At 43.5% G+C, this 1,153,433-nt stretch overlaps 3 protein-coding genes across 3 annotated transcripts; all 3 read right to left on the bottom strand.

Annotated features, from left to right (window-relative positions):
• Positions 1 to 300,662: 300,662 nt before the first annotated feature.
• LOC120978184 (mucin-2-like) lies at positions 300,663 to 308,647 on the bottom strand. Its single transcript, XM_040406405.1, has 3 exons — positions 304,888 to 308,647; positions 304,575 to 304,656; positions 300,663 to 300,834 (listed from the first exon to the last, which is right to left on the bottom strand). Exons 1-3 carry the CDS (start codon positions 308,645 to 308,647, stop codon positions 300,663 to 300,665), a joined length of 4,014 nt encoding a protein of 1,337 aa, XP_040262339.1.
• A 748,064-nt stretch (positions 308,648 to 1,056,711) lies between these two features.
• LOC120978183 (mucin-2-like) lies at positions 1,056,712 to 1,058,363 on the bottom strand (the record flags this gene model as incomplete). The annotated part of the gene is made up of 2 exons (XM_040406404.1): positions 1,056,712 to 1,056,842; positions 1,056,959 to 1,058,363. Coding segments are annotated over 2 exons (1,536 nt in total), but the record flags the coding sequence as incomplete, so codon positions are not given.
• A 657-nt stretch (positions 1,058,364 to 1,059,020) lies between these two features.
• LOC120978182 (mucin-2-like) lies at positions 1,059,021 to 1,072,349 on the bottom strand (the record flags this gene model as incomplete). Its single annotated transcript, XM_040406403.1, has 5 exons — positions 1,072,247 to 1,072,349; positions 1,067,240 to 1,070,467; positions 1,065,391 to 1,067,182; positions 1,060,034 to 1,061,637; positions 1,059,021 to 1,059,835 (listed from the first exon to the last, which is right to left on the bottom strand). Coding segments are annotated over exons 1-5 (7,542 nt in total), but the record flags the coding sequence as incomplete, so codon positions are not given.
• Positions 1,072,350 to 1,153,433: the final 81,084 nt, after the last annotated feature.

Genomic DNA, 1,153,433 nt, shown 5'->3' with positions numbered 1-1,153,433 from the left:
TAACTTCGACAACCAAGAGACAAATGGTAAATTCCATTAGAAATAAATTTGAAATTGAGCCTGCTCAGCAGGATCACACCAAACGAATACCTGTGGACCTGCAGACATTTATGGAAAAGAAACTCAAAGATTTCAAAGTCCATGACGTTGTTTGAACTGACGAAGCTTCCGCTTGCATTTCTCAATGCGGAATCAGACTTGTGGGAGGACTACCTGCAAAGTGGCAGGGACAGCTCATGCCATGAGTGTCTGAATGACCATGCAGAATTTAAGGGGAGGGGGGCAGGGCCGCTTAATAAAAAACTCAGTGGCTTTATAACTAGAGATGAGAGAATTTCATATTTTGAAATTCCTTCATACTTCCTTTTACCACCAAACGAAGTGTGAATGAATTTCATAAGTGGAAATTCGCTCATCTCTATCTATAACCAAAGATGAGTCACACTTCCAGTTCTTATTGCAGATGATTGTGCAGCACAGGCGGGCTTATCCTGACTGCAAAAAAAACTGATATTATCAGGACTGTGGAGTTTGTAAAAAGGCATTTCTTACTTTTTTAACAGCTGTATATTAAAGAACACGCTTGTATTAGAAGTAAACTGTCTAAGATAAAATACTGTGGAACTGACACACTACTGTATTCTTGAAATACTTTCTGTTTTTGCTAAATTTCATTCATTTTCTGTTATCGTTGAAGCCATTAAGCTACTTCTAAATATAACACTAAGAGGCTCAAACTATTTTCCTAATATTTTTTTTAAATAAGGAGAATTAGTCCTATGGGATAAGACTATTGAAAAATCACCAACTTTATTTTTCTGCCTTTTATGCTCCACCCTACTGTGTAGATTCTGTGTAGATATTGTCAGTTTCTGGGATGTTCCTTTGTAATTCCTCCAAACTTTGATACATTCCTCTTTGCCCTTGTGTTTCATCTTTTGGATTTCATCTATTATGGAGATGTGCTATTCCAGGGATGGCCAACCGGCGTCTCTCCAGCTGTTGTAAAACTCTGATACCCACCATGCCCTGCTGTAGGCTGATAGCTGTAGGCAGTCTGGGCATGCTCGGAGTTGTAGTTTTGCAACAGCTGGAAAGCCACAGGTGAATAGTTCCTGAGTGCTTTGGTGTAGTAAGGTTTTGTGATGGTAGATGGGCCCAGAATGGTAGTATCCTCTTGTGGCCAGCAAGTTGTAGTGGGACTAGGTAGGTGATGTTTGAGGTGCTCTGAAGGACTTAGAGAAGGTGCTTGCAGATTTCCAGGTGAAATATTTCTGTTGGGCTAGAATCCTAATTTGACCAGTCTGGGTAGGTATCCAGGTCCCAGGCTTTGTTACCATAGTGGAGGAATGGGGTGATGATGCTATCAAAGATTTTAATCCAGGCGATCACTGGTTGTTTAAGATGGTACAGACACCTTATTTTGGCATAGAAGGTTTTGCATGCCTTGTCTTTCAGTATTTCTATGGCTTGTGTAAAGCTCCCGGATTGGCTGATTTCTAGGCCCAGGTAGATGTACCTGTCTGTTTCTGTAAGTGAACCGTTGTATAGCAGGAAGAAAGAATACATGGCTGGTTTGAAGTTTCTCTTCTGGAACACCATGTTGTTGTTATTTTTTGATTAATGGGCAGTGCCCACGTTGTGCTGAATTTCTCCAGGATTTGCAGGTTATCTTGGAGCATCAGTTGTTGATAGCAGCAGGAGGTCATCTGCATATAGCAGCAATTTCACCTTGGTATCATGGAGGGTGAGACCTGGTGCTGATGAGGACTCCAGAGCCCCTGCAAGCTCATTGATGTAGATGTTGAAGAGCCATTCTCCTTCCATTTACCCACAAACTGCATCCGTTCTCAGTGTAGGTGTAATGGAAGAGGTCGCCAACGCAGCTGGGGCACCGCCAGCACCTGAGAAGGCAGGGTTAGCATGGCCAAAATGTGGAAAAGCTTTGTCAGCCTTGGAGGTGCTGACCTGCCCTGCAGCCAGTGTATAGTGTGAACGTGTGTTTAGCACGGCAGAGAGCATTATCACAGGCCGCAGCTAATGTGGACAAGCTTACGTTTATTAAAATGAACCAGGCATGGATCCCACAGGACCTGTCCGTACCTTGTGCAGAATAGACATTTATACCAGCCTCAACCATCCATTCTTGTACTCAAGTGCAATTTTTTTTTTTTTTTGTTATATGTCCCAATATTTTGGGGGATACCCCAATTTAAAAATAAAAAAATAACACAAATCAGTGTTGCCTACCTATTCCTCTTCCACCTACACCACCACGTCAACCTAAAACCGCCAAATCCACCCATTTACCGCCTCCTCAACCTCCTACTCCTAGATCCAGATTGTTATTGTATTTTATGTTATTTTAAGTCATTTCCCTATCCACATTTGTTTGCAGAACGTTGACATGCTCTTAAGCACATTTTGATGCCTTTTGCAGCCCTCTAGCCCTTTCCAGGACTATTTAGAGCCATTTTAGTGCCCAAAAGTTTGGGTCCCCATTTACTTCAATGGGGTTCGGGTTTGGGTTCAAGTTCGGGGCAAGTTCGGGTCCCGAACCCGAAATTTTTTTTCAAGTTCGGCCGAACTCGTCGAACCAGAACATCCAGGTGTCCGCTCAAACTCTAGTTATAATCCTAAAGAGAAAAGAAAAAAGAGGTTGAGTGGTCCCACCAGGACTGGAGGTCCGGGGGAAAAGGCGCCAGAGGGATGGAGGAGATGTAGATGTAGACAAAAGAAGTATAGAATATCCTATAGGATGAGATAAAAAAGCACCACAAACTACGTGCCTGTTGAATAAACTATTCGGGGAAGGCAGCACAAGTGTTATAGGGATATGAAAAAAGATTTCATTCCCCTTTGACAAATACCAATAACAGGTGAACCTAGTCTGGAGGGTTTCCAATTTGAGGATCCAACGGACGTGATTCAAAAAAGAAGGAACACTGTAAAGGCGGCCACTCCCATAGATGTGGAGAAATTAGATGTGGGTGGTTAGTACCCCCTTAAGCCGGAGGATACTTATATGGTGATGAAAGATGTAGAATACTCTCCAAAGGGGAGATTCCTGATGATGAGAGCTGGAGTACTCACTTCACAGGGGGGTTGTCACAGGATAAAGCTCAAGACACCTGTGGCCAACTGCCACCCCTAGCCGGGATCTCATGTAGAATGATTTCAATTGATGGCAGCCAACGACAAGGCTTCTGATCAATGTAGTTTATTACAGTAAAATAGCCCAACGCGTTTCGGAGGTATTATAGTCCTCCTTCTTCAGGGGTATTAAGAGAACAAAAAAGGTTTTCTCAGACATACAATATGGTTAAATCAACTAGATACACAGAGGTGCACACAATAGAGTATATGGAAAATGTATGAAGATATATAAAAATATATAAATATATAAATAGCATAAAAAAATACATAGTCATGAATAGAATATGGACATAATAAATAAATACACATTCACATGTCTCTAACAAAAAACCTTGTGATGTATAAAGAAAAAAACACTTGTGATATACAGAAGAGGGTCAGACTGTTATATCTTCCACTTGCAAATAGTGCTACATCGTATTTACTCAATGAAACATTAAGGACAGGTTTGAGTTCCATTATGCAATACACTAAAAAATCATTTACCTTCAGGGGTCTTTTCACAAGGGTCTCCACTGCTTCAAAAAAGGACTTGTTCCTTTTTGGTGCGCTTCCCCTTTAATGGATACTTAAATAGCTTGAAAGCTTGTGTTGGGAAAATGACTTTATTTGGGTTACATTGGACGTGTCAGCCCTCTACACCAATATTAAACATGAACTAGGTATTGCTGCTACAATTCACACGTTATCCCAGGATACCCGATGCCAGATAATCAGAGGGAATTTATTTTAAAATACAATTACTTCACTTTTAATAACAATTTTTATCTGCAAACCCAAGGTACGGCAATGGGCACAAAATTTGCCCCGTCTTACGCTAATTTATTTATGGGTAAGTTTGAGAGAAATTTGGTCTTTTATCCCCACCCGAATATTAAATTTTACCGTAGATTTATAGATGATATTATTTTTATTTGGCAGGGTGATAGTTTGGAACTATGTAATTTTATTGAAAAACTCAACCTAAATGATTGGAATCTGTCCTTTACTTTGGAGTATAATACTACATCGATCATCTTTTTGGATCTTAAACTCACCATAAAAGATAAGAAAATTGTCACACAAACTCATTTTAAGGCGGTTGACGCTAACAGTTATTTAGAATACTCAGCTGTCACCATACAAAGTGGATTAGAAACATCCCATTCAGCAACTGAAAAGGATAAGGAGAAATTGCTCTGATGATAATACGGTGAAGAGCCTAGGTACGAGGACAGGGAGTCCATACCATACAGGGTCGTCCCTGGGCAGAGGGTTAGACAGGGTCAGTGAAGGGTTGGATAGGTTCTCCCTTTCCTCCTTCCCCCCCCCCCCTCCTCCCGCCTACACCTGGTAGATCCCATGATATTTGTTTGCATGTCTGGTCTTTAGGATTATTACATTATTTGCCAATTTGTATATCAATTTTCGGGATTTCATCCATTTTAAATAGATCAATTAAACGTTATGATTTTAAGAGTTTGCTTATTTTGCTGGACCATATATTTTGTTTCAAGTAACTTTATCTCATCAATTGTATCATATTGCTGAATTTGCCCTTTGGATGGGAACCAGCACAGGTGTAACGGAAGTGAAAGTGTGGGCTACAACACCAGGCTCTTCTATCTGGTTGGAAATCATGGCACCAAAACTGTTGGCCCAGTTAAATCTTTGCCATGGAGTTTCCTATGTTTACTACTGGCTCTGGTCACCCTAAAAACACAGAACTGTATTCATTTAAAGGATGAGTTTTGGCCCTGATGATAAGGGATAGTGTTGAGGTAGGTCAAACATCTAATGTGTGGTGGCACTGGTTTGCATGCTGGTATATCTGATCCTTCAGAAGCCCATTAGATATACAATAAGTGGAGAGCCCACATCTAACCACAGTCAGATAATTTTTTGCTACTCCTCATGAATAAACAATATGAAATCTATTGAAAAGGTATGTTGTCCTCAACGCCCTTCTCTTTTCTCATTAAATTTAGTTGTGAGTTTCACAATTTGTCTGCCGCTTGTCCTCAGGCTCTACAGAGGCGGCACCATGCAGCGATGTTTAGAGATGTTTAAAGATTATCACTAACCTTATTATGTTTCCCCCTACGGCTTAATTACGCAGTCTAATCCTACTGCTGATTTATTGACATATTGAGAACCAAGCCAGTTGTTCATATGTCAATGAAGACAAGATCCGACTGTAGAAAACGTGGCTGAATTGATGCAATAATCTTCTGAGCTGAGTATATAATAAAGAGAGATTAAAGCATGTATATATAGATTAGAGCTTTCAGAATTTTCTTTGTTTCTGCATCAATTTGACGTAAATTTACATCAGATTTTCACACAAGTACTACAAGTGAATTAAAGATATGCAAATAAAACAAAACGAGTCAAAAATAGTAGACCTTGTCATTTATTTATTGAGGAAAAGGATCCAATATCACATGTTCATGGGCGGCCTTTGCTTTCAGTATCTGGTGTGACCCATTGTGCAGCAATAACTGCAACTAAACATTTTTGTTGCAACTAAAGTTAATTTTAGAATAGTAGTGCACATTGGCTTGGAGGAATTTCAGCGCATTCCTTCCTACTAAACAGCTTCAGCTTTGTTATGGTGCTGGGTTGCCTCCCACGAACTACTCAATTCTGGTCCTTCCACAACATATTTATTGGATGAAGGTCAAGTCTTTGACTTGGTAATTCCAAAACCTTAACTTGATTTTACTTTAACTATTCTTTGGTAGAACTACTTGTGTGCTTAGGGTCGCAAGGATGAGCGAATTGATTCTAAAGAAATCTGATTCATTCCGAATTTCACAAAAAAATCATCTGCCTAAGAAATCTGAAGCTTTTGGGATTTGTTTCAGATGAATCACTTAAAAATGGTGGCCAGCGCCATTCCACTTTTAATGTTGGTGCCGATGGGAGACAGAGGGAGTCTGTCACCACTTATATTCGGTGGGCGCCAATGCTCGTGGCATATAAGGGGTTAAACAGCCCGGATCGGCACTCATGCCGGTCCGGGCATTTAGAGCTCTCCCCTGCACTGGTTTGTGAAAAGGAGGCAGCCCAGCCTAAGGTCCTTTAGTGACCGTCTGCTGAGGTTAGGCTGTACAACCAACACTGACCCAAGCGGAGATAGACTGCACTCATCACCTACAGGTTCCTTTGGATATCATTTCATCCAGAGACTGAATTCTTTAAGCTGTGATATCTATATCCCTTATTTTTTACATTTTTTTTCTGTAATGTACTGTCACTGTAATTCCTTTATCTTGTAGTTTTTGTACTTTCTGTGCTGCTGTAACACTGAGCACATAAGGATTATCTTATCTTCTTGGTGGTTACTAAGGGATTAAGAGACAACATTTAGGCATTGTTTGAGCATTGTTATAGCTCTCTATTAGAGAAGGGCAAATTTCATAAAATTCGTCTTGGGTCCGTTTAGGTCAAATCGGCCTTCAGATTCAATTCAGTCACAATAAATTTGGTCCAAATTGAAAGTGCCCAAATTATCCTGAAAAGTTGTGTCAGTCACTCTGGGGTCTCCCACGACTGTATCCAACCACTTTCAAGCTCTTTAATGTGAAGACAAGCATTAGTAATGTCAAAGTAACTACATATATGACTATAGATAAGAGGACGGTAGCCGTTGGTAACAAACAGTCTGCTTATTACCATACTACACTGATGGATTCTGTTTTTGTAGGCTAAAAAAAAATGGCCCAAAATCTAACAATGCCTTCTTCATTTTTAATGAGTTTTATTCTTGTAGAATCAATTTGCTCATCTCTATTCTTTACTTTAGTAGAGAACATACAAAAATGTATACTAGGGGTGCCAGACACTGCCAAATGGTTCACATGTGCTTAATAAAAGATAACATAGTAAGCACCTGGACTTCTGCTGCCTGAGGCTAAAACTGAAACGAAGCACCCTCCACCCGCAAATGCCAATTTCTTAACCTAACCCTTTCCCTTTCGCCCTACTGTTAAATACATACTTGGAAAACATTACATACAGAGCTACAGAACATACAGGGTAATACAGCTCCACATACCTCTTGCATTCAACTGATGTGTCCTCTGATGTAGACGTTCTCTCTCTTTATCTTCTCCATTCAGACCAGACCGCTATTGTTCTATTTCTTGTTCTCCCCACCTTCTGAACACACCATCCTGCCACCTCTAATACTGTGCCCACAGTGCTTTCCAATATTATACTGCAGAAACAAATAATCCCCCCCCTAACTGCCCAGCAAATAGCGTCCCTGAAACTTATAGTGCCATAAACATAGTGTCCTCCAAAAATAATTGTGCTAACCTGATACTGTGCCCGCGTGCCTCCCAATGTAACAGTCCTCCCAAAAGTCCCACCAATAGTAATAATTCTCTGCCAGAGTGCACTCTATGGTAACAGTGCACCCAATAGTAATAATGTCCCTCACTTTGCCCCAGAAGTAATAATGCCCCCATAGTGCTCCCAGTAGAAATAATTCCCCCTACAATGTGTGCCTTTACAGAAAAATACCCCCTTATAATGTGTGCCAGTACAAAAAATTACCCCTTATAATGTTTGCCAGTAACATAATTCCCCTTGTAATATGTGTATGTAATACATAATGTGTGGCAGTACAAAACTCCCTTCGTATGTGTGCCAATACTAAAAATGCTCCCTTATGACCTGTGCCAGTACAAAAAAAATCACTTTTAGTGCCCCATGTAGAAGAAATGTTCCCATAGTGGCCACCTTAGAATGTGTGCCAGTACAAAAATGCTCAATTACAATGTGGGCTAAGTACAAAAAATACCCCCTTATGTGCCAGTAAAATAAATGCTCCCTTATAAAGGTATGTCAGGACAAAAAACTACCCCCTTTAGTGCCTCCAGTACAACAAATATTCCCATAGTGGTCCTCTTATAGTGTGTGCCAGTACAAAAATGCTCCTTTTTACAGCCGCAAGGTCCCCATAGTGTTTTCTCAAATTACAAAATAATGTCTCCCACCCCATTTTGGCCCAACACTATGCTGCCAAATAAAAATAATAAATTCAAATACTTACCTCCATTCTGCTGTCAGCAATGAAGTGCGAGACACGGACCTCTTCTAGTCTGTGCCCTGAGCTCTATGCAGCCCGGCTCAGGCAGCGCAATAATGATGACATCGGCCTCTAATAGGCTACAGGAATTAGGAATAAAGCCTATTAGAGGAAACGGTGGGCCGGGGTGACATCGCTCCCGTGCCCAATCACCCGTCGCAGCATTCAACTGTATTGTTGTCCTGACTCCTGAGTACAGCGATGTAGTCGAATATATAGAGATGAGCATTTCCACAATGAAGGTGCTCATTGCCTATGGCCCTTCAGTTGCCCCCCTCTTGCCCCTACCTGGTGCTGCCTGAGGCGATAGCCTCACCTGGCCTCATTGGTGGTGCACCCCTGACAGTAAGTGAGACAAGGTAGATATTAATGTATCAGTAATAGAGTTGAGTGAATCGAAGTTGACAAAGTGGAATTTTATCCGAATTTCAGGAAAAATTTGATTTGTCACAAAGTTGAATTTCCTTGACTTCGTGGTAATGAATCAAATTTCTTCTAAAATGGCTGCTACTCATGTTTGAAAGAGAAAGTAAGAAGCCCGGGAACAAGGGATTACCCATAATGTTGTGCAGCCAGCCAGTCAGTAGATAGCCAGCCCCTATAAAAAGCCTTCCTATGCCCGGCCTCCACCATTTTACAGTGAACTTAGAGCAGGGAGAGACGTTACAGGCACTAGAGACAGTGGTTAGGAAAGACTTTATTCACAAAATATTTAGTGATGAGCGGGAGGTACCATATTCGATTTCGCGATATTTCGCGAATATTCGAATGAATATTTGCATTATTTTCGATGAAATCGAATATTCGTAATTATTTTATTTTTCGCGAATAATATGCAAATAAATTTTTCGTACGATTTTTTTTCCTGTATAAGGCAACGTTCCTATGACTATGGCTAGGCTAATATGTGTATTTTACGAAATTTCTTAATACTGCTCTAACTTCGTCTTTTAGAATATTCGTAATATTCTAAAAGACGGAGTTAGAGCAATATTACGAATATTCTAAAAGACGAAGTTAGAGCAATATTAAGAAATTTCGTATAATACACATAGATTGTAATTTAGCTAATATAGTGCTATAATCCTTTTTTTTTTTCTTATCTAATTTTTTTGGCCTCTTCTGAACTTCAGTTTTTGGAAAATATGTACACTATTAAAAAAATTACTTTAGCAGTATATTAGCTAAATTACAATCTATATGTGTATTTACGAAATTTCTTAATACTGCTCTAACTTCGTCTTTTAGAATATTCGTAATATTGCTCTAACTCCGTCTTTTAGAATATTATGAATATGCCGTATTTTTCGTATTTTTCGAATATAGTGCTATATTCTTAATTTTCGTATATAGCACTATTTTCGAAAAATTTCGAGTCATTTCATCAGTCAAGTATTACTATGCTTATTGCTAATGCTTAAAGCTTGTGTGCGGATCGCATGTTGTAAAGACGTTTTTCTTTCCACAAAGGCAAAGGCTAGGTTATGTTCCATGACAAGCAACCGTGCCGAGAATTCACTTGACATGTAAAAAGTGTTCAGTTACTCATATAATTTTGACTTTCATATATTGTATGTGAAAATTCGCTACCATTAAATTCCTAAAAAAATTCTGTTTGTGTAATGGTTAGTTGGCTCATCCAAACTACTGTTAGCTGCTTTTGCTTACAGCTTGTGTGTGATTTATAATATGTGAGTTGTTCTAAATGCATTGGGCCTAATAAATTATATTTCTATTATTTTATTAGCTTAAAAGGAAACGAAATTTCGTTTTAACGAATATAGAGGCAAATATTCTTATTCTTCGCAAATTCTCGAAGTTGCGATATTCGCAATAAAAATTCACAATTCGAATATTCGCGCTCAACACTAAAAATATTACTATTGAGCAGTTCAGGGACAGCGTATTCATAGTGTAGGGATTTAATAGGAAGGCATTATATACACTATTGGGAAAGAGCAGGGGCCAATTGAACAGTGCAAAGCTTGGCTAATAGGAGCTATTCTAGTACACCTTGCTGCACTAATTGGGGTTAAAAAGTGTTCTATTACTACAGATTTTAGGCTGTTTGCTGTTTGTTATTCTATTACACCTTTCTGCACTAATTGGTGTTAAAAAGTGTTCTATTACTACAGATTTTAGGCTGTTTGCATTCTTTTACACATACACGTAAGTAATTACATTAATCCTTGAATCTCTTATTGGGGTGAAATTGCGGTCTGATAATACAGATCTTAGGGTCTTCACATTCTTTTATACATAATTCAATCCTCCTTAATTGTGCAATTGGGGTGAAATTGCGGTCTGATACTACAGATTTTGGGTTGTTCACGTTCTTTTTTTTACCTAAATAAATCAGTTAATCCTTAATCATGTAATTGGGGTGAAATTGCAGCCTGATGGGAGCAGGTGTTACGAGCGGTCAGGCACATGGCCCTGACACTGATGAGGGTGACATCAGTGACATGCATACAGTAGTGGATGATGATGTAGCCGATTGCATGTGGGAGCCAGGTTAAAAAGGGGCATCAACACCAGGGGATGAGAGTGGCAGATTGTGCATGAGTCAGCGGCTGAGCCCGCAGGGTAGTAGCGTGGCCGTGAGTAAGCAGGGTGGCAGCAGTATGAAGTCTGGAGCCAAGTGCCCGGGGTAGACTGTCTGCACAATGTATCATTTTGTGTAAGATGTTCTTGTGGTGCATGCGGTCCGCTCCGGCATCCTCCATTGTACTCATTTTTTGCTGGGGATTGCCATTGTCTACGGACCGCATGCGGAGGAATTGCTCCCCTGGTCAGGGCCGTCTTTACTATTGATTGGACCCTGGGCAAAAATTTACTTGGGCCCCCTGGATCCCGCTTTCCCACACCTTAGCAGGCAATCACGCCCTCCACCACAACACACACACAAAAAATCCACACACCTGGTAGAGTCCAGTGAATGACTGTAAATACTTCCAGTTCTGAAGACTCTAGCGGCTCAGGATCAGTGCTCTGGGCAGCTGGGCTCAGGCTAGAAGTGGGCACCGCTCTGCAGGAAGGAGACAAGGGCTCGGCTCACCCTAGTGTTACAGTGCACCCCACAGTATGCAGTATAGCACCCTATAGTATACAGCAACCCACAGTATGCAGTATAACACCCCACACTATACAGTACCCCACAGTATATAGTAGAGCAGTATAGCAGCCCACAGTATACAGCACCCCACAGTATACAGCACCCCAAACAATACACGATACAGCCCCCCACACTATACAGTACAGCAGTATAGCACTCCACACTATACCGCACACTCAGTATACATTATACAGACCCCCACAGTATACAGTACAGCAGTATAGCCCCCCCACACTATACAGGCCCCCCCACACTATACAGCCCCCCACATTATACAGGCCCCCACAGTATACAGGCCCCCACAGTATACAGCCCCCCCCCCATAGTATACAGGCCCCCCCATAGTATACAGGCCCCCACACAGTATACAGGCCCCCACACAGTATACAGGCCCCCCACACAGTATACAGCCCACCACACAGTATACAGCCCCCACACAGTATACAGTCCCACACAGTATACAGTCCCACACACTATACAGCCCCCCACAGTATACAGCCCCTCACAGTATACAGCCCACCACACAGTATACAGCCCCCACACAGTATACAGTCCCACACAGTATACAGCCCCCCACAGTATACAGCCCACCACACGGTATACAGCCCACCACACAGTATACAGCCCACCACACAGTATACAGGCCCCACACAGTATACAGTCCCACACAGTATACAGCCCCCCACAGTATACAGCACCCCACTATACAGTAGTTTACAGTATATTAACATAACAGCCCCTGTCACCTTTTTCTGATGTAATCTTCACACAAAAAAGCTCCACAGTTAACTTCTGCAACACTCCACAGGACCTGTGATGACCTCATAGCCATGTGACCAGTAATTGCTAGGTTACTGGTCACATGGTGATGATGTCATTAAGGTCCTAAATCACAACTTTAACACAGTACGATCATGATGCCTGGAATCCTGGTAGAGCTGACAGCCTGACACCCGGGGCAGTGGCTAGCAGGGCTCAAGAGGCAGCTGCCTTGGGCCCCCAGGAGCAACTGGGCCCGGGGCAGCTGCCCCTTTTGCCCCTTGGTAAAGACGGCCTTGCCCCTGGTTATAGACACGCTACAGTGTCTGGGTTTGGAGCATTTTCACGCATTTAGGCTACTTTTTTCAGTGAGTTTTTTATCAACACATGCAGCATCACTATAAAGTGGCGCAGCTACCGCTGCTTATCCAGTAGCCCGCACCCCTTTTCCAGCTGTAAATGCTCCACCTCCTCAGCAGTAGGGAGCTGTGTTTCCTTCCCATCATCTACTGGTCCTTATGCTTTGGCTCCTCCTCCTCCTACTTACTATTCGTCATGCGTTTCATCAGAAATAAATCACATGGCGATTACAAAAAAACAACAGTATGCCTGCTCTTATTCGACGGCGCAGAAGCTGAATGTACTCCTGGCCAAGTTGCTGGTGCTGCAGTCCCTCCCTTTTCATGTGGTAAACTCTGCACCTTTCAGACAACTGATGGCTTGTGCCAAGGTGGAGAGTTCCAAGCCATCAGTACTTCTCCAAAAAGGCTGTACCAGCCCTGCACACGTATGTTGAACAGAAAGTGGGACAGTCCTTGAGCCTTTCGGTGTCTCCTAGGTCACGGCAGCGCAGACGTGTGGAGCTCTAACTACGGTCAAGGACAATATATGTCCTTTACGGCCCACTGAGTAAATGTGGTTCCTGTCCAGCCACACCAGCAACTTGGCCAGGTGCTACTGCCACCTCAACATTCTCAAGCTGTGAGTCCTGTGCCAATGTCCTCCTCTGTTTCCTCATCCATAACCTTGTCCTCAGCCTCCACTGCAGAAACAATTCGAAAAGCTGCTCCAGCATACCACCTATACAGAGCACGACAGTGTCATGCCATTCTGCATCTGGTTTGCCTGGGCAGATGAAGTCAAAATGGGGAGGAACTTCTCCATGTCCTTCAAGAGGAAATTGAATCCTGGCTGTCTCCTCGCCAACTTAAAATCGGAACCATGGCTACAGACAACATCATGTCGATGCTACGTCAAGGAGAGCTGACCCATGAGACCCTGCATGCCGCATGTCTTTATTCTGGTTGTAAAGCAGTACCTGAAGTCTTCTACCCAACTACAAGACATCCTAAAAATTGCCAGGAAACTGTGCATGCACTTCAGCCACTCTTACACTGCAAAACATGCCCTCCTTGAGCTGCAAAGGCAGAATAGCGTTCCACAACATCACCTGATATGCAACGTTTCCACCCGTTGAAACTCCACTCTCCACAAGTTGGACCTACTGTATGAGCAGTAGTGTTGATATTCTAATTGCAATTTTTTTTGCGCGAATATCGGCACTGTAGAAAATAGTGATATATAATGATAATCACGAATATTCTAGATTTTTGTTTTTTCATCAGTAACCTCCCTTCTTGCTTGTGAGCCAATGATAAGGTTGCAATATCTTTGTCAGAGCTTAGCAACATCCCTAGCAACCAATAGGAAAGTTGCCTACCCCTTACTATATAAGAAACTCCCCAGCAGCTATTTTCTGCTGTTTTCTGCGCAGGCGCAGTGGAGATGTCTGTGCAGGTAGCGGTCAGACATTCACTGCGCCTGCGCCGATGACTGAGATGTCTGTGCAGGCAGCGGTCAGACATTCACTGCGCCTGCGCACGGCACAGGCGCGAGAATTTGTCCGCTGGCTCAAAGGGAGGATCGCATTCCAGAGGAGATGGGCGGGCTGGAGGGACGCGCTGGGCGGCATTTTGTGTGAGTAGACTGAGCCTCTAGGTGCTGAAAAGACGCCCGCATAGCACCTAGAGGCTCATTCGTTTTTTAGGCAAACGGCTGCACACAAAGGTATTATAATAGCATTGTTTGGAAGAGCAGACACTAGCGGATCGCTAGTGTCTGATAGCTAATTATGTCAAAACGAAGTGGTAGAAACCCTTTAAGAGGATAGCTGGATGTGTCTTAGACTCCTATTATGTACAACATACAATAGACAACCACACAAAGGCTGTATGCCAAAAGCCAGGTATGTGCAAGCCATTAATCAATCCATGAGACAGATGACAGGCTTAGTCAGTATACCTTATAATGGTAGCATTGTGCACTATGAGATATTCCAAACCAGCTCTCATCTGATTGATAACCAGTAAACCTCAAAGTTGTTTTGCATCTGTTGAATGGCTTGGGTGGACAGCACACCTAAATCAATATCATTAGGGCGACAAAATGTTTTCCGATTGTCCTAACATAATATTCAATAACCTTTCTATATAGTTTTGTCATGTAAAAACTAATTTGCATTAACATGGGCATATGGGAAAGACATGCAAATGAGCAAAATCTGCCTTTTTCATAAGACTATGAAAACCAATAGAGGGTGCTATTGAGTTATGAACAGAGCCCTCTATTGGTTTCACAGTCTTATGACAAGACAAATATTCTTGTCAGAAGGCTATGAAACCAATATAGGGCGCTGTTCATAACTCAATAGCCCCCTCTATTGGTTTCATAGTCTTCTGACAAGAATATTAGACAGAGTCTTATGACAAGCTTATTAGTGTAGCCTTTTGCATGGAAAATTTGCGATAAAAATTTGCGATTAGAATATTTGCGATCTACACTAGGATGATATCTGACACTGGGAAACCTGGGTAATAACTCAGTGATAAAATCTGACACTGGGAAAGCTGGGTAATAACTCACGATCTACACTGAGTTATTACCCAGCTTTTCCAATGTCAGATATTATCACTGACTTACTACATAATTATTACATAATATTCGCTATATTGCTATACATTTGTTTTTTATATTATTCTAATGACAAGATCATTCTGGGTGCCTCACTCAAACTTTGTGAAAAGAGACACGTTTTTTCTGCTTCAGACATTATTCTGATGCTGTCACACTCCTGATGCCACATACCTGCTGCCTCTGCTGTCATCTTCTCCTATTGCCACCTACCTCCTTGTGCTGTTACTGCCACTGCTGTTGTCCTGCACCTCCCCACTCTGTAACTGGGCCACTATGTTGACTCTTTATGCGGTTGCGACTCTTACCACTCTGTGACCGGGCCATTGTGTTGACTCCTCATGCAGTTGCCACCCTCCCTACTCTGTTACTGGCCCACTATGTTCACTCCTCATGCAGTTGCCTCCACTCTGTGACAAGTGTCCCTGTTTGACTTTGTTGACATCACCATTTTTTTACCCTTCTTCTCATCTGTCAGGATGGAAAAATGAAAAAAAAAAAAACAACGGATCCTGTCTTTGGAGCATCTGTAAGGCCTGTATCACACGGTCCCCATTTTGCATCAAGATTTGCTCATGATTTCGAAGCCAAAAGCAGGAGTGGGTACGAAACACAGAAGACATGCAAATATTCCAGTCACATGTCATCTATGGTTTGAATCCACTACTGCCTTTTTTGGCGTTAGCAATACTGATGGATTACTGACCAAATGCTGACCGTGTGAAGGCGGATGCTCAAAAGACAGGGCAAAATAAACAGTGATGTCAACACAAACTTATTACTGAAACCCTCTCCACTCTGTCAGGGGGCACTACTTGTATCAGCGTGTAACAGAACAGGTTCTGTAGAAATCTATGTGGCATCAGCTAATGGTGTAAAAGGTGCACTCATTTACTCTATAGTAGAATCTTGGGCCACTGCATGCCTCTTTATACCTGACCCTAACATTGACCTTTAAGGTTAAGTTCACACTTGAGTTATTTGGTCAGTTTTGGCCTTGTAACTGACCAAATAAGAGAAATCTAAAGTGATTCTAAGAGTGACACCTGTCACCTGCCTGTCATACTGATGCACAGTAACTGTTTCACTACTACAGCAGACTAGCTGTGCATGTTTCTGCAATGTGTTGTACACCGATATACAGACTCTCTGCAGCCGGGAAATAGTTGTTTTTTTAACGTACTTCATGACAAATAAATTCAAATCAAATAACATTTTGGGGGAGAATTTGGCGACGCATCGCTCATCTCTAATTATTAAGATAAAAGTGACTTACTTCATCAAGGAGGGGGGTGCAAGATAACCTCAAGACACTTGTACCCGCTCCTCCCTTATTATATTGCAATGATATATCAGCATTATATTTGATAGCCAGCAATTATGAATGTTACTCTGAATATTTACCTATGTATCCACATTGACCACAGATCATGGCCACATAATAGCGGTTATGGAACAGCACTATACTTCTTAGACATACCATACTTAGAAATAACCTCTAGATATTCACACTTTATTTTTATGTTATAGAGATAGATTGATAAAGTTCAATAAACGACCGAAACGTCTCATATATCGCAACCTCATTGGACAAGATTAACGATCCAACATATGGCAAAATCAAGAATTTCAGAGATGTAATATATAGATTTGTCACCAGACAATACCTGACAATAAAGAGCTGCCTCATCCTCCTCTCTGCTCTGCTCGTCGGGGCTTCTGATTCTGAATACAGCTGATAAGATCTTCTGCTGAATCTCTGTAGGAATGAAGTTCATGAGGTGGGGGTATGGATAATGAGCAGGAGCTCTTGTATGTAGTCTCCATTACCACAGTCTTTCCTGTCCGTCCTCTCTGTACTTCATGTCTCCTCATGAATTCCATTCTTACAGAGATTCAGCTGAAGATCTTATCATCTGTATTCAGGATCATAATCTCTGACAAGCAGAGCAGAGACGAGGATGAGGCAGTTCCTTAGCTCAGTCTTGTGAAGTAACTTGTTCTGCTGTGTGATTAGGACAGGTTCTGTGTGTACTAATAGGACGGCAGCCATTTTATTTCTCCTAATGATTGCTCCCCAGACAGAATGAACCATTGTATCTAATGAAAGGTATTTGGGAAAATGTATTATAAAGTATTATTTAAGTATTTTCTTTAATGTGATGGTGCGTGTGCTTCAATAGTGGAACACATACTGTATGTCGCAGATGGGAAAGATCGGATCCTAGAAGTTTCCCATCTGCGATCCAACTCGCAACGCAGGAGGGGAGTACCATATGTTTTCTGTCCGTGTTCTAGCATGGAATGTAAAGACAGGAGCAGGAATATAGGTAAATTATAGTGGTATAACAATATAACAAAACAATAACAAACATAGGTGCACTCTGCAGTCTCACTAATTCTCAAACTGATTTTAAAATTGAGAGATTAGTCAACATGTCCTACGGTGTAGAACATGTCTTAAGCCCGGACACCACGGGCTACTTGAGAAACCTTGTCGTGGTGTCCGGGCTTAAGACATGTTCTACACCGTAGGACATGTTGACTAATCTCTCAATTTTAAAATCAGTTTGAGAATTAGTGAGACTGCAGAGTGCACCTATGTTTGTTATTGTTTTGTTATATTGTTATATTAATTATCACATCCGCACTTGTTACCTTGTGTAGGATGTCTATTGTGGTACTTGTGGTTCGCCGCGGGCATCCTCCATTGTATGCATTTTGCTGGGGATTGCCATTAGCAACGGGCCACAAGTGCAGGATTTGCTCCCCTATATATATGCACAACTGCATGTGGGTTTGAGCAGCTCCTGCTGATGCCAACCTGTCTTCTTAGTTTGTATATATAGATTCCTGGAGGTGTATAAACTCCTATTTAAATGTGCCTGTTTTCCATCTACAGGTCACATTTAGGTGCACCTGTGAAGCCTGGGCTATATCAGCAAGTCTTGAGTGGGACTCACAGACTCCTCCCTCCTCCCATTGCAAGCATGGCCACATGCTGGAGGTAACTGGTGAGTTTTTTGCGAGTCGGCCCTATGCTCCTGTAATTTGCCCACTGGCTCCTGGTATTGCCCATATGGCTCAGGTAGGAGAGTGTAGGGTCCCGGGCTACTTGAGAAACCTTGTCGTGGTGTCCGGGCTTAAGACATGTTCTACACCGTAGGACATGTTGACTAATCTCTCAATTTTAAAATCAGTTTGAGAATTAGTGAGACTGCAGAGTGCACCTATGTTTGTTATTGTTTTGTTATATTGTTATATTAATTATCACATCCGCACTTGTTACCTTGTGTAGGATGTCTATTGTGGTACTTGTGGTTCGCCGCGGGCATCCTCCATTGTATGCATTTTGCTGGGGATTGCCATTAGCAACGGGCCACAAGTGCAGGATTTGCTCCCCTATATATATGCACAACTGCATGTGGGTTTGAGCAGCTCCTGCTGATGCCAACCTGTCTTCTTAGTTTGTAAATTATAGTGGTATAATTGAACCATAATGTTATTTAATCAAAAAAGTGAAACAATAGTAAATATGAAAATAAATTACTATAAAACATACAGCATAAAAAAACATATAAATTATATTCCATATATCATGGAGGTTCAATAGTTATTGTGTTCTAATGATTTATTAAGACCAAACGGAGTCAAGGAATTAAGATTAAAGATCCAAAACATTTCTTTTCTGCATAAACGTTGGTATACATTTAATGCAATTAATTGGTGTCTTTACTTTAGAAGGTTTGACTTATCAAGAAAAAACCCTTTTCAGATATCTTAATTAATAGTTTGATGTGTCAAATGTTAATCTGTTCTTTCCTCTATTTGGAAAAGATCACATAATAAATTGAATGCAGATCTGACAGAAGCAGAACCAATTTGTGTAATTTGGATCTTTTGTTTCTTTTATTAAAGCTGGTCACGCACATTACATAATTGCCAAGAGAAAGATGTTGTGTCCATCATACCTTAATCCTTCCAGTGACATGCTTATACAAATTCCTAAAAATAATTGAGGATTAAGTGGAAGACACAACACAATCAAAGAATAAAATCCACCATGGCCATTGGCTAATCTATTGAATGTTTGATGGCCTCTCTTAGAGGATATCTTATTGATACCTGTAATGATATACTTGAGTGTATATATGTACAAAAAATATAATTTTGAACAATCAGTTTTTTGTTTTACCTTGGATCATTTTTCCCAGTAACTTGAGGTGGTTTCTCATAGTGTTGATCACGAATATTCGAATTGCGAATTTTAATCGCGAATATCGGCACTTTGAGAATTTGCGAATATTTAAAATATCGCAAAATATATTCGTAATCGCGAATATTCGATTTTTTTTTAAATACCAGTCCATGCGAATTTTTATGCGAATTCTTTAGGCGAATTTTATGCGAATTTTCTCAATCAAGAAAATAATGCTTAGAGATCATGAATTCGCAAATTCTCGAATATATGGAGAATATTCGCCCAAATATTTGCGAAATATCGCGAATTCGAATATTGCCCCTGCCGCTCATCACTAGTTTCTCGGTATAAATGCCATAAAGCCTTGTAGTCAAGGCAAACAGTAAATCACACCACTGACAATGAACACACTAAATGCTGATGAGTGTGTTTCCAAAAACATCACAAAGAGAAAGAAAACTTCAAACAACATTATGACTAGAGATGAGCAAATAAAAAAAAAATTGATTTGGCCAGTTTGTCGAATTTCCTGAAAAAATTCTATTCAATCCAAATTTATTTGCCTCAAATTCCATTAAAAAAGCTATTTCCTGGCTGCAGAGAGCCTTTATAGCGGTGTAGAACACTGTGCCTTGCAGTAACACGCATAGGGAGTCTGCTGTGGTAGTGAAATAATACTGTGAGTCAGAATGACAAGCAGATGACAGGCGTCGCTCTTAGAATCACTGCACACTTCACTTACGCTATTTGGCCAGTCACAGAGCCAAAACTGACCAAATAACTCAAGTATGAACTCAGCCTTACAAGTCGATGTTAGCGCCAAGAAAAAGCGCACTCCTTTTACACCGTCGTCAGCTGATTCCATATAGATGCCTACAGAACCTGTTCTATTAAACGTTTTTATAAGTACAGCCCCCCCGACAGAGTGGAGAGGGTGTCAGTGGTAAGTTTGTGTTGACGTCACTGATTAATTTTGCCCTTCCTCTGATCCGTCAGAACAATAAACCCCAAAATAACGGATCTTGTCTGTGGAGCATCCAACTTCACTCGGTCCGCATTTGGTCAGTAATTTATCAGTATTGCTAATGCCAAAAATAAAGGAGTGGATTCAAAACAGAGATGACACGTGAATGGAATATTTGCATGTCTTCTGTGTTTTGTACCCACTCCAGCTTTTGGCTACCAAATCACAAGCCAATTCTGATGGGACCATACAGGCCTTACAGCTGCTACACAGACAGGATCCGTTGTGCGTCTCATTTTTCCTTCCTTCTGACAGATCAGAAGAAGGGTCAAATAAATGTTGTCAGTCAGGCTGAAAGGCAAAATAGTTACCTAGTCATGAAGTGGGGAGAGTGGGAACAGCATGAGAAGTCCACAGAGTGGCCCTATGACATAGTGGTGAGGTTGAAGCAGCATTAGGAGGCCACAGAGTGGCGCAATGACATTACTGAGGTGGCAGCAGCAGCATCAGGAGGCCACAGAGTGGCAAGGTGACAGAGTGGAGGTAGGAGCAGCATCAGAAGACCACAGAGGTGACAATTCAGCTGTCACTGCGGAAGCAATTGAGCATGCATCAGGCCATTTATGCAAGTGACTCGGAGGGACTTTCTGCCTCCATCTCCACTGCATACTGCGACGGTGTGCCTGGGTCATCTGCCTCGTCTTCCTCATCTCCCTCTTGCTCCTCCGGCTGCTCCTGTTCCTCCTGTCACCTGTGTAGAAAAACCACCCATTTCGCTACACATTGCTTGTTCTCCAATGTCCTCCTCCTCCAGTTCAGCCTCCACAGGGATCATGTGGCCGTGAGATCTAGGTGCCACGTCTCCAGACCCCTGACCAGACAGATTTATCAACATCTGTTCCAGGACATAAAGCAGTGGAATGACATTGTTCATCCCGTAGTCCTGGTGACTGACAAATAACGTGGCCTCCTCAAAGGGCCTGAGCAAAAGTAAGGTGTCATGCATGAGCTGCCAGTGGCTGACATCGAAGTTACACACGGGAGTACTCCTGTCTGCTTGGATCATCAAGAAATCATTTATGGCCTTTCTCTGTTCGTATAGTTGGTCAAACATATGGAGGGTGGAATTCCAACGGGTGGAAACGTTGCATATCAGCCTATGTTGGGGGGACGCCTTTCTGCCGCTGCAGCTCAAGGAGGGTGTGCTTGGCTGAAGTGCATGCAAAGTTTCCTGGCCATTTTTATGATGTCTTGCAGATGGGGAAGACTTTAGGAACCGCTTGACAACCAGATTGAACACAAGTGCCATGCAGGGCGCATGGTTCTGCCCTCCTTGACACAGCGTCGACACCATATTCTTCCCGTTGTCAGTCACCATGATTCCGATTTTGAGTTGCAAACAGAGAAAGTCAGGATTCGATTTCTTGATGAAGGACACGAAGCAGTTCCTCCCCTGTGTGACCCCGTTCGCCAAGGCAAACGAGGTGTAGAACAGCGTGATACCGCCGTGCCCTACACATGTGGTATGCTGGAGGAGCACTGTGAATTGTCCCTGCAGTGGAGGCTGAGGAAACAGTGGAGGATGAACAGGCAGAGGCGGACATTGTCGCAAGACCAACGGCGTGATAACGTGGAGGCGGAAGCTGCGTCACCGGGCCAAGTTGCTGGTTTGGCTGGGCAGGAACCACATTTACCCAGCGGACCATAAAGGACATATATTTTCCCTGACCGTAGTTACAGCTCCACACGTCGGCGCTGCCGTGCACTTTGGCAGACACCGACAGGCTCAAGGACTGGTCCACCTTCTGTTCTACATGTGTGTGCAGGGCTGGTACTGTCTTTTTGGCACAGAAATGACAGCTTTGGATTCTCCACCTCGGCTCGGCACAAGCCATCAGTTCTCTGAAAGGTGCAGAGTCCACCACTTAGAAAGGAAGGGACTGCAGCACCAGCAACTTGGACAGGAGCACTTTTAGCTACTACGCCGTTGGATGAGTGCACGCATACTGTTGTCTCTTGGCAATCGCTTCAGTGATCGATTGCTGATGGAATTGCAGTGTCCCAGATATGTGTGAAAAGGGGACACTTCAAACATCTGCATATCTGTACTTATTGAATTATAATGTATTGTATTCCTTATTTTCTGGCTGGCAATGTCATTTCATCCATTCGCCCCTAGGTGGTGCTGGCGCCACATAGTATATATAAAGAGGGGGTTTGTCTAGCTGTAAGGAGTATGTTAGTGAAGAGCAGTATGTAGTCGGAGTAAGAAACAAGTCCATGGAGAAAGGAGACAGACCTAGGCCACCATGTAACCGCTGTACTTTCCTCTGTGCCCTGATCCAGCCTAGAGAAAATATCTGCAGAGGACCAGCACCAGACAGTGAGTCTATATACAGAGATGCGAGGAGACTATTGAGGGTAACAGCTAACCAAGGCTTATAAACCTCATTTTCACCGGTGACCAGGAGAAGCTTACAGAGTGCCTGGACACAACCAGATAACTTAGTCCAAGTTTTCGTTTATCACTGACTTAACCTTCCAGGTGGTAGTGAGAAAACCATAAAACCATTTCTAGAAGAGTTTCCTGGCAAAGAATGAAGGAGATGAAAGATTGATACTTTGGAGAGAGTATTGATACTTTAGTATCTCTTCTCTGAACTATCTCCAAACTAGTACATGGATTGCAGGATAAAACTTACCAGGAAAGATTAAAGGACCTTAACATGTATAGCTTGGAAGAAAGACGAGACAGAGGGGATATAATAGAAACTTTTACATAAAGGGAATCAACAAGGTAAAAGAGGAGAGAATATTTAAAAGAAGAAAAACTGCTACAAGAGAACATAGTTTTAAATTAGAGGGGCAAAGGTTTAAAAGTAATATCAGGAAGTATTACTTTACTGAGAGAGTAGTGGATGCATGGAATAGCATTCCTGCAGAAGTGGTAGCTGCAAATACAGTGAAGGAGTTTAAGCATACATGATATAGGCATTAGGCCATCCTTCATATAAGATAGGGCCAGGGGCTATTCATAGTATTCAGTATATTGGGCAGACTAGATGGGCCAAATGGTTCTTATCTGCCGACACATTCTATGTTTCTATGTGTTCGCCTGCCGTGAGGGGGACGCCCTTAAAGGAATACTCATAGATAAATAATTATTAGCATCTTTAGTGCCAGTGTGCTGTGAAGTAAAGATTTCTATCCAGATCCTTGCCTGTCAAGCGTCTACTCCAAAAAGGATAATTCCTCATAGACATTCGCTACTACCAGAAAATAGAATATCCATGTACTTGTTATGCATACAAAAGCTGTCCATTGATGAACTGTACCAACTGTCCATAGACTATTGATCTTCAGTAAATGTTTAACTGGTTTACAATTACTGACTCCTCATTCTCACAATTACTACTCTCAACATTTGCACCTAATGGTGCTGGCACAGGGGCCCAGCCACAAGCACCTTAAACATCACCACCATCAAGGGCACCTCAAACAACATCTGGCTGGTGTTCCCTGCAACGGAGAGTGCCCCGGAAGATCACATGTTGTCTTCTCTTCCACTGCACTGCCAACCCAGGGAGGCGTCTGCTAACCATGAGTACAAACAACCACTACCCCCATCGGCCCAACGGGAGCCTCACGTGTTTTCCCCTGCGGTCCGGCACACTGCAGAATGACTGACTAGAAGTAGTTGGGCGAGGAGCAGGAGCATCAGGACCAACATATGATGGGAAGAACAGACAGCTCCCTTCGGCTGAGGTGGTGGAGCCTTGGCTGCCTGAAATCGGATGTGTGCCACTGGGTGAAGCAGCGGTTGCTGCGGCAGGCTGGACCACCACATTGGAGCCACACTTCTCCCAGGGCACTTTATGGTGACGCTGCATATGTTGACGCAGGGCCGTGGTGCCATCATTGCCACCCTGGCCAAGCTACACCTTCTGCCCACAGATTCTACATATGGCTATGTTCACCTCCCCCGGCGGCTTAACAAAAAACTGCCACACTGCCGAGTAGGTGATTTTACCCCCGCACTGACTGACTGCCTCCATGAACACGTGCACCGCTACTTCCCGGGCAGGTAGGCTCCTGCGAAGCGGGTGGTCTACCCAGGGCACGTTTGGCTACCAACCTCCCACTTCTGCCACCCTGCTGACTCCACACTAGCAACTTGCTGGCTCCACCGCTGCCTCCCGGGCAATCTGCCACCCTCTTCTCCCGATGATGAAGCCCCTTCATCTCCCGGCTCTCAAGTGCGATCAGCTACATCATCATCATCGAGTACTGTTTGCACGTCACTGATGTCCTCCTCAACTGTCTCTGGGTCAGGAGCATGACCGCTCGCAACACCAGCTCCCACGGCACTCTCCTGATCACTACTTGCCCGCCTAGTGGAGAAAGCGGCTGATGTCTCCTCCATATCTTGGCTTGCCAGTAGCTGAGCCCATAGCATACTATACTTCTCTGGCTGAGGGAACAGAAAAGGACAGAGGCAGGTTGAGGAGAGGTAAGGGCACAGGGCCTGCTCCTGGGCCATGCCAACTAAGAGTTGTGTCTGACGAACCCACTGACACTTTGCTGGGGGTGTCTGATGTCACTTGGGATAAAGTGGATGACCAAGTCAACCATTCAAGAACTGCTGGGTTGCTGATAAAGACACGATCCGACCGCTAGATGACACCGGGAGCTCAGGCTTCTCGCTGCGACCTCTGCTGCCAAGCCCCCTTACTCTGCTGCGACCTGTGCCTACGCCAGAAACATTTAGGCCTCTGCCACTCCCCTGTGCAGGACCTGGCACTTCTCTGTCTGACATACTGTTAGATCAAATAAATAAATAAAAAGGAAATTAAAACACTCCAAAAAAGTCTGTAATTTTCTCACTTCACCACACAACGACTAATAAGCCCTTTTTTCCCCACTAATACACACAAAAAAGGGTTTTAGAACATATAACTGAACCGCTCAATGGCAAATATATATATATATATTACCACTAATACACACCACAAAAGGCTTTAGAACATATAACTGCACGGCTGAACAGCAAATATATGTCACGGAAGAGGAGAGCGTGCACAGCCCTGAGCTCAACCCACACCTCTGTCCCTGCCTACTTGCACGGTGCGCCCTAGGATACGGTGTACAACTGGACGATGTTCCCTAAACTGAGTACGTGCTGGGCCTTTAAGGGAACAATGAAACTTGAGAAAATAATAAACAAAGTGACAGTCAGGCATGGAGGGGTAAATACACAAACAATGCAAATATAAGCAGCGGTCCAAATACAGGATGAAAGATACAAATAAAAGAGTAAGCAAGGTCAAAAGAAGCCGTGGTCAGTACCAGGAGGTCACGTCAGTACAAAGCAATAACCACATCCCAACAAACACAAGCCAAGGTCTGAATGCCAGGAGGTCACGTCAATTCAGAGGAAACAACAGAAGCAAGGTCAAGGAAACAGAGCCGAGGTCAAGGTACCGTACAATGCAAACCAATACAGAGAACTTGGTAAATGAAAAGACCTTATTCACAGGCAACCTGTGGCCAGCAGGCTGCCTGTTTAAATAGTCCTGACTGGTGAGTCACATGACGTGGCTGGCGTCATGTGACTCACAGCAGCCCAACTCAGCGGAGGACCGATCATCATTATCGGCGCTCGGCTCTCCTGCAGCTCGTCTGTTGTCATGGAGATGAGGACCGAGGACGCAGGCTACGTCCCTGTCCCTTTCCTTGTGCAGGGTGCCTGCGGTGCTGCGAAGGAAGCGCGGGTTGCCGGCCCCTCGTTACAATATATTTTTCTTTTTCCACTAATACACGCCACAAAAGGCTTTAGAACATATAACTGCACCGGCACAAGGGCAAATAAGACATGTCCTTGTAATAAAACATGTTAATGGCTGTATCAAACAGCACTTGTACCTTAATTAGAACGGTTTGCTGGAATTACAGAGCTGTATAATGGCAATTTGGATTCCCAGTCAGTGCAGCAAGGTGTAATAGGATTGTTCCTATTACCCAGGCTGTAACCTCCCCGACTGAACCCTGTTCAACATAAATGCTGTGGAATGATTCCTTTCTATCCTTTACCTACACCTAGAATAATCTTTCCCTGCACTTGTAAATCATTTTTTTTAGCACAATGAAGTTCTACCACTGTCCCTAGCGCCTGCTGACGTCTCTCCCTGCACTAAGTACAAAAATGTCAGAATCCAAGATGGCTGAGGCTATTTATAGGGCTGTGACATCACAGGGCTGGCTGGCTGCTGATTGGCTGCATGCATGCCATTATGGGTGATCCCGCCTTCCTAGAGTTCCTTGTTTCATGTCCTCACACGTGCAGGAGCCATATTAGGAAAAAATGCAATTCATTACTACGAATCGCGAGGAAATTCGGCTTTGGTGCAAATTTTTCCTGAAATTCGGATTGAATTTCACTTCGTCAGCTTCGACTCGCTCACCTGTAATTATGACTAGCTGTAACTTTGCATTATGACTAGCTTTGCACCCTGCAAAGGTGTGCTGTTAATACTTGTATTCAACTCCTGGCTGACTACTGGATTTGTCCCTTTTCTGTCTGATCTGATTTCTGCCTGATTCCTGGATTGGAACCCGTGCTGCCTGACCTGACCTTTGGGCTCTTATTGAATTCTACAAAATCTGCTTGTCCTAACCTAGGTTTTTGCCTTGCTACAGTTTTGCCTATAAGTTTATTGCTCTTCCCCGGTGTCCTTTTATCCTTGTGGGTCAGCTGTCACTGAACAGAGACGTAGTGGCCTGGAGGTTCCCCTGCAGTGGAGTCCAGATTCCCATCTATGGGTAAAAGACTAAAGACAAGGGGGCTACTGAGACAGCACCATTAGGAGTATCCCCTGGAACAGCAGATCCACATCCAATTCTGTTACACCAACTTTGGAAAAAACATAATTTTAGTATACTTTGTCACGTGATGACTATGATATAGGTAATTGTGTCTGGCTATCAAGTGATTGTGAATGTTAGCTGGTCAGGCACCTAAGAAATTGGACTCTTAGCAACTTCAAGAAATGCTAAGAGTGGGACACACAGTACAGTTTGACATCTGTACACAATTGCAGCCAGTCTTTCATTGTACCAATGCCTGAACAATAAAACCACTGAAAACAATCTTACAGAACAATACAAATTTAGCAAGTTTTAATCTTATTACCAGCTTGCTACACTATTAATATAGAGTAAACATACTATTAGAAGCATAGAATTTCAACTGTATGCGTAAAACTTGCTATGAGAATCTTTAGCTGTTGTTTTTTGCCTATGTGTACCTATGTGCCTCTATGGTTACATGCTACCAAAAAGTGCAGTGTAGTCTGATCCAACAATGATGTGTTACCCCTTTCTCCACTTCTACTGCCAGTAAGTTGGCAGTACCTATTGTCGCATATAGGCATATACCTGTGCATGCATGTAGGCGGGTTTGGCAATGACTTTCACAGACTTCAGCAGTTTAAAAGTCTAACATGGTTTATTTCTTAAACCGCTGGGTCAAAGTTGAATATTTACTTCAGTCCATCCACAGAAACATAAATCCATAGAAACATAAACAAAAGAAATACCTGCCCATCTGGGATCTAATTATACAGTATCCTCGCCTCACCTAGCTACAGTATTTGGTAAACACACGATCAGGCTGTTTTCAGCCAGCAGGTCATGCAAATTCCAGGCACTGACACTGAATTAGCCTCTCAGCCCTGTATTTATTCCCCAAGTAATGATCCCAGTAGCTACACCTGAGTTTGCCCTGGGCTATGAGAAATAATTATACTGGAATGGGAAATGGAATTGCAGGTCCCTCTACAAACCTACCCACCATTCCAGGCACTGACACTGAAGAAGCCTCGTATTTATTCCCCCAGTAATTATCCCAGTAGCTACACTTGAGTTTGCCTTTGGCTACGGGAAATAAATATACTGGCATGGGCAAGGGTCCTTCTACAAACCTACCAACCATTCCATAAAAATCCAGGCCCATAAAACACTTTATGACAATAGTTTTTTATTGGGTTTTTTACAATAGTCAGATACAAATATGTCATCCATAAACATCATAATAGAACATCACAGAATGATGAGAGTTGCAGATACATAAGTCAGGTAAGTATACAAACATATACGTATAATAGTAATGTTCCAGCAAAGATAAGGCCCTAAGGCAGCTTAGTGTCAACCATAAGATATGGATAAGAAATAAAGAATACAAAACTTAAACAAGATACTCTCTGCATTTCCTATTTGAAGAGTCGGATACCAGAAGCATTATTGGCTTGGTATTATCGCATGGGAGGAAGCCAACCAGGATCCCTAAGCAGCTTCATAACGAGGATAAGTGTGGTTCATGTATGCTATCATTTTTTCATATGCACATGAAGAATTTACTACAGTGCTGCCCATAATTATTCATATACCCTGGCAAATTTTGACTTAAAGTTACTTTTATTCAACCAGCAAGTAATTTTTTGACGGGAAAATAACATAGGTGTCTCCCAAAAGATAATAAGACGATGTACAAGAGGCATTATTGTGGAAAAAAAACATTTCTCAGCTTTTATTTACATTTGATCAAAAAGTGTCCAGTCCAAAATTATTCATACCCTTCTCAATAATCAATAGAAAAGCCTTTATTGGCTATTACAGCAATCAAACGATTCCTATAATTGCAGACCAGCTTTTTGCAGGTCTCCACAGGTATTTTTGCCCATTCATCTTTAGCAATGAGCTCCAAATATTTCAGGTTGGAGGGTCTTCTTGCCATCACCCTGATCTTTAGCTCCCTCCACAGATTCTCAATTGGATTCAAGTCTGGACTCTGGCTGGGCCACTCCAAAACGTTAATGTTGTCTGCTAACCATTTCTTCACCACTTTTGCTGTGTGTTTTAGGTAATTGTCATGCTGAATTGTCCACTGGTGCCCAAGGCCGAGTTTCTCTGCAGACTTCCTGATGTTGTCGTTGAGAATCCTCATGTATTGCTCTTTTTTCATGGTGCCGTTTACTGTGATTAGGTTCCCTGGTCCATTGGCTGAAAAACACCCCCAAAGCATTAGGTTCCCACCACCATGTTTGACAGTGGGGATGGTGTTCTTTGGGTTGAAGGCTTCTCCTTTTTTTACGCCAACTGGACACTTTTTGCTCAAATGTAAATAAAAGCTGAGAAAGGTTTGTTTTTTTTCCACAATAATGCCTCTTGTACATCATCTTATTATTTTTTGGGAGACACCTATGTCATTTCCCGTCAAAAAATTACTTGCTGGTTGAATAAAAGTAACTTTAAGTCACAATTTGCCAGGGGTATGAATAATTAAGGGCAGCACTGTAGGTCCACCACTTCTTTCAATTGAGGAATAGTTGGAGATTTCCAATATGTTGTGATTTCCAGCTTTGTAGATAACATGATATGGGCTATAATGAAGCGTGACTTCACTGCGAAGTTTGTAATATTGTGGAACAATAGGGCCAGATCAGGTGATGGATTTACATGGATTCCCGTGATAGCGGAGAGAAGAGTAAAACTATCTTTCCATAAGTTAAGTAGATTGGGGCAGGACCAAAGAATGTGGAGAAGAGATCCTCTCCAACCTCTCCAACATAGGTTAGATGTGCCTGGGTATATAGGGCTCAATCTATCAGGAGTAAAATACCATCTAAGCATTGTTTTTACGGCAGCTTCATAGTGAGTGATACATGAGAATGTTTTGGATATAAAAGAGAGTGAAGAAGACCAGCTTGAGTCTGGAAACCCTCTCCCCAGCTCTTTTTCCTAAGAGATGAATGGTGCTGACTTCACAAACTTATGTTTGGAGTTGATCATAGCATATATAGGTCTCAGAGATCTAGGATCTCTTTACATGCAAATTCCATAAGGAAGACTTTATTTTGGAAAAGGTGTCTTATTCTAAGATACATATAAAAGTCTTTATGAGATATTAGGTATTGTTCATGTAAGGAGGAAAAATTTTTAAACTGGGAGGACTCGAAAAGGAATGCTGTCTGGATTAGGCCCTTAGATACCCATTTTGCTACATCCAAACCAGGAATAAAATAGGTCAATGTCTCTAGTGGGGCATAGGAAAGGAGAGGGATTTAGAGGTTTTAGAGTGGAATGTCCTCCACACTGATATCGAAGTAGTGAGAAAGCTTGGCAGGGCATCTAGTGCCAGTATGGGATCTAGTGCTGCTATAAGCAGCGCCTTTAAGTTATGACTCGGAGAGACAGCTATCTCTATATGTAGCCAGTGGTGTCGTAAGTCTCCCCTCCACCATTCTCTCATAAAACTCATGTGAGTAGCAAGGTAATAGTCATACATGTTGGGGAGTCCCAGACCTCCAGCTTTCTTATGTTTTGTCAACAGTTTAAGGGCTCATTTTGGTTCAACACTAGCCACCACAATCATGCCAGGAGGCCTGAGTTAAACATGAACAGTTGTAACTCAAAAATATTCATATACATATAAGGAACATACCCTGTGACATGATGCACCACAAGTGAAAAAAATCCTGCCCCGAGCGCTGACACCTCGACGCGCGTTTCACCTCTATCGGCTTTGTCAGCCATTTGCTACAGATGTGTCCACACTTACCTGATCACTTATCTCAACATGTCCTGAGATGTGTGTCACAAAATTATGTTATATCTAAATTGGATACATTGCAATACAACGTCCTGACAGCAGGTGGCGATTTGTGTTAAGAGCTATACAACGTCCTGACAGCAGGTGGCGATTTGTGTTAATAGCTATACAAAGTTCAGACAGCAGGTGGCGATTTGTGTCACTAGCTATACAACGTTCAGACAGCAGGTGGCGCATACTAGCTAAATACCTGAACTTAAGGAAAAGACCTGGTAATGGAATTACAACTGTGAAATTTGGCCAGGTTCACATCAGGTCTTTGTCTTACATTTAACATATATAAAAAATATATTGTATACATTAAACAAATCGCTCCAACGGATGCTCTTTTTTTTTACTGTGCAAAGATTACCATATATTTTGACCTGTGCCATTGTTCACTACAATTCTATATGTCGTATACTATGATTTAGATACACTTGGTGTCAGTATACAGTGCTATTCTAGTATTATATTTATTATATTCAAAATAACACACACCAACCACAGTATTATGCAGAGATTATTATATACTTTTAACAGTCCCATTATATGTTACAAATGTACATAATACAATTCAGACACATTTGATGTCAGTATATACCGCAATTTTTGCATGACATTTAAAATACTTATTGATTATTGATTGTCTGCAGAGCCGTGTATCTAATCCTATTATGTGTGATACTGCCTGCTAAGCTGCGTATCTATTCCTATTATGTGTGATACTGTCTGCAGAGTCGTATGTCTAAGCCTATTGTGTTTGATACTGTCTGCTCAGCTGTGTAACTAATCCTATCATGTGTGATATTATTTGCAGAGTTGTGTATCTAATCCTATTCTGAGTGATACTGTCTGCTGAGCTATGTATCTAATCCAACCATGTTTGATACTGTCTTCAGAGTCGTATGTCTGAGCCTATTGTGTTTGATACTGTCTGCTGAGCTGTGTATCTAATCCTATCATGTGTGATACTGCCTGCTGAGCTGCATATCGAATCCTATCATGTGTAATACTATCTGCTGAGCTGTGTATCTAATCCTTTAATGTGTGATAGTGTCTGCTGAGCTGTGTTTCTAATTGTGTTCTGTGTGATACAGTCTGCTGAGCTGTGTATCTAATCCTATTAGGTGTGATACTGTCTATGAAGCTATTATATGTATGTGTATAGAGTGTGATACTGTCTGCTGAGCTGTGTTTCTAATTCTGTTCTGTGTGATACTGTCTGCTGACCTGTGTTTTTAATCCTACCTCGTGTGATATTGTCTATGAAGCTATTATATGTATCTGTATAGAGTGTTATACAGATACAGAGATAAGGAGCTCTGCTCTGTGTATATACTGTACACTCCAGCCACTGGGGGGAGGTGCTGATGGATTTCACTTAGAGTTGAGCGAACACCTGGATGTTCGGGTTCGAGAAGTTCGGCCGAACTTCCCGGAAATGTTCGGGTTCGGGATCCGAACCCGATCCGAACTTCGTCCCGAACCCGAACCCCATTGAAGTCAATGGGGACCCGAACTTTTCGGCACTAAAAAGGCTGTAAAACAGCCCAGGAAAGAGCTAGAGGGCTGCGAAAGGCAGCAACATGTAGGTAAATCCCCTGCAAACAAATGTGGATAGGGAAATGAATTAAAATAAAATAAAAATAAAAAAAAATGACCCAATATCAATTGGACAGAGGTCCCATAGCAGAGAATATGGTTTCACGTCAGCAGAGAATCAGTCTCTTCATGCCATAGCAAAGAATCTGGCTTCATGTCAGCAGAGAATCAGTCTCTTCATGCCATAGCAAAGAATCTGGCTTCATGTCAGCACAGAATCAGTCTCTTCATGCCATAGCAGATAATCTGGCTTCATATCAGCACAGAATCTGTCTTCATGTCATAGAAGAGAATCAGGCTTCACGTCACCCACCACTGAAACAGGCCACTGTCACACATTTAGGCCCCGGCACCCAGACAGAAGAGAGCGGTCCCGTAACAGAGAATCTGGCCTTATGTCAGCGCAGAATCTGTCTTCATGTCATAGCAGAGAATCAAGCTTCACGTCACCCACCACTGGAACAGGCCACTGTCACACATTTAGGCCCAGGCACCCAGTCAGAGGAGAGAGGTCCCGTAACAGAGAATCTGGCTTGATGTCAGCACAGAATCTGTCTTCATGTCATAGCAGAGAATCAGGCTTCATGTCACCCACCACTGGAACAGGCCACTGTCACACATTTAGGCCCAGGTACCCAGGCAGAGGAGAGAGGTCCCGTAACAGAGAATCTGGCCTGATGTCAGCGCAGAATCTGTCTTCATGTCATAGCAGAGAATCAGGCTTCACGTCACCCACCACTGGAACAGGCCACTGTCACACATTTAGGCCCAGGCACCCAGGCAGAGGAGAGAGGTCCCGTAACAGAGAATCTGGCCTGATGTCAGCACAGAATCTGTCTTCATGTCATAGCAGAGAATCAGGCTTCACGTTACCCACCACTGGAACAGACCACTGTCACATATTTAGGCCCAGGCACCCAGGCAGAGGAGTGAGGTCGCGTAACAGAGAATCTGGCTTCATGTCAGCACAGAATAAGTCTTCATGTCATAGCAGAGAATCAGGCTTCACGTCACCCACCACTGGAACAGGCCACTGTCACACATTTAGGCCCCGGCACCCAGACAGAGGAGAGGTTCATTCAACTTTGGGTTGCCCCGCAATATAATGGTAAAATGAAATTAAAAATAGTATTGAATGAGGAAGTGCCCTGGAGTAGAATAATATATTGTTAAGGGGAGGTAGTTAATATCTAATCTGCACAAGGGATGGACAGGTCCTGTGGGATCCATGCCTGGTTCATTTTTATGAACGTCAGCTTGTCCACATTGGCTGTAGACAGGCGGCTGCGTTTGTCTGTAATGACGCCCCCTGCCGTGCTGAATACACGTTCAGACAAAACGCTGGCCGCCGGGCAGGCCAGCACCTCCAAAGCATAAAAGGCTAGCTCTGGCCACGTGGACAATTTGGAGACCCAGAAGTTGAATGGGGCCGAACCATCAGTCAGTACGTGGAGGGGTGTGCACAGGTACTGTTCCACCATGTTAGTGAAAGGTTGCCTCCTGCTAACACGTTCCGTATCAGGTGGTGGTGCACTTAGCTGTGGCGTGGTGACAAAACTTTTCCCCATCTCTGCCATGCTAACCCTGCCCTCAGAGGAGCTGGCCGTGACACAGCTGCGTTGGCGACCTCTTGCTCCTCCTCTGCCTTCGCCTTGGGCTTCCACTTGTTCCCCTGTGACATTTGGGAATGCTCTCAGTAGCGCGTCTACCAACGTGCGTTTGTACTCGCGCATCTTCCTATCACGCTCCAGTGTAGGAAGTAAGGTGGGCACATTGTCTTTGTACCGGGGATCCAGCAAGGTGGCAACCCAGTAGTCCGCACACGTTAAAATGTGGGCAACTCTGCTGTCGTTGCGCAGGCACTGCAGCATGTAGTCGCTCATGTGTGCCAGGCTGCCCAGAGGTAAGGACAAGCTGTCCTCTGTGGGAGGCGTATCGTCATCGTCCTGTGTTTCCCCCCAGCCACGCACCAGTGATGGGCCCGAGCTGCTTTGGGTGCCACCCCGCTGTGAACATGCTTCATCCTCATCCTCCTCCACCTCCTCCTCATCCTCGTCCTCCTCGTCCTCCAGTAGTGGGCCCTGTCTGGTTTTACGGTCACTACAAATAACTTGACCAGCTAAAACTGTGCAGATTTGGTTGAATAGAGATGTGAGACCTGTTTTTTTTTTGCGCTGTGTGACAGTTATAGGTTTAATCACAGAATGACACTTCTATCAGCACGCTAGCGTGTGTCTTAGGTTTTTCTGAATCACACTATTAATACCTTCAATGTAAGATTTTATTTTTGGGATAGATTTCAAGTAGGCCTCAAATACCACAAACTAGTTATTTTCAGAATGGCAAATTTGGGAATGCTTTTTCAACCCAGAACAAAAAGTCTGCTTTTACGGTCACTACAAATAACTTGACCAGCTAAAACTGTGCAGATTTGGTTGAATAGAAATGTCAGGTCTATTTTTTAGGCGCTGGATGACAGGCTCAACTTGCCCCTGATGTAATATATGGCCAAAAAATAACCACACTGTTGATGGTTAAATGCACTTGGGTGACACAGGCTCAGCCTGCAGCTGATGTTTTATATGGCCAAAAAATAATCAGACTGTTGATGGTTAAATGCACTTGGGTGACACAGGCTCAGCCTGCAGCTGATGTAGGATATAGCACAAAATAACCACACTATCGATGGTTAAATACACTTGGTGATAGCTCGTGCTGGCGCACCACAAGTCACAAAATGGCCGCCGATCACCCCAGAAAAAAAGTGATCTAAAACGCTCTGGGCAGCCTCAAAAAAGTGAGCAAGTCAATAATAGCACTTCAATGATCCACAGCTGCAGATCGATCACAGAATCAAGTCTTTTGGAGGAGTTAATCTGCCTAATCTCGCCCTAACGTCGCAGCTGCAACCTCTCCCTATACTGATCATAGCAGAGTGACGTGCGGCGCTACGTGACTCCAGCTTAAATAGAGGCTGGGTCACATGGTGCACTGGCCAATCACAGCCATGCCAATAGTAGGCATGGCTGTGATGGCCTCTTGGGCCAAGTATTATGACGCTTGTTGATTGGCTGCTTTGCAGCCTTTCAAAAAGCGCCAAGAAAGCGCCGAACACCGAACCCGAACACAGACTTTTACGAAAATGTTCGGGTTCGGGTCCGTGTCACGGACACACCAAAATTCGGTACGAACCCGAACTATACAGTTCGGGTTCGCTCATCCCTAATTTCACTCCCTTTATTTCCCTGTCTTGTGGATGAGGCCTGATTACAAGTTAAATAAGTAATAGAAGCCCATTCATGTTGCTATTGGAAAACATAACACAAAACATTTTTATTGTCCTACATGCCACTGGTTTTGTCCCCCTTACATTTTTTTTTATTTTTTATCTGTTGGGTTTTATGTTTTAATTGTAAAGTAAAATATGACTGTAGGCCCAATGAACACAGAAGGACAGTAAATAAAATAATATAGCAAAAGGTATAAAAAAATGTACTTTATAATCAGAGGTGTAAAATACAACTTTGGGACTGTAAGTGATTTAACCCATTTCCCAACCTATTGTATATGGGGAGGAGCGATGGAATTAGTGTTTGCTCCTCCCAATAGTATGAAGGAGATCGCTACATGTAATGGCAGCGGTCTCCTTAAATAATGAGCAACGCAATGATTCCAAAGTAATAATATCACTATAATGCCCTCAGTATTTATAATGACGCCCCTGCAGGTCCCCATGTAGTTCTAATGCCCTCTGCAGTTATAACTCCCCTGTAATATTCCCTGTATTATAATACCCCCTGAAGTGTCTGTATATGTATATATATATATATATATATATATATATAAATATACAGTGCTGCCCATAATTATTCATACCCCTGGCAAATTTTGACTTAAAGGGAGCCTGTCATGTGGATATTTGATTATAATCTAACTAATTATATACAATCATTAACTACTAAAAAGTACCTTAGATGTATTCACTTACTGGTGTGACAGATGGTTATCTCATAATATACACACAAAGATGCCGCATGCCGCATGCTAATGGACTGATTTGAGTTCGGGGTGATGTCATTGAGTCCAGCGTATATTTAATTCAGAGCTATAGCCACTCCCCTGCCCACCTGCTGCTGATTCATATGGAAAAAAAACTGTCATTCAGCAGCAGGTGGGCGGGGAGAGCAAGGAGCTCATGAATATTCATGACTCATAATTATCAGCTGGAGCTTTTCAATACAAGATGTTGGCAGATTGACTGGGTCAATTTAAGAAAGTGACCCAGCATTTTGCTAAGAGAATCAATTACTTATTTATGTTGCCCTTAGTTAGGACACCATAAAACTGGTGACAGGTTCCCTTTAAAGTTACTTTTATTCAACCACAAGTAATTTTTTGATGGGAAATGACATAGGTGTCTCCTAAAAGATAATAAGACAATGTACAAGAGGCATTATTGTGGGGAAAAAAAACATTTCTTAGCTTTTATTTACATTTGAGTAGAGTTGAGCGAACACCTGGATGTTCGGGTTCGACGAGTTCGGCCGAACTTTCGAAAAATGTTCGGGTTCGGGATCCGAACTCGACCCGAACTTCATCCCGAACCCGAACCCCATAGAAGTCAATGGGGACCCGAACTTTTGGGCACTAAAAAGGCTGTAAAACACACCCGGAAAGGGCTAGAGGGCTGCAAAAGGCAGCAAAATGTAGTTAAATCCCCTGCAAACAAATGTAGATAGGGAAATGATGAGTTAACATAAAATAAATAAAAATTAAACAATATTAATTGGAGTGAGGTCCCATAGCACAGAATCAGGCTTCAAGTCACCCACCAATGGAGAAGGTCACTTACTATTATTTTGACCACAGCACCCAGACAAAGGAGAGAGGTCCCACAGCAGAGAACCAGGCATCATATCACCTACCACAGGAGTAGGCCACCATTTAGTTACTTTGACCCCTACACCCAGACGGAGGAGAGAGGTTACACAGCAGAGAATCAGGCATTTAGATCACCCACCACAGGAGTAGGCCACCATTGAATCAGACCCCGGCAACCATGTCAGATGGCACAAGCATAAGCTTTATATCAATCAGCACAGGAGAAGGCGACTTTGACAGACTTTGACCCCTACACCCGGACGGAGGAGAGAGGTTTCAAAGCAGAGAATCAGGCATTTAGATCACCCACCACAGGAGTAGGCCCCAATTTAATGGGACCCCGGCAACCATGTCAGATGGCACAACCATCAGCTTCATATCAATCAGCACAGGAGAAGGCGACTTTGAAAGACTTTGACCCCTACACCCAGACGGAGGAGAGAGGTTTCACAGCAGAGAATCAGGCATTTAGATCACCCACCACAGGAGTAGGCCCCCATTGAATCAGACCCTGGCAACCATGTCAGATGGCACAACCATCAGCTTTATATCAATCAGCACAGGAGAAGGCGACTTTGAAAGACTTTGACCCCTACATCCAGATGGAGGAGAGAGGTTTCACAGCAGAGAATCAGGCATCATATCAACCACCACAGGAGAAGCCACCATTTAGTTACTTTGACCCCTGCACCCAGGAAGAGGAGAGAGGCACCACAGCACATATTCTGGCATCATATCAGCCACCACAGGAGAAGCCACCATTGAGTTACTTTGACCCCCGCACCCAGGAAGAGGAGAGAGGCACCACAGCACATATTCTGGCATCATATCAGCCACCACAGGAGAAGCCACCATTGAGTTACTTTGACCCCCGCACCCAGGAAGAGGAGAGAGGCACCACAGCACATATTCTGGCATCATATCAGCCACCACAGGAGAAGCCACCATTGAGTTACTTTGACCCCTGCACCCAGGAAGAGGAGAGAGGCCCCACAGCACATATTCTGGCATCATATCAGCCACCACAGGAGAAGCCACCATTTAGTTACTTTGACCCCTTCACCCAAACAGAGGAGAGAGGTTCCACATCAGAGAATCAGGCATCATATCAACCACCACAGGAGTAGGCCACAATTTAATGGGACCCCGGCAACCATGTCAGATGGCACAACCATCAGCTTCATATCAATCAGCACAGGAGAAGGCGACTTTGAAAGACTTTGACCCCTACACCCAGACGGAGGAGAGAGGTTTCACAGCAGAGAATCAGGCATTTAGATCACCCACCACAGGAGTAGGCCCCCATTGAATCAGACCCTGGCAACCATGTCAGATGGCACAACCATCAGCTTTATATCAATCAGCACAGGAGAAGCCACCATTGAGTTACTTTGACCCCTGCACCCAGGAAGAGGAGAGAGGCCCCACAGCACATATTCTGGCATCATATCAGCCACCACAGGAGAAGCCACCATTGAGTTACTTTGACCCCCGCACCCAGGAAGAGGAGAGAGGCACCACAGCACATATTCTGGCATCATATCAGCCACCACAGGAGAAGCCACCATTTAGTTACTTTGACCCCTGCACCCAGGAAGAGGAGAGAGGCACCACAGCACATATTCTGGCATCATATCAGCCACCACAGGAGAAGCCACGATTGAGTTACTTTGACCCCTGCACCCAGGAAGAGGAGAGAGGCCCCACAGCACATATTCTGGCATCATACTAACCACCACAGGAGAAGCCACTATTGAGTTACTTTGACCCCTGCACCCAGGAAGAGGAGAGAGGCCCCACAGCACATATTCTGGCATCATATCAGCCACCACAGGAGAAGCCACCATTTAGTTACTTTGACCCCTGCACCCAGGAAGAGGAGAGAGGCCCCACAGCACATATTCTGGCATCATATCAGCCACCACAGGAGAAGCCACCATTTAGTTACTTTGACCCCTGCACCCAGGAAGAGGAGAGAGGCACCACAGCACATATTCTGGCATCATATCAGCCACCACAGGAGAAGCCACCATTGAGTTACTTTGACCCCTGCACCCAGGAAGAGGAGAGAGGCCCCACAGCACATATTCTGGCATCATATCAGCCACCACAGGAGAAGCCACCATTGAGTTACTTTGACCCCCGCACCCAGGAAGAGGAGAGAGGCACCACAGCACATATTCAGGCATCATATCACACACCACAGGAGAAGGCCTCTTTCAGTGATTTAGGCCTTTGGACCCAGACAGAGGAGAGAGGCACCACAGCACATATTCTGGCATCATATCAGCCACCACAGGAGAAGCCACCATTGAGTTACTTTGACCCCTGCACCCAGGAAGAGGAGAGAGGCCCCACAGCACATATTCTGGCATCATATCAGCCACCACAGGAGAAGCCACCATTTAGTTACTTTGACCCCTGCACCCAGGAAGAGGAGAGAGGCACCACAGCACATATTCTGGCATCATATCAGCCACCACAGGAGTAGGCCACAATTTAGTTTATTTGACCCCTGCACCCAGGAAGAGGAGAGAGGCCCCACAGCACATATTCTGGCATCATATCACACACCACAGGAGAAGGCCTCTTTCAGTGATTTAGGCCTTTGGACCCAGACAGAGGAGAGAGGTCAGAGATTAGCTTCATATCCCCCAGCACAGCAGAAGACCGCTTTATTTGACTTAGGCCTCAGCACCCAGACAGAAGACAGAGGTAGCATGGCAGAGGTTATGGCTTCATGTCACCCGTTAGTTTATCCGGCCACTTTCATCTGGTTAGGCCCCGGCGCCCAGACAGAGAAGAGTTTCATTCAACTGTGGGTTTCATAAAATTTGTATCAAATAAAGAAGTGGCCCGTAGCACAACAAGACATGTTTTAGGCAGTTAATAAGGACTACTCTTCACAAGGGAGGGACAGGTCCTGTGGGATCCATGCCTGGTTAATCTTTATAAAGGTCAGCTTGTCCACGTTGGCTGTGGACAGGCGGCTGCGCTTGTCAGTAATGACGCCCCCTGCCGTGCTGAATACGCGTTCAGATAAAACGCTGGCCGCCGGGCAGGAAAGCACCTCCAAGGCATAACATGCTAACTCTGGCCACGTGGACAATTTCAAAACCCAGTAGTTGAATGGGGCCGAACCATCCGTCAGGATGGGGAGGGGTGTGCAGACATACTGTTCAACCATGTTAGTGAAATGCTGCCTCCTGCTAACACGTTCCGTATCAGGTGTCGGTGCAGATAGCTGTGGCGTGGAGACAAAACTTTTCCACATTTCTGCCATGCTAACCCTGCCCTCAGATGAGCTGGCCGTGACACAGCTGCGTTGGCGACCTCTTGCCACTCCTCTGCCTTCACCTTCCACCTGTTCCCCTGTGACATGTGGGAATGCTCTCAAGAGCGCCTCTATCAGCGTGCGCTTGTACTCGCGCATCTTACGTTCGCGCTCCAGTTCAGGAATTAAAGTGGGCACATTGTCTTTATACCGGGGATCCAGCAGGGTGGCCACCCAGTAGTCTGCACACGTTAAAACGTGGGCAACTCTGCTGTCGTTGCGCAGGCATTGGAGCATATATTCGCTCATGTGGGCCAGGCTACCCATGGGTAAGGACAAGCTGTCCTCTGTGGGAGGCGTATCGTCATCGTCCACCGTATCCCCCCAGCCACGCACCAGTGATGGGCCTGGGCTGCCACCCCGCTGTGAACTTGCGTCATCCTCGTCCCCCTCCACCTCCTCCTCCTCATCCTCCTCGTCCTCCAGTACAGTGCCTTGGCTGGCGACTTGTGAACCTGTCCTCTGCTGCTTAAACAAACCTCCCTCTGAGCCACTTCGAACAGACTGGCCCGAAAGTGTTAGAAACGAGCCCTCATCCTCCTCCACCTGGGCCACCTCCTCTAACATCATTGCCCTAAGTGTTTTCTCAAGGAGACATAGAAGTGGTATTGTAACGCTGATAACAGTGTCATCGCCACTGGCCATGTTGGTGGAGTACTCGAAACAGCGCAGCAGGGCACACAGGTCTCGCATGGAGGCCCAATCATTGGTGGTGAAGTGGTGCTGTTCGGCAGTACGACTGACGCGAGCGTGCTGCAGCTGAAACTCCACTATGGCCTGCTGCTGCTCGCACAGTCTCTCCAGCATGTGCAAGGTGGAGTTCCACCGGGTGGGCACGTCGCATATGAGGCGGTGAGCGGGAAGGCCGAAGTTCCGCTGTAGCGCAGACAGGCGAGCAGCGGCAGGATGTGAACGGCGGAAGCGCGCACAGACTGCCCGCACTTTATGCAGCAGCTCTGACATGTTGGGGTAGTGGTGAATGAAGCTCTGCACCACCAAGTTCAGCACATGCGCCAGGCAAGGGATGTGCGTCAAACCGGCTAGTCCCAGAGCTGCCACGAGATTTCGCCCATTATCGCATACCACCAGGCCTGGCTTGAGGCCCACCGGCAGAAACCACTCGTCGGTCTGTTGTTCAATACCCCGCCACAACTCCTGTGCGGTGTGGGGCCTGTCCCCCAAACATATGAGTTTCAGAATGGCCTGCTGACGTTTACCCCGGGCTGTGCTGAAGTTGGTGGTGAAGGTGTGTGGCTGACCGGATGAGCTGGTGGAAGCAGTGGAGGAGGAAGCCGAGTAGGAGGAGGAGGCTACAGGAGGCAGAGAATGATGCCCTGCGATCCTAGGGGGCGGAAGGACGTGCGCCAAGGAACTGTCCGCCGGGGGCCCAGCCGCCACTACATTCATCCAGTGTGCAGTTAGTGAGATATAGCGTCCCTGGCCGTGCTTACTGGTCCACGTATCTGTGGTTAGGTGGACCTTGCCACAAATGGCGTTGCGCAGTGCACACTTGATTTTATCGGACACTTGCATGTGCAGGGAAGGCACGGCTGTCTTGGAGAAGTAGTTGCGGCTGGGAACCACATACTGCGGGACAGCCATGGCCATCAGCTTTTTGAAGCTGTCTGTGTCCACCAGCCGGAATGACAGCATTTCAAAGGCCAGCAGTTTAGAAATGCTGGCGTTCAGGCCAAGGGCTCGAGGGTGACTCGGGGGGAATTTGCGCTTCCTCTCTAAGGTTTGAGATATTGAGAGCTGAACGCTGCTGTGTGATATAGTGGAGACGCTAGTTGACGGTGGCGGTGGTGTCGGTGGCACATCCTCTGTTTGCTGCTCGGCAGGTGGCAACATTCCTCTCGAGGCGGAAGCCGAGGCAGCAGCGGTAGAGGGAGCAGGGGGAGCCTCAGCGAGTGCCTGGTTTTTAAGGTGTGTACCCCACTGCAGTTCATGCTTTGCATGTAGATGCCTGGTCATGCAGGTTGTGCTGAGGTTCAGAACGTTAATGCCTCGCCTCAGGCTCTGATGGCAGAGCGTGCAAGTCACTCGGGTCTTGTCGGTAGGACATTGTTTAAAGAAGTGCCATGCCAGGGAACTCTTTGAAGCTGCCTTTGTGGGGCTGGGTCCCTGTTGGCGATGTCCAGTAGCAGGCGAACTCTGGGGGCGGCGGCTCGTCTGCTTTGGCCCCCTGCTCCCTCTTTGGCTTCGCTGTTGTCTCGGTCTCACCACTACCTCTTCCTCTGAACTGTGAAAGTCATCGCCACGACCTTCAGTCCATGTGGGGTCTAAGACCTCATCGTCCTCTGCATCGTCTTCCACCCAGTCTCCCTCCCTGACCTCCTCCTGTTCAGTCTGCACACTGCAAAAAGACGCGGCAGTGGGCACCTGTGTTTCGTCATCATCAGAGAGTCGGTGACTCTGCTGTGGTGGTATTCCCATGTCCTCTTCATCTGGAGACATAAGTGGTTGTGTGTCAGTGCATGGTATGTCTTCCTCCACTGGGGAAGGGCTAGGTGGACGCCCCTGGGAAACCCTGGAAGCAGAGTCTTCAAACAGAAGAAGAGACTGCTGCATAACTTGTGGCTCAGACCGTTTCCCTGATATGCTTGGGGGTGATGTGACAGACTGATGGGCTTGGTTTTCAGGTGCCACCTGTGCGCTTTCCGCAGAAGACTGGGTGGAAGACCATGTGGTGAACGTGCTGGAAGCACTGTCGGCCACCCAATCGATTAATGCCTGTACCTGCTCAGGCCTTACCATCCTAAGAGCGGCATTGGGCCCCACGAGATATTGCGGTACATTCTGCCGGCTAGTTGAGGGAGTTCGTTCCCTACTGTGTGCGCCTGGGGCCGAACGGCCACGTCCTCTACCAGCAACAGAGGCTCCACGGACACCACCACGACCGCGTCCTCGTCCCTTAATAGTATTTTTCTTCATTGTTGCGATTCAACTCGCACCACAATGAAATATATTATTTTTTATAAGCAAAATCCCCTCACTGGAATACTTTCAGTCTTTTGACTGTATGGATTACAGATGGAATGACTGTTATATGTGAGTACCGCTTTCTTTGACAGATTCTAGTATGGGTACATATATGTTTTCCCAACCCCAGCACATTAGTTTGCTAATTCCAGATGTATGAAACGCAGGCCTAACTGTATCTAGTATATTGAACGCCAGATAAACTAACTTGGCCTTTTTTAAATAAAAAAAATTCCCTCACTGGAATACTTTCAGTCTTTTGACTGTATGGATTACAGATGGAATGACTGTTATATGTGAGTACCGCTTTCTTTGACAGATTCTAGTATGGGTACATATATGTTTTCCCAACCCCAGCACATTAGTTTGCTAATTCCAGATGTATGAAACGCAGGCCTAACTGTATCTAGTATATTGAACGCCAGATAAACTAACTTGGCCTTTTTTAAATAAAAAAAATTCCCTCACTGGAATACTTTCAGTCTTTTGACTGTATGGATTACAGATGGAATGACTGTTATATGTGAGTACCGCTTTCTTTGACAGATTCTAGTATGGGTACATATATGTTTTCCCAACCCCAGCACATTAGTTTGCTAATTCCAGATGTATGAAACGCAGGCCTAACTGTATCTAGTATATTGAACGCCAGATAAACTAACTTGGCCTTTTTTAAATAAAAAAAAAATTCCCTCACTGGAATACTTTCAGTCTTTTGACTGTATGGATTACAGATGGAATGACTGTTATATGTGAGTACCGCTTTCTTTGACAGATTCTAGTATGGGTACATATATGTTTTCCCAACCCCAGCACATTAGTTTGCTAATTCCAGATGTATGAAACGCAGGCCTAACTGTATCTAGTATATTGAACGCCAGATAAACTAACTTGGCCTTTTTTAAATAAAAAAAATTCCCTCACTGGAATACTTTCAGTCTTTTGACTGTATGGATTACAGATGGAATGACTGTTATATGTGAGTACCGCTTTCTTTGACAGATTCTAGTATGGGTACATATATGTTTTCCCAACCCCAGCACATTAGTTTGCTAATTCCAGATGTATGAAACGCAGGCCTAACTGTATCTAGTATATTGAACGCCAGATAAACTAACTTGGCCTTTTTTAAATAAAAAAAAAATTCCCTCACTGGAATACTTTATGGCTTTTCACTGTATGGATTACAGGTGGACTGGTATTAGTAGGGGTGACACAAGCACACCCAAGTCCCTGATGTAGGATTTCTATGGCACAGACCACTATTACAAGTGATTAATGGACGTTGGGAGAGATTGTGCTGCAGCACTAGTCCCAAGATAGCCGCCGCCTATCAGCCCAGTAACATGTGCCACAAAATGGTCTGCACAACCTTTAAAAAAAATAGCCTTGGACTGTGCTGCTAAATCGCTATTGGTCTGAATCCCAGGTGTAGATGTCTGACTTGTTTGGAGCTTTGGAATGCACACTGTGGCAGCTTCTGCTGCAGCACTACAAGTCGCAAAATGGCGGCCGGCGGTCAGCCCGGGTACATGTGGATGGAAAAATCACTCTGGCCACTCTAAAAATAGCCAATCCCTATCAAAAAAGCAGCTCAGCTGCAGTTGTTCAGATGAATCACAGGTGGAGGAGAGAAATTTGCTTCCAGTTATTCAATTATCCCTGCCTATTCTCGCCCTAGCATCAGCTGCGTCTAACCCTGTTCTATTCACATCGGGAGTGAGCACGTCCCGACGTGCGCACAAGCTTATAAGAGGCTGAGTCACATGCTGCACTTGGCCAATCACAGCCTTGCCAATAGTAGGCATGGCTGCGATGGCATCTTAGGGCAAGTAGTATGATGCATGTTGATTGGCTGCTTTGCAGCCTTTCAAAATGCGCCAAAATACATGCCGAACGACGAACCCGAACCCGAACTTTTACGAAAAAGTTCGGGTTCGGGTCCGTGTCACGAACACCCCAAAATTCGGTACGGACCCGAACTATGCTCGAACTGTTCGCTCAACACTACATTTGAGCAAAAAGTGTTCAGTTGGCGTAAAAAAGGAGAAGCCTTCAACCCAAAGAACACCATCCCCACTGTCAAACATGGTGGTGGGAACCTAATGCTTTTTGGGTGTTTTTCAGCCAATGGACCAGGGAACCTAATCACAGTAAACGGCACCATGAAAAAAGAGCAATACATGAGGATTCTCCACGACAACATCAGGAAGTCTGCACCAGTGGACATTTCAGCATGAGAATGACCCAAAACACACAGCAAAAGTGGAGTGGCCCAGCCAGAGTCGAGACTTGAATCCAATTGAGAATCTGTGGAGGGAGCTAAAGATCAGGGTAATGGCAAGAAGACCCTCCAACCTGAAATATTTGGAGCTCATTGCTAACGATGAATGGGCAAAAATCAATATAAAATATAAAATAAAATATTGTGACGCACAGGATGAGCCTGAGATCAAAAGAGGTGCTCTCAGTAGAGTAGATTCACCCAATCTACTGTATTCAATAAAGTGACAATGTGAACAAAAAGTACACTGGGCACTCTCAGATATTGCGACTAATATTGAATTTATTATATATAGAAACATAGAAACATAGAATGTGTCGGCAGATAAGAACCATTTGGCCCATCTAGTCTACCCAATATTCTAAATACTATGGATAGCCCCTGGCCCTATCTTATATGAAGGATGGCCTTATGCCTATCCCATGCATGCTTAAACTCCTCCACTGTATATGCAGCTACCACTTCTGCAGGAAGGCTATTCCATGCATCCACTACTCTCTCAGTAAAGTAATACTTCCTGATATTACTTTTAAACCTTTGCCCCTCTAATTTAAAACTATGTCCACTTGTAGCAGTTTTTCTTCTTTTAAATATTCTCTCCTCTTTTACCTTGTTGATTCCCTTTATGTATTTAAAAGTTTCTATCATATCCCCTCTGTCTCGTCTTTCTTCCAAGCTATACATATTAAGGTCCTTTAATCTTTCCTGGTAAGTTTTATCCTGCAATCCATGTACCAGTTTAGTAGCTCTTCTCTGAACTCTCTCCAAAGTATCAATATCCTTCTGGAGATATGGTCTCCAGTACTGAGCACAATACTCCAAATGAGGTCTCACTAGTGCTCTGTAGAGCGGCATGAGCACCTCCCTCTTTCTACTGGTAATTCCTCTCCCTATACACCCAAGCATTCTGCTAGCATTTCCTGCTGCTCTATGACATTGTCTGCCTACCTTTAAGTCTTCTGAAATAATGACCCCTAAATCCCTTTCCTCAGATACTGTATCACTGATTTTATATTCTGCTCTTGGGTTTTTACGTCCCAGGTGCATTATCTTGCACTTATCAACATTAAATTTTAGTTGCCATATTTTTGACCATTCCTCTAGTTTTTCTAAGTCCTTTTCCATTTGGTGTATCCCTCCAGGAACATCAACCCTGTTACAAATCTTTGTGTCATCAGCAAAAAGACACACCTTACCATCGAGGCCTTCTGCAATTTCGCTGATAAAGATATTAAACAATATGGGTCCCAGAACAGATCCCTGAGGTACCCCACTGGTAACAAGACCTTGGTCTGAATATTCTCAATTGACTACAACCCTCTGTTGCCTGTCCCTCAGCCACTGCCTAATCCATTCAACAATATGGGAGTCCAAGCCCAAAGACTGCACTTTATTGATAAGCCTTCTATGTGGGACAGTATCAAAAGCCTTACTGAAGTCTAGATAAGCGATGTCTACTGCACCTCCTCCATCTATTATTTTAGTCACCCAATCAAAAAATCTATAAGTTTGACATGATCTCCCTGAAGTAAACCCATGCTGTTTTTCATCTTTCAATCCATGGGATTTTAGATGTTCCACAATCCTCTCCTTAAGTATGGTTTCCATTAATTTCCCCACTATTGATGTCAGGCTTACTGGCCTATAGTTGCCCGATTCCTCCCTACTACCTTTCTTGTGAATGGGCACAACATTTGCTAATTTCCAATCTTCTGGGACGACTCCTGTTGCCAGTGATTGGTTAAATAAATCTGTTAATGGTTTTGCTAGTTCACCGCTGAGCTCTTTTAATATCTTTGGGTGTATCCCATCAGGCCCCTGTGACTTATTTGTATTGATTTTAGACAGCTGACTTAGAACCTCTTCCTCTCTAAAGACACATGCATCAAAAGATTCATTAGTCTTCTTTCCTAACTGAGGTCCTTCTCCTTCATTTTCCTTTGTAAAAACTGAACAGAAATATTCATTGAGGCAGTCAGCTAGTTCTTTATCTTCTTCCATATACCTTCCTTTTTTGTTTTTAATTTGGTAATTCCTTGTTTTAGTTTCCTTTTTTCATTTATGTATCTGAAGAATGCCTTCTCGCCTTTTTTCCCTGACTGAGCTAATTTCTTTTCTGCCTGTGCTTTGGAAGCTCTTATAACTTGTTTGGCCTCTCTCTGCCTAATCTTATAAATTTGTCTGTCATCCTCGTTTTTTTTTTTTTTTTATAATTCCTAAATGCTATCTTTTTGTTTTTAATGATTTTGGCCACTTCTGCTGAGTACCACAGTGGTGTCTTCCTTTTTTTGCTTTTACTGATAAGCCTAATGCAATTTTCTGTTGCCTTCAATAGTGCCACTTTTAAGTAGTCCCATTTCTCCTGGACTCCAATGAAACTGTTCCAGTCTGATAGGGACTTGTATACCACTAATCTAATTTTAGAAAAGTCTGTTTTTCTAAAATCTAAAACTTTTGTTTTTGTGTGGTGTGACTCAGTCACTGTACTTATAGTAAACCACACTGACTGGTGATCACTAGATCCCAAGCTTTCCCCTACAGTAATATCAGATACCAAATTCCCATTTGTGAATACTAAATCTAAAATGGCCTCCTTCCGGGTTGACTCCTCCACTACTTGCTGTAGAGATAATCCCAGTAGGGAATTTAGAATATCTGTACTCCTGGCAGAACTAGCTATTTTGGTTTTCCAGTTTACATCTGGAAGATTGAAGTCTCCCATAATGATAACTTCCCCCTTCAATGTCATTTTAGCTATTTCCTTAACTAGTAGATCATCTAATTCTTTGACTTGGCTAGGTGGTCTATATATCACACCTACACGAGTTACCTTATGATTATCAAGCTGCACGGTAACCCAAACTTACTCTAAATTGTTCTCGCTAACTTGTATCAAATTAGATTTTATGTTATCTTTCACATACAGGGCCACCCCTCCCCCTTCTTGCCTTCTCTGTCTTTCCTGTATAGAGAGAACCCTGGTATTGATATATTCCAGTCATTACTCCCCTTGAACCACATCTCAGTAACAGCCACTACATCTATATTCTCAGATGCCATTATAGCCTCAAGTTCATTGATCTTATTCCCTAGACTGCGAGCATTTGTAGACAAGACTCTGAGCTTGTCATTTCTTAACCTTTGTGCTACTGGCCTCTTCTGGCATTGTTCAGGGGGGCAGTCGGACTGCTGGATTATCACTCTTTTGCCCCCCTTTCCTAGTTTAAATGCTTCTTAGCAAATACCTGGAACTGTTCACCGAGGACATTCGTTCCTTTGAGAGAAAGATGCAAACCATCTTTCTTGTACAGTTCTTTTCCATTCCAACAAGAGCTAACATGAGACACAAAGCCAAACCCTTGGTTCAGACACCATTCACCAAGCCATACATTGAATTCCTTAATGCGCATCTTCCTGTCATGCTGAAGGTTATGCACAGGCAAAACTGCAGAGAATGAAACAGTTGATGCAACCTCCCGTATATCCTTTACAAGTGTGTGAAAAGCTTCTTTCACCTTTGAAACCTCATTGCAAGCCAGATCGTTTGTCCCAAGATGGAGAATAACATCCACTTCCCTTTCCTGCTTTGCTTGCTTAACAATATTAAGGATCCGTCGTCTATCCCTGCTAGTGGTAGCACAAGGGAGACATTTCACAACACCATTCTCCTCAAACTTCACACCTCTTATGATGGAATCGCCCACCAACAGCTGCTTACTATCAATCCTCACCCTCTCCTTTTTGTCTTTTGCTGCAGTCTTACATACTTTAAGCATGGGAGATGATTGTTTCTCACCCACTGTGCTTGAGCCATCCTCCATGTTGCTCTTGCACTCTGAAAGTGCTGCAAATGAATTATGGAGAGCCACAGACTGTGGGACATGCCTTCTATCCACAACTCTCAGTCTGCCAGAACCTACAGTAACCCATCTTCCAATTCTAGGGGGCCTCTGTGGCAGTGGCATTGCAATGTTCTCAGCCTGAGTTTGTTTAGTGGTTAATTTAAAAATCTCATATTTCAAAAAGGTAATTTCCTGCTGCATTATGGAGAGCTGTCTACAGATCAGACAGTATCCAAACCTCTAAAGAGTTTAATAGGAAGAGAAAATAGGTGCTACCCTATGATGAAGGGTACTGGGCACAGTTAAAAATCACAAGAAAAGTCGAGGACATAAACAATCATCACAATAAAAATAAAATCGATAAATATTCGATAAAAAATCGCTAAGTAAAATCGCTAAATAAAATGCCTAGTTTTCGAACTGTATCAGCATTCAATAGCAGCATTCATAGGTGTAAAATATGTAACATTCGAATCGGAAAGATCAATAGTATTCGATCCAAACTTTAGAATATGAAGATAAAAGTCCAAATCCCATATGAATCACTTTGGAAGAACAAGATTAGTCACTTGGAACTCAAATACAGCTTATAATAAGCTATTCGCCCAAAGATTGTCCTAGCGGCGTCCCGCTATACTGGATTCTCAGCGGCGTCCCGCTGAAACACTTAGCTGTGTGTTCCCAACACACATAAGCCTGCATACAAAAATCAAACAGTCTTACCATTCGATGAAACAAATGCCCATACGTTGCTCTAGACGTTGGTTTTTCGATACAGTCGACCGTAGTCTTACGAGTTATACAAATTTCTTCTGTCTAGATCCCCACGCCGACGGCTTGTTTGCACGTGGACCTCGATAGTTGTGCACGATCTTTACTTCGACAAGTTTTAAATCACCTACTGCGCGGCAGACGGTATTGGACGGGCAATTTCTTATATTAATATTCCATTACACTTGGCAAGTGATCCTTTGGGGGATTTGAACCAGACGCGTTTCGGGGTATTAGATAACCCCTTCCTCAGTGGTTCCAGGGAGGGGTTATCTAATACCCCTATTTTCCTGCACTGCCGAAAACCCCTTCACCCAGCAAGGAACTTCTTATCTCTCCCTCCATCTGACCTCCTGCTCAGATCTGTTCCTTAACATAAAACCTTCCTCTCTAGAGGGAATTGTAAGAATGATAGAGACAAAAAATCCTGGGAATGTACACTGAGACACTGCATCACACATAATAGGATTACTGTATTTATCGCCTAATAAGACACACCTGCCCATAAGAAGCACCTAGGTTTTTGAGGAGAAAAATAAGGAGGGTTTTGAGGAGGGTTTTGAACTAGTGGTGGTCTGTGGATGACACTATTATGGGGGATATGTTGAGGACACTGTTATGGGGGATCTGTGGGTGACACTGTTATGGGGGATCTGTGGGTGACACTGTTATGGGGGATCTGTGGGTGACACTGTTATAGGGATCTCTGGATGGCTCTTATTGGGGTCTCTGGATGGCACTGTTATGGGGATCTGTGGATGACACTGTTATGGGGGTTCTGTGGATGACACATATATAGCATCTTATGCTATGTGTCATCCACAGATCCCCTCCATAACAGTGTCCCTGTAGTGTGAATGACCCCCAATACATGGGGTGGGGGTCGCATCTGGTTTTATAATGACAGCGGGGCCTGTGCAGTGACTGTATTCTACTACACGGGCCCCGCTCACTGTATATAATCGTATCTGTAATTGTAGGCATTGTTAATGTTTACAAATTCTGGGTAATCAGCGCCTGTATTATGGTACTTACAAGCGCTCGGTAGCAGAGAGGAGGGAGGAGGCAGGCCAGGAGGACAGGCGCTGGCAGCGTGAGTCACTACATCATGCGCCTGCGCAGCCCACTTTATGAATGAAGCAGATGTAGTGACTCACGGGGCCAGCGCCTGTCCTCCTGGCCTGCCTCCTCCCTTCTCTCTGCTACCAAGCGCTTGTAAGTACCGTAATACAGGTGCTGATTACCCAGAATTTGTATACATTAACAATGCCTACAATTACAGATATGATTATATACAGTGAGCGGGGCCTGTGTAGTAGAATACAGTCACTGCACGGGGCCCGCTGTCATTATAAAAGCAGATTCCGGCCCTCAGCCCCTCCTCCCTCTCAGGTGATACACCCGCCGCGCTGCATCGCGGCGTATCATTGAAAATTCGGCAAAATGCAGCATTCGCCCCATAAGACGCATTGCAAAAGTGGGAAAAAAGTGCATCTTATAGGGCGAAAAATACGGTAAATACGCAGGTCAGCAGGCAGTATCACACATTATAGGATTAGATACACAGCTCAGCAGAAAGTATCACACACGACAGGATTAGATACACAGCTCAGCAGACAGTATCACACATGGTAGGATTAGATACACAGCTCAGCAGAAATTATCGCACACAACAGGATTAGATGCATATCTTAGCAAAACATATCACACAGGATTAGATAAGCAGCTTAGCAGAAAGTATCACACATAATAGGATTAGATACGCAGCTTTGCAGACAGTATCACACATGATAGGATTAGATACACAGCTCAGCAGACAGTATCACACATAATAGGTTTAGATACACAGCTCAGCAGAAAGTATCACACATGATAGGATTAGATACACAGCTCAGCAGGCAGTATCACACATGATATGATTCGATACACAAATCAGCAGGCAGTATCACACACAATAGGCTAAGATACACGACTCTGCAAACAGTATCACACATGATATGATTAGCTACACAACTCAGCAGGCAGTATCACACACATTAGGCTTAGATATATGACTGCAGACAGTATCACATATGATATGATTAGATACACAGCTCAGCAGGCAGTATCACACATCATATGATTAGTTACGCAGCTGAGCAGACAGTATTACACATGATATGATTAGATACACAGCTAAGCAGGCAGTATGTCATGGATGAGATTTGCAGGTAGCTGGAACTTATAAATAAACGATCGACTGGCTTGAGCCCAAACTAAGGAGATATTAGGTGAGCCCTATAAAACCCTAAGAGCTCTCCCTGACTTCTATGCACATACAAGGGTCTCGATGGTAGACGATTGCATGCCCACGTACCTAAGCCTGTGTGACACCTGAAAACCCTATAATAGTGAGGGGACACGACCACCGGCTCCCTGCACTTAATACGAAGGGAGTCAGGGTCACCTAGAATCAAGCCAGCAAGCAAACACAATAAAGTAAAGGATTTATCTGAGCAAACAGCAGACGCAGCCTTCAGCAGTGAACACTTCATCCAGGAAGTAGTATAAACCGCAAAGTGAGGCAGTATGGGAGGGATTATAAAGGAAGACGATTATGTCTAAATAAGTGACACCTGGCATAAGGAAAGGAGATGAGAAAGTGAAACCAAAACAAAGAACATCATACAAGAGGTAGAGAAGAACGTCTGCCAGACCTTCTCACAGAAGTGGCGGTAACAGTACCCCTCCCTCTACGGGTGGACTCCTGACACTCAGAGCCCACCTTCTCAGGATGAGACCTATGGAAAGCCCTGATGAGACGAGTGGCCTTAATGTCCGCCACTGGGACCCACATCCTCTCCTCAGGACCATAACTTTCCCAATGAATGAGGTACTGAAGAGAACCGCGAATAATGCGAGAATCCCCAATCCTAGAGACCTGAAATTCAAGGTTACCATCAACAATAATCAGAGGAGGCAGCAAAGAGGAGGGTACAGTGGGTTGGACATAAGGTTTTAATAGGGACTTGTGAAAAACATTATGGATCTTCCAAGTCTGAGGAAGATCAAGACGGAAGGCAACGGGATTGATGACGGACAAGATCTTGTAAGGCCCAATAAACTTAGGACCCAACTTCCAGGAGGGAACCTTCAGTTTGATATTCTTTGTGGACAACCACACCAGATCACCCACATTCAGGTCCGGACCAGGCACTCGTCTCTTATCCGCCACACGCTTATATCTCTCACTCATCCTCTTCAGATTACCCTGAATCTTTTGCAAAATAAATGACAAAGACTAGGAAAATCTCTCCTCATCAGGTAAACCAGAAGACCCCTCTCCAGAGAATGTCCCAAACTGCGGATGAAACCCATATGCACCAAAAAATGGTGACTTATCAGAGGACTCCTGGCGACGGTTATTTAAAGCAAACTCAGCAAGGGACAAAAAAGAATACCAATCCTCCTGATTCTCCGCCACAAAACAGCGCAGATATGTCTCCAGATTCTGATTGACACGTTCGGTCTGACCATTCTACTGCGAGTGAAAAGCAGAAGAGAACGACAACTAAACCCCCAAGCGAGAACATAAGGCCTTCCAGAATCTGGAAACAAATTGCGTGCCCCTATCAGAAACGATGTCTGAAGGGATGCCATGCAATTTAACAATATGATCAACAAACGCTTGGGCGCCAGCGTCTTAGCATTGGGTAACCCAGGAAAGAGAAGGAAATGTGCCATTTTGCTAAAACGGTCCACTACCACCAGAATCACAGTCTTCCCTGAGGAACGAGGCAGGTCCGTAATGAAGTCCATGGACAGATGCGTCCAAGGACGGGAAGGAATGGGTAACAGGAGGAGAGAACCCGATGGCCGTGAATGAGGGACCTTGGCACAAGCGCAGGTCTCGCAGGCTGCCACAAAACCCTCAACTGTCTTATGAAGAGCCGGCCACCAGAATCTCTGAGCAATGAGATCCACTGTGGCTTTACCCCCCGGGTGCCCAGCAAGGACAGTATCGTGGTGCTCCTTAAAAGCTTTGTGTCGTAAAGCGAGAGGCACAAACAACCTCCCAGAAGGACAAAGATCAGAAGCCTCTGCCTGGGCTGCCTGAATCTCTGCCTCCAAATCAGGATAAAGAGCAGAGACGACCACCCCTTCAGCCAAAATGGGACCCGGGTCTTCAAAGTTCCCCCCTCCCAGAAAACAACGTGACAGGGTCTCCGCCTTCACATTTTTAACCCCAGGGCGGAACGTAACCACAAAATTAAACCTAGAAAAGAACAAAGACCATCTGGCCTGTCTCGGGTTCAGACGCTTGGCCGATTCCAAGTAGGCCAGATTCTTATGGTCGGTAAACACGGTAATAGGGTGTCTGGTTCCCTCTAACCAATGGCGCCATTCCTCAAAAGCTAATTTGATGGCCAACAACTCCCTACCTCCCACATCGTAATTTCTCTCTGCAGATGATAGTTTCCTTGAGAAAAAGGAACACGGTCGCCATTTGGCAGGAGAGGGACACTGAGACAAGACCGCACCCACTTCCACCTCAGAAGCATCCACCTCAACAATAAAAGGTGGAGAGACATCAGGTTGTACCAAAATGGGAGCGAAAGCACAACTCTCTTTAATACTAGAAAAGGCTTCAAGCGAATCTACCAACCATGAGGAAAAATCCACCCCCTTTTTAGTCATATCAGTAAGTGGCCTAACAACTTTCTGTAATAATTGTCAAAACCCAAAAACCGCATCAGCGCCTTCTGATTCTCAGTAAGCTCCCAATCAAGCACAGTGTGGACCTTCTCAGAGTCCATCCGAAAACCAGAAGCGGAGAGAAGAAAACCAAGGAATTAAATCTCCGGAACTGCAAACACACATTTTTCCAGTTTAGCATACAATTTATTCTCCCGCAGAATCAGCAAGACCTGACATAGGTGGTCCCGATGAGTCTTGAAATCAGGAGAAAAAATCAAAATGTCATCTAGATACACCAGTACAAATTTCCCCATTAAATGATAAAAAATGCTGTTCACAAAATGTTGGAAGACGGCCGGAGCATTCATCAAAGCAAAGGGCATAACCAAATTTTCGAAATGACCCTCAGGGGTATTGAAGGCCATCTTCCATTCGTCCCCTTGCCTGACCCTGACTAGGTTGTATGCCCCTCTTAAATCCAACTTTGCAATTTTTTTAGCCCCAACAATCTGGTTAAACAGGTCCGGGATCAGAGGAAGCGGATATGGGTCACGAATCGTGATACGGTTCAGCTCCCTGAAATCCAGACAAGGTCATAAAGAAGCATCTTTTTTCTTAACAAAAAAAAAACTGCTGCAATAGGTGACTTCGAGGGTCGGATGTGTCCCTTTCTCAGGCTCTCAGAGATATAAGTACGCATAGCGACCCTTTCAGATTGGAAGAGATTGCATAGATGTGATTTTTGCAGCTTGGTGCCTGGGATGAGATTAATAGGGCAGTCGTACTCACGGTGAGGGGGCAACTCCTGGACGCCACTCTCGGAAAACACATCCGGAAATTCAGAGAGAAAAGATGGCACAGTCTTGGTAGAAACCTCTGAAAGAAACGCCGTGAGGCAATTCTCTCTGCAAGACTCACTCCAACCATTTATTTGCCTTGCTTGCCAATCAATGGTAGGATTATGTTTAGTGAGCCAGGGTAGCCCCAACACTAGAGGAGTAGGTAATCCGTTTAAGACGAAACATGACATATCCTCAACATGAGTGTCACCCACAGTCAAACTAATATTGTGAACTATGCCCTTTAACGATCTTTGCGAAAGTGGAGCGGAATCGATAGCAAAAACAGGGATATCCTTTTCCAAAGTGCACACCTGGAAACCATGCGTTGTTGCAAATTGATTATCAATGAGATTGACAGCTGCTCCACTATCTACAAAAATCTTACAAACAATGTTCTTGCTGTCTAGCGCCACCGTGGCAGGTAGGAGAAAACGGGAACTACAAGCAAACGGCAAACCTTCAATTTCCGCATCAACCTTGCCAATAGTAGCAAATGGAAAGTTTTTAGAGGTTTTTTTTTGTTTTGTTTTGTTTTTATTACCCTCAGAAAACTTCATGAATCTCCTAGAGGGGCAAACAATAGCTAAATTATTTATACCCCCACAGCAGAAACAAACCCTCCTCTAAAGATCTGAATCCTTTACTATCAGAGGCAAGCAAACCCAGCTGCATGGCCTCCTCCTCAGAGGGGATTGAGACAGACTGAGACCCCTGCACACTGAATGAGACAGCCCCACTGACCTTGGGCTGAATATGACAGGAAAGAGTAGTCTCCTCTCTCTCTCTAAGACGCCTGTCAATACGAACAGCTAGAGACATGGCTGACTCCAAGGACACTGGTCTCTCATGAAAAGCGAATGCATCATTCAATCTTTCCGAAAGACCATGGCAAAATTGACTTCGGAGTGCAGCATCATTCCAACCAGTATCAGCTGCCCATCTCTGAAATTCAGAACAATATATCTCTGCGGACTGTTTACCCTGGCATAAAAAACGCAGTTTAGATTCAGCCAGAGCAATACGATCCGGGTCATCATATATCTGCCCCAGGGCTTCAAAAAATTCATCCACCGATCGGAGGGGCCGTGCCCCCACCGGCAGTGAAAAGGTACAAGACTGAGCATTATCCCTGAGCAGCGAGATGATGATCCCCACCCTCTGCTCCTCATCACTAGAGGAATGGGGAAGTAGGCGAAAATGGAGTTTGCAAGCCTCTCTAAAGCGAACAAAATTCTCACTACCCCCGGAGAACGTATCCGGAAGCGAGATCTTAGGCTCGGAACAAACTCCATGAATGCCAGCAGAACCGGTCACCTGAAACTGAGACACAGTTTTACAGAGATTTGCTACCTCCAGCGAAAGACCTTGCATGCGGTCAATCAAGGCTGAAACCGGATCCATGCTTAAGACGGTTATGGTGGTTTATAATGTCATGGATGAGATTTGCAGATAGCTGGAACTTATAAATAAATGAGCGACTGGCTTGATCCCAAACTAAGGAGCTATTAGGTGAGCCCTATAAAACCCTAAGAGCTCTCCCTGACTGCTATGCACATGCAAGGGTCTCGATGGTAGACGATTGCATGCCCACGTACCTAAGCCTGTGTGACACCTGAAAACCCTATAATAGTGAGGGGACACGACCACCGGCTCCATGCACTTAATACGGAGGGAGTCAGGGTCACCTAGAATCAAGCCAGCAAGCAAACACAATAAAGTAAAGGACTTATCTGAGCAAACAGCAGACGCAGCCTCCAGAAGTGAACACTTCATCCAGGAAGTGAGGCAGTATGGGAGGGAATATAAAGGAAGACGATTATGTCTAAATAAGTGACACCTGGCAAAAGGAAAGGAGATGAGAAAGTGAAACCAAAACAAAGAACATCATACAAGAGGTAGAGAAGAACGTCTGCCAGACCTTCTCACAGAAGTGGCGGTGACACAGTATCACACGTTATTTGGATTATGGATTTAGTGTTCCTTTATTCTCATGTGTTTGACTTTCGCACATTTAATATTCTCAATAGATCTCACCAAATCTAGCTAGGTCTGCCGCTAAATATCTCATATTTGAGGCTAGCTTCTCTGCAGCTTAAAGGGCTTCTGTCAGCCCACTAAACCGTTTAATTTTTTTTTGTTTACTAATAATCCCTACACTGCGAGCTCTGCATACATAAGTTAAATAATCATTTTGGTTCAGTAGAATTTGATAAAAAGCTATTTTTAAAATATGCAAATTACCTTGCTACCAGCAAGTAGGGCGGCTACTTGCTGGTAGCAGCCGCATCCTCCGATCGTAATGACGCCCCCCTCCGCATTGTGATTGACAGGGCCAGGGAACGGAATCGTTCTCTGCTGGCCCTGCCTGTTAGCATTCAAAATCTGGCACCTGCGCTCCTCAATGCGCCTGCGCCGGGTGTAGATGTGACATCATCGGCGCAGGCGCATTGAGGATGGAGTGGCCGAGCGAGTGGCCGCCTCTCAGTGCGCCTGCGCAGATTGAAGATAGGTACGGCCGCGGCGCAGGCGCCAGATTTTGAATGCTAACAGGCAGGGCAGCAGTGTATGCAGAGCTCGCAGTGTAGGGATTATTAGTAAACAAAAAATAAATAAACGGTTTAGTGGGCTGACAGAAGCCCTTTAAGCAATAAGCTAAATGTGGAGCACTCACCGCCCAGTGGTTGTGATCTGTATTGCAGCTTTTTAGAGTTTAGTTAGTCTCGCGATATGATGTTGTTTTGCTTAGGACAAAATTGACACCACTTCCAGTTTGGAGATCAGGTAAGAGAGGACGCATCTGTATATTCCCTGCATCTTTTTCCATCTAGTCTCTTTCTGCCAACTGATCAGATATTTATATTTTGTATAATAAAGATTGTAATATTATTTTTTGCATCCATGCGTCCCATTGACTTTTTCTATTTTTGGTGTTTAATCTTTTAGTTGAAGACTGAGATTTTTTCAAGTTGTCTGACAATATAGCTGTGATTTTATTCCTCCTGTCCAGGTCCTCTATGTAGTTCAGCAGCTCAGATATCCTTTTTTTCCCTGGCTTTTTTTAGCTACGTGTCCCAGTTTGATAAAGATTCCCCTCACAAAAGCTTTGTGAGCTGTCCATAAAGAGAATGGGCACGACACAGAGCCCACATTTAAGAGGAAATATTCCATTAGTGCCGTTTCTATGTCTGCTCTATATGTGGAGTGTGCCATTAGAAAATTATAATTCCGCCAAAGGTTGTAATGTGTAGCGGGATAGTTCTCTTGTAAAGATAGCGTGATAGCTGCATGATCAGACCACTTAATCAGCCCTATGGTTGATTCAAGGACTTTCGGGAGTAGTGACCTAAAGAGCAGGAACAAATCTATGCGGGAGTAGGATTGGTGTGCGGCAGAGAAGGAATAATCCCATTCCTCCGGGTGGTGAATACGCCATATGTCAAACAGTTCCTCCGAAGAGATCCACCGTTGGAGAGGAGAGTTCTTGTGTCTGGGAGGGACTGAAGAGTCCACTTTAGGATTAAGAATAAGATTGAAATTGCCACAATAACTGCCCTTGCTTTACTTTGTTTATTTTCCTAAAAAACTTTTTCAAAAAGCTAATCTGGTGAGAATTAGAAGCATATAGTGCCACTATTGTATACTGTAGGTTGTTGATGGAGCAAACCTGAATAATGTATCTGCCTGCTTCATCTAAAACGCTGGCGATAGGGTTGTAGGCAATCGTATCTCTGAAGGCTAACAGGACCCCCCTTTGCTTTTTAGTAAAGTGTGATCGTACAATAACTGGAATGTTGGGATGGCGGATTCTATGACTATCTTTAGCTAGTATATGAGTATCCTGGCCACATAAAATATCACATTTGAGATCTAATGGTTCCTTCCATAGAAAGGATCTCTTCGGAGGGCTGTTAAGGCCTTTAACGTTCAATGAGACAATCTTAATAACCATTTTTTTATAAAAGAAAAGCTGAACTTTACATAATCCAGGCTTCTATAGGTGGTAAACATGTGTATAGTTGGTACCAAACTGCTTCTGTGGAATCCCTGGGACCTGATCTGAGGCTGAGAGAGTACGAAAACCAAAAACTGAAAAACAGAGGTAAAACAATATGACATAAAACAGTGAAACCAAAGCAGTACTAGAAACTGCCACATTTTCTGGGTTAAGTCTACACCGTGCAGCCTAGGAGCAACCATTTTCCCAAACTTCTGGGTTATTCAGCTACAAATACCCAAGTTGAAAGAACATATAGACTTCAATGCTTGGTGCCCCTTCCCGTTTCCACTAAGCGCCATTCTTGGGGTAGATATTGGGTGTCAGGAGGCTTCTCTTTTTGATAATCAGCAATGTCTATATTCCAGGTGGAAAGAAGTGCTTTGCCTGTTTCCACTGAGTTGATTATGTGCAGGGAACCATCTTTATTGATGAGCAATTTAACTGGGAACCCCCAGCGGTAGGCCATTTTGTGATCTCTTAACACTAGCGTGATAGGCGCCATTTGTCGGCGTTGGTTCAATGTGATCATCGACAGGTCAGCGAATAATTTGATAGCTTGATATGGAGCTGGGAGAATACCCATCTTCCTGGATGCCTCTAGCAGCTGTTCTTTGATGTGAAAAAAAGATCCTCGCCAGTACCTCTCTAGGGATAGAGGCTGGGAGATGACTTGGTCTTGGCACTCTATGGGCCCTGTCAATGATCATGTCTTGAGCAGTAAGAGATGGCAGAAGGGCCTTAAATATTAAGCAGAGATGCTGTTTGAGCTCTCCATTAGGAATGTCCTCAGGAATACAGCAGAATTTAATGTTATTCCTGCGGGATCTGTCTTCCAAATCGTTAAGTTTAGCTCTTATTTTCTCCATATCTTCAGAAAGGTCATTGTGGGCGTCTACTAGATTATTATGTGAGTATGCAAACTATCCCATTTTATTTTCAATGTGAGATACCATGGGGAGAAGGCTTTGTATGGTAGCCTGAATGGGGGATATCAAGGATTGTAGGTCAGTATGAAGGGACTTTCTAACTTCTAGTACATTTCCTTGAGCAAGGTCCCTGAAGCAGGCTGATTTCAGGTCTGGAATTGGGCCAAATTCAGGGTCACATTAGATAGGTTTGGGGAGTTAGGAGTGCCACTCACCATTCGAGGAGAGCCGGAGGAATCCCGGAGCCGCAGTCTCAGATTTTCTGGACTGTTTGTAGAAGACAAACATGGCGCCTGCCATGTGTGTGATCCCGCCCGGCGTTCTCCTCCTGTCTATCTGACTGTGGATTGGTCTGTTTTGGGGGTCTCCACTATTTCCCTCCCTGCATGGAGTACCTTGCCGTTCCATACTCTGTTCTTTGGCCGTCGTGGCTGGAGGGCAGGATGAAGGTGTTGCTGCATGTTGCGGCGGTGAAGCCGAGCTCTGAGAGCCAGACAGGGACGCTGGAGAAGAAGGGCTCAACTCCTCTCTTTGCCTCTCCCAGTCGAAATAAAAGTCCAACTTGCCCTACTGTTCCCGGGTTCTCTTCCCTCTGGTAATCATGAGGGAATGTAAGGTATTTAACCAAAAAAGCGGGTCTAATGAAGCCTTTAGCTGGTGGTTTTTGTCGCTGGGTGCAAGAGCTCTTGATTCAGGTGGCCATCAGCTCCGGCTGCAAAGCCACGCCCCCCCCATAAAACACTTTAAAAAATAGTGCCTCAACAAATTACACTGTTAAAACCACTCAGTTTTCCTGGATTCTTTTACATCACCCAACTGGGCATTCTGGATGAGATATACACCCCAACAGGACTTTACCAGCCACCATGACGCACTATATAATGGAGTGAATACAGTATATTCTGGGTCACTAATCCTATTGTTTTCTCACAGATCCAGCTCATGGGCCACTCTTTCTTTTCTTCTCTCACTTTTCTTTATAGTAGCGCTGACACATTTCAGAGAAAATTAGCTGCTTCCAATTATGCTGTCACGATTGAGATAAATTGCCTGGCAGTCCTTGGAATAGGTTTCCTTCAATGCCTGGAGAACAAGGCCACTCCCAAGGAGGGGCCGCGCCACTCACAGCTCCGATTCTTTCTGATCTTCTGTAATTACATTAGAATAGTAAAATTTGTCAATTTCCTTGTCAATTTACTGATCCTCTGTCACCAGCAATATAATCCTCCATCTCATATAACGGTGCAATTTTGTTAATCCCTATCTTGCTAAGGATATACATAAATTCTTATTTCTTGTGCATATGAAATGTTCCAGGTTTTACGTGGCACCGGTATGCCATAACCTTATATATCAGTAGATTACCCTGTTTGCCAAAGTGAAAATTGTATTGCACCTATACCGTGGTCAGAGCATTAGAATTACATATCACACACCGTATTTCTTCAATGCAGAAGCTTTGATTAGAAATACCCTGCGTGATATGGCAAATAATGGGACATGCTGATAAATGCATGGATAGATACAGGAGCATAACTAGAAAAGCATAGCCCCTTAACAGATTTTTGAAACCCCCCCACCACTCAGTAGTCATGCCCCTCTATTGCCTTCAGACAGTAGTTATGCTCTCTTATAGTGCCCCCACATACTAGTTATGCCCCCTTAATGCCCCCACACAGTAGTTACGCCCACCTTTAGTGCCCCTTCACAGTAGAATGCCCCCTTAGTGTCCACACTTGGTAGCTATGCCCACCCTTAGCACCTCCTTCGTAGTAGCATGCCCCCTTAATGCCCCCACATGGTAGTTTTGCGCACCCTTATTGACCCCTTCACAATAGAATTCCGCCTTACTTCCCCCAGTAGTTATGCTTATTTAGTTCCCTTCTCTGTAGTTATGCCCTTTAGTCTCTCTCCCAGTAGTGCGACCCTTAATGCCCCTACACAGAAGTGCTCCCACTTAATTTCGCCACATAGTATCCTGACCCCTTAGTGACCCATTATACTAGTTATGACCCTGTGGTGTAAATAAAAAAAACGCAGTAATACTCATCTGGCTCCATTCTCCTGATGAATGGAGCACATCCCACTTTCCTCACCAGATGCGATGCAATGACATTGTTGCTTCTGCTGAGTAGGAGAGCGGTCAGGTCGGGAAATGACAGATATTCATTATGGCCAGGGGCTTGCTTGTCAGTACACACACAGTAATCATTGCCTGTTACCTATTCCTGTTATGTCGGTAGTTCGTCCCCCTTCCCCCGATAGATACTTAGGGGGTCATTTATTACCTTTTTACACCAGTTTTTGGCATATTTATGTTGCAGATTTTGTCGCTATGGTGCTTTGCGTGAAACCTGTGATTTTTCCCGCTCACGCCAATATTGCAAACTGGTAAAAAAAGGGGACACGCCGCGGGTGCAGATGAGGGCGGGCCATCAGTTTCTGGCTTGGAAAATGATCTTAATCTATGCCAGCAAGGGAGCTGTTGTAGATTAAAGCATGTCGCATGGTCGGCTGCAGCGCCTTAAGATAACTTAGGCACATCCACGGGCAGCGCACACGAATTAGGACCGGGGTATCAATCGCCAGGCTTACTAAAGGTCCACCTTAGTTTTTTGGAGAAAATCTTCATGTACAATATACAGATGCAAGCATCTCCGCAGAATTATAATGGTTCAGTATACTGTACCTACTCCATATGGACCAAATATGGAGCCAACACAAAAAATACTAATAAATCTTAAGCCTGTGATCGGAAAGGGGCTGAAATTCAGACTACCTCAGGAACCAACAGACAATGCAGTTTAGCTGGAGTCATTAATCATACAGATCAGTTCTTCCTTTCCTTTTCTCTCGGCTCGACTTAGATGTGTGTCATGAGATGTCCAGCTTGAAATGGAACATGATTTCTTGATACTCTGTCGGGAGATGCTTATGTAGTATGTGTATGTGTTGCCACCCAGTGGTTGTGATGTGACTTACGACATTTGGAGTGTTTTGCTAGCATTCTATGAACTTTGAAGCCATGCAGCATCCTCATTGATTTACGGGTCTGGCCTGAGTTCTGCATAAATGGGAGAGGTATGGTCTGGAGTCTGTATAGATTGGAGATCTGGTCTGGAATCTATATAAATTGTGGATCTGGTCTGCAGTCTGATACAGTAGATGAGGCTCTGATCTGTATACAGGGAGACTGGTCTAGGGATCTATATAATAATTTAGGGCATATGGTGTGTGGTCTGAATTCATTTGTGGGTATGCTGAAGAAGATCACATGTACAATTTGAGTTTCAAATGCCATATGTTAAGGAGTTTCATTTACTGTATAACCAGGCAGAGCATAAGCACAAAAATTTTGCGTGCCACCATAAATGCACCTCTTTTTGTTCCCATCTTTACAATCTCCCTGATGTTCCTTCTTGAAGTTGACAAGTAAAATGTAACTGCTCTACTATACTAGTGATTAATTCCTCTAATTCTTCCTCGTGACCATCAGAAAACATCTATTAACCCCTATACTGTCCCAGACCACCAGGCAAGTTAGAATAAACCCCTCCACTAATCAAGACCACCAGGGAAGTAGGAATTAATTTATTTAACCCTTTCAGAGGGGTGTATTTTATACCTGGATGACAATGAAAGTCTTAACTCAGTCTTAAATGGCGTCTCTTTAGTGCCAATGGTGCATAATATAATAATTTCCTGAAAATATTAGATGTACCCAATTCCTGCAATAAATCTTCCTTAATATTGCAAAAAAACATAATAAATACAGATATTATATTTTAATGTGTTTGTCCTAAAGAGATGACATTTTCAGAAAATCTCCTCAAAACATTGCAATTTATTATGTAGTAAAATTCCAGTGAAACAATATTCCCATGCATTGTCGAAATAATAAATCCTAATAATAAATCATGATATTTTCGATGACAGGTGTAATACATGTAAACACCATGAAAATCAGAACAGTGCACATCTCCCTATACTGTCTACATACGGCATTGCACAAAGCTATTTTACCCATTTTCTCTATATATTTACATATTGTACATGGTTTATGCAGTGCATGAGCTATATATGCTTTATAAATACATCTGTAAGGTTTTCACGACTTAAAGAGGTTAAAATAGTTTATTGCTTTCTACTTTCAAGAAAAAGCCCCACACTTGTCCACAGACTGTGTCTGGCATTGCAGTTTAGCTCGATTTACATGAATTTGGCAGAACTACAGTATCACACCTGGCCTACCAACAAGAGTGGTGCTGTTTTTTGTAGAAGCAAGTAGCCAAATGTATGCATTTCTATATATATATAATGCACCAAATCTGAAGCTCTATTCTCAGATCATGGATCTGCAGCTCTCATCCCTGGGGTTTATTAGATGTCTAATATGAAAAGCTCTTCTGAAAGACCCTCTTAGGAAATTTTGGGATAATAGTAGGAGGCCCTGAATTGGGGATACACCAAAGAGTATCTTTTAAGCTGACCAATACAGTGGCGGCTGTAATCCATACCCTAAAATCCAGCCCATCTTTTCCATATATCCTGAACTGTACGTGTATTGCATCCAGCTGTCTTCTCATATTAAATGTAGCCCATCCTATATATGTCTATGCAACATTTATCATATTCTAGTAAAAGCTACATTCTGGCCAGTGTACCTAAAGTTCCAGTTCTTTCTTTATCCTGGTAAAGTCCTCTAACGAATCCTACGAGTTCAACATGTCTGTAAGAACTATGTCCTATTTCTTTCAAATAAATCTCCATTGTTTAATTAATTCTTTTTCTGATTGTTTCTAAAAAGGATAATTCAGCTTTGGACCAAGAAAACTTGGGGATGATATCCGAAAATACAAGGACAGAATCATCAAGTAAGTGGCATATTTTACATAACAACTCTTTTAGTTCGTAAATTAACAAGTGCGTTTTGATTTTACCCAAGTCATAAGTACCAATGTGTAATATAATTAAATCAGGTTTCGACATTTTTGAATACATGTAATTGACTTTCTCGTAAATATTAGAAATTTTAAGGCCTGAGAATGAACTCCAATTTATGGAATAGTCTTTGGGGAAACCTAAGTTAACCATAGAATGTCTATAGGTAGATCTTCTCTCAGCCAATTCAATCAATTCGTCCCCAATAATCCATACAACTTTCGAAGATCCTAAAATTAATGAATAATAAGGTTAGGCCGAATGTAATGGTTATAACAATTGGACCTCCATCTAGCTATACGTTTGATAATAGAGATATCTAAACCTATTTGAGCAGCAAAAGTTGCTGCACCTATTCTAAATGAATGTGCGGAAAGTTTAAAATTTGCATAACCTAAATCATTGAGACATTTATGAAAAATATAATTAAATTGGTATTTTGACAAATGGGAGCTATCGAGGTGGTTAAATAAAGCATTTGGATCAGGTTTTCTTACCTGCAACCATTTAATCATATTATTGACCGGACAAATTGATTTAATTGGATAACTTTTCATACACAGCCAAGCTCCCTTGCTAAATTGATCAGTCTTGGATTTTTTAATATGTAGCTTCAAAAAACCACTCCCTATTATTATGTCCGCCTTCAAAATTGGAGGATTTGAATGTTTATTGTCTGCAGCAATCTCACTTATCCTTAAAGCAGCAAAGAAAGCTACTGAAAATGCTGCTGAAAATAATTGTACTTCGTATTCAGAAGAACATACCGAAACTAACTTACTTACAACCTTTTGTAATAAATCAACTGATAAAGGTCTTGTTTTTTCATTAGGAACTGACTTTCTTTTAACTCCTTTAATAATTTGTTTAAGACTAAAATTATCTAAAATGGAATTGTAACCTTTCAGTTTAAAGAAAAAAGAAATGGCAGATAATTTTTTAGATATAGATTCGGCCTGTAAACCTTTTCTATAAAGATTGAGAGTAAATTTGATGAAATTTTCAAAATTGAATTCAAAAGGAAATATTTTGAGATACACAGTAAAGCTTCCATTCAAGCCATGCGGCAGAATAAGCTGCCCATGTATTCTTGGCTAATGAACTTGAAATAAGTTCATTAGTTAGTCGTCTGTTATCTCCCAAAGCTGAGTAGGACATGGAATTCCCATTCGGGAAGCTCGAGGTGCCATTGAGAAGAACTCCTTGAAGCGCTGTCGGGATAAATAATCGGCGAGATAATTAGCTTTCCCTGAAATAAATTTAGCTTTTTATCCAAATATTAAATTTAAGGCATTGAAATACTAACTTGCGTAATAGAGAAGAAACCAATGGAGATTTGGAAGATAAACAATTTATAGAAAAAACTACTCCCATATTGTGCGATCTTAAAAGTATTCTCTTATTCTGAAATTCCTTAGACCAGATTGTCAAAGAAAGCAGAACTGGGAATAATTCTAGAAAAACAAAATTTTTAGAATACTTGCAATTATTGATCCATAATAAGGGCCATCGTTCTGCAGACCAAAAGTTGTTAAAATAAGCTCCATATCCTATAGCACCAGACGTGTCAGTATAAAGTCACAAAGAATCTGAACCTACAAACTTTTCCTGCCAAATGGTGTGACCGTTAAAATCGCATATAAATTGCGACCAAACAGAGATGTCATTCTTTAGTTGTTTTGTGATACGAATATGAGAGTTAGGTGTGGACTTACCTGATGTGGCAGCATATAATCTTTTAGAAAAGACCCTTCCCATGGGAATCACATGGGAGATGAAATGTAAGGAACCCAAAAGTGACTGGAGTTGTTTAAGAGTAATTGTCTCTTTTTTGGATATGCAAATTAATTGCTGAATTGTTTGTTGAATTTTATCCATTGGTATGCTAAATTCCATTGTTACTGTGTTTATAAGGCTACTTTCACACTACCGTTCAGAGCGGGTCCGTCTGATGTCTGCTCAGACGGATCCGCTCCTATAATGCAGACGTTTGTATCCGTTCAGAACGGATCCGTCTGCATTATAGTTTAAAAAAAATTCTAAGTCTGAAAGTAGCCTGAACGGATCCGTCCAGACTTTACATTGAAAGTCAATGGGGGACGGATCCGTTTGAAGATTGAGCCATATGGTGTCATCTTCAAACGGATCCGCCCCCATTGACTTACATTGTAAGTCTGGACGGATCCGCTTGCCTCCGCACGGCCAGGCGGACACCCGCTCGCTGAGCGGAGCGGAGGCTGAACGCTGCCAGACTGATGCATTCTGAGCGGATCCGCATCCACTGAGAATGCATTAGGTCAGTACGGATGCGTTCGGGGCCGCTTGTGAGCCCCTTCAAATGGAGCTCACGAGCGAACACCCGAACGCAGGTGTGAAAGTAGCCTAAATGTGCCCTGAAACTTCAGACTTGTAGTTGGGTAAACAGTCTTATCTAAGGCTAACAGAATGCTGACATAATTAGCAATACCAATGAATTTATTCAAAAGATTCAAACAATCATCATAATCTTTACGACCTATAAATAAACACTCATCCAGATAGTGTAAAATAAATCCACTACCTGAATGAATATCTACTACCCAGTGCAGAAAAGTCGAAAATGCCTCAAAATAAAAACATGATAAAGTGAATCCCATGGGAAGGGCCATATCATAAAAGAATCTGTCAAGAAATTTAAAACCTAATGAATTATAACCTATGGGGTTTATAGGTAATAATCTAAATGCAGATTTAATGTCAGCTTTGGCAAGAAGAGCATTTCGGCCCGCTTTTTGTAGAAATGACAAAGCTTGGTTAAATGACGAATATTTCACACTCGCTTTATTTTTATCTATCTCATCGTTTAAAGAACTGTATTTAGGGTAAGATAAATTGTGAATGAGGCGAAAATAATTTGGTTCTTTCTTTGGTACTAGTGCTAAAGGAGATGTACGAAAATTCAAAAAAGGAGGGGAATTAAAGGGACCAGCTATTCTACCTGCTGAAATTTCAGATAACATTTTTTCTTTAACAATATCAATATTTTGTTTTACAGATAACGCATTTTCAACAATAATACAACCTGGACCAACAAACTCAGGTATGAAAAAACCATTTGAAAAACTATCAATTAACAATTTAGCCATCAGAGTGTTTGGGTAATGACCTAGCCACTGAATTAGTCTTGGTAAATTCAGAGGTGTCACCTTGCTTAAATGATTGAAATTCTTTACTGGAATTTGGGAAATGAATTCCCTGCTTCTTAAAACATTTAGTGGCTGAATGTGAACCGGCACAGAAAGAACATTCATGTCGGTATTTGCAGTTGTGTTGCCATTTACATATTGATTCGTTGAACGAGAAACAGATACCTTTTTTGATATTATGGAAATTGGATTGACGAAAAAGATGATTTTTGTTAGGAAGCATAAGATTTAACCTTTTCTTATTACTTGATGGAGGCGCATATTGAGAGGGAGAATATGCCCTCTTGTCTTTCCTCTGGCGTTTTCGGATCGGAGAAACTGACACAGGGTTACTGCGCATACGCGCGCCAGTAACAGAGGCGGAATCGATTTGCTCAGAGCTCGCGCCGGGTCCTACGCAGCAGTCAGGATCAATCGATATAAGAAGATCTTCTTGCTGGTCCGGTTCAACTTGTAAGCATTTTCATAGCCAGGCTTCACCCCCTTGACTCTCCGCTTTGAAGATGAGTTGTTTTAGAAGGTCTTCCATAGCGATGATGAATGCAAGTCTGTATCTTGTGAGGATACTTACGTGAATGCGCTAAAATCGTTATTTTCTGTTCTTTTATAGGTTCAGAAAGTCTGTTGATGAGATCTCCAATCAAATTCATCCAAAACTACACGAGCACCCACAACATCTGGGTTAACCCATTCCTAAAGCAGGTAAGTAATAAATATTTAACAAACTGTCAATTATCAATGTTAGGTGCCATGACATCATAGCTCCCCACATTGAATATACAATATGGTTCGCTCCATTCTGGTGGGTATGGGGTTAAAGTGTGAGCAAGGTGGAGCTGGGTGTGAGCTCTTATAGTACTTGGGCTTGGAGCCTGTGGTTTGTGGGACTTCAGCTGCTTGTGGAGCTGGAGTTATGCTGCCATCCTGGACCTTACTATCTGTCCAGTTTGAGGGCCACCTTGTTGGACATAGATTATCATCCCTTATGTATCCTTCTTGTTCCCTACCTTACCTGTGTTGATGTTTGGTGTGGGTTTATGTTCAGGGTGTGGTATACGTCTTGTTGTAGTTTCATGTCTGGTCTTTTGGTGTTGTTTGTCCTGCATGTATGCAAGGCATTCCCCTGTGTGTTGTGCCCCTGGTGAGGGGGCTTCCTTCCTCAGAGGGGGAACCGCGTTGACCACCTGCCTGCGGAAGTGGGCTTCAGGGTTTCCCAGAGGGGGAACGACTAGTCAGTAGCAGTTGTTGTTTCTTCCAGTTGTTGTGGCAGGTAAGTGTTGTTGTTTTAGTGTGTGTTGTTTTCACTGGGTGCTTACCTGCCAATCTGGTTTATGCTACTGTCTGCTCCTTTCTTGTTGCTAGGCCTGCTGGAGACTCCGGTTCATCTGTGTCTTGGTTGAACAGGTCATCTCGTAGCCCTGACATTATTACCAGGGATCTCTAGGGTTAGTAGTGCCCGAGGTTCTGGGTATGAGCCCTCCCACCATTAGGGTTCGCTCATACAGTTAGAGGGTAGGGATAGGATTTAGGGATGTGTTAGAAGGTGACCTGCTCTCTTTATTCCTGTTTCCAGGCCTAGTGGCATATCCCGCCAACCTACATTGTACGATGTGGCGTTTCCACCACTCCCCACCGTGACACATGGAGTCAGAATCATTCTGCTGTGACTGAGTGTCGGAGAGAGCCATCCAATTTACAATGATAATGTTGTTCCTTTCCAAAGCCAAGAAAAACTCTGGACTACTACTACTATACTAGTATTACTACTTCTAGCACTATAGCTGATGCTGCTACTACCCACATTCTTAATCAGCCTGGTTTTTCAGCTGATACACTAATTTGCATGTCTTTCTCATATGCCCAAGTTTATGCAAATGAGTTTACATCACAAAACAGTTATTGAATATAATGTTAGGACAATTAGAAAACTGAAAAATTTTCTGCAGCCCTCTTAGTGAGGCAGATGGGGGCAAATATTTTTATTAACTTTCTGTTGGTCAACTCATTAAATCCTATATAGTCAGGTCTGCTTCCACTGGACTAGAAAGGCTGCTCTTAGGTACTTTGGACTATTAACCTGTTAATAGAGCTTCCACTCTATAAATGAACTCATTAATAGTCCAGCTATGCATATGAGATAACTGTTGGCTTCCCATCCCGCCAATACACAAACCTGCTTGACTTAGCCGAACAAGCATGCATTACCAGTGGGAAGAGAGGTCATTGCTAGACTCTTTTGGCAGCAGCTTACACATATCTTCCCGTGAAGAACAGGAAATCTGCCATCGGGAGAAAATTAGGAGGCCGTCATGCATAATAGATGGTTAGCTATTTCTAATGTGTTTAGCCAGCTTCCATGTCCTTCCCTGACATGTTCTGTGCTGCTAAAGACCATTAGAAACCAGCAGTCTCCACCTCTCCACCAATTAGCAAATTCCCTCTTGCTTTAATTTACCCCCATTATTAGACATTGGTCTCATCACATGCAGCTATGTATGGATAAGCATTCACCCACTAGGGCATCCATCGCAATGGAAGCTAGGTGTCATAGGTAGAAAACACCCAGAATACTCATAATTTCATGGCAATGCCGTCTGGTAAGACATTATTCTTTCAAAAGTCAACCTTTGACCATCATTTAAAAAATCTGTCCATAGATGTCTCCTGGACTTTGTTTTCATTTTGTTCAGTTATTTGTCCTCAATTTTCACTTGACATTTCACCAATAAATCCATTCCTTGGCAGATCATGGCTCGTTCACTGAGTAGGTATGTTGTCGCTTTGCTCTTTTCTTTAGGTAGATCATCTGAAATGGAGATTATGGTGATTTGAATATCCAACAAACATATTGTTTACAGGACTGATGGAACCCGATGAGCTCTCATGGCCTATAATCCTCACAACCTGAACATGAACAGACCATTGGGTGAGAACCAGCACTAGAACTTTTAATGGATTACAGATTATGCTATCTCAAATATTATTTATCATGTAAATCCAAGGCAACCTCATGTCAGTATTATAATTCATGCACGTTATGTTGATGTAAGGTCTCATGTCGTACTTGCAGGGACTGCCTTAGTTTAGATGGCATTAGGAGAGGTCAACAATTTCCTAAAGTTTAGGCAGCCTTAGGATAAGTCAACAATACTAAATTGCATGGGGTCCAACTTCTAGCACTGGTACCGGTCAGTGGTTTTGCAGTACCAGCAGCACTAAACAGCTACAGTACACCCACTGTTTAATGGTCAGAGATGCATACTGTGCAGTTTTTGTAACTTTATGCTGGTGGCTGGTGGAATTACTGCAAACCAGCTGATCAATGAGGTTGCCAGGAGTCATACCTCCACCAATCTGATATTCAGATCTTATCCTAAGGGGGAGTCATCAATAGTTCAGTATAGTTCAGTCCCAGAAAATGGTGCCCAAATAATTTGGACATCCAAACCATCCACACAGATGTCTCAGATGTCTAAATAACAATATATGGTAAGTATAGTGCCCACCAACACAATAAATGACAAAAATAATATACTGCACATTGATTTAAAGGGGTTATCCAAGGTGTAAAACATCTCCCCCAATGCCCAGGCCCCTCGTATAGATGGTACTTACCCCGCTGCCCGGCACCCACGTAGCCCCTGCTCCCTGCACGGCCGCGGCTGCATCTCCCCATTGCACGGATTCAAAACATCTGGTGACGGGGGTCGTGGGGGTCGTAGCAGGCTGCGATGGGGACGAGCCTCTGTAGCATCACCCATGATGCTAGGGAGGCTTGTCCCTGTTGCAGCCTACTATTGGCTGCCCCCGTCACTGGATGTTTTGATCGGTATGATGGGGAGATTCAGCGACGGCCGTACAGGGAGCAAGAGCTATGCGGGTGCCAGGGAGCAGATTAAGCTCTATCCATATGAGGGGCCCGGGCATTGGGGAGTATGTTTTACACCTTGGATAACCCCTTTAATCAATGTGCAGTGTATTATTTTTGTAATTTATTGTGTTGGTGGGCACTTTACTTATATTGTTATTTAAACATCTGTGTGGAGGGTTTATTTGTCCAAATTATATGGGCACCATTTTCTGGGACTGAACTGTTGATGACTCCTCCTAACATGCAATGCTCAAACATAACCCCCACATCGCGACCGAGTAATGGATCCTTAAATTAGTCTAAAACAGTGCTATATAATGTAATAATAGTTTTATAAATTAATATTTCTGAGGCTCCCCTTCCAGCAGAGGCAGCTGTATGAATGCACAGTCGACATCCCCCTAGGGCCATCTTTGTTGTTATGCAATGATAAATCATGCTCTATAGCTTGATGCCCCGGGCTATAGATGCTAGGTCTCAGAAGAAATGCAAGAAATAGGGATGTATTTTGCCCTGTGACTGGAGCCGCTATCACAGGAGATAACAGTCATGCAAAAGGCGAATACAAATTTACAAGGTTCCCAAGGATCTCTTATGAGAACACTTTGGGGTAGATTTGCTATGACAAAGGTGCAAAAATTCTGCCACCCATGACATTAAAATAAATATGTCATCAGAAAATAATCTATTGTTTAAATTATGGGGGTCATTTATTAAGACCGGCGTTTTAGATGCTGGTCATAATCCCTTTAGCTGGTGGTGGATCCACCGAAGTTATGTAGAAGCGCCGGCCTTCCTTGCTGGCTTAAATTTAGACTATTTTCTATGCCTAAAACGGGCATAGAAAATGATGAATGAGACGGGCCTGCCGGACCGTCCCCTTCTCCATCCGCATCAAGCCCACTTTTTTAGACCTGTCGTGAGCGGGGAAAGTCATATATTATGGAGCAATTAACCTTTGCGCCACAATCTGTTCCAGAAATATGGCTAATATAGGTGTATTTCTGATGGTAAATGACCCCCTATGTTTTTACTTTAAAGGGCTTCTGTCACCCCACTAAAGTGATTTTTTTTTTTGGGCTAGTTAAATTAGTTATATTGAAATATTAAAATATAATGGTGTTACTTACTTTGATCCAGCAGTTTCTGCAAAAAACAAAGTTTTATAATATGTAAATTCGGTCTCTACCAGCAAGTAGGGCGGCTACTTGCTGGTAGCTGCTGCAGAAATCCGCCCCCTCGTCGTGTTGATTGACAGGACCAGCCGGGATCTCCTCCTCCGGCCAGCCCTGTCGGCATTTCAAAAATTGCGCGCCTGTGTTGATTCGGCGCAGGCGCTCTGAGATGAGGAGGCTCGCCTCCTCAGAACTCCCTCAGTGCGCCTGCGCCGATGACATCACCGGAATAGAAGACGTCATCGGCGCAGGCGCACTGAGGGAGTGCTGAGGAGACGAGCCTCCTCATCTCAGAGCGCCTGCGCCGAATCAACACAGGCGCGCAATTTTTGAAATGCCGACAGGGCTGGCCGGAGTAGGAGATCCCGGCTGGCCCTGTCAATCAACACGACGAGGGGGCGGATTTCTGCAGCAGCAACCAGAAAGTAGCCACCCTACTTGCTGGTAGAGACCGAATTTACATATTATAAAACTTCGTTTTTTGCAGAAACTGCTGCATCAAAGTAAGTAACACAATTATATTTTCATATATCGCAATATAACTAATTTAACTAGCCCAAAAAAAAAAATAATCACTTTAGTGGGGTTACAGAAGCCCTTTAAGCATTTTATAATTTGATTGTGAAGACATTTTTAATTTTCATTGTGACTACTTTATATTTTACAAAAACTCATAAAATCCATCAATTTCCATACTGGACACTAAGCTTAATAATAAGGCAATATGTCCTGTTCTGTGTAAATTGCTTGTCAACAGGATCCACCATTCAAGATTTGGAGCTTATGTACTCCCCCTCCCTGCTTAATAACCTCTGCACAGATCTCCTGCCCAGTGTGTCTATGGATGCTAAATGCTGCTAACAGCAGCTCAGACTAGACGGCTGCTCCCTAATCAAATACAGAAAGAAATCTACAATCCGAAAAAACAGAGCGGAAAGAGGAACATGTGCAACTGTCTAGTTTTTATTAGAAAACCACATATTCCCATTAAGGGTTTTAGATAATGTTTCTGTCGTGCACTACAAGGGTCATGAAATAGCAAATATTTTTTGTGACTTAGTGGGAAGGGGGCATCGGCCAGAATTGTTCAGTGCGAAGGTGCCACACTGTGTGCAAAAATTGCTTCACAATCTTTGCATACAATTTTGCCACAAAGTATGCCAGGTAAGATGTGATAGAAACTTGACAGTCTAAAGGTGCACCAATATCAGCCAGGGTGATAGATCTGTTTGTACTATCTAAGTTTTAGACGTTATTAATAAATCTGCCCCACTGCCTGAAAAAAAAAAAATGTATAGATTCAAATAAATTAAATATGAAAATAAAGTACAAAATAAACACGCCGCCATCAGCTCAAACAATGGCTGATGCCCTAAAACGGTATTGTCTTAGTTTAAAATGGAACTCTTTAAATCCTATTTTTTGTGTGAATTTTCATTAAAAACAGAGAAATTAATAAAAATACATTTATATGAATCATAGTAAAAGTAAAAAAAGCATTGGTAAAAGATAGTACAAAATAAATCCTCATATAGCTTATATATTTAAATATTTGGTTCACTTGACAAAAGACATAGCCAATAAAATTGTACTAAAAAAAAGAAAAGGTTAAAAGAGTCTGGTCATTAATTGGAGAAAAAACACAGGGAGCGAAGTGGTTAAAATATGATGTTGTTCTTACAATTTCTACCACTAGGTGGTGTTGTAGATGAGATGTTTTCTGGATTTTATTTGTTTATTCAAATGCTTCTACTAAGCGAGCATTATAAGGTATAACACTAAGCAAATATTTGAATGTGCAACATAAAAAGTAAGGATTACAGTAACTATCACAATGTCTGAACCCTACACCCTACACCTCTCACTTCTATGACCTATGAGTGGAAATCTGCAAACCAAAAATGAGATCCAGAGTTAAAGGGGTTGAGCATATTGATGACCTATCACCGCCGCCGATCAGCAGTCGGAAGAGGAGGCGGCGCTCGTGCAAGCGCAATTTCCTCATCACGATTACACTACCTGTTGTCTCACTTGAACGAACTTAAACTGTACAGGGTCGGGTTTGGTGTTAGGGTGGTGTAGAAATTCCGTTATGGATTCCATTATAATAGAATATAACGTAATTCGTAGTCGGAATGCAAAACAGAAGCCTTTAAGAGGCATTCTGTTTTGATCCGTCATAATAGAAGCCTATGGCCAAGCATAACTGATCCGTCTGGTTTCCGTTATGCAGGACTGAAATCAAAGTCCTGCATAACAGAAACCAGAGAGATCCGTTACACCACCGATCGGACACTGAACCTGTAAAGTTCGAGTTTGCTCATCCCTAGTTACAAGTGCTGGTCATATTCACTTGAATGGAACAATCTCTTGTAATTACACTACGCTGCTTAGACTTCCGAGACGACACGCAGTGTATTCTTGAAGAGGGAGCAGTGCTCGTACGAGCGTCGCCTCCTCTTCAAACAACTGATCAACGGGGGTGCAGGGAGTTGTACCCCAACCGATCAGATATTAATGACCTATCCTGAGGATAGGTCATCAATATGTACTGGCTTCACCTTTTTAAGGTGAGTTTAAAGGGGTTGTCCGGGTTCAGAGCTGAACCCGGACATACCCATATTTTCACCCAGGCAGCCCCACTGATGGTAGCATCGGAGCATCTCATGCTCCGATGCGCTCCCTTGACCTGTGCTGGATGGGCTCTTTTGTTGACAACACACTGCCGGGCGTAGGCTTCCGCCCGGCAGTGAGTTCGGTGATGTCACCGGCTCTGATTTTACTGGCTAGGGCAGCGCTAAAGCCCGCCCATCAGTGCCGTTGACGTCACCGGGCTTCCTGGCAGCGTCATGGAGAGCCTGGTTCATCACCGGAACTCCTGAAAATGCCTTTGCCCTGCGTTATTTAGCGGAGGGCAAAGGAGAGCATCGGAGCATGAACTACTCCGATGCTCAAGTCAGGGGGGCTGCCGGGGTGAAAATGGAGGTATGTCCGGGTTCAGCTCTGAACCCGGACAAGCCCTTTAGGCTTAGTGTGTTTTGGCTAAAAGGTAAAAGAAAATATATCAGAAGGATCAACCCAAACATATCTAGTAGTGTTGATCCTGCTGAGTAAAACAATACTCATTTATGTTCCTCAGTTGCACCATTCCTTAGAAAAACAAGTTTTTACTAATTAAAATTAAGTCTTTGGCACAACTAGGGAAAGGCCAGAGCCCCTTGGAGCACCAGAGCTCCTCCGCTCTGCACTTAAAACCGCTCCCCCATCCTCTTAATTGACATGGCCAGGTGCCTCTCTTAGTCCTCCATTTGGTGCATGCACAATCCATCTGCTATGTGAAAAAAAGGCTCTCCTCTTCAAAGTGGAGAATGATGTCATCAACGCATATGCAGTCTAGAGATGCACTGACAGTGCGCGCTACAACACAGGTGTGAGACTACAGGTCCAAGTGCCTGTTATTCAAGGGGATGGAGGGTGGCTCTAAGTGCAGAAAGGAGGAATTATTTTGCTCCAAGGAAATTAGGACCATCCCTCAGTGCACCAAAATCCCAACATGTATATTAATAAAAAGTTATTTTTCTCAGGAATGGCACAAAAACGGAACATAACTGCAATATCTTTTAGATAGCAGGATCACCTCTACCCAGCATATGCTTGGTTTAATAGGGTTAATCTTGAATTTTGGCCAATTTTTGGCACTTGGCAACATTTAGGCCATGTCCCCATTCTAGCAATGCCTTGCCCGTTTCAAGCAAAACCATCCCCCCTTTTTGGACAAGTCAGAAAAAGCTTACGAAATTGTGTAAAATGGTTAGCAAATGTGATGCAAAGCGTACATGCCATGGGCAAGGTGTGGGCAGGGAAAGGGATAAAATGTCTTACATTTAGAAGTGGCGGAGGATCGGCTGAAGTTATGAAGAGGCTGGTGCCTCTTCATAACTCCGGCGGATACACCGCCAGATATAGGGGTTTATTAAGACCAGCGTCTAAAACGCTGGTCTTAATAAATAACCCTCAAAGTCCTTTAGTGTATTCAGTATTGTTTGGATTGTTTGTAAAATACATATTCATATTTCAGTATTCATTTTATCTTTCCTTAGAAGATCATGGGCCTCCAAACTTACCCCAAAACAAAGAAGTGAAAATAAAACTGTTCCAGTGGCAACTGCCAGACCAGTAAGAATGATGCCCCAAGTGGGTAAATCTTCATACTTACTCATCACTAAAATACATAAAAAAGGTAAAATATGGTTATTAATATCTGCACTGATATAAAATTCAAACCTAAAAAAAATAACTCTTAAAGGGTTTCTGTCACCAGATTTAACCCTATTAAGCTAGCTGACATTAGCGATGTGGTAATGTCAGCTAAACCTAATCTAACTTGTATAATAGGCTAATTAGCCTCTAGGAGCAGGGGGGGGAGGGTTGTTCCTGCTCCTAGAGGCTCCGTTCTCCGACCTTTTTGGCCTCCCTCCAAGTCCTGATTGACAGGGCCAGGCAGCGCTCGCATCTGTCTGCCAGACCTGTGCTCTGGTGAAATCTCGCACCGATCAGTATTTGGCGCAGGCGCGGTGAGGAAGCTGGCAGCCTGCGAGCGTCTTTCCCTCACCGCGCCTGCGCCAAATGCTGAACGGCGCGAGATTTCACCAGAGCACAGGGCTGGCAGAGAGATGCAAGCGATGCCTGGCCCTGTCAAACAGGACTTGGAGGGAGACGGAAAAGGTGGGAGAACGGAGCCTCTAGGAGCAGAAACAATGCCCCCCCCCCCCTCTCCTAGAGGCTATATAGCATATTATAAACGTTAGATTTCTGGCGTAACGGGGGCATAGATAAAAGTAGGAATAGGCTAGTTAATTTTAGCTGACATTAGCACATCGATTATGTCAGCTAGCTTAATAGGGTTAAATCTGGTGACAGAATCCCTTTAAAATAACGTTCCAAACTGTACAAAAACTGGAAATTCATGTGGAACTGAGGAGGTCTAGAAACCCCTTCCATAGGTCTTGTTAGCTCAGTCCCCCCAACTGTCAGACTGAGTGGTCCTGTCTGTAGGGTACGGGTGATCTGGTGAATAAGGCAGACATAGCAGAACTGGAGAGGGTTCAGAGGAGGGCAACTAAAGTAATAACTGGAATGGGGGGACTACAGTATCCAGAAAGATTATCAACAATAGGGTTATTCACTTTAGAAAAATGACGACTGAGGGGAGATCTAATTACTATGTATAAATATATCAGGGGTCAGTACAGAGATCACTCCCATCATCTATTTATCCCAAGAACTGTGACGAGGGGACATCCTCTGCGTCTGGAGGAAAGAAGGTTTGTACACAAACATAGAAGAGGATTCTTTACGGTAAGAGCAGTGAGACTATGGAGCTCTCTGCCTGAGGAGGTGGTGATGGTGAGTACAATAAAGGAATTCAAGAGGGGCCTGGAGGTATTTTTGGAGAATAATAATATTACAGGCTATAGCTACTAGAGAGGGGTCGTTGATCCAGGAAATTATTCTGATGCCTGATTGGAGTCGGGAAGGAATTTTTGTCCACTAAAGTGAGGAAAATTGGCTTCTACCTCACAGGTTTTTTTTTTGTTTTTTTTTGCCTTCCTCTGGATCAACTTGCAGAATAACAGGCTGAACTGAATGGATATCTTTTTTCAGCCTTATATACTATATTATTACAAGGAGAGTCCGTTGAATGAGCACTGTGTAACCACAGGCCTGATAAGGCTTTAAAGGGGTTTTCAGGCTCCTGATATTGATGACCTATCCTCAGGATACATTATGAATAGAGTTGAGCGAACACCTGGATGTTCGGGTTCGAGAAGTTCGGCCGAACTTCCCGGAAATGTTCGGGTTCGGGATCCGAACCGAACTTTGTCCCAAACCCGAACCCCATTGAAGTCAATGGGGACCCGAACTTTTGGGCACTAAAAAGGCTGTAAAACAGCCCAGGAAAGAGCTAGAGGGCTGCAAAAGGCAGCAAAATGTAGGTAAATCCCCTGCAAACAAATGTGAATAGGGAAATGAATTAAAATAAAAAAAAAAAAAAAAAAAAATGAACCAATATCAATTGGACAGAGGTCCCATAGCAGAGAATCTGGCTTCACGTCAGCAGAGAATCAGTCTCTTCATGCCATAGCAGAGAATCTGGTTTCATGTCACCCACCACTGGAACAGGCCACTGTCCCACATTTAGGCCCAGGCACCCAGGCAGAGGAGAGAGGTCCCGTAACAGAGAATCTGGCCTTATGTCAGCACAGAATCTGTCTTCATGTCATATCAGAGAATCAGACTTCACGTCACCCACCACTGGAACAGGCCACTGTCACACATTTAGGCCCAGGCACCCAGGCAGAGGAGAGAGGTCCCGTAACAGAGAATCTGGCCTTATGTCAGCACAGAATCTGTCTTCATGTCATAGCAGAGAATCAGGCTTCACGTCACACCACTGGAACAGGCCACTGTCACATATTTAGGCCCAGGCACCCAGGCAGAGGAGAGAGGTCCCGTAACAGAGAATCTGGCCTTATGTCAGCGCAGAATCAGTCTTCATGTCATAGCAGAGAATCAGGCTTCACGTCACCCACCACTGGAACAGGCCACTGTCACATATTTAGGCCCAGGCACCCAGGCAGAGGAGAGAGGTCCCGTAACAGAGAATCTGGCCTTATGTCAGCACAGAATCAGTCTTCATGTCATAGCAGAGAATCAGGCTTCACGTCACCCACCACTGGAACAGGCCACTGTCACACATTTAGGCCCATGCACCCAGGCAGAGGAGAGAGGTCCCGTAACAGAGAATCTGGCCTTATGTCAGCGCAGAATCAGTCTTCATGTCATAGCAGAGAATCAGGCTTCACGTCACCCACCACTGGAACAGGCCACTGTCACATATTTAGGCCCCGGCACCCAGACAGAGGAGAGAGGTCCCGTAACAGAGAATCTGGCCTTATGTCAGCACAGAATCAGTCTTCATGTCATAGCAGAGAATCAGGCTTCACGTCACCCACCACTGGAACAGGCCACTGTCACATATTTAGGCCCAGGCACCCAGGCAGAGGAGAGAGGTCCCGTAACAGAGAATCTGGCCTTATGTCAGCACAGAACCTGTCTTCATGTCATAGCAGAGAATCAGGCTTCACGTCACCCACCACTGGAACAGGCCACTGTCACACATTTAGGCCCAGGCACCCAGGCAGAGGAGAGAGGTCCCGTAACAGAAAATCTGGCCTTATGTCAGCACAGAATCTGTCTTCATGTCATAGCAGAGAATCAGGCTTCACGTCACCCACCACTGGAACAGGCCACTGTCACACATTTAGGCCCAGGCACCCAGGCAGAGGAGAGAGGTCCCGTAACAGAGAATCTGGCCTTATGTCAGCGCAGAATCAGTCTTCATGTCATAGCAGAGAATCAGGCTTCACGTCACCCACCACTGGAACAGGCCACTGTCACATATTTAGGCCCAGGCACCCAGGCAGAGGAGAGAGGTCCCGTAACAGAGAATCTGGCCTTATGTCAGCACAGAATCTGTCTTCATGTCATAGCAGAGAATCAGGCTTCACATCACCCACCACTGGAACAGGCCACTGTCACACATTTAGGCCCAGGCACCCAGGCAGAGTAGAGAGGTGCCGTAACAGAGAATCTGGCCTTATGTCAGCACAGAATCTGTCTTCATGTCATAGCAGAGAATCAGGCTTCACATCACCCACCACTGGAACAGGCCACTGTCACACATTTAGGCCCAGGCACCCAGGCAGAGTAGAGAGGTGCCGTAACAGAGAATCTGGCCTTATGTCAGCACAGAATCTGTCTTCATGTCATAGCAGAGAATCAGGCTTCACGTCACCCAACACTGGAACAGGCCACTGTCACACATTTAGGCCCAGGCACCCAGGCAGAGGAGAGTGGTCCCGTAACAGAGAATCTGGCCTTATGTCAGCACAGAATCTGTCTTCATGTCATAGCAGAGAATCAGGCTTCACGTCACCCACCACTGGAACAGGCCACTGTCACACATTTAGGCCCAGGCACCCAGGCAGAGGAGAGAGGTCCTATAACAGAGAATCTGGCCTTATGTCTGCACAGAATCTGTCTTCATGTCATAGCAGAGAATCAGGCTTCACGTCACCCACCACTGGAACAGGCCACTGTCACACATTTAGGCCCAGGCACCCAGGCAGAGGAGAGAGGTCCCGTAACAGAGAATCTGGCCTTATGTCAGCGCAGAATCAGTCTTCATGTCATAGCAGAGAATCAGGCTTCACGTCACCACCCACTGGAACAGGCCACTGTCACACATTTAGGCCCCGGCACCCAGACAGAGGAGAGGTTCATTCAACTTTGCGTTGCCCCGCAATATAATGGTAAAATGAAATTAAAAATAGTATTGAATGAGGAAGTGCCCTGGAGTAGAATAATATATTGTTAAGGGGAGGTAGTTAATATCTAATCTGCACAAGGGATGGACAGGTCCTGTGGGATCCATGCCTGGTTCATTTTTATGAACGTCAGCTTGTCCACATTGGCTGTAGACAGGCGGCTGCATTTGTCTGTAATGACGCCCCCTGCCGTGCTGAATACACGTTCAGACAAAACGCTGGCCGCCGTGCAGGCCAGCACCTCCAAGGCATAAAAGGCTAGCTCTGGCCACGTGGACAATTTGGAGACCCAGAAGTTGAATGGGGCCGAACCATCAGTCAGTACGTGGAGGGGTGTGCACAGGTACTGTTCCACCATGTTAGTGAAATGTTGCCTCCTGCTAACACGTTCCCTATCAGGTGGTGGTGCAGTTAGCTGTGGCGTGGTGACAAAACTTTTCCACATCTCTGCCATGCTAACCCTGCCCTCAGAGGAGCTGGCCGTGACACAGCTGCGTTGGCGACCTCTTGCTCCTCCTCTGCCTTCGCCTTGGGCTTCCACTGGTTCCCCTGTGACATTTGGGAATGCTCTCAGTAGCGCGTCTACCAACGTGCGCTTGTACTCGCGCATCTTCCTATCACGCTCCAGTGTAGGAAGTAAGGTGGGCACATTGTCTTTGTACCGGGGATCCAGCAGGGTGGCAACCCAGTAGTCCTCACACGTTAAAATGTGGGCAACTCTGCTGTCGTTGCGCAGGCACTGCAGCATGTAGTCGCTCATGTGTGCCAGGCTGCCCAGAGGTAAGGACAAGCTGTCCTCTGTGGTAGGCGTATCGTCATCGTCCTGTGTTTCCCCCGAGCCACGCACCAGTGATGGGCCCGAGCTGCTTTGGGTGCCACCCCGCTGTGAACATGCTTCATCCTCATCCTCCTCCACCTCTTACTCATCCTCGTCCTCCTCGTCCTCCAGTAGTGGGCCCTGTCTGGCCACATTTGTACCTGGCCTCTGCTGTTGCAAAAAACCTCCCTCTGAGTTATTTCGAAGAGACTGGCCTGAAAGTGCTAAAAATGACCCCTCTTCCTCCTCTTCCTCCTGGGCCACCTCCTCTTCCATCATCGCCCTAAGTGTTTTCTCAAGGAGACATAGAAGTGGTATTGTAACGCTGATAACGGCGTCATCGCCACTGGCCATGTTGGTGGAGTACTCGAAACAACGCAACAGGGCACACAGGTCTCGCATGGAGGCCCAGTCATTGGTGGTGAAGTGTGTCTGATCCGCAGTGCGACTGACCCGTGCGTGCTGCAGCTGAAACTCCACTATGGCCTGCTGCTGCTCGCACAGTCTGTCCAGCATATGCAAGGTGGAGTTCCACCTGGTAGGTACGTCGCATATGATGTGGTGAGCGGGAAGGCCGAAGTTACGCTGTAGCGCAGACAGGCGAGCAGCGACAGGGTGTGAACGCCGGAAGCGCGAACAGACGGCCCGCACTGTATGCAGCAGCTCTGACATGTCGGGGTAGTTGCGAATGAACTTCTGCACCACCAAATTCAGCACATGCGCCAGGCAAGGGATGTGCGTCAAACCGGCTAGTCCCAGAGCTGCAACGAGATTTCGCCCATTATCGCACACCACCAGGCCGGGCTTGAGGCTCACCGGCAGCAACCACTCGTCGGTCTGTTGTTCTATACCCCGCCACAACTCCTGTGCGGTGTGGGGCCTGTCCCCCAAACATATGAGTTTCAGAATGGCCTGCTGACGTTTACCCTGGGCTGTGCTGAAGTTGGTGGTGAAGGTGTGTGGCTGACTGGATGAGCAGGTGGAAGAAGAGGAGGAGGAAGCTGAGTAGGAGGAGGAGGAGACAGGAGGCAAAGAATGTTGCCCTGCGATCCTTGGCGGCGGAAGGACGTGCGCCAAACAGCTCTCCGCCTGTGGCCCAGCCGCCACTACATTTACCCAGTGTGCAGTTAGGGAGATATAGCGTCCCTGGCCGTGCTTACTGGTCCACGTATCTGTGGTTAGGTGGACCTTGCCACAGATGGCGTTGCGCAGTGCACATTTGATTTTATCGGACACTTGTTTGTGCAGGGAAGGCACGGCTCTCTTGGAGAAGTAGTGGCGGCTGGGAACAACATACTGTGGGACAGCAAGTGACATGAGCTGTTTGAAGCTGTGTGTGTCCACCAGCCTAAATGACAGCATTTCATAGGCCAGTAGTTTAGAAATGCTGGCATTCAGGGCAAGGGATCGAGGGTGGCTAGGTGGGAATTTACGCTTTCTCTCAAATGTTTGTGAGATGGAGAGCTGAACGCTCCCGTGTGACATGGTTGAGATGCTTGGTGACGCAGGTGGTGGTGTTGGTGGTACATCCCATGTTTGCTGGGCCGCAGGTGCCAACGTTCCTCCAGAGGCAGAGGAAGAGGCCGAGGCGGCGGCAGCAGCAGAAGAGGCCGAGGCAGCAGCAGCAGAAGATGTAGCAGGGGGAGCCTGAGTGACTTCCTTGTTTTTAAGGTGTTTACTCCACTGCATTTCATGCTTTGCATGCAGGTGCCTGGTCATGCAGGTTGTGCTAAGGTTCAGAATGTTAATGCCTCGCTTCAGGCTCTGATGGCACAGCGTGAAAACCATTCGGGTCTTGTCGTCAGCACATTGTTTGAAGAAGTGCCATGCCAGGGAACTCCTTGAAGCTGCCTTTGGGGTGCTCGGTCCCAGATGGCGGCGGTCAGTAGCAGGCGGAGTCTCTTGGCGGCGGGTGTTCTGATTTTGCCCATTGCTCCCTCTTTTGTTACGCTGTTGGCTCGGTCTCACCACTGCCTCTTCCTCCGAACTGTGAAAGTCAGTGGCACGACCTTCATTCCATGTGGGGTCTAGGACCTCATCGTCCCCTGCATCGTCTTCCACCCAGTCTTGATCCCTGACCTCCTGTTCAGTCTGCACACTGCAGAAAGACGCAGCAGTTGGCACCTGTGTTTCGTCATCATCAGAGACGTGCTGAGGTGGTATTCCCATGTCCTCATCATCAGGAAACATAAGTGGTTGTGCGTTAGTGCATTCTATCTCTTCCACTCCTGGGGAAGAGCTAGGTGGATGCCCTTGGGAAACCCTGGCAGCAGAGTCTTCAAACAGCATAAGAGACTGCTGTATAACTTGAGGCTCAGACAGTTTCCCTGATATGCATGGGGGTGATGTGACAGACCGATGGGCTTGGTTTTCATGCGCCATCTGTGCGCTTTCTGCAGAAGACTGGGTGGGAGATAATGTGAACGTGCTGGATGCACTGTCGGCCACCCAATTGACTAATGCCTGTACCTGCTCAGGCCTTACCATCCTTAGAACGGCATTGGGCCCCACCAAATATGGCTGTAAATTCTGGCGGCTACTGGGACCTGAGGTAGTTGGTACACTAGGACGTGTGGCTGTAGCAGAACGGCCACGTCCTCTCCCAGCACCAGAGGGTCCACTAACACCACCACGACCTTGTCCACGTCCGCGTCCCTTATTAGATATTTTCCTCATTGTTCCCGTTCACCACAATTTTGAGAATGGCAAATTTGGGAATAGTTTTTCAACCCAGAACAAAAAATGTGCTTTTACGGTCACTACAAATAACTTGACCAGCTAAAACAGTACAGATTTGGTTGAATAGAAATGTGAGACCTGTTTTTTTTTTGCGCTGTGTGACAGGTATAGGTTTAATCACAGAATTAGACTTCTATCTGCACGGTAGCGTGTGTCTTAGGTTTTTCTGAATGACACTATCAATACCTTTAATGTAAGATATCCTTTTTGGGATAGATTTCAATTAGGCCTCATATAGCAGAAACTAGTTATTTTGAGAATGGCAAATTTGGGAATGCTTTTTCAACCCAGAACAAAAGTGTGCTTTTACGGTCACTACAAATAACTTGACCAGCTAAAACAGTACAGATTTGGTTGAATAGAAATGTGAGGCCTGTTTTTTTTTGCGCTGTGTGACAGGTATAGGTTTAATCACAGAATCAGACTTCTATCTGCACGGTAGCGTGTGTCTTAGGTTTTTCTGAATGACACTATCAGCACCTTCAATGTAAGATATCCTTTTTGGGATAGATTTCAAGTAGGCCTCATATAGCAGAAACTAGTTATTTTGAGAATGGCAAATTTGGAAATAGTTTTTCAACCCAGAACAAAAAATGTGCTTTTACGGTCACTACAAATAACTTGACCAGCTAAAACAGTACAGATTTGGTTGAATAGAAATGTGAGGCCTGTTTTTTTTTGCGCTGTGTGACAGGTATAGGTTTAATCACAGAATCAGACTTCTATCTGCATGGTAGCGTGTGTCTTAGGTTTTTCTGAATGACACTATCAGTACCTTCAATGTAAGATATCCTTTTTGGGATAGATTTCAAGTAGGCCTCATATAGCAGAAACTAGTTATTTTGAGAATGGCAAATTTGGGAATAGTTTTTCAACCCAGAACAAAAACTGTGCTTTTACGGTCACTACAAATAACTTGACCAGCTAAAATAGTACAGATTTGGTTGAATAGAAATGTCAGGTCTATTTTTTAGGCGCTGGGTGACAGGCTCAACTTGCCCCTGATGTAGTATATGGCCAAAAAATAACCACACTATTGATGGTTAAATGCACTTGGGTGACACAGGCTCAGCCTGCACCAGATGTAGTATATGGCCAAAAAATAACCAGACTGTTGATGGTTAAATGCACTTCGGTGACACAGGCTCAGCCTGCAGCTGATGTAGTATATGGCCAAAAAATAACCAGACTGTTGATGGTTAAATGCACTTCGGTGACACAGGCTCAGCCTGCAGCTGATGTAGGATATAGCACAAAATAACCACACTACTGATGGTTAAATACACTTGGTGATAGCTTGTGCTGGCGCACCACAAGTCACAAAATGGCCGCCGATCACTTCAGAAAAAAGTGATCTAAAAACGCTCTGGGCAGCCTCAAAAAAGTGAGCAAGTCGATATTAGCACTACAATGATCCACAGCTGCAGATCGATCACAGAATTAAGTCTTTTGGAGGAGTTAATCTGCCTAATCTCGCCCTAACGTCGCAGCTGCAACCTCTTCCTATGCTTGAATCAGCAGAGTGACGTGACCCAAGCTTATATAGAGGCTGGGTCACATGCTGCACTGGCCAATCACAGCCATGCCAATAGTAGGCAAGGCTGTGATGGCCTCTTGGGGCAAGTAGTATGACGCTTGTTGATTGGCTGCTTTGCAGCCTTTCAAAAAGCGCCAAGAAAGCGCCGAACACCGAACCCGAACCCAGACTTTTACGAAAATGTTCGGGTTCGGGTCCGTGTCACGGACACCCCAAAATTCGGTACGAACCCGAACTATACAGTTCGGGTTCGCTCATCCCTAATTATGAATATACAATCAGTTAGGGTCAGACATCCCGACCCCTCATCGATCAGTTGTTCGCTGCAGTCTCCAGTGCAGGAACTAGCTTTTGAATGGAGCAGGAAGCACATCTCTGTGTAGTGGCCATGCTAGGTTACTGCTCCTCAGCCCCCATTCACTTCAATGAGAGGCAAGCTGCAGCAACCCAGAACAGCTTCTATGCTTTGAACAGAGCCGTGCTTCCTGCTCCATTCAAAACCTAGTTCCTATGCTGGATACTGCAGGGAACAGCTGATGAGTGGAGATTCAGGGTGTCAGACCCTCACCAATGGGATATTAATGAGCTATCCTGAGGATAGATCAGTAATATCAGGAGACTGGAAAAGCTTTTTAGTAACAAAACTGCGTGTTCCTCTCTGTTCACTGAATAAAGTCGTGGGATAGTCAAGGCTTTTCTTCCAACTAAGAAGATGTCATTATTATAAATAGCACATGGCAGATGAGTGTCCTATTACAGATTTTATTGGGGCCCAGGAGCCTAAAAGGGCTCTTCGGTTTCATAATGGTTTTTTTATCTGCCCGTAGTACCCCAAGCACTGCATATTTTTTCTCCATATGCCTGTTTTTCATGTCAACACTTTCCTTGTCCTTTTCTAAGAATCACTGCATCCTGGAAGAATGTTTACATAAAGAATTTCCTGTTTTCATCAGCTTCCTGTTGGGGTTTCTAACCATTCCCAGCATGCTTTGCTCCACTTGACACACAGTTCTTTCTGCAGTAGTCACAACCTTGCACACTTCCCGCTTCATATTATGCAAAACAAACCATGGGAAACATTACAAAGCGATGCATGCCGGAATTGGTTAGAAACAGGAAGCAGATGAACACAGGAAGTTCTACATGTAAACATCCTCCCAGGATGCAGGGATGAAGAGAACAGGCTAAGGAAAGTGCTGACTTAAAAAAAAAACTGGTATATGGGGCTAAATATGTAGTGCTTGGGGTACTTTGGGTAGATAAAAAAATAATCATGAGACCAGAAACCACCCTTAAAGTTGAACTGAAAAGATACAATTCTCTCATATTCTATTGAAGGCTTATAGCCAAGAGTCCATTGGTGACTGCTATCTCTCCAACTTCAATATTTAGAACACTGGCCATGCACTTTAAAGAATGCTAAATAAATCTTTAGCAATAATAATGATGGCATTAGTGTTTACCTGGTGGTTTGGTTGCACTTGATATTTTAGAGATTGGAGTTGTGGTGGTTGTAATATTTAATTTGCCGTAAGGAGTTGTTCTGTTCAGAGAAACAGTGTCATTCTTTCTAGTGACGGCTTCTTTTGCATTTAGAGTTACATCTTTTTTCAGTACTGTTGTTGATGGATAATCAGGAGCTTTAGTGTCCCCACCAACTACAAGTCCAGTGGTAGCATCACTTATTACAATGGTTGTTAGTTTACCACTTGTTACTGCTGTTATTTCATGACTGGTTCTTGTGTCTTGCGTGACTCCTAAATCTACTGTAGCGCCCATTGTGGATGTTGTACCAGAAACAGTCATAATTTTAGAGAGCACAGATGTAAGGTTAGAAATAGTTGTAGACACTTCAGGGGGTCCCGTGGTCATTCCTGTAACTGTGCTGTGTTTGGTTTCTTTGCTTACTGTAGTTGCATCTTTTCCTGATGTCATCACGACAGAGTCGACTGTACTTGATGTAGGCTGAAGAGCATCAATGTTAACTGTTGAATTTTCTGTTGTAAGTACATAACTTTCTTTTGTAGTTGCCTTACTTGTTCTGACTATTGCTGAGTACTTTACTACTGTAGTAGTTGCTGTAGCTGCTGATGTTAAACTTTTGGTGACTGCCACAGATGACCTGTTTCCAGATGGTTTTGTACTACTTTCTCTTGCAGCTCCCAAATTTGAGGCAGATGATGCCTTGATTATAGTTGCCAGGGTTGTTCTATTAAAAGTTGTGGATGCAAGTTTGTCAGTTGTTGTTTTGCTAACTGTAGATTTCATTGTATATGTTTCGGTTGTTGTTGTTAAATATTCTGGAGTAGATGTAGTGCTATATCTATCAGTTTCTCCACTTGTAGATCCTGATTGTGATTTGACCAATGGAGCTACAGTAGAAGATGCTAAAGTGCTGACTAGTCCCTTGGTCTCTGTGGGTGTCCCTGTTAATACAGTCATCCGAGTAGGTTGTTCAGTTATTGTTGGTGCAGTATTTACAGGCATGTCAGTAGTACCCTTTGTCATTCTCCCTACACTTGTACTTGTATTCAGCTTTATTAGATTATTATCTGTAGTGGCTGTAGTGCTTGAATTTGTTTTAAACGTCAAAGCTGAAGTTGTCACTTTCACAGTTGTGTTTTGTGGGGTCTCAAACCTGTAGCCTGTCGTAATAACCACTTTTGGGGTCAATAAAGTTGTACTTTTGGAATCATTATCAGATCTAAGGGTTGATGTTGGTGTTATTTTTGAAATATCTGTCTCTGTTTTTAAAGTACTTTTGGTTTTACTACCTTGTGTAGTATCAGTTTTTTGTGTATGTATTGTTGTAACTTGTGTAGTACTGGTAATGTTTTCCATTATCGGTTGTGAGGTCAGGGGTACTTTAGATTCCGAAAGAGCTACTGAGGTGAGTACATTAGATGTAGATGCTGTAAGCCCTTCAAAAGGTGTGGATTGTCCTACACTAACTGTACTTGTTACAATTATACCAGTTGTATTTCCTGCGTCCTCCGTACGGCTTGATGACAACTCTATGGATGCTGGTGTTGATTGAAATCTTGAACTTGTCAAGGTAACTATTGATTCTTGTGCGATTCCCTTTGTGGTTTCACCAACAACTTTAGTTGTAGTAGCAATTGTTGTAATCATATCTTCAATGGGGGTAGTATTCTGCTTTATTGCAGATGTTGTGCCATCTATTATAGAGTCTGAAGTGGTCAATATCTCAGCTTCTGTTCCTGTGCTTTTTTCTTCTCGGTGAAGTGTAGAGAACTGTGCAGGTGCTGTCACCTGAGATGTATTTATATCTGTAACTATAGAGCTTTTAGTTGTTGCAGGTTGCAATGCTGCTGATGTTGTCAATGTTTGTAGTGTATCTTCTGAGGAAGGTCCATCTGTTGCTATTTTTGTTCCTACACTGATAGAGGAACCTCGTGTGAAATTGCTTACACTTTCTAAGCTAGTTAGTATGGTTGATGGTATGGACTTGGTATATGCTTGGGTTCCTTCCAAAACATTTCCTAATGTTTCTTTAGTTACAGTTGGTAAAGATGTTGATACGGCTGCAGTTGTTTGAGATGCAACAATACTAGGCATGGGAGCCTTATCTAGAGCTGCTCCTGCTCTCGATATTAACAATTCTACAGATGATGTCTCTACAAATGTCTCTGTTGACATTTCTAGAGTTTTTATGGGAGTTGTCATTATTCTACCACTGACTGAACTGCTTGCTGTGAGATTAGTAAAAGATGTGTCATCTGCTGACTGTGTAGTTAATACTGTGGCAGTCTTCATTAATTGTGTGGTTACTGTTTTATTACCAAAAGGGTCTGTAGATGTTGCTGAATGATGCACATCAGTTTGGAATGTAGTTTTAACTGTGTCCTGTATGGCTGCTTTAGTTGATGTTTCATCTCCACCTGTAGATGATGTAGGAAGTGCTGTGTCCTCAAGGGAAGTTGGTGGTCTTTCGGCAGTTTTCCCAATTGTTGAATATATCACAGAAACTATTGAATTTGTTGACCTTTCTGCAACGATTTCAGTTGAGGCGGTTAAACCTGTACCCAGACTAGAACCTGTTGCAGGTAGTGTTGAAAGCTCATTGGAAGTTTGCGAATGTCCTGCAGTTGTCCCAGTTCTTGAGAATATCATAGGATTTATAGATATTGTTGTTCCTTTTCTATCTGTTCTGGTTGTATTTGTAGGTATCACTGAATCAGTAGCCTTGACTATAGCTGATCCCGTTGAAGTTGTTGTTGTAGTACCCAAAGCAGAAGCTGTTGTAGGTAGTCTAGAAACTTCAATGGAAGTTGGTGAATGTCCTGCAGTTGTCCCAGTTATTGGAAATATCATAGGATTCATAGATGTTTTTTTTGTATCTGTTCTAAATGTAGTTATTACTGAATCTGTAGCTGTGACTATAGCTGATCCTGTTGAGGTTGTGGTAGCTGTACCCAGAGCAAAACCTGTTGTAGACAGTGTAGAAATCTCAATGGAAGTTGGTGAATGTTCTTCAGTTGTCCCAGTTGTTGAGAATATCATAGGATTTATAGATATTGTTTCTTTTGCATCTGCTCTGGCTATAGTTGTAGATTTTACTGAATAGGTAGTTGTGACTATAGCTGATCCTGTTGAGGTTGTGGTAGCTGTATCCAGAGTAGAACCTGTTGTAGACAGTGTAGAAAGCTCAATGGAAGATGGTGAATGTTCTGTAGTTGACATAGTTGCTGAGAATATCATAGGGTTTATTGAAATTGTTGTTTCTTTTGCATCAGTTCTGGTTATATTTGTAGGTGTTACTGAATCTGCAGTTGTGACTGTTGCTGTTCCTCTTGAGGGTGTTGTAGCTGTACCCAGAGCAGAATCTGTGGAAGGTAATGTTAAATTGTCAATGGAAGTTGGTAAATGCCCTGCAGATGTCTCAGTTGTTGAGAATACCATAGGATTTATAGATATTTTTGTTTCTTCTGTATCTGTTCTGGTTGTAGTTGTAGGTATTACTGAATCCATAGCTGTGACTATAGATGATCCTGTTGAAGTTGTTGCAGCTGTACCAACAGCAGAACCTGTTGTAGACAGTGTTAAAATCTCAATTGACATTTGTGAATGTCCTGCAGTTGTTCCAGTTGTTGAGAATATCATAGGATTTATAGATATTGTTGTTTCTTTTGCATCTGTTTGGGTTGTAGTTGTAGGTTTTACTGAATCTGTGGCTATGAAAATAGCTGATCCTGATGAAGTTGTTGTAGCTGTACCCAGAGCAGAGTCTGTTGTAGACAAAGTTGAAATCTTAGTGGAAGTTTGCAAATGTCCTGCAGTTGTCCCAGTTGTTGAGAATACCATTGGATTCATGGATATTGTTGTTTCTTTTGTATCTGTTCTGGTTGTAGTTGTAGGTATTACTGAATCTGCAGCTGTGACTATAGGTGATCCTGTTGAGGTTGTGGTAGGTGTACCCAGAGCAGAACCTGTTGTAGTTAGTGTAGAAATCTCTATGGAAGTTGGTGAATGATGTGCATTTGTCCTAGCTGTTGAGAATATCATAGGGTTTATAGATATTGTTTCTTTTGCATCTGTTCTGGTTGTAGTTGTAGGTATTACTGAATCTGCAGTTGTGACTATTGCTGATCCTGTTAAGGCTGTTGTAGCTGTACCCAGAGCAGAACCTGTGGTAGACAGTGTTGAAATCTCAATGGAAGTTGGCGAATGCTCTGCAGTTGTCTCAGTTGTTGACAATACCATAGGATTTATAGATATTGTTGTTTCTTTTGTATCTGTTCTTGTTGTAGGTATTACTGAATCAGTAGCTGTGACTATAGCTGATCCTGATGAGGTTGTGGTAGCTGTACCCAAAGCAGAACCTGTTGTAGACAGTGTAGAAATCTGAATAGAAGTTGGCAAATGTTCTGAAGTTGTTCCAGTTGTTGAGAATATCATAGGATTTATAGCTATTGTTGTTTCTTTTGTTTCTGTTCTGGTTGTAGGTTTTACTGAGTCTGTGGCTGTGACTATAGCAGATCCTGTTGAGGTTGTGGTAGGTGCACCCGGAGCAGAACCTGTTGTAGTTAGTGTAGAAATCTCTATGGAAGTTGGTGAATGTTCTGCAGTTGTCCTAGTTGCTAAGAGTATCATAGGTTTCATTGATAGTGTTCTTTCTTTTGCATCTGTTCTAATGATAGTTGTAGGTATTACTGAATCTGCAGTTGTGACTAATGATGATCCTGTTGAGGGTGTTGTGGCTGTACCCAGAGCAGAACCTGTGGTAAACAGTGTTGAAATCTCAATGGACGTCTGCAAATGTCCTTCAGTTGTCTCAGTTGTTGACAATACTATAGGATTTAAAGATATTGTTGTTTCTTTTGTATCTATTCTGGTTGTAGGTATTACTGAATCAGTGGCTGTGACTATAGCTGATCCTGTGGACGTTCTGGCAGCTGTACCCAAAGCAAAACCTGTTGTAGACAGTGTAGAAATCTGAATGGAAGTTGGCGAATGTTCTGAAGTTGTCCTAGTTGCTGAGAGTATCATAGGGTTCATAGATACTGTTCTTTCTTTTGTATCTGCTCTGGTTGTAGTTGTAGGTATTATTAAATTTGTAGCTGTGACTATAGCTGATCCTGTTGAGGTTGTTGTAGCTGTTCCCAGAGCAGAACTTGTGGTAGACAGTGTTGAAATCTCAATGGAAGTTTGTGAATGTCCTGCAGTTGTCTCAGTTGTTGAGAGTATCATAGGATTTATAGATATTGTTGTTTCTTTTGCATCTGTTCTGGCTAAAGTTGTAGGTATTACTGAATCTGCAGTTGTGACTGTTGCTGATCCTGTTGAGGGAGTTGTGGTAGCTGTTGAGAGTGTTGTGGCTATACCCAGAGCAGAACCTGTTGTAGACAGTGTTGAACTCTCAATGGAAGTTTGCAAATGCCCTGCAGTTGTCTCAGTTGTTAACAATATCATAGGATTTATAGATATTGTTGTTTCTTTTGTATCTCTTTTGGTTGTAGGTATTACTGAATTAGTAGCTGTGACTATAGCTGATCCTGTTGAGGTTGTGGTAGCTGTACCCAGAGCAGAACCTGTTGTAGACAGTGAAGAAATTTGAATGGAAGTTGGTGAATGTTCTGAAGTTGTCCCAGTTGTTGAAAATATTATAGGATTTATAGATATTGTTGTTTCTTTTGCATCTGTTCTGGCTATAGTTGTAGATTTTACTGAATCTGTAGCTGTGACTATAGCTGATCCTCTTGAGGTTGTAGCTGTACCCAGAGTAGAACCTGTTGTAGACAGTGTAGAAATCTCAATGGAAGTTGGTGAATGTTCTGCAGTTGACTTAGTTGCTGAGAATATCATAGGGTTTATTGAAATTGTTGTTTCTTTTGTATCTGTTCTGGTTATATTTGTAGGTATTACTGAATCAGTAGCTGTGACTATAGCTGATCCAGTTGAGGTAACGTTTGTGGTAGCTGTACCCAGAGCAGAACCTATTGTAGACAGTGTTGAAATCTCAATGGACGTTGGCGAATGTTCTGCAGTTATCCCAGTTGTTGAGAGTATCGTAGGATTTATAGATATTGTTGTTTCTTTTGCATCTGTTCTGGTTGTAGTTGTAGGTATTACTGAATCTGCAGTTGTGACTGTTCCTGTTCCTGTTGAGGGTGTTGTAGCTGTACCAAAAGCAGAACCTGTTGTAGACAATGTTGAAATGTCAATGGAAGTTTGTGAATGTCCTGCAGTTGTCCAAGTTCTTGAGAATACCATAGGATTTATAGATATTGTTGTTTCTTTTGCATCTGTTCTGGATGTAGTTGTAGATATTACTGAATCTGTAGCTATGACTATCGCTGATCCTGTTGATTTTTTGCTAGCTGTGCCAATAGTAGAACCTGTTGTAGACAGTGTAGACATCTCAATAGGAGTTGGTGAATGTTCTGCAGTTGTCCTAGTTGCTGAGAGTATCATAGGGTTCATAGATATTGTTATTTCTTTTGTATCTGTTCTGGTTGTAGTTGTAGGTATTACTGAATTTGTAGCTGTGACTATAGCTGATCCTCTTGAGGTTGTGGTAGCTGTACCCAGTGTAGAACCTGTTGTAGACAGTGTAGAAATCTCAATGGAAGTTGGTGAATGCTCTGCAGTTGACTTAGTTGCTGAGAATATCATAGGGTTTATTGAAATTGTTGTTTCTTTTGTATCTGTTCTGGTTATATTTGTAGGTATTACTGAATCAGTAGCTATGACTATAGCTGATCCTGTTGAGGTTGTCGTAGCTGTACCCAGATCCGAACCTATTGTAGACAGTGTTGAAATCTCAATGGACGTTGGCGAATGTTCTGCAGTTATCCCAGTTGTTGAGAGTATCATAGGATTTATAGATATTGTTGTTTCTTTTGCATCTGTTCTGGTTGTAGTTGTTGGTATTACTGAATCTGTAGCTGTGACTATTGCTGATCCTGTTGATTTTGTGGTAGCTGTTGAGGGTGTTGTGGCTATACCCAGAGCAGAACCTGTTGTAGACAGTGTTGAACTCTCAATGGAAGTTTGCAAATGTCCTGCAGTTGTCTCAGTTGTTAACAATATCATAGGATTTATAGATATTGTTGTTTCTTTTGTATCTCTTTTGGTTGTAGGTATTACTGAATCAGTAGCTGTGACTATAGCTGATCCTCTTGAGGTTGTAGCTGTACCCAGAGTGGAACCTGTTGTAGACAGTGTAGAAATCTCAATGGAAGATGGTGAATGTTCTGCAGTTGACTTAGTTGCTGAAAATATCATAGGGTTTATTGAAATTGTTGTTTCTTTTGCATCTGTTCTGGTTGTAGTTGTAGGTATTACTGAATCTGCAGTTGTGACTGTTCCTGTTCCTGTTGAGGGTGTTGTAGCTGTACCTAGAGCAGAACCTGTTGTAGACAATGTTGAAATCTCAATGGAAGTTTGTGAATGTCCTGCAGTTGTCCAAGTTCTTGAGAATACTATAGGATTTATAGATATTGTTGTTTCTTTTGCATCTGTTCTGGATGCAGTTGTAGATATTACTGAATCTGTAGCTATGACTATTGCTGATCCTGTTGATTTTTTGCTAGCTGTGCCAATAGTAGAACCTGTTATAGACAGTGTAGACATCTCAATAGGAGTTGGTGAATGTTCTGCAGTTGTCCTAGTTGCTGAGAGTATCATAGGGTTCATAGATATTGTTATTTCTTTTGTATCTGTTCTGGTTGTAGTTGAAGGTATTACTGAATTTGTAGCTGTGACTATAGCTGATCCTCTTGAGGTTGTGGTAGCTGTACCCAGAGTAGAACCTGTTGTAGACAGTGTAGAAATCTCAATGGAAGTTGGTGAATGCTCTGCAGTTGACTTAGTTGCTGAGAATATCATAGGGTTTATTGAAATTGTTGTTTCTTTTGTATCTGTTCTGGTTATATTTGTAGGTATTACTGAATCAGTAACTGTGACTATAGCTGATCCTGTTGAGGTAACGTTTGTGGTAGCTGTACCCAGAGCAGAACCTATTGTAGACAGTGTTGAAATCTCAATGGACGTTGGCGAATGTTCTGCAGTTATCCCAGTTGTTGAGAGTATCATAGGATTTATAGATATTGTTTCTTTTGCATCTGTTCTGGTTGTAGTTGTAGGTATTACTGAATCTGTTGTTGTGACTATTGCTGATCCTGTTGATTTTGTGGTAGCTGTTGAGGGTGTTCTGGCTGTATCTAGAGCAGAACCTGTTGTAGACAGTGTTGAACTCTCAATGGAAGTTTGCAAATGTCCTGCAGTTGTCTCAGTTGTTAACAATATCATAGGATTTATAGATATTGTTGTTTCTTTTGTATCTCTTTTGGTTGTAGGTATTACTGAATCAGTAGCTGTGACTATAGCTGATCCTGCTGAGGTTGTGGTAGCTGTACCCAGAGCAGAACCTTTTGTAGACAGTGAAGAAATCTGAAAGGAAGTTGGTGAATGTTCTAAAGTTGTCCTAGTTGCTGAGCGTATCATAGGGTTCATAGATATTGTTATTTCTTTTGTATCTGTTCTGGTTGTAGTTTTAGGTATTACTGAATTTGTAGCTGTGACTATAGCTGTTCCTCTTGAGGTTGTGGTAGCTGTACCCAGAGTAGAACCTGTTGTAGACAGTGTAGAAATCTCAATGGTAGTTGGTGAATGTTCTGCAGTTGACTTAGTTGCTGAGAATATCATAGGGTTTATTGAAATTGTTGTTTCTTTTGTATCTGTTTTGGTTATATTTGTAGGTATTACTGAATCAGTAGCTGTGACTATAGCTGATCCTGTTGAGGTTGTGGTAGCTGTACCCAGAGCAGAACCTATTGTAGACAGTGTTGAAATCTTAATGGACGTTGGCGAATGTTCTGCAGTTATCCCAGTTGTTGAGAGTATCGTAGGATTTATAGATATTGTTGTTTCTTTTGTATCTGTTCTGGATGTAGTTGTAGATATTACTGTATCTGTAGCTGTGACTATTGCTGATCCTGTTGATTTTGTGGTAGCTGTGCCAATAGTAGAGCCTGTTGTAGACAGTGTAGACATCTCAATGGAAGTTCTTGAATGTTCTGCAGTTGTCCTAGTTGCTGAGAGTATCATAGGGTTCATAGATATTGTTCTTTCTTTTGTATCTGTTCTGGTTGTAGTTGTAGGTATTACTGAATTTGTAGCTGTGACTATAGCTGATCCTGTTGAGGATGTTGTAGCTGTTCCCAGAACAGAACCTGTGGTAGACAGTGTTGAAATCTCAATGGAAGTTTGCGAATGTCCTGCAGTTGTCTCAGTTGTTGACAATATCATAGGATTTATAGATATTGTTGTTTCTTTTGTATCTCTTCTGGTTGTAGGTATTACTGAATCAGTAGCTATGACTATAGCTGATCCTGTTGAGGTTGTGGTAGCTGTACCCAGAGCAGAACCTGTTGTAGACAGTGTAGAAAGCTCAATGGAAGATGGTGAATGTTCTGCTGTTGACTTAGTTGCTGAGAGTATCATAGAATTTATAGATATTGTTGATTCTTTTGCATCTGTTTTGGTTGTAGTTGTAGGTTTTACTGATTCTGTAGCTGTGACTATAGCTGATCCTGTTGAGGTTGTGGTAGCTGTACCCAGAGCAGAACCTGTTGTAGACAGTGTAGAAATCTCAATGGAAGTTTGCGAATGTTCTGAAGTTATCCCAGTTGTAGAGAGTATTATAGGACGTATAGATATTGTTGTTTCTTTTGCATCTGTTCTGGTTGTAGTTATAGGTATTACTGAATCTGCAGTTGTGACTGTTGCTGATCCTGTTGAGGGTGTTGTAGCTATACCCAGAGCAGAAACTTTTATAAGTAGTGTTGAAACCTCAGTGGAAGTTGGTGAATGTCCTGCAGTTGTCACAGTTGTTGAGGATATAATAGGATCTGTTCTCGTTGTCATTGTAGGTATTATTGAATCTGTAGCTATGACTATAGCTGATTCTGTTGAGGTTGTTGTAGCTGTAACCAGAGCAGAGCGTGTTTTAGGTAGTGTTGAAACCTCAATGGAAATAGGTGCTGCTATGGCTAATTCTGAAGATAGTGTATCTGTAATAATTGCAAAGCTTGAAGGATTTTTTAATGTTGTTACATTTGTAGTTAGCATTGTTGATACTTTAGCTTCTGTATACATTCCTGTTGCTGCATAGGTAGATTTAATGGAATTTATAACTTCCTCTGCCGTGTCTGTCATAAATTCCTTAATAGGAGTAGATGTTATAAGTTCTACAGAATTTTCAGAGGTGGACATTGTTGATACCACCATAGCAGTTTCCAAGGTGGAGTTGGTACATTTTTCTGTGGGACCAGTTGTGATTTCTGCCACTTTTCCTGATGATGATGTTGTCTCTATGGAAACAGTTTTACCATGTACAAATGCTTCTGTTGCTGTTCTTATAGATTCTTTGGCTGGTGTTACAGTTTTTCCTGTTGCTTGTGTAGTTCTTTCTTGGGAGAATATTGGTAGGACCTCCATAGTCGTTCTTGGAGAAGTAGATTCTGGGAACACTGCAGAATCTGATGTTTTACCTAGATTTGCTGTAGATATAGGTTCTCTAAATGCTGTAGGCATCATATCATTAGTAGAACTAGTTGTATCCACTGTTGATGTTTTGGTTACAAATGATGATGTTGTTGTATCCTTTACATCTGCTACTGTTGATCTTTCAAGATTTTCTTTTGATCCCTTGGATGATTTTGGACCTCCCTTGAGTGATAGTGTGCTTTTCTCTGCTATATGTGTTACTGCAGAGCTTGAAGTGGCTTCTGGTGCATCCACAACTTTTTTGGTTGTGGACTTGGTTGTGGATTTCACTGATATTTTTGGAATGGTTTTTGTATCTATAGATGCAGTAGCCAGTACAGTCATTTTTGGTATTGTGGTCGTAGCCATCAGTTGTGTAATTGAAGTATCAGCAAATTCTGTGGTTGTGGAAAACATTGCACTTCCTTGTGCTATTGCTGTTGTAGGTTTTCTTGAGGTTCCAGTTTCCCCTTCTGATGTGTTTCTGTTTGATATTAACACACCATCTCTAGTAGTCAGCTCTGTTTTATCCTTAGTAGGTGGTGTTGTTAAAGCTTTTTGGCCACAAACATAAAGGGAAAAAAAAGATATGGTAAGTATAATTTAGCCATATGGAAAGAGACTTTCTAAATTTTATGGCATGTCTAATTGCAGGACTGGTGAGACCATCATCAGCATTGAGATTTGAGAACAATCAGCGGTATGTACATTTATTCCTTTCAATGGACAGTGTGCTTCTATCCATCTATCCTAAACTGTTCATCCACTGGCATATACGAAATCTATGTACTTCCTTGGTAATTACAGCTATGAACAGCAAACCTCTTGTTTAGTGGTGGAAGTAAAATGGTCATAGATTTAGCAAGTACTACTTCTAAATATATATTTGTGTTCACCTCTTGTATCTTTGTCATCATGTATGCCATAAAACAATTCTACCTATGTATTTGGTAGGAGGGTACAATGGGTTGGACATAAGGTTTTAATAGGGACTTGTGAAAAACATTATGGATCTTCCAAGTCTGAGGAAGATCAAGACGGAAGGCAATGGGATTGATGAGGGACAAGATCTTGTAAGGCCCAATAAACTTAGGACCCAACTTCCAGGAGGGAACCTTCAGTTTGATATTCTTTGTAGACAACCACACCAGATCACCAACATTCAGGTCCGGACCAGGCACACGTCTCTTATCCGCCACACGCTTATATCTTTCACTCATCCTCTTCAGATTACCCTAAATCTTTTGCCAAATAAATAAAAAAGACGAGGAAAATCTCTCCTCATCAGGTAAACCAGAAGACCCCTCTTCAGAGAATGTCCCAAACTGCGTATGAAACCCATATGCACCAAAAAATGGTGACTTATCAGAGGACTCCTGACGACGGTTATTTAAAGCAAACTCAGCAAGGGACAAAAAAGAATACCAATCCTCCTGATTCTCCACCACAAAACAGCGCAGATATGTCTCCAGATTCTGATTGACGCATTCGGTCTGACCATTCGACTGCGGGTGAAAAGCAGAAGAGAACGACAACCGAACCCCCAAGCGAGAACTGAAGGCCTTCCAGAATCTGGAAACAAATTGCGTGCCCCTATCAGAAACGATGTCTGAAGGAATGCCATGCAATTTAACAATATGATCAACAAATGCTTGCGCCAGCGTCTTAGCATTGTGTAACCCAGGAAAGGGAATGAAATGTGCCATTTTGCTAAAACGGTCCACTACCACCAGAATCACAGTCTTCCCCAAGGAACGAGGCAGGTCCGTAATGAAGTCCATGGACAGATGCGTCCAAGGACGGGAAGGAATGGGTAACGGGAGGAGAGAACCCGATGGCCGTAAATGAGGGACCTTGGCACAAGCGCAGGTCTCTCAGGCTGCCACAAAACCCTCAACCATCTCACGAAGAGCCGGCTACCAGAATCTCCGAGCAATGAGATCCACTGTGGCTCTACTCCCCGGGTGCCCAGCAAGGACAGTATTGTGGTGCTCCTTAAAAACCTTGTGTCGTAAAGTGAGAGGCACAAACGACCTCCCAGGAGGACAAAGATCAGGAGCCTCTGCCTGGGCTGCCTGAACCTCTGCCTCCAAATCAGGATAAAGAGCAGAGACGACCACCCCTTCAGCCAAAATGGGACCCGGGTCTTCAAAGTCCCCCCTCCCGGAAAACAACGTGACAGGGCATCCGCCTTCACATTTTTAACCCGAGGGCGGAACGTAACAACAAAATTAAACCTAGAAAAGAACAAAGATCATCTGGCCTGTCTCGGGTTCAGACGCTTGGCTGATTCCAAGTAGGCCAGATTCTTATGGTCGGTAAACACGGTAATAGGGTGTCTGGCTCCCTCTAACCAATGGCGCCATTCCTCAAAAGCTAATTTGATGGCCAACAACTCCCTATCTCCCACATCATAATTTCTCTCTGCAGAGGATAGTTTCCTTGAGAAAAAGGCACACGGTCGCCATTTGGCAGGAGAGGGACCCTGAGATAAGACCGCACCCACACCCACCTCAGAAGCATCCACCTCAACAATAAAAGGTAGAGAGACATCAGGTTGTACCAAAATTTGAGCGGAAGCAAAACTCTCTTTAATACTAGAAAAGGCTTTAAGCGCATCTACCGACCACGAGGAAAAATCCACCCCCTTTTTAGTCATATCAGTGAGTGGCTTAACAACAGAGGAATAATTCAAAATTAACTTTCTGTAATAATTGGCAAAACCCAAAAACCGCATCAGCGCCTTCTGATTCTCAGGAAGCTCCCAATCAAGCACAGCGCAGACCTTCTCAGGGTCCATGCGAAAACCAGAAGCGGAGAGAAGAAAACCCAGAAATTGAATCTCCGTAACCGCAAACACACATTTTTCCAGTTTAGCGTATAATTTATTCTCCTGCAAAATCAGCAAGACCTGACATAGGTGGTCCCGATGAGTCTTGAAATCAGGAGAAAAAAATCAAAATGTCACCTAGATACACCAGTACAAATTTCCCCATTAAATGATAAAAAATGCTGTTCACAAAATGTTGGAAGACGGCCGGAGCATTCATCAAACCAAAGGGCATAACCAAATTCTCGAAATGACCCTCAGGGGTATTGAAGGCCATCTTCCATTTGTCCCTTTCCCTGATCCTGACTAGGTTGTATGCCCCTCTTAAATCCAACTTAGAAAAAACTTTAGCCCCAACAATCTGGTTAAACAGGTCCGGGATCAGAGGAAGCGGATATGGGTCACGAATCGTGATACGGTTCAGCTCCCTGAAATCCAGATAAGGTCTTAAAGAACCATCTTTATTCTTAACAAAAAAAAACACAGCGGCAACAGGTGACTTCGAGGGTCGGATGTGTCCCTTTCTCAGGCTCTCAGAGATATAAGTATGCATAGCGACTCTTTCATGTTGGGAGAGATTGTATAGTCGTGATTTTGGCAGCTTGGCGCCTGGGATTAGATTAATAGGGCAGTCGTACTCCCGGTGAGGGGGCAACTCCTGGACACTACTCTCGGAAAACACATCCGAAAATTCAGAGAGAAAAGATGGCACAGTCTTGGTAGAAACCTCTGAAAGAGACGCCGTGAGGTAATTCTCTCTGCAAAACTCACTCCAACCATTTTCCTTGCTTGCCAATCAATGGTGGGGTTATGTTTAGTGAGCCAGGGTAGCCCCAACACTAGAGGAGTAGGTAATCCGCTTAGGACGAAACATGACATATCCTCAACATGAGCGTCACCCACAGTCAAATGGATATTGTGAACTATTCCCTTTAACGATTTTTGAGAAAGTGGAGCGGAATTGATAGCAAAAACAGGTATATCCTTTTCCAAAGTGCATACCTGGAAACCATGCGTTGTTGCAAATTGATTATCAATGAGATTGACAGCTGCTCCACTATCTACAAAAATCTTGCTGTCTAGCGCCACCCTGGCAGGTAGGAGAAAACGGGAACTACAAGCAAACGGCAAACCTTCAATTTCCGCATCAACATTGCCAATAGTAGCAAATGGAAAGTTTTTAGAATCTCCTAGAGGGGCAAACCTTAGCCAAATGATTTATACCCCCACAACAGAAACAAACCCTCCTCTGAGAGCTGAATCCTCTACTATCAGAGGCAAGCAAACCCAGCTGCATGGCCTCCTCCTCAGAGGGATTGAGACAGACTGAGACCCCTGCGCACTGAATGAGACAGCCCCACTGTCCTTGGGCTGAATATGACAGGAAAGAGTAGTCTCCTCTCTCTGTCTAAGACGCCTTTCAATACAAACAGCTAGAGACATTGCTGACTCTAACGACGCTGGTCTCTCATGAAAAGCGAATGCATCTTTCAATCTTTCCGAAAGACTATGGCAAAATTGACTTCGGAGTGCAGCATCATTCCAACCAGTATGAGCTGCCCATCTCCGAAATTCAGAACAATATATCTCTGCGGACTGTTTACCCTGGCATAAAAGACGCAGTTTAGATTCAGCCAGAGCAATACGATCCGGGTCATCATATATATGCCCCAGGGCTACAAAAAATTCATCCACCGATCGGAGGGGCCATGCCCCCACCAGCAGCGAAAAGGCCCAAGACTGAGCGTTATCCCTGAGCAGCGAGATGATGATCCCCACCCTCTGCTCCTCATGCCCGCGTACCTAATACTTTGTGACACCTGAAAACCCTATAATAGTGAGGGGACACGACCACCGGCTCCCTGCACTTAATACGGACGGAGTCAGAGTCACCTAGAATCAAGCCAGCAAGGAAACACAATAAAGTAAAATACTTATCTGTACAAACAGCAGAAGCAGCCTCCAGCAGTGAACACCTCATCCAGGAAGTAGTATAAACCGCAAAGTGAGGCAGTATGGGAGGGATTATAAAGGAAGACGATTAGTCTAAATAAGTGACACCTGGCAGAAGGAAAGGAGATGAGAAAGTGAAACCAAAACAAAGAACATCATACAAGAGGTAGAGAAAAACGTCTGCCAGATCTTCTCACAGAACTGGTAGTGACAGTATACCAGAGAGCGTGCCGCATGAAGAATTGCCTAAGGCAGCAGACACCATCTTTACAAGCCTCTTGGGATCAGAGAGAGCAGCAGAGGTTGCTATTAAACGATAGATGTCCAGCTAGGTCAAAAGACGATATAAAGAAGGATCATGAAATCGACAGTGTTCCAGCAGAAATGACCTTTTAAAATATAACTTTTAATTATTTCTAATAAAAAACTATCACTAACGTGATTCACCAGTGAAAAAACTGTGAAAACTCATATTATACAATGATATAAACTGTAAACGGGATAGCCGACCAAGGATAAGGCTAAAGAGGTTTGGTGTACATACGGCAGGACTAAGGGGAGTGTTAGATAAACTAAGCTGTCCCTACACTCACCCTGAGTAAAGCCTCAGCCCAGGGACGTCCCCTGGTGGTGGAGACTCCCCGTCCTCGTACCTGGACTGACTGCCCTAGGTATACCCTCCTCTCAGGTAAAAGATAAATACCCGGCTCCCCCGTATAGATAACGGATATTTACTGGGTCACAGTGGATTGATAACTGAAAAGACCACAGCCCACCAGGATAAAGAGACTGAAGAAAAAGTAAAGGTGCAGAGGAGATAAATCCTACAACACCGTGATGAGAAATCTAAAGAGACGTCACGATGCTCCAACGTCCCCAAGCTATTTCTCACCACTACCCCGACGCGTTTCCCCTATTGCTAGGTTCATCAGGGGGTCAAACAGCAGTCATAGATAAACCGTTACAAAAAGGATATTCAAGATAAAATCATGATATATATACAAGAAGCATAGAACCGGACACACAGATACTGACGTATGTAAGGCACCAGGCGGATCATTAGATAAATCCCATTCAGAATCCTGGATAATCAGACTGATAAGACGCCCATTTAGATAAGGGCAAAGACAGTATCCAGATGGATTTGCCTAGGGTGCCGGTCGCCTTCTATGCCTCCAGATGAACTCACTGACCGGTCAGTGAGTTCATCTGGAGGCATAGAAGGCGACCGGCACACTAGGCAAATCCATCTGGATACTGTCTTTGCCCTTATCTAAATGGGCGTCTTATCAGTCTGACTATCCAGGATTCTGAGTGGGATTTATCTAATGATCCGCCTGGTGCCTTACATACGTCAGTATCTGTGTGTCCGGTTCTATGCTTCTTGTATATATATCATGATTTTATCTTGAATATCCTTTTTGTAACGGTTTATCTATGACTGCTGTTTGACCCCCTGATGAACCTAGCAATAGGGGAAACGCGTCGGGGTAGTGGTGAGAAATAGCTTGGGGACGTTGGAGCATCGTGACGTCTCTTTAGATTTCTCATCACGGTGTTGTAGGATTTATCTCCTCTGCACCTTTACTTTTTCTTCAGTCTCTTTATCCTGGTGGGCTGTGGTCTTTTCAGTTATCAATCCACTGTGACCCAGTAAATATCCGTTATCTATACGGGGGAGCCGGGTATTTATCTTTTACCTGAGAGGAGGGTATACCTAGGGCAGTCAGTCCAGGTACGAGGACGGGGAGTCTCCACCACCAGGGGACGTCCCTGGGCTGAGGCTTTACTCAGGGTGAGTGTAGGGACAGCTTAGTTTATCTAACACTCCCCTTAGTCCTGCCGTATGTACACCAAACCTCTTTAGCCTTATCCTTGGTCGTCTATCCCGTTTACAGTTTATATCATTGTATAATATGAGTTTTCACAGTTTTTTCACTGGTGAATCACGTTAGTGATAGTTTTTTATTAGAAATAATTAAAAGTTATATTTTAAAGGGTCATTTCTGCTGGAACACTGTTGCTATTAAACGCATTCATCAGTCCCTCAGGCCCAAACTGAAAGAAGGGTAGTAGCCTAGAGACGTGGTCTGTGGTCTCCTGAGATACATAGACACGGCTGCCTTGCTTAAATTGGCTAGAGATAAGAAAGAATTACTCCTGCATGGGGCAAAGATTCTCCTATTTCAGGACTTAGCGCCATCGACGCTCAACAAGAGAAGAGCGCTGCGCCCTCTTACAGACCTCCTCAAATCCCAAAGGATTCCATTCAAGTGACTATTTCCATTTGGACTCACCTTTTCATCCAGCGGCAAGAGGTGCACTATCCGATCCCCTGGAGACTTACCGGCAGCGTGGGTTCTTCTGCAAACGCCGCCAGTGGAGATTCCCTCATGGATGCCTACAGCAGCCTTCACCCTGCCTCTTCCAGCTCTTCCTGACTGCGGAAAATGGGACCAGGTCCTGCTGAGGAAGAGGGGCACTCCCAGATCCAGGGACGCTTAGCAGCTAAGTCTTAAGTTGTTGTCATGTTTAACTCTGATTTTGGGAGAGAGGGGGGTGCGGAGCCCACCTAGGCCCCCCTAAACCAGGTCGTATTCGTCAGGGCGTTGATCCTCTCCCATATTTCAAAAGCCATCATTACTGGCTTCAACCTAACTCAGGTTTATGCACTAGTTAGCAGTGCTTTCTCTTATCTTGATAAGTTGTACTTTGAATAGATAGTTGGTTATACTAAAGCTTTAATCTTAATATAGCAGATGTCTGCATAGTGTACTGTTATATGTCAGGCCACATGTGTTTGCTTGCTCCCCCTCCAAAATCCACCAGGGGAGAAGATGCGCACCCCTGGTTTCTGCGCACCTTTATGAGACCTCTTATAAGTATGTTTGTAGTCCTATTCTTACATGTAAGAGAAGAGTCACATTGTGAGGTCACAGGCCTTTATTGTTGTAATGTATATCCTGGTTACCCCCTTTTATATCCTTCCCGCTTCCACCCTAGGCATTGCAACAAGCTTTGCTCCTGGCATGAGGAGACGTGTTTCATGATAAGATGACCTCGATTAAGTGTGTCTCTTTTAATGTTCGGGGACTAAACACCCCGCAGAAACGTTCCCAAATAATCTGCATCCTGAAAAAGTCAAAAACAGACATATGCCTGTTGCAAGAGACCCATTTCAAAACCGGCCGTATACCCAACCTGCCCAAAGCGTACTTCAATGTATGGTACAACTGTGCCAATGTCGAGGCGTCCAGGGGGGTGGGGATTGCCATAGCTAAAAGGGTTCCTTTCACGCACCTACTCACCCAAATGGACCCCGATGGTCACTTTGTTTTTGTTAAGGGGAAGATAGGTAGCCAACTGGTAACCATTGCTAGCTTCTATAGCCCCCAACAAAGGCCAGAAAAAGTGGATACGGGGCACATTAGGTAAATTAAATGCCTTTGCCGAAGGGATAAGACTGATAGGAGGAGACCTAAATGTGACACTGTCCCCACATTTAGATTGCTCTCCCAGACCTGACTAGGCCTCATAAATAGGAGCATCTTGGAGGCCTACTTAATAGACACTCGGAGACTGCTTCACCCAACAGATCGTGACTTCACTCATTTTTCAGACTCTCACAACACTTACAAAAGGTTAGATTATATCTTTATATCGGAGGAACATATAGATATGCTCGAGCAAGCGACCATTGATCCTATAACGGTCTCTGACCACGCACCTATATCAGCCTTAATGCACTTCTCTAATTTACCTGCAAAACAATGGCAATAGAGATTAAACAAAACTCTCCTAGATAGGGGTGAAGACCTGAAAGCGCTTAGGCAGAAACTTTCCTGGTACTTTCAGGAAAACGTGACAGCAGATGTGTCAATTCCGACTGTGTGGGAAGCCCAAAAAGCTGTTCTGAGAGGGGAGTTTATAGCGCTAGCCTGTAAGATTAAAAAAGATAGACAGAAAAAGCTACATTCACTACTCTCACAGATAGCCACCATAGAATCCTTGCACAAGCGATGTAAAGCACTTGAAGCCTATAAGGAATTTATGAAGCTGAGAAAAGAACTAAAAGACCACCTTAATATAAGTTACCCTAGGGCATACCAGTATTCCAAGTTTCGCTTTTGCTCGCATGGAGATAAAGGCACTAAGTTAATGGCTGCCTTGATTAAACAGAAGAGAGAAACTACATTTATCTCTAACATTAAAACCAAAAGTGGGGAACTAGTCTCTAAGACAAGGGATATTGCCGCCGAGTTTCAACAGTTCTATCGGGAGCTCTACGGGCTCAAGGACTCAGGGGAGGTGTCTGAGTTAGCCGGGGATTCTGAGATAGACAAATTCTTAGATAAATTAGACCTGCCGCACTTGTCCGACCTGGAAAAGGCTGAACTATTTGCCCCAGTCACTGAAGAGGAGGTCACTCATGTACTCAGCTCGATGGCCTTAGGCAAAAGCCCGGGCCCAGATGGCCTGCCGGTGGGGTACTTCAAGAAGTTCTCAGATATCCTTATAACACATCTCACCAAATGGTGCAACTCGCTTATGACAGGTTCCTGCCTACACAAGCAATCTCTAGAAGCAATAGTTACAATTCTCCCCAAGGAGGGTAAGGACCCTCAGCAGTGTGGGAGTTACAGACCCATTTCGCTCCTTAATGTGGATGTAAAATTATGGGCAAAATTACTAGCAACCCGCCTCAGCCACCTCTTACTTAGACTGATACACCCTGAGCAGGGAGGGATACCATAACTCCTGTAGACTTATCACAATAATACAAAGAGCTAAAAGGAAGGGACTTCCACTGATCCTTTTGGGAATTGATGCGGAGAAGGCCTTTGACAGGGTGAGCTGGGACTTCCTTCAGAAGACGCTGTAGAAATTTGGCTTCCCAGTACAATACCAACAGGCCATTATGTCCTTGTATAGGGATCCCAGCGCCAGGATAAGGGTTAACAGGATACTGTCAGCCCCATTCCCCATCAAAAATGGTACAAGGCAGGGGTGTCCCTTGTCTCCCTTCTTGTACATTCTGGTAATAGAAACTTTACTACAAGCCATCAGAGATCATCCAAATATACATGGTATCCAGACTATGGAGAATGGCCCTAAATATACCAATGCAGCATTTGCTGATGATCTTCTTGTCATGCTTACCAACCCTGTCGAGGCCTTCCCGCATCTACTAGACCTCTTTAACCAATATGGACGTCTTTTAAACTTCAAGGTTAATCAATCTAAGTCAGAGGTGATGAACATCTCGGTTCCTCAGGCGATAGTCTCTGCCCTTAGGGCTTCATCCCCGTTTAAATGGCAGGAATCCCACATCTAATTTCCACATTTGGGAATTAAAATCCTTCACGACCAGATAATTTATTTCATCTAAACTCCCCCCCACTGATCAAAGACATCCAGACACACCTACGGACCCTCAGAGTCCCCTATGTTTCCTGGATGGGCCGGAAGAATCTGTTAAAAACTTTCATTATGCCCAAAATATTATATACAATGCAGATGCTCCCCATTTTCCTTCCCGGTTCCTTCTTCTCCCATATAAAGAGGGCCTTTTCCACCTTCCTTTGGGATGGTAGGAGACCTAGAATAGCCTATTCTAGACTAGTACTTAGAAAGGAGCATGGAGGGTTCGGCCTCCTGGACGCTCAAACATATTACCAAGCAATACATCTTAAAAGATGGTTACAAATACATACCCCCTAAATACAGGGTCCTAGGCAATGAAATAGAATTATTCCAGCTCATCCAGGTGCAGCGGGCGGGTCTATGGAACCTTAACAAGACATCATTGAAGGAACATCCCCTTCTTAGGGAACAGACTCAGTGATAAGAACCCTTTCAAACAACCACAACCTACTGACACATCCTTCCTTAAACATGTCGGCAGACCTTGTACCCTTCGTTGTGAGACCTAATGTGGTAGTCCCAGCTTCGATCTGGGGGAAACTCAAAAACTTTGCAGTGGAGGAATTCCTTGAAAGCCTCTCTCACAGGCTGGGGGCAGAACATCCTCTGAGCCAAGTCCTAATATCTGGTAATTTCCTGGAATCCTCTCTCATCTGGTTCCTTGAGTCATATTTTCTGGTCGTGCCCGAAGATTGCAGCGTTCTGGTCGGAGATATCACAAATAATCAATAGTTTGGTCATACAACCCATTACCCTTACTCAGGAAGTAGTACTCCTGTGGCTCCCCACACCAACCTGGAGGCCTTCGAAGAGAAGTCTTGCGACTCATTTAATTCAGGCAGCAAGACTGCTCATACCTCTGAATTGGCTTAGGGAAGAACCTCCTACCATAGATCAATGGAGGGATAAAGTTGACCAATTGTGCCGATTGGAGGAGTTGGCGAGTTGGGAAGATAGAGAGCATGAGAAATATTTGAAGCAATAGAACCCGTGGATAAATTATAGGCTTACCAACACAAATGTCAATGTTCCATAATAGAGAGGCGTAGTCCGGGCAAGTTTTGGCCTTAACAAGGGATGGTTTGTTTGCATATCTCCGACCATAAATAAATTTTGGGTATCTTAAACCTTTACCTTGAAACATAGCCTCAACATTGTTTGGATTAATCAATTACTTAACTTGCGATGCAGGGCCTACCTGACCTCCTCTCCCCTAGCCCCCCATTCCTCCTTCCCCATTCCCCTTCTCCATCCTTCTTTACAGTCGCATTTAATTGTTATGTTCATAAGCCATAATGTCCTTCCTGATGCATAACTGTCAACCCAAGATGTGTAACTTTTACTGGCAAGTCATGGATGCTTTAATGTGAATCTCATCTTGATGTATAACACATTGTCAATGTTTGATACTTATGGTAATTTACTATCCTTGCTCAATAAAAATAAATTTGAAAGAAAATCATTTGTGTCCTTAATGTATGATTTACCTAACATGGCAAATGGATGTAGAATTTTGTCAAGAAAGATCGCTGCATTGCAAAACAAGGAATCTCTACCCGAAACTATGGGGCGTCCTGGAGGAGAAGTCAATGACTTGTGGATCTTTTGCAGAATATACAGTATAGGTGTGACTGGTTTATCGCAATATAAAAAAGTAAACAGTTTCTCGTTAATAATGCCACCATACCTTGCTCTATTCAATATATCTTTTAACTCTCTGAGTAACATGAATTTTGGATCATTATAAATTCTTTCATACACCTTGGTGTCTGCTAGCTGAAGTCTAATCTCTTCCACATAAGATCTGGTGTCCATGACGACAACCCCACCATCTTTGTCAGCTGACTTGATTGAGAGGCTGTGGTCCGAAGCCAGATCCCTCAGTGCTTCCATTTCTGCTGATGTCATGTTTGCACATCCAAGTGGTTGATTTAAAGTCTCCTGTTTGAGTTTTTCGATATAGTGTTTAACCGCGATCCCAAAAGCTTCAATCGCAGGATGATTAATAACTGGGGAAAAATCACTTTTTAAGAATAGACCTGTACTTTTCAAACTTAACTCACTAATTTGGGTAATCTCAGATAGTGGTCTGTCCTGTCGTTCCGCAAACCAGACTTTCAATTTAATTGAACGTAAAAATCTCCGAAGATCCATTTCTAGATCAAACCATTTAGTTGTGGTTACGGGACAATAGGACAGACCTTTATTCAATACAGAAATCTGAGCCGCATTGAGATCAGCAGAGGAAATATTTTTCACTATATCTTGCGTCTCAAAGTCCTGCCCTTCTGGGGCTTCATATTTTTCCCTCTTCCTGACAGATCGAGAGCCCCTCATAAAAAAGACGTTGATGTCATAGTAGGGTTAGAGTCCTCTCTGGAAACTGCAGCAGTCTCTCTAGAAAAATGACCCTGGGATTTCTTTGGTGTAGACGGAGTGGTGGATCCATATTTCTCTCCCCCTGTCTTCCAACTTCTCCTTTAGTCACCTTGCCAGTTATATACATAGCCAGTAGTGTAATTATCCATATCTCTCATCCATTTGCATTATTTTTTACTCTGTAGATCACTTTTGAATTAATCTAGATGGGACCCACAATTGGATATATAGGTCTCAAAATTCTCAGCAGATAACAATTTTTTTAACTTTTCAGTGATATCATCAATATTAGCTTGTACTGATGCTTTTTCTTTTTGAAAAAAATTCCACATTCAACAATATGATGTCAAACGCATATTTGTTCGATATTTGGATGAATCTTGCACAAAAGTCAGCATTGTTGAGGAATAAATCCGGTCTTAGGTGAGAGCGTATCGCTCTCGGTATCCTGTGTGAGAGGTGATATTCACTCAAAGTAGCAAGATGTAATTTCAAACTGATTAGACATTTAGATTCATTTTCAAATCTCCTTTTGATGTCAATAGCAGAGAAAGTGGATAAAAAAAGTCACATCTCTCACCGAATTATGCTGTATTCTTTCCTCATCCTCCAACGTGTAGGAAAACACATCCGGGTTAACACTAGACATGTCGCGAACATAAAATTTTCAGTGAATTTCCGGAAATGTTCGCGAACGGGCAAACCGGGCGAACCGCCATAGACTTCAATAGGCAGGCGAATTTTAAAACCCACAGGGACTCTTTCTGGCCACAATAGTGATGGAAAAGTTGTTTCAAGAAGACTAACACCTGGACTGTGGCATGCCGGAGGGGGATCCATGGCAAAACTCCCATGGAAAATTACGTACTTGATGCAGAGTCGGGTTTTAATCCATAAAGGGCATAAATCACCTAACATTCCTAAATTATTTGGAATAACGTGCTTTAAAACATCAGGTATGATGTTGTATCGATCAGGTAGTGAAGGGTTACACCCGCTTCACAGTGACAGACCAAACTATGACAGACCAAACTCCCCGTTTAACGCACCGCAAACAACCGCAAACAGTCCATTTGCACAACCGCAAACTCCCCATTTGCACAAGGTTGGATACCAAGCTAGCCATGTCCCATTCCTTGTCCTCACTGACGTCATTGAAGGTCTCTTCCTCCACCCAGCCACATACAACACCAAGGGTCCCCGAAAGGGGACAACAAGCGCCCTGGGACGCCTGCTGTGGTTGGTCTTCCACCTCCTCAAAGCCACCTTCCTCCTCTGACTCCTCTTCTTCAGACTCCTCTCTCTGCGTTGCCGCAGGTCCAGCAATCGACGACGACAAGGCTGCTTCTGGTGGTGATGGTGACCACAACTCTTCCTCTTCATGATCATCTACGGCCTGATCCAGCACTCTTCGCAGGGCACGCTCCAGAAAAAACGCATATGGGATGAGGTCGATGATGTTGCCTTGGGTTTGACTGACCAGGTTTGTCACCTCCGCAAAAGGACGCATGAGCGTACAGCCATTGTGCATGAGCGTTCAGTAACGCGGCCAAAAAATACCCAGCTCCGCAGAGGCTGTCCTCTTTTTTTTTATTAAAAAAAAACTGTTCTTACCAGTTTAATCTCTGTTTTGTCCCCTATCAGGGGCCGGTGTATGGAATAGATTTTAGAAACCGGGAGATGGAAAAAGATGCTTGGTCGGTCCTCTTACTTCCAATTTGGGGCACTGCGCGTGCGCCGTGCAATGTACTGTGCTACCCTATATTTGTGGTATGTTAAGTAGTACTATTCCTATCAGTTTAATCCCTGTTACAGTACAGACCAAAAGTTTGGACACACCATCTCATTCAAAGAGTTTTCTTTTTTTTCTTGACTATGAAAATTGTAGATTCACACTGAAGGCATCAAAACTATGAATTAACACATGTGGAATTATATTCATAACAAACAAGTGTGAAACAACTGAAAATATGTCATATTCTAGGTTCTTCAAAGTAGCCACCTTTTGCTTTGATTACTGCTTTGCACACTCTTGGCATTCTCTTGATGAGCTTCAAGAGATAGTCCCCTGAAATGGTTTTCACTTCACAGGTGTGCCCTGTCAGGTTTAATAAGTGGGATTTCTTGCCTTATAAATGGGGTTGGGACCATCAGTTGCGTTGAGGAGAAGTCAGGTGGATACACAGCTGATAGTCCTACTGAATAGACTGGCCATCGAGTGGCCATCATTACTTTAAGAAATGAAGGTCAGTCAGTCAGCCGAAAAATTGGGAAAACTTTAAAAGTAAGGGCTATTTGACCATGAAGGAGAGTGATGGGGTGCTTCGCCAGATGACCTGGCCTCCACAGTCACCGGACCTGAACCCAATCGAGATGGTTTGGGGTGAGCTGGACCGCAGAGTGAAGGCAAAAGGGCCAACAAGTGCTAAGCATCTCTGGGAACTCCTTCAAGACTGTTGGAAGACCATTTCAGGTGACTACCTCTTGAAGCTCATCAAGAGAATGCCAAGAGTGTGCAAAGCAGTAATCAAAGCAAAAGGTGGCTACTTTGAAGATCCTAGAATATGACATTTTCAGTTGTTTCACACTTGTTTGTTATGTATATAATTCCACATGTGTTAATTCATAGTTTTGATGCCTTCATAGTCATGAAAATAAAGAAAACTCTTTGAATGAGAAAGTGTGTCTAAACTTTTGGTCTGTACTGTATGTGCTTTTTTTTTTGTTTTTGTTTTTGCAGCCACAGTGCAGCACCAGAGGCCAGAGAAATTAGGCATGTACACATGCCTGAAAAATTTGGTATTGTTGTTTTCAAGGCAGAAAGTGTACTAAAACATTGCGGCTTGAACCCTAGTTGGTGGCGGTGAAGTCACGCAAGTCATCTGGCATGCAGAGATTAAATACAGCAGCGTGGGGACCATTTTTAGCCCAAGGCATCTCATCAGGCCTTTTTTAGTCAAATGCATCCCCCACTTTCATTCCCTTCGGGATCCATGCCTCATTCATCTTAATAAAGGTGAGGTAATCTAGACTTTTTTGACCTAGGCGACTTCTCTTCTCAGTGACAATACCTCCTGCTGCGCTGAAGGTCCTTTCTGACAGATCAAGTGAAGCGGCTGTGGTGCTAGTGTTGGTGGTGGCGGCGGGCGGGCGAGTGGTAACTTGAGAGGTGCCCAAAGCTGAGCTGGAGGAGGATGGTGCATCAAGGTTCCGAGCGGAAGCTGTAGAAGATTGGGTGTGCTGTGTAAGCCAGTCAACTATGTCCTCAGAATTTTTCAAGTTCAGGGTACGTGGCCTCTGAACACTGGGCATTATTCTAGGGCCAAAGGAAATCACAGCACCACGACCACGACGGCCCCTGCGGGGTAGCCTGCCTCTGCCTGTCATTTTTTTTTAGCCTAGTGGTACTATGCGTGCAAGGTACTGTGCCACCCTATATAAGTTGTGGGCAGTGGGCACAGTACAGTCTGTAGGCCTGACACTCACTGGCAGGCAACTGCAATTATATTACAGAGGAAAAATTTAATGACTTTTTTATCTGCAAGGTACTGTGCCACCCGATATGAGTGGTGGGCACTGGCAGTGGGCACAGTACAGTCTGTGGGCCTGACACTCACTGGCAGGCAACTGCAATTATATTACAGAGGAAAAATTAAATGACTTATGAGGAGGTAAGTACTAGACTTGACAGCGGCAAATCAATGGATGTCGTGTATCTGGACTTCTCCAAAGCATTTGACACTGTACCTCATAAAAGGTTAGTATATAAAATGAGAATGCTCGGACTCGGAGAAAACGTCTGTAAGTGGGTAAGTAACTGGCTCAATGATAGAAAACAGAGGGTGGTTATTAACGGTACATACTCAGATTGGGTCACTGTCACTAGTGGAGTACCTCAGGGGTCAGTATTGGGCCCTATTCTCTTCAATATATTTATTAATGATCTTGTAGAAGGCTTGCATAGTAAAATATCAATTTTCGCAGATGACACTAAACTGTGTAAAGTAATTAACACTGAAGAGGACAGTATACTACTACAGAGGGATCTGGATAGATTGGAGGCTTGGGCAGATAAGTGGCAGATGAGGTTTAACACTGAGAAATGTAAAGTTATGCACATGGGAAGGAATAATGCAAGTCACCCGTACATACTAAATGGTAAAACACTCGGTAACACTGACATGGAAAAGGATCTAGGAATTTTAATAAACAGCAAACTAAGCTGCAAAAAACAGTGTCAGGCAGCGGCTGCCAAGGCCAATAAGATAATGGGTTGCATCAAAAGGGGCATAGATGCCCGTGATGAGAACATATTCCTACTACTTTACAAATCACTGGTCAGACCACACATGGAGTACTGTGTACAGTTCTGGGCTCCTGTAAACAAGGCAGACATAGCAGAGCTGGAGAGGGTCCAGAGGAGGGCAACTAAAGTAATAACTGGAATGGGGCAACTACAGTACCCTGAAAGATTATCAAAATTAGGGTTATTCACGTTAGAAAAAAGACGACTGAGGGGAGATCTAATTACTATGTATAAATATATCAGGGGGCAGTACAGAGATCTATCCCATCATCTATTTATCCCCAGGACTGTGACTGTGACGAGGGGACATCCTCTGCGTTTGGAGGAAAGAAGGTTTGTACACAAACATAGAAAAGGGTTCTTTACGGTAAGAGCAGTGAGACTATGGAACTCTCTGCCTGAGGAGGTGGTGATGGTGAGTACAATAAAGGAATTCAAGAGGGGCCTGGATGTATTTCTGGAGTGTAATAATATTACAGGCTATAGCTACTAGAGAGGGGTCGTTGATCCAGGGAGTTATTCTGATTGCCTGATTGGAGTCGGGAAGGAATTTTTTATTCCCCTAAAGTGAGGAAAATTGGCTTCTACCTCACAGGGTTTTTTTTGCCTTCCTCTGGATCAACTTGTAGGATGACAGGCCGAACTGGATGGACAAATGTCTTTTTTCGGCCTTATGTACTATGTTACTATGTTACTATGTTACTTTTTTTTATCTGCAAGGTACTGTGCCACCCTATATGAGTGGTGTGCACACAGTACAGTCTGTGGGCCTGTGGCCTCTCACACACGGGCAGGCAACTGCAATATATATATAGGAAAAAATATATAAAAGCAGACTGATGTACCAGCCCTAAAAAGGGCTTTTTGGGGTGCTGTCAGGACGCTGTCCTTACAGCAGATGAGTCTTTGAGGACTGGAGTGGACACAGAACACTGGCCAAGCCAACGATTTCCCTATTAATTCAGCAGCAGCAGCACTCTCCCTGCTCTAACTAACACTGCAGCTTCAGAATGAATCTAAGATGGATGCTGTCCTTGCTTTTTTATAGGAGGTAGGAGGGTCTGGGAGGGAGGGTATGCTGATTGGCTGGAATGTGTCTGCTGTCTGTGAGGTACAGGGTCAAAGTTTGCTCAATGATGACGTATAGGGGGCGGACTGAACATCGCATATGTTCGCCCCCCGCGGCGAACAAGCGATGTTCGCCGGGAACTGTTCGCTGGCGAATAGTTCGGGACATCTCTATTAGGCATTCACTGGACAGAAAACATTAAGTGATTATGTGGCTGGAGGTATATTAGTCGGTCATTGGATATTAATTTTACTGCAGGCCACTACAAATACATGTCAAATACATATGATTAAAAGAACTAAAATTATAAAATTGGATTAAAAACATGGCTAACAAAATCCCCCCTCTTGAATAAACCCCAAATGATAATAGGTGAAATTCAATAACACGTGGTCGTCACAGGTGTTGAATTCCTCCAAGGCCCCAACAATTAGGAATTCACCGTACAGAAAAGATCAAGTGATTATGTGGCTGGAGGTATATGAGACGGTCAATGGATATCAATTTTACTGTAGGCCAGTGGACTACAGGCCCCAAAAATTATTTATTCACCGTACAGAAAAGAACAATTGATATTGTTGCTGAAGGTACATTAGGCGGTCGCCATATAACAATTTTACTGTTGGCCAGTGTATATCACACTAGTTGCAATTAGTTGTTCCAATAGTATTTGTCCCTCTGTATAGCTGCGATATCTCAGCAGAACCGCACATAACTGCTGCACAATACAAATGCACTATATATAAATTATATTATAGGTATATCCCACCTCTGCCTTAATCAGTTTAGTTTTTTTGGGGGGCAATTGGTATATCACACCAGTTGCAAATAGTTGTTCCAATAGCGTTTGTCCCTCTGTATAGTTGCGGTATCGCTGCAGAACCGCACATAACTGCTGCACAATACAAATGCACTATATAGAAAGTATATTATAGGTATATCACACCCCTGCCTCAATCAGTTTTTTTGGGGCAACCTCTCCCTACACTGGCAAAAGACTGAATGTAAAATGGCGGCTAGATCGGGTTTATTTATAGGGTAGGTGGTATGTCCATGTGCTGAAACGTCTTAATTGGCTGTCCTGTCCCACCTGATGGAATGTGTCATGGGTCAAAGTTCGGCGCAATGCAAAAGAATATGGTACCGGCTCACATCACCATATGTTCGCATGTTCGGCGTATCGTGAAAGAGCAAAGTTTGCTGCAAAATGACCGCCGGGCGAACCTCAAGGCCATCTCTATTCATCACAAGGTCTATCAGTTCTGGCGCGACAAACATATAAGTGTCCTTCCTCCTCCTCAGAGTACTATGACATGCTGTGCATCAAGTGGTTGACAAAGGGATCACTAATCCTCACCCATTTGCAGCTGCTGTGCCTGCCACCATGGTAGTTAAATGGGTTGTCCAAGATTAGAAAAACATGACAGTTTTTTTTCCAAAAACAGATCCACGCGGATACAAGCGTTGTGTCTGGTGTTGAAGCTCAGCTTTATTGAAGTGATTGCATAGAGATGCAATACTTCACACAACCTGAAGACTGGTGTGGAATTTTTTGGAAATCCTAGATAAACTCTTTGGTACCCTGTGTTTACAAGTAAGGTTTATTATAGGTTTTGAACATGCTTTTATGGACTATTAGTAATAGCACCTGTATAGCTTCCAGTCGTCCTAAGTCAATATCTGTAAGACATACAATATGTTTACATATAAATCCTGAATAAATCGTGGCTTGCGAGAAACTGAGAAATAGTATAGAGCTGCTGATGTACCTTTTACTATTGCCTTGTTTGTTGTTGTAGTAGATCTTATTAATTCAGTTTTTGGGGTTCTAGTTCCAAGATCAATGGTTTTTGACACCTTTGTGTTAGTTGTAGTTATTTCTGTAGTTGATGAAGCCTCTGCTATTGTAGGTGCTAATGGTATTTTTGCCGCTGTATCTTTTGTTTGGGCCTTGGGTGTGGAAACCATCATAGCAATTATTCCTGAAGAGTAGATGTTATGTTCACATCTCCAGTAATTGTTGATAAGGTTTGGGTAGATGATGCAGTAGCTTCCAAAGTAGGTGATGTTTTATTGGCCGTACTTATTTCTATTGCTTCTTTTTTGTGCCAGTTGTTTTCAAGCCTGGGGTTGTTAATTTTAGCTGTCATTCAGCTGTTTCATAATTGTTCTGGACTAAGACAGTAACTGTCAATGGTGTCAATTTTACCAATGCAGTTGTTGGTGCCCGTATCAATGTAACAGGTGTAATAGGGTTTGTTGAAGTCATTATACTTTCTGTTGATAGTCCTAAAGCAGTGACATCCTTGACTTTTGTTTTGGAGGTTTCATGATGACTTTCTGTTGGTGAAGTGTAAGCAGAAGTTTCAAAGGTTCCTGGAGAAGTCCCTGATAGGAGATCATCCTTAAATATTGATGTACTTGCAGTAAATACCTCTGTTGCCAACATTTCTAAAGTAGTCATGGATGTCATTGTTCCAGCATTGGTTCCATTTTCTGCTTTTGCATCCCCTGTGCTTGTTGTCACATCTTCCTCAGCTCTTCTTTCTGTTGGCACCTCTGTCAATCTTGGAATAATTGACTCAGTGCCTCCTACGCCTGTATTATGATATGTTGTTGTCATACCATTTGTATATTTCCCTATTGTACCTGATTCTGTGCTTTCCAATGTATACAATGATTTGGTGATTGCATCTTTACCTGTCTTTCCAGGTGTACTTTTAAAATCGGCTTTGGTTGTGAACATTGAATCCTCTACTGCTGTAGTTGCTTCTTCTTGAACAGTTACAAGACCTTTAGATTTTACTGCAGGTGTTGCAGTTGTTCTTGTGGATGACATTGTAGACATTGATAGACCTACAGTTGATTCTTCTATTTTTGATGATGTTGCCCCATCTTCCGACACTGCTAGTGCATCTTCTGCTAGTTCTTTAAGAGTTATTGCACTTGTTTTTAAGGGTTGACTCTGTAGACTTTGATTGATCTATAGTTGTTTGTTCTATTGTAGATGATGTTGCACCATTTGTGGATGCTGCTATACCAGTTCCTAAACTTCTAGATGTTTTTGCAGTTGTCATTGCTGCTGCTGTTGCAGACATTGATGGTCCTGAAGTAGATGCTGCTTTTGAGGATAATGTTGCACCACCTATAGACAGGGCCGGTGCAAGGATTTTTGCCGCGCTAGGCAAGATAAAAATTGCCGCCCCCCCTTATCAGATGATCTGCCCATATCATGACATCACATATATTCAACCCCTTTCTCAGCTTTTAAATAAAAAGAACTGCTAGGTTTCCCTTAGGGTTAATCCAGCTTCTTGTAGCTGTCTTTTTTTGCAGAACGGAATTGCGGACCCATACATTTCTATGGGGCCGCATGACGTGCGGCCCCGATCCGGAATTGCGGATCCGCAATTCCGATCCAGAAAAAAATAGAGCATGTCTGCAATAGCGGACAAGAATAGGCATATTCTGTTAGTGCCGGCAATGTGCGGTCCGCAAAATGCGGAACACACATTGCTGCTGTCCGTGTTTTGCGGATCCGTGGATCCGCAAAACACACATGGATGTGTGAATGGACCCTAAATGTGAGGTAAATTAGTTTCCAATGTAGTATTAATAACTAAACAATTACATATTAAATATATTGCATTGTCTACTTACCACCAGGACAATAAGATGATCTGGTCTCTGGCTGCAGTCTGGCTCTGGGGACTCCCTTGTCACTCTCTTCTCCCCCCCCCCCTCCCTCCTTTGTCACTCTCATTATTCCACCCCGGCACCGCCCTCCTTTGTCACTCTCATTATTCCCCCCCCCCTCCCTTGTCACTCTCATTATTCCCCCCCCCCCTCCCTTGTCACTCTCATTATACCCCCCCTCCCTTGTCACTCTCATTATTCCCCCCCTCCCTTTTCAATGTCATTATTCTCCCCCCTCCCTTGTCAATGTCATTATTCCCCCCTCCCTTGTCAATGTCATTATTCCCCCCCTCCCATGTCAATGTCATTATTTCCCCCCCCTCCCTTGTCAAAGTCATTATCCCCCCCTCCCTTGTCAATGTCATTATCCCCCCCTCCCTTGTCAATGTCATTATTCCCCCCCCTCCCTTGTCAATGTCATTATTCCCCCCCTCCCTTGTCAATGTCATTATCCCCCCCCTCCCTTGTCAATGTCATTACCCCCCCCCCCCTTGTCAATGTCATTATCCCCCCCCTCCCTTGTCAATGTCATTATCCCCCCCTCCCTTGTCAATGTCATTATTCCCCCCCCCCCCCTTGTCAATGTCATTTTTCCCCCCACACACCTCTAGTGTAGCGTGGCCGAGCTCTCTTCGGTCCGCGGTACAGGAGCATTTGTTTCCTGTACCCGGCCGGACTGACAGGAAGTGCACACTAAGTGAGCACTTCCTGTCAGTCCGGCCCGGTACAGGAAACAAAAGCTCCTGTACCGCGGACCGAACAGAGCTCGGCCATGCTACATTAACAACAGCACAGAGCAGACACACAGCAGGCGCAGGCTGCGCAGCAATGAGCCGGCGGCCGGAGACTCAGGAGGCGCAGCATGAGGGGCGCCGCCGGCCAAACTTATATAACCAACTTTTTTTTTTTTTTTACACCGCAACGGGCGCCCCCTGCTAAATGGCGCCCCAGGCGACTGCCTAAGTCGCCTTACTGGTGGCGCCGGCCCTGCCTATAGATATTGTTATTTCCTCTTCTATGTCTTCTTGAACAGTTCCAAGACCTGTCATTGTTGTTGCAGTTGCACTTTTTGCAGTTACTGCAGACTTTGATAGACCTGACGCAGATTTCTCGATTGGAGATGATGTTACACCATCCGTGGATATTGATAGTGCCTCTTCTGATGGTTTGTCAAGCGTAACACAACTTGTAGATGTACCTAAGTTTGTTTTTGTGGTTGACTCTGTAAACATTGATAGATCTGCAGTTGATTTTCCTATTATAGGTGATGTTGCACCATCTTTGGATGTTGTCATTGCATCGTCTGCTGCTTTACTTGTTCCTACACCTGTAGATGTTATTGCAGTTGTCGTTGTTGCAGACATTGATGGTCCTGAAGTAGATTCTTCTATTGAAGATAATGTTGTACCATCTGTGGTTGTTGTTAGTGCCTCTAATGCTGATTCTGGAACATCTCCATGGTCTCTCAGTGTTGTTGCAGTTGTCCTTTTTACAGTTACTGCAGATATTGGCAGACCTAATATAGATTTCTCAATTGAAGATGATGTTACGCCATCTTTGGATGTTGTTAGTGAGTGTTCTGCTGTTACTTTGCTTATTTCAGTACCTGAAGATGTTATTGAACTTGCTGGAGTTGTTTTCGTTGCTGTCTCTGGAAACACTGGTGGCCCTGATGTAGATTTTTCTGTTGAAATTGAAGTTACACCCTCCATGGATGTTGTCAGTGAGTGTTCTACTGTTACTTTATTTATTTCAGTACCTGAAGATGTTATTGCACTTGTTGCTGCTGGAATTCTTCTTAATATTGGTGTACTTGTAGATACTGGTGGATCTGTAGTGGACTTTTCTATAGTAGCTGATGTCTCACCATCTATGGATATTGTTGGCACATCAATTGTTTCAGGACCTGCAGATGTTTTTGCAGTTATTGCAGTTGCTGTAGACAATACTGGACCTTCTGTAGATTGTTCTCTTGTAGACAATGTTGTACCATGTTTGTATTCTGCAAGGTTAGTTGCTAATATACCAGAAGATATAAGTATTTCTGCTGCAGCTGGAACAGTTCTTAATATTGGGGTCGTTTTAGACATTGTTGGATCTATAGTAGACTTTTTTATAGTAGTTGATGTTATTGCAGTTGTTACTGCTGTTTTTGTTACTTTACCTGTAGAGAATACGGTAGATGATGTTGTGCCTACGGTAGATGACGTCGGGGTTCTTAGCCGTTCCTATGCCTGCTGCCTTTACCCTCCATCATGTTTCATGGTATGCTTTAACTCTCTATCTGTTACCTACAGATGAGCTCCCTCATATCCTTTACAATAAGGCTTGGTGTGTGTTGTCTCACTTATGTGAGGGCTCTATATATATATATATATATATATATATATATTTATTTATTTTTCCCTTCATTGCTAGACTCTAGCGGATGTTTGAATTTTTGTCTTTCATTACATTTTGGGCTGAGCTGAGACTCATCTGGTGGTTATGCACCAGGGTGATGATCACATGAATTACATTTGGAATAGTCATATTTTATGAGCTATTGTGTTGTGAATCACCCCGGTGCATACTACTGGTATACTTGACATTTTTTCCATCTTCTGGCGGGTAGCAGCGACACCGGCCAGTGGATTGCGGCATCCGGTTTTTCTGCTGATTCTTCATACCCTTTTCTTGCTATCTTTAATATTTTAGTAATCATGATATGTTTATTATAATTAAATAAAAGTACATATTTTTTTAATACACTGGGCATTCTTTTGTTGTTTGCTTAACAACAGTATAGGTTTATATATGTATTCCTGTTGTTCTTATTGTCTCTTCTGATTTTGAGGTCAGAGGTTCACTCACCTGTTGCATTGTTACAACTGTTGATGTTATGTCTCTTCCGTCTAGACCAAGTGTGGATTTTTTCTAAGGTTCCTCTGGAATAATGCCTTGACTTGTTCCCAACATTGGTGTGGTTGTATATATGGATGCTAATGAAGTAGATGTTGCTGTTATTTCTGATGTGGAACCATCTCCTAATGTGTTTTTTTCACTTTCTTGTGCTTCATGACTTGTCCCAAAACCTGCATATGTTATTGAAGATACCACCATCTTTGTTGTTGAAGCATCATTCAGTCTTTTGATGTATCTATTGCATACATAATTGTTGATAGGTCTGTAGATGTGTTTGCACCTTCATCTATTCTTGATGTCCACATTGACCTTATTGGGCCATTTTCTATGGTTGCCTGAGGTCTGGTGGCTTCTTCAGCTTTTCCTAGAGTTGTAGATCTTACCGAAATTGATTCAGTGATCCCTTTTGCAGCATTAGAGTATGTCCTATCACCTTGGTTTCTTTGTTGCATCAATTGACTTTGGGGTTATAAACTTAGATGATTTTCCTTCAGGTATTGTATTTGCATATTTTGTTGTTGCTTCTATAGATATGGTTATTGTCCTGGAATTAGCAGGAATGGTTGTATCCTGTATCATATTCATATGTAAGCCTCAACCTTGACCAGGAATAGCTTTAGTGTCTTTCATGTTCTTATGGATTGCCCCAACCACAGGGGAGCTGTTGGGTACTTTTTTCATATTCCTATTAGTTAGTTCATATTCCTATTAGTTGATTTTCTACTTACTCTTGATGTTGCTGTTGTTATTTCTGATTCTCCTCTAGGAAAAGTCAATGTTAATTCAGCTGTTGTGACCTTATCTTCCATCTTTGGATTTGAAGCTTTGAAGGTCTTGTGTCCAATAGGTTTGTTTTGTGTAGGAGATTCCTTTTTAGTAATGATGAGAATATTGCTTTTTCCGACATGTCCTATATGTGAAGTATTTAAAAATGCAGCATTTGTTTCCCTTAAAGATATCATTGTGCCATCTAAAGTTGGTTTACTTTTTGGTGCAGGTTGGACTATGGTTGCTCTAGCTGCAAATAAATAAGATTGGCAAATAACAACAACAGTATTGCTTTTTTTAATCCTCCCTCTACACAAAAAGAAAAAACCCTATGGTCAAAATAGGTACTTAAAGGGTTAATCCATTCCAAAATGTACAGTAGCCCAGACTTTATCCTGGTTGTACCATATGTGATATTTATGGCATATCCACCTCTGGCTCTTGTCTCAAGAACGGGTCCAGATCAGGAATGGAGAGAATAACATGCATGCGCCTTTTTTTTGTTCAATGGTCCACTCACATTGGACTTCCGAAAATAGCTGAGTGTGCTTTTTCAAAACTCCCATAGCAGTGATTGGAGAAAGCTGCACATGCATGGTATCCTCTCGACACCTTACAGGGTTCCATTCTTGAGATAGATGCAAATCTCAGAGGTGATACCCAGACCTATTGGACTTTTATGTCATATTCTGTGGGCATGCCATAAATGTCCAGATGGAAATATCCCTTAAACATAAAAAAACTTGATATAGAAGAATTAATAAAAAGCTAAACTTTTAAGCAACTTTTAAGAATTTCATTAAAAAAAATTAAAACAAAGTGGTGCTCACCTCACTGATTCCTTACCCCTCCTATTGCAATGCTGCCTGGGTCCATGCTGGGCCTGGTTCCTATCAACATACAGGACTTGAACACTCTGCCAATCGCACTATTGATCCACTTGAATCAGTGATTGACTGAGCAGTCATTTCCTGCTTGTTGAGAGGGATCAGAAAGTAGAGAACAGAGAGACACCGGGAAGTGTTGAAATGGGAGTGACAGACAACCCCTACATGTTGATAATGATATAAATTATTGGCAATTAAACCACAGTTTTTTTCAGTCGGCGAGGCAAATAACTTGCTGCCAGACATTTTTACTGAAATTCAACATGACTAATTATTTTTTTCCTCGACATCTGAAAACATGGGAAAGTCATTATTCTACAATTAGAAAGGTTCTTATTTACATGACCAACTTCCTCTTGTCTATGGACTTTCTATGGTTCTACACTGCTCAATCCACTTTCTAATCAGAGCTGAGTAGAGCTGATCAGAAACAAAGGAGGACAGCAGAAGGAAGGAAGGTAGACGGACAAATGAAAGGAGAAGGAGAAACGGACATAGATAGTAGATGTATCATAGTTCTCAACTTCTGCTCAACTGTTTTAGCCCCTACAACTAGTGATATATATATAGGTATATATTCTTGTTTTAGCTAATATAGTGCTATAATCTTCTTTGTCTAATAGTTGTAATTTTTTTCTCATCTGAAGTTCAGATTGGAAAAAAATTACATCTATAAAAAAAAAGATTATAGCACTATATTAGCTAAATTGCTCTATATTCGTTTTTTTTTTAATATTCGCTATATTGCTATATATTCTTGTTTTAGAATATTACGAATATTCGAAAAAATTAAGTTATAGCAATATAGCGGATATTCGAAAAAAAAAAAAAGAATATAGAGCAATTTAGCTAATATAGTGCTATAATCTTCTTTGTCTAATAGTTGTAAGTTTAAAAATTCGCAATAAAAATTTGCATTACGAAAATTCGCAAACAACACTACTCCTAAAGTCAAATACAGGGAGTGCAGAATTATTAGGCAAGTTGTATTTTTGAGGATTAATTTTATTATTGAACAACAACCATGTTCTCAATGAACCCAAAAAACTCATTAATATCAAAGCTGAATATTTTTGGAAGTAGTTTTTAGTTTGTTTTTAGTTTTAGCTATTTTAGGGGGATATCTGTGTGCAGGTGACTATTACTGTGCATAATTATTAGGCAACTTAACAAAAAACTAATATATACCCATTTCAATTATTTATTTTTACCAGTGAAACCAATATAACATCTCAACATTCACAAATATACATTTCTGACATTCAAAAACAAAACAAAAACAAATCAGTGACCAATATAGCCACCTTTCTTTGCAAGGACACTCAAAAGCCTGCCATCCATGGATTCTGTCAGTGTTTTCATCTGTTCACCATCAACATTGCGTGCAGCAGCAACCACAGCCTCCCAGACACTGTTCAGAGAGGTGTACTGTTTTCCCTCCTTGTAAATCTCACATTTGATGATGGACCACAGGTTCTCAATGGGGTTCAGATCAGGTGAACAAGGAGGCCATGTCATTAGATTTTCTTCTTTTATACCCTTTCTTGCCAGCCACGCTGTGGAGTACTTGGACGCGTGTGATGGAGCAGTGTCCTGCATGAAAATCATGTTTTTCTTGAAGGATGCAGACTTCTTCCTGTACCACTGCTTGAAGAAGGTGTCTTCCAGAAACTGGCAGTAGGACTGGGAGTTGAGCTTGACTCCATCCTCAACCCGAAAAGGCCCCACAAGCTCATCTTTGATGATACCAGCCCAAACCAGTACTCCACCTCCACCTTGCTGGCGTCTGAGTCGGACTGGAGCTCTCTGCCCTTTACCAATCCAGCCACGGGCCCATCCATCTGGCCCATCAAGACTCACTCTCATTTCATCAGTCCATAAAACCTTAGAAAAATCAGTCTTGAGATATTTCTTGGCCCAGTCTTGACGTTTCAGCTTGTGTGTCTTGTTCAGTGGTGGTCGTCTTTCAGCCTTTCATACCTTGGCCATGTCTCTGAGTATTGCACACCTTGTGCTTTTGGGCACTCCAGTGATGTTGAAGCTCTGAAATATGGCCAAACTGGTGGCAAGTGGCATCTTGGCAGCTGCACGCTTGACTTTTCTCAGTTCATGGGCAGTTATTTTGCGCCTTGGTTTTTCCACACGCTTCTTGCGACCCTGTTGACTATTTTGAATGAAACGCTTGATTGTTCGATGATCACGCTTCAGAAGCTTTGCAATTTTAAGAGTGCTGCATCCCTCTGCAAGATATCTCACTATTTTTGACTTTTCTGAGCCTGTCAAGTCCTTCTTTTGACCCATTTTGCCAAAGGAAAGGAAGTTGCCTAATAATTATGCACACCTAATATAGGGTGTTGATGTCATTAGACCACACCCCTTCTCATTACAGAGATGCACATCACCTAATATGCTTAATTGGTAGTAGGCTTTCGAGCCTATACAGCTTGGAGTAAGACAACATGCATAAAGAGGATAATGTGGTCAAAATACTCATTTGCCTAATAATTCTGCACGCAGTGTATACTGCAGCCTTCTCATTGGCCCACAAGCTAGAAGAAGGGAGGGATCATGTGTAATGATTTTAAAAAAAATTGAATATTTAAAATTACAAATATATATCACTATATTTGAAATATTCTCGAATTTTAGAAGTACCTATATTCGCGCTAAAAATTCGAAATTTGAATATTCGTGATCAACACTACCTACAACATAATTTTTTATTTTATTTTTATTAAAGATAGCTACTTATATTTGACAACAGATGTTGGGCTCCATAGTTATCCAGAAGTCTTACAGGCTGCTGATCAAAAATTCAAGTGGCTAAAATGGTAGAAATTAAAAATATATATCATGATTTGTAATATTTAGCAGTGTTTATTTTAAATTGTATGGTCTTCCTGCAGCATCAATCATCAATGATCCCTCATAGTCCCCATGCTTCACAGCTGTAGACTGCTATTGTCTGCCACTGTCACATGGAACTTGACCACAGGTCATCATGTTGCAATGGCAATTAGGTACTTCAGGTACTACACTGAATTAAAAAAATGGATTTAGTATTATAATGTTTTTTTTATCACTTTCAGCCATTGAAACTCAATAAATACAGTGATTAAAGAACTAGGATCTATACATTGAAATATCTCCAGAAGAATATCAGATCAGAAGAACATTAGAGAAGACTGTCCCTGATCTAGACCAGGTTTTATAAGATGGATTTGGTATTTCATGTATATTTTCCCTCTTCTTTAAGTGAACCACCCTACTAATCATCTCAAAAAGTTGTCCATGTAGGACAAACATAACACACAAATGTGCAGTGATAGTAAATAATAGGGTGGAAACAAGATCCTCCATTGGAATATGTCATATTTTTCTATCATACCTGTGTTCAGCAGAGAAAGGCAGGTAATCCAGGTAATAATCCATTTAGAGCAATTCAAGTCAATCCTCTGCCGATCATGGCCTAATAATCCAAGCAGGGTATACATTGTATATAAAAATTTACAGGATCATCCTTGTGTCCTCCAACTCAGATGAACAAACACCCTTTAACTTATTGAAGTCCTTCTTATATGGCAGAAGGAGGCTTCTTGCTGAGACTTATTTTGAAGGGTGCTTTTTTTCTTTGCCATATAACACATGGAATGAAGTGAGAGCCTGAGGCATGGCTTCTTGTAGGTTTTTTCAATGTATTAACATGTTGAAACTTAAAAAATATATATCAATTACAGAAATTGTTTTGGACATTCTAGCTCCCAAGTTGAGATGGACTCTAGCAGATGAATATTACTGTTAGAGATAAGCGAATTTCTCCAAAATTTGATTCGGCTGGTTCGCCAATAACAAAAAAAAAAATTCGATTGAATCCAAATTTATTTGTGGTGAATCGCATTAAAAAAGTATATTTCCTGGCTGCAGAGAGCCTTTATAGTGGTGTAGAACACTGTGCCTTGCAGTAAGACGCATAGAGAGTCTGCAGTAGTAGTAAAACAATACTGTGAGTCAGTATGACATGCAGATGACAGGCGTCGCTCTTAGAATCACTGCACACTTCACTTATTTAGGCAGTTATGGGGCCAAAACTGACCAAATAACTCAAGTGTGAACTCAGCCTTACAGGTCGATGTTAGCGCCAAGAAGAAGCGCACTCCTTTTAAACCGTCGTCAGCTGATTCCACATAGATGTCTACAGAACCTGTTCTATTAAACGCTTATACAAGTAGAAACCCCCCGACAGAGTAAAGAGGGTGTCAGCAGTACGTTTGTGTTGACATCACTGATTATTTTGCCCTTCCATTGATCCGTCAGACTAATAACCCCCAAAAAATGGATCCTGTCTGTGGAGCATCCGCCTTCACTCGGTCAGCAATTGGTCAGTAATCCATCAGTATTGCTGAAGCCCAAAAAAACAGGAGTGGATCCAAAACAGAGATGACACGTGAATGGAATATTTGCATGCCTTCTGTGTTTTGTACCCACTCCTGCTTTTGGCTACCAAATCATAACACAACAACACGACACCACACCACTACTAAATATTAAACAACGTCTTTATTTCAAATACATGTATTAAAATTGCAATACATAATATAATTAATGAATAAAAATGGATACCAATGTGGCAGTAGGTGGCGGAACAGCAGCAATGCAGTCACATGATCAGACAAAAAGGAAATAAAAATAATTAATATAAATGCAAATGCGCAATACATTTAAGCCTCCCTGAAGCCTCACAACTCCACTATATAGTCTGGCAGAATAAACAAACAGCAATTAGATCACATGATCACACAAAGGGAATACGCATAGGTGCAAATACGCAATACATACAATCCCTCCCTGCAACCTGACACACACCACTCACACATACCACTGTATAGGCCGTCACAATCAGCAAATAGCAAGTGTGATAGGGGGTTTTAGAATTGCGCCCCTCACACTTATCTCTAGTTAGAAAGTAAGCATAAGTCAATCTAGTGTAAGGCCCCACAGTGTGGCGAGTCAATGGCAAATATATAGAGGTCATACACAAATCACAGGAGAGAGGCGGCAGAGAGCTTAAGCAATTCAATAGAATACAGACCGCAGCGCTGCTGGATCACCACCGCTTCCCCGATGCGCGTTTCGCCCTTCAGCTTTTTCCAGAATCCTAAGCCAATTCTGATGAAAAATAGGAACCATGTCATGCAGGTCTTACAGCTGTTACACAGACAGGATCCATTGTGCGTCTCATTTTTCCTTCCTTCTGACAGATCAGAAGAAGGGTAAAAAAAATGATGATGTCAACTAGACCGAAAGGCAAAATAGTGGCCCAGTCATGAAGTGGGGAGGGTGGTAACAGCATGAGAAGTCAACAGAGTGGCCCTATGACATAGTGGTGAGGTGGAAGCAGCATGAGGAGACCACAGAGTGGCCTAATGACAGTGTGGAGGTGGCGGCAGCATCAGGAGGCCACATAGTGGCACAATGACAGAGTGTGGAGGTGGCGGCAGCAGCAGCAGCATCAGGAGGAGGCAACAGGGTGGCACAATGACAGTGTGAAGGTAACAGCAGCAGCATGAGGAGACCACAGAGTGGCACAATGACAGAGTGTGGAGGTGGCAGCAGCATCAGGAGGAGAAGGCCAAAGGGTGGCACAATGACAGAGTTTGGAGGTGGCAGCAGCATCGTCAGGAGGCCACAGAGTGGCACAATGACAGAGTGTGGAGGTAATGGCAGGAGCATAAGGAGGAGGCCACAGGGTGGAACAATGACAGAGTGTTGAGGTGGCAGCAGCATCAGCATCAGGAGGAGGCCACAGGGTGGCACAATGACAGTGTGGAGGTAGCAGCAGCAACATGAGGAGACCACAGAGTGGCCCAATGATAGTGTGGAGGTGGTGGCAGCATCAGGAGGACACATAGTAGCACAATGACAGAATCTGGAGGTGGTGGCAGCAGCAGCATCAGGAGGAGGCCACAGGGTGGCACAATTTCAGTGTGGAGGTGGCTGCAGCAGCATGAGGAGACCACAGAGTGGCACAATGACAGAGTGTGGAAGTGGCAGCAGCATCAGGAGGAGGAGGACAAAGGGTGGCACAAAGACAGAGTGTAAAGGTGGCAGCATCATGATCAGGAGGCCACAGAGTGGCACAATGACAGAGCATGGAGGTGGCAGCAGCATCAGCATCAGGAGGAGGCCACAGGTTGGCACAATGACAGTGTGGAGGTAGCAGCAGCAGCATAAGAAGACCACAGAGTGGCACAATGACAGAATGTGGAGTTGGCAGCAGCAGCATCAGGAGGAGGCAAAACGGTGGCACAATTACAGAGTGTGGAAGTGGCAGCTGTCACAGTGGGGAGTGGGGGAAACTCCCTACTGTATTATGTGGGCTGTTACTAAGCCTGGACACAGGGAAAAGGCACAGGTCACCTCTTACAGCCGCCCTAATCCTTACCCTGAACTCCTGACTGTATGAGCGCCCCCTAAAGGTAGGAGGGCTCATACACTGGAACCTGGATACTGCTGACCCTAACGGTCCCTTGCAAAGGGGTCAGGAATAGGAGACAACCGGTTTCTCAAGGTCACAGACGAACCGGAGTCTCCAGTGGCCTAGTAACAGATGGAAGAAAGATAGATAGAGCAGAAACTGAATAGCAGGTAAGCACCCGGTGAAACAAAAGCACACCAGAACATCAAACACTTACCTGCCGCAGCAAAGATGAAACAACAACACCAAAACAACCTGGACCCCCATGCGGACACCGATGCAAGGTGGTTCCAGGCAAGGCTGCTAATATCTTTAGGTTCACCCCTCCGGGAAACCAATGGGTCCCCCTTCCGGAGGCAGATTCAGACAAAGGGATGTCTAGCAACCAAGCATAACACCAAACATGCCAGATATAGTACACCAAACAAGACATCACCACACACTCATACCTAAACCCAAACCAATTACAAAAATAAGTAATGGAAGGGTATAGAACATAGAAACAGAGGGGTCACATTGATGTTCTACTAAGATGGCCCACAGACAGGACAGATGGAATCCAGGAACAACAACACTCCAACACACACACCAAGGATGGAGACAAAACCTGATCTCAGGCTCAAAACACAAGGATAAATAGAGCCTAGAGACCACACCCAGTTCCACACCTAGGAAGACATTAACCCCACAACCACCAGACATAGGGAGGAAACAACTTAAAGGGAAAGTGCACACACAAGCATAAACAGCAACACGTTGCTGCAGGCAACAGCTTGCATGGCAACCATGTCACAGCGCCCACAAAAAAGGCTGTGACACTGCTCCTGCATGCTATAACAGCAACACGTTGCCACAGGCAACTGCAAGCGTGGCAACAGTGTCACGGCGCACACCAAAGACCATGACAGCAGCACAATGACAGAGTGTGGAGGTGGTGGCAGCAGCAGCATGAGGAAACCACAGAGTGGCACAATGACAGAGTGTGGAAGTGGTGGCAGCAGAAGCATCAGGAGGAGGCCATAGGGTGGCACAATAACAGTGTGGAGGTGGAAGCAGCATCAGGAAGCCACAGAGTGGCACAATGAAAGAGTGTGGAGGTGGCAGCAGCATCATCAGGAGGAGGCCACAGGGTGGCACAATGACAGTGTGGATGTGGCAGCAGCATCAGGAGGAGACCACAGGATGGCACAATGACAGTGTGGAGGTGGCAGCAGCAGCATGAGGAAACCACAGAGTGGCACAATGACAGAGTGTGGAAGTGGTGGCAGCAGAAGCATCAGAAGGAGGCCACAGGGTGGCACAATAACAGTGTGGAGGTGGAAGCAGCATCAGGAAGCCACAGAGTGGCACAATGAAAGAGTGTGGAGGTGGCAGCAGCAGCATCATCAGGAGGAGACCACTGGGTGGCACAATGACAGTGTGGAGGTGGCAGCAGCATAAGAGAAATCACAGAGTGGCATAATGACAAAGTGTGTAGGTGGCAGCAGCAGCATCAGGAGGAGGCCACATGGTGGCACAATGACAGTGTGGAGGTGGCAGCAGCAAGAGGCCACAGAGTGGCAAGGTGACATAGTGTTGAGGTAGCAGCAGCATCAGAAGACCACAGAGTGGCAAGGTGACATAGTGTGGAGGTGGCAGCAGCATCAGTAGACCACAGAGTGGCAAGCTGACATAGTGTGGAGGTGGCAGCAGCATCAGGAGACAACAGAGTGACGCAGTGACAGAGTGGGGAGGTGGGTGGCAATACCAGTACCAGCTGAAGATGGTGGATGAAAGAAGTAGCACTTGGCATTAGATGTGTGGCATGAGGCGGGTGGCAGCATCAGAATAGTAGCTGAGGAAGGTAGACAGAAGAAGAAACTGGTCTCTGATGCATCAGCTATTAGTGGATGGAAATCCTGGCTGATCCACGCCTGATTCATCTTGACAAAGGTCAGTCTCTGGACATTTTGGGTGGACAGGCGAGTTCTTATTGGGGTAACTATGGCCCCCACTGCACTAAACACCCACTCTGATGCCACACAACTGGCCAGGCAGGACAGCTTTTCCAGGGCAAACTGTGCCAGTTGCGGCCACAAATCCGATTTGGCTGCCCAGTTGTTAAGCGGATATTCAATGTGGGGTGGCAAGGTGCACTCCAAGTATGCCACCACCTGCTGGTTCAGGTCCTGCTCCAGGTCTAGATGCTGCTGCTGCTGCTGGGGAGTAGTTTTTTCACTAGGCGGGTGAAGAAAGCTGCTCATCAGCGACTCTAGACTGAAGTTGCTGCTGATGAAGCTGGAACTGCTCCTACCCCCCCACCCTGCCACAGCAGCCATGGCAGAGTAACGTGAGCGCATAGGGCCCCTCAGTCAGACCTGCGAGAGGATGGACGATGGCGCAGATAGGCAGTATTTCAGTTTGTCCTCCCTCTAAGTAGGTGTAAAAAAGGCCCCCATTTTGGACCGGTAGCGAGGGACGAACAAGGTGGAGAGCCAGAAGTCATCACTCTGCCAAATGGTGACAATTCGGCTGTCACTATGCAAGCAAGTGAGCATGCAGCGGGCCATTTACGCAAGTGACCCAGAGGGACTCCATGCATCCATCTCCACTGCATACTGCCACAGTGTGTCTGGGTCCTCTGCCTCATCTTCCTCATCGCCCTTTAGGGTCTCCAGTCCTCTGACCTGCCAGATTTACCAGCATCTTTCCAGGACATGAAGCAGTGGAATGACATTGTTCATCCCGTAGTCCTGGCGACTGACAAATAACGTGGCCTCCTCAAAGGGCCTGAGCAAACGGCAGGTGTCACGCATGAGCTGCCACTGGCTGACATTGAAGTTACACAGGGGAGTACTACTGTCCGCTTGGATCATCAAGAAATCGTTTATGGCCTTTCTCTGTTCGCACAGCCAGTCCAACATATGAAGGGTGGAATTCCAACGGATGGAAACGTCGCTTATCAGCCTATGTTGGGAGATGCCGTTCTGCCGCTGCAGCTCAAGAAGGGTGTGCTTTGTGGTGTACGAGTGGCTGAAGTGCATGCAAAGTTTCCTGGCTATTTTTAGGATGTCTTCTAGGTGGGTGGAAAACTTCAGGAACCACTTGACAACCATATTAAACACGTGTGCCTTGCAGGGCGCATGGCTCAGCCTTCCTTGACGCAGCGGCGACACCATATTTTTCACGTTGTCGGTCACCATGGTTTGTCGCAGAGAAAGCCAGGATTCGATTTCTTGATGAAGGACACGGAGCAGTTTCTCCCCTTTGTTCGTCCAGGCAAACGAGGTGCCGAACAGCGTGACACCGCCGTGCTCTGCACATGTGGTATGCTGGAGGGACACTGTGAATTTTCCCTGCAGTGGAGGCTGAGGACACGGTGGTGGATGAGGAGGCAGAGGTGGACATTGTCTCAGGAGCAACGGTGGGGGAACGTGGAGGCTGCAGCGGCGTCACCTGGCCAAGTTGCTGGTTTGACTGGGGAGGAACCACATTTACCCAGTACGCCGTAAAGGACATATATTTTCCTTGACCGTAGTTACAGCTCCACACGTCGGCATTGTCGTGCACTTTGGCAGACACTGACAGGCTAAACGACTGGCCCACCTTATGTTCTACATATTTGTGCAGGGCTGGTACTGCCTTTTTGGCAAAGAAATTACGGCTTGGGACATTCCACCTTGGCTCGGAACAAGCCATAAGTTCTCTGAAAAGTCCAGATTCCACGACTTGGAAAGGGAGGGACTGCAGCACCAGCAACTTTGCCTGGTACACATTCAGCTTCTGATCTGTTAGATGAGTGCACATATACTGTTGTCTCTTGGCAATCGCTTTTGTGATCGATTGCTGACAGAATGACTGACGAGGAGTAGGAGGAAGAGCAGGAGCATCAGGACCAGAAGATGATGGGAAGGACAGACAGCTCCCTTCGGCTGAAGTGGTGGAGCCTTAACTGCCGGAAATCGGGTGCATGCCAGTGGGTCATGCAGCGGTAGCTGCAGCAGGCTGGACCACCACATCGGAGCCATGATTCTCCGATGCCACTTTATGGTGACGCTGAATAAGTTGACATAGGGCCATGGTGCCAACATTGGCACCATGGCCACGCTTTACCTTCTGCCCACAGATTCTACAAATGGCCATGATCAGCTCCTCCGGCAGCTTAACAGAAAACTGCCAGACCGCCGAGTAGGTGATTTTACCCTAAACACTTCGCACTGACTGACTGCTAGCGCCGCTGCTTCTGTGAACCCCTGCACCACTACTTTTCGGGCAGGTAGGCTTCTGCAAAGCGGTTGGTCTACCCCGGGCACGTTTGGCTCCTGACCTACCACTGCTGCCACCCTGCTGACTCCCGGCCATGCTAGCGACTTGCTGGCCCTGCTGCTGCCTCACGGGCAAGATGCCACCCTCTTCTCCCAATGAGGATGAAGCCCCTTATTCACCTGGCTCCCAATTACAATCAGCTACATCATCATCATCGAGTACTGTCTGCACGTCACTGATGTCCTCCTCAATGGTCTCTGGGTCAGGAGCCTGACCGCTTGCAACACCAGCTCCCACACCACTCTCCTCATCACTACTTGCCTGCCTACCAGAGGAAGAGGCAGATGTCTCCTCCATATCTTGGCTGGGCAGTAGCTGCTGACTGTCCTCTAGTAGCTCGTCCTCACTGTATAGTGGAGCTGAGCCCACATCATATAATACTTCTCTGGCTGAGAGAACAGAAAGGGACAGAGGCAGGTTGAGGACAGGTGAGGGCACAGGGCCTGCTCCTGGGCCATGCTAACTAAGGGTTTGTCTGACGAACACACCGACTCTTGGCTGGGGGTGTTTAATGTCACTTGGGACGAAGTGGATGACCGAGTCAACCATTCAAGATCCGCTGGGTCAAAACACGACTGCTAGATGACACCAGGAGCTTAGGCCTCTCAATGTGACTCCTGCTGCCACGTCCCCTTACTCTGCTGCGACCTGTGCCTGTGACAGAAACATTTAGGCCTCTGCCACTCCCCTGTGCAGGTTCTGGCACTTCTCTGTCTGACATATTGTTACATTAAATAAATAAGTAAAAAATAAAATAAAACACGCCAAAAAAGCCTGTAAATTTATCACTTCACCACACAACAGCTAATAATTTTTCCCCCCAATAAAACAAGCCTCAAAAGGCTTTAGAACATATCACTGCACCGCTAAACGGCAAATAATATATATTTTAGTGCCACTAATACACCCCAAAAAGGGCTTTAGAATATATTACTGCACCGATGAACGGCAAATATATATATTTTTTGCCACTAATACACACCAGAAAGGGCTTTAGAACATATAACTGCACCGCTGAACTGCAAATATATATATTTTTGCCACTAATACATGCCAAAAAGGGCTGCAATTTTTTCACTTCACCACACACAATGGCTAATAAGCCCTTTATTTTCCCAGTAATGCAAGTCAAAAATGCTCAAGGGCAAATAAGATGTCGAAATATTTCCTTGTAATAAACCCTGTTAATGGATGTATCAAACAGCACTTGCACCCCAACAACAAGATCGGTTTGCTGGAATTACAGAGCTGTATAATGGCAATTTGGATCCGCAGTCAGTGCAGCAAGGTGTAATAGGATTGTTCCTACTACCCAGGCTGTAACCTCCCCTACTGAACCCTGTTCTGCTTCAATACTGTGGAATGATTCCTCCCTATCCTTTCCCTGAACTTCTATACAGCAAAGTAAAAGTTTTAAAGTCTTTTCTACTACTGTTCTTAGCGCCTGCTGACATATGTCCCTGCACTAAATACACTGGAAAATGGCTGTCTGGCTAAATCTAAGATGGCTGAGGCAATTTATAGCGCTGTGACATCACAGGGCTGGCTGGCTGCTGATTGGCGGCATGCATGGCATTGTGGGTGATCCCTCATTCCCAGAGTTCCTTGCTCTATGTCCTAATACATGCAGCAGCCATTTTAGAAAAAAATGTGATTCGTTACCACAAAGCTTGAGGAAATTCGGATTTGGTGCAAATCAAATTTTTCCTGAAATTCGGATCGAATTCCAGTTCGTCAACTTCGATTCTCTCATCTCTAATTACTGTCATGCTAAAGACATCTTGGCCATGGATTTACACATCAGTTAAGCATGGGATCTACATTCAAGGATTATCTCCACTATTTTACTACTAAATTTGATCTCACTGATGTGGTCACTCAAGTGTGTAAACTCCTAAATCGTTGGTTTTCATAAAAGAGCTGGAGCCCAATTGCAATGATTACTATGCCCAGTTTTTTTAAAGTTTTTTTTTTACACAGGACAGAAGGAACTGCAATTTTTTACCTCCACGTGCAATTTTTAGGACCCATTGGCCAACTTACTACCTTTTTGTTTGCTTACAATGCAGGTCTGGGTAGTGAAGTCTTATGCAAGGTGACACCATCAAACAGAAAAAGAACTCAACAAGTGCATTAGCGCTGAACGGTCATGGCAGTAGTCTTAGAAAGCTAGGTGACACCCTGGGTGAACTGAATAGAGATGAGCAAAGTTTAGAAATTTTTGATTTGGCAACTTCGCTGAAGTTAGCCAAAAATGTGATTCCTTCCACCTTAATTTGTCACAAATCTGTATAAATGACGTATACCCAGGCCGCTCTACCTGAGGATATGGCCACACAGAGTGGCTTTGCTGCGGGTGGGTTACGGCCATGCTGCAGTGAGAACAACAGGGCCAATTATCCCGTAGCTGCCTTTCATATAATAAGGAAGACCACACTGTAACACGTGCAGCCGCCATTTTAGGAAAAACTGATTTGTTACCACATAGCAGGAGGAAATTCAGATTCGCTGTGAATCAAAGATTTCCTAAACTTCGGATCCAATTCCGCTTTGAATGCTTCGCTCATCACTAGAACTGAACCTTGCATATTAGCATATAGGTAGGGAGAGAAGAAAAAAGAGGGTTAATCCTGTACTCCAAAAATAGGAGGTATGGGATGAACAGACAGGGCGCCAGAGGTAGAGGACACAGTGGAGTGGGGAGAATAAAAAAAAAAAAATTATTAAATGGTATAGTGTAGGTACTATTGAATCGGAGATCAGAGTCCAAAAAGCAGGGCAGCCTAGGTGATAAACTATCTGCAAGAAAGCAGTATAGTAAAATTGGGGAGAAGTAAAGAGAAAGAAAAATCACCAAATGGCGCCAACCGCTAATAACATGTAGTAAATGCTATGGTGTAAAGTATCCCAAAATACGGGAAAAGAAACGCTGTTAGATATATTAATAAAAAGCCCCTTTGGGGTCACAAGGAGCAACTGGTATAAAAGAATATAGAGTAAAAGGTGATTAACACCGAAACTCACTTCACCAGGGAGGGGTGTAATGGGATAAAGCTCAAGACACCCAATACAACCGCCTCCCTCGCCTGGTTCGTATGTAGAGTAGTAGGAAAATACGGCAGTCCACACCAAGGGTCTTCAGGTATAATCCCTTTAATAGGTGAATAAATCAGGTAGGCTCAACGCGTTTCGGGGATACACAAACCCCTTCCTCAGGAGCAGAGTCAGTAATAGGTTGATACAAAGAATTAGAGAAACATACAACCATATATAGCAGAATCAAAGTGAAAAAGGAGGCGTGTTTGGCGCCAAAACTGTGGTGGGTGTCATTTCTGGAAGTGACATCAATCATAGTGCATACAAAAAATAAAAATAATACAAATAATAAAGGCATGGAACGACATATGTATTAAACAGAGAATGCCTATCTAGGGTAGTCTAACTAATTCCTGTTATGGATATGGACGGCTGAAAGAAACACTGTGGCTGAGAACGAGCTCAGCCAGAGGAACTTCCGATGTGTGGAACGCATCACCGGAAGTGCGTTCCAGATGTCCGTCGCAGGAGAAAGGCTGGTGGTAGCAGAGCAAAAGGAATATGTAAGCGCAGGGCCAATATATGAGAAGTACTGAAACACTAAGGGGCATGGGGGATAACACAAGAAGGAACAAATAAAAAATTGTATGAATCGGAAGTACGAATGCCTGGAACGCATCGGAAGCGGTGCGTTCCACCACAGGGGATCGGGCCAAACAGGGGTTCCGGTGTTTGGAACGCATCTATATTCTTTTATACCAGTTGCTCCTTGTGACCCCATAGGGGCTTTTTATTAATATATCTAACAGCGTTTCTTTTCCTGTATTTTGGGATACTTTACACCATAGCATTTACTACATGTTATTAGCGGTTGGAGCCATTTGGTGATTTTTCTTTCTCTTTACTTCTTTCCAATATTAGCATATAGTCAGGGGCGTAGCTATAACTGATTAGGCTCCATAGCAAAAAAAATTACTCCCCCCCACCCTCACTTAAAATAAATAGTGATGAGCGGCAGGGGCAATATTCGAATTTGCGATATTTCGCGAATATTTGGGTGAATATTCGCCATATATTCGAAAATTTGCGAATTCATGATCTCCAGGCATTATTTTCTTGATTGCGAAAATTCGCATAAAATTCGAACATGAACTGGTATTTAAAAAAATAACGAATATTCACGATATTCTAAATATTCGCAAATTCTCAAAGTGCCGATATTCGCGATTAAAATTTGCAATTCGAATATTTGTGATCAACACTAAAAATAAAACCTTTGAAAAAAACTATTTGTCTTTGCATTACCAGGTCAGAGAGGGAATTCTTTGATATGAAGCAGGGGCAAGGGCACACACCTGCCGAATTTGAATGAAAGAAGTGTTTGTCACTAGTGTTGGGCGCGAATATTCGAATAGCGGATATTAATCGCGAATATCGGCACTTTGAGAATTTGTGAATATTTAGAATATAGTGATATATATATTTGTATTTTCAAATATTTTAGATTTTTTTCCATCTGAACCCATGATCCCTTCCTGCTTCTTGCTTGTGGGCCAATGAGAAGGCTGCAATGTCTTTGTCAGATCTTAGCAACATCCTTAGCAACTAATAGGAAAGTAGCCTACCCCTTACTATATAAGAACCTCCCAACAGCAGCCATTTTCTACAGTTTTTTAAAGATCTGAGAGAGAGAGCAGCGTCATTGCTGTACTCTGTGCTTTCCACACTACAGGAGATAGATAGTTAGCTAGCTTATATATTTAATACAGATAGTTAGTGGGAGATAGTCAGTGTAGGTTATATCCTGATATAGTGTAGTTGATGGGTTGCATGGCAGGGTGTTAGGCAGTGTGATAGGTTCTGCTGTCCATACATACAAGCTACAGACATAGTGCTGGATGACACAAGTTCACAACAATACTTAGTGCACCAATCAGTAATATGTAGTCAGACCTGCTAAAATGTGAAGTTTCACATATTGAGCCAAAATATGCGCATCATTAATTGCCGATTAGCGCAATCGGGAATATATTGGAGCGCTCTATCTGCATATAAAGACATTTTTAATGTTCTGCCGTGCCAACCATTTTCTCCAGTCTCAGGAAACTTCTAGCAGCTTGGAAAATGTAGCAAAATTGATCCACACCTGTATTGCGCGCGAATACTGCATTGCCGATTTTCGCAATCAAGAAAATAATAGCGAATTCTCAAAATTGCGAATATATGATGAATATTTTACTAAATATTCACGAAATATTGTGAATTTGAATATTGCCTCTGCTGCTCATCACATTTTGTCACCTGTGGTGGGTCATTTATCTGGCACTCCCCCCCCCCCCCATTCTTTAAAACATTGTGCCCGGCAAAGTTGTTATGCCCTCTTTGCACCCCTTCACAGTAGTAATGCCCTACCTGTGCCCCTCACAGTAGTAATGCCCTACCTGTGCCCCTCACAGTAGTAATGCCCTTTCTATGCCCCTTAATGTTAATAAAAAAAACAGGGGATCAAATCTCCTCCAGTGTTCATTTGCAGGCACAGATCGTGCTGCAGCACTGTGTGAGGGGAATGTACAGGCTGATTCCTGGGGTCCTACACAATCCGGAAGCCATCAATATCAGATTAGCGGGGGTCCTACACCAGTCACCCCTGCTGATCAGCTGTTTGAAGAGTGGTGAGCAGGTGTAATTGCAAGTTTTTAGTCCCTATTCACTTCAATGGAACGGCTGTGTCTGTTCAAGTGAATACTACTGAGCTGTCCCATAGAAGTGATTGGGGACACCATAATGTAATGCTGCAGCAAGCAGGTAAACAGTGGAGAGAAGGCAGCACTTGTACGAACGCTGCCTTCTCTTTAAACAACTGATTGGTAGAGATGTCGCGAACATAAAATTTTCCGTTCGCGAAAGGCGAATGCGAATTTCTGCAAATGTTCGCGAACGGGTGAACCGCCATAGACTTCAATAGGCAGGCAAATTTTAAAACCCACAGGGACTCTTTCTGGCCACAATAGTGATGGAAAAGTTGTTTCAAGGGGACTAACACCTGGACTGTGGCATGCCGGAGGGGGATCCATGGCAAAACTCCCATGGAAAATTACGTAGTTGACGCAGAGTCAGGTTTTAATCCATAAAGGGCATAAATCACCTAACATTCCTAAATTGTTTGGAATAACGTGCTTTAAAACATCAGGTATGATGTTGTATCGATCAGGTAGTGTAAGGGTTACGCCCGCTTCACAGTGACAGACCAAACTATGACAGACCAAACTCCCAGTTTAACGCACCGCAAACAACCGCAAACAGTCCATTTGCAAAACCGCAAACTCCCCATTTGTACAAGATTGGATACCAATCTAGCCATGTCCCGTACCTTGTCCTCACTGACGTCATTGAAGGTCTCTTCCTCCACCCAGTCACGTACAACACCAAGGGTCCCCTAAAGCTGACAACAATCCCCCTTTGACGCCTGCTGTGGTTGGTCTTCCACTTCCTCAAAGCCACCTTCCTCCTCTGACTCCTCTTCTTCAGACTCCTCTCTCTGCGTTGCAGCAGGTCCAACAATCAACGACGACAAGGCTGCTTCTGGTGGTGATGGTGACCACAACTCTTCCTCTTCATGCTCATCTACGGCCTGATCCAGCACTCTTCGCAGGGCACGCTCCAGAAAAAACGCATATGGGATGAGGTCGATGATGTTGCCTTGGGTTTGACTGACCAGGTTTGTCACCTTCGCAAAAGGACGCATGAGCCTACAGCCATTGTGCATGAGCGTTCAGTAACGCGGCCAAAAAATACCCAGCTCCGCAGAGGCTGTCCTCTTTTTTTTTTATTAAAAAAATCTGTTCTTACCAGTTTAATCTCTGTTTTGTCCCCTATCAGGGGCCGGTGTATGGAATAGATTTTAGAAACCGGGAGATGGAAAAAGATGGTTGGTCGGTCCTCTTTCTTCCAATTTGGGGCACTGCGCATGCGCCGTGCAATGTACTGTGCTACCCTATATGAGTGGTATGTTAAGTAGTACTATTCCTATCAGTTTAATCCCTGTTACGTCCCCTATCAGGGGCCGGTGTATGGAATAGATTTTAGGAACCGGGAGATGGAAAAAGATGGTTGGTTGGTCGGTCCTCTTACTTCCAATTTGGGGCGCTGTGCGTGCGCCGTGCAATGTACTGTGCTACCCTATATGAGTGGTATGTTAAGTAGTACTATTCCTATCAGTTTAATCCCTGTTACGTCCCCTATCTGTGGCCGGTGTATGGAATAGATTTTAGGAACCGGGAGATGGAAAAAGATGCTTGGTTGGTCCTCTTACTTCCAATCTGGGGCACTGCGCGTGCGCCGTGCAATGTACGGTGTCACTATATGAGTGGTGTGTTAAGTAGTACTATTCTTATCAGTTTAATCCCTGTTACGTCCCCTATCAGGGGACGTGTATCGAATAGATTTTAGACAACCGCAAAGAGTTGTCAATAGTTGACACGCTCATGACATAAATTTTATTCCTCTATGCGTCAATCTTGGTGTAGTGATGACTGTGCTCGTGCGCATGTTTGGGAGATTGCAGGCGATGGCGGTTTTTCAAAGCCTATGGTCGTGCTGAGGTAGTTCAGTGACAGTTAAGTGACCCAGAAAACAATGATTCTGCAATGTGGGCCCATTGTTGGCCTAGTAGGCTTTAATGATCACCTTAGATGATCACAAAGAAAATTAATGTTTTTTCTATGCAATATTATCCTGTCGATCGCTTTTGGTCTGTTCACAATGAAGCAACGACCTTATCATCTGGGTGTGCCAACATTGCCATTGCCAACACACTTATAGAGGTGATCTCTTCCTTGTGATACGCAAGCCCCTTCACCACAACAAGGAAATGATCACTAAGTGGAATTGACACATGTATGTGCCTTTTTTTTTTTTTTGCAGCCACAGTGCAGCACCAGAGGCCAGAAATATAGGCATGTACACATGCCTGAAAATTTAGGTATTGTTGCAGCCGGAAAAATTTATGTTTTCCAGGCAGAAAATGCACTAAAACATTGCTGCTCGAACCCTGGTTGGTGGCGGAGAAGTCACGCAAGTCATCCGGCATGCAGAGATTAAATACAGCAGCGTGTGGACCATTTTTAGCCCAAGGCATCTCATCAGGCCTTTTTTAGTCAAATGCATCCCCCACTGTCTGTCCCTTCGGGATCCATGCCATCTTAATAAAGGTGAGGTAATCTAGACTTTTTTGACCTAGGCGACTTCTCTTCTCAGTGACAATACCTCCTGCTGCGCTGAAGGTCCTTTCTGACAGGACACTTGAAGCGGGGCAGGCTAGAAGTTCTATCACAAATTGGGATAGATCAGGCCACAGGTCAAGCCTGCACACCCAGTAGTCAAGGGGTTCATCACTCCTAAGAGTGTCGATATCTGCAGTTAAGGCGAGGTAGTCTGCTACCTGTCGGTCGAGTCGTTCTCTGAGGGTGGACCCCGAAGGGCTGTGGCGATGCGTAGGACTTAAAAAGCTCCGCATGTCCTCCATCAACAACACGTCTGTAAAGCGCCCTGTCCTTGCCGGCGTGGTCGTGGTAGGAGAAGGATTACTTTCACCTCTTCCCCTGTTAGATTCCCGTTGTGCTGTGACATCACCCTTATATGCTGTGTAAAGCATACTTTTTAACTTGTTTTTAAACTGCTGCATCCTTTCTGACTTCCGGTAATTCGGTAACATTTCAGCCACTTTCTGCTTATACCGGGGGTCTAGTAGCGCGGCCACCCAGTACAGGTCGTTCTCCTTCAGCCTTTTTAAACGAGGGTCTCTCAACTGGCATGACAGCATGAAAGACCCCATTTGCACAAGGTTGGATGCCGAGCTTCTCATGTCCCGTTCCTCGTCCTCACTGATCTCATTGAAGGTCTGTTCTCCACCCCCCAGCCACATACCACATTACGGGTACCAGATAGGTGACAACGAGCACCCTGGGATGCCTGCTGTGGTTGGTTTTCCTACTCCTCAAAGCCACATTCCTCCTCTGATTCCTCTTCCTCAGACTCCTCTTCCAGCGTTGCCGCAGGTCCAGCAAGCGATGAGGATATGGCTGTTTCTGGTGGTGATGGTGACCACAACTCTTCCTCTTCCTCTTCACGCTCATCTACGGCCTGATCCAGCACTCTTCGCAGGGTACGCTTCAGGAAGAAAACAAATGGGATGATGTCGCTGATGGTGCCTTCGGTGCGCGACTGACTAGGTTTGTCACCTCCTCAAAAGGACGCATGAGCCAACAGGCATTGCGCATGAGCGTCCAGGAACGTGGCAAAAAAATACCCAGCTCCGCAGAGGCTGTCCTAGCACCCCGGTCATACAAATACTCGTTGATGGCTTTTTCTTGTTGAAGCAGGCGGTCGAACATTAGGAGTGTTGAATTCCAACGTGTCGGGCTGTCGCAAATCACTGGTATGTTGTTTCGCCGCTGAATATCGGAAAAGTGCACCATGGCCGTGTAGGAACGCCTGAAATGGCCACACACCTTCCTGGCCTGCTTGAGGACGTCCTGTAAGCCTGGGTACTTATACACAAAGCGTTGTACTATCAGATTCAACACATGTGCCATGCACGGCACATGTGTCAACTTGCCCAAATTCAATGCCGCCAACAAATTGCTTCCGTTGTCACACACCACTTTGCCGATCTCCAGTTGGTGCGGGGTCAGCCACTGATCCACCTGTGCGTTCACGGAGGACAGGAGTGCTGGTCCAGTGTGACTCTCTGCTTTCAGGCAAGTCAACCCCAAGACGGCGTGATACTGTCGTATCCGGGATGTGGAATAGCTCCTGGGGAGCTGGGGGGGGTGCAGTTGATGTGGAGCAAGACGCAGCAGCAGAAGAGGACTCAGCCGAGGAGGTTAGCGAAGAGGATGGAGTAGGAGGAGTAGAGGAGGTGGCAGCAGGCCTGCCTGCAAGTCGTGGCGGTGTCACCAACTCCTCTGCAGAGCCACGCATTCCATGCTTGGCAGCCGTCAGCAGGTTTACCCAATGCGCAGTGTACGTGATATACGTGCCCTGACCAAGCTTTGCAGAACAGGTATCAGTGGTCAGATGCACCCTTGCCCCAACACTGTTTGCCAGACATGCCATGACTTCCTTTTCCACAATAGAGTACAGGTTGGGGATTGCCTTTTGTGAAAAAAAAATTAGTCCGGGTACCTTCCACTGCGGTGTCCCAATAGCTACAAATTTTTTGAAGGCCTCAGACTCCACCAACTTGTATGGTAAAAGCTGGCGGGCTAAGAGTTCCGACAAGCCAGCTGTCAGACGCCGGGCAAGGGGGTGACTCTGTGACATTGGCTTCTTACGCTCAAACATTTCCTTGACAGACACCTGACTGTGGGCAGATGAGCAGGAACTGCTGAAGGTGAGAGGCGGAGTGGCGGGTGGATGAGAGGGGGCAAGGAGGACAGCATTGGTTGACGTGGCTGAAGATGCTGGACCCGGAGGAGGATGGTGGCTTTGAGTTTGTGTGCTGCTTGTACTCATCATGTGTTGATCCCATAGGCGTTTGTGATGTGAGATCGTGTGCCTTCGCAAAGCAGTTGTACCTAGGTGGGTGTTGGACTTCCCACGACTCAGTTTCTTTTGGTACAGGTTGCAAATGGCATCGCTGTTATCAGAGGCAGACACACAAAAAAAATGCCACACTGCTGAGCTTTGCAATGACGTCATTCTGGTGGTGGCAACAGCATGCTTTGATTGGCGTGCTGTCTGGCTGACCCCGGGTGCTGATACATGCTGTCTGACTGTGCCACTAGCTCCTTGCGATGACCTCCCCCTGCTTCTAACTCGTCTCCTCCTCCTCTCTGTCTCCCCATCTGAACTTTCCCCCTGTTCTATTTCTCTTCGAGCGGGCACCCACGTGACATCCACAGACACATCGTCATCATCAACCGCTTCACTTGTATCTGACAACTCAGCAAAGGAAGCAGCAGCGGGTACAACATCATCTTAATCACACCGTACGTCCAGTGGTCGAGTCGAGGGGGAACGCGTGGGAACGGCGTTCCTGCACTTTTTTCATGGCAGGAACGCCGTTCCCTTTCAGGACAAAAGGACCAGGAGGAAGCGGTGAAGGCTTTGCACTCACAGCCGCCTTCCTGGTCCTCGGCTGTCTGCTGTGAGGGCTGCGCACAGGAGCCGAGTGAGTCGCTCTGTGACGTCACTCCGTGCGCAGCCTACAGCAGTAGAAGAGGAGCGTCTGCGTCCAGGAGCAGGAGAGGTAAGTGTGAGTGTTTTTTTTTTTTTTCCATACTTTATTTATACTATAGGCACTGACGGGGGGGGGCTGATGAAAGGCACTGACGGGGGGGGCTGATGAGAGGCACTGACGGGGGGGGGGGCTGATGAGAGGCACTGACGGGGGGGCTGATGAGAGGCACTGACTGGGGGGGCTGATGAGAGGCACTGACGGGGGGGGCTGGTGAGAGGCACTGACGGGGGGGGGGCTTATGAGAGGCACTGACGGGGGGGCTGAAGAGAGGCACTGACGGGGGGGGCTGATGAGAGGCACTGACGGGGGGGCTGATGAGAGGCACTGATGGGGGGGCTGATGAGAGGCACTTGTAGTGTACGGGAACTGTAATACCCGTCACTACCAAAGTGTCACTTGGTGTGCTGTCATCCCTCCTAATTATGGGGAAGTTGTTATATGTCAGTTTTATAAAATGTCATGTAATGTATGTATTTTCCTGTTACTGAAACTTGCATGTACAGGCCTGCTAGGGGTGTCATTCCAGCTTCTAGTCAATAGAGGGAGCTAGGGAGCCCTAGTTTATATAAGGCCCAGTCAGGGAAGTGCAAGGCAGACGGAGTCTAGTGTCTGTAATCTACAGTTGGAGATTAGACAATGTCTGAGACAAGTCCAGGCCTGAAGCCTGCTGTCCAGGAGAAGATTCCCTCCTGAATTCCCATATGCAGAAACAGGAATATGTTAGATCAAGAACCTGAGGAAGTTTCCAGCAGCTGAGAGAGACAGAGGCAAAGATCAGGAAAGCCAGAGGTACTCAGAAAGACAGAGGAGGTACTTATAGAAGCCATAGCCAAGGATATAAAGCCAGAATTAGGTTAATGGGCCTTGGTGAAGAATTGCTGTATTCCAGGATCAGACAGAATTAGAGTGCAAGCTCCTGTGCTGCAAGTCCTGTGTTCAACACTCTGTAATTACCCTGCTATAACTGAATTGCCTGCATCGACCGAATTGCAAAATCGACTGTATGCTTAGGAACTGCATTTCCAATATTGTCTCTGCTTGCAAAACTACTAAAGTTGGAGTTCTGTTTTAAGACCACGTTTCCTCGATTTATTCCTGCATCCGCAAACGGCGTGCCACCGTTTACTTGGCACTGGCGTCACGAACTATCCTTACCTATACCTGCCCTTGCAGAGAGTCAGCTGTACCAGGTTAGTGTATATTGCACTACATCACCCAGAAACACCTACTACACACAACTTGAGTACGCTGCACACTGACGGGGGGGGCTGGTGAGAGGCACTGACGGGGGGGGCTGATGAGAGGCACTGACGGGGAGGGGGGCTGATGAGAGGCACTGACGGGGGGGATGATGAGAGGCACTGACGGGGGGGCTGATGAGAGGCACTGACGGGGAGGGGGGCTGATGAGAGGCACTGACGGGGGGGCTGATGAGAGGCACTGACGGGGGGGCTGATGAGAGGCACTGACGAGGGGGGCTGATGAGAGGCACTGACGGGGGGGGCTGATGAGAGGCACTGACGGGGGGGGCTGATGAGAGGCACTGACGGGGGAGTTCCCAAACTTTTTTTCCCAGGACTTGACCCCTGCGTACGTCCATGTGTGTAATGCTGCCTGACTGAGACATATCCCTGTTATCTACATCCTCTGGCAATAATGGTTGCGCATCACTCATTTCTTCCAACTGATGTGTAAATAAATCCTCTGACAGATCAAGGGAAGCGGCTGTGGTGCTAGTGTTGGTGGTGGCGGCAGGTGGGCGAGTGGTAACTTGAGAGGTGCCCAAAGCTGAGCTGGAGGAGGATGGTGCGTCAAGGTTCCGAGCGGAAGCTGTAGAAGATTGGGTGTCCTGTGTTAGACAGTCAACTATGTCCTTAGAACTTTTCGAGTTCAGGGTACATGGCCTCTGAACACTGGGCATTATTCTAGGGCCAAAGGAAATCACAGCACCACGACCATGACGGCCCCTGCGGGGTGGCCTGCGTCTGCCTGTCATTTTTTTTTAGATTAGTGGTACTATCCGTGCAAGGTACTGTGCCACCCGATATGAGTGGTGGGAAGTGGGCACAGTACAGTCTGTGGGCCTGACACACACTGGCAGGCAACTGCAATTATATTACAGAGAAAAAATTGTATTACTTTTTTATCTGCAAGCTACTGTGCCACCAGATATGAGTGGTGGGCACTGGCAGGGGGCACAGTACACTCTGTGGGCCTGACACACACTGGCAGGCAACTGCAATATATATATATATATATAAAAAATAAATAAAAGCAGACTGATGTACTAGCCCTAAAAAGGGCTTTTTGGGGTGCTGTCAGGACGCTGTCCTTACAGCAGATCAGATGAGTCTTTGAGGACTGGAGTGGACACAGACCACTGGCCTAGCTAACGATTTCCCTATTAATTCAGCAGCAGCAGCACTCTCCCTGCTCTCACTAACACTGCAGCTTCAGAATGAATCTAAGATGGATGCTGTCCTTGCTTTTTTCTAGGAGGTGGGAGGGTCTGGGAGGGAGGGTATGATGCTGATTGCCTGGAATGTGTCTGCTGACTGTGAGGTACAGGGTCAAAGTTTGCTTAATGATGACGTATAGGGCGCGGACCGAACATCGCAAATGTTCGCCCGCCGTGGCGAACGCAAACAAGCGATGTTCACCGGGAACTGTTCGCTGGCAAATAGTTCGGGACATCTCTATTGGCTAATGCATTTTATGGAAATATCTCAGGAACAGTACGTGCAAGAGAGCTGAGACCCTGTCTAAAACTGTGAGGGATGAGAATCTATTTTGTATAAACATGTCCTCCATCTTATACATATGTGGAAAAATAAATGAACCAGCTGGCAGGAGGTAGGGATGTCTCTGTGTATATAAATCAAATGCTCCTAGCTGCAAGGCCAAGGTAGTAGCCCCCTCGCTTCCTTATCAGAGTCTGACATACAAGAGAGAATTATATTCTCTCTGAATTCGGGATGCGCTGCTAACGAATACTAACTTTGAGATAAGATGCTGCAGAAGCTTTTTAATTATTAGAAGTTTTTACCATTAAAGACTAATTCTGTTAGTATGGTGCAGAAGTATTGCCTTTTATGAATAACCAATCAAATCATTAGTTTCGCTTTCCACCACCTTGGCGGTGTGCCAGATTTGTCTATGATTATCTGTATAAAGATATATGCTTGTATGGAATAAAGTATGAGAATCTGATTCAGCAATGCGCCAGTGTCAGCTCTCCTGAGAACATTCCAATTGGGACCCCGACAGTTATAGAGGTGGGGGTTTTGCCCCAACAAAACCTTCCCGGACACCTGATGTACCTGACGTGTTTGCCAAATTTCGTGATTGTAAATGCGACAGTGCGGATTCTTCAGCGGACATACCGTACATACACTCAGCTTTATACATTAGATATATATACTGTATATTTATAAACTTTTCTGTTGAAAAATAATAAAGTTTTTTTTCCTAGTTTCTCTCTTTCTGCCTGTGATGTATTTTTTGAAACTGAAGTAGGAAAAGTTAACTACTCCCTTCCTCACTAACATAAGAGGATCCAGTCACCACCCCAGTCAGTGATTGGCTGTAGGAAATGTTAAACCTTATGAGTTGAGAAGCAGGTAGGTAAGCTACTCTTTACAGGCCCGTCTAAGTGGGGGTCACCGCCACCTCGCTTTCCCCTTGTCAGTACAGAGTCAGTACAGGATAGGATTCAAGCTCCCTTTATCAATTGTCTATGGATGGATATCTAACTTGGTATTTTGCCTTGCCATATTCCAGACACAGACCCTGGGTTACCAGCCCTTGGCCAGGGTACCAGCATTTTAAGAGAGAGAGGGGCAGCTAGCTCAGGCCTTTCTTCATCATGAAACCTTCTTCTGCCGGGGAGGAGACAGGAAAAGCCAGTTCAGTGCCTCGCCTGTATTGTTTTGCCTTTGAGCTCCTTCAGGAAAGAGGCACACTGGTTTACTGCAGACCCTGACTCTTTGGATTTATTTCCTATTGGGGTGCACAAAGCCCTACCATCCCTTCCGGAGAGCAGCAACACGTGGTGACACTTTGACAGAGTTCGGGGGACCCAGCGTAGCATTGGAGCCAACCCTAACCTGGATACTACAGGCAAGCTCCCTGAAACAGCTGTCTATTGATGGATATCTGGCTTGGTATTTTGCCTAGTCATATTCCAGGATTTATTAAAAAGTTGGATTTTGACTCATAGGGGGTCACTTCCACAAGGTGGCGCTAGCGAGTTGGTTCTCTAGCTTAGAAAATACCATAGACCTTGGGATAAAGTTTAACCCAAGGTCTATGGTTCAGCATCCCCATCTCAGTGTCTTCTTATGGTCACTCATGCAGTCTGGCAGAGTCTCTCAATACTAAGTACTGGTCCCTATCTGCAGACAACTAAGGGCTCTAACTGCTCTCCTTATATAAATAGAACCTTCCAGTGAGAGGGGCGAAGTGGAGATGCACAGCCTAAACAGAAACATTGCTACAATTTATGTCTATAATAGAATTGTATGGAGCTTTAATGCAAGTTTATGGAAATGAATAGGCAGCTTTTCCAGACATAAACAAGTTTTCAGACATAAACAACATAGCTATACCAAACAGTCAGAGGGTCAGTGTGTCTGTTTTAGGTAGTGTAACGGCATACAAGGGAATGCTCCAAACACCGAACGGAACCTCACGAATAGCTGCTAGCAGACGAATAAGAAAAGCACCCAAGCGGCTTACACTCCTAGCAATCAGTCTCTAACAGCATACAGTGAATCCCCCCAAGAACGAGACCAAGCTCCGTGTTGAGGGTAAAGCAGTAAACAGCCAGAGCTGTGTGTTTATTGTTCTTATATAACATTACACACTAGTTCTTATATAACATTACACACTAGTACCACCCACAGGGTTTTGTAAAAACAACCAATAAACATGTACAATACAGTAAAACACTCCCACACAAAATCCTCCCCTCTGCCTATGATACAATTACCTTACACAATGGGTTGATGTAATTATCACAGGCAGGAGAATACACAATGTCTTCTGTCCTGGAGACAACTGAGGAGTAATTCAATTATCTCTCAGGACAATGTCCCAACCATTACAGTAAACATAGACATTTAACATATCCCCAGATGGCTTGGATCTGAGTGCTCAATATATCCAAACAGCGCTCAGATGCCACAAACACAGTCAAATCGCCATGGGGTTTAAGTTTAGCATGGGCTGATGAGAGGGCCCATAATCCTGGGGCAAGAGGCTGGCAACCAGGCTTCTCCACCACCCAGTGGCGAGGTTGGTTTCGCCACAGGTAGAAAGTCATAAAGTCTCTCAGTATTAGCTGGCTGTGCATTAACCCTTCCCACAGTGCAGTGTAGCTATAGTGTAATAACAGTGCAAATGAAGAGGATTTATTACAATAAATGTCTAAATACAGTTAAACAATTGAAAACAGTATAAGTCCACAAAACAACATAAATCACAATGCAAGTTAACCCTTCAAGTTGCAATAAAGTAGGGAGTGGATGGCATTGCTTAGCAGCAATAAAGGCAAATGTCCAAAAATGTCCAAAGTACCCTTGCTGTAGGGCATTACATACTGATAAAATCTCACCCATGTACTGGAGTTGGAGCTTCTTTGTGATGTGTACTCTGCATTGAGCTGCTTCACAGACCCTCCCCTTTGCTCTAAATGGCAGCAGTAGTATCCAACCAGGAGATCACTACAGCCATCAATCAGGGCAGTCGGGAGGGGCTGTGAAGCAGCTCAATGCAGAGTAAAACTCTGCCTCCTGGACATTTAAAAAGCAGAATCTGGCAGAACAAAAATTCATATCCACACTGCTCCAGATAATAATACCACAAAAGGTAGGTTTGTCTTGCTCTAACCAGCCCTGACCTGGCTCTATTAGCAATTTAGCATTCAAAACTACTGACAGAGTCCTTTTAGGACAATTATCCATCTCAATAATACAGTATGGTTTCATTGGTTTCTAGCATTCAGTCACCTATATCACAGATTCACTCTTAGTTTTTTTCTGTTCCTACTGTATATCCATCGGCTCAGTTAAAGGGATGTGCAGAGACATGTGATACAGTAATACAGTGTACCTGCTTTGTGTGTGGAAGCCCGGGGCCTTGTGTGGATTTCTTTGATATGTCAATTCCTATGCCACATTTTATGACCTAGAGGAAAATCTGATGATGCAGATTCTCAGGTTTCACAGAGAGAAGAAAATAAGCAAAGATGAATGACAAGAACCTGTACTAAACATGATAATTAGAACATGTGGTTTGGACTAGGCTTCAGTAAATGTACATTTTCTCTCATTATGTCTACTGATGGGATGGCATTTTCTTGGTTATATATGAGATGTGCCTGAACTTCCAGATGCCTCTCCCTGTAGCTCCCATTCTAACATGTCGGGAGGGAAGCAAGAAGATTTGGCAATATCTACAGGGATTGTGAAACTAAACACTGACAGTTACAGTACCTATCTCCTATCTATCTACCTATCTCCAATCTATCTATCTATCTACCTAGGTGTAGAGATGAGCACATTTCAAAAAAGTTAAATTTGGCCGATTCGTCAAATTTTCCAAAAAGATTCGATTTGATCCGAATGTATTCGCGTCATATTCGAATCACGTTAAAAACAGCTATTTCCTGGCTGCAAAGAGCCTGTATAGTGGTGTAGAACATGGTGCTTTGCAGTAACAAGCATAGGGAGTCTGCTGTGGTAGTGAAACAATAGGGTGAGTCATTATGACATGCACATGACAGGCGTCGCTCTTAGAATCACTGAACACTTCACTTATTTGGGCAGTTTCGAGGCCAAAACCCACCACATAACTCAAGTGTGAACTCAGCCTTAGGCTAGTTTCACACGGGCGTTGCGGAAAAAGATGCGGGTGCGTTTTGCACGCGCGTGAGAAAAATCGGCATGTTTGGTATTGTTTTGGTTAGGTGTTGTGTAGATTGTATTATTTTCCCTTATAACATGGTTATAAGGGAAAATAATAGCATTCTTAATACAGAATGCATAGTACAATAGGGCTGAAGGGGTTAAAAAATATAAAAAATAATTTAACTAACATTAATCCACTTGTTCGCGCAGCCCGGCTTCTCTTCTGTCTTCTTCTTTGAGGAATAGGACCTTTGATGATGTCACAGCGCTCATCACATGGTCCATCACATGATCTTTTACCATAGTGATGGATCATGTGACGGACCATATGATGAGCGTAGTGACGTCACCACAGGTCCTTTTCCTGTGCACAGCAAAGATGAAGACAGAAGAGAAGCAGAATTAAGGTGAGTTATTTTTATTTTTATTTGAACCCCTCCAGCCCTATTGTACTATGCATTCTGTATTAAGAATGCTATTATTTTCCCTTATATTCATGTTATAAGGGAAAATAATAATGATCGGGTCTCCATCCCGATCGTCTCCTAGCAACCGTGCATGAAAATCGCACTGCATCCGCACTTGCTTGCGGATGCTTGCGATTTTCACGCAGCCCCATTCACTTCTATGGGGCCTGCGTTGCATGGAAAACGCACAATATAGAACATGCTGCGATTTTCACGCAACGCACAAGTGATGCGTGAAAATCACCGCTCATCTGCACAGCCCCATTGAAGTTAATAGGTCCGGATTCAGTGTGGGTGCAATGCGTTCACCTCACGCATTGCACCCGCGCGGAAATCTCGCCCGTGTGAAAGAGGCCTTACAGGTCGATGTCAGCGCCAAGTATAAAGAGCCGTGAAGAGGCCCAAGATCCTACTGTAGCATGAAAGAGCGCACTCCTTTTACACTGCCATTAGCTGATTCCACATACAGTCAGGTCCATAAGTATTGGGACATCGACACAATTCTAACATTTATGGCTCTATACACCACCACAATGGATTTGAAAAGAAACGAACAAGATGTGCTTTAACTGCAGACTGTCAGCTTTAATTTGAGGGTATTTACATCCAAATCAGGTAAACGGTGTAGGAATTACAACAGTTTGCATATGTGCCTCCCACTTGTTAAGGGACCAAAAGTAATGGGTCAATTGGCTTCTTAGCTGTTCCATGGCCAGGTGTGTGTTATTTCCTCATTATCCCAATTACAATGAGCAGATAAAAGGTCCAGAGTTCATTTTAAGTGTGCTATTTGCATTTGGAATCTGTTGCTGTCAACTCTCAAGATGAGATCCAAAGAGCTGTCACTAACAGTGAAGCAAGCCATCATTAGGCTGAAAAAAAAAAAAAAAAAACCTTAAGAGAGATAGCAAAAACATAAAGGATGGCCAAAACAACTGTTTGGAACATTCTTAAAAAGAAGGAACGCACCGGTGAGCTCAGCAACACCAAAAGACCCGGAAGACCACGGAAAACAACTCTGGTGGATGACCAAAGAATTCTTTCCCTGGTGAAGAAAACACCCTTCACAACAGTTGGTCAGATCAAGAACACTCTCCAGGAGGTGGGTGTATCTGTGTCAAAGTCAACAATAAAGAGAATACTTCACCAGAGTGAATATATAGGGTTCACCACAAGATGTAAACCATTGGTGAGCCTCAAAAACAGAAAGGCCAGATTTGAGTTTGCCAAACAACATCTAAAAAAGCCTTCACAGTTCTGGAACAACATCCTATGGACAGATGAGACCAAGATCATCTTGTACCAAAGTGATGGGAAGAGAAGAGTTTGGAGAAGGAAAGGAACTGCTCATGATCCTAAGCATACCACCTCATCAGTGAAGCGTGGTGGTGGTAGTGTCATGGCCTGGGCATGTATGGCTGCTAATGGAACTGGTTCTCTTGTATTTATTGATGATGTGACTGCAGACAAAAGCAGCAGGATGAATTCTGAACTGTTTAGGGCAATATTACCTGCTCATATTCAGCCAAATGCTTCAGAACTCATTGGACGGCGCTTCACAATGCAGATGGACAATGACCTAATGCATACTGAAAAAGCAACCAAGGAGTTTTTTAAGGGAAAGAAGTGGAATGTTATGCAATGGCCAAGTCAATCGCCTGATCTGAATCCGATTGAGCATGCATTTCACTTGCTGAAGACAAAACATAAGGGAAAATGCCCCAAGAACAAGCAGGAACTGAGGACAGTTTCAGTAGAGGCCTGGCAGAGCATCACCAGGGATGAAACCCAGCGTCTGGTGATGTCTATGCGTTCCAGACTTCAGGCTGTAATTCACTGCAAAGGATTTGCAACCAAGTGTTAAAAAGTGAAAGTTTGATTTATGATTATTATTATGTCCCATTACTTTTGGCCCCTTAACAAGTGGGAGGAACATATGCAAACTGTTGTAATTCCTACACCGTTCACCTGATTTGGATGTAAATATCCTCAAATTAAAGCTGACAGTCTGCAGTTAAAGCACGTCTTGTTCGTTTCATTTCAAATCCATTGTGGTGGTGTATAGAGCCAAAAATGTTAGAATTGTGTAGATGTCCCAATATTTATGGACCTGACTGTAGATGTCTACAGAACCTGTTATATTAAACGCTTATACAAGTAGAGCCCCCCAACAGAGTGGAGAGGGTGTCAGCAGTAAGTTTGTGTTAATGTCACTGATTAATTTGCCCTTCCTCTGATCCGTTAGAACAATAACCCCCCAAAAAACGGATCCTGTCTGTTGAGCATCCGACTTCACTCGGTCAGCATTTGGTCAGTAATCCATCAGTATTGGTAAAGCCCAAAAAAACCAGGAGTGGATACAAAACAGAGATGACACGTGAATTGAATATTTGCATGTCTTCTGTCTTTTGTAGCCACTCCTGCTTTTGGCTACCAAATCATAAGCCAATTCTGATGGGACCATACAGGCCTTACAGCTGCTACACAAACAGGATCCATTGTAAGTCTCATTTTTCCTTCTTTCTGACAGATCAGAAGAAGGATCAAATAAATGATGATGTCAACCAGGCCAAAAAGGCAAAATAGTGGCCCAGTAATGGAGTGGGGATGGTGGGAGAACAGCTTGAGAAGTCCACAGAGTGGCCCAATGACATAGTGTTGAGGTGGCAGCAGCAAGAGGAGACCACAGAGTGGCCCATTTACATAGTGTTGAGGTGGCAGCAGCATGAGGAAGCCACAGAGTGGCCCAGTGACATAGTGTTGACTTAGCAGGAGCATGAGGAGGCCACAGAGTGGCAAGGGGACATTGTGTGGAGGTGGCAGCAGCATGAGGAGGCCACAGAGTGCCCCAGTGACATAGTGTTGATTTAGCAGCAGCATGAGGAGACCACAGAGTGGCAAAGTGACATAGTGTGGAGGTGGCAGCAGCATGAGGAGGCCACAGACTTGCAAGGTGACATAGTGTGGAGGTGACAGCAGCAGCATGAGGAGGCCTCAGACTGGCAAGGTGACATAGTGTGGAGGTGGCAGCAGCAGCAGCATGAGGAGACCACAGAGTGGCAAAATGACATAGTGTAGAGTTAGCAGCAGCATAAGGAGACCACAGAGTGGCCTAGTGACATAGTGGGGAGGTGGCAGAAGTAGCAACATGAGGAGACCACAGAGTAGCCCATTTACATAGTGTTAAGATGGCAGCAGCATGAGGAAGCCACAGAGTGGCCCAGTGACATAGTGTTGAGTTAGCAGCAGCATGAGGAGGACACAGAGTGGCACAATGACAGAGTGTGGAGGTGGCAGCAGCATGAGGAGGACACAGAGTGGCACAATGACAGAGTGTGGAGGTGGCAGCAGCAGCATGAGGACGCCACAGACTGGCAAGTTGACATAGTGTGGAGGTGGCAGCATCAGCAGCATGAGGAGACCACAGAGTGGCAAAATTATATAATATAGAATTAGCAGCAGCATCAGGAGACCACAGAGTGGCCCAGTGACATAGTGGGGAGGTGGCAGCAGTAGCAGCATGAGGAGGCCACAGAGTGGCCCATTTACATAGTGTTAAGGTGGCAGCAGCATGAGGAAGCCACAGAGTGGCCCAGTGACATAGTGTTGAGTTAGCAGCAGCATGAGGAGGCCACAGAGTGGCAAGGTGAAATAGTGTGGAGGTGGCAGCAGCAGCATGAGGAGGCATAGGTGCAAATAAGACATAGAAATATTTCCTAGTAATACACCCTGTTAATGGCTGTATCAAACAGCACTTGCACCCCAACAAAGAGAACAGTTTGCTGGAATTACAGAGGTATCATCTATTGCAAACCTGAAAGCAGCAGTCTAATTGCAATTTGGATCCCCAGTCAGTGCAGCAAGGTATAATAGGATTGCTCCTATTACCCAAGCTGTACAATCCCCTATTGAACCGTGTCCGGCTTTATTACTGTGGAATAATTCCTCCCTATCCTTTCCCTACACTTCTAATGCTCTTCCCCTAAACTTCTATTCAGCAAAATAAAAGTTTTCAAGTCTATTCTACCACTGTCCCTAGCGCCTGCTGACGTCTCTCCCTGCACTAAATACACTGGAAAATGGCTGAGTCCAATATGGCTGAGGCTATTTATAGGGCTGTGACATCACAGGGCTGGCTGCCTGCTGATTGGCTACATGCATGGCATTGTGGGTTATCCCGCCTTTCTAGAGTTCTTTGCTCCATGTCCTAACATGTGCAGCAGCCATTTTAGGAAAAAATGAGATTCATTACCATGAAGCATGAGGAAATTTGAATTTGGCGCTGTAACGGATCTCCTATCACCCCGACCGGGTACCTCTGTTGATAGATGCTCCTAGTGCTTCCAGAGGTCCCCAAGCACTCCACTTGACACCGTAAGCGCTGCAGACCCCATGAACCCCCGAAGCTTGGTTGAGGTCTCACCGTCTCCTACCTCCCCCGTGACCTGCGACAAGGCTCCAGGCTCCAGTGGGTGAACCTCTCCCAAATCCCGAGAGCAGGAACAGCTCTTACAAGAGCTAGTAGTTATGCCAGGGAAGTATAGCAAATCTTCAGCGTATAGCAATCCCCCAGTGTCGATCCGTTACCCAAACACCAGCCTCAACATGGTAAATGGTAAAACAGTAACTCTTTATTTGAACACACAAGCGTTGATTTATACACATTTTCCAACAAGGTTACCACCCACAGGGTTTTGTAAAAACAGCCAATAACCACGTACAATACCCACACAAAATCCTCCCCTCTGCCCGCGATACAATTACCTCACTCTGGGTTGATGCAATCATCACAGGCAGGAGAATACACAATGTCCTCTGTCCTGGAGACAACCGAGACATAATTCAATTATCTCTCAGGACAAAGGACTTCGCCAATACACACAGAGAGACAATGGAACAGACCTCACTACTCAACATATACAATGTCCCACCCTTTTCAATACACATAGTCATGTAACCTCCCAAAATAGCACGAATTAGACCAGGGGTTCAAGTTAGTACAAGTCCTTTGTGAACAAAGGAATCCTGGCTGATGAGAGGGCCCATAATCCTGGGGCAAGAGGCTGGTAGCCAGGCCCCTCCAAAACCCAGTGGCGAGGTTGGTTTCGCCACAGGCGCAAATTTAATTTTTATTGAAATTCGGATCGAATTCCACTTCGTCAACTTCGATTTGGTTATCTCTACTCAGCTCCTTGCAGAATTTTTTCTTGCTGGTTGAAACATGTAAATACCTCTGGGTCACCGGTTATGTTCCCTTCACATCACTGGACAGGTTTACTTTAGTTGAAAACAATGAGTCACGGATTGAACTCGGGTTTGTCATGAGAAGAAGATTTGTTCATATAGAGGAGTTTAACCCACGCTACTCCAGGACGCTATCACTACATGGGTGTTCACTTACTGCTACCACCATGTATTGTGACTCAGGGAGATTTTCATATCCCAGTTTTTCATCTTACCTATTGTAAATATGCAATGAGTTCTACCTTTTTAATGTATATAAAAATTGTCATTTTCTGCAAAAAACAGATGTTAAGCAAATTGAAGATAAAATGATCTCCAAAAGGCATAAAGTTATAGATGAAATATACTTTTCAACAATATAAGCAATATCAGTGTAATATTTAGCTTGTTTTTTTACAATTTTAGGCCTCATGCACACGAACGTTTTTCGGGTCCGCATCCGAGCCGCAGTTTTTGCGGCTCGGGTGCAGACCCATTCACTTCAATGGGGCACTCCGTGTGCTGTCCTCATCCTTTGCTCCATTCCGTGGCCCCGCAAAAAAAATATAGCAGGTCCTATTCTTGTCCGTTTTGCAGACAAGATTAGGCATTTCTACAATGAACCACCCGTTCCGTTCCGCAAATTGCAGAAGGCACACAAGCGGCCTCCGTTTTTTGCGGATCCGCGGTTTGCGGACCGCAAAAAACAGAATGGTCGTGTGCATGAGGCCTAGAGTGAAAAAAGAAAGGAGTATCTTGCAAAAGCATGGGAACACAAGGAGATTTGAGTGCTCAGATGAGTTTGACCAAGGTCTCAGACCTTAAGTAGCCTTTTAGGTTTAAGGTTTGTTCATAATCTTCATTAGGAAAGGCCAGGGGATGCAAATTAGGCTACTTTCACACTGGCATTTTGGTTTCTGTTTGTGACATCCCTTTCAGGGCTCTCACAAGCGGTCCAAAACGGATCAGTTTTGCCCTAATGCATTCTGACTGGATAAGGATCCGTTCAGAATGCATCAGTTTGCCTCCGTTCTGCCTCCATTCCGCTCAGGAGGCGGACACCAAAACGCTGCTTGCAGCGTTTTGGTGTCCACCTGACGATGTGGAGGCAAACGGATCCATCCTGACACACAATGTAAGTCAATGGGGACGGATCCGTTTTCAATGACACAAAATGGTACAATAGAAAACGGATCCGTCCTCTATTGACTTTCAATGGTGTTCAAGACGGATCAGTTTTGGCAATGTTAAGATAATACAAACGGATCCGTTCTGAACAGATGCATGCGGTTGTATTATCGGTGCGGATCTGTCTGTGCAAATCTATGACCAATCCTCACCAAACACGAGTGTAAAAGTAGCCTTACAAGGCTTTATAAATGCCCAGACTCCTCTAACCATGTCCCAAAAAACAACAGCCATAGGTTCTTCTAAGCAGTTGCCTAACACTCTGAAAAGTAAAATGGTTGAGGCCCACAAAGCAGGAGAAGACCATAAGAAGATAGCAAAGAGTTTTTAGGTTGCCATTTCCTCGGTTTGAAATGTAATTAAGAAATTAAAGAAATTACAGTTAACAGAAACATTTCAGACATGGCAGCTCATGATTGCTCGAAAAACAAAACAACACCCCCCCCCCCCCCCCCCACTCTCCCTCTGACTGCAAATGTTCTTCTGGAAGATTTAGCAGACTCTTGAGTTGTAATGCATTTTGCTACTGTTGAGCAACACCTGCACAATTATGGTCTTCATGGAGTCATCAAAAGGTAAAACATCTCTTGCTTCCTCACCACAAAATTTAGCATCAGAAGTTTGCAAAAGAAACAAGCCAAAAGTATTTAGGAAACAAGTCATGTGGACCAATGAGGTTAATATAGAACTTTTTGACCACAATGAGCAAAGGTATGTTTTGAGAAAAAAAGGGTACAAAATTTTAGGATAAGAACACCTCTTCAACGGTTAATCATAGGAGTGAATCCAGTGGTGTGCCTAAAGTGTTTGGCACTCAGGGTGGGTCCTTTCTCTTGCACCTCCCTCCATACTTTAATACACTTAACCCCCTCACAGTAGTTATGCACACATTGTGCCCCCTCACAGTAGTAATGTCTCATTGTGCCCCATAGCAGTAGTTATGCACACACTGTGCCACCTCATGGTAGTTATGCTCTGATTGCACCCCTTCACAGTAGTTATGCCTGCATTGTGCCCCTTTCACAGTAGTTATGCCCCATTGTGCCCCATCACAGTAGTTATGCCCTCATTGCACCCCCTCAAAGTATTTATGCCCTCATTGTACTCCCCTCACAGTAGGTATGCCCATTCCGTGTCCCCTTCACAGTAGTTATGTCCACATTGTTCCCCCTCACAGTAGTTATCAATTAATTGTACTCCCTTCCCAGTAGTGTCACCGCCAGTTCTGTGAGAAGGTCTGACAGACGTTCTTCTCTACCTCTTGTATGACGTTCTTTGTTTTGGTTTCACTTTGTCATCTCCTTTCCCTCTGCCAGGTGTCACTTATTTAGACTAATCGTCTTCCTTTATATTCCCTCCCATACTGCCTCACTTTGCGGTTTATACTACTTCCTGGATGAAGTGTTCACTGCTGGAGGCTGCTGCTGCTGTTTGCTCAGATAAGTCTTTTCCTTTATTGTGTTTCCTTTCTGGCTTGATTCTAGGTGACCCTGACTCCGTCCGTATTAAGTGCAGGGAGCCGGTGGTCGTGTCCCCTTACTATTATAGGGTTTTCATGTGTCACACAGTCTTAGGTACGTGGGCATGCAATCGTCTACCATTGAGACCCTTGCATGTGCATAGCAGTCAGGGAGAGCTCTTAGGGTTTTATAGGGCTCACCTATATTGTCACAAGGGTGTCAAGAGCCACGCCTGACTCCGTTATACCCGGGGTCAGGAAGTCGCAGCGGGTGGCTGCGCGCTCTATGTAGAAAGATAGTGCTGTTTCTTTATGGTAGCTTTCTGGGTTTGCCTTGCAACCCTTTTTGGCTCACTCAGGGATCCGTAGCTCCTTCTCCTCAGCTGTTTCTTGTCCAGCACTCCCAACCTCCTTATATTCCCCTCTCCCACTTCTCTGGTTGACAGATATAGAGCTTCCTGCCTGGACTTCTATACTGACCCACTGGAGCTGTGTAGCTGTGTTCCCTGGTTGTTGTTCCCGAACGTTACCCTCCGGATCCCTGTTGGGCCTTTGTGGTCTGCTGTTGTCGCCCACCTGGGATTATATGTTTGTCTGTATTGTCTGTCCTCTCCTTGGTGTTTTTCTCTTAGTGTCAGTGGTGCGGACTAGTGATCCCACCACCCCGTTCACTACCTAGGGCTCATCTTAGGGAAAGCCAGGGTTTAGGCACGTGATCGGCGTACGGGTGAGGAACCCGTCTAGGGACGTCAGGGCAGTCAGGTGCCAGCCGCAAGGTGAGTCAGGGGTCACCACCTTTCCCTCTCCTTTGGACAGGGCCTTCCCATTTCCCTCCCTTTGCGTGACGCCGGTCATTACATATATGCTCCTTAGTTTGGGATCAAGCCAGTCGGTTGTTTATTTATAAGTTCCAGCAATCAGCAAATTCATCCGTGACAAATAGTTATGCCCTGTCTGTGCCCCCCTCACAGTAGCTATGCCCTTTGTGTGCGCACATAACAGTTGTTACGCCCTTTACAGTTGTTATGTCTGCTCTGTGCTCTCATTGTGCTTTCTCACAGTAGGTATGCCCTCTATCTGCCCCTTCTGAGTACTTATGCCCTCATTGTGCACCTTCTCACTGTAGATATGCCCTCTCTGTGCCCCCATAACAGTTATGCCCCTACCTAGCAGTAATACCCTGTGCCACCTTCACAATATTAATACCCTAAACAGTAATGCCCTCTTAGTGCCCCAATAACATTAGTAATGTCCTCTTTGTGCCCACTTCAGTAATGATCACAATGTGCCCCTCAGTGTTAATAAAATGTCCTTGTCCCATTCCTGATGATCAGATCTAGCACTCCCTTGTAGGCATAGATCATGCTGCAGCCCTGTGTGGGAGGATCACAGGCAGATTCATAGCCTTTAGGCTCCTCCTATACATGCTAGCAGTGTGATTTGTGCATGCAGATGGGGCGGTGAGCGGTCAGTAAAGGAAAGGACTGCCAGCTCCCCTGCGCTCAAGCAATGAGCGGTTTCATCTGTATTGATGGAAGTGCTCATTGCATCCAGCACCCCCATGAGAAGTGGCACTCAGGGCGGACCCCCCCCCCCCCCCCCCCTTCCCCTTTGGCATTCCACCAAATGTAATTAAACTGAGAGTTAAAAAGAGGATGGCTTCTCCAAATGGATAAAGATCCTAAACACACCTCAAAATCACAGTAGACAGCCTCAAAAGCACAAGCTGAAGGTTTTACTATGGCCCTCACAGTTCCTGATCTGAACATCATTAAAAATCTATGGATAGACCTCAAAAAACCAGCACATGCAAGACAGCCCAAGGACTGGAAGACTTTTGCAAGGAAGAATGGATTAAAATCCCTCAAACAAGAATTGAAAGACTCTTGGTTGGCTACAAAATGCATTTACAAGCTGTGATACTTGCCAAAGTGGGTGCTACTAGGTACTAACCATGCAGGGTGCCCAAAGTTTTGCTTCTGGACCTTTATTTTATTTATTTTTTGTATTTTGAAAATGTAAAAGATAAAAATAAAAACCTATTTTTGCCTAAAATACAAATGGAATGTGTCATCTTTAACTTTATGGCTTTTAGAGATCATTTCATCTTCATCTTGCTAAACTGTTCACAGTAACAGAAATTTTGACCAAAAGTGCCCAAACTTTTGCATGAGACTATATAACACAAGATAGTCAAAGCATTCAGAGCCTTATAGGAGTATTGTATTTAGGAAGGGAGTAGGGGATATTGGCATGATCTCTGCCTAAACAAGATGAAAATTTCAATAGATGTGGACAAAAAACATAATAACTGGTAAGTACGGCACCTAATACTACAACTAAGACACATATTAAAAAAAGTGAGAGTACTTATTTTATGACAAGAGTATAGCAGAAAGGGAATGCCGCCTATAATTTGCTTTTTATGGTAAGGATTTTAAAATCACTCTGTATAGAACTAGCAAAGCTGAGTTTGATGTTTACCGTAGCTAAACCTGCTAAGCGGCCTTAGTCTGTAGCGGCATGGAAAAAATATGCTTCAGTAGACTGAAATTGCTACTGCTGCTGCAGCAGCTTCTGCTGCTTGTGGCAGTGGCAGGTGGGTTACTCTGCAGGGGGTGGAGAGGCCCCTACCTTTCAGACACGCTGGTAGCAGGTGTTGAAAGCTGCAGCAAGCTTTGTACAGTGTACAACATTTGTCCTCCCTTTCTGCGGTAGGAAAATATTCCATTTTGCTTTGATAGTGAGGGTCTAAAAGCATGGCTATCCAGTAATCATCAGACTACTTGATATCAAAGATACGCCCGTCATTGCTTAAGCAAGCAAAAATACAGCTCACTATTCTAGCCAGCATGTGCGAGGAGCCAGTTCTTTCTGAATCTGTTCCCTACTAAGACCATTGGGTGTCCTGGCCGGTGCCATTATAATCATCTTCTTGCTCCTCCATCTCTGTCTCCTCCTCCTCTTGCAGTAGCAGCTCCTCATCCTCTTCCATGGCAGATTCTCATTATGGGTCCCCAAGGTTGATGACATGTGCCATGCAGGGAACATGAGTAATTTCCCCCAGGTTCAGGGCGGCCACAATGTTGTGCCATTGTCGCTGACCACTTTGCCCAGTTGGAATCTATGGGGTGACAGCCAATGGGATGTTGGCTGCTTGATGAACTTTAGCAACTGCTCGCTTGTGTTACCACTGCCATGAAAGACATGTACCGTTCCTGCCCATAACAGCTGCTCGAGGTGTCCACCTTGGAGTGAACCTTGCCACACAGCGAGAAAATCGCAGGGAGTGTACCATGTTCTCTGCCATGTGAGAGTACAAGGCAGGGGTGGCTTTTTTGGGAGAAATAATGGTGGCTAGGAATATTTCAGCAAGGCTGAGCACATGCCATCAGCTCCCTGAAGGCAGCAGACTCGACTAATTGTTATGGCAGCAACTGCATCGCCAGCAACTTAGCCAGCTGGGAATAAAGCTTGTGCACCAGCAGATTGCTTGGCCAGTGTATTTGTTTCCTGACCACGCATTCTGTTATCGATGGCTGACAATAGAATGAAGGAGGAGGAGTCTGAGCGGGTGAAGCAGAAAGAGATGATGATGATGTGGAAGACACTTTACTGCCTGTGGATGCGGCCTGGCTGGAGCAATGGGGACCAGGAGAAGCAGGGAACTCCTGTTCAGGTAGCTGGTTGCCACCTTTGCTTGTTCACAGAAATGGGTGATACTGTTTCATGTGGTTCAATAAAGCTGTGGTGCCTATGTTTGTGTTTGCCTTCCCATGTCTTATGTATTTTGTTCTTGCAGAGCTTGCACAGGGCAATGGTTCGGACTTCTGGCAGCATTGGAAAAAAAAAGCGTTCCTCACCCTCACTACAACTTTTGTCAGACTGGGACATATCATGGGAGTTTCTTTGGGCCCCCTCTTCTGCATTGGCCCCAACAGTCACTTTCCCTGCCCCCAAGGCCAATATTGTGGTTACAGTCACTACCACCACCAACACAGCTATGCCTGGAGTCTGCAGCCTCCTCCTCAACTTCCTCCTCAGGGCAGTGCAAATACTGACTGCTCGCACAATTCATTAACAGAGACTCTTTTGACTATGTGCCAAAGGGAATAGTGGAGTTTTCTTGCCACTTAGAAAAAAGAAATGTGCCCTACTAGGAAGGGTAATGTAGACTAAGATGACTCCTCTGAAAGCCTTCTCTGGGACTGTAAGGAGGAGGAGCCGGAAGAACACAGGCTCCACAGCATTGTGTCAGACTCCGAAGTCATCTTCACATCATCCTGCTGTGACTGATAGGAGGATTAAGCCATCCAATCCACAATCTCATCTTCTTTCTCCTCAATGATAATGCTTTTTGTAGCCAGCAGGGACAACTGTGGCCTACTACTACTTCTTGCCGGATAGCTGGTGCTGCTACTATCAACATTCTGGCTCTGAGTCTTTCATTTGGAACCCTTCTGAAATCCTGACATTTTTGTGCCTAAATGTGCAGAGTCACACAAAGTATGGAACAGTTTGCAAACCTGGCTTGTGGAACTTAAAGAACTTAAAGACAGGGAGGCGCAATACAGGGAGGCCACAAACACACCGAAGACACTACTACCGACAGTTGATGTCACAAGGGGAGGGGAGGGGAATGACAACAGAATGAAAATGACCAGGAACTAGGCCTCAAGGCTAGGGAAAAGGTAACAGTAACAACCTATGAAAACCCTAAACCTAGCCCTGACTCCTGTCAGTATGAATAGACCCTGAAGGTGGAAATATTCATACACCAGAAACCTAGCCCCTAGTAACCCTGAATAACCCTAGGAGTAGTGACAGGGTCTGAGACTACTGGTTCCTTCCCAGACGAACAAACCAGTGTCTAACTGAGGCCTAGTAAACAACAAACAAATAGGAACAGCAAAATATAAAGAGAAGTACACTTATCTTCAATAGAAAAAGGATGAGCAGGAACTCACATGAGGACCACACACCAGCTCTTCCAACTCCAGACAGAGAATATAAACCGTATGGTATGATGTATGAGTCCAGACTAAATAGAGAAACAGTAATGACCACAAGCTGCACCTGAGACAAGAGGTGTGGTCATTACCAACAACACTGCAACAAGTGAAAACAGAGAGACTGTCAGATAACCTCATGTGCAGCCAGTCTCTCAGATCTTTTAACCTCTGTCATGGGAGGGACCATGACAGTTGACTTTAGAAATTTAGGCCTAATATTAGGTTAAACTGCATATTATAAGACACGTATATGCTGTTTTTAATAAATAAAAAATAAAAAATAAAAATACATTGGAACTGTGTGGAGATGGAAATAAACAGATTAGGGCCCTATATATCTCTTTATTACTCACAGATCTTATCCTCCTCTATCCTGCAAATTATAAAATAGGTACTGTACACAATAAATTTCACAACCCCAGAAAAATTAATTGGAACTATGTGGAGATCGATATACATGGATTTAGGCCTAATATCACATAATCACTCATAGATAATTTTGTCCCCTAGCCTGCGTATTGTAAGACACATTAATGCTGGTTTTAATAAATTCAACAACCCAAAAAAATAAACAGATTTAGGCCTAATATGTCACATTCTCACAATTTTGTCTGCTACCATGCATATTGTAAGAGAAATACACTCACCTAAAGAATTATTAGGAACACCTGTTCTATTTCTCATTAATGCAATTCTCTAGTCAACCAATCACATGGCAGTTGCTTCAATGCATTTAGGGATGTGGTCCTGGTCAAGACAATCTCCTGAACTCCAAACTGAATGTCAGAATGGGAAAGAAAGGTGATTTAAGCAATTTTGAGCGTGGCATGGTTGTTGGTGCCAGACGGTCCGTTCTGAGTATTTCACAATCTGCTCAGTTACTGGGATTTTCACGCACAACCATTTCTAGGGTTTACAAAGAATGGTGTGAAAAGGGAAAAACATCCATTATGCGGCAGTCCTGTGGGGGAAAATGCCTTGTGGATGCTAGAGGTCAGAGGAGAATGGGCCGACTGATTCAAGCTGATAGAAGAGCAACGTTGACTGAAATAACCACTCGTTACAACCGAGGTATGCAGCAAAGCATTTGTGAGGCCACAACACGCACAACCTTGAGGCAGATGGGCTACAACAGCAGAAGACCCCACCTGGTACCACTCATCTCCACTACAAATAGGAAAAAGAGGCTACAATTTGCACGGGCTCACCAAAATTGGACTGTTGAAGACTGGAAAAATGTTGCCTGGTCTGATGAGTCTCGATTTCTGTTGAGACATTCAAATGGTAGAGTCCGAATTTGGCGTAAACAGAATGAGAACATGTATCCATCCTCTGATGGCTACTTCCAGCAGGATAATGCACCATGTAACAAAGCTTGAATCATTTCAAATTGGTTTCTTGAACATGACAATGAGTTCACTGTACTAAAATGGCCCCACAGTCACCAGATCTCAACCCAATAGAGCATCTTTGGGATGTGGTGGAACGGGAGCTTCGTGCCCTGGATGTGCATCCCTCAAATCTCCCAAGATGCTATCCTATCAATATGGGCCAACATTTCTAAAGAATGCTATCAGCACCTTGTTGAATCAATGCCACGTAGAATTAAGGCAGTTCTGAAGGCAAAAGGGGGTCCAACACCGTATTAGTATGGTGTTCCTAATAATTCTTTAGGTGAGTGTATATACTGGTTTTTAAAACAAAAAAGAAAAAAAAAAAAAAGAATTACCTATGTGGAGTTGCCCTGACACAGAGTTTGGACTAGTATTTTTTGTGTTTTCACTGGGATTTCAATTGCTACATCTATTGTCTAGATGGTAAAACACATGTACAGTTTTGTGCTTATGCTGCTGCTCATGTCTCACCTTCAGAGACTTTGTGAAGCTCATATTTCAATGGGTCAGTCAGAGCTATTTTATTAGCATGAGGGGGACCTACAGAAAGTTAAGTAGGCACAGCCATAGAGTTAGGATCCAAGAATGGCTGTTATTCGTGGAGGAATCTGGGGTGGCTGCAGAAATGTGATATTTCATTATGGACATAGATTACAATGAAAACAAGGCCACACTGAGCCATCCAAAGTGGGAGCTACTGTCTACAGTTGTGCTCCACTCCGCTCAATAGAGGGCAGTCCTGAGGAACAGATTCTACCACTAGGGGGAAATTTATTGAAAACAGATACATGCCCCTTTTCTCATAGAGGTTTTGTCAAGGTTAAATTCCACAACTGCGCAGAGAAAGGAAACACTTTCTTGGCATGGCCACAGGAAACTCTAATGGGTGCCTGCTTATAGCTTAGCCACACTTAATAGGGCTAAAACCCTGAGTGGGTCTGGGGCCTTCAAATTTAAAAACTGAATCAGAAACCAGCAGATTCCTAGGAGAGTTTGGACCTGCCATGTGAACATACAGTATGCTTATACAGATCCCACGGAACTCAATAAAAATCTCAAAGGTCCATCTAGCAGTGGATGTGCAGTACCCCAGAATAAGGTACTTGCAAACTGTTCTTGTCATGTAATGTTATTTCATGGTATGCAATATGTTAGTGTCATGTAATAAACTGGCATATCTCCCTATGGCTCAATTGGGGTTAATAATCCAAACTCTGCCTCTGTAGGAATCTAAGTGAATGACTTAGGTCCACTCCTAGTTCAGTGAGCTGTGAGTTAGCTGAGGAAGTGAGAGGAGCTACATGTACTCAGAGGGCTAGGCCTGAAATCCAGAGAATGACTATTTCTATGTCCTAGTATGTCCTACCTCCTCTAAGAGTGTTATCTAAGTGAACCCTTCATTTTTCACAGTACCCCTGATGGTGGGGATAGTCTTTCCCGAGGGGAACACCAGGTTGCTACCTCTTGAGGAGGATTGGCGCGAGGCAGCTGCTCCAGGGAGACCATGGGGTACCAGTGCAAGGTACCAAAGGTACAGACAAAGTCAGCAGGCCGAGTCATAACCAGGAGCAACAGTGCAAGATCGAAGGATGAGACAAAGGTGAAGTGAAACTAGCAATAGTTCAGGCAGCACAGGTACAGGTCAGGCAATCCGGGTCGGAAACAAAAGAGTCGAGGCAAGCAGGCAGGGATCAAACAGGTGACAGAGTCCAGAAACACAAGAACGAGTCAGGAGCAGGAACACAAGCAGAGATAACAGCAACCTAGGATTGGTCAGCATGATGACATGTGCTAAACCCATAAATCACAGAAAGTGACGTGTGCCACCCCTTAAGAAAGTGCTACAGGGAACAAGCTGAAAGCATGCTGTGCCCAGGGCTGGAAGGAAACTGCAGAGCGGATTCACCATTGACCACGTAGCCCAGGACCGCAGCAGTAAACAGTGGGACATCAGTGGACAGCAACCGCTGTTACACTCTAAGGGATCCACAGAGAAAAAAACATGTCTACTTCACAATACACCAAAGAGAGAAAGGAAGAACTAGAAGGTCTAGAATTTGCATGGTTGAGCATTTTTCATCTTGGACATAGTCTGGCTCATCATATTTTAATCCTATATCCTTCAGCTGGGAATTACAGTCACCATTGCAAGAGTAATATTGCCAGCCTTAGATTCTGCAGAGAGAGAGAAAGCCTTTGGAGAGATAGAGTAAACGAGTAGAGTTGAGTGAACACCTAGATGTTCGGGTTCGGGGAGCTCGGCCGTACTTTAAAAAAAAGCTCGGGTTCGGGACCCGAACTTGATCCGAACTTGGACCCGAACCCCATTGAAGTCAATGGGGACCTGAACTTCACTTTATTATTTTCCGTTATAACATAGCTTTTCAGATCTGATTTTTTTCAGATCCGACAGTATATTCTAACACAGAGGTATTCCCATGGTGATGGGGACGCTTCAAGTTAGAATATACTAAGAACTGTGTACATAACTGCCCCCTGCTGCCTGGCGCACCTGATCTCTTACAGGGGGCTGTGCCGCACCTGAGGGGTTAATTGTGCGGATCTCAGCCCCCTGTAAGAGATCGTGTGATGCCAGGCAGCAGGGGCCAGACCCCCCTCCCTCCCCAGTATTAAAATCAATGGTGGCCAGTGTGCAGCCCCCCCACCCCCCCTATTAAAATCATTGCTGGTTAGTGCGCCCCCCCCCCCCTATAAAAATCATTGGTGTCCAGTGCGGCCTCCCCTCTCCCCCCCCCACCCCTAATTAAAATAATTGGTGGCAGTGGCCACAGGTTAACAACCCCAGTTAACAACAACTTACGTGCGCTGCCTGTGGCTGGCCGGCGCTCCTCTTACTGGTAAGTGACAGGTCTGTGCTATAAGCAATGCGCCGCACAGACCTTTCACTTACCAGTAGGAGGAGCGCCGGCCGGCCACAGACAGCGCATGTAAGTATAATGCTGCTAAAAGTGCTAAGTAACCATGGCAGCCAGGACTGCAGTAGCGTCCTGGCTGCCATGGTAACCGATCGGAGCCCCAGCCATTAAACTATGGGAACGCCTCTGTGTTAGAATATGCTGTCGGATCTGAGTTTTCACGATCTAACTCAAATCCGATGGTGTATTCTAACATAGAGGCGTTCCCATGGTGATGGGGACGCTTTAAGTTCAAATATACCATCGGATTGGAGAAAACTCAGATCCGATGGTATATTAATATTACCCGAACACCGAACCCGAACTTTTACTGAAATGTTCGGGTTCGGGTGCCGTACACCGTAAAGTTCGGTACGAACCCGAACTTTGCAGTTCGGGTTCACTCAACCCTATAAACGAGCACTACAACTCTCATCCTGGTCTATATACATACATTGCTGTCTGGGAAGATTTTCACTGAGAATTGATTGGAGCTGTGTTTTGATACCATTGGATGTACTACAACTCCCATTCTGCACTTTAGTAAAGTTGGACATTATTTTCTACAACTGGCCTGGTTACTGACTCCTGTACTATTCGCCAGCCACAGCACCTACATCTTCTGCCTTGCAGCCATACAACACTCATAACACCAAGGGCACACCAACTACCGTCAGGCAGTACCCCCACTTCACTGGCCCTATAGAGCTTTGGTATGAGGATTGCCAATGTGAATAACTGTTGCAGCCAGAGCCACTACCACTCCCATCCTTCTCTCTGCTCCTCCGGGACTTGTTGCAGATGAATGCATTCTGTGAAGGACAGCAGGGATTTGGAGCTGTGACACTTATAAAGATAGATGATTAAATTCATAAGTACTGAATTTTTATCTAATTTACAAAGTAAAAGACAACCTAAAGATAGCTATCTTGTAGTAAGATGCCAAGAAGACAAGAATTTTGGACGAGCAGATTAAGCAGATTAAATTCATAAGTATTGAATTTTATTCTAATTTAGAAAGTAAAAGACAACCTAAAGATAGCTACCTTTTAGTAAGATGCCAAGAAGACAAGAGTTTTGGAGCAGCAGATGTATAGTTATTAATCCCTTAATAACAGCTGTAATGATGGAAAACAGAACTCATTAATGATGGCATAATGATGTATAATACCTAGCTCTGCAGGATACAAATGGTTAATGACTGATGAGCAGGGCGTGTGCCGTAAGAAAAAAAAAAACCCACAGGGGCCTCACCTGCGGTTTGCAGTTTATACTCCCACCTGTGAAAATAATATGGAAAATAATATGAGTCACTGGTGACCGGAGGTGCTGGAGAAGAACCAACTGCAAGCTACCTAGAATGTGCATGACTATTACAGGAGTATATACACACCACCATGCATATACAAGACAACAGTGTGGTGACATTTGAAGGAGCACTCAGAGGAAAAAGTTATAGAACAAAGCATGAACTGGAAGAGTATCTTTGGTTTCTAAAGTCATGCTCCGAATTATGAAGAATAGTGTGTTCCATTATTATTTTTTATTTTTCTTCTCTTCGTTCCTCCTCCAGCAGTGACCATTTCTTATCATGTAGTCGGCGTTAGTCACAGATTAGCTTCCATTCTGTATTCCCTGCTGTTGTGTTCTAGCAAAGGTCCTACTGACCGCTAGAACATCTCAAGCAAACAAACACAAGGCAAGCAAAACGACAGACAAGCCAAGGACCAAAACCAAATACTTTATTCAGAAGATAAAAACTTGGCAGAAAACTGGATCGGCAGGTAAGGGACCAGTGGCAGGAAATACCACTGGACCAAGTGCACCGGTTTTACTTGGGGACAAACCAAGAGGACAGAAACTCAGTGAGCCCTGTTCTTCATAGAGCCCAACATGTTGGGGATGAACTTAGCCGAGGCTCATTGGTTGCACCTTCAGGATGGTCCCGATGCACTTGGCCAATTACCTGCAAAGACTGCTGGTGTAAGCACCAGCAGTCCACACAAACAAGGACTGGGACCCAGGCACACGTACTGGAACCTAAACAAACCACACAGGACACAGTACAGACAAGACAAATAGGAACCAGCACACAAGCAGCTACATGGACCCCATTTGGAACTGATGCATGGCGGTCTCAGGCAGAGCTGTCGAAACAGGCAGACGAGCAGATGCCTGGACCCCATGCAGAATGACACAAGCCGGTCACAGAAAAGACACAGAACACATTGCGGTCACAAGCAGAGCTACACAGACAGGCAGATGTCTGGACCCCATGTAGGATGACACAAGGCGGTCACAGACAAGACACGGGCCAGACAAGCAGAGTCCTGGACCCCATGCAGAACGACACATGGCGGTCACAGATCAGACACGGAACCAGACAAGGTGACCTTGATGTATCATTAGGTGACCACACAGACAGGGCAGGTGGAATAACCCAGGTCATGTGCTTAGCTCCTGCACCCAGCAAGGCTGGAGACAGACTCACCCCCAGGCCCACAGCAAACAGGAATATAAAGCACATAATGACCAAGACATTAACCCCACACAAACCAGGAGACAGGGAGGGAAAGCAATAAAGAGACAGTAAATACATAGACTGCTGTTACTACACGTTGCCCCTGGAAACCAGCCACACACAATCCACCGTAGCCAGTATGCCAGAGCACAAACATGAGCAACATGGCAACCCGTGTCACAGTGAACACACTGTGACACCTGCTCCATCATTAGCCATCAGCTCTGTTCGAATAACAAAAGGCATGACTATGGGTATTCTGGAGTAGGACCTCCAGCAGTATGGGGCACATGTGCAGTGTCCAGATGAAGCTGAGGCTAGTGCATCTTGCTTTGCTGCACATCTCTGGATGTTGCCGGAGTTGCCTTGTGATGACGTAGCTGGCGTACGGGATGTCAACCAAGCAGACTGGGCGGTAGGACTCTTACAAAGAGTGGTTCAGCCCCCATGACTCCTAACTTTCATCAGAATCCAACATTCAAACTTTATTTCCTGAACTTATATACAATATGATGCCAGCAGCTTCCAGAACAACAGGCCCGTGACATTTTATGGCCTAAATCCTAAAGACAGGTTCCATTTAACTTATTATTATACATTCATTGACAACAACAAAAAATCCGGCACTAAGAAGGAGTTGTTGGAATGAAGCTTTCTATGTGGGAATGTAATGATAATAAATGTAAGTGATTACAATATTAGAGCTGAAAGGAGAAGTTTATTGGGGAAAACTTTATTATTGAAAGGAGACTCTAGGCCCTGATAGGCCACCTCTATCCTGGACAAAAGATGAGATACAGTTAGGCATGGAGGTATACAGGTTCCATATGATATCTTGTAGCACATTTGCCCACAGATGTTGCAGCTGACATGTACTCACCTGGTTGCACTATCCTAATCTAGATGAAGATTAGAATTTTATAGGATACAGGTCTTTTTGTACAGTGTTTAATGTAGAAATTGTAATTAGCGCACTCCTAAGCTCCCTCTAGTGCTGGCTACTAAAAACTAGAATGCTAAAATTTATCTCTTGTTACTGTATATCTATGCAGGGAATAACTACATTCATTCACTGTTCTCTGGCCTTACATAGAGTCAGATAATTACACAGATATCTTCACTCATTAACTTGCCCATTCAAACCATTATTTCAATTAGCTTGCAAAAAAAAAACAGGAATCAAAAAGATTTTTAGCATAATGATCTACAAATTTATTTTACTTTCTGTAATTTCTGCTATGATGCTTTAACTCATTTACTTACCTTCTTTGCATTTGCAGCAGTGTACTGTACTGTCATAGATCCACTGGAGGTCCCAGGTTTATCACTATTTTCTATCTTTTTTGCCTCAAGCTCAATATTTCTAGTCAATTTACTTCAAATAGTTTGAGAGCAGTTCTAAAGATTTCTCAAAGTACTGCCCGCAGGCATCTGAAGAAAGGAGGATGAGTAAAACAAATATTTATACAAGAAAGAGACAAGGGGAGACTTTTTAATACTGTCGTAATTGGGGCCGGATTAAGCTTTGTGGAGGCCCCTGGGTAAAAATCCTGTTCGACGCACCCATAATTATTTTTTAATGTAGATGAAGGAATAAGGGGGTCTTCTATGAACTGCATGCTTTCCTGCTGCCTCAAATGTTCACCTGCCATAATTGCTGTTTGTTTAGCTTGGTGGTCAGTCAGCCTATACCCTGGTTTAAACACTGCAGTAAGTCCATAATCCAGTGTAAACACTGCAGCAGTGTTGATCGAGCACCAAAGTGCTTGGGTGCTCTGGTGCTCGAGTAGAACACTTCCCGATGCTCAGGTGCTCTACAGATCACCCGAGCACAATGGAAGTCAATAGGAGAAACTGAGCATTAAACCAGGCACCCCCTGCTCTGAAGAGGGGAAGGTGCCAGGTCCCACTGAGGTCTATGTAGAAGATCTCTGTACAGTTAGTGAATCCCCCAGTGTAAGTCGGCAGCTTAGGAGTCCCTGCTCTGACTCCATATATAGCTACTGTATGTCCATATATGGAGACAGTGCTTGGGGACACCCAGTGTATTTAAATCTAATATATATATATAGTAACACAGTGAGGGGTTGTGTCTGGTAAGGCAGATATTTTCCTCCCAGCATGTGTGGCTGGGCTGATTACCAGCCAGGTGAGGTCAAAAACCAGACCGGAGTTTAAGTGTCGGTCCGGGTTTTGGCAGCACATGGTTGTCCTTAAATAGGCAGCTAGGCTCAGCAGAGATGTCTCTGTTTTTGGGATCTAAGGCTTTGTGCCGTGCAGGAGGGCGAGGGCCGCATGCTGGGGAAACAAGCCCCCTAAAGCCTGCTGTGGACTACTGGAGGCAGAACTGCCAGCAAGGTGACTTGTGTTATATGAATTTTCCATTGTGTGTGAATTAACACCGAGATTAGGAGCAATAGACCTGTGGGCAAGTGCAGGTGCTGTGGTAAAATTTAAGCCGCGGCCATCTTTGAAGTGGTTCCCTACGTGATTTATGATGGTCTCGTCGTAGGCGAGATAAGTAACCGATGACGCATGCGCAGTGTGCACTTCGGGACGCTGATTTGGCCCTGCATGTCCCCGGCTACAAGTGAGATTGTTCAATCATGTAACATAGTAACATAGTAACATAGTACATAAGGCCGAAAAAAGACATTTGTCCATTCAGTTCGGCCTGTTATCCTGCAAGTTGATCCAGAGGAAGGCAAAAAACCCTGTGAGGTAGAAGCCAATTTTCTCCACTTTAGGGGAATAAAAAATTCCTTCCCGACTCCAATCATGCAATCAGAATAACTCCCTGGATCAACGACCCCTCTCTAGTAGCTATAGCCTGTAATATTATTACGCTCCAGAAATACATCCAGGCTCCTCTTGAATTCCTTTATTGTACTCACCATCACCACCTCCTCAGGCAGAGAGCTCCATAGTCTCACTGCTCTTACCGTAAAGAATCCTCTTCTATGTTTGTGTACAAACCTTCTTTCCTCCAGACGCAGAGGATGTCCCCTCGTCACAGTCACAGTCCTGGGGATAAATAGCTGATGGGATAGATCTCTGTACTGACCCCTGATATATTTATACATAGTAATTAGATCGCCCCTCAGTCGTCTTTTTTCTAAAGTGAATAACCCTAATTTTGATAATCTTTCAGGGTACTGTAGTTGCCCCATTCCAGTTATTACTTTAGTTGCCCTCCTCTGAACCCTCTCCAGCTCTGCTATGTCTGCCTTGTTTACGGGAGCCCAGAACTGTACACAGTACTCCATGTGTGGTCTGACTAGCGATTTGTAAAGTGGTAGGACTATGTTCTCATCACGGGAATCTATGCCCCTTCTGATGCAACCCATTATCTTGTTGGCCTTGGCAGAAGCTGCCTGACACTGGTTTTTGCTGCTTAGTTTGCTGTTTATTAAAATTCCTAGATCCTTTTCCATGTCAGTGTTACCGAGTGTTTTACCATTTAGTATGTACGGGTGACTTGCATTTTTCCTTCCCATGTGCATAACTTTACATTTATCAGTGTTAAACCTCATCTGCCACTTATCTGCCCAAGCCTCCAATCTATCCAGATCCCTCTGTAGTAGTATACTGTCCTCATCAGTGTAAATTACTTTACACAGTTTAGTGTCATCTGCGAAAATTGATACTTTACTATGCAAGCCTTCTACAAGATCATTAATAAATATATTGAAGAGAATAGGGCCCAATACTGACCCCTGAGGTACCCCACTAGTGACAGTGACCCAATCTGAGTGTGTACCGTTAATAACCACCCTCTGTTTTCTATTCCTCAGCCAGTTACTTACCCACTTACAGACGTTTTCTCCCAGTCGGAGCATTCTCATTTTATATACTAACCTTTTATGTGGTACAGTGTCAAATGCTTTGGAGAAGTCCAGATATACAACATCCATTGATTCGCCGCTGTCAAGTCTAGAACTTACCTCCTCATAGAAACTGATTAAATTAGTCTGACATGACCGATCCCTCACGAAGCCATGCTGATATGGCGTTATTTGCTTATTTCCGTTGAGATGCTCTAATATAGCATCTCTCAGAAAACCTTCAAACAGTTTACCCACAACAGATGTTAAACTTACCGGCCTATAGTTTCCAGGCTCTGTTTTTGGCCCCTTTTTGAATATTGGCACCACATATGCCATGCGCCAATCCTGTGGGACATTCCCTGTCAGTATAGAGTCTGCAAATATCAGAAATAAGGGTCTGGCTATGACATTACTTAATTCCTTTAGGATACGGGGGTGTATGTCATCCGGTCCTGGCGATTTGTCTATTTTAATCTTTTTAAGTTGCTGTTGTACTTCTTCCTGGGTCAGACAGGACACTTTTAATGGGGAATTTATTTTTGCATTCTGCATGTCATCTGACAGTTTATTTTCCTCAGTGAATACATTGCAGAAAAAAATATTTAACAGCTTTGCTTTCTCCTCGTCGCTCTCTACGACTCCCCCCTCATTACTCTTTAAAGAGCCAACACCTTCAGATTTATACTTTTTAACATTTATATAATTGAAGAACATTTTAGGGTTAGTTTTACTCTCTTTGGCAATTAATCTCTCGGTCTCTAGTTTGGCCGCTTTTATTTGTTTTTTACATGTTCTATTTTTTCCCTTATAGTTTTTCAGTGCTTCCGTGCTACCCTCCTGTTTTAGTGTTTTATATGCTTTCTTTTTGTCATTTATTGCTTTCTTTACAGTTCTATTTATCCACATTGGTTTCTTTTTGTTCCTTAACCTTTTATTACCATACGGTATGTACCTCTCACAATGAGATTTTAGGATGTTTTTAAAGATATCCCATTTTGTGGCTGTATTTTTGAGGACTTTGTCCCAGTTAGTTTGGCCTATAGCCTCTCTTAGTTGGCTAAATTTAGCTTTTTTGAAGTTTGGTATTTTTGTTCCTCCCTGTAGAAACGCTCTTTTGAATGATAATTGGAAGGTTATTACTTTATGGTCACTATTTCCCAGGTGTCCCCCAACCTGCACGTCTGTTGTTCTGTCAGGTCTATTGGTTAATACTAAGTCCAGTATGGCCGTCCCTCTAGTCGGGTCCTGAACCAGTTGGGAGAGGTAATTGAATTTGGTTATTGCCAAGAACCTGTTTCCCTTATGAGATATACAAGTTTCAGTTTCCCAGTCTATATCTGGGTAGTTGAAGTCCCCCATAATAACCACCTCATTATGATTTGCCGCCTCGTCTATCTCGTTTAGTAGTAGATTTTCTGTGGACTCTGGTATATTAGGTGGTTTATAGTAAACTCCTATTAGTAATTTATTGTTGTTTTTAGCTCCATGTATCTCTACCCACAGTGACTCCACATGTTCATGTCCCTCACTTATATCTTCTCGGACTGTGGGCTTTAGACAGGACTTTATATAAAGGCAGACCCCTCCCCCTCTCCGGTTTTGATGATCCTTTCTAAACAGACTGTTACCTTGTACATTAACTGCCCAGTCATAGCCATCATGTCTCAGTTATTCCCACTATGTCATAGTCCTCCTCACACATCACTAATTCCAGTTCACCAGTTTTATTAGTCAGGCTTCTGGCATTAGTATACATACATTTGAGAGGTTTATGTATATTTTTTACCCTACACCTTTCCTTCTGAACTGTTCTAATCCCTCCTTCCATTCCTCCCCCAGTCCCACTACCTTGCCCCGGTCTCTATCTGCACTATCTTCCTCTCCTATAACGTAATTACCCTCCCCCCCAGTCCCTAGTTTAAACACTCCTCCAACCTTCTAGCCATCTTTCTCCCCAGCACAGCTGCCCCTTCCCCATTGAGGTGCAGCCCGTCCCTACGATAGAGCCTGTAGCCGATAGAAAAATCGGCCCAGTTCTCCAGAAACCCAAACCCCTCCTTCCTACACCAGTTCTTGAGCCACTTGTTAATCTCCCTAATCTCCCATTGCCTTTCTTGTGTGGCTCGTGGTACAGGCAGTATTTCGGAAAATACTACCTTTGAGGTCCTTGCCCTCAGCTTTTGACCTAAATCCCTGAAATCATTTTTAAGGACTCTCCACCTACCTCTAACTTTGTCATTGGTTCCGATATGGACCATGATCGCTGGATCGTCTCCAGCCCCCCCCAGTAATCTGTCAACCCGATCCGCGATGTGTCGAACTCTAGCACCAGGAAGACAGCACACTGTTCGGCGATCACGGTCTTTGTGACAGATTTCCCTATCTGTTCCCCTAATAATGGAGTCTCCCACTACCAGCACCTGTCTGGCCTGCCCTGCTCTCCTGGTTCCCTGCTTACTGGAGCTGACATTCCCCTGACCAGCAGAGGAAGTGTCTGGCTGCAGCAGTGCCGTCCCTGGACTGACATCCCCCTCATCTGCCAAACGTGCAAACTTGTTGGGGTGTGTCAGATCAGGGCTAGCCTCCCTGGCACTCTTCCCTCTACCCCGCTTTCTAACTGTTACCCAGCTAGCTACCTCACTTTCCTCAGCCTCCTCTCTGTCACCCTCCCCCTCATCTACCCCAAAGAGTGCTTGATCGGTGAGAAGCAAACTCTTTTGCAAATTATCAATGCCTCTCAGTGTTGCAACTTGCCCGTTTAGAGACTCGATTTGCGATTCCAAACGGGTAATTTGCTCACATCTAGAACAAAGATATACACCCTTGAACTCCTGTTCCAGGACTGCATACATCATGCAAGATGTGCACTGGACTGCCTTGTAAATTGTGCAACACATACTAAATGGGGATTACAACAGTAAAAAAGTAAAACAGTATATATGATTTAGATTTAGACCCTGTCTGCTGTAGTCGAAGGACCACGTAAAATTAAGCCAACAACACACAAGGAAATTATATCCAACCTTAGTTTCCAAACTCCTTTTCTTAAACTCCTTGTTTTTTAACTCCACTTAATAAGAAGCCACTTAGTAGAGCAAGCCTCAGGAAGAGCAGGCTCTGGAGAGTGTAAGTGGGTCAATTTATAGCACCTGGTTGCCCCGGGCACTCGCCTTAATTAAGCAGAGAAAAAAAAAAATATGTATTCAGATTTTATTCCACTTCACCTGATTTCTTCATTGGATATATTTATGTTATGCACTATTAATTATATAATAATCATGGACTATACGGATGTTTTTTTACTGGATGGATTTATTGATCATCGTGTCACTTAATGAAGGAATCACAGTATGGACACTATCAAATCAAGCACTATCATCATATTTTTTATTGACTTTTTATGAATTTTGGAAATTATTTCATCAATGATGTCACTTTGATTGCGACTTGTATAAGTTGCTGCACCATGCACATGTCACTTTAGCTTGACAAAGGCTCCAAGGAGTGAGCTGAAACGTTGCTGTCACATGGGCCAATAAACCCTTTTTTTTAAAAATAAATTTAGCCTCAATTTCTGAAAAGTTTCTGCCGGGATTTGAACTCACAACCTTCTAAATTAGATCCAAGAACCTTAATCACTATGCTATACAGCTACATGTTAACCTGTAGTGAAATATTAAATGATACTTCTGCTATATAGGAATACTTACTACATGACAAACTACTATGAGGTTTTTCTAATACAGTTTATCATTCTGCTTTATAGCTAAGTGGTTAAAATCCTTGCCGCTAATGTAGAAGGTTGTGAGTTCAAATCCTGGCAGAAACTTTTCAGAAATAGAGGCTAAATTGGATTTAAATACACTGACTCGAGGTATTCGGCTGAACACTGGTGTTTGGCCGAGCATGCTCGGTCAACACTACACTGCAGTCATTTATCCATAGTCCAGTGTAAACACTGCAGTCATTCAGTCCATAGTCCAGTGGAAACACTGCAGTTATTTAGTCCATAGTTTAGTGTAAACACTGCAGTCAGTCTATAGTCCAGTATAAACACTGCAGTCATCCAGTCCATAGTTTAGTGTAAACACTGTGGTCAGCCTATAGTCTAGTGCAGGGATGCTCAATCTGCGGCCCTCCAGCTATTGTAAAATTCGAACTCCTACCATGCCCTTCTGTAGGCTGTCTGGGAATGATGGGAGTTGTAATTTTGCAACAGCTGGAGGTCCACAGGTTGAGCATGCCTGGTCTAGTGTAACCACAGTCCAGTGTAAACACTTCAGTCAGTCAGTCTATAGTCTACTGTAAATACTGCAGTCAATCAGTCCATAATCTGGTGTAAACACTGCGGTCAGTCTATAGTCTAGTGTAAACATTGCGGTCAGTCAGTCCATAATCTAGTGTAAATGCTGAGGTCCATCAGTCCATAGTTTGGTGTAATGCTGAGGTCAGTCAGTCCATAATCTAGTGTAAACATTGCAGTTAGTCCATAGTCCAGTGTAAACACTGAAGTCAGTCCATAGTCCAGTGAAAACATTGCAGTCAGTCCATATTCTAGTGTTAACATTACAGTAATTTAGTCCATAGTGTAGTGTAAACACTGCGGTCAGTTTATAGTCTAGTGTAAACACGGCGGTCAGTCAGTCCATAATCTGGTGTAAATGCTGAGGTCAGTCAGTCTATGGTCTATTGCTGTAAATGGTACCGTCAGTCAGTCCACAGTGTAGTGTAAACACTGTAGTCAATCAATCCATAATCTAGTGTAAACACATTGCGGTCAGTCCATAATCTGGTATAAACACTGTAGTCAGCAAGTCCATAATCTGCTGTAAAAACTGTGGTCAATCAGTCCATAGTATGGTGTAAACACTGAGGTCACTCAGTCCATAGTCTGGTGTAAACACTGAGGTCAATCAGTCCATAGTCTGGTGTAAATGTAAGATTGTGGAACAGCTCTTCCTGTATAATGTTTGTGCCTAATGGTATTGAAACTGTCATTTGGCATTTCGGGCACTAGAGGCCACTGTTTTGCAGCTACAACCAGCACACTCTGGGATTTGCATATGTAAAGCAGTTGATGACTCATGCAGGGTGCTTCTGAAGAGGACCAGGTGTGAGCTGATCTGACATGCTGGAAGCAATGTTCTGTGAAAGACTGAATCCTATTCAATCTTGGCTACCGGGTGTCCAGGAGTGAACGGGCACACAGAGGAAGGAGACTAGTTGTTGTCCCTTACTTGGATCCAGCTCTTTGAAAGAGAGATTGTTCCAGGAAGACCGTGTACAGCGTGGGAACAGAAAACTGATTACCAAGCAAGGCCGCACGGTTGCTGACAGTTTGGCGGCCATCCCGAGTAAGCGGCATCCTCGGGCTCAGAACGGACGCAGGTCAGTACACCTGGTTACTCATTGTCTTATACTGAGTGGCGCCTGAAGTAACAGAGACTAAGCCTAGGCCTGAAAATAGTTAGATAGTTAGGGTTATATGTTTTGTTAGGCTGGACAGAACTGTTCTGCGGCGCAGTATTTTGACTTGCAGGCTCTGCTGCGTTTGCCACCGAATAGGTGTGTCCTCTTTATCGGCACAGCACGACTTGCAGGCTCTGCTGTGTACACCACCGGGTTAGGCCTGTCCCTCAGACAGGGGCAGTGACTGGGAGCCAGGGGCATAGCTTAGTCTGTGTATATTTATATTGTTGTGTTATTACTATTGTTAAAGTAAAGTCTCTGTTCTTGCATATTAATCTGGTGTCAGTGTCGCTTTTCTTGTCTGTAACTTCGCTGTATCCTGGGGAGCCCACTCCGGTACACGGCTTACAACTTGACGTAGTCGGCAGGATACAGCGACCATTATGGATGGGAATGTAGCGGGAGTGGTGCCGGATCAGGACCCAGCCCAGGGTGCACAGGCACAAGACCAGATTTCCCCCAACAACCTGGCTACCCCAGTAGGATACATCCCCGTAGGGGCAGTGCTGCATCATCTGCCAAAGAATGATGGTAGAAACATGACATTGCAGGACTGAACTGAAAGGGTGCGAAGTGCAATTAAACTGTGTAACCTGACCCCTGAACTGCGGGCAGAGGTTGCGTTGGGAGCCCTAGAGGGTGACGTCAGGCGGACAGTGATGGTAAGGCCTGACTCCGAGAGAGATACCCTAGAGAAGATATTCTCCCTGCTAGAGAGAGCCCAAGGGGGGCGTGCCAAAGTGGTACAGTTACGGAGTCACTTCTTTAACCGACCCCAGCGAGAGGGCGAGACCCTGATGCAATATTCCAATGCTCTACAGGAGACGCTGAATGAGATACAACAACAAAACCGTGAGGCCATGGGCGCCTTCCGGGAGGTGGACCGGCTACTACGAGATCAGTTCATAGTGGGGCTCTCCAATAAATTCTTACAAGACAAATTACAAGAGATGACCCGAACAATGGCCGACATAACATTCTACAGCATCTACTTAGCCGCCGTAGAGAGAGAGGAAGAGCCCATACCTGTGGAGGCGAGAGTAGTAAATAGCACGCATGTTACAAGGGAGCTTCGGCTGGAAGTGTCCCAGATGAAGGCAGAGCTGTCCCGGCCTCCGGAAACTGTTCCCGCACCTCGTGCCACTCCATCCAGAACAACCCAGGTGAGGGGGCAGGTCATAAGAGGACCCCTCTGTTGGGCTTGCCGAAAGTACAGCCATATGGCCAGAGAATGCCCAGAACAGGTAGCATCTGAGCCGACGTTAAACTTCCGAGCGCTGCAGTAGCTGGGCGTCCTGCGGCAGCGCACCAGAAGTTAAGCCCTCTGTGTGAAGAACATCATCTGTATGCCAGCAGCCCCGTATTAGAAGCCAAGTTGGAAGGCCGGAAGGTCTGCTGCCTAGTTGATACAGGGTCATAGTGCACCCTTATACCTCTGGAGTTCTTCGAGAGGCACTGCAGGCATATGATGGAGCCCAAAGACGGGAGCGTCATCAGGCTGACGGCTGCCGATAGCAGAGAGATGGATGTTCGAGGGATAGTCTGGATGCGGGTCCGACTGTTTGGGCAAGACATTGGCAAAAAAGGGGTCATGCTAGTGGACCATTCGACCTGGAAAGGAATGGACGTGACCCTCGGCATGAATGTACTGAAAGACCTAGACCATCAACTCTATGCCAAGGAAGGGCCGAAGTACTGGCAACGGGCCACCACACACCGGCCTACTCAGAAGGTCTTACAACAAATGGTGAGGAGCTGTAGCCTGTAAAAGAGTAACCTGTCCGGTCAGGCCATTGGAGACGTGAGGGTGCTACGGAGAACTCCGTTGTAGATCCCACCTCGACAAAGTGAATATTGATGCTGCCGGTGGGGGCTGGACGACGACTGAATGGACTGGAGGTCATGATCGAGCACGCTTATCAAGAAGAAATGCAGATTCGCCCACTGGTAGCTCGGGCTCTCGCCATTGTGAGGACGGATGTCTGCCTATACACTGCTGTAATGTTGAGGACTGCGAGTTAACCGTCCACGGAAACACCCTGCTGACCAAAGCTTATGTGTCTGAAAGGGGTATCGTTTGACAAAGGGGCTTCACACTACAGCCGGATAGGAGATCAGCCTGGACCAATGCTATGGAGATCCATTCAAGGGAAACCCCCGACAGCGGAGTGGAACGGTCGAGTGATCATGGCCCGTATCGGGGTGGACTGCAGAACCCTGACCCCAGGGGAACAAAAGCTGCTGGAAGACACCCTTTGGGAATTTCAGGAGGACTTCTCGAGACATGATGAAGACTTTGGGTGTGCTACTTAGTGATGAGCGGCAGGTGCCATATTCGATTTTGACGAAATTCGCGAATATTCAATAGAATATTCGTTTTATATTCGTCGAAATCGAATATTCGTCATTATTCTTGTTATCGCGATTAATATGCGATTTAAATAATCGCGTATTGCGATTTTAACTTAAAGGCTACTCTCCTATTGAAATAGCAATGCGATTAATTCAAGTTATAATAATCAAATTTCGATTTTAACTTAGCACTGCTATATTTAATTCTAGCCTAATATGGAATATAGCAGTGCTAAGTTAAAATCGAAATTCGATTATTAATAATTTGAATTAATCGAATTGCGATTTCAACTTGGACCTGGTTTACTATGGTTGGCTTGGTAGAATTAGCGAATATGACAAATGTATTCGTCATATTCCACAAAACGAATATAACGAATGTATTCATCATATTCCACAAAACGAAGATAACGAAGTATTCTGCATCTTCGTTTTAGCTACCTATTCATCAACTTCGCTAATTCTAGCAATCATATAGGAAAGTTTACTATAGAGACAGCTAAGTTTAATTCGCTATGCGATTATATTACTTTGCTTTTTTTAATAAATAGAATAATTATAATAATTATCAGGTATTATAATTATTCTATTTATTTTTTTAAAAAAGCAGTCATATAATCGCATAGCGAATTAAACTTAGCTGTCTCTATAGTAAACTTTCCTATATGATTGCTAGAATTAGCGAAGTTGATGAATAGGTAGCTAAAACGAAGATGCAGAATACTTCGTTATCTTCGTTTTGTGGAATATGACGAAAACATTCGTCATATTCGCTCTAATTCTGCCAAGCCAACCATAGTAAACCAGGTCCAAGTTGAAATCGCAATTCGATTAATTCAAGTTATAATAATCGAATTTCGATTTTAACTTAGCACTGCTATATTCCATATTAGGCTAGAATTAAATATAGCAGTGCTAAGTTAAAATCGAAATTCGATTATTATAACTTGAAATAATCGAATTGCGATTTCAACGTAATTCTCAAATCCGACAGTACATTCTAGTATATGGAGACGTTCCCATGGTGATGGGGACGCTCCATGAGCACGGAAGTCGGCAGAAGCGGCAACGGGCACTGACTGGAGCAGCCAAGAAGCCAGGAATCCAAAGGACAGGTAAGAACAACTTTAGGGAAGTGGGAAAGAAAAAAATATAACAATTAAAAAAAAAATAATATTCGAAATATCGAATTTATATCACTATATTTGAAATATTCGCGAATTAGCGAAGTGCCGATATTCGCGAAAAAAATTCGATATTCGAATATTCGCGCTCAACACTAGTGCTACTGCCATCGAACACAAAATCCCAACTGGTGATGCTGCACCGATCAGGGAACGTTACCGGCAGATCCCACCTAAGATGTATCAGGAGGTGAACGATATGGTGGCCAGCATGTTGGAGAACCGGGTGATCCAGGAGAGTCAAAGTCCGTGGGCTGCTCCGGTAGTCTTGGTGCGGAAGAAAAATGTGAGTCTCCGATTCTACGTGGATTATCGGAAGCTGAATGCTCAGACCGTCCGGGATGCCTACCCCCTTCCGCGGATTAAGGGGTTATTGTCAGCCCTAAGCCAAGCAAAGTTCTTCTCAACTCTTGACCCGGCTAGTGGGTTCTGGCAGGTGCCGGTGGCCAAGATGGACAAAGCCAAGACGGCCTTCATTCTTCCTATGGGACTCTACGAGTTCAACCGGATGCCCTGCGGCCTCTTCAATGCTCCGGGGACATTCCAGCGATTGATGGAACACTGTCTGGGGGAGCTCAACTTCGAATCAGTATTGATATACCTGGATAACATAGTAGTGTTTGGGGCCTCCTTTGAAGATCACCTCCAGAAGCTGCGAGAATTCTTGGGATGGCTACGAGACCATGGGCTCAATATCATGCCCAAAAAGTGCCAGCTGTTCCGACAACAGATAGAGTACTTAGGACACGTGGTCACCCAGGAGGGGGGAAAACCGGCCCCCAGCAAGGTGGAGGCCGTTCAGAATTGGCCCCGGCCAAGTACAATACGGGAGGTACGGGTGTTCGTGGGACTGGCCGGCTACTACAGGAGGTTTATACCCAAATTCGCTCATCTGGTGGGCCCGTTAAGCAAGTTGCTAAGAGGCACAGCTGGGGGCCCGATGAAACGTCCCGTCAACTGGGGGCCCCGGAAACAAGAGGCCCCGATCCTGGTTGCGCGCGGTTTGATACCCCATTCCTGCTGTATATTGACGTAAGCCTACATGGTCTGGGGGCCGTACTATCCCAAGTCCAGGATGGACGGGTGAGAGTCATCGCCTATGGGAGCCGGTCCCTAAGAGAGTCAGAACGCAACCCTGATAACTATAGCTCATTTAAACTGGAACTACTGGCACTGGTGTGGGCCATGACCGAAAGGTTTGCAGAATACCTGACTGGCGCAGAAGCGACAGTGATGACAGACAACAACCCGTTGGCACAAGCTCGGTGCACTCGAGCAAAGGTTGGCCCGCCTTTCTAAATACCAATACCACATCAAATTCTGGTCCAGTAGGGAGAACGGCAACGCTGATGCACTCTCTCAAGTTCCAGTAGGACAATCGACTCAGAGAGCCGATGAAGAGTTAGAGGACACTGAAACTCCTGACCTTGGTCGCTTACCTCTGTTCCCGAATGTGATACATTCAAGTGGGGTGGCGTCTGGAATGACCTTGGTGCTGGGAAAAACGTTGACTGATTGGGAGAGAGTCCAGAATGGCTGCCGGGATTTGTGGAAGGTGAAAGAATGGGTTTGTAGCAAGATCTGGCCTCGGCAAGAAGAACGAGCCCGCTAGACCCAAAAGGGCCAGAAGTTGTTAAGGCAGCGGGACAAGCTGACAATTACCCAGGGCCTCCTGTGCTGGATCATATACTTACAGTCAGAGCTGCAGTATCGGCAACAGATTGTCATTCCCATGTAGTTGGGACCGGAGGCCGTCAGGGAAGCTCATGAAAAGGGAGCTCATTTTGGGAGCGACAAAACGTTCAAGTAGCTCCAATGGCTGGTATACTGTCCAGATCTGGCCGACATGGTGGCTGCGGCATGTCTTGAGTGTCGATCCTGCGGGGTAAGTAACAGTACTGAACAGCGGGCTCCTGTGCAGACCATCCGCACCTCAGCGCCCCTAGAACCTCTGATCGATTATGTACAGATTGGATACTCTACCTGGGGACACTCGTACTGTCTAGTCATGACAGATCACTTTACCAAGTATGCGGTGGCTGTGCCCACCAGGGACCAAACCACAGAGTTGGCCACCGAAGCTGTCTGTAAACATTTTATACAGGTGTTCGGGTGTTCACGGAGGATACATTATACAGCATGCTTTCCGGGTACTCTAATGAACGAACTGTACCAACTGTATGGGATTGAACACTACCGCACCACTCAGTATCACCCACAAGGAAATGGTGTATGCGAACACTTAGATCGCACCTTGCTTCAAATGCTGCGGACTCTCGAAGACAGTCAAAAAGCCCAGTGGCCCACGTACCTACTCGAATTGATGTGGGCCTATAGCAACAGGGTACACAGTACCACCGGATACTCTCCACATATGCTCATGTTTGGAAGAGGCGGATGGGAGATTGAAGATCTCCACATGCCCAACCCGATGGAGCTCCCACCAATAAGTACGACCGCATGGGTGAGAGTGGTCCACAAGGTTGTGGGAGAGCGCCTGGGACAGGTGGTACACCCTAACCCATGACCAATGCAGAAAGATGGGTATGTCCCGGGTGATCGGGTGATGGTCAAAGCCAAACGGCTGTCTGGGAAGTTGGATGGATGATGGTAGCCGGTTCCATACACAGTGAAGAGAAGGGTAGACCCTGCTATTCTGGTCTATGAGGTAGAGCCAGTAGGGACAGGGGGACCCTCACGAAACTTGCACTGAGATATGTTGAGATGTTGCAATTTTGATGAGCCGGTGTGCGTGGAGGGGGAGCCTCCTCACGCTCAGAGTATGGAGGAAAGTCCCTCAGATGAGGAAGAGAAGGAATGATGGGTTGTCCCTACCCAGGTGTCCACAGAGGTTCCGACCGTGGCAGGTTTGCCACCCAGGTGCAATGCTGAGCAGTCAACAGCTCCTCCCGTGTCAAATATGCCTGACGTCCCCAGTATTTCTGAACCCCTCAATCTGAGAAGGTCAGCGAGACCCAATGCTGGTGTGCCTCCACAGCGCTATACACAGGATGAGTTTGTATGGGGAGGGTTGCTTAGGATGACAACCTCTAGTGGGGTAGCATGTGAGATTGTGGAACAGCTCTTCCTGTATAATGTTTGTGCCTAATGGTATTGAAACTGTCATTTGGCATTCCGGGCACTAGAGGCCACTGTTTTGCAGCTACAACCAGCACACACTGGGATTTGCATATGTAAAGCAGATGATATAGGGCAGGGATCTCAAGTCTCCCGGAGGTTCAGGGAGTCTCCCGCTATTAGATAGCAGCTCCCTGACACCCGCATGTGAGACAATATATCCCGGAAAGGTTTACTGATAAAAGAGCAGAGAGATAAGAGAAGTGACAGGACACAGAGTTTAGATTACAGGTTGAATTAACCCTTTAGGGTCAAATTGGCTTCTCAAGGAGATATATATGTTAAAGGCATCTTCTTCTGTCTCATTCAGTAGCTATAGAACTATTGAGAGAGATGTATTTTTTTAAAATACATTTACACATTTAACCCTCCATTTTAATTATATTATTTACCCCAGTGTTAAATTCACCCCCCCGGATGCTTGTTTTTTTTCCTACAGTGGGGTATATAATTACACACATGGTTTTAAAGAATAAACTTCCTGACTCAGACCAAGAGCCGACTCAGCGAGTCAGCAAGTGAATGGACGCATCCGCGCATGCGCATTGCGCAACCTAAGCTTCGGTTCACTTGCTTCTTGTCAGCTCAGCGAATGAACCGAAGATTTGATTCATGAATCGGTTCATTTGAATGAACTGATTCAAATTAACCGATTCATGTGAAAGATCCGAACTTCCCATCTTTAGTTTACTCGCAGTAAACCTTTCCGGCAACCTGTAGCAGTGTCCCCTTCTCGGCGCGTGCGCACAGTGCAAGAAGAAGCCGATGCCAGGAGTCCGCAACGGCGTATCAGGCTGAGCCTGTGCGCACACGCGGGATATCAAAGTGGGAGGAGGGGGAGGGAGGGAGAGGCGGCGCTGGGCACGAACGGCGATGCGTGCGGCCGGGCACAATGCATCCACAGACCTCCCCTGCTTGGGCACCTTAATTCAATGATTGACAGGTTAGTAAAACCTGTTTTTCCGCAGAATAAAGCCACAAATAGCTTTTATAAGGCCACCTTAGAAATCAGAATGCTACCCTGGACATGAGCAGATGTTTAGCTCACAGGGCTTATAGGTGGTGACAGAACCCCTTTTAATCATATACATAAATATGATAATTTGGGGCAGGGTAATGAGCCCAGTCCTCCACACCATAGAGCAAAGTGTGCAGATACTGCATATGTTTGGAAAATGTAATAAAAAGTTTGTGAAAGAAAAAAAAAGAAAACCTCCCTGAAATGAGAAGTGCACCTCCCTGAAATGAGTTTTTGCAGGTTGGGATGTCTGTATAGGGTGCTTCAGAAGAGGACCAGGAAGTGTGAACTGATCTGACATGGTGGAAGCAATGTTCTGTGAGAGACTGAAATCTATTCAATCTTGGCTTCCGGGTGTCCAGGAGTGAACGGGCACGCAGAGGAAGGAGACTAGTCGTTGTCCCTTACTTGGATCTGGCTCTTTGAAAGAGAGATTGTTCCAGGAAGACCGTGTACAGCGTGGGGGAAGAAATCTGATTACCAAGCAAGGCCGCATGGTTGCTGAGAGTTTAGTGGCCATCCCGAGTAAGCAGCATCCTCGGGCTCAGAACAGACGCAGGTCAGTACACCTGGTTACTCATTGTCTTATACTGAGTGGCGCCTGAAGTAACAGAGACTAAGCCTAGGCCTGAAAATAGTTAGATAGTTAGGGTTATATGTTTTGCTAGGCCAGACAGAACTGTTCTGCGGCACAGTATTTTGACTTGCAGGCTCTGCTGTGTTTGCCACCGGCTAGGTGTGTTCTCTGTAGCGGCATAGCACGACTTGCAGGCTCTGCTGTGTATGCCACCGGGTTCGGCCTTTCCCTCGGACAGGGACAGTGACTGAGAGCCAGGGGCATAGCTTAGTCTGTGTATATTTATATTGTTGTGTTATTACTATTGTTAAAGTAAAGTTTCTGTTCTTGCATATAAAGCTGGTGTCAGTGTCGCTTTTCTTGTCTGTAACTTTGCTGTATCTTGGGGAGCCCACCCTGGTACACGGTTTACATAAACACTGAGGTCACTCAGTCTATAGTCTAGTACTGTAAACACTGCAGTCAGTCAGTCTATAGTCTAGTGTAAATGCTGCGGTCTGTCAGGATTGTGTGGGTTGGGGGTACTAGGGGCTGGGTGTCGGCGCCTCATCATTACATACATTTGCTTAGGGAATTGCGAGAGGACTTGAGAGTTTGGGGTTCCTTTTCGGCCTCCTATAATGGGCGGTCGCTATTTCTGAGGAGGTGGTGAATTGTTTCTATTTTGAATTATTCTCGGATGCTGCAGGGGGGACGGGGTTTGGTGTTTATTGCGGTGAGCAGTAGCGCGCAGAAAAATGGCCAGAGGAGTAGTTTTCACGGAGTTGAGTGAGCAATTTAGCTTTGCTGGAGCTTTTTCCCATCCTGGTGGCAGTTTTTATATGGGGCGAAATTTTTCGTAACCGTAAAGTGATTTTCCATTGCGATAACCTGGGAGTGGTTCAGGCGATCAATTCATTGTCGGCGTTGGCGCCTCAAGTGGTACAGTTGTTGCAACGTTTGTTTCTAGAGTGTTTGTTGCTGAATGCTTGGGTGGTAGCAGTTTATGTTCAGGCGGTTAAAAATTGTATAGTTGATGCACTCTCTTGTTTCCAGTGGGACCATTTTCAGATGCTGGCGGCGGAGGAGGTCCCCCTTTCCTGCCCAGCCTTTCTGTGGGATCTGCTATAGGAATGGTAGCGAAGCTGATACATTTGTCGTTGGCCCCAAATATGTGGGATATTTATGCTAGGGTTTGGGGTTGTTGAAGGAATTGGTGTAGCACATCAGGTGTTGATGTTGACAGTGTGGGTAGCGATATGGAGGATTCTATGCTGCTGTTTTTAGGTCACTGCAACGATGAAGGATGGTCCGTAGCAAAATTGAACAGAGTGGTGGCAGGTTTAGCTTTTGGCTTTTGTTTGCGAGGCTTATGAATGTCATGCGAGGCTTGCGATGTCATGAATTAGTGGCTCAGGCTTTAAAAGGTTGGAGACACCAAAGGGTAGGTGAGGATAATAAGCGCCCGGTATCATTCGCCTTGTTGGTAGATCTAGGCAGACAGGTGGAGTGTGTGTGCAGGTCAACGTTTGAGTCTTCATTGTTTAAGCTGGCCTTTTTGTTGGCCTTCTTTGGTGCTTTGCGTTTGGGGGAATTAGTTAGTGGTAGTTTTCGGCGATCGGGTGGTTTGTTACAGGAGGACGTTGATCTCTATCCTGATAGATTGGAGTTTAGGATTAGACGGTCAAAGTGGGAGGGACTATAGAGTTGTCCTTTATGCAGTTCCAGGATGTGCAATGTCCCCGATGCAATGTTTGGTGGATTATTGGGTATTTAAAAGGAGGACGTTCGGTCCACTGTTGGTTTATGACGACGGATCTTTCTTGTCCCGTTTCCAGTTTATTGCAATTTTCCGTCTAGGTTTAGCTCGCCTGGGTTTAGACGGGGCGGGTTACACGGGGCATTCCATTCACATTGGGGCGGCTACTGAGGCAGCAAGGCGTGGGGCAGGGGTTGAGGTGGTTAAGCGGATTGGTCGGTGGGAATCCCTTTGTTCTTGGTCTTATATACGCCTGGCTTGCCTCTAAGGTCTATGGGGGAGTTCTGTGTCTTTGGTTGATGTTAAGTGGTGGTTATGTTCATAATCGGGTGTTTTTTTAGTGGGTGCTCTGTTTTTCTTTTCCCTCTCTTACAGAACGGCAATCGGCATTAGTTTGGATCTTGGGCCATTCATAAATTTTTTGGGTAACCTTGTAAGCGGCGGTACGACCGGACGGGCGACAGTTAGGTTTTTCAAGGGACATGGCGGTGATCCGTTGGCTAGGGCGTAGAGGTATGGTTTGGAGTAGTGTGTTACCAGAGGTGCACAGGTTTGTGCGCTTAGACAGACCCCCGGATGTGTTGGTATTACACATGGGTAGCAATGACTTAGGGGCAAGAGCTTTCCGGAAGCTGATTAGGGATATAAAATCTGATTTATTGCGGACTTGGGCTTATTCCCGGGTTTAGTAACTGTGTGGTCTGATGTGGTATACAGGTATGTGTGGCATGGGGCTCGGTCGTCAGATCGTTTGAACAAAGCACGGATAAAAGTGAATCGGGCGGTTGGAAGGTTTATGCTGCGAAATGGGGCCGTAGCTGTCTGACATGCAGATTTGGAGCAAGGCTCGGGGGCATATTGGCGAAGTGATGGGGTGCATCTCAATGCCATTGGTATCGATCTGTGTTGTCTTGGATTGCGCTTTTGGCGGCGGGAGGTATTCGGAGTTGGTGGAATACCAGATTCTGAAGCATGGGAGGGCTCCATGGTTGGGGCTGGACTCACATGGTTGGTATTTTTGGGGCAGGTTTTTAGGTCCATCAGTGGTGCCTCAGAGCTGGTGCTCATCTGCTGGGGGAAAGATGGAGTACCCTGCAGAGGATGGTTTTTGTAAAGACAGTTGGGGCTTCAAGGACCTCCCTCATCGTTAATATATGTTATACATATGTTGGGGGGGTGTTGTCATATGCCGTTGCATATGGGTTGGTTGTATATTCTTTAATGGAAAAGTTAAAATATGTAATAATAAAAATGGCTGCTGTTGCCGATTCAATCCAACCTGGTGTACATGTCATTATTCTGAGGATGGCGGGAGTGGGGTATGGGGTTGGAAGCGAGTGTGATAGCCAATACCTGCGTCATGTTATGACTTTCAATCTTTACCACAGCCCCGCTGATTTGGGTCAAAGCTTTGCTGCTCTGGATGCACACTGGTGTCACTGGTGCCTGAAGGATGTCAGGCCTATTTAAAGTGGACTCATTCTGCAGGCTTTCCTAGCTTTTGCTCTTGTGTGTTGTTATTGACTTCTATATTTGATCCTAATCCTAACCTCCACCTTGCTCCTGACCATGTTCCTGCCTTGTCCTTTGGTTTGCCTTCTTGGTACTTGTTGTTCTGTTGCTTTCTGTCTTCTAAATATGTTCCTGGCTTGTCCTTTGCTTTGTCCTATTGTTCTACTTATGTCTTCTGACTACATTCCTGGCTTGTTCTTTGGTTTGTCCTCTTGGTACCTATTGTTCTAGTCCTGACTGCCTTGTGACTACATTCCTTTCTTGTCCTTTGGTTTGCCCTCCTGGTACTTATTTTTCTACTAGTGTCTGTCTTCTGACTACGTTCCTGACTTGTCATAAAATGATTCATCTCCTGGGGACAACCCAAAGCAGCACTCCACTGCTATATCAGTGCTACTACTGCATACGGTTACATATAGTTACATAGTTTATATGACGTGCACCAAGTTCAACCAAGGTATAGGTGGGGATGTGAATTTTTAAACCGCCCACTGTTCCTGCTGTGATCGTGTCCTGAGGTGTCTATTTCACGGATTCACAGTTCTTACAGTAAAGAAGCCATGATGCCTCTAGAGACTAAACTTTTTCTTCTCCAGTTGGAGGCAGTGCCTCCTTGTCTTTTTGGGGACATTTTACATGGAACAGCTTTTCACCATATTTTTTGTATGACCCATTTATATATTTGCATAGGTTAATCATGTTCCCCCTGAAACGTCTCTTCTCAAGACTAAATAAAGTTAATTATCTTAATCTTTCCTCATAACTAAAAACCTTCAAGCCCCTTATAAGTTTAGTTGCTCTTCTCTGTACTTTTTCCAGGTCAAGGACATCCTTTCTATGGACTGCTGACCAGAACTGAAATGCATATTCCATCTGTAACTATTCTGGGAACTGCAACCTGGGTATTATCCTGCCAAAAAGTCCACCTTGCTTTAAAAGAATTGTCCCACAAAAAATATTCTACAGTTTTCAAACCAGCACCTAGATCTAAATATTTTTGTAATTGCGTGTAATTAAAGATTTTTAATCTTATAGCCACTGAGTTGGCTGTATAGCGCCACCTGCTGTTTTTTTTTTCAGTGAGATTGCCGCACATGCTCAGTTTCATCCTTCAACTGTCTCCTGAGCTGTGATTGGGAGAGCTGAGACACGCCCCCTTAGCTGCAGCAGAAGAGACACCCTCTTGAGCTGCCAGCTTAAAATAAATATTGCAGAGCAATGAATCTCTGGATCCATGTGAGGTACAGGGCTGGTTCTAGCTTTATTAGAAAGAGATTGTCATGTACTAAATTATGTCTGATTTTCATTTTTTACATCAGTCATTGCATAACCCCTTTTAGGCAGTAAGGTTAAAAATCAGGAGATGCCTTACACGCTACACCTTAGGCCTCATGCACACGACCGTTCCGTTTTTTGCCCTCCGCAAATTGCGGATCCGCAAAACACGGAAGCCGCCCGTGTGCCTTCCGCAATTTACGGAATGGAACAGACGGCCCATTGTAGAAATGCCTATTATTGTCCGCAAAACGCGCAACAATAGGACATGTTATATTTTTTTTGAGGGGCCAAGGAACGGAGCAACAGATGCGGACAGTACACGGAGTGCTGTCCGCATCTTTTGCGGCCCCATTGAAGTGAATGGGTCCGCACCTGAGCCGCAAAAACTACGGCTCTGATACGGACCAGAACAAGGATCGTGTGCATGAGGCCTTAGTCTAGGAAGCATTAGGGTCCATTCACACATCCGTGTGTGTTTTGCGGATCCACAAAACACGGACAGCGGCAATGTACGTTCCGCATTTTGCGGACCGCACATTGCCAGCACTAAGAGAATATGCTTATTCTTGTCCGCTATTGCGGACAAGGATAGGACATGTTCTATTTTTTTCAGGATCGAAATTGCGGACCCGGAAGTGCGGGTCCGCAATTCCGGATCGGGGCCGCACTAAGTGCGGTCCCATAGAAATGTATGGGTCCGCAATTCCGTTCCGCAAAATGCGGAATGGAATTGCGGATGTGTGAATGGAGCCTTAGATGGTTTGCGTTCTTGAAAAATCCAACTTTTTGTAAGTCTTAGTAACAGGACTAAAAATTAATAAAATGTCACCTCTAGATAGCAATTTAGGGCATTTATCAACAATGACTATAGTAAAGCCAGTTTCTATAATGTTGTTAATCAAAATATTTCAGTAGCACACCGTGTGGTCAGACATGGTACTGCACTAGAAGAATCATAATCACTTGCAACATGTTAGCTTCAAAGCTCAACTCTCACAACATTCCTTGCCGACTCAATGTCTGTGCACAGTTTAGGCTACATCTACACGACGACAATAAGTCGCGCGACAGATAGGGCTCAACTACACTGCAACATTTGTAGCGCAACATTTTGTTGCACTAATGTCGCGCAACAATTTTTAGAATGGCTGTCTATAGTGTCGCACTGCAACATCTCAAAGGGATTTTCTGCGACTGTTGCGTCGCAGTCGCAGCATGTTGCATGTTGCAGTGCGACACCATAGACTGCCATTATAAAAATTGTCGCGCGACATTAGTGCAACAAAATGTCGCGCGACAAATGTCGTCGTGTAGACATTGCCTTACTCAGATTACTTACAATTTTAGATGCAGCTTATTTATGCTAGAAACTGTACAACAATATTCTGTAGGGTGAAGTAACTCAGCTAAACTGGGCTGTGTCACACAAAAAGCGTGTTGACTGTTTCCAATCACAATTATCAGAGCTGAGAATGCTAATCTGGAATATAACACAGGGTATAAGTCTGGATCACTACAGGATAAGTAATGCATGTACACAGCGACTCCACCAGCAGAATAGTGAGTCCAGCTCTGGAGTATAATACAAGATGTAACTCAGGATCAGTACAGGATAAGTAATGTAATGTATGAACACAGTGACTGCACCAGCAGAATAGTGAGTCCAGCTCTGGAGTATAATACAGGATGTAACTCAGGATCAGTACAGGATAAGTAATGTATGTACACAGTGACTGCACCAGCAGAATAGTGAGTGCAGCTCTGGAGTATAATACAGGATATAACTCAGGATCAGTACAGGATAAGTAACGTATGTACACAGTGACTGCACCAGCAGAATAGTGAGTACAGCTCTGAAGTATAATACAGGATCTAACTCAGGATCAGTAAAGGAAAAGTAATGTAATGTACAGTATGTACACAGTGACTCCACCAGCAGAATAGTGCAGTTCTGGAGTATAATACAGGATGTATATTTACAAATGGTCCATAAGACCAATAACACCTTTTTATTTATTTCTTGTGCCAATTTTTAAAACATAACATTTATTAGATGCATTGTTAAAATAAAATAAACAAAATAATGATGTTTTAAAAATATCAGCTGTGTTACATGGTTGCTTTGTAATTTTTCTCTCTACAATAGAGATATTTAACTCACAGTCTACTTTCACTAGATAGGGGGTAATGAGCCGGTACTGTGCGCTAGTTCGCGGCTCACTGTCCTTTAAACCCTTCGCTGTATAAATTGTTTAGATCCCAGGTGCTGCTTCATACCTTATGCGCACTAGCTGTGCTAAAAAGCTTAAACACTGCCCTCATGTAGCTGGATGTAACTCAGGATCAGTACAGGATAAGTAATGTATGCACACAGTGACTGCACCAGCAGAATAGTGAGTGCAGCTCTGGAGCATAATGCAAGATAAAACTCAGGATCCGTACAGGATAAGTAATGTACGTACAGAGTGACTCCACCAGAGAAATGGTGAGTGCAGCTCTGGAGTATAATACAGGATGTCAAACAGGATCACTACAGGATAAGTAATGTAATTGCTTTAAAATGTGAATTCAAAAGATTTGAGAATGAATAAGCTTACACAGGCTAAGTGAATAAATATATTTACTAAGTGTGATGAAATATAAGGTAAGACAGAAAAATTGCATACAGAGTAGTACAAATTAAATAATCATCTCTAGCCTACACATACTATATAGGGGTGGAATCCGAGTCCGTCATGTTGTAGCACATGGCCAACATCCCATGGTCATAAAAGAGATAGACATATTATTTCAATCAACATCCTACCTGGATGATTTCTTTAATGGAGTGTCCATTACCTGTCTGTGTGAAGTCAAGTTTATACCCTTTCAGCCCGTCCTCCAAGGATGCCCTGTGTGCAGCAGCATGTCTCTGAGATAACTAATCAGCAATGTGGCTTAGCACAATGGGGTTGAGTATACTATCTAACTATAAATGCACAAAAAATAGAAGATATATAAAGGACATAATTTAAGAGGACAGAACCGATGTATACTTAAAAATATCCTTACAACACAGTAATGTGTATACACAGTGACTCCACCAGCAGAATAGTGAGTGCAGCTCTGTAGTTTAATACAGGATGTAACTCAGGATCAGTACAGGACAATTAATGTATGGTATGTACACAGTGACTCCACTAGCAGAATAGTGAGTGCAGCTCTGGATTATAATACAGAATGTAACTTAGGATCAGTACAGGATAAGTAATGTAATGTATATACACAGTGACTCCACCAGCAGAATAGTGAGTGCAGCTCTGGAGTATAATACCGGATGTAACTCAGGCTCAGTACAGGATAAGTAATGAAATTTATGTATACAGTGGCTGCACCATCAGAATAGTGAGTGCAGCTCTGGAGTATAATACCAGATGTAACTCAGATGTAACTTTGATGTTGGTTAAGTTTGAAAGGGCTTTCCAAGACTTTAGACCTCTGGATAGATCATCAGTATCTGATCGGTGGGGGTCCGAAACCTGGGTTCCCCGCTGATCAGCTGTTTGAGAAGGCACTGGCGCTCACAGTAGCCCCACAGCCTTTTCATGCTTTCTTAGGACATGTGACATCACCAATTTTATGCTGCTAGGTTCTAACAGGTCCAGCTCATGCTAATGAGTCCTGATATTCACGAGCTTCTGGTGTTCTCCACCCCACTGCCACTTATAGTGTTTTCAACTGAATTAGCAGCAAAGGGGTGAGAAAAAGGAGCTCATGAATATTGAGGACTCATCAGCATGAGCTGGAGTTGTTCAATGCAAGATTTTTAGCAAAATGGCAGTTAGTTAAAGAAAGTAACCTAGCATTTTGCTAAGATGATCTGTCACCAGTTTATGTTGTCTTTAGTTTAGTTAGGACACCACAAAACTGGTGACAGATTCCCTTTAAGGAAAAATGTCAAAAATAATCAACAGAAATATGACATACAAATGTACACATTCACAATATAACAATTCACATGTCTTATCAAGTCTGCACTGAGCAACGCTCCCATGCAGGCCTTTGGATGACAACCTTCCCATGAAGACCTCCAGTGGGCCACCATAATCGGTCAAAATTGGATGCATCATTTTTTTCCACCATACATTCAGACTTTTTACTATACGTTGGGTTCCTCATCAAACCCCCAAAAAGCCAAGTGAGGGAAGTAGGAACGCACCCAGTTCTCTCGAGGATAAAGGTGAGGTCTTGCTAGTGCACAAATCTAAAAGAAAAAAACAATAGGAACATTAATATGAGGCTTAAAGGGTATGTCCACCTTTGTAATCATGTTCTTATTGATCCAACGACCTTATTGTGTCTGCAGCAACTATGTAGAGCCATGCGCCTCCTTGGCTACAGACTACAAGCAAACCCTCTGCAGTCTGGATTTGCAGTCATGTGCCACTCTTCTAGCTGCCCTCTCTACTACTGTCTATAGGTGAACAAAAAGTGCAGGAGCCGAGGAGGTTGAACGTAACACAGAAATTTAGTGAACAACACAGAGGCAATCCCTGTGTCATGCTCCCCCCTTCCGGCCCTGAACTAAGCTTAAAGGGGTTATCACATGATTAATGTAAAAAATGAAAATCAGACATCATATAGTCCATGACAATCTCTTTCTAACAAAGCTAAAACCTGCCCTGAACTCCATATGGATCCATAGATCTCCCTGTTCATTGTTCGAATTGCTCTCCTAGATTCATATCAAGCTGACAGCTTAAGAGTGTGTCCTTTCCTGCTGCAGCTCTCTCCCTATAACAGCTCAGGAATATGCTAAATAACCGTAGAGCCCCAGTTATGGGTCTTCAACACAGTGAAAGCCAGATATCCCTCCAGGGAAGGAAAACCAAGCAAAAGGGTATCCCCGTTATAGAGATCACCAACTCCACTATATTAAGTGGCCCCTATGTCAAGATCCAGCTCTTTGACAAGCCTTAAGGATGTGATAGGGGAAGACCTATGACGGCTCAGGAGGTGTGTCCTTTCTGCTGCAGCTCTTCCCCTATTAAAGCACAGGGGTCATGTCCTTTCTAGGGAAGCTCTCTCCCTGTACAACTGAGGAGGCAGTTGAAGGATGGAACTGAGCATGTGCATCCACCTCAGAAAGATGGACAGAGAAATAAGAAAAAAAAAAAATGCATACACAGATACATTTTATTGAAAACCTCAGTGACTATATTACATTTTTAATTACATGCAATTACAAAAGTATCCAGGTATTGGCTTGAAAACTGCTGAACATTTTTGCGGGACAACCCGTTAACACAATGTACTGTATGAGTTGTGTGCCTTTTCAGTTTCATTGTCCAGGAGTTTTTTATTATATTGAAAGATTTATTCAGGTACTTACAGTACAGAGAAAACATAAAAGAATCGCCATGACCAGTATACAAGCCAGGGAGATGAGAATAATGGACCAGAATGGAAGGTCTTTAGAATTTTCTGAAGAAGAAAACAAGAAGTTGCTTGTGAAATCAATAAGTTACAAAGTTAAGTGCAAAAAATAGATGTTGATCTATAGACAGGCACTCTTCATTTGGAACCACCCAGGGACGTAAAATGTGTCTTCTATACAAGTATTCATTATTACACAATACCTAGAGATACAGTAACAATATATATAAAAATATACATAAAACTAATAAAAATGATTAAAAACAAAATGAAATAAAATGGACCACATTTACAGTCAATGACCCACTTATGGTTGTACTGTATATAGGGAAGATCCAATTGTTCCCTTTTCACAACATTATCCGATGAAGGCTGTGTATATAGTTCTTATCAGTTCATATTATATACTACAAACATATATTCCTACAATTGCTCCAATTGCGATGGTAATATCGCTCTTATTTTTGTCTGAATAGTCAACACTTATCGCACTTGTAGATGTAAATCAATTAAGGTGAAATAGTTACAATTTAATATTATATCCTGAATTGTCCCAATTAGGTTGTTTTCTCCATTCTCCTTTATGTTGGTACCAATTCCTCTTTAGCGATACACTTCTGACAGTATCAATAGTATGTACTCACTGTTAGTAGGTTGAATGTTCACCAGCCGTGGCGTCCCACATGGTAGCAATCAATCTCACCTCGGCCTCCGCATCTATGTGTTCAGTGCGGATAATGTTACCTGTCTTGCTGTTGTGGTTGTTAAACACCGTTATCTCACGTGGTGCCGCGCTGCTCAGTCTCCGTGTCCCACGTGATGCACCGCGCTGAATTCAAACTGCCTGAGTTTTTATAGGATAATACTTGCAATATCCGTGGAGCGCTCCACACTGTGGCAGCAAGGAGATGTTTTCTTAATAAATTAATGGGTCATTTCAGTGGGTCCTGGATTCTATGTATAAACCAAAACGCATTTCACTCCTTCTTCAGTGGCCATCTGAGCAGAGACTGAGCAGCGGCACCACGCGAGACACCAGTGTTGAACAGCCACAACAGCAAGACAGGTAACATTATCCGCACTGAACACATAGATGCGGAGGCCGAGGTGAGATTGACTGCTACCATGTTGGACGCCACGGCTGGTGAACATTCAACTTACTAAGGCCTCATGCACGCATTGTTTTTCTGGGCCTCCGTTCCGTTTTTTTTTTGCGGATAGGATGGGGGCCTATTCATTTTAATGGGTCAGCAAAAAAATGCCGATAGTTCATCCGTTTGTGCTCCGCGTCCGTTGTCCGTGTTTCCCTTCAGCAAAAAAAAATTGTGCATGTCCTACTTTTTTCACATTTGCAGACAAGAATAGGCATTTATTACAAGGGATCTGTGGAAAAAACTGATCCTCCCCAAAAAAACGGATGCCGCATCCGTTTTTTTTTTTCGGACACACAATTTGCGGGTGCAAAAAACTACTGTCGTGTGCATGAGGCCTAACAGTGAGTACATACTATTGATACTGTCAGACGTGTATCACTAAAAAGGAATTGGTACCAACATAAAGGAGAATGGAGAAAACAACCTAATTGGGACAATTAAGGATATAATATAAAATTCAAACTATTTCACCTTAATTGAACAGACAATACATCTACAAGTGCGATAAGTGTTGACTATTCAGACAAAAATAAGAGAGATATTACCATCACAATTGGAGCAATTGTAGGAATATATGGTTGTAGTATATATTGTGAACTACATCAATAATTAATTATATGTAACAGATAAGAACTATAGACACAGCCTTCATCGGAAAGTGTTGTGAAAAGGGAACAATTGGATCTTCCCTATATACAGTACAACCATAAGTGGGTCATTGACTGTAAATGTGGTCCATTTTATTTAATTTTATTGTATTTAGTTTTTAATCATTTTTATTAGGTTTTTTTTGGTATATTTTTATATATTTGTTACTGCATCTCTAGGTATTGTGTAATAATGAATACTTGTATAGAAGACACATTTTATTTCCCTGGATGGTTCCAAATGAAGAGTGCCTGTCCATAGATCAACATATATATAGTCACATACATATAGTCTGACAGGGGTTAGTCACACAGACAGAGCAGGCAAGGTGGTGAGCCGCTAAAACAAAACTATATTTAACAGTGCAAAAAGTACGCTACATGGCTTACCAATGTCATAACGAGTCCTACAGCATAAGGCACCTAGGCAAACACCAGCTTGTGTTGAGATCTTTTTTAATGCTTTGTACCTCATCAGCACAGAGCAGGAATGTGGCAGCCCATTGTTGAAGCCTTACTGACTTTTGCACACCACAGAGTGAGCGGTAATTAAAATGTCTTCTGAACATACTACCTTCTCACTGTTGTCCACCATCTTGACTGTTGGCACGCAAAATAAGTGCTTACCGAGATAGGACTCAAAGCTAAGTGACTGATTATTTAACGTTCTTGCTACCTGCTGTTCATTAGCTGTATATACTGTATACATTATGCTTTTCATTCTGTTTGTCAGTGAAATCGTGTATTGTTATTCAATTAGCATTTGCCACTTGAGCCTAAAGTATTTTTTCCTATATGCCAGCACTAACGGTAAAACACAAGGTCCGAAAGAACGAACCACACATGGTTGTCTCTGGTTACTTTCTATTGCTTACTAGTTAAAGCGTACCTCTAGTTATAAAACAACGTTCCATAAATAAATAGTACAGGTGGATATAAGAAACTTTGTAATATATCTTGTAAAAAAAAATGCTTTTATGTGCTTTTATAAGACTGCTTTTCTTTTTCATACTTTTAACATTGATGTCTATAGAGAGAAGAGGGGGAGGAGGAAACTGCAGTTTCTTAGCTCTGCTTCGCTTAGTACATTTGACTCTACTATATATAATAGGATAAGGCTCTACCACTGTTGAGAGTGAGGTAGTAAATCACTTGCAGGTTAGCACTACCCTCCTTAACCCCCTTCTCTTTCCAAATAGTTTTGTGTGGGAGGCTGTAGATGGGATTTAATAGAAAGAAGAGTTTGAGTGAAGGGAAAGAGGAGGAAAGTGGTCTAAGAAGCCACGGAGGAAGTATCATTCTTCAATAAGATATATTACAAAGTTTCTTATATTCACCTGTAGTATTCATTTTCTGAAAACTTGTTTATAACTGGAGGTACAGTTTAATATTATTAGTCCTTCAAAACACGAGCATACATGGTATTATGCAAAGGAGCAGTGCCTGAAAGTTTTCAAACACAGAATCACTGCTGCCGTGGAGTAACTCTTGTTAGGGAGAAACAGAAGGAAGGTACAGAAACGGCTAACCAGACCCCTGTTCTGTGCAGATGAGATCAAAAAGCCAGAACAGACCTGTACATAAGTGAGTGTTAAAACCTGAGTTATGTACCTGGTACAAACTACTATTATATGCAAAGGAATATTGGCCAAAAGTTTCCAGAGAATTACTACTCCAGTGAGTTTTCTACATTGATGCTGAAATGTTTGGACCAGAGTGTGGTTGAAATCAGTAGAAACAAAGGGGGTCATTTATTATACTGAAATATGCCTATATTAGGTGTATTTCAGGTGCAGATGGCGGTGCAACAGTTACCAGTGCTGCCATTTGCGACTTTTTCCCGCTCACGCCAGGTCAAAAATTGTGGGTGTGGTGTGGGCGGGGAAAGGGGATTTACCATCAGGCCTGTATCATTTACCATTACACCGGTTTCAAGCGTAGAAAAAGGTTTCCATGTAAGACAGTAAGAAAGAGAGGCCTTGCCAGCAAGCAGGCTGCCTCCTACATGGAGGGGCAGAGCAGACGCAAAAAGTGGTGTGCTTTTTGTAATGCATCATGCCCCCTCAATACACGTTTGGGTGCTGGGGCTGAGTCTGACGCCACACACAGTTGAAGCTCATGGTGGTCTGCTTTCCAAGAGAAAGCAACCTTCCAAGTGGTGTCCAGGAGATTGACATAAGCTTCCTGAATATTTCAAGGGAATTGGTAAGTATGAGTAAACCTGGGTTGATGTCATTGTCCACGAGGCTCGTTGGGTAAAAATACTCTAAGCTTGCCAAAAACTGTTACAGCGGCTGCTGTGAGCCATCACTGCTCAACTCACCATGTCCGGTGATTTGCCTTCTACTGTTCTCTTCTCGGTGGTTCTAGTCAACGCGTCTGCTCTGTCCCTCCATGCAGGAGGCAGCCTGCTTGCTGGGAAGGCCTCTCTTCCTCTACACATAGGGTGCTTGCACATGCTTTATCTGGCTTTTAGGGGTCAAGCAGCAAACTTGGCAAACATGAGGTACTAAAGGACTTCACCCTGTGGAAGGTACCTGAGCAAAACGTTACTTAGCTTGCTAGTTCCTGTGAAGGTGAGCTATAATTGTTAGTCTGCCCATGTACCGACCTTTGCCTGTTTACTGGACTCCCTCTGGTGCCTGACCTGTGCCTGACTTCTGTATTGACGATTCACTGCCTGTCCTGACCGTGGACTGTTACTATTAAGAACATACTTTGCCACCTCTGACCTCATTCTGTCCCTGACTACGATGTTACCTGATTACTTTGTGCCCTGCACTGGTGTATCTGACCCCATAGGTTAGCTGTTAACCACACAGAGACTACTCCAGAAGGTAATGGACTGGTGGTGGGGGGGTTTATAGGTTGAATACCAGGGCACTGCCCTAAAGTCAATGGGACAATGGCTCCATCATCCAAGCCATCCAAAACAGGGACATCACTATCAAACCAGCCGACAAGGGGGGAGCTGTGGTTGTCATGGACACGGACAGATACATAGGGGAGATACATAGGCAGTTGGGTGATGGAGAAGTGTATGAAAAATTGAAACAGGATCCCAAATGGGAGATTGCCAGGGTGGTGACTGATATTGTTGATACAGCACATGCACGAGGCATTATTGATTCAGATTTATGCCAGTTTCTCAAGGTACCTTTTCCCATCACCCCGCTGATCTATGTTCTCCCTAAGATACACAAGCAGTTGGTAGACCCCCCGGGCAGAGTTCTCCAATAGAAGATATCCAGGCAGGCTGCTAGATAGAACGAGGACCAGGATCTCCTCGGCTGACAGAGTGTCCACTTTTCAAGTCTCTCCTAGGAGAATGAATGCGGGACGCATCCCGTTTGTATCCACCTATGGCAATCACAGTGCTGATATAGCACAGATTTTGAGAAGGGAGTAGCACATTTTACACAGGGGCCTCCCTACAGTAAGTGAATTTGACAATCCACCATTGATGGCATACAAACGGGGTACCAATTTGCATGACAAACTGATTAAGACTGACACGTGTGATGTTAACAGAGGGGGCCAGACTTATTTGAAGCCCAGAAAGACTGGGAATTTCCCTTGCTTGGGTTGCTGCAATTGTGGGAACATGTTGAAAGGTAATACTTTTGTTCACCCATACAGTGGTAAGAAATTTAACATTGCAGAATATTACACGTGCCGGTCTAGGTTTGTCATCTACATGATCGTTTGCCCCTGTAGTTTGATCTACGTGGGAGAAACAACCATGGAGATTAGGGAGCCTATCAAGAAACACAAAAGTACAAGGAAAAAAATGATGTACAAGCCGGTGGCTAAACATTTTATTGATTGTGGACACTCTGTCAGCCAACTGAAATTCCGGGTCATCGATTCTGTTCAGGTCCCTAAGAGAGGAGGGGATAGGGATCGCATGTTGAGGAAGAAAGAGTTAAAATGGATTTTCACATTACAATCCCTACAACCCCAGGGACTCAACATTGAATTCAATGTAAACAGTGTAGACAGGTAGAATATTTTCATTTATTGTGGTCCGATTCGGTATATAATGTTTTTACATGATACTTTAAGTTATATTTTCACATTAATTATCTGTCCCCTTGGGCTACAATTTTTTAGGTTCACTAGCTCCATATTATATGCCGACACCCATTGTCTCATCCATTGCCTTCCTTTTTTTCCCCTAAGTCGAGGTTCAGTGACGATTAGATTGTCATTGATTTACCCATTTGCAACTAGGTGGATCTAGGACCTTTTGCCGGTCAGGTGACGATCACGTGGGCTGATGATGCGCTCTTCATGTGACTTGCTGTATGAGCGCTCATTGGTTGCAGGTGCTGTAGTCACAGAGAGAGGTGTGGCCGCATCGCTGAAGCTCGTGACGGCGGCCCGCCCATATTGAAACGTGATGACGTCACGGACATGCGCAGTGGGTCTGTTGAGACGCCGATTTTAATTATTACACATGTGTTGATGAGATTGAGCTTTTAGCTGATTGGCTACACTATGCCACATGGGTGGCCACTCTGGTGTATATATGACTGCTCACTCTTTTGTATCTGTATACTTGATAAAGGCTACTGCGTAGCTGAAACATTGTATCTTTTTGTGTGTGCACTCTTGGTTCCCAATAAATAGTCACACCGGACATGCTGCTGTGAACCTTTTTACTCTCTTCCATCATCCAAGAGTCCATATACTGTACACCTATAGATGACACTCATGGTTAGTGTTGATCACGAATATTCGAATTTCGAATTTTTATAGCGAATATAGGTACTTTGAAAATTCGCGAATATTTTGAATATAGTTATATATATTCGTAATTTCGAATATTCAATTTTTTTTTCTATTGTTTTATTTTTTTTCTATTTTTTTTTTTTTTTTTTATCAGTACACATGATCCCTCACTGCTTCTAGCTTGTGGGCCAATAAGAAGGCTGCAATATACTTGACTTTAGGAGTGGTAGTGTTTGCGAATTTTGCTCTATATTCGTTTTTTTTGAATATTCGCTATATTGCTATATGTTCTTGTTTTATTACGAATATTCGAAAAAACTAAGTTATAGCAATATAGAGAATATTCGAAAAAAATCGAATAGAGCAATTTAGCTAATATAGTGCTATAATCTTCTTTGTCTAATAGTTGTAAATTGAAAAATTCGCAATAAAAAATTCGAATCCGAAAATTTGAATTCCGAAAATTCTCATATTACACAATCATTACCTTTCCGATTTTTCGAGTAAAAAAAAAATCGTGAATTTTCGAATTTGCGAATATTCGACAAATATTCTACAAAATATTTGCGAAATATCGCGAATTCGAATATGACCCCTGCCGCTCATCACTACTCATGGTCAATAAAAGGCCAATTTAACTATAAAGGTAGGTGATGAGGCCTTCAGTGATAGATTATATATACAGTATTTCTGTGGTATGCATTGTCCTCCTGGCTCTTCTCACTAATTGCTTGGAAGGTGATGTCACCAGCACAATATGCACCTTCCTGAGGCAGATTATAATACTGGTTTAGTTAGTTTGTACATAAACAAAGCAAGTCCTGTAGATTAGGAAACAATCTGTCTTTTTATTGCCACTGAGGATTTCTGTAGCCTTTGAATATTCACTAATTAACACTCAGGACGGGTCATGAATTATGTGCAGATGGGAGTTCTGTGTCATCAAACACGACAATACAATCGCTATTTGTTAATGATTTAAGCCTTAATCTTCCTGAGGTATGAGGCATGGAATTCATTTCTTATCATTCATAAAAGGAGTGAGATGAAAACATGACAACACAACATGAATTATTTCCATATGAGGTCAACAATACTCTTAAAACTTGTGGAGGCCAAGAAGATTCGAAAACCATAGAAGATGTACAGTATAGGGTCAATCAGCTTTGCTGGGAGGACTCGTGATTCTGCTGAGTACTTTAATGACGCTCAGAGGTCTCCTACAATACTCCTCTCAAAAGCCCTTTTCAGCTGGATGCCATGCACCTCATATTGTACAGCCTCCAAAAACTGGTTCTAAGATCTGCATTCTGGAAGTGTCCACTAAATGAACCGTTTATGGACCATGGTGTTGATGCAGCTTTTACACAACATCAGAGGACATTTAGTGCTGGCAAGAACGTGATATCCAAAACAGGTTTGATGACCACCGTAGTTTAGCATTGTAATTATTCATCCGTCCGTTAGAGACCCATTAAAAGAGTTTTCTGTGATTTTCATATTGATATTGATATGTCATCAATATGAGATTGGCTGGGGTCCACCTGTATGAAGAGGTCACGGCTTTCAGTGAGTGCTTAGACCTCTTCCTAGGCCATGTAACGTTCACAATCACGTTCATTGGTCAACTGGTCAACTGTGCAGCTCCAGTTCCATTCAAGTGAATGAGGCTGAGCTGTGATACCTAGCACAGCCGCTATCAAATGGACGGTGCTGTGTTTGGAGAGCTACGTGGACCCCCAACAATTTCATTTTGATGGTCTATCAATATGAAAATCCCAGAAAAAAATAAGTAATCTTTGCAACACTATGAGGACCAGCATGGTCATTTGTCAAAGTACAGAATAATTGTGGAGGGACATTGGTTTTAGAGGTGCCTCATGGAGGCATCATACAAGGTTCTACAGGTTCATATACAGAGCTATAGGGACTCCAGGTGCCACCATATAGGGTAGGAGCTTAGGCCTTTATACTATGGTAAGTTGGGTGGAAATGGAGTGAGAGGTGAGCCCAGGATTCTAAGACATTTGGCACATTTATAGGCAATGTTTTCCCACCATCCTTTCGCCTCTTACAATGATATCTACCACAACTTACGCAATGCAGCAGCATCTCCGACGGCAGAAACTTCTCTGCACAAAATACCTGAAAGAAAATGTACCGGATAAAGCATGGGCACACGTCATACAGGCAGTTTAAGAAAATGCACATTACAGATGTAGCGGAGTAGAAATTGTCAATTCAGATAAGGCTCTTTTAACGTTATGCTACATGAACTGCTAAAGATTTGAAAGCCCTCTGCTTGTGGTCAGTAAACGGAAACTTCTTAGGCTACTTTCACACTTGCGTTCGGGGTTCCGCTTGTGAGTTCCGTTTGAAGGATCTCACAAGCGGCCCCGAACTGATCCGTACAGCCCCAATGCATTCTGAGTGGATGCGGATCCGCTCAGAATGCATCAGGATGCCTCCGCTTGGCCTCCGTTCCGCTCAGCAGGCGGACATCCGAACGCAGCTTATTCACATTCAAAAGCTGAATGTCCTGCTCACATCTCTGAAGGTTTGTTGCAATTTGTTAACCTTGCCTATGCTGATACGTAGGAACAAGAAGTAAGGACTAGGACAGTATATTTTCAGATTTTCATTGTAAACATGAACATTCTATTAACTGACAGCTAGCAGATCTTGCGCATAGTTAAGAAGGATATTAGAAATCAGCATGATTTTCCACTTTGTCTACTTTGAAAAATAGACATCATCGAAAGGTCCCTCAATGATAAGCCGATCATTGTGCGTCCCACTGCCGAAGCCTCCAGAGATCAGCTCTGATCAATGGAGAATCCTGCAGCAAGTGTTTACTTCCACTACAGCGCCACCACAGGGGAAATAAAGCATTACACTAAGTTTCATTCAATGGGCTGGCGGTAGACTGTATGTACGTCCTGCATCTTCCGAAGTGAGAGACTCTGTCGCTGTTCTCCGCTATTAGATGAAGGCAAACAAGTCACTTCAATATTGAACTTGTCGAGTATCTGAGACGTTGCAGAGCTAAGGCCTCTTTCACACTTGCGTTGTCCAGATCCGGCGTGTACTCCACTTGCAGGAATTACACGCCGGATCCGGAAAAACGCAAGTGTACTGAAAGCATTTGAAGACGGAGCCGTCTTCAAAATGCTTTCAGTGTTACTATGGCAGCAAGGACGCTATTAAAGTCCTGGCTGCCATAGTAGTAGTGGGGAGCGGGGGAGCAGTATACTTACAGTCCGTGCGGCTCCAGGGGCGCTCCAGAATGACGTCAGAGCGCCCCATGCGCATGGATGACGTGCCATGCGATCACGTGATCCATGCGCTTGGGGCGCCCTGACGTCACTCTGGAGCGCCCCGGGAGCCGCACGGACGGTAAGTATGCTGCTCCCCCGCTCCCCGCTACACTTTACCATGGCTGCCAGGACTTTAGCGTCCCGGCAGCCATGGTAACCATTCAGAAAAAGCTAAACGTTGTATCCGGTAATGCGCCGAAACGACATTTAGCTTAAGGCCGGATCCGGATCAATGCCTTTCAATGGGCATTAATTCCGGATCCGGCCTTGCGGCAAGTGTTCAGGATTTTTGGCCGGAGCAAAAAGCGCAGCATGCTGCAGTATTTTCTACGGCCAAAAAACGTTCCGTTCCGGAACTGAAGGCATCCTGATGCATCCTGAACGGATTTCACTCCATTCAGAATGCGATAGGATAAAACTGATCAGGATTCTTCCGGCATAGAGCCCCGACGACGGAACTCTATGCCGGAAGAAAAGAATGCATGTGTGAAAAGGCCCTAAGTTTATCACTTTCATTGCATGTGGCATGATGTCTAAGGTCATTGAAAAATTTTCATAGCTGGTGACTGAAAGTTTGTTCGACAAGAGAGCTTTTCTGCCAACCCCCCATATGCATGCACACTCGGCTTGAACGAGACTGCATGTGTTTTTAATGAGGAGAGGGGGATACACTGGTTGCTGCCAAACACCTCTGGTGACTTATTTCCTAACAGCAAAAAGAATCGGTCATGTTGAAATCCAACATTCTTGACCTTTCTTTTCCTCGAAATCTGTTGGGTTGAAAGTCAAGAGATCCCCATACACATTTGGGAGGGGTTAGCATTTGCGTTATAAATTCCGTTACGGAATAAAGAATGCAAAACGGAAGCCTTTAAGAGACATTCTGACAGGACTTTTTTTTTTTTCGTCTTGTATAATGGAACAAAACAGAACCATTACTTGTTTCCATATACATGTATTAGGACGGAGAAAAACGCATTGCCTCTTAAAGGGTTCCGTTTTGGATTCCTTCCTAAAATTCCATTATATGGCATAGCACTTCTTCCCCATGTCAAAAGTTATTCAAAATATTTGCCTTTTAAAAGGGTTTCTGACATAGTGATGATGTGCCCAAATACTCAACATGACCATTGTGGCTAGTCAGCAATTATGTGCAGTAGTTGATTATGTTACCACGGTAGGGAGACCACCACTGCAATGACCACATGCCCAACTACCCAACCTGACCACCTAGGCCAGTGTATGGCTGCAGTGGACCCTGTCCGAATGGGAACCCCGCCCTAAGGCTACTTTAACACTTGCGTTTTGGGCGGATCCATCATGGATCTGCAAAAACGGATCCATTGCAATAATACAACCGCATGCATCCGTCATGAACGGATCCGGTTGTGCTATCTGTAACATAGCCAAGACGGATCCGTCATGAACTCCATTGAAAGTCAATGGGAGACGGATCTGTTTTCTATTGTGCCAGATTGTGTCAGAGAAAACCGATCCGTCCCACATTGTGTGCCAGGACGGACCCGTTTGGCAGACAGCAAAAGGCCTCCAGAGCGGAATGGAGACTGATCGGAGGCAAACGGATGCATTATGAGCGGATCCTTTTCCATTCAGAATGCATTAGGGCAAAACTGATCCGTTTTCAACCACTTGTGATGGATCTCACAAACAGAAAGCCAAAACGCGAGTGTGAAAGTAGCCTTAGACGTTTTTTCGATCCTGACGAAATTAGTGGGTTCCCCCCATTAATTTGTATAGTACCTTAAAGTGGCTAAAGGTACTTTCACACTTGCGGCAGAGGATTCCGGCAGCCAGTTCGGTCCGGCAATCTGGACGCAAACTGATGCATTTGTGAGACGGATCCGGTTGCGGATCCGTCTCAAAAATGCATTGCAATACCGGATCCGTCTTTCCGGTTGTCAAAACGGATCCGGTATATATTTTTTTCACAAATTTAATGGTCTGTTCATGCACGGATGGAAAGAACGGATCCGTTTTGCCGGAACCCTTGTGGCCAGATCCGGCACTAGTACACTTCAATGGAAATTAATGCCGAATCCGGCATTCCGGCAAGTGTTCACGATTTTTGACCGGAGATAAAACTGCAGCATGCTGCGGTATTTTCTCCGGCCAAAAAAACTTAAGAGGGACTGAACTGATGCATCCTGATGCATACTGAACGGATTGCTCTCCATTCAGAATGCATTAGGATAAAACTGATCAGTTTTTTTCCGGTATTCAGCCCCTAGGACGGAACTCAATACCGGAAAAGAAAAACGCTAGTGTGAAAGTACCCTAACACAATTAGCCCTTCTACATCAGCATAAAGACTTCAGACGTTGCAAAGCTGCAGTGCTGTTATCCCCCTCGTTTCTTCCCCATTCGCACAGGTAAGCTCTATACAATCTACGACTACTCATCGGCATACCAGAAACGGTGCATAAAACAGGAATTCGACCACCGCAATGAATACAGTAAGTCATATCAAACAAGCAAAGATCCAGTAGATTACTGATATCAATTCTCAGAGTTAATCGTACCCAATTTATCGAGCATCAAAGTCCTTCTACATGTGTAGCAGAGCTGATTTGTGAATGTAACGTGATGTCTCACTCAGATTGAAAATCACAACTAACTCAATTTTTTTGTGAGTTTTGCAGGTGAGAAACTCAACCCACTATGCCTGTAAAGATTTACAACAGTCAGAGGCGAATAATTCTCCTAGAATTGTGTAGATCTGATCTCCCATCTGTTCTACTCAACATCAAGATCGTCACCCATGTGAACTTACCTAGGAGGAGGCTGCAGACCACCCAGCCATGGCTAATCATTGTGCTGATGACACGAAGAGAGCTGGATCCTATCAGACTGATAACAAGTCGTGCATCGTGCATTTACCTTGATGACCTGGATCCTCCCAAATCTAATACTTACTGAATGAGTCCATTCATTGACATTGTCTGCTGATGTGTCATGTCCTAGGCAGGTGAGGTGACAGAGATATTATCTTCCCAGGGGTGAGGAAGTGAGGATATGTACTATGCAGCATCCCTGGGATGATAGTTGAACTCGCCACACACAGACTGGCAGGATTACCAAATTTACCCAATAGTGAGGCACAGGCTTAGCGGTTAGGACACACAGTGTAATGGTCACGCTCATTAGGAGCTTTTAAGCATGGTGGACGTTCTAAATGAGGTGCAGACTTCAGGGATGCTTCGTCTACCCGCAGTGGGGCAAACTTTCGCCAAGGATATTCAGTTTTGTAAAAGGTTTTGTCTTAACCTGGTCATAAACATTGCATAAATGGCAGCTGAGCCAGTTGGCCATCCTCCCCGATGTCCATTAGGGTCAATTTCATGAGAAACCAGTCAATCTATCAGTATGTCTCTGAAGTCAAACTGGAGTAACAGCAGGAAGGCCACACAGTCATTGGGTGAACATACAAACTCCATGTAGATATTGTTCTTGTCGGTTGTTAAACCCTCGTGCCAACCCCTGTGGCACCTTAGATAGATTGTAGACAGATAGAAACGAGATAGATTGGCTTTCCAATCATGGATGGCACACGGAATCAGGCTAATGAATCAAAAACCCCAGTATGGCCAACACTCTCACAACAGGAGACTTACTTAGTGGTCTCAGGGAACAGCTCATTCACCAAGTGAAATTATTACTTATGTGGGCTATGATTACCTCTATTCTTCAGCTTCCCTGTCCACTGCAGTGTTCAGCTGCTTCTTTGATGTGGTGCACTTTTTTGGTGAGTGCCACTTACCTCCACTTGGTAGCTGACTAATGCACATGAGTGTTGTTGGCTCTGTCTCCACTATTCTCTCTGTCCTAGGCCTGACACACACTTACGAAGATTATCTAGAGGCCTCTCTCTACATCGTCTCTAGGCTTGTGCTCACTAGCATGGGACAGCATGACCCTCAAACTGACCTCTAACTCATCTAAGTTCATGCCACATCCCAGGCAGTTAACCTATGCTAACCAATGTATAGCACAAACACAATAACCACAGTATAATTCCTACTGTAAATGGTATGGTCCAGAGCTTGACCTCTGCCTGTTTACCAGATTGACCCCTTACCACCTGCCCTGACCTCTGCCTGACCACCGTATCGACTCTGTGCCGCCTGATATGACCTCTTATCTGTTGATAAATATAAGATTGTTATGTGGTATTCCACAGAACACATAGCCATTGTTCCTCCCCCCTGATTCTGCAGCATAACCCTGTGGTCCTGCCTCAACTTGTAAACATTAAAAGATGTTTAACGTGTCACATAAATATTGATCCTGGAGGATGGGTGCACTGAAGAACATGTGTGAACAGCAGATTAATAAAGACATTGAAATTAGGAGACCTCAATAGGAAACTCATAGAAAGAGGAGATGACATATGGCAGGTGAATGGGGTTAGTGGGACTATGAAGCATTTTTCCAGTTTTTGGATCCAAATTTTTTGAATAGCTTTTTCCAAACACTTCATTAGAGATGTCCCAAACTATTCACCGGCGAACAGTTCCCGGCAAACATAGCTTGTTCGCGTTCGCCGCGGCGGGCGAACATATGCGATGTTCGGTCCGCCCCCTATACATCATCATTGAGCAAACCTTGACCCTGTACCTCACAGTCAGCAGACACATTCCAGCCAATCAGCATACCCTTCCTCCCAGACCCTCCCACCTCCTATCAAAAAGCAAGGACAGCATCCATCTTAGATTCATTCTGAAGCTGCAGTGTCACAAATTTGACTAAGTTGTAATCGCAATGCGATTAATACAGGTTATATTAATCGCATTGTGAATTCAACTTAGAGCTGGGTTCCTAATGGTTGTATTGCTAGAATATAACGAAGATTGAGAATATAGTGCTATATTCGTTATATTCATCAATTCTAGCAATACAACCATTAGGAACTCAGATCTAAGTTGTAATCGTAATGCAATTAATACAGGTTCTATTAATCGCATTGCGAATTAAACTTAGAGCTGGGTTCCTAATGGTTGTATTGCTAGGATATAACGAAGATTGAGAATATAGTGCTATATTCGTTATATTCGTCAATTCTAGTAATACAACCATTAGGAACTTAGCTCTAAGTTGAATTCGCAATGTGATTAATGCAGGTTATATTAATTGCATTGCGAATTCAACTTACCACACTCTGCGTCAACTACAAAATTTTCCATGGGAGTTTTGCCATGGATCCCCCTCCGGAAAGCCACAGTCCAGGTGTTAGTCCCCTTGAAACAACTTTTCCATCACTATTGTGGCCAGAAAGTGTCACTGTGGGTTTTAAAATTCGCCTGTCTATTGAAGTCTATGGTGGTTTGCCCGGTTCGCCCGTTCGCGAACATTTGCGTAAATTCGCGCTTGCCGTTCGCGAACGGAAAATTTTATGTTCGCGACATCTCTACACTTCATATAGCTGATTGAGGGGACTTGAACCTGTGATCTTGGGATTGTATGGATATAAATATATTATGCCTGTTACAACTACATACTGTACATGGCAGGCTTGAGGACAATTGTTAGACCTTATTCCAGGTCTGATCACGGGTCTACTGACCTGAACTTACAGCATCATAGACATATATAAGCTTGAGTCAATGAACTTGTTGGGTCAGACATTGCGGGTGTAAAATAAACACTAAAATATGGCCACAATACGGCTGCCTGAATGAGCCCTTAGGCCTCCAACTCTCATGACAAGCCATTGTGGGTGTGTCAATAGGTTGAAATCACTTACATGATGTGGTTGCAGCTGACTATGATGTCTAAGGGTCAAATGGTCACTATTGGAATTATTTCCAGTCACATCCATTACAGCTGGATGTTGACTGCTGGTTACATGATATCCTATACTGTATCCTATAAGGTGGAAGCACTTCTGTGAATTGTCTGAGCACCACCTCATGTAGTTGTCTGAATTAGGAAACCCAGGATTCAAAATTACAGTATTTAACACCGATAATGAAAATATGCAATAAGAACAGCCATTGTTTTTCATGTTTGGTATTGCAGCTCAGCTTAATTCAAGTGAGCAGAAAACCTAGCCCATGGACAGAGGATGTGCTGTTTTATGGAAGGATACAGCCATGTTTCTGTAGCCTCATACAGACCATTACCCCTCCACTGTTTGTGATCATGAGAAGCTTGGATGTGGCACCACATGGGTTCTGTTGAAGGAAAGGTTGAATATATACAATATAGGGATGCTTTGTGCACCTCATGGTGAAGTTGCGAGTACTGAGCTGTAGAGAAGAACAATGTCAGGTGTAGCTGTGAGGAGCTTCAGCAACAAGCTGGCCTGTGAGAGTGGAGAGGAGTCCAGGCCGTGAGCAACTTGAAAGCTTTCAATCCTGAGATCTTGTTAGATGTTGAAATGCCACCATACTTGTCTTGGCAAGTGCCAGGCTATGACATTTTTTAGGGACTGTAGCCCTTAACTTGTTTCTCCATAAGCTTTTCAAGTGGTTGCGTACTGGTTCCTGGAGAGTGTCTGTACTGTGGTCTGAGGAATGGCCTGGAGAATACTGCTTTTGTGACCAGAGAGTGCCAACCCATGGTTCCTCACCAAGTTTAGTTAAAGTTTTAATTAAAGGGGTTATCCCATAACTAATGTAAGAAATTTAAATCAGAGATCATATAGTACATGACAATCTCTTTCTAACAATGCCAGAACCACACCCCTCCCCCAACGACTACTCTGCCAAATGTAACATTGTACAAGAAACTTAAGTAAATATTAAACTTGGTGTTCAAATCATTACTATATTTATTGTAGAGACACAACTATCCATCACCCGTATGTAAAAGTATCTGCCCCCTTAATCATACTGATACATCAGTCATTTCCTAATGGTCATTACTGTTGGTTTATTTGTTTTATTTGAAGTAAAGTTCACTTCCAAGACTTACTTGTCTAATAACAAGAGGAATAATTAGTGATTTAATTAATTATAATACAGCCGTTTGCGCAAGGGGGTACGACTCTCCAAGATACGCCTTAGAAACTACAATTTTAATCATAAGATAAAATAAAAAAAATAATTAGAAAACGAATTAGTGTTAATTTGAAAGAGACAATTAACCATAGTTTGCACAACTATCACTCGGGCGGGCATGGCCACAGCACCACCCACAATATTCTCCGTTCCTTCCACCCGGCCCGAATGCCGGAGTAGCTCTATCCCTCCAAGCAAATGATTCTTGCCAACTAGACCTCTCTCCCTCTGCCCGTAGAGAGTGTGCTCCCTCTGACTCTTAAAGGGCCAGTGCATCTTCACCCTAATCTGCACCAGCCAAAGACTGGCAGTGGGCCTGAGCAATAGGTTCTTGTTCACTAGTGTCCTGCAAAAGGTATGCTGCTATACATTTGTCTACCCATGTACCAACTTCTGCATGTTTCCTGGATAAGACCCTTTACTGTCTGACCTCTGCCTTACCTTTGTCCTGACTTTGAACTGTTTATCAGATGGCATGTAGTCTGCCTGCTCTTATCTCAACCTGTGCCTGACTATGGCTTTGCCTTATCCCTCCGTGTTCCACTACAATGTCTCTGTGGGTTAGCAGTCACTTGAACAGAGAATACACTGAGAAGTAGCGGCTTGGTGTAAAGGTTAAAAGGTGAATACCGGAGGGGTCACTTAGATAACGCATTTATGCCGATTTATGCCGAACCAGACAAATCTACTGTAATGTGTATGAGGGTGTCTCAGTGACAAATATTAGGAAATGAAGGAACAGGCAGTTGGATTTCAACATGCCCAAACCTTTAGTCCTCCAAGTCTTTACCTTGCTTCTAGCCTTGACGTTAGTTATTTGCTGTTTTCCTATGGACTCTGTTCATTGCCTGTTGGTTAGTTTTTGATTTTCTTGTCTTTGGGTCCCAGAGCCTTCTTGTTATCCTGCTATGGTTGGTATTAAAAATTAGGGTCAGTTTCTGTCACTCATTTATTTCTGTTCTCAATCTGTATATCATCGCCATCATGTTTGTGTCATCATCTATTTACCATATGATTCGGTTCCTGTTATCCATCGATGAGCTTACTTCTGTATATTTTTTTGGCCAAACGATGTATGTTACGGAACTAATTGGATACAGGTTAGGCTACTTTCACACTTGCGTTTTTCTTTTCCGGCATAGAGTTCCGTAACAGGGGCTCTCTACCGGAAAAGAACTGATCAGTTTTATCCCCATGCATTCTGAATGGAGAGTAATCCGTTCAGGATGCATCAGGATGTCTTCAGTTCAGTCTTTTTGACTGATCAGGCAAAAGAGAAAACCGCAGCATGCTACGGTTTTCTCTCCGGCAAAAAAAACGGAAGACTTGCCTGATCTGTCCTTCCGGCCTGCGCATGCGCAGACCGATAAAAATGTGAAAAAATTTACAAGACGGATCCGTCTGTCCGCATGACAAGCGGAGAGATGGATCCGTCCTTGCAATACATTTGTGAGACGGATCCGCATCCGGATCCGTCTCACAAATGCTTTCAGTCAGCGGCAGATTGGCGGATCCGGCGGGCAGTTCCGACGACGGAACTGCCCGCCGGATCACACTGCCGCAAGTGTGAAAGTAGCCTTTCCTGCCAGCAAACTTCACACCCACTGCCAGACTTGGTATTAACTCCCTGGATCACCAAAAGCTGCTGACATTGAGCGCCTCCTGCAGGAGGCATGGAATCATATCTTACATCTATCAGTTGGGTCATACTGGTCAATTAATCATACTAGCCAGGGTCAAAAACTGAGAGATCAAAGGTCAAAGCCAAAGCATAAATCGATGTGCTGAAGATTTGATTTTTTTGATATTTTAAAGCAACTCAGGTCAATTTACACTGTGCACAATCTGCATAAGATTTTTAAAAATTCTCATCCACGTTGCAGATAGCGTATCGTAAAATGCAGTAGGTTTGCCACATATAAATTCACGTGAGTGAATCTGCAGCATATCCATCTTGTGTGAACTAACCCTTAACATTCCATTTAGCTTTTTGACAAGGAGATGATTAAAGGAGTTTCCTATCCTCAGGATAGGTCATCAATATTTGATTGGTGGGGGTCCGACACCCGGGACACCCACTGATCAGCTGTTTGAGAAAGCCATCATAACCCCACCCCCAGTTTAAAAAAGTTGGAAAACCCCTTTAAAGGGGTTGTTCCATCTCACACATTGATGGCATATCGCTAGGATAGTGAATAGTGAATGGAGTGGTGGCCGTGCTTGCGCAGTGCACTCTCTATTCATTTCTATGGGACTTCCGAAAATAGCTGAGCACGCTGCTCGGCTATTGTCGGCACTCCCATAGAAATTAAAGGACGATGGCCCTGCATGTGAGATCCGCTCTTCTTCACTTTGACGGCCCCATTCTAGAGATGGATATGGGTCCCAGGGGTGGGACCTGCATCTATCAGACATTGATGGCATATACTAGCGATATGCCATCAATGTGTGAGATGGGCCAACCCCTTTAATGTTATCAAACATTTATTGTAATAATACTTTGCAAATCCATGACGGTTTTATCACGCTTATTTGTATTTTAGTATTTCATGTTTTTAATGACTCCTCTACTACCTTATACACCACTATGGAGGGTGGGGGCTCAGTTAAACTTTTTGCACTGGGGCCACGGATCTTCCAGCTATGTCTCTGCATGTGTCATTCAATGCACTTTCCTAATAGCTTCTGGACTGAAGGACCTCTGCCTGCCTGAAACACATAAGTAGACTTTTGCAATATATCGTGTAATACTGTTTGGGTTCTAACCTTGTGCCATTGTGCTATTGTCCACTAGTGTGGGGCCTCTTTATTCTGAGCCATATTGCTTTACACAGTATCCCACAAAAGTGAGTACACCCCTCACATTTTTGGAAATATTTTATTCTATCTTTTCATGGGACAACACTGAAGATATGGCACTTTGATACAATGTAAAGTAGTCAGTGTACAGCTTGTATAACAGTGTACATTTGGTGTGCCCTCAAAATAACTCAACACACAGCCATTAATGTCTAAAGCACTGGCAACATAAGTGAGTACACCGCTAAGGGAAAATGGCCAAATTGTGCCCAAAGTGTCAATATTTTTGTCTGGCCACCATTATTTTCCAGCACTGCGTAAACTCTATTGGGCATGGAGTTAACTATAGCTTCACAGATTGCCACTGGAGTCGTCTTCCACTCCTCCATGACGACATCACCGACCTGGTGGATGTTAGAGACCTTGCGCTTCGCCACCTTCCATTTGAGTATGCCTCACAGATACTCAATAGGAGTTAGGTCTGGAGACATGCTTGGCCAGTCCAGCACCTTTACCCTCAGTTTCTTTAGGTAGTGGTTGTCTTGGAGGTGTGTTTGGGATTGTTATCTGGCTGTAGCATGGTCCAATCGCAGCGGAGGTGGTCCAATCACAGCGGAGAGCATCACAGCCAGGGACTTTCTGGATGTGACTCTCTCGTCTGTGATTGGACAGCTCTACAGCAAGGGACAAGGAGAAACCCTTTGAGAAACCCGACGGTCTCCTCCTCCCTGTACCGATACTCTAAATTAAACCGACTGGGAGTGAAAAACAGAGGGGGACACAACGCCGGAACGGAGGGGTGTTTTAGAAAACAAAAAGTGCTGGCATCTGTAGGGGCCACCATATCAGGTAAGCATCCCAGTTTCTAACATATAAACCCATAAAAGGTCCTCTTTAAGACTTGTGAGGAAAGTGAGAAATGAGCATGTATTTGATGTACCTATGATTGATGATCACAACTATATCAAATCATTTACAAGCATTCCCAGCATTAAAAGTATGCCAATTATAAGACAACTTCCTGGATGACTCTCAAGACGTTCTGGCTGAACCACAATTGCTGCCAAAGAATGTTTCACTGTCCTACTTTATTTAGTTCATGAAAATATAACATCTGCCAACTACAAGCAGCAACCTTCATGTACAGGATGCAATAGTGCAACAAACACTGACTACAACGAGGTTGTAAATACCTAATGTACATATATACCGGTATATACTTTAGTGTCCTGTGTCGGTTTTGTAACCGAAATAATGCCACCATGTGGTTGGATGACTACATGACACACTAAGGCATTTTACAGTATTTTCCAGACTATAAGAAGCACTTTTTAACTAGAAAATATCTTGGTATTGCAATTGTGACATCGCAATTGAGACGGCTATCTCTGGGAACTCTGCAGAGATCGGAAAAGACATTCATTGCTTCTATTCGGCTGGATCTTGCTAAGAGTTCCAGGCTAATAGAGAAGTACCCACTGAGTCTTGCAGGTGGCAGGTCCAATAGGAAAACAGTACACATCCCTCAACAATGCAATAGTAATTTATTGCAACTAGGGATGAGCGAATCGACTTTGGATGAAACATCCGAAGTCGATTCGCATAAAACTTTGTCTCAATACTGTACGGAGCTCCGTACAGTATTAGATTGTATTGGCTCTGATGAGCCGAAGTTATTATTTCGCAAAGTATCACTAGACTTCGCATAATAACTTCAGAAATTGATTCATAATGTAATTTTTTTTTCCTGAACTCGGGTTCGGTTACAAGTGGTACCTTGGAATCGAACCCGAGTTCGGGAATGTTTTTTTACAGTATAAATCAATTTCTGAAGTTATTATGCGAAGTCTCGCGAGACTTCGCAAAGTAATAACTTTGGCTCATCAGAGCCAATACATTCTAATACTGTACAGAGCTCTTGCTCCGTACAGTATTGAAACAAAGTTTTATGCAAATCGACTTTGGATGTTTCACCCAAAATCGATTCGCTCATCCCTAATTTCAATGTAAGGGACAACCTATCTAAGAATCACATGTTCTTAAGCCCCTAAGGAAGCTTAATATAACTGTAAAACAAAAGTAAAATACAGTCAGGTCCATAAGCATTGGGACATCGACGCAATTCTAACATTTTTGGCTCTGTACACCACCACAATGCATTTGAAATGAAACGAACAAGACGTGCTTTAACAGCAGACTGTCAGCTTTAATTTGAGGATATTTACATCCAAATCAGGTGAACGGTGTAGGAATTACAACAGTTTGCATATGTGCCTCCCACTTGTTAAGGGACCAAAAGTAATGGGACAGAAAAATAATCATAAATCAAACTTTCACTTTTTAATACTTGGTTGCAAATCCTTTGCAGTCAATTACAGCCTGAAGTCTGGAACGCATAGACATCACCAGAAGCTGGGTTTCATCCCTGGTGATGCTCTGCCAGGCCTTTACTGCAACTGTCTTCAGTTCCTGCTTGTTCTTGGGGCATTTTCCCTTCAGTTTTGTCTTCAGCAAGTGAAATTCATGCTCAATCGGATTCAGGTCAGGTGATTGACTTGGCCATTGCATAACATTCTACTTCTTTCCCTTAAAAAAACTCTTTGGTTGCTTTTGCAGTATGCTTTGGGTCATTGTCCATCTGCACTATGAAGCGCTGTCCAATGAGTTCTGAAGCATTTGGCTGAATATGAGCAGATAATATTGCCCAAAACACTTCAGAATTCATCCTGCTGCTTTTGTCAACAGTCACATCATCAATAAATACAAGAGAACCAGTTCCATTGGCAGCCATACATGCCCACGCCATGACACTACCACCACCATGCTTCACTGATGAGGTGATATGCTTAGGATCATGAGCACTTACTTTCCTTCTCCATACTCTTCTCTTCCCATTACTCTGGTACAAGTTGATCTTGGTCTCATCTGTCCATAGGATGTTGTTCCAGAACTGTGAAGGCTTTTTTAGATGTCATTTGGAAATCTCTAATCTGGCCTTCCTGTTTTTGAGGCTCACCAATGGTTTAAATCTTGTGGTGAACCCTCTGTATTCACTCTCTTGATTGTTGACTTTGACACACATACACCTACCTCCTGGAGAGTGTTCTTGATCTGGCCAACTGTTGTGAAGGGTGTTATCTTCACCAGGGAAAGAATTCTTCGGTCATCCACCACAGTTGTATTCCGTGGTCTTCCGGGTCTTTTGGTGTTGCTGAGCTCACCGATGCGTTCCTTCTTTTTAAGAATGTTTCAAACAGTTGTTTCGGCCACACCTAATGTTTTTGCTATCTCTCTGATGTTTTTTTTTTTTTTTTTTTCAGCCTAATGATGGCTTGCTTCACTGATAGTGACAGCTCTTTGGATCTCATCTTAAGAGTTGACAGCAACAGATTCCAAATGCAAATAGCACACTTGAAATGAACTTTGGACCATTTATCTGCTCATTGTAGTTGGGATAATGAGGGAATATCACACACCTGGCCATGGACCAGCTGAGAAGCCAATTGTCCCATTACTTTTGGTCCCTTAACAAGTGGCATATATGCAAACTGTTGTAATTCCTACACCGTTCACCTGATTTGGATGTAAATACCCTCAAATTAAAGCTGACAGTCTGCAGTTAAAGCACATCTTGTTCGTTTTATTTCAAATCCATTGTGGTGGTGTATAGAGCCAAAAATCGTATAATATTGTCGATGTCCCAATATTTATGGGCCTGACGGACCAATCAACAAGGTAATGATTGCGTAATATGCAAATTTCCGTAATGCGAAAGCAGGAAAGAATCATGTTTTTACTCGGCAATTGAAAATTCACAATAAAAAAAAAATCTCGAATATTCGAAATTATGAATATATTCCACTATATTCTAAATATTTGCAAATTTTCAAATTACCTATATTCGCGATAGAAATTCGAAATTCGAATATTCGTGATCAACACTTGTGGCTAGGAGCTGGAATTTATGCACCTTTGGAAATCTGGCTGAATGAAACACCTGAACTCAGTGAGGTGTGTCCCAATAGTTTTGTCCATATACTGTAGTATGCTTGTATTTATGAAGTAGAAGTCTGGAGGCTGAGGGGGAGAACATCTTGAAACACTTGGGTCTGTGTTAGCATTTGTGTTATCCTCTGCCTAGGCCAGTGACATCACGTCCATTATTAACATGACCTAGGCGCAGCTTAGTACTGTTCAAGTGAATGCAGTACCAAGCAGAGCCACTATACAATGATGATGCAAGGAGGCTGCAGCACTTGTCCTCAATTTCTTGTCATCAAATTTTTAAACATTTTATTTAACTTTTTCTTTTACTTTTTTTTTTAGCTCCACTAGAGAATGTCATCCTGAGTGTCACGACTGTGACTGATCCAGACAGGTCTGGGAGGAGAAGGTCGCAGCGACTTGATACTCGTGATAGATTGTGAGTTTGCTCCGTGGTTCAGGGTATGTCATCTGGGTTTTGCCTTGTAAACCTTTTTGTCCTGACTGGGAGTTTGTAGGCATCCTTCTCAGGTGAGTCCTGTCTGCCACTCCCAGCTACTATATTAGTTTTACTTTCACTTGCAGTCATTGCCAGATATAGTCCTTACTTCCAGTTCTATTCTGACCTTTGAAGGAGATCGTTTGATGGTGTTGCTGTGGAGCTCTTGTCCGGCGTGGACTGTCGTGATTGGGATCGCCTTCTCTGCTCGTGACTGGATAAGTCTATCTCTGATATAGTTTGTTTGTTGCTGTCTTCCCCTGCTGTTCTCCTAGACATGAGTGATGGTGACTAGTGCTCCCATCGGCCTTTCCGCACTCTAGGCCTTTTTAGGGTGACTGACGGTTTAGGCATCCTGCTCGCCGCACGGGTTCACACCCCGTCTAGGGTATCAGGGCAGACAGGTGCCAGCTTAGGGTTAGTCAGGGGTGGCCATACTATTCCCATCCGTAGATAAGGGTCCCCCTTCCCCTCCGTCTGGTGCGACACGACTGCTGCTGGGGTAGCGGTCGTGACACTGAGATTGCAATAATTCTGTATTGCAATGTATTATACCTGTTAGGCTAACACTGACAGGCATCCTGTTAGAACAGGTCTTAATAGATGTACTGTACAAAATTATGAAGAACAGACTGGCACTCACTTTTCAATGCTATTATTAGGGATGATCGAGAATGCTCGGCCGAACACCAGTTCGGCTCGAGCATCTCAATGCTCGGCACATGGCGGTATTTGGCCGAATACCGCATGAGCTCGATCGCAATGCTCAAGTCTCAGCCCCGCACGTTTCTTGGCTGCTATGCAGCCAATAAACGTGCAGGTAAGTACTGCCCTCACTGTAATGCTGTAGCCATGTTGGCTACTGGCATTACAGTGATTGGCTGGCCGGAACGCGTCATCGGGTGCTATATAGCACCCAATGGCGGATATTCGGCACATTCTTTGTCAGGGAGAGCTGTGCTGAGGAAGGGACAGTGTAGGGAGTGATTTACGAATATTTTTACCACCAAAACTTTTCAGAGACCCAAAAGTCCTTTTAAGGACTATTGTGTGTGGCAGCAGCAATATCTTTTTTTAGCGCAACCTGTGCTAAATGGATAAAACTTTACAGACCCTAAAGTCCTTCTAAGGAATATTGTGTGTGGCAGCGATATCTATTTTTAGGGCATCCTGCGCTAAATAGCGTGCAATAGTTAGGCCGCTGCAGACAGCAACAGTAGCTGCGCTACATCTCCAGTGTAAAGAGTGCGCATCCAAGAAAAATCTGTGACATCCACTGTACTTTTTCAATAGACGGTGTCTGCTTCTGACAGTGACATTAGCTGCGCCACATCTCCAGTGTAAAGTGTGCGCATTAGTGATGATCGAGCACCAAAGTATTCGGATGTTCGGGCCGAACACATTGCTATATTCGTGTGCTCAATCGAGCACCCGAGTATAATGGAAGTCAAAGGGAGACAACCAGGCACCCCCTGCTCTGAAGAGGGGAGGGTGCCTGGTCCATTGGAAATGGTCAGAAAGTGACAGAAACACCACCGAAATGGATCGGGAACACCATGGGGACGTTGTCTGGATTCATCTTGAACTCCCAGGTCGCTGCTGGGAACAATGTTGTCCGAGTTGTACTTTTAAATTTATAGTGCTTGATATTACAATTTTATATTGCTTGATATTACATTTATATTGCTTGATATTAAATGTTTATACTGTTGTGCACTGTCACAGATGTCCTAAGACATATCCTACACAACCAACCCCCAACACTATGTGTCAATACACATCCCCAACCATCCCCACCAGTCTGTGGCAATACACACCGAAATGTTGCAAAGTTGTATTCATTTAAAATGTTTACACAATACAAATTTTCAAAAATGTTGTACAATATGCTGTAAAAATGTCAAAATGATGAATTTATCTATTCTAGGGGTGCAACAGGGGGCTTCAAATAAGACATGGTATAAACAAAACCAGTCCTGCCAAATCTGCCTTCCAAAACCCATATGGTGTTCCCCTCCTTCTATGTGCTACCGTTCGGCCAAACAGTAGTTTACGACCACATATGAGGTGTTTTTGCAAACTACAGAATCAGGGCAACCCATTTTGAGTGTTGTTTGGCAGTTAACCTATGTTTTACTCCTGGAAAAAATTGATTATATTGGAAAATTTTCCAAAAAATAGAAATTTCAAAATTGTTTCTCCATCTGCCATTAACTCTTGTGGAAGATCTAAAGGGTTAATAAAGTTTGAAAAAAACAGTTTTGAATACCTTGAGGGGTGTAGTTTCTAGAATGGGGTCATTTTTGGGAGGTTTCTATTATCTAAGCCTCACAATATGACTTCAAACCTGAACTGGGATTTTGAAGATTTCTGAAAATTTCTAAATTTGCTTCTAAACTTCTAAGCCTTGTAACATCCCCAAAAAATGAAATATCATTCCCAAAATGCTACAAACATGAAGTAGACATATGGGGAATGTAAAGTCATCACAATTTTTGGGGGTATTACTATGTATTACAGAAGTAGAGAAACTGAAACTTTGAAATTTGCTAATTTTTCAAAATTGTTGGTAAAAATTGTATTTTTTTGTGCAAAAAAATTAACTTTTTTGACCCAATTTTAGCAGTGACATGAAGTACAATATGTGACGAAAAAAAAAATCTCAGAACGGCCTGGGTAAGTCAAAGCGTTTTAAAGTTATGAGCACTTAAAGTGACACTGGTCAGATTTGCAAAAAATGGCCTGGTCCTTAAGGTGAAAATGAGCCCGGTCCTTAAGGGGTTAAAGGAACTGCTGAGATCATTTCAGTAATCGTCTTGTTAACTCAGGTGAGAATGTTGAGGAGCACAAGGCTGGAGATCATTATGTCAGGCTGATTGGGTTAAAATGGCAGACTTGACATGTTAAAAGGAGGGTGATGCTTGAAATCATTGTTCTTCCATTATTAACCAAGGTGACCTGCAAAGAAACGCGTGCAGCCATCATTGCATTGCATAAAAATGGCTTCACAGGCAAGGATATTGTGGCTACTAAGATTGCACCTCAATCAACAATTTATAGGATCATCAAGAACTTCAAGGAAAGAGGTTAAATTCTTGTTAAGAAGGCTTTAGGGCATCCAAGAAAGTCCAGCAAGCGCCAGGATCGTCTCCTAAAGAGGATTCAGCAGCGGGATCGGAGTGCCACCAGTGCAGAGCTGGCTCAGGAATGGCAGCAGGCAGGTGTGAGCGCATCTGCACGCACAGTGAGGCGAAGACTTTTGGAAGATGGCCTGGTGTCAAGAAGGGCAGCAAAGAAGCCACTTCTCTCCAAAAAAAACATCAGGGACAGATTGATCTTCCACAGAAAATATGGTGAATGGACTGCTGAGGACTGGGGCAAAGTCATATTCTCCGATGAAGCCTCTTTCCGATTGTTTGGGGCATCTGGAAAAAGGCTTGTCTATCTATCTATCTAACAATTTATCCATTTATCTATCTATCTTTCTATCTATTTCTAACCATCTAGCTACTATAACATGGCTATCTATCAAACATCTATCTATTTACATTTCTATCTATCAAACATCTATTTATCTTTATATCTAACTGGCTGTCTTTCTATCTTTCTTTCTATCTATTATCTATCTTTCTATCTATCTATCCATTTTATCTAATAATGTATTCATTTATCTATCTTTCTATCAATCTTTCTGTCTATCCATCTATCTAACAATTTATCCTTTTTTTTTTTTGTCTAGCTACCACATATCTATTTATCGAATTATCTACCAATCTATTTTATCTATCTATTTATCTAGCTGCTAATATCTATCTGACGATTCAATAGATAAATATTTTATCTATCTATCTACCTATCAATCTATCTATCAATTTATCCATTTATCAATCTATCTATCTTTCTATTTATTTCTAACCATCTAGCTACTATAACATGGCTATCTATCAAACATTTATTTACCTTTCTATCAAACAGCTATTTATCTTTCTATCTATCTAACTGGCTCTTTCTATCTTTCTTTCTAGCTATTATCTATCTTTCTTTCTATCTATTATCTATCCATCTTTCTATCTATTATCTATCTGTCTTTCTATCTATTTATCTAGCTTCTAATATCTATCTAACGTCCAATCTTTCTATCTATTTTCCTATCAATCTATCTGTTTATCTAACACTGTATCCATTTATCTATCTGTCTTTCTATCTTTCTAGCTATTTCTAACCATCTACCTATCAAAATGATCAATTTATCTGTATATCTATCTACCCCAATCTAACGTTTCAATTAGAGTTGAGCGAACACCTGGATGTTCGGGTTCGAGAAGTTCGGCCGAACTTCCCGGAAATGTTCGGGTTCGGGATCCGAACCCGACCCGAACTTCGTCCCGAACCCGAACCCCATTGAAGTCAATGGGGACCCGAACTTTTGGGCACTAAAAAGGCTGTAAAACAGCCCAGGAAAGAGCTAGAGGGCTGCAAAAGGCAGCAACATGTAGGTAAATCCCCTGCAAACAAATGTGGATAGGGAAATGAATTAAAATTAAAATTAAAAAAATAAAAATGAACCAATATCAATTGGACAGAGGTCCCATAGCAGAGAATCTGGCTTCAAGTCAGCAAAGAATCAGTCTCTTCATGCCATAGCAAAGAATCTGGCTTCATGTCAGCAGAGAATCAGTCTCTTCATGCCATAGCAGAGAATCTGGCTTCATGTCAGCGCAGAAGCAGTCTTCATGTCATAGCAGAGAATCAGGCTTCACGTCACCCACCACTGGAACAGGCCACTGTCACACATTTAGGCCCCGGCACCCAGACAGAGGAGAGAGGTCCTGTAACAGAGAATCTGGCTTTATGTCAGCACAGAATCTGTCTTCATGTCATAGCAGAGAATCAGGCATCACGTCACCCACCACTGGAACAGGCCACTGTCACACATTTAGGCCCAGGCACCCAGACAGAGGAGAGCGGTCCCGTAACAGAGAATCTGGCCTTATGTCAGCGCAGAATCTGTCTTCATGTCATAGCAGAGAATCAAGCTTCACGTCACCCACCACTGGAACAGGCCACTGTCACACATTTAGGCCCCGGCACCCAGACAGAGGAGAGAGGTCCTGTAACAGAGAATCTGGCTTTATGTCAGCACAGAATCTGTCTTCATGTCATAGCAGAGAATCAGGCATCACGTCACCCACCACTGGAACAGGCCACTGTCACACATTTAGGCCCAGGCACCCAGGCAGAGGAGAGAGGTCCCGTAACAGAGAATCTGGCCTTATGTCAGCGCAGAATCTGTATTCATGTCATAGCAGAGAATCAGGCTTCACGTCACCCACCACTGGAACAGGCCACTTTCACACATTTAGGCCCCGGCACCCAGACAGAGGAGAGCGGTCCCGTAACAGAGAATCTGGCCTTATGTCAGCGCATAATCTGTCTTCATGTCATAGCAGAGAATCAGGCTTCACGTCAGCCACCACTGGAACAGGCCACTGTCACACATTTAGGCCCAGGCACCCAGGCAGAGGAGAGAGGTCCCGTAACAGAGAATCTGGCCTTATGTCAGCGCAGAATCTGTATTCATGTCATAGCAGAGAATCAGGCTTCACGTCACCCACCACTGGAACAGGCCACTGTCACACATTTAGGCCCCGGCACCCAGACAGAGGAGAGCGGTCCCGTAACAGAGAATCTGGCCTTATGTCAGCGCAGAATCTGTCTTCATGTCATAGCAGAGAATCAGGCTTCACGTCACCCACCACTGGAACAGGCCACTGTCACACATTTAGGCCCCGGCACCCAGGCAGAGGAGAGAGGTCCCGTAACAGAGAATCTGGCCTTATGTCAGCGCAGAATCTGTATTCATGTCATAGCAGAGAATCAGGCTTCACGTCACCCACCACTGGAACAGGCCACTGTCACACATTTAGGCCCCGGCACCCAGACAGAGGAGAGCGGTCCCGTAACAGAGAATCTGGCCTTATGTCAGCGCAGAATCTGTCTTCATGTCATAGCAGAGAATCAAGCTTCACGTCACCCACCACTGGAACAGGCCACTGTCACACATTTAGGCCCCGGCACCCAGACAGAGGAGAGAGGTCCTGTAACAGAGAATCTGGCCTTATGTCAGCACAGAATCTGTCTTCATGTCATAGCAGAGAATCAGGCATCACGTCACCCACCACTGGAACAGGCCACTGTCACACATTTAGGCCCAGGCACCCAGGCAGAGGAGAGAGGTCCCGTAACAGAGAATCTGGCCTTATGTCAGCACAGAATCTGTCTTAATGTCATAGCAGAGAATCAGGCTTCACGTCACCCACCACTGGAACAGGCCACTGTCACACATTTAGGCCCAGGCACCCAGGCAGAGGAGAGAGGTCCCGTAACAGAGAATCTGGCCTTATGTCAGCGCAGAATCTGTATTCATGTCATAGCAGAGAATCAGGCTTCACGTCAGCCACCACTGGAACAGGCCACTGTCACACATTTAGGCCCAGGCACCCAGGCAGAGGAGAGAGGTCCCGTAACAGAGAATCTGGCCTTATGTCAGCGCAGAATCTGTATTTATGTCATAGCAGAGAATCAGGCTTCACGTCACCCACCACTGGAACAGGCCACTGTCACACATTTAGGCCCCGGCACCCAGACAGAGGAGAGGTTGATTCAACTTTGGGTTGCCCCACAATATAATGGTAAAATGAAATTAAAAATAGTATTGAATGAGGAAGTGCCCTGGAGTAGAATAATATATTGTTAAGGGGAGGTAGTTAATATCTAATCTGCACAAGGGATGGACAGGTCCTGTGGGATCCATGCCTGGTTCATTTTTATGAACGTCAGCTTGTCCACATTGGCTGTAGACAGGCGGCTGCGTTTGTCTGTAATCACGCCCCCTGCCGTGCTGAATACACGTTCAGACAAAACGCTGGCCGCCGGGCAGGCCAGCACCTCCAAGGCATAAAAGGCTAGCTCTGGCCACGTGGACAATTTGGAGACCCAGAAGTTGAATGGGGCCGAACCATCAGTCAGTACATGGAGGGGTGTGCACAGGTACTGTTCCACCATGTTAGTGAAATGTTGCCTCCTGCTAACACGTTCCGTATCAGGAGGTGGTGCAGTTAGCTGTGGCGTGGTGACAAAACTTTTCCACATCTCTGCCATGATAACCCTGCCCTCAGAGGAGCTGGCCGTGACACAGCTGCGTTGGCGACCTCTTGCTCCTCCTCTGCCTTCGCCTTGGGCTTCCACTGGTTCCCCTGTGACATTTGGGAATGCTCTCAGTAGCGCGTCTACCAACGTGCGCTTGTACTCGCGCATCTTCCTATCACGCTCCAGTGTAGGAAGTAAGGTGTGCACATTGTCTTTGTACCAGGGATCCAGCAGGGTGGCAACCCAGTAGTCTGCACACGTTAAAATGTGGGCAACTCTGCTGTCGTTGCGCAGGCACTGCAGCATGTAGTCGCTCATGTGTGCCAGGCTGCCCAGAGGTAAGGACAAGCTGTCCTCTGTGGGAGGCGTATCGTCATCGTCCTGTGTTTCCCCCCAGCCACGCACCAGTGATGGGACCGAGCTGCTTTGGGTGCCACCCCGCTGTGAACATGCTTCATCCTCATCCTCCTCCACCTCCTCCTCATCCTCGTCCTCCTCGTCCTCTAGTAGTGGGCCCTGTCTGGCCACATTTGTACCTGGCCTCTGGTGTTGCAAAAATGAATGCATTTCATAGGCCAGTAGTTTAGAAATGCTGGCATTCAGGGCCAGGGATCGAGGGTGGCTAGGTGAGAATTTACGCTTTCTCTCAAATGTTTGTGAGATGGAGAGCTGAACGCTGCCGTGTGACATGGTTGAGATGCATGGTGACGCAGGTGGTGGTGTTGGTGGTACATCCCATGTTTGCTGGGCGGCAGGTGCCAACGTTCCTCCAGAGGCGGAGGAAGAGGCCGAGGCGGCGGCAGCAGCAGCAGAAGAGACCGAGGCGGCAGCAGCAGAAAATGTAGCAGGGGGAGCTTGAGTGACTTCCTTGTTTTTAAGGTGTTTACTCCACTGCAGTTCATGCTTTGCATGCAGGTGCCTGGTCATGCAGGTTGTGCTAAGGTTCAGAACGTTAATGCCTCGCTTCAGTCTCTGATGGCACAGTGTGCAAACCACTCGGGTCTTGTCGTCAGCACATTGTTTGAAGAAGTGCCATGCCAGGGAACTCCTTGAAGCTGCCTTTGGGGTGCTCGGTCCCAGATGGCGGCGGTCAGTAGCAGGCGGAGTCTCTTGGCGGCGGGTGTTCTGATTTTTCCCACTGCTCCCTCTTTTGCTACGCTGTTGGCTCGGTCTCACCACTGCCTCTTCCTCCGAACTGTGAAAGTCAGTGGCACGACCTTCATTCCATGTGGGGTCTAGGACCTCATCGTCCCCTGCATCGTCTTCCACCCAGTCTTGATCCCTGACCTCCTGTTCAGTCTGCACACTGCAGAAAGACGCAGCAGTTGGCACCTGTGTTTCGTCATCATCAGAGACGTGCTGAGGTGGTATTCCCATGTCCTCATCATCAGGAAAAATAAGTGGTTGTGCGTTAGTGCATTCTATCTCTTCCACCCCTGGGGAAGGGCTAGGTGGATGCCCTTGGGAAACCCTGGCAGCAGAGTCTTCAAACAGCATAAGAGACTGCTGCATAACTTGAGGCTCAGACAGTTTCCCTGATATGCATGGGGGTGATGTGACAGACCGATGGGCTTGGTTTTGATGCGCCATCTGTGCGCTTTCTGCAGAAGACTGGGTGGGAGATAATGTGAACGTGCTGGATCCACTGTCGGCCACCCAATTGACTAATGCCTGTACCTGCTCAGGCCTTACCATCCTTAGAACGGCATTGGGCCCCACCAAATATCGCTGTAAATTCTGCTGGCTACTGGGACCTGAGGTAGTTGGTTCACTAGGACGTGTGGCTGTGGCAGAACGGCCACGTCCTCTCCCAGCACCAGAGGGTCCACTAACACCACCACGACCATGTCCACGTCCGCGTCCCTTATTAGATGTTTTCCTCATTGTTCCCGTTCACCACAATTTTGAGAATGGCAAATTTGGGAATGCTTTTTCGACCCAGAACAAAAAGTCTGCTTTTACGGTCACTACAAATAACTTGACCAGCTAAAACTGTGCAGATTTGGTTGAATAGAGATGTGAGACCTGTTTTTTTTTTTTGCGCTGTGTGACAGTTATAGGTTTAATCACAGAATGACACTTCTATCAGCACGCTAGCGTGTGTCTTAGGTTTTTCTGAATTATACTATCAATAACTTCAATGTAAGATTTTCTTTTTGGGATAGATTTCAAGTAGGCCTGAAATACCACAAACTAGTTATTTTCAGAATGGCAAATTTGGGAATGCTTTTTCAACCCAGAACAAAAAGTCTGCTTTGACGGTCACTACAAATAACTTGACCAGCTAAAACTGTGCAGATTTGGTTGAATAGAGATGTGAGACCTGTTTTTTTTTGCGCTGTGTGACAGTTATAGGTTTAATTACAGAATGAAACTTCTATCAGCACGCTAGCGTGTGTCTTAGGTTTTTCTGAATGATACTATCAATAACTTTAATGTAAGATTTTCTTTTTGGGATAGATTTCAAGTAGGCCTGAAATACCACAAACTAGTTATTTTCAGAATGGCAAATTTGGGAATGCTTTTTCAACCCAGAACAAAAAGTCTGCTTTGACGGTCACTACAAAAAACTTGACCAGCTAAAACTGTGCAGATTTGGTTGAATAGAGATGTGAGACCTGTTTTTTTTTGCGCTGTGTGACAGTTATAGGTTTAATCACAGAATGACACTTCTATCAGCACGCTAGCGTGTGTCTTAGGTTTTTTCTGAATGATACTATCAATAACTTCAATGTAAGATTTTCTTTTTGGGATAGATTTCAAGTAGGCCTGAAATACCACAAACTAGTTATTTTCAGAATGGCAAATTTGGGAATGCTTTTTCAACCCAGAACAAAAAGTCTGCTTTGACGGTCACTACAAATAACTTGACCAGCTAAAACTGTGCAGATTTGGTTGAATAGAGATGTGAGACCTGTTTTTTTTTGCGCTGTGTGACAGTTATAGGTTTAATCACAGAATGACACTTCTATCAGCACGCTAGCGTGTGTCTTAGGTTTTTCTGAATGATACTATCAATAACTTCAATGTAAGATTTTCTTTTTGGGATAGATTTTAAGTAGGCCTGAAATACCACAAACTAGTTATTTTCAGAATGGCAAATTTGGGAATGCTTTTTCAACCCAGAACAAAAAGTCTGCTTTGACGGTCACTACAAAAAACTTGACCAGCTAAAACTGTGCAGATTTGGTTGAATAGAGATGTGAGACCTGTTTTTTTTTGCGCTGTGTGACAGTTATAGGTTTAATCACAGAATGACACTTCTATCAGCACGCTAGCGTGTGTCTTAGGTTTTTCTGAATGATACTATCAATAACTTCAATGTAAGATTTTCTTTTTGGGATAGATTTCAAGTAGGCCTGAAATACCACAAACTAGTTATTTTCAGAATGGCAAATTTGGGAATGCTTTTTCAGCCCAGAACAAAAAGTCTGCTTTGACGGTCACTACAAATAACTTGACCAGCTAAAACTGTGCAGATTTGGTTGAATAGAGATGTGAGACCTGTTTTTTTTTGCGCTGTGTGACAGTTATAGGTTTAATCACAGAATGACACTTCTATCAGCACGCTAGCGTGTGTCTTAGGTTTTTCTGAATGATACTATCAATAACTTCAATGTAAGATTTTCTTTTTGGGATAGATTTTAAGTAGGCCTGAAATACCACAAACTAGTTATTTTCAGAATGGCAAATTTGGGAATGCTTTTTCAACCCAGAACAAAAAGTCTGCTTTGACGGTCACTACAAATAACTTGACCAGCTAAAACTGTGCAGATTTGGTTGAATAGAAATGTCAGGTCTATTTTTTAGGCGCTGGGTGACAGGCTCAACTTGCCCCTGATGTAATATATGGCCAAAAAATAACCAGACTGTTGATGGTTAAATGCACTTCGGTGACACAGGCTCTGCCTGCAGCTGATGTAGTATATGGCCAAAAAATAATCAGACTGTTGATGGTTAAATGCACTTCGGTGACACAGGCTCAGCCTGCAGCTGATGTAGTATATGGCCAAAAAATAACCAGACTGTTGATGGTTAAATGCACTTCGGTGACACAGGCTCAGCCTGCAGCTGATGTAGGATATAGCACAAAATAACCACACTATCGATGGTTAAATACACTTGGTGATAGCTCGTGCTGGCGCACCACAAGTCACAAAATGGCCGCCGATCACCCCAGAAAAAAAGTGATCTAAAAACGCTCTGGGCAGCCTCAAAAAAGTGAGCAAGTCAATAATAGCACTTCAATGATCCACAGCTGCAGATCGATCACAGAATGAAGTCTTTTGGAGGAGTTAATCTGCCTAATCTCGCCCTAACGTCGCAGCTGCAACCTCTCCCTATACTGATCATAGCAGAGTGACGTGCGGCGCTACGTGACTCCAGCTTAAATAGAGGCTGGGTCACATGGTGCACTGGCCAATCACAGCCATGCCAATAGTAGGCATGGCTGTGATGGCCTCTTGGGCCAAGTAGTATGACGCTTGTTGATTGGCTGCTTTGCAGCCTTTCAAAAAGCGCCAAGAAAGCGCCGAACACCGAACTCGAACCCAGACTTTTACGAAAATGTTCGGGTTCGGGTCCGTGTCACGGACACCCCAAAATTCGGTACGAACCCGAACTATACAGTTCGGGTTCGCTCATCCCTAGTTTCAATAGATAAATATTTATCTATTTACCTATCAATCTATCCAACAATTTATCCATTTAGCTATCTATCTTTCTATCTATCTAAACTTGGAGAAAATGAGGATGCAGCACACTGTTGAATGCGGGTGCAAGTCAGGCCGGTGTGGACCGGCACCTAGGTCCAATTCAATAGAAGCGAAAGAAGGCCAGCAGCACACCACGGATTTCAAAGGAAAACTTGTAGTTTATTCACCCAGTATCAGCAGCGACGTTTCAACAGCTTGTTGCTGTCTTTCTCAAGCTATGTGCACATGTGTTACAAGCATACATTATAAAGGTACATCAATTAAACATGTAATCAAATCCATTTATACATACAGAGACCAAAATTCATAAAAGCAATAATTCATATTAGTGAAAAAACTCATGGATATTACCGCAAAAGTTACAAGGTACAGTACATGTAAAAAGTGTCCTGTTAAATTACATAGTGTTTCTAATATATAGAAAGTACTGTAATTATTTCTAATTGGCGCAGGTGTGTCCCCTTAATATCATAGCATTAAAACTCACAGTCAGCTGATAGTCTGTACAGAGCTGGCATCGCGGTCTCGGCGGCGTCCCCATTCAGTCTCTGCGCATGCGCGAGAGGATCAAGTCTCGTGATTCCTCAGGTGCAGAGAGACTGACTGGTAACCACATCAAAGATGGCCGGGCCTGCCTCCCGGTCAGTGTGCGCATGTCCATGTAGAAGTAGCGGCCTCCCACCAGTGGTCACGTGATCAATGTCACATGATCCGATAACGTCAGATACACAAAGTAAGTTTAGAGAATCTTTTGCTAAAATATGGGTCTGGATCGCAGCGGTCCCGGGAGTCCCACAATGAAACAGATGTGGACTTCCAGGCTCCGGCGTCCTATTAACCCTGCTTGCTGGCCATGCAACCACCCTGACGTGCACATAATAAGGAAGGTTGGTGTCCCGGGCAGCGATAATCCGTGTCATCGGTCCAAACGCTGTCGGGCTGAGGAGGTGACGACGACGCAAAGGGCCTCCCCGCGAACCGTCGCCCACCCCAATGAACCACCTCTCCCTCCACGCCGTACACAGAGTGGCAGTGCCAGAACTGGATATAGCATCAATAATATTATCAACAAAATCTCAATAAGATGAAAAATACATATATATATATACTATGTGGGTAGGCTAACATGGATCATACTCCACATCTGGACCGGAACAGCAGCCGGGCCATCCTATAAGTGGATGGTGTAGAGAAAAGCTGTGGGTAGCCGACAGGACCAACGATGCTCGTCTCGCCATACAGGGCATCAGTCATGACCCTGATCAGTAAGTGAATCTAAAAACAAAAGGAAAGAATTTACACTCAACCTACAGTAGGGGGTAAGGACCAAGCAGCATCCGACGAGAGACACCACTAATCCACTCTAAAATCGACATTTAAACCGTTAGGCTTCAAGGTTTTCAAGGTGAAAATACAGAATAGCTCACGCTTTTTGAGGAGAGCTTGTCTATCTCCCCCCCCCCCGCCTTCCCAATTCTATCTGTTCCAATATACGGAACCTCAGATCTTTTTGTGTGTGTCCTGCCTCTTTAAAGTGTTTGGACACAGGCAAATCCATTTTTTCTTTTCTGATAGAGTATCGGTGTTAATTCAACATTGTCTTTACGTCCCACGTGGTCTCACCAACATACCACCTCCCACAGGGACATGTCAGCTGGTAGAACACGTAGGACGAATCAAATGTCAGATATTGTGTAATTTTAATCATTTTATTTGTAGCCGGATTGAGAAATGTATCCCCTTTCATCATAAGATTACAATTTATGCAATGATAACACGGGTAGCAGCCAGTCCGCGTGGAGCCGCATAATGCTCTCACACTGGTCTTGGCACTGCCCACGTCAGATTTCACCAATCTATCTCCCAAATTGCGTCCTCTACGGTAGGAAAATAGAAGTGGTGTGTCAAACTCCTCAACCTGAGGGAAACTATTCTCTATCATCCTCCAATGTTTCCGGATGACAGCCGCGATTTGCGGACTGTCAGCAGAAAACTGGGAGACGAAGGGAATACGAGTTTTTTTAGGGGCTGCTTTGGGGCTGATTCTAGTGGAATGGTTATCCACTCGCGAGATGGTTCCTCTGATCAATTTCTTGGGGTACCCCCGAGTAGCGAATTTCTGACCCATTTCATTGAATCTAATATCTCTAGTTTGTCCATCCTTCACGATCCTCTGGACCCGGAGAAACTGACTGTAGGGCAATGACCGAATCATAGAGCGGGGATGATGGCTGTCATAACGCAACAGCATATTTTTATCAGTGGGCTTTACAAACAGATCAGTCCTCAACCCCCGTCCTACGATCCGGACCTCCGTATCAAGGAACTGCAATTTTTCGGTGGAATGGACCACAGTGAATTTTACTGTTGGGTCGATTTCATTGAGAAATGCGTGGAACACGAGGAGGCCCAACGTGTCGCCCGTCCACACCAAGAAGATATCGTCGATATAGCGCCACCACCCCAGAGCATGTCTGAAGTGGTGGCTGCCATATATAGACGACTCCTCAAGGTGGGCCATGTAGATGTTAGCATAAGTGGGCGCCACATTGGACCCCATCGCCGTCCCACGCATCTGCACATAAAAATCGTCCCGAAACAGAAAATAATTTTTGGTTAAAACAAATCTCAATGATGTCAACATGAAAGCTTGGCAGACTTCAGTGTGATCCGAATCCTTAAGACATGTTTCTACCGCCTGGAGGCCCAGCTCATGATCAATCGACGTGTATAAGCTACACACGTCAAATGATACTAGAGCTGCGCCTGCAGGAATGTCAAGGTCATTAATCTTAGAGAGAAAGTCACCTGTGTCTCTGATAAAAGATTTCGCAGAGATAGCATATTGGCGCAACATTCTGTCAAGAAAAATCGCCACATTACAGAATAGAGACCCCCTCCCGGACACAATGGGTCATCCGGGGGGGGGGGGGGGGGGGGGGGGGGGGGGGGGGGGAATCCAATCTTTTGTGGATCTTAGGCAAGGTGTACAAAATGGGCGTGCACGGTTTATCACAATAAAGATAGGAGAAAAGTTTATCATCAATGATATCAGCCTCACGGGCCTGAATCAAGATATCCCGCAACTCTCTTAGTAAACCAAATTTGGGGTCCTGTGCAACCCGCTTGTACACCTGGGCATCATTCAATTGACCATGGATCTCCCGGATGTACTCACTGGTGTCCAAAACCACAGCCCCACCACCCTTGTCAGCCGACTTGATGGTGAGGCTGTGGTTGGAGGCCAGAGAGCCCACCGCAGTGATCTCATCTGATGTAATGTTGCCATATCTCAGGCAACTGCCCTCAGAGGCATGTTTCAACTCATCAATATCCCTCCATACGGCTATAAAAAAAAGCATCAACAGCTGGGTGATCTACTACAGGATTAAAATTGCTCTTAGTATATAACCCTGTATTACACAAAGATAATTCAGTTGATCTATCCCCATCGCATCTAGGGGTTTGACACTGTGTAGAAAACCAAATCTTAAGTTTAATGTTCCGTAGGAACCTATGTAAGTCCAACTCCATGCTGAACCAATCCGTTTTGGACACGGGGCAAAAGTAGAGCCCCCTGTTCAGCACGGATTGCTCTGCATCATTTAAGGTAACAGAAGAAATATTTACCACTGTGTCCTCTTTTTGTTTAATGCCTTCTGGCGTTGAGGTCTGTGGTTTTTGGTTCTGTCCTCCTCTTTTGTGATGGCGTTTGCCGTCCCTCCTGGTTCTATTAAATCTGGATCCAATCCTAAAAAAGGTTTTGGGAGCGTTGCTTGTAGACCAGCTTCTCCCTGCTCCTGATTATCATGATCTTGAGGTCTCGGTCGCATATTTCTTTTGTCAGAAGAATAATTCTGCCTCCTGTCTCCTCCTCTAGTATTTTTGGGGTCATGTTGCCATACATAAATAAACCCACATGTATAGTCCTCCATATCTCGTATCCATTTATGCCGTTTCTTATCCTGCAATTCAGATCTTAATTTATCGAAGTGTGGTACACATGATATGCAGCATATTCCTCAGCTGGCATCAATCCTTCCAATAGTGCTGTATTGTTTTGAATGGTTTCCTGTACCATCGTTATCTCTTTTTGCAAAAACTCCACATTGAGCAATATAATATCAAAAGCAAACTTATTGCATATTTGGGTAAATCTGGTGCAGAAATCAATAATATTGGGGAATAAATCCGGTCTCAACTGTGACCTCATGCCACGTGGTATTCTGTGATTCCGGTGGTACTCACACAGAGTGAACATATGCAGCTCCAAATTGATTAGGCGTCTGGATTCATATTCAAATTGTTTTTTAGTGTCCAGTAATGACGGGGTGAATAGAAAAGTGGTGTCTCCCACCGTGTCACGCAGGATCCTCAGTTCATCCTCCCTACTGTAGGTGAAGACATCTGGGTCACGGATATCAGATGGTGTAGCCATACTTAGGTGCAAAGCGTTATCTGGTGCGAAAAGTAAACCTGGAGAAAATGAGGATGCAGCACACTGTTGAATGCGGGTGCAAGTCAGGCCGGTGTGGACCGGCACCTAGGTCCAATTCAATAGAAGCGAAAGAAGGCCAGCAGCACACCACGGATTTTAAAGGAAAACGTGTAGTTTATTCACCCAGTATCAGCAGCGACGTTTCAACAACTTGTTGCTGTCTTTCTCAAGCTATGTGCACATGTGTTACAAGCATACATTATAAAGGTGCATCAATTAAACATGTGATCAAATCCATTTATACATACAGAGACCAAAATTCATAAAAGCAATAATTCATATTAGTGAAAAAACTCATGGATATTACCGCAAAAGTTACAAGGTACAGTACATGTAAAAAGTGTCCTGTTAAATTACATAGTGTTTCTAATATATAGAAAGTACTGTAATTATTTCTAATTGGCGCAGGTGTGTCCCCTTAATATCATAGCATTAAAACTCACAGTCAGCTGATAGTCTGTACAGAGCTGGCATCGCGGTCTCGGCGGCGTCCCCATTCATTCTCTGCGCATGCGCGAGAGAATCAAGTCTCGCGATTCCTCAGGTGCAGAGAGACTGACTGGTAACCACATCAAAGATGGCCGGGCCTGCCTCCCGGTCAGTGTGCGCATGTCCATGTAGAAGTAGCGGCCTCCCACCAGTGGTCACGTGATCAATGTCACATGATCAGATAACGTCTGATACACAAAGTAAGTTTAGAGAATCTTTTGCTAAAATATGGGTCTGGATCGCAGCGGTCCCGAGAGTCCCACAGTGAAACAGATGTGGACTTCCAGGCTCCGGCGTCCTATTAACCCTGCTTGCTGGCCATGCAACCACCCTGACGTGCACATAATAAGGAAGGTTGGTGTCTCGCCCACCCCAATGAACCACCTCTCCCTCCACGCCGTACACAGAGTAGCAGTGCCAGAACTGGATATAGCAATATTAATATTATCAACAAAATCTCAATAAGATGAAAAATACATATATATATATATACACTGTGTGGGTAGGCTCTCAACTAACATGGATCATACTCCACATCTGCACCGGAACAGCAGCCGGGCCATCCTATAAGTGGACGGTGTAGAGAAAAGCTGTGGGTAGCCGACAGGACCAACGATGCTCGTCTCGCCATACAGGGCATCAGTCATGACCCTGATCTGTAAGTGAATCTAAAAACAAAAGGAAAGAATTTGAGGAATCTTGAAAAATGGAAAAATTTGAGGTTTTGGAAATTTTTCAAGATTCCTCAAATCCCTTAAATGCTAAAACAATTAGGGATGCTTTATACACTGCTCAAAAAAATAAAGGGAACACTTAAACAACACAATGTAACTCCAAGTCAATCACACTTCTGTGAAATCAAACTGTCCACTTAGGAAGCAACATTGAGTGACAATCAATTTCACATGCTGTTGTGCAAACGGGATAGACAACAGGTGGAAATTATAGGCAATTAGCAAGACACCCCCAATAAAGGAGTGATTCTGCAGGTGGTGACCACAGACCACTTCTCAGTTCCTATGCTTCCCGGGTGATGTTTTAGTCACTTTTGAATGCTGGCGGTGCTTTCACTCTAGTGGTAGCATGAGACGGAGTCTACAACCCACACAAGTGGCTCAGGTAGTGCAGCTTATCCAGGATGGCACATCAATGCGAGCTGTGGCAAGAAGGTTTGCTGTGTCTGTCAGCGTAGTGTCCAGAGCATGGAGGCGCTACCAGGAGACAGGCCAGTACATCAGGAGACGTGGAGGAGGCCGTAGGAGGGCAACAACCCAGCAGAAACAGACTCCATGAGGGTGATATGAGGGTCCGACGTCCACAGGTGGGGGTTGTGCTTACAGCCCAACACCGTGCAGGACGTTTGGCATTTGCCAGAGAACACCAAGATTGGCAAATTCGCCACTGGCACCCTGTGCTCTTCACAGATGAAAGCAGGTTCACACTGAGCACATGTGATAGACGTGACAGAGTCTGGAGACGCCGTGGAGAACGTTCTGCTGCCTGCAACATCCTCCAGCATGACCGGTTTGGCATTGGGTCAGTAATGGTGTGGGGTGGCATTTCTTTGGAGGGCCGCACAGCCCTCCATGTGCTCGCCAGAGGTAGCCTGACTGCCATTAGGTACCGAGATGAGATCCTCAGACCCCTTGTGAGACCATATGCTGGTGCGGTTGGCCCTGGGTTCCTCCTAATGCAAGACAATGCTAGACCTCATGTGGCTGGAGTGTGTCAGCAGTTCCTGCAAGACGAAGGCATTGATGCTATGGACTGGCCCGCCCGTTTCCCAGACCTGAATACAATTGAGCACATCTGGGACATCATGTCTCGCTCTATCCACCAACGTCATGTTGCACCACAGACTGTCCAGGAGTTGGCAGATGCTTTAGTCCAGGTCTGGGAAGAGATCCCTCAGGAGACCGTCCGCCACCTCATCAGGAGCATGCACAGGCGTTGTAGGGAGGTCATACAGGCACGTGGAGGCCACACACACTACTGAGCTTCATTTTGACTTGTTTTAAGGACATTACATCAAAGTTGGATCAGCCTGTAGTGTGTTTTTCCACTTTAATTTTGAGTGTGACTCCAAATCCAGACCTCCATGGGTTGAAAAATTTGATTTCCATTTTTTAATTTTTGTGTGATTTTGTTGTCAGCACATTCAACTATGTAAAGAACAAAGTATTTCAGAAGAATATTTAATTAATTCAGATCTAGGATGTGTTTTTTTTGTGTTCCCTTTATTTTTCTGAGCAGTGTAGTTTTATGCTTGCATTTTATGTGTATTTTAATATCAATGATAGTATATACTCGAGTATAAGCCGACCCGAATATAAGCCGAGGCCCCTAATTTTACCCCAAAAAAATGGGAAAAATTATAGACTCGAGTATAAGACTAGGGTACATATAGCATCTTATGCTGGTCCCCCTCATGGCCCTATGTGTCCCCTCATGTGTCCTAAACTGCGCACATAACTGGCTTTGTGTGTAAAGTATTTTAATAGTGTGTAAAACAAGCTCTCTCCTATTGATAACATGGCCGCCTCTGTACTCACTGTCACTATGAATGCACTACAGTGAGCGGGAGCGAGCTGGCCGGCGCGTGACTGACGTCACTTTGTAACGCTCCTCCCACTTCAGGAAACAGGAGCGTTACTAAGTGACGTCAGTCATGCGCCGGCCGGGCCGCTCGCTGCAGTGCATTCATCGTGAAAGTGAGTACAGAGGCTGGACCTGTTATCAATAGGAGATTGTTTCACACACTAGTAAAATACTTTACACACAAAGCCAGTTATGTGAGCGGGGCCCCTTCATATATAATCGCGGCATTTTCGTACAGCCCTACTGGGAGCTTAACAGAGGTGCCGCGCGGACGTGCTGGGAGCTGACCGGAGCAGCTGTAAAGGTAAGTAACAGCTTCTCCGGCCCCCAACATGTCATGGTCTGTATTATGGCAATGTAAGTTGCCATAATACAGACCTAGACTCGAGTATAAGACGAGGGGGCTTTTTGAGCACAAAAAAATGTGCCAAAAAACTCGTCTTATACTCGAGTATATACGGTATATTGAATAACATTTTTATAAAAAATAGCATTATATAGTGTTAGCAATCATATATTAAGTTTATATTACATACAGTTGTATATCACACCGATTGGGACATCTGGACAAGAAAACGCATGTGTCCCCAAAAAAACGCATGAAAACCGCAAATAGAAAAAAGTGGACAATGCGATATAGGATTACCCCCTGATTATGTGGGAGGATTTCCTAACTGATTGGGAACAGCTTGAAGAGCAGATGCTTGTGATTTTGGAAGCAATTAAAGAAAGAATAAAAATGGAGGCCAGGCAGGCAGACGCTTGACCACTGAGGAAGGGAGAGCGAGTCTACCCGAAACGCGTATGGTGAAACAAGTCATGTACCTGCATTGAAAAGCCTCCAATAAAACTGTATGGCCATACAGAGAAAAACTTTTACAGTAAAGGACTAACGTCGAACGCTGTACCGAAGGAAATTGCGGAACAAAGTGCCAATTCCCGCAATCTTTGGAACTCCCACAGAATTTTAACTAGGAGCGATCAAATAAGCCGGCAAACATTTAAAGCTCCGTTCAAACAACCGGGAGACAGCGGACACCAGATGGTAAGCTAAATATCGATTTAAAGTTTACCTCTACCTAAAAAGGAAATGCCATAAGAGACTTTAAGCTCAATATTATCAGATTCCTGTGGATGCTTTATGAATACATTGCGCTCCCAGGGGAAATATACCTGCAATACTTCAAGTGACATTCACCTTTCCGATCTGGGATAGAGTTATAGAGGAAATACCTCACTCTTTGCAATAACAGCACATATACTTGAAGATTTTTGGTGTGATTTATATGAATGAACATTATTGAATATTATCGAATATTATCAAATATTTTTTCATCTACTATCGAATATAATATCGATTATACTATCGATTATACCCACCATTATAAAGATATCACCGACATAGAAATGTGAGGTTGAGGTCTATAATAGAAAGTTTTAAAAGTAGTGTCAGACGAACAGTCTGCTGTCCTAAGTGTTTTGGTTAAAAAGCCTCTGATTGGGCTGCTTTAGTTGTCATTGCGCTCTGAGTAGAGTGGGCGCCAAATATAGAAGTGTCAATGCCAGCTAGTGCCATGGTTTGTTTAACCCATCTGGCCAGAGTGGCCGAGGATACTGGCAAATAAGGGTGGCAAAAGAAAATCAGGAGTTGAGAAGAGAAAGAAGAACGGTAAGGTTCAGTCATTAGTTTGTAAGCCTTCAGACATCTGACTACACACAACTTTTGTTGAAGATAAAAAGATGGGTAAAATATAGAGTGAAGACCAGTTTTGGTACGGCGAGATATGGAAAAAAGAACTCCTTGCGGTGAGTATTGCCTATTGTCACGGGGCGCCAAACGCGCACTTGGTCTGCCATCAGCCGCACACCTGCTGCTTAGCTTCGGGAGCGAGGATCTGTGTTTGGCCTCGTTCCCAGGGCAGCTTTGCTAGCTGGGAGGCTCCCTGCTCCTAGGTCTGCCTTGAGCCCCGAGCTGATCACTCGGAGCTCGACTTGTCTGTCTGTCGGTCATGTGATGCTGGCCACGTCACATGACCCTCACTCCCCACTATAAATATAGGCAGCCTACTGGCCACAGGTTGCCTGTTAATTCTAGGTTCCTGGCTATTTGTTGGACTACTGATTACTCACCTGATCCTGTTCGCTGACGATCCTTTGCCTGCTCCTCCTGTACTGCGCATCCCTCCTGGTATTGTGACCTCGGCTCCCACCTGACTACTCTTTGCGGACTCCTCTGGTACTTCTCTACTCTCCTGGTATTTGACCCCGGCTTCTCCTGACCATTCTTTGCTTAACCCTTTGTACTGCGTAGCTCTCTTGGTTCTGACCCGGTCCGTTCAAATTCCGTTATTTATCTTGGAAAAGAAATGGTGGCTCTCTCACTGAACCACTTCTGGAATGGTGCACTACCCCTCAGCACTCCCAAATGCTGGTGTATAAGAATGAGTGTGAAGTTTGAATAGGGGGTCACTCAATATTAGGCAATCACACGATAAATAGGTATCCACATAAATTTTATAGGCTTGAAAATATACACACTACAATATTACATATAAAACATCTCATAAAAACAATTAAAATACCGCTCAAAAATCAATAGCACCAAAAACCTAGAGTTCAGTGGCGTTGAAATCCCTGAGAGGGGCTATTTTTCAATAGCGCTAGCACCTTTGGACAGGCTGTTTGGCCGTAGCTGTTATCAGTTAGCTCCAAGTGCTATAGTCCAGAGACAGTTGTAATTATAATTTCCACAATTGTAAGAAAGTCATTAATATATCCGCATTACAACAATGTTTGGATTTGTAATTATACAGGGTACTTTACCGCTCCTAGGGTCGCTCCGCTTGTACACCGAGATTTTCAAGTGTAGTGCTCTGTTGTGAGCTGCAAGGACCTGTGAGTAGAGTCTGTATATGAAGTTCCCCACGCTCCTGGATATTTGTTGTAGTGGTGCCGCTTGGTATCACCGCTCTGACCTTCCAGGACCTGTGTGGCGTCCCACGCGGTTTGCTGGGCGGTCAGGTGAGCTGTAGTTCCAGGCGGGGTTTTCAAATTTCTTTAGCGTAAAAGATTTATTCCATAGTCGCTTTAAATCCAAGTGTGGATATATGATTGTAAATGCTTCTTCTTAGTAATCCCTCACTGTCATCACCAAACGCGTTTCGGGGTAAAGAGACCCCTTCCTCAGTGGTCAAACTTCACACTCGTTATTTATCTTGTGTGTCTTCCCAGCAAGTATCCTAAGTTAGGGACTGCCGTCTAGTTGTCCCCTGTCATTAGGACTTGCGAGGCAAGTAGGCAGGGCCAGGGGTGAGGGTGGAGCGCAGTGGTCACTATCCTCCCCCCTGTGTGTAGTGTACGTGACCGTCACACCTATGTGATATATCTAATGCCCAAATGTTGGACATTCATTTAAAAGATACAAGACATAAAAGAACAGTAAATTTAAAAGAAAGAAATTTGAGAGAAAGATCGTTATTATCATCCTAAAATGAAATAAAATTAAGTAAAACAGACACATCCCATGTAGTCTGATATCTGGGCAAAGAAGGTATTTTGAAACGAATACCCGGCATATTAATGGGTGTTTACCCACAGGGATAGAATCAATGGGTGAACGAGATGGCTGAACGATAAACGTTTATCGTTCGATAAGCCTTGCTGGATTCAAAAGACTCAGATAGGAAATTTAAGATATTGGATAAAGCGGCAGATACGGGATCCAGATGCCGTTGTGAGCACCAATGTGCCCAAATTTTCCAGGCTGATCTGTAAGCAGATCTGGTACCTGGAGCCCACCTTCTGTGAGGAGATCTTTAGCAGATTGTGAAAGTTCTGAACTAGATGTTGTTTGCCTGATATCAACCAAACCACTAGAGAAAGAAGACCCGACAGAAGAAGAGGGTGGTAATTCCCCGATGGGTCTGTAAGACTGGATTGGTGGGATGGAAGGATCCTCGGAATGTCTATCGTCATTCCCAGTATTTGAGGAAACCATGATTGAGTGGTCCACCATGGGGTAATGAGAGCCACTGTAGCCTCCTGGTGTAGGACCTGAAGAAATGAGGGATCTGGCAATTGAGTCGGGACGCAAATAGATCTATTTGGAGAGGACCCCAAAGAGCGTCTATCTCTTTGAAAATCAGTGGATCTAATCTCCAATCGCTGGATTCGGATAGATAACGGGAATTCCAATCCGTCACTGAATTGGAAATATATTCTGTCCTCAGGATAATGTTCTTGTCCAAACAAAAATGCCAAAAGTCTCTGGCAATATCTGCTAACATTTTGGATTTGAGACCCCCCAGACGGTTGATGTATTGAACCGCCGATATGTTGTCCAATCTGAGAAGAACATAACAGTTGGATTTGTGTTTTGTGAAACTCTTCAAGGCGAAAGAGCTGGCTAAAAGCTCTAGGCAATTGATATGGAGTGAAGATTCGGCTTCTGAACATCTCCCTCCTGTGGATAATGGGCTGCAACGAGCGCCCCAGCCGAGAAGACTCGCATCCGATTCTATCACTAAGTTTGGATTTCAAGCAAAGATTGCTTTCCCATTCCAATCCTGAACATGATGGAGCCACCAAGTTAATTCTTCCTTGGCGTCTGCAGATAGCGGAATCTGTTCTGAATAGTTCAGACCTTCTCTGAGATGTTGAGACTTTATTCTCTGGAGAGCTCTGTAGTGAAGAGGTGCAGGGAAAATTGCCTGGAATGAGGCAAAAAGTAACCCTACGATGCGAGCGAGTTTTCTTAAAGATATTAGTTCTTTGGACAATATAGCACGAATTACTTTGCGAATCGCATGCAATGTCTGAGCTGGAAGGCCTTATAGATCTAACCGAGTATTTATAAGTAATCCTAGGAATTCCAGTTCTTTTGAAGGAATCAGAACAGATTTTTTGTGGTTTATAAAGAACAGAAAAAATGCACCAAACGGATATGCCACTGACTATACTGGCTAGTCATAAATGCAGATATTAAAAGCTGAGACTTTCGCCAATATATTCCTGTCAGGAAAATATCGGAGCCCATCATTGCACCACGTCACGGTCACTCAGCATGGCAAAGGGTCCTACCACTACGCTACCTATGGTGTGAACACGGTCTGAAGGCGATGTAATCCAGCTCGCAGCCAGGCTTTACATCCGCACAATGCTCCGTTTTGTGTAGGATGCCCTTGTGGTGCATGTGGACCGCGCCGACATCCTCCACCGTATGCATTTTTTGCTGGGGATAGTCGTTTGCTGCGGTCCACATGCAGTGGGGCTGCTCCCCCAATGTAAAACACGCTACAGTGTTAGGGGTTGAGCCGCTCCTCCAGTATTGCCACTATATTTCTGTGTTTTTGTCTTGTTTTATATGTAGTGTATGTGCCGTTACCTGGCATTCAAACACTCTTTTGCACCTGGTCACTTCCATCACAGGGTCTGATATGGGCGTGGCTTGCAGTCTTGGCTTTGTTCACATTGCACTAGTTGTCCTGCTAGGCGTTTGTGTGGAAGCCTGGCTGCGAGCTGGATTACATCGCCTTCAGACCGTGTTCACACCATAGGTAGCGTAGTGGTAGGACCCTTTGCCATGCTGAGTGACCGTAACGTGGTGCAATGATGGGCTCCGATATTTTCCTGACAGGAATATATTGGCGAAAGTCTCATCTTTTAATATCTGCATTTATGACTAGCCAGTATAGTCAGTGGCATATCCGTTTGGTGCATTTTTTCTGTGATTTATATGATTGTATTTACATCCGCACAATGCTCCGTTTTGTGTAGGATGCCCTTGTGGTGCATGTGGACCGCGCCGACATCCTCCACCGTATGCATTTTTTACTGGGGATAGTCGTTTGCTGCGGTCCACATGCGGTGGGGCTGCTCCCCCAATGTAAAACACGCTACAGTGTTAGGGGTTGAGCCGCTCCTCCAGTATTGCCACTATATTTCTGTGTTTTTGTCTTGGTTTATAAAGAAACCCAAATCTGTAAGAATAGTTATTGTACAATGTAGGTTTCGATGAATGAGTTCGAGGGAAGAAGCCATGATCAATATATCGTCCAGATATATGATCAGTCGAACCCCTCGACTTCTGAGAAGTGCCACCACAAGCTTCATCTATTTGGTGAAGCACCATGGGGCCGAAGAAAGGCTGAAAGGGAGGCAAGTAAATTGCAATTTTTGGTCCTTCCAGACAAACTGGAGAAAATGGTGGAAAGAAGGGTGAATGGGGACAGTAAGATATGCATCTTTTAAGTCTATCTTCACTAACCAATCGTTGTGAAGTAGAAGGTCCCGTATAAGATGGATACCTTACACCTTGAAATAGTGAAATGTAAGGAAATCGTTAAGATTCCGTAAGTTTATCACCGGTCTGTGACCGCCATCTTTTTTCTTGACCAGGAAGATGTTGCTTATAAAACCTGGTGTCCGGTATGGGACAGGAATTATTGCTTGTAAATAATTCCTCTATTTCTGTTTGAACCAGTTGGGAACCGTCTATTTTGGAAAAACGTATCTGGTGAGGCAGATGTATCTGTATTGGACGTGTGATGAAATCCAATTGATACCCCATTACAGTATTGAGCACCCAGTGGTCGGATGTTATCTTGGACCAGACGTTGGAAAAATATCGGATACTGCCCCCTAGCGGTATCATAGATAGATGAGAAACATTGAGGCTTACCTGTGGGAGGGCGAGATCTGGGAAATCCTCTGTTACCACATGCTCTCCAAGGTCTTCCTCTGGGTGGGAAGAATGGGGGAGGTTGGTAGGGTGCTGGCTGGTATTGAACCCTCTCTTGAGGCACATTAGGGCCTTTGTTGTAGGAACGGAGAATTTGGGCCCGGCCGGGAAAGCGGCCCTTTCCTCTCCCGGCCTTTCCAAAGACACGAGGATTAAAAATCCTTTTAAGAGATGTCTGGGCATTGTCAAGGGAATTAGAAAGCCCTACATATTTATTGAGATCTTTTAGAAAAGAATCTCCAAATAAAACACCCTCACTTGAAGGGTCTGGGTCATTATGTGCCAGGTAGACTAGCTGTGGGTCTAGGCGCATCAATACAGACTTACGCCTTTCAGAGCAGATTGCTGCATTGGTATTCGCTAGAATACACATAGCTCTCTGTGCCCAACCACGTAACACTTCTGTGTTAACTGGTTCACCAGTAGATGTGGACTGTTCTGACATGCTTATTATTTTGGTCAGTGGACCTAATAAATCCAATAATTTATCTTGGATAGATTTGAAAGATCTATCTATCCCCTTTTTTGGGTGCTTCCCTGTTTTCAATAAATACTTAGAGAGGGCCGGATCAATATCTGTAATGGCTGCTTTAGAAGGCAAAGACGGGCGAGTGCACTCCGCCCTAAGTTTGTTGCGATCAACTCTATCCAGAAGTTTATTTACTACGGATGTAGCATACTTTGCAATTTGGAGTAGAGGAGTCCAATCCCCTGATCTGGGGTGTTTTATTTGGCTTGGTGTAAAAAAGGGTAAACCCTGAGTATCCAATATAACTGAACCAGAATTTACTGATATAGGGGATTCCTCATCCAAACAATCATAATCAGCCTCCTCAGTATCATATGCATATTCTTTATCCGAGGAATTAGACGCCGCGGACGACTCCTGGCTAGAGTAATCTACATATGAATCCGGCTTATTGCGTCTAAAAGATGTATGTGCTCGCTTAAGGCATTCTTCCTCTGGAGCCGAGGGTCTAGAACGTGAGGGGAAAGATTGTTTGGTTGGACCACCGTGGTGAAACGGGGTCTTAGAAATTTTTATGCTTTCTCCTGCCATATATTTAGTAGGAGAGTCATCATTGTCCGTAATATGACGCTTCCGGGTGGACTTCCCGGGTCTGTGTGTGGTCGAATCGTCTGCCGACCAAAAATGGTCGGAAGGTGTCGAAGAATGGATGTTGGGTTCAGAGACCTGTTTAGCTTTTGACATCGCCATGGCCATGGATTTATTGACATTATCGTTAAGCGATGACATACCGTAGCAGATTCAAGGGCCTGTTGTATAGACTTGTCAACTAAATCCTTAATAGCATTAGCTGAAATTCCCTCACCAAATGCAGGTGTATGAATTTCCTGCTCCATCCTCATTTCCACACCCTCATCAGACATGTTCTGAAGAGGTATATATAGTATTTTTATATATCAATGATGTAAATTATATCTATATTAAAAGTATATAATGAATATTATATATATGAGGTAAATACAGTTGCAAGAAAAAGTATGTCAACCCTTTGAAATGATATGGATTTCTGCACAAATTGGTCATAAAATGTGATCTGATCTTCATCTAAGTCACAACAATAGACAATCACAGTCTGCTTAAACTAATAACACACAAAGAATTAAATGTTACCATGTTTTTATTGAACACACCATGTAAACATTCACAGTGCAGGTGGAAAAAGTATGTGAACCCTTGGATTTAATAACTGGCTGAACCTCATTTGGCAGCAATAACTTCAACCAAACGTTTCCTGTAGTTGCAGATCAGACGTGCACAGCGGTCAGGAGTAATTCTTGACCGTTCCTTTTTACAGAACTGTTTCAGTTCAGCAATATTCTTGGATGTCTGGTGTGAATCGCTTTCTTGAGGTCATGCCACAGCATCTCAATCGGGTTGAGCTCAGGACTCTGACTGGGCCACTCCAGAAGGCGTATTTTCTTCTGTTTAATCTATTCTGTTGTTGATTTACTTCTATGCTTTGGGTCGTTGTCCTGTTGCAACACCCATCTTCTGTTGAGCTTAAGCTGGTGGACAGATGGCCTTAAGTTCTCCTGCAAAATGTCTTGATAAACTTGGGAATTTATTTTTCCTTCGATGATAGCAATCCGTCCAGCCCCTGACGCAGCAAAGCAGCCCCAAATCATGAGGCCCCCACCACCATACTTCACAGTTGGGATGAGGTTTTGATGTTGGTTTGCTGTGCCTCTTTTTCTCCACACAGTGTTGTGTGTTTCTTCTAACCAACTCAACTTTGGTTTCGTCTGTCCACAGAATATTTTGCCAGTTCTGCTGTGGAACATCCAGGTGCTCTTGTGCAAACTTTAAACGTGCAGCAATGTTTTTTTGGACAGCAGTGGCTTCCTCTGTGGTATCCTCCCATGAAATCCATTCTTGTTTAGTGTTTTATGTATCGTAGATTCGCTAACAGGGATGTTAGCATATGCCAGAGACTTTTGTAAGTCTTTAGCTGACACTCTAGGATTCTTCTTCACCTCATTGAGCAGTCTGCGCTGTGCTCTTGCAGTCATATTTACAGGACGGCCACTCCTAGGGAGAGTAGCAGCAGTGCTGAACTTTCTCCATTTATAGACAATTTGTCTTACCGTGGACTGATGAACAGCAAGGCTTTTGGAGATACTTTTATAACACTTTCCAGCTTTTTTGCAAGTCAACAATTCTAAATTGTAGGTCTTCTGAGAGCTCTTTTGTGCGAGGCATCATTCACATCAGGCAATGCTTCTTGTGAAAAGCAAACCCGGAACTGGTGTGTGTTTTTTATAGGGCAGGGCAGCTGTAACTAACACCTCCAATCTCATCTCATGGATTGGACTCCAGTTTACTGACACCTCACTCCAATTTGCTCTTGGAGATGTCATTAGTCTAGGGGTTCACATACTTTTTCCACCTGCACTGTGAATGTTAATATGGTGTGTCCAATAAAACATGGTAACATTTAATTCTTTGTGTGTTATCAGTTTAAGCAGACTGATTGTCTATTGTTGTGACTTAGATGAAGATCAGATCACATTTTATGATAAATTTGTGCAGAAATCCATATCATTCCAAAGGGTTCACATACTTTTTCTTGGAACTGTAAATAATAAACCTAATCTAATAAGAGTTAAAATAAACCCTTATATTATAACTAGCACTAAATGGTAGGTTAAGCAGAAGTAATACTTTCTGAATGCACTAGATGGCAGGCTAGGATAGAATAAGATGAGAGAGCTCCGTTCCTCCTGTCAGAATGTCCGGCGTCTAACAGGAGAAAAAGCCAGCGAATCGCAGTATTATAACTGTGTCACGGCTGAAATCCCGCGAGATTTCGGGGAGAAGACCCGAGACGTGGAAATGCGCTGCTGGTATGCGGAGCAGGGACCGGAGGGCACTGGAAGTAAAGAGATAAGTAGAAAAGAGAAGAAATATATATATATACAGTACAGACCAAAAGTTTGGACACACCTTCTCATTTAAAGAGTTTCCTTTATTTTCATGACTATGAAAATTGTAGATTCACACTGAAGGCATCAAAACTATGAATTAACACATGTGGAATTATATACATAACAAACAAGTGTGAAACAACTGAAAATATGTCATATTCTAGGTTCTTCAAAGTAGCCACCTTTTGCTTTGATTACTGCTTTGCACACTCTTGGCATTCTCTTGATGAGCTTCAAGAGGTAGTCCCCTGAAATGGTTTTCACTTCACAGGTGTGCCCTGTCAGGTTTAATAAGTGGGATTTCTTGCCTTATAAATGGGGTTGGGACCATCAGTTGCGCTGAGGAGAAGTCAGGTGGATACACACCTGACTGATAGTCCTACTGAATAGACTGTTAGAATTTGTATTATGGCAAGAAAAAAGCAGCTAAGTAAAGAAAAACAAGTGGCCATCATTACTTTAAGAAATGAAGGTCAGTCAGTCAGCCGAAAAATTGGGAATACTTTGAAAGTAAGGGCTATTTGACCATGAAGGAGAGTGATGGGGTGCTGCGCCAGAGGACCTGGCCTCCACAGTCACCGGACCTGAACCCAATCGAGATGGTTTGGGGTGAGCTGGACCGCAGAGTGAAAGCAAAAGGGCCAACAAGTGCTAAGCATCTCTGGGAACTCCTTCAAGACTGTTGGAAGACCATTTCAGGGGACTACCTCTTGAAGCTCATCAAGAGAATGCCAAGAGTGTGCAAAGCAGTAATCAAAGCAAAAGGTGTCTACTTTTAAGAACCTAGAATATGACATATTTTCAGTTGTTTCACACTTGTTTGTTATGTATATAATTCCACATGTGTTCATAGTTTTGATGCCTTCATAGTCATGAAAATAAAGAAAACTCTTTGAATGAGAAGGTGTGTCCAAACTTTTGGTCTGTACTGTATATATATATATATATATATATATATAATTAGTACAATTATACAATATATGAGGACACAGTGTTATACTTAGCTGTCATCTAATGAGCAATTAAGAAAGAGGTGGAGCTACGCAGTGCAGCAGTTTATATAGACTAAGGGTCAAGCCGTGATTGGATACCTCATCTCCTCATTTGAATATCTGTTGCTATGCAGAATATGATATATACACATGCATTTTTTTCTCTTAAAGTATTCTATTTTATATGTACGCTAATATAGCTATTTGAGCATTAAAGAAGGTTAATGCAATCATACGAGCCTCCCGTCTGCCATAAAATTGCCTTTATGTTCATCATCAGCTCAGATCTCCTCTGGTGGAGTTGAAAAGTTAGGGGCAATCCAGGCTTTGTTCAACCTGTCAGCATTGCCAGTGGACAATAGAGATTTCGCGAACATAAAATTTTTCGTTCGCGAACGGCGAATGCGAATTTCGGCAAATGTTCGTGAACGGGCGAACCGGGAGAGCCGCCATAGACTTCAATAGGCAGGCGAATTTTAAAACCCACAGGGACTCTTTCTGGCCACAATAGTGATGGAAAAGTTGTTTCAAGGGGACTAACACCTGGACTGTGGCATGCCGGAGGGGGATCCATGGGAAAACTCCCATGGAAAATTACGTAGTTGACGCAGAGTCGGATTTTGATCCATAAAGGGCATAAATCACCTAACATTTCTAAATTGTTTGGAATAACGTGCTTTAAAACATCCAGTGTGTGTATACGATCAGGTATGATGTTGTATCGATCAGGTAGTGTAAGGGTTACGCCCGCTTCACAGTGACAGACCAAACTCCCCCTTTAACGCACCGCAGTCCATTTGCACAACCGCAAACTCCCCATTTGCACAAGGTTGGATACCAAGCTAGCCATGTCCCGTTCTTAGTCCTCACTGACGTCATTAAAGGTCTCTTCCTCCACCCAGCCACGTACAACACCAAGGGTCCCCGAAAGGTGACAACAAGCCCCCTGGGACGCCTGCTGTGGTTGGTCTTCCACCTCCTCAAAGCCACCTTCCTCCTCTGACTCCTCTTCTTCAGACTCCTCTCTCTGCGTTGCCGCAGGTCCAGCAATCGACGACGACAAGGCTGCTTCTGGTGGTGATGGTGACCACAACTCATCCTCTTCATGCTCATCTACGGCCTGATCCAGCACTCTTCGCAGGGCACGCTTTAGAAAAAACGCATATGGGATGAGGTCGATGATGTTGCCTTGGGTTTGACTGACCAGGTTTGTCACCTCCGCAAAAGGACGCATGAGCCTACAGCCATTGTGCATGAGCGTTCAGTAACGCGGCCAAAAAATACCCAGCTCCGCAGAGGCTGTCCTCTTTTTAAAAAAAAAAAAAAATCTGTTCTTACCAGTTTAATCTCTGTTATGTCCCCTATCAGGGGCCGGTGTATGGAATAGATTTTAGGAATCGGGAGATGGAAAAAGACGGTTGGTCGGTCCTTTTACTTCCAATTTGGGGCACTGCGCGTGCGCCATGCAATGTACTGTGCCACCCTATATGAGTAGTGTGTTAAGTAGTACTATTCCTATCAGTTTAATCCCTTTTACGTCACCTATCAGGGGCCGGTGTATGGAATAGATTTTAGGAACCGGGAGATGGAAAAAGATGGTTGGTCGATCCTCTTACTTCCAATTTGGGGCACTGCGCGTGCACTGTGCAATGTACTGTGCCACCCTATATGAGTGGTGTGTTAAGTAGTACTATTCTTATCAGTTTAATCCCTATTACGCCCCCTATCAGGGGACGTGTATCGAATAGATTTTAGACAACCGCAAAGAGTTGTCAATAGTTGACACACTCATGACATAAATTTTATTCCTCTATGCGTCAATCTTGGTGTAGTGATGACTGTGCTTGTGCGTACGTTTGGGAGATTGCAGGCGATGGCAGTTTTTCAAAGCCTATGGTCGTGCTGAGGTAGTTCAGTGACAGTTATGTGACCCAGAAAACAATGGATCTGCAGTGTGGGCCCATTGTTGGCCTAGTAGGCTTTAATGATCACCTTAGATGATCACAACGAAAATTTATGTTTTTTCTATGAAAAGTTATCCAGCCGATCGCTTTTGGTCTGTTCACAATGAAGCAACGACCTTATCATCTGGGGTGTGCCAACATTGCCAACACACTCATAGAGGTGATCGCTTCATTGTGATATGCAAGCCCCTTCACCACAACAAGGTAACGATCACGAAGGGGAATTGACACATGTATGTGCCTTTTTTTTTGTTTTGTTTTTGCAGCCACAGTGCAGCACCAGAGTCCAGAAAAATTAGGCATGTACACATGCCTGAAAAATCAGGTATTGTTGCAGTCGCTGCTGTTGCAGCCGCTGCTGTGGCAGCGGCTGGAAAAAATGACGTTTTCCAGGCAGAAAGTGCACTAAAACATTGCGGCTTGAACCCAAGTTGGTGGCGAAAAAGTCACACAAGTCATCCGGCATGCAGAGATTAAATACAGCAGCGTGTGGACCATTTTTAGACCAAGGCATCTCATCAGGCCTTTTTTAGTCAAATGCATCCCCCACTGTCAGTCCCTTCGGGACCCATGCCTCATTCATCTTAATAAAGGTGAGGTAATCTAGACTTTTTTGACCTAGGCGACTTCTCTTCTCAGTGACTGTCATGCCCCACTCTGACGATGTGCGGAGGTCGGCCAGGATTGCAGCACGAGTTTAGTGTTTGTTTTGGAGCCGTGCTGAATCCGCCTCTCATCAGGTGCACTGGGTGGGGTCATTAGTTTAAAGGGCTCACCAGCCCAGTGCTCTGAGCGGATTATGCAAATCATTGTGGTCTTGGAAGCTAGGAAGGAAGGTTCTCTGTCTGTTCCAGCTCAGAGAGATAAGTGTGATTTCTGGTTTAGTTATTTTGTGTCATCTTTTCCATCCAGGTTCTGTGCGAGCAGGCTGCTCCTTTTTCCCCTCTTCACCATTTCAGGGAAGTTAGGGTTTTGTCAGCCCAGGCACGGGGACACCTCATACCTACCTTAAAGGTCTGCAGGTGGGCTGAGCAGTGCAGGGAAAGTGGTCAGGGATTAGCTAGGAGGTGACCCTTCCCCTGTCTCTCGCCCAGAGCCTGGTTGGTAGGTTTTCTGTTATTCTGAGTGCACGCCCGCCGTGACATTATAATCCGCCATACTGTGACTGCCATCACTCAGTGGTTTTGTGATGGCGTCAATTGATGCACTGGTTGACCGCATGCAGGGTTTATCCCTAGAGGTTGCGGATCTGCGTAGTTCGGTCACACAGTGTCAGAGGTTTCTGGCATCAGGTACAGGTCAAATTGGTGGGGAGCCTAAAGTCGCTCTTCCCGAGAAATTTACAGGGGGGACGGATGATTTTTTCCATTTTAGAGTCATGTAAATTGTATTTTACCTAATTGACTTTCTTTTTCTTCAAGGCCTGGGACTAAGTACTTGCACGTTAGAGAACGAGATTCGTGTTTTTGCAAATGATTCTTCCCCTCTTTCTCAAAGGAGCCTTACGCACATTGTTCATGGTATTCATTTAAGGGTGGGTGATTCACATGCTGAAATTATTTCTTGTTTTGTCATGAAGGATTTGCCAGCTCCTTTAGTTTTGGGGTTGCCATGGTTGACTAGACATAACCCAATTATAGACTGGCAAGCGAGAAATCATTGGTTGGAGTGAGTTTTGTTCGGATAATTGTCTTGGCACATCTATCTCTGGTGTGTCCATTACGGCTTTACCTCAGTATCTCTCAGATTTTGCGGATGTCTTTTCGGAGGGTGGGGCTCAGGAATTGCCCCCTCATCGAGACTATGATTGTCCAGTTAATCTCATTCCGGGGGCTAAGTTGCCAAAGTCTCGGCTTCACAACCTCTCTCAACCCGAAAGAGAGGTCATGCGAAAGTATGTCGCCGAGAGTTTGGCAAAGGGTCATATTAGACCATCTAAGTCTCCAGTGGCAGTAGGTTTGTTCTTTGTAAAGAAAAAGGATGGATCACTGAGACCGTGTTTGGATTTCCAGGAATTGAACCATATTACAGTCCAGGATCCATATCCCCTTCCTTTGATCTCTGATCTTTTTGATCAGATTGTTGAAGCCAAGGTGTTCTCCAAGTTGGATTTGAGGGGGCCTACAATCTGATCAGAATCAAGGAAGGGGATGAGTGGAAAACGGCTTTCAATACGCACGAGGGTCATTTTGAGAACCTGGTGATGCCTTTTGGGTTGACGAACGCGCCAGCAGTATTTCAGCGATTCGTCAATGACATTTTTCATCACTTGGTGGGGAGGTTCGTAGTAGTTTACCTGGATGACATTTTGATTTATTCTCCTGATTTGAAGACCCATCAGGATCATGTGAGACAGGTTTTGACGATCCTTCGGGAGAATAAGTTGTATGCCAAATTAGAGAAATGTTTGTTTGCGGTGCAAGAGCTTCCGTTCTTGGGATACATGCTTGCTTTTTTCGTATGGACCCCGAAAAGGTCCGGGCGGTTCTGGAGTGGGACCGACCAGAGAATCAGAAAGCTTTGATGCGATTCTTGGGGTTTACGAATTACTATAGAAAATTTATTTCTAATTATTCTACCATAGTAAAACCTCTTACTGATATGACCAAGAAGGGCGCCGATGTCTCTGTCTGGTCGGATGAGGCATTGCAGGCCTTTTCGGCTATTAAGGAGCGTTTTGCGTCTGCTCCCATTCTGGTGCAGCCGGATGTGTCTCAACCATTCGTAGTGGAGGTTGATGCATCAGAGGTGGGGGTCGGGGCGGTGCTGTCTCAGGGTTCATCTCCTGGCAAGTGGGTCCCGTGTGCCTTCTTCTCTAAGAAGCTCTCAGTCGCCGAGAGGAATTATGATGTTGGAGATAGAGAGTTGTTGGCTATCAAGTTGGCCTTTGAGGAATGGCGTCACTGGTTAGAGGGGGCGTCTTCCCCCGTTATGGTGTATACTGACCATAAGAATTTGGCTTAGCTGCAATCTGCCAAGCGTCTGAACGCTAGGCAGGCCAGATGGTCACTGTTTTTTACCAGGTTCAATTTTGTGGTTACCTTTCGCCCAGGGGTCAAGAATGTCAAGGCAGATGCCTTGTCTCGCAGCTTTCCTGGGGGAGGTGATTCAGAAGATCCTGCTCCGATTTTGGCGGATGGGGTGGTGGTCTCTGCTCTGTACCCTTTATTGGAGATGGAGGTGTTGGGAGCCCAGGAGGGGGCTCCTGGTTCTTGTCCCCCAGGGAGGTTGTTTGTTCCTGAGGGCCTACGATACAAGGTGTTCAAGGAACATCACGATACTGTTCTCGCTGGACATCCTGGTGGTAAATCCACCTGTGATCTAGTATCCCGGAGGTTCTGGTGGCCAGGATTACGTAAGAGCATTGAGAATTACGTGATAGCTTGTGAAACCTGCGCTCGGTCAAAGGTTGCTCATACTCGACCGCCTGGTTCGCTTCTTCCATTGTCTATTCCGTCTCGTCCTTGGACGCATTTGTCTATGGACTTTATTACGGATCTGCCGAGTTCCTCCGGGAGAACAGTGATTTTGGTGGTAGTGGACCGTTTCAGTAAAATGGCTCACTTTATTCCACTAACAAATCTGCCTAACGCTAAGACTCTTGCGCAGATTTTTGTGGATAATATTGTGAAATTGCATGATATTCCTTCAGACGTGGTCTCTGATAGGGGCACGCAATTTGTCTCCAGGATTTGGAGGGCGTTCTGCTCTCGGCTTGGCATTCAACTTTCATTCTCTTCGGCTTTTTATCCGCAGTCGAATGGGCAGACGGAGCGTACTAATCAAAACCTGAAGACCTTCTTGAGGTGCTTTGTGGCTGAGAATCAGGAGGACTGGTCCTCATTCTTGTCATTAGCAGAATAACCGCGTTGAATAACCAGAGGCAGGAGTCCACAGGTAAGTCGCCATTTTTTGGCGCATACGGTTTCCATCCTCAGTTTGGTACCTTTTCTGGGTCTGGTTCCTCTGGGATGCCAGAGGAGGAGAGATTCTCTTCTGCCTTATTTTCCATCTGGCGGAGGATTCAAGGGAATTTGGAGAGGATGGGTGAGAGGTATAAACGAATGGCTGACAGGAGACGTGTGACTGGTCCGGACCTGTGTGTGGGTGATCTGGTGTGGTTGTCCACTAAGAATATCAAATTGAGAGTGCCATCTTGGAAACTGGGTCCTAGATTTATTGGTCCGTATAAAATTTCTGCGGTAATCAATCCTGTGGCGTTTCAGCTGGATCTTCCGCAGACTTGGAGGATCCATGATGTGTTCCACAGGTCTTTACTAAAAAAATACGTGAGACCGGTGGAACCATCGCCATTGCCTCCTCCTCCTGTTCTGGTCGAGGGAAACTTGGAGTTTGAGATCTCCAGGATTCTCGACTCGAGAGTTTTTCGGGGTTCCCTTCAGTACCTGGTGCACTGGAGGGGATAGGGTCCTGAGGAGAGGATGTGGGTTCCGGCGGTAGATGTCAACGCCAGCCGACTGGTGAGGGCTTTTCATAGGTCCCATCCGGATAAGGTTGGTCTGGGGTGTCCGGAGGTCACCCGTAGAAGGGGGGGTACTGTCATGCCCCACTCTGACGATGTGCAGAGGTCGGCCAGGATTGCAGCACGAGTTTAGTGTTTGTTTTGGAGCCGTGCTGGATCCGCCTCTCATCAGGTGCACTGGGTGGGGTCATTAGTTTAAAGGGCTCACCAGCCCAGTGCTCTGAGCGGATTATACAAATCATTGTGGTCTTGGAAGCTAGGAAGGAAGGTTCTCTGTCTGTTCCAGCTCAGAGAGATAAGTGTGATTTCTGGTTTAGTTATTTTGTGTCATCTTTTCCATCCAGGTTCTGTGCGAGCAGGCTGCTCCTATTTCCCCTCTTCACCATCTCAGGGAAGTTAGGGTTTTGTCAGCCCAGGCACGGGGACACCTCATACCTACCTTAAAGGTCTGCAGGTGGGCTGAGCAGTGCAGGGAAAGTGGTCAGGGATTAGCTAGGAGGTGACCCTTCCCCTGTCTCTCGCCCAGAGCCTGGTTGGTAGGTTTTCTGTTATTCTGAGTGCACGCCCGCTGTGACAGTGACAATACCTCCTGCTGTGCTGAAGGTCCTATCTGACAGGACACTTGAAGCTGGGCAGGCCAGAAGTTCTATCGCAAATTGGGATAGCTCAGGCCATAGGTCAAGCCTGCACACCCAGTAGCCAAGGCGTTAATCGCTCCTCAGAGTGTCGATATCTGCAGTTAAGGCGAGGTAGTCTGCTACCTGTCGGTCGAGTCGTTCTCTGAGGGTGGACCCCGAAGGGCTGTGGCGATGCGTAGGACTTAAAAAGCTCTGCTTGTCCTCCATCAACAACACGTCTGTAAAGCGTCCTGTCCTTGCCGGCGTGGTCGTGGTAGGAGGAGGATTACTTTCACCTCTTCCCCTGTTAGATTTCCATTGTGCTGTGACATCACCCTTATTCGCTGTGTAAAGCATACTTTTTAACTTGTTTTGGAACTGCTGCATCCTTTCCGACTTGCGGTAATTCGGTAACATTTCAGGTCCTTTCTGCTTATACCGGGGGTCTAGTAGTGTGGCCACCCAGTACAGGTCGTTCTCCTTCAGCCTTTTTATACAAGGGTCCCTCAACAGGCATGACAGCATGAAAGACCCCATTTGCACAAGGTTGGATGCCGAGCTACTCATGTCCCGTTCCTCGTCCTCACTGATCTCATTGAAGGTCTGTTCTTCCCCCCAGCTTCGTACAACACCACGGGTACCAGATAGGTGACAACGAGCACCCTGGGATGCCTGCTGTGGTTGGTCTTCCTCCTCCTCAAAGCCACATTCCTCCTCTGACTCCTCTTCCTCAGACTTCTCTTCCAGCGTTGCCGCAGGTCCAGCAAGCGATGATGATAAGGCTGTTTCTGGTGGTGATGGTGACCACAACTCTTCCTCTTCCTCTTCACTCTCATCTATGGCCTGATCCAGCACTCTTCGCAGGGCACACTCCAGGAAGAAAACAATTGGGATTATGTCGCTGATGGTGCCTTCGGTGCGACTGACTAGGTTTGTCACCTCCTTAAAAGGACACATGGTGGGTATGAGTGGTGGGCACTGACAGTGGGCAAAATACAGTCTGTGGGCCTGACACACACTGGTAGGCAACTGCAATTATATTAAAGGGTAAAAATGTAATGACTTTTTTATCTGCAAGGTGCTGTGCCACCCTATATGAGTGGTGGGCAGTGGGCACAGTACAGTCTGTGGGCCTGACACTCATTGGCAGGCAACTGCAATTATATTACAGAGGTCAAATTAAAAGACTTTTTTATCTGCAAGGTACTGTGCCACCCGATATGAGTGGTGGGCACTGGCAGTGGGCACAGTACAGTCAGTGGGCCTGACACACACTCGCAGGCAACAGCAATTATATTAAAGGGTAAAAATTAAATGACTTCTTTATCTGCAAGGTACTGTGCCACCCTATATGAGTGGTGGGCAGTGGGCACAGTACAGTCTGTGGGCCTGACACTCACTGGCAGGCAACTGCAATTATATTACAGAGGAAAAATTTTATGACTTTTTTATCTGCAAGATGCTGTGCCACCCTATATGAGTGGTGGGCAGTGGGCACAGTACAGTCTGTAGGCCTGACATTCACTGGCAGGCAACTGCAATTATATTACAGAGGAAAAATGTAATGACTTTTTTAACTGCAAGGTGCTGTGCCACCTTATATGAGCGGTGGACAGTGAAAACAGTACAGTCTGTGGGCCTGACACTCACTGGCAGGCAACAGCAATTATATTACAGAGAAAAAAATTTATGACTTTTTTATCTGCACGGTAGAGTTGAGCGAACACCTGGATGTTCGGGTTCGAGAAGTTCGGCCGAACTTCACGGAAATGTTCGGGTTCGGGATCCGAACCCGACCCGAACTTCGTCCCGAACCCGAACCCCATTGAAGTCAATGGGGACCCGAACTTTTTGGCACTAAAAAGGCTGTAAAACAGCCCAGGAAAGAGCTAGAGGGCTGAGAGGTCCCATAGCAGAGAATCTGGCTTCACGTCACCCACCACTGTAACAGTCCATTGTCATATATTTAGGCCCCGGCACCCAGGCAGAGGAGAGAGGTCCCATAACAGAGAATCTGGCTTCATTTACTTATGCCTCATTTTTGTGAGACAGATTCCTGAAAAACTAATCAATTTGAATACAAATAGAAGAAATGTGTATGAACCATATGAAATGTGTAAGTTGGGGACGGACTAAGGCACTCCCAGTAAACCAAGGAACCAATCAGAATACTGATATTATTCTGGTAGACATGATGTAGCATTAAGTAGACGTATGTGAGTACAATAAGTAGAAACTAGATGCACAGAACTACATAATATATATACGAATCCTCCAATTATATCTGTGTCCCTAGAAATTAAGATTCATATAAAAACTAGAAGATTAGAAATAATAATAACAATAAACTAAAAATAAAATACAATGAGCGAAGGAGATAATAACCAGCAACCCTGACCCACCAGGATCGTCAAGATCACCAAAATAATTTCAGATCTATAAACCACCATGTATAAAAGGTGTGAAAATTTATAAATAAATATAATCAAAGAGAGCACAAATTCACTAAGGTATGGGCAATTCATCATGAAATACATGACTTAAATATAAAAATAATAACAACTTAACAGATCTAATCCAAAAATAAAAATAAAAATAATAAAAAGTATATTAAAATTAAAAAGAAAAAATACTTAATAATGAGCACGAGCCTAATTGCAATGGTATGCACTAAAAAACACTTACGGGGGGAGAGCTGAGGGAATCCTGGGGTATGTGGGACCCAACAAGAACCGGTAATATATAAAATATATAAATGAAAAAATAGATACTGTAATCAAAGAGAGCACTAATTCAGTTAGGTGTGGCCAGCACATATAAATAATGTTGGGAATTCATCACTAAATGTATAATTTAATCCAAAGAATATTAATTTAATAAATAAAATTCCAAAAAATAATATAAAAAAATAAAAATAAATAAATATAAAATAAATAATAATAAAAAATACATAAAAATCAAGAAAAAATATTCAATAACGAACAGGAGCCTAAATGCACAAGGTATGTAACAAAAATACTTACGTAGTGAGAGTTGAGGGAATCCTGGGATAGGTGGGATCCTACAAGAACCTGCAATACATAAATGTAAAATAGATATTGACACAGGGCAGGCAATGTCCAATAATAATAAAATATAGATAGAAAACATCACATCCCAAGTAAGGATACAAATATGGATAAAAATAAGGGAACGTATATTCAGATATGCTGGTATAAGAACTATAAATTAGGTTAGGAGACAAGAACCTAATGAGATATTTGTAAAGGTGCATCAGGACCTATAACATACAGGGGAGAATCAATACAAGTATCTCACTGATCTGACATTCTTGCACAATCACCCTGAGCAGCCGCAATATGCTCCATGATCGGACGGCACTGATACTAAGTCAGATGACATGCGCATATGGATGACGGCGCATAGCTTAGGCGTCATCCAGAACGGAGAAGCGCATAGAGTTTGAACTGATATCAGCCAGCGGCTAAGTGCCCAGACATGCGCAAGTGACCACAGAGATCGGCAACTTAGATTAAGTATTAGCGCAACTCACACGGCGCAGATGAACCATCATTGGCTATTGAAACACTAGGAGGAGCCATCTAAGATTCATAGATGGTAGACACATCATGAGTGGCTGAGCGGTAAATACTCAGAAAAAGAGAGACAGGTATTGGACAACAGAATGGCTACGCCTATAGGGAGGTCTTATAAACCGGGATCCGCCCCCAACACACACTTCACTGCCCAAACCCCTGAAGACGCCAAGTGCCTTGGCGAAACATGTCGGGGGGCAGATAGCGTGTTTTAGCCAGCTTATGCATGACTAGGAAGTGATCTGTAGAGGATACAGAGTGAGAGAGTGTACCTTATGAGGGCGTCCGCTGTTGAAAGTAGCGCACTGTGCTAATAACAGAGCGCACCAACCTAGTATCGGGGCATTATAATTACAGGCAGGAGAGCCTTAAACAGCCTATGGTCATAAGCGCCCTCTATTGGCAACACTGAGAACTCAGGAAACAGTATCACTGGCACTATTTATATATGTATCCAGTATGCATAGCTGATTATTTTAATAGTAGTGTTCATTACATTTTAAGGACAAGAAATAAATGCTAAATTTTAGAACTTATAACACGTGTAAATCAGGGACATCTATGGTCCTAGTGACCAAATGTAAATAAAATGTTGTACAGTCCCAACACGTGTTAGGGAGAGATATGTAAAGGAAGTTATATTTAGGCCCAGGCACCCAGGCAGAGGAGAGAGGTCCCATAACAGAGATTTAGGCTTCATGTCAGCAGAGAATCAGTCTTCATGTCATAGCAGAGAATCAGGCTTCACGTCACCCACCACTGGAACAGGCCACTGTCACACATTTAGGCCCTGGCACCCAGACAGAGGAGAGAGGTCCCGTAACAGAGAATCTGGCTTCATGTCAGCACAGAATCAGTCTGCATGTCATAGCAGAGAATCAGGCTTCACGTCACCCACCACTGGAACAGGCCACTGTCACATATTTAGGCCCAGGCACCCAGGCAGAGGAGAGAGGTCCCGTAACAGAGAATCTGGCTTCATGTCAGCACAGAATCAGTCTTCATGTCATAGCAGAGAATCAGGCTTCACGTCACCCACCACTGGAACAGGCCACTGTCACATATTTAGGCCCAGGCACCCAGACAGAGGAGAGAGGTCCCGTAACAGAGAATCTGGCTTCATGTTACCGTTCACCACAATAAGAAAAATATTATTCGGGCCAATGTATTGAATTAAAATTCAGGCCTTTTTTACAGACACCTAACACTGTCTGGCTATCTATTTAGGTACCGTATTACACTAATACAGGCACACAAGTAATGACCGATTTGGTTGAATATAAATGTCAGGCCTATTTTTTACGCGCTGTGTGACAGATATACCTTTAATCACAGAATTAGACTTGTATCTGCACGGTAGCGTGTGTGTTAAGTTTTTCTGAATGACACTATCAGCACCTTCAATCTAAGATATCCTTTTTGGGATAGATTTCAAGTAGGCCTGATATAGCAGAAACTACTAATTTTGAGAATGGCAAATTTGGGAATAGTTTTTCAACCCAGAACAAAAACTGTGCTTTTACGGTCACTAAAAATAACTTGACCAGCTAAAACTGTACTGATTTGGAGGAATAGAAATGTCAGGCCTATTTTTTAGGCGCTGGGTGACAGGCTCAACTTGCCCCTGATGTAGTATATGGCCAAAACATAACCACACTGTTGATGGTTAAATGCACTTGGGTGACACAGGCTCAGCCTGCACCTGATGTAGTATATGGCCAAAAAATAACCAGACTGTTGATGGTTAAATGCACTTCGGTGACACAGGCTCAGCCTGCAGCTGATGTAGGATATAGCAAAAAATAACCACACTATTGATGGTTAAATGCACTTGGTGATAGCTTGTGCTGGCGCACCACAAGCCACAAAATGGCTGCCGATCACCCCAGAGAAAAGTGATATAAAAACGCTCTGGGCAGCCTAAAAAAAGTGAGCAATTCAATATCAGCACTTCAATGATCCACAGCTGGAGATCGATCACTGAATTAAGTCTTTTGGAGGAGTTAATCTGCCTAATCTCGCCCTAACGTCGCAGCAGCAACCTCTCCCTATGCTTGAATCAGCAGAGTGACGTGCAGCGCTACGTGACCCAAGCTTATATAGAGGCTGGGTCACATGCTGCACTGGCCAATCACAGCCATGCCAATAGTAGGCAAGGCTGTGATGGCCTCTTGGGGCAAGTAGTATGACGCTTGTTGATTGGCTGCTTTGCAGCCTTTCAAAAAGCGCCAAGAAAGCGCCGAACACCAAACCCAAACCCGGACTTTTACGAAAATGTTCGGGTTCGGGTCCGTGTCACGGACACCCCAAAATTCGGTACGAACCCGAACTATACAGTTCGGGTTCGCTCATCCCTACTGCACGGTACTGTGCCACCCGATATGAGTGGTGGGCACTGGCAGTGGGCACAGTACAGTCAGTGGGCCTGACACACACTCGCAGGCAACTGCAATTATATTAAAGGGTAAAAATGACTTCTTTACCTGCAAGGTACTGTGCCACCCGATATGAGTGGTGGGTACTGATAGTGGGCAAAATACAGTCTGTGGGTCTGACACACACTGGTAGGCAACTGCAATTATATTAAAGGGTAAAAATGTAATGACTTTTTTATCTGCAAGGTACTGTGCCATCTGATATGAGTGGTGTGCACACAGTACAGTCTGGGGTATGTGGCCTCTCACAAACGGGCTGTCACGAGGGTGTCAAGAGCCATGTCTGACTCCATTATACCCGGGGTCAGGAAGTCGCAGCGGGTGGCTGCGCGTTCGATGTACAAAGACAGTGCTGTTTCGTAATGGTAGCTTTCTGGATTTGCCTTGCAATCCTTTTTGGCTCACTCAGGGATCCGTAGCTTCTTCTCCTCAGCTGTTTCTTATCCAGCAATCCCAACCTCCTTATATTCCCATCTCCCACTTCTCTGGTTGCCAGATATAGAGCTTCCTGCCTGGACTTCTATACTGACCCACTGGAGCTGAGTAGCTGAGATCCCTGGTTGTTGTTCCAGAGTGTTACCCTCCGGATCCCTGTTGGGCCTTGGTGGTCTGCTGTTGTCGCCCACCTGGGATCATATGTTTGTCTGTATTGTCTGTCCTCTCCTTGGTGTTTTCCTCTTAGTGTCAGTGGTACGGACTAGTGCTCCCACCGCCCTGTTCACTACACAGGGCTCATCTTAGGGAAAGCCAGGGTTTAGGCACGTGATCGGCGTACGGGTGAGGAACCCGTCTAGGGACGTTAGGGCAGTCAGGTGCCAGCCGCAAGGTGAGTCAGGGGTCACCACCTTTCCCTCTCCCTTGGGCAGGGCTTTCCCATTTTCCTCCCTTTGCGTGACACCGGTCATTATATTATATCTGGCCCTTATTTTGTGTAGGCAAAAAAAAATAAAAAATTTCTTTATACCTACTTAGAATCCAGTATGGATCCAATTGCTGCTTTGTCAAAGCAACTTCAAGGCCTTTCTTTGGAGGTGGCAGGATTGAAGGCGTCGGTCCTCCAGCAACAGCAGCAATTGCAACAGACCGCAAGCCCAGCGGTTGCTACAGGTAACCAGGTTGTTGCGGAACCCAAGGTTGTTCTTCCTGACAGATTTTCTGGGGGAAGGGACAAATTTGTGACGTTCTGTGAGGCCTGTAAATTATATTTTAAACTGCGCCCTTACTCCTCTGGTAATGAAGAACAGCAGGTGGGGGTTGTTATTTTCCTGCTGCAGGGGGACCCGCAATCCTGGGCGTTCTCTTTACCCACTGATTCCCAGGCTCTCCGGTCAGTGGATGAATTTTTTGGGGCCTTGGGTCTCATATATGACGACCCTGACCGAGTCGCACTGGCTGAATCAAAATTACGGAGACTCCTACAGGGAGAGCGGCCAGTAGAGGAGTATTGCGCAGAGTTCCGTAGGTGGGCTACGGATACCCAGTGGAATGACCCGGCTCTCGAGAGTCAGTTCTGCTCTGGGTTATCCAAAAGGATTAAGGATGCGCTTGCGCTGTATGAGACTCCCTTTTCCCTTGATGCGGTGATGGTCCCTTTCTATCAGAATAGATAGACGTCTTCGGGACAGATTGAAAAATCCAGAGCAATTGGTAACCCCTCTCAAGCAGCAGTTAGTCTGTACGGACTTAGACGAGCCTATGCAGCTAGGAGGAACTACTCGTCAGGTCCATCCTCCTGAGGCTCGCCGTAGGCGTGGGGTTTGTTTTTTCTGTTTTTCTCCTGAGGCTCGCCGTAGGCGTGGGGTTTGTTTTTTCTGTTTTTTCTGTGGGGAGAGGGGTCATTTTATTAATGTCGTCTTAGGGACAGATTGAAAAATCCGGAGCAATTGGTAACCCCTCTCAAGCAGCAGTTAGTCTGTACGGACTTAGACGAGCCTATGCAGCTAGGAGGAACTACTCGTCAGGTCCATCCTCCTGAGGCTCGCCGTAGGCGTGGGGTTTGTTTTTTCTGTTTTTCTCCTGAGGCTCGCCGTAGGCGTGGGGTTTGTTTTTTCTGTTTTTTCTGTGGGGAGAGGGGTCATTTTATTAATGTCGTCTTAGGGACAGATTGAAAAATCCGGAGCAATTGGTAACCCCTCTCAAGCAGCAGTTAGTCTGTACGGACTTAGACGAGCCTATGCAGCTAGGAGGAACTACTCGTCAGGTCCATCCTCCTGAGGCTCGCTGTAGGCGTGGGGTTTGTTTTCTCTGTGGGGAGAGGGGTCATTTTATTAATGTCGGTCCTTACTTCCTCAAAAACAAAAGACCGTCGGAAAACTACTAACCCCAGGCTGTGTGGAGGATGTCAGCCGGGGGGTATACGTTTCCTCCATACGAACATCGCAATTTGTGTTGCCAGCGGTTGTTGTTTTTGGCGTTAAGACGGAGACTATTTATTTTTTTCTAGACAGTGGAGCAGGAGTAAATTTGATAGATGCCCATTTTGCCCACACTATGGGTTTGTCTCTCTGTACGCTACAGAGACCTATTCCCATATTCGCTATTGATTCCGCTCCTCTGTCTCAGAGAAACCTCACTCACATTGTCCATAACTTACACCTTCGGGTAGGTGACCACCATAACGAGTTGCTTTCATGTTATGTTCTGCAGGGGCTTCCCACTCCGGTGGTGTTGGGTCTTCCCTGGTTGGTAGCGCACAATCCTGTGGTGGATTGGCAGGCCAGGGACATATTGGAGTGGAGTGAGCAGTGCAGAGAAAATTGCTTAAATAGCAATTGCTTAGTCGCCTCCATAGCTACCCTACCCACATTTGTTTCAGACTTTGAGGACGTTTTTTCTGAAAAGGGTTGTCAGAAGCAGGGGCGTACCTAGAGCATTTGGCACCCGGGGCGAACCCTTTGTTTGGCACCCCCCCCCCCCCCCCCCCCAAGAAAGTTAAGAAAACATGCACAAACTTTTTTCAATGTTTTCAATAATATTTATAAATAAAAATAAAACCCCTTAATAAAATAAACCTCTGCACACACCCTTAACGAAATAAACCCATTAACCCCCCTTAATAAAACCCATTAACCACCCCTTAATAGACCCCTTAACCCTTCCTTAATAAAATAAAAACCTGCACCCCCTTAAACCCCAGTATAATAAACATTGGTGACGCAGTGCGCCCCCCCTCCCTAGTATAATAAACATATAAACATTGGTGGTGCAGTGTGCCCCCCCAACACCCTAGTATAATAAACATTGGTGGCGCAGTGTGCCCCCCCAACATAATAAACATTGGTGGGCAGTGCGCCCCCCCTCCCTAGCATAATAAACATATAAACATTGGTGGTGCAGTGCGCCCCCCCCCCCCCCCAACACCCCAGTATAATAAACATTGGTGGCGCAGTGTGCCCCCCCAACATAATAAACATTGGTGGGGCAGTGTGCCCCCCCCAACATAATAAACATTGGTGGCGCAGTGTGCCCCCCCAACATAATAAACATTGGTGGGCAGTGCGCCCCCCCTCCCTAGCATAATAAACATATAAACATTGGTGGTGCAGTGCGCCCCCCCCCCCCCACACCCCAGTATAATAAACATTGGTGGCGCAGTGTGCCCCCCCAACATAATAAACATTGGTGGCGCAGTGTGCCCCCCCCCAACATAATAAACATTGGTGGCGCAGTGTGCCCCCCCAACATAATAAACATTGGTGGGCAGTGCGCCCCCCCTCCCTAGCATAATAAACATATAAACATTGGTGTTGCAGTGCCCCCCCCCCCAACACCCCAGTATAATAAACATTGGTGGCATAGTGCGCCCCCCCCCCCCAACATAATAAACATTGGTGGGCAGTGCCAATGAGGGTTAAAAAAATAAATAAAAATTAACTCACCACCTCCAATTGATCACGTAGCAGCCGGTCTCATGTACTTTCTTCAGGACGCAGGACCTGTGGTGATGTCACTGAGCTCATCACATGATACATCACATGATCCATCACCATGGTAATGGACCATGTGATAGAGGCTGGAGCTCAGTGACGTCACCACAGGTCCTGAAGAAATTACAAGGAGACCGGCAGCAGCTACGCGATCAATTGGAGGAGGTGAGTTAATTTTTTATTTTTTAACCCTCATTGCCACTGCCCACTGCCCACCAATGTTTATTATACTGGGGGGGGGCGCACTCAATGTTTATTATACTGGGGGGGGGGGCGCACTCAATGTTTATTATACTGGGGGGGGGGGGCGCCGCAATCAATGTTTATTATACTGGGGGGGGGGGCGCCGCACTCAATGTTTATTATACTGGGGGGGGGCACTCTGAAGATAACTGAGCTGTTAATACAAATACAGGAGGCGGGTGCTGGAATCACATAGCCTGCACCCGACCTCTGTGACAGGGAGCGGCACCTGAGCGGTTAACTGCAGCTGATCGCAGCTCCCTGTCACAGAGGTCGGGTGCAGGCTATGTGATTCCAGCACCCGCCTCCTGTATTTGTATTAACAGCTCAGTTATCTTCATTGGTGGCGCAGTGGCCACAGCCCCTCCCCCGGCCCTGTCCCTCTTCTTATTGGCCGCGGCGGCAGCAGCACAGGGGGAGGGAGAGACCATCTGGAGCCCTGCCCCTATTACACTGCCACGCCTGGGCCGGCCCACTCGCCACATTTTTTTTTTTTTTTTTTTATCCTCAGTCGCGGCTGGCACCCCCCTTGTGAGTGGCACCCGGGGCGGGCCGCCCCCCCCGCCCCCCCCTTGGTACGCCACTGGTCAGAAGTTACCACCTCACCGTCCTTATGATTGCCCGGTTAACCTGATTCCCGGTGCAAAATTACCCAAGACCAGGTTATATAATCTTTCGGCTCCAGAGAGACAAGCCATGAAAGATTATATCTGCGAGAGCTTGGCTAAGGGACACATCGGACCCTCTTCTTCACCCGTGGCTGCAGGGTTTTTCTTCGTTAAAAAGAAAGAAGGGGGCCTGCGTCCTTGCCTAGATTTTCGCGAATTAAACCAGATAACCATCCGAGACCCATACCCTCTTCCTCTCATTCCTGACCTGTTTAATCAGATTGCGGGTGCTAGGTGGTTCTCAAAACTTGATCTTAGGAGGGCCTACAATCTGATTCGTATCAAGGAAGGGGATGAGTGGAAGACAGCCTTTAACACCCCTGAGGGGCATTATGAAAATCTAGTCATGCCTTTCGGTCTGACCAATGCTCCTGCTGTCTTCCAACATTTCGTTAATGACATTTTTAGTCATCTTATCGGCAGGTTTGTGGTGATATACCTAGATGATATTTTAATTTATTTGTCAGATCTGAAAACACATGAGGTGCATGTCAGACAGGTACTGCAGGTCCTACGGACGAATAAATTATATGCTAAAATTGAAAAGTGTGTTTTCGCCGTTCAGGAAATACAGTTCCTAGGGTATTTATTATCTGCTTCAGGTTTCCGTATGGATCCTAGGAAGGTCCAGGCAATTTTAGATTGGGATCTTCCTGAGAACCTCAAAGCACTGCAACGGTTCTTGGGCTTCGCAAATTTCTATAGAAAATTCATTAAAAATTATTTGGTGATTGTAAAACCCCTTACTGACATGACTAGGAAGGGGACAGATTTTTCTAAATGGTCTGACGCCGCTAAAATTGCTTTTTCCTCTCTAAAAGAGAGGTTTACCTGGGCACCTGTACTAATCCAACCTGATGTCTCCCAGCCTTTTATTGTTGAAGTAGATGCGTCAGAGGTGGGAGTGGGGGCTGTGCTGTCTCAGGGTCCGTCTCCTGGCAAATGGCGTCCTTGTGCTTTCTTTTCTAAAAAACTATCTGCAGCAGAGAAGAACTATGATATTGGCAATAGGGAACTATTAGCTATTAAACTAGCGTTTGAAGAATGGCGTCACTTTTTAGAGGGGGCAATCCACCCCGTCACTGTGATTACGGACCACAAAAACCTTCTGTACCTCGAATCAGCTAAGCGTCTCACCCCTAGACAAGCTAGGTGGTCGCTATTTTTTACCAGGTTTAACTTTGTTATTACCTATCGTCCTGGGGCAAAAAATACCAAGGCAGATGCATTATCGCGTTGTTTCGCTGAAGGGGGTAATGTGAGTGATCCGGTACCCATTCTACAAAGAGGAGTGGTTGTCTCTGCGGTACACTCTGTTCTGGAGGGGAAGGTGTTAGAGGCCCAGGGGGATGCCCCGGTCTCTTGCCCCTCAGAGAAATTGTTTGTACCGTTGAACCTGCGTCTCGAATTATTAAAGGAACATCATAATTCGGCACTTGCTGGGCACCCGGGTAGTAAAGCAACCTTGGAGCTATTGTCTCGTCGTTTTTGGTGGCCAAGGTTGCGTCAGGATGTAATGGATTTTGTGTCTTCTTGTTCTACTTGTGCGCGCGCGAAAGTCTCTCATACACGTCCTGCAGGGTCTTTATTGCCACTTGTCATTCCCAATAGGCCATGGACACATCTGTCAATGGATTCTATCACTGACTTACCTTTGTCTGCGGGTAAAACAGTTATCTTGGTAGTAGTGGACAGGTTTAGCAAAATGGTACACTTCATTGCGTTACCCGCACTACCTAATGCTAAGACTCTTGCTCAGGTATTCATCAGTGAAATCGTGAAGCTTCACGGGGTCCCTTCCGATGTTGTTTTGGATCGGGGAACCCAGTTTATTTCTAAGTTTTGGAAAGCTTTTTGTTCCCGTTTGGGGGTACACTTGTCCTTTTCCTCAGCTTTCCATCCTCAGTCGAATGGACAGACTGGGCGTACCAACCAAAACCTTGAGACATATCTAAGATGTTTTGTGTCTGAAAACCAAGAGGTGTGGTCATCATATTTACCGTTAGCCGAGTTTGCCATAAATAATCGTCGTCAGGAATCTACTGGCAAGTCACCATTTCTTGGTGTATATGGTTTTCATCCTCAATTCTGTACTTTCAAAGAGGGGGGGTTTTCTGGGGTTCCCGAAGAGGAACGGTTTTCGTCGTCTCTTTCATCTGTATGGCAGAAAGTGCAAGCTAATTTGAAAAATATGGGAGGTAAATATAAATGCATGGCTGATAAGAAACGGTCGCCAGGTCCGGACCTAGGAGTGAATGACTATGTGTGGTTATATACTAGGAATATTAAATTAAAGGTTCCCTCTTGGAAACTGGGTCCTAGGTTTATTGGTCCTTACAAAATAGTAGCCATCATTAACCCCGTGGCTTTTCGCCTAGAGCTACCTCAGACTTTTAAAATTCATAACGTCCTTCATAAATCGTTACTCAAAAATTATGTTCCACCTCTAGAACCATCACCGCTGCCACCCCCTCCTGTTATTGTGGATGGTAATCTAGAGTTTCAAATATCCAAAATTGTTGATTCTCGTCGGGTCCGCCGTTCTCTTCAATATCTGGTGCATTGGAGGGGTTACAGTCCCGAGGAAAGAATGTGGGTTCCAGCGTCTGAGGTAAACGCCGACAGGTTAGTTCAGGTTTTTCATGCCTCTCATTCTGAGAGACCTAGTCCTGAGTGTCCGGAGGCCCCTCATGGAAGGGGGGTACTGTCACGAGGGTGTCAAGAGCCACGTCTGACTCCGTTATACCCGGGGTCAGGAAGTCGCAGCGGGTGGCTGCGCGTTCGATGTACAAAGACAGTGCTGTTTTGTAATGGTAGCTTTCTGGGTTTGCCTTGCAATCCTTTTTGGCTCACTCAGCGATCCGTAGCTTCTCCTCCTCAGCTGTTTCTTGTCCAGCAATCCCAACCTCCTTATATTCCTATCTCCCACTTCTCTGGTTGCCAGATATAGAGCTTCCTGCCTGGACTTCTATACTGACCCACTGGAGCTGAGTAGCTGAGATCCCTGGTTGTTGTTCTAGAGTGTTACCCTCCGGATCCCTGTTGGGCCTTGGTGGTCTGCTGTTGTCGCCCACCTGGGATTATATGTTTGTCTGTATTGTCTGTCCTCTCCTTGGTGTTTTCCTCTTAGTGTCAGTGGTGCGGACTAGTGATCCCACCGCCCTGTTCACCACACAGGGCTCATCTTAGGGAAAGCCAGGGTTTAGGCACGTGATCAGCGTACGGGTGAGGAACCCGTCTAGGGACGTCAGGGCAGTCAGGTGCCAGCCGCAAGGTGAGTCAGGGGTCACCAACTTTCCCTCTCCCTTGGACAGGGCCTTCCCATTTCCCTCCCTTTGCGTGACGCCGGTCATTACACGGGCAGGAAACTGCAATATATATTTATATATATATATAAAAATAATAATAAAAGCAGACTGATGTACCAGCCCTAAAAAGGGCTTTTTAGGGTGCTGTCAGGACGCTGTCCTAACAGCAGATGAGTCTTTGAGGACTGGAGTGGACACAGAACACTGGCCTAGCTAACGATTTCCCTATTAATTCACAGCAGCAGCACTCTCCCTGCTCTAACTAACACTGCAGCTTCAGAATGAATCTAAGAGGGCTGCCGTCCTTGCTTTTTTAGAGGAGGTGGGAGGGTCTGGGAGGGAGGGTATGTTGATTGGTTTGAATGTGTCTGCTGACTGTGAGGTACAGGGTCAAAGTTTGCTAAATGATGACGTATAGGGGCGGACCGCCCGCCGCGGCGAACGCGAACAAGCAATGTTCGCCGGGAAATGTTCGCCGGCGAATAGTTCGGGATATCTCTAGTGGACAAGCGGATACGGTTATCTGTTATAATGCCACCAGCAGCACTAAATACGTGCTCAGACAAAATGCTGGCGGCAGGGCAGGCCTGCACCTCCAAGGCGTAGAGAGCAAGTTCATGCCACGTGTCCGGCTTGGACACCCAGTAAGGCACTGAAGGATCATTTAGGACGCTGACACAGTCTGCTATGTATTCCTTCACCATCTTCCAAAACTTTTCCCTCCTTGTACCACTAGGCTGCGCTTCAGGGTGAGGTTGCTGGCGAGGTGTCATGAAAGTGTCCCATGCATTGGAGAGTGTTGCCCTGCCTTTGTTGGAACTGCTGTGTGTCCTTATTGTCTCCCTTCCTCGGTTGCCTAAGGAAGTACGGACTCTGCCGGACGCGTTTTCAGATGGAGAAATCTCTTAACAAGGACCTTCTCTAACAAGGACCTAATCTCTTACTCGTCCTCTCCACCACAGGAATGAGATATGATAAATTCTCTTTGTAGCGGCGGTCGAGAAGGATGAACAGCCAGTAATCCGGTAATCTAAAATGCGTATAACACGAGGGTCGCGGGAAAGGCAGCCTAATAAGGTGGCAGCCATGTGTGCCAGAGTACCAACAGGCAAGACGTCGATGTCGACATCAGGATGACTCTCCATCTCCTCATCCTCCTCCTCCTCTTCTGCCTATCCACGCTGAGAAGATGGAATTAAAGTTCCATGGGTACTACCCTCTGTAGCAGAGGCAACTGTCTCCAGCTCCTCCTCCTCCTCTTCATGGTCCAATTCACGCTGAGAAGATGAACTGTGGGTGGTATGGCTATCACCCTGTGTAATGTCCTCCCCCATTTCCTAGTCCGCCACATTCAGAGCGTCGTCCATAATTGTGAGCAGCGATTATTTAAGTAGACACAGCAATGAGATGGTTACTCTGATAGAAGCATTATCGCCACTAACGATCTGTGTGAATTCAAACTTCTCCCTTTTGCAATACCACTGCCTCTTCTAGCCTGTTGCGGTGCTGCAGATCCCTCCCCCTCTGTACTGCTGTCCTCGCTCGGCTTTTCACCTTCCCATGTTAGGTCAGTGACCTCATCGTCCACCACCTCCTCTTCCACTTTCTCACTCTGCTCATCCTCCTGACTTGACCTAACCACAACCTCAGTGATTGACAACTGTGTCTCATCATCATCCACCTCGTGAACGAATGATTGCCGTTCACCACCGCCATCTTCTTGAGACTGTGAAGGCTCAAGAGGTTGGGAATCAGGGCACAATATCTCAGGTCCCTCTTCAAGCGTGCTGGGCACGAGGGCCAAATGTAATAGTGGCGCTGAAAAGAGCTCCTCGGAATATCCGAGTGTGGGATCACTCGTTTGGCAAGCCTCTCCATTGTGGGAGGAAGGATGATCAGAGTGAGGATTCGGTTGACCAGACTATTGGCTACAGAGACTGGACTTGGTGGAAGAGAGGGTGGTGCTTAACTGACTGGAAGCATTATCTTTAGCAATTCAACCGACCAACTGTTCGCACTGGTCCGACTTGGACAGTGTTGTCCTGCGCCGCCCAGCTAAGTTGGACATGAAGCTGGGTACGGTGGATGTTATTTTTTTTCTGGTGGACTGGCAGCAGGCACAATTTCATTGCGCCCAGGGCCACTGCGTGCACCATCAGCATCATGCCCACTTCCCATCCCTTATTGCTCGCCTTCTTCATATTAATGGTTTTGTCACTAGATGTGGCGCAGATTGTTTTACTGTCCGCTAAAGACACCGTTTTCGGATGCAGGACAGTATATATCACAGAAACCCACAGAATAAGGACACTATATTAGGCCCAGATTATTGGAATTTGCAATACAGACACAGTTTTTGAATGCAGGACAGTATATTTCACAGTCTGTGTCTGTATTGCAAATTCCAATAATCTGGGCCTAATATAGTGTCCATAATCTGTGGCGTTAGTCCATAATCTGTGGTGTTAGTGCACAGATTATGGACACTATATTAGGCCCAGATTATTGGAATTTGCAATACAGACACTGTTTTCTGATGTAGTACAGTATTGGTTACAGAACACCACAGATTATAGACACTATATTAGGCCCATATTATTGGAATCTGCAATACAGACACTGTTTTCCAATGTAGTTCAGTTTTTTTACACACGTGTGTGTGTGTGTCTGTCCCTGTGTGTGTGTGTGTGTCTGTCCCCGTGTGTGTATGTGTCTGTCCCCGTGTGTGTGTGTCTGTCCCTGTGTGTGAGTCTGTCCCTGTGTGTGTGTGTGTGTCTGTCCCTGTGTGTGTGTGTGTGTGTGTGGTGTGTGTGTCTGTCCCTGAGTGTGTGCGTCTGTCCCTGTGTGTGTCTGTCCCTGTGTGTGTGTGTGTGTGTGTGTGTGTGTCTGTCGCTGTGTGTGTGTGTCTGTCCGTGTGTGTGTGTGCGTCTGTCCCTGTGTGTGTGTGTGTGTCTGTCCCTGTGTGTGTGTGTGTGTGTGTGTGGTGTGTGTGTCTGTCCCTGAGTGTGTGTGTCTGTCCCTGTGTGTGTCTGTCCCTGTGTGTGTGTGTGTGTGTGTGTGTGTCTGTCCCTGTGTGTGTGTGTGTGTGTGTGTGTGTGGTGTGTGTGTCTGTCCCTGAGTGTGTGTGTCTGTCCCTGTGTGTGTCTGTCCCTGTGTGTGTGTGTGTGTGTGTGTCTGTCCCTGTGTGTGTGTGTGTCTGTCCCTGTGTGTGTGTCTCTATTTTCATATAGTACAAAACTACTGGTTGCCTACTCTTGACATGTGTATACTGAGCAATGACATTAAAATATAGCTTTTATTACTCACTTATTAAAATTTAAATGTACTATCTAACCTACTATTAAAACTATCTAATAGAACCTCTGATGTGCTGTGTTACTTACTAGCTGTGCTATTATAGTGGCCTGGTAGCGGCACGCTTGCTCCAGTCACTACTTAGTTATTTAGAGCGGAGTCTACATTTGTAACAGGCAGAGGTCTATACAGTCTAAAACCTCATACACTGCCCCCCGACATGTTTCGCCATGTACATGGCATCTTCAGGGGCACGGGCAGTCTACGACTGCCCGTGCCCCTGAAGAATAAGTGAGTAATAAGTAAGTAATAAGTGATAAGTGAAGAATAAGTGAGTAATAAGTGAGTAATAAAAGCTATATTTTAATGTCATTGCTCAGTATACACATGTCAAGAGTAGGCAACCAGTAGTTTTGTACTATATGAAAATAGAGTTAAAAGTGCCTCTACATGTGTAGGGTATACTTTTGGAACAAGTGTGTGTGTGTCTGTCCCTGTGTGTGTGTATGTGTGTGTCTGTCGCTGTGTGTGTGTGTCTGTCCCTGTGTGTCTGTCCCTGTGTGTGTCTGTCCCTGTGTGTGTCTGTCCCTCTGTGTGTGTGTGTGTCTGTCCATGTTTGTGTGTGTCTGTCTCTGTGTCTGTCCCCGTGTGTGTGTCAGAACGGATCCGTTTGTATTATCTTTAACATAGCCAAGACGGATCCGTCTTGAACACCATTGAAAGTCAAGCATTCTTTACAGTAAGGCTACATGCACACGGCCGTATGTCTTTTGCCATCCATTTTTTTTTTTTGCGGATCCATTGTAACAATGCCTAAAACAGACAAGATTAGGACATGTTCTATTTTTTTTGCGGGGCTACGGTACAGACATACTGATACGGACAGCACATGGTGTGCTGTCCGCATTTTTTTGCGGACCCATTGAAATAAATGGGTTTGCATCCTATCCGCAAAAAAAACGGAACGGAGATGGAAACAAACAACGTTCGTGTGCATGTAGCCTAAGGGCTGTGAATATCTGGAATAGCCGCTGGAGCTGGTCACAGCAAATACAGGAGATGGCATCAAAAAAGGTTTAGATGACTTTTTAATTCAAATATGTTTGTGTATTGGATGCAGACCCATTCACTTCCATAGAGCTGCAAAAAATGCGGACAGCACACCAAGAATAGGCATTGTTACAATGAGTCTACAAAAAAAAATGGATGCAACATGAACATCATCAGTATTTTTTGCGTTTCCACATTTTGTTGACGGCAAAATACATACAGTCGTGTGAATGCACCCTAAGGATGAGTTCACATCAGCGTTCAGCCTTTCCATTCTCCTACTCCGTTATAGGAGCAGGAAAACGGAAAGGACAGATTCAACATATACAGTTGCAAGAAAAAGTATGTGAACCCTTTGGAATGATATGGATTTCTGCACAAATTGGTCATAAAATGTGATCTGATCTTTATCTAAGTCACAACAATAGACAATCACAGTCTGCTTAAACTAACACACAAAGAATTAAATGTTACCATGTTTTTTTGAACACACCATGTAAACATTCACAGTGCAAGTGGAAAAAGTATGTGAACCCCTAGACTAATGACATCTCCAAGAGCTAATTGGAGTGAGGTGTCAGCCAACTGAAGTCCAATCAATGAGATAAGATCAGAGGTGTTGGTTACAGCTGCCCTGCCCTATAAAAAACACACACCAGTTCTGGGTTTGCTTTTCACAAGAAGCATTGCCTGATGTAAATGATGCCTCGCACAAAAGAGCTCTCAGAAGACCTACGATTAAGAATTGTTGACTTGCATAAAGCTGGAAAGGGTTATAAAAGTATCTCCAAAAGTAAGTCCACGGTAAGATAAATTGTCTATAAATGGAGAAAGTTCAGCACTGCTGCTACTCTCCCTAGGAGTGGCCATCCTGTAAAGATCACTGCAAGAGCACAGCGCAGACTGCTCAATGAGGTGAAGAATAGAGTTGAGCGAACACCTGGATGTTCGGGTTCGAGAAGTTCGGCCGAACTTCCTGGAAATGTTCGGGTTCGGGATCCGAACCCGATCCGAACTTCGTCCCGAACCCCATTGAAGTCAATGGGGACCCGAACTTTTGGGCACTAAAAAGGCTGTAAAACAGCCCAGGAAAGAGCTAGAGGGCTGCAAAAGGCAGCAACATGTAGGTAAATCCCGAGCAAAAGAATGTGGATAGGGAAATGAATTAAAAAAAAAAAAAAAAAATGAACCAATATCAATTGGACAGAGGTCCCATAGCAGAGAATCTGGCTTCACGTCAGCAGAGAATCAGTCTCTTCATGCCATAGCAAAGAATCTGGCTTCATGTCAGCAGAGAATCAGTCTCTTCATGCCATAGCAGAGAATCTGGCTTCATGTCAGCGCAGAATCAGTCTTCATGTCATAGCAGAGAATCAGGCTTCACATCACCCACCACTGGAACAGGCCACTGTCACACATTTAGGCCTTGGCACCCAGGCAGAGGAGAGCGGTCCCGTAACAGAGAATCTGGCCTTATGTCAGCACAGAATCTGTCTTCATGTCATAGCAGAGAATCAGGCTTCACGTCACCCACCACTGGAACAGGCCACTGTCACACATTTATGCCCAGGCACCCAGGCAGAGGAGAGAGGTCCCGTAACAGAGAATCTGGCCTTATGTCAGCGCAGAATCTGTATTCATGTCATAGCAGAGAATCAGGCTTCACGTCACCCACCACTGGAACAGGCCACTGTCACACATTTAGGCCCAGGCACCCAGGCAGAGGAGAGAGGTCCCGTAACAGAGAATCTGGCCTTATGTCAGCGCAGAATCTGTATTCATGTCATAGCAGAGAATCAGGCTTCACGTCACCCACCACTGGAACAGGCCACTGTCACACATTTAGGCCCCGGCACCCAGACAGAGGAGAGCGGTCCCGTAACAGAGAATCTGGCCTTATGTCAGCGCAGAATCTGTCTTCATGTCATAGCAGAGAATCAGGCTTCACGTCACCCACCACTGGAACAGGCCACTGTCACACATTTAGGCCCAGGCACCCAGGCAGAGGAGAGAGGTCCCGTAACAGAGAATCTGGCCTTATGTCAGCGCAGAATCTGTATTCATGTCATAGCAGAGAATCAGGCTTCACGTCACCCACCACTGGAACAGGCCACTGTCACACATTTAGGCTCAGGCACCCAGGCAGAGGAGAGAGGTCCCGTAACAGAGAATCTGGCCTGATGTCAGCACAGAATCTGTCTTCATGTCATAGCAGAGAATCAGGCTTCACGTCACCCACCACTGGAACAGGCCACTGTCACACATTTAGGACCCGGCACCCAGACAGAGGAGAGCGGTCCCGTAACAGAGAATCTGGCCTTATGTCAGCGCAGAATCTGTCTTCATGTCATAGCAGAGAATCAGGCTTCACGTCACCCACCACTGGAACAGGCCACTGTCACACATTTAGGCCCAGGCACCCAGGCAGAGGAGAGAGGTCCCGTAACAGAGAATCTGGCCTTATGTCAGCGCAGAATCTGTCTTCATGTCATAGCAGAGAATCAGGCTTCACTTCACCCACCACTGGAACAGGCCACTGTCACACATTTAGGCCCAGGCACCCAGGCAGAGGAGAGAGGTCCCGTAACAGAGAATCTGGCCTTATGTCAGCGCAGAATCAGTCTTCATGTCATAGCAGAGAATCAGGCTTCACGTCACCCACCACTGGAACAGGCCACTGTCACACATTTAGGCCCCGGGACACCCAGGCAGAGGAGAGAGGTCCCGTAACAGAGAATCTGGCCTTATGTCAGCGCAGAATCTGTCTTCATGTCATAGCAGAGAATCAGGCTTCACGTCACCCACCACTGGAACAGGCCACTGTCACACATTTAGGCCCAGGCACCCAGGCAGAGGAGAGAGGTCCCGTAACAGAGAATCTGTCCTTATGTCAGCGCAGAATCTGTCTTCATGTCATAGCAGAGAATCAGGCTTCACGTCACCCACCACTGGAGCAGGCCACCGTCACACATTTAGGCCCAGGCACCCAGGCAGAGGAGAGAGGTCCCGTAACAGAGAATCTGGCCTTATGTCAGCGCAGAATCTGTATTCATGTCATAGCAGAGAATCAGGCTTCACGTCACCCACCACTGGAACAGGCCACTGTCACACATTTAGGCCCCGGCACCCAGACAGAGGAGAGCGGTCCCGTAACAGAGAATCTGGCCTTATGTCAGCGCAGAATCTGTCTTCATGTCATAGCAGAGAATCAGGCTTCACGTCACCCACCACTGGAACAGGCCACTGTCACACATTTAGGCCCAGGCACCCAGGCAGAGGAGAGAGGTCCCGTAACAGAGAATCTGGCCTTATGTCAGCGCAGAATCTGTATTCATGTCATAGCAGAGAATCAGGCTTCACGTCACCCACCACTGGAACAGGCCACTGTCACACATTTAGGCCCAGGCACCCAGGCAGAGGAGAGAGGTCCCGTAACAGAGAATCTGGCCTTATGTCAGCGCAGAATCTGTATTCATGTCATAGCAGAGAATCAGGCTTCACGTCACCCACCACTGGAACAGGCCACTGTCAAACATTTAGGCCCGGGCACCCAGGCAGAGGAGAGAGGTCCCGTAACAGAGAATCTGGCCTTATGTCAGCGCAGAATCTGTATTCATGTCATAGCAGAGAATCAGGCTTCACGTCACCCACCACTGGAACAGGCCACTGTCACATATTTAGGCCCAGGCACCCAGGCAGAGGAGAGAGGTCGCGTAACAGAGAATCTTGCTTCATGTCAGCACAGAATAAGTCTTCATGTCATAGCAGAGAATCAGGCTTCACGTCACCCACCACTGGAACAGGCCACTGTCACACATTTAGGCCCCGGCACCCAGACAGAGGAGAGGTTCATTCAACTTTGGGTTGCCCCGCAATATAATGGTAAAATGAAAATAAAAATAGTATTGAATGAGGAAGTGCCCTGGAGTAGAATAATATATTGTTAAGGGGAGGTAGTTAATATCTAATCTGCACAAGGGATGGACAGGTCCTGTGGGATCCATGCCTGGTTCATTTTTATGAACGTCAGCTTGTCCACATTGGCTGTAGACAGGCGGCTGCGTTTGTCTGTAATGACGCCCCCTGCCGTGCTGAATACACGTTTAGACAAAACACTGGCCGCCGGGCAGGCCAGCACCTCCAAGGCATAAAAGGCTAGCTCTGGCCACGTGGACAATTTGGAGACCCAGAAGTTGAATGGGGCCGAACCATCAGTCAGTACGTGGAGGGGTGTGCACAGGTACTGTTCCACCATGTTAGTGAAATGTTGCCTCCTGCTAACACGTTCCGTATCAGGTGGTGGTGCAGTTAGCTGTGGCGTGGTGACAAAACTTTTCCACATCTCTGCCATGCTAACCCTGCCCTCAGAGGAGCTGGCCGTGACACAGCTGCGTTGGCGACCTCTTGCTCCTCCCCTGCCTTTGCCTTTGGCTTCCACTGGTTCCCCTGTGACATTTGGGAATGCTCTCAGTAGCGCGTCTACAAACGTGCGCTTGTACTCGCGCATCTTCCTATCACGCTCCAGTGTAGGAAGTAAGGTGGGCACATTGTCTTTGTACCGGGGATCCAGCAGAATGGCAACCCAGTATTCCGCACACGTTAAAATGTGGGCAACTCTGCTGTCGTTGCGCAGGCACTGCAGCATGTAGTCGCACATGTGTGCTAGGCTGCCCAGAGGTAAGGACAAGCTGTCCTCTGTTGGAGGCGTATCGTCATCGTCCTGTGTTTCCCCCCAGCCACGCACCAGTGATGGGCCCGAGCTGCTTTGGGTGCCACCCCGCTGTGAACATGCTTCATCCTCATCCTCCTACACCTCCTCCTCATCCTCGTCCTCCTCGTCCTCCAGTAGTGGGCCCTGTCTGGCCACATTTGTACCTGGCCTATGGTGTTGCAAAAAAACCTCCCTCTGAGTCACTTTGAAGAGACTGGCCTGAAAGTGCTAAAAATGACCCCTCTTCCTCCTCTTCCTCCTGGGCCACCTCCTCTTCCATCATCGCCCTAAGTGTTTTCTCAAGGAGACATAGAAGTGGAATTGTAACGCTGATAACGGCGTCATCGCCACTGGCCATGTTGGTGAAGTACTCGAAACAGCGCAACAGGGCACACAGGTCTCGCATGGAGGCCCAGTCATTGGTGGTGAAGTGTGTCTGATCCGCAGTGCGACTGACCCATGCGTGCTGCAGCTGAAACTCCACTATGGCCTGCTGCTGCTCGCACAGTCTGTCCAGCATATGCAAGGTGGAGTTCCACCTGGTGGGTACGTCGCATATGAGGCGGTGAGCGGGAAGGCCGAAGTTACGCTGTAGCGCAGACAGGCGAGCAGCGGCAGGGTGTGAACGCCGGAAGCGCGAACAGACGGCCCGCACTTTATGGAGCAGATCTGACATGTCGGGGTAGTTGCGAATGAACTTCTGCACCACCAAATTCAGCACATGCGCCAGGCAAGGGATGTGCATCAAACCGGCTAGTCCCAGAGCTGCAACGAGATTTCGCCCATTATCGCACACCACCAGGCCGGGCTTGAGGCTCATCGGCAGCAACCACTCGTCGGTCTGTTGTTCTATACCCCGCCACAACTCCTGTGCGGTGTGGGGCCTGTCCCCCAAACATATGAGTTTCAGAATGGCCTGCTGACGTTTACCCCGGGCTGTGCTGAAGTTGGTGGTGAAGGTGTGTGGCTGACTGGATGAGCAGGTGGAAGAAGAGGAGGAGGAAGCTGAGTAGGAGGAGGAGGAGACAGGAGGCAAAGAATGTTGCCCTGCGATCCTTGGCGGCGGAAGGACGTGCGCCAAACAGCTCTCCGCCTGGGGCCCAGCCGCCACTTCATTTACACAGTGTGCAGTTAGGGAGATATAGCGTCCCTGGCCGTGCTTACTGGTCCACGTATCTGTGGTTAGGTGGACCTTGCCACAGATGGCGTTGCGCAGTGCACACTTGATTTTATCTGACACTTGTTTGTGCAGGGAAGGCACGGCTCTCTTGGAGAAGTAGTGGCGGCTGGGAACAACATACTGTGGGACAGCAAGTGACATGAGCTGTTTGAAGCTGTGTGTGTACACCAGCCTAAATGACAGCATTTCATAGGCCAGTAGTTTAGAAATTCTGGCATTCAGGGCCAGGGATCGAGGGTGGCTAGGTGGGAATTTACGCTTTCTCTCAAATGTTTGTGAGATGGAGAGCTGAACGCTGCCGTGTTACATGGTTGAGATGCTTGGTGACGCAGGTGGTGGTGTTGGTGGTACACCCCATGTTTGCTGGGCGGCAGGTGCCAACGTTCCTCCAGAGGCAGAGGAAGAGGCCGAGGCGGCGGCAGCAGCAGAAGAGGCCGAGGCAGCAGCAGAAGAGGTAGCAGGGGGAGCCTGAGTGACTTCTTTGTTTTTAAGGTGTTTACTCCACTGCAGTTCATGCTTTGCATGCAGGTGCCTGGTCATGCAGGTTGTGCTAAGGTTCAGAACGTTAATGCCTCGCTTCAGGCTCTGATGGCACAGCGTGCAAACCACTCGGGTCTTGTCGTCAGCACATTGTTTGAAGATGTGCCATGCCAGGGAACTCCTTGAAGCTGCCTTTGGGGTGCTCGGCGGCGGTCAGTAGCAGGTGGAGTCTCTTGGCGGCGGGTGTTCTGATTTTGCCCACTGCTCCCTCTTTTGCTACGCTGTTGGCTCGGTCTCACCACTGCCTCTTCCTCCGAACTGTGAAAGTCAGTGGCACGACCTTCATTCCATGTGGGGTCTAGGACCTCATCGTCCCCTGCATCGTCTTCCACCCAGTCTTGATCCCTGACCTCCTGTTCAGTCTGCACACTGCAGAAAGACGCAGCAGTTGGCACCTGTGTTTCGTCATCATCAGAGACGTGCTGAGGTGGTATTCCCATGTCCTCATTATCAGGAAAAATAAGTGGTTGTGCGTTAGTGCATTCTATCTCTTCCACCCCTGGGGAAGGGCTAGGTGGATGCCCTTGGGAAACCCTGGCAGCAGAGTCTTCAAACAGCATAAGAGACTGCTGCATAACTTGAGGCTCAGACAGTTTCCCTGATATGCATGGGGGTGATGTGACAGACCGATGGGCTTGGATTTCATGCGCCATCTGTGCGCTTTCTGCAGAAGACTGGGTGGGAGATAATGTGAACTTGCTGGATCCACTGTCGGCCACCCAATTGACTAATGCCTGCACCTGCTCAGGCCTTACCATCCTTAGAACGGCATTGGGCCCCACCAAATATCGCTGTAAATTCTGCTGGCTACTGGGACCTGAGGTAGTTGGTTCACTAGGACGTGTGGCTGTGGCAGAACGGCCACGTCCTCTCCCAGCACCAGAGGGTCCACTAACACCACCACGACCATGTCCACGTCCCTTATTAGATGTTTTCCTCATTGTTCCCGTTCACCACAATTTTGAGAATGGCAAATTTGGGAATGGTTTTTCAACCCAGAAAAAAAAGTGTGCTTTTACGGTCACTACAAATAACTAGACCAGCTAAAACAGTACAGATTTGGTAAATAGAGATGTGAGGCCTGTTTTTTTTTGCGCTGTGTGACAGGTATAGGTTTAATCACAGAATCAGATTTCTATCAGCACGCTAGCGTGTGTCTTAGGTTTTTCTGAATGACACTATCACTAGCTTCAATGTAAGATATTCTTTTTGGGATAGATTTCAAGTAGGCCTCAAATACCAGAAACTAGTTATTTTGAGAATGGCAAATTTGGGAATGGTTTTTCAACCCAGAAAAAAAAGTGTGCTTTTACGGTCACTACAAATAACTTTACCAGCTAAAACAGTACAGATTTGGTTAAATAGAGATGTGAAGCCTGGTTTTTTTTGTGCTGTGTGACAGGTATAGGTTTAATCACAGAATCAGACTTCTATCAGCACGCTAGCGTGTGTCTTAGGTTTTTCTGAATTACACTATCAGTACCTTCAATGTAAGATATTCTTTTTGGGATAGATTTCAAGTAGGCCTCAAATACCAGAAACTAGTTATTTTGAGAATGGCAAATTTGGGAATGGTTTTTCAACCCAGAAAAAAAAGTGTGCTTTTACGGTCACTACAAATAACTTGACCAGCTAAAACAGTACAGATTTGGTTAAATAGAGATGTGAGGCCTGTTTTTTTTTTGCGCTGTGTGACAGGTATAGGTTTAATCACAGAATCAGATTTCTATCAGCATGCTAGCGTGTGTCTTAGGTTTTTCTGAATGACACTATCACTAGCTTCAATGTAAGATATTCTTTTTGGGATAGATTTCAAGTAGGCCTCAAATACCAGAAACTAGTTATTTTGAGAATGGCAAATTTGGGAATGGTTTTTCAACCCAGAAAAAAAAGTGTGCTTTTACGGTCACTACAAATAACTTGACCAGCTAAAACAGTACAGATTTGGTTGAATAGAAATGTCAGGTCTATTTTTTAGGCGACAGGCTCAACTTGCTGGGTGACAGGCTCAACTTGCCCCTGATGTAATATATGGCCAAAAAATAACCACACTGTTGATGGTTAAATGCACTTGGGTGACACAGGCTCAGCCTGCACCATATGTAGTATATGGCCAAAAAATAATCAGACTGTCGATTGTTAAATGCACTTTGGTGACACAGCCTCAGCCTGCAGCTGATGTAGTATATGGCCAAAAAATAACCAGACTGTTGATGGTTAAATGCACTTCGGTGACACAGGCTCAGCCTGCAGCTGATGTAGGATATAGCACAAAATAACCACACTATCGATGGTTAAATACACTTGGTTATAGCTTGTGCTGGCGCACCACAAGTCACAAAATGGCCGCCGATCACCCCAGAAAAAAAGTGATCTAAAAACGCTCTGGGCAGCCTCAAAAAAGTGAGCAAGTCAAAAATAGCACTTCAATGATCCACAGCTGCAGATCGATCACAGAATGAAGTCTTTTGGAGGAGTTAATCTGCCTAATCTCGCCCTAACGTCGCAGCTGCAACCTCTCCCTATACTGATCATAGCAGAGTGACGTGCGGCGCTACGTGACTCCAGCTTAAATAGAGGCTGGGTCACATTCTGCACTGGCCAATCACAGCCATGCCAATAGTAGGCATGGCTGTGATGGCCTCTTGGGGCAAGTAGTATGACGCTTGTTGATTGGCTGCTTTGCAGCCTTTCAAAAAGCGCCAAGAAAGCGCCGAACACCGAACCCGAACCCGGACTTTTACGAAAATGTTCGGGTTTGGGTCCGTGTCACGGACACCCCAAAATTCGGTACGAATTCGAACTATACAGTTCGGGTTCGCTCATCCCTAGTAAAGAAGAATCCTAGAGTGTCAGCTAAAGACTTACAAAAGTCTCTGCCATATGCTAACATCCGAGTTAGCAAATCTACGATACGTATAACACTAAACAAGAATGGATTTCATGGGAGGATACCACAGAGGAAGCCACTGCTGTCCAAAAAAACCATTGCTGCACTTTTACAGTTTGCACAAGAGCACCCGGATGTTCCACAGCAGAACTGGCAAAATATTCTGTGGACAGATGAAACCAAAGTTGAGTTGTTTGGAAGAAACACACAACACTATGTGTGGAGAAAAAGAGGCACAGCACACCAACATCAAAACCTCATCCCAACTATGAAGTATGGTGGTGGGGGCATCATGGTTTGGGGCTGCTTTGCTGCATCAGGGCCTGGACGGATTGCTATCATCGAAGGAAAAATTTATTCCCAAGTTTATCAAGACATTTTGCAGGAGAACTTAAAGGAAACCTGTCATGTGGATATTTGATTATAATCTAACTAATTATATACAATCATTAACTACTAAAAAGTACCTTAGATGTATTCACTTACTGGTGTGACAGATGGTTACCTCATAATATACATGCAAAGATGCCGCATGCCAATGAGCTGATTTGAGTCCAGCGTGATGTCATTGAGTCCAGCGTATATTTAATTCAGAGCTATAGCCACTCCCCTGCCCACCTGCTGCTGATTCATATGGAAAAAAACTGTTATTCAGCAGCAGGTGGGCAGGGAGAGTCAGGAGCTCATGAATATTCAGGACTCATCATTATCAGCTGGAGCTTTTCAATACAAGATGTTGGCAGATTTACTGGGTCAATTAAAGAAAGTGACCCAGCATTTTGCTAAGAGAATCAGTCACTTATTTATGTTGCCCCTAGTTAGGACACCATAAAACTGGTGACAGGTTCCCTTTAATCACTTAAAGGGGTTATCCCACTTAGCAGTTTCATACTTACCTGCTGCCACCGCGCGTTCACTTCCTGGATTCTGGCTGGGGGCGAGCTTCATCTTGATTGAAGTCTTCTCCCGGCCGGGCCGCGCGCTGGACTGAACGCGCACGCTGCCGCGCATGCGCAATGTGACTTATTTCTGGCCAGTATAGTACAGAGCCGGCGTGCGCGTTCGCAGCTCTGTACTATTCTGGCCGGAAGGAAGTCACCGTCGCGCATGCGCGGCAGCGTGCGCGTTCAGGACAGCGAGTGGCCCGGCCGGGAGAAAAGAAGAAGTCTTCTGGGCAAGCGCGACCATCGGGATTTTGCGGAAGAGCGGTGGTCGTAACCAGGGGAGACCGAGTCACAACAATAAGGTAAGTGGGGATGAATTTTCTCCTAATCGGTGGGAATTTGTTAATAAAGTATATTTACAAAAATGATCACTGTCAAATCATTAACAGATTTAACAGTGATCATTATGATGGGATAACCCCTTTAAGGACCACAGGTTTATACCCCCTTAGTGACCAGGCCCTTTTTTACAAATCGGCACTACACAATTTTAGGGGTTTATTGCTCGGTCATGCAACTTACCACCCAAATGAATTTTACCTCCTTTTCTTCTCACTAATAGAGCTTTCATTTGGTGGTATTTCATTGCTGCTGACATTTTTACTTTTTTTGTTATTAATCTAAATTTAACGACATTTTTCATTTCAGTTGTAAAATTTTGCAAAAAAAACGACATCCATATATAAATTTTTCTCTAAATTTATTGTTCTACATGTCTTTGATAAAAAAAAAATGTTTGGGTAAAAAAAAATGGTTTGGGTAAAAGTTATAGCGTTTACAAACTATGGTACAAAAATTAGAATTTCCGATTTTTGAAGCAGCTCTGACTTTCTGAGCACCTGTCATGTTTCCTGAGGTTCTACAATGCCCAGACAGTACAAACGCCCCACAAATGACCCCATTTCGGAAAGTAGACACCCTAAGGTATTCGCTGATGGGCATAGTGAGTTCATAGAACTTTTTATTTTTTGTCACAAGTTAGCGGAAAATGATGATTTTTTTTTTTTTTTTCTTACAAAGTCTCATATTCCACTAACTTGTGACAAAAAATAAAAACTTCCATGAACTCACTATGCCCATCACGAAATACCTTGGGGTGTCTTCTTTCCAAAATGGGGTCACTTGTGGGGTAGTTATACTGCCATGGCATTCTAGGGGCCCTAATGTGTGGTAAGTAGTTTGAAATCAAAATCTGTAAAAAATGGCCGGTGAAATCCGAAAGGTGCTCTTTGGAATGTGGGCCCCTTTGCCCACCTAGGCTGCAAAAAAGTGTCACACATGTGGTATCGCCGTACTCAGGAGAAGTTGGGCAATGTGTTTTGGGGTGTCATTTTACATATACCCATGCTGGGTGAGATAAATATCTCGGAAAAAGACAACTTTTCCCATTTTTTTATACAAAGTTGGCATTTGATCGAGATATTTCTCTCACCCAGCATGGGTATATGTAAAATGACACCCCAAAACACATTCCCCAACTTCTCCTGAGTACGGAAATACCACATGTGTGACACTTTTTTGCAGCCTAGATGCGCAAAGGGGCCCACATTCCTTTTAGAAGGGCATTTTTAGACATTTGGATCCCAGACTTCTTCTCACACTTTAGGGCCCCTAAAATGCCAGGGCAGTATAAATACCCCACATGTGACCCCATTTTGGAAAGAAGACACCCCAAGGTATTCAATGAGGGGCATGGCGAGTTCATAGAATTATTATTTTTTTGCCACAAGTTAGCGGAAATTGATTTTTTATTTTTTTTCTCACAAAGTCTCCCTTTCCGCTAACTTGGGACAAAAATTTCAATCTTTCATGAACTCAATATGCCCTTCAGCGAATACCTTGGGGTGTCTACTTTCCGAAATGGGGTCACATGTGGGGTATTTATACTGCCCTGGCATTTTAGGGGCCCTAAAGCGTGAGAAGAAGTCTGGAATATAAATGTCTAAAAAAAATTCCGCATTTGGATTCCGTGAGTTCATGTGAGATTTTATTTTTTGACATAAGTTTGTGGAATATGAGACTTTGTAAGAAAAAAATAAAATAAAAAATTTCCGCTAACTTGGGCCAAAAAAATGTCTGAATGGAGCCTTACAGGGGGGTGAGCAATGACAGGGGGGTGATCAATGACAGGGGGGTGATCAGGGAGTCTATATGGGGTGATCACCCCCCTGTCATTGATCACCCCCCTGTAAGGCTCCATTCAGACATCTGTATGTTTTTTACGGATCCACGGATACATGGATCGGATCCGCAAAACACATACGGACATCTGAATGGAGCCTTACAGGGGGGTGATCAATGACAGGGGGGTGATCAATGACAGGGGGGTGATCAGGGAGTATATATGGGGTGATCACCCCCCTGTCATTGATCACCCCCCCTGTAAGGCTCCATTCAGACGCCCGTATGTTTTTTACGGATCCACGGATACATGGATCGGATCCGCAAAACACATACGGACATCTGAATGGAGCCTTACAGGGGGGTGATCTATGACAGGGGGGTGATCAATGACAGGGGGGTGATCAGGGAGTCTATATGGGGTGATCACGGGTGATCAGGGGCTAATAAGTGACAGGGGGGGGTGTAGTGTAGTGGTGTTTGGTGCTACTTATTACTGAGCTACCTGTGTCCTCTGGTGGTCGATCCAAGCAAAAGGGACGACCAGAGGACCAGGTAGCAGGTATATTAGACGCTGTTATCAAAACAGCGTCTAATATACCTGTTAGGGGGAACGATCGCCGCTGGCAGGCTGAAGTTCCACTTGCTTACCTTCCGATCCTGTGAACGCGCGCGCCTGTGTACGCGCGTTCACAGGAAATCTCGGCTCACGCGAGATGACGCCATTCGGCGTTAGTGTGACCTGGGAGAGCCGCCGCAATAACGCCTTTCGGCGTTAGCGTGGCGTCAGGTGGCTAAGTCCTCCTGTCAACCAGCTGAAGCTCAACAGAAGATGTGTGTTGCAACAGGACAACAACCCAAAGCATAGAAGTAAATCGACAACAGAATGGCTTAAACAGAAGAAAATACGCCTTCTGGAGTGGCCCAGTCAGAGTCCTGACCTCAACCCGATTGAGATGCTGTGGCATGACCTCAAGAAAACGATTCACACCAGACATCCAAGAATATTGCTGAACTGAAACAGTTCTGTAAAGAGAAATGGTCAAGAATTACTCCTGACCGTTGTGCACGTCTGATCTGCAACTACAGGAAACGTTTGGTTTGTTATTGCTGCCAAAGGAGGTTCAACCAGTTATTAAATCCAAGGGTTCACATACTTTTTCCACCTGCACTGTGAATGTTTACATGGTGTGTTCAATAAAAACATGGTAACATTTAATTATTTGTGTGTTATTAGTATAAGCAGACTGTGATTGTCTATTGTTGTGACTTAGATGAAGATCAGATCATATTTTATGACCAATTTGTGCAGAAATCCATATCATTCCAAAGGGTTCACATACTTTTTCTTGCAACTGTAATGAGCCGAACGGAGCCCACGGGCCCCATAGAAAATCCTACATGTACTACTTTTGTCTCCGATCCAAAATCATCTTCTGAGCGTAAACCTAACGGACCCCTTTATAGTCTATGGGTCCGTAGGCTCCGTTCGGCTCAGTTATGTGCCGAATCCGGCCTTTCCGTTTTTCTGCTCCTATAACAAAGTAGTAGAACGGCAAGGCTGTGTGAACTGAGCCTTACAAGTAGAAATCACACTACATCCGGAAGGGAGGTCTTTCTTTTCAAATCTATATATATAAAAAAGGACGTATATATGTATGCGTGTATGTTCCGTGAAAACTCAAAAACGAAACCATCCATTTCAACGAGACTTGGCATACACATCCTTTGCTACCTGGAAAGAAATCTTGTGGGGGTCACAGCTCTCTAGGACATACCGTTCCTGAGATATTCCCAAAAAATTACCTGCATTATCCAATACAAGCCCGCCAGCATTTCACCTAAATCTTAACTGCCAGACACACGGTCACATGTCCCTTATCAGCCAATAGAAGCTCGCAGGTCTTACTCCAGGTTGCCATAACAACTGATCACAGGTTTTAGCAGTTCGCAGGTCCTGAAATATTCAGTAATTTGACGTATGACGGCACAACTACACTGCTACATGCATGGGGGGCAGGGGCCACTATTAAACAGATGGGCGCTGTGAAGATAACTGTTAAAGGGGTGGCCACCATGGATTTCACTGTTAAAGGGGCAGTCACCGTTAAAGGGGCGGCCACTGTTAAAGTCACTGTTAAAGGGACAGTCACTGTTAAAGGGAAGGCCACTGTAAAAGTCACCGTTAAAGTGGTGGTCACTGTAAAAGTCACTGTTAAAAGTGCGGTCACTGTTAAAGGGACGGCCACTGTGAAAGTCACTGTTAAAGGGGTGGTCACCGTTAAAGGGGCAGCCATTGTGAAAGTCACTGTTAAAAGGGCAGCCACCGTGAAAGTCAATGCTAAAGGGGTAGTCACTGTTAAAGGGACGGCCACTGTGAAAGTCACTGTTAAACGGGTGGTCACCATTAAAGGGGCAGCCACTATGAAAGTAACTGTTAAACGGGCAGTCACCGTTAAAGGGGCGGCCACGGGTAAAGTCACTGTTAAAGGGGCAGTCACCGTTAAAGGGGCGGCCACTGTGAAAGTCACTGTTAAAAGGCAGCCACCATGAAAGTCACTGTTAAAGGGGAAGTCTCCTTTAAAGGGGCGGCCACTATGAATTTAACTGTTAAATAGATGGTCACCGTTAAAGGGGCGGCCACGGTGAAAGTCACTGGTAAAGGGGCGGTCACCTTTAAAGGTGCAGCCACTATGAAAGTCACTGTTAAAAGGGACGGCCACTGTGAAAGTCAATGTTAAAGGGGTGGTCACCATTAAAGGGGCGGCCACTATGAAAGTAACTGTTAAACAGGCAGTCAACATTAAAGGGGCGGCCACTGTGAAAGTCACTGTTAAAGGGGCGGTCATCGTTAAAGGGGCAGCCACTATGAAAGTCATTGTTAAAGGGGCAGTCACCGTTAAAGGGCGGCCACTGTGAAAGTCACTGTTAAACGGCAGCCACCATAAAAGTCACTGTTAAAGGGGCAGTCTCCTTTAAAGGGGCGGCCACTATGAAAGTCACTGTTAAATGGACGGTCACCGTTAAAGGGGGCGATACGGTGAAAGTCACTGTTAAAGAGGCGGTCACCTTTAAAGGGGCAGCCACTATGAAAGTCACTGTTAAAAGGTCGGTCACCATTAAAGGGGCGGCCACTGTGAAATTCACTGTTAAAGGGGCGGTCACCGTTAAAAGGGCGGTCATTGTGAAAGTCACTGTTAAAGGGGCGGTCACCGTTAATGGGGCAGCCATTGTGAAAGTCACTGTTATTTAATATAAAATTGCAATAAATAAATACCCGAGCAACGCTGGGCCATCAGCTAGTAAATATTAAAATGTGATTTCTTGTTATTGTGTTAGCCTGAAGAAGGAGCTAGTCATGGAACGCCTTGTCATTTTACACTTTTGCTCATAGGCTGTGTCTGGTATTCCATCTCTACTACAAAAAATTTTGATTCTAATGTCAGACAACCCTAAACTCGACATCCCCTCAATAATTGAAACACAGAAAATTAGACTAAAATGCATTGGTAGCATTTCCTTTATTTTTGTTATTGCGATATCATGAACTGTATTTTTTAATCAGTGCAAATAAACATATTAATCACATCCAAAGACATCTTAGTATAAAAATAAAATAAATACATTCTGGTAAATTTCCATAGAAAGCAAACATTGAATTCAAGGAAGTTAGGAAGAAGTCCTGCTGGCTCACATGGAAAACATACAGCGGAGGATATTAATATCAGTGCAACCAAGATCGCCAACAGCATAGTTGCTGACCGTCCCGAATTTGGATAGGCGGTCCCTAATTTTCGGAGATCGTCTTGGCAAATTTGGCCCGTCCTCTGCCAAAAATAGGTGGGTCTTGAGCAAGCCCATCCATAAGTAGGCATTCCTGTGTTTTTGGAGTTGGGCTTGAGAGCCACGAATTTTTCAGCAAGAATATTGGTAAGTATGTAAAGGGGTAGCTATTGTAAACTACTTAAAGGAGACATCCCAAGGAAAATATATAAATAAAAAAAGTCCTTTACTGTACATTATTAATGGTGGATATCTATTAGATTGGTGGGGGTCCTACTCAGATTTTGGCACATATTCCCGCGGAATCTGCCTCCCATTGTTGTCAACAGGAAATTCTGAGGAACAGTTATAGATTTTTCCATGGAAACAGAGACACAACCCTTCTCGGTGAAGTTTCCACATGCAAAACACAGTGTTTGTCCCCAAGCATAATGGCCACATTGAATGCGACATATTTGTGGTCATATCAGCTGCAAAAAAAAGCTTTATGAGTCTGACTCTTGTCAGAAACCATCAGAAAATACAGTGGGTGTTCGTACACAAATTAAAGGGGTTGTCCCACTTTAGCAGATGACATTTATCTTATATCATACTCGCCAAAAAGACGGTCATGTGACTGGACCCTAAGCCTTATATTTTTGTCACAGATTCAAAGCCCAATACACCCCAGATTTTTCCGTCATGTATTTTGCCATGTGAACACAATATGTCCAAACAACAGTGCCATTCTAAGCAGTGGCCATACATCACTTCCATACGGTGCCAATATACTATACTACAGTGCCATATAATACAAGTAATACTACCAAACAGTGCAGAAATAATAGTACCTACTTACAGTGACCAAATTAAAATTCGATATATAAAGTAATCCAATAACAGTTCTACACAATGTTTAAATAAGTTACACAAGTAATATCAATATTCTAGCTTTGTCAAGTCTTGAGTACCAGGCCATCAGTCGCACCCCCTTCAGGAGGGATGGCTGATATGCAGTCTGATCCCTAATAAGTCTACCCCTGAGCTACAAACATACATTCTTTACCATATTCTACCATGGTGGACAAGTCTCTACCAGAGAATGCTGCCATTTAAGAGATTTAGGTAGGACAAACCCTGGAGATCTGCAAACTCCCCAGGTGGCAAATGTTGCCTTCCATCATTAAAGCCAGCCAGGACATTCTGTTGTGGTTCTTTTACAGCACTCTACTATACTCTATAGTATACGGTACCATGTTTTGAGTCATGCTTGCCCATCATTGGTCAAATAAATAGTCACCAGAAACTGTCATGCCTCAGCCAGTAATGCTCAATGGAGTTTGTATATTGCATGTGAATAATAACGCGCACATTGCTGCAACAAAAGCAAAATATATTCATTACAATTTATGCAAACTAAATGTTTAAAACAATATTTGTGCCTATACTTTATGCTTTTCTTGTTCTTGGGTATAATGGGTATAATCAGGGTAAATGGCCTTGATATCAACGGTGGTGTGATAATCTTCCATGGGACTCTTGACTTGTTGATTGTAGAGGTGAATTCTGTGGGAGGTTCCTTAGTGGATATCTTGGTAGTTGTGAGCTAGGACAAAGTTCTGAATCAACGTTTGAGGGATATGGGTCATAAGAAGTATTAGGATAGTGTGATGAGTAGGTTGAGGTACTTGGTAGAACATTGGAGGCACCTGAAAAAACTCCTGAGCCTCCAGAGAATACTGAAGACAAGACCTACAAGGAGAGAAGTCAGTTTAGATAATCAATAGACATCACACATAGTATAGACTATTGACATCTCATGACACAGTACTATGAAATTTGTTGAGCAAAGATAAGGTGAGACATACTGTATCTGTATCTGATCAGACTAATATTTTGTTCCTGGATGTTCCAGTATAAAATTTGTGGTTACTACCTGGTAATCTAGTAGCTTAATCAATTCCCAGGCAGCTGTGTACTTTCCAGGTGCTCTGTTTGACAAGGGGCTAAATGCAATGTGCACATCACATTCAGCTTCCTATCCTGCCCTGATCATACAGTTCTATGAAAAGCAGCACAGTTCTCTCAAGGATCAAGCATTTTACAATAGTTCTGCCCGGTCATTAAAGGCTATAATTGCCCCAAGGTGTTAATAATTTCCAATTTCATAAGGCCATACCAACGAGTCAGTTAGGATCAGGCTCCCAATCGTCTCTTGATGATCCTAACAAACTAGCAGAAACACATCAAGTAGTACATACAGTTAGAATCTCTATATTTACTAGCTGGACAGAGAGTTGCTTTTGATCAGAGTGGTTTTTCCATTGCCTACCAACTAATCTGGCAACAGGGCTAATGTAAGGGGTACAGCATTGAGAGGACCTGTATGGTGACAGTGACCACCTTACAGGCATATATACATCCACAGTTCGGTCCTCTGGTATAACCTATCGAGGAAAATCAGTGGTGTGCCTCTCAGCCATAGGGATATACCCCTCGACAACAACCTTAGCTCACACATGGTGCATCCAGGGTGAGGAACTGATTTACACAGAGCACCTGCTTTGGGCTGGCAGTAGTGTGATTATCATAAGATATATATCCTGACATCGCACAAATATTTCACACTGAAACTTAATGAAAATTTCCCTACTCTTCGTAATTGAATACTAATAAAAGAGTTTTTGTTTTATTTTAGCGTTTTCTCAACCAACCCATCATATTTTGCAATGTTACATAAGGCTTGCTCCACTCGTCTCATTGTTGTCTCTGCAATAGTCATTTTCCCTACACCTTCCCTCTTTTAGGTAAAAGCCTTGTGAAAAATTACACAGCCAAGCATGCTAGGATTGGTTAGAAAACCCAACAGGATGACGAAAACAGGAAGTTCTTCATGTAAACATCCTGCCAGGATGCGGTGATGCTGAGAACAGGGGAAGAAAAGCACTGACATAAAAAACAGGTATATGTGGCAAAAGTAGGTAATGTTTATGCAGATTAAAAATTTCTATATGAAACCGGAGACTCCACTTAAGAAATCAGTGATTTGTGTTTGTTGGGCACCCCTGATTATAGATAATTAAATATGAATATAGATAATTAAATAATTCACTTTTTTAAATGTAACACATAAATTAATTGATGCTTACCCAAAATATGCCAAGTCCGCCTAGAAGTAAGCCAACCACTGCAGCAAATGCAATCAGAATCACTGCCCAGTATGGAAGATTTGCAGCAGCAGTATCTGTAAACCAATCATATGTGAGGGTTGAACTACCGAAATACCTGCTAACTATACAATATGGGTAGTAAAAAGTATTCATAAGGACGTATATGATGAGAAGAAATTGACATGTTTACCTCATGGCCAGTACAATGGCATAAGTCAACCAATGGGACAAATTACAAAAAACAAAACTAAATGAAATAAAAAATACAGCCTTAAAAGTCCCCTGCCCTAATCTCTGCAATACTGTTAGCCAATTACCCAAAACTGAACATGTAATGTATCAGAATTAATAGTAGAAGATGAGAAACACAAACAAAAAGTTTAGTTTAGGGTAATAATATGTTTTTTAATGGGCAAATAGCTAAAATAAAATAAAAAAAACATGTTTTCACAATATAAGCTTAAAAATAGAAAAAAAATGAAAAAAGTGTCCGTAAAAAATTATATGAAAAAAAAAAAATCTGAATTATTTCTAGAAGAAAATGCCAAAATATTATTCAAAGGTGTTTTCCCATTACAAAAACTAATCCCCCATCTACAGGATAAGGTATACATGTCTGATTGGTGGAAATCCAAGAAGCAAAATTAAACCGCAGCACTCCCAGGTCTTCAGGGAATAGATAGTTTATTCTCCAAAATGTGCGACGTTTCGACCTTACATGGTCTTTGTCATGGCTTGAGAAAGACTATGTAAGGTTGAATCGTCACACTTTTTGGTGAATAAACTATCTATTCCCTGAAGACCTGGGAGTGCTGCGGTTTATTTTTGCTTCTTGGATGCCTGGGGGACCACGAACGGGTGCCCCTCACCGCTGGCACCACCACCATACAGACGTAAGAACTTAACCTGTAAGTGCTGCTACATATCACAATGAACTTTTTCTGATTGGTGGGAATCTCACTTCTGAGGAACCCAAACAGTCACTGTTTAATGAAGAGGCAGGCACGCTGCTTCCACTCCACTCAAATCTATGGGACAGCCGGAGACAGCGCAGTACAAGTGCTTGGCTATCTCCGGCCGCCCCAAAAAGTCAAATGGAGAGGGAGCGTACATATGTGTCTGACACTCCGTTCAGATGGGGGAACACGGGTCCTTATTCAAGTGATCACTGGGGGCCCCAGCGGTGAGATGGCCACCAATCAGACACTTACCTTATCTTCTGGACAAGGTGATATGTATAGATATATGAGTTGTGACAACCTCTTTAATCTTCCACTTTAGTTTTCAAAACTGTAGTTTTACAGACTGCTCACTGGGTGGCAGTACAATACAATAAATGCTAGTCAAAAAGTTCACAATGTAAAAAATAGCTGATGTACAAGAAATGTATCTCCTGAATGATTTATAAGGAGTTTTATGTACATAACGCTTAATCAATGTATAATGAAAAGTTCTGCTACTTTGTAATTTACTTCATGTTTCAGTTCATCACGATTTTCAAGATCTGTGCTTGCTGTCAGTAAAATGCAACATTCTTATTTACAGCCAGAGGCTAAAGACTTACAGTGCTGCCCATAATTATTCATACCCCTGGCAAATTTTTACTTAAAGTTACTTTTATTCAACCAGAAAGTAATTTTTTGACCTTTGCAAATGCTCATCTGGACAGAGAAGACAAAGAAGAAGACTTCTGTGTTTCCTTCATTTGGCGTAAAAAAGTAGAAGCCTTCAACCCAAAGAACACCATCCCCACTGTCAAACATGGTGGTGGGAACCTAATGCTTTGGGGGTGTTTTTCAGCCAATGGACCAGGGAACCTAATCACAGTAAACGGCACCATGAGCTAAAGATCAGGGTGATGGCAAGAAGACCCTCCAACCTGAAATATTTTTTAGCTTATTGCTAAAGATAATGGGGCAAAAATACCCATGGAGACGTGCAAAAAGCTGGTCTGCAATTATAGGGAGCGTTTGATTGCTGTAATAGCCAAAAAGGCTTTTCTATTGATTATTGAAAAAGGGTATGAATAATTTTGGACTGGACACTTTTTGCTCAAATGTAAATAAAAGCTGAGAAATGTGTTTTTTTCCACAATAATGCCTCTTGTACATCGTCTTATTATCTTTTGGGAGACACCTATGTCATTTCCAGTCAAAAAATTTCTTGCTGGTTAAATAAAAATAAATTTACGTCAAAATTTGCCAGGGGTATGAATAATTATGGGCAGCACTGTATGCAGACTTAATACTTCTCATGCTAATTGAATACGGTACTCTCTAGGCAATCCCCTAAAAAGCCTGGACTCCAGACTGATAAATTTACCTAAACTGATACACAGTAACAAACAGGAAAAAATATACCGGTGAACTGTGAGAAGTATCATCTCTGTACAGGATTTTAGCCTCTGGATATTAACAAGAATGTTAGTTAGTTAGCAATGTTAGAAAATGGTAAAGAAGTCAAGTACAAAGTAAATAAGATATTACCGAAGATTTGTAAGAAAATTTATATTTATCTATATAAAAAAAAAAAAAAGTTTTCAATATTTGTAACATGGATTTTAAGATCTGGTCAAGGTACAAAACATGTCAATATGAATACACTGACTCAATGGATGGTATAATATTATACATACTGGTCATGGTTGTTGTAGCTCCAGTGGTAGATGTAGCTGCAGTAGTTGTTGTAGCTCCAGTGGTAGTTGTAGCTGCAGGTGTTGTAGCTCCAGTGGTATTTGTAGCTGCAGTAATTGTTGTAGCTCCAGTGGTAGTTGTAGCTGCAGTAGTTGTTGTAGATCCAGTGGTAATTGTAGCTGCAGAAGTTGTAGCTCCAGTAGTAGTTGTGGTAGTTGTTGTAGCTCCGGTAGTAGTTGTAGTAGTTGTTGTAGCTCCAGTAGTAGTTGTAGCTGTAGTAGTTGTTGGTACTTCTGTGGTATTCGTAGCTACAGTGGTAGTTGTAGCTCCAGGAGGTGTTGTAGCTACAGTGGTAGTTGTAGCTGCAGGTGTTGTAGCTACAGAGGTAGTTGTAGCTGCAGGAGGGGTTGTAGCTACAGTGGTAGTTGTAGCTGCAGGAGGTGTTGTACCTACAGTGGTAGTCGTAGCTGCGGGTGTTGTAGCTACAGTGGTAGTTGTAGCTGCAGTAGTTGTTGTAGATCCAGTGGTAGTTGTAGCTGCAGTAGTTGTTGTAGCTCCAGTGGTAGTTGTAGCTACAGGAGATGATGTAGCTACAGTGGTAGTTGTAGCTGCAGTAGTTGTTGTAGATCCAGCGGTAGTTGTAGCTGCAGTAGTTGTTGTAGATCCAGTAGTAGTTGTAGCTGCAGTAGTTGTTGGTACTTCTGTGGTAGTCATAGCTACAGTGGTAGTTGTAGCTGCAGGAGGTGTTATACTTACAGTGGTAGTGGTAGCTGCGGGTGTTGTAGCTACAGTGGTAGTTGTAGCTTCAGTAGTTGTTGTAGATCCAGTGGTAGTTGTAGCTGCAGTAGTTGTAGCTCCAGTAGTAGTTGTAGCTGTAGTAGTTGTAGCTGCAGTAGTTATTGGTACTTCTGTGGTAGTCGTAGCTGCGGGTGTTGTAGCTACAGTGGTAGTTGTAGCTGCAGGAGATGTTGTAGCTACAGTGGTAGTTGTAACTGCAGGTGTTGTAGCTACAGTGGTAGTTATGGCTGCCGGTGTTGTAGATCCAGTGGTAGTTGTAGCTGCAGTAGTTGTTGTAGCTCCAGTGGTAGTTGTAGCTGCAGGAGATGATGTAGCTACAGTGGTAGTTGTAGCTGCAGTAGTTGTTGTAGATCCAGTAGTAGTTGTAGCTGCAGTAGTTGTTGTAGATCCAGTAGTAGTTGTAGCTGCAGTAGTTGTTGGTACTTCTGTGGTAGTCATAGCTACAGTGGTAGTTGTAGCTGCAGGAGGTGTTATACTTACAGTGGTAGTCGTAGCTGCGGGTGTTGTAGCTACAGTGGTAGTTGTAGCTGCAGGAGGTGTTGTACCTACAGTGGTAGTCGTAGCTGCGGGTGTTGTAGCTACAGTGGTAGTTGTAGCTGCAGTAGTTGTTGTAGATCCAGTGGTAGTTGTAGCTGCAGTAGTTGTTGTAGCTCCAGTGGTAGTTGTAGCTACAGGAGATGATGTAGCTACAGTGGTAGTTGTAGCTGCAGTAGTTGTTGTAGATCCAGCGGTAGTTGTAGCTGCAGTAGTTGTTGTAGATCCAGTAGTAGTTGTAGCTGCAGTAGTTGTTGGTACTTCTGTGGTAGTCATAGCTACAGTGGTAGTTGTAGCTGCAGGAGGTGTTATACTTACAGTGTTAGTGGTAGCTGCGGGTGTTGTAGCTACAGTGGTAGTTGTAGCTTCAGTAGTTGTTGTAGATCCAGTGGTAGTTGTAGCTGCAGTAGTTGTAGCTCCAGTAGTAGTTGTAGCTGTAGTAGTTGTAGCTGCAGTAGTTATTGGTACTTCTGTGGTAGTCGTAGCTGCGGGTGTTGTAGCTACAGTGGTAGTTGTAGCTGCAGGAGATGTTGTAGCTACAGTGGTAGTTGTAACTGCAGGTGTTGTAGCTACAGTGGTAGTTATGGCTGCCGGTGTTGTAGATCCAGTGGTAGTTGTAGCTGCAGTAGTTGTTGTAGCTCCAGTGGTAGTTGTAGCTGCAGGAGATGATGTAGCTACAGTGGTAGTTGTAGCTGCAGTAGTTGTTGTAGATCCAGTAGTAGTTGTAGCTGCAGTAGTTGTTGTAGATCCAGTAGTAGTTGTAGCTGCAGTAGTTGTTGGTACTTCTGTGGTAGTCATAGCTACAGTGGTAGTTGTAGCTGCAGGAGGTGTTATACTTACAGTGGTAGTCGTAGCTGCGGGTGTTGTAGCTACAGTGGTAGTTGTAGCTGCAGGAGGTATTGTATTTACAGTGGTAGTCGTAGCTGCGGGTGTTGTAGCTACAGTGGTAGTTGTAGCTGCAGGAGGTGTTGTAGCTACAGTGGCAGTTGTAACTGCAGGTTTTGTAGCTACAGTAGTAGTTATAGCTGCAGGTGTTGTAGATCCAGTGGTAGTTGTAGCTGCAATAGTTGTTGTAGCTTCAGTGGTAGTTGTAGCTGCAGGAGATGATGTAGCTACAGTGGTAGTCGTAGCTGCAATAGTTATTGTAGGTCCAGTAGTAGTTGTATCTGTAGTAGTTGTTTTAGCTCCAGTAGTAGTTGTAGCTGCAGTAGTTGTTGGTACTTCTGTGGTAGTCGTAGCTACAGTGGTAGTTGTAGCTGCAGGAGGTGTAATTACAGTGGTAGTCGTAGCTACAGTGGTAGTTGTAGCTGCAGGAGGTGTTGTAGCTACAGTGGCAGTTGTAACTGCAGGTGTTGTAGCTGCAGTGGTAGTTATAGCTGCAGTTGTTGTAGATCCAGTGGTAGTTGTAGCTGCAGTAGTGGTTGTAGCTTCAGTGGAAGTGGTAGCTGCAGGAGATGATGTAGCTACAGTGGTAGTCATAGCTGCAGTAGTTGTAGAGCCAGTAGTAGTTGTAGCTGCAGTAGTTGTTGTAGCTCCAGTAATAGTTGTAGCTGCAGTAGTTGTTGGTACTTCTGTGGTAGTCGTAGCTACAGTGGTAGTTGTAGCTGCAGGAGGTGTTGTACTTACAGTGGTAGTCATTGCTGCGGGTGTTGTGGCTACAGTGGTAGTTGTAGCTGCAGGAGGTGTTGTAGCTACAGTGGTAGTTGTAACTGCAGCAGATGTTGTAGCTACAGTGGTAGTTGTAACTACAGGTGTTGTAGCTACAGTGGTAGTTATAGCTGCAGGTGTAGATTCAGTGGTAGTTGTAGCTGCAGTAGTTGTTATAGCTCCAGTGGTAGTTGTAGCTGCAGGAGATGATGTAGCAGCAGTGGTAGTCATAGCTGCAGTAGTTGTAGATCCAGTGGTAGTTGTAGCTTCAGGAGATGTTGTACCTACAGTGGTAGTTGTAACTGCAGGTGTTGTAGCTACAGTGGTAGTTATAGCTGCAGGTGTTGTAGATCCAATGGTAGTTGTAGCTGCAGTAGTTGTTGTATCTCCAGTGGTAGTTGTAGCTGCAGGAGATGATGTAGCTACAGTGGTAGCCGTAGCTACAGTAGTTGTTGTAGATCCAGTGGTAGTTGTAGCTGCAGTAGTTGTTGTAGCTCCAGTAGTTGTTGGTACTTCTGTGGTAGTCGTAGCTACAGTGGTAGTTGTAGCTGCAGGAGGTGTTGTACCTACAGTGGTAGTCGTAGCTGCGGGTGTTGTAGCTACAGTGGTGGTTGTAGCTGCAGGAAGTGTTGTAGCTACAGTGGTGGTTGTAACTGCAGGTGTTGTAGCTACAGTGGTAGTTATAGCTGCAGGTGTTGTAGCTGCTGGTGTTGTTGGAGCAAAAATAATTGCTGGTGCTTCACAAATGGTTGGAGCTGCAGTAGTAATTTTAATAGAAGACATTAGTAATGGCAAATATTTTCAAAAGCTTTAAAAATATTACTTCCATACAGAATCTAACATTTGTTTCTAAATGATAGATTTTGTTGTTATGGGAATCTTGATGTACTGATGGAGCATAGTCATGCATGTTTTTATACCTGCTGTCTGACTTCCACCATCTCGCTGCACTACTAGAGTATACATCTGTCATCTACTAGATGTTTCACTGTGGCAATGCATGTCAAAACGATGTCAACATCAGTATGTAGTACTACCTGATGTCTCATTTAGAGTTACTCTTTAGAATAACTTTCTTTTTGTAATAGTAGGTAAGGTTCCCTTGTGGTGGTGTCTTATAACTACTGTATAGGCGTTTAAGAGTTGCATCTCTGGGAACGGGAGTTGGGAATCTCCCCTCTCCCCTGGCCACAGATTTAAAAAAATACGAAAAAGGTAATTTCTGCAACCAGTTATAGATTGATCCAGTTTAAAATTTTGCATAGGTTATATTATACACCACAAATGCAGGCTAAGTTTGCTAATGACAGAGGTCGTGAATTTTTCTGTCAAAAGTGTGGCAGCCCTAACGTCGGATATATCCATCTTTTATGGGAATGTTGCGTGATAAAGCAGTTTTGGGAGTAGGTATTTACAGCCCTCCAGGGGGATTACCCCCAATCTTGTGTAGCGGATATGATCTCGGTGATTTTGGGCGCCTATATACCAGAAAAGCCAAACTCTTCTGTATACCATTTGATCTGGTTGAAGGGCTGTTTGATAGCAAAGGTTCTGATAGTTAAGAGATGGGGATCCCCCATATCCCCCGTATTTGAGGAGTGGAGAAGGATTATGTCCCAAATAAAGCTGTATAAGGAGATTGAGAAGCAGAGAAAGTATGGTACGTGATACCCCTTTATTTGTGCCAGCGAGGTGGACTGATTACTGCGCTCTGCTGGGTGGTGTACGTAGGCGGGTACGGGGGCGTGGAGTATCGGGTCCGGTCTTTCAGCGACAGCAGCCAAGGGAAGGGCGGGGGGATATTCGGGATTAAAGATATTAGGCTTGACTTTACAGAGCCGGATTTATTCTTATGGTTGAGATGATGTTAAAATGATAGTAATACCCTCTTTATGTGTATAAACATACTTTTTTTTTTTTTTTTCCCCCGGCTTTGTTTAAATACTATGTCATTATTATTGAAGAAAATAAACTATTTATTGGATAAAAAAAAAAAAAAAAAAGAGTTGCATCTCTTTTTTGTGCCAAAGGTTGCCTAGCATTACAGATGAGCGAATCTAATATGACGAAGTAGAATTGGATCTGAATTTCAAGAAAAATTCGATTTGCACCGAATCCGACGTACATCACTAGAGTTGAGCGGACACCTGGATGTTTGGGTTCGACGGGTTCGGCCGAACTTGAGAAAAAAATTTGAGATCAGGACCCGAACTTGACCCCGAACCCAAACCCCATTGAAGTCAAAGGGGACCCGAACTTTGGAGCACTAAAATGGCTGTAAAAATGTCACTGAAAGGGCTAGAGGGCTGCAAATGGCATCAAAATGTGGGTAAGAGCATGGCAAGTGCTCTGCAAGCAAATGTGGAAAGGGAAATGACTTTAAATAACATAAAATACATAAAAATAAATAATACGAATCTTGATCTAGGAGGACGAGGTCCATATGGAGTAGGAGTTTGAGGAGGCGGCACACGTAGCAGAGTAGGTGGAAGTGGCGGTGGAGGAGGACAGTTTTTAGCCAACACAGGTTTTTGGTTTTAATTTAATTTTTTTAAATTAGGGTACACTCCAAAAGAGTGTGAAATATCCAAAATACAAGAATAAGCAATTGCGCTGCAGTATAACAATGGCTGGTTAGTGCTGGTATACATGTCTATTCTGCACAAGGTACGGACAAATCCTGAGGGATCCATGCCTAGTTCAATTTAATGAACGTGAGCTTGTCCACATAGAACAGGCGGCTGCGCTTGTCTGTGATGAGGCCCCCTGCCGTGCTAAACACACGTTCAGATAATAAACTGGCTGCAAGGGCAGGCCAGCACCTCCAAGGTATAAAGGGCAAGCTAAGGCCATGTGCCCAGTTTGTATGTAGAGGTAGTATCTAACACGGTCTGAACCACTGTAGGCCTGAAGTAAATATATATTTGCACAAAAAGGCTGTATTTCAAATGCCTGATTCAAACCCTTGTATGTAGAGGGGGTATCTCACAGGGCCTGAACCGCTGTTGGCCTGAAGTAAATATATCTTTGCCCAAAATGGCTGTATTTCAAATGGCGGTATTTCAAATCCCTGAATCAAACCCCTGTATGTAGCGGGAGTATCTCACACGGTCTGAACCACTGTAGGCCTGAAGTAAATATATTTTTGCACAAAATGGCTGTATTTCAAATGGCTGTGTTTCAAATGCCTGATTCAAACCCCTGTATGTAGAGGGGGTATCTCACACGGTCTGAACCACTGTAGGCCTGAAGTAAATATATCTTTGCCCAAAATGGCTATATTTCAAATGGCTGTATTTCAAATGCCTGATTGAAACCCCTGTATGTAGAGGGGGTATCTCAGAGGGCCTGAACCACTGTAAGCCTGAAGTAAATAAATCTTTGCCCAAAATGGCTGTATTTTAAATGGCTGTATTTCAAATGCCTGATTCAAATCCCTGTATGTAGAGGGGGTAAATCACAGGGCCTGAACCACTGTAGGCTTGAATTAAATATATCTTTGCACAAAATGGCTGTATTTCAAAATGGCTGTATTTCAAATCCTTGAATCAAACCCCTGTATAAAGAGGTATTATCTCACACGGTCTGAACTAATGTAGGCCTGAAGTAAATATATCTTTGCCCAAAATGGCTGTATTTCCAATGGCTGTATTTTAAATCACTGAATCAAACCCATGTATGTAGAGGGAGTATATCACACGGTCTGAACCACTGTAGGACTGAAGTAAATATATCTTTGCACAAAATGGCTATATTTCAAATGGCTGTATTTCAAATGCCTGATTCAAACCCCTGTATGTAGAGAGAGTATCTCAAAGGGCATGAACCACTGTAGGCCTGAAGTAAAAATATATTTGCACAAAATGGCTATATTTCCAATGGCTGTATTTTAAATCCCTGAATCAAACCCCTGTATATAGATGGGGTATCTCACACGGTCTGAACTATTGAAGGCCTGAAGTAAATATGTCTTTGCACAAAATGGCTGTATTTCAAATGGCTGTATTTCAAATGCCTGATTCAAACCCCAGTATGTAGAGGGGGTATCTCACAGGGCGTGAACCAGTGTAGGTCTAAAGTAAATATATCTTTACACAAAATGGCTGTATTTCAAATGGCTGTATTTCAAATCCCTGAATCAAACCCTTGTATTTGGAGGGAGTATCTCACAGGGCCTGAACCAGTGTAGGCCTGAAGTAAATATATCTTTGCACAAAATGGCTGTATTTCAAATCCCTGAATAAATCCTCTTTATGTAGAGGGAGTATCTCACCCGGTCTAAACCACTGTAGGCCTGAAGTAAATATATATTTGCCCAAAATAGCTGTATTTCAAATGGCTGTATTTCAAATGCCTGATTCAAACCCCTGTATGTAGAGGGGGTATCTCACAGGGCCTGAACCGCTGTTGGCCTGAAGTAAATATATCTTTGCCCAAAATGGCTGTATTTCAAATCCCTGAATCAAACCCCGGTATGTAGAGGGAGTATCTCACACGGTCTGAACCACTGTAGGCCTGAAGTAAATATATCTTTGCCCAAAATGGCTGTATTTCAAATGGCTGTATTTCAAATGCCTGATTTCAACCCCTGTATGTAGATGGGGTATCTCACAGGGCCTGAACCGCTGTTGGCCTGAAGTAAATATATCTTTGCCCAAAATGGCTGTATTTCAAATCCCTGAATCAAACCCCGGTATGTAGAGGGGGTATCTCACAGGGCCTGAACCGCTGTTGGCCTGTAGTAAATATATCTTTGAATAAAATGGCTGTATTTCAAATAACTGTATTTCAAATCCCTGAATCAAACCCCTGTATGTAGAGGGAGTATCTCACACGGTCTGAACCACTGTGGGCCTGAAGTAAATATATCTTTGCACAAAATGGCTGTATTTCAAATGGCTGTATTTCAAATGCTTGATTCAAACCCCTGTATGTAAAGGGGGTTTCTCACACGGTCTGAACCACTGTAGGCCTGAAGTAAATATATCTTTGCCCAAAATGGCTGTATTTCAAATGGCTGTAATTTCAAATCCCTGATTCAAACCCCTGTATGTAGAGGGGGTATCTCACAGGGCTTGAACCACTGTAGGCCTAAAGTAAATATATCTTTGCACAAAATGGCTGTATTTCAAATGGCTGTATTTCAAATCCTTGAATCAAACCCCTGTATGTAGAGGCAGTATCTCACACGGTCTGAACCACTGTAGGCCTGAAGTATATATTTCTTTGCCCAAAATGGCTGTATTTCAAATGGCTGTATTTCAAATCCCTGAATCAAACCCATGTATGTATAGGGAGTATCTCACACGGTCTGAACCACTGTAGGCCTGAAGTAAATACATCTTTGCACAAAATGGCTGTATTTCAAATGGCTGTATTTCAAATGCCTGATTCAAACCCCTGTATGTAGAGAGGGTATCTAACATGGTCTGAACCATTGTAGGCCTGAAGTAAATATATCTTTGCACAAAATGGCTGTATTTCCAATGGCTGTATTTCAAATCCCTGAATCAAACCCCTGTATGTAGACGGGGGTATCTCACACGGTCTGAACCATTGTAGGCCTGAAGTAAATATATCTTTGCCCAAAATGATTGTATTTCAAATGGCTATATTTCAAATCCCTGAATCAAACCCATATATGTAGAGGGAATATCTCACACGGTCTGAACAACTGTAGGCCTGAAGTAAATATATCTTTGCACAAAATGGCTGTATTTCAAATGGCTGTATATCAAATGCTTGATTCAAACCCTTGTATGTAAAGGGGGTATCTCACACGGTCTGAACCACTGTAGGCCTGAAGTAAATAAATCTTTGCACAAAATGGCTGTATTTCAAATGGCTGTATTTCAAATGCATGTATTTCAAATGCCTGATTCAAACCCCTGTATGTAGAGGGGGTATCTCACACGGTCTGAACCTTTGTTGGCCTGAAATAAAAATATATATTTGCCCAAAATGGCTGTATTTCAAATGGCGGTATTTCAAATGCCTAATTCAAACTCCTGTATGTAGAGGGGGTATCTCCCAGGGCCTGAACCACTGTAGGCCTGAAGTAAATATATCTTTGCACAAAATGGCTGTATTTCCAATTGCTGTATTTCAAATCCCTTAATCAAAATCCTGTATGTAGACGGGGTATCTCACACGGTCTGAACCACTGTAGGCCTGAAGTAAATATATCTTTGCACAAAATGGCTGTATTTCAAATGGCTGTATTTCAAATACCTGATCCAAACCCCAGTATGTAGAGGGGGTATCTCACACGGTCTGAACCACTGTAAGCCTGAAGTAAATATATCTTTGCCCAAAATGGCTGTATTTCAAATGGCTGTATTTCAAATGCCTGATTCAAACCCCTGTATGTAGAGGGGGTATCTCACAGGGCCTGAACCGCTAATGGCCTGAAGTAAATATATCTTTGCCCAAAATGGCTGTATTTCAAATGGCTATATTTCAAATCCCTGAATCAAACCCATATATGTAGAGGGAATATCTCACACAGTCTGAACCACTGTAGGCCTGAAGTAAATACATCTTTACACAAAATGGCTGTATTTCAAATGGCTGTATTTCAACTGCTTGATTCAAACCCCTGTATGTAAAGGGGGGTATCTCACACGGTCTGAACCACTGTAGGCCTGAAGTAAATATATCTTTGCACAAAATGGCTGTATTTCAAATGGCTATATTTCAAATGCCTGTATTTCAAATGCCTGATTCAAACCCCTGTATGTAGAGGGGGTATCTCACACGGTCTGAACCTCTGTTGGCCTGAAGTAAATATATATTTGCCCAAAATGGCTGTATTTCAAATGGCTGTATTTCAAATGCCTAATTCAAACCCCTGTATGTAGAGGGGGTATCTCCCAGGGCCTGAACAACTGTAGGCCTGAAGTAAATATATCTTTGCACAAAATGGCTGTATTTCCAATTGCTGTATTTCAAATCCCTTAATCAAAATCCTGTATGTAGACGGGGTATCTCACACGGTCTGAACCACTGTAGGCCAGAAGTAAATATATCTTTGCACAAAATGGCTGTATTTCAAATGGCTGAATTTCAAATGCCTGATTCAAACCCCTGTATGTAGAGGGGGTATCTCACAGGGCCTAAACCGCTGTTGGCCTGTAGTAAATATATCTTTGCCCAAAATGGCTGTATTTCAAATGGCTGAATTTCAAATGCCTGATTCAAACCCCTGTATGTAGAGGGGGTATCTCACAGGGCCTGAACCACTGTAGGCCTGAAGTAAATATATCTTTGCACAAAATGGCTGTATTTCAAATGGCTGTATTTCAAATCCTTGAATCAAACCCCTGTATGTAGAGGCAGTATCTCACACGGTCTGAACCACTGTAGGCCTGAAGTAAATATATCTTTGCCCAAAATGGCTGTATTTTAAATGGCTATATTTAAAATCCCTGAATCAAACCCATATATGTAGAGGGAATATCTCACACAGTCTGAACCACTGTAGGCCTAAAGTAAATACATCTTTGCCCAAAATGGCTGTATTTCAAATGGCTGTATTTCAAATGCCTGATTCAAACCCCTGTATGTAGAGGGGGTATCTCACAGGGCCTGAACCACTGTAGGCCTGAAGTAAATATATCTTTGCACAAAATGGCTGTATTTCAAATGGCTGTATTTCAAATCCTTGAATCAAACCCCTGTATGTAGAGGCAGTATCTCACACGGTCTGAACCACTGTAGGCCTGAAGTAAATATATCTTGGCCCAAAATGGCTGTATTTTCAATGGCTGTATTTCAAATCCCTGAATCAAACCCCTGTATGTAGAGTGGGTTTCTCACAAGGCCTGAAACGCTGTTGGCCTGAAGTAAATATATCTTTGCCCAAAATGGCTGTTTTTCCAATGGCTGTATTTCAAATCCCTGAATCAAACCCCTCTATGGAGAGGGGCTATCTCACAGGGCCTGAACCACTGTAGGCCTGAAGTAAATATATCTTTGCCCAAAATGGCTGTATTTCAAATGGCTGTATTTAAAATGCCTGATTAAAACCCCTGTATGTAGAGGGGGTATCTCACAGGGCCTGAACCGCTAATTGCCTGAAGTAAATATTTCTTTGCCCAAAATGGCTGTATTTCAAATCCGTGAATCAAACCCATGTATGTAGAGGGAGTCTCTCACACGGTCTGAACCACTGTAGGCCTGAAGTAAATATATCTTTGCACAATAGGGCTGTATTTCAAATGCCTGATTCAATCCCCTGTATGTAGAGGGGGTATCTCACACGGTCTGAACCACTGTAGGCCTGAAGTAAATATATCTTTGCCCAAAATGGCTGTATTTCAAATGGCTGAATTTCAAATGCCTGATTTAAACCCCTGTATGTAGAGGGGCTATCTCACAGGGCCTAAACCGTTGTTGGCCTGTAGTAAATATATCTTTGCCCAAAATGGCTGTATTTCAAATGGCGTTATTTCAAATCCCTGAATCAAACCCCTTTATGTAGAGTGAGTATCTCACACGGTCTGAACCACTGTAGGCCTGAAGTAAATATATCTTTGCACAAAATGGCTGTATTTCAACTGGCTGTATTTCAAATGCCTGATTCAAACCCCTGTATGTAGAGGGGGTATCTCACACAGTCTGAACCACTGTAGGCCTGAAGTAAATATATCTTTGCCCAAAATGGCTGTATTTCAAATGGCTGTATTTCAAATGCCTGATTCAAACCCCTGTATGTAGAGGGGGTATCTCACAGGGCCTGAACCACTGTAGGCCTGAAGTAAATATATCTTTGCAAAAAATGGCTGTATTTCAAATGGCTGTATTTCAAATCCTTGAATCAAACCCCTGTATGTAGAGGCAGTATCTCACACGGTCTGAACCACTGTAGGCCTGAAGTAAATATATCTTGGCCCAAAATGGCTGTATTTTCAATGGCTGTATTTCAAATCCCTGAATCAAACCCCTGTATGTAGAGGGGGTTTCTCACAAGGCCTGAAACGCTGTTGGCCTGAAGTAAATATATCTTTGCCCAAAATGGCTGTTTTTCCAAAAGCTGTATTTCAAATGCCTGATTAAAACCCCTGTATGTAGAGGGGGTATCTCACAGGGCCTGAACCGCTAATTGCCTGAAGTAAATATTTCTTTGCCCAAAATGGCTGTATTTCAAATACGTGAATCAAACCCATGTATGTAGAGGGAGTCTCTCACACGGTCTGAACCACTGTAGGCCTGAAGTAAATATATCTTTGCACAATAGGGCTGTATTTCAAATGCCTGATTCAAACCCCTGTATGTAGAGGGGGTATCTCACACGGTCTGAACCACTGTAGGCCTGAAGTAAATATATCTTTGCCCAAAATGGCTGTATTTCAAATGGCTGTATTTCAAATGCCTGATTCAAACCCCTGTATGTAGAGGGGGTATCTCACAGGGCCTGAACCACTGTAGGCCTGAAATAAATATAACTTTGCACAAAATGGCTGTATTTCCAATGGCTGTATTTCAAATCCCTGAATCAAACCCCTGTATGTAGACGGGGTATCTCACACGGTCTAAACCATTGTAGGCCTGAAGTAAATATATCTTTGCACAAAATGGCTGTATTTCAAATGCCTGTATTTTAAATGCCTGATTCAAACCCCTGTATGTAGAAGGGGGTATCTCACAGGGCCTGAACCAATGTAGGCCTGAAGTAAATATATCTTTGCACAAAATGACTGTATTTTAAATGGCTGTATTTCAAATCCCTGAATCAAACCCTTGTATGTAGAGGGAGTATCTTACAGGGCCTAAACCACTGTAGGCCTAAAGTAAATATATCTTTGCCCAAAATGGCTGTATTTCAAATGGTTGTATTTCAAATCCCTGAATCAAACCCCTGTATGTAGAGGGAGTATCTCACAAGGTCTGAACCACTGTAGGCTTGAAGTAAATATATCTTTTGCCCAAAATGGCTGTAATTCAAATGGCTGTATTTCAAATGCCTGATTCAAACCCCTGTATGTAGAGGGGGTATCTCACAGGGCCTGAACCACTGTAGGCCTGAAGTAAATATATCTTTGCACAAAATGGCTGTATTTCAAATGGCTGTATTTCAAATCCCTGATTCAAACCCTTGTATGTAGAGGGAGTATCTCACAGGGCCTGAACCACTGTAGGCCTAAAGTAAATACACTGCTCAAAAAAATAAAGGGAACACTTAAACAACACAATGTAACTCCAAGTCAATCACACTTCTGTAAAATCAAACTGTTCACTTAGGAAGCAACACTGAGTGACAATCAATTTCACATGCTGTTGTGCAAATGGGATAGACAACAGGTGGAAATTATAGGCAATTAGCAAGACACCCCCAATAAAGGAGTGGTTCTGCAGGTGGTGACCACAGATCACTTCTCAGTTCCTATGCTTCCTGGCTGATGTTTTGGTCACTTTTGAATGCCGGCGGTGCTTTCACTCTAGTGGTAGCATGAGACAGAGTCTACAACCCACACAAGTGGCTCAGGTAGTGCAGCTTATCCAGGATGGCACATCAATGCGAGCTGTGGCAAGAAGGTTTGCTGTGTCTGTCAGCGTAGTGTCCAGAGCATGGAGGTGCTACCAGGAGACAGGCCAGTACATCAGGAGATGTGGAGAGGCCGTAGGAGGGCAACAACCCAGCAGCAGGACCGCTACCTCCGCCTTTGTGCAAGGAGGAACAGGAGGAGCACTGCCAGAGCCCTGCAAAATGACCTCCAGCAGGCCACAAATGTGCATGTGTCTGCTCAAACGGTCAGAAACAGACTCCATGAGGGTGATATGAGGGCCCGACGTCCACAGGTGGGGGTTGTGCTTACAGCCCAACACCGTGCAGGACGTTTGGCATTTTCCAGAGAACTCCAATATTGACAAATTCGCCACTGGCGCCCTGTGCTCTTCACAGATGAAAGCAGGTTCACACTGAGCACATGTGACAGACGTGACAGAGTCTTGAGATGCCGTGGAGAACGTTCTGCTGCCTGCAACATCCTCCAGCATGACCGGTTTGGCATTGGGTCAGTAATGGTGTGAGGTGGCATTTCTTTGGAGGGCAGCACAGCCCTCCATGTGCTCGCCAGAGGTAGCCTGACTGCCATTAGGTACCGAGATGAGATCTTTAGACCCCTTGTGAGACCATATGCTGGTGCGGTTGGCCCTGGGTTTCTCCTAATGCAAGACAATGCTAGACCTCATGTGGCTGGAGTGTGTCAGCAGTTCCTGCAAGACGAAGGCATTGATGCTATGGACTGGCCCGCCCGTTCCCCAGACCTGAATCCAATTGAGCATATCTGGGACATCATGTCTCGCTCTATCCACCAACGTCACGTTGCACCACAGACTGTCCAGGAGTTGGCAGATGCTTTAGTCCAGGTCTGGGAAGAGATCCTTCAGGAGACCGTCCGCCACCTCATCAGGAGCATGCACAGGTTTTGTAGGGAGGTCATACAGGCACGTGGAGGCCACACACACTACTGAGCCTCATTTTGACTTGTTTTAAGGACATTACATCAAAGTTGGATCAGCCTGTAGTGTGTTTTTCCACTTTAATTTTGAGGGTGACTCCAAATCCAGACCTCCATGGGTTGAAAAATTTGATTTCCATTTTTTAATTTTTGTGTGATTTTGTTGTCAGCACATTCAACTATGTAAAGAACAAAAGTATTTCAGAAGAATATTTAATTAATTCAGATCTAGGATGTGTTATTTTTGTGTTCCCTTTATTTTTTCGAGCAGTGTGTATCTTTTCCCAAAATGGCTATATTTCAAATGGTTGTATTTCAAATCCCTGAATCAAACCCCTGTATGTAGAGGGAGTATTTCACACGGTCTGAACCACTGTAGGCTTGAAATAAATATATCTTTTGCCCAAAATGGCTGTAATTTAAATGGCTGTATTTCAAATGCCTGATTCAAACTCCTGTATGTAGAGGGGGTATCTCACACGGTCTGAACCACTGTAGGCCTGAAGTAAATATATCTTTGCACAAAATGGCTGTATTTCAAATGGCTGTATTTCAAATCCCTGAATCAAACCCCTGTATGTAGAGGGAGTATCTCACACGGTCTGAACCACTGTAGGCCTGAAATAAATATATCTTTGCCCAAAATGGCTGTACTTCAAATGCCTGATTCAAACCCCTGTATGTAAAGGGGGTATCTCACAGGGCCTGAACCACTGTAGGCCTGAAGTAAATATATAATTGCACAAAATGGCTGTATTTCCAATAGATGTATTTCAAATCCCTGAATCAAACCCCTGTATGTAGACGGGGTATCTCACATGGTCTGAACCAGTGTAGGCCTGAATTCAATATTTCTTTGCAGAAAATGGCTGTAGTTCAAATGGCTGTATTTCAAATGCCTGATTCAAACCCCTGTATGTAGAGGGGGTATCTCACACGGCCTGAACCAGTGTAGGCCTGAATTCAATATTGGTGCACCAAATGGCGGTATTTAAAATTTCTGAATGTAACCCAAATGTATTAAGAGTGTATCTCACAATGACATCTGCATCAAAGGCTGCAAACTAAATGTATTGTGCCCAAACGAGGGTTTGTTTAACAATTGAATTTGACAGCAGTATATAAGCCTGTAATATCACTCGTGCTGATGCTGCAAGGCCTGAAAATAGTGTTTTTTGTCAAAAAGTGTGTTTTTGAATCCACAGAAAATGATGGGTGTATTTCTACCTTCAATTGCACACTGACTAATACAGATGTTGTAGATTGCCAAAAAAGTATTTTTTTTGGTAACAGAATATGAACGCTGTATATATTAAACTTGAATTTAACACTTGCAGATCTGGAAAATACTGTTTTTTGAAAAAAATTGTGTGTTTTTAAAACCACAGAAAATGATGGGTGTATTTCTACCTTAAATTGCACAATGACTAATCCAGATGTTGTAGATTGCCAAAAAAGTATTTTTTTTGGTAACAGAATATGAACGCTGTATATATTAAACTTGAATTTAACACTTGCAAATCTGGAAAAAACAGTTTTAAAAAAAAAAAAATAGTGTGTTTTTAAAACCCCAGAAAATGATAGGTGTATTTCTACCTTAACCACCTCAGCTACCCTAGCTTCACCACTTCAGCCCCCCTAGTTTAAACACTCTTAATGACCAGGCCACTTTTTACACTTCTGCACTACACTACTTTCACCGTTTATTGCTCGGTCATGCAACTTACCAACCAAATGAATTTTACCTCCTTTTCTTCTCACTAATAGAGCTTTCATTTGGTGGTATTTCATTGCTGCTGACATTTTTACTTTTTTTGTTATTAATCAAAATTTTCCGTTTTTTTTGCAAAAAAATGACATTTTTCACTTTCAGTTGTAAAATGTTTAAAAAAAAACGACATCGATATATACATTTTTCTCTAAACTTATTGTTCTACATGTCTTTGATAAAAAAAAAATGTTTGGGTAAAAAAAAATGGTTTGGGTAAAAGCTATAGCGTTTACAAACTATGGTACAAAAATGTGAATTTCCGCTTTTTGAAGCAGCTCTGACTTTCTGAGCACCTGTCATGTTTCCTGAGGTTCTACAATGCCCAGACAGTAGAAAAACCCCACAAATTACCCCATTTCGGAAAGTAGACACCCTAAGGTATTCGCTGATGGGCATAGTGAGTTCATAGAACTTTTTATTTTTTGTCACAAGTTAGCGTAAAATGATGATTTTTTATTTTTTTTCCTTACAAATCTCATATTCCACTAACCTGTGACAAAAAATAAAAACTTCCAGGAACTCACTATGCCCATCACGAAATACCTTGGGGTGTCTTCTTTCCAAAATGGGGTCACTTGTGGGGTAGTTATACTGCCCTGGCAATTTAGGGGCCCTAATGTGTGGGAAGTAGTTTGAAATCAAAATGTGTAAAAAATGACCTGTGAAATCCTAAAGGTGCTCTTTGGAATGTGGGGCCCTTTGCCCACCTAGGCTGCAAAAAAGTATCACACATCTGGTATCGCCGTACTCAGGAGAAGTTGGGCAATGTGTTTTGGGGTGTCATTTTACATATACCCATGCTGGGTGAGATAAATATCTCAATCAAATGCCAACTTTGTATAAAAAAATGGGAAAAGTTGTCTTTTGCCGAGATATTTCTCTCACCCAGCATGGGTATATGTAAAATGACACCCCAAAACACATTTCCCAACTTCTCCTGAGTACGGCGCTACCAGATGTGTGACACTTTTTTGCAGCCTAGGTGGGCAAAGGGGCCCACATTCCAAAGAGCACCTTTAGGATTTTTACAGGTCATTTTTTACACATTTTGATTTCAAACTACTTCCCACACATTAGGGCCCCTAAATTGCCAGGGCAGTATAACTACCCCACAAGTGACCCCATTTTGGAAAGAAGACACCCTAAGGTATTTTGTGATTAGCATAGTGAGTTCATGGAAGTTTTTATTTTTTGTCACAAGTTAGTGGAATATGAGACTTTGTAAGAAAAAAAAATATCATTTTCCGCTAACTTGTGACAAAAAATAAAAAATTCTAGGAACTCGCCATGCCCCTCACGGAATACCTTGGGGTGTCTTCTTTCCAAAATGGGGTCACTTGTGGGATAGTTATACTGTAGTGGCAATTTAGGGGCCCTAATGTGTGGGAAGTAGTTTGAAATCAAAATGTGTAATAAATGACCTGTGAAATCCTAAAGGTGATCTTTGGAATGTGGGCCCCTTTGCCCACCTAGGCTGCAAAAAGTGTCACACATCTGGTATCGCCGTACTCAGGAGAAGTTGGGCAATGTGTTTTGGGGTGTCATTTTACATATACCCATGCTGGGTGAGAGAAATATCTCGGTCAAATGCCAACTTTGTATAAAAAAATGGGAAAAGTTGTCTTTTGCCGAGATATTTATCTCACCCAGCATGGGTATATGTAAAATTACACCCCAAAACACATTGCCCAACTTCTCCTGAGTACGGCAATACCAGATGTGTGACACTTTTTTGCAGCCTAGGTGGGCAAATGGGCCCACATTCCAAAGAGCACCTTTAGGATTTCACAGGTCATTTTTTACACATTTTGATTTCAAACTACTTCCCACACATTAGGGCCCCTAAATTGCCAGGGCAGTATAACTAACCCACAAGTGACCCTATTTTGGAAAGAAGACACCCCAAGGTATTTCGTGATGGGCATAGTGAGTTCATGGAAGTTTTTATTTTTTGTCACAAGTTAGTGGAATATGAGACTTTGCAAGAAAAAAAATAAAAAATCATCATCTTTGGAATGTGGGCCCCTTTGCCCACCTAGGCTGCAAAAAAGTGTCACACATCTGGTATCGCCGTACACATCTGGTATCAGGAGAAGTTGGGCAATATGTTTTGGGGTGTTGTCATTTTATATATACCCATGCTGGGTGAGAGAAATATCTCGGTCAAATGCCAACTGTTTTGCGGATCCGATCCATGTATCCGTGGATCCGTAAAAAACATATGGACGTCTGAATGGAGCCTTACAGGGGGGTGATCAATGACAGGGGGGTGATCAATGACATGAAGGGTGATCAGGGAGTCTATATGGGGTGATCACCCCCCTGTCATTGATCACCCCCCTGTAAGGCTCCATTCAGATGTCCGTATGTGTTTTTCGGATCCGATCCATGGATCCGTGGATTCGCAAAACACATATGGACGTCTGAATGGAGCCTTACAGGGGGGTTATCAATGACAGGGGGGTTATCAGGGAGTCTGTATGGGGTGATCACCCCCCTGTCATTGATCACCCCCCTGTAAGGCTCTATTCAGACGTCCGTATGTGTTTTGCGGATCCGATCCATGTATCCGTGGATCCGTAAAAAACATATGGACGTCTGAATGGAGCCTTACAGGGGGGTGATCAATGACAGGGGGGTGATCAATGACAGGGGGGTGATCAGGGAGTCTATATGGGGTGATCACCCCCCTGTCATTGATCACCCCCTGTAAGGCTCCATTCAGACGTCCGTATGTGTTTTTCCGGATCCGATCCATGGATCCGTGGAGCCGCAAAACACATACGGACCTCTGAATGGAGCCAGCCTTACAAGGGGGTGATCAGGGAGTCTATATGGGGTGATCACCCCCCTGTAAGGCTCCATTCAGACGTCCGTATGTGTTTTGCGGATCCGATCTATGGATCCGTGGATCCGCAAAACACATAAGGACCTCTGAATGGAGCCAGCCTTACAAGGGGGTGAAAAATGACAGGGGGGTTATCAGGGAATCTATATGGGTTGATCACCCCCCCTGTAAGGCTCCATTCAGACGTCCGTATGTGTTTTGCGGATCCGATCCATGTATCCGTGGATACGTAAAAAACATATGGACATCTAAATGGAGCCTTACAGGTGGGTGATCAATGACAGGGGGGTGATCAATGACAGAGGGGTGATCAGGGAGTCTATATGCGGTGATCAGCCCCTGTCATTGATCACCCCCCTGTAAGGCTCCATTCAGACGTCCGTATGTGTTTTGCGGATCCGATCCATGTATCCGTGGATCCGTAAAAAACATATGGACGTCTGAATGGAACCTTACAGGTGGGTGATCAATGACAGGGGGGTGATCAATGACAGGGGGGTGATCAGGGAGTCTATATGGGGTGATCACCCCCCTGTCATTGATCACCCCCCTGTAAGGCTCCATTCAGTCGTCCGTATGTGTTTTGCGGATCCGATCCATGTATCCGTGGATCCGTAAAAAACATATGGACGTCTGAATGGAACCTTACAGGGGGGTGATCAATGACAGGGTGTTGATCAATGACATGGGGGTGATCAGGGAGTCTATATGTGGTGATCACCCCCCTGTAAGGCTCCATTCAGACGTCCGTATGTGTTTTGCGGATCCGATCCATGGATCCGTGGATTCGCAAAACACATATGGACCTCTGAATGGAGCCAGCCTTACAAGGGGGTGATCAGGGAGTCTATATGGGGTGATCACCCCCCTGTAAGGCTCCATTCAGATGTCCGTATGTGTTTTGCGGATCCGATCCATGTATCCGTGAATCCGTAAAAAACATATGGACGTCTGAATGGAGCCTTACAGGGGGGTGATCAATGACAGAGGGGTGATCAGGAAGTATATATGGGGTGATCACCCCCCTGTCATTGATCACCCCCCTGTAAGGCTCCATTCAGACGTCCGTATGTGTTTTGCGGATCCGATCCATGTATCCATGAAGCCGTAAAAAACATACGGACGTCTGAATGGAGCCTTACAGGGGGGTGATCAATGACAGGGGGGTGATCAGGGAGTCTATATGGGGTGATCATGGGTTAATAAGGGGTTAATAAGTGACAGGGGGGGTGTAGTGTAGTGGTGTTTGGCGCTACTTATTACTGAGCTGCCTGTGTCCTCTGGTGGTCGATCCAAGCAAAGGGGACCACCAGAGGACCAAGTAGCAGGTATATTAGACGCTGTTATCAAAACAGTGTCTAATATACCTGTTAGGGGTTAAAAAAATCGCATCTACAGCCTGCCAGCGAACGATCGCCGCTGGCAGGCTGTAGATCCACTCGCTCACCTTCAGATCCTGTGAACGCGCGCGCCTGTGTGCGCGTGTTCACAGGAAATCTCGCGTCTCGCGAGATGACGCGTATATGCGTGACTCTGCCTGCAGCTTCCGCCTCTGGAACGCGATCCTGCATTAGGCGGTCCGGAGGCGGTTAAACCCCCTTAATGACCAAACCACTTTTTACAATTCTGCACTACACTATTTTCACGGTTTATTGCTCGGTCATACAACTTACCACCCAAATGAATTTTACCTCCTTTTCTTCTCACAAATACAGCTTTCTTTTTGTGGTATTTGATTGCTGCTAAGATTTTTCGTTTTTCCGATATTAATCAAAATAGGCCGCAATTTTTTCAAAAAAAGTGTATTTTTAACTTTCTCTGGTTAAATTGTTCAAATTTCTATACAAGTTTGTGTGTCAGAATTTATTGTGCTACATGTCTTTGATTTAAAAAAATCTAATAACTATATATTTATTGGTTTGCGCAAAAGTTATAGTATTTACAAACTATGGTACAAAAATGTGAATTTCCGTATTTTGAAGCAGCTCTGACTTTCTGAGCACCTGTCATGTTTCTTGAGGTGCTAGAATGCCAGGATAGTATAAATACCCCCCAAATAACCCCATTTTAGAAAGAAGACACCCCAAAGTATTCGCGGAGGGGCATTGTGAGTTCATGTATGATTAAAAAAAAAATCACAAGTTAGCAGAAAATGACACTTTCTGAGAAAAAAAATAAAAAAATAAAGTTTCCATTTCTGCTAACTTCTGGCAAAAAAAAAAAAAATTCTCCCACGGACTCACTATGCCCCTCAGTGAATACCTTGGGGTGTCTACTTTCCGAAATAAGGTCATTTGTGGGGTGTGTTTACTGTTCTGGCATTTTGGGCGGGGCTAAATTGTGAGCAACCCTGTAAAGCCTAAAGGTACTCGTTGGACTTTCGGCCCCTTTACGCACCTAGGCTGCAAAAAAGTGTCACACATGTGGTGTCGCGTACTCAGGAGAAGTAGGGCAATGTGTTTTGGGTTGTATTTTTACATATACCCATGCTGGGTGAGAGAAATATCTCTGTAAATTGACAACTTTGTATAAATAAAATGTAAAAAATTGGCATTTACAGAGATATTTCTTACACACAGTATGGGTATATGTAAAAATACACCCCAAAACACATCTCCTGAGTACGGAGATACCACATGTGTGACCCTTTTTTGCAGCCTAGGTGCACAAAGGGGCCCAAATTCCAATAAGTACCTTTAGGATTTCATAGGGCATTTTTTACGCATTTGGATTCCAAACTACTTCTCACGCTTTAGGGCCCCTAGAATGCCAGGGCAGTATAAATTCCCCACAAGTGACCCCATTTTGGAAAGAAGACACCCCAAGGTATTCCGTGAGGGGCATGGCGAGTTCCTCGAATTTTTTTTTTTTGGCACAAGTTAGCGGAAATTATTATTTTTTTTTTCTCTTACAAAGTCTCATATTGCACTAACTTGTGGCAATTTTTTTTTTTTTTACATGAACTCGCCATGCTCCTCACGAAATACCTTGGGGTGTCTTCTTTCCAAAATAGGGTCACTTGTGGGGTATTTATAGGAGGCCTTATATTGAGCATACGGGTAATGAGATTTTTTTTTCTGTTCAGCCTCTGGGCTGAAAGAAAAAATGAACGGCCTAGATTTCTTCATTCGCATCGATCAATGTGGATGAAAAAATCTCTGCCAAAAAATGTGCAAAAAAGAAGAAGCTGCGATCGCTAATAAAGATCCAAAAAGCTCAAAAGTGATCTTTATAGCGCCGCAGCGATTTTACGGTGTTTTTGCAGTGATCAGAAAAAAAACATTTCTGTCACTGCGGTGGGGCGGACTGAACGCAAATGTGCGGCGGACTGAACGCAAGTGTGCGCACAAGATCAGGCCTGATCGGGCGAACACTGCGTTTTTTGTAGAGCCTAAGGTGACCCTAATGTACTGATATAGATCTGATTGCGATCAGTCTTGATCACTTACAGATACTATATAGTACTAGTGCTGATTAGCGACAGCGATGACGCTGATTAGCGACTAATCAGTGACTGCGGTGCGGTGGGCGCTAACTACCTAACAAGTGGCTAACTAACTGGCGGTGATAAGGGACCCTTAGGCCCCATTCACACGTCCGCAATACTGTTCCGCATTTTGCGGAACGTAATTGCGGACCCATTCATTTCTATGGGGAAAGACTTTGTCCCGCTCGGATCCGGAATTGCGGATCTGCACTTCCGGGTCCGCACTTCCGTTCCGCAAAAATATAGAACATGTCCTATTCTTGTCCGCAATTGCGGACAAGAAAAGGCATTTTCTATATAGTTCTGGCAATGTGCGGATCCGCAAAATGCGGAAAGCACATTGCCGGTGTCCGTGTTTTGCAGATCCGCGGATCCGCAAAACAAATACGGACGTCTGAATGGAGCCTTACAGGGGGGTGATCAATGACAGGGGGGTGATCAGGGAGTCTATATGGGGTGATCAGGGGTTAATAAGGGGTTAATAAGTGACAGGGGGGGTGTAGTGTAGTGTGGTGCTTGGTGCTACTTACAGAGCTGCCTGTGTCCTCTGGTGGTTGATCCAAGCAAAAGGGACCACCAGAGGACCAGGTAGCAGGTATATCAGACGCTGTTAACAAAACAGCGTCTAATATACCTTTCTGATGTAAAAAAAATCGCATCTACAGCCTGCCAGCGAATGATCGCCGCTGGCAGGCTGTAGATCAATTTGTTTACCCTGCGTTCACAGGAAATCTCGCGTCTCGCGAGATGACGCGCCGATGCGTCCAAGAGGAATAACCCGGCAGCCCGCAGGACGCATCCCTGCGTTAGGCTGTCGGGAGGTGGTTAAATTGCACACTGACTAATACAGATGATGTAGATTGCCAAAAAAGTCTTTTTTTGGTAACAGAATATGAAAGCTGTATATATTAAACTTGAATTTAACTGTGCAGATCTGGAAAATACTGTTTTTCAAACCCCAGAAAATGATGGGTGTATTTTTCCCTTAAATTGCACACTGACTAATCTAGATGTTGTAGTTAGCCCAAAAAAATTGTGATTTGCAATGTCCTAAAAGCTCAGATGCAGTGCTGGTGCACTGAGCATGCATAAAATGGCCGCCGCCGCAACACCCACCAAACTAACAGAATTATAATTATTATTTTTTTTTTGGTCAATGGCCTCAGGGCAGGGTGAAACGATTGTGCCCTGCACCCACACAACTGTTTCTAGGTAGATCACCGAGTTAGATTCTCTCTTATTCTCTCCCTGAAATCACAAGTCCAGCTGCATCCTCTCCCTACACTAGTAACAGCAGAGTGACGTGCAGCGCTACGTGACTCAAGCTTATATAGAGGCTGGGTCACATGCTGCTCTGGCCAATCACAGCCATGCCATTAGTAGGCATGGCTGTGATGGCCTCTTGGGGCAAGTAGTATGACGCTTGTTGATTGGCTGCTGTGCAGCCTTTCAAAAAGCGCCAAGAAAGCGCCGAAAACCGAACCCGAACTTTTACGGAAATGTCCGGGTTCCGGTCCGGGGTCCAAAAAACCTAAAGTTCGGTACGAACCCGAACTTTACAGTTCGGGTTCGCTCAACCCTACACACAACCAAACTATGTTTACGTCTAAACATAATGGCGCAACATTCTCCATCAAACAACGCATGTCCTGTCAAGCAAACTATGTCATCTACAATTCTACATGATCGAATGTAGTTAGGCCTACAATATGTTGGCCGCACTACACAACCATTACACTGCCGGATGAATCAACATCGTTACAACATTTAAAGACACTATGCAAAACACAGTCTGTCCAGACATTGTGCGTCTACCTTAGAAAAAGAAAAACACCTGTTGAGGAAGGGTTGAGACGTATGCATATATATACATATATGCATGCAAACACGTGCATGCATGTATGATATATATGCATGCATTGACTGCCACTTCATAGGATGATGTGCGCAGATGTGGCCCCTGTGGGAAATATGTGGTCCCTGGTATATTTATATGGGATGTGCCCCCTTATATAGATATGTGCCCCCCCATATGTCCCATATGGGTATATACAGTTGTGTTCCAAATTATTCAACCCCCAATGCTGTAAAGGGTTTTAGGGAATTTAGTGTACATTTGTAATTGTGTTCAGAATGAAATCTTACAAGGACTTTTTAAAGAACCAAATGCAACTAAAATAACATCAATTGTTTTTGTAATACAGTATTAAATGTTTTTTTTTTTGTGATTTCTTCATTGACACAATTATTCAACCCCTTAAAGACTACCACTCTTAAGAACAGAGGTTCATTCAAGTGTTTTCGATCAGGTATTGAAAACACCTGTGGATGTCAAGGAGCAGCAATCAAGCATAATAAGCACCAATTAGGCAGATTTAAAAGGACTGTGATACTCAGCTCCTTCTAGACATTTACTGGTGTGTTTACAAACATGGTGAAGTCAAGAGAATGGTCCAGGAAGACAAGAGAAGAGGTGATTTCTCTTCACAGGAAGGGCAATGGCTATAAGAAGATTGCAAAGATGTTAAACATACCAAGAGACACCATAGGAAGCATCATTCGCAAATTCAAGGCAAAGGGCACTGTTGAAACGCTACCTGGTCGTGGCAGAAAGAAGATAATGACTTTGACTGCTGGGCGCTACCTGAAGCGCAAAGTGGAGAAAAGTCCCTGTGTGACTGCTGAGGAACTGAAAAAAGATTTGTCAGATGTGGGTACTGAAGTTTCAGCTCAGACAATAAGGCGCACACTGCGTAATGAAGGCCTCCATGCCAGAACTCCCAGGCGCACCCCCTTGCTGTCTCCAAAGAATAAGAAGAGTCGACTGCAGTATGCCAAAAATCATGTGGACAAATCACAAAAGTTTGGGGATAGTGTTCTGTGGACTGATGAATAGGGATGAGCGAACCCGAACTGTATAGTTCGGGTTCGTACCGAATTTTGGGGTGTCCGTGACACGGACCCGAACCCGAACATTTTCGTAAAAGTCCGGGTTCGGTGTTCGGTGTTCGGCGCTTTCTTGGCGCTTTTTGAAAGGCTGCAAAGCAGCCAATCAACAAGCGTCATACTACTTTCCCCAAGAGGCCATCACAGCCTTGCCTACTATTGGCATGGCTGTGATTGGCCAGTGCAGCATGTGACCCAGCCTCTATATAAGCTTGGGTCACGTAGCGCTGCACGTCACTCTGCTGTTACAAGTGTAGGAAGAGGTTGCAGCTGCGACGTTAGGGCGAGATTAGGCAGTGATTAACTCCTCCAAAACACTTAAGACAGTGATCGATCTACAGCTGTGGATCATTGAAGTGCTGCTATTCAATTGCTCACGGTTTTTAGGCTGCCCAGAGCGTTTTTCAGTCACTTTTTTCTGGGGTGATCGGTGGCCATTTTGTGGCTTGTGGTGCGCCAGCACAAGCTGCCACCAAGTCCATTTAACCATCAATAGTGTGGTTATTTTTTGGCTATATCCTACATCAGGGGCAAGCTGCCACCAAGTCCATTTAACCATCAATAGTGTGGTTATTTTTTTGCTATATCCTACATCAGGGGCAAGCTGCCACAAAGTCCATTTAACCATCAATAGTGTGGTTATTTAAATCTATCCCTAAAAGGGTATATTAGATTCAAGGTGCTGATAGGGTCATTCTCAATAACTTCACACACACGCTACTGTGCAATTCCAAGTCTAATTCTGTGTGTAAACGTATACCTGTCACCCAGCGCCTAAAAAATAGGCCTCAAATTTATATTCATCCAAATCTGTCATTATTGCTTTAGCTGGTCAAGTTATTTAGTGTCCGTCAAAGCACAGTTTCAGTTCTGGGTTGAAATACAATTCCCAATTTTGCAATTCTCTAAATTAGTGGTTTCTGCTGTATCAGGCCTACTTTAAATCTATCCCTAAAAGGGTATATAAGATTCAAGGTGCAGATAGGGTCATTCTCAATAACTTCACACACACGCTACTGTGCAATTCCAAGTCTAATTCTGTGTGTAAACGTATACCTGTCACCCAGCGCCTAAAAAATAGGCCTCAAATTTATATTCAGCTAAATCTGTCGTTACTGCTGTACCTTTATTAGTTTAATACGGTACCTAAATAGATAGCCAGATAGTGTTACAGTAGGTGTCTGTAAAAAAAGGCCTGAATTTGAATTCAATACATTGGGCCAAATAATATTTTTCTTATTGTGGTGAACGGTATCAATGAGGAAAACATCTAGTAAGGGACGCGGACATGGTCGTGGTGGTGTTAGTGGACCCTCTGGTGCTGGGAGAGGACGTGGCCGTTCTGTCACAGCCACACGTCCTAGTGTACCTACTACCTCAGGTCCCAGTAGCCGCCAGAATTTACAGGGATATTTGGTGGGGCCCAATGCCGTTCTAAGGATGGTAAGGCCTGAGCAGGTACAGGCATTAGTCAATTGGTTGGCCGACAGTGGATCCAGCACGTTCACATTATCTCCCACCCAGTCTTCTGCAGAAAGCTCACAGATGGCGCATGAAAACCAAGCCCATCAGTCTGTCCTAGACCCCACATGGAATGAAGGTCGTGCCACTGACTTTCACAATTCGGAGGAAGAGGCAGTGGTGAGACCGAGCCAACAGCGTAGCAAAAGACAAAGAGGGAGCAGTGGGCAAAAGCAGAACACCCGCCGCCAAGAGAATCCGCCTGCTACTGACCGCCGCCATCTGGGACCGAGCACCCCAAAGGCAGCTTCAAGGAGTTCCCTGGCATGGCACTTCTTCAAACAATGTGCTGACGACAAGACCCGAGTGGTTTGCACGCTGTGCCATCAGAGCCTAAAGCGAGGCATTAACGTTCTGAACCTTAGCACAACCTGCATGACCAGGCACCTGCATGCAAAGCATGAACTGCAGTGGAGTAAACACCTTAAAAACAAGGAAGTCACTCAGGCTCCCCCTGCTACCTCTTCTTCTGCTGCCGCATCGGCCTCTTCTGCTGCTGCCGCCTCGGCCTCTTCCTCCGCCTCTGGAGGAACGTTGGCACCTGCCGCCCAGCAAACATGGGATGTACCACCAACACCACCACCTGCGTCACCAAGCATCTCAACCATGTCACACGGCAGCGTTCAGCTCTCCATCTCACAAACATTTGAGCGAAAGCGTAAATTCCCACCTTGCCACCCTCGATCCCTGGCCCTGAATGCCAGCATTTCTAAACTACTGGCCTATGAAATGCTGTCATTTAGGCTGGTGGACACAGACAGGTTCAAACAGCTCATGTCGCTTGCAGTCCCACAGTATGTTGTTCCCAGCCGGCACTACTTCTCCAAGAGAGCCGTGCCTTCCTTGCACAACCAAGTATCCGATAAAATCAAGTGTGCACTGCGCAATGCCATCTGTGGCAAGGTCCACCTAACCACAGATACTTTGACCAGTAAGCACGGCCAGGGACGCTACAGTATATCTCCTTAACTGCACACTGGGTAAATGTAGTGGCGGCTGGGCCCCAGGCGGAGAGCTGTTTGGCGCACATCCTTCCGCCGCCAAGGATCGCAGGGCAACATTCTTTGCCTCCTATCTCCTCCTACTCCTACTCAGCTTCCTCCTCTTCTTCCACCTGCTCATCCAGTCAGCCACACACCTTCACCACCAACTTCAGCACAGCCCGGGGTAAACGTCAGCAGGCCATTCTGAAACTCATATGTTTGGGGGACAGGCCCCACACCGCACAGGAGTTGTGGCGGGGTATAGAACAACAGACCGACGAGTGGTTGCTGCCGGTGAGCCTCAAGCTCGGCCTGGTGGTGTGCGATAATGGGCGAAATCTCGTTGCAGCTCTGGGACTAGCCGTTTTGACGCACATCCCTTGCCTGGCGCATGTGCTGAATTTGGTGGTGCAGAAGTTCATTCGCAACTACCCCGACATGTCAGAGCTGCTGCATAAAGTGCGGGCCGTCTGTTCGCGCTTCCGGCGTTCACATCCTGCCGCTTCTCGCCTGTCTGCGCTACAGAGGAACTTCGGCCTTCCCGCTCACCGCCTCATATGCGACGTGCCCACCAGGTGGAACTCCACCTTGCACATGCTGGACAGACTGTGCGAGCAGCAGCAGGCCATAGTGGAGTTTCAGCTGCAGCACGCACGGGTCAGTCGCACTGCGGAACAGCACCACTTCACCACCAATGACTGGGCCTCCATGCGAGACCTGTGTGCCCTGTTGCGCTGTTTCGAGTACTCCACCAACATGGCCAGTGGCGATGACGCAGTTATCAGCGTTACAATACCACTTCTATGTCTCCTTGAGAAAACACTTAGGGCGATGATGGAAGAGGAGGTGGCCCAGGAGGAGGAGGAGGAAGAGGGGTCATTTTTAGCACTTTCAGGCCAGTCTCTTCGAAGTGACTCAGAGAGAGGTTTTTTTGCAACACCAGAGGCCAGGTACAAATGTGGCCAGACAGGGCCCACTACTGGAGGACGAGGATGAGGAGGAGGTGGAGGAGGATGAGGATGAAGCATGTTCACAGCGGGGTGGCACCCAACGCAGCTCGGGCCCATCACTGGTGCGTGGCTGGGGGGAAACGCAGGACGATGACGATACGCCTCCCACAGAGGACAGCTTGTCCTTACCTCTAGGCAGCTTGGCACACATGAGCGACTACATGCTGCAGTGCCTGCGCAACGACAGCAGAGTTGCCCACATTTTAACGTGTGCGGACTACTGGGTTGCCACCCTGCTGGATCCACGGAACAAAGACAATGTGCCCACCTTACTTCCTGCACTGGAGCGTGATAGGAAGATGCGCGAGCACAAGAGCACGTTGGTAGACGCGCTACTGAGAGCATTCCCAAATGTCACAGGGGAACAAGTGGAAGCCCAAGGCGAAGGCAGAGGAGGAGCAAGAGGTCGCCAAAGCAGCTGTGTCACGGCCAGCTCCTCTGAGGGCAGGGTTAGCATGGCAGAGATGTGGAAAAGTTTTGTCACCACGCCACAGCTAACTGCAACATTTCACTAACATGGTGGAACAGTACCTGTGCACACCCCTCCACGTACTGACTGATGGTTCGGCCCCATTCAACTTCTGGGTCCCCAAATTGTCCACGTGGCCAGAGCTAGCCTTTTATGCCTTGGAGGTGCTGGCCTGCCCGGCGGCCAGTGTTTTGTCTGAACGTGTATTCAGCACGGCAGGGGGCGTCATTACAGACAAACCAACCCAAAGTTGAATGAACCTCTCCTCTGTCTGGGTGCCGGGCCTAAAAATATCTGACAGTGGCCTGTTCCAGTGGTGGGTGACATGAAGCCTGATTCTCTGCTATGACATGAAGACTGATTCTCTGCTGAGTCGCTGACATGAAGCCTGTATCTCTGTTATGGGACCTCTCTCCTCTGCCTGGGTGCCTGGGCCTAAATATGTGACAATGGACTGTTCCAGTGGTGGGTGACGTTAAGCATGATTCTCTGCTATGACATGAAGACTGATTCTCTGCTGACATGAAGCCAGATTCTCTGCTATGGGACCTCTCTCCTCTGCCTGGGTGCCTGGGCCTAAATATCTGACAATGGACTGTTCCAGTGGTGGGTGACGTGAAGCCTGATTCTCTGCTATGACATGAAGACTGATTCTCTGCTATGGGACCTCTCTCCTCTGCCTGGGTGCCTGGGCCTAAATATCTGACAATGGACTGTTCCAGTGGTGGGTGACGTGAAGCCTGATTCTCTGCTATGACATGAAGACTGATTCTCTGCTGTCATGAAGCCTGATTCTCTGCTATGGGACCTCTCTCCTCTGTCTGGGTGCCGGGGCCTAAATATATGACAATGGACTGTTCCAGTGGTGGGTGACGTGAAGCCTGATTCTCTGCTATGACATGAAGACTGATTCTCTGCTGACATGAAGCCTGATTCTCTGCTATGGGATCTCTCTCCAATTGATATTGGTTAATTTTTATTTATTTTATTTTTATTTTAATTCATTTCCCTATCCACATTTGTTTGCAGGGGATTTAACTACATTTTGCTGACTTTTGCAGCCCTCTAGCCCTTTCCTGGGCTGTTTTACAGCCTTTTTAGTGCCGGAAAGTTCGGCTCCCCATTGACTTCAATCGGGTTCGGGTTCGGGACGAAGTTCGGGTCGGGTTCGGATCCCAAACCCGAACATTTCCGGGAAGTTCGGCCGAACTTCTCGAACCCGAACATCCAGGTGTTCGCTCAACTCTACTGATGAAACAAAATTAGAACTGTTTGGTCCCATAGAACAACGCTATGTTTGGAGGAGGAAGAACAAGGCCTATGAAGAAAATAACACCTTGCCTACTGTGAAGCATGGTGGGGGGTCAATCATGCTTTGGGGCTGTTTTTCTTTTACAGGTACAGGGAAGCTTCAGCGTGTGCAAGGTACCATGAATTCTCTTCAGTACCAGGAGATATTGGATGAAAATGTGATGCAGTCCGTCACAAACCTGAGGCTTGGGAGACGTTGGACCTTTCAACAGGACAATGATCCCAAGCATACCTCCAAGTCCACTAGAGCATGGTTGCAGATTAAAGGCTGGAACATTTTGAAGTGGCCATTGCAGTCACCAGACTTAAATCCAATTGAGAACCTCTGGTGGGACTTAAAGAAAGCAGTTGCAGCGCACAAGCCTAAGAATGTGACTGAACTTGAGGCTTTTGCCCATGAAGAATGGGCGAAGATGTCAAGCTATGCTTCACGTTTAAAAGCTGTTATAACTGGAAAAGGATGTTGTACTAAGATTGAATGTCACTTGGGGATTGAATAAAACTGATAATGATGTGAGCACAGAAAAGACATTTGTGGTTATTTCATTATAAATGTTATGTTATATTTGTCTAACTTACAAGTGCCTCTTTGATTTAATTGTAAACAAAATGACTGGAATGATCAAAATCAATGTCAAACTGGCCAAAACACTCAATTTCAGTGGGGGTTGAATAATTTTGAAAACAACTGTACACATGTCCTCTTATTATTTCTATATCCCCCATATCCATAGGCCCCATTATATGTACCTGAAACCAGGTGCATCGGTGTGAATGTGCCCCAAGCATTCACACTGATGCAATCTGGTTGATTGCATCAGAATGACCGGACAAAGGTGTGGTCATCCTGATGACTACAAAGAACTCAGCTTCAACAGAATCTGAGTCCTTTGTTTTAATTATCTCCAAGGCTGATGGAGATAATTATGCATTATGCATGATAGAAGGAAGGGAGAAACCTCCCCTCCTTCTATTATGCGCATTCCGGCAGCGCAATTCATCACGCTGCCCGAAATGCAAAGTGCTACAGGTGGGAGATCAAAGGCTTCTCCCGCCTGTTAGAAAATGGCGCGGCCCCGATGTGCTCGTTTGGGGACCCGCGGGCTGGCACAGTGACGTTGTCTCACTGCGCCGACCCACGTGTACCTGATGATGGCGCACGCGGTGGGCGGTGCGGCAGTGCGGGCCGCCGGACATAAATATCCGGCGGCCCCTGCACTGGGGGGAGGAGAGCGGAGCTGCCCCCGCCTGAAGAGGATCTACCCCTATTATTTCCCTACCTCCTGTACCTTACCCCTACCCACTACCTACCCACAACCTGCTGCACCCCTCACTCTATCCCTGCCACCTGTATCCCTACTATTCCCCTGTACCCCAGCATTCACTTGCAAGGTATTAACCCTTGCATTGCTGAATCCCTACCCTTCAGTTCCCCTACCCGTACCCTACAGGAACATCCCTGCTCCCTATTCTGTGTCTGTGGCCTGCATTCACCCCTGCAGCGCCACCGTTAACCCTCGTCGTTTCCTTAGGGACAGGAATAGCACCAGGTGGGGTGGGCTGCTAATATTTGTGTAAGTGTATTGTATAGTTAGTTTGTGGGTGAAATTTGGGAACCATGTAGTGTAGTTTAGTGCTGTATTTATAATACTGTATTGTTAGTGTATTGCGTGCGTAGTGTATTGTTGGTATTAATTTTATTTGTAACTATCTGTGTAATGTGTGGTTATTAGCGATAGTTAGTTTAGTAAGGCGCATGCAGCTAGTTTAGTGGTTAGTGTAAGGCAAAGTATAGTGAAAGTATTGTATTATTAATATAAAGGTATAAATAGGCGGGGTCATCAATAGACGGCTCCTCCTATTTATGAATATTAATTATTGATATTTGCATAAATATTGGTAATTAATATTCTCCCTTTACATTGGCGAGCCAGGCCCACTGCTTAGAGTTTAAAATCTGTGTTTGGTCTGGAGGCTAGAGGTCGCTTATACTGTGAATTGTCAGGCAAGAGAGACGCAGTCAGTGGTCTGAGCGTCTAGGACCTGATAATTCGGACAGGTAACGCGACTCTTCCTTATAGTACCAAACGCAGATCAAAATCTTTAGCAGAGAATCTATAATCTATCTGTGTACTAATATTTTTATGTTTGCTTTACACGGTCACTGCATCGCTCGAGTATTGCAAGGGAGAAGAGGACACGTCACTGGAGGAGATCCATCTTCGTTGGAGCTGCGTACAAGTCCGGCTGGTCGGGAAGAAGCGATCCGGGAGAAAAAGGTCTTCTTCCAAGCAGCTACGTAAGACGAAGAGGTACGGCACCAATGAGAAGATGGACGCTCAACAAAAAGTGAGTATGGACTTCTCCACACTGCAACACTTGAGCAGACATAGCACTTTCAATACCATCCTCCCCACCACATACAAGTCAGCAGAAATGCTGTGGTCCGATTTGTTAACACAGGCTTGTAGCTATGACAAGCTATGTGTTAACAAACGGACGGTGTTGAACAAGGCCACCAAACGGCTTGTGCATACATTTGAGGCCAAACTTGTGCATACATTTGTGGTTAGCATCTGCAAGCCAAAGGAAGTTGCGCTGGTGTCTCGGTCAACGGAGACAATTCCTCCGACCATTCACTGCCAGTGCTGTGCCAGTAATTCGGACCAGGTTTCGCCATTGCGGGCACAGCTGGCGGAGAATGTGCAGTCTACTGTTGACCGAGATGCGCAGGTGGCTAGGTTAGAGTCACAGTTAGTAGAGCTGCAGAGGCAGAGGGAGGAAATCGAGGCTAAGTTGACTCAGTCTTATACTGAGGTCAAGGCCTTCAAGGAGCGGACTGCCTTTACTGATGTGACGGTAGCCAAATTGAAGGCTCAGGTTGCTGTAAGCTCCCAGATAATGACTGGCATGCAACAGGTCATCACCAAGTTGGTGCCGGCCCTTTCTTTTTCTGTAAAGTCAGGGTCGGAATCTCCCAAAACTTTGCCCTGTGCAGGGCAAAAAGGGGGGAGAGTAGTCTGTGACAGGCCAAATCACCAGACCAAGCCTGTCCTGACTTTGGGAAAAAGAAAGATCGTGAAAAGTGCCTCCCTGAGGATGGAACAATTCAGGGAGCGCGGTTGCAGTGTGGATGGACCTAAGCCATGCAGGGCAAACATCAAATGTTTTGCGTGTGGTGGCTTGGGTCATATAACGAAGCACTGCAAAACAAGTGAGAACAAAGCACACAGGACAGAAAGCCCAATCAGGTGCTTCAGGTGTGGGAACAAAGGACACATTGCAAGGAATTGCCCTTGTGCAAGTAATTGCAATGTGTCCAGTGATGGGATCCAGGTAACAAATCGTGCAGTGGGGTCTAGTCAGTTTGGCCATAAAGGGGCTACCTCTCAGCGACACATGCCTCATCAGGCGCTGAGGGGTCAGAATGGCCAAGCTAGGCTAGGCAACATTTGAAACCCCTGTACTATTTGTTACACCGTCTATTCCCTGTGTATGTCCATGTTGTGTGTTTGTTACCTGTTTGTATGTTTTTTATGTGGACGGCAGAGGTCCTTGTCTATGAATGTGTCTCACCCTGCTGATTGTTCACATTCCCCACTGAGAGTCCAGTCGCTGCTGTTATTGGCAGCAGAGTGTGGACTGTGTTCTTGTGTGGTGGAGTCCTGGAGAGCCAGGGCATGACCCATGCTGTTGATTCTGCAGGCCTCCACAAGACAGGATCACAGGGGGAAATCAGCCTGGGTACACATGAGTGGGCAAGGATGCAGTGCCATCAATAACAAGATGGTGTTTTGTCCGCAGCTCACCTTGGATGTCCTAAACTAATAGGGTGGCCATCCTTATCTGTTGGTGCAGAGGGATGTGTAGCAGAGGACGCGATCCTCTGAAGGTAGGGTGTTCAGACACCAGTGTTAAGATAACGAGGGGTCCTGTGAGATGAAGGGCAGCCCAATACCTTTCTCTACTTATGGGTCAAAGGTATTGGTGCTGGGATTTGACATCTAATTGCACCGTGAGGGGAGAAATCCCCCAGGAGCTCCTGGTATTTTCTTCTGTCATAGGTGTGTTTACTATGGAGCAGAGGAAAAACCCAGATGATGCCACAGAAGAGACTAGCTATCCGCCCTGACACTCTTGTGAGGCTCCAGAGGATCCCACTGGATTTTGGCAACCAAGCAAGAGATGTAGGACTGTGCCACAATCCAGCGGGAGCATTATCTCAGGCTCTTGAGAAAGACTTGGAGATGTTCGGGTGGAAGAGCTTATTCTACGATCTCTTGTTTCACCCAGTGAAACTTCTTCTGGTTCTGGTCATCGTCATCTACATTAGACTGTGTATCGGAGGGTCAAGGGACTTATTGACCAAACACACCAGAACCAGACAGAACTTTACCGAACTAACCGGAGGAGGAGGTTCAGGACATAACTCCAACAAAACTGACCCTACTGCCAGCATAGCCAATAAAATCAGAATCATACTCATCGGAAAAATAACGTGATTGATGATAGTACAGTGTCCTTTTTAACCAAACAACACCCCATCATACCAGTGTTCTATACTCTCCCCAAAATCCACAAAAATCTCCATAACCCACCGGGCATACCCAAAATGGCCTCAACAGATTCCATTTTATCTCCCCTTTCAATATATCTGGACCGTATACTCACACCCCTCATCAAAACCTCACGCTCCTTTATACTGGACTCCAAAGATTTCATCAACAAACTCAAACATAGTATTCCCCAACCTGACTCTGTATTGTTTACTATGGATGTAAACAGCTTGTATACATCTATTGAGCATGATAAGGGCATGAGAGCCACAGCAAAACTCCTTTCTATTCATTCCTCACTCAATACCCAACAACAAGAATTTTGCTTGTCCTTACTCTCTTTGGTTCTGCATGAGAACTATTTTCTTTTTGGGGACGAATACTATGCCCAGAAACGGGGGACCGCTATGGGGGCCAATGTGGCCCCCCCTTACGCCAATGCCTACATGATCAACTTCGAGGAGGAGTTTGTGTACCCACATTCATTATTTCAACAACATGCAATCATTTGGCTACGATTTATTGACGAAATTTTTTGCCTTTGGGGAGGATCATTATCCAGTTTACTCCTCTTCCATCAATATTTAAATAATATTTATCCGGAACTGGGCTTTACCATACAGACCGACATGAATAGTATCAGCTTCTTGGACACATTAGTACTCAAAAACCAAGATGGACAGTTTGAGTTTGATCTGTATAGTAAACCCACAGACCGAAATAGTCTCTTACATTTTACTAGCAATCATCCAAAAGCGACAAAACAATCATTACCGCATTCTCAATTAACACGTGTAGATCGCATTGTTTCAAATCCCTCAACAAAGATAAAGAGAATGGAAGAGATGGCTCTAAAGTTTAGACAGAGGGGATACCCAGTGCAATCAGTCGAACACGAAAACACACGGACACAGGCTAGGCAGATACAGACACAGAAACAGAAAAGAATACCATGCATTCTGACATACCACCCTCTTGTTCCAAAAATACAACATACCATCAGAAAACAATGGCACATTCTCTCTAGAGCATTTCCTGAAATAGAAGAATTTCAGAACCCACCGCTAACTTGCTATAAACGATCAAAAAACATCAGAGATCAACTAGTTCGGGCAGATATAGGCCCTCTGTCCAAGATACCACGTCAAAGGTTTATAGGTTCCCCCAAGTTTGGAACATTTCCCTGCCTCCATTGTGCGCAGTGCTCCAGTGTAATTAAGGGCAACACCATTACACATCCCCGGTCAGGTACGAAATACTCTATTAAAGGATATTTCACATGCGATTCTACCCATGTAGTCTATCTTATAAAATGCCCCTGCGGATTGATTTACATTGGTGAGACTACTCAACACATCAGAGATAGGATCTCTAAACACAAATCTACTATCAGAACAGATCAACTCTTGCTACCTATTCCTGCCCACTTTAAGAGACACAACCATCAGATTTCTTCTTTGCGGTTCCAAGTCTTGGAACAGGTCCCGATCCCTCGGAGGGGAGGCAACCGAACATTATTACTTAAGCAACGGGAGTCCTATTGGATACATCGCCTGGATACGTTATCACCCAAAGGACTTAACAGGGAATGCGACTTTTACTGCAATCTCTGAAGGGTGTAATACACCATGAGACTTACTTTATAACAAGTGTTTTCTACAATATTATTTAATGTTATAATGTGTTCACAATATGTCTGATATATTACCCCTTTCTATTTCAGATACGCTAGCCTTGACCTTGGTCCATAGTGATCTAGCAATGGGTGAGAACCATAACCCCTCCCCGACCCACCCCGCCTTTTTCCTTCCCGCCCCCTTGGCCCCAACTCCCTTTTCCCCCCTCCTTCCACCCTTTTTTCCCCTCCCTCCCTCAACCCTTTTTTCCCCTCCCTCCCTCTACCCTCCCCGCCCCCCACTCCCCCCCACATACTCCATGGTCTTTTTTCTATAATTTTTTTCTATAATTTTTTTCTATCTTTTTTCTACCTTTTTTCTATCTTTTCTATAATATATATACTATATAACATTTCTTCCATCCTCCACCGCATATATCCCCTGTATTCCTATAAAAGATTTCCATCCTTTCCATCATTAGTTTTAATACACCCATTACCTTCAATACACCTATTACTTATTTGTGTTTGAGCCTCAGATCACCTCCCACATTTATTCCCATCATATTATTATGCCATGTTCATCAGCAGCGCTTATATAGAGGAAGGGCATAGTTTCTGCCCTTCTTTGTCTTCAAATTATGCATTGCACATGCGCCCGCCCTAATGTCCGACGCATTACGTCGGACATTACGGCTTCTTGCAGTTTCCTATGATGACAATGCGCACCTCAGGGGAGACGCTACATTCTAAGCCCCTATATAATGGCCGCATTTGCGTACAGGCACATACCTCCAGAGCACATTTGGAATATCCTAAGTCACAGGTAAGGCCCCCCTGGCACCCACTTGTTTTATCGGGACATCAGTCATACTTTTTTACAATGCCTCCATGACTGCATCTTCTGCTTAACGTCTTTTTCTTAGGGACATTATCCATGTTGCTTTACACTGTCCCTCCATTTCTCTTATAAGTGTATCCCCTGATCTCTTCACATATCTTTCCTATATAGGAATTATTTTACTGTGTCTATCACCCTCTGCTACCACCCAGTGCTTCTTACCTTCCAATATGACCCTTGACTCCATATACATCCCTTCTATAGCTATTAGCAATATCTACCATTCAAATGAAATGATCACGTGCATCCATTTGATTCATGTACCAAGGTACTACAAGTATGTTTTATATTCTATTATTGTATATATTGTATATATTTGATATTTTTCAGTCTCCTTAGCCCTATTTCGCTCCTTTTTGTTTCCCTTATTTTTTGCCATTCCGCTCCGGACTACTGAGCGGATGTTGCGTGATGGTTCAGACTTATATTTCTAACTGCATGATGACATCATCCAACAGTAACATATATAGTTTATTTGGATAATAGTTTCTAGCTTTACATCACTGTTCCGTCCATAATACTCACTATAATTTTGCTATATATTCCTTACAGATCCCTTGATAAACGTCGACACCGACCGAAACGTTGGGGTTGTACTGCTAAACCAATTGTATTGCTTTAATATTTGCTCTGGATGGATCAAAAATTATGTATAAATCACTATGCATTAAAAAACACTAATTGATGAAGAACATATGGTGTGCCGTGGATTTCTCCTAGGAATCAATTGACGCATGTCCTCTATGAGCACCCACCACTTAGGGTGTGCAGATCTCATATCTCCTCTTGTATAACTCCAACATAGTCCTGTAGCTAAATATCTTATGGACACACTTTGTTTCCTATGAGGGTTCAGGATGTATAACTTGTGCTATCCTGAAACCCCATAGCACATTGTACATATATTGATTTTGTTTGTTGTTGATTGTGTACCCATGGACACTCTAAGTACAAATGTGTGACAACCTATACCCAGGGAAACTCGCCCAACGCACTGCGGTGAGTTATAACTTGGCTGTACACATTTGCATCCTATAGTCTTTTCCCATTGACATGTGGGTCTACGACCTGCCTGTGTCTTTGGAGGTGTAGATAGATAAGCCAGGTTGCATGAGTCTCTATGGGTACACACACTTAATGGAATTTGGTGATGTCTGGAGGGATGTGACCTGATTTTGTGTGAATGGGGATAAGATTAGGGCACGATAGGGACAGGCCTCCTCTGTTTGCCATTTTCCACCTTGAACCCTGGATTGGTGAAGTTCATAAGGGAAGGGCTGGATGTGTAGTGTGGCGGAGGTGTTCCCACAGTTAGAATTTAGGTACCATGACATCACCACGCTTAAAAATCTGACCTGCCTTGTAAAGACCTACTCATCTGTCCATGGGAGAACCGCACTCATCCTTCAATCAAGACGGAACAAGGGATGTCGGACGAAAGTCTTGTTTAAAGAAAGTTGGCGCAGATGGAAAATCGAGACGTTGAGGGTGAACCCGCTCCAGATCCTTGGGGGGGGAAGGGACACCTGAAGATCGGCAATACTACCGAGAGACTGTGGGGGTGTGGTCACTCCAAATTGGGGGTGGCCGACACTGGAAGACTATTACTTGAAAGAAAGGCCAGTTAAAGACTGCGAGGGTAAACCCGCTCCAGATTCCTTGGGGGGGGGGGGGGGACACCTGAAGATCGGCAATACTACAGAGAGACTGTGGGGGTGTGGTCACTCCAAAGTAGGGGTGGCCGACACTGGAAGACTATTACTTAAAAGAAAGGCCAGTTAAAGACTGTGAGGGTGAACCCGCTCTAGATTCCTTGGGAAGGGGGGACGACACCTGAAGATCGGCAATACTACCGAAAGACTGTGGAGGGGTGGTCACTCCAAACATTGGGAGTGGCCGACACTGGAAGACTATTCAAAAGATATCTAGAAAGTTCTAAAGAAGAAGATGGTGTAGCCGGTGGATGGAGGAGTGGGTTACGGTGAACGGCAGGTCGGAGGAAGTAGGTCTGGAGGGGTGATGTCTAGGTGTCTAAGAATCGTTTGGACACTACAGTTCTTCCTGAACTATCACCAAGGATGGGGTTGAGGGGGGGGGGGCAAATATATCTCAACCCTTTCCCCCAAGATATGTGGAATATGTCTTCCGGAAGAAGCCAGGTTTACTGGCGAAACGGCGCTGGGTCAGGAGTCGGCCGAGAGATCTTTGCACCACTCAGAGTATGTTTAATCTTGTCCTTGTACTTTAACCTCAATCTCTACAATTGCCTCCTTTGCACTTTGTTTGGGGCGTTGCTGTCATGAGGTTTTGAGGTATGCTTTTTCAGCTAGCATTCTTTTTTCCCTGTTGTTATTTTCGTGCACTGATCTCCCGGCCTCTCCTTGGGTCCTGCTCCTCATCTGTGTGTCCTGCCTTGTGCTGCCTTCTTTTATCATGCATTTATGTATTGTTCATATATATTTATAATAAAGTCTTTTGGATTTTCATATATACGAAAGTCAGTTTCATTTTTTGGTGATTAAAGTATAGTGAAAGTATAGTGTTATTAATATAAAGGTATAAACAGGCGGAGTCATCAATAGACGGCTCCTCCTATATATGAATATTAATTATTGATATTTACATAATATTGGTGATTAATATTCCCCCTTTACGACACCCAATCTGAATGACACCCATTGAAATAATACCAGAGAACCCCTACAATAGATTTGATAACCTTCAAAAGAGAGAAGTTTTCTGGATCTATCCACTTGATACGTTAGCCCCATACGGGCTGAACGAAATGAACGAGACTATACTATGAACCATTACTGATAAACCTGTATACTCCTTACGATTACTAAAAAAAATCAACACAAAAATAAATAAAAAAACTAAAAAATAATAATAAAGAAATATATGACCAACTAGGATATAAGCACCCATAGGTGCCTGACATATGCCTATATCCCTTATCAGGGTCAGTCGTTTTTATATAGACCCCCTAAATATATAATTAAATATAACTTGCATTTTAATTTACATATATATATAATATCAAAAGAATGAGGCAGCACTCCAGGTAAATAGAAAAAAGTGGATCCTTTATTCCCCTCTGTGCAACGTTTCAACCGTCTCAATGCGGTCTTTCTCAAGCTTGAAAAAAACCGCATTGAGACGGTTGAAACTTTGCACAGAGGGGAATAAATGATCCACTTTTTTCTATTTACCTGGAGTGCTGCCTCATTCTTTTGATATTATACTCATCCATAGCCGTTGGAGCCTGCGGCTGGAGGATTTGCACCCGTGGTCTCTGGACTTGTGCTGCTGTGACTTCTTTGTTTATATATATATATATATATACACAGTACAGACCAAAAGTTTGGACACACCTTCTCATTCAAAGAGTTTTCTTTATTTTCATGACTATGAAGGCATCAAAACTATGAATTAACACATGTGGAATTATATACATAACAAACAAGTGTGAAACAACTGAAAATATGTCATATTCTAGGTTCTTCAAAGTAGCCACCTTTTGCTTTGATTACTGCTTTGCACACTCTTGGCATTCTCTTGATGAGCTTCAAGAGGTAGTCTCCTGAAATGGTTTTCACTTCACAGGTGTGCCCTGTCAGGTTTAATAAGTGGGATTTCTTGCCTTATAAATGGGGTTGGGACCATCAGTGGCATTGAGGAGAAGTCAGGTGGATACACAGCTGATAGTCCTACTGAATAGACTGTTAGAATTTGTATTATGGCAAGAAAAAAGCAGCTAAGTAAAGAAAAACGAGTGGCCATCATTACTTTAAGAAATGAAGGTCAGTCAGTCAGCCGAAAAATTGGGAAAACTTTGAAAGTAAGGGCTATTTGACCATGAAGGAGAGTGATGGGGTGCTGCGCCAGATGACCTGGCCTCCACAGTCACCGGACCTGAACCCAATCGAGATGGTTTGGGGTGAGCTGGACCGCAGAGTGAAGGCAAAAGGGCCACCAAGTGCTAAGCATCTCTGGGAACTCCTTCAAGACTGTTGGAAGACCATTTCAGGTGACTACCTCTTGAAGCTCATCAAGAGAATGCCAAGAGTGTGCAAAGCAGTAATCAAAGCAAAAGGTGGCTACTTTGAAGAACCTAGAATATGACATATTTTCAGTTGTTTCACACTTGTTTGTTATGTATATAATTCCACATGTGTTAATTCATAGTTTTGATGACTTCATAGTCATGAAAATAAAGAAAACTCTTTGAATGAGAAGGTGTGTCCAAACTTTTGGTCTGTACTGTATATATATATATATATATATATATATATATATATATATATATATATATACACACATTTTATTATGTACCTTTACTTTTTATTATGTTTAATTTTGCATATTTTTATAATCGCCTTCTACTTAGGTTAATAATAATATTTGTCCTCCTTCTCCAATTTTTTAATCCCGCACCTCTGGCAATGCCAAACCTACAAAAGCACCCTAGACATGCGAATAAATCATACCAATCATCACGCAGGTCCATGCATATGAAACATTTACAAAGTGTCTCCTGTGACCCAATCGGCCCATTGCCCAATCGGCCCATATAATATGGATTAAAAATACCAACAATAAGGTAGTTGTTATATTATAATGAATTTAATAGTAGGGACTATCACATCCCTGCATTGTATTGAACCTGTCTATCAACAGAAATATATAAAACATCTGGCACACCTATATAGTACCAACTTATATGCCCCAGCTGCATTGGATCCTATGTACTACACTCCTATCTGTTATAGCGCTCGCTCATGCTGCGGTGACATGACAGTAAGATGCTGCACAGCAAACACACGAGGAGCTCCGGACACTGGCCGGGGGGCATGGCTATGACATCACCTCAGAGGGAACCAATCACGCAAGGGCAAAGGGGAGGTGGGACCCTAGGCTACGCCCCCACACCGGCCAAACACAGTAGCACTATTGAGAAGATACCAGCGGCACACCACGCCCCCTCCTACATGCCGATCGATTCAGAGCATGTGTATACACATACAGCTGACACAGCTCTGATGCGATCCACCAGAAAACATCCCAATCGGCGCTGTCACTCTGGGGGCGCTCCTCCTGTAGACACACCCTCCCCAAACACTCCCCCCCTCCCCCTCCCCCTCCCCCCACAGAGGTTTTGGCGAAGGAACACAAGCACAATAGCTTATAAATACATGTGGCCCCTCTGTTATATATTTGTTTTAATGTCCTGATGAAGGGGGTTATTCACCCCTGAAACGCGTAGGCCAGTGGTGCCCAAGTGGGGTGACAGGAGGAGGGGGAAGCAGGGTCACTAGTGGGGTGACAGGAGGGGAGCAGGGTCACTAGTGGGGTGACAGGAGGAGAGAGAAGCAGGGTCACTAGTGGGGTGACAGGAGGAGGGGGAAGCAGGGTCACTAGTGGGGTGACAGGAGGAGGGGGAAGCAGGGTCACTAGTGGGGTGACAGGAGGGGAGGGAAGCAGGGTCACTAGTGGGGTGACAGGAGGAGAGAGAAGCAGGGTCACTAGTGGGGTGACAGGAGGAGAGAGAAGAAGGGTCACTAGTGGGGTGACAGGAGGAGAGAGAAGAAGGGTCACTAGTGGGGTGACAGGAGGAGAGGGGAGCAGGGTCACTAGTGGGGTGACAGGAGGAGAGGGGAGCAGGGTCACTAGTGGGGTGACAGGAGGAGAGGGGAGCAGGGTCACTAGTGGGGTGACAGGAGGAGAGGGGAGCAGGGTCACTAGTGGGGTGACAGGAGGAGAGGGGAGCAGGGTCACTAGTGGGGTGACAGGAGGAGAGGGGAGCAGGGTCACTAGTGGGGTGACAGGAGGAGAGGGGAGCAGGGTCACTAGTGGGGTGACAGGAGGAGAGGGGAGCAGGGTCACTAGTGGGGTGACAGGAGGAGAGGGGAGCAGGGTCACTAGTGGGGTGACAGGAGGAGAGGGGAGCAGGGTCACTAGTGGGGTGACAGGAGGAGAGGGGAGCAGGGTCACTAGTGGGGTGACAGGAGGAGAGGGGAGCAGGGTCACTAGTGGGGTGACAGGAGGAGGGGGAAGCAGGGTCACTAGTGGGGTGACAGGAGGAGGGGGAAGCAGGGTCACTAGTGGGGTGACAGGAGGAGGGGGGAGCAGGGTCACTAGTGGGGTGACAGGAGGAGAGGGGAGCAGGGTCACTAGTGGGGTGACAGGAGGAGGGGGGAGGGGGGTCACTAGTGGGGTGACAGGAGGAGGGGGGAGGAGGGTCACTAGTGGGGTGACAGGAGGAGGGGGGAGGAGGGTCACAAGTGGGGTGACAGGAGGAGGGGGGAGGAGGGTCACTAGTGGGGTGACAGGAGGAGGGGGGAGCAGGGTCACTAGTGGGGTGACAGGAGGAGGTGGGAGCAGGGTCACTAGTGGGGTGACAGGAGGAGGTGGGAGCAGGGTCACTAGTGGGGTGACAGGAGGAGGTGGGAGCAGGGTCACTAGTGGGGTGACAGGAGGGCAGCAGGGTAACTAGTGGGGTGACAGGAGGAGGGGGAGCAGGGTAACTAGTGGGGTGACAGGAGGAGAGAGAAGCAGGGTCACTAGTGGGGTGACAGGAGGAGAGAGAAGCAGGGTCACTAGTGGGGTGACAGGAGGAGAGGGGAGCAGGGTCACTAGTGGGGTGACAGGAGGAGGAGGAGCAGGGTCACTAGTGGGGTGACAGGAGGAGAGGGGAGCAGGGTCACTAGTGGGGTGACAGGAGGAGGGGGGAGGAGGGTCACTAGTGGGGTGACAGGAGGAGGGGGGAGGAGGGTCACTAGTGGGGTGACAGGAGGAGGGGGGAGGAGGGTCACTAGTGGGGTGACAGGAGGATGGGGGAGGAGGGTCACTAGTGGGGTGACAGGAGGAGGGGGGAGCAGGGTCACTAGTGGGGTGACAGGAGGAGGGGGGAGCAGGGTCACTAGTGGGGTGACAGGAGGGGAGCAGGGTAACTAGTGGGGTGACAGGAGGAGGGGGGAGCAGGGTCACTAGTGGGGTGACAGGAGGAGAGAGAAGCAGGGTCACTAGTGGGGTGACAGGAGGAGAGAGAAGCAGGGTCACTAGTGGGGTGACAGGAGGAGGGGGGAGCAGGGTCACTAGTGGGGTGACAGGAGGAGAGGGGAGCAGGGTCACTAGTGGGGTGACAGGAGGAGAGGGGAGCAGGGTCACTAGTGGGGTGACAGGAGGAGAGGGGAGCAGGGTCACTAGTGGGGTGACAGGAGGAGAGGGGAGCAGGGTCACTAGTGGGGTGACAGGAGGAGGGGGGAGCAGGGTCACTAGTGGGGTGACAGGAGGGGGGAGCAGGGTCACTAGTGGGGTGACAGGAGGAAGGGGAGCAGGGTCACTAGTGGGGTGACAGAAGGAGAGGAAAGCAGGGTAACTAGTGGGGTGACAGGAGGAGGGGGGAGCAGGGTCACTAGTGGGGTGACAGGAGGAGGGGGAGCAGGGTCACTAGTGGGGTGACAGGAGGAGGGGGGAGCAGGGTCACTAGTGGGGTGACAGGAGGAGGGGGGAGCAGGGTCACTAGTGGGGTGACAGGAGGGGAGCAGGGTCACTAGTGGGGTGACAGGAGGAGGGGGAGCAGGGTCACTAGTGGGGTGACAGGAGGAGGGGGGAGCAGGGTCACTAGTGGGGTGACAGGAGGAGGGGGGAGCAGGGTCACTAGTGGGGTGACAGGAGGAGGGGGGAGCAGTGCGGTACGCCAGACCTGCAGGGTAATGCGATTGTGAGGTCACGGTCAATGGCAAGCGAGGGTCACTCACAGTTATTATATGGAGCCCCTGGGCAGGCATACAGCAGTGAAGGAGAGGCTGGCACAAAAGTCCTCTGGGGCACACTCTGTATTTAGGGACCAGGCCTGATCATGGTTGAGGTGCCCTGGGTGTTGCAGGTGTTTTATGTGCCTGGGGCAAGGTCCCTTTGAGGTACGTGACGCCAGTGCCGGTAACGGTGGCACACCGGTGGAAGGTCTTAATAAGCAAGGAACACAGATAGCAGGGTGAACCAAACTTTGCTTTACTGTAGTAAATTCCACTTTGTACAGTTAGATGGCAACTCAGTTCCACATGTCAAGTACACTTCACAAGCAGGTTACACAATGATGGCAGGTATATGGTGGTTAGGCAAGATACACAGAGGGTAAACATCCACATGCGCAGAATCAGGCTGTACAGACTCCTCGGAGATTAGTGTACACTGTCCCTTTCGGACTCCTGTCTGGCTTTAATCCCAAGGCCCAGATACCTTATTGTAGGCTTTTATCCTTGGTAAATAGTCCTCCTTAGGTGCTCATTCTTGCTCCATACCTCTATTCTCTCTGCCCTTCAGCTTGCTTGTATCAGCTGGACCTGTGGACTCTGCTTGACTTGGTGGGAACTACAGGGTTTCTCCCAGGAGGCAACCTCTTCCCCTGGGTTAGATCTTCTGAGCTAACCATGGCTCTCTGGATCAGGAGGTAGACTAGGATCCCCCTACTAGTCTCCTGGTGGCAACTAGAAGCCTGGACTGTCTAGTTGCATGTCAGGAGAAGGCCCTGACTGGTGCCTTCCAGCTTGTCTTTGCAGACTCCTGACTTTCAACAACCCTTCCCTGTCTGGGGCCTGAACACTTATACTCGGGTTACTCTAGCTCCCTCTAGCGTCTGGGATGACTAACTACAGGGACTAGGCCTGATAATGCCTATAACAGGGAAACATTACACAATACAAAAACAATACTTTAAAATTTACATAAAATATACACAATTGGAAATAACACTTCTGTCCCTAGTGAAGAGAAGTCACGCACACTCCAATTGACCCTCGTGTAGTGCCCACGCTTAGTCCGTGAGGCCACTACAGCAGGGTCACTAGTGGGGTGACAGGAGGAGGGGGGAGCAGGGTCACTAGTGGGGTGACAGGAGGAGGGGGGAGCAGGGTCACTAGTGTACTGACAGGAGGAGGGAGAGCAGGGTCACTAGTGGGGTGACAGGAGGAGGGGGAGCAGGGTAACTAGTGGGGTGACAGGAGGAAAGGGAAGCAGGGTCACTAGTGGGGTGACAGGAGGAGGGGGAGCAGGGTCACTAGTTAGGTGACAGGAGGAAAGGGAAGCAGGGTCACTAGTGGGGTGACAAGAGGAGGGGGAGCAGGGTCACTAGTGGGGTGACAGGAGGAGAGGAAAGCAGGGTCACTAGTGAGGTGACAGGAGGAGGAAGAGCAGGGTCACTAGTGGGGTGACAGGAGGAGGGGGAAGCAGGGTCACTAGTGGGGTGACAGGAGGGGGGAGCAGGGTCACTAGTGGGGTGACAGGAGGATGGGGGAGCAGGGTCTCTAGTGGGGTGACAGGAGGGGGGAGCAGGGTCACTAGTGGGGTGACAGGAGGGGGAGCAGGGTCACTAGTGGGGTGATAGTAGGAAGGGGGAAGAGGGTCACCAGGGACCAGTCACATGAGTCCATGCTCCTTACCTCTCCAGCAGCCCTGTGATGTTGCCCAAGGTCCTCCCGCAGCGCGTCCTGCTCTCCTTACTGCAGCCACCATGGGAGCCGCCCCTCCTCCTTCCAGCTCCCGCCGGCTTCCCCTGCCTGAACCAACTTGTATTGCTGTGGCGCGCTCTTACCAACCAATAACAAAGCTTCTTGCTGTAAGGAGCTTTGTTATTGGTTATTTCAGGCAGAGGCAGCATCGCTGCGCTGCCTGTCCCGTTCACAGCGCTCACTGCGCTAATGAATGTGGGGAAAAAGTCTAAGGCGTATTGTTACGTCTTAGACTTTTTTCAGGGAGTAGCACGGGCCGCATGAAACAGCATCGCGGGCCGAATTTGTCCCGCGGGCCGTAGGTTGGGCATCACTGGCGTAGACATATAAAAGCCATTTAAACTACATGCTTTATTTGAATGGTATCCTTGGCAGCGCCCGCAGAAGAGGTTCATCTGTTTTTACCTTATCCACGTCCGACTTCTACTCCGTCACCCGTACATTTTTTGGGCGCAGGAAAGAACCCAGGCTGCAGCCAAGACCCCGTTTGCTGGTCGGGATATACACCAGCAGGAGCCTATACAGCTGTTGTGACTACCTCACAACAGCATCTGGTAAGCGAATCTTTTAAGCATATATAATAATATTTTTAGCAATACCACACATGAGGCGCTGTCCTCTCTCTCTTCCTTTTTTCTCTTGTTCTGCACCAGCAGCAGCTAGACCTGGAACAGAACCTAAACCAGCAGGTGGTGGCATACTTGGAGAGCACCCTGCCACCCCACATCGAAGATCTGCTGGACTACTCGGCAGCCAAACTGGATTTGTGGCCGCAACTGGCCGAGTTTGACCTGAAAATGTTGTCCTGCCCAGCCAGTAGTGTGGCGTCAGAGCGGGTGTTTAGTGCGGCGGGGGCCATAGTTACACCAAGAAGAACTCACCTGTCCACCTAAAATCTGGAAAGACTGACCTTTGCCAAGATGAATCAGGCATGGATCAGCCAGGATTTCTACCCACCAATGACTGATGCATTAGATTAGATACATCCATGCTGCCTTACCCAAACCTTGACAAAAGAGACCGGTTTCTTCTGACTACCTGCCTCAGCTACTATTCTGATGCTACAACCCTCCTGATGACACACATCTAATGCTAAGTGCTCCTTCTTACACCCACCATCATCTGCTGCGCGGTACTGTTATTGATTTGCCACCCACCTCCCCACTCTGTTAGGCTACTTTCACACTAGCGTTCGGGGCTCCGCTTGTGTGCTCCGTTTGAAGGGGCTCAGAAGCGGCCCCGAACGCATCCGTACTGCCCTAATGCATTCTGAGTGGACGCGGATCCGCTCAGAATGCATCAGTCTGGCAGCGTTCAGCCTCCGCTCAGCAAGCGGACACCTGAACGCTGCTTGCAGCGTTCAGGTGTCCGCCTGGCCGTGCGGAGGCAAGCGGATCCGTCCAGACTTACAATGTAAGTCAATGGGGACGGATCCGTTTGAAGAAGACACAATATGGCTCAATCTTCAAACGGATGCGTCCCCCATTGACTTTCAATGTAAAGTCTGGACGGATCCGTTCAGGCTACTTTCACATTTAGAATCTTTTTTAAACTATAATGCAGACGGATCCGTTCTGAACGGATCCAAACGTCTGCATTATAGGAGCGGATCCGTCTGTGCAGATACCAGACGGATCCTCTCTGAACGGTAGTGTGAAAGTAGCCTTACCGGGTCACTCTGTGGTCTCCTGATGCTGCTGCCACCTCACCACTCAGGACTCCTCATGCTGCTGCTGCCATCTCCACACTATGTCACCTTGCCAGTCTGTGGCCTCCTCATGCTGCTGCCACCTCCACAGTATGTCACCTTGCCAGTCTGTGGCCTCCTCATGCTGCTGCTGCCACCCCCACACTATGTCACCTTGCCACTCTGTGGTCTCCTCATGCTGCTGCTAAATCAAGACTGGGCCAGTCTGTGGCCTACTCATGCTGCTGCTGCTGTTGCCACCTCCACACTATATCACCTTGATACTCTGTAGTCTCCTGATGCTGCTGCTGACTTAACACTATGTCACTGGGCCACTCTATGGCCTCTTTATGCTACTGCTACTGCCACCTCCACACTATGTCACCTTGCCAGTTTGTGGTCTCCTCATGCCTCTGCTAACTCAACACTATGTCACTGGGTGGCTTCCTCATGCTACTGCAACTTCAACATTATGTAAATGTGACACTCTGTGGTCTTCTCATACTGCTGCTGCTGCCACCTCCCCACTATGTCACTGGGCCACTCTGTGGCTTCCTCATGCTGCTGCCACCTCAACACTATGTAAATGGGACACTCTGTGGTCTTCTCATGCTGCTGCTGCTGCTGCTGCCACCTGCCCACTATGTCATAGGGCCACTCTGTGGGCTTCTCAAGCTGTTCTCCCACCCTCCCCACTCCATGACTGGGCCACTATTTTGCCTTTTTGGCCTGGTTAACATCATCATTTATTTGGCCCTTCCTCTGATCTGTCAGAAGGAAAGAAAAATGAGACGCACAATGGATCCTGTCTGTGTAGCAGCTGTAAGGCCTGTATCACATGGTCCCTTCAGAATTGGCTTATGATTTGGTAGCCAAAAGCTGAAGTGGGTACAAAACACAGAAGACAAGCAAATATTCCATTCACGTGTCATCTGTTTTGTAACCACTCCTGTTTTTGTTTTTGCTTTAGCAATACTCATGGATTACTGACCAAATGCTGACCGAGTGAAGGCGGATGCTCCACAGACAGGATCAGTTTTTTGGGGGGTTATTGTTCTTATGGATCAGAGGAAGGGCAAAATAATCAGTGACGTCAACACAAACTTACTGCTGACACCCTTTCCACTCTGTCGGGGGCTCTACTTGTATAAACGTTTAATGGAAAAGGTTTTGTAGACATCTATGTGGAATCAGCTGATGATGTTGTAAAAGGAGTGCGCTCTTTCACGCTACAATAGGATCTTGGGCCTCTGCACAGTTCTTTATACCTGGCTCTAACATCGACCTGTAAGGCTGAGTTCACATTTGGCCCAGTAACTGCCCAAACAAGTGAAGTGTGTAGTGATTCTAAGAGCAACGCCTGTCATGTGCATGTCATACTGACTCACAATATTGTTTCACTACCATAGCAGACTCCCTATGCGTGTTACTGCAAGGCACAGTGTTCTACACCACTATACAGGCTCTCTACAGCCAGAAAATAGCCGTTTCTTAACGCGATTCTCCGCAAACAAATTCAGATCGAATCGAATCTTTTCAGAAATTCAGCAGACCGGCTGAATCGAAGTTTTGAGAAATTTGCTCATCTCTACCAAGCATCATCTCTGCCACATAAAAAGACACCAATATTATAAATGCCTCTTGGCAAGAAGGACCTTGTTACAGCTTTACATGGGAGCACAGGAACTTCAAGTTTTATCTCTGCAGCAAAGAACTAGAATGACTGCAGCCTCATTTTCTTCATGTTTGTGTGCTCAACAATACTTGTATGAAGGGTGTTTCCAAAGAAGAAGAATGCATTTTCATTTCTAGCAAGTCATTAAAGATTGATGTTACTCTACGTAATGATATGTTTAGACCTGTGTAGGAAACTTCAGAGTCAGCGGTGTAATAATGAGAACAGCAGCATCAATCAGGTAGGGAACACAGCTTAAAGATTTGTGGGATTTGTGGGATCTGGGAGAGTTTTGGTTCCACTTATGGCTGCTTGGCTCCCATTAACCCATATGTTGCCATGAGAGTGCCATAAAGTCACTCTGCTTTGCTTGGGTAGTTAAAAATAGGGAAGGGATATAGACTAAACCTTTACTCTGTTCTCTCTTAGTCTCTTGTCATACAGAAGATACCATCACCACTATTTCGCATGTATTTTTGGAACAATTGCCTTATCTAAATCTCTCTATCATGCCATTAGTTTTACATAAACATTGTTCATGTTTTTTTTTTTTTTTTGTGCATTGTGTTGTTGTCACGGATGATATTGCAGATAGCTGGAAGTTATGGATAAACATCCCACTGGCTTGATCCCAAACTAAGGAGCATAAAGGTGACCCCTGGAAAACCCTAATAGCTCAGCCTGACTGCTAAGCTCATACAAAGGTCTCAGAGGTAGACGATTGCATGCCCTCGTACCTAGACTGTGTGACACCTGAAAACCCTATAATAGTAAGGGGACACGACCACCGGCTCCCTGCACTTAATACGGAGGGAGTCAGGGTCACCCAGAATCAAGCCAGCAAGTAAACACAATACAAGAAAAGACTTATCTGAACAAGCAGTAACAGAAGTCTCCAGCAGTGATCACTTCAATCCAAGAAGTAATATAAACCGCAAAGTGAGGCAGTATGGGAGGGAATATAAAGGGAGGCAATTAGTGTGAATAGGTGACATCTGGGAGAAGGAAAGGAGATGACAAAGTGAAACCAAAACAACGAACATCACGCAAAAGGTACAGAAGAACGTCTGCCAGACCTTCTCAGAGAGCTGGCGGTGACAGTTGTGCATTATCTACTTCCACTGATTGGTTAAATTGGAGAAGACTACCTCCATCAAGATTTTTTATGGAGCAGCAATCAAGAATGCACACTGTCAATTCATGCAGTTCTGTAAAGGGTTTGTCCAACTTCATATAGTTTTTGAAATACCTCACACCCTACCCCCACCCTCACCCCCACCCAGTGGGACCTGTCGAGAGGAGTATACTCACCTGCTCCTAGATGCTCAGTTCCTGCTGTGTTGGTCTACTGCTGTCACCCCTGCCCTTTGCTCCTCACATGTAAATGTCCAGCACAGATGGGGTCACTTGTGCTGCTGTGAGCAATGAATGGACGTGTCCTCAAGTTGAACATGACACAGAAGTGATGTTCCGCTTAGGGACACATCACAGTTATGGCCATTTATTGTTTGCAGCAGTGCACATGACCAAATCCATGCCAAAAGTTTACATGCAGAGACCAAAGCACAGTGAAGACATTGGTGGACCCACTGAGCAGGAACTGAGCAATGGGGAGCAGGTAATACACTTGCTTCAATAGGTCCCAATGGCTTTGTGTGTTTGGGGAGTATTTAAAATAGTGTATGAAGTTTAAGATCTATGGGGTGACCTTGCGAGAGAGCATGCTGTCCATCATCAGATAAAAAAAATTGGAGAAATATTCAGAAAACACAATTATTGCTACTGGGATGTAAAGGAAATTCCTATAGTGAATCATCTATCATTATAACCTTCCTTGTAAATAAGTAGATAGTAGAATATCAAATAAATGTCAAACCCTTAGAAGCATTTCATGTATCATGTAAAGCTCTGTTTTCTTTAGCTTATTATTTCCTATTTTTATGTAGTATATTCATTTTTATAGTAAAGTTGGCCGCTTGAAATATCTACTTGATTGCTTAGAACAATTTTTCAACTGATGTAGAGGGAATTTTTATAGTGTACACTGTTTAATATATGGATGTGGAATAAATGTGAATCTACATTAAACATGTTAAATATTGATCATACATAAATAAAAATTCACATAATATATGAAATACAAAACAATGCAAACCATTCTAATCTATTTTTCTTTGATTTATTTTTTTATTTGAATTGGTTTCCATAACTAATTACATTCTTAAGCTCATGTTCTTATTAGTGTTGTATTTTTTGGGGTGGGGCATCTGAAAAGTTTAAGTCTCTGTCTTGCTTGTGACTTCTAATATATGGTAATATATTTTGCCCAGTTCCAGAATAGATCATATTTTCAAGTAATTAGTACATTGCAGGCAATCCAACACATACTTATATCAAAGCCCTTCATCAGACACAATTGTCTCTGGAGATCAGCGAAGATACTATTTGGAACTATATTGAGTGTTGACTGGTATAGCTCCAGCTCGTATCTCCTCTCATCTCCATTGGCAATGGTTTCCGATCAAAATGTTGCATGTTAGATGTCCTGCAAATTTACTAATAAATTTACTTGAAGCTGCTTTGTGATCAGAGTTTCTGACCTCACTCTGGCACCTTCGCAGTATGTCATTGAACTGTATACATCTCCATCTCTCCTAGAATACAGGAAAGATTAAAGAACCTTAACATGTATAGCTTGGAAGAAAGATGAGACAGAGGGGATACGATAGAAACCTTTAAATACATAAAGGGAATCAACAAGGTAAAAGAGGAGAGAATATTTAAAAGAAGAAAAACTGCTACAAGAGGGCATAGTTTTAAATTAGAGGGGCAAGGGTTTAAAAGTAATATCAGGAAGTATTACTTTACTGAGAGAGTAGTGGATGCATGGAATATCCTTCCTGCAGAAGTGGTAGCTGCAAATACAGTGAAGGAGTTTAAGCATGCATGGGATAGGCATAAGGCCATCCTTCATATAAGATAGGGCCAAGGGCTATTCATAGTATTCAGTATATTGGGCAGACTAGATGGGCCAAATGGTTCTTATCTGCCGACATATTCTATGTTTCTATATGTAAGATTCAGACTATAGGAGAACCCATCAGCCTAAAGCTTTAATAATCTTAAAATATCAGATTACCTGGTTACTTATCTTTATATATTTATTTTATATATATATATCTTTTTGATTCTGCAGTAGAGACAAGCAATTCAATGCTAAACAGATCAGATTAGATTAGACATGAATTTTGTAAAAATTCAAGGTTCATCCAAATACAATTTTTTAATGATTCCATTGGGACAAATAGAATAGAGAAACAAGATAGAAAACATATCCTGGGTTCTAGGAGACCGCAAAGTGTTGGAACAATTGGGGCACTTTTAACTTGAATCAAACCCAAATTAGAGATGGGTAAATTTCCCAAAATTTGTCTCAGTCCAATTTGTCTGAATTGGTCAAGACATTCTATTCAGGTACAATTTGATTCTACTCGAATTTACAGTGTTTTAAATGCCTGGGAATTTTTACCTCATCTCTCTGGAAACATTGTACCAAAATGACTATGAAGGAATTCTGATAGAAACAGAATTTTCTTTCAAAAATTTCGGTCATATTTAGATTCTAACAAATTGATTAATTCTTCTTTAACCCAAATACTATATTCAATTAATCCCTCATCTCTTATTTTTTCTATCTACAAAATCTACCAAAGTACAAAATGTATAACTGAAAAATCATAAGGACTTAAGTAGCTTCTACACTATGCTTTATCTTTTGTTAGCATGTTTATTAAGCTTACCAATCCCCAATTACTGTACTAATACTGCTAATTTGTTCTGATCTTATATAGTCTATCTGGAATTAAACCAATGTGTACAGTACTCACCTTTTAGCAATAAAAAGATTAAGAAAAAAAGTCCATTGAGCCTCCTTCCAGGCCCCATGGTGTCCGTCACTAAGCTGTGTGTGTCTTGAAGATGTAGATAAGCAATATCCCAGAGTTTGGAAATTGGACATAGGATACATCTTTATATAGTGTTTGTGACAGGATGATAGACTTCATAAACAATGTCTAATGTGTCACATCTCAAATACCACACTGTTGGACAACCATTATCACGTTTTTAAATTGTCCTACAGTTTAATTTCTTACAATTATGATTTTCTTCCAAGGTATGGTATATGTCTTCTCCATGTCTGACACAAGACATACATTCCAGAAGGATGCATCATGACTCCCTGTTTTTTTTGCAGTCAGAGAGACCAAGCCCACAAACTACAGACACCATATCTACTGGGCAAGACCACTAAATTAACTGTAATGGGGACTGCTGGAGATCGGGCCACAACCCAGCAAATATGCAAACAATCGTCCGGAAGAAAACCGCTGCCGAAACAGCCTGCCAGATACTAAGCAATAGTGTGAAACTAAATCAGCATTTACTTTATTAACATCATTTAAATTTTATTTTTGTATAGAAGCATAAAAGAGGGATTCCACCACAGTTTTACATTAATTTACATATTTGGTCATATCTGTTTTTACATTTTGGCATTTTTATTATTATTTTTTACATTTTTATCTTCAAATCCAGAAGTTAATTTTCATATTATTTTTTTTAAAAATCTAGAACGTTCTGATGTCCTCTATTATTATAGAGCATATTGATGTTGTAGAGCACAGGTTAGCAACCCTCGGCACTGCAGCTGTTGTGAAACTACAATTTCCAGCAAGTATGCAGGCTGGGAGTTGTAGCTTCACAACAGCTGGAATGCCAAAGGTTGCCTAACAATGTTGTAGAGGTTAGAACCTAGCTTGGGACTGCTATCAGCTACAGTGGAGAACCACAAAAAAAATTCAGTTAGCAATGTATTGAATGGCCAGAAATTTGTATGACATTTATTCTGTAGTGGGCAAGGCAGGTAAAATGTATGGCTAGCTTCAAAATTGAAGGGGTTATTTTTATGAGATAATCCCTTTAAGTTTATTTTAAAATACCATCTTTATTTTAGTTGTCAGGCTTTATTTTGCCCTTGAATGGAACTTTGCCAGTTTTTTTTTTAATTTGGACTCCAACCTGAGGTGTCTGCCACCCCTTTATGTCTTTCTGGCTCTCTATACTGGTGCTCTAGTACCGCCAGGGCATAGCTAAAGGATCATGGTCTCTGGTGCAAGAGTTCAGCTTGGGCCCTCTTCCTTCAGTGCATTGTGGCAAGGGGCAAGGGAGCACATAGTCTTTCTGCTGCCTGAGGCAAAAATTGAAACAGCACCCCTCCACATGCCAAATTATTGACCTAACTCCTTCCCTCCAGCCAGAAGACTAACTTGTACATTCTGGGCCTTGGTGCAAATTCTATGACAGAGCCCTTCCAGCATGCACTTTCTATATTACTGGTGTATTTTATGTGGCACAAGGGTCTTTGGGCCCCCTCAGGCTCCTGAGCTCGGTAGCGACTGGTACCTTTGAACCCCATATAGATACGCCCATGAGTACCTCTCTATAAACATGGATGAGGTCATATGTGCTGCTGCAGTCAATGACTGGCCTCAGCAGTGATATGTCCCTAAGCAGCATATGACCCAGCATTGATGTGCTATTTATAGACATGTCACTACTGAGTCCAGTCTTTGGTTGCTGTTGTGCTTATGATCTTTTCCATCTAAAACTTTACAGATGTGGACCCAAAGACCGGTGAAGAAAGCCAGGGACCTAGAAAAGAGAGGTCGCAAGTGAATATGGCTTTTTCCACAGATAGAGTACTACAGGCTGGAGAGGACATTTAAAAATATACCTGTGGCAAAGACTCCATTTAGAGTCTCTATTGCAGATGCTGGTAAATATAGCACATGCATAGTTATTCTTCCGGTCAAAACAATGAACACCTTGACAGAACCCAGTGGACTCCATTATAAGCAAATGACCACTGTCTGGCGCCTGGGGTGTCCATCGTGCAATGAATACGACAGAGCATTATGTACAGAAGCCACTTCAGGCCTACAGAACAGTATTTTTGCCGCATAAGTCTCCGTGCTGCAGAGCACTTGATGTCATTAGCTAATTCATAGTCAGAATCTCCATAATATAACAAAATGGGGAAACATCTGAAATCTCAACCTTTAATATAAAAAAAAACTGGTGTTAAAAAAAGGAAACAATTATGGTTAAAATAAACGAAATCATATCAGGTATCCTCTAAATTAAGGATGAAATGCATCACTACCGGAATATTTTTGAAATGTCATTCATATGCGATGATTCTAATTATTTCTAAGTACAATCAGGGTATGAATCACATATTTAATTTGCAATGAATAAATATTAATTTCTAAAAGTGACTCAATTGCAGGTGAACACCTTAACTCCTTAAGGACACAGCCTTATTTCACCTTAAGGACCAGGCCATTTTTTGCAAATCTGACCAGTGTCTCTTTAAGTGGTGATAACTTTAAAACGCTTTGCCTTATCCAGGCCATTCTAAGATAGTTTTTTCGTCACATATTGTACTTCATGACACTGGTAAAATGAAGTAAAAAAAAAATATTTTTATTTATAAAAAAATACCAAATTTACCAAAAAAAATAAAAAAAATTGCTAATTTCAAAGTTTCAGTTTCTCTACTTCTATAATACATAGTAATACCTACAAAAATAGTTATTACTTTACATTCCCTATGTGTCTACCTTATGTTTGGATCATGTTGGGAATGATATTTTTAATTTTTGGGGGATGTTACAAGGCTTAGAAGTTTAGAAGCAAATCTTGAAATTTTTCATAAAATTTTAAAAACCCAATTTTTAGGGACCAGTTCAGGTCTGAAGTCACTTTGTGAGGCTTATATAATAGAAACCACCCAAAAATGACCCCATTCTAGAAACTACACCCCTCAAGCTATTCAAAACTGATTTTACAAACGTTGTTTACCCTTTAGGTGTTCAACAAGAGTTAATGGCAAATGGAGATAAAATTTCAGAATTTAGATTTTTTGGCAAATTTTCCATTTTAATCTATTTTTTCCAGTAACAAAGCAAGAGTTAACAGCCAAACAAAACTCAATATTTATTGCCCCGATTCTGTAGTTTGCAGAAACACCTCATATTTGGCTGTAAACTACTGTACGGGCAAGCAGTAGGGTGTAGAGGGAAAGGTGCGCCATATGGTTTTTGGAAGGCAGATTTTCCTGGACTGGTTTATTTACACCATGTCTTATTTGAAGCCCCTCTGATGCACCCCTAGAGTAGAAACTCCATAAAAGTGACCCCATATAAGAAATTACACCCCTCAAGGTATTCAAAACAGATTTTACAAACATTGTTACCCCTTTAGGTGTTGCACAAGAGTTATTGTAAAATGGGGATGAAATTTGAGAATTAATTTTTTTTGCCAAATTTTAAATTTTAACCCATTTTATCCACTAACAAAGCAAGGGTTACCAGCTAACCAAGACTGTATATTTATTGCCCTGACTCTGCCGTTTACATAAACACCCCATATGTGGTCGTACACTACTGTACGGCCACACGGCGGGACGTAGAGGGAAAAGAGTGCCGTGTGTTTTTTGGAGGGCTGATTTTTATGGACCGGTTTATTTACACCGTGTCGTGTTTCAACCCCCCTGATGCACCCCTGGAGTAGAAACTCAGTCAAAGTGACCCCATCTAAGAAACTACACCCCTCAAGGTATTCAAAACTGATTTTATGAACTTTGTTAACCCTTTAGGTGTTGCACAAGAGTTATTGGCAAATGGGGATGAAATTTGAGAATTTCATTTTTTTGCCAAATTTTCCATTTTAACCAATTTTTTCCACTAACAAAGCAAGGGTTAACAGCCAGACAAGACTGCATCTGTATTGCCCTGACTCTTCCGTTTAAAGAAACACACCATATGTGGTCGTACACTACTGTACGGCCACACGGCGGGGCATAGAGGGAAAGGAGCGCCTTGTGGTTTTTGGAGGGCTGATTTTTATGGACCGGTTTATTTACACCGAGTCCTGTTTCAACCCCCCTGATGCACCCCTGGAGTAGAAATTCCCTAAAAGTGACCCCATTTTGGAAACTACGGGATAAGGTGGCGGTATTGCTGGGACTATTTTTAGGGTACATATGATTTTTGGTTGCTCTATATTACATTTCTGTGAGGTAAGGTTACCATAAATTGAAATTCTGAAATTTCATCTCCATTTGCCATTAACTGTTAAGGAACACCTAAAGGGTTAATAAAGTTTGTAAAATCTGTTTTGAATACCTTGAGGGGTGTAGTTTCTTGGGGGTTATTTTTAGGGAGTTTCTACTCTAGGGGTGCATCAGGGGGGCTTCAAAAGGGACATGGTGTCAATAAAAAAGGACATCAAAATCGGCCTTCCAGAAACCATGTCGGTCCTATCCTTTTGCGCCCCTTTTGCGCCCCATGGCGTTTCTGTAAACTGCAGTATCAGGGTAATAAATATTAAGTTTTGTTTGGTTGTTAACCCTTGCTTTGTTACCGGAAAAAACGGATTGAAATGGAAAAGTGCCAAAAAAAGCTGTTTTGTTTGACCGTGTTAATCTGGGGGGTTAGGTCATATGGTATTTTTATAGAGGAGATTCTTACGGACGCGGCGATACCTAATAAGTCTACTTTTTTACAATTATTTATGTTTTAGACTATATTATCCTTTTTGATACAAAAAAAATTATTTTGTATCGCTAAAGTCTAAGAGTCATTTTCTTTAACGTTTTTTAGCCGATTATCTGATGTAGGGGATAATTTTTTGCGGGATGATAGGACGGTTTTATTTGCACTATTTTGGGGGCTATATGACTTTTTGATCGCTTGCTATTAAACTTTTTGTTATATCAGGTGAAAAAAAAGTTATTTTTTTGCACAGTTTTTTTTTTTTTGGACCGTGTTAATCTGGGGGGTTAGGTCATGAGGTATTTTTATAGAGGAGATTCTTACGGATGCGGCGATACCTAATAAGTCTACTTTTTTAGAATTATTTAGGTTTTAGACTATATTATCCTTTTTGATACAAAAAATTGGTATACTTTTTTAAAATTATTTTAGTTTTACAAACTTTTAGAACAATTTTTTTTGGTGTCTCAAGTCTGAGAACCATAGTTCTCAAGTCTGAGAACCATAGTTTTTTTTATCCGATTGTCAGTGGCTAAATTGGGATATAAACTTAGTACTCCATGAAAGTGTGGTACTCCGTGAAGCAACCGTCAATGCAGAGGCCCCGTGTCCTTCCGTATCCCCCTCCTGCGACACACTGTGCACTTTTTTGGGGTCCGTCCCTTCTTTCCAGTATGGGGGACCACACCTGGAAAGTGTTGGCCAGGGGCGATCCGGGCGCCTCCAGTTACCGAGGTACTCCGGCCTCCTCTTTCCCAGTCTGAAAAGATCAGGGCCTTGAGGACTGCCTCATAGAACTGAAGGAATGTCCCTGTGTTGCCAGCGCTCCAGGACAGCACAAAAGAGTTGTACAAGGCAACCTGCACCAAGTAGACCGCAACTTTTTGTACCATGCCCGGGTTTTGCGCATGGCTTGAGGACTTGATCAGAGCGATCAACTCCTCCCATATACCGATTGTAGTCGACGATACAATCGGGCTTGAGGACCGTTGCTGCGGTACCTCGCACAGTGACAGGGGTGATGCCGTTACCATGAATTGTGGACATCCTTCTTGTCCTTATATCTGACCAGCAACAGGTTTTCACTGGTAAGGGCACGGGTCTTACCCCTGGGGATAGGTACCTGGAGGGGGTGGGCAGGGAGGCCGCGTTGATTTTTCCGCACGGTCCCACAAGCAGACGTGGATCTGGCAGCGAGGGACTGGAACAAGGGGTTAAAGTATAAAAGTTATCCACTTACAGGTGATAACCTTTATCTAGCATTGGGTACATAAGGTCCCACACAAATTTCCCTCTAACACCCAGAGTGGGGGGACATTCTGGGGGTTGAATAGGGAAATCTCGCCCCTCTTACACACAAAACTTGTAAGTGTACCCTGAGCTACTCTCACAAAGTTTGTACAGCTTCACGCCATACCTCGCCCGCTTTGAGGGAACATACTGGTGGAAAATGAGTCTCCCCTTGAATGCAATGAGAGACTCATCAACCGCGACCTCCCTTCCAGGTACATAGGCCTGTACAAATTTGGCCCCAAGGTGATCGATGACCGGCCTGATTTTGTACAGGCGATCATAGGCATGATCACCTTGGGGGGGGACATGCTGCATTATCTGAATAATGCAGGCATTTCCGGATGGCCTCTTGAAGCTCATCAAGAGAATGCCAAGAGTGTGCAAAGCAGTAATAAAAGCAAAAGGTGGCTACTTTGAAGAACCTAGAATATGACATATTTTCAGTTGTTTCACACTTGTTTGTTATATATATAATTCCACATGTGTTAATTCATAGTTTTGATGCCTTCAGTGTGAATCTACAATTTTCATAGTTATGAAAATAAAGAAAACTCTTTGAATGAGAAGGTGTGTCCAAACTTTTGGTCTGTACTGTATGTGTAAGCATGCACAAAAATATCATGAGGTAAATAAAGTTATTGCCAATACTTTCAATAAAGCCATGTATAGAAAGAGATCACAGGGATGAATAACCCAGACGCCCGCATCCACTAAGTAAAAACAGGGATCTCGGAGATACACCCGTAGCATGCACAGAGTAGCTAATTATGCCACAAGAAAGATGATAGTTGCAACAAAAAGTAGCCTCACACATAGAGTAACATACCCATAAAGATAAAAATCTGTCCAACTCAGGAGAGCCACGTACCCCGACGCGCGTTTCGACTGCAATGCCTTCCTCTGGGGGATGCTTTCCCCCAGAGGAAGGCATTGCTGCCGAAATGCGCATCGGGATACGTGGCTCTCCTGAGTTGCACAGACTTTTTGTGTGACTACATTATGTCCCCCCCAGGTGCAGTCCACCTTTTTTATCTGATGTATTGCATTATGTCTAATTAACTATTTTTATGTATCACTTAATAAAGTATATTTATATTTTGCTACTATACCAGTCCTAGCCAAAAAGGAGCCCGGGTGTTGAGCAACAAACCGTTGGGCATACAGGTTTGTTTGCTCCACTATTAGATTTACCAGTTGGTCACTGAAAAAAAGACTAAAAAAGTCATATTCAGTGAAGCCCACTGTGTAAATCTGGATTCCTGATTGGCCTACAAACTCAGGAATCACAGGCTCAAATCGCTCTGGGGTACACCAGACAAGTTCACCGGCAGGGGGCTCCGGTGGATTTAACTGGTGGGCCGGAAAACTAGTACGAGCCCCAGAGCTGCTCGTACTTGGGTGGGCCACAGGGTCCCTAGCATGGCGGTCCCCTTGCTCCGCCGCCTTGGGGGCTCATCATCATCGCTAGATGATGAGGAGGACGCGGATGACAACAGGAAAGTGGAGTCATCCTCGTCCTCACTAGGACACTCGGACTCAGAGGCAAGCTGGGTGTATGCCTCCTCGGCCGAGAACATCCGGCGGGCCATAGGGGAGTGCGTGTCTGCGTGTGTGTAAATCTTTATTCAGTGTGCGTGTGTGTGGGGGCACGGGTGTTCGCGTACTTATCCCTAAAACTAACAGAAAAAAAATAAAGACTAACTAAATAAAGGGGAAAAAAATTAAATAAAAAATTCAAAACCGCTGATCAACCATTCGAAGTTGATCAGCGGTGGGGTGTGCGATGCGCTAACAGTGGCCGGACGCTAAGAGTGCCGGCCACAGTCAGCGTACGCACAACAAAAAAAAATGCCTGCACCCCAAAAAAGTTGTGGGGGGGAGGGGGGCAAGCGGCAGCACCCCTGGGGGGTCTAGGGTCACACAGCTGTGCTGTGAACCCCAGACACCCTACTTAGGGTGATGCAACAAAACTTTTTTTTCCCACTAACTTTCCATTTTATATCCCTGCCTAGCCCAACCTTTCCCTAGTCTTTCCCTAATTACCTGGCTGATCATATGGGGGGTGCTGGGGCACAAATCGGGTCCTGGGGGCAAGGATGGGTGCTGGGGCACAGATGGGGTGATGCTGGCTCAGATCCGACACGTGCACTGCAGCGCTCCTCTCTCCTCCGCTCCGGGACACAAAAGGAGGAGGAGAGGAGCATTGCCAAGATTTGAACGTCCCGCCGCCCGCCCATCTACCAATCAGAGGCGATCCTGAGAGGTGATGTCACATCACCTCTCAGGATCGCAGGATGGTGATTGGTGGGGTAAAAACACACCACCGATCACCATCCTGTTCCGAGTTATCGGGTCCTCAGAGACCCGAATAACCCGGAAACGCAGCAAACCGCAGGTCTGAATTGACCTGCAGTTTGCTGCGATCGCCTACATGGGGGGGTCAAAAAGGACCCCCCGGCGCATTGTCCCCAGCAGCATGCTCAATGATTTGAGCAGGCACCGGGTTCCAATCACCGCCCGCCGCGCGGCGGTGATCAGAAATACACAGGGCGTACAGGTCCTTAAGTACCAGGACATCAGGGCGTACCTGTACGCCCTGTGTCCTAAAGAGATTAACATAATGAAATGCCAAGCTTATGGAGGAAAGGCAAGAGAAAAGACTAGAGATCACAAAAACATGTCCTTTGTAGGCACTGAACAAGAGAGGAATACTGTGAAGTAAATTATGAATTCTGCTGACTTGTGAATGCAGCTCTGGAGTATAATGTAGGCTGTCACTCGGGATCAAAACAAGTTAACGTAAAGATAGAATATTAAATCACTGACAAAGCAACACTATGATAACTGAAGTCATGCTAATCAAAATTAGGCAAAGAGGGCATGACACTCAAAAAATAACCTTTAATATTTATAGATAAAAGCCATCAAAATATGGAGATAACACAATGGGCCTTAGAAACAAGAAGTTAATAAGCCAATGGAGTGACCGGGGTCTACGTCAGCAGGGGTCCGGACAGGGAGGGGTAATATCCCTAAGGAGACCCTCACTACCCCTAGTTACAGGGAAACACCCTGATAGTAGGTGTACCCTGATATCACCCTAGGACATCCTAAAATGTCCCGAATTTGTAGGGCGTACTAGGGTGATATCAGGGGTATGCTCCAGCGGAGGGTAGACCCACTATCAGGGTGTTTCCCTGTAACTAGGGGTAATGTGGGTCTCGTTAGGGTCAGGACCCCTGTCACTCCATTGGCTTATTATCTTCTTGTTTGTGAGGTCCCGTTGTGTTATCTCCATATTTCTATGTTTTTTTATCTATGAATATAAAAGTTTAAGTTATACCGTTATACCCTCTGTGCCTAAAGATTGAAAATTAATATGTATTTTTTCTTTAAGTGAGAGAAAAAAGAGAAAAACACATCAGCATAATAAACAAATGTTAAGACCAAGTGGAACACTTTCAATTTGGATAGAATCGATTTGAAACTGAATCAGTCGCCCGATTTGGCTGAATCGAACCCAAATAGAATTTTAAGTGATTCGCTCATCTCTAGTGTAATGTATTTACAAAGTTACCAAAGTGGTCACAGTTCATATGCCCGAATTTGTCTGGAAACCTAGCCCTAATTACTCTTTATTAACTTTTGAAATCAATTTTCCAGCTGATGTTCTTTACTACTGTGAGAATTCATCTTGTGTTTGCTCATGTCGGTAATAAACACAAACTTGCAGGACGACTTTATGTGAAGCTTTTATGTAACAGGTGATAATTTATACAGGAAATAAAACACTTTGAAGTTCTCGTAAATGACAAGTATATGCCTTAAGCCAGTTAAAATATTTCAATGGCATGAATCTCTCAAGTAGTGATGTACGAACATCTGCCGGGACGGTTCGCGAACGAGATCGCGAACCTTTAGCTCATATTTGCAGCCAAGAAATAATTTCTAGAAGTGCACATATAGTACCACAACATGGACAGTGACATACCAGATGTATTATTCAAATTTGGTCCATTCATAATTTTTTTCAATGCGAAATATCGGCAATATAATTTTCGCGTACGTGCATACGTAAATGCACTATACAGTACCCAAATGCACTATAAAGAAAGTATATTAATATAAAGGTCCTTCTCAAAAAATTAGCATATTGTGATAAAGTTCATTATTTTCTGTAATGTACTGATAAACATTAGACTTTCATATATTTTAGATTCATTACACACAACTGAAATAGTTCAAGCCTTTTCTTGTTTTAATATTGATGATTTTGGCATACAGCTCATGAAAACCCAAAATTCCTATTTTAAAAAATTAGCATATCATGAAAAGGTTCTCTAAACGAGCTATTAACCTAATAATCTGAATCAACTAGATAACTCTAAACACCTGCAAAAGATTCCTGAGGCTTTTAAAAACTCCCAGCCTGGTTCATTACTCAAAACCACAATCATGGGTAAGATTGCCGACCTGACTGCTGTCCAGAAGGCCATCATTGACACCCTCAAGCAAGAGGGTATGAAACAGAAAGAAATTTCTGAACGAATAGGCTGTTCCCAGAGTGCTGTATCAAGGCACCTCAGTGGGAAGTCTGTGGGAAGGAAAAAGTGTGGCAGAAAACGCTGCACAACGAGAAGAGGTGACCGGACCCTGAGGAAGATTGTGGAGAAGGACCGATTCCAGACCTTGGGGGACCTGCAGAAGCAGTGGACTGAGTCTGGAGGAAGACTGGGGAGAGGGAAATGCCAAAATGCCTGAAGTCCAGTGACAAGTACCCACAGTCAGTGATGGTCTGGGGTGCCATGTCAGCTGCTGGTGTTGGTCCACTGTGTTTTATCAAGGGCAGGAACAATGCAGCTACCTGTAGCTATCAGGAGATTTTGGAGCACTTCATGCTTCCATCTGCTGAAAAGCTTTATGGAGATGAAGATTTCATTTTTCAGCACGACCTGGCACCTGCTCACAGTGCCAAAACCACTGGTAAATGGTTTACTGACCATGGTATTACTGTGCTCATTTGGCCTGCCAACTCTCCTGACCTGAACCCCATAGAGAATCTATGGGATATTGGGAAGAGAAAGTTGAGAGACGCAAGACCCAACACTCTGGATGAGCTTAAGGCCGCTATCGAAGCATCCTGGGCCTCCATAACACCTCAGCAGTGCCACAGGCTGATTGCCTCCATGCCACGCCGCATTGAAGCAGTAATTTCTGCAAAAGGATTCCCGACCAAGTATTGAGGGCATAACTGAACTTAACCACTTGCCATCCGGGCCATTTGCCCCCTTCCTGACCAGGCCAAATTTTGCAAAACTGACATATCTCACTTTATGTGGTAATAACTTTGGAACGCCTTTATTTATCCAAGTCATTCAGAGATTGTTTTCTCGTGACACATTGTACTTCATGATAGTCATAAATTTGAGTCAAAATATTTCACCTTTATTTATGAAAAAATCCCAAATTTACCCAAAAATTTGAAAAATTCGCAATTTTCTAAATTTTAATTTCTCTGCTTTTAAAACAGAAACTGATACCTCATAAAATATTTATTATTTAACATTCCCCATATGTCTACTTTATGTTGGCATCATTTTGGAAATGTAATTTTATTTTTTTAGGACGTTAGAAGGCTTAGAAGTTTAGAAGCAATTCTTCAAATTTTTAAGAAAATTGCCAAAACCCACTTTTTAAGGACCAGTTCAGGTATGAAGTCACTTTGTGGGGCCTACATAGTGGATACCCCCATAAATGACCCCATTGTAGAAACTACACCCCTCAAGGTATTCAAAACCGATTTTACTAACTTTGTTAACCCTTTAGGCGTTCCACAAGAATTAAAGGAAAATGGAGATCAAATTTTTAAATTTCACTTTTTTAGCAGATTTTCCATTTTAATCAATTTTTTTCTTTAACACATCGATGGTTAACAGCCAAACAAAACTCAATATTTATTACCCAGATTCTGCGGTTTACAGAAACACCCCACATGTGGTCATAAACTGCTGTATGGGCACACGGCAGGGCGCAGAAGAAAAGGAACTCCACATGGTTTTTAGATGCCATGTCCCATTTGAAGCCCCCTGATGCACCCTTACAGTAGAAACTCCCAAGAAGTGACCCCATTTTGGAAACTAGGGGATAAGGTGCCAGTTTTATTAGTACTATTTTTGGGTACATATGATTTTTTGATCATTCATTATAACACTTTATGGGGCAAGGTGACCAAAAAATTGGTTGTTTTAGCACAGTTTCTATTTATTTATTTTTACAGCGTTCACCTGAGGGGTTCAGTCAAGTGACATTTTTATACAGCAGATTGTTACGGACGTGGCGATACCTAATATGTATACTTTTTCTCATTTATTAAAGTTTTACACAATAATAGCATTTTTGAAACAAAAAAATTATGTTTTAATGTGTCCATGTTCTGAGAGCTATAGTTTTTTTATTTTTTGAGAGATTTTCTTATGTAGGGGCTCATTTTTTGCGGGATGAGGTGACGGTTTCATTGGTACTATTTTGTGGGACATACGCATTTTTGTTGCACCTTTTGTGATGCAAGGTGACAAAAATTGCTTGTTTTGACACAGTTTTTTTTTTTTTTTTTTTACGGTGTTCACTCGAGGGGTTAGGTCATGTGATATTTTTATAGAGCTGGTTTTTACGGATGCGACAATACCTAATATGTATACTTTTTTTTATTTGTTTCACTTTAACACAATAATAGCATTTTTGAAACCAAAAAAATGATGTTTTAGTGTCTCCATGTTCTAAGAGCTATAGTTTTTTTATTTTTTAAGAGATTTTCTTATGTAGGGGCTAATTTTTTGCGGGATGAGGTGACGGTTTTATTGGTACTATTTTGTGGGACATACGCGTTTTTGATCACTTGGTGTTGCACCTTTTGTGATGCAAGGTGACAAAAATTGCTTGTTTTGACAGTCTTTTTTTTTTTTTTTTTACGGTGTTCACCCGAGGGGTTAGGTCATGTGATACTTTTATAGAGCTGGTTTTTACGGACGCGGCGATACCTAATATGTCTATTTTATTTTTTCTATTTTTAATTTTTTTTTTTTATTCCATACTTGGGAACTTTTTTTTTTTTACATGTGAAACTTTATTTTATTTTATTTTTTCAACCCTTTATTTTTTTTTATTTTTTTTACACTTTTCGTCCCCCATAAGGTCATACAAGACCTCTGGGGGACATTTGCTTCACTTTTTCTTTTTTTTTCACAGTTGATTTCTCCTGTAACTGGGGCTGACATAGTAGCCCCAGTTACAGTGGAAATGCACCCCTATAGAGGCTGTACAGCAGCAATCCTGCGCTGTACAGCCTCAGTGCAGGGCTGATCGAGGTCTCTGAGAGACCTCACACAGCCCCTGCACTCTCCGGTCACGGCGGTCACATGACCGCCGGGCCGGAACAGGAAGCGCACAGCGCTTCATTCTCTGCAGACACAGCGCTCGGTGAGCGCTGTGTCTGCAGCGATCGTGAAGGCAGGGACACCTGGGAACTGTCCCTGCCTTGTCCTAGGGTTGCCCTGCTGTCACTGACAGCGGGCAACCCGATCAGCAGCTGCACGATTAGCGTGCAGCTGCTATTTCTGACAGGACGTTCTAAAACGTGCTGTCAGAAATAGACGTCCACCCATAGGACGTTTATATCCTATGGGCGGACGGTAAGTGGCTAATTATTTGAAGGTTGACTTTTTTTGTATTAAAAACACTTTTCTTTTATTGGTCGGATGAAATATGCTAATTTTTTTAGATAGGAATTTTGGGTTTTCATGAGCTGTAGGCCAAAATCATCAATATTAAAACAAGAAAAGGCTTGAACTACTTCAGTTGTGTGTAATGAATCTAAAATATATGAAAGTCTAATATTTATCAGTACATCACAGAAAATAATGAACTTTATCCCAATATGCTAATTTTTTGAGAAGGACCTGTATAACACCCCGCGTCAATCAGTTTTTTGGGGGGGCGACTGGTATATCACACCAGTAGAAATTATTTGTTCCAATAACGCTTGTCCCTCTATATACCTGCAGTATCGCAGCAGAACCGCACACAACTGCCGCACAACACAAATGCACTATAATATACTTTCTAACATAGAAAGGATATAATAACATTGTACAAGGAAGGCAATCCATTAGAATATATATAAAGATAAAACGTACCCTTTAATAATGATACTATGAGGGTCTATTCACACGTGTTTGGCGGATCCGCAAAACATGGACACCGGCAATGTGCATTCCGCAATTTGTGGACCGCACATCGCCGGCACTATAATAGAAAATGCCTAATCTTGTCTGCAATTGCAGACAAGAATAGGACATGTTCTGTTTTTTTGCAGAAACGGAAGCACAGATACGGAAGTGCGGATCCGCAAATGCGGATGCGGACAGAACATTCCGGCACCTTTGAAAATAAATGGGTCTGCACCCGTTCCGCAAAATTGCGGAAAGGATGCGGACCCATTTTGCGGACGTGTGAATGGAAAAGATATCCCTCAAAATGAAAATAAATAAAATTATTAAAGTTAAGCAAAAAGCATAGATGTGGTCGGCAATAACAAGTGCTCGGCGGCTCTAAATCAGAAACCATATGTCCTACCACAATCCGGGGGGTTCCAGTGCACATCCATAAATCTGGGAGGGAAAAACAAAAAAACATCTATCCCTGGGCTAGATCATGATGTGGTATTGAAGGACAGGGTGGGCAAAGAACTGTCCCTGATATTGCCCTACAGGGGGGTGCTATCTGGCCCTGATAGCCTAACCACAGACCACCCAACCTGATAAGAGCGACCCCGTCCGGAACCTTACGCTATATAAAAATGGCCCTAGTAAGCCCCTAGCCCCTAGCCCTTAGGCCCCTAGGCCCCTGACTTCCAGGTGATCACTATATAGATTTTTGTGTTTTTGACCCCTTATAAAAGTATATTATAAGTATATTGCACCCCTCTGTGTATCACACCTATCGATAGCACACCTATACCAGTCCTTAAAAGGACTTTTGTGGCCCTATTAGCTAGCGTTTGGTGTCCCTAACAGTCTGTCCCTACTCCACACAGCAACCTCTCCCTACACTGGCAAAACACTGAATGTAAAATGGCGGCCGGGTCAGGTTTATTTATAAGGTAGGGGGTATGTCCATGTGCTGAAATGTCTCAATTGGCTGTCCTGTACCACCTGAAGGATGTGTCATGGGTCAAAGTTCTTCACAATGTCAAAGAATATGGCGGGCGCAAATATCTCCATATGTTCGCATGTTCGGCGAATCGCGAACACGCAAAGTTCGCTGCGAAACGACCGCCAGGCGAACCGCAAGGCCATCTCTACTCTCAAGCTTAGTTCAGTGACAGAAAGTGTGATTAAGATTTCAGATATATAGTATAACATATATTCCTACTTGGGATGTTCTGTTCTTCAGTGTCTGTAAGCAGCACAATATTCCCACCAATAAATATTTTGCTTCATTGATATGGCTATTCGTCATAAGCAAACGTATTGGTAAATATTTGGTCTATGTGTAGTTTCTTTTGGTCCCAGATCCTCAAATCCACACAATAAATGTCAATCAAACCCACCGGTTTTGGTGAGAATGGTCTATCATGGTCTAATGCATTTGAAGGCTGGTTTTCAACATTCCTAATCAATTTCTCCCACAAAGGGGTCTAGTAATGGCTTTTCTCATTGGTGTCATTGGAGGCACAGGATTGCTAATAGAAGAGAAGACGGTATGGAGGATGACCAAATCCAAGGCTTCTCACCAGCCCAGGGTTACTTCACACTTTAGTACCTCCACCCGGTACCAGTGTAGCTTTTCTCACTAAGGGGCAGTACACTAAAGGAGAAGTCAGGGAACCACCTTTGTGGTAGACAGGTAAGTATCCACAGCACAGGGCCTCCTCCCTAGTCTTCCAGCTTCTCCTTTCTTCTTTCTTCTTTCCTGTTTTATTTTATTTCTTCCCTCCCTATAGAGTGAGGATGTTGGTCTGTTCATTGGCGAGGTGGCAAACAGCAGTGATCTGCTTTTTTGGCAGCCCAATAAATGGAACAGAAAGCGATAATATGGTAAGTAACAAAAATATACTTATTCCCCTGAACATGGAAGCTTAGCCATGTATGTTTATGGTAAAGCTGCATGGTTAACAAGTTATTTCATCTAAATGACCAGCTTTAAATAGTTTCTATTGTTGTAGTGGAGGTACCGTATGGTGTAGAGAGCTAAAACTACAATACATCTCCTTTCATCAGTATATCATTTTGGGTGAATCAATCGACAATTAATATGTCATGTAGCAAATATCTTATATTGCCTAATGGAATGGGCTTAAAGACTGCCATATACAGTCAGGTCCATAAATATTGGGACATTGACACAATTCTAACATTTTTGGCTCTATACACCACCACAATGGATTTGAAATGAAATTAAGTGCTTTACCTGCAGACTGTCAGCTTTAATTTGAGGGCATTTACATCCAAATCAGGTGAACGGTGTAGGAATTACAACAGTTTGAAAATGTGCCTCCCACTTGTTAAGGGACCAAAAGTAATGGGACAGAATAATAATCATAAATCAAACTTTCACTTTTTAATACTTGGTTGCAAATCCTCTGCAGTCAATTACAGCCTGAAGTCTGGAACACATAGACATCACCAGACGCTGGGTTTCATCCCTGGTGATGCTCTGCCAGGCCTCTACTGCAACTGTCTTCAGTTCCTGTTTGTTCTTGGGACATTTTCCCTTCAGTCTTGTCTTCAGCAAGTGAAATGCATGCTCAATCAGATTCAGGTCAGGTGATTGACTTGGCCATTGCATAACATTCCACTTATTTCCCTTAAAAAACTCTTTGGTTGCTTTTTCAGTATGCTTGGGGTCATTATCCATCTGCACTGTGAAGCGCCGTCCAATGAGTTCTGAACCGATTGGCTGAATATGAGCAGATTATATTGCCCAAAACACTTCAGAATTCATCCTGCTGCTTTTGTCAGCAGTCACATCATCAATAAATACAAGAAAACCAGTTCCATTGGCAGCCATACATGCCCACGCCATGACACTACCACCACCACGCTTCACTGATGAGGTGGTATGCTTAGGATCGTGAGCAGTTCCTTTCCTTTTCCATACTCTTCTCTTCCCATCACTCTAGTACAAGTTGATCTTGTCTCATCTGTCCATAGGATGTTGTTCCAGAACTGTGAAGGCTTTTTTAGATGTCGTTTGGCAAACTCTAATCTGGCCTTCCTGTTTTTGAGGCTCACCAATGGTTTACATCTTGTGGTGAACCCTCTGTATTCACTCTGGTGAAGTCTTCTCTTGATTTTTGACTTTGACACACATACACCTACCTCTTGGAAAGTGTTCTTGATCTGGTCAACTGTTGTGAAGGGTGTTTTCTTCACCAGGGAAAGAATTGTTTGGTCATCCACCACAGTTGTTTTCCGTGGTCTTCCGGGTCTTCTGGTGTTGCTGAGCTCACCGGTGCGTTCCTTCTTTTTAAAATTGTTCCAAACAGTTGTTTTGGCCAGGCCTAATGTTTTTGCTATATATCGGTTTGTTTTGTTTTTTTAGCCTAATAATGGCTTGCTTCACTGATAGTGACAGCTCTTTGGATATCATCTTGAGAGTTGACAGCAACAGATTCCAAATGCAAATAGCACACTTGAAATGAACTCTGGACCTTTTATCTGCTCATTGTAATTGGGATAATGAGGGAATAACACACACCTGGCCATGGAACAGCTGAGAAGCCAATTGTCTCATTACTTTTGGTCCCTTAACAAGTGGGAGGCACATATGCAAACTGTTGTAATTCCTACACCGTTCACCTGATTTGGATGTAAATACCCTCAAATTAAAGCTGACAGTCTGCAGTTAAAGCACATCTTGTTCGTTTCATTGCAAAATGTTAGAATGGTGTCGATGTCCCAATATTTATGGACCTGACTGTATCATTAGGCAACTTCCCATCAGCATTATTTTAGGAAAAGCGATTGGGTTGGGGAGATAACAATCAAAGCAATCAAATGCTTGTTGAATGAGAGATATGTGGAGACCTCACATTGCCAGGGATTCCACCCAAATCAAGAAGGTATCTAGAAGGATCATTTATTAGGACTGGCATTTTAGACGCCAATCTTAATAAACCCCATATACCAGGAGGTGAATCTGCCAGAGTTATGAAGAGACGCCGGCCTCTTCACAATTTTGGCACATTCACTACCGCTTCTAAATTAACGACATCTTCCTTGCTGTCTTAGGCCTCATGCACACGACCGTTGCACACAAGATTGGCATCCGCGTCCTTGATCCGTGGCCGTAGGTTACTTTCATACAGACGGATCCGAAGATCCGTCTGTATGAAAGCTTTTCAGAGCTGAGTTTTCACTTCGTGAAAACTCAAATCCGACAGTATATTCTAACACAGAGGCGTTCCCATAGTGATGGGGACGCTTCTAGTTAGAATATACTGAGAACTGCGTACATGACTGCCCCCTGCTGCCTTGCAGCACCCGATCTCTTACAGGGGGCTGTGATCCGCACAATTAACCCCTCAGGTGCTGCACCTGAAGGGGTTAATTGTGCATATCATAGTCCCCTATATCATAGTCCCCTATAAGCATAGATGTGGTCGGCAATAACAAGTGCTCGGCGGCTCTAAATCAGAAACCATATGTCCTACCACAATCCGGGGGGTTCCAGTGCACATCCATAAATCTGGGAGGGAAAAACAAAAAAACATCTATCCCTGGGCTAGATCATGATGTGGTATTGAAGGACAGGGTGGGCAAAGAACTGTCCCTGATATTGCCCTACAGGGGGGTGCTATTCTGGCCCTGATAGCCTAACCACAGACCACCCAACCTGATAAGAGCGACCCCGTCCGGAACCTTACGCTATATAAAAATGGCCCTAGTAAGCCCCTAGCCCCTAGCCCTTAGGCCCCTAGGCCCCTGACTTCCAGGTGATCACTATATAGATTTTTGTGTTTTTGACCCCTTATAAAAGTATATTATAAGTATATTGCACCCCTCTGTGTATCACACCTATCGATAGCACACCTATACCAGTCCTTAAAAGGACTTTTGTGGCCCTATTAGCTAGCGTTTGGTGTCCCTAACAGTCTGTCCCTACTCCACACAGCAACCTCTCCCTACACTGGCAAAACACTGAATGTAAAATGGCGGCCGGGTCAGGTTTATTTATAAGGTAGGGGGTATGTCCATGTGCTGAAATGTCTCAATTGGCTGTCCTGTACCACCTGAAGGATGTGTCATGGGTCAAAGTTCTTCACAATGTCAAAGAATATGGCGGGCGCAAATATCTCCATATGTTCGCATGTTCGGCGAATCGCGAACACGCAAAGTTCGCTGCGAAACGACCGCCAGGCGAACTGCAAGGCCATCTCTACTCTCAAGCTTAGTTCAGTGACAGAAAGTGTGATTAAGATTTCAGATATATAGTATAACATATATTCCTACTTGGGATGTTCTGTTCTTCAGTGTCTGTAAGCAGCACAATATTCCCACCAATAAATATTTTGCTTCATTGATATGGCTATTCGTCATAAGCAAACGTATTGGTAAATATTTGGTCTATGTGTAGTTTCTTTTGGTCCCAGATCCTCAAATCCACACAATAAATGTCAATCAAACCCACCGGTTTTGGTGAGAATGGTCTATCATGGTCTAATGCATTTGAAGGCTGGTTTTCAACATTCCTAATCAATTTCTCCCACAAAGGGGTCTAGTAATGGCTTTTCTCATTGGTGTCATTGGAGGCACAGGATTGCTAATAGAAGAGAAGACGGTATGGAGGATGACCAAATCCAAGGCTTCTCACCAGCCCAGGGTTACTTCACACTTTAGTACCTCCACCCGGTACCAGTGTAGCTTTTCTCACTAAGGGGCAGTACACTAAAGGAGAAGTCAGGGAACCACCTTTGTGGTAGACAGGTAAGTATCCACAGCACAGGGCCTCCTCCCTAGTCTTCCAGCTTCTCCTTTCTTCTTTCTTCTTTCCTGTTTTATTTTATTTCTTCCCTCCCTATAGAGTGAGGATGTTGGTCTGTTCATTGGCGAGGTGGCAAACAGCAGTGATCTGCTTTTTTGGCAGCCCAATAAATGGAACAGAAAGCGATAATATGGTAAGTAACAAAAATATACTTATTCCCCTGAACATGGAAGCTTAGCCATGTATGTTTATGGTAAAGCTGCATGGTTAACAAGTTATTTCATCTAAATGACCAGCTTTAAATAGTTTCTATTGTTGTAGTGGAGGTACCGTATGGTGTAGAGAGCTAAAACTACAATACATCTCCTTTCATCAGTATATCATTTTGGGTGAATCAATCGACAATTAATATGTCATGTAGCAAATATCTTATATTGCCTAATGGAATGGGCTTAAAGACTGCCATATACAGTCAGGTCCATAAATATTGGGACATTGACACAATTCTAACATTTTTGGCTCTATACACCACCACAATGGATTTGAAATGAAATTAAGTGCTTTACCTGCAGACTGTCAGCTTTAATTTGAGGGCATTTACATCCAAATCAGGTGAACGGTGTAGGAATTACAACAGTTTGAAAATGTGCCTCCCACTTGTTAAGGGACCAAAAGTAATGGGACAGAATAATAATCATAAATCAAACTTTCACTTTTTAATACTTGGTTGCAAATCCTCTGCAGTCAATTACAGCCTGAAGTCTGGAACACATAGACATCACCAGACGCTGGGTTTCATCCCTGGTGACGCTCTGCCAGGCCTCTACTGCAACTGTCTTCAGTTCCTGTTTGTTCTTGGGACATTTTCCCTTCAGTCTTGTCTTCAGCAAGTGAAATGCATGCTCAATCAGATTCAGGTCAGGTGATTGACTTGGCCATTGCATAACATTCCACTTATTTCCCTTAAAAAACTCTTTGGTTGCTTTTTCAGTATGCTTGGGGTCATTATCCATCTGCACTGTGAAGCGCCGTCCAATGAGTTCTGAACCGATTGGCTGAATATGAGCAGATTATATTGCCCAAAACACTTCAGAATTCATCCTGCTGCTTTTGTCAGCAGTCACATCATCAATAAATACAAGAAAACCAGTTCCATTGGCAGCCATACATGCCCACGCCATGACACTACCACCACCACGCTTCACTGATGAGGTGGTATGCTTAGGATCGTGAGCAGTTCCTTTCCTTTTCCATACTCTTCTCTTCCCATCACTCTAGTACAAGTTGATCTTGGTCTCATCTGTCCATAGGATGTTGTTCCAGAACTGTGAAGGCTTTTTTAGATGTCGTTTGGCAAACTCTAATCTGGCCTTCCTGTTTTTGAGGCTCACCAATGGTTTACATCTTGTGGTGAACCCTCTGTATTCACTCTGGTGAAGTCTTCTCTTGATTTTTGACTTTGACACACATACACCTACCTCTTGGAAAGTGTTCTTGATCTGGTCAACTGTTGTGAAGGGTGTTTTCTTCACCAGGGAAAGAATTGTTTGGTCATCCACCACAGTTGTTTTCCGTGGTCTTCCGGGTCTTCTGGTGTTGCTGAGCTCACCGGTGCGTTCCTTCTTTTTAAAATTGTTCCAAACAGTTGTTTTGGCCAGGCCTAATGTTTTTGCTATATATCGGTTTGTTTTGTTTTTTTAGCCTAATAATGGCTTGCTTCACTGATAGTGACAGCTCTTTGGATATCATCTTGAGAGTTGACAGCAACAGATTCCAAATGCAAATAGCACACTTGAAATGAACTCTGGACCTTTTATCTGCTCATTGTAATTGGGATAATGAGGGAATAACACACACCTGGCCATGGAACAGCTGAGAAGCCAATTGTCTCATTACTTTTGGTCCCTTAACAAGTGGGAGGCACATATGCAAACTGTTGTAATTCCTACACCGTTCACCTGATTTGGATGTAAATACCCTCAAATTAAAGCTGACAGTCTGCAGTTAAAGCACATCTTGTTCGTTTCATTGCAAAATGTTAGAATGGTGTCGATGTCCCAATATTTATGGACCTGACTGTATCATTAGGCAACTTCCCATCAGCATTATTTTAGGAAAAGCGATTGGGTTGGGGAGATAACAATCAAAGCAATCAAATGCTTGTTGAATGAGAGATATGTGGAGACCTCACATTGCCAGGGATTCCACCCAAATCAAGAAGGTATCTAGAAGGATCATTTATTAGGACTGGCATTTTAGACGCCAATCTTAATAAACCCCATATACCAGGAGGTGAATCTGCCAGAGTTATGAAGAGACGCCGGCCTCTTCACAATTTTGGCACATTCACTACCGCTTCTAAATTAACGACATCTTCCTTGCTGTCTTAGGCCTCATGCACACGACCGTTGCACACAAGATTGGCATCCGCGTCCTTGATCCGTGGCCGTAGGTTACTTTCATACAGACGGATCCGAAGATCCGTCTGTATGAAAGCTTTTCAGAGCTGAGTTTTCACTTCGTGAAAACTCAAATCCGACAGTATATTCTAACACAGAGGCGTTCCCATAGTGATGGGGACGCTTCTAGTTAGAATATACTGAGAACTGCGTACATGACTGCCCCCTGCTGCCTTGCAGCACCCGATCTCTTACAGGGGGCTGTGATCCGCACAATTAACCCCTCAGGTGCTGCACCTGAAGGGGTTAATTGTGCATATCATAGTCCCCTATATCATAGTCCCCTATAAGCATAGATGTGGTCGGCAATAACAAGTGCTCGGCGGCTCTAAATCAGAAACCATATGTCCTACCACAATCCGGGGGGTTCCAGTGCACATCCATAAATCTGGGAGGGAAAAACAAAAAAACATCTATCCCTGGGCTAGATCATGATGTGGTATTGAAGGACAGGGTGGGCAAAGAACTGTCCCTGATATTGCCCTACAGGGGGGTGCTATTCTGGCCCTGATAGCCTAACCACAGACCACCCAACCTGATAAGAGCGACCCCGTCCGGAACCTTACGCTATATAAAAATGGCCCTAGTAAGCCCCTAGCCCCTAGCCCTTAGGCCCCTAGGCCCCTGACTTCCAGGTGATCACTATATAGATTTTTGTGTTTTTGACCCCTTATAAAAGTATATTATAAGTATATTGCACCCCTCTGTGTATCACACCTATCGATAGCACACCTATACCAGTCCTTAAAAGGACTTTTGTGGCCCTATTAGCTAGCGTTTGGTGTCCCTAACAGTCTGTCCCTACTCCACACAGCAACCTCTCCCTACACTGGCAAAACACTGAATGTAAAATGGCGGCCGGGTCAGGTTTATTTATAAGGTAGGGGGTATGTCCATGTGCTGAAATGTCTCAATTGGCTGTCCTGTACCACCTGAAGGATGTGTCATGGGTCAAAGTTCTTCACAATGTCAAAGAATATGGCGGGCGCAAATATCTCCATATGTTCGCATGTTCGGCGAATCGCGAACACGCAAAGTTCGCTGCAAAACGACCGCCAGGCGAACCGCAAGGCCATCTCTACTCTCAAGCTTAGTTCAGTGACAGAAAGTGTGATTAAGATTTCAGATATATAGTATAACATATATTCCTACTTGGGATGTTCTGTTCTTCAGTGTCTGTAAGCAGCACAATATTCCCACCAATAAATATTTTGCTTCATTGATATGGCTATTCGTCATAAGCAAACGTATTGGTAAATATTTGGTCTATGTGTAGTTTCTTTTGGTCCCAGATCCTCAAATCCACACAATAAATGTCAATCAAACCCACCGGTTTTGGTGAGAATGGTCTATCATGGTCTAATGCATTTGAAGGCTGGTTTTCAACATTCCTAATCAATTTCTCCCACAAAGGGGTCTAGTAATGGCTTTTCTCATTGGTGTCATTGGAGGCACAGGATTGCTAATAGAAGAGAAGACGGTATGGAGGATGACCAAATCCAAGGCTTCTCACCAGCCCAGGGTTACTTCACACTTTAGTACCTCCACCCGGTACCAGTGTAGCTTTTCTCACTAAGGGGCAGTACACTAAAGGAGAAGTCAGGGAACCACCTTTGTGGTAGACAGGTAAGTATCCACAGCACAGGGCCTCCTCCCTAGTCTTCCAGCTTCTCCTTTCTTCTTTCTTCTTTCCTGTTTTATTTTATTTCTTCCCTCCCTATAGAGTGAGGATGTTGGTCTGTTCATTGGCGAGGTGGCAAACAGCAGTGATCTGCTTTTTTGGCAGCCCAATAAATGGAACAGAAAGCGATAATATGGTAAGTAACAAAAATATACTTATTCCCCTGAACATGGAAGCTTAGCCATGTATGTTTATGGTAAAGCTGCATGGTTAACAAGTTATTTCATCTAAATGACCAGCTTTAAATAGTTTCTATTGTTGTAGTGGAGGTACCGTATGGTGTAGAGAGCTAAAACTACAATACATCTCCTTTCATCAGTATATCATTTTGGGTGAATCAATCGACAATTAATATGTCATGTAGCAAATATCTTATATTGCCTAATGGAATGGGCTTAAAGACTGCCATATACAGTCAGGTCCATAAATATTGGGACATTGACACAATTCTAACATTTTTGGCTCTATACACCACCACAATGGATTTGAAATGAAATTAAGTGCTTTACCTGCAGACTGTCAGCTTTAATTTGAGGGCATTTACATCCAAATCAGGTGAACGGTGTAGGAATTACAACAGTTTGAAAATGTGCCTCCCACTTGTTAAGGGACCAAAAGTAATGGGACAGAATAATAATCATAAATCAAACTTTCACTTTTTAATACTTGGTTGCAAATCCTCTGCAGTCAATTACAGCCTGAAGTCTGGAACACATAGACATCACCAGACGCTGGGTTTCATCCCTGGTGACGCTCTGCCAGGCCTCTACTGCAACTGTCTTCAGTTCCTGTTTGTTCTTGGGACATTTTCCCTTCAGTCTTGTCTTCAGCAAGTGAAATGCATGCTCAATCAGATTCAGGTCAGGTGATTGACTTGGCCATTGCATAACATTCCACTTATTTCCCTTAAAAAACTCTTTGGTTGCTTTTTCAGTATGCTTGGGGTCATTATCCATCTGCACTGTGAAGCGCCGTCCAATGAGTTCTGAACCGATTGGCTGAATATGAGCAGATTATATTGCCCAAAACACTTCAGAATTCATCCTGCTGCTTTTGTCAGCAGTCACATCATCAATAAATACAAGAAAACCAGTTCCATTGGCAGCCATACATGCCCACGCCATGACACTACCACCACCACGCTTCACTGATGAGGTGGTATGCTTAGGATCGTGAGCAGTTCCTTTCCTTTTCCATACTCTTCTCTTCCCATCACTCTAGTACAAGTTGATCTTGGTCTCATCTGTCCATAGGATGTTGTTCCAGAACTGTGAAGGCTTTTTTAGATGTCGTTTGGCAAACTCTAATCTGGCCTTCCTGTTTTTGAGGCTCACCAATGGTTTACATCTTGTGGTGAACCCTCTGTATTCACTCTGGTGAAGTCTTCTCTTGATTTTTGACTTTGACACACATACACCTACCTCTTGGAAAGTGTTCTTGATCTGGTCAACTGTTGTGAAGGGTGTTTTCTTCACCAGGGAAAGAATTGTTTGGTCATCCACCACAGTTGTTTTCCGTGGTCTTCCGGGTCTTCTGGTGTTGCTGAGCTCACCGGTGCGTTCCTTCTTTTTAAAATTGTTCCAAACAGTTGTTTTGGCCAGGCCTAATGTTTTTGCTATATATCGGTTTGTTTTGTTTTTTTAGCCTAATAATGGCTTGCTTCACTGATAGTGACAGCTCTTTGGATATCATCTTGAGAGTTGACAGCAACAGATTCCAAATGCAAATAGCACACTTGAAATGAACTCTGGACCTTTTATCTGCTCATTGTAATTGGGATAATGAGGGAATAACACACACCTGGCCATGGAACAGCTGAGAAGCCAATTGTCTCATTACTTTTGGTCCCTTAACAAGTGGGAGGCACATATGCAAACTGTTGTAATTCCTACACCGTTCACCTGATTTGGATGTAAATACCCTCAAATTAAAGCTGACAGTCTGCAGTTAAAGCACATCTTGTTCGTTTCATTGCAAAATGTTAGAATGGTGTCGATGTCCCAATATTTATGGACCTGACTGTATCATTAGGCAACTTCCCATCAGCATTATTTTAGGAAAAGCGATTGGGTTGGGGAGATAACAATCAAAGCAATCAAATGCTTGTTGAATGAGAGATATGTGGAGACCTCACATTGCCAGGGATTCCACCCAAATCAAGAAGGTATCTAGAAGGATCATTTATTAGGACTGGCATTTTAGACGCCAATCTTAATAAACCCCATATACCAGGAGGTGAATCTGCCAGAGTTATGAAGAGACGCCGGCCTCTTCACAATTTTGGCACATTCACTACCGCTTCTAAATTAACGACATCTTCCTTGCTGTCTTAGGCCTCATGCACACGACCGTTGCACACAAGATTGGCATCCGCGTCCTTGATCCGTGGCCGTAGGTTACTTTCATACAGACGGATCCGAAGATCCGTCTGTATGAAAGCTTTTCAGAGCTGAGTTTTCACTTCGTGAAAACTCAAATCCGACAGTATATTCTAACACAGAGGCGTTCCCATAGTGATGGGGACGCTTCTAGTTAGAATATACTGAGAACTGCGTACATGACTGCCCCCTGCTGCCTTGCAGCACCCGATCTCTTACAGGGGGCTGTGATCCGCACAATTAACCCCTCAGGTGCTGCACCTGAAGGGGTTAATTGTGCATATCATAGTCCCCTATAAGAGATGAGGGGCTGCCAGGCAGCAGGGGGCAGACCCCCCTCCCTCCCCAGTTTTAATTTCATTGGTGGCTGTCTGTGACCGGCCGGGAGCTCCTCCTACTGGTAAGTGACAGGACTGTGCGGCGCATTGCTTAATGATCTGTCACTTACCAGTAGGAGGAGCTCCCGGCCGGTCACAGACAGCACAACCAGTGCGGCCACAGACAGACAACCAGTGCGGCCCCCTACGCCCCCCCTCCCTCCCTCTATTGTATTATTTTCGTTGGTGGCACAGTGTGCGGCCCCCAGCCCCCCCCCCCTCCCTCCCTCTATTGTATTATTTTCATTGGTGGCACAGTGTGCAGCCCCCCCCTCCCTCCCTCTATTATATTATCATTGGTGGCCAGTGTGCGGCCTCCCCTCTCCCCCCCCCCGATCATTGGTGGCAGCGGAGAGTGCCGATCGGAGTCCCAGTTTAATCGCTGGGGCTCCGATCGGTAACCATGGCAACCAGGACGCTACTGCAGACCTGGTTGCCATGGTTACTTAGCAATATTAGAAGCATTATACTTACCTGCTGCGCTGTCTGTGACCGGCCGGGAGCTCCTCCTACTGGTAAGTGACAGATCATTAAGCAATGCGCCGCACAGACCTGTCACTTACCAGTAGGAGGAGCTCCCGGCCGGTCACAGACAGCGCAGCAGGTAAGTATGATGCTTCTAACTCTCCGCTGCCACCAATGATCGGGGGGGGGGGGAGAGGGGAGGCCGCACACTGGCCACCAATGATATTAATACAATAGAGGGGGGGCCGGGGGGGGTGCACACTGGCCACCAATGATAATACAATAGAGGGAGGGAGGGGCCGCACTGGCCACCAATAAAATTAAAACTGGGGAGGGTGGGGGGTCTGCCCCCTGCTGCCTGGCAGCCCCTCATCTCTTATAGGGGACTATGATATGCACAATTAACCCCTTCAGGTGCAGCACCTGAGGGGTTAATTGTGCGGATCACAGCCCCCTGTAAGAGATCGGGTGCTGCCAGGCAGCAGGGGGCAGTCATGTACACAGTTCTCAGTATATTCTAACTTGAAGCGTCCCCATCACCATGGGAACGCCTCTGTGTTAGAATATACTGTCGGATCTGAGTTCCACGATCTAACTCAAATCCGATGGTATATTCTAACATAGAGGCGTTCCTATGGTGATGGGGACGCTTCAAGTTAAAATATACCATCGGATTGGAGAAAACTCAGATCCTATGGTATATTAACTCCTGACTTTACATTGAAAGTCAATGGGCGACGGATCCGTTTGAAATTGCACCATATTGTGTCAACGTCAAACGGATCCGTCCCCATTGACTTGCATTGTAATTCAGGACGGATCCGTTTGGCTCCGCACGGCCAGGCGGACACCAAAACGACTTTTTTTTTTATGTCCGTGGATCCTCCAAAAATCAAGGAAGACCCACGGACGAAAAAACGGTCACGGATCACGGAAAAACGGACCGTCAAAAAATACGGTCGTGTGCATGAGGCCTTACATTTAGTCATTTTTCTATGCCTAAAACAGTCCCCTTAGGGTACTTTCACACTAGCGTTTTTCTTTTCCGTCCTAGGGTCTCTATACCGGAAAATAACTGATCAGTTTTATCCTAATGCATTCTGAATGGAGAGTAATCCGTTCAGGATGCATAAGGATGTCTTCAGTTCAGTCTTTTCTACTTTTCAGGACGGAGATAATACTGCAGCATGCTACCAAAAAAAAACGGCCCAAAAAAAGTGAACAATTGCCGCATTGACGGATCCGGTATTCCGGTCTGCCCATGTGCAGACCGTTAAAAATGTGAAAAAAATAAATACCGGATCCGTTTTGCCTGATGACACGGGAAAAAACTGATCTGGTATTGCAATGCATTTTTCTGACTGATCAGGCATTTTTCCATCTGATCAGGATCCTGATTTTTAGTCTGAAAAATGCCTGATCAGTCAGAAAAAATGACATGCGTTTGCCTACAGTTAGCCAACGGAACTGCTTGCCGGAATCAAATAACGCAAGGTACTTTCACACTAGTGTTTTTCTTTTCCGGACAGAGTTTCGTCCTACGGACTCTATACCGGAAAATAACTGATCAGTTTTATCCCCATGCATTCGGAATGGAAAGCAATCCGTTCAGGATGCATCAGGATCTCTTCAGTTCAGTCTTTTTGACTGATCAGGAAGGAGATAATACCGTAGCATGCTACGGTTTTAACTCCGGTCACAAAAACTGAATGCAAGCATTTTTTTCCATAGGAATGTATTAGTGCAGGATCCATCCTTCCGGTCTGCGCATGAATGCTGGATACATTTTTCCAGATGACACCGGAAAGATGGATCAGGCATTTCAATGCCTTTGTAAGACGGATCAGGATCCGGATCAGTCTTACAAATGCCATCAGTTGGCATACGTTTTGACGGATCCGGCAGGCAGTTCCGGCGACGGAACTGCTTGCCGGATCACTCTGCAGCAAGTGTGAAAGTACCCTTACCCGTCCACGCCACACCCACTTTTCTAGATCCGGTTTTCGGCAAAATGTACAGATTGTGGCGCAACTAACCATTGCACCATTATCTGTGCCTGAAATATGCTTAATATAGATGTATTTCCCAGTGTCTATGGCTAGTGTAGAACTTTTCATGGATTATTCATGACTCAGTAGCTTATGCACAGCTGGCATGACTCCACTGAAGTGTTTTATTCTAAAGTGTTTTATTCTGCCATTGAGAGGTCCTGTTCAAGTAGGAGTTAGCCATAATAAGAAAAAATATATAAACTTTAACTTTCTATTGTAAAATTTTGAGATTTAAAAAGAATAACAAGCAAGCTAATTCAGTAGAAGATATTGTATGACCAATGAATGGAGGACTTTAGGAGTGTCAGTGATATGCCTAGTGGAGGACTTAAAGGGAACCTGTCATCAACTTTATGCAGCCCGTACTAACGGTAGAGATGGCCCGAACTATTCGCCGCGGCGGGCGAACATATGCGATGTTCGGTCCGCCCTCTATTCGTCATCATTGTGTAAACTTTGACCCTGTACCTCACAGTCAGCAGACATATTTCAGCCAATCAGCAGCAGACCCTCCCTCCCAGACCCTCCCACCTCCTGGACAGCATCCATTTTAGATTCATTCGGAAGCTGCAGTGTCACAAATTTGACTAAGTTGTAATCGCAATGCGATTAATACAGGTTATATTAATCGCATTGCGAATTCAACTTAGAGCTGGGTTCCTAATGGTTGTTGTATTGCTAGAATATAACGAAGATTGAGAATATAGTGCTATATTCGTTATATTCGTCAATTCTAGCAATACAACCATTAGGAACTCAGATCTAAGTTGTAATCGCAATGCGATTAATACAGGTTATATTAATCGCATTGCGAATTCATCTTAGAGCTGGGTTCCTAATGACCCTGTACCTCACAGTCAGCAGACACATTCCAGCCAATCAGCAGCAGACCCTCCCTCCCAGACCCTCCCACCTCCTGGACAGCATCCATTTTAGATTCATTCGGAAGCTGCATTCTTAGTGAGAGGAGGGACAGTGCAGCTGCTGCTGATTTAATAGGGAAATCGATAGCTAGGCTAGTGTATTCAGTGTCCTCTCCAGTCCTGAAGGACTCATCTGATCTCTGCTGTAAGGACAGCACCCCAAAAAGCCCTTTTTAGGGCTAGAACATCAGTCAGCTTTTTTTTTTCCTGTGTAATCTAATTGCAGTTGCTTGCCAGCGTGTGTGTCAGGCTCACAGCGTATACTGTGCCCACTTGCCCAGTGACACCACGCATATCTGGTGTAACAGTAGCATGCATTTAAAAAAAAAAAAAACCTTTTTCGACTGTAATATAATAGCAGTCAGTTGCCGGCACACGCGTGTGTTTCAGGCCCTGCAGGTACACAGTGTCACCAGCGCAACTCATATCTGGTGTCACATTCGATTCCATTTAAAGAAAAACAACAATTTTGACTGTGAAAAAATAGCAGTCAGTTGCACACACGTGTTTGTGTGTTTAAGGCCCAGCTGCAAGTGTATAGTGTCACCAGCGCAACTCATATCTGGTGTCACAGTAGCTTGCACGCGTGGTCGTGGTGCTGTGATTCCCTTTGGCCCTAGAATAATGCCCAGTGTTCAGAGGCCACGTACCCTGAACTCGAAAAGTTCTGAGGACATAGTTGACTGGCTAACACAGGACACCCAATCTTCTACAGCTTCCGCTCGGAACCTTGACGCACCATCCTCCTCCAGCTCAGCTTCGGGCACCTCTCAAGTTACCACTCGCCCGCCTGCCGCCACCACCAACACTAGCACCACAGCCGCTTTACTTGATCTGTCAGAGGAGTTATTTACTCATCAGTTGGAAGAAATGAGTGATGCGCAACCATTATTGCCAGAGGATGTAGATAACAGGGATATGTCTCAGTCAGGCAGCATTGCGCAGATGGACGTACGGTGTGATGATGATGATGATGTTGTACCCGCTGCTGCTTCCTTTGCTGATTTGTCAGATACAAGTGAAGCGGTTGATGATGAAGATGTGTCCGTGGATGTCACGTGGGTGCCCGCTCGAAGAGAAGAACAGGTGGAAAGTTCTGATGGGGAGACAGAGAGGAGGAGGAGACGAGTTGGAAGCAGGGGGAGGTCGTCGCAAGGAGCTAGTGGCACAGTCAGACAGCATGCATCGGCACCAGGGGTCAGCCAGACAGCACACCAATCAACGCATGCTGTTGCCACCACCAGAATGCCGTCATTGCAGAGCTCAGCAGTGTGGCATTTTTTTTGTGTGTCTGCCTCTGACAACAGTGATGCCATTTGCAACCTGTGCCAAAAGAAACTGAGTCGTGGGAAGTCCAACAACCACCTAGGTACAACTGCTTTGCGAAGGCACATGATCGCACATCACAAACGCCTATGGGATCAACACATGAGTACAAGCAGCACACAAACTCAAAGCCGCAATCCTCCTCCTGGTCCAGCATCTTCAGCCACGTCAACCACTGCTGTCTTCCTTGCCCCCTCTCAACCATCCGCCACTCCGTCTCTCGCCTTAAGCAGTTCCTGCTTACTGTCAGGTGTCTGTCAAGGACATGTTTGAGCGTAAGAAGCCAATGTCACAAAGTCACCCCCTTGCCCGGCGTCTGACAGCTGGTTTGTCTGAACTCTTAGCCCGCCAGATTTTACCATAGGCTGGTGGAGTCTGAGTCTTTCAAAAAATTTGTAGCTATTGGGACACCGCATTGAAAGCTACCCGACCGAAATTTCTTTGCACAAAAGGCAATCCCCAACCTGTACTTGATTGTGCAAAAGGAAGTAATGGCATGTCTGGCACACAGTGTTGGTGCAAGGGTCCATCTGACCACTGATACCTGGTCTGCAAAGCACGGTCAGGGCAGGTGTATCACGTACACTGCGAATTGGGTAAACCTGCTGACGGCTGCCAAGCATTTAATGCGTGGCTCTGCAGAGGAGTTGGTGACACCGCTACGACTTGCAGGCAGGCCTGCTGCCACCTCCTCTACTCCTCCTACTCCATCCTCTTCCATAACCTCCTCGGCTGAGTCCTCTTCTGCTGCTGCATCTTGCTCCACATCAACGGCACCCCCCCCAGCTCCCCAGGGGCTATTCCACATCCCGGATACGACAGTGTCACGCCGTCTTGGGGTTGACTTGCCTGAAAGCAGAGAGTCACACCGGACCAGCACTCCTGTCCGCCCTGAACGCACAGGTGGATCAGTGGCTGACACTGCACCAACTGGAGATCGGCAAAGTGGTGTGTGACAACGGAAGCAATTTGTTGGCGGCATTGAATTGGGGAAAGTTGACACATGTGCTGTGCATGGCACATGTGTGTAATCTGATCGTACAATGCTTTGTGCATAAGTACCCAGGCTTACAGGACGTCCTCAAGCAGGCCAGGAAGGTGTGTGGCCATTTCAGGCGTTCCTACACGGCCATGGCGCACTTTTCAGATATCCAGAGGCGAAACAACATGCCAGTGAGGCGCTTGATTTGCGACAGCCCGACACGTTGGAATTCAACACTCCTAATGTTCGACCGCCTGCTCCAACAAGAAAAAGCCGTCAACGAGTATTTGTATGACCGGGGTGCTAGGACAGCCTCTGCGGAGCTTGGAATTTTTTTTGCCACGTTACTGAACGCTCATGCGCAATGCCTGGAGGCTCATGCGTCCTTTTGAGGAGGTGACAAACCAAGTTAGTCGCACCGAAGGCACCATCAGCGACATCATACCATTTCTTTTCTTCCTGGAGCGTGCCCTGCAAAGAGTGCTGGATCAGGCCATAGATGAGCGTGAAGAGGAAGAGTTGTGGTCACCATCAGCACCAGAAACAGCCTTATCAGCATCGCTTGCTGGACCTGCGGCAACGCCGGAAGAGGATTGTGAGGAAGAGGAGTCAGAGGAGGAATGTGGCTTTGAGGAGGAGGAAGAAGACCAACCACAACAGGCAGGCAGCTCGTTGTCACCTATCTGGTACCCGTGGTGTTGTACGTGGCTGGGGGGAAGAACAGACCGTCAATGACATCAGTGAGACGAGGAACAGGACATGAGTAGCTCGGCATCCAACCTTGTGCAAATGGGGTCTTTCATGCTGTCGTGCCTGTTGTGGGACCCTTGTATAAAAAGGCTGAAGGAGAACGACCTGTACTGGGTGGCCACGCTACTAGACCCCCGGTATAAGCAGAAAGTGCCTGAAATGTTACCGAATTACCGCAAATCGGAAAGTATGCAGCAGTTCCAAAATAAATTAAAAAGTATGCTTTACACACCGTATAAGGGTGATGTCACAGCACAATGGGAATCTAACAGGGGAAGAGGTGAAAGTAATCCTCCTCCTCCCACGACCACGCCAGCAAGGACAGGACGCTTTACAGACGTGTTGTTGATGGAGGACATGCAGAGCTTTTTAAGTCCTACGCATCGGCACAGCCCTTCGGGGTCCACACTCAGAGAACGACTCGACCGACAGGTAGCAGACTACCTCACCTTAACTGCAGATATCGACACTCTGATGAGCGATGAACCCCTTGACTACTGGGTGTGAAGGCTTGACCTGTGGCCTGAGCTATCCCAATTTGCGATAGAACTTCTGGCTTGCCCTGCTTCAAGTGTCCTGTCAGAAAGGACCTTCAGTGCAGCAGGAGGTATTGTCACTGAGAAGAGAAGTCGCCTAGGTCAAAAAAGTTTAGATTACCTCACCTTTATTAAGATGAATGAGGGATCGTGGTCAGATGGGGGAGCGGAGCGGCATGACGTGAGCTACGGACGCGCCGCGATCCCCCCGCCCCCAACGCCGGCTCCAGCTCTGGCCCCTGCAGCAGCGATATATGCGGTTTTCCATGAGCCGCTGATTGAATGAATCGCCGGGTATACAGCGTTCCAGGAGGAAGCTTGGTGGGACTAGCATCGGTCACAGTGCCGAGTGCGTGGCTTAAAACCCCTCCGGAGCTGTGCCTCTCCCTGTTCTGCTCCGTCCTGTCCTCCGCCCTCGGTGCCAGCTCCAGCCCTGCAGCGCTGCATGAGATCTCCGTGTGGGTAAGCTGTCGGCGTGTATTACGCTCCGGGAGGAAACTTGATGGAGCCGGTTACAGAGCCGAATGAGTGGCCGGAGTCCTCCCTAGAAGCTGTGCCTTTGCTTGTTCCACTCTTGGAGCTGAGCATCGAAAGTGGATGTGCTCCCCCCCTCTCCATTCTTTACACTGCACAACTTACTCCCCTGCCTGCCCGGAATTCTTGGGGGTTACTCCCTATTGTGAAGTCCTCTCCTTAACACTGCATAACAGCAGATTTGCCTCATCCAAAGACGCTGCCTGTGCTCTCCGTTATTTTATTTTTTAGGGGGGCCATCTGGGTTCACCTCTCCGATGGCTGCTAATCAGTGTAGGTGGATGGCGTAGAAAATACCTGGATCATCACAACCTTCCAAGATCGGGGAATCTGGGAACTTTGGAACATCGGGAGATCAAGGAACGTAAGATCTTCTGCTCTTTGGTGTCATATTGCTGTGTGATAATAATAATAATAATAATAATAATAATAATAATAATAATAATAACAATTTGATATACTAGGGGAAAAAGAGGTGTATCCCCTTCTCTCGGCCTAAGATAGATTTATAAGATACCCCCGTTGTGAGAGGGGAGAGAGAAAGGGGAAAGAGGAAAAGGGGGAAAAGGTGGGGGAAAGGGGAAAAAAAAAAAAAGATACTTGCAGTATGGCACCCAAGCCACAGAATAGAAAATCGGTTGGCAGCTCCTCACCAAAGGGCGGTATAGCTCGGAATAATATTACGCAGTTGGATAAATATCTTAAATCCCCACCCACACTAAGTAAGACAAGAAGTAATCAGAAGCAGTTAATACAGACAGAGGACTGTGAAAATCCATTAAATAGAGCAGGAGAAAATAGGCCACCGGAAGTGGACAATCAGATATGTAATATTGACCATAAGTTAGCAAGTATACTGGATGCTGTTAACACAACCAATCAAGCACTAAGCACCCTAACAATTACGGTGGCAGCAGTACAGACCGATATCTCAGTAATTAGAGACGATTTAAATAAAATGAGACAACGTATTAAGGAATATGAAATGCTCACCTCAGAACTGCAAAAAGATACCAACCAGATAAAAAAGAGGATGGAGAGTGTGGAGAGTGATAATAAGACATTGAAGGAAAAACTGGCGGATTTGGAGGACAGATCTAGGAGAGGCAATTTTAAATTGGTGGGCTTCCCGGAAGGAGTAGAAAGAAATGATCCAACAGAATTTATTCAAAAATGGCTCGTGGATAATGTATCACCTCCAGAAGTAGCCTCATCATATATAGTGGAGAGAGCACACCGTATTCCAACAAGAAAACCTCCACCAGGATCAACACCAAGACCATTGTTAGTTAAAATGGTCTCTTCTAGAGATCAGGATTATATTCTTAGGTGGAAACGAGAGATACAGATGGTTAAGTACAACGATGCTAATATAGAGATATACCCGGACTTTTCCAGAGTCACGCAGGACAAAAGAAGAGAATATAAAGATGTAAAGAAGAGACTGATTCAGGCCCAACTAAAATACTCCATGATGTATCCCGCGAAACTACGGGTTATTCATGGAGACACTGTTCACTTCTTTACTAACCCAAGTGCGGCGGCTGACTGGATGGACTCAAAGGGTTTCAAATAATCTATAGCAATATAGGGGGGAGCTGGGGGGGTCGACGGTGTTGGGAGGGGGGGGATAGCTCAATGTTAGAGGCCTATGAATCGCATTCAGCGACTTGCAGGTCAGCACGGGGGTGGGGAAGGGGGGGGAGGGTTTTTTTTTTTCTTCCTGCTGGAGCTGTCGAGATTCGTGGAGGGTGCCCCTCGCTTCTGCCCGGCACCGTCCTAAAGTTAGGAGACACAAAAAAATAATAATAATAATAAATAAAAATGTCTAGAGTACTGACATGGAATATTCGCGGATTTGCGGATAAAATCAACAGGTGCGCTGTGTTCGATTTAGTTTCTAGACATTTACCAGCCATTGTTGCTTTGCTAGAGACACATTTAACAGAGGAAAAAGTGGTGGCGTTTGGCGGAAGGAGATGGGCCTCTCATGAATATCATTCGTGCTACTCTATATACTCTCGCGGGATCAGTGTGTACGTATGTTCACAGACAGGTAAATTATGTACCAATAGAACAACTAATCGATCAAGAGGGTCGGTATATTTTTCTTCATTGTGAGTGGCAGGGACAAAGGAGTATAATTGCTTTTATTTATATCCCACCACCTTTTTCAACATATGTGTTATGTAAATTGATGGAGTGCCCGGTGCTGGTGATGGGTGATTTCAACTCGGTCATGGACATTAAATTAGATAGGATATCCACCATAACCAATTATGAACAAAATACCAGCTCCAACACGTTATTGTTCAGAATTAGTAAAGAAATGGCATTGGTCGATATATGGCGATCTCTTCATGGTAACAAGCAGGTATATTCATGCTTTAGTAAGACCTATAGGTCCATGTCACGAGTTGATCTGGCCCTCGCCAGCCAGGGACTTATTAACAGGGTTAAAAAAATGAACTATGAAAGTCATGGTATCTCTGACCACTCCCCGGTTACCGTAATACTGGATAGCAATAATAAACCTAGTAAAAATATAATTTTTAAACTTAACCGCCATTGGATTACATTAATAAAAGAAGTGGATAAGATCAACGAGGAAATTAAACTCTTCTGGAGTGACAATATCAACTCAACACATATACTTATGGTTTGGGATTCCCTAAAGGCATATCTGCGCGGCTTATACTCATATCAAATTAGGAAACAGAAGAGCTTTTTTTGCGCAAACTCAAAAAGAAATAGAAGATACGATTAATCGGATAATGGGTGAGATTGTTCAGACTAATACCCCTGAAAAACAACATCAATTAAAAAAAGCACGGGAGGATTATAAGCAATATTTATATAAAAAAGCACATATATCTGTATAATGCCGGCAGGCGGGCCGGGCGGGCGCATCCCTCAGTGACGTCACTTGTCTGCGCCGCCTGCTTCATTCATAAAGGAGGCGGCGCAGGCACGTGACATCAGGGAGTTACGCTGCCGCCCGCCCGGCCTGCCTGCCGGCATTATAGAGAAGCAATTAGGATATACGGTACTATTAGGAGTGAGGGAGGCATGTTTAATAACTTTTATTCAATAATACATTTTATATTAGAATACCGGAGCGGTGGGGCGGGGCTATAGTACAGTGACCGCACCGCCCCACCGCTATTGCCGGCCCCCAGCTCCTCCTCCCAGTCCCTCCCCCGGCCCCAGCTCCGTACATCGCATCCAGCGATGTAAAAACTGTCAGCATTCGCCCCATAAGACGCAGGGGCATTTTCCTCCCATTTTTGGGGAGGAAAAAGTGCGTCTTATGAGGCGAAAAATACGGTAATTTTTTTCCAATCTGAACTTCAGATGAGAAAAAAATTACAACTATTAGACAAAGAAGATTATAGCACTATATTAGCTAAATTGCTCTATATTCGTTTTTTTCGAATATTCACTAAATTGCTATATATTCTTGTTTTAGAATATTATGAATATTCGAAAAAAAGGAAGTTATAGCAATATAGCGAATATTCGAAAAAAAAACCGAATATAGAGCAATTTAGCTAATATAGTGCTATAATATTCTTTGTCTAAAAGTTGAAAAATTCGCAATAAAAATTTGAAAATTCGAATCTGAAAATTTGCATATTACACGATCATTACCTTGCCGATTTTTGGAGTAAAAAAAATCGTAGAATATAACGAATATTCGAATTTGCTATTCCTACTACCTTGAGCTATTCCTACTACCTTCTCTTGCAGTTATTTAATATAAATTTGCAATAAATAAATACCTGAGCAACGCCGGTTCATCAACTAGTATATATTAAAATGTGATTTCTTGTTATTGTGTTAGCCTGAAGAAGGAGCTAGTCATGGAACACCTTGTAATTTTACACTTTTGCTCATAGGCTGTGTCTGGTATACCATCTCTACTACAAAAAAATGTAACTTTGATTCTAGAAACATAGAAACATAGAAACATAGAATGTGTCGGCAGATAAGAACCATTTGGCCCATCTAGTCTGCCCAATATACTGAATACTATCGATAGCCCCTGGCCCTATCTTATATGAAGGATGGCCTTATGCCTATCCCATGCATGCTTAAACTCCTTCACTGTATTTGCAGCTACCACTTCTGCAGGAAGGCTATTCCATGCATCCACTACTCTCTCAGTAAAGTAATACTTCCTGATATTACTTTTAAACCTTTGCCCCTCTAATTTAAAACTATGTCTTCTTGTAGCAGTTTTTCTGCTTTTAAATATTCTCTCCTCTTTTACCTTGTTGATTCCCTTTATGTATTTAAAAGTTTCTATCATATACCCTCTGTCTCGTCTTTCTTCCAAGCTATACATGTTAAGGTCCTTTAATCTTTCCTGGTAAGTTTTATCCTGCAATCTATGTACTAGTTTAGTAGCTCTTCTCTGAACTCTCTCCAAAGTATCAATATCCTTTTGGAGATATGGTCTCCAGTACTGAGCACAATACTCCAAATGAGTTCTCACTAGTGCTCTGTAGAGCGGCATGAGCACCTCCCTCTTTCTACTGGTAATTCCTCTCCCTATACACCCAAGCATTCTGCTAGCATTTCTTGCTGCTCTATGACATTGTCTGCCTACCTTAAAGTCTTCTGAAATAATGACCCCTAAATCCCTTTCCTCAGATACTGAGGTTAGGACTGTATCACTGATTTTATATTCTGCTCTTGGGTTTTTACACCCCAGGTGCATTATCTTGCACTTATCAACATTACATTTTAGTTGCCAGATTTTTGACCATTCCTCTAGTTTTCCTAAATCCTTTTCCATTTGGTGTATCGCTCCAGGAACATCAACCCTGTTACAAATCTTTGTGTCATCAGCAAAAAGACACACCTTACCATCGAGGCCTTCTGCAATTTCGCTGATAAAGATATTAAACAATATAGATCCCAGAACAGATCCCTGAGGTACCCCACTGGTAACAAGACCTTGGTCTGAATATACTCCATTGACTACAACCCTCTGTTGCCTGTCCCTCAGCCACTGCCTAATCCATTCAACAATATGGGAGTCCAAGCCCATAGACTGCAATTTATTGATAAGCCTTCTACACTCACCTAAAGAATTATTAGGAACACCATACTAATACGGTGTTCGACCCCCTTTTGCCTTCAGAACTACCTTAATTCTACGTGGCATTGATTCAACAAGGTGCTGATAGCATTCTTTAGAAATGTTGGCCCATATTGATAGGATAGCATCTTGCTGTTGATGGAGATTTGAAGGATGCACATCCACGGCACGAAGCTTCCGTTCCACCACATCCCAAAGATGCTCTATTGGGTTGAGATCTGGTGACTGTGGGGGCCACTTTAGTACAGTGAACTCATTGTCATGTTCAAGAAACCAATTTGAAATGATTCGAGCTTTGTGACATGGTGCATTATCCTGCTGGAAGTAGCCATCAGAGGATGGATACATATTCTCATTCTGTTTACGCAAAATTCGGACTCTACCATTTGAATGTTTAAACAGAAATCGAGACTCATCAGACCAGGCAACATTTTTCCAGTCTTCAACAGTCTAATTTTGGTGAGCTTGTGCAAATTGAAGCCTCTTTTTCCTATTTGTAGTGGAGATGAGTGGTACCCGGTGGGGTCTTCTGCTGTTGTAGCCCATCCGCCTCAAGGTTGTGCGTGTTGTGGCTTCACAAATGCTTTGCTGCATACCTCGGTTGTAACGAGTGTTTATTTCAGTCAACGTTGCTCTTCTATCAGCTTGAATCAGTCGGCCCATTCTCCTCTGACCTCTAGCATCCACAAGGCATTTTTTCCCACAGGACTGCCGCATACTGGATGTTTTTCCCTTTTCACACCATTCTTTGTAAACCCTAGAAATGGTTGTGCGTGAAAATCCCAGTAACTGAGCAGATTGTGAAATACTCAGACCAGCCCGTCTGGCACCAACAACCATGTCAGGCTCAATATTGCTTAAATCACCTTTCTTTCCCATTCTGACATTCAGTTTGGAGTTCAGGAGATTGTCTTGACCAGGACCACACCCCTAAATGCATTGAAGCAACTGCCATGTGATTGGTTGACTAGATAATTGCATTAATGAGAAATGGAACAGGTGTACCTAATAATTCTTTAGGTGAGTGTATGTGGGACAGTATCAAAAGGCTTACTAAAGTCTAGATAAGCGATGTCTACTGCACCTCCTCCATCTATTATTTTAGTCACCCAATCAAAAAAATCAATAAGATTAGTTTGACATGATCTCCCTGAAGTAAACCCATGCTGTTTTTCATCTTTCAATCCATGGGATTTTAGATGTTCCACAATCCGCTCCTTAAGTATGGTTTCCATTAATTTCCCCACTATTGATGTCAGGCTTACTGGCCTATAGTTGCCCGATTCCTCCCTACTACCTTTCTTGTGAATGGGCACAACATTACTAATTTCCAATCTTCTGGGACAACTCCTGTTGCCAGTGATTGGTTAAATAAATCTGTTAATGGTTTTGCTAGTTCACCGTTGAGCTCTTTTAATAGGTTTGGGTGTATCCCATCAGGCCCCTGTTACTTATTTGAATTAATTTTAGACAGCTGACTTAGAACCTCTTCCTCTGTAAAGACACATGCATCAAAAGATTAATTAGTCTTCTTTCCTAACTGGGGTCCTTTTCCTTCATTTTCCTTTGTAAAAACTGAACAGAAGTATTCATTGAGGCAGTAAGCTAGTTCTTTATCTTCTTCCATATACCTTCCTTCTTTTGTTTTTATTTGGTAATTCCTTGTTTTAGTTTCGTTTTTTCATTTATGTATCTGAAGAATGCCTTATCGCCTTTTTTCCCTGACTGAGCTAATTTCTCTTCTGCCTGTGCCTTAGAAGCTCTTATAACTTGTTTGGCCTCTCTCTGCCTAATCTTACAAATTTGCCCTCGTTGTCATCCTCGTTTTTTTTTTATTTTATAATTCCTAAATGCTATCTTTTTGTTTTTAATGATTTTGGCCACTTCTGCTGAGTACCACAGTGGTCTCTTCCTTTTTTTGCTTTTACTGACAAGCCTAATGCAATTTCCTGTTGCCTTCAATAGTGCCACTTTTAAGTAGTCCCATTTCTCCTGGACTCCAATGAAACTGTTCCAATCTGATAGGGACTCGTATACCACTAATCTATTTTTAGAAAAGTCAGTTTTTCTAAAATCTAAAACTTTTGTTTTTGTGTGGTGTGACTCAGTCACTGTACTTATAGTAAACCACACTGACTGGTGATCACTAGATCCCAAGCTTTCCCCTACAGTAATATCATATACCTAATTCCCATTTGTGAATACTAAATCTAAAATGGCCTCGTTCCGGGTTGGCTCCTCAACTACTTGCTGTAGACATAATCCCAGTAGGCAATTTAGAATATCTGTACTCCTGGCAGAACTAGCTATTTTGGTTTTCCAGTTTACATCTGGAAGATTGAAGTCTCCTATAATGATAAATTCCCCCTTCAATGTCATTTTAGCTATTTCCTCAACTAGTAGATCATCTAATTCTTTGACTTGGCTAGGTGGTCTATATATCACACCTACACAAGTTACCTTATGATTATCAAGCTGCAAGGTAACCCAAACTGACTCAAAATTGTTCTCGCTAACTTGTATGAAATTAGATTTTATGCTATCTTTCACATACAGGGCCACCCCTCCCCCTTCTTGCCTTCTCTGTCTTTCCTGTATAGAGAGAACCCTGGTATTGTTATATCCCAGTCATTACTCCCCTTGAACCACGTCTCAGTAACAGCCACTACATCTATATTCTCAGATACCATTATAGCCTCAAGTTCATTGATCTTATTCCCTAAATTGCGAGCATTTGTAGACAAGAATCTGAGCTTGTCATTTCTTAACCTTTGTGCCACTGGCATCTTCTGGCATTGTTCCGGGGGGGCAGTTGGACTGCTGGATTATCACTCTTTTGCCCCCCTTTCCTAGTTTAAATGCTCCTTAGCAAATACTTGGAACTCTTCACCGAGGACATTCGTTCCCTTGAAAAAAAGATGCAAACCATCTTTCTTGTACAGCTCTTTTCCATTTCAACAAGAGCTAACATGAGACACAAAGCCAAACCCTTGGTTCAGACACCATTCACCAAGCCATACATTGAATTCCTTAATGCGCATCTTCCTGTCATGCTGAAGGTTATGCACAGGCAAAACTGCAGAGAATGAAACAGTTGCTGCAACCTCCGGTATATCGTTTCCAAGTGTGTGAAAAGCTTCTTTCACCTTTGAAACCTCATTGCAAGCCAGATCGTTTGTCCCAAGATGGACAATAACATCCACTTCCCTTTCCCTTGCTAATGTCAGACAGCCCTAAACTCGACATCCCCTTAATAATTGAAACACAGAAAATTAGACTAAAATGCATTGGTAGCATTCCTTTATTTTTGTTTTTGCGATATCATGAACTGTATTTTTTAATCATTGCAAATAAACATATTAATCACATCCAAAGACATCTTAGTATAAAAATAAAATAAATACATTCTGGTAAATTTCCATAGAAAGCAAACATTTAATTCAAGGAAGTTAGGAAGAAGTTCTGCTGGCTCACATGGAAAACATACAGCGGAGGATATTAATATCAGTGCAACCAAGATCGCCAAACAGCATAGTTGCTGACCGACCCGAATTTGGATATGCAGTCCCTAATTTTCGGAGATCGTCTTGGCAAATTTGTGCCGTCCTCTGCCAAAAATAGGTGGGTCTTGAGCAAGTTCATCCATAAGTAGGTATTCCTGAGTTTTTAAAGTTGGTCTTGAGTGCCCCAAATTTTTCAGCAGGAATATTGGTAAGTATACAAAGGGGTAGCTATTGTAAACTACTGTACTTAAAGGAGACATCCCAAGGAAAAATAAAAATAAAAAAGTCCTTTACTGTACATTATTAATAGTGGATATCTATTAGATTGGTGAGGGTCCTACTCAGATTTTGGCACATATTCCTGTGGAATCTCCCTCCCATTGTTGTCAACAGGAAATTCTGAGAAACAGTTTTTGATTTTTCCATGGAAACAGAGACACAACCCTTCTCTGTGAATTTTCTACATGGAAAACACAGTGTTTGTCCCCAAGCATTATGGCCACATTGAATAGGACTAATTTGTGGTCACATCAGCTACAAAAAAAAAGCATCATGACCCTTCTCGGAAACCATCAGAAATTGCAGTGGGTGTTCGTACACAAATTAAAGGGGTTGTCGCACTTTAGCAGATTACATTTATCTTATATCATACTGACCAAAAAGATGGTCGTGTGACTGGACCCTAAGCCTTAGATTTTTGTCACAGATTTAAAGCCCAGTACACTCCAGATTTTTCCGTCATGTATTTTGCCATGTGAACACAATATGTCCAAACAACAGTGCCATACTAAGCAGTGGCCATACATCACTTCCATACGGTGCCAATATATTATACTACAGTGCCATACAATACAAGTAACATAGAAACATAGAAACATAGAATGTGTCGGCAGATAAGAACCATTTGGCCCATCTAGTCTGCCCAATATAGTGAATACAATGAATAGCCCTTGGCGCTATCTTATATGAAGGATGGCTACCACTTCTGCAGTAATACTACCAAACAGTGTTGAAATAATAGTACCTAATTACAGTGACCAAATTAAAACTCGATATATAAAGTAATCCATTAACAGTTCTACACAATGTCTAAATAAGTTACACAAGTAATATCAATATTCTAGCTTTGTCAAGTCTTGAGTACCAGGCCATCTGTCGCACCCCCTTCAGGAGGGATGGCTGATATGCAGTCTGATCCCTAATAAGTCTACCCTTGAGCTACAAACATACATTCTTTACCATATTCTACCATGGTGGACAAGTGTCTACCAGAGAATGCTGCCATTTAAGAGATCTGCAAACTTCCCATGTGGCAAATGTTGTATTTTTAGAACAGTATTTTCTTCTGTAAGACAATTGGGGCTTAATGTTGGATGCTTTTTAATCATCCATTGTCCTAAATGGCCAAATAATAGTTCCTTGATACTGTAGGGCATAAGTTAAATTTTACCAGAAGATCACTAATTCATCAAGGAGTCTTCACAAGGTTTCAACACTACTTTTTATTTTCTTACAATATTTTACCAATAGACGATCAGTATTGGGAACTCACTTTCTCAACCCTAGTAACCAACCTCTATGGAAGGCAGCTGTCCTGTGCATAGCACATGTTGGAAATTTAAGGTGCTTTCCTTTATGGCAGCCAGCCTGCACATTCTGGAGTGGTTCTTTTACAGCACTCTACTATACTTTATAGTCTACCATGTTTTGAGTCATGCTTGCCCATCATTGGTCAAATAAATAGTCACCAGAAACTGTCATGCCTCGGCCAGTTATGTTCAATGGAGTTTGTATACTGGATGTGAATAATAACGCGCACATTGCTGCAACAAAAGCATAATATATTCATTATAATGTATGCAAACTAAATGTTTAAAACCATATTTGTGCCTATACTTTATGCTTTTCTTGTTCTTTGGTAGAATGGATATAATCAGGGTAAATGGTCTTGATATGAACGGTGGCGTGATTATCTTCCATGGGACTCTTGACTTGCTGATTGTAGAGGTGAGTTCTGTGGGAGGTTCCTTGGTTGATATCTTGATGTTTGTGAGCTAGGAAAAAGTTCTGAATCAACGTTTGAGGGGTATGGGTCATAAGAAGTATTAGGATAGTATGATGAGTAGGTTGAGGGGCCAGGTAATGTGGTTGAGGTACTTGGTAGAACATTGGTGGCACCTGGAAAAACGCCTGAGCCTCCAGAGAATACTGAAGACAAGACCTACAAGGAGAGAAGTCAGTTCAGATAATCAATAGACATCACACATAGTATAGACTATAGACATCTCATGACACAGTACTATGAAATTATGTATTTTTTTTATTTTTTATCTGGTAATCTTGTGCCACACATTCTGAGATTTGTTGAGCCAATAGCAAAGGTAAGATGAGACATATCTGTATCTGGTCAGACTAATATTTTGTTCCTGGATGTTCCAGCATACAATTAGCGGTTACTACCTGGTAATCTAGTAGCTTAATCAATTCCCAGGCAGCTGTGTACTTTCCAGGTGCTCTGTCTGACAAGGAGCTAAATGCAATGTGCACATCAGATTCAGTTTCCTATCCTGCCCTGATCATACCGTTCCGTGCCAGGCAGGAAGAGAAATGAAAGTGTGGCTATGACTGACCAGCAGCACAGTTCTCTCAAGGATCAAGCATTTTACAATCGTTCTGCCCGGTTATTAAAGGCTATCGACACCTTTGGGCGTATTTTTGTTTTCATTTTATGGCATGCATTTTGGGTGAAAAAAAACTTTTATTACTATTTTTTATTAAAAGTTCTGAACCATTTTCATTCTGCAGCCTGCAAGTATTCAAATACCGTACATAGCAGGCTGCAAAGTTCATTTCACAGTGAATTCACTCATTTGAATTGCCTGATCTCCAGCAGTCAGTGTGATCTCCTGAACATTGCCCTAAGGTCAATTATACACAGGCTGTAAAACAAAAAATTGTTACAATTTAATATTTTAAAAAATTGTCCAAGTAAATTTTCAACCCAAATACATTGCATTAAAATAAAATATAATTGCCCCAAGGTGTTCATAGTCTCCAATTTCATAAGGCCATACCAACGAGTCAGTTAGGATCAGACTCCCAGTCGTCTCCTGATGATCCTAACAAACTAGGAGAAACGCATCAAGTAGTGCATACAGTTAGGAGCTCTATATTTACTAGCTGGACAGACAGTTGCTTTAGGTCACAGGGGTTTCCATTGCCTACCAACTAATCTGGCAACAGGGCTAATGTAAGGGCTACAGCATTGAGAGGACCTGTGTGGTGACATTGGCCACCTTACAGGCATATATACAGTCAGGTCCATAAATATTGGGACATCGACACAATTCTAACATTTTTGGCTCTATACACCACCACAATAGATTTGAACTGAAACAAACAATATGTGCTTTAACTGCAGACTGTCAGCTTTAATTTGAGGGTATTTACATCCAAATCAGGTGAACGGTGTAGGAATTACAACAGTTTGCATATGTGCCTCCCACTTGTTAAGGGTCCAAAAGTAATGGGACAAATGGCTTCTCAGCTGTTATTCCCTCATTATCCCAATTACAATAAGCATATAAAAGGTCAAGAGTTCATTTCAAGTGTGCTATTTGCATTTGAAATCTGTTGCTGTCAACCATCAAGATGAGATCCAAAGAGCTGTCCCTATCAGTGAAGCAAGCCATCATTAGGCTGAAAAAAAACAAAACAAACCCATCAGAGAGATAGCAAAAATATTAGGCGTGGCCAAAATAACAGTTTGGAACATTCTTAAAAAGAAGGAACGCACCGGTGAGCTCAGCAACACCAAAAGACCCGGAAGACCACGGAAAACAACTGTGGTGGATGACCGAAGAATTCTTTCCCTGGTAAGAAAACACCCTTCACAACAGTTTGCCAGATCAAGAACACTCTCCAGGAGGTAGGTGTTTGTGTGTCAAAGTCAACAATCAAGACTTCACCAGAGTGAATACAGAGGGTTCACCACAAGATGTAAACCATTGGTGAGCCTCAAAAACAGGAATGCCAGATTAGAGTTTGCCAAACAACATCTAAAAAAGCCTTCACAGTTCTGGAACAACATCTTATGGACAGATGAGACCAAGATCAACTTGTACCAGAGTGATGGGAAGAGAAGAGTATGGAGAAGGAAAGGAACTGCTCATGATCCCAAGCATACCACCTCATCAGTGAAGCATGATGGTGGTGGTAGTGTCATGGCGTGGGCATGTATAGCTTCCAATGGAACTGGTTCTATTGTATTTATTGATGATGTGACTGCTGACAAAAGCAGCAGGATGAATTTTGAAGTGTTTCGGACAATATTATCTGCTCATATTCAGCCAAATGCTTCAGAACTCATTGGACGGCGCTTCACAGTGCAGATGAACAATGACCCAAAGCATACTGAAAAAGCAACCAAAGAGTTTTATAAGGGAAAGAAGAGGAATGTTATGCAATGGCCAAGTCAATCACCTGACCTGAATCTGATTGAGCATGCATTTCACTTGCTGCAGACAAAACAGAAGGGAAAATGCCCCAAGAACAAGCAGAAACTGAAGACAGTTGCAGTAGAGGCCTGGCAGAGCATCACCAGGGATGAAACCCAGTGTCTGGTGATGTCTATGAGTTCCAGACTTAAGGCTGTAATTGACCGAAAAGGATTTGCAACCAAGTATTAAAAAGTGAAAGTTTGATTTATGATTATTATTTTGTCCCATTACTTTTGGTCCCTTAACAAGTGGGAGGCAAATATGCAAACTGTTGAAATTCCTACACTGTTCACCTGATTTGGATGTAAATACCCTCAAATTAAAGCTGACCGTCTGCAGTTAAAGCACATCTTGTTCGTTTCATTCCAAATTCATTGTGGTGGTGTATAGAGCCAAAAATGTTAGAATTGTGTCAATGTCCCAATATCTATGGACCTGACTGTACATCCACAGTTCGGTTCTCTGGTCTAGCCTATCGAGGCAAACCGGTGGTGTGCCTCTCAGCCATAGGAATGTATCCCTCAACACCAGCCTTAGCTTACACATGGTGCATCCAGGGTGAGGAACTGATTCACACAGAGCACCTGCTTTGGGCTGGCAGTAGTGTGATTATCATTAGATATATATCCTGACATCGCACACATATTTCACACTGAAGCTTAATGAAAATTTCCCTACTCTTCTATGTGTTGTAATTGAATACTAATAAAAGAGTTTTTGTTTTATTTTAGCGTTTTCTCACCCAAACCTGCATATTTTGCAATGTTTCACAAGGCTTGCTCCACTCGTCTCATTGTTGTCTCTGCAATAGTCATTTTCCCTACACCTCCCCTCTTTTAGGTAAAAGCCTTGTGGAAAATTACACAGCCTAGCAAGCTAGGATTGGTTAGAAAACACAACAGGATGACAAAAACAGGAAGTTCTTCGTGTAAACATCCTGCCAGGATGCGGTTATGCTGAGAACAGGGGAAGAAAAGCACTGACATAAAAAAACAGGTATATGTGGCAAAAGTAGGTAATGTTTGAGCAGATAAAGAATTCAATATGAAATCGGAGACTCCACTTAAGAAAGCAATGATTTGGGTTTGCTGGGCACCCCTGAATATAGATAATTAAATAATTCACTTTTTTAAATGTAACACATAAATTAATTGATGCTTACCCAAACTATGCCAAGTCCGACTAGAAGTAAGACAGCCACTGCAGCTAATGCAATCAGAATCACTGCCCAGTATGGAAGATTAGCAGCAGCAGTATCTGTAAACCAATCATATGTGAGGGTTGAATTACCGAAATACCTGCTAACTATACAATATGGTTAGTAAAAAGTATTCATAAGGACGTAGATGATGAGAAGAAATTGACATGTTTACCTCATGGCCAGTACAATGGCATAGGTCCCCCAATAAGACAGATTGCAAAAAACAAAACTAAATGAAATAAAAAATACAGCCTTAAAAAGTTCCCTGCCCTAATCTCTGCAATACTGTTAGCCAATTACCCAAAACTGAACATGTATCAGAATTAATGGTAGAAGATGAGAAACACAAACAAAAAGTTTATTTTAGGGTAATACTATGTTTTTTAATGGGCAAATAAATAAAATAAAAAAAACATGTTTTCACAATATAAGCTTAAAAAAAGAAAGAAAAAAAAGAATCTGTAAAGAATGATATGAAAAATAAAATCTGAATTATTTCTAGAATAAAAAGCCAAAATATTATTCAAAGGGGTTTTCCCATTACAACAACTAACCCCCCATCTACAGGATAAGGGATACATGTCTGATTGGTGGGAATCCAAGAAGCAAAATTAAACCGCAGCACTCCCAGGTCTTCGGGGAATAGATAGTTTATTCTCCAAAATGTGCGACGTTTCGACCTTACATGGTCTTTGTCAAGGCTTGAGAAAGACCATATAAGGTTGAAACGTCGCACATTTTGGTGAATAAACTATCTATTCCCTAAAGACCTGGGAGTGCTGCGGTTTATTTTTGCTTCTTGGATGCCTGGGGGACCACAGACGGGAAACCACTCACTGCTGGCACCACCACCATACAGACGTAAGAACTTAACCTGTAAGTGCTGCTACATATCACAATGAACTTTTTCTGATTGGTGGGAATCTCACTTCTGAGGAACCCAAACAGTCACTGTTTAATGAAGAGGCAGGCACGCTGCTTCCACTCCACTCAAATCTATGGGACAGCTGGAGACAGCGCAGTACATGTGCTTGGGAATCTCCGGCCGCCCTAAAAAGTCAAATGGATAGGGAGCGTACATATGTGTCTGACACTCCGTTCAGATGGGGGAACACGGGTCCTTGTTCAAGTGATCACTGGGGGCCCCAGCGGTGAGATGGCCACCAATCAGACACTTACCTTATCTTCTGGACAAGGTGATATGTATAAATATATGAGTTGTGATAACCTCTTTAATCTTCCACTTTAGTTTTCAAAACTGGAGTTTTACAGACTGCTCACTGGGTGGCAGTACAATACAATAAATGCTAGTCAAAAAGTTCACACTGTAAAAAATAGCCGATGTACAAGAAATGTATCTCCTGAATGATACTTTAAAGGAGTTTTATGTACATAAAGCTTAATCATTGTATAATTAAAAGTTCTGCTACTTTGTAATTTACTTCATGTTTCAGTTCATCACGATTTTCAAGATCTGTGCTTGCTGTCAGTAAAATGCAACATTCTTATTTACAGCCAGAGACTTTAAAGACTTATACAGACCTAATACTTCTCATGCTTGCAATAATTGAATCCTCTCTATGCAATCCCTTAAACAGTCTGGACTCCAGACTGATAAATTTACATAAACTGATACACTGTAACAAACAGGAAAAATTATACTGGTGGACTGTGAGAAGTATCATCTCCGTACAGGTTTTCAGCCTCTGGATATTAACAAGAATGTTAGTTAGCAATGTTTGAAAATGGTAAAGAAGTCAAATACAAAGTAAATAAGATATTGCCGAAGAAAATTTATATTTATCTATATAAAAAAATATAAAAAAAACTGAAAAGTTTTCATTAGTTGTAACATGGATTTTAAGATCTGGTCAATGTACAGAACATGTCAATATGAATACACTGACTCAATGGAAGGTATAAAATGATACATACTGGTCATGGTTGTTGTAGCTCCAGTGGTAGATGTAGCTGCAGTAGTTGTTGTAGCTCCAGTTGTAGTTGTAGTTGCAGGTGTTGTAGCCCCAGTGGTATTTGTAGCTGCAGTAGTTGTTGTAGCTCCAGTGGTAGTTGTAGCTGCAGTAGTTGTTGTAGCTCCAGTTGTAGTTGTAGTTGCAGGTGTTGTAGCTCCAGTGGTATTTGTAGCTGCAGTAGTTGTTGTAGCTCCAGTGGTAGTTGTAGCTGCAGTAGTTTTTGTAGATCCAGTGGTAATTGTAGCTGCAGTAGTTGTTGTAACTCCAGTAGTAGTTGTAGCTGTAGTAGTTGTTGTAGCTCCAGTGTTAGTTGTAGCTGCAGGTGGTGTAGCTCCAGAGGTATTTGTAGCTGCAGTAGTTGTTGTAGCTCCAGTTGTAGTTGTAGCTGCAGGTGTTGTAGCTCCAGTGGTACTTGTAGCTGCAGTAGTTGTTGTAAATCCAGTTGTAGTTGTAGCTGCAGGTGTTGTACCTCCAGTGGTATTTGTAGCTGCAGTAGTTGTTGTTGCTCCAGTGGTAGTTGTAGCTGCAGTAGTTGTTGTAGATCGAGTGTTAGTTGTAGCTGCAGTAGTTGTTGTAGCTCCAATAGTAGTTGTAGCTGCAGTAGTTGTTGGTACTTCTGTGGTAGTCGTAGCTACAGTGGTAGTTGTAGCTGCAGGAGGTGTTGTACTTACAGTGGTAGTTGTAGCTGCAGTAGATGATGTAGCAACCGTGGTAGTCGTAGATGCAGTAGTTGTAGATCCAGTGGTAGTTGTAGCTGCAGGAAATGTAGTAGCTACAGTGGTAGTTGTAACTGTAGGTGTTGTAGCTACAGTGGCAGTTATAGCTGCAGATGTTGTAGATCCAGTGGTAGTTGTAGCTGCAGTAGTTGTAGCTCCAGTGGTAGTTGTAGCTGCAGGAGATGATGTAGCTGCAGTGGTAGTCGTATCTGAAGTAGTTGTTGTAGATCCAGTGGTAGTTGTAGCTGCATTAGTTGTTGTAGCTCCAGTAGTAGTTGTAGCTGTAGTGGTTGTTGTAGCTCCAGTAGTAGTTGTAGCTGCAGTAGTTGTTGGTTCTTCTGTGGTAGTCGTAGCTACAGTGGTAGTTGTAGCTGCAGTAGTTGTTGGTTCTTCTGTGGTAGTCGTAGCTACAGTGGAAGTTGTAGCTGCAGGAGATGTTGTACTTACAGTGGTAGTTGTAGCTACAGGAGATGATGTAGCAACAGTGGAAGTCGTAGATGCAGTAGTTGTAGATCCAGTGGTAGTTGTAGCTGCAGGAGATGTTGTAGCTACAGTGGTAGTTGTAACTGCTGGTGTTGTAGCTACAGTGGTAGTTATAGCTGCAGGTGTTGTAGATCCAGTGGTAGTTGTATCTGCAGTAGTTGTAGCTCCAGTGGTAGTTGTAGCTGCAGCAGATGATGTAGCTACAGTGGTAGTCGTATCTGCAGTAGTTGTTGTAGATCCAATGGTAGTTGTAGCTGCAGTAGTTGTTGTAGCTCCAGTAGTAGTTGTAGCTGTAGTAGTTGTTGTAGCTTCAATAGTAGTTGTAGCTGCAGTAGTTGTTGGTACTTCTGTGGTAGTCGTAGCTACAGTGGTAGTTGCAGCTGAAGGAGGTGTTGTACTTACAGTGGTAGTTGTAGCTGCAGGAGATGTTGTAGCTACAGTGGTAGTTGTAACTGCAGGTGTTGTAGCTACAGTAGTAGTTATAGCTGCAGGTGTTGTAGATTCAGTGGTAGTTGTAGCTGTAGCAGTTGTTGTAGCTCCAGTGGTAGTTGTAGCTGCAGGAGATGATGTAGCTACAGTGGTAGTCGTATCTGCAGTTGTTGTAGCTCCAGTAGTAGTTGTATCTGCAGTAGTTGTTGTAGCTTCAGTAGTAGTTGTAGCTACAGTAGTTGTTGTAGCTCCAGTGGTAGTTGTAGCTGCAGGAGATGATGTAGCTACAGTGGTTGTCGTATCTGCAGTTGTTGTAGATCCAGTGGTAGTTGCAGCTGCAGGAGATGTTGTAGCTACAGTGGTAGTTGTAACTGCAGGTGTTGTAGCTACAGTGGTAGTTATAGCTGCAGGTGTTGTAGATTCAGTGGTAGTTGTAGCTGCAGTAGTTGTTGTAGCTCCAGTAGTAGTTGTATCTGTAGTAGTTGTTGTAGCTCCAGTAGTAGTTGTAGCTGCAGTAGTTGTTGGTATTTCTGTGGTAGTCGTAGCTTCAGTGGTAGTTGTAGCTGCGGGTGTTGTAGCTACAGTGGTAGTTGTAGCTGCAGTAGTTGTTGTAGCTCCAGTAGTAGTTGTATCTGCAGTAGTTGTTGTAGCTCCAGTAGTAGTTGTGTATGTAGTAGTTGTTGTAGCTCCAGTAGTAGTTGTAGCTGCAGTAGTTGTTGGTACTTCTGTGGTAGTCGTAGCTTCAGTGGTAGTTGTAGCTGCGGGTGTTGTAGCTACAGTAGTAGTTGTAGCTGCAGTAGTTGTTGTAGCTCCAGTAGTAGTTGTATCTGCAGTAGTTGTTGTAGCTCCAGTAGTAGTTGTATCTGTAGTAGTTGTTGTAGCTCCAGTAGTAGTTGTAGCTGCAGTAGTTGTTGGTACTTCTGTGGTAGTCGTAGCTTCAGTGGTAGTTGTAGCTGCGGGTGTTGTAGCTACAGTGGTAGTTGTAGCTGCAGTAGTTGTTGTAGCTCCAGTAGTAGTTGTATCTGCAGTAGTTGTTGTAGCTCCAGTAGTAGTTGTATCTGTAGTAGTTGTTGTAGCTCCAGTAGAAGTTGTAGCTGCAGTAGTTGTTGGTACTTCTGTGGTAGTCATAGCTTCAGTGGTAGTTGTATCTGCAGTAGTTGTTGTAGCTCCAGTAGTAGTTGTATCTGTAGTAGTTGTTGTAGCTCCAGTAGTAGTTGTAGCTGCAGTAGTTGTTGGTACTTCTGTGGTAGTCGTAGCTTCAGTGGTAGTTGTAGCTGCGGGTGTTGTAGCTACAGTGGTAGTTGTAGCTGCAGTAGTTGTTGTAGCTCCAGTAGTAGTTGTATCTGCAGTAGTTGTTGTAGCTCCAGTAGTAGTTGTATCTGTAGTAGTTGTTGTAGCTCCAGTAGTAGTTGTAGCTGCAGAAGTTGTTGGTACTTCTGTGGTAGTCGTAGCTTCAGTGGTAGTTGTAGCTGCGGGTGTTGTAGCTACAGTGGTAGTTGTAGCTGCAGTAGTTGTTGTAGCTCCAGTAGTAGTTGTATCTGCAGTAGTTGTTGTAGCTCCAGTAGTAGTTGTATCTGTAGTAGTTGTTGTAGCTCCAGTAGTAGTTGTAGCTGCAGTAGTTGTTGGTACTTCTGTGGTAGTCATAGCTTCAGTGGTAGTTATAGCTGCAGTAGTTGTTGTAGCTCCAGTAGTAGTTGTATCTGTAGTAGTTGTTGTAGCTCCAGTAGTAGTTGTAGCTGCAGTAGTTGTTGGTACTTCTGTGGTAGTCGTAGCTTCAGTGGTAGTTGTAGCTGCGGGTGTTGTAGCTACAGTGGTAGTTGTAGCTGCAGTAGTTGTTGTAGCTCCAGTAGTAGTTGTATCTGCAGTAGTTGTTGTAGCTCCAGTAGTAGTTGTATCTGTAGTAGTTGTTGTAGCTCCAGTAGTAGTTGTAGCTGCAGTAGTTGTTGGTATTTCTGTGGTAGTCGTAGCTTCAGTGGTAGTTGTAGCTGCGGGTGTTGTAGCTACAGTGGTAGTTGTAGCTGCAGGAGGTGTTGTAGCTACAGTGGTAGTTGTAACTGCAGGTGTTGTATCTACAGTGGTAGTTATAGCTGCAGGTGTTGTAGCTGCTAGTGTTGTTGGAGCTGAAGTATCTATTTGTGCTTCACAAATGGTTGTAGCTGCAGTAGTAATTTTTACAGAAGACATTAGTAGTGGCAAACATTTTCAAAAGCTTTAAAAATATTACTTCCATATAGAATCTAACATTTGTTTTCTAAATTATAGATTTTGTTGTTATGTGAATCTTGATGTACTGATGGAGCATGGTCATGCATGTTTTAATATCTGCTGTCTGACTTAAACCATCTCCCTGCACTCCTAGATTATACGTCTGTCATCTACTAGATGTTTCACTGTGGCAATGCATATCCAAACGATGTCAACATCAGTATGTAGTACTACCTAATGTCTGTTTTAGAGTTACTCTTTAGAATAACTTTGTCTTTGCACTAGTAGTAAGGTTCCCTTGTGGTCGTGTCTTATAACAATAGGCGTTTATGAGTTGCATCTCTTTTTTGTGCCAAAGGTTGCCTAGCATTAGAGATGAGCGAACCGAAGTTGACAAAGTAGAATTGTATCAAATTTCAAGAAAAATTTGATTCGCACAGAATCCGAATTTCCTCACGCTTCGTGATAACGAATACATATTTTTTTTAAATGGCTGCTTCCCATGTTAGGACACATAGCAAAGAACTCTAGGAACGAGGAATCACCCATAATGCCATACATGCAGCCAATCTGCAGCAAGCCAGCCCCTGTGATGTCACAGCCCTATAAATAGCCTCAGTCATCTTGGATTCAGCCATTTTCAGTGTATTTAGTGCAGGTAGAGATGTCAGCAGGCGCTAGGGACAGTGCTAGGAAAGACTTGAAAACTTTTATTTTGCTGAATAGAAGTTCAGAGAAAGAGCATTAAAGCAAACCTTTCACCAGGATTTCACTTAATAAACTATTACCAGTACCTTATAGGTTATCCTCATTGTGTTTCAATGCATTCTTGTGCCGCTTTCCTGGGATGTATATTCATGAAAAAAACCACTTATAAAGTCCTCGTCTCCAGCTCCTGAAGTCACGCTAGAAGTCAAGGGGGTAGCCCTTCCCTCACTCCGGGCTGTAACTCCCCTGCCCTAACCCCTCCTCTAAGTAGTGTAACTGACACCCGGCTCAGTCGCCGGGACCGCGCTTGTACATGCGGCGATTCAGTTACAGGATCGCGCTTGAGTCCGACGGCGCATGCGCCGCCTGTACAAGCGCGGGTGTCAGTTACACTACTTAGAGGAGGGGTTATGGCAGGGGAGTTACAGCCCGGAGTGAGGGAAGGGCTACCCCCTTGACTTCTAGCGTGACTTCAGGAGCTGGAGACGAGGACTTTATAAGTCATTTTTTTCATGAATATACATCCCAGGATGCGGCACAAGAATGCATTGAAACACAATGAGGATAATCTTTAAGGTACTGGTAATAGTTTATTAAGTGAAATCCTGGTGAAAGGTTCGCTTTAAAAGTGTAGGGAAAGGATAGGGAGGAATTATTCCACAGTATTAAAGCAGAACAGGGTCCAATAGGGGAGTGTACAGGCTGGGTAATAGGAACAATCCTATTATACCTTGCTTCACTGACTGGGGACCCAAATCGCAATTATACTGCTGCTTTTAGGTTTGTAATAGATAATACCTCTGTAATTCCAGCAAACCGTTCTCTTTATTGGGGTGCAAGTGCTGTGTGATACAGCCATTAACAGGGTGTATTACTAGGAGGATAGTGTATTATTAGGAGGATAAACGGGCTTATTTGCCATTCAGCGGTGCATTTATATGTTCTAAAGTCTTTTTTGGCGTGTATTAGTGGCAAAAAAAAAAATTATTTGCCGTTCAGCTGTGCAGTTATATGTTCTAAAGCCTTTTTTGGCGTGTAATAATGGCAAAAAAAGTATTATTTGCCGTTATGTGGTGATATCCTTTTTTGGGGTGTATTAATTTCCTTTTTATTTATTTATTTGATCTAACAGTATGTAAGACAGAGAAGTGACAGGCCCTACAAAGGGGAGGCTCATTAGCCGTTATTTGGAGAAGGGAAAAATTATAGCCCTTTTTTTGTCGTGCATTAGTGGCAAAAAAATATATTTTTTGCTTTTCAGCAGTGCAGTTATATATTCTAAAGATTTTTTTGGCATGTAATAGTGGCAAAAAAAGTATTATTTGCCGTTATGTGGTGATATCCTTTTTTGGGGTGTATTAATTTCCTTTTTATTTATTTATTTGATCTAACAGTATGTAAGACAGAGAAGTGACAGGCCCTACAAAGGGGAGGGGCAGTGGCCTAAATGTTTCTGGCACAGGTCGCAGCAGAATAAGGGGGCGTGGCAGCAGCGGTCACTTCAAGAGGCCTGAGCTCCCGCTGTCATCTAGCGGTCGTGTCTTGACCAGCAACCCAGCGGTTCTTGAATGGTTGACTCGATTATCTCCTTCATCCCAAGTGACATCAGACACCCCCAGCCAAGAGTCGGTGGGTTCATCAGACACAACCCTTTGTTGGCATGGCCCGGGAGAAAGCCCTGTGCCCTCACCTGTCCTCAATTTGCCTCTGTCCTTTTCTCCCTCAGCCAGAGAAGTTTTATATGCTGTGTGCTCAGCTCCACTATACAGTGAGGACTAGCTACTAGAGGACAATCAGCAGCTACTGCCCAGCCAAGATGTGGAGGAGACATCCACCGCTTTCTCCAGTAGGCGGGCAAGTAGTGATGAGGAGAGTGGCATGGGAGCTGGTGTTGCGAGCGGTCAGGCTTCTGGCTCAGAGACCTTTGAGGAGGACATCAGTGACATGCAGACAGTACTCGATAATGATGTAGCCAATCGAATTGAGAGCCGGGTGACGAAGGGGCTTCATCATCATCGGGAGAAGAGGGTGGCAGCTTGCGCATGAGGCAGTGGCGGAGCCAGCAAGTCAGTAGCGTGGCCAGGTCAGCAGGGAGGCAGCAGTGGGAGGTTGGGAGCCAAACGTGCCCGGTGCAGACCTCCCGCTTCACAGGAGCCTACCTCCCCGAATAGTAGTGGTGCAGGGGTTCACGGAGGCAGCGACAGTAGCAGTCAGTCAATATGAAGTGTTGGGGGTAAAATCATGTACTTGGCGGTGTGGCAGTTTTTTGTTAAGCCACCGGAGGTAGTGAACATGGCCATTTGCCGAATCTGTGGCAGAAAGTGAAGCGAGGCCAGAATGCCCTGTGTCAACATATGTAGGAAAGGAAAGTTCTGCATCGGCGCAAAATCACTAGTGGAAGCGGTCTTAATAGAGATGTTCTTCTTGTTTTAATGAGAAACAACGCGTTTCGGGGATTAGAGACTCCCCTTCATCAGGTTTCACAAGCATATAACAGATACTACAATATTTATAGATAAATTCTTTCAAAAAACCGCCAAAAGGATGCACCTGGGTGACGCCCCTTGTGGGAGGAGCCATCACCTGGTGTCATCCACAGTTACAAACTTTCATGATATAAATAACATTAGGTGTAAATGGCTATGGACAATTAAATGTCTTCTAGCTAAAATCGCATTGTTAGTTTATTAAAATTCCCCACTGATCGTTTTTTATATATATATACAGGGAGTGCAGAATTATTAGGCAAGTTGTATTTTTGAGGATTAATTTTATTATTGAACAACAACCATGTTCTCAATGAACCCAAAAAACTCATTAATATCAAAGCTGAATATTTTTGGAAGTAGTTTTTAGTTTGTTTTTAGTTTTAGCTATTTTAGGGGGATATCTGTGTGTGCAGGTGACTATTACTGTGCATAATTATTAGGCAACTTAACAAAAAACGAATATATACCCATTTCAATTATTTATTTTTACCAGTGAAACCAATATAACATCTCAACATTCACAAATATACATTTCTGACATTCAAAAACAAAACAAAAACAAATCAGTGACCAATATAGCCACCTTTCTTTGCAAGGACACTCAAAAGCCTGCCATCCATGGATTCTGTCAGTGTTTTGATCTGTTCACCATCAACATTGCGTGCAGCAGCAACCACAGCCTCCCAGACACTGTTCAGAGAGGTGTACTGTTTTCCCTCCTTGTAAATCTCACATTTGATGATGGACCACAGGTTCTCAATGGGGTTCAGATCAGGTGAACAAGGAGGCCATGTCATTAGATTTTCTTCTTTTATACCCTTTCTTGCCAGCCACGCTGTGGAGTACGTGGACGCGTGTGATGGAGCATTGTCCTGCATGAAAATCATGTTTTTCTTGAAGGATGCAGACTTCTTCCTGTACCACTGCTTGAAGAAGGTGTCTTCCAGAAACTGTCAGTAGGACTGGGAGTTGAGCTTGACTCCATCCTCAACCCGAAAAGCCCCACAAGCTCATCTTTGATGATACCAGCCCAAACCAGTACTCCACCTCCACCTTGCTGGCGTCTGAGTCGGACTGGAGCTCTCTGCCCTTTACCAATCCAGCCATGGGCCCATCCATCTGGCCCATCAAGACTCACTCTCATTTCATCAGTCCATAAAACCTTAGAAAAATCAGTCTTGAGATATTTCTTGGCCCAGTCTTGACGTTTCAGCTTGTGTGTCTTGTTCAGTGGTGGTCGTCTTTCAGCCTTTCTTACCTTGGCCATGTCTCTGAGTATTGCACACCTTGTGCTTTTGGGCACTCCAGTGATGTTGCAGCTCTGAAATATGGCCAAACTGGTGGCAAGTGGCATCTTGGCAGCTGCACGCTTGACTTTTCTCAGTTCATGGGCAGTTATTTTGTGCCTTGGTTTTTCCACACGCTTCTTGCGACCCTGTTGACTATTTTGAATGAAACGCTTGATTGTTCGATGATCACGCTTCAGAAGCTTTGCAATTTTAAGAGTGCTGCATCCCTCTGCAAGATATCTCACTATTTTTGACTTTTCTGAGCCTGTCAAGTCCTTCTTTTGACCCATTTTGCCAAAGGAAAGGAAGTTGCCTAATAATTATGCACACCTAATATAGGGTGTTGATGTCATTAGACCACACTCCTTCTCATTACAGAGATGCACATCACCTAATATGCTTAATTGGTAGTAGGCTTTCGAGCCTATACAGCTTGGAGTAAGACAACATGCATAAAGAGGATGATGTGGTCAAAATACTCATTTGCCTAATAATTCTGCACGCAGTGTATATATATATATATGAATGGTGTCACATGTAGCTCCCGGTCATGTGATCGCTAGTGTAAGCGTCACATGACTCTGGAGTCCGGAAGTGCTGGTTTACTCCACGCCGCTCCCATCCAGCTGAAAGAAAAGAGGGCGGAAGTAGCAATACTGAGATCTCTCAGGCAACGCATGCCCACACCAGCCGGCAGCTAGGATGTCACATGATCGCATTTGTTCGGTCATGTGACCCATTGTTTTGCCGCACGGACTTTAATACATACTGGGGATCTATTCATTTAAGTCAAGCTTATTTGGGAGTATATATGAAAATATATGAAAACATTTAAAAAAAAGGGGGGGGGGGGAAGTATTTAGCAGCCGGTATTTAATAAACTAACAATGCGATTTTAGCTAGAAGACACTTAATTGTCCATAGCCATTTACACCTAATGTTATTTATATCATGAAAGTTTGTAACTGTGGATGACACCTGGTGATGGCTCCTCCCACAAGGGGCGTCACCCAGGTGCTTCCTTTTGGCGGTTTTTTGAAAGAATTTATCTATAAATATTGTAGTATCTGTTATATGCTTGTGAAACCTGATGAAGGGGAGTCTCTAATCCCCAAAACGCGTTGTTTCTCATTAAAACAAGAAGAACATTTCTATTAAGACCGCTTCCACTAGTGATTTTGCGCCGATGCAGAACTTTCCTTTCCTACCTACGAATTCCTTTTGGGGGACTGGACATCCCAGCCAAGAGAACATAAAATCTGCGGCTGCAATCCTGGTTTAAAGGTCTTATTTCTACTAAGTCTACAGTAGCGTTGTGCCTGCCGGAGCACAACCCTGTAAGGTGAGTTTGGATATTTCTCACACTGACATTCCTATCTGGTTGAACATACTACCCTATTGTGCGCTCTGTTTTTTCTCTGTTTCCCCGCTCCCGAGGGAAATTTAGATTTGTCCGTGACCTGTGTCAACATATTTAGTTTCACCATAAAGTGGCCTGGGAGAACCATGGCTCCAATGTGGTGGTCCAGCCTGCCGTAGCAACCACTGCATCACCCAGTGGCACACACCCGATTTCAGGCAGTTGAGGCTCCACCACCTAAGCCGAAGGGAGCTGTCTGTCCTTCACATCATCTACCGATCCTAATGCTCCGGCTCCTCGCCCTCCTACTCCTTGTCAGTCATTCCGCCAGCAATCGATCACCAAAGCGATTACAAAGAGACAACAGTATGCGTGCACTCATCCAAGGGCACTGAAACTCAGGGATAACGTTAGTAAACTTCTCCCTTTTTGTCACAGAGCCAATAAACTTTAATTTAGGACCACCCTTTTTGTCTACCTCATATTGCCTATATAAGTGTATGTGACTGAAATAAAGATATGCATATTTTCCATGATACCAGCCTGTATTGGTCTCATTGAGAAAGCTGTATGAGCTTATACTTATAATCCTAAATGATTTGGCACCACACAAAGAAGAAGGTAATCACATAAATATCAGCGACAACAAAATTGACGCCGAACGTGGGGCAGACAGCTTGCGTAACTTCCGATTCAAACGCCACGAGAGCGACTTAAACGGAACCATCAGACGAGATTACATGCCGGCAAGGTAAGAAGGCTTTATTTCTTACAATTCTCCTCTGAAACTTCCGCTTTTGTGGGTTCTCAAGAGTTGAATTGGTGTTATTGCGATAGAAGGGTTCAAATTATAAGCTGATCTGTCCGTTAGAGCGGGAGAACCTGTTTAAATATTCCTTCTTTATGTGGCTTTTTATGCTGTATTGACGTGCTGAGCAGAACGGAAGTTGATAGATAGCTGAGTCGGATATCCGTGACATAGAATTGGACCTAAGCCAAGCTCTGACGAGAGTTTTTGGAGATTCATGAGTAGTGACCAGGGGTCCTCATGAGTGTGCAGGATTAACACCAATTGCATAGTAGTAATAAGCAATTGGAGGTTATTAAGTTGTTGCCCTGCATAAGAGACATTGTGGGATCAATACTGTTGAGCTATTATTAAGTTAGTGAGTTTAATAGCAACCAGATATTGTTAAGTTGGTGCCCTACAATAATGTGAAATTCTAATGTTGCAGGACAAAGTGAGGAAATGTTAACAGCAGCTCAGTTGATGAGAGAAAGAGAAGGAAAAGTTTCAGTAATTAAGTTAAAATCGTTCATGCATGCAAATGGTATGCCTGAAACCAGAAGATTAAATGAAAGTTTATGGAAAAATGTATTGCAGGAAAAGAAAGGTTGGTTGAGAGATAATAATAGGCTGGTGCAAGCAGATTTATAGTGGAAGTTGTCCACAGATGTGACTGGAAAGTTGAAAGAAATTGACAAGAATGGACAATATTGGTATAGTAAGATGTAGAATTTGGATTTGGTAGTGAACAAAGAACAGGAGAGTCTGCCATGTGGCACCCCTTCCCCCACCACATCTGCTATAACTTCCAATAATAATCCCGGGTCTTGTAGTTCCTCAAAAACTAATATTACTTCTTCTGTCAGCCCCTCCTCTGCACCATGTTCTGGAATGTGCTTCTCAGCACCTCCCACTGTGCCTTCTGCTCCTTCCATCCCTTCCCCATCCCCCGAAACTCCCTCCTCAGGAAACCAACCCCCTCCTTATGGGGGATGAGAGTGCGTGTGCAGGCACAAAAATGCTGAAACAAGTAACATGTGTGTTGTTTGTAGATCTCAAAGACAGGGCACGATTCCTATCATAGTTACCAGCACTGGATTATATCCAGTGATGTCAGCAAATAACCCTTACCAATTGTATGTTCCACCAGTTAAAAATGTGCCTGCAGTGACGGTTCGCGAACGGTTCGCGAACCCCTCATGAAATACCTTGGGGTGTCTTCTTTCAAAAATGGGGTCACTTGTGGGGTATTTATACTGCCCTGGTATTTTAGGGGCCCTAAAGCGTGAGAAGTAGCTTGGTATCCAAATGCGTAAAAAATGCCCTGTGAAATCCTAAAAGTACTCATTGGAATTTGGGCCCCTTTGCGCACCTAGGCTGCAAAAAGTGTCACACATGTGGTATCTCCGTACTCAGCAGAAGTAGGGCAATGTGTTTTGGGGTGTATTTTTACATATACCCATGCTGGGTGAGAGAAATATCTCTGTAAATGACAACTTTTCCAATTTTTTTATACAAAGTTGTCAATTTACAGAGATATTTCTCTCACCCAGCATGGGTATATGTAAAAAGACACCCCAAAACACATTGCCCTACTTCTCCTGAGTACGGCGATACCACATGTGTGACACTATTTTGCAGCCAAGATGCGCAAAGGGGCCGAAAGTCCAACAAGTATCTTTTAGGAGGGCATTTTTAGGCATTTGGATTCCAGACTTCTTCTCACGCTTTAGGGCCCCTAAAATGCCAGGGCAGTATAATACCCCACATGTGACCACATTTTGGAAAGAAGACACCCCAAGGTATTCCGTGAGGGGCATGGCGAGTTCATAGAAGATTTTTTTTTTTGGCACAAGTTAGCGGAAATTGATTTTATTTTATTTTTTCTCACAAAGTCTCCCTTTCCACTAACTTGTGACAAAAAGTTCAATCTTTCATGGACTCAATATGCCCCTCAGCGAATACCTTGAGGTGTCTTCTTTCCAAAATGGGGTCATTTGTGGGGTGTTTGTACTGCCCTGGCATTTGAGGGTCTCCGCAATCATTACATGTATGGCCAGCATTAGGAGTTTCTGCTATTCTCCTTAGGCCTCATGCACACGACCGTTGTTTGGGTCCGCATCCGAGCCGCCGTTTTGGCGGCTCGGATGCGGACCCATTAATTTTAATGGGGCCGCAAAAGATGCGGACAGCACTCCTTGTGCTGTCCGCATCCGTGGCTCCGTTCCGCGGCCCCGGTAAAAAAATATAACATGTCCTGTTCTTGTTCGCGCTTTGCGGACAAGAATAGGCATTTATATTGCCGGCGCCAGTTCCGTTCCGCAAATTGTGGAAGTCAACACGGGCGCCTTCCATTTGTTGCGCATCCGTGGTTTGTGGACCGCAAAAAAAGACACGGTCGTGTGCATGAGGCCTTATATTGAGCATACGGGTAATGAGATTTTTTTTTTCGTTCAGCCTCTAGGCTGAAAGAAAGAATGAAGGCACAGATTTCTTCATTCGCATCGATCAATGTGGATGAAAAAATCTCTGCCAAAAAATGTGCAAAAAAAAAAAAAAGCTACGATCGCTAATAAAGATCCAAAAAGCTCAAAAGTGATCTTTATAGCGCCGCAGCGATTTTACAGTGTTTTTGCAGTGATCAGAAAAAAATAATTCTGTCACTGCGGTGGTGTGGACTGAACGCAAGTGTGCGCACAAAATCAGGCCTGATCGGGCGAACACTGCATTTTTTGTAGAACCTAAGGTGACCCTAATGTACTGATATAGATCTGATTGCGATCAGTCTTGATCACTTACAGATACTATATAGTACTAGTGCTGATTAGCGACAGCGATGATCCTAATCAGCGACTAATCAGTGACTGCGGTGCGGTGGGCGCTAACTACCTAACAAGTGGCTAACTAACTGGCGGTGATAAGGGACCTTTAGACCCCATTCACACGTCCGCAATTCTGTTCCGCATTTTGCGGAACGGAATTGCGGACCCATTCATTTCTATGGGGACAGACTTTGTCCCGCTCGGATCCGGAATTGCGGATCTGCACTTCCGGGTCCGCACTTCCGTTCCGCAAAAATATAGAACATGTCTGCAATTGCTGACAAGAAAAGGCATTTTCTATATAGTTCTGGCAATGTGCGGATCTGCAAAATGCGGAAAGCACATTGCCTGTGTCCGTGTTTTGCGGATCCGCGGATCCACGGATCCACGGATCCGCAAAACACATACGGACGTCTGAATGGAGCCTTACAGGGGGGTGATCATTGACAGGGGGGTGATCAGGGAGTCTATATGGGGTGATCAGGGGTTAATAAGGGGTCAATAAGTGACAGGGGGTGGGTGTAGTGTAGTGTGGTGATTGGTGCTACTTACAGAGCTGCCTGTGTCCTCTGGTGGTCGATCCAAGCAAAAGGGACCACCAGAGGACCAGGTAGCAGGTATATCAGACGCTGTTAACAAAACAGCATCTAATATACCTTTCTGGGGTTAAAAAAAACGCATCTACAGCCTGCCAGCGAATGCTCGCCGCTGGCAGGCTGTAGATCAACTCGTTTACCTTGTGATCCTGTGAACGCGCGCTCCTGTGAGCGCGCGTTCACAGGAAATCTCGGCTCACGCGAGATGACGCATCGATGCGTCCAGGAGGAATAACCCGGCCGCCCGCAGGACGCATCCCTGCGTTAGGCGGTCGGGAGGTGGTTAATAATGTTACTATGAGGGTCCATCCCCACGTCCGTAAGTGTTTTGCGGATCCGCAAAACACGGACACCGGCAATGTGCATTCGGCAAATTGTGGACCGCACATCGGCAGCACTATAATAGAAAATGACTAATCTTGTCTGCAATTGTCTTGTCAGAATAGGACATGTTCTATTTTTTTGCGGAAACGAAAGCACAGATGCGGAAGTGCGGATCCGAAAATGCGGATGCGGACAGCACATTCCGGCCCCATTGAAAATGAATGGGTCTGCAACCTTTCCGCAAAATTGCGGAACGGATGCGGACCCATTTTGCGGACGTGTGAATGGAAAAGATATCCCTCAAAATGAAAATAAATTAAATTATTAAAGTTAAGCCAAAAGCATAGATGAGGTCGGCAATAACAAGTGCTCAGCGGCACTAAATCAGAAACCATATGTCCTACCACAATCCGGGGGTTCCAGTGCACATGCATGAATCCCGGAGGGAAAGCAAAAAACATCTATCCCTGGGCTAGATGATGATGTGGTATTGAAGGACAGGGTGGGCAAAGAACTGTCCCTGATATTGCCCTACAGGGGGGTGCTATTCTGGCCCTGATAGCCTAACCACAGACCACCCGCCCAGATAAGAGCAACCCCGTCTGGAACCTTACCCTATATAAAAATGGCCCTAGTAAGCCCCTAGCCCCTAGGCCCCTGACTTCCAGGTGATCACTATATAGATCTATGTGTTTTTGACTCATTATAAAAGTATATTATAAGTATATAGCCCCCCTCTGTCTATCACACCTATCGATAGCACACCTATACCAGTCCTTAAAAGGACTTTTGTGGCCCTATTTGCTAGCGTTTGGTGTCCCTAACAGTCTGTCCCTGCTCAGCACAGCAACCTCTCCCTACACTGGCAAAACACTGAATGTAAAATGGCGGCCAGATCAGGTTTATTTATAAGGTAGGGGGTATGTCCATGTGCTGAAATGTCTCAATTGGCTGTCCTGTACCACCTGATGGATGTGTTATGGGTCAAAGTTCTTCACAATGTAAAAGAATATGGCGGGCGCGAATATCTCCATATGTTCGCATGTTCGGCGAATCGCGAACACGCAAAGTTTGCCGTGAAACGACCGCCGGGCAAACCGCAAGGCCATCTCTACCAACAAATGCTAAGTCGTCTATTAGTCAATGACACCGCCCCTGTTAATTTGCTAGGAGCAGATTTGTTGCAGAGAATATATGCGCAGATAACATATCTTCCTGATTGTACTGTGAAGTTACAAGGTAAACTAGGCGAAGAGGATATATGTCTCTTGGCTGCCTGTGATTATAATCCATTCCACATGTGCGTGTCTACACTCTCTAAAGAGGGCGTGTCCCTTCTGCTGCGACAAGTACCTGCACATCTGTGGGCCTCCGGACCCACAGATGTTGGTCGTTTATCTGTCCCTCCAATGATGATAGAAAGTAAACCTGATGCTCCTTTACCTCGAAAGGCGCAGTATCCCCTCAGTATACAACAAACGGATGCTATCACCAAAATAGTACATGATTTTGTCGGTAAAGGGGTACTAATTGAAACCACCTCTCAGTACAGTACTGCCTTAGCCCAGGTTTTAGCCGATTGGCCCATTCCATCTGAAGGAGTTGTCTTACTTCAATATACAGTATAGATGACTTATTTCTTTGCTACCCGGGAGAGGTGTGTAAACAAGCCTCGGGGTCTCTTCTCACCTTCCTGGCTGCAAATGGCTGTAAAGCTTCCCGCAAGAAGCCTCAATTTTGTTGTACCACTGTCACCTTTCTAGGGCACTGTATATTGGCTGGGATTAGACATCTCACCCCAGACCGTATAACTGCAATCGAACAAATTCATCTGCCTACAACTGTGGGGGCTCTGAGAATTTATTTGGGTCTAGTCTCATACTGTAGGCCTTGGATCAGGAATGCCTCTGCTCTTATGCAACCCTTGTATGATTGTCTCACCTCTCTTCTTTTTTTGATTGACAGATGAGGCCATGGAGAACTTTCATACATTAAAACTAGTCATCAGTTCTACACCAGCATTGGGTCTACCAGACCACAATAAAGATTTCAGACTTTATTGCACTGAATGTCTTGGCCATGCTTCAGCTGTTCTCACACAAGCTAGGGCTGGCCAACAGCGTCCAGTGGCGTATTACTCTGCCAGACTTGATCCAGTGGCTAGAGGAGCACGATCTTGTGTCCGTGCAGTGGTGGCTGTACAACTCGTGCTTGACAAAAGCTCTGAGATTGTGCTCAATTATCAATCACTGTTTTTGTCCTTCATGACATCTCGGCCATTCTCACTCAAGTACAGCCTAAATATCTGTCCACCGCCAGACACCTTAGACTAGAATGTGCACTACTTATGCCACCAAATGTCACCATCAAAAGGTGCACAACTTTGAATCCAGCTACTCTGCTGCCTCTGGAGGGGGGAGGGAGTGGTAGTATGTGTCATTTAGCTGAATATCTTCCTGACCCGGAAGATAAATACAAATGTCTCCAATAAATGTCCCACGAGACAGCAGGGTTTGATCACATGGTAGTTACTCCCTTAGAAAACCCAGATTTAGACCTCTTTGTGGATGGATCGCAGTATGGTGTCCAGGGGAAGTATTATACTGGGTATGCAGTTGTCACTCAGCACGATACAATCAAAGCAGAATCATTGCCCTCTCACATGTCTGCACAGGAACCTGAACTTAAAGCTTTGGAAGAGGCCTGCAGATATGCGGAGGGAAAAACTGCAAACATCTATACATATTCTAGGTATGCTTTTGGGATTACCCATGATTATGGTCCAATTTGGAAGGCTAGAGACTTCCTTACAGCAAATGGCAAGCCAATTAAAAATGTCAAAGGGGTGAAAGCCCTAATGGAAACTCTGCTGTTGCTAACAATAGTGGACATTATGAAAATTAAAGGCCATTCGTCAGGAAAAACCCTTGAAGCTCGAGGAAATCATCGAGCTGATCTGGCAGCAAAAGGTGCTGCACAGAAACCCAGAGATGATCTTGTAGGGATAGCAACAGTACAACAGCAAATCTCCCTGCCAGTTAGCTTTGAAACATTCAAAACCTTACAGTCTCAAGCAACCAAAGAGGAAAAGGCAGTATGGCTAGAGAAAGGAGCTGTGATGACCCCAAAGGAACATGGGAATTTAGAGGAAAGCTGTGTTTGCCCCTTGCCTTGTTCCCAGTCACAGCCCAGGCCACTTATGGGAATACTCACCTGTCTAAAACTGTGATGACTGCTCTTGTTCATAATCACTGGTATGCCCCAGGATTCAGTGTAGCTGCAGCCAAAATCACTCAGGCTTGTATGATTTGTGCCCATCACAACATAGGAACGACAGTAAAACACCTTTGAGGCACACTCTCAGGCCCGATTTCCCTTTCCAAAGACTGCAAATAGATTACATCCCACTACCCAAAGTGGGGACCCTAGAATACTTCTTGGTATGTGTAGATCTGTTTTCAGGGTGGCCAGAAGCCTATCCTGTAGCCAAAGCCACTGCACAAAACACAGCCAAGAAACTTCTGAATAAGTTAGTTTGCCAGTATGGGGTCCCAGAGACAATTGAGAGTGACCGAGGTTCTCACTTTACAGGGGAGGTCATGTGTGAAATTATGGGAGCCCCGGGTATTGAACAAGCCTTCCATACTGCGTATCACCCACAAAGCAGCGGTAGAGTAGAGCGACTCAACGGCACAATTAAATCAAAAATACAGAAGGCTATGGCTGAACTGAATAAGCCATGGACAGAGTGTCTACCCTTGGCACTCTTCTCCATTCGGTATACCCCTAACCGGAAGACAGACCTGAGTCCATATAAAGTACCCTTTGGGAATGCCCCTAGATTAGGACTTTATTTTCCACAACTCCAGATGCAGCATAGTAGTCTTTCAAAGTACGTTATCTGTCTTACAAACAGACTGTCTAATGTGTATTCCCAAGTTTTTGCTTCTCTTCCAGATCAAGACAGTACAGAGGCAACTCATTCTCTACAACCAGGAGATTGGGTAGTGGTGAAACGACACGTGCGGAAAGTCCTAGAATCACGGTTTGAGGGTCCACATCTGTACTGTTAACCACCGCCACTGTAGTCAAGTTGGAAGGAAAGCCTAATTGAGTTTACGCATCTCATTGCAAAAAAGTACCAGAACCTCAAGTGCTGGAATGACTGCAAGGGCCGTAATATTTTTGCATGCCTTAATATTCATTATATATATGCAGTACGCAGCCCTGCAGGGTGAGCGAATGTGATGTCACAGGGATAGTTAACAAACCGAGGGTTGGTCTTGGTACTCACAGTTTTTATATACCCTGGGCAGGCGTACAGCAGTGATGGAGAGGCTGGCACATGGATCCTCTGGGGTACTCTCTGTCTATAGGGACCAGGCCAGGTGGTAGGTGAGGTGCCCTGGGTGTTGTAGGTTTAGTGTGCCTGTGGCAAGATCCCTTATAGTTCGTAACGCCAGTGCCGATAACGGTGGCACACCGATTTATTGTAGGAAGAATTGAGGTACACACAGTTGCAGTGAACCAGAACTTCTTTTTACTGAACAGTTCAACTATATACAGTCCTCTACAAACGGAGAATACAAATGTGATAGCACTCTATATCCAGCATTCTGCCCTGCCTCCATGCTGGATGAGGCATTGGTGTACATTTTGGCCAAAGCGTAAAAAGCCACTCACCACGTCAAGGTCGCCTCTATTTGAGTGGTCCCTAACACTAGTTCCTACCTGTTTATGGGCCATGACAGCCACACAAAGTCCAGGGAATGCAGGTCAGCGTGCACGCCAAGCACACTCTGCTTTTAACCCCGTCCGCTGCCATTACAGCTTTCATCGGATCCAGGGATGCAAGTACCAACATGCACGCTGAGCCCACCATATACTTCTCCTGGAGCCAAATGGCTACTGGTAGGTTCTATATAAGCAGACTCAGTTTTATACTGACTTTAAAACCAGCCTCCAGGACAGATTGACTGGTCAGGTGTGCATGACTCAAAGGAGATCGCCACGCCTCCCTGGACTTTGTGTGGCTGTCATGGCCCATAAACAGGTAGGAACTAGTGTTAGGGACCACTCAAATAGAGGCGACCTTGACGTGGTGAGTGGCTTATTACGCTTTGGCCAAAATGTACACCAATGCCTCATCCAGCATGGAGGCAGGGCAGAATGCTGGATATAGAGTGCTATCACATTTGTATTCTCCGTTTGTATATGTATTTCGCCATAGTGATGTGCACCTATATACAGGTTGTGCTGACTCAATTCCCCAAATTTTTTCTTTATATACAGTCCTCAGTTAGTTCCATAGGTATAATGTTGAATACAGGCAGGCTTCATACAAATGGCAGGCAGTCTTTGCAAGATACTCAGAGGGTATAACACTTACAGATCAGGCTGTACTTTCCTCAGATCCTGTCTGGCTTTCACAAAGGCCCGTATGCCCTATGCTGGCTTTATCCTTGGGTAGGGAAAACTTCCTCCGATATATATCCTCTTGCTGTAAATATCCTTCTGCCCTTCAGCTTTCTATTTGGCTGGATAAGAATGGCTCTGCACTGTCCTTGATAAGGTGCTAGTTATCTTCAGCAGGTAACTTCTTCCCCTGGTGGCAAGCTAGGAGCCTGGGCTATCTAGCTGCATGTCAGAAGCTGCTCCTCAGCTCCTGCCTGTCTGAAGTGACTCTTGGCTTCTGACCGCACACTCCTCTCTGGTCTGGACCTGCCTATATATACTAGGGGGTTCCCTAGCTCCCTCTACTGCCTAGGAGGAGGAACTACACCCCTAACAGGCCTGGTACACAGGAGACAATATGAAAATACACATTACAATACAATATAAAATACCATGACCATGTTCCACAGGAGGTGGAGAACAACGTAACCCAATTGACCCTTGTGTAGTGCCCACCCTTACGTAGTGGGACACTACATATAGTACAGGGGAAAAGGCACAGTCAGATCAAATTCCAGATTCTGTATTTAGAGCAATACTAATACAAGGGAATCAGAGTGTAATTGCATTTGTATCTCCTAGAGCAGGGGTGGCCAACTTTACAGACACAAAGAGCCCAAAAAAAAATGTATGACTACCTGGAGCCACAAGCTATACATTTACACACGGGTCACCGTATTTTTTGCCCTACAAGATCCACCTAGGATTTAACAAAGAAAAATAAGAGAAAAAAAGATTTTTCATCTGACCTGAGGTCTGATAAAAATATTTTTTTCTTATTTTTCATTAGCAGAGAAAAAAAGAAAAAATATATTTTTCATCAGACCTCTGATCAGACTCTAAATCAGATCCCCAATCCTCATCTGACCTAAAATAAGATCCCCAAACCTCACCAGACCTCCAAATCAGACCCCCAAAATAAGACCCACAATATTCGGATCAGACAACACAAATTAGACTCCCAGTGTCAGACCCTCAGTGCTCAGATCTCCCCCCCCCCCCCCGATGCTGAGATCTCCCCCCTTCTCAGATCTGACCCCCCATGCTCAGACCTGACCAACCCATGCACAAACAAGACCCCCCATGCTCAACTCTGCCCTATGCTCAGATCTGCCCCCTGTGCTCAAATCTGAACCCCCATGCTCAGATCTGACCCCCATGCTCAGATCAGACACCCATGCTCAGATCAGACCACCATTGCTCAGATCAGGACCCCCCCCCCCCCCCCCGAGCTCAGATCAGAACCTACTCAGTTCTATAATTTAAAAAAAATCTCTTCCCTCTCCTGATCAGGCACTGGGCTCCTGCTTGGACACCTGCTACTCTGCAAATCTGACTTGCTCTCCACTGTGACCTGATGAGCACAACGTCAGGTCGTGGTGTGTGTCTCCACGTACTACATTCTCAAAGTGTGTGCATCAGGACGTAGCGGAGAGTGAGCTGGAGCTGCAAAGTAGCAACAGTGCCCGATCAGGAAAAGAGATCTGAGCATGGGATGGAGAGTGAGCCGGCCTGACTGCTTCCCGGCTCCACAGCTAGAGCCGCACATGAAGAAGCAAAGAGCCGCATGCGGCTCAAGAGCCACAGGTTGGCCACCTCTGTCCTACAGCTTCACCCACGATTGACAAAATGGCCTTAGAGACAGGGTTTTCAGATACAAATGTATGGCTAGAGTGGATCCGCTATACGGTTCTTTCCCAGAAGCGATCCAACTGCATATGTGCTGCAGCTCGACCTCATTTGGGTACGGTACCTTTCCCTTTGAATGAGGTTACCGATCCTGAGGGTTTCAAGTGCATCCTTAAGATGTATACTAAAACTATTCCTAGTAATGACACCTCCCGCTGCAGGACATTAGAATTACTTAATCCTATTGTTCATGATAAAGACCATATGGGTTTCGGTATAACGATATACTCTGGAAATTATACCTGGCAAATGGTACAGGCAAAGACATTGGTGTTTTCCCTCCAGGATATTGTTCCTATAACATCTATCTAAATGAGACAAGTAGTGAATCTGACGCTTTCCCTGACAAATGGTTTGTCCACCAAGATTATCAACATTCGGATATCTGGTGGCTGTGTGGAGACCTGAAACTCCGACCCAGGATACGAATGGAATGGATTGGCCAATGTACCTTGATTAAGGTGCTGATGCCATTTGTTCTATTTTCGACTCTTGAGTGGGATCAAGTCAGTAAGCAAACCAATGTCCGGTCATGACTTAGGAGGTCATTCCCTACATCTTTTGATTCTCATGTATACATAGATGCTATAGGAGTCCTTAAAGGAGTTCCTGATGAATTCAATGCTAGAAACCAGATAGCTGCTGGTTTTGAGTCGATATTTCCCATAATTGGCGTAAATAAAAATGTAGGCTGGATTAACTATTTGTACTATAATCAACAGAGATTTGTAAATTATACCCGAGATGCGGTGAAAGAAATAGCGGAACAACTGAGCTCTACATTGGTGATGGCGTTACAGAATCGACTGGCCCTCGACATGATCCTAGCGGAAAAAGGAGACGTCTCCAAGATGATTGGAAGTTCCTGCTGCACCTTTATTCCGAACAATACTGCCCCTGACGGAAGCATCACAAAGGCTTTGAAACGACAGACTGCTTTATCGAATGAACTAGAGGAAAACTCTGGAATCAATAACCCATTTACTTCATGGCTAGAACAGTGGTTTGGGAACTGGTCTAGTGTATTGGCTAACCTGTTAATTACTCTGGTGGTAGTATTTATGGTATTGGCATTAATAGGGTGTTGTGTGGTTCCTTGTTTTAGAATTAATTTTTTTTAAATGTTCACTTCAACCATACCTGCAAACACCATGTACATGCATTGTGACACTGACAAACCCAAAGACTATTATGAGCACCTCTTTGAGGAGCGCGATTCCGTCCTAAGAAAAATAAAATCTTGTTGATAGTTGCAGAATAAATAGAATCAGATAAAAGCAAACCCGAAAGGGAGTTGGGGGGACCTGGTGAAGCAATAAGGAAAGTCCAGCTGTTCGCCGTTTAGGGCGTTGGGAGAGTACCTCACTTTGCTTATTCATCTTGTATCTATTTACCGCAAAAAGGAGGGATTTGTGAGAGACAGTATTTTATTTCTTTCTCTCTCTACTGTAGTACACATTTTTCAATTAAGAGCCTCGTGTGCATTTTCTTTGTTTTAAGATTATTGGGGAAAGAAAGGGGGAGTTAAGTTGCTAGTTTCAAATGTGCCAATGAAACTCAGGGATAAAGTTGGTAAACTACTCCCTTTTTGTCACAGAGCCAATGAACTTTCATTTAGGACCACCCTTTTTGTCTACCTCATATTGCCTATATAAGTGTATGTGACTGAAATAAAGATATGCATATTTTCCATGATACCAGCCTGTATTGGTCTCATTGAGAAAGCTGTATGAGCTCATACTTAGAATCCTAACTGATTTGGCACTACACAAAGAAGAAGGTAATCACATAAATACCAGCGACAACATATGCAACGTTTCCACTGGTTGGAAATCCACCCTCCATATGTTGGACCGAATATACGTATAGAGAAAGGCCATAAACGATTTCATGATGATCCAAGTGGACAGGAGTACTCCCCTGTGTAACTTCGATGTCAGTCAGTGACAGCTCATGCATGACACCTGCCGTTAGTTCAGGCCCAGATTATTTGTCAGTCGCCAGGACTACGGGATGAACAACATCATTTCACTGCTTCATATCCTGGAACAAATGCTGGTAAATCTGGCTGGTCAGGGGACTAGAGACGTGGCGCCTATATCTCACAGCCACATGAGCTCTGTGGGGGCTGAACTGGAGGAGAAGGAGGGGGACATTGGAGCACAAGCAATGTGTAGCGAAATGCGTGGTGTTTCAACATAGGTGACAAGAGAGGAGGAGCAGGAGCAGCCGGAGGAGCAAGAGGGAGATGAAGAAGACGAGGCATATGACCCAGGCACACCGTGGCAGTATGCAGTGAAGATGGAGGCAGGGAGTCCCTCCGAGTTACTTGCATATGTCCCTCTGCATGCACACTTGCTTGGGTAGTGACAGCCGAATTTTCACCATTCGGCAGAGGGATTACTTCTGGCTCTCCACCTTGTTGGACCCTTGCTACCGGTCCAAATTGGGGCCTTTTTTACACCCGCTGAGAGGGAGGACAAACTGAACTACTATAGAGACATCCTATGTAGTCAGTTGGCCACTGACTATCTGCACCATCGTCCATCCTCTCATAGGTCTGACCGGGGGGGCCCTCTGCACTCTTGTTCCACTGCTATAGCTGCTGTAGCAGGGTGGGGGGGGTATGAGCAGTACCAACTCCATCAGCAGCAGCTTGAGTCTATAGTCGATAATGAGCAGCTTTCTGAACCCGCCTAGTGAAGAAACTACTCACCAGCAGCAGCAGCTAGACCTGGAACGGAACCTAAATCAGCAGGTGGTGGCATACTTGGAGAGCACCCTGCCACCCCACATCGAAGATCTGCTGGACTACTGGGCAGCCAAACTGGATTTGTTGCCGCAACTGGCCGAGTTTGCCCTGAAAAAGCTGTCCTGCCCAGCCAGTAGTGTGGCATCAGAGCGGGTGTTTAGTGCAGCGGGGACCATAGTTACACCAAGGAGAACTCGCCTGTCCACTCAAAATCTGGAAAGACTGACCTTTGTCAAGATGAATCAGGCATGGATCAGCCAGGATTTCTACCCACCAATGACTGATGCATTAGATTAGATACATCCATGCTGCCTCATCCAAACCTTGACAAAAGAGACTGGTTTCTTCTGGCTACCTGCCTCAGCTGCTATTCTGATGCTACAACCCTCCTGATAACTAGTGATGAGCGGCAGGGGCAATATTCGAATTCGCGAATTCATGATCTCCAGGCATTATTTTCTTGATTGCGAAAATTCGCATAAAATTCGCATGAACTGGTATTTAAAAAAAAAAAGAATATTCGCAATTACGAATATATTTAGCGATATTCTAAATATTCGCGAATTCTCGAAGTGCCGATATTCGCGATTAAAATTCGCAATTCGAATATTCGTGATCAACACTACTGATAACACACATCTAATGCCAAGTGCTCCTTCTTACACCCACCATCATCTGCTGCGGGTACTGTTATTGCCACCCACCTCCCCACTCTGTCACCGGGTCACTCTGTGGTCTCCTGATGCTGCTGCCACCTCACCACTCAGGACTCCTCATGCTGCTGCTGCTGCCATCTCCACACAATGTCACCTTGCCAGTCTGTGGCCTCCTCATGCTGCTGCTGCTGCCACCTCCACAGTATGTCACCTTGCCAGTCTGTGGCCCCCTCATGCTGCTGCTGCCACCTCCACACTATGTCACCTTGCCACTCTGTGTTCTCCTCATGCTGCTGCTAAATTAAGACTGGGCCAGTCAGTGGCCTACTCATGCTGCTGCTGCTGTTGCCACCTCCACACTATATCACCTTGACACTCTGTGGTCTCCTCATGCTGCTGCTAACTCAACACTATGTCACTGGGCCACTCTATGGCCTCTTCATGCTACTGCTCTTGCCACCTCTACACTATGTCACCTTGCCAGTTTGTGGCCTCCTCATGCCTCTGCTAACTCAACACTATGTCACTGGGTGGCTTCCTCATGCTGCTGCCACTTCAACATTATGTAAATGTGACACACTGTGGTAGTCTCATACTGCTGCTGCTGCCACCTCCCCACTATGTCACTGGGCCACTCTATGGCTTCCTCATGCTGCTGCCACCTCAACACTATGTAAATGGGACACTCTGTGGTCTTCTCATGCTGCTGCTGCTGCCACCTGCCCACTATGTCATAGGGCCACTCAGTGGACTTCTCAAGCTGTTCTCCCACCCTCCCCACTCCATGACTGGGCCACTATTTTGCCTTTTTGGCCTGGTTGACATCATAATTTATTTGGCCCTTCCTCTGATCTGTCAGAAGGAAGGAAAAATGAGATGCACAACGGATCCTGTCTGTGTAGCAGCTGTAAGGCCTGTGTGACATGGTCCCATCAGAATTGGCTTATGATTTGGTAGCCAAAAGCAGAAGTGGGTACAAAACACAGAAGACATGCCAATATTCCATTCACGTGTCATCTCTGTTTTGTATCCACTCCTGATTTTTTTTGCTTTAGCAATACTGATGGATTACTGACCAAATGCTGATCGAGTGAAAGCGGATGCTCAACAAACAGGATTCGTTTTTCGGGGGGTTATTGTTCTGACGGATCAAAGGAAGGGCAAAATAATCAGTGACGTCAACACAAACTTACTTCTGACACCATTTCCACTCTGTCGGGGGGCTCAACTTGTATAAACGTTTAATAGAAAAGGTTTTGTAGACATCTTTGTGGAATCAGCTGATGACGTCGTAAAAGAAGTGCGCTCTTTCACGCTACAATAGGATTTTGGGCCTCTGCACAGTTCTTTATACCTGGCGCTAACATCGACCTGTAAGGCTGAGTTCACACGTGAGCTATTTGGTCAGTTTTGGCCCAGTAACTGCCCAAATAAGTGAAGTGTGTAGTAATTCAAAGAGCGACGCCTGTCATGTGCGTGTCATACTGACTCACAGTATTGTTTCACTACCATAGCAGACCCCGTAGGCGTGTTACTGCAAGGCACAGTGTTCTACACCACTATACAGGCTCTCTACGGCCAGAAAATAGCAGTTTCTTAACGCGATTCTCCGCAAATAAATTCATATCGAATCGAATCTTTTCGGAAAATTCTGCAGACCGGCTGAATCGAAGTTTTGAGAAATTCGCTCATCTCTACCTAGCATCATCTCTGCCACATAAAAAGACACCAATATTATAAATGCCACTTGGCAAGAAGGACCTTGTTACAGCTTTACATGGGAGCCCAGGAACTTCAAGTTTTATCTTTGCAGCAAAGAACTAGAATGACTGCAGCCTCATTTTCTTCATGTTTGTGTGCTCGACAATACTTGTATGAAGAGTGTTTCCAAAGAAGAAGAACGCATTTTCATTTCTAGCAAGTCATTAAGGATTGATGTTACTCTACTTAATTATATGTTTAGACCTGTGTAAGAATCTTCAGAGTCAGCGGTGTAATAATGAGAACAGCAGCATCTATCAGGTAGGGAACACAGCTTTAAGATTTGTGGGGTTTGTGCGATCTGGGAGAGTTTTGGTTCCACTTATGGCTGCTGGGCTCCCATTAACCCATATGTTGTCATGAGAGTGCCATAAAGTCAATCTGCTTTGCTTGGGTAGTTAAATATAGGAAGGGCTATAGACTAAACCTTTACTCTGTTCTCTCTTAGTCTCTTGTCATACAGAAGATACCATCTCCACTATTTCACATGTATTTTTGGAACAGTAATCTTATCTAAATCTCTCTATCATGCCATTAGTTTTACATAAACATTCTTCGTGTTTTGTTTTGTTTTTTTGTGTATTGTGTTGTGCATTATCTACTTCCACTGATTGGTTAAATTGGAGAAGACTACCTCCATCGAAATTTTTTATGGAGCAGCGATCAAGAATGCACACTGTCAATTCATGCAGTTCTGTAAAGGGTTTGTCCAACTTCATATCGTTTTTGAAATACCTCATACCCTACCCCAACCCTCACCCCCACCCAGTGGGACCTGTCGAGAGGAGTATACTCACCTGCTCCTAGATGCTCAGTTCCTGCTGTGTGGGTCTTCTGCTGTCACCCCTGCCCTTTGGTCCTCACATGTAAACGTCCAGCACAGATGGGGTCACTTGTGCTGCTGTGAACAATGACTGGACGTGTCCTCAAGTTGAACATGACACAGAAGTGATGTTCCGCTTAGGGACACATCACAGTTATGACCATTCATTGGCTGCAGCAGTGCACATGACCAAATCCATGCCAAAAGTTTACATGCAGAGACCAAAGTACAGTGAAGACATTGGTGGACCCACTGAGCAGGAATTTAGCAATGGGGAGCAGGTTATACACTTGCTTCAATAGGTCCCAATGGGATTGTGTGTTTGGGGAGTATTTAAAATAGTGTATGAATTTTAAGATCTATGGGGTGACCTTGTGAGAGAGCATGCTGTCCATCATCAGATAAAAAAATCGGAGAAATATTCAGAAAACAGAATTATTGCTACTGGGATGTAAAGGAAATTCCTATAGTGATTCATCTATCATTATAACCGTCCTTGTAAAGAAGTAGATAGTAGAATATCAAATAAATGTCAAACCCTTTCATGTATCATGTAAAGCTCTGTTTTTTTTAGCATATTATTTCCTATTATTATGTAGTATATTCCTTTTTATAGTAAAGTTGGCCGCTTGAAATTTCTACTTGATTGCTTAGAACAATTTTTCAACTGATGTAGAGGGAATTTTTATAGTGTACACTGTTTAATATATAAATGTGGAATAAATGTGAATCTAACATTAAACATGTTAAATATTGATCATACATAAATTAAAATTCACATAATATATGAAATACAAAACAATGCAAACCATTCTAATCTATTTTTTTTATTTATTTTTGAATTGGTTTCCATAGCTAATTACATTCTTAAGCTCATGTTCTTATTAGTGTTGTATTTTTTGGGGTGGGGCATCTGAAAAGTTCATATTAAGTCTCTGTCTTGCTTGTGACTTCTAATATATGGTAATATATTTTGCCCAGTTCTAGAATGCATCATAGTTTCAAGTAATTAGTACATTGCAGGCAATCAAACACATTACTTATATCAAAGCCCTTCATCAGACACAATTGTCTCTGGAGATCAGCGAAGATATTATTTGGAACTATATCGAGTGTTGACTGATATAGGTCCAGCTCATATCTCCTCTCATCTCCATTGGCAATGGAGTCTGATCAAAATGTTGCATGTTAGATGTCCTGCAAATTTACTAATAAATTTACTTGAAGCTGCTTTGTGATCAGAGTTTCTGACCTCACTCTGGCACCTTCGCAGTATGTCATTGAACTGTATACATCTCCATCTCTCCTAAAATACAGGAATGATTAAAGGACCTTAACATGTATAGCTTGGAAGAAAGATGAGACAGAGGGGATACGATAGAAACCTTTAAATACATAAAGGGAATCAACAAGGTAAAAGAGGAGAGAATATTTAAAAGAAGAAAAACTGCTACAAGAGGACATAGTTTTCAATTAGAGGGGCAAAGGTTTAAAAGTAATATCAGGAAGTATTACTTTACTGACAGAGTAGTGGATGCATAGAATAGCCTTCCTGCAGAAGTGGTAGCTGCAAATACAGTGAAGGAGTTTAAGCATGCATGGGATAGGGGCATAAGGCCATCCTTCATATAAGATAGGGCCAGGGGCTATCCATAGTATTTAGTATATTGGGCAGACTAGATGGGCCAAATGGTTCTTATCTGCCGACTCATTCTATGTTTCTATGATTCTATAAGTAAGATTCAGAATAGAGGAGAACCCATCAGCCTAAAGCCTTAATAATCTTAAAATATCAGATTACCTGGTTACTTATTTTTATATATTTATTTTATACATTTTATATTCTTTTTGATTCTGCAGTAGAGACAAGCAAATCAGTGCTAAACAGAACAGATTAGATTAGACATGAATTTTGTAAAAATACAAGGTTCATCCAAATACAATTTTTTAATGATTCGATTGGGACAAATTTCTGGAGAGAATGGGAGAGAGAGAGAGAAAGAAAATTAATTAATTTTAAAAAAAGAGAAACAAGATAGAAAACATATCCTGGGTTCTAGGAGACCGCAGAGTGTTGGAACAATTGGAGCACTTTTATCTTGAATCAAACCCAAATTAGAGATGGGCAAATTTCCCAAAATTTGTCTGAATTGGTCAAGACATTCTATTCAGGTACAAATTGATTCTACTTGAATTTACAGTGTTTTAAATGCCTGGGAAATTTTCTCTCTCATCTCTCTGGAAACATTGTACCAAAATGACTATGAATCAGAATCAGAATTTTCTTTCAAAAATTTGGGTCAAATTTAAATTCTTCTGTAAGACAAATACTATATTCAATTAATCTCTCATCTCTTTTTTTTCTATCTGCCAAATCTACCAAAGTACAAAATGTATAACTGAAAAATCATAATGACTTGTGGCTTCTACACTATGCTTTATCTTTTGTTAGCATGTTTATTAAGCTTACCAATCCCCGATTACTGCACTAATACTACTAATTTGTTCTGATCTTATATAGTATATCTGCAATTAAACCAATGTGTACAGTACTCACCTTTTAGCAATAAAAAGATTAAGAAAAAAAGTCCATTGAGCCTCCTTCCAGTCCCCATGGTGTCCGTCACTAAGCTGTGTGTGTCTTGAAGATGTAGATAAGCAATATCCCAAAGTTTGGAAATTGGACATAGGATACATCTTTATATAGTGTTTGTGACAGGATGATAGACTTCATAAACAATGTCTAATGTGTCACATCTCAAATACCACACAGTTGGACAACCTTTATCACGTTTTTAAATTGACCTACACTTTAATTTTATGCAATTATAATTTTCTTCCAAGGTGTGGTGTATTCTTCTTCATGTCTGACACATGACATAAATTCCAGATGGATGCATCATGACTGCCTGGTTTCCTAACTTTAATGATTTTTAAAGATGAATTGACTTTTGATTAGAAATCAATGTGAAGAAGTTTGAAATATTAAGAATAATACTTCTAGTTAAACCTATGAAAATAAAGTTACGTGGAGCCCATACAGATTTTGCTCGGGTCTACCACCCAATTTCCAAAAAAAGGCATTTATACCAAGGCTCTTTGTTTAATTCCATGTGGGTCAGTTATAGCTAGCACAGGAGATAATAACCTTGGTAACATCATTGTTTGCCTGTAACCGGTTGCCTAACATTATGATGATGCTCATGAACAAACCAAGATACTTCTGTTTGTGTTAAAAAAAAGAAAGGAAAGTCAAATGGGGCTTGAGGGAGATCAAACTTTTTTTTTGCAGTCAGAGAGACCAAGCCCACAAACTACAGACACCATATCTACTGGGTAAGACCACTGAATTAACTGTAATGGGGACTGCTGGAGATCGGGCCACAATCCAGTAAATATGCAAACAATCATCCGGAAGAAAACCGCTGCCGAAACAGCCTGCCAGATACTAAGCGATAGTGTGAAACATAACAGTATTGATTTCTATGGAAAGATTTGCACCTTTTTATACTTTGATTCTGAGGCACATACAAATCAGCATTTACTTTATTAAATTAATTAAAAAAAAAAATTTGTACAGAAGCATATAAGAGGGATTCCACCAAAGTTTTACATCAATTAACATATTTGGTCATTTCTGTTTTTAAATTTTGGCATTTTTTAATTATTTTTTACATTTTTATCTTCAAATCCAGAAGTTAATTTTCATATATTTTTTTTTAAATCTAGAACGTTCTGATGTCCTCTATTATTATAGAGCATATTGATGTTGTGGAGCACAGGTTAGCAACCCTCGGCACTCCAGCTGTTGTGAAACTACAATTTCCAGCAAGTATGCAGGCTGGGAGTTGTAGCTTTACAACAGCTGGAATGCCAAAGGTTGCCTAACAATGTTGTAGAGGTTAGAACCTAGCTTGGCACTGCTATCAGCTACAGTGGAGAACCACAAAAAAAAATACAGTTAACAATGTATTGAATGGCCAGAAACTTGTATGACATTTATTCTGTAGTGGGCAAGGCAGGTAAAATGTATGGCTAGCTTCAATTGAAGGGGTTATTTTTATGAGATAATTCCTTTAAGTTTATTTTAAAATACCATCTTTATTTTAGTTGTCAGGCTTTATTTTGCCCTTGAATGGAACTTTGCCATTTTTTTTTTTTATTTGGACTCCAACCTGAGGTGTCTGCCACCCCTTTACGTCTCTCTGGCTCTCTATACTGGTGCTCTAGTACCTCCAGGGCATAGCTTAAGGATCATGGTCTCTGATGCAAGAGTTCAGCTTGAGGCCTCTTCCCTCAGTGCTTTGTGGCAAGGGGCAGGGGAGCACATAGCCTTTCTGCTGCCTGAGGCAAAAATTGAAACAGCACTTCCCCCCCCCTTCACATGCCAAATTCTTGACCTAACCCTTTCCCTCCAGCCAGAAGACTAACTTGAACATTCTGGGCCTCGGTGCAAAATCTATGACAGAGCCCTTCCAGCATACACTTTCTATAATACTGGTGTCTTTTATGTGGCACAAGGGTCTTTGGGCCCCCTCAGGCTCCTGATCTCGGTAGCAGCTGGTACCTTTGAACCCCATATAGATACGCCCATGAGTACCTCTCTATAAACATGGATGAGGTCATATGTGCTGCTGCAGTCAATGACTGGCCTCAGCAGTGATATGTCCCTAAGCAGCATATGACCCAGCATTGATGTGCTATTTATAGACATGTCACTACTGAGTCCAGTCTTTGGTTGCTGTTGTGCTTATGATCTTTTCCATCTGAAACTTTACAGATGTGGACCCAAAGACCGGTGAAGAAAGACAAGGACCCAGAAAAGAGAGGTCGCAAGTGAATATGGCTTTTTCCACAGATACAGTACTACATGCTGGAGAGGACATTTTAAAATATACCTGTGGCAAAGACTCCATTTAGAGTCTCTATTGCAGATGCAAATATAGCACATGCATAGTTATTCTTCCGGACAAAACAATGAACACCTTGACAGAACCCAGTGGACTCCATTATAAGCAAATGACCACTGTCGGGCGCCTGGGGTGTCCATCGTGCAATGAATCCAACAGAGCATTATGTACAGAAGCCACTTTAGGCCTACAGAACAGTATTTTTGCCGCATAAGTCTCCGTGCTGCAGAGCACTTGATGTCATTAGCTAATTCATAGTCAGAATCTGAATAATATAGCAAAATGGGGCAACATCTGAAATCTCAACCTTTAATATAAAAAAAACTGCTGCTGAAAAAAGGAAACAATTATGGTTAAAATAAACTAAATCATATCAGGTATCCTCTAAATTAAGGATGAAATGCATCACTACCGGAATATTTTTGAAATGTCATTTATATGCGATGATTCTAATTATTTCTAAGTGCAATCAGGGTATGAATCACATATTTAATTTGCAATGAATAAATATTAACTTCTCTCAATTGCAGGTGAACACCTTAGCATAATGAAATGCAAAGCTTATGGAGGAGTGGCAAGAGAAAAGACTAGAGATCACAAAAACATGTCGTTTGTAAGCACTGAACAATAGAGGAATACTGTGAAGTAAATTCTGAATTCTGCTGACTTGTGAATGCAGCTCTGGAGTATAATGTAGGCTGTCACTTGGGATCAAAACAAGTTAACGTAAAGATAGAATATTAAATCACTGACAAAGCAACACTATGATAACTGAAGTCATGCTAATCAAAATTAGGCACAGAGGGCATGACACTCAAAAAATTAACCTTTAATCACTAATAATTTCCACAGGACTTAAAAAGTCTTTGAAGAATCATCTAGAAGCGTGTTCGCCTTTTAATTGGTCTTCCCCTTTCCTAACCTATTTAGGTATCAAAATGAGTTCAGATCCCAATCAACTCTTTAACCTGAACTATGTCCCTCTCCAAAATAAATTGGCGGAAGATTTAACTTCTCTTGATATCCCTATACTCTCGTGGTTTGGGAGGAAAAACATATTAATGTCACTCATCATCCCTAAACTTACTTACCTCCAACAGACCTTACCAATACCCGTCCCCTCCACGTACTACTTTAAACTTAAGTCCATGTTCCGTTCCTTTATATGGAATAAGAAAAAGGCCAGAATGTCCTACAAATCTTTGTCTTACCTGAGAGAGAGGGGAGATATAGCTTTACCAGACCCTGAACTTTATGGCAGAGCTATTTTACTCACTAGAGTAGTAGACTGGTTGACGGCCCCCAAACAGAAATCTTGGGTCCCAATGGAGGAAACCTTGCTGGGGCTTCCGTTCAGAGCGGCTCTACTGGGACGCTTGTCTCCATTGCCCCCTCATCCTAATATTACCCCGGTTATGAAAGCCACTCTAAATGCGTGGAACGCCTTGCAGAAATCACCCTTAAGTTCCCCACTCCCATCTCCTGTCCTTAAAATAGGTGATATATTTCACTTAGCCCCCCAGGCCTTACAGAGCAGCCTTCGCACTGAGATTGTTCAGTCTAATCTGAAATTGACAGATCTCTATAACGAGGATCAACTACTTTCCATAAATGAAATATGTGATCTCTTAAAAATTCCATGCTCTAGCTTTAACGGCCTTCACTTCCTGCGAGCATACTTGTCTCAAAACGTCCAATTACATACTTTGCTACGCCCTATTACTTGGTTTGAACATGTTATCTCTCGAGATTCTACCCCACATAAATTGATCTCACAATGGTACAACAGGTTGAGAACTCCTCCTGCTGCCCTAACGCCAGCTTTCATAAGACTTTGGCAAAAAGACCTAAATAAAAGTCTCTCCCCAGAGGATACCTTCATCATTTATAACTCTTCACATAAAACCTCAAGGTGTGTCAAGATTCAGGAGAATAACTATAAAATCATCACAAGATGGTATAAAACCCCCGACAAGACATGTTTATACTCAGTTACAGCATCAGACACATGTTGGAGATGCTCAAAAGAAAGGGGCGCTTTTATCCACATATGGTGGACATGCCCAATTTTACTAAGTTGGTGGGAAAAGGTTTTTCAAATCTGTAATAGAATTTGCAATTCAAATATTACTCCGTCTCCGGAAGTTGCCCTCTTGAATCTTTACCCTCGTGACCCCTCCCCCCCTAATTTACTTATTTTCAAACATCTGGTGAACTCTGCAAAACTGCTGATCCCTATATTATGGTTATCCTCTGAGGTTCCCTCTTTGGATCAATGGTATCAGAAGATTGATCAAATTTACCGACTAGAGGAGCTATCCTCATGGGAGCTGAGATCCCATGATAAGTTCCTAAAAAACTGGAGTCAATGGATTTCCTTTAGAGGCTATTAGACTAGGGTTAAAACAATTAACATTCTCCCTGGAGGTACAGTATCAAGGGTTCATCCCATCTATTTACCCCTCTATTTCCTTCCTATCCCTTCTTTTACTAACTATTGTTGAGCTGTTCAGATGGTACTATTGCTCCCGCTTTGAACCGTAATTCTTAGACATTCTGTGACGATAATTGTCACCTTGATATCAAATGTGCCTTCCCCAAAGAATATTTTCAATTGGATGTTTTTCTATTTATTAACCTTTTGGATTTCGCCACAGCATACTTATTGTATGATTGATATTTGACAGACCTGTAATCTGTTTTCTCTTATGTAAGAGTAGTGGAGTTTGTTACTTCTCTTCTGCTCTATTTTTGTATTGTATTGATTTATTCAATAAAAATTTTAAAACTCAAAAAAAATAAAAATGAACCTTTAATATTTATAGATAAAAGCCATCAAAATATGGAGATAACACAATGTGCCTCAGAAACAAGAAGATAATAAGCCAATGGAGTGACTGGGGTCTACGTCAGCAGGCGTCCGGAAAGGGAGGGGTATTATAACTAAGGAGACCCTCACTACATGTAGTTACAGGGAAACACCCTGACAGTAGGTGTACCCTGCGCTGGAACCTACCCCTGATATCACCCTAGCACATTCCTGAATTTTTAGGGCGTACTAGGGTGATATCAGGGGTGTGCTCCAGCTGAGGGTAGACCCACCATCAGGGTGCTTCCCTGTAACTAGGGGTAATGTGGGTCTCGTTAGTGTCAGGACCCCTGTCACTCCATTGGCTTATTATCTCCTTGTTTGTGAGGTCCCGTTGTGTTATCTCCATATTTTAATGTTTTTTTATTTATGAATATAATAGTTTAAGTTATACCGTTATACCCTCTGTGCCTAAAGATTGAAAATTAATATGTATTTTTTCTTTAAGTGAGAGACAAAAGAGAAAAAGACGTCAGCGTAACAAACAAATGTTAAGACCAAGTGGAACACTTTCAATTTGGATAGAATCAATTCGAACCTGAATCAGTCGCCTGATTTGGCTGAATCGAACCCAAATAGAATTTTAATTTTAAGTGATTCACTCATCTCTAGTGTAATGTATTTACAGAGTTACCAAAGTGGTCACAGTTCATATGCCCGAATTTGTCTGGAAACCTAGCCCTAATTACATTTTATTAACTTTTGAAATCAATTTTCCAGCTGATGTTCTTTACTACAGTGAGAATTCATCTTGTGTTTGCACATGTCGGTAATAAACACAAACTTGCAGGACGACTTTATGTGAAGCTTTTATGTAACAGGTGATCATTTACACAGGAAATAAAACACTTTGAAGTTCTCGTAAATGACAAGTATATGCCTTAAGCCAGTTAAAATATTTCATTGGCATGGATCTCTCAAGTAGTGATGTACGAACATCTGCCGGGACGGTTCGCGAACGCGATCAAATGTTCGCGAACCGCAAGATCGGCAGGTGAACCTGAAAAACCTTCAGCTCATATTTGCAGCCAAGAAATAATTTCTAGAAGTGCACATATAGTCCCACAACATAGACAGTGACATACCAGATGTATTATTTGAATTTGCGATCTCCATTCATTGTTTTTTTCAATGCGAAATATCGGCAATATAATTTTCGCGTACGCGCATGCGCAAATGCACTATACAGTACCCAAATGCACTATAAAGAAAGTATATTGGTATATAACACCCTGCTTCAATCAGTTTTTTTTGGGGGGGGCGACTAATATATCACACCAGTAGAAATTATTTGTTCCAATAACGCTTGTCCCTCTATATACCTGCAGTATCGCAGCAGAACCGCACACAACTGCCGCACAATACAAATGCACTATAATATACTTTCTAACATAGAAAGTATATTATAACATTGTACAAGGAAGGCAATCCATTAGAATATACATTAAAAAAAGACGTAACCTTTAATAATGTTACTATGAGGGTCCATTCACAAGTCCGTAAGTGTTTTGCGGATCCGCAAAACACAGACACCGGCAATGTGCATTCCGCAATTTGCGGGCCACACATTGCCGGCACTATAATAGAAAATGCCTAAACTTGTCTGCAATTGCGGACAAGTATAGGACATGTTCTATTTTTTTGCAGAAACGGAAGCACAGATGCGGAAGTGCGGATCCGCAAATGCGGATGCGGACAGAACATTCCGGCACCATTGAAAATGAATGGGTCTGGTACCCGTTCCGTAAAATTGCGGAACAGATGCGGACCCATTTTGCGGAATTGTTAATGGAAAAGATATCCCTTAAAATGAAAATAAATTCAATTATTAAAGTTAAGCAAAAAGCATAGATGTGGTAGGTAATAACAAGTGCTCGGCGGCACTAAATTAGGTTCTCGGCGGCACCAAATCAGAAACCATATGTCCTACCACAATCCGGGGGGTTCCAGTGCACATCCATGAATCCGGGAGGGAAAGCAAAAAACATCTATCTCTGGGCTAGATCATGATGTGGTATTGAAGGACAGGGTGGGCAAAGAACTGTCCCTGATATTGCCCTACAGGGGGGTGCTATTTTGGCCCTGATAGCCTAACCACAGACCACACGCCCTGATAAGAGCGACCTCGTCCGGAACCTTACGCTATATAAAAATGGCCCTATTAAGCCCCTAGCCACTAGCCCCTGACTTCCAGGTGATCACTATATAGATTTTTGTGTTTTTGACTCATTTTAAAAGTATATTATAAGTATATCGCACCCCTCTGTGTATCACACCTATCGATAGCACACCTATACCAGTCCTTAAAATGACATTTGTGGCCTTATTAGCTAGCGTTTGGTGTCCCTAACAGCCTGTCCCTGCTCCACACAGCAACCTCTCCCTACACTGGCAAAACACTGAATGTAAAATGGCGGCCAGATCAGGTTTATTTATAAGGTAAGGGTATGTTCATGTGCTGAAATGCCTCAATTGGCTGTCCTGTACCACCTGATGGATGTGTCATGGGTCAAAGTTCTTCACAATGTAAAAGAATATGGCGGGCGCGAATATCTCCATATGTTCGCATGTTCGGCGAATCGTGAACACGCAAAGTTCGCTGCGAAATGACAGCCAGGCGAACCGCAAGGCCATCTCTACTCTCAAGCTTAGTTCAGTGACTGAAAGTTGGACTAAGATTTCAGATATACAGTATAACATATATTCCTACTTGGGATGTTCTGTTCTTCAGTGTCTGTAAGCAGCACAACATTCCCACCAATAAATATTTTGCTTCATTGATATGGCTATTCGTCATAAGCACACGTATTGGTAAATATTTGGTCTATGTGTAGTTTTTTTTGGTCCCAGATCCTCAAATCCACACAATAAATGTCAATCAAACCCACCGGTTTTGGTGAGAATGGTCTATCATGATCTAATGCATTTGAAGGCTGGTTTTCAACATTCCTAATCAATTGCTCCCACAAAGGGGTCTAGGAATGGCTTTTCTCATTGGTGTCATTGGAGGCACAGGATAGCTCATGGAAGAGAAGACGGTATGGAGGATGACCAAATCCAAGGCTTCTCACCAGCCCAGGGTTACAGTACTTCACACTTTAGTACCTCCACCCGGTACCAGTGTAGCTTTCCTCACTAAGGGGCAGTACTCTAAAGGAGAAGTCCGAGAACCACCTTTCTGGTAGACAGGTAAGTATCCACAGCACAGGGCCTCCTCCCTAGTCTTCCAGCTTCTCCTTTCTTTTTTCTTCTTTCCCGTTTTCTTTCATTCTTTCCCTCGCTATAGAGTGAGGATGTTGGTCTGTTCATTGGCGAGGTGGCAAACAGCAGTGATCTGCTTTTTTGGTAGCCCAATGAATGGAACAGAAAGCGATAATATGGTAAGTAACAAAAATAGAGTTATTTTGTACACTGGGATTCATAAAACATAACATTTACTAGATCATTTAAAATATGGTGGTTACCACTGGGTGAGAGACAACAAATTAATATACCTCCACTATTATCAAATCACACGAAGTGAAAAAAAGGGGTGGGTCTTACCACGTCCTGTGGGATCCACAACCAATGGAGGAAGGTCCAGGCGATTGGTGATACCTGGAACCAACGTGACCGAGGTGCTTGTGTTTTAGGTGGCACTTGTAAACCTCCTAGTAAACCCTACTATGGCTTTCCTGCCTAGATTGGGGCTAGGGGCTGTTCTTATTTCCACAGTAACCAGTCACCTCGCACCGCGCTTGCTTCCGGCCGGGGCAGCGCTCGTGCTAGCAGGTGAACGAAGAGGACACGCTCATTTGCAACAAAGAATATTAATAAAGAAGATTCCACACAAGCCGTCTAAGAAGGAAGGCTATCCGAACCAGAACAAGAACGCACATCAGGACGAACCTCCTTTCAGGTAGGAACCACACCAGTACCATTCTTATATCCCCAGCTCTAGCGGATTCATGTAACACCTTCTAATTGAGTCAGTTTCTTTGTCGCGTCCCCGATCCATCGCGTCCCCGATCCATCTAGTCCTCTCACCCAGCAACAGTAGCCGTTTAGAGTGTATTTCCTGCGCACATGTCCAGTATCACCCACGGGTGACACATTGGCCCTTATCATAACCTTACTCCAAGGAGTACAACAGCTCCTTCCTAGGACATTTCAGCTGCGGAGTCATCCAATTTAGGCTGACGTTTACACATCTAAACAAAGAGAGCGCAGGGAGGTCCATTTCCTTCTTTTTTTGTATTGTTTCTGTTGCAATCCCCCCCGTCAGCATACCGCTACTGTCTACCATGAGCGAATTATGGTACGATAGGAGAGACAGAATGATCTTTATCCAGACATTCTTTAACAACAAAAAAGGCACTTTAAATCAACCCAATCATCTATGGAAAGAAAAGAAAAATGAGATGATCAATAATGTCAAAAGACTAGAACAATTACTAATCACTGAAATGCGGGACTTATGGGAAGTCTCCTCATTGGAAAAATATTTAGAGAATGACACGGTCCCCAAGGGCCTTAAGGTATCCAAACCACTTAACGGTGATTTGGGAGACTCCACTACACTTAAGGAATGGGACACCCTCTTTCATGATTTTTCTAAAAAAGCAGTAGTCTTTATTATTGAAAAAAGAAAGGACAGCCTGAGGAGCAATAACCAAGAGATACTGGAACTTTTTGATAAAATTAGACCATATAAAGAAGAGGAGGACCTAATAAGAATTTCCAGGTCAGTAAAAACCAGAATAAAAAATAAAGAAGATGTCATAATAGCCCAAAAAACTAAAAATTTTTTAAGAGAGACATATTAGAAACTGACAATGTAGTGAATTCAGCAGGCTCCAAACAAACAGTGAGTTCAGTTTCAGAGGGGGACTTTGACACCATAGACAACACATGGTGTGACTGTACCCTGAACAACTTATCAGTACATGAAGATAGCCAAACTAACGAGGACCACCCCTGTGATAAAGAAAGAATTAGGACTCAGACACCACTGGTCACAGTCATGGAACCTAGTACCAGTGAAAGAAGATCCCAGCAACAGGAGAACGGCTCGATTATATCCCCTAATAGATACGCAATCCTAGAGAAAATAGATGAGTTTGTGGTCATTGAGGACATATTGCCCCCATCGGGGGACAGTACCCAAGGGTCCCACACAGATGGACATAACACACAAATAAACCTACCAAGCTAAGCTACTGTAGTCCAAGGAGAAAGTAGTATGAATACAATCACCAAGAACAGTCTCAAACAAAATAGATCACGGAACACTGTTATGAGCAAAAAAATAAAGAAGACAATCAATAAGGATTTTTTTCGCACAAGGAATCAAACAAAAAGAAAAAAACCAAAAGGGGGAGAAGAGCACGAGGTTTAACCAAAATTATACAGAAACAAAAAAGTTTGGGGGAAGGTATATTCAACCTTAGCAGCCAGACTTTAAGTAATGAAGAACTCACCCTCCTCAATAAAGGTTTAAAATTTGCCCCCTCCTCCAAACTAAATACATTTGATGCATTCATTGGGGTGAAAAAATTCCTGCGCAATTTGGCGTTAAGAAATTTTTTTATTAAAAAGGAAAGACAATTCCATACAAACAAACTAACTACTATTCACCCCAACATTATAACATCTATAATAACCAAAACACAAATAAAAAGAAGAGTAGGCACTAATATTGGAGTTGTGGACACGCACCCCAATCAGACTCTACAGATACCAGAACGAAACTCTAGAACTGGAAGGATAGACACACATATTAATGTAGACTCTGACAATAAGTTCATACATACCAACTTAAAGCCCATATCCAAATTCAACCCTATTTCTGAATATTCCGATTCCCTAATTACCTTCCAATCGCTGGTCATTAGGGACCTACTTCGGATTAATCCCAATAAGAGAACAAGTTCCCAGAATTTATCTAAGGGAGAGATCAGAGCTATAAAATCCCTACAAACTAACCACCAGATCATCATTAGACCAGCAGATAAAGGGGGAGGATTGGTCATACTTGACCAGAAGGATTACCATCAGGAGGCCTTGAGACTACTTTCTGATCTCAAGACGTACAAGAAACTCATTCTCGACCCCACAACAACATACAAAAGTAAACTAAACGTATTAATTCAAAAGGGTAGAAATATGGGAGCCCTCTCCAAGGATGAAATCCTTTTCATTAACAACCAAAGCCCTAAAATACCAATTTTTTACTATCTCCCTAAAATTCACAAGAACAGTACTAGCCCACCGGGCAGACCCATAATTTCAGGGATAGATAGTCTCACTGCAAACTTGTCCAAATATGTGGACATCTTACTACAAGAAAAGGTTTTAAAGTTACCAGCGTATCTTAAAGATACGAAACACATCCTCCAAATCTTAGAAGGGATTGAATGGCAGACGGACTTCTTTTTGGGCACTCTGGACGTGACTGCCCTTTACACAGTAATTGATAAAAAAAAGGGCCGTGATGCTGTGGAATATTTTTTAAAGAAGGACCGAACAACATCGGAGGGACAAATTAATTTTACGTGTGATTGTATCACATTTATTCTGGAGCATAATTACTTCAAATATGGTCCCAGATTTTTATCTTCAGACGTGGGGGACCGCGATGGGGACCCGATTCGCACCGAGCTTCGCTAATCTCTATATGGGCAGGTGGGAGGAGCCCACCATATTTCCCGATGGGGAGCTCGGTGCGGGTCTGGTCCTCTGGAAAAGGTTCATTGACGACGTCATTTTTATCTGTAAGGGGGATGAAATTTCCCTCAACAATTTTTTAATCAATCTAAATAAAAATGATTTTAATCTGCATTTTACTCCATCTTTTGATAAAAAAGAAATCAACTTCCTGGATTTAACTATATTCATTGAGGACATGTCTATACATACTAAAACCTACCACAAACCAACAGACACCAATAGCTTTATTCCTTTGGGAAGTTGCCACTTGCCCACATGGTTGAATAACATCCCCTACGGTCAGTACATCAGGGCCCGTAGAAATTGCACTATAGACACTGACTACCAACAGGAGGTGGCAGATCTAAACAAAAAATTCCTGGAAAAAGGGTACGACTCGAAAACATTGATCCCAATCACCAATACTGTTAGCAGTATGGACAGGAATCTATTATTAAAGGATAAAATAACAGATAAGAACGCATTAGCCAGTGAGGATATCAACCAAATAAGGGTCCCTAGTATCACTACATTTAGTGCAGGGGTGGGAGCCTTTAAAAGAATTATTCACAAACATTGGGACATTCTTAAGTACGATAAAATCATAGGGGAGAAGATTCCATCGAAACCCACATTTATTTTCAGGAAAGCTCCTAATCTAGCTAATCTTGTAGCCCCATCCGACAAAAAAAACACACTGAGGAACAAAGTATGCCCCAAAAAAGGCTTTTTCCCTTGTCGTCTGTGCAAGAATTGCAAAACCGTGAAACATCTAATAAAACCCCTATCTGAACTACATACCCCACAAGGTAAATTCACCATCAAGGATTATATCTCCTGTAACACCAAAGGGGTTATATATTACATCCAGTGCCCTTGTAATAAGACCTATGTTGGACGCACTAAAAGAGAATTAAAAACCAGGATCAGGGAACATATTAATAATATTCATAAAAAAGTAGACCATCACCCCCTATCCCGCCACTATGTGGAATTCCATCAAGGGAAGTTCCTGGGATCCAAATTTGGGGGCATAGAGAGGATCAAACAGGACAGTAGGGGAGGGGATTACATCAAACTCATGTCCAGAGTGGAGAGTAAATGGATTTTTAGATATAATAGCCTGGCACCAAATGGGTTAAACCAGGAAATAGAACTTTTTGCCTTCCAATGAACATACATCCATTAGGCCACCTGGACTAATTGGGCAACTATTAATCATGATCAAAATATATATATGTATATATATATATATATATATATATATATAGGTTGCCCTCTGGACAGTCAATGAAATTAAGGAAGTATGAACTTAACCGTAGTATTATAAATCAGCACCTCATAGAGACTTGGAAACTTATATGCCCGCTCTTATGGTTGCTCGTTGTCATGGTTGCCTTGGAGACCGAATTAGCTATTTAACCTCCAGAGACATTGAGAGAGAAAAAACTATCACTGACGAAGGAGCCCGCACGGCCCCGAAACGCGTAGGAAGGTTTTTTGTCCCACGGAGGCCACAGTACTCCTACCGGTGACGTCACCATTTTGGTTTCCAAGACAACCACAGTAACCAGTCACCTCGCACCGCGCTTGCTTCCGGCCGGGGCAGCGCTCGTGCTAGCAGGTGAACGAAGAGGACACGCTCATTTGCAACAAAGAATATTAATAAAGAAGATTCCACACAAGCCGTCTAAGAAGGAAGGCTATCCGAACCAGAACAAGAACGCACATCAGGACGAACCTCCTTTCAGGTAGGAACCACACCAGTACCATTCTTATATCCCCAGCTCTAGCGGATTCATGTGACACCTTCTAATTGAGTCAGTTTCTTTGTCGCGTCCCCGATCCATCTAGTCCTCTCACCCAGCAACAGTAGCCGTTTAGAGTGTATTTCCTGCGCACATGTCCAGTATCACCCACGGGTGACACATTGGCCCTTATCATAACCTTACTCCAAGGAGTACAACAGCTCCTTCCTAGGACATTTCAGCTGTGGAGTCATCCAATTTAGGCTGACGTTTACACATCTAAACAAAGGGAGCGCAGGGAGGTCCATTTACTTCTTTTTTTGTTCTTATTTCCTGCCTAGCACAATGGAGCACCCGCCCCGACAGGGGCGACCCCACACCAAGCCTTTCCCTCGGTATGAGTCTAGTGTTCTACGTAACCCTAATTACAGAGCCCTACACGCCATGTTTCAGTCTTGCTTTTCAGACATCATCAGGGGACTTCACAATAGTATTCAGGGGAAATGTAAGATCAAGGTTGTTTTAGCCTCGTACCTTCACTCTGGATAGTGGGTAGTTCTTATCCATGCCATATCATGGGAAGTGTCCCATGTCAGCTTGTGTCTCACCTCAAACAGTGGTTATTTGGGTGAGCCTCACGGAACTGCTTGCCGGAATCAAAATGCAAGTTTAAAAGTACCTCCTAAAGGTACTTTCACACTAGCGTTTTTATTTTCCTGCAAGAGTTCCGTCCTAGGGGCTCTATACCGGAAAATAACTGATCAGTTTTATCCCCATGCATTCGGAATGGAAAGCAATCCGTTCAGGATGCATCAGGATTTCTTCAGTTGTCTTTTTGACTGATCAGGAAGGAGATAATACCGCAGCATGCTACGGTTCTATCTCCAGACAAAAAATTATTATTTTTTTACATAGGAATGTATTGGTGCCGGATCTGTACTTCCGGTCTGCGCATAAATGTTGGATCCGTTTTTCCAGATGACACCAAAGATGGATCCGGCATTTCAATGCATTTGTAAGACGGATCAGGATCCGGATCAGTCTTACAAATGCCATCAGTTGGCATACGTTTTGACGGATCCGGCAGGCAGTTCCGGCGAGGGAACTGCTTGCCGGATCACTCTGCAGCAAGTGTGAAAGTACCCTTACCCGTCCACGCCACACTCACTTTTCTAGATCCGGTTTGTGGCTAAATGTACAGATTGTGGCGCAACTAACCATTGCACCATTATCTGTGCCTGAAATATGCTTAATATAGATGTATTTCCCAGTGTCTATGGCTAGTGTAGAACTTTTCATGGATTATTCATGACTCGGTAGCTTATGCACAGCTGGCATGACTCCACTGAAGTGTTTTATTCTAAAGTGTTTTATTCTGCCATTGAGAGGTCCTGTTCAAGTAGGAGTTAGCCATAATAAGAAAAAAATATATAAACTTTAACTTTCTATTGTAGAATTTTGAGATAAAAAAAAGAATAACAAGCAAGCTAATTCAGTAGAAGATATTGTATGACCCATGAAAGGAGGACTTTAGGAGTGTCATTGATATGTGTAGTGGAGGACTTAAAGTGAACCTGTCATCAACTTTATGCAGCCCTTACTAACGGCAGAATAAAGTCAAGTGGTTGCTGAAAACCGACATCACAATCATAGCAGACTAGGCCTGCAAAAGAGTCACGGCCACCTGAGAAGAGTCCTGGTTATTCATGAGTTCCTGCTCTCCCTACCCACCAGCTGATGACAGACAGTCTTCTACCTAGTTTTCTCCCTTTCTCTCTAGGAGAGAACTGCCAACCATCAGCAGATGGGTGAGAGAGCAGGAGATTAGGAATAACCATGACTCTTCTCACGTAGATTTGACTCTTTTCAAAGCCTGGGATGCAATGATTATGATGCTGGTTCTCAGCAACTACTCACTTATAGCTCATGAGTGACACATCGCTGAAATCAGCATTTCTGTCAGTATTTTATGCTGCCCTTAGTGAGGTCAGCATAAAGTTGATGACAGGTTTCCTTTAATTCTGATGTCACTTGGGAAAAAGTGGAGAGACTTCGAGACTGAACATGTTATTCAAGACTTCAGTCTGTTGTTCTTCATAGCAGTTCTCTCTTGTTTGCAGTTTGCAGTGGTTGACTCCTTCTTATCACACTCAATGAGGAGAATCATGATTAGAGATTAGCACATTTCTTGAAATTTTTTTCAGGACGGTAGAAATTTGTTTTGGTCCAAAATCCAAATCAAAATTTCTCTTGGAGGTCTCCTAGAATTTAAAATATTTTCTCTCTTTCTGGCTCTCTTTTTTCATTTTTCTCTCTCTCTTTCTATCTCTCCCCTTTCAGGACAGCAAAGACAGCAATAGTAAATAATACCAGAGTGATACTGATATACACAACTATGTGTAAATTCATAGATGACAGTGGTAACAAACACCCTGTTTAAAAACACACCATGCCATCAAATTTTTATGCATTTATACTTGGAAACTTTCAAAAATTGTCCTTTATTGAGAAAAAAACATACAGGCACAATTTGATGTTCATTGAGATCGACCAAACTATACACTGCTAGTGATATTATTATTTGCACACTTATATATAGTAGAACCATTAAAACTGGATGCCCCATGATTGAAACTAAATGATACAGTACACTGTCATGGATGCACTTACATATGAATATTTGCAGACCGAAAGTTAGGTCCATATATATTTAGACACTGACACAAATTTTGTCACGGGTAATGGAGAGGGGGATAACACCAAATGACACACAGAATGAATAGACCGGAGTCTAGGCCTCAAAGCTAAGGGAGAGGGATGGTGACCTCCTAGGAATCCCTAGACCTCTCCCTGACTCCTGCCAGTATGAGTAGACCCTGAAGGTGGAAATACTCATACACCAGAACCTAGGCCCTGAAGACTCTGGAAGTCCCTAGGAATGGTAGCAGGGAATGAGACTACTGGTTCCTTCCCAGATGAAGGAACCAGCATCTCCCTGAGGCTTAGACAACAACACACACAAGCGAACAACAAAATGCACTTTGCTCTGAAAGTGCTGCAAATGAATTATGGAGAGCCACAGACTGTGGGACATGCCTTCTATCCACAACTCTCAGTCTACCAGAACCTACAGTAACCCATCTTCCAATTCTAGGGGGCCTCTGTGGCAGTGGCATTGCAATGTTCTCAGCCTGAGTTTGTTTAGTGGTTAATTTTAAAATCTCATATTTCAACCTTTTTGAAATGAGAGTTGTGGATAGAAGGCATGTCCCACAGTCTGTGGCTCTCCATAATTCATTTGCAGCACTTTCAGAGTGCAAGAGCAACATGGAGGATGGCTCAAGCACAGTGGGTGAGGAACAATCATCTCCCATGCCTAAAGTATGTAAGACTGCAGCCAAAGACAAAAAGGAGAAGGTGAGGATTGATAGTAAGCAGCTGTTGGTGGGCGATTCCATCATAAGAGGTGTGAAGTTTGAGGAGAATGGTGTTGTGAGATGTCTCCCTGGTGCTACCGCTAGCAGGGATAGACGACGGATCCTTAATATTGTTAGGCAAGCAAAGCAGGAAAGGGAAGTGGATGTTATTCTCCATCTTGGGACAAACGATCTGGCTTGCAATGAGGTTTCAAAGGTGAAAGAAGCTTTTCACACACTTGGAAAGGATATACAGGAGGTTGCATCAACTGTTTCATTCTCTGCAGTTTTGCCTGTGCATAACCTTCAGCATGACAGGAAGATGCGCATTAAGGAATTCAATGTATGGCTTGGTGAATGGTGTCTGAACCAAGGGTTTGGCTTTGTGTCTCATGTTAGCTCTTGTTGGAATGGAAAAGAACTGTACAAGAAAGATGGTTTGCATCTTTCTCTCAAAGGAACGAATGTCCTCGGTGAACAGTTCCAGGTATTTGCTAAGAAGCATTTAAACTAGGAAAGAGGGGCAAAAGAGTGATAATCCAGCAGTCCAACTGCCCCCCGGAACAATGCCAGAAGAGGCCAGTACTACAAAGGTTAAGAAATGACAAGCTCAGAGTCTTGTCTACAAATGCTCACAGTCTAGGGAATAAGATCAATGAACTTGAGGCTATAATGGCATCTGAGAATATAGATGAAGTGGCTGTTACTGAGACGTGGTTCAAGGTGAGTAATGACTGAGATATATCAATACCAGGGTTCTCTCTATACAGGAAAGACAGAGAAGGCAAGAAGGGGGGAGGGGTGGCCCTGTATGTGAAAGATAACATAAAATCTAATTTGATACAAGTTAGCGAGAACAATTTAGAGTCAGTTTGGGTTACCGTGCAGCTTGATAATCATAAGGTAACTCGTGTAGGTGTGATATATAGACCACCTAGCCAAGTCAAAGAATTAGATGATCTACTAGTTGAGGAAATAGCTAAAATGACATTGAAGGGGGAAGTTATCATTATGGGAGACTTCAATCTTCCAGATGTAAACTGGAAAACCAAAATAGCTAGTTCTGCCAGGAGTACAGATATTCTAAATTCCCTACTGGGATTATCTCTACAGCAAGTAGTGGAGGAGCCAACCCGGAAGGAGGCCATTTTAGATTTAGTATTCACAAATGGGAATTTGGTATCGGATATTACTGTAGGGGAAAGCTTGGGATCTAGTGATCACCAGTCAGTGTGGTTTACTATAAGTACAGTGACTGAATCACACCACACAAAAACAAAAGTTTTAGATTTTAGAAAAACCGACTTTTCTAAAATTTGATTAGTGGTATACAAGTCCCTATCAGACTGGAACAGTTTCATTGGAGTCCAGGAGAAATGGGACTACTTAAAAGTGGCACTATTGAAGGCAACAGAAAATTGTATTAGGCTTGTCAGTAAAAGCAAAAAAAGGAAGAGACCACTGTGGTACTCAGCAGAAGTGGCCAAAATCATTAAAAACAAAAAGATAGCATTTAGGAATTATAAAAAAAAAAAAAAAACGAGGATGACAGACAAATTTATAAGATTAGGCAGAGAGAGGCCAAACAAGTTATAAGAGCTTCCAAAGCACAGGCAGAAGAGAAATTAGCTCAGTCAGGGAAAAAAGGCCAGAAGGCATTCTTCAGATACATAAATGAAAAAAGGAAACTAAAACAAGGAATTACCAAATTAAAAACAAAAGAAGGAAGGTATATGGAAGAAGATAAAGAACTAGCTGACTGCCTCAATGAATATTTCTGTTCAGTTTTTACAAAGGAAAATGAAGGAGAAGGACCTCAGTTAGGAAAGAAGACTAATGAATCTTTTGATGCATGTGTCTTTACAGAGGAAGAGGTTCTAAGTCAGCTGTCTAAAATTAATACAAATAAGTCACAGGGGCCTGATGGGATACACCCAAAGCTATTAAAAGAGCTCAGCGGTGAACTAGCAAAACCATTAACAGATTTATTTAACCAATCACTGGCAACAGGAGTCGTCCCAGAAGATTGGAAATTAGCAAATGTTGTGCCCATTCACAAGAAAGGTAGTAGGGAGGAATCGGGCAACTATAGGCCAGTACGCCTGACATCAATAGTGGGGAAATTAATGGAAACCATACTTAAGGAGAGGATTATGGAACATCTAAAATCCCATGGATTGAAAGATGAAAAACAGCATGGGTTTACTTCAGGGAGATCATGTCAAACTAATCTTATTGATTTTTTCGATTGGGTGACTAAAATAATAGATGTAGGAGGTGCAGTAGACATCGCTTATCTAGACTTTAGTAAGACTTTTGATACTCTCCCACATAGAAAGCTTATCAATAAAGTGCAGTCTTTGGGCTTGGACTCCCATATTGTTGAATGGATTAGGCAGTGGCTGAGGGACAGGCAACAGAGGGTTGTAGTCAATGGATTATATTCAGACCATGGTCTTGTTACCAGTGGGGTACCTCAGGGATCTGTTCTGGGACCCATATTGTTTAATATCTTTATCAGCGAAATTGCAGAAGACCTCGATGGTAAGGTGTGTCTTTTTGCTGATGACACAAAGATTTGTAACAGGGTTGATGTTCCTGGAGGGATACACCAAATGGAAAAGGACTTAGGAAAACTAGAGGAATGGTCAAAAATATGGCAATTAAAAATTAATGTTGATAAGTGCAAGATAATGCACCTGGGACGTGAAAACCCAAGAGCAGAATATAAAATCAGTGATACAGTCCTAACCTCAGTATCTGAGGAAAGGGATTTAGGGGTCATTATTTCAGAAGACTTAAAGGTAGGCAGACAATGTCATAGAGCAGCAGGAAATGCTAGCAGAATGCTTGGGTGTATAGGGAGAGGAATTACCAGTAGAAAGAGGGAGGTGCTCATGCCGCTCTACAGAGCACTAGTGAGACCTCATTTGGAGTATTGTGCTCAGTACTGGAGACCATATCTCCAGAAGGATATTGATACTTTGGAGAGAGTTCAGAGAAGAGCTACTAAACTGGTACATGGATTGCAGGATAAAAGTTACCAGGAAAGATTAAAGGACCTTAACATGTATAGCTTGGAAGAAAGACGAGACAGAGGGGATATGATAGAAACTTTTAAATACATAAAGGGAATCAACAAGGTAAAAGAGGAGAGAATATTTAAAAGAAAAAAAACTGCTACAAGAGGACATAGTTTTAAATTAGAGGGGCAAAGGTTTAAAAGTAATATCAGGAAGTATTACTTTACTGAGAGAGTAGTGGATGCATGGAATAGCCTTCCTGCAGAAGTGGTAGCTGCAAATACAGTGGAGGAGTTTAAGCATGCATGGGATAGGCATAAAGCCATCCTTCATATAAGATAGGGCCAGGGGCTATCCATAGTATTTAGTATATTGGGCAGACTGGATGGGCCAAATGGTTCTTATCTGCCGACACATTCTATGTTTCTATGTTTCTATGTTTCTATGCTAAAAGCAGAATGGAGGAGCAGGAGATCCTAAGGAACAACACACCAGCTCAACCAACTCGAGGAGGAAATATCAACTGCATGGTAAGCAGTGAGAGTCAAAACTAAATAGGGCCTCAGTAATGACTACAAGCTGCACCTGACAAGAGGTGTGGTCATTACCAAACACAACACTGAAAGGAAAGGAGATACTGTCAGATATCCTCACGTGCCGCCAGTCTCTCCAATCTTCTCACCTCTGTCATGGGAGGGACCGTAACAGTACCCCCCCCCCCCCCCCCCTACGGGTGACCTCTGGACACCCAGGGCCGATTTTATCAGGCTGCGCCTTTGTAAAGCCTGCGGAAGTTCAAGACGAAAAGCAACCGAATGAATAATGGAATAATGGCCCCAACTTCCAAGAAGTTACCTTCAACTTAATGTTTCTTGATGACAGCCACACAGAATCACCTACTCTCAGGTCCGGACCACTCATACGTCTCTTGTCAGCCATACGTTTATACTTTTGCCCATATTTTTTAAATAGTTTAGAATTTTCCGCCAAATAGATGACAACGAAGAGGAAAATCTTTCCTCTTTCGGTATACCAGAAGTCTCAGTACCAGAAAATGTGCCAAAATGCGGATGTAACCCATATGCTCCGACAAAACAGCAAATTATCAGTGGACTCCTGCCTACAGTTATTTATAGCAAACTCAGCCAACAGAAAACGCTTAAAAATATATACTTTATTATTTAATGGCTACCCGACAACATAGACAATAGTCAGGCTATTTGTTCCCTTCCAAACTGCAAGCACACTGAAAAATATGCTGTTATGTGCTGGAAGTAATTTGTAGTGTTGATCGCAAATTTTTATTGTGAATATTGGCACTTCGAGAATTCATGAATATCTAGAATGCAGTGCTATATCTTCGTAATTGCGAATTTTCTAGATTTTTTTTTCATCAGTACCCATGATCCCTCACTGCTTCTTGCTTGTGGGCCAATGAGAGGGCTGCGATATCTGTGACTTTAAGAGTAGTGTTGATCGCAAATTTTCGTATCGCAAATTTTTATCACAAATTTTCTGATTGCCGATTTTTACAATCAAGAAAATAATGATTGGAGATCACGAATTCTCTAAGACTAGAACTCCACCTTGTATATGCTTAATAGGCTGCTCCAGCAAAAACATGCCATTAACGACTACCTGTACGAAATCTGCGGCAGGACAGGTTCTAAGGAGCTTTTTTTTTTTTCACTGCGCCAGTGGCTGCTCATGCGCGACACATGCAGACTTCTGCGGTCATTTGATGAGATCACCAAACTAGTCAGTCGCAACCAGGGCGCCATCAGTGACATCGTACCTTACGCCTTGTTCTGGAGCGTGCATTGCGTTGTGTCATTGATCAAGCCGTCAAGGAGCAGGAGCAGGAAGATGAGGAAGTCGCAATGCTGAATGAATTCCCAGGGGAGCTACTCCATCTGAGACAAGTCAGCAGGAGTCTGAAGATGAGTCAGAGGAGGATGGTGCCTGGGCGGAGGAGGAGGAGCAATAAGAGCAGACTTTAATCTTTTCTGGGATAACTGATGTTGTCCGTGGATGGGGGGAGGAGACCGAGGACGACATTCTCCTGGGCGATGAGCAGGAGCCAGGCCGCTTCATCGCTTCCAATTTAGTGCAAATGGTGTTCTTTATGCTCCAGTGTTTGAAGAGGGACCCCCTTATAAAAAGCATAAAGGGCAAGGACCAGTACTGGGTGGCAATGTACTTACACCCCCGGTACAAACACAAAATGGCGGACATGTTACCAGCATCACAGAGGGCTGTCAGAATGCAGCATTTCCAGGCCTTGCTTCCAGAGATGCTGCGCTGGCAGAGGAATTTCCACCCACAGAGAAACAGTTGTGAGTACCAATCCTACAGCATATGCAAGAAGAGGGTGGTTTGAATATGTGTTGGTCACTTCGGATATGAAATCATTCTTGCAACCAACCCATCGAGAGCCACCCTCCGGATCCAGCCTCAGGGAATGCCTAGACCGACAGGTGTATGACTACATTGGGTTAATGGCCGATGTGGACGCTCTAAGAAGCGAGGAACCCCTTGACTACTGGGTGTGCAGGCTTCACCTGTGGCCAGAGCTGGCACAATTGGCCATGGAACTCTTGGCTTGCCCCTCGTCGAGTGTCCTGTCCGAAAGGACATTGAGTGCAGCAGGGGGGATTGTGACTGATAAGCGCACTTGCCTACGGATGTAGCAGGGTAACACACATACTTTATGAGACATGTTATGTAAACAAAATTCAACTAAATGCGTTAAGCAATTTCTTTTCAATGGCTTTTGTTAAGATAACGCGATGAGTTAAGAAATTTGAGTTAAGAGTGTGTGTGTTACCCCTGCTACATCTGTAGCTCACGACAGTGTGGACTATCTCACATTTCTAAAAATGAATGAGGCATGGATCTCGAAGGAATTCAACACCTGTGATGACCACAATTGAATTAATTGAATTTCCTCATGCCAGCCAACACATATCCGCCACCACTCGGAACAAATAATGGCCCCTGTCTTATGTAAATACAGCGGCATAAAAGGCCCTTTCTGTCCGGTGAATGCCTAATGTGTGGGATCTCAGAGAAATTCAACACATGTGACGACCACGTGTTATCGAATATCAACTATTATCATTTGGGGTTTTTTCAAGACGGGAGATTTCGTTAGCCATGTTTTTAATCCAATTTTATATTTTTTGTTCTTTCAAACATATGTATTTGACATGTATTTGTACTGGCCTGCAGTAAAATTGATATCCAATGACCGTCTAATATACCTCCAGCCACATAATCACTTGATGTTTTCTGTCCGGTGAATGAATAATTTTTGGGGCCTGTAGTCCACTGACCTGCAGTAAAAGGGCTGAGAGAACTCTTTAGCTAACTGCACTGAACATCTGATGTATCATGTCCCAGCTGTGTTATGACAGACTTTCTCTGTGCTAACAGCAGAGCCCCCATTTTTATTTCTCCTGGCGCTTGTCCCCTAGAGAAAACAAGACATTCTAAATAATGAAAGATATTTTGGAAAGTGTTTATAATGAAATAATATATATGTATTTTCATGAATTGTATTTTATTAATTCCTGGAGAACAACTTTAATGACAGGCATTGTACCAAGAGACTGGCGCAAGGTGAAGGTGGTGTCCATTTTCAAAAAGGGTGCTAGGTCTTCACCAGGAAATTATAGACCAGTAAGCTTAACATCCATAGTGGGAAAATGTATGAGGGCCTTCTACAGGACTACATACAGAATTATCTAACAGTCAATAATAGAATATAGAAAATAGAAATGTTTTTATGAGGAGGTGAGTAGAAGCCTGGACAGAGGAAAGGCTGTCGATATTGTGATTTTGGACTTTGCAAAGGCGTTTGATACTGCCCCACAAGGACGACTAATGGGTAAATTGAGGTCTATTGGTTTAGAAAATATAATTTGTAATTGGATTGAAAATGGACTTCACGATCGTATCCAAAGAGTTATGGTCAATGATTCCTACTCTGAATGGTCCCCGGTTATAAGTGGTGTACCCCAAGGTTCGGTGCTGGGTCTACTATTATTTAACTTACTCATTAATGACATAGGGGATGGGAGTAGTAGTGCTGTTTCTATTTTTGGAAATTACACCAAACTTTGTAATCTATGGAAAATGTTAATAAGTTACAAGCTGACTTGGACAAACTTAGGCTATTTTCACACTCGCGTTTGTATTATCTTTAACATAGCCAAGACGGATCCGTTTTGAACACCATTGAAAGTCAAGCATTCTTTACAGTAAGGGCTGTGAATATCTGGAATAGCCGCGGGAGCTGGTCACAGCAAATACAGGAGATGGCATCAAAAAAGGTTTAGATGACTTTTTAATTCAAATATGTTTGTGTATTGGATGCAGACCCATTCACTTCCATGGGGCTGCAAAAAATGCGGACAGCACACCGTGTGCTGTCCGCATTCATATGTCAGTTCCGCAGTCCTACGAAAAAGATAGAACATGTCCTATTCTTGCCTGTTTTGCACACAAGAATAGGCATTTTTACAATGAGTCTGCAAAAAAAATGGATGCAACATAAACATCATCAGCATTTTTTGCGTTTCCACATTTTGAGGACGGCAAAATACATACGGTCGTGTGAATGCACCCTTACAAGTAGAAATCACACTACATCCGGAAGGGAGGTTCTTCTTTTCAAATCTATATATATAAAAAAGGACGTATATATGTGTGCGTGTATCTTCCGTGAAAACTCAAAAATGTAACCATCGATTTCAACAAAACTTGGTATACACATCCCTTGCTACCAGGAAAGAAATCTTGTGGGGGTCACAGCTCTCTAGGACGTACCGTTCCTAAGATATTCCCAAAAAATTACCTGCATTAGCCAATACAAGCTTGCAAGTCTCTCTTTTCAAATCCCAACTGCCATGCACACGGTCACATGTCCCTTATTAGCTAATAGAAGCTTGCAGGTCTTACTCCAGGTTACCATAACAACTGATCACAGGTTTTAGCAGTTCGCAGGTCCTGAAATATTCAGTCATATGACGTATGACAGCACAACTACACTGCTACATGCATGGGGGGCAGGGGCCACTATTAAACGGCCGGGGGCGCTGTGGAGTTCAATGTTAAAGGGGCGGGCACCATGGAGATCACTTTTAAAGGGGCAGGCACCATGGAGTTCACTGTTAAAGGGGCGGGCACCATGGAGGTCACTGTTAAAAGAGTGGTCACTGTTAAAGGAAAGGTCACTGTTAAAGGGGCGGCCACTGTTAAAGTCACCGTTAACTGTGAAAGTCAATGTTAAAAGGGCTGTCACCGTTAAAATCACTGATGAAGGGGCAGTCACCGTTAAAGGGGCGGCCATTGTGAAAGTCACTGTTAAAGGGCCGGTCACCATTAAAGCGGCTACCACTATAAAAGTCACTCTTAAAGGGGCGGTCACCGTTAAAGGGGCGGCCACTGTGAAAGTCACTGTTAAAGGGGCGGTCACCGTTAAAGAGGCAGCCACTATGAAAGTCACTGTTAAAGGGGTGGTCACCGTTAAAGGGGTGGCCACTGTGAAAGTCACTGTTAAAGGGGCGGTCACAGTTAAAGTGGCGGCCACTGTGAAAGTCACTGGTAAAGGGGCTGTCACCGTTAAAGGGGCTGGGCCATTGTGAAAGTCACTGTTATTTAATATAAGTTTGCAATAAAAAAATTTCGAGCAACGCCGATTCATCAACTAGTATATATTAAAATGTGATTTCTTGTTATTGTGTTAGCCTGAAGAAGGAGCTAGTCATGGAATGCCTTGTCATTTTACACTTTTGCTCATAGGCTGTGTCTGGTATTCCATCTCTACTACAAAAAAATTAAACTTTGATTCTAATGTCAGACAATCCTAAACTCGACATCCCCTCAATAATTGAAACACAGAAAATTAGACTAAAATGCGTTGGTAGCATTTCCTTTATTTTTGTTATTGCAATATCATGAACTGTATTTTTTAATCAGTGCAAATAAACATATTAATCACATCCAAAGACATCTTAGTATAAAAATAAAATAAATACATTCTGGTAAATTTCCATAGAAAGCAAACATTGAATTCGAGGATGTTAGGAAGAAGTCCTGCTGGCTCACATGGAAAACATACTGCGGAGGATATTAATATCAGTGCAACCAAGATCGCCAACAGCATAGTTGCTGACCTTCCCGAATTTGGATAGGCGGTCCCTAATTTTCGGAGATCGTCTTGGCAAATTTGGGCCGTCCTCTGCCAAAAATAGGTGGGTCTTGAGCAAGCCCATCCATAAGTAGGTATTCCTGTGTTTTTGAAGTTGGGCTTGAGTGCCCCGAATTTTTCAGCAGGAATATTGGTAAGTATGCAAAGGGGTAGCTATTGTAAACTACTGTACTTAAAGGAGACATCCCAAGGAAAAATATATATAAAAAAGTCCTTTACTGTACATTATTAATGGTGGATATCTATTAGATTGGTGGGGGTCCTACTGAGATTTTGGCATATATTCCCGCGGAATCTGCCTCCCATTGTTGTCAACAGGAAATTCTGAGAAACAGTTTTTGATTTTTCCATGGAAACAGAGACACAACCCTTCTCGGTTAGGTTTCCACATGCAAAACACAGTGTTTGTCCCCAAGCATTATGGCCACATTGAATGGGACTAATTTGTGGTCACATCAGCTGCAAATAAAAAGCATCATGACCCTTCTCGGAAACCATCAGAAAATACAGTGGGTGTTCGTACACAAATTAAAGGGGTTGTCGCACTTTAGCAGATGACATTTATCTTTTATCATACTGACCGAAAAGACGGTCATGTGACTGGACCCTAAGCCTTAGATTTTTGTCTCAGATTCAAAGCCCAGTACACTCCAGATATTTCCGACATGTATTTTGCCATGTGAACACAATATGTCCAAACAACAGTGCCATACTAAGCAGTGGCCATACATCACTTCCATACGGTGCCAATATACTATACTACAGTGCCATACAATACAAGCAACATAGAAACATAGAAACATAGAATGTGCCGGCAGATAAGAACCATTTGGCCCATCTAGTCTGCCCAATATACTGAATACTATGAATAGCCCCTGGCCCTATCTTATATGAAGGGTGGCCTATCCCATGCTTAAACTCTTTCACTGTATTTGCAGCTACCACTTCTGCAGTAATACTACCAAACAGTGCTGAAATAATAGTACCTACTTACAGTGACCAAATTAAAACTCGATATATAAAGTAATCCAATAACAGTGCTACACAATGTCTAAATAAGTTACACAAGTAATATCAATATTCTAGCTTTGTCAAGTCTTGAGTACCAGGCCATCAGTCGCACCCCCTTCAGGAGGGATGGCTGATATGCAGTCTGATCCCTAATAAGTCTACCCCTGAGCTACAAACATACATTCTTTACCATATTCTACCATGGTGGACAAGTGTCTACCAGAGAATGCTGCCATTTAAGAGACAGAGGTAGGACAAACCCTGGAGATCTGCAAACTCCCCAGGTGGCAAATGTTGCATTTTTAGAACAGAATTTTCTTCTGTAAGACAATAGGGGCTTAATGTTGGATGCTTTTTAATCATCCATTGTCCTAAGTGGCCAAATAATAGTTCCTTGATACTGTACAGCATAAGTTAAATTTTAACAGAAGATCACTATTTCATCAAGGAGTCTTCACAAGGTTTCAACACTACTTTTTATTTTCTTACAATATTTTACCAATAGACGATCAGTATTTGAGAACTCACTTTCTCAACCCTAGTAACCAACCTCTATGGAAGGCAGCTGTCCTGTGCATAGCACATGTTGGAAATTTAAGGTGCCTTCCATCATGGCAGCCAGCCTGCACATTCTGGTGTGGTTGTTTTACAGCACTCTACTATACTCTATAGTATACCATGTTTTGAGTCATGCTTGCCCATCATTGGTCAAATAAATAGTCACCAGAAACTGTCATGCCTCGGCCAGTTATGTTCAATGGAGTTTGTATAGTGGATGTGAATAATAACACGCACATTGCTGCAACAAAAGCAAAATATATTCATTAAAAATATTTTATGCAAACTAAATGTTTAAAACAATATTTGTGCCTATACTTTATGCTTTTCTTGTTCTTGGGTAGAATGGGTATAATCAGGGTAAATGGCCTTGATGGTGGCGTGATTCTCTTCCATGGGACTCTTGACTTGTTGATTGTAGAGGTGAGTTCTGTGGGAGGTTCCTTGGTGGATATCTTGATGGTTGTGAGCTAGGACAAAGTTCTGAATTAACGTTTGAGGGATATGGGTCATAAGAAGTATTAGGATAGTATGATGAGTAGGTTGAGGGGCCAGGTAATGTGGTTGAGGTACTTGGTAGAACATTGGAGGCACCTGAAAAAACTCCTGAGCCTCCAGAGAATACTGAAGACAAGACCTACAAGGAGAGAAGTCAGTTCAGATAATCAATAGACATCACACATAGTATAGACTATTGACATCTCATGACACAGTACTATGAAATTATGTTTTGTTTTGTTTTTTATATCTGATAATCTTGTGCCACACATCTTGAGATTTGTTGAGCCAAGAGCAAAGGTAAGGTGAGACATATCTGTATCTGGTCAGACTAATATTTTGTTCCTGGATGTTCCAGCATAAAATTAGTGGTTACTACCTGGTAATCTAGTAGCTTAATAAATTCCCAGTCAGCTGTGTACTTTCCAGGTGCTCTGTCTGACAAGGACCTAAATGCAATGTGCACATCACATTCAGCTTTCTATCCTGCCCTGATCATACCGTTCCGTGCCAGGCAGGAAGAGAAAGTAAAGTGCGGCTATGACCAGCAGCACAGTTCTCTCAAGGATCAAGCATTTTACAATAGTTCTGCCTGGTCATTAAAGGCTATGGACACCTTTGGGCGTATCTTTGTTTTAATTTTATGGTATGCATTTTGGGTAAAAAAAACTTTTATTACTATTTTTTATTAAAAGTTCTGAACCATTTTCATTCTGCAGCCTGCAAGTATTCAAATACCGTACATAGCAGGCTGCAGAGTTCATTTTACAGTGAATTCACTCATTTTAATTTCCTGATCTCCAGCAGTCAGTGTGATCTACTGAACGTTGCCCTAAGGTCAATTATAATCAAGTCAAAGTTGATCAGGTTATCTGTCAGCCCAACTGATATATTTCCTAGTGAATGACATTCTGTGAATGCCTGCAACGTACTGGAACATACACAGGCTGTAAAACAAAAAATAGTTACAATTTTTTATTTAAAAAAATTGTCCAAGTAATTTTTCAACCCAAATACATTCATTAAAATAAAATATAATTGCCCCAAGGTGTTCATAGTCCCCAATTTCATAAGGCCATACCAACGAGTCAGTTAGGATCAGACTCCCAATCGTCTCCTGATGATCCTAACAAACTAGGAGAAAAGCATCAAGTAGTACATACAGTTAGGAGCTCTATATTTACTAGCTGGACAGACAGATGCTTTTGATCAGAGGGGTTTCTATTGCCTACCAACTAATCTGGCAACAGGGCTAATGTAAGGGGTACAGCATTGAGAGTACCTGTGTGGTGACATTGGCCACATTACAGGCATATATACATCCACAGTTCGGTCCTCTGGTATAACCTATCGAGGCAAACCGGTGGTGTGCCTCTGAGCCATAGGGATATACCCCTCGATACCAGCCTTAGCTCACACATGGTGCATCCAGGGTGAGTCACACAGAGTACATGCTTTGGGCTGGCAGTAGTGCGATTATCATTAGATATATATCTTGACATCGCACACATATTTCACACTGAAACTTAATGAAAATTTCCCTACTCCTCTATGTGTTGTAATTGAATACTAATAAAAGAGTTTTTGTTTTATTTTAGCATTTTCTCACCCAACCCATCATATTTTGCAATGTTTCACAAGGCTTGCTCCACTCGTCTCATTGTTGTCTCTGCAATAGTCATGTCCCCTACACCTCCCCTCTTTTAGGTAAAAGCCTTGTGAAAAATTACACAGCCAAGCATGCTAGGATTGGTTAGAAAACCCAACAGGATGACAAAAGCAGGAAGTTCTTCATGTAAACATCCTGCCAGGATGCGGTGATGCTGAGAACAGGGGAAGAAAAGCACTGACATAAAAAACAGGTATATGTGGCAAAAGTAGGTAATGTTTGGGCAGATAAAAAATTCAATATGAAACCGGAGACTCCACTTAAGAAATCAGTGATTTGTGTTTGTTGGGCACCGCTGAATATAATTAAATATGAATATAGATAATTAAATAATTCACTTTTTTAAATGTAACACATAAATTAATTGATGCTTACCCAAAATATGCCAAGTCCGCCTAGAAGTAAGCCAACCACTGCAGCTAATGCAATCAGAATCACTGCCCAGTATGGAAGATTAGCAGCAGCATTATCTGTAAACCAATCATATGTGAGGGTTGAACTACCGAAATACCTGCTAACTATACAATATGGGTAGTAAAAAGTATTCATAAGGACGTATATGATGAGAAGAAATTGACATGTTTACCTCATGGCTAGTACAATGGCATAGGTCCCCAATGGGACAGATTACAAAAAACAAAACTAAATGAAAAAAAAAAATACAGCCTTAAAAAGTTCCCTGCCCTAATCTCTGCAATACTGTTAGCCAATTACCCAAAACTGAACATGTAATGTATCAGAATCAATGGTAGAAGATGAGAAACACAAACAACAAGTTTATTTTAGGGTAATACTATGTTTTTTTAATGGGCAAATAGCTAAAATAAAAAAAAACATATTTTCACAATATAAGCTTTAAAAAAAAAAAGTATCTGTAAAGAATGATATGAAAAATAAAATCTGAATTATTTCTAGAAAAAAAATGCAAAATATTATTCAAAGGGGTTTTCCCATTTTAACAACTAATCCCCCATCTACAGGATAAGGGATACATGTCTGATTGGTGGGAATCCATGAAGCAAAAATAAACCGCAGCACTCCCAGGTCTTCAGGGAATAGATAGTTTATTCACCAAAATGTGCGACGTTTCGACCTTACATGGTCTTTGTCAAGGCTTGAGAAAGACCATGTAAGGTCGAAACGTCGCACATTTTGGTGAATAAACTATCTATTCACTGAAGACCTGGGAGTGCTGCGGTTTATTTTTGCTTCTTGGATGCCTGGGGGACCACGGACGGGTACCCCTCACCGCTGGCACCACCACCATACAGACGTAAGAACTTAACCTGTAAGTGCTGCTACATATCACAATGAACTTTTTTCTGATTGGTGGGAATCTCACATCTGAGGAACCCAAACAGTCACTGTTTAATGAAGAGGCAGGCACGCTGCTTCCACTCCACTCAAATCTATGGGACAGCCGGAGACAGCGCAGTACAAGTGCTTGGCTATATCCGGCCGCCCCAAAAAGTCAAATGGAGAGGGAGCATACATATGTGTCTGACACTCCGTTCAGATGGGGGAACACGGGTCCTTATTCAAGTGATCACTGGGGGCCCCAGCGGTGAGATGGCCACCAATCTGACACTTACCTTGTCTTCTGGACAGGGAATATGTATAGATATATGAGTTGTGACAACCTCTTTAATCTTCCACTTTAGTTTTCAAAACTGTAGTTTTACAGACTGCTCACTGGGTGGCAGTACAATACAATAAATGCTAGTCAAAAAGTTCACACTGTAAAAAATAGCTGATGTACAAGAAATGTATCTCCTGAATGATACTTTAAAGGAGTATTATGTACATAACGCTTAATCAATGTATATAGAAAAGTTCTGCTACTTTGTAATTTACTTCATGTTTCAGTTCATCACGATTTTCAAGATCTGTGCTTGCTGTCAGTAAAATGCAACATTCTTATTTACAGCCAGAGACTTTAAAGACTTATATAGACCTAATACTTCTCATGCTTGCAATAAGTGAATCCTCTCTATGCAATCCCTTAAACAGCCTGGACTCCAGACTGATCAATTTACCTAAACTGATACACTGTAACAAACAGGAAAAATTATACTGGTGGACTGTGAGAAGTATCATCTCTGTACAGGTTTTCAGCCTCTGGATATTAACAAGAATATTAGTTAGCAATGTTTGAAAATGGTAAAGAAGTTAAATACAAAGTAAATAAATATTGCCGAAGATTTCTAAGAAAATTAATATTTATCTATAAAAAAAAAAATGAAAAGTTTTCATTAGTTGCAACATGGATTTTGAGATCTGGTCAACATACAAAACATGTCAATATGAATACACTGACTCAATGGATGGTATAATATTATACATACTGGTCATGGTTGTTGTAGCTCCAGTGGTAGTTGTAGCTGTAGTAGTTGTTGTAGCTCCAGTTGTAGTTGTAGTTGCAGGTGTAGCTCCAGTGGTATTTGTAGCTGTAGTAGTTGTTGTAGCTCCAGTTGTAGTTGCAGGTGTAGCTCCAGTGGTATTTGTAGCTGCAGTAGTTGTTGTAGATCCAATGGTAATTGTAGCTGCAGTAGTTGTTGTAGCTCCAGTAGTAGTTGTAGCTATAGTAGTTGTTGTAGCTCCAGTGTTAGTTGTAGCTGCAGGTGTTGTAGCTCCAGTGGTATTTGTAGCTGCAGTAATTGTTGTGGCTCCAGTTGTAGTTGTAGCTGCAGGTGTTGTTGTAGCTCCAGTAGTAGTTGAAGCAGCAGTAGTTGTAGCTCCAGTATTAGTTGTAGCTGCAGTAGTTGTTGTAGCTCCAGTAGTAGTTGTAGCTGCAGGAGTTGTTGTACTTACACTCGTAGTCGTAGCTGCGGGTGTTGTAGCTACAGTGGTAGTTGTAGCTGCAGGTGTTGTAGCTACAGTGGTATTTGTAGCTGCAGTAGTTGTTGTAGCTCCAGTGGTAGCTGTAGCTGCAGTAGTTGTAGCTCCAGTATTAGTTGTAGCTGCAGTAGTTGTTGTAGCTCCAGTAGTAGTTGTAGCTGCAGGAGTTGTTGTAGCTCCAGTTGTAGTTGTAGCTGTAATTGTTGTAGCTCCAGTGGTAGTCGTAGCTGCAGTAGTTGTTGTAGCTGCAGTGGTAGTAGTAGCTGCAGTAGTTGTTGTAGCTCCAGTAGTAGTTGAAGCTACAGTAGTTGTAGCTCCAGTATTAGTTGTAGCTCCAGTAGTTGTTGTAGCTCCAGTAGTAGTTGTAGCTGCAGGAGTTGTTGTACTTACACTGGTAGTCGTAGCTGCGGGTGTTGTAGCTACAGTAGTAGTTGTAGCTGCAGGAGTTGTTGTAGCTACTGTGGTAGTTGTAACTGCAGGTGTTGTAGCTACAGTGGTAGTTGTAGCTGCAGTAGTTGTAGTAGCTCCAGTAGTAGTTGTAGCTGTAGTAGTTGTAGCTCCAGTAGTAGTTGTAGCTGCAGTAGTTATTGGTATTTCTGTGGTAGTCGTAGCTACAGTGGTAGTTGTAGCTGCAGGAGGTGTTGTAGCTACAGTGGTAGTTGTAGGTGCAGGAGTTGTACTTACAGTGGTAGTTGTAGCTGCAGTAGTAGTTGTAGCTCCAGTAGTAGTTGAAGCTGCAGTAGTTGTTGTAGCTCCAGTAGTAGTTGTAGCTTCAGGAGTTGTTGTACTTACACTGGTAGTCGTAGCTGCGGGTGTTGTAGCTACAGCAGTAGTTGTAGTTGCAGGAGTTGTTGTAGCTACTGTGGTAGTTGTAACTGCAGGTGTTGTAGCTACAGTGGTAGTTGTAGCTGCAGGTGTTGTAGCTACAGTGGTAGTTGTAGCTGCAGGAGTTGTACTTACAGTGGTAGTCGTAGCTGCGGGTGTTGTAGCTACAGTGGTGGTTGTAACTGCAGGTGTTGTAGCTACAGTGGTAGTTATAGCTGCAGGTGTTGTAGCTGCTGGTGTTGTTGGAGTTGCATCAGTACTTTGCGCTTCACAAATGGTTGGAGCTGCAGTAGTAATTTTTACAGAAGACATTAGTATTGGCAAATATTTTTAAAAGCTTTAAGGGGACACTATAATTAACCCCTTATATGATGTGAGTGAGCAGCGCTCTGAAGCGCTGCTCTGAACAGTGCATGGCTGAGGCTGCAGCTGCCTCGAAGACGCAGGCTGGTGTGTGTACGCAGGCGCGATCTAACGGCACGGCGGGGCGCAGGCGCAGAAGATTGGGCATGAACGATGCCGGGAGGATTGAATTGCGCAGACGCAGGATCGGGACTGGGGAGAGTTCTAGCCGCCGCCCAGCGAAGTGAATAATGATGAGCTGGGCGGTGCTTAAGAACGGCAGTTGGGAAGGCTGGCTGGGCGCATTTTCACATGAAACGCTGCCCCTTGGGCAGATTGCTGAACGGAGAAGCAGGTTATAAAACTTTATATTTCGCTCTTTATAAGGTGGACAGGGGGGATAGTTATATGCTTTTAAAAGACTCTATAAGACCTGTAATGTGATATATCTAACTATATATGCTGATTTCGCCTGTCAGTGTCCCTTTAAAAATATTACTTCCATATAGAATCTAACATTTTAGAATTGGATCCGAATTTCAAGAAAAATTCGATTTGCACCGAATCCGAATTTCCTCATGCTTCATGGTAACGAATCACATTTTTTTTTAAATGGCTACTGCACATTAGGACATGGAGCAAAGAATTCTGGGAACGAGGGATCACCCACAATGCCATACATGCAGCCAATCAGCATCAATCCAGCCCCTGTGATGTCACAGCCCTATAAATAGCCTCAGCCATCTTGGATTTAGCCATTTTCAAGTGTACTTATTGCAGGGGGAGACGTCAGCAGGCGCTAGGGACAGTGCTAGGAAAGATTTGAAAACTTTATTTTGCTGAATAGAAGTTCAGGGAAAGAGCATTAGAAGTGTAAGTAAAGGATAAGGAGGAATTATTTCACAGTATTAAAGCAGATCAGGGTCCAATAGGGGAGTGTACAGGCTGGGTAATAGGAACAATCCTATTACACCTTGCTGCACTGACTGGGGACCCAAATTGCAATTATACTGCTGCTTTTAGGTTTGTAATAGATGATACCTCTGTAATTCCAGCAAACCTTCTCTTTATTGGGGTGCAAAAGCTGTGTGATACAGCCATTAACAGGGTGTATTACTAGGAAATATTTATATGTCTTATTTGCCCTTGTGCGGTGCAGATATATGTTCTAAAGCCTTTTTTGGCGTGTATTAGTGGGAGGAAAAAAGGGCTTATTTGCCGTTCAGCGGTGCATTTATATGTTCTAAAGTCTTTTTTGGCTTGTATTAGTGGCAATAAAAGTATTATTTGCCGTTCAGCTGTGCAGTTACCGTATATATTCTAAAGCTTTTTTTGGCATGTACCAGTGGCAAAAAAAGTATTATTTGCTGTTATGTGGTGAACTGAGAAAATTATATCCTTTTTTGGGGTGTATTAATTGCCTTTTTATTTATTTATTTGATCGACCAGTATGTCAGACAGAGAAGTGACAGGCCCTGCAAAGGGGAGGGGGAGTGGCCTAAATTTTTTGGGGCACAGCTTACAGCAGAGTAAGGGGGCATGGCAGCAGGGGTCACATCAAGAGGCCTGAGCTCCCGGTGTCATCTAGCGGTCGTGTCTTGACCAGCAACCCAGCAGTTCTTGAATGGTTGAGTCGATTATCCACTTCATCCCAAGTGACAACAGACACCCCCAGCCAAGAGTCCGTGGGTTCATCAGACACAACCCTTTATTGGCATGGCCCGTGAGCAGGCCCTGTGCCCTCACCTGTCTTCAACTTGCCTCTGTCCTTTTCTGTTCCCACAGCCAGAAAAGTTTAATATGCTGTGGGCTCAGATCCACTATAAAGTGAGGACTAGCTACTAAAGGACAGTCAGCAGCTACTGCCCAGCCAAGATCTGGAGGAGACATCCACCGCTTTCTCCAGTAGTCGGCAAGTAGCGATGAGGAGAGTGGCATGGGATCTGGTGTTGCGAGCGGTCAGGCTTCTGACTCAGAGACCATTGAGGAGGACATCAGTGACATGCAGACAGTAGTCGATAATGATGATGCTATACAGGGAGTGCAGAATTATTAGGCAAATGAGTATTTTGACCACATCATCCTCTTTATGCATGTTGTCTTACTCCAAGCTGTATAGGCTCGAAAGCCTACTACCAATTAAGCATATTAGGTGATGTTCATCTCTGTAATGAGAAGGGGTGTGGTCTAATGACATCAACACCCTATATCAGGTGTGCATAATTATTAGGCAACTTCCTTCCCTTTGGCAAAATGGGTCAAAAGAAGGACTTGACAGGCTCAGAAAAGTCAAAAATAGTGAGATATCTTGCAGAGGGATGCAGCACTCTTAAAATTGCAAAGCTTCTGAAGCGTGATCATCGAACAATCAAGCGTTTCATTCAAAATAGTCAACAGGGTCGCAAGAAGCGTGTGGAAAAACCAAGGCGCAAAATAACTGCCCATGAACTGAGAAAAGTCAAGCGTGCAGCTGCCAAGATGCCACTTGCCACCAGTTTGGCCATATTTCAGAGCTGCAACATCACTGGAGTGCCCAAAAGCACAAGGTGTGCAATACTCAGAGACATGGCCAAGGTATGAAAGGCTGAAAGACGACCACCACTGAACAAGACACACAAGCTGAAACGTCAAGACTGGGCCAAGAAATATCTCAAGACTGATTTTTCTAAGGTTTTATGGACTGATGAAATGAGAGTGAGTCTTGATGGGCCAGATGGATGGGCCCGTGGCTGGATTGGTAAAGGGCAGAGAGCTCCAGTCCGACTCAGACGCCAGCAAGGTGGAGGTGGAGTACTGGTTTGGGCTGGTATCATCAAAGATGAGCTTGTGGGGCCTTTTCGGGTTGAGGATGGAGTCAAGCTCAACTCCCAGTCCTACTGCCAGTTTCTGGAAGACACCTTCTTCAAGCAGTGGTACAGGAAGAAGTCTGCATCCTTCAAGAAAAACATGATTTTCATGCAGGACAATGCTCCATCACACGCGTCCAAGTACTCCACAGCGTGGCTGGCAAGAAAGGGTATAAAAGAAGAAAATCTAATGACATGGCCTCCATGTTCACCTGATCTGAACCCCATTGAGAACCTGTGGTCCATCATCAAATGTGAGATTTACAAGGAGGGAAAACAGTACACCTCTCTGAACAGTGTCTGGGAGGCTGTGGTTGCTGCTGCACGCAATGTTGATGGTGAACAGATCAAAACACTGACAGAATCCATGGATGGCAGGCTTTTGAGTGTCCTTGCAAAGAAAGGTGGCTATATTGGTCACTGATTTGTTTTTGTTTTGTTTTTGAATGTCAGAAATGTATATTTGTGAATGTTGAGATGTTATATTGGTTTCACTGGTAAAAATAAATAATTGAAATGGGTATATATTTGTTTTTTGTTAAGTTGCCTAATAATTATGCACAGTAATAGTCACCTGCACACACAGATATCCCCCTAAAATAGCTAAAACTAAAAACAAACTAAAAACTACTTCCAAAAATATTCAGCTTTGATATTAATGAGTTTTTTGGGTTCATTGAGAACATGGTTGTTGTTCAATAATAAAATTAATCCTCAAAAATACAACTTGCCTAATAATTCTGCACTCCCTGTAGTTGATAGTAGCTCCATTTCCCCTGAGGACGCCACAGTTGTGGAAAAATATGTTGGGGGAGCTGCAATTTAGCTTTTAAATTGTATGGCTGTGCTGTTACGTGTTTGGCATCTGTGTGCACTGCAGGCATACAGCATGCAGACATAGGCGACAGGGAAACCTACTCATAGGGGAAGAGTAGCGAGGATAGGAACAATCCTAGGATAGAATCGCAGGAACCAGATAATAGCTCCTCAAAGCAAATAAAGTATAGGGGTATCTAGTTAAGAACTCCACAAGCAAAGGGGCATGTAGCCAGTAAGCCGAGGAACTGGAAAATTACAATACCCTATTGATCCCCTAGCACTGACAGACAATATACAGGGGTAAATGGTTGCTGTTATAGCAAATCCCAATTAGGCAGCATCCACATTGTAACCTAGGGGATATGCAATAATATCCCTACGGTTATCCCCATATGAGTACACTCTAAAATATAGTACTCCAATTGGAGAGTGAGAAGGACTTGGTGAAGTTACCCAGTCACAGAGCCCAGCCGTATATAGTTTTAATATGATCCTCTTTTTCTTTGACATTTTAAATAAAAATAAATTAACTGTTATGTTTTGACCAGAAACGGGAACTATCTAGCCTTAGGCTACTGAACTGAATAAGCATTAGTCTCCCGGGTCCAAAAGGGTTGGTAGCCAAAAGCAGGAGTGGGTACAAAACACAGAATACATGCAAATATTCCATTCACGTGTCATCTGTTTTGGATCCACTCCTGTTTTTTTTTTTGCTTTAGAAATACTGATGGATACTGACCAAATGCGGACCAAGGGAATGCAGATGCTCAACAAATAGAATCGTTTTTTTGTGGGGTTATTGTTCTGACGGATCAGAGGAAGGGCAAAATAATCAGTGACGTCAACACAAACTTACTGCTGACATCCTCTCCACTCTGTCGGGGGGGAGGGGCTTTACTTGTATAAACGTTTAATAGAACAGGTTTTGTAGACATCTATGTGGAATCAGCTGGCAATGTTGTGAAAGGAGTGCGCTCTTTCACGCTACAATAGGATCTTGGGCCTCTGCACAGTTCTTTCTACCTGGCGCTAACATCGACCTATACAGTAAGGCTGAGTTCACACATGAGCTATTTGGTCAGTTTTGGCCCAGTAACTGCCCAAATAAGTGAAGTGTGTAGTGATTCTAAGAGTGATGCCTGTCATGTGCGTGTCATACTGACTCACAGTATTGTTTCACTACCATAGCAGACTCCCTATGCGTGTTACTGCAAGGCACAGTGTTCTACACCACTATACAGGCTCTCTACGGCCAGAAAATAGCTGTTTTTTAACGCAATTCTCTGCAAATAAATTCAGATCGAATCAAATCTTTTCGGAAAATTCTGCAGACCTGCTGAAGTTCATCTCTACCAATCATCATCTCTGCCACATAAAAAGACACCAATATTATAAATGCCACTTGGCAAGAAGGACCTTGTTACAGCTTTACATGGGAGCCCAGGAACTTCAAGTTTTATCTTTGCAGCAAAGAACTACGGTAGAATGACTGCAGCCTCATTTTCTTCATGTTTGTGTGCTCGACAATACTTGTATGAAGGGTGTTTCCAAAGAAGAAGAACGCATTTTCATTTCTAGCAAGTCATTAAGGATTGATGTTACTCTACTTAATTATATGTTTAGACCTGTGTAGGAAACTTCAGAGTCAGCGGTGTAATAATGAGAACGGCAGCATCTATCAGGTAGGGAACACAGCTTTAAGATTTGTGGGGTTTGTGGGATCTGGGAGAGCTTTGGTTCCACTTATGGCTGCTGGGCTCCCATTAACCCATATGTTGTCATGATAGTTCCATAAAGTCACTCTGCTTTTTTTGTGTAGTTAAATATAGGGAAGGGCTATAGACTAAACCTTTTCTCAGTTTTCTCTTAGTCTCTTGTCATACAGAAGATACCATCTCCACTATTTCACATGTATAATTTGGAATCTAAATCTCTCTATCATTCCGTTAGTTTTACATTCTTCATGGGTTTTTTTTGTTTATTTTTTTTGTGCATTTTGTTGTGCCATATCTACTTCCACTGATTGGTTAAATTGGAGAAGACTACCTCCATCGAGATTTTTTATGGAGCAGCGATCAAGAATGCACACTGTCAATTCATGCAGTTCTGTAAAGGGTTTGTCCAACTTCATATAGTTTTTGAAATACCTCACACCCTACCCCCACCCTCACCCCAACCCAGTGGGACCTGTCGAGAGGAGTATACTCACCTGCTCCTAGATGCTGAGTTCCTGCTGTGTTGGTCTACTGCTGTCACCCCTGCCGTGTAGTCCTCACATGTAAACGTCCAGCACGGATGGGGTCACTTGTGCTGCTGTGATCAATGACTGGACGTGTCCTCAAGTGGAACATGACACAGAAGTGATGTTCCGCTTAGGGGCACATCACAGTTATGGCCATTTATTGGTTGCAGCAGTGCACATGACCAAATCCATGCCAAATGTTTACATGCAGAGACCAAAGCACAGTGAAGACATTGGTGGACCCACTGAGCAGGAAATGAGCAATGGGGAGCAGGTAATATACTCGCTTTAATAGGTCCCAATGGGTTTGTGTGTTGGGGGGAGTATTTAAAATAGTGTATGAAGTTTAAGATCTATTGGGTGACCTTGCGAGAGAGCATGCTGTCCACCATAAGATAAAAATAATCAGAGAAATATTTAGAAAACACAATTATTGCTACTGGGATGTAAAGGAAATTCCTATAGTGAATCATCTTTCATTATAACCTTCCTTGTAAAGAAATAGATAGTAGAATATCAAATAAATGTCAAACCCTTAGAAGCATTTCATGTATCATGTAAAGCTCTGTTTTCTTTAGCATATTATTTCCTATTTTTATGTAGTATATTCCTTTTTATATTAAAGTTGGCCGCTTGAAATATCTACTTGATTGCTTAGAACAATTTTTCAACTGATGTAGAGGGAATTTTTATAGTGTACACTGTTTAATATATGGATGTGGAATAAATGTAAATGTACATTAAACATATTAAATATTGATCATACATAAATTAAAATTCACATAATATATGAAATACAAAGCAATGCAAACCATTCTAATCTATTTTTTTTATTTGAATTGGTTTCCATAACTAATTACATTCTTAAGCTCATGTTCTTATTAGTGTTGTATTTTTTGGGGTGGGGCATCTGAAAAGTTCATATTAAGTCTCTGTCATTCTTGTGACTTCTAATATATGGTAATATATTTTGCCCAGTTCTAGAATGCATCATAGTTTCAAGTAATTAGTACATTGCAGGCAATCCAACACATACTAATATCAAGGCCCTTCATCAGACACAATTGTCTCTGGAGATCAGAGAAGATACTATTTGGAAGTATATTGAGTGTTGACTGGTATAGTTCCAGCTTGTATCATCTCTCATCTCCAGTGGCAATGGAGTCTGATCAAAATGTTGCATGTTGGATTTCCTGCAAATTTACAAATAAATTTACTTGAAGCTGCTTTGTGATCAGAGTTTCTGACCTTACTCTTGCTCCTTTGCAGTATGTCATTGAACTGTATACATCTCCATCTCTCCTAGAATACTGCTATATGTAAGATTAAGAATAGAGGAGAACCCATCAGCCTAAAGCCTTAATTTTCTTAAAATATCAGATTATCTGTAATCAGACTAGAGTGGTTACTTATTTTTATATATTTATTTTATATATTTTATATTCTTTTCGATTCTGCAGTAGAGACAAGCAAATCAATTCTAAACAGATTAGATTAGACATGAATTTTGTAAAAATACAAGGTTCATCCAAATACAATTTTTTTATGATTCGATCGGGACAAATTTTAGAGAGAATGAGAGAGAGAGAAAGAAAATGAATTTAAAAAAAAGAGAAACAAGATAGAAAAAATATCCTGGGTTCTAGGAGACCGCAGAGTGTTGGAACAATTGGAGCACTTTCAACTTGAATCAAACCCAAATTAGAGATGGGCAAATTTCCCAAAATTTGTCTCAGTCCAATTTGTCTAAATGGGTCAAGACATTCTATTCAGGTACAAATTGATTCTATTTGAATTTACAGTGTTTTAAATGCCTGAAAAAATTCTCTCTCATTTCTCTGGAAACATTGTACCAAAATGACTATGAAGGAATTCTGATAGAATCAGAATTTTCTTTAAAAAATTTGGGTCAAATTTTGATTCTAAAAAATTGATTAATTCTTCTTTAACCCAAATACTATATTCAATTAATCTCTCATCTCTTTTTATTCTATCTACCAAATCTACCAAAGTACAAAATGTATAACTGAAAAATTATAAGGACTTGTGGCTTCTACACTATGCTTTATCTTTTGTTAGCATGTTTATTAAGCTTACCAATCCCCAATTACTGCACTTATGCTACTAATTTGTTCTGATCTTATATAGTATATCTGGAATTAAACCAATGTGTATAGTACTAACCTTTTAGCAATAAAAAGATTAAGAAAAAAAGTCCATTGAGCCTCCTTCCAGTCCCCATGGTGTCCGTCACTAAGCTGTGTGTGTCTTGAAGATGTAGATAAGCAATATCCCAAAGTTTAGAAATTGGACATAGGGAACATCTTTATATAGTGTTTTTGACAGGATGATAGACTTCATAAACAATGTCTAATGTGTCACATCTCAAATACCACACTGTTGGACAATCATTATCACGTTTTTAAATTGACCTACAGTTTAATTTTATGCAATTATGATTTTCTTCCAAGGTATGGTATATGTCTTCTCCATGTCTGACACATGACATACATTCCAGATGGATGCATCATGACTGCCTGGTTTCCTAACTGTAATGATATTTAAAGATTAATTGACTTTTGATTAGAAATCAATGTGAAGAAGTTTGAAATAATAAGAATAATACTTCTAGTGAAACCTATGAAAATAAAGTTCCAAAGCACCCAATTTCCAAAAAAAGGCAATTATGCCAAGGCTCTTTGTTTAATTCCATGTGGGTCAGTTATAGCTAGCACAGGAAATGATAACATTGGTAACATCATTGTTTGCCTGTAACCGGTTGCCTAACATTATGATGATGCTCATGAACCAACCATGATACTTCTGTTTGTGTTAAAAAAAGAAAGGAAAGGAACAAAGTCAAAAGGGGCTTGAGGGAGATTAACCTTTTTTTGCAGTCAGAGAGACCAAGCCCACAAACTACAGACACCATATCTACTGGGTAAGACCACTGAATTAACTGTAATGGGGACTGCTGGAGATCGGGCCACAACCCAGCAAATATGCAAACAATCGTCCGGAAGAAAACCGCTGCCAAAACAGCCTGCCAGATACTAAGCAATAGTGTGAAAACTAGCCATATTTTTAGGTCAACATAACAGTATTGATTTCTATGGAAAGATTTACAACTTCCATTTTTTTATTTTTATCTAGAACGTACTGATGTTCTCTATTATTATAGAGCATATTGATGTTGTAGAGCACAGGTTAGCAACCTTCGGCACTCCAGCTGTTGTGAAACTACAATTTCCAGCATGCTCCATTCATTTCTATGGGAGTTCTGAGAAGAGCAAGTATGCATACTGGGAGTTGTAGCTTCACAACAGCTGGAGTGCTGAAGGTTGGCTAACAATATTGTAGAGGTTAGAACCTAGCTTGGAACCGCTATCAGCTACAGTGGAGACTCCAACCTGATGCGTCTGCCCCCCTTTTACGTCTCTCTGGCTCTCTATACTGGTGCTCTAGTACATATAGGGGGCATAGCTAAAGGATCTGGTCCCTCAGTGCTTTGTGGCAAGGGACAGTGGAGCATATAGCCTTTCTGCTGCCTGAGGCAAAAATTGAAACAGCAAATTCTTGACCTAACCCCTTCCCTCCAGCCAGAAGACTAACTTGAACATTCTGGGCTTCGGTGAAAAATCTATGACAGAGCCCTTCCAGCATGCACTTTCTATATTACTGGTGTCTTTTATGTAGCACCTGAGCTCGGTAGCGACTGGTACCTTTGAACCCCATATAGATACGCCCATGAGTACCTCTCTATAAACATGGATGAGGTCATATGTGCTGCTGCAGTCAATGACTGGCCTCAGCAGTGATATGTCCCTAAGCAGCATATGACCCAGCATTGATGTGCTATTTATAGACATGTCACTACTGAGTCCAGTCTTTGGTTGCTGTTGTGCTTATGATCTTTTCCATCTGAAACTTTACAGATGTGGACCCAAAGACCGGTGAAGAAAGCCAAGGACCCAGAAAAGAAAGGTCGCAAGTGAATATGGCTTTTTCCACAGATACAGTACTACATGCTGGAGAGGACATTTAAAAATATACCTGTGGCAAAGACTCCATTTAGAGTCTCTATTGCAGATGCAAATATAGCACATGCATAGTTATTCTTCCGGTCAAAACAATGAACACCTTGACAGAACCTAGTGGACTCCATTATAAGCAAATGACCACTGTCGGGTGTCCATCATGCAATGAATCCGACAGAGCATTATGTACAGAAGCCACTTTAGGCCCACAGAACAGTATTTTTGCCGCATAAGTCTCCGTGCTGCAGAGCACTTGATGTCATTAGCTAATTCATAGTCAGAATCTCCATAATATAACAAAATGGGGCAACATCTGAAATTTCAACCTTTAATATAAAAAAAAACTGCTGTTGAAAAAAAGAAACATTTATGGTTAAAATAAACGAAATCATATCCGGTATCCTTTAAATTAAGGATGAAATGCATCATTACCGGAATATTTTTGAAATGTCATTCATATGCAATGATTCTAATTATTTCTAAGTGCAATCAGGGTTTGAATCACATATGTAATTTGCAATGAATAAATATTAATTTCTAAACTGACTTAATTGCAGGTGAACACCTTAACATAATGAAATGCAAAGCTTATGGAGGAGTGGCAAGAGAAAAGACTAGAGATCACAAAAACATGTCCTTTGTAGTCACTGAACAAGAGAGGAATACTGTGAAGTAAATTCTGAATTCTGCTGACTTGTGAATGCAGCTCTGGAGTATAATGTAGGCTGTCACTCGGGATCAAAACAAGTTAACGTAAAGATAGAATATTAAATCACTGACAAAGCAACACTATGATAACTGAAGTCATGCTAATCAAAATTAGGCACAGAGGGCATGACATTTAAAAACTTAACCTTTAATATTTATAAATAAAAGCCATTAAAATATGGAGATAACACAATGGGACTCAAAAACAAGAAGATAATAGGCCAATGGAGTGACCGGGGTCTACGTCAGCAGGGGTCCCGAAAGGGAGGGGTATTATCCCCAAGGAGACCTTCACTACACGTAGTTACAGGGAAACACCCTGACAGTAGGTGTACCCTGCGCTGGAACCTACCCCTGATATCACCCTAGCACACCCTAAAATGTCCCGAATTTTTAGGGCGTACTAGGGTGATATCAGGGTTATGATACAGCGGAAGGGTAGACCCACCATCAGGGTGTTTCCCTGTAACTAGTAGTGTTGATCACGAATATTCGAATTTAAAATTTTTATCGCGGATATAGGTACTTTGAAAATTCGTGAATATTTCGAATATAGTTATATATATTCGTAATTTCGAATATTCTAATATATTTTTTTTCCGATTTTTATTTTTATTTTTAATCAGTACACATGATCCCTCACTGCTTCTAGCTTGTGGGCCAATAAGAATGCTGCAATATACTTGACTTTAGGAGTAGTAGTGTTTGCGAATTTTGCTCTATATTAGTTTTTTTTTTATATTTGCTATATTGCTATATATTCTTGTTTTAGAATATTACGAATATAAGTTATAGCAATATAGAGAATATTTGAAAAAAAATCTAATATAGAGCAATTTAGCTAATATAGTGCTATAATCTTCATCGAATAGTTGTAAGTTGAAAAATTCACAAAATTTGAATCCGAAAATTCGAACTCCGAAATTTTGCATATTACACAATCATTACCTTTCCGATTTTTCGAGAGAAAAAAATAAATCGCAAATTTTAGAATATTCGACGAATATTCTACAAAATATTCGCGAAATATCGTGAATTTGAATATGACCCCTGCCGCTCATCACTAGTAACTAGTGATAATGTGGGTAAAAACACCAAGTTGGAGCTCACCTCACCATACACCACCGAGGAGCACGGACACAGAACCGGAATCAAGGCTTGGAAGTAGCGAAAAAAGTAGATTGTCCAGCTTCACCTCGCAGTGCGTGTTTTATCAGGAAACGTGCTTAAAAACTAAACATCAGGCTCATTTCATCAACATGTTTCGGATCAACATATATTACAGATTCTTCCTCATGACACAGAGAATAAGACTGACAAATCTTATATACAGAGTAAAAGCAGTGATTTAGCTGTGGATAATTTATTGGCAATTAGACTGCTTTCACCCCACCCACAGCGTATACCACTAAGACACAGGAACAGAACTACATGAGAAGAGGAAAAAAATAAAATAAAAAATAAAATTAAAATTTTCTCCCCTCTCTTCCTTCCACGCAAGAACCGCTCCTAAAGGACAAGAGAAGAAGATACATCTAATAATTCAATATTAAATCTTGTCTTTGATTAAGGCCCAAAGGCATACAGGACTGGAATCTAAAAATCCAATAAGCTTCTCTATTAAGAAGAGCTTTCCTATGGTCTCCGCCCCCTTTAGGAAAATTAACTCGTTCATAGTGATAATGTGGGTCTCGTTAGGGTCAGGACCCCTGTCACTCCATTGGCTTATTATCTTCTTGTTTTTGAGGTCCCGTTGTGTTATCTCCATATTTTTATGTTTTTTTATCTATGAATATAAAAGTTTAAGTTATACCGTTATACCCTCTGTGCCTAAAGATTGAAAATTAATATGTATTTTTTCTTTAAGTGAGAGACAAAAGAGAAAAAGACGTCAGCGTAACAAACAAATGTTAAGACCAAGTGGAACACTTTCAATTTGGATAGAATCGATTTGAACCTGAATCAGTCGCCCGATTTGGCTGAATCGAACCCAAATTGAATTTTAAGTGATTCGCTCATCTCTAGTGTAATGTATTTACAGAGTTACCAAAGTGGTCACAGTTCATATGCCCGAATTTGTCTGGAAACCTAGCCCTAATTACACTTTTTTTACTTTTGAAATCAATTTTCCAGCTGATGTTCTTTACTATCGTGAGAATTCATCGTGAGAATTCATGTCGGTAATAAACACAAACTTGCAGGACGACTTTATGTGAAGCTTTTATGTAACAGGTGATAATTTATGTAGGAAATAAAACACTTTGAAGTTCTCGTAAATGACAAGTATATGCCTTAAGCCAGTTAAAGTATTTCATTGGCATGGATCTCTCAAGCTTAATTCTGTGACAGAAAGTTGGACTAAGATTTCAGAAATAAAGTACAGGGAGTGCAGAATTATTAGGCAAGTTGTATTTTTGAGGACTAATTTTATTATTGAACAACAACCATGTTCTCAATGAACCCAAAAAACTCATTAATATCAAAGCTGAATATTTTTGGAAGTAGTTTTTAGTTTGTTTTTAGTTTTAGCTATTTTAGGGGGATATCTGTGTGTGCAGGTGACTATTACTGTGCATAATTATTAGGCAACTTAACAAAAAACAAATATATACCCATTTCAATTATTTATTTTTACCAGTGAAACCAATATAACATCTCAACATTCACAAATATACATTTCTGACATTCAAAAACAAAACAAAAACAAATCAGTGACCAATATAGCCACCTTTCTTTGCAAGGACACTCAAAAGCCTGCCATCCATGGATTCTGTCAGTGTTTTGATCTGTTCACCATCAACATTGCGTGCAGCAGCAACCACAGCCTCCCAGACACTGTTCAGAGAGGTGTACTGTTTTCCCTCCTTGTAAATCTCACATTTGATGATGGACCACAGGTTCTCAATGGGGTTCAGATCAGGTGAACAAGGAGGCCATGTCATTAGATTTTCTTCTTTTATACGCTTTCTTGCCAGCCACGCTGTGGAGTACTTGGACGCGTGTGATGGAGCATTGTCCTGCATGAAAATCATGTTTTTCTTGAAGGATGCAAACTTCTTCCTGTACCACTGCTTGAAGAAGGTGTCTTCCAGAAACTGGCAGTAGGACTGGGAGTTGAGCTTGACTCCATCCTCAACCCGAAAAGGCCCTACAAGCTCATCTTTGATGATACCAGCCCAAACCAGTACTCCACCTCCACCTTGCTGGCGTCTGAGTCGGACTGGAGCTCTCTGCCCTTTACCAATCCAGCCACGGGCCCATCCATCTGGCCCATCAAGACTCACTCTCATTTCATCAGTCCATAAAACCTTAGAAAAATCAGTCTTGAGATATTTCTTGGCCCAGTCTTGACGTTTCAGCTTGTGTGTCTTGTTCAGTGGTGGTCGTCTTTCAGCCTTTCTTACCTTGGCCATGTCTCTGAGTATTGCACACCTTGTGCTTTTGGGCACTCCAGTGATGTTGCAGCTCTGAAATATGGCCAAACTGGTGGCAAGTGGCATCTTGGCAGCTGCACGCTTGACTTTTCTCAGTTCATGGGCAGTTATTTTGCGCCTTGGTTTTTCCACACGCTTCTTGCGACCCTGTTGACTATTTTGAATGAAACGCTTGATTGTTCGATGATCACGCTTCCGAAGCTTTGCAATTTTAAGAGTGCTGCATCCCTCTGCAAGATATCTCACTATTTTTGACTTTTCTGAGCCTGTCAAGTCCTTCTTTTGACCCATTTTGCCAAAGGAAAGGAAGTTGCCTAATAATTATGCACACCTAATATAGGGTGTTGATGTCATTAGACCACACCCCTTCTCATTACAGAGATGCACATCACCTAATATGCTTAATTGGTAGTAGGCTTTCGAGCCTATACAGCTTGGAGTAAGACAACATGCATAAAGAGGATGATGTGGTCAAAATACTCATTTGCCTAATAATTCTGCACGCAGTGTATAACATATATTCCTACTTGGGATGTTCTGTTCTTCAGTGTCTGTAAGCAGCACTAGTGATGGACGAACATCTGCCGGGACGGTTCGCGAACGCGATCAAATGTTCGCGAACCGCAAGTTTGCGGCGGGTCCCATTAATTTTAATGGCAGGCGAACCTGAAAAACCTTCGGCTGATATTTGCAGCCAAGAAATAATTACTAGAAGTGCACAGATAGTCCCACAACATGGACAGTGACATACCAGATGTATTATTCGAATTTGCAATCTCCATTCATAATTTTTTTCAATGCAAAATATCAGCAATGTAATTTTCGCGTACGCGCATGCGCAAATGCACTATACAGTACCCAAATGCACTCTAAAGAAAGTATATTGGTATATAACACCCCGCTTCAATCAGTTTTTTGGGGGGACGACTGGTATATCACACCAGTAGAAATTATTTGTTCCAATAATGCTTGTCCCTCTATATACCTGCAGTATCGCAGCAGAAACGCACACAACTGCCGCACAACACAAATGCACTAGAATATACTTTCTAACATAGAAACTATATTATAACATTGTACAAGGAAGGCAATCCATTAGAATATACATAAAGATAAAACGTAATCTTTAATAATGTTACTATGAGGGTCCATTCACACGTTGGTAAGTGTTTTGCGGATGCGCAAAACACGGACACCGGCAATGTGCATTCCGCAATTTGTAAACCGCACATCGCCGGCACTATAATAGAAAATGCCTAATATTGTCTGCTATGCAATTGCGGACAAGAATAGGACATGTTCTATTTTTTGGCGGAAACGAAAGCACAGATGCGGAAGTGCGGATCCGCAAATGTGAATGTGGATCTGCAAATGAGGATGCGGACAGCACATTCCAGCCCCAATGAAATGGGATGCGGACCCATTTTTCGGACATGTGAATGGAAAAGATATCCCTCAAAATGAAAATAAATTAAATTATTAAAGTTAAGCAAAAAGCATAGATGTGGTCGGCAATAACAAGTGCTCGGCGGCACTAAATCAGGTGCTCGGCGTCACCAAATCAAAAACCATATGTCCTACCACAATCCGGGGGGTCCCAGTGCACATCCATGAATCCCGGAGGGAAAGCAAAAAGCATCTATCCCTGGGCTAGATGATGATGTGGTATTGAAGGACAGGGTGGGCAAAGAACTGTCCCTGATATTGCCCTACAGGGGGGTGCTATTCTGGCCCTGATAGCCTAACCACAGACCACCCGCCCTGATAAGAGCGACCCCGTCTGGAACCTTACCCTATATAAAAATGCCCTTAGTAAGCGCCTAGCACCTAGGACCCTGACTTCCAGGTGATCACTATATAGATCTATGTGTTTTTGACTCATTATAAAAGTATATTATAAGTATATCGCACCCCTCTGTGTATCACACATATTGATAGCACACCTTTACCAGTCCTTAAAATGACTTTTGTGGCCCTATTAGCTAGCGTTTGGTGTCCCTAACAGCCTGTCCCTGCTCCACACAGCAACCTCTCCCTACACTGGCAAAACACTGAATGTAAAATCGCGGCACGATCAGGTTTATTTATAAGGTAGGGGGTACGTACATGTGCTCAAACGTCTCAATTGGCTGTCCTGTACCACCTGATGGATGTGTCATGGGTCAAAGTTCTTCACAATGTAAAAGAATATGGCGGGCGCAAATTTCTCCATATGTTCACATGTTCAGCGAACCGCAAGGCCATCTCTAAGCAGCACAACATTCCCACCAATAAATATTTTTGCTTCATTAATATGGCTTTTCGTTATAAGCACACGTATTGGTAAATATTTGGTGTATGTGTAGTTTCTTTTGCTCCCAGATGTGGACAGAATCCAATATTACATTTTTTTCTGCAGATTACACGGAGAAGCAATAAAAAATAATACAGAACAGGGAAAAGATTTTGGGGACACAGATATATAGCCAAATCTCTCTTCTACAGTTATTCAAATCCACACAATAAATGTCAATCAAACCCAACGGTTTTGGTGAGAATAGTCAATTTTGATCTAATGCATTTGAAGTCTGGTTTTCAACATTCCTAATCAATTGCTCCCACAAAGGGGTCTAGGAATGGCTTTTCTCATTGGTGTCATTGGAGGCACAGGATAGCTCATGGAAGAGAAGACGGTATGGAGGATGACCAAATCCAAGGCTTCTTACCAGCCCAGGGTTACTTCACACTTTAGTACCTCCACCCGGTACCAGTGTAGCTTTACTCACTAAGGGGCAGTACACTAAAGGAGAAGTCAGGGAACCACCTTTGTGGTAGACAGGTAAGTATCCCCAGCACAGGGCCTCCTCCCTAGTCTTCCAGCTTCTCCTTTCTTCTTTCTTCTTTCCCGTTTTCTTTTATTCCTTCCCTCCCTATAGAGTGAGGATGTTGGTCTGTTCATTGGCGAGGTGGCAAACAGCAGTGATCTGCTTTTTTGGCAGCCCAATGAATGGAACAGAAAGCGATAATATGGTAAGTAACAAAAATATACTTATTCCCCTGAACATGGAAGCTTAGCCATGTATGTTTATGGTAGAGCTGCATGGTTAACAAGTTATTTCATCTAAATGACCAGCTTTAAATAGTTTCTATTGTTATAGTGGAGTTACCATAGGTATGGTGTAGAGAGCTAAAACTACAATACATCTCCTTTCATCAGTATATCATTTTGGGTGAATCAATCGACAATTAATATGTCATGTAGCTAATATCTTATATTGCCTAATGGAATGGGCTTAAAGACTGACATATATCATTAGGCAACTTCCCATCAGCATTATTTTAGGAAAAGCGATTGGGTTGGGAAGATAACAATCAAAGCATTCAAATGCTTGTTGAATGAGAGATATGTGGAGACCTCACATTGCCAGGGATTCCACCCAAATCAAGAAGGTATCTAGAAGGATCATTTATTAGGACTGGCAAGGGGGTTTAAGCTAGGGGAGCTGAGGTGGTTAAGAGTAGTGTTGATCGCAAATTTTCGTATCACAAATTTTTATTGCAAATTTTCCGATTGAAGATTTTCACAATGAAGAAAATAATTATTGGAGATCACGAATTCTGGAATTTGTGAATAATATGACGAATATTCGCCCAAATATTCACAAAATATTGCGAATTTGAATATTGCCCCTGCCGCTTTTTATAAATTCCATCTATTCCAACTAATTGGACACACTATCCTTTCAGTGCGTACCAGCAGCAGAACATGTATAGATAGCAGTATTGAAGTGGACTGTGTACCTGCAGGCGATTGCTCTACTTACCATGCACTACTGTTTAAACCGCTTCTCCAGTCCTACATCAGTTCAAACAAACTGCTACTATTATCAGCATAATTCCCTGCCTAATGGTGCGTCTGCTCGACGTGTTTCTATGTCACCAATATCTGGGTGACATGTCATCAGAAGCAGATTATATATGACATGGGTACAGTTCGCCCCATACACTTGGCGAATACTGACACTATGTCTGCAGGAAAGACGCTGCAAGCTTCTAATGGTGCGCGTGCGACATAGGGAATCACAGCCTCCAGCTATATTACGGCTTGCGCGACTTCGCTGTTGTCATCAGGAGGATGATTCTCAATCTCCTCATCCTCTTCCTCCTCTTCTGCCCTAGTGATGAGCGTCAGCGGTCATATTCGAATTCGTGATATTTAGCGAATATTTTTTAGAATATTTGTCATATATTCGCAAATTTGTATATTCATTATATTCTACATTCAGTTTTTTTACGCGAATATCAGCAAGGTAATGATTGCGTAATATGCGAATATTGCACACTCAATACAGGCGTGGATCAAAAACGAATATATAGCACTAGAGAATATAGTGCTATATATTAGTTTTTGGAAAATATTCGTCATTTTTTCCATCTGAACACATGATTTATCCCTGCTTCTTGCTTGTGGGCCAATGAGTCATATTCAAATATTCAAAAAAACAAATACAGTGGGATGCAAAGTTTGGGCAACCTTGTTAATCGTCATGATTTTCCTGTATAAATCTTTGGCTGTTACGATAAAAAATGTCAGTTAAATTTATCATATAGGAGACACACACAGTGATATTTGAGAAGTGAAATGAAGTTTATTGGATTTACAGAAAGTGTGCTATAATTGTTTAAACAAAATTAGGCAGGTGCATAAATTTGGGCACCACAAAAAGAAATTAAATCAATATTTAGTAGATCCTCCTTTTCCAGAAATTACAGCCTCTAAACGCTTCCTGTAGGTTCCAATGAGAGTCTGGATTCTGGTTGAAAGTATTTTGGACCATTCCTCTTTACAAAACATCTTTAGTTCATTCAGGTTTGATGGCTTCCGAGCATGGACAGCTTTAAGTCACACCACAGATTTTCAATTATATTCAGATCTGGGGACTGAGATGGCCATTCCAGAACGTTGTACTTGTTCTTCTGCATAAATGCCTTAGTGGATTTTGAGCAGTGTTTAGGGTCGTTGTCTGTCACGGCTGAGGATGGGGAAAACCCTCAGCCATGCGATGCCAGAAGATGGAAAGGTTGCTACTTGGCCAGAACCACAGAATTAGGGAGCAGGTCACCTCCTAGAGCTTCCCTAATCTGACCCTGACTCCTAGCTGCATGAGCCGCCCTTGAAGGTAGGAGGGCTCATGCTCAGGAACCTCGGATCCCTACTGACCCTCCGCCGATACCTGAACTAGGAGCTGGGTAGACAGCCCGTTCCTCCTGGACGCGGAGCAACAGGAGTCTAAAGTGGCCAAGCTATAAAGAAAGGGGAACAGAAACAGACATATGGCAATGGCAGGTAAGTGCAACAAGTACCACACCTACCTGCCACAGACAAAGAGCCTGGAACCAAAGTATAAGTGCTGCTGTCCACAAACACAAGAGACAGAGCACACACCACACAGGAAGCCAGGAAACCATACGCTGCAATAAATAAGCATAACACAAACACATCTTCATAACATCGGGTATCACATTCTATGACCACAAGGGTGGCCCTCACTGGCAGAAGGTATCTGAGACCAGGAGGGTGCCTCCAGCCCACTACAAGGCTGGAGTACCCCTCAGCTTCTGAAACACAAGAGAAGCTATATATGCCCAAGTAGCCACACCCACACAGACACACCCAGTGGACACACACTAGGAAGGGAATTAACCCTTCTCACACCAGGGAAGGGAAGACAGCAACTTAAAGGGAAAGTGCACACAACTCAAACCCTGTGCACACCAAACAAGGAATGTGCACACATATAAAGGCAGGTTGCCAGGTGCAACCGCATGCACATTGCAGCAAGCTGCCCAGCATCAGCTCAGGCTGCCAAACTGCAATACAACCACATGTTGCCAGTGGCAACCACAAGTGAGGCAACATACTAGCGGCCCTCACCTGTGGCTGAAAATAAAACCAAACCGCAGGCAACAGCGTGCGGATCCTGAGTTACGACCATAACCATGGTCGTGACATTGTCTTGTTGAAAGATCCGGCCCCGACGCAGCTTCAGTTTTGTCACTGATTCCTGGACATTGGTCTCCAGAATCTGCTGATCTTTGACAAGATTCCCAATCCCTGCACTGGCCACACAGCCCCACAGCATGATGGAACCACCACCATATTTTACTGTAGGTAGCAGGTTTTTTTCTTGGAATGCTGTTTTCTTTTCCCTCCATGCATAACGCCCCTTGTTATGGCCAAATAACTAAATTTTAGTTTCACCAGTCCACAGCACCTTATTCCAAAATGAAGCTGGCTTGTCCAAATGTGCTTTAGCCCACCTCAAGCGGCACTTTTTGTGCTGTGGGTGGAGAAAAGGCTTCCTCTGCATCACTCTCGCATACAGCATCTCCTTGTGTAAAGTGCTCCGAATGGTTGAACGATGCACAGTGACTCCATCTTCAGCAAGATGATGTTGCAGGTCTTTGGTGCTGGTCTGTGGGTTGACTCTGACTGTTCTCACCATTTGTCGCTTCTGTCTATCCGAGATTTTTCTTGGTCTGCCACTTCGAGCCTTAACTTGAACTGAGCCTGTGGTCTTCCATTTCCTCAATATGTTCCTAACTGTGGAAACAGACGGCTAAAATCTCTGAGACAGCTTTCTGTATCCTTCCCCTAAACCATGATGGTGAACAATCTTTGTCTTCAGGTCATTTGAGAGTTGTTTTGAGACCCCTATGTTGCTACTCTTCAGAGAAAATTAAAAGAGGAGGGAAACTTACAATTGACCCCCTTAAATATATACTCTTTCTCATAATTGGATTCACCTGTGTATGTAGGTCAGGGGTCACTGAGCTTACCAAGCCAATTTGAGTTCCAATAATTAGTTCTAAAGGTTTTGGAATCAATAAAATGACAACAGTGCCCAAATTTATGCACCTGCCTAATTTTGTTTAAACAACTATAGCACACTTTCTGTAAATCCAATAAACTTCATTTCACTTCTCAAATATCACTGTGTGTGTCTCCTATATGATATATTTAACTGACATTTTTTATCGTAACAACCAACGATTTATACAGGAAAATCATGACGATTAACAAGGTTGCCCAAACTTTAGCATCCCACTGTATATAGCACTATATTCAATATAGTGCTATATATTCGTTTTTTTGAATATTTGTCATTTTTTTCCATCTGAAGTGAACACATGATTCCTCCCTGCTTCTTGCTTGTGGACCAATGACGGCATTGGCCCACAAGCAAAAAGCAGGGAGGAATCATGTGTTCCGATGGAAAAAAATGACGAATATTCGTCATTACGAATATATAGCACTATAACAATAGTAAAGATGGGCACTCTAATATCCAGAACCACCGAGTAGTTTGTTCATAATATTTAATCAGAATAAAACAAATAATAACAATATCATAAAATACAATCAATAAATCCAGTATCTAAAATAGGCCTACAAACAAAATATGAACAATCTTATAATTAATTCTAATAGCCGCTATAGATGGGGTAGATAAAACTGGTGATATGCTGCCACCAGAACAATCTCCGGTTACAATGGTTGAATAAGTCGGGCGGGTATTCAATAGGCACCTGCAGATAATCCCCAAGTGATGTGTTACACAAAGAAAAATATATAAACGTGAAGTGCAATATAATGCAATAATCCAAGTGCAATATAATACAAATAAAACCAAGAAAAGGGGGTAAAATAGAAATAAATAGATTATAGGATGCTGGTGATCACTATTTTCGTGAAAAAAGAGACAAAAAAGTCAATTTAAATTGTGCAATGTTGCTGTATATGAATAGGTGATAGTCAATCACTATTTAAATTGCATATGCTGCCCGTGTTCAACAAGATTTTGTAGTGGCAATTCCACAACTGTAGCTAATACCTCCGGGTATAGCTATTTTGTTCCAATGGTCTGGTCAGTGTTAAATGCTCTCCATGATCAACCAGAGAAAATGCAGAGAAAGTGCAATGTCAATTATTTAACAATCGCTGTGCCTTGTAGTAGTACTCACTACTGGTAGCCACTGAGGAAGAAGGTAGTCCAACCTTCGAAACGCGTCTGGCGTGGACGGATAAGAAACTAATCCTGGCAGAAAACCGGCAGAACTAGATTTTCAATATGATGATTGATATCTAGAAAAAGCGCTTCCACCAAATCAATACCAGATCTACTGGCCATAGTCTGGTAACACATGGATAGCAGAAATCAGCTGGAATAATTAAACCAACCACATGGAGCAGTGAGAAACGCCCAGTGCAGACGCATCCAGATTCTGCCCTTGATTCAACCAGAGTGAAACCTGGGAACCACGGTCGGCTCTGGACAACTGCGGTTAACAGCGAAAGCGGACCATAGAGTCAAGACATACTAGCAAGGTACCTCCTTATATCATATGTGAGGTAAGCCTTCTTACAGCCACGCTACAGATCGGACTATATCATCAAGCGTGAGTACTACTACAAGGCACAGCGATTGTTAAATAATTGACATTGCACTTTCTCCGCATTTTCTCTGGTTGATCATGGAGAGCATTTAACACTGACCAGACCATTGGAACAAAATAGCTATACCCGGAGGTATTAGCTACAGTTGTGGAATTGCCACTACAAAATCTTGTTGAACACGGGCAGCATATGCAATTTAAATAGTGATTGACTATCACCTATTCATATACAGCAACATTGCACAATTTAAATTGACTTTTTTGTCTCTTTTTTCACGAAAATAGTGATCACCAGCATCCTATAATCTATTTATTTCTATTTTACCCCCTTTTCTTGGTTTTATTTGTATTATATTGCACTTGGATTATTGCATTATATTGCACTTCACGTTTATATATTTTTCTTTGTGTAACACATCACTTGGGGATTATCTGCAGGTGCCTATTGAATACCCGCCCGACTTATTCAACCATTGTAACCGGAGATTGTTCTGGTGGCAGCATATCACCAGTTTTATCTACCCCATCTATAGCGGCTATTAGAATTAATTATAAGATTGTTCATATTTTGTTTGTAGGCCTATTTTAGATACTGGATTTATTGATTGTATTTTATGATATTGTTATTATTTGTTTTATTCTGATTAAATATTATGAACAAACTACTCGGTGGTTCTGGATATTAGAGTGCCCATCTTTACTATTGTTATAATATTTTGGTGCCTTGAGTGCGACATCAGATAGGTGCACCTTACCATCTCAAACCAGGAGGCAGAGCCGTCCTTTATCTTGAATATATAGCACTATATTCTAAATATTCGCAAATTCTCAAAGTGCTGATATTCGAGATTAAAATTTGTGCTCTGTATGCAGCGCAGCTCTGTACTACTCTCGGCCAGGAAGAACTCACCATTGCACATGCGCAGCGGCGTGCTTGTTCGCGGCTCTGTACTATACTGGCCAGGAAGAAGTCACCATGGCCCATGCACGGTGGCGTGCACGTTCAAGACAGCGATGCGCGGCCCGGCCGGGACAAGCCTTCAATCAAGCTCACTAAGCCCGTCCAGCCTCACAAGCCAGAAACCAGGAAGTGAACAGCGCAGCTCGCAGCAGGTGAGTATGAAATTGCTAGATGGAGCAACCCCTTTAAATACGGCCTGTTGACGCTTTCCCACTGCAGTGCTACTCTGCTTCTAACTACCGACTGATGGCTGACTGGTGCTGCAAGAGGATAATTCTGATGTGGAAGTGGAGGAGGAGGTGGAGGAGGAGAAGTGGGGGTTGGAGCCACTAACATAGGTGGTGGCGGAAACCCTGTTGTAATTAGGGCCCGCAATCCTAGGCGTCGGTAGCACCTGTGCCATCCCAGGGTACGACTCGCTCCTGGCCTCCACAATGTTCTCCCAGTGTGCCGTCAGGGAAATGTAGCGTCCCTGGCCACAAGCACTTGTCCATGTGTTAGTGGTTAAGTGGAACTTCCCAGAAACTGCGTTGGTCAGGGCACAATTGATGTTACGGGACACATGCTGGTTTAAGGCGGGCATGGCAAACCGGGAAAAAAAGTGGCGGCTTGGGACTATGTAACTAGGGACGGCCGCCGACATCAGGCTGCGGAAGGCCTCAGTGTCCACAAGCCTAAATGGCAACATTTCCAGTGCCAGTAATTTGAAAAGTTGCAGGTTTAGTGCTATGACCTGTGGGTGGGTGGGTATTTGCTCTTGCTTTCAAATGCCTGGGGTAAGGACATTTGTACGCTGTGCTGGGACACTGAAGTGGATGTAGTCACTGATGGTGCTTGTGAAAGTCCAGGTGCAGGGTGGGAGGCATCTGGGCCTGCGCTTTCGACAGGGGATTGGCCAGCACGTAACACAGGGGAGGAGGAGGCAGTGGTGTGACCCGCAGACACTGATTGTGGACCCAGGCGTTCAGCCCATCTATTATAGTGCTTTGATGCCATGTTGCGGATCATGCTAGTGGTGGTGAGGTTGCTAGTGTTCATGCCCCTGCTCATTTTTGTATGGCACAGGTTACAAATTACAATTCTTTTGTCGTCCGCACTTTCATCAAAAAAGTGCCAGATTGCGGAACTCCTACCCCTTGGCAAGGGAGATTTCCGCAAGGGTGTGCTCCGGGGAAGAGTTGCGGGCCTATTTGGTGTGGTCCGCCTTCTCTCTTTTGCCACCCCACTGCCTATTCCAGCCTGTTGTGGTGCTGCGGATCCCTCCCCCTCTTTACTGCTGTAAATCACAGGGGGAAAAAAAATAATAATTAAATATCACAGAAAAAAATGCCACTGACTATACTAGCTAGTCATACAAGCAGATATCAAAAGCTGAGACTTTTGCCAATATATTCCTGTCAGGAACACATCGGAGCCCCTCATGCACCACGTCACGGTCTCTCAGCATGGCAAGGGGTCCTATAACTACGCTAATTATGGTGTGAACACAGTCTGAAGGTGATGAAAACCAGCTCACAGCCAAGCTTCCACACAACCGCATAGCAGGACAACTATTGCAATGTGAATAAAGCAAGACTGTAAGCCACACCCATATCAGACCGTGTGATGGAGGCTACCAGGTGCAAAAGAATGTTAAGAAGAATGTGCCTTCACCTGGCATTTAACATTCTTTTGCATTTAACATTCAGTGCAGAAACAGATTCCATCGCTGCACTGACACAAACAAAATGAAGGTTTTTTGGGCGGTTGATAATGTCACGGGTAATGGGGAGGGGATAATACCAAATGACACACAGAAAGAATAGACCAGAGTCTAGGCCTCAAAGCTAAGGGAGAGGGATGGTGATCTCCTAGGAATCCCTAGACCTTCCCCTGACTCCTGCCAGTATTAGTAGACCCTGAAGGTGGAAATACCGGAACCTAGGCCCTAAAGACCCTGGAAGGCCCTAGGAATGGTGGCAGGGAATGAGACTACTGGTTCCTTCCCAGATTAAGGAACCAGCGTCTCCCTGAGGACAACAACACACACAAGCGAACAACAAAATGCAAGACAAAATGCACTTAGCTAAAAGCAGAATGGAGGAGCAGGAGATCCAAAGGAACAACACACCAGCTCAACCAACTCCAGGAGGAAATATCAACCGCATGGTAAGCAGTGAGTGTCAGAACTAAATAGGGCCTCAGTAATGACTACAAGCTGCACCTGACAAAGGTGTGGTCATTACCAAACACAACACTGAAAGGAAAAAAACAGAAAGACTGTCAGATATCCTCAAGTGTCTCTCCGATCTTTTCACCTTTGTCATGGGAGGGACCGTGACAAATTTTGTTTTTTATTACCTGTTTACTAAAACATATTCAAGTTATAGTTATATAATGGACATGGACATAAATTCCAGACTTTTAGCTTTCATTTGAGGGTAGCCACATAAAAATTGGATGAAAGGTTTAGAAGTTTAAGCTCCTTTACATGTGGCACCCTGTTTTTAAAGGGACCAAAATTAATTGGACAATTGACTCAAAGGCTGTTTCATGGGCAGGTGTAGGCAATTCCTTCATTATTTCATTCTTAATTAAGCACATAAAAGGCAAAAGGCCTGGAGTATATTTGACTGCATGAAAGTAAATACAGAGGGTTCACTGCATGGTGCAAGCCACTCATAAGCCTCAAGAATAAGAAGGCTAGATTGGACTTTGCTAAAAAAACATCTTAAAAAAACAGCACACTTCTGGAAGAACATTCTTTGGACAGATGAAACCAAGATCAACCTCTTCCAGAATGATGGAAAGAAAAAAGTATGGCAAAGGAACAGTACAGCTCATGATCCAAAGCATACCACATCATCTGTAAAACACGGCGGAGGCAGTGTGATGGCTTGGGCCTGCATGGCTGCCAGTGGCACTGGGTTCCTAGTGTTTATTGATGATGTGACACAGGACAGAAGCAGCCGGATGAATTCTTTTCAGAGACATACTGTGTGCTCAAACGCAGCCAAATGCAACTAATAGTGTTGAGCGCGAATATTCGAAAAGCAATTTTTTTATTGCGAATATCGGCTCTTCGTGAATTGAAGTCAATGGGGACCCGAACTTCACTTTATTATTTTCCATTATAACATGGTTATATTGGAAAATAATAGTATTAGCTTTTTCAGATCTGAGTTTTCACAATCGTGAAAACTCAGATCCGTCAGTATATTCTAACACAGAGGGGTTCCCATGGTGATGGGGACGCTTTAAGTTAGAATATACTAAGAACTGTGTACATAACTGCCCCCTGCTGCCTGTCAGCACCCAATCTCTTACAGGGGGCTGTGATCCGCACAATTAACCCCTCAGGTGCCTCAGGTGCCACACCCAGTATTAAAATCATTGGTGGCCAGTGCGGCCCCCCTATTAAAATCATTGGTGGTTAGTGCCCCCCCCTATTAAAATCATAGGTGTCCAGTGCAGCCTCTCCTCTCCCCCCACCCCTAATTAAAAGGGGGCAGTGGCCACAGGTTAACAACTCCCCTCATTGGTGGCAGCGGAGAGGCAGTCCTACTGGTAAGTGACAGGTCTGTGCTATAAGCAATACGCCGCACAGACCTTTCACTTACCAGTAGGAGGAGCACCGGCCGGCCACAGACAGCGCATGTAAGTATAATGCTGCTAAAAGTGCTAAGTAACCATGGCAGCCAGGACTGCAGTAGCGTCCTGGCTGCCATGGTAACCGATCGGAGCCCCAGCGATTAAACTGGGACTCCGATCGGAACTGCCGCTCCGCTGCCACCAATGATGGGAACCAATGATTTTAATTAGGGGGCAGGGGAGGCCGCACTGGACACCAATGATTTTAATAGGGGGTGGGTGGGGGGGCCGCACTAGCCACCAATGATTTTAATAGGGGGTGGGGGGCCGCACTAGTCACAATTGATTTTAATAGGGTTGGGGGGGGCCGCACATGCCACCAATGATTTAATAGGGAGGGGGGGGGGCCGCACTGGCCACCAATTATTTTAATACTGGGGAGGGAGAGAGGGGAGGCCGCACTGGCCACCAATGATTTTAATACTGAGGAGGGAGGGGGTCTGGCACCTGAGGGGTTAATTGAGCGGATCACAGCCCCCTGTAAGAGATCAGGTGCTGCCAGGCAGCAGGGGGCCGTTTGGTCCACAGTTCTCAGTATAGTCTAACTTGAAGCGTCCCCATCACTATGGGAATGCCTCTGTGTTAGAATATACTGTCGGATCTGAGTTTTCACGATCTAACTCAAATCCGATGGTATATTCTAACATATTTAATTCCAGCGAGTAGCAGTATAGGATTATAATGGGTCAAGAAAATGAAGAAGTACTAATTCCAGCAGAAATATTAACCCTTACAGAGAATTATATTTATTGATAACTTTACATAAATGATGGACAAACATCAATCACTCTGGTAGGAATACCACCATTTAAGGCTAGCCACTGATGGGTGGGGGAAGGGGAAATATCCCTAAACTCACACCCTAATCTGCACCTTAGCCCAAGGACGGCCCCTAATGGTGGGGACTCCCTGTCCTCGAACCTCGGCTAGCACCTCCTAATAAACCCTCGGAAAATGATGACGGCTAGGGTACTGGCCTGGTGGTGGACTACCGAACGGACATACAGACATACATAACAAAGGGATGAACTATCTATACAACCCTAATGATACTGGTGCTGATCAGAAGGTACAAAGTGCATCAAGAAATCTAAAAACACACCCTATTACGAAAGTGTGATACAAACACTAATTATAGCGAGAAAGACCCCAAAGCGTTTCCCCCACGGTGTGGGATCATCAAGGGGTGGATAAAGACAAATAATCAAATCAATATTAAAGATGGCGGAGAACCATAGTACACTGCTCAAAAAAATAAAGGGAACACTTAAACAACACAATGTAACTCCAAGTCAATCACACTTCTGTGAAATCAAACTGTCCACTTAGGAAGCAACACTGAGTGACAATCAATTTCACATGCTGTTGTGCAAATGGGATAGACAACAGGTGGAAATTATAGGCAATTAGCAAGACACCCCTAATAAAGGAGTGGTTCTGCAGGTGGTAACACAGACCACTTCTCAGTTCCTATGCTTCCTGGCTGATGTTTTGGTCACTTTTGAATGCTGGCGGTGCTTTCACTCTAGTGGTAGCATGAGACGGAGTCTACAACCCACACAAGTGGCTCAGGTAGTGCAGCTTATCCAGGATGGCACATCAATGTGAGCTGTGGCAAGAAGGCTTGCTGTGTCTGTCAGCGTAGTGTCCAGAGCATGGAGGCGCTACCAGGAGACAGGCCAGTACATCAGGAGACGTGGAGGAGGCCGTAGGAGGGCAACAACCCAGCAGCAGGACCGCTACCTCCGCCTTTGTGCAAGGAGGAACAGGAGCAAAATGACCTCCAGCAGGCCACAAATGTGCATGTGTCTGCTCAAACGGTCAGAAACAGACTCCATGAGGGTGATATGAGGGCCCGACGTCCACAGGTGGGGGTTGTGCTTACAGCCCAACACCGTGCAGGACGTTTGGCATTTGCCAGAGAACACCAAGATTGTCAAATTCGCCACTGGTGCCCTGTGCTCTTCACAGATGAAAGCAGGTTCACACTGAGCACATGTGACAGACGTGACAGAGTCTGGCGACGCCGTGCAGAACTTTCTGCTGCCTGCAACATCCTCCAGCATGACCGGTTTGGCATTGGGTCAGTAATGGTGTGGGGTGGCATTTCTTTGGAGGGCCGCACAGCCCTCCATGTGCTCGCCAGATGTAGCCTGACTGCCATTAGGTACCGAGATGAGATCCTCAGACCCCTTGTGAGACCATATGCTGGTGCGGTTGGCCCTGGGTTCCTCCTAATGCAAGACAATGCTAGACCTCATGTGGCTGGAATGTGTCAGCAGTTCCTGCAAGACGAAGGCATTGATGCTATGGACTGGCCCGCCCGTTCCCCAGACCTGAATCCAATTGAGCACATCTGGGACATCATGTCTCGCTCTATCCACCAACGTCACGTTGCACCACAGACTGTCCAGGAGTTGGCAGATGCTTTTGTCCAGGTCTGGGAGGAGATCCCTCAGGAGACCGTCCGCCACCTCATCAGGAGCATGCACAGGCATTGTAGGGAGGTCATACAGGCAGGTGGAGGCCACACACACTACTGAGTCTCATTTTGACTTGTTTTAAGGACATTACATCAAAGTTGGATCAGCCTGTAGTGTGTTTTTCCACTTTAATTTTGAGTGTGACTCCAAATCCAGACCTCCATGGGTTGAAAAATTTGATTTCCATTTTTTTATTTTTGTGTGATTTTGTTGTCAGCACATTCAACTATGTAAAGAACAAAGTATTTCAGAAGAATATTTAATTAATTCAGATCTAGGATGTGTTATTTTTGTGTTCCCTTTATTTTTTTGAGCAGTGTATAATGCAAGCTCCGCGAAGCAGGTGTAGAATACCGATTTTAATACAGCGGTGTAACTCAGTATATGATACTAGATAGTTAGGACCCACAGATAATAGTGAGAGGAGGAGAGAGGCCGTCCAATCCTGCGACCCAAGAATAAGAAGATATTTACTTACATACAGTCATAAGTACAGGGGAGCCTCTGTGGAAGAAGAACATAGACAATTGTATACTGATAGTCATTATCTGCAGATTAAAAATAGCCGTCACCAATTAACACCTTGATTACATACTTGACTCACTCTGTCAGCAGAATGCCAGTCATCAATCTGAATCAAATATGGTGAACAGATATGACACAGGGTGCTGGAGTGGCACAATATGGCACAAACACATTATCCAGTAATTCAAGCGCCGGGCCAGATCAATGAGTTATAACCTACAGCTGTGGGAAAGAGAACAGCTAGTGCCGGCAGTATATACAGTTACAAACAGAGGCCACCACCTTGAAATACCCAAGGGAAATAGCGGTACCTCAGGATTGACTGCTAGGTGGTCAACAATCAAGTGGACTAGTCCCCACTTCAAGTCACCTGCATTGTACAAGAGAACATATTAAATGAAGCTAGTCTATCTTGGGGTAGGGCCACAAAGCCCATATCTTACTCACAGTCGGTGTCGGTCCTCCATGTTTTCTCCTCCTCTGGTCCACTGCTATGTACATCCAGTTATCCCCATTTAAATATCCCTCCTGGCCTACCCTGCGTCACTCTGATAATGATGTTACTTCCCCTAGGGCCCGGTGGTGGTGATTAACGAGTGTGTGCGTTCCAACTTGGAACGCACGCGGAGGAGGCAGTTTCCAGCGGCTGTAAAGGATGTAGCCATCGCCGTGGCTAGATAGGAGCCGGTCTGTGGAGCGCATTACGTCACTTCCGGCAGTTGGGACGCAACACCCATCCGGTCTATGGACCGCAGAACTCAACAACAGCCTTGGAGCCCCACGCGGGGCACAGTGGGTACCGTTGGCAGGGAGGCAGTGACTTACATGAGTGAAGGAGGCTAAATTTAATAAAATTAAATAACTGCCCACATATGTCCTATCCCAAACGGCTGAGCACACACAGGATAGGGTAGGACAGGGAGGAGATAAAAGGTGAGGATAATGGTGAAGGGCAGACCGTCAAAAAATGAACAACGATATTGGTGCCCAATCACGATCAGGAATGGGCATTCACAATTTTAGTGAACCAGTTTATTTTCACTGTACAAAATAATTTAACAATTAAGGTGCTTCGCGCACCTGGCTAAGTTATACGGACAATTACGTTACTGATGGCCTCACAAGCTAGGGAAAGGGGGGAAAAAAGGGAGGAGGGGATGGGGAAGGGGAAAGGGGAAGGGGGGGGCGGTGGCCAGGGACATCCAGCCGAGGGGGCATGGTGGCCTAGTAGAAAGGATAATGGAGAGGTGGGGGAAGAGGATAAGCTAGGCCAGGAAGATCAGAGGAAGCACAAAAAGGTTAGTCTTTCATTTAAACCCTGGGGGAACTGGGAATGGAACCTATGGATCCACTCACTCTCCTTCTGTAGGATCCTCCTATCCCAGTCACCCCCACGGGGAGAAGGGGGTACCAATTCCAGGACTGTGAATTTGAGGGATCTTGGGTCCCCCCCATGGAAATCATTCACACGGTGTCACAGATGGTGTACAGGAAACAAGACAATACAATATGAACAATGACTCACTGGATCCACAACTAAGGAACAAAAGGGAGACCCCTGCAAGAGACCTGCCGCTCTCCCTTATTGCTCAGCCTATGCGACCACCCCAAAGGTGGATGGGCGCATATCCATGTACCTCGACTATCTTACACCTGATGACCCTACAATAGTGAGGGGACACGACCACCGGCTCCCTACACAGACACGGAGGGAGTCAGGGTCACCTGGATCCAGAAAACAGAAAATCATAAATACATAAACAGAACTTATCTTGCAGACTTCCAGGAAGTTGTATAAGCCGCACACTACTGCATTCTGGGGAGGAACTTAAAGGGCAGTAATCAGTCCAACTGCATGACAGCTGAGATAGACTAACGAGATGAGGAACTTAACCAAAACAAAGAAACTCAAGGAGGAGGATCTGGAAAGCTCCTGTCAGAGCTTCTCAACTGTCTGGTTGTGACAGTTCCCCTCCCTCTACGAGTGGACTCCGGACACTCAGGGCCCACCTTCTCAGGATGGGACCTATGGAAAGCCCTGATGAGACGAGTGGCCTTAATGTCCGTCACTGGGACCCACATCCTCTCCTCAGGACCATAACCCTCCCAATGAACGAGGTACTGGAGGGAACCGCGGACAAGACGAGAATCCACAATCCTAGAGACCTGAAATTCAAGATTTCCATCAGCCATAATTGGAGGAGGAGGCAAAGGCGAGGGTACAATAGGTTGAACATAAGGTTTCAATAAGGACTTATAAAAAACATTATGGATCTTCCAAGTCTGAGGAAGATCAAGACGGTAGGCAACAGGATTGATGACAGACAGGATCTTGTAAGGCCCAATAAACCTAGGACCCAACTTCCAGGAGGGAACCTTCAATTTGATATTCTTGGTAGAAAACCACACCAGATCACCAACATTCAGGTCCGGACCAGGCACACGTCTCTTATCTGCCACACGCTTATATCTCTCACTCATGCTCTTTAGATTATCCTGAATCTTTTGCCAAATAGATGACAAACACGAGGAGAATCAGTCCTCATCAGGTAAACCAGAAGACCCCTCTCCCGAGAAAGTCCCAAACTGCGGATGAAACCCATATGCACCAAAAAATGGTGACTTATCAGAGGACTCCTGACGACGGTTATTTAAAGCAAACTCAGCAAGGGACAAAAAAGAACACCAATCCTCCTGATTCTCAGACACAAAACAGCGCAGATATGTCTCCAGATTCTGATTGACGCGCTCTGTCTGGCCATTCGACTGCGGGTGGAAAGCAGAAGAGAATGACAACCGAACCCCCAAGCGAGAACAGAAAGCCTTCCAGAATCTGGAAACAAACTGCGTGCCCCTATCAGAGACTATGTCTGATGGAATACCATGCAATTTGACAATGTGGTCAATAAATGCCTGCGCCAGCGTCTTAGCATTGGGCAAACCAGGAAAAGGGATGAAATGCACCATTTTGCTAAAACCACCACCAGAATCACAGTCTTCCCCGAGGAACGAGGCAAGTCCGTTATGAAGTCCATGGCCAGATGTGTCCAAGGACGGGAAGGAATGGGTAAGGGAAGGAGAGGACCTGATGGCCGTGAATGAGGGACTTTGGCACGAGCGCAAGTCTCGCAAGCTGCCACAAAACCCTCAACCGACTTACGAAGCGCAGGCCACCAGAATCTCCGAGCAATGGGATCCAGTGTGGCTCTTGCCCCCGGGTGCCCAGCAAGGACCGTATCGTGGTGTTCCTTAAAAATCTTGTGTCTCAAAGCGAGAGGCACAAACAACCTCCCAGGAGGACAAAGATCAGGAGCCTCTGACTGGGCTGCCTGCACCTCTGCCTCCAATTCAGGAAAAAGAGCAGAGACCACCACACCTTCAGCCAAAATGGGACCCGGGTCTTCAAAATTCCCACCTCCCGGAAAACAACGTTACAGGGCATCTAAGTGAAGCAAGATAGACCAGGCACTCTATATATGTGGTCACAACTAAGATATTTATTCAATATATATAAAATCGGTTAATATAATCAGCATAAATCTAACGAAACATATAATATAAAATCGGTTAGTTTAATTAACATTAATCTATCGACATCAATAAATAAGCAATCAGAGTAGGTCACAATAATAGTGTGGCAGCTTTATGGAAGAGGCGCATCAGTGAGCGCAAAGTTCAAATGGTAATCCTAGCGGTACCGCTGATGTGATCCAGCGTAAAACCGCAAACAGATTCTACATCCACTTGTATCAAGTAGTGATAGCACAAATAGTTTCACAGACAATCCAGACTTCAAAAAGTTTTTTGAATCTACGTGGTGCCGCTTTTGGCTTTTTATACCAGTATGTGAGCTGTCTTTTCAGTATGACAGTCAGACTAGCAGGTAAATGCAGTGAGCTTTCATGGTGGCGTCCCAACCATTCGTAGTTGCTGTTGCACTATTACCTTTAGTCTGGTCGGTCCACTCCTCTAGACGCCGGTTTTAATGGTCTGATGGATGTCGGCTGACTGTGCTTTTTTGTCGTCAGCGGACAAAGTGCTCCGTGAGACCAGGCGTCGTCCAAGTGTGTTCTATAGTTACCAAAGTTCAATTCAAATCCAGGGAAGACTCTTTGCCAGCATGCCGGTGCAAGGTGTAGCCCATACGCGTTTCGGGGGTGTGCCCCTTCATCAGTGGTAACCTTGCAGCCTTCCCCCTCCTTCTTTTATGCTGGGATAAATGTCAGAAAAAACCGGACCGGAATCACAATGTTTCATGGGTAGATATAAAGCCCGGATTTGTAGTAATGCGGTTTTTTGTGCGTTTTCCGAGCGATTTGTATTGTCGAGATGCGTTTTTCATAAAATAGCTGCTTAAATACTTTTAAAAACATGTCTAATATTAAGAATTTATGAAACACCACTACCATCAATTATAAAAGTGTTAATTTATAATAAAATATATAAATTTATGCTAAAAAGACCGATGCATTTTTAAGATAGCCAGAACTATTGCTCAATCGTAATTGTAGAAATGTAGTACATAGATAATAGAAATATAGTGTATAAATATAAAATCCAATTGGTCCATAGTATAATTTGTATACAGCATTATATATTTATTTCTATTTCAATTTAACATTCATAATGAATATAGACTAAATATGGAATCTGTTGAGTTATAAGCATACCAAAAATCTATGGAGAATCGCAGTAAATCAAATATATGAACAATAGCAGCCTCCCATCTGGAGTAATGACTGTCCAATTTATACTCCAAATGTAGGCGTAATGTGTTCTATAGTAGATGTATTTTATTTTTTATATAATTTTTTTATATATATATATATATATATATACATTGATATCGAAATTATAGAAAGAGAATATAATCTGGACCTGCCTAAGCCAAATAGTACGATATTCACAGGAAACCAAATAGTTCCCAGTCTGCGTTTAACCCCTTAGGTGTCAATGAACCAAAGTCAAATATGAATTTTGATTCTAGTCTGGACATCTTCTTCACCAAATCACCTCCTCTCCAGTCTGGTTCAACTTTAGCCAAAGCCGTATATATCAGGCCAGTGGGATCTTGGTTGTGATGTATTTTAAAGTGTTTTGATACGGTATGGTTCTCATAGCCCCGACGTATGTTGGCCACATGTTCAGAGACCCTTTTTTTAAAAAGTATTTTCGTGCGGCCAACATATTGTTTTTTACAGGGGCAGGTTAACAAATAGATGACACTTTTGCTACTGCAAGTCAGAAAAGTTTTAATCTCATGTGTATAGCCATTACTATTGGAAATGGCTCTCACAGTTTTCTTCGGGAAATTAGTAGATTTGCAATTGGAACATGAGTTGCATCTATAGAACCCTTCAAAACACAACCAATGTTTATCTTTCGATTGATTCGATCTTTTGACTGTGGGGGCTATTTTTACGCCCAAATTATCAGCACGTGTATAGACTATTTTAGGTTGTATTGGTAACATGGGTCCTATGATTTTATCTTTTAATAGGAAAGGCCAATGTTTGATGATACTTGCGTCCACTTTTTTATGTTGGGTATTAAATGGCAGTACTATCTGTAGCCCCTCATGTGGCATTAGATCTTTTTGGGATACCGTAGTTTTCTCTATAAAAAAATCTTTACGGTCCAGTTCTTTAATTTTATTTAATGCTCTTTCAATACATTGGTTAGGATAGTTTTTCTCCGTAAATTGCTGTTTCAAAATTTCAGCCTCTTTGATAAATGTGTCATTACTTGTACAATTTCTTTTGAGGCGTCTGAATTGGCTAGTGGGAACATTCAGCAGCCACCTTGGTAGGTGGCAGCTGGAATGCAGAATAAAATTATTTTTAGCTGTTGGTTTGTGGTAAGTACTGCAAACCAACTTATCTGCATTTACATCAATATTAATATCCAAAAATTCAATATGGGTTTTGCTGATGCTGGATGTGAATCGGAGGTTCAATTAATCTCAGATAAAAATGTATTTAATGCTAGATCCGATCCTTGCCATATAAAAACAACATCATCTATATACCGCTTCCAGAGCACCAGATCCGTCCCCAGTCTAGGCGAGATATACTCATCCTCCCAGTTTGACATAAATAAATTAGCATAACTGGGGGCGAATCTGGTGCCCATCGCGGTACCAGATTTTTGTAGATAAAATTCCTCATCGAAATTAAAATAATTATGTTTGAGTATAAAATTGGCAGCCTCCGATATATAGTCTATTTGTGCGGACTTAAATCTGCCACTCTTGTGCAATTGAGATGTCAAAGCCTCCAACCCCTGTTCATGTTTTATAGATGTATTCAAAGATTGGATGTCTAGCGTACCTAATATACAATTCTGGTCTACTGTAAAATCCTCTAAAATTTTAATAATTTGTGTGGTGTCTTTTAAATAAAATTTAGTATCTTTGACTATGGGCTGCAGTTGGCAGTCCACATATTGCGAAAGGTTGGCCGTCAGTGAATTAATCCCCGAAATTATCGGGCGGCCTGGAGGGTTAATCAGACATTTATGCACTTTTGGTAAATAATAAAAAACCGGAAGCCTGCATTGTGTGTTTAATATAAAGTTAACCTCACTCTCCAGTAAGATGTTTGTCCGTGTGCCTTTCTCACATAATTCTACCAACTTTGGATAAAATTCATTTATTGGATCCTTAGTTAATTTAATATATATCTCAATGTCTGTGAGCTGTCTATGACATTCTTTTCTATAGTCCTCTGTGTTTAGGATCACTATAGCTCCGCCTTTGTCCGCGGGTCGAATTGTAACTGCTTCATTTTTATGGAATAGCTTGATAGCCGCAATTTCCTGATTGGAAAGATTTGGTCTATTTTTATTCCCATTGTTTATAGATCTAAGATCCCGCTCTACACTCTTCCTAAACGCCTCAATCTCAGAACTGATTTCATTTCTAGGGTATTTCGTCAATTTGGCCCTTAGTTCTGTATGGATAAAATTTGATGTTACCTGGGCATTGACAGTAATAGGGTTTTTTAGGAAATATTTCTTGAGGCAAATTTTCCTCACAAATTTTTCAATTCCTACATATGTGTTAAATTTACTCAATTGTGAGCTTGGGGCAAATTTGAGACCTTTATTCAATAGTGAAGTTTGAGATGATGTTAATTTTATTTTACTTAAATTGATTATAGAATTTTGTGATAATGATTCTGTGTCTAACGTTTGTGTTTGTGTCTTCTTTCTACGTGCTCTTCTTGTTTTCCTTTTGGGTCTTGGTGATTTTGTATCCAATTGTGAGATCTTTCTGGTGTCCTGTGTGGTCTCTCTGGTGATCTGTTGTATCTTCGATAGGGATTGTGATTGGGTGCTAAACTGTGAGGTGTCTCTCCATAATCCCAGTCCTGTGTCATTGGTTTGTTCCTCAGATTGTATGTGTGTTGGACTGGGGGATTTAGATGATCTAAACGAGATATTCTTCTGGGAGAGTATTGGGGTCGGTGCCGCGTGTTCGGTGTTCGGTGATGGGGGGGGGTATAATCTAAAAAAGGCTCCCTACCTAAAACTTCATATTTGTTTGACGTTTGGATACTAATGTCAGGGTAAGTGTCATTTCTATCTTTAGCCTTATCTCTTATTTCCTTGTGAGTTTCTTTATGTGTTTCTCTGTGTTTAGTTTTTCCTTTCCCTTTTGGGTAGTGCGTGGGTAATTCATCCTTTTCAACTAATGAAATAGTTTCCATATGTGCCCTGTTATTTGTTACATATCTTTTGCTATATTTTCTCATTTTTTTATCAATAATTTCTTGCTCTAATCTATCCATACTTGTACATATTTTTTGTTGCCAAATATTATATTCTTCATTTTTGGGAAATGTCTCAACCTTCCCTTTGATTTCCATAATCTTGCTGGATAAATCATCCAGTATCTGTGTTCGTCTTTTGATAATTAATTCTATCAATGCAATAGACTGATTCCTCAATAATTGATTCCATTCCATATTGAATCTGTCTTCACATAAATCCTGTGCCGGGGTCTTGGAGAGTTGAAGACCCTTCGGAATATTTCCATTTTTGATATATTGTGTGAGAGATTTTATCTCCCACCGCTGTCTAAGTTGTTTTTGTAATAGGGTCTCCAATTCTCCAAAGACCCCGGACACCGAATCTGTATTATTCTGTGTCACATCAAAATCAAATGTATCCACTTTTTGTCTTTTCATCTCAATGTGACTCCATATATCCATATTGTCTGCCGAGGAGCTCATCAGAAAGGGCGGAAAAAATATGAAACAGAAGGGAGATCTGTGGATCACTTCGGTTAAACAATATGGATCAGGTGCTCTTGGTCTAGAGTGGCCCACCCAGCCACAGATGAATGGATATAAGTGAAGCAAGATAGACCAGGCACTCTATATATGTGGTCACAACTAAGATATTTATTCAATATATATAAAATCGGTTAATATAATCAGCATAAATCTAACGAAACATATAATATAAAATCGGTTAGTATAATTAACATTAATCTATCGACATCAATAAATAAGCAATCAGAGTAGGTCACAATAATAGTGTGGCAGCTTTATGGAAGAGGCGCATCAGTGAGCGCAAAGTTCAAATGGTAATCCTAGCGGTACCGCTGATGTGATCCAGCGTAAAACCGCAAACAGATTCTACATCCACTTGTATCAAGTAGTGATAGCACAAATGGTTTCACAGACAATCCAGACTTCAAAAAGTTTTTTGAATCTACGTGGTGCCGCTTTTGGCTTTTTATACCAGTATGTGAGCAGTCTTTTCAGTATGACAGTCAGACTAGCAGGTAAATGCAGTGAGCTACTGCAAGTCAGAAAAGTTTTAATCTCATGTGTATAGCCATTACTATTGGAAATGGCTCTCACAGTTTTCTTCGGGAAATTAGTAGATTTGCAATTGGAACATGAGTTGCATCTATAGAACCCTTCAAAACACAACCAATGTTTATCTTTCGATTGGTTCGATCTTTTGACTGTGGGGGCTATTTTTACGCCCAAATTATCAGCACGTGTATAGACTATTTTAGGTTGTATTGGTAACATGGGTCCTATGATTTTATCTTTTAATAGGAAAGGCCAATGTTTGATGATACTTGCTTCCACTTTTTTATGTTGGGTATTAAATGGCAGTACTATCTGTAGCCCCTCATGTGGCATCAGATCTTTTTGGGATACCGTAGTTTTCTCTATAAAAAAATCTTTACGGTCCAGTTCTTTAATTTTATTTAATGCTCTTTCAATACATTGGTTAGGATAGTTTTTCTCCGTAAATTGCTGTTTCAAAATTTCAGCCTCTTTGATAAATGTGTCATTACTTGTACAATTTCTTTTGAGGCGTCTGAATTGGCTAGTGGGAACATTCAGCAGCCACCTTGGTAGGTGGCAGCTGGAATGCAGAATAAAATTATTTTTAGCTGTTGGTTTGTGGTAAGTACTGCAAACCAACTTATCTGCATTGACATCAATATTAATATCCAAAAATTCAATATGGGTTTTGCTGATGCTGGATGTGAATCTGCCTTCACATTCTTAACCCCAGGGCGGAAAGTGACAACAAAATTAAACCTTGAAAAGAACAAAGACCATCTGGCCTGTCTCGGGTTCAGACGCTTGGCTGACTCCAAGTAGGCCAGATTTTTATGGTCGGTAAACACAGTAATAGGGTGTCTGGCTCCCTCTAGCCAATGGCGCCATTCTTCAAAAGCCAACTTGATGGCCAACAATTCCCTATCTCCCACATCATAATTTCTCTCTGCGGAGGAGAGTTTCTTTGAGAAAAAGGCACACGGTTGGCATTTGGCAGGAGAGGAACCCTGAGACAAGACCGCACCCACCCCTACCTCAGAAGCATCAACCTCAACTATGAAGGGTAACGAAATATCAGGTTGTACCAGGATGGGAGCGGAAGCAAAACTCTCCTTGATATTAGAAAAGGCCTTACGCGCCTCTACCGACCAGGAAGAAAAATCTACCCCCTTTCTGGTCATATCAGTGAGTGGTTTAACAACAGAGGAATAATTCTAAATAAATTTCCTGTAATAATTGGCAAAGCCCAAAAAACACATCAGCGCCTTCTGATTCTCAGGAAGCTCCCACTCAAGCACAGCGCGGACCTTCTCGGGGTCCATGCGAAAACCAGAAGTGGAGAGAAGAAACCCCAGAAATTGAATTTCTGGAACCGCAAACACACATTTTTCCAGTTTCGCGTATAATTTATTCTCCCGCAGAATGAGCAAGACCTGACGTAAATGTTCCTTATGAGTCTTGAAATCAGGAGAAAAAATCAAAATGTCATCCAAATACACTAATACAAATTTTCCCATTAAATGATAAAAAATGCTGTTCACGAAATGCTGAAAAACGGCTGGGGCATTCATCAAACCAAAAGGCATAACCAAATTCTCAAAATGGCCCTCAGGGGTATTGAAAGCCGTCTTCCATTCGTCTCCTTCTCTGACCCTGACCAGGTTGTATGCCCCTCTTAGGTCTAATTTGGAAAAGACTTTAGCCCCAACAACCTGGTTAAACAGGTCCGGGATCAGAGGAAGCGGATAAGGGTCACGAATAGTGATATTGTTCAGCTCCCTGAAATCCAGACAAGGTCTTAAAGAACCATCTTTTTTCTTAACAAAGAAAAAAACAGCGGCAACAGGTGACTTCGAGGGTCGTATGTGTCCTTTTCTCAGACTCTCAGAGATATAAGCACGCATAGCGACCCTCTCAGGTTGGGAAAGATTGTATAAACGAGATTTAGGCAGCTTGGCGCCTGGGATGAGATTAATAGGGCAATCGTACTCCCTGTGCGGGGGCAAATCCTGAACTCCACTCTCAGAGAAGACATCCGAAAATTCAGAGAGGAAAGGTGGAACAGTCTTAGTAGAAACCTCAGAAACAGATGTCATGAGGCAATTCTCTCTGCAAAAGTCACTCCAACCATTTATTTGCCTCGCTTGCCAATCAATGGTGGGGTTATGTTTAGTGAGCCAGGGTAGCCCCAACACTAGAGGAGTAGGCAAACCGCTAAGGACGAAACATGACACATCCTCAACATGAGCATCACTCACAATTAAACGGATATTGTGAACTATGCCCTTTAATGATTTCTGAGAAAGTGGAGCGGAATCAATAGCAAAAATAGGAATATCCTTTCCCAAAGTGCATACCTGGAAACCATGAGTTATTGCAAATTGATTATCAATGAAATTGACAGCTGCTCCACTATCCACAAAAATCTCATAAAAAATGCTTTTGCTCTCTAGCGCCACCCTAGCAGGCAGGACAAAACGGGAGCTACAAGCAAACGGAAAACCTTCAATTTCCGCCTCAACCCTGCCAATAGTAACAGACGGAACATTTTTAAAAGATTTTTTCCTTTTTGTTTCTTTATTACTCCCAGAAAACTGCCTGAATCTCTTAGAGGGACAAACATTTGCCAAATGATTTATACCTCCACAACAAAAACAAACCCTCCCATGCGGGCTGAATCTTTTATTGTCAGAGGCAATCAACCCCAGCTGCATGGGCTCCTGCTCAGAAGGGACTGACAGCGACTGAGACCCCTGCGCACAGAAAGAGACCGCTGCACTGTCCCGGGACTGAGTATGACAGGAAGGAGAGATCTCTCCTCTCTCTCTAAGACGCCTGTCAATACGAACGGCCTGAGACATAGCAGAATCCAAGGAGGTAGGTCTCTCATGAAAGGCAAATGCATCTTTCAATCTCTCTGAAAGACCATGGCAAAATTGACTTCGGAGTGCAGCATCATTCCAACCAGTATCAGCTGCCCATCTCCGAAATTCTGAGCAGTATATTTCTGCGGATTGTTTACCCTGGCATAACAGACGTAGTCTAGACTCAGCCAGAGCAATACGATCCGGATCATCATATATCTGACCCAGGGCTAAAAAGAATTCATCCACTGAACGGAGGGGCCGTGCCCCCTCCGGCAGCGAAAAGGCCCAGGATGGAGCGTTACCCCTGAGCAGCGATATAATGATCCATGAACGCAAGCTGAACCGGTCACTTGAAACTGAGAAAAAGTCTTACGGAGATCAGCTACCTCCAATGAAAGACCCTGGAAGCGCTCAGCCAAAAGTGAAACCGGATCCATGCTTGAGACGGTTTTGGCGGCTTATAATTTCACGGATGGTGTACAGGAAACAAGACAATACAATATGAACAATGACTCACTGGATCCACAACTAAGGAACAAAAGGGAGACCCCTGCAAGAGACCTGCCGCTCTCCCTTATTGCTCAGCCTATGCGACCACCCCAAAGGTGGATGGGCGCATATCCACGTACCTCGACTATCTTACACCTGATGACCCTACAATAGTGAAGGGACACGACCACCGGCTCCCTACACAGACACGGAGGGAGTCAGGGTCAGGCTACTTTCACACCTGCGTTTGGTGCGGATCCGTCTGGTATCTGCACAGACGGATCCGCACCTATAATGCAAACGCTTGGATCCGTTCAGAACGGATCCGTTTGCATTACCATGAACAAAAAAAAAAAAAAAAAAAAAATTTTTTTTTTTTTTTTTTTTTGTTCATGATAATGCAAACGGATCCGTTCAGACTTTACATTGAAAGTCAATGGGGGACGGATCCGTTTGAAAATTGAGCCATACTGTGTCAACTTCAAACGGATCCGTCCCCATTGACTTACATTGTAAGTCTGGACGGATCCGTTCGCCTCCGCACGGCCAGGCGGACACCCGAACGCTGCAAGCAGCGTTCAGGTGTCCGTCTGCTGAGCGGAGCGGAGGACAAACGCTGCCAGACTGATGCATTCTGAGCGGATCCGCCTCCACTCAGAATGCATTAGGACTGGACGGATCCGTTCGGGGCCGCTTGTGAGAGCCTTCAAACGGAACTCACAAGCGGAGCCCCGAACGCTAGTGTGAAAGTAGCCTTACCTGGATCCAGAAAACAGAAAATCATAAATACATAAACAGAACTTATCTTGCAGACGACTGGGGACTGTGGACTGAGAACTAGGAACAGCATGCACACACACTCCAGGAAGTTGTATAAGCCGCACACTACTGCATTCTGGGGAGGAACTTAAAGGGCAGTAATCAGTCCAGCTGCATGACAGCTGAGATAGACTAACGAGATGAGGAACTTAACCAAAACAAAGAAACTCAAGGTGGAGGATCTGGAAAGCTCCTGTCAGAGCTTCTCAACTGTCTGGTTGTGACACATGGGTGGCTACCGGTGTCACGTCCTTCTTGACAACATCATTAACATGCTCAAGTACCCTCCTTCTTACTTCTCTCACTGTCTTCCCGACGTAGTCCTTGGGGCATGGACATTGACATAGGTATATAGCACCTTTGGACCTGCAGTTAATGTTATGACATGGAACGTCCGGCCAGTCGCCGAGCATGTAATGATCTTAGCGGTGGACATGTATTCACATGCCTTACACGTGCCACATTTAAAAACACCTACAGGCTTGCGATCTAGCCATGTACCCGCCTTTGCGGGTGGTGTATAGTGGCTACGCACCAAACGATCCTTAAGGCTCCTGCCACGTCTATAAGAAACCGCGGGATACTCAGTGACTATGTCGGACAGATCAGGATCCAACCGTAAGATAGACCAATACTTACTAAGGACATGCTTGACTTCACGATTGGCCACATCAAAATCAGAAATAATCCGTAGAGGCTGGGGGCAGTCCATAATTCTGCGTTTAGGGACTAAGAGGTCAGCCCGGTCACTCGCCAACGCATGCTTAAAAGCATCTCTCAGTGCCGGTTGCGGATACTCCCTGGCCCTAAATCTCTCTTGTAAACCCCTTGCCTCACTGAAGTAGGACGCACTGTTGGAGCAATTCCTCTTAACCCGGAGGTATTGACCTCTCAGGATGCCCCTTTTGAGAGGGACCGGATGATGACTACTCCAGTGAAGCAAGGAGTTTGTGGCCGTGATCTTCCTATGGATATTCGTAGATAGCTTGTCACCTATCTTGGTGATTCTCACATCCAAAAACGTGATGCTCTCTAAGTCAAATTCAAAGGTAAACCGAAGGCCTATTTAGTTTCTGTTCAATTCCGAAACAAATCTCTTAAAATCCGCTGGTCCTCCCTTCCACACTACGAACACATCGTCGATGTAGCGTGTCCAGAATTGAATATTGTTCGACCACCAGACGACATGGTCAGGGAAGACATGGGTGTCCTCCCACCAGCCCAGGAAGAGGTTGGCATAGGTGGGGGCACAAGGGCTACCCATGGCCGTCCCCCTGAGCTGGTGGTAGAAACGTGCATTGAATAAAAAGAAATTGTGGGTCAATGTAAATTCCAACAATTTCAGGATAAACTCATTATGCAAAGCACATTGTATTCCCCTAGTGCGAAGGAAATACCCAACAGCTGCAAGTCCAAATTGATGTGCAATGGAGCTATATAATGATTCAACATCGATACTAGCCAATAAGCAGTCTGGATCAAGATTTAGGGTCTCAATCTTATTGAGGAAGTCCATTGTGTCCCTCGTATAAGCAGGGAGGGACACAACGAACTGCCTCAGCACTTGATCCAGATAAACCCCACAATTCTGAGTCAGTGAATTGACGCCCGAGACAATCGGGCGGGCTTTCAGCGGGGTCGTACCAGGGGCGTAGCTAGAAATGCATGGGCCCCATAGCAAAAAAATGTATGGGCCCCCCTGTGCCATCCACAGATCCCCCTCCCCTAAACAGTGCCATCCACAGATCCCCCCTCCCCTAAACAGTGCCATCCACAGATTTCCCCCCTAAACAGTGCCATCCACAGATCCCCCCTAAATAGTGCCATCCACAGATCCCCCCCTAAACAGTGCCATCCACAGATCCCCCCTCCCCTAAACAGTGCCATCCACAGATCTCCCCCCTAAACAGTGCCATCCACAGATCCCCCCTAAACAGTGCGATCCACAGATCCCCCCCTAAACAGTGCCATCCACAGATCCCCCTTAAACAGTGCCATCCACAGATCCCCCCTAAACAGTGCCATCCACAGAGCCCCCCTCCCCTAAACAGTGCCATCCACAGATCTCCCCCCTAAACAGTGCCATTCACAGATCCCTCCTCCCCTAAACAGTGCCATCCACAGATCTCCCCCCTAAACAGTGCCATCCACAGATCCCCCCCTAAACAGTGCCATCCACAGATCCCCCCCTAAACAGTGCCATCCAAAAATCCCCCTAAACAGTGCAATCCACAGATCCCCCTCCCCTAAACAGTGCCATCCACAGATCTCCCCCCTAAACAGTGCCATCCACAGATCCCCCTAAACAGTGCCATCCACAGATCCCCCTTAAACAGTGCCATCCACAGATCCCCCCTAAACAGTGCCATCCACAGATCCCCCCTCCCCTAAACAGTGCCATCCACAGATCTCCCCCCTAAACAGTGCCATCCACAGATCCCCCTAAACAGTGCCATCCACAGATCCCCCTAAACAGTGCCATCCACAGATCCCCCCTCCCCTAAACAGTGCAATCCACAGATCCCCCCTTATAACAGTGCCATCCACAAATCTCCCCCCTAAACAGTGACATACACAGATCCCCCTAAACAGTGCCATCCACAGATCCCCCCTCCCCTAAACAGTGCAATCCACAGATCCCCCCTCATAATAGTGCCATCCACAGATCTCCCCCCTAAACAGTGACATCCACAGGTCCCCCCTAAACAGTGTCATCCACAGATCCCCCCTAAACAGTGCCATCCACAGATCCCCCTCCCCGACGCTCACAGCAGTACATTTATAAACTAATCAGTAACTACTTTAACTTTAATCATTGCTCATTGCTGAGCTCTTTACTTGGATTATTTGGATATCTTACTCTGTCTTAGCTCCGGTAATAGCAGGCAGTGCGGGCGGGCGGCGCTTACTCACTGACGTCACGCGCCTGCGCCGCCTAGTAGGAGGAGCAGGCGCGTGACGTCAGTGAGTGAGCGCCGCCCCCCCGCACTGCCTGCTATTACCGGAGCTAAGACAGAGTAAGATATCCAAATAATCCAAGTAAAGAGCTCAGCAATGAGCAATGATTAAAGTTAAAGTAGTTACTGATTAGTTTATAAATATACTGCTGTGAGCGGCGTGGCCCTGTATATTCTAACCCCCAGGCAAGCGTCCCCGTCACCTTGGGAACGCCTGGGGGTTAGAATATAGCATCGGATCTTCTGAGTTACTCGGTGGCCTGGCTGGAGCCTCCGCAGCCACTGTGTCGGCCCGGCCCTGCGTGCGTCCTGCTCCAGTCCTGACTCCTCCCCAGCCAGGCCCGAGCCTCGGACCGCCCCTGTCCCGCCCACTACACTAGTCTAGTGTAGTGGGCGGGCGGTCCACGGCTCGGGCCTGGCTGCCTGTGTGTAGTGTGTGTGTAAATGTAAAAAAAAAAAAAAGCAACAGAAGGCGGCACGGACGGGTCCCCAGTGGCGTAGGGCCCCATAGCCACTGCTATGGTTGCTATGGCGATCCCTATGCCACTGGGTCATACCCTTATGAATTTTAGGTAGCCCGTAAATCGGGCGGCCTTTCAGCGGAGTCGTACCCTTATGAATTTTAGGTAGCCCATAAAAGATTTGTGGGGTTTATCTGGATCAAGTGCTGAGGCAGTTCGTTGTGTCCCTCCCTGCTTATACGAGGGACACAATGTACTTCCTCAATAAGATTGAGACCCTAAATCTTGATCCAGACTGCTTATTGGCTAGAATCGATGTTGAATCGTTATATAGCTCCATTCCACATCAATTTGGACTTGCAGCTGTTGGGTATTTCCTTCGCACTAGGGGAATACAATGTGCTTTGCATAATGAGTTTATCCTGAAATTGTTAGAATTTACATTGACCCACAATTTCTTTTTATTCAATGCACGGTTCTACCACCAGCTCAGGGGGATGGCCATGGGTAGCCCTTGTGCCCCCACCTATGCCAACCTCTTCCTGGGCTGGTGGGAGGACACCCATGTCTTCCCTGACCATGTCGTTTGGTGGTCGAACAATATTCAATTCTGGACACGCTACATCGACAATGTGTTCGTAGTGTGGAAGGGAGAACCAGCTGAGATTTGTAGATTTGTTTCGGACTTGAACAGAAACGAAATAGGCCTTCAGTTTACCTTTGAACTTGACTTAGAGAGCATCACGTTTTTGGATGTGAGAATCACCAAGATAGGTGACAAGCTATCTACGAATACCCATAGGAAGATCACGGCCACAAACTCCTTGCTTCACTGGAGTAGTCATCATCCGGCCCCTCTCAAAAGGGGCATCCCGAGAGGTCAATTCCTCCAGGTTAAGAGGAATTGCTCCAACAGTGCGTCCTACTTCAGTGAGGCAAGGGGTTTACAAGAGAGATTTAGAGCCAGTGGGTATCCGCAACCGGTACTGAGAGATGCTTTTAAACATGCGTTGGCGAGTGACCGGGCTGACCTCTTAGTCCCTAAACGCAGAATTATGGACTGCCCCCAGCCTCTACGGATGATTTCTGATTTTGATGTGGCCAATCGTGAAGTCAAGCATGTCCTTAGTAAGTATTGGTCTATCTTACGGTTGGATCCTGATCTGTTCGACATAGTCACTGAGTATCCCGCCGTTTCTTATAGACGTGGCAGGAGCCTTAAGGATCGTTTGGTGAGTAGCCACTATACACCACCCGCGAAGGCGGGTACATGGCTAGATCGCAAGCCTGTAGGTGTTTTTAAATGTGGCACGTGTAAGGCATGTGAATACATGTCCACCGCTAAGATCATTACATGCTCGGCGACAGGCCGGACGTTCCATGTCCGCGACTTCATTAACTGCAATATGTTAGAAAGACCAGCACTCCGTTTTGCTGAGTTGAAAACTTCTTTATTCATCACCCATGTGACGTACGTTTCGGCATAGAATTTGCCTTTCTCAAATACAGGTGATGGTAGCTCAATACAACATATGCAATGCACCATTTAAATACACCTTTTGAATAACCCGCCCCTCATAATGTGAGCGGTCATGTGGCTGTAATTGAAGGCATACGCCCCCAGCCACATGACCAGTCACCTGATCGCGGCGTCATGTTGCTATGTAACTCAGTATAAACAAAACTCAATAAATGGAAATGAAACAAGATACGGCAGAGTATGTATCTACATTCATACATTACTACAGCGTCTGAGTTATCAATGATCCATTATAGAACCAAATACAAACAAACCTATTATAATACATATATATTCTTTCAAGTGAAACTGCTCAATGAATATTCTTTATTGAGGCCTTTGGGGGCAAGCGTCTCGAGTCGATGGATCCAATATGCTTCACGCTGGTGGAGCATCTGGATACGGTTTCCTCCACGTCTTGGTAGGGTCACTTCCTCTATAATTTGGAAACGTAATTGTGAGATGTGATGTTTTTTCTCAATGAAATGTTGAGGGATAGGTAACAAGATATTCTTTTTCCTGATTGTGGATTTGTGTTTTCCCACTCTATCTTTAATACGCATTGTTGTTTCTCCAACATAGCACAACCCACACGGACATTTTAGTAAGTAGATAACAAAGCTACTGTCACAAGTAAAGTGACCCCGTACTGGAATTTGTTGTCCTGTATGTGGGTGTGATATGTTGGAGCCTTTAATGACATTGGAGCAATGAACACAGTTCAGACAGGGAAATGTTCCCTTTCTGTCTGTGGAGAAAGTGAGCTGTCGCAAGGGCGTCCTGTCACTACCTATGTCCGCCCGGATGATCTTATCTCTAATGTTGTTATTGCGTTTATAACACATCATAGGTAACTCCCTATATTCCTGAATTGTTGGATATGATCTTTGTAAAATATGCCAGTGTTTATTGGCAATTGCTCTTACTCGATCCATCCAGGGGTGGTATTTAACGATAAGTGGTATTCTCTGTGTTTTTGTCATCTTTTTTTGTATTATTGTGGGATTTTCTACCTTATGCCTTTGTTCATCTAACAGCTTAGACGGATAACCTCTATTGGCAAATTTTTGTGTCATTTCCTGCATCCTCAAACTACGTGTATCAGGATCCGTTACAATGTTGGCCACTCTTTTAAACTGCGAAAAGGGTAGTGATTTTTTTTTACAGCTGCAGGATGATTGCTGTGAAATAATAACAGACTTTTTCTGTCAGTCTCTTTGACATATAGATCAGTCGTAATCCTGTTATTAATACCCCTAATTACCCATGTATCAAGGAAAGAAACACGATGTGGATCTTGATGCAGTGTAAATTTTAGTTCAGGTCTTATGCTGTTGATGTGATCTATAAAAGACATAAGGGTCTCAGTGCCGCACCGCCATACGCAAAAAATATCGTCGATAAAAAGTTTCCAAAATATACAATAGTTTTGATATAGCACATTTGGGTAGATATACTCTCTCTCAAAATGTGCCATATAACAATTTGCATAAGGCGGTGCGGCATTCGACCCCATCGCGGTCCCACACCGCTGCTGAAAAAATGTATCTTGAAATAAGAAATAGTTACGTCGTAGGACAATAGAAAGTAGAGACATAAAAAAATCCTTTTCAGCCTGCGTGTATGTGCTCTCATCTAATAATGCTCGAACGGCGAATAGGCCTTTTTCATGAGTGATACTTGTATATAAGCTACACACATCCAGGGTGACTAGGATACAATCCTGCGACAGCTCAATCTCACTTATTGTCTCTAAAAAATGTTGTGTATCCCTTAAATATGAGGGAGCCTTTTTAGTAAGAGGGGTTAATACTTTATCCAGTAAGATTGCAGGGGGAGAAAGGATTGAATCTGTGGCTGCAACTATTGGGCGTCCTGGGGGCCGCTCCAAGGATTTATGCACCTTGGGGAGTGTATAGAATACGGGTGTTACAGGGTGTTGGTTGATTAAAAATTCTGCTAACTTCTTATCAATAACATTCTGTTTTAAATTGTTATCAACCAAAGCCTGTAATTCCCGTTTTATTGCCCAAACCGGATCCCCCTGCAATATTTCATAAACAGTTTGATCAGACAATTGTCCCAATATTTCCTTAATCTAGTAATCCTTGTCTAAAATGACAAGGGCTCCCCCTTTATCTGCGGGTTTAAAGATCAGAGAGTCATCATCGGTCTCTCCTCTGCGGATAAATTATGATGTATATAGTAATCTCCTTTTTTATATTTTGTAATTAACATGGAAACATCACGCTGTACCAATTGTATGTATGTCTCACTCGGATGGTATATTTTCGGAGGCATGTATTGGCTTTTCAGCCTTAAACCAAATTGTTGCAAATTTAACATCGATTGTACACTCTCAATCGGAATAATATCATGTGAGGCTACATTAAGCGGTTTAGATCCATGTCCAGTCCAAATGTGTCCAGACTAGCTGTCGGACTGAAGGAGAGTCCCCTTTCAAGGAGTCTAATTTGGAGTGGAGAAAGATTCTTGGAGGACAAATTTAATACTAAGGTATGTGGGGTACCTGTGACCAGGTTAGACGTGGAGCCTCGGCGTCCCCGATGATGGCGTCGTCCTGCCCGCCTGGTATTTGCCTTCATGGGCGTCTGCGTGCTCCTAAAAAACTTGCACGTTGACCAGTTGTGGAATCGCTTCCAGAATCAGAGGATGCTGTGCCTGCTCTGCGGCCAGGTCGTCGTGGTTGTGATGTAGCGATGCCGGATTTGTCTTGCCACCTGTACACCTGATTTCTTTGATAATCCTCCATATCTCGGATGTATTTTGATCGCTTGGTAGTTTGTATTGAACTTTGAAGTTCGGTACATTGTTTGCTGATTTTTTCTTTCAATGTGTCGAAATCCTCCTTTTGCAAGCAATCTTTTAGTTGGGATTCGGTGGTAGAAATACTCTCCTGGCAATCCGCAATTGCTTTGGTCAAATGTTCAATTGTTAAAGTTATAATGTCCAGTGAACATTTATTTAGGATACTGGCAAAGCGGGTACAGTATTCCACACTTTCCCGAAAGAAAGTGGGTCGCAGGTTCACACGAAATCCACATGGGATACGTTTAGAACGATGATATTCAGCGAGAGTCGTTGCATGTAGCTGTAGAGAAACCAGGTGTTTGGAGGTTCTCTCTAGTTCACGACTTCTCAGCTCACCTGGAGGTATTCTCAGGAATCACTACCCTTTTCGCAGTTTAAAAGAGTGGCCAACATTGTAACGGATCCTGATACACGTAGTTTGAGGATGCAGGAAATGACACAAAAATTTGCCAATAGAGGTTATCCGTCTAAGCTGTTAGATGAACAAAGGCATAAGGTAGAAAATCCCACAATAATACAAAAAAAGATGACAAAAACACAGAGAATACCACTTATCGTTAAATACCACCCCTGGATGGATCGAGTAAGAGCAATTGGCAATAAACACTGGCATATTTTACAAAGATCATATCCAACAATTCAGGAATATAGGGAGTTACCTATGATGTGTTATAAACGCAATAACAACATTAGAGATAAGATCATCCGGGCGGACATAGGTAGTGACAGGACGCCCTTGCGACAGCTCACTTTCTCCACAGACAGAAAGGGAACATTTCCCTGTCTGAACTGTGTTCATTGCTCCAATGTCATTAAAGGCTCCAACATATCACACCCACATACAGGACAACAAATTCCAGTACGGGGTCACTTTACTTGTGACAGTAGCTTTGTTATCTACTTACTAAAATGTCCGTGTGGGTTGTGCTATGTTGGAGAAACAACAATGCGTATTAAAGATAGAGTGGGAAAACACAAATCCACAATTAGGAAAGAGAATATTTTGCTGCCTATTCCACAACATTTCATTGAGAAAAAACATCACATCTCACAATTACGTTTCCAAATTATAGAGGAAGTGACCCTACCAAGACGTGGAGGAAACCGTATCCAGATGCTTCACCAGCGTGAAGCATATTGGATCCATCGACTCGAGACGCTTGCCCCCAAAGGCCTCAATAAAGAATATTCATTGAGCAGTTTCACTTGAAAGAATACAGTATATATGTATTATAATAGGTTTGTTTGTATTTGGTTCTATAATGGATCATTGATAACTCAGACACTGTAGTAATGTATGAATGTAGATACATACTCTGCCGTATCTTGTTTCTTTTCCATTGATTGAGTTTTGTTTATACTGAGTTACATAGCAACATGACGCCGCGATCAGGTGACTGGTCATGTGGCTGGGGGCATATGCCTTCAATTACAGCCACATGACCGCTCACATGATGAGGGGCGGGTTATTCAAAAGGTGTATTTAAATGGTGCATTGCATATGTTGTATTGAGCTACTATCACCTGTATTTGAGAAAGGCAAATTCTATGCCGAAACGTACGTCACATGGGTGACGAATAAAGAAGTTTTCAGCTCAGCAAAACGGAGTGCTGGTCTTTCTAACATATTACTAGAGGGATCCGACCTACTGACCGTGCACCCGGACCTTAACAGAGCGCAGTGCCGTCCAATTGTTTGTTTTATTAACTGCAAGTCCAAAGGTGCTATATACCTATGTCAATGTCCATGCCCCAAGGACTACGTCGGGAAGACAGTGAGAGAATTAAGAAGGAGGGTACTTGAGCATGTTAATGATGTTGTCAAGAAGGACGCGACACCGGTAGCCACCCATGTGAATTATTTCCATGGGGGGGACCCAAGATCCCTCAAATTCACGGTCCTGGAATTGGTACCCCCTTCTCCCCGTGGGGGTGACTGGGATAGGAGGATCCCACAGAAGGAGAGTGATTGGATCCATAGGTTCCGTTCCCAGTCCCCCCAGGGTTTAAATGAAAGACTAACCTTTTCGTGCTTCCTCTGATCTTCCTGGCCTAGCTTATCCTCTTCCCCCACCTCTCCATTATCCTTTCTCCTAGGCCACCATGCCCCCTCGGCTGGATGTCCCTGGCCACCACCCCCCCTTCCCCTTCCCCTTCCCCATCCCCTCTTCCCTTTTTTCCCCCCTTTCCCTAGCTTGTGAGGCCATCAGTAACGTAATTGTCCGTATAACTTAGCCAGGTGCGCGAAGCACCTTAATTGTTAAATTATTTTGTACAGTGAACATAAACTGGTTCACTGAAATTGTGAATGCCCATTCCTGATCGTGATTGGGCACCAATATCGTTGTTCATTTTTTGACGGTCTGCCCTTCACCATTATCCTCACCTTTTATCTCCTCCCTGTCCTACCCTATCCTGTGCGTGCTCAGCTGTTTGGGATAGGACATATGTGGGCAGTTATTTAATTTTATTTAATTTAGCCTCCTTCGCTCATGTAAGTCACTGCCTCCCTGCCAACGGTACCCACTTGTCATGGTCTTACCTTCTTGCTGTTCTCCTTCGTTTGACATGTGCTGGCGGCCATCTTGGTTTCTGGGTTTCTTGTAGCCTTCCACCCTGCGGCTCCTCCTTCCCACTGGGAGGAGCTGGATGCCTAGCTCATATATATAGGAGGTCTGTGGCTTCAGTTCCTTGCTTGGTCCTCTTGTGTTCACATGCTTCTAAGACTGCTGCTGCTTCTGGTTCCTGATCCTGGCTTCGTCTGACTACCCTTCTGGTTCCTGATCCTGGCTTCGTCTGACTACCCTGCTGGTTCCTGATCCTGGCTTCGTCTGACTACCCTGCTGGTTCCTGATCCTGGCTTCGTCTGACTACCCCTCTGGTTCCTGACCTCTGGCTTCTCAAAGACTCTGCTCGGTTTCACCATCCGTTTGGACTTTTGCTTTACAGCTTTATTTTCAATAAAGCCTTCTTATTTTCTCTTATCTCTTGTTGTACGTCTGGTTCATGGTTCCGTGACATTAGGACCAAGCCATGACTTCTGACGGTACAGGGCCATCCTCGCTACCCACGCTGGTTGCCAGACTTGATCAGCAGGATCACCTGTTTGGTCGGTTCGCTGTGGCGTTGCAAGCCCTGCTTGAACGCACGGCTCATTTCGCTCCCGTTGCCGATGGGTCGGTTGTCGCTCCTGGGCTCGCTCCTACTGCCGCTCCGGTTGTTGCGCCAGAGTCTACCCCAACACCTGTTGTTGCGCCTGCGGTGTTTCAGGGTATTACCGGTTCTGCCCCTCTTCCACGGCGCTTTGGGGGAGAGCCAACTCAGTGCCGAGGTTTCCTTAACCAGGTGGGCATTTATTTCGAGTTGCTGCCACATGCCTTTCCTACTGAGAGATCAAAGGTGGGCTTCTTGATCTCGCTGCTCTCGGACAAGGCCTTGGCCTGGGCCAGCCCTTTATGGGCGAACAACAATCCGGTGGTTGCCGAGTTTTCCGGTTTTGTTGCTTCTCTTCGGAGGGTATTCGATGTGCCGGCTCGTGCTGCCTCTGCTGCGAAGCTCCTTATGTCCATCAGACAGGGTTCACGATCCGTAGCTGAATACGCCATTAAGTTTCGTACCCTGGCAGCAGAGGTGGGCTGGAATAATGAGGCTCTGGTCGCTGCTTTCTCTCATGGTCTCTCGGATGCCTTGAAGGATGAGGTTGCAGCTAAGGACCTACCAGTTGAGCTCGAGTCTCTTATTTCTTTCCTGATTTTGATTGACACCAGACTCAGGGAGAGACCTTCCTTTAAGGAGAACCTGCGGAGGTCTTCTAACAGATTGGTGCCTATGTTTGCTGTCCCACCCGTGCCTCCCTCTCCTCCCACGCCTCCTGGGGATGACTTGTCTGGGGGTGAACCCATGCAGCTGGGGTTTGCTCGCCTGTCCGAGGGGGAGAGGGCACTCCGGAGACGCGAGGGCCGATGCATGTACTGTGGTCTCGGTGGGCATTTTCGGTTGGCATGTCCGAACCGTCCGGGAAAACGCTCGTACCTGAGATCCTGTCGGGGGCAGATCTTGGGTGGAGTCTCCTCGTCCCCGGTTTCCCGTGTTGACAAACCACTGATCACTGTTGTCCTCTCCTGGGTCGGGGGCTCGGTGACGACCCAGGCGTTGGTGGACTCTGGTGCTGGTGGTTTGTTCATTGATAGTGTGTTCGCTGCCGCCAATTCCATTCCTCTGCAGGCTCGAGGTTCCCCACTGGCTCTTGAGGCGATAGACGGCAGACCCCTTCTGCCGCCACACGTGACTCATGAGACCCTTCCAGTGGGGATAGCCATTGGTGCCGTTCACAGAGAGTCGGTCTGCCTCCAGGTTATTTCGTCTCCACACTACTCGGTGGTCTTGGGGTACCCCTGGCTCCAGAAGCATAATCCGACTTTCGATTGGAGATCGGTCGAGATCCTCTCGTGGTCACCGCAGTGTGGGGCTAGTTGCATCCATGGGTCTGTCAAGTTGCTGTGTACTTCCTCGGACTCTCTGTTGCCTCCTGAATACGAGGAGTACCGGGATGTATTCGATAAGGTGCGCGCGGTTGCCCTACCTCCGCACCGCCCATACGATTGTGCCATAGAGTTACAATCTGGTGCCGTTCCTCCTCGTGGCAAAGTCTATCCACTGTCGGTAGCGGAGAATGAGGCCATGGAGGAGTACGTGAGGGAGGCGCTTTCACGCGGACACATTCGCAAATCTTCGTCCCCGGCAGGGGCTGGATTTTTCTTTGTGAAAAAGAAGGGCGGTGAGTTGAGGCCTTGCATCGATTACAGGGGTCTCAATCGCATCACGATCAAGAACGCTTACCCGATACCCTTGATTTCCGAGCTGTTCGATCGCCTTAAAGGGGCCACGGTCTTTACCAAACTCGACCTGAGGGCGGCATATAACCTGGTAAGGATCAAGGCGGGCGATGAGTGGAAGACCGCGTTTAACACCAGGACCGGTCATTATGAATCCTTGGTTATGCCCTTTGGGTTGTGCAATGCGCCCGCAGTCTTTCAGGAATTCTTTAACGATGTGTGTGGTGGTCTATTTGGATGACATCTTGGTATATTCTGAATCCATGGAGGCCCACATTCTGGATGTCAGACGAGTGTTGCAACGGTTACGAGAGAACAAGCTGTTCGGTAAGCTTGAGAAATGCGAATTTCACCGATCCCAGGTAACCTTCTTAGGTTACATCATTTCCGCTGAGGGGTTCTCCATGGATCCTGAGAAGGTTTCGGCTGTCTTACAGTGGCCCCAGCCCAGTGGTCTTCGTTCCCTGCAGCGCTTTTTGGGCTTCGCCAATTATTATCGGAAGTTCATCAGGGACTTTTCCATGCTGGCCAAGCCTCTCACGGATCTGACCAGGAAGGGCAGTAATTCCCAGGTCTGGCCGCTCGAGGCCATCCGAGCTTTTGAGGCCCTAAAGTCCGCCTTTGTATCGGCTCCGATTCTGTCGCATCCCAACCCTGGGTTGCCCTTTGTCCTCGAGGTGGACGCGTCTGAGACGGGAGTAGGCGCCCTTCTGTCTCAGCGTAGAACACCAGAGGGTCCTCTGCTTCCTTGTGGGTTTTACTCCCGGAAACTGTCTTCCGCGGAGTGCAACTATCAGATTGGTGACAGGGAGTTATTGGCCATCGTGCAGGCCCTTAAAGAATGGAGGCACTTGCTCGAGGGTTCGGTGGTTCCGTTTCTCATCCTGACGGACCATAAGAATCTGACCTACCTTTCTGAGGCCAAGAGATTGACACCACGTCAGGCCAGATGGGCTCTGTTCTTGTCACGTTTTAATTACGTGGTCTCCTACCTACCCGGTTCCAAGAACATCAGGGCGGATGCCTTATCACGGCAGTACTCCGAGCTGTCCAGGGAGGAGTCGATTCCGACTTCGGTCATACCTCCGAATCAGATCCTGGCCGCCATTCGCACCAGCCTGACCTCTCCCCTGGGTGAGCAGATTTTGGCGGCTCAATCTGGTGCTCCCTCTGGGAGACCCAACGGCAGATGTTTTGTGCCTGAGGAGTTGCGCGCTCGGTTGTTGCGAACCTACCATAACTCCAAGACCGCGGGGCATCCTGGAAAGAATCAGCTGTCCTGGGCTGTTTCACGTCTGTTCTGGTGGCCTTCCCTACGTTCCGACATCGCCGCATATGTAGCGGCATGCTCCGTTTGTGCCCAGAGTAAGTCCCCTCGGCACCTTCCGTTGGGCCTTCTGCAACCCATAGCCACCGGGGAGCGCCCATGGTCACACCTGGGGATGGATTTCATTGTGGACCTCCCTGCATCCCGAGGCCATACGGTCATTCTCATGATTGTGGATCGGTTTTCCAAAATGTGCCACTGTGTTCCTCTCAAGAAGTTACCCTCTGCACAAGAGTTGGCCACGATTTTTGCCAGGGAGGTCTTCCGGTTGCACGGTTTGCCCAAGGAGATTGTGTCGGATCGGGGGAGTCAGTTTGTGTCCAGGTTCTGGCGCGCCTTTTGCTCCCAGTTGGGGATTCATCTCTCCTTCTCCTCGGCCTACCACCCTCAGTCCAATGGGGCCGCAGAACGATCCAATCAGGCCTTGGAGCAATTCCTTCGTTGCTATGTCTCCGATCACCAAGACAATTGGGTTGACCTCCTGCCTTGGCCTGAGTTTGCCAGGAACACGGCAGTGAACTCTTCATCTGGGATGTCTCCCTTCATGGCCAATTATGGGTTCCAACCTGCCGTGTTACCGGAGGTATTCTCTCCCCAGGATATTCCGGCTGTGGAGGATCACCTTTCCGTCCTACGTGCTTCTTGGGTACAGATCCAGAAGTCCCTTGAGGTCTCTGCGCAGCGCCAGAGACTCCAGGCTGATCGCAGACGAGCGCCTGCTCCTTCCTACCAGGTTGGAGACCGTGTATGGTTGTCCACCCGCAACCTCAACCTTCGAGTGCCCACTCCCAAGCTGGCGCCTCGCTTTGTTGGTCCCTTCCGAGTGCTTCGCAGGGTAAACCCGGTAGCCTATGCCCTTGCGCTTCCTCCTGGCATGCGGATCTCCAACGTGTTTCATGTCTCCCTGTTGAAGCCACTGGTGTGTAATCGTTTCACTTCCTAGGTTCCTCGGCCTCGTCCGGTCCAAGTGGGCAATCGTGAGGAATATGAGGTGAGCAATATCCTGGACTCACGCCTGGTCCGCGGTCGGTTGCAGTTTTTGGTCCATTGGCGTGGTTATGGTCCAGAGGAGCGTTCCTGGGTTCCCTCCGCAGATGTCCATGCTCCTGCCTTGCTCCGAGCCTTCCACGCACGCTTCCCTCAGAAACCGTTTTGTGCTCCGCGGAGGAGGGGCCCTTGAGGGGGAGGTACTGTCATGGTCTTACCTTCTTGCTGTTCTCCTTCGTTTGACATGTGCTGGCGGCCATCTTGGTTTCTGGGTTTCTTGTAGCCTTCCACCCTGCGGCTCCTCCTTCCCACTGGGAGGAGCTGGATGCCTAGCTCATATATATAGGAGGTCTGTGGCTTCAGTTCCTTGCTTGGTCCTCTTGTGTTCACATGCTTCTAAGACTGCTGCTGCTTCTGGTTCCTGATCCTGGCTTCGTCTGACTACCCTTCTGGTTCCTGATCCTGGCTTCGTCTGACTACCCTGCTGGTTCCTGATCCTGGCTTCGTCTGACTACCCTGCTGGTTCCTGATCCTGGCTTCGTCTGACTACCCCTCTGGTTCCTGACCTCTGGCTTCGCAAAGACTCTGCTCGGTTTCACCATCCGTTTGGACTTTTGCTTTACAGCTTTATTTTCAATAAAGCCTTCTTATTTTCTCTTATCTCTTGTTGTACGTCTGGTTCATGGTTCCGTGACACCACTGTGCCCCGCGTGGGGCTCCGAGGCTGTTGTTGAGTTCTGCGGTCCATAGACCGGATGGGTGTTGCGTCCCATCTGCCGGAAGTGACGTAATACGCTCCACAGACTGGCTCCTATCTAGCCACGGCGATGGCTACATCCTTTACAGCCGCCGGAAACTGCCTCCTCCGCGTGCGTTCCAAGTTGGAACGCACGCACTCGTTCATCACCACCACCGGGCCCTAGTGGAAGTAACATCATTATCAGAGCGACGCAGGGTAGACCAGGAGGGATATTTAAATGGGGATAACTGGATGTACATAGCAGTGGACCAGAGGAGGAGAAAACATGGAGTACCGACACCAACTGTGAGTAAGATATGGGCTTTGTGGCCCTACCCCAAGATAGACTAGCTTCATTTAATATGTTCTCTTGTACAATGCAGGTGACTTGAAGTGGGGACTAGTCCACTTGATTGTTGACCACCTACCAGTCAATCCTGAGGTACCGCTATTTCCCTTGGGTATTTCAAGGTGGTGGCCTCTGTTTGTAACTGTATATACTGCCGGCACTAGCTGTCCTCTTTCCCACAGCTGTAGGTTACAACTCATTGATCTGGCCCGGCACTTGAATTACTGGATAATGTGTTTGTGCCCTATTGTGCCACTCCAGCTCAGTATACAATTGTCTATGTTCTTCTTCCACAGAGGCTCCCCTGTACTTATAACTGTATGTAAGTAAATATCTTCTTATTCTTGGGTCGCAGGATTGGACGGCCTCTCTCCTCCTCTCACTATTATCTGTGGGTCCTAACTATCTAGTATCATATACTGAGTTACACCGGTATATCAAAATCGGTATTCTACACCCGCTTCGCAGAGCTTGCATTATACTTTGGTTCTCCGCCATCTTTAATATTGATTTGATTATTTGTCTTTATCCACCCCCTGATGATCCCACACCGTGGGGGAAACGCGTTGGGGTCTTTCTCGCTATAATTAGTGTTTGTATCACACTTTCGTAATAGGGTGTGTTTTTAGATTTCTTGATGCACTTTGTACCTTCTGATCAGCACCAGTATCATTAGGGTTGTATAGATAGTTCATCCCTTTGTTATGTATGTCTGTATGTCCGTTCGGTACTCCACCACTAGGCCAGTACTCTAGCCGTCGTCATTTTCCGAGGGTTTATTAGGAGGTGCTAGCCGAGGTTCGAGGACAGGGAGTCCCCACCATTAGGGGCCGTCCCTGGGCTAAGGTGCAGATTAGGGTGTGAGTTTAGGGATATTTTCTTCACTCCCCCCCACCCATCAGTGGCTAGCCTTAGATGGTGGTATTCCTACCGGAGTGATTGATGTTTGTCCTTCATTTATGTAAAGTTATCAATAAATATAATTCTCTGTAAGGGTTAATATTTCTACTGGAATTAGTATATTCTAACATAGAGGCATTCCCATGGTGATGGGGACGCTTCAAGTTAAAATATAGCATCGGATTGGAGAAAACTCCAATCCGATGGTATATTAATATTACCCGAACACCGAACCTGAACTTTTACAGAAATGTTCGGGTTCGGGTTCGGGTGCAGAACACCATAAAGTTCGGTACGAACCCGAACTTTACAGTTCGGGTTCGATCAACCTCAGTAATGACGATTTTTTTTTTTTTACCACAATACACATCAGGTAATCATCCCTCCCTTCTTCTAGATTGTGGGCCAATGAGAATGCTTTGTCACAACTTAGCAATATCCCTAGCAACCAATAGAAAAGTTGCCCATCCTTAGTATATAAGAACCTCCCCAGCAGCTTTGTTCTAAAGTTTATTGCAGTTATGAAAGAGACAGCCGTGTCATTGCTGTGCTCTGTGCTTTGTTGTATTACATTAGACAGTTAACTTATATATATAATACAAATAGTTAGGGGGAGATAGTCAGTGTAGGTTAGATTGATCTATAGTGTAGCTGATAGGTTCCAGTGCAGGGTGTTAGGCAGTGTAATAGGTTCTGTTGTCCATACATACATGCTACAGATATAGTGCTGTGATGTCATAATTTGAACGTATTGCGAAAAAATAAGCGCATCATTAATTGCCGAAAATTCGCACGCACAAATATATTGGAGCACTCTATCTGCATATAAAGCTATTCTAATGTTCTGCCGTGCCAACCATTTTCTCCAGTCTCAGGAAACTTATATCAGCTTGAAAAATGTTACATAAGTGACCCACGCCGGTATTTCGCGAGCATTACGCGAATAATACATTGCCGATTTTCGCAATCAAGAATATAATCTCGAATTTGCGAATATATGATGAATATTCTACAAAATATTAGCAAAATATTGTGAATTCGAATATTGCCCCTGCCGCTCATCACTAGTAGCCAAACTGATCGGTCGGCGTTTCATAATACAGATGGACAATGAGCCAAAACATAAAGCCAAAGCAACCCAGTGGATTATTCTTAAATGGCCAAGTGAGTCACCTGATCTGATCCCAATATGCATTTCACTTGTTAAAGACTAAAGTTCAGACAGAAAGGCACACAAACAAACAGCAACTGAAAACCACTGCTGTAGAGGCCTGGCAGAGCATTAAAATGGAGGAAACACAGCGTCTATTGATGTCCATGAGTTCAAAACTTTAGGCAGTCATTGCCAACAAAGGGTTTTCAACCAAATATTAGAAATTTACATTTTGTTTACAATTAATTAATTTCTACAATTACTTTTGGGACCCTGAAATAAAAGGATTGAGTTTAAAAAATGCTTTAGTTCCTCACATTTTTATGCAATCATTTTGTTCAACCCACTGAAATAAAGCTGAAAGTCTGAACTTCAACTGCATCGGAATTGTTTGTTCAAAATCCATTGTGGTAATGTACAGAACAAAAATTAGAAAAAATTTGTCTCTGTCCAAATATATATGGACCTAACTATTAGTAATGGACTAACATTGGCTGGGACGGTTCGCGAATGCGATCGCACGAACGCGATCAAATGTTGGCAAACCTCAAGTTTGCGGCGGCCCCATTCACTTTAATGGCAGGCGAACCTGAAAAACCTTCAGCTCATATTTGCAGCCACTAAATACTTAGTAGAAGTGCACAAAAAGTCCCACAATATGGACAGTGACATAGTACAGGGGGATCAATGACAAAAAATATGTATTTTAATCAGGGGACATTGTTATGAGTCTTAAAGGGAAATTCTCTGAAATGTGCCCTGTTGGGGCCTAGGAAAATGTTATTTTAGGCCACGGGAGTACACGACTTAAAAATTAGGCATTCACCTGCCATAAAAGAAATTCTGATTATGTGGCTCAAGGTACATTATGCGGCCAATGGATACAAAATTTACTGTAGGCCACTGGACTACAGACCCCAAACATTAGGCATTCACAGGACAGAAAACATAAAGTGATTATGTGGCCGGAGGTATATTACACGGTCAATGGATAACAATTTTACTGCAGGCCAGTACAAATACTAGTCAAATACATATGTTTAAAAGAACTAACAATATGAAATTGGATTAAAAACATGGCTAACGAAATACCCCCTCTTGAAAAATACCCTAATGATAATAGTTGAAGTTCGATAACACGTGGTCGTCATTGGTGTTGAATTCCTCCGCGGCCCCAACAATTATTCATTCACCATACAGAAAAGAGCAAGTAAGTATGTGGCTGGAGGTAGATTACACGGTCATTGGATATCAATTTTACAGCAGGCCAGTGGACTACAGGCCCCAAAAATGATGCATTCACCATACAGAAAAGAACAAGTAAGTATGTAGCTGGCTGGAGGTAGATTACACGGTCATTGGATATCAATTTTACAGCAGGCCAGTGGACTACAGGCCCCAAAAATTATGTATTCAGCTGACAGGATTTGAAATCCAGTCATTTGAAAGACAGCCATTTTGTGCAAAGATATATTTACTTCAGGCCTACACTGGTTCAGACCGTGTGAGATACCCCCTCTACATACAGGGGTTTGATTCAGGGATTTGAAATACAGATATAATAATATTATAATAATAATAATAATAATATATAATAAAGATATATTTACTTCAGGCCTACAGTGGTTCTGTAATGATCGGCGTCAAGCAGAGGGAGGGAAATGGGAAGGCCCTGTCCAAGGGAGAGGGAAAGGTGGTGACCCCTGACTCACCTTGTGGCTGGCACCTGACTGCCCTGACGTCCTTAGACGGGTTCCTCACCCGTACGCCGATCACGTGCCTAAACCCTGGCTTTCCCTAAGATGAGCCCTATGTAGTGAACGGGGCGGTGGGATCACTTATGGAAGACGTTATGGATTTTAAAAGTCTGAGGTAGCTCCAGGCGAAAAGCCACGTGGTTAATGATTTCTACTATTTTGTAAGGCCAATGAACCTAGGACCCAGTTTCCAAGAGGGAACCTTTAATTTAATATTCCTAGTAGACAACCACACATAGTCATTCACTCCTAGGTCCGGACCTGGCGACCGTCTCTTATCAGCCATGCATTTATATTTACCTCCCATATTTTTCAAGTTAGCTTGCACCTTCTGCCATACAAACGAAAGAGATGACGAAGACCCCCCCCCCTCTTTGAAAGTACAGAATTGAGGATGAAAGCCATATGCACCAAGAAATGGTGACTTACCAGTAGATTCCTGACGGCGATTATTTATGGCAAACTCGGCTAACGGTAAATATGATGACCACACCTCTTGGTTTTCAGACACAAAACATCTTAGATATGTCTCAAGGTTTTGGTTGGTACGCTCAGTCTGTCCATTCGACTGAGGATGGAAAGCTGAGGAAAAGGACAAGTGTACCCCCAAACGGGAACAAAAAGCTTTCCAAAATTTAGAAATTAACTGGGTTCCCCGATCCGAAACAACATCGGAAGGGACCCCGTGAAGCTTCACAATTTCACTGATGAATACCTGAGCAAGAGTCTTAGCATTAGTAGTGCGGGTAACGCAATTAAGTGTACCATTTTGCTAAACCTGTCCACTACTACCAAGATAACTGTTTTACCCGCAGACAAAGGTAAGTCAGTGATAAAATCCATTGACAGATGTGTCCATGGCCTATTGGGAATGACAAGTGGCAATAAAGACCCTGCAGGACGTGTATGAGAGACTTTCGCGCGCGCACAAGTAGAACAAGAAGACACAAAATCCATTACATCCTGACGCAACCTTGGCCACCAAAAACGACGGGACAATAGCTCCAAGGTTGCTTTACTACCCGGGTGCCCAGCAAGTGCCGAATTATGATGTTCCTTTAATAATTCGAGATGCAGGTTCAACGGTACAAACAATTTCTCTTAGGGGCAAGAGACCGGGGCGTCCCCCTGGGCCTCTAACACCTTCCCCTCCAGAACAGAGTGTACTGCAGAGACAACCACTCCTCTTTGTAGAATGGGTACCGGATCACTCACATTACCCCCTCCAGGGAAACAACGAGATAATGCATCTGCCTTGGTATTTTTTGCCCCAGGACGATAGGTAATAACTAAGTTAAACCTGGTAAAAAATAGCGACCACCTAGCTTGTCTAGGGGTGAGACGCTTAGCTGATTCGAGGTACAGAAGGTTTTTGTGGTCCGTAATCACAGTGACGGGGTGGATTGCCCCCTCTAAAATGTGACGCCATTCTTCAAACGCTAGTTTAATAGCTAATAGTTCCCTATTGCCAATATCATAGTTCTTTTCTGCTGCAGATAGTTTTTTAGAAAAGAAAGCACAAGGACGCCATTTGCCAGGAGACGGACCCTGAGACAGCACAGCCCCCACTCCCACCTCTGACGCATCGACTTCAACAATAAAAGCTGGGAGACATCAGGTTGGATTAGTACTGGTGCCGAGGTAAACCTCTCTTTTAGAGAGGAAAAAGCAATTTTAGCGGCGCCAGACCATTTAGAAAAATCAGTCCCCTTCCTAGTCATGTCAGGAAGGGGTTTTACAATCACCGAATAATTTTTAATACATTTTCTATAGAAATTTGTGAAGCCCAAGAACCGTTGCAGTGCTTTGAGGTTCTCAGGAAGATCCCAATCTAAAATTGCCTGGACCTTGCTAGGATCCATACGGAAACCTGAAGCAGATAATAAATAACCTAGGAACTGTATTTCCTGAACGGAGAAGACACACTTTTCAATTTTAGCATATAATTTATTCGTCCGTAGGACCTGCAGTACCTGTCTGACATGCACCTCATGTGTTTTCAGATCAGACGAATAAATTAAAATTATTGTTATATGTTTAGAAAGGCTCCACCAGCAAACTACTAGAGCTCAGCCTTTCAGTTACCAGCTGAGAGAAAATAATAAATCACTAATAATATAGGCTGGCTCACAGTATTTTTGCATATAAAATTTATTAATGCACTAAATAGCTCCTGCATATCTTCTTCTTAAACTCCACCATCCTTTTGCAAGTATATCTGGGACCTTATTCTGGATCCAGTGGACGTCACGCCAACGCCAACGCCAGCGTCACCCTGGATGAGTGTATAGAACCATTCATTTTAACGGGTCCGCAAAAAAACCTGAATGTACTCCGTATGCCTTCCGTTGCTTTATTTCTGTTCCGTTCAAACATAGAACTTTCTGAACTTCTCCAGTTCCAACAAACTGGTAAATCGGCATATAATCTTATGGACATTGAGTGGATCAACTGAATAATTCTTGCAGTTATACTTTAGCCACAAGGTCTTATCTATTTTGGAGTACTCCAGCTGTCTAGGTTTTTGCGTGAGCTCCGCACTTTATATACCTATCTTATACATTTATGTATTTATGCTGATATGTCGACACTAAGTTAGTTCTTGTTTTATTTAGTGCATTAATAAATTTTATATGCAAAAATACTGTGAGCCAGCCTGTATTATTATTGAATAAATTAAAATATCATCTAGGTATATCACCACAAACCTGCCGATAAGATGACTAAAAATGTCATTAACGAAATGTTGGAAGACAGCAGGAGCATTGGTCAGACCGAAAGGCATGACTAGATTTTCATAATGCCCCTCAGGGGTGTTAAAAGCTGTCTTCCACTCATCCCCTTGCTTGATACGAATCAGATTGTAGGCCCCCCTAAGATCAAGTTTGGAGAACCACCTAGCACCGCAATCTGATTAAACAGGTCAGGAATGAGAGGAAGAGGGTATGGGTCTCGGATGGTTATCTGGTTTAATTCGCGAAAATCTAGGCAAGGACGCAGGCCCCCATCTTTCTTTTTAACGAAGAAAAACCCTGCAGCCACGGGTGAAGAAGAGGGTCTGATGTGTCCCTTAGCCAAGCTCTCAGAGATATAATCTTTCATGGCTTGTCTCTCTGGACCCGAAAGATTATATAACCTGGTCTTGGGTAATTTTGCACTGGGAATCAGGTTAACCGGGCAATCATAAGGACGGTGAGGTGGTAACTTCTGACAACCCTTTTCAGAAAAAACGTCCTCAAAGTCCGAAACAAATGTAGGTAGGGTAGCTATGGAGGCGACTAAGCAATTGCTATTTAAGCAATTTTCTCTGCAATGCTCACTCCACTCCAATAACTCCCTGGCCTGCCAATCCACCACTGGATTGTGCGCTACCAACCAGGGAAGACCCAACACCACCGGAGTGGGAAGCCCCTCCAGAACATAACATGAAAGCAACTCGTTATGGTGGTCCGCTACCCGAAGGTGTAAGTTATGGACAATGTGAGTGAGGTTTCTCTGAGACAGAGGACCAGAATCAATAGCGAATATGGGAATAGGTCTCTGTAGCGTACAGAGAGACAAACCCATAGTGTGGGCAAAATGGGCATCTATCAAATTTACTCCTGCTCCATTGTCTAGAAAAAAAGAAATAGTCTCCGTCTTAACGCCAAAAACAACAACCGCTGGCAATACAAATTGCGATGTACGTATGGAGGAAACGTATACCCCCCGGCTGACATCCTCCACACAGCCTGGGGTTAGTAGTTTTCCGACGGTCTTTTGTTTTTGAGGAAGGAAGGACAGACATTAATAAAATGACCCCTCTCCCCACAGAAAAAACAAACCCCACACCTACGGCGAGCCTCAGGAGGATGGACCTGACGAGTAGTTCCTCCTAGCTTCATAGGCTCGTCTAAGTCCGTACAGACTAACTGCTGCTTGGGAGGGGTTACCAATTGCTCCGGATTTTTCAATCTGTCCCTAAGACCTCTATCTATTCTGATAGAAAGGGACATGACCGCATCAAGGGAAAAGGGAGTCTCATAAAGCGCAAGCGCATCCTTAATCCTTTCGAATAACCCAGAGCAGAACTGACTCCTGAGAGCCGGGTCGTTCCACTGGGTATCCGTAGCCCACCTACGGAACTCTGAGCAATACTCCTCTACTGGCCGCTCTCCCTGTAGGAGTCTCCGTAATTTTGATTCCGCCAGTGCGACTCGGTCAGGGTCGTCATATATGAGACCCAAGGCCCCAAAAAATTCATCCACTGACCGGAGAGCCTGGGAATCAGTGGGTAAAGAGAATGCCCAGGACTGCGGGTCCCCCTGCAGCAGGGAAATAACAACCCCCACCCGCTGTTCTTCATTACCAGAGGAGTAAGGGCGCAGCTTAAAATATAATTTACAGGCCTCACGGAATGTCACAAATTTGTCCCTTCCCCCAGAAAATCTGTCAGGAAGAGCAACCTTGGGTTCCGCAACAACCTGGTTACCTGTAGCAACCGCTGGGCTTGCGGTCTGTTGCAATTGCTGCTGTTGCTGGAGGACCGACGCCTTCAATCCTACCACCTCCAAAGACAGGCCTTGAAGTTGCTTTGACAAAGCAGCAATTGGATCCATACTGGATTCTAAGTAGGTAAAAAGAAAAAGTTTTTTATTTTATTTATTTTTTTACCTACACAAAATAAGGGCCAGATATAATGTAATGATCGGCGTCACGCAGAGGGAGGGAAATGGGAAGGCCCTGTCCAAGGTAGAGGGAAAGGTGGTGACCCCTGACTCACCTTGCGGCTGGCACCTGACTGCCCTGACGTCCCTAGACGGGTTCCTCACCCGTACGCCGATCACGTGCCTAAACCCTGGCTTTCCCTAAGATGAGCCCTATGTAGTGAACGGGGCGGTGGGATCACTAGTCCGCACCACTGAGACTAAGAGGAAAACACCAAGGAGAGGACAGACAATACAGACATACATATAATCCCAGGTGGGCGACCACAGCAGACCACAAAGGCCCAACAGGGATCCGGAGGGTAACGTTCTGGAACAACAACCAGGGAACACATCTACACAGCTCCAGTGGGTCAGTATAGAAGTCCAGGCAGGAAGCTCTATATCTGGCAACCAGAGAAGTGGGAGAGGGGAATATAAGGAGGTTGGGAGTGCTGGACAAGAAACAGCTAAGGAAAAGGAGCTACGGATCCCTGAGTGAGCCAAAAAGGGTTGCAAGGCAAACCCAGAAAGCTACCATAAAGAAACAGCTCTATCTTTCTACATAGAGCGCGCAGCCACCCGCTGCGACTTCCTGACCCCGGGTATAACGAAGTCAGGCGTGGCTCTTGACACCCTCGTGACAGGTTCAGATCGTGTGAGATACTCCCTCTACATACAGGGGTTTGATTCAAGGATTTGAAATACAGCCATTTGAAATACAGCCATTTTGTGCAAAGATATATTTACTTCAGGCCTACAGTGGTTCAGACCGTGTGAGATACCCCCTCTACATACATGGGTTTGAATCAGGCATTTGAAATACAGCCATTTAAAATACAGTCATTTTGGGCAAAGAAATATTTACTTCAGGCCTACAGTGGTTCAGACCGTGTGAGATACCCCCTCTACATACAGGGGTTTGAATTAGGCATTTGAAATACAGCCATTTTGTGCAAAGATATATTTACTTCAGGCCTACAGTGGTTCAGGCCCTGTGAGATACCCCCTCTATATACAGGGGTTTGAATCAGGCATTTGAAATACAGCCATTTGAAATACAGCCATTTTGTGCAAAGATATATTTTATTTAGGCCTACAGTGGTTCAGACCGTGTGAGTTACTCTCTCTACATACAGGGGTTTGATTCAGGGATTTGAAATACAGCCATTTGAAATACAGCCATTTTGGGCAAAGATATATTTAATTCAGGCCTTAACTGGTTCAGGCCCTGTGAGATACTCCCTTTACATACTGTCGTTCTATTCTACTATTAATTAAACACCCTTTTAGGGCAAGAATCTAAATTCGAAAAATATGATGAGAGCGTCAAATAAGGGACGTGGCCCAGGTCGTGGTGCTGCTGGTGGAGCTCCTGTTGCAGGGAGAGGACGTGGTCGATCTGTGCCAGCTACACGCACATGTGAAACCCCTTCCTCAGGTGTGAGTAGGCGACAAAACCTGCAGCGGTATTTGGTCGGGCCTAATGCTGCTCTATGAATGGTGAGGCCGGAACAAGTACAGGCGATAGTAGATTGGGTTGCTGACAGAGGATCAAGTTCCTTCACATTGTCTCCCACCCAGTCTCCTGCTGAAAGACCACAGTTGGCACCTGCAGCCGATGTCCATCAGTCTTTCACCTCACCCCCTTGCAAATCAGCCAAGCAGTCTGAGACCCAAGTCATGCAGCAGTCTCTTCTGCTTTTTGATGACTCTGTTAGCAGGGTTTCCAAGGGCCATCCACCTAGCCCTGCCCCAGAAGTGGAAGAGATTGAGTGCACCAATGCCCAACCACTTATCTTTCAAGATAAGTACATGGGAGGACCATCGCAGCACGTCTCAGATGATGACGAAACACAGGTGCCAACTGCTGGGGCTTTCGAAAGTGTGCAGACCGACAAGGAAGGCAGAGGTGAAGACTGGGTGGAAGATGATGTGGAGGATGATGAGGTCCTCGACCCCACATGGAATCAAGGTCATGCGATTGACCTATGCTGTTCGGAGGAAGAGGCGGTGGTCGTACAGAGCCACCAGCACAGCAGAAGAGGCAGCAGGGTGCAAAAGCGGAGCGGCCGTCCTCTAGACAGTACGCCTCCTACTGCCCACCGAGCAAGGGACCGAGCACACCAAAGCCAGCTCCAAGGAGTTCCCTGGCGTGGCAGTTCTTCAGACAATGTGCTGACGTCAAGACGCGAGTGGTTTGCACGCTGTGCAATCAGAGCCTGAAGCGAGGCATAAACGTTCTCAACCTGAGCACAACCTGCATGACCAGGCATTTAAGTGCAAAGCACGAGCTGCAGTGGAGTAGACACCTCAAAAACCAGGGAAGGTCTCTGGCTCCGCCTGCTTCCTCTTCTGCTGCAGTTGCGGCCTCTTAATCCACCTGTGGAGTGCTAGTGCCACCTGGCACCCCGCAAACAGAGGATCTGCCAGCAACACCAACACCTGGGTCACCAAGCATCTCCACAATGTCCCACGGAAGCGTTCAGCTCTCCATTTCCCAAACGCTAAAGAAGAAGAGGAAGTGCCCCCCTACCCACCCGCGATCACTAGCCCTGAATGCCAAAGTAATAAAGTATTGAGGCACTCAGGTTGAGATTTTTTGCAATTCAAGTGAGGTTTATTTCATACTCTCTGCATCATCCATTTGCCCATGGCATATATAAGCGTCAACAAAATATTTCTGACCATCTGACCAGACGTTTCGGTCACGGTGGACCTTCATCAGTGGTCATGTTATCTGAGTAGTGGGTAGCGGTATTCTGGGGCGCTGGATGCAGCATTTCTGGATGCATAGCCCTGAATGCCAGCATTTCTAAATTACTTGCCTTTGAAATGCTGTCATTCTGTCTGGTGGAGACGGATAGTTTTAAAGGCCTTATGGCGGTCGCTGTCCCACAGTACGTCGTGCCCAGCCGCCACTACTTTTCAAGGCGAGCCATCCCTTCCCTGCACAACCAAGTAGGGGAAAAAATCAGGTGTGCGCTGCGCAACGCCATCTGTGGCAAGGTGCCCCTGACTACGGATATGTGTACCAGTAAGCACGGTCAGGGCCGTTATATCTTCATAACAGCACACTGCGTAAATGCAGTGGCGGCTGGGCCTGAGGCAGATAGCAGTTTGGCGCATGTCCTTCCACCACCGAGGATTGCAGGACGCTTCAGTTTGCCTCCTGTTGCTTCCTCCTCCTACTCTGCTTCCTCATCCTCTACCAGCTCCTCATCCGGTCAGCGTAACACCTTCACCACCAACTTCAGCACAGCCAGGGGGTAAACGACAGCAGGCAGTTTTAAAACGTATCTGTTTGGGGGACAAACCCCACACCGGGCAGGAGCTGTGGACGGGCCTTAAATAACAGACCGATGAGTGGTTTGTGCCAGTCAGCCTCAAGCCCGGCCTGGTGGTGTGCGATAATGGGCGAAATCTCGTAGCAGCTCTGGGACTAGCCGGTTTGACGCATATCCCTTGTCTGGCGCATGTGCTGAATTTGGTGGTGCAGAGATTCCTTAAAAATTACCCCGACATGTCAGAGGTGCTGCATAAAGTGTGGGCCATCTGTGCGCGCTTTCGGCGTTCTCACCCTGCTGCTGCTCGCCTGTCAGCGCTGCAGCGTAACTTCGGCCTTCCCGCTCACCGCCTCATATGCGACGTGCCCACAAGGTGGAACTCCACCTTGCACATGCTGGCCAGACTGTGCGAGCAGCAGCAGGCAATAGTGGAGTTTCAGCTGCAGCACGCACGGGTGAGTTGCTCGGCGGAACATCACCACTTCACCACCAATGACTGGGCCTCCATGCGAGACCTGTGTTCCTTGTTGCTCTGTTTCGAATACTCCACCAACATGGCCAGTGCTGACAACGCCGTTCTCAGCGTTAATATCCCACTTTTATGCCACCTTGAAAATACGCTCCTGGCGATGATGGGAGAGGATGTGGCATTGGAGGAGGAGGAGGAAGAGGGATCATTTCGTAGGGTTTCCGGCCAGTCATTCCCAAGTGGCTCCGAGGGTGGGTTCCTGCACCAACAAACCCAAGGTACACAATTGTCCAGCCAGTGCACAGTTCTGGAGGATGAGGAGGTGGAGGATGATGAGGAGGAGATGGAGGAGGAGGAACCATGTTCACAGCAGGGTGGCACCCAGACCAGCTCATGGCCATCACTGGTGCGTGGATGGGGGGATACCGAAGACACAGACAATACACCTCCCACAGAGGACAGCTTTCGTTTCCTCTGGGCAGCCTGGCACACATGAGCGATTACATGCTGCAGTGTCTCCGCAACGACCACCGAGTTGCCCACATTCTAACTTGTGCTGATTACTGGGTGGCAACGCTGCTGGATCCCCGTTACAAGGACAACGTACCGTCCTTAATTCCATCACTGGAGCGTGATCGTAAGATGGGCGAGTAGAAGCGCATACTGGTAGATGCGCTGCTGGTGGCATTCCCACCTGACAGCGGGGGCACAGTGGAAGCACAAGGTGAAGGCAGAGGACGAGGAAGAGGTCGCCAACGCAGCTGGGGCACCGCCAGCACCTCAGAAGGCAAAATTAGCATCGCCGAAATGTGGAAAAGCTTTGTTAGAACGCCACAACGACCAGCAGCACCAGCTGATATAGAACGTCTTAGCACGAGGCAGTATTTCACCAACATGGTGGAGCAGTATGTGTGCACACGCCTACATGTACTGAATGACGGGTCTGCCCCCTTCAACTTCTGGAACTCCAAATTGGGCACATGGCCTGAGCTCGCCCTTTACACCTTGGAGGTGCTGGCCTGCCCTGCAGCCAGTGTATTATCTGAATGTGTGTTTAGCACGGCAGGGGGCGTCATCACAGACAAGCGCAGCCGCCTGTCCACAGCCAATGTGGACAAGCTCACGTTCATTAAAATGAACAAGGCATGGATCCTTCAGGACTTGTCCGTACCTTGTGCAGAATAGACATGTATACCGGCACTAAGCAGCCATTGTTATACTGCAGCGCAATTCCTCATGTTTGTATTTTGGATATTTCACACTCTTTTTACCTTAATTTTACGAAATTAAATTAAAACCAAAAACCTGTGTTGGCAATATCGTCCTCCTCCACTGCCGCTTCCACCTACTCCGCTACGTCCACCGCCTCCTCAAACTCCTACTCCACATGGAACTCCACCTCATAAATCCATTTTTTAACATTTAACATTTTCTGGTGAAATTCACCAATTTTTTGGTGTATAGTACCACTGCTATACCTAGTAGACCGGTAAAAAAAATAGAAAATTGTCAGTTACATTTTATGGTGAAATTAACAAATTTTTGGGTCTAAAGTACCACTGCTATACCTAGTAGACAGGTTAAACAAAAAAAAAATGTCATTTACTTTTTCGGGTTAAATTAACCAATTTTTGGGTGTATAATACCACTGCTTTACCTAGTAGGCCGGTTAATAAAATAAATAAATTGTAATTTACATTTTTGGGTGAAATTCACCAATTTTGGTGTGTATAGTACCACTGCTATACCTAGTGGAACGGTAAAAAAAAATAAAAAAAATTGTCAGTTACAGTTTCTGGCGAAATAAACAAATTTTTGGGTGTATAGTACCACTGCTATACCCAGTAGTAGACAGGTTAAAAAAAATAAAAATTGTCAGTTATATATTCTGGTGAAATTCACCAATTTTCTGGGTGTGATGTACCCCTCCTCTACCTAGTTGACAGTTTAATACATTTCAATAATTTTTCTGTTACATTCTTGGGTTGACATTATACAATTTTAGACGTGAATAAACACCTGCTCTGCATAGGTGACAGGGAATAAAATTTTATAAATTATTCAGTAATTAATGCGCACCACATCCTTACATTCAATGCTTAAACTTTGAAAAGTTGTCACACTTTTATGCTTTAATAATTTCTCCCATATTGCAACTCTAATTTTAAATTTAAAAAAATGAATCCTCCCTTGGATGTGGTCTCTCTTTCTCATGCTCCCTCTCTGGCCTGGAACCCTGATTCCCCGCCACCCGTGATCACCATGGTAGGCGCATAAAAGAACATAGAAATTTGATAGAGCAGATATCAAATTGGATCGTGAACATCACGGGGACGTGCGACATAGTGGGGCAGTAAGTGTGCACACGCCTACACGAACTGACTGACAGGGGTCAGCCCCTGCAACCTCTGGGTCTCCAAATTGGGCACATGGCCTGAGCTTGCCCTTTACGCCTTGGAGGTGCTGGCCTGCCCTGCAGCCGGTGTATTGTCTGAACGTGTGTTTAGCACGACTGGACGGTTATATTTCCCAATGTTTTGGGGTGTACCCTAATTTAAGAAAAAATAAATACATTTTAAACCAAAAAGCAGTGTAGGCTACCTCCTCCTCCTCCACCGCCACTTCCACCTACACCTCCACATCCACCTGATCCTCCTAGATCAAGATTATTATTTTTTATTTTTACGTATTTTATGTTATTTAAAGTAATTTCCCTATCCACATTTGTTTGCAGAGCACTTACCATGCTCTTAACCACATTTTGACGCCATTTGCAGCCCTCTAGCCCTTTCCATGACATTTCTACAGCCATTTTAGTGTTCAAAAGTTCGGGTCCCCATTGACTTCTATGGGGTTGGGTTCGGGGTCAAGTTCGGGTCCTGAACTCGAACTTTTTTCCGAAGTTCGGCCGAACCCGAGCATCCAGGTGTCCGCTCAACTCTAGTCAGGATGAGGCTGAAGATCAGAGTGAAAAAGTTGTCTGGTCCATAGAATTTTGATATGAAAAAGACTGAGCACTATTGTTGAGCGAACTTTACATACCAAACTTTACGATTTTTGGTACCCGGACCCGAACCCGAACTTTGCCGGAAAAGTTCGGGGTCGAGTTCGGTGTTCGGGCATTTAATATAGTTTGTTGAAAGGCTTCAGGGCAGCCAATCAACAAGCTTTTAAGCTGTGTGCCCTTAGAAGCCATCACAGTCATGCCTACTAATGGCATGGCTGTGATTGGCCGGTGCATCATGTGACCCAGCCTCTATATAAGCTGGATCACGTGTAGCACCGCCCATCAGCTCTCAGTAGTGAAGGGGCAGAAAGCAGGCAGCTGAAGTGAGGGACAGTGTTAGTGCGATTTTTTTGTGGGTGCAATACACCTTCTTTGCACCCCTGACACAGAAAGATAATAGTAAATCCGGCTGTTAATTCTGTGGGTAACCTACACTGATTTTTTTTGTGGGTGCAATGCAACATTGTACTTTGTACCCCTGACACTCAAATATAATAGTTAATCCATCTATTGGTTAGGTGCACGTCATATACCCATTTATTGCGTGAGGTACACCTGCACTGCATACGTGACAGGGAAAATAATATAGTTAATATGTCTGTTAGTTCAGTGGGTGACCTCAAAGAATGAGGAGAGCATCAAATAAGGGACGTGGCCCTGGTTGTGGTGCTGCTGGGGTTGGTGGAGCTCCTGTTGCAGGGAGAGGACGTGGTCGATCTGTGCCAGCTACACGCACAAATGAAACACCTTCCTCAGGTTCACATAGGTGACAGAATGTTCAGCGTTATTTTGTAGGCCCGAAAACCTTTGTACGAATGTGAGGCCAGAACAAGTAGAGGCGGTAGTAGATTAGGTGGCTGACAGTGCCCCCAGTTCCTTCACATTGTCTCCCACCCGGTCCCCTGCTGAAAGCGCAGAATTGGCACCTGTAGCCCATGGGCATCTGTCTTTCACCTCACCTCAAATCAGCCAAGCAGTCTGAGCCCCAAGTCAGGCAGCAGTCTCTTATGAATTTGATGACTCTGCTGGCAGGGTTTCCGAGGGCCGTCCACATAGCCCTGCTCCAGAAGTGGAAGAGATTGAGTGCACTGATGCCCAAGCACTTATGTTTCAGGATGTGGACATGGAAGGAACACCGCAGCACGTCTCTGATGATGACGAAACACAGGTGCCAACTGCTGCGGCTTTCTGCAGTGTGCAGACCGGCAAGTAGGGCAGAGGTGAAGAGTGGGTGGAAGATGATGTGGAGTATGATGAGGTCATCGACCCCACATGGAATCAAGGTCATGCGAGTGACGTGTGCAGTTCGGAGGAAAAGGCGGTGGTCACACAGCACCAGCTGCACAGCGAAAGAGGGAGCAGGGTGCAAAAGCAGTATGTCTGCTACTGCCCACTGCACCCAGGGACTGAGCACCAGGGGGGTAGCGTGGGGGGGCGGCAGGTGGGCCGTTGCCCCGGGCGCCAAATTGTAGGGGGCGCCAGGCAGAAGGCAGTAAAATGAGGGTGATGGAACCCTATGGCTCCGATCCCCTCCGTTCCGCCTGGCCTGAAGCTTCAGAAGCAGCAGAGCGGCGCAGGAGTCCAGGAGATCGTGATTATATCACCGAGACCTCCTGCGCCGGGTCTCGCGAGATGATGCGATGACGTGGCGCAGGAGGGCAGGGTGATGTGTTCCTGACCGCCTGCGCCGGGACGCCCAAGCAAAGACTACAAGAGGTGATGAAGAGAGGTGAGTATTAATATTATTTTTTTTATGTAAGTACTGGGGGCCATACTGGGGGCACTATGGAGGTGGGCAGAAGAGATACAAAGGAGCCCAGTATATTTAGAAAGAATGGGCACCGTTTTATATTATACAGAGGGGCCATGATATATTATACAGGGGGCCATTATATATTATAGTCATACAGTGGGGCCATAATATATAATAATTATACAAGGGGGCCATCATATATTATACATAGGGGCCATTATATATTATAATTATACAGAGAGGCTATTAATAATGGGCCATCTGTCTCTGTATAATTCTAATATATAATGGCCCCCCTGTATAATTATAATATATTATGGCCCCACTGTATAACTATAATTTATAGTTATACAGGGGGGCCATAATATATAATAATTATACAGGGGGGGGCATTATATATAATAATTATACAGGGGGGCCATAATATATAGTAATTATACAGGGGGGCCATTATATATTAGAATTATACAGAGGGCCCATTATTAATAGCCTCTCTGTATAATTATAATATATAATGGCCCCTTTGTATAATGATTATATATTATCGCCCCTCTGTATACCTATAATATATAATGGCCCCTCTGTAATATTATTATATATATAATGGACCCTCTGTATAATTACTATATATAATGACCCCCCTGTATTATTATAATATATATAGGGCCCCTCTGTATTATATTGGCCCATTATATATCCTAATATTACAGAGGGGCCATTATATATTATACAGAGGGGGCCATTATATATAATAATAACTAATAATAATAAAACTCTGCATAGATGAGACTCGGCTGAAAGAAGGTGTCATGGCGGTCTTATCTCCAAATGAAGACGCTGAGGAAAGTCTACATCACAGGAGATGTCACTGGATGGATGAGGTATGTGCTGCTGTATTCTCCTGTATATTTTGTAGTGATGTATGTAATGTGCAAACACATATTTGTTTCACGGTAGGGTTGGGGGGTGGATTGAGAATTTGCCCCACCCTGCAGCATCCTGGCCCCAGACTTCAGGTCACACTGTGCGTGTTCTGAATTCTGGGGCCTTATACCCATCTACTAAATCATCTGTACTTAGAGAGGTACCACCATGTTATCTGTGATGTTATATAGGACTGCTACATTATCTGTAAAAGGGGCATGTCCACAGGTTGGGAGGGGGATGGGCGCAATACATGGCTCGCCCCGGGTGCTGGCAACCCACGCTACGCCACTGCTGAGCACACCAAAGCCAGCTCCAAGGAGTTCCCTGGCATGGCAGTTCTTCAGACAATGTGCTGACGAAAAAATGCGAGTGGTTTGCAGTTTGCACGCTGTGCAATCAGAGCCTGAAGTGAAGCATAATGTTCTAAACCTGAGCACCACCTGCATGACCAGGCATCTAAATGCAAAGCACGAGCTGCAGTGTAGTAAACCACGAAAGATCTCAGGCTCCTCCTGGTCCCTCTTCTGCTGCAGTCTCGGCCTCTTCCTCCCCCTCTGGAGTGACAGCGGCACCTGCCAACCAGCAAACAGAGGATGTGGCAGCAACGCCACCACCTCCGTCACCGTCACCAAGCATCTCCACAATGTCCAATGGAAGCGTTCAGCTGTCCATCTCCCAAACACTGGAGAGAAAGAGGAAGTACCCCCCTACCCAACCACGATCCCTGGCCCTGAATGCCAGCATTTCAAAATTCCTGGCCTTTGAAATACTGTCATTCCGTCTGGTGGAGACGGAGACTTTAAAAAAAACTTATGGCAGTGGTTGTCCCACAGTATGTGGTTCCCAGTCGCTACTACTTTTCCAGGCAAGCCATCCCTGCCCTGCACAACCAAGTGGCAGACAAAATTAGGTGTGCACTGCGCAACGCTATCTGTGGCAAGGTCCACATAACCACTGATACGTGGACCAGTAAGCACGGGCAGGGACGTTATATCTCCCTAACTGCACACTGGGTAAATGCAGTGGCGGCTGGGCCTGAGCAGGATAGCAGTTTGTCTTTCCGCCATCTAGGATTGCAGGGCGTTTCTCTTTGCTTCCTCTTCCTAGTCCGCTTCCTCCTCTACCACCTCCTCATCTGGTAAGCATAACACATTCCGCTCTGCGGAACAGCACCACTTCACCACTAATGAGTGGGCCTCCATGCGGGACGTGTGTGCCGTGTTGCGCTGTTTCGAGTACTTCACCAACATGGCCAGTGCCGATAACGCAGTCCTCAGCGTTACTATCCCACTTCTATGTCTCCTTGAAAAAACACTTTGGGTGATGATCGAAGTGAATGTAACACAAGAGGAAGAAAAGGAGGAACAGGGATCATTTCCACGGTTATTCACAAGTGGCTTGGAGGGTTGGTTCCTACACCAACAGAGGCCAGGTACACAATTGTCCAGCCACGGCACAGTTCTGGAGGATGAGGAGGAGGATGATGATGAGGAGGAACCGTGTTCACAGCAGGGTGGCACCCAAAGCAGCTCATGGGCATCACTGGAGCGTGGCTGGGGGGATACAGAGGATACAGACGATACACCTCCTACAGAGGACAGCTTGTCGTTGCCTCTGGGCAGCCTGGCACACATGAGCGACTACATGCTGCAGTGCCTGCCAATGACCGCCGAGTCTGCTGATTACTGGGTGGCCACCCTGATGGATCCCCGCTACATGGACAACGTGCTGTCCTTTATTCCATCACTGGAGCGTGATCGTAAGATGAGTGAGTACAAGTGCACGCTGGTAGACACGCTGCTGATGGCATTCCCACCTGACACCGGGAGCTCAGTGGAAGCACAAGGCGAAGGAAGAGGAGGAGGAAGAAGTCGCCAACGCAGATGGGGCACCGCCAGCACCTCAGAAGGCAGGGTTGGCATAGCCGAAATGTGGAAAAGCTTTGTCAGCATGTCACAACAACCAGCACCACCAGCTGATATGGAACGTCTTAGCAGGAGGCAGCATTTCAGCAACATGGTGGAACAGTACGTGTGCACACGCCTACACGTACTGACTGATGGGTCTGCCCCATTCAACTTCTGGGTCTTCAAATTGGGCACATGGCCTGAGATTGCCCTTTACATCTTGGAGGTGCTGCCCTGCCCTGCAGCCAGTGTATTGTCCGAAGGTGTGTTCAGCACGGCAGGGGGGGTAATCACAAACAAGTGCTGCCGCCTGTCCACAGCCAATGTGGATAAGCTCACGTTCATTAAAATGAACCAGGCATGGATCCCACAGGACTCCTTTTGCAGCCATCTAGCCCTTTCTATGACTTTTTTAGAGCCATTTTAGTGCCCCAAAGTTCGGGTCCCCTTTGACTTCAATGGGGTTCGGGTTCATAGAGATATTTATTCGTTCATCTTTTTGCCATGATGGTTGTCGCTGTGGTTGCCTTGGTGGTTGACAAGGTGATTGTCTTGGTGGATATCTTGGTGGTTGGTGTGGTAATGAGTCAGGAGGATTTTCTGAACTAAAATGAGTATAGTATGTTGGATAAGTTGTTGGGGTTGAGACTGTGGCATTCGGCAGAACACTGGTGACAGTAGGTGCAGTGCTAGTCAAGCTTGGAAGGGAACCTATGCCAAAACTCAGGAAACTTCCAACATTAGTTAATGACAAGACCTGCAAGGAAAGCAACACTTTCATCTCAAGTCTACAGTATAGTGTGTCATTGTCATTGATTCTAGTGCTTCATTGTGACCTTCAAGAAATGCTAAAGACATCGATCCACCACTAACCTGCCTGCTAACAAAACTATCAGGTAAAATCCTTTCAACCTGACTGGAGACTAGTTTTGCCACATCATTTTGCAAAATTACTGTACCAATATGGTAAAGGAAGCTACCCTGGAGCATAGACCACTGACCACCCTTCAGGGTTGCTATAACCAAGATAACAATTAGAGATGAGCGAATTTTTAAAAAATTCGATTCGGCGGTTCGCCAAATTTTTCAAAATTTTTTGGCTTGATCAGAATAAATTTGCGGCGAATTACGTTAAAAAACGTCTATTTCCTGGCTGCAGAGAGCCTTTCTAGTGGTGTAGACCACTGTTCCTTGCAGTAACACGCATAGGGAGTCTGCTTTGGTAGTTAAATAATACTGTGAGTCTATATGACATGCAGATGACAGGCGTCGCTCTTAGAATCACTGCACACTTCACTTATTTGGGTAGTCACGGGGCCAAAACTGACCAAATAACTGAAGTATGAACTCAGCCTTACAGGTCGATGTTAGCGCCAAGAAGAAGCACACTCCTTTTACACCGTTGTCAGCTGATTCCACATAGATGTCTACAGAACCTGTTCTATTAAAAGCTTATACAAGTAGAGCCCCCCGACAGAGTGGAGAGGGTGTCAGCAGTAAGTTTGTGTTGACGTCACTGATTATTTTGCCCTTCCTCTGATCCGTCAGAATAGTAACCCCCAAAAATCGGATACTGTCTGTTGAGCATCCGCCTCAACTCGGGCAGCATTTGGTCTGTAATCCATCAGTATTGCTAATGCCAAATAAAACAGGAGTGGATCCAAAACAGAGATGACACGTAAACGGAATATTTGCAAGTCTGCTGTGTTTTGTACCCACTCCTGCTTTTGGCTACCAACTCATAAGCCAATTCTGATGCGACCATACAGGCCTTATAGCTGCTAGACAGAGAGGATCCATTGTGCATCTCATTTTGCCTTCCTTCTGACAGATCAGAAGAAGGGTCAAATAAATGATGATGTCAGCCAAGCCAAAAAGGCAAAATAGTGGCCCAGTCATGAAGTGGGGAGGGTGTGAACAGCATGAGAAGTCCACAGAGTGGCCCTATGACATAGTGGTCAGGTGGAAGCAGCATGAGGAGACCACAGAGTGGCCCAGTGACAGAGTCTGTAGGTGGCGGCAGTATCAGGAGGCCACAGAGTGGCACAATGACAGAGTGTGGTGGTGGCGGCAGCATCAGGAGGCTACAGAGTGTCTAGGTGACATAGTGTGGAGGTGGCGGCAGTATCAGGAGGCCACAGAGTGGCACAATGACAGAGTGTGGTGGTGGCGGCAGCATCAGGAGGCCACAGAGTGGCAAGGTGACATTAAGTGGAGGTAGAAGCAGCATCAGGAGACCATAGAGTGGCAAGGTGACAAACATTGGAGGTGGCGGCAGCATCAGGAGGCCACAGAGTGGCACGGTGACATTGTGTGGAGGTGGTGGCAGCATCAGGAGGCCACAGAGTGGCAAGGTGACATTGTGTGGAGGTAGGAGCAGCATGAGGAGACAAAAAAGTGGCACCGTGACATACTTTGGAGGTGGCGGCAGCATCAGGAGGCCACAGAGTGTCTAGGTGACATAATGTGGAAGTGACGGCAGCATCAGGAGGCGACAGAGTGGCACGGTGACATAGAGTGGAGGTAGGAGCAGCATCAGGAGGCCACAGAGTGGCAAGGTGACATAGAGTAGAGGTAGGAGCAGCATTAGGAGGCCACAGAGTGGCAGGGTAACAGAGTGGGGAGGTAGGAGCAGCATGAGGAGACCACAGAGTGGCATGGTGACATGGTTTGGAGGTGGTGGAAGCATCAGGAGGCCAGGTGACATACTTTGGAAGTGTCGGCAGCATTAGGAGGCCACAGAGTGGCTAGGTGACATAGTGTGGAGGTGGCAGCAGCATTAGGAGGCCACAGAGTGGCAGGGTAACAGAGTGGGGAGGTAGGAGCAGCATGAGAAGACCACAGAGTGGCATGGTGACATGGTTTGGAGGTGGTGGCAGCATCAGGAGGCCACAGAGTGTCTAGGTGACATAGTCAGGAGGTGGTGGCAGCATCAGTAGGCCACAGAGTGGCACGGTGACATAGAATGGAGGTAGAAGCAGCATCAGGAGACCACAGGGTGGTACGGTGACATAGTGTGGAGGTGGCGGCAGCATCGGAAGGCCACAGAGTGGCACGGTGACAGAGTGGGGAGGTAGGAGCAGCATGAGGAGACCACAGAGTGGCATGGTGACATAGTTTGGAGGTGGTGGCAGAATCAGGAGGCCACAAAGTAGCTAGGTGACAGAGTATGGCGGTAGCGGCAGCATCAGGAGGCCACAGAGTGTCTAGGTGACATAGTGAGGAGGTGGCGGCAGCATCAGTAGGCCACAGAGTGGCAAGGTGACGTAGAGTGGAGGTAGGAGCAGCATCAGGAGACCAAAGAGTGGCAAGGTGACATAGTGTGGAGGTGGGTGGCTATACCAGTACCCGCTGAAGATGGTGGGTGAAAGAAGGAGCACTTGGCATCAGATGTGTGGCATCAGGCGGGTGGCAGCATCAGAATAGTAGCTGAGGCAGGTAACCAGTAGTGATGAGCGGCAGGGGTCATATTCGAATTCGCAATATTTTGCGAATATTTCGTAGAATATTCGTAGAATATTCACAAATTCGAATATTTGTTATATTCTACGATTTTTTTACTCAAAAAATTGGCAAGGTAATGATCGTGTAATATGCAAATTTTCGTATTTGAATTTTCAAATTTTCAAATTTTTATTGCAGATTTTTCAACTTTTAGACAAAGAATATTATTGCACTATATTAGCTAAATTGCTCTATATTCGTTTTTTTTTTCGAATATTCTCTACTGTATATTGCTATAACTTCGTTTTTTCGAATATTCGTAATATTCTAAAACAAGAATATATAGCAATATAGCGAATATTCGAAAAAAAACGAATATAGAGCAATTTAGCTAATATAGTGCTATATTCTTCTTTGTCTAATAGTTGTAATTTTTTTCTCATCTGAAGTTCAGATTGGAAAAAAAATTACAACTATTAAAAAAAGGATTATAGCACTATATTAGCTAAATTGCTCTATATTCGTTTTTTTTCGAATATTCGCTATATTGCTATAACTTTGTTTTTTCGAATATTCGTAATATTCTAAAACAAGAATATATAGCAATATAGCGAATATTCAAAAAAAACGAATATAGAGCAATTTAGCTAATATAGTGCTATAATCTTCTTTGCCTAATAGTTGTCATTTTTTTCTCATCTGAAGTTCAGATTGGAAAAAAATTACAACTATAAAAAAAAAAGCACATAACAAGAGGTACTGAGGGCACCGTCCTCCCATCTGGGAATTAAAGGAACGCAATCCTGGCCTTATCTGACCGTCCAAGAAATCGGGGTGCAGGGCTTGAACAGAATGAAATAGAGAACAAGATGCAAAGATAAGCCGCACTCACCATTCGTGTTCACTCTTCTTTATTGTAGGGTATGTTGCGGGGGCAGACTCACATGGAGTATCAATCCACAGCGACGGCCGTTTCGCGGTATGACCACTTCCTCCGGCTGTTTGATCCACTCTGGGAATCAAGTGTGTGCTAGTTTATAGCGTCATATGGGGGAGGGTCAGCTGACCCATCACTCAAACACCCTTGCTGCTACACCCACTGCACACACCTGAAACACAGGTGCATCGATACATTAGTGCAAGTTTAAGTTTAAAAACAATACTGACACAAATGAAACAATAGTTGCAAAAAGTGACACATAGTCTGCGAATAGTATCTATACACATTGAAGGGTACATAAATATAAATGAAAGGGATGCAAAAGTTAATGCAATAATATATAAATACAAAAACGTATAAATATATGTACAGTGACTAAAGATAATCTAAGGTGTATTCATGAGAGAATCATATTTATATAGCGTCCTATTCAATGAACGCTGCCAAATCATTGCGTTCGTTTAAGCCTAAACAACCTGTGGCATCCGTTTTAATAATATACCGAGCTTCCTTCTGGAGCAGGGTACGGTGTCTATCACCTCCCTGAACTGGTGGGGGGACATGTTCTAGGCCCGCAAATCGCAAGACATTTGTTCAGGGAGGTGATAGACACCGTACCCTGCTCCAGAAGGAAGTTCGGTATATTATTAAAACGGATTGATACTCCATGTGAGTCTGCCCCCGCAACATACCCTACAATAAATAAGCATGAACACGAATGGTGAGTGATGCTTATCTTTGCATCTTATTCTCTATAAAAAAAAAAAAGATTATAGCACTATATTAGCTAAATTACTCTATATTCGTTTTTTTTTCGAATATTCGCTATATTGCTAAAACAAGAATATATAGCAATATAGCGAATATTCGAAAAAAAAAAGAATATAGAGCAAAATTCGCAAACAACACTACTCCTAAAGTCAAGTATATTGCAGCCTTCTTATTGGCCCACAAGCTAAAAGCAGAGAGGGATCATGTGTACTGATAAAAAAAAAAAAAATTGAATATAAAAAAAAAGAATATTCGAAATTACAAATAAATATCACTATATTCGAAATATTCACGGATTTTCGAAGTACCTATATTCGCGATAAAAATTCGAATTTCGAATATTCGTGATCAACACTAGTAGCCAGAAAAAAACTGTCTCTTTTGTCAAAGTGTTAGTGTGGCACCATGGATGATCTAGTCTGATGCATCAGGAATTGGTGGTTAGAAATCCTGGCTGATTCAAGCCTGATTCATCTTGACAAAAGTCAGTCTCTTCACTTTTTAATTGGACAGGCGAGTTCTCCTTGGGGTAACTATGGCCACCACCGCACTAAACACCCGCTCTGATGCCACACAACTGGCAGGGCAGGACAGCTTTTTCAGGGCAAACTCGGCCAGTTGCGGCCACAAATCCCGTTTGACTGCCCAGTAGTCCAGCGGTTCTTAAATACCGGCTGGCAAGGTGCTCTCCAAGTATGCCACCACCTGCTGGTTTAGGTTCTGCTCCAGGTCTAGATGCTGCTGCAGGTGAGTAGTTTCTTCACTAGGCGGGTGAAGAAAGCTGCTCATCAGCGACTGTAGACTCAGACTGCTGCTGATGGAGCTGGTACTGCTCCTGCCACCACACCCCTCCCTAGCAGCCATGGCATTGGAACGTGAGCGCAGAGGACCCCCCAGTCAGACCTGCAAAAGGATAGACGATGGCGCAGATAGGCAGCGACCAACTGACTACTATAGGTCTCTATAGTAGTTCAGTTTGTCCTCCCTCTCAACAAGTGTAAAAAACAAGGTGGAGAGCCAGAAGTCATCCTTCTGCCGAATGGTGACATTTCGTCTGTCACTACCCAAGCAAGTGAGCATGCAGCGGGCCATTTGCGCAAGTGACTCAGAGGGACTCCATGCCTCCATCTCCACTGTATACTGCCTCGGTGTGTCTGGGTCCTCTGCCTCATCTTCCTCATCGCCCTGTAGCTCCTGTGGCTGCTCCTGCTCCTCATCTCCTGTCAGCTGTGTAGAAAAAACAGCCGTTTCACTACACATTTCTTGTGCTCCAATGTCCTCCTCCTCCTCTTCCTCCAGGTCAACCCCCACAGGGCTCATGTTGACGTGAGATCTAGGCACCATGTTTTCAGTCCCCTGACTATTCATATTCACCAGCATCTGTTCCAGGACATGAAGTAGTGGAATAATATTGTTCATCCTGTAGTCCTGGCAACTGACAAATAATGTGGTCTCCTGAAAGGGCCTGAGCAAACGGCAGGTGTCACGCATGAGCTGCCACTGGCTGACATCAAAGTTACAAAGGGGAGTACTCCTGTCCGCTTGGATCATCAGGAAATCGTTTATGGCCTTTCTCTGTTTGTACAGTCGGTCCAACATATGGAGGGTGGAATTCCAAAGGGTGGAAACGTCGCATATCAGCCTATGTTGGGGGATACAGTTTTGCCGGTGCAGCTCAAGGAGGGTGTGCTTTGCTAAAGTGAGCAAAAGCTAAAGTGCATGCAAAAGTTTCCTGGCCATTTTTAGGATGTCTTGCGGATGGGTGAAAGACTTCAGGAACCGATTGACAACCAGATTGAACACGTGTGCCATGCAGGGGGCGCATGGCTCAGCCCTCCTTGATGCAGTGCAGACACAATGTTATTCCCATTGTCGGTCACCATGGTTCCGATTTTGAGTTGTCGCGGAGAAAGCCAGGAATCGATTTCTTGCTGAAGGACATTGAGCAGTTCCTCCCCTGTGTGACTCCTTTCGCCCAGAGAAATGAGGTGCAGAACCGCGTGACACCGCCGTGCCCTGCACATGTGGTATGCTGGAGGGGCACTGTGAATTGTGGAGGCTGAGGACACGGTGGAGGATGAGGAGGCAGAGGCGGACATTGTCGCTGGACCAACGGCGTGGAAACGTGGAGACGAAAGGGGCGTCCCACTTGGAAGAGGGACTGCAGCACCAGCAACTTGGACAGGAGCACATTCAGCTTCTGCGCTGTTGGATGAACGCACGCATACTGTTGTCTCTTGGCAATCGCTTCAGTGTTTGATTGCTGACGGAATAACTGAGTAGGAGGAGCAGGAGCGTGAGGAGCAGGAGCATCAGGACCAGCAGATGATGGGAAGGACAGACAGCTCCCTTCGGCTAAGGTGGTGGACCCTTGACTGAAATTGGGTGCGTGCCACTGGGTGATGCAGCGGTTGCTGCGGCAGGATGGACTACCACATCGGAGCCACGGTTCTCCCAGGCCACTTTATGGCGATGCTGCATATGTTGATGAAGGGCCGTAGTGCCAGCATTAGAACCCTTACCACGCTTCACCTTCTGCCCACAGATTCGACATATGGCCACGTTCACCTCCTCCGGCGCCTTTAAAAAATACTGCCACACCGCCGAGTAGTTAATTTTACCCCCAACACTCTTCACTGACTGACTGCTACCGCCGATGCGTCCGCGAACCCCTGCACCGCTACTACCCGGGCAGGTAGGCTCCCACGAAGTGGGTGTTCTACCCCGGGCATGTTTGGATACTGACCTCCCACTGCTGCTACCCGGCTGACTCCCGGCCACGCTAGCGACTTGCTGGCTTCGCTGCTGCCTCACGGGCAAGCTGCCACCCTCTTCTCCCAATGATGATGAAGCCCCTAATTCACCCGGCTCCTAAGTGCGATCAGCTACAACATGCAGAGCTCACGCATATATTAAAAAAAAATATGTAGAAATATAAAAAAGCTCGTTTTCCTCATTTGTTTCTTCACTCTGGACGTGTGGTTGATAATGTTAGTTGTTATTTAATTGCATTCACTGAATTACACAGTTCTCTTAGGCTACTTTCACACTAGCGGCACAGACCCCCGTCAGGCTGTTCCATCGGGTGAACAGCCTGTCGGATCCGTCCTGCCACTAGTGAACGTCTGCCCCCGGACTGCCGCTCCGTACCCATTGACTATAATGGGGAGGGGGCGGAGTTCTGGCGGAGGCGCGGCAGCGCACGGCAAAAGGCTGCCGGAATAAATGTTGGACATGTCGTAGTTTTATTTCGGCAGCCTCTCGCCTTGTGCTGCCGTGCCTCCGCCGGAACTCCGCCCTCGCCCACATTATAGTCAATGGGGACGGAGCGGCAGTCCGGGGGCACACATTCATTAGCAGCAGGACGGATCCGACAGGCTGTTCACCCGACGGAACAGCCTGCCGGAGGTCCGTGCCGCTAGTGTGAAAGTAGCCATACTTAGTTATAGACTTGCAAAGCGTCCTCACGATCTTCTATATTGTTTCAATGTGCAGTGCCAATACTCAATTAGCTAATTTCTTATGCACATCTATTAGAAAAACATTATTATTAGTCCACAATTGCTGTTTATATTATTCACGATCGTGTTGCAGTCTGCGCTGCTTCTCCTCCAACCAGCCTTGGATCGTGATGGCTTGATTGTATCGCTCCTTGCTGCGCGTCTTCTCACGCATGCGTGTTGGACTTGCCGAGACGCCAACAGCTAACTGCAGTTCCGCTATGCGGAAATTGTTAATGAATGACAATCCACACGTTCAGGAACCGCCACCAGACGTGTTTCGGAACTTATATTTCCTTCCTCAGTGGTGAAAAGGCAATTGAATTCAATTCATTGCCTTTTCACCACTGAAAGCAGAAATATAAGTTCCGAAATGCTTCTGGTGGCGGTTCGTGAACGGACAGTGTGGATTGTCATTCATTAAGAATTTCGGCACAGTGGGACTGCAGTTAGTTGTTGGCGTCTCGGCAAGTCCAACACGCATGCGTGAGAAAACGCGCAGCAAGGAGCGATGCAATCAAGCCATCACGATCCAAGGCTGGTTGGAGGAAAAGCAGCGCAGACTGCAACACGATCGTGAGTAATATAAACAGCAATTGTGGACTAATAATAATGTTTTTCTAATAGATGTGCATAAGAAATGAGCTAATTGAGAATTGGCACTGCACATTGAAACAATATAGCAGATCGTGAGGACGCTTTGCAAGTCTATAACTAAGTAAGAGAACTGTAATTCAGTGAATGCAATTATATAACAATTAACATTATCAACCACACGCCCAGAGTGAAGAAACAAATAAGGAAAACGCGTTTTTTTAAAATATTTGTACATTTTTTTTATTTATGCGTGAGCTCCGCATTTAAAGGGACCTTGTTCATAAAATGGACTATATGAATTGTGTTTTTTAGATATTTATGTATATGCAAATGTAGGGATAGTTTTTAATGTATTGTAAATAGCAGAGGTGTGTGCAAATTACTGTGAGCCAGACAATTGTATTATTATTATCGTAGTTTTGTCACATGCTGGAGCATCATGCATGTCCAAGCCATAAATTACTATGTGTCTTTACAGGACAGTGCATATATGGACTATCTTGACTCTGGAAGCAAGCAATTTCTTTTGAATGAATATTTCACTATATTAAGGTTGATACTTCTGAAAAATATGCCAACAATAGCCAAAATGGGGCCAAGTGCAACAGCTCCCGATATTACAATGACTGCCCAGAATGGAAGGTCTCCATCACCTGGACCTATGAATTAGAATGGGAATATTAGTGGTGGTATAACAAGGATGATTTGTGCAGCTGTCCTGGGCCTGTGGCTCCCAAGAGGCCAAAGGCCACTTAGACCACCCACCAGCTCAATGCACCACCCTCTCATCTGCGTACAGTCATGTCAGTGAATTCTTCTGTCTGCAGCATAGCCATTGGAGCCTGCAAGCACAGCTAAGAAAGCCACTGCGGAGATGCCTCACCTCCTTGTAACCCCCCACCAGACTGGTCACATTTGTAGTTCCCAACTTCCTTTATGATATCAGGCCAGAGTACTTTGTGGTAATAATCTACTGTGGGCTTGGGGGTGGAGGGTGTTCAGTCCTTTGAAAAACAGGCTACACAACTGGCATTGAGATGCTAGTCACATTCCATGTGAGCAGGTGGGGGTTGAACACATGAGGTTGCACTGTCCTCAATGAAGGACTGGGCATGGCCAGGCGCACAGTCCATCCTCAGTGGATTGGGATGGTGATTAATGGTTGCTCAGGCTACATTGAGCTATTATCAGGGAGAACTGGGGTGTGGGGTTATGCAGCAGGCTCCAATGCGCAATTCACATGGGAAAGGGAGGTAAGGTGCTTGCATAGGCAATGAGCAGCTCCTCAAAGGGATTGGGGATAAGGTTACAAAGGCCTTAATGCACAGTCTTCATGGAGAATTTGGGAGGGCACAGGCCCCAAAGCACACTCGTTGGGGGGAGGGAGAGATCAAGGTTACTCAGGCAGTAATGCACTATTCTCAGGTAACTGGGGAGAGCACAGGCTGCATGGTGGCTCAGTCCTTGGGGGAAAAGGGGAGGTTATATGGTTCACAATGCACTATGCTCAGGGGGTCAGCTGGGGTGGGCACAGGCTGCTTGACAAAATTCTAGAGTTAGGGGGAAAAGGCAGGGCATAGTGTGTCTGATCCTAAGTGGATGGGCCTTCCTTGTCATCTCACCACCAACCTTGGCATTGTGATTACTAGTGATGGTGCTGCTGACTGTAGATATGGCAGGTTGTGTAAAAAGCCCGGGGCCTATATTACCCTTAATCTGCCATTGAGAGATATAATCATACTCTAAAGGCTGGTTAGAAAGAAATTTCCTTCACCTAGTAGAGATATTACTTGGGTGTTTTTAGTTTCCCTTATTTGAAAATTGGATGAATCTATTTTCCTGGTTTCAAATTATTTTTATGGTAAAGTCAAGATAATAATAATCAAATTAGGTAATAGATCACAACATTTGGACACAACCATTTGCTCATCTGTGATGCCAAGTTTATCAAGTCCTGTACTTGAGAATTTTAGCTTCAAAAACTTGCAGAAAGGGTCTTTACAAAATTTTTGGAGAATTTGTTTTTTGTTTTTATTTGCTTTTTTATTTAACAAAATTGGGCACATACAATCTATATAAAAAGTTAAGTTCCTTTTCATTTTTCAATATATCAGTGAAAAAAATGCAATAAATAAAAGTCATAGTGTGACAAAAACATTTTATCCTTACTTTTTGTGGTAGTAGCATTTTGTCCTATGGTAGTAACAGGACCTATTGGAATAAATGGAGCTACTGTAGTGTTTAAAACTACAGTAGATGTTGGAGGAACAGTGGTAGTTGTAGGTGCAGTAGTAGTTGGAACTGAAGTAGATGTTGTAGGTTCAGTAGTTGGAACTGCAGTAGGTGTTGTAGGTGCAGTAGTAGTTGGAGGTACAGTAGAAAGTACAGTAGATGTTGGAGATGCAGTAGAAGCTGGAGCTGCAGTAGATGTTGCAGGTGCAGTAGTAGCTGGTGCTGAAGTAGTTGTTGGAGCTGAAGTAGATGTTGGAGGTGCAGTAGCAGTTGGTGTTTTAGTAGTAGTCAGTGTTACAGAAGTTGTTTCTGTTTCAGTGATAGTCAATGTTGCAGTAGTAGTTAGAGCTACAGAAGTAGCAGCTGTAGTGATAGTGGGAGGTACAGTAGTAGTGGAAGGTGCCAAGATGTTGAAGTTTCAGTAGTAGTTAAGGCTACTTTCACACTGGCGTTTTGGTTTCCGTTTGTGAGATCCATTCAGAGATCTCACAAGTGGTCCAAAACTGATCAGTTTTGCTCTTAATGCATTCTGAATAGATAAGGATCCGCTCAGAATGCATCAGTTTGGCTCAGTTTGGCTCCGTTCCGCCTCTATTCCTTTTTGGAGGCGGACACCAAAACGCTGCGTCCGTCTGACGAAACTGAGCCAAACTGACCCGTTGTGACACACAATGTAAGTCAAAGGGGACGGATCCATTTTTACTGACACAATCTAGCACAATAGAAAACGGATCCGTCCCTCATTTACTTTCAATAGTGTTCAAGACGGATCCGTTTTGGCTATGTTAAAGATAATACAAATGGATCCGTTCTGAACAGATCCATGCGGTTGTTTTATCTGAATGGATGCGTTTGTGCAGATCCATGATGGATCCGCACCAAACACGAGTGTGAAAGTAGCCTTAATCTTCATTGCTAGTCGATGATTCAGAAATAGTCATTGGTTCAGGAGTACTTGGAGCTTGAGTGATAGTTGCTGCTTTAGTAGTAGATAGTAATTCACTAGTTACTGGAGGTGCAGTAGAGGTTGATGCTACATTAGTAGCTGATATCTCGTTAATAGTTGGGAGTGTGATTATAGTTAGTTCTCCAGTAGTAAGTTTCTGTAGTAGTTACTGTTTTAGTAGTAGAAGTTAGAGTTGCACTAGCTGTCGGTGCTCCTGTAGCAGTTGGGCTTGAGGATTAGAAGTAGTTAAAGATGGTACTTCAGTAATAGTTGGAGCTTCAGTAGAAGTGGGTTTTTCAGTAGTAATTGGTGTTTTCAGTAGCAGTTTTAGATAGAGAAGAAGTTGGAGCTTTAGTAGTAGTTGGTGTCACGGTAGAAGATGGAGCTTCAGTAGAAGTTGTTGCTTCAGTATTAATAAGAGCTTCAGTACTGGTTAAAGCTTCTGTAGTAGTCAGTGCTTCAGTAGTGGTTGGAGCTTCTCTAGTAGTCAATGCTTCAGAAGTAGTGGACATTTCAGTAATACTGGATGCTTCAGTAGTAGTGGACACTTCAGTAGTAGTTGGTGCTTCAGTAGAAGTTAGAAATTCAGTTGTAGTTGGTGCTTTAGTAGTAGTTGCTTCAGTAGAAGATAGAACTACAGTAGCAGTTGGTGATTCAGTAGAAGTTGTAGCCCCAGTAGTACTTAGTGCTTCAGTAGTAGTTGGAGATTCAGTAGTAGTTTGAATAATAGTAGCAGTTGGTGGTTAAGTATATGTTGGTTCCCCAGTAGCAGTTATTGCTTCAGAAGTAGTTTGATGTTCAGTAGTGGTTGGAGCTTCTGTAGTCGTTTTAGCTAGAGAAGTAGTTTGAGATGCAGTAGTAGTTAATGTTTCAGTAGGAATTGAAGCTTCAGTTGCATTTGGTGCTTCAGTAGAAGTTAGAGCTTTAGTAGCAGTTGGAGATTCAGTAGGAGTTAGAGCCCTGCAAAAATTGATACTTTACTATGCAAGCCTTCTACAAGATCATTAATAAATATATTGAAGAGAATAGGGCCCAATACTGACCCCTGAGGTACCCCACTAGTGACAGTGACCCAATCTGAGTGTGTACCGTTAATAACCACCCTCTGTTTTATATCATTGAGCCAGTTACTTATCCACATACAGACGTTTTCTTCCAGTCTGAGCATTCTCATTTTATATACTAACCTTTTATATGGTACAGTGTCAAATGCTTTGGAGAAGTCCAGATATACGACATCCATTGATTCGCCTCTGTCAAGTCTAGAACTTACCTCCTAATAGAAACTAGTAGAACAGTAGCAGTTGGAGATTCTGTAGTAGTTTGAGTGACAGTAGCAGTTGGTGATTAAGTAAAAGTTAGACCCCTAGTAGCAGTTATTGCTTCAGAAGTAGTTTGATGTTCAGTAGTGATTGGAGCTTCTGTAGTCGTTGTAGCTAGAGAAGTAGTTTGAGATGCAGTAGTAGTTAATGTTTCAGTAGGAATTAAAGCTTCAGTTGCATTTGGTGCTACAGTAGAAATTGGAGCTATAGTAGCAGTTGGTGATTCAGTAGAAGTTAGAGCACCATTAGTACTTGATGCTTCATTGGCAGTTGGAGCTTCAGCAGAAGTTGGAACTGCAGTGGAGGTTGGAGCTTCTGTAGCAGTTGAAGCTTCAGTAGTAGTTGGAGCTGCAGTGGTTGATGCCTCAGTAGTAGTTAAGGCCTCAGTAGTAGTTGGAGATTCAGTAGTGGTGGGTGCTTTAGTAATAGTTGGTGCTTCAGTGGAACTTAGAGTTTCAGTAGTAGTAGGTGCATCAGTAGAAGTTGAAGCTTCCATAGAATTTAGAGCTACAGTAGCAATTGATGATTCGGTTGAAGTTGGAGCCCCAGTTGTACTTTGAGCTCCAGTAGTAGTTGAAGCCTCAGTAGAATTTGGCGCTTCAGTAGTAGTTGCTACGTCAGTAGTAGTTGCTGCTTTAGTTGGAACTTCTGTAGTAGTCAATTCAGTATTAGTTCGAGCTAGAATAGTAGTTGGAACTTCAGTACTATTCGTCAGTGTTTCGGTGCTTTAGAAGAAGTTGGAGCTTCAGTAGTAGTTGACGCTTTAGTAGAAATTGGAGCTTCAGCAGTAGTTCGAGCTTCAGTAGTAGTTAGTAATTCAGTAGAAGTTGGAGCTTCTGTAGTAGTTGAAGCTTCAGTAGTAGTTGATCCCTCAGTGGTAATTAAAGCTTCAGCAGTAGGTTGAACTTCAGTTGTAGTTGATGCTTCAGTAAAACTTCTATCTTCAGTAGTAGTTTGAGCTTTAGTAGTACTTGGTGCTTCAGCTGTAGTTACTGCAACTGTAGAGGTTAGAGCTAAAGTAGCAGTTGATTTAGTCAAACTTGGAGCCCCAGTTGTAATTTGAGCTTAAGTAGTAGCTGGTGCTTCAGTAGAAGTTGAAGATTCAGTATTAGTTTGAGCTTCAGAAGTAATTTGTGCTTCAGTAGTAGTTGGAGCTTCAGTAATTGTTGGAGCTTCTGTAGTCGTCAATTCAGTAGTTGTTTGAGCTACAGTAGTACTTGGAGCTTCAGTAGTAGTTGATACCTCAGTGGTAAGTAGTAGTTGGAGTTCGAGTACTGGTTAATGCTTCAGTAGTAGTTGGTGCTTCAGTAGAAGTTGGAACATCAGTACTAGTAGATGCTTCAGTAGTAGTTAAAGCTTCAGTAGCAATTGAAGCTTCAGTAGTAGTGGATGCTTCAATAGACGTTGGATCTTCAGTAGTAGCTTGAGCTTCAGTAGTACTTAGTGCTTCAGTTGTAGTTGCTGCAACAGTAGAAGTTACAGCTACATTAGCAGTTGGTGATTCAGTTGAAGCTGGAGCCCTAGTAGTAGTTTGGGATTAAGGATTAGTTGATGTACCAGTAGAAGTTGAAGCTTTAATGGTGGTTGGTGGTTCAGTGGTAGTTGGAGCTTCAGTAGTAACTAGAGCTCCAGTACTAGTTAGTGCTTTAGTAGTAGTTGGAGCTACAATTGCAGTTGATCCTTCATTAGTAGTTAAAGTAGTAGTTTTGGCTTCAGTAAAAGTTTGAGCTTCAGTGGTAGTTTGTGCTTTAGTAGAAGTTGGAGCTTCAGTAGTAGTTGGTCCTTCAGTAGTAATAAGGGCTTCAGTACTTGTTGAAGCTTCTGTAGTAGTCAGGGCTCCAGTAGTAGTTAGTGCTTCAGTAGAAATTGGAGCTTCAGTAGTAGTTGGTGCATCAGTAGAAGTTGAGGCTTCAGTAGAAGATAGTGATTCTGTAGAAGTTGGAGCTTCAGTAGTAGTTGAAGCTTCAGTAGTGGTTGGAGCTTCTGCAGTAGTAGTTTTAGATCCAGTAGTTGTAGGAGCTTCAGTAATAGTTTGTGCTTCAGTAGTAGTTGGTAATTCAGTAGAAGTTGGAGCTTCAGTAGAAGTTGGTGCATCAGTAGAAGCTAAAGCTTCAGTAGAAGTTGGAGCTTAAGTAGTAGTTGGTGCTTCAGTAGAAGTTGGAGCATCAGTAGTAGTTGGAGCTTCAGTGTTTGTCTGGGTTTTGACTTGAAATGCTGTAACAGAAAATTAAAAAATATGTCCTTATTTACATGTTAACATGAGACTCATTAACCTACATTCTAGATGTTGGGTCAGATTTAAACCAAGTGCAATTACTGGCTTCTATTATAGGAAAAAGCATTTTACCTCTTTCAAGGTAGTCTATTTTAACCCTTCCCGAATCCATCATACCCGCTGGGTGCCTGTTGTTTTGCACTAAAGACAACTAGGAGGTCATTTATGAAACAGAAATATGCCTATACTAGGCGTATTTCTGGCACATATTGTGGCACAAAGGTGCTTTGTGCCGCAATCTGCAACGTTTACCTGCTCAAGTCTAAAAAAAGGGGACGTGGTGTGGGTGGGGAAGGCGGCGGGCTAGCAGGCCCGTCTCATTTACTATTTTATATGCCTGTTTTAGGCATAGAAAACTATCTAAATGTAAGACAGCTAAGAAGCTGTCTTACATCTAGAAGCAGGCACCTCTACATAATTTCGGTGATCCACCTCCAGTGCAGGACTTTATTAAGACCGATGTCTAAAACGCAGGTCTTAAATGTGCCCCCTAATGCTGTTCAAATACCACAAGCCATACACGTAAATGGCAAATCTTTGCAGCCTATGGCAGAAGCAATCAGATAATGGTCCGTTAAAGTCCCCTAGAAAGACTAAATATAGAAAGACTAAAAAATGGTAAACAGTGTACCTACAGAATAATACAATTTAAAATGGGCTATTTGTCTTATTTTTTTACATCCCCAAAGAATTGAATAAAATGAGAGCAAAATGTGATAGGCAACTGAAAATGGTATTAAAGAAAAATACAGATTGCCCCTTAAAATATGAGGCCATAGACGTACCGTAAATATAATATGAACGTAAATATAAAAAAATAATTATGGGGGTCAGGTCAGAATATGGCAAGGCAAAGAAAATTATTTTTCAAAGTTTTATCTTTTTAAAAGTATTAAAACACAAAAAAGTAGTATCAACATACCGGCAACTAACTCCCCTTCCGCGTCACGTGAGACGCCGCTCTGATGCCCGTAACACCACGTGGGACGCAGTGTGAATGGTGAGGTGCACAACAGCGGAGAACGCTGCACATCGGGAGGCTGGTAAGAAACGTGCTACTTACTTCATAGGTGGGGTCCGGATAAACAGCATACTATACGGCCGCCAGGTTGGTGTAACCTTGTGACTATTTATATGTATCCAATCAGCTATAAAATTGAGCAGTATTCTTTGGCTACAATTTTTAATGGCCGGATTGTTCATTTAAACTGACTACTGCAACAAAGTATATTATACTATTGAACTATATCAAACAGAGTGTCTGGACTGCATTTACATTGCACTTTATAATTCCATTGGAGCAAACAACACTGGAAAGCACACTGTGGAACTGTATTGAAACGTACGGTTTAGAGGAGTGGATAGATCTATTGGACCATTTTAGAAAGGACTGCTCCCACTGCTAGTGGTTTAAATTTTTTCTTCTTTTCCTTTTTTTTTTTAGTGAATATATTTTATGACAAGTGCATTTTATGATATTGTATTTTAGAATCAATATAATGCATCTTTTTTTCCCCCCATAGTTAATGCCTTAAAAACCAAACCAAAACCATAAAACAATGGTGGCATTGCATTTTTTTCCAATTCCATCCTATGTAGGCTTTTTCCAGCTTCAAGCTTCAATGTTTGCCACAGTAAATGGTGCAATTAGAACGTATAACTTGTCTGGGGAAAAACAAGCTCCATATGGCTGATATGTGAATGGAAATATTTAAAAAGTTATGGCTTCAGAAAGGCAGGGAATAAAAAAAATTTAAATGAAAAAAAAAAGGAAAATTGCACCAGAAAGGGGTTAGAAATGGGGTTATCTTTCACTCGACCTTCTGGTTACAATATTGTCTCAGGACTTCAATTCACTCAACACTAGTGGCCATCAATAGCTGCCATTATCTGTCCTCTTCCAGTTGTCTCTGCTAAGATATGGAGCAGGGGGCATACATAGAGAAGAAAGGGCCCCATAGCAAGGATCGAACCAGGCCCCCCTCACAGGACAAAAGGCTTCTGCCTAAACCTTTTTCAATGACCCTTGGGCCATTTTTCCACTGCCTCATTTGCTAAAAGTTGTTCCTTTAGAGGGTAGAGTCCTGACCAAGTTTTCCCCTACAGTAGAAGAGGGGATGATCCCAACTAAGACTGGGCCCCATCTTGCCCTGGGCCCCATAGCAGTCGCATGGTCTGCCGCTATTGTAGTTATGCCCCTGGGCTTAGGAGGTGAGATGCGGCTACAGTAGTTGAATTCAGAAGGGCATGTGTGAACAATGGCCCGGTACATGAGTACCTGATTCTCGCAGCATTAATTACCACTAAGAGCTCATTATGTACCCAGCCAGTGGCAGAGAGGATGGCTTATGCGGCCTCCTGGGCATTGGCCCAACACTGGGAAATTTTCATGTAAGGTCTATGGCCAATCCACCCCTGAGCGAAGTTATGGAAAATTTGATCCAAATTACTTCATCACGAAGCACATTTTTTTGCATGTAGCGGGCGCAATGACAGGAAATGGCGATAGGGCCAGACCTCATCAGTGAACCCCTCAGATGCCCCGTTCTTCGCTTATTGCCACATCTGAGATTAACAGGTAAGATAAAATCTTACCTTATCCATTTGATCACGTAGAGGCCGCGGCAGCATCTTGATTGAAGACACCGAGAGAAATCCCACCCAGTGACGTGATGATGTCATCACACGATTTTGTGCAGCATTTTCATTTAAGATGGCTGCAGTGGCCTCCTCGCAAGCAAATGGATGATGTGAGTAAGAATTTTTTAGTTTTTACTACCAGTTCAGGGAAAATGTATTTGGATCGAAGTCCACTTCGGATACTTTGATTCGCTCATCACTAATTAAGATCATATTCTATGCACATTCCATCTGTGGCTCGTTTGCCATATTGTCTACCCTCTTATTGTATCGTACTTCTTTCTTTAATATTTCTTATATGCTTCACATTGCCTTGAAAGAACAATGCACGCCAGTCATTATATGACCTTACTTATAACCTTCATCAATATTTCATGTTCTCTTCTTCTAAATATGGCTAGATGTGCTGTCATATATACAGACTACAGATAGGGATCTTGAGGACCACAACTAGAGATGAGCGAAATTCTTGAAAATTCTATTCGGCTGCTTTGCCAAATTTTACAAAAAAATTGACTTCATGACAAATTACTTCATCATGAAGCGAATTTCTTTGTAAGTAGCTCCCTGTCATTGTACCCCTCAGATGCCACATTCATCGCTGATTGCGGCATCTGACATTAATATTAAGGCCTATAATTAAAAAAAAATCTAATCATTCTCGCCTCATCCATTTGATCACAAAGAGCCCACCGTCGCAATTTGAAGATCCAGATGACAGCAGGCGTGGTGACGTCACACTGGATCTTCAATCAAGATGGCGGCGGCAGGCTGTTCGCGCTTAAACGGATGAGGTGAGGATGACTTTTAGTTTTTTTACCCCATTTCACAGAAAATCGATTTGTTACCACGAAGCACAAGGAAATGCGGCTTCACAGCTAATCAAATTTTCCCTGAAATTTAGATCGAAGTTCACTTCGGACATTTCAATTCACTCAACACTGACCACAACTGGAGGAGAGCAGTACGAATATTTGATTTGCTGGCATTTCACTGATGGACAAATTTTCCATTAAAGAGAAATAATTACCCATTTAAGACAACACAGGCTAAAATATGGATTTAGACCTGCCTATATGAAAGATTATATAAAAAATAGAAACTCTAAATGTAATAGAGAAGGACACATAAGAAGCTTGTTTTTTACACCACCATGGAAGTTCTCCAAAACATAAACTTCTCTAAATCTACAGTAATTGAGAGAAGAATAAGAAGATATTGCGGATGAACTGAGATCACGGTGTCTGCTAGGTTTATTACCCTGGAACCAGTCCATACACAACCTTTTGCATTGGGAAGATTCTGGCCCAGAGACATTTCAGTACATTTATCCAGTCAGACTATTATAGGACTCCTACAATCTGAAGGACAACACATTTTTTATAGACATTTATAACATGTTACACACCTCCTTGAGAGAGGTTTCCACTTTCTCCTAGAACTGCGAGGATCTGTGGACAGAAGAATATGTCACAACTCATGCTTAAGAACCTTGTTTTTCCAATTACGACCCAGACTATGCTCTTTTTGTCACCTCATTGTTTTCGTCTTTCACTTACTTCAATAGGATTCTCCAGCAGCCATCATGTGCAATCAGTTGCATCTTTACCTATACAGGCCTTAAATACATGATATTTGTCAGTTGTATATCTGAATCATCCAGCCAATTACACAAGCCAACATCTAACTTATGTCTATTGCCAGTTGAAAGGGGTTGTCCTCTTTAGAAAACCCATTTCATACCTTATTAAGGAATGTTGAAAGAGAATACTGCCTGGTAGGGATAATCCTGCTCCTTAAAATGATACCAAACCCATTGTGCCGTTCTTGAGTTATCTTAGTTTGAATCATTATGTTAAATAGAGCTTCAGCGCACCAAGGACCAGGTCCTAACTTCTTGGTGAGCCTCAGCTCCTTCACTTTCCTGTCTTAGACACACCTCTGTTGTCTTGAGTGACACGGCCAGGCATTCTCATTGAGCTCTTGTCTGGCAGTGTAATCCCACACATGCACCTTAGATTCTGTAATCGGCACATGCACAGTACATCTCCTTTAAGGTTCAATGTTGATAAGATCATCAGCAAAGGTGCAATCCAAAGGAAATGTACGGCACCTGTGCTGATTATATAATCTATGGCACATGCACAGGATTACAAGCAAAAAAAGGTATTGTTTTTATCAGCAGGATTATTTCTACATGAAAAAGTAGCCCGTCTTCAGTGATAGTATAACAAGATGATCGAGCAAGTGGATTTTTCTTTTTTAATTACCCACAAGTCACAAAAGATGCTGAAAGTGGTCTCCGTTCACCTCTCGGCATCTTTGGGCATGTCGGATGATGTTGGCTGATACTGCTTGCAACATCACAAATACTATCAGCAGCATCGCTGTTAAAGAGCTGCAAGCAGTATCAGCCGACAGAGTCCTACCTGCCCAGAGATGCAGAGATGTGAACAGGTCCACTTTCAGTATCTTTTGAGACTTGTGGGTAACAAAAAAAAAAAAAATCCACTTGCTCGTTCATCTTGTCACACTATCGTTGGAGACGGACTACTTTTTCGTGGGTCACCTTGTACCAACAGCACACCTGGTTTAATAGGGTTGATCCGGCTTACTGGTCCTTTATAAGTTAACAGTTTAGGATGCACATGTTTCAACCATGTTTCAACCAGAGTGGAGAATGATTACAAAATGGTCTCCTTCTCTGGAGGACCTGTCCTTGTCCTGCATTACAAAGCCAACCTATTGATATAATAAGAACTGTGTAATGCTCCATTTTCCCTTTACTGGTACTGCAGAGAACTTGAACACTTCCCAGCCAATTAAGCCTACAGCTTATCTCTGGACCTCCAAGCAGTTGAACAACTTATGATCAGCTTTTTGTCAATTGACCCTTCTAAAAAGTTGAAATTGTCTAAAGAGGACAGCCACTTTAAAAGATAATCTCATCGTTTGCCTCCTCTCTGCATTTTCAGTGGGAGCTTAGTAGGTTAGATGCGGCAGTTGAATTGAGGAGGGCATGTGCAGAAACTGGCTGGGTACATGACGTTAATTACCACTAACATTATGTACCCAGACAGCGGCAGAAAGAATGGCTTAGGCAGCCTCCTGGGCATCAACCCACCACTGGAAAATGTCCCTGTAAGGTATATGGCCAATCCGCCCCCAAGCGAAGTTATGAAAAATTATATTCGGCTTCTTCACTGAATTTCCCAAAGAAAAGCATTTCCAACATACATTGACCTGAAGAACCCAGTGCTAACCATACGGGGCAGAATAACTAAAATTTACTATATTGGAGGTGGGGATATCTTGGTTCCTCCCACTTAAAAGGGTATTCTGAGATATTTTTACTGATGATCTATCCTCAGTCTGGATAGGTCATCAGTATCTGATTGATAGGGAAGCAGCAAGAAGGCCTCAGCGCTACTGCAAATGTCAAAACATTCTCAAACAGATGATGGGGGGAGTCCCCAGTGTCGGGCCGCCACCAAGCAGATATTCATGACCTATACAGTGGTTATCAGTAAAAATATCTCAGAAAAACCCTTTAAGGCTACTTTCACACCAGGGTTTTTGCTGGATCCGTCATGGATCTGCAGACATGCTTCCGTCATAATAATACAACCATCTGCATCCGTTCTCAATGGACCCGGCTGTATTATCTCTAAAATAGCCAAGACGTCTCTAAAACCATCGCAAGTCAATGAGGGACGAATCTGTTTTCTTTTGTGCCAGAGAAAAAGCTTCCGTCTCCATTGACTTACATTGTGAGTCATGACGGATCCGTCTTGCTCCACACCACATCGCGGACAGAAAAACGCTGCTTGCAGCGTATTTAATTTGGTCCACATAAATTTGGATTGAATTGCCAGTGTCCAATTGCCCTGAAATGTTGTATATGACAATTTGAGGTCTCCTAGGATTGTAGAAGATTTGTGAACGATCATGTGATGAAGAAATTGAATTGTATAGCTGCAGCAGCACTCACAGCAATGGCTGACTGTGTCAAAACACTCTCTCCAAAATCTATAAATTTATCGTAAATCTAGCTTTCTGTTCTCCTCTCCTCACTACACACTCACTGAGGCTGGACTATCTTTGTTCTGTGTTTTACGCTCTTATTCTCTGATGTCTTCTCTCTTCTGTGTATATCATCCAGTTGGGCTGTTTCACGGTGGCTGCGACTTATCCAGTCATCAGTGACTCACACCCATAGTCCCTTGTGTCTGACTGCTGCAGGGAGGGCTGCCTGCAAGGCATTATGGGGAAATCCACTGGCCTGTGAAACCTGAAACATTTTGGAAACTCCAATTCATGCTGTATTGTTTGCACATCTCAAATAATAGCTTATAGTTGGAGTAGTGACATGCTTCCACTGATTCTCTCCCACCACTTATCACTCATGGCCATGTCATACCTCTCAATTGTTCCACATACCGCAGGACAGTGCCCGAGTTCAGGGCCTACACTGAGGCCTTCAGCTCCCTGGTTTACCATTAACTGGCCTGCATCCTCCACAGGAACAGGCGTAATGCTCTGGTGTAATTTCGCCTGCTGAGTTGGGCAGGAGAATTCATGGGTCAGGATTCAGGAATCATTCTTCGGCCGGAGAATAGGCCTCTATGTTCTCCTGCCGAGCTCAGCATTCATGTTGCCGTGACATCATCGCATCTGCCACTGTAGAGAACAGGATGTCCTCTGTTCATTGGGGGAAAGGCTAGATGAGTATGGTTTTTATAACTTTATTAACACTATAGAGGCAATGCAACTGTAAGGGCACTAAGGGGGCATAATTACTGTGTGGGGCACTGAAGGGGGATAACTACTGCGTGAGGTGCTAAGGTAGCATCACTCCGGTGTGGGGGCAAATGGGGGTATAACTATTGCCATGGCTTAATGTAAAACTTTTTGACATGGCACCGTGGTGCCACTATTGTTGCCCTTACTTGGGATTTTCAAAAGTTGGGAAGAATGCCATGTGAAGCTTGTTTCTTACACCATCATAGAAGGTCTCCTTGACAAAATGTAAACCTCCTCTCTAAATCTTCTGCAAGCTGACAATCCTATTCATTATATCACTTCACAATTAGGAATACGAGGAACACTATCTACCCAGAGTTAATTTGGTATAATATTCTTATAAAAGATACTTTATATTGTATTAAAAGAAATTGCCTGCTTCTGCCCCCCTCGCACTCATTACTGTCTCTGAAATTATTAAATCCTACACAGAAGTCTATACACAGCCTATTGAGGTCTATGGAGAGGAGGAGGACAACAAGCTGCTGAGACAGAGCTCAGCTACTACTAAGAGATTTATTTCTCCCCAGTGCAGGTTTATAAGATGAAACATTATCCAGCTCTTAGGTGACAATATAAATCACTCACAGCCCTGTCTCGTCTGCTGTATGCTGTTAGCTGATCTTTCCTGTTTATGGATCTCAGTGAATTCAGAGAGAGTGAACAGGGCAGGGAGGAGGAAATACGTGCAAAACAGGTACTTTTCTTGAATAAACTGTATTATGAAGTTTACTATTTTCACCTATACTATTGAAATTTGAAAATAAAACTTTTTTGAAAAAACAAAACAAAAACACTTTTAAGGGGCATCTTCAAATAATATGTGCACAATGACAACACCTTAAAACCAGTACTGTACGTGGACTTAATTGTAGATTTACTTAATAAAGCAAAAACTAATTGTAACACAGATTTCCCGAAATTTAAACTCACCGTTCAATACCATCATGAGTAAGAGGAAAAGTGGCTTGGATCTACTTCCAGTCCCCATGCTGACTATTACTTAGTCCTGTGTCTTGAAATAATTAGTGTTGATCGAGCATGCTCGGCCGAATACCGGTTCGGCTCGAGCATCGCTATGCTCGGCACATGGCGGTACTCGGGCCGAGGACCACATGTGCTCGAGCGCCATGCTGGAGTCTCCTCTCTGCACGTTTTGTGGCTGCTAAGCAGCCAATAAACGTGCAGGTAGGTACTGCCCTCACAGTAATGCCAGTAGCCATGTTGGCTGTTGGCATTGCAGTGATTGGCTGGCCGGCACGCGTCATCGGGTGCTGATGACACGTGCTCGGATCAGTCATAGTCAGGGAGAGCAGAGGGTAGGAAGATAAAGGCAGTGTAGGGAGCGAAATTCTGTTATTATTCGCAGAAAGCTTTTCAAAGACCCCAAAGTCCTTTTAAGGACTACTGTGTGTGTGTTTGACAGCAGCAAGATATTTTTCTTTAATACCTATTAGTGAGATATACTGTACATCATCCGCAGACTGTGTCTTTTCACGTAAATTCAAATAATCAGCGCCACATTTGTTGTCTATAGTGTGCATTTAATACACATCCGTGACATATACAGTACTTCATCCGAAAATTGTTTCTTTAGCGTAAATTTTAATAATCAGGGGCCAGTCCTCATTTACTGTCTCTGTAGTGTGTGCGTGTAATACACATCCGTGACACATACAGTACTCCATCGAAAACTGTTTCTTTAGGGCAAATTCCAATAATCTGGGCCTAATCTAGTGTCCATATTCTGTGGGTTTCTGTGACATATACTGTCCTGCATCCGAAAACTGAGTTTGTATTGCAAATTCCAAAAATCTGGGCCTAATATAGTGTCCATAGCATGCTGTTTTCTGTGACATATACAGTACACCATCCGAAAACAGTTTCTTTAGGGAAAATTCCATTAATCTAGGCCTAATCTAGTGTCCATATTCTGTGGGTTTCTGTGACATATACTGTCCTGCATCCGAAAACGGTGTCTTTAGCGGACTGTAAAACAATATGCGCCACATCTAGTGACAAAACCATTAATATGAAGAAGGCAAGCACTAAGGGACGGGAAAGTGGGCGTGATGCTGATGGTGCACTCAAAGGCGGTGGCCCTGGGCGCAATAAAAATGTGCCTGCTGCCAGTGCACAAGAAAAAAAAAACATCCACCGTACCCAGCTTCATGTCCAATTTAGCTGGGCGGCACAGGACAACACTGTCCAAGTCGGACCAGGGCAAACAGTTGGTCGGTTGGATTGCTGAAGATAATGCTTCCAGTCTTTTAAGCACAACCCTCTCTTCCACCAAGTCCAGTCTCTGTAGCCAAGAGTCTGGTCAACCAAATACTCACTCTGATCATCCTTCCTCCAACCATGGAGAGGCTTGCCAAACGAGTGATCCCACACTCGGATATTCCAAGGAGCTCTTTCCAGCGCCACTATTACATTTGGCCCTCGCGCCCAGCACACTTGAAGAGGGACCTGAGATATTGTGCCATGGTTCCAAAACTTTTGAGCCTTCACAGTCTCAAGAAGATGACGGTGGTGAGTGGCAATCATTCGTTCACGAGGTGGATGATGATGAGACACAGTTGTCAATCACTGAGGTTATGGTTAGGTCAAGTCAGGATGACGAGCAGAGTTAGGAAGTGGAAGAGGAGGTGGTTGACGATGAGGTCACTGACCCAACATGGGAAGGTGAAAAGCCGAGCGAGGATAGCAGTACAGAGGGGGGGGGGGGGATCCGCAGCACCGCAACAGGCTGGAAGAGGCAGTGGGGTTGCAAAAGGGAGAAGTTGGTCCACAACAAACAGGCCCTCAACCGTTACACCGAGCATCCCCATGCGGAAATCTCCCTTGCCAAGGGGTAGGTGTTCCGCAGACTGGCGCTTTCTTGAGGAAAGTGCGGATGACAAAACAATTGTAATTTGCAACCTGTGCCATACAAAAATGAGCAGTGGCGTGAACACTAGCAACATTACCACCACCAGCATGATCCGCCACATGGCATCCAAGCACACTAACAAGTGGGCCGAATGCCTGGGTCCACAATCTGGGTCTGCGGGTCACACCACTGCCTCCTCTTCCCCTGTGTTATGCACTGCTGGCCAATCCCCTGTCGAAGGCGCAGGCACCGGATGCCCCTCGCGCTGCACCTGGACCTTCGCATGAAGCATCAGCAACAACATCCACTTCCCTGTCCCAGCACAGCGTCCAAATGTCCATAACACAGTCATTTGAACGCAAGCGCAAATACCCACCCACAGGCCATAGCCAAATTACTGGCCCTTGAAATGTTGCCATTTAGTCTTGTGGACACTGAGGCCTTCTGCAGCCTGATGTCGGCGACCATCCCTCGGTACGCAGTCCCCAGCCGTTTTTTTCACGGTGTGCCGTGCCTGCCATACACCAGCATGTGTCCCAGGATATCACCTGTGCCCTGACCAACGCAGTTACTGGCAAGGTCCACTTAACCACGGACACATGGACAAGTGCTGGTGGCCAGGGATGCTACATTTCCCTGACCGCACAATGGGTGAATGTTGTGGAGGCCGGGAGTGAGTTGTACCCTGGGATGGCACAGGTGCTACCCACGCCCAGGATTGCGGGCCCTTCTTCCATCAGGGTCTCCGCCAGCAGCTATGTTACTGGCTCTAACTCCCATTTCATCTCCTCCACCGCATTCTCCTCCACTTCCACCTCCAGCAGTCAGCCATCAATCGCTAGCTGGAAGCAGTGTAGCACTGCTGTGGGTAAGCGTCAACAGGCCGTACTGAAGTTGATCTGCTTAGGGGACAAACAGCACACCCCCACAGAGCAGTGGCAGGGTATAAGGGACCAGAGCGAGCTGTGGCTCTCGCCACTCAATCTACAACCAGGCATGGTTGTGTCTGACAATGGCCGTAACTTGGTGGCGGCTTTGGAGCTCAGCAACCTGACACACATCCCATGCCTAGCCCACGTCTTAAACTTAGTGGTTCAGCGGTTTATCAAAACCTACCCCAAATTGCCAGAGCTACTAGTGAAGGTGCGCCACGTGTGCGCCCATTTCCGCAAGTCGTCCACAGATTCAGCCGGTCCGTCAACGCTGCAGCAGCGCTTGCGGCTTCCAGGTAACCGACTGTAGAGCGACGTGAGCACGCACTGGAACTCTATGTTCCACATGTTGGCCAGGCTTTGTGAGCAGCAGAGGGCAGTTGTGGTATACCAGCTGCAACATGGTCGTCGCCTTTCGAGTTAACTGCCACTATTCACAAGCGAGGAGTGGGCATTGATGTCAGACCTCTGTGAGGTTTTAAAAAACTTTGATTAATCCACACAGATGGTTAGCGTAACCATCCCACAATTAAGGACAATGCTCTGAATGTGGCAGACGAGGAAATGGGGGAGGACATTACACAGGGTGGGAGCCAGCCCACCCTCAGTTCGTCTTCTCAGCGCGAATTGGACCATGAAGAGGAGGAGGAGGAGAAGCTGGAGACAGTTGCCTCTGCTACAGATGGCAGTACCCATGAAACTTTAATTCCATCTGTTCAGCGTGGATGGGCAGAAGAGGAGGAGGAGCAGGAGGATGAGAAGATGGAGAGTCTTCCTGATGTCGACATTGACGTCTTGCCTGTTCGTACTCTGGCACACATGGCTGACTTCATGTTAGGCTGCCTTTCCAGCGACCCTCGCATTATACGCATTTAGATAACACGGATTACTGGGTGTTCACCCTTCTCGACCTTCGCTACAAAGAGAACTTCTGATCTCTCATTCCTCTGGTGGAGAGGATGAGCAAAATGGTGCTATAGCAGAAGATCCTTGTTGGAAAAGAGTCCGTACTTCCTTGGCCAACCGAGGAGGGGAGACAAGGGAAACACACAGCAGGGCAGGGCATCACTCTCCAAAGCCTGGGACAGTTTCATGACACACCGCCAGCACCCTCACCCTGATGTGCCACCTACTGCCACAAGGAGAGAAAAATTTGGGAAGATGGTGAAGGAGTACATAGCAGAATGTGTCAGCGTCCTCAATGATCCCTCAGTGCCTTACAATTACTGGGTGTCCAAGCTGGACATGTGGCACGAACTTCCGCTCTACGCTTTGAAGGTGCTGGCCTGCCCTGCCACCAGCGTTTTGTCTGAGCGTGTATTTAGTGCTGCTGGTGACATTATAACAGATAAGCGTATTCGACTGTCAACTGAAAATGCTGACAGGTTGACTCATATAAAAATGAACAAGGCCTAGATTGACCATGACTTCTTGACTCCACCAGAGGAATGCTGATTACCATAAAGGCACTTTACATGTGTTGTTTTTAATGTAGTTAATAAACTGTATTCCCATGCACCCCTTCCACCACAAACAAAGGTATATGGTTGAATCTTCCTTTTCGCATTCTCCTCCTCCGTCATATCAACATGCATTTCTTATTCGTCACATATAATGCCGCTCACCAGCAGGCCCTCACATCAAATTTTTTAGAGGGTCCACTCACCTGCAGGCCCGCAACTCAAATCTTTTACAGGGTCAGCTCACCTGCAGGCCCAAACCTAAAATCTTTTACAGGGTCAGCTCACCTGCAGGCCCAAACCTAAAATCTTTTACAGGGTCAGCTCACCTGCTTCCAGTGGATTTACCTACATGTTGCTGCCTTTTGCAGCCCTCTAGCTCTTTCCTGGGCCGTTTTACAGCCTTTTTAGTGCCCAAAAGTTCGGGTCCCCATTGACTTCAATGGGGTTCGGGTTCGGGACGAAGTTCGGGTCAGGTTCGGATCCCGAACCCGAACATTTCCGGGAAGTTCGGCCGAACTTCTCGAACCCGAACATCCAGGTGTTCGCTCAACTCCATGTCTGACATGTCACGTTACCTAAATCTGTCAGTCAGACAACCCTTTTCATGCTTCACATAACTGTAATAATTGTCAAGAAGATTACTTAAAGAGGACCTTTCACCGATTCTTACCCTATGAACTAACTATACAGATATGTAGAGCGGCGCCCGGGGATCTCACTGCACTTACTATTATCCCCGGGCGCCGCTCCGTTCTGCCGCTATGCCCTCCGGCATCTCCGCTCACTAAGTTATAGTAGGCAGAGATACCAGTCCCTAAGTTATGGTAGGCGGAGTCTGCCCTAGCGCTGGCCAATCGCAGCGCAGAGCTCACAGCCTGGGAGGTTATTTTCTCCCAGGCTGTGAGCTCTGCAATGCGATTGGCCAGCGCTAGGGCAGACTCCGCCTACCATAACTTAGGGAACGGAGATACCGGAGGGCATAGCAGGAGAACGGAGCGGCGCCCGGGGATAATAGTAAGTGCAGTGAGATCCCCGGGCGCCGCTCCACATGTCTGTATAGTTAGTTCATAGGGTAAGAATCGGTGAAAGGTCCTCTTTAAGCAATTATGATTTCCATGCAGAATTTAAGTGTCACAATGGAATGTATCAGGGATTATGTAATCTAACATGGTTGGTAAAAATCAGTTTCCTTTCTCTCACTAGTAACTACATCATGTAAAAATTATTTTTTGAATGAGGTCAAAAATGTAAAGTAATTGTCCACTTTAAATCACCCCTTTTATTCCACGTAGAATAAACAAATCCCACTACCAGTCAATCATCAAATGCTCTAGTTCCTTATGGCTCCATCACAGGGAAAATGAAGCATGACACATGTGTCGCGGAATTGAAGTGCTATCCATGTAATGGAAAGTCATGCTGGCACCTTCAGAAAGAAAAAGATGCTAGTTATAGCTGCTCTCGTCTCTGTTTAATATCTGTTGTGATAAATAGAGGCCTATCTTTTAGTCTCTAATATCTGTATATGATTTTACGCAAATTTTGTGGGATATTGTCTTTATTATCCTTTGTATAATTTTTTTTATGAGTATGCCGGGTGTTCCTATATCTGTTACCTTATTGTGTGATTCTGACCCTGACCGTACTAAACCTTAAAGGTGCCAAGAAGTCTGCCATGGGATGAGTTGAGCTACCATGGCAGTGAAGTTTCCTGTTGAAATCAAATTAGCAATATGTCTGCTAGATGGCCTTGCGGTTCACCCGGCGGTCGTTTTGCGGCGAACTTTGCTCATTCGCGGTTCGCAGAACAGTCGAACATATGGCAATGTCCGCCGGCGCCATATTCTTTCACATTGTGAAGAAATTTGACCCATGACACATCCATCAGGTGGTACAAGACAGCCAATTGAGACGTTTCAGCACATGAACAGACCCCCTACCTTATAAATAAACCCGATCTGGCCGCCATTTTACATTCAGTCTAATGCCAGTGTAAGGAGAGGTTGCTGTGTGGAGCAGGGACAGACTGTTAGGGACACCAAACGCTAGCTAATAGGGCCACAAAGGTCCTTTTGAAGACAGGTATAGGTGTGCAATCGATAGGTGTGACATACTGAGGGGTGTAATATACTTATAATATACTTTCTAACATAGAAAGTATATTATAGTGCATTTGGGTAGTGCAATATAACAAAATAATTGCAAAGACAGGTGCACTCTGCGGTCTTACTAAACCCTCAAACTGATTTTAAAATTGAGAGATTAGCCAACATGTCCTACGGTGTAGGACATGTCTGAGCCCAAGCACCGCGCCAAGGTTTCTCAAGTAGCTTGGGACCTAACACTCACCTACCTGTGCCATATGGGCAATACCATGAACCAGTGGCCAAATTACAGGAGCATGAGGCCGACTCACAAACAACTCACCAGTTACCTCCAGCATGTAACCATGCTAGCAATGGGAGGAGGGAGGAGTCTGCGAGTCCCACTCAAGACTGGCTGATAAGGCCCAGGCCTCACCTAAATGTAGCCTGTGGATGGAAAACAGGCACATTTAAATTGGAGTTTATACACCTCCAGGCATCTCTATATATGCAAACTGAAAAGAATGGCGTGGTATTAGCAGGAAGTGCTCAAACCCACATGCAGTTGTGTATATATTTACAGGGGAGCAAATCCTGCACTTGTGGCCTGTTGCTAATGACGATCCCTAGCAAAAATGCATACAGTGGAGGATGACCGCAGCGAACCACAAGTACCACAATAGACATCCTACATATGTGGATGTGATAATCAATATAACAATATAACACAATAATAATCCTGTAATTTGCCCACTGGCTCCTGGTATTGCCCATATGGCACAGGTAGGTGAGTGTTAGGTCCCGAGCTACTTGAGAAACCTTGGCGTGGTGCTCGGGCTCAGACATGTCCTACACCGTAGGACATGTTGGCTAATCTCTCAATTTTAAAATCAGTTTGAGGGTTTAGTAAAACCGCAGAGTGCACCCGTCTTTGCTATTATTTTGTTATATTGCACTACCCAAATGCCCTATAATATACTTTCAATACCAGGAGCCAGTGGGCAAATTACAGGATTATTATTTTTTTATATTGATTATCACATCCACATAATTGCTATCTTATGTAGGATGTCTATTGTGGTACTTGTGGTTCGCTGCGGTCATCCTCCACTGTATGCATTTTTGCTAGGGATCGTCATTAGCAACGGGCCACAAGTGCAGGATTTGCTCCCCTGTATATATATATATATATATATATATATATGCACAACTGCATGTGGGTTTGAGCACTTCCTGCTTGTTTAATACCAGGTCATTCTTTTCAGTTTGTATACATTTAGGTAGTGCAGCAGTTGTGTGCAGTTCTGCTGTGTTACCTCAGCTACACAGAGTGCCAAACGCTATTGGAACAAATAATTTCTAATGGTGAGCTATACCAGTTGCCCCCCAAAAAAACTGATTGAAGCAGTGGTGTTATATACCAATAATATACATTCTATATAGTGCATTTAGGCAGTGCAGCATTTGTTTGTGGTTTTGCTGCATTACCGCAGCTACACAGAGGGACAAACGCTATTGGAACAAATAATTTCAACTGGTCTGATATACCAGTTGCCCCCCAAAAAACTGATTGAGGCAGGGGTGTGATATACTTATAATATACTTTCTATATAGTGCATTTGGTTAGTGCAGCATTTGTGTGCGGTTCTGCTGCGTTACTGGAAAAAAAATGACGAATATTCAAAAAAATGAATATATAGCACTATATTCAATATAGTGCTATATATTCCTTTTTAACTACGGTACGTCTGTATTGATCGCGTAATATTCGCATATTACGAGATCATTACATTGGCCATTTTTCGAGTAAAAAAAAAAAAGATGAATATTCGAAAAAAATGAATATATAGTACTATATTTGAAACATTTGCTAATTCTCGAAGTTGCGATATTTGCGATAAATATTTGTAATTCAAATATTCGCGCTCAACACTAGTGTGATATACCAATAATATATTTTCTGTATAGTTAATTTGGGTAATGCAGCATTTGTTTGTGGTTCTGATGCGATACCGCAGCTACACAGAGTGACAAACGCTATTGGAACAAATAATTTCAACTGGTGTGATATACCAGTTGCCCCACAAAAAACTGATTGAGGCAGGGGTGTTATATACCAATAATATACTTTCTATATAGTGCATTTGGGTAGTGCAGCATTTGTGTGCGGTTCTGCTGCGTTACCGTAACTACACAGAGTGACAAACGCTATTGGAACAAATAATTTCAATTGGTATGATATACCAGTTTCCCCCCGTCCTCGTCTCCAGAGTAACCAGGGGTGGGGAGGACCCAGCCGCGCACATCTCTTCAGCGTGGCTGGCGTCCTCCGCTACAATAGTAACAGGGCTGAGTCATAGCGTCGAGCTGGGCACTCGGCGCTCAGCTGGATGCAGGAGAGCGAGTCATGTGACGCTGGCAACATCACATGACTCCTACTCCTCACTATTTAACAGGCAGCCTGCTGGCCACAAGTTTCCTGTGATTAACCCCTTCCCGACTGCAATCTGTATATATACGTGATAGCTGCACATGCCCCGTGCAGCTATCACGTCTACAAACGTCAAGACAGTTCTTTAATCCAAGCGCTGCAAAACGCTTGGATTAAAGCTTCTGACCCTGCCCTGCTGCTGTCACGGACAGCATACAGTTCAGTAATGCCGGCAAGGGACCAATCAGAGTGGCCCCTTGCCGACAATAGATCCGATTGGTTAGTCTGTGCAGACTAACCAATCGGATCGCGGCAGTGAAAAAATGCCGGTTTCAGGCTCTGATCTGCGCTCTGCAGATCAGAGCCTGAAAGCAGGTAGTGTTCCTCATGCCCCCCGATCTGTGCCCCTCCAAGCCCTTGGTGCCCCTCTGTGCCCCCCCGATCTGTGCCCCCCCCCCCCGATCTGTGCCCCTCTCCTGCCTCCTGCGCTCATCTCCTGCCTCCTGCCCTGATGCGGTCCGCCCCATCCCCACCCCATACATTAGTCCTGCCCCAGCCTCCCTCACCCTCAATGCTGGCGGCCGAATCACCCCCGACCCCCCACCTTTCCAGCACTGCCCCCGATCCCCCTGCTGTGTGTGATGGCGGCGGCTCCATTCCTGAGCCTCCGCCATCAGCAGAGAGTGTCAGCTCTATGCTGACACTCTGCTGTAACCCCATAGATGTCGCGGCAGCGGCATCCATGGGGTTAATAGAGGGAGGGGGCTCCCTCTCTTCACCATCGGGGCTGCTGCGCTGCCATGGCAACCGGACGCTTTCCAAAAGCGTCCGCTGTTGCCACCTACAGGGCATCTGATTGTATAATACTTTGCAATGCAAGAGCATTGCAAAGTATAGTACAGCCATCAGCCCCACTGGATCTTCAAGATCCAAGAGGGACTTGATAAATAAAAAAATGTGAAAATAATAAAAGTAAAAATAAATAAATAAATAAAAATGTAAAATTAAAAAAATAAATTGCCTTTTCCTAAAAAAAATAAAAATACACATATTAGGTATCACCGCGACCGTAACGACCGTCTCTATAAATATATCACATGATAGACCACGTCCGATAAACACCATAAAAAAAAAAACTGTGTAAAAAAAGCCATTTTTGTCACCTTACATCACAAAAAGTGCAACAGCAAGCGATCAAAAAGGCTTATGACCCCCAAAATAGTACCAATGAAACAGTCACCTCATCCCGCAAAAAATTATACCCTATTTAAAATAATCGCCCAAAAAATAAAAAAGCTATGGCTCTCAGACTATGGAGACACTAAAACATCATTTTTTTGGTTTCAGAAATGCTATTATTGTGTAAAACTTAAATAAATAAAAAAAAAGTATACATATTAGGCATTGCCACGTCCGTAACGATCTGCTCTATAAAACTGTCACATGACCCAAGCCCTCAGATAAATGCTGTAAAAATAAATTAAAAAAAACTGTTCCAAAACAAACAATTTTTTGGTCACCTTGCCCCATAAAGTGTAATAATGAATGATCAAAAAATCCTATGTACCCAAAAATGGTACTAATAAAAACCTCAACTCTTTCTGCAAAAAACGAGCCCCTGCACAAGACGATCAACAGAAAAATAAAAAACATATGGCGTTCAGAAAATGGACACACAAAAACATAATTTATTTTTCAAAAATGCTTCATTATGTAAAACTGAAACAAACCAACAAAGAAAGTAGACATATTTGATATCATTGTGTCCGTAATAACCTGCTCTATAAAAATAGCACATGATCTACCCTGTCAGATAAAAAAAAAACGGTGCCAAAACAGCCATTTTTCGGTTACCTTGCCTCACAAAAAACTTAATATAGATCAATTAAAAATCATATGTACCCCAAAATAGTACGAATAAAACTGGCACCTTATCCCCTAGTTTCCAAAATAGGGTCACTTTTTGGGAGTTTCTACTGTAAGGGTGCATCAGGGGGGCTTTAAATGGGACAAGGCATCTAAAACCAGTCCAGCAAAATCTGCCTTCCAAAAACCATACGGCGTTCCTTTTGTTCTGCGCCCTGCCGTGCGCCCTTACATCAGTTTACGACCACATGTGGGGTGTTTCTGTAAACCGCAGAATCAGGGTAATAAATATTGAGTTTTGTTTGGCTGTTAACCCTCAATGTGTTAAAGAAAAAAAATTAAATAAAATGGAAAATCTGCCAAAAAAGTGAAATTTAGAAATGTCATCTCCATTTTTCTTTAACTCTTGTGGAACACCTAAAGGGTTAACAAAGTTTGTAAAATCAGTTTTGAGTTACTTGAGGGGTGTAGTTTCTACAATGGTGTCATTTATGGGAGGTTTCCACTTTGTAAGCCCCACAAAGTGACTTTAGACCTTAACTGGTCCTTAAAAAGTGGGTTTTGGAATTTTCTTAAAAATTTTAAGAACTGCTTCTAAACTTCTAAGCCTTCCAAAGCCCTAAAAAAATTAAATGAAATTTCCAAAATGATGCCAACATAAAGTAGACATATGGGAAATGTTAAGTAATAAATATTTTATTAGGTATGACTCTCTGTTTTAGAAGCAGAGAAATGTAAATTTAGAAAATTGTGAATTTTTAAAAATACTTGGTAAATTTGGGATTTTTTCATGAATAAAGGTGAAATATATTGACAAAATTTTTTGACTATCATGAAGTACAATATGTCACGAGAAAACAATCTCAGAATGGCTTGGATAAATAAAAGTGTTCCAAAGCTATTACAACATAAAGTGACGCATGTCAGATTTCTAAATTTTGTCCTGGAAACTGGGGCATCAATGACCCTTGGTCATGAAAGGGTTAAGGTCCGTATCTAGTGTATACTGCTGCGTTTTTTCCTCAGATTTTTGGTATTGACTCTCGCCTCGTGTTTGACTCGTCCTCATCTGCTCCATGTGCATTGTGGTAACTCCTGGTATTGACTCTCGGCTCGTGTTTTGACTCTTCTTTGCCCGCTCCTTGTATCTTGCTGTTGACTTTGCTATCTGACTTTCCATATTGTCAGTCTTGTATGTCTATCCCGCACGTATGTAATTTAGGGACCGCTGCCCAGTTGCGCTCCGTTATCTAGGACTGGTAAGTGCAAGTAGGCAGGGACAGAGGCGTGGGTGGCAGTCAGGGGTGCACTCCTTCCTACCCCCTATTCGTGACAGAATCACAGGCCATATATTACAATGGACCCTCTGCAAAGTCTCACTGATCACTCTTGGGGTTCTGTATGATGAACTGGACAGGGCGACCGTGCCAGAGAGTCAGCTTAAGTCTCTTGTGCAGGGTGACCAGCCAGTAGAGGATTATTGTACTCAATTCAGAAAGTGGTGCGTTCCCTCTGGTTGGAATGAACCTGCTCTCAAAAGTCAGTTTAGGTCAGGCCTGTCGGAAAACCTCAAAAACATGCTAGTGTGTTATCATTGTCCTGAGACCTTGGAACAAACCATGACTCTTGCTGTGAGACTGGACAGACGCATTAGGGAGAGACAGCGAAAACATCAGTTTTTTCCACAGGTTGTGTCCAAACCAGAGATTTGTCCTTTGGGGTCAGAGACTCCGACTTATGAACCTATGCAGCTTGGGATGACCAGAAGAGACCAACGCCGACGCCTGGGTACATGTTTTTACTGTGGCAACTCTGATCATTGGATCCGACACTGTCCCAAGGTTCCTTCTGGAAGATCACCCAAATCTGAGGGATCTAAGGACAAGGTACTCCCTGGGGTGGTAAGAAAAAAGTTTCTAGTTCCTGTTGTTATTTCTTTGGGGTCCTATAGGGGTTCTTGTAATGCCTTTATTGATTCTGGTTCGGCCTCTAACTTTATTGAACTCAAGTTTGCTGTTCATGTGGGGATAGCCCTATTTAAATTTTAGCCATTGATTCCACTCCTTTGTTGGGTGGAACGGTCAAGTGTTGTACTTCTGAAATAACCTTGACCGTAGGGGCGTGTCATACTAAGAATTGCTCTTTTCTGGTTTTGGAAAATGTGCCCGTAGAAGTGATTTTAGGTATGCCTTGGCTCCAATTACATAATCCTGTTATCAATTGGACCATGGGGGAGGTTGAAAGATGGGGTCCTAAATGTAACTCCTGTTTTCACATTGTTTAAGCGGGGGTCTCTGCTGAAAATAAGACCTTACCTCCATTTATTGAGGAATATTTTGATGTTTTCTCCACATCTGACCTAGAGAGTCTTCCACCCCATAGACCTTACGACTGCGCTATTGACTTAGTGGCAGGATCTAGGTTCCGTAAGGGTCGAATATATAATTTGTCTGGTCCAGAACGTAATTCCATGAAGGAATATATTAAGGAGAGCCTAGCTAAAGGGCACATTAGACCCTCTGTGTCCCCTATGGGGGCGGGGTTTTTTTTTGTTGAAGAAAAGCACGGGAGCCTTAGACCCTGTATCGACTATCGAGAATTGAATAAGATCACTATTAAAAATCTATATTTCCTTCCATTGATTCCAGACTTGTTTAATCAGGTTCTGGGGCGTCTTGGTTTTCTAAACTTGATTTGAGAGGGGCATATAATTTAATTCGAATTAAGGAAGGAGATGAGTGGAAAACTGCTTTTAATACTCCTGAGGGACACTTTGAATACTAAGTCATGCCTTTTGGACTCAGTAATGCTCCGGCAGTTTTTCAAAATGTCATGAATGACATATTCAGAGAATTTATTGGTAGATTTATGATTGTGTATCTTGACGATATTTAGATTTTTTCTTTGAGTTGGGATTTCCATGTTACTCATATCAAGCAGGTGCTCCAAATTCTAAGAAAAAAAATCAATTGTTTGCCAAGTTGTAGAAATGTATTTTCGGGGTACAAGAAATTTTGTATCTAGGGTATGTCCTTACTCCACACTCGTTTAAGATGGATCCGGGAAAGTTAAAAGCGATTCAAGATTGGGTGAGGCCATCTTCCCTTAAAGCATTACAGTGCTTCCTAGGGTTCTCCAACTATTATCGTCATTTTTTTTATTTTTTTCGGTAATTGCTAGACCCTTAACCGACTTAACTAAGAAGGGGGCGGATCTTGTTACCTGGCCTGTGGAGGTCATTGAGGCCTTCGAAACCCTTAAGAATTGTTTTGGGAATGCCCCAATCTTGATTCAGCTGGATCAGGAGAAACCTTTTGTGGTGGAGGTTGATGCTTCCGAGGATGGGATGGGGGCAGTTCTTTCTCAGGGACCCTCTAACCTCACTAACCTAAGACCCTGTTCATTCTTTTCATGTAAGTTCTCTCCCACTAAGAGGAATTACGACATTGGAAATCGTGAATTGCTGGCCAGTAAGTGGGTCTTTGAGGAGTGGAGACATTTTTTGGAGGGGGCCAAACATTGTATCACTGTTCTTACTGACCATAAGAATTTATTATTTCTCGATTCCGCTAAACGTCTTAATCCTCGGCAAGCTAGATGGACATTATTCTTAACGCGATTTAACTTCTCTATTATTTTCAGGCCAGGAAGTAAGAATGTGAAGGCGGATGCTTTGTCTCGAAGCTTTTGTGCGTTTTAACCTCCAGACATTCCTCCTGAACCCATTTTTCCGGCAAACATGATTGTGGCATCAGTATCATCTGATCTTGCTTCTGATATTGAGGCAGCACAACACCTAGCTCCTGCACAGACACCCACAGATAAGTTATTCGTTCAGGGCATTTTCATCTCTGACTTTTGGGTGAGTGCCATAATTCTGTTTTATGCGGTCATCCCGGTATTTATGCCACCAGAGAACTCGTGTCCAGATACTACTGGTGGCCCACCTTATCGAGGAATGTCATTTCGTATGTGTCTGATTGCGAGGTATGTGCCAGGTCCAAGACTCCCAGAACACGTCCAGCTGGTGAGTTACGACCACTACCCATTCCTAGTAGACCCTGGTCACATATTTCTATGGATTTTATTACTGACTTGCCACCCTCTGAGGGTAAGTCTGTGGTTTGGGTAGTGGTTGATAGGTTCAGTAAAATGGTGCACTTCGTTCCTCTGGCTAAGCTCCCTAATGCCAAGACCCTGGCTTCTTTATTTATTTATCAAGTTGTACGATTGAATGGAGTTCCAGAGAACATTGTATCTGACAGGGGGTGTCCAGTCCATTTCTAAGTTTTGGAGAGCCTTTTGTCAAAGATGTGAAATTTCATTATCCTTTTCGTCAGGCTTTCATCCTGAGACAAATGGTCAAACGGAACGGTTGAATCAGGCTGTTGAACAATTTTTAAGGTGTTACATCAGCGGTTGTGGGCAAGATATCTTCCTTTGGCGGTGTTCGCAATTAATAACCTTGTGAACTCTTCCACTGGAGTATCTCTGTTTTTCTGTAACTTAGGTTTCCATCCTCGATTACATTCTTGTTCTTCTGTTTCCTCACTTAACCCTGAGGCTGATAGTGTTACTTCAGAGCTGTGCACAGTCTAGGCTCAGGTTCAATTGAACCTGGAAAAAGCCCAGGAGGTTCAGAAAATGAAAGCTAATAGGAAGCTTTCTAAGGGGGTGGATTTTAAAGTCGGCTAGATGGTTTGGTTGTCCACCAAAAAACTGGCGTTAAAGGTGTCTTCTAGGAAGTTTGTGCCGCGATTTGTTGGACCATATGAAATTGTCGACATTATTAATCCCGTGTCATTTAGATTAAAGCTGACGAACTCGTTTCATGTTCACAACCTATTCCACAAATCCTTGCTTAAGAAATATGTTTCGCCCGTAGTTCCTTCACAGGGATTCCCTTCTCCAGTAGAGGTGGACAGACAAAATGAATATATTATATCCAAGATCTTGGATGTCAGGAAAATTCGAAATTAATTTCAATACCTTGTTCATTGGAAGGGTTATGGACCGGAGGAGAGGTCCTGGGTGCCGGTGAATATGATAAATGCTGCCAGGTTGATTAAAAAATTCTTGCTCATCCGGAAAAACCATCCCCGGTGACTTTGGGTCCGGTGGCCCCTCGTGGAAGGGGAGGTACTGTCGGGGGCGCTCCATCTCCCCAGCATCGCCGGCGCCCTGCAGTGAGATTGGAGTGAGGACACGCATGGCATCCTCATCTCCAGAGTAACAAGGGGCGGGGAGGACCCAGCTGCACACATCTCCCCAGCGTGGCTGGCGTCCTCCGCTCCCATAGTAACAGGGCTGAGTCTGAGCTGGATGCAGGAGAGCGAGCCATGTGACGCTGGCCACGTCAAATGACTCCTACTCCTCACTATTTAACAGGCAGCCTGTGGCCTGTGATTAAGGTCCTTACGTAGTGTATAATGCTGTGTTATTTCCTCAGATTTCTGGTATTGACTCTCGGCTCGTGTTTGACTCGTCCTCGTCTTCTCCATGTGTATTGTGGTAACTCTTGGTATTGACTTTCGGCTCGTGTTTTGACTCTTCTTTGCCTGCTCCTTGTATCTTGTTGTTATCTCCTGGTTGGACTCCTGGCTCGTGTTTAAACTCTTTGTGCCTGCTCCTTTGTACTGCCGCAACTTCCTGGTTTTGACTTTGCTATCTGACTTTCCGTATTGTCTGTCTTGTTTGACAAGTTAGGGACCGCCGCCTAGTAATCTAGAACGGATAAGTGCAAGTAGGCAGGGACAGAGGCGTGGGTGGCAGTCAAGGGTGCACTACTTCCTACCCCCTATTCGTGACACAAACGCTATTGGAATAAATAATTTCAAATTGTGTGATATACCAGTTGCCCTCTTAATAAACTGATTGAGGCAGGGGTGTGATATATCAATAACATACTTTCTATATAGTGCATTTGGGTAGTGCAGCATTTGTTTGCGGTTCTGCTGCGTTACTGCAGCTACACAGAGTGACAAACGCTATTGGAACAAATAATTTTAACTGGTGTGATATACCAGTTTCCCCCCCCAAAAAAATATTGAGGCAGGGGTGTTATATACCAATAATATACTTTCTATATAGTGCATTTGTGTAGTGCAGCATTTGTTTGCGGTTCTGCAGAGTTACTGCAGCTACACAGAGTGACAAACGCTATTGTAACAAATAATTTCAACTGGTGTGATATACCAGTTCCCCCCCCCTAAAAAAAACTGATTGAGACAGGACTGTGATATACCTATAATATACTTTCTATATAGTGCATTTGTATTGTGCAGTGGGACAAGCGCTATTGGAACAACTAATTGCAACTGGTGTGATATACGTACCTGTTGCCCCCAAAAAAACTGATTGAGGCAGGGATGTGTCAAACCTTCTTCCACAAATACTGCTCTTCTATAGGGACTTTGTCACAGGGTAATTTTGAAAATTGCAGGCAGAGGAAGAGGCAGGCCAATCCGCAGGGGTGGTAGGGGTCGGGCAGGTGCACCAGGCAGGAGCCTAAGTGGGGAGTTGCAGAAGGTGCGTGCGATTACTTCAAAGGACGCACCAGAGTTGGTTGAGTGGCTTACTCAGCCTTCCACTTCTGCACCCTCCTCATCCTCTCTATCTGCACCCTCTTCACTCTCTGCTGTGTGCACTCCCAAAGACACCACCACCACCACCATATCCCCTCCCCTCAAATCAGAAAAATTATTTTCCCATTCATTCCCATTTTCCCATTCATTCCAAAACCTTACCGATGTGCATGACAATAGTGTTGCCATCTGTAGCCTGTGCTGTCAACTAGAGTTGAGCGGACACCTGGATGTTCGAGTTCGGCAGGTTCGGCCGAACTTGAAAAAAAAGTTCGGGTTCGGGACCCGAACTTGACCCGAACCCCATTAAAGTCAATGGGGACCCGAACTTTTGGGCACTAAAATGGCTCTAAAATAGTCCTGGAAAGGGCTAGAGGGCTGCAAAAGGAATCAAAATGTGCTTAAGAGCATGGCAACTGTTCTGCAAACAAATGTGGATAGGGAAATGACTTAAAATAACATAAAATACTGAAAAATAAAAAAATAACAATCTAGATCTAGGAGCAGGAGGTTGAGGAGGCGGTGGATGGGTGTATGTGGCGGTGTAGGTTGACGTGGCGGTGTAGGTGGAAGCGGCGGTGAAGGAGGAATAGGTAGCCAACACTGATTTGTGTTATTTTTTATTTTTAAATTGGGGTATCCCCCAAAATATTGGGACATATAACAAAATAAAACAAAGAATAAGTGAACTTGAGTACAAGAATGGATGGTTGAGGCTGGTATAAATGTCTATTCTGCACAAGGTACGGACAAGTCCTGTGGGATCCATGCCTGGTTCATTTTAATAAACGTAAGCTTGTCCACATTGGCTGCGGCCTGTGATAATGCTCTCTGCCGTGCTAAACACATGTTCACACTATACACTGGCTGCAGGGCAGGTCAGCACCTCCAAGGCTGACAAAGCTTTTCCACATTTGGGCCATGCTAACCCTGCCTTCTCAGGTGCTGGCGGTGCCCCAGCTGCGTTGGCGACCTCTTCCTCCTCCTCTGCCTTCGCCTTGTGCTTCCACTGTGCCCCCGATGTCAGATGGGAAAGCCATCATCAGCGTGCGCTTGTAGTCGCACATCTTCCGATCAGTAACAGATGTTTTCACAATTTAGTTCCCTGTCAGCAATGCAGAGCAGGGGTTTATTCACGGCAAAAGGGGGTTCATGTCACCCATCAATAGAACAGAGGATTTTGAGAGATTTAGGCCCCTGTCACCCAGGCACAGCAGGGGGTCATTCACAGCAAAAGGAGGTTCATGTCACCCAGCAATAGAACAGAGGATTTTGAGAGATTTAGGCCCCTGTCACCCAGGCACAGCAGGGGTTTGTATACGCCAACAATGGTAAAATGTCACCCGACAATTGAAAATAAGAAATTTTTCAATTTAGGGCACTAAAATTGGCACTTTTTTGCATTAAAATGGCTCTAAAATAGTCCTTGAAAAGGCTAGAGGGATGTAAAAGGCAGTAAAATGTGCTTAAGAGCATGGCAACTGCTCTGCAAACAAATGTGGATAGGGAAATAACTTAAAATTAAATAAAATAAATAAAAATTACAAATTAATAACCTGCAACTCAGAGAAGGGGGTGGATATGGAGTCGGAGGTTGAGGAGGCGGTGAATGTGGTGTTGTAGGTGGAGGCAGCAATGGAGGAGGAGGAGGTAGCCAACAATGTTTTTTATTTATTTTTTATTGGGGTAGGTAGCCCCCAAAATATTGGGACAAATAAAAACAAGAAAACAAAGAATCATTGCACTTGACTTGAGTACAAGAATATATGTTTGATGGTGGTATAAATGTCTATTCTGCACAAGGTACAGACAAGTCTTGTGGGATGCAAGCCTGGTTCATTTTAATGAACGTGAGCTTGTCCACGTTGGCTATGGACAGGCAGCTGCGTATGTCTGTCTGTAATGACGCCTCCTGCCGTGCTAAATACACGTTCAGAGAGAACACTGGCTGCAGGGCAGGCCAGCACCTCCATGGCATACAGGGCAAGCTCTGGCCATGTGGACAATTTGGAGACCCAGAAGTTGAATGGGGCAGAACCATCAGTCAGAACGTGTAGTCGTGTGCACAGGTACTGTTCCACCATGTTGTTCAAATGTTGCCTCCTGCTAACACGCTCCATATCAGCAGTTGGGGCCGGTTGTTGCAGCGAGGTGACAAAGGTTTTCCACATGTCGGCCATGCTAACCCTGCCTTCTGAGGTTCTGGCACTGACACAGCTGCGTTGGCGACCTCTTCCTCCTCCCCTGCCTTTGCCTTGTGCTTCCACTTGTCCCCCGGCGTCAGTCGGGAATATGCTCTCAGGAGCGCGTCTACCAACGTGCGCCTGTAGTCGCGCATCTTCCGATCACGCTCCAGTGAGGGAATTAAGGACGGCACATTGTCTTTGTAACGGGGATCCAGCAGGGTGGCCACCCATTAGTCAGCACACATTAAAATGTGGGCAACTCTGCAGTCGTTGCGCAAGCACTGCAGCATATAGTCGCCTTATGTGTGCCAGGCTGCCCAGAGGTAAGGACAAGCTGTCCTCTGTGGGAGGCGTATCGTCTGCGCCCTCCGTATCCCCCCAGCCACGCACCAGTGATGGACCCGAGCTGCGTTGGATGCCATCCCGCTGTGAACATGCTTCATCTCCATCCTCCTCCTCATTCTCCTCCTCCTCCAGTAGTGGGCCCTGGCTGGCCAAATTTGTACCTGGCCTCTGCTGCTGCAAAAATCCTCTTTCTGAGCCACTTCTAAAAGACTGGCCTGAAAGTATTAGAGATGACCCCTCTTCCTCCTCCTCATCCTGGGCCACATCCTCTTCCATCATCGCCCTAGGTGTTTTCTTAAGGAGACATAGAAGTGGTATTGTAACGCTGATAACGGCGTCATCGGCACTGGCCATGTTGGTGGAGTACTCAAAACAGCGCAACAGGGCACACAGGTCTCGCATGGAGGCCCAGTCATTGGTGGTGAAGTGGTGCTGTTCCGCAGTGCGACTTACCCGTACGTGCTGCAGCTGAAACTCCACTATGGCCTGCTGCTGTTTGCACAGTCTCTCCAGCATGTGCAAGGTGGAGTTCCACCTGGTGGGCACGTCGCATATGTGGCGGTGAGCGGGAAGCAGGGATGGACTGGGACAATAAAGTGGCCCTGGACTTCAGCCAGACCGGCCCACTTTATTTTTCCCAAACACACTCAAAAAAAAACATGTGAATGGCGCTGTTATGGAGGGGATCTGTGAATGGCACTGTTATGGAGGGGATCTGTGAATGGCACTTTTATGGAGGGGATCTGTGGATGGCACTGTTATGGAGGGGATCTGTGGATGGCACTGTTATGGAGAGGATCTGTGGATGGCACTGTTATGGAGGGGATCTGTGGATGGCACTGTTATGGGGGGATCTGTGGATGGCACTGTTATAGAGGGGGATCTGTGGATGACACATACCGTATATAGCATCTTATGCTATGTGTCATCCACAGATACCCCTCCATAACAGTGCCATTCACAGTCAGATACCCTCCATAACAGTGCCATCCACAGATCCCCCCCATAAGTGTCATCCACAGACCCCCCCCCCATAAGTGTCATCCACATGACAGACCCCCCCCCCATAACAGTGCCATCCACGGATCCCCCTCCATAACAGTGCCGTCATCCATAGATCCCCCTCCCCGCCACTCACATCACAGTAGTATAACATTAATAAATCGGTATCCGATCCGGCTGCAGTGCAGGCTGCAGACAGTAACTTTAATTTTAACACAGGCAGCGCTCATCTCATCTCTTTAGTCTTTACTACAGACAGTACCTTACAGGCTTACATTCATTCAGCTCCCGCCTCCAGCCTGAGCCTCTCCAGTAACAAGTGCGGGCGGCAGCGCTCACTCACTGACGTCACGCGCCTGCGCCGCCTAGTGGGAGGAGCAGGCGTGTGACGTCAGTGAGTGAGCGCCGCGCCGCCGCCCCCACACTGCCCTGCTGTTACTGGAGCTTTACCCCCCTGCCCCTGATGGCCGGCCCGGCGGCCCATAATTCGATCGGCCCACCGGGATTCTCCCGGTACTCCCGATGGCCAGTCCATCGCTGGCGGGAAGGCTGAAGTTACGCTGCAGCGCAGACAGCCGAGCGGCGGCAGGATGAGAATGCCAGAAGCACGCACAGACGGCCCTCACTTTATGCAGCAGCTCTGACATGTCGGGGTAGTTGTAAATGAATTTCTGCACCACCAAATTCAGCACATGCGCCAGGCAAGGGATGTGTGTCAAACTGGCTAGTCCCAGAGCTTCAAAGAGATTTCGCATATTATAGCACACCACCAGGCCGGGCTTGAGGCACACTGGCAACAACCATTTGTCGGTCTGTTGTTCTATACTCCGCCACAACTCCTGCGCGGTGTGGGGCCTGTCCCCCAAACACATCAGTTTTTCGGAACAGCCTGCTGACGTTTACCCCTGGCTGTGCTGAAGTTGGTGGTGAAGGTCTGTCGCTGACCGGATGAGGAGGTGGTAGAAGAGGAGGAGGAAGCTGAGTAAGAAGAGGAGGCAACGGGAGGCAAAGAATGATGCCCTGCGATCCTTGGCGGCAGAAGGACATGCGCCAAACAGCTCTCCGCCTGGGGCCCAGCCGCCACTACATTTACCCAGTGTACAATTAGTGAGATATAGCGTCCCTGGCCGTGCTTACTGGTCCACGTATCTGTGGTTAGGTGGACCTTGCTACAGATGCCGTTGCGCAGTGCACACTTTATTTTATCTGATACTTGGTTGTGCAGGGAGGGCACGGCTCTCCTGGAGAAGTAGTGGTGGCTGGTAACGACGTACTGTGGGACAGCAAGCGACATAAGTTGTTTGAAGCTGTCCGTCTCCACCAGCCTGAATGACAGCATTTCAAAGGCCAGCAGTTTAGAAATGCTGGCATTCAGGGTTAGGGATCGAGGGTGGCTAGGTGGGAATTTACGCTTTCTCTCAAAGGTTTGTGAGATGGACAGCTGAACGCTTCCGTGTGACATGGTGGAGATGCTTGGTGACGGAGGTGATGTTGTTGGTGGCACATCTTCTGTTTGCTGGGCGTCAGGTGCCAACGTTCCTCCAGAGGCGGAGGAAGAGGCTGAGGCAGCAGCAGAAGAGGGAGCAGGAGGGGCCTGAGCCCTTTCTTGGTTTTGAAGGTGCTTACTCCACTGCAGCCCGTGTCTCGCATATAGATGCCTGGTCATGCAGGTTGTGCTAAGGTTCAGAACGTTAATGCCTCGCTTCAGGTTCTGATGGCACAGCGTGCAAATCACTCGGGTCTTGTCGTCAGCACGTTGTGTGAAGAAGTGCCATGCCAGGGAACTCCTTGAAGCTGCCTTTGGTGTGCTCGGTCCCTGGTGACGGTGGCCAGTAGCAGGCAAACTGTTTTGGCGATGGCTGCTCTGCTTTTGCAACCCGCTCCCGCTTTTGCTACGCTGTTGGCTCGGTCTCACCACTGCCTCTTCCTCCGAACTCTGAAAGTCAGTGGCACGACCTTCATTCCATGTGGGGTCTAGGACCTCATCGTCCCCTGCATCGTCTTCCACCCAGTCTTCCTCCCTGACCTCCTTTTCGGTCTGCACACTGCAGAAAGACGCAGCAGTTGGCACCTGTGTTTCGTCATCATCAGAGACGTGCTGAGGTGGTATTCCCATGTCCTCATCAGGAAACATAAGTGGTTGTGCGTCAGTGCATTCTATGTCTTCCACCCCTGGGGAAGGGCTAGGTGGATGCCCTTGGGAAACCCTGCCAGCAGAGTCTTCAAACAGCATAAGAGACTGCTGCATGACTTGAGGCTCAGACAGGTTCCCCGATATGCACAGGGGTGATGTGACAGACTGATGGGCATGGGTTTCAGGCACCATCTGTGCACTTTCTACAGAAGACTGGGTGGGAGATAATGTGAAAGTGCTGGATCCACTGTCGGCCACCCAATTGACTAGCGCCTGTACTTCCTCAGGCCTTACCATCCTTAGAACGGCATTAGGCCTGACCAAATATCGCTGTAGATTCTGGCGGCTACTGGGACCTGAGGTAGTAGGTTCAGTAGGACGTGTAGCTATGGCAGAACGGCCACGTCCTCTCCCTGCACCAGAGGCTCCACCAACACCACCACCATGACCATGACTGCGTCCCTTATTAGATGTTTGCCTCATAGTAAGCATTCATAAAGCAAAGTAAAAAGTGGTTAAGTCTGTTAAAAATAATTAACCGCCAATAAAAACCCTGATGTAGGGTATTGCACTCAAATTCTTTCTTTAAACTCTTTATGACAGCGGTATTTGTGGCCTAAATTTCACAGTAACTTATGCACGTCTAATCCCAAATGTGCAGTATCTCAGAGGGTTTTTTCACCCTAGTAAGCAAAAAGATGTATTTCTGGCCTAAATTTGACAGTCACTTATGCACGTCTTATCCCAGATGTGCAGTATATATTAGAGGGTTTTTTCACCCCAGTAAGCAAAAAGATGTATTTCTGGCCTAAATGTGACAGTCACTTATGCACGTCTTATACCAGATGTGCAGTGTATCAGAGGGTTTTTTCACCCCAGTAACCAAAACGCCGTATTTCAGGCCTAAATGTGACAGTCACTTATGCACGTCTAATCCCAGATGTGCAGTATATATTAGAGTGTTTTTTCACCCCAGTAACCAAAAAGCCGTATTTCTGGCCTAAATGTGACAGTCACTTATGCACGTCTAATCCCAGCTGTGCAGTATATTAAAGCATTTTTTCACCTCAGTAACCAAAAAGCCGTATTTCTGGCCTAAATGTGACAGTCACTTATGCACGTCTAATCCCAGATGTGCAGTATATATTAGAGGGTTTTTTCACCCCAGTAAGCAAAAAGATGTATTTCTGGCTTAAATGTGACAGTCACTTAGGCACGTCTTATCCCAGATTTTGCAGTATATTGGAGGGTTTTTTCACCCCAGTAACCAAAAAGATGTATTACTGGCCTAAATGTGACAGTCACTTATGCACGTCTTATCCCAGATTTTGCTGTATATTAGAGGGTTTTTTCACCCCAGTAAGCAAAAAGATGTATTTCTAGCCTAAATGTGACAGTCACTTATTCACGTCTTTTCCCAGATTTTGCAGTATATTAGAGGGTTTTTTCACCCCAGCAACCAAAAAGATGTATTTCTGGCCTAAATGTGACAGTCACTTATGAACGTCTTATCCCAGATGTGCAGTATATCAGAGGGTTTTTTCACCCCAGTAAGCACAAAGATGTATTTCTGGCCTAAATGTGACACTTACTTATGCATGTCTTATGCCAGATGTGCAGTATATCAGAGGGTTTTTTCACCCCAGTAACCAAAAAGCCGTATTTCTGGCCTAAATGTGACAGTAACTTATGCACGTCTTATCAGAGATGTGCAGTATATATTAGAGGGTTTTTTCACCCCAGTAAGCAAAAAGATGTATTTCTGGCCTAAATGTGACAGTCACTGATGCACGTCTGATCCCAGATGTGCAGTATATCAGAGGGTTTTTTCCCCCCAGTAACCAAAAAGCCGTATTTCTGGCCTAAATTTGACAGTCACTTATGCACGTCTTATCCCAGATGTGCAGTATATATTAGAGGGTTTTTTCACCCCAGTAAGCAAAAAGATGTATTTCTGGCCTAAATGTGACAGTCACTTATGCACGTCTTATACCAGATGTGCAGTGTATCAGAGGGTTTTTTTTTACCCCAGTAACCAAAACGCCATTTTTCAGGCCTAAATGTGACAGTCACTTATGCACGTCTAATCCCAGATGTGCAGTATATATTAGAGTGTTTTTTCACCCCAGTAACCAAAAAGCCATATTTCTGGCCTAAATGTGACAGTCACTTATGCACGTCTTATCCCAGATGTGCAGTATATTAGAGGTTTTCTTCACCCCAGTAAGCACAAAGATGTATTTCTGGCCTAAATGTGACACTCACTGTGGCAAACCCAGCCACTGTATATTGTCATTCCTGTATGTACGATGTTATTGCATATGTGTATACCACTTTAAAGAACCAAGCGTATATATGTTTTGGGTAATATGGTTCAGGTGGGCTGTAACGTTCCTATGCTGGCTGCATGAAAACCGCCAGCATTCATGCAATTGTATGTTGTTATGTGAGGGCACCCAGATAGCTAATTTTATTGTATTTGTGTATTCTGAGCGGCATTCACCTAATGATATGCCCTCAGACTTGAGCTATCTAGGAATATGTTAAATGTCTGTGTTTGTTGGGAGGGTGTGACATTGTGTGTTTGGGTGGTGATTTCTGTCCGGTTGTTCCCACATGTGTATTGGTGATTTCCCTTTGTCCTGAGAGATAATTGGATTACTCCTCGGGTGTCTCCAGGGCAGAGAGGAGGAAACCATGATGCATTGTGGGGATGTGTTGTGTCGGTGTATCCTGAGTTGCTGCATATCTGTCCTGTGTCGCAGTCTTCCTTCTGGTCCACTAGGGGGGTGTCCACCAGATGGGGAGCTGCATAAATACGGGCGGGTAGCCCTCAATAAAGAGTTCCTGTTTTACATTCAACATAGAGCCTCGTCTCATGTGTATGGGGATTGATATACGCTGTATACTCCCCTGGCTATAACTCCTAGCTCTTGTAAGAGCTTGCTCCTGGTTCCTGTCTCTGGATTTAGGAGAGGTTCACCCACTTGAGCCTGGAGCCTTGTCATAGGTCCAGGGTGGGTAGGAGACGGCGAGACCTCCACCAAGCTTCGGCGGTTCGTGGGGTCTGCAGTGCTGACGGTGTCAAGTGGAGTGCTTGGAGTCCTCTGGAAGCACTAGGAGCATTTATCTACGGAGGTACCCGGTCGGGGTGCTAGGCGTTCCGTTACAGTTCTTGGGAGGGAAGGATTGTATGCTGTACCTGCCTATTTGGATCATTGCCTGCTTTTCCTGTCTACCAGCGGAGACCTTGTGGATCGTGCTACCCCTCCGCTACACTCACTTATGCATGTCTTATCCCAGATGTGCAGTATATCAGAGGGTTTTTTCACCCCAGTAACCAAAAAGCCGTATTTCTGGCCTAAATGTGACTGTCACTTATGCACGTCTTATCCCAGATGTGCAGTATATATTAGAGGGTTTTTTCACCCCAGTAAGCAAAAAGATGTATTTCTGGACTTGCAGACATGCAGATAGTCTCGTTGCATAAAATGGCTGCCGATTATGTATTGATATTGACAAACTGAAGTAAAAAAAGTACGTTTTCAGCAGTAGTTGGCTCAGTGCAGGCTTAAAAAAATTGTGCACTGCACCCACAAAACACATTTGCTGTAGATCGCTGAGTACATAAACTAGTTCTTGATAAGATTTCTCCCTGATCTCTCCCTCACAGCAGCTGCAGCCTCTCCCTACACTAATCCGAGCAGAATGACGGGCGGCGCTACGTGACTCCAGCTTAAATATAGGCTGGGTCACATGCTGCAGTTTGCCAATCACAGCCATGCCAATAGTAGACATGGCTGTGATGGCCTTTTGGGGCAAGTAGTATGACGCTTGTTGATTGGCTGCTGTGCACCGAACCCAAACTTTTACGTAAATGTTTGGGTTCGGGTCCGGGTGCCGAAAAACCTAAAGTTCGGTACAAACCCGAACTTTACAGTTCGGGTTCGCTCAACTCTAATCGCCATATGTTCGCATATTCGGAAAATCGCAAACGAGCAAAGTTTGCCGCAAAACGACCGCCGGGCAAACCGCAAGGCCATCTCTAGTGGTGTGTATTTAGGGTCATGTGTAAGTGCACACCCACCTCTGTCTTGTGTGTACTGGCCATGGATACTTGTGGTGTCCCATTAAATGCCGTGTGGGCTGGTGGTGGAATGTATCTAGGGCTATGTGTCGGTGTAGCAGTGCATATTTGCCTCTGTGTTGTGGGTACTGGCCTGGATACTTTGTGGTGTGAACATGAGCATTGGAATGTCTCTGCTCTGTTCAGCAAGGCAGGGTTTAATTGCCTTTGCAGTATGTTCTGTGTTCCATGTACAGGTTAATTCCTCTTTCTGTTTGTGAGTACCTGTGGGTAATTTGGGCTAACAGGCTCAGCTACAGTACAGTATAAGTTCTGTCTGTGTATCCAGCCCTTCGGCTAAGCAACAGCAATAGTTCCCAGTAGGGATGTCCCAATACCATTTTTTTATGACCGAGTACGAGTACCGATACTTTTATTTAAGTACTCACCGATACCAATTACCAATACCAATTATGGTATGGTAATGTTTTTACAGCAAATTTCAATTTAATTTAGTCATAGGGGAGATTTATCAAACCTTGTACAAAGACACAGCGGCACAGTTGCTGATAGCAATGAAAATAAATTAAGCTGGAATTTGGTTGCTTTGGACAACTGCTTTACTTTTCCTTTGTACAAGGGTTAACAAATTAATAAATGGGCATATAACAATGTTTCCCAACCAATGTGCCTCCAGCTGTTGCAAAACTACAACTCACAGCATGCCCGCACAGCCTTTGGCTGTATCCGTAACGCTAACGGTCCCCTGGTGTTCACCCTTTAACCACTATATAGGGATCTGAACTTCACAGCAGGAAGCCACCAGGCCACTACCTCTTGGAATAGTTCCAGTGTAGTTGGCAGCTGACAGAAGTGCAAAGTAACAGAGGCACAGACAAGGCACTAATTCAGAACCAGGCAGAATACAGGTGAATCAGAGGGAAACAGATACAGGCATGAGACAAAACACAGAACACAGGTACGTTGACAGAACAATCAGGAACCCAAACAGGCTACAAGAACTAAACATATGGACTACAGGAACTTGTACATAAATAGAGGATTTCGGATGACAGCGATCAAGAGTTCTAGACAGAAGGAAGCACCAGATGCTCACAAGGTCACAAGACATAGTGGAGACACTATAGATAATGGCAGACAAAGCTCCAACACAGGACACAGACAGAATCTAAGTAGATTCAAGTAAAGCATGTTGCACAACCAGGGCAAGTCACAGAGGTCAAGAAACATATACCAGTCAGACACGGAAGCTCAGGAAATATATAGCAGACTTAATAAGATGAGCAAATGCACACACTTTCAGCCAGGAAGAGATTAACCCTCGCAATACCGAACTGAGGAGAGATGCAAGCATAAATTCAAATCACAGGTACGTACCGAACAGTGGAAACATGAACCGCCATTGAACACAACGGCACAATTCAGCAAACAAGAAGCCTGTGCCTGCGCGCACAGTACAATGGCAAGTTGGCAACACGTGAAATGTCATTGGAACAGAATGTATCCTCTCTAATGGATCAGGGTTCTCAACATGGACCCCACACCATAAAAACTCAAAATTCCTTACATTTATGTTCACATGGTTTGACAACAAAACAAGGTTAATCATGTTCACCATTTCTAGTAATGGTCGTAATACTATTTTCAGTGTTTGGCTCTGGCTGCATACTATGACTGTCTGCTTGAATTGCATTTTTTAATAATGAAAGGAATGTAATAATATATCAGTGAAAAATGCTTTGATGTGCTTAGACATTAATTACTGAGGTACAAGCTACAGACAAATGTATGCTGTGGGCACACCCAAAACATTGTGTCATCATCAGAAGTTGAATTCTTCACCAGCTGGTATAAGGAAATTATTAGAGATGAGCGAATCGAATCCCTCAAAATGGAATTCGATCAGAATTTCTGGATAAATTTGATTCGCCTAGAAGCCGGATTTCCTCGGGCTTCGTGTCAGCGAATCGATTTAACCTAAAATATCCTGTGCGGCGTGAGATTACATCATCAGCCAGCGTGATGGCGTAATCTTGCGCCGCACAGGATTTCGGCCGAGAACTTCAAGCAAGATAGCGGCAGACGGCGAGTAAATGCAGGCGCTAAGTTTGATTAATTTTTTTTTCTATTGTTAATTTTACACTCAGATGCCGTGATCATGTATGAACACGGCATCTGAGGGGTACAATGACGGGGCGGCGTTATTAGAGCTCCCTGTTATTGCACCGGCTACTTACAAAAAAATGCGCTTTGTGACGAAGTAATTCGTCACAAAGCAAATTTGTTTGTGCAATTCGGCGAATCGAACTTTTAAGAAATTCGCTCATCTCTAGAAATCATATTACAACTTTTGTAACTTAGACCAAACTGAGGATAAAATTACAAATGATCCCTTTGTTCTAGAATAGGTAACAAAATAATCACCTTTAAAGGGGTTATGCTAAGATTGATGTAAAAAATGAAAATTAGACAACATACTGTATAGTACATGGCAAAAATAGAACCAGCCCTGTACCTCACATGGATCCAGAGATCTTCACATTTATTTCTCCAATTGCTCTGCTAGGTTATCTTCAGCCTGGCAACTCATGGGGCATTTCCTTTCTGCTGCAGACCTTCCCCTGTAAATGCCCCAGCTTCTAACAGAACATTTGAAGATTTAAACTAAACACGTTTGACCAGCTCAGTGAGATGGATGAACAAACAGCAGGTGGCGCTATATGGATACATTTTATTGAATAGCTCATTGGCTATGCTAAATTTTTAATTACAGTCAATTACAAAAGTATTCAATTTCACGTGCTAGTTTGAAAAAAATGTAGAATATGTTTCATAACACAACCCCTTTAATGTTTCTTTCATGGTCCTAGGTGTGGGGCCAATCTGGAACTGGAAAACCTACAGGAAATATATACGAGTCTCCATATAAAGAACTAAATCTACACCATGTTCATATCAAAACATATATGCATTAGTACATCATTTTAAGTGATCACTTCACATGATTGATAATTTACAACAATTAAAATATTAAAACTCAAATGACTGGTGGTCCATGACTGTAAGCAGAAAAATACATAAAGTGCTAGTGCGAATGTATCATAGTCAGTAAATACACTGCTCAGTGCAAGATAAACATCTAACTCAAAAAGTGCTGTGAGATATAATGACTGCAGCTAGATAGGGTGCCTAAGAGATACCCATGCTACATACATTCATGGTGAGAAGAATATAGCAATGAGTGTGAATCATACCATTATACAATTATTAAATAGCAAGAGTAAATGCCTCAATGCCATATAATAAAGTCTCCTCAAAGACTATCAAGTAATAAGCGAGGGTTTAAGCTGAATACACAAAAATGAATGTAACGATGGTTATGATTTACACTATTGTACAAAATAGCACAGCTAAATGCATCAATGCCATATAGAAAAATCTCAGTGGAGACTATCAGGTGATAAGCAGGGGTTAACCAGGCTGAATACATAGATAATATGTGGATAGATCACAACACTAGATAAGAGTACTGACCAACATATAGTAAGTCATAGGCCTCATGCACACGACCGTTGTGTGCATCCGCGGTTCCGTTTTCCGTTTTTTTTTGCGGACCCATTGACTTTTAATGGGTCCGTGGAAAAATCGGAGAATGCACCGTTTGGCTTCCGCGTCCGTGATCCGTTTTTCCAGTCCGTGAAAAAAATATGACCTGTCCTATTTTTTTCACGGACAACGGTTCACGGACCCATTCAAGTCAATGGGTCCGTGAAAAATCACGGATGCACACAAGATAGTCATCCGCGTCTGTGATCCGTGTCCGTGATCCGTGTCCGTTTTTCCTATCATTTTCAATGCAAACTTGACTTAGTTTTTTTTTTCACTTTTCATGTCCGTGGATCCTCCAAAAATCAAGGAAGACCCACGGAAGAAAAAACGGTCACAGATCACGGAACAACGGAAATCCGTTTTGCGGACCGCAAAAAAAAACCCGTCGTGTGCATGAAGCCATATTCATAGGCATTATACTGACCAGGAGAGAATACTCCACCACAGACAGGCACCACCAGTCCACACCCCAACACGCGTTTCGCGTACTGCATCCTCAAGGGGTAATGGAGCTAATGATGACGCTGGATATAAATAGGGCAAAGGAGGCTATCGCAATAGCGTATCTGGCCAATCACAAACCTGGCACCTATGCCCAAAGAGCACCGGTAGGTTAGAGGGTGATTTACAAACCAGGCCTCACCTGAAAGTAAAAGACTCAGCTGCTGGCGCCGTTCACTATATGGCGCCTGGACCTCGTGATCTGGAAGCGCGCGCCAACGCCGAAGTCCGAAGGAGGGGAGTCACGTGAGATCTCGCCCATCCTCACGGAGCGACACATGCGCAGGGAATCCATGAACACCATGAGCGCCATATTGGATGAGGGCAACAAAGCTGGAAATCATCTTAGTATGATAATGTATGTTGTGCCAGAAAAAAGAAGGGGGGCAATGAAATTAGCAACGATGTCACCACGCCAGGAATGTATGATGCATACAGCAGGAATTATGTATTATATCTGAATATTATCATACCCATGTGTATATATATTACTATAAAATAATTTAAAAGACACAATAATAATACATGTAAAGTAAAATTTAAAAAAATTTAAATAAAAAATAAATGTAAAAAACCTAGTGACTGCATGTGAGCATGAAAATGAATGAAATAGGTGTGGTGCATGACAAAAACCGGCTACTTACAAAAAAATGTGCTTCATGACGAAGTAATTCGTCACAAAGCGAATTTGTTTGTGCATCAGCTGAATCAAACTTTTAAGAAATTCACTCATCTCTAGAAATCATATTGCAACTTTTGTAACTTAGACCAAACTGAGGATAAAATTACAAATGATCCCTTTGTTCTAGAATGGGTAACAAAATAATCACCTTTAAAGGGGTTATGCTAAGATTAATGTAAAAAATGAAAATCAGACAACATATAGTACATGGCAAAAATAGAATATTCTAAAAAACGAATATATAGCAATATAGCAATATAACGAATATTATGTAATAATTATGTAGTAAGTCAGTGATAATATCTGACACTGGAAAAGCTGGGTAATAACTCAGTGTAGATTGCGAGTTATTACCCAGCTTTCCCAGTGTCAGATTTTATCACTGAGTTATTTCCCAGCTTTCCCAGTGTCAGATACAGTCCTGATCAAAAGTTTAAGACCACTTGAAAAATGGCAAAAAATCCATATTTAGCATGGCTGTATCTTAACAGGGTTCCAAGTAGAGCTTCAAAATGCAACAAGAAGAAATGGGAGTGAGACAAAACATTTTTTGAGCATTCAATTTAATGAAAACATTGAATAAACTGTAACAGGCTGTTTTTCAGCTGATCAAAAGTTTAGGACCCCCCCCCCCCCCCCAAAAAAAAAAAACTGAAATCCAACTTCCAAACATGAACTCAGTAATGAGTAGCTCCGCCGGTATTGTTTATCACTTCCAAATTTTGTTTCGGCATGCTTGATGCAAGCGTTTCCATGAGGCGAGTGGGAACATTTCTCCAAGTGGTGAAGACGGCCGCACGAAGGCCATCTACTGTCTGGAACTGTTGTCCATTTTTGCAAACTTCCCTTGCCATCCATCCCCAAAGGTTCTCAATTGGATTTAGATCAGGGGAACACGCAGGGGCCAAAAGAGTGATGTTATTCTCCTGGAAGAAGTCCCTTGTCCTGCGGCCATTGTGTACTGTAGCATTGTCCTGTTGAAAAACCCAGTCGTTACCACACAGACGAGGGCCCTCAGTCATGAGGAATGCTCTCTGCAAAATCTGGACATAGCCAGCGGCCGTTTGACGCCCCTGCACTTCCTGAAGCTCCATTATTAGACTGAAGGAAAAAGCACCCCAGACCATTATGGCGCCCCCTCCACTGTGGCGCGTAGAAAACATCTCAGGTGGGATCTGCCTGTCATGCCAGTAACGTTGGAAACCATCAGGACCATCAAGGTTACATTTTTTCTCATCAGAGAATAAAACTTTCTTCCACCTTTGAATGTCCCATGTTTGGTGCTCTCTTGCAAAGTCCAAACGAGCAGTTCTGTGGCGTTCAAGGAGACGAGGTCTTTGAAGACGTTTTTTGTTTTTGAAGCCCTTCAGTCTCAGATGCCGTCTGATGGTTATGGGGCTGCAGTCAGCACCAGTAAGGGCCTTAATTTGGGTCGAGGATCGTCCAGTGTCTTGACGGACAGCCAATTGGATCCTCCGGCTCAGTGCTGATTACATTTTTTTGTGTCTTCCACTTGACTTTTTTGTTCCATAACCCTCAGGATCATTTAAGAAATTCCAAATGACTGTCTTACTGCGTCCCACCTCAGCAGCGATGGCGCGCTGTGAGAGACCCTGCTTATGCAGTTCAATAACCCGACGACGTTCAAAAAGGGAGAGTTTTTTTTCCTTTGCCATCACAACGTGTGACTACCTGACAGAAAATGACATTGAATCCACATCTTTGCACAGATTTGGCCTTTTAAAAGCATGTGGTCCTAAAATTTGGATCAGCTGAAAAACAGCCTGTTTCAGTTTAATCGTTATTTTCAATTAATTGAATGCTCAAAAAATGTTTTGTCTCACTCTCATTTCTTCTTGTTGCATGTTGAAGCTCTACTTGGAACCTTGTTAAGATCCAACAATGTAAAATATGATTTTTTGCCATTTTTCAAGTGGTCTTAAACTTTTGATCAGGACTGTATCATTCTAGTGTGTAGATCGCGAATATTCTAATCGCAAATTTTCCATGCAAAAGGCCACACTAATAAGCTTGTCATAAGACTCAGTCTAATAATCTTTTCAGAAGACTATGAAACCAATAGAGGGCGCTATTAAGTTATGAACAGCGCCCTCTATTGGTTTCATAGTCTTCTGACAAGAAGATTTGTCTTGTCATAAGACTGTGAAACCAATAGAGGGCGCTGTTCATAACTCAATAGCGCCCTCTATTGGTTTCATAGTCTTCTGACAAGAATTTTTGTCTCACCATAGGACTGTGAAACCAATAGAGGGTGCTGTTCATAACTCAATAGCGCCATCTATTGGATTTCATAGTCTTATAACAGCTGAAAAACAAGACAGATTCTGCTCATTTGCATGTCTTTCCCATATGACATGTTTATGCAAATGAGTTTTTACACGACAAAACTGTATAGAAAGGTTCTTGAATATTATGTTTGGACCATCAGAAAACTATTTGTCGCCCTAATGATATTGATCTAGGTGTGCAGGTCCACCAAAGCTATCCAACAGATGCAAAATAATAAATTACTGGATCTCAGTCAGATGAGAGCTGGTTTGGAATATCTCACTAAGCCTGTCTTTTGTCTCATGGATAGATTGATGGCTTGTACATACAGTACCTGGCTTTTGGCATACAGCCTTTGTGTGGTTGTCTATTGTATGTCGTACATAACAGGAGTCTAAGACGCATCCAGCTATCCTCTTAATGCTGTTTCCAAACCATTTTGATGGGGTTTCCATCAATTTCTAACCTTTTTTTATGAACCAGACATCCTCTTCTTTTCCGAGCAGGGGGTTCCTTGTTGTCTCCCATTGACTTCCATAATACTCGGGTGCTCGGCCAAGCACACGAAGATAGCAATGTGTTTGAGCTGAACACCTGAATACTTTGGTGCTCGCTCATCACTATTCAGCGGTGCAGTTATATGTTCTGAAGCCTTTTGTGTCGTGTATAAGTGGAAAAAAGAAATATGTATTTGCCATTCAGCGGTGCAGTTATATGTTCTAAAGCCTTTTGTGTCATATATAAGTGGGGAAAAATAAGAGCCTATTTGCCGTTCAGCGGTGCAGTTATATGTTCTACAGCCCTTTTGTCGAGTGTATAAGTGGAAAAAAGAAAAATATATTTGCCGTTCAGCGGTGCAGTTATATGTTCTAAAGCCTTTTGTGGAGTGTATAAGTGGAAAAAAGAAATATATATTTGTCGTTCAGCGGTGAAGTTACATGTTCTAAAGCCTTTTGTGGAATGTATAAGTAGAAAAAATAAATATATATTTGCCGTTTAGCGGTGTGTATAAGTTGAAATAAAGGGCTTATTTGCCATTCAGCAGTGCAGTTATATGTTCTAAAGCCCTTTTTGTCGTGTATTAGTGGCAAAGAAAAATGTATTTGCTGTTAAGCGGTGCAGTTATATGTTCTAAAGGCATTTTTTGCATGTATTAGTGGCACAAAAAAAGTATTTGTCGTTGTGTGGTGAAGTGAGATAGATAGAGCCCTTTTTGGCGTGTATTAGTGGCAAAAAAAGGCTTATTAGCCGTTGTGTGGTAAAGTGAGAAAATTACAGACTTTTTTGGATGTTTTAATTTCTTTTTTATCTATTTATTTGATCTAACAGTATGTCAGATAGAGAAGTACCAGGCCCTGCACAGGGGAGTGGCAGAGGCCTAAATGATTTGGGGGCATGCACAGGTCGCAGCAGAGTAAGGGGGCATGGCAGCAGGAGTCACAGCGAGAGACCTGAGCTCCCTGTGTCATCTAGCGGTCGTGTCTTGACCAGCAACCCAGCGGTTCATGAATGGTTGACTCGATCATCCACTTCGTCCCAAGTGACATCAGACACACCTAGCCAAAGTCAGTGGGTTGGTCAGACACAACCCTTAGTTGGCATGACCCGGGAGCAGGCCTGTGCCCTCACGTTTCTTCAACCTGCCTCTGTCCTTTTCTGTTCCCTCAGCCAGAGAAGTATTATATGCTGTGAACTCAGCCCCACTATACAGCGAGGAAGAGCTACTAGAGGACAATCAGCAGCCACTGGTCAGCCAAGATGTGGAAGAGACATCCGCCGCTTCCTCCAGTAGGCGGGCATGTAGTGATGAGGAGAGTGTTGTGGGAGCTGGTGTTGCGAGCGGTAAGGCTCCTGACGCAGAGACCGTTGAGGAGGACATCAGTGACATGCAGACAGTACTCGATAATGATGATGTAGCTAATCGCACTTGGGAGCCGGGTGAAATAGGGGCTTCATCATCATCGGGAGCAGAGGGTGGCAGCTTGCCTGTGAGGGAGCGGTGGAGCCAGCAAGTCGCTAACATGGCCGGGAGTCAGCAGGGTGGCAGTAGTGGGAGGTCAGTAGCCAAACGTGCCCAGGTAGACCACCTTCTTCGCAGGAGACTACCTGCCCGGAAAGTAGGGGTGCAGGGGTTCATGGAAGCAGCGTCAGTAGAAGTCAGTAAGTGCATAGTGTTGGGGGTAAAGTCACCTACTCGGCAGTGTGGCATTTTTTTGTTAAACCACCGGAGGAGGTGAACATGGCCATATGTAGAATCTGTGGGCAGAAGGTGAAGCGTGGCCAGGGTTCCAATGTTGGCACCACGGCCCTGCGTCAACATATGCAGTGTCACCATAAAGTAGCCTGGGAGAACCGTGGCTCCGATGTTGTGGTCCAGCCTGCCAAAGCAACCGCTGCATCACCCAGTGGCACGCACCCGGTTTCAGGCAGTCAATGCTCCACCACCTCAGCCAAAGGGAGCTGTCTGTCCTTCCCATCATCTGCTGGTCCTGATGCTCCTGCTCCTCCTCCTCCTCGTCAGTCATTCCGACAGCAATCGATCACCGAAGCTATTGCCAAGAGACAACAGTATGCATGCACTCATCCAACGGCGCAGAAGCTGAATGTGCTCTTGTCCAAGTTGCTGGTGCTGCAGTCCCTCCCTTTCCAAGTGCACCTTTCAGAGAACTGATGTCTTGTGCCGAGCCGAGGTGGAGAGTCCCAAGCCGTCATTTCTTTGCTAGTGATAAGCAAGCACCAAAGTATTTGTGTGCTCGGCCGAGCACCCGAGTATTATGGAAGTCAATGGGAGACAACCAGGCACCCCCTGCTCGGGAGAGAAGAGGGTGCATGTTTCATAAAAAAAAGGTTAGAAATTGATGGAAAGCCCATCAAAATGGTTTGAAAATAGCAATAAATGGATAGCTGGATGTGTCTTAGACTCCTATTATGTACAACATACAATAGACAACCACACAGAGGCTGTATGCCAAAAGCCAGGTATGTGCAAGTCATCAATCTACCCATGACACAGATGACAGGCTTAGTCAGCATACCTTACAATGGAAAAATTATTAGGAAATACTCTTTCCTGTTTATTTACTTGTATATAAAGTGCAAGTGCTGCCAAAAATTACAAGGAAAAGGCACTCCGATACAACCTGTATATCACATAAAGGAGGGCCTCATTCACAATGTGATACAATTGTTCAGGTAGTGGGACTCCTACACTCATATAGCCTATGCACTAAGTGAAAGGGCTGCCAATAATTACAAGGAATCGGCACTACAATACACCCTTTATAATACATAAAGGAGGGAATCATGCACAGCCTTGAAAAATTATGATTGATGGCCTGCTGGTGACCCTCAAAAACTATTGGAGCAAGGGCCTGCTGATCTGACCATATAAAACATTAGGGATGAGGGCCTGCTGCTGATCTGACCATCTAAAACATTAGGGTGAGGGTCTGATGCTGAAGTGACTATCTAAAACATTAGTGGTGAGGGTCTGCTGCTGAGCTGACCCTCTAAAACAGCGAGGGCAGCCTAATAAGCATGTTGATATGATTGAGGAGGATGAAGACGAGAAAAGGGAGATTGAACCATATACCTTTTTAGTGGTGGAAGGGGTGCATGGGAATACAGTGTATTCATTTCACCAAAAAAAGCCACATTTAGAGTGCCTTTATGTTAAGCTGCTTTCCTCTGATGGAGTAGAGAAGTCAGGGGCAATCCAGGCTTTTTTCATTTTTATAAGAGTCAACCGGTCATCAGTTATTATGCCCTCAGCAGCACTAAATACACGCTCTGTCAAAATGCTGGCGGCGGGGCAGGCCAGCACCTCCAAGGCGTAGAGCGCTAGTTTGTGCCACATGTCCAGCTTGGACACCCAATATTTGTAAGGCATAGAGGGCACAGATGGATCACTAAGGACGCGGACACAATATACTATGTACTCCTTCACCATCTTCCAAAATTTCTCCCTCCTTGTGACACTAGGCTGCGCATCATTTTGAGGGTGCTGGCGGGGTGTCATAAAACTGTCCCAGACCTTGGAGAGTGTTGGAACTGTCCCAGGCCTGCCTCTGTTGGAACTGCTGTGTGTTCTCCTCCCCTCCCCTCCTCAGTTGTATTCCACTACTGCCCTCTGTGGTTCACAAAGCCTGGCCAACATGTGAAATATGGAGTTCCAGCGAGTGTTGGCAATTGCATGTGCTGCTGCAGCGTTTCCAGACCGGCGGAAGCAGTCAGTGACTTACGGAAATGTGCACACACGCGGCACGCAATTTGGGGTAGGTTTCAAGAAACGGTGAGCTGGCAATTGCAAGTGCTCCTGCAGCTTTGCTAGACAGGTGGAATCTGTCGGTGACTTGCAGAAATGGGCACACACGCGGGGCACCTTCGCTAGTAGCTCAGGCAAATTGGGGTAGGTTTTGAGAAACCGCTGAACCACTAGGTTGAACACATTGGCTAGGCATGGTATGTGTGTGAGCTTGCCGAGCTCCAAAACTGCCACTAAGTTACGGCCATTATCAGACACCATGCCTGGTTGTAGGTTGAGTGGCGAGAGTCACAGCTCAGTCTGGTCCCTTATACCCTGCCACAGCTCTGCGGCGGTGTGCTGTTTGTCACCTAAGCAGATCAGTTTAAGAACGGTCTGTTGCTGCTTCCCCACTGCAGTGCTACACTGCTTCCAGCTACTGACTGATGTCTGACTGGTGCTGCAAGATGATAATTCAGAGGTGGAAGTGGAGGAGGAGGCGGAGGAGGAGAAGGGGGGTTGCAGCCACTGACGTAGGTGGTGGCGGAAACCCTGATGGAAGTAGGGCCCGCAATCCTTGGCATCGGTACGACTCGCTTAATGGCCTCCAAAACGTTCAGCCAGTGTGACATCAGGGAAATGTAGCGTCCCTGGCAAAAAGCACTTGTCCATGTGTCAGTCGCTAAGCGGAACTTTCCAATAACTGCGTTGGTCAGGGCACGGGTGATGTTACGGGACACATGCTGGTGTAAGGCTGGGACTGCACACAGGAAAAAATAGTGGCCATCAGGCTGCGGAAAGTCTCAGTGTCCACAAGCCTAAATGACAATATTTCCACGGCCAGCAATTTGGAAAGGTGTGCATATAGTGCTATGGCCTGTGGGAGGGGTTTGGGTATTTGCGCTTTCGTTCAAAGGCCTGGGGTATAGACATCTGTACGCTGCGCTGGGACACAGAAGTGGATGTGCTAGCTGATGGTGCTTGCGAAGGTCTAGGTGCCGGCCGGGAGGCATTCGGGCCTGCATCTTGGACAGGAGATTGTCCAGCATGTAACACAGGGGATGAGGAGGCAGTGGTGTGACCCGCAGACACTGATTGTGGACCCAGGCATTCAGCCCACCTATTAGGGTGCTTTGATGCCATGTGGCGGATCATGCTGGTGGTGGTGAGGTTGCTAGTGTTCATGCTCCTGCTCATTTTGGTACGGCATAGGTTGCAAATGACAATTCTTTTATCGTCCGCACTTTCCTCAAAACAGCTCCAGACTGCAGAACACCTACCCCTTGGCAAGGGAGATTGGCGCAAGGGGGTGCTCTGGGGAACAGTTGCGGGCCTGTTTGGTGTGGCCCGCCTTCTCGCTTTTGCCACCCCACTGCCTATTCCAGTCTGTTGCGGTGCTGCGGATCCCTCCCCCTCTGTACTGCTGTCCTCGCTCGGATTGCCACCTTCCTAGGTTGGGTCAGTGACTTCATAGTCCACCACCTCCTCTTCCACTTCCTCACTCTGGTTATCCTCCTGACTTGTTGACCTAACAACAACCTCAGTTATTGACAACTGTGTCTCATCCTCATCATCAACCTCTTGAGACACTAATTGCGGTTGACTTATTGGCAACTGTGTCTCATCATAATCATCCACCTCGTGAAACACAAATTGCCGTTCCCCATCGTCATCTTCTTGTGACTGTGGATGACCAAGAGTTTGGGAATCAGGGCACAATATGTCCTCATGTCCCTCTTCAAGCAGGCTTGTCGAGAGGCCCAAATTAAGGAATGGCGATGAAAAGAGCTCCTCTGAATATCCGAGTGTGGGAACGCTCGCTTGCCAAGACTCTCCATGGTGGGAGGAAGGAGTATCAGGATGAGGATTTTGTTGACCAGACTCTTGGCTACTAAGACTGGACTTTGTGGAAGACAAAGTGGTGCTTAAATGACTGTAAGCATTATCTGCTGCAATCCAACCGACCACCTGGTCGCCCTGGTCTGACTTCGAGAGTGGTGTCCTGCGCCACCCTTGAAAATGGGACATGAAGCTAGGTATCGTGGATGAGTGTGTTTCTTGTGCTCTGGCAGCAGGCACAGTTTTTCCACGCTCAGGGCCACGGCCCCTGCCTGCACCATCAACAGCACGGTCCCTTACTGCTTGCCTTGCGGATATTAAATGGTATATATGCTTGCAAGTATGTCACATGTACAGTAGCGCAGGTTTTGTAAGTGTATGCGCAAATAAAGTACACAGAATGTCACAGATATTTTTAGGATGCGCACACGTTAAACAGAAGATGTAGCACAGATAATGTCGCTGTCCGCAGCGTCTATAAAAAAAGTACACTGAATGTCACAGATAATTTTAGGATGCGCAAACGTTATAAAGGAGGTATAGCGCAAGTAATGTCGCTGTTACCAGCGGCTGATAAAAAAATTACACTGAATTAATGTCACTGATATTTAGAAACGCTATACTGGAGATGTAGCGCAGGTAATGTCGCTGCCACCAGCAGCAAAAAAAATTGACTGAATGTCACTGATATTTCGGATACGCAAACGTTATACAGGAGATGTAGCGCAGGTTATGAAACTGTCCGCAGCGGACAACGTCTACGGAAAAAGTACACTGGATTTTACAGATATTTTTAGGCTGCGCACACGTTACACAGGGGATGTAGTGCAGATAATGTCGCTGTCTGCTGCGGCCAAACAATTGCAAGCTATTTAGCGCTAAAAATATATATTGCTGCCAGATACAACAATAGTCATTAAAAGGACTTTTGGGTCTTTAGCAAGTTTTTTCAATAAAATATTACTATTTCACTCCCTACACTATCTGTTCCTTCTTCCCTCCCTGACTAAGACTGATCCGAACACGTGTCATTGGATGCTATATAGCACCCGATGACGCGTTCCGGCCATCCAATCACTGTAATGCCAGTAGCCAACATGGCTACGGCATTACAGTGAAGGGCAGTACACACCTGCACGTTTATTGGCTGTAGCAGCCAACAAACGTGCGGGGAGGATACTCGAGCATCGCGCTCGAGCAAACGTGGTGTTCAGTACACACTCTGTCATTGTGCCACTCTGTGGCCTCCTGATGCTGCCACTATCTCCACACTGTCATTGTGCCACTCTGTGGCCTCCTCCTGACGCTGCCGCTACCTACAGACTCTGTCATTGGGCCACTTTGTGGTCTTCTCATGCTGCTTCCACCCTCCCCACTTCATGACTGGGCCACTATTATGCCTTTCAGCCTGGCTGACATCATCATTTATTTGACCCTTCTTCTGATCTGTCAGAAGGAAGGAATAATGAGATGCACAGCGGATCCTGTCTGTGTAGCAGCTGTAAGGGCTTGTGATTTGGTAGCCAAAAGCAGGAGTGGGTACAAAACACAGAAGACATGCAAATATTCCATTTACGTGTCATCTCTTTTTTTGATCCACTCCTGTTTTTTTGGGCATTAGCAATACTGATGGATTACTGACCAAATGCTGACCGAGTGAAGGCGGATGCTCAACAGACAGGATCCATTTTTTGGGGGTTATTGTTCTGATGGATCAAAAGGGCAAAATAATCAGTGACGTCAACACAAACTTACTGCTGACACCCTCTCCACTCTGTCCGGGGGGCTCTACATGTATAAGCGTTTAATAGAACAGGTTCTGTAGACATCTATGTGGAATCAGCTGCTGACTGTGTAAAAGGAGTGCACTTCTTCTTGGCGCTAACATCGACCTCCTAAGGCTGAGTTCACACTTGAGTTATTTGGTCAGTTTTGGACCCGTAACTGCTCAAATAAGCGATTCTAAGAGCTACGTCTGTCATCTGCATGTCATACAGTATTATTTCACTACCACAGCAGACTCCCTATGCGTGTTACTGCAAGGCACAGTGCTCTACCCCGCTAGAAAGGCTCTCTGCAGCTAGGAAATAACCGTTCTTTTTCACACGATTCGCCGCAAATAAATTTGTATCGAACCAAATTTTTTCGAAAAATTTGTTGAACCGGCCAAATCAAATTTTTCGAAAATTCGCTCATCTCTACTCATTACAGGTTGGTCCAAAGTCCTGAGCATGCGCCATTGTCTACTGGCTAGAAGCTTTAGGCACACACTCAGTCAAAGCAGGTAGCCAAAGCAAGTAGACCTAACTTTACTGTGAATGAGTCAGAAGCCACCAGTAGAAGAGCAAAAGAACTAGATGATAATGGTACATGAACAGGATTTTGGAAAGCTTGCTTCCATTTTGGGTCATAATGAAGCCATGAAAACACAGACTGCCAATGGTAATGGTTTGAAAAGCAAAAAGTTTCTGACAGGTTCCATTTCATTCATTAAAAAGATATTCTGTTTAAACCGAAGAACATACATTCATCTATGTATGTATTGAAAGAAGCTGTGACCATATAGTCCTTCTGATCCTCCCTACCATTCAAGTGCAAACTTTTCAATAGTGCCTGACCCCACCATAGTGTACGGTATACATAACATGGTAACGTAGTAACATATGGGGTCATTTATGTAAATTAGTACTGTCTTAGTTGCCCATAGCAACCAATCAGATTTCACTTTTCATTTTCCAAAGGAGCTGTCCGAATTGAAAGGTGGAATCTGATTGGTTCCTATGGGCAACTAAGCCAGTTGAGAATAACTCCCTGGATCAACGACCCCCCTCTAGTAGCTATAGCCTGTAATATTATTATACTCCAGAAATACATCCAGGCCCCTCATGAATTCCTTTATTGTACTCACCATCACCACCTCCTCAGGCAGAGAGTTCCATAGTCTCACTGCTCTTCCCAGTGGCGTAGGGATCGCCATAGCAACCATAGCAGTGGCTATGGGGCCCTACGCCACTGGGGGCCCGTCCGGACCGCATTCATTTATTTATTTATTTTTTATTAACACACAGTAAAAACACACAGGCAGCCAGGCCCGACCGCCCGCCCAGTGTAGTGGGTGGGGCGCGAGCGGTCCGCGGCTCGGGCCTGGCTCGGGGAAAGGCAAGGAGGAGTAGTCAGGTCAGGACTGGAGGCTGAAGCAGGCGGGCCCGGGGCGCACTGCCGCACGAGCAGAAGAAGAGGTAGGCGGTGGAGGGGGCCGGAACGGGGGCATACCTGAGGGACGGAGGCGGAGCCAGGCACCAGAGCTGCAGCGCAGGAAAGATTTCCTCCTAGTAACTAGATTGGGAGGAGGAGGCGGACTCAGGCGGTGGAGGGGGCGGGGCCGGGCCGTGGAGGGGGCTGGGCTGGGCCGGGCCGTGGAGGGGGGTTTACCTGTTGTGGAGGGACTAGGGAGGGAGAGGGAGTGCGGCCGCACTGGTGCCAGTCAGATTCGCGCTATCGCTATCTGAGTCTGACTGCCCGAAACCAGTCTGAGGCTGAGCAGAGCAGGCACAGCTCAGACTCAAAATGAGAGAGAGGAACCTTACCTCACAGACACAGTCACTAGTCCTACTCACTCCAGTCCAGACCAGTCCTCAGTCAGTGGTCTCCAGAGTCCAAACTCCAGTCTCTGTCCAGTCCAGTCCAGTGACAGTCCTGCCGTGCCAGTGCCACTCCAGTCTGTGCCTGCTGTCTGTGTGACTACAGTGACAGTGACTGTAAAAGTAGGTGATGTGATTCACTTGAATTTAAAGAAGTGAGATTATTGAGAATTTATGATGTCTGAGTTAATCTAAATTCTTAAGTTAAAAAGAGCTGCCTGCAGACTGAGAGTGGGGCCCCCAAGTCCTCAGGATTCTCTTGGGGCCCAAGAGCAGCAAGGGGCGCCCTCCTTATCATTGCAGGTCTGCAGGCAGCTCTTTTTAACTTCAGAATTCAGATCATCAGACTCTCACTAATTACTAATTACAGCACACACACCCCTGTAGTGTCCACCATCAGACAGGGGAGGGAAGAAACCCCAGAACTAGAGTGTGGCCCCCAACACATTGGGGGGCACACTGACACTCTAGTTCTGGGGTTTCTTTTCTTCCCTCCCCTGTCTGATGGTGGACACTACAGGCCAGGGCGCAGGGTGTGTGCTGTAATTAGTGAGAGTCTGATGTTAAAAAGAGATGCCAGCAGTGATAAGGAGGGCGCCCCTTCCTTCTTTTGGGGATCACACTCTAATATGACAGACATAAAGGTACTTTTACACTTGCGGCAGGACGGATCCGGCAGGCTGTTCACCCTGTCGGATCCGTCCTGCTGCTATTTCGCTGCACCGCTGCTCCGTCCCCATTGACTATAATGGGAACGGGGACAGAGCTCCGGCTCAGCACGGCACTGCGCGGTGAGAGGGCACCGGACGAAAAAGTCGGACTTGCAGTACTTTTTGGCCGCCAGCCTTTTACCGAACACTGCCGCGCTGCACTGGAGCTCTGTCCCCGGTCCCATTATAGTCAATGGGGATGTAGTGGCGGCAAGGCGAAATAGCAGCAGGACGGATCCAACAGGCTGAACGTCGAATCCGTCCTGCCGCAAGTGTGAAACTGCTCATGGCGGTGGGAGATCTAGGATGGGTGTTTGGGTGGGAGCTCTGGAAGGGGTGGTGGGAGGTCCTATAGATATGTGGGGGCTGCAGGGGGGCCTATAATTTTTTTTTGCTATGGGGCCCATGCATTTCTAGCTACGCCCCTGGCTCTTACCGTAAAAAATCCTCTTCTATGTTTGTGTAGAAACCTTCTTTCCTCCAGACGCAGAGGATGTCCCCTCATCATAGTCACAGTCCTGGGGATAAATAGATGATGGGAGAGATCTCTGTACTGACCCCTGATATATTTATACATAGTAATTAGATCTCCCCTCAGTCGTCTTTTTTCTAAAGTGAATAACCCTAATTTTGATCATCTTTATGGGACCTGTAGTCCACCCATTACAGTTATTACTTTAGTCACCCTCCTCTGAACCCCCAAATCCTCACTGTCTTTAAGTTCTACAGGCAGAAAAAAACATGTCTGTTTAGGCACCAATGTATCTACTATGGCTCTCCAACACATAATGGATCACAGGCTCATGTGCGTCATTTGCCTGACCTAACATACATTGTACAATGTACAATTGATAGTGTTGATCAAGCACCATAGTGCTCGGGTGCTCGGGGGCTCGGGCCGAATACATCGGGATGCTCGGGTGGTCTACCGAGCATCTGAATATAATGGAAGTCAATGGGAGAACGCAAGCATTAAACCAGGCACCCCCTGCTCTGAAGAGGGGAGGGTGCCTGGTTCATAGGAAAAGGTCAGAAATTGATAGAAACACCACAGAAATGGTTCAGGAACAGCATGGGGAGAATGTCTCAATGAATCTTGGACTCCCAGGTCGCTACTGGGAATGATGTTGTCCGAGTAGTACGTTACTTTTACAGACTGACAATAATACGCACAAAACCGAAGATAAAATCGATTTTAGATGAAAAATTGTTAGGAAACATTCTTTCCTGTATATTTACTTGTATATAAAGTGCAAGTGCTGCCAAAAATTACAAGGAAGAGGCACTCCGAAACAACCTGTATATCACATAAATGAGGGCCTCATTCACATTGTGGTACAATTGTTCATGTAGTGGAACTCCTACACTCATAAAGCCTATGCACTAAGTGAAAGGGCTGCCAAAAATTACAAGTAACCGACACTACAATACACCTTTTGCTTCACATAAAGGATGGCATCATACACAGCCTTAAATTATGATTGATGGCCTGCTGGTGACCCTCAAAAACATTTAGAGCAAGGGCCTGCTGATCTGACCATCTAAAACATTATGGGCGAGGGCCTGCTTCCGCTTTGGTGACTCTAGATAACCTGGGGCCTCTCGCACGTCCCCGATCTATTCAGATGTCTGGCCTATCAGCTTTCGATGTTATTGTCAGCGCAAACAATTGTAACTAAGGGTAACGGGGAATCAGGGTTCGATTCCGGAGAGGGAGCCTGAGAAACAGCTACGGCTACCACATCCAAGCAAGCAGCATGCACACAAATTATCTATTAGGTATAATTAGGTGAGGGCCTGCAGGTGAGCTGACCCTGTAAACAATTATATGCGAGGGCCTGCTGATGAGCTGACCCTGTAAAAGATTTTAGGTGCGGGCCTGCTGGTGAGCTGACCCTGTAAAAGGTTGTAGGTGAGGGCCTGCAGGTGAGCTGACCCTCTAAAACATTATATGCGAGGGCCTTCAGGTGAGCTGACCCTGTAAAAGATTGTAGGTGAAGGCCTGCTGGTGAGCTGACCCTGTAAAACATTATATGCGAGGGCCTGCTGGTGAGCTGACCCTGTAAAAAATTATATGCGAGGGCCTGCTGGTGAGCTGAACCTCTAAAACATTATATGCGAAGTGCATATATGCGAGGGCATTATATGCAACAAATAAGCATGTGTTGATATGATGAAAGAGGAGAAGGAGGATGAGAAAAAGAAGATTCAACCATGTACCCTTGTTTGTGGTGGAAGGGGTCCATGGGAATACAGTGAATTCAGTGCATTACATACACTAAATACCCAGACAAAAAGCTTGCGGCAGGGCAGGCCAACACCTTCAAGGCGTAGAGTGCCAGTTCGTGCCATGTGTCCAGCTTGGACACCCAGTAGTTGTAAGGCACAGATGGATCATTGAATAGCGAATATCGCAACTTCGCTAATTCGTAAATATTTCAAATATAGTGCTATATATTCACTATTTTGAATATTCGTCATTTTTTTACATCTGAAGAAATTATTCCTACCTGCTTCTTTCTTGTGGCTCAATGAGTCATTGGCCCACAAGCAACTTAAGCAGGAAGGAATCATGTTTTCATATGGACATTTTTTTTTGAATATTCTAAAAAACAAATATATAGCAATATAGTGAATATATTTGTTATTTAGAATATTTGCATTATTTTTACCTATCTGTACAGTTGTTCGCATACTCCTCCCCGACAAGCGTCCCCGTCACCATGAGAACGCCTGTGGGTTAGAAAATACCATCGGATCTGAGTTTTTCCGGAGATTGTGAAAACTCTGATCCGATGGTATATTCTAACCCACAGGCATTCCCATGGTGACGGGGACGCTTGTCAGGAAGCAGTATGCCAAACTGGAATAACAGTACACATTGAAAAAAAAAATACAAATATTCTAAATAACGAATATATTAGCTATATTGCTATAACTTTGTTTTTTAGAATATTCGTCATATTCTAAAAAACAAAGTTATAGCAATATAGTGAATATTCGTAAAATACACATATAGACTGTAATTTAGCTAATATAGTGCTATAATAATTTTTTTTATAGTCAAATTTTTTTGTCTCTTCTGAACTTCAGTTATGGAAAAAATGTACACTATTAAAAAAAAATACTATAGCACTATATTAGCTAAATTACAGTTTATATGTGTATTTTACGAATATTCGCTATATTGCTATAACTTTGTTTTTTAGAATATGACGAATATTCTAAAAAACGAAGTTATAGCAATATAGCGAATATTCGTAAAATACACATATTAGCCAATAGCCATAGCCAACCAATAGGAAAGTTGCCTGATACAGTTAAAAGAAAATCGCAATACGCGAATAATTAAATCGCATATTATTTGCGATAAATAGAATAATGACGAATATTCGATTTCGACAAATATGAGACAAATATTCAATCGAATATTCGCAAAATATTGCGAAATCTAATATGGCACCTCCCGCTCATCACTACTACGTACTACTTCACCATCTTCCAAATTTTTGCCCTCCTTATGACACTAAGCCGCGCATCAGGGTGAGGGTGCTGACGGGGTGTCATGAAACTGTCCCAGGCTTTAGAGAGTGTATCCATGCCTCTGTTGGAACTGATGTGTGTTCCCTTTGTCTCCCCTCCTCGATTGGCCAAGGAACTATGGTCTGTGTCGCTAGCGTTGTCAGATGGAAATTTTTGGAGCAATTTTTCCACAAGGACCTTCTGGTATTGCACCGTTTTGCTCGTCCTCTCCACCAGAGGAATGAGAGATGAGAAGTTCTTTTTGTAGCGAGGGTCGAGAAGGGGGAAAAACCAGTAATCCGTGTTGTCTAAAATGCGAATAATGCGTAGGTCGCGGGAAAGGCAGCCTAACATGAAGTCAGCCATGTGTGCCAGAGTACACAAACAGGCAAGACTTCGCTGTCTTCAGGAGGATGACTCTCAATCTCCTCATCCTCTTCCTCCTGTTCTGCCCACCCACGCTGAACAGATGTAATTAAACTTCAATGGGTACTACCCTCTGTAGCGGAGGCAACCGTCTCTTGCCCCTCCTCCTCCTCTTTATCATACAATTTGCGCTGTGAAGACGAACTGAGGGTGGCCTGTGTAATGTCTTCCCCCATTTCCTCCTCTTCCACATGCAATGCGTTGTCCTTAATTGTGAGCAGCAAGCATTTGAGTAGACATAGAAGTGGGATGGTTACGCTCATAATAGCGTTATCGCCGCTCACCATCTGTGTTGATTCCACAAAGTTTCTTAAAACCTCACAGAGGTCAGACATCCATGCCCACTTTTCGCTTGTGAATAGCTGAGTGGAAAGGTGACGACCATGTTACAGCTGGTATTCCACTACTGCCCTCTGCTGCTCACAAAGCCTGGCCAACATGTGGAACGTGGAATTCCAGTGCGTGCTCACGTCGCACAACAGCAGGTGAGCTGTAAATTTCTAATGCTGCGGCAGCATTTACAGAACGGCTGAAGCTGTCGATGACTTGCGGGAATGTGCACCTTCACCAGTAGCTCAGACAAATTGTGGTAGGTTTTGAGAAATTGCTGAACCACTAAATTTAAAATGTGCGCTAGGCATGGGATGTGTCTGAGCTTGCCAAGCTCCAAAGCTGCCACCAAGTTACGGCCATTATCAGACACAACCATGCCTGGTTGTAGGTTGACTTGCCACAGCTCAGTCTGGTCTCTTATTCCATTCCACAGCTCTGCGGCAGTGTGCTGTTTGTCCCCTAAGCATATCAGCTTCAGCATGACCTGTTGCCACTTCCCCACTGCAGTGCTACACTGCTTCCAGCTACCGACTGATGACTGACTGGTGCTGCACGTGGATAAATCTGAGGTGGAAGTGGAGGAGGAGGATAAGGGGGGTTTAGAGCCACTAACGTAGGTGCTGGCCAAAACCCTGATCGATGTAGGGCCCGCAATCCTTGGCGTTGGTAGCACCTGTGCCATCCCAGGGTACGACTCGCTCCCAGCCTCTACAACATTCACCCAGTGTGCCGTCAGGGAAATGTAGTGTCCTTGGCCAAATGCATGTTTTCATGTGTCCTTGGTTAAGCGGACCTTCCCAGTAACTGCATTGGTCAGGGCACGTGTGATGTTACGGGACACATGTTGGTGTAAGGCTGGCATGGCACACCTTGAAAAATAGTGGCGGCTGGGGACAGAATAACGTGGGAGGGCCACCGACATCAGGCTGCGGAAGGCCTCAGTGTCCACAAGTCTAAAAAGCAACAATTCCAGGGCCAGTAATTTGGAAAGCTGCGCATTTAGTGCTATGGCGAGTGGGTGTGTGGCTGGGTATTTTCACACAGATTGTAGACCCAGGCGTTCGTCCCACTTATTACGGTGCTTGGATGCCATGTAGTGGATCATGCTGGTGGTGGTGAGGTTGCTAATGTTCATACCCCGGCTCATTTTCGTATTGCACAGGTTGCAAACTACTATTATTTTGTCGTCCGCACTTTCCTCAACATAGCGCCATACTGCGGAACACCTACCCCTTGGCAAGGGAGATTTCTGTAAGGAGGTACTCCGTGGAACAGTGGCGGGCATGTTTGGTGTTACCCTCCTTCTCCCTTTTGCCACCCCACTGCCTCTTTCAGCCTGTTGCGGTGCTGCAGATACCTCCCCCTCTGTACTGCTGTCCTTGCTCGGCTTTCCACCTTCCCAGGTTGGTTCAGTGACCTCATCGTCCACCACCCCCTCTTGTTGACCTAACCACAACCTCAGTAATTGACAACTGTGTCTCATCCTCTTCATCAACCTCTTGAGACAGTAATTGCGGTTGACTCTTTGGCAACTGTATCTTATCATCATCCCCCTCATTAAACACTAATTGACGTTCCCCACCGTCATGTTCTTGTGACTGTGGATTCTCAAGAGGTTGGGAATCAGGGCACAAGATCTCATGTCCCTCTTCAAGCGTGCTTGTCGAGAGGGCCAAATCAAGTAATGGCGATGAAAAGAGGTCCTCAGAATATCCGAGTGTGGGATCCCTTGTTTGGCCAGACTGTACAAGGTGGGAGGAAGGAGGATCAGGGTGAGGATTGTGTTGACCAGACTCCTGGCTACTGAGACTGGACTTGGTGGAAGACAGGGTGGTGCTTAACCGACTGGAAGCATTATCTGCCGCAATCCGGGTCGCACTGGTCTGACTTCGAGAGTGGAGTCCGGCACCGCCCTGCAAACTGGGACATGAAGCTAGGTATAATGGATGATTGTTTTTTTATCTTGTGCTCTAGCAACAGGCACAATTTCTCCGCACCCAGAGCCACGGCCTCTGCGTGCACCATCAGCATCACGGCCACTTCCCCGTCCCTTACTGCTCGCCTTCTTCATTTTAAATGTCATATATGCTTGAAAGTATGTCACACATACAGTAGCGTAGGATTTGGAAGTGTATGCGCAAAATAATTTGCAAAGGTATTTGTGATTAGGAAACGTTATACAGGACAGGTACCACAGGTAATGTCACTGTTCACAGTGTCTATGGAAAAAGGTACGCTGGAAGTCACTGATATTTTAGGGATGCACACACTATAAACAGGAGATGTTGCCGGATAATTTAACTGTACACAGCGTACACCGTCTACGGAAAAAGTGCACTGGATGTCACTGATATTTTAGGGATGCACACAACGCAGTGGCCTATTACACTTTATTTAGCGCAGGATGCGCTAAAAATATATATTGCTGCTGTCACCCACAATAGTCCTTAACTACTTCCCATCTGGGCCCTTTGCCCCCTTCCTGACCAGGCCAAATTTTGCAAAACTGACATATCTCACTTTATGTGGTAATAACTTTGGAACGCCTTTATTTATCCAAGTCATTCAGAGATTGTTTTCTCGTGACACATTGTATTTCATGATAGTCATAAATTTGAGTCAAAATATTTCACCTTTATTTATGAAAAAATCCCAAATTTACCCAAAAATTTGAAAAATTCGCAATTTTCTAAATTTCAATTTCTCTGCTTTTAAAACAGAAAGTGATACCTCATAAAATATTTATTATTTAACATTCCCCATATGTCTACTTTATGTTGGCATCATTTTGGAAATGTCATTTTATTTTTTTAGGACGTTAGAAGGCTTAGAAGTTTAGAAGCACTTTATAAGGACCAGTTCAGGTCTGAAGTCACTTTGTGGGGCCTACATAGTGGATACCCCCATAAATGACCCCATTGTAGAAACTACACCCCTCAAGGTATTCAAAACCGATTTTACAAACTTTGTTAACCCTTTAGGCGTTCCACAAGAATTAAAGGAAAATGGAGATCAAATTTTTAAATTTCACTTTTTTGGCAGATTTTCTATTTTAATCAATTTTTTTCTTTAATACATCGATGGTTAACAGCCAAACAAAACTCAATATTTATTACCCAGATTCTGCGGTTTACAGAAACACCCCACATGTGGTCGTAAACTGCTGTATGGGCACACGGCAGGGCGCAGAAGATAAGGAACTCCACATGGTTTTTAGATGCCATGTCCCATTTGAAGCCCCCTGATGCACCCTTACAGTAGAAACTCCCAAGAAGTGACCCCATTTTGGAAACTAGGGGATAAGGTGCCAGTTTTATTAGTACTATTTTTGGGTACATATGATTTTTTGATCATTCATTATAACACTTTATGGGGCAAGGTGACCAAAAAATTGGTTGTTTTAGCACAGTTTCTATTTATTTATTTTTACAGCGTTCACCTGAGGGGTTCAGTCAAGTGACATTTTTATAGAGCAGATTGTTACGGACGTGGCGATACCTAATATGTATACTTTTTCTCATTTATTAAGTTTTACACAATAATAGCATTTTTGAAACCAAAAAATTATGTTTAATGTGTCCATGTTCTGAGAGCTATAGTTTTTTTTATTTTTTGAGAGATTTTCTTATGTAGGGGCTCATTTTTTGCGGGATGAGGTGACGGTTTTATTGGTACTATTTTGTGGGACATACGCGTTTTTGATCACTTGGTGTTGCACCTTTTGTGATGCAAGGTGACAAAAATTGCTTGTTTTGACACAGTTTTTTTTTTTTTTTTTTTTACGGTGTTCACCCGAGGGGTTAGGTCATGTGATATTTTTATAAAGCTGGTTTTTAAGGACGCGGCAATACCTAATATGTATACTTTTTTTTATTTGTTTCACTTTAACACAATAATAGCATTTTTGAAACCAAAAAAATAATGTTTTAGTGTCTCCATGTTCTAAGAGCTAAAGTTTTTTTATTTTTTGAGAGATTTTCTTATGTAGGGGCTCATTTTTTGCGGGATGAGGTGACGGTTTTATTGGTACCATTTTGTGGGACATACGCGTTTTTGATCACTTGGTGTTGCACCTTTTGTGATGCAAGGTGACAAAAATTGCTTGTTTTGACACAGTTTTTTTTTTGTTTTTTTTACGGTGTTCACCCGAGGGGTTAGGTCATGTGATATTTTTATAGAGCTGGTTTTTACGGACGCGGCAATACTAAATATGTCTATTTTATTTTATTTTTTCTATTTTTAATTTTTTTTTTTATTCCAACATCGCTACTGGAATTACAATGAGGGCAGTACTCACTTGTACAGGTGTTCGGCCGAGCATGCTCGATCATCACTAACAATTGATGAAAAGATCTCGAGTTCCAAGTTTACTTTTCACCAAAATTGTTTAAAATTGTCTTGTCCTTAAAAAATTGATGAAGGATAGGTTCATACTTTACTGATTAGCTGCTTCAATTCTGAAGGCATTTCTGTTCGCAAAAAAATTGTTTATTGCTGAAATGCTGCTGATTAGACACAAATGTTAATCTTTCTGTTGGAATGGATAAAATCCACCGCATAAATTGACCTATTGCAGAGTTAGAATCTGCACCATGGGTCAGTTTCAGCTGCAGATTTTTTTCTGCCACGTGTGATGTGAATAAGAATTGAAAAATCGGTGGAATCAATTCAGACTAAACTCTAATTTTCTGACCAATTTGTTAGAAATGAACATAAAATAAATTTCAAGAAATCTGCTCATCTCTAATTTCAATACTTTTCCTGGCCCATTGACATACCCAGCGACTGATAATGCATATCCCTTGGACATCTCTCATCTACTGTACTGTATTTTGTCAAGTATAACTTCTTTCTTCCATGTCTTATATAGCAGTTTAATCCTATGCCAGTGAAAGGAACTTAGCTTCAATACCACAAATAGTCTTAGACAGGAGTTGCCCTCTTTTTGGGCAAAAAAAAAATAATCTGCCTTTTTTTTCTAATCTCATGCAACATATGGCATATACAGTACCATCTACACTTTTATTTAAAAAAGATTTCTGTCTATTAGGCTATCACTACCACCTGACACATTTCTGGCTTGTGACTCTCATATATAATTGGTTTGCTGCCAATAATACAGTAAATATGGATGTCCGTTGTACATTTCTTTTGTCTTACCGTACATGTTTTATGCACATTTGGTGCCTTTAAAGACTAGATGCTATATTACATATCTCATACGCTAGAGGTCACTTGTGCTGCAACCCATTAAATCATTAATCATCATGGATCATGTTATCACTACAATAACATATACTTGGCTTCCAACTGCCCGCCAGTCATTATACTTTAGAATATGTGTGTCTACACATGTATTTATGCATGTGATTTATGTCGGTACAGGTGTACACCTGTGCTTTACTTTTCCTTTCTAGATATACATTACCAGTCTACCGTATTTCATCTGCGACTTCATACTTACTAACTCTCCCAGAACATGCATAGGTTCTTGGAAATGGAAAGACCTCCTGGATTCCAGCAGGATTGGAAGAGTGCAAAATGAAGACCCAGTGTCTGGTACCAGCATCAACAGAGGCACTCCTCTGCAGCTCTACCGGCGTCCAGTTGCCAGGAATACGTTTGGAATGGCAGCCTGATCTCCTCGTTCTGGCACAACGTGGCTAAAAATGACTCTTTCCAGCACCTTAAGCTCTCTAATTTGCTTACAGTGCCCTCCTTTCGACCCAATGATAACCAGGGGTAAGCAACAGCACCCCAAACAGGGGAAACTAGACTTTTATTTTGAAAAAGACGCAGACCTGAACATGACATCATCATTGATAGGGCCCATCGGATCCCGCGTTCTCGTCACCTTCCCGGAACTACTCAAAGGGACGTGTTGGCGTACATTCACTTCCTTCACATTAAAGAGCAGATTATGGATGCCATCAGAAAATCTCCTACCTTACCTCAACCGTATTAAATGGTCAAGCTGTATGCAGACTTGTCTGCCGCTACATTGTGGCAACGCTGCATATTGGCGCCTATCAACAAATGGGGCTTCCCGGTAAAGCTAGTGATTACTCTCATTGGCGTCCAACTCACAGTCTCCTCTGTGGAAGCGGGACATTCGCTATTGGCTTTGTGGAACATCAAAGCTTCTACCCAGACAGAACCTCCTGGTCACTGTCCGCAACATCTGGACCAAGAGTGGCACACTGTCCCCTCTAAAGCACCGAATTGTCCATAACCACACTTTGTGCCATCGGGTGCCTTTCAGTACTCCGGGATCATGCTGAACTCTCTCCCCCAGTGAGGTGAGATGCCACTCTTGGTGGAACTGATTTTCTACATTCTGCTGGTTGTGGAACCACCTTACCAGATAAGACTTTATTTTATGTTTTCTTTTATATTAGTTTGGATGTTTTATATTCTAATTCTCATTTATTATGTCACAGGTTATGGGTCGGATGGGTCAGGAATGGCAGTTGGCAGTGTGGTTGGGCTTGTAGGGTGGTGGTAGTGGGGGACAATAAGCTTTTTGAAGTTTCCTGATGGTGCTTAAGCTGGTCTCAGTGAATACCAAGGGCCTAAACAGCCCCCACAAAAGATCTCATATGTGCGCGGAGGTGATCCAGCTATCTGCTGATATACTGTGTGCCCAAGAGACACACATTCTGTTAGCCAATGCCAACAGGATACGCCATCCCTCATTCCCCCATATATATCAAGCAGAATTCTGCAAAAAAACACAGGGGTGTGCTTTTGGCTAAAGGAAATACAGTAGCATTACACCCTATCTCCTCTGTAATAGACCCAAATGGGAGATATGTCATTTTGGTCTGTAATATCAATAATATTCTTTACACTATTGTAGCCTTGTATGCCCCAAACTGCCACCAACCATGGTTTCTATCTAAAATTATGCAGAAGGCCTCTAAGGTGAAACAAGGCCACTTGGTCTGTGGAGATTTTAACAGTGCCAGATGTCCAAATGGACTCTACTGCCCCTAATAGAACCCAACATCACTCCCTGCACACCTTCCTCACACAGGAAGAGTTCGTATATGACATCTGGAGACTATACCATAATACAGAGAGGGATATTCCTTTTTCTCCGCAGCTCATAATACTGTACATACTCCCGCATTAACTTATTCCTCCTGAGCAGGTCCCTCTTACAACTAGCCACCAACTCCACTATAGAACTTATAAAATGGTCCGACCATGCTGCTATCTCCCTTTCAATTCAAGAGACATTCAATGTTAGAGTGACCATGTGGAGATGCAACCCATATCTCCTAACGAATCCCTCTTCTAAAGAGGCCTTGACGTCCGCCTTGTCAGACTACTTCTCTAATAATGCTGCCTCTGTGTCAAGCCCATATAGTCTATGGAATGCCCATAAGGCGTATATGAGAGGTATGTTCGTTCAGCAGGGACATAGAGCGAAGAAAGACAGAGATCGAAAAAATACAAGATATCTTAACCAGACTTACTTCTCTAGAGAAGTTAAACAAAATTAAGGTAGACCAAGCTAGGTCTTCTCAAATCTCGACACACTGACTGCAATTTAGAGAATGCCTTCTGTTTAAATATGAGAAACACCTCACTTCCTTAAAAGCAAGATATTACTCCCAAAACAACAAGACAGGGAGTCTACTTCCCCTTCGCCTCAAACTTAGAGCTGATAAACCCAGAATATAATTTCTACTACCTCCGACCACCAATGGGAAAATTCTTGACCCTAAGAATTCGGGTTCGGCAGGTTCAGCTGAACTTTGGCTCAAATCCAAACCCCATTAAAGTCAATGTGGACCCGAACTTTGGGGCACTAAAATGCCTGTCAAATAGACATAGTAAGGGCTATAGGGCTGCAAAAGAAAGCAAAATGGGGGTAAGAGCAGGACAATTGCCCTGCAAACAAATGTGGATAGCGAAATTACTTAAAATAACATAGAATAGAAAAAAATAAAAAAATAAAAATCTTAAACTAGGAGGTGAAGGTCAAAGTAGAGTAGGAGGTTAAGGAGGCGGTGGACGTGGCGGTGTAGGTGGAAGTGGCGGTGTAGGAGGTAGCCAACACAGTTTTTGTTGTTTTTTTATTAAAAATTTTTTTTTCTTTCTTTCTATTATTATTATTTTTATATACATTTGCGAAGACCCCAAAACATTGGGAAATAGAAAAGAGAATGCAAAGAGAAAGTGCACTGGAGTATAACAATGGCTGGGTGGGGCCGGTATACTTGCCTACTCTGCACAAGGTACGGACAAGTCCTGTGAAATCCATGCCTGGTTCATAAACGTGAGCTTGTCCACATTGGCTGTGGACAGGCGGCTGCGCTTGTCTGTGATCACCCTCCCCCTGGCATGCTAAACACATGTTCAGACAATACACTGGCCGCAGGGCAGGCCAGCACCTCCAAGGCGTAAAGGGAAAGCTCAGGCCATGTGCCCAATTTGGAGACCCAGAAGTGTTACGCTGACCGGATGAGGAGGTGGTAGAAGAGGAAGTGGAGTAGGAGCGGGAGGCAACAGGAGGCAAAGAAAAACATCCTGCAATCCTTGGTGGTGGAAGGACATGCGCCAAACTGCTATCCACCTCATATTTTGTACATAATGTAGAATCTACGCTCTTTCCCCTCCTGGTATCAGCACTCCTCCCCATTCGGCCCAGGTGCTTTTAATTAGCAGGCCTCTGTATGAGGGTATATATTCCTACCTCTCAGTTGGAGTTCCTGAGAGTATGTGATTGGGTGAGTTTCATACCTGTTCACATGGTGAGAGTATATGATGGGGTTGGTCCCACACCTGTTCACATGGTGCAGTACTACGCGGTGGCCATTGTTGCTCTTGTGCTGTCCTGGTGGGTTGGCGGGACGCAGTGCCATGGTGGCTTTGTCGGACAGCGGGGGCGCTGTTTGACTGCTGGGTCCCGCTGCCTGCTGGGGTGGTGCTGTTGCATGGGTTGTCGCCGTGCAGTGCTGCGCCAAATTTAGAATAGGGTCCCATTCGAAGAGGCAACCTTGTCGCATGAGTGGGCCTATGCTCGCGGTGATCAAATTGTATGCTAATGCCTCAGCATGCAGCATAGGTGTAGGTATACGATAAATTGCGCTAAGAAGCGATATTAATTATGCTGAGAAGCAGTTAGATAAAAGCATAGTATTGAGGATGTGCGATCCAGTTCTTTTTCTCATATTTTGTGCTATCCGCCTCAGGCCCAGCCACCACTACATTTACCCAGTGTGCAGTTAAGGAGATATATAACGTAGTGCACACCTAATTTTGTCTGCCACTTGGTTGTGCAGGGCAGGGATGGCTCGCCTTGAAAAGTAGTGGCAGCTGGGAACCACGTACTGTGGGACAGTCACCGCCATAAAGTTTTTAAAAGTCTCCGTCTCCACCAGACGGAATGACAGCATTTCAAAGGCCATGAATTTTGAAATGCTGGCATTCAGGGCCAAGGATCGCGGGTGGGTAGGGGGGGTACTGGGGGGGGTACTTCCTCTTTCTCTCCAGTGTTTGGGAGATGGACAGCTGAACACTTCCATGGGACATTGGAGATCCTTTGTGACGGTGACAGAGGTGCTGCCACATCCTCTGCTGGGTGGCAGGTGCCACTGTCACTCCAGAAGGGAAGGAAGAGGCCGAGACTGCAGAAGAAGAGGGAGCAGGAAGAGCCTGAGATCTTTCATGGTTTTTGAGGTGTTTACTCATGCTTTGCAAATGCTTTGCATTTAGATGCCTGGTCATGCAGGTGGTACTCAGGTTTAGAACATTTATGCCTCGCTTCAGTCTCTGATTGCACAGCGTGCAAACCACTCGCGTCTTGTTGTCAGCACATTGTCTGAAGAACTGCCATGCCAGGGAACTCCTTAGATCAGGCTTTGGTGTGCTCAGTCCCTGGGTGTGGTGGGCAGTAGAAGGCATACTGGCTAGGGGACGGCCACTCTGCTTTTTCACCCTGCTCCCTCTTTTGCTGTGCGGCTGGCGCTGTGTGACCACCACCTCTTCCTCCGAACTGCACACGTTACTCGCATGACCTTGATTCCATGTGGGGTCTAGGACCTCATCATCCTCCACATCATGTTCCACCTACTCTTCACCCCTGCCCTCCTTGCCGGTCTGCACACTGCAAAAAGCTGTAGCAGTTCACCTGTGTTTCGTCTTCATCAGAGACGTGCTGCGATGGTCCTCCCATGTCCACATCCTGAAACATAAGTGGTTGGGCATCGGTGCACTCAAATTTCTTCCACTTCTGGGGCACGGATAGATGGATGTCCCATGGAAACCCTGCCAGCAGAGTCATCAAAAAGTATAAGAGACTGCTGCATGACTTGGGGCTCAGACTGCTTGGCTGATTTGCAAGAAGGTGAGGTGAAAGACAGATGCCCATGGGTTGCAGGTGTCAACTCTGCGTTTTCAGCAGGGGACCGGGTGGGAGACAATGTGAAGGAACTGGAGGCACTGTCAGCCACCGGATCTACTACTGCCTCTAGTTGTTCTGGCCTCACCATTCGTACACCAGTATTTGGGCCTACAAAATAACGCTGAAGTTTTTGTCATCTACGTGCACCTGAGGAAGGTGTATCATTTGGGAGTGTAGCTGGCACAGATCGACCACGTCCTCTCCCTTTAACAGTAGCTCCACCAACACCAGCAGTACCACGACCACGGCCACGTCCCTTATTTGATGCTCTTCTCGATCTTTGAGGTCACCCACCAAACTAACAGACAAAAACAAGAATGGGAATATATCACACACCAATCTAACAGATGGGATAACTATATCAATTTCATTGTAACGTATGTAGTGCAGTTGCACCTCAGACAAAAAATGGGTATATGTCACCCACTGAACTAAAAGACGGATTAACCATATCAATTTCCCTGTCACGTATGCAGTGCAGGTGTACTTCACGCAATAAATTGGCATATGTCACTGTGACGAATATTGTACCTCTCGTGCCCCGACTGACGCCAGACGTCAACTACGTCGAGCTCACGAGATACGGTATAGTCACTGGTTACCAAGGCGTGACGTTACACCCTCCTGGAGGAGCGGGTAAGGTCAGTCTTGGTACAGTTTTTACAGACTCCTCCTGTCCACACGGGCACAGAAAGGCAACAATCTGAGAGAGTGAAACAGCGCGTTCTCAGCACGGAAAAAGACTGCCACCAGTTTCTTGTTTGATATAAGCCCGGTCCACTAACGGGATTATATAGGGTAAGAAACCAATCCGCGGTAGCGTATTGCAAGGCCGAAACACGGACGTGGGGTTTCATGCTCAAGATTCCAGACAGCACAAGATTAAATTATATATTTAATCACCTTAAGGACTCACTTGACAGTACACTATACACATAAGAATATATACAGTGGTCTGAGGGTCTGAGGTTACAAATACAGGTGGTATGCTACAATAAGGATTAAACAGAGCAAAAGTCAGTTTACCAGATGGATGAGTCCTTTTGGTTGTGATGAGTTCTTTTCTGTAGTCACAAGGAGGGCAGTTATGTCAGCAGGTCACTCTAAACACATGGCACAATGTGACCCTTCTACAGAGAAAGACATCCCTGCTTGCTGGCACAAGCCTTTAAAAACGGTAGCCGCCCCTCCTCTTCCAGCCTCTGGGAAGGGTCCTCCCCTCCCTGCTGATCCTTTAGGGTTCATGGCTCCAGACCAGAAGGTCACAGGGAGATGGTTCTGGGACCAACAGACCCACCTGGGTTCTGGCAACAAGTAGAGTCCAAGCATGGTACCGTTATTTAGTTTCTGTGGGGAGATATGTATATCTCCCTTCCCTGGCATCCCACCACCAGACTATGACCAAGGGCCTGTTTATCGTGGCCACAGGGACACAAATATGTATCCAGTTTGCGCCTGTGATGGCCGGGCGATTCATAATTCCTTTTAAATCACTGGTTCCATGCTGTCTGCTACATTTGATTGAACTGGGGAATGGCTTAGACCCCCTGCAGGGACGCTTTTCCTGTTTCATTAGCTGGGTTTCTGGCTGGCTGAATGGAAGTGTATAGACTGGTGGACTGCTAGAGGTCCTCTGCCATCTGCTGGCTTTGAAGCAGGGCTACCTTGTGGAGCTCACTACCTCTGCTACCTTTCAACTGATGGCTGGTGTGGGAACATGGCAGACATAACATATTAATCCATATTCCTCACAGTCACCCACCGAACTAACAGATAGATTAACTATTATATTTTATGGGGTACAAAGATGGTGGATTGCACCTACAAAGAAATCGCTATAGGTCACCCACAGAATTAACAGCCAAATTAAATATTATTTTTCTGTGTCAGGGGTGCAAAGATGGTGCATTGCACCCACAAAAGATCGCTATAGGTCACCCACAGAATTAACAGCCAGATTTAGTATTATATTTCTGTGTCAGGGGTGCAAAGCTGGTGTATTGCACCCACCAAAAATCTTTATACTGTATGTCACCCACAAAACAAATAGACTGATTCCTAGCCCTCTTCCTCAGTTCAGCTGCCTGCTTCCTGTTCCTGCAATACTCAGAGCTGATGGGCGGTGCTACATGTGATCCAGTTTTTATAGAAGCTGGGTCACGTGATGTACCGGCCAATCACAGCCATGCCATTAGTAGGCCTACAGCTTAAAAGTTTGTTGATTGGCTGCCCTGCAGCCTTTCAACAAGCTTTATTAAATGCCCGAACACCAAACTTGAAACCAAACTTTTCCGGAAAAGTTCCGTACGGACCCGAACTTTACAGTTCAGGTTCGCTCAACACTAACTACTATGCATCTTTGTATAACCTAAATCAATCCCCAAAAACTTATCTGGCTCCATTGGAATCCATACAGAGTTATCTCTCCAAATTACAGCTCCCATCTTTATCTTTAGTGCAGGGAGGGATGTTGTCATCCCCATTGTCCCACTCTGAGATAGCCAAAATAATCCAATTCCTCCCTATGCAAAAGTTTCCGGGTCCTGATGGACTCTTGAACTCCAATTATAAAACTTTCCAAACCACCCTTGTGCCCCACCTACTGGCGGTACTAAATAAGGCATTCCATGAGGGTGCACTCCCCAAATAAATGCAGGAGGCCACTATAGTTGCCTTATCTAAACCAGAAAAAAAAAACAGTCTGTCCACATAACTTTAGGTCCATATCTTTACTGAATACAGACCAAAAGATCTATGCTAAAGTTTTAGCTAACAGACTTTCTATGGTTTTTCCTTCTCTGATTGGTGCGGATCAAGCAGGCTTCATTAAGGGGAGGCAAATAACCAACAATACTAGGAGGATCCTCAAAATTGATGACTTCCTGGAGAGATCACTAGTGTTGATCGTGAATATCGGCACTTCGAGAATTTGCGAAGATGTAGAATATAGTGCTATACTGTATATTTGTAATCGCAAATATTCTAGTTTTTTTTTTCCATCAGGAATCTTCCTTCTTGCTTGTGGGCCAATAATAAGGCTGCAATATCTTTGTCAGAGCTTAGCATCATCCCTAGAAACCAATAGGAAAGTTGCCTACCCCTTACTATATAAGAAACACCCCAGCAGCCATTTTCTGCTGTTTTTTTTTTCAGTTCTGAGAGAGACTGCAGTGTCATTACTGTGCTCTGTGCTTTCATCTGGATCCTATTCCTTATCCAATTACATTAGATAGTTAGTTTGCTCATATATATAATACAGACAGTTAGTGGGAGATAGTCAGTGTAGGTTAGATAGTGATATAGTGTAGATGATAGGTTCAGGGTGTTAGGCAGTGTGATAGTGCAACAATCAGTAATATCTACTCAGACCTGATAAGATGTGAAGTTGCATGTATTGCGCATCATTGTAATAAGCACATCATTAGTGTCGATTTGCGCAATCGCAAAAATAATGACTGGAGATATTTCGCAAATTTATTAAGAATATTATGCGAAAATTTGTGAAATATCACAAAAACGAATATTGCCTATGCCGCTCAACACTAGAGATCACACACCAGGGCCTTGATGGTAATGCTTGACGCCGAGAAGGCATTTGACCGTTTCAACTGGTCGTACGCCTTCTCGGTGTTGGCGACCCTTTTATATTGGCAATCAAAGCCTTGTATTCAAACCCGACAACTAAGGTGTTTGTCAATGGAGCAGTGTCTGGGGAATTCACTATCATCAATGGAACCCAACAGGGGTGTCCCCTCTCACCACTAATCTTCATTCTGGCTATAGAGCTGTTGGCTCAAGCCTTGAGAAATCACCCTGAAGTACGTGGGCATACAAATTTGCTCCCAACAACATTGTGTTTCATTATATGCGGATTATATCATCCTAACACTTGCAGATCCTATGTCTTCCCTGGACAAAGCTCTATCCTTGATAGAGGAATCTGGCAAACTATCATATTATAAGATTAACAAGACTAAGTCTCAAGCCTTGCCTTTTAATCTGCCATGGACATCTATAAATAGCTTAAAGTCATCTTTTTCTTTGGACTGGCAAGTGTCTTGCATCAAATATTTAGGCATACATATACCTACCTCAGTTACACTTGCATACAAATATAACTACATCCCTACTTTAGATGCTCTGAGGCGGGATGCACTCCTATATGGCGGGCAGGAGGCAACATGTTGGGCCGCATAGCGGCCTTCAAAACCCTACTGCTACCCAAACTACTGTTCCTGTTTAGGACAGTCGCCGTAAGGGTTCTTCAGATATTTCTGCAGAAAGCCCAAAGAATTGTAAACTCCTTTGTGTGGGCAGGTTGAAAACAGTACATTGCTTCCTCCATCCTTAGCAGACATAAGGGAATGGGTGGATTGAGCCTCCCCAATATATCAGACTACCTTCTTGCTACCCAAATTCAGGAATTGTGAGAGTAGTGGAGGAGTAGCAGGCAGGCCCTGGGGTTAAACATTGAAAAAGCCATTCCCCCTTCAAACAAATTACAGGCCCTTCTGATTAATGGCTTGAGTATTGATCCCATCAGAGCCTCTTTCCCGCCATATTTGGTGGCGTCCTCGCTACTGGAAGCTCTTTCACGATAGATATGCTACAAGCGCGATGTCGTTATCTCATATTGCCCCCACTCAAGTGTTGGAGCTTAAGATACCAGGTCTGAAACTTAGTGGGTGGCGAGATAAAGGTTTTATATCTATCTCTCAACTTTTTGAGCATGCTAGACTCAAACCTTTTCAGGCCTTACAATCAGACTTTAACATTCTGAAGGTAGACTTTTACAAATAGTTGCAAATCATGCGGATACTTGTCTAGTAAAAGCCCATAAAGATCCCCTGGTACTCTGGTCCAGTCCGAACATACCAAAGGCATTATTCGGTACACGTCCATTATACATGACTCTGGGCTCAAAACACACCTTTTGTAAGTCTGCCCCCTTTTTGGCCTCGGACAAAGAATTACAAATGGTCATCCCAGCCAAACGAATGGCCCCTCTCACTTCGTCTCACTGCATTACTCACTATGAAGCAGCTAAAAAAAACTTGCCTGGGATGGTACTTCACCCCAGAGAGACTGAGTATTATATATCCATGCTCCTCTCTTTGCTGTTGGAGAAACTGTGGGTCAAAAGGTACCCTGCTCCATGTGCTTGCTTTGGTCATGCCTACGCTTGGAGACACTGTGGTCAGACATCTTCCAACTAGCCTCTAGATTTCGCGGTACTCCTATTGAAAAATCGCCACTGTGGGCATTGTTCTTTATGAACACAAGGTCTATACCAATATCCCACCGCATTCCTGTAGCACATCTATTTCTGTCAACAAAATTGGCTTTTACCAAGAACTGGAAGAGTACAGACATCCCAACCGTGTCTGAGGTAAAATCAAGACTTAACACCACTTACCAATATGAAAAGCTTTTAGCCTTTAAAGACCATAACTTTGCTAGATTTGTGGCTCGGTGGAAGGCATGGATAGACTTTATGCCATATTCACCTCCCATTTGATGGGAAACCCCTATGCTTGAAACGGCAGACATCTGACCTGTGACACATTTGAATGAGTTTTGTTCTGTTATGTTCTGTTTGTCTTGAAATACTGTTTCAGGAATAAAGATTTGGTACAGTCAATATTAAAATTAAGCCATGACATACAGTAGACGGATATATGTGCCCATATACATGACACAGTTTTTCTTATATATTTTACATGTATTGTAGAATCTATTCTCTTTTCCCTCCAGGTATCAGCACTCCTCCCCATTCGGCCCAGGTGCTTTAATTAGCAGGAGTCTGCATAAGGCCTCCTGCACACGAACGTGTGTTTCCCGTTGCTGTATTGCGGACTGATCCGCAATACACGGGCACCGTTCTGTGTGCATTCCGCATCACGGATGCGGACCCATTCACTACAATCGGTCTGCAAATACGGAGATGTGGAATGGTGCGGAATGGGGTTTCGTCCCGTATTTCTGTTCCACAAAAAGATATAACATGTCCTATCTTATTGCGGAACGGCCGGATGGCGGATCCATTAAAGTGAATGGGTCCGCAATCCGCTGCGGCTGCCCCACGGACAGTGTTCGGGCCGCAGCACGACCTTGGGGCGCACACATTCGTGTGCAGGAGGCCTAAGGGTATAAATTCCTACCTCTCAGTTGGAGTTCCTGAGAGCATGTGATAAGGTGAGTTCCACACCTGTTTACATGGTGCAGTACTGCACGGCGGCCATTGTTGCTTCGGTGCTGTGCTGGTGGGCTGGTGGGGCCCAGTGCCAGGGTGGCTTTGCCAGACAGCGGGGTTGCTGTTTGACTGCTGGGTCCTGCTGCCTGTTGGTGCGTTGCTGCGGCGTCGGTGGTCGCCGTGCAGCGCTGCGCCAAATTTATCCATTGGACACAGTATAAAAAAAATTCTGGAACATTACATGCTGTTTATATGTTGTCACTTTATTGGTAAAATGACAATAAAAATGATTGAAACATAAAATAGGCTGTGGGTGTTCAAAGCACAAGCGTAGGTACCAGGGCTCTATTGCAGCCCATGAGGTGACATCACCAGATCCTGGGGAAAATTGAACTGGCCAGCATTCTGAAACAGAACAAGTCTATCCTCCTTCTCCTGGTCTTCTTTGTGGTAGCCAGCGTGCATTCCTAAGCAGTACAGTGTCCGTGTCATCATTGTAAAAAGAAAAGTTAGACTAGCACCTCCAAAAAAATGAAAAAAGTGTTCAGGTGCACTCTATTATGGTTGCAATGTAAAAGCAAGCAAGAACTACAAGTAGCAGCACACTGCCCTATGCAACGATACATGCAAATATTGGAAACATTAATAAATCTAAATTGCATCACTGATATACTTACTAAATGAAAATTATAAACTCTTTGTGCACATTTTGTCGCACATCAAAATTGTGTCCATCTACCGGCGACAAGGTAGCTGCCAACAGATGGGACCTACACAAACAGACTTGCCTCTCCTGGACTTTTGGCCTAAACAATTGAAGATAATGTAGAATTCGGCTATGGGATACCCTGCTCAAAATCATCATCATCATCAGCTGCTTCTCTTCGAATTTTTCCTCCTCCTTGTCCTCAGCTCCATCGTGAGACATCCATAATGGAATGTGTGGCCATGAGAAAACTTGACCAGCATTTAGATTGTGTGCAAGCTGAACCCTTACCTGGCCAAGTTTCTGGTATTGCAGTTGCTGCTGTACCACTTAATTGTGGTAAATGTGGCTCAGTTCTGCAAATTCACCAACATTTTATTCTTCTGTAAAATTGAATTCTATGTCATCAGCCACAGTTTTTGCCAAGTTCCATCACTGAGAGTTTTGGTCAGGTGTCCATAGTGTCAGGCTTCCACGCTTTCACTAACATTTTATTCTTCTGTAAAATTGTATACTTCTCTACGCAATCTGCCACAATTTTTGCCAAATTTCATCACTGAGACTTTTGGTAAGGTGTCCATAGTGGCAAATTTCCGCATCTTCACCAAAATGCATTTCTGCTATATGATATTTGTATTTCTGCCCAGCTTCTTTTCTAAATAGCTGTGGCCATTTCCTGGCACTGTCACAACTGTAGACAAGGAAACACACTCACAAAGTGAGAACTAACTTGAACCCAACCCCCTGTTCCTGCTACTTGCATAGCAAGCCCTAAGCAGCAAGTCTGCAGCTGGTTGACCGTCCCTATGATGGTAAGTGCAAGGAGACAAACCAAGCACCCTACGGTAAAAACTGCAGGAACCTGTTCACACAGCCAGAACCCTAAACAGACAAACACACAGAGAAGAGTCGTACAGAAATAGATCAAAGCTAGGAGATCAATACAGTACAGAATCACAGAACGGAGAGTAGTCAAAAATAGCCAAGAGACAAAACCGGATGGGAAACAGGGTACAAAATCACTAGGCAGAGAGAGGTCAGAGGCAAGCTGAAGTCCGATCCAATAGCAAACATCCAAGACACCCATAATAGCAACAGGAGTGCAGCAAGGGAAAACCTATAACTGGCAAAGGTGTATTGCCAGCAGGTGGTTTAAGTAGAGCACCGAGTCCCTGGAACAGAACATAATAGGTCCAGGGACTCAGCGTCCCAATGGACCAGAATACAAGCAGTCCTGAGATAAGCAGGCTGAGCAGTCACTCATGTGCGCATGTGCACTCGCATCACTTAAGCATGGCTTAAGTGGGACAGCACGAGGAACATGGCCTAAGCGACGCATCACCTGGGGGCATGGCCCAGGCGGCGCATCACGGAAAGCGCGGCCTGTTAGCGTGTCTGACACAGCGCTGCCGTGCTAGAGCTCCAGACCGTGGCACTGGATCTCAGACAGGTAAGTTGGTGACAGGCACTTACACTATTTGCTATTTCTGTCATTGCATTCAAGAGCTTAAAAGGGTGGGGAGGAAGGAGAAAAAGAGCGAAAATTCATAAAAAAAATTAAGAGATACAATCTTTTTATAGAAAGCTGAGCCCTAGAAGACTAGAGGGTGTTTTATAGCAGTTTTCAGGGCAATTGGAGCAACTTCAATTTGTAACAGATCAATTCAGGCATGAACAGATATTTTTGAAAAATTTGCTGAATCGGACACAAAGTGAATCTCAAGAAGTTCACTCATTTCTAGGGTTGGTGATATTTTGGGCATTCCATAAACATTTATCCTAAATCACTGAAATCACTGGCTTTATGACCCAAAGATGGAACGTTGAAGGTCATAAATTGGCAGTGTTCTTGGTGCACCCCTATAGTGATGCAAATTTTAGCCATACTGAACTTTAGGGTCTCTGTTTTGGTAGAATTCAACCGTGCGTGAGGAAATATAAAATATATATATATATGTTAATGGTATATCCACGCAGGCTCTAATTAATTCAGGCAGTGTATATCCTCCCTCACAAGTTCCTCTAAATACGCATGTACAATCGCGTCGCTTCCTACCTTACAGTGTAGCGATTTCTTGTTGCGATTCCTTGTTCGTCTATATGGACATGCGCCGGGAGCTTGTTGCGGGCTGTTTTAATCTTCAGCTGAACTGCTGTTTCACGTGCCGCCCCGGCCGGTGGCAGACGCGAGCGCAGGAGCCGCTGTGTACAGCGTGTGACGTCACACTCGTTCCTACTGATACCCCCGTGGGACAATTCTCACCCTACGCGTTTCGGGGCCTACGGGCTCCTTCGTCAGGGATGTCATATAAAATATATCATTCATCATGAAAATACATTGTCAGGAATGATTTGAGGATTTTTGAGGTGGTGGGTAAATATACGGTAGATACCTGATCTGCTGGAAGGTTTTATTTTATATATCCTGCATGGTTTGCAGTGCATAAAAAGAAACATGGTGATTTCTCTATTCACCTAAGGCTGCCTATATATACTCAACATAGAGGTCAGAGGAGTAACTTGAAGCTTCCAGGACCAAATGAAAAATAAGTATCAGGGTCCCTACCTGCCATGTGTAATTTATAATACTAGTACTTATAGCTCTTACGTAGCAGGATGCTTTGACCCTGATTTAGTGAATACAGAAAGCACATTCACAGGCAGTTCTGGACATATGTAATGTATAAATAAACTTAGCTAGAAGTGGACCTATCCAAAGATGCTACAAGGCTAGGAGATGATATTTTCTCATGCCTTTCAGATGGTCCACCAGGTCCAACAGGTCTAACAGGGCTGGGGTTGGGGGGGGGGGGAATAATTCTTCCTCCACATCTTGAGCAAAGCTAACCCCAAAAGTAACATTCTCATTCAAGCATTGATGATGTTGATGAAGAAAACATAATAAAAATAAAACAAATAGGAATTTCAAAGCTTTAACATATTTTTTAATAGTTTATTAAAATTGCAATGTTAGTTATAATATAATAAATACAAACAAGAAATTCACTTTACATACATAAATAAATGACGTTATATCTCTTATATATATATAAAAATGAGTTTCTGTCTGTCCGGATATCTATCTGTTCTTTATGCGCGACCAAACGACTGGACATATCTTCACCAAATTTGGCACACAGGTACACACACAGGACGTACCCTTTCTGATATATTACCAAAAAATGACCTGCATTAGCCAATACAAGCCCCCAACTTCCATGCAGACGGTCACATGGTCACATGTCCCTTATCAGCCAATAGAAGCTCGCAGGCCCTTAGTCTCCACATACACACAGTTTTACTCCAGGTTTCCATAACAACCCAGCCATTTTTCTTCACTGCTGTAGGTCAGCTTTAGGCAAGGGCTACATGACGACATGCACAGCTCAGCAAACAGTATCACACAATAGACTTAGATACACAGCAGACAGTATCACACATGATAGGATTAGATACACAGCTCAGCAGACAGTATCACACAGGATAGGATTAGATACACAGCTCAGAAGACAGTATCACACAGGGTAGGATTAGATGCATGGCTTAGCAGACAGTATCACACAGGATAGGATATTAGATACACAGCTCAGCAGGCAGTATCACACATGATAGGATTAGATACACAGCTCAGCAGACAGTATCACACAGGATAGGATTAGATACACAGCTCAGCAGACAGTATCACACAGGATAGGATTAGATACATAGCTCAGCAGACAGTATCACACAGGATAGGATTAGATACACAGCCCAGCAGACAGTATCACACAGGATAGGATTAGATACATGGCTCAGCAGACAGTATCACACAGGATAGGATATTATATACACAGCTCATCAGACAGTATCACACAGGATAGGATTAGATACACAGCTCACAAAACAGTATCACACAGAATAGGATTAGATACACAGCTCAGCAGACAGTATCACACAGGATAGGATTAGATACACAGTTCAGCAGACAGTATCACACAGGATAGGATTAGATACACAGTTCAGCAGACAGTATCACACAGGATAGGATTAGATACATAACTCAGCAGACAGTATCACACAGGATAGGATTAGATACATGGCTCATCAGACAGTATCACACAGGATAGGATATTAGATGTACAGCTCAGAAGACAGTATCACACAGGATATGATTAGATACACAGCTCAGAAGACAGTATCACACAGGATAGGATATTAGATGTACAGCTCAACAGACAGTATCACACAGGATAGGATTAGATACACAGCTCAGAAGACAGTATCACACAGGATAGGATTAGATACATGGCTCAGCAGACAGTATCACACAAAAGAGGATATTAGACAAACAGCTCAGCAGACAGTATCACATAGGATAGGATTAGATACACAGCTCAGCAGACAGTATCACACAGGATAGGATTAGATGCACAGCTCAGCAGACATATCACACAGGATAGGATTAGATGCACAGCTCAGCAAGGATTAGATACACAGCTCAGCAGACAGTATCACACAGGATAGGAATAGATACACAACTCTGCAAACAGTATCACACAGGATAGGATTAGATACACAACTCAGCAGACAGTATCACACAGGATAGGATTAGATGCACAGCTCAGCAAGGATTAGATACACAGCTCAGCAGACAGTATCACACAGGATAGGATTAGATACACAGCTCAACAGACATTATCACACAGGATAGGATTAGATACACAGCTCAGCAGACAGTATCACACAGGATAGGATTAGATACATGGCTCAGAAGACAGTATCACACAGGATAGGATATTAGATACACAGCTCAGCAGACAGTATCACACAGGATATGATTAGATACACAGCTCAGCAGACCGTATCACACAGGATAGGATTAGATACATGGCTCAGCAGACAGTATCACACAGGATATGATTAGATACATGGCTCAGCAGACAGTATCACACAGGATAGGATTAGATACACAACTCAGCAGACAGTATCACACAGGATAGGATTAGATGCACAGCTCAGCAAGGATTAGATACCCAGCTCAGCAGACAGTATCACACAGGATAGGATTAGATACACAGCTCAGCAGACAGTATCACACAGGATAGGATTAGATACATAGCTCAGCGGACAGTATCACACAGGATAGGATTAGATACATAGCTCAGCGGACAGCGTGGGATACTGTCAATATCTTTTAATGACACACACAAACATTAAATGAAATAGATTAATTATACCCGAGTGAAGCCGGGTGCTTCTGATAGTTATCTAATAAATACCATGATACACAGGGTGGTGTAAGTATGCTACAATGGACATAGATATGCTTAATGAGGTGGAAGGTATTTGGTTTGGCATCTTATGGTGGCCTCCCATCTATATACAGAGTATGATGTGACACCAAGAACTTCTTTTGAACTCAAGTACAATGATGTGCTCTAAACCTTCTTCTCCAATTACTTTTCTGTGTTGTATGACTGAAGGTTCTCATTCATCCAGATCATGGTATATCGGTAGTATTTAGAGCAACCAGACTTGTATTTTCTCTTGAAGAAGTTATACTAGTGATCTGGCTTTCTTAATTAGAATATTTCTAAAAGTCAAAAAATATAACAAGTTGCTCTGATTACCACTGATATAATTTTCTAGGTTCCTCAACATCACTCCTATCTATATTTCTGTCCTAACTTGCTCCCCTTGTGATTCTTTTTGTACAATTTTTTCCCAACTTCCGTGCCCACCAAACAGTTCTACCTGTCTTGTAGGAGACATAATTCTGAGATCTCCACACCATGCTTATTTTATCAACTGTTTAATTTAGAAGTGACAACTGTCTAATGTTTTTTTTTTTCACATTACCAACCAAACTGGACAATTTTATTAAAATGCTAATTGTCTAACCCTAAGTTCACACCTGAGCGTTTTACAGCGCGTTCCTACGCGCTGTAAAACGCACAACAAGGAGAAACCAATGCTTCCCTATGGGAATGGTTCTCACCATGGCGTTTTACAGCGCGTACGATCGCGCTGTAAAACGCCCGACTCTCAAACAAGTACTTGACCTTCTTTGGGGCGTTTTGTCGCGCGTTTGTGGCCATAGGTCAATGCTGTCAATCAAACAAAAGCGCGTCATTTTAGAAACGCTCAGGTGTGAAACCAGGGTAAGAGACCCGTTTACTTAATCCCAGTATGAAAGTCACAACTTTGCTAGTTGTTCAATAGAGCAGTCTACTCTATGGGTTTTAAACGGGACATTATCCTACAGTCAAACTAAAGGGAGTACTACAAGGTGAAGCTTTCACAATGTGTTTACTATGCATTATTTTTTGGCCGGTGTTGGGACTATAAACTTGCTACATTTTTGGGTTTCAGTCCTTTGTGTATGCCCTCAATGACATTGATACTGATAGGACATAAATAGTGCTGAGCGGCATGGGTCATATTCAAATTCATGATATTTTGCGAATATTTTTTAGAATATTCGTAATATATTCGCAAATTCGTATATTCATTATATTCGACATTCTTTTTTTTAACGCGGAAATCGGCAAGGTAATGATCGCGTAATATGCGAATATTACGGGCTCAATATAGGCGTGGGTCAAAAACGAGTATATAGCACTATAGAATATTGGCCCACAAGCAATATATAGCACTATATTTTAAATATTCTCGAATTCTCGAAGTGCCGATATTCGAGATTAAAATTCCCTATTCGAATATCCGCGCTCAACACTAGAAATAAATACAAACCCCGATATAACATTTACTCTTTTGTTCAGTAGTACCAATTATGGCAAAGCAACATCTCCATGACTTCCCATGACTGTTACCCTAGTGAACATCCAAATCTTTGAATGATGAGGCTTGCTTGATTGACAGTATAGGCATATTGATTTTTTCAATTCAGTTGCCAATCTCACATGGCTGCCCAGATGATTGCATTTCTTATAAGACACAGCAAAAAAAAAAAAGAATAGACCCATGAAAATGTATCAAAATGTAAACTTCTATTAATTGTTGTGGCACCGGACCCCACGTGGACCTTCCATGCAATTCATTTCTACATTGGAGGAGCGAGAAGGATGTGGACAGTATGAAGACGATGGGTTTGTTGTAGTATAACTGCAATAGGGTCTCAAGAACTGCAGGAGACAAAAATGAATTGTTAGAAGTTCCCATTGATCTAAAGAGGATGTTTGGTTTTGTTTTGTTTTTAATATTAGAATTTTTGACACCAGCCTGCTGTACTTCTGTAAAAAGAAAAAAAGAATTATAATAACAATAAACCACTCTGTTCCCCGTCACTTCATTCCTGCTACCTGGCTCCATTCACTGTCAGTAAAATTCCGGGTGGACAGGGTCATGTGTGTCGCTGCAGCCAATGACTGGCTTCAGCGGTGATGCACCCCAAAGCGTGACCCAGCAATGAAATGCCACTTGGGGACACATTACCACTGAGGCCAATCAATGCCTGCAAGAGTACGTGCAAACCATGTGAGGAGGTTGATAGATGAGGTCCAGAAAACCAGAGAAGGGAGAGAGGAGCCAAGAAGGGAGCAGAAGGGAGCAGGCTAGTATCTTTTTTTTCCACAGGACATAAATAGTGCTGAGTATAAAAAAGTTAAAAAAAAAAAAAAGTTTAAAAAAAAGTAAAAAAATGTAAAAAAAAAAAAGAAGGTGGACAACCCTATTAAGTTACCGCTAACATACACAATACTTTTAACACAGATATGGCTGTTGGGTGTAGTAGTGCTTTTACCCACATATTTTGAGTCATTTTTTTTTACTAATAAGACTCTTTTTGCTGGAATGTTTGCCCCTTTTTTTAATTTAGTTAAGCATTGGCTTCACATCCCATTGCGTACAGTAGTCTTCCCACTTCTGTTCTCTTTCCCCTCTCACATTATGCTGTGACACATCATATCTCACACATGAGCCACAGAAGCACAGCTAGATGTAAAACTGCAGCTACATCCCCCTCCTCCCAGCTTAATATCAACTCTATTGTAGAAGACAGATTTTTCGAAAGCGAAAGAAATTGCTGAAACTCTATTGGGAGATAAAATCATTGTGGCAAATGAGATTTGGATTGTAGGGAGCACCTCTCTCATACTGTACGCAGTTACACAAAACCAAAGCTGGATGAAGAACTGCGGATGCCTCCCCTTTTCCGAGTCTAACATCCACCCTATTACAGTAGACTGCTTTTTGGAAAGCTAAAGAAGTTGCTCAATGGAGGCATGACAACATTGTGATGAACTAGATTTGTATTTTCGGGCAGTGGATGAAAAAGGTATTACATAGTATTATAGAATAAATGAAGAGAAACAACCGTACATGTTACAAGATGGCACCATCCTGGAAGAGAACTTACCATAAAAGCAAGAAACACAATTAAGGAAAATCCTGCAATGGCGCCAAGGCTTATAAGAATAACCTTCCAGGATGCAATATAATTTTGAGGCTCTGGAGGAAGAGAATGGTGTCAATAGTAGTCAAAACATTGGTAGAAGTATAAAAAAAAAATATATATATATTATTTAGAACCTCGTGAGAGGCAACCCCTGTCAAAAAACAGTCATAGGGGAGGATCAGTGGATCGGCCCTGTAACCGCATTTCCTACTGGCCCATTTGGGGGGCGGCATCTAGGGCATTTCTTAATTGGCACATTATGGGGGGGCACTATGGAGGCATTTCTTACTGGCACATTATGGGGGCATCTGGGGTCATTTCTTACTGACACTTTATGAGGGAAAGGAACACTATGGGGGCATCTGGGGGCTCTAAAGGGGCATTTTATTGCTGGCACATTATGGGGGGCATTATGGCATCTGGTGGCACTAAGGGGGCATTTTTACTGGCACTTTACGGTGGGCACTATAAGGAAGAATGGCACTATGGGGCATCTGGTGGCAATATAGGGGCATTATTTGGGGGCACTATGGGGGAGAGGAGCACTATGGGGGCATCTTGTGGCTCTAAAGGGGCATTTTTTTAGTGGCACATTATAGGGGGCACTATGGCATTTGGTGGCACTAAGGGGGAATTATTTTAATGGCACATTATGGGAGGCACTATAGGGGAAAGCGCCACTATGGGGCATCTGGTGGCACTAAAGGGGCATTATTTACTGGCACATTATGGGAGGCACTATGGGGGAATGCGGCAATATGGGTCATCTGGTGACACTATAGGGGCATTATTTACTGGCACATAATAGAGGGCACTATGCTGGAGAGGAGCACTATGGGGCATCTGGTGGCACTAAAGGGGCATTTTTCTAATGGCACATTATGGGGGGCACTATGCTGGAGAGCAACATTATGGGGCATCTGGTGGCACTATAGGGGCATTATTTACTGGCACATTATGGGGGAGCTATGGGAGAGAGGAGAACTATGGAGACATCTGGTGGCACTAAGAAGGGGCATTTTTTACTGGCACATTATGGGGGCACTATGGGGAAGGGGGAGAGGAGCACTATGGGGGCATTTACTGGGGCACTATATAGGGATATTTTATACTGGCATACATTATGGGGACATTAGCTCAACTGAGGGAGTATTTCTTTACTGTCATATTATAAGGAGAATTATTACTACTAGGGGGCATTATGGTGGGCTGTACTACTACTGGGGGGCTATGGATAACCTGATTACTAGTATGGGCACTATGGGGGCATTATTACTACTAAGTGTGCTCTGGCGATTAATTATTTCTATTGGTGGGATTTTGGGGAGCACTATTACTTTGGTGGGCACCCTGGCACAGTATCAGCTTAGCACAATAATTTTTTGGGGACATTATGTTTATACTATTAGTGTCCAGGACACTATTTACTGGGTGCTTTTATTTTTTTGAGAGCATTGTGTCCCAATAATTATTGAAGGGGCACTATCTCTGTGGTACAAGTACTTTCAGGGGGACTGTTTCTGCAGTATACCGTTGGGGGTAGCAGGATGGGATGTTCAGAAGATGTGAGGATGATGGGAAACTAATGTCTGTTTGTCAATCTCTGCAGAGACAAGAGATGGCTGAAAAATCATCATAGCGTTCTGGTCTGAATGGAAAAGATGAGGAACATCTACATCAAAGGTGACATCACTGGATGTAAGAGATATGTGGCGCTATGTAGGAGAGGATATTCTCCGGCTCCTCCCCTGACGTTTGCAGAAGGAGGAGTCAGAGCTGGGTAGCTATAAGCATGGTGGTGGCTGCAAATGGAGCAGGGGGCTTCAGCCTGGTGAGGGCTGTCAAGGGGGCAGCAAGCCACGGGCGGGTGGTGGATGGGGGGAACCATAGGCCTCGAGCAGGATCCAGGGAGGAGATTCCTGGCTGTAGCCTGCTGTTGTCTATTGCATAATGTGAAGCAGGCAGTGCAGCCAGGACAGGCCCTCGCCTCTCTGTATGATGTGTAGAGCCGGGCTTCTCCACCCAAACCTACACACCATAAATATCGTGCAGCTCCTCCTCCACTCCTCTTTTGGCGCCTTCAGGACTAGGAGGGAGGAAGTGAAACTGCAATAGCTCCTACCATGGACCCACGTGGGGGCAGTGTGTGAAACAGAATTTTGGGGTGATTACAGTCACAGGGAGGGAAGAAGAAGAGTTTGAGTACAGTAGTTTTATGTCGGGGCCAAGAGGGCAAGGCTGCTACCTTCATTCTCAATAATATAATTTCAGCTGTACAGAGTTTGTTGGGAGTGGCCCATTATATGTAGGAGGGGCTTATAACAATGGGTGGGGCGAACATTTTTGCGTTGCGCGCCATATTTTAATTCATGGGAGGGGCTTATAATAATGGGCGGGTCCAGAATTTATTTCTCCTCGTTTTCCCCCTAGACAAAATTTCCGGGTGCTCCCCTAGGTGCATGTCCCTATATTTTGTATTTTACCTATGTTGTTTTACTAAAGATGTATGTCACAGGACCTACAAACAGGTTTAGTACACTTAGAACAACTAAGGCTACTTTCACACTAGCGTTCGGGTGTCCGCTCGTGCGCTCCGTTTGAAGGGGCTCACGAGCGGCCCCGAACGCATCCGTCTGGCCCCAATGCATTCTCAGTGGAGGCGGATCCACTGAGAATGCATCCGCCTGCCAGCGTTCAGCCTTCGCTCCGCTCAGTGAGCGGACACCTGAACGCTGCTTGCAGCGTTCGAGTGTCCGCCTGGCCGTGCGGAGGCGAGCGGATCCGTCCAGACTTACAATGTAAGTCAATGGGGACGGATCCGCTTGAAGATGACACCATATGGCTCAATCTTCAAGCGGATCCGTTCCCCATTGACTTACAATGTAAAGTCTGAACGGATCCGCTCAGACAACTTTCACACTTAGAAAATTTTCTAAGTTTTAATGCAGACGCATCCGTTCTGAACGGATGCGAACGTCTGCATTATCGGAGCGGATCCGTCTGATGAAACATCAGACGGATCCGCTCCGAACGCTAGTGTGAAAGTAGCCTAAGTCACTTAAAGTCAGTGACAAAAATACTGTATATATGTACAGTAATATAATATTTGAAGATTTGAAAACACTGTAACGTAATATTTGGGGGTCTGAAGACCAACGTCACATGATCAACATGTCTATTAACAAATAGACATCTCAATACTAAGCGTGCTCAGGGTGTGGCTGTATTCTACATCTGCTGTTTGTTTGCTCATGTTTTAATCAGTTTTCTTAACCCTTTTGAGCCTTTGCTCCTGGCTATTTGGCTTTAATTTATAATCATTGCTGTGCACACCATAATCTTCTATATATATATATAAAAGGACGTATGTATGTGTGTATGTTCCGCTATCACTCAAAAACGCAATCATCGATTTCAACAAGCTTGGTGTACACATCCCTTGCACCTGGAAAGAAATCTTTATATGGAGTAGGTATATAACCCGTAGGGGATATAAGACATAAGCGCTGGTGCACAATCAAATTCAGCTAGTCCTATGGAATTGGCACTATGCTTGGTGCCAATCTGAGTGATTCGGTGATTTTGCTGCACAATTAGGTGGTATTATGGTGTTAATAACTGTCGTGGTGGATCAGAATGTGTAGTCAACGGCTGAGAGTGGGCGGACAGTATGTAATATAAAGGTGTTAGCACTAGAAGAAAAAAAACGGCAAGTGGAAGGTGAATACTGGTATAAATACTATCCTGGGTACCTTGTTTGTTCTTTCTCCACGGAGTTCGTGATGTGGGTGTTCGTTCTGTATTCTTATTGTTGTTTCCGTGGGGATGTTGGTATCCTTTCAAGTCCCGGCGTTCTTCTTGCTCTCCTGTCAGCAGCAGCGCGGCCCCGGCCGGAAGCACGCGCGTCGCGAGGGAGCTTGGTTCGTTACCCGGGAAACCGCTGGCGGTGACGTCACCTGGTACGAGTATGGTGGCCTCCGTGGGGCAAAAGACTGTAACCTACGCGTTTCGGAGCCAAAACGGGCTCCTTCGTCAGGGTTAGTTTGCCTGTTGTTCTTTGGAGGGTTAAATAGCTCGTCTGGTTTCCCATGGCAACGGGTAAACACTGGTTTTGGAGTGGAAGAGGTGCCGGTTTAGTAATGGATATTCTGGATGCGATTGGTTTCCTCATGGATTGTATCAATAATCTATTATACGTGTGTTTTGTATAATCATTAGTGTAATATTCATTGCTAAATGGTAGTGAAAAACAACGGCTGCAATTTCTTTTGGTTTTTATGCAAAATTTGTAGGGCACCAACACTATGTTATTTATTTTTTATTTTTTATTTTTTCTATATATGTTTGTTGGTAGTTATTTATTAATGAAAGGCAAACAATTCTATTTCCTGGTTTAGTCCATTAGGGGCTAAGCTGTTGCATCTAAAAATCCACTTGCTCTCGGTCCTGGACATAATTTTAATGTAGTCGCCTCCCCTCCTATCCTGTTTAACTCTTTCTATACCCCCAAAGCAGGATCCTAAAAATTTTCCCTGGTGAAATTCTGTGTAATGACGTGATAATGGATGATTCTCTGATTTCTTATTAATGTTGTTGACGTGTTCTCTTATTCTAACTCTTAGTTCTCTTTTGGTTCGCCCCACATATATTTTACCACATGGGCACTTGATGAAATAGATAACTCCCTTGGTGTGGCAGGTGATGTAATCTTTTATCGTATATTTTTCTTGTGGGGTGTCTATTTGAAATATTGGTTTTACCTGGTGCCTCAGGATTTTGCAATTAGTACACAATCTGCAGGGGTAAAAACCCTTTTTACTACATGTTTTCAGATTTACTGTGTCATTCTTAATGGAGGGGGCTACCAAATTGGCCAAGTTGGGAGCCTTTTTAAAGATAAAGGTGGGGTTATTGGGGATCTTGTCGCCAATTATTTTATCATATTTTAAAATATCCCAATATTTATATATGATTTTTTTAAAGTTTTTGACCCTTACGCTGTATGTTGTGATGATGGGGATTTTGATATCATCGTGGTTTTCAGGGTCATTTTTTTCTTTTTTTTCCCTAACCCTAGGATTTTTGTCTTCTAATAGGGTATGGCGGTCCAGGTCTTCCACAGTTTTAGGGATAGGAATTTATTTTTCTAGTTTGTATCCTTTTTCTGTGAATTTAATATTTAGCATGTTCGCCTCTTCATGGTAATTGGCATTGGTGGTGCAATTTCTACGTGCTCGTATGTATTGGCTATAGGGAATGTTATTAAGCCATATAGGTAAGTGGCAGCTGTTCAGGGGAATGAATCCATTGGTGTCTGTTGGTTTGTGGTATGTTTTTGTGTGTAGTTTGCCCTTTTCAACAAATATATTCAGATCAAGGAAATTTATCTGTACTTTGTCGTAGGATGAGGTAAATTGTAAATAAAAGTCATTTTTATTTAAATTAGTTAAAAAGCTGTCAAGGGATATGGTGTCCCCTTGCCAGATAAAAACAATATCGTCGATGAATCGCTTCCAGAGGACCAGACCCGCACCGAGCCTGCCATGGGGAAAGATGGTAAGCTCCTCCCATCTACCCATGTAGAGATTTGCGAAACTCGGTGCGAATCTGCTCCTCATCGCGGTCCCCCACGTCTGGAGGTAAAAGTCAGGTCCATATTTAAAATAGTTGTGGTCTAAAATGAACGTGATGCAGTCACCTATAAAATTAATTTGGTCCCCTGACATGGTACTGTCTTTGTTTAAAAAATATTCCACGGCTTCACGGCCCTTTGTTTTTTCAATAACTGTGTATAGGGCGGTGACATCAAGAGTACCTAAAATGAAGTCTGCTTGCCACTGGATACCTTCTAATATTTGTAGAATGTGTTTGGTGTCTTTCAAGTAAGCAGGTAATTTGACTACTTCGTCCTGCAGCATAACATCGACATATTTTGATAGGTTAGAGGTGAGGCCTTCTATACCAGAGATTATGGGTCTGCCAGGGGGATTGGTTTTATTTTTGTGGATCTTGTTGATCTGAACAGCTGCCACTTACCTATATGGCTTAATAACATTCCCTATAGCCAATACATACGAGCACGTAGAAATTGCACCACCAATGCCAATTACCATGAAGAGGCGAACATGCTAGATATTAAATTCACAGAAAAAGGATACAAACTAGAAAAATTTATTCCTATCACTAAAACTGTGGAAGACCTGGACCGCCATACCCTATTAGAAGACAAAAATCCTAGGGTTAGGGAAAAAAAAGAAAAAAATGACCCTGAAAACCACGATGATATCAAAATCCCCATCATCACAACATACAGCGTAAGGGTCAAAAACTTTAAAAAAATCATATATAAATATTGGGATATTTTAAAATATGATAAAATAATTGGCGACAAGATCCCCAATAACCCCACCTTTATCTTTAAAAAGGCTCCCAACTTGGCCAATTTGGTAGCCCCCTCCATTAAGAATGACACAGTAAATCTGAAAACATGTAGTAAAAAGGGTTTTTACCCCTGCAGATTGTGTACTAATTGCAAAATCCTGAGGCACCAGGTAAAACCAATATTTCAAATAGACACCCCACAAGAAAAATATACGATAAAAGATTACATCACCTGCCACACCAAGGGAGTTATCTATTTCATCAAGTGCCCATGTGGTAAAATATATGTGGGGCGAACCAAAAGAGAACTAAGAGTTAGAATAAGAGAACACGTCAACAACATTAATAAGAAATCAGAGAATCATCCATTATCACGTCATTACACAGAATTTCACCAGGGAAAATTTTTAGGATCCTGCTTTGGGGGTATAGAAAGAGTTAAACAGGATAGGAGGGGAGGCGACTACATTAAAATTATGTCCAGGACCGAGAGCAAGTGGATTTTTAGATGCAACAGCTTAGCCCCTAATGGACTAAACCAGGAAATAGAATTGTTTGCCTTTCATTAATAAATAACTACCAACAAACATATATAGAAAAAATAAAAAATAAAAAATAAATAACATAGTGTTGGTGCCCTACAAATTTTGCATAAAAACCAAAAGAAATTGCAGCCGTTGTTTTTCACTACCATTTAGCAATGAATATTACACTAATGATTATACAAAACACACGTATAATAGATTATTGATACAATCCATGAGGAAACCAATCGCATCCAGAATATCCATTACTAAACCGGCACCTCTTCCACTCCAAAACCAGTGTTTACCCGTTGCCATGGGAAACCAGACGAGCTATTTAACCCTCCAAAGAACAACAGGCAAACTAACCCTGACGAAGGAGCCCGTTTTGGCTCCGAAACGCGTAGGTTACAGTCTTTTGCCCCACGGAGGCCACCATACTCGTACCAGGTGACGTCACCGCCAGCGGTTTCCCGGGTAACGAACCAAGCTCCCTCGCGACGCGCGTGCTTCCGGCCGGGGCCGCGCTGCTGCTGACAGGAGAGCAAGAAGAACGCCGGGACTTGAAAGGATACCAACATCCCCACGGAAACAACAATAAGAATACAGAACGAACACCCACATCACGAACTCCTTGGAGAAAGAACAAACAAGGTACCCAGGATAGTATTTATACCAGTATTCACCTTCCACTTGCCGTTTTTTTTTTCTAGTGCTAACACCTTTATATTACATACTGTCTGCCCACTCTCAGCCATTGACTACACATTCTGATCCACCACGACAGTTATTAACACCATAATACCACCTAATTGTGCAGCAAAATCACCGAATCACTCAGATTGGCACCAAGCATAGTGCCAATTCCATAGGACTAGCTGAATTTGATTGTGCACCAGCGCTTATGTCTTATATCCCCTAAGGGTGATATACCTACTCCATATACAGTTTTACTAGGGAGAACAATAGCTCCCCAAAGACATTAAGCAGCAGGATCTCCCCACCCAGGCAGATTGACACATATCTATTCAATAGGAGCGCAGGGGGGTCTCTATTTTCCCCTGGAAAGAAATCTTGTGGGGGTCTCAGCCCTCTAGGACGTTCCAGAGATAGTCCCAAAAAATGACCTGCATTAGCCAATACAAGCCTGCAACGTCTTTCTCTTCATATCCCAACTGCCATACACACGGTCACATGTCCCTTATCAGCCAATAGAAGCTCGCAGGTCCTTACTCTCCACATACACACAGTTTTACTCCAGGTTTCCATAACAACCCAGCCGTGGGCATGCTTTTGAGAAGGTCAATGTCAAGAGCGTGAGGTGCTGTGAAACTCACTGTTGAAGGGGTGGTCTGCTGTGAAGCTCAAAGTTAAGATGACGGGCTGCTATAGACGACCCATTGTAAGAAGGCAGAGCACTGTGGGGGGGTCAGTGTTAAGGGGTGAGGGGCAGTGGAGTTCCTTGTTAAGGGGGCAGGGTGCTGTAGAGGTCACTGATATGGGGGATACTGTCGATATCTTTTAACGACAACAAAAACATAAAATGAAATAGATTAAATATACCAGCAGATAATTTTAAATAACTGCTTTGATTATTATTTTTTTACTTACCGATGTTAATTGCATTCTGTGTATTTTGTATTCCTAAAACATTCACATCAGTAGTCCTTCCTGTAGATGTACTTCCGGTAAAGATACTGGTGCTTCCAGTTTTAGCAGAGGTGTTACCAGTGAAGGGACTAGTACTTTCTGTTTTTACAGTGCTTGAAGATGTTGTTGCCAGTGTGGATGTGCCTGTTGTACCTGGTCTTGTTCCTGTGGCTGGTTTTGTGGCTGATGTTATAGCTGGTGTTGTTGTGGCTGATGTTATTGCTGGCGGTGTTGTGCCTGGTTTTGTGGCTGATGTTATAGCTGGTGGTGTTGTGTCTGGTTTTGTGGCTGATGTTATAGCTGGTGATGTTGTGGCTGATGTTATATCTGGTGGTGTTGTGGCTGGTTTTGTGGCTGATGTTATAGCTGGTGGTGTTGTGGCTGGTTTTGTGGCTGATGTTATATCTGGTGGTGTTGTGGCTGGTTTTGTGGCTGATGTTATAGCTGGTGATGTTGTGGCTGATGTTATATCTGGTGGTGTTGTGGCTGGTTTTGTGGCTGATGTTATAGCTTGTGGTGTTGTGGCTGATGTTATAGCTGGTGGTGTTGTGGCTGGTTTTGTGGCTGATGTTATAGCTGGTGGTGTTGTGGCTGATGTTATAGCTTGTGGTGTTGTGGCTGGTTTTGTGGCTGATGTTATAGCTGGTGATGTTGTGGCTGATGTTATAGCTGGTGGTGTTGTGGCTGGTTTTGTGGCTGATGTTATAGCTGGTGATGTTGTGGCTGATGTTATAGCTGGTGGTGTTGTGGCTGGTGTTATAGCTTGTGGTGTTGTGGCTGGTTTTGTGGTTGTTGTGGTTGGCTGGGGTTGGCTTTGTGCCTCTGAAAAGGGGAAAAAAGGGCAAAAATACTTAGAAAAGTGTAACTACAAGACGTAACTTCATAATCGCATTCTTTGGGCTATCTTAGAAATGTTAGATTAGCAGGGGTTCAACGTCTGGCAACAATCCGAATCATTACAACAGGGGAACCAGTTGTTTACCCATTTTTCTGACAGGTAACAGTGCAGAGTAATTGTATGAGAGGAAAGCTAAGCGCATGCATACAAGTCTATAGTAAATATACGAATACCAATAAACCTTAGTGTTTCAACCATATTGCAGCCTCATTTCAGATAATAATATTCAGGTACCTTCTCTGCATTCTGCAGACTGCAATTTTTTGATGTGGGAAGATAAATGACATCTAATTATTGTAACTAGAGCACATGACTCAGGTCTGTAAAACTAGGTGTATCTTATCTGAACATAAGCATTGTTTGTTACTAAAATGCTAAAAGTCATACTGCAGAACAGAGAGCAGACAAGCTCTGTGCCTTGCTTTATCTGGATGGAAGTGTGTTGTGTTAGTCAACTTTGATCTTTATACAGTTCAATATTGTGGAAATTCAACTGATTTTCAACATTCATTGGACAGTTGCTAGAATTTCTTGTTGAGTTTCTTCTACAAGAAATGGAAATTTGATTGTGACCATAAACTGATCCACAGAAGTTCTTCTTGGAAAAGACAATCTTAACTAGGTTTGTTGATAAGAAAAACCCATGGAATTCAAGGGAGCCATCTACTTTTCTTGTCCTCTTGCATTATGTATGCAGTCAGATAACTTTTTTAAACCTTTATGACTCCAGTTTTTAATGCATAAAACTGGTCTTAAGACCAACACCTTGTAGTGGACAATTACTCTTAAAAGTAAGTTTTTCAATATTGAAGCCTTATTTAAAAGGAATATACATAAATTATAGTAATTGATATACATTTTTTTTTTACATAGATATATGCCTACTGTTTATCCTTTGTTCATTTTGAATTTAATTGGGGGAGGGGTTACTTGCTTTAGACTTCTTTTCAAAATGTGGGTCTCCTAGATAAAACTAATGAAGCATTACTTGCAACTGCCCATTGACTTCAATAGTCACTGCACTTGATGAGACTTTTGTTCAAGATATAATTCATCACAGCAATATAGAGGTTTGAGTAAATGTTTAGAATTCCATTTAGTCTTAAGAAGGATATAGAAGCAGATCATCAGATAACCACTGTGGATAAAGGGAGATTTGGGACACCAATTAAAAAATGGGGGGGATTTGCTAATAGAGTTGCCATCATTCTGATCTACTCAAGATAATACAAATTGATATGTTTTCTATAGTAGATCATATACTTTGCTATTGACCTTCAATTTACATTGAAAGGATTTCCATAATACTGGCATTTCATGTTTTACTTCATTTCGATAATCTTATGTATGAAGATGCCATGAAGAATAAATTACTGTAGATTTAAGCCATAAAAAATGTTAACCACTTTGGCACTACCATTGCAGAGGATAGCCCTTAAAAACATGGGGAATGAAAGACACACAAGAGTCCCAAAACCAGCTTTCTTGAGGGTCCCTTAAAGGGAACCTGTCACCGGGATTTTGTGTATAGAGCTGAGGACATGGGTTGCTAGATGGCCGCTAGCACATCCGCAATACCCAGTCCCTATAGCTCTGTGTGCTTTTATTGTGTAAAAAAAAACCATTTGATACATATGCAAATTAACCTGAGATGAGTCAGAGCTTGAAAATATGACTCTTCTCTGGTCACACAAGTAAGATATGACTCTTTTATGTTAATTTGCACATGTATCAAATGTTTTTTTTTTTACACAATAAAAGCACACAGAGCTATGGGGACTGGGTATTGCGGATGTGCTAGTGGCCATCCAGCAACCCATGTCCTCAGCTCTATACCCAAAATCCAGATGACAGGTTCCCTTTAAAGGGAACCTGTAATCAACTTTATGCTACCCACACTAACAGCAGTATAAAGTAGAGACAGGTGAGTTGATTTCAGCGGTCTGTCATTTATAAGTTAAAAGTAAGTGGTTGCCGAGAACCAACATCACAATCATTGCAGACTGGGCCTGGAAAAGAGTCACGGCCACCTGAGAAGAGTCATGGTTATTCATGAATTCCTGCTCTCCTGCCCACCTGCTGACGACTGACCGGCTTCTACCTAGTTTTCTCCCTTTCTCTCTAGGAGAGAACTGACAGTCATCAGCAGATGGCGGGAGAGCAGGAGATTAGGAATAACCAGGACTCTTCTCAGGTAGATGTGACTCTTTCCAGGCCCGGGCTGCAATGATGAAGATGCTGATTCTCAGCAACCACTGACTATTAGCTCATAAGTGACACACCGTTGAAATCAGCATTTCTGACACTACTTTATACTGCCCTCAGTCAGGTCAGCATAAAGTTGATGGCAGGTTCCCTTTAAGAACAAATGTTGCTAATGGTCCTTGAGTATAATTCGAGGGTTAAGAATATATATATATATATATATATATATATATATATATATTGTTTTTAATTTGGATCTATGGAGGTTGAAATATTAAGGTATGAAAGTCAAAATAAGATGGATTTATTTTAGAAGCTTACTACTTAGTATTAGGGACAACTCAAAATAACTCAATTACATTAATTAACCTTTTTTTTAATAACTAAGTGGTGAATTAACTAATTAATTTACTTTATTTTTCAATAACTAAGTGGTGAATTAACTAATTAATTTACTTTATTGTAATTAAATTTTTTGATTAACTTTCATTTTCATTATCTTTAGTCATTCAAATGGAACTGAAATGACTATAAGTTGTCCGTTGTTTGTCATGCATCACCATTGTTTGGTCCTAAAATGTACCATGAATTCTTATTTTCCCAAAAATTTGGGCCAACTTTTTTGTATCATGATATCCATAAGTTGCATCAATTTAAAAAGAAAATACTGGTATATATTTTTTGGTTTAGGCTACATTTACCTGGTAAAATGTTCATCATTTTAAGCCCAATCAATACCAGTATCTTAATGGGTTTGTCTCCAATATTTTTACAAAATGCATAATACATTTTTCATCTTGTTTTCGCTGAATATATATATATATATATTGCAAATTATAGTCCCACTTGAATTCCTAAAACTTTACACACTATGAAAAGATGTGTAGGAGTTATATAAAAAAAAATTATATTGTGTAATTAATAATGAACAATACTCCTTACCTTTCATAATTAGAAGAAATACCAGCAAAAATCTTTTTATCAATGTCATTTTTGAATGTCCCATTATAGCCTTTATCTTCAGATCCCCTTGGCTGAGGCACACCAAAACTCCCAACTGTATGAATTGTGCATCTTATATACCTTTTGGAAATGTTACAAGTATGTATAAACCAGCTCATAAAAATAGCTATAAAAATTTGCACATGCTTTTAAATGCCATGCCTAAAAAATTGGGCATGAGATCTTGTCATGCATTAGACATCTAAATTAATTGAGGCTACAATAGTAATGAGGTAGTCTTCCTTAAAAGGTGACTCTCTCCCAATGAAATGTGTGAGAACACCACATCTGCAAAGCTATAACTAGGACAAACTACAGAATAATTGGATTTATTATTTCCAAAGCAATTTACAATACTGAAAATCGAACAGACATTCCCTCTTCAAATAAGGCCTCATGCACACGGCCGATGTCTAGCCGTATTGCAGACCGCATACACGGATGCGGACCACATTCACGGTAGATGCGGTGTGGAACGGAAGCATGGATCGGAAGCCCACAGAGTGCTTTTGTAGTGTTTCTGTCCGTGCCTCTGCACCGCCAAAAAAAAATAGAACATGCTAGAAATTTTACATTGCAAACGGATCACGGACCCATTCAAGTTGAATAGGGCTCGATCCATCCCGGCCGCCACACAGAAGTTGCCCGTGCATTGGGGACCACAAATTGATGCACGGAACGGCCGCACAATGGCCATGTGTATAAGGCCTAAGACTACTAATACAAGAAACAATCAGCTAAGGTGACCAGGGTTGGCTCGTCTCTCTGGGACTCTATAGTTTCTGGGACTCTATAGATTGAAAACATCCCATGAGTTTAGTATTATACTGTAGAGTATAATACTAAACTCATGGGTAAAGGTTTTGTATTAACATGACCAAACCTAGATGCTCTCAACATGAGGATAATCAGTCAGATACAGAACCCGGTCCATTAAAAGGTCTATGAAGTTTTTCAATCACATTGCATCTTACTGTACTTCTTGAAGCATAAAAGGTCATCTCTAAGTGAGGTTTCAGCTCAAGAGATGAGCAAATTGATTCTAACAAATCAAATTTCTCAAAAATTCTACTTTCAAATGAAAAAAAAAAACTTTTGGTGATTTGATTTAAACAAATGGCCCAAAATAGGGTCCCCCCATTTTACATATCAAATTCAGTACAGCAGTCATGGAAAGGCAATGTTAAAAATGTTCTACCATTCCGTAGTGGAAAGTGCCATGCCATCTTTTTTCGCGATCATATGCTGGGCAAGTGGTGTGTGGGTGGCTGACGCTAATAAGCTCAACAAGCTTATCAGGAAGGCAAGTTCTGCTGTTGGCTGCCATCTAGACACTTTTCAGGAGGTAGTGGAGGAAAGAATTCGGAAGAAGTGAATGGTGATTATGAACTATAATGTACACCCATAATATCAGCTTTTCTTTATGAGGCAGCTTGGCACTAGTGTTGAGCGCGAATATTTAAATCGCGAATTTGAATTGCAAATATCGCCACTTTGAGAATTTGCGAATATTTAGAATATAGTGCTATATATTCATATTCCGCGAATAGTGTTGATCGCAAATATTCTAATTGCGAGTTTATCGTGAATTTATCGTGAATATCGGCACTTAGCAACATCCCTAGCAACCAATAGGAAAGTTGCCTACCCCTTAGTGTTGATCGCGAATATTCTAATCGCGAATTTTCTTCGCGGATATATTACATTGCCGATTTTTGCAAACAAGTAAACAATGACGAGATCACAAATTCTCGAATTTGTGAATTTATGGCGGGTATTTGGCCAAATATTCGCGAAATATTGCGAATTCGAATATTGCCTATGCCGCTCATCACTACTTGGCACCACTTGGCACCCCCTTTCTGAAAAACAGCAGAAAGCCATTCTCTAAGAGAAGCTTCCACTCTGGCAGACTTGAGCCATCCATGTATTACATAGACAAGCATTTATCTTGCTTTCAATGGCAAAATAAGCTGCCTTTCGGATAGAGGGGGGGGGGTGGATTTGCTGTATAAAGTGGCAAGCGTAACCTTCTAAGAAAAGACAATATCTTCTAAAAGAGAATATTAAGAAGCTTCGGTGTGTATGCTATTTCTCTCCCTTCCCCAGCCACGGCCTCCCTACATATATACTATATTTAACAATGTATCTGGCTTTTTGCTGACAAACTATCACTTTCACTAGTGTATCTACTTGTTTGATTTGCTGCCAAGTCTGATTTCTGGCATCCCTGCTCCCCTTTACCTTTTCAGCAAGTCCCTGCCACTGGTCACAAAGTGTAAACCAGAAATATAAAGGAGAAAATGCTGTCAGTGATCAATGCTGGCAAGAAGACAAATGGGCAGGGATAATTGTAAGTAGAAAGCCAGATATATGGTTACCCAGAATACATACAGGTGAAACTCCAAAAATTTGAATATCGTGCAAAACTTAATTTATTTCAGTAATGCAAATTAAAAGGAATTTAAAATTAGAATTTTGTGAAAAAGTTAAATATTCTAGGCTCAAAGTGTCGCACTCTAGTCAGCTAATTAGTCCATACCCCCTGAGCAAAGGATACCTAAAAACTGTGACTTTGGGGTTTCATAAGCTGTAAGCCATAATCATCCAAATTATAACAAATAAAGGCTTGAAATATCTCACTTTGCATGTAATGAGTCTATCTCATATGTTAGTTTCATCATTTTAAGTTGCAAATGAACTTTGCACGATATTCTAATTTTTCGAGTTTCACCTGTATATGTAGGGAGGCAGTGGCTTGGGCAGGGAGAGAAGAGGCAGGTTGAGAACTACACTAGACACTGAAGACAGATTCTTCTTAGCAATGCCCAATTAGAGTAGGGACTCATTAGAGACATTTTTTAAACAAAGTACAATTTTTTAATATCTTATAGCTCCTACACAATATATGTGACGAGACCAATCTCGCCACATTGCATTGGAGAAGCCTGGTTGCCCGCCTGCTCCCTTTAGACTATGGCCCTATGTTGAAACGCTTGATTTTCCCCTGCAAAGACATTAAAGCCGGGTCATTTGGTACTTGCCCTATTTGAACAGTGATACCCCAGATAGCTATGTAAGAAAAGGAGAAAGACAGGAGGCAGCGCCTCGTGTGTAGAACCGTATGATAATATTAAAAACAACAATGCACTGATTGTGCTTACCGTATTGGGTTGTGATGAGTCACAACTCCTATGAATCGCTTGTGCTGGTAAAAGCCCGTCCAGCTTGCGGGGATGACTGCTGCTGCTGCCCAGGTTCTTACCCGTTTTCGTGGAGCACGATATCCGGGGTATGGAGAATAGTGGATAGGTATAAAAAATGAACCTTATAAAAAGCGGCGCTGCTGCAGAAGACAGGACTCAAATAGATAAAATAAAGTGGGTCTTTATTTATATTGGTCTACGCGTTTCAGGGGCGGATTGCCCCCTTCATCAGGACAATATGTCATTACATTGTGGGTGTGAACATTATGACTTTTTATTCTGTTTGTTTGGGCGCGATAATTCGGCCTCTGGGGGCGTGGGGGGGCGTGGGGGGAGAGGGGGGGCGGAGACATGAATGCACGTGTTTCTCTTGTTGATATGCCGCCCACAAGAGGTCTGCTGCGTGCCTTCTTTAGTGATGTGTTGAAGGACCTTGCTGACGTCTTTCTTGTGGGTGCGGAAGACCGCACCCACAAGAAAGACGTCAGCAAGGTCCTTCAACACATCACTAAAGAAGGCACGCAGCAGACCTCTTGTGGGCGGCATATCAACAAGAGAAACACGTGCATTCATGTCTCCGAATAGTGATTTCTGTCCTGTTGTCCCCACGTGTACAATGGCGATGTCCCTTTGTCCTGAGAGATAATTTAATTACTCCTAGGTTGTCTCCAGGGCAGAGAGGAGGAAACCAGGATGCATTGTGGGGATGTATTGTGTCTGTGTATCCTGAATTGCTGCTTATCTGTCCTGTCACAGTCTTCCATCTGGTCCCTCTAGGGGAGTGTCCACAAGATGGGGACCTGCATAAATACGGGCGGGTAGCCCTCAGTAAAGAGAGATTCTGATTTACCCTCAATACAAAGCTTTGTCTCGTTCTTGGGGGGATTTATTGTATGCTGTTCCAGTTCGTCTGCTAGGAGTGTAAACCTTTCATATGGTTTTTCCTATTCGGCTGTATGCAGCATTCATATGGTTTCCAGTTCGGGAGATTGGTGTCTTTAGTAGCCGCCTTTGCATCTGGAAAGGGAATATCTCTTAAACGGCTTTAACCCCATTTTATGCCCGGGGTGCCGTTACAATATACAATAAATGTTGTAATTTCCTCCCACCCCTTAGGTCCAGATAAGGAGAAAAAAAATGCCTTTATTTTAAAACCAACCCTCCTATATCTTAAAAAATCTATCAATTTGATTATCAATAAAAAATAAAATAAAAATCATAATCAACATTTATCTTCTCCAAATTTACCAATTTTCCAAAGCTGGTACTGATTCAGAGAGCATTATAATCATTAATACAGAGTTATGCCAATCTGAGATACTGTATATTGTCTAGCATTGTGCTCTTCAGAGGGACACCCAACATTTGCTTATCTTCTATTACCTTGAGTACTAGTTTCCACAATACCTGAATGACAGGTATTAGAACAGCTCCAAATAATGTGCAGAAAGTCTGCATTCGCTTCAGTACATCTTGGGAAATTGGAATTCCCCCTAATGACTGTTTTATATAGACTCAAAGGGGATCATTTACTAAACAGAAATTTGCCTATATTATGTGTATTTCTGGTGCTGATTGCGGCGCAAAGGTCCTTTGCGCCACAATCTGTGACTTTTCCCTACTCATGCCAGGTCTAAAAAAGTGGCGTGGGTGGGAAAGGGCCAGTAGGCCTGTGTCATTTACCATTTTCAATGCCAGGTTTAGGTGTAGAAAATGGTCTAAATGTAAGACAGCAAGGAAGCTGTCTTACATTTAGAAGCTGCTGTGGTTCTGCCAAAGGTATACTTGTACATAACAGCAGATCCACCACCAACTATAGTGGTTAGTAACAACAGAGGCTAATTATGACCCTCCAAGTTTATTAATAAATTGTAATTCAAAAGTTATTGAAATCACTCTCCTTATACTGTATAAGTAACCTAAGGTACCGGCCATGTTTAACAATATCTTTGGAATGAGTCACATATATTTTTAGTCAGGCTTGTAAATCCTAAATGCAGTACTTAAATGGCTGATGATGACGGGCATCTACATGTCTGTAATGGTTTCGGTTTATCTAACATAGCATCTGATTGAGCAATGAATAGTAGTTCAGTTATGTCAACAATGGTAGGGAAAATTTAGATCACGTAGACAGCAAAATATTTAATGGGGTTGTCTGGCAGGTAAAAATGTATTAACAAAAGTCTGAGAATTGGAAAAAAAATAAAAAAATAAGCATTATTCCCTTGATCAATCCCCTGCCAGTCCTGTTCTGATATGTCATAGGTCCCCCGCCAGTTTCTCCTTCCTGGTCCCCTGTTATGCAAGAAATTAACACTCATTCAATCACTGGTAGAAACCATAATTTCTTGTATGTCAAGAGGAACCAGGAGGGAGAAGTCTGTGGTAGACCCGGAAAGCTTTAGAATGGGAGCTGAAGGGGTCTGTGAGGAGACTGTTGCTTCTTACAGTACCTCTGTAATCTCGATTGATCAATATACTACTGCGTTGGTAGTCGATGTTTAGTAATCTATAACCCTGCATTAACAAACTGTATCCATGGTATACTTTTTTTTTCTGTCTAATAACCTGGGGCAATCGAGATGTCAGTTCTTACATAAATTGTATTCTTTGCTAACTAATAACTAATATTCTCAGACAATGCTGCGCATCTGATTAAGAGACAGAACAATCAATCAAAGGGGTTTATGAAAAATAGAAGTGATCCAAATTTCCCATCTAGATTGACATTGATGTGATGCGTTGAAAGCCAAGGCGAACATCCCTTCGTACCAGCATTGTTCATTGATGGACTGTAGAATGTTTGAGACGTGTATGGTCATTCTTGTTTTTCAATTGGCCACAATTTTTTATCACATAGCTATGCATGCATGAGAAACTATAGAAAAATGTAAAAAGGAGAACTGTTCTATACCAAGGGATAGAAGAGCTAAAGCCGGGTATAGGACAATTTGAAATTGGCATATATCGGATAATATAGAAAAAATCTGGTGGCAAACTTTCTTTATTAATCCACATTCCCACCACACATGCATATATGAACCAATTCCACTGTCACATCTCCAACACACATATGATGTGTTGGGAAAAATATGTGACAGGCGGCACGGTGTGAGGTACCATCTATAGAATACTTTTTGATGAGTTTCCAAGTGGGATATACACAATTTGCAAACAGAGGTAAGAGCAGATTGTCATTGATCATCAGTAAAGCTTTTATTTAAATCATGGTGCCAGTAGTCTTTAATTTTCCCCAATTTGTCCCCTTCCTCCATTAGCAAATTTCCATAGCAAAAGAATATGCTGTTCATATTAGAGTTAGGATTGGAGATTAGGGATGAGCGAACCCGAACTGTATAGTTCGGGTTCGTACCGAATTTTGGGGTGTCCGTGACACGGACCCGACCCCGAACATTTTCGTAAAGGTTCGGGTTCGGTGTTCGGCGCTTTCTTGGCGCTTTTTGAAAGGAAGCAAAGCAGCCAATCAACAAGCGTCATACTACTTGCCCCAAGAGGCCATCACAGCCTTGCCTACTATTGGCATGGCTGTGATTGGCCAGTGCAGCATGTGACCCAGCCTCTATATAAGCTTGGGTCACGTAGCGCTGCACGTCACTCTGCTGATTCAAGCATAGGGAGAGGTTGCAGCTGCGAATTTAGGGCGAGATTAGGCAGATTAACTCCTCCAAAAGACTTCATTCTGTGATCGATCTGCAGCTGTGGATCATTGAAGTGCTAATATCGACTTGCTCACTTTTTTGAGGCTGCCCAGAGCGTTTTTAGATCACTTTTTTCTGGGGTGATCGGCGGCCATTTTGTGACTTGTGGTGCGCCAGCACAAGCTATCACCAAGTGTATTTAACCATCAATAGTGTGGTTATTTTGTGCTATATCCTACATCAGCTGCAGGCTTAGCCTGTGTCACCGAAGTGCATTTAACCATCAACAGTCTGGTTATTTTTTGGCCATATACTACATCAGCTGCAGGCTGAGCCTGTGTCACCGAAGTGCATTTAACCATCAACAGTCTGGTTATTTTTTGGCCATATACTACATCTGGTGCAGGCTGAGCCTGTGTCACCCAAGTGCATTTAACCATCAATAGTGTGGTTATTTTTTGGCCATATACTACATCAGGGGCAAGTTGAGCCTGTCACCCAGCGCCTAAAAAATAGACCTGACATTTCTATTCAACCAAATTTGTACTGTTTTAGCTGGTCAAGTTATTTGTAGTGACCGTAAAAGCACAGTTTTTGTTCTGGGTTGAAAAACTATTCCCAAATTTGCCATTCTCAAAATACCTAGTTTCTGCTATATGAGGCCTACTTGAAATCTATCCCAAAAAGGATATCTTACATTGAAGGTGCTGATAGTGTCATTCAGAAAAACCTAAGACACACGCTACCGTGCAGATAGAAGTCTAATTCTGTGATTAAACCTATACCTGTCACACAGCGCAAAAAAAAAACCAGGCCTCACATCTCTATTCAACCAAATCTGTACTGTTTTAGCTGGTCAAGTTATTTGTAGTGACCGTAAAAGCACACTTTTTGTTCTGGGTTGAAAAACTATTCCCAAATTTGCCATTCTCAAAATAACTAGTTTCTGCTATATGAGGCCTACTTGAAATCTATCCCAAAAAGGATATCTTACATTGAAGGTGCTGATAGTGTCATTCAGAAAAACCTAAGACACACGCTACCGTGCAGATAGAAGTCTAATTCTGTGATTAAACCTATACCTGTCACACAGCGCAAAAAAAAAAACAGGCCTCACATTTCTATTCAACCAAATCTGTACTGTTTTAGCTGGTCAAGTTATTTGTAGTGACCGTAAAAGCACACTTTTTGTTCCGGGTTGAAAAACTATTCCCAAATTTGCCATTCTCCAAATAACTAGTTTCTGCTATATGAGGCCTACTTGAAATCTATCCCAAAAAGGATATCTCACATTGAAGGTGCTGATAGTGTCATTCAGAAAAACCTAAGACACACGCTACCGTGCAGATAGAAGTCTGATTCTGTGATTAAACCTATACCTGTCACACAGCGCAAAAAAAAACAGGCCTCACATTTCTATTCAACCAAATCTGTACTGTTTTAGCTGGTCAAGTTATTTGTAGTGACCGTAAAAGCACACTTTTTGTTCTGGGTTGAAAAACTATTCCCAAATTTGCCATTCTCAAAATAACTAGTTTCTGCTATATAAGGGCCTACTTGAAATCTATCCCAAAAAGGATATCTCACATTGAAGGTGCTGATAGTGTCATTCAGAAAAACCTAAGACACACGCTACCGTGCAGATAGAAGTCTAATTCTGTGATTAAACCTATACCTGTCACACAGCGCAAAAAAAAAACAGGCCTCACATTTCTATTCAACCAAATCTGTACTGTTTTAGCTGGTCAAGTTATTTGTAGTGACCGTAAAAGCACACTTTTTGTTCTGGGTTGAAAAACTATTCCTAAATTTGCCATTCTCAAAATAACTAGTTTCTGCTATATGAGGCCTACTTGAAATCTATCCCAAAAAGGATATCTTACATTGAAGGTGCTGATAGTGTCATTCAGAAAAACCTAAGACACACGCTACCGTGCAGATAGAAGTCTAATTCTGTGATTAAACCTATACCTGTCACACAGCGCAAAAAAAAAACAGGCCTCACATTTCTATTCAACCAAATCTGTACTGTTTTAGCTGGTCAAGTTATTTGTAGTGACCGTAAAAGCACACTTTTTGTTCTGGGTTGAAAAACTATTCCCAAATTTGCCATTCTCAAAATTGTGGTGAACGGGAACAATGAGGAAAACATGTAATAAGGGACACGGACGTGGACATGGTCGTGGTGGTGTTTGTGGACCCTCTGGTGCTGGCAGAGGACGTGGGCGTTCTGCCACAGCCACACGTCCTAGTGAACCAACTACCTCAGGTCCCAGTAGCCAGCAGAATTTACAGCGATATTTTGTGGGGCCCAATGCCGTTCTAAGGATGGTAAGGCCTGAGCAGGTACAGGCATTAGTCAATTGGGTGACCGACAGTGGATCTAGCACGTTCACATTATCTCCCACCCAGTCTTCTGCAGAAAGCGCACAGATGGCGCATGAAAACCAAGCCCATCGGTCTGTCACATCACCCCCATGCATATCATCGAAACTGTCTGATCCTCAAGTTATGCAGCAGTCTCTTATGCTGTTTGAAGACTCTGCTGCCAGGGTTTCCCAAGGGCATCCACCTAGCCCTTCCCCAGGGGTGGAAGAGATAGAATGCACTAACGCACAACCACTTATTTTTCCTGATGATGAGGACATGGGAATACCACCTCAGCACGTCTCTGATGATGACGAAACACAGGTGCCAACTGCTGCGTCTTTCTGCAGTGTGCAGACTGAACAGGACGTCAGGGATCAAGACTGAGTGGAAGACGATGCAGGGGACGATGAGGTCCTAGACCCCACATGGAATGAAGGTCGTGCCACTGACTTTCAGAGTTTGGAGGAAGAGGCAGTGGTGAGACCGAGCCAACAGCGTAGCAAAAGAGGGAGCAGTGGGCAAAATCAGAACACCCGCCGCCAAGAGACTCCGCCTGCTACTGACCGCCGCCATCTGGGACCGAGCACCCCAAAGGCAGCTTCAAGGAGTTCCCTGGCATGGCACTTCTTCAAACAATGTGCTGACGACAAGACCCGAGTGGTTTGCACGCTGTGCCATCAGAGCCTGAAGCGAGGCATTAACGTTCTGAACCTTAGCACAACCTGCATGACCAGGCACCTGCATGCAAAGCTTGAACTGCAGTGGAGTAAACACCTTAAAAACAAGGAAGTCACTCAGGCTCCCCCTGCTACCTCTTCTGCTGCTGCTGCCGCCGCCTCGGCCTCTTCCTCTGCCTCTGGAGGAACGTTGGCACCTGCCGCCCAGCAAACATGGGATGTACCACCAACACCACCACCTGCGTCACCAAGCATCTCAACCATGTCACACGGCAGCGTTCAGCTCTCCATCTCACAAACATTTGAGAGAAAGCGTAAATTCCCACCTAGCCACCCTCGATCCCTGGCCCTGAATGCCAGCATTTCTAAACTACTGGCCTATGAAATGCTGTCATTTAGGCTGGTGGACACACACAGCTTCAAACAGCTCATGTCACTTGCTGTCCCACAGTATGTTGTTCCCAGCCGCCACTACTTCTCCAAGAGAGCCGTGCCTTCCCTGCAAAAACAAGTGTCCGATAAAATCAAGTGTGCACTGCGCAACGCCATCTGTGGCAAGGTCCACCTAACCACAGATACGTGGACCAGTAAGCTCGGCCAGGGACGCTATATCTCCCTAACTGCACACTGGGTAAATGTAGTGGCGGCTGGGCCCCAGGCGGAGAGCTGTTTGGCGCACGTCCTTCCGCGCCAAGGATAGCAGGGCAACATTCTTTGCCTCCTGTCTCCTCCTCCTCCTACTCAGCTTCCTCCTCCTCTTCTTCCACCTGCTCATCCAGTCAGCCACACACCTTCACCACCAACTTCAGCACAGCCCGGGGTAAACGTCAGCAGGCCATTCTGAAACTCATATGTTTGGGGGACAGGCCCCACACCGCACAGGAGTTGTGGCGGGGTATAGAACAACAGACCGATGAGTGGTTGCTGCCGGTGAGCCTCAAGCCCGGCCTGGTGGTGTGCGATAATGGGAGAAATCTCGTTGCAGCTCTGGGACTAGCCGATTTGATGCACATCCCTTGCCTGGCGCATGTGCTGAATTTGGTGGTGCAGAAGTTCATTCGCAACTACCCCGACATGTCAGAGCTGCTGCATAAAGTGCGGGCCATCTGTTGGCGCTTCCGGCGTTCACACCCTGCCGCTGCTCGCCTGTCTGCGCTACAGCGTAACTTCGGCCTTCCCGCTCACCGCCTCATATGCGACGTACCCACCAGGTGGAACTCCACCTTGCATATGCTGGACAGACTGTGCGAGCAGCAGCAGGCCATAGTGGAGTTTCAGCTGCAGCACGCACGGGTCAGTCGCACTGCGGATCAGACACACTTCACCACCAATGACTGGGCCTCCATGCGAGACCTGTGTGCCCTGTTGCGTTGTTTCGAGTACTCCACCAACATGGCCAGTGGCGATGACGCCGTTATCAGCGTTACAATACCACTTCTATGTCTCCTTGAGAGAACACTTAGGGCGATGATGGAAGAGGAGGTGGCCCAGGAGGAAGAGGAGGAAGAGGGGTCATTTTTAGCACTTTCAGGCCAGTCTCTTCGAAGTGACTCAGAGGGAGGTTTTTTGCAACACCAGAGGCCACTTACAAATGTGGCCAGACACGGCCCACTACTGGAGGACGAGGAGGACGAGGATGAGGAGGAGGTGGAGGAGGATGAGGATGAAGCATGTTCACAGCGGGGTGGCACCCAAAGCAGCTTGGGCCCATCACTGGTGCGTGGCTGGGGGGAAACACAGGACGATGACGATACGCCTCCCACAGAGGACAGCTTGTCCTTACCTCTGGGCAGCCTGGCACACATGAGCGACTACATGCTGCAGTGCCTGCGCAACGACAGCAGAGTTGCCCACATTTTAACGTGTGCGGACTACTGGGTTGCCACCCTGCTGGATCCCCGATACAAAGACAATTTGCCCACCTTACTTCTTACACTGGAGCGTGATAGGAAGATGCGCGAGTACAAGCGCACGTTGGTAGACGCGCTACTGAGAGCATTCCCAAATGTCACAGGGGAACCAGTGGAAGCCCAAGGCGAGGGCAGAGGAGGAGCAAGAGGTCGCCAATGCAGCTGTGTCACGGCCAGCTCCTCTGAGGGCAGGGTTAGCATGGCAGAGATGTGGAAAAGTTTTGTCACCACGCCACAGCTAACTGCACCCCCACCTGATACGGAACGTGTTAGCAGGAGGCAACATTTCACTAACATGGTGGAACAGTACCTGTGCACACCCCTCCACGTACTGACTGATGGTTCGGCCCCATTCAACTTCTGGGTCTCCAAATTGTCCACGTGGCCAGAGCTAGCCTTTTATGCCTTGGAGGTGCTGGCCTGCCCGGCGGCCAGCGTTTTGTCTGAACGTGTATTCAGCACGGCAGGGGGCGTCATTACAGACAAACGCAGCCGCCTGTCTACAGCCAATGTGGACAAGCTGATGTTCATAAAAATGAACCAGGCATGGATCCCACAGGACCTGTCCATCCCTTGTGCAGATTAGATATTAACTACCTCCCCTTAACAATATATTATTCTACTTCAGGGCACTTCCTCATTCAATACTATTTTTAATTTCATTTTACCATTATATTGCGGGGCAACCCAAAGTTGAGTGAACCTCTCCTCTGTCTGGGTGCCGGGGCCTAAATGTGTGACAGTGGCCTGTTCCAGTGGTGGGTGACGTGAAGCCTGATTCTCTGCTATGACATGAAGACTGATTCTGCGCTGACATAAGGCCAGATTCTCTGTTACGGGACCTCTCTCCTCTGCCTGGGTGCCTGGGCCTAAATATGTGACAGTGGCCTGTTCCAGTGGTGGGTGACGTGAAGCCTGATTCTCTGCTATGACATGAAGACTGATTCTGCGCTGACTAAGGCCAGATTCTCTGTTACGGGACCTCTCTCCTCTGCCTGGGTGCCTGGGCCTAAATGTGTGACAGTGGCCTGTTCCAGTGGTGGGTGACGTGAAGCCTGATTCTCTGCTATGACATGAAGACAGATTCTGTGCTGACATAAGGCCAGATTCTCTGTTACGGGACCTCTCTCCTCTGCCTGGGTGCCTGGGCCTAAATATGTGACAGTGGCCTGTTCCAGTGGTGGGTGACGTAAAGCCTGATTCTCTGCTATGACATGAAGACTGATTCTGCGCTAACATAAGGCCAGATTCTCTGTTACGGGACCTCTCTCCTCTGCCTGGGTGCCTGGGCCTAAATGTGTGACAGTGGCCTGTTCAAGTAGTGGGTGACGTGAAGCCTGATTCTCTGCTATGACATGAAGACAGATTCTGTGCTGACATAAGGCCAGATTCTCTGTTACGGGACCTCTCTCCTCTGCCTGGGTGCCTGGGCCTAAATATGTGACAGTGGCCTATTCCAGTGGTGGGTGACGTGAAGCCTGATTCTCTGCTATGACATGAAGACTGATTCTGCGCTGACATAAGGTCAGATTCTCTGTTACGGGACCTCTCTCCTCTGCCTGGGTGCCTGGGCCTAAATGTGTGACAGTGGCCTGTTCCAGTGGTGGGTGACGTGAAGCCTGATTCTCTGCTATGACATGAAGACAGATTCTGTGCTGACATAAGGCCAGATTCTCTGTTACGGGACCTCTCTCCTCTGCCTGGGTGCCTGGGTCTAAATGTGGGACAGTGGCCTGTTCCAGTGGTGGGTGACGTGAAGCCTGATTCTCTGCTATGACATGAAGACAGATTCTGTGCTGACATAAGGCCAGATTCTCTGTTACGGGACCTCTCTCCTCTGTCTGGGTGCCGGGGCCTAAATATGTGACAGTGGCCTGTTCCAGTGGTGGGTGACATAAAGCCATATTCTCTGCTATGACATGAAGAGACTGATTCTCTGCTGACATGAAGCCAGATTCTTTGCTATGGCATGAAGAGACTGATTCTCTGCTGACGTGAAGCCAGATTCTCTGCTTTGGGACCTCTGTCCAATTGATATTGGTTAATTTTTATTTTTTTAATTTTTATTTTAATTCATTTCCCTATCCACATTTGTTTGCAGGGGATTTACCTACATGTTGCTGCCTTTTGCAGCCCTCTAGCTCTTTCCTGGGCTGTTTTACAGCCTTTTTAGTGCCCAAAAGTTCGTGTCCCCATTGACTTCAATGGGGTTCGGGTTCGGGACGAAGTTCGGTTCGGGTTCGGATCCCGAACCCGAACATTTCCGGGAAGTTCGGCCGAACTTCTCGAACCCGAACATCCAGGTGTTCGCTCAACTCTATTGGAGATCCATAGCCTTTATAAAGTAAAATTAGAGGATCAAGCAATGGGAATCAACCCAGAGCTAAGCATATGTCTAAGTTGCATGTACTAAAAGTACTCTGAGGATGGCAGGTTATGTTTGTCAGCTAAAATGTGGAATTGATGTAGAGTAGGAACACCCAGATCTTTCAAGAAGCGGAGGCATTTCTCAGACCAGAGTGATGCTGAGAAGTTAGGAACAAACAACTCAACAATAGATATAGAGATATCCATTAATTCTATGGTGTCAAAACATCTATAGAAGAATGGGTTAATCCACAGCCGTATCACAGCTGAGATCAGGCATGTTAAGTATGGAAAATTGTTGTGGAACCAAAAATATAAAAGGGAACATAAGAAAGTGCGAATTCTGCATCCCCTTAATAGGACAAGCTCAATCTAAACCCATTTTTAGAGACATCTCCTATCCACAATTGTTTCAGTTGGGCCAGTATCACGGATTTATAGTATAAAGACATAAAGACAGAGATGGGCAGTTCATCCCACCCTGATGAATATGGGAAAACAGGATGTCCACCTTGACCCTCGGTCTCTTCCCACCCCACACAAACCGCATAAGCAGGTTTTGCAAGGTTTGGATATAGGAGATTGAGATAAATATTGGTACATTTCTAAAAATATATAGGATCTTTGGTAGAAGTACCATCTTGGCCACAGCAATGTTCCCCAACCATGAGATGCCAAACAACCTCAAGGAGGATATTTTATTCTTAACCTCCTCTAATAATGTGAGATAGTTAGTTTGGAACAGTGTGGATGGTGGATAAGAGAGCACTATTCCCAAATTTAGCAAGTCAGTTTTGACCCATTGAAATTAAAATTGTGTTTTAAAATTTCAGAGTACTTTAAGGTCTATATTCATCGGTAATATTTGTGATTTGTTCACATTAATTTTGTAATAGGAGGATTCGCTAAAGCGATTAATTATACAACTGGCTGCATTCAAAGATTGGGAGGGATTGGAAAGACTAAAATAGTGTTATCTGCAAATAGACCAATTTTATTAGTAATGTCTCAGGATTTAATCCCAGTGATCTCGGGTGAGCTTTGAATGCTTTCTGCTAGGGGTTCCATGATCAAAGTGAAAATGAGAGGGGACATGGGACACCCTTGTCCGGTTCCATTCGTAATGTCATACCTAGAGGATAGAAAGCCGGAAGTATAAACTTTTCCATTGGGGAAAGAATAAAGAGCTAGGATGGCTACAAAGAAGCTTCCTTGAAATCCAAATTTTTATGAAGTAGCTGTCAGAAAGCCTCAATGAACCCTGTCAAACGCCTTCTCAAAATCCAAAGAGCAGAGAAGGCATTCCACGTCTCCATATTATATCCAGGACGTCTATAAATATTCTGGTACCACCAGATGTCTGTCTATTTTTTACAAATCCAACCTGGTCATTATTTGTTAAAGTAGGTAAAATATCTACCAATCTATTTGACAAAAATTTAGAAAGGATCTTGAAATGGAAAATTGAGTAATGATATTGGGCAGAAATTTGCTGGAGTGTCAGGAGGTTTGCCTGCTTTGGGAAGTATGACTGATAGGGCTAAGAGCATTTCCTTGGGAATAGGATTACTTCCAAAGAATTGCTGAAAACATTCCTTCAGGTATGGAGAGAGGATCAGGGAAAATGTCTTGTAGTACTCATTGGTTAACCCGTCTGGCCCTGGTTAATTGTTTAGATTGAGAGAAGTTATTACTTGAGTGATTTCATCAATATGGATATCTGCATTTAATATACTGTATCTAATTGTTCTGTCGATAATTGGGGAAGAGAGATTTTATTCAGGAAAGTGTTAATTAGTTGAGGAGACCTCAGATGACCTCAGACCTCAGATGAGTTATTAAGAGTAAAATATTCCTGCAGAGTGGTGTGGAATAGAGGTAAGTATTCAGGGGTATTCAAAATGGAATTATTCAATCTCCAAAAAATCTTAATCCCACCTGGTCTCCGCCATTTTCCAGTGAACTGAGCTAAGTGCTATGAATAGTGTTTAACAAAGCTTAACTTGTAAAATATTGGATAGGGAGACTGTGGGAACAGTGCATGGACAGTGTAGGGAGATCATAGGGAGAGTCTTTGCACACTGTAAGGAGAGCATCGGGAGAGTACATGGACAGTGCAAACTGTGTAATCTGAAGCTAAAGGGATCTATAGGAGACAGCTCTTTTTGTATCAGAACAAATCCAATTGAACAGTGTTCATCTTGTTTAATAGATAAGCAATTCCATTAATCCTTGATTGATGGTGGCTCAGTGGTTAGCACTGGTTCCTTGCAGCGCTGGGATCCTAGGTTCATATCTAACCATCGATAACTGCATGGAGTTTGTATGTTCTCGCTGTGTTTGCATGGGTTGCCTCCAGGAACTTAGATTGTGATCTCCATTGGGGACAGCTTGATGCTAATGTCTGGAAAGCGCTGCAGAATATGCCAGGCTATATGAGTACATAAAATAAAAATAAAAATAAATAAATTCTCAAATTGGGGTGAATAAGCTGTGTAATTTAACTGCTATTGGGGTTTCTCCCTTGTTAAATAGATAAGCTATTCTATTGCGCCTTGATTCTCAAACTGGAGTGAATAATCTGTCTATTTTTACTATTACTGGGGTGCCCATGTTGTTTAATAGAAAAGCAATTCCATTAGACCTTGATTCTCAAATTGGGTGAATAAGTTGTTTAATTTTACTGTTATTGGGGTGTCCACCTCATTTATTAGATAGGCAATCCCATTAGCCCTTGATTCTCAAATTAGGGTGAATAAGTAGTGTAATGTAACTGGTATCGGGGTGCCCACCTTTTTAAATAGATAAGCAGATCTATTAGGCCTCGATTCTCAAATTGGGATGAATAAACTGTCTATTTTTACTGGTATTGAGGTGCATGCCTTGTTTCATAGATAAGCAATCCCATTAGGGCTTGGTTCTCAAATTGGGGTGAATAAATAGTGTAATTTAAAGGTAACCTGTCACCTGGATTTTGGGTATAGAGCTGAGGACATGGGCTGCTAGATCGTAATATCCAGTCCCCATAGATCTCTGTGCTTTTATTGTGTCAAAAAAACAATTTTATAGATATGTAAATTAACCTTAGATGAGTCCTGTCTCCTCCATGCTAGAGAGATGAGTCCAGCGTTCTCTAACTCTGAGCCCAGCCACGCCTACTGTGAAGGAGCCCAGCTCGGAATCTCCTCCTTGCTCCCCGACGTCACAAAGCTAGAGCTCCGTAATCTCGCGATGTACGAGCTAGCGCATGCGCAGTTCATTCCCTGAGGCTGATGCCAGCACAGGGAAGGAACACTATGCCAACACTGCGCATGTGCTAGCTCGTGCATCGTGATATTATGGCGTTCTAGCTTTGTGACGTCGGGGAGCAAAGAGGAGATTTGGAGTATGCGGGGCGGTGCTGGGCTCCTTCACAGTGGGAGTGGCTGGGCTCCAGAAACGTTAGTAGCCTCATTTACATATAAATAAAATAATTTTTTGACAATAAAAACACAGAGGGCTATGGGGAATGGATATTGCAGATGTGCTAGCGGCGATCTAGCAGCCCATGTCCTGAGATACCCAAAATCCAGGTGACAGGTTCCCTTTAACTGTTATTGTGGTTTCCACCTGTTCTATAGAAAAGTAAGATAAGGCGTGGATCAACCCGGATTTCCACACACCGGTGCCTGCTGCATCAGACTAGATCATTCTAACAGTAATGTTCTGACTGCAGTGTGCTGCCACACCAGAACATTGTGAAAAATGTCCCGTTACTTCTGGACACATGCCTCAGCCACTATTCTGATGCTGCCACCCGCCTGATGCCACATACCTGCTGCCTCTGCTGCCATCTTCTCCTACTGCCACTATCTTGTGCTGTTACTACCACTGCTGTTGACCCCCACCTCCCTGCTCTGTGACTAGGCCACTATGTTGACTCCTCATGCTGTTGCCACCCTTACCATTCTGTGACTGGGCCACTGTGTTGACTCCTCATGCTGTTGCCCCCCACCTCCCCACTATGTGACTGGGCCACTGTGTTGACTCCTCATGCTCACCAGTAAGTTCTGGGGACACTAGTGTCCCTGTTTGGTCTTGTTGACATCACAGATTATTTTACCATTCTCCTGATCCTTCAGAAGTACCAAAAAATAAAAAAAACACAATGGATCCCGTCTTTGGAGCATCTATAAGGCCTCTATCACATGGTCAGTATTTTGCATCAGAATTTTATCATGATTTGGAAGCCAACAGCAGGAGTGGGTACAATACACGGAAGACATGCAAATATTTACTTCACATGTCATCTCTGTTTTGGACCTACTCCTGTTTTTGCCTTACCAATACTGATCAATTACTGACCAAATACTGACCGTGTGAAGGCAGATGATGATCAAAAGACAGGATCCGTTTTATATGGGTTGTTCTTTTGACATATCAGAAGAAGGGAAAAATAAACATTGACATCAACACCAGCTTACTGCTGACACCCTCCTCACTCTGTCATGGGGGCACTACTTGTATCAGTAGGCAACAGAACAGTAATCTAGTTAGAAACAGCAGATGGTGTAAAACGAGACAGCTCTTTCACTTTATGGTAGAATTTTGGGCCACTGCACGGTTAACTACATTATACCTTACGCAAACATTGTTAGCTTTTGGTCAGTTAATTTCAGTAGTTATTGTATAGTGAGCCAGAACAAAGCAAATTTTTTTTGAAAAATTCGGTGAAGTGTCCGAATGGAATTTTTGAAAACTTCGCTCATAATTAATCATCACTACTTAGCTAATCAAAAAGGATCAAATAAGTTTTACGTTAGGAAGGCAAGTGACTGATTATAAGCAGAGACTTTTCTAAGGCCTCTTTCTGCTTTCTGCTATTATTTGTTCCAGCAGGCTGTAACGGCAGTGTTTTTTTTTTCGCTTAGTGACCAAATCCCTGCCTGACCCCAATATAGTCAATGAGGGCTGAATGCATTCTGGTAAGATCTGGTAATGCCAGATCCAGAGAGCTCTGGAAAGCTGTTCTCTGCTGGAACTAGAAACAGCAATGTGAAGCTGGCCAAACTCATCCAGTTAGCAGAATCCTCCCATTTCACTGTTACACTCCTTAACTTGGTTGCTGAGAAGGTGCGGGGAGATTTGTCTTCTCTGGCATGTCTGCTCTCTAAACTAACTCATGTGCTAAAGTTTTCACTAAAGGTTCTCTTTCAGAGCAGTTTGTTCTGACAAGTGGTACCAAGCACAGACAGGACTGCCTATTCTTACCTCTATTTTTTATTTTATCTATAGAACCTTTGGTGGAATTGATCGGAATCAGCACAAAAATCTTGGGATTATATGTGGGGTCTTATGAACATAAAGTGGCCTTGTTTGTCAATAATATTATTTCTTTCAACACCAACCCCTCAGAATCCCTAGCTGAAACTTTTATAACTCTGGGTCATTTTAGAAATGTATCATGTAGCAAGCTCAAAGACAACCAATTCCAGATCCTCCCTATCAATGTCCCTCCCCAATTACTATCACATTGAAACATCTTTATTCACTAGACTTATAACCTGAGAGGATCTCTTATTTGGGTGTCCAGTTGAGATATGTATCTTTACCAATTAAATTATTTCCTTTTGTTGGAAATGTAGTGGCCCAGAGGGACACTACCACTCCTACATTCCTATTGCTAGCCGGTTTGCTGCCATTGTATTGGTCTGTACCACAACCAGCAAAGTGTAATTTTGTTATATGCAAAGACTATTATGTACATGTAATGTGCCTGGTCCACCAGCAGGTGGCAGTGCAGCTGTCAGAGAGTACCACTAGACAGAATGGAACGTATCATTCCATTCTCCCCCAGAAGTGGGCTGGTCCCACTTCCCACCAAGGGAGGGGTTGCAGGAAGCTGTAGAGGAGATCAGAGTTGGAGCGAAAGAGTGAAGCAGCATGGTGTGGTAAGGGAGTGTTTTCCCATCACTGTTGCAGGTGCTTTGGGAAAATAGATCAGAGAGCAGCCCACTTCTGATATAAAAATGGACTTAGTACCACTGAGAGGGCAAAAGACACCCTACTTAGCAAAATGGGTCACAGAATACCTCACTCTCATAAGAAACAGTAACTAAAGCTGAAGCCAGAAATTAGCACAGCAGAGAGAAAGAAAGCAAAGTATTCAAGTTTAACTGCCAGTTTACCCATAGCCTTCAGGAGCAAAGAGAAAGATCACATATTGTTTGGATAACATAATTTTATCTCAATATTTATTCAAGTAAAACTGTTGAACTTTACCAAGTCTAGGCTCCAGTTATTTAACCACCTACAAGTCCTTGGATGCTACAGAGCCTAACCCTTGGTGGGGAGTGACAGTATCCAGGTAGGAGCACCGTGACACAATTAAGTATTAACTATTAACCTTAACTATTAAGGCCGCATTACTCGGCATTCCTATACACTGGGATTTGATTGCCCCATGAGTGGCCGTCCGCTGCAGTGCACCTAAAGTAATAAGTTGAATCCAGAAACATGATCAAAATTAGGGTTATTTAGTTTAGAAAAAAGATGATTAAGGGGAGATCTAATAACTGTGTATAAATATATCAGGAGTCAGTACAGAGATCTCTCCCATGATACATAGAAGGGTATTCCTTACTGTAAGAGCAGTGAGACTATGGAACTCTCTGCCTGAGGAGGTGGTGATGGTGAACTTATTAAAAGAGTTCAAGAGGGCTCTGGATGTATTTATGGAGAGCAATAATATTACAGGTTATGTAGTGTAAGGAAGAGATGAACTTGTGGCACTCACCAGATTCCTTTGCAGTTCATTTTTTCAACTTTAAAACATGGTCACTGGTGCTGGCACTCACTCAGCTACAGGTGACAGCCGTTTTTTGCTAGACCATGCTTCGTCTGGCCTCCCAGAATATTTCTTAGGGCTCATGCACGCGAAAGTATTTTCTTTCTGTTTCCGTTCCTTTTTTTTTGCAGAAGGTGTTAGATTTAGTGGCGGTTACTGAGATATGGTTCAATGGGAGTAATGACTGGGATATAACAATACCAGGGTTCTCTCTATATAGGAAAGACAGAGAAAGCAATAAAGAGGGAAGGGTGGCCCTGTATGTGAAATATACCATAAAATCTAATTTAATACAAGTTAGCGAGACCAATTTAGAGTCAGTTTGGGTTACCTTGCAGCTTGATAATCATAAGGTAACTCGTGTAGGTGTGATATATAGACCACCTAGCCAAGTCAAAGAATTAGATGATCTACTAGTTGAGAAAATAGCTAAAATTACATTAAAAGAGGAAGTTATCATTATGGGATACTTTAATCTTCCTGATGTAAACTGGAAAACCAAAATAGCTAGTTCTGCCAGGAGTACAGATATTCTAAATTCCCTACTGGGATTATCTCTACAGCAAGTAGTTGAGGAGCCAACCCGGAAGGAGGCCATTTTAGATTTAGTATTCACAAATAGGTATTTGGTATCTGATATTACTGTAGGGGAAAGCTTGGGATCTAGTGATCACCAGTCAGTGTGGTTTACTATAAGTACAGTGACTGAGTCACACCACACAAAAACAAAAGTTTTACATTTTAGAAAAACTGACTTTTCTAAAATTAGATTAGTGGTATACGAGTCCCTATCATATTGGAACAGTTTCAATGGAGTCCAGGAGAAATGGGACTACTTAAAAGTGGCACTATTGAAGGCAACAGATTAGGCTTGTCAGTAAAAGCAAAAAAAGGAAGAGACAACTGTGGTACTCAGCAGAAGTGGCCAAAATCATTAAAAACAAAAAGATAGCATTTAGTAATTATAAAAATAAAAAAAATGAGGATGACAGGCAAATTTATAAGATTAGGCAGAGAGAGGCCAAACAAGTTATAAGAGCTTCTAAAGCACAGGCAGAAGAGAAATTAGATTAGTTAGTGAAAAAAGGCGATAAGACATTCTTCAGATACATAAATGAAAAAAGGAAACTAAAACAAGGAATTACCAAATTAAAAACAAAAGAAGGAAGGTATATGGAAGAAGATAAAGAACTAGCTGACTGCCTCAATGAATACTTCTGTTCAGTTTTTGCAAAAGAAAATGAAGGAAAAGGACCTCAGTTAGGATAGAAGACTAATGAATCTTTTGATGCATGTGTCTTTGCAGAGGAAGAGGTTCTAAGTCAGCTGTCTAAAATTAATACAAATAAGTCACAGGGGCCTGGTGGGATGCACCCAAAGATATTAAAAGAGCTTAGCGGTAAACTAGCAAAACCATTAACAGATTTATTTAACCAATCACTGGTAACAGGAGTCGTCCCAGAAGATTGGAAATTAGCAAATGTTGTGCCCATTCACAAGATAGGTAGTAGGGAGGAATCGGGCAACTATAGGCCAGTAAGCATGACATCAACAGTGGGGAAATTAATGGAAACCATACTTAAGGAGAGGATTGTGGAACATCTAAAATCTCATGGATTGAAAGATGAAAAACAGCATGGGTTTACTTCAGGGAGATCATGTCAAACTAATCTTATTGATTTTTTTAATTGGGTGACTAAAATAATAGATAGCGGAGGTGCAGTAGACATCGCTTATCTAGACTTTATTAAGGCTTTTGATACTGTCCCACATAGAAGGCTTATCAATAAATTGCAGTCTTTGTGCTTGGACTCCCATATTGTTAAATGGATTAGGCTGAGGGACAGACAAGAGAGGGTTGTAGTCAATGGAGTATATTCAGACCATGGTCTTGTTAACAGTGGGGAACATCAGGGATCTGTTCTGTGACCCATATTGTTTAATCTATTTATCAGTGAAATTGGAGAAGGCCTCGATGGTAAGGTGTGTCTTTTTGCTGATGACACAAATATTTGTAACAGGGTTGATGTTTCTGGAGGGATACACCATATGGAAAAGGATTTTGGAAAACTAGAGGAATGGTCAAAAATCTGGCAACTAAAATGTAATGTTGATAAGGTGTAAAAATCCAAGAGCAGAATATAAAATCAGTGATACAGTCCTAACCTCAGTATCTGAGGAAAGGGATTTAGGGTTCATTATTTCAGTGTCACCGCCAGTTCTGTGAGAAGGTCTGGCAGACGTCCTTCTCTACCTCTTGCATGATGTTCTTTGTTTTGGTTTCACTTTGTCATCTCCTTTCCTTCTCCCAGGTGTCACCTATAGACTAATTGTCTCCCTTTATATTCCTTCCCATACTGCCTCACTTTGTGGTTTATACTACTTCCTTGATGAAGTGTTCACTGCTGGAGGCTGCTGCTGCTGCTGTTTACTCAGATAAGTCTTTTCATGTATTGTGTTTCCTTGCTGGCTTGATTCTAGGTGACCTGACTCCGTCCGTATTGAGTGCAGGGAGCCGGTGGTCGTGTCCCCTCACTATTATAGGGTTTTCAGGTGTCATACAGTCTTAGGTACGTGGGCATGCAATAGTCTATCATTGAGACCCTTGCATGGGCATAGCAGTCAGGGAGAGCTCTTAGGGTTTTATTGGGCTCACCTATATGCTCCTTAGTTTGGGATCAAGCCAGTCGGACGTTTATTCATAAGTTCCAGCTATCTGCAACATCATTCGTGACATTTAGAAGACTTAAAGGTAGGCAGACAATGTCATAGAGCAGCAGGAAATGCTAGCAGAATGCTTGGGTGTATAGGGAGAGGCATTACCAGTAGAAAAAGGGAGGTGCTCATGCCGCTCTACAGAGCACTAGTGAGACCTCATTTGGAGTATTGTGCTCAGTACTGGAGACCATATCTCCAGAAGGATATTGATACTTTGGAGAAAGTTCAGAGAAGAGCTACTAAACTAGTACATGGATTGCAGGATGAAACTTACCAGGAAATATTAAAGGACCTTAACATGTATAGCTTGTAAGAAAGACGAGACAGAGGGGATATAATAGAAACGTTTAAATACATAAAGGGAATCAACAAGTTAAAACAGGAGAGAATATTTAAAAGAAGAAAAACTGCTACAAGAGGACATAGTTTAAAATTAGAGGGGCAAAGGTTTAAAAGTAATATCAGGAAGTATTACTTTACTGAGAGATTAGTGGATGCATGGAATAGCCTTCCTGCAGAAGGGCTAGCTGCAAGTACAGTGAAGGAGTTTAAGCATGCATGGGATAGGCATAAGGCCATCCTTCATATAAGATAGGGCCAAGGGCTATCCATAGTATTCAGTATATTGGGCAGACTAGATGGGCCAAATGGTTCTTATCTGCCGACACATTCTATGTTTCTATGTTAATTTCAGCATGTATTTATGAGTATGTTTGAGCCAGCAACTGTCATATAATGTCCTAAATGAATTATTTAAGTGCCACCATAGTGTGACCCATCTGTAAACTGTGTTTGCAGGTCTTACATCATTTATTACAGTCTGATAGTGTTGTGGCAGACCAAGGGTCAGTCACATGATGATCGTTTCCTCGTGTTCAGGTGAATTATGTCGACAGAGAAAAATGACAGAAGTTTGAGTATAGTTCAAATTCTGGCAGAAACCCAAAGTGGGAGTGTCCTAGCCCATTTATTTATACCCAATTCAATAGGGTGTAACTTCTCAAAGTAAAACCTGATTGGTTTACAAATATTTCAATAATGGCTTTTGATTGGTACACAAATAATACTTCTGATTGGGTAGAACTGAATCCATCTATTTGATTGGTTAATATTTTACAAGTTTTCCCTTTTCCCAGAATGTATTTACTGCTTCAGTTTGGTTTTTAGCAAGAAATGCATATTTGGTTAGTAGTACGTACAAACCTTATCTTATCTTAAAAGAGGACCTTTCACTAGAATAGAAAATCTAAACTAAGTATACAGACATGTAGAGCGGCGCCCAGGGATCTCCCTGCACTTACTATTATCCCTGGGTGCCGCTCCATTCTCCCGCTATGCCCTCCGGTATCTTCGGTCACTAAGTTATGGTAGATACCGGAGGGCATAGCGGGAGAACGGAGCGGCGCCCAGGGATAATAGTAAGTGCAGGGAGATCCCTGGGCACCGCTCTCCATGTCTGTATACTTAGTTCACAATGTCAGGATCGGTGAAAGGTCCTCTTTAACACACACGGCTAACTCCTATGGTTTTAGCTTATGTCATTGTCATATGCTTGTTTTTTTTCCAATTGTTCTATCACATTCTACGTACACAGAGAAATGAAAAACATCTATGAATATTTTATATCCACTTTCAGAAAATGTGGATAATTTCCTTAACAATAGCAGCCATGTGCTTTCTATTCACCGCATGTTCTCACGTACAAAGTGATGGCTGCATTATTTCTGGATGCATGTTTCTGGTTATGACGTGACTCTTGTCAGCACATTACAATTTTTAAACTGTATGGATATGTAGAGAGAATCTCTAAATCGCACATCCTCATACCTATGCTTCTGATGTACAAATGTTTTCAATTATCAGCATTTCTTATGATAAAACATGGCTATACAGCGATGCTATCAATCATTTGCTGTGCACTATAAAGAGACAATTAGTATACAGTATACAGCTTTTTAATTAGCAGTAGTCTGCAAAGGGTCCATAAATTCCTACCACATCTCAGTTGGAGTTCCTGAGAGGCTGTGAACAGGTGAGCCATTTGCACCAGTTCACATGCGGCGCTGGACGGCGGCCGTCTCTGCTTCTGTGCCGTGCTGGTGGAGTGATGGGACCCGGGGCCCATGTGGCCTCACTGTACAGTGGGGCCGCTGTGCGGCTGCTGGATCCCGTTGCCTGCTGGAGCGGTGTGGAGGCGTGGTGGTCGCCGCACGGCTCTGCGCCATGGTTAGAGTAGGTTCCCACTTAAACAAGAGGCAACCTTGTCGCGGTAAGTGGGCCTATGCGCTTTGATCAAACTGTATACTAATTGTCTCTTTATAGTGCACAGCAAATGATTGATAGCATCGCTGTATAGCCATGTTTTATCATAAGAAATGCTGATAATTGAAAACAGTTGTATATCAGAAGCATAGGTATGAGGATGTGCGATTTAGAGATTCTCTCTACATATTCATACAATTTTTAAACTGTTCTTCTCATTATAAGTAAACACTATTATTAACTAGTTATGTGCCATAATGTAGATTAAAGTAACTGACCTAAGTTAGTGTGCAATTTGTGTACTTGAATAAGCGACCATTAAGTTATTAATGTACTGTACGTGTTTTAATTTTTTTACAGTAAACAAAGTGAAAACTCGTTAGCAATCCTGCCGAGACCAGTACCGCAAAGAGCAAATGCTCTTAAAGGGCCAGAGTGGGGACAGTAGCCTGAAAAAAAAAAACATACCATTGCACTGCCCAGTTGCAGTTTCTTGCTCCAGTTCTTGAGCTAAGGAGGAAAGTTACCTTGCGTATTTATCAATTGTATCATGCAATGTAATTTGGAACATATTCTTATATGCACATAATGTTGTGGACTAACTTAAACATCGGGCACTGGCTAGAGAGATACACCCCCAACCAGGCCCCAGTTCAGCTACTCAACGGCCAAGTCAGACTGGTTTTTCTCAGCCTTTGTTCAGTGAAGAAAGGCCTTATTATGGTCGTCCTGTTTCGGCCCATCCTCCTTCTTTTGGACCATTAGGGCAAAATGTTGAACCTTCAAGGCATGGAGAAGGCCATTTTACAAGGGAGCTGTTTGATTTATAATTTATTTGCATTATTGTTTTATATTGTTAGATTTTTTTGCAGTAGAAAAGGCTGAAGTGAAAGCCATATTTATTTTATTATTCGCATATTATAAAAACTTTTATTTAGACTACATCCTTTATTGTCTACTGTATTTATTCAACATAATTATATTTTATACAGTAAAACATTGTATGACAGTTTGCATAACATAACATAACATACACGTAGCACATACACTTGTACGTTTAAACATTATAATACATGGAGCCATTTCCAGGATTTCAAGGACATCCATGGTTTGCTACGTTCACTTCTCATCCTGACAATAGGACCTAAAAAAGAACAAAAATGAAAAATTAGTAATACATAAGCACATTTTTCTACGTAAAGGGGCTGGATAACGTATACAATTGCCAATTCCAACATGCAAATGTTCATACAAGCAGATTCTTTAGAGACTGTTATTAGCTCTTTTGCTTCCTATGCTGAATGCTTATTATAAACCATTATACACTGCTCTTTGCCAAGGAATAAACAACACCCTGCTATTAGGGTTGAGCGAACCCGAACTGTAAAGTTTGGGTTCGTACCGAACCTTAGGATTTTTGGACCCCGGACCCGAACGCGAACATTTCCGTAAAAGTTTGGGTTCGGGTTCGGTGTTCGGCGCTTTCTTGTCGCTTTTTGAAAGGCTGCACAGCAGCCATTCAACAAGCGGTTAACTGTCTGACCTTAGAAGCCATCACAGCTTTGCCTACTATTGGCATGGCTGTGATTGGCCAGTGCAGCATGTGACCCAGCCTCTATATAAGCTTGAGTCATGTAGCGCTGCACTTCACTCTGCTGATACAAGTGTAGGGAGAGGATGCTGCTGGACTTGTGATTTCAGGGAGAGAATAGGAGAGAATCTAACTCAGCGATCTACAGAGAAATAGTTGTGTGGGTGCAGGGCACAATCGTTTTACCCCGCCCTGAGGCCATTGACCAAAAAAAGCAATAACTTTAATAATTCTGTTAGTTAGGTGTGTGGTGGCGGCGGTGGCCATTTTATGCAAGTTCAGTGCACCAGCACTGCATCTGAGCTTTTGGGACATTGCAAATCACCATTTTCTTTGGGCAAACTACAACATCTGGATTAGTCAGTGTGCAATTTAAGGTAGAAATACACCCATCATTTTCTGGGTCGCGGCCTCTTCATCCACCTCTGGAGTGACAGTGCCACCTGGCACCCAGCAAACAGAGGATCTGCCAGCAACACCAACTCCTGGGTCACCAAGCATCTCCACACTGTCCCACGGAAGTGTTCAGCTCTCCATATCCCAAACGCTGGAGAGGAAGAGGAAGTACCCCCCTACCCACCCACGATCCCTAGCCCTGAATGCCAGCATTTCTAAATTACTGGCCTTTGAAATGCTGTCATTCCGTCTGGTGGAGACGGATAGTTTTAAAGGCCTTATGGCGGTGGCTGTCCCACAGTACGTCGTGCCCAGCCGCCACTACTTTTCAAGGCGAGACATCCCTTCCCTTCACAACCAAGTAGGGGACAAAATCAGGTGTGCTCTGCGCAACGCCATCTGTGGCAAGGTCCACCTGACTACGGATACGTGGACCAGTAAGCACGGTCAGGGCCGTTATATCTCCATAACAGCACACTGGGTAAATGCAGTGATGGCTGGGCCTGAGGCGGATAGCAGTTTGGCGCATGTCCTTCCACCACCGAGGATTGCAGGGTGCTTCAGTTTGCCTCCTGTTGCTTCCTCCTCCTATTCTGCTTCCTCATCCTCTACCAGCTCCTCATCCGGTCAGCGTAACACCTTCGCCACCAACTTCAGCACAGCCAGGGGTAAACGACAGCAGGCAGTTTTAAAACTTATCTGTTTGAGGGACAAACCCCACACCGCGCAGGAGCTGTGGATGGGCCTTGAACAACAGACCGATTAGTGGTTGGTGCCAGTCAGCCTCAAGCCCGGCCTGGTGGTGTGCGATAATGGGCGAAATCTCATAGCAGCTCTGGGACTAGCCGGTTTGACGCACATCCCTTGCCTGGCGCATGTGCGGAATTTGGTGGTAAAGAGATTCCTGAAAATTTACCCCGATATGTCAGAGCTGCTACATAAAAAACGCTCCTGGCGATGATGGAGGAGGATGTGGCACAGGAAGAGGAGGAGGAAGAGGGATTATTTCGTAGGGTTTCGAGCCAGTCATTCCCAAGTGGCTCCGAGGGTGGGTTTCTGCACCCACAAACCCAAGGTACACAATTGTCCAGCCAGGGCACAGTTCTGGAGGATGAGGAGGTGGAGGATGAGGAGGAGGAGATGGAGGAGGAGGAACCATGTTCACAGCAGGGTGGCACCCAGACCAGCTCATGGCCATCACTGGTGCGTGGATGTGGGGTATACAGAGGACACAGATGATACACCTCCCACAGAGGACAGCTTTTCATTGCCTCTGGGCAGCCTGGCACACATGAGCGATTACATGCTGCAGTGTCTCCGCAATGACTGCCAAGTCGCCCACATTCTAACCTGTGCTGATTACTGGGTGACCACGCTGCTGGATCCCCGTTACAAGGACAACATACCGTCCTTAATTCCGTCACTGGAGCGTGATCGTAAGATGTACGAGTACAAGCGCACGCTGGTAGACGCGCTGCTGGTGGCATTCCCACCTGACAGCGGGGGCACAGGGGAAGCACAAGGTGAAGGCAGAGGACGAGTAAGAGGTCGCCAACGCAGCTGTGGCACCGCCAGCACCTCAGAAGGCAGGGTTAGCATGGCCGAAATGTGGAAAAGCTCCACCAGCTGATATGGAACGTCTTAGCAGGAGGCAGCATTTCACCAACATGGTGGAGCAGTATGTATGCACACGCCTACACGTACTGAATGACGGGTTCCACTTCTGGGTCTCCAAATTGGGCACATGGCCTGAGCTTGCCCTTTACGCCTTGGAGGTGCTGGCCTGCCCTGCAGCCAGTGTATTATCTGAACGTGTGTTTAGCATGGCAGGGGGCGTCATTACAGACAAGCGCAGCTGCCTGTCCACAGCCAATGTGGACAAGCTCACGTTCATTAAAATTAACCAGGCATGGATCCCTCAGGACTTTTCCGTACCTTGTACAGAATAGACATGTATACCGGCACTAAGCAGCCATTGTTATACTGCAGCGCAATTGCTCATTCTTGTATTTTGGATATTTCATACACTTTTGGAGTGTACCTTAATTTTACAAAATTAAATTAAAACCAAAAACCTGTGTTGGCTATCTCGTCCTCCTCCACCGCCGCTTCCACCTACTCAGCTACGTCCACCGCGTCCTCAAACTCTTACTCCATATGGAACTCCACCTCATATATCCATTTTTTTTTTTTGTACGTCTTTTATTTTATATAATTTCACTACTTTGTCATTTACATTTTCTGGTGAAATTCACAAATTTTTGGGTGTATAGTACCACTGCTATACCTAGTAGGCCGGTAAAAAAATAAAATAAATTGTGATTAACATTTTCTTGTGAAATTAACCAATTTTTGGGTGTATAGTACCACTGCTATACCTAGTAGGCCGGTTAAAAAAATATATAAAATTGTCATTAACATTTTCTGGTGAAATTCACAAATTTTTGGGTGTATAGTACCACTGCTATACCTAGTAGGCCGGTTAAAAAAATATATAAAATTATCATTAACATTTTCTGGTGAAATTCACCAATTTTTGGGTGTATAGTACCACTGCTATACCTAGTATGCCGGTTAAAAAATAAAATAAAATTGTCATTAACATTTTCTGGTGAAAGTAACCAATTTTTGGGTGTATAGTACCACTGCTATACCTTGTAGACTGGTTAAACAATAAAAAAAAATTGTCTGTTACATTTTATGTTGAAATTCACAAATGTTTGGGTGTGATGTACCACTGCTATACCTATTAGACCTGTAAAAAAAAAAAAACATTTGTCAGTTACATTTTAGGGTCAAATTTATCAATTTTCGGGTCTAATATACCCCTCCTCTACCTAGTTGACAGCTTAATAAATTTCAATAATTTTTGTTTTACATTTTCGGGTGACAATAAACAATTGTTTTCTGTCGTAGACCCTTGCTCTACCAAGTAGACAGGTTAATTAATTTCTGTAATTTTTCAGTTACATTCTTGGGTTGACATTATACAATTTTAGACGTGAATAAACCCCTGCTCTGCATATGTGACAGAGAATAACATTTCTGAAATGCTTCTTTAATTGATGCACGCCACCTTCTTTGATTCAATGCTTAAACTTACCGTATTTTTCGCCCTATAAGACGCCTCCTCAACCTCCTACTCCATATGGACCTGGTCCTCCTATATCAAGATTATTATTTTTTATTTTTACGTATTTTATGTTATTTAAAGTAATTTCCCTATCCACATTTGTTTGCAGAGCACTTGCCATGCTCTTAACCACATTTTGACGACATTTGCAGCCCTCTAGCCCTTTCCATGACATTTTTACAGCCATTTTAGTGCTCAAAAGTTCGGGTCCCCATCGACTTCAATGGGGTTCGGGGTCAAGTTCGGTCCCCGAACTCGAACTTTTTTCCGAATTTCGGCCGAACATCCAGGTGTCCGCTCAACTCTACCTGCTATCCATCAGTAATGGTACTGAATTAACACTAGATGATAAAACACAGGCGTCTTTAGTGGCCGGGACCATGGGAGAGCACATGAGCCATCATTCTTTCATCTAGTGTTCAAGCACTGCCACTACTGATGGATTGGTGGCTGGTCCTTACCAATGGAAATAAGCATATAATATGTTTTCGAAAATAAGGTTGCTATCAAAGGAAACAATATGGTTAATAACAATATGTTACTAACTGCCTTGTATGACGTATGGAATTAAACTATTTTATTTGCACAAGTCAAACAACCCTTTAAATGTAAACATTTAATGAGGTATTAGAGGGTATATATATATATATATATATATATATATATACTGTATATATATATATATATTCAAATATATGGTCATTTTATTGTCAAATGTTCTTATGGCCAATATACTGGCACAGGAGAATAAAATGATTACATTGACCATGTTATTTGCCTACTATATACCCCAACCCGCAAGTCCACGTCAAGGGTCCTCATTGTCTTGCGAGTCCCTACACTATCTAGAACAGGGGGGAAAAAAGGACCTAACTAAAAAATAAATAAAACTAAGATGCCCAGAGTCTAGCATTCATCAATTTCTGCCACGAACTGCTGGAGAAATAGTTGGCATTCATTTCCCGAACAGCCATTCCAGCTGTTTCAGGTCGTCTATGTCAGCTAAAACTATATTCAACAGATGTAGCTATCAGATTTTGGACCTCTCCAGGATCTGAAGGAGCATCATGAATCCTGACGAAGTTGTGCATGCTTGAATAACCAGGGTGTCATTGTCTGATGACATTTGTAAGAATGACAGGAATACTCTCCATTTGTTGGTAAGTAAGTATTCCAAACGCACACTCAACATACCGACGGGCTCTTGTCAGCCGATAGTTGAATATACGTTCATGTCGCATCTGGGGAAGGGTTGCATGACTATTACAAACGGAGCCAGTGGTCCTGCAGATCCTGGCAGCCGTCTGGGCTCTGGGAGGGCAAGTTGGTTGGCTTGAAGCCTATCACCCATTCTAGAAGCCCTGAAAATGCAGGCATCTGCGGTGCTCCCATAGGCCCCAATATCAACAAGAATAAACATGTAGGTACTGTCATCCACGGCTAAAAGCACTACGGAAAAATATTGTTTATAATTGTAGAATCGCGACACTGAGTGAGGCGGCTTTTTCACACGGATGTGTTTGCCATCCATTGCCCCAATGCAGTTTGGGAACTGCGCATCACGTTCAAAGCCCTCAGCGATTCTTAGCCAATCATCTACCTTGGGCTCTGTCATCACCATGTCCTGGGGTTGCTGCCAAATGACTGGAAACATTTGACAAACAATCCGGGAAATTGTTGAGACGCCCAGCAGGAACTCAAAAAGACAGTGAAGCAAATGAATTGCCGGATGCCAGGAATCTAAAGTGTAAAAAAAACATCAAAATACATTACCAATTACTTTTGACTATAACATAGCCATCAGTAAATATATCGAATTCAACACTATAAAAGGTAACAAAAATATTATACACAAGCTCTTGTAGGGAACCTACCTCAACATAACGATGAGCCGTTCCTCTGGGGAAATGCAGCGCCTTATATTTGTGTCCTGGTAAGTGATGGCAGGACGCAGAGCCGCTAACAAAATGTCAAAGCTGCTCAGAGACATACGACAAAACCCATGAAATTTCTCTGGATACTGTTGCAAATCCAGGTACAGCGTGTGGAAGTGGCCAATGCCCAATGGTTCCTCAGTCCGCATAGTTGGCTGTCGTCCAAAATTCAGAGAAATAAGCCAGTGCAGGAGAACCCCTTCCTCCTTATTGTCACACATGATCCAGCAGATACAAAGTAGCCAGAAGACAATGCCAGCCAAGCACAGTATTCAAGCAAAGCTCTCAATGCTAAACCAAGCTGAAGAAAAAGCTGTGAAGGCACTCACATGACCATCTTATATAGGGGGTTGTGAAAAACGGGCAGTGGCTAACATTTTTAACTCTTTATTGCCTAATTATTTTGTCCATATACAATCCGCAAAAAATGGAACAAATACGGAACCCATACGGATATGTTTAGTTGCATAACGGAATGGATGCGGAGATGAACCAGGAAAAAAAAAAACTCTGATCCGGAACAACGGATCTGTGAAAAACGGACCGCAAGACAACAACGGTCGTGTGCATGAGCCCTTAATAATACAATATTACAGATTATAGTTACTAGATTTCTGGTTGTTGATCCAGGGAGTTATTTGGATTCCCTAATTGGAGTTTGGAAGAATTTTTTCCCCTAAATGAGTCAAATTTTCTTATACCTCATGAATTATTTTTGCCTTCCTCTTGAGCAACTTTGCAGGATAACAGGCTGAACTGGATGATTGATATACTGTATGTCTTTTTTCAGCTATTATTCAGCTTTTTAAACTGTGCTACTATGTAGGAAAGATATTCAGACTCTAGCATCCTGTTTATTATCTTGGTTTGTCAGAGTGGTGGCCTATAAAATGTTCCTCCTCCCCAAGCTACTGTATTTTATCTATTTAGGACCTTTCTGATATCCCTTCCAAGCTCCTTTTTCTGTAAAGTCCACAAATGATGGATTATGTTTGGAACAAAAGTCAAAGATCAGCAATTGGGATTGGCATCCCTAACCTAACAAAAAACATCATAAAGCTTGTATTTTAGTCCCCCCGGCCTACTGGGTGACAATAGAGTGAGAGGTACGTAACTTGCTTTTTCTCTTTAAAATCCCTTTTGATTGGTGGTTCCTGCAATACTTGTACTTGCTTTGTGTCTTAACCTCTTTTTCTTCTCCACCGGGTCAGACGTCTCCTTGTTGTAAGCAATTATAGGTAAGTAGCTCCAAATTACAGGTATTTGAAATGTTTATTTGTACTCTTTTTTCCTGAAAACTCTAATCAAATTATTGGAAAGTAAAGCGATTTACACCAGATTAGTAATTTCATATTACCAACAAGTACGGAAGCCTTTTTCAATATCTAAAAAAAAAAAAATACAATACAGATTGTGGACCCAGGCATTCGTACCACTTATTACGGTGCTTTGATGCGATGTGGCGGATCATGCTGGTGGTAGTGAGGTTGCTAGTGTTCACGCCCTGGCTCATTTTCGTATGGCACAGGTTGCAAACTACTATTCTTTTGTCGTCTGCACTTTCCTAAAACAAAAACCGCCATACTGCGGAACATCTAACCCTTGGCAAGGGAGATTTCCGCAAGGGGTTGCTCTGTTAAACAGTTGCGGGCCTGTGTGGTGTGGCCTGCCTTCTCCCTTTTGCCACCCCACTGCCTCTTCCAGCCTGTTTTGGTGCTGCAGATCCCTCCCCCTCTGTACTGCTGTCCTCGCCCGGCTTTCCATTTTCCCAGGTTGGGTGAGTGACCTCATCATCCACCACCTCCTCTTCCACTTACTCACTCTGATAATCCTCCTGATTTGTTGACCTAGCCACAACCTCAGTGATTGACAACTGTGTCTCATTCTCTTCATCAACCTCTTGAGACAGGTTGACTCATTGGCAACTGTGTCTCATCATCATCCACCTCATTAAACACTAATTGCCATTCCCCACCGTCATGTTCTTGTGACTGTGGATGTTCAAGAGGTTGGGAATCAGGACACAAGATCTCATGTCCCTCTTCAAGCGTGCTTGGCGAGAGGGCCAAATCAAGTAATGGTGATGAAAAGATGTCCTCGGAATATCCAAATGTGGTATCATTTGTTTGGCCAGACTGTAAATAGTGGGAGGAAGGAGGATCAGGGTGAGGATTGTGTTGACCAGACTCCTGGCTACTGAGAATAAACTTGGTGGAAGACAGGGTGGTGCTTAACCGACTGGGAGCATTATCTGCTGCAATCCAACTGACCACCTGGTCACACTGGTCTGATTTAAAGAGTGGTGTCCTGCGCCGCCCTGCAAACTGGGACATGAAGCTAGGTATCGTGGATGATTGTGTGGCAGCAGGCAGTTTCTTTGCGCCCAGTGCCACGGCCTCTGCGTGCAACATCAGCATCACGGCCACTTCCCCATCCCTTACTGCTCACCTTCTTCATTTTAAATGTGATATATGCTTGAAAATATGTCACACATGCAGTAGCGTACGATTTGAAAGTGTATGTGGAATTGTTTTTTACAAAGGTATTTGTGATGAGGAAACGTTATACAGCACAGGTACCACAGGTAATGTCACAGTTTGCAATGTCTATGGAAAAAATGTACTGGATGTCACTAATATTTTAGGGAATCGCACACTTTAAACAGGAGATGGGGCGCGGATAATTTAACTGTCCGCAGCAGACACCATCTATGGGAAAAGTGCACTGGATGTCACTGATATTTTAGGGATGTGCACACTTTAAACAGGAGATGGGGCGTGGATAATTTAACTGTCTGCAGGGGACACCGTCTACGCAAAAAGTGCACTGGATGTCACTAATATTTTAGGGCTGCGCACACTTTAAACAGGAGATGTGGCGCAGATAACTTAACTGTCCGCAGGGGACACCGTCTATGGAAAAAGTGTACTGGATGTCACAGATATTTTAGGGATGCGCACACTTTACACTGGAGATGTGGTGCGGATAATTTAACTGTCCACAGCGGACACCGTCTATGGAAAAACTGCACTGGATGTCACTGATATTTTAGGGATGTATGAATTTAGACAGCACTCCGACAGCAATTATGATGCTTAGTGAATTTTATCAAATATTATTTCAGCCGGGCACAGTGGTACACCAGAAGCAACGTTTCGGGCTAGTATAAGCCCTTCATCAGGCAGAACCGTGACCACATTAAGGATGCAGCCGGCGTGTTTAATTTAACTGTCCGCAGGCGACACCGTCTAAGCAAAAAGTGCACTGGATGTCACTGATATTTTAGGGATGTGCACACTTTAAACAGGAGATGTGGCGCGGGTAACTTAACTGTCCGCAGGGGACACCGTCTACGCAAAAAGTACACTGGATGTCACAGATATTTTAGGGATGCGCACACTTTAAACAGGAGATGTGGCGCAAATAATTTAACTGTCCGCAGCGGACACCGTCTACGAAAGAAGCGTACTGGATGTCACAGATATTTTAGGGATGCACACACTTTAAACAGGAGATGGGGCGCGGATAACTTAACTGTCCGCAGGGGACACCGTCTACGAAAGAAGTGTACTGGATGTCACAGATATTTTAGGGATGTGCACACTTTAAACAGGAGACGTGGCGCGGATATTAACTGTCCACAGGGGACACCATCTATGGAAAAAGTGCACTGGATGTCACTGATATTTTAGGGATGCGCACAATTTACACAGGAGATGTGGCACGAATAATTTAACTGTCCGCAGCGGCCTATTACACCGTATTTTGCGCAGGATGCGCTAAAAATATATATTGCTGCTGTCACACACAATAGTCCTTAAAAAGACTTTTGGTTCTCTGAAAAGTTTTTTGTATACAAATCTTCCTATTACACTCCCTACACTGTCTGTCCCTTCCTATGCACAGCTCTCCCTAACACTGAGCAATTTAGCGCAGGTTGCGCTACAAACATATATTGCTGCTGTCACACAATAGTTCTTACATGGAATTTTGGGTCTCTGAAATGTTTTTGTACAGAAATAATATTCAATTACACTCCCTACACTGTCAGTTCCATCCTATGCTCAGCTCTCCCTGACATAGAATAAGCTGAACACGCGTCATCGGGAGTTATATAGCACCCGATCACGCGTTCCGGTCAGCCAACATGGCTACTGGCATTACAGTGAGGGTAGAACTTACCTGCACCTTTATTGGCTGGTTAGCAGCCGCAAAATGTGCCTGGAGGCGACTCGAGCATTGCATTTGAGCACATGCGGTACTCGGGCGAGCATGCTTGCTCAACACTAGTTATGTGTCATCATTACACCTGTGACTCAATGGTGACACCTAAACACATCATACCATAAACAATTTGGAATGTATTATAATCATGTTGGATTCTTCTAAAACTAGAACAAGAAAATTCCAAGATGTTTAGTTGAAAGGTAAAAGCACTCATAGGTTAATATTACTCCACTGGAATATTAGGGATTAACAGAGAGGAAAGCATTTATTCACCTGGGTTGTTACTCAACGGACAGAGGAGAAGAGAACTTGTGTAGACTTGTTAATCCCTGGCTGTCTATTGTGCTTGAAAATCTGGCTCCTCTGATCCCAGCTGCTAGAGCAAGAGCTCAGGTGTCTATCGACAGCCAAGCACCCACTCTATTGGGCACACAGATGTAGTAGAGTTACCACACAGGCTTAACTAGACATATAACCAAAACTAGTTGAGTTAAAGGGCTTCTGTCACCCCCAAAACTCATTTGAGCATATTAAAATCCTTATTGGACGACTATTCCCTATATAGGGCTCTTACCTTGTTCTGTGGGTTCGTTTCATAAAAAAATCGAGCTTTTAAAATATGCAAATGACTTCACTACCAGCAAGTAGGGCGTCTACTTGTTGGTAGCCACCGCATCCTCCTTTTAAAAAACCGCCCCTCCTCCAGTTGATTGACAGGGCCAGCGAGCGCTCTCCTCCTTCGGCTGGCCCTGTCTGCAATTCAAATCCCGTGCCTGCGCCTTACGCGTCTTCATTCGGCGCAGGCGCTCTGAGAGAAGGACGCTCGCTTCCTCAGCACTCCCTCAGTGCGCCTGCGCCGATGACGTCACCTCTAAACCCAAAAGAGAAGACGTCATCGGCGCAGGCGCACTGAGGGAGTGCTGAGGAAGCGAGCGTCCTTCTCTCAGAGCGCCTGCGCCGAATAAAGACACGTAAGGCGCAGGCGCGGGATTTGAAATGCTGACAGGGCCAGCCGGAGGAGGAGAACGCTCGCTGGCCCTGTCAATCAACTGGAGGAGGGGGCGGTTTTTTAAAAGGAGGATGCTGCGGCTACCAGCAAGTAACCGCCCTACTTGCTGGTAGTAAAGTCATTTGCATATTTTAAAAGCTCGATTTTTTTTTAAACGAAGCCACAGAACAAGGTAAGAGCCCTATATAGGGAATAGTCGTTCAATAAGGATTTTAATATGCCCAAAAATGAAAAAATTTTGGGGGATGACAGAAGCCCTTTAAGCCAACACCATCAATTGCTTTTCAATGGCTTTTGTTTTGGGATATCAGGATGAGTTAAGAAATTTGAGTTAAGAGTTTGAGTGTTCGTAGGACACCAGTGCAGCAAATCTGGAATGGTGGGGTGACTAGACCTACTGGAGTTAATAACCCACATACAGCTATACATTTCTGCTTAGATGAACTACAAAAATGGCTGAGTACTGTACAAAACTAAGCACATACCAAACAGAGGTTTTCTTTGTTGGAGTTCAGCGCCTGACAGCAAAATGGCAACTTGCACATCCAACACCTCTATCCCTGGGTCTTCAATGCTCAGACCTCATACAGAATTTGGATGTTATTTATTTATAGGGCGTCTCAGCCTAGCCCTGTATTTGTAACAAATCCCTGTTAGGGGAATAAAAACGGGCACAAGGACAATCCATAAATTAAAAAGGTATATTAAAAGTAATATAATAAATTTTATTTCAAAGCAAAAAAAAACATTTATAAAAAAAAAAATAGAGCAGGGAGCCCGTTGTAGGGATGAGAGTAGCTGGTATCAGGAATGAAGCTGCTTGAGTCACCACTTGAGATACTGCAGGCATGTTCCATGCGCCATCTGGTGTTCGAAACCTAAATTACACCCTGAATTTAGTCACTTGTCTATTCTTCTGGCTTACTAATGAAATTGGATAGCGCTATGCGCTCACGCGACTCTGGAGGGAGCGCTAGCATTGACATAACTGTAGTTATTGATAGGAAACTGTCTTTCAGGAACCAGATATCAACCACTATTAAATATTTACCCTTCCACCTGAGGAACTTTCAAGAAATAAACACCTAATTTCTACTGTAACACCATATACATAGGCCTTACCAAGACACAATTCACTGTGTTCAGTTAGCCCAACATTCTGTGACTAGAATATAACCAAAAAACTTCTACAGGCTCCCATAGCACCATTCCTCTGCTCCTTGAACTGGCTGCCCGTAAATGGAGAATAATTAAAAATTATTTAAATTGACCTTTAATGTAAAAAACAACGGAAATATCCGGTACTTGAAAGAACTACTGACGCCCTACACTCCTTGTCATACTCTTAGATAAGTGGGCATGAACAAACTTTCAATACCGAAGATCCAACATAAAACATTTGGAGCTAGAGCCTTCTGTCTTAAAGTCCCCACTCTCTGTAAGTCACTACCCTGACCAATGAGACATATAATCCTTGTTCACATTTTCATCCAGGTTCAAAAATATACCTGAAATCGAATCCTGGCTGTCTGCTCACCAGCTGAAGATTTGAACCATAGTCACCGATAACGAGAAGAACATTCTGTCGGCACTGCGTGAAGGAGGGCTGATTCTTGTGCCGTGCATGGCACTCATCTTTAATTTGGTTGTAACCCAGTTCCTGAAAACTTCCACCCAACTGTAAGACGTCTTGAAAATGGCCAAGAAACTGTGCATGCACTTCAGCCACCCTTACTGTGCAAAACATGCCCTCCTTGAGCTGCAAAGGCAGAATGGTGTTCCCCAACAGCGCCTCATATGTGACTTTTTCACCCGTTGGAACTCCACTCTCCACTTGTTGGACCAACTATATAAGCAGAGGAAGGCCGTGAACGATTTCTTGATGATGCAGACAGGAGCACTCCCCTGTGTAAGTCAGACCTTAGCCAGTGGCAGCTCATGCATGACACCTGCCGTTTGCTCAGGCCCTTTGAGGAGGCCACTTTATTTGTCAGTCAGACAGTCACCAGGACTACGGGATGAATTATGTCTAGTGATGAGCGAGTATGTTCGGCTGAACTGCTGTTAAGCTCGAGCATCGCTATGCTCGACAGATCCGAGTGCTCGGCCGAATAATTCTGGTACTCCAATGCAATTTTATATAATTGAAGTCAATGGGAGAACCCCAGGCACCCCCTGCTCCGAAGAGAAGAGGGTGTCTGGTTCATAAAAAAAAGGTTAGAAATTGTTGGAAACCAAAATGGTTTGGCAACAACATTAAGAGGATAGCTGGATGCATCTTAGACTCCTATTATGTATGACATATAATAGACAACCCCACAAAGGCTATATGCCTAAAGCCAGGTATGTACAAGCCATCCATCTATCCATCCATGAGACAGATAACAGCCAGCATACCTTACAATGGCAGCCTCATGCACTATGAGACATTCCAAACCAGCTCTCATCTGACTGAGAACCAGTAAACCTCTAAGTTATTTTGCAACTGTTGGATGGCTTGGGTGGACCTGCACACCTAGATCAATATCATTAGGGTGCCAAAAAGTTTTCCGATTGTCCTAACATAATATTCAATAACCTTTCTATACAGTTTTGTCATGTAAAAACTCATTTGCATAAACATGGGAATATGGGAAAGACATGCAAATTAGCTGAATCTGCCTTGTTTTTCAGCTGTCTGGGTCTGGAGTTTCAGCTGCAGCACGCACGGTTGAGTCGCTCGGCGGAACAGCACCACTTCACCACCAATGACTGGGCCTCCATGCGAGACCTGTGTTCCTTGTTGCACTGTTTTGAGTACTCCACCAACATGGCCAGTGCCGATAACGCCATTCTCAGCGTTACTATCCCACTTCTATGCCTCCTTTAAAAAATGCTCCTGGCGATGATGGAAGAGGATGTGGCACAGGAGGAGGAGGAGAAAGAGGGATCATTTTGTAGGGTTTCCGGCCAGTCATTCCCAAGTGGCTCCAAGGGTGGTTACCTGCAGCCACAAACGCCAGGTACACAATTGTCCAGCCAGGGCACAGTTCTGGAGGATTCTGAGGTGGAGGCTTAGGAGGAGGAGATGGAGGAGGAGGAACCATGTTCACAGCAGGGTGGCACCCAGACCAGCTCATGGCCATCACTGGTGCGTGGCTGGGGGGATACAGAGGACACAGACGATACACCTCCCACAGAGGACAGCTTTTCGTTGCCTCTGGGCAGCCTGGCACACATGAGCGATTACATGCTGCAGTGTCTCTGCAATGACCGCCGAGTCGCCCACATTCTAACCTGTGCTGTTTACTGGGTGGCCACGCTGCTGGATCCCCGTTACAAGGACAACGTACCGTCCTTAATTCCATCACTGGAGCGTGATCGTAAGATGCGCGAGTACAAGCGCACGCTGGTAGATGCGCTGCTGGTGGCATTCCCACCTGACAGTGGAAGCACAAGGCGAAGGCAGAGGAAGAGGTCGCCAACGCAGCTGGGGCACCGCCAGCACATCAGAAAGCAGAGTTAGCATGGCCGAAATGTGGAAAAGCTTTGTCAGCACGCCACAACAACCAGCACCACCAGCTGATATGGAACGTCTTAGCAGGAGGCAGCATTTCACCAACATGGTGGAGCAGTATGTGTGTCCATTTACATTTTCTGGTGAAATTCACCAATTTTGGTGTGTATAGTACCATTGCTATACCTAGTAGACTGGTATAAAAAAAAAATTGTCAGTTACATTTTCTGGTGAATCTAACAAATTTTTGGGTGTATAGTACCGCTGCTATACCTAGTAGGCCGGTTAAAAAAAATAATAATTGTCATTTACATTTTCGAGTGAAATTAACCAATTTTTCGGTGTATAGTACCACTGCTATACTTAGTAGGCCGGTAAAAAATAAAATAAATTGTCTTTTATATATTCTGGTGAAATTCACCAGATTTTAGGTGTGATGTTCCACTCCTATACCTAGTAGACCGGGAAAAAAAAAAAAATTGTCAGTTACATTTTCTGGTGAAATTCACCAATTTGTGGGTGTGATGTAACACTGCTATACCTAGTAACATAGTAACATAGTACATAAGGCCAAAAAAAGACATTTGTCCATCCAGTTCGGCCTGTCATTCTGCAAGTTGATCCAGAGGAAGGCAAAAAAACCCTGCTGCGGTATTTTCTCCGGCCAAAAAACGTTCCGATCCGGAACTGAAGACATCCTGATGCATCCTGAACGGATTTCTCTCCATTCAGAATGCATTAGGATAAAACTGATCAGGATTTTTCCGGCATAGAGCCCCGACGACGGAACTCTATGCCGGAAAAAAATAACGCAAGTATGAAAGAGCCCTTACATTCAATGCTTAAAATTTGAAAAGTTGTCACACTTTTATGCTTTAATAATTTCTCCCATATTTTAACTCTATAATTTTACATTTGAAAAAATTCATCCTCCCTTGGATGTGGTCTCTCTTTCTCACGCTCCCTCTCTGGCCTGGAACCCTGAATCCCCGCCACCCCTGATCATCATGGTAGGCGCATAAAAGAACATTGAAAGTTGATAGAGCAGATATCAAATTGGATCGTGAACATCACGTGCGACATGGTGGGGCAGTAAGTGTGCACACGCCTACACGAACTGACTGACAGGGGTCAGCCCCTGCAACTTTTGGGTCTCCAAAATTGGGCACATGGCCTGAGCCTGCCCTTTACCCCTTGGAGGTGCTGGCCTGCCCTGCAGCCAGTGTATTGTCTAAATGTGTGTTTAGCATGACTGGAGGGGGTTATCACAGGTTATATTTCCCAATGTTTTGGGGTGTACCCTAATTTTAAAAATAAAATTTAAAACCAAAAAACTGTGTAGGCTACCTCCTCCTTCCACCTACACCGCCACATCCACCGCCTCCTCAACCTCATACTCCATATGGACCTCGTCCTCCTAGATCAAGATTATTATTTTTTATTTTAACCTATTTTATGTTATTTAAAGTTATTTACCTATCCACATTTGTTTGCAGAGCACTTGCCATGCTCTTAACCACATTTTAGCCCTCTAGCCCTTTCCATGACATTTTTACAGCCATTTTAGTGCTCAAAAGTTCGGGTCCCCATTGACTTCAATGGGGTTTCGGGTTCGGGGTCAAGTTCGGGTCCCGAACTCAAACTTTTTTCTCAAGTTCGGCCGAACCCGTCGAACCCGAACATCCAGGTGTCCGCTCAACTCTAAATAGGAGTCTAAAACGCATCCAGCTATTCACTTAATGCTGTTGCCAAACCTTTTTGATGGGGTTTCCATCAATTAAAAAAAAAAATATATGAACCAGACACCCTCTTCTCTTCCGAGCAGGGAGTGCCTGGTTGTCTCCCATTGACTTCTATTATACTCGGGTGCTCGGCCAAGCACACGAATATAGCAAATTCTTTGATGCTCGCTCATCACTAATTATGTCATTCCACTCCGTCACGTCCTGGAGCAGATGCTAATAAATCTGTCTGTCTAGGGAACAGGAGACATGGCACCTACATCTTAAGGCCACAGACCATGACATTATGTAGTGGAGGTGTAGGAAGGGGGGTTCCTTTGACTCTCTTTAGCAAATGGCCAGATGCATGTTGAGTTGCTTAATTAGTGACAGCTGCATTATCACCATTTCGCATGTTAGACCCTTGCTACCAGTCCAAAATAGGGGCTTTTTTCCCATCTTCTGGGAGGGATTATGAACTCAACTACTATCGAGACATCCTATGTAGGTAGTTAGTTGCTACCTATGTGCACCATCGCCCATTCTCAGGAAGGTCCGACTGGGAGGACCCTCTGTGCTCACGCTTCACTGCCATGACTGCTGGAGGAGAGGTGGGGGTCTTTTAGAGGGCCAGATCACCTGCAGGCCCTCTCGTGTAATGTTTTAGAGGGTCAGCTCACCAGCAGGCCCTCACCTACAATCTTTTAGATGGTCAGCTCAACTGCAGGCCTTTGCATATAATGTTTTAGAGGGTCAGCTCACCAGCAGGCCCTCACCTACAATCTTTTAGAGGGTCAGATCACCTGCAGGCCCTCACCTACAATCTTTTAGAGGGTCAGCTCACCAGCAGGCCCTCATCTACAATCTTTTAGAGGGTCAGCTCACCAGCAGGCCCTTAGCTACATTCCTTTAGAGGGTCATCTCACCTGCAGGCCCTCGTATATAATGTTTTAGAGAGTCAGCTCACCAGAAGGCCCTTGCATATTATGTCCCAACAGGCAAGACTTCGCTGTCGTCATCAGGAGTATGACTCTCAATCTTCTCATCCTCTTCCTCCTCTTCTGCCCATCCACGCTGAACATATGGAATTAAACTTCCATGGGTACTACCGTCTGTAGCAGAGGCAACCGTCTCCTGCTCTTCCTCCTCCTCCTCAACATCCAATTTGCACTAAGAAGACGAACTGAAGGTGGTCTGGCTGTCACCGTGTGCAATGTCAACCCCCATTTCCTTGTCTTCCACATGCAAAGCGTCGGCCTTAATTGTGAGCAGCGAGCGTTTGAGTGGACATAGAAGTGGAATGGTGATGCTGATAATAGCGTTATCGCCGCTCACCATCTGTGTTTATTCCTGAAAGTTTATTAAAACCTCACAGAGGTCAGACATCCATGCCCACTGCTCGCTTGTGAAAAGAGGAAGCTGACTGGAAAGGTGACGACCATGTTGCAGCTGGTATTCCACTACTGCCCTCTGCTGCTCACAAAGCCTGGCCAACATGTGGAACGTGGAGTTCCAGCACGTGCTTACGTCGCACAACAGTCGGTGAGCTAGCAGTTGTATGCGCTGCTGCAGTGCTGACAGACCGGCGGAAGCTGTCGATGACTTGCGGAAATGGGCACACATGCGGCGCACCTTCACCAGTAGCTCAGGCAAATTGGGGTAGGTTTTGAGAAACTGCTGAATCACTAAGTTGAAGACGTGGGCAAGGCATGGGATGTGTGTGAGCTTGCCGAGCTCCAAAGCCACCACCAAGTTACGGACATTATCAGACACAACCATGCCTGGTTCTAGGTTGAGTGGCGAGAGCCACAGCTCAGTCTGGTCTCTTATCCCCTGCCACAGCTCTGCAGCGGTGTGCTGTTTCTCACCTAAGCAGATCAGCTTAAGCACGGCCTGTTGGCGCTTCCCCACTGCAGAGCTACACTGCTTCCAACTACCGACCGATGGCTGACCGGTGCAAGAGGATAATTCTGAGGTGGAAGTGGAGGAGGAGGCGGAGGGGGAGAAGTGGGGGTTGGAACCACTAACATAGGTGGTGGCAGAAACCCTGATGGAATTAGGGTCTGCAATCCTTGGAGTCGGTAGCACCTGTGCCATCCAAGGGTGCGACTCGCTCCCGGCCTCCACAACGTTCACCCAGTGTGCCGTAAGGAAAATGTAGCTTCCCTGGCCGAAATCACTTGTTCATGTGTCAGTGGTTAAGTGAACCTTCCCAGTAATTGCGTTGGTCAGGGCACGGGTGATGTTACGAGACACATGCTGGTGTAAGGCTGGCATGGCACAGCGTGAAAAATAGTGGCAGCTGGGTACTGCGTAACGAGGGACGGCCGCCTACATCAGGCAGTGGAAGTCCTCAGTGTCCACAATCCTAAATGGCAACATTTCAAGGGCCAGTAATTTGCACATTTAATGCTATGGTGTGGGTGGCTGGGTATTTGCACTTGCGTTCAAATGCCTGGGGTAAGGACATTTGTACGCTGCGCTGGGACACGAAAGTGGATGTTGTTGCTGATGGTGCTTGCGAAGGTCAAGGTGCAGGGCGGGAGGCATCTGGGCCTGTGCCTTCGACAGGGGATTGGCCAGCACGTAACATAGGGGAAGAGGCGGCAGTGGTGTGACCCGCAGACACAGATTGTGGACCCAGGTATTCGGCCCACCTATTACGGTACTTTGATGCCATGTGGTGGATCATGCTGGTGGTGGTGAGGTTGCTGGTGTTCACGCCCCTGCTCATTTTTGTATGTCACAGGTTGCAAATTACAATTCTTTTGTCATTCGCACTTTCCTTAATAAAGCGCCAGACTGCAAAACACCTACCCCTTGGCAAGGGAGATTTCCGCAAAATGTGTGCTTTAGGAAACAGTTGCGTGCCTGTTTGGTGTGGTCCGCCTTCTCCCTTTTGCCACCCCACTGCCTCTTCCAGCCTGTTGCGGTGCTGTGGATCTCTCCCCCTCTGTACTGCTGTCCTCGCTCGGCTTACTACCTTCCCAGGTTGGGTCAGTGACTTCATTGTCCACCACATCCTCTTCCACTTCCTCACTCGGCTCATCCTCCTGACTTGTTGACCTCAACAACCTCACTTATTGTGAAGCCGCTGCTGACATCAGCGACATTATCTGCGGTATTTCTTCTATGTAACGTTTCCACATCCCAAATACCTGTGACATTCCCTGTAATTTTATATTAGCCACTGCTGACATCAGCGACATTATCTGCGGTATTTCTCCTATGTAACGTTTCCACATCCCAAATACCTGTGACATTCCTTGTAATTTTTTTATTAGCCGTTATATTAGCTATTATTAAAAATAGATATTGCTGCCACACACAATAGTCCTTAAAAGCAATTTAGCGCAGGTTGTGCTAAATATATATTTTGCTGCTGCCACCACATACAATAGTCTTTTTAAAGGACTTTTCGGTCTCTGACAAGTTTTTCAACTTACAATTTTTTTTACACTATCTTTCCCTTCTTCAGCACAGCTTTTCGGTCTCTGACAAGTTTTTCAACTTAAAATTTTTTTTACACTATCTTTCCCTTCTTCAGCACAGCTCTCCCTGACTAATACTGAGCTGAACACGTGTCATTGGGTGCTATATAGCACCCGATGAAGCGTTCCGGCCAGCCAATCACTGTAATGCCAGTAACCAACATGGCTACGGCATGATAGTGAAGGGCAGTACTTACCTGCACGTTTATTGGCTGCGTAGCATTGCGCTCGAGCACATGCGGTATTCGGCCGAATACCGCCATGTGCCAAGCATCGAGATGCTCGAGCCGAACTGGTGCTCGGCCGAGCATGCTCGATCAACACTAATGGTTAGCTAAGCAGCAGGCACTCGCCCATAATTTTTTCAATGGTCAGCTCAGCAGCAGGCACTCGCCCCTAATTTTTTCGATGCTCAGATCAGCAGCAGGCTCTCGCCCCAATGTTTTAGAATGTCAGCTCTGCAACAGACCCTCACCCCTAATGTTTTAGATGGTCAGCTTAGCAGCAGGCAATCACCCGTAATGTTTTAGAGGGTCACCAGCAGCCCCTTGCTCCTAATGTTTTTGAGGGTCACCAGCAGGCCATCAATCATAATTTGTCAAGGCTGTGTATTATGCCCTCCTTTATGTGTAATAAAGGGAGTATTAGAGTGCCGGTTCCTTTTAATTTTTGGAAGCCCTTTCACTTAGTGCATAGACTTTATGATTGTAGGAGTCCCACTACCTGAACAATTGTACCACAATGTGAATGAGGCCCTCCATTATGTGATATATTGGTTGTATCGGAGTGCCTCTTCCTTGTAATTTTTGGCAGCACTTGCACTTTATATACAATTAAATATATAGGAAAGAATGTTTCCTGAGAATATAGATTTAGTGGCTGTTACTGAGATGTGGTTCAATGGGAGTAATGACTGGGATATAACAATACCAGGGTTCTCTCTATACAGGAAAGACAGAGAAGGCAAGAAGGTGGAGGGTGGCCCTGTATGTGAAAGATAGCATCAAATCTAATATGATACAAGTTAGCGAGACCAATTTAGAGTCAGTTTGGGTTACCTTGCAGCTTGATAATCAAAAGGTAACTCGTGTAGGTGTGATATATAGACCACCTAGCCAAGTCAAAGAATTAGATGATCTATTAGTTGAGGAAATAGCTAAAATGACATTGAAGGGGGAAGTTATTATTATGGGAGACTTTAATCTTCCTGATGTAAACTGGAAAACCAAAATAGCTAGTTCTGCCAGGAGTACAGATATTCTAAATTCTCTACTGGGATTATCTCTACAGCAAGTAGTTGAGGAGCCAACCCGGAAGGAGGCCATTTTAGATTTAGTATTCACAAATGGGAATTTGGTATCTGATATTACTGTAGGGGAAAGCTTGGGATCTAGTGATCACCAGTCAGTGTGGTTTACTATAAGTACAGTGACTGAGTCACACCACACAAAAACAAAAGTTTTAGATTTTAGAAAAACTGACTTTTCTAAAAAGAGATTAGTGGTATACGAGTCCCTATCATATTGGAACAGTTTCAATGGAGTCCAGGAGAAATGGGACTACTTAAAAGTGGCACTATTGAAGGCAACAGAAAAATGCATTAGACTTTACAGTAAAAGCAAAAAAAGAAAGAGACCACTGGGGTACTCAGCCGAAGTGGCCAAAATCACTAAAAATAAAAAGATAGCATTTAGTAATTATAAAATAAAATAAAAAACGAGGATGACAGGGAAATTTATAAGATTAGGCAGAGAGAGGCCAAACAAGTTATAAGAGCTTCTAAAGCACAGGCAGAAGAGAAATTAGCTCAGTCAGTGAAGAAAGGCGATAAGACATTCTTCAGATACATAAATTAAAAATGGAAACTAAAACAAGGAATTACCAAATTAAAAACAAAAGAAGGAAGGTATATGGAAGAAGATAAAGAACTAGCTGACTGCCTCAATGAATACTTCTGTTCAGTTTTTACAAAGGAAAATGAAGGAAAAGGACCTCGGTTAGGAAAGAAGACTAATGAATCATTTGATGCATGTGTCTTTACAGAGGAAGTGGTTCTAAGTCAGCTGTCTAAAATTAATACAAATAAGTCACAGGGGCCTGATGGGATACACCCAAAGCTATTAAAAGAGCTCAGCGGCGAACTAGCAAAAACATTAACAGTTTTATTTAACAAATCACTGGCAACAGGAGTCGTCACAGAAGATTGGAAATTGGCAAATGTTGTGCCCATTCACAAGAAAGGTAGTAGGGAGGAATCGGGCAACTATAGGCCAGTAAGCCTGACATCAATAGTGGGGAAATTAATGGAAACCATACTTAAGGAGAGGATTGTGAAACATCTAAAATCCAATGGATTGAAAGATGAAAAACAGCATGGGTTTACTTCAGGGAGATCATGTCAAACTAATCTTATTGATTTTTTTGATTGGGTGACTAAAATAATAGATGGATGAGGTGCAGTAGACATCGACGTGGTGAGTGGCTTATTACGCTTTGGCCAAAATGTACACCAATGCCTCATTCAACATCCAGCATAGAGGCAGGGCAGAGTGCTGGTTGCAGAGTGCTATTGCATTTGTATTTTGCGTTTGTATATGTATTTCGCCATAGCGATGTGCACCTGCATACAGGGTTGTGCCCCAGATTTTAACTAAAATTTAATGTTGATAAGTGCAAGATAATGCACCTGGGGCGTAAAAACCCAAGAGCAGAATATAAAATCTGTGATACAGTCCTAACCTCAGTAGTATCTGAGGAAAGGGATTTAGGGGTCATTATTTCAGAAGATTTAAAGGTAGGGAGACAATGTCATAGAGCATCAGGAAATGCTAGCAGAATGCTTGGGTGTATAGGGAGAGGAATTACCAGTAGAAAGAGGGAGGTGCTCATGCCGCTCTACAGAGCACTAGTGAGACCTCATTTGGAGTATTGTGTGCAGTACTGGAGACCATATCTCCAGAAGGATATTGATACTTTGGAGAGAGTTCAGAGAAGAGCTACTAAACTAGTACATGAATTACAGGATAAAACTTACCAGGAAAGATTAAAGGACCTTAACATGTATAGCTTGGAAGGAAGACGAGACAGAGGGGATATGATAGAAACCTTTAAATACATAAAGGGAATCAACAAGGTAAAAGAGGAGAGAATATTTAAAAGAAGAAAAACTGCTACAAGAGGACATAGTTTTAAATTAGAGGGCCAAAGGTTTAAAAGTAATATCAGGAAGTATTACTTTACTGAGAGAGTAGTGGATGCATGTAATAGCCTTCCTGCAGAAGTGGTAGCTGCAAATACAGTGAAGGGGTTTAAGCATGCATGGGATAGGCATAAGGCCATCCTTCATATAAGATAGGGCCAGGGGCTATTCATAGTATTCAGTATATTGGGCAGACTAGATGGGCCAAATGGTTCTTATCTGCCGACACATTCTATGTTTCTATGTTTCTAACACTTTTTCCTCTAAAATCGATTTTATCTTCGGATTTGTGCGTAATATTGTCAGTCTATAAAAGTGGCGTACTACTCGGACAACATCATTCCCAGCAGCGACCTGGGAGTCCAAGATGTATCCAGACATCCTCCCCATGCTGTTCCTGAACCATTTTGGTGGTGTTTCCATCAATTTCTGACATTTTCCTATGAACCAGGCACTCTTCAGAGCAGGGGGTGCCTGGTTTAATGCCCAGGTTCTCCAATTGACTTCTATTGTGCTCAGGTGCTCGGTAGAGCACCCGAGCATCCCGAGGTGTTTGACCCGAGCACCCGAGTACTTTGGTGCTCGATAAACACTACTTAGAACATACTTATGTAGCAGGGTTAACACACATGTTTTATGAGACATGTTATCTAAATTAAATGCAAGTAAATGCGTTAAGCAATTGCTTTTCAATGGCTTTTGTTTTAAGATAATGCGATGAGTTAAGAAATTTGAGTTGAGTGTGTGTGTTACCACTGCTATATCAGTATAACTGCACCGCTGAACGGCAAATGATATATTTTTTTGCCACTAATACACACCAAAAAGGGCTGTCATTTTCTCACTTCACCACACAACGGCAAATACTTTTTTTTGTACCACTAATACACGCCAGAAAGGGCTTTAGAACATATAACTGTACCGCTGAATGCCAAATAATATATATTTTTTTGCCATTAATACATGACAAAAAGGGCTTTAGAACATTTAACTGCACAGCTGAACGGCAAATATATTTTTCTTTTACCACTAATACACACCAAAAAGGGCTGTAATTTTCTCACTTCACTACACAATGGCTAATAAGCCCTTTTTTTCCACTAATACAAGCCAAAAAATGCTTTAGAACATATAACTGCACCGCACTAGGGCAAATAAGACATAGAAATATTTTCTTGTAATAGACCCTGTTAATGGCTGTATCAATCCAGCACTTGCACCCCAAAAACAAGAACGGTTTGCTGGAATTACAGAGCTGTATAATGGCAATTTGGATCTGCAGTCAGTACAGCAAGGTTTAATAGGATTGCTCCTATTACCCAGGCTGTATCCTCCCCTACTGAACCCTGTTCTGCTTCAATAATGTGGAATGATCCCTCCCTATCCTTTCCCTGACCTTCTAAATATTTTTTTTTAGCACAATGAAGTCTTTCCTACCACTGTCCATAGCGCCTGCTGACGTTTCTCCCTGCACTAAGTACACTGGTAAATGACTGAATCCAAGATGGCTGAGGCTATTTATAGGGCTGTGACATCACAGGGCTAGCTGGATCTAACTGGCTGCATGCATAACATTGTGGGTGATCCCAGAGTTCCTTGCTACATGTCCTAACACGTGTTTTAGGAAAAATTCCACTTCGTCAACTTCGTTTCGCTCATCTCTAGCTAGGACTGTTGGTGGCCTGCACGATGATGCGCACATCCATATACTGTATAAGACCTGCCTGTCATACTGACGCACAATAAGTGCTTCACTACGAGAACGGATTAGCTATGCATGTTGCTGCAATGCACAATTATGAACACCTGCAGGATGGGATATAGCTTATTTAACGAGTCTCGTGACGAATTAATTCAGAATGAAGCAAATTTTGGGGAAAAAATTAAGCGAAACTTCCGAATCAAATTTTTTCAAACTTAGCTCATCTCTTTATTTCTTTTATAACTTTCATCAGCATTAGAAGATATCTTCAGAAATTTCAAATCAATCATTTATTTAAATTTGTAATTCTTGTTTAAAATAGAGACACGACAAAACAGCAATGCATGATGCTTAAGCCATCTTTATAGTGATTTTTTATATAAAATATAGTACAGTAATTTCAATAAATATAATATATAACATTATATACAAATGTACAAAAAATGGGTAGCTGTTGTTTAAGCTAGACCCTTACAATTCATCAATTGCGGGCATGTCCTCTGCATCGATAAGCATGTCCTCTGCGGGCATGTCCTCTGCGGGCATGTCCGATGCTGGCATGTCCTCTGCATCGATAAGCATTGGAACGTGAACAGTGTTGGATCAAAGAAGTGAGTATCACTTGTTTTCTTTCTTTGAACCCACTCTTAGCTATGTTTGTCTGCTGGGCAACCCCTTTAGTTTCTACTTTCCCAAACCATAAAGGTTATCATGCAACAGTACTCTCCAAACACTACTCCATATGTCCATGTCTTTCAGAACTGTCATTGATGACTGGGTCAGCTATTTTCAATGGAATCAATGGATTCAAGATACATAGTAGACCAATGTACATCTCCATCCCCTTGGCATTCGAAACAGATGCACTGGCATATTCCTTATATGTAGGATGAGACCAAGCTTTGTGAATACCTTCAAATTTAGGAAGACCTATCAATTCAGCCAACTCTTAGAGTATCTTAAAACACTTTTCCTGCAAGACCCAATGGGGGCTCATAGTCTCAAAATGGGCAATCTTGTGGCAGAAACCTCAAAACATTCTACAAAGCACATTGTATAGTACAGGAAGAGAATCAGATGGCAATATCGTTAGTAACGGTTTCCTTTGAAGGCTCATGGTCGTCTCCCATGTTCTCTCATTGCTATCCCACCTTCAGGGTCTGTCACTATGGATGGTCTTGCAGAATTTAACAAACCATGAGTGAAATAACTGGGATAACCGGTTACAGCATATGCAGAAGGAGAGCGGCAACTTGCCAATATCTATGGGAAAAAAATAATTACATGTAAAATATAAAAATATACAGTGTATTTTGTATTAAATAACATACATTTAACCACAGGGGTCAGATCGTTGGCAACCCCATGATCACACCCAAGGTATCTCCTCATCAAGTGAGGAGGTTACATGTAGACATAGCCAGGAAAGGACACTATATGAAAAATGCTGAATTGGTTGCTTTTGATCCCGTCTACAGATGACCTATGGCATATCAGTCATCGATTCATAAAAACCAAGTGTTCCCTATTCTAATGTTTTTTTAATGTCTTCATATTCAGATTCCCATGATTAAAAAGGTACTGAATTTTAGTCAAGGAAAAACAGCTTTTAACAAACATATAGGTACTTACCCCACATATTAGACATGCAATCAGCGCTACACCCAACAAAGAGACTAGTCCAAGAAGAATAATTCCCCAATAAGGAACTGCAAAACAAAAAGCAATCTGTATTGTAGCTGTGTGCCCTTATCAGAAAGTCGGAAGTTCAGAAACCAACATAGCAATTCTTAATAATACAGCAGCATAGTGGAGAGGAGTCTTATGCTGGATAACTTCCATGTTCATTATAGCCTATAGTAGCCTATGTTACTTTGGGCACATGCAAATGCACATAAAGGCTTTTCGTAGGGCTTCATACAAAATTCATGAGAAAAAGTATTGTGGCGTGTTCCAACACATGCTATATTGTAGAACTATCCTTTGTGAACCCACGAGGACACTTCAAAGCTATATATTCTATAATACATAATTATATATCTTCAGGTAAAAGTTTTTTTTTGCTATTATGTTTCTTGTTGGCCATTAAAGCAGTCACAATCGGCTGTCACTTCCTGTTTTCTGCTGCTCTATAGACTGCGACTTGATGAGCAGAGTCATCTCACTATCATTAGTGGATTGTCGAGTTAGTGATAGCTTTATTATACTGTTGGAGGTCTAGATAAGACAGATTAGTAACACTATACCCACAGATAAGGATGTGTATGAAGCTCCCGTGTCACCTTTTGGTTTTTAGGGGTGGAAGCTGTGGTCCATCACTTTCTGGAGACTATAGCAGTCTTTTCTGTGTCTAATTCATTTCAGCTGCCATGAAGCCATGCAACCTGCTGCACTATCATACAGGAAGGAAGTGTGTATCTGCATTATGGCCGCCCTACATAATTTGTTTTCTACATCTAATTGCTGAAAAAGAATATAGATGAGACCTCCACTTTATATATGATATGTACTTACTTGCAGATTGTTTTGAGGTTGTTTGGGTAGAGGTGATAGTGCTTAGAGATGATGTGCCTCCACTGGAACCTATGGAGATAAAATAAATGATTATTTTTTTATTTTATATAGTATATAAATGAACACCTCACCTCAATTAAGCAGAATGTTCTACCACCAAATGGCAGTCTTTCCTGGCAGCTATAGAATTTATTCCTGCACTTTGACATCACCAATTTGGGTAAGGAGAGACATAGAGCTGGCATTGAAAAGGATATTTTAATGTTGCATACAATAAATACTTTGGTAACTTACCGGTGTCTGTTGTAGAAGAGGTTATGACTGATCCAGGATTAGAACTTGTAGCTGTAATAATAGTCCCTGATGAGCCTGATCCAGTTGATCCTGATGTTGCTGCAGTGGTGTTGTTGGTGCCATTTGTACCACCATTAGCTGACCCAGTTGTAGAATTTGTGGATCCAGTAGGTTCTACAACTGTAGCATTAGAGCTGGCAGTAGGGGCTGTGGAGATACTGGATCCAGATGTGCTGTTGACTGTTATTGTGGTAGCAGTTGAATTTGATGAAGTATCAGTGCTTGCAGTATTTAGTGCTGATGTGTTAGAAGCACTCACAGCAGTCCCCAAAATGGTGGGTACAGTTGTAGTCATGGTACTGTTATTATTAGTACTAGGTACTGCTGAAGATATAATAACATTGCTTCCATTAACTGTTGAGCCTGTGGTGTTGGAAACAGTACTCCCAGTAATTGGGGAAACTGTGGTTACGGTACTGTTATCCATAATGTTAGGAGTAGTGGATCCAGAAAAGGTGGCAGTGCTTATTGTGGTCATATTCACATCAGATGCTATGGAGGAACTGGTATTTGTTGTTATCCCTGTGCCAGGACTAGTACTGATTATGTTACTTGTTAAATTGTTGGTTGTTCCAGTTATGCTAATATTATTAGTGACGGTTGATGTAGAGGAGTTATTGGTGGTAGGACTAGTTGTAACTAATGGTAGAGTATCTGCAGTGCCATTAGTTGTTCCGGTTGTGCTAATATTATTAGTGACGGTTGATGTAGAGGAGTTATTGTTGGTAGGACTAATTGTAACTAATGGCGGAGTAGCTGCAGTGCCATTAGTTGTTCCAGTTATGCTAATATTATTAGTGACGGTTGATGTAGAGGAGTTATTGGGGGTAGGACTAGTTGTAACTAATGGTAGAGTATCTGCAGTGCCATTAGTTGTTCCAGTTATGCTAATATTATTAGTGACGGTTGATGTAGAGGAGTTATTGTTGGTAGGACTAATTGTAACTAATGGCGGAGTAGCTGCAGTGCCATTAGTTGTTCCGGTTGTGCTAATATTATTAGTGACGGTTGATGTAGAGGAGTTATTGGGGGTAGGACTAGTTGTAACTAATGGTAGAGTATCTGCAGTGCCATTAGTTGTTCCAGTTATGCTAATATTATTAGTGACGGTTGATGTAGAGGAGTTATTGGTGGTAGGACTAGTTGTAACTAATGGCGGAGTAGCTGCAGTGCCATTAGTGGTTCCGGTTGTGCTAATATTATTAGTGACGGTTGATGTAGAGGAGTTACTGGTGGTAGGAGTAGTTGTAACTGATTGTGTAATAGCAGCAGTGCCATTAGTTGTTTCACTGGCAGAACTAATGGTTGAGCCAGTGATGGTAGATGCTATGGTATCAGTTGTAACAGGACTAGTAGGTTGAGTTGAATTTGGTGCTAAACTAATTAGTATGCCTGTTGAAGTGGATGCAGTACTGGTAATCATAGATCCAGTGTTTGTAGGTTGGGTAGTATTGGATGTTGCTAAAGTAGTTAATGCTGTATTAGAGAGTGCAGTAGATACTGATGCCTGACTAGTGGTATTAGTATTAACTGCAAAATAAAACAAACATTGCATTAGTTAAAAACAATCTTATTTGGACATTACAGCATATTGAAGTATAACAGTGATTATGTCATACATATATGGCAAAAATTCAATATTCTTGAAATGTCTCTTCTTTTATTGATAGTGACTGTTACCGTGTCCATAATCCAGTCTGGTTGTAGTGCGTCAATCTTTTTTTCTTTTTAACAAAAAGCAGAAGTCATCTACTGGAGACTGAAGCAATAGGAGTGGCAGTGAGACTAATCTAAAATTGGCAAAGTCACGCAGGTGTGGCTGTGATGTCTGCTCTAATGTAACAGAGAAAGAATTTGTTGTTCTGATCAGGTGATGGTGGACAACGAAAAAAAAACAGCTTGTCAGATATCTGGGGATTATGTCTCAAGGAGGAGAAAAAAGCAACTTGTGGTTGTGTAGGAATGGGATTAAGATTGGTGGTAGTCTGCCAAGTTTCAGTACAAAAGACACAATTTTAGAACTCCTTTATCAGACAGGTAATGAATGTAAATTTGGTGGGAGTCCAAGATCTGAGACCCCAACGTTACAGAGATCGAGGGGCTCCAAGTTCTTCCCATGTGAGTAGCTACCCCCGCTGCTGGTGAAGCTCCCCCCTGCTGCACCGTTACAGAGGTTGAGGAGCCCCAAGTTCTTCACATGTGAGAAGCTGCCCCCAATGCTGGCGAAGCTCCCCCCTGCTGCTTGATTGACAGAGCTGGACATCAGGTCTGGACATGACAATCCTGCGCCAGCGGATAAACTCTGCTTCTGCTACCAGAGCAGTACCTGTGCATGCGCCGCTACACTTCCGGGTAGTCACGTGTTAAAATATGGACGGAACAGTTTTTAATACTGCAGCCTTTTGGCACTAGGTTCCTGGAAATGGTGAAATACAGACATGTTCTTCTTTGGTCTTCCACTTGACTTAGCATACTCTACCCTGAGATGTACGGTGTGAGATTATAGACTTTTACATTTGTAGGTACTCTGTCAGGAAATGTATAAGCCATATATATCTATGTACTGCCACCAGTGGTTGTGATGTGAATTGCAGCCTGTAGAGGTTTTTGCTGGTATGTCCCAATGTTGTATTACATTTGTGTTGTGCAAAGTTGGGGTGGAAAGTTAAGGGTAGAAACATCTCCACGGCACCTAATAGAAAATTTGCCTGTTAGTGAGCTGTGTTGGGGAAGCATAGGTTGTCAGATTCACTCATCCCTCATAGTGGTCACTTCTGATTGTATATATGCACATATGTTGTCCCAAGTTTTAAAGGTTTAGTATATATTGCTCTGCTTGATAACAGTTTTATATTCTTATGACACTCATACTGGGCAGAGTTTTCTATTTTAAACCCAGTAATCTTATTAGCTTCCTTAAAGGGGTTGTCCGGGTTCAGAGCTGAACCCGGACATATCCTTATTTTCACCCAGGCAGGATCCCTGAGGCTTGCATCGGAGCATCTCATGCTCCGATGCGCTCCCTTGCCCTGTGCTAGATCGCGCAGGGCAAGGGCTCTTTTGTTTATCATAACACACTGCCGGGCGGAAACCTCCGCCCGGCAGTGTGTTTGGTGATGTCACCGGCTCTGATGGGCAGGCTTTAGCGCTAAAGCCTGCCCATTAGTGCCGGTGACATCACCGGGCTTCCTGGCAGCCCCATGGAGAGCCCTGGTACGTCACCAGAACTCCTAAAAATGCCTTTGCCCTGTGTTATTTTTTAGCTCAGCACAAAGGAGAGCATCGGAGCATGAACTGCCCCGATGCTAAAGTCAGGGGGGCTGCCTGGGTGAAAATGGAGGTATGTCCGGGTTCAGCTCTGACCCCGGACAACCCCTTTAATACATGAATATGATTTTACAAAACAATGACTATGAAGTAATATTACTGCACAATTTACACCAAAATAATGGGCAATTTGCATAAAAAACTGGCATCCGTGCTTTCCACTGCATTTATCACGTGTTTTAGACACTTTTTGAACCTTTTTAATGCTTTGTCCAACTAAGGTTGAGGCTTAATGGGAAAGGGGCATGGCTTAAATGTGCTTCCCCCTTCCCCGATGTGCCAACATTTTTGCACGTTTTTAGAGTAAAACTAAGCCAACTTACACGTGGCATAAAATTTGGCCTAAACAGTTTAAAGGCTATGTAAAACTTTTTTATGATTATAGTTTACAAATTTTGGGCTAAAAATGTATTTATTCAATTGGTGTTTATTAAAAATGGTCAGCCATTTCTGAGAGGCAGGGGTTAAAAATCAGTCTGCTTACAAGCTGTTGCTTTCTGTTTTATTTGAATCCCATCAACTCATGTGTAGCTCTTATCTCTTATGTCCTGACCTTATAAATGCTTATTTAAGCCATATTCGTATCGGCTTGATACGAATTGGGCTATATTAAGTGTTTATGAGGTCAGAGATAACAACCACATATAATCCATTAGATGACGGGATTCAAAGAAAACTGAAAGAGACAACTTGCAAACAGACTGATTTGTGACACCCGTAGCTCAGAAATGGCTGAACATTTTTAATAAACACTAATTGAAAAAGATTTTTACCCCAAAATGAGTAAATGCAACCATAAAAATTGCTCCGAAGGTGTCCATTGCCTTTAAAGATGGGGCAGATTTGTCATCCAGCATAAGCCACTATGATACATCTGGTGCAGTTTAAGGGCTCATGCACACAAACGTAATGGCCAGCGAATTATCAGTGTGGAGGGAGGAGGCGGGGACACTCATGGCGGGGCCCGGTGCAGTGATTCTACTCTAATACACCAGGCCCCCGCAGCTGTTAAGTACATTCAATCCGAATAGGTCTGCAATTACTGTACTGTACTTGCTGTAGTACCTTATGTATAGCATTAATACGGCGCAGACCGGCAGCTCCCTTGGTCATGCGCCGCCTGCCCCAGACCCCTCCTCATGCGCCGCCTGCCCCGCTTGCCGCAGCTGTTCATTCATAAAGTAAGATAAGCAGGCAGGAGGGCAGGCGGCGCATGAGGAGGATGCTGCGGCAGGCGGGGCAGGCGGCGCATGACCGAGGGAGCTGCGGGTCTGCGCCGTCTTAATGCTATACATAAGGTACTACAGTAAGTACAGTACAGTAATTGCGGACCCATTCAGATTGAATGTACTTAACAGCTGCGGGGCCCGGTGTATTAGAGTAGAATCACTGCACCGGGCCCCGCCATGAGTGTTTCCACCTCCTCCCTCCACAACGATGCATCTGATGAGGGATCTGTAGATGACACTTATGGGGATCTGTGGATGACATAAGTGTCATCCACAGAGCCCCATAAGTGTCATCCACAGATCCCCCATCAGTGTAATCCACAGATCCCCCATCAGTGTAATCCACAGATCCCCAATCAGTGTAATCCACAGATCCCCCCATAACAGTGCATCATCCATAGATCCCCCATAACAGTGCGTCATCCACAGATCCCCCATAACAGTGCATCATCCACAGATTCCCCCATAACAGTGCGTCATCCACAGATCCTCCCATAACAGTGCGTCATCCACAGATCCTCCCATAATAGTGCGTCATCCACAGATCCTCCCATAACAGTGCGTCATCCACAGATCCTCCCATAACAGTGCGTCATCCACAGATCCTCCCATAACAGTGCGTCATCCACAGATCCTCCCATAACAGTGCGTCATCCACAGATCCTCCCTTAACAGTGCGTCATCCACAGATCCTCCCATAACAGTGCGTCATCCACAGATCCCCCATAACAGTGCGTCATCCACAGATCCCCCCATAACTGTGCGTCATCCACAGATCCCCCATAACAGTGCGTCATCCACAGACCACCATTAGTTCAAAACCTACCAAAAGCACACCTTTTGGTTCAAAATATTTTTTCTTATTTTCCTCCTCAAAAACCTAGGTGCGTCTTATCATCAGGTGCGTCTTATAAAGCGAAAAATACAATAACTTTTTTCGTTTCCGATCCCCAAAAAACGGATAGCATGCGGAAATCATACGGATATGTTTTGTGCAATAACAGAACGGAAGAGGACTTAAATCAGAGAAAAAAAAACTCAGATACGGAACAACGGATCTGTGAAAAATGGACTGCAAAACAACAACAGTCGTGTGCATGAGCCCTAACTTCTCCTTCACACTTCAGTGTTTGGTCAGTGATTTTCATCAGTGATTTTGAGCCAAAACCAGGTGCGGTTCTAAACACAGAACAGGTGCAGATCTTTCCCATATACCTGGTTTTGGCTCACAATCACTGATGGAAATCACTGACCAAAACATTGACATGTGAAAAATGCTACATGCACATGTGTTTTGCAGTCCGCAAATCTGTATGCCATTAGTTGTTTTTTTTTGCAGATCCATTGTAACAATGCCTAAAACGGACAAGAATAGGACATGTTCTATTTTTTTTGCGGGGCTACGGAACTGACATACTGATGCGGACAGCACACGGTGTGCTGTCCGCATTTTTTGCGGACCCATTAAAATGAGTGGGTCTGCATCCTATCCGCAAGAAAAAACGGAACGGACACAGAAACACAATACGTTTGTGCGCATGTAGCCTAAGGTTTAAGACTGTCTAGTCTACTTTCAGGCAATATTAGTAAATCTGCTCCAAAGTTTCCCTTTACTTATAAAGTTGCAGCAAATTCTGCAGTGTCTTTTAGAGTCACTGTTCATATTACACTACTACTACTACTACTACAAATACTACTACTAATAATAATAATAATGATGATGATGCTAAGAGAATATCATATTCTGTCACCAATTATAATGTTACCACTAATAAAATATTGTAACATAACAATAATCTATCATTGAATAATAATAACAATAATTATTATTATTCACTATTCATAACATGCTATCACTACCACCCCCACTAACAATAATAATAATAATAATAATAATAATAATAATAAAAATGATGATGATAATAATAATAATATTTGTCCTGATAACTAAATAATAATCAGTTACGATAAAACAATACGATAGTAATAATACTCCCTGTTGCCAAGATAACTCTATATTTTGTCACCAATTATGTCATACTACCACTAATAATAAAAATGACGATAATAGCGATAATTACAGCAATGAATTAATAACAATTATGATTCTTACTACTAAATAACAATGAAAGTAACTAATAAAATATAATTCCTTTGCTAGTAATAATGATCAGAACAAAAATGACTGCATAATCATAACAAAATAAGAACGTTAATAATAAAACAAAGCAATATGACTTTTACTAGATACAAACTATAAAACCGCACAGTAGCAAAATGACAATGTCTAGGAGCTACATAAACTAAGCAGGATGATAGCACAGGGCAGGCTTTCATCATACTGTGACTACTACTATATAATTACAGCCTTTCAGCAGATCTATGTTATTCTTTTGTACTGTAATAGTAAGACCCTATCATTATAACATAATTATTTTAGTGGGTTGATCTAGACAGCTATTAAGGTAGTGTAATAAAAAAAAAAAAAAAACACAATAGACTATACATCTCTTCAAAGTGTGGATTCCAAAAAATAGAAAAAAGCCCCTAAAAGTTGTACAGTTTACCCCAAATGAAGTATAAGCAAGTGTTACAAAAAGAAGTGTAAAAATGCTAATTCATAATTGGATTTTTGCGTCATCCATATTTGGCTTACCTATACGAACGAAAAATGCCCCAAAGAACAGAAGAAGAAGAAGACAGAGCTGTGAAGTCTTCATGATGTCTCGTATTATCGTCCTTCAATAAACTGAAGCAGCAGCCTCACACCAAGGCAGAAGGTTCACAGCCAGGGGTTTTATGCTTAGTCAGTGACTACCCATGTGTGTCATTGCTGGGGGTGACACCCTACGATACTTCTATCAATTGTTCTATCTGAGAAAAATATTTATACATCTTGCTTAGATATTCACCGTATCGGGTCCTGTGACACATTGTGTAGATATGTTCTTCAGGGCAAATGATTGTGTTAATAGGCAGAAAAGTGACGTCCTGCTCTGCTGAGGCATGCTGAGAACATTGACATGGAAGGACGGGTGTGTCCATTGTCACCAAAATAAGAAGAATGTGATGTAAAGTTGAAGTTTCGGCAAATTCCAGTAGATGGGTGGTTGCTCAGGGAAATAATATTGACTTCAATCATTTACGTAAGGACAGATTTGTTTTATTAATAAACACTACAGACTACTACCATGGAGGTTTGACACCAACATTTAATTCTGGCTCAGAGCATCAGCTTTTTAAAGGTTTACGTGGTTAGAACCCATACATTTCTGATTTTGTACTTCTCATTGCTCAAGTGGTTGGGTAATACAACCAATTAAATTGACGTCACTGGCCTGGAAAGATATTGTGGTGCTCACCATGGCCTCTTTAAACACCTGATCGGTGAGGGTCCCAAGTTTTGGACCCCCCCAGCCGTTCTGATATTGATGACCTATCCTGAGGATAGGCCATCAATATCAAAATCTTAGGAAAATTACTTTAACCCCATTATTGCCATGGTCACCAGAGGTGATACATTAACATCTTCACTGCCCTAGACTACCAAGGATTCTGAAATTAACCTTTTTACTGCCTAGACTGTCAGGAGTATTGACATTAACCCTCCCAGTGCTCTGAATAACCAGGGACTCAAACAGTTTTACTGCCACAGATCACTGAGTATATGGATAGTAACCCCTTTACTGTCCTAGACCACCAGTACTACAGACATAAACCCTAGGTATTAGACCATAACTTTCACTGTGCTCTTTAATATTATTTGCTAGGTGTCCATGCTTATCTGTTGTTTGTTTGCCTATATGCATTCTAATGTGTGAACCATTAGACCCCAAATTTGGCACACTGGTAAAATCAAGTGTTGAGTAAAGTTTTCATGAAGGTCTTGGCCTTGCTGGATGTCACTAGGTAATGGTAGGAGCAACAGGAGGGCTGTATCTCTAGCAAAAGTTACAATGCCTCCACCTTCCTTCTAATATCTTCTCATAGGCAACCATATTGGATCAGCCATATTCCTTACCTCGTTAGTCTTCTCACTCAAGTAGTCGCTCAAAGTAAGGCTATATATTTATTGAACAGTTTTCCAAATTACATCAACGTTGTTCTCTGCTATCAGCCACTTTCAGAGGATTGTAGACGGAGGATAGGATTGTAATCCGGTGTCCAGGAAGGTTTTTCTAAAGATCCTGACCTTGCTGAATACAATGGCATGCAAAAGTTTAGGCATCCCTGGTCAAAATTACTGTTACTGTGAACAGTTAAAAGGGTTATCTTACTTCAGCATATGGAATTTATCATGTAGACAATGTTAATACAAAGCACTTACTAATGTATTGTTATCATGCATATTGCCTCCTTTGCTGGCTGCATTCATTTTTCCATCACATTATACACTGTTCGTTTCCATGGTTACGACCACCCTGCAATCCATAAGTGGTGGTCGTGCTTGCACACTATAGGAAGAAGCGCCGGCCTATTTGGTGGCCTGGAATGTGGGAGCACACATAGGCTGGTGCTTTTTCGTATAGTGTGAAAGCATGACCACCACTGAAGGATTGTAGGGTGGTCATAACCATGGAAACAAGCAGTGGATAATGTAATGGAAAAATGAATCCAGCCAGCAGAGGAAGCAAAGGGGTACCTTGCAGAAGTATGGGAACCCAGACCGTAAGTAGCCTGTTAGGGTTAAGGATTGTTCACAATTATCATTAGGAAAGGCCAGGTGGTGCAAATTTCAAAGCTTTATAAATACACTTACTCCTCTAACCAAGCAGCTGCCAAACACAAAAATTAGAATAAAAATGCTTGAGGCCCACAAAGCAGGAGAAGGCTATAAGAAGATGGCAAAGCTTTTTAACATTTCCTCAGTTCGAAATGTAATTAAGAAATGAAAAAAAAAAAGGATGGCAGGTAACACGAACATTAATCACAGCTAAGACGATATCCCGTCAGAGGGAGTGATATCCACTGGTAATGTATGAGTATAATTATTGTAATCACAGGGTACAACCTGTTGTAAAACGTAGCTTTTAATCTAATTTACACATAAAATAACAAACTCCCACAGACACACATAGAAAAAGAACAAAAAGAGTTATAACCTTGATGACATGAGATGATGCTGTAATGTCTAATGGCACGGGTAAATGATGGACGGAGTGGACAGTCATGGATACTGATCTGTCCCTATACCTAGCCCTAGGCTCGGAACCCCTGCCTAGGAACGGAATGGCCGCCCTGATAAGGACGATCCCGTGTTCTGGAAACTCCTGGTGGGTCCTAAATAAACCCTATGATGCAGGTGAGTCCCTATTAGGGGGCCTACTCTAGGTACACAGAACAAAAAGAAAGAAAAATATAGTATAAGGAGCAATAGACCCCCCACATCCGTGGATGCTGCGTCTCGTGGGTGGACTATTGCTAGCAAGAACAACATCATACAAGGTTTACAGACAACCACATGTGTGATTATCCATGAGTATATATATCATCAGATAAACGATATCAATGTGTAATCTTCACACACCAGAGTAATTGTGTGATATTATTACACTCAGAATAGCCGTACACATTTGTACATGCTAGTGTATAAGTAAGATATATACACACACGCTAGGCACCAGGAGCACTGCCTCCTAGATTGGTGGCATACAGTCAGGTGCCAAAGTTCCAAAGCGTTTCACCCTAATTGATTGCCGGGTTCCTCAGGGGACATATTATAGTACAATGCTGTTTTTTTGGCATCGGTAAGAGGTAGCGAAGCAGTCAGCAGGCTCCTCAGTTATGATGACATAATTTGACCAGATTATTTACTGGTCGATTCAGTTCATTCATAAAATAGCTTGAGAAGGTCAGATATATAACGACCGTATTAGAGGACCTTTGAGAAGCACAAGGTGAGTAAATCACTTGCCATAATAGATATAGAGCATAAGGTACAGACTTAAACAAGGGTATACAGACTCATGCAAGCATAAGTGGTTCCCAGATAGATAATTGGAGTGACAACCTTCTAAGACAATCTCATCTGTGCAATACCATGTGTGATAGACACTGAGATAACAAACAAGTAACCAGATACTACTTGCATGTCCGGATACAGCCTAGGAGGCCCCACACTGTTCATGGGGTTTTCAGAATCACTCCAGCCGTAGTCCGTGTGCACACTGTTGGGGGCAGAAAAAATAATAATAATCAGCATTCTAAGCCAAATAAGGCCATAGACACCAACCTGTAACAGGTAAGAAGAACTTCCAATACTCAGAAAAAACTCACGGATAATGGTGCCTCACTGGTCCTGTGTGTAAGGTCGCCATGGAGGAAAACCTATCCTGTTTAAATCAACCACACACAGTTAATGGTGGGAGGGGCCGGACATATCCAGCCTATCCCTGTCCAGGCCTCAATTGGGCGTGGACCGGTGATGTAAGGTGCCCAGTGAACGCCCATATTGGGTGTGTATGACTCCCTGGATGACTGACAACTCCCATATTTAATACATTTTATGTTATATTGCGCCGTGTGTCGCCCACATAGAATGCGCCCCATTAATATAGGTCAGATTAATCCTGGTAATGTAACATCCACCTGACGGCATCAGAGCGATGAATGATGACGTCACCGATAGGACCCGATCACATGGTCTGGCCGGCGGAGCGTCATCAGCTCAGTGTCAGGGCCCAGCCTAATGACGTTGCCGGTCACCTCCGATCACGTGGCTAGGCAAATATAGTGAAGCACAGTTAGGTGCTAGCGGCGCTCCTATTCTATCATGATATCAATCCGGCCCAGTGAGATAAACAAAACTCATCATAATAAATATAAAATATAAAAGGAACCGTATTGCATCCGATTTATGCAACAGAGGTGCACAGATCATGATTTGTAAGTAACAGACAGTTTGCATGAAATAAGTGCGCTGAGCACAAGCCGAAAATGAGTAGGGTTGAGGCAGCGAATGGGACAAATACACATCAGATACACAATGCTGGGAGTGATCATATTCATGGGATCGATAGTGGGAGGGATAATATTCATAGGATAGGTATCCTGCAGGTGTAGTAACGCTATTAATGAATTCTTTCTAATTCTAAGGTAACACGAACAGTTGCTCGTAGGATTGCCAGAAAGGCTAATAAAAATTTCTGCTTGATTGCAAAAGACCTTCAGTAAGAATTAGAAGAATCTAGAGTGGTGGTACATTGCTCTAATGTTCAGCAACACATGCAGAAATATGGCTTTCATGGAAGAGTCATCAGCAGAAAACCTCTCTTGCATCCCCACTACAAACTTCAGCGTCAGAAGTTTGCAAAAGAACATCTAATCAAGCCTGATTCATTTCGGAAACAAGCCCTGTGGACCAATGAGCTTAAAATAGAACTCTTTGGCCACAATAACCAAAGACAGTTTGGAGAAAAAAGGGCACAGAATTTTATGAAAATAACACATCTCCAACTATTAAGCATGAGGGTGGATCAATCATGCCTGTTTGGCTGATATTAGAAATGAAAGTCCAGGGCCAGCAACACTGCAGCAACCAAGAGGGTGACCACTGACGGAAGGATGGGAAGAGGAGTGCAGCAAAGGTCAGGCAGGTGCTGGTGGTAGGAGACTCCTTTATTAGGCAGGCAAACAGGGTCATATGTGGCTGAGACCATGAATGCCGAACAGTGTGTTGTCTTCCGGGTGCTCGGGTTTGACATATTGCGTATTGGATAGCCAGATTGCTGCGTGGGGCTGGGTACACATTGATAATTTATAAGGACCTTCCATCTCCCTCTGTCAAAGTCAGGGGGAGTTGGAAGCTCCTTAAAAATTATTTCTGGGAACTAGGATAAAGCTCAATTCCAGAACCTCCAAGAGTTTTTTTCATAAATACTACTAGTGCCACGAGTGCTACTAGAGAAACAGCGGGAGGTTAAATAAGTGGCTCCGAAGCTGGTGCAGGAAGGAAGGGTTTGGGTTAATTGAAAACTGGTCTGACTTCTCTGTCGGCTACAGGCTCTAGAGTAAGGACGAGCTGCATCGTAATGGGCAAGGTGCAGCTGTGCTGGTGGAAGAAATGGTTAGATGGTGGAGGAGCTTTTAAACTAGGATCTGAAGGGAGGGGAGTCATACCAATAAGGGGTAGATAGTGTAGATAGAGAGTGGGATATAGGAGGGGACAGTGGGGATTTAGTGGGGGCTGGGGATAGTGAGGAAAGTAGGGAGGTGACTGGGTGGAACTGTATACTCAAGAAAAACAAAGCTGCTGGTAACATGTATCTGTTACAAACCAACAATATAAACCAAGGTACCCAAAAATCACAGATATTCACTCTCCGAGAACTGAATGTGGGAAATTAAAGGAGTTGTCTCACTTCAGCAAATAGCATTTATCATGTAGAGAAAATGAACACAAGCACTTACTAATTTACTGTGATTGTCCATATTGCCCCCCTTTGCTGGCTTGATTCATTTTTCCATCACATAATACACGTCTCACTTCCATGGTTACGACCACCCTGCAATCCAGCAGCGATGGCCGTGCTTGCACACTTCAGAAAAAAGTGCTGGACTATGTGCACTCCTGTACTCCCAGTCAACAGAAAGACCTGCTCTTTTTCCTATATTATGCAAGCACAGCCACCGCTGCTGGATTGCAGGGTGGTCATAACCATGGAAACAAGCTGTGTATAATGCAATGGAAAAATGAATCCAGACAGTATAGATTCAATATGGACAATCACAATACATTAGTAAGTGGCTTGTATTCACTTTCTCTACATGATAAATTCCATTGGCTGAATTGAGACAACCCCTTTAAATGTATGTTCACAAATGCTAGAAGTCCAGCAAGTAAAATGGGGGAGCTGGAGTCTATGGTACTAGAGGAACACATTTAGTTGGTTTTGGCTGGACTCTTCACATGACTGGGCTATTAATCTTCAGGGTTTTACACTCTTTAGGAAAGACAGGGTCAATAGAAAAGGCAGTGGCATTTGCCTGTATGTGAAGAGTGATCTGAAGGCAAGTGTAGAGAGAGGCAATTGTGGGTGAGGATGCTGAAACCTTATGGAAAATAAACTCCAAAAAAATAATACTTGGTGTAATCTATAGACCCCCTAATGTCACGGAGGAGATAGAAGTTCAGCTCTATAACCAAATAGAGCGGGCTGCACAGACTGGTACAATGATGGGAGATTTTAACTTCCCTGACATTGACTGGGGTCGAGTGCATTAACTACAAAGGGGAGAAGATTGCTCAACTTCCTGCAGGACCACTTTATAGGACAGTTTGTAGAAGATCACAATAGGGCTGCTGCTCTGTTGGATCTGGTAATTTCTAAAGAAGTAGAGCTTGTTGGAAATTTACTGTTTGTGAAACACTAAGTAATAATAACCACAATATAATTATATTCCCCATGTACTGTAAAAAACAAACTCTGGCTGGGAGAGCAACAAGACAGAATTTTAAAAAGGCCAATTTACCCAGGTTGAGGGCAGCATTTCAGGGCATAGACTGGGAGCAGCTAATGTCACATAATAATACTGAGGATAAATTGGAGAGCTTTAAATCCACATTGGGTAATTGTACAAAAAAAATGATTCCTATAGGTAACAAGTATAAACGGCTAAAATTAACCCCTCTAAAGCTTACAGCTACTGTAAAAAGGGCAATAAATGGCAAAAAAGCATTTAAAAAAGGCAAATCTGAGGGGCCAGCTGTAGCCTTTAAGATTTACAAAAAAGCTTAATAAAATCTGTAAAAAAAAAAATAGATAAAATCTACAAAAATACAAAACAAAAAGAAGGTGACAAAAGGGAGAAAAAATCCCCCCAAACATTTTTTAAATATATAAATGATAAAAAACCAAGGTCAAGGTAGGTAGGTTCAATAAATAACGGAAAAAGGGGGTCACTGAAAATAAGGAAAAGGCAGAGTTACTAAATGTTTTTTTTAGCTCTGTATATACAAAAGAAGAGAAAGGAGCTGATATGGGTGGTGCCAGGGCTGTTAGTACATCCAGTAATACAGTATACTCAAGTGGCTAATTGTAGATATGGTCCAAGCTAAGTTAAAGGGGTTCTCCGGGCTTTAAATATCCTCAGGATAGGTCATCAATATCAAATCGGCGGGGGTCCAACACCCAGTACCCCCAATCAGCTATATGAAGGGACTGCTCGCACAGCACAAGAGTGCCATCTCCCTTCTCTCTTCCTGCTGCTATGTCTATGGCGAGCAGGAAGAAACAAAGGAGATGGCACACATGCACTGCATGCTCCTTCCCTTCATATAGCTTATTGGTGGGGGTGCCGGGTGTCAGACCCCCGCCGATCTAATATTGATGACCGATTCTGAGGATAGGTCATCAATATTAAAAGCCAGGAGAAGTTTCCTGAAACTGGAGAAAATGGTTGGCAGCAACTTATGTGACTGTGAGGAAGAACTCCTGATTAGTGTTGGTCGAGCACAAGTAGAACACCTTGGGATGCTCGGGTGCTCTACCGAGCACCCAAACACAATGGAAGTCAATAGCAGTATACCGAGCATTAAACCAGGCACCCCCTGCTCTGAAGAGGGGAGGGTGTCTGGTTCATAGGAAAAGGTCAGAAATTGATGGAAACGCCACCAAAATGGTTCGGGAACAGCATGGGGAGGATGTCTGGATGCATCTCAGACTCCCAGGTCGCTGCTGGGAACGATGTTGTCTGAATAGTACGTTACTTTTACAGACTGACAATAATACGCACCAAACCGAAGATAAAATTGATTTTAGAGGAAAAATTGTTAGAAAACATTCTTTCCTGTATATTTACTTGTAAATAAAGTGTAAGTACTGCCAAAAATTACAAGGAAGAGGCACTCCGATACAACCTGTAAATCACATAAAGGAGGGCCTCGTTCACATTGTGGTACAATTGTTCAGGTAGTCGGACTCCTACAGTCATAAAGCCTATGCACTAAGTGAAAGGGCTGCCAAAAATTACAAAGAACCGTCACTACAATACACCCTTTATTATACATAAAGTAGGGCATCATACACAGCCTTGAAAAATTATGATTGCTGGCCTGCTGGTGACCCTCTAAAACATTAGGGACAAGGGCCTGCTGCTAATCTGACCATCTAAAACATTAGGGGCAGTGGCGTACCGCCAATATAGGCAGACCACGCCGTTGCTAAGGGGGCCCACAGCGCAGGGGGGCCCGAAGCGCATGGAAGGCCCCGCCCCCTCCATTTATTTTAGCCAGGCAGTACTAGTATAAACACACACTGTGGGCGGCGCAGGCACAGTGCGGGGCCGCGGCACTTGCCTTTGATCGGCGCCCGGCATCCTCCCCCCTCCCCTTGTATTAACCTGCTCATGCTGCCTCACTGCTTGAACTTGATTCTCCCGCCCGGCCAGCCTGCAGGTGTGTTCTAGTTTTCACAGACACTGGCCAATCAGCGCAAGTCAGCAGCACAAAGAGGCAGCTGCTGATTGGCCAGTGTCATTACACATTCATTCTCTGAGTCTGTCTGACCTGAGCTGAGCCACGACTCGAGTGAAGTAGGCAGCCTGCACCCTGCACCCTGCATCGATCCCTTCCCAGCCCCAGACTGAAGGACTGCTTGCCCGCTCCTGACCAGACACGGTTAGTGTCGGTGGTTTGTTATATTGGGAAGGGTCCCCAGGGATAGATAGGTTAATGCAGGCTGCAGCATTGCTGGCCCAGGCAGCAAGAGAACTCATAGGGAGGGGGGGCCATAGAGGACAGTCTGCTTTCCTCCTACTCTGTCCTGTATGAGCCGCCCCCCCCCCCCCCGAATCCTCTGAGCCCCCCTAATGCCCCCATTACCCCAAAACATCCAGGGGGGGAGGAGTAGGAGGAAAGCACACTGTCCTCTATGAGCCTCACCCCCCCCTGAGTCCTCTATGAGCCCCTCAACCCCTAATGCCCCCCAAAATGCCAGGGGGGAAGGAGTAGAAGGAAAGCACACTGTCCTGAGCATTTTGGGGGGCATTAAGAGTTTGGGGGGCTCATAGAGGACAGTCTGCTTTCCCCCTACTCTGTCCTGTATGATCCTCCCCCCCCCCTGAATCCTCTATGAGCCCCCATTACCCCAAAATGCCCAGGGGGGAGAGAAGTAGAAGGAAAGCACACTGTCCTTAACATTTTGGGGGGCATTAAGGGTTTGGGGGGCTCACAGTGGACAGTGTGCTCTCCTACTCCTTCCCCCCCCGGCATTTTGGGGGGCATTAGGGATTCTTTAATGGGGGTGTGGCATTGGAGGAGCCTGGACAGGAGGTGGGACGGGCCAGGGGTGGGTAGTGGGCGGGGTTATGGGGCCCAATTCAGATGCTTGCTATGGGGCCCAGTGATTTCTATGTACGCCCCTGATTAGGGGTGAGGGTCTGCTGCTGAGCTGACCATCTAAAACATTAGGGGTAAGGGCCTGCTGCCGAGCTGACCATCTAAAACATTAGGGGTGAAGGTCTGCTGCTGAGCTGACCTTCTAAAACATTAGGGGTAAGGGCCTGCTGCCGAGCTGATCATCTAATAAATTTTGTGGGCGAGGGCCTGCTGCCAAGCAGACCATCTAAAAAAAATTGTGGGCGAGGGCCTGCTGCCGACCTGACCATCTAAAAAATTTTGTGGGCGAAGGCCTGCTGCTGAGCTGACAATCTAAAAAATTTATTGGGCGAAGGCCTGCTGCCGAGCTGACCATCTAAAAAAATTATTGGGCGAGGGCCTGCTGCTGAGCTGACCATCTAAAAAATGTTGTGGATTTAATCTACTGGACAAATTAAAGTGTTGTGGGTCGACCAAACGTCTCATCTCCCACCTGCTTGCTGCCGCACGAGTCTTAGTTGCTGTAAAATGGCGAAATACCTCCCCTCCCTCATTGAGTACTTGGGAAATTAAATGTGACGATATATATAGGATGGAGCAAATAGCAGGATGGGAAAACAGATCCACTCTTGTATTCCAAAAAGTGTGGAGTCCATGGGTAACATACAGAGGCTTCCAATCTCCGTAAAGTAATACTTTTATCACCTTCTGGCCATAGGGCTGAAGAGGTCTGAGACCTGTCTATGTGAGAAAACTGAAACGTGTGCTGCAACATCTAATTCCCCCCCCCTTTTTTCTTCCCTTTATCCCCCCCCCCCCCATTTATACATATTTAATTTGTGCTTCACTCTAATGCTGTGATTTACTCTTTATCTCTGGTTTGTAAATCAAGAGGAAAAGCTGTCTTATAATGCATAAGATGTCATTATCATTTTCATTGACTTTTGTAAAGATATTTACAATATTTCTGTACTTATGAGACAAATATGAACATTAAAAATTGTTTGAATCTAAAAAATGTTGTGGGCGAGGGCCTGCTGCCGAGCTGACCATCTAAAAATTTAGGGGTGAGGGTCTGCTGCTGAGCTGACACTCGAAAAAATTATAGTTGAGGGCCTGCTGGTGACCCAGAAGTGGATATCCTAGCTGATGGTGCTTGCGAAGGTCCAGGTGCATGGCGGGAGGCATCCGGGCCTGCGTCTTGGACAGGGAAATGGCCAGTGCGTAACACAGGGGAAGAGGGGGCAGTGGTGTGACCCGCAGACACTGGTTGTGGACCCAGGCATTCGGCCCACCTATTAGGGTGCTTTGATGTCTCATTATCATCATCCGCCTCTTGAAACACTAATTGCCATTCCCCACTGTCATCTTCTTCTGACTGTGGATGCTCCAGAGTTTGGGAATCAGGGCACAACATCTCCTCATGTCCCTCTTCAAGCGGGCTTGGCGAGAGGCCCGAATTAAGGAATGGCGATGAAAACAGCTCCTCGGAATATCCGAGTGTAGGATCACTTGTTTGCCAAGACTCTCCATGGTGGGTGGAAGGAGTATCAGGGTGAGGATTCTGTTTACCAGACTCTTGGCTACTGAGACTGGACTTTGTGGAAGACAGGGTGGTGCTTAACTGACTGGAAGCATTATCTGCTGCAATCCAACCGACCACCTGGTCGCACTGGTGTGACATCGAGAGTGGTGTCCTGCGCTGCCCTGCAAACTGGGACATGAAGCTAGGTATCGTGGATGGGTGTGCTTCTTGTTCTCTGGCAGCAGGCACAGTTTCACCGCGCCCAGGGCCACTGCCTCTGTGTGCACCATCAGCAGCACGTCCTCTTCCCCGTCCCTTACTGCTTGCCTTGCGCATATTAAATGGTATATATGCTTGCAAGTATGTCACATGTTCAGTAGCGCAGGTTTTGTAAGTGTATGCGCAAATAATGTACACAGAATGTCACAGATATTTTTAGGATGCGCACACGTTAAACAGGAGGTATAGCGCAAGTAATGTCGCTGTCACTACCACCTAATAAAAAATTACACTGAATGAATGTCACTGATATTTAGGATGCGCACACGTTAAACAGGAGGTATAGCGCAAGTAATGTCGCTGTCACCAGCGGCTAATAAAAAATTACACTGAATGAATGTCACTAACATTTAAAATGCGCACACGTTAAACAGAAGGTATAGAGCAATTAATATCGCTGTCACCAGCGGCTAATAAAAGTTTACACTGAATTAATGTATTAGTTAACTGATATTTCGGGTGGGCAAACGTTATACAGGTAATGTCGCTCCCACCAGCAGCAAAAAAAATTGACTGAATGTCACTGATATTTCGGATAAGCAAACATTATACAGGAAATGTAGCGCAGGTAATGTAACTGTCCGCAGCAGACACCGTCTACAGAAAAAGTACACTGGATATCACAGATATTTTTAGGCTGCGCACATGTTACACAGGAGATGTAGTGTAGATAATGTCGCTGTCTGCAGCTGCCAAACAATTGTAAGCTCTTAAGCACAGGTTGCGCTAAAAATATACATTGCTGCCAGATAAAACAATAGTCCTCAAAAGGACTTTTGGGTCTATAATAAGTATAAAAAGTAAAATATTGCTATTTCAATCCCTACACTATCTCTCCTTTCTGCTCTCCTGCTCTCCCTGACTAATACTGAGCCAAACACGTGTCATCGGGTGCTATATAGCACCCGATGACACGTTCCGGCCAGCCAATCACTGTAATGCCAGCAGCCTACATGGCTACGGCATTACAGTGAATGGCAGTATTTTCCTGCACGTTTAGTAGCTGTGTAGCAGCCAACAAACATGCGGGGAGGAGGCTCGAGCATTGCGCTCGAGCACACGTGGTATTCAGCATCAGTGTCGCCCATGAACACATGCGAGCTGCCATCTTTATTCACAAGTCCGGCGATGCACAGGTAAGTCCTTACCTGTGCCTGTGCGCGAGCCGGTCTGAAATGAAATGCGGTCTCCGGGTGCAGGCAGTACCGAGAACAGCCCGATGAAGGCCCCCGGAGGCTGCTCTTGGAACTACATTCTCCCGGTGACCGCATTTCATTTCAGACCAGCTCGCGCACAGGCACAGGTAAGGACTTACCTGTGCATCGCCGGACTTGTGAATAAAGATGGCAGCTCGCATGTGTTCGCGGGCGAACACGGCAAACTGGCCATCACTGTTCGGCATGCTCGCCCAACACTTCTCCTGATCACTTTAAGTAATTTTACATTACAGCACTGTTATTGATTACATTTTGCATGCATGGCAGAACAATAGCTTTATATGCAGACAGAGTGCTCCAATATATTCGCGATTGCTCAAATCGGCACTAATGATGCCCATATTTTTTCGCAATAAATGAAACTTCACATTTTATCAGGTCTGAGTAGATATTACTGATTGGTGCACTAAGTATTGTTGTGCCATCACAATGTCTGTAGCATGTATGTATGGAGAGCAGAGAAATATCTCTCACATGCACATTGCACATCCATTTTCCTCCCACACACTATATACCACACACAGACACACAGTCTATATGCAGTGACCAGGCCGCAGGGGCAACACCTGAGCTTTGGTGGGCCGATGGGGGTAGTAGTAGTTTTACTCTTCGTTAGCAGTGCTCCCTGGGTCGGCGTGCAGTGAATAGAAGGATGGCACCAGTTCCTTCAGGGCACACTCAGTTGTCTAGGGATTCCAACCAGATGGTGGTTGAGGTGCTCTTGATTGAATGGGTTTTTGGGTGCCTTGGAGGCAGGGTCCCTGGTGTTGGTGACGCCAGCACCGTTAGGTGCAATGGAAGGTAGTAGAAAGGATGAGATGAGGAGTCAATGGTTAAAAGCAATGGAACTTTTACTTGATTAATTGTCTCAGAGTAGTCAGTACAGTTCATTGATATGGCAAAGATGATAATCCTCCCAGTAATATCTCAGCTTTAATCCTTGTAATAGGCTTGGCAATTGTGACTTGAGGAGTTTCCTTCTTATCTCTGTCTATACTATTTCCACACTCGAGTACTCAGGTACTGGATATAATAACTTCTTACTTGTAATTAGCAATCCACAGGGCGGTCTCCCTAACGGCAGGCATGAATCCTCTGCTCCATTCTTTGTGCAGGATGCTTTCATATACTCTGATCCACAATGTCCATAGAGGACTGTGGTAAAGGATAACTTTGCGCTTAGTCGTCTGGCCGTGTCCAGGTGCTTTTTGGCTTCTCCCGGTCACTGGTGCTTGTGGAGCCCATGAGCTAAGGCTGCTTCTATCTCCACTAGACTCACTCTACATGGACTCTCTGGTCTGTGCTAAGTAGCTGTAAGGATTTAGTCCACGCTCCCTCAGCTTGATCAGGGCCAAGGGGCTAAAGTGGTAGCTATATCTTGGACATCTGCTGCTCCACTCCTCCATTAACTTCCTTTTCTGCTAACTTCCTCTCTGTTCTCTCAGTATTAGAATCCCCTTAGAATCCCCTCAGCTATATATATGTGGTGCAGCACCTAGGGGTAAATAGATGTAATGACACTAACAGCCTGTTATAAAGAATATACTGTTTACATACAGCATTAAATTGACATAACACATACACCAGTTTAAAGTGCCCACGAATATCACTGAGTGGGACACTGCATATAGATTAGAGTTTGTGTCCTGTTGGTCAGGAGAAGCTTTATTTGTCTGACCGCCAGTATTTGCTGGCTGATTTAGCGTTAACCAGGGTGCACCACGGGGAGGCGAACCAGCTTTACACCCCATACCATACCATCACTTCACTAGACACGATTGCTCAGACCCACACACACATACAAATGCAATAATCACACTAATCCCTATCATAGCACAGTAATTCCTATCATAGCACAGTAATCCCTATCACAGCAAATAAAAACAGACAGCAAATTACTTTTCTTTTCTTTTTTCAAAGACGAAAGACAAAGACACTAATCCCTATCACAGCACAGTAATTCTTATCACACTACCTAACACCCAGCACTGGAACCTATCAGCTACACTATATCACTATCTAACCTACACTGACTATCTCCCACTAACTATCTGTATTTCATATATGAGCTAACTAACTATCTAATATAATAGAATAAGGATCCAGATGACTCAGCAAAGTACAGAGCACAGCAGTGAAACTGCAAAAAACAGAAGAAAATGGCTGCTGGGGAGTTTCCTATATAGTAAGGGGTAGGCAACTTTCCTATTGGTTGCTAGGGATGTTGCTAAGCTCAAACAAAGATATTGCATCCTTTTAATTGGCCGATGTCACGGCGGACGTACACTTAGTACAAAAGATAACACACCAACCAGGCTCTGGACGAGAGACAGGGGAAGGGTCACCTCCTAGCTTATCCCTGACCTCTTTCCCTGCACTGCTCAGCCCACAGCAGACCTTGATGGAAGGTGTGCTAGTGTCCTCCAGCCTGGGCTAACAAAACCCTGAACTCCCTAAGATGGTGAAGTGGGGAGATAGGAGCAGTCTGCTCGCACAGAACCTGGATGGAATAGAAGACACAAACAACCGAACTAGAAATGACACTTATCTCTGAGAGCAGGAACTGACAGCCAACCTTCCCTCCAAGCTTCCCATACCAGAATGAACTGTATAATCCGCTCAGGACACTGGGCAGTGTGCTATTTAAACTAAAGACCCCACCCAGTGCACCTGATGAGAGGCGGATCCAGCACGGCTCCAAAACAACATTAAACTCGTGCTGCTATCCTGGCTGACCTCCGCACATCGTCAAAGTGGGGCATGACAGCCGACAAGCAAGAAGCAGTGAGGGTACTGATGAAAAAAATCTAGAATACTCACGATATATCTCTAAATTCTAGATCTTCGCGAATTCTTGAAGTGCCAATTCACGATAAAAATTCACGAATAGAATATTCGCGATCAACACTAGTCATTAGGAAACCTTCCTTTAAAAATCCTGCATTTGCTCCTAGGTGCCTCCCTAAGGCTACCTGCACACATTGCAGATTAAACTTTTTCTGTGCAGATTTTCATGTGGAAGAACTGCAGCATAATACAGTACCATTAAAGTGAACAAGATTTGACAAATCTCATGTTTGCCGTGTGGATTTTAAAATCAGCAGCATGTCAATTGTAGTGTTGATCACGAATATTCGAATTGAGAATTTTTATCGCGAATATCGGCACTTTGAGAATTTGCGAATATTTTGAATATAGTGATATATATTCGTAATTTCGAGTATTCAAGATTTTTTTAAAATCAGTACACATGATCCCTCCCTGCTTCTAGCTTGCGGGCCAATGAGAAGGCTGCAATATCTTTGACTTTAGGAGTAGTATTAATTGCGAATTTTCGTAATGCAAATTTTCGGAATGAGAATCAATGAGATCGTGAAATCTCAGATCCGATGGTATATTCTAACCCCCAGGCATTCCCATGGTGACGGGGACTCTTGTCGGGGAGGAGTATGCCAAAGTGGAACAACTGTACAGATTTTTTTAAAAAGACGAATATTCTAAAAAATGAATATATTTGTTTTTTAGAATATTCGTAATATTCAAAAACAAGAATATATAGCAATATAGAGAATATAAAAAAAAGAATATAGAGCAATTTAGCAAATATAGTGCTATAATCTTCTTTGTCTAATAGTTGTAATTTTTTTTCACATCTGAAGTACATATTGGAAAAAAATTACAACTATTAAAAAAAAAAGATTATAGCACTACATTAGCTAAATTGTTCTACATTAGTTTTTTTTTTCGAATATTCGCTATATTGTTTTAGAATATTACGAATATTCGAAAAAACTAATATATAGCACTATATCGAATATATTAGTTTTTTAGAATATTCGTCTTTTTTTCCATCTGAAGTTATGATTCCTCCCTGCTTAAGTTACTTAAGCAGGGAGGAATCATGACTTCAGATGGAAAAAAAGACGAATATTCTAAAAAACGAATATATTCGATATAGTGCTATATATTCGTTTTTCGAATATTCGTAATATTCAGAAACAAGAATATATAGCAATATAGCGAATATTCGAAAAAAATCAAATGTAGAACAATTTAGCTAATATAGTGCTATAATCTTTTTTTTAATAGTTGTAATTTTTTTCCAATCTGAAGTTCAGATGTGAAAAAAATTACAACTATTAGACAAAGAAGATTATAGCACTATATTAGCTAAATTGCTCTATATTCGTTTTTTTCGAATATTCGCTATATTGCTATATATTCTTGTTTTTTAATATTACGAATATTCTAAAATACTAATATATTTGTTTTTTAGAATATTCGTCTTTTTTTAAAAATCTGTACAGTTGTTCCACTTTGGCATACTCCTCCCCGACAAGAGTCCCCGTCACCATGGGAATGCCTGGGGGTTAGAATATACCACCGGATCTGAGTTTTCACGATCTGATTGATTCTCATTACGAAAATTCACATTACGAAAATTCGCAATCAACACTACTCCTAAAATGAATATTCTAATTTGCGAATATTCGATGAATATTCTACTAAATATTCGCGAAATGTCGCGAATTCGAATATGAACCCTGCCGCTCATCACTAGTCAATTGTTTGTGAGATTGTCTAATGCAAAGAGTGAGATCGGGGCAAAACTGCATCAAAATGCGAAACTAAATCCACCAGAAACACAAACTGATTTTAGTGTAGATTTTGGTGCAGAAACTGAAAAATCTGAACAAATATTTCTGTTTTGAAACTTGTACCCATGTGCAGGTACCCTAAAAAGGGAAGTAGTGAAGTCAGTATATTTCAACCAGCGTTCCCATAATTTTTACATAAAACATGTAGTTATCACAAGGACATCCTTGGAAAAAACTAGTTGGTCTAAACAGGCTAAGAATTCAGAAAAAGCATGAGCTCAAATGATAAAGCCACCCAAAAATGATCTACCATATAAAGCACTTTTTTGGAGGGAAAATGGAAGCTCTCATTAGTATTCAGGACGCACAGGGAGTGGTGAGTGGGGTTCTGATTTGGGGGACTAATGAAGATTAGGGATCTGATTGGGGGTCTGATCTAAGGTCTTTTAAAGATTGGGGTCTGATTAGCAGGCCTGATCTGAGGTCTTTTAAAGATTGGGGTTCTGATTTGGGGGTCTGATGAAGATTAGGGGTATGATATGAGGTCTTTTAAAGATTGGGCATTTGATTTGGGAGTCTGATGAAGACTGGATGGGTCTGATGAAAAATATTTATTTTCTTATACCCCACCACTAAAACTTAGATGTGTCTTATGATCAGGTGTATCTTATAAAGAGAAAAATACAGTACCTATTTGTCAGAAGGTCACATTGGTGAAGTCCCCTGTGTGGGACCATCAATGATTTTAAGAATGAAGGAGTGCTGCAACTTCTTTTGGCAAGGAAAAGACACTTCCATTACTGGGAATTTCTAATACTAAATCTCTGTTGAGTTCAAAGGAAACTTCTTGGTATGACCAATTTTCCCAGTTATCTCTCACTGCAGACAAAGGGTTTTAGCTGCTCACTAGCTGAAGAATATATCGGAGGTCCAAGATCAGAGTTTCAACCAAAGTGATCTTTCAACCCGCAGTACATCTACAGGAGATCCTGCAAAATATACATTTGCTTTGCTAAAGGACAGAACTTTTTGGTATACAGTTCTATACGTCATGGGTCTTACATTTAGCATGTGTGATGGAAATGTTTCAAATTCCAATATTAAGCACAGTTAAACAGTCTAATCTTCTTGTTACTTATTTGTGCGGAGATGCACTGACACATAAACAATGGGGAGTTGGAGAACAAGTAGGATTTTCTATAAATGACAGATTGAGAAGACGTTAATCCCTTGTTCTCTCAGCTGACTCAAAGGTAAACTCCAAGCAGATACGGTACTGGAAGAAGAAAGGTACGAATTACATTCAGTGAAACATTCCTGGCTTCAGAGGTGGGAAATGCTGAGACCAAACCACCCATTTTCAGAAAGAAACTCAACACATAGTATCAATACTAGAAAGTCACATACGGTACGGTATACACCCATCAAAGAAATTAAAAGAACACTTCAGAATCACAGTATAACCCCACTTAAACTTCGGGAATATCAATCTGTCCAGTTAGGAAACATATGCAATTGTGAATCAATTTCACCTGCTCTGGTGCAAATGAATGTGGTAACAGGTGCACTGGAGAGGCAGCTGCAAGGCAATTGCCAAAAAGGGAGTTTTATAGGTGGAAGCCACAAACTCCTCATTCGTCCTGACTGATTCTTCTGTAGTTTTGCATTTTTCAAGTGTTTTGTCACTATTGTTAGCATAAGTAAATACATGCAACCAGATCAGGTTGCACAAGTAGTCCGGCTCCTCCCGGATGGCACATCCATCCCTACAAGGTTTGATGTGTCTCCCAGCACAGTCTAAAGAGCATGAAGACTAATCCAGAACATGGGCCTTTAGATGGAGAGAGCTGAACAGGGTCATAGAAGTGCATCAACCCAGTGTCTGCTTCTTTGTGCAAGGAGAAACAGGAGGAGTCCTGCCAGAGACCTACTAAATGGCCACCAGCAGGCTACTGGTCTGCATGTTTGTTTCTGACCAAACTCTAAGAAGCAGATTCCATGAGGGTGACATGATGTCCTGTAGCGGGAGTTGCGCTCACTGCCCAGCAACTCTAATGGCATTTGCCAGAGAACGTCAGAATTGGCCGGTCGACCATTGGTTCTGCATTCTCTTTACAGATGAGAACAGGTTCATACTGAGCATATGGTAAATACAGGAAAGAGGCTGGAGACACCATGGTGATCGTTTTGCAGCCCTGTTTCCCTCCTGCTACCGTGAAAAAAAGGACCAAGAGGCGTCCTATAGTGCAGAAAGGAAATACATAAACAATATATATTATGTAGTATGCTCACCAGATAAGGTTGTGCAACAGGACAGGCACAACTCTGTAGATAACGTGACCAGTGAGCTTGAATTTGGAACTGCCGATCCTTACCACAGGGTCCCAGAGACTGGATCCTGATTGCAAATGAAATGTAGAAGAAAACGGTTTCAAAAGGGCACTGTCCCACAAAAGAAAAAAAAAAGTAAAACATTAAAATAAGTATAAAACTTTTCAAGTGTGATGAATTTCAGAGGTGTGCAGCCTCCATTCTCAGACACATCTGAGGAAAGAGTCCACACACCTCCAAACCGTGTCACACATGGTTTTATACTTTTTTATTGCACCCCTTTGAACTCTTTTTTTTCCTTCTACACTTCAATCCATGGTGGACGGCCTCATGTGATCAAAGTGTATAGGCTGTTCCAGGATGAAGATGATAAAGGCATTGATGCTATTGACTGGTCCTAACATTGAGAACCTCTAGGAAGGGCTGGGTCGAAGGGTAGGTGGGAGCAGGTGCTCTCCTAGGGCACCACTTCATACCAAACAAAGAGGGGGAAGGGATGTAAAATTATCTTAATGTGCTACGAGTGCATGGCACCTTATAATTCATGTCACTCATTTCGGCTTCCTCCTTGCTCTGCTGCTCCACTCAATGCTGCCAGATCCTTCCCTAGCTGTCAGTATCTTCCCTGTGCCCTACCAAAACTGCATTGAGATTTTCTTGATCGCAGCACTGATAAACCGCAGGGGAGAAGCCCTCAGCGGGCTCTGGCTGTGCGGTACTAATCTATCACATTATGGCTGGTTAGGGGGCAGCTGGGCAGGCACAGAGCAAGGAGAAGTGCTGCTGGCATCAGTGGTAGGGCAGAGGACAAGCGAGCAGACTCGAGGGAGGATCAGCCTCGAAGGGGGAAAAAAAAGCAAAGCCGGCTCAGTGTGATGTAAGCACTAAGTGTAGGAGGTGGTGGCTAGGAGGTCAGTGTGGAGAGCGCCCAGAAGAGGAGGCAGAATCTAGGAGGTCAGTGTGGAGAGCGACCAGAGGAGGAAGCGGAATCTAGGAAGTCAGTGTGAAAAGTGCCCAGTGGAGGGGGCAAAATATAGGTCAGTGTGGAAAGCGCCCAGTGGAGGAGGCAGAATGTAGGAGGTCAGTGTGGAGAGCACCCAGAGGAGGAGGCAGAATCTAAAAGGTCAGTGTGGAGAGCGCCCAGTGGAGGAGGCAGAATCTAGGAGGTCAGTGTGGAGAGCACCCAGTGGAGGAGGCAGAATCTAGGAGATCAGTGTGGAGAGTGCCCAGTGGAGGAGGCAGGGTCTAGGAGGTCAGTGTGGAGAGCGTCCAGTGGAGGAGGCGGAATCTAGGAGGTCAGTGTGGTGAGTGCCCAGTGGAGAATGCGGAGTCTTCGAGTTCAGTGTGGAGAGTGGCCAGTGGAGGAGTCTGAGTCTCCGAGGTCAATGTGGAGAGCAGCCTCGAAGAGTCCCCTGAACAGGGGCATAGCGTGGGGGGGGCAGACGGGGCACGTGCCCTGGGGGCAGAAGCTGAGGGGGGGGTGCACTCACGCAGCAGTTCTTTTCACCACTGGGCAGTTTGTTTCCATAGTTTGTTAGCCATCTGCTCCCTGCTTCACTGTTCTGCCAGTGCTCCCCCCTCAGGCCGCACATCATACTGCTGGCTGTGGGAGGAGCACTGAAAGCCCGGGAATCAGCCTCCTGCACAGCAAGCAGCGACATGTGTGTGGGACCGCGTCATCAGGGAAGCAGGTAAGTATTTGTGTTTTTTTCTTTCTTTCATGGAGCTGGAGAGTGCACTGGGGGCCACAAGGAGGACATAACTACTGTGAGGGGGCACAAAAGTGAGCATAACTACAGTGAGGGGGAACATATCTGGCCATAACTACTGTAAGGGGGGCACATATCTGGCCATAACTACAGTGAGGGGGCGAAAAAGTGGGCATAACTACTGTGAGGGGCACATAATCTGAAATAACTACTGTGAGGTGCACATACCTGGGCATAGCTACAGTGAGGGGGCACATATCTGGCCATAAGTACTGTGAGGCACACATACCTGGGCATAACTACAGTGAGGGGGCACATATCTGGCCATAACTACTGTGAGGGGCACATACCCGGGCATAACTACAGTGAGGGGGCACATGCCCGGGCATAAGTACTGTGAGGGGCACAGAGGTGGGCATAACAACAGTGAGGGGCCACAAAGATAGGCATAACATCTGTGATGGGGCACAAAGATGGGCATAACTGGTATGAAGTGGGCACAAAGGTGGGCATGGCTACTGTTAGGGGGCAAAAAGGTGGGCATGACTACTGTGAAGGGGCACAAAGGTCGGCATAACTACTGTGATGAGCACAAAGGTGGGTATAACTACTTTGCTGAGCACAAAGGTGGGCATAACTATAGTGAGGGGCCACAAGGAGGACATAACATCTGTGAAGGGGCACAAAGGTGGGCATAAGTAATGTGAAGATGCAAAACGATGTCCATAACTAATGTGAAGGGGCCACAATGGAGGACAACTTCTGTTAGGGGGGCACAATGTGGCCATTTCAGCTATAAAGGAGGCACAATGTGGGCATTAGTACTGTGTGGTGGCACTACGGGGAAATGCCCTAGATTACCCTGTTATACATTGGGATGGCTCGGTCTTCTTGGAAGCAACACAGTGCCCCCTGCTGGGGATTTCACAGTGGCAGTTACTATCCCTTTTTTAGGTGATTATTCTTTTTTCTCCATCCCCACTGGGACCTTGTTCTGGATTCAGAGGACATCATGCCAACACACCAGCGACATCCTGGATGAGGTAGGACCAGTTGGGTCTTTTGTTATTGCACGGAGTATTGGTACCGCTGTGTACCCTATGATAGATTATGTTAGATTTTGTTAGTGTAAAGGGGGGGGGGACGCAAATCTAAATCCTTGCCCTGGGTGCAGGAAAGCCTAGCTACACCTCTGCCCCCTGACTGAAGCTATAGTGAGGTGAATGGGGTAGTGTCACGACTGAGGATGGGGGAAACCCTCAGCCGTGCGATGCCAGGAGATGTAAGAGGCTCCTCGGCCAGGACCACAGAATTAGGGAGCAGGTCACCTCCTATCGCATCCCTAATCTGATCCTGACTCCTAGCTGCATGAGCCGACCTTGATGGTAGGAGGGCTCATGCTCCGGAACCTCGGATCCCTACTAACCCTCCGCAGATCCCTGAGCTAGGAGCTGGGTAGACAGCCCGTTCCTCCTGGACGCGGAGAAACAGGAGTCTAAAGTGGCCAAGCTGCAAGGGGATAGGAACAAGAACAGCCTATGGATATGGCAGGAGAACTACACTAGTTCACACCTACCTGCCACAGCCTTGCTGACTGGATCCCGTGCTCACAGCTGATGTCCACACTATAAATAAATGGACTTAAACATGTTAAGTTGATGTTGTCTTCCTTTCATGTTTAATGCAGCTATGGATCTGGGTTGCTGTGTGTGTGTGTGTGTGTTTGCTGTGTCCATTTATTTATAGTGTGGACATCAGCTGTGAGCACGGGATCCAGTCAGCAAGGCTGTGGCAGGTAGGTGTGAACTAGTGTAGTTCTCCTGCCATATCCATAGGCTGTTCTTGTTCCTATCCCCTTGCAGCTTGGCCACTTTAGACTCATGTTTCTCCGCATCCAGGAGGAACGGGCTGTCTACCCAGCTTCTAGCTCAGGGATCTGCGGAGGGTTAGTAGGGATCCGAGGTTCCGGAGCATGAGCCCTCCTACCATCAATGTCGGCTCATGCAGCTAGGAGTCAGGGTCAGATTAGGGATGCGATAGGAGGTGACCTGCTCCCTAATTCTGTGGTCCTGGCCAAGTAGCGACCTACCATCTCCTGGCATCGCACGGCTGAGGGTTTCCCCCATCCTCAGTTGTGACAGTATGACCACAAGGGTGGCCCTCACTGACAGATGGTAATAACCAGGAGGATGACTCCAGCTTACAAACAAGGCTGGAGTACCCCCCCCCCCTGGTTATTACCATCTGTCAGTGAGGGCCACCCTTGTGGTCATACTGTCACGACTGAGGATGGGGGAAACCCTCAGCCGTGCGATGCCAGGAGATGGTAGGTCGCTACTTGGCCAGGACCACAGAATTAGGGAGCAGGTCACCTCCTATCTGACCCTGACTCCTAGCTGCATGAGCCGACCTTGATTGTAGGAGGGCTCATGCTCCAGAACCTCCTAGGGGCTGTCTACCCAGCTCCTAGCTCAGGGATCTGCGGAGGGTTAGTAGGGATCCGAGGTTCCGGAGCATGAGCCCTCCTACCATCAAGGTCGGCTCATGCAGCTAGGAGTCAGGGTCAGATTAGGGATGCGATAGGAGGTGACCTGCTCCCTAATTCTGTGGTCCTGGCCGAGCAGCCTCTTACATCTTCTGGCATCGCACGGCTGAGGGTTTTCCCCATCCTCAGCCGTGACAGGTAGGTGGCAACTTTCAGCTACATAGGGTTGGCAGCAATGTCTGTCCTCTAGTCTCTGACACTAGAGTGGGCATAGTGAAAGCGGCACATGGAGCAGCAGACATCTCCCCATGTGCTGCTCTCTCTGATCCCTCTTCCTGTCCCCTGAGAGCAGAAGTCTCTCTCCTCCACCCTGGTCTCTGAGGAACATGCAGGTATCTCACACTTACCTGCAGGATCTTGGTTTGGGTCCTGCATCCAACTCCTCCTTACTTCCCTGTGGCTGCTGCAGTCGGAACAGACAGGAGGAGGATGGAGGCAGAGTGCTGAGACCGCAGGAAACTGAACCCTGTCATGGGGTACAGCAGGTCCAGACAGCTTCAATGTCCAGCAGCAGCAGTCCTCTTCTTCCTGTCAGTTAATGAACACCCTTTCCCCCCCTCCTCCACTGCCATCCTAAGGGGCCACACTGCCAGCTGGAAAGAAGTGCAGAAAAGACTGCAAATGGTGTGTTCATGGACTTTTGTGTATTGTCTGCCCGTCTGTCTATCTGTCTGTATATCTCATCTATCTTTCTATGCCTACTTTCACACTAGCGGCAACCTTCTCCGGCAGGCTGTTCTGGCGGGGGAACAGCCTGCCGGATCCGTTCTACCGCTAGTGCACCGTGCCGCCGGAAGTCTGCTCTGGCCCCATTCACTATAACGGGGACGGGCCGCAGCACGGCAAACATGCCGAGAGGAGGCCGGAATAAAACTACGACGTGTCATAGTTTTATTTTGGCCCTATCATTTTATTCCGCCCGTCTCTCGCCATGTTTGCTGTGCTGCGGCTGAACCTCTGGCCCATCCCCATTATAGTGAATAGGGCTGGAGAGGACTTCCGCGTGCACGGTGCACTAGAGGTAGGCTGCCCATAGTGTGAAAGTATCCTAATGTTTCTAACCATCTGTCTGTCCGTCCGTCTATCTATCTGTCTATCATAGACATTTATGGAATAGGTACTGCATGAGATGGTGGATAAATAGATATGGAGATGGCCTTCACACATGTGACTGTGTCCATATTTAGCTCTACAAACAGTTTTGTTAAATATGGATATCTTCTGTGTGTGCTGCACATTTCTCTTACTACTGTCAACAGAATGGGGTATTCCATCCACAATACATAACAGAAGGTATTCTATAATGTTCAGAATGGCCACACACTGCAAAACCTCATAATACAAACCGCAGCTGCTGCAGAACCTCATAATACACACCACAGCTGCTGCAGAACCTCATAATATGCACTGCAGCTGCTGCATGCAGAACCTCATAATATACACTGCAGCTGCTGCAGAACCTCATAATACACACCACAGCTGCTGCAGAACCTCATAATATACACCGCAGCTGCTGCAAAACCTCATAATATAGACTGCAGCTGCTGCAGAACCTCATAATACACACCTTAGCTGCCGCAGAACCTAATAGTACATACCACATTGGCTGAGAACCTCTTAATACAAACCTCAGCTGCTGCAGAAGCTCATAATACACACCTCAGCTGCTGCAGAAGCTCACAATACACACCTGAGCTGCTGCAGAACCTCAAAATACACACCTCAGCTGCTGCAGAACCTCATAGTACACACCTTGTATTATGATGTTCTTCAACAGCTGCGGTGTGTATTACAATGTTCTTCAGCAGCTGAGGTGTGTAGTATGAGGTTCTGCAGCAGTTGAGGTGTGTATTATCAGGTTCTGCCGCAGTTGAGGTGTGTATTATGATGTTCTGCAGCAGCTGAGGTGTGTATTATGGGGTTCTGCAGCAGCTGAGGTGTGTATTATGGGGTTATGCAGCAGCTGAGGTGTGTATTATGAGGTTCTGCAGCAGCTCAGGTGTGTATTATGAAGTTCTGCAGCAGCTAAGGTGTGTACCATGGGGTTCTGCAGCAGCTAAGGTGTGTATTATGAGGTTCTCAGCAGTTGAGGTTTGTATTATGAGGTTCTGCAGCAGCTAATGTGTGTATTATGAGGTTCTGCAGCAGCGGAGGAGTGTGTTATTGGGAGACCATTTTGTCATAAACAAATCACACAGTTTATATCAGTAAAGATTTTCATCCACATCCAACGTTTGACTGAAGTGTTCCAACTTCCGTTACTTTTTTTGAGCTGTACACTATGGCGGAAATGTATCAAAACTGGTGTAAAGTAGAACTGGCCCATAGCAACCAATCATATTCCATGTTTTCTTTTCCAAAGGACCTACCTCTGAAAAATAAAAGGGGGAATCTTATTGGTTGCTAGGGGCAGCTAAGCCAATTCTACTTTAACCAGATTGATACATTTCCTCCTATGTATTTTTTGGGCCGTATCTAAAGAAAATATACAAATCCGCAAAGCTTCCTGTAAAATCCTTCTGTGTAGATCCAGACAGGGGCTTGTATACAGGACAGACCACCAATGTGGCTTCTATTGGGCTCTTGAAGATTAGGAGGTTTAGGGAATTCCCTCTGGTACTGGGTAGGAGAACCTCTCTAGAACTATTAGTAACTATAGGGTGGTGAATTTCATGGAAAGATTTTGGAGGGAGAATCACGGTGTAGGGACCAGGAGCGGCGCCGGGACTGGGGTAAGTGCTGTATATTACCTGTGAGGGACCTGGCACATGTGGGGGGGGGGGGGCTGTTTGAGAAATCGGATACCCCTTCAAAGAAAATCCTATGTACTGTACAAAGGGGCAGATTTACTAATCCAGTCTAAAATGTAGACATCATCTCCTAATTCGATGGGATTTACTAATCCCATCTAAAATCTCTGCAGTATTAAGGTGCACCAAATGTCTCCCAGGGGCTGGATGATACATTTGGTGTGTGGCTAGACAGCTCTGTCTAAATTTACACCAACTATATAGTTTTCTTACTTTGCGCCAACATTTTGTGGCATGGTGTATACATCTTAGGCCGGGTTCACATTATTGTTATGGATTCCGTTATTGCTTTCCGTTATAATATGGTTATGATGGAAAATAACGGAATCCATAAGACGGATCTGTTATGCTGCCCATAGACTTCTACTATGACGGATCAAAACAGAATGCCTCTTAAAGGCTTCCGTTTTGATTTCCGTCTTATGGATTCCGTTATTTTCCATTATAACCATATTATAACAGAAAGCAATAACGGAATCCATAACGGCGATGTGAACCCGGCCTAAGATGCTGCAATGTTTAGCTTTCCGTTCTTCTGATCTGTCAGAAGAAGAGACAAAAATAAAACACGATCCTGTAAAAAAAACTAAAAAAAAACGGATCCTGTTGCATCAGTTGTTATTCGTTTGAGCCATTTCCATCTGAGATCCATTTTTTACACTGCATGCAGGATTTTTTTTTCCATCTAAAAAACGGATCTCAGATGGAAATGGCTCAAGTGGATGACAACTGATGCAACAGGATCCGTTTTTTTTTACAGGATCCTATTTTTCCCCCCTCTCTCTTCTTCTGACGGATCAGAAGAACGGAAAGCTAAGGGCGGGTTTGAACTATCGAATATTTCAACATTGAATTTTCTACCATTCAATTTATCGAATATTTCTATCGAATATATTTTTATCGAATATAGTATCGATCATATCTACCACAATATATGTGACTGTAATGTATATTATTGCTACATTGTTCTTATAAATTTTATGGGGATTTAATAAATATTAAAATCCCCATCCCCATCGCTCCGTACAGTATTGAAACAAAGTTTTAATGCGAATCGACTTCGGATGTTTCATCCAAAATCGAATCGCTCATCCCTAATCTTCTCACACCAGGCCATTGCCTAAGCGGTGTTAGAGAATTATCTTTCTACTATTGTAAGTATTTATTATAGGTCATTTTTTCCATTTGAGATTAAAAAAGAAAAAGAAAAAAATAACCCGATACGAAGGCCAGCTTTATTTTTTTTTTGCATTTTAATAGTCTATAATATAAATAGGTAAATAAATTGAGCTCATATAAATATAGAAGTTATACAATTATATCATACAATTTGGAATAATTAGAGAAGTAGAAAAATAAATATATGAAAGCATAGAAGACCATAAAACATTATAATATATTCAGAGTGATCCATTATATAGCACAGTAAAACGATATATATATAATGGATGCTGATAAATCAGTCTACTTTCATACTAGAGTTTTCAATTCCGCTGTTGAGATCCAGAAGAAAACGCTTCAGTTTTGTCCTCATTCATTGTCAATAGGGACAAAATTGAACTGAATGCATTCCGTTCCATTTGGTTACGTCCCCATCGCGGACAGAATAATGTTGCAAGCAGCGTTTTTCTGTCCGCGATGTGGTGCGGAGCAAGACGGATCCATCCTGACACACAATGTAAGTCAATGACTTTCAATGGTGTTCATGACGGATCCGTCATGGTTATATAAGACATAATACAAATGGATCCATTCATGATGGATGCATGCTGTTGTATTATCGTAATGGAAGTGTTTTTGCAGATCCATGACAAATCTGCAAAAAACTCTAGTGTGAAAGTAGCCTTACAGATTTGGAGGTAGATATGGAGATTACGTATTCCATAATGCCCACTGAAATACATGCCAATATAATGCCCCTCTTCGTTAAACCCCACGCCTCAAGATTTCTTCTCAGTCACATAATGTTCTAAACACTGCTTATACAATAAAGATCGATTCTCAAATCAGGATACAATTTCCTGAATGCATCAATAGTTGACAGCATAAATATGTTTTTAAGACTTTTCAGACTTTTGTGTCTTCACATGGTAGGTGACATTTCATCTTTAGTGATGTCACACAGGTTTTATGTCATTGACTAATAATTGTCTGGAACCAGCCGCTCCATAATTTCTACTTGTGACGCTGCCCTCTTTGGGATTGTCTGACTTGTTATAAACGATTTACTAAGGTTGACGACCTTCTACGAAGTTCCCTCAGGTTTAATCCTCTTTCGGGGTCTGTCGGTAAGGATGGTCTTGCAAAATTGCGCCAACTGTAGTGTGTGAAATAGGTTGGATAGCTGCTTACCCTATATGCGGAAGTGGAACGCAAACAGGACAATACCTGCAAGAATAAGGACAGTAAAATCATGTGGATGTTGGGCATAAACTGAAGCTTTCAGGCACTGACATAGCATGGGTCCCAATGTCTACTTCCTCATAAACAAATTAGATCAGTGCCCACAACATCTTTGACTTCATCCCGACAAGCAAAGATGTTGTGAGCACACTGGACACGAGTGCGGTCTAGCGCTGTTAATCTAAAGACAGGGGGGGGGGCATTATGAAAAGCAGAGGGGCGTCATTATGGAGCACCAGAGGCATCACTGGAGCGGTGCTCGAACTGCATAAGCCATTCTCCTGGTGCTCAAATAGTTCATTTGCATAATTGTAAAATTTCATTTTTTTTCTCTGCAACAATACCACTGACAGACATAAGACAGTTGACCCTGCCAGGCTATAGGTAGGGTAGGGTTGATCCAGGTGACAGAGCTGCTTTAACCCAATTGAGATGGTTTGGGATAAGTTGAAATTCAGAATGAAGGAAAAGAAGCCAAGAAGTGCTCAGAACCTCTAGGAACTCTTTCAAGATTGTTAGAAATTATTCTAGGTGACTATGTCATGGAACTTATTGAGAGAATGTCAAGAGTGTGCAGAGCAAAAGTATGCACTTTTTCTACTGTTTATAAGTGCACAAATAATCTTTTTTTAGTGTGTCAATACTAGTGTACAGGGAATGTTTAATTACCCCAAAACAAAAAGTTGGAATTTTTCTGCCATTTATTGGTGCACAATTTAGTGTATTTTAGTGCGCCAATACCAGTGTACAGAGTATGTACAGGATAAACATGAGCAGGCATCTGCCCCCTTTAAGGCATAATTTGTGAACTGCTTGTTCAGAATGAGCCAATTTTTTTCCCGATAACACCGTATGTGTTTAAACACTGTTTGCCCCCAATAAAGAACAATGTTTGGAATATTTTTTAATAAAAAAAAAAAGCTGTTTGTTAATGCTGTCAACCAAGCGTTTCCCAATAGTTTGATAGATCAGTGTCACTCTGACATTAGTTAGTATTGTTATCTTTGTGTTACAGAGCTTGAAGGTGGAAGGGGTTGAAAGAAAGAAAAAAGAGAGAAAGACGAGAGAAAAACATTCCTAGGAGACTTCAGAGAAACATACACAAATTTCAGACCAGTGGGATCACTTTTCACCTGGTTAGAATCAATTTGGACTCAAACAAATTTTTGGATCAATTTGTTAGAATTGGACCTAAAACTAATTGAAACTAAACTACTATCTAGAAATTTGCTCATCTCTAGTAATGGATTTTCTTAAAAAAGCTAGCACCTACTTGGAAGCTAAAAAATAGTCTTTGGGAGCCATCACAATGCAGGTTTTTAAAGAATTTTTGGAAGCCAAAATCAAGAGTGGATCATAAAATGAGGGAAAGTACTAAGGACAGATGTTACTTCACTTTTTTTAATCCACAACTCGTTTTGGCTTCAAAAACTGCAGATGTGGTGGTTCTCTTCTTGTCCCTTCTTTTGTGTCCACCACTGGAAGTTTTACGTAGAATTAATGATAATTATTAATGGGTTTATGCCACATATGGACAATCTTCACAGTGCTAATGAATAAATACCATAAAAGGACTTACCCCACAGCACAATCCCACAAGTAAGACAACGAGCAAAATTGCTACCAGTGAAAACAGAATGATTTCCCAATAGGCAACTACAAAGAAACATAATAAAATATAGATGTCACACAATTATAGACAACCTTCTGCCTACATATAAAATATTCATTGATTGATTTTCACCTAAGAGATTTATCACACTAGGATCCCATGATCACTCGGCTTGACAAAGCGCAGGGTGCGCAAAACGGCTGTTGCCTGATTTCTGGTGCCTGTGTCCAATCCTTTTTTATTTCCAATAAAGCTGCAAAGTGTATACTATGGTGAGTGCCGCTATTTGTTTTTCTTACTACTAAGTATTTATATTAATCTATTTAGCATAGCACCACCTAATATTGCTATTGATCTAGTGCTGATAAGGGTCTATTCAGATGGATCACACATCGGGTAGTGCCGGCTGCGTTTTTTTCTTGATAGACTAATGTACTGTATATAGTTTGGTATTTACCCCAAAAAATATCCGCAGACTATCTTGCTATGATGGTATATTTAAGGAATTTTGACTAGTGTTTTTCTGGGGAAATTCGCTTAATTAGGTCACTTGCCTATCTCGGCACCAGGTCATATTATTGGATATCTTTCTACTTTTTATACTTTGGTTACTAAGATCATACTCATCAAATGAGTGCATTCAATGGTTCGAGGTTGGATTTGCATTGACTGAGAAAACAAGTGAGCCAGCACTCTACTAGCTTTGTGAAGTTGGGCAAAGCGTTGATAGTTTGTCATTTATCTTTTCATTTAGATTCATGGTTCAAAATAAATGCCTTGGCTGGTAAATCAAACCCTTATCTTTTTTTAAAAAGTGTTGAATGTTTTCTCATCATTCAATTGAATCCTGGTCTACAAAATATGTTAAATGCCTAGCTTTTGGATAATTAACCCTGGTCTCACCAGTAAAATGGTGAGTGCTTCACTGTCAGTCATTTGACTTTCAGTCTCCCAGAAATGGTTGAATGCCACCCCATCAGAGACCCACCATGGTTTTCCCAAAGATTTTTTTTAATGCCCCTTCTTCGAGAATCAAGCCTTGCTCCCATACGTGAAATTAACCCATTGACTTGATTCACTGATAAGTAAGTGGTCACCATCCTAAGCTGCACTTAGACACTGCGAGGAATAGCCAGTTGTTGGGAAGGAACTGTTCCTTCCTGACAACTGGCTGCTCGTTAAGCGAAGGTGAATGACTGCTTTTACATGCAGTGATAACCTCCACAGTATGAGAATGGGTGATGGCTAATGCTATCGCACGTCCTCAAACAAAATTATTATTCCTTAGACAGCACAATCTTCTGACCAGGAGCAATGATTGAGGTGTCCACACTTCAGATCATTTCACCCTGTGAACGAACATTTTGCTTGTTCATCGGGTGATATCTGGCACCTTTACAGGGGTGGATAATCAGCAACCTCCGGCTCTCCAGCTATTCAGAAACTACAACGACCAGAGTCCTCCTTTCACTTCTATGGGAGTTACAAGAACAGACAAGTGTGCATGCTGGGAGTTGTAGTATCACAGCAGATGGAGTACCGAAGGTTGCTGATCCCTGAGCTATAACATTAGCAATCGCTTCTCCCCATACTGAGGAGAAGATCACTGCATGTAATAGCAGTGGTCTCCACCGCTGACGAGCAGGCGATTGTTTGGAAGGAATGTTTCTTTCCTGACAATCACCTGCATGATCTGCATGTGAATTATCCTTATCATTAGTGTATTTACCTGCAGATTGGTTGGAGAATGTTTGGATGGAGGTGACAGTACTAAGGGTAGCTTTTCCTCCATTCTGGGCTGTAAAAATAAAAACAAAAAATGTGTTTTAGACTATGATAGCATTACCTCACAATAATCAGTAATCAAATTATCCGATCATCCAAAGTTTTTGTAACTTACTGGTGACCGTAGCAGAAGAGATTTTATTTGATGTAGCTGTGTTGGATGCAGGTTTGGAACTTGTAGCTGTAGAATTACGAACAGCTGAGCTTGATCCAGAAGTCACAGTTGTATTATTACTAGTAGCCATGATTGTGGTATTAAATGTGCCACTGACAGTAGAACCTTCGGCGTTAGAAACAGTACTCTTAATAAAACCATAGCTTGCAGTAGGAGACATGGAAGTACCAGATCCAGATGTGAAGGTATTACTGATTTTGGTAGCAGGTAAATCTGATGTTGTTCCAGTTACCATAACACTCACTCCTGGTGTGTTAGTTGTACTGTTGACAGTCCCTGAAACAGTCGATTGACTAGTAGCCATACTACTAACATTACTGGTACCAGGTACTACTGTAGAAGTAATTACTGAGTTCCCACTGACAGTAGAACCTGTGCTATTAGAAATGGTACTTGCAGCAACTATGGACACTGTCGTTGTAGTACTATTAGTGATAATCATAGGGGTAACAGATCCAGACAAAGTGGTAGTACTTGTGGTCAAGGTTATATCAGATTGTACATTACTACTAGTATTTGCAGTAACTTCTGTAGTAATGGCTGCTGTTTGGGAAGCAGTACTCAAAGTGACCCTGTTAGTAACAGTTTCTGTAGAAACAGTATTATTAGTATTCTCGCTATCAGTAAATCCATTAATAGTAGAAGTTATACTGTTGGTCCCTGCTACAGTAGTAGTACCAATTATGCTATCTGTTGAAGTACTACCTGTTGTTCCTTTATCATTATTAGTGGCGCTCAAAGTTCCTAGTAGTGATGTTGAAACACTGATTGACGGACTTATTGTAGAGTAATTACTATTCGGTTGGTCACTTATAGATGTTGCTGAAGAAGTAGTTGGCAGAGAACTGCTGATTGATGAAATGAAAGAGGATGCTGGTGTTGTTACTGCTGTGGGTGATGTACTAAATGGTAACACATTCGTACTAGCTTGAGAAACAATGGATGATTCTGATCCAGTTGGTCCAGAAATGTTAGATGCAGTTACATTGGTTGAAGATCCAGTTAAAGTGGTAGAAGTGGTAGACTGACTCATACCGGTGGATGCAGTTGTATTAGTAGTAATAGATGTTGTTGAAATAGTAATTGGCAAAGAAGTAGTAGATTGAGTAATGGTGGATGTTGCCATATTTGTGGGTACAGTTATTTTGTTTGAAGTCCAGTTTAAAGTAGGTGCAGTAGAACTAATAGGTTGATTTGGTAAGGACGTTGCTACAGTAGTTTGACCAGCACTAGTTACAGCTGTAGCTGAAGAGGGTGTTGTTCTTATTGTTGCTATAGACATAAATTCACTACTACTAGGTTGAGCCATAATTGTTGTAGCTGAAGTGCTTGCTCCTATATTTATGGGCGCGGTTGTACTAGCTGAAACTTCAACTGTACTTGTTAGGTATGATGTACTAGTTGTAGCCTCAGTTGAAGTCAGTGTTGTTGAAGCAGTGGTGGATGGAGTAGTTGTAGATTGATTACTAATAGGTTGAGTTGTAACGTCAGTTGTAGGTTCAGCTGAAATGAGTATTGTTGTTACAACTTTGGTAGATAGAGCAGTTGTAGATTCATTGGTGGCAGGTGGAGTTGGTATTGATGTTGCTGAACTGCTTGATTCTGTACTTGTGCTACTTGTAGGAGCTGACGTCGGTGTTGTTGCAAAACTAGTAGATAGAGCAATTGTAGATTCACTAATAGGTTGAGTTTTAATGGATGTCATGGACATACTTGGCTTTGTACTTGTTTGTGATGTTGGAATAACTGTAGATTCAGTTGAAGAAATTGATGTTGAACTACTTGATTGGGTACTGGGTAACATTGTACTTGTAAGAGTGTCAGTTAAAGATGGAGAAGTAGCCACTGTTTGTGTTGTTGTGTCACTGATGGATAGAGTAGTTGTAGATTCATTGGTGGTAGATGCTATGGTAATCGATGTTGCTGAAGTATTTAAATGTGAACTTGCTAACACTGTACTAGTTGAAGCATTACTTGAAAATGCTGTTTCAACTGTTGATGTTGTGCCGCCGGTGGATAGAGTACTTGTAGATTCACTAGAGATTGGTTGAGTTGTAACAGACATTATCAAAATGGGTGATGCTGTACTTGTTAAGGATGTTATAGAATTGGTAGTATAAGGTGACATTGGTGTTGTGGCATTGCTTCTGGGTAGAGGAGTTGTGGACGTGCTAGAGATCGATTGACTTGGAACTGCCAATGTGCTTGATTCTGTTCTTGGTAATACTGTACTAGTTACAGGTTCAGTTGAAGTTGGGGTTAGTTCAACAGTGGCTGATAAAGTAGTTGTAGGTTCACTAATAATATATTTAGTTGTAAGTGATATTTCTGATGTACTTGTTTTTGCACTTGTTGGAAATGTACTTGAAGAATCAGATGATGTTTGTGTTGTTAAATCAGTAGTGGAAAGTGAAGTCATAGAATCACTAGAGAAAGATGCAGTTGTAAGTGATGTTACTGAAGAACTTGCTTCTGGAATTATGAAGGATGTTTTACTAGTTGTAACTTCAGGTAAAGTCTCTGTTGTTATATCACTGGTCAATAGAGTAGATGCAAATTCACGGGTTATAGATTCAATTGTAGGTGAGTAAGTTTCTGAAGTGCTTGCTTTTGTAGTTGGGGATGTTGAAGCTTCAAATGATGTCTCTGTTGTTACAGCACTGCTGGATAGAGAAGTTGAAGCTTCACTAGTAATAGATTCAGCTGTAAGTGATGTTTCTGAAGTAGTTGTTTCTGTAGTTGTTGGATGTATTGTGATTGAAGCTTCAGATGATGTCTGTGTTGTTACATCACTGGTTGTTAGATTAGTTATAAATTCACTTGTGATAGATTCCGTTGTATTTAGTGGTTGCAAAGTATTTTTTTCTCTACTTGTTGGGGTTGTTGTACTCGTGGCTTCAGAAGATGTCTGTGATGTTATGTCACTGGGGGTAAACGGGGATAAAGTAGTAGTAGATTCACTAGTGATAGATTCAGTTGTAAGTGATGTTTCTGAAGTACCTGCTTCTGCAGTTGTTAGAAATGTTGTACCAGCTATAGCTTCATGTAATGTCTGTGTTGTTTCCTCCCTGGTGGATAGAGTAATCAGAGATTTATTAGTGATATATTCTGTTACATCTCTGGTGGAAAGAGAAGTTGTAAATTCACTAGTTTTAGATAGATTTGTAGGTGGTGTTTCTGCAGTATTTGCTTCTACTGTTGTTGGGAATGGGGAGCTGGTTGAAGCTTCAGGTGATGTTGTTAAGTCACTGGTCGGTAGAGCTATTGATTTACTTGTAATAGATTGAGTTGTAAGAGATGTTTCTAAAGTACTTGCTTCAGTAGTTGGGGAATCTGTTCTAGTTATAGCTTGAGATAATGTCTGTTTTGGTATTTCACTTGTCAATGCAGATGTTGTAGATTCACTAGTGATAGATTCAGCTGTAAGAGTTGTTTTAAATGTACTTTCAGATGTAGTTCGCGATTCTGTACTAGTTGTAGCTTCAAAAGTTAAATCTGTTGTTAAATCACTAGTGGATAGAAAAGATGTTGATTCACTAGTGATAGAGTCAGTTGTAAGTGGTGTTTCTGAAGTACTTGCTTCTGCAGTTGTTTGGTATGGTATACTGGTTGTAGATTCAGGTGACGCCGTTGTTAAGTCACTGGTCAAAAGAGATGTTGTAGATTCACTAGTGATAGATTCAGTTGTAAGAGATGATTCTTCTGATGTACTTGTTTCTGTAGTTTGGAATTCTTTACTAGTTGTAGCATCAGATGATGTCTGTGTTATTAAATCACTGGTCAATAGAGATGTTGTAGATTCACTAGTGATAGATACAGTTGTAAGAGATGATTCTTCTGATGTACTTGTTTCTGTAGTTGGGAATCCTGTACTAGTTGAAGTATTAGATGATGTCTGTGTTGTTAAATCACTGGTGGATAGAGAAGTTGTAGATTCACTAGTAATAGAGTCAGTTGTAAGTGTTGTTTCTGAAGTACTTGCTTCTGCAGTTGTTTGGTATGGTATACTGGTTGTAGATTCAGGTGACGCCGTTGTTAAGTCACTGGTCAATAGAGATGTTGTAGATTCACTAGTGATAGATTCAGTTGTAAGAGATGATTCTTCTGATGTACTTGTTTCTGTAGTTGGGAATCCTGTACTAGTTGAAGTATCAGATGATGTCTGTGTTGTTAAATCACTGGTGGATAGAGAAGTTGTAGATTCACTAGTGATAGAGTCATTTGTAAGTGGTGTTTCTGAAGTACTTTCTTCTGCAGTTTTTCCAAATGTTGCACTAGTTGTAGCCTCAGGTGATGTCATTGTTAAGTCACTGGTCAATAGAGATGTTGTAGATTCACTAGTGATAGAGTCAGTTGTAAGTGTTGTTTCTAAAGTACTTGCTTCTGCTGTTGTTGGGATTAGTATACTGGTTGTAGCTTCAGATGATGTCATTGTTAAATCACTAGTCCATAGAGATATTGTAGATTTACTACTGATAGATTCAGTTGTAAGAGATGATTCTTCTGATGTAACTATTTCTGTAGTTTGGGATTCTGCACTCGTTGTAGCTTCAGTTAATGTCTGTGTTGTTAAATCACTGGTGGATAGAGAAGTTGTAGATTCACTAGTGATAGAGTCAGTTGTAAGTGGTGTTTCTGAAGTACTTTCTTCTGCAGTTGTTGGGAATGTTGCACTAGTTGTAGCCTCAGGTGATGTCATTGTTAAGTCACTGGTCAATAGAGATGTTGTAGATTCACTAGTGATAGATTCAGTTGTAAGAGATATATCTGATGTAGTTATTTCTGTAGTTGGGAATTCTATACTCGTTGTAGCTTCAGTTGATGTCTGTGTTGTTAAATCACTGGTGGATAGAGAAGGTGTAGATTCACTAGTGATAGATTCAGTTGTAAGAGATGATTTTTCTGATGTACTTGTTTCTGTAGTTGGGAATTCTGTACTCGTTGTAGCCTCCGATAATGTCTGTGTTGTTAATTCAGTGGTGAATAGAGAAGTTGTGGATTCACTAGTGATAGAGTCAGTTGTAAGTGTTGTTTCTAAAGTACTTGCTTCTGCTGTTGTTGGGATTAGTATACTGGTTGTAGCTTCAGATGATGTCATTGTTAAGTCACTAGTCAATAGAGATATTGTAGATTCACTACTAATAGATTCAGTTGTAAGAGATGATTTTTCTGATGTACTTGTTTCTGTAGTTGGGAATTCTGTACTCGTTGTAGCTTCAGTTGATGTCTGTGTTGTTAAATCACTGGTGGATAGAGAAGGTGTCGATTCACTAGTGATAGAGTCAGTTGTAAGTGTTGTTTCTGAAGTACTTGCTTCTGCAGTTGTTGGGTATGGTATACTGGTTGTAGATTCAGGTGACGCCGTTGTTAAGTCACTGGTCAATAGAGATGTTGTAGATTCACTATTGATAGATTCAGTTGTAAGAGATGATTCTTCTGATGTACTTGTTTCTGTAGTTTGGAATTCTGTACTAGTTGTAGCATCAGATGATGTCTGTGTTTTTAAATCACTGGTGGATAGAGAAGTTGTAGATTCAATAGTGATAGAGTCAGTTGTAAGTGATGTTTGTGAAGTACTTTCTTCTCCAGTTGTTGGGAATGTTGTACTTGTTGAAGCCTCAGGTGATGTCATTGTTAAGTCACTGGTAAATAGAGATGTTGTAGATTCACTAGTGATAGATTCAGTTGTAAGAGATGATTCTTCTGATGTACTTGTTTCTGTAGTTTGGAATTCTGTACTAGTTGTAGAATCAGATGATGTCTGTGTTGTTAAATTACTGGTGGATAGAGATGTTGTAGATTCACTAGTGATAGATTCAGTTGTAAGAGATGATTCTTCTGATGTACCTATTTCTGTAGTTTGGGATTCTGCACTCGTAGCTTCAGTTAATGTCTGTGTTGTTAAATCATTGGTGGATAGAGAAGTTGTAGATTCACTAGTGATAGAGTCAGTTGTAAGTGGTGTTTCTGAAGTACTTTCTTCTGCAGTTGTTGGGAATGTTGCACTAGTTGTAGCCTCAGGTGATGTCATTGTTAAGTCACTGGTCAATAGAGATGTTGTAGATTCACTAGTGATAGATTCAGTTGTAAGAGATAATTCTGATGTAGTTATTTCTGTCGTTGGGAATTCTGTACTCGTTGTAGCTTCAGTTGATGTCTGTGTTGTTAAATCACTGGTGGATAGAGAAGTTGTAGTTTCACTAGTGATAGTGTCAGTTGTAAGTGGTGTTTCTGAAGTACTTTCTTCTGCAGTTGTTGGGAATGTTGCACTAGTTGTAGCCTCAGGTGATGTCATTGTTAAGTCACTGGTCAATAGAGATGTTGTAGATTCACTAGTGATAGATTCAGTTGAAAGAGATGATTCTGATGTAGTGATTTCTGTAGTTGGGAATTCTGTACTCGTTGTAGCTTCAATTGATGTCTGTGTTGTTAAATCACTGGTGGATAGAGAAGTTGTAGATTCACTAGTGATAGAGTCAGTTGTAAGTGGTGTTTCTGAAGTACTTTCTTCTGCAGTTGTTGGGAATGTTGCACTAGTTGTAGCCTCAGGTGATGTCATTGTTAAGTCACTGGTCAATAGAGATGTTGTAGATTCACTAGGGATAGATTTAGTTGTAAGAGATGATTCTGATGTAGTGATTTCTGTAGTTGGGAATTCTGTACTCGTAGCTTCACTTGATGTCTGTGTTGTTAAATCCCTGGTGGATAGAGAAGGTGTAGATTCACTAGTGATAGATTCAGTTGTAAGTTTTGTTAAATCACTGGTGGATAGAGAAGTTGTAGATTCACTAGTAATAGAGTCAGTTGTAAATGGTGTTTCTGAAGTACTTTCTTCTGCAGTTGTTGGAAATGTTGCACTAGTTGTAGCCACAGGTGACGCCGTTGTTAAGTCACTGGTCAATAGAGATGTTGTAGATTCACTAGTGATAGATTCAGTTGTAAGAGATGATTCTTCTGATGTACTTGTTTCTGTAGTTTGGAATTCTGTACTAGTCGTAGCTTCAAATGATGTCTGTGTTGTTAAATCACTGGTGGATAGAGATGTTGTAGATTCACTAGTAATAGATTCAGTTGTAAGAGATGATTCTGATGTAGTGATTTCTGTAGTTGGGAATTCTGTACTCGTTGTAGCTTCAGTTGATGTCTGTGTTGTTAAATCACTGGTGGATAGAAAAGTTGTAGATTCACTAGTAATAGAGTCAGTTGTAAATGGTGTTTCTGAAGTACTTTCTTCTGCAGTTGTTGGGAATGTTGCACTAGTTGTAGCCTCAGGTGATGTCATTGTTAAGTCACTGGTCAATAGAGATGTTGTAGATTCACTAGTGATAGATTCAGTTGTAAGAGATGATTCTGATGTAGTGATTTCTGTAGTTGGGAATTCTGTACTCGTTGTAGCTTCAGTTGATGTCTGTGTTGTGAAATCACTGGTGGATAGAGAAGTTGTAGATTCACTAGTAATAGAGTCAGTTGTAAGTGGTGTTTCTGAAGTACTTTCTTCTGCAGTTAATGGGAATGTTGCACTAGTTGTAGCCTCAGGTGATGTCATTGTTAAGTCACTGGTCAATAGAGATGTTGTAGATTCACTAGTGATAGATTCAGTTGTAAGAGATGATTCTGATGTAGTGATTTCTGTAGTTGGGAATTCTGTACTCATTGTAGCTTCACTTGATGTCTGTGTTGTTAAATCACTGGTGGATAGAGAAGTTGTAGATTCACTAGTAATAGAGTCAGTTGTAAGTGGTGTTTCTGAAGTACTTTCTTCTGCAGTTGTTTGGTATAGTATACTGGTTGTAGATTCAGGTGACGCCGTTGTTAAGTCACTGGTCAATAGAGATGTTGTAGATTCACTAGTGATAGATTCAGTTGTAAGAGATAATTCTGATGTAGTTATTTCTGTAGTTGGGAATTCTGTACTCATTGTAGCTTCACTTGATGTCTGTGTTGTTAAATCACTGGTGGATAGAGAAGTTGTAGATTCACTAGTGATAGAGTCAGTTGTAAGTGGTGTTTCTGAAGTACTTTCTTCTGCAGTTGTTTGGTATGGTATACTGGTTGTAGATTCAGATGACGCCGTTGTTAAGTCACTGGTCAATAGAGATGTTGTAGATTCACTAGTGATAGATTCAGTTGTAAGAGATGATTCTGATGTAGTGATTTCTGTTGTTGGGAATTCTGTACTCGTAGCTTCACTTGATGTCTGTGTTGTTAAATCCCTGGTGGATAGAGAAGGTGTAGATTCACTAGTGATAGATTCAGTTGTAAGTTTTGTTAAATCACTGGTGGATAGAGAAGTTGTAGATTCACTAGTAATAGAGTCAGTTGTAAATGGTGTTTCTGAAGTACTTTCTTCTGCAGTTGTTGGGAATGTTGCACTAGTTGTAGCCTCAGGTGACGCCGTTGTTAAGTCACTGGTCAATAGAGATGTTGTAGATTCACTAGTGATAGATTCAGTTGTAAGAGATGATTCTTCTGATGTACTTGTTTCTGTAGTTTGGAATTCTGTACTAGTTGTAGCATCAGATGATGTCTGTGTTGTTAAATCACTGGTGGATAGAGATGTTGTAGATTCACTAGTAATAGATTCCGTTGTAAGAGATGATTCTGATGTAGTGATTTCTGTAGTTGGGAATTCTGTACTCGTTGTAGCTTCAGTTGATGTCTGTGTTGTTAAATCACTGGTGGATAGAGAAGTTGTAGATTCACTAGTAATAGAGTCAGTTGTAAATGGTGTTTCTGAAGTACTTTCTTCTGCAGTTGTTGGGAATGTTGCACTAGTTGTAGCCTCAGGTGATGTCATTGTTAAGTCACTGGTCAATAGAGATGTTGTAGATTCACTAGTGATAGATTCAGTTGTAAGAGATGATTCTGATGTAGTGATTTCTGTAGTTGGGAATTCTGTACTCGTTGTAGCTTCAGTTGATGTCTGTGTTGTGAAATCACTGGTGGATAGAGAAGTTGTAGATTCACTAGTAATAGAGTCAGTTGTAAGTGGTGTTTCTGAAGTACTTTCTTCTGCAGTTGTTGGGAATGTTGCACTAGTTGTAGCCTCAGGTGATGTCATTGTTAAGTCACTGGTCAATAGAGATGTTGTAGATTCACTAGTGATAGATTCAGTTGTAAGAGATAATTCTGATGTAGTTATTTCTGTAGTTGGGAATTCTGTACTCGTTGTAGCTTCAGTTGATGTCTGTGTTGTTAAATCACTGGTGGATAGAGAAGGTGTAGATTCACTAGTGATAGAGTCAGTTGTATGTGGTGTTTCTGAAGTACTTTCTTCTGCAGTTGTTTGGTATAGTATACTGGTTGTAGATTCAGGTGACGCCGTTGTTAAGTCACTGGTCAATAGAGATGTTGTAGATTCACTAGTGATAGATTCAGTTGTAAGAGATAATTCTGATGTAGTTATTTCTGTAGTTGGGAATTCTGTACTCGTTGTAGCTTCAGTTGATGTCTGTGTTGTTAAATCACTGGTGGATAGAGAAGGTGTAGATTCACTAGTGATAGAGTCAGTTGTAAGTGGTGTTTCTGAAGTACTTGCTTCTGCAGTTGTTGGGAATGTTGCACTAGTTGTAGCCTCATGTGATGTCATTGTTAAGTCACTGGTCAATAGAGATGTTGTAGATTCACTAGTGATAGATTCAGTTGTAAGAGATGATTCTGATGTAGTGATTTCTGTAGTTAGGAATTCTGTACTCGTTGTAGCTTCACTTGATGTCTGTGTTGTTAAATCACTGGTGGATAGAGAAGGTGTAGATTCACTAGTGATAGATTCAGTTGTAAGTGTTGTTAAATCACTGGTGGATAGAGAAGTTGTAGATTTACTAGTAATAGAGTCAGTTGTAAATGGTGTTTCTGAAGTACTTTCTTCTGCAGTTGTTGGGAATGTTGCACTAGTTGTAGCCTCAGGTGACGCCGTTGTTAAGTCACTGGTCAATAGAGATGTTGTAGATTCACTAGTGATAGATTCAGTTGTAAGAGATGATTCTTCTGATGTACTTGTTTCTGTAGTTTGGAATTCTGTACTAGTTGTAGCATCAGATGATGTCTGTGTTGTTAAATCACTGGTGGATAGAGATGTTGTAGATTCACTAGTAATAGATTCAGTTGTAAGAGATGATTCTGATGTAGTGATTTCTGTAGTTGGGAATTCTGTACTCGTTGTAGTTTCAGTTGATGTCTGTGTTGTTAAATCACTGGTGGATAGAGAAGTTGTAGATTCACTAGTAATAGAGTCAGTTGTAAATGGTGTTTCTGAAGTACTTTCTTCTGCAGTTGTTGGGAATGTTGCACTAGTTGTAGCCTCAGGTGCTGTCATTGTTAAGTCACTGGTCAATAGAGATGTTGTAGATTCACTAGTGATAGATTCAGTTGTAAGAGATGATTCTGATGTAGTGATTTCTGTAGTTGGGAATTCTGTACTCGTTGTAGCTTCACTTGATGTCTGTGTTGTTAAATCACTGGTGGATAGAGAAGTTGTAGATTCACTAGTAATAGAATCAGTTGTAAGTGGTGTTTCTGAAGTACTTTCTTCTGCAGTTGTTGGGAATGTTTCACTAGTTGTAGCCTCAGGTGATGTCATTGTTAAGTCACTGGTCAATAGAGATGTTGTAGATTCACTAGTGATAGATTCAGTTGTAAGAGATGATTCTGATGTAGTGATTTCTGTTGTTGGGAATTCTGTACTCGTTGTAGCTTCACTTGATGTCTGTGTTGTTAAATCACTGGTGGATAGAGAAGGTGTAGATTCACTAGTGATAGATTCAGTTGTAAGTGTTGTTAAATCACTGGTGGATAGAGAAGTTGTAGATTCACTATTAATAGAGTCAGTTGTAAATGGTGTTTCTGAAGTACTTTCTTCTGCAGTTGTTGGGAATGTTGCACTAGTTGTAGCCTCAGGTGACGCCGTTGTTAAGTCACTGGTCAATAGAGATGTTGTAGATTCACTAGTGATAGATTCAGTTGTAAGAGATGATTCTTCTGATGTACTTGTTTCTGTAGTTTGGAATTCTGTACTAGTTGTAGCATCAGATGATGTCTGTGTTGTAAAATCACTGGTGGATAGAGAAGTTGTAGATTCACTAGAAATAGAGTCAGTTGTAAGTGGTGTTTCTAAAGTACTTTCTTCTACAGTTGTTGGGAATGTTGCACTAGTTGTAGCCTCAGGTGATGTCATTGTTAAGTCACTGGTCAATAGAGATGTTGTAGATTCACTAGTGATAGATTCAGTTGTAAGAGATAATTCTGATGTAGTTATTTCTGTAGTTGGGAATTCTGTACTCGTTGTAGCTACAGTTGATGTCTGTGTTGTTAAATCACTGGTGGATAGAGAAGTTGTAGATTCACTAGTAATAGAGTCAGTTGTAAGTGGTGTTTCTGAAGTACTTTCTTCTGCAGTTGTTTGGTATGGTATACTGGTTGTAGATTCAGGTGACGCCGTTGTTAAGTCACTGGTCAATAGAGATGTTGTAGATTCACTAGTGATAGATTCAGTTGTAAGAGATAATTCTGATGTAGTTATTTCTGTAGTTGGGAATTCTGTACTCGTTGTAGCTTCAGCTGATGTCTGTGTTGTTAAATCACTGGTGGATAGAGAAGTTGTAGATTCACTTGTAATAGAGTCAGTTGTAAGTGGTGTTTCTGAAGTACTTTCTTCTGCAGTTGTTGGGAATGTTGCACTAGTTGTAGCCTCAGGTGATGTCATTGTTAAGTCACTGGTCAATAGAGATGTTGGAGATTCACTAGTGATAGATTCAGTTGTAAGAGATGATTCTGATGTAGTGATTTCTGTAGTTGGGAATTCTGTACTCGTAGCTTCACTTGATGTCTGTGTTGTTAAATCACTGGTGGATAGAGAAGGTGTAGATTCACTAGTGATAGATTCAGTTGTAAGTGTTGTTAAATCACTGGTGGATAGAGAAGTTGTAGATTCACTAGTAATAGAGTCAGTTGTAAATGGTGTTTCTGAAGTACTTTCTTCTGCAGTTGTTGGGAATGTTGCACTAGTTGTAGCCTCAGGTGACGCCGTTGTTATGTCACTGGTCAATAGAGATGTTGTAGATTCACTAGTGATAGATTCAGTTGTAAGAGATGATTCTTTTGATGTACTTGTTTCTGTAGTTTGGAATTCTGTACTAGTTGTAGCATCAGATGATGTCTGTGTTGTTAAATCACTGGTGGATAGAGATGTTGTAGATTCACTAGTAATAGATTCAGTTGTAAGAGATGATTCTGATGTAGTGATTTCTGTAGTTGGGAATTCTGTACTCGTTGTAGTTTCAGTTGATGTCTGTGTTGTTAAATCACTGGTGGATAGAGAAGTTGTAGATTCACTAGTAATAGAGTCCGTTGTAAATGGTGTTTCTGAAGTACTTTCTTCTGCAGTTGTTGGGAATGTTTCACTAGTTGTAGCCTCAGGTGATGTCATTGTTAAGTCACTGGTCAATAGAGATGTTGTAGATTCACTAGTGATAGATTCAGTTGTAAGAGATGATTCTGATGTAGTGATTTCAGTAGTTGGGAATTCTGTACTCGTAGCTTCACTTGATGTCTGTGTTGTTAAATCACTGGTGGATAGAGAAGGTGTAGATTCACTAGTGATAGATTCAGTTGTAAGTGTTGTTAAATCACTGGTGGATAGAGAAGTTGTAGATTCACTAGTAATAGAGTCAGTTGTAATTGGTGTATCTGAAGTACTTTCTTCTGCAGTTGTTGGTAATGTTGCACTAGTTGTAGCCTCAGGTGATGTCATTGTTAAGTCACTGGTCAATAGAGATGTTGTAGATTCACTAGTGATAGATTCAGTTGTAAGAGATGATTCTGATGTAGTGATTTCTGTAGTTGGGAATTCTGTACTCGTAGCTTCACTTGATGTCTGTGTTGTTAAATCACTGGTGGATAGAGAAGGTGTAGATTCACTAGTGATAGATTCAGTTGTAAGTGTTGTTAAATCACTGGTGGATAGAGAAGTTGTAGATTCACTAGTAATAGAGTCAGTTGTAAATGGTGTTTCTGAAGTACTTTCTTCTGCTGTTGTTGGGAATGTTGCACTAGTTGTAGCCTCAGGTGACGCCGTTGTTAAGTCACTGGTCAATAGAGATGTTGTAGATTCACTAGTGATAGATTCAGTTGTAAGAGATGATTCTTCTGATGTACTTGTTTCTGTAGTTTGGAATTCTGTACTAGTTGTAGCATCAGATGATGTCTGTGTTGTTAAATCACTGGTGGATAGAGATGTTGTAGATTCAATAGTAATAGATTCAGTTGTAAGAGATGATTCTGATGTAGTGATTTCTGTAGTTGGGAATTCTGTACTCGTTGTAGTTTCAGTTGATGTCTGTGTTGTTAAATCACTGGTGGATAGAGAAGTTGTAGATTCACTAGTAATAGAGTCCGTTGTAAATGGTGTTTCTGAAGTACTTTCTTCTGCAGTTGTTGGTAATGTTGCACTAGTTGTAGCCTCAGGTGATGTCATTGTTAAGTCACTGGTCAATAGAGATGTTGTAGATTCACTAGTGATAGATTCAGTTGTAAGAGATGATTCTGATGTAGTGATTTCTGTAGTTGGGAATTCTGTACTCGTAGCTTCACTTGATGTCTGTGTTGTTAAATCACTGGTGGATAGAGAAGGTGTAGATTCACTAGTGATAGATTCAGTTGTAAGTGTTGTTAAATCACTGGTGGATAGAGAAGTTGTAGATTCACTAGTAATAGAGTCAGTTGTAATTGGTGTATCTGAAGTACTTTCTTCTGCAGTTGTTGGTAATGTTGCACTAGTTGTAGCCTCAGGTGATGTCATTGTTAAGTCACTGGTCAATAGAGATGTTGTAGATTCACTAGTGATAGATTCAGTTGTAAGAGATGATTCTGATGTAGTGATTTCTGTAGTTGGGAATTCTGTACTCGTAGCTTCACTTGATGTCTGTGTTGTTAAATCACTGGTGGATAGAGAAGGTGTAGATTCACTAGTGATAGATTCAGTTGTAAGTGTTGTTAAATCACTGGTGGATAGAGAAGTTGTAGATTCACTAGTAATAGAGTCAGTTGTAAATGGTGTTTCTGAAGTACTTTCTTCTGCTGTTGTTGGGAATGTTGCACTAGTTGTAGCCTCAGGTGACGCCGTTGTTAAGTCACTGGTCAATAGAGATGTTGTAGATTCACTAGTGATAGATTCAGTTGTAAGAGATGATTCTTCTGATGTACTTGTTTCTGTAGTTTGGAATTCTGTACTAGTTGTAGCATCAGATGATGTCTGTGTTGTTAAGTCACTGGTGGATAGAGATGTTGTAGATTCACTAGTAATAGATTCAGTTGTAAGAGATGATTCTGATGTAGTGATTTCTGTAGTTGGGAATTCTGTACTCGTTGTAGTTTCAGTTGATGTCTGTGTTGTTAAATCACTGGTGGATAGAGAAGTTGTAGATTCACTAGTAATAGAGTCCGTTGTAAATGGTGTTTCTGAAGTACTTTCTTCTGCAGTTGTTGGTAATGTTGCACTAGATGTAGCCTCAGGTGATGTCATTGTTAAGTCACTGGTCAATAGAGATGTTGTAGATTCACTAGTGATAGATTCAGTTGTAAGAGATGATTCTGATGTAGTGATTTCTGTAGTTGGGAATTCTGTACTCGTAGCTTCACTTGATGTCTGTGTTGTTAAATCACTGGTGGATAGAGAAGGTGTAGATTCACTAGTGATAGATTCAGTTGTAAGTGTTGTTAAATCACTGGTGGATAGAGAAGTTGTAGATTCACTAGTAATAGAGTCAGTTGTAAATGGTGTTTCTGAAGTACTTTCTTCTGCAGTTGTTGGGAATGTTGCACTAGTTGTAGCCTCAGGTGACGCCGTTGTTAAGTCACTGGTCAATAGAGATGTTGTAGATTCACTAGTGATAGATTCAGTTATAAGAGATGATTCTTCTGATGTACTTGTTTCTGTAGTTTGGAATTCTGTACTAGTTGTAGCATCAGATGATGTCTGTGTTGTTAAATCACTGGTGGATAGAGATGTTGTAGATTCACTAGTAATAGATTCAGTTGTAAGAGATGATTCTGATGTAGTGATTTCTGTAGTTGGGAATTCTGTACTCGTTGTAGTTTCAGTTGATGTCTGTGTTGTTAAATCACTGGTGGATAGAGAAGTTGTAGATTCACTAGTAATAGAGTCCGTTGTAAATGGTGTTTCTGAAGTACTTTCTTCTGCAGTTGTTGGGAATGTTTCACTAGTTGTAGCCTCAGGTGATGTCATTGTTAAGTCACTGGTCAATAGAGATGTTGTAGATTCACTAGTGATAGATTCAGTTGTAAGAGATGATTCTGATGTAGTGATTTCTGTAGTTGGGAATTCTGTACTCGTTGTAGCTTCAGTTGATGTCTGTGTTGTTAAATCACTGGTGGATAGAGAAGTTGTAGATTCACTAGTAATAGAGTCAGTTGTAAGTGGTGTTTCTAAAGTACTTTCTTCTGCAGTTGTTGGGAATGTTGCACTAGTTGTAGCCTCAGGTGATGTCATTGTTAAGTCACTGGTCAATAGAGATGTTGTAGATTCACTAGTGATAGATTCAGTTGTAAGAGATAATTCTGATGTAGTTATTTCTGTAGTTGTGAATTCTGTACTCGTTGTAGCTTCAGTTGATGTCTGTGTTGTTAAATCACTGGTGGATAGAGTAGGTGTAGATTCACTAGTGATAGAGTCAGTTGTAAGTGGTGTTTCTGAAGTACTTGCTTCTGCAGTTGTTTGGTATGGTATACTGGTTGTAGATTTAGGTGACGCCGTTGTTAAGTCACTGGTCAATAGAGATGTTGTAGATTCACTAGTGATAGATTCAGTTGTAAGAGATAATTCTGATGTAGTTATTTCTGTAGTTGGGAACTCTGTACTCGTTGTAGCTTCAGTTGATGTCTGTGTTGTTAAATCACTGGTGGATAGAGAAGTTGTAGATTCACTAGTAATAGAGTCAGTTGTAAGTGGTGTTTCTGAAGTACTTTCTTCTGCAGTTGTTGGGAATGTTTCACTAGTTGTAGCCTCAGGTGATGTCATTGTTAAGTCACTGGTCAATAGAGATGTTGTAGATTCACTAGTGATAGATTCAGTTGTAAGAGATGATTCTGATGTAGTGATTTCTGTAGTTGGGAATTCTGTACTCGTTGTATCTTCAGTTGATGTCTGTGTTGTTAAATCACTGGTGGATAGAGAAGTTGTAGATTCACTAGTAATAGAGTCAGTTGTAAGTGGTGTTTCTGAAGTACTTTCTTCTGCAGTTGTTGGGAATGTTGCACTAGTTGTAGCCTCAGGTGACGCCGTTGTTAAGTCACTGGTCAATAGAGATGTTGTAGATTCACTAGTGATAGATTCAGTTGTAAGAGATGATTCTTCTGATGTACTTGTTTCTGTAGTTTGAAATTCTGTACTAGTTGTAGCATCAGATGATGTCTGTGTTGTTAAATCACTGGTGGATAGAGATGTTGTAGATTCACTAGTAATAGATTCAGTTGTAAGAGATGATTCTGATGTAGTGATTTCTGTAGTTGGGAATTCTGTACTCGTTGTAGCATCAGTTGATGTCTGTGTTGTTAAATCACTGCTGGATAGAGAAGTTGTAGATTCACTAGTAATAGAGTCAGTTGTAAGTGGTGTTTCTGAAGTACTTTCTTCTGCAGTTGTTGGGAATGTTGCACTAGTTGTAGCCTCAGGTGATGTCATTGTTAAGTCACTGGTCAATAGAGATGTTGTAGATTCACTAGTGATAGATTCAGTTGTAAGAGATGATTCTGATGTAGTTATTTCTGTAGTTGGGAATTCTGTACTCGTTGTAGCTTCAGTTGATATCTGTGTTGTTAAATCACTGGTGGATAGAGGAGTTGTAGATTCACTAGTAATAGAGTCAGTTGTAAGTGGTGTTTCTGAAGTACTTTCTTCTGCAGTTGTTGGGAATGTTGCACTAGTTGCAGCCTCAGGTGATGTCATTGTTAAGTCACTGGTCAATAGAGATGTTGTAGATTCACTAGTGATAGATTCAGTTGTAAGAGATGATTCTTCTGATGTACTTGTTTCTGTAGTTTGGAATTCTGTACTAGTTGTAGCATCAGATGATGTCTGTGTTGTTAAATCACTGGTGGATAGAGATGTTGTAGATTCACTAGTAATAGATTCAGTTGTAAGAGATGATTCTGATGTAGTGATTTCTGTAGTTGGGAATTCTGTACTCGTTGTAGCTTCAGTTGATGTCTGTGTTGTTAAATCACTGGTGGATAGAGAAGTTGTAGATTCACTAGTAATAGAGTCAGTTGTAAATGGTGTTTCTGAAGTACTTTCTTCTGCAGTTGTTTGGAATGTTGCACTAGTTGTAGCCTCAGGTGACGCCGTTGTTAAGTCACTGGTCAATAGAGATGTTGTAGATTCACTAGTGATAGATTCAGTTGTAAGAGATGATTCTGATGTAGTGATTTCTGTAGTTGGGAATTCTGTACTCGTTGTAGCTTCACTTGATGTCTGTGTTGTTAAATCACTGGTGGATAGAGAAGTTGTAGATTCACTAGTAATAGAGTCAGTTGTAAGTGGTGTTTCTGAAGTACTTTCTTCTGCAGTTGTTGGGAATGTTGCACTAGTTGTAGCCTCAGGTGATGTCATTGTTAAGTCACTGGTCAATAGAGATGTTGTAGATTCACTAGTGATAGATTCAGTTGTAAGATATGATTCTGATGTAGTGATTTCTGTAGTTGGGAATTCTGTACTCGTTGTAGCTTCACTTGATGTCTGTGTTGTTAAATCACTGGTGGATAGAGAAGGTGTAGATTCACTAGTGATAGATTCAGTTGTAAGTGTTGTTAAATCACTGGTGGATAGAGAAGTTGTAGATTCACTAGTAATAGAGTCAGTTGTAAATGGTGTTTCTGAAGTACTTTCTTCTGCAGTTGTTGGGAATGTTGCACTAGTTGTAGCTTCAGGTGACGCCGTTGTTAAGTCACTGGTCAATAGAGATGTTGTAGATTCACTAGTGATAGATTCAGTTGTAAGAGATGATTCTTCTGATGTACTTGTTTCTGTAGTTTGGAATTCTGTACTAGTTGTAGCATCAGATGATGTCTGTGTTGTTAAATCACTGGTGGATAGAGATGTTGTAGATTCACTAGTAATAGATTCAGTTGTAAGAGATGATTCTGATGTAGTGATTTCTGTAGTTGGGAATTCTGTACTCGTTGTAGCTTCAGTTGATGTCTGTGTTGTTAAATCACTGGTGGATAGAGAAGTTGTAGATTCACTAGTAATAGAGTCAGTTGTAAATGGTGTTTCTGAAGTACTTTCTTCTGCAGTTGTTGGGAATGTTGCACTAGTTGTAGCCTCAGGTGACGCCGTTGTTAAGTCACTGGTCAATAGAGATGTTGTAGATTCACTAGTGATAGATTCAGTTGTAAGAGATGATTCTGATGTAGTGATTTCTGTAGTTGGGAATTCTGTACTCGTTGTAGCTTCACTTGATGTCTGTGTTGTTAAATCACTGGTGGATAGAGAAGTTGTAGATTCACTAGTAATAGAGTCAGTTGTAAGTGGTGTTTCTGAAGTACTTTCTTCTGCAGTTGTTGGGAATGTTGCACTAGTTGTAGCCTCAGGTGATGTCATTGTTAAGTCACTGGTCAATAGAGATGTTGTAGATTCACTAGTGATAGATTCAGTTGTAAGATATGATTCTGATGTAGTGATTTCTGTAGTTGGGAATTCTGTACTCGTTGTAGCTTCACTTGATGTCTGTGTTGTTAAATCACTGGTGGATAGAGAAGGTGTAGATTCACTAGTGATAGATTCAGTTGTAAGTGTTGTTAAATCACTGGTGGATAGAGAAGTTGTAGATTCACTAGTAATAGAGTCAGTTGTAAATGGTGTTTCTGAAGTACTTTCTTCTGCAGTTGTTGGGAATGTTGCACTAGTTGTAGCTTCAGGTGACGCCGTTGTTAAGTCACTGGTCAATAGAGATGTTGTAGATTCACTAGTAATAGATTCAGTTGTAAGAGATGATTCTGATGTAGTGATTTCTGTAGTTGGGAATTCTGTACTCGTTGTAGCTTCAGTTGATGTCTGTGTTGTTAAATCACTGGTGGATAGAGAAGTTGTAGATTCACTAGTAATAGAGTCCGTTGTAAATGGTGTTTCTGAAGTACTTTCTTCTGCAGTTGTTGGGAATGTTGCACTAGTTGTAGCCTCAGGTGATGTCATTGTTAAGTCACTGGTCAATAGAGATGTTGTAGAGTCACTAGTGATAGATTCAGTTGTAAGAGATAATTCTGATGTAGTTATTTCTGTAGTTGGGAATTCTGTACTCGTTGTAGCTTCAGTTGATGTCTGTGTTGTTAAATCACTGGTGGATAGAGAAGTTGTAGATTCACTAGTAATAGAGTCAGTTGTAAGTGGTGTTTCTGAAGTACTTTCTTCTGCAGTTGTTGGGAATGTTGCACTAGTTGTAGCCTCAGGTGATGTCATTGTTAAGTCACTGGTCAATATGGATGTTGTAGATTCACTAGTGATAGATTCAGTTGTAAGAGATGATTCTGATGTAGTGATTTCTGTAGTTGGGAATTCTGTACTCGTTGTAGCTTCACTTGATGTCTGTGTTGTTAAATCACTGGTGGATAGAGAAGTTGTAGATTCACTAGTAATAGAGTCAGTTGTAAGTGGTGTTTCTAAAGTACTTTCTTCTGCAGTTGTTGGGAATGTTGCACTAGTTGTAGCCTCAGGTGATGTCATTGTTAAGTCACTGGTCAATAGAGATGTTGTAGATTCACTAGTGATAGATTCAGTTGTAAGAGATGATTCTGATGTAGTGATTTCTGTAGTTGGGAATTCTGTACTCGTTGTAGCTTCACTTGAAGTCTGTGTTGTTAAATCACTGGTGGATAGAGAAGGTGTAGATTCACTAGTGATAGATTCAGTTGTAAGTGTTGTTAAATCACTGGTGGATAGAGAAGTTGTAGATTCACTAGTAATAGAGTCAGTTGTAAATGGTGTTTCTGAAGTACTTTCTTCTGCAGTTGTTGGGAATGTTGCACTAGTTGTAGCCTCAGGTGATGTCATTGTTAAGTCACTGGTCAATAGAGATGTTGTAGATTCACTAGTGATAGATTCAGTTGTAAGAGATGATTCTTCTGATGTACTTGTTTCTGTAGTTTGGAATTCTGTACTAGTTGTAGCATCAGATGATGTCTGTGTTGTTAAATCACTGGTGGATAGAGATGTTGTAGATTCACTAGTGATAGATTCAGTTGTAAGAGATGATTCTGATGTAGTGATTTCTGTAGTTGGGAATTCTGTACTCGTTGTAGCTTCAGTTGATGTCTGTGTTGTTAAATCACTGGTGGATAGAGAAGTTGTAGATTCACTAGTAATAGAGTCAGTTGTAAATGGTGTTTCTGAAGTACTTTCTTCTGCAGTTGTTGGGAATGTTGCACTAGTTGTAGCCTCAGGTGATGTCATTGTTAAGTCACTGGTCAATAGAGATGTTGTAGATTCACTAGTGATAGATTCAGTTGTAAGAGATGATTCTGATGTAGTGATTTCTGTAGTTTGGAATTCTGTACTCGTTGTAGCTTCAGTTGATGTCTGTGTTGTTAAATCACTGGTGGATAGAGAAGTTGTAGATTCACTAGTAATAGAGTCAGTTGTAAGTGGTGTTTCTGAAGTACTTTCTTCTGCAGTTGTTGGGAATGTTGCACTAGTTGTAGCCTCAGGTGATGTCATTGTTAAGTCACTGGTCAATAGAGATGTTGTAGATTCACTAGTGATAGATTCAGTTGTAAGAGATAATTCTGATGTAGTTATTTCTGTAGTTGGGAATTCTGTACTCGTTGTAGCTTCAGTTGATGTCTGTGTTGTTAAATCACTGGTGGATAGAGACGGTGTAGATTCACTAGTGATAGAGTCAGTTGTAAGTGGTGTTTCTGAAGTACTTGCTTCTGCAGTTGTTTGGTATGGTATACTGGTTGTAGATTCAGGGGTCGCCGTTGTTAAGTCACTGGTCAATAGAGATGTTGTAGATTCACTAGTGATAGATTCAGTTGTAAGAGATAATTCTGATGTAGTGATTTCTGTAGTTGGGAATTCTGTACTCGTTGTAGCTTCAGTTGATGTCTGTGTTGTTAAATCACTGGTGGATAGAGAAGTTGTAGATTCACTAGTAATAGAGTCAGTTGTAAGTGGTGTTTCTGAAGTACTTTCTTCTGCAGTTGTTGGGAATGTCGCACTAGTTGTAGCCTCAGGTGATGTCATTGTTAAGTCACTGGTCAATAGAGATGTTGTAGATTCACTAGTGATAGATTCAGTTGTAAGAGATAATTCTGATGTAGTTATTTCTGAAGTAGTTGCTTCTGCATTTGTCGGGAATCGTGTACTGGTTGTATCTTCTGTTGTTATTGTATCACTGGTTGACAGAGTTGTAGACTCTATAGTGGTAGGATAAGTAGTTATCAAAGTTTCTGAAGTAATTAAGTTTTCACTTGTGGCTGCAGGTGTAGCACTCGTGTCCTCAGTTGAATCGGGTGGGGTTGTAACAATGGATGATGCAGCGGATTCATCAGTAATACTGGTAATACTATCTATTTCAAAAAAATATATATAATTAAATTATTTTAAAAAGTCATGCTATTTTAAATTTATTGAAGTTGTTTAAAAATTTTAATTTCATTCCATTTTATGTAGCGGGCGCATTTATGGTGAGTGGCGATTGCTTCTCTTCCCATCATTGAACCTCCCAGATGCCATGTTTAACGCTGATCGCGGCATCTGACTATTATTGGGATTAATCGGGTTAAAAACAAAAATAATAAACACTCACCTCGTGGAGAGGCCATCATGACCATCTTGATTGAAGAAAATGTGCCAAATCTCGTGCGCGCAGACATCACCGTGGCCGGCTGGCGTGATCACGGGGTAAGATCACATGTCAGCGCGCGTGAGATTTGGCCTGTTTCCTTCAATCAAGATGGCCGCGACGTCCTCTCTGCGAGCAAATGGATGAGGTTTTTTTTTTTTTGCTTTTTTTACCACCTTTTCAGGATAATTTGTTTCATTATCACAAAGTGTGAGGAAATTCGACTGCGTGATTAAACAAATTTTTACTGAAATTCGGATTGTAGTCCATTATTGTCAGTTTTTTGTCTCATTTTATATATTTTTTCCTTTCTGCCTGTTTTTCTAGGTATTTGTTGTATCTATGTATCTCGTATCTATCTTTCTATCTATCTATCTAATATCTATCTTTCCATTATCTATGAATCTATATATCAGTATACCTATTATTTTTAAAAATAAGCAGCACAGGACCAAGTTAGTGGGTGCTATTGCTTCGGTACCCAAGGCCAATGTCCTGCTAACAATACCTAAAAAAATGAGGCAGCACTCTTCTTTGGTAAAAAATAAAAAATAAAAATAAAAATATATATATATATATATTCACTGAGCATCTTTTGTGTGGACAGGAAGCCAGTATCTCTTTTCATTTGTAAGGCTTTAATAAGGGTAAGTGGAGAATCTGACTTCGTGTCCACACATAAGACACTGTGTCAGTTAGAGAGTCAGTCGGTCACATGACAGAGCTGAGAACCAGAAGGGGATAACTTACATGTACTTTAACTAGTAAAAAGGTTACCTTCACTACAGTCTATATCAGGTACCTTATTTATGGGCCAGTGAGTGAAAATATTTTTTGGGAGAACTTCTTTAAAGGGAACCTGTCATCAACTTTATGCTGACCTCACTGAGGGCAGCATAAATTAGTGACAGAAATGCTGATTTCAGCGATGTGTCACTCCTGAGCTAAAAGTAAGTGGTTGCCGAGAACCAGCATCATAATCATTGCAGCCCAGGCCTGGAAAAGAGTCTAATCTACGTGAGAAGAGTCATGGTTATTCATAATCTCCCGCCTATCTGCTGATTACTGTGACTAGACAGAAAGGGAGAAAACTAGGTAGAAGCCCGTCTGTCATCACAGGTGGTCAGGGAGAGCAGGAATTCATGAATAACCAGGACTCTTCTCAGGTAGATGTGACTCTTTTCCAGGCCCAGTCTGCAATGATTGTGATGTCGGTTCTCGGCAACCACTTACTTTTAACTTATAAATGACAGACCGCTGAAATCAACTCACCTGTCTCTACTTTATTCTGTCGTTAGTGTGGGCAGCATAAAGTTGATGACAGGTTCTCTTTTAACTCAATCCTGACCAGCGCCATACATGTACAGCGCTGGTCAGGACTTTAAACATGGCATCCGCTCACACATGCAGTGGGCGCCATAGCCGCCGGGTGCCTGCCGTTCACATAATAATACTTCAGGTCCCTCAGGAGAAGATTGGGGGGAGCCGGATGCATTCTACGACAGCTTCAGTCTTACAGAGTGTACTGAAGCTGCGGCGCACATTTGTTCCTAATGGAACTGTGGCAGGGCTTTATAGGAATACAATGCTAATGGAGTGTATGAGAGAAGAAATCTAATGACTGCTTGTTATAGTTCCTTTTGGGAACTGTAAAATAGTGTCCAATTTTTTTTTTAAATAAAAAAAAATATATATAAAAATTCAAATTACCTCCCCAAAATGTAAATAAAAAATGGGGGGAAAAAATTGGGTATCATCACGTGCGAAAACGCCACTACTATTAAATTATAAAAATATTTTTCTCATACGGCGAAAAGGAAAAAAAAGGCCGATTTGCCGTTTTTTGGTGTTTCATCTGCCACAATTTTTTTTATAAGAAGTGATCAAAAAGTCTTTTACACCCCTTAATGGTGACAATGAAAGTACAGATCGCCCCGCAAAAAATTAGCCCGTACACTTAACTACTGAGGATTAACCATCAGCATAAAAGGACCATAAAACCCCTTTAACTATGTCGCAGAGCTAAAATCAGAGCTTGCAACATTCATTGCTTGTTCAGTGTCTGCACACGGGTTTGCTCTTGTTATTTTAATTTTAAGACTCGTAATCTTCACCCCAGGCAATCTACAAAAGTGCTATACACTAACTGTGTATTGGATTATAGGTACTCAGCTAATCTGTCATATGTGTGCATGACATGAAGCTTGCTGACTGTTTCCATTATCAACCAGCAGAATAGTGAATGCAGCTCCGGTGTAAAAGACACTGGAACAGTATAATATAAGTTATATAATATATTTATAAAATTCATTAAATTGTTGCATAGTTTATATATAAAATGTAACAAAAAGGCAAATAAAGTATTTTGCACATTATTAGATTCTGTATTTTACAGCGTATACGTTTTTGTGGATGACATAAATGACTCATTCTGGTTGGATTGTCAGAGACAAGGAATGTTTTTGTGAAGATTACGGCTCAGTAGCAGAAGAGCCAGGAGTGACGGGGACAGTGATGTGCGGCTGGAACAGAAGGTGAGGCTTTGATTTCTGTCCAAACCTAACAGAGAAAGGTTTCATTCTGTGCAAAAAGGAACGAGACCGAAAAAGTAAAGAAAGGAGGAACATATAAGAGGAAGAGAAGGAGGTGAGAAGTAATAAGATAATCTACGTTACCTGGAGTAGAGCTCTGTGCACCTACGAGACAAGCAGAAGATCAAAAGTCATACAATGTGCCTAGTCATCAACAGATTACAAAACCTTATGCTTCTCTCACACATATGGGGCGCGGTAGTTTTTTAGTAAAGCATGTTATTCTGTTATTTTATAAGCCAGTATATCATTTTTTGACAGAATACCATGGTGTAGTACATACCGCATTGTGATTTTTTGGTGTTTTTGCACACATTGTATCATTAGTTTTGATGAATTTGATTCCATGACTGCGCATGCGCTGTTTATGACTGGCCTCATACATTCAAGCCATGAATGACTGCAGTATTATCTTATAATTGAGTAATTATAATACCAGTGATACGCGTTCCAGTCTAGAGATGAGCGAAGACTTGAAAAATTTTATTCAGCTGAATCGCCAAATTTTACAAAGCGCGTTTCTTTATAAGTAGTGGGTGCAAAGTCAGGGAGCGTCGATTGCGCTGCTCCCCCTTCATTGTACCCCTCATGATCGCAGTGTAAAATAATGAAAGGGGTATTTCCATCACATGCAATGGGGGCATATCGCTAGGATATGCCCCTATTGTCTGATAAGCGCGACCCGCACCTCTGGGACCCGCACCTATAAGGAGAATGGAGTGGGGAGAATGGTGGCTGGAGGACCACTAAGCGCTGCTCCCTGCTGCTCCCATACAAGTGAATGGGAGCGCACCGAGCATGCGCGGCCCCTGCTCCCATTCATTTCTATGGAGCAGACGGAAATAGCTGAGCCAGCGCTCGGCTATTTTCAGCGGCCCCATTGAAATGAATGGAGGGCGGCTGCGCATGCGCAGTGCACCCTCCATTCATTTCCCCGCTCCGTTCTCGTTGAGGTTCGGGTCCCAGAGGTGTGACCCGCACTGATCAGACAAAGGGGGTATATCCTAGCGATATGCCGCCAATGAATAAGATGGGGAAACCCCTTTAAATGATACTTACCTCATCCATTTGCTCACCATCATGATTGAAGCTCTGGCGTGAAATCTTGTGCAGCTGGTGATGACGTCATCACGTTGGCGCACAGGATTTTGTGTGAGATCTTCGAGCAAGATGGCGGTGGCTGGCCTGCCGCGAGCAAATGAATGAGGTAAGTATGATTATTTTTTTGTTTTTTTACGCTATTTCAGGTCAAATCGATTTTCTACAACGAAGCACAAGCAAATTTGGCTTTGCGTCAAATCGAATTTATCCTGAAATTTGTGGACTTCGATTCGCTCGACACTATTCGAGACCCTTCATTTACTTGATCTCTCTATGATATTATTTATAGAGGAACTGTCACCTCTCTTGTCATATCTGTGTTAGGGCTCATGCACATAATCGTATGTATTTTGCGGTCTGCAAAACACGGATCTGCAAAAAATATGGATGATGTCCGTGAGTATTCCGTATTTTGCGGATCGTAACAGCTGGCCCCTAATAGAATAGTCCTATCCTTGTCTGTAATGCGGACAATTATAAGACAAGTTCTATTGTTTTGCGGAACGGACACACGTTTTTTTTTTTAAATGAATAGTTCCGCATACAGTCCACAAAAAAACTAAACGGACACGGAAAGAAAATACATTCGTGTGCATGAGTACTTGTATTTCCCCATAAATTCTAAATTTTGTTATTATTCCTCCTAGAAATGAGTGAGTAATGATGGATTGAAACGTTCCAACCAGCCAGCAGTTATCAGGAAGGAAGCGTTCCTTCCCGACAATTAGCCGCTTGCTAAGTGGGGGTGTAATGCTGCATGTACACGCAGCGATCACCTGCACAGTATGAGGACGAACAATGGCTGCTGCTGGCGTTCATCCTCATTCTTCTGCAGCTGATAGCTGACAGCACAATCTGCTGCCCGGAAACGATCATTTTCTTGTCTGCATCAACGATGAAAGGTCCTCGATAATCTGCCCGACAACTGGGCAGTGTAAACCCAACTGGGCAGTGTCAAAAAAGATAATTTTTTTTCATGGCTAATGCAGTTATTTGCGAAAAAACCGGTCAGGGGAGTCGAAGAGTGCTCTTTAAATTCCTGTCATGCTCCGCTTCCTCACGCCCGGGGCGTAACATAATGGTTCCGTTTTGCCTGGAATGTTCCTTTGATGGTATTGTCTAATAAATCAGAGCAGGTCTACTATCTATTATGTTGAAATTGTAAAATATAAACAAACAAAACTTTTTTAACTCCTTCATCACCAGTAGTGTTGAACGCGAATATTCGAATCGCGAATATAGCCACTTCGAGAAATTGCGAATATTTAGAATAAAGTGCTACATATTCGTATTCATGAATAGTGTCGTGTTCTAATCGCAAATTTATCACGAATTTATAGCGAATATCGGCACTTGGCAACATCCCTAGCAACCAATAGGAAAGTTGCCTACCCCTTAGTGTTGATCGCGAATATTCTAATCGCTATTTTTTTTCCGCGAATATATTACATTGCCGCTTTTGCCATCAAGTAAATAATGATTGGAGATCACGAGTTCTCGAATTTGTGAATTTGTGAATTTGTGGCGAATATTTGGCCAAAAATTCACAAAATATTGCAAATTCGAATATTGCCTATGCCGCTCATCTCTCGTCACCAGCCTGTTTTCGGCCTTAATAACCAAGGGCTTGTTCACGTGTGAAGCCCGTGCCCGTGCTGTGGACCGCAAATTGCAGTCCGCAATGCAAGGGCACCCACCGGGGCCCAGCCGCATGGGGATCGCGGACCCATTCACTTGAAAGGGTATGTGATCCTTTTGTTCCACAAAAAGATAGAGCATGTTGTATCTTTTTGCAGTGCGGAGGCACGGAACGGAACCCCAGAAAGCACTCCGTAGTGCTTCCATAGTGTTCCATTCCATGCTTCCGTTCCGCATCTCCAGGTTTGCGGACCCATTGAAATGAATGGGTCAGCATCAGTGATGCAGAATGCACATGGAACGGTGCCCGTGTATTGCGGATCCGCAAATTTTTAACATTTTTTCATCGTCGTTGTCTTCTCAGAGCTGTAACTTTTTTTTTTTTTTCCCTCTATGGAGCTGTATGGGAGCTTGTTTTTTGTAGGACAAATTGTAGTTTTTAATGGTGCCATTTTAGGGGTACACAGAACTTGCTGATGAACTTTTATTAACTCTTTCTGGATTGGAAAAAAATAGCAATACCGCCACTGAGTTTTTACGTTATAAATTTTGCGGTATAGATAACATGATAAACGTTACCCTCTGGGTCAGTACGAATAAAGCGATACCAAATATATAAAGGATTTTTTGTTTACATTTTACTACTTATTTTCAATTAAAACTCTTCTTTTAGAACTGGCGGAGAATCCGCCGAAGTTATGGAGAGGCCGGCGCCTCTTCATAACTGCGGCGAATCCACCGCAAGTGCAGGGGCTTTATTAAGTACGGGGTCTTAATAAATGTGCCCCAAAATATTTTTGCTTCCCCGCATCCAAAGACTAATAATAAAAATTTCCCATTGAGATGTTTATTGAATGTTTGATTTTTGTTGGACAACTTGTAGCTTTCATTGGTATAATGTTGGAGTAAATAACACTATAGCTTTTTTTTCCTTTTTTTTTTTTTTTTTTGTGGCAAATAAACAAAAAGCATCAATTTTGTCTTTTTTTTTTTACCATGCTATTGCCCGCAGCATGTAAGGGGTTAAACGGCCTGGATAGTAGCCAATGCCAGTCCGGGCCATTACAGCAGGAGTGTGGCTCTAATGTTTGGGCCTAGCCCCTGCTCTCTGCTGCGTTGAACTATGGTATTGTTCATTGATTATTTATTCTTGTATTTATTCTATTATTTATGTTATCATTACTTGTGTTATTATGTATGATGTTATTGTATTATTTATGGATTATTTATAGTATTTATTATTTATGACACAATTTAATTATTATGCATTCTTGTATGTATTGTATTATTTATGTTTTATTGAGTTATTATTTATTGATTATTTATTACATGATTTAGTTATTATTTATGGTATTAGTTGTATTATTTGTATTATTTTTGGTATTGTTTATTTATTAAATATTTACAGTGGCAAGAAAAGGGGTGTGGAGTGGGGGGCGGAAGCAGATGGGCAAGCAGGCCCATCTCTCTTATCATTTTCCACAACCGTTTTTGCCATTGAAAATGGCTTAAATCTACACCAGCAAAGAAGCGGGTGTAGATTTAAAGGGAACCTGTCACCGGGATTTTGTGTATAGAGCTGAGGACATGGGTTGCTAGATGGCCGCTAGCACATCCGCAATACCCAGTCCCCATAGCTCTGTGTGCTTTTATTGTGTAAAAAAAACGATTTGGTACATATGCAAATTAACCTGAGATGAGTCCTGTCCCTGTGAATGGTGATATTATAATTACTACTACTAGTACTATTATTAGAAGTATTATTATTATTATTATTATTATTATACATTTTTATTACTATTATTGTTAGAAGTAGTAATTGTGCTATTATTACTAATTAGTAGTATAGTAGTAGTAGTCATCGTAGAATTATCCTTATTACCAGTATTAGAAGTAGTAGTAGTAGTAGTAGTACTATTGTTAGGAAAGAGCAAAACAGATCTACATTTCAAATTGAGTATGGATTTTTCAAAATATGCTAATTTCAGAGAATCCAAAACCTTTGTGATTCTTCCCTCACAAATCGCTGAAAATGGCTGCCATCCTTTTACATATTAGAAGACAGAGAGGGAGTCCTCTGCCACCAGAAAGGGAGCATTTTTGGACCATTTTGTTAATTTGAGAAAACCATGCCGTGTGTTATTAAGCAGGCTGTTTGTTACCCCCGCTATAATCCTAGGAGACCTCAGAAATTCATACATGACTTATTAGAGCAATTGGGGCTCTTTTGATTTTGAGAGAATTTCTTGAGGATGAATTGAATGTGATTTTCTGTACTTTGGGAAATGTGTTCATCTTAAAATATTATTAGTAGTACTATAACAATTAGTATCAGTAGTAATAGTCATAATAGTACTATTATTATTATTAATATTATCATTATTAGTAGATGTACTATTAATAGTAGTAGTACTATAACAATTAGTATCAGTAGTAATAGGCATAATAGTACTAGTATTATTAATATTATCATTATTAGTAGATGTACTATTAATAGTAGTAGTACTATTACAATTAGTATTAGTCATTGTACTATCATTATTATTATTATTATTATTATTATTATTATTATTATTAAAAGTAGTAGTCGTGGTAGTGGTCATCACAGTATAATTTTTATTATAATTATCTCAGAGGTATATAAATTGAGCAGAGTATTTGTCCAACATATTGTATTATTCTCACGCTAACTACACCCTTAGGGCTCATTCAGACGGCCGTATGCTGTGTGCAAAAATGCGGATCCGTTTTTTGCGGACCGTTCAGCGTGTCCGCAAAAAAACTGATTGCATACCGTTTTTTTTGCTGATCCATAGACTATAATAGGGCCATGTCCTGATTTTCACTGACAAGTATAGGACATGTTTAATTTTTTTGCTTAGTCGTGCAATGGAAGAAAAGGGCCCTATAGAACTGAATAGGACAGCATCTAATCCGCCAAAAAAGGAACTGCAAAAAAAACGGATCCGCATTTTTGCAGACAGCATACGGTTGTCTGAATGAGCCCGTATTATGACTGATTCCGTATAATGTAATAGGTCTGTTATCTTCCTTATGTGGGTTTTTCAGAGGCCCTTAGTCTTTAATAACTAAGAGTCATAATGAAAACATCCGCTCCTCCTGGCCTAATGAAACATAATCTAAGGGATTAATGAACCAGACATCCCTCCAAATCAAATGTCAACAACTTACCTGTACCACCTGCAAATGCTACAATGACCACAGCTGTGGCTGCTAGATAGAGTAGGGAAGTCTTCATGATATCTCGTCCTTCAGCATCAAGTACCAGTCTCCAGAAGCAATATCCAGGTATCTGATGTACAGATCTTCAGAAGGTCAGGGGTTTTATGTTTGGGTGTGTTGGACTGATGACAACCGATGTGTGTCATTGCTCAGAGTTGACACCCTATGATACTTATATAAGTAGATATCCATTGTTTTGGCTAAATATTTATATGATTACTACTAGAAGTTTAGACCTTTATCTTGTCACATTACTTAAATGTGAACTTTCAGTTAAATAAGTGTGTACAAAGAGCTGAAATGTCACGGGCTCCTCTGACGAAGATCTGTCAGTTATATCACAACAACACATGAATAGTTTATGGGGTGTGTCCATGTTAGTACAAAAAGAAAACCTTGAGGTACAAGGAAGATTTATTTGCCTATTTACAGAGTAGATAGACATATGTACGTAAGAAAAAAGTAAACCAAGACTATTTTTGTGATGACACATGATGGTGGTGATTTGACCATCTCCCGGGTGCCTAGAACTAAGGAACCATGGCCCCTACAGTTTCCTCTGTCACAACAACTTTCTCATTTAAGTGACCTGGTAAAATTATTCAAGCTGAATGAAATGAAAGTCCAAGAGTTTTTTAGATTTAAGCCTAGGTTGTTGTGTCATGATCAGGGGTCAGAAACAATCAGAATAAACCAGGTCAGAAAGGAACCGCAAATAAGAAAGAAAGCTGTACAGATCGGATTAGTAGCAAAAGTGTATCACTGTAAGAAGTGACTGGTTTGACTTTGGGCCAAACCCCAAAGGTGTTATTCCAGTTCTCCACTGGTTTTCATTCTTTTAACCGTGTATAGGGATCTGGTCTTCACCGCATGGGGGCGACCGGACTGCTACCTCCTGGGATGGTACCGGTATACTTGGCAGTTGACCTGCAAGGAAACTGAGGCACTGATGCAAGGCTCCAGCAATCCAGACATACAATATAGCACGCTGTTCAAACACTAGATCAGAATACAGGATCTCAGACAGAGTCACATAGCCAGGAACCCATACAAATAAGGATACACAGAGCAAGGCGAACATAGACAGATCAGAACATAATCAGAGAAATACAAGCATGCCTGTAACCCATGCGAAACAGGGAGCATGGCATTCACAGATAGACATGGAAACTTGCCTGGAGCCCATGCGGAACAGGGAGAATGGCGTTCACAGACAGACATGCATGGAACCAGGGGCGGATTGTCCATAGACCTTACAGAGAAACTTCCCGGTGTGCCGATGCCCAGAGGGCCATCAGACTGATTAGTAATGATCTGATGCTTCCTTCCTGACTCCTGAATTCAACTGTTATGCCATCCTTAGGCAACTGGAGTAGGAGGACAGAACATGGGAGCTGACGCTGGCCACCACAAAGGGGCAGATACTGGGAGGTATATTGTGTTGCTCCGGCATTATATTGTGCTGCACTGTGGTATTTGAGGTATTTGACTCTACCTGGGTTGGTATTATGTCCCGCAGTTTGTTAATGTTGGCTCCATCTTCTTGCATTGGTCCTGCCTTCTGTCAATTTGGACCTGCCTACAACATGGGGCTACTTTTAGTTTTTTTTCCAGGGCCACTTTAAGTTAAGTTATATGGCCAAGAAACTGTGCATGCACTTCAGCCACCCTTACTGTGCAAAACATGCCCTCCTTGAGCTGCAAAGGCAGAATGGTGTTCCCCAACAACTCCTCATATGTGATGTTTCCACCCGTTGGAACTCCACTCTCCACATGTTGGACCAACTACAGGTAGAGGCGTCGGCTTCTACATTACTTCGATGGATCCACCGCCGCTTCTAAATGTAAGACAGCTTCCTACCAGGCATAGAAAATGGTAAAGGAGACAGGCCTGATGGCATGTCCTCTTATCTGCCCCTGCCACGCCCACTTTTTTAGATCTGGCATGAGTGGGGAAAAGTCGCAGATTGCCGCAAAGGATCTTTGCACCGCAATCTGCGCCAGAACTACGCCTAATATAGGTGTATTTCTGGTTAGGAAATGACCCCCTATGAGTCCTAGGAGACTAGAGGGTGTGATAAACCAATTTCTAGGGCAATTGGAGCCATTTTGGTTCGGGACTAGGGTTGAGCGAACCCGAACTGTAAAGTTCGGGTTCGTACCAAACTTTTGGATTTTTGGACCCCGGACCCGAGCCCAAACATTTCAGTAAAAAATCGGGTTCGGGTTCAGTGTTCAGCGATTTCTTGGTGCTTTTTGAAAGGCTGCAGAGCAGCCAATTAACAAGCGTTTGACTCTGTGCCCTTAGAAGCAATCACAGCCATGCCTACTAATGGCATGGCTGTGATTGGCCAGTGCAGCATGTGACCCAGCCTCTATATAAGCTGGAGTCACATAGCGCTGCAGGTCACTCTGCTGTTACAAGTGTAGGGAGAGGATGCAGCTGCTGTGAGGGAGAGAATAGGAAAGAAATTTTAATCAGAACTGCAATTGAACTCAGCGATCTACATAGATTTAGTTGTGTGGGTGCAGTGCACAATCTTTTTACCCTGCCCTGAGCCCAATGACAGAGAAAAATAACTTTTATCTGTCTGTAATGCAAGCTCAGTGCACCAGCACTGCATATGTGCTTTTGTGACATTGAAATCCAAGCTTGAAATACTGCAATAATAATTTGGGTTTAAAAAAACTGAAATTTTTGGCAAAATCCTACATCTTTGCAGCATCAGTCAGTGTGCAATTTAAGCTAGAAATACAGCTATAATTGGGCAAAATACACAATTTTACAACCCTTGCTGCATCTGTACGTGTGAAATTCGAGCGTTATATACTGCTGTCATATTTTGTTAGTAAAAAAACACCCATTTTGGGCAAAATACTTAATATTGCAACCTTTGCTGCATCTGTGATTGTTAGAAACAAGCTTGAAATACTTCAATAATTTTCTGGCTTTTAAAAAACACCCATTTTTGGCAATAACCTTCATCTTGGACCTCTGTCGCATTAGTCAGTGTGCAATTTAAGCTAGAAATACAGTTTTATTTTTCTGGGTTTTAGAAAACACCTTTTTGGGCAAAATACTAAATTTTACAGCCCTTGCTGCATCTGCACATGTGAAATTCAAGCAATTTAAAATGCTGTCATATTCTGTTAGTAAAAAAACACCCATTTTGGGCAAAATACTTAATATTGCAGCCTTTGCTGCATCTGTTATTGTTAAAACAAGCTTTAAATACTTCAATAATTTTCTGGGTTTTAAAAAAAACACCCATTTTTTGCAATACCCTCCATCTGGGGCCTATGCCGCATTAGTCAGTGTGCAATATAAGCTAGAAATACAGCTTTAATTTTCTGGGTGTTAAAAAACACCCTTTTGGGCAAAATACACAATTTTACAGGCCTTGCTGCATCTGTACATATAAAATGCAAGCGTTATATACTGCTGTCATATTCTGTTATTATAAAAACACAATTTTTGGGCAAAGTACTTAATATTGCAGCCTTTCTTGCATCTGTTATTGTTAAAACAAGCTTTAAATACTTCAATAATTTTCTGAGTTTTAAAAAAAACACCCATTTTTTTGCAATACCCTCCATCTGGGGCCTCTGCTGCATTAGTCAGTGTGCAATTTAATTCTAGAAATACAGATATAATTTTCTGGGTTTTAAAAAACACCCTTTTTGGGCAAAATACTCAATTTTACAGCCCTTGTTGCATCTGTACGTGTGAAATTCAAACGTTATATACTGTTGTCATATTCTGTTATTAAAAAAACACCCATTTTGGGCAAAATACTTAATTTGCGGCCTTGTCTGCATTTGTCAGTGTGAAATTCGAGCATTATATACTGCTGTCATATTCTGTTATTAAAAAAAAACACCTTTTTTGGGCAAAGCCTTTGCTGCATCTGTGATTGTTAAAACAAGCTTTAACCTCTTCAGGACACAGGGCGTACAGGTACACCACCTTATGTCCTGGTACATAAGGACACAGGGCATACTTGTACGCCCTGTGTATTTCCGATCACCGCCGCAGGCACCTCAGCTAAATGCGCGGGGGGGTGACCCCCCCATGTCGGCTATCGCCACAAACCGCAGGTCAATTCAGACCTGCGGTTTGCGGCTTTTTATTGTGCGGGCGGCGGCAGCGGTGGTGCCATCGGGTCCCCGTGGGGCTGTAGGGGGGACCCGATGGCATGGAAGGCAGGGCGATGCCTTCCTTAGGCATCTGCGCTGCCTTCCGGTGATGAGCCTGTGAGATCCAGCCCCCTGGATCTCACAGGCCGAAAGCTGTATGAGTAATACACACAGTATTACTCATACAGCCAATGCATTCCAATACAGAAGTATTGGAATGCATTGTAAAGGATTAGACCCCAAAAAGTTCAAGTCCCAAAGTGGGACAAAAAATAAAGTGGAAAAAAAAGTTAAAAAAAATAAAGTTTCCCCCCCAAAAAATTTAAAGTTTCAAGTAAATATAAACAAAAACGTCATTTCCCCCCCAAAAAAAGAAAAATAAATTGGTAAAAAATAGGGGGATTTTTTTTTTTTACATATTAGGTATCGCCGCGTGCGTATCAACCGGCTCTATAAACATATCACATGACCTAACCCCTCAGATGAACACCGTAAAAAATAAAAAATAAAAACTGTGCTAAATAAACCATTTTTTTGTCACCTTACATCACAAAAAGTGTAATAGCAAGTGATCAAAAAGTCATATGCACCCCAAAATAGTGCCAATCAAACCGTCATCTCGTCCTTCAAAAATCATACCCTACCCAAGATTTTTTGTTTCAAAAATAAAATCATTGTGTAAAACTTACATAAATAAAAAAAAGTATACATATTAGGTATCGCCGCATCCACAATAAGTTACTCTATAAAATATCACATGAATTAACCCCTCAGGTGAACACCGTAAAAAATAAAAATAAAAACGGTGTAAAAAAAGCAATTTTTTGTCATCTTACATCACAAAAAGTGTAATAGGAAGCGATAGAAAAGGCATATGCACCCCAAAATAGTGTCAATCAAACCATCATCTCATCCCACAAAAAATGAGACCCTACCTAAGATAATTGCCCAAAAACTGAAAAAAACTATGGCTCTCAGACTGTGGAGACACTAAAACATGTTTTTTTTGTTAAAAAAAATGAAACCATTGTGTAAAACTTACATAAAAAATAAATTGCATACATATTAGGTATCGCCGCGTCCGTGAAAACCTGCTCTATAAAAATATGCCATGATCTAACCTGTCAGATGAATGTTGTAAATAACAAAACTAAATGGTGCCAAAACAGCTATTTCTTGTTACCTTGCCTCACAAAAAGTGTAATATAGAGCAACCAAAAATCATATGTACCCTAAACTAGTACCAACAAAACCTCCACCCTATCCCGTAGTTTCTAAAATGGGGTCACTTTTTTGGAGTTTCTACTCTAGGGGTGCATCAGGGGGGTTTCAAATGGGACATGGTATAAAAAAAAACTGTCCAGCAAAATCTGTCTTCCAAAAACCGTATGGCATTCCTTTCCTTCTGCGCCCTGCCGTGTGCCCGTACAGCAGTTTACGACCACATATGGGGTGTTTCTGTAAACTAAAGAATCAGGGCCATAAATATTGAGTTTTGTTTGGCTGTTAACCCTTGCTTTGTAACTGGAAAAAAAATATTAAAATGGAAAATCTGCCAAAAAAGGGAAATTTTGAAATTGTATCTCTAGTTTCCATTATTCTTGTGGAACACCTAAAGGGTTAACAACGTTTGTAAAATCGTTTTGAATACCTTGAGGGGTGTAGTTTCTATAATGGGGTCATTTTTGGGTGGTTTCTCTTATGTAAGCCTCACAAAGTGACTTCAGACCTGAACTGGTCCTTAAAAAGCTGGTTTTTGAACATTTCTGAGAAATTTATTTCTAAACTTCTAAGCCTTGTAACGTCCCCGAAAAATAAAATGTCATTCCCAAAATGATCCTAACATGAAGTAGACATATGGGGAATGTAAAGTAATAACTATTTTTGTAGGTATTACTATGTATTATAGAAGTAGAGAAATTGAAACTTGGAAATTTGCAAATTTTTCTAAATTTTTGGCAAATTTGGTATTTTTTTTATAAATAAAAATTATTATTTTTTACTCCATTTTACCACTGTCTTGAAGTACAATATGTGATGAAAAAACAATCTCAGAATGGCCTGGATAAGTCAAAGCGTTTTAAAGTTATCACCACTTAAAGTGACACTGGTCAGATTTGCAAAAAATGACCTGGTCCTTGAGGTAAAATAAGGCTATGTCCTTATGGAGTTAAATACTTTAATAATTGGGTTTTAAAAAAAAACATTTTTTGCAATACACTCCATTTGGGGCCTCTGCCGCATTATACAGTGTGCATTTGAAGCTAGAAATACAGTAATAATTTTCTGGGTTTAAAAAAACACCCATTTAGGGCAAAATACTTAATTTGCGGCCTTGTCTGCATCTGTCAGTGTGAGATACACGCTTTAGATACTGCTGTGCTATTCTGGTATAAAAAAAACACCCATTTTGGGCAAAGTACTTAATTTGCGGCCTTGTTTGCATCTGTACATGTGAAATTCAAGCGCTACATACTGCTGTCATATTCTGGTATTAAAAAAACACACATTTAGGGCAAAAATATTAATTTTGCAGCCTTTGCTGCATATGTCATTGTTACATACACCCTTTAGATACTGTTGTTCTATTCTGCTATTAAAAAAAACACCCATTTAGGGCAAAAATCTTAATTTTGCATCCTTCGCTGCATCTGTCATTGTGAGATACACAAATATTTACATACTGCTGTGCTATTCTGGTATTAAATAAACACCAATTTTGGGCAAAATACTTAATTTGCGGCCTTGTCTGCATTTATACGTGTGAAATTCAAGCATTATATACTGCTGTTATTTTCTGGTATTAAAAAAAAAAACATTTAGGGCAAAAAACTTATTTTGCAGCCTTTGCTGCATTTGTCATTGTGAGATACACCCTTTAGATACTGTTGTTATATTCTACTATTGAAAAAACACCCATTTAGGGCAAAAATCTTAATTTGCAGCCTTGTCTGCATCTGTACGTGTGAGATACACGCTTTAGATGCTGCTTTGCTATTCTGGTATTAAAAAAACACCCATTTAGGGCAAAAATCTTAATTTTGCAGCCTTTGTTGCATCTGTCATTGTGAGATACACGCATTAGATACTGTTATTCTATTCTGTTATTTAAAAAACACCAATTTTAGGCAAGATCCTAAATTTGAGAAAAATTAGAAGAGCGTCAAATAAGGGATGTGGCCCCGGTCGTGGTGCTGCTGGTGGAGCTCCTGCTGCAGGGAGAGGACGTGGTCGATCTGTGCCAGCTACACGCACAAGTGAAACACCTTCCTCAGGTGCGAGTAGGCGACAGAACCTTCAGCAGTATTTGGTCGAGCCTAATGCGGCTCTACGAATGGTGAGGCCAGAACAAGTACAGGCGATAATAGATTGGGTTACTGACAGTGCCTCCAGTTGCTTCACATTGTCTCCCACCCAGTCTCCTGCTGAAAGATCAGAGATGGCACCTGCAGCCGATGTCCATCAGTATTTCACCTCACCCCCTTGCAAATCAGCCAAGCAGTCTGAGCCCCAAGTCATGCAGCAGTCTCTTCTGCTTTTTGATGACTCTGTTAGCAGGGTTTCCCAGGGCCATCCACCTAGCCCTGCCCCAGAAGTGGAAGAGATTGAGTGCACCGATGCCCAACCACTTATGTTTCAAGATGAGTACATGGGAGGACCATCGCAGCACATCTCGGATGATGACGAAACACAGGTGCCAACTGCTGGGGCTTTCGAAAGTGTGCAGACCAACAAGGAGGGCAGGGGTGAAGACTGGGTGGAAGATGATGTGGAGGACAATGAGGTCTTCGACCCCACATGGAATCAAGGTCATGCGAGTGACCTGTGTAGTTCAGAGGAAGAGGCGGTGGTCGCAAAGAGCCACAAGCACAGCAGAAGAGGGAGCAGGGTGCAAAAGCGGAGCGGCCGTCCCCTAGACAGTACGCCTGCTACTGCCCACCGGAACAAGGGACCGAGCACACCAAAGCCAGCTCCAAGGAGTTCCCTGGCGTGGCACTTCTTCAGACAAAGTGCTGACGACAAGACACGAGTGGTTTGCACACTGTGCAATCAGAGCCTGGAGCGAGGCATAAACGTTCTCAACCTGAGCCCAACCTGACCAAAGCACGAGCTGCAGTGGAGTAGACACCTCAAAAACCAAGAAAGGTCCTTGGCTCCTCCTGCTTCCTCTTCTGCTGAAGTTTTGGCCTCTTCATCCACCTCTGGAGTGACAGTGCCACCTGCCACCCCGCAAACAGAGGATCTGTCAGCAACACCACCATCTGGGTCGCCAAGCATCTCCACAATGTCCCACGGACGTGTTCAGCTCTCCATCTCCCAAACACTGGAGCGGAAGAGGAAATACCCCCCTACCCACCTGCGATCTCTGCCCTGAATGCCAGCATTTCAAAATTACTGGCCTTTGAAATGCTGTCATTCCATCTGGTGGAGACGGAGAGTTTTAAAGGCCTTATGGCGGTGGCTGTCCCACAGTACGTCGTGCCCAGCCACCACTACTTTTCCAGGTGAGTCATCCCTTCCCTGCACAATCAAGTGGGGGACAAAATTAGATGTGCACTGCGCAACGCCATCTGTGGCAAGGTGCACCTCACTACGGATACGTGGACCAGTAAGCACGGTCAGGGACGTTATATCTCCATAACAGCACACTGGGTAAATGCAGTGGCGGCTGGACCTGAGGCGGATAGCAGTTTGGCGCATGTCCTTCCACCACCGAGGATTGCAGGGTGCTTCAGTTTGCCTCCTGTTGCTTCCTCCTCTTACTCCGCTTCCTCATCCTCTACCTCCTGCTCATCCAGTCAGCGTAACACCTTCACCACCAACTTCAGCACAGCCAGGGGTAAACGACAGCAGACAGTTTTAAAACGTATCTGTTTGGGGGACAAACCCCACACCGCGCAGGAGCTGTGGACGGGCCTTGAACAACCGACCGATGAGTGGTTTGTGCCAGTGAGCCTCAAGCCCGGCCTGGTGGTGTGCGATAATAGGCGAAATCTCGTAGCAGCTCTGGGACCAGCCAGTTTGACGCACATCCCTTGCCTGGCGCATGTGCTGAATTTGGTGGTGCAGAGATTCCTTAAAAATTATCCTGATATGTCAGAGCTGCTGCATAAAGTGCGGGCCGTCTGTGCGCGCTTTCGGCGTTCTCACCCTGTTGCTGCTCGTCTGTCAGCGCTGCAGGGTAACTTCGGCCTTCCCGCTCACTGCCTCATATGCGACGTGCCCACAAGGTGGAACTCCACCTTGCACATGCTGGCCAGCCTGTGCGAGCAGCAGCAGGCGATAGTGGAGTTTCAGCTGCAGCACACACGAGTGAATCGCTCTGCGGAGCAGCATCACTTCACCACCAATGACTGGGCCTCCATGCGAGACCTGTGTTTCTTGTTGTGCTGTTTCAAGTACTCCACCAACATGGCCAGTGCTGATAATGCCGTTCTCAGTGTTACTATGCCACTTCTATGCCTCCTTGAAAAAATGCTGCTGGCGATGATGGAAGAGGATGTGGAACAGGAGGAGGAGGAGGAAGAGGGATCATTTCATAGGGTTTCCGGCCAGTCATTCACAAGTGGCTCCGAGGGTGGGTTCCTGCACCCACAAACGCCAGGTACACAATTGTCCTGCCAGGGCACAGTTCTGGAGGATGAGGAGGTGGAGGATGAGTAGATGGAGGAAAAGAAATTGTGTTCACAGCAGGGTGGCACCCAGACCAGCTCATGGCCGTCACTGGTGCGTGGCTGGTGGGGATACAGAGGACACAGACAATACACCTCCCTCCTATTTCATTTTATGTCAATTTACTAATTTGTCTGTTAAATTTTTGGGTGACATTCACCAATTTTTGGGTGTGATATACCACTGCTATACCTAGTAGACAGGTAAAAAAAAAAAATATCACTAATTTTTCTGTTACATTTTCGGGTGAAATACACCAATTTTTGGGTGTGATATACCACTGCTATACCTAGTATACAGGTTAAAAAAATTCACTAATTTGTATGTTAAATTTTTGGGTGAAATTCAGCAATTTTTGGGTGTGATATACCACTGTTCTACCTAGTAGACAGGTTAAAAAAATTCACTAAATTGTCTGTTACATTTTCGGGTGAAATTTACCAATTTTTGGGTGTGATATACCACTGCTATACCTAGTAGTCAGGTAAAAAAAAAACACTAATTTGTCTGTTACATTTTCGGGTGAAATTCAGCTATTTTTGTGTGTGATATACCACTGCTATACCTAGTAGACAGGTAAAAAAAATTCACAAATTTGTCTGTTACATTTTTGGGTGAAATTCCCCAATCTTTGGCTGTGATAAACCCCTGCTCTACCTAGTAGACAGGTTAATAAATTTCACAAATTTTTCTGTTACATTCTTGGGTTTACATTTTTTGCCGTGAATAAACACCTGCTCTGCATAGGTGACAGGGACCGAAATTTTTAAAAATAATCTGTTTCATTGGTGGGTGACATTAACCCATTTCTGGCGATGAAAAACCCCTGTTCTGCATAGGTGACAGGGACTTAATAACTTGTCCCACATTTCCGCTTCATCCTATTGCAGCCATTGACCTCCCTTGGATGAGGTCTCCCTTTCTCACGCTCCCTCTCCGGCGTGGAACACTGATTCGCCGATAACCGTGATCAACATGGTAGGCTCAGAAAAGAACATCGAAAGTTGGATCGTAGACGTCACATGGTCGTGCGATCAGGCAGAAGTTATCTAGCAGGGCCTCTCTTGGCTTACTTTTCCAAATCCAAAATACCCCAGTGACATTCCCTATAATTTTTTATTAATCATTCCAATAACGGGGCATCTTAAGAGTCCTGTATTGTTATTTATCTTCACTACCTCCCCTAGTCGGGAGTGGGTAATTGCTGCTCGCCCCCTCCTTAACTTGGCAGCTTATGCTTCAATACTTTGTCCCACATTTCCGCTCAATTACATTTAATTTCATCCATTGATATCCCTTGGATTTGGTATCCCTTTCTCAGGCTCCCTCTCCGGCCTGGAACCCTAATTTCCCGCCACCCGTGATCACAATGGTAGACACATAAAAGAACATCGAAAGTTGATAGAGAAGATATCCAATTGGATCGTGGACATCACGGGGACGTGCGACATGGTGGAGCAGTATGTGTGCACACGCCTACACGTACTGACTGATGGGTCTGCCACATTCAACTTCTGGGTCTCCAAATTGGGCACATGGCCTTAGCTTGCCCTTTACGCCTTGGAGGTGCTGGCCTGCCCTGCAGCCAGTGTATTGTCTGACCATGTGTTTAGCACGACTGGAGGGGGTTATAACAGGTTATATTTCCCAATGTTTTGGGGTGTATTCATTTTTTTTAAATTTAAAACCAAAAAGCAGTGTAGGCTACCTCCTCCTCCACTGCCGCTTCCACCTACACTGCCACATCCACCACCTCCTCAACCTTCTACTCTATATGGATCTCGTCCTCCTAGATCAAGATTATTAATTTTATTTTTTATGTATTTTATGTTATTTTAAGTCATTTCCCTATCCACATTTGTTTGCAGAGCACTTGCCATTCTCTTAACCACATTTTGATGCCATTTGCAGCCCTCTAGCCCTTTCCATGCCATTTTTACAGCCATTTTAGTGCTCAAAAGTTCGGGTCTTCATTGACTTCAATGGGGTTCGGGGTCAAGTTCGGGTCAAGTTCGGGTCCCAAACTCGAACTTTTTCTGAAGTTCGGCCGAACCCGTCGAACATCCAGGTGTCTGCTGAACTCTATTCGGGACGAATTAATCCAGGTCTGATCCAAACTTGTTAAATTTTTTTAAAAGGTTCACTCACCTCTAGGGCGGGGGTAGTGGTGGATGCCGGGAACAAGGCAGGCAGTAACCAAAACTATAGCACTGACTGGGCAGACAAACTAAGGCCTCATGCACATGGCGGTTGTCTGGCTGTGCCCATATTGGGACCCGCAAACAGCACGTCCGCAATATATGGGCACCGGCCATTTGTGTATCGCGCCATTGAATGGGTCCGCAATCTGGAGTGCTTCCGTGGTGTTTCTGTCCGTGCCTCCGCCCCGCAAAAAAAATAGAACATGTTCTATTTTTTTGCAGTGCGGACGAATCACGGACTCATTCCAGTTGAATGGGCATGAATCCATCTGCTTCAGCTGTATGGATGTTGTCTGTGTATTGGGGACTGCAAATTGCGGTCCCCAATGAATGGAACAGCCAGGCAATGGCCGTGTGAATGAGGCCTAATAGGACAGAAACACAAACTTAAACTGTCTTGGCTGTTAGGTACAAGATAAACACCTCAGAACAATTTCCAGACCATATAATGGTGCAGTGGGCCCTGGTATCCTCCTGGATGATAAAGACATTGATGTTATTGACTGACCCTCAAGTTCCACAGACCGGATTACAATTGAGAAACTTGGTGACGTTATGTATCGGTGCATCTGATGCCGCTAACAGATTTTGCAGGAACTCACTGATGCCCTGATCGAGGTCTGGGAAGAGATCACCCAGGACACCATTTGCCACCTTACCAGAAGTGTGCCCAGATGTTGTAAGGAGTGCATAGAGTCCTGTGGAGCCATACACACTACTGAGCCATGTTATGAGTTTTTATGATGAAATTAATTTAAATTGGATCTGCCTGTGGTTTAATTTTCTATTTTGATTTTTGGGTGATTTAGAATCCCGACCACAATTGTTTGATGATTTAGGTTTCCATTATGTAGTATTAGCCTCAGTATATCATTACATGGATAGTAATTACTGTATAGAGCAGGGAACAGCAACCTTCGGCACTCCAGCTGTTGTGAAACTACAATTCCCAGCATGCTCCATTCATTTCTATGTGAGTTCCTAGAAGAGCAGAGCAAGTATGCATGCTGGGAGTTGTAGTTTCACAACTGCTGGAGTGCCAGAGGTTACCTACTCCTGGTATAGAGAATTACTGTAGATCACGGTCTTTTTTTAACAAACTAAATAACCCCAAGATGGATCATTTTGTCTTATGATCCATCTCTTCCCCGAGTTACTTTGGTTGGTTGGCCCCTTCAGTTACTTAATGAAAAAATCCAAAGGATTTAGTTATCTTGTCTGAAGTGTAGACATGGATGATACATTTGGTACATAACTAGACCAATCTAGCTTTTTGTAGCATCTTACCCCACTAGGTCATGATCTTTCCTATCAAGCCATGCCCCTTATAGGGTAAGGTGCAGTGGATTAAAATATGTAGCTCATCAGGGCTGCCTTCCGGTGACAGACAGACACAGAGTGCATTATCAACATCATTGAAAATATACTAGAAATAAAACTTAAAGGGAATCTGTCACTTGCATATTATCAATTTTATTTTTTTATGAATCCATGTGTAATAAAGTATCTTATATCCATATGTCTTGTTGCTATTACACTTTTTGTGATGTAAGGTGACAAGAAATGCCTTTTTTTACACCGTTGTTATTTTATTTATTACGGACGCGGCGATACCTAATATGTATACTTTTTTAAATTTACTTAAAGGGAATCTGTCACTAGCATATTAGCAAATTTTTTTTTAATGAATCCATGTGTAATAAAGTACCTTATATCCATATGTCTTGTTCTTTTTATTGTGAGTCTTGTCATTTCTTCCAAAAAACGCTTCTTATGATATGCAAATGAAGCTGTAAGGAGCCCAGAGGGCGTTATTCTTTCTCCACGGTGCCCAGGAACGCCCCTCTGAAGTGCCGTGCCCGCCTAAATTTAAAAACTAATAACTCCTCCAAGTTCAGCTAAATCGCCTCCCAGAGGCGAGGCTAAGTGCTCCCCCCCCCCAGCGCCGCGCTCAGCGGCAAACACCCCCGATCCTCCTCTTGCCTGCAACCGAAATCCCACGCAACCGAAAACATGCTGATAAATCTGCCTTTGTTGAGCTGGATAAAAAATTGCAGGACAACCTGAATAAACTAGAAGGAAATCTCATCCACCTGAAACAGTTCAAATTCAATGACCTAGTCCAGGGATCGGCAACCTTCGGCACTCCAGCTGTTGTGAAACTACAATTCCCAGCATGCTCCATTCATTTCTATGTGAATTCTTAGAAAAGCAGAGCAAGTATGCATGCTGGGAGTTGCAGTTTCACAACAGCTGGAGTGCCAGAGGTTGCTGATCCCTGACCTAGTCCGAGGGACCTAATGGACTATCAAACCAACTCTTTCTACAACTATCTATATGCCTCGTTTTATAATAAAAAAGAACCAACAAAAAAAGAAACCCGTCACCAAGGTTTCATTTAGCTCCACAGAGCTGGACTCCTCGGATTCCACATCAGAAAATGATCAAGATTCCTCTGGTTCATACACTGAGCCTGCGAATATTTCCACCGCTTCAGCTTCACAACATAAAAGATCTTCAAAAAACGAAGAGCGGGTAGGAAACACCGGAAAAAAACTGCGCTATCCATCATGCCACAGGAGAACATAGAGGATCTCCAGGTGATTAACCTGTCGGGGTCCATTTTTTATCACTAGATCAACTGAAAGTTCTTAAAGGGGTTGTCCGAGTTATTTTTTTGTTCTTTCTATGTTCCTAACTGGGCAAATATAACAGCTTTCCAATTAACTCACCTTATCTGCAGTGCCTTGTTTCTCAGATTTCACTGAGGGTCACATGACCTGTGATGTCAGCTTCTCTCCCTGCTCTGATAAAGGTTGTTTACAAGCCTGTAAACGAAACGTCACTGTGCTGGCCACACCCCCTTCACTGCCTCTGTCCTAGGATTCTTAACCCCTTCAGCTGCACACACTGGGTATCTGCAGCAGTGACAATTCTGGGCACAGGAGCTGAAGGACTAGAGAGAGCATTGCACAAGAAGGTAGGAGGAAGATCCTGTGTGTATTAGCAGTGTCATTATACAGCTGGGACTTGTAGTTCTACACATACAACATGGTGCAGAGTCTCCCAGTAGGCAGACATATCACTCAGGGCAGCTCTTGTATTCACTCCCTTAGCAGTGTCATTGTACAGCTGGGACTTGTAGTCCTACACATAAAACATGCTGCAGAGTCTCCCAGTAGGCAGACATGTCCCTCAGGGCAGCTCTTGTATCCACTCCCTTAGCAGTGTCATTATACAGCTGGGACTTGTAGTCCTACACATACAACAAGCTGCAGAGTCTCCCAGCAGGCAGACATGTCACTCAGGGCAGCTCTTGTATCCACTCCCTTAGCATTGTCATTATACAGCTGGGACTTGTAGTCCTACACATACAACATGCTGCAGAGTCTCCCAGCAGGCAGACATGTCACTCAGGGCAGCTCTTGTATCCACTCCCTTAGCATTGTCATTGTACAGCTGGGACTTGTAGTCCTACACATACAACAAGCTGCAGAGTCTCCCAGCAGGCAGACATGTCACTCAGGGCAGCTCTTGTAATCACTCCCTTAACATTGTCATTATACAGCTGGGACTTGTAGTCCTACACATACAACATGCTGCTGAGTCTCCCAGCAGGCAGACATGTCACTCAGGGCAGCTCTTGTAATCACTCCCTTAACATTGTCATTATACAGCTGGGACTTGTAGTCCTACACATACAACATGCTGAAGAGTCTCCCAGCAGGCAGACATGTTACTCAGGGCAGTTCTTGTATTCACTCCCTTAGCAGAGCAGGGGGAGGGGCAGAGGTTGTTTTTATTGCATGTAAACAAAGGGCCAGAAAAGAACCAGGGAAATGAGGAAATATATATATTTTTTGCATAAAACTTGCTTAGCTTTGTTATATATTGCTGCCCATTAGATTTTCAGTGCTATATATTTTTTTTTTCATAAGTCGGACAACCCCTTTAAGAAAGGACTGTATTTTCGCCAACATTTCACTTTGATTTGTATAAAACAATCTTAGATGTAAATAGATTGGCACGTAATTTAATGGTAAAAAATCATTTTTCAGGGGAGGAGGTTGCCAGTGGTGATTCTATGCAGGGTGGGGATTTGAATACTTGTGATGTAACCCTAGCTAACACTAATAATGACATCTCAGGCATGAGTATGAGTTTTGAGGAATTAATACATATTTGTTCCCCACAGGAAATGCGAGCTGAGCAGAGAAACACTGCATCTATTCATAACTCCAAACAATTTAAAACCAAAAACAGGGATTTCAATTCCCTATTATATCTATTTTCCATGCACTGCCAAAAATCCACAAAACCGTTTTTCCTCCACCTATGAGACCCATTGTGGCGGGCATAGGATCTTTCTCAGAGAGAATATCTGAGTGGGTTGACTCCCTTCTCCAGCCCCTTATCCAACATATTCCTGGGTATATCAAGGACACCAGGTCTGTACTACAGGCTTTTGATAGGTTTGTATGGAAGGACACCTATGCCTGGATTACGTCAGACGTAGTGTCCCTATAAACTAACATTCCGCATAGTATGGCTCTCATGGCCTTTTGATGATTCCTGTATACATACAGTGACTATACTCCAGTATTACAGAAACATAGAAACATAGAATGTGTCGGCAGATAAGAACCATTTGGCCCATCTAGTCTGCCCAATATACTGAATACTATGGATAGCCCCCGGCCCTATCTTATATGAAGGATGGCCTTATGCCTATCCCATGCATGCTTAAACCCCTTCACTGTATTTGCAGCTACCACTTCTGCAGGAAGGCTATTCCATGCATCCACTACTCTCTCAGTACAGTAATACTTCCTGATATTACTTTTAAACCTTTGCCCCTCTAATTTAAAACTGTGTCCTCTTGTGGTAGTTTTTCTTCTTTTAAATATGCTCTCCTCTTTTACCTTGTTGATTCCCTTTATGTATTTAAAAGTTTCTATCATATCCCCTCTGTCTCTTCTTTCTTCCAAGCTATACATGTTAAGGTCCTTTAATCTTTCCTGGTAAGTTTTATCCTGCGATCCATGTACTAGTTTAGTAGCTCTTCTCTGAACTCTCTCTCTGAACTCTCTCATATTCCTCTCTACAGGAATATGTTGTAACGGTGACAGAATTTCTCCTTGAACATAATTTTTTTATGTTTAATAATATTTGCAGAAATCTGGAGTCTCAATGGGAGCTAAATTTTCCCCATCCATCGCTATTATTTTCATGGCGTGGTGGGAGAAATGTTTTTTTTTTTCTAACACCAACTCTTTCTCTGAAGCAATAAGGTGGTATGGCCGTTACATCGATGACCTGCTCTTCATCTGGTCTGGTGATGGGGCGGCCATACCAACCTTTTTTGCCTATCTTAACCAGTGTTTGGAAGCTATTTCCTTTGACTGCCAATATGACACTGATTGCATCCACTTTCTGGATCTGTCCCTTAGGGGTGATGTTGACATGTCCGGTATCCATGTTTCCCTCTACAGGAAAGATACAGTGGGCAATACAATGTTGTTGGCAACTTCGTGCCATCCATCACATGTGGTGCGCAACATCCCTAAGGGGGAAATGATCCGTACCAGGCGTAATTGCACTGATGTGCGCACATTTAATAGGAGTCCAACAAAGTCAAGGGGAGATTGAAGCAGAGGCTCTATCCCCCAGAATTATTAACTGGTCAGAGGAACTTGGCGCTATCATTGGATAGAAAGGCTCTGGAATGGAGGTGGTCTGTCCGATGATAACGCTATCATGTTCTCCACGGTTTATAGTGAGGAGTACAGGGACATATGCCATATAATCAAAAAACATCTCCCTGTTCTGAGTTTTGATAAGGATTGGTCCAAGTTCACAAAGGGCGGTATTAAGTGTATTGCGCGACGGGCGCCAACACTGGGAAATCTACTTAGCCCTAGCCTCTACATGGAGGTTCCCAAGTTACAATCAACCTGGTTATCCAACAAAGGCAGTTTTAAATGCGGGTATACTAGATGTATTTGCTGTGGCCACATGGAGAGAAGCAGCACTTTTACATCTACGGCAAATGGGAGACAATTTGCAAGCAAGACTTTCTTGAATTGCAATACCAAATATGCCATTTATTTAAAGCGAACCTTTCACCAGGATTTCACCTAATAAACCATTACCAGTACCTTATAGATTATGCTCATTCTTGGGATGTATATTGATGAAAAAAACGACTTATAAAGTCCTCGTCTCCAGCTCCTGCAGTCACGGTGGAAGTCAAGGGGGTAGCCCTTCCCTCACTCCGGGCTGTACCTCCCCTGCCATAACCCCTCCTCTAACTAGTGTAACTGACACCCGGCTCAGTTCTTCAGGCGCGCGCCTGAATAGAAGACAGGGAGGCATCGGGGACGGACGGCGCATGCGCAATTCACTTACAGGATCGCGCTTCAGTCCGCGCGATAGACGGGATCGCGCTGCTACTGAGACCAACGGCGCATGTGCCGCCAGTACAAGCGCGGTCCCGGCGACTGAGCCGGGTGTCAGTTACACTAGTTAGAGGAGGGGTTATGGCAGGGGAGGTACAGCCCGGAGTGAGGGAAGGGCTACCCCCTTGACTTCCACCGTGACTGCAGGAGCTGGAGACGAGGACTTTATAAGTCGTTTTTTTCATCAATATACATCCCAAGAATGAGCATAATCTATAAGGTACTGGTAATAGTTTATTAGGTGAAATCCTGGTGAAAGGTTCGCTTTAATTACTTGTCAAGTCTGCTTACTCCAATATGTGGGTTGCACAACAAATACAATAAAAACCAGGATCAGGAAACATATATCCGATATACTGCATTTTAAAACAAGAAACGTCTGCGCTGTCAGTCTGCATTTTGCCCTAGAACATGGAGGCGACTCTTCAGCCTTGAAGGTGCTGGGTATTGAAAGGGTTACAGCTCCCTTACGGGGTGGGGACCATCGGAGAAAGCTTCTCAATAGAGAGACATTCTGGCTGTTCCAGCTTAATACCCGCATTCCAGCAGATTTAAATAAAAGATTTAATCTTACAGTAACATTAGTTACTTTTCACACCATATTGCGATGTATAAGCTTCTGTGTTTTTTGCTGTGTTTGGATTTTATTAGTATATGCACAAGCTGTTTTAGTAAAATGTTTGTTCTAATCCTACTGAGGGGTTAATAACCATGTGACATCTTAACCCCCACGGATTGGTGTGGGAGGAGTATATTAGTAACTTCTCAGTATGTGTTATCCATGTCATGATTAAGGACTGAAATATGAAGGCCTGAAACGCGTAGACTGTACTCTTGCCTATGAGGATTGGAAAGTTTTTACTGCATCAATAAAAGTGTCTCCTGTTGTTTAAGAGCCAGATTTTTCTCATCAATTTTATTGAATTTGCTTCAACAGCCGTGCCCAGGCTGGTAACCGTGCTCACAGCAGGTGCAACAGGTGAGAGCTGCTAAACCTTTCTATTGATTCTTTCGTCATTCACAAAATGATCCAAACATGAAGTAGACATATGGGGAATGTAAAGTAATAACTATTTTTTGAGGTATTACTATCTATTATAAAAGTAGAGAAATTGAAATTTGGAAATTAGTGAATTTTTCCAAATTTTTGGTAAATTTTTAATTTTTTTATAAATAAAAATTCATTTTTTTTACTGAATTTTACCACTGTCATAAAGTACAATACGTGACGAGAAAACAATCTCAGAATGGCCTGGGTAAGTAAAAGCGTTTTAAAGTTATGACCACATAAGGTGACACATGTCAGATTTGCAAAAAATGGCCTGGTCCTTAAGGTGAAAATGAGCCCGATCGTCAAGGGGTTAATAGCCCCCTGTAAAATTCTTTAAAAAATATCATCTTGGTACAGTATGGGAATATATTTATTTATGATGTTGACAACTTGTCTGTACTCCAAGCTGTATACTGTAGAAAAAAAACAACACCTTTCTTTTTCTAGCCGGCTCATACGTGTACTCCTAAAAGATGAAGCCAATAAGTCCCTCCTACTAGTTCGGGAGGCATATTTAACGCCTCGATCCAATGACCAGGTGGGATATTCTCTAGCTAAAAAACGACTAGAGATTCTTTGGCATTCACTCTGAAAAGTCGCATCCTCTGAACAGTTACGTCTAGACCTTATAAACTCACCCTTCGGGATATTTTTAATAATGTGTAGTGGATGACAATTTTTCTCATGTAGTAAAGAATTACCAGCAGTGAGTTTAGTGTAAGTGGCAGAAACAATATCATGATTATATGCAGTAAGTGACAAATCCATTTTCTTCTAATAAAGTGACCAGTTTGGAATACGGCAGTGCTGGCCTTTTTCTCACTTGGATTCAAGAGTCTCTGCTCACCGGGACACGCAGACAGCCTTGTGGATGTTGTGGTTCTCTGATTGAGCTGGGAAGGGGGAGATTCCCTGTATCGTATTTCTTTTTTTATATGATTACGTAATATGATGCATTTCTCATGTATTGGGCGCGAGTTCCAACAGAGGAGGTTGTGGTTGGCAATATTTGGCAGCAGCAGGGCTAACCACCCTGTTCCTCCAATCTTGGTACAGGAGGGCAGATATTACTTCCTGCCAGGAGGGGGAGTTTCAGTCCAGAGAGAAAATGCAAAGAAAGCCACATATGAAAGCTTCTCCTCCTCTGAACCAGATCCAGTTCTACTATTAGACCAACATTCCAGAGAGATCAGCAAAATCAAGAACACTGTATCAAGTGTGAGAAGCCAGCACGGTGATTAGCGAAATCCAGCTTTACAGACACTCTGCAAGGTGAGGGACTACGGCTCAGACACCCATCACTTAAACTACTGCAAATTGATTCGAGGAAACTTGGACGAAATTGGGCTTTACCGCAAATTGAATTCTCCCTGAAATTCGGAGCGAAGTACACTTCGGATAATTCACTCAACCCTATTAAGTTTACTGGCCGCTAATGTCCTAAAGTCTTTCAGTGTAAGTTTTAAATTGAAGATAGAGAATTAGTATACTGCTTATACTGCACAGACATATGTGTGCTGTATACACTTATAAGCATGTACCCAGCATCTCTGCCACATATCACCTCCTATACTGTCTATATCTTCTCACACCAGGCCATTGCCTAGTCCAGGGATCAGCAACCTTCGGCACTCCAACTGTTGTGAAACTACAATTCCCAGCATGCTCCATTTATTTCGATGTGAGTTCTAAGAAGAGCAGAACAAGTATGCATGCTGGGAGTTGTAGTTTCTCAACAGCTGGAGTGCCGGAGGTTGCCTACCCCTGGCCTAGTCTGTGGTAGAGAATTATCTTTCCACTCTATCTATTAGAGGCACTTTTTTTTCCATTTGATCTCGACTTTGATAACAAAATAGGAAGGCCAGCTTTATTTTTGTGCTTTTAAATAGTCTATAACACAGAATGTTAATAAATAGAACTTTTTAGCAAATATATAAATATACAAGTAATGCTCAGCATTTTTAACATAAACTGTATAATAGTTATAGAGATACAAAAGTAAACAATGAAAGCACAGAAAGCCATAAAACATTATAACATTTGCTGCGGGATCCATTTAATAGCATAGTAAAATAATATGTACTGTATACTGGTTAATTAAACATGTAGAGGTAGGCATGGAGAAATGTAAGAGTATCCTCAGATTGTAAACTTTTAACAACTCGTAAGGTAGCTATGAGAAAAGGTCCATCCTTTTATTCTAGCTTCTCAAAATTGGTCAGCAGCATATACCTATTTTTTAAAGGGTTGTCTGCTCTGAGGAGGACAGCTCCCACAATTACCTGGAATTTGTGGAGGAACCTAAGTGCTACTAACTGTTCACTTCTTTGCAGTTCCACCACAGGTTAAGTATTAAATAGTGCCCATAGAAATGCTTAAGCTGTCTGTCTAATTCATAGGGATTCTGTGTTCTACAGAACCTCTCTGAAGGTTATGCACAGCAAACTTCATATATTAAACATTTGTTTTGTACACCAGACAAGCCCTTCAAGATTTTAGAGAAATGCAGTCTTCTATATCTAAACCTTGCTGCTGTGTGGTCTGCATGATGAACAATACTAACTGCTATCATAATGACTTTTCTTCTCTTAAACCATCATTTCTGTGCAGCTAGATGACAATGCATCATATTCGTAACAGCCATCTAGTGGTTGAAAAGTGCTGAAAATTATAGGCATCTTGTATAAGCCAGATCTGTTGCCCCATGGAGTTTGCTAAGACCAACTTCTCAAGATTTCTTCTCAGTCACTTAAAATTATAAACACCGCTTATGCAGTCAGTGACCCTGCTTCCTCTATACCGTCATGACCAACTTTACCCTCTCCTACTGTGTCCCTCTGTAGATAGTAAGCCCTCACGGGCAGGGTCCTCTCTCCTTCTGTACCAGTTTGTAACTCGTCTTGTTCATGCTTAGTGCAATTGTCTGTATTATGTATGTATACTCCTTTTCATATGTACAGCGCTAAGGAATGAATGGCGCTTTAATAATAAATAAATAGTATTAATAATAAGGATTGATACTGAAATCAATGCAATTTTCTGTTGAGATACAGTTTGAGAGGATTGACATGTTTTTAAGTACTTTTCTTTATAGTGTTCACATAGTTGGCGGCATATTATCTGTGGTGATATCACATAGACTTTACGCCGTTGTCTACTCATAACCGGAACAAGTCTTTCTGTATTTCGACTTTTGACTCTGCCCTCTTTGGGATTCTTTGAATTGTTGGTAACGTTCTCCTCTTGAAGCTGGTGGTCATCTATGATGTTCTGTCCGTTCTGTTCCTGTTTCCAGGTCTATCACAGTGTTGCGCCAACTGTAATGTGTGAAATAACTTGGGTAACTTCTTACAGCATATGTGGAAGCAGAACGAATACAAGCCAGTATCTGCAAAAATAAGGACAATGAAACCATTGGTATGTTAGGTATAAATCAAAGCTCTCAAGGACAGACATAGTAAGGGTCTCTATTGTGTAATACATTTCTGAGTCTCTGCTCCAGAAGCCAGGCAAAGAGGTAAGATAGGAGAAGGTGCAGCATGACAAGTTCACATGTTCTGGAGCAGAGAAGCAGAACGGGATGTGGCTTTAGAGGCAACCAGTGAGCCGTATGCTCTACATAAATCTTGTTGTTGGACTGTTCTATGCCAGTTATTGAATTTTCAACCTGGTTCTTATATGTGCTAGATTACTTTGTGCATTTTATGAGCACTCTTATTTGCTACTGAGTTTCACCTTAGACTGTTTAATGACCATTCTCCGGCCTTTGTATCTCTGTACCTTTGTCTCCCTTTGTTCTTACTCAGCTTGTTTCTGCAGGTGGCTTTGGCATAGGCATTGACCCAGCTAATATGACTACTCAACCAGTTCTCTCCTAGCAGCTACTAGGTAGGTATAGGATAGGACACCATCTGCAGGAATTACTCAGGGTTAACTGGTTAGTTTCCTGATTGGAATCACTGTTATGGAGGACACTATTTCACTGTAGGCTGGGATCCTGTAGATAAAGGGTTCTTGCAGGGCCAGTTCTTGCTGAACCTGGTAGCTAGTGCCAAGTCTGGAAGTGGATATGTAGTTTGCTGGACAGGTGACCTCAATTATGCCACAGAAAGTAACCCCTAGTTAAACAAATTACATTAGTGCCAACAAGGCTATAATCATACACTGTGCATACACACAGCACAAGACTTGAGACTTGATATAAACCCCCATGGTGTTCATGTACCACAGGCTGAAAACCTACCTATGTGACCTACATTACACATACAACACATGTAAATCTCAGACTTATTAATGTACAGTATTTCTACTATGGTGATGAATTTTTTTAAAAAAACACGACAATAAGTGGCTAGCACTCCACTTAGAAGCCAAAAAAGACTCTTCTGGTATGGCCACGCATATTTTTTTATACAGTTTTTGAAACAAAAAAAAAAAATCTGAAATGGATCTAAAAAGGAGAGAAAATATTAAGGACAGATATCACTTTTGTATTATTGAACCCACTCCTGGTTTTTACTGTAAAAACTGTTTTAAAAAAAACTTGCACATTTGGCTGTAATTGGTTTATGACACATGTAAGCAATCCAGTAGAGTAAAAAAATAACACAGAAGGACTTACCCCACATAATAATCCTACAAGTAAGATAACACCCAAGACAGCGATCAGTGAAAACAGAATGATTTGCCAGTATGTAACTACAAAGAAATATAAACAAATTAGATGTAACATAATTATGGACAACTTTCCAGCCACACACGAATGGTCCATCAATTTGTTTTCACTTTTGAGATTTATCACACTAAGACGACATGATTACTCATTCTGGCAGACTGTAAAATATAATATTGTATTTACCTAAAAGATATTGAAAGACTATTAGGCTGTGATGGTGTATCTAAGGAACTTTGGCTAGCGTTTTTAGGGAAAGTCACTTAATAGGTCCACTTGCCCCTCTCTGCACCAGATCAATGTATTGCATAATTTTCCATTTTGCATATTTTGGCTACTAAGATCAGGCCCATCAATTGAGATTAATCCCTTGCTTGAGATTGGATTGGCATTGACTGAGAAAAAGAAATGGGCCGGGTCTAAGCGAGCTTTGTTCAGTTCGGCAAAGCACATTAACTCTTACAAGTTCCGCACCAAAAAGGAAAAGTTGCGGAGTTATGGAAATGACAGGATCAGCAAACATGTTAATGATATGCAAATGATAAAAAAATAGAAACAAAACATGGAAAACATCGACATTTATTCAGTGTCGAGTATGAGCGAGAAGCACAGAAATACACACACTTACTGTACATGCCTTGGCATGCCATCAGTGAGGTTATTAACCCTTTCAGGACCGGGCCATTTTCCGTTTTTGCTTTTAACTCTATGCCTTCTCGGAGCCATAACTATTTTATTTTTTTCTGTTCACCTAGCCATTTGTGGCTATTATTGCTGATTTCCAACATAACCCCCTGGGACTTTAAACTGCTGTTTAAGGGTACTTTCACACTAGATTTATTCTTTTCCGGCATTGAGTTCCGTCCTAGGGGCTCAATACCGGAAAAGAACTGATCAGTTTTATCCTAATACATTTTGAATGCAGAGCAATCCGTTCAGCATGCACCCGGATGTCTTCAGTTCAGTCTTTTTCCCTTTTCAGGACGGAGATTTTTTCCCATTGAAATACATTATTGCCGGATCCGGCCCAAGTATTCTGGCAAAACGGATCCGGCATTGCAGTCTGCGCATGCTCAGACCGCAAAAAATAAAAAATAAATAATTCCGGATCTGTTTTTCCGGATGACACCGAAGAGACGGATCCGGCATTTCAATGCATTTGTAAGACGGATCAGGATTCTGATCCGTCTGACAAATGCCATCAGTTTGCATACGTTTTGACAGATGTGGCAGGCAGTTCCGGCGACGGAACTTCCTGCCGGAATCCTCTGTCGCAAGTGTGAAAGTACCCTAAAACAGAAGAAACCCGGCGGCTATGGCGCCGACCCCACTCGCAAGTGGGTACCATTTTTACAATCCCAGACTTCCACTGTAAATATACGCCTCTGCTCCTGAAGGGGTTAACGATTGTCTGAGGAATGTTCTACCAGGCTGAACCCACTTGGGCATTCAAATCATCAAGATCTGCTGCTGGCAGCTCCCTTTGCAATTGCTGACCAATGAAGTCCAAGATGTGCTTGATTGTAGCCAAGTCCAGGGAAACTGCTAGCCATGGTAGCACATTTAGGCCATGCAGGCCGCTCACAATAGCACAAGGAACATGCGACCCGTCACTGTCCTTTTGAAAAAAGGCTCCTGGGACACTTTGACTAAATGGCCGTATCCCTGGTTCCACAACTAAATCAATGTAACGCTGAGCTGTTAGTGTACCTGAAAAAAAGGCTAATGGGGTTTGTCTACCATACATTGTGCTACCCCAAACCATAATCCAAGGTTTAGGACTAATGTAAGGTTTCTTTGTGAAGACCTCTTTATGGGGTTGCCCACATGGTCTTCACACCAATCTCTAGCTATCTTTGCTACCTCCATTCCAGCCTCTAATGCAGCTTTAATGTGCACCATGATAGCCTTTGATAGCAGTGATGTGAGGTCAGTGGAGCACTAGGAGCTGAATTACTGGCTTGTAACCCAGTGTGATGCAGATGCCATCTGCTGGTTTGTGTAGGCACTGTTTGCCTCCCTAGGCTTGGGTGATGACATCCAATTTCATTTGCAGTACAGTACGGATTACTATTCGCCATTCTTCTAATGAGAAAGTTCATTGTTGTCAACTAAAGGGACAAGCAATATTTAACTGTGCTGACATCTCGGCCTAAACATGTAGCGATTAGTGTTGAGCGAATCGAGATCCAAATTTTAAGATAAATTTGATTCAACTTGAAGCTGAATTTCCTCGTGCTTTGTGGAAGCGAATCTATTTAACCTGAAATAGTTCAAAAGCCCCCAAAAAATCATACTTACCTGATCCATTTGCTTGTGACAGGCCAGCCACCGCCATCTTGCTTGAAGATCTCGCAAGAAATCCTGTGCATGGTGACTTATAATGTCACCACGTCGGCCAGGGAGATTACATCATTTCGGGCCAGATCTTCAAGCAAGATGGCGGCCGCCGACCCGTCGCAAGCAAATGGATCAAGTAAGTATGATTTTTTTATTTTATTATTTTACACCCTATTATGTCTATCAGATGCAATGATCATGTATGAACACAACATCTGAGTGGTACAATGACAGGGAGCGGCACAATCGCACCCACTTCTTACAAAGTGGTATTTTTTTGGTAAAATTCTGCGAAGCAGCCGAATCAAATTTTCCAATACTTTGCTCATCTCTAGTAGAGATTTGTCAGCGTGATAAACCAGGGTCTCAGTTCAAGGATTCTGTTCCTCCCAGTTTCCGAGCATAGTGAACATAACCGGCATGTCGACGAACAGGAGAGATTGCACAATCACCTTACATGACTGGATTTTACTTTTGAGGTTTCCGTCTAGTTCTATGCCCCTCCCACATGCCCCGATTGAACATAGGTGCTTGAAATCAAATCAGATCTTGTTCGTAATAAATTCCTTTTATGATTAATCAAACTTCAATTTTTTTAAACCTGTGAATGTTTTTTCATCGTTTAGTTAAATCCTGTTTTCCCCCAAAAAAATGTATACCTAGCCTTTGGGCGATTAAGACATGTTCTTCCATTAGTAAAATGGTGAATGCCTCACAGTCAGTGAATTGAATTAAGTCGAACATCATAACCCAATAATGTTAAATCCCTCTGTCTGGCAATCAAACCCTGGTCTCCTACAAAAAGCCTCCTCATTGGAGAATTAAACACCGGTCTCACAAAAAAGGGCTAAATTCTTTCACTTTGAAAAATCAAACTGCGGTCTACCAAAAATGGTAAATGCCCCCAGTTTATGAACAAAATTCTGGTCTCCCACGAAAAGTCTTATGCTTCCTTATTGGTGAAATTAAGCCCATGGCTAGATTCCCCAATAGGGAAGAATTCAACATCTTAAGGTTTGCTATAGTTTACTCTTAGAGCGAGTCATTTGCGGGAATCACACTCCGTGTGTGAGCGTGGTCCTCAGTTCTGGACTTGCAGGAATGCAGGGCATTACCATGATTTATAATGCTATGTGCCTCTGTGTGACCTTACTACTACAGGATGATACTGACAGCTTGATGTCACTATGATTCTGTAGAATTAAGGTCAAGCAGAGGCACACAGCATTATAAATCACAATAATGCTGTGTGCTCCTGCAAGTCCAGAACTGAGGATCACGCTTACACATGGAGTGTGATTCCCACAATGGCATCGCTCTCGTGAAACAGCCCTTAGACTTATCCTTATTATTAGTGCATTTACCTGCAAATTGGTCTGAGGTTGTTTGGGTGGAAGTGACAGAACTAAGGGTGGATGTTCCTCTATTCTGGGCTGAAAAAAGAAAAGAAATACATTTTTAGAATACAATAGGACTGAACACAAAATGGCACACAACACCTTTAGTATGGACAAAGTTTTTTGCACTTACTGGAGACTGGGGCAGACGAGCTTGTACTTGATGTGGCTGTGCTAGGTGCGGGATTAAACCTTGTAGTCGCTGAATTGCTAACGACTGTGCTTGATCCGGAATTAGCAGTAATGTTATTATCGTTTACATTTGTCTCAGAGGTAGTCGATTTTGTGATCGCTTTGGATTCAGTTAAGGCTATAACTATAGAACTAGAGGTTCCAGTATTCACAAAAGTGCTAGATCTAGTTATGGATGTATTATTTATTGAGGAAGCAGTTACATTTGATGAAGTACCAGTACTCACTCCTGGTGTGTTAGTAGTACTGCCAACAGTAACTAAAACAGTTGATTGACTAGTAGTCATGCTACTGGTATTAATGGTACCAGGGACTGTTGTAGATGTTATAACTGTATTTCCAACAGAAGGACCAATAGTGTTAGAAACATCACTTTCCGTAAAACTAGAGCTTGCGGTTGGAGTTATAGAAATACTTGATCCAGATATGGCGGTCTGTGAAACAGTTGATTCACTATTAGCCATGGAACTGGCATTAATGGTACTAGGTGCTGTTGAAGATGTAAGAACTGAGTATCCACTAGCAGTAGAACCTGTGGTGTTAGAAACAGCATTTTCACTAAAAGTAGAGATTGCAGTAAGAGTAATGGAAGTACCGTCTCCAGATGTGGGAGTATTATTAACTGTATTAGCAGTTAAGTCTGATGTACCAGTGTCCATAGGACTCACTCCTGGTGTGTTAGTAGTACTGCTAACCGTCCCTAAAGCAGTTGATTGACTAGTAGCCATGCTTGTGGTATTAATGGTACCAGGTACTATTGTAGATCTAATGATTCCACTAAAAGTAGAATCTGTGGTGTTAGAAACAGGAATCTCACTGGTGAAAGATGAAGTGGTACTCACTGTTCTTGATTCTTCACTTGGTAACATTTTTGTAGTTGAAGTGTTTGTTAAAGATTGGGATGTTGCAACCGTTGGTTTTATTGTTCCAGTGGTGGAAAGAGTAGTTGTAGAGTCACCAGTGACAGATGTAGTTGTAATTAATGGTGCCGACGTACTTGATTCTGTACTTGGTAAAATTGTAGTAGTTGAAGTATGACTTGAAGATTGGGCTGTTGCAACTGTTGATATTGTTTTTTCATTGGTTGATACTGTAGATGTAGATTCACTGGTGACAGATGTAGCTGTAATCGATGTTGCTGATGTACTGAATTTTGTACTTGGTAATATTGAAGTAGTTGAGGTGTCAGTTGAAGATTGGGTTGTTGCAACTCTTGGTGTTGTTGCATCCCTAGCTGATAGAGTAGCTGCTAATTCACTGGAAACAGATGTTCTAATTGATCTTGCTGATGTGTTTGATTCTGTACTTGGTATCACTGTAGTAGTTAGAGACTCAGTTAAAGTTTGTGTCGTCAAATATGTAGGTGTTTTCTGACTGGTTGATAGACTGGTTTTCGATTCACTGGTGAGAGATGTAGTTGCCCTGCTTGATTCTGCACTTGATATCATTGTAGTAGTTGGACTGTTTGTGAAGGATTGGATTGTTGCAACTTTTGGTGTTGTTATCTCATTAGTAGATAGATCAGTTGAAGATTGACTGGTGTCCATTGCAGTCATAGTCGATGTTGCTAGTGCGCTTGATTCTGTACTTGGTATCATTGTAGTAGTTGGAGTGTCAGTTGAAGATTGGGTTATTACAATTGTTGGTGTTGATGTATCACTGGTTGATACAGTAGTTGCAGATTCACTGGTGACAGATGTTGTAATCAATGCTAGTGACATGCTTGACTCTGTATTTGGTGTCATTGTAGTTGCTGAAGTGTCTTTTGAAGTTTGGGTTGTTGCAACTGTTGGTGTTGTCTCAATGGTAGATAGGTTACTTGTAGATTCACTGGTGAAAAATGTAGATGTAATCGGTGTTTTAGACGAGATTGATTTGGTACTTGGTACCATTGTAGCAGTTGGAGTGTCAGTTGGAGATTGGGCTATTGCAACTGTTGGTGTTGATGTGTCACTATTTGATACAGTATTTGTAGATTCACTGGGTACAGACGTTGTAATCAATGCTTCTGACGTGCTTGATTTTGTACTTGGTATCACTGTAGTAGTTGGAGTGTCAATTGAATATTGGGTTGTTGCAGTTGTTGGTGTTGTCTTACTGGTGGATAGAGTACTTGTAGAGTACTGGTGACAGATGCCGTTGTTATCGATGTTTTAGACGTGCTTGATTCTGTACTTGGTATCACTGTAGTAGTTGAAGTGTCTGTTGAAGATTGGGTTGTTACAACGGTTGGCGTTTTCTCACTGGTGGATAAGGTACTAGTAGATTTACCGATGACAGATGATGTAGTAATCAATGATTCAGAAGTACTTGATTCTATACTTGGTACAATTGTACTAGTTGGAGTGTCACTTAAAGATTGGGTTGTTGGAACTGTTAGTGTTTTCTGAGTGTTTGATAAGGTATTTGTAGATTCACTGGTGACAGATGCAGTTGTAATCAATGATTCAGATGTGGTTGATTCTGTACTTGGTAGCATTGTAGTAGTTGGAGAGTCACTTAAAGATTGGGTTATTGCAGACGTTGGTGTTGTCTCACTGGTTGATACAGTAGTTGAAAATTCACTGGTGACAGATGTAATCAATGCTTTTGATGTACTTGATTCTGTACTTGGTATCATTGTAGAAGTTGAAGTGTGCGTTAAAGATTGGGCTGTAGTAACTATTGATGTTGACTCATTGGTGAAATTGGTACTTGTAGATTCAATAGTGACAGATGTAGTTATAATCAATGTTTCAGATGTACCTGATTCTGTACTTGATAACATTGTTATAGTTGGAGTGTCAGTAGAAGATTGGGTTGTTGCAACTGTTGGTGTTGTCTCACCGATGGTACTTGTAGATACACTGGTCACAGATGCAGTTGTATTTGATATTTCAGATGTGCTTGATTCTGTACTTGGTACCATTGTAGTAGTTGGAGAGTCACTTAAAGATTGGGTTGTTGCAACTGTTATTGTTGCTGTCTCAGTTGTTGATACAGCAGTTGAGGATTCACTGGTGACAGATGTAATCAATGCTTCTGATGTGCTAGATTCTGCACTTTTTACCATTGTTGTAGTTGGAGTGTCAGTTGAAGATTGGGTTGTTTTAACTGTTGGCATTGTCTCACTGGTTAATAGGGTACTTTTAGATTCACCGGTGGCAGATGTAAGTATAATTGATGTTTCTGATGTGCTTAATTCTGTACTTGATAACACTGTAGTGGTTGGAGAGTCACTTAAAGATTGGGGTGTTGCAACTATTGGTGGAGTCACAGCGGTTGATAAGGAATTCGTAGAATCACTGGTGACAGATGGAGTGGTAATTGCTGATTCTGACATGCTTGATTCTGTACTTTGTACCATTGTAGTAGTTGGAGAGTCACTTAAAGATTCGGTTGTTACATCTGTTGGTGTTGTTTCACTGGTGGTTAAGGTACTTGTAGTTTCAATGTTGACAGATGTAATTGTTATCGATGTTTCATACGTGCCTGGTTCTGTACTTGGTACCATTGTTGTAGTTGGATTGTCAGTTAAAGATTGGGTCGTAGAATATGTTGATGTTGTCTCACTGGCAGAAAGGGTACTTGTAGATTCACTGGTGAAAGAAGTAGTTAAAATTGATGTATCAGATGTGCTCGATTCTGTACTTGATAACATTGTAGTAGTTGGAGAGTCACTTAAAAATTGGGTTGTTGCAACTGTTTGTGTTGACTCAGGGGTTAATAAGGTATTCGTAGAGTCACTGGTGACAGATGGAGTGGTAATCGATGATTCTGACATGCTTGATTCTGTTTTTGGTATTATTGTAGTAGTTGGAGACTCACTTAAATAATCGGTTGTTGCAATTGATGGTGTGGTTGTCTCAATGGTTGATACAGTACTTGAATATTCACTGGTGACAAATGTAATTGATGCTTGTGATGTGCTTGATTCTGTACTTGATACCATTGTAGTAGTTAAAGTGTCAGTTAAAGATTGGGTTGTTGCAGTTGTTGCTGCTGATGTCTCAATGGTTGATACAGTAGTTGAAGATTCACTGGTGACAGATGTGATCGATGCTTCTGACGTGCTAGATTCTGTACTTGGTACCATGTTAGTAGTTGGAGTTAAAGATTGGGTTGTTTCAACTATTGGTGTTGTCTCACTGGTGGATAGGGTACTTGTAGATTCACCGGTGACAGATGTAGTTACAATTGATGTTTCAGATGTGCTCGATTCTGTACTTGATAACATTGTAGTAGTTGGAGAGTCACTTAAAGAATGGGTTGTTGCAATTGTTGGTGTTGTCTCAGTGGTTGATAAGGTATTTGTAAAGTCATTTGTGACCGATGCAGTGGTAATTGCTGAATCTAACAAGCTAGATTCTGTACTTAGTACCATTGTAGTAGTTGGATTGTCAGTTAAAGATTGGGTTGTTTCAACTGTTGCTGTTGCCTCACTGGTGGAAAAGGTAGTTGTAGATTCACTTGTGACAGATGTAGTTGTAATCAATGTTTTCAATGTGCTTGATTCTGTACTTAATAACATTGTAGTAATTGGAGAGTCACTTAAAGATTGGGTTGTTGCATCTGTTGGTGTTGCTGTCTCAGTGGTTGATACAGCAGTTGAGGACTCACTGGTGACAGATGTAATCAATGCTTCTGCCGTGCTAGATTCTGTACTTGGAACCATTGTTGTAGTTGGAGTGTCAGTTGAAGATTGGGTTGTTTTAACTGTTGGCATTGTCTCACTGGTTGATAGGGTACTTTTAGATTCACCAGTGACAGAAGTTGTTATAATTAATGTTTCAGATGTGTATGATTCTGCACTTGAGAACACTGTAGTGGTTGGAGAGTCACTTAAAGATTGGGTTGTTGTACCTATTGTTGTTGTCTCAGGGGTTAATAAGGTATTTGTAGAGTCATTGGTTACAGATGGAGTGGTAATTGATGATTCTGACATGCTTAATTCTGTACTTTGTACCATTGTAGTAGTTGGAGAGTCACTTAAAGATTCGGTTGTGGTATATCTTGGTGTTGTCTCACTGGTGGTTAAGGTACTTGTAGGTTCAATGTTGACAGATGTAGTTGTTAACAATGTTTCAGACGTGCTTGATTCTGTACTTTGTACCATTGTTGTAGTTGGAGTGTCAGTTAAAGATTGGGTTGTTTCAACTATTGGTGTTGTCTCACTGGTGGATAGGGTACTTGTAGATTCACCGGTGACAGATGTAGTTACAATAGATTTTTCAGATGTGCTCGATTCTGTACTTGATAACATTGTAATAGTTGGAGAGTCACTTAAAGATTGGGTTGTTGCAATTGTTGGTGTTGCTGTCTCAGTGGTTGATACAGCAGTTGAGGATTCACTGGTGACAGATGTAATCAATGCTTCTGACGTGCTAGATTCTGTACTTGGTACTATTGTTCTAGTTGGAGTGTCAGTTGAAGATTGGGTTGTTTCAACTGTTGCTGTTGCCTCACTGGTGGATAAGGTAGTTGTATATTCACTGGTGACAGATGTAGTTGTAATCAATGTTTCCGATGTGCTGGATTCTGTACTTAATAACATTGTAGTTGTTGGAGAGTCACTTAAAGATTCGGTTGTTGCATCTGTTGGTGTTGTCTCACTGGTAGTTAAGGTACTTGTAGTTTCAATGTTGACAGATGTAGTTGTTATCAATGTATCAAACGTGCTTGATTCTGTACTTGGTACCATTGTTTTAGTTGGATTGTCAGTTAAAGATTGGGTTGTATCAACTATTGGTGTTGCCTCACTGGTGGATAGGGTACTTGTAGATTCACCGTTGACAGATGTAGTTACAATAGATTTTTCAGATGTGCTCGATTCTGTACTTGATACCATTGTAGTAGTTGGAGAGTCACTTAAAGACTGGGTTGTTGCAACTGTTAGTGTTGCTGTCTCAGTGGTTGATACAGCAGTTGAGGATTCACTGGTGACAGATGTAATCAATGATTCTGCCGTGCTAGATTCTGCACTTGGTACCATTGTTGTAGTTGGATTGTCAGTTGAAGATTGGGTTGTTTCAACTGTTGGCATTGTCTCACTGGTGGATAAGGTAGTTGTAGATTCACCAGTGACAGATGTCGTTATAATTAATGTTTCAGATGTGTTTGATTCTGTACTTGATAACACTGTAGTGGTTGGAGAGTCACTTAAAGATTCAGTTGTTACATCTGTTGGTGTTGTCTCACTGGTGGTTAAGGTACTTGTAGTTTCAATGTTGACAGATGTAGTTGTTTTCAATGTATCAAACGTGCTTGATTCTGTACTTGGTACCATTGTTGCAGTTGGATTGTCAGTTAAAGATTGGGTTGTTTCAACTATTGATGTTGTCTCACTGGTTAAAGGGGAACTTATAGATTCACCGGTAACAGATGTAGTTACAACTGATGTTTCAGATGTGCTGGATTCTGTACTTGATAACATTGTAGTAGTTGGAGAGTCACTTAAAGACTGGGTTGTGGCAATTGTTGGTGTTGCTGTGTCAGTGGTTGATACAGCAGTTGAGGATTCACTGGTGACAGATGTAAGCAATGCTTCTGACGTGCTCGATTCTGTACTTGGTACCATTGTTGTAGTTTGAGTGTCAGTTGAAGATTGCGTTTTTTCAACTGTTGGCATTGTCTCACTGGTTGATAGGGTACTTTTAGATTCACCAGTGGCAGATGTCGTTATAATTAATGTTTCAGATGTGTTTGATTCTGTACTTGATAACACTGTAGTGGTTGGAGTGTCACTTAAAGATTGGGTTGTTGTAACTATTAACGTTGTATCAGGAGTTAATAAGGTATTTGTAGAGTCATTGGTTACAGATGGAGTGGTAATTGATGATTCTGACATGCTTAATTCTGTGCTTTGTACCATTATAGTAGTTGGAGAGTCACTTAAAGATTCGGTTGTTGCATCTCTTGGTGTTGTCTCACTGGTGGTTAAGGTACTTGTAGTTTCAATGTTGACAGATGTAGTTGTTATCAATGTTTCAGAAGTGCTTAATTCTGTACTTTGTACCATTGTTGTAGTTGGATTGTCAGTTAAAGATTGGGTTGTTTCAACTATTGGTGTTGTCTCACTGGTTGAAGGGGAACTTATAGATTCACTGGTAACAGATGTAGTTACAATTGATGTTTCAGATGTGCTCGATTCTGTACTTGATAACATTGTAGTAGTTGGAGAGTCACTTAAAGACTGGGTTGTTGCAATTGTTGGTGTTGCTGTCTCAGTGGTTGATACAGCAGTTGAGGATTCACTGGTGACAGATGTAATCAATGCTTCTGACGTGCTAGATTCTGTACTTGGTACTATTGTTGTAGTTGGAGTGTCAGTTGAAGATTGGGTTGTTTCAACTGTTGCCTCACTGGTGGGTAAGGAAGTTGTAGATTCACTGGTGACAGATGTAGTTGTAATCAATGTTTCTGATGTGCTTGATTCTGTACTTAATAACATTGTAGTAGTTGGGGAGTCACTTAAAGATTCGGTTGTTGCATCTGTTGGTGTTGTCTCACTGGTGGTTAAGGTACTTGTAGTTTCAATGTTGACAGATGTAGTTGTTATTAATGTTTCAGACGTGCTTGATTCTGTACTTGGTACCATTGTTGTAGTTGGATTGTCAGTTAAAGATTGGGTTGTTTCACTGGTTGAAGGGGAACTTATAGATTCTCCGGTGACAGATGTAGTTACAATTGATGTTTCAGATGTGCTCGATTCTGTACTTGATAACACTGTAGTAGTTGCAGAGTCACTTAAAGATTGGGTTGTTGCAACTGTTTGTGTTGCTGTCTCAATGGTTGATACAGCAGTTGAGGATTCACTGGTGACAGATGTAATCAATTCTTCTGACGTGCTCGATTCTGTACTTGGTACCATTGTTGTAGTTTGAGTGTCAGTTGAAGATTGGGCTTTTTCAACTGTTGGCATTGTCTCACTGGTTGATAGGGTACTTTTAGATTCACCAGTGGCAGATGTCGTTATGATTAATGTTTCAGATGTGTTTGATTCTGTACTTAATAACACTGTAGTGGTTGGAGAGTCACTTAAAGATTGGGTTGTTGTAACTATTAACGTTGTCTCAGGGGTTAAGGTCTTTGTAGAGTCACTGGTGACAGATGGAGTGGTAATTGATGATTCTGACATGCTTAATTCTGTGCTTTGTACCATTGTAGTAGTTGGAGAGTCACTTAAAGATTCAGTTGTTGCATCTGTTGGTGTTGTCTCACTGGTGGTTAAGGTACTTGTAGTTTCAATGTTGACAGATGTAGTTGTTATTAATGTTTCAGACGTGCTTGATTCTGTACTTGGTACCATTGTTGTAGTTGGATTGTAAGTTAAAGATTGGGTTGTTTCAACTATTGGTGTTGTCTCACTGGTTGAAGGGGAACTTATAGATTCACTGGTAACAGATGTAGTTACAATTGATGTTTCAGATGTGCTCGATTCTGTACTTGATAACATTGTAGTAGTTGGAGAGTCACTTAAAGATTGGGTTGTTGCAATTGTTGGTGTTGCTGTGTCAGTGGTTGATACAGCAGTTGAGGATTCACTGATGACAGATGTAATCAATGCTTCTGACGTGCTCGATTCTGTACTTGGTACCATTGTTGTAGTTGGAGTGTCAGTTGAAGATTGGGTTGTTTCAACTGTTGCCTCACTGGTGGGTAAGGTAGTTGTAGATTCACTGGTGACAGATGTAGTTGTAATCAATGTTTCTGATATGCTTGATTCTGTACTTAATAACATTGTAGTAGTTGGGGAGTCACTTAAAGATTCGTTTGTTGCATCTGTTGGTGTTGTCTCACTGGTGGTTAAGGTACTTGTAGTTTCAATGTTGACAGATGTAGTTGTTATCAATGTTTCAGACGTGCTTGATTCTGTACTTGGTACCATTGTTGTAGTTGGATTGTCAGTTAAAGATTGTGTTGTTTCACTGGTTGAAGGGGAACTTATAGATTCTCCGGTGACAGATTTAGTTACAATTGATGTTTCAGATGTGCTGGATTCTGTATTTGATAACACTGTTGTAGTTGCAGAGTCACTTAAAGATTGGGTTGTTGCAACTGTTGATGTTGCTGTCTCAGTGGTTGATACAGCAGTTGAGGATTCACTGGTGACAGATGTAATCAATGCTTCTGACGTGCTAGATTCTGCACTTGGTACCATTGTTGTAGTTGGAGTGTCAGTTGAAGATTGGGTTGTTTCAACTGTTGGCATTGTCTCACTAGTTGATAGAGTACTTTTAGATTCCCCAGTGACAGATGTCGATATAATTAATGTTTCAGATGTGTTTGATTCTGTACTTGATAACACTGTATTTGTTGGAGAGTCACTTAAAGATTCAGTTGTTGCATCTGTTGGTGTTGTCTCACTGGTGGTTAAGGTACTTGTAGTTTCAATGTTGACAGATGTAGTTGTTATCAATGTATCAAACGTGCTTGATTCTGTACTTGGTACCATTGTTGCAGTTGGATTGTCAGTTAAATATTGGGTTGTTTCAACTATTGATGTTGTCTCACTGGTTGAAGGGGAACTTATAGATTCACCGGTAACAGATGTAGTTACAATTGATATTTCAGATGTGCTCGATTCTGTACTTGATAACATTGTAGTAGTTGGAGAGTCACTTGAAGACTGGGTTGTTGCAATTGTTGGTGTTGCTGTCTCAGTGGTTGATACAGCAGTTGAGGATTCACTGGTGACAGATGTAATCAATGCTTCTGACGTGCTCGATTCTGTACTTGGTACTATTGTTGTAGTTGGAGTGTCAGTTGAAGATTGGGTTTTTTCAACTGTTGGCATTGTCTCACTGGTTGATAGGGTACTTTTAGATTCACCAGTGGCAGATGTCGTTATGATTAATGTTTCAGATGTGTTTGATTCTGTACTTGATAACACTGTAGTGGTTGCAGTGTCACTTAAAGATTGGGTTGTTGTAACTATTGGCGTTGTCTCAGGGGTTAAGGTATTTGTAGAGTCACTGGTGACAGATGGAGTGGTAATTGATGATTCTGACATGCTTAATTCTGTGCTTTGTACCATTGTAGTAGTTGGAGAGTCACTTAAAGATTCAGTTGTTGCATCTGTTGGTGTTGTCTCACTGGTGGTTAAGGTACTTGTAGTTTCAATGTTGACAGATGTAGTTGTTATCAATGCTTCTGACGTGCTAGATTCTGCACTTGGTACCATTGTTGTAGTGGGAGTGTCAGTTGAAGATTGGGTTGTTTCAACTGTTGGCATTGTCTCACTGGTTGATAGGGTACTTTTAGATTCATCAGTGACAGATATCGTTATAATTAATGTTTCAGATGTGTTTGATTCTGTACTTGATAACACTGTAGTTGTTGGAGAGTCACTTGAAGATTCAGTTGTTGCAACTGCTGGTGTTGTCTCACTGGTGGTTAAGGTACTTGTAGTTTCAATGTTGACAGATGTAGTTGTTATCAATGTATCAAACGTGCTTGATTCTGTACTTGGTACCATTGTTGTAGTTGGATTGTAAGTTAAATATTGGGTTGTTTCAACTATTGATGTTGTCTCACTGGTTGAAGGGGAACTTATAGATTCACCGGTAACAGATGTAGTTACAATTGATGTTTCAGATGTGCTCGATTCTGTACTTGATAACACTGTAGTAGTTGCAGAGTCACTTAAAGATTGGGTTGTTGCAACTGTTGATGTTGCTGTCTCAGTGGTTGATACAGCAGTTGAGGATTCACTGGTGACAGATGTAATCAATGCTTCTGACGTGCTAGATTCTGTACTTGGTACTATTGTTGTAGTTGGAGTGTCAGTTGAAGATTGGGTTGTTTCAGCTTTTGCTGTTGCCTCACTGGTGGATAAGGTAGTTGTAGATTCACTGGTGACAGATGTAGTTGTAATCAATGTTTCTGATGTGCTTGATTCTGTACTTAATAACATTGTAGTAGTTGGAGAGTCACTTAAAGATTCGGTTGTTCCATCTGTTGGTGTTGTCTCACTGGTGGTTAAGTTACTTGTAGTTTCAATGTTGACAGATGTAGTTTTTATTAATGTTTCAGACGTGCTTGATTCTGTACTTGGTACCATTGTTGTAGTTGGATTGTAAGTTAAAGATTGTGTTGTTTCACTGGTTGAAGGGGAACTTATAGATTCTCCGGTGACAGATGTAGTTACAATTGATGTTTCAGATGTGCTCGATTCTGTACTTGATAACACTGTAGTAGTTGGAGAGTCACTTAAAGATTGGGTTGTTGCAAATGTTGGTGTCGCTGTTTCAGTGGTTGATACAGCAGTTGAGGATTCACTGGTGACAGATGTAATCAATGCTTCTGACGTGCTAGATTCTGTACTTGGTACCATTGCTGTAGTTGGAGTGTCAGTTGAAGATTGGGTTTTTTCAACTGTTGGCATTGTCTCACTGGTTGATAGGGTACTTTTAGATTCACCAGTGGCAGATGTCGTTATGATTAATGTTTCAGATGTGTTTGATTCTGTACTTGATAACACTGTAGTGGTTGGAGTGTCACTTAAAGATTGGGTTGTTGTAACTATTGGTGTTGTATCAGGGGTTAATATGGTATTTGTAGAGTCACTGGTGACAGATGGAGTGGTAATTGATGATTCTGACATGCTTAATTCTGTGCTTTGTACCATTGTAGTAGTTGGAGAGTCACTTAAAGATTCGGTTGTTGCATCTGTTGGTGTTGTCTCACTGGTGGTTAAGTTACTTGTAGTTTCAATGTTGACAGATGTAGTTTTTATTAATGTTTCAGACGTGCTTGATTCTGTACTTGGTACCATTGTTGTATTTGGATTGTAAGTTAAAGATTGTGTTGTTTCACTGGTTGAAGGGGAACTTATAGATTCTCCGGTGACAGATGTAGTTACAATTGATGTTTCAGATGTGCTCGATTCTGTACTTGATAACACTGTAGTAGTTGCAGAGTCACTTAAAGATTGGGTTGTTACAATTGATGTTTCAGATGTGTTTGATTCTGTACTTGATAACACTGTAGTGGTTGGAGAGTTACTTAAAGATTCAGTTGTTGCAACTGTTGGTGTTGTCTCACTGGTGGTTATGGTAATTGTAGTTTCAATGTTGACAGATGTAGTTGTTATCAATGTTTCAGACGTGTTTGATTCTGTACTTGGTACCATTGTTGTAGTTGGAGTGTCAGTTAAAGATTGGATTGTTTCAACTATTGTTGTTGTCTCACTGGTTGAAGGGGAACTTATAGATTTGCCGGTGACAGATGTAGTTACAATTGATGTTTCAGATGTGCTCGATTCTGTACTTGATAACATTGTAGTAGTTGGAGAGTCACTTAAAGATTGGGTTGTTGCAATTGTTGGTGTTTCTGTCTCAGTGGTTGATACAGCAGTTGAGGATTCACTATTGACAGATGTAATCAATGTTTCTGACATGCTTGATTCTGTACTTGGTACTATTGTTGTATTTGGAGTGTCAGTTGAAGATTGGGTTGTTTCAACTGTTGCTGTTGGCTCACTGGTGGATAAGTTAGTTGTAGCTTCACTGGTGACAGATTTAGTTGTAATCAATGTTTCCGATGTGCTTGATTCTGTACTTAATAACATTGTAGTAGTTGGAGAGTCACTTAAAGATTCGGTTGTTGCATCTGTTGGTGTTGTCTCACTGGTGGTTAAGTTACTTGTAGTTTCAATGTTGACAGATGTTGTTACAAAATATTTTTCAGATGTGCTCAATTCTGTACTTGATAACACTGTAGTGTTTGGAGAGTCACTTAAAGATTGGGTTGTTACAACTATTGGTATAGTCTCAGGGGTTGATAAGGTACTTGGTAATGTTGTACTAGTGAAAGTTGGGTTTAATTCAGCATTGGTAAATCGAGTACTCATAGATTTAGTAGTGATAGGTTCAGTTGGAAATAGTGTCTCTGAATTACTTGTTTCTGTACTTGTTATTCTAGTGGTAGTTTCAGATGAAGTCTTGGATGTTACATCAAGTGTGTGTAGAGTAGTTGTAGTTTCACTAGTGATAGATTTGATTGTAGTTGATGTTACTGAAGTGCTTGTTTCTGTACTTGTTAGGAATTTTGTGCTAATTGTATCTTCTGATGTGGTTGGTTGAGTAATAGTCAAAGTTTCTGAAGTTATTATTAGGTTTTCACTTGTGGTTGCAGGTGTAGAACTTGTAGACTCACTTAAACTGGGTGGTGTTGTAACAATGGATGTTGCAGTGGATTGACCAGTATTACTAGTATTTGGATCTATCCCTAGAAAAAACACAAAGAAATGACCAAAGAAAAGTCATGAAATGTTGAATTGATTGAATATTTACGTCTTTTGCTGCTAATTGTCATATTAGTCTGATGTTTGACTGATTTGATATTCCTTCTAGAGATGAGCTAACCTGTCAAGATTCAGTTTTGCTAAGGTTTGCCCAATAAAATAAAGAAAAACTTGATTAGGGCCAAACGAAAGTGGCTCCAATTTTCCTAAAAATTGGTATATAACACCCTCTAGTCTCCTAGGACTCATGACAAGACACAAACAGTGTGTTTAAAAACACACCACACAGTCAAGTGTAATGCTTATTCCAAAGCTTCCATAAATTGCCCCTTATGAAACATAACATGCAACATATGAAATAAGTCCACAGGGAAATAAATAATACAAGTAAAATACTGACCAGTGTAACTCCAACCCGGACGTATTCCCTGAGGAAGCTCGAGGCAAAAGGTACGTCGGGGTTGGAGTTACACTGGTTGGTATTTTACTTGTATTATTTATTTCCCTGTGGACTTTCATATGTTGCACTGGTTATGTCAATATGAATTTGCGCTGAAGGATTGTACTGTATTTAATGAGATTATTACGTTTACTATAACCTCTGTTCTGCATTGCACTAGGCACTTAACATGTGATTATTGGGGGTGTGTGATGATAGAAGAGGGCGCCAAACTCATGTGCGCCGATTTAAACATTGGAATGATCATTGGGGTCACGCGTCCCATGTATCTCCATTTAGTGTATATGTATGCCGCTGTTATATGATGAATTTTAATACTATGTAATGGGCACTAATAAAGTTATAGACTTTTCTAAATTCATTGAGAACTGTGTGGGAGTTGGCTTTTTTAATTGGAGCCGTGTAGGAGTGTACCGCTTCTAAGGCGTTATAGACATATGATATTCATGTGTCTATTTTGTGAGGAAAATGTTAAAAATATGCATTATGTGCAATTTTTATAAAATTGTTTAAACACTTGATAAATGATAAGTTTAGTTATATTTACTGGAATTAGAAATAAAAAGTATTTAAAGAGTATTGCCACTAGGGGTTAGCAAATCGCACTTCGGATCTAAGATCCGAAGTCGATTCCTTCCCAACTTTGTTTTAATGCTGTACAAAGACCTGTCTCTGTACAGCATTAAAATGTATAGGTTTCTCGGAGGCAAACTTAGTTAAGTGTGAATGAATGGGGCTGAGCTGTAGGCCACATGACTGATAAACGTGTCATTACTGGCGTAGGAAAAGCAGAAAGAAGGCTGTGGCACTCACGGGAAAGCCGCAGCCTTCTCGAACAGCTGATCGGCGAGGGGCCTGAGTACCGGACCTCCACCAATCAGATACCGACGACCTATCCAGAGGTTAGTTCATCATAAAAATATAAAAAATCGTGGAAAACCCCTTTAAGAATTAAATTAAAGGAGTTTTTGTGTTCCTAATAGAGAAAGGTTTCATTCTGTGCGAAAGGGAACAAAACTGAAAAAAATAAAGAAAGGAGGAACATATGAGAGGAAGAGAATGAGGTGAGTAATAATAAGATAATCAACGGTACCTGGTGTAGAGCTCTGTGCACCTACAAGACAAGCAGAAGATCAAAAGTCATACAATGTGCTTATTGTCATAAATGACTAGTTTTACAAAACGTTCTTCCTCTTTCACACGTAAGGGGCACAGTCATTTTTTTTTTTCTAAAACATGTTATTCTGTTATTTTATGACCAAATATATCATTTTATATAATGCAAAATACCATGATGTAGTACATACTGTATTGCAATGTTCTGGCGTTTGTGTACATAGGACATACATTTGACTCCATGACTGCAAGTGTGCTGTTTATCACTGGTCTCAAATATTCAAGCCTGAAAACTTAGCAATGACTGCTGTAGTATGTTAAAGGTTTGTCTCACTTCAGCAAATGGCTCTTACCATGTAGAAAAAGTTAAAGAGGTTGTCCGGTCCCATATCCAAATTCTTTTTATGTGCTCCTAACACCCCTCACCATGCATACCTATGCCCCCAATACCTGTTTTACATGTCTGTGCTTTCTTTCCCCGTGTCTGGCCATCAGCCTATCCTGGCAGAACTGTTTACATTCACAGCATCCTGTTTATGTGGCTGCTCTTCAGAGTCACAGGCTGGCCCCGTCCCCACACTGTTCAGTCTGCAGGAGCTTCGCCCACTACACCTTCTGTGGCCATGTTACTGCACCTATACACAGTGGCGTACACAGAGAAGTAAGGGCCGCATAGCAAGGATAAAACCAGGCCCCCCACACAGGACAGACCCTTGGGTCATTTTTTCCACTTCCTCATTTGCTAAAAGTTGTTCCTTTAGAGGGTGGAGTTCTGACCAAGTTTTCACCCCAAGTGGAAGAGGAGATAATCCCAACTAAGACTGAGCGCCCACTTGCCCTGGGCCCCATAGCAGTCGCGTGGTCTGCCGCTATGGTAGTTATGCCCCTGCCCATACATGAATCCTGATAGGTTGTTTCTCACTCCAGTCCACAGGCTCTTCCCTCACCATCTCGGAGTCCAATAAACATCAAAATACATCAGCGATTAATACTGTTCACTGTGCCTCTGTATCTCAGTCTATCATCTATGATATAGTCTACTGTTCCTGTGCCAAAGTTTCTCATGTGTGATACTGCCTGCTGAGCTGTGTATCTAATCCTATCTTGTATGCTACTGTCTGGTGTGGTGTGTATCTAAGCTTGTCATGTCAGATACTGTGTGCTGTGCCTATGTATCCAAGTCTATCATGTGCAGTACAGTCTAAAGATCCTTTATCAAACTTATTTGTACTATCTGATGAATTGTGTATCTAAGGTCTTATTGACACGACTGTATCCGTTTTGAAGTCAGCAAATCACGTATCTGCAAAATAAGGATATCATCCGCGTGGGATCCACATTTGTTTGCGGACCTATTAACTTCAATAGCACTTCATATTTTTTGTGCAACGGACATCAAATATACATTATTTTTTTGCCTTCTACACCCGTACGTCAGGTCTGCAAAAGATAGAACATGTCCTATTCTGGTCCACAAAATGCAGAAATACAGAACGTGTATGGTCGTGTGCATGAGGCCTAATCCTAGCTTCTTTGCTATTGCCTGCTGAAGTGTTTATCTAGGACTATCATTTGAGAAACTATCAGATAAGCCTCTGTATCTAAGGGCTCATGCATACGATCGTAATCGGCCCAGGATCTTGGTCCGTGTGTTGGCTAGTGATGAGCGGCAGGGGTTATATTCGAATTCATGATATTTTGCGAATATTTTGTAGAATATTAGTTGAATATTCGCAAATTCGAATATTCGTTATATTCTACATTCTTTTTTTTTTACTCGAAAATCGGCAAGGTAATGATCGCATAATATGCGAATATTACACAATCAATACAGGCGAGGGTCTAAAACAAATATATAGCACTATAGAATATAATGCTATATATAATTTTTTTTTAATATTCGTCATTTTTTCCATCTGAAGTCATGATTCCTTCCTGCTTAAGTTGCTTGTGGGCCAATGACTCATTGGCCCACAAGCAAGAAGCAGGGAGGAATCCTGTGTTCAGTTGGAAAAAATGACGAATATTTGAAAAACAAATATATAGCACTATATTAAAAATTTTCTCAAATTCTCAAAGTGCAGATATTCGCAATTAAAATTCGTAATTCGAATATTCGCGCTCAACACTAGTGTTGGCGTCATCTCCCAGCCCGACACTCTATAACAGTAATTTATGATACATTTAGTGTCTATCTGATCGCAGGGCTGCATGACGATATGAGGACATTGCAATAGACCCACAATCAGATAGAGACTGATCCACTGATCAAAATTTACTGTAATACAGTGTCTGCTCCCATAACAGTAACATGTACAGAGCCCTCCATAACAGTGGCATTAACAGTGTTTCCATAACAGTGACATCCACAGTGCCCTCTATTACTATGACATCCGCAGTACCCCCATAACAGTGACATCCACAGTGCTCACCTAACAGTGACATCCACAGTGCCCCCATAACAGTGACATCCACAGTGCCCCTATAACAGTGACATCCACAGTGCCCTCCAAAGCAGTGACATCCACAGTGCCCTCCAAAACAGTGACATCCACAGTGCCCTCCAAAACAGTGACATCCACAGTGCCCTCCATTACTATGACATCCACAGTAGCCCCATAACAGTGGCATCCACAGTGCCCCCATTGCAGTGGCATCCACAGTGCCCTCCATTACTATGACATCCACAGTACCCCCATAACAGTGACATCCACAGTGCCCCCATAACAGTGACATTCACAGTGCTCCCTTAAACGTGACATCCACAGTGCCCTCATAACAGTGACATCCACAGTGCCCTCATAACAGTGACATCCACAGTGCCCTCCAAAACAGTGACATCCACAGTGCCCTCCATTACTATGACATCCACAGTACCCCCATAACAGTAACAACCACAGTGCCCTCCATAACAGTGACATCCACAGTGCCCCATAACAATGACAACCACAGTGCCCTCCTTTACTATGACATCCACAGTGCCCCTATAACAGTGACATCTTAATGGCCTCATTACTGTGACATCCATAGAACCCTCTTAACAGTCAAATTTTTATTGCCCCTTTACTGTCACATCCAAAGAACCCCCATAACAGTCACATCTTTACTGCCCAATTACTGTCACATTCATAGAGCCCCCATAAGTCAAATTTTTATTGCCCTATTATTGTCACATCTGCAGTGTCCCTTACACAGCCCAGTGCAGACTACTCATAGAAACCTTCTGGGCACCACTGAATGGCCCTGTCAGCTCTGACAGCCTCTTCAGTGCAGAGATGCAAAATACAGGCTTCACACTGAAGCCTTCAAGATAACATTGACATCAATGATACGTCAGCTGAAGAAGTCCCAGCAATAGTATTTTGCTTGCATGCATGCGCCGGGAACTAAAGATGTCGGTGCTTTGGTCTCCCTTGTGTAGTAGGCGGTGACATCAGTGGTGACACAAAGTCTACTGCTGAAGGCAGGAAGATAGAAGATGGGATCCCACCAGAAGGGTAGAGAACTCAGAAGAGGTGGTCACGTGACCATGAACAGGACCTGGGTAACAGCAGCACTGCTGCTGGTGAGTACTGACCGTCGAATCTTCCCTCTTCCCTCCACTGGTTACATCTACTCAACACCTTTTATATTTGGCTTGGAGAACCCCTTCAGCACAAGGCATTACTAATATATTGTGATTGTCGATATTGCCACCTTTGCTAGCTTTTTTCATCACATTATACACTACTTGTATCTAGGGGTTACAACCAACCTGAAAGCCAGCAATGGTGGACGTGCATGAATGGGACCTTGGGATCATGCATAGGCACACATGCTCAGAAACTCCTGTCCTGGTCACCTAATATCTGTGCTGCAGCGGTGGTCCTAACCCCTGGATACGAGCAGTGTATAATACAATGGAAAAATTAATCAAGCCAGCAAAGGAGGCAATATAGACAGGCACAATACATTAGTAAGTGCCTTGTATTTTCCGGACTATAAGACACACCTAGGATTTGGAGGAGGAAAATAAGAAAAAAATATGTTCCATCGGACCTCAGAGAAGAACCCAAAATTAGATCACCATTCTTTATCAGACCTTAGATCAGACCCTAATCAGACCCCCCAATTCTCAACAGACGCCAATTCTTCATCATCAGACCCCAAAATCAAATCTAACCTCCATCATTCTCAGATCTGAACCCCCATAAGCCTCAAATAAGCCTCCCATCAGACCATTAGCCTCAGATTAGCCCCCCATCAGACCCCCCGCCCATTCAGACTCAGACAAAACCCCAATCAGCCTACGATCGGACCCCTGGGCCCGTCAGACCTCAGATCAGACGTTACAAAAAAAAAAATACTTTGCTTGCTCCTGACTTGCGCTGCAGATCCAGAACTCACCACTTCATCCCTTCTTCCTGGTCCCACTGTGTACTGTGACCTGATGGCGCACAGCGCATTACATCCTGACGCTTTGCATGGTCAGGACACAATGCACAGTGGGACCCAGAAGAAGACCAGGGATGGTGAGTACAGCCAGCGCAGCACTGCCTTCACCTCCCTGTGTCTCCCGCATGCTAATGACCGCTTCCATAATGGAAACGGTCTTTAGCATTCGGATTATAAGATGCACTGCCACTTTTCCCTCATTTCGGGTTGGAAAATTGAGTCTTATAGCCCGGAAAATCCTGTAGCTCTGTCTAGATCAGTGTTTCCCAACCAATGTGCCTCCAGCTGTTGCAAAACTACAATTCCCAGCATCCCCGGACAGCCTTCGGCTGTGCGGGCATGCTGGGAGTTGTAGTTTTGCAACAGCTGGAGGCACACTGGTTGGGAAACACTGGTCTAGATGATAAATGCCATATTAATGCTACAAGTACAGGATGATCCAATATCAAGCATCAAGTGAAACCAGCAATTCTCTTATTCATAAAAGTTAAAAATGACTAAGAACACAGGTAAGAATTTTTTTATGTCTTCTCTTGGTGAAGCATTGTTTTCTTAAACTTTTCTTGTCATGGCTGTTTTTAGATGAAACATTTTGTTGCATTTTTTTTTAGCTTCCCGTGTTTTACTGTTCCACTATTACTGTAATGCTGTACTTTATATACTTTATATTATCGGGAAGGATGCGTTCCTTCCAAACAATTGGCTACTTGCTCAGTGGGGGTGAAGCACTGCATTTACATGTAGCGACCACCTCCATAGTATGAGGACGAGAGATGGCTACTGCTGTCGCTCGTCCTTATGCAGCTGCATTGTCTGTGAGCAGCAGATCGCAGTTCAGATGATATGCTACACAGGAATGATAATTTACTTGTCTACTTGTCAACTTTTTCACCTGATGACCGAGCGCGCCTTTAGATGAGCAGATTATTGTGAACGAGCATTCGTAGAAATATTCGTCCCCAATAATCTGCTTGGGCAGGTAAATCCACCTTAAAAGTGTTCTCATTTACCCCTTCATAGGAAATGCAATTATTTACTAAAACCGGTCAGGGGAGTTGACAAGTGCTCCTTAAATTCCTGCCATGCTTAACTTCCTCACGCCCGAGGCGTAACATAATGGTTCTATTTTGCCTGGAATGTTCCTTTGAGGATTTTGTGTCTAGTAGATCATAGCAGGTTGGTAAGATAATGATTTTCCTTACCCATCTAATGGGTTAAAATGGTAAAACACAAAAAAATTACTTTTAGGGCACCCGACCACCCGAGCACAATGGAAGTCAATGGGAGAACCCGAGCATTAAACCAGGCACCCCCTGCTCTGAAGAAGGGAGGGTGTCAGGACTCTATTTTGGCTTAGGAGTCCCTGCTCTGACCCTATATATAGCTATGTCCATATACAGAGTCAGTGCTTGGGGACACCCAGTGTATTTAAATCTAATTTAGCCTCTATTTCTGAAAAGGTTCTGGCAGGATTTGAACTCATAACCTTCTACATTACAGCCAAGAATGTTAACCACTACACTATAGAGCTGCATGGCTGGTTACTTTAAAAAAAAAAAAAGACTTCTGCTGTATAGCAGTGGTTAACATTCTTGGCTGTAATGTAGAAGGTTCTGAGTTCAAATCCTGCCAGAAACTTTTCAGAAATAGAGGCTAAATTAGATTTAAATACACTGACTCGAGCATTGCGCTCGAGCACACGCGATATTCGCCCAACACCAGTACTATTTATGAAAACATTTATTGCATCATTTCTGTTATATTTTATGGTGTTATTATTGTATTATTTATTTTGGATTGGATTATTTCTGATATGTATTTATGGTATTATTTATTGTATTGATTATTTACAGTATTTATTGTTTTTATGGTATTTATAGCAGTATTTATTGATTATTTATGGTATTATTTATTGATTATTTAAAGTATTATTTACTGATGTTGGAGTTTAAGTACAACAATGTTGGTCTGGATACCCTAAATGTAAACACAGTGAGCTGCTTCAAAATGTATTTATTTAGTAGTAGTATTATTTTTATTATTAATAAAAGTATTGGTAAAATTACTTTTAATATAATTATTAGCAGTAATGGTGTTGATATTATTATTATTAATATTATTATTATTATTATTATTATTATTATTATTATTAATAGAAGTAGCAGTAGAACTATTTAAATCTGATTAGTAGTATAGTGGTGATATCACCCGATTCATCCCCACACGTAATGATCCTCACAAGACCTCCTTCTCTCCTGTCCTCTTATCACCTCTTCCCACAATCGCCTTCAAGATTTCTCCCATGCATCCCCCATACTCTGTAACTCTCCACCCCAACATATTAGACTCTTACCTACAGTGGAATCCTTCAAAAGAAACTTAAAAACCCACCTCTTCAGACCAGCCTACAACCAGTGACCCTGCTGCCTCTATACCGCCATGACCAGCTTCACCCTCACCTACTGTGTCCTTCTTCCATACCATGTAGATAGTAAGCCCTCACGGGCTGGGCCCTCTCTCCTTCGGTACCAGTTTGTAACTCGTCTTGTTTATGCTTAGTGCAGTTGTCTAGATTATGTATGTATACTTCTTTTCATATGTACAGCGCTATGGAATGAATGACACTTTCATAATAAATTATTATTAGCCTTATTAGAAGTAGTATTAGTACTATTGTCATTATTTTTCCTATTATTATTTTATTATAAATTAGTAGTAGTAGTCGTCATAGTATTATCATTATTTCCAGTAATAGAAGTAGTACAATTGTTAGTAGACATGAGAGAAAGAGCTCTCCATGCATCCAATTCACTATGGATTTACCAAAATATGCTTATTTCAGCGAATCAGAAACTTTTGTGATTTGTCCCGCACGAATTGCTAAAAATAGCTTCCACCCTTTTACGGATAAGAAGACAAAGAATTCCTCTGCCAACAAAAAGGTATCTTTTTTGCAAAAAATAATCGACCATGAAGTATATTATTAAACATAGAAACATGGAAACATAGAAACATAGAATGTGTCGGCAGATAAGAACCATTTGGCCCATCTAGTCTGCCCAATATATCTGAATCCTATGAATAGTCCCTGGCCCTATCTTATATGAAGGATAGCCATATACCTATCCCATGCATGCTTAAACCCCTTCACTGTATTTGCAGCTACCACTTCTGCAGGAAGGCTATTCCATGCATCCACTACTCTCTCAGTAAAGTAATACTTCCTTATATTACTTTTAAACCTTTGTCCCTCTAATTTAAAACTGTGTCCTCTTGTGGTAGTTTTTCTTCTTTTAAATATGCTCTCCTCCTTTACCGAGTTGATTCCCTTTATGTATTTAAAAGTTTCTATCATATCCCCTCTGTCTCTTCTTTCTTCCAAGCTATACATATTAAGGTCCTTTAACCTTTCCTGGTAAGTTTTATCCTGCAATCCATGTACTAGTTTAGTAGCTCTTCTCTGAACTCTCTCTAGAGTATCTATATCCTTCTGGAGATATGGCCTCCAGTACTGCGCACAATACTCCAAGTGAGGTCTCACCAGTGTTCTGTACAGCTCTTTCTACTGCTTATACCTCTCCCTATACATCCAAGCATTCTGCTGGCATTTCATGCTGCTCTATTACATTGTCTTCCCACCTTTAAGTCTTCTGAAATAATTACTCCTAAATCCCTTTCCTCAGATACTGAGGTCAGGACTGTGTCAAATATTCTATATTCTGCCCTTGGGTTTTTACGCCCCAGGTGCGTAACATGTTAGTATGTTAACTTTCTTATGTGTATAATGTAATAGGTCTGTTATCTTCCTTAGGTGGGTTTTTCAGATGCCCAAAGTCCTTAATAACTAAGAGTCATGATGAGAACATCCGCTCCTCCTCGCCTAATGAAACATAATCTAAGGGTTTTATGAGCCAGACATCCCTCCAAATGAAATGCCAAACAACTTACCTGTATCGGCTACAAATCCTACAAGGACCATAGCTGTGGCTGCTAGATAGAGTAGGTAAGTCTTCATGATATCTCGTCCTTCAGTATCAAGTACCAATCTCCAGAAGCAATACCCACTTATCTGATGTACAAATCTTCGGAAGGTCAGAGGTTTTATGTTTGGGTGTGTTGGACTGATGACAACCGATGTGTGTCATTGCTCAGAGTTGACACCCTATGATACTTATATAAGTAGATATCCATTGTTTTGGCTAAATATTTATTTGATTACTACTAGAAGTTTAGACCTTCATCTTGTCACATCATTTAAATATGAACTTTGAGATAAGTGTGTACAAAGCAGAAAATTTTGAGGCGGCTCTGACGAAGATGTGTCAGTTATAGCCAGAACACATGAATAGTTGATGGGGTGTGTTCATGTCACTACAAAAAGAAAGCCCTAAGGTACAAGGATGATTTATTTACTATTTACGGAGTAGATAGACATATGTACGTAAAAAAATAAAAAAATAAAGACTATTTTTGTTACTTCCTCATTCTTAGTGATGTCTAAGATTTTTGGCACCACAAATCATGATGACACATGATGTTTTGACCAATTCACGGGTGCCTAGAATGGAGGGACCATGGCCCCTACAGTTTCCCCTGGCACAACAACGCTCTCAGTTAAGATTTTCAATTCGAATGCCACAGCTCCGACTACGGATTGGCTCTGTTCAATGGTGCTAAACAGTGTGTGGACACCTGATATGCATTTTTTTGATGTGGCTTTGAAATGGATGCATAAAAAATCCACAGCTGTATGCAGATATTACCATAGAGATCAAATGATACTAGTGCTAGAACGTCATTTCCAGTCACGTCAACTCAACTCAGCCCGTCTCTTAGCTCTCTATATTTCGTAAAACAAATTTGAACTGTCTTTAGATGCGCTGTACAGATTTCAGACTAGTATTGCACCTGTTTTCACTCATAAATTAAAAAAGTTACAATCTGTATTGTAAAACATATTTTGCACAATTATATTGCTATATTTTGCAAAACAATTTTTTTTTTAACTGTGGGCAGATGCCCTGACACAGATTTCAGACTAGTATTTCATGTGTTTTTCAACAATGCAACAATGCAACAATGTATTGTAAAACACACGTTGCACACTGCTTTTTTTTCCCAAAACAAAAAACTCTTCAACTGTTTAGAGATACCTTGACACAGATACTGGGCTAATATTTCTAATGTTTTCACTGAGATGTAAAATACTACCCTCTGTATTGTAAAACATACATTGCACACTTTCATAGCTTTTTCCTCAAAACAAAAAAACTTTGAACTGTCTGGAGATGTTCTGACACAGATTTTAGATTAGCATTGCAAGTGTTTTCACTCAGAGATTTAAATCACTATCCTCTGGATTGTAAAACACATGTTCCATACTTGTATTTCTTTTTTTGCAAAACAAAAAAAAATCATGAATTGTCTGGAGATATCTTGACACAGATTTTGGACTAGTATTTCAAGTGATTTCACTGAGATTTAAAATGCTACCTATGCTCTGGATGGTAAAACACTTGTTGTACAGTCTTATTGAGCTTAGGTCCCACAGCTTGACAGTCAGCAAGTGTTTATTTCCGACTGAACTTTGATAATGCCTTTATGGTATAAAAGGCTCATGACTAGGGTTGAGCGAACCCGAACTGTAAAGTTCGGGTTCGTACCGAACTTTAGGATTTTTGGACCCCGAACCCGAACATTTCCGTAAAAGTTCGGGCTCGGGTTCGGTGTTCGGCGCTTTCTTGGCGCTTTTTGAAAGGCTGCACAGCAGCCAATCAACAAGCGTCATACTACTTGCCCCAAGAGGCCATCTCAGCCATGCCTACTAATGGCATGGCTGTGATTGGCCAGAGCAGAATGTGACCCAGGCTCTATATAAGCTTGAGTCACATAGCGCTGCACGTCACTCTGCTGTTACGAGTGTAGGGAGAGGATGCTGCTGGACTTGTGATTTCAGGGAAAGAATAGGAGAGAATCTAACTCAGCGATCTACAGACAAATAGTTGTGTGGGTGCAGGGCACAATCATTTTACCCTGCCCTGAGTTCATTGACCAAAAAAAACTAACTTTTATAATTCTGTTAGTTAGGTGGATTAGTCAGTGTGCAATTTAAGGTAGAAATACACCCATCATTTTCTGTGATTTAAAAAACACACTTTTTTTTCTTCAGAAAATAGTATTTTCCAGATCTGCAAGTGTTAAATTCAAGTTTAATATATACAGCTTTTATATTCTGCTACCAAAAAAAACACACTTTTTTGGCAATCTACAACATCTGGATTAGTCAATGTGCAATTTAAGCTAGAAATGCACCCATCATTTTCTGGGGTTTGAAAAACACACTTTTTTTTTTCAAAAGACAGTATTTTCCTGTTCTGCAAGTGTTAAATTCAAGTTTAATATATACAGCTTTCATATTCTGCTACCAAAAAAAAACACTTTTTTGGCAATTTACAACATCTGGAACAGTCAGTGTGCAATTGAATCTAGAAATACACCCATCATTTTCTAGGGTTTGAAAACACACATTTTTGACAAAAAACACAATTTTCAGCAGCATCAGCACGTGTAAAATTACAGGCTTATATACTGCTGTCAAATTCAGTTGTTAAACAAACACTCGATTGGGCACAAAAAATATACTTGGCAGCGTTTGATGCAGATGTCATTGTGAGATACACCTTAATACATTTGGGTTACATTCTGAGATTTTAAATACCACCATTTGGTGCACCAATATTGAATTCAGGGCTACAATGGATCAGGCCCTGTGAGATACCCCCTCTACATACAGGGGTTTGAATCAGGCATTTGAAATACAGCCATTTGAAAAACAGCCATTTTGGGCAAAGAAATATTTAGTTCGGGCCTTCACTGGTTCAGGCCCCGTGAGATACCCCCTCTACATACAGGGGTTTGATTCAGTGATTTGAAATACAGCCATTTGAAATACAGCCATTTTGTGCAAAGATATATTTACTTCAGGCCTACACTGGTTCAGACCGTGTGAGATACTCCCTCTACATACAGGGGTTTGATTCAGGGATTTGAAATACAGCCATTTGAAATACAGCCATTTTTTGCAAAGATATATTTACTTCAGGCCAGGGGCGTCGTTAGGTCAAAACATTCGGGGCTTGAGCCCTTGATGTTTTGACCAGTGCCCCGAATGTATTGCTGGCAGTGCACTAGCAGGGCCGGCCGGCGCATTGACTCTCCTGCGCTACACCGGCCCCGCCGCTCATGTCCTAATCCGCCTGCAGAGTGCAACTGCAGACTTAACTTAACTTGAAAGATTTTCCGAAGATTCCGCAGCCCGTAGGTGATTCCTACTACAGCTCCGCCTCCGGCCACAGCAGGCAGTGCAGGTGGCGCTCGCTCACTGACGTCAGGCGCCTGCTCCTCCCACTAGGCGACGCAGGCGCGTGACGTCAGTGAGTGAGCACCGCCCGCACTGCCTGGAGGCTGGAGCTGACTAGCTGTGGGAGACTCTCTGACTGAGTAAGACTAGACTAGGTCACTATCATTCATCATCACTATGAGCAAATTAAGTTAAAGGATTACAGTTTAAAATAATGTGGAGGGGAGGGGGATCTGTGGTGGATGGCACTGTTATGTGGAGGAAGGGGGATCTGTGGATGGCACTGTTATGGGGAGGGCTGGGATCTGTGGATAACACAGTTATGGGGAGGGGGGTCTGTGGATAACACTGTTATGGGTAGGGGGATCTGTGGATGGCACTGTTATGGGAGGGGGATCTGTGGATGGCACTGTTATGGGGAGGGGAATCTGTGGATGGTACTGTTATCAACGGGGGACTGCTGAATGGGGTTAATAACTACAGTGAAGGGCCTAGTCATCTGGGCAACCCCACAGATCATCCATAACAGTGTTATGGATGATCTGTGGGGTTGCCCAGATGGCTAGGCCCTTCACTGTAGTTATTAACCCCATTCAGCAGTCCCCCGTTTACTGAAGGGGGGACTGCTGAAAGGGGTTAATAAATACTGTGAAGGCCCCCCCCTTTTTAGTGGTGATGAGGGCGTGGCTTCATGGGATGGGGGCGTAGCTTCATGGGGTGGGGGGCGTGGTTTCACTTGGGCTCGTGCCCCAGATGTCTTCAGACCCTAGCAACGCCCCTGCTTCAGGCCTACATTGGTTCAGGCCCTGTGAGATACTCCCTCTACATACAGGGGTTTGATTCAGGGATTTGAAATACAGCCATTTGAAATACAGCCATTTTGGGCAAAGAAATATTTACTTCAGGCCTACGCTGGTTCAGACCGTGTGAGATACCTCCTCTACACACAGGGGTTTGATTCACGGATTTGAAATACAGCCATTTGAAATAAAGCCATTTTGTTCAAAGATATATTTACTTCAGGCCTACACTGGTTCTGGCCCTGTGAGATACACCCTCTACATACAGGGGTTTGATTCAGGGATTTGAAATACAGCCATTTAAAATACAGCCATTTTAGGCAAAGAAATATTTACTTCAGGCCTACAGTGGTTCAGACCGTGTGAGATACCCCCTCTACATACAGGGGTTTGAATCAGGCATTTGAAGTACAGCCATTTGAAATACAGACATTTTAGACAAAGAAATATTTACTTCAGGCCTACACTGGTTCAGGCCCTGTGAGATACTCCCTCTACATACAGGGGTTTGATTCAGGGATTTGAAATATAGCCATTTGAAATACAGCCATTTTTTGCAAAGATATATTTACTTCAGGCCTGCACTGGTTCTGGCCCTGTGAAATACCCCCTCTACATACAGGGGTTTGATTCAGGGATTTGAAATACAGCCATTTGAAATACAGCCATTTTGTGCAAAGATATATTTACTTCAGGCCTACACTGGTTCAGACCGTGTGAGATACCCCCTCTACATAGAGGGGTTTGATTCAGGGATTTGAAATACAGCCATTTGAAATACAGCCATTTTGGGCAAATAAATATTTACTTCAGGCCTACACTGGTTCAGGCCCTGTGAGATACTCCCTCTACATTCAGGGTTTTGAATCAGGCATTTGAAATACAGCCATTTTGGGCAAAGAAATATTTACTTCAGGCCTACGCTGGTTCAGACCGTGTGAGATACCTCCTCTACACACAGGGGTTTGATTCACGGATTTGAAATACAGCCATTTGAAATAAAGCCATTTTGTTCAAAGATATATTTACTTCAGGCCTACACTGGTTCTGGCCCTGTGAGATACACCCTCTACATACAGGGGTTTGATTCAGGGATTTGAAATACAGCCATTTAAAATACAGCCATTTTAGGCAAAGAAATATTTACTTCAGGCCTACAGTGGTTCAGACCGTGTGAGATACCCCCTCTACATACAGGGGTTTGAATCAGGCATTTGAAGTACAGCCATTTGAAATACAGACATTTTAGACAAAGAAATATTTACTTCAGGCCTACACTGGTTCAGGCCCTGTGAGATACTCCCTCTACATACAGGGGTTTGATTCAGGGATTTGAAATATAGCCATTTGAAATACAGCCATTTTTTGCAAAGATATATTTACTTCAGGCCTGCACTGGTTCTGGCCCTGTGAAATACCCCCTCTACATACAGGGGTTTGATTCAGGGATTTGAAATACAGCCATTTGAAATACAGCCATTTTGTGCAAAGATATATTTACTTCAGGCCTACACTGGTTCAGACCGTGTGAGATACCCCCTCTACATAGAGGGGTTTGATTCAGGGATTTGAAATACAGCCATTTGAAATACAGCCATTTTGGGCAAATAAATATTTACTTCAGGCCTACACTGGTTCAGGCCCTGTGAGATACTCCCTCTACATTCAGGGTTTTGAATCAGGCATTTGAAATACAGCCATTTGAAATACAGCCATTTTTTGAAAAGATATATTTACTTCAGGCCTACACTGGTTCAGGCCCTGTGAGATACCACCTCTACATACAGGGGTTTGATTCACGGATTTGAAATACAGCCATTTGAAATACAGCCATTTTGTTCAAAGATATATTTTCTTCAGGCCTACACTGGTTCTGGCCCTGTGAGATACACCCTCTACATACAGGTGTTTCATTCAGGGATTTGAAATACAGCCATTTAAAATACAGCCATTTTAGGCAAAGAAATATTTACTTCAGGCCTACACTGATTCAGGCCCTGTGAGATACTCCCTCTACATACAAGGGTTTGATTCAGGGATTTGAAATACAGCCATTTTTAGCAAATATATATTTACTTCAGGCATACAGTGGTTCAGACCGTGTGAGATACCGCCTCTACATACAGGGGTTTGAATCAGGCATTTGAAGTATAGCCATTTGAAATACAGCCATTTTGGGCAAAGAAATATTTACTTCAGGCCTACACTGGTTCAGGCCCTGTGAGATACTTCCTCTACATACAGGGGTTTGATTCAGGGATTTGAAATACAGCCATTTGAAATAAAGCCATTTTGTGCAAAGAGATATTTACTTCAGGCCTACACTGGCTTTGACCGTGTGAGATACTCCCTCTACATACAGGGGTTTGATTCAGGTATTTGAAATACAGCCATTTGAAATACAGCCATTTCGTGCAAATAAATATTTTCTTCAGGCCTACACTGGTTCAGACCGTGTGAGATACCCCCTCTACATACATTGGTTGGAATCACGCATTTGAAATAAGGCCATTTGAAATACAGCCATTTTGGGCAAATAAATATTTAGTTCATGCCTACAGTGGTTTAGGCCTTGTGAGATACCCCCTCTACATTCAGGGGTTTGATTCAGGGATTTGAAATACAGCCATTTGAAATACAGCCATTTTGGGCAAAGAAATATTTACTTCAGGCCTACGCTGGTTCAGACCGTGTGAGATACCTCCTCTACACACAGGGGTTTGATTCACGGATTTGAAATACAGCCATTTGAAATAAAGCCATTTTGTTCAAAGATATATTTACTTCAGGCCTACACTGGTTCTGGCCCTATGAGATACACCCTCTACATACAGGGGTTTGATTCAGGGATTTGAAATACAGCCATTTAAAATACAGCCATTTTAGGCAAAGAAATATTTACTTCAGGCCTACAGTGGTTCAGACCGTGTGAGATACCCCCTCTACATACAGGGGTTTGAATCAGGCATTTGAAGTACAGCCATTTGAAATACAGACATTTTAGACAAAGAAATATTTACTTCAGGCCTACACTGGTTCAGGCCCTGTGAGATACTCCCTCTACATACAGGGGTTTGATTCAGGGATTTGAAATATAGCCATTTGAAATACAGCCATTTTTTGCAAAGATATATTTACTTCAGGCCTGCACTGGTTCTGGCCCTGTGAAATACCCCCTCTACATACAGGGGTTTGATTCAGGGATTTGAAATACAGCCATTTGAAATACAGCCATTTTGTGCAAAGATATATTTACTTCAGGCCTACACTGGTTCAGACCGTGTGAGATACCCCCTCTACATAGAGGGGTTTGATTCAGGGATTTGAAATACAGCCATTTGAAATACAGCCATTTTGGGCAAATAAATATTTACTTCAGGCCTACACTGGTTCAGGCCCTGTGAGATACTCCCTCTACATTCAGGGTTTTGAATCAGGCATTTGAAATACAGCCATTTTGGGCAAAGAAATATTTACTTCAGGCCTACGCTGGTTCAGACCGTGTGAGATACCTCCTCTACACACAGGGGTTTGATTCACGGATTTGAAATACAGCCATTTGAAATAAAGCCATTTTGTTCAAAGATATATTTACTTCAGGCCTACACTGGTTCTGGCCCTGTGAGATACACCCTCTACATACAGGGGTTTGATTCAGGGATTTGAAATACAGCCATTTAAAATACAGCCATTTTAGGCAAAGAAATATTTACTTCAGGCCTACAGTGGTTCAGACCGTGTGAGATACCCCCTCTACATACAGGGGTTTGAATCAGGCATTTGAAGTACAGCCATTTGAAATACAGACATTTTAGACAAAGAAATATTTACTTCAGGCATACACTGGTTCAGGCCCTGTGAGATACTCCCTCTACATACAGGGGTTTGATTCAGGGATTTGAAATATAGCCATTTGAAATACAGCCATTTTTTGCAAAGATATATTTACTTCAGGCCTGCACTGGTTCTGGCCCTGTGAAATACCCCCTCTACATACAGGGGTTTGATTCAGGGATTTGAAATACAGCCATTTGAAATACAGCCATTTTGTGCAAAGATATATTTACTTCAGGCCTACACTGGTTCAGACCGTGTGAGATACCCCCTCTACATAGAGGGGTTTGATTCAGGGATTTGAAATACAGCCATTTGAAATACAGCCATTTTGGGCAAATAAATATTTACTTCAGGCCTACACTGGTTCAGGCCCTGTGAGATACTCCCTCTACATTCAGGGTTTTGAATCAGGCATTTGAAATACAGCCATTTGAAATACAGCCATTTTTTGAAAAGATATATTTACTTCAGGCCTACACTGGTTCAGGCCCTGTGAGATACCACCTCTACATACAGGGGTTTGATTCACGGATTTGAAATACAGCCATTTGAAATACAGCCATTTTGTTCAAAGATATATTTTCTTCAGGCCTACACTGGTTCTGGCCCTGTGAGATACACCCTCTACATACAGGTGTTTCATTCAGGGATTTGAAATACAGCCATTTAAAATACAGCCATTTTAGGCAAAGAAATATTTACTTCAGGCCTACACTGATTCAGGCCCTGTGAGATACTCCCTCTACATACAAGGGTTTGATTCAGGGATTTGAAATACAGCCATTTTTAGCAAATATATATTTACTTCAGGCATACAGTGGTTCAGACCGTGTGAGATACCGCCTCTACATACAGGGGTTTGAATCAGGCATTTGAAGTATAGCCATTTGAAATACAGCCATTTTGGGCAAAGAAATATTTACTTCAGGCCTACACTGGTTCAGGCCCCGTGAGATACTTCCTCTACATACAGGGGTTTGATTCAGGGATTTGAAATACAGCCATTTGAAATAAAGCCATTTTGTGCAAAGAGATATTTACTTCAGGCCTACACTGGCTTTGACCGTGTGAGATACTCCCTCTAAATACAGGGGTTTGATTCAGGTATTTGAAATACAGCCATTTGAAATACAGCCATTTCGTGCAAATAAATATTTTCTTCAGGCCTACACTGGTTCAGACCGTGTGAGATACCCCCTCTACATACATTGGTTGGAATCACGCATTTGAAATAAGGCCATTTGAAATACAGCCATTTTGGGCAAATAAATATTTAGTTCATGCCTACAGTGGTTTAGGCCTTGTGAGATACCCCCTCTACATTCAGGGGTTTGATTCAGGGATTTGAAATACAGCCATTTGAAATACAGCCATTTTGGGCAAAGAAATATTTACTTCAGGCCTACGCTGGTTCAGACCGTGTAAGATACCCCCTCTAAACACAGGGGTTTGATTCACGGATTTGAAATACAGCCATTTGAAATAAAGCCATTTTGTTCAAAGATATATTTACTTCAGCCTACACTGGTTCTGGCCCTGTGAGATACACCCTCTACATACAGGGGTTTGATTCAGGGATTTTAAATACAGCCATTTAAAATACAGCCACTTTAGGCAAAGAAATATTTACTTCAGGCCTACAGTGGTTCAGACCGTGTGAGATACACCTTCTACATACAAGGGTTTGATTCAGGGATTTGAAATACAGCCATTTTGTGCAAAGAGATATTTACTTCAGGCCTACACTGGCTTTGACCGTGTGAGATACTCCCTCTACATACAGGGGTTTGATTCAGGGATTTGAAATACAGCCATTTGAAATACAGCCATTTTGTGCACATAAATATTTTCTTTAGGCCTACACTGGTTCAGACTGTGTGAGATACCCCCTCTACATACATTGGTTAGAATCAGGCATTTGAAATACAGCCATTTGAAATACAGCCATTTTGGGCAAATAAATATTTAGTTCAGGCCTACAGTCGTTTAGGTCTTGTGAGATACTCCCTCTAAATACAGGGGTTAGATTCAGGGATTTAAAATACAGCCATTTGAAATACAGCCATTTTTTGCAAAGATATATTTACTTCAGGCCTACACTGGTTCACGCCCTGTGAGATACCCCCTCTACATACAGGGGTTTGATTCAGGGATTTGAAATACAGCTATTTGAAATACAGCCATTTTGGGCAAAGAAATATTTACTTCATGCCTACACTGGTTCAGGCCCTGGGAGATACTCCCTCTAAATACAGGGGTTAGATTCAGGGATTTGAAATACAGCCATTTAAAATACAGCCATTTTTTGCAAAGATATATTTACTTCAGGCCTACACTGGTTCTGGCCCTGTGAAATACCCCCTCTACATACAGGGGTTTGATTCAGGGATTTGAAATACAGCCATTTGAAATACAGCCATTTTGGGCAAAGAAATATTTACTTCAGGCCTACACTGGTTCGGGCCTTGTGAGATACTTCCTCTACATACAGGGGTTTGATTCAGTGATTTAAAATATAGCCATTTGAAATACAGCCATTTTTTGCAAAGATATATTTACTTTAGGCCTACACTAGTTCAGGCCCTGTGAGATACCACCTCTACATACAGGGGTTTGATTCACGGATATGAAATACAGCCATTTGAAATACAGCCATTTTGTTCAAAGATATATTTTCTTCAGGCCTACACTGGTTCTGGCCCTGTGAGATACACCCTCTACATACAGGTGTTTGATTCAGGGATTTGAAATACAGCCATTTAAAATACAGCCATTTTAGGCAAAGAAATATTTACTTCAGGCCTACACTAGTTCAGGCCCTGTGAGATACTCCCTCTACATACAAGGGTTTGATTCAGGGATTTGAAATACAGCCATTTTTAGCAAATATATATTTACTTCAGGCAAACAGTGGTTCAGACCATGTGAGATACCGTCTCTACATACAGGGGTTTGAATCAGGCATTTGAAGTATAGCCATTTGAAATACAGCCATTTTGGGCAAATAAATATTTACTTCAGGCCTACACTGGTTCAGGCCCTGTGAGATACTTCATCTACATACAGGGGTTTGATTCAGGGATTTGAAATACAGCCATTTGAAATAAAGCCATTTTGTGCAAAGAGATATTTACTTCAGGCCTACACTGGCTTTGACCGTGTGAGATACTCCCTCTACATACAGGGGTTTGATTCAGGGATTTGAAATACAGCCATTTGAAATACAGCCATTTCGTGCAAATAAATATTTTCTTCAGGCCTACACTGGTTCAGACCGTGTGAGATACCCCCTCTACATACATTGGTTGGAATCAGGCATTTGAAATACAGCCATTTGAAATACAGCCATTTTGGGCAAATACATATTTAGTTCAGGCCTACAGTGGTTTAGGCCTTGTGAGATACTCCCTCTACATTCAGGGGTTTGATTCAGGGATTTGAAATACAGCCATTTGAAATACAGCCATTTCGTGCAAAGATATATTAACTTCAGGCGTACACTGGTTCTGGCCCTGTGAGATACCCCCTCTACATACAGGGGTTTGATTCAGGGATTTGAAATACAACCATTTGAAATACAGCCATTTTGGGCAAATAAATATTTACTTTATGCCTACACTGGTTCAGGCCCTATGAGATACTCCCTCTACATACAAGGGTTAGATTCAGGGATTTGAAATACAGCCATTTTGTTCAAAGATATATTTACTTCAGGCCTACACTGGTTCTGGCCCTGTGAGATACACCCTCTACATACAGGGGTTTGATTCAGGGATTTGAAATACAGCCATTTAAAATACAGCCATTTTAGGCAAAGAAATATTTACTTCAGGCCTACACTGGTTCAGGCCCTGTGAGATACTCCCTCTACATACAAGGGTTTGATTCAGGCATTTGAAGTACAGCCATTTGAAATACAGCCATTTTGGACAAATAAATATTTACTTCATGCCTACACTGGTTCAGGCCCTGTGAGATACTCCCTCTACATACAGGGGTTTGATTCAGGGATTTGAAATACAGCCATTTGAAATAAAGCCATTTTGTGCAAAGAGATATTTACTTTAGGCCTACAACGGCTTTGACTGTGTGAGATACTCCCTCTACATACAGGGGTTTGATTCAGGGATTTGAAATACAGCCATTTGAAATACAGCCATTTTGTGCAAATAAATATTTTCTTTAGGCCTACACTGATTCGGACCGTGTGAGATACCCCCTCTACATACATTGGTTGGAATCAGGCATTTGAAATACAGCCATTTGAAATACAGCCATTTTGGGCAAATAAATATTTACTTCAGGCCTACAGTGGTTTAGGCCTTGTGAGATACTCCCTCTACATACAGAAGTTTGATTCAGGGATTTGAAATACAGCCATTTGAAATACAGCCATTTCGTGCAAAGATATATTTACTTCAGGCCTACACTGGTTCTGGCCCTGTGAGATACCCCCTCTACATACAGGGGTTTGATTCAGGGATTTGAAATACAGCCATTTGAAATACAGCCTTTTTGGGCAAAGAAATATTTACTTCATGCCTACACTGGTTCAGGCCTTGGGAGATACTCCCTCTACATACAGGGGTTAGATTCAGGGATTTGAAATACAGCCATTTGAAATACAGCCATTTTTTGCAAAGATATATTTACTTCAGGCCTACACTGGTTCTGGCCCTGTAAAATACCCCCTCTACATACAGGGGTTTGATTCAGGGATTTGAAATACAGCCATTTAAAGTACAGCCATTTTGGGCAAACAAATATTTACTTCAGGCCTACACTGGTTCGGGCCCTGTGAGATACTCCCTCTACATACAGGGGTTTGATTCAGTGATTTGAAATATAGCCATTTGAAATACAGCCATTTCGTGCAAAGATATATTTACTTCAGGCCTACACTGGTTCAGACCGTGTGAGATACCCCCTTTACATAGAGGGGTTTGATTCAGGGATTTGAAATACAGCCATTTGAAATACAGCCATTTTGGGAAAAAAAATATTTACTTCAGGCCTACACTGGTTCAGGCCCTGTGAGATACTCCCTCTACATTCAGGGGTTTGAATCAGGCATTTGAAATACAGCCATTTGAAATACAGCCATTTTTTGCAAAGATATATTTACTTCAGGCCTACACTGGTTCAGGCCCTGTGAGATACCCCTTCTACATACAGGGGTTTGATTCACGGATTTGAAATACAGCCATTTGAAATACAGCCATTTTGTTCAAAGATATATTTACTTCAGGCCTACACTGGTTCTGGCCCTGTGAGATACACCCTCTACATACAGGTGTTTGATTCAGGGATTTGAAATACAGCCATTTAAAATACAGCCATTTTAGGCAAAGAAATATTTACTTCAGGCCTACACTGGTTCAGGCCCTGTGAGATACTCCCTCTACATACAAGGGTTTGATTTAGGGATTTGAAATACAGCCATTTGAAATAAAGCCATTTTGTTCAAAGATATATTTACTTCAGGCCTACACTGGTTCTGGCCATGTAAGATACCGCCTCAACATACAGGGGTTTGAATCAGGCATTTGAAGTACAGCCATTTGAAATACAGCCATTTTGGGCAAAGAAATATTTACTTCAGGCCTACACTGGCTTTGACCGTGTGAGATACTCCCTCTACATACAGGGGTTTGATTCAGGGATTTGAAATACAGCCATTTGAAATACAGCCATTTTGTGCAAATAAATATTTACTTCATGCCTACACTGGTTCAGGCCCTATGAGATACTCCCTCTACATACAGGGGTTAGATTCAGGGATTTGAAATACAGCCATTTGAAATACAGCCATTTTGTGCAAAGATATATTTACTTCAGGCCTACACTGGTTCTGGCCCTCTGAGATACACCCTCTACATACAGGGGTTTGATTCAGGGATTTGAAATACAGCCATTTGAAATACAGCCATTTTGGGCAAAAAAAAAAATTACTTCAGGCCTACTCTTGTTCTTACCATGTGAGATACCCCCTCTACATACAGGGGTTTGATTCAGGGATTTGAAATACAGCCATTTGAAATACAGCCATTTTGTTCAAAGATATATTTACTTCATGGCCTACACTGGTTCTGGCCCTGTGAGATACACCCTCTACATACAGGGGTTTGATTCAGGGATTTGAAATACAGCCATTTGAAATACAGCCATTTTGGGCAAAGAAATATTTACTTCAGGCCTACACTGGTTCAGGCCCTGTGAGATACTGCCTCTACATACAGGGGTTTGATTCAGGGATTTGAAATACAGTCATTTTTTGCAAAGATATGTTTACTTCAGGCCTACACTAGTTCAGACTGTGTGAGATACTCCCTCTCCATACAGGGGTTTGAATCAGGGATTTGAAATACAACCATTTGAAATATAGCCATTTTGTGCAAAGAAATATTTACTTTAGGTCTACACTGGTTCAGGCCCTGTGAGATACTCCCTCTACATACAGGGGTTTGATTCAGGGATTTGAAATACAGCCATTTGAAATACAGCCATTTTGGGCAAAAAAAAAAATTACTTCAGGCCTACTCTTGTTCTTACCATGTGAGATACCCCCTCTACATACAGGGGTTTGATTCAGGGATTTGAAATACAGCCATTTGAAATACAGCCATTTTGTTCAAAGATATATTTACTTCATGGCCTACACTGGTTCTGGCCCTGTGAGATACACCCTCTACATACAGGGGTTTGATTCAGGGATTTGAAATACAGCCATTTGAAATACAGCCATTTTGGGCAAAGAAATATTTACTTCAGGCCTACACTGGTTCAGGCCCTGTGAGATACTGCCTCTACTTACAGGGGTTTGATTCAGGGATTTGAAATACAGTCATTTTTTGCAAAGATATGTTTACTTCAGGCCTACACTAGTTCAGACTGTGTGAGATACTCCCTCTCCATACAGGGGTTTGAATCAGGGATTTGAAATACAACCATTTGAAATATAGCCATTTTGTGCAAAGAAATATTTACTTTAGGTCTACACTGGTTCAGGCCCTGTGAGATACTCCCTCTACATACAGGGGTTTGATTCAGGGATTTGAAATACAGCCATTTGAAATACAGCCATTTTGGGCAAAAAAAAAAATTACTTCAGGCCTACTCTTGTTCTTACCATGTGAGATACCCCCTCTACATACAGGGGTTTGATTCAGGGATTTGAAATACAGCCATTTGAAATACAGCCATTTTGTTCAAAGATATATTTACTTCATGGCCTACACTGGTTCTGGCCCTGTGAGATACACCCTCTACATACAGGGGTTTGATTCAGGGATTTGAAATACAGCCATTTGAAATACAGCCATTTTGGGCAAAGAAATATTTACTTCAGGCCTACACTGGTTCAGGCCCTGTGAGATACTGCCTCTACATACAGGGGTTTGATTCAGGGATTTGAAATACAGTCATTTTTTGCAAAGATATGTTTACTTCAGGCCTACACTAGTTCAGACTGTGTGAGATACCCCCTCTCCATACAGGGGTTTGAATCAGGGATTTGAAATACAACCATTTGAAATATAGCCATTTTGTGCAAAGAAATATTTACTTTAGGTCTACACTGGTTCAGGCCCTGTGAGATACTCCCTCTACATACAGGGGTTTGATTCAGGGATTTGAAATACAGCCATTTGAAATACAGCCCTTTTGTGCAAAGATATATTTATTTCAGGCCTACACTGGTTCTGGCCCTGTCATATACACCCTCTACATACAGGGGTTTGATTCAGGGATTTGAAATACAGCCATTTGAAATATAGCCATTGTGTGCAAAGATATATTTTCTTTAGGCCTACACTGGTTCAGACCCTGTGAGATACCCCCTCTACATACAGGGGTTTGAATCAGGCATTTAAAATACAGCCATTTGAAATACAGCCATTTTGTGCAAAGATATATTAACTTCAGGCCTACATTGGTTCAGACAGTGTGAGATACCCCCTCTACATACAGGGGTTTGAATCAGGCATTTGAAATACAGCCATTTGAAATACAGCCATTTTGTGCAAAGATATACTTACTTCAGGCCTACACTGGTTTAGGCCTTGTGAGATACACCCTCTACATACAGGGGTTTGATTCAGGCATTTGAAATACAGCCATTGTGGGCAAAAAAATCTTTTATTGAGGCCTAGTCTGGTTCAGGCCGTGTGAGATACACCCTTTACATACTGTTGTTCTATTTTACAACTTTAGGGCAAGATCCTAAATTTGAAAAATATGAGGAGAGCGTCAAATAAGAGCCGTGGCCCAGGTCGTGGTGCTGCTGGTGGAGCTCCTGTTGCAGGGAGAGGATGTGGTCGATCTGTGCCAGCTACACGCACAAGTGAAACCCCTTCCTAAGGTGCGAATAGGCGACAAAACCTGCAGCGGTATTTGGTCGGGCCTAATGCTGCTCTACGAATGGTGAGGCCTGAACACGTACAGGCGATATTAGATTGGGTTGCTGACAGTGGATCCAGTTCCTTCACATTGCCTCCCACCCAGTCTCCTGCTGAAAGACCCCCCTTGCAAATCAGCCAAGCAGTCTGAGCCCCAAGTCATGCCACAGTCTCTTCTGCTTTTTGATGACTCTGTTAGCAGGGTTTCCCAGGGCCATCCACCTAGCCCTGCCCCAGAAGTAGAAGAGATTGAGAGCACCGATTCCCAACCACTTATCTTTCAAGATGAGTACATGGGAGGACCATCGCAGCACGTCTCGGATGATGACGAAACACAGGTGCCAACTAATGGGGCTTTCGAAAGTGTGCAGACCGACAAGGAAGGCAGGGGTGAAGACTGGGTGGAAGATGATGTGGAGAACGATGAGGTCCTCGACACCACATGGAATCAAGGTCATGCGAGTCACCTATGTAGTTCAGAGGAAGAGGCGGTGGTCGCACAGAGCCACCAGCACAGCAGAAGAGGGAGCAGGGTGCAAAAGTGGAGCGGCCGTCCTCTAGACAGTACGCCTCCTACTGCCCATCGCAGCAAGGGACCGGGCACACCAAAGCCAGCTCTAAGAGGTTCCATGGCGTGGCAGTTCTTCAGACAATGTGCTGACGAGAAGACAGGAGTGGTTTGCACTCTGTGCAATCAGAGCCTGAAGCGAGGCATAAACGTTCTCAACCTGAGCAAAACCTGCATGACCAGGCATTTATGTGCAAAGCACGGGCTGCAGTGGAATAGACACCTCAAAAACCAAGAAAGGTCTCTGGCTCCTCCTGCTTCCTCTTCTGCTGCAGTCGCGGCCTCTTCATCCACCTCTGGAGTGACAATGCCACCTGGCAGCCCGCAAACAGAGGATCTGCCAGCAACACCAACACCTGGGTCACCAAGCATCTCTACAATGTCTTACGGAAGCGTTCAGTTCTCTATATCCCAAACGCTGGAGAGGAAGAGGAAGTACCCCCCTACCCACCCGCGATCCCTAGCCCTGAATGTCAGCATTTCTAAATTATTGGCCTTTGAATGGTTGTCATTCCGTCGGGTGGAGACGGATAGTTTTAAAGGCCTTATGGCGGTGGCTGTCCCACAGTACGTCGTGCCCAGCCGCCACTATTTTTCAAGGCGAGCCATCCCTTCCCTTCACAACCAAGTAGGGGACAAAATCAGGTGTGCACTGCGCAACGCCATCTGTGGCAAGGTGCACCTGACTACGGATAAGTGGACCAGTAAGCACGGTCAGGGCAGTTATATCTCCATAACAGCACACTGGGTAAATGCAGTGGCGGATTGGCCTGAGGCGGATAGCAGTTTGGCACATGTCCTTCCACTACAGAGGATTGCAGGGCGCTTCAGTTTGCCTCCTGTTGCTTCCTCCTCCTACTCTGCTTCCTCATCCTCTACCAGCTCCTCATCCGGTCAGCGTAACACCTTCACCACCAACTTCAGCACTGCCAGTGGTTTATGACAGCAGGCAGTTAAACCTATCTGTTTGGGGGACAAACCCCACACCGCGCAGGAGCTGTGGACGGGCCTTGAACAACAGATGAGTGGTTTGTGCCAGTCAGCCTCAAGCCTGGCCTGGTGGTGTGCGATAATGGGCGAAATTTCTTAGCAGCTCTGGGACTAGCCGGTTTGATGCACATCCCTTGCCTGGCACATCTGCTGAATTTTGTGGTGCAGAGATTCCTTAAAAACTACCCCGATATGTCAGAGCTGCTGCATAAAGTGTGGGCCATCTGTGTGCGCTTTCGGCGTTCTCACCCTGCTGCTGCTCGCCTGTCAGCGCTGCAGCATAACTTCCGCCTTCCCGCTCACCGCCTCATTTGCGACGTGCCCACAAGGTGGAACTCCACCTTGCACATGCTGGCCACACTGTGCGAGCAGCAGCAGGCGATGGTGAGTCGCTCGGCGGAACAGCACCACTTCACCACCAATGACTGGGCCTCCATGCGAGACCTCTGTTCCTTGTTAGGCTGTTTCGAGTACTCCACCAACATGGCCAGTGCCGATAACGCCGTTCTCAGCGTTACTATCCCACTTCTATGCCTCCTTGAAAAAACGCTCCTGGCGATGATGGAAGAGGATGTGGCACAGGAGGAGGAGAAGGAAGAGGGATCATTTCGTAGGGTTTCCGGCCAGTCATTCCCAAGTGGCTCCGATGGTGGGTTCCGGAACCCACAAACCCAAGGTACATAATTGTCCAGCCAGGGCACAGTTCTAGAGGATGAGAAGGTGGAGGATGAGGAGGAGGAGATGGAGGAGGAGGAACCATGTTCACAGTAGGGTGGCACCCAGACCAGCTCATGGCCATCACTGGTGCGTTGATAGGGGGATACAGAGGACACAGTGGCACAGTGGAAGCACTAGGCGAAGGTAGAGGATGAGGAAGAGGTCGCCAACGCAGCTGGGGCACCGCCAGCACCTCAGAAGGCAGGGTTACCATGGCCAAAATGTGGAAAAGCTTTGTCAGCACGCCACAACAACCAGCACCACCAGCTGATATGGAACGTCTTATCAGGAGGCAGCATTTCACCAACATGGTGGAGCAGTATGTGTGCACACGCCTACACATACTGAATGACGGGTCTGCCCCCTTCAACTTCTGGGTCTCCAAATTGGGCACCTGGCCTGAGCTTGCCCTTTACGCCTTGGAGGTGCTGGCCTGCCCTGCAGCCAGTGTATTATCTGAACGTGTGTTTAGCACGGCAGGGGGCGTCATGACAGACAAGCGTAGCCGCCTGTCCACATCCAATGTGGACAAGCTCACGTTCATTAAAATGAACCAGGCATGTATCCCTCAGGACTTGTCCGTACCTTGTGCATAATAGACATGTATACCGGCATTAAGCAGCCATTGTTATACTGCAGCGCAATTGCTCATGTTTGTATTTTGGATATTTCACACTCTTTTGGAGTGTACCTTAATTTTACAAAATTAACTTAAAACCAAAATCTGTGTTGGCTATCTTGTCCTCCTCCACCGCCGCTTCCACCTACTTCGCTACGTCCACCGCCTCCTCAAACTCCTACTCCATATAGAACTCCACCTCATAAATCCATTTTTTTTTTTGTACGTGTTTTATTTTATATCATTTCACTACTTTGTAATTTACATTTTTGGGTGAAATTCACCAATTTTTGGATGTATAGTACCACTGCTATACCTAGTAGACCGGTAAAAAAATAAAATTAAATTGTTAGTTACATTTTTTGGTAAAATGAACAAATTTTATGGTGTATAGTACCACTGCTATACCTAGTAGACAGGTTAAAAAAAATAAAAATTGTCAGTTATATATTCTGGTAAAATTTACCAATTTTGGGGTGTGATGTACCACTCCTATATCTAGTAGACCGGAAAAAAATATATATTTGTCAGTTGCATTTTTTTGTGAAATTGACAAATTTTTGGGTGTAATATACCCCTCCTCTACCTTGTTGACAGCTTAATAAATTTCAATAATTTTTCTGTTACATTCTTGGGTTGACATTATACAATTTTAGACGTGAATAAACACCTGCTATGCATAGGTGACAGGGAATAAAATTTAATGAATTATTCAGTAATTAATGCGCGCCACATCCTTTCATTCAATGCTTAAACTTTGAAAAGTTGTCACACTTTTATGCTTTAATAATTTCTCCCATATTTCAACTCTAATTTTAAATTTGAAAAAATGAATACTCCCTTGGATGTGGTCTCTCTTTCTCACGCTCTCTCTCTGGCCTGTAACCCTGATTCTCCACCACCTGTGATCACCATGGTAACATCGAAACATCGAAAGTTGATAGAGCACATATCAAATTGGATGGTGAACATCACGAACTGACTGACAGGGGTCAGCCCCTGCAACTTCTGGGTCTCCAAATTGGGCACATGGCCTGAGCTTGCCCTTTACGCCTTGGAGGTGCTGGCCTGCCCTGCAGCCAGTGTATTGTCTGAACGTGTGTTTAGCACGACTGGAGGGTTATATTTCCCAATGTTTTGGGGTGTACCCTAATTTGAAAAAATAAAAATTATTTTTTAACCAAAAAGCAGTCTAGGCTACCTCCTCCCCCTTCACCGCCACTTCTACCTACACCGCCACATCCACCGCCTCCTCAACCTCCTACTCCATATGGACCTGGTCCTCCTAGATCAAGATTATAATTTTTTATTTTTACGTATTTTATATTATTTTAGGTCATTTCCCTATCCAAATTTATTTGCAGAGCACTTGCCATGCTCTTAACCACATTTTGACGCCATTTGCAGCCCTCTAGCCATTTCTATGACATTTTTACAGCCATTTTATTGCTCAAAAGTTCGGGTCCCAATTGACTTCAATGGGGTTCGGGTTCGGGGTAAAGTTCGGGTCCCGAACTCGAACTTTTTTCCGAAGTTCGGCCGAACCCGTCGAACCCGAACATCCAGGTGTCCGCTCAACTCTACTCATGACACATTCAACTGCCTGCTGTTAGCTGATAAACCTTGATGATGCCGGTTTCACGGTGAAACGTGTTAGGTGAGGTACATTATTTCTTATTTAATGCATCCCTCTGTGTTTATGACTGAATGGCAGTGTTGTACTGCAAATGCTGTTACACTGGACAGTATTGCTGAATCAAATAGCTGGTTTCAGTAAGATACATAGTTGCCAGGCAATGTCATCTGTTGCCAGCAAAACACTTTCAACTATAAATGAAATTCATTTCGGTATTCCTATATACTTATTTAAAAACATTTAAAAAAAATATGGGAATCTGAGGTGGGGTTCATTACATTACAGAGGTACCAGCCGGAGCTTATTAAAATAGGTAATTTGAACCTATTTGTTACCACAAGCAGTCAGTAATCCTTGGCATAATCATTAACAAGAAATAACTTATAGGGTTACATCAATTCATCCTTGATTCTGGGGTAAATTGAGGCCTGATACTACACAATTTAGGCTGCTCATGTTCTCATATATAAGTACAGCCATTCATCCTTGTTTTGGGGGTGAAATTGAGGCCTGACACTACTGCTCTTTTACCCTTACAGTTACTATTACAGTACAGTATGTCTGACAAACAGATGACATGCCCTTCTAAGAAAAAAGCAGTGGCCAAAATGTTTCTGGAGGCGGCAGAAGTAGCAACAGAAGAAGGGGGTGGTAGCAGTCGCAGCAACAGGTCAGTGCTGCCAGTGTCATCCAGCAGTCGTTTTTTGACCAGCAACCCAGCTGTCCTTGAATAGTTGACTTGGTCTACCTCATCTCAAGTGACATCAGACACCCCCAGCCAGAAGTCGGTGGGTTCTTCTGACACCACGCTTAGTTGGCATGGCCCGGGAACAAGCTCTGTACCCCCACCTGTCCTGAACCTGCCGCTTTCATTTTCTATTCCTTCTGCTTGGGTAGTATTGTATGCCATCAGCTTGGCTCCGCTTTTCAGCGAGGACGAGCTTCTAGAGGACAGTCACCAGCTACTGCCCAGCCAAGACGTGAAGGAGAAATCCGCTGCTTCCTCCAGTAGGCGGGCAACTAGCAGCGATGAGAGTCGCGTGGGAGCTGGTGTTGCAAGCGGTCAAGCACGTGACCCTGAGACTGGTGATGGTGACATCAGTGACATGCAGACAGTAATGAATGATGATGTAGCCGATCGCACGTGGGAGTCGGGTGAAGAGGGTGCTTCATCATTATCAGGAAAAGAGGGGGGGCAACTTGCGCGTGAGGCAGAGGCTGAGCCAGCAGGGTGGTAGCATGGCCGTTAGTCAGCAGGGTGGCAGCAGTGTGACTTCTGGAGCCAAACGTGCCCGGGGTAGACCTTCTGCTACGCAGGAGCCTACCTTTCCGGAAAATGCCCTAATCGGCAATGTGGGAATTTTTCATCAAGCCACCGAAGGATGTCAGCGTGGCCATTTGTAGAATCTGTGGGTAGAAGGTGAATCATGGCCAGGGTGCCAATGTTTGAACCACGGCCCTGAGTCCACATATACGGCATCACCATAAATTGGCCTGGGAAAACCGTGGCACTAATGTAGTGGTCCAGCCTGATGGAGCAACCGCTACATAACCCAGTGGCCCACATCTTTTCTCCAGCAGTCAAGACTCCACCACCTTAGCAGAAGGGAGCTGTGTTTTCTTCCCATCATTTACTGGCCCTTATCCTCCTGCTCCTCCTACTCCTCATCACTCATTTTGTCAGCAATCGATCACTGAAGCGATTGCAAAAAGACAACAGTATCCAGGCACTCATACAACGATGCAGAAGCTGAACGTGCTCCTGGACAAGATGTTGGTACTACAGTCCCTCCCTTTACATGTGTTGGACTCTGTCCCTTTCAGAAAACTAACAGCTTGTGCTGAGCCAAGGTGGATAATCCCAAGCAGTCATTATTTCTTCAGAAAGGCTGTACCAGCCCTGCACACTTATGTTGAACAGAAGGTCTCCTTGAGCCTGTCGGTGTCTGCTAAAGTTCATGGCAGCGCCAACATGTGGAACTGTAACTAGGGTGAAGGACAATATAATGTCCTTTATGGCCCACTGGGTAAATGTAGTTCCTGCATAGCCACACCAGCAATTTGGCCAGTGACGGCACTGCCGCCTCCACGTTCTCAAGCTGTGAGTCCTGCGGCAATGTCCTCTACTGCCTCCTCATCCTCCACCTTGTCCTCAGCCTCCACAATTCAGGCACAATTCGGAGTGCTACTCCAGCATACTACCTGTGAAGAGCATGGCTATGTCATGCTGTTCTGCACCTGGTTTGCCTGGCTTAACAGAGTCACACTGGTAGGAACTGCTCTGCATCCTTCAAGAGTAAATCAAATCCTGGCTGTCTCCTCACCAATTTAAAATCAGAACCATGGTCACCGATAACGTGAAGAACGTTGTGTCAGCGCTGCGTCAACAAGGGTCGACTCATGCGCCCTGCATGGCGCACGTCTTTAATCTGGTTATAAAGCAGTTCCTGAACTGCAATACATCCTGAAAATGGCTAGGTGAATGCACTTTAGCCATTCTTACACTGCAAAGCATCCCCTCCTTGAGCTGCAGGTGAATGCACTTTAGCCATTCTTACACTGCAAAGCATCCCCTCCTTGAGCTGCAAAGGCAGAATAGCATTCCCCAACATCTCCTGAAATGTGACGTTTTGACCCATTGGAACTCCACCCTCCACATGTTGGACTAACTATATGAGCAGAGGAAAACCGTAAATGATTTCTTGATGATGCAGGTGGACGGGAGCACTCCCCTGTGTAACTTTGACGTTAGCCAGTGGCCGCTTATGCATGACACCTGCCGTTTGCTCAGGCCCTTTGAGGAGGCCGCTTTATTTGTTAGTCGCCAGGACTACAGGATGAACAATGTCATTCCACTCCTTCACGTCCTAGAGCAGATGCTGATAAATATGGCTAGCCAGAGGACAGGAGACGTGGGGCCTACATCTCACAGCCACCTGAGCCCAGTAGGGGCTGAACTGGAGGAGAAGGAGGACATTCATGCACAAGCAATGTTCACAGAAAAGGGTGATTTTTCTGAACAAGTGAAAGGAGAGGAAAGGAGAGGAGCAGGAGGAACTAGAGGGCGATGAGGAAGACGAGGCAGATGACCCCTATACAACGTTGCAGTATGCAGTGGAGATGGAGGCTGGGAGTCCCTCCGAGTCCCTAGAGCAAATGGCCAGATGCATGCTGAGTAGTGTTGATCACGAATATTCTAATTGCGAATTTTAATAGCGAATATCGGCATTTTGAGAATTCGCAAATATTTAGAATATCGCTAAATATATTCGGAATCGCGAATATATATTTTTTTTTAAATACCATTTCATGCTAATTTTTATGTGAATATTTTATGCGAATTTTATGAGAATTTTTCGCATTCAAGAAAATAATGCCTGGAGATCATGAATTCACGAATTCTCGAATATATGGCGAATATTCGCCCAAATATTCGCGAATCCGAATATTGCCCCTGCCGCTCATCACTAATGCTGAGTTGCTTGCGTAGTGACAGCCGTATTATCACCATTTGGCAGAGGGATGACTACCATCTTAGACCCTCGCTACCTGTCCAAAATGGGGGCCTTTTTTCCACCAACTGAGAAGGAGCATAAACTCAACTACTATCGAGACATCCTATGTGGTCAGTTGGCTGCTGCCTACAGATGCGTCCACTCTTACCTGATCTCCAAACTGGAAGTGGTGTCAAATTTGTCCTGACAGCAAAACAACATAATATCGCGAGACTGTAACTAAACTCTAAATGACATCACATCACAACCACTGGGTGGTGAGTGCTTCACATATAGCTTATTGCTCAAGCTGCTATTTCTTCTGTTTAGAGAACAAAGAAGCTGGCATCAGATATGAGATATTTATTGGCAGACCCAGTTAAATTTGGAAAGAGCTATTAAGAATATTAAGTATGTGAAAGTCAAACACATGAGACTAAAGGAATACAAAATCCAGAATCCAAACATCATGTGTGATACTGTCTGCTCAGCTGCGTATCTAATTCTAGTATGTGTGATACTTTCTGCTGAGCTGCATATCTACCCCTATCATTTGTGATACTGCCTGCTGAGCTTTGTATCTAATTCTATCATGTGTGATACTGCATGCAGAGCCGTGTATCTAATCCTATCATGTGTGATACTGCCTGCTGATCCGTATATCTTATCCTATCATGTGTGATACTGTCTGCTGAGCTATGCATCTAATCCTATCCTATGTTATACTGTCTGCTGAGCTATGTATCTAATCCTATCATGTGTGATACTGTCTGCTGAGCTATGTATCTAATTCTATCCTATGTTATACTGTCTGCTGAGCTATGCATCTAATCCTATCATGTGTGATACTGCCTGCTGGTCTGTGTATCTAACCATATCATGTGTAAAACTGTTGGCTGAGCTGGGTATCTAATCCTATCATGTGTGATACTGCCTGCTGGGCTGTGTATCTAATCCTATCCTGTATGATACTGTCTCCTGAGCGTTGTATCTAATCCTATCCTGTGTGATACTGTCTCCTGAGCTTTGTATCTAATCCTATCATGTGTGATACTGTCTGCTGAGCTATGTATCTAATTCTATCTTGTGTGATACTGTCTGCTGAGCCATGCATCTAATCCTATCATATGTGATAATATGTGATACTGCCTGATGATCCATGCATCTAATCCTATAATGTGTGATACCCTCTGCTGAACTGGGTATCTAATCCTATCATGTGTGATACTGCCTGCTGAGCTATGTATCTAATTCTATCCTGTGTGATACCCTCTGTTGAACTGGGTATCTAATCCTATCATGTATGATACTGCCTGCTGGGCTGTGTATCTAATCATATCATGTATGATACTGTCTGCTGAGCTCGTTATCTAATCCTATCATGTGCGATACTGCCTGCTGGGCTGTGTATCTAATTCTATCCTGTGTGTTACTGTCTCCTAAACTTTGTATCTAATCCTATTCTGTGTTATACTGTCTCCTGAGCTTTGTATCTAATCCTATCCTTTGTAATACTGTCTGCTGAGCCATGTATCTAATCCTATCCTGTGTGATACGGTCTGCTGAGCTATCCAAAGAAAAAACTTGTGGTCCAGCTTCCCATAAAAACTTGCGGCTTCCATTTTTAATCATTTTTTGTTATTTTTCTATCCAAAGCTGCCTTTTGGGGAAATATTAATTTCTTTCTGTCTAAAGAGAGACCCCATTTTTTGGCCTCCTCTATAGACAGCGTAGCATATTTTCTCAAAAGCATTCTGCTACTGATATTATCTGCTTCCCTTATAACTGCAGTACTATACAAACAGTTGCGTCTTGCTCGCAACATATTGCCCCTTGGTATGTTCCTTATCACATGAGATGGGTGACATGAAGTCGCTAAAAGGGTAGTTCTGCCAGCCATCTCTTTTCTATGGGTTGATGTTGAAATTACTGAATTAGCGGGGGCGTGGTCTGGCTGCCTAGGCGGATGGGTGCATAGAGCCTGAGCTCCTGTGTCAGCGCTGACTTAAGCGACTTTACAAAGCTCAGTGATACTCCATTCTGCCTAAAAACCGAGGGGAACCTCTCAGGACATGACTGGGCGCAGGAAGAAGTTGGCTAATCAGCCTAAACTTACAAAGTTTTACTTCTCCAGAGACGCCGGGGACATCCAAGATGGCGCCGGAAAAGAAGCTGTCTCTCCTACTGAGCGCGCGAAGACACTGGACCTCCAGCTTAGCTCTCCGGCTTCAACTCTGCGGAGATCGCTCTCTGACTCGGCGCTCCCCACCCAGCTGGAACTGGGAGATCATTGTACATCAGCCGGCGGGTCAGAGAGGCCTTTAGGCCTGGAAGAAGCACAAGGTCCGGTGAGTCACAGCTCCCCGCCCCGTCTCACATCAAGGGAGCTTCCCTCTGCTTCTCCCCCTTCCCCGTGGGAACTCTCACAGATACAGGCCCAACATGCGGCCGCTATTTTACCCTTAAACAGGGTCACAAAGAGCTCTCCTGCAGTCCCAGATGAAGACGGGGAAACAACGGTACTAGCGTTACCGGTGTCTAACACAGCCCTAACAGACATCGCCATGCGGGACATGCTTATCTTACAGCGGCGATCCTTGCTGCTGGACATAAAGTCCATCATAGCACCTCTGCGCTCTGACATTGATGAACTGGGGGCCCGGACGGACAATCTGGAAAACAAATTTGGGGACTTTGCATCCTCGCATAACACCCTAATCGACGCTCACGCAGAGCTAGAGGCAGAAGTAGAAAGCATTAAGGCCAAAATGGCTGACCTGGAAGACAGAAGCAGACGCAATAATATCAAGTTGAGAGGGATTCCAGAATCGGTGACTCCTAAAGAAATCCCTGACTATGTGCGGTCTCTTCTGAAAGCAGTTCTGCCAGAATGTCCTGAAAGGGACTTGGAGATTGATAGGGCGCACCGTGTACCTCGACCGCGGAATCTGGAGGACTCAGTGCCGCCGGATGTGCTAGCCAGAATCCATTTCTTCAAAATCAAGGAACAGCTGCTGTCTTCGGTGAGGAAAAGTGGGGGTCTCCCTGCACCCTTCCATAAGGTACTCTTGTTTGCCTACTTATCTGCAGCTACACTGCGTCTGAGAAGGGCCTTCTCGCCTATCACGTCGGCCCTTAGGAGTGCCGATATACCGTACCACTGGGGGTTTCCAGTTCGCCTGCTGATACACCACAACGGAACCTTCCACACTATCAAGACCCTGGAAGAGGTGCTATTACAAAGCTGGAACATCTCAGTTTCCTCCACGGATGAAGTTCAACTCCATGCTCCAGCCAAAGTCCGTAAAGACTGGTCAAGAGTACGCTGAATCATTTTTTTTTATTTTTTTTGGTCGGGTACGCCTCGCCATCAGGTGCTGTACGTTTGTACGGGTTCTGTCGCCCTAACCTGCCTTATTTCTAGGTTGCAGACGGGACATTTGCCCTACTCCTTGTATTGAGCCTCTTTTAGGCTTACTATGTTTTACATTTGTTTGAGTTTGTTGCCTTACCTCCTATTTTTTGGGGGGTAATTTCTCTAGGAGCTCATATATTGCCTGTTCTCTCTTGTGCTACCTATGTCCGGGGGATGCAGACGTCCTCGCTGGGAGACGTTCTGTGTCTGGTATCTCTCTTATTACCTGCCAGTAACAGAATGCTGTTTATTTTAATTTATCATGGTAATAACATTTGCTAGCTTAAATGCCAATGGTTTAAATAGCCCCATGCGCAGAGCGCATCTGTGGAAAGAATCTAAGGTACTACAGTGTGATGTTCTGGGGATACAGGAGACACATATGCTTCAGCGTGATGCTTTCAGGTTGAAGCATTCACAGTTTCCTCACATTTTTCAATCGCACCCCAGAGGGGTCATGTTAGCTATTAAAAACACGGTAGCATTTTCCCATGTAGCTGACCACATAGATCCTCTAGGGCGATTTATTATATTGATATGCACTCTCAACAATGTATTATTTACCATAGTGTCTCTATATGCTCCTAACCATGGCCAAGTGCATTTCTTTCACAAGTTAATGAAACTAATCCACAAGAAGCAACAGGGAAAACTGGTAATATGTGGGGATTTTAATCTGACATCAGACCCGACGGTGGATACCTCCACCTCCTCAACGCGGGCCCCCCCCCTCCCTCGCTACTACTTTCTGGAAGGAGGAGCTCTATGACGTTTGGCGTATCCAACATGGGTCTGCTAGAGATTATTAATTTCACTCTGGGGTTCACAATGTGTATTCCAGAATCGACATGTTTCTTGTAGACGGAGCACTTCTTCCCTACGCCAAAAACTCCTCCCTAGAAACTATCAAATGGTCTGACCATGCAGCTATTACCTTGATGGTCTCGGAATCTATCAATTCCCCTCAAACATACTTGTGACGAAGTAGCCCTCTTTTGGTATCAGACCCTCAGTAGAGATCCCGCATAGAATCAGATCTCCAGGACTTTGTCAAATTTAATGACTCCTCTCACACTGATCCAGTGACTCTATGGAATGCTCACAAGGCATGTATCCGGGGGTCCTTTATACAGCAGGGTGCGATATGAAAAAAAAGAATGGAAGCTAAAATGTCAGACATCTTGTCCCAGCTACAACAGGTAGAGGCAAAAAACAAAGTGAATCCTACTCCTCTGTTAGCGGATAAGCTCAAACGCCTTAGGCAGGAGTTGAGAGGCTATATGCTTTCCTCCTATGAGAAAATGCTTCGTAAAACAAAAGCGACTTATTATTCACAAGATAACAAGGCGGGTAAACTTTTGGCGTCTAGATTTAAGGCTCGTCACACAAAAAGCAGAATCCCACACATTTTTCACCCTCATTCTCAGGAGAAGGTTTACTCCCCCATAGACATTGTTAATGGCTTTCAATCATACTATGTGGTCCTTTATAATTTGCAGAACTCCCATCCTACCCCAGTAGAGCTAGATGACCGGGTCAACCTCTATCTCAAATCCTTACACTTACCCACACTAAATAGTTCTCAGCTTCAGGGTCTTAATTCCCTGATTACTACCGAGGAGGTGGAGGCAGTGATTGCGTCTCTTCCAAGAGACAAAGCCCCTGGCCCCGATGGCTTCGCTAGTAGGGATGAGCGAACCCGAACTGTATAGTTCGGGTTCGTACCGAATTTTGGGGTGTCCGTGACACGGACCCGAACCCGAACATTTTCGTAAAAGTCCGGGTTCGGTGTTCGGCGCTTTCTTGGCGCTTTTTGAAAGGCTGCAAAGCAGCCAATCAACAAGCATCATACTACTTGGCCCAAGAGGCCATCACAGCCATGCCTACTATTGGCATGGCTGTGATTGGCCAGTGCACCATGTGACCCAGCCTCTATTTAAGCTGGAGTCACGTAGCGCCGCATGTCACTCTGCTATGATCAGTATAGGGAGAGGTTGCAGCTGCGACGTTAGGGCGAGATTAGGCAGATTAACTCCTCCAAAAGACTTCATTCTGTCATCGATCTGCAGCTGTGGATCATTGAAGTGCTATTATTGACTTGCTCACTTTTTTGAGGCTGCCCAGAGCGATTACTTTTTTTCTGGGGTGATCGGCGGTCATTTTGTGACTTATGGTGCGCCAGCACGAGCTATCACCAAGTGTATTTAACCATCGATAGTGTGGTTATTTTGTGCTATATCCTACATCAGCTGCAGGCTGAGCCTGTGTCACCGAAGTGCATTTAACCATCAACAGTCTGGTTATTTTTTGGCCATATACTACATCAGCTGCAGGCTGAGCCTGTGTCACCCAAGTGTATTTAACCATCGATAGTGTGGTTATTTTGTGCTATATCCTACATCAGCTGCAGGCTGAGCCTGTGTCACCCAAGTGCATTTAACCATCAACAGTCTGATTATTTTTTGGCCATATACTACATCTGGTGCAGGCTGAGCCTGTGTCACCCAAGTGCATTTAACCATCAACAGTCTGATTATTTTTTGGCCATATACTACATCTGGTGCAGGCTGAGCCTGTGTCACCCCAGTGCATTTAACCATCAACAGTGTGGTTATTTTTTGGCCATATATTACATCAGGGGCAAGTTGAGCCTGTCACCCAGCGCCTAAAAAATAGACCTGACATTTCTATTCAACCAAATCTGTACTGTTTTAGCTGGTCAAGTTATTTGTATTGACCGTAAAAGCACACTTTTTTTTCTGGGTTGAAAAAGCATTCCCAAATTTGCCATTCTCAAAATAACTAGTTTCTGGTATTTGAGGCCTACTTGAAATCTATCCCAAAAAGAAAATCTTACATTGAAGGTATTGATAGTGTCATTCAGAAAAACCTAAGACACACGCTAGCGTGCTGATAGAAGTGTGATTCTGTGATTAAACCTATACCTGTCACACAGCGCAAAAAAAAACAGGTCTCACATCTCTATTCAACCAAATCTGCACTGTTTGAGCTGGTCAAGTTATTTGTAGTGACCGTAAAAGCAGACTTTTTGTTCTGGGTTGAAAAAGCATTCCCAAATTTGCCATTCTCAAAATAACTAGTTTCTGGTATTTCAGGCCTACTTGAAATCTATCCCAAAAAGAAAATCTTACATTGAAGCTAGTGATAGTGTCATTCAGAAAAACCTAAGACACACGCTAGCGTGCTGATAGAAGTGTGATTAAACCTATACCTGTCACACAGCGCAAAAAAAAACAGGTCTCACATCTCTATTCAACCAAATCTGCACTGTTTGAGCTGGTCAAGTTATTTGTAGTGACTGTAAAAGCAGACTTTTTGTTCTGGGTTGAAAAAGCATTCCCAAATTTGCCATTCTCAAAATAACTAGTTTCTGGTATTTGAGGCCTACTTGAAATCTATCCCAAAAAGAATATCTTACATTGAAGCTAGTGATAGTGTCATTCAGAAAAACCTAAGACACACGCTAGCGTGCTGATAGAAATCTGATTCTGTGATTAAACCTATACCTGTCACACAGCGCAAAAAAAAACAGGCCTCACATCTCTATTTAACCAAATCTCTACTGTTTTAGCTGGTCAAGTTATTTGTAGTGACCGTAAAAGCAGACTTTTTGTTCTGGGTTGAAAAAGCATTCCCAAATTTGCCATTCTCAAAATTGTGGTGAACGGGAACAATGAGGAAAACATCTAATAAGGGACGCGGACGTGGACATGGTCGTGGTGGTGTTAGTGGACCCTCTGGTGCTGGGAGAGGACGTGGCCGTTCTGCCACAGCCACACATCCTAGTGAACCAACTACCTCAGGTCCCAGTAGCCAGCAGAATTTACAGCGATATTTGGTGGGGCCCAATGCCGTTCTAAGGATGGTAAGGCCTGAGCAGGTGCAGGCCTTAGTCAATTGGGTGGCCGACAGTGGATCCAGCACGTTCACATTATCTCCCACCCAGTCTTCTGCAGAAAGCGCACAGATGGCGCATGAAAACCAAGCCCATCGGTCTGTCACATCACCCCCATGCATATCAGGGAAACTGTCTGAGCATCAAGTTATGCAGCAGTCTCTTATGCTGTTTGAAGACTCTGCTGCCAGGGTTTCCCAAGGGCATCCACCTAGCCCTTCCCCAGGGGTGGAAGAGATAGAATGCACTAACGCACAACCACTTCTTTTTCCTGATGATGAGGACATGGGAATACCACCTCAGCACGTCTCTGATGATGATGAAACACAGGTGCCAACTGCTGCGTCTTTCTGCAGTGTGCAGACTGAACAGGAGGTCAGGGATCAAGACTGGGTGGAAGACGATGCAGGGGACGATGAGGTCCTAGACCCCACATGGAATGAAGGTCGTGCCACTGACTTTCACAGTTCGGAGGAAGAGGCAGTGGTGAGACCGAGCCAACAGCGTAGCAAAAGAGGGAGCAAAATCAGAACACCCGCCGCCAAGAGACTCCGCCTGCTACTGACCGCCGCCATCTGGGACCGAGCACCTCAAAGGCAGCTTCAAGGAGTTCCCTGGCATGGCACTTCTTCAAACAATGTGCTGACGACAAGACCCGAGTGGTTTGCACGCTGTGCCATAAGAGCCTGAAGCGAGGCATTAACGTTCTGAACCTTAGCACAACCTGCATGACCAGGCACCTGCATGCAAAGCATGAACTGCAGTGGAGTAAACACCTTAAAAACAAAGAAGTCACTCAGGCTCCCCCTGCTACCTCTTCTGCTGCTGCTGCCTCGGCCTCTTCTGCTGCTGCCGCCGCCTCGGCCTCTTCCTCCGCCTCTGGAGGAACGTTGGCACCTGCCTCCCAGCAAAAATGGGATGTACCACCAACACCACCACCTGCGTCACCAAGCATCTCAACCATGTCACACGGCAGCGTTCAGCTCTCCATCTCACAAACATTTGAGAGAAAGTGTAAATTCCAACCTAGCCACCCTCGATCCCTGGCCCTGAATGCCAGCATTTCTAAACTACTGGCCTATGAAATGCTGTCATTTAGGCTGGTGGACACACACAGCTTCAAACAGCTCATGTCACTTGCTGTCCCACAGTATGTTGTTCCCAGCTGCCACTACTTCTCCAAGAGAGCCGTGCCTTCCCTGCACAAACAAGTGTCCGATAAAATCAAGTGTGCACTGCGCAACGCCATCTGTGGCAAGGTCCACCTAACCACAGATACGTGGACCAGTAAGCACGGCCAGGGACGCTATATCTCCCTAACTGCACACTGGGTAAATGTAGTGGCAGCTGGGCCCCAGGCGGAGAGCTGTTTGGCGCACGTCCTTCCGCCGCCAAGGATCGCAGGGCAACATTCTTAGCCTCCTGTCTCCTCCTCCTCCTACTCAGCTTCCTCCTCCTCTTCTTCCACCTGCTCATCCAGTCAGCCACACACCTTCACCACCAACTTCAGCACAGCACGGGGTAAACGTCAGCAGGCCATTCTGAAACTCATATGTTTGGGGGACAGGCCCCACACCGTACAGGAGTTGTGGCGGGGTATAGAACAACAGACCGGCGAGTGGTTGCTGCCGGTGAGCCTCAAGCCCGGGCTGGTGGTGTGCGATAATGGGCGAAATCTCGTTGCAGCTCTTGGCCTACCTGGATTGACGCACATCCCTTGCCTGGCGCATGTGCTGAATTTGGTGGTGCAGAAGTTCATTCGCAACTACCCCGACATGTCAGAGCTGCTGCATAAAGTGCGGGCCGTCTGTTCGCGCTTCCGGCATTCACACCCTGCCGCTGCTTGCCTGTCTGCGCTACAGCGTAACTTCGGCCTTCCCGCTCACCGCCTCATATGCGACGTACCCACCAGGTGGAACTCCACCTTGCATATGCTGGACAGACTGTGCGAGCAGCAGCAGGCCATAGTGGAGTTTCAGCTGCAGCACGCACGGGTCAGTCGCACTGCGGATCAGACACACTTCACCACCAATGACTGGGCCTCCATGCGAGACCTGTGTGCCCTGTTGCGTTGTTTCGAGTACTCCACCAACATGGCCAGTGGCGATGACGCCGTTATCAGCGTTACAATACCACTTCTATGTCTCCTTGAGAAAACACTTAGGGTGATGATGGAAGAGGAGGTGGCCCAGGAGGAAGAGGGGTCATTTTTAGCACTTTCAGGCCAGTCTCTTCGATGTGACTCAGAGGGAGGTTTTTTGCAACACCAGAGGCCAGGTACAAATGTGGCCAGACAGGGCCCACTACTGGAGGACAAGGATGAGGAGGAGGTGGAGGAGGATGAGGATGAAGCATGTTCACAGCGGGGTGGCACCCAAAGCAGCTCGGGCCCATCACTGGTGCGTGGCTGGGGGGAAACTCAGGACGATGACGATACGCCTCCCACAGAGGACAGCTTGTCCTTACCTCTGGGCAGCCTGGCACACATGAGCGACTACATGCTGCAGTGCCTGCGCAACGACAGCAGAGTTGCCCACATTTTAACGTGTGCGGACTACTGGGTTGCCACCCTGCTGGATCCCTGGTACAAAGACAATGTGCCCACCTTACTTCCTACACTGGAGCGTGATAGGAAGATGCGCGAGTACAAGCGCAGGTTGGTAGACGCGCTACTGAGAGCATTCCCAAATGTCACAGGGGAACCAGTGGAAGCCCAAGGCGAAGGCAGAGGAGGAGCAAGAGGTCGCCAACGCAGCTGTGTCACGCCCAGCTCCTCTGAGGGCAGGGTTAGCATGGCAGAGATGTGGAAAAGTTTTGTCAACACGCCACAGCTAAGTGCACCACCACCTGATACGGAACGTGTTAGCAGGAGGCAACATTTCACTAACATGGTGGAACAGTACCTGTGCACACCCCTCCACGTACTGACTGATGGTTCGGCCCCATTCAACTTCTGGGTCTCCAAATTGTCCACGTGGCCAGAGCTAGCCTTTTATGCCTTGGAGGTGCTGGCCTGCCCGGCGGCCAGCGTTTTGTCTGAACGTGTATTCAGCACGGCAGGGGGCGTCATTACAGACAAACGCAGCCGCCTGTCTACAGCCAATGTGGACAAGCTGACGTTCATAAAAATGAACCAGGCATGGATCCCACAGGACCTGTCCATCCCTTGTGCAGATTAGATATTAACTACCTCCCCTTAACAATATATTATTCTACTCCAGGGCACTTCCTCATTCAATACTATTTTTAATTTCATTTTACCATTATATTGCGGGGCAACCCAAAGTTGAATGAACCTCTCCTCTGTCTGGGTGCCGGGGCCTAAATGTGTGACAGTGGCCTGTTCCAGTGGTGGGTGACATGAAGCCTGATTCTCTGCTATGACATGAATACAGATTCTGCGCTGACATAAGGCCAGATTCTCTGTTACGGGACCTCTCTCCTCTGCCTGGGTGCCTGGGCCTAAATGTGTGACAGTGGCCTGTTCCAGTGGTGGGTGACGTGAAGCCTGATTCTCTGCTATGACATGAAGACAGATTCTGCGCTGACATAAGGCCAGATTCTCTGTTACGGGACCTCTCTCCTCTGTCTGGGTGTCGGGGCCTAAATGTGTGACACTGGCCTGTTCCAGTGGTGGGTGACGTGAAGCCTGATTCTCTGCTATGACATGAAGACAGATTCTGCGCTGACATAAGGCCAGATTCTCTGTTATGGGACCTCTCTCCTCTGCCTGGGTGCCTGGGCCTAAATGTGTGACAGTGGCCTGTTCCAGTGGTGGGTGACGTGAAGCCTGATTCTCTGCTATGACATGAAGACAGATTCTGCGCTGACATAAGGCCAGATTCTCTGTTACGGGACCGCTCTCCTCTGTCTGGGTGCCGGGGCCTAAATGTGTGACAGTGGCCTGTTCCAGTGGTGGGTGACGTGAAGCCTGATTCTCTGCTATGACATGAAGACTGATTCTGCGCTGACATGAAGCCAGATTCTCTGCTATGGCATGAAGAGACTGATTCTCTGCTGACGTGAAGCCAGATTCTCTGCTATGGGACCTCTGTCCAATTGATATTGGTTCATTTTTATTTTTTTTAATTTTTATTTTAATTCATTTCCCTATCCACATTTGTTTGCAGGGGATTTACCTACATGTTGCTGCCTTTTGCAGCCCTCTAGCTCTTTCTTGGGCTGTTTTACAGCCTTTTTAGTGCCCAAAAGTTCGGGTCCCCATTGACTTCAATGGGGTTCGGGTTCGGGACGAAGTTCGGTTCGGGTTCGGATTCCGAACCCGAACATTTCCGGGAAGTTCGGCTGAACTTCTCAAACCCGAACATCCAGGTGTTCGCTCAACTCTATTCGCTAGCCATTATTATAAACATTTTAAGCAGGTTATCAGTCCTTACCTAAAAAACTTCTGTCAAGCCGCTATGTCCCAGGGCTCTCTGCCAGCTGAAAATTTAAAAGCCTTTATAATCACTCTCCCTAAACCTGGCAAACCACCTGATAGACCCCAAAACTTTAGGCCCATCTCCCTCCTAAACCAGGATGTCAAAATATATGCAAAGCTTTTGGCCACCCGCTTAGGCTACTTTCACACTTGCGTTCGGGGTTCCGCTTGTGAGCTCAGTTTGAAGGCTCTCACAAGCAGCCCCGAACGGATCCGTACAGCCCCAATGCATTCTGAGTGGATGCAGATCCGCTCAGAATGCATCAGTTTGGCACCGTTTGGCCTCCGTTCCGCTCAGCAGACGGACACCCGAACGCAGCTTGCAGCGTTTTTGTGTCCGCTTGGCCGTGCGGAGCCAAACGGATCCGTCCAGACTTACAATGCAAGTCAATGGGGACGGATCCGTTTGACGTTGACACAATATGGTGCAATTTCAAACGGATCCGTCCCCCATTGACTTTCAATGTAAAGTCAGGAGTCCCCTATTAATATACCATCAGATCGGAGTTTTCTCCAATCCGATGGTATATTTTAACTTGAAGCATCCCCATCACCATGGGAACGCCTCTATGTTTAGAATATACCATCGGATTTGAGTTAGATCGTGAAACTCAGATCCGACAGTATATTCTAACACAGAGGCGTTCCCATGGTGATGGGGACGCTTCAAGTTAGAATATACTGAGAACTGTGTACATGACTGCCTCCTGCTGCCTGGCAGGTGCTGCCAGGCAGCAGGGGGCAAACCCCCCCTGCCCCCCCCTGTATTTAACTCATTGGTGGCCAGTGCGGCCCCCCTCCCTCCCCAGTATTAAATGTGACCAGTGCGGCCCCCCTCCCTCTATATTTATTGGTGGCCAGTGCGGCCCCCCATCCCTCCCCAGTATTAAATGTGACCAGTGCGGCCCCCCTCCCTCTATATTAATTGGTGGCCAGTGCGGATTCCCAGTATTAAATGTGACCAGTGCGGCCTCCCCTCTCCCCCCCCCCTAATTAAAATCACCTCCCCCATCATTGGTGGCAGCGGAGAGTTCCGATCGGAGTCCCAGTTTAATCGCTGGGGCTCCGATCGGTTACCATGGCAGCCAAGACGCTATTGCAGTCTTGGCTGCCATGGTTACTTAGCAATAAATAGAAGCATTATACTTAGCTGCGATGTCTGTGACCGGCCGGGAGCTCCTCCTACTGGTAAGTGAAAGGTCTGTGCGGCACATTGCCTATAGCACAGACCTGTCACTTACCAGTAGGAGGAGCTCCCGGCCGGTCACAGACATCGCAGCTCGCAGGTAAGTATAATGCTTCTATTTATTGCTAAGTAACCATGGCAGCCAAGACTGCAATAGCGTCTTGGCTGCCATGGTAACCGATAGGAGCCCCAGCGATTAAACTGGGACTCCGATCGGAACTCTCCGCTGCCACCAATGATGGGGGGGGGTGATTTTAATTAGGGGGGGGGGAAGAGGGGAGGCCGCACTGGTCACATTTAATACTGGGAATCCGCACTGGCCACCAATGAATATAGAGGGGGGGGGCCGCACTGGTCACAATTAATACTGGGGAGGGAGGGGGGGGCCGCACTGGCCACCTATGAATATAGAGGGAGGGGGGCCGCACTGGTCACATTTAATACTGGGGAGGGAGGGAGAGGGGGCCGCACTGGCCACCAATGAATATAGAGGGAGGGGGCCGCACTGGTCACATTTAATACAGGGGAGGGAGGGGGTCTGCCCCCTCCTGCCTGGCAGCACCTGATCTTTTACAGGGGGCTATGATTCACACAATAATTGTGCAGATCACAGCCCCCTGTAAGAGATCGGGTGCTGCCAGGCAGCAGGGGGCAGTCATATACACAGTTCTTTTAGTATATTCTAACTTGAAGCGTCCCCATCACCATGGGAACGCCTCTGTGTTAGAATATACTGTCGGATCTGAGTTTTCACGAAGATCTGTTATGCAGACGGATCCGTTCTGAACGGATGCAAGCGTTTGCATTATAGGAGCGGATCCGTCTGTGCAGACACCAGACGGATCCGCTCCAAACGCAAGTGTGAAAGTAGCCTTAGCTAAATTTCTCCCTTCTATTATCCATGTGGACCAGGCCGGTTTCGTCCCGACCCGTCAGACCTATTATAACACGAGACGCCTACTAGGTATTATTCATCATGTCCACAAGAATGGAATTCTCACGTTGGCCCTAGCCTTGGATGCCGAGAAGGCGTTCAATAGACTTAGATGGTCGTTCGCCTTCTCGGTACTTGAACAGATGGGTTTCACCGGACATATACTCACCGCCATTAGAGCACTTTATAGCAATCCCACAGCCAGAACGTTTGTGAACGGGGCCTTGTCGGATGTATTCGAGCTCACAAACGGCACCAGACAGGGATGACCTCTATCCCGCCTTATTTTTATAATAGCCATGGAACCACTGGCCCAGGCGATTAGACAAGACCCCAATATAACAGGGGTTACTGTGGGTGGTCGATCCCATGTCATATCCTTATATGCAGATGACGTATGTCTAACCCTCACAAACCCTGAAGAGTCCATGTCGGCGGTTATGGCCCAAATTTTCCAATATGGCGACCTTTCATACTACCACCTCAACTCCTCCAAAACGCAAGCCTTACAAATTAACTTACCAGAAGCCCTGGTGTCGAACCTTCGTAGGACTTGGACTTTCGATTGGCAACACTACAGCATTAAATACTTAGTCGTCAACATGTCTTATACCCAGGCCCAGTTGTACGCACTCAATTATGAATCTCTCCTACTCTCCACGGAAAAGGAACTCGTAGAGTTTGCCAGACTTAACACCTCGTTGATGGGTAAGATCGCACAATTTAAAATGTTTATCCTTCCTAAGTTTTTATATTTGTATCGCACCCTGCCCACAATCCTCCCGGAGAGGTTCTTTTCCCGAGCGCAATTAGTACTCTCTAATTATGTTTGGGAAAGAAAACACCCCAGGGTTGCTCTTGACATCATAACCAGGGAATGTTGTATGGGAGGCTTAGCATTGCCAGATCTAAAATTTTATTATATATTCTATTTGGTCTCCATGCTGAAGGGCTGGGCTCAGTCCTCCCAGGACCTACCTTGGGTTCACCTAGAAGCATCACAAGCTGCCCCATAATCCTTGTGGGAGATGTTGGACCTACCATTTTGGAAGATCCCTATTCCCAAAAACCTAGGCCCGACGGTGTGGGCATCGCTGAAGGCAGGGTCTACATACCATGTACTGGCAGATGCTGATGAACCCCCTACAACTGCCTCTATTCCCTTCTCTATGCTCCGATCTCTACTTCCTCAATCTGATCTGTCACTGTGGGCTTCGGCTAATATCCGTACTGTGGGGGACCTATTAGACCAAGGGGTACTACAGCCTTTTCAATGGATACGTGAAAAGTTTTCTATCTTGAGCAGGGAATTCTTTAAATATCTCCAAATCCGCCATTTGTTACAGGACCTGCAGCCATCCGGTGTAAAACTAGACAAACTAGCTAAACTATATATCACAGGCAACATGAAGGGTTTGAAACCCTTATACAATTCCATCCTCCAGCCGGTGCATTTTAAACGCTCTCACCCTATGATCGATTGGGAGAGGGACCTGAACTTGTCTATTTCTGAAGCGGATTGGCTGCAGGCCCTCAGAATGATCCACAAACATCTGAAATGCATTTCCCATGTAGAATCAGCTGTACAAACTGTTCTCAGGTGGTACTACACGCCGGACAGACTGGCTCTTATGTATGCTCCTGTCTCTAACTTATGCTGGAGAGGTTGCGGTTGCAGAGGCACTCTATTACATATATTATGGCAATGCCCTAAGATTCAATTGTATCGGTCCGCTTGAAGAGACCTACTTGACCGGATTATACCCTCTGAGGTAACCTGGTCTCCGCAACTGGTCCTTCTATTGATAGGAGTTGATATCCTGCCAGCCCGTATGAGTGCTCTGTTCTGCATATACTGTGTAATAGCAAAACTGTTATTGTTACGGAAATGGAAGACACCGGACATTTCAGATATCTCTGAATTAATATCTACACTCAACACTACCTACTCTTATGAGAAGGTTATCGCTATGTTCAGTTATATGTTACTTTGTCTCACCTTGTTTAATCAGTTTGATTGATCATTAATTGAATACCACACATTAGAATGGGTGGAGACGTCCCTAGATGGGCGGTACTATATGTTATATATAGCTTGATTTTTCTGTTTTGGATGAATCTGTTGAGAAAGGCTTGTATGCCAAAACCGGTCCTGGTTGTAGGACATTCTACTTTGAGAAAATAAAAAGAGGCTTATTCACAAAGACACAGCAGCTGGGATTCCTTTAACTATTTACACAGGGACACTGTTATGTGGGGGGATCTGTGGATGACACATATATAGCAAGATGCTATATATGTGTCATCCACAGGTCCCCCCCCTAGGCAGTGTCATCCACAGGTCCCCCCCTAGGCAGTGTCATCCACAGATCCCCCAATAGCAGTGTCATCCACAGATCCCCCCCATAGCAGTGTCCTCCACAGATCCCCCCCATAGCAGTGTCATCCACAGATCGCCCCATAACAGTGTCATCCACATATCCCCATAACAGTGTCATCCACAGATACCCATAACAGTGTCATCCACAGATCCCCCATAACAGTGCGTCATCCACAGATCCCCATAGCAGTGCATAATCCACAGATCCGCCATAACAGTGTCATCCACAGATACCCATAACAGTGTCATCCACAGATCTCCCATAACAGTTTTATCCACAGATCCCCCATAATAGTGTCATCCACAGACCACCATTAGTTCAAAACCCACCAGAAGCACACCTTTTGGTTAAAAATATTTTTTTCTTATTTTCCTCCTCAAAAAACCTAGGTGCGTCTTATCATCAGATGCGTGTTATTAAACGAAAAATACGGTATATCAAACAATTATAGATGTCAACAAACTAGCACAAATTTTGACTTTAAAAAAACATTTCCAGACCATGAATGACTCTGCTGCCCAAGGCAAAAATTGAACCCCCCTCCAATGCAAAATTCTTTACATGTGAAACTTTTTTTTTTATTAAATTTTTTTAACACTTTATTTTTTATTTTACACTTTTCGTCCCCCATAAGGTCATACAAGACCTTTGGGGGACATTTACTTCACTGAAAGACCTCACACAGAGAGGCTGTACAGTGCAATCTCTGAAAGACCTCACACAGCTCCTGCACTCTCCGGTGCACGCTGTGTATGCAGCGATCCAGAAGTCAGGGACACCTGGGCACTGTCCCTGCCTTCTCTCTGGGTTGCCCTGCTGTCACCGATCAGCAGCTGTACGATTAGCTGTACGTGCAGCTGCAGTTTCTGAATATGTTTCGAAATATGGCACCTCCAGCTCATCACTATTTGTAATATCATACAGCGACATTTTCCTGTATTAAATTTTGACCAGGAGTGGAAAGGTATAGTCAATAAGGGGGTTAAATGTGTGGCCACAACCATAGGACAAAAAAATCAGCCCCAGTCTTTTCCAGGACCGATCAGCTACTCCACCTATGTGGTTCACCTATAAAGGGAGCTACGAATGTGGTAGTGACAGATGTTTCTGCTGTAAATACACGTCAGTGTGTCAAAATGTGACATCTACTGTCAATGGCAAGAATTACACCATAAAACAATATCTGAACTGCAACACAGATTATGCCATTTATTTAATCACCTGCAGCGATTGTCTTCTACAATATGTAGGTTGCACTACAAAACAAATAAAAAGCAGAATACGCAAACATTTATCAGATATACCACATTATAAAACTCGCAATGTATCTGCAGCTTAGCTTTCACTTTGCCACTGTGCACAAAGGAGATACAAGAGCGTTTTCTGTTCAGGGAATGGAAAGGGTTACTCTTCCCATTAGAGGAGGCGATCACAAACATAAGCTCCTCAGCCGGGAGGCATATTGGATGTTTGAATCGAGAAGTTGCTTTCCCACAGGTCTGAACAGAAAACACGATCTGATTTTATAATATCGTTAAAAGAACTATCATTGTAGTTTTTCAGCACTATATATAAGTGAAACTCGAAAAATTCGAATATCGTGCAAAAGTCCATTTATTTCAGTAATGCAACTTAAAAGGAATTGCATTAGTGCAGCTTAAAATTAGAATTTTGTGAAAAGGTTCAATATTCTAGGCTCACGCTAGTCAGCTAATTAATCCATACCCCCTGAGCAAAGGGGACCTCAAAATTGTGACTTTGGGGTTTCATAAGCTAGAAGCCATAATCATCCAAATAATAAAAAGTAAAGGCTTGAAATATCTCGCTTTGCCTGTAATGAGTCTCATGTGTTAGTTTCACCTTTTAAGTTGCATTACTGAAATAAATGAACTTTGCACGATATTCAAATTTTTCGAGTTTCACCTGTACATGTTGTCTTTTCTTTCTGATCCACTGGGTGTTGGTTTTTGGTGTCTGATTAGTTGTCCTCCCTTTTTGAGCATGTGATGCCGAAGTCGTGATTACCTGGTGCACCACATGTTTAAAGAGAGGTGAACATTCACTTTTCTATATGTCATGAGTAAGGACCAAGATTGTGGAGTCCAAAACGTGTAGACGTTGAGGATCTTGTATGGGACTCGTGTTTGGATAACAGTTTTTTATTGTTATTAATAAAGCTACACAATTTTATGGGAAGCTGGAGCACGTTTTTTCTTTGGATTACATTTGTATACAGTCAAGTCCTGACTGGTCCCGTGCTTCCATGAAAGTAACAAAGGTGAGAAGCTGTCTTATTTATATTTGGAACTTTGGTATGCTGAGCTGTGTATCTAATCCTATCCTGTGTGATACTGTCTGCTGAGCTGTGTATCTAATCCTATCCTGTGTGATACTGTCTGCTGAGCTATGTATCTAATCCTATCCTGTGTGATACTGTCTGCTGAGCTGTGTATCTAATCCTATCCTGTGTGATACTGTCTGCTGAGCTGTGTATCTAATCCTATCCTGTGTGATACTGTCTGCTGAGCTGTGTATCTAATCCTATCCTGTGTGATACTGTCTGCTGAGCTGTGTATCTAATCCTATCCTGTGTGATACTGTCTGCTGAGCTGTGTATCTAATCCTATCCTGTGTGATACTGTCTGCTGAGCTATGTATCTAATCCTATCCTGTGTGATACTGTCTGCTGAGCTGTGTATCTAATCCTATCCTGTGTGATACTGTCTGCTGAGCTGTGTATCTAATCCTATCCTGTGTGATACTGTCTGCTGAGCTATGTATCTAATCCTATCCTGTGTGATACTGTCTGCTGAGCTATGTATCTAATCCTATCCTGTGTGATACTGTCTGCTGAGCTGTGTATCTAATCCTATCCTGTGTGATACTGTCTGCTGAGCTTCATTTCTAATCCTATCATGTGTGATACTGTCTGCTGAGCTGTGTATCTAATCCTATCATGTGTGATACTGCCTGCTGAGCTGTGTATCTAATCCTATCCTGTGTGATACTGTCTGCTGAGCTATGTATCTAATTCTATCATGTGTGATACTGTCTGCTGAGCTATGTATCTAATCCTATCATGTGTGATACTGTCTGCTGAGCTGTGTATCTAATCCTATCATGTGTGATACTGCCTGCTGAGCTGTGTATCTAATCCTATCCTGTGTGATACTGTCTGCTGAGCTATGTATCTAATTCTATCATGTGTGCTATTGTCTGCTGAGTTGTGTATCTAATCCTATCCTGTGTGATACTGCCTGCTGAGCTTCATATCTAATCCTATCCTGTGTGATACTGTCTGATGAGCTGTGTATCTAATTCTATCATGCGTGATACTATCTGCTGAGCTGTGTATCTAATCTGAAGGGTTGGGAGTGGAACTGAGGGAGGTGGGGATTTTGTTAAACAGTGGCTTACTTTAAATTCCCAGCTTTTCCTGTCCCTATCATTCTTAAGATTCGCTCTAGAGACAGATCTGAGCAGGAGGTCAGATGGAGGAAGAGATAAGAAGTTCCCTGCTGGGTTCAGGGGTTTTAGGGTATACAATCCTGGTATAATTTTATTTTGTGCACTTAGGAAATTTGCATTTTGGATGAAGACCAATGTCTCAGAAGAACTAAAGCCTTACATTTACACTTCTAGGAACAATAGAGGAGGGGCTGTATTTACCTTAAAGAACAGTTGGATACACGGGTGAATAGTCAGATCAAACAAGCAGGTAATAAAGACACAGGGAATGGAGACTGGAACGTTGACATAAGCAGTAAATATGAGGCCTGGACACTTAGATGATAGGAAAGTTGTGAGAAGCTATAATGCTGAATGCTGACAAACTAGGGCTAAACACAGCCAATTTTCAGCCAAAGCCAGAAGTGGATGCAGCAGAAAGGAGAAGTATAAATCCTTCCTTTATATTTCTAATTTCTTTCCAATCCATTTCTGACTTTGGCTGAAAATCTTGTAGGCAGGTCTGCTTCAAATCCTCATCCAAAAAACTCCATGTGAATTTAAGCCTTAGTGCATTTACATGACCAGAGGTCGCAATAACGCCTGTACAAGCGTCATAGACGCCTGTTCAGGCTATTTTACTTCCTGGAAAAATTCCTTTTCATCAGCGCAGGGCGCACTATGAACGGCACAGGCAGCAAAGCGATGGTGCCTGTGCCTGCAATAACCAATAGCAAAGCTCCGGACAGCAAGGAGCTTTGCTATTGGTTAGTTTGGGCGGGCGCTGGAGCGATACAGCGCCCTGCAGCAGGGAAAGTTGGAAGGAGGAACAGCCGGCTCCCAGGGGTCGCTGCGCAAGGACCCAGAGAAACATGGCGGCGTAGGAGCTGAAGCCTACAGCTCAGACATTAAGATGGACCTGCACAAGAAGGTGACAGCACAGGGTGTAATGTATTGATGTGTGTAATGTATGTAGTGCAGTGTGTGATCATCAAATACTACACTACACACATCACACACATGTATACATCACACACTGAACTACATACATCACACACTGCACTACATACATCACACACATATATACATCACACACTGCACTACATACATCACACACTGAACTACATACATCACACACATATATACATCACACACTGCACTACATACATCACACACATATATACATCACACACTGAACTACATACATCACACACATATATACATCACACACTGCACTACATACATCACACACATGTATACATCACACACTGCACTACATACATCACACACATGTATACATCACACACTGCACTACATACATCACACACATGTATACATCACACACTGCACTACATACATCACACACATGTATACATCACACACTGCACTACATACATCACACACATGTATACATCACACGCTGCACTACATACATCACACACATGTATACATCACACACTGCACTACATACATCACACACATGTATACATCACACACTGCACTACATACATCACACACATGTATACATCACACACTGCACTACATACATCACACACATGTATACATCACACACTGCACTACATACATCACACACATATATACATCACACACTGCACTACATACATCACACACATATATACATCACACGCTGCTCCACATACATCACACACATGTATACATCACACACTGCACTACATACATCACACACTGCACTACATACATCACACACTGCACTACATACATCACACACTGCACTACATACATCACACACATGTATACATCACACACATATATACATCACACACTGCACTACATACATCACACACTGCACTACATACATCACACACATATATACATCACACACTGCACTACATACATCACACACTGCACTACATACATCATACGCTGCTCCACATACATCACACGCATGTATGCGGCGCAGCGTGTAGTGAATGCAGGCAGGCAATTATAGCCAATTGGTAAAGTACAGGTAAGATCCGTCATATTAGACTGGACTTTATCACTTGGCTATAATTGCCTGATGTTAGACCAGTAATGGTCCCCCTGCATACCCACCTCTTAGGCCCCGTTCACACCAGCGCTATTTATTTCTGTTGCTCTGCTCATCTAATAGAGCAGAACAATGAAAATAACGGAAGTGGGTTTTTGTCATATGTTCAACACACAACAGACGTCATACTGTGGCATCCGGCACCATGGAGATCCATTGTAAAAAAAATTTTTAATTTTTTAAAAAATGTATAAGTTTTTTTGCAGAACTGTGCAGGGTTGGTAAGTCTACTGTACCACGGTTTTCCATCCTGCAAAGGCCAACAAAAAAAACATGTAGGCTGACGTATATATTTTTTTAAACAATGGAATTCTATGTTGACAGATGCTACAGTATGGCGTCTGTCTGAGGCGTCTGGTGACACATATATACATTTTTTGTGTGTACAGTCGTGGCCAAAAGTTTTGAGAATTAGATAAATATTGGAAATTGGAAAAGTTGCTGCTTAAGTTTTTATAATAGCAATTTGCATATACTCCAGAATGTTATGAAGAGTGATCAGATGAATTGCATAGTCCTTCTTTGCCATGAAAATTACCTTAATCCCAAAAAAAACTTTCCACTGCATTTCATTGCTGTCATTAACGGACCTGCTGAGATCATTTCAGTAATCATTTCAGTAATCGTCTTGTTAACTCAGGTGAGAATGTTGACGAGCACAAGGCTGGAGATCATTATGTCAGGCTGATTGGGTTAAAATGGCAGACTTGACATGTTAAAAGGAGGGTGATGCTTGAAATCATTGTTCTTCCATTGTTAACCATGGTGACCTGCAAAGAAACGCGTGCAGCTATCATTGTTGCATAAAAATGGCTTCACAGGCAAGGATATTGTGGCCACTAAGATTGCACCTCAATCAACAATTTATAGGATCATCAAGAACTTCAAGGAAAGAGGTTCAATTCTTGTTAAGAAGGCTTCAGGGCGTCCAAGAAAGTCCAGCAAGCGCCAGGATCGTCTCCTAAAGAGGATTCAGCTGCGGGATCGGAGTGCCACCAGTGCAGAGCTTGCTCAGGAATGGCAGCAGGCAGGTGTGCGCGCATCTGCATGCACAGTGAGGCGGAGACTTTTGGAAGATGGCCTGGTGTCAAGAAGGGCAGCAAAGAAGCCACTTCTCTCCAAAAAAACCATCAGGGACAGATTGATCTTCTGCAGAAAGTGTGGTGAATGGACTGCTGAGGACTGGGGCAAAGTCATATTCTCCGATGAAGCCTCTTTCCGATTGTTTGGGGCATCTGGAAAAAGGCTTGTCCGGAGTAGAAAAGGTGAGCGCTACCATCAGTCCTGTGTCATGCCAACAGTAAAGCATCCTGAGACCATTCATGTGTGGGGTTGCTTCTCATCCAAGGGAGTGGGCTCACTCACAATTTTTCCCAAAAACACAGCCATGAATAAAGAATGGTACCAAAACACCCTCCAACAGCAACTTCTTCCAACAATCCAACAACAGTTTGGTGAAGAACAATGCATTTTCCAGCACGATGGAGCACTGTGCCATAAGGCAAAAGTGATAACTAAGTGGCTCGGGAACCAAAACGTTGACATTTTGGGTCCATGGCCTGGAAACTCCCCAGATCTTAATCCCATTGAGAACTTGTGGACAAACAAAAACCCACTAATTCTGACAAACTCCAAGAAGTGATTATGAAAGAATGGGTTGCTATCAGTCAGGAATTGGCCCAGAAGTTGATTGAGAGCATGCCCAGTCGGATTGCAGAGGTCCTGAAAAAGAAGGGCCAACACTGCAAATACTGACTCTTTGCATAAATGTCATGTAATTGTCGATAAAAGCCTTTGAAACGTATGAAGTGCGTGTAATTATATTTCACTACATCACAGAAACAACTGAAACAAAGATCTAAAAGCAGTTTAGCAGCAAACTTTGTGAAAACTAATATTTGTGTCATTCTCAAAACTTTTGGCCACGACTGTACATTAAGTGTATGAAAAAGACGTGATGTGAACCCGGCCTAACTGACAGGGAAGAAGCTGAACAGACTCCAGCCGACCATGATGGAGACCGTTCAGTTTCCATTTGTGATCTCTCTTTTTATCAGACAAAAAAGTCCTTCAAAAAGAGCTTTTTTGTCTGGCCTTTTTGACAGAATCGGCAACAGAGGCTCCAAACAGAATTGGGCAAGTATAGGCCCTTTATATCATGTATCTGAATTACTGCAAATTTCGTACTCCTCCTCGTGTAAAAATACTCCTCCAAAATGGTCAGAGGAGTATTTTTATTCTTCTAGAAGAAATGTAGTGCAACCCATTCAATGGGGGCAAAAAAGATGTGGACAACACCATGTGCTGCCTGCATCTGAATGTCTGTTCTGTGCCCCCCCCCCCCCCCCCCCCCCAAGAATATAGAACCTGCCCTGTTCTTGTCTGTTTTGCAGGGGATATTCTCTATTGGCAATACAGGGTGGTCAATATATATTTATTGGCAATGCACGCAATATGAGGAGGGAGGTCGAAAGAGGATTATATACTGGAACTACTGACGGAAACGGAGGAGCATTAAACACTGACACTATTGAATATATATACAGACACTTCAGGGGGCATTATAATACAGGGCCCAGTACAGGGGAGGTATAACTGCAGAGGGCATTAGAACTACATGGGGACCTGCAGGGGCGGCATTATAAATACTGAGGGCACTATGGTGATATTATTACTTAGGAATCGTTGCGTTGCTCGTTAGTGAAGGAGACGGCTGCTATCACATGTAGCGATCTCCTTCATACTATGGGGAGGAGCTATCGCTAATGCCATCGCTCCTCCCCATATAGAATGGGTTAAATCACTCCTTAGCTGCACAGTCCCAAAGTTGCATTTTACCCTTCTGATTGTAAAGTACATTTTTATACCATTTTCTATATTTTTTTATTTACTGTCCTTCTGTGATCATTGCGCCTACAGTCATATTTGTACATTACAATAAAAATATAAAACCAAACAGATACATGCGGTTATTTTGTTTAAAAAAAAGAAAATCATTTACTTACAATAACATCAGCAAAAACAATCACAAAAATCGAAAGTATATTATGTATGCAATGGACATGTGCTTATGTAGCATGGCGGAAATGCAGTGTTTTTTTTTATTTGAGACACACATCACATCCGGACAGAAAAGTCTCTTCTGTGAAAAAAGGGGGATGGGGGGGACTGAAATATAGCAGCACCTCCCCCACTTCTCTTAGGCTACTTTCACACTCGCGTTTCACCTATCTATTTAAAACGGATCCGTCTCCAAACAGGCTAAACGGATCCAAACATTGGACTTTTTTTACGGATCCGCCTGTAAAGCGGATCCGTTCTTTACGTTTGCTTCCGTTTTGGCTTCCGTTTAGCGGATCTGTTTTTAAAGAAGAAGGTGTGTCTCAAAGAGTCCACCCACTTTAACAGAGTATTTAAGCAGGTAAACCTCCATTCAGGCTCATTGTATTTCAGAACCATGTTGCCTGCACACTTGCGTCTGCGATTGAGGTTTCTAGTCCTGAAAGCGAGACGGAGAAGACGAGACCAGGAAAGAAAAAGACCCCGGTATTGGATACACCCTATAACTTCCAAACGGATGACCAGAGGCGTTTTTTCAGTCCTGTATTTGGAGCTTTGTGCGAATCCAGATTTTTTTTATACGTGCATGACAGTTGATAGTTATGATCAGCTGCTGCAGCGCATTTCTTCACGCATTGAAAGACAGGATACCCGCTACAGAAGGGCCATTTTTCATGCATAGCGGATAACGGTGACAAATAGAGAAAAAAATTGTCTTTTTTGGATAGCTGTGTATATATTGTCTAGTTTTTTTTTTTTATTCTTTTTTTTTAAAGGGAACCTGTCATGTGGATATTTGATTATAATCTAACTAATTATATACAATCATTAACTACTAAAAAAGTACCTTAGATGTATTCACTTACTGGTGTGACAGATGGTTACCTCATAATATACACACAAAGATGCCTCATGCTAATGAGCTGATTTGAGTCCAGCGTGATGTCATTGAGTCCAGCGTTTATTTAATTAACAGCTATAGCCACTCCCTTGCCCACCTGCTGCTGATTCATATGGAAAAAAACTGTCACTCAGCAGCCGGTAGGCGGGTAGAGTCAGGAGCTCATGAATATTCAGGACTCATCATTATCAGCTGGAGCTTTTCAATACAAGATGTTGGCAGATTGACTGGGTCAATTAAAGAAAGTGACCCAGCATTTTGCTAAGAGAATCAGTCACTTATTTATGTTGCCCCTAGTTAGGACACCATAAAACTGGTTTCTTGCTACTGTCATCGTTACATTACCAATATCGTATGGGAATTTCTACGATCTCCGGAGTAGTCAGAGATACTTGTCGTGCATTGTGGGAGGTTTTGCATGAGGATTTCATCCCACATCCAACAACAGAACGGTGGCTTCAAATAGCAGACAAGTTCATGGAAACAAGCCAGTTCCTTAATTGTGTAGGAGCTGTGGATGGCAAACATATAAGGATTGTAAAACCTTCTGGAAGTGGATCTAAATTTTTGTAATTCAAAAAAAAAAATCTCCATTTATCTTAATGGCCATTGAAGATGCTAATTATCGATTTGTCGCAGTTGACATTGGAGTGTATGGACAGACAAATGACTCGATTGCTTTTAAAACCTCCTCTATGGGACACCTTCTGTATTCAAAGCAATTTGGATTACCACCTCTATGACCTTTGCCAGGTACTGATGGACCTCCAATGGCATTTGTCGTAGTAGGGGACTAGGAGTTCCAAATGTGTGAGAACCAGTGATGGCCAGTTCGCAGTGTTCGCCAGCGAACACATGCGGGCTGCCATCTTGACTCACAAGTCTGGCGATGCACAGGTAAGCCCTTACCCGTGCCTGTGCCGCGAGCCGGTCTGAAATCAAATGCGGTCACTGGGAGCAGGCAGTTCCGAGAACAGCCAGATGAAGGCCCCCGGCGGCTGTTCTCGGAACTGCCTGCTCCCATTGACTGCATTTGATTTCAGACCGGCTCCCGACACAGACACAGGTAAGGGCTTACCTGTGCATCGCCGGACTTGTGAGTCAAGATGGCAGCCCGCATGTGTTCGCTGGCGAACACTGCGAACTGGCCATCACTGGTGAGAACCTCATAAAGCCATACTTCAGCCGTGACTTGAACTCTACAAACCGCGTGTATAACTACAGACTGACACAAGCTAGACGACTGGTGGAGTGCACCTTTGGCATTTTAGTTGCCAAATGGCGGATTCTCACCAAAGCCATTAACCTCAAAGTGGAAACCATAGACAATGTAGTCAAGGCTTGTGTAGTTCTACATAACTATCTTTTATCTGAGGAACCACTACACCTGATTGTACACTCACCAAGATGCAACATTTGTCATATCAGTGAATCCTTGCCGTTGCCAGAATGAGGGACTGTTTTGCCGATAACTTTGCTTCAGATGCGGGTAGAGTGAGTTGGCAGGATATTGTTTTGTATTCTTTTAAATTTTTTATCTTATACTAAATAAAAATTTGTTTTTTATTACACCTGTCTTCAACTTTTTATAATCAACTAACAAGAATGGTTATGCTAAAGTTGTGATATTTAGTATTTTATGACAACTCATAATCTGCCTTGCTAAACATGGACATATCTATATTTTGAACCTAATGTCAACACTGAATATTGCAGGGTATTTGCATTTTACAGAGAAACAATACAGGGAGTGCAGAATTATTAGGCAAGTTGTATTTTTGAGGATTAATTTTATTATTGAACAACAACCATGTTCTCAATGAACCCAAAAAACTCATTAATATCAAAGCTGAATATTTTTGGAAGTAGTTTTTAGTTTGTTTTTAGTTTTAGCTATTTTAGGGGGATATCTGTGTGTGCAGGTGACTATTACTGTGCATAATTATTAGGCAACTTAATAAAAAACAAATATATACCCATTTCAATTATTTATTTTTACCAGTGAAACCAATATAACATCTCAACATTCACAAATATACATTTCTGACATTCAAAAACAAAACAAAAACTAATCAGTGACCAATATAGCCACCTTTCTTTGCAAGGACACTCAAAAGCCTGCCATCCATGGATTCTGTCAGTGTTTTGATCTGTTCACCATCAACATTGCGTGCAGCAGCAACCACAGCCTCCCAGACACTGTTCAGAGAGGTGTACTGTTTTCCCTCCTTGTAAATCTCACATTTGATGATGGACCACAGGTTCTCAATGGGGTTCAGATCAGGTGAACAAGGAGGCCATGTCATTAGATTTTCTTCTTTTATACCCTTACTTGCCAGCCACGCTGTGGAGTACTTGGACGCGTGTGATGGAGCATTGTCCTGCATGAAAATCATGTTTTTCTTGAAGGATGCAGACTTCTTCCTGTACCACTGCTTGAAGAAGGTGTCTTCCAGAAACTGGCAGTAGGACTGGGAGTTGAGCTTGACTCCATCCTCAACCCGAAAAGGCCCCACAAGCTCATCTTTGATGATACCAGCCCAAACCAGTACTCCACCTCCACCTTGCTGGCGTCTGAGTCGGACTGGAGCTCTCTGCCCTTTACCAATCCAGCCACGGGCCCATCCATCTGGCCCATCAAGACTTACTCTTATTTCATCAGTCCATAAAACCTTAGAAAAATCAGTCTTGAGATATTTCTTGGCCCAGTCTTGACGTTTCAGCTTGTGTGTCTTGTTCAGTGGTGGTCGTCTTTCAGCCTTTCTTACCTTGGCCATGTCTCTGAGTATTGCACACCTTGTGCTTTTGGGCACTCCAGTGATGTTGCAGCTCTGAAATGTGGCCAAACTGGTGGCAAGTGGCATCTTGGCAGCTGCACGCTTGACTTTTCTCAGTTCATGGGCAGTTATTTTGCGCCTTGGTTTTTCCACACGCTTCTTGCGACCCTGTTGACTATTTTGAATGAAACGCTTGATTGTTCGATGATCACGCTTCAGAAGCTTTGCAATTTTAAGAGTGCTGCATCCCTCTGCAAGATATCTCACTATTTTTGACTTTTCTGAGCCTGTCAAGTCCTTCTTTTGACCCATTTTGCCAAAGGAAAGGAAGTTGCCTAATAATTATGCACACCTGATATAGGGTGTTGATGTCATTAGACCACGCCCCTTCTCATTACAGAGATGCACATCACCTAATATGCTTAATTGGTAGTAGGCTTTCGAGCCTATACAGCTTGGAGTAAGACAACATGCATAAAGAGGATGATGTGGTCAAAATACTCATTTGCCTAATAATTCTGTACAGGGTGTACATACTGTGTTCTCCATAGTGCTGCCAGCCATAGCACTATGGCATAACCTGCACTATTGGGCCAGCTGTAGCCCTGCCATAGCCTGTCAAACTGCTAGGACATTGCTAAAGCCTGGCCTTTACAGATTGTGAAATAAACAACAGACTGTTTAACAGAATCCTCCGCTTAGCAGTGTGTTGTTGTCAGTAGGGATGAGCGAACCCGAACTGTATAGTTCGGGTTCGTACCGAATTTTGGGGTGTCCGTGACACGGACCCGAACCCGAGTTCGGGTTCGGTGTTCGGCACTTTCTTGGCGCTTTTTGAAAGGCTGCAAAGCAGCCAATCAACAAGCGTCATACTACTTGCCCCAAGAGGCCATCACAGCCTTGCCTACTATTGGCATGGCTGTGATTGGCCAGTGCAGCATGTGACCCAGCCTCTATATAAGCTTGGGTCACGTAGCGCTGCACGTCACTCTGCTGATACAAGCGTAGGGAGAGGTTGCTGCTGCGACGTTAGGGCGAGATTAGGCAGATTAACTCCTCCAAAAGACTTAATTCAGTGATCGATCTCCAGCTGTGGATCATTGAAGTGCTGATATTGAATTGCTCACTTTTTTTAGGGTGCCCAGAGCGTTTTTATATCACTTTTTTCTGGGGTGATCGGCGGCCATTTTGTGGCTTGTGGTGCGCCAGCACAAGCTACCACCAAGTGCATTTAACCATCAATAGTGTGGTTATTTTTTGGCCATATACTACATCAGGTGCAGGCTGAGCCTGTGTCACCCAAGTGCATTTAACCATCAATAGTGTGTTTATTTTTTGGCCATATACTACATCAGGGGCAAGTTGAGCCTGTCACCCAGCACCTAAAAAATAGGCCTGACATTTCTATTCCTCCAAATCAGTACTGTTTTAGCTGGTCAAGTTATTTTTAGTGACCGTAAAAGCACAGTTTTTGTTCTGGGTTGAAAAACTATTCCCAAATTTGCCATTCTCAAAATTAGTAGTTTCTGCTATATCAGGCTTACTTTAAATCTATCCCAAAAAGGGTATATTAGATTCAAGGTGCTGATAGTGTCATTCTGAAAAACTTAACACACACGCTACAGTGCAGATACAAGTCTAATTCTGTGATTAAAGGTATATCTGTCACACAGCGCGTAAAAAATAGGCCTGACATTTATATTCATCCAAATCTGTCATTACTGTTTTAGCTGGTCAAAATATTTGTAGTGACCGTAAAAGCACAGTTTTTGTTCTGGGTTGAAAAACTATTCCCAAATTTGCCATTCTTAAAATTAGTAGTTTCTGCTATATCAGGCCTACTTTAAATCTATCCCTAAAAGGGTATATTAGATTCAAGGTGCTGATAGTGTCATTCTGAAAAACTTAACACACACGCAACAGTGCAGATACAAGTCTAATTCTGTGATTAAACGTATTCCTGTCACACAGCGCCTAAAAAATAGGCCTGACATTTATATTTAGCTAAATCTGTCATTACTGGTGTGCCTGTATTAGTGTAATACGGTAACTAAATAGATAGCCAGACAGTGTTAGGTGTCTGTAAAAAAAGGCCTGAATTTTAATTCAATACATTGGTCCGAATAATATTTTTCTTATTGTGGTGAACGGTAACAATGAGGAAAACATCTAGTAAGGGACGCAGACGCGGACGTGGACATGGTTGTGGTGGTGTTAGTGGACCCTCTGGTGCTGGGACGTGGCCGTGGCCGTTCTGCCACAGCCACACGTCCTAGTGTACCAACTACCTCAGGTCCCAGTAGCCGCCAGAATTTACAGGGATATTTGGTGGGGCCCAATGCCGTTCTAAGGATGGTAAGGCCTGAGCAGGTACAAGCATTAGTCAATTGGGTGGCCGACAGTGCATCCAGCACGTTCACATTATCTCCCACCCAGTCTTCTGCAGAAAGCGCACAGATGGCGCATGAAAACCAAACCCATCAGTCTGTCACATCACCCCCATGCATATCAGGGAAACTGTCTGAGCCTCAAGTTATGCAGCAGTCTCTTATGCTGTTTGAAGACTCTGCTGCCAGGGTTTCCCAAGGGCATCCACCTAGCCCTTCCCCAGGGGTGAAAGAGATAGAATGCACTAACGCACAACCACTTATGTTTCCTGATGATGAGGACATGGGAATACCACCTCAGCACGTGATGACGAAACACAGGTGCCAACTGCTGCGTCTTTCTGCAGTGTGCAGACTGAACAGGAGGTCACGGATGAAGACTGGGTGGAAGACGATGCAGGGGACGATGAGGTCCTAGACCCCACATGGAATGAAGGTCGTGCCACTGACTTTCACAGTTCAGAGGAAGAGGCAGTGGTGTTACCGAGCCAACAGCGTAGCAAAAGAGGGAGCAGTGGGCAAAATCATAACACCCGCCGCCAAGAGACTCCGCCTGCTACTGACCACCGCCATCTGGGACCGAGCACCCCAAAGGCAGCTTCAAGGAGTTCCCTGGCATGGCACTTCTTCAAACAATGTGCTGACGACAAGACCCGAGTGGTTTGCACGCTGTGCCATCAGAGCCTGAAGCGAGGCATTAACGTTCTGAACTTTAGCACAACTTGCATGACCAGGCACCTGCATGCAAAGCATGAACTGCAGTGGAGTAAACACCTTAAAAACAAGGAAGTCACTCAGGCTCCCCCTGCTACCTCTTCTGCTGCTGCCGCCGCCTCGGCCTCTTCCTCCGCCTCTGGAGGGACGTTGGCACTTGCCGCCCAGCAAACATGGGATGTACCACCAACACCACCACCTGCGTCACCAAGCATCTCAACCATGTCACACAGCAGCGTTCAGCTCTCCATCTCACAAACATTTGAGAGAAAGCGTAAATTCCCACCTAGCCACCCTCGATCCCTGGCCCTGAATGCCAGCATTTCTAAACTACTGGCCTATGAAATGCTGTCATTTAGGCTGGTGGACACACACAGCTTCAAACAGCTCATGTCGCTTGCTGTCCCACAGTATGTTGTTCCCAGCCGGCACTACTTCTCCAAGAGAGCCGTGCCTTCCCTGCACAACCAAGTATCCGATAAAATCAAGTGTGCACTGCGCAACGCCATATGTGGCAAGGTCCACCTAACCACAGATACGTGGACCAGTAAGCACGGCCAGGGACGCTATATCTCCCTAACTGCACACTGGGTAAATGTAGTGGCGGCTGGGCCCCAGGCGGAGAGCTGTTTGGCGCACGTCCTTCCGCCGCCAAGGATCGCAGGGCAACATTTTTTGCCTCCTGTCTCCTCCTCCTCCTACTCAGCTTCCTCCTCCTCTTCTTCCACCTGCTCATCCAGTCAGCCACACACCTTCACCTCCAACTTCAGCACAGCCCGGGGTAAACGTCAGCAGGCCGTTCTGAAACTCATATGTTTGGGGGACAGGCCCCACACCGCACAGGAGTTGTGGCAGGGTATAGAACAACAGACCGACAAATGGTTGCTGCCGGTGAGCCTCAAGCCCGGCCTGGTGGTGTGCGATAATGGGCGAAATCTCGTTGCAGCTCTGGGACTAGCCGGTTTGACGCACATCCCTTGCCTGGCGCATGTGCTGAATTTGGTGGTGCAGAAGTTCATTCGCAACTACCCCGACATGTCAGAGCTGCTGCATAAAGTGCGGGCCGTCTGTTCGCGCTTCCGGAGTTCACACCCTGCCGCTGCTCGCCTGTCTGCGCTACAGCGTAACTTCGGCCTTCCCGCTCACTGCCTCATATGCGACGTGCCCACCAGGTGGAACTCCACCTTGCACATGCTGGACAGACTGTGCGAGCAGCAGCAGGCCATAGTGGAGTTTCAGCTGCAGCACGCACGGTCAGTCGCACTGCGGAACAGCACCACTTCACCACCAATGACTGGGCCTCCATGCGAGACCTGTGTGCCCTATTGCGCTGTTTCGAGTACTCCACCAACATGGCCAGTGGCGATGACGACGTTATCAGCGTTACAATACCATTTCTATGTCTCCTTGAGAAAACACTTAGGGCAATGATGGAAGAGGAGGTGGCCCAGGAGGAAGAGGAGGAAGAGGGGTCATTTTTAGCACTTTCAGGCCAGTCTCTTCGAAGTGACTCAGAGGGAGGTTTTTTGCAACAGCAGAGGCCAGGTACAAATGTGGCCAGCCAGGGCCCACTACTGGAGGACGAGGAGGACGAGGATGAGGTGGAGGAGGATGAGGATGAAGCATGTTCACAGCGGGGTGGCACCCAAAGCAGCTCGGGGCCATCACTGGTGCGTGGCTGGGGAGAAACACAGGACGATGACGATACACCTCCCACAGAGGACAGCTTGTCCTTACCTCTGGGCAGCCTGGCACACATGAGCGACTACATGCTGCAGTGCCTGCGCAACGACAGCAGAGTTGCCCACATTTTACCGTGTGCGGACTACTGGGTTGCCACCCTGCTGGATCCCCGGTACAAAGACAATGTGCCCACCTTACTTCCTACACTGGAGCGTGATAGGAAGATGCGCGAGTATTAGCGCACGTTGGTAGACGCGCTACTGAGAGCATTCCCAAATGTCACAGGGGAACCAGTGGAAGCCCAAGGCGAAGGCAGAGGAGGAGCAAGAGGTCGCCAACGCAGCTGTGTCACGGCCAGCTCATCTGAGGGCAGGGTTAGCATGGCAGAGATGTGGAAAAGTTTTGTCACCCCGCCACAGCTAACTGCACCACCACCTGATACGGAACGTGTTAGCAGGAGGCAACATTTCACTAACATGGTGGAACAGTACCTGTGCACACCCCTCCACGTACTGACTGATGGTTCGGCCCCATTCAACTTCTGTGTCTCCAAATTGTCCACGTGGCCAGAGCTAGCCTTTTATGCCTTGGAGGTGCTGGCCTGCCCGGCGGCCAGCGCTTTGTCTGAACGTGTATTCAGCACGACAGGGGGCGTCATTACAGACAAACGCAGCCGCCTGTCTACAGCCAATGTGGACAAGCTGACGTTCATAAAAATGAACCAGGCATGGATCCCACAGGACCTGTCCATCCCTTGTGCAGATTAGACATTAACTACCTCCCCTTAACAATATATTATTGTACTCAAGGGCACTTCCTCATTCAATCCTATTTTTATTTTCATTTTACCATTATATTGCGGGGCAACCCAAAGTTGAATGAACCTCTCCTCTGTCTGGGTGCCGGGGCCTAAATGTGTGACAGTGGCCTGTTCCAGTGGTGGGTGACGTGAAGCCTGATTCTCTGCTATGACATGAAGACTGATTCTGTGCTGACATGAAGCCAGATTCTCTGTTACGGGACCTCTCTCCTCTGCCTGGTTGCCTGGGCCTAAATATGTGACAGTGGCCTGTTCCAGTGGTGGGTGACGTGAAGCCTGATTCTCTGCTATGACATGAAGACTGATTCTGTGCTGACATGAAGCCAGATTCTCTGTTACGCGACCTCTCTCCTCTGCCTGGGTGCCTGGGCCTAAATATGTGACAGTGGCCTTTTCCAGTGGTGGGTGACGTGAAGCCTGATTCTCTGCTATGACATGAAGACTGATTCTGTGCTGACATGAAGCCTGATTCTCTGTTACGGGACCTCTCTCCTCTGTCTGGGTGCCAGGGCCTAAATGTGTGACAGTGGCCTCTTCCAGTGGTGGGTGACGTGAAGCCTGATTCACTGCTATGACATGAAGCCTGATTCTCTGCTATGGGACCTCTCTCCTCTGTCTGGGTGCCGGGGCCTAAATGTGTGACAGTGGCCTGTTCCAGTGGTGGGTGACGTGAAGCCTGATTCTCTGCTATGACATGAAGACTGATTCTGTGCTGACATGAAGCCAGATTCTCTGTTACGGGACCTCTCTCCTCTGTCTGGGTGCCAGGGTCTAAATGTGTGACAGTGGCCTCTTCCAGTGGTGGGTGACGTGAAGCCTGATTCTCTGCTATGACATGAAGACTGATTCTGTGCTGACATGAAGCCAGATTCTCTGTTACGGGACCTCTCTCCTCTGCCTGGCTGCCTGGGCCTAAATATGTGACAGTGGCCTGTTCCAGTGGTGGGTGACGTGAAGCCTGATTCTCTGCTATGACATGAAGACTGATTCTGTGCTGACATGAAGCCAGATTCTCTGTTACGGGACCTCTCTCCTCTGCCTGGTTGCCTGGGCCTAAATATGTGACAGTGGCCTGTTCCAGTGGTGGGTGACGTGAAGCCTGATTCTCTGCTATGACATGAAGACTGATTCTGTGCTGACATGAAGCCAGATTCTCTGTTACGGGACCTCTCTCCTCTGCCTGGTTGCCTGGGCCTAAATATGTGACAGTGGCCTGTTGCAGTGGTGGGTGACGTGAAGCCTGATTCTCTGCTATGACATGAAGACTGATTCTGTGCTGACATGAAGCCAGATTCTCTGTTACGCGACCTCTCTCCTCTGCCTGGGTGCCTGAGCCTAAATATGTGACAGTGGCCTTTTCCAGTGGTGGGTGACGTGAAGCCTGATTCTCTGCTATGACATGAAGACTGATTCTGTGCTGACATGAAGCCAGATTCTCTGTTACGGGACCTCTCTCCTCTGTCTGGGTGCCAGGGCCTAAATGTGTGACAGTGGCCTCTTCCAGTGGTGGGTGACGTGAAGCCTGATTCACTGCTATGACATGAAGCCTGATTCTCTGCTATGGGACCTCTCTCCTCTGTCTGGGTGCCGGGGCCTAAATATGTGACAGTGGCCTGTTCCAGTGGTGGGTGACGTGAAGCCTGATTCTCTGCTATGACATGAAGACTGATTCTGTGCTGACATGAAGCCAGATTCTCTGTTACGGGACCTCTCTCCTCTGTCTGGGTGCCAGGGTCTAAATGTGTGACAGTGGCCTCTTCCACTGGTGGGTGACGTGAAGCCTGATTCTCTGCTATGACATGAAGACTGATTCTGTGCTGACATGAAGCCAGATTCTCTGTTACGGGACCTCTCTCCTCTGCCTGGCTGCCTGGGCCTAAATATGTGACAGTGGCCTGTTCCAGTGGTGGGTGACGTGAAGCCTGATTCTCTGCTATGACATGAAGACTGATTCTGTGCTGACATGAAGCCAGATTCTCTGTTACGGGACCTCTCTCCTCTGCCTGGTTGCCTGGGCCTAAATATGTGACAGTGGCCTGTTCCAGTGGTGGGTGACGTGAAGCCTGATTCTCTGCTATGACATGAAGACTGATTCTGTGCTGACATGAAGCCAGATTCTCTGTTACGCGACCTCTCTCCTCTGCCTGGGTGCCTGGGCCTAAATATGTGACAGTGGCCTTTTCCAGTGGTGGGTGACGTGAAGCCTGATTCTCTGCTATGACATGAAGACTGATTCTGTGCTGACATGAAGCCAGATTCTCTGTTACGGGACCTCTCTCCTCTGTCTGGGTGCCAGGGCCTAAATGTGTGACAGTGGCCTCTTCCAGTGGTGGGTGACGTGAAGCCTGATTCACTGCTATGACATGAAGACTGATTCTGTGCTGACATGAAGCCAGATTCTCTGTTACAGGACCTCTCTCCTCTGCCTGGCTGCCTGGGCCTAAATATGTGACAGTGGCCTGTTCCAGTGGTGGGTGACGTGAAGCCTGATTCTCTGCTATGATATGAAGACTGATTCTGTGCTGACATGAAGCCAGATTCTCTGTTACGGGACCTCTCTCCTCTGCCTGGCTGCCTGGGCCTAAATATGTGACAGTGGCCTGTTCCAGTGGTGGGTGACATGAAGCCTGATTCTCTGCTATGACATGAAGACTGATTCTGTGCTGACATGAAGCCAGATTCTCTGTTACGGGACCTCTCTACTCTGCCTGGGTGCCTGGGCCTAAATATGTGACAGTGGCCTGTTCCAGTGGTGGGTGACGTGAAGCCTGATTCTCTGCTATGACATGAAGACTGATTCTGTGCTGACATGAAGCCAGAGTCTCTGTTACGGGACCTCTCTCCTCTGTCTGGCTGCCGGGGCCTAAATATGTGACAGTGGCCTGTTCCAGTGGTGAGTGACGTGAAGCCTGATTCTCTGCTATGACATGAAGACTGTTTCTGTGCTGACATGAAGCCAGATTCTCTGTTACGGGACCTCTCTCCTCTGCCTGGCTGCCTGGGCCTAAATATGTGACAGTGGCCTGTTCCAGTGGTGGGTGACATGAAGCCTGATTCTCTGCTATGACATGAAGACTGATTCTGTGCTGACATGAAGCCAGATTCTCTGTTACGGGACCTCTCTCCTCTGCCTGGGTGCCTGGGCCTAAATATGTGACAGTGGCCTGTTCCAGTGGTGGGTGACGTGAAGCCTGATTCTCTGCTATGACATGAAGACTGATTCTGTGCTGACATGAAGCCAGATTCTCTGTTACGGGACCTCTCTCCTCTGTCTGGCTGCCGGGGCCTAAATATGTGACAGTGGCCTGTTCCAGTGGTGAGTGACGTGAAGCCTGATTCTCTGCTATGACATGAAGACTGATTCTGTGCTGACATGAAGCCAGATTCTCTGTTACGGGACTTCTCTCCTCTGTCTGGGTGCCAGGGCCTAAATGTGTGACAGTGGCCTCTTCCAGTGGTGGGTGACGTGAAGCCTGATTCTCTGCTATGACATGAAGCCTGATTCTCTGCTATGGGACCTCTCTCCTCTGCCTGGCTGCCTGGGCCTAAATATGTGACAGTGGCCTGTTCCAGTGGTGGGTGACGTGAAGCCTGATTCTCTGCTATGACATGAAGACTGATTCTGTGCTGACATGAAGCCAGATTCTCTGTTACGGGACCTCTCTCCTCTGTCTGGGTGCCAGGGCCTAAATGTGTGACAGTGGCCTCTTCCAGTGGTGGGTGACGTGAAGCCTGATTCTCTGCTATGACATGAAAACTGATTCTGTGCTGACATGAAGCCAGATTTTCTGTTACGGGACCTCTCTCCTCTGTCTGGGTGCCAGGGCCTAAATGTGTGACAGTGGCCTCTTCCAGTGGTGGGTGACGTGAAGCCTGATTCTCTGCTATGACATGAAGACTGATTCTCTGCTGACATGAAGCCAAATTCTCTGTTACGGGACCTCTCTCCGCTGTCTGGGTGCCAGGGCCGAAATGTGTGACAGTGGCCTCTTCCAGTGGTGGGTGACGTGAAGCCTGATTCTCTGCTATGACATGAAGACTGATTCTCTGCTGACATGAAGCCAGATTCTCTGTTACGGGACCTCTCTCCTCTGTCTGGGTGCCAGGGCCTAAATGTCTGACAGTGGCCTCTTCCAGTGGTGAGTGACGTGAAGCCTGATTCTCTGCTGACATGAAGCCAGATTTTCTGCTATGGCATGAAGAGACTGATTCTTTGCTGACATGAAGCCAGATTCTCTGCTATGGCATGAAGAGACTGATTCTCTGCTGACGTGAAGCCAGATTCTCTGCTATGGGACCTCTGTCCAATTGATATTGGTTAATTTTTTTTTTTTTTTTTTTTTTTTTTATTCATTTCCCTATCCACATTTGTTTGCAGGGGATTTACCTACATGTTGCTGCCTTTTGGAGCCCTCTAGCTCTTTCCTGGGCTGTTTTACAGCCTTTTTAGTGCCTAAAAGTTCGGGTCCCCATTGACTTCAATGGGGTTCGGGTTCGGGACGAAGTTCGGGTCGGGTTCGGATCCCGAACCCGAACATTTCCAGGAAGTTCGGCCGAACTTCTCGAACCCGAACATCCAGGTGTTCGCTCAACTCTAGTTAAGTAAGCTACAACAGCCTAGGATTACCGTGCTTCAGATCTGGAAGAAAGCCAGAAATGGTGTTTTTTTATGTAATAAGGGAGATTTCAATTTGATGCGTGGAATGCTGTTTGGAAATCTTCTGCAGAGTCATCTCTGATCTGTCACGTATCTTGTGCTTAGGTTGATGATGAGCTATGGGGATGTCCAAACCAAGTACCAGAACTCTACTGTAATATTTAGAAAGAGCTTTAGATCTGAGTTCTCTCTTAAAGGAGTAATCTCAGCAAGTCAACTGCTTCTCAATTGATCACTGCCGGTTCTGAATATATTGGGGAATGGCAATGGTTGATCTGGCCCACCAGAGGATTGTCCAGTAGGCCTAGGTTTAGATACCATAATGAGTCCCAAAGGTCCAGTAGAAAAAAAATACACATTTGGAGCTACCCTTGGAGCCAATCACCTGACACTGGTATCTATTTATTTGTTTTAAAACCTATTGGACTATGTTTATGATATAGGGGTTGAGTTTCAAAAATAGTTTCCTCTGGTGGGCCCAATAAACCCCATTGTGACACTGGGAGATAGTATCATCATAGCGATACATTTACAAACATACCGTAGCATGGCATGCTGGTCAGTCTAAAAAATGGTCATCCATGTAATACATAGACAGCTCAGGTCACCCAGAGCAGTAGCTGCTCTTACTTGCGTGTAGTGTCTCAACCTATGTTTATGCCAGAAAACTTAGTAATCTCAGCAAAGTTCTTACCCCCTATTTATCTTTTGGAAAATTTTTGCTAATGCTGAGATGTTTAGGGAAGCACCTGTGATTTATATGATTAGGTATTACCTTAAAAATTATGTCATTGACCTCATATGGCAGCTTAGGTATGTAGACCCAGTCTTAGTAGTCTTGTGAAAAATACAAGCAGTTCCTCTAGACAATTAGGTGGAGATTTATCAAACTGGTGTAAAGTAAAACTGGCTTACTTGCGCATAGCAACCAATCAGATTCCACCTTTCATTTTTGACAGCTCCTTTAGAAAACGAAAGGTGGAATCGAATTGGTTTCTATGGGCAACTAAGGCTACTTTCACACCTGCGTTTAGGTGCGGATTCGTCTGGTATCTGCACGGACGGATCCGCACCTATAATGCAAATGCTTGTATTCGTTCAGAACGGATCCGTTTGCATTACCATGAACAAAAAAAATAATACATTTTTTTTTTATTTTTTTTTTGTTTAATGATAATGCAAACGGATCCGTTATGACTTACATTGAAAGTCAATGGGAGGCGGATCCGTTTTCAATTGCACCATATTGTGTCAGTAAAAACGGATCCATCCCCATTGACTTACATTGTAAGTCAGGACGGATCCGTTTGGCTCAGTTTCGTCAGACGGACATCAAAACGTCTGAGAAAAAAAAATCTATTTCCGCTAACTTGTGCCAAAAAAAAAAATCTTCTATGAACTCGCCATGCCCCTCACGGAATACCTTGGGGTGTCTTCTTTCCAAAATAGGGTCACATGTGGGGTATTTATACTGCCCTGGCATTTTAGGGGCCCTAAAGCGTGAGAAGTCTGGAATCCAAATGCCTAAAAATGCCCTCCTAAAAGGTACTCATTGGCCCCTTTGCGCATCTTGGCTGCAAAAAAGTGTCACTCATGTGGTATCGCCGTACTCAGGAGAAGTAGGGCAATGTGTTTTTTGGGGTGTATTTTTACATATACCCATGCTGGGTGAGAGAAATATCTCTGTAAATTGACAACTTTGTATAAAAAAATTTAAAAAGTTGTCATTTACAGAGATATTTCCCACACACAGCATGGGTATATGTAAAAATACACCCCAAAACACATTGCCCTACTTCTTCTGAGTACGGCAATACCACATGTGTGACACTTTTTTGCAGCCTAGGTGCGCAAAGGGCCCCGAATTCCAATGAGTTCATGTAAAATTTAAATTTTTGTCACAAGTTAGTGGAATATGAGACTTTGTAAGAAAAGGAAAAAAAAATCAATTTCCGCTAACTTGTGCCAAAAAAAAATATCTTCTATGAATTCGCCATGCCCCTCACGGAATACCTTGGGGTGTCTTCTTTTCAAAATGGAGTCACTTGTGGGGTATTTATACTGCCCTGGCATTTTAGGGGCCCTAAAGCGTGAGAAGTAGTTTGGAATCCAAATGCGTAAAAATGCCCTGTGAAATCCTAAAGGTACTCAATGGAATTTGGGCCCCTTTGTGCACCTAGGCTGCAAAAAAGTGTCACACATGTGGTATCGCCGTACTCAGAAGAAGTAGGGAAATGTGTTTTGGGGTGTATTTTTACATATACCCATACTGTGTGTGAGAAATATCTCTGTAAATGACAACTTTTTAATTTTTTTTATACAAAGTTGTCAATTTACAGAGCTATTTCTCTCACCCAGCATGGGTATATGTAAAAATACACCCCAAAACACATTGCCCTACTTCTCCTGAGTACGGTGATACCACATGTGTGACACTTTTTTGCAGCCTAGGTGCGTAAAGGGGCCGAAAGACCAAGGAGTACCTTTACGCTTTACAGGGTTGATCACATTTTAGCCCCGCCCAAAATGCCAGAACAGTAAACACACCCCACAAATGACCCCATTTCGAAAAGTAGACAAAAATAATAATAAAAAATAAATAATAAAAAATAAATAATAAAGTTTCCATTTCTGCTAACTTCTGGCAAAAAAAAAAAAAATCTCCCACGGACTCACTATGCCCCTCAAGTGAATACCTTGATTCACTGAGGGGCATAGTGAGTCCGTGGGAGATTTTTTTTTTTTTTTGCCAGAAGTTAGCAGAAATGGAAACTTTATTATTATTTTTTTTCCTCAGAGAGTGTCATTTTCCGCTAACTTGTGAAAAAAAATTAAATCATACATAAACTCACCATGCCCCTCCGCGAATACTTTGGGGAGTCTTCTTTCTAAAATGGGGTCATTTGGGGGGTATTTATACTATCCTGGCATTCTAGCACCTCAAGAAACATGACAGGTGCTCAGAAAGTCAGAGCTGCTTCAAAATGCGGAAATTCACATTTTTGTACCATAGTTTGTAAACGCTATAACTTTTGCGCAAACCAATAAATATACACTTATTGGATTTTTTTTTATCAAAGACATGTAGCACAATAAATTCTGACACAAACTTGTATAGAAATGTAATCATATTTGAACAATTTTACCAGAAAAAGTTAAAAATACACTTTTTTTGAAAAAAATATTGCGTTCTATTTTGATTAATATCAGAAAAACGAAAAATGTCAGCAGCAATCAAATACCACCAAAAGAAAGCTGTATTTGTGAGAAGAAAAGGAGGTAAAATTCATTTGGGTGCTAAGTTGCATGACCGAGCAATAAACCGTTAAAGTTGTGAAGTGCCGATTTGAAAAAAGGGCCTGGTCACTAGGGGGGAATAAACCTGTGGTCCTTAAGTGGTTAACTCTGTCTACATGATAAATGCCATTTGCTGAAGTGAGACAACCCCTTTAAGATGGCTGGCTTGTGTCTGTAATAGTTGTATGTCAGCGATAAGGCAGACACCTCCTGTTACATCAGTAGCTGAACTCACAATGGCGTCTGTGCTTCAGAGCTAGCACAGAGCCTGATAGACCAGCCAATATCCTTCCTCCTGATTGGTTGTCAGGCTGCCTGCCATGCCCGGGGTCACGTGATTCACCATCTTCATCCTGCCTGCTGTGTTTCCCTTGCTAGGCTACTCAAGTTTTAAAGTAAAATGGCTGGGACCGTTTTGAACGATTTGTTCCAAGCACATCACCAAAGCTTTAGATTCGTTTGGCAGAAGAATTTTTGTGAAATTTTTGACAAATTCGAATTGTTTAACCACCTCCGGACCGCCTAACGCACGGATGCGTCCGGAAGGTGGTTGATTCATTCCTCCTGGACGCATCCGTGCGTCATCTCGCGAGACGCGAGATTTCGGTCAGAGCCGGCCTGCGCATGCGCATCGCGGGCCGGCAAAAGTTAAAGGAGTATTTCGTCAGCAACCTGCCAGCCAATGATCGTCGCTGGCAGGTTGCTGATTTTTAAAAAATCAAATCACAAGCCAGATAACAGATCATATTAGTAAATATGATCTGTTATATGGCTTCCCTGCTCCTCTGCTGGTCCTTTTCGTCGGTTGGATCCAGCAGAGGAGCAGGCTTCACAGTGAGTAGCACCAACACTACACTTTAGCCCCAGATCCCCCCCTGCACCCCAATTAACCCTTTGATCACCCCTTTGATCGCCCCTGTCAATCACTAGTGAAAGGAAAAAAGTGATCAGTGTAAACTGTCACTTTTTTTTTCACTGGTATTGACTGTTAGGTTTTAGGGATAGTTTAGGTCCCTTGGTTAGGTAGTTTAGGGATCAGTTAGTGCCCAGCCCACCGCACCGCAGTCCCTTATTCGCTGATTAGCGTATAGCTAATCAGCATTTGTACTTTTATAGTATCTGTAAGTGATCAAAACTGATCACGGTCAGATCTATAATAGTATTAGTGTCACTTTAGTTCGCCCTCCACCCAAAACGCAGTGTTTGCCTTATCAGGCCTGATCGGTCGCCCACACGTGCGTTCACCCACGCCCGCCCCACCGCAGTGACAAAAAAATTATTTTTTTTGATCACTGCACATTCACTTAACACGCGCTGCGGCGATAAAAAAAAATCTGTTTTGATATTTTTCATCAACCGCAGCGGCCTCCGGTACTTCGCTAGCCTCCCATTTGTAAGACAGGCTTGCTTTTTTTCTTGGGTAGTCTCAGGGAATACCCCTAAATTTAGTTGCCCAAATGTCAAACAGGGGGTATTCTTCTGAAGAGGCCTAAAGGATTCTGACCCAGTCGGATGAGGAGTCGGAACCCTCATCTGATGAATCTAGCGGGTCAGAATATGAACCTGTAGAAAGCAGTGGCTCTCTGACCCAAAGTTCGGACGAGGAGGCTGAGGTCCCTGATAGCACCAGGCGTACCCGGCCCCGTGTCGCTAGACCACAGGTTGCGCAGGATCCGCTTCAAGAGCAGCAGAGTGGGGCTGGCGCTGTCAGATTACGTGGTGAGGCATACACCAGCAGCGCAGCCCTTCCTGGACCTAGTACCAGCACTGCCGTACAACATGGTGAAGTAGCGAGCACCAGAAGGGCAGTTGAAGCTGGTACGGTGGCACGTGCAGTAGTTACCCCGTCGCAGCCACCGCAAAGACGGGCCCGTAGAGCCCCTAGAATCCCTGAGGTGCTGGCAAACCCTGATTGGCAGTCCCCAACTTCAGCCGCACCTGTAGTTCCCCCTTTCACCGCCCAGTCTGGAGTTCGGGTTGAGACAGCTCAGATCGGTTCGGCCCTGGGATTTTTTGACCTGTTCTTGACTGCGGAGCTCTTAGACTTAGTTGTGGCAGAAACAAATCGGTATGCCACACAATTTATAACCGCCAACCCGGGAAGCTTTTATGCCCAGCCTTTCCGGTGGAAACCAGTCCAAGTTTCCGAATTAAAAAATTTTCTGGGCCTTCTCCTCAACATGGGTCTAACTAAAAAGCATGAATTGCGGTCATATTGGTCCACAAACCCAATTCATCACATGCCCATGTTCTCTGCTGCTATGTCCAGGACACGATTTGAGACCATCCTGCGTTTCCTGCACTTTAGCGACAACACCACCTCCCGTCCCAGAGGCCACCCAGCTTTTGACCGGCTCCACAAAATTCGGCCCCTCATAGACCATTTCAACCAGAAATTTGCAGATTTGTATACCCCAGAGCAAAACATCTGCGTAGACGAGTCCCTAATACATTTTACCGGGCGCCTTGGCTTCAAACAATACATCCCAAGCAAGCGCGCCCGGTATGGGGTCAAATTGTATAAGCTCTGTGAAAGGGCCACAGGCTATACCCACAAATTTCGTGTCTATGAGGGAAAAGATCAGACCCTGGAGCCAGTCGGTTGCCCTGACTACCTGAGGAGCAGTGGGAAGACAGTCTGGGACTTGGTGTCACCCTTATTCGGCAAGGGGTACCATCTTTATGTGGACAATTTCTACACAAGTGTGGCCCTCTTTAGGCATTTGTTTCTAGAAAAGATTGGCGCCTGTGGCACCGCGCGAACTAGTCGCGCGGGCTTCCCCCAATGGCTCGTTACCACCCGTCTTGCAAGGGGGGAGAGGGCTGCCTTGTGTAACGAAGAACTGCTCGCGGTGAAATGGAGAGACAAGTGTGACGTTTGTTCTCTACAGTAAGGCTGGGAGAACACGATCCTTCCTCAAATTTCAGGAGGTTCCGTGGCCCCATCCACCAGTGTAGTTAGCCGTCTACACGAGCGACATTTCCCCAATGTCGTTGCCGGTACCTCAACCCAACCGTCACCCCGAAAAAGATGTTGTGTCTGTAGCAGGAGTGGAATAAGGCGTGACACCCGCTATTTCTGTCCTGACTGTCCTGACCACCCTGCCCTATGCTTAGGGGAGTGTTTCCGGAAGTACCACACACAGGTACACCTAGCATAAGGATCACATCTCACCAGGACAGGCACACAGGGCTATTAGGGCCCATTCACTCACAGCTGCTGCAAACGTCGCCTTTCACCTGGGACAAAGTGCATAACGCACTTCGCCACATCTTTGGGCGATTTGCGCTTTGCACATTGACCCATGGGGAAGGAGAGGTTTGTTCTATAAAGGTAAAAAACAAACAAAAAAAAACAAAACACCAGTAAGCAAAAAGGTTAATGTTCAGTTCAAAAAGTTAAAGTTTATATGTTCTGTTCCAAAGTTAATAAAATTATTGCGTTGCGGCCTGTTTTTTTTTTTTTTTACCTTCCAGGTGGACCAACCGTTCGACTAGCTGCAGCACTGATGTGCATTCTCACAGAAGCATTGCGCTGCTGTCAGATTACACGCAAGTCGGTGTATGCGGCGCTGCAAGACGAGATTTCTCCTCTGCAGTAAAAGATACGTTTGCCAAGGCATATGAGCTGAGGAGGAGGCGGTGTTCCTATTCTTTGTCAAACACTTTGTATATAAAAAAAAAATAAAAAAAATCCCGGCAATGATTTATTCATCCACATCGATTGATGTGAATGGAGAAATCTGGTTTGCCAGGGCATACGAGCTAAGTGGGTATGGATGTTGGGCGGAGCTCCTATGTCCTGGCAGACGCCTTTCCCCTCGTTTTTTTTTTGGCAGAGATTTTTTCATCAACATTGATTGATGCGAATGAAGAAATCTGTGCCGTTCATTTTTTTCTTTCATCTCATTACCTGTATGCTCAATATAAGGAGAATAGCAGAAACTCCTAATGCTGGCCATACATGCCAGGGCAGGGCAGTACAAACAACCCACAACTGACCGCATTTTGGAAAGAAGAACACCCCAAGGTATTCGCTGAGGGGCATATTGAGTCCATGAAAGATTTAAATTTTTGTCCCAAGTTAGCGGAAAGTGAGACTTTGTGAGAAAAAACAAAAAAAAATCAATTTCCGCTAACTTATGCCAAAAAAAATAATTCTATGAACTCGCCAGGCCCCTCATTGAATACCTTGGGGTGTCTTCTTTCCAAAGTGGGGTCACATGTGGGGTATTTATACTGCCCTGGCTTTTTAGGGGCCCTAAAGCGTGAGAAGAAGTCTGGGATCCAAATGTCTAAAAATGCCCCCCTAAAAGGAATTTGGGCACCTTTGCGCATCTAGGCTGCAAAAAAGTGTCACACATGTGGTATCGCCGTACTCAGGAGAAGTTGGGGAATGTGTTTTGGGGTGTCATTTTACATATAACCATGCTGGGTGAGATAAATATCTTGGTCAAATGCCAACTTTGGATTTCACCGGCCATTTTTTACAGATTTTGATTTCAAACTACTTACCACACATTAGGGCCCTTAGAATGCCAGGGCAGTATGACTACCCCACAAGTGACCCCATTTTCGAAAGAAGACACCCCAAGGTATTCCATGAGGGGCATGGCGAGTTCCTAGAATTCTTTATTTTTTGTCACAAGTTAGCGGAAAATGATGATTTTTTTTTTTTCTTACAAAGTCTCATATTCCACTAACGTGTGACAAAAAATAAAAACTTCCATGAACTCACTATACCCATCAGCGAATACCTTGGGGTGTCTTCTTTCCAAAATGGGGTCACTTGTGGGGTAGTTATACAGCCCGGGCATTTTAGGGGCCAGAATGTGTGGTAAGCAGTTTGAAATCAAAATGTGTAAAAAATGGCTGGTGAAATCCGAAAGGTGCTCTTTGGAATGTGGGCCCCTTTGCCCACCTAGGCTGCAAAAAAGTGTCACACATGTGGTATCTCCGTACTCAGGAGAAGTTGGGCAATGTGTTTTGGGGTGTCATTTTACATATAACCATGCTGGGTGAGATAAATATCTTGGTCAAATGCCAACTTTGTATAAAAAAATGGGAAAAGTTGTCTTTTGCCAAGATATTTCTCTCACCTAGCATGGGTATATGTAAAATGACACCCCAAAACACATTGCCCAACTTCTCCTGAGTATGGAGATACCACATGTGTGACACTTTTTTGCAGCCTAGGTGGGCAAAGGGGCCCACATTCCAAAGAGCACCTTTCGGATTTCACCCGCCATTTTTTACAGATTTTGATTTCAAACTACTTACCACACATTAGGGCCCCTAGAATGCCAGGGCAGTATAACTACCCCACAAGTGACCCCATTTTGGAAAGAAGACACCCCAAGGTATTCGCTGATGGGCATAGTGAGTTCATAGATGTTTTTATTTTTTGTCACAAGTTAGTGGAATATGAGACTTTGTAAGAAAAAAAAAGAAAAAATCAGCATTTTCCGCTAACTTATGACAAAAAATAAAAAGTTCTATGAACTCACTATGCCCATCAGCGAATACCTTAGGGTGTCTACTTTCCGAAATGGGGTCATTTGTGGGGTGTTTGTACTGTCTGGGCATTGTAGAACCTCAGGAAACATGACAGGTGCTCAGAAAGTCAGATCTGCTTCAAAAAGCGGAAATTCACATTTTTGTGCCATAGTTTGTAAACGCTATAACTTCTACCCAAACCATTTTTTTTTTACCCAAACATTTTTTTTTTATCAAAGACATGTAGAACAATAAATTTAGAGAAAAATTGATATATGGATGTCGTTTATTTTGCAAAATTTTACAACTGAAAGTGAAAAATTTCATTTTTTTGCAAAAAAATCGTTAAATAACAAAAAAAAATCGTTAATAACAAAAAAAGTAAAAATGTCAGCAGCAATGAAATACCACCAAATGAAAGCTCTATTAGTGAGAAGAAAAGGAGGTAAAATTCATTTGGGTGGTAAGTTGCATGACCGAGCAATAAACGGTGAAAGTACTGTAGGTCAGAAGTGTAAAAAGTGGCCTGGTCATTAAGGGTGTTTAAGCTAAGGGGGCTGAGGTGGTTAAGATCGATTCGCTCATCTTTACTATGGTCCTTTCATTCTAGGCACTGGGAAGATATTCAAAAGATTCAATTGATGTCATAGATGGGAAAAACCCTAAAACCCCACCAAAAGGAGGAAATGCCAATGTTGTTTTTGTTTTTACTTACAACGTAAGACCGCTGCATGCTTGTAAAATAAGTCATTCTTGTTCCTCAGAGTTTTCTTATTTTAGTGACATGGACACACCCTGTCTCCTATTCGTTTGCTGCAGGCATACCTGACACATGTTCATCACAGTAAGACGTAATATTTCAGCTCTATGTACACATTTCTCCTGGCTGAAAGTTCACATTGACGTGATGTTTTAAAGGACCCGACAAAGGTCTAATCTCTCAGAAGTAATCATCTAAATATTTAGCGGAAACAATTGAAGTATCTACATATGTAAGTGGGGTGGCAACTCTGAGCAATGACACACATGGGTTGTCACCAGTCCAACTTAACTCAGCATAAAAACCACAAACTTCAGAAGATCTCTACATCAGATATGTGGCTATTGCTTCAGAATACTGGTACTTTCACTGAAGGACGAGGAGACATCATGAAGACTTCGCTACTCCATCTTGTAGCCACGCTTGTGTTCCTTGTAGCATTTGCTGGCAGCACAGGTCAGTCATTGGGCATTGCATTTAGAGGGATATCTGGTTCATGAAACCCTTCTATTGTCTCATTAGACCAAGAGCCACTGATGTACTATGGAAAAAACTTTATAAAAAGATAACAGACCAGTTACATTATAAGGAAGCAGTCATAATAAGGGTCTAATTAGGATGAGAATAATAAAATACGTTGGGAAAATACTATGCTCAGTTTATATAGCATCTGGATTCTAGATATTTTATTAGATAATTGATTTAGTTTATATATATATAAATTCTATATCATTAGTGAGCAGAATATGATGATAATAATAATATTAATAATAATAATAATAATAATAATAGTCCTACTATACTGCTACACCTACTACAATCTACTTCTCCTACTTGTATAATAGTGATGATAATGATAATAATAACAGTATTAATAATTATAGCACTACTACTACTATTGTTACAACTACTACAAATACTACTACTTCTTTTATAATGGTGATACTACTACTACTACTACTAATAATAATAATAATAATAATAAAAATAATAGTACTGCTACTAATACTATTTGTTAAAATAGTAATACTACTACATCTACTACTACAAATGAAATAATGAAAATAATGAAACTATAACTACTATTATTACTACTACTTTTACTAATACTACTACTAATTGTAATATTAATACTACTATGACTACCAATACCCATTGTAATAGTACCACTACTAATAATAGTACGACTACGACTACTAATCATAATATTAATAACAGTAGATTTTAGTTCCATGTTATTGCTGTTACAAGCTATCAGGGTTGTCAACTGTCCAGAATTTTCGGGACAGTCTGTAAAAATAGGTGACTTTTTATCTGTGTCTGAGAAAAAAATAGATAGTTTTTTAGTCTGGTGGTACTTTACTGGGTTATTTTTGTGGTTATTATTATCATTTTATAGTCCACAGTAAATGTTGGTAATGAGTTCTTATCGGTATATTGAGCTATAGACATGTATTACTTAAATCTTTATCATTAGTTATGGTTTTCCAAACTGTCCGTTAAAAATGTTGGCTGTCCGTGATTTTGGAAAAAGTTGTCCAGAAAAAAAGAAAGATTCTGGTTGACAACCCTGCGTGCTATTAAAGTGTAACTGCCATTCTATTTTTATTTTTGTAATGTAAAGGGGCAGTGATACTGATAATTTTTGTAATATACTTTAATTACTGAATTCATACATTTCTATTCGAAAAATAGCTCCAAAGTAGGCCATTTTTAGCCTTAGTAACGCTCCTCTGTCTTCTGTTTACATAACTGTGGAAACACGTTCCACGCTGACTGTGTTATGTAAGCAGAAGACAGAGAAGCGTTACTGAGGCTCAATATTGGCCACTTTATAGCTATTTTTCTAATAGAAATGTGCGATTTCAGTAATTAAAGTATATTACAAAATGGTCAGAACGGTTACACTTTAACAAAATAAAATAAAATGTGAAACAAGACTAATTCCCCCCTTTTTTTTCTACATTTTCCTGGTTAGAAAAAATAAAAATGACATAAAAATAAAGCCCCGTGGTTTACCGAAAAAGGTGCACAAGTTATTTACATAGTAAAACATAAAAAGAAGTTATTTCTATGATGGACTGGAATAAAAAAAAAATGGAAAATGCACCTGTTCAGGAAGGGGGTTAAATGTACTGGTCTGGAACTGGTTAAAAAAAAAAAATAATAATAATAATACCATAAACAATCAATAAAAAATCCTGTAAATAATCAATTAATATTGTCATAATTACTCAATAAATAATACAATAAATATTAACATGAATAAACAATAAATAATACCATAAAAATCCAAAAAATAATTAGAAAAATTATGCATAGATAATTAATAAATAAAATAAATAATACTATAGATAATCAATACATAATACTTTAAATAATAAAATAAATTGTACAATAATGAACACCATATATTACCATAATCAATAAGTAATACTAATAATATAAAAAATGATAAATGATAAATAAAATGCTCAATAAACAATACTATGAATAATAAATAATACCATAAATAAAATTGAATTTTCTACAATAAAAATATCATAAATAATCAATAACACAATAACCCCCCCCCAAAAAAAAAAAAATTAACTAATAAAACAGGAAATGATATAATAAGTAATCATTAAATAAGACAATAAATACTACTATAAGTGATCAATAAATAACACCATAATTAGTACTAAAAGTAATGTAAAACATAATAACATAAATAGCCAATAGATAATACCATAATAATATCAAAATTACTGCAAATAAAAAATCCATAAACAATACTGAAAATAATCAATAAATAATACCATAAATAATCAATAAATCAATAATAATACCATCGTCATTTATCTAAAAAAAAAAAAATTGTTTGTATTTTACAATTTCAACTCAATAGATAGATGAGCAAAATAATTTTCCTGTCAACCTACTATGATCCACAAGGCACCAGAATTCTTATGCCTAGGGTATGAGGAAACAGAGCATGGCCCAGGATCATAAAGGGCACTTCCCAACTTCCATCACCTGTACGGAATTGCATTTCCCATGAAATAACTATTCTGGAGCATCTTTTCTAGAAACTCTATATTCCTCTGTTACTCCATCTAGAAATGTTTGAATACATTGACAACTGAGTGTTACCAGTTGGTGGCGTGCGACTATACTTATTTGCATTGTGCAATCAGAGCTGCCAGTGACTGACCGTGTAGGGGCACATCCCATTTGACAAGGGGACTGAGAACTGTCAGTTGTCAATTTCCTCACAGGAGGAATAACAGAGGAAACGCACAACCCAAAGAGCTAAAGAAAAGATGCACCAGAATTTGGAATTTCTGGGGGGTGCAAGTGCTTTGTAAAACGGACATAACAAGAGAGGTGACAGCTCCTCTTTTTAATAATAATGATGAGAGAAAAAACTAAATAAGGGGTCTCACACATAGTGTCACTGGGGCCGGATTAAATGGATGATGCTTTCACTGCCTGGCCCTGTCAATTATAGTGGAGGGGGGGCGGCAGTGGCGGTGTCTTATCTGATGCCTCTTGCTATCACCCCCCCTTCTTAAGCTATTTAGAGCACCAAGGCCTTCTCACAGCTCACCAAGCACAGCGCCGTACATTGTATAGCGGCTGTGCTTGGTATCGCGCTCAGCCCCATTCACTACTATGAGGCTGAGCTGCTCCTAGGCCACGTGACCGATAAACCGTGCCGTCACTGCCCTAAGAAAAGCTGTGGGAAGGCCGCAGCGTTACTGCTAGTGCCACTGCCTTCTCAAACAGCTGATCGGCGGAGGTCTCGGGGGCGTCGGACCATCAAATACCAGATACTGATGACCTATCCTGATAGGATAGGTCATTGGTATTAAAAACTCGGAAAATCCGTTGTTAACGTCTGCAGTCATGGAGCCAAATTTATGCCCTAAGTAAAAAAAATAAACGCTACAAATTTGCAATGCGGTTTGTGCTACACCATGGTATTCTGTATTAAAGAATGGTCTTTTTTCACAAAATGATGCTATAAAATAACAGAATAACATGTTTTACTAAAAAACGACCGCGCCCCATATGTGTGAGAGAAGCATAAGGTTTTGTAATCTGTTGATGACTAGGCACATTGTATGACTTTTGATCTTCTGCTTGTCTCGTAGGTGCAGAGAGCTCTACTCCAGGTAACGTAGATTATCTTATTACTTCTCATCTCACCTCATTCTCTTCCAGTTAGATGTTTCTCCTTTCTTTACTTTTTCGGTCTCGTTCCTTTTTGCACAGCATGAAACCTTTCTCTGTTAGGTTTGGACAGAAATCAAAGCCTCACCTTCTGTTCCAGCCGCACATCACTGTCCCCGTCACTCCTGGCTCTTCTGCCCCTGAGCCGTAATTTTCACAAAAACATTCCTTGTCTCTGACAATCCAACCAGAATGAGTCATTTATGTCATCCACAAAAACGTATACGCTGTAAAATACAGAATCTAATAATGTGCAAAATCATTCTTTCTAGGCCATTTTTTTTATATCATAGATTGTGTTGGGCAAATCAAAGTATCCGAAGTGGACTTCAATTCGAACTTCAGGAAAAATTTGATTTGTCACAAAGTCGAATTTCCTGGTGCTTTGTCGTAACGAATCAATTTTTCTTAAAATGGTGAATGAAAAAAAATGATTTTCACCTTATCCACTTGCTTGCGGAGAGGCGGTCCTCTCCCTTCTTGATTGAAGAAAACCTGCCAAAGGACCTGCGGCGAGCTTGTTTATGTCTCTACATGATCATGCTGGGCGCGCGGTGACGTACAAGCTCGCCGCAGTTCTTTTGGCGTTTTTTTTTTTAATCAAGACAGGAGCGGACTGCCTCTCTGTGAGCAAGTGGAGGAGGTGAGTATAATTTTTTTAAACCCCTGTTTAACCCCTGAAAGGCTGAATGTGAGTCAGAGATGTCACGATCAGTGTTGAACGTGACATCTGAGGGGTTAATTGACGGGGAGCAATGTGATCGCCGTTCCCCATCATTGCGCCTGCTCCATACAATGGAAATTGATCCATTATGAAGTAATTCGTAACAAATTCATTTTCTTATCGAAGTTCAGCGAAGCTGCCGAATCGAATTTTTCTAAACTTTGCTCATCACTAATTATATATCAGAATTAGTAGTTCTTATCCACAAAAATGTAATTGCTGTAGGATACAGAATCTAATAATGTACAAAATCATTCTTTATGGGTATTTTTTTATTTTATTTCATATCTGGATATAGTTTATGCAAAAATTTGATTATTTTTATAATTATATTACATTGCTTACATTATACTGCTACAGTGTATTTTACACCAGTGTTGCATAAACTGTCCTGCTGATTAATAATGGAAACATTGTCTTGCACACATATAACAGATTATCTAAACTCCAATAATGCAAAGGATAGTTAGTGTACTGTAACTTCATCATATTACGGTAGATTACCTTGGGGGAGGATTGAAGTGCAGCCACTGAACAAGCAAGATCAGCTCTGCTAGATTGGCGATGGCTGACACTCATTGAAGTCAATAGGGGCAGCACTGCAGTAAGCGGCTCAAGGATAGACCATCGATATAAAGAGACCACGAAAACCCCTTTAATAAAGGAGACCTGAGGGCTGACCTTAACAAAGGCTGTAGCAGAGGAACAGCACAACACAAATAGTGCAAGAAATTTACAATGCAACTCAGCCTTTTGTCTAGATCGGTGGTCATGCTCTTTAAATACCTTTTTTTCTAATATTAGTAAATATAATTGAAATTATAATTTATAAAGTGTTCATAAACATTTAAACATTTTATTGAAATCTATTCCAAATTGAATATAATGAATTTTCGGAACAGACTTTATTTTCTGTACCAAATAGACACCTGTTATATGGCTGAAATGTCGGCAATGTACAAGTGTACAGGGAAAAGAAGGGCAGAAGAAACAGAAAGAAAGAAAAATTTCAAACCAGTCAAACATCTGAATAATATGACAAAGAGTAACAAATGTATGGGGAGCGATTTGTTTACAGGATATTTTGTGACACCAAAAGCATTTTGTATAGACAAAATTACATTCTGTGTGACAAACTGAATTTTGTAATTCTGTGTCAAAAAATGACATTCTGTGCAACAAAATAAAATTATGTGTGACAGAATTTCATTTCGTGACACGGATCGTCATTTTCTGGTACAAAATGTCTTATTGTCACACAGAATTTTATTATGTCCGACAAAATGTCATTTTGTGACACTGAATGCCATTTTGTCATACAGAATATAAATTTTTGACAGAATTCTAGAAAATGAATTTTGTTTATACATAATACATTTGGTGTCAAAAATACAATGTCAACAAACGACGCCCCATACAAATGATGTAAACATTTAATCAATTCAACATATAATGACTTTTCTTTAATAATTTCTTTGCATTTCATCTGGAAATAATTCCAAATACCATTATTACAGGTGAATCCACTGCATTATCCATTGTTACAACACCGCCAAGCTCCACCGAGTCTACAAGTGCTACACCTGCAACCACAAGTGAAACCATAACAACTTCAGAAAATTTGACTACTACTCAACCTATCACATTGCTAACAGTAACATTGACAACAACCCAATCTATCACTAGTGAATCTACAACTACTCTATCCACCAGCAATTTAATAATACAGACTTCACTTGACACCCCAACTACTACAGGGATACCAAGTACAGAAACAAGCCCTTCAGAAACACCTCTTACAACTACATCTGTCACCAGTGAATCTTTGACTACTCTATCCACCAGTGAGACAACACCAACAACTGCAACAACCCAATCTTCAACTGACACTCCAACTACTACAATGATTTCAAGTACAGAATCAAGCACGTCACCAACATCGATTGTAACTACATCTCCCACCAGTGAATCTTCGACAACTTTATCCAACAGTGAGACAACACCAACAACTGCAACAACGCAATATTCAACTGACACTCCAACTACTACAGTGATACCAAGTACAGAATCAAGCACGTCAGCAAAATCGATTGCAACTACATCTGTCACCAGTGAATCTTCGACTACTCTATCCACCAGTGAGACAACACCAACAACTGCAACAACCCAATCTTCAACTGACACTCCAACTACTACAATGATTTCAAGTACAGAATCAAGCACGTCACCAACATCGATTGTAACTACATCTCCCACCAGTGAATCTTCGACAACTTTATCCAACAGTGAGACAACACCAACAACTGCAACAACGCAATATTCAACTGACACTCCAACTACTACAGTGATACCAAGTACAGAATCAAGCACGTCAGCAAAATCGATTGCAACTACATCTGTCACCAGTGAATCTTCGACTACTCTATCCACCATTGAGACAACACCAACAACTGCAACAACACAATCTTCAACTGACACTCCAACTACTACAGTTATACCAAGTACAGAATCAAGCACGTCAGCAACATCGATTGCAACTACATCTGTCACCAGTGAATCTTTGACTACTCAATCCACCAGTGAGACAACACCAACAACTGCAACAACCCAATCTTCAACTGACACTCCAACTACTACAGTAATACCAAGTACAGAATCAAGCACGTCAGCAACATCAATTGCAACTACATCTGTCACCAGTGAATCTTCGACTACTCTATCCACCAGTGAGACACTAACAACTGCAACAACAGAATCTTCAACTGACACTCTGACTACTACAGTGATACCAAGTACAGAATCAAGCACGTCAGCAACATCGATTGCAACTACATCTGTCACCAGTGATTCTTCGACTACTCTATTCACCAGTGAGACAACACCAACAACTGCAACAACCCAATCTTCAACTGACACTCCAACTACTACAGTGATACCAAGTACAGAATCAAGCACGTCAGCAACATCGATTTCAACTACATCGGTCACCAGTGAATCTTCAACTACTCTATCCACCATTGAGACAACACCAACAACTGCAACAACCCAATCTTCAACTGACACTCCAACTACTACAGTTATACCAAGTATAGAATCAAGCACGTCAGCAACATTGATTGCAACTACATCTGTCACTAGTGAATCTTCGACTACTCTATCCACCAGTGAGACAACACCAACAACTGCAACAACCCAAACATCAACTGACACTCCAACTACTACAGTGATACCAAGTACAGAATCAAGCACGTCAGCAACATCAATTGCAACTACATCTGTCACCAGTGAATCTTCGACTACTCTATTCACCAGTGAGACAACACCAACAACTGCAACAACAGAATCTTCAACTGACACTCTGACAACTACAGTGATACCAAGTACAGAATCAAGCACGTCAGCAACATTGATTGCAACTACATCTTTCACCAGTGATTCTTCGACTACTCTATTCACCAGTGAGACAACACCAACAACTGCAACAACCCAATCTTCAACTGACACTCCAACTACTACAGTGATACCAAGTACAGAATCAAGCACGTCAGCAACATCGATTTCAACTACATCTGTCACCAGTGAATCTTCAACTACTCTATCCACCATAGAGACAACACCAACAACTGCAACAACACAATCTTCAACTGACACTCCAACTACTACAGTTATACCAAGTACAGAATCAAGCACGTCAGCAACATCGATTGCAACTACCTCTGTCACCAGTGAATCTTCGACTACTCTATCCACCAGTGAGACAACACCAACAACTGCAACAACCCAATCTTCAACTGACACTCCAACTACTACAGTAATACCAAGTACAGAATCAAGCACGTCAGCAACATCAATTGCAACTACATCTGTCACCAGTGAATCTTCGACTACTCTATCCACCAGTGAGACACTAACAACTGCAACAACAGAATCTTCAACTGACACTCTGACTACTACAGTGATACCAAGTACAGAATCAAGCACGTCAGCAACATCGATTGCAACTACATCTGTCACCAGTGATTCTTCGACTACTCTATTCACCAGTGAGACAACACCAACAACTGCAACAACCCAATCTTCAACTGACACTCCAACTACTACAGTGATACCAAGTACAGAATCAAGCACGTCAGCAACATCGATTTCAACTACATCGGTCACCAGTGAATCTTCAACTACTCTATCCACCATTGAGACAACACCAACAACTGCAACAACCCAATCTTCAACTGACACTCCAACTACTACAGTTATACCAAGTATAGAATCAAGCACGTCAGCAACATTGATTGCAACTACATCTGTCACTAGTGAATCTTCGACTACTCTATCCACCAGTGAGACAACACCAACAACTGCAACAACCCAAACATCAACTGACACTCCAACTACTACAGTGATACCAAGTACAGAATCAAGCACGTCAGCAACATCAATTGCAACTACATCTGTCACCAGTGAATCTTCGACTACTCTATCCACCAGTGAGACACTAACAACTGCAACAACAGAATCTTCAACTGACACTCTGACAACTACAGTGATACCAAGTACAGAATCAAGCACGTCAGCAACATTGATTGCAACTACATCTTTCACCAGTGATTCTTCGACTACTCTATTCACCAGTGAGACAACACCAACAACTGCAACAACCCAATCTTCAACTGACACTCCAACTACTACAGTGATACCAAGTACAGAATCAAGCACGTCAGCAACATCGATTTCAACTACATCTGTCACCAGTGAATCTTCAACTACTCTATCCACCATAGAGACAACACCAACAACTGCAACAACACAATCTTCAACTGACACTCCAACTACTACAGTTATACCAAGTACAGAATCAAGCACGTCAGCAACATCGATTGCAACTACCTCTGTCACCAGTGAATCTTCGACTACTCTATCCACCAGTGAGACAACACCAACAACTGCAACAACCCAATCTTCAACTGACACTCCAACTACTACAGTGATACCAAGTACAGAATTAAGCTTGTCAGCAACATCGATTGCAACTACATCTGTGACCAGTGAATCTTCGACTACTCAATCCACCAGTGAGACAACACCAACAACTGCAACAACCCAATCTTCAACTGACACTCCAACTTCTACAGTGATACCAAGTACAGAATCAAGCACGTCAGCAACATTGATTGCAACTACATCTGTCACCAGTGAATCTTCGACTACTCTATCCACCAGTGAGACAACACCAACAACTGCAACAACGCAATATTCAACTGACACTCCAACTACTACAGTGATACCAAGTACAGAATCAAGCACGTCAGCAACATCGATTGCAACTACATCTGTCACCAGTGAATCTTCGACTACTCTATCCACCAGTGAGACAACTTCAACAACTGCAACAACCCAATCTTCAACTGACACTCCAACTACTACAGTGATACCAAGTACAGAATCAAGCTTGTCAGCAACATCGATTGCAACTACATCAGTCACCAGTGAATCTTCGACTACTCTATCCACCAGTGAGACACTAACAACTGCAACAACAGAATCTTCAACTGACACTCTGACTACTACAGTGATTCCAAGTACAGAATCAAGCACGTCAGCAACATCGATTGCAACTACATCTGTCACCAGTGAATCTTCGACTACTCTATCCACCATTGAGACAACACCAACAACTGCAACAACACAATCTTCAACTGACACTCCAACTACTACAGTTATACCAAGTACAGAATCAAGCACGTCAGCAACATCAATTGCAACTACATCTGTCACCAGTGAATCTTCGACTACTCTATCCACCAGTCAGACACTAACAACTCCAACAACAGAATCTTCAACTGACACTCTGACTACTACAGTGATACCAAGTACAGAATCAAGCACGTCAGCAACATCGATTGCAACTACATCTGTCACCAGTGATTCTTCGACTACTCTATTCACCAGTGAGACAACACCAACAACTGCAACAACCCAATCTTCAACTGACACTCCAACTACTACAGTGATACCAAGTACAGAATCAAGCACGTCAGCAACATCGATTTCAACTACATCGTTCACCAGTGAATCTTCAACTACTCTATCCACCATTGAGACAACACCAACAACTGCAACAACCCAATCTTCAACTGACACTCCAACTACTACAGTTATACCAAGTACAGAATCAAGCACGTCAGCAACATTGATTGCAACTACATCTGTCACTAGTGAATCTTCGACTACTCTATCCACCAGTGAGACAACACCAACAACTGCAACAACCCAAACATCAACTGACACTCCAACTACTACAGTGATACCAAGTACAGAATCAAGCTTGTCAGCAACATCGATTGCAACTACATCTCTCACCAGTGAATCTTCGACTACTCAATCCACCAGTGAGACAACACCAACAACTGCAACAACCCAATCTTCAACTGACACTCCAACTACTACAGTGATACCAAGTACAGAATCAAGCACGTCAGCAACATCAATTGCAACTACATCTGTCACCAGTGAATCTTCGACTACTCTATCCACCAGTGAGACACTAACAACTGCAACAACAGAATCTTCAACTGACACTCTGACTACTACAGTGATACCAAGTACAGAATCAAGCACGTCAGCAACATTGATTGCAACTACATCTGTCACCAGTGATTCTTCGACTACTCTATTCACCAGTGAGACAACACCAACAACTGCAACAACCCAATCTTCAACTGACACTCCAACTACTACAGTGATACCAAGTACAGAATCAAGCACGTCAGCAACATCGATTTCAACTACATCTGTCACCAGTGAATCTTCAACTACTCTATCCACCATAGAGACAACACCAACAACTGCAACAACACAATCTTCAACTGACACTCCAACTACTACAGTTATACCAAGTACAGAATCAAGCACGTCAGCAACATCGATTGCAACTACCTCTGTCACCAGTGAATCTTCGACTACTCTATCCACCAGTGAGACAACACCAACAACTGCAACAACCCAATCTTCAACTGACACTCCAACTACTACAGTGATACCAAGTACAGAATCAAGCTTGTCAGCAACATCGATTGCAACTACATCTGTCACCAGTGAATCTTCGACTACTCAATCCACCAGTGAGACAACACCAACAACTGCAACAACCCAATCTTCAACTGACACTCCAACTTCTACAGTGATACCAAGTACAGAATCAAGCACGTCAGCAACATCGATTGCAACTACATCTGTCACCAGTGAATCTTCGACTACTCTATCTACCAGTGAGACAACACCAACAACTGCAACAACCCAATCTTCAACTGACACTCCAACTACTACAGTGATACCAAGTACAGAATCAAGCTTGTCAGCAACATCGATTGCAACTACATCTGTCACCAGTGAATCTTCGACTACTCTATCCACCATTGAGACAACACCAACAACTGCAACAACACAATCTTCAACTGACACTCCAACTACTACAGTTATACCAAGTACAGAATCAAGCACGTCAGCAACATCAATTGCAACTACATCTGTCACCAGTGAATCTTCGACTACTCTATCCACCAGTGAGACACTAACAACTCCAACAACAGAATCTTCAACTGACACTCTGACTACTACAGTGATACCAAGTACAGAATCAAGCACGTCAGCAACATCGATTGCAACTACATCTGTCACAAGTGAATCTTCGACTACTCTATCCACCAGTGAGACAACACCAACAACTGCAACAACCCAATCTTCAACTGACACTCCAACTACTACAGTGATACCAAGTACAGAATCAAGCACGTCAGCAACATCGATTGCAACTACATCTGTCACCAGTGAATCTTCGACTACTCTATCCACCAGTGAGACAACACCAACAACTGCAACAACCCAATCTTTAACTGACACTCCAACTACTATAGTGATACCAAATACTGAATCAAGCTTGTCAGCAACATCGATTGCAACTACATCTGTCACCAGTGAATCTTCGACTACTCAATCCACCAGTGAGACAACACCAACAACTACAACAACCCAATCTTCAACTGAAACTCCAACTACTACAGTGATACCAAGTACAGAATCAAGCACGTCAGCAACATCGATTGCAACTACATCTGTCACCAGTGAATCTTCGACTACTCTATCCACCAGTGAGACAACACCAACAACTGCAACAACCCAATCTTCAACTGACACTCCAACTACTACAGTGATACCAAGTACAGAATCAAGCTTGTCAGCAACATCGATTGCAACTATATCTGTCACAAGTGAATCTTCGACTAATCTATCCACCAGTGAGACAACACCAACAACTGCAACAACACAATCTTCAACTGACACTACAACTACTACAGTGATACCAAGTACAGAATCAAGCTTGTCAGCAACATCGATTGCAACTACATCTGTCACAAGTGAATCTTCGACTACTCTATCCACCAGTGAGACAACACCAACAACTGCAACAACCCAATCTTCAACTGACACTCCAACTACTACAATAATACCAAGTACAGGATTAAGCTTGTCAGCAACATCGATTGCAACTACATCTGTCACCAGTGAGTTTTCGACTACTCTATCCACCAGTGAGACAACACCAACAACTGCAACAACCCAATCTTCAACTGACACTCCAACTACTACAGTGATACCAAGTACAGAATCAAGCACGTCAGCAACATCAATTACAACTATATCTGTCACCAGTGAATCTTCAACTACTCTATCCACCAGTGAGACAACACCAACAACTGCAACAACCCAATCTTTAACTGACAGTCCAACTACTACTGTGTTACCAAGTACAGAATCAATCACGTCAGCAACATCGATTGCAACTACATCTCCCACCAGTGAATCTTCGACAACTCTATCAAACAGTGAGACAACACCAACAACTGCAACAACGCAATATTCAACTGACACTCCAACTACTACAGTGATACCAAGTACAGAATCAAGCACGTCAGCAACATCGATTGCAACTACATCTGTCACCAGTGAATCTTCGACTACTCTATCCACCATTGAGACAACACCCACAACTGCAACAACACAATCTTCAACTGACACTCCAACTACTACAGTTATACCAAGTACAGAATCAAGCACGTCAGCAACATCGATTGCAACTACATCTGTCACCAGTGAATCTTCGACTACTCTATCTACCAGTGAGACAACACCAACAACTGCAACAACTCAATCTTCAACTGACGCTCCAACTACTACAGTGATACAAAGTACAGAATCAAGCACGTCAGCAACATCGATTGCAACTACATCTGTCACCAGTGAATTTTCGACTACTCTATCCACCATTGAGACAACACCCACAACTGCAACAACACAATCTTCAACTGACACTCCAACTACTACAGTTATACCAAGTACAGAATCAAGCACGTCAGCAACATCGATTGCAACTACATCTGTCACCAGTGAATCTTCGACTACTCTATCCACCAGTGAGACACTAACAACTGCAACAACAGAATCTTCAACTGACACTCTGACTACTACAGTCATACCAAGTAAAGAATCAAGCACGTCAGCAACATTCATTGCAACTACATCTATCACCAGTGATTTTTCGACTACTCTATTCACCAGTGAGACAACACCAACAACTGCAACAACCCAATCTTCAACTGACACTCCAACTACTACAGTGATACCAAGTACAGAATCAAGCACGTCAGCAACATCGATTGCAACTACATCTGTCACTAGTGAATCTTCAACTATTCTATCCACCATTGAGACAACACCAACAACTGCAACAACACAATCTTCAACTGACACTCCAACTACTACAGTTATGCCAAGTACAGATTCAAGCACGTCAGCATCATCGATTGCAACTACATCTGTTTCCAGTGAATCTTCGACTACTCTATCCACCAGTGAGACAACACCAACAACTGCAACAACCCAATCTTCAACTAACACTCCAACTACTACAGTGATACCAAGTACAGAATCAAGCTTGTCAGCAACATCGATTGCAACTTCATCTGTCACCAGTGAATCTTCGACTACTCAATCCACCAGTGAGACAACACCAACAACTGCAACAACCCAATCTTCAACTGACACTCCAACTACTCCAGTTATAACAAGTACAGAATCAAGCACGTCAGCAACATCGATTGCAACTACATCTGTCACCAGTGAATCTTCGACTACACTTTCCACCAGTGAGACAACACCAACAACTGCAACAACCCAATCTTCAACTGACACTCCAACTACTACAGTTATACCAAGTACAGAATCAAGCACGTCAGCAACATCAATTGCAACTACATCTGTCACCAGTGAATCTTCGACTACTCTATCCACCAGTGAGACACTAACAACTGCAACAACAGAATCTTCAACTGACACTCTGACAACTATAGTGATACCAAGTACAGAATCAAGCACGTCAGCAACATTGATTGCAACTACATCTGTCACCAGTGATTCTTCGACTACTCTATTCACCAGTGAGACAACACCAACAACTGCAACAACCCAATCTTCAACTGACACTCCAACTACTAAAGTGATACCAAGTACAGAATCAAGCACGTCAGCAACATCGATAGAAACTACATCTGTCACCAGTAAATCTTCGACTACTCTATCCACCAGTGAGACAACACCAACAACTGCAACAACCAAATATTCAACTGACACTCTGACTACTACAGTGATACCAAGTACAGAATCAATCACATCATCAACATCAATTACAACTATATTTGTCACTAGTGAATCTTCGACTACTCTATCCACCAGTGAGACAACACCAACAACTTCAACAACCCAATCTTTAACTGACACTCCAACTACAACAGTGATACCAAGTACAGAATCAAGCACGTCAGCAACATCAATTGCAACTACATCTGTCACTAGTGAATCTTCGACTACTCTATCCACCAGTGAGACAATACCAACAACTGCAACAACCCAATTTTCAACTGACAGTCCAACTACTACTGTGTCACCAAGTACAGAATCAAGCACGTCAGCAACAACGATTGCAACTACATCTGTCACCAGTGAATCTTCGACTACACTTTCCACCAGTGAGACAACACCAACAACTGCAACAACCCAATCTTCAACTGACACTCCAACTACTACAGTTATACCAAGTACAGAATCAAGCACGTCAGCAACATCAATTGCAACTACATCTGTCACCAGTGAATCTTTGACTACTCTATCTACCAGTGAGACAACACCAACAACTGCAACAACCCAATCTTCAACTGACACTCCAACTACTACAGTGATATCAAGTACAGAATCAAGCACGTCAGCAACATCGATTGCAACTACATCTGTCACCAGTGAATCTTCAACTTCTCTATCCACCAGTGAGACAACACCAACAACTGCAACAACCCAATCTTCAACTGACACTCCAACTACAACAGTTATACCAAGTACAGAATCAAGCACGTCAGCAACATCAATTGCAACTACATCTGTCACCAGTGAATCTTTGACTACTCTATCTACCAGTGAGACAACACCAACAACTGCAACAACCCAATCTTTAACTGACACTCTGACTACTACAGTGATAACAAGTACAGAATCAAGCACGTCAGCAATATCGATTGCAACTACATCTGTCAACACTGAATCTTCGACTACTCTATCCACCAGTGAGACAGCACCAACAACTGCAACAACCCAATCTTCAAGTGACACTTCACCCACTACAGTTATACCAAGTACAGAATCAAGCACGTCAGCAACTTCCATTACAACTACATCTCTCATCGTTGAATCTTCGGCTACTCTATCCACCAGTGAGACAACACCAACAACTGCAACAACCCAATCTTCAACTGACACTCCAATTACTACAGTTATACCAAGTACAGAATCAAGCACATCAGCAACATCAATTGCAACTACATCTGTCACCAGTGAATCTTTGACTACTCTATCCACCAGTGAGACAACACCAACAACTGCAACAGCCCAATCTTCAACTGACACTCCAACTACTACAGTACTACCAAGTACAGAATCAAGCACATCAGCAACATCGATTGCAACAACATCTGTCACCAGTAAATCTATAAATGCTCTATCCACCAGTGAGACAACACCAACAACTGCAACAACCCAATCTTCAACTGACACTCCAACTACTACAGTTATACCAAGTACAGAATCAAGCTTGTCAGCAACATCGATTGCAACTACATCTTTTACCAGTGAATCTTCGAGTACTCTATCCACCAGTGAGACAACACCAACAACTGCAACAACCCAATCTTCAACTGACCCTCCGACTACTGCAGTGATACCAAGTACAGAATCAAGCACGTCAGCAACTTCCATTACAACTACATCTGTCTTCGTTGAATCTTCGACTAATCTATCCACCAGTGAGACAACACCAACAACTGCAACAACCCAATCTTCAACTGACACTCCAACTACTACAGTTATACCAAGTACAGAATCAAGCTTGTCAGCAACATCGATTGCAACTACATCTTTTACCAGTGAATCTTCGAGTACTCTATCCACCAGTGAGACAACACCAACAACTGCAACAACCCAATCTTCAACTGACCCTCCGACTACTGCAGTGATACCAAGTACAGAATTAAGCACGTCAGCAACTTCCATTACAACTACATCTGTCTTCGTTGAATCTTCGACTAATCTATCCACCAGTGAGACAACACCAACAACTGCAACAACCCAATCTTCAACTGTCACTCCAACTACTACAGTTATACCAAGTACAGAATCAAGCACGTCAGCAACATCGATTACAACTACATCTGTCCCCAGTAAATCTTCGACTACTCTATCCTCCAGTGAGACAACACCAACAACTGCAACAACACAATCTTCAACTGACACTCCAACTACTACAGTTATACCAAGTGCAGAATCAAGCACGTCAGCAACATCGATTGCAACTACATCTGTCACCAGTGGGAGTTTTGTTTCTAACTCCACAGGTTCTACTGTGAGTGGAAACACAGTTAACCCATCTACAACAGCTCCTGGTACCATTAATGCTGATATTATGGGTACTAGTGGATCAACTGTTTCAAGTATTTTCAGCAGTACCACTAACACTACAGGCGTAAGTACTGTAAGCTCTGCTACTTCACCTGATTTAACCGCTGCCACAATAAATAATATTGCCACATCTGGAACCAGTGCATCTGTAACTACTGGAACCCCTAGTTCTACAGTAATAACCTTTACTGAATCCACTGCTACCATAAAATCTACTACAAATGCAAGCAATAATAACACCACTGTGAATTCTGGATCAAGCACAGCCGGTGGCAATTCTGCAGCCACAAATTCTAATTCTGCACCCAACACTGCTACATCAAGTACAAGTTCTTCTGCCACTGCCTCCAGTGAGTACAAAAACATTGTTCATACATTGTGTGCCATTTTGTATTCAGTCTTATTGTATTCTAAAAATATTGTGTTTCTTTTATTTTTCCAGCCCAAAATGGAGGAACTTCCACCCTCAGTTCTGTCAACTCCACCCAAACAACCTCAGACCAATCCGCAGGTAAATAATAGATGATAAGTAAAGTTTTATAGCAAACCAAGATGTTGAATTCTTTCCTATCAGTGAATCAAGCCAATGGGTTCATTTTACCAATATCGAAGCATGAGACTTTTTATGAGAGACCAAACCCTGGCCTCATAAACAGGGGGGGGGGGGGGGGCATTTATTAGTTTTGGGAGTCTGTGGTTTGATTTTTTAAAGAGGAAGAATTTAGCTTTTTTTGAGAGACAGGTGTTTCTGATGGGGTGGCATTTTTGGGATACCTAAATTCAATTCACTGACAATGAGGCATTTACTATTTTACTAAAGGGAGACTAAGTCTTAATTGTCGAAAAGTTAAGCATTTAACAACCAAGGGGATCATTAACTATGCTGAAATACGCCTAAATTCAGCGTATTTCAGGAGCAGATAGTGGTGCAGTGGTTAGTTGAGCTGCTATCTGTGACTTGCCCTGCTCACGCCAGGTCTAAAATTGTGGGCATGGCGTGGTCAGGCAAGGAAGGGGATAAATTGGTCTGGTGTTGATGTGGGCAAGTGGACCTATTATACGACTTTCCCCAAAAACGCTAGCCAAAGTTCCTTGGATACACCAACACAGCCAAATAGTCTTTCAATATCTTTTAGGTAAATACAATAGTATTTTTTACAGCCTGCCAGAATGAGTAATCATGTGGTCCCTGTATGATAAGTCTCAGGTGAAAACAAATCGATGGATGTTTCATATGTGGGTGGAAAGTTGTCCATATTTGTGTTACACCTAATTTCCTTATATTTCTTTGCAGTTACATACTGGCAAATCATTCTGTTTTCTCTGGTCGCTGTCTTGGGTGTTGTGTTACTTGCCGGATTATTATTTGGGGTAAGTCCCTCTATAGTATTTCCTTACTCCACTGAGTGGATTGTCTACAGTACAAGTGGCAGAAACCAATTAATAATTATAATCTATGTAAACAGAATACAATTTATTTTGACAAAATAGATGTAAAAAGAATGTAAATCTTGTAGAGGTGGACAAAACAGTATGGGCAAGATGGGTATAGCTTCATGTGCAGGTTTAAAGCAGTTTTTAACCTGAAACCAGGGAGCAGATTAAAAAAGTGCAAAAGTAATATCTGCCCTGAATACTTTTTCTCCTTTTAGGGTTCATTTCAGATTTTTTTAATAAAAACCTTCACATGTCGCTATACCCGAAGAGTATTTTTCAGCATCCAAGTAGGGTGCTTTCCACTCATTGTCATGTCATATATTTTTTTTAGAATAGACATCACCATTGTGTAAATACTGTACATTAGTAAGTTTGAGATTAAGCCTATTACATGTGATCTACGTGTAATGTAGATTATATAGGTTCTCAGCCTTTAGCACATGGACACCATGTTGTGCAATGTGTAGGCATAGCTTTTTAATAGGCAGCACAGTGTATGATTAAAGCCTTGTGGGCACTGATGTAATTTATCTAAGTAGACGTTACTTTTGGTGACAGAATTGGGATACAGGTAACCTGTCCAGCAAACTGCACATCAACTGCCAGACTTGGCACTAGCTTCTTGGTTCAGATGGAGAATCAGTCCTGCAAGAACCCTATATCTACAGGATCCCTGCCTACAGTGGAATAGTTGCCTCCATAAAGGTGATTCCATTCAGCAAACTAAACACTTAACCCTGAGTGATGCCTGCAGATGGTATCCTATCCTATAATCACCTAGTAGCTGCTAGAAGGAGAGGACGGGTTGAGTAGTTGTATTAGCTGGGGCCAAAATAGAGTCAGTGCCTATGCCTAAGCCACCAGCAGAAACAACCTGAATAAAAACCAAGAGAGACAGAGATAGAAAGGCAGAAGAAGAGAGGTAATTAATCAGCAGAAGTTGAGGCTCAGTAGCCAACAAGAATACTCATAAAATGCACAAAGTAATCTAGCACACACAAGAACCAGGTTGAAACTTCAATAACTGGAATAGAACAGTCCCACAACAAGATTTATGTAGCGCATACAGCTCACTAATTGGTTCTCAATCCACACCCCGTTCTGCTTCCCTGCTCCAGAACATGTGAACTTGCAATGCCGCACCCTCTCCAGCCTATCCTCGTCTCCTGGCTTCTGGAGCAGAGACTCAGAAATGTATTACACAATAGAGACCCTCACTGTGTCTGTTCCTGAGAGCTTTAGTTTATACCTAACATACCGATGATTTTATTGTACTTATTTTTGCAGATACTGGCTTGTTTTCGTTCTGCTTCCACATATGCTGTAAGCAGTTATCCAAGTTACTTCACACATTACGGTTGGCGCAATACTGCAAGACCAAACTTAGCAACAGACCTTGAAAGAGGAATATAACTGACGGAACATCATAGATGACCACCAGTGTCAAGAGGAGAACGTTACCAACAATTCAGAGAATCCCAAAGAGGGCAGCGTCACAATTAGAGATACAGAACGACCTGTTCCAGACGATTATGAGTAGACGACGGCGTAAAGTCTGTGTGATATCACCACAGATAATATGCCACTTACTATGTGAAGACAATGAAGAAAAGCACTTAAAACATGCCAATCCTTTCAATTAATGAAACATTTGGGAAACTGTATCTAAACAGAAAATTGCATTGATTTCAGTATCAATGCAGAGTTTTAAGTGACTGAGAAGTGATCTTACGAAGTTGGGTTTAGCGAACTCTATGGGACAGTTGATCTGGCTCATACAAGATGTCTATACTTTGCGGGTCCTTTTTGACCTTTAAATGGCAGTTGCGAACATGATGCAATGTCAGCTTTCTGTACAGAAATGATTTTTGGAGAAGAAAAGTTATTATGATAGCAGTTAGGATTGTATATCATGCAGACAACATAGCAGCAACGTTCAGGCAGATATAGACTACCTTTCTCTAAAATCTTGTCTGTTTTAGAAAACACGTTTTTAATAAATTAAGTTGCCTTTGCATAACCCTCAGAGCAGCTCCAAATAATGCCACTCTCTCTGGGGAACCCAGCATCCCAATGTATTAGACAAAGTATTTCTGTAGGCACTATGTAATACCTAACTTGTGGTGGAGCTGCAGAGAAGTGAACAGTTGCATTTAGGCTCCCCCACAAATTCCAGGTAATTGTGGGGCTTCCCTCATCAAAAGGACCTTCTACCACAAAAAGGGCTTGTTCAGAGAAGACAACACTTTAAAAATTAGGTTTATGGCGTTAACCAATTTCGAGGAGCTAGAATGATAAATGTAGGATGGACCTTTTCTCATAGCTACCCTACCAGATGTTAAAAGTTTACAATGGGAGGATACTCTTCCGATTTCTCCATATCTACCTCCACCTCTGTAATTAATCAGTATTCAGTGTATATTGTTTTATTAGGTTATACAATGTCATACTGTTTTATGGCTTTCTATGCTTTTATATATATTTATTTTTATATCAACATAAATATTACTAATTTTATATTAAAAATGCTGAGCATCACTTGCATATTTGTAAAGTTGCTAAAATGTTCTATTTATTAACTTTTCTGTGTTATAGACTATTTAAATTAATAAAAAATAAAGCTGGCCTTTTATCGGGTTGTTTTTTTTAAAAAAAAATCTGTTATTAAAAAGTATCTCTAATAAATACCTATATTAGTGAACAACTACCATATATCGTGTGAGAGGATATAGACAGCAAAGTGTTTGTAGGTGTGTACAGCATACAGTTGGGTGCCAGTGTAGTATAAGCAGAATGCCAACTTACATTGGAAAATACTCGAGGACAATGGAGTAAAGTAAACCTAACATTATCAATCAATGTCAGGCAGCTGCTGTTAAAGGGGTTATTCCATGATTAATGGAACATGTGAAAATCAGACATCATATAGTACATGACAATCTCTTTTTAACCAAGTTAGATACAGCCCTATACCTCACATGGGTCCAGAGATCTCCCCATTCATTGCTCTAATTGCTCTGCTAGATTTATTTCAATCTCAGGGGCACATTCTTTCTGCTGCATCCCTTTCCATATAACAGTTCAGGGTGTATGTCCTTTCAGCTGCAGCGCCTCCTCTCTCTGTATCTGTCACAGCTTCTAACAGGAGATATAGGTGGTGGCAGTTGAAGGATGAAACTGAGCATGTGTGACCAACTCATCAATTTTACTGAGGTGGACAGAGAATTAAGAACATACAGGCATATGACGCAATACAACTAGATTTATTGAATAGCTCGGTGGCTGTACAAAATTCTTAGTTACGGTACTTGCAGTTACCAAAGTATTCAGATCCAGATGCTGGTTTGAAAATGTTTTTTTTTTTTTATTATGGGGTATCAAAAGGAATCATGACAAAAAAATAGGTTTATCCATAAGTTAAATCACTACTCATATTTGCCAACAGTGACTACTGTGATTGATTTTAGATTTTGACATAAAAGGCACAAAAAATTGTGTATTTCTGGGGTGTAATGTTGCAAGTTTTACACCCATTTCATCAAATGGGCTTAAAAAAAAAATCCACTGCACCCGATGAGGGGAGATATCTTAATAAGAAAAGACATGGCCTACTGGAAAGTGGGATAAGATGCTACAAAATGCCACAAAATTTTCCCAAATTCTGGTGCAGAGTAAGACAACTAATAATTAGTGTTGATCACGAATATTCGAATTGCAAATTTTCATCGCGAATATAGGTACTTCGAAAATTCGCAAATATTTAGAATATAGTGATATATATTCGTAATTTCGAATATTCGAGATTTTTGTATTGCGAATTTTCGTCATGTGAATCTTTGAATTGCCGAGTAAAAATATGATTCCTCCCTGCTTTTTGGCCCACAAGCAAGAAGCAGGGAGGAATCATTACATTAAATGGTGATGCCACACTACTGGCCGGGCAGGAAAGCTTGTCCAGGGCAAACTCGGCCAGTTGCGGCCACAAATTAAGTTTGGCTGCCCAGTAGTCCGGGGATCTTGGATGTCGGTTGTCAGGGTACAGTCCAAGTATGCCACCACCTGCTGGTTCAGGTTCTGCTCCATATCTTGCTGCTGCTGGTGGGTGGTTTCTTCAGTAGGCAGGTGAAGAAAAGTGCTCATTAGAGACTCCAGACTGATGGAGATGGTGCTGCTTTTGCCTCTCCACCACCCTCCAGCAGCCATGGCAGTAGAACGTGAGCGCAAAATTCCCCCCTGGTCAGACCTTCGTAAGGATGGGCGATGGTTGCAATCATTACCATATATTTTGACCTGTGTCATTGTTCACTACAATTCTATATGCCGTATGCTTTGATTTAGATACACTTGGTGTCAGTATACAGTGCTAGTCTAGTATTATATTAATTATATTCAAAATATTATTATATACTTTTAACAGTCCCATTATATGTTACAAATGTACATAATAAAGCAATAGTGATATAGACAGGCATCTATATCTAGAGTCATGCAGAGATATTTGGATATAATTATCTATTTATGAAAAAATATATGTATAAAAAAACTACATAAGACTGTATAAAAATGTAGAAGTCTAAAGGACACACAGATTTGATGTATTATTATTTGGAAGCGCTTCCATAAACGAAATTACCTGCCCACGTCGACCTGCGCACGCATTTGAATTCCCGAGCATCCCAGTACAGAGCCACGTGGGACGCCGAGTACACAGCACTACGCGCATAGAGTGCCAACCACACAGCAGCGGTCACAGTCCGTGAAGATGTCGGGACAGGTAATAGCGGCCAGTATACAAGTGCATTGTGGGACGCCACCGGAGGCACAGAAAAATACTGCCACAACTTGACACTTGGAGCACTGGATACAATGTTCTAAGTTAAAATTGGAACGGTTTGCTGCGCGGTACAATACAGTAGACCCAATCATTGGATGTCTGATTGTATACTGAGGCAGTCCAATTATACTGCGGTATTATTAGATCACGTTAATACAGAATTACTACAAACTGTTGTACATTTGTAAGGTACCGACAACAGGTGCTGTTTACTTTCAGGAGAAGGACTCTCTGTCTGATCGATGTTATGCTGAATATACTTACCATTCTAGGAATCTGAGGACAAACTTGTTTTTACTTGTTTTTTATCTTTACTTCTATCTTTATTTATTTCTACTTCATGATATATGTATTAGCTTATTCCAGGTATGATCACGCATGCCTCTACTTATTAGTGGTAATACCACCACCATCTCAAATCTGTGTGTCCTTTACACTCCTACATTTTTAACAGTATTATGTACCTTTTATATATATATATATATATACATATATATATACAGTACAGACCAAAAGTTTGGACACACCTTCTCATTAAAAGAGTTTTCTTTATTTTCATGACTATGAAAATTGTAGATTCACACTGAAGGCATCAAAACTATGAATTAACACATGTGGAATTATATACATAACAAACAAGTGTGAAACAACTGAAAATATGTCATATTCTAGGTTCTTCAAAGTAGCCATCTTTTGCTTTGATTACTGCTTTGCACACTCTTGGCATTCTCTTGATGAGCTTCAAGAGGTATCCCCCTGAAATGGTTTTCACTTCACAGGTGTACCCTGTCAGGTTTAATAAGTGGGATTTCTTGCCTTATAAATGGGGTTGGGACCATCAGTTGCGTTGAGGAGAAGTCAGGTGGATACACAGCTGATAGTCCTACTGAATAGACTGTTAGAATTTGTATTATGGCAAGAAAAAAGCAGCTAAGTAAAGAAAAACGAGTGGCCATCATTACTTTAAGAAATGAAGGTCAGTCAGTCAGCCGAAAAATTGGGAAAACTTTGAAAGTAAGGGCTATTTGACCATGAAGGAGAGTGATGGGGTGCTGCGCCAGATGACCCGGCCTCCACAGTCACCGGACCTGAACCCAATCGAGATGGTTTGGGGTGAGCTGGACCGCAGAGTGAAGGCAAAAGGGCCAACAAGTGCTAAGCATCTCTGGGAACTCCTTCAAGACTGTTGGAAGACCATTTCAGGGGACTACCTCTTGAAGCTCATCAAGAGAATGCCAAGAGTGTGCAAAGCAGTAATCAAAGCAAAAGGTGGCTACTTTGAAGAACCTAGAATATGACATATTTTCAGTTGTTTCACACTTGATTGTTATGTATATAATTCCACATGTGTTAATTCATAGTTTTGATGCCTTCATAGTCATGGAAATAAAGAAAACTGTCCAAACTTTTGGTCTGTACTGTATATATATATATTAATAAATAGATAATTATATCCAAATATCTCTGCATGAATCTAGATATAGAGTGCCTGTCTGTATCACTATTTCTTAATTATACCTTACTGACTGGGTGAGTCAGATTAGGCGCGTAGCACCTAGCACAAATTGATAAACAGGTGAGCCACCACACTCTCTGTTGTAAATGTACATAATACAATTCAGACACATTGGGTGTCAGTATATACCACAATTCTTGCATGACATTTAAAATACTTATTGATTATTGTATGCTGAGCTACAGTATGTATCTAATCTAATCATGTGTGATACTGTCCTCTGACCTGTGTGTCTAATCCTACCATGTGCAGTACTGTCTGCTGAGCTGTGTATCTAGTCCTATTATGTGTCATACTGTCCTCTGAGCTATGTATCTTATTCTACCATGTGTGATACTGTCAGCTGAGCTGTGTATCTAATTTTATCATGCGTGATACTGTATGATGAGATTTGTATCTAATTATGCCATGTGTGATAATGTTTGCTGAGCTGCTGCATCTAATACTGTTACATAGTGGAAGGAGCAGGGTCCAAGCAGCACAGAGGATTTCAGAAGAGAAGAGTGCTGATCTTGTGGAGGTCATAGGATAAGAGTTACATAGTGGAAGGACCAGGGTCCTCCCAGCAGCACAGAGGATTTCAGGAGAGGAGTGTGCTGATCTTGCAGAGGTCAGAGGATGAAAGTTAAATAGTGGAGGAGCAGGGTCCCCAGCAGCACAGAGGAATTCAGAAGAGTCGTGTGCTGATTTTGTGGAGGTCACAGGGTGAGAGTTACATACTGGAAGGAGCAGGATCCAAGCAGCACAGAGTATTTTATGAGAGGAGTGTGATGAGCTGTGTATCTAATCCTATCATGTGTGATACAGTCTGCTCAGCTGTGTATCTAATCCTAGCAGGTGTGTATACTGTCTATGAAGCTCTTGTATGTGTCTGTATAGAATGTGATGCAGATACAGAGATAAGGAGTAGAGTTGAGCGAACACCTGGATGTTCGGGTTCGAGAAGTTTGGCCGAACTTCCCGGAAATGTTCGGGTTCGGGATCCGAACCTGACCCGAACTTCGTCCCGAACCCGAACCCGAATCCCATTGAAGTCAATGGGGACCCGAACTTTTCGGCACTAAAAAGGCTGTAAAACAGCCCAGGAAAGAGCTAGAGGGCTGCAAAAGGCAGCAACATGTAGGTAAATCCCCTGCAAACAAATGTGGATAGGGAAATGAATTAAAATTAAAATTAAAAAAATTAAAATTAACCAATATCAATTGGACAGAGGACCCATAGCAGAGAATCTGGCTTCACGTCAGCAGAGAATCAGTCTCTTCATGCCATAGCAGAGAATCTGGCTTCATGTCAGCAGAGAATCAGTCTTCATGTCATAGCACAGAATCAGGCTTCACGTCACCCACCACTGGAACAGGCCACTGTCACATATTTAGGCCCCGGCACCCAGACAGAGGAGAGAGGTCCCGAAACAGAGAATCTGGCTTCATGTCAGCACAGAATCAGTCTTCATGTCATAGCAGAGAATCAGGCTTCACGTCACCCACCACTGGAACAGGCCACTGTCACACATTTAGGCCCCGGCACCCAGACAGAGGAGAGAGGTCCCGTAACAGAGAATCTGGCTTCATGTCAGCACAGAATCAGTCTTCATGTCATAGCAGAGAATCAGGCTTCACGTCACCCACCACTGGAAGAGGCCACAGTGACACATTTAGGCCATGGCACCCAGACAGAGGAGAGAGGTCCCGTAACAGAGAATCTGGCTTCATGTCAGCACAGAATCAGTCTTTATGTCATAGCAGAGAATCAGGCTTCACGTCACCCACCACTGAAACAGGCCACTGTCACATATTTAGGCCCCGGCACCCAGACAGAGGAGAGAGGTCCCGTAACAGAGAATCTGGCTTCATGTCAGCACAGAATCAGTCTTCATGTCATAGCAGAGAATCAGGCTTCACGTCACCCACCACTGGAAGAGGCCACTGTCACACATTTAGGCCCTGGCACCCAGACAGAGGAGAGAGGTCCCGTAACAGAGAATCTGGCTTCATGTCAGCACAGAATAAGTCTTCATGTCATAGCAGAGAATCAGGCTTCACGTCACCCACCACTGGAACAGGCCACTGTCACATATTTAGGCCCCGGCACCCAGACAGAGGAGAGAGGTCCCGTAACAGAGAATCTGGCTTCATGTCAGCACAGAATCAGTCTTCATGTCATAGCAGAGAATCAGGCTTCACGTCACCCACCACTGGAAGAGGCCACTGTCACACATTTAGGCCCTGGCACCCAGACAGAGGAGAGAGGTCCCGTAACAGAGAATCTGGCTTCATGTCAGCACAGAATCAGTCTTCATGTCATAGCAGAGAATCAGGCTTCACGTCACCCACCACTGGAACAGGCCACTGTCACATATTTAGGCCCCGGCACCCAGACAGAGGAGAGATTCATTCAACTTTGGGTTGCCCCGCAATATAATGGTAAAATGAAAATAAAAATAGGATTGAATGAGGAAGTGCCCTGGAGTACAATAATATATTGTTAAGGGGAGGTAGTTAATGTCTAATCTGCACAAGGGATGGACAGGTCCTGTGGGATCCATGCCTGGTTCATATTTATGAACGTCAGCTTGTCCACATTGGCTGTAGACAGGCGGCTGCGTTTGTCTGTAATGACGCCCCCTGCCGTGCTGAATACACGTTCAGACAAAACGCTGGCCGCCGGGCAGGCCAGCACCTCCAAGGCATAAAAGGCTAGCTCTGGCCACGTGGACAATTTGGAGACCCAGAAGTTGAATGGGGCCGAACCATTAGTCAGTACGTGGAGGGGTGTGCACAGGTACTGTTCCACCATGTTAGTGAAATGTTGCCTCCTGCTAACACGTTCCGTATCAGGTGGTCGTGCAGTTAGCTGTGGCGTGTTGACAAAACTTTTCCACATCTCTGCCATGCTAACCCTGCCCTCAGAGGAGCTGGCCGTGACACAGCTGCGTTGGCGACCTCTTGCTCCTCCTCTGCCTTCGCCTTGGGCTTCCACTGGTTCCCCTGTGACATTTGGGAATGCTCTCAGTAGCGCGTCTACCAACGTGCGCTAATACTCGCGCATATTCCTATTACGCTCCAGTGTAGGAAGTAAGGTGGGCACATTGTCTTTGTACCGGGGATCCAGCAGGGTGGCAACCCAGTAGTCCGCACACGTTAAAATGTGGGCAACTCTGCTGTCGTTGCGCAGGCACTGCAGCATGTAGTCGCTCATGTGTGCCAGGCTGCCCAGAGGTAAGGACAAGCTGTCCTCTGTGGGAGGCGTATCGTCATTGTCCTGTGTTTCCCCCCAGCTACGCACTAGTGATGGGCCTGAGCTGCTTTGGGTGCCACCCCGCTGTGAACATGCTTCATCCTCATCCTCCTCCACCTCCTCCTCATCCTCTTCCTCCTCATCCTCCAGTAGTGGGCCCTGTCTGGCCACATTTGTACCTGGCCTCTGGTGTTGCAAAAAACCTCCCTCTGAGTCACTTCGAAGAGACTGGCCTGAAAGTGCTAAAAATGACCCCTCTTCCTCCTCTTCCTCCTGGGCCACCTCCTCTTCCATCATCGCCCTAAGTGTTTTCTCAAGGAGACATAGAAGTGGTATTGTAACGCTGATAACGGCGTCATCGCCACTGGCCATGTTGGTGGAGTACTCGAAACAGCGCAACAGGGCACACAGGTCTCGCATGGAGGCCCAGTCATTGGTGGTGAAGTGGTGCTGTTCCGCAGTGCGACTGACCCGTGCGTGCTGCAGCTGAAACTCCACTATGGCCTGCTGCTGCTCGCACAGTCTGTCCAGCATGTGCAAGGTGGAGTTCCACCTGGTGGGCACGTCGCATATGAGGCGGTGAGCGGGTAGGCCGAAGTTACGCTGTAGCGCAGACAGGCGAGCAGCGGCACGGTGTGAACGCCGGAAGCGTGAACAGACGGCCCGCACTTTATGCAGCAGCTCTGACATGTCGGGGTAGTTGCGAATGAACTTCTGCACCACCAAATTCAGCACATGCGCCAGGCAAGGGATGTGCATCAAACCGGCTAGTCCCAGAGCTGCAACGAGATTTCGCCCATTATCGCACACCACCAGGCCGGGCTTGAGGCTCACCGGCAGCAACCACTCGTCGGTCTGTTGTTCTATACCCCGCCACAACTCCTGTGCGGTGTGGGGCCTGTCCCCCAAACATATGAGTTTCAGAACGGCCTGCTGACGTTTACCCCGGGCTGTGCTGAAGTTGGTGGTGAAGGTGTGTGGCTGACTGGATGAGCAGGTGGAAGAAGAGGACGAGGAAGCTGAGTAGGAGGAGGAGGAGACAGGAGGCAAAGAATGTTGCCCTGCGATCCTTGGCGGCGGAAGGACGTGCGCCAAACAGCTCTCCGCCTGGGGCCCAGCCGCCACTACATTTACCCAGTGTGCAGTTAGGGAGATATAGCGTCCCTGGCCGTGCTTACTGGTCCACGTATCTGTGGTTAGGTGGACCTTGCCACAGATGGCGTTGCGCAGTGCACACTTGATTTTATCGGATACTTGGTTGTGCAGGGAAGGCACGGCTCTCTTGGAGAAGTAGTGCCGGCTGGGAACAACATACTGTGGGACAGCAAGCGACATGAGCTGTTTGAAGCTGTGTGTGTCCACCAGCCTAAATGACAGCATTTCATAGGCCAGTAGTTTAGAAATGCTGGCATTCAGGGCCAGGGATCGAGGGTGGCTAGGTGGGAATTTACGCTTTCTCTCAAATGTTTGTGAGATGGAGAGCTGAACGCTGCCGTGTGACATGGTTGAGATGCTTGGTGACGCAGGTGGTGGTGTTGGTGGTACATCCCATGTTTACTGGGCGGCAAGTGCCAACGTCCCTCCAGAGGTGGAGGAAGAGGCCGAGGCGGCGGCAGTAGCAGAAGAGGCCGAGGCGGCAGCAGCAGAAGAGGTAGCAGGGGGAGCCTGAGTGACTTCCTTGCTTTTAAGGTGTTTACTCCACTGCAGTTCATGCTTTGCATGCTGGTGCCTGGTCATGCAGGTTGTGCTAAGGTTCAGAACGTTAATGCCTCGCTTCAGGCTCTGATGGCACAGCGTGCAAACAACTCGGGTCTTGTCGTCAGCACATTGTTTGAAGAAGTGCCATGCCAGGGAACTCCTTGAAGCTGCCTTTGGGGTGCTCGGTCCCAGATGACGGCGGTCAGTAGCAGGCGGAGTCTCTTGGCGGCGGGTGTTCTGATTTTGCCCACTGCTCCCTCTTTTGCTACGCTGTTGGCTCGGTCTCACTACTGCCTCTTCCTCTGAACTGTGAAAGTCAGTGGCACGACCTTCATTCCATGTGGGGTCTAGGACCTCATCGTCCCCTGCATCGTTTTTCACTCAGTCTTGATCCCTGACCTCCTGTTCAGTCTGCACACTGCAGAAAGACGCAGCAGTTGGCACCTGTGTTTTGTCATCATCAGGGACGTGTTGAGGTGGTATTCCCATGTCCTCATCATCAGGAAACATAAGTGGTTGTGCGTTAGTGCATTCTATCTCTTCCACCCCTGGGGGAGGGCTAGGTGGATGCCCTTGGGAAACCCTGGCAGCAGAGTCTTCAAACAGCATAAGAGACTGCTGCATAACTTGAGGCTCAGAAAGTTTCCCTGATATGCATGGGGGTGATGTGACAGACTGATGGGCTTGGTTTTCATGCGCCATCTGTGCGCTTTCTGCAGAAGACTGGGTGGGAGATAATGTGAACGTGCTGGATGCACTGTCGGCCACCCAATTGACTAATGCATGTACCTGCTCAGGCCTTACCATCCTTAGAACGGCATTGGGCCCCACCAAATATCCCTGTAAATTCTGGCGGCTACTGGGACCTGAGGTAGTTGGTACACTAGGACGTGTGGCTGTGGCAGAACGGCCACGTCCTCTCCCAGCACCAGAGGGTCCACTAACACCACCACGACTAGATGTTTTCCTCATTATTACCGTTCACCACAATAAGAAAAATATTATTCGGGCCAATGTATTGAATTAAAATTCAGGCCTTTTTTTTACAGACACCTAACACTGTCTGGCTATCTATTTAGGTACCGTATTACACTAATACAGGCACACCAGTAATGACAGATTTAACTGAATATAAATGTCAGGCCTATTTTTTAGGCGCTGTGTGACAGGCATACCTTTAATCACAGAATTAGACTTGTATCTGCACTGTAGCGTGTGTGTTAAGTTTTTCAGAATGACACTATCAGCACCTTGAATCTAATATACCCTTTTTGGGATAGATTTAAAGTAGGCCTGATATAGCAGAAACTACAAATTTTTTGAATGGCAAATTTGGGAATTGTTTTTCAACCCAGAACAAAAACTGCTTTTACGGTCACTAAATATAACTTGACCAGCTAAAACAGTACAGATTTGGAGGAATAGAAATGTCAGGCCTATTTTTTAGGCGCTGGGTGACAGGCTCAACTTGCCCCTGATGTAGTATATGGCCAAAAAATAACCACACTATTGATAGTTAAATGCACTTGGGTGACACAGGCTCAGCCTGCACCTAATATAGTATATGGCCAAAAAATAACCACACTATTGATGGTTAAATGCACTTGATGAAAGCTTGACACTGATGTAGGATATAGCAAAAAATAACCACACTATTGATGGTTAAATGCACTTGGGTGACACAGGCTCAGCCTGCACCTGATGTAGGATATAGCAAAAAATAACCACACTATTGAAGTTAAATGCACTTGGTGGTAGCTTGTGCTGGCGCACCACAAGCCACAAGATGGCCGCCGATCACCCCAGAAAAAAAGTGATATAAAAACGCTCTGGGCAGCCTAAAAAAAGTGAGCAATTCAATATCAGCACTTCAATGATCCACAGCTGGAGATCGATCTCTGAATTAAGTCTTTTGGCTAATCTCGCCCTAACGTCGCAGCAGCAACCTTTCCCTACGCTTGTATCAGCAGAGTGACGTGCAGCGCTACGTGACCCAAGTTTATATAGAGGCTGGGTCACATGCTGCACTGGCCAATCACAGCCATGCCAATAGTAGGCATGGCTGTGATGGCCTCTTGGGGCAAGTAGTATGACGCTTGTTGATTGGCTGCTTTGCAGCCTTTCAAAAAGCGCAAAGAAAGCGCCGAACACCGAACCCGAACCCGGACTTTTACGAAAATGTTCGGGTTCGGGTCCGTGTCACGGACACCCCAAAATTCGGTACGAACCCGAACTATACAGTTCGGGTTCGCTCATCCCTATACTTAACTAATAACTTCTACATTTCTAAGAAAGATTATATCCGTCTGGTAGTTTCTCACAGGCTGAAGAGTTCCAACTAGAGATGATTGAATCGTATCTAGTGAATCAATTAATGTCAACAGCAAAAGTTCTTCACTTGTGAGGGGCTGTCCCCACATATGAAGAAGTGCCCATCTGTCTGAAGAACTTTGGTAACTGCAAGTACTGTAACTAAAAATTTTGTACAGCCACCAAACTATTCAATAAAATCTATTTGTGCTCGGATCGGCTCATGCTGAGAGGGTCCCCTACCTACGCCTATACTCCACCCCCCCAACCTAGAAGCAGCAGAGTTATGCCGGAACTGCTTATCGAAGGGTAGCCTAAAGGGGGCTACCCCAATAATGAGACCTGAAAGAAGGGAGGGCTCCTGGGTGGGTTGAAATCGTTCGAACCGACAAGTGGGGGGAGGAGGGCCAGGTTTAAATAGTGAACGCCCCGCCTCCCCTCACACAAATACGGCACTCTTAATTGCCTACCACTTGTGCTCGGATCGGCTCATGCTGAGAGGGTCCCCTACCTACGCCTATACTCCACCCCCCCAACCTAGAAGCAGCAGAGTTATGCCGGAACTGCTTATCGAAGGGTAGCCTAAAGGGGCCAAAAGAACCATGCATAGGAGTTAGAAAACTTGATAACAGAAACTACAGACCAAAACTCGAAAGCCAATGATATTTCGTATAAGGATCCGGGATATTACGTATGGAACACACGGAACTGCGACGACCCAACCGTTTGATGACATGTACTGGCACCTTATGCATGGACGCCGCCGCTGCCGCGCCCATGCGGAAGGAATGTCCTGTGATCCAGCGAGGACCGACCCCTGGACCTGTCAACTAACCTGAAAGTACGTAAGAAAGGCCGCGGTGGTTAGCCGGGCATTGACTAGTTCGAGTACGGGAGAACATGCCGCTTGGACTAAATACTACGCAGCCAAGCCTCCAAGGCCTGCACCGGACACCATCTGCTGTCCGTGGGAAAGTATCTGACCGCCACTGGTTGCCCCGGCCGTGACGTCTTGGACGAGGCCAAGGTGAGGACATAGATGGACCCGCGCCGGATGAGCTGACCTTTCCGCAGGCACCCAGCCAGCGTATTGGTGCCCATGAGCTCGCCTGACCTGAGGAATCCATGGAAAGCCAGGTACAAGGCTGTTTCTACCAGAGCGCTAACCTGCGGCCCGAACGGTTTGCCCCTGCAGTTTGCCTGTCACGGCCTGAACAAGCTACCGGTAAATGGCTGACGCCCATGTCGTTTCACAACAGACATCTTGCGCAAACCCTTCAACGCCGCTTTGATCGGGTGGGCGGAGAAGAGTGACGGTAGGTCCGGATGTAGCCTGCACCAATGGTGCTGAATACCTGCCATGTATAGTTAACAATGCTATAGGACAGGTTTAATTGAGAGTGGCAAAAACCCTGACAAAGCCCAATAGGTGAGTGATAGGTCCCCGGCCAGCGGCCGGGTAGGTGTTCTCATATCTCTGAAACAGGTGCCAAGCTGTCTTGTAAGCCCTCAGAGTATTACTGGCCAAGGAATTGGCCATCAGTCTCTTAGCTATGGTGAGATGGGAGACTAGTCCCAGCGCAGCTGGGCCTGGTGAGGAAATTTTTTTTTTTTTTTTTTTTTTTTTTAATCTCCATGCGTGAGAGACTCTAATGGCGGAGTCATATGTGTAAAACTAAAATGGAGAAGCTCTGCGTGAGGGACTCAGATGGCGGAGTCATATGTGTAACCTAAAACGGAGAAACCATGCGTGAGAGACTCTAATGGCGGAGTCATATGTGTAACCTAAAACGGAGAAGCCATGCGTGAGAGACTCTAATGGCGGAGTCCTATGTGTAAAACTAAAACGGAGAAGCTCTGCGTGAGGGACTCTAATGGCGGAGTCATATGTGTAAAACTAAAACGGAGAAGCCATGCGTGAGAGACTCAGATGGCGGAGTCATATGTGTAAAACTAAAATGGAGAAGCTCTGCGTGAGGGACTCAGATGGCGGAGTCATATGTGTAACCTAAAACGGAGAAACCATGCGTGAGAGACTCTAATGGCGGAGTCATATGTGTAACCTAAAACGGAGAAGCCATGCGTGAGAGACTCTAATGGCGGAGTCCTATGTGTAAAACTAAAACGGAGAAGCTCTGCGTGAGGGACTCTAATGGCGGAGTCATATGTGTAAAACTAAAACGGAGAAGCCATGCGTGAGAGACTCAGATGGCGGAGTCATATGTGTAACCTAAAACGGAGAAACCATGCGTTTGAGACTCTAATGGCGGAGTCATATGTGTAACCTAAAACGGAGAAGCCATGCGTGAGAGACTCTAATGGCGGAGTCCTATGTGTAAACCTAAAACGGAGAAGCCATGCGTGAGAGACTCTAATGGCGGAGTCATATGTGTAAAACTAAAACGGAGAAGCTCTGCGTGAGGGACTCTAATGGCGGAGTCATATGTGTAAACCTAAAACGGAGAAGCCATGCGTGAGAGACTCAGATGGCGGCGTCAAATGTGTAACCTAAAACGGGGAAGCCATGTGTGAGAGACTCTAATGGCGGAGACATATGTGTGAACCTAAACGGAGAAGCCATGCGTGAGAGACTCTAATGGCGGAGTCATATGTGTAACCTAAAACGGAGCAGCCATGCGTGAGACTCTAATGGCGGAGACATATGTGTGAACCTAAACGGAGAAGTCATGCATGAGAGACTCAGATGGCGGAGTCAAATGTGTAACCTAAAACGGAGAAGCCATGCGTGAGAGACTAATGGCGGAGTCATATGTGTAAAACTCACACGGAGAAGCCATGCATGAGAGACTCTAATGGCAGATCTGTATGTGTAAAACTAACACGGAGAAGCCATGCGTGAGAGACTCAAAAATGTATATATTATTTATTTATTTTTTTATATATATATATATATATATATATATATATATATACACATACTTTTTTTTTTTTTTTTTTCACTATCAACCACTTAAGCAGCTCCCGTATGGGCACAGCTCTGAGTACGAGCATGAAGAGCATGGTATAACGCAGATCACCTGCACGGACTAACTAACATCTTGTGCCTAAATAACCCCCTTGAAACCTAATGTACGGCCGGCAGCAGGAAGCCAGCCACCGCCTATGATCTGCTCCCCCTGACCGAGCCTAGTACTCCTTCCCCTGATCCCTGCCTACCTAACGGCACGGCGGCCCGTGCCAGACTTTATTGAAGATGAGGAGCCTTACCCCCCAGCCGCGTGGGGAGCTCACGCTGCTCCCTGGCAGAATGCACCAGTGCGGGAGGGCCGACCCACCGCCGGCTGGACACTCGTACCGCGTGGGGAGCAGCGCCACTCCCTGGCAATGTGCATCGGATCAGAGGGAGCCCTTCCTTTACCGTGGGCCCCGGCCCCCGCTGGTTTGAACCGTGTGCCGCGTGAGGAGCCGCACAGCTCCCTGGCATTGTGCGCCGGTGCGGGAGTGCCCCCCCTCACCTAGGGGCTGGTTATTGTGACTGGAACCCGCTGGGAGACTGAAGCCTAACTGGACCTACCTGTGACCGTGAAGGCTGACCTCCCAGGCCGTGGCTGACCCACGTGCGTAGTCGTGACGCAACTACCCGTAGATGCCCACCCAGTGCCTGTAGTTAACGGGAGTGCGACCGAGTCTGTGGATGTGACCGACTAGCCCCTATAGTCGTGAGGGGACCCTACATCGAGAGTAGCGGTAACGGACCATCGCCTGTAGACGTGGTAGTATTACCTCATGAGTCTGTTGACATGAGACTAATGCCTGCAGTCGTGGCCGGTCTTAATAATGAGTCTGCAGTCGTAACGGATTTGTGCCTGCAGTCGTGGCAGGGCTTTAGAGCGGGTCTGTAGTCGTGACAGACTGATGCCTGCAGTCGTGGCAGGACTTTATAACGAGTCTGTAGTCGTGACAGACTGATGCCTGCAGTCGTGGCAGGGCTTTATAACGGGTCTGTAGTCGTGACAGACTGATGCCTGCAGTCGTGGCAGGACTTTATAACGAGTCTGTAGTCGTGACAGACTGATGCCTGCAGTCGTGGCAGGGCTTTATAATGGGTCTGTAGTCGTGACAGACTGTTGCCTGCAGTCGTGGCAGGGCTTTAGAGCGGGTCTGTAGTCGTGACAGACTGATGCCTGCAGTCGTGGCAGGGCTTTATAAGGAGTCTGTAGTCGTGACAGACCTGGCAAAGCAACATTCCTATCTATACCATTATTATAATTTTTTCTTTTTTTTTTTTTTTTTTCTTTTCCCCCCCACCAAAGGCCACGACTGTAGGCGCCACCCTGTAAGAGATGCGCCAGAGGCCTGGACATAATAGACCACCATCCCCTGTCCCCAAAGCCTATGCAGGAGAAAAGAGGGGGTTGGCCCCCGCATGCACCACCCCTGACTCACCTGGTGGCCATGACAGCCACGAACCCCACAGTATCGTAAGTTAGCCCACCACCTGTGGACCTGAATAACCAAGGACAGACGTGTGAGTGAGCGCACGCCAGCTGGGCGACACTTCACTCATGCCACCGCTCCCTAGCTAACCACCGGATTATTGTGACTGCGCCCGAACCAACCCCCTGACTGACCGTATGGGCTTATGGGCGGCCCGGCTGCGTGCGCAAAGTGACGTGGCCAGCCCCCCTCCTTGAAGCCCTCTTTATATTTGATCCTTGAACATATTCCAAATTTTTTTAAATTTTTTTTTTTTTTTTTTTTACTCCTGCCTTAGTACCTAGCCACTGTGCCTGAGCAGAGGAGCCCTGCACCAAGACTGCAGTACCAGTATGGGCCTGTAGGTGTCGACCATCCCCCGCCCTCTCTCAAGCCAGGACCTGCTGGAGCGCAGCAAGCCAGTGATTCCCTTCTAGGTTAGAATTAACCATTGAAATCATAACTTGTTATACAGTGCACATGTCTGAGTATCTGCTTATCTCGTCTTGCCTGAGTTTGGCGCAGTAAAGAAGACGAGTTTATTCTGCAGCGGATTCCTAGACATGAATAAGCATGTCCACCTTCACAGCCTCGCTAATTGTAATTACCAGGAGAACGTGCATCAGGATCGGCTGCGAGGGATTTGCGCTCCGCCATGTGGAACATTGCATCCCGTGCCCACCGCTATCGACTATTTGTACAGGGAAAGCCGCGGCGTATTAATCGCCTATAGGTTTCGGCTTCCGTCCCCTGATCCTGCAGCTGAACCTCCGCTTACTGATTGCAGCTAATGAATAGATCCCTGTGTGAGCGGACGGCGTTTTCCTCTACGGCGGAACGTTCTGATACGGGAGTGAGTGATATATAACGCTGCGTCGTGGAGCCGACGGCCGGCGTGACCGATGCTCAGGGTATGCGAGCGGACGTCGTGACCCGTCGCTGCTGAGCCACAGGTGAGGGGTGCCTGCCTGGGGGACGCTGCATGTGGGAGCGGGGGTGCTTAGCGCAGGGCCTGGAGCGGATCGGGGTGCCTGTCTCGGGGTGCCGGAAGCGATCGGGAGTGCGGGCAGTCTCCAGCGCAGCTGGGGACCGGCGGCACGCTCGGCAGCCCCACATGTTATACATAGCGAGACGGGTGTGCAAGCCACCCTGCCTACCTAATCACCGTAGCGACGAGCTCGACGCAGCCGATCCCCCGATCCTCCAGTGACGCATGCCCTTCTCTGGCACCAACCCACAAGCCGATTCGAAATCGTTCGAACCGACAAGTGGGGGGAGGAGGGCCAGGTTTAAATAGTGAACGCCCCGCCTCCCCTCACACAAATACGGCACTCTTAATTGCCTACCACTTGTATTGCGTCATATGCCTGCATGTTCTTAATTCTCTGTCCACCTCAGTAAAATTGCTGAGTTGGTCACACATGCTCAGTTTCATCCTTCAACTGCCACCACCTATATCTCCTGTTAGAAGCTGTGACAGATACAGAGAGAGGAGGAGCTGCAGCTGAAAGGACATACACCCTGAACTGTGATATGGAAAGGGATGCAGCAGAAAGAATGTGCCCCTGAGATTGAAATAAATCTAGCAGAGCAATTGGAGCAATGAATGGGGAGATCTCTGGACCCATGTGAGGTATAGGGCTGTATCTAACTTGGTTAAAAAGAGATTGTCATGTACTATATGATGTCTGATTTTCACATGTTCCATTAATCATGGAATAACCCCTTTAACAGCAGCTGCCTGACATTGATTGATAATGTTAGGTTTACTTTACTCCATTGTCCTCGAGTATTTTTCCATGTAAGTTGGCATTCTGCTTATACTACACTGGCACCCAACTGTATGCTGTACACACCTACAAACACTTCGCTGTCTATATCCTCTCACACGATATATGGTAGTTGTTCACTAATATAGGCATTTATTAGAGATGCTTTTTCCATTCTCAAGTTTGATAACAGATTTTTTTTTTTTTAAACAATCCGATAAAAGGCCAGCTTTATTTTTTATTAATTTAAATAGTCTTTAACACAAAAAAGTTAATAAATAGAACATTTTAGCAACTTTACAAATATGCAAGTGATGCTCAGCATTTTTTATATAAAATTAGTAATATTTATGTTGATATAAAAATAAATATATATAAAAGCATAAAAAGCCATAAAACAGTATGACATTGCATAACCTAAAAAAACAATATACACTGAATACTGATTAATTATAGAGGTGGAGGTAGATATGGAGAAATCGGAAGAGTATCCTCCCATTGTAAACTTTTAACATCTGGTAGGGTAGCTATGAGAAAAGGTCCATCCTACATTTATCATTCTAGCTCCTCGAAATTGGTTAACACCATATACCTAATTTTTAAAGGGTTGTCTCCTCTGAACAAGCCCTTTTTGTGGTAGAAGGTCCTTTTGATGAGGGAAGCCCCACAATTACCTGGAATTTGTGGGGGAGCCTAAATGCAACTGCTTACTTCTCTGCAGCTCTACCACAAGTTAGGTATTACATAGTGCCTACAGAAATACTTTGCCTAATACATTGGGATGCTGCGTTCCCCAGAGAGAGTGGCATTATTTGGAGCTGCTCTGAGGGTTATGCAAAGGCAACTTAATTTATAAAAAAAGTTTTTTCTAAAACAGACAAGATTTTAGAGAAAGGTAGTCTATATCTGCCTGAACGTTGCTGCTATGTTGTCTGCATGATATACAATCCTAACTGCTATCATAATAACTTTTCTTCTCCAAAAAAATCATTTCTGTACAGAAAGATGACATTGCATCATGTTCGCAACTGCCATTTAAAGGTCGAAAAGGACCTGCAAAGTATAGACATCTTGTATGAGCCAGATCAACTGTCCCATAGAGTTCGCTAAACCCAACTTCGTAAGATCACTTCTCAGTCACTTAAAACTCTGCATTGATACTGAAATCAATGCAATTGTCTGTTTAGATACAGTTTCCCAAATGTTTCATTAATTGAAAGGATTGGCATGTTTTAAGTGCTTTTCTTCATTGTCTTCACATGGTAAGTGGCATATTATCTGTGGTGATATCACACAGACTTTACGCCGTCGTCTACTCATAATCGTCTGGAACAGGTCGTTCTGTATCTCTAATTGTGACGCTGCCCTCTTTGGGATTCTCTGAATTGTTGGTAACGTTCTCCTCTTGAAGCTGGTGGTCATCTATGATGTTCCGTCAGTTATATTCCTCTTTCAAGGTCTGTTGCTAAGTTTGGTCTTGCAGTATTGCGCCAACCGTAATGTGTGAAGTAACTTGGATAACTGCTTACAGCATATGTGGAAGCAGAACGAAAACAAGCCAGTATCTGCAAAAATAAGGACAATAAAATCATCGGTATGTTAGGTATAAACTAAAGCTCTCAGGAACAGACACAGTGAGGGTCTCTATTGTGTAATACATTTCTGAGTCTCTGCTCCAGAAGCCAGGCGACGAGGATAGGCTGGAGAGGGTGCGGCATTGCAAGTTCACATGTTCTGGAGCAGAGAAGCAGAACAGGGTGTGGATTGAGAACCAATTAGTGAGTTGTATGCGCTACATAAATCTTGTTGTGGGACTGTTCTATTCCAGTTATTGAAGTTTTAACCTGGTTCTTGTGTGTGCTAGATTACTTTGTGCATTTTATGAGTATTCTTGTTGGCTACTGAGCCTCAACTTCTGCTGATTAATTACCTCTTTTCTGCCTTTCTATCTCTGTCTCTCTTGGTTCTTAATCAGGTTGTTTCTGCTGGTGGCTTAGGCATAGGCACTGACTCTATTTTGGCCCCAGCTAATACAACTACTCAACCCGTCCTCTCCTTCTAGCAGCTACTAGGTGATTATAGGATAGGATACCATCTGCAGGCATCACTCAGGGTTAAGTGTTTAGTTTGCTGAATGGAATCACCCTTATGGAGGCAACTATTCCACTGTAGGCAGGGATCCTGTAGATATAGGGTTCTTGCAGGACTGATTCTCCATCTGAACCAAGAAGCTAGTGCCAAGTCTGGCAGTTGATGTGCAGTTTGCTGGACAGGTTACCTGTATCCCAATTCTGTCACCGAAAGTAACGTCTACTTAGATAAATTACATCAGTGCCCACAAGGCTTTAATCATACACTGTGCTGCCTATTAAAAAGCTATGCCTACACATTGCACAACATGGTGTCCATGTGCCAAAGGCTGAGAACCTATATGATCTACATTATACGTAGATCACATGTAATAGGCTTAATCTCAAACTTACTAATGTACAGTATTTACACAATGGTGATGTCTATTCTAAAAAAAAAAATATAACATGACAATGAGTGGCTAGCACCCTACTTGGATGCTGAAAAATACTCTTCGGGTATAGCGACATGTGAAGGTTTTTATCCAAAAAATCTGAAATGAACCCTAAAAGGAGAGAAAGTATTCAGGGCAGATATTACTTTTGCACTTTTTTAATCTGCTCCCTGGTTTCAGGTTAAAAACTGCTTTAAACCTGCACATGAAGCTATACCCATCTTGCCCATACTGTTTTGTCCACCTCTAGAAGATTTACATAGAATCAGTCTTTTTACATTTATTTTGTCAAAATGAATTGTATTCTGTTTACTTAGATTATAATTATTAATTGGTTTCTGCCACTTGTACTGTAGACAATCCACTCAGTGGAGTAAGGAAATACTATAGAGGGACTTACCCCAAATAATAATCCGGCAAGTAACACAACACCCAAGACAGCGACCAGAGAAAACAGAATGATTTGCCAGTATGTAACTGCAAAGAAATATAAGGAAATTAGGTGTAACACAAATATGGACAACTTTCCACCCACATATGAAACATCCATCAATTTGTTTTCACCTGAGACTTATCATACAGGGACCACATGATTACTCATTCTGGCAGGCTGTAAAAAATACTATTGTATTGATATTGAAAGACTATTTGTCTGTGTTGGTGTATCCAAGGAATTTTGGCTAGCGTTTTTGGGGAAAGTCGTTTAATAGTTCCACTTGCCCACATCAACACCAGACTAATTTATCCCCTTCCTTGCTTGACCACGCCATGCCCACAATTTTAGACCTGGCGTGAGCAGGGCTAAGTCACAGATAGCAGCTCAACTAACCGCTGCACCACTATCTGCTCCTGAAATACGCAGAATTTAGGCGTATTTCAGTATAATTAATGATCCCCTTGGTTGTTAAATGCTTAACTTTTTGGGAATTAAGACATGGTCTCCCTTTAGTAAAATAGTAAATGCCTCATTGTTAGTGAATTGAATTTAGGTATCCCAAAAATGCCACCCTATCAGAAACATCGGTCTCTCAAAAAAAGCTAATTTCTTCCTCTTTAAAAAATCAAACTACACACTCCCAAAACTAATAAATGCCCACCCCCCACCCGGTTTATGAGGCCAGGGTTTGGTCTCTCATAAAAAGTCTCATTCTTTGATATTGGTGAAATGAACCCATTGGCTTGATTCACTGATAGGAAAGAATTCAACATCTTGGTTTGCTATAGTGCACCCTTAAAACTTTACTTATCATTTTTTATTTACCTGCGGATTGGTCTGAGGTTGTTTGGGTGGAGTTGACAGAACTGAGGGTGGAAGTTCCTCCGTTTTGGGCTGGAAAAATAAAAGAAATACAAAATTTTTAGAATACAATAAGACTGAATACAAAATGGCACACAATGTATGAACAATGTTTTTGTACTCACTGGAGGCAGTGGCAGAAGAACTTGTACTTGATGAAGCAGTGTTGGGTGCAGAATTAGAATTTGTGGCTGCAGAATTGTCAGTTGAAGATTGGGTAGTTGCAGTTGTTGGTATTGTCTCACTGATGGATAGAGTAGTCGAAGATTTGCTAGTGACAGATGTAGTTGCAATTGATGTTGCTAACGTGCTTGATTCTGTACTTGGTATCACTGTAGTAGTTGGAGTGTCAGTTAAAGATTGGGTTGTTGCAGTTGTTGGTGTTGTCTTAGTGGTGGATAGAGTAGTCGAAGATTCACTGGTGACAGATATAGTTGTAATTGATGTTGATGATGTGCTTGATTCTGTACTTGGTATCACTGTAGTAGTCAGAGTGTCAGTAAAAGATTGAGTTGTTGCAGTTGTTGGTGTTGTTTCACTGGTGGATAGAGTAGTCGAAGATTCACTGGTGACAGATGTAGTTGCAATTGATGTTGCTGACGTGCTTGATTCTGTACTTGGTATCACTGTAGTAGTTGGAGTGTCAGTTGAAGATTGGGTTGTTGGACTTGTTGGTGTTGTCTCACTGGTGGATAGAGTAGTCGAAAATTCACTGGTGACAGATGTAGTTGCAATCGATGTTGCTGACAAGCTTGATTCTGTACTTGGTATTACTGTAGTAGTTGGAGTGTCAGTTGAAGACTGGGTTGTTTCAGCTGATGGTGTTGTCTCACTGGTGGATAGAGTAGTCGAAGATTCACTGGTGACAGATGTAGTTGAAATCGATGTTGCTGACGTGCTTGATTTTGTACTTGGTATCACTGTAGTAGTTGGAGTGTCAGTTGAAGATTGGGTTGTTGCAGTTGTTGGTGTTGTCTCACTGATGAATAGAGTAGTCAAAGATTCACTTGTGACAGATGTAGTTGCAATCGATGTTACTGACAAGCTTGATTCTGTACTTGGTTTAACTGTAGTAGTTGGAGTGTCAGTTGAAGATTGGGTTGTTGCAGTTGTTTGTGTTGTCTCACTGGTGAATAGAGTAGTCGAAGATTCACTGGTGACAGATGTAGTTGCAATTGATGTTGCTGACGTGCTTGATTCTGTACTTGGAATCACGGTTGTAGTTGGAGTGTCAGTTGAAGATTGGGTTGTCGCAGTTGTTGGTGTTGTCTCACTGGTGGAAAGAGAAGTTGAAGATTCACTGGTGACAGATATGGTTGCAATCGATGTTGCTGACGTGCTTGATTCTGTACTTGGTATCACTGCAGTAGTCGGAGGATCAGTTGAAGATTGGGTTGTTGCAGTTGTTGGCGCTGTCTCACTGGTGGATAGAGTACTCGAAGATTCACTGGTGACAGATGTAGTTGCAATTGATGTTGCTGACGTGCTTGATTCTGTACTTGGTATAACTGTAGTAGTTGGAGTGTCATTTGAAGATTGGGTTGTTGCAGTTGTTGGAGTTGTCTCACTGGTGGAAAGAGTAGTCGAAGATTCACTAGTGACAGATGTAGTTGCAATCGATGTTGCTGACGTGCTTGATTCTGTACTTGGTATAACTGTAGTAGTTGGAGTGTCAGTTGAAGATTGGGTTGTTGCAGTTGTCGGTGTTGTCTCACTGGTGGAAAGAGTAGTCGAAGATTCACTAGTGACAGATGTAGTTACAATCGATGTTGCTGACGTGCTTGATTCTGTACTTGGTGACACAGTAGTAGTTAGACTATCAGTTGTAGATTGGGTAGTTGCAGTTGTTGGTGTTGTCTCACTGGTGGATAGAGTAGTCGAAGATTCACTAGTGACAGATGTAGTTGAAATTGATGTTGCTGACGTGCTTGATTCTGTACTTGGTATCACTGTAGTAGTTGGAGTGTCAGTTAAAGATTGGGTTGTTGCAGTTGTTGGTGTTGTCTCAGTGGTGGATAGAGTAGTCAAAGATTCACTGGTGACAGATATAGTTGTAATTGATGTTGATGATGTGCTTGATTCTGTACTTGGTATCACTGTAGTAGTTGGAGTGTCAGTTGAAGATTGAGTTGTTGCAGTTGTTGGTGTTGTTTCACTGGTGGATAGAGCAGTCGAAGATTCACTGGTGACAGATGTAGTTGCAATCAATGTTGCTGACGTGCTTGATTCTGTACTTGGTATCACTGTAGTAGTTGGAGTGTCAGTTGAAGATTGGGTTGTTGGACTTGTTGGTGTTGTCTCACTGGTGGATAGAGTAGTCGAAAATTCACTGGTGACAGATGTAGTTGCAATTGATGTTGCTGACAAGCTTGATTCTGTACTTGGTATTACTGTAGTAGTTGGAGTGTCAGTTGAAGACTGGGTTGTTTCAGCTGATGGTGTTGTCTCACTGGTGGATAGAGTAGTCGAAGATTCACTGGTGACAGATGTAGTTGAAATCGATGTTGCTGACGTGCTTGATTCTGTACTTGGTATCACTGTAGTAGTTGGAGTGTCAGTTGAAGATTGGGTTGTTGCAGTTGTTGGTGTTGTTTCACTGGTGGATAGAGTAGTCGAAGATTCACTTGTGTCAGATGTAGTTGCAATCAATGTTACTGAAAAGCTTGATTCTGTACTTGGTATAACTGTAGTAGTTGGAGTGTCAGTTGAAGATTGGGTTGTTGCAGTTGTTTGTGTTGTCTCACTGGTGGATAGAGTAGTCGAAGATTCACTGGTGACATTTGTAGTTGCAATTGATGTTGCTGACGTGCTTGATTCTGTACTTGGTGTCACTGTTGTAGTTGGAGTGTCTGTTGAAGATTGGGTTGTCGCAGTTGTTGGTGTTGTCTCACTGGTGGAAAGAGAAGTTGAAGATTCACTGGTGACAGATGTAGTTGCAATCGATGTTGCTGACGTGCTTGATTCTGTACTTGGTATCACTGCAGTAGTCGTAGGGTCAGTTGAAAATTGGGTTGTTGCAGTTGTTGGTGTTGTCTCACTGGTGGATAGAGAACTCGAAGATTCACTGGTGACAGATGTAGTTGCAATTGATGTTGCTGACGTGCTTGATTCTGTACTTGGTATAACTGTAGTAGTTGGAGTGTCAGTTGAAGATTGGGTTGTTGCAGTTGTTGGTGTTGTCTCACTGGTGGAAAGAGTAGTCGAAGATTCACTGGTGACAGATGTAGTTGCAATCGATGTTGCTAACGTGCTTGATTCTGTACTTGGTATAACTGTAGTAGTTGGAGTGTCAGTTGAAGATTGGGTTGTTGCAGTTGTTGGTGTTGTCTCACTGGCGGAAAGAGTAGTCGAAGATTCACTGGTGACAGATGTAGTTGCAATCGATGTTGCTGACGTGCTTAATTCTGTACTTCGTGACACAGTAGTAGTTGGACTGTCAGTTAAAGATTGGGTAGTTGCAGTTGTTGGTATTGTCCCACTGGTGGATAGAGTAGTCGATGATTCACTAGTGACAGATGTAGTTGCAATTGATGTTGCTGACGTGCTTGATTCTGTACTTGGTATCGCTGTAGTAGTTGGAGTGTCAGTTAAAGATTGGGTTGTTGCAGTTCTTGGTGTTGTCTCAGTGGTGGAAAGAGTAGTCGAAGATTCACTGGTGACAGATATAGTTGTAATTGATGTTGATGATGTGCTTGATATTGTACTTGGTATCAATGTAGTAGTCAGAGTGTCAGTTGAAGATTGGGTTGTTGCAGTTGTTGGTGTTGTTTCACTGGTGGATAGAGTAGTCGAAGATTCATTGGTGACAGATGTTGTTGCAATCGATGTTGCGGACATGCTTGATTCTGTACCTGGTATCACTGTAGTAGTTGGAGTGTCAGTTGAAGACTGGGTTGTTGGAGTTGTTGGTGTTGTCTCACTGGTGGATAGAGTAGTCGAAAATTCACTGGTGACAGATGAAGTTGCAATCGATGTTGCTGACAAGCTAAAATCTGTACTTGGTATTACTGTAGTAGTTGGAGTGTCAGTTGAAGACTGGGTTGTTTCAGCTGATGGTGTTGTCTCACTGGTGGATAGAGTAGTCGAAGATTCACTGGTGACATATGTAGTTGAAATCGATGTTGCTGACGTGCTTGATTCTGTACTTGGTATCACTGTAGTAGTTGGAGTGTCAGTTGAAGATTGGGTTGTTGCAGTTGTTGGTGTTGTATCACTGGTGGATAGAGTAGTCGAAGATTCACTGGTGACAGATGTAGTTGCAATAGATGTTGCTGACGTGCTTGATTCTGTACTTGGTATCACTGTAGTACTTGAAGTGTCAGTTGAAGATTGGGTTTTTGAAGTTGTTGGTGTTGTCTCAATGGTGAATAGAGTAGTCGAAGGATCACTGGTGACAGATGTAGTTGCAATCAATGTTGCTGACGTGCTTGATTCTGTACTTGGTATCACTGTAGTAGTCAGAGTGTCAGTTAAAGATTCTGTTGTTGCAGTTGTTAGTGTCTCACTAGTGGATAGAGTAGTCGAAGATTCACTGGTGACAGATGTAGTTGCAATTGATGTTGCTGACGTGCTTGATATTGTACTTGGTATCACTGAAGTAGTTGGAGTGTCAGTTGAAGATTGGGTTGTTGCAGTAGTTGGTGTTGTCTCACTGGTGGATTGAGTAGTCGAAGATTCACTAGTGACAGATGTAATTGCAATCGATGTTGCCAACAAGCTTGATTCTGTACTTGGTATAACTGTAGTAGTTGGAGTGTCAGTTGAAGATTGGGTTGTTGCAGTTGTTGGTGTTGTCTCACTGGTGGATAGAGTAGTCGAAGATTCACTGGTGACAGATGTAGTTGCAATCGATGTTGCTGACGTGCTTGATTCTATACTTGGTACTACTGTAGTAGTTGGAGTGTCAGTTAAAGATTGGGTTGTTACAGTTGTTGGTGTTGTCTCACTTGTGAATAGAGTAGTCGAAGAATCACTGGTGACAGATGTAGTTGCAATCAATGTTGCTGACGTGCTTGATTCTGTACTTGGTATTACTGTAGTAGTCAGAGTGTCAGTTGAAGTTTCTGTTGTTGCAGTTGTTAGTGTCTCACTGGTGGATAGAGTAGTCGAAGATTCACTGGTGACAGATGTAGTTGCAATTGATTTTGCTGACGTGCTTGATTCTGTACTTGGTATCACTGTAGTAGTTGGAGTGTCAGTTGAAGATTGGGTTGTTGCAGTTGTTGGTGTTGTCTCACTGGTGGATTGAGTAGTCGAAGATTCACTGGTGACAGATGTAGTTGCAATCGATGTTGCTGACAAGCTTGATTCTGTACTTGGTATTACTGTAGTAGTTGGAGTGTCAGTTGAAGATTGAGTTGTTGCAGTTGTTGGTGTTGTCTCACTGGTGGATAGAGTAGTCGAAGATTCACTGGTGACAGATGTAGTTGCAATCGATGTTGCTGACGTGCTTGATTCTGTACTTGGTATCACTGTAGTAGTTGGAGTGACAGTTGAAGATTGTGTTGTTGCAGTTGTTGGTGTTGTCTCACTGTTGGATAGAGTTGTCGAAGTTTCACTGGTGGGAGATGTAGTTGCAATCGAGGTTGCTGACGTGCTTGATTCTGCACTTGGTGACACAGTAGTAGTTGGACTGTCAGTTGAAGATTGGGTTGTTGCAGTTGTTGGTGTTGTCTCACTGGTGGATAGAGTAGTCGAAGATTCACTGGTGACAGATGTAGTTGAAATCGATGTTGCTGACGTGCTTGATTCTGTACTTGGTATCACTGTAGTAGTTGGAGTGTCAGTTGAAGATTGGGTTGTTGGTGTTGTCTCACTGGTGGATAGAGTAGTCGAAGATTCACTTGTGACAGATGTAGTTGCAATCGATGTTGCTGACAAGCTTGATTCTGTACTTGGTATAACTGTAGTAGTTGGAGTGTCAGTTGAAGATTGGGTTGTTGCAGTTGTTGGTGTTGTCTCACTGGTGGATAGAGTAGTCGAAGATTCACTGGTGACAGATGTAGTTGCAATCGATGTTGCTGACTTGCTTGATTCTGTACTTGGTATAACTGTAGTAGTTGGAGTGTCAGTTGAAGATTGTGTCGTTGCAGTTGTTGGTGTTGTCTCAATGGTGGATGGAGTAGTTAAAGATTCACTGGTGACAGATGTAGTTGCAATCGATGTTGCTGACGTGCTTGATTCTGTACTTGGTATCACTGTAGTAGTTGGAGTGTCAGTTGAAGATTGGGTTGTTGCAGTTGTTGGTGTTGTCTCAGTGGGGGATAGAGTAGTCGAAGATTCACTGGTGAGAGATGTAGTTGCAACCGACGTTGCTGACGTGCTTGATTCTGTACTTGGTATCACTGTAGTAGTTGGAGTGTCAGTTGAAGATTGGGTTGTTGCAGTTGTTGGTGTTGTCTCACTGGTGGATAGAGTAGTCGAAGATTCACTTGTGACAGATGTAGTTGCAATCGATGTTGCTGACAAGCTTGATTCTGTACTTGGTACTACTGTAGTAGTTGGAGTGTCAGTTGAAGATTGGGTTGTTACAGTTGTTGGTGTTGTCTCACTGGTGAATAGAGTAGTCGAAGAATCACTGGTGACAGATGTAGTTGCAATCAATGTTGCTGACGTGCTTGATTCTGTACTTGGTATCACTGTAGTAGTCAGAGTGTCAGTTGAAGATTCTGTTGTTGCAGTTGTTAGTGTCTCACTGGTGGATAGAGTAGTCGAAGATTCACTGGTGACAGATGTAGTTGCAATTGATGTTGCTGACGTGCTTGATTCTGTACTTGGTATCACTGTAGTAGTTGGAGTGTCAGTTGAAGATTGGGTTGTTGCAGTTGTTGGTGTTGTCTCACTGGTGGATAAAGTAGTTGAATATTCACTGGTGACAGATGTAGTTGCAATCGATGTTGCTGACGTGCTTGATTCTGTACTTGGTATAACTGTAGTAGTTGGAGTGTCAGTTGAAGATTGGGTTGTTGCAGTTGTTGGTGTTGTCTCACTGGTGAATAAAGTAGTCGAAGAATCACTGGTGACAGATGTAGTTGCAATCAATGTTGCTGACGTGCTTGATTCTGTTCTTGGTATTACTGTAGCAGTCAGAGTGTCAGTTGAAGATTCTGTTGTTGCAGTTGTTAGTGTCTCACTGGTGGATAGAGTAGTCAAAGTTTCACTGGTGACAGATGTAGTTGCAATCGATGTTACTGACAAGCTTGATTCTGTACTTGGTTTAACTGTAGTAGTTGGAGTGTCAGTTGAAGATTGTGTTGTTGCAGTTGTTGGTGTTGTCTCACTGGTGGATAGAGTAGTCGAAGATTCACTTGTGACAGATGTAGTTGCAATCGATGTTGCTGACAAGCTTGATTCTGTACTTGGTATAACTGTAGTAGTTGGAGTGTCAGTTGAAGATTGGGTTGTTGCAGTTGTTAGTGTTGTCTCACTGGTGGATAGAGTAGTCGAAGATCCACTGGTGACAGATGTAGTTGCAATCGATGTTGCTGACGTGCTTGATTCTGTACTTGGTATAACTGTAGTAGTTTGAGTGTCAGTTGAAGATTGGGTTGTTGCAGTTGTTAGTGTTGTCTCACTGGTGAATAGAGTAGTCGAAGATTCACTGGTGACAGATGTAGTTTCAATCGATGTTGCTGACGTGCTTGATTCTGTACTTGGTATCACTTTAGTAGTTGGAGTGTCAGTTGAAGATTGCGTTGTTGCAGTTGTTGGTGTTGTCTCACTGTTGGATAGAGTTGTCGAAGATTCACTCGTGGGAGATGTAGTTGCAATCGATGTTGGTGACGTGCTTGATTCTGTACTTGAAATCATTGTAGTAGTTGGAGTGTCAGTTGAAGATTGAGTTGTTGCAGTTGTTGGTGTTGTCTCACTGGTGGATAGAGTAGTCAAAGATTCACTGGTGACAGATGTAGTTGTAAGAGGTGTTTCTGAAGTGCTTGTTTCTGTACTTGGTATACCTGTAGTAGTTGGGGTGTCAAGTGAAGTCTGTATTGTTACATCGCTGGTGGATAGAGTAGTTGTAGATTCACTAGTGATAGATTGGGTTGTTGTCAATGTTACTGAAGTACTTGCTTCTGTACTTGTTAGCAATGTTTTGATAGTAGTATCTTCTGATGTGATAGGTTGAGTAGTAGTCAAAGTTTCTGAAGTTGTTATGGTTTCACTTGTGTTTGCAGGTGTAGCACTTGTAGACTCATTGGAGCTTGGCGGTGTTGTAACAATGGATAATGCAGTGGATTCACCTGTAATAATTGTATTTGGAATTATTTCCAGACGAAATGCAAAGAGTTTATTAAAGAAAAGTCATTATATGTTGAATTGATTGAATGTTTACATCATTTGTATGGGGCGTCGTTTCTTGACATTATATTTTTGACACCAAATGTATTATGTATAAACAAAATTAATTTTGTAGAATTCTATGTCAAAAATTTATATTCTGTATGACAAAATGGCATTCAGTGTCACAAAATGACATTTTGTCGGACATACTAAAATTCTGTGTGACAATAAGACATTTTGTACCAGAAAATGACGATCTGTGTTACGAAATGAAATTCTGTCACACATAATTTTATTTTGCCACACAGAATGTCATTTTGTGACACAGAATTTCAAAATTCAGTTTGTCACACAGAATGTCATTTTGTCTATACAAAATGCTTTTGGTGTCACAAAATATCCTGAGAACAAATCGCTCCCCATACATTTGCTACTCTTTGTCATATTATTCTGATGTTTGACTGGTTTGATATTTTTCTTTCTTTCTGCTTCTTCCGCCCTTCTTTTCCCTGTACACTTGTACATTGCCGACATTTCAGCCGTATAACAGGTGTCTATTTGGTACAGAAAATAAAGTCTGTTCCGAAAATTCATTATATTCAATTTGGAATAGATTTCAATAAAATGTTTAAATGTTTATGAACACTTTATAAATTATAACTTCAATTATATTCACTAATATTAGAAAAAAAAGGTATTTAAAGAGCATGACCACCAATCTAGACAAATGGCTGAGTTGCATTGTAAATTTCTTGCACTATTTAATTAAATTAGAGTGGCAAAGGTTTAAAAGTAATATAAGGAAGTATTACTTTACTGAGAGAGTAGTGGATGCATGGAATAGCCTTCCTGCAGAAGTGGTAGCTGCAAATACAGTGAAGGGGTTTAAGCATGCATGGGATAGGCATAAGGCCATCCTTCATATAAGATAGGGCCGGGGGCTATCCATAGTATTCAGTATTTTGGGCAGACTAGATGGGCCAAATGGTTCTTATCTGCCGACACATTCTATGTTTCTATGTTTCTATGTTTCTATGTTTCTATGTTTCTATGTTTCTATTTGTGTTGTGCTGTTCCTCTGCTACAGCCTTTGTTAAGGTCAGCCCTCAGGTCTCCTTTATTAAAGTTTTTTTTGTTGGTCTCTTTATTTCGATGGTCTATCCTCGAGCGGCTTACTGCAGTGCTGCCCCTATTGACTTCAATGAGTGTCAGCCATCGCCAATCTAGCAGAGCTGATCTTGCTTGTTCAGTGGCTGCACTTCAATCCTCCCCCAAGGTAATCTACCGTAGTATAATGTAAGCAATGTAATATATTTATAAAATTAATGAAATTTTTACATAAACTATATCCAGATATGAAATAAAAGAAAAAATACCCATAAAGAATGATTTTGTACATTATTAGATTCTGTATCCTACAGCATATACATTTTTGTGGATAAGAACTACTAATTCTGATATATAATTAGTGATGAGCGAAGTTTTGAAAAATTCGATTCGGCAGCTTCGCTGAACTTCGATAAGAAATTGAATTTGTTACAAATTACTTCATGATGGATCAATTTCAATTGTATGGAGCAGGCGCAATGATGGGAAACGGAGATCACATTGCTTCCCGTCAATTAACCCTTTAGATGTCACGTTCAACACTGATCGTGGCATCTATGACTCACATTCAGCCTTTCAGGGGTTAAACAGGGGTTTAAAAAAATTATACTCACCTCCTCCACTTGCTCACAGAGAGGCAGTCCGCTCCTGTCTTGATTTAAAAAAAAAACGCCAAAAGACCTGCGGCGAGCTTGTACGTCACCGCGCGCCCAGCATGATCATGTAGAGACATAAACAAGCTCGCCGCAGGTCCTTTGGCAGGTTTTCTTCAATCAAGACGGGAGAGGACCGCCTCTCCGCAAGCAAGTGGATGAGGTGAAAATTATTTTTTTTCATTCACCATTTTAAGAAAAATTGATTTGTTACGACAAAGCACCAGGAAATTCGACTTGAAGATACTCGAAGTTCGAATTGAAGATACTTTGATTCGCCCAACACTATCTATTATATAAAAAAAAATGGCCTAGAAAGAATGATTTTGCACATTATTACATTCTGTATTTTACAGCGTATATGTTTTTGTGGATGACATAAATGACTCATTCTGGTTGGATTGTCAGAGACAAAGGAATGTTTTTGTGAAGATTACGGCTCAGTAGCAGAAGAGCCAGGAGTGACGGGGACAGTGATGTGCGGCTGGAACAGAAGGTGAGGCTTTGACTTCTGTCCAAACCTAACAGAGAAAGGTTTTATGCTGTGCAAAAAGGAACGAGACTGAAAAAGTAAAGAAAGGAGAAACATATAAGAGGAAGAGAAGGAGGTGAGAAGTAATAAGATAATCTACGTTACCTGGTGTAAAGCTCTGTGCACCTACGAGACAAGCAGAAGATCAAAAGTCATACAATGTGCCTAGTCATCAACAGATTACAAAACCTTATGCTTCTCTCACACATATGGCGCGCGGTCGTTTTTTAGTAAAACATGTTATTCTGTTATTTTTTACATCACTTTGTGAAAAAAGACCATTCTTTAATACAGAATACCATGGTGTAGTACAAACCGCATTGCAAATTTGTAGCGTTTATTTTTTTTACTTAGGGCATAAATTTGGCTCCATGACAGCAGACGTTAACAACGGATTTTCCGAGTTTTTAATAAAAATGACCTATCCTATCAGGATAGGTCATCAGTATCTGGTATTTGATGGTCCGACGCCCGAGACCCCCGCCGATCAGCTGTTTGAGAAGGCAGTGGCACCAGCAGTAACGCTGCGGCCTTCCCACAGCTTTTCTTAGGGCAGTGACGGCACGGTTTATCGGTCACGTGGCCTAGGAGCAGCTCAGCCTCCTAGAAGTGAATGGAGCTGAGCGCAATACCAAGCACAGCCGCTATACAATGTACGGCGCTGTGCTTGGTGAGCTGTGAGAAGGCCTTGGCGCTCTAAATAGCTTAAGGGGGGGGGGGATAGCAAGAGGCATCAGATAAGACACCGCCACTGCCGCCCCCCCTCCACTATAATTGACAGGCAGTGAAAGCATCATCCATTTAATCCGGCCCTGCCAGTGACACTATGTGTGAGACCCCTCATTTAGTTTTTTCTCTCATCATTATTATTAAAAAGAGGAGCTGTCACCTCTCTTGTTATGTCCGTTTTACAAAGCACTTGCATCCCCCAGAAATTCCAAATTCTGGTGCATCTTTTCTTTAGCTCTTTGGGTTGTGCGTTTCCTCTGTTATTCCTCCTGTCTGACAGTTCTCAGTCCCCTTGTCAAATGGGATGTGCCCCTACACGGTCAGTCACTGGCAGCTCTGATTGCACAATGCAAATAAGTATAGTCGCACGCCACCAACTGGTAACACTTAGTTGTCAATGTATTCAAACATTTCTAGATGCAGTAACAGAGGAATATAGAGTTTCTAGAAAAGATGCTCCAGAAAAGGTTATTTCATGGGAAATGCAATTCTGTACAGGTGATGGAAGTTGAGAAGTGCCCTTTATGATCCTGGGCCATGCTCTGTTTCCTCATACCCTAGGCATAAGAATTCTGGTTCCTTGTGGATCATAGTAGGTTGACAGGAAAATTATTTTGCTCATCTATCTATTGAGTTGAAATTGTAAAATACAAACAATTTTTTTTTTTAGATAAATGACTATGGTATTATTATTATTGATTTATTAATTATTTATGGTATTATTTATTGATTATTTTCAGTATTGTTTATGGATTTTTTTATTGCAGTATTTTTGATATTATTATGGTATTATCTATTGGCTATTTATGTTATTATGTTTTACATTACTTTTAGTACTAATTATGGTGTTATTTATTGATCACTTATAGTAGTATTTATTGTCTTATTTAATGATTACTTATTATATCATTTTATGTTTTATTAGTTGATTATTTTCGTTTTTTTTTATTGTGTTATTGATTATTTATGGTATTTTTATTGTAGAAAATTCAATTTTATTTATGGTATTATTTATTATTCATAGTATTGTTTATTGTGCTTTTTATTTATCATTTATAATTTATGATATTATTAGTATTACTTATTGATTATGGTAATATATGGTATTCATTATTGTACAATTTTTTTTATAATTTAAGGTATTATTTATTGATTATCTATAGTATTATTTATTTTATTTATTAATTATCTATGCATAATTTATCTTATTATTTTTTGTATTTTTATAGTATTATTTATTGATATTTCATGTTAATATTTATTGTATTATTTATTGAGTAATTATGACAATATTAATTGATTATTTACAGGATTATTTATTGATTGTTTATGGTATTATTTATTTTATTTATTTATTTTTTAACCATTTCCAGACCAGTACATTTAACCCCCTTCCTGAACAGGTGCATTTTCCATTTTTTTTATTCCAGTCCATCATAGAAATAACTTCTTTTTATGTTTTGCTATGTAAATAATTTGTGCACCTTTTTCGGTAAACCACGGGGCTTTATTTTTATGTCATTTTTATTTTTTCTAACCAGGAAAATGTAGAAAAAAAAGGGGGGAATTAGTCTTGTTTCACATTTTATTTTATTTTGTTAAAGTGTAACCGTTCTGACCATTTTGTAATATACTTTAATTACTGAAATCACACATTTCTATTAGAAAAATAGCTAAAAAGTGGCCAATATTGAGCCTCAGTAACGCTACTCTGTCTTCTGCTTACATAACACAGTCAGCGTGGAACGTGTCTCCACAGTTATGTAAACAGAAGACAGAGGAGCGTTACTAAGGCTCAGTAATTAAAGTATATTACAAAAATTATCAGTATCACTGCCCCTTTACATTACAAAAATAAAAATAGAATGGCAGTTACACTTTAATAGCACGCAGGGTTGTCAACCAGAATCTTTCTTTTTTTCTGGACAACTTTTTCCAAAATCACGGACAGCCAACATTTTTAACGGACAGTTTGGAAAACTATAACTAATGATAAAGATTTAAGTAATACATGTCTATAGCTCAATATACCGATAAGAACTCATTACCAACATTTACTGTGGACTATAAAATGATAATAATAACCACAAAAATAACCCAGTAAAGTACCACCAGACTAAAAAACTATCTATTTTTTTCTCAGACACAGATAAAAAGTCACCTATTTTTACAGACTGTCCAGAAAATTCTGGAGAGTTGACAACCCTGATAGCTTGTAACAGCAATAACATGGAACTAAAATCTACTGTTATTAATATTATGATTAGTAGTCGTAGTCGTACTATTATTAGTAGTGGTACTATTACAATGGGTATTGGTAGTCATAGTAGTATTAATATTACAATTAGTAGTAGTATTAGTAAAAGTAGTAGTAGTAATAGTAGTTATAGTTTCATTATTTTCATTATTTCATTAGTAGTAGTAGATGTAGTAGTATTACTATTTTAACAAATAGTATTAGTAGCAGTACTATTATTTTTATTAATATTATTATTATTATTATTATTATTATTAGTAGTAGTAGTAGTAGTAGTATCACCATTATAAAAGAAGTAGTAGTATTTGTAGTAGTTGTAACAATAGTAGTAGTAGTGCTTTAATTATTAATACTGTTATTATTATCATTATCATCACTATTATACAAGTAGGAATGGTAGATTGTAGTAGGTGTAGCAGTATAGTAGGACTATTATTATTATTATTATTATTATTATTATTATTATCAATATTATTATTATCATCATATTCTGCTCACTAATGATATAGAATTTATATATATAAACTAAATCAATTATCTAATAAAATATCTAGAATCCAGATGCTATATAAACTGAGCAGAGTATTTGCCCAACGTATTTTATTATTCTCATCCTAATTAGACCCTTATTATGACTGATTCCTTATAATGTAACTGGTCTGTTATCTTTTTATAAAGATTTTCCATAGTACATCAGTGGCTCCTGGTCTAATGAGACGATAGAAGGGTTTCATGAACCAGATATCCCTCTAAATGCAATGCCCAATGACTGACCTGTGCTGCCGGCAAATGCTACAAGGAACACAAGCGTGGCTACAAGATGGAGTAGCGAAGTCTTCATGATGTCTCCTCGTCCTTCAGTGAAAGTACCAGTATTCTGAAGCAATAGCCACATATCTGATGTAGAGATCTTCTGAAGCTTGTGGTTTTTATGCTGAGTTAAGTTGGACTGGTGACAACCCATGTGTGTCATTGCTCAGAGTTGCCACCCCACTTACATATGTAGATACTTCAATTGTTTCCGCTAAATATTTAGATGATTGTCGGGTCCTGTGAAACATCACGTCAATGAGAACTTTCAGCCAGGAGAAATGTGTACATAGAGCTGAATTATTACGTCTTACTGTGATGAACATGTGTCAGGTATGCCTGCAGCAAACAAATGGGAGACAGGGTGTGTCCATGTCACTAAAATAAGAAAACTCTGAGGAACAAGAATGACTTATTTTACAAGCATGCAGCGGTCTTACGTTGTAAGTAAAAAAAAAAAACATTGGTATTTCCTCCTTTCGCATCTATGACATCAATTGAATCTTTTAAATATCTTCCCAGTGCCTAGAATGAAAGGACCATGGTAGAGATGAGCGAATCGATCTTAAACAATTAGAATTTGTCAAAAATTTCACAAAAATTCTTCTGCCAAACGAATCTAAAGCTTTGGTGATGTGCTTGGAACAAATCGTTCAAAACGGTCCCAGCCATTTCACTTTAAAACTTGAGTAGCCTAGCAAGGGAAACACGGCAGGCAAAATCTGAATCAAGGTATTCACTGAGGGGCATAGTGAGTCCGTGGGAGATTTTTATTTTTTTTGCCAGAAGTTAGCAGAAATGGAAACTTTATTATTTATTTTTTAATATTTATTTTTTATTATTATTTTTGTCTACTTTCCGAAATGGGGTCATTTGTGGGGTGTGTTTACTGTTCTGGCATTTTGGGCGGGGCTAAATTGTGAGCAACCCTGTAAAGCCTAAAGGTACTCATTGGACTTTCAGTCCCTTTACGCACCTAGGCTGCAAAAAAGTGTCACACATGTGGTATCACCGTACTCAGGAGAAGTAGGGCAATGTGTTTTGGGGTGTATTTTTACATAAACCCATGCTGGGTGAGAGAAATATCTCTGTAAATTGACAACTTTGTATAATTTTTTTTTAAAAGTTGTCATTTACAGAGATATTTCTCACACACAGTATGGGTATATGTAAAAATACACCCCAAAACACATTGCCCTACTTCTTCTGAGTACGGCGATACCACATGTGTGACACTTTTTTGCAGCCTAGGTGCACAAAGGGGCCCAAATTCCATTGAGTACCTTTAGGATTTCACAGGACATTTTTACGCATTTGGATTCCAAACTACTTCTTACGCTTTAGGGCCCCTAAAATGCCAGGGCAGTATAAATACCCCACAAGTGACTCCATTTTGGAAAGAAGACACCCCAAGGTATTCCGTGAGGGGCATGGCGAGTTCATAGAAGATATTTTTTTTTGGCACAAGTTAGCGGAAATATTTTTTTTTTTTTTTCTTTTCTTACAAAGTCTCATATTCCACTAACTTGTGACAAAAATTTGAATTTTACATGAACTCATTGGAATACGGAGCCCTTTGCGCACCTAGGCTGCAAAAAAGTGTCAAACATGTGGTATTGCCGTACTCAGAAGAAGTAGGGCAATGTGTTTTAGGGTGTATTTTTACATATACCCATGCTGTGTGTGGGAAATATCTCTGTAAATGACAACTTTTAAATTTTTTTTATACAAAGTTGTCAATTTACAGAGATATTTCTCTCACCCAGCATGGGTATATGTAAAAATACACCCCAAAACACATTGACCTACTTCTCCTTCGTACGGCGATACCACATGAGTGACACTTTTTTGCAGCCAAGATGCGCAAAGGGACTAATGAGTACCTTTTAGGAGGGCATTTTTAGGCATTTGGATTCCAGACTTCTCACGCTTTAGGGCCCCTAAAATGCCAGGGCAGTATAAATACCCCACATGTGACCCCATTTTGGAAAGAAGACACCCCAAGGTATTCCGTGAGGGGCATGGCGAGTTCATAGAAGATTTTTTTTTTTGGCACAAGTTAGCGGAAATAGATTTTTTTTTCTCAGACGTTTTGATGTCCGTCTGACGAAACTGAACCAAACGGTTCCGTCCTGACTTACAATGTAAGTCAATGAGGACGGATCCGTTTTTACTGACACAATATGGTGCAATTGAAAACGGATCCGCCTCCCATTGACTTTCAATGTAAGTCATAACAGATCCGTTTGCATTATCATTAACAAAAAAAAAAAAAAAAAAAATTTATTATTTTTTTTTGTTCATGGTAATGCAAACGGATCCATTCTGAACGAATACAAGCATTTGCATTATAGGTGCGGATCCGTCTGTGCAGATACCAGACGGATCCGCACCTAAACGCAGGTGTGAAAGTAGCCTTAGTTGCCCATAGAAACCAATTAGATTCCACCTTTCGTTTTCTAAAGGAGCTGTCAAAAATGAAAGGTGGAATCTGATTGGTTGCTATGCGCAAGTAAGCCAGTTTTACTTTACACCAGTTTGATAAAATTCCACCTAATTGTCTAGAGGAACTGCTTGTATTTTTCACAAGACTACTAAGACTGGGTCTACATGCCTAAGCTGCCATATGAGGTCAATGACATGATTTTTAAGGTAATACCTAATTATATAAATCACAGGTGCTTCCCTAAACATCTCAGCATTAGCAAAAAAATTCCAAAAGATAAATAGGGGGTAAGAACTTTGCTGAGATTACTACGTTTTCTGGCATGAACATAGGTTGAGACACTACACGCAAGTAAGAGCAGTTACTGCTCTGGGTGACCTGAGCTGTCTATGTATTACATGGATGACCATTTTTTAGACTGACCAGCATGCCATGCTACGGTATGTTTGTAAATGTATCGCTATGATGATACTATCTCCCAGTGTCACAATGGGGCTTATTGGGCCCACCAGAGGAAACTATTTTTGAAACTCAACCCCTATATCATAAACGTAGTCCAATAGGTTTTAAAACAAATAAATAGATACCAGTGTCAGGTGATTGGCTCCAGGGGTAGCTCCAAATGTGGATTTTTTTTCTACTGGACCTTTGGGACTCATTATGGTATCTAAACCTAGGCCTACTGGACAATCCTCTGGTGGGCCAGATCAACCATTGCCATTCCCCAATATATTCAGAACCGGCAGTGATCAATTGAGAAGCAGTTGACTTGCTGAGATTACTCCTTTAAGAGAGAACTCAGATCTAAAGCTCTTTCTAAATATTACAGTAGAGTTCTGGTACTTGGTTTGGAAATCCCCATAGCTAATTATCAACCTGAGCACAAGAGACGTGACAGATCAGAGATGACTCTGCAGAAGATTTCCAAAAAACATTCCAAGCAATAAAATTTAAATCTCCCTTATTACATAAAAAAACACAATTTCTGGCTTTCTTCCAGATCTGAAGCACGGTAATCCTAGGCTGTTGTAGCTTACTTAACTAATAACTTCTACATTTCTAAGAAAGATTATATCCATCCGGTAGTTTCTCACAGGCTGAAGAGTTCCAACTAGGAATGAGTGAATCGTATCTAGTGAATCAATTAATGTTAACAGCAAGAGTTCTTCACTTGTGAGGGGCTGTCCCCACATGTGAAGAAGTGCCCATCTGTCTGAAGGTCTTTGGTAACTGCAAGTACCGTAACTAAAAATTTTGTACAGCCACCGAGCTATTCAATAAAATCTAGTTGTATTGCGCCATATGCCTGTATGTTCTTAATTCTCTGTCCACCTCAGTAAAATTGATGAGTTGGTCACACATGCTCAGTTTCATCCTTCAACTGCCACCACCTATATCTCCTGTTAGAAGCTGTGACAGATACAGAGAGAGGAGGCGCTGCAGCTGAAAGGACATACACCCTGAACTGTGATATGGAAAGGGATGCAGCAGAAAGAATGTGCCCCTGAGATTGAAATAAATCTAGCAGAGCAATTAGAGCAATGAATGGGGAGATCTCTGGACCCATGTGAGGTATAGGGCTGTATTTAACTTGGTTAAAAAGAGATTGTCATGTACTATATGATGTCTGATTTTTACATGTTCCATTAATCATGGAATAACCCCTTTAACAGCAGCTGCTTGACATTGATTGATAATGTTAGGTTTACTTTACTCCATTGTCCTCGAGTATTTTTCAATGTAAGTTGGCATTCTGCTGATACTACACTGGCACCCAACTGAATGCTGTACACACCTACAAACACTTCGCTGTCTATAGCCTCTCACACGATATATGGTAGTTGTTCACTAATATAGGCATTTATTAGAGATGCTTTTTCCATTCTCAACTTTGATAACAGATTTTACAAAAAAAACAACCTAATAAAAGGCCAGCTTTATTTTTTATTAATTTAAATAGTCTATAACACAGAAAAGTTAATAAATAGAACATTTTAGCAACTTTACAAATATGCAAGTGATGCTCAGCATTTTTAATATAGTAATTAGTAATATTTATGTTGATATAAAAATAAATATATATAAAAGCATAGAAAGCCATAAAACAGTATGACATTGTATAACCTAATAAAACAATATACACTGTATACTGATTAATTACAGAGGTAGAGGTAGACATTGTAAACTTTTAACATCTGGTAGGGTAGCTATGAGAAAAGGTCCATCCTACATTTATCATTCTAGCTCCTCGAAATTGGTTAACACCATATACCTAATTTTTAAAGGGTTGTCTCCTCTGAACAAGCCCTTTTTGTGGTAGAAGGTCCTTTATATGAGGGAAGCCCCAGAATTACCTGGAATTTGGGGGGGAGCCTAAATGCAACTGCTTACTTCTCTGCAGCTCTACCACAAGTTAGGTATTACATAGTGCCTACAGAAATACTTTGCCTAATACATTGGGATGCTGGGTTCCCCATAGAGAGTGGCATTATTTGGAGCTGCTCTGAGGGTTATGCAAAGGCGACTAAATTTATTAAAAATGTGTTTTCTAAAACAGACAAGATTTTAGAGAAAGGTAGTCTATATCTGCCTAAACGTTGCTGCTATGTTGTCTGCATGATATACAATCCTAACTGCTATCATAATAACTTTTCTTCTCAAAAAAAATATTTTCTGTACAGAAAGCTGACATTGCATCATGTTCGCAACTGCCATCTAAAGGTCGAAAAGGACCCGCAAAGTATAGACATCTTGTATGAGCCAGATCAACTCAATCAATCCCATAGAGTTCGCTAAACCCAACTTCGTAAGATCACTTCTCAGTCACTTAAAACTCTGCATTGATACTGAAATCAATGCAATTTTCTGTTTAGATACAGTTTCCCAAATGTTTAATTAATTGAAAGGATTGGCATGTTTTAAGTGCTTTTCTTCATTGTCTTCACATAGTAAGTGGCATATTATCTGTGGTGATATCACACAGACTTTACGCCGTCGTCTACTCATAGTCGTCTGGAACAGGTCGTTCTGTATCTCTAATTGTGACGCTGCCCTCTTTGGGATTCTCTGAATTGTTGGTAACGTTCTCCTCTTGAGGCTGGTGGTCTACTATGTTCCGTCAGTTCTATTCCTCTTTCAAGGTCTGTTGCTAAGTTTGGTCTTGCAGTATTGTGCCAACCGTAATGTGTGAAGTAACTTGGATAACTGCTTACAGCATATGTGGAAGCAGAACGAAAACAAGCCAGTATCTGCAAAAATAAGTACAATAAAATCATCGGTATGTTAGGTATAAACTAAAGCTCTCAGGAACAGACACAGTGAGGGTCTCTATTGTGTAATACATTTCTGAGTCTCTGCTCCAGAAGCCAGGAGACGAGGATAGGCTGGAGAGGGTGCGGCATTGCAAGTTCACATGTTCTGGAGCAGAGAAGCAGAACGGGGTGTGGATTGAGAACAAATTAGTGAGCTGTATGCGCTACATAAATCTTGTTGTGGGACTGTTCTATTCCAGTTATTGAAGTTTCAACCTGGTTCTTGTATGTGCTAGATTACTTTGTGCATTTTATGAGTATTCTTGTTGGCTACTGAGCTTAAACTTCTGCTGTTTAATGACCTCTCTTCTGCCTTTCTATCTCTGTCTCTCTTGGTTATTATTCGGGTTGTTTCTGCTGGTGGCTTAGGCATAGGCACTGACTCTATTTTGGCCCCAGCTAATACAACTACTCAACCCGTCCTCTCCTTCTAGCAACTACTAGGTGATTATAGGATAGGACACCATCTGCAGGCATCACTCAGGATTAAGTGTTTAGTTTGCTGAATGGAATCACCCTTATGGAGGCAACTATTCCACTGTGGGCAGGGATCCTGTAGATATAGGGTTCTTGCAGGACTGATTCTCCATCTGAACCAAGAAGCTAGTGCCAAGTCTGGCAGTTGATGTGCAGTTTGCTGGACAGGTTACCTGTATACCAATTCTGTCACCGAAAGTAACGTCTACTTAGATAAATTACATCAGTGCCCACAAGGCTTTAATCATACACTGTGCTGCCTATTAAAAACCTATGCATACACATAGCACAACATGGTGTCCATGTGCCAAAGGCTGAGAACCTATATAATCTACATTACACGTAGATCACATGTAATAGGCTTAATCTCAAACTTACTAATGTACAGTATTTACACAATGGTGATGTCTATTCTAAAAAATATATATAACTTGACAATGAGTGGCTAGCACCCTACTTGGATGCTGAAAAATACTCTTCGGGTATAGCGACATGTGAAGGTTTTTATCCAAAAAATCAAAAATGAACCCTAAAAGGAGAGAAAGTATTCAGGACAGATATTACTTTTGCACTTTTTTAATCTGCTCCCTGGTTTCAGGTTGAAAACTGCTTTAAACCTGCACATGAAGCTATACCCATCTTGCCCATACTGTTTTGTCCACCTCTACAAGATTTACATTCTTTTTACATTTATTTTTACATGTATTCTGTTTACATAGATTATAATTATTAATTGGTTTCTGCCACTTGTACTGTAGACAATCCACTGAGTGAAGTAAGGAAATACAATAGAGGGACTTACCCCAAATAATAATCCGGCAAGTAACACAACACCCAAGACAGCGACCAGAGAAAACAGAATGATTTGCCAGTATGTAACTGCAAAGAAATATAAGGAAATTAGAAGTAACACAAATATGGACAACTTTCCACCCACATATGAAACATCCATCGATTTGTTTTCACCTGAGAGTTATCATACAGGGACCACATGATTACTCATTCTGGCAGGCTGTAAAAAATACTATTGTATTTAACTAAAAGATATTGAAAGACTATTTGGCTGTGCCGGTGTATCCAAGTAACTTTGGCTAGCGTTTTTGGGGAAAGTCGTTTAATAGGTCCACTTGCCCACATCAAGACCAGACTAATTTATCCCCTTCCTTGCCTGACCACGCCATGCCCACAATTTTAGACCTGGCGTGAGCAGGGCTAAGTCACAGATAGCAGCTCAACTAACCACTGCACCACTATCTGCTCCTGAAATACGCTGAATTTAGGCGTATTTCAGCATAGTTAATGATCCCCTTGGTTGTTAAATGCTTAACTTTTCGACAATTAAGACTTAGTCTCCCTTTAGTAAAATAGTAAATGCCTCATTGTCAGTGAATTGAATTTAGGTATCCCAAAAATGCCACCCCATCAGAAACACCGATCTCTCAAAAAAAGCTAAATTCTTCCTCTTTAAAAAATCAAACCACAGACTCCCAAAACTAATAAATGCCCCCCCCCCCCCTGTTTATGAGGCCAGGGTTTGGTCTCTCATAAAAAGTCTCATGCTTCGATATTGGTAAAATGAACTCATTGGCTTGATTCACTGATAGGAAAGAATTCAACATCTTGGTTTGCTATAAAACTTTACTTATCATTTATTATTTACCTGCAGATTGGTCTGAGGTTGTTTGGGTGGAGTTGACAGAACTGAGGGTGGAAGTTCCTCCGTTTTGGGCTGGAAAAATAAAATAAATACAATATTTTTAGAATGCAGTAGGACTGAATACAAAATGGCACACAATGTCTTTAGTATGGACAATGTTTTTGGACTCACTGAAGGCAGCGGCAGAAGAACTTGTACTTGATGTAGCAGTGTTGGGTGCCGAATTCGAATTTGTGGCTTCAGAATTACCACCGGCTGTGCTTAAACCAGAATTCACAGTGGTGTTATTATTGCTTGCATTTGTAGTAGATACTATGGTAGCAGTGGATTCAGTAAAGGTTATTACTGTAGAACTAGGTGTTCCAGTAGTTACAGATGCACTGGTTCCAGATGTGGCAATATTATTTATTGTGGCAGCGGTTAAATCAGGTGAAGTAGCAGAGCTTACAGTACTTATGCCTGTAGTGTTAGTGGTACTGCTGACAATACTTGAAACAGTTGATCCACTAGTAGCCGTAATATCGGCATTAATGGTACCAGGAGCTGTTGTAGATAGGTTAACTGTGTTTCCACTCACAGTAGAACCTGTGGTGTTAGAAACAAAACTCCCACTGGTGACAGATGTAGTTGTAATGGATGTTGTTGACATACTTGATTCTGAACTTGGTATCACTGTAGTAGTTGGAGTGACAGTTAAAGATTGGGTTGTTGCAGTTGTTGGTGTTGTCTCACTGGTGGAAAGAGTAGTCGAAGATTCACCGATGATAGATGTAGTTGCAGTCAATGTAGCTGACGTGCTTGATTCTGTACTTGGTATCACTGTAGTAGTTGGAGTGTCAGTTGAAGATTGGGTTGTTGCAGTTGATGGTGTTGTTTCACTGGTGGATAGAGCATTTAAAGATTCACTGGTGACAGATGTACTTGCAATCGATGTTGCTGACGTGCTTGATTCTGTACTTGGTATAACTGTAGCAGTCGGAGTGTCAGTTGAAGATTGGGTTGTTGCAGTTGTTGATGTTGTCTCACTGGTGGATAGAGTAGTCGAAGATTCACTGGTGACAGATGTTGCACTGGTGACAGATGTAGTTGCAATCGATGTTGCTGACGTGCTTGATTCTGTACTTGGTATAAGGGTAGTAGTAGGAGTGTCAGTTGAAGATTGGGTTGTTGCAGTAGTTGGTGTTGTCTCACTGGTGGATAGAGCATTTAAAGATTCACTGGTGACAGATGTAGTTGCAATCGATGTTGCTGACGTGCTTGATTCTGTACTTGGTATCATTGTAGTAGTTGGAGTGTCAGTTGAAGATTGGGTTGTTGCAGTTGTTGGTGTTGTCTCAGTGGGGGATAGAGTAGTCGAAGATTCACTGGTGAGAGATGTAGTTGCAACCGATGTTGCTGACGTGCTTGATTCTGTACTTGGTATCACTGTAGTAGGTGGAGTGTAAGTTGAAGATTGGGTTGTTGCAGTTGTTGATGTAGTCTCACTGGTGAATAGATTAGTCAAAGATTCACTGGTGACCGATGTAGTTGCAAATGATGTTGCTGAAGAGCTTGATTCTGTACTTGGCAATACTGTAGAAGTTGAAGAGTCAGTTGAAGATTGGGTTGTTGAAGTTGTTGGTGTTGTCTCACTGTTGGATAGAGTAGTTGAAGATTCACTGGTGACAGATGTAGTTGCAATCGAGGTTGCTAACGTGCTTGATTCTGTACTTGGTATCAATGTAGTAGTCAGAGTATCAGTTGAAGATTGGGTTGTTGCAGTTGTTGGTGTTGTCTCACTGGTGGACAGAGAAGTCGAAGATTCACTGGTGACAGATGTAGTTGCAATCGATGTTGCTGACGTGCTTGATTCTGTACTTGGTATCAATGTAGTAGTCAGAGTATCAGTTGAAGATTGGGTTGTTGCAGTTGTTGGTGTTGTCTCACTGGTGGACAGAGAAGTCGAAGATTCACTGGTGACAGATGTAGTTGCAATCGATGTTGCTGACGTGCTTGATTCTGTACTTGTTATCACTGTAGAAGTCAGAGTGTCAGTTGAAGATTGGTTTGTTGCAGTTGTTGATGTAGTCTCACTGGTGGATAGATTAGTCAAAGATTCACTGGTGACCGATGTAGTTGCAAATGATGTTGCTGAAGAGCTTGATTCTGTACTTGGCAATACTGTAGAAGTTGAAGAGTCAGTTGAAGATTGGGTTGTTGCAGTTGTTGGTGTTGTCTCACTGGTGGATAGAGTAGTCAAAGAATCACTGGTGACAGATGTAGTTGCAATTAATGTAGCTGACGTGCTGGATTCTGTACTTGGTATCACTGTAGTAGTTGAAGTGTCAGATGAAGATTGGGTTGTTGCAGTTGTTGGTGTTGTCTCACTGGTGGATAGAGTAGTCGAAGATTCACTGGTGACAGATGTAGTTGCAATCGATGTTGCTGACGTGCTTGATTCTGTACTTGATATTACTGTAGTAGTTGGAGTGTCAGTTGAAGATTGGTTTGTTGCAGTTGTTGGTGTCTCACTGGTGAATAGAGTTGTCGAAGATTCACTGGTGACAGATGTAGTTGCAATCGATGTTGCTGACATGCTTGATTCTGTACTTGGTATAACTGTAGTAGTTGGAGTGTCAGTTGAAGATTGGGTTGTTGCAGTAGTTGGTGTTGTCTCACTGGTGGATAAAGTAGTCGAAGATTCACTGGTGACAGGTGTAGTTGCAATCGATGTTGCTGACGTGCTTGATTCTGTACTTGGCATCATTGTAGTAGTTGGAGTGTCAGTTGAAGATTGGTTTGTTGTTGATGTCTCACTGGTAAATAGAGTTGTCGAAGATTCACTGGTGACAGATGTAGTTGCAATTGATGCTTCTGACGTGCTTGATTCTGTACTTGGTATCACTGTAGTAGTTGGAGTGTCAGTTGAAGATTGGGTTGTTGCAGTTGTCGGTGTTGTCTCACTGGTGGAAAGAGTAGTCGAATATTCACTGGTGACAGATGTAGTTGCAATTGATGCTTCTGATGTGCTTGATTCTGTACTTGGTATCACTAAAGTAGTTGGAGTGTCATTTGAAGACTGGGTTGTTTCAGCTGATGGTGTTGTCTCACTGGTGAATAGAGTAGTCGAAGATTCACTGGTGACAGATGTAGTTGAAATCGATATTGCTGACGTGCTTGATTCTGTACTTGGTATCACTGTAGTAGTTGGAGTGTCAGTTGAAGATTGGGTTGTTGCAGTTGTTGGTGTTGTCTCACTGGTGGATTGAGTAGTCGAAGATTCACTGGTGAGAGATGTAGTTGCAATCGATATTGCTGACGTGCTTGATTCTGTAATTGGTATTACTGTAGTAGTTGGAGTGTCAGTTGATGATTGGGTTGTTGCAGTTGGTGTTGTCTCACTGGTGAATAGAGTTGTCAAAGATTCACTGGTGACAGATGTAGTTGCAATTGATGCTTCTGACGTGCTTGATTCTGTACTTGGTATCACTGTAGTAGTTGGAGTGTCAGTTGAAGATTGGGTTGTTGCAGTTGATGGTGTTGTCTCACTGGTGGATAGAGTAGTCGAAGATTCACTGGTGACAGATGTAGTTGCAATCGATGTTGCTGACGTGCTTGATTCTGTACTTGATATTACTGTAGTAGTTGGAGTGTCAGTTGAAGATTGGTTTGTTGCAGTTATTGGTGTCTTACTGGTGAATAGAGTTGTCGAAGATTCACTGCTGACAGATGTAGTTGCAATCGATGTTTCTGACATGCTTGATTCTGTACTTGGTATAACTGTAGTAGTTGGAATGTCAGTTGAAGATTGGGTTGTTGCAGTTGTTGGTGTTGTCTCACTGGTGGATAAAGTAGTCGAAGATTCACTGGTGACAGATGTAGTTGCAATCGATGTTGCTGACGTGCTTGATTCTGTACTTGGTATTACTATAGTAGTTGGAGTGTCAGTTGAAGATTGGGTTGTTGCAGTTGGTGATGTCTCTCTAGTGAATAGAGTTGTCAAAGATTCGCTGGTGACAGATGTAGTTGCAATCGATGTTGCTGACGTGCTTGATTCTGTACTTGGTATAACTGTAGTAGTTGGAATGTCAGTTGAAGATTGGGTTGTTGCAGTTGTTGGTGTTGTCTCACTGGTGGATAGAGTAGTCGAAGATTCACTGGTGACAGATGTAGTTGCAATCGATGTTGCTGACGTGCTTGATTCTGTACTTGGTATTTCTGTAGTAGTTGGAGTGTCAGTTGAAGATTGGGTTGTTGCAGTTGGTGATGTCTCTCTAGTGAATAGAGTTGTCAAAGATTCGCTGGTGACAGATGTAGTTGCAATCGATGTTGCTGACGTGCTTGATTCTGTACTTGGTATCACTGTAGTAGTTGAAGAGTCAGTTGAAGATTGGGTTGTTGCAGTTGTTGGTGTTGTCTCAGTGGGGGATAGAGTAGTCGAAGATTCACTGATGAGAGATGTAGTTGCAACCGATGTTGCTGACGTGCTTGATTCTGTACTTGGTAACACTGTAGTAGTTGGAGTGTCAGTTGAAGATTGGGTTGTTGCAGTTGTTGTTGTTGTCTCACTGGTGGATTGAGTAGTCGAAGATTCACTGGTGACAGATGTAGTTGCAATCGATATTGCTGACGTGCTTGATTCTGTACTTGGTATTACTGTAGTAGTTGGAGTGTCAGTTGATGATTGGGCTGTTGCAGTTGGTGTTGTCTCACTGGTGAATAGAGTTGTCAAAGATTCACTGGTGACAGATGTAGTTGCAATTGATGCTTCTGACGTGCTTGATTCTGCACTTGGTATCACTGTAGTAGTTGGAGTGTCAGTTGAAGATTGGGTTATTGCAGTTGTTGGTGTTGTCTCACTGGTGGATAGAGTGGTCGAAGATTCACTGGTGACAGATGTAGTTGCAATCGATGTTGCTGACGTGCTTGATTCTGTACTTGGTATAACTGTAGTAGTTGGAGTGTCAGTTGAAGATTGGGTTGTTGCAGTTGTCGGTGTTGTCTCACTGGTGGAAAGAGTAGTCGAAGATTCACTGGTGACAGATGTAGTTGCAATTGATGCTTCTGACGTGCTTAATTCTGTACTTGGTATCACTGTAGTAGTTGGAGTGTCAGTTGAAGACTGGGTTGTTTCAGCTGATGGTGTTGTCTCACTGGTGAATAGAGTAGTCGAAGATTCACTGGTGACAGATGTAGTTGCAATTGATGCTTCTGACGTGCTTGATTCTGTACTTGGTATCACTGTAGTAGTTGGAGTGTCAGTTGAAGATTGGGTTGTTGCAGTTGTTGGTGTTGTCTCACTGGTGGATAGAGTAGTCGAAGATTCACTGGTGAGAGATGTAGTTGCAACCGATGTTGCTGACGTGCTTGATTCTGTACTTGGTATTATTGTAGTAGTTGGAGTGTCAGTTGAAGATTGGGTTGTTGCAGTTGGTGTTGTCTCACTGGTGAATAGAATTGTCGAAGATTCACTGGTGACAGATGTAGTTGCAATCGATGTTGCTGACGTGCTTGATTCTGTACTTGGTATTACTGTAGTAGTTGGAGTGTCAGTTGATGATTGGGTTGTTGCAGTTGGTGTTGTCTCACTGGTGAATAGAGTAGTCGAAGGTTCACTGGTGACAGATGTAGTTGCAAATGATGCTTCTGACGTGCTTGATTCTGTACTTGGTATCACTGTAGTAGTTGGAGTGTCAGTTGAAGATTGGGTTGTTGCAGTTGTTGGTGTTGTCTCACTGGTGGATAGAGTAGTCGAAGGTTCACTAGTGACAGATGTAGTTGCAATCGATGTTGCTGACGTGCTTGATTCTGTAGTTTGTATTACTGTAGTAGTTGAAGAGTCAGTTGAAGATTGGGTTGTTGCAGTTGTTGGTGTTGTCTCACTGGTGGATAGAGTAGTCGAAGATTCACTTGTGACAGGTGTAGTTGCAATCGATGTTGCTGACGTGCTTGATTCTGTACTTGGTATTACTGTAGTAGTTGGAGTGTCAGTTGAAGATTGGGTTGTTGCAGTTGTTGGTGTTGTCTCAGTGGGGGATAGAGTAGTCAAAGATTCACTGGTGACAGATGTAGTTGCAATTGATGCTTCTGACGTGCTTGATTCTGTACTTGGTATCACTGTAGTAGTTGGAGTGTCAGTTGAAGATTGGGTTGTTGCAGTTGTTGTCTCACTGGTGGATTGAGTAGTCGAAGATTCACTGGTGACAGATGTAGTTGCAATCGATATTGCTGACGTGCTTGATTCTGTACTTGGTATTACTGTAGTAGTTGGAGTGTCAGTTGATGATTGGGTTGTTTTAGTTGGTGTTGTCTCACTGGTGAATAGAGTTGTCAAAGATTCACTGGTGACAGATGTAGTTGCAATTGATGCTTCTGACGTGCTTGATTCTGTACTTGGTATCACTGTAGTAGTTGGAGTGTCAGTTGAAGATTGGGTTGTTGCAGTTGTTGGTGTTGTCTCACTGGTGGATAGAGTAGTAGAAGATTCACTGGTGAGAGATGTAGTAGCAACCGATGTTGCTGACGTGCTTGATTCTGTACTTGGTATCACTGTAGTAGTTGGAGTGTCAGTTGAAGATTGGGTTGTTGCAGTTATTGGTGTCTCACTGGTGGATAGAATAGTCGAGGATTCACTGGTGACAGAAGTAGTTGTAAGAGGTGTTGCTGACGTGCTTGTTTCTGTACTTGGTATCACTGTAGTAGTTGGGGTGTCAGGTGAAGTCTGTATTGTTACATCGCTGGTGGATAGAGTAGTTGTAGATTCACTAGTGATAGATTGGGTTGTAGTCAATGTTACTGAAGTACTTGCTTCTGTACTTGTTAGCAATGTTTTGCTAGTTGTATCTTCTGATGTGATAGGTTGAGTAGTAGTCAAAGTTTCTGAAGTTGTTATGGTTTCACTTGTGGTTGCAGGTGTAGCACTTGTAGACTCAGTGGAGCTTGGCGGTGTTGTAACAATGGATAATGCAGTTGATTCATCTGTAATAATGGTATTTGGAATTATTTACAGGCGAAATGCAAAGAAATTATTAAAGAAAAGTCATCATATGTTGAATTGATTGAATATTTACATCATTTGTATGGGGCGCCGTTTGTTGACCTTGTATTTTTGACACCAAATGTATTATGTAAAAACTAAATTCATTTTGTAGAATTCTATGTCAAAAATCGATACTCTGTGTGTCAAAATGGCATTCAGTGTCACAAAATGACATTTTGTCCGACATAATAAAATTCTGTGTGACAATAAGACATTTTGTACCAGAAAATGACGATCTGTGTCATGAAATAAAATTCAGTAATTTTGTCACACATAATTTTATTTTGTTGCACAGAATGTCATTTGATGACACAGAGAATTTGTCACACAGAATGTAATTTTGTCTATACAAAATGCTTTTGGTGTCACAAAATATCCTGAGAACAAATCGCTCCCCATACATTTGCTACTCTTTGTCATATTATTCAGATGTTTGACTGGTTTGAAATTTTTCCTTTTTTTCTGTTTCTTCCGCTCTTCTTTTCCCTGTACACTTGTACATTGCCGACATTTCAGCCGTATAACAGGTGTCTATTTTGTACAGAAAATAATGTCTGTTCCGAAAATTCATTATATTCAATTTGGAATAGATTTCAATAAAATGTTTAAATGTTTATGAACACTTTATAAATTATCATTTAAATTATATTCACTAATATTAGAAAAAAAGGTATTTAAAGAGCATGACCACCGTTCTAGACAAAAGGCTGAGTTGCATTGTAAATTTCTTGCACTATTTATGTTGTGATGTTCCTCTGCTTCAGCCTTTGTTAAGGTCAGCCCTCAGGTCTCCTTTATTAAAGGGGTTTTCGTGGTCTCTTTATATCGATGGTCTATCCTTGAGCCGCTTACTGCAGTGCTGCCCCTATTGACTTCAATGAGTGTCAGCCATCGCCAATCTAGCAGAGCTGATCTTGCTTGTTCAGTGGCTGCACACGGTTTTGCTCTGTAATCCTGTAATCTTCCCCCAAGGTAGTCTACCGTAATATGATGAAGTTACAGTACACTAACTATCCTTTGCATTATTGGAGTTTAGATAATCTGTTATATGTGTGCAAGACACCAACTTGTTGACTGTTTCCATTATTAATCAGCAGGACAGTTTATGCAACACTGGTGTAAAATACACTGTAGCAGTATAATGTAAGCAATGTAATATATTTATAAAAATAATCAAATTTTTACATAAACTATATCCAGATATGAAATAAAATAAAAAAAATACCCATAAAGAATGATTTTGTACATTATTAGATTCTGTATCCTACAGCATTTAAATTTTTGTGGATAAGAACTACTAATTCTGATATATAATACGTTTTGAAAAATTCGATTCGGCAGCTTCGCTGAACTTCGATAAGAAATTTAATTTATTTTACGAATTACTTCATGATGGATCAATTTCCATTGTATGGAGCAGGCGCAATGATGGGGAACGGCGATCACATTGCTCCCCGTCAATTAACCCCTCAGATGTCACGTTCAACACTGATCGTGGCATCTCTGACTCACATTCAGCCTTTCAGGGGTTAAACAGGGGTTTAAAAAAAAAATTATACTCACCTCCTCCACTTGCTCACAGAGAGGCAGTCCGCTCCTGTCTTGATTTAAAAAAAAAAACGCCAAAAGAACTGCGGCGAGCTTGTACGTCACCGCGCGCCCAGCATGATCATGTAGAGACATAAACAAGCTCGCCGCAGGTCCTTTGGCAGGTTTTCTTTAATCAAGACGGGAGAGGACCGCCTCTCCGCAAGCAAGTGGATGAGGTGAAAATCATTTTTTTTCATTCACCATTTTAAGAAAAATTGATTCGTTACGACAAAGCACCAAGAAATTCGACTTTGTGACAAATCTAATTTTTCCTGAAGTTCGAATTGAAGTCCACTTCGGATACTTTGATTCGCCCAACACTATCTATGATATAAAAAAAAAAGGACCTAGAAAGAATGATTTTGCACATTATTAGATTCTGTATTTTACAGCGTATACGTTTTTGTGGATGACATGAATGACTCATTCTGGTTGGATTGTCAGAGACAAAGGAATGTTTTTGTGAAAATTAAAATTACGGCTCAGGGGCAGAAGAGCCAGGAGTGACTGGGACAGTGATGTGCGGCTGGAACAGAAGGTGAGGCTTTGATTTCTGTCCAAACCTAACAGAGAAAGGTTTCATGCTGTGCAAAAAGGAAGGAGACCGAAAAAGTAAAGAAAGGAGAAACATATAAGAGGAAGAGCATGAGGTGAGATGAGAAGTAATAAGATAATCTACGTTACCTGGAGTAGAGCTCTCTGCACCTACGAGACAAGCAGAAGATCAAAAGTCATACAATGTGCCTAGTCATCAACAGATTACAAAACCTTATGCTTCTCTCACACATATGGGGCACAGTAGTTTTTTAGTAAAACATGTTATTCTGCTATTTTATACATCACTTTGTGAAAAAAGACCATTCTTTAATACAGAATACCATGGTGTAGTACAAACCGCATTGCAAATTTGTAGCGTTTTTTTTTTACTTAGGGCATAAATTTGGCTCCATGACAGCAGACGTTTACAACGGATTTTCCGAATTTTTAATACCAATGACCTATCCTATCAGGATAGGTTATCAGTATCTGGTATTTGATGGTCCGACACCCGGGACCTCCGCCGATCAGCTGTTTGAGAAGGCAGTGGCACCAGCAGTAACGCTGCGGCCTTCCCACAGCTTTTCTTAGGGCAGTGACGGCACGGTTTATCGGTCACGTGGCCTAGGAGCAGCTCAGCCTCCTAGAAGTGAATGGAGCTGAGCGCAATACCAAGCACAGCCACTATACAATGTACGGCGCTGTGCTTGGTGAGCTGTGAGAAGGCCTTGGTGCTCTAAATAGCTTAAGGGGGGGGGGGGATAGCAAGAGGCATCAGATAAGACACCGCCACTGCCGCCCCCCCTCCACTATAATTGACAGGCAGTGAAAACATCATCCATTTAATCCGGCCCTGCCAGTGACACTATGTGTGAGACCCCTCATTTAGTTTTTTCTCTCATCATTATTATTAAAAAGAGGAGCTGTCACCTCTCTTGTTATGTCCGTTTTACAAAGCACTTGCATCCCCCAGAAATTCCAAATTCTGGTGCATCTTTTCTTTAGCTCTTTGGGTTGTGTGTTTCCTCTGTTATTCCTCCTGTGAGGAAATTGACAACTGACAGTTCTCAGTCCCCTTGTCAAATGGGGTGTGCCCCTACACAGTCAGTCACTGGCAGCTCTGATCGCACAATGCAAATAAGTATAGTCGCACGCCACCCACTGGTAAGACTCAGTTGTCAATGTATTCAAACATTTCTAGATGGAGTAACAGAGGAATATAGGGTTTCTAGAAAAGATGCTCCAGAATAGTTATTTCATGGGAAATGCAATTCCGTACAGGTGATGGAAGTTGAGAAGTGCCCTTTATGATCCTGGGCCATGCTCTGTTTCCTCATACCCTAGGCATAAGAATTCTGGTGCCTTGTGGATCATAGTAGGTTGACAGGAAAATTATTTTGCTCATCTATCTATTGAGTTGAAATTGTAAAATACAAACAAATGACTTTTTTTAGATGAATGACTATGGTATTATTATTATTGATTTATTGATTATTTTAAGTATTTTATTGCAGTATTTTTAATATTATTATGGTGTTATCTATTGGCTATTTATGGTATTATGTTTTACATTACTTTTATTACTAATTATGGTGTTTTTTATTGATCACTTATAGTAGTATTTATTGTATTATTTAATGATTACTTATTATATCATTTCATGTTTTATTAGTTGATTATTTTCAGGGGGTTTTATTGTGTTATTGATTATTTATGATATTTTTATTGTAGAAAATTATATTTTATTTATGGTAATATTTATTATTCATACTATTGTTTATTGTGCTTTTTATCTATCATTTATAATTTATGATATTATTAGTATTACTTATTGATTATGGTAATACATGGTATTCATTATTGTACATTTTTTTTATTATTTAAGGTATTATTTATTTATTATCTATAGTATTATTTATTTTATTTATTAATTATCTATGCATTATTTATCTTAATATTTTTTGTATTTTATGGTTTTATTTATTGATTATTCATAATACTATTTATTGTATTATTTATTGAGTAATTATGACAATATTAATTGATTATTTACAGGATTATTTATTGATTGTTCATGGTATTATTTATTTTATTTATTTATTTTTTAACCAGTTCCAGACCAGTACATTTAACACCCTTCCTGAACAGGTGCATTTTCCATTTTTTATTTCAGTCCATTTTTAGAAGGTCATAACTTCTTTATATGTTTTGCTATGCAAATAATTAGTGCATCTTTTTCGGTGATCCACGGGGCTTTATTTTTATGTCATTTTTATTTTTTCTAACCAGGAAAATGTAGAAAAAAAAGGGGGGAATTAGTCTTTTTCACATTTTATTTTATTTTGTTAAAGTGTAACTGCCGTTCTGACCATTTTGTAATATACTTTAATTACTAAAATTGCACATTTCTATTAGAAAAATAGCTATAAAAGAGCTATTTTTCGAATAGAAATGTATGATTTCAGTAATTTAAGTATATTATAAAAATTGTCAGTATCACTGCCCCTTTACATAACAAAAATAAAAATAGAATGGCAGTTACACTTTAATAGCACGCAGGGTTGTCAACCAGAATCTTTTTTTTTCTGGACAACTTTTTCCAAAATCACAGACAGCCAACATTTTTAACGGACAGTTTGGAAAACCATAACTAATTATAAAGATTTAAGTAATACATGTCTATAGCTCAATATACCGATAAGAACTCATTACCAACATTTACTGTGGACTATAAAATGATGACAATTACCACCAAAATAACCCAGTAAAGTACCACCAGACTAAAAAACGATACATTTTTTTCTCAGACACAAATAAAAAGTCACCTATTTTTACAGACTGTCGAGAAAATTCTGGACAGTTGACAACCCTGATAGCTTGTAACAGCAATAACATGGAACTAAAATCTACTGTTATTAATATTATGATTAGTAGTCGTAGTCGTACTATTATTAGTAGTGGTACTATTACAATGGGTATTGGTAGTCATAGTAGTATTAATATTACAATGAGTAGTAGTATTAGTAAAAGTAGTAGTAATAATAGTAGTTATAGTTTAATTATTTTCATTATTTCATTAGTAGTACTAGATGTAGTAGTATTACTATTGTAACATTTAGTATTAGTAGCAGTACTATTATTTTTATTATTATTATTAATAGTAGTAGTAGTATCACCATTATATAAGTAGTAGTAGTAGTATTTGTAGTAGTTGTAGTAGTTGTAACAGTAGTAGTAGTGCTATAATCATTAATACTGTTATTATTATTAATATTATCATCACTATTATACAAGTAGGAATGGTAGATTGTAGTAGGTGTAGCAGTATAGTAGGACTATTATTATTATTATTATTATTATTATTATTATTATCATCATCATCATATTCTGCTAACTAATGATATAGAATTTATATATATATAAACCAAATCAATTATCTAATAAAATATCTTGAATCCAGATGCTATATAAACTGAGCAGAGTATTTGCCCAACATATTTTATTATTCTCATCCTAATTAGACCCTTATTATGACTGATTCCTTATAATGTAACTGATCTTTTTATAAAGTTTTTTCCATAGTACATCAGTGGCTCCTGGTCTAATGAGACAATAGAAGGGTTTCATGAACCAGATATCCCTCTAAATGCAATGCCCAATGACTGACCTGTGCTGCCGGCAAATGCTACAAGGAACACAAGCGTGGCTACAAGATGGAGTAGCGAAGTCTTCATGATGTCTCCTCGTCCTTCAGTGAAAGTACCAGTATTCTGAAGCAATAGCCACATATCTGATGTAGAGATCTTCTGAAGCTTGTGGTTTTTATGCTGAGTTAAGTTGTACTGGTGACAACCCATGTGTGTCATTGCTCAGAGTTGCCACCCCACTTACATATGTAGATACTTCAATTGTTTCCGCTAAATATTTAGATGATTACTTCTGAGAGATTAGACCTTTGTCGGGTCCTGTGACACATCACGCCAATGAGAACTTTCAGCCAGGAAAAATGTGTACATAGAGCTGAAATATTACATCTTACTGTGATGAACATGTGTCAGGTATGCCTGCAGCAAACAAATGGGAGACAGGGTGTGTCCATGTCACTAAAATAAGAAAACTCTGAGGAACAAGAATTGCTTATTTTACAAGTCATGCAGCGGTCTTACGTTGTAAGTAAAAAAAAAAAAAACATTGGTATTTCCTCCTTTTAGTGGGGTTTTAGGGTTTTTCGCATCTATGACATCAATTGAATCTTTTGAATATCTTCCCAGTTCCTAGAATGAAAGGACCATGGTAAAGATGAGCGAATCGATCTTAAACAATTCAAATTTGTCAAAAATTTCGCAAAAAATCTTCTGACAAACGAATCTAAAGTTTTTGCGATGTGCTTTGGACAAATCGTTTAAAACGGTCCCAGCCATTTTACTTTAAAACTTGAGTAGCCTAAGATAAGATAAGATAAGATGCCTTTATTGTCACTGTACAATACAATGTAATACAATGTACAATACAATGAAAGGTTGTTTGGAGCAATCCTAGATGCCATGGACAGGGGAACAAGAACTGACATTTAAACTAAAACATTACACTAGAAAAAACTATAATTGCACTAGAAAGCATTACTATTCCCAGTTCACAGCATATATATAGCAAGAGCAAAGTAGGAAGTGCTTCTGAGTATATATACACACTGATTCAGACACCACTGCAGACAAGAGATCATCATGGGTTCATGAATGCAGCAGTCACTTTCAGTCTGTGGTAGTTTCTATCCTAGGAAGGGGCAATAGTCTCTGAGCATTTAAGAGACTGATTGCTTTGGGGTAAAAGCTGTTCTTCAGCCTAGTGGTGCGGGCGTGTAGGGCTCTAAGACGCCTACCAGAGGGTAGGGGAATGAAAAGGCTGTGGCCGGGGTGAGTTGGATCTAGCAAGGGAAACACAGCAGGCCGGATGAAGATGTTGAATCACGTGACCCCGGGCATGGCAGGCAGCCTAACAACCAATCAGGAGGAAGGATATTGGCTGGTCTATCAGGCTCTGTACTAGCTCTGAAGCACAGACGCCATTGTGAGTTCAGCTACTGATGTAACAGGAGGTGTCTGCCTTATCGCTGACATACAACTATTACAGACACAAGCCAGCCATCTTAAAGGGGTTGTCTCACTTCAGCAAATGGCATTTATCAAGTAGACAGAGTTAATACTAGGCATTTAGAAATGTAGAGAGGCCACAGCTATTTCCTATAGCATGCAAGCACGTCCACCATTGCTGGATTGCAGGGTGGTCATAACCCCTGGAAATGAGCAGTGTATAATATGATGGAAAAATAAAGCCAGCCAGCAAAAGGGGCAATATGGTCAATCCTAATACATTAGTAAGTACCTTCTATTAACTTTATAGACATGATAAATGCCATCCACTGAAGTGAGACAAGCCTTTTAAGATCTTGTAGGGATTGTGAAGAGTATATATTTAGTTAGGTAGATTGAACTACTAGGTAGAAAGTCAGGTTTTATCATTAGGGTCAGGATAGAGGCAGTTAATGTACTGTGTGTCTTACAGTCAATACTGATGATGCTGTTTTAATAGCTTCATGCATCCCCCATGTAATAACAATTCTGGAGCATCTAGTCTTATGGCTCTATGTTGTACCATTCTTTTATTATCTATACTAAAGGTTATGAATGAATTGCTAGCAGACTGCAGTAAGGGTACAGAGGGGTGTAACCAGTTGGAGGGGTGTCCCTGCACAGTCTCACTCTATCCAATCAGTGCTGCCAATGTCAGGCTATGCAGGTACACCCCCCCCCCCCCCCCCCAACTGATTACCACCCCTCTGTACCCTTACTGCAGACTGCTAGTAATTTATTTATTCAACTTCTAGTTGAAATAATAAAGGAATGGTACAACATAGAGCCATTAGAATAGATGTTCCAGAATTGTTATTACACGAGGAACGCATGTAGCTATTAAAACAGAAATGTCAGGAGAGATGACAGATCCTCTTTAAATAGACAGTAATTGCTTTTTCTGTGCATGTGCAAGCCTCTTTAGTCCTAAAACCTGATGCAAGGCTTCTTCAGTTCATAAGTATTTATAAGTATATTCCCTACATCACCAGTAGTGTACATCTTGCTGCATAAACTGCATAATTGTGCCTCTTTCTTTCTAAAAACCTGCTGTATTTTTTCTTCTATGATTGTGCAAATAATCTAATTTTAGTGTGTCAATACCAGTTTTTAGTGTGTTCTCAGCAAGAGGATGTGTAATTTTTACCCCAAAAAACAGATGTAATTCTGCTACAATTTATGTGTCCATATTTTAGCACATTTTAGTGCATCAATACCAGTTTAGAGTGTGCTCTCATTCAGAGGATGTGTACTTGAGCTTGTATTTGCTACCAAACACTCATTTGTAGACCATGGTCTTTCCGTTCTGTATGAGGTGACCTGGTTCTAGGTAACATAGTTTGAGGCTAGTGGTAGATTGGGTGAAGTTTATATTTCATTGATATGGTTGAGGTGGTTGAAATAAAGGTCCAAGATTTTTATTTTATTTAACCCTATGTGGTGAGTCTTTCTGAAATCAAACCGGGGGGCAGATTTATCAAACAGGTGTAAAGTTGAACTGGCTTAGTTGCCCATGGAAAGCAATTAGATTCCACCTTTCATTTTCTAAAGGAGCTGTCAAAAATGAAAGGTGGAATATGATTGGTTGCTATGCGCAAGTAAGCCAGTTTTACTTTACACCAGTTTGATAAATCTCCACCTAATTGTCTAGAGGAACTGCTTGTATTTTTCACAAGAATACTAAGACTGGGTTTACATGCCTAAGCTGCCATATGAGGTCAATGACATAATTTTTAAGGTAATACCTAATCATATAAATCACAGGTGCTTCCCTAAACATCTCAGCATTAGCAAAAAATTTCCAAAAGATAAAGAGGGGGTAAGAACGTTTTCTGGCATGAACATAGGTTGAGACACTACACGTAAGTAAGAGCAGCTCCTGCTCTGGGTGACCTGAGCTGTCTATGTATTACATGGATGACCATTTTTTAGACTGACCAGCATGCCATGCTACGGTATGCTTGTAAATGTATCGCTATGATGATACTATCTCCCAGTGTCACAATGGGGTTTATTGGGCCCACCAGAGGAAACTATTTTTTAAACTCAACCCCTATATCATAAACGTAGTCTAATAGGTTTTAAAACAAAGAAATAGATACCAGTGTCAGGTGATTGGCTCCAAGGGTAGCTCCAAATGTGTATTTTTTTTCTAATGGACCTTTTGGACTCATTATTGTATCTGAACCTAGGCCTACTGGACAATCCTCTGGTGGGCCAGATCAACCATTGACATTCCCCAATATATTCAGAACCGGCAGTGATCAATTGAGAAGCAGTTGACTTGCTAAGATTACTCCTTTAAAAGAGAACTCAGATCTAAAGCTCTTTCTAAATATTACAGTAGAGTTCTGGTACTTGGTTAGGACATCCCCATAGCTCATTATCAACCTGAGCACAAGAGACGTGACAGATCAGAGATGACTCTGCAGAAGATTTCCAAACAGCATTCCACGCCTCAAATTGAAATCTCCCTTATTACATTAAAAAAACACAATTTCTGGCTTTCTTCCAGATCTGAAGCACGGTAATCCTAGGCTGTTGTAGCTTACTTAACTAATAACTTCTACATTTCTAAGAAAGATTATATCCATCCGGTAGTTACTCACAGGCTGAAGAGTTCCAACTAGAGATGAGTGAATCGTATCTAGTGAATCAATTAATGTCAACAGCAAGAGTTCTTCACTTGTGAGGGGCTGTCCCCACATGTGAAGAAGTGCCCATCTATCTGAAGATTGACAGGGAAGGACATCTCACCCAACCTTGTCAATCTTGTGCCTGCATTGCTGCTCTGAGTTACAACGTAGCACAGAGGCTCTGCTGCAGGAGCTGCGACTGATTATGAGCCGCTAAACTTCCAGGTAGGTGCCAGATTGTTAGGGCTGGGCAAGATATCAGTTTCTGTCAATCTTTAGGCAGTTTGGCGCTTCTTCACTTGTAGGGACAGCTCCTCCCAGTTAAAGAACTTTTTACTAATGAGATAATCGATTTACGGATCCCTAGTTCCAACCTTTTGATAAGGACATTTTTGAGGGGATGTTTGATGTTGAGTTCAAGCATCTAAATCTGCAGTTCAAGTTTCACTGGGAACAACTTAGGGGAGTCCTGAACTTCAGGGTGCTACATCCATTAATTGTGATCAGTGGTTCAGGTAGCATGAGTCAATTAGAAAAAGATATTTAAAGGGATTCTGTTACCAGGAAAGTCAAAATTACACTGGGCACAGCACAGCTAAATATAATGATAGCTTTCACTTAGCAATGTGGTTTTTTTTTATTCTGGAGAAAAAGTAATGATGTTACATTCCTTTACTATTCCTACAAAAAGTTATGAATAGATTTTCATTATTGTTGATCGAGCAGCAAAGTGCTCGGGTGCTCGAGTCAAACACCTCGGGATGCTTGGGTGCTCTACTGAGCACCCGAGCACAATGGAAGTCAATGGGAGAACCCAAACATTAATCCAGGCATCCCCTGCTCTGAAGGGGGTTGGATCACATGAAAAGGTCAGAAATTGATGGAAACACCAATGAAATTTGGGAACAGCATGGGGAGGATGTCTGGATGCATCTTGGACTCCCAGGTCGCTGCTGGGAACGATGTTGTCTGAGTAGTACGCCACTTTTACAGACTGACAATAATACTGTATGCACAAAACCAAAGAAAAAATCGATTTTAGAGGAAAAAGTGTTAGGAAACATTCTTTACTGTATATTTACTTCTATATAAAGTGCAAGTGCTGCCAAAAATTAGAAGAAAGATGAACTCAGATACAATATGTATATCACATAAAGGAGGGCTTCGTTCACATTGTGGTCCAATTGTTCAGGTAGTGGGACTCCTACACTCATAAAGCCTATGCACTAAGTGAAACGGCTGCCAAAATTTACAAGGAACTGGCACTACAATACATCCTTTATTACACATAAAGGAGGGCATCATACACACCCTTAAAAATTATGATTGATGGCCTTCTGGTGACCCTCAAAAACTATTGGAGCAAGGGCCTGCTGATCTGACCTTCTAAAACATTAGGGATGAGGGCTTGCTTCTGAGCTGACCCTCTAAAACATTAGGGGCGAGTGCCTGCTGCTGATATGACCATATAAAACATTAGGGGTGAGGGTCTGCTGCTGAGCTGACCTTCTAACACATTAGGGGTGAGTGCCTGCTGCTGAGCCAACCCTCTAAAACATTAGGGGTGAGTGCCTGCTGCTGATCTGACCTTCTAAAACAATAGGGGCGAGAGCCTGCTGATGATCTGACCTTCTAAAACATTAGGGACGAGGGCCTGCTGCTGAGCTGACCCTCTAAAACATTAGGAGCGAGTGCCTGCTGCTGATCTGACCATCTGAAACATTAAGGGTGAGGGTCTGCTGCTGAGCTGACCCTCTAGAGCATTAGGGACGAGTGCCTGCTGCTGATCTGACCCTCTAAAACATTATGGGTGAGGGCCTGCTGCTGAGCTGACCCTCTAAAACATTAGGAGCGAGGGCAGCCTAATAAGCATGTTGATATGAGGGAGGAGGAGGACGAGAAAAGGGAGATTGAACCATATACCTTTTTAGTGGTGGAAGGGGTGCATGGGAATACAGTGTATTCAATACACCATAAAAGCCACATTTAGAGTGCCTTTATGTTCAGCCGCTTTTCTCTGGTGTATTAGAGAAGTCAGGGGCAATCCAGGCCGTGTTCATTTTTATAAGAATCAATCCGTCAGCATTTTCAGTTGACAGGAGAATGCGCTTATCAGTTATTATGCCCCCAGCACCACTAAATACACGCTCTGACAAAATGCTGGCGGCGGGGCAGTCCAGCACCTCCAAGGCGTAGAGTTCGTGCCACGTGTCTTGCTTGGACACCCAGTAGTTGTAAGGCACAGAGGGATCATTGAGGACGCTGACACGGTCTGCTACGTACTCCTTCACCATCAAATTGGAGCAATTTTTCCACAAGGACCTTCTGGTATTGCACCATTTTGCTCGTCCTCTCCACCACAGGAATGAGAGATGATTAGTTCTCTTTGTAGCAGGAGTCGAGAAGGGTGAACAGTAGTGTTGATAGAGCATGTTCGGCCGAACACACTATGCTCGGCACATCCCGGAGTTTGGCCGAACACCGCATGTGCTCGAGTCAGTGTATTTAAATGTAATTTAGCATCTATTTCTGAAAAGTTTCTGCCATGATTTGAACTCCCAAGGATGGTAACCACTACCCTATAGACCTACATGTTAACCTGCCCAGAAATATTAAATAAGTCTTCTGCTGAATACGAATACTTACTAGTAATGAGGGGCTATATTAGAATTTGCAATATTTCATGAATATTTGGGCGAATCTTCGTCATATATTTGCGAATTTGCGAATTCGAGATAATTTTCTTGATTGTGAAAAATTGGCAATGTTATTTTCGCGTAATGTGCGCGTAATACAGGCAAAAACACTTTTGCTACATTTTCCAAGCTGCTAGACGTTTCCTGAGACTAGAGAAAATGGTTGGCACGGCAGAACATAAAAAATGGCTTTATGTGCAGTTAGAGCGCTCCAATATATTCGCGATTGTGCTAATCGGCACTAATGATGCAAATATTTTAGCGCAATACGTGAAACTTCACATTTTTGTAGGTCTGCATGTACAGTGGGATGCGAAAGTTTGGGCAACCTTGTTAATAGTCATGATTTTCCTGTATAAATCGTTGGTTTTTACTATAAAAAATGTCAGTTAAATATATCCTATAGGAGACACACACTGATATTTGAGAAGTGAAATGAAGTTTATTGGATTTACAGAAAGTGTGCTATAATTGTTTAAACAAAATTAGGCAGGTGCATAAATTTGGGGACCACAAAAAAGAAATGAAATCAATATTTTGTAGATCCTCCTTTTGCAGAAATTACAGCCTCTAAACGCTTCTTGTAGGTTCCAATGAGAGTCTGGATTCTGGTTGAAGGTATTTTGGACCATTCCTCTTTACAAAGCATCTTTAGTTCATTCAGGTTTGATGGCTTCCGAGCATGGACAGCTCTCTTTAAGTCACACCACAGATTTTCAATTATATTCAGGTCTGGGGACTGAGATGGCCATTCCAGAACGTTGTACTTGTTCTTCTGCATAAATGCCTTAGCGGATTTTGGCCAGTGTTTAGGGTCGTTGTCTTGTTGAAAGATCCAGCCCCGGCGCAGCTTCAGCTTTGTCACTGATTCCTGGACATTGGTCTCCAGAATCTGCTGATACTGAGTGGAATCCATGCGTCCCTAAACTTTGACAAGATTCCCAGTCCCTGCACTGGCCACACAGCCCCACAGCATGATGGAACCACCACCATATTTTATTGTAGGTAGCAGGTGATTTTCTTGGAATGCTGTTTTCTTTTTCCTCCATGCATAACGCCCCTTGTTATGGCCAAATAACTAAATTTTAGTTTTATCAGTCCACAGCACCTTATTCCAAAATGAAGCTGGCTTGTCCAAATGTGCTTTAGCCCACCTCAAGCGGCACTCTTTGTGCTGTGGGCGTAGAAAAGGCTTCCTCTGCATCACTCTCGCATACAGCATCTCCTTGTGTAAAGTGCGCCGAATGGTTGAACAATGCACAGTGACTCCATCTGCAGCAAGATGATGTTGTAGGTCTTTGGTGCTGGTCTGTGGGTTGACTCTGACTGTTCTCACCATTCGTCGCTTCTGTCTATCCGATATTTTTCTTGGTCTGCCACTTCGAGCCTTAACTTGAACTGACCCTGTGGTCTTCCATTTCCTCAATATGTTCCTAACTGTTGAAACAGACGGCTGAAATCTCTGAGACAGGTTTCTGTATCCTTCCCCTAAACAATCTTTGTCTTCAGCTCATTTGAGAGTTGTTTTGAGACCCCCATGTTGCTACTCTTCAGAGAAAATTAAAAGAGGAGGGAAACTTACAATTGACCCCCTTAAATACTCTTTCTCATAATTGGATTCACCTGCGTTTGTAGGTCAGGGGTCACTGAGCTTACCAAGCCAATTTGAGTTCCAATAATTAGTTCTAAAGGTTTTGGAATCAAAAAAATGACAACAGTGCCCAAATTTATGCACCTGCCTAATTTTGTTTTAACAATTATAGCACACTTTCTGTTAATCCAATAAACTTCATTTCACTTCTCAAATATCACTGTGTGTGTCTTCTATATGATATATTTAACTGGCATTTTTTATCGTAACAACCAACGATTTATACAGGAAAATCATGACGATTAACAAGGTTGCCCAAACTTTCGCATCCCACTGTATGTATGGACAGCAGAACCTATCACACTACCTAACACACTGCACTGTAACAGCTACACTATATCAGGATATAACCTACACTGACTATCTCCCACTAACTATCTGTATTATATATAAGCTATCTAACTATCTATCAAATGTAGTGTGGAAAGCACAGAGCAAAGCAATGTCACTTCTGTCTCTCTCAGAACTTTAAAAAAACTGTAGAAAATGGCTGCTGTTGGGAGGTTCTTATATAGTAAGGGGTAGGCAACTTTCCTATTAGTTGCTAGAGATGTTGCTAAGGTCTCACAAAGACTTTGCAGCCTTCTCATTGGCCCACAAGCAAGTTGTTACTGATTAAACAAAAATCTAGAATATTCTAAATTACGAATATATATCACTATATTCTAAATATTTGCGAATTCTCAAAGTGCCGATATTCACGATTATTATTCATGATTCTAATATTCGCGCCCAACACTAATACTCACTACATCAGAAACTTCTATGAGGTTTATCTGACACAGTTTAGCATCCAGCTTTATAGCTGAATGGATAAGGTCCTTGCCTCTAATGTACAACATTGGGAGTTCAAATCCTAGCAGAAACTTTTCAGAAATTAGATTTAAATACACTGGGGTGTCCCCAAGCACTGACTCCATATATGGATATAGCTATATATGGAGTCAGAGCAGGGACTCCTAAGCCGAACTAGAGTCCCGACACCCTCCTCTCTTCAGAGCAGAGGGTGCCTGGGGTTCTCCCATTGACTTCCATTGTGCTCGGGTGCTCCGTAGAACACCCGAGCATCGCAAAATGTTCTGCTCGAGCACACGAGCACTTTGGTGCTCAATCAGCACTAGTAAACAACCAGTAATCGGTGTTGGCCAAAATGTGTACAACGCAAGGATCAAAGGAAAGGCAGCCTAACATAAAGTCATCCATGTGTGCCAGAGTCCCAACAGATAAGACTTCGCTGTCCTCATCAGGAGGATGACTCTCAATCTCCTCATCCTCTTCCTCTTCTTCTACCCATCCATGCTGAACAGATGGAATTAAACTTCCATGGGTACTACCCTCTGTAGCGGAGGAAACCGTCTCCTACTCCTCCTCCTCAACATCATCCAATTTGTGCTGAGAGGACGAACTGAGGGTAGTCTGGCTATCATCCTGTGTACTGTCTTCCCCCATTTCCACCTCTTCTACAGGAAAAGTGTCCGCCTTAATTGTGAGCAGTGAGCGTTTGAGTAGACACAGAAGTGGGATAGTTATGCTGATAATAGCGTTATCGCTGCTCACCATCTTTGTTTATTTCTCAAAGTTGCGTAGAACCTCACAGAGGTCAGACATCCTTGCCCACTCGTCGCTTGTGAATAGCAGAAGCTGACTGGAAAGGCGATGACCATGTTGCACTACTGCCCTCTGCTTCTTACAAAGCCTGGCCTGGCCAACAAGTGGAACATCGAGTTCCAGCACGTGTTCACATCGCACAACAGTCGGTGAGCTCGCAATTGCACTGCTGCAGCGTTGACAGACTGGCGTAGGCTGTTGATGACTTGCAGAAAAGGGCAGACACACAGCGCACCTTCACCAGTAGCTCAGGCAAATTGGGGTAGGATTTGAGAAACCGCTGAACCACTAGGTTGAAGACGTGGGCCAGGCATGCTATATGTGTGAGCTCCAAAGCCGCCACCAAGTTACGGCCATTATCAGACACAACCATGCCTAGGTTTAGTGGCGAGAGCCATAGCTCAGTCTGGTCCCTTATCCCCTGCCACAGCTCTGTGGCGGTGTGCTGTTTGTCACCTAAGCAGATCAGTTTCAGCACGGCCTGTTGCCGCTTCCCCACTGCAGTGCTACACTGCTTCCAGCTAATGACTGATGTCTGACTGGGGCTGAAAGATGATAATTCAGAGGTGGATTTGGAGAATGGGGGTTGCAGCCACTAACGTAGGTGCTGGCGGAAGCCCTGATAGAAGTAGGGCCCGCAATCCTTGGCGTCGGTAGAACCTCTGCCATCCCAGGGTACGACTCGCTCCCGGCCTTCACAACATCCCTGGCCAAAAGCACTTGTCCATGTGTCAGTCGTTAAGTGGACCTTCCCAATAACTGCATTGGTCAGGGCAGAGTTGGGCGCTAATGGTCAAACGACTGTGGTTAGCATATCTTGTCTGGCTGTTCAGGGGCTTGTTGGGGGCTATTGAATATTGTTATTGGGGTAAGCATGCGCCTAGAATAGGTATGGTCGCATGTTTTCTGATACCTGTTACATACGGGACGCATGTCTCCAAGCTACGCATGCTGTGTTTAAAGAGGACCTTTCACTAGTTTAAAAACTAAAAACGAACTATATCAGTGGGCAGAGCGGCGCTCTGCCCACTGATATAGTTAGTTTTTAAAAACGCTCATACTCAGAGCTGTGCCCATACCATGTTTTAAGCACCACTCACATCCAGAGCTGCATTCACCCACTTGTTCTTACATCATGTGTTATACTCTGCTTCCACTTAAAGCTGCATTTCTTTTCATTGCTAGGCCAATAGGAGTAAGTTCCTACTAGGTTTTCACAAGTTGTTCATTCGTTTGTAACGACAAGGGTCTTCTCTTAGCGAACTGCAATGCCTCTGGCTCTTGTTTTTCTCCCATCTGTTTCAATTTCACGGTTCGCGGTTGGTTAATGTTTCGGTTGTGCACGTGGTTCGGATCACTAATGTCTATGCATTTTCCATCAGGTCTGGCTCACGTTTAATTACTTATCGTCACTGTACTGTCTTCCAGTTCAGTCTCTTGGATTCGGGGGGCCTCATGGCTTCGGGTTAGGGTTAGGGTTACAATATGGTTGTAGGCTGGTTAGAGTCCCAAGTTCACTGTTGGAGAGGGTCATGGTTATGCGAGTCCCCAAGTCATACTGGTGCTGCATAAGTGGTTTTATAATATGGTCATATGTTGTTAGTCAACATAGGAGTAAATCGTTTCTGGTTACCGGCCACTCTTTCAATCGCATTAGCATTAACCATCTCCAAGAACGATGTGCCGGTGCACATGACAAAGAGGTCAGGTAGATGGAAGTCACTGTGATATATACAGTATATTCTGCACCTTCATCGTGAAAGGTCTTTTTCGTTCAAAATTGGGTGTCGTAACGGTATGTATATATTTACTCTAAACTAAGGTCTGCTCTTTTTGGCCCCTTTAGGCTGCCCTACCACAGCAGTTATGGCATAACTCTACTGCTTGTTGTAGATAGGGTTAGATAGGTTAGGTTCACCTTTCTGATAGCCGATCCGACCACAAATATAAGTTTTCAAGTCTTTTCTACCACTGTCCCTAGCGCCTGCTAACATCTCTCCCTGCACTAAGTACACTGGAAAATTGCTGTATCCAAGATGGCTGAGGCGATTTATATGGCTGTGACCTCACAGAGCTGGCTGGCTGCTGATTGGCTGCATGCAAGGCATTGTGGGTGATCCCTCATTCCCAGAGTTCCTTGCTCCATGTCCTAACACGTGCAGCAGACATGTGAGAAAATTCGGATTCAGTGCGAATCAAATTTTTTCTGAAAATCGTATCGAATTCCACTTCGTCAATTTCGATTCGCTCATTTTTAATTATAATGGTCTATTTATCATATATAAAAATATTGGTGACTAGTCATGTACAGTATGTTTTTCCTAAGTCTGGCAAAGCTGCGTGCCTGGAGCCTGTTTTAATGTGAATTCAAAAATCAATAATAAATAGGCTTACCCAGGCTAAAGGTAGATTTACACGGGAGGACTGTGCAGCCGATTGTCAGGAAGCATTCAGTGAAGGAGACCGCACATACCATGTGCCACTGTATGGTGTGAGGCACTGCGGGGGTCATTTACTATACTGAAATATGCCTAAATTAGGTGTTTTCAGGCGCAGATGGGGTGCAATGGTTAGCTGTGCTGCTATCTGCAACTTCTCCCTGCTCACACCAGGTAAGAAAAGTGTTGGCGTAGCAGGGAAGGGGACGGACCGACAGGCCCATCTCATTCATCATTCTCTACGCCTGTTTTAGACATAGAAAATTGTCTAAATGTAAGACAGCAAGGAAGCTGTCTTACATTTTGAACTGGCACTGGATGTGCCAAAGTTATGGAAAATTCTGCAACTCTACATAACTTCGGTGGATCCACCGCTAGCACAGGGCCATCTCTTGTGAGACCATTAAAGGGCTACAGTGGTTTACATTACCATGGTCAGGGCACCAAAATTCTGTCACTTTAGGGACCAAAAGGAGCGTAGAAGAGGCCCCCGGCCGTCATTAAAGGGGTTGTGTCATCTCAAATATTGGCAGCTTCCAGTTCTGGGACCCGTAGCTATCTCTAAAACAGAGCCTGCAAAGTAAAGAATTGGAGGCCCACACATGTACGGCCGCCCTCCATTAATTTCTATTGGAGTGCTGAAAATAGCCGAGCACCAAATTCATGGAGTCCCATAGAAATGAAAGGGAAGCGCACCGCGTAAGCGTCTCTAGCACTCTGGGGGCCATAGAAATGAATGGATGGTGGCCGCACACGCATGGTCTTCTCTCCTCCACTTTTAGGGCTTCGTTCTAGACATAGGTGCATGTCCCAGAATTAGGACTTACTGTATGAGACCTAGCGATATGCCAAAAGTGCTTGAGATGACACAACCCTTTTAAGGGCTCATTCAGATGGCTGTATGCTGTCCTCAAAAATGCGGATTAGTTTTTTTGCGGACAGTTTAGCATGTCCGCAAAAAAAGGATTGCATTCCATTTATTTTGCTGATCCTTAGACTTCAATAGGGCCATGTCTTGATTTTCACTGACAAGTATAGGACATGTTTCATGTTTCATGTTTCATGTTTCATAGAAATGAATGGGACAATATCTAATCCGCAAAAAAACGGATCTGTATTTTTGCAGACAGCATACGTCCATCTGAATGAGCCCTAACCCTATTGCCATCAACCATTCATGTCACAGTTACAAAGGTCCAAGAATCTGAGAGATTTGTTAAGGGCTTTCTATTGTACTCGAACGTGTCATCCATGTTTTTTTTTCGTGGTCAACAGAAGGAAATTATGAAGAAATCTGATTTTGTCTACCCTGTAATTCAGCTCTCCATATTTGATGTCCTGTGAGTGCATCATGAGAAGGAGGAGGGACATGGTGAATGGAGTCTCACCTGAATATATGGGTTTTCAGTGGAAATTTTAAGTCTTCCCATCATAACAATGACTTGACAGTTTTTGAGTGGGGTGTGTGCATTGATCAAGCTTGATCAGACTATAAATGATCTGTAGTAATGGGTGTTTTGTGTCATATGTCAATGAGTAACTCCTCAAATGTAATAATCAACTCAGTGACACTGTAGATTCTTCTCCCTTCATCCTCAACTAAAAACAAAAAGTTGGCAATTTGTTTTCCTATGAAAAACATTGAGCGTTTCAATAACGTTTAAAAAAGATTTTCGATTTCTTTTAATCATAAATAATAATAAAAGCCCCATCACATCATGGATCATAAAAATAAAGCTACAAACCTGTGCATACAAATATAAAATGGGGTTCACCTGTAGTAGAAAATAGAAGGTACTCAATAATACAATATGTATATATACTAGTAGAAAGCTTTGCTTGGGTATATTTCATCTATTTCATTTAATGTCTGTGTGTGTCGTTAAAGGATATCGACAGTATCCCCCATAACAGTGACCTCTACAGCACTTCGTCCCTTCAACAGTGAACTCCACAGTTCCCTACCCCTTAACATTGACACTCCCCCCCCCCCCCAATAGGACTTTTCTCTTTTTGTCTGATCCCGTGTAGGGGTATTCACTGCCTCATTCAAAATTTTCTCGGGATAGCACCTCAGTCTAAATCTCTAAACCATTTCATCTATTCTTTGTCCCTGTATCTCTGGATATATATGTATATATATACGTCTCACACGCTGGATCTGTCATTTCGGAATCGCCTTTTTTAGCGGTAAAAGGTGAGCACTATCAAAATGCAATACACTGTTCTTATCAGTTTCCTTCCTAAAAAGGTCAGTATATATAAACCCTTCGGGCCAGATTTATCATTACTCTGACAGCTCACTCCACTTTCACATATGGCTAAAGTCAGTTTTAGCCAAGTCAGATTTATAATCGGCCCTTTTAGACTGTAATAAATGTGGTTTGACGGTAGCAGTTTATCCGTCAGTAAGCAGCTTTACAAAAGTTGCACATCTTTACGAAAAAGTCGCACGTTTTTATGAAAAAGTCGCATGTTCTATTAAAAAGTCTCATAAGATAAGCATGGTCCTCACTGGAGTGAAATTGTGACTTTTTTGCGACTTTTTAAATAGTCCCAATAGTAAATCTGTCTAGAGATTCATTTACATAAGAAAACACGCCCACTTTCAGAAAACTGGCGAGCATAGTGCAGAGCAGAAAAAAAGTCGCAAATTTGTGCGCAGTTTTAGCGTTTGGGACTTTTTTGGGGACTTTTTCACTCCATTATTCTGACCTGAGCTAATGATAAATCTGGCCCTTCATCTTTAATCACCACAGTATCCAAAAAAAACTGACCCTCACCTGATCATAGGTCATAGTAAATTTCAAACCGTCCACTGAATTATTCAAATGCTCATGGAAGGTCAAGTGGCCAAGAGGCCACTCGAGTCCCTCTTGGCCTTCCATGAGCATTTGAATAATTCAGTGGACGGTTTAAAATGTATCTAATAAAATGCCCTTGTGGTTTCATTTATATTGGGGAAACTATGCAAACTGTGGAGATCGCATTGGCAAACATAAATCGACAATACGGACGGGCAATTTGTTACTTCCCATACCAGCACACTTTTCGTGATTCTCGGCATTCGATCGCACAGCTGCGATTTCAGGTGATCGAACTGGTCAAAAGACCTAGAAGAGCGGGTGATATCAAAAAAGAGTTGCTCCGCAGGGAAACTTACTGGATTCACACCCTGAGCACACTACAACCCAGGGGGTTGAATAGAGATTATGAGATCACTCAGTTGTAATAGTGTTATTTGTCTAATACATGCAACTAAAAGAATATTTCTTTTTTACAGACTGGGAATCTCTTTACTGTTCTAATTGTGTTTGTTGTTATTATTTGTATCTATGTAACCATTTGATTGACATGTATGTCTAAGCACCGCCACTGGCGTCTGACGTCACTCCATGTGCTTAATTGATTTGTTATAAATATGTGCAGGAATGTATGATACACTGAGCTGATGAAGGCTATATGAGCCGCAACGCGTTCTTAGATTATATCCTTTGAATTGATGAATTAAAACAAGCATATTGAAATAAGAGAACGTCCGCTGAGATTTATTACACACGGTCTGGATATAGATATCTTTCTCGTGCGGACCAGTTTTAGTTGAGTGCCGACTGATTTTCACTTTAAACCCATGACATATCCATCAGGTGGTCAAAGTTCGGAGCAATGCAAAAGAATATGGCGCATGCAAACATTGCCATATGTTGGGCGAATTGCGAACTAGCAAAGTTCGGCGCGAAACGACCGCCGGGCGAAATGCAAGGCCATCTCTAATGTGAACTCTGTTTTTATATCTTTTTGGCAGCAGTTAAAACCATGTTAAACTGCTGGCAGCACGAGATAGGGGCAGGATATAGCATCATAATCATACCTTTTGTATAATTTTTATCTTTAGGGGTAGTGTGAATATGATGTTTTATTCAGCCAGGCTCTGCTTCTGCAAGTGTTGAGGGTGGAGCTTCACTGTGAAATGTTCTCTGTATTGATCTGCTTTAGCTCCTTTCTTCAGCTCTGAGTGATAGCTGCAGTTGTTGCCTGGTTGGATGCTACAGCTGTCACTCGGAGAAGAGGGGAGGGGCTGTGAAACGGCTAAATGCAGAGAGCACTTCACAGTCAAGTGCTGCCTCCTGGAAACTTGCAGGTGCATAATGTGGCACAATAAATGTTCATAATCTCACTACTCCTGATATAAAAACGCTCCATAAAAAGGCATGTTTGAACTGCTCTCCCCAGCCTTGACCTAGTACTATCATCAGTTTAGCGTGGTCAAAACTGCTGATAGACTCCCTTTAACAAGGACTTCTACGGGATTTTGTAATAGGCTTTTTTTCTTGTCTAAAAATATATACAGGTCTCATTTCACTAAACATAATTTTATGAAGACAATATAAAATGTAACACAGAACTTTTAGGGGATAGTATCTGGTTATAGCACTTTTTTTTTTCAACCTGTAGCCATTAGATAGATTTACTGTCCATAAGGGTCCATTCACACGTCCGTGTGTGTTTTGCGGACTGCACATCACCGTCACTTAATAGAAAATGCCACTTAATAGGAATTGCGGCCCCGGAAGTGCGGATCCGCAATTCCGGATCCGGGCAGCACATCGTGCGGCCCCATAGAAATTAATGGGTCGGCAATTCTGCGGAACGAAATTGTGGACGTGTGAATGGGGCCTTACTATAACACAATCTATCTGGAGGTTGAAAATCTGTCAGCAATTTATTCCTTTTTCTCCAGGCCGTAGGAATAACAAATAAATTGTTAGTTCACGTACTGGTGGAAGAGTACTTGACCAGATACACAATATAAGAGCACTATCACATTCACATATATCAAATCAAGAAAAGAAAATCTTTTAATTAATATTTTAATATACAGCATTGTCACCTCTATATAGTCGTATGGAACTAAAGTATAAAATAAAATAAGTACTTGCCCCAAAAAGAAGCCCTGCAAGCCTAGCAAGAGCCAGGATGGCGACCAGTGCAATTAGGATGATGCCCCAGAATGGCACTGTAATTAAGAATAATCTGCATAATGAATCTGGCCGTGCCAATAATTAACATGATTTTAAATAATGAGAAATTAAAGTAGTGATGATGGTGGTGTATTAATATGGTAAACAATAGCACAGCGCCATGATGTTTCGCACACACACACACACACAGCCATCTAAATTCCGCTGCATTTCAGGGACAGGGATGTACACTTGCCCCTTGGGAGTTTTAATCTGTTTCTAATCTGCTAATTTTCTGTTAGAAATAACTGAAAGGGCACCAGGCTGGCAGCCATTTCAGTAAGAGTTTGGTTACCTAGGCAACCTGTCAGAGTCTGTGTGAGCTGGACGCAGGCAGCCATTTTGTGGTTTAGTTGAGAGCAGCAGCAGAGGAGAGAGCTGTGTGGTAACCGCTCTGACAGGACACCAAATGTGTGCAGGACTCTAGACATAACCTAAGAGCCGGGATAATACTCATTTATGAAAGGTATTTTTTTTCAATGTTAAACCCCTTTTGTTTACATTTCATGCCCTATGTCTTGTCTACAATTTTTTCTGTAAATCTTTGAAAACGCATCTTGTTATGACTGACTTTGTTCCATTAAAAATAACTATTTCTTTTTAATTGTCTGTTTCCTTTCTCTCTGAAATATTAAGGCTCCATTCACACGTCCGTGGCGTGTTGCGGACCCGCAAATTGCGGATCCGCAACACACCCGCCCGGCACCCCCTATAGAAATGCCTATTCTTGTCCGCAAGCTGCGGACAAGAATAGGACATGTTCTATCTTTTGCGGATCTGAAGATCGGGGCCGCGCTCCGCAAATGCGGATGCTGACAGCACACTGTGTGCTGTCCGCATCCATTCCGTCCCCATAGAAAATTAATGGGTCCGCACCCGTTACTGCAAAATTGCGGAACGAATGCGGACCCATTTGCGGACGTGTGAATGGAGCCTTACAGCTTGAGAATCCAACTTCCTTCAGGAGAGAATTGGTATATTCCAGTGTTATGGTTAAGATTTAATTGTATGACGATTGTAAATGGATGGGGACTGTCCAATCAGATGTGGGTCATCTGAGAGAAGATTATTGTGTCCAGGAAAGTGACAAATAGGTCTTTTGGTATAGACCCCAAGTGTTACAGTGCAATAGTTCATAGGCGATCGAAAAGATATCGATCGGCAGGGAGCAAGTTGATTCTTACTTGACGGTAGATTGGCAATTACAGTATCAAAATCCGTGATCCTCAGGTTTAGTGCGGTTCTCTTTACGAACCTGGTGGCAGAAAATATAGGGTGTGAGGAGTTAATGCTTTGATTTATTCTCGGCACCCATATATTGTCACGGCCGTGTTACGTGGACAGGCTCTTTCCAGCAGGCGCTTGTGTTACCAGTAGCAACTGGAAGTGGTTGCACCGGGCTTAGGCTACTTTCACACTGGCGTTTCTGGGTCCGCTTGTGAGATCCGTTTCAGGGCTCTCACAAGCTGCCCAAAACGGATCAGTTCAGCCCGAATGCATTCTGAATGGATAAGGATCCGTTCAGAATGCATCAATTTGGCTGCGTTTGGTCCCCGTTGCGCTTTTTAGACGGTCACTAAAACACAGCTTGCAGCGTTTTAGTAACCGTCTGACTATGCGGAGCCTAACGGATCCGTCTAGACTTACAATGTAAGTCAATGGGGACAGATCAGTTTTTCACTGACACAATATGGTGCAATTGAAAACGGATCCGTCCCCTATTGACTTTTAATGTAAGTCAAGAAGGATCCGTTTTGACTTAGACTTTTTTTGAATGAATAATGCAAACGGATCCGTTATTAACGGATACAAGCATTTGCATTATTTGTGCGGATCCGTCTGTTCAGATACAAGACGGATCCGCACAAAACGCGAGTGTGAAAGTAGCCTTAGCTTGGCTGTGGGCGCGGTTTGTTATATCTGTGTCATATAATTCTCCAAATACTGATGAAAAAGATAAGATTTACAATGGATATAAAAAGTCTACACATCCCTTTTAAAATGCCAGGTTTGTGTCATATAAAATGATTGTCAAGGAGAATAATTTCAAAACTTTTTGCACATTTGTCACCTGTAATCTGTACAATTCAATTAAAAAGCAAACTGAAATCTTTTAGGGTGGAAAAATAAAAATAAAAAATAATACTAAACTAAGATAAACTGGTTGCACAACCTTAATCTAATACTTTGTTGAAGTACTCTTTGAATTTATGACCGCATTCAGTCTTTTTGGGCAGGAGTCTATCAGCGTGGCGCATTTTGACTTGGCAATCTTGGCTTAGTTTTCCTTGCAAAATCACTCCAAATCTGTTATATTGTGGTGGCACCACCCTCTTCAGGTACACCCACAGATTTGTTATTGGATTCAGGTTTGGTCTCTGGCTGGACCATTCCAAAAACTTTGATCTTCTTCTGGCGAAGCTATTCTTTTGTTGATATGGAGGTATGTGTTGGGTCATTGTTGTGCTGAAAGGTGAAATTCCTCTTCATCTTCAGCTTAGTAGAGGCCTGAAGGTTTTCTGCCAAAACTGACTAATATTTGGAACTGTCCATAATTCCTTCCACCGAAAGCCCCAGTTCCAGCTGCAGAAAAACAGCCCCAAAGCATAATGCTATCTCCACCATGTTTAACTGTGGGTGTGGTGTTCTTTTGATGATGCACAGTGTTGGATTTGCCCCATACCTTTTGGAATTATGTCCAAAAAGTTAATCCTTTGGTCTCACCAGACCATAACACGTTTTTCCACATGATTTTGGCAGACTTGATGTATATTTGGGCAAAACACAGCTGAGTTTGGATGTTTTTCTTTGTAAAAACAGGCTTCTGTCTTGCCACCCTACCCCACTGCCCAGATATATGAAGAATACGGGAGATTGTTGTCACTGGCAGTACACAACCAGTACTTGCCAGAAATTACTGCAGCTCCTCTAATGTTTCTGTAGGCCTCTTCGAAGCCTCCCAGACCAATTGTTTTTATGTCTTTTCATCAATTTTTGAAAGACGTCTAGTGCTTGGTAATGAGCCAAATTTTATGCACCTCTTGATGACCTTCGTCACTGTGTTCCTTGGATTATCTAATGGCTTAGACTTTTTTTTTATACCCTTCTCCTGACTGATATCTTTCAACAATGAGATCCCTTTGGTATGTTGGAAGCTGTTTATGGACCATGGTTTTTGCTGTAAAATGCCAATAAGAAAGGAAAATCTGACTAGAAGAGCTGGACTTTATATGGGGTTCATCAGAATCACGTTAAATGAAACCAGCTTTGTACTGACTACAATTTAACATGAACTTAGATGTGATTATTTATACTGCGGTAATTGTGAACACAACCACATCTCCAGTTATAGAGGTTCACACTTATGCAATCATATTATTTTAGTTTTAGTTGTATTCCTCCCCCCCCCCCCCTCTAAATTATTGCAATTTACTTTTCAATGCAGATTATGGGTTACATTGAACATGGGAATAAATCTAGAATAATTTGTCTTGGTCTGTTTTCAAACCTGGCATTTTAACAGGGAATGTCACCCTGAAGTTGCAGGAAATATGCCAATATATGATCTACAGTAGTTTTTCACCACAATGTTCCTTGCTGGCTCCAAATCTCCAAACCCGAACAGTTAAATTCTTATTTTCCCATGTTACCTATTAAAACCTCTACTGACCATGGCAACTTCATACTGGACTGTAAATTATTTTACAGTTACTTCTATTATTACTATTTTTATTATATTATTTTATAATATAGTTTGCCCAAGCAGTTTACTCAAGAATCAAAGTGAAGCTATTTTTTTATTGCAGAGAAGGCTTTCAATCTGCCGTTGTGCAGCCTACCACAGGACGTGGTGTAAGTTGCTTGTAAAGTATGATGTTTATTAGACTTTGCATTTTTCCACTCACATTATAGTATAAACCTTACAAAAGCCTGCACAACGGAAGCTATAGCCCACATGATGATAAGGTAACTCAATCATAGTTATTAAGGAACACTGACACATGACATGACTTGGAAGCCCAAGTGAACTGAGAGCACAAATGCCTTGTTCCACTTAGCACCAAAACACAATGAAATGTGATGTTCTCAGTAAACATTTAAACTGTGGGTGTAGGCTCCTGGAAAAGAGAATATAGCTGAAGTGGAAAGTAAAACATGCACGTAATACAATCTGAACTATAAGTAAAACAACTTCAGTGAGAAGTTCTCTTTCTGCTACTTGTTTGGGTCATTTTGGTAGGGGGAGCATAATATCATAAGGTACGGTAGTCCTTCTGTTTTTATTTTTCAGGACTCCTCTTGGCATTAGGGTAGGGCCACATGGTCGTGTTTCTTAATGCAGTTTTGGAAGGCAAAGAGTGGATCATAAAAGAAGATAACATATTTAGGGCATATACCACTTTTTGAATTCACTCCTGATCTTCCAAAACTACTAGTGTTGGGCGCGAATATTTGAATCGTGAATTTAAATCGCGAATATCGCCACTTTGAGAATTTGCGAAGATTTAGAATATAGTGCTATATATTCGTATTCGTGAATATTCTAGATTTCTTTTCATCTGAACCCATGATCCCTCCCTGCTTCTTGCTTGTGGACCAATGAAAAGGCTGCAATGTCTTTGTCTGAGCTTAGCAACATCCCTAGCAACCAATAGGAAAGTTGCCTACCCCTTTACTATATAAGAACCTCCCCAGCAGCCATTTTCTACAGTTTTTTAAAGTTCTGAGAGAGACAGCAGTGTCTTTGCTGTGCTCTGTGCTTTGCTGTGTCATTACATTAGATAGTTAGTTAGTTAGCTTATATATATAATACAGATAGTTAGTGGGAGATAGTCAATGTAGGTTATATCCTGATATACAAAAATGCATTCTGCCCTGCCTCCATGCTGGATAAGACATTGGTGTACATTTTGGCAAAAGCGTAATAAGCCACTCACCGCGTCAAGGTCGTCTCATTTGAGTGGTCCCTAACGCTAGTTCCTACCTGTTTATGGGCCATGACAGCCACACAAAGTCCAGGGAATGCAGGTCAGCATGCAAGCCAAGCACACTCTGCTTTTAACCCCGTCCGGTGCCATTACAGCTTTCATCGGATCCAGGGATGCAAGTACCAACGTGCACTCAACCCCCCACATTTTTTCTTTGTAGCATATATCCTGATATAGTGTAGCTGTCCATACATACATGTTACAGACATAGTGCTGTGATTTCACAACATTACTTAGAGCACCTTTCAGTAATATGTAGTCAGACCTGCTAAAATGTGAAGTTTCGCGTATTACGCCAAAATATGCGCATCATTACTTGCCGATTTGCACAATCGCGAATATATTGGAGCACTCCAGTCTCAGGAAACTTCTAGCAGTTTAAAAAATGTAGCTAAAGTGACCCACGCCATACGCGCATATTACATTGCTGATTTTCGCAATCAAGAAAATAATGGCGAAATTTGACATTTGCAAATTTATGACAAATTTTGACCCAAATATTCGCAAAACATCATGAATTCGAGTATTGCCCCTACCACTCATCACTAAAAACTACATGCAGAAACCTGACCTGATCTGTAAATTATTAACAGGTCATAAACACTTATTTAATCTACATTTTTATCAGTAAAATAAGGAGGTTAGGAGCCGTCAGCTAAGCTGACTGACGGAACAGAGTGAAAACAGACAGCATGGTAGTAGAGAATCTCAAGGCTGTATAAAGAAAAGGGCTCAAAATTTTTAATAAAGACCAATTGAATTTTTTTTAGCTCAAATTCAGTACAGTGCAATAATTTAAAAAAAAGTCTCCCCCAAAATTGTACATAGCATTTAAGGAGGGTTTATCTGAGATAATAAAAAATCTCAGACAAGGCTCGGAATGGTCAAAAAAGGGATTCTATGCTTACCTCTTTCTCCAACTGCAACTGAGAGCTGTGTTTTCTAAGAGTGCAATATGTTAAACATGACCCAGCAAGTTCCCAGGACATAGGGGTACTGGATACATGAACGATTGGTTCTGTGGCCAGTTAGCTTTTTTTTTCTGGGAGAGATTACCCATATATACTGTACACTGTAATAATAAAGGTATAGCTATGAATGCATTGTGTGACTAGGAACAACCTCTTAGACACGTTGCATCAGTCGACACTGATGGTGTACAGCCCCACTCATTTGTCTTACCCCCTTGCATTTGCTTCCTACAGAATTTTGATGCTGAGTTGCCTACTCAGAGTTTATGGGATTTATCAATAAATATGCTTTGTTTTCTTTTTCCTTTTTTCATTTTTTTTTTATTTTTTTGTGGCACTAAAGCATCCATGCAGCAGTGGCAGCAAATCCAGACCGGAGACGCATGGAATGGCACTGGAAAAAGAGGTATGCATAGCATTTAATTTTTCCTTTTTTAGACCATTCAGAGGCTGAGATTTTTAATTATCTTGGACAATCCTTTTAAGTGACTGAACTTCTCTTCCTGGAGAGTCACTGATCTGATTAATCACATTCCAGCCTTGTGTGAGTCTCAATGTATCTGAACCACATCCTCCCTGATAGAAGGGGAGGCCATTGCACCCATGGCAAAAGGCTTGCAGATTAAAGTTTATGCTGTCCTGAAAAATAAAAACGGAAGGACTACCCTACTATAATATGCTTTCCCCCTACCAAAATGCCCCAAACACATAGCAGAATGATGATCTCTCAATAAGGTTCTCCCACAAACAGTTCAACTTGTATTGCGTGCATGTTTTACTTTCCACTAAGGCTATATTCTCTTTTCCACGTGCTGCTTTGCTTACACCCAAAGTCTAAATATTTGCAGAGAGCATTGTATTTAATTTCATTGGAACAACCAATTTGTGCAGTTCAGTTTGGCCTCCTAGTCATGTAAGGTTTCCGTGTTACCTAATTCACTGTGAGCATAAGGTTCATACTATAAGGTGGGTGGAAAAATGCAAATAATTGCAAACATCATACTATACAAGTAAGTTACAACGTGACCTATAGTAGGTCACACAACTGCAGATTTAAAGAGGTCTCTGTTATAGATGAGAGAATCAAAGCTGACAAAGTGGAATTCGATCCGAATTTCAGGAAGAATTTGATTGGCACCGAAGCCGAATTTCCTCACGCTTCGTGGTAATGAATGTCATTTTTTCCTAAAATGGCTGCTGCACGTGTGAGGAAATGGAGCAAGGAACTCTAGGAAGGCGGGATCACCCATGATGCCATGCATGCAGCCAATCAGCAGCCAGCCCTGTGATGTCACAGCCCTATAAATAGCGTCAGCCATCTTAGATTCTGCCATTTTCCAGTGAACTTAGTGCAGGGAGAGACATCAGCACGCGCTAGGGACAGTGCGAGAAAAAACGTAATTGTGCAAAAAAAATGATTTACAAGTTCAGGAAAAGATTATTCAAGGTGTAGGGAAAGGATAGGGAGGAATCATTCCACAGCATTTATGTAGAACAGGGTTCAGTAGGGGAGGTTACAGCCGGGGTAATAGGAACAATCATATTACACCTTGCTGCACTGACTGCGGATCCAAATTGCCATTATACAGCTCTGTAATTCCAGAAAACGGTTCTTATTAGGGTGCAAGTGCTGTTTGATGCAAGCATTATTAGGGTTTATTACAAGGAAATATTTCTACATCTTATTTGCCCTTGTGTGGTGCAGTTATATGTTCTAAATATTTTTTTTGGCTTGTATTAGTGGGAAAAGGGGCTTATTAGCTGTTGTGTGGTGAGGTGCTAAAAATACAGCCCTTTTTGTCTTGAATTAGTGGAAAAAGAAAAAATATATTTACCGCTCAGCGGTGCAGTTATATGTTCTAAAGCTTTTTTGGGCATGTATTAGTGGTAAAAAAAAAAAAAACGGCTTATTAGCCGTTGTATGCTGAAGTGAGAATTACAGACTTTTTTGGGGTGTTTTAATTTGATTTTTATTTATTTATTTGATCTAACAGTATATCAGACAAAGAAGTGCCAGAGGCGGAGCCAGCAAGTCGCTAGCGAGGCCGGGAACCCCTAAAAATACACTACACAGCAATTGATAATAGAAAAATGTTTATTGTACAATTACCAAATATAATAAAATACATGTATAGGTGGCTTATACAGACACAGGACAAAACACGGACTACATATACTTTGTTATACAAATATAAAAAGTGCAAAATGCATAGAGGAGAGAGTCGCCAAGGGAGAATCAACTGCCAATTGTATACAGAGCAATGTAGTCCAGGGCCCTGGCGTGGCCGGGAGTCAGCAGGGTGGCAGCAGTGGGAGGTTGGGAGTCAAACATGCCCGGGGTAGACCACCTAACTTGCAGGAACCTACCTGCCTGGGAAGTAGCGGTGCACGGGTTCACAGAGGCAGCGGCGATAGCAGTCAGTCAGTGTGTAGTGTTGGGGGTAAAAACACCTACTCAGCGGTGTGGCAGTTTTTTTGTTAAGGAGGTGAACATGGCCATATGTAGAATATGTGGAATATTCTCAAAAAGGCAGTACTACATGTAGAACAGAAGGTGGGCCAGTCCTTGAGCCTTTTTGGTGTCTGCCAAAGTGCACGGCAGCGCAAACGTGTGCAGCTGTAACTACGGTCAGGGACAATACATGTAATTAACAACTCACTGGATGAATGTGGTTCCTGCACAGCCACTCCAGCAACTCGGCCAGGTGATGCCTCTTTCGCCTCCACGTTTCCATGCTGTTGGTCCTGCGACAATGTCCGCCTCTGCCTCCTTATCCTCCACCGTGTCCTCAGCCTCCACTGCAGGGACAATTCACAGGGGCCCTCCAGCATACCACATGTGCTGGGAACTACGGTGTCATGATGTTCTGCACCTAGTTTTCCTGGGCGAACGGAGTCACACAGGGAAGGAACTGCTCCATGTCCTTCATCAACAAATCGAATCCTGGCTTTCTCCACGACATTTGAAAATCGAAACCATGGTGACCGACAACAGGAAGAACATGATGTCGGCAATGCGTCAAGGAGGGCTGAGCCATGCGCCCTGCATAGCACACGTGTTCAATCTGGTTGTCAAGCGGTTCCTAAAATCTTCCACCCACCTGAAAGATATCCTAAAAATGGCCAGGAAACTTTGCATGCACTTCAGCCACTCATACACCGCAAAGCACACCCTCCTTGAGCTGCAGCGGCAGAACAACATCCTCCAATATAGGCTGCAACGTTTCCACCCGTTGGAATTCCACCTCCATATGTTGGACCGACTGTATGAACAGAGAAAGGTCATAAACGATTTATTGATGATCCAAACCGACAGGAGTACTAACTCCCCTGTGTAACTTCGATGACAGGCAGTGGCAGCTCATGCGTGACACCTGCCATTTGCTCAGGCCCTTTGAGGAGGTACATTATTTGTCAGTTGCCAGGACTACGGGATGAACAACGTAATTCCACTGCTTCATGTCCTGGAAGAGATGCTGGTAAATATGGCTGGTCAGGGGACTGCAGACTTGGCGCCTAGATCTCACGGCCACATGAGCCATATGGAGGCTGAACTGGAGGAGGACATTGGAGCACAAGCAATGTGTAGCGAAATGGGTGGTTTTTCTACACAGGTGACAGGAGAGGAGGAGCAGGAGCAGCCAGAGGAGCTACAGGGCAATGAGGAGGAAGAGGCAGGAGACCCAGACACACCGTGGAAGTATGCAGTGGAGATGGATGCAGGAAGTCCCTCCAAGTCACTTGCATAAACGGCCTGATGCATACTCACTTACTTGCGTAGTGACAGCCAAATTGTCACCATTCGGCAGATGGATGACTTCTGGCTCTCCACCTTGTTGGACCCTCGCTACTGGTCCAAAATGGGGGCCTTTTTTTACACCCGCTGAGAAGGAGGACTAACTGAACTACTATAGAAACATCCTATGTAGTCAGTTGGCTGCTGCCTATCTGCACCATCGTCCATCCTCTCGTAGGTCTGACTTCGGGGGGCCTCTGTGCTCACGTTCCTCTGCCATGGCTGCTGTGGCAGGGTGATGGGGTAGGAGAAGTTCCAGCTCCATCAGCAGCAACTTCAGTCTAGAGTCGCTGATGAGCAGCTTTCTGCACCCACCTAGTGAAGAAACTACTCACCAGCAGCAGCAGCAGCTAGACCTGGAGCAGGACCTAAACCAGCAGGTGGTGGCATACTTGGACAGCACCCTGCCACCCCACATTGAATATCTACTGGACTACTGGGCAGCCAAAATGAATTTACCCTGGAAAACCTGTCCTGCCTGGCCAGTAGTGTGGCATCAGAGCGGGTGTTTAGTGCGGCGGGGGCCAAAGTTACACCAATAATAACTCGACTGTCCACCCAAAATGTGAAGATACTGACCTTTGTCAAAATGAATTAGGAATGGATCAGCCAGGATTCCCACCCACCAATGCCTGATGAATCAGACAAGATCCATGGTTCCACACCAACACTTTGACAAAAGAGACCGGTTTCTTCTGGCTATCTGCCTTAGCTACTATTCTGATGCTGCCACACGCCTAATGCCACACAACTGATGCCAAGTCCTCCTTCTTTCCCCCTCCATCTTCAGCTGGTACTGTTATTCCCACCCACTTCCCACTCTGTCACCGAATCACTTTGTGGTCTCCTGATGCTGCTGTCACCTCCACACTATGTCACCTTGCCACTCTGTGGCCTTCTGATGCTGATGCTACCACCTCCACACTGTCATTTTGCCACCCTGTGGCCTCCTCCTGATGCTGCTGCTGCTACCACCTCCACACTGTCATTGTGCCACCCTGTGGCCTCCTCCTGATGCTGCTGCTGTCGCCACCTCCACACTCTGTCATTGTGCCACTCCGTGGCCTCCTGATGCTGCTGCCACCTACACACTGTTATTGTGCCACCCTGTGGTCTCCTCCTGATACTGCTGCTGCCGCCACCTCCAAACTCTGTCATTGTGCCACTCCGTGGCCTCATGATGCTGCTTCCACCTTCACACTGTCATTGGGCCACTCTGTGGTCTCCTCATGCTGCTTCCACCTCACCAATGTCATAGGTCAACTTTGCGGACATCTCATGCTGTTCCCTCCCTCCCCACTTCATGACTGGGCCACTAGTTTGCCTTTTGGCCTGGCTGACATCATCATGTATTTGACCCTTCCTCTGATCTGTCAGAAGGAAGGAAAAATGAGACGCAAAACAGATCCTGGCTATGTAACAGCTGTAAGGCCTGCATGACATGGTCCCTATTTTGCATCAGAATTTGCTTATGATTTCTTAGCCAAAAGCAGGAGTGGGTACAAAACACAGAAGACATGCAAATATTCCATTCACCTATCATCTGTGTTTTGGATCCACTCCTGATTTTTTTTGGGCTTTAGCAATACTGATAGATTACTGACCAAATGCTGACCAAGTGAAGGCGGATGCTCCGCAGATAGGATCCGTTTTTTGGGGGTTATTGTTCTGACGGATCAGAGGAAGGGCAAAATAATCAGTGACGTCAACACAAGCTTACTGTCGGGGGGGCTCTACTTGCATAAGCGTTTGATAGAACAGGTTCTGTAGACATCTATGTGGAATCAGCTGACGGGGGTGTAAAAGGAGTGCGCTTCTTCTTGGTGCTAACATCGACCTGTAAGGCTGAGTTCACACTTGAGTTATTTGGTCAGTTTTGGCCCCGTGACTGCCCAAATAAGTGAAGCGTGCAGTGATTCTAAGAGCAACGCCTGTCATCTGCATGTCATACTGACTCACAGTATTGTTTCAATACCAAAGCTGACTCCCTATGCGTGTTACTGCAAGGCACAGTGTTCTACACCACTATAAAGGCTCTGTGCAGCCAGGAAATAGCCGGTTTTTAACGCGATTTGCCACAAATAAATTTGGATCGAACCAAATTTTTGGGGAAAATTCGGCGAACCAGCAAAATAGAATTTTTTTAAAATTCGCTCATCTCCAATTATGATGCAGGTCACACTAGATAAACATACAGTATGGGCAACATGTGCATCTCAACAAGGGCCCACAGGAAACAAGGGAAATAAAACTACTTCCTGGTGGTTACTAGCCTGATTTTGAGTCTTATAGGAATGAATAGAGAAACTGAATAGAGAAAATCATTCCTGCATCTCAGAATGTCTGTCATAAATGCATTCTATTAATCCTCCAGGTTTTAATTAAATGACAAAATTTAAACTGATGGAGCAAGATGGCATTTTGACATTTTAGACTTTTAATGGAATTATTCATTTGGACAATGTGATGATGACATTGAACACAATTTAAAGGTCATTTCCAGCCATGGGATTTGCATGGATGGATGCAATCAGCATACTGAACTCTTTAGGAGTTAAAAAAAAAACAGCCATTCTTCAGGGTCTCAAAATGTAGAAGCTTATTATTTGGTGGAGGATGCAGTACTCATAATTGCCTTAGGGTACTTTCACACTAGAGTTTTTGTCTTCCGGTATTGAGTTCCGTCACAGGAGCTCAATACCGGATTAAAACTGATCAGTTTTATCCTAATGCATTCTGAATGGAGAGTATTCCGATCACGATGCGTCAGTTCAGTCCCTTTTACGTTTTTTGGACAGAGAAAATACCGCAGCATGCTGCAGTTTTATCTCTGGCCAAAAATACTGAACACTTGCCGGAATGCTGAATCCGGCATTAATTTACATTGAAGTGCATTAGTGCCGAATCCGGCATTAAGTGTTTTGGCAAAACGGATCCGGCTTTTCGGTCTGTGCATGCGCAGAACTTTAAAAATGCAAAAAAAAAAATAATTCATACCGGATATACGTTTTTCCGGATGACCCCGGAGAGACGGAACCGGTATTGCAATGCATTTCTCAGACGGATCCGCATCCGCACTTCAATGGGGCAAAGTTGTGTCTAGGTCATGTGACCAATGAACATGATGTGACATGACCTAGACTAAACCGAGAGAAGGCCGAGGGGGCTACTACGCTTGAGCCTTCTTAAACAGCTGATCAGAACGGGTGCTGGGTGTCGCACCCCCACAATCAGATTCTGATGACCTATCCAGAGGAACGTGACAGATAAGATAATGACTAATCTTATACAATCGGTGGCCTGGTGACAACCAGTTAGAGATTTATTTATAAACTTCCAGCAGGCATCAGTGCTCTGTCCATAAAATATTTTCTCCACACAATCCTTTTCGCTAAGGCGAAATCAGATTTTGCTGCTCCCTTGCTAAGACAACCATAGGAAAGAATGAATCATGAGAATATGCAGAAACTTGACTTTATTGAAATAAAAAAGTTTGAGTGATATCATCCAAAAGTAGATACTTGTTTAAAAAATATCTTGTATGAGAATCGAAAAAAAAATCCACCCCCTGTCTCCATCAATCTAGTGCAGACTGCTTGGTTTTCTATAAATATAAAGAGTTACGTATTCTAGGAAAAAGGTACAACTGGGTGCTACCAGTGAAGGGGTGGGTTGTGTTAATGCAAGCCGGACACTGGCAGCACTGACTGGAAAGTCCCAGACTGTGCAGGAACATCCTTCCCTCCATTTCCCTAGTAACACCCAGTTGGATGTTTGTTGGATGTTTGCATTGGCAAAGCACAGAGTCATAAGGGTAGATGTTGCAGCATTGTTAAAACAGACGTGTCGGAATTGGTGACAGATCCTCTTTAATGAAGCCTTTAATACTTTAATTAGTAATAATGTCTTTATGAATATCTGTCAAATTATAAAGAAGTCTAACAAACAGCGTAAAGGCAAATACATGTGAGTAGTAAGGGACGACAGTATTTGTCACACTCAAAAGTGACAGGTACTACGCCCCCTTTTCAGTCAGTGACACCTGTTCCCAGTGACCTTACGGCAGGTCCGAAAATAGCTAGGATACTTAATGCGCAGCTGTTCAGAGCCACAGCCGGTCAGATGACTTTCTGTGATTTTCACAGAATCAGCAATTCTCTTACAGTTTATAACTGTAATTTTGCTAAGTTTTAACATGTTTAGAAATAAAATCATAAATGATATCAAGCTTGTAGTAAACTTAATATCAATACGTAAAGCGTCAGCTAGATATTATATATTATTCAATACAGACTTGCCTGACGCGTACATAAATATTTATAATAATAAAATATATAAAAACGAATATTAATAAAATAACATCTACAGGGAGTGCAGAATTATTAGGCAAGTTGTATTTTTGAGGATTAATTTTATTATTGAACAACAACCATGTTCTCAATGAACCCAAAAAACTCATTAATATCAAAGCTGAATATTTTTGGAAGTAGTTTTTAGTTTGTTTTTAATTTTAGCTATTTTAAGGGGATATCTGTGTATGCAGGTGACTTTTACTGTGCATAATTATTAGGCAACTTAACAAAAAACAAATATATACCCATTTCAATTATTTATTTTTACCAGTGAAACCAATATAACATCTCAACATTCACAAATATACATTTCTGACATTCAAAAACAAAACAAAAACAAATCAGTGACCAATATAGCCACCTTTCTTTGCAAGGACACTCAAAAGCCTGCCATCCATGGATTCTGTCAGTGTTTTGATCTGTTCACCAGCAGCAGCAACCACAGCCTCCCAGACACTGTTCAGAGAGGTGTACTGTTTTCCCTCCTTGTAAATCTCACATTTGATGATGGACCACAGGTTCTCAATGGGGTTCAGATCAGGTGAACAAGGAGGCCATGTCATTAGATTTTCTTCTTTTATACCCTTTCTTGCCAGCCACGCTGTGGAGTACTTGGACGCGTGTGATGGAGCATTGTCCTGCATGAAAATCATGTTTTTCTTGAAGGATGCAGACTTCTTCCTGTACCACTGCTTGAAGAAGGTGTCTTCTAGAAACTGGCAGTAGGACTGGGAGTTGAGCTTGACTCCATCCTCAACCCGAAAAGGCCCCACAAGCTCATCTTTGATGATACCAGCCCAAACCAGTACTCCACCTCCACCTTGCTGGCGTCTGAGTCGGACTGGAGCTCTCTGCCCTTTACCAATCCAGCCACGGGCCCATCCATCTGGCCCATCAAGACTCACTCTCATTTCATCAGTCCATAAAACCTTAGAAAAATCAGTCTTGAGATATTTCTTGGCCCAGTCTTGACGTTTCAGCTTGTGTGTCTTGTTCAGTGGTGGTCGTCTTTCAGCCTTTCTTACCTTGGCCATGTCTCTGAGTATTGCACACCTTGTGCTTTTGGGCACTCCAGTGATGTTGCAGCTCTGAAATATGGCCAAACTGGTGAAAAGTGGCATCTTGGCAGCTGCACGCTTGACTTTTCTCAGTTCATGGGCAGTTATTTTGCGCCTTGGTTTTTCCACACGCTTCTTGCGACCCTGTTGACTATTTTGAATGAAACGCTTGATTGTTCGATGATCACGCTTCAGAAGCTTTGCAATTTTAAGAGTGCTGCATCCCTCTGCAAGATATCTCACTATTTTTGACTTTTCTGAGCCTGTCAAGTCCTTCTTTTGACCCATTTTGCCAAAGGAAAGGAAGTTGCCTAATAATTATGCACACCTAATATAGGGTGTTGATGTCATTAGACCACACCCCTTCTCATTACAGAGATGCACATCACCTAATATGCTTAATTGGTAGTAGGCTTTCGAGCCTATACAGCTTGGAGTAAGAAAACATGCATAAAGAGGATGATGTGGTCAAAATACTCATTTGCCTAATAATTCTGCACGCAGTGTATCTATCTCCCATTATCTATGTATCTCCCCATATAACTATTTTATCTATTTATCTATATAACTCAGACTATCGCGTAGATAAATATTTATAGTAAAATAATAGCTGTTTATAGGAAAATATATAAAACTAATTTTAATAAAATAACATCAATTTTATCTAATATCCACTTATCTACTCATCATACTGTTATTTATCTATCTACTTATCTATCTATCCATCTATCTACCATTTTATCTATCTATCTGTCTATCTATTTATATTTGTATCTATATATCTATCTATTTATCTCTATTAGTGATAAGCGGGCATGCTCGGCCGAATACCGGTTCGATTCGAGCATCGCTACGCTCAACACATGGCGGTACTCGGCCGAGTACCGCATGTGCTCGAGCGCCATGCTGGAGTCTCCTCCCCGCACGTTTCGTGGCTGCTAAGCAGCCAATAAACGTGCAGGTAAGTACTGCCATCACTGTAATGCCAGTAGCCATGTTGGCTGCTGGCATTACCGTGATTGGCTGTCCGGAATGCGTCATCGGGTGCTATATAGCACCCGATGACACGTGCTCGGATCAGTCATAGTCAGGGAGAGCAGAGCGTAGAAAGGAAAAGGCAGTGTAGGGAGCGAAATTCACAGTTATTATTCTAAGAAAGCTTTTCAAAGACCCAAAAGTCTTTTTAAGGACTCCTGTGTGTGTGTGTGTGTGTGTGTTTTAGAGCAGCAATATATTTTTACCTGCGCTAAATTGATCCGTCTCAGGGACATCCGTCTCGAGGAAGGGACAGATAGTGCAGGGAGAGAAATTTGCTGTTTTTACTACCAAAAGCTTTTCAAAGACCCCAAAGTCCTTTTAAGGACTACTGTGTGTGTTTGACAGCAGCAAGATATTTTTCTTTAATACCTATTAGTGAGATATACTGTACATCATCCGCAGACTGTGTCTTTTTGCGTAAATTCAAATAATCAGCGCCACATTTATTGTCTATAGTGTGCATTTAATACACATCCGTGACATATACAGTACGTCATCCGAAAACTGTTTCTTTAGGGCAAATTTAACTAATATGGGCCTAATATAGTGTCCATATTCTGTGAGTTTCTGTGACATATACTGTACTACATCAGAAAACTGTGTCTGTATTGCAAATTCCAATAATATGGGCCTAATATAGTGTCCATATTCTGTGGGTTTCTGTGACATATACTGTACTACATCAGAAAACAGTGTCTTTATTGCAAATTCCAATAATCTGGGCCAAATATAGTGTCCATAATCTGTGGTGTTCTGCAACCAATACTTTACTACATTAGAAAACAGTGTCTGTATTGCAAATTCCAAAAACCTGGGCCTAATATATTGTCCATAATCTGTGGTATTCTGCAACCAATATTGTACTACATAAAAAAAACAGTGTCTGTATTGCAGATTCCAATAATCTGGGCTTAATATAGTGTCCATATTATGTGGTGTTCTGTAACCAATACTGTACTACATCAGAAAACAGTGTCTGTATTGCAGATTTCAATAATCTGTGCCTTATATAGTGTCCATATTCAGTGGTGTTCTGTAGCCAATACTGTACTACATCAGAAAACAGTGTCTGTGTAGTGTCCCACTAGGTAAATGTGGGCACTACACAAGGGTCAATTGGGCCACGTTGTTCTCCACCTCCTGTGGAACAGGGCCATTGTGTCTTATATGTCATCTTGATGCATAATGTCACTTTATTCATGTTATTTATGTGCATTTTCCCTGCTGTAAATGACTATCAGGCCTGTTAGGATGTAATTCCTCCTCCAAGACAGTAGAGGGAGCTAGGGAACCCCTAATATAAATAGTCAGGTCCTGTTCAGGGAAAGGAGTGTAGAGTCAGAAGTGAGTGTGGACTTTAGCTAGGCAACAGCTGAAGTGAGCTTCTGACATGCAGCTAGACAGCCCAGGCTTCTAGATGCTACCAGGAGGCTAGTGAGTGCAGTTTAGCCTGCCTGAGGTTCTTGAGACATAGTTAGCTCAGAAGTTTGTTACCAGGGGAAGAGTTACCTCCTGAGAAACCTGCAGTTCCTACAAAGTACAGTACAGAGCAGAGCAGAAGTGTTTCCAGCCAGACAAGAGAGCTGAAGGACAGAAGAGTCTATTAAATGCAAGGAGATATATACCTGAGGAAGTTTCTTTACCAAGGATAAAGCCACCAATAGGGCATACGGGCCTTGGGATCAAGACAGACAGGAGTTCTGAGGAATAGTGCACAGGATTTCTGAGGAAAAGGTGCAGCCTGATCTGTGAGTGTGTTTAACCCTCTGAGTATCTTGCAAGAACATTGTTGCCTGCCATTATTGTAAAAGCCTGCTTGAAACTGCTCCTGTGATATGGAACTGAACAAAAGACTGTAAATAGCTGATTGTTTCCAGTAAAAGGAAGTTTTGGTTCACTGCAAACTGTGTTCCTCACTTATTACTGCTATCAATCGGTGTGCCACCGTTACCGGCACTGGCGTCACAAATCTTAAAGGGATCTTGCCACAGGCACATTAAACCTGCAACACCTAGGGCACCTCACCTACCACCGGCCTGGTCCCTATACACTGAGAGTGCCCCAGAGGACTTCTGTGCCAGCCTCTCCATCACTGCTGTACGCCTGCCCAGGGTTTCCCTACAAACTGTGAGTAACCAAGAGCAACCCTCGATTGCCTAGTATCCGTGACCTCACTATCGCAATACCCTGCAGGGCTGCGTACTGCATCTGTATTGCAGATTCCAATAATCTGGGCCCAATATAGTGTCCATATTCTGTGGGTTTCTGTGACATATACTGTCTTGTATCCAAAAACTGTGTCTTTAGCGGACTGTAAAACACTCTGCGCCACATCTAGTGACATGCTGATGGCTAGGGATGCTACATTTCCCTGACCTCACACTGGGTGAATGTTGTGGAGGCCGGGAGTGAGTCGTACCCTGGGATGGCGCAGGTGCTACCCACGCCCAGGATTGCGGGCCCTACATCCATCAGAGTCTCCGCCAGCAGCTATGTTACTGGCTCCAACCCCCACTTCTCCTCCTCCGCCGCCTCCTCCTCCACTTCCACCTCCAGCAGCAGTCAGCTATCAGTCGCTAGCTGGAAGCAGTGTAGCACTGCTGTGGGTAAGCGTCAATAGGCCGCTCTGAAGCTGATTTGCTTAGGGGACAAACAGCACACCACCGCAGAGCTGTGGCAGGGTATAAGGGACCAGACCGAGCTGTGGCTCTCGCCACTAAACCTACAACCAGGCATGGTTGTGTCTGACAATGGTCGTAACTTGGTGGCGGCTTTGGAGCTCGGAAACCTGACATACATCTCATGCCTAGCCCATGTCTTAGTGGTTCAGTGGTTTATCAAAACCTACCCCAATTTGCCAGAGCTACTAGTGAAGGCGTGCCGCGTGTGTGCCCATTTCCGCAAGTCGTCCACAGCTTCAGCCGGTCTGTCAACGCTGCAGCAGCGCTTGCGGCTTCCAGCTCACCGACTGTTGTGCGACGTGAGCACGTGCTGGAACTCCACATTCCACATGTTGGCCAGGCTTTGTGAGCAGCAGAGCGCAGTTGTGGAATACCAGCTGCAACATGGTCGTCGCCTTTCGAGTCAACTGCCACTATTCATAAGCGAGGAATAGGACTTGATGTCAGACCTCTGTGAGGTTTTAAAAAACTTTGATGAATCCACACAGATGGTTAGTGGTGATCCCACTGCTGTGTCTACTTAAACGATCGCTTCTCACAATTAAGGACAACGCTCTGAATGTGTGAGATGAGGAAATGGGGGAGGACATTACACAGGGTGATAGCCAGCCCACCTTGAGTTTGTCTTCGTAGCGCGAATCGGACCATGAAGAGGAGGAGGAGGAGATGGAGACAGTTGCCTCTGCTACAGAGGGTAGTACCCATGGAACTTTAATTCCATCTGTTCAGCATGGATGGGCAGAAGAGGAGGAGGAGGAGGAGGAGGAAGATGAGGAGATGGAGAGTTATACTGATGCCGACATCGGCGTCTTGCCTGTTGCTACTCTGGCACACATGGCTGACTTCATGTTAGGCTGCCTTTCCAGCGACCCTCGCGTTATACACATTTTAGATAACACAGATTACTGTGTGTTCATCCTTATCGACCCCCGCTACAAAGAGAACTTCTCATCTCTCATTCCTCTGGTGGAGAGGACAAGGAAAACGGTGCTATACCAGAAGGTCCTTGTTGAAAAATTGCTTCAAAGTTGATAGGGTAGACATCCAAATGGATTGTCGCTGTCACAGGGACGTGCAATCGCCTAGAAGTTATATAGAGTCAACAAAGCGGCAGCAGGCCCTCATCTACAAGTCCAGTCTCAGTAGCCAAGAGTCTGGTCAACACAATCCTCACCATGATGGCACACTGGGGGAACGTTGTGGAGTCCGGCAGCAAGTTGGCTGCTGGCACAAGACTTGCCCCCCAATAGATCCTCGTTAACGGAAAGTGTACTAATTCCAATAACAGGGCCGCTTAGGAGTGCTGTATTGTTATTTATCGTCACTACCTCCCCGAGTTGGGAGTGGGTATTTGCTGCACGCCTGCTGCCTTCCTTGGAATCTTGTGCTTTAATAACTTGACCCACCCTCTCTGGGTGGTACACAATTAGGGAAAAAAAGTGGCAAGGCAACAACAGCCAATCAGATTTCAGACATTAACCTCCCTTGGATGTGGTATCCCTTTCTCAAGCTCCCTCTCCAGCATCAAACCCTGATTCCCCGTTACCCGTGATCACCATGGTAGGTGCAGAAAAGAACATTGAAAGTTCATAGGGAAGACATCCAAATGGATCATCGCCGTCATGGGGACGTGCAATCGCTCAGAGGTTATCTAGAGTCACCAATGCGGCAGCAGGCCCTCGCCCCTAAGGTTTTAGATGTTCAGATCAGCAGGTCCTTGCTCTAAATGATTTTGAGGGTCACCAGCAGGCCATCAATCATAATTTTTCAAGGATGTGTATGATGCCCTCCTTTATGTGTAACAAACAGTGTTTTGTAGTGCCGATTCCCTTTCACTTTTATTAGTGAGTAGTGACTTGAGCTCCCGCATCTTCTGCAACCGCCGCGCCCTCGCAACTTCCCCCTTCAAATCCTCCAGCTTATCTATGGGCAACCTACATTCCATCCATACCGTATCAATTACTATCCCCAAAAAACTGAATTCCGTGACCGGCACTAACATCTTTTCTGCTGCCAGTGGAACACCAAATTACCCGATCAATGCACTCAGCAACAACGAACAAACGCGTGAACCCGGGGACCCAATACAAAGGAAATCATCCAAGTAGTAAATGATAGATTCACAACCAGACGAATCCATCACCACCCATTCCAGAAACACCCCAAGAGATTCAAACAATCCGGATACACTGGAAATAACCTAAAGAGCTTGTTCATACGACCGTGCCGTGTTTTGCGGTCTGCAAATTGTGGATCCGCAAAACGAGGATGCCGCCCGTGTGCCTTCCGCAATTTGCGGAACAAACAGCCCTTTATAGAAATGCCTATTGTCCGCAAAACTGACAAGAATAGGACATGACTCATAATTTTTGCGGGGCCACAGAACGGAGTAACAGATGCGGACAGCACACAAAGTGGTATCCACATCTTTTGCGGCCCCATTGAAGTGAATGGTTCCACACCTGAGCCACAAAAATGCAGCTCGGATGCGGAACAAAACCACGGTCGTGTGAACGAGCCGTAAACGCTGCTTCAATATCGGTCTTTGCTAGTAACGCCCCCTTACCAAACTTTCTAACCCACGCAACTGCCGCATCAAATGAGGTATAGACCACCGAACAAAAAGACGGATAAATACCATCATTGACCGATGATCCATTTGGAAATGACAGATGATTAATAAGGCGGAATTTATTCACCTCCTTTTTTGGCACAACCCCCAAAGGCAACAAACGCAATTACTGGCGGTTCCAAAAACGAGTCAGCCATCCTACCTAACTTAACCTCTTTTTAAATTTTTTCCGTAACTACCCCTGGATGTTCCAAAGCCAACCGCAAATTTCTTTTAGATAACACCGTGCCCGACGGAACAAACGGAATCCAAAAACCTGACAAAAACCCCTCCCGCAACAAATTTGCGGCCTTCTTATCTGGGTATCTATCGAGAAACGGTTCCACCTTTTCCAGATTAAACGGATTCTCCCACATTGCTATTGGACTCACCCCCTCTATGCCTGCTCCCCTTGAAGCAACGCAAAGCTCCGTTGGACCCACCACAAGTGGAGCACTCGTGCATGAATTTGCACTTGGCTCCAAATTTGCACGCTCCTTCATTAAACAGGAAGCACAATCCCCTTGTGGACGCTGCCACAATGCCGGATTTACCCCCACCCCCCAATTCCCCCCGAAAGGACTGCCTGACCTGACTAGCGCCGTCACTTTCAACCACAAAGCAATATCTTTGTGATCCCACCTCATGTCAGGGCACACCGCCTTCCTCTGTCTGAACCGTTCATTGTACCGCAGCCATCCTAGACCCCCATACACCTGATAGGCCTTGCTGATAGCATCCAGATAGAAAAAAAAGTGCCAAACAACCTTTACGGCGATTTTTCTTCGATCACATTTGCTAATATCGCAAACGCCTGCAACCAGTTTGGAAATGTATGCGGTATCAGACAATATCTTCACTTTTCCTCGTCCTCCATCTTGCCCTCATCCTTCCTTGTCCTATCTAAATTAAACTTTTCCAAAGGGAGCAGTGAAAAAATTTCCACATATCCCCCTTTCCAAATTCGCTCCCTCACCTCCTGCTTCAAGTGCGCCCCCAACGGGCCCTCAAAACAGATATAAACTACCCTCTTGCCTTATCGTCCAACCTCACCGCATCTTCCGAACCACCCGCCTGCGTTTGGACCGACGCTGTGTTGCCACTTATGCCTAACATGGCCCCACCTGCACCCAGGGCCGGATTAACGTAGGGGCTGATGGAGCTGCAGCTCCAGGCCCCTACCATAAAATAGGCCCATCTGCCAGCCAAAAGGCCGTCGGGAGGGTTAAAAGTCCTCTGTTGTACACAGCGTCACACAGCACACACACAATGCAGAGACGCTCACCTCACGCTGGCAGCAGGGAGCCTGAGGGAGGGACTGGGAGGAGCGTAATATGATCCTAGAGTGGAAGCTGCTTCTGCCAGCCCCTCCCCTCCCCGCCCACCAACCAATCAGAGCTGAGGCAAGGCAAGCATTGGCAGGTCTGAGTAGTACAGGGAGTCTTCACAGGTCCTGTAAGGGAATTGCACAGTGTAAAGTGTAGTTCCCAGGTTAGAACAGTGCATCTGCCAGGACCTGTGATGACATCATCTTCAGCATCACAGGTCCTGCAGAATCTAGCAAAGGAACAGCACCAAAAATGCTGTAGTTCCTAGGTTTGAAAGGTACATCTGCCAGGACCTGTGATGACATCATCACAGGTCCTTCAACCCCTAACAGCAAGTATTAGAAGTTCACAATCAGCTCTGCATTGATCCATACAGACTGGAATGGAGTGGTAAGAGGAGGTCCTCCACTTTTCATCATTTACCCCCCCTCCATGCCCTGTTTTTACTCAATGCTCACTCATGTATAATACTTCAGACAGGTACCACTACCTCATGTACTTCACACACACAGTGACCATAATGCATAACTGACCACATATTTCTATAAACACTGCATCTACAGTATTATACCTCCTTGTATGCCTCACATATCTATATATATATATATACACACACACTGCATATATTAAACAGTATTATAGATGTAATATGTACAGATATATAATATATATTGCAGTGTACTGATATGTGAGGTACAAGGTATAATATATGCAGTGTGTATAGATATATTGTATATACAGCAGTGTACTGATATGTTAGGTACGAGGTATAATAGATGGTGTGTACAGGTATATTGTATATACAGTATTGGATTGATATGTGAGGTACACTGCTGTATATACTATATACCTGAACACACTGCATATATTATACCACGTTCCTCACATATCAGTACACTGCTGTATACACTATACATCTGTACACACTGCATCTATTATACCTCGTTTGTGTGCCAGGCCTGTTTTGTAATCCCAATCCGGCCCTGATGGCATAAATTATAAAACAGCAGCGAACATAGTTCATGGAACAAAGAGAGAGGCCTGGAATGGGTAGTGGGAGGGGCTATAAAAGGGGAATGGGGGCCCAATTTAGATTCTTGCTATGGGGCCCAGTGATTTCTATGTAAGCCTTTGACAGGAGCAGAGAGATAAGAGAAGTGACAGATGACACAGAGTTTAGATTACAGGTTGAATTAACCCTTTAGGATCAAATTGGCTTCTCAGGAGATATATATGTTAAAGGCATCTCATTCAGTAGCTAAATAACTAAGGGTGGGTTCACATCTCCTTTATGGATTCCATTAAGTGGGGACTGTGGGGACTATTTTATTATCAGCCAGTGACTGTGTTACTGTAATACTGTTATCAGTTCAGCACATAGTTTTCCCTGTGCGTGCATTCACATTTCACTTCACTTGGTTCGTTGTACTACTGTCAGTGTCAGACTGTTGTCACTGTGGGTAACAATGCACAACAGACAACAATGCACACCACAGTGACCGCTCCTGAGTCCTCCTGTCCGGCGTCAGCCTCAGCTTCCCTTCACTATCACTATAATCAATCACTCTTCCTGATCCGGACTCACTCATTAGAGAGCTGAAGAGCCGACTGAGTCAGCAGCAGCAAGTGAATCGAATGGATAGCATCTGCGCATGCGCACCGGCATCTAGAGTCTTCGGTTCACTTGCGAGTCAGCTCAGCAGTCAGTGACTCAGCAAGTGAACCGAGATCTTACAGCAGGAGGAGGGGGGAGGGAGGGAGAGCGAGAGGCGGCACAGAGGATTAGGAGGCAGCGCAGAAGTCCGGAAAGGCGGCGCTGGGCACGAACGGCGGCGGGTGCGGCCGGCATCTTGCATTCATTAACATCCCCTTGGGCACCTTATTTGTTTGACTGACAGGTTAGTAAAAGCTGTTTTTTAGCTAAATAAGCCCACAGATGACATTTATAAGCCCACATTAGGAATCGTGCAGACGCCCTGAACATCAGCATATTTTTAGCTGACAGGGGTGAAACCTGGTGACAGAATCCCTTTAATGTGTTATGTTATTTAGACACAGCTCTCAGCATGCTTAGCCAGCCTTCTATCTGACTGGCTAAGCATGCTGAGTGCTGTGTCCATAAATCATAACACAGCTCTATGAAAATTACTGTTTCTAGCTGCTGTTGTCCACAGTCCACAGCAGCTAGAAAACAGTAATCTTCATAGTCATGTTAAATGATCACTATAGTGTCAGGAAAACAAAGCGGTTTTCCTGACACTATAGTGCCCTGAGGGTGCCCCACCCTCAGGGTCCCTCTCCCGTGGTCCCCCTCCATGTTGCCAAGATAGACGCCAAATGAAGGGGTAGTTGCAGGAAAAAAATACTTTAATGGTATCGATAAAATATATATGTAATTAAGACACTGAGTGCAGTTCCATAAAAAGGCCCAGCAAAATCCTCAGCACCAGGCCCATGATGCTCTTAATCCGGCCCTGCCTGCACCTCCGGACCCATTGGGGCCTCTTGTAACTCCCCACACCGGCAATGGGGATGCCCCCCATACTCCAACTTGCTAACAAGCCCGCTAGACCACCCAATAACTGCCCTAAACCCCTTCCTAAATCCATCGGAGGGCCCCCAACCCCCCCAGTCCCCGAACTCGCCACTAACTGCGCTAAAGGTCCCCACGTCATCTCACCTGGCTGCCTGGGTGCTGTGACCGAATCAGCCGAAGGTCCTGACTCCTGTTGTCCGCTCCACTGTGCCGACCATGACGATCTTGAAGAAGGTAATTCCTGCCGCTGTCCCCCGGATGGGGACGTTAACACTTGTCTCCACACGTGAGTCAGCTGGGGCGGAGCCATCCTCTCGCTACTGGGCTGAAGACAGGGGCCTGCTGCAACCTGCCATCTGACTAGCAGAAGCCCCGTTCCGGCCGCCATGTTGATCACGCTGAGGGGCCTCTTCACCTCCTGGGCTTGGAAGAGGGCCCACTGTCCCAGGTCCGGATTCCCTCCTTCTCTCTAGCTGAGGGGACCTGAACTGGCCCCCCTTGAGCTCCGCCTACCATTAGGATTACTTCCACGCCTGGGCGTGCGGGATGAAACTTTCCCCGCCGCCTGCAGGCGTGAAGGGTTCCGAGAGGGGCTCCTGATCCAGCGTCTGAGCCCTGGCGGGTGACTGGCCCAGGCTGAGGCGCGCAGGCGGCCGGGACCATGGCGGTCGGAGAAAAGAAGACTGAGGCGATGAGGATGCCTCAGCCGCCCCCCACAACAACTGCTGGACCTGCTCTTGCATCCATCCGGTGCCGTGAACCGCTGCCACTGCCCTAAGCTCCCTGATAACCTCCTCAAGCTGCTCCATCTTCCAGGCAAGGTACGGTTGCTGGCTGCTGTTCTTTTCACCCAAAATGGCCCCCTTCTCCCTGCCTATCTATTTTAACCCCAAACTCCCCGCCCCTAAAATTAAACTTTCCAATCCCTAACACTCCTGGGGTCTCCCTGAACCAACCCCCCCCCCCCCGTCATGCCCGATTCCCCTAAAGCCTCGGCCCCCCAGTCCGGCTATTTCTAGAGTTTTGTAGTAAAAATTGTGAATTGGACACTACTATATATTGTAACTGTAACACAGAAGTCAGGTACACCGGTCTATGATAAATAAAATGTTTGTAAAAAAAAAATTCAACACTTAAAAAAATGTGCAACTGGACATGGTCCATTACTGTATACAGTAACTGTGATGCAGGAAAACATGTCAGGTCAGTTTAACTAGTAGAGATGGCCTTGAGGTTCGCCCAGCGGTCGTTTCGCGGCGAACTTTGCGTGTTCGCGAATCGCCGAACATGCGAACATATGGAGATATTCGCGCCCGCCATATTCTTTTACGTTGTGAAGAACTTTGACCCATGACACATCCATCAGGTGGTACAGGACAGCCAATTGAGACGTTTCAGCACATGGACATACCCCCTACCTTATAAATAAATCTGATCTTGCCGCCATTTTACATTCAGTGTTTTGCCAGTGTAGGGAGAGGTTGCTGTGTGGAGCAGGGACAGGCTGTTAGGGACACCAAATGCTAGCTAATAGGGCCACAAAAGTCCTTTTAAGGACTTGTATAGTTGTGCTATTGATAGGTGTGATACACAGAGGGGTGCAATATATTTATAATTTTTTTTAATAAACTTTTATAATGAGTCAAAAACACATAGATCTATATAGTGATCACCTGGAAGTCAGGGGCGTAGAGGCTAGGGGCTTGCTAGGGCCATTTTTATATAGGGTAAGGTTCTGGACGGGGTCGCTCTTATCTGGGCGGGTGGTCTGTGGTTAGGCTAGCAGGGCCAGAATAGCACCCCCCTGTAGGGCAATATCAGGGACAGTTCTTTGCCCACCCTGTCCTTCAATACCACATCATCATCTAGCCCAGGGATAGATGTTTGTGATTCATGGATGTGCACTGGAACCCCCCAGATTGTGGTAGGACATATGGTTTCTGATTTGGTGCTGCCGAGCACCTGATTTAGAGCCGCCGAGCAGTTGTTATTGCCTACCACATCTATGCTTTTTGCTTAACTTTAATAATTTAATTTGTTTTCATTTTGAGGGATATCTTTTCCATTCACACGTCCGCAAAATGGGTCTGCATCCGTTCCGCAATTTTGCGTCCAACACCAGGTGGGCCGAAAGCACCGGAGGTCCGGAGATACGGCAACCCCCACTGACTGTACTGACGCGGTCTCAGGTAGGCAATCCTCCTTTGTCATCAACTTATCTTCAAAGTTTATAGACCATACGATGATGCAGACACTTAAAGGGTCTCTCATTTAGCCCTGTCAGTCAATTTAACACTTTTCAAATGGATGTAGATCTTCAGCAATTGTTCTGCAAAGTGAGATTAAAAGCACATTTTTCTACAAAAGTCAGTACAGACTGTATTGAATGCTGACACAGATTATGGTGGTGGAAGGGAGATGATTACATTGAGAAGTCTGGGTTTAAGACTGAAGAGCACTTTTCCTCCTCCAAAATCTCACTATCCGGTAGAGACATTTGTATGATCCGGTAGAGACATATGATCAGGATTCAGTGTGCTTTCTTAATACGGTAGTGATGAAACATGAAGAGGGATATCTCTATACAGATCTCTATAGGAAGACAACTGATAGGAATAGCATATTACACTACCAGAGTTTCCATCCACCGGCTTTGACGAAAGCTATACTAAATCGCAATTTATGAGGGTGAAAAAGATAGTGACAGACCCCGAGATACAACAAAAGAGGATGGATGAAATGACATCTAGATTCTTAAACAGGGGTTACCCTAGGAGATTGACAGAAGCTATTGACTGGTCCTCAGCTGACTCATAGGAACGCAGAAAATCGTATAGCATTTATACATAAATACCATCCCTTTAACCATTGTTTTGATTACATTATTCGTAAACATTGGCACATATTGAAGAGGTCCTATCCAAAAGTGGAGATATATCTTGTGAAATGCCCTTGGGGCTTGTTATATATAGGAGAAACCATGCAGACTATCAAAGATCGCATTTGCAAACATAAGTCTACGATACGCAAGAAGATCCTATTGTTACCGATACCCTCTCATTTTCACGACTGCAGACACTCTATCTCACAGTTGAGGTATCAGGTAATAGAGCAAGTCCATCCTTTATGAAGGGGAGGAGAGTCAGGAGACATTAAAAAATTACTACCCAGAAGGGAGGCATTTTGAATTCACACATTGGACACATTACAACCCAGAGGTCTAAATAGGGATTGTGAGATTATGTTTTTTTAAGGTTTTTAAAAAAAATGGAGTATATTCTCTTGCAGACGGCAACACTGCGTGAATGAATTGAGATACTTTGTTTCGTCATGAAATTAGACTTTATGCGAGATTAAATACTCCATCCAGGTTTTTACGTCACTTCCTGTTTGTATAATAATTAATGATGTCACTAACACGTGATTTGGTTTGTTACTTATAATACTTTGGATGATTGAATAAAGAATCCAACGCTAAATCAAGTACGTCTACTGGGATTATCTGATTGGACAACGGTTTGGCATTGACAGAATTTTTTTTAATGAATTTCCTGTAATAATTTGCGAAGTTCAGCACACCTTAACAGGATCAATACAAAATTTTTGTGGGGAAATAATGTAGCACAGGAAAGAGACCTCTCTTACTCCAAACTCACAATTACTCAACTTAGCAAATACATTTTAATCCCTCAGCTTCTGAATGACCTTTCGCGCATGAAGAACATGAGACGACCAATCAGGGGAGAACACCAGTATGTCGTCAAAGTACACCACAACAAAATTCCCAGAATATATTATGTATAGGTTTTGGAAAACGGCTAGGGCATTACATAGACCAAAGGGCATTAGTAAATACTCAAAATGTTCCTCAAGTGTAGTGTTGAGCACGAATATTCAAATAGCAAATTTCTATCGCGAATATCGCCACTTTGAGAATTTGCAAATATTTTGAATATAGTGCTATACAGTATATTCGTTATATTGAATATTCGGCATTTCTTTTCATCTGAACACATGATTCCTCTCTGCTTCTTGCTTGTGGGCCAATGAGAAGGAAGCAATGTGAAGTTCACAACAATACTAAGCGCACCAATCAGTAATCAGACCTGCTGAAATGTGAAGTTGCCTAAAAATATTCTAATCACTGCAGATTAGCGCAATCGCAAATATATTGGAGCACTTGACTCTATCTGCATATAAAGCTATTGTAATGTTCTGCCGTGCCAACCATTTTCTCCAGTCTCAGGAGAAACTCATGAAGCTTCTAGCAGCTTGAAAAATGTAGCCAAAGTGACCCACGCCTGTATTTCGCGTTACAAATTTGCATTACGTGATTTTTACATTGCTGATTTTTCACATTCAATAAAATAATCTCGAATTCGTGAAATTCGCGAATATGACGAATATTCTGCAAAATATTCGTGAAATATCGCGAATTCGAATATAGCCCCTGCCGCTCATCACTACTTAAGAGTGTTGAATGCCATTTTCCATTCTTCTTCCTTCCTGATTCTAAGCAGATTGTAGGCTCCCCTCAGGTCTATTTAGAAGAATCATTTAGTTCCAACAATCTGATTAAAAAGATCAGGAATCAGAGGAAGAGGGTACTGATTCCAAATGGTAATTTTCTTGAGCTCCCTCTAGTCTCTACAAGGACGAAGACCTCAGTTCTTCTTACCCACAAAAAAGAAGCCAGCCCCTACAGGGGAAATAGACAGATGGGTTTTTCCCTTTTCTTAAGACTATCCTAAACGTACTCTCTCATAGCTAGTCTCGAAGGCCCAGAGGGATTAAACATCTGACCCTTAGGAAGTTTAGCTCCAGGGAGTAATTCAATGGCACAGTCATATTCTCTATGGGACAGCAAGGCCTCAGTAGTAGGGTTGAGCGAACCCGAACTGTAAAGTTCGGGTTCGTACCGATCTTTAGGTTTTTTGGACCCTGGACCCGAACATTTCAGTAAAAGTTTGGGTTTGGGTTCAGTGTTCGGCGATTTCTCTGCGCTTTTTGAAAGGCTGCAGAGCAGCCAATCAACAAGCGTTTAACTGTGTGACCTTAGAAGCCATCACAGCCATGACTACTAATAGCCTGGCTGTGATTGGCCAGTGCAGCATGTGACCCAGCCTCTATATAAGCTTGAGTCACGTAGCACTGCACGTCACTCTGCTGTTACTAGTGTAGGAAGAGGATGCTGTGGTGATTTCAGGGAGAGAATAGGACAGAATCTGTGATCAGAACTCGAATTTAACTCAGCAATCTACTGTACATACATTTAGTTGTGTGGGTGCAGTACACAATCTATTTACCCAGCCTCGAGCCCAGTGACAGAAAAAAAGAACTTGCATCCATCTGTTAGTTAGGTGGGCAGCGGCGGCCATTAAATGCAAGCTCAGTGCACCAGCGCTGCATCTGAGCTTTTGTGACATTCATATACAAGCTTGAAAAACTGCACTAATAATCTGGTTTAAAAAAAAAAAAAGTTTTTGGGCAATATACAACATCTGCTGCATTTGCAGGATAGTCAGTGTGCAATTTAAGCTAGAAATACAGCCATAAATTTCTGGGTTTTTACAAACACCCTTTTTTTTGCAAAATACACTATTTTACAGATCTGTACGTGTGAAATTCAAGCGTTATATATAGCTTTCATATTCTGTTACTAAAAAAAACACACTTTTTTGGCAATATTCAACATCTGGATTAGTCAGTGTGCAATTTAAGCTAGAAATACAGCCCAAATTTTCTGGGTTTTTTTAAAACACCCTTTTTGTGCAAAATACACTATTTTACAGCCCTAGCTACATCTGCACATGTGAAATTCAATCGTTTTATATAGCTTTCCTATTCTGTTATTAAAAAAAAACAACCATTTTTTTTTAAATACTTATTATTGGAGCCTTTGCATCTGTGATTGTTAAAAACAAGTTTTCAAAATTTAAATAATTTACTGGCTTTGAAAAAAAAAAAATTTGGGCATTATACAACATCTGGATTATTCAGTGTGCAATTTAAGCTAGAAATACAGCCATAATTTTCTGGGTTTTTAAAAACACACTTTTTTGACAAAATACACAATTTTTCAGCCCTTGCAGCATCAGCACGTGTGAAATTCAAGGGTTATATACTGCTGTCATATTCAGTTATTAAACAAACACCCATTTTGGGCAAAAAAGTAAATTTTGCAGCCTTTGCTGCATATGTCATTGTGAGATACACACTTTAGAAACTGTTGTTCTATTCAGATATTTGATATTTGAAAAACAGCCATTTTGGGCAAAAACTTTAATTGCGGCCTAGTCTGGATCAGTACGTGTGAGATACACCCTTTAGATACTGTGGTTCAATTCAGTTAATTGAAAAACAACCATTTTGGGGAAAAAAATTAATTGCGGCCTAGTCTGGATCAGTCGGTGTGAGATACACACTTTAGAAACTGTGGTTATATTCTTCTATTAATAAAACACCCTTTTTGGGCAAAATACAAAATTTTTCTGCTCTTGCTGCATCAGCACATGTGAAATTCAAGGGTTATATACTGCTGTCATATTTAGTTATTTAAACAAACACCCATTTTGGGCAAAAAAGTTAATTTTGCTGCATATGTCATTGTGAGATACACACTTTAGATACTGTGGTTATATTCAGTTATTTAAAAAACAGCCATTTTGTGCACAAAACTTAAAGAGAACCTGTCACCGGGATTTTGTGTATAGAGCTGAGGACATGGGTTGCTAGATGGCCGCTAGCACATCCACAATACCCAGTCCCCATAGCTCTGTATGCTTTTATTGTGTAAAAAAAATGATTTGATACATATGAAAATTAAACTGAGATGAGTCCTGCAAGTGAGATGAGTCAGGGACAGGACTCATCTCAGGTTAATTTGCATATGTATCAAATAGTTTTTTTTACACAATAAAAGCACACAGAGCTATGGGGACTGGGTATTGTGGATGTGCTAGCGGCCATCTACCAACCCATGTCCTTAGTTCTATGCACAAAATCCCGGTGACAGGTTCCCTTTAAATTCCAGCCTAGTCTGGATCAATACGTGTGAGATACACACTTTAGATACTGTGGTTATATTCTTCTATTAATAAAACACCCTTTTTGGGCAAAATATTAAAATTTTCAGCCCTTGCTGCATCAGCACGTGTGAAATTGAAGGGCTATATGCTGCTGTCATATTCAGTTATTAAACAAACACCCGATTTGGGCAAAAAACTTTAATAGCAGCCTAGTCTGCAACTGTACGTGTGAGATACACCCTTTACATACTGTGGTTCTATTGAGTTATTTGAAATACAGCCATTTTGGGGAAAAATAATTAATTGCGGCCTAGTCTGGATCAGTCGGCGTGAGATACACCCTTTAGATACTGTGGTTATAGTCTTCTATTAATGAAAAACACTTTTTGGGCAAAATACACAATTTTTCAGCCCTTGCTGCATCAGCACGTGTGAAATTCAAGGGTTATATACTGCTGGCATATTCAGTTATTAAACAAACACCCGTTTTGGGCAAAAATCTTAAAATTCCGGCCAAGTCTGCATCTGTACGTGTGAGATGCACCCTTTAGATATTGTGGTTCTATTCAGTTATTTGAAATACAGCCATTTAGGGCAAAAAATTATAATTGTGGCCTAGTCTGGATCAGTCGGTGTGAGAAACACCCTTTAGATACTGTGGTTATATTAATAAAACAGCCATTTTGGGCAAAATACACAATTTTTCAGCCCTTGCTGCATCAGCACGTGAGAAATTCAAGGGTTATATACTGCTGTCATATTCAACACCCATTTTGGGCAAAAAAGTTAATTTTGCAGCCTTTGCTGCATATGTCATGAGCTTCAAGAGGTAGTCCCCTGAAATGGTCTTCCAACAGTCTTGAAGGAGTTCCCAGAGATGCTTAGCACTTGTTGGCCCTTTTGCCTTCACTCTGCGGTCCAACTCACCCCAAACCATCTCAATTGGGTTCAGGTCCGGTGACTGTGGAGGTTAGGTCATCTGGCACAGCACCCCATCACTCTCCTTCATGGTCAAATAGCCCTTACTTTAAAAGTTTTCCCAATTTTTCAGCTGACTGACTGACCTTCATTTCTTAAAGTAATGATGGCCACTCGTTTTTCTTTACTTAGCTGCTTTTTTCTTGCCATAATACAAATTCTAACAGTCTATTCAGTAGGACTATCAGCTGTGTATCCACCTGACTTCTCCTCAACGCAACTGATGGTCCCAACCCCATTCATAAGGCAAGAAATCCCACTTATTAAACCTGACAGGGCACACCTGTGAAGTGAAAACCATTTCAGGGGTCTACCTCTTGAAGCTCATCAAGAGAATGCCAATAGTGTGCAAAGCAGTAATCAAAGCAAAAGGTGGCCACTTTGAAGAACCTCGAATATGACATATTTTCAGTTGTTTCACACTTGTTTGTTATGTATATAATTCCACATGTGTTCATTCATAGTTTTGATGCCTTCAGTGTGAATCTACAATTTTCATAGTCATGAAAATAAAGAAAACTCTTTGAATGAGAAGGTGTGTCCAAACTTTTGGTCTGTACTGTATATCAGACGCTATTTTGTAAATAGCGTCTGATATACCTGCTCCTCTGGTGGTCCCTTTTGCTTGGATCGACCACCAGAGGACACAGGCAGCTCTGTTAGTAGCACCAAGCACCACACACACATTACACACACACCCCTGTCACTTATTAACCCCTGATTATCCCATATAGACTCCCTGATGACCCCCCTGTCACCGATCACCCCCCTGTAAGGGTCCCTTATCACCGCCAGTTAGTTAGCTACTTGTTAGGTAGTTAGCGCCCAGCCCACCGCACCGCAGTCACTGATTAGTCGCTGATTAGCGTCATCGCTGTCGCTAATCAGCACTAGCACTATATAGAATCTGTAAGTGATCAAGACTGATCTCAATCAGATCTATATCAGTACATTAGGGTCACCTTAGGCTCTACAAAAAACGCAGTGTTCGCCCGATCAGGCCTGATCTTGTGCCCACACTTGCATTCAGTCCGCCCCACCGCAGTGACAGAATTTTTTTTTTCTGATCACTGCAAAAACACCGTAAAATCGCTGCGGCGCTATAAAGATCACTTTTGAGCTTTTTGGACCTTTATTAGCGATCGCAGCTTTACTTCGCAAGCACTCCTTTTTACTATGCAGGTGTGCTCTTTTTCCTGGGTAGTCTTAGAGGTATACCCCCTAAATTTAGTTAGCCCAAAATGTCAAAAAAGGTGTATTCCGCTGAAGAGTACTTTTAGGATTTCACAGGGCATTTTTACGCATTTGGATTCCAAACTACTTTTCACGCTTTAGGGCCCCTAAAATGCCACGGAATAACTTGGGGTGTATTCTTTCTAAAATAGTGTCACTTGTGGGGTATTTATACTGCCCTGGCATTTTAAGGGCCCTAAAGCGTGAGATGTAGTTTGGAATCCAAATGCGTAAAAATGCCCTGTGAAATCCTAAAAGTACTCATTGGAATTTGGGCCCCTTTGCGCACCTAGGCTGCAAAAAAGTGTCACACATGTGGTATCACCGTACGCAGGAGAAGTAGGGCAATGTGTTTTGGGGTGTATTTTTACATATACCCATGCTGGGTGAGAGAAAAATATCTGTAAATTGACAACTTTGTATAAAAATTTTTTAAAAAGTTGTCATTTACAGAGATATTTCTCACACACAGTATGGGTATATGTAAAAATACACCCCAAAACACATTGCCCTATTTCTTCTGAGTACGGCGATACCACATGTGTGACACTTTTTTGCAGCCTAGGTGCGTAAAGGGGCCAAAAGTCCAACGAGTACCTTTAGGCTTTACAGGGTTGCTCACAATTTAGCCCCGCCCAAAATGCCAGAACAATAAACACACCCCACAAATGCCCCCATTTCGGAAAGTAGACACCCCAAGGTATTCACTGAGGGGCATAGTGAGTCCGGGGGAGATTTTTTTTTTTTTTAGCCTGAAGTTAGCAGAAAGGGAAACTTTATTATTATTTTTTTTTCTCAGAAAGTGTCATTTTTCGCTAACTTGTGAAAAATAATTAAATCATACATAAACTCACCATGCCCCTCCGCGAATACTTTGGGGTGTCTTCTTTCTAAAATGGGGTAATTTGGGGGGTATTTATACTATCCTGGCATTCTAGCACCTCAAGAAACATGATAGGTGCTCAGAAAGTCAGAGCTGCTTCAAAATGCAGAAATTCACATTTTTGTACCATAGTTTGTAAACCCTATAACTTTTGCGCAAACCAATAAATATACACTTATTAGATTTTTTTTATCAAAGACATGTAGCACAATAACTTCTGACACAAACTTGTATAGAACTGTAATTATATTTGAACAATTTTACCAGAAAAAGTTAAAAATAAATTTTTTTTTAGAAAATTGAGGTCTATTTTGATTAATATCAGAAAAACGAAAAATCTCAGCAGCAATCAAATACTACCAAAAGAAAGCTGTATTTGTGAGAAGAAAAGGAGGTAAAATTCATTTGGGTGCCAAGTTGCATCACCGAGCAATAAACCGTTAAAGTTGTGAAGTGCTGATTTGTAAAAAAGGGCCTGGTCACTCGGGGGGTATAAACCTGTGGTCCTTAAGTGGTTAATTCCCTCACTGGAGCATGATCGGAAGATGTGCGAGTACAAGCGCACGCTGGTAGACGCGCTGCTGCTGGCATTCCCACCTGACAGCGGGGGCACAGAGGAAGCACAAGGCAAAGGCAGAGGAAGAGGTCGCCAACGAAGCTGGGTCACCGCCAGCACCTCAGAAGGCAGGGTTAGCATGGCCGAAATGTGGAAAAGCTTTGTCAGCACGCCACAACAACCAAAACCACCAGCTGTTATGGAATGTCTTAGCAGGAGGCAGCATTTCACCAACATGGTGGAGCAGTATGTGTGCACATGCCTACACGTACTTAATGACGGGTCTGCCCCCTTCAACTTCTGGGTCTCCAAATTGGGCACATGGCCTGAGCTTGCCCTTTACACCTTGGAGGTGCTGGCCTGCCCTGCAGCCAGTGTATTATCTGAATGTGTGTTTAGCACGGCAGGGGGCATCATCACAGACAAGCGCAGCCGCCAGTCCACAGCCGATGTGGATAAGCTCACGTTCATTAAAATGAACCAGGCATGGATCCCACAGGACTTGTCCGTACGTTGTGCAGAATAGACATGTATACCGGCATTAACCAGCCATTGTTATACTGCAGCGCAATTGCTCATTCTTGTATTTTGGATATTTCACACTCTTTTGGAGTGTACCCTAATTAAAAATTTTAATTTTAATTTAAACCAAAAACCAGTGTTGGCTACCTCCTCCTCCACCTCCGCTTCCACCTACACCACTACGTCCACCGCCTCCTCAAACTTCACCTCCATATGGACCTCCACCTCATAAATCAGGTTTAGTTTTTTTTGTACGTATTTTATTTTATTTTATTTTATGTCATTTCCCTACTTTGTCTGTTACATTTTTGGGTGAAATTCACCAATTTTTGGGTGTGATATACCATTGCTCTACCTAGTAGACAGGTTAAAAAAAAAAAAAAATTTGTCTGTTACATTTTCGGGTGAAATTCACCACTTTTTGGGTGTGATATACCACTCATACCTAATATTCAGGTAAAAAAAAAAAAAATTGTCTGTTACATTTTCGGGTGAATATTACAAATTTTTGGGTGTAATATACCCCTCCTCTACCTAGTTGACAGCTTAATAAATCTCAATAATTTTTCTTTTACATTTTCGGGTGACAATAAAAAAAAAAATTCTGCCATAGACCCCTGCTCTACCAAGTAGACAGGTTAATAAATTTCTGTAATTTTTCTGTTACATTCTGGGGTTGGCATTTTACAATTTTGGACATGAATAAACCCCTGCTCTGCATAGGTGACAGGGAATAAAATTTCTGAAATTCTTCTTTAATTGATGTGCGCCACCTCTTTTCATTCAATGCTTAAACTTTAACAAGTTGTCCCACATTTGCGCTTCAATAATTTGTCCCACATTTGCGCTTTACTATTTTGTCCCACATTTGCGCTTCAGCAATTTGTCCCACATTTGCGCTTTAATAATTTCTCACATTTGCGCTTTAATAATTTGTCCCACATTTGCGCTTTACTATTTTGTCCCACATTTGCGCTTCAGCAATTTGTCCCACATTTGCGCTTTAATAATTTCTCACATTTGCGCTTTAATAATTTGTCCCACATTTGCGCTTTACTATTTTGTCCCACATTTGCGCTTCAATAATTTGTCCCACATTTGTGCTTTAATAATTTGTCCCACATTTGTGCTTTAATAATTTGTCCCACATTTGCGCTTCATTAATTTGTCCCACATTTGCACCTCAATAACTTTTCCCATATTTCTGCTCGATCCAATTTTTTTTTTAACCATTTATCTCCCTTGGATGTGGTCTCTCTTTCTCACGCTCCCTCTCAGGGGTGGAACCCTGATTCGCCGATAACCGCGATCAACATGGTAGGCGCAGAAAAGAACATTGAAAGTTGATAGAGCAGATATCCAATTGGATCTTGAACATCACGGGGACATGGTGGGACAGTATGTGAGCACACGCCTACATGAACTGACTGACAGGGGTCAGCCCCTGCAACTTATGGGTCTCCAAATGAGCCCCACTTACTCAGCTGTCCTGTACTCCAATCAAAATTTGGTGAGTGGTTCTTCAACCAGGGAAACCCAAAACAGTGTCAGCAGGTAAATTGTACAAAACAAAAAGTGAACATTTTTCACAGTGGATCACAACCGTCATAACTAAATCAATAGTCTGTAATTCTATAAACCCTCCGGCCAATAGAGTGGTGTTTACTCCAGGCACCGAAATGGGCTTATGTACTTCGCTCACTACAAGACCCAGAGCAGAAATAAAATCATAATTAACAAAATTTGCAGCGGACCCCAAATCAACAAAAGCACGACCAGTAACAGTCCTTCCCCGTGAAGATAAACTCACAGGCAGAAGTTTTCTACAACACTTGTCGGGAAATACCTGTGCATCTGAGTGACCTCCCTGAACATCACTCAGACAATGAAGTTTTCCGGCTTTGTTTTCGCAAGACAGGATAATAGTAGTAGAATCACAGTCTGTTCTTTTGGCAATGCTCCCTCTGCTGCTGAGATGTCGCAGCATCAACCTGCATAGGATCCTCGGATTCTTCAGGAACCTTGCATCCGGAAGGTTTACTAACAGAGGAGGAAGAAGAGGGATGGACACAGACAGACCTCTCATGCTTGCGTTCTCTAATACGCTTATCAAGGCAAATTGCCTACCCGTGTTGGAGTTTTTGTGATTATGTGTTCGCAGCAAACGTGCGAGTTGTGTTTGTATCCCATTCGTTTCTATGCTAGGACTGCACTACTGCAATCCCACTGCAAACCTTGGGCACAACAGCTGTCCCTTGACCAAGATCACCATGTAGCCGAACCCTAACACTATGCTATTCAGAAAGGAGGGAGGGGAAGGACAAAGAGAAGAGGCTTTTAGTAAAGCAGATCAGTGAAGTCAGCCCTGAGCTCACAACAGCCAAGAGCAGCGTGCTGTCAGAATTTATCAGAAGCAGCAGTGTTGTCAACTAGACAAAATTGCTGCACAGACTCTACAACAAGAAAATGTCAGGAAATAAAAAAATCTAAAATGGTAGCTTTGTTCCAATAAAATTTCTAAAAGTTCAGGGAGGGCTTTCGATAACCCTAAAAACCCTCAGTCATCCATATCACACATATAAGGGTTCAACAAGATACGTTAATGTTACGCTGACGGGACCTGTGTGCCGCTGTCCTACTTTCCTGAACAGGCGTCGCACCCAATCCCCCCCCATGTGATTTGGGACTAGTGCTCAGTGAACTTCCTAACAGCACTGATAGAGTTAATCCTTTCTCTTGCTCCCTGTCCAGCTGCTGATTAGGCCTTGTGCAAACAACTATATTTTGTATCCAGTCAGCATTTCTTTGCAGATTGCACACTGAACCATTCATTTCTATGGGTCTGAAAAAAACAGCAGATGCAATACAGACAAAACACGGACATAATCCATGTTTTGTGGATCCGTGTGTTTTGGTTCCTATAAACAGATACGATTGTGTGCATGAGGCCTTGAAGGGGTTGTGCTATCTCATACATTGGGGGCATATCATTAGGACATGCTCTCAATGTCTGTTAGGTCCCACCTCTGTGAACCGCTCCTATCTCTAAAACCACACATACACGGCCACCGTCAATTCATTACTACGGGACTGACGAAAATAGCCAAGCGGTGTGCTCAGCTATTTTCAAACGTCCCATTGAAATTAAAAGGAAGCACATTGCGCAAGTGCAGCCACAGCTCCATTCACTTCTATGGGGCTGTCAGAAATAGCCAAGTCAGCACTCAACTATTCTCAGCACTCCTATAGAAATTAATGGAAGGTAACTGCGTAATAGCAGTGTATCATCCTTCACTTTGTGGGCTCTATTCTAAAGATAGGTGAAGGTGCCACCAATGTGATATGTATGAGATGACACAAGCCCTTTAAGGTGCTGATCAGCCTTCCTATTTAGCTGGGTCGTGGATCCCCCTCCTTTCCTGAGCTTTGAGGTTTTCTAGCGTCTAGTAACCAGCTAAAGTGTGTTCTCTTGTCTTATTACCCATGTACTGCACCTTGCCTTACTAATTCTGCTCCTTGCCACCTGGCCTGACCTTGTAACTGCTACCTGGACTATGCACATACTCAGCCTATCGCGACTTCGGGATTGGTATCTGAAATACACACGTATTAGGTAGTGGATTTCAGGAATGGTTCCCTGCAGCGAAGTCTAGATCCCTGTACAGGGGTTAAAAGGTGAATACCAAGGAACCACTAGGGCAATGCCTTTTGTTTTAGTACAAAGTCAAACTGGTTATTTGGCACAGTCCACACCCACTGTTTGTTCCAGTTGAGCTAGGTCCATCCATATTTTTTTTTCTTGGCCAAATTTAATTTGGAATACCTTGCAATAGAATTCCCCACATTTATTGATCTGTGAGTGAAGTGTGTGAAGACTGGGGGCATTGCAAATAGAGTCTCACTTGAATATTTGGGTTTTCAGTAGAAATGTTAAGTCCTTCTTTCATAACAATTATTTGACAGTTATTTAAGAGGGGTGTGTATAGATTGAGCTTAAAATGATCTATAGCAATGGGTGTATTGTGTCATATGTCAATGAGTAACTCCTCAAATGTAACAATCAACTCAGTGATACGGTGGTAGATACTTCTCTCTTCATGCTCAATTGAAAAGCAATTAAAGTTGCTAATTTTTTTATGAGTCTCAACAAAGAATGCAAAAAGCTTTTCAATTTACTTTAATCATTAATAACAAGAAAAGCGCCATTGCGTCATCGGTCATGAAAATAAAGCTATAAATATGTGCATACAAAAATAAAATGGGGTTCTTTTTTTATTTTTTTATTCTTCATTTCTATTTTGCAAAAGTAACAAAATTATTGCATGTTGAATCACATACATTAGAAAATAATAGTCGGATCCATGCCGACTGACATCATGGAGCATAATCCAACAATACACAAACAATTACAACACATAAGTCTGTGTTTGATATTCAGCCTGCGGTGACAATAGAGCACCTTGATTCATCTGACAAGAACCATACTAAAATGGGGTTCATCTGTAGTAGAAAACAGAAATCGTCCAATAATACGAGCCTACAATATAGTACATGTGATAAATAGAACCATGTGCAAGCATATAATGCAATCACATAAGCAATGACAGGTATTAACACATAGAAAAAAGTGGCGTGGCCAGCACATGAAAGCTGAGGATGTGAGGTGCACTCAAGGGCTAGGACCCACCCCTGGGGGCATTGAAGCCCTTAACTGTGTTAAGTATTTTTTTTTCTCAGGAATGACACAAGCAATTTTCACAACTATAGGGTTGATCTTGCTGTTGCACTTTAAATATGCGTTTATTAAATAACTCAACCTTTTAGATATAAAAAAAAAACTGTACATTAAATTAGTGAGCATTCGATTCCCTTCTGGGAAAATTCTGCCTTTGTCAGGTTTTGAAAATGGCTGAATTTATCCGTAAATCTGTCCAAGATGGTCCATCAGGTGGAACTACATTTTTTTGGCTAGTGTCAACAATGTTATTTTGAAAATCTGCAATGTCCATCTCAAAACCCCTTCTTAGTAATGAGTGATCATGATTGCAACAAATACCAAGTCCAGATTAGAGTCGAGATCAGTTACTTAGGGTTCTCTCCACACTGAAGCCTTGAGCTGAATTCATCACAGCCTTTGAATGCATCCTCTTGGGGCTCCGCCTTCTGGGTCATGTATCGGTTCTCTACAGTTCCATGGTCTATAGTATGTATTGTAGGCAGTGGGGACATCGGAACATGCCTGGACTCTGTTCACATGGTAAGAATGTGACCTTCGTTTACAGGCTGCAATCTGTATGATGGAGAAACATGCATTGATCATGTTGGAATGTAGATTTCATTACTGAAATTGATATGCACTACAGAGGTTATCTGGGTTTAGTTAGGGATCCATGTTAAGATTGTAAGATACTTTAGTTTTTGAGTCTCATATCGCCTCCTATTCTATAATATACATGATAGAACATTCAACCTTTTAGCAATATTTGCCGATACATGATAACATCATCATTAGTGTTGGGCGAGCATCGCGAGGCTCGGCACATCATGGTGTTCAGCCAAACACCTTGTGTGCTCGAGCGCGATGTTCGAGTCTCCTCCACGCACATTTGTTGGCTTCTACACAGCCAATAAACGTACAGGTAAGTACTGCCATTCTCTGTAATACCATAGCCATGTTGGCTGCTGGCATTACAGTGATTGGCTGTCCGGAACGCGTCATCGGGTGCTATATGACACATGTTCAGCTCAGTATTAGTCAGGAAGAGCTGGAGAGCAGAAGGGAGAGATAGTGTAGGGATTGAAATAGTAATATTTTAGTTTTTATACTTGTTATAGACCCAAAAGTTTTTTTAAGGGCTATTGTGTGTGGCAGTAATATATATTTTAGCGCAACCTGCACTAAATTGCTAAAACTTGTTAGAGACCAAAAAGTCCTTTTAAGGACTATAGTTGTATCTGGCAGCAATATATATTTATAGCGCAAACTGTGCTAAATAGCTTGCAATTGTTTGGCCGCTGCAGACAGCGACATTATCTGCACTACATCTCCTGTCTAGTGTGTGCGCAGCCTAAAAATATCTGTGACATCCAGTGTACTTTTTCCGTAGACAGTGTCCGCTGCGGACAGTTACATTACCTGCGCTACATCTCCTGTATAACGTTTGTGTATCCAAAATATCAGCGACATTCAGTCAAATTTTTTTGCTGCTGGTGGCAGCGACATTACCTGCGCTACATCTCCAGTATAAGGTTAGCACATCCGAAATATCAGTGACATTCAGTGTAATTTTTTATTAACCGCTGGTGACATCAACATTACTTGCGCTCATAGGCGTGCGCATGGGGTGTGCCGGGTGTGCCTGGGCGCACCCTAATCAAGCCTCAAAATTTAGTTTCTGTTACCTCCGGCAGCTGCCTCTTGAGCACCGCTGGCTGACGAATACTAATGAAGCGCTTCCATTTTGGAAGAGCTCATTAGCACCAGAGGATCAGGAAGCGGTGAACGCTCTGTACTTACCACTGCCTGGTCCTCGGCTGTCGGCTGTGCAGGGCTGCGCACAGCGTGAGGCGCTTTGTGATGTCACACTGTGTGCGCCAGTTCAGAGCGCACAGCCGAGAGCCGACATCAGGAGGAAGAAAATCGCGGACGGCGAGGAGCGGCGGCGTCCAGGAGCAGAGAGGTAAGTGTTTTTTTATTTTATAAAAAATGAGGCTGCTGGGGCATAATGGAGGCTAATGAGAGGCATAATGGGGGCTAATGAGGCATATGGGGGCTAATGAGGCATATGGGGTCTAATGAGAGGCATAATGGGGGCTAATGAGAGGCATATGGGGCTAATAAGGCATATGGGGTCTAATGAGAGGAATAATGGAGGCTAATGAGGAATATGGGGGCTGATCAGCCTTTTTATTTACCTGGGCTAGGTGTTCCACCTCCTTGTCTGAGCTTTGGGTATTCTAGTGTTTGCTTGCCCTAGTGAAGGTGTGCTTGTTCTGTCTGTCAGCCTATGCACGAACCCTGCCTGTTTCTCAAGCCTGATTCTTCACTGCCTGCCCTGACTTTGTATTGCTTACTCGGGTATGTATGAATGCTGCCTGCCTGACCTTGGATTGCTTTCTCTTGTAAGTTAGTAGGCTGTCTGCCCCAAACTCAGCCTGTCCCTTGACTAAATATGTTGTCTGACTCCTCGGGTCCTTAAATCAGTGCTTCTGAACCCTGTGGGTCAGCTGCCAACCACACCAGGACTACTCCAGGAGCTAGCATCCTGGTTGCTTCCACATCCCTGTTTAGGCATTAAAAGGTGAATACCAGAGGACCACCAGTACAATGCCTTTAGGTTTGGCCCAAAGCTAAACAGGATAGTTGGCACAATGGGTCTACACTCACTGTCTGTTCTACAGGTGAATGCAGAGAGCATTCACAGTGAAGCTTCTCCTTCTGGACACTTGCAGGACCAGTATATGGAGAATAATAGTTCAAATTCTGACTATTCCTGACAAGAAAAGCTCCACAAACAGCATAATCTATTTGAACTGATCTCCCCAGTCTCCACCGAGTGCTGTTAGCAGTTTAACATGGTCAAAACTACAGACAGACTCGCTTTAAAAAAGACTGGTGTAGGATTTCGAGAAAATGTATACATTTCTCATTATATACATAATGTTAATATATAAAAAGCAACCCAGGACTTGTAGTGAATTATGTCTCATTGCAGAACATTTAGGGAGATTTATCATCTACATGCGACAGAAAACTATTAAAAAATGTCACAAATATCTGGTTTGTGACTTTTTCAAAGCCATTTGTGGAAAACATTTTGCACAAGTGGTGTTTTGCCACTTTCTTTTCCACTTTCTGAAAAGATGGTTGGGGCCGGGTGATTGGTACGGGCAGATTTATCCCCATAGATGCTACTTTCTTGGTGTAAATGATGATTGCAATCTATTCCAGCTAGAGGCTGGTGTAGATTTTATTCCAGGTGCATGGACTGCCAGAGGGTGCACTTCATTTATGACGTGGCATACACCTCATCATAAATGAAGCACATCCTCCGGTGGCACAGAGGTTAACAATGCTGGCCTTGATAAATCTCCTTGTTTTCACCATGTTGCCATTAGTTGGCTTTACATTGCGATAAAACAATGCTATGTCTCATAAATGTGTTTCAGTGGCAATTCCTTAAAGGGGTTTTACGAGAGTTTTACACTGATGACCTGCCCTCTGGATACATCGTCAGTATCTGAACAGTGTGGGTCCAACACCCTGGACCCACACCGATCAGCTGTTCGAGAAGACACGGGAGCTCGCATTAGTGCCATAGCCTTCTCTCAGCAAACCAAGGACAGTGCTGTACATTTGATGGCAGCTGTGCTTGGTATGGCAGCTCAGCCTCTTTCACTTCTATAGGGCTGAGCTGTGCCTAGGCCGTATGACCATGAACGTGACGTCTCATGGCCTAGGAAAAGATACAAGAAGACCACGGCGCTACTGTGAGCACCGCTGCCTTATCAAACAGATGATTGGCGGGGGTCCCGGGTGTTGAACCTCCACCAATCAGATACTGATGATCTATCCTGAGGATAGATCATCCGTGTAAAACTCCCAGAAAACCCCTTTAACACTTTTTATTGTTTTCTCCAGGCTATAAGAAATAACAAACCAATGGATAGTTCATGTAGGAAGACAATGTAGCAATATAAAAACAGGCATAATGTAGTTTACAGAAAAAAAAACTTTTAGTAAAGCACAAAATAATATATTTTAATATACAGTATTTTCATATGTATATAGTCATAAGGAACAGATACTTACCCCAAAAGGAAGTCCTAGAAACACAGCCAGGGCCAAAAAGGAGATCAAGATAAGCAGGGCGATGCCCCAATTCGGCACTGAAATTAAAAATTATTTATATAATGAATGTGACCAAGTCAGTAATTAATAGTGTTGATCGCGAATATTCTAATCACAAATTTTTATCGCGAATATTGGCACTTTGAGAATTTGTGAATATCTAGAATATAGTGCTATATCTTCGTAATCGCGAATATTATAGATTTTTTTCATCAGTACCCATGATCCCTCACTGCTTCTTGCTTGTGGGCCAATGAGAAGGCTGCAATATCTTTGACTTTAGGAGTAGTGTTGATCGCATATTTTTTAACGCAGGTTTTCCGATTGCTGATTTTCGCAATCAAGAAAATATTGACTGGAGATCACGAATTCTAGAATTTACGAATTTCAATATTGCCAATACTGCTCATCACTAGTAATTAACATGGTATCAAATAATCAGATAATCAGAAATTATTCTCGTATCTCTGTGTCATTTCATTATCTAAATAACGATGAAAAAGATAAGATTTAAAGGAAATGTGTCACCAAATATTTTATCTGCCAGTTAAAACCAGATAGTGACACATCTCCATTTTTCTGATCTGTTTTTATTTTCTGATTATAGATTTTAATATTCTATTTCCTGAATATGATTATGGGGGCGGCCATCTTGCCTGAGCTGTTCTTAACAGCGTTTAGAAATTGCTTTACGGCAGCCCCATGGTCCATAAACACAGTGGTCAGGAGTGGACCTCATTGACTTTTATGGGTGAGTTTTCTCTGCATTCTCTGTAACCTGTGCAGAAGTCTATTGTTAATGGTGGATCTTATCTATACACAGAGGTGATATCATTACAGGCAGGATTAGTATGACAGATAAGTACAGTAAAGTGATCTGTACAGACCAATGTGGAGTGGAGCCTATTATTAGGCTTAGTAGCCAGTGCAAAAACTTCAGGTTTTTATGGAGTTTGTTTAAATATTGATATTGACATGAAAAATTAAAAATAATCAAAAATTATAATAAAAAAATAGTTATTTTGACAATAGGTCATTTACTGATGACACATTCCCTTTAAAGGGGTATTTCGGTTGTGAGAAATTAATCCCTTATCAGCAGGATAGGTGAAACCTATTAGATCAGAGGGGTTCCGGGGACACTCATCTTTGTCTAGAACAGGGACCCTGCACCCCTCTGCCACTCTGACCACTCCACCTCTACGGGAGTTCTGCAGACAGTCCAGCACATTGCTTGACTATTTCGAAACTCCCATAGAGATGAATGGAGCAGTAGTGCACTCCCTGTAATGTCCTTTGATAGCCCATATTAACAGTCTGGACATGCTGAAAGTTGTAGTTTTCTCCTCATATCCCTCTCCCTGTAATACCCTGATAGTCCATAATAACATTCAAGAAATGCCGGGAGTCACCCATGTAGCAGGTGACTCGGCACTGCTGTGGACAGTTATTGGCTACAGCGGTCATGCCCTCCCCTGTCAAAATAGATGTTGATGCGGGGAAAACTTGCAGAGCTGGTGATGGAGCCGGAACCCAGCGAGGAGTATCAGGTAAGTATGATCACTACCGTGGGTCCAGTCGCGAGGTGATCCCATGGCTTATGCGGCGGGCGCCAGCTGTGATTGTGGGGAAGTTGCTGAGGTGCGGGCCTTTCAAAAATTATCTATGGAGCCCTGTATTAAGTAAAGTAAAATATTCAGCGCTACTGTGAGCTCTAGACAACCACTAAAAGCCCTGTGAAAGCAATGGTGTTCATGGACCTCCGGTTGTCTACAAGATTGTCCTTTGCTTTCAATGAGTGTTGATTCTGATGTCGATCAGTAGTGAACCCCTTAGTTTTATCTGCTGTCAGGAGGTGTTCAACAAATTAAGGGGATAAAGACTGAACAGGTCCATGTGACAAGCATTAACATTTTTCTTAAATAAGAACAGTTGTGAATTTAAGTATCTACAGTCCTTACCTTGTTCAGGAGCAGCAACATTAATAAGTGATGTGGTTTCTGTAGCAAATCCTGCAGTAGTAGTGGTGGCAGTAGTAGTAGTATTAGTGGTGGTGGTAGTAGTAGTAGCTGCTTCACTAGTTTCAGCTGTGGAGGTGGCTGCAGAAGTTGTAGTGGTTGTTGCACTAGGTGATGCAGTAGTTGTGGGAGGTTCAGTTGTTGGAGATGTAGTGGTAATGAGAGGTTCAGTGGTAGTAGGTGATATCGTAGTTGTAGGAGGTTCAGTGGTAATGGGTGATGTAGTTGTTGTTGATGTAGTAGTTGTGGGAGATTCAGTTGTAGTCAGTGATGTAGTTGTCGTGGAAGGTTCAATTGTTGAAGATGTAGTAGTTGTAGGAGGTTCAGTGGTAGTGGATGATGTAGTAGTTGTGGGAGGTTCAGTTGTAGTTGGCGATGTCGTTTTTGAGGGAGGTTCAGTTGTTGATGTAGTAGTAGTGGGAGATTCAGTTGTAGTCGGTGATGTAGTGGTTGTAGAAGGTTCAGTTGTAGTCAGTGATGTAGTTGTTGTGGAAGGTTCAATTGTTGAAGATGTAGTAGTTGTAGGAGGTTCAGTGGTAGTGGATGATGTAGTAGTTGTGGGAGGTTCAGTTGTAGTCGGGGATGTAGTGGTTGTGGGAGGTTCAGTAGTAGTGGGTGATGTAGCAGTTGTGGGAGGTTCATTTGTTGGAGATGTAGTAGTTGTAGGAGGTTCAGTGGAAATGAGGGATGTAGTTGTTGTTGGAGATGTAGTAGTTGTGGGAGGTTCATTTGTTGGAGATGTAGTGGTTGAGGGAGGTTCAGTTGTAGACGGTGATGTCGCAGTTGTGGGAGGTTCAGTTGTTGGAGATGAAGTGGTTGTGGGAGGTTCAGTTGTAGTCGGTGATGTCGTGGTTGTGGGTGGTTCAGTTGTAGTCGGTGCTGTAGTGGTTGTTGGAAATTCAGTTGTAGTCGGTGATGTAGTAGTTGTGGGAGGTTCAGTTGTGGGAGATTCAGTTATTGTTGGAGATGTAGTTGTCGTGGGAGGTTCAGTTGTTGGAGATGTAGTAGTTGTGGGAGGTTCAGTGGTAGTGGATGATGTAGTAGTTGTGGGAGATTTAGTTGTAGTCGGTGATGTAGTGGTTGTGGGAGGTTCAGTTGTAGTTGGTGATGTAGTGGTTGTGGGAGGTTCAGTTAAAGTTGGTGATGTAGTGGTTGTGGGAGGTTCAGTTGTAGTTGATGATGTAGTAGTTGTGGGAGTTTCGGTGGAAGTGGATGTTGTAGTAGTTGTGGGAGATTCAGTTGTTGTCGGTGATGTAGTAGTTGTGGGAGGTTCAGTTGTAGTTGGTGATGTAGTTGTTGGAGATGTAGTAGTTGTGGGAGGTTCAGTTGTTGTAGGTTCAGTGGTAATGGGTGATGTAGTTGTTGCTGGAGATGTAGTAGGTGTGGGAGGTTCAGTTGTAGTAATTAAAGAAGTAGTTGTGGGAGGTTCAGTTGTTGGAGATATAGTGGTTATGAGAGGTTCAGTGGTAGTAGGTGATGTCGTAGTTGTGGGAGATTCAGTTGTAGTCGGTGATGTAGTGGTCGTGGAAGGTTCAGTTGTTAAAGATGTAGTTGTTGTAGGAGGTTCAGTGGTAGTGGATGATGTAGTAGTAGTAGTAGTGGGAGATTCAGTTGTAGTCGGTGATGTAGTAGTTGTAGGAAGTTCAGTTGTTAGAGATGTAGTGGTTGTAGGAGGTTTAGTTGTAGTCAGTGATGTAGTTGTTGTGGGAGGTTCAGTTGTTGCAGATGTAGTAGTTGTGGGAGTTTCAGTTGTAGTCGGGAATGTAGTAGTTGTGGGAGGTTCAGTGGTAGTGGATGATGTAGTAGTTGTGGGAGATACAGTTGTTGTCGGTGATGTAGTAGTTGTGGGAGGTTCAGTTGTTGGAGATGTAGTAGTTGTTGGAGGTTCAGTGGTAATGGGTGATGTAGTTGTTGTTGGAGATGTAGTAGTTGTGGGAGGTTCAGTTGTAGTAATTAAAGAAGTAGTTGTGGGAGGTTCAGTTGTTGGAGATGTAGTGGTTATGAGAGGTTCAGTGGTAGTAGCTGATGTAGTGGTTGTGGGAGGTTTAGTTGTAGTCAGTGATGTCGTAGTTGTGGAAGGATCAGTTGTTGGAGTTGTAGTGGTTGTGGGAGGTTCAGTGGTAATGGGTGATGTAGTTGTAGTCGGTGATGTAGTAGTTGTGGGAGGTTCAGTTGTTGGAGATGTAGTAGTTGTGGGAGGTACAGTGGTAGTGGATGATGTAGTAGTTGTGGGAGATTCAGTTGTAGTCGGTGATGTAGTGGTTGTGGGAGGTTCAGTTGTAGTTGGTGATGTCGTAGTTGTGGGAGGTTCAGTTGTTGGAGATGAAGTGGTTGTGGGAGGTTCAGTTGTAGTCGGTGATGTCGTGGTTGTGGGTGGTTCAGTTGTAGTCGGTGCTGTAGTGGTTGTTGGAAATTCAGTTGTAGTCGGTGATGTAGTAGTTGTGGGAGATTCAGTTATTGTTGGAGATGTAGTTGTCGTGGGAGGTTCAGTTGTTGGAGATGTAGTAGTTGTGGGAGGTTCAGTGGTAGTGGATGATGTAGTAGTTGTGGGAGATTTAGTTGTAGTCGGTGATGTAGTGGTTGTGGGAGGTTCAGTTGTAGTTGGTGATGTAGTGGTTGTGGGAGGTTCAGTTAAAGTTGGTGATGTAGTGGTTGTGGGAGGTTCAGTTGTAGTTGGTGATGTAGTAGTTGTGGGAGTTTCGGTGGAAGTGGATGTTGTAGTAGTTGTGGGAGATTCAGTTGTTGTCGGTGATGTAGTAGTTGTGGGAGGTTCAGTTGTAGTTGGTGATGTAGTTGTTGGAGATGTAGTAGTTGTGGGAGGTTCAGTTGTTGGAGGTTCAGTGGTAATGGGTGATGTAGTTGTTGCTGGAGATGTAGTAGGTGTGGGAGGTTCAGGTGTAGTAATTAAAGAAGTAGTTGTGGGAGGTTCAGTTGTTGGAGATATAGTGGTTATGAGAGGTTCAGTGGTAGTAGGTGATGTCGTAGTTGTGGGAGATTCAGTTGTAGTCGGTGATGTAGTGGTCGTGGAAGGTTCAGTTGTTAAAGATGTAGTTGTTGTAGGAGGTTCAGTGGTAGTGGATGATGTAGTAGTAGTAGTAGTGGGAGATTCAGTTGTAGTCGGTGATGTAGTAGTTGTAGGAAGTTCAGTTGTTAGAGATGTAGTGGTTGTAGGAGGTTTAGTTGTAGTCAGTGATGTAGTTGTTGTGGGAGGTTCAGTTGTTGCAGATGTAGTAGTTGTGGGAGTTTCAGTTGTAGTCGGGGATGTAGTAGTTGTGGGAGGTTCAGTGGTAGTGGATGATGTAGTAGTTGTGGGAGATACAGTTGTTGTCGGTGATGTAGTAGTTGTGGGAGGTTCAGTTGTTGGAGATGTAGTAGTTGTTGGAGGTTCAGTGGTAATGGGTGATGTAGTTGTTGTTGGAGATGTAGTAGTTGTGGGAGGTTCAGTTGTAGTAATTAAAGAAGTTGTTGTGGGAGGTTCAGTTGTTGGAGATGTAGTGGTTATGAGAGGTTCAGTGGTAGTAGGTGATGTAGTGGTTGTGGGAGGTTTAGTTGTAGTCAGTGATGTCGTAGTTGTGGAAGGATCAGTTGTTGGAGTTGTAGTGGTTGTGGGAGGTTCAGTGGTAATGGGTGATGTAGTTGTAGTCGGTGATGTAGTAGTTGTGGGAGGTTCAGTTGTTGGAGATGTAGTATTTGTGGGAGGTACAGTGGTAGTGGATGATGTAGTAGTTGTGGGAGATTCAGTTGTAGTCGGTGATGTAGTGGTTGTGGGAGGTTCAGTTGTAGTTGGTGATGTCGTAGTTGTGGGAGGTTCAGTTGTTGGAGATGAAGTGGTTGTGGAAGGTTCAGTTGTAGTCGGTAATGTAGTGGTTGTGGGAGGTTCAGTTGTAGTTGGTGATGTAGTAGTTGTGGGAGGTTCAGTTGTAGTTGGTGATGTAGTAGTTGTGGGAGTTTCGGTGGAAGTGGATGATGTAGTAGTTGTGGGAGATTCAGTTGTTGTCTGTGATGTAGTAGTTGTGGGAGGTTCAGTTGTAGTTGGTGATGTAGTTGTTGGAGATGTAGTAGTTGTGGGAGGTTCAGTTGTTGGAAGTTCAGTGGTAATGGGTGATGTAGTTGTTGTTGGAGATGTAGTAGTTGTGGGAGGTTCAGTTGTTGGAGATGTAGTGGTTGTGGGAGATTCAGTTATAGTCGGTGATGTCGTGGTTGTGGGAGGTTCAGTTGTAGTTGGTGATATCGTATTTGTGGAAAGTTCAGTTGTTGGAGATGTAGTGGCTGTGGGAGGTTCAGTTGTAGTTGATGTAGTAGTTGTGGGAGGTTCAGTGGTAGTGGATGATGTAGTAGTTGTGGGAGGTTCAGTTGTAGTTGGTGATGTAGTTGTTGGAGATGTAGTAGTTGTGGGAGGTTCAGATGTAGTCAGTGATGTAGTTGTCGTGGGAGGTTCAGTTGTTGTAGATGTAGTAGTTGTGGGAGGTTCAGTGGTAGTGGATGATGTAGTAGTTGTGGGAGATTCAGTTGTAGATGGTGATGTAGTAGTTGCGGGAGGTTCAGTGGTTGTGGGAGATTCAGTTATAGTCGGTGATGTCGTGGTTGTGGGAGGTTCAGTTGTAGTTGGTGATGTCGTAGTTGTGGGAGGTTCAGTTGTTGGAGATGTACTAGTTGTGGGAGGTTCAATGGTAATGGGTGATGTAGTTGTTGTTAGAGATGTAGTGTTTGTGGGAGGTTCAGTTGTAGTGGATGATGTAGTAGTTGTGGGAGGTTCAGATGTAGTTGGTAATTTAGTCATTGTGGGAGGTTCAGTTGTTGATGTAGTAGTAGTAGTAGTGGGAGATTCAGTTGTAGTCGGTGATGTAGTAGTTTTAGGAGGTTTAGTTGTTAGAGATGTAGTGGTTGTGGGAGGTTCAGTTGTATTCAGTGATGTAGTTGTCGTGGAAGGTTCAGTTGTTGGAGATGTAGTAGTTGTGGGAGATTCAGTGGTAGTGGATGATGTAGTAGTTGTGGGAGATTCAGTTGTAGTCGGTGATGAACTAGTTGTGGGAGGTTCAGATGTAGTCAGTGATGTAGTTGTCGAGGGAGGTTCAGTTGTTGGATATGTAGTAGTTGTGAAAGGTTCAGTGGTAGTGGATGATGTAGTAGTTGTGGGAGATTCAGTAGTAGACAGTGATGAAGTGGTTTTGGGAGGTTCAGAGGTAATGGGTGATGTAGTTGTTGTTGGAGATGTAGTATTTGTGGGAGATTCTGTTGTAGTCGGTGATGTAGTAGTTGTGAGAGGTTCAGTTGTAGTCAGTGATGTAGTTGTCGTGGGAGGTTGAGTTGTTGGAGATGTAGTAGTTGTGGGAGTTTCAGTGGTAATGGGTGATTTAGTCGTTGTGGGTGGTTCAGTTACAGTCTGTGATGTCGTAGTTGTGGGAGGTTCAGTTGTTGGAGATGTAGTGGTTGTGGGAGGTTCAGTGGTAATGGATGATGGAGTAGTTGTGGGAGATTCAGTTGTAGTCGGTGATGTAGTAGTTGTGGGAGGTTCAGTTGTAGTCAGTGATGTAGTTGTCGAGGGAGGTTCAGTTGTTGGAGATGTAGTAGTTGTGGGAGTTTCAGTGGTAATGGGTGATGTAGTCGTTGTGGGTGGTTCAGTTGCAGTCTGTGATGTCGTAGTTGTTGGAGGTTCAGATGTTGGAGATGTAGTGGTTGTGGGAGGTTCTGTTGTAGTTGGTGTTGTAGTGGTTGTGGGAGGTTCAGTTGTAGTTGGTGATGTAGTTGTTGTGGTAGGTTCAGTTGTTGGAGATGTAGTAGTTGTGGGAGATTCAGTTGTAGTCGGTGATGTAGTGGTTGTTGGAGCTTCAGTGGTAGTGGGTGATGTAGTTGTTGTGAGTGATTCAGTTGTTGGAGATGTAGAATTTGTGGGAGGTTCAGTTGTAGTTGGTGATGTAGTTGTTGTGGGAGGTTCAGTTGTTGGAGATGTAGTAGTTGTGGGAGGTTCAGTTGTGATCGATGATGTAGTTGTTGTGGGAGGTTCAGTTGTAGTCGGTGATGTAGTGGTTGTGGGAGCTTCAGTAGTAGTAGGTGATGTAGTAGTTGTGAGAGATTCAGTTGTTTGAGATGTAGTAGTTGTGGGAGGTTCAGTTGTAGTTGGTGAAGTAGTGGTTGTGGGAGGTTCAGTGGTAATGGGTGATGTAGTAGTTGTGGAAGATTCAGTTGTTGGAGATGTAGTAGTTGTGAGAGGTTCAGATGTAGTCAGCAATGTAGTGGTTGTGGGAGGTTCAGTTGTTGGGGATATATTGGTTGTGGGAGATTCAGTTGTAGTCGGTGATGTAGTTGTTGTTGGAGATGTAGTAGTTGTGGGAGGTTCAGTTGTAGTCAGTGATGTAGTTGTCGTGGGAGGTTCAGTTGTTGGAGATGTAGTAGTTGTGGGAGGTTCAGTTGTAGTTGGCGATGTTGTGGTAGGTTCAGTTGTAGTTGGTGATGTCGTAGTTGTGGGAGGTTCAGTTGTTGGAGATGTAGTGGTTGTGGGAGGTTCAGTTGTAGTTGATGTAGTAGTTGTGGGAGGTTCAGTGGTAGTGGATGATGTAGTAGTTGTGGGACATTCAGTTGTAGTCGGTGATGTAGTAGTTGTGGGAGGTTCAGTTGTAGTCAGTGATGTAGTTGTCGTGGGAGGTTCAGTTGTTGGAGATGTAGTAGTTGTGGGAGTTTCATTGGTAATGGGTGATGTAGTCGTTGTGGGTGGTTCAGTTGCAGTCTGTGATGTCGTAGTTGTTTGAGGTTCAGTTGTTGGAGATGTAGTGGTTGTGGGAGGTTCTGTTGTAGTCGGTGTTGTAGTGGTTGTGGGAGGTTCAGTTGTAGTTGGTGATGTAGTAGTTGTTGGAGCTTCAGTTGTTGGAAATGTAATGGTTGTTGGAGGTTCAGTTGTAGTTGGTGATGTAGTGGTTGTTGAAGCTTCAGTGGTAGTGGGTGATGTAGTTGTTGTGAGTGATTCAGTTGTTGGAGATGTAGAAGTTGTGGGAGGTTCAGTTGTAGTTGGTGATGTAGTTGTTGTGGGAGGTTCAGTTGTTGGAAATGTAGTAGTTGTGGGAGGTTCAGTTGTAGTCAGTGATGTAGTGGTTGTTGGAGCTTCAGTGGTAGTGGGTGATGTAGTTGTTGTGAGTGATTCAGTTGTTGGAGATGTAGAAGTTGTGGGAGGTTCAGTTGTAGTTGGTGATGTAGTTGTTGTGGGAGGTTCAGTTGTTGGAGATGTAGTAGTTGTGGGAGGTTCAGTTGTGATCGATGATGTAGTTGTTGTGGGAGGTTCAGTTGTAGTCGGTGATGTAGTGGTTGTGGGAGCTTCAGTGGTAGTGGGTGATGTAGTAGTTGTGAGAGATTCAGTTGTTGGAGATGTAGTAGTTGTGGGAGGTTCAGTTGTAGTTGGTGAGGTAGTGGTTGTGGGAGGTTCAGTGGTAATGGGTGATGTAGTAGTTGTGGAAGATTCAGTTGTTGGAGATGTAGTAGTTGTGAGAGGTTCAAATGTAGTTGGCAATGTAGTGGTTGTGGGAGGTTCAGTTTTTGGGGATATATTGGTTGTGGGAGATTCAGTTGTAGTCGGTGATGTAGTTGTTGTTGGAGATGTAGTAGTTGTGGGAGGTTCAGTTGTAGTCAGTGATGTAGTTGTCGTTGGAGGTTCAGTTGTTGAAGATGTAGTGGTTGTGGGAGGTTCAGTTGTAGTTGGCGATGTTGTGGGAGGTTCAGTTGTAGTTGGCGATGTTGTGGGAGGTTCAGTTGTAGTTGGTGATGTCGTAGTTGTGGGAGGTTCATTTGTTGTAGATGTAGTGGTTGTGGGAGGTTCAGTTGTAGTTGATGTAGTAGTTGTGGGAGGTTCAGTGGTAATGGATGATGGAGTAGTTGTGGGAGATTCAGTTGTAGTCGGTGATGTAGTAGTTGTGGGAGGTTCAGTTGTAGTCAGTGATGTAGTTGTCGAGGGAGGTTCAGTTGTTGGAGATGTAGTAGTTGTGGGAGTTTCAGTGGTAATGGGTGATGTAGTCGTTGTGGGTGGTTCAGTTGCAGTCTGTGATGTCGTAGTTGTTGGAGGTTCAGTTGTTGGAGATGTAGTGGTTGTGGGAGGTTCTGTTGTAGTTGGTGTTGTAGTGGTTGTGGGAGGTTCAGTTGTAGTTGGTGATGTAGTTGTTGTGGTAGGTTCAGTTGTTGGAGATGTAGTAGTTGTGGGAGATTCAGTTGTAGTCGGTGATGTAGTGGTTGTTGGAGCTTCAGTGGTAGTGGGTGATGTAGTTGTTGTGAGTGATTCAGTTGTTGGAGATGTGGAATTTGTGGGAGGTTCAGTTGTAGTTGGTGATGTAGTTGTTGTGGGAGGTTCAGTTGTTGAAGATGTAGTAGTTGTGGGAGGTTCAGTTGTGATCGATGATGTAGTTGTTGTGGGAGGTTCAGTTGTAGTCGGTGATGTAGTGGTTGTGGGAGCTTCAGTAGTAGTGGGTGATGTAGTAGTTGTGAGAGATTCAGTTGTTTGAGATGTAGTAGTTGTGGGAGGTTCAGTTGTAGTTGGTGAAGTAGTGGTTGTGGGAGGTTCAGTGGTAGTGGGTGATGTAGTAGTTGTGGAAGATTCAGTTGTTGGAGATGTAGTAGTTGTGAGAGGTTCAGATGTAGTCGGCAATGTAGTGGTTGTGGGAGGTTCAGTTGTTGTGGATATATTGGTTGTGGGAGATTCAGTTGTAGTCGGTGATGTAGTTGTTGTTGGAGATGTAGTAGTTGTGGGAGGTTCAGTTGTAGTCAGTGATGTAGTTGTCGTAGGTGGATCAGTTGTTGGAGATGTAGTAGTTGTGGGAGGTTCAGTTGTAGTTGGCGATGTTGTGGGAGTTTCAGTTGTAGTTGGTGATGTCGTAGTTGTGGGAGGTTCAGTTGTTGGAGATGTAGTGGTTGTGGGAGGTTCAGTTGTAGTTGATGTAGTAGTTGTGGGAGGTTCAGTGGTAGTGGGTGATGTAGTAGTTGTGGGAGATTCAGTTGTAGTCGGTGATGTAGTAGTTGTGGGAGGTTCATTTGTAGTCAGTGATGTAGTTGTCGTGGGAGGTTCAGTTGTTGGAGATGTAGTAGTTGTGGGAGTTTCATTGGTAATGGGTGATGTAGTCGTTGTGGGTGGTTCAGTTGCAGTCTGTGATGTCGTAGTTGTGGGAGGTTCAGTTGTTGGAGATGTAGTGGTTGTGGGAGGTTCTGTTGTAGTCGGTGTTGTAGTGGTTGTGGGAGGTTCAGTTGTAGTTGGTGATGTAGTAGTTGTGGAAGATTCAGTTGTTGGAGATGTAGTAGTTGTGAGAGGTTCAAATGTAGTCGGCAATGTAGTGGTTGTGGGAGGTTCAGTTGTTGGGGATATATTGGTTGTGGGAGATTCAGTTGTAGTCGGTGATGTAGTTGTTATTGGAGATGTAGTAGTTGTGGGAGGTTCAGTTGTAGTCAGTGATGTAGTTGTCGTGGGAGGTTCAGTTGTTGGAGATGTAGTGGTTGTGGGAGGTTCAGTTGTAGTTGGCGATGTTGTGGGAGGTTCAGTTGTAGTTGGTGATGTCGTAGTTGTGGGAGGTTCAGTTGTTGGAGATGTAGTGGTTGTGGGAGGTTCAGTTGTAGTTGATGTAGTAGTTGTGGGAGGGTCAGTGGTAGTGGATGATGTAGTAGTTGTGGGAGATTCAGTTGTAGTCGGTGATGTAGTAGTTGTGGGAGGTTCAGTTGTAGTTGGTGATGTAGTGGTTGTGGGAGGTTCAGTGGTAGTGGGTGATGTAGTAGTTGTGGGAGTTTCAGTGGTAATGGGTGATGTAGTCGTTGTGGGTGGTTCAGTTGCAGTCTGTGATGTCGTAGTTGTGGGAGGTTCAGTTGTTGGAGATGTAGTGGTTGTGGGAGGTTCTGTGGTAGTCGGTGTTGTAATTGTTGTGGGAGGTTCAGTTGTTGGAGATGTAGTAGTTGTGGGAGGTTCAGTTGTGATCGATGATGTAGTTGTTGTGGGAGGTTCAGTTGTAGTCGGTGATGTAGTGGTTGTGGGAGCTTCAGTAGTAGTGGGTGATGTAGTAGTTGTGAGAGATTCAGTTGTTTGAGATGTAGTAGTTGTGGGAGGTTCAGTTGTAGTTGGTGATGTAGTGGTTGAGGGAGGTTCAGTGGTAGTGGGTGATGTAGTAGTTGTGGAAGATTCAGTGGTTGGAGATGTAGTAGTTGTGAGAGGTTCAGATGTAGTCGGCAATGTAGTGGTTATGGGAGGTTCAGTTGTTGGGGATATATTGGTTGTGGGAGATTCAGTTGTAGTCGGTGATGTAGTTGTTGTTGGAGATGTAGTTGTCGTGGGAGGTTCAGTTGTTGGAGATGTAGTAGTTGTGGGAGGTTCGGTTGTAGTTGGCGATGTTGTGGGAGGTTCAGTTGTAGTTGGTGATGTCGTAGTTGTGGGAGGTTCAGTTGTTGGAGATGTAGTGGTTGTGGGAGGTTCAGTTGTAGTTGATGTAGTAGTTGTGGGAGGTTCAGTGGTAGTGGATGATGTAGTAGTTGTGGGAGATTCAGTTGTAGTCAGTGATGTAGTAGTTGTGGGAGGTTCAGTTGTAGTCAGTGATGTAGTTGTCGTGGGAGGTTCAGTTGTTGGAGATGTAGTAGTTGTGGGAGTTTCATTGGTAATGGGTGATGTAGTCGTTGTGGGTGGTTCAGTTGCAGTCTGTGATGTCGTAGTTGTGGGAGGTTCAGTTGTTGGAGATGTAGTGATTGTGGGAGGTTCTGTTGTAGTCGGTGTTGTAGTGGTTGTGGGAGGTTCAGTTGTAGTTGGTGATGTAGTAGTTGTTGGAGCTTCAGTTGTTGGAAATGTAGTGGTTGTTGGAGGTTCAGTTGTAGTTGGTGATGTAGTGGTTGTTGAAGCTTCAGTGGTAGTGGGTGATGTAGTTGTTGTGAGTGATTCAGCTGTTGTAGATGTAGAAGTTGTGGGAGGTTCAGTTGTAGTTGGTGAAGTAGTTGTTGTGGAAGGTTCAGTTGTTGGAGATGTAGTAGTTGTGGGAGGTTCAGTTGTAGTCGGTGATGTAGTGGTTGTTGGAGCTTCAGTGGTAGTGGTTGATGTAGTTGTTATGAGTGATTCAGTTGTTGGAGATGTAGAAGTTGTGGGAGGTTCAGTTGTAGTTGGTGATGTAGTTGTTGTGGGAGGTTCAGTTGTGATCGATGATGTAGTTGTTGTGGGAGGTTCAGTTGTAGTTGGTGATGTAGTGGTTGTGGGAGGTTCAGTGGTAGTGGGTGATGTAGTAGTTGTGAGAGATTCAGTTGTTGGAGATGTAGTAGTTGTGGGAGGTTCAGTTGTAGTTGGTGATGTAGTGGTAGTGGGAGGTTCAGTGGTAGTGGGTGATGTAGTAGTTGTGGAAGATTCAGTTGTTGGAGATGTAGTAGTTGTGAGAGGTTCAAATGTAGTCGGCAATGTAGTGGTTGTGGGAGGTTCAGTTGTTGGGGATATATTGGTTGTGGGAGATTCAGTTGTAGTCGGTGATGTAGTTGTTGTTGGAGATGTAGTAGTTGTGGGAGGTTCAGTTGTAGTCAGTGATGTAGTTGTCGTGGGAGGTTCAGTTGTTGGAGATGTAGTGGTTGTGGGAGGTTCAGTTGTAGTTTTCGATGTTGTGGGAGGTTCAGTTGTAGTTGGTGATGTCGTAGTTGTGGGAGGTTCAGTTGTTGGAGATGTAGTGGTTGTGGGAGGTTCAGTTGTAGTTGATGTAGTAGTTGTGGGAGGTTCAGTGGTAGTGGATGATGTAGTAGTTGTGGGAGATTCAGTTGTAGTCGGTGATGTAGTAGTTGTGGGAGGTTCATTTGTAGTCAGTGATGTAGTTGTCGTGGGAGGTTCAGTTGTTGGAGATGTAGTAGTTGTGGGAGTTTCAGTGGTAATGGGTGATGTAGTGGTTGTGGGAGGTTCAGTTGTAGTTGGTGATGTAGTTGTTGTGGGAGGTTCAGTTGTTGGAGATGTAGTAGTTGTGGGAGATTCAGTTGTAGTCGGTGATGTAGTGGTTGTTGGAGCTTCAGTGGTAGTGGGTGATGTAGTTGTTGTGAGTGATTCAGTTGTTGGAGATGTAGAAGTTGTGGGAGGTTCAGTTGTAGTTGGTGATGTAGTTGTTGTGGGAGGTACAGTTGTTGGAGATGTAGTAGTTGTGGGAGGTTCAGTTATGATCGATGATGTAGTTGTTGTGGGAGGTTCAGTTGTAGTTGGTGAAGTAGTGGTTGTGGGAGGTTCAGTGGTAGTGTGTGATGTAGTAGTTGTGGAATATTCAGTTGTTGCAGATGTAGTAATTGTGAGAGGTTCAGATGTAGTCGGCAATGTAGTGGTTGTGGGAGGTTCAGTTGTTGGGGATATATTGGTTGTGGGAGATTCAGTTGTAGTCTGTGATGTAGTGGTTGTTGGAGCTTCAGTGGTAGTGGGTGATGTAGTTGTTGTGGGAGGTTCAGTTGTTGGAGATGTAGTAGTTGTGATAGGTTCAGTTGTAGTCAGCGATGTAGTGGTTGTGGGAGGTCCAGTTGTTGGGAATATAGTGGTTGTGGGAAGTTCAGTTGTAGTTGGTGGTTTAGTAGTTGTGGGAGGTTCAGTTGTTGGAGATGTAGTAGTTGTGCTAGATTCAGTGGTAATGGGTGATGTAGTAGTTGTGTGAGGTTCAGTTGTAGTCGGTAATGTAGTGGTTGTGGGAGGTTCAGTGGTAGTGGGTGATGTAGTAGTTGTGGGAGGTTCAGTTGTTGGAGATGTAGTAGTTGTAATAGGTTCAGTTGTAGTCGGCAATGTAGTGGTTGTGGGAGGTTCAGTTGTTGGGGATATAGTGGTTGTGGGAGGTTCAGTTGTAGTTGGTGATGTAGCAGTTGTGGGAGGTTCAGTGGTAGTGGATGATGTAGTAGTTGTGGGAGATTCAGTGGTAATGGGTGATGTAGTTGTTGTAGGAGGTTCAGTTGTTGAAGATGTAACAGTTGTGGGAGGTTCAGTTGTGGGAGGTGATGTAGTTGTTGTGGGAGGTTCAGTTGTTAGAGATGTGGTGGTTGTGGGAGGTTCAGTTGTTGGAGTTGTAGTAGTTGTGGGAGGTTCAGTGGTAGTGGATGATGTAGTTGTGAGAGATTCAGTTGTCGGAGATGTTGTAGTTGTGGGAGGTTCAGTTGTAGTTGGTGATGTAGTGGTTGTGGGAGGTTCAGTGGTAGTGATTGATGTAGTAGTTGTGGGAGGTTCAGTTGTTGGAGATGTAGTAGTTGTGAGAGGTTCAGTTGTAGTCGGCGATGTAGTGGTTGTGGGAGGTTCAGTTGTTGGGGATATAGTGGTTGTGGGAGGTTCAGTTGTAGTTGGTGATGAAGTAGTTGTGGGAGGTTCAGTTGTTGGAGATGTGGTCGTTGTGGGAGATTCAGTTGTTGGAGATGTAGTAGTTGTGGGAGGTTCAGTGGTTGGTGATGTAATAGTTGTGGGAGATTCAGTTGTTGAAGATGTAGTAGTTGTGGGAGGTTCAGATCCTGGAGTTGTAGTGTTGCCTGCAATAGTTGGTATAAGCCAATAAATATGCAATCTCAATATAAAAAAAAAAATCTAATACTGGGGAAAGAAACATTTAAATTACACAAAATGAAATTCATCTCGCTATAGCAATATGATCCTGAAAAGTGCAGTCACTGGGGTTATGTTTCATTTGCTTTTTCTATGTCTTTCTTAGACATGTCCTGGGCAGTATTAATAATCCAGCACTTCGAGGGTTATTTAACATTGGTGGCACAAGGTACTTAAGTACCAGGTACAGCCTCCCCCTCCTGAACTTAACTGTATTGCAGCCCTCTGTAATGTAGTTAAAAACTGAAGTGGGGCATGGAAGCCGATCGTTCCCTGCTCCGTCTACTCTAGTAGGCCTGATGGCTATGAGGCTGTAAATCCCTGTGCAGCCGGGCATAATCATTGAACTGGCCTCCAATGGGAAACAGTGCAACAACGTCATCACACCTAGTTGCCTGTACCCCAGCATCCCAAGCCTGCATCACGGATGTCTTGGGAAAGGGCTTAGTGAGAATATGTATTTTCTTCCCTGGTCACTAGGGGACATTGCTGTGTGGGGACATTACTGTTGGGGGACTGTGCTGGCACAGTACTGGCGGGTACTATTGTGGTTAAAAAAAAAAAGTGCCACAAAAAGCTGTGTGCAAATGCAACCTAAAGGTGTTTTTTTTTTTTTCTGAGGATTTCATAAATTTTAATAGTCACCAAGACTAATTTATATCATCATTTGTTACGTGGACCCCTACATATCAGCTTGTTTATTGGTGGGCCCTTTTAACAAAGGTGCAGGGGTAAAATAAATATCTACAAATGACATAGCACAATCACTGCATGATAATGCTGCCCTGACTGAGACTATATCTGCATTCTGCATGAATATTTCACCTTATATGAACATACTGGGCATATTTTTATAAACTATACAAAAACGACAGGAAGACTGTGGCAAAAAGTATAACCAAGTAAATACATACCTGTTTCCTGGGCACCCAGAAAAGAAAAGAAAATATATATGAATAATGAAAACCACAGATGGCAATTCACTGATACATTCCAGTTACCGTTACCCCATTTTATTTGAAAAGGGTCAATTTAACTAATGAGAAACAAGGTCCCCTAGCAGAAAACATAGGCAATACATACAGCTTTTCAGTAATTTTGTTGTAACGAACTTGGGCATTACATGTCGTGCAGTAAAAGGATCAGTCTATAATATCTGAAAAAAAGCAACCTGACAGTAGACAGTAGCCTTCTGTCGGCCATAGTGAACCATTGCTTGAGTGTAATTGATAGCCTGTGGCATGTTAGGTATTAGCCCCCTGCAGGATCCTTCGCAATTTTCATTGTAAATATTTTTCATTTAAACTAGTTTGTAAACCTTTTTACCCATATCTTCATCATGTCCTAGCATTCTCATTTCATCTTTGAAATATCTTATGCAGTACCCCAGTGCATATAACTTTGTTCTTTAATGTTATGTAATACATTGTATACTATGCTATGTAATAGACCAAGTATAGTTGTATAGGGATGGCAAACTCAGGGTTAATTGTCCTGACACTTTAGGGAGAATCTTGACTGGAGATTCAGAGATGAAGGAAGCAACGTTTATGTGCTCTTTCTTCGTAGGCCTCAAGTTCCAGAGACTAGCAGATCTCTGCATGATCCACAGAAAGTGAGAGGAAAGAAAAGGAAAACTTGCAATCTGCATGGCCAAGCATAGGCATCTGTAAGGTAACCTGCTACTATAGCCATTCAGACCTTACTGCAGTGGAGGGATGCTGGTAAGACATCCTTCACACCTGGACACATTCTGTCCAGAACTGCTATCAAAAACCTATATCCCGCAGTGGACACTACAGCCGCCATTGCCTGAGTAGTATTGCCAGCAACAGATCCTACTGAGAGAGACTTTAGAGAGATAGACCAGAAAGAGGGCCATAACTCCTATCCTTGCGTAACTCCACACACTGCTATCTTGGAGAGAATTGCACAGTTTACAATTGGAACTGTGTTTTGCTATAGTTGGATCTACTCCTATTTTGCATTTCAGTAAAAAGAGATGCTTATTCTTCTATCTCTGACTTTTTTTCCTGCCTCCTACCACACCATACTCTGGCCATTGTACTCTACACACACTGCCTTTCACTCATCCAGGTATCTAACATCAAGAGAACCCCCTGCTGCCATCAGACAGGAGCCCTAAAATCAGGGTGTGCTCTGAGGGAAGAAAGGGTATGCCCTCCTTTCACTGCACGGCCATAGGGAGCAATGGTGTGGACAGCGACCGTGATTGATTGTGACATCCAGAGCCATTACCACTCTCATCCTCTGCTCCAATTCCTCACAGGATGCTGCACTTATGCAAAGAGGTATTTCCCAAGGAACAGGACCATCTCATTAGAGCCAACTTGTGGAAGTGGCTCCCTATGAGTCAAAATTCAACATTTAACAAGCTTTGGGATTTGACAAGGTAATATAACCTAGCCAAATATCCATCCATGGATAGCTGTTTGGGGGTGCTTGACCGTTGTCAGTAAGTGGTAGGATTTTGGCTGTGTGGGCAAGGAGCAAGCACCCCGAGACAGCTGTCTATGGATGGGTATCTGGTTTGGCTCCAATTCACTTCAAAACAAAAATGCCCCAATTCCTCTGAAAGTCACATATGACACTCTAAGGTCTCCTATGATGTTATCTGACCCCTTTAAAGCTCTTTAATGCCAAGAAAGCATTAGAAATGTCAAATTGACAGTGACATATATGGCTATGGGTAAACAGGATGGCGCAGGTGGTAACAAACAGCCTGTTTAATAACACACTGCACTGTGGAATATTTAAAAAAAGATCTTATAATGGTCCCAAAAAATGGTCCAAAAATTATCTCTTTTTTTGTGGCAGATGGCTTCTCATCTGTGTTCTGAACTGTAAAATGACAGCCATCATCTTGAGTGATGTGTGCACACCGAATCCAAAAAGTTTCAGATTTGCTAAAATCCAAATCTTTCGAGAAATTCATAACAATTTGATTTGTGCTGAAATTATCCTGTATCGTTTGTCTATTTTAAATAAACGCTGTCGCATTCTTTTGATCCACCTTAGATGTGTAATTAAGCCATTATTGTTTTAAATAATAACTACATTTCTTTACGAGCATCTGCCAAATTACATGGAAGCATAACCAACAGCATAAAGGGAAGTGCAAGGAATGCATGTGATAACTTGACACAGAGAAGAATTCTTCAGCATTAACATGGACAGATCTTATAGAACATCATTATATTTTTTGCAATCTGCCTAGAAATAGAATATTATATTTTTTATTCTACATGGGGAAAGGGTCAAAAGGGTAACTAAAATAACAAACAATAAAAAAGAAAACAAAAAAAAACACTAGGAAAATATATGGAATGATTATGAAAAATGTATAAAAATGATTTGCTTTGGAGAAAACTGACCTACAATTAAATATGCGGAAAAAGTAAGTGGCCAGTGGTGGTGGGGGGTAATATTTATTTTTTATTTTTGAATTTTCTGACACATCCTGTCAATGAATATTGCCAGAAATTTTACACTTTTTTGTAACATCTTAAAACATGAAACAATACATTTGTCACAAGGGTAGACACATCATTGATAGACTTGGATTTGTAAAGTAGGAAAAAAAGACAAGCTATCAGTCCACAATAATGGCCGTCTACTGAGAAAAAAAAATACTTTATCAATAAAGTTTTATATGTCATTTTGCAGTCATTTTTTTTTTTACATTTGAGGTAAGTGGAATATTTCTTAGAACAAAATTTAATTTTCAACCTAATTAAATGAACAGTCTAATAAAAATAGATGAGCAAAGGTCACTAAAAATTCAGGAGAAACGTTATTATCATCAGTTTAGTCGGCTTCAAACAAGGCAGACGACGTACCAAATTTATTACATTGATTAATCTGTTTTATACATTTGGTGCATCTTGTATGCTATTGTTTCCTTATTCCTCCTCTTTATCTTACTTTAAGCCAATATTTTGAACCCAAAATTTATTTAAACCTTACTACAAATATTTTTATTGTAGTGGCATTTTACAACATTTTTTTGGTCCCTTGACATTTTTTTTTATAGCAGCATGGTTTGAGTGTGGTGTCTTTATTCCTTTTAGATGTTGCCTTATAGATTTCTTTAGGAACATAAAAAAAAAAAAAAAAGGTGCGACTGAAAATGGCACCAAAAACACCTGTGAAAAAAACTAAAGAAATGGCAGAAAAGATATGTAATGTCGCACCCTAAAAGAAATATCTATGTGGTGTCAAAGAGGTTTTATCACTTAACAAAGGCCTTTTCACGGTTATTCTTAATTTATTATACTTACGTGCCAATAATAATAATTCATATTGAATAATTATAATATACAATTGAAAGACGTTCTCCGGGCTTTCTTGAAAACCTTGCTGTGTGTTGACCTGTGGAGGGAAGATAATCTGCTTGGGGAGAGTTCCCATCAGCATTCGTAATTCCGTTATACTGTTCCATTATAACAGGGTTTTAACAGAATTTAAATAGAGGAATATAAAACGTAACCCTTTAGAAGCAGGGCCGTCTTTACCGCAGGGCAAAAGGGGCAGCTGCCCCGGGCCCAGTTGCTCCTGGGGGGCCTAAGCAGCATTTTACTTGGATTTTACTTGGGCCCCCTATATTTTGTTGCCGCCGCCGCCCGCCGGCCATGTAACATCACAAAGTCACAGTCCGGACTATAGAAAGAGACTGAGTGAGGAGGGGGCGGGGCCCGCGGCCGCTCTGCGCTCCGCTCTGCTGCCTGGCCTGCCTGTCTCTTTAACAGAGCAGACCAGTGGCTGCTGGAGCGTGATGCAGCTGCCGCACAGGCAGAGAGAGGAAGGAGGCGGAGCCCCAGCCAGCAGCCACAACAGACACAGCCAAGCAACTAGCAGAACTTACAGGTATTTGGTAGCCATATGGGGGGGGGGCAGTGTGTGCTTTCCTGCTACTACATCAACCCCCTCCCCCAGGGATTTTGGGGGCCATTAAGGGTTGGACTTGCTGCTGATGTTGAGTGTGCCAGTGTGTGTGTGTGTGTGTGTCTGTCCCTGTGTGTGTGTGTGTGTGTGTCTGTCCCTTTGTGTGTGTCCGTCCCTGTGTGTTTGTGTCCGTCCCTGTGTGTGTGTGTGTCCGTCCCTGTGTGTGTGTGTGTCCGTCCCTGTGTGTGTGTGTGTGTGTCCGTCCCTGTGTGTGTGTGTGTGTGTCCGTCCCTGTGTGTGTGTCCGTCCCTGTGTGTGTGTGTGTCCGTCCCTGTGTGTGTGTGTGTCCGTCCCTGTGTGTGTGTGTCCGTCCCTGTGTGTGTGTCCGTCCCTGTGTGTGTGTGTCCGTCCCTGTGTGTGTGTGTCTGTCCCTGTGTGTGTGTGTGTGTCTGTCCCTGTGTGTGTGTGTGTGTCCGTCCCTGTGTGTGTGTGTCCGTCCCTGTGTGTGTGTCCCCGTCCCTTTGTGTGTGTGTCCCCGTCCCTTTGTGTGTGTCCATCCCTTTGTGTGTGTGTGTGTGTGTCCGTCCCTGTGTGTGTGTGTCCGTCCCTGTGTGTGTGTGTGTCTGTCCCTTTGTGTGTCCGTCCCTGTGTGTGTCCGTCCCTGTGTGTGTGTCCCCGTCCCTGTGTGTGCGTCTCTCCCTGTGTGTATCACCATGCCCACAGTGTTCCTATGTCTTGACGCAGCTGCTTCAGAACGTTCTGTGCGGGGGAAGAGGAAGAAGATGGAAGAGGAGGCAGCGCCAGCATGGAGTCCGTGCGATAGACACAGGGAGGCACACTAAGGACGAAGGTAACACTTCCACATGATCTACACTAGTGTTATCTGTGGTTTTACATAGGACTGCAGGTAACACTACCACAAGGTTCGCTCACACAGGGCGCCTGAACACCTAAGGCCGGCCCTGGCTGCGCACCCCAGCGCCAAGGGATGACGTCACTGATGTAATATGCCTCTTATATGTGGAGAGCGGTGATGTCACAGATGTAATATATCACCTAAATATGGACAGCGGTGATGTCACTGATGTAATATATTACTTATAGGTGATATATTACATCAGTGACATCACCACTCTCCACACATAAGTAATATATTACATCAGTGACATCACTGCTGTCCACATATACCGGTAAGTAATATATTACATCAGTGACATCACCGCTCATCACATATATGTGGAGAGCGGTGATGTCACTGATGTAATATATCGCCTATATGTGGACAGTGGTGATGTCACTGATGTAAAATATCACTTATATGTGGAGAGCGGTGATGTCACTGATGTAATATAACATTATATGTGGAGAGCGGTGATGTCACTGATGTAATATAACATTATATGTGGAGAGTGTTCATGTCACTGATGCAATACAGCGCTCCAGATGGTGACCAAAATGGTCGCCAATGCGCCTTAAAATTTGCAGATGGCGACAAGACTTGTCATAGGCTACAGGCCTGAGGTCTATTTGGTAGTGAAATCCCAGCGCAGGCAGGCGTGATGATGTCATCACGCCCGCCTGTGCCAGGACGTGGTGAGGTGTGCGCGTCTGCGTTGCACCATCCCTCGCCGTACCAGCAGCTAGTGAGCGCCAGTGAAAGGAAACAGGTGAGTATAAGATTTTCGCTTTTTTTTTAAGGTGTGGGAAGGCGGGATCCTATATCCCCATTTCTATGGGCACAAATAGCGGTTTCGTTTTTTTCCGTCATACATAACGGAACAAAATGGAACCGTTATTTGTGCCTATAGAAATGTATTAGGATGGAGCAAAACGGAAGGCCGCTATAGGGTGTTGTATGCCATACTTAAATTGTGTTATATTCTGTTAATTTTTTTTTTTATAACGGAACAGTATAACGGAATTAGCAACGTTGATGCAAACCCACCCTTAGTAAGTACCCCTCTGTTGTGCCATGGATTCTGCCATCTGCATACTGAATTTAGAGTGTGCAGCTGAATAGGAAGACCAAGGAACATATCTGGTCTGGCCACAAGCAGAAGAGCCTGCAACTAGTCCTAGCAGTCACATGAGCACAACAGAATGGAAAGCTCAATCAAAGGGTAAGTGCTGAGCAGAGTATCTTCCCTCCATAGGTCAGAACTAGGGATGAGCGAATCGACTTCAAATCGACTTCGGATGAAACACCCGAAGTCAATACCACTTGAAACCGAACCCGAGTTCGGGAAATGTTATTTTACAGCCTAAATCAATTTCTGAAGTTATTGTGCGAAGTCTCCCAAGACTTTGCGAAGTAATAACTTCGTCTCATCGGAGCCAATACATTCTAATACTGTACGGAGCGCTCGCTCTGTACAGTATTGAAACGAAGTTTCAGGCGAATCGACTTCGGATGTTTCTTCCGAAGTCGATTCGCTCATCCCTAGTCAGCACACAGCAAGATTTTCAAGAAAGCCCAGATAACTCCATTAATATATACAGTACAGACCAAAAGTTTGGACACACCTTCTCATTCAAAGAGTTTTCTTTATTTTCATGACTATGAAAATTGTAGATTCACACTGAAGGCATCAAAACTATGAATTAACACATGTGGAATTATATACATAACAAACAAGTGTGAAACAACTGAAAATATGTCATATTCTAGGTTCTTCAAAGTAGCCACCTTTTGCTTTGATTACTGCTTTGCACACTCTTGGCATTCTCTTGATGGTAGCCCCCTGAAATGGTCTTCCAACAGTCTTGAAGGAGTTCCCAGAGATGCTTAGCACTTGTTGGCTCTTTTGCCTTCACTCTGCGGTCCAGCTCTCCCCAAACCATCTCGATTGGGTTCAGGTCCGGTGACTGTGGAGACCAGGTCATCTGGCGCAGCACCCCATCACTCTCCTTCATGGTCGAATAGCCCTTACTTTCAAGTTTTCCCAATTTTTCGGCTGACTGACTGACCTTCATTTCTTAAAGTAATGATGGCCACTTGATTCTCTTTACTTAGCTGCTTTTTTCTTGCCATAATACAAATTCTAACAGTCTATTCAGTAGGACTATCAGCTGTGTATCCACCTGACTTCTCCTCAACGCAACTGATGGTCCCAACCCCATTTATAAGGCAATAAATCCCACTTATTAAACCTGACAGGGCACACCTGTGAAGTGAAAACCATTTCAGGGGACTACCTCTTGAAGCTCATCAAGAGAATGCCAAGAGTGTGCAAAGCAGTAAGCAAAGCAAAAGGTGGCTACTTTGAAGAACCTAGAATATGACATATTTTCAGTAGTTTCACACTTGTTTGTTATGTATATAATTCCACATGTGTTAATTCATAGTTTTGATGCCTTCATAGTCATGAAAATAAAGGAAACTCTTTGAATGAGAAGGTGTGTCCAAACTTTTGGTCTGTACTGTATGTATGTAATAATTTTACATTTATGCACATTATATCATGTTATCATGGTTACAATAGTTTACAGTTTAATATAAAATGGAAACAGTAATATTGCAGTGATGTATATTCTACATTATTATAATATTATATAGATAGATAAATACACAGTAAAAAAAACTCTATATCTTCTATATTATCATTATTATTATTATTATTGATATTTATCCTCCACAATATCCATTTCTGGATGAGTTCAGGACTTACCAATCCTGGGCAACATGGCAAAAATCAGCAAAACACATCGCAAAACTAGAAAGTTCCCCATGATGTATGTAATAAAAGTCTCTTGGTCCCAGAAAGCATGGAAGGAGGATAACAGCAAGTTCAAATGTGCATGGAATCAAATCTGCAGGGATTTTATTGGGGAACAATGTGAAAAAGGGAAGGGACAAACCCATAGGTGACATTGCTCTGCAGTGACAAACTTTTAATTTTCCTCTCTGTGCAAATAGCTGGAATAGCCGAGGAATTCATATACAGTGAACTGTGACACATGATCGGAATTAGAAATGAGCAATAATTTGATTAATTTCCCGGTATTCATAGACTGGTGTCACACATAAGTTTTGCCGTTTTTGGTGTTGTTGTTTGTTTTTTATAAATGTTGCATGGAAATCTAGTGGAAATATTAAACACAGCATAAACATATATTTTTCCACCCTCAAGGTATATAGTTATCAAATTCCAGAAGGCTCTGGGTCTGGCCTTTTTCTTTTCCCTCATTGCCTGATGTTTTTCCCATACACCCCCATTGGGTATTTCTACAGCTTCAAAAATATCAATTTACAACATATGTTGCCTTTTTATTGGCATTTTTGCAGGTTTTTTTTTTTCACAGATGTTTTTGTTCCGTACAGCTCTCCAGAGAAAGAGACATCACAGAGGGGCACATACTACCAACTCTACAGTGGTAAAGTGAAAGCATTGTAATCCACGTAAAACAACAGAAAAATACAAAGGCTGAAAATAAATAAAACATAAAATCAATGTAGCATTCAGCGGGGCCCTCGCTACAGTAGCTGATACAAAAGTCCAATAACATGAAACAATATGGTGATGAAGTTATTAAATGTCCATGCAAATTCACTATGCCAACGATACAGAGCTAGTATCAGTATTGGGGTGCATTCACATGAATTGCTTTACGGTATGAAAAACATGGATACTGGCTGTGTACACACAGCTTCACAGTGCAGATCCACCTATCTTTTATGACACAACCACACAGATACGTGAGCACACAAAAGATGTGAGTTGCAGGAAGTTGATCGGAGAAGGGGGAGGGCGTTAAAAACTTTGCTATGGAGCCCAGACTTTTCAAGTTATGTCCCTGCACCCAACTCCATAGTAAAGCCTATAGATTTAGAATATGAAGTGATCAAAGCTCCCGCACATGTAAGGTATAGGTGTACTAATACGTTTCTCCATAAGGTGTATGTATAGACATGTAGCCTGGATGAGTCAGTTTGATAGATGGCTCAATTATAACTATACATTTTAAATTCAATAAATGTGGAAATAATTGCAAGACATCCTGTAATTACAGCTTCTGTATTTTTGAGTAAAGGATCCTTACACTGAGGGTGGAAGGGGGCAAACTGGGTCCTGCCTGGCAGATCGTATGACAGTCAGGACTCCAGAGTGGGGAATTTCCCAGCTTAGGAGTCCCTGCTCTAATTAATGCATATGTCCATATATGGATTCAGTGTTATGAACATGAAAGGGGTATTCCCAAGCATTGTCATTATGCTTAGGGACACCCTGTGTATATAAGTCTAATTTAGACTTTATTTCTGAAATTTCTTTGTGGGGATTTGAACTCACAAACTTCTATATTAAAGGCAAGAGCCTTAACCATTGTGCTATAGAGCTCAATGCTAAGTCAGTGCTGAAAACCCTGATAGATGTTTCTCTTTTATAATATAAGTGAAAATGTTATGTTGTTTTTAACAGAAGAGAAATTTCTATGATTTTTTTTCAGCACTAATATAGCATTGAGCTCTATAGCCCAGTGGTTAAGGTTTGTGCCCTCAATGTAGAAGGTTGTAAGTTGAAATCCCTACAGAGACTCTTTAAAAATAGAGGCTAAATAAAACTTAAATATACAAGGTGTTCCCAACAGTGAAAATATTGATTTTATTGAGAAAAATGTAAAATATGATCAAATACAAAAACCCATATTAACCTACACCAACCATTTTAAGTTGTATAACCAGTATTTTTAAAATGTTTCTGTGGGGATTTGAACTCGCAACCTTCTACATTACAGGTAAAAACCTTAACCACTGGGCTAAAGAGCTCAATGCTAAGTGTCCACTGAAAAACCTCATAGAAGTTTCTCTTGTATAATACGATATAAACTTCTATGAGATTTTTCAGCAGAAGCCTATCATTGAGCTCTACAGCCCAGTGGTTAAGGTTTTTGCCCTTAATGTAGAAGGTTGGGAGTTTGACTCCTCACAGAAACATTTTAAAAATAGAGGCTAAATGAAACTTAAATACACAAGGTGTCCCCAATAGTGAAAAGTTTAATTTTATTGAGAAAAAAATGAAGCAAAACGTAAAATATGATTAAATAACACCCGTATTAACCCACACCAACCTTTTTAACTTGTGTAACGAGTATTTTTTGTTGGAAAAGGTGGCAACCCTAACAGCCCCCCCCCCCCCCCCCTAGACTCAGGACCTCTATAGGCCTGCTCACTGCTGCAAGCTAAGCCTTATCAGGACTCACTTTGTAAAAAAAGAAATTTTCAGCGCAATATTCTGACTGTCAAAACGTTTTCATAGTTATGTCCACGGAGATGTGTGGAAGCTCATTTTTTGCGGGACGATCTGTCGTTTTTGACAATACCATTTGGGTTGTGTATGACTTGATCACTTTTTATTCAATTTTCTTGGGAGATAAAGTGATAAAAAATAATCGAAACGGCATTTAAAAAAAAAAAACTGTTACGCCATTCAGCATATGGGCTAACTTTTTAAAAATATTTTAATAGTATGGGCGCTTTCGCATGCAGCAATGCCTATACTTCAAATTTATTTTTTTGTTTCTTTTTACTTTTGGGGAATGGGGGTGATTTGAATTTTTATGTTTTTTTATTTTATTTTCAAAACTTTTTCCCAAGTGAACCACAACTTACAATCATCAGATGTAAATTGCTCGATTATTCTGTATAGAAATCACTTTATCACAGTTCAGTGCTGCCATCCAGTGGCCTTAACTGGGATATATTAACAATGAGCCTGGAAGCCTAGTACAGACTGCAACTCATTTTTAGAACAGGGTGCTTTCCCTGACCTCTTCTAGGGGAAAGCGCACCTGAAGAGGAATCCCACGGTTCTGGTTTTAAACACTCTCAGATGCCGTGAGTAAGGAAAACTCATTGCTGCAAAAGGAAAGGGGGTATGTGGCATATTCTGGGGCCATGAGGGTGAAGAATTGTGCGAGGAGCTTTACGTGGTGTAAATCTGTGAGGGAGCGCCGGAATCGACAAAATGTAACTCTATGGTTAGTACATTATTACAAGATTTGGGGCCCCTCTTTTGATTTTGCACAGGGCCACATTTTGTCTAAAACCGGCCCTGCTCATGCTTCACTTCCAGCAGTATGAGTTCCTAAAAAAGTACTTATTGCCTAAAATACCTGAACCGTAGTTCATAGGTCTGTGGTGGATATAACATAAATACAACAGTATCAGGAAGGTTCCACCGTCGATAAATTCCTGTCTGAAACGTCACAATGAAGAAAACAAAAGCTCTCCAAAAAATGCAATGACAAGATTATTGAAAATTACCAGTCAGAAGATGGATAGGAGAACGTGCTGGTAGTCATCTTATGGATCTCCATGATTGACCATGGTCACTTTCATCATCATGGATCATCAGTTCTCAAATGCACAATTGATTAAAAAACTTTATCAAGACCCCAGAACGGGTATTTGCAATTATTTATTATGTATTGTAAATTCATCATGTGTTATGTATCTCCTGCATGATTCAGAATGATAAGGTATACTTGGCATTAGAAATGAAACTTTAAATTCCATTCCTCCCTTCTTGGTGGGAGTGCGCTGGTTTGACTTCCTGCCAGGAGACGGAGCCCTACGGAGTTCTAGAGAGAATTAGCTAAGAAAGCCTGGAGTAAGGGAGGACATCCATTCTGCTCCTGCTCCAAGGACCCTGGGACTGCAAATCTAGAAGGTCCACTACTCTAGGGAGACTGCAGGATCCCAAGCCACCAGAAGAACAGCAAGCTGCAGCATTTACAGTCAACAGGGGGATCAGCACTACAGCTATACAGACTCTGCTGTGGGTGAGGGAATAACAAGTTAAGACACCCATCACCACAGTTTAGGACAGGCAAATGCAAAAGCCTGCATTACACAAGTGAATGCTTAGAGCCACAAGTGCCAGCTTATTGCTGTTAGTGATGGGAAATCAGGAGAGAGAGAAGGACCACTCTAGATTGCTATTGTCTGCCATCTTGCCTTGTACAGATGACAGCTGGATGCACCGTGATTCATCCTTTTCACTCAGTAAAGAAAGATGTTTGATGTTCTTTTATGTCTGCCTGATTCCTTCACACAACCTTTCCACTGCACCAAACCTCAGGGAGCAACGGCCTGAGATAGTGCACTGTGAAATAGCATCTCATCAGGGCCACTATCACTCCCATCCTCTGCACCAGCTCCTCAGGGGCTCACTACACTTTTCCAGTTCAGTCTTTTAAAATAATTTAGGTGTCAGGTGTTTTACTGGTTAATACCTGGATGATACCCAGTATTGCTGAGGCCGAAGCTTTATATAGAATACATAGGAAGAAATATTCATTTTTTCGAAATTGTTGCCGTTTTACCTGCTTTCAGTTCCTTAGACTTTGAATGGGGCAGCGATTCACATGCTTGACCCTGCTTCATCTATATGGGGAACATTGGACCCTCTCTCTTGTGATGGGCAGGGGGGCTCCCAGCGGTCAGCTATCCTGTAAAATAATCTAGCAGTTATTCCCTATCTAATGGATATAGAATAAGTTATTGTAACCAGAATACCCCTTTAACGTATAACTTTTGGAAAAGCCAACTTAAAGCTCTTGGTCTATTATTTGCCATTTATAATACTGTTTGGGTGTAGCTTGGGATGCAGGGTCTGGTGTGACTACCACATAATGTATAAGTGCCCTCAAGATATCCGTTCTGATTTTGTAGGCCAAAGTGCTCATGGCTTCTGTAGAGGAAATAACTCTCTTTGTGCATTAATGGAGATTTATTTATTGTAAAGTTTCCTGATCAGGCCGTAACAACTGCTGCCAGGAACTCAATGTACCAGTAAGCAGACAAAACCACTTGCAAGAGGAACATGGTGGATTTCAAAATTAACATGATCAGTTAAGCTAAAACTTTGGGGCTGCACTGGCAGTGCCTACACTCCAGCAAAAAGATGTGTTAAGATTAGAAAAATTCTAATTGATGTATGAGGTTGCACAAAGAGAAAGAAATGAAATGACAAAGGAAAAGAACAAAAGAGGATGAGACCTGGAGCGGAAACTATCAGGGAAGGAAAAATGAGCAGCACCCGCCAAGCTCTGATGGAAGATATTAGTCATATAGAGCAGAGGCAGAGTTTTATGGGCCTCATCCAATATATTTTGTCTCCTTGACCTTAGGGACCCGCTATTACATGAGAACCTGGGCCTATCGCAGTATCCTTTGGTGGGCCAGTCCAAACCTGGCATCATAAGTATTCAATACCTTGGCCTACAGACCCCTGATGAAAGTGATTAGAGATGAGCAAATTTCTTACAAATTTGATTCGGCTGCTTCGCCGAATAAAAAAAAATCGCTTTGTGACAAATTACTTACTCACGGAGCGCATTTTTTTGGTAGTGGCGAGTGCAAAGACAGGGAGCTGCGATAGCGCCGCCTCGTCATTGTACCCCTCAGATGCCGCGTTAATAAATGATCTCGGCATCTGAGTTTAAAAACAGTTTAAAATTAACAATAAAAAACGATTATATCAAACTTACTGCCTCCATTTGCTCACGATGGAATGGCCGCCGCCATTTTGCTTGAAGATCTCTGTCAAAATCCTGTGCGGCGCGAGATTACATCATCACGCCGGCTGGGGTGGTGACGTATGACGTTGTCACGCCGGCCGGCATGATGATGTAATCTCGCACCGCACGGGATTTTGGCTGAGATCTTCAAGCAAGATGGAGGCTGGTGGCCCGTCACGAGCAAATGGAGGAAGTAAGTTAGAATTCTTTTGTTTTTTATACTATTTCAGGATAAATCGATTCGCTGTAGACACGGTTGTATGTCATACATTAAACCAGCTGTATTACAACCAGTGCCCAACGACAAAATGGAGGCTGTTGTAAAGGCCCTCATGGAGGCTAATCTGCAGCAGCGAGAGACAAATCTGTTGCAATGCGAGGCTAATAAGAAGCAGCAGGAGACTACCCAGTTGCTGCTACAACACGTGATGGCTTTGCAGACAGCAGGAGCAACCCCGAGCATCCACGATGCCCGGAAAGCAGTTCGTGCCACGATTCCTAAAATGACCCCCCGCAGACGAGATTGAAACCTACCTGGCGATGTACGAGAAAGTGGCCATCAGGGAAAAGCTACCCCGTGATCAGTGGGCTGTGATCATCGCTTCATTCCTGGTATTTTCACTTGGCAGACGTTCAAACGGCCGACTACCAGAAAGTAAAGGGTGAGATTCTGGCAAAACTGGCGGTCAATGTGTTGGTTCGGGCCCTGCGGGTGCATCAGTGGAGGTTCAACCCTGCTGAGCCTGCAAGACCCCAGTATTATAACTTACTTCACCTCTTGCAAAAATGGCTACAGCCTGACGTGCTGAGTCCCACTGCTATGCTGGATCGTCTGTTGTCCGATATATTCTGGAGGGCTTTGCCATACCCTTTCCAGCACTGGATCGGTCAGGTGTCTACTGGCAATGCCCTTGAGATGGTGGACTGGTAGAACACTATGAAGCTACTAGGAATCTAAAGGAGGGAAGAGGTCAGCAAATCCCGGAAATCTCCACCCCAGGCCCGGAGATTTGAGCCGAAAAAAACCCACCCGGGATGTACCCACGGCAGACCTGGCTCTGATAGTCTGCCTGTGGTGTCAGGAGCCTGGCAATGTAAGAGCTGATTGTCCCCATCAGGTTGAGCCCAGGGACACTAACTTTGGCTACCCTCAGTTGCTATATGCCAGGAGGCTGTGTGCAACAGGTACCCCAGAGTCTCTAGATCATTTGTGCCAGGTGGAAGTGGGAGACACTTCGGGAGAGGCTCTGCTGAACTCAGGGAATCTGGTGACCCTAGTAAGGGCTACCCTAATGCGGTCCCCTGTGTATACTGGCCAGAAAGTCGGGGTGATGTGCATCCATGGAGACTTAAAAGACTACCCCACCATGCTGGTGTCTCTAACTACGGTGGCCGGTAGATGGACCCAGGAGATGGCCGCAAATCTACTTTGTGAACTCATAATAGGGAGAGGCTTCCCGGCACTGTGGCCTGCTATGAGAGTGACTGATGCCCATGAGATAGAGGTAACCCTAGCAGAGTGGCCCGGCTCAGGGGGGGGGGAAAGAACCCTGGGAACCTGAGACTGAAGGGTCAGCGGTAGGGGTGACCGCCACTTCGGTGGGAGACGTGGAGGACTTGCCGCCGGGTCCTGAATTGGCAGACCTCAATGTCTCCGAGGATAATTTTGGTACCGCCCAATGTCAGGACCCAACCCTATCCCGTGCAATACAGGTTTTGTCTGGGAAAACAGGTATTTTCCTCCCAGCAGGTGCTGCTGGGCTGATTTACAGCCAGGTGAGGTCAAATACCGTACCGGATTTTAAGTGCCGATCCAGATTCTGGCAGCACCTGGCTGTCCTTAAATAGGCAGCTGGGCTCAGAAGCCGTGTCTCTGTGTTGGGATCTGGGACCCTTGTGTCTGGATGAAGGCTTGCTATCTGTTTGGCATGAAAACAGGTTGGTGCTGCTATGGTCAAGGACTCTTTGAGGCAGAATTGCTGTATGGTGTGAATTACCACCAACACCACAAGGTGACTTTTTGTTTGATTATGACTGCTTGTTTTGTCACTTGCCTAAAGTGTGAATTAAACACTGAACTGTTTGATCCAAAGAACTACTTGTTGCCTGTATACTGCGTCCTCTAATCCTGTCTACCAGAGCGAAACCCCACAGTGAGTTAATGAAAGTTGATTGGCATGTAAAGAAACTTTAACATCTTCACTTCATGTCATAAAATACGTCTCTGCCTATAAAAACGTCTCTGCAGGTTCCTCATTCCTAGGAGGCTCAAGTCTAATAACAGGGATTAGACTGCCAATGTTTATTGCGGTTCTTACGTAAACTGTTTTATGTGTAAAACGTTTAAATAATAGGAGGTGTAGGTGAGTTTCCTTAGGCAACTTCTATATCACAATACTCCATAGTGCTTTACACAGTGCATTCATTTACCAATATCCAAAGAGAAATTTAAATCTCTATCACTAAATTCATATCTAAAGTTATTTAGGTGGACAAGGTCTGTAGGCTTTGGAAGCCACTAGAACCAGTCTAAGAGCTAATTTGACCTTCCGTTGACATCAACAGAAATCATCTAAAATTTCAAGTCATGTTAGCAACCAGGTTCCTGGAATACAGTTCATTCGGAAAATCTTCAGAGCCATTCATTTTTTTAAAATATTTTGTTATGTTTCTGTCTTGTGCTAAATCTGCACTATACCCAATAATGTCAAAGTGAAAACAGAATTTTAGAATTTTTTGCAAATTGATTTAAAAGGAAAAAAATAACATTTTGTATAGACAAGAAATTTCAGACCCTTTGCTATGGCACTTGAAATTTTGTAGTGATGAGCGAGCACCAAAGTGTTTGTGTGTTCGGTCCGAGCACATCGCGACATTCGTGCGCTCGGCCGAGCACCCGAGTATAATGGAAGTCATTTGGAGGCGACCTGGCACCCCCTGCTCGGATGAGGGGAGGGTGCCTGGTTCATAGGAAAAGGTCTGAAAGTGATGGAAACACCTCTGAAATTGATCAGGAACAGCAGGGGGACCATGTCTGGAAGCATGTTGTCCAAGTTGTCGCTGCTGGGAACCATGTTGTCTAAGTTGTACGCCACTTTTACAGACTGACAAAAAAAGCCAAAAACCCCGCCCCCACAAAAAAAAAATCCTTTTTAGAGGAAAAATTGTTAGGAAACATTCTTTCCTGTAGATTCAATTGTATATACATTGTAAGTGCTTACAAGGAAAAAGAGATACAGCCTCTATATAACAAAAAAGGAGGGCCTCATTCACATGGTGCTACAATTGTTTAGGTAGTGGGACTCCTACACTCATACAGCCTATGCACTAAGTAAAAGGCGTGCCAAAAATTACAAGGAACAGGCACTCCAATGCAGCTTTTATTACACATAAAGTAGGGCATCATACACACCCTTTAAAAATTATTAATACTAGCCTGCTGCTGACCATCAAAAAACATTAGGCGCAAGGGCCTGCTGGTTACCCTCTAAAACATTACGGGTGAGGGCCTGCTGCTCAGCTGACCATTTTAAACATTATGGTTGAGGGCCTGCTGGTGAGCTGACCCTGGAAAACATTGGAGGCGAGGGCCTGAAAATGAGCGAACCTCATAAAACATTGTAGCGAGGGCCTACAGGTAAGCAGACCATATGAAACATTGGAGGTGAGGGCCTACAGGTGAGCAGACCACATGAAACATTAGAGTGAATGCCTACAGGTAAGTGAACCCCATAAAACATTGTAGTGAGGGCCTCATGGTGAGCAAATCCCATAAAACATTGTAGTGAGGGGCTACAGCTGAGCAGACCGTATGAAACATTGGAGGTGAGGGCCTGAAGGTGAGCGAACTCCATAAAACATTGTAGTGAGGGCCTAAAGCTGAGCAGAACATATGAAACATTGGAGGTGAGGACCTACAGCTGAGCAGACCATATGAAACATTGGAGGTGAGGGCCTACAGCTGAGCAGACCGTATGAAACATTGGAGGTGAGGGCATACAGCTGAGCAGACCGTATGAAACATTGGAGGTGAAGGCCTACAGGTGAGCGAACCCCATAAAAAATTGTAGTGGGGGCCTCATGGTGAGCAAACCCCATAAAACATTGTAGTTAAGGCCTACAGCTAAGCAGACCGTATGAAACATTGGAGGTGAGGGCCTGAAGGTGAGCGAACCCCCTAAAACACTGTAGTGAGGGCCTACAGCTGAGCAGAACGTATGAAATATTGGAGGTGAGGGCCTACAGCTGAGCAGACCTTATGAAACATTGGAGGTGAAGGCCTACAGGTGAGCGAACCCCATTAAACATTGTAGTGAGAGCCTTATGGTGAGCAAACCCCATAAAACATGGTAGTGAGTACCTACAGCTAAGCAGACTATATGAAACATTGGATGTGAGGGTATACAGCTAAGCGGACCGTATAAAACATTCTAGTGAGGGCCTACAGCTGAGCAGACCGCATAAAACATTGGAGGTGAGGGCCTACAGGTGAGAAAACCCCATAAAACATTGTAGTGACTGTGAGGGCCTACAGCTGAGCAGACCGTATAAAAACATTGGAGGTGAGGGCCTACAGCTAAGCAGACTGTATGAAACATTGTAGTGAGGGCCTACGGCTGAGCAGACCGTATGAAACATTGGAGGTGAGGGCCTACAGCTGAGCGAACCCCATAAAACATTGTACTGAGGGCCTTATGGTGAGCAAACCCCATAAAACATTGTAGTGAGGGATTACAGCTGAGCAGACCGTATGAAACATTGGAGATGAGGGCCTGAAGGTGAGCGAACCCCATAAAACATTGTAGTGAGGGCCTACAGGTGAGTAGACCATATGAAACATTGAAGGTGAAGGCCTACAGGTGAGCGAACCCCATAAAACATTGTAGTGAGGGCCTTATGGTGAGCAAACCCCATAAAACATTGTAGTGAGGGCCTACAGCTGAGCAGAACGTTTGAAACATTGGCGATAAGGCCTGAAGTTGAGCGAACCCCATTAAACATTGTAGTGAGGGCCTACAGGTGAGCAGACCGTATTAAACATTTTAGTGAGGGCCTTGTGGTGAGCAAACCCCATAAAACATTGTAGTGAGGGCCTACAACTGAGCAGACCATATAAAACATTGGAGATGAGGGCCTGAAGGTGAGCGAACCCCATAAAACATTGTAGTGAGGGCCTACAGGTGAGCAGACCATATAAAACATTAGAGGTGAGGGCCTACAGCTGAGCAGACCGTATCAAACATTGGAGGTGAGGGCCTACAGGTGAGTGAACCGCATAAAACATTGCATTGAGAGCCTACAGCTGAGCAAACCCCATAAAACATTGTAGTGAGGGCCTACAGCTGAGCTGACCGTATGAAACATTATGGATGGGAACCTGAAGGTGAGCGAACCCCATAAAACATTGTAGTGAGGGTCTACAGGGTAGCAGACCGTATGAAACATTGGAGGTGAGGGTCTACAGGTAAGCGAACCCCATAAAACATTGTAGTGAGGGCCTTATAGTGAGCAAATCCCATAAAACATTGTAGTGAGGGCCTTATAGTGAGCAAATCCCATAAAACATTGTAGTGAGGGCCTACAGCTGAGCAGACCGTATGAAACATTGGAGGTGAGGGCCTACAGCTGAGCAGACCTTATGAAACATTGGAGGTGAAGGCCTACAGGTGAGCGAACCCCATTAAACATTGTAGTGAGAGCCTTATGGTGAGCAAACCCCATAAAACATTGTAGTGAGTACCTACAGCTAAGCAGACTATATGAAACATTGGATGTGAGGGTCTACAGCTAAGCGGACCGTATAAAACATTCTAGTGAGGGCCTACAGCTGAGCAGACCGCATAAAACATTGGAGGTGAGGGCCTACAGGTGAGAAAACCCCATAAAACATTGTAGTGACTGTGAGGGCCTACAGCTGAGCAGACCGTATAAAAACATTGGAGGTGAGGGCCTACAGCTAAGCAGACTGTATGAAACATTGTAGTGAGGGCCTACGGCTGAGCAGACCGTATGAAACATTGGAGGTGAGGGCCTACAGCTGAGCGAACCCCATAAAACATTGTACTGAGGGCCTTATGGTGAGCAAACCCCATAAAACATTGTAGTGAGGGATTACAGCTGAGCAGACCGTATGAAACATTGGAGATGAGGGCCTGAAGGTGAGCGAACCCCATAAAACATTGTAGTGAGGGCCTACAGGTGAGTAGACCATATGAAACATTGAAGGTGAAGGCCTACAGGTGAGCGAACCCCATAAAACATTGTAGTGAGGGCCTACAGCTGAGCAGACCATATAAAACATTGGAGATGAGGGCCTGAAGGTGAGCGAACCCCATAAAACATTGTAGTGAGGGCCTACAGGTGAGCAGACCGTATAAAACATTAGAGGTGAGGGCCTACAGCTGAGCAGACCGTATCAAACATTGGAGGTGAGGGGCTACAGGTGAGCGAACCCCATAAAACATTGCATTGAGGGCCTACAGCTGAGCAAACCCCATAAAACATTGTAGTGAGGGCCTACAGCTGAGCTGACCGTATGAAACATTATGGATGGGAACCTGAAGGTGAGCGAACCCCATAAAACATTGTAGTGAGGGCCTACAGGTGAGCAGACCGTATGAAACATTGTAGTGAGGGCCTACAGCTGAGCAGACCGCATGAAACATTGGAGGTGAGGGCCTGAAGGTGAGCGAACCCCATAAAACATTGTAGTGAGGGTCTACAGGGTAGCAGACCGTATGAAACATTGGAGGTGAGGGTCTACAGGTGAGCGAACCCCATAAAACATTGTAGTGAGGGCCTTATAGTGAGCAAATCCCATAAAACATTGTAGTGAGGGCCTTATAGTGAGCAAATCCCATAAAACATTGTAGTGAGGGCCTACAGCTGAGCAGACCGTATGAAACATTGGAGGTGAGGGCCTACAGCTAAGCGGACCATATAAAACATTCTAGTGAGGGCCTACAGCTGAGCAGACCGTATAAATTATTGGAGATGAGGGCCTACAGGTGAGCAAACCATATGAAACATTGGAGTGAGGGCCTACAGGTTAACGAACCGCATAAAACATTGTAGTAAGGGCCTTATGGTGAGCAAACCCCATAAAACAATGTAGTGAGAGCCTACAGCTGAGAAGACCGTATGAAACATTGGAGGTGATGGCCTACAGGTGAGCGAACCCCATAAAACATTGTAGTGAGGGCCTACAGCTGAGCAGACCGTATGAAACATTATGGATGGGAACCTGAAGGTGAGCGAACCCCATAAAACATTGTAGTGAGGGCCTACAGGTGAGCGAACCCCATAAAACATTGTAGTGAGGGCCTACAGCTGAGCAGACCGTATGAAACATTGGAGATGAGGGCCTGAAGGTGAGCGAACCCCATAAAACATTGTAGTGAGGGCCTACAGGTGAGCAGACCGTATAAAACATTGGAGGTGAGGGCCTACAGCTGAGAAGACCGTATGAAACATTGAAGGTGAAGGCCTACAGGTGAGCGAACCCCATAAAACATTGTAGTGAGGGCCTTATGGTGAGCAAACCCTATAAAACATTGTATTGAGGGCCTACAGGTGAGCAGACCGTATGAAACATTGGAGGTGAAGGCCTACAGCTGAGCAGAGCGTATGAAACATTGGAGGTGAGGGCTTGAAGGTGAGCGAATCCCATAAAACATTGTAGTGTGGGCCTTTTGGTGAGCAAACCCCATAAAACATTGTAGTGAGGGCCTACAGCTGAGCTGACAGTATGAAACATTGGAGATGGGAACCTGAAGGTGAGCGAACCCCATAAAACATTGTAGTGAGGGCCTACAGGTAAGCAGACCTTATGAAACATTTGAGGTGAGGGCCTACAGCTGAGCAGACCGTATGAAACATTGGAGGTGAGGGCCTTATGATGAGCAAAGCCCATAAATCATTGTACTGAGGGCCTACAGCTGAGCAGATCGTATGAAACATTGGAGATGAGGGCCTGAATGTGAGCAAACCCCATAAAACATTGTAGTGAGGGCCTACAGCTGAGCAGACCGTATGAAACATTGGAGGTGAGGGCCTACAGTTGAGCAGACCATATGAAACATTGTATTAAGGGCCTACAGCTGAGCAGAGCGTATGAAACATTGGCAGTGAGGGCCTACAGGTGAGCAGACCGTATGAAACATTGGAGGTGAGGGCCTACAGCTGAGCAGAGCGTATGAAACATTGGAGGTGAGGGCTTGAAGGTGAGCGAACCCCATAAAACATTGTAGTGAGGGATTTTTGGTGAGCAAACCCCATAAAACATTGTAGTGAGGGCCTACAGCTGAGCTGACCGAATGAGACATTGGAGATGGGAACCTGAAGGTGAGCGAACCCCATAAAACATTGTAGTGAGGGCATACAGGTGAGCAGACCTTATGAAACATTCGAGGTGAGGGCCTACAGCTGAGCAGACCGTATGAAACATTGGAGGTGAGGGCCTTATGATGAGCAAACCCCTTAAAACATAGTAGCAGTGGCGTACATACAGGGGTCGCAGGGGTCGCACTTGCGACCGGGCCCGGCACTCCAGGGGGCCCGGCCGCCTGTGGACCCGCCCTGCAGTAGTACTGTGCCTGTATAATCCGGGCAGCCGGCCCGGGGCCCGCCCCCCCAGTGTTGAGTTTCCCTGCTGCCAGCCCTACCCTCCCTTGAGTCTCCTCCCCCTAAGTCTCCTCCCCGGCCGCCTGTGGACCCGCCCTGCAGTAGTGCTGTGCCTGTATAACCCGGGCGGCCGGCCAGGGGCCCGCCCACCAGTGTTGAGTTTCCTTGCTGCCAGCCCTACCCTCCCTTGAGTCTCCTCCCCCTGAGCAGTGGCGTACCTACCATATAGGCAGACGGGGCCCGAAGTGGAGGAGAGGCCCCGCCTCCTAATTGCTCCTATTTATCTTTCTAAAGCTAAAGGACCTTTGATGATGTCATCAGAGGTCCTGTAAGGCAGTGGTCCCCAACTCCAGTCCCCAGGGCCCACCTACCGGACAGGTTTTCAGGATTTCCTTAGTATTGGGCAGCTGATATAATTAGTGTCCATCCATCAGGATTTACCACAGGTATTCATTCTATGGGATACTCCTAAATCCTGACCGGCAAGTGGGCCCTGAGGACTGGAGTTGGAGAACCCTGCTGTAAGGGAACTGCACAGTGTAAAGTGTAGTTCCCAGGTTAGAACAGTGCATCTGCCAGGACCTGTGATGACATCATCTTCAACATCACAGGTCCTGCAGAATCTAGCAAAGGAACTGCACCAAAAATGGTGTAGTTCCTAGGTTTCAAAGGTATATCTGCCAGGACCTGTGATGACATCATCACAGGTCCTTCAACCCCTAACAGCAAGTATTAGAAGTTCACAATCAGCTCTGCGTTAATTCATACAGACTGGACTGGAATGGAGTGGTAAGAGGAGGTCCTCCACTTTTCATCGTTTACCCCCCCTCCATGCCCTGTTTTTACTCATTGCTCACTCATGTATAATACTTCAGACAGTTACAGTGACCACTACCTCATGTACCTCACACACACAGTGACCATAATATATAACTGACCACATATTTCTGTAAACACTGCATCTACAGTATTATACCTTCTATGTCTCACATCAATACACTGCTCTGTGTGTAATATATATATATATATATATATATATATATATATATATAGATAGATACACACACACACACACTGCATATATTACACAGTATTATACATGCAATATGTACAGATATATAGTATATACCGCAGTGCACTGATATGTGAGGTACAAGGTATAATAGATGCTGTGTGTACAGATATCAGTACACTGCTGTATATACTATACAGTTGCAAGAAAAAGTATGTGAACCCTTTGGAATGATATGGATTTCTGCACAAATTGGTCATAAAATGTGAACTGATCTTCATCTAAGTCACAACAATAGACAATCACAGTCTGCTAAAACTAATAACACACAAAGAATTAAATGTTACCATGTTTTTATTGAACACACCATGTAAACATTCACAGTGCAGGTGGAAAAAGTATGTGAACCCATAGACTAATGACATCTCCAAGAGCTAATTGGAGTGAGGTGTCAGCCAACTGGAGTCCAATCAATGAGATGAGATTGGAGGTGTTGGTTACAGCTGCCCTGCCCTATAAAAACACACACCAGTTCTGGGTTTGCTTTTCACAAGAAGCATTGCCTGATGTGAATGATGCCTGGCACAAAAGAGCTCTCAGAAGACCTACGGTTAAGAATTGTTGACTTGCATAAAGCTGGAACGGGTTATCAAAGTATCTCCAAAAGCCTTGCTGTTCATCAGTCCACGGTAAGACAAATTGTCTATAAATGGAGAAAGTTCGGCACTGCTGCTACTCTCCCTAGGCCGTCCTGTAAAGATGACTGCAAGAGCACAGCGCGGACTGCTCAATCAGGTGAAGAAGAATCCTAGAGTGTCAGCTAAAGACTTACAAAAGTCTCTGGCATATGCTAACATCCCTGTTAGCGAATCTACGATACGTAAAACACTAAACAAGAATGGATTTCATGGGAGGACACCACAGAGGAAGCCACTGCTGTCCCAAAAAAACATTGCTGCACGTTTACAGTTTGCACAAGGGCACCTGGATGTTCCACAGCAGTACTGGCAAAATATTCTGTGGACAGATGAAACCAAAGTTGAGTTGTTTGGAAGAAACACACAACACTATGTGTGGAGAAAAAGAGGCACAGCACACCAACATCAAAACCTCATCCCAACTGTGAAGTATGGTGGTGGGGGCATTATGGTTTAAGGCTGCTTTGCTGCGTCAGGGCCTGGACAGGTTACTATCATCAAAGGAAAAATGAATTCCCAAGTTTATCAAGACATTTTGCAGGAGAACTTAAGGCCATCTGTCCACCAGCTGAAGCTCAACAGAAGATGGGTGTTGCAACAGGACAACGACCCAAAGCATAGAAGTAAATCAACAACAGAATGGCTTACACAGAAGAAAATACACCTTCTCAAGTGGCCCAGTCAGAGTCCTGACCTCAACCCGATGGAGATGCTGTGGCATGACCTCAAGAAAGCGATTCACACCAGACATCCCAAGAATATTGCTGAACTGAAACAGTTCTGTAAAGAGGAATGGTCAAGAATTACTCCTGACCGTTGTGCACGTCTGATCTGCAACTACAGGAAACGTTTGCTGGAAGTTATTGCTGCTAAAGGAGGTTCAACCAGTTATTAAATCCAAGGGTTCACATACTTTTTACACCTGCACTGTGAATGTTTACATGGTGTGTTCAATAAAACATGGTAACATCTAATTCTTTGTCTGTTATTAGTTTAAGCAGACTGTGATTGTCTATTGTTGTGACTTAGATGAAGATCAGATCACATTTTATGAGCAATTTGTGCAGAAATCCATATCATTCCAAAGGGTTCACATACTTTTTCTTGCAACTGTATATGTGAGGTACGAGGTATAATAGATGCAGTGTGTACAGATATATAGTATATACAGCGGTGTACTGATATGTGAGGTACGAGGTGTCAATACACTGCTGTATTTACTATATACCTGTACACACTGCATCTATTATACCTCACATATTACACTACTGTATATACTGTATACCTGTATACACTGCATATATTATACCCCGTACCTCACATATCAGTACACTGCTGTATATACTATATACCTGTACACACTGCATATATTATACCGCGTACCTCATATAACTGTACACTGCTGTATATAATATACATCTGTACACACTGCATCTATTATACCTCTTTTGTGTGCCAGGGCTGTTTTGTAATCCCAATCCGGCCCTGATGGCATAAATTATAAAACGCAGCAGCAAGAATAGTTCATGGAACAAAGGGAGGGGCTATAAAAGGGGAATGGGGGCCCAATTTAGATTCCTGCTATGGGGCCCAGTGATTTTTATGTACGCTCCTGCCCCTGAGTTCTTCCCCGGCCGGCAGTGCGGCGTGCCGGACATGACGTTGAGATGCAGGGACAGGGAGAAGGCGCCGGAAAAGAAAGGGAGAGGGAGAGCGCTGCGCAAAGAAGCCGGTCCGGCTTTCAGAGTGAGTGAGGTCTGATGGGGGCTGAGAGTTGGGCAATGTATGTAAAGTTATGACTGGTGACTTGTGCTATGAAGTAATGGTTTTTTTTCTGTTGTCTTGGGGTGCAGCTCTTTTGTGTAGGCACTTCTATTGAGCTTCTAGTATATGCTTGGATGTAGCAGGGCTGGTTTTGTCATGCATTTCTTTTGCCTTCATATGGTAAAATACTTCATTGGCCTATCAATGGCTTTATAACTAACTCTGCTATATTTCTGTAGCCTACAACCTCTGACTGCTCAGTTGGACTGAAACTACTACACCCAACATGTTCTGGCAGTAATAGTAAATGGATATTGGTGCAATTCTGAGCTACTAGTCTATATAATACATATGTAGCCTACATATTTATTATATAGACTAGTAGCTCAGAATTGCACCAATCTATTTACTATTACTGCCAGAACATGTTGGGTGTAGTAGTTTCAACTGGGCAGTCAGAGGTTGTAGGCTACAGAAATATAGCAGAGTTAGTTATAAAGCCATTGATAGGCCAATGAAGTATTTTACTATATGAAGGCAAAAGAAATGCATGACAAAACCAGCACTGCTTCATAATGTAGCAAAGCTGGTTTTACGTGGGAATACCGTGGGTTATACCGAATATCATCGTCTTGTATATAGTAATATACAGTATATATATATAAATATATATATATATACACTCACCTAAAGAATTATTAGGAACACCATACTAATACGGTGTTGGACCCCCTTTTGCCTTCAGAACTGCCTTAATTCTACGTGGCATTGATTCAACAAGGTGCTGATAGCATTCTTTAGAAATGTTGGCCCATATTGATAGGATAGCATCTTGCAGTTGATGGAGATTTGAGGGATGCACATCCAGGGCACGAAGCTCCCGTTCCACCACATCCCAAAGATGCTCAATTGGGTTGAGATCTGGTGACTGTGGGGGCCATTTTAGTACAGTGAACTCATTGTCATGTTCAAGAAACCAATTTGAAATGATTCGAGCTTTGTGACATGGTGCATTATCCTGCTGGAAGTAGCCATCAGAGGATGGGTACATTGTGGTCATTAAGGGATGGACATGGTCAGAAACAATGCTCAGGTAGCCCATGGCATTTAAACAATGCCCAATTGGCACTAAGGGACCTAAAGTGTGCCCAGAAAACATCCCCCACACCATTACACAACCACCACCAGCCTGCACAGTGGTAAAAAGGCATGATGGGTACATGTTCTCATTCTGTTTACGCCAAATTCGGACTCTACCATTTGAATGTCTCAACAGAAATAGAGACTCATCAGACCAGGCAACATTTTTCCAGTCTTCAACAGTACAATTTTGGTGAGCTCGTGCAAATTGTAGCCTCTTTTTCCTATTTGTAGTGGAGATGAGTGGTACCCGGTGGGGTCTTCTGCTGTTGTAGCCCATCTGCCTCAAGGTTGTGCGTGTTGTGGCTTCACAAATGCTTTCCTGCATACCTCGGTTGTAACGAGTGGTTATTTCAGTCAACGTTGCTCTTCTATCAGCTTGAATCATCTGGCCCATTCTCCTCTGACCTCTAGCATCCACAAGGCATTTTTGCCCACAGGACTGCCGCATACTGGATGTTTTTCCCTTTTCACACCATTCTTTGTAAACCCTAGAAATGGTTGTGCGTGAAAATCCCAGTAACTGAGCAGATTGTGAAATATTCAGACCGGCCCGTCTGGCACCAACAACCATGCCACGCTCAAAAATGCTTAAATCACCTTTCTTTCCCATTCTGACATTCAGTTTGGAGTTCAAGAGATTGTCTTGACCAGGACCACACCCCTAAATGCATTGAAGCAACTGCCATGTGATTGGTTGACTAAATAATTGCATTAATGAGAAATAGAACAGGTGTTCCTAATAATTCTTTAGGTGAGTGTATATATATATATACACACACACATACATACACGCGCGGCAGCGGGTTGGGGGGGGGGGGGCGTAGACGGGAAGGGGGCCCCATGGATCAGTTTCGCACCGGGGCCCCGTGGATTGTGTGTACGCCACTGCATAGTAGTGATGGCCTACAGATGAGCAGACCGTATGAAACATTGGAGGTGAGGGCTTGAAGGTGAGCAAACCCCATAAAACATTGTAGTGAGGGCCTACAGCTGAGCAGACCGCATGAAACATTGGAGGTGAGGGCCTACAGTTGAGCAGACCGTATGAAACATTGTATTGAGGGCCTACAGCTGAGCAGACCGTATGAGACATTAGAGGTGAGGGCCTACAGGTGAGCGAACCCCATAAAACATTGAAGTGAGGGCCTATAGGTGAGCAGACCGTATGAAACATTGGAGGTGAGGGTCTACAGCTGAGCAGAGCGTATAAAACATTGGAGGTGAGGGCTTGAAGGTGAGCACACCCCATAAAACATTGTAGTGAGGGCCTACAGGTAAGCAAACCCCATAAAACATTGTAGTGAGGGCCTACAACTTAGCCGACCGTATGAAACATTGGAGGTAAGGGCTTAAAGGTGAGCAAACCCCATAAAACATTGTAGTGAGAGCCTACAGGTTATCAGACCGTATGAAACATTGGAGGTGAGGGCCTACAGCTGAGCAGACCGTATGAAACATTGTAGTGAGGGCCTACAGCTGAGCAGACTGTATGAAACATTTGAGGTGAGGGCCTACAGGTGACCGAACCCCGTAAAACATTGTATTGAGGTCCTTATGGTAAGCAAACCCCATAAAAAATTGCATTGAGGGCCTACAGCTGAGCAGACCGTATGAAACATTGGAGATGAGGGCCTGAAGGTGAGCAAATCCCAAAAAACAATGTACTGAGGGCCTACAGCTGAGCAGACCGTATGAAGCATTGGAGATAAGGGCCTACAGCTGAGAAGACCGTATGAAACATTGGAGATGAGGGCCTGAAGGTGAGCAAACCCCCAAAAACTTTGTAGTGAGGGCCTACAGCTGAGCAAAACGTTTGAAACATTGGAGGTGAGGGCCTACAGCTGAGCAGACCGTATGAAACGTTGGAGATGAGGGCCTGAAGGTGAGCAAACCCCAAAAAACATTGTAGTGAGGGCCTACAGCTGAGAAAAACGTATGAAACATTGGAGGTGAGGGCCTACAGCTGAGAAGACCGTATGAAACATTGGAGGTGAGGGCCTACAGCTGAGCAGACCATATGAAACATTGGAGGTGAGGGCCTACAGGTGAGCGAACCCCATAAAACATTGTAGTGAGGGCCTGAAGGTGAGCAAACCCCATAAAACATTGTAGTGAGGGCCTACAGCTGAGCAGCCCGTATGAAACATTGGAGGTGAGGGCCTGAAGGTGAGTGAACCCCATAAAACATTGTAGTGAGGGCCTACAGGTGAGCAGACCGTATGAAACATTGGAGGTGAGGTCCTAAAGCTAAGCAGACCGTATGAAACATTGTAATGAGGGACTACAGCTGAGCAGACCATATGAAACATTGGAGGTGAGGGCCTGAAGGTGAGCGAACCCCATAAAATATTGTTGTGAGGGCCTACAGGTGAGCAGACCGTATGAAACATTGGAGGTGAGGGCCTGAAGGTGAGCAAACCCCATAAAACATTTTACTGAGGGCCTACAGCTGAGCAGACCGTATGAAACATTAAAGATGAGGGCCTGAAGGTGAGCAAACCCCATAAAACATTGTACTGAGGGCCTACAGCTGAGCAGACCGTATGAAACATTGGAGGTGAGGGCCTACAGGTGAGCGAACCCCATAAAACATTATAGTGAAGGCCTAGTGGTGAGCAAACCCCATAAAACATTGTAGTGAGGGCCTACAGCTGAGCTGACCATATGAAACATTGGAGACGGGAACCTGAAGGTGAGCGGACCCCATAAAACATTGTAGTGAGGGCCTACAGCTGAGCAGATCGTATGAAACATTCGAGGTGAGGGCCTACAGCTAATCAGACCGTATAAAACATTGCAGTGAGGGCCTACAGCTGAGCAGACCGTATGAAACATTGGAGGTGAGGGCCTACAGGTGAGCCAACCCCATCAAACATTGTAGTGAGGGCCTTATGGTGAGCAAACCCCATAAAACATTGTATTGATGGCCTACAGCTGAGCAGACCGTATGAAACATTGGAAGGTGAGGGCCTGAAGGTGAGCAAACCCGATAAAACATTGTACTGAGGGCCTACAGCTGAGCAAACCGTATGGAACATTAGAGATGAGGGCCTGAAGGTGAGCGAACCCCATAAAACATTGTAGTGAGGGCCTACAGGTGAGCAGATTAAACGAAACATTGGAGGTGAGGGCCTACAGCTGAGCAGACCGTATGAAACATTGGAGGTGAGGGCCTGAAGGTGAGTGAACCCCATAAAACATTGTAGTGAGGGCCTACAGGTGAGCAGACCGTATGAAACATTGGAGGTGAGGTCCTAAAGCTAAGCAGACCGTATGAAACATTGTAATGAGGGACTACAGCTGAGCAGACCATATGAAACATTGGAGGTGAGGGCCTGAAGGTGAGCGAACCCCATAAAATATTGTTGTGAGGGCCTACAGGTGAGCAGACCGTATGAAACATTGGAGGTGAGGGCCTGAAGGTGAGCAAACCCCATAAAACATTTTACTGAGGGCCTACAGCTGAGCAGACCGTATGAAACATTAAAGATGAGGGCCTGAAGGTGAGCAAACCCCATAAAACATTGTACTGAGGGCCTACAGCTGAGCAGACCGTATGAAACATTGGAGGTGAGGGCCTACAGGTGAGCGAACCCCATAAAACATTATAGTGAAGGCCTAGTGGTGAGCAAACCCCATAAAACATTGTAGTGAGGGCCTACAGCTGAGCTGACCATATGAAACATTGGAGACGGGAACCTGAAGGTGAGCGGACCCCATAAAACATTGTAGTGAGGGCCTACAGCTGAGCAGATCGTATGAAACATTCGAGGTGAGGGCCTACAGCTAATCAGACCGTATAAAACATTGCAGTGAGGGCCTACAGCTGAGCAGACCGTATGAAACATTGGAGGTGAGGGCCTACAGGTGAGCCAACCCCATCAAACATTGTAGTGAGGGCCTTATGGTGAGCAAACCCCATAAAACATTGTATTGATGGCCTACAGCTGAGCAGACCGTATGAAACATTGGAAGGTGAGGGCCTGAAGGTGAGCAAACCCGATAAAACATTGTACTGAGGGCCTACAGCTGAGCAAACCGTATGGAACATTAGAGATGAGGGCCTGAAGGTGAGCGAACCCCATAAAACATTGTAGTGAGGGCCTACAGGTGAGCAGATTAAACGAAACATTGGAGGTGAGGGCCTACAGCTGAGCAGACCGTATGAAACATTGGAGGTAAGGGCCTACAGGTGAGCGAACACCATTAAACATTGTAGTGAGGGCCTTATAGTGAGCAAACCCCATAAAACATTGTAGTGAGCGCCTACAGCTTAGCAAACCGTATGAAACATTGGATGTAAGGGCCTGAAGGTGAGTGAACCTCATAAACCATTGTAGTGAGGGCCTACAAGTGAGCAGACCATATGAAACATGAGGTGAGGTCCTACAGTTGATCAGATCATATGAAACAATGTAAAGAGGGCCTACAGCTGAGCAGACCATATGAAGCATTTGAGGTGAGGGCCTACAGGTGAGAGAACCCCATAAAACATTATAGTGAGGGCCTTATGGTGAGCAAACACCATAAAACATTGTATTGAGGCCTATAGCTGAGCAGACCGTATGAAACATTGGAGGTGAGGGCCTTATGGTGAGCAAACCCCATAAAACATTGTAGTGATAGCCTACAGCTGAGCAGACAGTATGAAACATTGGATGTGAGGGCTTGAAGGTGAGCAAACCCCATAAAACATTGTAGTGAGGGTCTACAGCTGAGCAGACCGTATGAAACATTGGAGGTGACAGCCTACAGTTGAGCAGACCTTATGAAACATTGTATTGAGGGCCTACAGCTGAGCAGACCGTATGAAACATTGGAGGTGAGGGCCTACAGGTGAGAGAACCCCATAAAACATTGTAGTGAGGGCCTACAGGTGAGCAGACCGTATGAAACATTGGAGGTGAGGGCCTACAGCTGAGCAGAGCGTATGAAACATTGGAGATGAGGGCTTGAAGGTGAGCAAACCCCATAAAACATTGTAGTGAGGGCCTACAGCTACGCAGACCGTATGAAACATTAAAGGTGAGGGCCTACAGCTGAGCAGACCGTATGAAACATTGGAGGTGAGGGCCTACAGGTGAGCGAACCTCATAAAACATTGTAGTGAGGGCCTTTTGGTGAGCAAACCCCTTTAAAACATTGTAGTGAGGGCCTACAGCTGAGCAGACCATATAAAACATTGGAGATGAGGGCCTGAAGGTGAGCAAACCCCATAAAACATTGTAGTGAGGGCCTACAGATGAGCAGACAGTATGAAACATTGGAGGTGAGGGCCTACAGGTGAGCGAACCCCATAAAATATTTTAGTGAGGTCCTTATGGTGAGCAAACCCCATAAAACATTGTACTGAGGGCCTACAGCTGAGCAGACCGTATGAAACATTGGAGGTGAGGGCCTACAGGTGAGCGAACCCCATAAAACATTGTAGTGAGGGCCTTATGGTGAGCAAACCCCATAAAATATTTTAGTGAGGGCCTACAGCTGAACAGACCATATGAAACATTGGAGTGAGGGCCTGTAGGTGAGAAGACCGTATGAAACATTGTATTGAGGGCATATATACTGTATGGAACAGGAGGAAGAGGAGGAGGAATAAACAAGGTTCAAACATATACCCTTTTTTGGAGGTGAAAAGGGTGCATCTGAATCTTGTGGATTGAGTACATTGTAGAGCATACATTTAAATTGCGTGTTTGTTCCTCATTAGATCAGCGTTCCTCTGGTGGAGTGGAGTAGTCAGGTGCAATCCAGTCCTTGTTCATTTTTATCTGAGTCTTCCTGTCAGCATCGTCAGTGGACAAGCGGATACGCTTATCTGTTATGATGCCACCAGCAGTACTAAATACACGCTCAGACAGAACGCTGGCGGCAGGGCAGGCCAACACCTCTAAGGCGTAGAGCGCAAGTTCGTGCCACGTGTCCAGTTTGGACACCCAGTAGTTGTAAGGCACTGAGGGATCATTTAGGACGCTGACACGGTCTAATACGTATTCCTTCACCATTTTCCAAAACTTTTCATTCCTTGTACCACTAGGCCATGCTTCAGGGTGAGGTTGCTGGCGGGGTGTCATGAAAGTGTCCCATGCCTTGAAGAGTGTTGCCCCGCCTTTGTTGGAACTGCTGTGTGTTCCCATTGTCTCCCTTCCCCGGTTGCCTAAGGAAGTACAGACTCTGCCGCCAGCATTGTTAGATTGAAAATTCTGGAGCAATCTTTTAACAAGTACCTTCTGGTATTGCACCACTTTACTCGTCCTCTCCACCACAGGAATGAGAGATGAGAAGTTTTCTTTGTAGCGGGGGTCGAGAAGGGTGAACACCCAGCAATCCGTGTTATCTAAAATGCGTATAACCCGAGGGTCGCGGGTAAGGCAGCCTAACATGAATTCAGCCATGTGTGCCAGAGTACCAACAGGCAAGATGTCGACATCAGAATGACTCTCCATTTCCTCTTCCTCCTCCCCCTCTTCGGCCCATCCAAGCTGAACAGATGGAATTAAAGTTCCATGGTACTAGCCTCAGTAGCAGAGGCAACAGTTTCCATCTCCTCCTCCTCCACCTCCTCCTCCTCCTTCTCCTCCTCCTCTTCACTGTCCAATTCGTGCTGAGAAGACGAACTGTGGGTGGTCTGGGTATCACCCTGTGACATGTCCTCCCCCAGTTGCTCGTCTGCCACATTCAGAGTGTCGTCCTTAATTGTGAGCAGCGAGTAGGCTCAGCAGTGGGATGGTTAAGCTGATAATAGCTTTATCGCCACTAACCATCTGTGTGGATTCTTCAAAGTGTTTTAAAACCTCACACAAGTCTGACATCAATGCCCACTCCTCGCTTGTGAATAGTGGCAGTTGACTTGAAAGGCGACGACCATGTTGCAGCTGGTATTCCACAACTGCACTCTGATACTCACAAAGCCTGGACAACATATAGAACGTAGAGTTCCAGCACGTGCTCACTTCGCACAACAGTCGGTGAGCTGGAAGCCACAAGCTACAGGCCGGCTAAAGCTGTGGACGACTTGCGGAAATGGCCACATACGCGCCGTGCCTTCACTAGTAGCTCTGGCAAATTGGGGTATATTTTGATAAACTGCTAAACCACTAAGTTTAAGACGTGGGCTAGACATGGGATGTGTGTCAGGTTGCCGAGCTCCATAGCCGCCACCAAGTTACGGCCATTGTCAGACACAACCATGCCTGGTTGTAGGTTGAGTGGAGAGAGCCACAGCTCGGTCTGGTCCCTTATACCTTATACCTTATACATTTCAAGGGCCAGTAATTTTGAAAGTAGGCAATTAAGTTTTATGGCCTGTGGGTGGGTATTTGCGCTTGCATTCAAATGACTGTGGTATGGACATTTGGACGCTGCACTGGGACAGGGAAGTGGATGTTGTTGCTGCTAGTTCATTTGAAAGGTCCAGGTGCAGGGTGAGAGGCATCCGGGCCTGCGTCTTGGACAGGGGATTGGACAGCACGTAACACAGGGGAAAAGGAGGCAGTGGTGTGACCCGCAGACCCAGCCGTTCGGCCCACTTAGTAGGGTGCTTGGATGCCAGGTGACGGATCAAGTTGGTGGTGGTGAGGTTGCTAGTGTTCATGCCTCGGCTCATTTTGATACCGCACAGGTTGCAAACTACCACTCTTTTGTCCTCTGCACTATCCTCAAAAAAGCGCCATACTGTGGAACACCTACTGGGTGCAAATTAAGTGAAATTCGTATATATATTGATTTTAACTTTTTCCCAATATATGGGTGTGGCGAAATTAACCTCACCCAATATATGGGTGTGGCAAAACTAACCTCGCCACTGGGTTTTGGAGGGGCCTGGTTGCCAGCCTCTTGCCCCAGGATTATGGGCCCTCTCATCATGTTCACAAAGGACTTTTACTAACTTTTGAACCCCTGGTCTAATTCGTGCCATTTTGGGATATGTTAAATGTCTATGTGTACTGTAAAGGGTGGGACATTGTATGTTTGAGTGGTGATGTCTGTCCTATTGTCTCCACATGTGTATCGGCGATTTCCCTTTGTCCTGAGAGATAATTGACTTACTCCTCGGTTGTCTCCAGGACAGAAGACATTGTGTATTCTCCTGGGGGGGGGGGGGGGTCTGTGGATGGCACTGTTATGGGGTGGGGGGGTCTGTGGATGGCACTGTTATGGGGTGGGGGGGGTCTGTGGATGGCACTGTTATAGGATGGGGGGTCTGTGGATGGCACTGTTATAGGATGGGGGATATGTGGATGCCAGGGGGAGAGGTGAGAGGCACTATGATACTGGCACATTGGGGGGGGGGGGGCACTATGATACTGGCACATTATGAGGGGAGATGGCACTATGATACTGGCACGTTATGGGGGGAGATGGCACTATGATACTGGCACATTATGGGGGAGATGGCACTATAATACTGGCACATTGGGGGGGGAGATGGCACTATGATACCGGCACATGGGGGGGAGGAGAGAGGCACTCCGCACTTGATACTGGCACATGATTAGTGGGGCATCTATGGGGACACTTACTGGCACATTATTGGGTGGCACTGTGGGGCCACTTCTTATTGGCACATTATTGGGGGGCACTATGGGGGCATCTACTGAGGCAACAAAGAAGGGGTATTTTATATGGGGGGCTCTGTGTGGTACTAGTATTATCAGGGGTATTATCTGTTTCTGCAGTATAGTATTGGGGAGCACAGCGGAACAGTATTGGGGGTGTTAGGATGATTTGTCCAGAAGATGGGAGGATGATGGAAAAGTAGTAAACTAAGATTTTTTTTGGTCAAACTGCAGAGACGAAAAATGGTGTCTGGTCTGAAGGTCTTAAAGGAGAAGATGAGGAAAGAGAACATCTACATCAAAGGAGACGTCACTGGATGTAAGAGGTATGTGGCGCTGTATTACCCTGTATGTTCTGTAGTGATAGGAGCAGGGGTCATAGCAGGGGTCATCGCGGTCATATAGGGTGCGACCGTGACTGGGAGGTGGAGGTTGAGACAAACTGACGCGGTCTGACTTTGTTTCTTACACCGTGCGTTCACACAATTATGTACAGGATTCGTAGGATTCGAGATTCGAAAGATTCGATATATTCGAGAACCTTTTCGGATTCGGATTCGAAAAAAATTGGATTCGTCCCACCTCTAATATCAACGCTAGAAAGATTGGTTTTTGATGATAGATGGATATTGGGGACTATCGATGTAAATTCTCTATATACCATTATAGACCACAATCAGGGCTTAGCAGCCCTAGATACACAACTACAAAATAGTGGTCAGATTGATTTGGAGGGGGTTGGATTCATCCCGTCACACAATTATTTTTGGTATGAATCTGACTTTTATGTACAAGAAAGGGGTACTGCCATGGGTACCTGGTTCGCACCCAGTTTCACAAATTTTTATGGCTCAGTGGGAAATGGATATCATCCACCCACACCTGGGGACTAGCCTGGTACTTGGCGAAGGTACAGATGGAGCAGGATTAGCACTCCAGCTCTTAATTCAAATTTCTTAACTCATCGTGTTAATTTGAGACAAAAGCCATTGAAAAGCAATTGAAGGTGTTTGCTTAGATTAGATAACACAACTCAGAAATCTCAGAAAACAGGAGTGTTAACTCTACTCCATCCTTACCTAGATGATATTATCTTTATTTGGAAAAACACAGAAGAAAATTTTAACTCTTTCATGGAAGATATCAGTAACAATGAGAGAAACCTTAGTTTTTCTACAAATACGAGCAGGTCCCATATTGAGTTTTTAGATCAAAATATTACAATTACAGATGGGAAATTAATATGCAATACTTACCATAAACCGGTGATGAAGAATAGCTACATATTGTATTCAAGCTGTCAACTTCCAAGATGGTTAATGAATATCCCGACCAGTCAGTTCAGAAGACTGAAAAGAAATTGTACGGATAATGAGCAATTTGAGACGAAAGCCACACAGTTAACAGAGCAATTTATGATTAAAGAATATCCAGAGAATTTAATAGAGACATCACTCCAAAAAGTGAGGGGTTTGTATAGGGCGGACTTCTTTAAAACTAAGGAAAGAGATACTACACAAGATAGTAATTTGAGAATTATACTTCCTTTCCATGCACAATATAGGACAATAGAGAGGATTATAAACAAACAATGGCACTATTTACTGAGGGATAAAGTTATAGGCCCCCTAAACCATTAATAACATACACCAGGGCACCAAATTTGGGTCTATTGGTTGCACCATCTATTAAGAAAAGGACGGTATTGGGGGCCAACACAAATTGGCTAATGTCAAAAGGTTTTCATAGATGTGGATTTTGCAATAATTGCAGAATCACCAATTTTCAAAAAAAGACCACAGAAATTCATACATCCCATAACTCTTTCGATTTTAAAATTAGGGATAGTTTGGCATGCAATTCTACGGAAGTGATATACATATTGGAATGCCCAAAAATAGTACATTGGACGGACGAAAAGAACATTGAAAAAACGTATAGCCGAACACATTAACAATATTAAAAATGGATTTGAAAACCATTCAGTCTCACACCACTACAAATTGTTAGATAATCAAGACCCAAGCACCCTTAAATTTGCAGTCTTAGAAAAAATTTGGAGGTCATGGCGAGGGGGCAACTCTGTTGCAAAAATGTCCAGAGGAGAGGCAAGAAAAATCTATGAATTTGACACATTGGCCCCCACGGGACTTAATACAGAGATGGAATTGTTCGGCTTTTTATGAATCAAATTAAAAATTGACGGGGCGGATGCCGATGGGGGGATGGGAGGTCGGGGCCAGGCTGTTTACCAGCGTCCCAACCTCTCCTTCCACGTTGGCCTCCATCTCTATATGACTATCAACCATCTATATTCACATTGTTCCCATTTATGTATGAATTGTATGTACCAATTTTTTATAAAGGACTCTTTATTGGATTTTTTTAAATAAAAAATAAATAAATTAATACTATATTTAGTATTCTTTATATATTTTTTTTATATATGTTTAGTATTCTACATATTTAGTATGTTACAAAACTATTACTACTACTACTCTATGAATTTTCATGGAATTTTTTATAAATTGTAAATATTTTTTATGCATTCTCAAGCGGTATATTCTTTCTTCATCCACCATTTTTACGGGTTTTACAGCATTATTCAGCTAGGAACAGTATGGCTGAATGACAGATACGACCAGTTTATGTATATCAATTAATTAATGATTCAAATGAGGGATGTAATATCCCTAAAAGTATTGTTCCTGCAGTCAACACTGTAATAGACATGACACAATTACAATTATTTGTTTTCAATATACAATATATTCTGCATCACTAGTAAATTTCTGTTATTTTTGCATATACATGTATGCACTGAACAATTTTTTAATGCATAGAGAATTTTTTATACATACAATTCATACATATACTCATATATGTTTGGCACTATATGTTTGGATTAACCTCTGGATGTAATACATATATTATCATTGTTATAATTATATTATTATTTTTTTCGATCAACTTCTGCATATAAATTATTCTTTAAAAAAAAAAAACATATTTAAAATATTTTTTTTAAATTAACCTCTGGATGCAATATATGGACTAAATAGAATATGTAGCCATAATCTATATACAAAAAAATATATATGGCCCCTCCTATATACTCACCTATATGGAATTCATAGTGCATTATAACCGCATGAAAGACGCACAGTCCTTATGAAATGAGTCTGCAGTTCAATTACCGGTCGATCTATTGGAATCCATTCCACCTATTGTATCTCTCTGAGCCCTCTTCTCCCCCGGAATGCTATAAAAAGGTACAAACATCAGTATACTGTCTACTAGGGATGAGCGAACCCGAACTGTATAGTTCGGATTCGTACCGAATTTTGGGGTGTCCGTGACACGGACCCGAACCCGAACATTTTCGTAAAAGTCCGGGTTTGGGTTCTGTGTTCGGCGCTTTCTTGGCGCTTTTTGAAAGGCTGCAAAGCAGCCAATCAACAAGCGTCATACTACTTGCCCCAAGAGGCCATCACAGCCTTGCCTACTATTGGCATGGCTGTGATTGGCCAGTGCAGCATGTGACCCAGCCTCTATATAAGCTTGGGTCACGTAGCGCTGCACGTCACTCTGCTGATACAAGCGTAGGGAGAGGTTGCTGCTGCAACGTTAGGGCGAGATTAGGCAGATTAACTCCTCCAAAAGACTTAATTCAGTGATCGATCTCCAGCTGTGGATCATTGAAGTGCTGATATTGAATTGCTCACTTTTTTTAGGCTGCCCAGAGCATTTTTATATAACTTTTTTCTGGGGTGATCGGCGGCAATTTTGTGGCTTGTGGTGCGCCAGCACAAGCTACCACCAAGTGCATTTAACCATCAATAGTGTGGTTATTTTTTGCTATATCCTACATCAGGTACAGGCTGAGCCTGTGTCACCCAAGTGCATTTAACCATCAATAGTGTGGTTATTTTTTGGCCATATACTACATCAGGTGCAGGCTGAGCCTGTGTCACCGAAGTGCATTTAACCATCAACAGTGTGGTTATTTTTTGGCCATAAATTACATCAGGGGCAAGTTGAGCCTGTCACCCAGCGCCTAAAAAATAGGCCTCACATTTATATTCATCCAAATCAGTACTGTTTTAGCTGGTCAAGTTATTTGTAGTGACCGTAAAAGCACAGTTTTTGTTCTGGGTTGAAAAACTATTCCCAAATTTGCCATTCTCAAAATTAGTAGTTTCTGCTATATCAGGCCTACTTGAAATCTATCCCAAAAATGGTATATTAGATTCAAGGTGCTGATAGTGTCATTCTGAAAAACTTAACACACACGCTACAGTGCAGATACAAGTCTAATTCTGTGATTAAAGGTATACCTGTCACACAGCGCCTAAAAAATAGCCCTGACATTTATATTCCTCCAAATCAGTACTGTTTTAGCTGGTCAAATTATTTGTAGTGACCATAAAAGCACAGTTTTTGTTCTGGGTTGAAAAACTATTCCCAAATTTGCCATTCTCAAAATTTGTAGTTTCTGCTATATCAGGCCTTTTTTAAATCTATCCCAAAAAGGGTATATTAGATTCAAGGTGCTGATAGTGTCATTCTGAAAAACTTAACACTCACGCTACAGTGCAGATACAAGTCTAATTCTGTGATTAAAGGTATACCTGTCACACAGCGCGTAAAAAATAGCCCTGACATTTATATTCCTCCAAATCAGTACTGTTTTAGCTGGTCAAATTATTTGTAGTGACCGTAAAAGCACAGTTTTTGTTCTGGGTTGAAAAACTATTCCCAAATTTGCCATTCTCAAAATTAGTAGTTTCTGCTATATCAGGCCTACTTTAAATCTATCCCAAAAAGGGTATATTAGATTCAAGGTGCTGATAGTGTCATTCTGAAAAACTTAACACACACGCTACAGTGCAGATACAAGTATAATTCTGTGATTAAAGGTATACCTGTCACACAGCTCATAAAAAATAGGCCTGACATTTATATTCCTCCAAATCAGTACTGTTTTAGCTGGTCAAATTATTTGTAGTGACCGTAAAAGCACAGTTTTTGTTCTGGGTTGAAAAACTATTCCCAAATTTGCCATTTTCAAAATTGTGGTTAACAAGAACAATGAGGAAAACATCTAGTAAGGGACGCGGACGCGGACGCGGACATGGTCGTGGTGGTGTTAGTGGACCCTCTGGTGCTGGGAGAGGACGTGGCCGTTCTGCCACAGCCACACGTCCTAGTGTACCAACTACCTCAGGTCCCAGTAGCCGCCAGAATTTACAGGGATATTTGGTGGGGCCCAATGACGTTCTAAGGATGGTAAGGCCTGAGCAGGTACAGGCATTAGTCAATTGGGTGGCCGACAGTGCATCCAGCACGTTCACATTATCTCCCACCCAGTCTTCTGCAGAAAGCGCACAGATGGCGCATGAAAACCAAGCCCATCAGTCTGTCACATCACCCCCATGCATATCAGGGAAACTGTCTGAGCCTCAAGTTATGCAGCAGTCTCTTATGCTGTTTGAAGACTCTGCTGCCAGGGTTTCCCAAGGGCATCCACCAAGCCCTTCCCCAGGGGTGGAAGAGATAGAATGCACTAACGCACAACCACTTATGTTTCCTGATGATGAGGACATGGGAATACCACCTCAGCACGTCTCTGATGATGATGAAACACAGGTGCCAACTGCTGCGTCTTTTTGCAGTGTGCAGACTGAACAGGAGGTCAGGGATCAAGACTGGGTGGAAGACGATGCAGGGGACGATGAGGTCCTAGACCCCACATGGAATGAAGGTCGTGCCACTGACTTTCAGAGTTCGGAGGAAGAGGCAGTAGTGAGACCGAGCCAACAGCGTAGCAAAAGAGGGAGCAGTGGGCAAAATCAGAACACCCGCCGCCAAGAGACTCCGCCTGCTACTGACCGCCACCATCTGGGACCGAGCACCCCAAAGGCAGCTTCAAGGAGTTCCCTGGCATGGCATTTCTTCAAACAATGTGCTGATGACAAGACCCGAGTGGTTTGCACGCTGTGCCATCAGAGCCTGAAGCGAGGCATTAACGTTCTGAACCTTAGCACAACCTGCATGACCAGGCACCTGCATGCAAAGCATGAACTGCAGTGGAGTAAACACCTTAAAAACAAGGAAGTCACTCAGGCTCCCCCTGCTACCTCTTCTGCTGCTGCCGCCTTGGCCTCTTCTGCTGCTGCAGCCTCGGCCTCTTCCTCCGCCTCTGGAGCAACGTTGGCACCTGCCGCCCAGCAAACATGGGATGTACCACCAACACCACCACCTGCGTCACCAAGCATCTCAACCATGTCACACGGCAGCGTTCAGCTCTCCATCTCACAAACATTTAAGAGAAAGCGTAAATTCCCACCTAGCCACCCTCGATCCCTAGCCCTGACTGCCAGCATTTCTAAACTACTGGCCTATGAAATGCTGTCATTTAGGCTGGTGGACACAGACAGCTTCAAACAGCTCATGTCGCTTGCTGTCCCACAGTATGTTGTTCCCAGCCGCCACTACTTCTCCAAGAGAGCTGTGCCTTCCCTGCACAACCAAGTGTCCGATAAAATCAAGTGTGCACTGCGCAACGCCATCTGTGGCAAGGTCCACCTAACCACAGATACGCGGACCAGTAAGCACGGCCAGGGACGCTATATCTCCCTAACTGCACACTGGGTAAATGTAGTGGTGGCTGGGCCCCAGGCGGAGAGCTGTTTGGCGCGCGTCCTTCCGCCGCCAAGGATCGCAGGGCAACATTCTTTGCCTCCTGTCTCCTCCTCCTCCTACTCAGCTTCCTCCTCCTCTTCTTCCACCTGCTCATCCAGTCAGCCACACACCTTCACCACCAACTTCAGCACAGCCCGGGGTAAACGTCAGCAGGCCGTTCTGAAACTCATATGTTTGGGGGACAGGCCCCACACCGCACAGGAGTTGTGGCGGGGTATAGAACAACAGACCGACGAGTGGTTTCTGCCGGTGAGCCTCAAGCCCGGCCTAGTGGTGTGCGATAATGGGCGAAATCTCGTTGCAGCTCTGGGACTAGCCGGTTTGACGCACATCCCTTGCCTGGCGCATGTGCTGAATTTGGTGGTGCAGAAGTTCATTCGCAACTACCCCGACATGTCAGAGCTGCTGCATAAAGTGCGGGCCGTCTGTTCGCGCTTCCGGCGTTCACACCCTGCCGCTGCTCGCCTGTCTGCTCTACAGCATAACTTCGGCCTTCCCGGTCACCGCCTCATATGTGACGTGCCCACCAGGTGGAACTCCACCTTGCACATGCTGGACAGACTGTGCGAGCAGCAGCAGGCCATAGTGGAGTTTCAGCTGCAGCACGCACGGGTCAGTCGCACTGCGGAACAGCACCACTTCACCACCAATGACTGGGCCTCCATGCGAGACCTGTGTGCCCTGTTGCGCTGTTTCGAGTACTCCACCAACATGGCCAGTGGCGATGACGCCGTTATCAGCGTTACAATACCACTTCTATGTCTCCTTGAGAAAACACTTAGGGCGATAATGGAAGAGGAGGTGGCCCAGGAGGAAGAGGAGGAAGAGGGGTCATTTTTAGCACTTTCAGTCCAGTCTCTTCGAAGTGACTCAGAGGGAGGTTTTTTGCAACAGCAGAGGCCAGGTACAAATGTGGCCAGACAGGGCCCACTACTGGAGGACGAGGAGGACGAGGATGAGGAGGAGGAGGATGAGGATGAAGCATGTTCACAGCGGGGTGGCACCCAAAGCAGCTCGGGCCCATCACTGGTGCGTGGCTGGGGGGAAACACAGGACGATGACGATACGCCTCCCACAGAGGACAGCTTGTCCTTACCTCTGGGCAGCCTGGCACACATGAGCGACTACATGCTGCAGTGCCTGCGCAATGACAGCAGAGTTGCCCACATTTTAACGTGTGCGGACTACTGGGTTGCCACCCTGCTGGATCCCCGGTACAAAGACAATGTGCCCACCTTACTTCCTACACTGGAGCGTGATAGGAAGATGCGCGAGTACAAGCGCATGTTGGTAGACGCGCTACTGAGAGCATTCCCAAATGTCACAGGGGAACCAGTGGAAGCCCAAGGCGAAGGCAGAGGAGGAGCAAGAGGTCGCCAACGCAGCTGTGTCACGGCCAGCTCCTCTGAGGGCAGGGTTAGCATGGCAGAGATGTGGAAAAGTTTTGTCACCACGCCACAGCTAACTGCACCACCACCTGATACGGAACGTGTTAGCAGGAGGCAACATTTCACTAACATGGTGGAACAGTACCTGTGCACACCCCTCCACGTACTGACTGATGGTTCGACCCCATTCAACTTCTGGGTCTCCAAATTGTCCACGTGGCCAGAGCTAGCCTTTTATGCCTTGGAGGTGCTGGCCTGCCCGGCGGCCAGCGTTTTGTCTGAACATGTATTCAGCACGGCAGGGGGCGTCATTACAGACAAACGCAGCCGCCTGTCTACAGCCAATGTGGACAAGCTGACGTTCATAAAAATGAACCAGGCATGGATCCCACAGGACCTGTCCATCCCTTGTGCAGATTAGACATTAACTACCTCCCCTTAACCATATATTATTGTACTCCAGGGCACTTCCTTATTCAATCCTATTTTTATTTTCATTTTACCATTATATTGCGGGGCAACCCAAAGTTGAATGAACCTCTCCTCTGTCTGGGTGCCGGGGCCTAAATATGTGACAGTGGCCTGTTCTAGTGGTGGGTGATGTGAAGCCTGATTCTCTGCTATAACATGAAGACTGATTCTGTGTTGATATGAAGCCAGATTCTCTGTTACGGGACCTCTCTCCTCTGCCTGGCTGCCTGGGCCTAAATATGTGACAGTGGCCTGTTCCAGTGGTGGGTGACGTGAAGCCTGATTCTCTGCTATGACATGAAGACTGATTCTGTGCTGAAATGAAGCCAGATTCTCTGTTACAGGACCTCTCTCCTCTGTCTGGGTGCCTGGGCCTAAATGTGTGACAGTGGCCTGTTCCAGTGGTGGGTGACGTGAAGCCTGATTCTCTGCTATGACATGAAGACTGATTCTGTGCTGACATGAAGCCAGATTCTCTGTTACGGGACCTCTCTCCTCTGCCTGGCTGCCTGGGCCTAAATATGTGACAGTGGCCTGTTCCAGTGGTGGGTGACGTGAAGCCTGATTCTCTGCTATGACATGAAGACTGATTCTGTGCTGACATGAAGCCAGATTCTCTGTTACAGGACCTCTCTCCTCTGTCTGGGTGCCAGGGCCTAAATGTGTGACAGTGGCCTGTTCCAGTGGTGGGTGACGTGAAGCCTGATTCTCTGCTATGACATGAAGACTGATTCTGTGCAGACATGAAGCCAGATTCTCTGTTACGGGACCTCTCTCCTCTGTCTGGGTGCCAGGGCCTAAATGTGTGACAGTGGCCTGTTCCAGTGGTGGGTGACGTGAAGCCTGATTCTCTGCTATGACATAAAGACTGATTCTGTGCTGACATGAAGCCAGATTCTCTGTTACGGGACCTCTCTCCTCTGTCTGGGTGCCGGGGCCTAAATATGTGACAGTGGCCTGTTCCAGTGGTGGGTGACATGAAGCCTGATTCTCTGCTATGACATGAAGACTGATTCTGTGCTGACATGAAGCCAGATTCTCTGTTACGGGACCTCTCTCCTCTGTCTGGGTGCCAGGGCCTAAATGTGTGACAGTGGCCTCTTCCAGTAGTGGGTTACGTGAAGCCTGATTCTCTGCTATGACATGAAGACTGATTCTGTGCTGACATGAAGCCAGATTCTCTGTTACGGGACCTCTCTCCTCTGTCTGGGTGCCAGGGCCTAAATGTGTGACAGTGGCCTCTTCCAGTAGTGGGTTACGTGAAGCCTGATTCTCTGCTATGACATGAAGACTGATTCTGTGCTGACATGAAGCCAGATTCTCTGTTACGGGACCTCTCTCCTCTGTCTAGGTGCCAGGGCCTAAATGTGTGACAGTGGCCTCTTCCAGTGGTGGGTGACGTGAAGCCTGATTCTCTGCTATGACATGAAGACTGATTCTGTGCTGACATGAAGCCAGATTCTCTGTTACAGGACCTCTCTCCTCTGTCTGGGTGCCGGGGCCTAAATATGTGACAGTGGCCTGTTCCAGTGGTGGGTGACGTGAAACCTGATTCTCTGCTATGACATGAAGACTGATTCTCTGCTGACATGAAGCCAGATTCTCTGCTATGGCATGAAGAGACTGATTCTCTGCTGATGTGAAGCCAGATTCTCTGCTATGGGACCTCTGTCCAATTGATATTGGTTAATTTTTATTTTTTTTATTTTTATTTTAATTCATTTCCCTATCCACATTTGTTTGCAGGGGATTTACCTACATGTTGCTGCCTTTTGCAGCCCTCTAGCTCTTTCCTGGGCTGTTTTACAGCCTTTTTAGTGCCCAAAAGTTCGGGTCCCCATTGACTTCAATGGGGTTCGGGTTCGGGACGAATTTCGGGTCGGGTTCGGATCCCGAACCCGAACATTTCCGGGAAGTTCGGCCGAACTTCTCGAACCCGAACATCCAGGTGTTCGCTCAACTCTACTGTCTACCACTGAGGACGGGACCGTGGTCCCGAAACGCATCTGGTGCCAAAGACAGTATACAAATTCAAGCCAGTACACATCAGATGGACTAATTGCTAATCTGAAATACTCGAATATACTAAGGTAGCTACCTGACCATAATTAAGAACGAGTATCGCTGAGTTAGAGAAAGCGCTGCAGAAAAGAGAACGGTGATCCCAGCACACGTGGGACGCCGACTGGAGCGCTTACCGGATACACACAAGCTGGCAACATCCTACCAAGTCCACAGGGGGATAACGTAGCCCTTGTGGCAAATATACAGATTTATAAATTTAATGCTTCAAGGGGCAATATATGTCGATGAATGATTATACCAAGCACGGCGTCATTTACAATCTAACCACAGTGATAAAATCTACGGGGGACTACAGGGGACTACAGAGGTGTCTGGACAGTGTATACACATTTATATACACCCCTGATATTTATACCCCTGATAATACAGTGAACTACGTGACTGTTGGTTGAATTCCACTGAGGGTGACCAATGTAATGATCTATAGGAGGACACTTTGAATTTCAATTTTGCGTGCCTTGCAGTTTTACCGATATCCTGGCAGAATTATCATATTGCAATATAGTGGGACTGGTTATTAATGTGATTATCGGGAGTATCTGGAATAGACATTCATCTCTCTTTTTTTTGCAGCATCCTCTAATTCACCAATTTGCACTATATTTATACTAATATTTATTATCCATTGTTGATACTCATTTTTTATCTCTTGTTTTTATTTTATCACTTTCTATTTTTTCACTATTTTTTCATCACCTTTTTAAAAAAAAATATATACATATATTTTATGAATTTACAAATTATGGCTTTATAGATATATACATATATTTAATATTTCTGTCACCCTGTTTAATCGATTGCTACAACCTTTTGTGGACGCTATTGGGTTGATGCTCTAGGTGGGGGACAATGCTCATCCAACAGTAAACCCTACCTGACACAAGCAGTGAGGACTGGTATCCACACAGACAGGACCGTCTTTCATATTGATTGACATAAATATAGAAACCACGGCACTCGATAAGTCGTTTTTCAAAATTCAATTCATTTATTTGTTGTCCATCCCAAAAGGATCTTGTTTATATATTGCAATTGGCCAACGTAACGTTTCAGTCCTACTAGGACCTTGATCACGGCCTGATGCAGGAGATCATAAGGAACCGGGAGGACTCGCCGGGTATGTGGTGTGCGCGGCTTTAAATGGAGCTGGGGGAGGTCCGTGCACTCTTGGTCATGTCGAGATATCGCGAGAGCGGTGTCGCGGCTAGCGCATGCGCATAGGTCACACCCTGTGACCTATGCTCATGCGCGAGCCGCGACACCGCTCTCGCGATATCTCGACATGACCAAGAGTGCACGGACCTCCCCCAGCTCCATTTAAATAACGCGTGCTAGAACAGTAGTGTAGAAACAGTCTATATTAAATAGTAAGATAATGTAACCACATTGTATTTCTTGTTTTAGTTTTTAATATTAATATGTTGTAGTTTTTAATATTTTGGAAAGAAGTCAAAAGTAAATTAATAAAAATAATAAAAATAAAATGGAAACGTATTTATCACGATACAGTAATTATACAGGGTGGGCCATTTATATGGATACACCTTAATAAAATGGGAATGGTTGGTGATATTAACTTCCTGTTTGTGGCACATTAGTATATGTGAGGGGGGAAACTTTTCAAGATGGGTGGTGACCATGGTGGCCATTTTGAAGTCGGCCATTTTGAATCCAACTTTTGTTTTTTCAATAGGAAGAGGGTCATGTGACACATCAAACTTATTGGGAATTTCACAAGAAAAACAATGGTGTGCTTGGTTTTAACGTAACTTTATTCTTTCATGAGTTATTTAAAAGTTTCTGACCACTTATAAAATGTGTTCAATGTGCTGCCCACTCTTCACACACTAATAGCAACACCGCAGGAGAAATGCTAGCACAGGCTTCCAGTATCCGTAGTTTCAGGTGCTGCACATCTCGTATCATCTGAAGGCAATCGTCTATGCTGTGAAGATACGAGATGTGCAGCACCTGAAACTACAGATACTGGAAGCCTGTGCTAGCATTTCTCCTGCGGTGTTGCTATCAGTGTGTGAAGAGTGGGAGAAGAGGGTTGCATTGACAATCCAACACAATGGGCTGCACATTGAACACATTTTATAAGTGGTCAGAAACTTGTAAATAACTCATGAAATAATAAAGTTACATTAAAACCAAGCACACCATTGTTTTTCTTGTGCAATTCCCAATAAGTTTGATGTGTCACATGACCCTCTTCCTATTGAAAAAACTAAAGTTACATTCAAAATGGCCGACTTCAAAATGGCCACCATGGTCACCACCCATCTTGAAAAGTTTCCCCCCTCACATATACTAATGTGCCACAAACAGGAAGTTAATATCACCAACCATTCCCATTTTATTAAGGTGTATCCATATAAATGGCCCACCCTGTATTTTGTAACAATTGGCAATATACAATACCTGAATCAGATATTCAGGAAAAAGGTATTTTTTAACCTCTTGAAATTTTTCTATAAAATTTCTTTATACACAACATTTCTTGTAAATATTCTATCTGAATTTGGCAACAGTTTGCCTTGTTCAGGACCATCTACAACCTTTACAACCACATCTGAAAAAGTTCTAACTCTAGATAATGCAACATATAACTGACCGTGGCAGAATACTGGTTCTGGCAAGTAAATGCCAACTTTTTCTAAGGTTTTCCCCTGAGCTTTATTATTTGTCTTGGCAAAGGCTAATGCAACTGGAAATTGTCGTCTTCTTAAGGTAAATGGTAAATTAGTAGAGGATGGAGCTAAATCAATACGTGGAATAAAGACCATGTCCCCTTCCGCTGAACCTGTTATTACTTGAGCAATAATGAGGTTTCTTTTCAAGTCTTTAACAAAGAGCGGGTTCCATTGCACAATCCTCTTTTAGTGTTTATATTTCTGAGGAGCATAATTATTGCTCCCTTTTTAAGGTTCAGTTTATGCATCGGCATTCCTGTTGGAGTTAACTCATTAAGAAACTCAATAGGATAGTTCTGCATATCTTCCTCAGTTGAGTCATCAATTGAGTTAGAGCTAAGGAATGTCACAGTATCTCCTTCCAAAATGTTTAGCACCTCTACATTTATGCTACATTTATGCTTTGGGCAAAGAATACATTTTTTTGTTATCTTTGAGACATCAGCAACTAAAATCCTTTCTCCAAAAAAGTTGTTGACAATATTTCCTGTACATAAAATTTTTGAATGGATTTCAATTATGTCTTCAGGCAAACCGTCAATGTGTGGTGTATCACCATTGCCAACTTGGATCAACCAATTGCTGAATTCAGTATCAACTGAACGGATATTGTTTGTAAGGTTAAGTATTTGGAAGTTTTGCCACAGTTTATTATACTTTATACATGCTTCAACAATTTTTGTCCGGTCACCATGAGGAACCACTGGAAGTGTTTGCCGAAAATCTCCACCAAGTAATAAAACTTTTCCTCCAAAGGGTTTCTGGTTATCCATTATTTCTTTTAGCAGTTTGTCAACCACTGTAAGAGCAATAGACGGGGCCATTGTACACTCATCCCAAATGAGCACTGTAGATGATCTAAAATTTTCAGCATCAGCAGAATTGAGACGCATATTTGATATTGAGTTCTCAACTATCGGAACAGGTAATTTGAACTGAGAGTGGTATGTTCTTCCACCCTCAAGAAGATTGGCTGCTATACCTGTTGAGGCTACAGGGAGTGCAATGTTACCTTCTCCACGAACTGTGCTGAGAAGGGTTTTGTAAAGATACGTTTTACCACTACCTCCTGGACCATCCAAGAAAAAACAACGGTTGCAAAGGTTGTCATTTTTGCTTGCAGACAATATTTTTTCTGAAGCTCATTTTTGTTCTCTAATGTTTTCTCCATTTCTTCAGCTCTGTATTTTTGTAATTCCTTATCATACATATTCCAAAGTTGATCAGTATTTGGCATTGTGGCTAGCAATCCAAAATCTTCACAGTTTTTGCCATGTAGTACCAGAATGTTGGCTATTTCTTTAAGTGCGATCTTACGACAAATTATACTATCATCATTGTGTTGTTTATGTTTGTGAACTAAATCTTCAATGAGATATTGCTCATATTTTAGAAAAAGTGCATTCATATTTTGTAATGATGCAAAAACGCAGACATATGCAAATAATTCCCTAAGTTGTTTAGGCATTGTAAAGTGGACAGCATCTTCCAGAGTGTTCTCCCACACATCGTCATCATTAATAAGTCCTTTTGCTTTTGCAGCCTCTTGGAAAGTGGGATAGACATTACCATGTACTGTCCTCAGATCTTCAAAGGATACTGCACCAGCCACATGCAGCAATAGTAGATGCAGACAGTAACGCTCTGCATCTGATATTAAGTTGACAGAATACATTCGTCCAATAATTTTTTCTGCACCACGTTGACGCAATTTCCAACAACAATTTTGAGAGTCAAACACATAATGCAAAGGAATGTCCGAATATAATATATTCTTTGCTTCCTCTTTTTGTTGATTAAATTTGAACCAAACTGTCAATTGAGTATCACGGTTTAAAGCTCTCTGTACCGCTGTGGTAATGTCATTTGGGTTGAAAAAAACTGATTGTTCTTCAGGCAGATGCACTGCTAATCTATGGATGGTATGGGATTGATAATGCATTTCAAACCCATGCAAACGCCATGCTGCTTCTGGAGCACTGACATACCTAGAATTAATAAAGGTGTTTATTTCATCACGATTCAAAGTACCTTGTTCTTGAATGACAACATTTGCACAATCATGACCTTTGTACACATATTTAAAAAGGCATTTGACACTTTTCACTGATGCACAAACTTCCACATTAATGTGGCAATTGTACTTCAACGCTAAGTAAGGATTATATGGTGCAACCCAAGAATTATCAATATTCTTTCCGTTAAGAATTATAGTTTGGCCTGTATTTCTTCTCTTGTACTTTGGATAGCCATTGCTATTAGCAATAGTTTTTTGTTGGAATTCCTTCGGAAAATCCTTACAGCATTTGTCATTTGTCATACATGGAGAATTAGGATTGAGTGCTCCGCATGGTCCATGAATCATATGCTTTGTTACAATTGCATGTAAGCGAGGAGTGATTTCTATGTTAGGGATTTCAGCAGAGACAATTTTATCTATCAGTTCTTCATTTTTTGGTTTACAGCTTTCTTTAAGAATGAGAAGAATGTGAGCATGTGGTAAACCTCTCTTTTGAAATTCTATCACGTAGACCATTGCTTTTGGGACTCCAAAAATATGTTTTTTACTGATGTCATCAATTAGAGCTTTGAGTTTTAGGTGAAATACTCTTGCAACTAAATGTGGTTGTCCATCAACAGTTTGTCCATGTTGTAGGTTATGTACAATCTCTTCCCATTTGGGATTGCATGTCATTGTAATAAAAAGATCTGGTTTTCCATATTTTCTGACAATTGCCATAGCATCTTGATAATTTTGTTGCATGTTTCTGGGGCACCCTGCAAATGAAAAAGGCAAAATATAAATTTTTCCAGGACTCAGGCCTGCTTCATTGGCTTCATTAAACAAATGATCCATTAATCCAGAGTATTTTTCAAAACGCAATTTAGGCTGATTTTGACGTATATAATTGAGTCTGTTGGCTTCTGTTTTTACATATGCATCAACTATATATTGCTGTGTAAGGCGGCCTGCATTTAAAAAGGGATTAAAATCCTCTGTAATGGAAAGACGGTAACCGTAGTATTGCATTTGAGTGACTCTAACTCTAGGATTGTGTGACTGGTTTGGTAAATTTAATAAAGCTTGTGGTCTGTTTTGCAATGAAATGTCAATTCCCCAGCTTTGATCCCCATAGGGGAATAACAATGGATAAACCATGGGTTCCAAATTAGGATCAAGGACACTAATTCTTTGTGTTTTTTTTTATTTTATTTGTATAATCTTCACTTGGTTTTTCAGAGTATAAGAAGATCTCTTTCAAGTGGTGGTTCTCCATCATCATTTTGAAAAATAAAAGCAACGTCATTATATTTTGGTGCGTTATAGCGCCTTTGGTCATTTTTGCGATCTTGTACTATTGTCATGGACACTTCCTTAATAACATTGTCATTTTTGGCAGCATTCTCTTCATATTCTTTTTCAACTTGGTACAACGTTTTTCAGGCCTCGGCAAAAGGATTGAATTGTGCCATAAATGTACTTAATGTTTTCATAAGCTCTGTATTTATTCCTGAGTTGGCAGAAATTTGCATTCTTTGTTCTGCAGCTTCCGAGGGATCTAAAATGTATAATTGTGCAAACTGTCTGTTTTCACCCTATTGAGGATGAAGTGTTCCTGCTCTGTGAAAAATCGAACCATGGATTCGAAAACAGTATGGCCCATAGCCAGAAGGCGGACTAATGTTAGCTCCCATAGATGCAAATGCTAGAGCACTATTTATTGACCTTATATTTTGCATGAAATTTTTGCTGTAATGATGCTGACCCATCATGAGCTGCTGTATAAACGGATTTGTTCGAATTGGTTGAAGATTTCCTTTTCCTTTTGAGCAACACTGTGTAAATTTTTGATCAGATGGTCTTTCTCCTTCAAAATGTTTTGCTTGACAAAAATTGCATATCTGATTAAAAATCTCCACATGTGTGGTGTATAATGTTACCCTCATTAATATTAACTATATTATTTATCATTGCCATTCTTTCTATTGTTGCCCGGGATTCGTTATTTTCCACTCGTTTACTTCGGGCCAGTCTCTGTAATTGTGCTTGCCGCAAACATTGTAATTGTCGTTCTTCTGATGTAAGACTTGCTCTCCTAGCTTTTTCTCTTTCAGCATGTCTCTTACGTTTTTGTCTTTCTCTTATATCATGTATCCTCTCCTGTGTGGCTGTTGATAAATGTGTTGTGTCTGTTTGTAGATCTGTTATCCTGCCTCTTTTTATTGCTTGTTGCTGACGTAGTGTTGCTCTCCTAGCTCTGTGTGCTTTCACATTTTTCTGAAGCTCATTTTCCTTTTCTTCAATAGATCTATTTGCACGTCTTTGTCTTTCTCTTAGAGATAGTTTTTTATGCTGATTTTCCTGTTCTTCTATAGATCTATTTGCTCTTCTGAATCTTTCTCTTTTAGCGTTTTTTTGTGACACCCATTTTCTTTTTCTTGAATTGATCTATTTGCTAGTTTTTTTCTTTGTTTTTCAGCCTTTCTTTTTTTGATTTTTACTTGCTGACTTGACTGTTTCTCCAGGAGAATTTGGTTATGTAGGGTTTCATTGTCTGTGTCTTTTGTCCTACTTGATGTGTCCTTTTGGGGGGGGGGGGCATGTTGTTAGTAAAAAGTCCAAGGCTTGTACTTTTATAATTTTATAATATTTTCTCTTACTGTAATACTGACTTATATGTAGCTGTAATATGCGTAACTGGCACTGACTTTTGGCTGAGACTGCAGGCACTGTGACTGGTGGCTGATATGACTGCCATTGACTGGTAGTGCTGAGACCACTTGCACTGTGACTGGTGACTGATACAGCTGTCACTGACTGGTGGTGCTGAGACCACTGGCACTGTGACTGGTGGCTGATACGGCTGGCACTGACTGGTGGTGCTGAGAGCACTGGCGCTGTGACTGGTGGCTGATACTGCTGGCACTGATTGCTGGCACTGACTGCTGGCACCGACTGGTGGTGCTGAGACTGTGGGCATTGTGACGGGTGCCTGAGATGGCTGGCACGGACTGGTGGTGCTGAGACTGCAGCTGATGGCTGAAACAGCTGGCACTTACTGGTGGCTGAGACGACTGGCAGTGCCACGTGGTGCTGAGACTGCTGTCACTGTGACTGGTGGCTGATAGAACTGGCACTAACTGGTGGTGCTGAAACCACTGTCACTGTGACTGGTGGCTAATACGCTTGGCACTGACTGGTGTTGCTGAGACTGCTGTCACTGTGACTGGTGGCTGATACGACTGGCACTGACTGGTGGGGCTGAGACCACTGGCACTGTGACTGGTGGCTGATACAGCTGGCACTGACTGCTAGGACTGACTGGTAGTGCTGAGACTGTGGGCACTGTGACTGGTGCTTGAGATGGCTGGCACGAACTGCTGGCACTGACTGGTGGTGCTGAGACTGCAGCTGATGGCTGAAACAGCTGGCACTGACTGGTGGCTGAGACGACTGGCAGTGCCACGTGGTGCTGAGACTGCTGGCACTGTGACTGGTGGCTGATACGGCTGGCACTGACTGGTGGTGCTGAAACCACTGGCACTGCGACTGGTGGCTGATACAGCTGGCACTGATTGGTGGTGCTAATACGGTGGGCACTGTCACTGGTGGCTGATAGAGCTGGCACTAACTGGTGGTGCAGAAACCACTGTCACTGTGACTGGTGGCTAATACACTTGGCACTGACTGTTGATGCTGAGACTGCTGTCACTGTGACTGGTGGGTGATACGGCTGGCACTGACTGCTGACACTGACTGGTGGTGCTGAGATCACTGGCACTGTGACTGGTAGCTGATACAGCTCGCACTGACTGCTGGCACTGACTGCTGGTGCTGAGACGGCGGGCACTGTGACTGGTGGCTGATAGAGCTGGCACCAACTGGTGGTACTGAGACCACTGGCACTGTGACTGGTGGCGGATAGGGCTGGCACTGACTGCTGTTTCTGTGACTGGTGGCAATGATTGATGGCTGGCAATTATTGCTGTCACTGATTGGTGGTGCTGGCTAATACTGCTGGCAGCAGCTGCAGTGTGTATATGAGAGCAATTTCTGTCACTGTGCATGTAATGGTGGCGCTTCTTATGCACTCTGCTTCTTATGCACTCTGCTCCAACTGACACCACACATCATAAGAGGCGGTTATTGGCCAGCGGCGCAGTTGTGGGGATGGTGTGATTGGACAGCTCCATGCTGTGGGCGGTCCGTACACCGTGTGGTGCGCCGTGTGTTTATTGGCTGGCGCAATTGTGGGCTGTCCGGGCGGCGAATTTGATTGGACGGCCGCGCTGCTGTGGGCTGTCCGGGCTGCATGTGTTGCGCCGTGTTTTTATTGGCCCGGTGGCGCGGTGCTTTGGGCGGTCCCTGCTGTGTGTGTGTGGAGTGTGTGCTGATTGGTTTGTGCGCCGCGCATGCGCACTTCACTAAGGCTACTTTCACACTGGCGTTTCAGGATCCGCCTGTGAGATCCGTTTCAAGGCTTTCACAAACGGCCCCAAACGGATCAGTTTAGCCCCAATGCATTCTGAATGGATGCGGATCCATTCAGAATGCATCAGTTTGCCTCCGTTCCGCCTCCATTCCGCTCTGGAGGCGGACACCAAAACGCTGCTTGCCGAACGGATCCGTCCTGACTTACAATGTAAGTCAATCGGGACGGATCCGTTTACATTGACACAATATTGGTGCAATTGTAAACGGATCCGTCCACCATTGACTTTCAATGTAAAGTCAGGAGTCCCTATTAATATACCATCGGATCTGAGTTTTCTCCAATCCGATGGTATATTTTGAGTTGAAGCGTTCCCATCATGGGAACGCCTCTATGTTAGAATATACCATCGGATTTGAGTTAGAGCGTGAAAACTCAGATCCGACAGTATATTCTAACACAGAGGCGTTCCCATAGTGATGGGGACGCTTCAAGTTAGAATATACTAAGAACTGTGTACATAACTGCCCCCTGCTGTCTGGCAGCACCCGATCTCTTACAGAGGGCTGTGATCTGCACAATTAACCCCTCAGGTGCCGCACCTGAGGGGTTAATTGTGCGGATCTCAGCCCCCTGATTGGGTGCTGCCAGGCAGCAGGGGCCAGACCCCCCTCTCTCCCGAGTATTAAAAGCATCGGTGGCCAATGCGGCCACCCCCCTCCCTCCCTCCCCAGTATTAAAAGCATTGGTGGCCAGTGCGGCCCCCGCCCTCCCTCCCCAGTATTAAAAGCATCGGTGGCAGTGGCCACAGGCTAACAACCCCCCCCCATCATTGGTGACAGCGGAGCGGCATTTCCGATCGGAGTCCCAGTTTAATCGCTGGGGCTCCGATCGGTTACCATGGCAGCCAGGACGCTACTGCAGTCCTGGCTGCCATGGTTACTTAGCTTATACTTACATGTGCTGTCTGTGGCCGGCCCTCACTACTCCTACTGGTAAGTGACAAGTCTGTGCGGCGCATCGCACAGACCTGTCACTTACCAGTAGGAGGATAGGAGGAGCGCCGGCCGGCCACAGACAGCGCATGTAAGTATAAGCTAAGTAACCATGGCAGCCAGGACTGCAGTAGCGTCCTGGCTGCCATGGTAACCGATCGGAGCCCCATCGATTAAACTGGGACTCCGATCGGAAATGCCGCTCCGCTGCCACCAATGATGGGGGGAGGGGGGTTGTTAGCCTGTGGCCACTGCCACCAATGCTTTTAATACTGGGGAGGGAGGGAGGGGGGGGGGCCGCACTGGCCACCAATGCTTTTAATACTGGGGAGGGAGGGGGGGCGCACTGGCCACCAATGCTTTTAATACTGGGGAAGGAGGGGGGTCTGGTCCCTGCTGCCTGGCAGCACCCGATTAGGGGGCTGAGATCCGCACAATTAACCCCTCAGGTGCGGCACCTGAGGGGTTAATTGTGCGGCTCACAGCCCCCTGTAAGAGATCGGGTTCTGCCAGGCAGCAGGGGGCAGTTATGTACACAGCACAGGTGTGAAATTAGCCTAATTGGCACACACGCACGGACAACAGCCCTGAGCACGGGTGATGCGCCGTGTTTTTATTGGCCGGCGGCGCGGTGCTTTGGGCGGTCCCTGCTGTGTGTGTGGAGTGTGTGCTGATTGGTTTGTACGCCGTGCATGCTCACTTCACTAATCGGCACACACGCACGGACAACAGCCCTGAGCACGTACACAGGGCTTTTATTAGTATAGATATGTATACTGTAAACAGACACACCATATAATATATTAAAATACTTGATCAATAAATATTAAGTTATGTACAGTATATCTCATTATAAATAATTAGCATAATACACATGATGCCAACATTGTGTCACATAAATAGATGAAACATTTTATAATTTTTTTTTTTAAATCTGAATATATATTATAAATGTAACATTATAGTTCATGCGTCTTGTTGTCCCAAAGGTGTATCAGAAGTATATCTGCACGCAAACTGGTTTTTAAGAAATTGTTTTGTCAGCGGCCAGATCCGAATTTTCCAACCTTGCTGGAGCAGGAAGCATTGGCTACATTAACTACTCTCTTGGAGGAGCAAGAAACATCATCACCAATGGGTCAGTTCCCCAAAAGTTTGTGCCCCAAATCCAAGAAATTTCCCCCACTATCGTTATTCCCCAATATTGATCTGTTTGTTCAATTGGTGTGTAATGATCTGGCCAAGATTCTGCTGTCTAACAGTACTGGCAACTGCACCAAAGGGGAAAGGTGTGCTCTGAAAGAAATTAAAACCTGGAATGACGTAGTGATTAGGGGGGCTGACAAGGGAGGCAACATTGTCATCTGGCCTCGCATCATGTATGAAAAAGAAGCCTGGAGGCAGCTGCATGATGAGGATTGTTATGTAAAGCTAACCTTTAATCCTACTATAAAATACACTGATGAGCTGAATAGCAAACTTAATCGGGCAGCTATGGAGGGGATAATTTCTGCTAAACAAGCAGCATATGTGCTGAAGGAATATCCAGTAATTCCTACTTTATATGTTCTCCCCAAGGTGCACAAAAACATACGACAGCCTCCTGGACGACCGATCATGTCGGGAACTGACAGTCTGAATGAGGTTGCTTGTAAATATATCGATTCCTTCCTACACCCGTTAGTTGAAGAGTTACCATCATATCTGAAAGATACCACGGATGTCCTCAGAAAGGTTGAAAATCTACATCTGGATCCAGATATGTTATTGGCGACATGTGATGTTGAGTCACTTTACACGTCCATCAAGCATTCTGATGGTCTCAAAGCATCCAAGTTTTTCCTACGAAGCTCCAACATGGAAGCAAAGAAATGTGAGTTTGTTATGACCTTGTTGGAGTTTGTACTCACTCATAATTTCTTCATGTTTGGTGGTCTCTTCTTCCTCCAGCTCCGGGGCACGGCGATGGGGGCGGCCAATCTTTTCCTGGGGCTGTGGGAGAGAGAGATCCTACAGACAAATGTATCTTCTCTGGTACACAAGGTTCAATACTGGGGAAGATACATTGATGACCTTCTTATAATCTGGCAGGAGTCTAGCGAGGAATTCAAGTTGTTTGTGGATGAGTTGAATGATAACCAACTGAAGATCCGACTTACCTACACTTGTAGTAGAACAGAAATCAACTTCCTTGATGTTAAACTGCGGGTGGAAGATGATGGGGGTATCACTACGGACCTGTTCCGGAAGTGTAGTGTCCCACTACGTAAAGGTGGGCACTACTAAGGGTTATGTTGCTCCCACCTCCTGTGGGAGAATGGTGTTTTGTATTGCATTGTAATGCCATGTTAATTCCTGTGTACCAGGCCTGTTAGGGGTGTAGTTTCTCCTCCCAAGCTGTAGAGGGAGCTAGGGCACCCCCTAGTATAAATAGTTAGGCCCAGACAGGAAAGAGTTAGTGCAGTTTATTCCAGGAGGTTAGTAAGTACAGTCTAGCCTGCTTGAGGGTCCTGAGCAAAAGAAGCTCTGAAGTTACACCAGGAGAAGAGCCTGCCTCCTGAGAAACCAAGTTCTTATAGAAGTACAGTGCAGAGCCAAGGTTATTCCAGCCAGACAGAGATCTGAAGGGCAGAAGGATATATTTAAAGCAAGGAGACATATACAAGAGGAAGTTTTACCTAACCAAGGATAAAGCCAGCAATAGGGCATACGGGCCTTGGAGAAAGACAGACAGGAACCTGAGGAAAAGTGCAGCCTGATCTGTAAGTGATTAACCCTCTGAGTATCTTGCAAATAACATTGCCTGCCATTTGATGTAAAGCCTGCCTGTCACCATCTTATACATGTGGAACTGACCAAAGACTGTAAATAGTTAACCTGTTCAGTAAAAGGAAGTTTTGGTTCACTGCAAGGTGTGTTCCTCACTTATTACTTCAACAAATCGGTGTGCCACCGTAACCGGCACTGGCGTCACGAACTTTAAGGGATCTCGCCACAGGCACACTAAACCTACAACACCCAGGGCACCTCACCTACCACCTGGCCTGGTCCCTATACACAGAGAGTGCCCCAGAGGATCCATGTACCAGCCTCTCCATCACTGCTGTACGCCTGCCCAGGGTATATAAAAACTGTGAGTACCAAGAGCAACCCTTGTTTTGCCTATTAACCGTGACCTCCCATTCGCTCACCCTGCAGAGCTGCGTACTGCAGAAGCATACCTCGGTAAATGCTCTTCTCTCAGCTCAATCCTGACAGCCGAGGAATCTGATCAACAGTATCTCTGTTGGACAGTTTCTGCAGGCTAGGAGGATTTGCTCTACTGACCATCTCCTAGGCGGATGATCTTCGGAAGAGGTTCGAACAGAGGGACTAAACAAGATGGCCCATTGAGAAGGGATACCGCCGAGCACGCTTGGCGAGACGCTCCGAGATCCTACAAACGAGAATACGGAAGAACGTATCTTATGAGATCCGGTTTATCACAACATATAACAACAATTGCACTGAAATAGGTGAGGTACTATCCAGGTATTAGAAAATCCTTTGAGTGGATTCACACTTAGGCCCGGCGATCACCGATCGCCCGCATCTGATGTTCAGACGCTCCAAAAATCTTAAAGATCACCTGGTACGGAGCCACCACATTGTTAAACTACCTGGACTCTTTGGTTCTAAGGGCCCCAAATGGGGTAATAAACCATGTGGTAAATGCGTTGCATGTAACATGGATAGGACTGACATATTTTGGGATACGGCACACAGGACGGAGTATCGTATTACCTACCCCATCGACTGCGCTACCATTGGGGTGGTATTCTGGGCTTTATGCCCATGTGACAAGATCTATGTTGGGCTGACGAAACGCCAATTTAAGAAGCGCATCCGGGAACATGTATTGGCGATTGAAGCCGCAAGTGATGTCACAGATGATAATCTTCTTACCACCATACCAAGACATTTTAAGGTCGTACATGGTTGTGATAGCTCTTTGCTACGGTTCAGGGGCATTGATCATGTCAATATATCCCCAAGGGGGGAAATTGGAAGAGAATTCTTGCTCAGCGGGAATCCCGTTGGATTTTCATCCTAAATTCTGTTACACCACATGGGTTGAACGATAATAATAGTTTTGCACCTTTCTTGTAGGTTCCCTGTTGCTCCACTGACCCTGATTCGGATATTCACTAGGTAAGTTCCTGGTTTTTAGCAGTATGGTTTTATTGGTTTACTCAGTTTCTAACAGATCTAGTGTTTGTCTGGTCATCTGTCATTTACCTAACTCTCCTCTTATGCCTTCGTTATAGATTCCCTACTTAGTTTGTATATCAAGTATCATATACGGTGGCGTGTCCCTGATGTGCTAAATGCCATACGGGTGGATAGAATTACGCAGATATACTTCTGATACACCTTTGGGACAACAAGACGCATGAACTATAATGTTACATTTATAATATATATTCTTTATGATTTTTCATAAAAAAAAAAAACATTTTTCACCTATTTATGTGACACAATGTTGGCATCATGTTGTATTATGCTAATTATTTATCATGAGTAGAGTTGAGCGAACACCTGGATGTTCGGGTTCGAGAAGTTCGGCCGAACTTCACGGAAATGTTCGGGTTCGGGATCCGAACCGGAACCGAACTTCGTCCCGAACCCGAACCCTATTGAAGTCAATGGGGACCCGAACTTTTGGGCACTAAAAAGGCTGTAAAACAGCCCAGGAAAGAGCTAGAGGGCTGCAAAAGGCAGCAAAATGTAGGTAAATCCCCTGCAAACAAATGTGGATAGGGAAATGAATTAAAATAAAAATTAAAAAAATAATCAATATCAATTGGACAGAGGTCCCATAGCAGAGAATCTGGCTTCACGTCAACAGAGAATCAGTCTCTTCATGCCATAGCAAAGAATCTGGATTCATGTCAGCACAGAATCAGTCTCTTCATGCCATAGCAGAGAATCTGGCTTCATGTCAGCACAGAATCAGTCTTCATGTCATAGCAGAGAATCAGGCTTCACGTCACCCACCACTGGAACAGGCCACTGTCACACATTTAGGCCCCGGCACCCAGACAGAGGAGAGCGGTCCCGTAACATAGAATCTGGCCTTATGTCAGCGCAGAATCTGTCTTCATGTCATAGCAGAGAATCAGGCTTCACGTCACCCACCACTGGAACAGGCGACTGTCACACATTTAAGCCCCGGCACCCAGACAGAGGAGAGAGGTCCTGTAACAGAGAATCTGGCCTTATGTCAGCACAGAATCTGTCTTCATGTCATAGCAGAGAATCAGTTATCACGTCACCCACCACTGGAACAGGCCACTGTCACACATTTAGGCCCAGGCACCCAGGCAGAGGAGAGAGGTCCCGTAACAGAGAATCTGGCCTTATGTCAGCACAGAATCTGTCTTCATGTCATAGCAGAGAATCAGGCATCACGTCACCCACCACTGGAACAGGCCACTGTCACACATTTAGGCCCAGGCACCCAGGCAGAGGAGAGAGGTCTCGTAACAGAGAATCTGGCCTTATGTCAGCGCAGAATCAGTCTTCATGTCATAGCAGAGAATCAGGCTTCACGTCACCCACCACTGGAACAGGCCACTGTCACATATTTAGGCCCAGGCACCCAGGCAGAGGAGAGAGGTCGCGTAACAGAGAATCTGGCTTCATGTCAGCACAGAATAAGTCTTCATGTCATAGCAGAGAATCAGGCATCACGTCACCCACCACTGGAACAGGCCACTGTCACACATTTAGGCCCAGGCACCCAGGCAGAGGAGAGAGGTCCCGTAACAGAGAATCTGGCCTTATGTCAGCGCAGAATCAGTCTTCATGTCATAGCAGAGAATCAGGCTTCACGTCACCCACTACTGGAACAGGCCAATGTCACACATTTAGGCCCAGGCACCCAGGCAGAGGAGAGAGGTCCCGTAACAGAGAATCTGGCCTTATGTCAGCACAGAATCTGTCTTCATGTCATAGCAGAGAATCAGGCATCACGTCACCCACCACTGGAACAGGCCACTGTCACACATTTAGGCCCAGGCAGAGGAGAGAGGTCCCGTAACAGAGAATCGGGCCTTATGTCAGCGCAGAATCAGTCTCCATGTCATAGCAGAGAATCAGGCTTCACGTCACCCACCACTGGAACAGGCCACTGTCACACATTTAGGCCCCGGCACCCAGACAGAGGAGAGCGGTCCCGTAACAGAGAATCTGGCCTTATGTCAGCGCAGAATCTGTCTTCATGTCATAGCAGAGAATCAGGCTTCACGTCACCCACCACTGGAACAGGCCACTGTCACACATTTAGGCCCCGTCACCCAGACAGAGGAGAGAGGTCCTGTAACAGAGAATCTGGCCTTATGTCAGCACAGAATCTGTCTTCATGTCATAGCAGAGAATCAGGCATCACATCACCCACCACTGGAACAGGCCACTGTCACACATTTAGGCCCCGGCACCCAGACAGAGGAGAGAGGTCCTGTAACAGAGAATCTGGCCTTATGTCAGCACAGAATCTGTCTTCATGTAATAGCAGAGAATCAGGCATCACGTCACCCACCACTGGAACAGGCCACTGTCACACATTTAGGCCCAGGCACCCAGGCAGAGGAGAGAGGTCCCGTAACAGAGAATCTGGCCTTATGTCAGCGCAGAATCAGTCTTCATGTCATAGCAGAGAATCAGGCTTCACGTCACCCACTACTGGAACAGGCCAATGTCACACATTTAGGCCCAGGCACCCAGGCAGAGGAGAGAGGTCCCGTAACAGAGAATCTGGCCTTATGTCAGCACAGAATCTGTCTTCATGTCATAGCAGAGAATCAGGCATCACGTCACCCACCACTGGAACAGGCCACTGTCACACATTTAGGCCCAGGCAGAGGAGAGAGGTCCCGTAACAGAGAATCGGGCCTTATGTCAGCGCAGAATCAGTCTCCATGTCATAGCAGAGAATCAGGCTTCACGTCACCCACCACTGGAACAGGCCACTGTCACACATTTAGGCCCCGGCACCCAGACAGAGGAGAGCGGTCCCGTAACAGAGAATCTGGCCTTATGTCAGCGCAGAATCTGTCTTCATGTCATAGCAGAGAATCAGGCTTCACGTCACCCACCACTGGAACAGGCCACTGTCACACATTTAGGCCCCGTCACCCAGACAGAGGAGAGAGGTCCTGTAACAGAGAATCTGGCCTTATGTCAGCACAGAATCTGTCTTCATGTCATAGCAGAGAATCAGGCATCACATCACCCACCACTGGAACAGGCCACTGTCACACATTTAGGCCCCGGCACCCAGACAGAGGAGAGAGGTCCTGTAACAGAGAATCTGGCCTTATGTCAGCACAGAATCTGTCTTCATGTCATAGCAGAGAATCAGGCATCACGTCACCCACCACTGGAACTGGCCACTGTCACACATTTAGGCCCAGGCACCCAGGCAGAGGAGAGAGGTCCCGTAACAGAGAATCTGGCATTATGTCAGCGCAGAATCAGTCTTCATGTCATAGCAGAGAATCAGGCTTCACGTCACCCACCACTGGAACAGGCCACTGTCACATATTTAGGCCCAGGCACCCAGGCAGAGGAGAGAGGTCGCGTAACAGAGAATCTGGCTTCATGTCAGCACAGAATAAGTCTTCATGTCATAGCAGAGAATCAGGCATCACGTCACCCACCACTGGAACAGGCCACTGTCACACATTTAGGCCCAGGCAACCAGGCAGAGGAGAGAGGTCCCGTAACAGAGAATCTGGCCTTATGTAACCGCTGAATCAGTCTTCATGTCATAGCAGAGAATCAGGCTTCACGTCACCCACCACTGGAACAGGCCACTGTCACACATTTAGGCCCAGGCACCCAGGCAGAGGAGAGAGGTCCCGTAACAGAGAATCTGGCCTTATGTCAGCGCAGAATCAGTCTTCATGTCATAGCAGAGAATCAGGCTTCATGTCACCCACCACTGGAACAGGCCACTGTCACATATTTAGGCCCAGGCACCCAGGCAGAGGAGAGAGGTCGCGTAGCAGAGAATCTGGCTTCATGTCAGCACAGAATAAGTCTTCATGTCATAGCAGAGAATCAGGCATCACGTCACCCACCACTGGAACAGGCCACTGTCACACATTTAGGCCCCGGCACCCAGACAGAGGAGAGATGTCCTGTAACTTAGAATCTGGCCTTATGTCAGCACAGAATCTGTCTTCATGTCATAGCAGAGAATCAGGCATCACGTCACCCACCACTGGAACAGGCCACTGTCACACATTTAGGCCCAGGCACCCAGGCAGAGGAGAGAGGTCCCATAACAGAGAATCTGGCCTTATGTCAGCGCAGAATCAGTCTTCATGTCATAGCAGAGAATCAGGCTTCACGTCACCCACCATTGGAACAGGCCACTGTCACACATTTAGGCCCCGGCACCCAGACAGAGGAGAGGTTCATTCAACTTTGGGTTGCCCCGCAATATAATGGTAAAATGAAATTAAAAATAGTATTGAATGAGTAAGTGCCCTGGAGTAGAATAATATATTGTTAAGGGGAGGTAGTTAATATCAAATCTGCACAAGGGATGGACAGGTCCTGTGGGATCCATGCCTGGTTCATTTTTATGAACGTCAGCTTGTCCACATTGGCTGTAGACAGGCGGCTGCGTTTGTCTGTAATGACGCCCCCTGCCGTGCTGAATACACGTTTAGACAAAACGCTGGCCGCCGGGCAGGCCAGCACCTCCAAGGCATAAAAGGCTACCTCTGGCCACGTGGACAATTTGGAGACCCAGAAGTTGAATGGGGCCGAACCATCAGTCAGTACGTGGAGGGGTGTGCACAGGTACTGTTCCACCATGTTAGTGAAATGTTGCCTCCTGCTAACACGTTCCGTATCAGGTGGTGGTGCACTTAGCTGTGGCGTGTTGACAAAACTTTTCCACATCTCTGCCATGCTAACCCTGCCCTCAGAGGAGCTGTGCGTGACACAGCTGCGTTGGCGACCTCTTGCTCCTCCTCTGCCTTCGCCTTGGGCTTCCACTGGTTCCCCTGTGACATTTGGGAATGCTCTCAGTAGCGCGTCTACCAACGTGCGCTTGTACTCGCGCATCTTCCTATCACGCTCCAGTGTAGGAAGTAAGGTGGGCACATTGTCTTTGTACCGGGGATCCAGCAGGGTGGCAACCCAGTAGTCCGCACACGTTAAAATGTGGGCAACTCTGCTGTCGTTGCGCAGGCACTGCAGCATGTAGTCGCTCATGTGTGCCAGGCTGCCCAGAGTTAAGGACAAGCTGTCCTCTGTGGAAGGCGTATCGTCATCATCCTGTGTTTCCCCCCAGCCACGCACCAGTGATGGGCCCGAGCTGCTTTGGGTGCCACCCCGCTGTGAACATGCTTCATCCTCATCCTCCTCCACCTCCTCCTCATCCTCATCCTCCTCGTCCTCCAGTAGTGGGCTCTGTCTGGCCACATTTGTACCTGGCCTCTGGTGTTGCAAAAAACCTCCCTCTGAGTCACTTCGAAGAGACTGGCCTGAAAGTGCTAAAAATGACCCCTCTTCCTCCTCTTCCTCCTGGGCCACCTCCTCTTCCATCATCGCCCTAAGTGTTTTCTCAAGGAGACATAGAAGTGGTATTGTAACGCTGATAACGGCGTCATCGCCACTGGCCATGTTGGTGGAGTACTCGAAACAGCGCAACAGGGCACACAGGTCTCGCATGGAGGCCCAGTCATTGGTGGTGAAGTGTGTCTGATCCACAGTGCGACTGACCCGTGCGTGCTGCAGCTGAAACTCCACTATGGCCTGCTGCTGCTCGCACAGTCTGTCCAGCATATGCAAGGTGGAGTTCCACCTGGTGGGTACGTTGCATATGAGGCGGTGAGCGGGAAGGCCGAAGTTATGCTGTAGCGCAGACAGGCGAGCAGCGGCAGGGTGTGAACGTCGGAAGCGCGAACAGACGGCCCGCACTTTATGCAGCAGCTCTGACATGTCGGGGTAGTTGCGAATGAACTTCTGCACCACCAAATTCAGCACATGCGCCAGGCAAGGGATGTGCGTCAAACCGGCTAGTCCCAGAGCTGCAACGAGATTTCGCCCATTATCGCACACCACTAGGCCGGGCTTGAGGCTCACCGGCAGCAACCACTCGTCGGTCTGTTGTTCTATACCCCGCCACAACTCCTGTGCGGTGTGGGGCCTGTCCCCCAAACATATGAGTTTCAGAATGGCCTGCTGACGTTTACCCCGTGCTGTGCTGAAGTTGGTGGTGAAGGTGTGTGGCTGACTGGATGAGCAGGTGGAAGAAGAGGAGGAGGAAGCTGAGTAGGAGGAGGAGGAGACAGGAGGCAAAGAATGTTGCCTTGCGATCCTTGGCGGCGGAAGGACGTGCGCCAAACAGCTCTCCGCCTGGGGCCCAGCCGCCACTACATTTAACCAGTGTGCAGTTAGGGAGATATAGCGTCCCTGGCCGTGCTTACTGGTCCACGTATCTGTGGTTAGGTGGACCTTGCCACAGATGGCGTTGCGCAGTGCACACTTGATTTTATCGGACACTTGTTTGTGCAGGGAAGACACGGCTCTCTTGGAGAAGTAGTGGCGGCTGGGAACAACATACTGTGGGACAGCAAGTGACATGAGCTGTTTGAAGCTGTGTGTGTCCACCAGCCTAAATGACAGCATTTCATAGGCCAGTAGTTTAGAAATGCTGGCATTGAGGGCCAGGGATCGAGGGTGGCTAGGTGGGAATTTACGCTTTCTCTCAAATGTTTGTGAGATGGAGAGCTGAACGCTGCCGTGTGACATGGTTGAGATGCTTGGTGACGCAGGTGGTGGTGTTGGTGGTACATACCATGTTTGCTGGGCGGCAGGTGCCAATGTTCCTCCAGAGGCAGAGGAAGAGGCCGAGGCGGCGGCAGCAGCAGCAGAAGAGGCCGAGGCGGCGGCAGCAGCAGAAGAGGCCGAGGCGGCGGCAGCAGCAGAAGAGGCAGCAGGGGGAGCCTGAGTGACTTCCTTGTTTTTAAGGTGTTTACTCCACTGCAGTTCATGCTTTGCATGCAGGTGCCTGGTCATGCAGGTTGTGCTAAGGTTCAGAACGTTAATGCCTCGCTTCAGGCTCTGATGGCACAGCGTGCAAACCACTCGGGTCTTGTCGTCAGCACATTGTTTGAAGAAGTGCCATGCCAGGGAACTCCTTGAAGCTGCCTTTGGGGTGCTCGGTCCCAGATGGCGGCGGTCAGTAGCAGGCGGAGTCTCTTGGCGGCGGGTGTTCTGATTTTGCCCACTGCTCCCTCTTTTGCTACGCTGTTGGCTCGGTCTCACCACTGCCTCTTCCTCCGAACTCTGAAAGTCAGTGGCACGACCTTCATTCCATGTGGGGTCTAGGACCTCATCGTCCCCTGCATCGTCTTCCACCCAGTCTTGACCCCTGACCTCCTGTTCAGTCTGCACACTGCAGAAAGACGCAGCAGTTGGCACCTGTGTTTCGTCATCATCAGAGACGTGCTGAGGTGGTATTCCCATGTCCTCATCATCAGGAAACATAAGTGGTTGTGCGTTAGTGCATTCTATCTCTTCCACCCCTGGTGAAGAGCTAGGTGGATGCCCTTGGGAAACCCTGGCAGCAGAGTCTTCAAACAGCATAAGAGACTGCTGCATAACTTGAGGCTCAGACAGTTTCCCTGATATGCATGGGGGTGATGTGACAGACTGATGGGCTTGGTTTTCATGCGCCATCTGTGCGCTTTCTGCAGAAGACTGGGTGGGAGATAATGTGAACGTGCTGGATGCACTGTCGGCCACCCAATTGACTAATGCCTGTACCTGCTCAGGCCTTACCATCCTTAGAACGGCATTGGGCCCCACCAAATATCCCTGTAAATTCTGGCGGCTACTGGGACCTGAGGTAGTTGGTACACTAGGACGTGTGGCTGTGGCAGAACGGCCACGTCCTCTCCCAGCACCAGAGGGTCCACTAACACCACCACGACCATGTCCACGTCCGCGTCCCTTATTAGATGTTTTCCTCATTGTTCCCGTTCACCACAATTTTGAGAATGGCAAATTTGGGAATAGTTTTTCAGCCCAGAAAAAAAAATGTGCTTTTACGGTCACTACAAATAACTTGACCAGCTAAAACAGTACAGATTTGCTTGAATAGAAATGTGAGACATGTCTTTTTTTTGCACTGTGTGACAGGTTAAGGTTTAATCACAGAATCAGACTTCTATCTGCACGGTAGCGTGTGTCTTAGGTTTTTCTGAATGACGCTATCAGTACCTTCAATGTAAGATATCCTTTTTGGGATAGATTTCAAGTAGGCCTCAAATACCACAAACTAGTTATTTTAAGAATGGCAAATTTGGGAATAGTTTTTCAACCCAGAAAAAAAAGTGTGCTTTTACGGTCACTACAAATAACTTGACCAGCTAAAACAGTACAGATTTGCTTGAATAGAAATGTGAGACCTGTTTTTTTTTTGCACTGTGTGAGAGGTTAAGGTTTAATCTCAGAATCAGACTTCTATCTGCACGGTAGCGTGTGTCTTAGGTTTTTCTGAATGACACTATCAGTACCTTCAATGTAAGATATCCTTTTTGGGATAGATTTCAAGTAGGCCTCAAATACCAGAAACTAGTTATTTTGAGAATGGCAAATTTGGGAATAGTTTTTCAACCCAGAAAAAAAAATGTGCTTTTACGGTCGCTACAAATAACTTGACCAACTAAAACAGTACAGATTTGCTTGAATAGAAATGTGAGACCTGTTTTTTTTTTGCACTGTGAGACAGGTTAAGGTTTAATCACAGAATCAGACTTCTATCTGCACGGTAGCGTGTGTCTTAGGTTTTTCTGAATGACACTATCAGTACCTTCAATGTAAGATATCCTTTTTGGGCTAGATTTCAAGTAGACCTCAAATACCAGAAACTAGTTATTTTGAGAATGGCAAATTTGGGAATAGTTTTTCAAACCAGAAAAAAAAATTTGCTTTTACGTTCACTACAAATAACTTGACCAGCTAAAACAGTACAGATTTGCTTGAATAGAAATGTGAGACCTGTTTTTTTTTGCACTGTGTGACAGGTTAAGGTTTAATTTCAGAATCAGACTTCTATCTGCACGGTAGCTCGTGTTTTAGGTTTTTCTGAATGACACTATCAGTACCTTCAATGTAAGATATCCTTTTTGGGATAGATTTCAAGTAGGCCTCAAATACCAAAAACTAGTTATTTTGAGAATGGCAAATTTGGGAATAGTTTTTCAACCCAGAAAAAAAAAAGGGCTTTTACGGTCGCTACAAATAACTTGACCAGCTAAAACAGTACAGATTTGCTTGAATAGAAATGTGAGACCTGTTTTTTTTTGCACTGTGTGACAGGTTAAGGTTTAATCTCAGAATAAGACTTCTATCTGCACGGTAGCGTGTGTCTTAGGTTTTTCTGAATGACACTATCAGTACCTTCAATGTAAGATATCCTTTTTGGGATAGATTTCAAGTAGGCCTCAAATACCAGAAACTAGTTATTTTGAGAATGGCAAATTTGGGAATAGTTTTTCAACCCAGAAAAAAAAATGTGCTTTTACGGTCGCTACAAATAACTTGACCAACTAAAACAGTACAGATTTGCTTGAATAGAAATGTGAGACCTGTTTTTTTTTTGCACTGTGAGACAGGTTAAGGTTTAATCACAGAATCAGACTTCTATCTGCACGGTAGCGTGTGTCTTAGGTTTTTCTGAATGACACTATCAGTACCTTCAATGTAAGATATCCTTTTTGGGATAGATTTCAAGTAGGCCTCAAATACCACAAACTAGTTATTTTGACAATGGCAAATTTGGGAATAGTTTTTCAACCCAGAAAAAAAAGTGTGCTTTTACGGTCCCTACAAATAACTTGACCAGCTAAAACAGTACAGATTTGCTTGAATAGAAATGTGAGACCTGTTTTTTTTTGCACTGTGTGACAGGTTAAGGTTTAATCTCAGGATCAGACTTCTATCTGCACGGTAGCGTGTGTCTTAGGTTTTTCTGAATGACACTATCAGTACCTTCAATGTAAGATATCCTTTTTGGGATAGATTTCAAGTAGGCCTCAAATACCAGAAACTAGTTATTTTGAGAATGGCAAATTTGGGAATAGTTTTTCAACCCAGAAAAAAAAATGTGCTTTTACGGTCACTACAAATAACTTGACCAGCTAAAACCGTACAGATTTGCTTGAATAGAAATGTGAGACCTGTTTTTTTTTGCACTGTGTGACAGGTTAAGGTTTAATCTCAGAATCAGACTTCTATCTGCACGGTAGCGTGTGTCTTAGGTTTTTCTGAATGACACTATCAGTACCTTCAATGTAAGATATCCTTTTTGGGATAGATTTCAAGTAGGCCTCAAATACCAGAAACTAGTTATTTTGAGAATGGCAAATTTGGGAATAGTTTTTCAACCCAGAAAAAAAAGTGTGCTTTTACGGTCACTACAAATAACTTGACCAGCTAAAACAGTACAGATTTGCTTGAATAGAAATGTGAGACCTGTTTTTTTTTGCACTGTGTGACAGGTTAAGGTTTAATCTCAGAATCAGACTTCTATCTGCACGGTAGCGTGTGTCTTAGGTTTTTCTGAATGACACTATCAGTACCTTCAATGTAAGATATCCTTTTTGGGATAGATTTCAAGTAGGCCTCATATACCAGAAACTAGTTATTTTGAGAATGGCAAATTTGGGAATAGTTTTTCAACCCAGAACAAAAAGTGTGCTTTTACGGTCACTACAAATAACTTGACCAGCTAAAACAGTACAGATTTGGTTGAATAGAAATGTCAGGTCTATTTTTTAGGCGCTGGGTGACAAGCTCAACTTGCCCCTGATGTAGTATATGGCCAAAAAATAACCACACTGTTGATGGTTAAATGCACTTGGGTGACACAGGCTCAGCCTGCACCAGATGCAGTATATGGCCAAAAAATAATCAGACTGTTGATGGTTAAATGCACTTCGGTGACACAGGCTCAGCCTGCAGCTGATGTAGTATATGGCCAAAAAATAACCAGACTGTTGATGGTTAAATGCACTTCGGTGACACAGGCTCAGCCTGCAGCTGATGTAGGATATAGCACAAAATAACCACACTATTGATGGTTAAATACACTTGGTGATAGCTTGTGCTGGCGCACCACAAGTCACAAAATGGCCGCCGATCACCCCAGAAAAAAACGTTCTGGGCAGCCTCAAAAAAGTGAGCAAGTCAATACTAGCACTTCAATGATCCACAGCTGCAGATCGATCACAGAATGAAGTCTTTTGGAGGAGTTAATCACTGCCTAATCTCGCCCTAACGTCGCAGCTGCAACCTCTCCCCATGCTTCAATCAGCAGAGTGACGTGCAGCGCAACGTGACCCAAGCTTATATAGAGGCTGGGTCACATGCTGCACTGGCCAATCACAGCCATGCCAATAGTAGGCAAGGCTGTGATGGCCTCTTGGGGCAAGTAGTATGACGCTTGTTGATTGGCTGCTTTGCAGCCTTTCAAAAAGCGCCAAGAAAGCGCCGAACACCGAACCCGAACACAGACTTTTACGAAAATGTTCGGGTTCGGGTCCGTGTCACGGACACCCCAAAATTCGGTACGAACCCGAAGTATACAGTTCGGGTTCGCTCATCCCTAATCATGAGATACACTGTACATAACTTAATATTTATTAATCAAGTATTTTAATATATTACATGGTGTGTAGGTTTACAGTATACATATATATACTTGTGCACATTTGAGCCCCCTTCTATTCACTAGCGCACTTTTTTGCATTTGCACTTTCTTCTTCCTTCACATCGATATTTATTTTCACTTTGTTCTTTTTTGCACCAGCACTTTATGTAGGTATTTTGTTATTTACTTACATTCATGAATTTGTGGCAATATCTTCATTGCATAAGTAGGACTTAGTACTCTCTTATCATGGTTTATTTATTTATCATGCTATGTTGTATTTGTTTTAATGTGTTTAATCTGAGTTTTGATTACCTGCCGATCATGTGACTGGTGTTACAAGGTGGCCGTTATGCAGAGGTTTTTAGTTCGATCATGTGACTGTATTTGAGATGTCATTTCCGCCCTCAATTAATGTAATATATCCGGCCTGTGGTCACAGCACGAGATCGGGTGCCGCCCTCACTGATGGGCGTGTTCTGGAGGCCCATCTGTGACGTGTCACGGTCACGTGATGTCGGGCGCGTTTGAATGACATCATGACGCACGACGGCCGCTTTCTGTCTAATGTGGTATGTATGTGTGAGTGTCCCTCAGGTGCAACGCCTCATTCACTCACTCATTTGGCACCGGCTTCCGGATTTGTCAATGTATATAGGGCTGGGTTTATGGCAGTTGTATTGTGCCCTTATTGTGCGTTAGCGAAACGGACGTCGAGCCGTTCCTCCAGTCAGGTTTGGTACTTTTTATATGTTCATGCTTGTCACCGTTGTCCGTGTTTTTTTTACCAGCATTACAGTGTTCCACTTGTACGCTGGTTGCCCAAAGTTGGCGCAAATATACACTTGCATGTGGGGCTATACTCAGCATATTTTCCTTTTTTTGGTGTATTACACGCACAGCAGTGACTTTTTGCAATACCACTATTGCATTATCCTTGGTTCTGGAGGCTTTTATCTCTGCATTTCTTGATTTTTATCATGTATGTCATTATATTTGTTCAACAAAGAATCACGTAGTAACTATCCGCGGGTTTGTTTTGTTGTTTATAGGAGTTTATGGTTGTGTACCACGCGGTACAATTTGCTGGTCCCAGCTTATGTTGGTATTTAATTAGCCTTTACATACTATGGTTCTATTCAGTTATTTGAAATACAGCCATTTTGGGCACAAATCTTTAATTGTGGCCTAGTCTGGATCAGGGCGTGTCAGATATACCCTTTACATATTGTGGTTCTATTCTGCTATTAATTAAACACCCATTTAGGGCAAGATCCTAAATTTGAGAAATATGAGGTGAGCGTCAAATAAGGGACGTGGCCCAGATCGTGGTACCGCTGGTGGAGCTCCTGTTGCAGAGAGAGGACGTGGTCGATCTGTGCCAGCTACACGCACAAGTGAAACCCCTTCCTCAAGTGCGAGTAGGCGACAGAACCTGCAGCGGTATTTGGTCGGGCCTAATGCGGATCTACGAATGGTGAGGCCTGAACAAGTACAGGCGATAGTAGATTGGGTTGCTGACAGTGCCTCCAGTTCCTTCACATTGTCTCCCACCCAGTCTCCTGCTGAAAGATCAGAGTTGGCACCTGTAGCCCATGTCCATCAGTCTTTCACCTCACCCCCTTGCAAATCAGCCAAGCAGTCTGAGCCCCAAGTCATGCAGCAGTCTCTTCTGCTTTTTGATGACTCTGTTAGAAGGGTTTCCCAGGGCCATCCACCTAGCCCTGCCCCAGAAGTGGAAGAGATTGAGTGCACCGATGCCCAACCACTTATGTTTCAAGATGAGTACATGGGAGGACCATCGCAGCCCGTCTCGGATGATGACGAAACACAGGTGCCAACTGCTGGGGCTTTCGAAAGTGTGCAGACCGACAAGGAGGGCAGGGGTGAAGACTGGGTGGAAGATGATGTGGAGGACGATGAGGTCCTCGACCCCACATGGAATCAAGGTCATGCGAGTGACCTATTTAGTTCGGAGAAAGAGGCGGTGGTCGCACAGAGCCACCAGCACAGCAGAAGAGAGAGCAGGGTGCAAAAGCGGAGCGGCCGTCCTCTAGACAGTACGCCTGCTACTGCCCACTCCAGCAAGGGACCGAGCACACCAAAGCCAGCTCCAAGGAGTTCCCTGGCGTGGAAGTTCTCAGACAATGTGCTGACGACAAGACACGAGTGGTTTGCACGCTGTGCAATCAGAGCCTGAAGTGAGGCATAAACGTTCTCAACCTGAGCACAACCTGCATAACCAGGCATTTAAGTGCTAAGCACGAGCTGCAGTGGAGTAGACACCTGAAAAACCAAGAAAGGTCTCTGGCTCCTCCTGCTTCCTCTTCTGCTGCAGTCTCGGCCTCTTCACCCACCTCTGGAGTGACAGTGCCACCTGCCACCCCGCAGAGGATCTGCCAGCAACACCACCACCTGGGTCACCAAGCATCTCCACAATGTCCCATGGAAGCTTTCAGCTCTCCATCTCCCAAACACTGGATAGGAAGAGGAAGTACCCCCCTACCCACCCGTGATCCCTAGCCCTGAATGCCATAATTTCTAAATTACTGGCATTTGAAATGCTGTCATTCCGTCTGGTGGAGACGGATAGTTTTAAAGGCCTTATGGCGGTGGCTGTCCCACAGTACGTCGTGCCCAGCCGCCACTACTTTTCCAGGCGAGCCATCCCTTCCCTGCACAACCAAGTAGGGGACAAAATCAGGTTTGCACTACGCAACGCCATCTGTGGCAAGGTGCACCAGACTACAGATACGTGGACCATTAAGCATGGTCAGGGCCGTTATATCTCCATAACAGCACACTGGGTAAATGCAGTGGCGGCTGGGCCTGAGGTGGATAGCAGTTTGGCGCATGTCCTTCCACCACCAAGGATTGCAGGGCACTTCAGTTTGCCTCCTGTTGCTTCCTCCTCCTACTCCGCTTCCTCATCCTCTACCGGCTCCTCATCCGGTCAGCGTAACATCTTCACCACCAACTTCAGCACAGATGAGTGGTTGGTGCCAGTGAGCCTCAAGCCCGGCCTGGTGGTGTGCGATAATGGGCGAACTGTCGTAGCAGCTCTGGGACTAGCCGGTTTGACGCACATCCCTTGCCTGGCACATGTGCTGAATTTGGTGGTGCAGAGATTACTCAAAAATTACCGCGATATGTCAGAGCTGCTGCATAAAGTGCGGGCCGTCTGTGCTCGCTTTCGGCGTTCTCACCCTGCTGCTGCTCACCTGTCAGCGCTGCAGCGTAACTTCGGCCTTCCCGCTCACAGCCTCATATGCGACGTGCCCACAAGGTGGAACTTCACCTTGCACATGCTGTGCGAGCAGCAGCAGGCGATAGTGGAGTTTCAGCTGCAGCATGCATGGGTGAGTCGCTCTGCGGAACAGCACCACTTCGCCACCAATGACTGGGCCTCCATGCGAGACCTGTGTTCCTTGTTGTGCTGTTTCGAGTACTCCACCAACATGGCCAGTGCCGATAACGCCGTTCTCAGCGTTAGTATCCCACTTCTAGGCCTCCTTGAAAAACTGCTGCTGGCGATGATGGAAGAGGATGTGGCACAGGAGGAGGAGGAGGAGGAGAAAGAGGGATGATTTCATAGGGTTTCAGGCCAGTCATTCACAAGTGGCTCCGAGGGTGCACCCACAAACGCCAGGTACACTATTGTCCAGCCAGAGCACAGTTCTGGAGGATGACGAGGTGGAGGATGAGGAGGAGGAGATGGAGGAGGACGAACCATGTTCACAGCAAATAAAATAAAAATGAAAACCAGTGTTGGCTACCTCGTCCTCCTCCACCGACGCTTCCACCTACACTGCTACGTCCACCGCCTCCTCAAACTCCTGCTTCATATGGAACTCCACCTCATAAATAATTTTATTTTTATTTTTTTTACAAATTTTATTTTATTTTATGTCATTTCACTACTTTGTCAGTTACATTTTCGGGTGATATTCACCAATTTTTGGGTGTGATGTACCACTGCTATACCTAGTAAACAGGTAAAAAAAGAATAATTGTCTGTTACATTTTTGGGTGAAATTCACAAATTTTTGGGTGTAATATACCCCTCCTCTACCTAGTTGACAGCTTAATAAATTTCAATCATTTTTCTTTTACATTTTCGGGTGACAAAAAACAATTTTTTTCTGTCATAGACCCCTGCTCTACCAAGTAGACAGGTTAATAAATTTCTGTAATTTTTCTGTTACATTCTTGGGTTGACATTTTACAATTTTGTACGTAAAATAAACCCCTGCTCTGCATAGGTGACAGGGAATAAAATTTCAGAAATTCTACTTTAATTGATGCGCGCCACCTCCTTTGATTCAATGCTTTAAACTTTAACAAGTTGTACCACATTTGCGCTTCAATAATTTGTCCCACATTTGCGCTTTACTAATTTTTTCCCACATTTGCGCTTCAATAATTTGTCCCACATTTGCGCTTTACTTATTTTTCCCACATTTGCGCTTCAGCAATTTGTCCCACATTTGCGCCTCAATAACTTTTTAAATTTCCAGTTTATTGACAGATGCCTAAACAGGCGATGAAACCTATCTTGACCCAGGTAGAAATTATTACTTCACTCTTATTATTGCATAAGCTAAAATCTAAATGTGAGCAAGTGCAGTTTTTAATTTTTATTAAAAAACAAAAAAAAAGGGGTTAAAAATACAGTTGCCACTCCACTGATTAGTGGGAATGTTGATCAGTGAGAAGGGCGAGGAGATGTGCACAATCTCCCACCGTGTCACTTTAACTGCAAAGTGCTGCCGTGTCACTGATTGCTGAGCTATTGCTAACTGAATTAGGTTGATTATACAACCACATTATACAATGGGATCATGCGTCAACCCACTGGAAATTAGCACACTTGTTTAACACATGTGCTGTCAGACTAACATGGAGCCTGGTGGCAGTTATCCCTGCAAACAGGACATAGCAACAATTCTGATGTCGTGTCTATCTAAGGCTCAGCGGTGAACCTAGCATTAAAGTGAAGCCCAGCTGGACTATCATTAACTAGTTAACAGTGGAGTGGAGAACAGCGTTTAAAAACTAAGACTGCCCCCCGACATGTTTCACCAGGATTCTGGCTTCTTCAGGGGTAAATGGGCAGCATATAGACACGACATCAGAATTGTTGCTATGTCCTGTTTGCAGGGATAACTGCCATCAGGCTCCATGTTAGTCTGACAGCACATGTGTTAAACAAGTGTGCTAATTTCCAGTGGGTTGAGGCATCATGGTCCCATTGTATAATGTGGTTGTACGAACAACCTAATTCAGTTAGCAATAGCTCTGCATTCAGTGACACGGCAGCACTTTGCAGTTAAAGTGACAGGGTGGGAAATTGTGCACATCTCCTCGCCCCTCTCACTGATCAACATTCCCACTCATCAGTGGAGTGGCGACTGTATTTTTAACTCCTTTTTTTGTTTTTTAATAAAAATTAAAAACTGCACTTGCTCACATTTAGATTTTAGCTTATGCAATAATAAAAGTGAAGTATTCATTTCTACCTGGGTCAAGATAGGTTTCATTGCCTGTTTAGGCATCTGTCAATAAACTAGTTAAATAACCTTACCCAGGTTAGGTCCAAATCACGAATATCAATAACTTTTCCCACATTTGCGCTTCAGTAATTTGTCCCACATTTGCGCCTCAATAACTTTTTCCATATTTCCGCTCGATCCCAAAAAAATTAATCCATTTATCTCCCTTAGATGTGGTGTCTCTTTCTCACGCTCCCTCTCCAGCGTGGAACCCTGATTCGCCGATAACCGTGATCAACATGGTAGGCTCAGAAAAGAACATCGAAAGTTTATAGAGAAGATATCCAAATGGATGGTGGATGTCACTGGGGCACCTCTGCATAGGTGACAGGAACATACATTTAAAAAAATTGTCTGTTACATTGTCAGGTGACATTTTTCAAATTTTGTCCGTTTTCTGACACAACAGAAAACTGAAACTTTTCTTTGCCTTCACTGTATGCAGTGCTCTAATGTGTTAAAAGTCCCATTCTTTTACCATCCACACACTGGAAAACCTTTCATAATTAGAGGTTATTACACGTGTGATACTGAAAACGTGATATATCTTGTGAAATGCCCTTGTGGCTTGTTATATATGGGATAAACCATGCAGACTATCAAAGATCGCATTTGCAAACATAAGTCTACGACAAGCAAGAAGAATCTATTGTTACCGATACCCTTTCATTTTCATGACTGCAGACACTCTATCTCACAGTTGAGGTATCAGGTAATAGAGCAAGTCCATCCTTTACGAAGGAACATAAAAAAATTACTACTCAGAAGGAAGGCATTTTGGATTCACACATTGGACACACTACAACCCAGAGGTCTAAATAGGGATTATGAGATTATGTTTTTTTAAGGTTTTTAAGGTTTTTCTAAAAAAAATGTATAATATGGAATTTATTCTCTTGCAGACGGCAACACTGCGTGAATGAATTGAGATACTTTGTTTCGTCATGAAATGAGAATTTATGCAAGATGAAATAATCCATCCAGGTTTTTACGTCACTTCCTGTTTGTATAATTAATTACTTTATTAATGATGTCACTAACACGTGATTTGGTTTGTTACTTATAAAATGTTATCTAGTGCCATTCAGTATTATATGGTTAAGAAAGGCTGAATGAGCCGAAACGCATCCTGTTAATGGATATTTTGGATGATTGAATAAAGAATACAACGCAAAATCAAGTACGTCTGCTGGGATTATCTGATTGGACAACGGTTTGGCAATGACAGAATTTTTTTTTATGAGTTTCCTTTAATAATTCGCAAAGCTCAGCACACATTAACAGGATCCATATAAAAATGTTGTGGGGAAATAATGTAGCCCAGGAAGGAGACCTCTCTTACTCCAAACTCGCATTTACTCAATTTAGCAAATAAATTATAATTCCTCAGCTTCTGAATTAACTTTCGCACATGAAGAACATGAGACAACCAATCAGCAAGAACACCAGTATGAGCTCCAAAAATCTGATTAAAAAGATCGGGAATCAAAGGAAGAGGGTACTGATTCCAAATGGTAATTTTCTTGAGCTCCCTGTAGTCTATACAAGGACGAAGAGTAGACCTCAGTTCTTCTTACCCACAAGAAAGAAGCCAGCCCCTACAGGAGAAATAGACAGATGGATTTTCCCCTTTTCTTAAGACTATCCTGAACGTACTCTCTCATAGCTAGTCTCAAAGGCCCAGAGGGATTAAACATCTGACCCTTAGGAAGTTTAGCTCCAGGGAGTAATTCAATGGCACAGTCATATTCTATATGGGACAGCAAGGCCTCAGTAGCCTCCTTATAGAATACATCCTGAAAATCTCTAATAAACCCAGGAATGTAACTCGCTTCCAGGCCCAAGACAGCAAACTGAACTGACAGGCAGTGACTAGAACACTGAGCCCCACTTAATCAGCTGTCCTGTACTCCAATCAAAATTTGGTGAGTGGTTCTTCAACCAGGGTAATCTCAAAACAGTGTCAGCAGATAAATTGTGCAAAACAAAAAGTGAACATTTTTCACAGTGGATTACAACCGTCATAACTAAACCAATAGTCTGTAATTCTATAAACCCTCCGGCCAATAGAGTGGTGTTTACTCCAGGCACCGAAATGGGCTTATGTACTTCGCTAACTACAAGACCCAGAGCAGAAATAAAATCATAATTAACAAAATTTGCAGCGGACCCCAAATCAACAAAAGCACGACCAGTAGTGATGGACGAACATCTGCCGGGACGGTTCGCGAACACGATCGCGATCAAATGTTCGAGAACCGCAAGTTCGCGGCGGGTCCCATTTTATTTTAATGACAGTCGGACCTGAAAAAACTTCAGCTCATATTTGCAGCCAAGAAATAATTACTAGAAGTGCACAAATAGTCCCACAACATGGACAGTGACATACCAGATGTATTATTTGAATTTGCTATCTCCATTCATTCTTTTTTTCAATGCAAAATATTGGCAATATAATTTTCGCGTATGCACATGCGCAAATGCACTATACAGTACCCAAATGCACTATAAAGAAAGTATATTAGTACAGTACAGACCAAAAATTTGGACACACCTTCTCATTTAAAGAGTTTTCTTTATTTTCATGACTATGAAGGCATCAAAACTATGAATTAACACATGTGGAATTATATACATAACAAACAAGTGTGAAACAACTGAAAATATGTCATATTCTAGGTTCTTCAAAATAGCCACCTTTTGCTTTGATTACTGCTTTGCACACTCTTGGCATTCTCTCGATGAGCTTTAAGAGGTAGTCCCCTGAAATGGTTTTCACTTCACAGGTGTGCCCTGTCAGGTTTAATAAGTGGGATTTCTTGCCTTATAAATGGGTTTGGGGCCATCAGTTGCGTTGAGGAGAAGTCAGGTGGATAGACAGCTGATAGTCCTACTGAATAGACTGTTAGAATTTGTATTATGGCAAGAAAAAAGCAGCTAAGTAAAGAAAAACGAGTGGCCATCATTACTTTAAGAAATGAAGGTCAGTCAGTCAGCCGAAAAATTGGGAAAACTTTGAAAGTAAGGGCTATTTGACCATGAAGGAGAGTGATGGGGTGCTGCGCCAGATGACCTGGCCTCCACAGTCACCGGACCTGAACCCAATCGAGATGGTTTGGGGTGAGCTGGACCGCAGAGTGAAGGCAAAAGGGCCAACAAGTGCTAAGCATCTCTGGGAACTCCTTCAAGACTGTTGGAAGACCATTTCAGGGGACTACCTCTTGAAGCTCATCAAGAGAATGCCAAGAGTGTGCAAAGCAGTAATCAAAGCAAAAGGTGGCTACTTTGAAGAACCTAGAATATGACATATTTTCAGTTGTTTCACACTTGTTTGTTATGTATATAATTCCACATGTGTTCATTCATAGTTTTGATGCCTTCATAGTCATGAAAATAAAGAAAACTCTTTGAATGAGAAGGTGTGTCCAAACTTTTAGTCTGTACTGTATATAACACCCCGCTTCAATCAGTTTTTTTGGGGGCGACTGGTATATCACACCAGTAGAAATTATTTGTTCCAATAACACTTGTCCCTCTATACACCTGCAGTATCGCAGCAGAACCGCACACAACTGCCGCACAACACAAATGCACTATAATATACTTTCTAACATAGAAACTATATTATAACGTTGTACAAGGAAGACAATCCATTAGAATATACATAAAGGTAAAACGTAACCTTTAATAATTGTACTATGAGGGTCCATTCACAAGTCCGTAAGTGTTTTGCGGACCCGCAAAACACGGACACCGGCAATGTGCATTCCGCAATTTGTGGACCGCACATCGCCGGGACTATAATAGAAAATGCCTAATCTTGTCTGCAATTGCGGACAAGAATAGGACATGGTCTATTTTTTTGCGGAAACGGAAGCACAGATTCGGAAGTGCGGATCCGCAAATGCGGATGCGGACAGCACATTCCGGCCCCATTGGAAATGAATGGGTCTGCACCCGTTCCGCAAAATTGCGGAACGGATGTGGACCCATTTTGCGGACGTGTGAATGAAAAAGATATCCCTCAAAATGAAAATAAATTAAATTATTAAAGTTAAAGGGGTTCTGCACTTTGTTTTAACTGATGATCTATCCTCTGGATAGATCATCAGCATCTGATCGGCGGGGGTCCGATACCCAGGACCCCCGCCGATTTGCTGTTTGAGAAGGCAGCGGCGCTCCAGCAGCGCTGCGGCCTTCTCACTGTTTACCGCCGGCCCAGTGACGTCACGACTAGTATCAACTAGCATGGGCGGGGCTAAGCTCCATTCAAGTGAACAGAGCTCAGCCCCGCCCACGCTAGTTGATACTAGTCGTAACGTCACGAGAAGGCCGTGGCGCTGCTGGAGCGCCGCTGCCTTCTCAAACAGCTGATCGGCGGGGGTCCCGGGTGTCGGACCCCCACCGATCAGATGCTGATGATCTATCCAGAGGAAACAAAGTGCAGAACCCCTTTAAGCAAAAAGCATAGATGTGGTAGGCAATAACAAGTGCTCGGCGGCACTAAATCAGAAACCATATGTCCTACCACAATCCGGGGGGTTCCAGTGCACATACATGAATCCCGGAGGGAAAGCAAAAACCATCTATCCCTGGGCTAGATGATGATGTGGTATTGAAGGACAGGG

The sequence above is a fragment of the Bufo bufo genome, chromosome 8, assembly GCF_905171765.1.
Source record: "Bufo bufo chromosome 8, aBufBuf1.1, whole genome shotgun sequence".
Lineage (NCBI taxonomy): Eukaryota > Metazoa > Chordata > Amphibia > Anura > Bufonidae > Bufo > Bufo bufo.
The sequence above is the reverse complement of the archived record's forward strand: the minus strand, read 5'-3'. Positions and strand labels throughout refer to the sequence as shown.

Excerpts from the sequence above, each read along its gene's own strand:
- LOC120978184 (XM_040406405.1), bottom strand. The coding sequence starts at position 308,647 with ATGTCTTCTATTAAAATTACTACTGCAGCTCCAACCATTTGTGAAGCA. Across the intron at positions 304,657-304,887 it reads AGCTACAACAACCATGACCA|AGGCTAAAATCCTGTACAGA; the intron begins GTATGTATAATA and ends GTTAATATCCAG. Across the intron at positions 300,835-304,574 it reads GTTACTGTGTATCAGTTTAG|GTCTTGTCTTCAGTATTCTC; the intron begins GTAAATTTATCA and ends CTCTCCTTGTAG.